At 38.0% G+C, this 1,096,165-nt stretch overlaps 31 protein-coding genes, 4 long non-coding RNA genes, 2 other non-coding genes and 1 pseudogene across 44 annotated transcripts; 19 read left to right on the top strand and 19 right to left on the bottom strand.

Moving 5' to 3' along the window:
- Positions 1-7,360: 7,360 nt before the first annotated feature.
- LOC112056515 (uridine-cytidine kinase-like 1) lies at positions 7,361-20,130 on the bottom strand. The gene is made up of 12 exons (XM_052885792.1): positions 19,981-20,130; positions 17,080-17,201; positions 16,076-16,255; positions 15,200-15,306; positions 14,188-14,358; positions 11,493-11,629; positions 11,224-11,410; positions 10,650-10,739; positions 10,163-10,427; positions 9,525-9,670; positions 8,545-8,742; positions 7,361-7,986 (listed from the first exon to the last, which is right to left on the bottom strand). The coding sequence occupies exons 1-12, from the start codon at positions 20,031-20,033 to the stop codon at positions 7,870-7,872; spliced, it is 1,773 nt and encodes a 590-aa protein (XP_052741752.1). The 5' UTR covers positions 20,034-20,130; the 3' UTR covers positions 7,361-7,869.
- Positions 20,131-48,473: 28,343 nt separating this feature from the next.
- On the top strand, positions 48,474-51,258 carry LOC112045631 (uncharacterized). Its single transcript, XM_052885940.1, has 4 exons — positions 48,474-48,618; positions 49,215-49,765; positions 50,406-50,528; positions 51,070-51,258. Exons 1-4 carry the CDS (start codon positions 48,474-48,476, stop codon positions 51,256-51,258), a joined length of 1,008 nt encoding a protein of 335 aa, XP_052741900.1.
- Positions 51,259-53,905: 2,647 nt separating this feature from the next.
- Positions 53,906-57,642, top strand: LOC112045632 (uncharacterized). The gene is made up of 4 exons (XM_024081899.2): positions 53,906-54,423; positions 54,731-55,341; positions 55,963-56,184; positions 57,454-57,642. The coding sequence occupies exons 1-4, from the start codon at positions 54,246-54,248 to the stop codon at positions 57,640-57,642; spliced, it is 1,200 nt and encodes a 399-aa protein (XP_023937667.2). The 5' UTR covers positions 53,906-54,245.
- Positions 57,643-63,797: 6,155 nt separating this feature from the next.
- LOC112042863 (uncharacterized protein K02A2.6-like) lies at positions 63,798-66,469 on the bottom strand. Its single transcript, XM_052885924.1, has 2 exons — positions 64,409-66,469; positions 63,798-64,263 (listed from the first exon to the last, which is right to left on the bottom strand). Exon 1 carries the CDS (start codon positions 66,314-66,316, stop codon positions 65,339-65,341), a length of 978 nt encoding a protein of 325 aa, XP_052741884.1. The 5' UTR covers positions 66,317-66,469; the 3' UTR covers positions 63,798-64,263; positions 64,409-65,338.
- Positions 66,470-76,206: 9,737 nt separating this feature from the next.
- LOC112054147 (netrin-B-like) lies at positions 76,207-285,053 on the bottom strand. 2 transcript variants are annotated; one of them, XM_052885922.1, is made up of 7 exons: positions 283,959-285,053; positions 91,184-91,372; positions 86,187-86,336; positions 85,484-85,546; positions 82,341-82,412; positions 81,062-81,251; positions 76,207-80,455 (listed from the first exon to the last, which is right to left on the bottom strand). In XM_052885922.1, the coding sequence occupies exons 1-7, from the start codon at positions 284,962-284,964 to the stop codon at positions 80,305-80,307; spliced, it is 1,821 nt and encodes a 606-aa protein (XP_052741882.1). In that variant the 5' UTR covers positions 284,965-285,053; the 3' UTR covers positions 76,207-80,304. The 2 variants fall into 2 exon arrangements, with proteins under 2 accessions (XP_052741882.1, XP_052741883.1); XM_052885923.1 differs by having other exon boundaries at positions 80,250-80,455; positions 85,477-85,546.
- On the top strand, positions 209,850-212,118 carry LOC128198813 (uncharacterized). The gene is made up of 2 exons (XR_008251515.1): positions 209,850-211,003; positions 211,253-212,118. It is a non-coding gene; the product is annotated as an uncharacterized LOC128198813 (long non-coding RNA).
- Positions 285,054-301,695: 16,642 nt separating the features above from the next.
- LOC128198821 (uncharacterized) lies at positions 301,696-303,981 on the top strand. The gene is made up of 5 exons (XM_052885941.1): positions 301,696-301,705; positions 302,517-302,578; positions 303,095-303,376; positions 303,600-303,658; positions 303,878-303,981. The coding sequence occupies exons 1-5, from the start codon at positions 301,696-301,698 to the stop codon at positions 303,939-303,941; spliced, it is 477 nt and encodes a 158-aa protein (XP_052741901.1). The 3' UTR covers positions 303,942-303,981.
- A 45,058-nt stretch (positions 303,982-349,039) lies between these two features.
- Positions 349,040-358,285, bottom strand: LOC112045661 (disks large-associated protein 5). The gene is made up of 9 exons (XM_024081936.2): positions 358,139-358,285; positions 357,807-357,901; positions 354,914-356,051; positions 354,189-354,328; positions 353,352-353,510; positions 352,895-353,069; positions 351,736-351,926; positions 350,729-350,797; positions 349,040-350,538 (listed from the first exon to the last, which is right to left on the bottom strand). Exons 1-9 carry the CDS (start codon positions 358,140-358,142, stop codon positions 349,993-349,995), a joined length of 2,517 nt encoding a protein of 838 aa, XP_023937704.2. The 5' UTR covers positions 358,143-358,285; the 3' UTR covers positions 349,040-349,992.
- A 1,384-nt stretch (positions 358,286-359,669) lies between these two features.
- LOC112045663 (alcohol dehydrogenase class-3) lies at positions 359,670-361,241 on the top strand. Its single transcript, XM_024081940.2, has one exon. It carries the CDS (start codon positions 359,984-359,986, stop codon positions 361,112-361,114), a length of 1,131 nt encoding a protein of 376 aa, XP_023937708.2. The 5' UTR covers positions 359,670-359,983; the 3' UTR covers positions 361,115-361,241.
- A 530-nt stretch (positions 361,242-361,771) lies between these two features.
- On the bottom strand, positions 361,772-369,114 carry LOC112045662 (regulator of MON1-CCZ1 complex). Its single transcript, XM_052885825.1, has 11 exons — positions 368,902-369,114; positions 368,372-368,742; positions 367,990-368,111; positions 367,108-367,226; positions 366,360-366,473; positions 366,006-366,138; positions 365,534-365,634; positions 365,230-365,387; positions 363,808-364,207; positions 363,461-363,650; positions 361,772-362,035 (listed from the first exon to the last, which is right to left on the bottom strand). The coding sequence occupies exons 1-11, from the start codon at positions 369,019-369,021 to the stop codon at positions 361,980-361,982; spliced, it is 1,884 nt and encodes a 627-aa protein (XP_052741785.1). The 5' UTR covers positions 369,022-369,114; the 3' UTR covers positions 361,772-361,979.
- Positions 369,115-377,619: 8,505 nt separating this feature from the next.
- Positions 377,620-385,359, top strand: LOC112045660 (coiled-coil and C2 domain-containing protein 2A). The gene is made up of 11 exons (XM_024081933.2): positions 377,620-378,418; positions 378,799-380,619; positions 380,717-380,907; positions 381,005-381,125; positions 381,199-381,367; positions 381,616-382,218; positions 382,753-383,067; positions 383,685-383,762; positions 383,868-384,019; positions 384,454-384,571; positions 384,855-385,359. The coding sequence occupies exons 1-11, from the start codon at positions 378,021-378,023 to the stop codon at positions 385,038-385,040; spliced, it is 4,152 nt and encodes a 1,383-aa protein (XP_023937701.2). The 5' UTR covers positions 377,620-378,020; the 3' UTR covers positions 385,041-385,359.
- A 715-nt stretch (positions 385,360-386,074) lies between these two features.
- On the bottom strand, positions 386,075-397,253 carry LOC112045664 (diphosphoinositol polyphosphate phosphohydrolase 2). The gene is made up of 3 exons (XM_024081942.2): positions 396,834-397,253; positions 396,596-396,751; positions 386,075-391,663 (listed from the first exon to the last, which is right to left on the bottom strand). Exons 1-3 carry the CDS (start codon positions 396,930-396,932, stop codon positions 391,451-391,453), a joined length of 468 nt encoding a protein of 155 aa, XP_023937710.2. The 5' UTR covers positions 396,933-397,253; the 3' UTR covers positions 386,075-391,450.
- Positions 397,254-398,695: 1,442 nt separating this feature from the next.
- LOC112045671 (nucleolar protein 11) lies at positions 398,696-401,209 on the top strand. Its single transcript, XM_024081949.2, has 4 exons — positions 398,696-398,919; positions 398,998-399,162; positions 399,340-399,715; positions 400,133-401,209. The coding sequence occupies exons 1-4, from the start codon at positions 398,788-398,790 to the stop codon at positions 401,194-401,196; spliced, it is 1,737 nt and encodes a 578-aa protein (XP_023937717.2). The 5' UTR covers positions 398,696-398,787; the 3' UTR covers positions 401,197-401,209.
- A 515-nt stretch (positions 401,210-401,724) lies between these two features.
- On the bottom strand, positions 401,725-403,133 carry LOC112045673 (RNA-binding region-containing protein 3). The gene has a single exon (XM_024081951.2). The coding sequence runs from the start codon at positions 403,081-403,083 to the stop codon at positions 401,725-401,727; it is 1,359 nt and encodes a 452-aa protein (XP_023937719.2). The 5' UTR covers positions 403,084-403,133.
- A 1,181-nt stretch (positions 403,134-404,314) lies between these two features.
- On the top strand, positions 404,315-406,754 carry LOC112045672 (chitobiosyldiphosphodolichol beta-mannosyltransferase). The gene is made up of 4 exons (XM_024081950.2): positions 404,315-405,019; positions 405,464-405,729; positions 405,976-406,261; positions 406,449-406,754. Exons 1-4 carry the CDS (start codon positions 404,469-404,471, stop codon positions 406,657-406,659), a joined length of 1,314 nt encoding a protein of 437 aa, XP_023937718.2. The 5' UTR covers positions 404,315-404,468; the 3' UTR covers positions 406,660-406,754.
- A 130-nt stretch (positions 406,755-406,884) lies between these two features.
- Positions 406,885-408,014, bottom strand: LOC112045674 (NHP2-like protein 1). Its single transcript, XM_024081953.2, has 2 exons — positions 407,717-408,014; positions 406,885-407,326 (listed from the first exon to the last, which is right to left on the bottom strand). The coding sequence occupies exons 1-2, from the start codon at positions 407,717-407,719 to the stop codon at positions 406,940-406,942; spliced, it is 390 nt and encodes a 129-aa protein (XP_023937721.1). The 5' UTR covers positions 407,720-408,014; the 3' UTR covers positions 406,885-406,939.
- Positions 408,015-408,665: 651 nt separating this feature from the next.
- LOC112045675 (uncharacterized) lies at positions 408,666-415,060 on the top strand. 2 transcript variants are annotated; one of them, XM_024081954.2, is made up of 5 exons: positions 408,666-409,228; positions 409,310-409,442; positions 409,892-410,062; positions 410,381-410,501; positions 411,599-415,060. In XM_024081954.2, the coding sequence occupies exons 1-5, from the start codon at positions 409,179-409,181 to the stop codon at positions 411,913-411,915; spliced, it is 792 nt and encodes a 263-aa protein (XP_023937722.1). In that variant the 5' UTR covers positions 408,666-409,178; the 3' UTR covers positions 411,916-415,060. The 2 variants fall into 2 exon arrangements, with proteins under 2 accessions (XP_023937722.1, XP_023937723.1); XM_024081955.2 differs by lacking the exon at positions 408,666-409,228 and having other exon boundaries at positions 409,308-409,442; positions 409,887-410,062.
- A 1,785-nt stretch (positions 415,061-416,845) lies between these two features.
- On the bottom strand, positions 416,846-421,259 carry LOC112045638 (cleavage and polyadenylation specificity factor subunit 4). Its single transcript, XM_024081907.2, has 4 exons — positions 421,021-421,259; positions 420,622-420,898; positions 419,345-419,585; positions 416,846-418,365 (listed from the first exon to the last, which is right to left on the bottom strand). Exons 1-4 carry the CDS (start codon positions 421,121-421,123, stop codon positions 418,120-418,122), a joined length of 867 nt encoding a protein of 288 aa, XP_023937675.1. The 5' UTR covers positions 421,124-421,259; the 3' UTR covers positions 416,846-418,119.
- A 383-nt stretch (positions 421,260-421,642) lies between these two features.
- Positions 421,643-426,400, top strand: LOC112045641 (integrator complex subunit 15). Its single transcript, XM_024081911.2, has 6 exons — positions 421,643-421,813; positions 421,886-422,178; positions 422,315-422,569; positions 422,901-423,042; positions 423,661-423,938; positions 425,092-426,400. Exons 1-6 carry the CDS (start codon positions 421,735-421,737, stop codon positions 425,242-425,244), a joined length of 1,200 nt encoding a protein of 399 aa, XP_023937679.1. The 5' UTR covers positions 421,643-421,734; the 3' UTR covers positions 425,245-426,400.
- On the bottom strand, positions 426,309-427,411 carry LOC112045642 (ribosomal RNA-processing protein 7 homolog A). The gene is made up of 2 exons (XM_024081912.2): positions 427,215-427,411; positions 426,309-427,133 (listed from the first exon to the last, which is right to left on the bottom strand). The coding sequence occupies exons 1-2, from the start codon at positions 427,246-427,248 to the stop codon at positions 426,382-426,384; spliced, it is 786 nt and encodes a 261-aa protein (XP_023937680.1). The 5' UTR covers positions 427,249-427,411; the 3' UTR covers positions 426,309-426,381.
- A 626-nt stretch (positions 427,412-428,037) lies between these two features.
- LOC112052799 (serine/threonine-protein kinase SMG1) lies at positions 428,038-579,606 on the top strand (the record flags this gene model as incomplete). Its single annotated transcript, XM_052885915.1, has 16 exons — positions 428,038-434,790; positions 560,582-560,790; positions 564,255-565,587; positions 566,009-566,245; positions 566,897-567,090; positions 567,719-567,846; positions 568,497-568,717; positions 569,387-569,514; positions 570,034-570,271; positions 571,698-571,796; positions 572,271-572,468; positions 573,016-573,179; positions 574,521-574,597; positions 575,133-575,236; positions 575,651-578,880; positions 579,207-579,606. Coding segments are annotated over 15 exons (10,161 nt in total), but the record flags the coding sequence as incomplete, so codon positions are not given.
- LOC112045644 (histamine H2 receptor) lies at positions 438,802-465,493 on the bottom strand. The gene is made up of 5 exons (XM_052885916.1): positions 465,274-465,493; positions 444,649-445,181; positions 442,257-442,416; positions 441,294-441,464; positions 438,802-439,929 (listed from the first exon to the last, which is right to left on the bottom strand). Exons 2-5 carry the CDS (start codon positions 445,020-445,022, stop codon positions 439,432-439,434), a joined length of 1,203 nt encoding a protein of 400 aa, XP_052741876.1. The 5' UTR covers positions 445,023-445,181; positions 465,274-465,493; the 3' UTR covers positions 438,802-439,431.
- Positions 579,607-581,773: 2,167 nt separating the features above from the next.
- Positions 581,774-600,949, bottom strand: LOC112052798 (TATA element modulatory factor). The gene is made up of 9 exons (XM_052885809.1): positions 598,728-600,949; positions 596,034-596,248; positions 595,298-595,439; positions 588,018-588,237; positions 587,548-587,938; positions 586,985-587,129; positions 586,612-586,692; positions 585,651-585,839; positions 581,774-585,122 (listed from the first exon to the last, which is right to left on the bottom strand). The coding sequence occupies exons 1-9, from the start codon at positions 600,627-600,629 to the stop codon at positions 584,970-584,972; spliced, it is 3,438 nt and encodes a 1,145-aa protein (XP_052741769.1). The 5' UTR covers positions 600,630-600,949; the 3' UTR covers positions 581,774-584,969.
- A 109-nt stretch (positions 600,950-601,058) lies between these two features.
- On the top strand, positions 601,059-601,152 carry Trnai-uau (transfer RNA isoleucine (anticodon UAU)). Its single transcript has 2 exons — positions 601,059-601,096; positions 601,117-601,152. It is a non-coding gene; the product is annotated as a tRNA-Ile (tRNA).
- A 627-nt stretch (positions 601,153-601,779) lies between these two features.
- On the bottom strand, positions 601,780-605,912 carry LOC112052801 (uncharacterized Golgi apparatus membrane protein-like protein CG5021). Of its 2 annotated transcripts, none has more exons than XM_024092025.2 (6): positions 605,732-605,912; positions 604,983-605,047; positions 603,827-603,981; positions 603,290-603,369; positions 602,242-602,355; positions 601,780-602,053 (listed from the first exon to the last, which is right to left on the bottom strand). In XM_024092025.2, the coding sequence occupies exons 1-6, from the start codon at positions 605,744-605,746 to the stop codon at positions 601,862-601,864; spliced, it is 621 nt and encodes a 206-aa protein (XP_023947793.1). In that variant the 5' UTR covers positions 605,747-605,912; the 3' UTR covers positions 601,780-601,861. The 2 variants fall into 2 exon arrangements, with proteins under 2 accessions (XP_023947793.1, XP_023947792.1); XM_024092024.2 differs by having other exon boundaries at positions 604,983-605,062.
- Positions 605,913-606,811: 899 nt separating this feature from the next.
- LOC112052803 (E3 ubiquitin-protein ligase ZNRF1) lies at positions 606,812-720,544 on the top strand. The gene is made up of 4 exons (XM_024092027.2): positions 606,812-607,393; positions 715,141-715,236; positions 715,712-715,817; positions 717,683-720,544. Exons 1-4 carry the CDS (start codon positions 607,027-607,029, stop codon positions 717,738-717,740), a joined length of 627 nt encoding a protein of 208 aa, XP_023947795.2. The 5' UTR covers positions 606,812-607,026; the 3' UTR covers positions 717,741-720,544.
- On the bottom strand, positions 633,676-634,901 carry LOC128198784 (uncharacterized). Its single transcript, XR_008251489.1, has 2 exons — positions 634,687-634,901; positions 633,676-634,603 (listed from the first exon to the last, which is right to left on the bottom strand). It is a non-coding gene; the product is annotated as an uncharacterized LOC128198784 (long non-coding RNA).
- Positions 636,484-637,709, bottom strand: LOC128198785 (uncharacterized). Its single transcript, XR_008251490.1, has 2 exons — positions 637,495-637,709; positions 636,484-637,411 (listed from the first exon to the last, which is right to left on the bottom strand). It is a non-coding gene; the product is annotated as an uncharacterized LOC128198785 (long non-coding RNA).
- On the top strand, positions 706,468-707,622 carry LOC128198786 (uncharacterized). The gene is made up of 2 exons (XR_008251491.1): positions 706,468-706,617; positions 706,781-707,622. It is a non-coding gene; the product is annotated as an uncharacterized LOC128198786 (long non-coding RNA).
- Positions 720,545-721,566: 1,022 nt separating the features above from the next.
- On the bottom strand, positions 721,567-739,378 carry LOC112052804 (protein virilizer). The gene is made up of 9 exons (XM_024092028.2): positions 739,127-739,378; positions 737,184-737,475; positions 728,848-733,592; positions 728,464-728,721; positions 728,058-728,196; positions 726,802-726,937; positions 724,357-724,425; positions 723,372-723,439; positions 721,567-722,160 (listed from the first exon to the last, which is right to left on the bottom strand). Exons 1-9 carry the CDS (start codon positions 739,181-739,183, stop codon positions 722,096-722,098), a joined length of 5,829 nt encoding a protein of 1,942 aa, XP_023947796.2. The 5' UTR covers positions 739,184-739,378; the 3' UTR covers positions 721,567-722,095.
- Positions 739,379-745,008: 5,630 nt separating this feature from the next.
- On the top strand, positions 745,009-944,703 carry LOC112047476 (low-density lipoprotein receptor-related protein 2). The gene is made up of 27 exons (XM_052885787.1): positions 745,009-745,283; positions 880,475-880,537; positions 904,158-904,277; positions 910,348-910,479; positions 918,195-918,303; positions 918,693-918,859; positions 919,230-919,484; positions 920,114-920,290; positions 920,668-920,891; positions 921,205-921,474; positions 921,707-923,312; positions 923,778-924,037; positions 924,624-924,776; positions 925,136-925,286; positions 925,834-926,020; positions 926,094-926,197; positions 927,025-928,206; positions 928,378-928,482; positions 928,635-928,980; positions 929,191-935,289; positions 935,472-935,698; positions 935,941-936,151; positions 938,364-939,205; positions 939,611-939,775; positions 940,468-940,717; positions 941,352-941,572; positions 942,223-944,703. Exons 1-27 carry the CDS (start codon positions 745,202-745,204, stop codon positions 942,387-942,389), a joined length of 13,875 nt encoding a protein of 4,624 aa, XP_052741747.1. The 5' UTR covers positions 745,009-745,201; the 3' UTR covers positions 942,390-944,703.
- On the top strand, positions 901,655-901,870 carry LOC112047504 (small nucleolar RNA U3; annotated as a pseudogene).
- A 1,307-nt stretch (positions 944,704-946,010) lies between the features above and the next one.
- On the top strand, positions 946,011-964,552 carry LOC112047496 (alanine aminotransferase 1). Its single transcript, XM_052885786.1, has 10 exons — positions 946,011-946,464; positions 954,498-954,587; positions 955,564-955,658; positions 956,299-956,489; positions 957,136-957,338; positions 958,286-958,414; positions 959,211-959,417; positions 959,482-959,625; positions 963,140-963,254; positions 963,608-964,552. The coding sequence occupies exons 1-10, from the start codon at positions 946,222-946,224 to the stop codon at positions 963,754-963,756; spliced, it is 1,566 nt and encodes a 521-aa protein (XP_052741746.1). The 5' UTR covers positions 946,011-946,221; the 3' UTR covers positions 963,757-964,552.
- A 10,112-nt stretch (positions 964,553-974,664) lies between these two features.
- LOC112047475 (alanine aminotransferase 1) lies at positions 974,665-982,878 on the top strand. Its single transcript, XM_052885810.1, has 10 exons — positions 974,665-975,014; positions 975,678-975,767; positions 976,470-976,564; positions 979,297-979,487; positions 979,923-980,125; positions 980,502-980,624; positions 980,907-981,113; positions 981,403-981,546; positions 982,001-982,115; positions 982,601-982,878. Exons 1-10 carry the CDS (start codon positions 974,895-974,897, stop codon positions 982,747-982,749), a joined length of 1,437 nt encoding a protein of 478 aa, XP_052741770.1. The 5' UTR covers positions 974,665-974,894; the 3' UTR covers positions 982,750-982,878.
- An 11,543-nt stretch (positions 982,879-994,421) lies between these two features.
- Trnav-uac (transfer RNA valine (anticodon UAC)) lies at positions 994,422-994,494 on the top strand. The gene has a single exon. It is a non-coding gene; the product is annotated as a tRNA-Val (tRNA).
- Positions 994,495-1,001,282: 6,788 nt separating this feature from the next.
- LOC112056287 (uncharacterized) lies at positions 1,001,283-1,009,954 on the bottom strand. 5 transcript variants are annotated; one of them, XM_052885758.1, is made up of 6 exons: positions 1,009,415-1,009,954; positions 1,008,532-1,008,703; positions 1,008,130-1,008,252; positions 1,003,998-1,007,574; positions 1,002,885-1,003,091; positions 1,001,283-1,002,609 (listed from the first exon to the last, which is right to left on the bottom strand). In XM_052885758.1, exons 4-6 carry the CDS (start codon positions 1,004,043-1,004,045, stop codon positions 1,001,998-1,002,000), a joined length of 867 nt encoding a protein of 288 aa, XP_052741718.1. In that variant the 5' UTR covers positions 1,004,046-1,007,574; positions 1,008,130-1,008,252; positions 1,008,532-1,008,703; positions 1,009,415-1,009,954; the 3' UTR covers positions 1,001,283-1,001,997. The 5 variants fall into 5 exon arrangements, with proteins under 5 accessions (XP_052741718.1, XP_052741720.1, XP_052741717.1 ...); XM_052885760.1 differs by having other exon boundaries at positions 1,002,885-1,003,104; positions 1,003,998-1,007,560; positions 1,009,415-1,009,935; XM_052885757.1 differs by having other exon boundaries at positions 1,003,998-1,007,560; positions 1,009,415-1,009,930.
- A 24,230-nt stretch (positions 1,009,955-1,034,184) lies between these two features.
- LOC128198782 (piggyBac transposable element-derived protein 4-like) lies at positions 1,034,185-1,037,127 on the bottom strand. The gene is made up of 2 exons (XM_052885788.1): positions 1,036,592-1,037,127; positions 1,034,185-1,036,310 (listed from the first exon to the last, which is right to left on the bottom strand). The coding sequence occupies exons 1-2, from the start codon at positions 1,036,876-1,036,878 to the stop codon at positions 1,034,324-1,034,326; spliced, it is 2,274 nt and encodes a 757-aa protein (XP_052741748.1). The 5' UTR covers positions 1,036,879-1,037,127; the 3' UTR covers positions 1,034,185-1,034,323.
- Positions 1,037,128-1,079,635: 42,508 nt separating this feature from the next.
- LOC112054509 (uncharacterized) lies at positions 1,079,636-1,090,173 on the bottom strand. Its single transcript, XM_052885785.1, has 2 exons — positions 1,089,248-1,090,173; positions 1,079,636-1,082,021 (listed from the first exon to the last, which is right to left on the bottom strand). The coding sequence occupies exons 1-2, from the start codon at positions 1,090,057-1,090,059 to the stop codon at positions 1,079,972-1,079,974; spliced, it is 2,862 nt and encodes a 953-aa protein (XP_052741745.1). The 5' UTR covers positions 1,090,060-1,090,173; the 3' UTR covers positions 1,079,636-1,079,971.
- Positions 1,090,174-1,096,165: the final 5,992 nt, after the last annotated feature.

The following is a 1,096,165-nucleotide window of genomic DNA, read 5'->3' on the forward strand; positions in this document are numbered from 1 at the left end:
TACGTTAAATGATTATATATTTTAATTTTTACTTTGCTCTAAATCTTATATAAAAAATAATCATAATAAAAGAATTGATATTATATTATTTGTGTATTTTATAAACGACTGTTTAAAAAGATAAAGTATAGTTATATATCTGGCAAGTGCAAATAATATCCCATAAAGTGATGTCTTCTTGTGCCATAGTTATGAAAGATTTCATATTTATTTTTAAAATTTCAATTAGCTAAATCTAAAGTAATAAATTACTGTATGATTTATTACTTTAGATTTAGAATATAATTTCATGAAGTGAAGGTTTAACATTTATAATTTCAAGATAATGATAATAATAGTGTGATCTCTTATAAAAAATTAGAAGTATTTTATAATTATTTTTTGTTATATTTTTGCATATAAGTAATTAGTAAGATAAATAACACAATAAATGTAAGTACATCGGTTATATTTAAGAAATGTAAAGTACTAATAGGTTTTCGTATCTGACGAGAACCGTGACAGTCCAGTGGATATGACCTCTGCCTCCGATTCCAAAGTGTGTGGGTTCGAATCCGGTCCGGGGCATGTACGTCCAACTTTTAAGTTGTGTACATTTTAAGAAATTAAATATCACGTGTCTCAAACGGTGAAGGAAAACATCGTGAGGAAACCTGCATACCTGAGGATTTTCTTAATTCTCTGCGTGTGTGAAGTCTGCCAATCCGCATTGGGCCAGCGTGGTGGACTATTGGCCTAACCCCTCTCATTCTGAGAGGAGACTCGAGCTTAGCAGTGAGCCGAATATGGGTTGATAACGACGAATGTAAGGTACACTATGTTAATATAAACTAGAATAAAAAAGGAAATATTAAAAGTAAAAAACAAAACTTGTTCATATTATTTTTATTATGACATTTTTTGTTGTTTTTTTATTGCATTTTTTCTTATATTCACAGCGACTTATTTTAATATTATAATAATAAATATTACAATTAAATTATAACACAAACACTTGTGCTTAAGTTTAGTTGTATTTCTCAAGGCCATCATAAACGGGCTATAATTTCTGCAATTTATATTGCTGGAAAATTATTATCAGCAAGATGCAACCTAAATTGCCCGAATATGAGCTACTTTAGTTTTCAGTACAAAAAAATTATGTACAAATGAAACATTTTTATTCTTAATAACTATTGGCTTTATTGGCGTAGAAAACAAGTCTTGTGTTTTATTATAAGTACAATGGTTTTTTAAGTCAAACTATCTGGTATAATGCCGTCGAAGTCACAGGTTCGATTACTGGTTGTGGTCAATTTATAATTTTTAAACTGACCTTCGGTTGATGAAACGATGTTTTAAGCTAAGTATTTACCTATATCTTTTTAAGTAATTGTTACTTTTATACATTTGTGTTTTGGTTTTACATTTAGTGAATCTTATAACTAAAGTCTATAAATAGCTTAATATTAAAAAAGAAAAAAAAAACACTAACATAGTATAAGCGTTGAGAGAACTTTCTTAGACTAATAGGTTTTTGTACGCAACTAAATTTCACTAATAAATAAACGTATCGCAAAATTATAATTAACTAAATTATAAAATAGCATTGATTTTGCAAACGTTTTTTGCCGCCATGACATGGCCTTTTAGACAGACAGACGTTTGCAAAATCCATGTAAACTTAATTATAAGCGAGGTTTACAATTACAGTCGAAAATATAAAATCTGTGTTTTCGTGATTTCGGGGATTAGCTATGTTAATTCATTTTAGACTTTATTTTAAAGTCCACAATTTCAATAGTAGTTTGATAGTAACAAATGCGCTGCGACATTCCAGATATGCGCCGCCGAATAGTGCACTTACACGAGCAATTTAAATTGCTCCATTCTAGGTAATATTGGTTACTTACGATGTCACGACTACTTAAAACAATTATCTGCAATAACTGGAAACACCAAAGTCGCTTCACCGTGTCGAAGAATATGGGAGTAATATTGAACAATTTATAACATTAGCAAGTTATTGCTGTAACCACAACACTAAAGTTGCTGGTAACACACTGCAATACACTTTCGCGAAAGCAAAATATAGCTACACTAACGAAAGAGATACAAAGAAAATTACTGAAATTTCTCAACCGAATAGGTATTGGCGGTACCTGTAAACCGAACCGAATAATTGCCGAATTTTATTGAATTGCTCCAGATTGCTTTACTAATTGCCGCATACGTGTTATGCAATAGTTGCTCAATAAATGTCCCGTGTAAGCGAACCTTAAGACATCATCGCTACGACACTTATGTTTGATCCTTTAAAAAGGCTTGAATAGTTGAAATATGCTTTTTAGTTCATAAAGTGGCTTAACACTATAATTACGAAAAAAACGTACCATTATTCAAAATAAAACAAATGGGCGCAAATATTAAGTAATACTGAAGAAGACTACAAAAACATACCTAAATACAGCGGAACATAGAACGTCCTCATTTATGGAAGTCGGCTATAAAATAAAGTACAGTCCACTTTGGAATGAGCGTAGACTACAAAAATCGTATAAAAATCACGGAACACATTGTTTGTTTGTAAAAGCACCACTGTTGCGCGAAGGAAAATGCGTCCGAACTACGTCCACGGCTACATCATATACGCCCTGCATCCGTGGCTAAATCATATACGCCCTGCGTACGTGGCTACATCATATACGCCCTGCATCCGTGGCTAAATCATATACGTCCTGCGTCCGACCGAAATTCTAAAGGAGGCTATAGACCTCGCCAAGGAAGTTGAACCAAAAAGACAATTGTCTGCGCAGGTAACATAAACAAGCGTTGAGAAGTGTCTTCAGTGTTTTTTTTTTTATTTCAATATGGCTTTGCAATACATTTAGCCAGTCATCAAGAAACAATTTTCATCAAGTAATTTGCTCTATTAGGGCGAAAGTGGTCAAATATATGTAGGATCGTTGGCAGTCAGTCAGGCATAGTCAAGTAATGTCATGCCGCTTCAAAACTATTGCTAGAGTCCACAGAGACAATCGAAATAATCACATAAAAAACTCTTGTTCAACCTTCACTTCACTTGTGCACCTTTGTAGAACTACATTGGATAAAATGCATTCTACTATAAGCAATAAAACTCTAAAATGCAACAAATCAATTTAAATAAAACAAGAGCTGCATGCCTACGATTTTCCTGACAAACTCCTCTTCCGTGGTTACTCGGTACGTTAGAGATGTCAAATACGCGTAATTGATAAAGGAGATCATTCACGCTCCATACATTTCTGGGCTCTTTTTTGAAATATACCTAATTTGGTTCAGAGCCACCTGACAACTTTTATGCCATATTAGCTATTCTTTCAAATGATTAGTTCTAACGATTCGTGCCATTTTTTTTCGTTGGCCGGCACTCTCAAAAAGGGCCCAAAATGAATGATCTCCTTTGTGAGCGATTCTGATGGTTACTTTTGGCACACGAGCTAACACCCGATAATGTGTTACTGCGCACAGCTCAACGTATTCATTGTATTGGTGATTATGCACTATTCTATCATTCGTGAGGAGGTACCTCAATGTACTCTACCCAAAAAAAAATGCTCAACTTAGACGTAGATCGGACGCCATTTTCGCTTCGCTTTCGTTATTGAGTCAAAGGATTTGTGTCGTATAGTTTATTTTAATTTATGGGCAACAATTTTTATACTTGTAAAGTTGTAATGGTTACTAAATATTAAATATGTTACTTATGTAAATGAAAATATAATATTTGTTTAAAATTACCGTTTACTTTTAATAATAATCAATTATTAACCAGAAAGAATGAAGTAACTGGACCTTAGTATATAAAAATATTCGCCCATATATATTCTGCCCATAAAGTCAAGACACCCATAACTAATCTAGCTTATTTATGTATAATGACAATTTACAATGGAAGTTTCACATTGGATTTACATAAATTGTGTAATAAATGGTTTTAAACTATGAAAGTGTGGTTTAAAATATGCTTGTCTTGCGATTTATCGTGATTATAATGATATTATGAAACAGTAGTTAAGTTACAATTATCTTAAGTAAACAATACATAAATAAGTATAAGAATATTAGTTTTGTATAGACGTTTGATGGTGTGTTAAAAATTGTATTGTTTATTTGAATAAAAATAAATGAATTTGTGTTAGATATTTGTGTCATCATTTATAAGTTATATAGAGCTTAGCGATTTGTTTCAATATATTATATTTATTTTGTCTTATCTGCCAGCATGCTTTTCTACATTGGTATTATTCGAAAAATACTTGAAAATATTAGACAAAACAATTATGGCTAAGTAACTTATCGTTAGATAACGAATATTTTATTGAAAACGGTCTTAAGGTGTATCTAATGTATTAGAAATCTACCCATAGGTTCTTTATAAATGTTTTTATCAGAAAAAAAATACCCCATACTCGTAGACAAATAAGTAAATAGACAGATAAAAATAAATACAGAAGAAAATATTCACGAAGCGTAGATCTTTTCACACAACTAACAAGTTTCAACACTTTGTCAATAAAATTATTAATCAAGGTACATAATTTGTAGGTTGATCTTCAACAAAACAAAATTTGATTTACATAATTACGGCTTGGTAAAAATGCTTATGTAATTACATATGATATATTATAGACATATATCTCCATATATTTCATTTTTATGAATTTAGCGTTGAATGTGGTGTTATATTAAGTATGTATTGTATTTTTTTTTCATGATTATATGACTTTCTAAAACGCGATGGTATATAATATATGTCTAAATAATTTTCACCTTGCTCTACATTAATATACTGTGCTCCTTTGTCTATGAATGAACGAATAAGTGCAGTTGTAGTGTGACGTCACTTGTTTCGCTTCATAGACGCTAGACAAGCATAGTGCGTGGATGCCAGGTAAAATATATTTATATTTCAAATATATTACTTTAGATGAATGCTTGCTATGGAAGTGTTAATATTGATACCATTGCTAAATTTTGGCAGATATTTGGGGATTTTAATAATATATATGTGATTATTTGTGACTTCTTTTAAAATACAGGAACGGATGTCTTTGGCCTAAAACTACTTCTGACGAATAAATAAACATTTAAAGTAATTCATAAAAGTTAATTTTAATGATTAATATTTTTTATAAATAATTTAATTATTATTAATTATAATTTACTAACAAATTAAGTATCAAAATTCACAATACTAAAGCATGACTAGACTTTTTTAACAGTCAAAAATGGTAGGAGACGAGAGTGCATGATATATACACGAAAAGGATATTCAAAATGTGAAAAATCTACACTAAGTACCTAATTTTGAAAACACTAACAAAAACAAACGTATCGCAAAACAATATGATTAAATAAAAGACATTGATAAAATACTATTTAGCTAAGTAATAGGGTAGTTGACTCATATCAAATTCATTATAAGCAATATTAATTTCATATACATGGAATAAGGATCCGAAATATATCGATATCAATTAATAAAAGTTAAGGATTTCTTATAAAGCTTAATTTAAAAACTGTTCATTTATTTAAATTTTCCAAACGTCAAAAACGCTGACGTCCATTTTCTAAAGTGTTACTTGATGTACTAAACGTCAAAGTAATTGTTAACTAATACTTTTGTCAAGCGCTTCGTTTGTATAGGATTAGTTAATGTGACGTCATGAAACAGTTGAAATATACCATCATGGCCGACGGCGTTTCGGCTCGCAGTATCAAATAAATATTTAAAAATTAATATTTTTATGTAATCACGTCTCAAAAAAATATGATATTTTTTCAATCTAGTAGAACGATAATGATCAAATCAAATAAAATCAAAAAACATTTATTTCAAGTAGGCTCAGTTTACAAGCACTTTTGACACGTCAGTTGACTATTTGTAAAGATTCTACCACCGGTTCGGAAGGCAGGTTCTGCTGAGAAGATACCGGCAAGAAACTCAACAGTTGCTCTTTTGAAAAGTCATACAGTATTATAATTTACAATTGATAACAATTACTGTTTACATTTCTTATAGTTTTACTTCCTGTGTGAAGGTGGAAGCTGATCCAACGGCCTCCAAGCATCTTTATTTTTTGATCATTTTAAGACCATTTAAAAAAAGTGTCAACTAACCTATTACCTTACCGAAGTCGATCGCCGTTTGATCTATTGATTTAGTAACACCTACCTATAGCAAGGACTCAGGGGCGTAGCTCCCGTTATCAGCCGTATCAATGATACTGATGACTACACGCCCCTTACGTGTTAAAGCAAACATTAGTAACAAGTAATTTACAATGTTACTTAATCTGGTGGTGCTTCTAGAAGAAAAAACATAAAAAAACAAAAAAAAAACAATACTTTGTGGTACAAGAGTTAGGGAAAAAACTAGAGATTTTTCGCTTATTTATTGCCCCCCCCCCCCCCCCCAACTGATTTTGATACAGGGCCCCTCTAAGGCATGCTACGCCACTGCAAGGACTACTATTGCCCCTCTAAGGCATGCTACGCCATTCTACTTCAAAGCGGGTGGGCGAGTTTCGAATATATAGTTAATAATAATGATTGTGGTGACGACATAACACTTCCATAACAGAACTGAATATTCAATCACAGTACACGAATGATAATTCTTACAAAGGGAAGCGTTTACTCGTAACATGTTTAGGTACAGCATGTACCAAGGTCACTTCTGCGCTTTCATTTTCAAAGTATTTTTATGCGTCAATGGATTACCAACTGGGTTATTAGATAACTGGGTGTTTTTCAGTGTATACAGTCAACCGAGACTGTACATATTACATTACAACTTCACTGAGTGATAAAAAAATTCGTGTGATATATTCCATGGGAAACTATACTCGATACGTACCATTTTGCCAATATTATATATACTCTTAGTATATGCCAAACTGGTAATGGCTTTAATTTTCTAAATACGATTTAGGAAATAGACCTGTGTGCCTTTTCAATATTTTCATACTGTTACTATCACGTTAACGTAAACGCGAATTTATATGGAATTGAAACAGTTTTACAGTAGTGCCACTAGATGTCGCTGTTTCAATTCCTCAGAAATTCGCGTTTACGTTAACGCGATAGTAACGGTATCAAACTGCTACTAGGCCCTCAGCAGAATATCGGAACTCTTTCCGTATATCAAAAGACAAAATATGGATCTGACTGTTTTTAGAGAACTTTCCGGACTGACTCAGACAAATTACACACAGACTAGTTCGGCGGCACAGAAAAACAAAAGCGCAGAAGTATGAACCCACTAATAAATATAAAACCATACGTACATACGTACGTACCATAAGTATACGTAATATTACGTAACAATAAAACATAGTACAGGCAACCGCGCAGTCAATTAAATTCAGTCTATATTCGCCTGTAAGGTACAAAATTAAACGCACATTGGACGAGCCGCCATTTTTCAGTGCAGAAAATGCAAATGACGTCATTAGGGCACCAAATGTGCACCTTATATGAAGACGCATTATTATGCTTGCTTACTATATGATTAACCGTGCTTTTGACAACAGACGGCGTAGAATTAGCAATGAAGTTAGAAAAATCACATGCCATAGACAAAATGGTTCTGTTTATGACACGTGTGAAAATTATTTACGACCTTTATTTAATCCATGTCCAATTAGTGGAAAATATGACTGGACATTTTAATAATAGATTTGGACACAATAACATACGCCATCTGTTGCCAATATTTAAATATAACGTAAGTATACATGTCCCGCTAAGTATACAACGCGTAAGTATACATGCCCCACTAAGTATACGACATGTAAGTATACCTGTCCCGCTCACTCTGAGGGCGGCGCGCGTTCGTCTCGCTCACTCGTCGTCGGCGGGTTCGGTGCCGAAGTACCGGTCGCCGAAGTTGCCGATGCCGGGCAACACGTAGAACTTCTCGTTGATCTCCGGATCCAGCGCTGACGTTACGATTTTCACCTGAAATGAGACGAATATCTTAGCATTCCAAGGATTCAACTAGCGGGTCAAAATCAAATCAAAGGAGATGGTCCAAAATTGTATGGAGCTCAGGATCAGTCATTGTACCCTAACGGAAATAAAAGAAAATTAATTTTTTAAATATATTGTATTATACAAATTTACTTTAATTCTTTCGAAATAATATTCATTCTCTCCTAAGAAATGGAGCACTAATATGAGTAATAATGACGAATTGATGACGGTTTCAACGCAATAGTCGTTTTGACGTTTGCTGTCAAATGTCATGTCATAGTTGCTTTATGGGCGCCATCTTGATATAACTCAAAAACTTGAGTTAAGACTTAACTCATTTTAGGGAAGTGGGGATTAGAAGGAGACAAAAAGTAGCCTATGTCTCTCTCCATCCTTCTACTATCTCCACTTAAAAATCACGTCAATTTTGAAAACGGTCAAACAAACAGACACAAACACACACTTAGACACACAGATTTTAATCAAGTCATTATCATATCTTCCGATGTCCCCATATAACACAATCCTGTGCCCTTCACTGACCTTGGGGAAGGCGTAGGCGATGGAGTGCACGCCGATCTCGGCCATGAGCAGCGACACGAGGCTGATGCTGTCCTCGGGCACGTCGTGGTCGAGCAGCACGCGGATGGCCATGATGGCGGCCGCGCCCGTCGCCACCGTGGCGTCCATGAGGATCACGCGGTAGTCTTTGATGTCTTTGGGCAGCCTCAGGTAGTATAACTGCGATAATCACAAAATTACACTATACAGGGTGCTGGGGAGTTGTTCCCATAACTCTAGGGTGTATTCTTTCCCCGAAAATTAATTAAAAATGTTCAGGAAACATGTGTTCTTAAATGTTTCTTAAATATTCCCCCATCGAGTTAGGACTCATTTGATTCGTCTTTACAAAACCTCAGAACCGCCACGGTGGTTTAGGGGAGCATATGTGGCTTAAATCACGAGGTCCTGGGTGTTTGGGTTATTTCATGGAATATCTGAGCTTTTCTTTCTTCTGAGAAATTTTCAATAAAATTGTCACCCCAGAGTTGGCGATGTTACAGCCCCGTGCCTCGGAAAGCCAATTAAGCCGTCATTATTATTAACATCCGATAGTGGCAGTTAGTTTAACCAACCCGCATTGGATATCGAGAGCCCTACTGTCAGTGTAATGGGCCGTTAAAACAGGCTGATAATGATGATGATTCTCAGCCGGTTACTTGGTGGACCGAGGATATCAAGCGGGTTGCAGTTAGCTGGATGCTGGCGGGTCGAGACCGTTGTGCTTGGAGGTCCATGCAAGAGCCTGAGGATATCAAACGGGTTGCAGTTAGCTAGATGCTGGCGGGTCGAAACCGTTATGTTTGGAGGTCCATGCAAGAGCCTGAGGATATCAAGCGGGTTGCAGTTAGCTGGATGCTGGTGGGTTAAGAGTTGTGCTTGGTGGTCCATGCAAGAAGCCTATGTCCAGCAGTGGACGTCTATCAGCTGATATGGTAAGGTAAGGTAACGATGATGAGTACCTCAGGCTCGTCGGTCTGCTGGTTGGTCTGTATGAGGATCTTGCCGATGCGGATGTCCTTGCAGACGTCGCACACCGCCTGCTCCATGGTCTCGCCGGCGCGCAGGATGGACACGCCGCAGATCTTCTCCACGTCGCATTTACGACCTTAGCACAATAAAAATAGAACACAATATAAATACACGTTTATTAATATACATGTTTTAGACTCCCAAGTGGATTATAAAAATAAGAAAACTAATGTCGAACAAATGTTATGATTCACAACATTTGTCAAGACAACTTAATTAATAAATCAAACTGTAACCAAAACAAGACCCCATAATGGCAGAGAATGACCTTGAGTGGAATCACACACTTGTGAACGTTGTGTGTAGGATTAACTCACACTCTGTCACTCTCCTCGCCATCCCAGGTAACCCATAAAGACTTACATAACAGAAATGTGGACGGCTCGAACGCCACGAGTATACTGAAGCCGACCGTACGACGAGCGCCTTATCTGGCAAGTCGTTCCCGCCAAACGATCGGTACCCCTCTCTAACTCCCCACTCTATACGGAAACGAGTCGCGCCACCTGACGTGATAGTGAATTAAAATAGCAAATGACGAGCCGCATGAGACGCTCGGAGTATGTACCTGTGTAGGAGAAGCCCTGCGGCGTATCCACAGCGTGCTCCGAGTACGGCAGCAGGGACAGCGCGAACTCTATGACGAGCCGCATGAGACGCTCGGAGTATGTACCTGTGTAGGAGAAGCCCTGCGGCGTATCCACAGCGTGCTCCGAGTACGGCAGCAGGGACAGCGCGAACTCTATGACGAGCCGCATGAGACGCTTCGAGTAGAAGATGAACTCGTCGCGAGGCGTGTCCTTGTTGCGGATGAATGTGTGGAGTCCCTGGACCTGAAGAGACAAGGTAGATTATTTTTTAGAAGAAATATCAATCATATAGGTGGCAGAAAACACAGACACTGAAAAAGCACTCCAAACTTTTGCTATGCAAATTAGAAACGTAGAAGCAATCATTTCATGGCAAGTTAATGTCTTTCTGTGATTGGAAATAAAATCTCTTCAAATTGTCAAATGACAGTATTAAATAATATCAATAGTTTAATTCGATCTCACTTGCGGTGTATCCTTCAGCACAAACAGCGAGTCCGGCACGGGTTGCCCGATGTGCGCGATCGCCAACTTTTCACGCACTTTGAAACCGCGCTGCGAACAATACAATGCAATAATAGAGTTAGTGTATTCAAGACTAACAAGCTCATAAGTTTATATTGATTACTAGCTGATAACGATCGTCCACGTGAAGAATCCCGCAGAAACCATGGGTCATGAAACCCAGGGCCCGTGGTTTCCCTGCGCTAATGCCGAGGCCACTCATATGCCAGATTGCCAGGTTGTTATTTCTCTATGTTGAGAAAGTAGAGGGATTGGCAACCAAACATGCCATAGATGATGTCGGCGTGCGCCATGCTGGGCGCTATGTAGCTCTGGTAGCTTTACGTGCGTCATGTCATGTCATGATGTCGGACTCACCAGCTGCAGCTGTTTGTGCACGTGCTGCACGATGAGCGAGATGGCGACCTTGTTCTCTCCGCCGCGCGGTACGATGATGTCGGCGTGCGCCATGCTGGGCGTTATGTAGCTCTGGTAGCTTTACGTGCGTCATGTCATGTCATGATGTCGGACTCACCAGCTGCAGCTGTTTGTGCACGTGCTGCACGATGAGCGAGATGGCGACTTTGTTCTCTCCGCCGCGCGGTACGATGATGTCGGCGTGCGCCATGCTGGGCGCTATGTAGCTCTGGTACGCCGGCTTCACGTGAGTCATGTACTGTTTTAACACACCCTCTAAGTCGCGACCTCTTTGGACGATGTCTCTGAAAAGCAAAGCAATATTTGTCATGATACAGTTGTCATTGATTTTTATGTTTGATTTGACCGTGATAGAGCCTGTCATACCTCCGCAGCCGTCTGGCGAGGCGGATGTCCGCGTCCGTGTCCACGAACACCTTCATGTCCAGCAGCTTCACCACGTCCGTGTTGTAGAACGCCAGGATACCCTCGAAGATTATCACGTTTGCGCCGTACATCGTTTTCTGAAAATATAAAGTTTGTGGTGTTGTAGGGGTAATCTCTGGATCTACTGGAACGATTTTGAAAATTCTTTTACCACTAGCAAGCCACATTATTTGAAAGGCACATGAAGCTTAGCACCTACGCTCGAGTTAGATGGACAAAGGACGGCAATTTAAAGGACGTAATCTATGCATGTCCTGTGAAATTTATCTGTTAATAGGTGATAGTTTTCCATTTGCCATTTCGATTATTTTATACTCGTAATAAATAATGTTGTTTTCCACGAACATTGTTTTTTTAATGGCACCACCAATTTGACTTTTAAGGCAGACTCACAGAGGTTTCCTCATTTCTTTCGGCCATACTCCTGTGGAATTCACAGTGCGGTTCTCCCGGGAGTGCGTGACGTAGTTGTAGATGGGCACCTCCACCTTCTTGCCCTCCTTGAGCCGCTGCAGCACCGCGATGAGCAGCTCGATGTCGAACGCGTCCGCTAGTACTGTATATGGTAGGATGATACACACATATGACACTCACAGTGCGGTTCTCCCGGGAGTGCGTGACGTAGTTGTAGATGGGCACCTCCACCTTCTTGCCCTCCTTGAGCCGCTGCAGCACCGCGATGAGCAGCTCGATGTCGAACGCGTCCGCTAGTACTGTATATGGTAGGATGATACACACATATGACACTCACAGTGCGGTTCTCCCGGGAGTGCGTGACGTAGTTGTAGATGGGCACCTCCACCTTCTTGCCCTCCTTGAGCCGCTGCAGCACCGCGATGAGCAGCTCGATGTCGAACGCGTCCGCTAGTACTGTATATGGTAGGATGATACACACATATGACACTCACAGTGCGGTTCTCCCGGGAGTGCGTGACGTAGTTGTAGATGGGCACCTCCACCTTCTTGCCCTCCTTGAGCCGCTGCAGCACCGCGATGAGCAGCTCGATGTCGAACGCGTCCGCTAGTACTGTATATGGTAGGATGATACACACATATGACACTCACAGTGCGGTTCTCCCGGGAGTGCGTGACGTAGTTGTAGATGGGCACCTCCACCTTCTTGCCCTCCTTGAGCCGCTGCAGCACCGCGATGAGCAGCTCGATGTCGAACGCGTCCGCTAGTACTGTATATGGTAGGATGATACACACATATGACACTCACAGTGCGGTTCTCCCGGGAGTGCGTGACGTAGTTGTAGATGGGCACCTCCACCTTCTTGCCCTCCTTGAGCCGCTGCAGCACCGCGATGAGCAGCTCGATGTCGAACGCGTCCGCTAGTACTGTATATGGTAGGATGATACACACATATGACACTCACAGTGCGGTTCTCCCGGGAGTGCGTGACGTAGTTGTAGATGGGCACCTCCACCTTCTTGCCCTCCTTGAGCCGCTGCAGCACCGCGATGAGCAGCTCGATGTCGAACGCGTCCGCTAGTACTGTATATGGTAGGATGATACACACATATGACACTCACAGTGCGGTTCTCCCGGGAGTGCGTGACGTAGTTGTAGATGGGCACCTCCACCTTCTTGCCCTCCTTGAGCCGCTGCAGCACCGCGATGAGCAGCTCGATGTCGAACGCGTCCGCTAGTACTGTATATGGTAGGATGATACACACATATGACACTCACAGTGCGGTTCTCCCGGGAGTGCGTGACGTAGTTGTAGATGGGCACCTCCACCTTCTTGCCCTCCTTGAGCCGCTGCAGCACCGCGATGAGCAGCTCGATGTCGAACGCGTCCGCTAGTACTGTATATGGTAGGATGATACACACATATGACACTCACAGTGCGGTTCTCCCGGGAGTGCGTGACGTAGTTGTAGATGGGCACCTCCACCTTCTTGCCCTCCTTGAGCCGCTGCAGCACCGCGATGAGCAGCTCGATGTCGAACGCGTCCGCTAGTACTGTATATGGTAGGATGATACACACATATGACACTCACAGTGCGGTTCTCCCGGGAGTGCGTGACGTAGTTGTAGATGGGCACCTTCACCTTCTTGCCCTCCTTGAGCCGCTGCAGCACCGCGATGAGCAGCTCGATGTCGAACGCGTCCGCTAGTACTGTATATGGTAGGATGATACACACATATGACACTCACAGTGCGGTTCTCCCGGGAGTGCGTGACGTAGTTGTAGATGGGCACCTCCACCTTCTTGCCCTCCTTGAGCCGCTGCAGCACCGCGATGAGCAGCTCGATGTCGAACGCGTCCGCTAGTACTGTATATGGTAGGATGATACACACATATGACACTCACAGTGCGGTTCTCCCGGGAGTGCGTGACGTAGTTGTAGATGGGCACCTCCACCTTCTTGCCCTCCTTGAGCCGCTGCAGCACCGCGATGAGCAGCTCGATGTCGAACGCGTCCGCTAGTACTGTATATGGTAGGATGATACACACATATGACACTCACAGTGCGGTTCTCCCGGGAGTGCGTGACGTAGTTGTAGATGGGCACCTCCACCTTCTTGCCCTCCTTGAGCCGCTGCAGCACCGCGATGAGCAGCTCGATGTCGAACGCGTCCGCTAGTACTGTATATGGTAGGATGATACACACATATGACACTCACAGTGCGGTTCTCCCGGGAGTGCGTGACGTAGTTGTAGATGGGCACCTCCACCTTCTTGCCCTCCTTGAGCCGCTGCAGCACCGCGATGAGCAGCTCGATGTCGAACGCGTCCGGGTGGTCGAAGTTGTATTCGTTGCGCGTCGCTAGGTGGTGCTGTTTCTCGTTTAGCACCTGTAATATCAATTAAAGTAGGATTTACTTTGCGGAATTTCATTATTGATATGTTTTTTTCAAAAAAAAGTAAAATCTCTATAAGCACGCTTGACTTGGAGAGTAAGCTGACAGACTGAATCAGTTACGAAAAATGTGATCGGGCGAGGCGAACAGACGTTGAGAGGGAAGTATAGGTTAGTAAAGAGAGAAAGACAGTTCCTTTTCATATGTTACTGTAGAAGCAAGAGAAATAAAGCTGGTCAGGGAAACAACAGAAGCAGTGAAGGTGAGTGTTGATGCAATCCTAAAAAGCGTTTTAATTACAATATAAGGGAGCCATGTTTTTTCTCAAGTTGTGATGAAAACCTGTTTAATTAATCTAAATCTGTTGCAGACACTGACGAAATATTTGATTAACTTATTGATAACAAACGGAATTACCACAATATTGATTCAAAAGATTTTGTATTTTGATTAGATTTAATATTTGATTTATGTTTACACTGTACTTAAATCCTTATCTATCATCTATTATTGTGCGCACATGATTTATCAGTCATGGCTAATTAGTTAATTTGTGATAGAGACAAATATTTTAGCATTCCATGGATTGTGAGTGCAATGTGTGAGTGTCGTTTCTATTGAATGGCAGAGAAATTAACTGAAACGCGAAAAGAGAACACGGAATTTCTGACCCGGTTGTTGATGAAAATTGTATATTGCATACTTTTCTTTAATAATAATAATATAATAAATATACTTAAACAATACACATCTCTCATCATCTTTGATTGTTATCAATCGTTATATACTGCAAATGATGCATTTTCTGAAAAATTTCATAAGTAAACAAGATTACCTTATAAAATGAGTCCATACTGACAATAGTGACCCACGGTATGTTGAGAGATTCTATGATTTTGGCTGCTACTGTGGTTTTGCCCGACGCGCTAGCGCCGCATATACCTAAACCAAAAACCTATTGTTAGTAATTAAATCTTACATCATAATATCTGAGAGGGCAAGCTTTGTTGGGTTTTCTTTTTAGTAACATTATCTAGTAAAGGTTTTGAGGCGCCAATATATCAATATGTCAATAATATACCAAACTAGCAGGTACTACTGTAACATTCCTAACACACTGGCAAGAGCAAGAATTTTCGTAAATAATAAAGTTGATCGTCTCATTGAGATGAAGCTCATAAACAATTAATTTGATAGTAATCAGTTGTACAAAATGTTCTACATATCCCAGACTAATATGTCTACAGTAATATTCTTGTTTTTTAATGTTGGTGTAACGCTATAATATAGAGTTTATCATTGTATGGATAACAATGTGTACCAAACTATAGTAATTTCGACATTTAGAGAATTTATTGTAAAATATAATTGCGAATCTGTAGCTGTTAATTATTCTGTGGTTGCGTTAAACTTTTTTTTTTTTTATTCTTTACAAGTTAGCCCTTGACTACAATCTGAATTTACACTCTACACCAAACTTTTTATTAGTCACATCTTCTCCCAAGAGAGTTGAGTGGGGGTACATTTTTCAAGGCTTGTAAGTCATCCTTGCCCAGGAAGACGTGGGAGAACTTGCACCCCAATGATTTCTTAACCCTGCTGCCAGCGCTTGGGTCATCCAAATTGTCGTCTCCGTTTTCGCCGACAGTGTGTGCACCTTCAGGCATGGTATGGCAGCTTGTCTCAAAGAAGCTCATGCACACAAACTCACCAATGACAAACGGCTCCACCTCCTGCCCCCCGGTGCAGTTGTACCAGGGCGGGCGGCCGGCCGTGTAGATGGTGCGCCGGTCCGCGTGCAGGATGCTCTCGGCCGTCGTGCGCTTGTTGGACTGCGACATGGACGTCGTGCGCACGCGGCGCGCGCGCGGCGACTTCATTATGTTTGAGCCTGCGAGACAATTGAGGTTACGCACTCGTAATAGCGGTTGCTACATGTTAGGCAAAAAAACAAGACGTCTATGACAAACAACAATCCGCTTTTTATAAAAGTTTTTTATGCTTTATTTAAGTCCTTCTTCTCAGGCAGAATCTTTCGAGTTAAAGAAGGTGAAACTACCTCAAGATTTTATGATATTAAAGCTGGAGTACACCAGGGCTCAGTGTTGGGTCTAGTCTTATACACATTATTTATTTTAAACTAGCACAAACGTCTGGAGTATTCACAACAAAACACCTTTTGCTGACGACACAACATTACTAGTCCCTAGCATCACAAAAAACAGAGTTATGGTTGTATTTGGTGCGACAGCGAATATGATGTGTAGCTTGTGATTGTATTGTTATGTTTTAGTCTGGATCATAAAAGATGTTTTTGGGACGCCTCTGTTTACTGTTATCGTTTTGATTGGGAGTTAGATACAATAGATACAAGTCTCAACCACTAGTTGGTTGGATGGGCGGCAGCTCTATCAAAATAGTTTCAAAGAGCTTTTTCATGTACTAGGCTATTAACAATAGCACTGTCATTATGAGCCATTTTGTCAGTCCACTTCATGGCCAGGGCTTCCTATTCCTGGGAGTCGGGATGGAATTTAGGCCCATCATAGTCGTTCAGTGGGCTTACGGTATGTTATATAACCTCTGTATAATCAGATGTCAATGATAATAATGATGATCAGCCTTACCTTACATGCTGCTAAAGTTGCAGGGTAACACCAAAAATTTTTCTATTCCGGATTTTTATATAAGATTTCTTAGAAGACAGAAGTTTACCTGTGGAAGGCGGGCGGTAAGGCCTCACATTGGGCACGGTGGTGGGCGAGGCGGGAGCCCGCGTGTAGTCGTCCTCATCTAGGAACACTTGCTCGTTGAGGTCCAGTGCTAGCTCTGAGTCACTGCAGATGGTTTACATATAAAAGTCATAAGTCAAAGTTAAAATTCATTTGTTTCAGCTAAATTTAGGCAGACAAAACAACAGCTATATAGAAGAAACCCAATTAAAATTCGAAAGATCTTGGAATTTATTCCCATTTGCAGGACTATTATTGTAGCCATTTCTAGGTTTTTGCCAGATGGAAGGAACAATCATTTGTAAAAGAAAACCTAGTATATACACTAATAGCCTTGTCAGTCTACTGGTTTACTTGTTTGGTTAAGGATCACAATTTTTTTTTCAAAAAGATTTTTTTACATCCAAGAAAGTCTCAATAATAGCTCTGAGTTGAGAAATAGATGGTGTTCTACTTATATGTTGGCCTTGTTTACAGACATAGCATATCTCAACGACATACTTATACCATATCAAGAAAAAAAGACATATTTTCAACCAATTGTGGTTGGTTGTTCCCACTCCCAGGTCGTTCTTTGCTGAATTGGTTAACATGTCTTTCTGTCTGAAGAAATGTGGAAATCTTTGACCAAGTAAAGCCATTTATGCTGGTCATTGACATCTATATCTAAAGAATAAGCACAGTCATACTATGCCAGGAAACCCACACATAACAACATGTAGGTCTAAGGTACAATTCACAGATTAGTGTTTGTTTGCACAAGAGGCAGCTCCTACCGAAGACTGCAATCGACTGCAGTCGGCAGGCACGGCGTCACCAACTGCAGTCAACTGTCTGTGGTCGTCGGTAGAGTTGCCGCTCGTATAAATGAACCCTTATAATTAGAGAGGCCAAGCCCTGTAGTAGGCCAGTATGAATAGTTTCATGATAATATGGATCTAAAATCTAGAAGCACAACAATTAAAGCCCATTAAAGTTGGTTAACATTTAACCAATTGTTAGCACAAACAGTGTATGAGTAACATTTCTCTAGCTAGTTACTACAATTTATAATTAAGGTCAGGAGAATTAAAGAGGCATGACAAAGCAAACTATATTATAGTGTAATTCATTGCTTTCTGGCAGTTTTATTTTTGGTTCAAGGTGACATGAAATTATATAAAATGTTATGTGCGCCTAGCGTTAGTATACATATCAGATTTTTTGTGGCATATTGTATTGTTTTTAATGGTTAATATGTGTATTGTTGGCGTGCTTTAAATAAATAAATAAATAAATAAAATAAAACTAGTTTCAAAGTCAAACAGTATATAAATTGTGTTGTTTATTGTGTTACTAGTTTAGTTTTATTTGTAGACCTTTCTTGTTGTTAGAAATGTTATAAGAAACCTTTTTCTTATAACATTTCTAACAGAACAAAATAGGTTGGATGGGTTTCTTTTTTCATGATGCATGCTAAGAGAAAAGGAGATTATTTTGTCTACATATCACTCTTCCTTTTGTCCCATTACAATAAAAGGGATAGCATAAATATAACTTTACTTTACAATGGGACAAAATAGAGTAGTTATCATCAATAGTGCATATTGGGCCTGCAGATCTGATACTTGATAATGGCATACCCTTCCTATAGTTTTTAAGATTAATTGTCTTTCTTAAAATATGGTTTTTGGAAGAAGGTTTTTCATTCAGTATTCATTTAATTAGGTTAATTAAAAGATGTCATCATTTATGATAAAAGGAATATTTCGCATTATTTGCATTTGCATCATTGATGTTACCTAATAATGACACTTAAATTATTAATAATCATTTACTGTACTACTACTTTTTAAAAATCATTAATTCCCTAATTATTTTACTGCAGATTATTAATGCTAAACTTTGTTTACATGCAAAACAATGCTTGAAAAATTAAATGTAGCAAATAAAAAAAATGTAATAAATTACTATTTTTCCTAGGCATTTTCTTTTTTATACTTTTTAAATCATGTTCCAATAATCAAATAACATGTATGAATGTCCTGTAAGTTCAAAGTGTTTGCTTATGTTATTATAATACATAATTTCTACATTAAATACCTAAACTGGTACTGTAATAGTTCAATGTCAGGTTAAATATAAAATTATCATATATTAAAGGACATCGCCGAGTGACTAACACCACTTTCATCTTGACTATCTTATCAGTATCAAATTATATATTCATAAATAAACATTGTATGATAAGTAACATGTTTATATATCTTGTAGTTAGCATAATTTTGTTTACATTTTTTATTGAGTGACAGTGACAGGTTAAAGTTTTGCATTATCATATTGTGATGTTTATAATTAAAAATGTTTGTAGGCTCAACTAAATAATGGTAAAATTAAACATATTTTAAAGAAAAACAATGCAGAAATTGGGATTTTTGAACATTGCAAAAGCGTGATCGAAGCTTTTTCTAGCGGCGTTAAGCTTAAATATGAACCATTTAATCATTCTTACGGATTCGCGAAGATAACGGAAGCTTGTTCCATTTTCGGAATTTTTAGTGTTTTTCATATGAAACTGAACTTTAGAGGTTGAGTTTCTGTAATACATCCACCGGAGCACGTGCTTATACACGTAGCGTAAAGTATGCTGCCAATGTACTAAATAAAAGTCTAAAAATAAAACACAATGTGTATGCAGAGTATTGCAGAGGTTATGAATGCAGGCAGGCGGCGAGGTTTTATTGCACTCTCGGCGATTATCGCGGTCTACTGAGTCACTTGCACATGAAAATACTGCGTTCTCGACCTCTAGGCCAGCCGCGCACTCGTCGGAAAAAAAACTGTTGACGCAAGACAGCTGGGCAAACCAAACAAACAATAATTAAGGTTATCCAACACGATTTACCTATCCGAGCTTGCCGAGCTTGGTGTCTCGAATTTGTTCAGCTTCCCAGACATTGCTGGTCGTCAGTAAGTTAAATATTACTCGAGTAAAACAGGGCAATAACTTGCAAAAGTTCACGGCTTGGCAAACGCAATACGCTAGAAATAATGAGTTTGACAAGTGACAATTGTTACCGTCAAAATTGACAGCTGACAGTAGTCGTTTAGAAAGTTCTGCGTCACGTGACATAATCAGCCTTGCTTGAGCAAAACGAAATACTAATTTCTCTCTTTATCATTGATATTATAAAAATATAAATCTCAATTTATTTTTTTAATTTTTACAAGCAAAAAAAGACAGATTAATTTCATAACCCAGGTTATTTTTTATTTCTGAATGTTTCTAGCTACGTTCCGTTTAACAATAACTAATCTATAGTAAAATTGCACTTTTGTTAAAATTATTTCCACTACTCTTGCTCAAAAACAATGTCATATTACCACTCTACAGCGGGGCTAAACAAGCATTTTAGTAATTTCATTTTTTTTTAATTTTTGTCTGTTATGAGCCAAGTACTAGCCTACTTTTTAATTAAGGAGGTTTTATTCGTAAATAGAATCATCATAGCTAAGTTCCTAATGGTCTACCATTAAAAACTTTGACACCTATGTACCTAAGGTTAAAAACTTTTAAAAATAAAAACTTGAAATTGGAATGAAATGCAGCGTTCTTGTCTGTCCACAGATGAAAATTAATGCATTTCAATGCATTTATTTTTTTCATTTGATTTTTATTGAGTTGCGAATTTAAAGAGCAAGATTTAAAGACATGGCTGTACGTTGTAATACCTTTGCCTTTTCCACATGTGAAAAATGTACTCTATGTGAAAGAGTATAAAAAAATAAAATTAAAAGCGAGAATTTATAAACAGTTGGCGTACCTAAATAAATTATTTGAAATTTATTGTGAATTTGTGACCGTAACTTACATATTTTGCAAGATTAATAATTTACATATTTTGCAACATTAATAATTGCTGTTTTCATCTAGTGAGAATGGTGACCCTAATATTTTGGAGATGGATGAAATTTTCAATCTGTGACCTACGAAAAAATTAATAAGTTTAGAAAAGAACAACGAATGGATGCACTCATGAAAGGAGTTTTTTATACTATTATCTTCCACGTTTACCTCACAGCAGTCGGAAATTATATTACCGGGTAAAAGTATTTCCCTTAGCATCCAAAATTGTAGACTTTTGTACATTTAATTTTTAATTAAAATAAAGTATTGAATACTGTGCTGAATAATTTTATTTTCTCATAATCGTAGTAAAAAGCAGAGTGTAACACACGGGGCTAAGCCCATTATAAACTCGGTTTCTATTTAGCAGACCTCACCTTACGGCTCGTGCCCTAAAAATACCTCGTATTTATATAAAGTCCCTTGTATAACAATCTACTATATGTTATTTCCTTGATGTTCCAGGGTATCGCGATTTTTGGAAAACATACTTAATTCACTCTTTTGAATTAATGGTTCTGTTAATTTTACTCTTCGTATACATTACTTTCGTCATACCGCGGGCTGTATGAGGAAAGTAAGAAAAAAAAAAAAAACGCTATACTTTGTACATACTTAGTGGCGTGCATAGATTAGATTATAGATTGTCGATCAGGGTATGCACTAGTGATAAAATTATCAAAGTGGAATAATCTGTGTTTAACAAGCACTAAGAAGACAACTCTTAGGGTATGCAGTACTTTAATGCATGTATGAAGAGCACGCCACTGTACATACTCGTATGTATTCTGCGGCTACGCTTACTTTTGGGCTAGATTGCAATGAGTGTACACTCCAAAATATGAAAATCGATTCTCAAATCTTATGGATGAATTCATAAAAATAATTAGATAAAACATTATTTTAATGAGTTTTAATTAACTATGCTCGGCCAGGCGTCACCGAGCGACGACCTTAGGTCGAAACTCGAGACAAGTTTGGAGTTGCAAGCAATTAGCCTGAACTTTCCCAATTTGCATGTTATGGCGAAAGTTTTCAAGTCTCAACGCGGCAACCTCAACTGCCAAGAATTCTAAATTCGAATTGTTTATAAGTAGGTAGATATTATATATTTTATTTCAAAGTAAAGTTCTTTTTTTTTAATTTGCGTCTGCGCTTAGTCTGGTGGTATTAAAATACTTTTGTAATAATTCCTCGGCGACTAATTTAATGAATTGAGCTTGACCTTTAGGTAGGTATACTTTTTACTCTCACCATCTTGGTCATTTCTAACGTAAAGATACCTACATAAAGACAAACTAATAAATACTCATAGTTATATGACACATAGCATTTGTCAAATATCTGACATTACGTACTAGCGGAAGGCCGCGACTTCGACGTCGTTAAATTCAGTTTTTCACAAATGGCGGGAACCATGGATTTTTCCGGGATAAAACTACTTATTATATATGTTGCTTAGTAACGCCCTCTATCTTCCAGTAAAAGTTCCATTATAATCCGTCTAGTCGTTACAAACATTAGCCCGGACAAACACACAGACAGACATTTAATGTTTGAGTATCGCGTAAATAATTAAAAGCACTTGAGATAACACAGTTAATTCGGACAGACACTTAAATTTTATTTATATATTCATCAAGATTTTTAAAATAAAAAAAAAAAATTTTTGACTTGGCTGTTTTTACATACCTAATTAAATATGTCTACGCTACGTTCTGTGCCTGAGTAAATACCTCTTCGTTCGGAAAAAATTGTAGCTGTCTTTTTTGTCGACTTCATACCTCGTAAATTCATTCTATGCAAAGATTTTTATTCATACTAAAATTTCCAGACATGAAAAAAATACTTCGAGTCCTTTACGTGTCTATTCTGGCGGCAATTTGTCGCCGACTTTTAGGTTATTTTACGCGGCAACTTTGATTGGGGACTCACATTCGAAATTCGAACGTCGGCGGAATGTTAAGCAAGCTCTTTGTTGTCGAACTTTCTGGAAGCGTCCTTTCTGGAGATTGAACCTACGATTGAACGACTGTTTTATTGGTATCGAGGCGCGTTTAATTTCAAAGTTTGCGTTTATTGTCACAATAAAAGTTTACTTGGTTGTATAAGTTTGATTGTGTTTATAGTTTTAGTTTTAAGGGGGTTTACTTCTCGTGATTTCCTTCACATTTTCTCTATGGTGATTCTTTTTCTATTTCCTTTTTTATGCCAAAAATACTCTTAATATTAGTTAGAAAGACTACGAACACCGTCGTGTTCCGTACGTCATCTGCCTATTATTCTTAATCTGTGTATGTATGTATATGTAAGTATGGTAGTCAAGTAAAAAGCATTCCATAACGAAGCACCAAGTCTCGGAGGAATGCCAAAGCGACAGACACAAATGAAACAAAAGCGCTGTGATTTGATTACGGCGAGTGGATCCGGCAATTAGTTGAGAGATTCGACATCACTAACTAGACGTGTTGAAACAATATGATCCTGTCTAACTAATTGCTTCCAGTGGCGCTAACATGCGACCAACGAGATGATGAAGTGAAGATAAATAGATAAAATTCACTCAATGGCGGAGAAACGGGCAATACCGCTGTCGACGACATTTTGTCTATATTCCTTTTCTTTCACATTATCGTCATACTTCAACCAAATGATGAAAATCACCTGAAAATCTGTTCAATTCAGCAGTCTTTAAGTTTATCGCGAACAAATAGACAGACTGACGCGGCGAAGGACTTTGTTTTATAATATACGTATCATCTATACTCTATAGCAAGGTTTCTCAAAGTGGGGTACGCGAACTAGTAAAACTGTTCATTAAGTTGTATGCTGTCACTTGGAAATTTTAACAGGGCTTCGTGGAGACGAAAGTTCGAGAAACCCTGCTCTATAGCACAGCGTCTATGTCAAGCAAGCGCGAATTTTATTTAGTCTAACCTACGAATTTTTTAACTACACACCTCGAATCCGCATTACAAACTAAGTTTTGTATTCCAAAGATAGTGTTCAAAACTGGTTGGTGTTATAAAAGCCCCTGAACGACGAAACTGTAGCCCAGTTAGCTGCAATATCAAACTATCCATTATGTCCATTTCTTGCCATTCAGTGAGATTCGAAGCAGTGTTTATGTATTTAATTTCGGTCGAATGCTTGTACGAAATGTACCTTACCACGAGTTTACGATTTAAATTCGAATATTTTTTTACATTATAAAAATATGAAAATATCATTATCACTATTGAGCTCGAGCACAGCTCGAGTCTCCTCTCAAAATGAGAGTGGTTAGGCCAATAGTCCACCACGCTGGCCCAACGCGGATTGGCAGACTTCCCACACGCAGAGAATTAAGAACATTCTCTGGTATGCAGGTTTCCTCACGATGTTTTTCCTTCACCGTTTGAGACACGAGATATTTAATTTCTTAAAATGCACACAACTGAAAAGTTGGAGGTGCATGCCCCGGACTGGATTCAAACCCTCACCCTCCGGAATCGGAGAAAGATAAATATAAAATGAAAATGAATGAAAATAAAAAAGGTCCAGTAGATCAGATCCACCGCGACATATTTCGAGATTAGAGAAAAACAAACGTCGACAAATAGAGGTGGACTCGAAAATATCGTATTCGGTTTCGTTGCGTTGGGACAAATAACGGAGCGATATTTCAACCCTGCCGCTATTAGTTGACAATATATTCTTTCTCTTTTCCAGATATATTGTGGCGCACCACCATCATAGGCCTTCATAAAGCAATGTACGTTTGTTTAGTTTGATATGGAACTCAACTCTTGCGGTGATGTCGCGCATTACTGTTACCCGTATTAGTACAGTCAAATTAAACAATATGAATGGAGCATGATGGAATCCTGTAATAGTAATGCATTTTTAAGTTTTTTTTTATAAGATTCGTTATTATTAGTACTAAATTTTATAATACTCATAAGCATACTCCTACTAAATTACAATTTTTTTTACCATTTAAATGTAAACAAGTGAGTTCGTATAGTAGTGGTATATGGCAGGATTGTAGACAGACGAATATCCGCGGCGCGAGAAGCGGATACTCAACGCTGTGGGGCCACGACTGCAGCGGGGGCCAGTTATATTAGATCACTTTTCTGTTCTTTACTTTTGAGAAAGTACTGTAGTTATTTGTCACCAAGCTGGTCTGAGGCAGGAATACAGCCAGGCAGCGTCGGTAAGTTCCAATGTGATTGTATGGTTGACGGAGAAATTACAGTAGTTAGTATAATAGGTACACGTTAAACCTATTTAGAATTACTGTATGGTTTTCGACTTAACATCAAGTGGGCTTATCCCGATATTTTTGTATGAAAGCCAAATCTGTAGGTGTACATTTTTGTGTTCTGTTTGTTGTTTATTTTGGTATTGTATTCTTATTATCTAGTTTTTTTTTAAACATGACGTCTCAATCGGATTTCCTTTATGTTTTATTTTTTACGGGAAGATTAAGTTAAATTTGGCTTTAAATAGTATTTGTTGTCTAAAATTCACAGATAAGGAAAACGATTTACCAAAAAAAACCGTAATTCAAGTGAACGAAATTGCTGGCGTCCGCTTCTATATACTCAGGTAATATAAAAATATAATGTTTAGTGGCCATACACAGAATCGGGAAATCCATTGCAAGCGAAAGGGATGAATCCTTTTGATTCGTCTTCGTTCGAAAATGGTTTCTCGTAGCGGAAACAAGACCGGGGCTTCAGTTTATATCACTTGCTATTTAAGTTTGTTGTTGCTAGAACTATGTAGATAAAACATGATAACCAAAATATTACTCGTACGTTACCTACCTAATACCTAATTATATTTATTTATATAATTAATAAATAAAATTATATATTAATTAGGATCATAATAATTATTTTTCTAATATTAAGTACCGCTCAATTACGATTTAAAGAGCTATTAGTCTTATATTAAAAAAATAAAAAAAAAAACCAATAATATGTACTTGTCCAAACTGGTACATCCATTTCGGAGGACACATACACCCAAATACTAGTTACACTCCTCTTTTGTGTTGAAGGATAATTCAGGTAATTGATAATCCATATCCTTACTTGAAAATGCAAAAGTATGACTGTTATCTTTTGTAAGTTAAGCGCCGCTGAATCGATTTTAATGACTTTTGTTATAGAAACTTGGTGAAAAACATAGGTTTTTGATCTCGTATGATACCATGATTTCCGTGGTACTTCCCGATTGGAGTTACAGACGTCCCGAATGGAGTTACAGAATATTGCAAATATTTAAATAACTCAAGTTTAATATTTGCAATTTGATTTTTTTTCAATATAATTATAGTAATGTATTCACACATATAAGTTTTTTTAATACAGATTAGTAGATATTTTTTTGAATTTGCCGGGCGATTTCAGTCTCTACTTTTTAGCCAAACTCTAGTTTTAAAGGAAACGTTCAGAAAAACAAACTTGTTTGCAGCAAACGTTCAGAAATTCAAAATATTAGTTTAAATTGATGACACAAATGACATCGCAATATTACACGATTCGAATTCCGAACGGTTCACAGCTGCTTGACGATCAATCAACCTTCGGCATATTGCTCTGCGCCCATCGTTCGGTAATTCGATTTTCCACTTGGCTCCTTCGCAAAGTTGAGCTGAAATCAAGTGAAGGCGAAGTGATCCTACAGAATACTCGCACGCACTATTATCCGATTCAGTGACTCGTGAATACGGATTCTTATGTAAAACGTTTCTGAACGAATTGGCGCGAAAATCATACTATTAAAAAAGGAACATATTTTATGAACGCACTAGCAAATAGACCCGGCTTAGGGACTTAATTTTTTCGCTTAAAATGATATTTTGGATTTATAGATTTATAATTATATTGGCGTATACGACGTACGCCTTAGTCCAACTATTATTTTTAGTCATCATAAAAATTGTGTCGAAATAAAAAAGCTCTATTATCCCAAAACTACCTAGGATTAGATTTAGATTCCATGTAGATTTCGTTTTATAGTATTAAAGTGCGTACGTTCGATCCCTGTAAAATGAAGTAACCCGCACCGTACCCACCCTCTCAATATTCATTTAGAAATTAACGTGTTGTTCATATCACACCAATCTGCCCAAATTTCGACCTACGTCTCATAAAAGCGTTAGCTTTTAGCGTTGTCTTTTCTGTGGTCTCATCAAAAGCTATCGTTTTAGCGCTATTAATAAAAACATCCAAAAACTTCCTTAAAATGCTGGATTCGCACGCTTGTAAAACAAAACAAATTATCACAAACGCAAGGAATTTACCGCATGCGCTTAGGACGCATTCACAGTTCACACGTTTGTGCACTTGCGCCAAATAAGTGTGACTAATAAGGTGCCCATAATATTACTAGCGGACCCTGAGCTGCGCTTTGATCTCATTGGCTAGTACAGCAAGCAACTAATAAGCTAACGGCGAAAAACAGAAACTTTAGCAGTTTCTATTAAGATTTGCCGTATATTTTGAAAAAATGACGCAGGTCTGTACGTACACACTCTCGCTCTTTATATAAGAAAGAAAAGAGAAAAAGACAAAAAAGAGAATGCAATTGAAGAAGAATTGCTTTAGAGATATTAAACTTGAACGTGAATATATCGCCGTTTTACAAAGATTCTTACTTATTCTGTAACTGTAATGAAAAAAAGGGAAAAGAAAAATTAAATTCATTTGTTATCTGTTCCGTGTCTACGCGTCCAAATGACGTTCGCAATTCGCATTTCCTTTGTCTATGGCAGCAATGGCGGCGCGTATTCGCAGCACGTGTTCCAATTTCGCGGGTGTCGATTTAAATTCGAATTTCGAACGCAATGTTTAATCAAAATGGGAGATTGGGGTGATTTTTCTCCGAGGTTTCGCTTAAAATTTAATGCCTGCCGAAATTGTAGGTAATTTGCCATTTGCCTTAACCGATATAATAAATCAGAATGTTTAATTTAATTTATTTGGTACATTGATAACACTAATGAATTTGTCTAGATTAAGTACATGATCACTAACTTCAGTGACGTCTTTAAGCCAAGGTCAAAATCCAAACACCAAATCACACGAGACATGTCTACTATAGACAACGATATTTTATACTATAGATACGTACGAACGTATGAATTTAGGTACCTACATATAGTTTTTACACTTCCTAAACACACAAATCGACATTGCAATTAATAATTAAATATTTGCATGTTAATAGTATGACAAAATTTAATGTTTCTTGCAAATAAATGATTCTGATTCTATAAAAATCTTGAATCTACTTTTTGTAGACTAGTTCCGTAGAGCTCACGTAGCGTCGACGTAGCATTACGTGGCAGGCCCGTAGGCCCAATACGAAGTTATATCATATGTATAGACCATGGGATGGGATGGGATGAAATATAGCCTATATTACTAGGTAAAAACGTAGCTTTCTAATAATGAAATAACCCTTAGTCGAGTAGTTTTTGAGTTACATCGTAAAAAAAACAAACAAACATCTACCTCTTTATATTATAAGTTCAGAAAAGAAAATTGTCTGTACGTTGTATGACCCTCAAGCCGCCGCATGTAGTTAACGATGTACTAAACAGCACCGGCGCAACAACACAAGAATGTTTCATAATATGCGTGCTTATTAACTTCTATATGAGGTCGTTTGGGGTTCACTCGACCAAAGTTAGCCGAAATTAATACTTTTGGGATGTAATTTCATGGTGAGAAAGCTTTTTACCACACTACGGTGAAGATTAAGGGAAGGGTTATTTTTTTTTGCAATATACTCGTATGTACGTATACTCATTCATAGCATATTTAGATGATCGATGCGAAATATCTTTGCATATCGAACTTTAAGGGTTTCTTTGTATTGTAGATCTAGCCCCCAAAAAAACGTCCTTTACGATCCTGACGATGACATAACATAACACATACACAAGCTACACATCGTGAATATCGAGGGCCTCTTCTTCGCCTTCGAAGAAGAGGCCCTCGATATCTGACATCACCCAGACGTGGGCTTTTTAACTCATAATCTTGGGGGCGCCCAAAACACCCTTCCCGAACGGCCCTCTAAGCCGAGATCCGAGTCTCAGAGGAGACGCCCTTAGAGAGTCGTTCCGCCCATCTAAAAAAGGTTTCTGGTTAAGGGTGCCTCGAAGATTCTGGCAACTGGCATGATTTCTCAACGACACAACGAATCAAAACTTACCTTACTATTCAAAGATTAATTTAGCAAATATTCCGTAACTTCAATTTTAAATCGACTTTACTAACACAATAACAACATAAACTGACGTTTCGAAAGTTAGTGTAAACGCTAAAGCGCCAGTGTGTGAACTAAGCCTAATTGATATAAATTACATTTTAATTTGAACTGCAAACCTACATCCAAGAGACGAACATGTAGGACGTACCTATACTCATAGCTGGGCATTAACACGTTAATCCGTCAATCGTTAATTAACAAAGTTAACATTTTCATTAACGGATTAACTTTTAAGTTAACTTTTAAAAATGTTAACGGACACGTCTACTTCCGTTAATATGCAGAAGGAACGGAAATCGTTAATCCAATGCCTATTATAGTTACTGCCCGGCACCGCAGCTCGGTGCGAAAAACTTTTGATTTGATTCATTTGTATTTTAAATATTTAACACTATAAATAAACAATGACTTTTTTTGAAAGGTTATTTATTTATTTTTCCAATGAAATCAACAAAATAGTAGAATTACACATGTCAAATTATAGATATTAATCAACAAAAAACAAATTATGGCATTTTTCCCCAGGGCTCATCCTCATTTTTCCAATGGCGATCTCACGCAATGATTTATAAATACAAATTTACATAGTCATATTAACGGATTAGCGATTAACGTTAACTTGCGTTAATTCTTTCGAAATGTATTTGACATTTAACGAAGCTAACTTTTTTGTAGCGGATTAACGATTACCGAAGTTAACTATTTGATTAACGATGCCCAGCTATGCCTATACTATACATAAACACGATTCAGCTGCAACTGAAGGAAAACTTTCCATATTTCTTACAATATTTCCTTGCAAGTGTCTACAGCATCATTACTCCACATTACGTCGTCGCAAGAACACAAGAACTCTACATTTTTAAAGGGACGAGCCGGTCATCCTGGCGCGCCATTGTTAGCGAGTCTTTTGTCGCGACGACCAGTCTAACCTGACCCCGCAGCCTTATGTAACCCTTTAGCGACATATTACAAGATTACAGACGCTGTAATACAGCCTTTCTTTTGATATTTTTCAGACGAATATCTTAGCATTCCATGGAGTGGCAGAGAGAAAAACTCCAAGCAAAGCCCAGGGCTTGTGGCCAATAGGTGTAGGGTAAAGGAATTTCTTTAAAACTAGTTAACACTCCCCTTCTCCGCTAGTGTTGTTTTCCCTGACCAGCCAAATTTGGCATGATCCTACTAAAACAGCTACTAATATAATATAATACAGAGACTAATATAATAAAACTTGCTGCAGTTCTAACGAAAAGGTAGGCAGTAGGTAGACAAGTGCACGATTGAAAACATGAGTATCATCAACATCAAGTGACAGTGATTTTTCGTTATTGCGATCATTTAGTATGGTTATTTTAACGAAATGACGTGGACTCCGAACCAGGAACTAGTTATCATGAGCCTTCCAACAGTACCGTTCTGGCCTAAAATTCGTGTTATATAGTGCTTCATGGTGTTATTTAAGTAGCCTAAAATTTAGTACATATAATAATAATAATAATAATATTTATTGATTCACTAGTACACATAAAAATAATCTACATAAGTCTGTGATCTCCACACTAGGATTCCCTGTATACTACGATTCCGGTGGTAGATTGAGGAGGTACCCTGGTACTGGTATGTAGTAGGGTTAAATAAAGGAATGAGCCCTCCCATAATACCCTTCCGGCCCAAAACTAGTACAGTGCTTGACAGAGTTATTTTAAGCAGCCTAAAATAGTCAACTGCGATTCCGGTGGTAGGTTGAGGCGGTACCTATGTAGTAGGGTTAAAAAAAGCTTATACTGATTTCCTCGTACATCTAGTTTTTTGTTATTCTTTACAAGTTAGCCCTTGACTACAATCTCACCTGATGGTAAATGATGATGCAATCTAAGATGGAAGCGGGCTAACTTGTTAGGAGGAAGATGGAAATCCACAACCTTTTCGGTTTCTACACGATATCGTACCGGAACGTTAAATCGCTTGGCGATATGCCTTTGCCGGTAGGGTGGTAACTAGCCTCGGCCAAGGTCTCCCACCAGCCAGATCTGGACCAATTAACAAAACCTCGATCGGACCCAGGGGGATCGAACCCAGGACCTACGTCTTGTAAATCCGCCGTGCATACCACTGCGTAATTCCCTATATGACTTTAATACAAGCAATGAAATGAGTAAGGCGTGATAGCCCAGTGGATATGACCTCTGCCTCTGATTCCGGAGGGTGTGGGTTCGAATCCGGTCCGGGGCATGCACCTCCAACTTTTCAGTTGTGTTCATTTTAAGAAATTAAATATCACGTGTCTCAAACGGTGAAGGAAAACATCGTGAGGAAACCTGCATACCTGAGAATTTTAGAGATAACGATGACAAGCAATGAATGGTATTCACTAAGTTTATAATGTGCTCGAGTTACAAAGTAAGTAAGAAAGTAAGTTTGACGGCCTCCGTGGCGCAGTGGTATGCGCGGTGGATTTTCAAGACGGAAGTCCTGGGTTCGATCCCCGGCTGGGCAGATTGAGATTTTCTTAATTTATCCAGGTCTGGCTGGTGGGAGGCTTCGGCCGTGGCTAGTTACCACCCTACCGGCAAAGACGTACCGCCAAGCGATTTAGCGTTCCGGTACGATGCCGTGTAGAAACCGAAAGGGGTGTGGATTTTCATCCTCCTCCTAACAAGCTAGCCCGCTTCCATCTTAGACTGCATCATCACTTACCATCAGGTGAGATTGTAGTCAAGGGCTAACTTGTAAAGAATAAAAAAAAAAAAAAAAAATATCACGTGTCTCAAACGGTGAAGGAAAACATCGTGAGGAAACCTGCATACCTGAGAATTTTAGAGATAACGATGACAAGCAATGAATGGTATTCACTAAGTTTATAACGTGCTCGAGTTACAAAGTATCCAAGAGACATTTGCCGGGTCTAGTGCACCGGTCGGCCTGCCACTCGAGCACTCTCTAGTGTACAAGTGCACTGTGGAAATACTCGAGATGTTTCCGATAACTTGCTATCTCCATACTTCATGCGTTCCAGTATCACATTCTTGTGTTATTAAGTCTACTATCGATGGTTTAATGGAAAATTGTCCTTTTTTAGTCACGTAATATCGTATATTGTAGATAGGAGTGCCCTGTGGGTTTACTCGTGTTTAAGTTGGTTTAAATTTCCTTTCTTCTACGAAAAGACATATCCCAAAATGGGCCTTTATCTATACTAATATTTTAAAGCTGAAGAGTTTGTTTGTTTGAACGCGCTAATCTCAGGAACTACTGGTCCAATTTGGAAAATTCTTTCAGTATTAGATAGCCCATTTATCGAAGAAGACTATAGGCTATATTTTTCTACGGGAAAGAAAACCACGCGAACAGAACAACGTTCGTATAATTAAAAAGACATTTTTAAACCTTATAGGTCAGTGATGTTACTTCAGTCTAATAACTAATTAACCCCTTGAATTAATTTAGGTCATAACCAAAGCCTATACAACCCATTTGTAACTCACAACTAATCTTGTTAATTGTTAATAACGGGCTAAGGACGGGGCCACACTAGTGGGATGAAGAGGTGGCAATTTACGCGGCACATAAGTTCGAAGAACCGATGGACGTTGGGTGCCCAGGCACTGGAATAGGCCAGTTGACACTTTTTTTTAATGTTTTTAAATAGTTAATTATCTTTCTGCTAGATTGAAATAGTAGATTGTTATACAAGGGGCTAAAAAAACCCTTTTTAAACGAGGTATTTTTAGTATTTTTAGTGAAAAGTATCGTGTAACTCGCGGGGCTAAACCCATTATCAACTCAGTTTCTATTTAGGCGGCCCTCGCCTTCGTCTCGGGCCCTAAAAATACCTCGTATATGATGGGTCTTTTTAGCCCCTTGTATAACAATCTACTATTTGAGACGTGATTACATGAAAATTTTAGTTTTTAAATATGTTTTTTGTCAATACGAGCTAAAACGCCTGTCGGCCATGACGGTCTATATTTCAACTGTTTCATGATGTCACTATAACAAATCCCTTACAAACAGAGCCAATTATTCTTCATACTCCAGGGCAGGTTGTAGTATACTTTTCATCACGCTACGATCAATAGGAGCAGAGGAGTGAAGGGAAATGTTGGGAAAACTGGAGAATTTACTCCATTTTTACAGCGATACTACTGTAAGGGCCGGTTTAAAGAGGTTTAAGGGAGGGTTAAGTCGCGTGTGTCCACTACTTACCTAATAATAATGATAATGAGATTGATATTACTAAAAGCAGATAATAAATTCGGTTGGAGTTATCCATATTCTCTTTCACAATGTTTATTGTACACCAGTGCAAGCAACAAGCGAGATGTTCTAGAAAATTTCCTCTTGCTCGAATAACTGACTTCAAAAAAACGAGGAGGTTTTCAATTCGAGTCTATGTTTTTTTTAGTTTAATTATTCAATATTCATTAAGTACTTTTGCCCATATATCCAAAAATAAAACTATTTTCCACTAAACATTCCGTTGACTTCTTGTTTTAATCCTCCTTTAATCATCATTATCTGCCGATAGACGTCCACTGCTGGACATAGGCCTCTTGCATGGACCTCCAAGCATAACGGTCTCGAGCCGCCAGCATCCAGCGGTTTCCCGCGATCCGCTTGATCCACCTAGTGGGGGGTCGACCAACACTGCGCTTTCCGGTGCGAGGTCGCCATTCCATCACCTTGGGACCCCAACGTCCATCGGTCCTCCTTTAATAGTCGATTAAAAACACAACTACGCTAGAGCGGACATCATAAAGTGTTTCATCTCATGGCGTTGCATGGTACGGTATCGTACCGTTTTCTACTGGCACGTTTACATGGCACGTCAGTGTGCCACAGGGCGATGTGAACTAAGTCTAACTGTCGTTGAAGAGCACATTAGCGCGGATCAATCAAGCGACACGTGCTGTTGAGGGCGATACGTGCCTCTTATTAGCTACAGACTATGACACCGGTACAAACTATATTAAGGCTGTAACATAGACAATATAGTACCTAGTACAAGTAGCTATATCGTAATAGGGGCTGTAGAAAGTAGGACATGTGTTCAATTACCTATAGCACATATTCCTGCATTTTTTTTAATTCTTTACAAGTTAGCTCTTGACTACAATCTCACCTGATGGTAGGTGATGATGCAATCTAAGATGGAAGCGGGCTAACCTGTTAGGAGGAGGATGAAAATCCACACCCCTTTCGGTTTCTACACGATATCGGCCTTAACGCTAAATCGCTTGGCCACGGCCGAAGCCTCTCTCCAGCCAGACCTGGATCAATTAAGAAAATCTCAATTAGCCCAGCCGGGGATCGAACCCAAGACCTCCGTTTTGTAAATCCATCGCACAAACCACTGCGCCACGGAGGCCGTTAAATTCATTCATCATCATCATCATTTCATAATTTTGCCATCAACATGGTATATATTTACATTGTACTTCTTCTCTTATTAAATATTTTGGATTCGTATATTGTATTCCTACAATAAAAACATTTAACTTTGGAAAAATTAGGGTAGGTATGCATACATTTTTCCATGGCTTATCCTGGATACAAAATCATGTACGGAAAAACTAAATTGTTGCATTATCTTTTTGATTGTTGTTCTAAACAAAACATCTGATCAACATATTTTGTCTTTCCCTCTTCACGAGATATCGTAGGCGTATCTTAGGCCTACACATGTATATCTTAGGCCTATACATGTATATTTTAGGCCTAAGATATACATGTATAGGCCACATTTACATTTTAGGCCTACAAATTTATATTTTAGGACTATGATTGTATAATAGGGATGATGACAGTTTTTTAAATTGTATATAATTTAAGAGTATACTAATAGCAAAGCAATTTTGTAAAAGTAACAGGGTATGTGCGATCATTACTTTCAGAGGATTTAAAGGGTCGGATTTGCGGCGCTGTCGCAGATCCCTGAAAAACGCCACATACATAGATGGCACAAACAAATGACGTCGCAGGTACGTAGTGATCGTTAGATTTGTATGGGCGTTCTAACAAAATAATGTCTTTGTTACTTGTGCGTTTATGTTTATAGTTCATTAATTGAAAAATGTCACATTTAATGTAAGGAAGCTAAAACTTTTTAGAATAGAATTTTCATCTAATTACGATAAAAAAAATTAATAGATTTTGAAATTTTATAATCTTATTTATTTTGCAAATATCCAGACAATCTTTGCTTTTTATGTATAAATTAGTTTTTACCCGAATGTATCATAAAAATCAATATATTGTAACCTAGTCATCATCCCTATTTAGGTAGGTATTCAAGTATAATAGCTATCTACTTGTAATGTAAATTCACTTTAGTCAGCTAAGTATGTTGTGCTCAGGAAACGATCGTTAATCAATCAGCCCGCACCTGTGGATGAGATGTGATTAATTTTGCACGGCGATACACTACGCGATACTCGGTAGCTACTCGATACAGTACCTATATGTTTGTACTCGTGTACGGAAATTTTCTAATCAAAATTCAAAATTCATTTATTTCAAGTTAGCTCAGTTTACAAGCACTTTTGATACGTCAGTTGACTGTAAAGATTCTACCACCGGTTCGGAAGGCAGTTTACAATACATTTATGTATCTTTTGTATTGTTCGTCGTGCGTTTATAAGAACTTGAGAAGCTCCTCCTGAGAAGATCTGTTTATCAAGAGCCTTTTTAGTCTAGAACTACCCACTAGTCGTGCCGTCGCTACTTGTACATATGTTTTGTGTGTGTCGTCGCCCGACTTGTATAATCTATATTGTCTGTATATCTGTTTAAATATTAAACACAGGAAATCACTATTTATATGGAAAAAAAAACAATGTAACATACGCCTGTATTATATTAATAGCAATTAACTAACATTAGTAATTGCTATTCGTAAAACAGTAGGCGCAGTGTATCCATACCCATAGAACTATTGTGTAGTCCATAGTTTAACTTTACGGTAATGTGAAGAAGCCACAACAGCGTAGAATCTCAACAAATGACAGGCCGGTCGGATATTAGGCTCGGGCCGAGTTAACGAGCAGGAAACAGCCGGAATCGTGTTAAGGATGTACCATTAGCAGTTGTTATGGCTCGAGGGCGGCTGTTGTAACTAATGGGACGAGAAAAAGAAACATGTAACTTTCATGATCATGAAGAGAGTACGGTGTTACTTGTAATAGGTTAGTTATATATGTTTATAACTTGAATCAAATGTATAAGTGTATAACGCATTTATTGATGATTATTATTTTTAACCGACTTCAAAAAAAGGAGGAGGGTCTCAATTCGTCTGTATGTTTTTTTTTTGTATGTATGTTGCCTGATTACTCGAAGACGCCTGGACCGATTTGAATAATTCTTTTTTTGTTTGAAAGGGTATACTCCTGAGGTGGTCCCATTGTCACCATTTCAGGATCTGATGATGGGATCCTGGAGAAATTGAGGGGAACTTTCAAAAATCGTAGGGGCAACTATAGCGTTTTATACTTTTTCCATTAGCCACTTTAAAAAAACTACAACCGAATGAAGGTCTGGAGTCAGTTTGAAGGCAGTGCTAAACCGGTGTTGTGTTAATATAAGCAGTTTCTAAAAGAATTACATGAAAGAACACTGTCTGAAAAATCTAAATCTTACATGGCTTGAATTAATACATCATTGGACTAGCACCGCCTTCAAACTGGTCATCAGTTAGTACATAATATGATAGATAGAACTTAGTATGATGTTATTTTTCGCTTTTTAGTTTAGTCAGTATGTTTTATATTTTTGAAGTCGGTTAAATTTTTTTTATTAAAATTTTTTATTTATGTTGAAAATACATATATTTTTTTAAATAATATTTGACTTATGTCAAATATTCTTTAAATGTGACCAGTGTTCCCATTCCCCTCCAACTAGTCGGGAAAGCCTATGTTAGGAGTGGGTACGACAATAGACCAACGGGCGTGGATCGAACCACCACCTCTCACTGATGAGTCCGATTGCTTTAAACGTTTTGAAAGTTCAGTCGCACGACTGGCAAAATAACTGACTTCTCTATTGTTAAAGTATGAGAAGTCTCTTGCCTGGTCTTTCGAAGGTGTCTTTTCGTTTCACTTCAAAGTTTTTTAGGGGATGAATGATATATGATTTGATGAGTGTTGATATATGATTATTTGAAGGAAAACCTTCCAATGGTCATATAGGTACATAGACCGTGACATCATTTGCGGTTAGCATTTGTGTCGCATTACCCGAGAAGAGCCTCTAAACATTCCGAATTATACAAACTGTCACATTACATGCTCTGTGGTGTGGTAGTGAGGGTCCTATAACCCTCCTATTAACCTCCGGTAATGATGGGGATAAGTCATTATTTGTAACCTCCATGGATGGTTTGGATGAAGGGTCAAAGGGTGTAAAAAACAGTGAAGATATTCTTTATATATTTTTGTTGTTTTTTTACTATTTGTGCTAATTTAGGATTTTGCATTGTACATTATTAATTGAAATAATTTTCGACGTGTCTGTTTTTTTGACGAATATATTTTTCGGTATTTTTATAGAACGTAACTCTTCTTTGGTTAGTGATTAGCCCACGTGTCTTTGTTTTAAATAGTCCTGCGTTCGAGTCCTGGGAAGTTATGAAATCAAAAATTATCAATATAACCCTAAGCTCGGCAGTCGCAAGGGAACAGCGTGGTATATTTGTTTACGTAAGCCACATGTTATGCCCTGTCCTATAAAAACATTTAAAATTAAAAAAAAACTTCGCGATTTTCATTAAATTATTAATTACACTCTCGATCAAGTCATCAATATTCTCTTTCAGTGCACTTTCATTTGAGACCCCACTATCCATATATGCAGATATTCGGTTCTTCTCCACTTTCACCCCCACAACTTTTAAACGGCTCAACCGATTTTCATCAAACATGTCTAAGAACACTCGCACATAAGTCACCTTTAATATAAAGAAAACTAAATTAAAATCGCTTCATCCACACAGACAGACACACACGTCAAACCTATACTACCAATATTTTTGCGTCGGGGATTCAAAAGGAAGCCCGGCCCTGTAATGGACTTTTAAAATAGACTGATAATGAAGAAGATTTTGATCAATGAAACAATAATCGCTAAGGGTCTATTTTGTTTAGTAATGTCTCACTGCAAGGCGATTTATCTCACTAAAGGGTCTAACCGACTAAAGGAGACGAAAACCACGAAATTTAAAGGAAATATAAAGGCAAAACTTTCCACAGATAGACACGTTAAACCGCTGTAGGGGTTAAAAAGGAAGCTTTAAAATAGACTGATAATGAAGACGATTTTGATTAATGAAACATAATCATCGTTACGGGTCTATTTTGTTTCGTAATGGCTCACTGCAGGGCAGTCTATCTCCCTAAAGGGTCTAAAGGAGAAGGGAACCACGAAATTTAACTTTAAAATAAATGTAAAGGCAAACCTTACTTATGAATGCACACGCGTTTAGAGTGAATAGGAATAAAAACCATCAGAAGGAACATAAAACCGATTTGGTCGTGAGCAGCGGACCGAAGCGGCCGCCGTCGAAATAACAAGCCGCACTTGCGTTCCCTTCGCCTTACCTTGGGGTGAACTGAAATTGTCGTGTACACACGGATCGGCGGTTTGTTTTCAAACATCGGTCATGCTTAAAATTATAATGTTTCTAGTAGATTCTGGACGGTGTGGGTTCGGGGCATGTACCTTCAACTTTTCAGTTGTGTGCATTCTAAGAAATTAAATGTCACGTGTCTCAAACGGTGAAGGATAAACATCGTGATAAAACCTGCATGGCAGAGAATTTTCTTAATTCTCTGCGTGTGTGAAGTCTGCCAATCCGCATTGGGCCAGCGTGGTGGACTATTGGCCCTCTTATTTTGATAGGAGACTCGAGCTCAACAGTGAACCGAATATGGATTGATAATGATGATGATAATGAGGCTTAATTTTCAAGTACACTATAAACACTGCTGGGCTACAGATTTAAAGTTTAATAGGACGTTTTTTCTGCAAAAAAACATTGCTCATCCGAAGAGCAACTGTTAAGTTCCTTGCCGGTGCTTCCCAACAGAATTATTTAAACCGGTGGTAGAGCCGGCACATAATAATAAAATTTGAAATAAATTAAATTGCTTTAATTTGATTTAAAATCAATGAAATGTCTGTGGTATGGTTTGAAACACAGACATATGAGGCTCAAAACTCATGTCTCTAGTTGACGGGTACAGTATTGTATTATGTTCCTAGCAAATCCTTTAAAATGTTACCAACGATGGTTTTTTACCCAACTGCAAGGGTTAAGTTTTTATTAAAATTATAACTTATTACTTTGACCATCAGATAAGTAACTACTAATTTATGAAACTGGATGGAAAACTTTGGCCTGTCCTTTGGAATAACAAGGTTTTCTACAGAAGAAGTTTCAGGCGTGTGTAACTTATCAAATAAGTATTGTTTTAAAATTTTTATTCAACGAACGTTTCCAGCAGTCCCGTCCGAGTTATCGCGGCGTATGTTTTCAGCAGACCCTTCCCTCACAGCGCCGCAAGACTTTATCAAATAAATATGAAGGCGGGATGTTTATTAAAACACGACTAGGACCTCCAGACCGAAGAACCCTCACTGTGGATGGTCTAATGTTTTGTGAGATTTCGCCGCCATTAATAATATTTAGAGTTCCGTATTGATTATATTTATATTTTCAATTATCACTATCGTACGTGTTTGTCCTCTTCTTCTATAATTATAATACTTTTAAAAAGTATTATAATCTTATAAAACATCACAGAAATTAGACTTGATATATTTCGTGATATGTGTGATGAGATTTGACAGAAAATATGTCTCCGTTTCTATAGTCTAAGCCGTTTCGTTCCACGATGTATGTAGTATAAAGATCGTAGCTCATTAGAGCCACCCGGGACCCGAACCGCACTCGCCTCGTCGCGTCGTCCACTTGTAGTTGACAGGTGGACCACGGGTGGACGCCGCGTTGTCAACGAATTTCCGAGTAATTTTCTCGCTGTTCACGCGAGACAAGCACACCAACAGCGAGCTATCATCGAGTAGTCCACTCGCATTCCGCGCGTGGACACTGTAACGTTTGTAATGGTAAATAAAATTACGGATGCTTGACTATTAGATTATTTAATAGGATAGGTACGTGTACAGACTTTAGGACATGACAGTAGACAATAGACAAGACAATTAGACAGACAAGTAACATAACATTGACATTGACAATTACACAGACTATAAATATTATTAATGTACCTACGTAATATCTCCCATTTTTTTTTTTAAATATTTTGACATTGACAATTACACAGACTATAAATATTATTAATGTACGTAACAGACACCTCGTGAGCTAGGCGATGCGATGATGATACGCAGTTGATGTAGTTAGATACAAATCCATACGAAGAATACTAACCACTCGAGGCGAGGTGGTGCGGGTCGGGTCACGGGTAGCTCTAATGAGCTACGATCTTTATACTGACATAAATGTAGAGCGCAGTAACTTACAATTACGTGTGTAATTGTGTGTAATTACGCATAATGAGATGTCACCAGAGACCGTTGCGCGGGGAACTTTAAATTGTACAAGGATAAATAACTTAATATAATTAGGTAGGTGAGATGACAAACATGCTCGTGAATTCACCTTCACAAGTAAATTATTATGATAATTCATTCATTAATAACGTATATTTTTTATTCTTTACAATACTAATGATGTAAATGTAGCCCTTGACTACAATCTCACCTGATGGTAAGTGATGATGCAATCTAAGATGGAGCAGACTAACTTGTTATGAGGACGATGAAAATCCACACCCCTTTCGGTTTTTACACGGCATCGCATCGCATGGCGGTACTTCTTATCCGGTAGTGTACCTAGCCTCGGCCGAAACCTCCTACCAGCCAGATCTAGACCAATTAAGAAAACCTCAATCAACCCACCCGGGGATCGAACCCAGGACCTCTGTCTTTTAAATTCACTGCGCATACCACTGTGCTACGGAGGCCATAAGTCGACCAACACTGCGTTTACCAGTGCAGGTCGCCATTTCAGCGCCTTGGGACCCCAACATCCATCAGCTTTTTGGCGAAAAAGTCCTTGACTACAAATCTAAGATGGAAGCAGGCTAACTTGTAAGAAGATCCACACCCTTTTCGGTTTCTACACGACATCGTACCAGAACGCTAAATCGCTTGGCGGTACGTCTTTGTCGGTAACTAGCCACGGCCGAAGCCTCCCACCAGCCAGACCTGGACCAATTAAGAAAACCAAAATTGGCCCAGCCGGGGATCAAAACCAGGAACAAGTAAATTCACCGCGAGCCACGGAGGCCGTCTTTGAGAAAGAACATAAAAGAACAATGATATTATCTGTGTAACGTAACCTCGGGGTAGCAATTACGTAGGTCCTCGGGGTGCAGGGTGTAGGGTAAGGGGCAGGTAATCTTCAGCGCTGAGCTGCTGGAGCCGCCCGTCGATATAAATCACTGCGAGTGTTAGACCCGATAACGTCCCGCAGGAGATCTAGGGCTGGTAACACTCATGGTTACGTTTTCCAAAATCAAATTAAATTATATACAGACACAAAATACTTCCGCCAAACAGCACGCACTTTTTTCTCTTATTTATTTATTTCTCCTTTTTAACACGCATAAATTAGCCTCACTATGTATGTAAGAAGATCTTGGAATCTTAATTTGACTTACTAGAACTACTAACTAGCGACTAGCTAAGAAACGTCATTACAAATCCAATATGGCGGCCTGCCCAATCACTTGTAACTATATAGATAAGCAAATCTTGGAATCTTAATTTGACCCTCTACCCGGTCTTCGATTAGGATGAAATTTTGTATACACCCTAAGCTCTAATGACAATACATGACTATCTAACAAACGTCATTACAAATCCTATATGGCGGCCTGCCCAATCACTTGTAACTATATAGATAAGCAAATCTTGGAATCTTAATTTGACCCTCTACCCGGTCTTCGATTAGGATGAAATTTTGCATACGCTCTGAGCTCTGATGACAATACATGACTAGCTAAGAAACGTCATTACAGATGGCAGAGTGTCTGTTTGCAAATACACCCCCATGATATGGATATCAAATGAAAGGGTTTGCAGTCAGGAATACGATCATAAATAATGGTTGATCCAATCAACTTTATTTGTATGTTTCAAAAGTTTTTTACACAATTACACAGACTAGAATCTGGCAGCCCTATGGAGAGATAGGAAAACATTTAAGAAAAACCAGTGGAACAATCCTGGCCGGCGCTAATGACGTATTAGTGGGTTTTCCACGCTTCTTGTGCGCCATTTGTTTTATGGAGCCGAGTGATGAATGAGCTCGTTGTTAAGCCGATTGCGCATTAGGTTTAAACTCTCCGTTTTCTCTGGGGATTCTTCGACTGTGGTTACTTTATATCATAGACAAACCAAACTATGTTTATACTGGACGGTTGTCTATACTAATATTATAAATGCGAAAGTCTGTCTGTCTGTCTGTCTGTCTGTCTGTCTGTTACCTTTTCATGATTAAACGGCTGAACCGATCAAGATGAATTTTAGTATAATGGTAAATGGAACCTTGAAACAAAACATAGAGTACTTTTTGAACCTAAAATAAAAGTAGAAGGAGGTGAAATAGGTATTTTTATGGAAAGTCCTTCATTTTTAGAGTTACAGTTTTATAAATTTGTTCATATATCATAAAAACAATACAAAATATAATGTATATAAATACAAAATAGGGCTTGAAAGTTTACATTGTTTTCCACGCGAACGAAGTCGCGGGCGTCTGCTAGTCAATGATAAAGATGTTGATATTAAAAATAGGAACTAACCTTTCTATCTCACCATCGCAATCTATACCTCTCAATTAGTTAACTATCTATCGACGTGTTAAGGCGCTCACAGTTAGAGGGGGAGCTGATTGGGTTAAAATTCACTCTGCGTTACACAGTTTATTTAGTTTAGTGCATAGAGCAATATACCTAGAAGACTTTCTGCTACACGAGTGTATAACACAACCATCTTCCTAAGTATGAGCTTCTATTGAGAATTTCTTGGACAAAAAAACACCGACCCTGGTGTCGAACCCAGTTTACATACACTCAGCATCGTGAATGGTTTAAGCTCTAGGGAGGAGAGAGTCCTCTATAATAATTCCTCCTATAATAAAATTGAAGATGCCTTTAGATAGGGCGGATAAAAATAAGACGTCGATGAGTTTTCTTAATTGGTCCAGGTCTGGTTGGTGGGAGGCTTTGGTCGTGGCTAGTTACCACCCTACCAGCAAATTACGTTATTAGTTATATCCGGTACATTGGCGTGTAGAAACCGAATTGGGTGCGGATTTCATCCTACGCCTAACAATTAAGCACGCTTCCATCTTAGATTGTATTAATCACTTACCATCAGATAAGATTGCAATCAAGGACTAACTTGTAAAGAACAAATTAAAAAATAACACTAATAATATTTATATGACCACGTGGTCCGATAATTTGACAAAATGCGCATCCCTTCTTCTTCTAATGGGAGAGCTCATGTACTGAAGACACGTTTAGCTGAATCAACGCAAGTGTTGTATAGAATTACAATGAAACCACGACGTGAGTGTTTAGTCGTTCAATTTGTTGTATCTACATGTTAATTAATGTTGTTACATGCTATCTCTTCATTTACATACACACATAATGTGTCTGTGATTTCAAAACATGAGTGTATTGTCTCATGTACATATAGTTATTTAAACGATACTAAAATATAATGTTTGACTTTGATCGAAGGATATGTTTGATTTTCGTCGTATTTCACCTCCTATCTCAAACACGCCAGTTAACGACAAAAATAATCGCAACATAATCGACGCATCCTCAAGTAACAATACCACAGATACATACACAATTCAACACGTCAACATTTCATATTAAATTATTATGGAACACGGCTAAATTCACGTCGGAGTATGCAAGACTAATTTCGAATTCATAAGGGATCCTTAGTCATGAGCTGATTCCTGCAACGCGGCACTATCCTAACATAAACTTACTTCGGTTTCTTCTTTCGGTTCTAGGGATAACCGACAGTCCACTTTGCAGAAGGAAAAACCCCGTATCGAGGAAGAAGAAACCCCGATACACAACCCCGATTTTGTCGGCCTCCGTGGCGCAGTGGTATGCGCGGTGGATTTTCAAAACGGAGGTCCTGGGTTCGATCCCCGGCTGGGCAGATTGAGATTTTCTTAATTTGTCCAGGTCTGGCTGGTGGGAGGCTTTGGCCGTGGCTAGTTACCACCCTACCGGCAAAGACTTACCGCCAAGCGATTTAGCGTTCCGGTACGATGTCGTGTAGAAACGTGTGATGGGTTGTGGATTTTCATCCTCCTCCTAACAAGTTAGTCCGCTTCCATCTTAGACTGCATCATCACTTAACATCAGGTGAGATTGTAATCAAGGGCTAACTTGTAAAGAATAAAAAAAAAAAAAAAAAAAAAAAAAAAAAAAAACAACCGTGTATCGTAACCGTGAGTAAGCAAACCTGCTTAGATGCACTAGTGTATGTTGAACAATGCGCAACCTACATGATTGGAAAGAAAGAAAGATCTTTATTTTTAAGTAATGCTACACACAATATTAAATACTGTTACTAACGCATGAAAAATGAGCGCTCAAAAGAGGAAATTCTATACACAACTCAATGTTAGTTGTGGGTCAACAAAGAAGGTTATTTAAATACCTAAATATCGCCTATGTCGTGTTGTGTGTTCAGGTGTAAAAACTATATGAAATTACATATAATTAAAGACAAAATTGTGAATGTGTGCGCTCAATTTTGTAGCCTATTATTCGTCGGATCACTTCTTGCGGTGATTTTGTAGGGAAGTAACCGATCTATAGTATAAATTATCATTGGCCACATATCACATTATAATATGGCTTAACTGTCCACTGAAACAGTGGAGCTAACGATCATTAATGCCCAAGTGCGAAAAAGGCCCTGGAAAGAAGAAGAAGAAAGTGCATCCATACTTCTAATGTTATAATTGCGAAAGTAAGTCTGTCTGTCTATAAGTCTGTGTGTAACCTTTTCACGGTTAAACGACTGAACCGATCAAAATGAATAGTGAATTTGGTATTATGATAACCTTGGACCAGACTATGTTCTGCTCCAAGGTCCCATTACACTACTTTTTATACCTAAAATAAAAAGAGGGGATGAAATCTCAGACCAATTATAGAAGGACCTGTATCGCACTCAATGTCACGAACAAAATTGTCTGTCATTTTCTAAGGAAAACGAGCTTAGATTTTGTATATATTTTATACTAAACTAGAAGTTTTTGCCCGGTTTTTACACAAAAAGGTATTTTTACGAAGCTCTTTAACCAACGAACACGATTACAACTATTTAACATTGATTCTATAGAGACAGTTTTTATAATCGCATTAGATCGTTGACTTTGACAGAAAAGTAACGACTAGCGAGGCAGGTCTATACAATAATTAGTCTGAGGATGAAATAGAGGTCAAACCATTTTCCATACAAACATACAGTTTGTATGGAAAGTCAATAGCGATAGCTAAACAATAGCGATTCCATTCATAATAGAATAAAAAATCCAAACCCCGTTTTGAGTTTGAATTTTAAAATTTCTTAAATCACATTATATTTCGTAATTTTTTACATGATTTATGCACATAATGCGAAAGGTCGACTTCACGAAATCTCAAAAACCGCTTGATGTGCAAAGCTGAAATCTGACAGGGAAGTAGTTTATCCACTAAGAACGGATTTTGCGATAGGGCTGGATTAAAGAGGTCTAAGGGCAAACGAAGTCGCGGGCGTCCGATAGTTCGAATAAACTTCTTTTTTTGCACGCAATGTGAACAAAGTTTTTATCTCTTGATCATCGCTAGAAAGATAACATGATCTCACATAATAATTTAGTAAATAAACCACAACTTAAATGTAAATTCTAAATAAACAACTTATTTGTAGCTATATTTTTATCTAATGTTTAAGTAAACTATAAACAGAATTATTTCCTGGCCTAAGAACACAAGTGAGTTTTTATATTCTGTCTGATATAACTCAATACTATATAATACTATAGTCTGATACTTTTATTTATATTCTGCCACTTTTTGGCCCAGAAATAAAATATTCATTATCAACTTATGGCCTCTTTACATGATTTATGATGATTTGAAGTTCATCATATCAGCCGATGGATGTCCACTGCAGGACATAGGCCTTTTGTAGGAACTTTCAAACATCACGATACTGAGCCATCTGCATCCAGCGAATCCCTGCGAATCGCTGGATGTCGTCAGTCCACCTGGTCGACTAACACTGCGCTTTCAAGTGCGGGGTCACCATTCCAGCACTTTGGGACCCTAACGTCCAACGGCTCTTCGAACTATGTGCCCCGCCCATTGCCGCTTTAGCTTCGCAACTCGTTGAGCTATGTCGGTGACTTTGGTTCTTTTGCGGCTCTGCTCATTTCTGAAAATGAACATGGCCAAAACGAAAATAATGTGTAATGCTCATGTATCGCTCCACCCAGTTACAGTTGAAACCGCTGCACTCGAAATTGTAAACGAATACATATACCTAGGACATATGATCCAGTTAGCTAGGTCCTACGTCGAGAAAGAGGTGAACCACCGAATCCAACTCGGCTGGGCTGCATTCGGGAAACTTCGCGACATGTTTTCGTCCGAAATTCCTCAGTGCCTGAAGACAAAAGTCTTCGAACAGTGCGTGTTGCCAGTGATGACCTATGGTTCCGAGACTTGGTCGCTAACTATGGGCCTCATAAGAAGGCTCAGAGTCACACAGCGGGCGATGGAACGAGCTATGTTAGGAGTATCTCTGCGTGATAATAGTTTTACGTGATTTACTGCGATGAAATTTCAAAGTTATGTGTAAAGTGAAATATGTACCTCGTCTAAGAAAGCTGAGTAAAAATGTCTAACCTTAACTCATAACGAACTCATATTAGAGAATTTCCATTTAGTACAATTTACTACAATTTCTACAATTTCTTTCTTTCTTCTATACACTATATATAGTTAAAAACTTAGTTACACGGCACTGCTTCCAAGTAGGTTGCTATTATCTTACAGTGGAATTCATAGACGTTGAAGGGGCATCCTCAGGGGATCATTCACATTTATGAAGGTTAAATTAGACACTCAGCGGCTGAATGATCCTCTGGGGGTGCCCCTACAACGTCAGAATTCCATTGTTAGACTGCATCATCACTCAACATCAGATATCTCATCTGATGTTGAGTGATGATGCAAACGCAACCTAGGACTAACTATTATCATTGAATAAAATAAAAGAACAGTATAGATATGGAGCTACAAGGCGTGATAACCCAGTGTATATGACCTCTGCCTTCGATTCTGGAGGGCGTGGGATCTAATCCGGTCCGGGGCATGCACCTCCAACTTTTCAGTTGTGTGCATTTTAAGAAATTAAATATCACGTGTCTTAAACGGTGAAGGAAAACATCGTGAGGAAACCTACATACCAGAGAAATTTCTTAATTCTCTGCGTGTGTGAAGTCTGCCTATTCACATTGGGCCAGCGGAGTGGACTAGATTGGCCTAACCCCTCTCATTCTGAGAGGAGACTCGAGCTCAGCAGTGAGCCGAATATGGGTTGATAACGACGAAGACGACGATATGGAGCTATCACTATCAGACAATGTCTGGGACAAACAATTTGTACCATTATCTTCAAAGCACATGCATGTAACACAAGCTGTTACAGACATTTGAAAAAAAAATAAAAAACAAAAAGAATAAAAATTATGTTTCGCGATCCAGAACAATTGAATATTTTCCTACTTCTTCTTATTCCTCTTTTTAACCGACTTCAAAAAAAGGAGGAGGTTTCTTAATTCGACCGTATATATTTTTATTTGTTCGTTATGTTGTTACTTTCCTTGGTTTTTGGTATACAAATAAACTGTATGAATAAGTAAAATAATTGAAAAAGTTAGCCACTGCGGTTATCCGCGCTTCTGTACTAAACTTTATGTAATTCAAGTGTTATCGCAGATTGTATATTTGCCTGCAATTAACACATTTGAGAGCTACCAACTTTGTTACAAAACTGGAAAATTCAGACGTTAAGTAAATGACTGGAGAATGGCAGATAAAATTTGTATCCATACAAATAGCAAAATTGATAATATCAAAGACAGAGTTTTAGAGAAATCTCTTAAAAGTATCATCGAAAAAGAGGGTTATTTAAATTATGAAATTGTTACCAGAAAGTTCAACACTGGCGGAGGTAATTTCCTCGGAGAATTGATGGAGGTTGATGTCAAAGGTAGTAAACATGTTTATATTAAAGGACCAAAATATTGCTATTAATTGTAGGAAATTGAGTAAACCATAACTTGCACGACGTTTTCAAACTTTATTTTTATTAAAGGTAGACTTAGTTGAAAATGATGTTGTTGGATTTATTCTCTTTATTGTGTGATGTGTGATTTCTCTCTTGTTTTGACTGTGGCCCTAACCTCATTGTGATAACAAAAAACGATTTATTAAAAAATTTATACAACTCTTAGATAAAATATTTTGGATTCTATTTTTAATATGGCTTTTTAATAAATATTTGCGATATAACAATTGGGTACTTTCTCATTATTAATTTAGATAGAAGATATACTAGGTGATTATGCAAAGGTTGTTCTGCTGTATAAAATATCTTCCATACAAAAATAACGAAACCACCATTGAAAAAATGGGATAAGTAATTTACGTCATATTTTAATGCCTTTCAAATTCACAAAAGTAATCATTTAAACCGTTTAAGCCATTTCAGAGGATTGTGACCACAAAACAATGTGAAATTTTAAAATAGGTATATTTATTTTACAGGTAAAGCCGTTGATGGTGAAAAAGAAACTAACCTATTCGTCAAAAAAGCAATTAATTTTGAAAAAATAATAACATTAAATGGAAACGAAGTAATTCATAAGGAGTTATTCGTATACATTGATCTATCACCAGTTGTTACACATTTGCAAGACACAGCTAAAGTGCCCAGTGAAGATCGATTTAAAATTCCAAAAGCGTATTCAGAATCTAGCGAACACGCTTTGATTTTTGAGAACCTAGCCAAAAAAGGTTTCAAAACATACGGGAAATATGATATACTACCGTTAAAATACATGGAACTTGCTATTCAAGAACTGGGAAGGTTTCACGGGATATCATTTGTGATCGAACAACGTATGCCGGACTTTTATGAAAATAAGATAAAAACGCAAAAGTCGCCTTTCAATTTTAATGATGATTGGAAGGGTTTGATGGAGAAGATCTTCTTGTACACTGCAAGTCTATTAGGAGGTGAAACAAAGAGAAGAATTGAGGATTATCTACCGATTGCCATAAAGAAATATCCCGTGTACGACAATGATCAAACTTCTGTACGGTGTTGCCTCTCGCATGTGGATTATCGCTCTGCCAATATTTTAGTACGGGAAATTGTAAGTCAAAAAGTTATCACTTAGAAACATATTTCATTTGATACACTCATTCACTCGGGAATTCTGGAATAGTCTTTCACTAGTTTTGATGAACATAATATAAGAATCCTGTAATCAACATGTTTTTTATAAAGCTAGTTTTCCATCGCTATTTTTTTCGAATAACTGCCGGTCAGTACGGAGCCATAGAATGCATAGCGCAGTCTTCCTACTGACTTTCTATTTATCTCTCTCTTTCTTTTCGGCCCGTTCTGTTTTCTCTTTCATAATCACAATAACTCTGAGCATCTGTTAGTACTTCATCCATTCTTAGTCTGCTAGCATGCGTACAATGAGGTTTTCATTGCTGCAAGACTAACTTTATGTGAAACTAGTTGACGCCCCGCAAGTTTCATCCGTGTAGTTCCCGTTTCTATGAGAATACGAGTATAATATTCCTATCTTTTTCAAAATCGGTGCAGTAGATTCAGAGATTACCCCTACAATACCACACACTTAACTTCTTTATGATATTAGTATAGATATTCTGATATACAGATAGAGATAATATTTTGACTATGCGTTTCCTTGTTGTCTTCAGGATGGCGAACCTGCGGAAGTTATAACAGTAGATTATCAGCTCCTAGACTATGGCTGTCCGCTCAGAGACTTGCTGTTCTTCATATATTCGACGACCAGCAAAGATTTCAGGAGGGAACACATGGTACATCTCAAGGATCTGTATTTTGAGACTCTGACACGATATCTTAAATATTTTGACATGGATATAGAGGATGTATATCCTAGGAAGGAATTCGAAGAGGTTTGTGAATTTATCAGTAAATAATAACAGGCAAAAGAAAATTTCGATATAAAATATGAAAAACTTATGCATATACAATACGTAAAATTACTTAAGCTATTAACACAGAAAACATATGCTATGATTGTGTGCTAGGGTTGCGCTTACTGGAATTCTTATGAGAATTGGACTAATCTAGACGTGGACTTCGTATCAGAGAGGCCTATTCTTTCATTATTTGTTGGCTTTGCGTAGCGTGGCAAAATTTGGTGGCTTTGTGTGGCGTCAACAGTCGCAAATACGTTAATACCAGTGACCCAGGATCAATTTAGACGTAGGCGAAGTCGCATCAGCGAGGTTCCGTTCTTTTATTATCTGTTGGCTTTGCGTACTGCGTCTCGTAGCTTTGCGTGACATTAGTAGTTGCAAGCCCAATACCATAGCTTGGTATATTTTTTTACAGGTGTACAAAGAATGGAAGGACTACGGCTTGATCAGGACGTTGTACTCGTCGGTATTCCTGTTCGCCCCGGACTCTGGGCTGGACGTAAGCAAGCTGTGTCTGGCTGAGCTGCCTTACGAGCCGGGTCCTGAAGTACAGGAGAGAGTGCGTGGCTGGATAGAGGAATTCATAGAGGACGGATACTTGTAGATTACTTATTTTTTATACAAGAACTAGCGGACCCGGTCAAGCTTCGTTTTGACATAAGTGCACTTATTCTCTATCCCTACTCTACCCTTCTATACCTCTACCCCTACCCTACCCCTACCCCTACCTAAATAGAAAAGTGCAGTTTTTAGGGTTTTCCCGGAAATTATTTGATTTTTTCTCACCTTTTAAACCTTCCCTATACCTCCACGAACATTTCAAGACCAAGATAAGATAAATCCGTTAAGCCGTTCTCGAGTTTTAGCGAGACTAACGAACAGCAATTCATTTTTATATATATAGATAGATATTATATATTATTGTCGAGCAGTTGGTAATGCATGGTTTTCAATAACTATATTAAATTCAATTCAAAACGATTGACAGTTGACGATGTATGCCTTGATATTTTGTAAGTAATACGAGTATAAAGACATGAAAAATTTGCAATTTAATTACTTTGTTACATTTTGCTTTTTTAATTGACTTCAAACAGACTTTTTTATTCGACTTGTATTTATGGCAAAATCAGCTCCTAGGTTGGATTTTTTTTTATGAAAGTAGAAATTACAAACTAAGAATGGTCTTTTTATATTTTTGTAAAAGCTTAATTTAGCAGAATAGCTAAATATATAAAATCAAATTGCAATTTTATCGAACAAATTTCAGGGGGCCTATTTGTTATCGAACGCACCGAAGTTAGGAATATGGTATGGGACGAAAATGTTCCCCACGACTATAGTTCGCTACGTTTAAAATTTTGTTCGACTCGTCATGAATATCACATACTCAAAGTTTGTGCGATAATTATGGTCATGAATAAATAGTTCCTATACCCAAGGACTAATATATTTAACTACTCGTCTAACGACTTTTATATCAGTAATTAATTAACAATAACTATTTTTACTTAATGCCGATTTAATTATTCGGATTGGAGGTGATAAAAGGTCCGATACCTTTTATCGACAATTTATTGCAGACGAATAGATTATAGCTGGGTTGATTACGACGAATTTAATTTTAGTTAACGGTGCTGGTTAAAGATTTAGTCTGAATATAATACTAGCGGACGCCCACGACTTCATTCGCGTGGAATTCAGTTTTTCACAAATCCTGCGGGAACCATGGAATTTCCGATGAAAGTAGCCTATGTGTTAATTCAGGGTAATCGTAGAATTCTGAAATGCAATACATCTTTACTCACACCACCATGATAGAAAACCATCAATGACGTCAGATTTTAAACGAAATCATCATCATCATCACGAAAAACCTCCTCCATTTGTAAAGACAGTTAAAAACAATAATTTTATTGCTAAACATTAGAAAGATAAGTTTATCTCACACACACATAAACTTATTTGCTAGTTCTTATCTAATGTTTCAATAAACTATAAATATTTTTAGTTTTTGATCTAAGAACACAAGAGAGTTCTTAACCGCACGAAAATAACAGCGGAAGAAAATCCAGAAGACTGCCTTTGTAATGTTTTTTTTTAACCCATTAAAAAAAACTGTGACAGGTTAATTTTGAATTTTTTTATTGGATATTATAACTCAAAACGTATTAGTATTTTATGTTGTCCGATGTTTTTTTTCAGTTCTGAATGCTCTAAAACTGCTGAATGAATTCAAATGAAAATATGCGATTAGAGTTCATACTACGGAAAAGGTCAAGCGATGCTTTTTACCCCAAAAATCAGCACGGTTTACTTAAAAGAGGGGGATAAATTGAAAATGTTAAAATGGTAACTGCAACTATCAAGAGAAGTCCGATTACGTTCATTTATTTTTTTAGAAGTAGGTAGTAAAATACAACTAATATCTTATTTTTTGATGGTTCACGATAATGTTAAATCTTTCGCCTTTTAGTATTTGCGACATGGGTGCAAAAACTAGCCTGATAGGTCAGGCTCAGGTAGATAATAGTTTTTGTCTCGATTTCAATCACTATCAGACAATGACTGGAACTAACAACTTCGATCCACGTGTAAAACCGTCGCTGGAAAGAAAAGTCCCCAAAAATTAAAGTAGAGCAATCGACGATTTAAATAGATCTAGAGGCACGACAGTGCCCCCGTCAAGGCGAGCAAAAAAAGCGGCACGGCCGTATCATACTTTTCTCGAAGCAATTCAAGCCATTTTCGACCACCTGTAACTTCGTATATTTCAAATATCATTGAATTTGAACAAGTAGTTTAAGAATATAACTAGTCAAAGTTTCCTAATTTTGCTAATTTTGTCACTTACTGACTGACTGATCATCAAAACTTTTCTTCACTTCCAGCAGACATAGAAGCTTCAAATTTCGAATACAATTAGTGTTTAGTGTATAAATCAAGGAAAATTAAAAAAAATATTCAGTCCAGTTTCCTAGACACTGCATAAATAACTTTATAAACTATATAAATATATAGGATTACAAAGTTACATTTGCAGTGAATGAATCAGTGTTTCTGAAATCAATATTAAAAATCTTAGTTAATTACGGATTGTTTATAGTAACCGATTTGGTATTACATGGATCTCATAAGTTTTTACGGTAGAACAACTGAGTTGCGAGAATTGGTATATTTTACAAGTGCTGTTTTTGATGGCATAGACGAGGTTGTCCGACCATCACATACTTAAACACATACTTAAACCAGTCCGGGGGACGCGGGGTGGGGGGCCGCTCCAACTGCCGGGCCTCCGGACTCACGCACCGACTGTGGTGATTAACGCTTTCTTGTTGTTCGGTCTTCTCACAATAAACGATTCAAGAAGTTAACCAGCGTATTTATGGGCAACCTCCCAGCATAATCATCAAACACAATACAATACCAGAGGTACGCTAGTAGTATAAACAGCTGCGGATGATCGCGCTTATGTATTAACCTTTAGGTAACTCACACTATCGACGATTATATACGCATATATTGCCGACAATTTAGTACATTTGGGGGCTACTATTTTGTTAAAAGTGTGAAACTTCTGGTGCTAAGTAAATGGCTGATAAAATTCATTTTCATACTAATGGTAGAACAGATTTCGACTTGGTTCTAGAGAACCATCTTGAAAATATCACCAAGAAAGAGGGCTACATATATTATGAAATTGTGAAACGAAACTTCAACACTGACGGAGGTAATTTCCTGGGAGTCTTGTTGGAGATCGATGTCAAAGGTAGGTGCGATGTTTTTTTTTTGGGAAAATAAGGAAACCTGCTTGACGTTTTATACAACGTTGAATTTTGTAAAATAGTTATTTTTATTTACAAAAAAAAGACTTTGATTAAATATATTTTATATAATTTCACAACTACATTTTTTTTCAATGAAATTATGTAGTCGTGACTTTAAAAGGAAAAATGGTACAAATTAAGTTGGATAAAATATTTTGGAGAGGTAGAGGTTGTTAGAAGTTGGGAAATTTTATATAACCTGCAAAAAGAACTGCGTTATTGTAATTAAATAGCATATTCGTTCTACAGGTAAAACTACTGATGGTGAAAAAGAAACCAACTTATTCGTTAAAAAGGAAATTCCGTTTGAAAAAATAACAGTATTAGATAGCAAAGTAATGTTTCGTAAAGAATTATTTGTATACATTGATCTAGCAAAAGTTGTCACGCATTTGCAAGACTCGGCAAAAGTGCCGGATGAAGATAGATTCAAAATTGCAAAAGCTTATCCAGAATCTAACGAAGAAATTTTGATTTTTGAGAACCTAGCCAAAAAAGGTTTCAAGACTTACGGGAAATTCGATATACTACCGTTGAAGTACATAGAACTCGCTATCAAAGAATTGGGAAAGTTTCACGGGATATCATTTGTGATCGAACAACGTATGCCGGAATTTTATGAAAATAAGATAAAAACGCAAAAATCCCCTTTCAATTTCAATGATGATTGGAAGGGTTTGATGGAGAAGATCTTTTTGTACACTGCAAATCTATTAGGAGGTGAAACAAAGAGAAGAATTGAGGATTATCTCCCGATTGCCATAAAGAAATATCCGATGTATGATAATGATCAAACTTCTGTTCGATGCTGCCTCTCGCATGTGGACTATCACTTTGCCAATATATTAGTAAAGGAAAATGTAAGTTAAAATTAAAAATGTTTTAAGAATGTAACTAACCAATGGGCCTTTGTAGCCATAAATTAAACATAAGTAGGACCTTATTGTATTGTTGTCGTAAAGATTCAAACATTAGCATTCTTACTCTCAATCTAAAAACGGGTCGTTACTCAAAATCTCCACCTACAAGGAGAGAGGTTTGGGCCATTTAATTACGTTGATGCTATTTACATGATGCGATATCTAAAAGTGGCGTTCTATCTTCATTGTTGAACTTCAAAAGTTCAGAAAAGCAAACAACCTGCAAGTATATACCTAAAGTGGTCTGCGAAGTACAACAATAACACGACTTAATAAAATAATAATATGTTCGTTAAATAGACGTATTACTAATCGGTCGCTTAGTGTGCCATGGCATGGTCCAATAATTTTCGAGTTTATTCGTTACGTGTAGTTATAAGAAAAAAACTATTTAGACATATTTTTCGGGCATCTCTCATCTTTAAGAAAATCAGATCGTTTGTTGTTTGTCTCTATGTTTCGGTTAATTTTGGAGGCCCCCCAATAATGGTGTGGTTAAATAAAATTAATTTAATAAAACAATGGTTGTCTCTATTGTCTATGCTTCTTTCTTGTCTTCAGGATGGCGAGCCTGTGGAAGTTATAACAATAGACTATCAGCTCCTAGACTATGGCTGTCCGCTCAGAGACTTGCTGTTCTTCATATATTCGGCCACCAGCAAAGACTTCAGGGGGGAACACATGGTACATCTCAAGGATCTGTATTTTGAAACTATTACACGATATCTCAAATATTTTGACATGGATATTGAGGATGTATACCCCAGGAAGGATTTTGAAAAGGTTTGTGCATGTCAGTGAATTAATCAATCAATTTTAATCGTTAAAAAAAGTAGCTATTTAGATGATTCCATCGATCTGGTATTAGAATTAGTTTGATTATAATAAAATACTTGTTATCTACCTACTTGTAATATCACACTCATTCGTCTATAAATCTCTTAGATATGTTATTATTTAATCTACGATTAAACGAATAGTAAAGTAATAAAAGTGTAATAAATTATCATATGCTGGCATGTTACACCGATAGATTTTAGCGTAGCATTCATTACGTAAGTACGAGTGTTCTATGATAGTGTGAAACTATCGTATTCTCATGAAGAAGAAGAAGAAGAAATACTTTATTGCACACAAAAATACAATTATAAATTGAAACATTAAAAACATAAATTAAACTAAGCATGCAAAGGCGGCCTTATTACTATAAGTAATCTCTACCAGGCAACCCTTGTTTGATATTACTTTCATGCTTAAGCACAGCATGCCTATTGACTAACTTTGAGAAATTTTAGTGGATGTACGAAAATTACCAACTAACTACTATTGTTAGTAATTCTCAAGTCACTTGATTTCGTTATTTACTATTTATATTGTTATCTTATCAAAATTACTAACCAATGTCTAATGGAAGCCATAGTCTACGAGTATGTCTATAGATCACAATGGATAATTGCTAACTGAATAGCGTTCCAAGACATTTTAGTGTAAATCGATATAAAATTATGAGCAAAAAGTGGGGTCTATTTATAGCCTTTCGTGGATATCATTGAGTAGGTAGTAGTTATTGCCCAGTTAACATTGTAATTTTGGTCACATCGCCACGAGTGCAGTGCCGGATTAGGCTGATACCAGGCCTATCAAAATTTTAAATCTATAAAAAGGCCTAACAAAATTGCTTGGAAATGAAATGTATTACATGACAGGGTACTTATATACCTATTGTTAAATGGTGATAAACTAAAAAAGGATAAACTGAAAGGCTGAGTTTGTTGTGGGCTCTTCTCGGACCAAGGCGCGTTTGGAACCCTCGTAACTTTAATTTTAAGTTTTCGAATAATTATTATCACCATTATCTTAAGTTTAATATTATTACATGACGTTTCGAAAGAGCTTGTAAACTAAGCCTATTTGAAATAAATGAATTTTGACTTTGACTTTATCAAATTTAAACAGCTGACCCTTTTACGTTAAAAATCTGGACAAATGCGAAATATGTCGTTAACGCATACTAAGCATACAGTACAATAACGCGCTGTAAATTTATTACAGGTATACAAGGAGTGGAAGGATTACGGGTTAATTAGGACGTTGTACACTTCGATATTTCTGTTCCCACCGGATTCTGGGCTGGACGTTAGCAAGTTGAGCCTCTCTGAGCTGCCTTATGAGCCGAGCCCAGAGGTGCAGGAGAGAGTGCGGGGCTGGATAGAGGAGTTCTTAGAGGACGGTTACTTGTAGATTATTAATAAATAAATAATAAATCTTTATTTATCAAAACTGCATATCACAATTAGTTTGAAGCCCTGCTTCCTGCACTAGTTATTATTGAGTTACAGGAGGCAGTGTCTTCCCATTTTCAATGTCACAATACGTTGATAAACATAAAGGTTTCGTTTACAAGCACTTTTGAAAGGTCAGGTATATGTCAAAATTTAATTTAATCTAATGGTGGTAATAATAGAAGAAATATATATGATGATAATCAGTAGAAAACTTAAAATTAAAGTTACGAGGGTTCCAAAGGTCCGAGAAGAGGCTACAACAAACTCAGCCAGGTTTCTCCTTTAGTTTATCACCATTTCACAATAGGTATTTATGTAGCCAAATTAATGAATAAATGTTTTGGTTATAGACCTAAGCACTATGACATTAAACAACACTTTTTAAAACACCTAAATAAAGAGACTAACGCTGTTTTTCGGAATCTAAAGTTTTTTTTGGTACATATTTCTTTTTTTTTTTTAGAAAAATCCCATAACAATCATTGACTTAAACTAGAATTACTTTCCAAAAACTGTTTGTTTGTATAACATTAGAGAAACTTGTATCAAAAAGTATCGTATTACGAGATCGGGTACTGAGGCGTGGAAGCACAATAACAAGGTTTATTTAAAATAACTACAACATTGAACAATTCATTTCCTGCTGATACGAAAGTTTATGTTACATTCATGTAAACATTATAGTTAATTGTTAACTTCGATGTTCTAGGTATTTTACATTATGACTATTTCATTGGTTCAATCAACGACGTTTTACACTATAGACTTGTTACGTGCTTACAAAATCACCGTAAAAAGTGAGCTACTCCATTAAGCGCACACATGCACAATTTCATGTTTAATTTCATTGTATATTTATGTATATACCTACAGTTTTTAAATTAATTGATTATGAAACACGGCTAAAACTCACGTGATATTAGGTCGGAGTATTTAAGTAAGCAAACCGAACTAACTACTTAGTTCGGTTTGCTTACAAGAAGACGAGTCTATCATTAATGAACCTTCGGAGAGTGTAACGGAACCTTTACTCCCCGCCACTCAACCCCTCTCCGAGCGCGCAATGCGAGCAGCAGCGCGTCGCGCAGCCGCTTCGCAGTTCGCAGTTTGAATCGTGCCGCGATGCAAGAACCAGCTAATGACTAAGGGCCCCGTATGGGTTCGAAACTAGTCCAGCATACTCCGACCTAACATCACGTGAGTTTTAGCCGTTTTTCATAACCAATTAATATGAATGACACTCACGATAGTTTAAATTCTAAAATAGTTTTCAAAGTTCATAAACACACAACTCGACATTGTATATGTGTATTTATTTATTATTTGTTAATATATTTATTATTTCTTATTAATATACTTAACTACTTTCGTTGACTCAATGAAATGCGAACAAAATATATCGTTAAGGAATCAAGCATTATCACCCGAAGCCCACCAACCCGCATTACACCAGCGTGGTGGGCCTAAACTCCTATCACCATTTCTGTAAGGAAATCCTGTCCCTGCAGGTTGCAATAGGTATGATAATAATGATCCGAATAAGTATAATTGCAACTCTACCGTATAAACTATACCCTACTAGTTCCCGTAGGAATATGGGGATAATATATAGCCTATAGCCTTCCTCGATAAATGGGCTATCTAACACTAAAAGAATATTTCAAATCGGACCGGTAATTCCAGAGATTAGTGCGTTCAAACTTCTCAGCAAACAAATCTTCAGCTTTATAATACTAGTATAGATATTATGACGAACATCTTCTTAATTAAAAATAATTGAAATTCTGTTAGTTCTGCCAATAAACTTAAACTTTTTAATAGATTTTGCAAATTATTTAATTTTATTTTAGAAACTATAAGAATCTATAATTGAAAGCTCTTGGTTACAAGTAGGAAAGCTCAACTGATTGAGCTGACACTTGAACAAGAGTTATTTCAGTGCTCACCTGTACCCCTAGCACGAGGTGTAACTTACCATCGACGCGTCGTTACGAAATATCGAAACGCAAAGCAAATGTTTTTCTCAGAGAATAGGGAGAGTTCTGCCATGCAAACATAAAGTAGGTTGTTTTCTCAAGAGTATTGGTCCTAAAGGTCGCCATTGACTGTCAATTATTCTCACGTTTCTAAAAATCAAACGGCAGTACCCACGCGGCATACTATAGAAGTCATGTACGCAGTGACCAACACACGATCAATTATAGTCGTGGGTGCTACAGAAACGTGTGAATGATTGATCGTTTGTGGCTAGGGTTAGGGGAGGTACCGCTGCCATCCTTTTTCCTGTGTCGGTGACGTAACACTTTATATTCGTTTTCGTTTTAATAATATTTAATTCTCGTAGCGCACACGCATTTTTACAAATACGAGTATGTCAATCTAGCAGAACAAATTGCAATTTAATTATCACCTTCAAACTTCTACACAATACAATTATATCACTAGGGGCCAGGAATTTGCTTGGCTATTCTACTAATTTTCCAGATGAGTACTATAAGTTTGAATAATACAAGACCGGTTCGATGGCTCGCTTGCGAGTTTCGTACTAAGAACACGGATAGGTTCTCATCTGCGCACAATGCGTTATTAAACGCGCGCGGTTTAAATTTCAACAGAAACTTATTATGGGCCATTGTGCTCCCAGCGCACTGCAGGCTGGTTGCAGACTTGCGACTTGGTCTTACTTATGTTTGTTAGATTTTTAATTATTTAAATAATTATAAATACATAAGACAACATATAAAAACTCCTTCTTCCAGATAAATGTTTTAATCTGTACTGTTTATTAATGATTATGGTTTTATTCTGAGGTTGGTTTGGTATTGTGGTATATACTCTATGAAAAAGGGGCGGACATGTGATTAAGTGGCGTGAAGTAAATTTAATTAATGTATTATCCATCTACCAAAGTAACGATTTGTTTAAGAATGAGTAATAAGTTATTTGAAATACAGTTTATACATTCCAGCTTGTGTTATTTTATTCCATTTCTATTATGTTTTAAGTAAGACCAAGTCTTACTTAAAACATAATACTTACTTAATAATATGCTGAGCGACCTTTTGTTAGGTTATGCCACATATATGTGTTAGGTACATAATGTAGTATTGAAGACGGCGTCCGTGGCGCAGTGGTATGCGCGGGCGACTTACAATACGGAGGTCGTGGGTTCGATCTCCGGCTGGGCCGATTGAGGTCGTCTGGCTAGTGGGAGGCTTTGGACGATATCACTTGGTACGTATCGTTACGGTACGACGTCGTGTAGAAACTGAAAGGGGTGTGGATTTTCATCCTCCTCCTAACAAGTTAGCCCGCTTTCATCTTAGATTGCATTATTACTTACCATCAGGTGAGATTGTAGTCAAGGGCTAACTTGTAAAGAATATAAAAAAGATATTTTCTTTAATTTCAGTTAAAACGCACGTCTGTGAGCGGCCTTATTAATTCCGAATGCATCATGATGTGGGTTTGCGCTGTGCGCAGTAGATGTTGCGATTCCTGCTAACGGTGCCACATCTGATGCCTGCGCTTTGCACTGCGCTGCGCTTACACTGTAATAGGCCTTCGCAAGTTCGCAGTGTCGAACACACCATAAAGTTATGTTACGCAATGTTAAGTTTAAACAATGTGTTGAAATTAAAACACATTACGACTTGGTTATTATATAATTATGGGCCTTATAACAAATCTTAGTCATTCAGCGGGCGATAGAGAGAGATGCTAAAATAGGTTTTTTTTTTTTATTGTTTTTTTCTTTTGAGTTTTTTTCATAAGAATTGGTCAGGATTTGGTTGTTTCGCCTAGTTACCCTACCGACAAAGACGTACCTACCGCTAATCGATTTCATCTTTGTCGGTAAAGTGGTAACTAGCCACGGCTGTAGCCTCCCACCAGCCAGATCTGGACCGATTTAGAAAATCTCAATCGGCCCAGCCGAGAATCGAACCCAGGACCACCGTCTTGTAAATTCACCGCGCACACCACTGCGCCACGGAGGCCGTTAAAATATAATAAATAGAGATAAAAGTAAACCGGAAATGGAACTGAGAAATATAAAGATAGTTCTATTTAGTTTTGGCAATCCTTTTGGGGATTTTCCATTTTCCTTAACGCGCAGGGAATCCTAACATGTTCAAAACGACTTTAGTATCAGCCCCGCTCTTCCAGCTATCGTATGTGTCAATATTTCTAAAAGAAACTGTATATCTGTTCAACATTGATACAATGTTGAACAGATATACAGGGTTAGAATGTAGCACAGATATATTATAGGGTTATATGCAGTAATCATTAATAGGCCATTTTAACGACCCCATACAGGATCAGGCTTCCCTCCTTATAGGAGAGAGAGCTTAGGCCCATCACGCTGCTCTGTGACGGCTCGGCGGGCTTATTCACGACCACTATCAGATGTTATTGATAATGACCCGGACCGACGTCTTAAGAGCGCGCAGCGCGTTGGTACGATATGGATAAAATTCGAAGCGCAAACGAGACGCCGAATTATGACTTTCAGGTGAGTGAAAAGCACGGAGCGATTGACGCGCGACGCAAATTTTATGACGTGAGCGCCAAAACCATTTTTACCTAATTGCAAGTAAATTAAACAACATAACGAAAAACAAAATGGCCATGTTCAAGATATATACCTAATTTTCTATACAAAACAAAAATTTAAGAAAATAAGTTTGCTTTTCCTAAGATTGAAAGCAAAATGTGAGCGAAATATGTATTTTTCAAAAAAATAAACTATCGAGAAAAGTTTTACAAATTGTGTATTTTGTAAAACATAACGAACATAACGAAGCTAACACTTTGAAATATCATTTACCCAAATATCAGGCTCCTAACTTTTTCAGAATCTGAGATCCAGATCCATTTGTAACCACCAAATTACATATTGCAACAGGCCATTTTAATGGCCCCTCGACCCCTAGGGGTCTATGACAACCTGCAAGGGGACTACGTCAGCGAAAAACAATTTGGGGGTCCATGAAATGAAAATGGGAGTCCACGATAGTGGATCTCAACACATACACTGATAGTACATATTTACTTACATCATACTTACATTTATAAAAGTACCTATGAAGTAAAAAAAATATTTATGTTTATAAAATTGTGTAAGTTGTAGGATGTTGATATTCGCTTTGTGGTCGCAATACATTTTGAACTTGTAAAAACCTGAGAAAAGTTTTTAACAGTAAACTTCACTATAGTTAGAAATTTACAAGAAATCAATATCAGATAAGTAGGGGGTCTCCCAACACGGAAAAACATGGCAAGGGGACTACGATACAAAAAAGTTTGGGGAACTTTGATCTAGATCATTGAAACCATACTTTGGTTTGGTATTTAGCTCTAGGGCTGGAAACTTTCAGTCAGTTTCAGCTATCGTTCTAATAGTCTAGCACAGAAATGTATCAATCTTTGTTTTTTTTTCTATAATATCAATGGTCATCAAGAACATTACACTTACCTTCCGGAGCCGGCGCGTCCCGCGGGAAATCAGCCGAGCGCTCCCGACGGTGTCGGCGCTGTCGGCAGCTCATTGTCTCACGCGCTGACTTATTGCCTACGTGCCAAACGTTTGCCTCGGACTTGTATTAAGTTAGACACCGCTAGTTTTTTAATTCGGCTTTTTTTGCTTTTTTCGAACCTTTGCGTGTCCGTCTCTCCGACTAACAGTCTTCGCCAAATGTATTGGACTGATTAAATTGGATCAACATAGCTAACCTATCAATTCTTGTGACTTGTCAGGCTTTGTTTTTTGTCTAGAAGTTCTGAATGCAGCCTGGGAAGGTACATCGCCGTGTCTTGGAGAGTAAGTTAAGCGATTGGTCATAGTCATTTGACTAGCTGACGCCGCGCGGTTTTACCCGCGTGGTACCCGTTCCCGTAGAAGTATGGGGATAATATATAGCCTACAGCCTTCCTCGATAAATAGGCTATCTATTACAGAAAGAATTATTCATATCGGACCAGTACTTCCTGAGATTAGCGTGTTCAAACAAAAAAACTCTTCAGCTTTATAATATAGTATTTTGGAATTTATTTTTTATATATAGTATTTTGGAATTCATTGACTATAGTTGTAAAGAAAAGTCCATGTTCCGTATATTAATGTACTTTTTATTTTTAAATAAATATAACCAATAACATTTATTACATCACAGGAGCTGGGGTATCATAAAAACACAAGTTCGTCGCGAAATCTTACAACCGAACGCTGTCTGGAACCATAAACAATAGTATTCTTAAAAGTTGCTGTGGCAGTGGGCTATGCCCGCCACAGGTAGATGTAGGCAGGTATACAAATGAAACTCTCAAGTTATAAATCAAGGTTCAGACTTTACTTTTTTTCAAACTCGCCTTACACCGTCAGGTAACTTATAACAAGTTGTCACTGGCCTGAACGAAAGTACTGAAGTAGTCTGGTTCCCGCTCCAGGGTCCGTAATATTAGGCCTCGGCGTGCGCTGGTGAAGGAAGACCAGATGGATGAAAGATGAAGAAGGCGATGAAGGCGAAGACGGCGCAGAAGGCGTAGAAGGCGTAGAAGGCGAGAAGGCGAGAACCTGGAACCCCAGAGCAAGAGAGGCATTAGAGCGTGCCCTCCGTCTTGCCACGTAGTACCTGTCCAAGTCCAGCGACTGAGACAGACACTACAGAGCACCGAACAGCCTTACAATAGCTAAGTTAGTAAGTTTAATAGGAACTCACCCCAGCGGGTTTCCCTAGGTTTCGAGCCCAGGAGGCCAACACCAACCAAAGTTAATTATGTACTTGGCACTAACGTGACGTCACAACCATGTAATCTTTGATCACAACGTTCGGCACCTGACGCAGGTATATGAATGCCTCGCACTTTATGTGCGGTCGGTTAGCGTCGCTCCTCCCGAGTGCAGCCGAAGTAAAACATTCGTGCGAAATCGTATTTACTGTGCGCGAGTGCGTTCAGTTATTACAAATAGGTATCTAGCGCGCGGACCCATAGGCTCAGTGCAAACCACTGCCTTATTTTATAGTTATAGCGTTACAGTACCCCGCCAGAAAACGTAGGATTTTTGTACTCCATGGAAAAAATCCGACTAACTCCACCCTTCGAGAGTGCTTTCTTTGCCTAGTTACATACTTCCTCATACATACATTCCCCTACATTCACATTTCCATACATCTCTTTCATATTATCCTTTCATACTGTCTTTTAGTCAATAGTCAAGACGTAAGACCCTAATATTCAGAGTGAGTATTTAATAAAACAATACCTACTCAAGATTGCAACTCAATGAATATAACATACCTATGATAATGTAATATTCGTACGACAGGTGGATAGATGTTGTTCCTAACAGTAGCAGGTAAGTACTTTGGTGTAACTTAGGTAGTTAAACAATATAATTAAGATTGGATAACATTAATTTATTTAGTTAATTTATAGTAAGTAGTATTTGTTGAGTGTGGAAGAGGTTTTTTTTTATATTGAAATTTACATATGTATATTATGTTGTTAATGGATCATGTAGTTTTATTATAAGGTGATTATTTAATTTACGTAGTTTAAGGTGTTTGAAGTTTAAGGTAAGGTTTTAAGATTAAATTAAGTGCAAAAATATTTTTAAATTATTAATAACGTTCTTTCTGTATCTAAGTTTATAGTTTATAATTAGTTAATTTAATATCTTTAATGTGCCAAGTTCCTAAAAAATTTCCTTTTATATCCTCTAATTCATAAACAAGCGGTGACTTTTTATTAACTACTCGACATTTAATGTATTTCGGAGCGAGTTTTTTAGCAAACCTTTTTTCCTTATCACTCTGGTAATAAGTACGTTTCCACACAATGTCACCTACGTTAAACTCAGCTTGTTTCCGTCTTGAGTTGTAGTTATTACTATTTCGAGAATGAGCCTTTAGTAACGATGATTGCACTTTATCAAAAATTTTACGTAATGCACCTAAGTTTTCAGCGTAATCATCTCGCGGTGTATAAACTATTTCGTCGAGAGTGTAAGTATCGATGGCGTTGTATTGAGATCCGCAGCTTATCAGTTCTCGCCCGTACACTAAGAATGATGGCGTGAATTTCGTAACCGAGTTGACCGAACTATTTAGTGCAAATTGTATCTTAGTTATGTTAGTGTCCCAAGATCTATGATCGTTTTCAATGAACGTAGATACTGCAGTCATTATCGTTTTATTATAGCGTTCAACCGTGTTTACCTGGGGTGTATATTTAGGTGTGAATAGTACATTAGGGATTTTGTAGGTTTCATACAGTTCACGTAAAATATTGGCGGTCAGCTGCTTTCCATTGTCACTTAAGATTGTGTAAGGGATCCCATGGACGTGAAATACTTTTTCTTCTAGAATTTTAGCTATAATACTAGCTGTAGCGCGTCTTATAGGAAAAAGTAAGCAATATTTAGTAAAACAACATACTACAACGAATAGATATGTATTCTGATTTTTAGTTGCTGGAAGTTCACCTACTAGGTCTATACTTATCATTTCGAATGGTCTACTACAGTTTTTAGGTTGACCCATGATTCCAAGAGTTGTATGATTGGCGTGTTTATGCGCATTGCACGCGTCACATCTCGATACAAAGTACGTAACGTCGCGGTGCATACCAGGCCAGTAGTAATTCAAAGCTAGTCGCTTAAATGTTTTGAACACACCGAAGTGTCCGGAAATCGGTTCTGAATGATTTTTAGAAATAATACTTTCGCGTTGTTCAGTAGGTATTACCTCTTTCCATTCGAACTCTCTATGTAGTACGCATTTAGCTTGCATGTAACGGAAAAGACGTTTATTTTCAACCCGGTAGTTAGGGAACGAAGTCGGAGAATTTTGACAGCCATTATAGATATTGAGATACCACTCATCAGTGGTTCGAACTTCATCCAGCGATGTGTTCGTATCTATAGCTGTTATAGGACAGGCTCGAGATAGTGCGTCAGGTATGATGTTATCAGCTCCCCGGCGATGTTTAATTATAAAGTTAAAACACGACAATCGGACTCCCCAACGAGCTAAGCGACCGGTAGGATTATTCAGGTTTAGGAACCATTTGAGGGCTGAATGGTCTGTAAAAACTGTGAACGTTACACCATTATCTAAGTAGCACCTCCAGTGTTCTAAGGCTGTCAGGACAGCTAGTGCCTCCCGCTCAGTGATACTATAGTTCCGCTCAGAAGCACTTAAAGATTTGCTCATATACGCTATAACTTTTTCCTCACCATTCTGCATTTGGGTCAGAACCGCACCGATTCCATAGTTACTGGCATCAGTGTGCACGTAGAATGGATCAGAATACTGAGGGCAAGCTAGTACGGGAGGGGATATAAGAAGGTCTTTTAGTTTCTGAAAGGATTCCTCGGCTTTAGTGGTCCAAGAGAAAGGAAGTGCTTTTTTGCCTTGTGAGGTTAACTCATTAAGAGGTGAAGCTAATGAACTAAAGTTGGGAATAAATCTGCGATACCATGAAGCTGTGCCTAGAAAGCGTCTAAGTTCTTTACGGTTAGTTGGAGTAGGGTAGTCAAGTATTGCTTTAATTTTATCGGGGTCAGCATGTAAACCGTTAGAATCAACTACGTAGCCAAGGTATTTTAGTTGCTGTCTGAAGAATTTACTTTTAGAAAAATTAATAGTTAAATTTGCAGTTTTTAGTTTGTCTAGAACGCGTAATAAAAGAGACATGTGTTTTTCAAATGTAGGCGATACTATAATAATATCGTCTAGAAATACAAACACCATATTTTCAAATTCTGGTCCATAGAATAAAAGGTCAACCAAGCGTTGCTGTGTCGCAGGTCCATTAGTCAGGCCAAAAGCCATAGTGACAAAACGGAAGGTACCTCTCGAAGAAATATAAAACGCACACTTATCGCGATCCTCCTCAGCGATAGGTATCTGCCAAAACGCCTTAGATAAGTCAATGCTAGATAAATATTTCGCGTTTTTCAAGTTGTCTAATATTTCAGAAACGTAAGGTAGTCTGTACGCGTCTTTACGAGTTATAGAATTCAATTTTCGACTATCTAGACAAAATCTAAGTTTACCATCTTTTTTAGGTGTAAGTAAGACTGGTGAAGACCATGGACTTTCACAAGGTTCCACGACTCCAAGCTGTAACATTTCGTCTAGTTGTTCGCACAATATACGCTGTTTGTCCGGTGACAACCTATAGTAACGCTGTCGAATGGGCGGTGAGTCACCCGTGTCGATACGATGTGTTATTAAGTGCGTACGACCTAAACCATGTTCCTCAGCAGAAATGCTTTGGAATTGTTCAATGACGTTATCTATAGTTGTACGTTGATCGACGGATAAATCGCTATAGGAACGTAACAACCCGACTGGCTCATTTATACTAGCTATATGAGTGTCAGAATTGTTAGTCAATAATTGAATAGATTTAGAAAATTTAGGAAAGATTTTGAATTTGGTCCAAAAATCAATACCTAGTATTAAGGAATTTGTAATAGATGGTATAACGTAAGCTTTCAAGACGTGAAATTGATTTTCAAATTTTGTAGGTAGGTTAATATATCCGATAGAATGTAGATTTTGACCGCCAGCTGCAATAAATAATTTAGAGTCATTATTAGGTATTAGAGTTAAGCCTAGTTTTAATAACATTAAATGAGAGTCTTGGCCCAATATTGTGACAGCTGAACCAGAGTCCAATAAGCCACACATAGTAATGTCACCTACGCATATAGTTGCATACGGACGTATGTCATTATTAGGTTTTTTATCCAAGATTGATGCAATTGAGTAGCTACTAAAATAAATGTTGAGTTTGGTCAACCACTCAGTCCACTCTTGTTGGTTAAAATTTTTATGATCACTAGTGGGTACTATAGTTGTAGTTGTGGGTATGCAAGCGGAATTGCAACAATCTTGGTTAATTAGTTTTTTGAGTTGCGATCGAGCACGGATTTCTTTTTGCAATCCGAGCAATTGGGAAATATAACGTCTCGTTTTCCACATTTGAAACAAATGGGAAAACGTTCTATTTTACATTGGCTTAGAAAATGGTCGTTAGAACGACATCGTGGACATGAAAATCGAGTAACTTGCTCGACAGCATTAACCGATTTTGATTGGTTTTTATTAGTGTGCTGGTTAAATTTAGGTACAAAAGCTAGTTCTGGAGCTAACGTGTTATGAGTTACTCGCGGTGGTTCCTTGTACTGTGATGTTAGACTTTGCATGTCTTCGTAATTTCTACATAGGGTACGAAGCATATCCACGGTTTTAATACTAGATGAGTTGACGGCTAAAACGTTCGCATAGCATGGTTTGATATTATGAAGTAATATGTCTAGCTTATCCTGTTCGGATAAAGGTTTTGTTAGTCGAGAAAAATAATCATGCATAACCGAAAAATAAATGACTATATTCTCTGTTTCGCCTTGAGTACGATTACGGATTTCCGAAAGTAGTCTGTAATCGTAGTCGGGGCTGCTAAAATCTTTAATTAATAATTTAGTTAACTGTTCCCAAGACTTCACCGACTCGCGAACGCTGCGGTACCAATGTTTAGCATTGTCTGTAAAAAACAATGGCGCTTGACTTAATAATCGGTCAGATGTTAGACCCTTTATACACGCGTATTCGTGAACTTCGCTAGTGAATGCACGAACACACGTATTGCCATCAAATTTCGGCCTAATGCGATCAAGTTGATGGTCGCAGCTCACTACGGTAGGTACAGGAGTGGAAGCACTCTCGAAGGTCGGTGCATTAGATGTACTAGGTGTTGGAGTAGTAGGGCGCTGTAACGCTGATAGACGCGTGTAAACGGAATTAAAGTCCTTATTTACAGATTTGACGGCGACACTAGACTCCGTATCGAGTATTCGTCTTAAGCGGTGGTAGATGTGATAACACAACGCTCGCGCACGCTCAAACAGATTCGCGTCGAACTTGTCTTCTAATTGTTTTACCCGCGCTGCGCACTCTTTTAGAGAATTAACCGCCCCCGCGAGATCCTCGGCCGGATCTAGACCCGACTCCAAGATGTCTGAACTAGGAAGTGTGGGAGTTAGTTTGGTAATTTGCCTCTTGAGCTCGATAACCGTTGAAGCAGGTTCCACGCCACGTATAAGAACCTCATAAGTTAGTTCTGACTTATTTAATAAAAAGTATTTAATTTGATGAGTTCCCATACTAATTAAAACAATTAAATTAGAAAAAACAAAGTAGGTGACAAAATCAATAATAATTAGTTTTAACAGATAAATGTTAGTTACAAAATGAAGTTAAATATGGCTGTTCTTACAAGTTGTAGGTAGTTATTACGACTGAGTGATGATAGTTAAATTAATGAATGAATGAAATGAGTGAACAAAACTAATGGAAGTTAACAAAAATGATTACAAATTTACGAACTGTTACGTAATATCACAAGTTAATTACAAAATTTAGCAGTTATAGAATTTTTTTTTTAAATGTAGGTAGGTAGGTATGCACTCGTAACAGTCTATAATTTTTGATGAATGTTATTCACAATGGAACACTGAATTACACACAATTAAACACAGATGTAGATAGGTTCTAGTATATTAGTTACGAGTAGCACAAAATAGGTACGTACCAGTTCGTCGGATCTCCTCAGCGTTTACAGCGATGTAGGTAAAACGGTGCCGGACTTGTAGTGCTGTTGGAAGAAAGTACCTAACGGGTATGGTTTGTTTGAAAAAGAACACGCGTTGGGCGCCAAATGTGGCAGTGGGCTATGCCCGCGTATAAGAACCTCATAAGTTAGTTCTGACTTATTTAATAAAAAGTATTTAATTTGATGAGTTCCCATACTAATTAAAACAATTAAATTAGAAAAAACAAAGTAGGTGACAAAATCAATAATAATTAGTTTTAACAGATAAATGTTAGTTACAAAATGAAGTTAAATATGGCTGTTCTTACAAGTTGTAGGTAGTTATTACGACTGAGTGATGATAGTTAAATTAATGAATGAATGAAATGAGTGAACAAAACTAATGGAAGTTAACAAAAATGATTACAAATTTACGAACTGTTACGTAATATCACAAGTTAATTACAAAATTTAGCAGTTATAGAATTTTTTTTTTAAATGTAGGTAGGTAGGTATGCACTCGTAACAGTCTATAATTTTTGATGAATGTTATTCACAATGGAACACTGAATTACACACAATTAAACACAGATGTAGATAGGTTCTAGTATATTAGTTACGAGTAGCACAAAATAGGTACGTACCAGTTCGTCGGATCTCCTCAGCGTTTACAGCGATGTAGGTAAAACGGTGCCGGACTTGTAGTGCTGTTGGAAGAAAGTACCTAACGGGTATGGTTTGTTTGAAAAAGAACACGCGTTGGGCAATTCCGCTTGCATACCCACAACTACAACTATAGTACCCACTAGTGATCATAAAAATTTTAACCAACAAGAGTGGACTGAGTGGTTGACCAAACTCAACATTTATTTTAGTAGCTACTCAATTGCATCAATCTTGGATAAAAAACCTAATAATGACATACGTCCGTATGCAACTATATGCGTAGGTGACATTACTATGTGTGGCTTATTGGACTCTGGTTCAGCTGTCACAATATTGGGCCAAGACTCTCATTTAATGTTATTAAAACTAGGCTTAACTCTAATACCTAATAATGACTCTAAATTATTTATTGCAGCTGGCGGTCAAAATCTACATTCTATCGGATATATTAACCTACCTACAAAATTTGAAAATCAATTTCACGTCTTGAAAGCTTACGTTAACTAACCGTAAAGAACTTAGACGCTTTCTAGGCACAGCTTCATGGTATCGCAGATTTATTCCCAACTTTAGTTCATTAGCTTCACCTCTTAATGAGTTAACCTCACAAGGCAAAAAAAGCACTTCCTTTCTCTTGGACCACTAAAGCCGAGGAATCCTTTCAGAAACTAAAAGACCTTCTTATATCCCCTCCCGTACTAGCTTGCCCTCAGTATTCTGATCCATTCTACGTGCACACTGATGCCAGTAACTATGGAATCGGTGCGGTTCTGACCCAAATGCAGAATGGTGAGGAAAAAGTTATAGCGTATATGAGCAAATCTTTAAGTGCTTCTGAGCGGAACTATAGTATCACTGAGCGGGAGGCACTAGCTGTCCTGACAGCCTTAGAACACTGGAGGTGCTACTTAGATAATGGTGTAACGTTCACAGTTTTTACAGACCATTCAGCCCTCAAATGGTTCCTAAACCTGAATAATCCTACCGGTCGCTTAGCTCGTTGGGGAGTCCGATTGTCGTGTTTTAACTTTATAATTAAACATCGCCGGGGAGCTGATAACATCATACCTGACGCACTATCTCGAGCCTGTCCTATAACAGCTATAGATACGAACACATCGCTGGATGAAGTTCGAACCACTGATGAGTGGTATCTCAATATCTATAATGGCTGTCAAAATTCTCCGACTTCGTTCCCTAACTACCGGGTTGAAAATAAACGTCTTTTCCGTTACATGCAAGCTAAATGCGTACTACATAGAGAGTTCGAATGGAAAGAGGTAATACCTACTGAACAACGCGAAAGTATTATTTCTAAAAATCATTCAGAACCGATTTCCGGACACTTCGGTGTGTTCAAAACATTTAAGCGACTAGCTTTGAATTACTACTGGCCTGGTATGCACCGCGACGTTACGTACTTTGTATCGAGATGTGACGCGTGCAATGCGCATAAACACGCCAATCATACAACTCTTGGAATCATGGGTCAACCTAAAAACTGTAGTAGACCATTCGAAATGATAAGTATAGACCTAGTAGGTGAACTTCCAGCAACTAAAAATCAGAATACATATCTATTCGTTGTAGTATGTTGTTTTACTAAATATTGCTTACTTTTTCCTATAAGACGCGCTACAGCTAGTATTATAGCTAAAATTCTAGAAGAAAAAGTATTTCACGTCCATGGGATCCCTTACACAATCTTAAGTGACAATGGAAAGCAGCTGACCGCCAATATTTTACGTGAACTGTATGAAACCTACAAAATCCCTAATGTACTATTCACACCTAAATATACACCCCAGGTAAACACGGTTGAACGCTATAATAAAACGATAATGACTGCAGTATCTACGTTCATTGAAAACGATCATAGATCTTGGGACACTAACATAACTAAGATACAATTTGCACTAAATAGTTCGGTCAACTCGGTTACGAAATTCACGCCATCATTCTTAGTGTACGGGCGAGAACTGATAAGCTGCGGATCTCAATACAACGCCATCGATACTTACACTCTCGACGAAATAGTTTATACACCGCGAGATGATTACGCTGAAAACTTAGGTGCATTACGTAAAATTTTTGATAAAGTGCAATCATCGTTACTAAAGGCTCATTCTCGAAATAGTAATAACTACAACTCAAGACGGAAACAAGCTGAGTTTAACGTAGGTGACATTGTGTGGAAACGTACTTATTACCAGAGTGATAAGGAAAAAAGGTTTGCTAAAAAACTCGCTCCGAAATACATTAAATGTCGAGTAGTTAATAAAAAGTCACCGCTTGTTTATGAATTAGAGGATATAAAAGGAAATTTTTTAGGAACTTGGCACATTAAAGATATTAAATTAACTAATTATAAACTATAAACTTAGATACAGAAAGAACGTTATTAATAATTTAAAAATATTTTTGCACTTAATTTAATCTTAAAACCTTACCTTAAACTTCAAACACCTTAAACTACGTAAATTAAATAATCACCTTATAATAAAACTACATGATCCATTAACAACATAATATACATATGTAAATTTCAATATAAAAAAAAACCTCTTCCACACTCAACAAATACTACTTACTATAAATTAACTAAATAAATTAATGTTATCCAATCTTAATTATATTGTTTAACTACCTAAGTTACACCAAAGTACTTACCTGCTACTGTTAGGAACAACATCTATCCACCTGTCGTACGAATATTACATTATCATAGGTATGTTATATTCATTGAGTTGCAATCTTGAGTAGGTATTGTTTTATTAAATACTCACTCTGAATATTAGGGTCTTACGTCTTGACTATTGACTAAAAGACAGTATGAAAGGATAATATGAAAGAGATGTATGGAAATGTGAATGTAGGGGAATGTATGTATGAGGAAGTATGTAACTAGGCAAAGAAAGCACTCTCGAAGGGTGGAGTTAGTCGGATTTTTTCCATGGAGTACAAAAATCCTACGTTTTCTGGCGGGGTACTGTAACGCTATAACTATAAAATAAGGCAGTGGTTTGCACTGAGCCTATGGGTCCGCGCGCTAGATACCTATTTGTAATAACTGAACGCACTCGCGCACAGTAAATACGATTTCGCACGAATGTTTTACTTCGGCTGCACTCGGGAGGAGCGACGCTAACCGACCGCACATAAAGTGCGAGGATTCATATACCTGCGTCAGGTGCCGAACGTTGTGATCAAAGATTACATGGTTGTGACGTCACGTTAGTGCCAAGTACATAATTAACTTTGGTTGGTGTTGGCCTCCTGGGCTCGAAACCTAGGGAAACCCGCTGGGGTTCTCGCCTTCTCGCCTTCTACGCCTTCTACGCCTTCTGCGCCGTCTTCGCCTTCATCGCCTTCTTCATCTTTCATCCATCTGGTCTTCCTTCACCAGCGCACGCCGAGGCCTAATATTACGGACCCTGGAGCGGGAACCAGACTACTTCAGTACTTTCGTTCAGGCCAGTGACAACTTGTTATAAGTTACCTGACGGTGTAAGGCGAGTTTGAAAAAAAGTAAAGTCTGAACCTTGATTTATAACTTGAGAGTTTCATTTGTATACCTGCCTACATCTACCTGTGGCGGGCATAGCCCACTGCCACATTTTCCATTTGTTTGTTTCCATTTCCATAGCGTCGCTCCTCCCGAGTGCAGCCGAAGTAAAACATTCGTGCGAAATCGTATTTACTGTGCGCGAGTGCGTTCAGTTATTACAAATAGGTATCTAGCGCGCGGACCCATAGGCTCAGTGCAAACCACTGCCTTATTTTATAGTTATAGCGTTACATTGCAGTCAACTAAATTATTTGGATGAAAAGTTATTTACTGACGTTCTATATTTAATTTCAGTTATGTGTTTGATATCTTAATTCGAATATTATTTGTAGGTATACAATATTTAAAAAACATTTGAGTTTTTAGAGTGAATCTTAAAACAAAACAAGTTGACGCCCGCGAATTCGTCTGCGTTGAAACCTCGTCCTCCTGAATCATTTACAAGTTTATAGTCAGGGAGTAGAGACATAGACCCTAGAACATTTTGTACACCTGATTACTAACAAATTTTTTATTTACGAAAATTCTTGATTCTGGTAGTAGGTAGATTCTGGAGTTACCAGGAAATGAAAATCTCAGAGCGTCGCGCATCGGAACGAGATAATGTACCTACCACAAAATTTGTAGAACATTGTAGGTGTTAATTAATCAACAAAACATCTGGTTAGTAACAACTTTTGTTACTCTATCCTCCTCCCAACTTGTTATAACGAGGTTATTGAAAGTTGTTACTAACCAGCTGTTATTTTTATTGTTGCTTAATTAATAGTTAAACAATTTAACAGCCACTTTGTCCTACAAATTGCGTGGTACATTATCTCGTTTCTTTATATAGTGTTGGCGCCACGCTGTGTGAAGTGTCCAACGTTGGATGTCAATGATGACTTTTAATGTTAAATTTAAGCCAGCTCTTGGACTATTGTTTTGGTTCCAACACGTCCGTCTCGCACATGCCTTAAGTTTAATTGACATTCCTTACAATATAAATAAAATAGACATGTTATTAACTCTTAGAAAGACAGAATTTTTGATCAAACGTTTACAAATTGTCTCGTTTATACCTATATTTTATAAGTTTCAACATTATTTTCATATAGTATTTTTATTATCTAAAATATATATACATAGGTATATAAATATTTAAGAATGTAGATTTGAATATTCAGTATATTAAAATTGAGACCAACGTTGGACTGTGGTCTGTTTGCGTTAATATTCAAAACGACTAAAGTTTTTGTAGATGGATTAGCTACTATGAAATTATATTTATGAAAAAGTAACTTAAAACAAAATAGAGGAATGTACAGAAAAAGTTTATAAATTGTTACAAGTAGGTACATGACCAACGCCACTGGCTTCCATTATTATCGTAATAGTTAAACAAAGGTGTTTTTAAAACATTCAGGCCTCTAGAGTTAATAACATCTCCCTGATAAATAAGTATAGACTAAACAATACGTAGGTACTACTAAGAAAAAATAATATCAATTTCAGGAGATTTTATATTCAACCTTCGCCACAAAAGTTAATTTCATACATGTACCTTTTTAAATTTCGATATTAATAGGTACATAAGTACAAAAAACGTTTTTGAATGTACAATATTTTCAAATTATCTGAATTTAAAAAGTTAATTTTTTTTGACAGGAAAAATTTTGTGGTAATGCACCAGTGCAGTCGTTTTTTTGATGATTACATGTCATTATATTTTATTTACAAGAAACAGATACGTATTTGAATTAAGCATTTTATTTATTATTTACTAAGGAATTCAGAATTTGAAATTGGTATGGATGAATAACTTTCGTGTCGACGGCATTACATTTTTTTTAAACCAATGGCCTAATTATTGTGCGTTATAAATCTATTTTTTAAATAAAAAATATTAAACTTGTGATGCAATTGTAATTCAATTCTCATTAAAATATTTTATTTGTGAACATTTCCAGTTTTACGTCACAGGAGAAAGGAAAACAATATTCACATTATATTAACGCTAAGCGCGCATTACGACAATGCATTATTACAGACCACAGACCTAGTCTAGCTCTAGAAAATAGAGCCGTAAAACTTTAAAAAAATTACATAGTACGAACTATAAGTCAAATTACGTACTCGTACCTCCTCCCGCTTATCTTATGACACAAGTCAGAAGTCAATTATTATTAATAATACAAAAAATCTTCGCCTATGAAAATATATTTACAGATACACTAATATCAAGTATGATTTCTTTGAGATTTGATTTCAGTATAACTCAATGTGCATGTCGCAGAACGAAATAAATATAATTTTGTTAGTTGAGGCTAAATCAATATTATATCAACAAGTACAGTGTTGTACTTGTTGTTCATGTTTAAAAAGATTTAAGATTTTGATTTTTGTCGTATTGCGCGTTTAGCCTTAGAAGTACAAATTGTCTAGTTATTTCTATACAGTTACGAGTATGTTCTGGTATTATCTATATTATATTATGTACTTTCATTTGCACGCCTTTCCTTATTGAAAAATTAATTTGATATTGTTAATTTTAACAAAAAAATTGGCGTGCAAAAATAAATGTCCTTTTAAAAAAATAATTCTGTTTTAATAATGTTTGTAAAAAAAATAATGTACGTTAGTTTTTAAAACTAACCATTGATTGGTCATAAAAAGAATTTGCTCTATGTTCCATTTTCGATTTAGTTTCAGTATCACACAAAAAGCAAACTCTAAAATAAAACATGGACAAAATGTTCTTAAACGAGTACAACTAAAAATCTCGTGTTAGTTATGTTGCAAGAATAAATATAAGAAAAGAACAAATTATTTTCTTTATTAGTAGAATTTAGTTTAATTACTTTTTCACTTTGGCGGTGCCAAACTTTGAAATAACAATAAAAATTACGTTAATTCGTTCAGGAATTCTTCGTGCATATTTTAATTTCAAATATTATTAAAACAGATAATTCACGAATTAGAAAATCTAAAGATATGCAATAATAATATCTAGAAACAGGTTAATAGATCAATCTACAACTAAATACACTTTTTACAATCCGCAGTACAATCAAGCGAAAACTCTAAGTAATTTTTAAATATGTTTCTAAACGATTATTCTTTCATTTTATTTTCTAAACGTACATTTAACGTCACATGACACTTTTTAATTGACGATAATAAATTATGAATCTGTAGTAGATAAAATTTATATATTTATAGAATAATAATATAATAATATAGGTTCAAGAAATACTGAATTACTATTTCTATGTAATTTAAAAATAGATATACTATGTTTTTTGTTCAATAGTACAAGCTATTATGCAGTTTTGTTATTTTTCTCTAATCCAGGAAAATAGGATGAAAATTCTCTCGAAATCGTCATAAAAAGAAATTTTTAGAGGCCAAGAGATTTTATAATAAATATAAATAATATAGTATAAAATATCGTTGATAAAGACAATATAACCCACGAGAAAGCATCATCTCTTATCCAATAATGGACAATCGAAAGCATCATCTCTTATCCAATAAGTGACATTTAGACGTTTAAGTTTTAGTGGATAATTAATTTGTTTATTAAGGTTTTTAAAGTGTGCCTATGCTTTTACATTATGTCATTAACAAAGTTAAGCCCATAAGTGATAATTCAAAGGGAGAGTTAATTTAAAGTTGCCCAATAAATGTGTTCACTATTAATTTCAGTTAATTCTGTTTGAAACTCCGAAAGTACCCTGGCAACCGCGTACCTACTTTTCCTTTTAACGGATAATAATCGTAATACGAAATCTGCCTGTATCTGTAATAAGTCCATTGAAATAGTTTCGTGTATTGTTTTCCCGCCAACCATTATCCCGCCATATTTGTTTGCCCGGCGGCCATGTTGGATCCCAACAATGGATTATTGTAAATCGTAGCATCGTGCGCGAGATGATTTGTTGCATTGTGTAGCTAACTGTACCTGAGAGTATAATTTTGACGTATCAATTGAGCGTGATTGCTCAAGTGTGGGTCGTTTTATTACAAAATACAATATTGTTTTGTCGTTATTGAAATTGCAAAATTATAACAGTGACTTTGTTAAAACTTTTGCAATTTAAAGTTGTGGAGTCAGAATCTCAATAATTTCACGGTTACTGGCTACATTCTCAAACACTTAGGTTTCGAAGGGCAGGGTTCGAGCTTTGCATGTTGACTTATTGTCGTATTCAGTAAACTAACACATTCATTACAACAATTTGGAGGGAAAGGGAGAATTTTGTTATTAAACAACATAATAGTTGGAGAATACCGGTCATTGAAAAATAGTCTCCTAAGGATGGTAAAACATACGTTAAGGGATGTTGTTAGTTTTTCGCGGACGCAAAACAAAAACATTCTAAGGACTTTTCACTGATTGATGTAATTCTATGGATGTACCTAATGGTAAAGATAGAATTTGACACGCAAAACATATGTGTATATATGACTGTATGTGTGGATACTTGCAAGAGTTCATCTTAGTTTAAAAACTTTTAACGTCGTCGAGTAATTGAATGTTGTAAACCTAATTTTATTTATGTCTTCCAGGAATATGTCTTTTATTTTAGGTTTTTTTTCTAAAAAAGTACATAAAAAGGACTAAGGAATTATCCAAAATGACGTCTAAATGTACGTTTAAAACTATACACTTAATTATATAATTTTATTTTTAGTAAAGCTAATAATACTGTACATACCTTTAGTCAGGCGTTAGATAAAGAAAATAAAAAACTATGATATAGAAATATTTTAGCGGAAAAAAATATAAGTACTCGTTATACAGAACAATAAAATCATCGCTTTGGCAAGAGTTGTCGTTTAAAAAGAAAAGTATTATCGAAATAATTATATTTAAGAAGGGAATTTATAAATTAATAGATTCAATAACCCTTAACTATAAGTTTTCTTAATAAATGAGGTACGTTAAAACATTATGACTATACTTTGTGGTGATGAATGATCAAAATGAGTCATCATCGAAATCACCTAAATCTATATTGTACAAAAAATATCATTTATCAAAAGAGAGCGTAATGGCGCTTAGATAGTGCGCGTCAATTTTGACACATGATATCGACGAGTGTTACCAGTACTTAAAAACAATTTCAACATACGCATTTTCAATATAAAAATTAACAATTATACAAAAAATGCATAAAATGGAACGAAAACTACTATTTAGTCATAGCTTCTAGAATATTTAAATAAATAATCTTAAAATTAGGGTATAGTTAACAACAAAATTCGTTATAGATTAATTAGACGTATTAAGTGTCGATAATTAAATAATTTTATTTTAATATAGGAACTTTGTTGTTAACAGTACGCGATTTATAACGAAATCCTAGGAAGGAAGAAATTAAGTCACAATAACTTGTATTCATTTACACATGGCAACAATTGATTTTGATTACTCATGTTAGGACAGGTGAAGTAAAATTAGTAAATTGAATCGAGACGTAGTTAACAACAATTCGTAAATGGAAGGGGGATATAATCAAGGTGTTTTGAAGGTGACAGAACCTATAACAATTTACTTTAATAATAATAATTATTAACGGATTACTATATCCTTAAACGCGACTAGGTCAATCTATTGTATTATTAAACAGCATTAATGGCAGTAATCTTGCATCTATCCATTCAAAAATATGCACGGAACATAGACGGAATACCTTACAAACTCCTTTAAATAGGCCCTCTCATTAGGCTGTTTGTTAAAAAACCTTTGCCTTTTTTCTTTCCAAGATGACGGTATCCAGGCACGCGCGTTTGTTAGTGGCAGTTGATCGCGCGCCGTTGCAAGCGGCGGATGCGTCTGTGCCAGTCGTCCCGCCACTCCAGCAGTAAAGTTCTGTCGCCTACCGTCAGTCCCGGCAAACCAGACGACGCTCCTTCTTTTTCCACTCCTAGGATTAAATAGGACCTGTGGATATAATTAAAAATTTAAAACTTTTCGCCTTTATATTATAACTGGAAGAAAATAAAGAAAACAGATGCAAGATATGAAAGGGATTTTTTGTGGGTTCCTGTGTAATGTGAACTCTATCCGGTATAATTTGCCGGTTCGACGTAATGGGAACCCGACCTTACCCTTCTCATTCCGAGAGGAGACTCGTGCAGCAGTGAGTCGAATATGGGTTATTAACTCAGACAAATCATATAGGGACCTGCCTCGCTAATTGTTACCCCTCTGTCAAAATATAAGATCAACGATCTAACGCGTTTATAAAAAAACATACATACAGCCGAACGTAGAACCTCCTCCTTTTTGGAAGTCGGTTAAAAACAGTTCTTATAGAATCGATGTTTCATTGTTGTAATCGTTTATTTCGTGTAAAGAGCTAAAAGTGCCGGTTTGAGTTGAGTGTAAAAAACGGTCAACCAGAAGAGTTTTTATACACTTGAAGTGTGGCTTTTTCATTCTTCGCTACACACACCCCGGCCCGCGCGGACCATCGGGAGTGTTACGAACGAAGTTGCCAAGCTGTAATGATGAATTGGTCTGAGGTCGTTAATGATGATGACTCACTTGTTAATCTTGATCTTGGGACACTTGCAGGCGAGGTCCTGCGCGCGCACGAGCAGCGCCACGGCGCCGCGGCGCAGGCGGCTGCGCGGCGCGCGCTTGTACACGGCCTGCACGCTCAGCGCCAGCCGCACCCACGCGCCGCCCGCGCCCGCGCCCGCCGCCTCGCGCCCCACCACTCGACCCATTATGACTGCAACATCGACACACATTGTCATTCAGTATCATCATATCCAGCGATTGACATGAGTGATCTACAGTACTTCGCACCACAACAGTCTTAATATACTAGACATTTAAACTGAAATACGTCCTCACTTAATAATTACATACGATCCTACCGACTGCGCCACTTATAACTGCGACATTAACCAACGCTGTTAGTCATCTTCGTCATATTATCCACGGATTGACATGAGTGGTCCACAGGTACTTCGCATCATAATAGTCTTAATAGACTAAACCTCTAAACTAAAACACTAGCTTTATTTAATAATTACACCTACCGACTGCGCCACTTATAACTGCAACATTAACATGCGCTATTATTCATCATCATATCCACCTATTGTTATGAGTGGTCCACAGATACTTCGCACCTTCGCACCCCACCAATAGTCTTACTAGACTAGGCCTCTAAACTGAAACACGTGCTTTACTTTATATTTACACATGATCCTACTGACTGCGCCACTTATAACTGCAACACTAGCATACATCATAATCATATCCAGCTATTAAAGTCCACAGATACATCGGGCCGCAGTAATAGAGTTTGACGCGTTGTGTAGATCACTTAATAATACCGACTGCGCCACTTGGGATTACAACCACCAAATCACGTTGTGACGTTTATGCTACAATAATTCTCTGATTTCTCACGACTACGTTCACGGATTCTAACTACGGTCATGAGGCATCCGGACTGATTCAGTCAATGCCTGAAAGATAGTTTATGTCTTCAGAAAGAACTTCTAGCCTATTAGTATAGCCTATCTAGTGCACTTTCGGATAGGAAGACATCCACTGCTACGACGTGCACTGTTTGGTTCGTTAGCTATGGTAAACAGTGAATTCCTGAGATTCTTCCATATTTAACGTCCACTGATATTGATATGAACTACTTGTAGATAATTTTAAAGAACTACCAAAAATACTTTTTAAAGATATGTTTTTTTTCTTTTGCTCAGAAAAGTTTAGTTTTATATTTTAGATACCACTGTTTTATTTTTCAGTTAATAGATTTAAATGAAGAAACATTGCTTTGACGTCAGTTACTCACCGTAGTCTCGGCTGCAGAACTTGTTGAGATTGAGGGTTCGCGCGCCGGCGCGGCACCGCCCGCACTGCTCCGCTGCGCGCAACACGGTCCTCATAAGACTGGGCCCACTGGTGGCCCACTGGCGGTCCACTGGCGATCCACTGGTGGTCCACTAGCCCTCTGACTGCTGGACCACCAGTGGACACACTGCCACTGAAGTGGTTGCCCACATTCAACTACATGCCTCACAATTCATCTATTATATTTTGATTTAAGCATCACAACTATAAAAATGTATGCCTAAAGAAATTATGATAAAGACCCAGATTAGACCAAAAACAAAAATTGGACTTTCAATACAATTATTTAAATTAATATTAAGATGGTAACATAAGTTATTAAGCAATAGTTGTTTTTAAATCTCTATAACGAGTTTGAAATTATATGTAACTTTAGTTAAGTAGTAAAATTTGTGATAGGTAAGAAATTATTGATTAAAATGGTATAAACATGGGGGAATAAATAATATGGTTTTCAGAAAGTAAAACTAGAAGCTGAAAACGGTGTGAATAGGAAAATATAAATAAATTTAAATCCCAAGGGTGTGAATAAACTAGGTCAAGACAATTCTAAAACAAATAATTCATCTAACACACCACAATTCACAATTACGTCTATGATGAAAATAATAAGTTTAAAACTCAAAAGTAAATACACCAAAAATACGTTTTACCTTCCATACACAGATCGGACTTGTATACAAACTAAAGGGTAACAAGGAGTTTATGAGATTGGCGATGAGTTACAAAGCAAGCCTGGAACCAAAACTATATTGATGTTAAAATACCAACATTCCAACCAAGGGTGGTACGATACTAATTCGGCCATACACAAAATGTCCTAAACTACACAAATCTCTAAATGAAAGTAAATTGTTTGAATATAAATATGTTTTGATATGCCAATAACACAAATTCGTAAATTTAGAGATTTGTCTTTAATTGAAATTGGCATTATTCGGCCTATAAATGGATTTAATGAAAATTTAGTTGTTTACGCTTAAATATTGAATATAGAACAACCCGATAAGCACTTTGTAGAACTTCTTGACGTATATCAAGCAACACAATTTGTTATTTTCGGTAAACCTGCAGGCTTATTCACTATCTTTGATGTACTTTGATGCGCTTTGTATATTAGTTAACGTTGATGAAATTGAGATTCTATGTAAAAATATCATCCGGTGCTTACTGGTGGATATAACACAATATACATTTTGTCATTTGAATTGATGTTTATTGTATCAACGTATTAAACGTTGATAATAAAAACCAAAATAATGAGTAGGCCAGCTGATCGTCAAGAAAAAATGGGTGTGCCATGATACTTGCTCAAGGCATTTTATATTAATTTGTGATTAAGCTGCGAAACGAAGGCAAAAGCAAACACAAGAAGTTTTAAATAGTTTTTAAAACTTCTTGTTCATTAAAAAGAATCCTTGTAGAATACAAGGATTCTCTTATTCACTCGGAACTATATTTACTGCATAAATATTTGTAATTCAACTAATACCATTGATAGACCTGTGAATTTTGTTTGATATATTTGTGTACGACCGAATAAGTATTTAGTGTAAATCATTAAAAGTGCAAAAGAATATAAACAGAGTGAATTTACTTTTTAAGAATACCTGAAAAATAGCTCCAACATATCACAGTATATTATTATTCATAATTTATCCACAGAAAATTTGAATACCTTTATGATGGAATCAACAAAATGGAGAGTCAACAAGTCCTGTGTTTGATAGGTCGGTATCGGTACTTCATCATCATTGAAAGTAAGTTCACTCCTTTTAAGCACTCATTCACGGTACTCTTTGTATATGCATATATTTCATGTTGTTTTTAAAGTAATGGAAAATAAATAATGGGGAAATTAATAGGTTAACAAATTGTTCTTGTTAATTAGTCAAATTGTTAGATAAATCTGGTTAAATTTCAGCAAACGCGTGCTGCAAAAGGAATTCCTTTCGCATTATAAACCTCCACGTTCAAACTTTAAACCGAAGCTCTATGCTTTGATGAAACGTTAAGTTATTTGTAAGTGGCACATGTAAATTGAGTGTACCTACTTTTACAAGTTATTTAGTAACGAATACCGAATGAAATACCGTTCCCTGTTTGTAGAATGGGCTCCGGCCGGATGTATCAATCAATATTGCATAACGAGGCACGCATTATGTTATGATTTATGATTAATACGAACTATAATGGCGATGGAACCGGTTCTTGGACGATAAATGGATGAATTTTAACTGAAGTTTGAAGTGTTAATTTATTTTATTAGATTAGTTAATAGAAGCTCTGCCAATAAATATATTAGTTGTTCTGCAATGATCGTAATACTTAATTGATCAATTGTTTTGTTGTAATCGTAACACCCAAAAGGTTGTTTAGAACAACTACCAGAGTTCTAAGAGTGAACTACAACGTTATTAGGCTTATAAGAGTGGTTACAGTTTGCTGATTTTAGTACTGTGATTAGATTTTAGAGTAAGAGTTACCAGGTTTACACATTATAACGTTATCAGAGCTTACAGATCAAGGGGCCGTTGTCTTAAAATAAGTATCGCTACCAAGGTAATATGTAATGATATCTGGGTTACATAAAATGGCTACAGTTTGCTGGTTTTAGTTCTGTGATTAGACTTTAAGTGAGAGTTACCAGGTTAAAATGTATCAGGGTTATATAAAGAGACTATAGTTTGCTAGTACTTTTACTGTATTTAGTACATTACCAGGATCACATAAAACGTTACCAGGAACACATATAACGTTACCAGGATTACATAAAACGTTGCCAGAGGACCTAACGTACGACCCATAACATATATCATGAAGACAAAGTAACAGCTGAACCTAAAAACCAAATATGGCGTGCTCTTTCCTCCCAATGCAACGAAAGAGGAAGCGACATTTCCGGCTATGCGCTATTGGTCGATTTGTCTTCACGTGATCATGTCGTGGCGCGCATGTCAGGTCTACTGGGTTACTTATAACGTTACTAGTTTCCGAGGTATCGTTGGTATGGCGGACAGCGTACCGTGAGCGGGCGCATGCGGCGTGGTGGGTGAAGTGCATGAATGTCCACTTACTACTTACCGCGGCCCGGCTCCGCGTCCACCGCCTCCATGGCCTGCACCGCCGTCACTATGCGCGGTATACCTGTGGGAAAAGTACGGTTAGGAAAATACTACGTGCTTATATTTCCATAGGGTTAGCCTATGTCAATTCAGATCTTCAGCGATCATCCTGGACTATAAAATATTGAGCTTTCTTTTTTCCCATAAAGTCGAAGTTGGGAAGTTTGTTGTGTTACACTGTCGGAACCTGGTAAGTTAGTTAAAACTACCATTATCATCAACATCTTATACCTGATGGCCTGTATGCATGTTCCACATCGATTCTCTTTCTACAATCTCAAACGTTTCGAAAATTATTAATTTTATCGATTAGATCTCTCATACGCAAACATTCTTTTAGTTTTTGAAGTGTTTGTAAAAACAGAATCGAAGATCGTGCCACATGGGTTCAGGTCCTTTGCATTGTCAACCTAACTAATCAGCTTTTTATAACTAAAGAGATCAATGACAAGCTCAAAACCCCTCTCCTTTATAAAAGTTGGCCTGACCTGAGTGGGTCTATAAAATGCAACTTTTTTACTGTTGAGTTTTTTGTCTGCTCTTCTCAGCAGACTGCCTTCCGAGACGGTCGGTGGTAGTCTATACAAATAGTCAAACTTGTCGTTTCAGACGTAAACTAAACCTTGAAATTAATTTTGTTTTTTAAATCAACGTTGACTCACGTATGCAGGGCGCGATGTGGCTCCTGGACTGCTGGTAGCCCTTGGCGCAGCGGTTGCAGGTGGTGCCCGTGACGCCGTCCTTGCAGGGGCACTGCCCGCTCGTCTGGTTGCACGTCTTGCCGCTCGCGCCCACAGGGTGGCAGTCACACGCTGCAGAACATACACAGTTGGGAAATGTCACAGAACATACCCCTTTCAAGCCAGCGCCTAAGCGGGGAAGTAAACACATTGAATACAAATATTTGTACAATACAAATTTTCAAAAATCTACAGTAGCGGCCCGCACAAAATATCCGCCCACTTTAATATGATGCGAGTATATAAAGTGAGCAGATAGTTGTGCCTTTGAGAATCTAAATTACCGAGTATTAAGGGAAAAGAAAACATTAATCAGTTTTTAACAACATTAAAAAAACTTTTTGTTGAAAAAGTATACTATAAAATAAATGACTTTTTAACCGAAAAATAATAAATCCGCCTCTTTACTATAGTTACAACACCCTCACAGGGTTACATTGTAATAATTTTAAATTGACTTTTAATTATAGTTAGCTAACTATAGGCCTCGTCAGAAGGCTCAGAGTCACACAGCGGGTGATGGAACGAGCTATGTTAGGAGTATCTCTGCGTGATCGAATCAGAAATGAGGAGATCCGCAGAAGAACTAAAGTCACCGACATAGCTCAACGAGTCGCGAAGCTGAAGTGGCAATGGGCGGGGCCCATAGTTCGAAGAGCCGATGGAAGTTGGGGTCCCAAGGTGCTAGAATGGCGACCCGCACTACAAAGCGCAGTGTTGGTAGACCCTTCACCAGGTGGACTGACGACATCAAGTGATTCGCTGGATGCAGGCGGCTTAGTATCGTGATGTTTGGAAGTCCCTACAAAAGGCCTATGTCCTGCAGTGGACGTCCATCGGCTGATATGATGATGATATTGATTTTATTTATGACATATGTTAAATATTATAATCGAAATGTAACCTGAATGAATAAATGAAATAAATAACACGGTGAAATACATCGCAGACATACAGCGAGAGATGAAATATACAAATTAGGCACAAAGTTATGTAGTCACTCCCAATGTTTGCTTGTATTCGTGATAAGTTTCAACATGAATACAAACAAACAGTGGGAAAACGTCAACTCATATACTAAAATTGGCGATCGTTACATCATAATTAAGTATGATGGTATCAGGTATGCAACCTGATACCATCAGTTCAAATACTTCTTACTTTTACTTTAATTTTAGTTAATGGAAAGCAGCTTTTTGTAAAGATTTTTCTTCACAAGACAAGTCCAAATAGCAAAACAACTATACAACCTAACACAACAAAGAAAAATCTTCGGAACATTACTTTCTCGCGATGTCAGCAACCCAAACTTTGCCCCTTATAAAACCTTTTCTCAAGGGACCCATAAAGGCCTATCCCATCGTAAAGGGCTCGTTGCTCGATTTCCGGGTGTAGTTTTTATGGGGAAACTATTCGGTGGTTGCGGAGGGAGTTTATGTCAGTTTTACAGCGTCAGGCTCTCGAGTTACTGCCAATACAGCTATTGGTTACTTGACCGGAGAGTGTGGAAGGCAATTCAATTATTAAGGTTGGTCCTTTTTGTTTTCTTTTGTTTTGTTTTTTTTGTATCGCACTAGTGTGAGGTTATTTGTCACATGGCGCTCTAAAAAAGAGTGTGTTATAATTTTAAATCCACTATAATTAGTGGGGTTTGTTTTAATTCTTACTTCGTATGGAGTGATACAAAGTATACAAAATTTATTAACTTTAATAAATTACTATGATATAATCGTTAACTTGGAAATGAAGCTACAAATATGCCTTAAACCATCCTTAAATTAGTTAATAGTAGAGCCGTGATAGCCTAGTGGATATGACCTCTGCCTCCGATTCCGGACGGTGTGGGTTCAAATCCAGTCCGGGGCATGCACCTCCAACTTTTCAGATGTGTGCATTGTAAGAAATTAAATATCACGTGTCTCAAACGGTGAAGAAAAACATCGTGAGGAAACCTGCATACCAAAGAATTTTCTTAATTCTCTGCGTGTGTGAAGTCTGCCAATTGGGTGGCCAATTGGGCCAGCGTGGTGGACTCTCCCCTCTCATTCTGAGAGGAGGCTCGAGCCCCCCCCCCCCCCGTCTCCTAGAGTGGCTCAGGAACTCAAAAGTTTTGGATTGCGTTTTTCTCACTATAAGTTTCACATTAAAGTTTATTTGACAAAGTCGTAAAGACGTTGACGAATAAACTTTAGTGTAAAAGTCATGTCATTCTTTTACAAATCTTATACAATTTTTTCTAGATTTCCTGTACTATAAAAACGAATGTTATGTCACGTTTACTTTCCCACGAGTTGCGATACGCGGCTATAACGCGGACAGTTCCCGACCTCTCCCCGGACACATTCCAATAATTGGATATCGCGATGGCACGCACATTCAGCACTAAACGTTTAGCTTTCACACTGTTTATTTGCCAATTACAAATCTGGCAGCACCAGAGCTCGTTCGATAAAGTTATTATCCTGGCAAGCAGCATTACAGTTTTGTGGGTAGTAGTTTAAAAATTGCTATCCACGACTGACATTTCGTAACCTAACATTGAAATATGAGTGTTCGAATTGTTTTGATCGGGGTGTTTTTGAAAATTTATCCGGTCGAGGTCAGCGGGCGACGGAGCGAGCTATGCTTGGAGTTTCTCTGCGTGATCAAATCAGAAATGAGGAGATCCGCAGACGAACCAAAGTCACTGACATAGCTCAGCGAGACGCGAAGCTGAAGTGGCAATGGGCAGGCCACATAGTTCGGAGAGCCGATGGACGTTGGGGTCCCAAGGTGCTGGAACCGCGACCCCGCACCGGAAAGCACAGTGTTGGTCGACCCCCCACTAGGTGGACCGAAGACATCAAGCGGGTTGCAGGGAGCCGCTGGCAGCATGGTCACAAATCCCACTGTATACCACGTAAAGGAAGTAGATAAATTAATTAAGCTAGGTATTCTCTTTCAATTATTTAAATTGCTGAATGATGTTAGATTATTAGATATATTGACTAAGTTTACTGTAATCAACCAATCACGTTGACGCAGAGAAATTTGACCAATCAGAGCAGAGTAGTGACGTAGTTGGTCGATGAGATATGATAGAGGGAAATGGTGGAAAATGGTGGAAGGAAGGGCATAAAGAGAAAAGGCCAATTTTGGATGTAAAAGTGCAAAAATACCTATGTATAATCATTGATTTTATTATTTATTATAAATTATAAATACAATGGATTATATTTCATATTTCTGGTGAAAATTTCTGGAAAAGGCAGTTGTGTTTGTTATTCCCGCTGACCAGCCTTTAATTATAAGTTAAAGATAAAAAACAATGTCTGTTAATGTAACAGAGTAACGAACTAATAAAATAAATAAGTATAACGCCGTCGGCCATGTTTGTCTAGCCTTCTTCAAACAAGTTAGACTTTTACGATTTCTTATTTATTTTCACTCGCGCACCTGCCTTGGGGCACGTCTTTTACTTATTTTGGACATAAAATGTTGCTATTTTAGTTTATTGCTCCAATAAAACGTGTAGGTGAAGATGTTACTTTTAAATAAATATAAAATTCCATATTTAACTTTCATTTTTAAGTCTATTATTTATTTTCAACGGTCCATGTTTTCAATTTTTATTTGAGGTGGTATGTTTATGTTCAATGCGAATTAATTTGTCAGTCAAATGAATTTGTAAATTGATCTTCTCAATCTACGTTCTCGAAGTGATAACCGTTTGGTCCTACCTTGTTCTAAGACAAAGTTTTTTAGCAAGTCTTTTACTTCTGAGGCTGTCAAAATGTGGAATAATTTGCCGTCTTTTGTCCGTGCCAGTAATTCACTTGCCATTTTTAAGTTTCGTTTGAAACAAAATTATTTGACGTTGAATTAAAATTTCATTTTTCGAGGTATTTATTTTATTGTTATTTATTATTTATGTAGTATATATTAATTATATATATATATATATAATTAATACTAATAAACTAAATATATATATATATATATATATATTTGTATTAGTTGTAATATATTATGTAATACATATGTAAATTTTAATATAATATTTACGTATATTTTAATTATTTATATATATAATTACATATAATGTATTGCACCTTCCCGCTCTTTCTTCGCAAGTTCTCTCGTCAGGGGTTGCCTGGTAGAGATTACTTATAGTAATAAGGCCGCCTTTGCATGCTAAGTTTAATTTATGTTTTTAATGTTTCAATTTATAATTATATTTTTGTGTGCAATAAAGTATTTCTTCTTCTTCTTCTTCTTAATTTATACGACTAAAATTAATATTATTACTCTAACGTTTACCGTCCATAAAATTAGCTGTTTTTCACACATGTATTTGTGTTTTTTCTTACTTTGCTTAATGTATCAAATCATATATTCCACGCATATGCAAAACATTTTGTGGAATCAAATTTCCCCTGTGGTGAGTCCCAAAAGTTTTAATATGGTTGATTTCAACATTATAATATGGATCAGGCAGGCAGGTAGACAAATGCTATAATATCCGGCAAAACATTAACACTTTGAAGCTTCCAATTAGTCTAAGAGCTTATGTAAAAATAAAAAATACTGCCGAACTTTGGAGTTAAGATCAGCAGTTGCTCACGTTCGCAAGCCCTTTTCGATCAATGACGTCACTCACGTTTGCCGGCCTTTTTGCGTGATAGGCTTGGCGGGATTGCAATAGTAGCCCTCGCGACAGTAGAGGCAGTGCCGACCGGCGGTGTAGTGGCGACACTTGAGATATGAGAGTATGTATAGCGGTTTAGTGGATCACTCACGTTTGCAGGCCTTCTTGTGCGTGATGGGCTTGGCAGGGTCGCGGTAGTAGCCCTCGCGGCAGTAGTGGCAGTGCCGGCCGGCGGTGTAGTGGCGACACTTGAGATATGAGAGTATGTATAGCGGTTTAGTGGATCACTCACGTTTGCAGGCCTTCTTGTGCGTGATGGGCTTGGCGGGGTCGCGGTAGTAGCCCTCGCGACAGTAGTGGCAGTGCCGGCCGGCGGTGTAGTGGCGACACTTGAGGCACACGCCGCCGCTGGCTCGCCCCGACAGCTTGAACAGCTCCATGTTGAACCGGCAGCGGCGCGCGTGCCCATTGCAGTTGCATTCTGGGGAAGGAACGAAAACGTGAGCATTGTTATCAGGGTAAGGAACAAAAACGTGAGCACTGGTGTCAGGGTAAGGAACGAAAATGTGAGCATTGCTATTAGAGTAAGGGACGAAAACGTGAGCATTGCTATCAGGGTAAGGAACGAAAACGTGAGCATTGCTATCAGGGTAAGGAACGAAAATGTGAGCATTGCTATCAGGGTAATTAACGAAACGTGAGCATTGCTATCAGGGTAAGGAATGAAATCGTGAGCATTGCTATCAGGATAAGGCACGAAAATGTGAGCATCGCTAACAGGGTTATGGGTAAGGAACAAAATCGCGAGTGGTAGTAGCGAGTTGTACTCGCTCTCTGGTGAAGGAACGAAAACTTGAATTATGTTTGCTTTATAAGCGTAAGAAGATACGAATGATTTTTGTAATCACAGTAATACTTTTATGTATTTATATCGTGAATTTCTTATATTTGTCTGTACCTACACTATATAAGAGGGTGCGATAATAGTTCTACTGTAACGGTATCCAAGATCTCTTTAATTTGAGTCCATTCTTTATTTATCTACTATATTTAAACATGGCCCAATGTTACAACGAGTATTTCTCTTCAACAGCATCTGTTACCAATGTTGGCCCAATACATTCTCCTCAACTATATTTGTGACCAATGTTGGAGTGGTGTAGCTCGCACGCCGGTGATGTTAATGGCGTACATTGCGGGCGCAACAGTTGTCTAATGCGGCCATACGTCTAGCGCCGGCTGTTGCCGACACCGAATATACTAATACAATTGTATAATATACAGGGTGTCCCATAATTAATAGATAAAACGCAAATGACACCACCGAATCATCTAAAACGAATTTGAATAGTTTTGACAAAATCCCTGGGGTGACCAAGTTATATTTTTTTTCGACTTTTGGTCACCCTATGGATTTTTACAAAACTATTCAAATTATTTTAGATAATTAGGCGGTGTATGTACCATTTGCGTTTTATCTATTAATGACCTGTATAAATAACCTCGTTGGCCCAGTGGTTAGCCTATGTGGGATCAAGTCTCGTGATCCTGAGTTCCAGTTATGGGCTTTTCTTTCTTATATTATTATCATTGGTGTTGCATTCTCGTACCTCGGGTATCGAGTAAAGCCGTCGGTCCTACTGCAGTAGGTGTTAAGTTACTTTAGTGAATATACACGCAAATGATTATCATCTAGCTTTTGTCAGTCATTTTAGGTCACGTGATTTTGTATTCAATAATAATCTATTGCTAACTGATTAAAATTACGGTATATTTGAAATTCTATTAGTTATGTTTATTATGTTAGGTAGATCAAAATTAGAATAGGCCAGCTGGATATAATGATCCAAAGTCGTTTTATCAATAACTATAGTAATGGAAAAAAATAAAATAATAATAATTTTACTTTAATACTAGCTGATGCCGCGCAGTTTCACCCGCGTAGTTCCCGTTCCCGTAAGAGTATGGGGATAATATACAACATATAGCCTTCCTCGATAAATGGACTGTCTAACACTGAAAGAATTTTTCAAATCAAACCAGTAGTTCCTGAGATTAGCGCGTTCAACCAAACGGACAAACTTTTCAGTTTTATACTATTAGTATAGATAAAATGAAGTGGACAGTATCGTGTGTCCAGTTCTCTCATAAACAGCGCAACCACTGCCTCAGAAGGCTTTCACGGATTTATTTTCCTCATTAGTTGGCGAGCATTGCTTGCCTTATACGATAGAGTCACTGCTAATTTATATTGTTTTATGGCTCTCTTGTGTTCGCCTCCTACATTTGCAGTGGGAAGTAGACAGTTTAGATTTGTATGAAACATTTTAACTTTTTGCTTTCTCGGATAACATATAAATAAATAAGATATATCATAATGTTAACGTGTGACATTGGCCGTGGCTAGTTAGTTACCACCCTACCGGCAAAGATGATCTTCTCGGAGTAACCAAGACGTAACCATCGTAACTTCAATTTTAAGTTTTCGACTATTATTATCACCATTAGATTAAATTAAAATTATGACATAATCCTGACTTTTCAAAAGTGCTTCTAAAGTAAGCCTAATCGAATTAAATGAATTTTGAATTGATTAAAAGCTGAAACCGGTAAGTGGCTCAAGTATGCCTCTCTCACAGAGAGTTATTTGTACCTTTTGCCGTGGAGACCCTTGGGCCATGGAGTCGCAGTGCCAAAAAAATTTACCGAATCATTTCACCGCGGCTAGTTGACTCAACTGGTGACAGAAGGGCTGGCTCATTTTTTGCGCAAAGGATCAGCCTGGCTGTCCAGCGCGGAAATGCAGCCAGTACTCTTGCCACCATTCCACGTGGGCATGATTTGTATAGTTATTAGGATAAATTAGCTTAAGTTCCATATTGTATTCTTTCTCAATAAAAAAAACACAAAAAAAAATTTTGAATTTGAATTTGAATGTATAGAAACCATCTGAGATATGGCTAAGTAAGCCCGTTTCTAATAACCTGGATCGTCACTCAATATCAGAGGGCCTGTGTAGCACGTCGATTCTCTTTCTACAAACGCTAACGCTCGCGAAAACTAAAAATGTATAGGAATGACAGGTCCAATCGATAGCTTGATCACGTGACCGATCCGAATGTTATTCTCATTATTGTAAAACTCATGGCGAGTCGAACAAGTTTTGAAAGTAGCATCAGACATGGATGTTGTGTTTACCTTCCAAGTCATTTTCAATGTTGGTACAATTATAAAATATAGCCTGGCTGGTGGGAGGCTTCGGCCGTGGCTAGTTACCGCCCTACCGGCAAAGACGTACCACCAAGCGATTTAGCGTTCCGGTACGATGCCGTGTAGAAACCGAAAGGGGTGTGGATTTTCATTCTCCTCATAACAAGTTAGCCCGCTTCCATCTTAGACTGCATCATCACTTACCATCAAGTGAGATTGTAGTCAAGGGCTAACTTGTAAAGAATAAAAAAAAAGCCTATAGCACCCGGGGATAGTGTCTCAACAGTCAAAGATTTGTTCAAATAGGTTCAGTAGTTTCAGAGCCTATTCAATACAAAGAAATCCTTTCTGTTTAATATACCTAAAAGCTGATATTAATCAAGCTGAAGCTTAACTAATATCAGCTTAATTTATATCAGAATTAGCTGAAGCTTGATATTAATCAAGGCAATCGATGTGGTGTGTTGTGTTGTGATGTATTCAAAATTATAGAGAACTGTATCGTCAAAATCATTCGACACTCTAGAAGTCTAGAGCCTAGTATCAACTAGGCTCTAGACTTCTAGAGTGTGCGGAATCACAAAGCAATGGACATACGAGGTAACTAGTGGCGTGCATAGGGTTGTCGATCAGGGTAGTAAGAAATTAATCAAACTAGGAAAATCGGTATTGAATAAGCACTAAGAAAAACATCTCTTAGGGTTTGCAGTACTTTAATGCATGTATAATAACCCGATAACCGATGTGAAGTACAAGTAACTTAGTTATATCGACAAAAATATAATTTGTTATACCGATACAATAATATCTAAGTAGATATTATAAGATTCCTTCATGGAATACGATTATGGTAAATGATTGAAGATAGACGTATGGTGTCCAGAAACAATAAATCCGTCGCCGTCATAAACCCTTTAAAGAATCACCATAAAAATTTCACAGCTCAGCCTGAACAAACAAGTGTTAATCATATTTGACATTGAATAATAATGATGGTGTAGTAGAGCGCTAACGAGATGAAACGGAAATTACGGTGGAATTCATAGTCGTAGCAGGGGGCCCCTAAGGGGATTATTCAGCCGCTATGTGTCGAATTCAATCCCTACGCGTTTCATAGACAAAAGAAACCCCTCATTTGACAGGAGCTGGCGGCTGACTGCTGAATTACCGATATTTGTCAGCCAAACCATCCCCTGGCATTTTTTTTTGTTGTTATTCGTGATTTATTTATTAGAAAGTGGACGTTCGGATCGTTATATGTGAAGTTATAAACAGCGAGTTATATCAGTGCCCAAGATATATATTCGCAATTGCGTAAACCCAGTATAATACTATGGCGATATGGAATGTACGAAAGATTCTCATGTTAGGCATAATATGCCACTGTTTGATGAAGAATGAACACAGAAGACCAAGAGAGGAATACCAATACCGCTAGTATTATACATTCTAGCAGCACTTCGATTCTATGAAACGGGATGTTATCAGGTACGTACCTTTGTTCATTATCAATAATTTTTTGTTCATGAAGACGCCGCGCGGTTTCACCCTGTGTGGTTCCCATTTCCGTAAGAATATGGGGATAAAATATAGCCTATAGAGCTCGGGGATAGTGTAGCTTCCCAACAGTGAAAGAATTTTTTAAATTGGTTCAGTAGTTCCAGAGCCTATTCAAAATATACAAACAAACAAATCTTTCCTGTTTCTATTATTAGTAAAGATAAATTAGGAGTAGATATAAAACCGACTCGACTTAGATCGGCAGCGAGATGATCTTAAGCTTCGTCCACCTGCCGCAATTCCATACAATTACTGTGATGGTGTGCTAACCTGTGCCCTATGTAGTCGCACTTTTAAGGCCAAAATAGGGTACATTAGTCACTGGAAAGCACACCAGAGAACTATACATTCGAGTTCCTTACCCTGATTTGAGGAGTCTGAAGCGTCGCTGTAGCCGAAATCGGCTTTGAGGCATCATCATCATCATCATCATCAGATATAAAACCAATTAGCCCAGTGGGTATGACCTCTGCCTTTGATTATGATGGTGTAGGTTCCCAACAGTGATAGAATCTTTCAAATCAGTTCAGTAGTTACAGATCCTATTCAAAACAAACAAACAAATTTTTCCTGTTTATAATATTAGTATAGATAAATTAGGAGTAGGTCAAAATCCATATAGCCCAGTAGATATGACCTCTGCCTTCTATTCGGAGGGTGTAGTTTCAAATGCTGTCTGAAACATACACCTCCAAATCATTTCAGTTATGTGCATTTTATGAATTTAAATGTATATTACATGTCTCATACGGTGAAGGAAAAACATTGTCTCTACATGTGTGAAGTCTGCCAATTCACATTGGGCCAGCGTGGTGGACCTTATCTCTCATTCTGAGAGGAGACTCATGCTTAACATACTCATGATGAAGAATTTAATTAGTTTGTTTGTTTGTAATCTAACCTATATAAATGTTAGGTATACCTATCTAGTTTTGATTTAGGAAATATATAACCTACATAAATGTAACTAACACAATGTTTATTTTCAGACTGTAGGTGCAGTCCATCAAGCATTCTATGAAATAACAGAAATGCCAAAAGTCAAGCTGTATTGATGTCACACATAAGTATACATATAAACAACCCCGGAGGACCCTATACACAGATTTAAAGAAACCGGCTATCATGGCAGGGAATAGCAGTGATGAGCTCTGAGAATACTGTTTTACCAAGAATACTGAGAATACTTTGGTCCTTGAAAATCTGAGTTTTCAGATCACAGTAATTGGAAGACCCTCATACCTTGAAAAGTCAGCAGCATTTAATATTGAAGTATTAGGAGTAAGTGCAATGTATTGTAAGGTGGTCACTCACTCTGAAGTCCATAACAATAGAAAATATATACAAATCTTAATTGAATGAATGATGGAAAATAAAAATTTATTGATTCAAATCTTTAATAAAGATAATTATTAAATGTTTACTTCTGCATTTTTCATTTAAGTCTGGCCCTATAAAAATATACAATAATAACAATAAGTTATATGTAAATTATGTATTTATTGTTGTTATTAATTAAACTTTGTATCAAAAGGATATAGGTTTGATTTTAGAATTGCAATAAGTGTGTGTGGTTCATTATTATCAGCCCATTACCAGGCCAAGCTTACCTACTAAATACATATATAATATTATGTGATCTAAAGCTTTGTGAAATGCAATTTTACCACTATCCCTAAGGATAAGCTACACTTATATTTATTTACTGCACTTACTATAAATTGTAAAAAAATACAGCATAATAGTACCTACTTGTAATTATTTCAGGTAATTATAGGTGGTTTTGGGTAAAATAAACAAATTTCCTCTGACAATATTTTTTTTATTTCAAGTAGGATTCCACATTACAAAAGTATGAAATATCAAACTACTTATATAGTAAATAGTATGCTTGGGATTTCTCTGCGTGATCGAATCACAAATGAGGAGATCCGCAGACAAACCAAAGTCACTGACATAGGTAGCACAGCGAGTCGTGAAGCTGAAGTGGCAATGGGCAGGCCACATAGTTCGAAGAGCCGATGAAATCGCAGTGTTGGTCGAACCCCCACTAGGTGGACCGAGGGCATCAAGCGGGTTGCAGGGAGCCGCTGGACGCTGGCGGCTCGAGACCGTTGTGTCTCGAAGTCCATGCAAGACGGCTATGTCCAGCAGTGGACGTCCATCGGCTGATAATTTTGATTACGATCATGTTCGTCCACATATCTTCAATATTTTTCTAACAACTCCTTCTTGTGAGAAAGAAACTTTTTGATAAAATTGATCTATTGTACTCTTGAACGAATTAAATTTTACTATGATAAATAAAAACAAAAAGTAAATGAAAATATTAGAAAATAGAAACTCAATTTTGTAAAATGTCAAAGAATTAACAAAATACGTCTCTCTGTGGTTGTGTCACAGAATTTTCAAAGATCTAATGTAAAATCATAGACAACATTTGCTTGAAACTCTAGTCACCTAGGGGCTCTCCAGTAGTTTGTTTATGAAATGCAATGAAGGATGATTCAATAGTCAGCCCCTGGGTGAATACTGAATATTGGTTTGTGGGGGATTGTTCACTTCACGACTATGAATTCCAGGGTTACATCACTACTACATAACACGACATGGTCAATTGCGGGACTGTTCACATTGACTGGAAAGCAAATCCTTGTATAAATCTTTCTAATAACTATAAATAAATAAATATACTTACTATAAATAAATAAATATACTTAAACTATACACATCACTATCTAGCCCCAAACTAAGCATACACAGTAGCTTGTGTTATGGGTACTAAGATAGTTGATATTATAATATTCATATACATTTATATACTACATATAAATACTTATATAATGTATAAATACAATGAAAGTGAAGTGAAATGTATTTTTTTTTTAAAGTATCTTCCTTAAATATCTCAAGAACCGCTCAAAAAAGCTTTTATCTGTGAATGTCGACTTTTGAGGGTGTTGCATAATGTTATACTCACCTTGCTTGCTTATTTAGCACTAGGTATTTAAAAAAACAGTTCAGTAAAGAAAAAGTGTCAGTAACCAGAACAATGTTGATTTGTCTTCGTTATTGTTAATAACATATATAAGTTTAACGTTTGAATGCGTATATTGACATGAACCCTTCTGAGCTATAGACCTATATTTCTGCAATTTTATGCACGTTCATCTCTGCGGGACTAGTAATATAATTCTTGTCATATTTGACATGTATAACATATCATAAGTTTAAAGTTTGAGTGCGTATATTTACATGAACCCTTCTGAGCTGTGGAAGTCCTATATTTCTGCAATTTTATGCACGTTCATCTCTGCGGGACTAGTAATATAATTCTTGTCATATTTGACATGTATAACATATCATAAGTTTAAAGTTTGAGTGCGTATATTTACATGAACCCTTCTGAGCTGTGGAAGTCCTATATTTCTGCAATTTTATGCACGTTCATCTCTGCGGGACTAGTAATTTGATTCTTGTCATATTTGGCATTACAATCACCTTAGCATTCAATGGATTCATCGTATGAGTGCCTAGTCCATCGAGTAGCATAGAGAAAGAATAATAGTATATACTTTAAGGAATTCTTGGCTTCGATCGCTTTAGTATTAATATTGCCCTTGCACACATTTAAACTAATATACATTTATGCTTCTTATAAAATAAATAAAACCTGTATATACAATTAGAAACCTTTATTTATTATTAACTTGTCCATCAAAAGAAATCAAACTGAAGGAAAGTAAATTGACCGTAGATGTCTACTGCTAACCCAACCCAGCATATGTGACTACACCACATAAACATCGCGAGAGATGCTCGCACATAAAACTGTCATCGGATGATCTGTGGCGCGCGCACACATGCCAGGAAGTGCCTGCTCTTCCCGTATTATTGCTTCTATAGTCTCGTGTTGTTTGGTCTCAAAAACAATCCATTCAAATACAAATTAAATTAATCATTAACGACATTAAAACGCGTCTTGTAAAGTTCGTAAATATGTAGTCTTACTATTTTAACTAAACAACTAACTTAGGTCATTCAAATAGACTGTTATTAATCGCCTTTAATAAACAATCTTACATATCTTTAAATTATTTACAAATTTAGTTAATTGACACCGGCGTGTCGAGATTGTCATACTTTTCTGCATAAGCCTGAACGGTTATTTGCCTGTCTATTCCATGTGACACCTGCTATTTTTTTCTTATATCGTCCTCCCATCTGTGACGCTGTCTTCCTTCCATTTTTATATATATATAAAAAAAAAATAGACAAATGGTTAATGGTGAATTCTTCATTAACAGCCTATTTTGATCCAGCCACATTCTTTACACGAGAGGTGTTATGGAGATATGGACCACGCTGCATGCGAGTTGCATGATAATATTAAATTATTTTATTATCACTATCAGACCTCTTGAAGAAAGAGTACTGGAGGGCATAGGTTTGAATCCGGTCCGGGGCATGCCTCCTCCAACATTTCAGTTGTGTGCATTTTAAGAAATTGAATAACACGCGTCTCAAACGGTGAAGGAAAAACATCGTGAAGAAAGCTGAAAATTTTCTTTATTCTCTACGTGAGTGAAGTCATGGTGGATTATGGCCTAACCCCTCTAATTTTGAGAGGAGATTCGTGCTCAACAGTAAGTCGAATATGGGGTGTTAATGAGGATGATCAGACGTTAATTATAACACATAAAGTGTAATACCTTTATTATGTATTCTGTGGTAATACCACCAATTTCCTTTAGTTCGTGCGATATAGCATATACCGCGTACAGAGTATACCTAGCTGAGAGTTTTTAGCGAAAATGTCTTATAAGAAAGAAAAGCTCATTACTGCATAACCGATCCAGGACTCATACCCTCGTGAATATGTAGTTCCTAACTACCTAACTTAGCTATTTACAGTATATAAAAGTAAAAAGGACCGAATTTATATAAAAGGTACAAGATCACGTGCGTCCCGCTACGTGACCGGTGGCGACTCGGAGCGCTTACCCCCACAATGGAGCATAGTGGGGTACAATGGGCCACGAGGGGGCACAATGGGGCACGAGGGGCTCAATGCCGCGGATGCGCGTGACCATGAATGGGGCAGAAAGTGGCCCCAAACTTCGTCTCGGAGCGGGCTTCCGATTGCGATACGGTCGGGTTGAGGGAAATGGCTTACTACAGTTTATTACGTTACTAGTGGCTGCCCCGTGGTTTTACCCAGGTAAAGCTGTGATAGCCAAGTGGATGTGACCTTTGCCTCCGATTCCGAAGGGTGTGGGTTCGAATCCGGTCAGGGGCATGCACCTCCAACTTTTCAGTTGTGTGCATTTTAAGAAATTAAATATCACGTGTCTCAAACGGTGAAGGAAAACATCGTGAGGAAACCTGTATACTAGAGAATTTTCTTAATTCTCTGCGTGTGTGAAGTCTGCCAATCCGCATTCGGCCAGCGTGGTGGACTATTGGCCTAAGCCCTCTCATTCTGAGAGGAGACTCGAGCTCAGCAGTGAGCCGAATATGGGTCGATAATGATGATGATGATGAAACTGTAGTTCCCGATCTCGTGGAAATAAGGAGATGAAATATTATATATTATTATATTATCATATAGCTTTCTGTAGTTGATCATAAAAAAAAAATTAATCGCTCATCTGTTTTTGAGATTTGTATTTTTTAACAACTGTTAACAAACTGTTGCAAAGTTTATGCTCTACTATTTTTATTATAAGCTAGCGGATGCCCGCGACTTCGTTCGCCTGAAAATCTATGTAAATTTTCAACTATTTATGTATTGCTAAGCCATATTAAAATAAAAAAAAAAACAAGGGGAACGGACTAAAGCTATTACTGTATAAGCTTCCTTTACACCTACGTATCGCACTCCCCACTTTACCGTCACGTACAGCGCTAACTCGACGGCGGAACATCGAAATTAATTAACAATTCGGCGATGGGTAACCTTATGTGAAGAGACACCATATCAGCAAGCAAGATTTCGGGACAGTACATAAATGACGAGTGAGTGTGTAATTGTGTATTTTTGTACCGTATTTCTTTGGTGATATTAATTAAGCTATATTAATCTCTTACGATTATTATCGGTAATATTCATAATTAAAAACCACAGTTAGGTAAGTGGTAAGTTAGGAGTTATTTTTGGGGAAATAAATCTTTAAACATTAATATCAACACTTAAATTGCAAATCATGGCATGCTGAGCTGCAAGCCCATTCTGGTCGGTGTCACAAACAGTTTTATATTATGTAAAATGGGATGTACTGCCTGTGACCCTAAAGTGAATAGATCTGTTTTCTTACCTTCTTTCTAAATATTACAATACAACGTAGCGTACAATGCCTACGTAACAGCTACTATACGATATGGAATTATTTTCTGGGGTAATTCTTATGACCGAGACAGAGTATTTAAAGCCCAAAAGAAATGTATACGATCCATATTCCGTTTGAAGCCCACAGATTCCTGCAAGCCATATTTTGATAAATTTAAAGTTCTAACCTGTCCATATTTATACATTTACGAGGTTTTAGTATTTGTCAAATTACATAAACACCTATATAAATATTCAGATAAAGAACGGAGGAAAAACAAAATCTGCTTCACTCATCATAATACTTCATTATATGGCAATAGCATTTTTCATATGGCACCTCTAATTTACAACAAATTACCAGCAAAATTAGCTGATAGAAATTTAAGTGTTGCTTTATTTAAAATTAAAATCAAAGAACTATTGTTAAAAAACGGTATTACACTATCAAAGACTATTTAACTGACAAACAATAATAATTAACGTATAACGGACATAATAATAAATTAATAATTTTAACATCATAGTCATTAAGTAAATTTCAATAATTATAGTGTATTATAGACAATGTAATTTAGTTATAAGATTATTTTTAAATTTGCATGCTATTTTGTAGCAAATTGTATGCCAACATTTATATCAAGATCTGTATTTAACAATTTGCAAATAAAGAATTATGAATTATGAATTAAAATAACATATTTTAATGTATAAATGTTGACATATAGCCCTGTTTTAACGAACCGATGACCGCACTGCTGTAATAATAGACAAAAGGCACAACTGACATCATGTATATTTTTGAATTCGTTTCGGCATAATAAAATATATCTGTTGCTGTCAATAAAGTGAAAACATAATTTACCGCAACAAACATTCCACTTAAAACCAGAGTAAAATCTAAGTAAATGTTGACTCTAAAATTTTTAATTGTGAGATTTTTTATCGCTTGTATTTATCAGTTTTTCATGTGGAATACCAAACCAAATAAATTATTAGTATAAAGGTTTAACTTATCGTTGCATGGTAATTCGAGAAAATCCCCGAAAATCTAATAAGATGGTCGCCATATTGTCTAAGTAATGAAGCATGGATACACGTCTTGGGATAAATGTAATTAATATACTCATTACAGAGTGGCAATCTTGCAACCTGGCGCACGATAACGATATTAGGCGTCTGTAGGGGGGTAAGAATAGGGGGGAGTAATATACTTGTAGCATTAGCGTAACAAGATTGCAGGTGCCAAATTGATAACGTCTTAGGTATATTGGTTTAATTAGTACCATCACAGGTATGCGATTTTGTTGAACGTAATATTGGCTTTAAATTATTACATAGTATCTAAATTACGTATATAGTCGACTAGCATACGTCAAAGATGGTTAACCTGCAGGTCCTTATGTAATTAGTCTGATGATTAAGTGTATAGTATTTTTTTAAGTAAGTCGGTCTAGCAGGTCCATTGGTTAGCCTATGTGGTTTTGGATCACGAGGTGCTTTGGCTTCAAGTGCTGGAATAATAGAAATGTTAAGATTTTTTTACCCAATAAATTAAAAAAATGCATTTCTTTCTTCTGCAGAAAAGCCGAGTGAGTAATTCATACCTCGACCCGAACCTGGATCTCGTGATCCGAAGCCGTCAACTTGCTAACCACTGGACCAACGGGACAGATAGATTAGTAGTTAGTATTAAATAATAGGGTAGTTGACTCATATCAAATTTAATATAAACAATATTAATTTCGTATAGTACATAGAATAAGGGTCTGAAATATATCGATATTAATTAATAAAAGTTAAGGATTTCTTATAAAAAAAAATTTAATTTTAAAATTTTCAATTCAATTCAATTATTGATTTTACGCTTGCTTTTAAAATTTTACAAATGTCAAAAACGCTGTCGTCTATTTTGTGACGTTTATTTGAAGTACTAAACGTCAAACCTAATTGTTAACTAATACTTTTGTCAAACACTCCGTTTGGATTTGTTATAGTGACGCCATGAAACAGTTGAAATATAGAACATCATGGCCGACAGGCGTTTTGGCTCGTATTTTCATAAAATATTTAAAAACTAAAATTTTCCTTTAATCACGTCTTGAAAAACATATTTTTTTTTTCAATCTAGTAGAACGATAATGAAATATTAAGGGCATTTAAAAAAAATGTCAACTAGCCTAAGTAAACAGAAATATTATGTTAGTTACGCCGATCGCTAAATGGCCGGTAATACCCGGCTCAGACGGCAGGTGGCCGGATTTGCCCGTCCAGGGAGCTAACTAGAACGACCGTTTATCATTCCCGGATTACTCTAATTTCATTTCATTTCAAATTAATTACTCGTACATGATTACAACAGATTATTCTATAAAAATCTAAAAACAACATTTTCAAGACTGTCTTCTAAGATCTATAGCAAAGCAATAACATTTTTCATATTTACTTTGTTGTCATATTATATTAATAGTCTAACAGTCGTTTATATCCTAATTATTATTTTAAGTCAACATTGCAACAAAAATTAAAAAAAAAACTAACACATTACAAAAAAATTAGCTTTTGAACTGTTTGTCGCTAGCTACTGGTGGCACTGGCTTGCTCGGCTTCAGTCGTGTGTCAGTGACAGTAGTGACAGTAGTGACAGTAGCAACAGTAGTGACAGGCCAGTAATGTATGGCGGCGTGTCACTCCCGTGTCACGGTGGAAGATCGATCGGAACACAAATCACCGATCGCTCTAACAATGCGTCTACTGCACCGGTGTACATAGTCCAAGAACCCGACTAACTTTCACTTACACACATCGAGTTTGTTAATTAACGTAAAAAGATTACCAATTACCAAAATAATTCGTAATATTATCATCATCATATCAGCCGATGGACGTCCACTCCAGGATATAGGCCTTTTCTAGGGACTTTGAAACATCACGATCTTGAGCCGCCTGTATCCAACGAATCCTTGCGACTCGCTTGATGTCGTAATATTACTATTATTAAATTTCTTAACACAAGGCTTAAAATGCGACCACATATATTGTGAAGAGAAATAGACAGTCGACCAACAGCGGCCTCACCGGAAATATCGCTCTCTCTTTTATGGCGATGGAATGAAAGAGATAGTGATATTTTTGATCTTTCAGCATAGTGAAGCCCATAAAAACTCAAGCGTCTTCTTGATACAAACTTTTTTCATAATTTGTATTTCAAAATTTAACAATAACAACAATTACGTAAATTAATATAGTAATCAATAATTACCAATAAAAAAATACTCCATCCTTTTACTTTACTTTTGTGAACAGTTTTTCCTGATTATTGAAATTACTGATGCGACACTTCGTGTCGTATTGACTCGGGAATGTATTCGTTGTTAAATTTTGTATTTTATATCTGCCTATTATTCTTTAATTTGTGAATAAATAGTAAAATAAACAGGGTGTGAACTATTTTTCTCTTGTCACTGGTGACAGTGGGAGCTTGTGCCGGGCTTAGCCGTCGGTGATGGCGACAACGATTAACATCTGATAGTAGATGTTAATGAATTTAATAATACATATAACCCAAGCACACCAACTTGCATTGGAGCACTATGGTGGGTTTAAGCTCCATAGCATGGCCTATAAAGAGGGAGGCCTGCAGGCTCATTCACTAACTTTGACGTATGTTGGTTGACATATATGAAATTGAGATTCTATGTAACAAATGTTATCGGGTGCCTACTGACAACCCTTCGTGGATATCACATATAAGATAGATGATATTTCTCAGTTGATTTGATGTTCATTTTAATAGGATGTTAATAAAGGCCAAATTAGTGAATAGGCCAGCAGCTGGTCCTGTAGTGGGCTGATGCTAATAATTATACTTATTACAAACAACGTTTGAAAAACGCGATCTCTTAGACTATAATAGAAACTTATCTTGGCAGTGCACCACGATAACACGGCTTAAATATACTTAGCTAAGAATACAACAGTTTATTCTAAATCTATTTAATTGTTTACTGTTTGCCTACTAATCTACCTATACCTACTAGACTTAACTTATCAATATTGTGGAAGCGTGGTGGATTTATGCTCCAGATTACATCACCTTAAAAGAAGATGCTAATTTTCAATTGATTTTATGTTTATTTTAATAGGTTGTTAATAAATACCAAAATAGTAAATACTGCTATAATATAATGCTGGTCCTGAAATTGACCCCGGCCTTAAGGCCCTTAGCCAACTCGCTGATAATGTAGCTTTCCAACGGTGAAAGGATTTTAAAAATTGGTTTAGTTGGTTAGGCGTAATTAGCTTAACAAAAAAACTCGCATTAGCAAAAAGACACCGATGTCAAGCGTCGATAACAATGATGGAAATTCATCGGATTTTATTCAAGCGTAGGAACAAGAAGAAAATTGTATAAGAAGACATAGAAATAATGTTATTTTTATTCATATGCATTATGATTTTTGTTTCCGTATAAAAAAATATAAAGCGTTACGGAAAATGTATCCGAATGCCGGGAAATCAAATTGGGAGGAAAATTACTGAGTAATTTGATTTGCCTGATTTATTCAGATCGGAATTATTCACGAAGGTTCTATAAAAATAAAATATGTGAAACAGACAATGTTATTCATTATAACGTGATTATTACGTATTTTATTTTACCTTACGTTTTATTGGTGCGCTTGTTAAATTGTATTAAAATAAATTGTATATTTTCTATGCCTAGAAAACAATTTTCTATTAACTCCTTCTTTAAAGCTTGGAGTAATACTATACTTGGCAACTTCGTTCGTAACACTCCCGATGTTTCGCGCGGGTCGGGGGGCGTGTAGCGATGAATGAAAAACCCGCGACTGATGCACGTCACTTCCAAAAACAATTTTCTATTATAGTCTGGCAAGTTCGTTGCTCCGCTCCCATGATATGCGGGCGACGGGGGGAAAGACTGCGCGGGTGTGAAATCGTGCGGGGAATTGAGGTGCATCAGTCGTGGGTTTTTCCTTCATCGCTACACGCCCCCCGGCCCGCGCGTACCATCGGGAGTGTTACGGACGAAGTTACCAAGCTTACTTACTTATGTAAACTTCATTTTTTTAGAATTGCAAAATCTTGTAAACAAATATGGCCGTATTCATCACTGACATTAGTTGTGACGTCATCCTAGGGATGGGCCGTTGATGAACTATATCGAGAATTAACTTATACTAATCGAATTTTATATCAATTGTAAAAAAATCACTTTACTTAAAAACTCACTTCTAAGTTGGCAACACTAATCACACAGTCAAAATACGCGCGATATTAACTATCTACCTCTTTCTGTTGCATATTAATTAATACCTATCAAATAACATTTTTTTCACTTGTATCTGTTTGTTATAAATTAAAAGAGTACTAAAAAATTTAGGCAGTACTTGTTAACGCATTATCTTTTTTTAACATATAAGTACGTAACTAACTAAACAGCGCTATGAAAAAAATACTTTATTCAAATTACTCAATTACGATATCGATACTGAACGGAATACATTCGATATTTACAATCGGTAAATCGTTCATTTTTAATCTGTGGTGACAATTTTACTTGGCACAACCTTAGAGAGACGAAACGTCAAATTAACATTTAAATGTAATCTGTGTGCATAATTTCGTGTTTAATTTCGTTTATTTCTAAAAATTTTGATTAAACCCTGTGTAAATTAAAAAAATGTTACGTTTGTATGATTCTCCATAGGTGGATTGTAAAGAACAAAGTGTTTGTGCGTGTTTTAATAGTTTGATGGTTCTGAAAACTATTATGAAAGTTTGGCATCGACAAAAGGGTTTGTTTATTTACCAAATAGCGCAATTCAATCTGGACATGGTATAGGTGTGATACAATGGGTCATTTTGGCCCATAAGTATGAAATCGAATGAATACGGGCATCCGCTAGTTTACTATAAAACGGTTATTAATTGATTATGAAACACGGCTAAAACTCACGTGACATTAGGTTATTAAACCTCACTCACGTGATATTATATATTAGGTTCAAAACTAGTCGGGCATACTCCGACCTAATGTCACGTGAGTTTTAGCCGTGTTTCATAATCAATTAATATGAATATCACTCACGATAGTTTAAATTCTAAAACGGTTATCCACCAAAAATTGCCCAATAAAATCTTACTGCCAACGAAGTTAGCGACAAAAGCTAGTCTTCACTAAACAAACTATGCACTATCTATACAAGACTACGTTGTATCAAGAGGTAAGTTCTTTATCATTCCACACAAAGCCTCCCGCTGCGAAGTGCCTTTGAGGTCGATCTTGACACTCTATTGTGATCTCTTTCTTTGTAAAGTTAACCTTTTATTTAATCTATTTTTAGTTGATATAAAATGTTTTCCTATCTTACTTTTACTTTTTCTCTGTTACCTATATTTATTTTAGTTATATTATAAAGAGGTACAATTTGTAAGTTTGTAAAGGGTAATCTCTAAATAAACTAAACCTATTTTTAAAATTCTTTTACTAACAAAAAGCTACATCTTCACTGGCACTATTTTATTCCCGTATTTCCATGGGAACGGGAACTACGCGAGTGAAACCGCGGCGTGTCTGCTAGTTAATAGATTTCATTAACTAGCATTCTTGAGACGGCAAGTATTGTGAGGAAGATGATCCTCACTTTGGGGCCCTGACCACCAGTTGCTTGGGCACTCAAATGTCCCACAGCAGGGGGTTGATTTTTTTTTATAAATTTTTAATAGTGTTTAATTTTTTTTAACAATATTAACTTTAACAATATTAATATTTTTATATTAATATTGTTAAAAAATTAAAAAAAACGACTAATAAATAAATGAAATAAAAAAAATTAAAAACGGTTTTTTTTTTATTTTAAATAACTTAAGTAGTACTTCTTTTATTAAATCAATAATAATAAAATTATATTTTTCTATGTTCACAATTTTTAATACTAAAATCATAATCAAAACTTTATGAATGTCAAAACAAAGGAGATGTGCTAAATCGGGCCCACTTGAAAAATTTTTTCTTCCACTTGAAAATTCGTCATTGAATGAATGACGAATTTTTATAATTTAGAAAATTTCATTTTTCCGTTAATCCAATTACCGATACTATTTATTTTTCAAACCCACCTCCAAATCACGGGTTTGGGGTTCAGGTTAACTCTAAGTAATATATTAATATTTTTATTTTTAACGAAGTGAGGATTTATTATACAATAATTGCATAAAAAAACAAAAACGCAGACAAAAACGGTATTTAATTTAATTTGGTATGAATTTATTTTTGATTGCAAACATCATAAGTAAATATTCTGCAGTCGCGGAAAAAAATACATAAATAACAGAAATATATGAATAGGTAAATAAATGGTTAAACCATTTACCCGAACGCCGAGTTTTATAACCGACTTCAAAAAGGAGGAGGTTCTCAATTCGGTCGGTATTTTTTTTTTTTTTTTTTTTTATGTATGTACACCGATTACTCAAAGACGCCTGGACCGATTTCAAAAACTCTTTTTTTGTTTAAAACGGTATAGTCCCCATTTGGTCCCATTGCCATCATGTCAAGATCTGATGATGGAATCCTGGAGAAATTGAGGGGAACTTTCGAAAATTATATGGGTGTCTAGTGTGTTCGTAAACTTTTCCATTTAGTACTTTTAAGCACTACAATTTCATGAAGGTTTAAAGTCGATCTGATGATGGAGCCATAAAACAGACGAGGGAACTCCTCGGCGATTTACAGCAGTTATCTTGTGTTTGGGCTTGATTAATTTGTATTAATGAGAACTTTCCACATAGATAGGTTGTGAGTGTCATTTAGGGGTTTGGTGATGAAGACCAAGGACAATTAAGGGAACTCCTTAACAGTTTACAGTAACTACCTTGTGTTTGGCCTTGATTAATTCGTATTGCTGCGAACTTTGTACCAAGATGGGTTGTGACTGTCATTAGGGGTCTGATGATGAAGACCAAGGTCAATTAAGGGAACCCCTTAACGGTTTACGGTAGCTACCTTGTGCTTGGGCTTGATTAATTTGTATTGCTGAAAATTTTGTACCAAGATGGGTTGTGAATGTCATTAGCGGTCTGATGTATTCGTTTGAGATGAAAATTTACACTAAAAATGGAAAAATAATAAAAATTTTAATAAAAAAAATACAACCGACTTCAAAACTTAAAAACGTACCCACTAAACTAAAAAGCGAAAAATAACATCATAATATGTTCTACCTGCTGATCAGTATGAAGGCGGTGCTTAGCCGGTGTTGTCTTAATTTAAGCCATTTCTGACAGGACCACATGAAACAACACTGTCTGCAAAATCTAAATCTATAAGATATATTCTCACATGGCTTGAATTAATACATCACTGACTAAGCACCGCCTTCATACTGATCAGCAGGTAGAACATATTATGATGTTATTTTTCGCTTTTTAGTTTAGTGGGTACGTTTTTAAGTTTTGAAGTCGGTTGTATTTTTTTTATTAAAATTTTTATTAATATAAGCAGATTGCACGCTTTATAAGTAGTCGTAATACGCATTTACAAGAACAAATTGATTCCCGGAGTGCAGGGCAAATATTGAAGCAACAAAAATAAATATTACAAGGTTTGTTTGTACGCAAAATGTAAATTAAAATGATGTTCACCCACAAAACGTAATATTGAATGTGAATGAAATGATATTTGCCCACTTTATTGTTGTGGTGCAAGTTACGAGCGGTGTCATACAATTCATTTATATTTTATTATTTTAAACTATTCCTTATTCGGACATTTTAAAGTAATGCTCAGTTACAATTGTAAGCAATAAGGATCACGAGTATGTCGCAGAATCTCGAGCGTTGGCACACTCAGACTCCATAATAAAAGAAATTTCACACAACACAAATTAGTTTTATATTTTTCTATAACCGCTTGTACCAGAGATGGGGAGAAAAATACAGAATAATAAGACTGTCCCAAAATGCAAGACCTCTACCATCAATCGTACGAATGTAGTAAATAGTCAGTACAGTTTCCTTTTTAACATTAAACATACATAATTAATATGAAATAATTCTTAAAAACTAGCTTAATATTTAAAATACATATTTTAATGTTATTTATATGTACAAATAAAATTCATTTTAAATAAATCATTTTTTACTATAAGTTTACGCGCCACAGAAGCCACTGCAAACAGACTTGGCATGAAACTATTTATTGCATAAACTTACTAAATTTATTTAGGATAATACAAAAATATTAATGGATTTTATTTTAAGAATTTATAGTAATTCGTACATTTAAATCAATATTTTACAAATTAATAAAACATCAAACGTCTTTATCGAACAAAAATCTATAACAGAATTTATTCTCTATGACTTAAGGTAATTTGCGCCGACAAGTACGTTCTTCTCAGTTCTAGGACTAAAATAGGATATGCTGTTTTACTGATTTCTCATTATTACTTAATTTATACAGCGGCATACTGCGCATATAATCAAAGTAAATGTAGATTTTAATTTATTATATTGTAATTGTCCTAAAAAACGGAAAAATATTTGTAAAATATATTGAAATTTTTTCAGAAGTTACAATACTGTAGTTTATAATAATAGGTGTTTTGTATGATTGAATGTTTTTGAAAGGGTAATAACCTATGCATTAAAATTCAGCTCTAAACGTCATTTCTTTTACCTTGTTATTATAGATTTCTGTGAATAAAGTTATGAGTATTATCGAATAACTAACTAAGTTAATCGAATAGATATTACCTATTGTCAATACCTGCCGTTGACAATGACAATGTGAAATATAGCAAAAACATTGATAATTCTAGAAGAATATTACAGAAACATAGACGATTTTATTGAAATTATTTCATAGCTGTTTCCGAGCAATAATTGCTCCTTAACTGTCCCGTACACCGACTAACCAAGCACTTTAGACCAAAAAAGACAGCAACGCTGCTTAGTAAGTAGGTTACAATACATACTTAGGGTTGTTGTATAAACTGTAAGTAACTGTAAGATGCTTGGAGGCCGTTGGATCAGCTTCCACCTTCACACAGGAAGTAAAACTATAAGAAATGTAAACAGTAATTGTTATCAATTGTAAATTATTATAATACTGTATGATTTTTTCAAAAGAGCAACTGTTGAGTTTCTTGCCGGTATCTTCTCAGCAGAACCTGCCTTCCGAACCGGTGGTAGAATCTTTACAAATAGTCAACTGACGTGTCAAAAGTGCTTGTAAACTGAGCCTACTTGAAATAAATGATTTTTGATTTTGATTTTTTTAAACCAAATCGCTGTCGCCTGTGCCCCGTGACGTCACACATTTAATCAGTGTACAGGAGTGTTTCTCTTTGAAGCTGCATATTACAGTGCCGCGGGCGGCGGACGATCAAAGAGTAATTATTTAATTCCGTAAACGCTTTCAGCGGCGACCTTTGCTACCGTTTTGCGTCTCTGTGGAGGATAATTGTATTAGCGGAGGCTTTATAGGTATACAGGATGTATGGAGAGACTGCATGGTCAGACCATCCACATTTAATAAGACCTGAAAGTTTGTCAGTTCATACTCATACGTTTTTACTCTTTACAAGCCCTTGACTACAATCACCTGATGGTAAGTGATGATGTAATCTAAGATGGAAGCGGGCTAATTTGTTAGGAGGTGGTTGAAAATCCACACCCTTTTCGATTTGTACACGATATCGTACCGGAACGATAAATCGCTTGGCGGTACGTCTTTGTCGGTAGGGTGGTAAACGGCCGAAACCTCCCACCAGCCAGACCTGGACCAATTAAGAAAACCTCAATCGGCCCAGCCGAGGATCGATCCCAGGAACTCTGTCTTGTAAATCCACCGCGCATACCAATGCGCCACGGAGGCCGTAAAAAAAGTGAGTAGAAAATGAAATTTGTATCTTGGTGGATTTGGAAAGTAGGGTTTCAAGGTGAATCAATCACAGGAATCGTGAGGAAGGTGGAGAAAGTCTTCTGTAGGGGTTTCTTATATATTCAACAGGAAATCATACGAAATGAAGTCCCCAGTAGCATCCCACATGGCAACTCTATAAAGGTCTTTCAGCTAGACCCTACGTTACGCCTTAAATCTTTCTCTGGAATCAGTAGGGCTTCGTCTAACTTCATTTTCATTCTTCTTTTACACACAGTTATAGTAAACGTTTTCCTTAGAGTGGTAATGGTTTTCCACTTAATATTATGCGAGTCATTTAGTTTTTCGACGACTATCATTTTATAGAAAAAATAATACCTTATATATAATTATAATAAATATAATTATAAAAAATTGTAATTTAATTGTTATCAAATGTAAATTGTAATACTGTATGACTTTTTTCAAAAGAGCAACTGTTGAGTTTCTTGCCGGTATCTTCTCAGCAGAACCTGCCTTCCGAACCGGTGGTAGAATCTTTACAAATAGTCAACTGACGTGTCAAAAGTGCTTGTAAACTGAGCCTACTTGAAATAAATGAATTTTGAATTTTGAATTTTGAATAGAAAAAATAATACCAAATATTATTCTTATATAAAGTGTTGTACTGGTCGCACAATCTGCATAACCTGCAGGTGACTGTTCACCGTCTCGTTAGCGCGACGCATCGTAAATAACGCAGGATGCGCGCGCGCTGACAGCAGTCAGCTCGGTCGGTGCATACCTTATGGGGGGCGTGTTGATCAATTAGCTGCTTTTGATTTGGCTTTGGGGATAGCTTTGCGAAGAATAGGGTATAATATCTCTATGACCTCTGCCTTCGATTCGGAGGGCATAGGTTTGAATCCGGTCCGAGGCATGCACCTCGAACTTTTCAGTTATGTGCATTAAGAAGAAATTAAATATCACTCTTTTAAACAGTGAAGCTTAAAAATCGTGAGGAAACCTTTTCTGAGTTCTCTTCGTGTGTGATGTCTGCCAATCCGCATGGGGCCAGCGTGGTGGCCTATTAGTCTAACCCCTCTCATTATGACAGGATACTCGTACTCAAGAGTGAACCGAATATATCCACAGGTGAGCACGAGATGTTAATGATGATATCATTATTCCGGATTTCACAAAATGTGTTTTTTTATAATAAATCGTAACGAAAAATGCATGAACGAAGTGCGTGCTAAGTAGAGATTTTCTGAAATCACTCGATTCATAATTTTCTTTAATTAACCATGTTAGAATCTAAAACCTGGTCACTTCAGATGACGGTAATTGACGTTATTTTGTTAAAATAATGACTCGAAAATTTTCAAACTCTTGGAAGAATGAAAGAACTCTAAGTTGATGGACCTATTTACTCAAGGCAACACAATCCATGATGGAGTTTCATAAAGTACTGCACAGAACACATTGCACATCGAAGCAGCCTTACTAATATTATAAATGTGAAAGTGTGTGTGTCTGTCTGTTTGTTTGTCCGTCTTTCACGACAAAACGGAGTGACGAATTGACGTGATTTTTTATGTGGAGATAGTTAAAAGGATAGAAAGTGACATGGGCTTCTTTTTGTCTCTTTCTAACCCCCCACTTCCCTAAAACAGGAGGTGGAAGTTTGTATCGAGCATTCCGCAATTTTCAAGGTAGGAAGCTAAAAATTGGTGTGCAGACTTTTTGTGTTAAAAATAACCGTGCATCATTTTTGAAAATTTAAAAGAGGGGTGCAATTTAATATGGGACTTTTCGCTGTTTTCAAGGTAAGTAAGGTAGGGGTAGGTTAGAGGTAAGGTAGGGTAGGGATAGGGAAGAAGTGCACATAAGTCAAAACGAAGCTTGACCGGGTCCGCTAAGATGTATAAATAAAGACGTATTTTTCTTATTTAATAAATAATGCACAGCGCAGGCAACGTTTACAAATCCCCGCGACCATATCAATTTCTCAACGTCGCGTCACAAAAACTGCAATAAACATTACTATCTGAAATCAATCGATTTACCACAAGACCGGCTCCCGGCGTAGTCAAAGAGCTGGTAGCTTTTAGTTCTCGTTTTATTTTTACAACCAAACTCCCCGCGGTTTCAGTTCAGTTCCCGTTCCAGAGAGAAAATGGGGATAAAATAGTAGCTTGTGTTATTCGGTGAAAATGAAGCTCTCTAATGTAGAAAGAATTATTGAAAACAGTCGAATAGTTTTTGTAATAAACAAAAAAAAATATGGACTTCGTAATTACGAGTACTTAAACAGGTCAATTTCACATTTACGATTACTATGTACTTTTGTTAAATTACTGAAGATTAACAGAAACTAAAAAGAATTCCAAATTTTGTTATGCCTAGTATCCTGTCCTAATTAAAAGGCATAGTCAAGTAGTAGGTAATAAAAAGCGCGTAAAAGTATGAAAATTACTAAAAAGCACACAATGGATGAATAGACGAAGAGCCGATGGACGTTGGGGTCTAAGCTGCATATCCCAAAGTGCTGGAATGGCGACCCCGCACTAGTAAGCGCAGTGTTGGTCGACAGGTGGACTGACGACATCAAATGAGTCGCAGGGATACGCTGGATGCAGGTGGCTCACTATCGTGATGTTTGGAAGTCCCTGCAAAAGGCCTATGTCCTGCAGTGGACGTCCATCGGCTGATATGATGATGATGATGTAGATGATGAATAAGACTATTATAACAAAGTGGCCACTGGCTCTGTTACTATCTGTCTCGTTCACTCTATTTGGAATGAGTCGTGAACGGTTTTCGTAATGAGTGAAATAAATTATCAATCAATCACCCGACGTATGGTGAAAACATAAATCTTGCGGCGACGTGTAGCGGATATCCGGTTCTGGAGGCTCTATAAAAATGTTATTGGCTTTGAAAACTCAATCAATTTAGGCAATAGAAAGTTATTTAGTTATACTACTATTAAATAGCCTCAATAGCGCTAATGCAAAGGGGTAAGACACTCCACTAATGTCAAGGGTTCGATCCCTGCTGAATATTGTAGTTCGTTATCAACCCATACTCGGCTCACTGCTCAGCTCGAGTATGAGTATTCCTCTCAGAATGTGAGGGGTTAGGCTACGACGCTGGCCCAATGCGGATTGGCAGACTACACACACGCAGATAATTAAGTGATATTTAATTTATTAACTATCACGACTTTACGGCGTTCTGATCTTAACGATACAAAAAAGTCCAAATAGATGACCGCTGTTAAGTAGGAGCACGTTAATTTTACAATCCGGTACATATTTTAAACTTGAAAATAAAAGAAATTAACTGCGTATTGCGTATTTTTCAAACAATCAAACGATCCATTGTCGCGGAACCGATGTAGCAATGGACCAAAATTCGTGGATCCAATGGAATGAACCAAAATTATCGTGGATCCAATCGGACGTTATCAGTTCACCGTTACTCGGGATTATTTCCAGTTATTTCACGTTATTTAACGTTATTTCCCATGGAAACGATTCGTTTAACACTTTCCTATTGCGATGATTTATGTGCGGCGGAGTTTGTGAATGAAATGCTGCTTTTTATTTGATTTATTGCAGAAATACTAGACGATGGTACAGGCTACGTTCGCTTGAAAATGTTTTTTGGGGATTCTTTAAATTAAAGGTTAATTGGAACATTACAGTTTATCTATATTAATATTATAAAGAGGTAAAGTTCAGGAGTTAGTGAGGTTTGAGTATGTTTGAGTTTGTGAGGTTTTACGGGGATTTCTCTGGATCTATTTGAAAATTCTTGTATTAATAGAAAGCCACGTTATTTGTGAGTGACATAGGCTATATTTTATTTACATACTAGTGGACGCCCGCGACTTCATCCGCGTGGAATATAGTTTTTCACAAATCCCTCGGGAACCATGGATTTTTCCGGGATAAAAAGTAGCCTATGTGTTAATCCAGAGTAAAATCTATTTCTATTCCAAATTTCAGCCAAATCGTTTCAGTAGTAGCGGCTTTAAAGAGTAACAAACATCCAAACATACATCCAAGCATTCATACAAACTTTCGCGTTTGTAATATTAGTAGGATTTCTACAGGAAAGGAACTACGCGGGTGAAACCGCGGGATGTAAGCTTAGAGGACTAGTTTACGGTCATATTTATTATTAACATCTAGCTATTCTGCTCCTATAGCCAAGTGGCACGTCGATTCTTTTTCTACGATCGCTAACGCTTCGAAAACTAGAAAAATGTATGGGAATGACAGATCTTGATCACGAGACCTGTCGATAACAAAAGTCATTCCCATACATTTACAGAATAGCCGCCCTGAATGACCCATGTTGGGGGGACGTGGTGGGTCTAAGCTCCATATCCCATATAATGCTTATTATAAGGATGAAGCTTGCCTCTATAGTAAGCGTTATATTAGCATGATAATGATATATTTATTTATTTAGACGCCCAGTCGAGTTTTCCTAAAAAGGCCAAAGTTCTTTTATATGAGCACTAGATAGTCTTGTAAAAGTAACTTAAACCTTTTTATTACTACAGATAAAACAGAAAGATTACGTCTGATTTATTTGATTTCTTAGCCCTCATTCGCACAAGAGTTTTTTTACCGGACGTTAAAAAAAGCGTTCAAATATAGTATAAAAGTTAAATGAAGGTCTATTTCGCCCAAAAATTGAAAATACAACACTGCTCCAAAAAAAAAGCGCCGCGTTTTAAAAACACTGTCGTCTGGACATATACTTGGAAATGCATTTGTTGTTTTTAAACGTCCGTTAAAAAAGTTCTCGTGCGAATGAGGGAACTTACGGAACTCCAAACCTGTAATCTTATAAGAACACACGTCGAGGCAATCCATCTTGATATCAAAATGCATTAGCTTTTATTATCCGTTACATCTCGCCTCCCTCTCTGGCGTGCGGTGTTTGTATCTATCCGTCCTTTTCCAAATCATGCTGCAGGCCAAGCAATAATTCTGACACTTTCACCGGTGACCCGCAGGTCAGTGGATACAATGCCCGGATTCAGATATCATGATAATGTTTGTATTGAATAGGTATTGTGTTGTCTTTTTTTACTCAATTGACTGAGAAAACTTTTGTTTTAGTGAGTATATGTATGTCATAATTATAAGCCTTTTAATCTGATGGGAGGCTTCGGCTGTGACTAGTTACCACCCTACCGACAAAGACGGACCGCCAAGCGATTTACGGTACGATGTCGTGTTTAAACCGAAAGGGGTTGTAGATTTTTATCCTCCTCCTTACAATTGATCCCGATTATGCCGGTAGGGTGGTAACTAGCCGTGCCCGGAAGCCTCCCGCCAGCCAAACCTCGAACAGTTAAGAAAGCCTCAATCGGCAAAGCCAGGGGTCGAACCCAGGACACTGCGTCACGGAGGTCGTCTAAGGCAACGTAAAAAAGTGGACTTTGGTTGGAGCTGGGAATAGATACCAGGCTTTTTTTTAAATACAGCATTATTTATTGCGCCTAAGAAATTACTCCTTCTTAAAGTAACCCTTACAAATCATTATATCTTTATAAGGGGGTACGTTTTGTCCCAATGTTTGGCGAATGCAGATAGTACGGTAATAAGGAGCGCTAAGATAAGCCCTTTGTTTGTCAACCACTCGATGGGGTGCTTTCAAATTATAAACCCTTGCTCCATGGGGAGTGGGGGAGATAGCGAGTGAGACGGCTTTTATTGCTATTTGGAACTATTCATGTCAAAACATAAGGCTTTTATGAAATGACAATACAAAAATATAGTACCTACTATTTTTATAGGTATTTTATTTTAGAACTGGTAGGGCTCTTAGTAATTGAGCTCGCAATTAGGAGTGTACCATTATTGCTTTATTATACAATTAATATTATTATTTGCGCGTAAGTTAAATGCAACATAGATTTATATTTATATTTATTTTATATGGAACTAGCTGACGCCGCGCGATTTCACTCGCGTGGTTCCATTTTCCGTAGGAATATGGGGATAATATATAGCCTATAGCCTTCCTCGATAAATGGGCTACAAACAAACAACAAACTCTTCAGCTTTATAATATTAGTATAGATAAGGTCGTGCTTGACGACGATCTCACCACACAAGTGTAGATGTGGCCTAAGATGGAACGCGTTTGCATAGAAGATGCCTAATTACTCACTTCTTAAAGATTTTTTAAAAAGAGCAATTAACTGTTGAGTTTCTTGAAGTTTCTTCAAGCTTTGGTTTCTTCTCAGCAGAACCTGCCTTCCGAACCGGTGGTAGAATCTTTACAAATAGTCAACTGACGTGTCAAAGGTGTTTTTAAACTGAGTCTACTTGAAATAAATTATTTTTGATTTTGATTTCGGTTCGAAGTACATTCCGAAATATATAGACGCTTCAATGAATGACTGATTTTTAAAAGAGTCCGTTATTTATACCAGTAAATTATAGCCTACATTAATTTTTAAGTACGACTATGTTTTAAAGATTAATGGAAATTAAAATCTGAAAATTCAATATTTTTCTTTGGGCGTTTTATCAAGGATTCGAACCCGCATACAACATTAGTTAAGCAATACCACCAAAAGGTATCATCTTGGCGTTCCAAAGAAAAACCGCGTATCTGTTAGAACTGTAACAGCTTTATGACGCGAACTAATTAGCCTTTTTACGACGGTGCAGTTATTTCCGGACGACCACACGCATTCTGGCTCATGGATGCGTTATTTTATTGATAATGGACCATTACAGCTTCTAGAATGATAATAATACGTTTAATTTAAGGTCAATATGTCTTTAGTTAAGATCTCAGAAACATGTTGGAAAATTAGGATTACATGTTGTATTGTTTTATAAAAATAAAAAATAAAATAAAATATGTTTATTTAAGGCCTTGACCCATAGTTGTTAGTGTACAAAAAAAGACAATAGCTTAAATTGTATGTAAGTAAAGTAAATACAGACCAAAAAAATGTAAAAAAGAGAAATAATTACAATACATATTTATAATTACTTTAATTTTAGGTACTCCAAAAAACGCTTTTTAAAAAAAATATAAAAATTATATTGTTGAATATTGCTAACTCGTTAATTTGGGGTACAAATTCGTAAGGTTAAAAAGATTTACAAATATATAGACAGCAGGCAGGTCATCTCCTCCCAGATAAAAAATACGGGTGGGGGTACGGGCCTCGAGACTATGCCTCCTTGCCCGGGTAGGGCGCGGGGGATACTGTTCCCATGGTCATGTACTTCCAGCCATATTCGGGGCTGAGACCTTTCGGCCTAATATTAGACATAATGTATATGTAACGTACGAGTATATGGTTTTTCTTTTTTTATTATTTACGTAGTAAGTAAGCTCTTGACTACAATCTCACCTGATGGTAAGTGATGATGCAGTCTAAAATGGAAGCGGGCTAACTTGTTAGGAGGTGGATGAAAATCCACACTCCCTTCAGTTTCTACACGACATCGTACCGTAAATTGCTTGGCGGTACGTCTTCGCCCGTAGGGTGGTAACTACCCACGGCCGACGCCTCCCACCAGTCAGACCTGGATCAATTAAGAAAATCTCAATCTGCCCAGCCGGGGATCGAACCCAGGACCTCCGTTTTGTAAATCCACCGCGCATACCACTGCGCCACGGAGGCCGTCAAAAGGTGATTTAGACCCCTTAACCCATCGAACGTGTTAAAAACTAATTGCCATAATAATTAGGTATTAAAAGTAATTATTTACATACAGATACGCGCTGTAAAATTATAACACCTCTCATTGGTGTCAGGAGTCGTTGAAATAAAGCTGAAATTAGCTGTTAGCTCGTAAAACTCGTAATTGAGTTCACGATATAAAGCTGCTACTGAAACCGTTGCGCGGTTTCGAGCACTCTGATGTCTCGCATTAACTAATTACCGAGACTTCCAGTATGTGTGTCACTGTGAAAAAAAAACCGTATTTCATAATGAAACACTGAGTAATGAGATGAAATGAGAGCGCGTGGGTGAATTAATGGAGAGCTTCATCATCATTATCATCAGCTTATTTTAATGCTGTTTAGTTGGTTCAGTGGTAAACCTATATGGCTTTATATCCTAGGTTTCATCATTGTCAACCCATATTAGGCTCACTGAGCACGAGTCTCCTCTTAGAATGAGAATTATGCTTATAATCCACCACGCTGGCCCATTGCGGATTGGCAAAATTTACACACGTAGATAATTAAGAAATATACAGGTATGCAGGTTTCCTCGTGTTTTTCCAACACCGTTCGAGACACGTGATATTTGATATTTAATTTACTTTACGCCAGAATAGGTGCCATAGGTCATATCCACTGAGCTATCACGGCTCATAATGTAGTGAAAATAACATATTTATTTAAATAAGGGAAAAAACATATCAACAAAGAGGAAAGCTTTGAATATTTATTTTCTTGCATTGAATCTGAGACTTCTGCACTAGAAATATTCTTTCACCATTAGAATGCTACATTATTACTGACGAACGTAGATTATATTTTATCCCAGTATTCTCACGGGAACGAGTGAAAGTTGTTTGCATTGAATAGGCTCTAAATTCTAAACTACTGAACCGATTAGAGAAAAATCTTCTACTGTTAGAAAGCTACACTATCCCCAAGTGCTATAGGCTATATTTTATCCCAATAATCCCACGGGAATTGGAACTACGCAGGTAAATCCGCAGGGCATGTGTTAGTATCTTAATAAACTTTACTTCGTGTAGAGCTAAAATTAGCGCGTGACTCTGTCGGCACTATAAAGGTGATTGGCGTGTTTTGTGTTATTTCAGCCAATGTGTCAGAAACTTGACAACACCTGTTTCGTATCACGGTTTATCTGCGGGCCACAGTTGACAGGCGAATGAAATGTTTGCCTTTATACGTTCAGTTTTAGATGACCCTCTTTATAAAGTTCCAGAATTTATTCAACGCCCTTTAAAATTTTGTCACGCCCTCTTTGTACATACGTGACCTTATTACTTTACTAATACTAGTGAATATCTTTAAAACAAGGTACACGACCATTTTGTACTTAATAATAATAATAATTAAATAAATTGTCTTAGATTTAGTTTAATACTTTTCTTCTCTTTCTATTTGTTATAAATAATTTAGAATAAGTTTAAATATATTGTCGATTTTAATTTAATTTTGTATGTAATTTTACCTAGTAATCTAATTTAATAATTGTATTCAATCAATTTGTTTTCCTTTTATGCTAATGTTTTATAATAGTATACTTTTTTATTAACTTTGACATAATATAATATTATTATAAGCTTGACATATAATTATTATGAAAGTGTTGACATGAAATTATATAAAATGTTATGTGCGCCTAGCGTTAATATACATATCAGATTTTTTGTGGCTTAATATATTATTGTTTTTAATGGTTAATATGTATATTGTTGGCATGATTTAAATAAATAAATAAATAAAATAGTGAAGCTTCAAAATTCAAAATTCAAAATTCATTTATTTCAAGTAGGCTCAGTTTACAAGCACTTTTGACACGTCAGTTGACTATTTGTAAAGATTCTACCACCGGTTCGGAAGGCAGGTTCTGCTGAGAAGATACCGGCAAGAAACTCAACAGTTGCTCTTTTGAAAAAGTCATACAGTATTACAATTTACATTTGATAACAATTAAATTACAATTTCTTATAGTTTTATTTCCTGTGTGAAGGTGGAAGCTGATCCAATGGCCTCCAAGCACCTTTGTCGTTAAGGAACTCATCAATAGTGTAGTAACCTCGACTAAGTAAATGTTTTTTAACACATTGCTTAAAGTTGTGCATTGGCAAGTCCATCACAGTCTTGGGGATCTTGTTATAGAAGAGTACACCCAAACCCACAAAAGATTTTTTAACTCTTTGGAGACGATATGCAGAAATAACTAACTTATGCCCGTGTCTAGTAAGACGTGGGTTTAGATCTCCTTTTCGTTTGTACAAATTAATATTTTGTCTCACATAAACTATACTGTTATATATATACTGACAGGCTACTGTTAAAATGCCTATTTCTTTAAACTTTTGACGAAGGGACTCGCGTGATTTTAGTTGATATATTGCTCGAATTGCTCTTTTTTGAAGTACAAATATAGAATGTATATCAGCAGCCTTGCCCCACAACAAAATACCGTAAGACATTACGCTGTGAAAGTACGCAAAATAAACAAGTCTAGCTGTATCAACATCAGTAAACTGTCTTATTTTTCTCACTGCAAAAGCAGCTGAGCTGAGTTTACCTGACAGTTTTTCTATATGAGCACCCCACTGAAGTTTAGAATCCAAGGTCACTCCCAGGAAAACTGTGGAATTCTCTATTTCTAGTGTTTCACCATTGATCATTATAGACTTATCTAATTTTATAACATTTGGTAATGAAAACTCAATACATTTAGTTTTCTTTGCATTTAAAAGTAAGTTGTTAACAGTGAACCAATGCGACACATGCGATATGGCACGGTTTACATCGTCGGAATTATCTTTACTTCTGTCACTCTTAAAAATTAGGGATGTGTCGTCAGCAAACAGTACTATCTCACAGATGCCGCTAACATGGTGTGGTAAATCGTTTATGTACACTAGGAATAGAAAAGGACCCAGAATTGAACCCTGTGGGACGCCCATTGTGTTAGAAAAACCGCGAGACTTTGAATCATTTATGCATACCTTTTGTGTTCTATCACTAAGATAAGAGGCGATGAGATCGAGTGCAACACTTTTAATGCCATAGTGGCTTAACTTAAGTAAAAGAATGTTATGGTCAACACAATCGAATGCTTTGGACAAATCACAAAATACACCAATAGCATTCTTAGCATTTTCCCATGCATCATATATATGTTTTAAAAGTTTAGCACCTGCATCAGTTGTACTGCGACCTTTAGTAAAACCATACTGTTCAGGGTGAAATAAATTATTTAAATTAAAATGACTTAAAAGTTGATTTAAAATGATTTTTTCAAAAACCTTACTAAGTGTTGGCAGTATTGTAATTGGTCTATAATTATTAACATCAGTTTTGTCACCTGATTTAAAAAGTGGTAACAGTTTGCCATGTTTCATTAGGTTCGGAAAGATACCCAAATCCACGCATTCATTAAAAATAATAGCTAAGTGGGGAGCAATGACATCAATGATGTTAGATATTACTTTCACTGACATGCCCCACATGTCTCCAGTTCTTTTTAATTTTAACAGTTTAAAAGTTTTTTTAATGTCTGATACAGTTATATGATGAAATTCAAAAAGAACGTTGCACTCTTTAACATGGCCTCTTAATATCCTCTGGGCTTCCGTAGCAGAAGAGTCCAGTGAATCTGTTAACAAGATAGGAACATTCTGGAAAAAGTCTTCAAAGGCATTAACAACCTCGTTATCGGTGTTTATCTTTTTATCATTGACAATTAATTCAAAACTCATATCACGTGGTCTAATTTTGCCTGATTCTTTATTAATTATGTTCCAGGTTGTTTGTACCTTGTTTTCAGATTTTATTATTCTATCTTTGATGTGTAATGATTTTGCAAGAATACAAACACGTTTGAAAATTTTTGAATAGTTTTTTACATGTTCTAAATATGTTCGCGTTTGATTATACTGTTTCTCCTCGTACAACTCGTACAATCTGTCTCTACTTTTGTAAATGCCTACAGTAGCCCATTCGCTAAACTTTAATTTTTGAGTAACATTAATACGTTTAAAGTTAAAAATTTTACAAAACTCTTTGTCTATTGTCTTGAACAGCGTACCAAATAGCCTGTCTGGGTGACTATTTTCAAATGAAAGACTTGGAATTTTTGAAGAAATTATGCTTTTAAATCGCTCTAATTTACCTTCTGTTATCGGCCTATACTTGAACCATTGGTTGCTATTGGATTTATTGTTTAAAATAGTTATTATTTGACCACTGTGATCAGAGCCTAATTTATTTATTATCATCTTTTTTTCAATCACACAATTGTAAAATATATTATCCAGACATGTCCCTGAAGTAGCCGTTATCCTAGTAGGTTCATTAAAAGCATGAGTCAAATCAAAACATTTGAATAAGTTAAGAAATCTAACAGACTTTGAGTTTTCTGTTAGAATATCAACATTAAAATCGCCACAAATCAGTATTTGTTTGGAAGATGTGCACAAACGTCTCATTACATCCTCCATTACCTCTTCAAATTGATCAAAGTCAGCAGGAGGGGGTCGGTACACGCATACTATAACAATTCGCTCCAACTCCACACAAGATAGTTCAACAATGCATTCCACAGAAAGACTAACTATGTCTTTTCTATCCTTGTATTTTAGGTTATTAAGTAAGAGTATTAAAGAGCCACCATGTCCAGCCCTTCTGGAGAATACACTTGACAATGAAAAATTTTTAATATCAAGTACTGATAGTTGTGACTTTGTGAGCCAGTGTTCCGTAATACATAAGATGTGTATATAGAAATATTTGTACTATTACTACAGTTTGTAGAGATGTCAATAGACTGAGTTACACTACTTGTAACTGGATCGTTTATATAAAAATTAACATTTGAGACAGTACTATCACTCGTACTCTGGTCAATAGAAACAGAAGAACTATTTTTACAAGTCGAATTAGTGTCAATAGACTGCGTTACAACATTTGTAACTGACTTATTTAAGTTGTAAGCCAACAGGGACGCAACATGCTGCTTACATTTTTTTGGCAGATATAAATTATCTTTAGTCAACGAATAAGATGAGGTAAACTTATTCATGTCAAAATAAAAAATTGCATCGCTGTGATGGTATGTCAAGTTGTATAACAATAGATTCAAATTATGGATATGCTTATTTTCTTTAGCACTTGACTTAAAGTATGGAAATCCACATAATGTAAATTCACATTTGGTTCTACTATGTAATACCAAAAGCTTTTCAACACATTTTATGATTTGATGCCTTTTAATTTTCAAACTGTTCCCTAACATCAAAATTACATTTGAGTAACCAACTACATTTTCTGTACTTATGCTATTTATTAAATAATTAAAACTAGCCCCTGGAAAACATTTGTTAGTCACTGAATGGTTTAGGTATTGGCTCATAATGGAACCAAAATCCTTACCTAACTTATCAGAAATTATTAGAGTCTTTTTTTGAGCCTTTTTTGGCAAATTAAAACTTTGTGAACTTAAATTATTATCTGAGATTGAAGGAATTGGAACAACATTATTATTACATTGCTCATTATGGCTCAAGTCAATATATCCAGAATTAGATAAAACACTACAGTCCTGAGTAACCGAAGGTACCTGATTTGAACATTGGCATTTGTTACTTAATGACTCAAAACGGGCCATATTGTATGTACCTAAGGCTAACAACTCTTCAGCCGCTATGATTTGATCATGGATCTGACTTTGAGACAACTCATATTTAGCAGTTATTTCCTGCAAGGTATTTTCCATCTGATTTAGTTCATGCTGTAAACTTTGTGTTTCATTTTCATATTTTTCCCTGGAATTTTCAAGTAAAGAACAGTAAGTGTTTACTTTTTTAATTAATAGTGACCGTTCTTTTCTTAAAGCCAGGTTTTTTTTATTTGTACTATGAAATTTAATAAGTTTTTGAGTCTTTTTGATAATTTTTTTAATTTTAATGTATTTTTTAATTTTATTGTGGCTATTAAACAAATTATACCTAGATTGTGGTATAATGTGAGCTTTACGTCAGAGCTCGTTCAGGGAAGTACTACCGCCATATTACGGCTTCCAATTAGCATTGCTGTGTTTTGGTCTCAAGGGTAAGGTTGCTGGTCTAATTACAGGCACTAACTAACCAACAGAAGCCGGTGGAAGGCGTTGAGGAGGTTGGGAACTTACCAGGACCACGATCTTCAGTAATGAAGGAACGACTGCAGAGAGAGAAAGAGAGAGAGGCTTAACTATGTATGTCTTAGTTGGATGGGTACAAAGAAGCAATTTGTCAAGGTTGTGCTTGTGAAAGACTGTGGTTTCCACCTAATACCAAGTGGATAAACAGTTTCGTCAACCATTATTAACATCATCATGATTACTAGCCTATTTTAACGCCCTATTACAGGAGAGGGTATATACAGCTTAGACTTTTACAATTAAAATAACTTAGTAATTCTTAGTTAGATAGGCCCTTTAGTGAGACTTAAAATATATTGGTGTAATGATGAAGTAAGAAAAGAAATCTATACTAATATTATAAAGCTGAAGAGTTTGGTTGTTTGATTGAACGCGCTAATCTCAGGAACTACTTGTGCGATTTGAAAAAATCTTTCAGTGTTAGATAGCCCATTTATCGAGGAAGGCTATACGCTATATTTTATCCCTGTATTCCTACGGGAACGGGAACCACGTGGGTGAAACCGCGCGGCATCTACTAGTATTTAATAAAAATATAAATTGTTTAGTACCTACTGGAGAGTCCATTCATGGGTCATCAAAAAATAATCTGATTATGATAACTTTAGAAAATTTTAATGTAATCCAAGACCTTTCTGATACGCTAAATATTTAAGGAATACATAATTACCACTTTGTAAACACATCAGTACAACATTAAACAATTTGTGTAAACTACAAACGACACAAGTCCAGCGCACACTGAAGGAAGAAAAGTCGTAAAGACACACGCCCACTGCACGACACATCGGCTTGACTGATCACTTCCGACCAGTGCGTAGGGCTGTCACAAGTCGGAAAATAGAAAAATGAGATAAAGCTTCATATTTTACCGAAAACATTTCATTATGTCAAGGATACTACAAAAATATTACAAGATCATCATCTCCTTACCCTTATCCCAATTTAATGGGGTCGGAAAAATATGTCAATCTTTTCCATTCGTCTCTATTACTCGTCAACTTATCATCCACTCCTTTTACAGACATGTCCTCTTTCACACAAACCATCTCTTCTTTGGCCTTCTTCTCCTCATATGTCCTTCCACTTGCCATTCAACATCTTTCTAGTAATATGACTTTCCTCTCTACGCATTACATGTCCATACCAAGCTAACCTTCTACTCCTCAATTTTTCTGTTACTGGCACCACCTTCAGACTGTCACACCACACATCCATTTCGTACAACGCATTTTGACACACGCATTTCGTTCACATGCATTCGTTTACTATCCGTCACCGTCCAACAAAAATATGACAAGATATAGAATAGATAAGAATAAGACAATAAATCTATAAAAAATAAGAAAAAAACACTAACAAAGAACAGTCAGCTCTGCTGTCTTCTGCACTCTGTATTATTATAACTACATCTATAATTTTAGGATTCCGTACCTCAATAGGAAAAAACCGAAAAAACTGAAGTTGTAATGGCTCACTTTGTCTTTTTCCTTTTTTTTGTCTAATTGATCATCTGTCTGCCAAGAGTTTCAAGAATTAGTGGAGGTACTGAGTGCGGCTCGCACTCGTCCAGTCTTTTTTTTTAATTTTTCTTCGTAGACTACTTTTCCAAGCAGTAGTACAGTCACTGACAGACTTGCTGTTATTAAAATGTTAGTGTGATCTGTTACTAAACTTTAGCTGTGAAAACCTAGTGGATATGACCTCTGCCTTCGATTCGGAGGGCGTAGATTTTAATCCGGTCCGGGGTATGCACCTTCAACATTTCAGTTATGTGCATTTTAAAAACTTAAATATCAAGTGTCTCAAACGGTGAAAGAATACCACCGTAAGGAAATCTGCATACCTGAGAACTTTCTTATTACTCTAGATTTGGCATTCTGAGACTCGTGCTCAACATTGAGCCAAAGTTGGGTAGTAAATGATGATGATATTATTAAACCAGCATTACCTATGTATTATTTTACCCATGTCAATTACTTGTTTTTTAAAGGAATTGGAAATTATTCTTTATCATGTGTATTGCACCTATGTATTATATTACCAATATTAATTACTTGTTTTTTATCGAAAAGAAGTTGGAAATTATTTTTTATCAATCAATCAATCAAAGCCTTTATCATTACTTCTTAACAATAAATTACTTAGTTATTTTAAGTTTAATTTATACTATACTATTTGTGTTAGAGTATTAGTTTATTAATATTTAACAAAATTGCGTGTACATTTTTTACAATTGTTTGTTCTGAAATAAGTGTTAGAAGGTTATAATTGTTACGTATGTTAGTATAGTACTTAATATTCATGTTAAGAATCCCTCAATGGGTATATATTATTCTTTATCATGACCTTTAAATCGCGTGTCAACCCTACGCTAATGTACGGTCACGGTAATTCGGTATTCGGCGAGTACGTCACGGTAATGAGGGTAAGGGGGCCGCCGCGCCAGGAATATATAAGTGACCGCGCTTACTTACACTTCTGACTTCTATTGCAAATACAATCAATGACTTCTAGATGCAAGCGATAGATTGAACCTTATGAAAATGTGTTAGTTTCTTCATCATCATCATCATCATTGACAACTCATATTCGGCTCGCTGATGAGCACGAGTCTCCTCTCAGAATGAGAGGGGTACGGCCTTAGTCCACCACGTGTGTAAAGTCTGCCAATCCACATTTTGCCTTAAATGCGGATTGGCAGACTTCACACACGTAGAGAATTGTCATTTTTTGGTTTTTCTGGAGGCTTCCTCACGAGGTTTTTCCTTCATCGTTTGAGACTCGTGATATATAATTTCTTAAAATGCACACAACTGAAAAGTTAGAGTACGTACAACAATAATAATCCAGTGGATGGGAATCGAACTCACAACCGGTGTTGAGTACGGCCCAGTTATCGTAGAGCTTTAAGGCTTTTAAAGTATAGTAGTAGAGAATTTGTTTTTGTTTTAGTCGTCTCTCTCTATTTATCTATACTATGAAGTTATACAGGGAGAGATTAACTTACACTGACAAATTACAAATACGTCTTTGCCGAAGAGCGCATCTAAACAACATGCCCGATATGCGATGATGCAGCTTAAAATGGAATGTGCTTGTTGGTTGGCCTATTAATAAAAAAGCTTGCTAAGGTATCACTTTTAATTTGAAGATATCCTTAGATAGCTCTACCCAGGACTCAAACCTAGACCCTCAAGAACCCATGCCAAATAGACTAACTGAACCAACTAGACAAAATTACATTTTATTTGCAGATCTTTAGTTTTTTATAACTAAAGATCTGCAAATAACGGACTATAACTAGCGGACGCCCGCGAATTCGTCCGCATGGAATTCAGTTTTACACAAATCCCACTGGAATCATGGATTTTTCAGGGATGAAATGTAGCCCATGAGTTAAATATATTTCCATTCCAAATTTCAACCAAATCGCATCGGTAGCCGTAGCGTTAAAGAGGAACAAACGTTCTTATATTGTGATTACATAAAGCTCACAGAAAACGTGTTTTCACCCAAATAATGGGTTCCCGTGTGACGTCATGACAGCTGTCATCGTTATGACAGGTCAGTCGGCTCGTTAGGCCTGTCAGGGTAAGTAATTCGGTCGGACGGCCCGGCCCGTGGAGGGTCGTACGTTTCCCATAACAAATGGACTGCGGAAAACGGAAAACATTTTTCATTATTATATTTGTAACAAGGATGTTATACAGATTTCAGTTATGAACTTAAGCCTTTTTACAACATAATAATTTCGTTTTAGAATTTAAATTAAATCAAATCAAATCAAAAATCATTTATTTCAAGTAGGCTCAGTTTACAAGCACTTTTGACACGTCAGTTGACTATTTGTAAAGATTCTACCACCGGTTCGGAAGGCAGGTTCTGCTGAGAAGATACCGGCAAGAAACTCAACTGTTGCTCTTTTGAAAAAGTCATACAGTATTATAATTTACAATTGATAACAATTACTGTTTACATTTCTTATAGTTTTACTTCCTTTGTGAAGGTGGAAGCTGATCCAACGGCCTCCAAGCATCTTTAACTAGGTATCGTAAGTGTTATTCATATTAATTGATTATGAAATACGGCTAAAACTCACGTGATTTAGGGTCGAAGTATACCCCAATGTATGTGTTCGAAACTAGTCGGGCATACTCACGTGAGGTTTAGCCGTGTTTCGTAATCAATTAATAATATTTTCTTATTTAAACTTTAAATAACAAAACAATTTAATTTGAGTAACAGTATTCTGAATAAATTGTTGTAAAGAAGAGTTCAAATAAAACATTACACGGAATACAGTCTATATTTTAATCGCAGCATTTTAAACAAGTCATGGTCATCATTTATCATTTTTATGGTCCAAATTTTGAACTTTAAAGTTTTTTAATTTTTAGCAAATAATGATTTGTACGGCCTACTCTCGATAGACGAGTACAATTTATACGATTTTTTTTAATTTCGTTGTGTTTAATGTTTTTTCAAAATGAGGTTAGCGGAATTTCGAAATTCAATAAGTTGTACAAAAACTTATCCAGCGGAGTAAGTAGCCATATGTGCGCATCGATCCGCGCACGTCGATCGATAGATCAACGTCGGGCCGGTATCGCTGAAAATTACTCACGCGCGCCATCTTGATTGAGGACGCGTTTTGCGGTCACGTGGTCTTTTTGCGCAATGAAAGCTATTGCTTTAACGCATCGATTGTGACATTTTAAGTAAATTAAACTTATCTTTTGTTATGTCTGTCTGTGATAAAAAAACTCTGGGCTCCACGATACAGATCAGATCTAGTGTGGAGACCACAGACAGTCAAATAATTGATTTTTGTATCTGCTTTTAGTTAATAAAGATTTTATTTAATTTAAACGATACTAAGAAACCAAACGTCCAAGATACTAAAAGGGGGGGGGACATGATATGTCCCCCCCTATTGGTATCTTCCTATAAGATGGGAGGCCTGTCGCTGTAGTTCAATTCAATACAATTCAATTCAAAGTGTTTATTAGTCTTTACATAAGTTAAACATTGTTTTAACAACAGTAAGAATATTAAATTAATTTTTCTATGTTATATATATTAGTAATTTGGTATGTTTGTGCTACATACAAACATACCAAATTACTTATAGTACTAGTATTTACTTTAAGTTTTATTAAATTAGTCTTAGTCAAAACAAAGTTTTAGTATACCCAGTAGGTATTAGTACACAACACACACATTATTGACCAAAATATATTATAGATTTACAAAACACGAGTCAAACATCAGTGAAAACCACAAAACACAACACTAATTTACAAAAGAGGCAGGGGAAGATGAAAGAATAGAATAGTAGTAATAAAAGAATATATGCCTTATGATTTCAATAATTCCCATTCTCTTTTAACTAGTAGGAAAGAACTGTAACACAATCTGTGGGTAAAATCAACCGACTTATGGGTCGTCAAAGAGGAAGGTCTCCAATAATATAATAATAGTAATAATCTTGAAATGTAACGAGCGCAATCCGTTTAGGATTCACTGAAGCGTTTGACGCCGTCGAGCGCGCGGTATTTGCTCAAGCCGCGCCCGCGGATGACTCTGATTGACTTAATCCGTGATCCTTTAGTTTGGACGTTCAGAGATGAATTGCTTTGTACGGATTTCCTCCATTCCATTATCAGGATGAGTTTCTTTATCTTCTAGATACATTTGCACTTAACACCAGTCGTGAAATAAGAGGGAAAGTAATGTCGAAGTGTGTTTGTGTTAACTATAAATAGACCGTGGGCTGCTTGCTTTGAATGTATTAAAATATATAAACGGCTAAAGATTCTGTTTGTCGCCGATAGCTTATAGCTCTTTGGTTGCTTGCATAATTGTATTAGCTAATGCTAATGGTTGAATTAGTCAAAGCAAAGCTTGACTGGGTCCGCTAGTTAAAATATACATGTAACACTCAAAAAGCATTTCACATAGTCACTCTTCTTTTGTCCTTCTTTTCACTTTCACTTCATCTTTATTTTTGGGGATTTTGGCTGATTAATCTAATCTGTACTTAATACTATATCACTAATAAGCTACTGTTAACGTGGTTGACTACGGATGGAACTGACACCATAGATGAAATTATTTTTACAATTATTTTTTTATTGATGCAAAAGCTGCATTATAAAGCCTGGTACAAGCATAGTGTTGTCTATAATTTTGACCTTATATTGTTCTCTTATACTGTGTATTGTTGTCTGTTGTACTCGCTTGTTTTTTTGAGTATTATTTAAAAATTTCTCAACGAACGCCTTTTAAAAAGCACCGCTGAGATAATTTATATATTTATTTGTATACCATAATCACTGCAAATAAATAAGGAGGGGCATTAAAGGTCTGGTTACTTTGTCGCCTGCAGCCACGGATTACGGACCCCCTCTTAACTTAAAAACATTATTTCTTAAAATGAAATACTTGTACTGCCTCAGGGTGCGCCTTGTTTAAGACGGAAAAAATATAGTTCAAAAAAATAAAAAATGTTCTTGTAATTGGATATCAGAACCTTATGCGAATGAAACGTTTAGGCCATGTTCGCTATAAATACGATTGTATTTCTACGAAATAACTAGGTACGTACGTATTTTTTTAAATTGAATATTTGCCATATCTTTTAAATACGGCTAATATTCCTGTTCCCCTAAATCTAGTCGGAAAATACTGTGTTTTGGGTGGATATGACCATAGTGTAGTGAGCAAGGCTTCGGAACAAGACGTTTCGGTCCGACCTTTAGATTGTTAAATTGTTAAGGAATGCCCGGGTGTTATCTACCACCAATAGCTAGTTTGTGTACTCGTAACTTGATTTAAAACCGAGAAAATACGTTCCAAATATACTTCTCATCAAAAAAATCAAAACAGTCCCCAAGTACTGTTCGCGTGAATTTTAATGAGAAGTTGTTGATTATTTGAATGAGAAGTATATTTGTATGCTAGCTGATGACTTCCATCATCTAATTTCTCGTCAACCACAGTACGACAGTGGGCTAAACTAAACGTTAAGCTCGGATTTGGATCAGAGATCGGGTTGGTACTTAAACGGTCAGGGTTTTTTTTTATATACTTATTTTTACGAATTTCACGGATGCAATACGTAACCGCACTTAGGGAAAAATTGCGTTCCCGTCAGTAAAAGAGTATTTTTTTTTTTTATTCTTTACAAGTTAGCCCTTCACTACAATCTCACCTGATGGTAAGTGATGATGCAGTCTAAGATGGAATCGGGCTAACTTGTTAGGAGGAGGATGAAAATCCACACCCCTTTCGGTTTCTACACGGCATCGTACCGGAACGCTAAATCGCTTGGCGTTGAGTATATTTTATTAGTCAAGGCCAAGCAGCCGGTTCGCAGCCGGTCCGCGCCCGGTCATTGTTTTATTCGTTCCGTTCCCGCGCCGATTTGCTACGCGATGCTTACTGAACGCTACGTTCAATTGCATCACACTAAAATATACTTTGATGTTATAGCCATAAAGTTCAATTTCAAATGGATTCGTAAACTAAGTAGATTACAAACGGATCGCAGAAAAGATTCGCTTGAACTGAACCCAGTGAACGTTTGGAACCGTCACGGATATAAAGGGCTTTAGAAAACGAACTCTACCATGGTTGACACGATTTTAAAATTACGTGAAATATCTTTGGAAAATGCGATTTTCAAAGGTTTGTTTGTGTTTCCTGTGAACTAACTCAGGGATCTGGTACGGATTTGATTTCAAAGTTTTTTTTTTTGTTGATGTCTGCTGTGGGATTTTGCACATTAGTCTAAATGACTGGTTTTTCTAAAAACGGTAGATGATACGTAAATCTGTTTGTAGTAATTGAAAATTTACTCTTTTGTTTTTTAACTGATAAATACCAAAGATTAATTGATAAATGTGATTCTTGTTACCTTAGGATGCACTAATTTATTTTTTGGTATTTAGTAATTTTTAGGACGTCGACCCCCCCACTAGGTGGACTGCGGACATCAAGCGGGTTGCAGGGAGCTGCTGGATGCTGGCGGCTCAAGACCGTGTCGTTTGGAAGTCTTGTATGGACTTACAACACAGTGGACGTATATCGCCTTATGATGATGGCAATGGTGATGATGAGTAAATTTTTGGATCCCGATGTTCAGCGCAACCGGGGGGCGTGTAGCGATGAATGAAAAACCCACGACTGATGCACGTCACTTACCCGCGCCCACGATTTCACACCCGCGCAGTCTTTCCCCCTGTCGACAGCATATCATGGGAGTGTTATCAAGGAACTTGCCAGACTATACTATCACTATATTTGACGCTAGTTGACATATACGAAATTGAGATACTATGTAACAAATGTCATCCGGTGCTTACTGGTGGATATCACACAGTAGGTAGATGATATTTTGTCAATTGATTTGATGTTAGTTTTAATAAAGACCAAAATAGTGAATAACCCAGCAGACCAATTTAAAAATATAAAATCCTATACTCAACCGAGTAGAGAATCAAACCCAGGACCTTTTTGTTGCCACAGCACTACCAACTGCGCCAAAGATTTCATCAGATAAAGAAAAAGTGCAAAAGTGAGTAAATCAAAAAATTAAAGCTTACAAATTGCGATGAGAAACCTTTATATTTACGACACGATACAAGAAGATAAATAAACATTTTTAAACGGCGCGAAATGAGCTCATTAGTCCTGGCGAGGCGGCGATCGTATATCGCGCTGTCTTTAGCTGAGCGAACTTCACGCATCTATAAATATATTTTTATATTCTTATATAAAAAAGTTCGCGTAGGTGGTAATTGTTGCCAGGTAGTGATTCAGAATTTATCTAGAAAATGTCTCATTCGATCCCCTGTTGCTTCAATTAAGACGCGCAGGGTTGCGTTGAGTTTTAGTGGGTATTCTGGTTCTCTGGCTGGTGAGTCTCACATCCAGAAAGTGCCGTGGAGTCTTCCTTCCGCGACGCCTTCGGAATGGATGCAATGGATGGGATGTGGAGGATGGGAACAAAACTGGGCGACACAACTGGGTGACAAAAATGGGTGACTTCGGATCATAAGATCCTGGAGTAGTGTCCTGCATCGGACTATGAAATACTGAGATTATTTTTCTTTCACTCGACCAACTGCTGCGCTACCAAGCCTAAAGCCACTTTAAGCCCAGTGTATATGCCCTCTGCCTTTGATTCGGGGGGCGTATGTTCGAATCTGGTCCGTGGCATGCATCTCCAACTTTTTAACTATGTACAATTTAAGAAATTATATCACATGTGTCAAACGGTGCAGGAAAAACATCGTGAGGAAACCTGCATACTTGAAAATTTTCTTAATTCTCTACGTGTGTGAAGTCTGCCAATCCGCATTGGGGCGCAAAGACTATTTGCCTAAACCCTCTCATTCTGAGAGGAGACTCGTGCTCAAAGTGGTCGATATTTTTCCTTCACCGTTTGAAGCACGTAATAACACATGCACTTAACTGAATAGTTGGAGGTGAATGCCCCAGAGCGGATTCAAACCTACGCCCTCCGAAAGGTTTTATAAATTTCAAAATGATGACGCCAGTCCACTGCCAGTGACCGCTCGGGTACCCATAAATAGGTGACATAGTTCCGGAGAGACCAATAAACATATTTAACAGTCATATAAATCACACACAATCCGCAAAAAGATTTATTGCGCGCTAAATAACGATATGAGGGTCTTAAAATTTTTATGTATAATCTGTGTGCAATTTTATCGTCTGTACTCATTTTTTTTAATCCACACTGAATGAAAACAAGCAAAGGTCGTTATGGACTTACAGTCTGCGATAGCTAGACATACGTTGTTTTATGAATGCTGTAAGTTCGTCAGTCTATTCGTATTCGTCCCACTGAACCTACCATAAGTAGATAAGTACGGTAGCCTTATTATAATTATAATTCGTATTAATTTATTATAATTCGTATTACATAGCTTAGTTGACTAAAATCATATTTAATATAAACAAGATTCATTTAGCATAGTACATGGAATATATCGATAATTAATAAAACTTAAGGGGCCCAGGTCATCACCGACTAAATACGAAGCTTACTTTTTATCAGTGTCGACATAATACGAGAATTCATGTCATCAGCTCTTAGCTTCGCGGCCAATCCTTCGAACCGTTAAAGGTCCAATATTAAGAGTCTCTAGCCAATGGTTTCGGCGAAGCTAAGGGTCTGGCGACTGAAAACGATATCCTGTAGACTGTTAGGCGACTGAAAATGATTTCTCATGATAATCTGTAGAAAAAAAAACAAAAAGCGTGTGCTTTAGACTGCACGACAGAAGTAAAACTTTTTAGCTCTGCCTCTCACTTTTCGTAACGCATTTACCAGCTTACTCCACAAATTAAGCGTGCGTTAAGAAGTTTTACTTTAAAAATTATTACATTGTTTTATACAACAATGGAGGGTGTCGACCTTAGAAATGTTCAACCTTCTCATGCCACCACAATCCATACTCCATAATTGCATACTGTACTAACCCATGGTAGCAACAAGGGCTGACGAAATTTCAGCATTCACAAAATGAAGTAAGTCTAGCAATCGCAAGCTCTTTAAGTATAAAGCGTAACAAATACTAAGGGTGAGACCAAACGAGCGTCATTCTGTGAGCTGTCAGTCGCGTAATTTCGGTCGCAGAAATTCCCGTGTAAGTCGGAACACAACTCATTTTGCGACGCCATGTGGCAGGAACTGGACTTTTGTATGAAATCGAAGCAGAAATTACGCGACCGAAATTACGTGACCGACAACTCGCAAAATTACGCTCGTTTGGCTTTACCCTTAGCGTGTAAAATCGGAATAGAAGACGGCGATATACGAGTAACAACAAAAAACAGCAAAAAGTTATTATTCCAAGCAATAAAAGATGTAAATACAATAAAGCGTATGAATGGAACGACATACGTTAGAGTTTTAGCACGATGTTGAATGAACCGATTTTATTGTGAAACCGAAACCGATTCCAACAGCTGTACATTCTTTGATGCTATTAGCTGTTGCGGATTTGTTTCGAGCGTGAAATTGTTTAGTTATTCTTTTGTTTTGTTTGTTTAGGACGAGAATTAATTAGCGTGAAATAACTATATGTCGAATCTTTACGAAAAATATACGTATCTAACCACACATCGATCACTGAGACACAGCTAGAGGATGGTGATGGTTAGCTAGATTTTAAAAATGGTGGTGGTAGTGGTGATAGTAAAACTGTTTAAGCAATATCATTGACCCTCTTATGAATTAATATTCACGATTTTACTGAAATATTTAAAAATGTTTTTGTCTGTCATCCTATGATTTTTAAACTATAATCACTAAGGATCACATACAAATAAATAAAACTTCGATTTTGTTATATTATGCGGATGCGGCGGATGCCCGCCGATTTCACTCCGAAATACCCGTTCCAGTAGCATATTACTCCCTGACAATGTAGTTTTCTATTGTTAAAAGCAGTTAGTGATTTTAGCGTGAAAGAGAAACAAATAAACGCATATTCTTGTTATAGTGAACATTTCAATACAGATAGTTATAGAATCAGCCTCAAGCGAATAATTTAAAGAAAAAAAAAGCAAAAGAGGTAAAGAAGGCTTTACAGCCGAGTGGGTGTTCCACGATATATTAGCGCGTGAACCCCGGACCTGCAGATTGGAGATAGCGTGTGACGGATGGAAATGAGCAGAGTTAGCGAAGCTCGCAGCCGAGAGTAATGTGTGCGCGTATTCAACTAGACGGACGAGTATTTTTCACTTCACGCCTTTGCGTAGGTTATCGCAGGTTACCTGGGCTATAAACGGTTGTTGGACGTCTAGATTATGGTAATGTGATCTTTAACTGATGCTAGGACTTTAAAAGATAAAAATAAATTAAACTAAAACAAGTATCACCGGTGTGCCTCATTCATTTCATTCATATTCGCATAAGCAAAGTTTCAACTGTCATCTGTGTGCCTAGTGGGAGTTTTCAATATTTTCATACTGTTACTATCACGTTGACGTAAACGCTAATTTATATGGAATTGAAACAGTTGTGCAGTAGTGCCACTAGATGGCGCTGTTTCAATTCCTTAGAAATTCGCGTTTACGTTACGTGACAATAACAGTATCATACTGCCACTAGGCCCTCTGATTGTAAGTAAAACTCAAGAAAAAGGTCTATTACACTTTTTTAGACACCAGAGATAATAATAATCAGAAAAACACACACCATGGTGATTCAAAATGCTTTGCACGAGAGTCTAGAGCATCAACAACAAAAATTATGAAAATACTTAAATAAAACACACAAAAACAACATAAATAGTTTAAAACTAAAAACACGCTTGATACCCATATCAAAGGGGGGCTTTAGAATAGCTTGTCCATCATCTTGGACGTCCGCCATTTTGTATTTAAGTTACCTGACTATTTTTTTCGTATGTCTGATAGCAAACCCTTTAATTTGATACCTATATCATAGGGTTGGATTACAAACAGCCAATCCGCCATCTTGGGGAGGCGGCCATATTGAATTTGTAATGATGTTTCTTAGCTAGACATGTATTGTCATCAGAACTCAGAGCGCGTGCAAAATTTCATACTAATCGAAGATCGGGAAGTGGGTGAAATTACAATTCCAAGATGATTCCAAGATTTTCTTACATACATAGTTACGTTGGATTTTCATACTTAGTTCGTTGTACGTAATTTTGTTCTAGCTTTCGGCATAATAATTTAAAAATATCGCGATAAACAATCACCTATGATACGAAAACGTTTGTTACATAGAGACAACAATAGATTTACTTGGTTTAATTTGATTTTTTTTGAATACTTCAACTCAAAATTAAATGTTAAATATGAAATCCTTTATTTGCTGACACAGTTTACAAGGTCTTAAAAAAAGACTTAAAGAATCAAGGTCTTAAAGAATTTCTTTGTTATTTTCAGCACGTTATTCTCTTCAAGTACCTGTTGAATTTGAATTCTGTTTTCTTGTAAACGAACTCCGTCTGTAAATTCAATATGGCGAACATATTTTCAATATCCCACGCAAACGGACAATACTTTGTTATGAATAAACGTTACCCATTTATGCTAAACTACGTCCCAGACAGTGGCGACTCGCTTTACCTGAAACAAAAAGATAACATGAAGTTATAACACAAATGTGAATATACCTAAATACATATAGATTATAGCTACTAAACTTATAAAGTTTTCCTATATTGTTATTAGGTACCTACTCAATCCTTAATCTACATACTCGTATTATATTTACCTACAAAGCTTTGGAAGGTTTTAAAGTAGTAGAAATTGCTGAAAGTTATTCAGACCGTTTTAGGGTTCCGAACCTATGTATGTAAGTACATTATTTATATTCAATTATATATTTTTATGTAATGTGTTCAAGGGATGTCCGATATCGACTAGGTACTATAAAATACAGATTACTGCAATGAATTGCGATACTACATGCAAACAAAAAGCACGAAGAAATAGATCGAAAAGTTCCCTGAGCACACTAATAAATCTTGGAGAAAACCGACAGACAGCCAATCTTTCGGCTATGTACCAACGTTTGCAAGTTTGCAAAACATCGCTTCCTTGCCACTAATATCTTTTGTGAGACGAACTAAGATTTTTCATTTAAAAAAATATTAAAACTATATCGAAAGCTAGATCAAAAAATAAAAAATCAAAATTCATTTATTTAGATACAAGAACTTTTGAAACGTCAAAGTTAACTATTTGTAAACAGTGCGGGAGGATCTTTTCGTTTTTTTATTTTAATTTTTCGTTAATTATATTAATAGACACTTGTTTTCTTTCCATTTTATTATCACCATCATCAATATTAGGCTTAATGTTGAGCACGAATCGGTTGACTATTTGCCTAACTCCTCTCCGAATGAGAGGAGTTAGGCAAATAGGCCAATAGTCAACCAACAGTCCACCACGCGGGCCCAATGCCGATTGGCAGACTTCACATTCAATTAATCAATTCAGATTCAATTAAGAAAATTTTGAGGTATGCTGGTTTCCTCATGATGTTTTTCAACATTTGAGACACGTGATATTAATTTCTTAAATTTCATTTTATTATATGTAAAGATAGAGCAATGTAATGTAAAAGTTAATACTATTCAGTATGATAGCACTGAAAAATCAGAAGCAAGCCAATCTCCGTTAGCTGCGGGCGATACAAGCGATCGCGTAGTGAATAACTAGATGCACGAAGTCGATGTAAACTATACTTGGGTATACCTAGCTGAATGATCTTACCGGAATGGAGCTTGCTATTAAACTGAGGCTGGAAATTCTAATCTTAGAATTTTTAAAATCAAGAAATGGTTGGCGATTTCTGCTTTGCTCCCTTTAATGAAATTGTTGTCAATTGTTTTCATACCAAGATAATTTTTTCCCTTTTTTCTAGAGAAATGATACCTATGTCCTTGATTATCGTTGAAATTGCAGTACAGTTGAATAGGTCTAATGGACCTGTGATGGCCAGACCTTTGGTCCAGTTAGCTCCTGCTCCTACCAAACCTACTCTATGAGTAGCAGTAGCAATTACGGCAGCTAATTATGAAATTTGAACCGTGGTAGCTTTGACAGATAGCCCGTTCCTAAAATCCAGACCCTGATTTTGTTCAAGTACCTATAAAACGTATATAATTAATATGAACTAATGAAATCGAGTTTAATATGAAAAAGTTCATAAGAATTGGGTCCGCATCCCTATCTCCATTTAGTAACATTTAAGAAATCAAAACTAGAATTTGTGTTGACAACTTGTTATAGAGTCTTTATAAAACAGCGGCCAAGTAGAGTCAATATTAGAGCTAAAATTTAAGGTTAAACCAAGTGTCGCCCAAGGCAGTTCTCTAGCCCCGCAAGTTTATTTGCTTCACGAACCCAGTAAAGCTTTCGCGGGCGGCTCTGTGAGCAATCATATCATCTCGCTGCCAATCACTGCGCTATTTTGTTTGTGTTTTAGCTTCGGGGATACCGGGACGAAATTATCTGTTCGACTTTCTGAAGAATTTACCGCTTGTATTATAAATTATGGTGGCAAGTTTGTTTTCTTACAATGTTCTTGTGTGGGTTAACATTTTTTATAAAATTTAAATTTAAACTTAATAAATTCAAGTAAGATTATTAATCGTTGAGACTACCTACGGTACTGCTGAAAAAAGTCGGCTAGAAACAGTTGCATTTAAAATAATCATTATTTACAATATGTATTACTTTTATGGTCCTAATAATAAGACCATAAGTTTTTCGAAGTACCTATAACAAAAAAATGTTAATTCTACTCTTGTGAAGATGAAAAGCGATCCCGCATATTTTTGTAACGAACCTGGCAATTTAATTTTTGCAATGATTTTTGTGTTTGACTTACAATATCTAATCTTTGTAATTTTTCATTATTTTAAGTCTTTAATGAAGTAATTAAACATTAAAAGTAACCAAAGCACAACTAATCCATTTTAAGTCATTTGACTGAATGATATAGCGACATCATGCTTCTACTGTTTATTGACAAAAAGGAAAATAATCAAATTCAATATCAATCTTGTATCACTTTAAAATTTCACTCAAGTTTCAGTATCACCGTATCGATTCGTGCAGCACGCACGATTCGCTAACAGCATATAACTCAATTTAAAATAACAAGGAATTCTTCACGCTCGGCCGATTCGGACCGGAATCGAATAAATCTCGCATCGAGACAATCGAGACAATCGACTCACGAAGCTCGATGTAAATGTTCGGAAACCGGACGCCGGGATGCTTTTTGCTTTCGTCTTTTTGTTGAGACGGTCTCGATTGATTCTACGTTTGAATGGCAAAGATTATGTTCTATTTATTTTTAATGTACTTAAAATGTTTAATGCATATATTAATACAGTTTAATTTTCAACTAGTTTAGTTTAGTACTAGAGTAGTTGAATTTTAAAGTGTGATTTTTTTATTTAAAATAATAATGAAACATTGAAGTATAATTGGCATAGTTATTTATATATTTTTGATGAATGTGGTGTAAAAAATATTTGTAGCAGACTTAGAAGTGGACGGAAGTTCACAATATTTGTCAGGACAACTTAATTAACATATCAAACTTGAGTGGAATGACCTTAAATGGAGTCACGCACTTGTGAACGCTGTTTATAGGGTTAAGGGCGCCCTTGACAGTTAACCAACACTCCCCTTATCCACTCAAGTCACTCTCCCGCCTATCCCAAGTAACCCAAAAAGAATTACACAATAAGAAATGTGGACGGCTCGAACGCTACGAGTATACTGAAGCCGACCGCACGAAGAGCGTCTTATACCGCAAGCCGTTCCCGCCAACCGATCGATACCCTTTCTAACTCCCCATTCTCGACGACATATCCGTCTCAGACTACTATTTCCTAAAATATATTATCATTGGTTGAAGAGCTTAAACAGCAAAGTTTTATAAACAAACTAACAATCACGTCTATAATATCAGTTGAATGACACGTGGTTTCTGCATTGTAAGATTAAAAAGCACACAATAAAAGATAATCTGGGTCATTTAAAAATCACTTAAAGGCTTGTTAACGTATCGTGAGATCGGGAACGTTTTAATTAGCAGTGTTAAGCCCACGCGTACAGCGTCCGATGTCTATCAGATTATAGTTTATGGCGTCTCAATAGCTATTGGCCATGTTGAGCTGTCGGTACCATGTATCAATGTTATATTATAAACAAGACGCTACAACGACTTTGTCTGTCTGTATTTACTTGATATTCAATGTCATGGTCACAGCTCAGGTGTTAGGACCGGAGGTCACACTAATAGTGGAACTCGTAGACGTTGTAGGTTCTCCAGGGGATCATTCAGCCACTGAGTGATGAATTTAACCTCTATTAGTTTGAGAATTTGACACTCAGCGGGTGAATGATCCTCTGGGGGTGCCCCTAAACCGTTGCCACAATGAATTCCACTCTTAATCCGCTAGTGTCATCACCTCTTTGAACAACGTTCTATTTGAACAACCCTCGCAGCCTTGATTTGAGTTTTACAAGTTAGAACTTTCACTTGCTCAAACAAACCCCATCAATCCCATCGTCTCTCTAAGTGGAGATCCGAGTCTTACACGAGACCACCTTACAGGACTTAAATATTTCAAGACCCTGCTCTTTTATTTGTGGAATACAAGTTCATCTTTAGGAAGCTAGAATCTCTTTGGCAACTATCGTAAGGACTATTCACCGTTTAAGCCGGAAATATGTAACAATAATACTAAATTAAGGGAAGCTTTTAATAGAGTCATGCGCTGGTCAGTGTGTTTTCTTTTATGTATTTAATAAAATGTATAATGTGATAAGAAAATTAATTTTTTTATTCTTCTTTAAAGGTTTCTGAAGAAGGGCTGCCACAAAACTAAGAGTCTGGCGACTAAGCATTTATTTCTCATACTAAATATATCTGGATATCCAAATCTCCTACCGTTTTTACCAGTAGGCTGACAGATTTTCAGCTTTTATAAACTATCAAAGATCTGGTTATCGCAGGCTATTTTCACTTGAAACTTAAAATAACCGAGCAGATCAACAAGGTTGAGTTTAAATAGGTTTTAATAAAAGTATCATAAGTCCCTCGTTGTCCTTAATGTCCCCAATTGTCGCGAGCCCATGACTTGCACACCGCTTGTAGAGGCTCTGTGTCCATTACTGTTATCTGATCTTTGGCCACCGGATCCAGTAACCAGGCTGATAAATTTGTGGGATATTCCTTAAATATTAAAAATATCTTTTGTTACATTTTTCTGGTTTTTTTTTTAATTTTTGAAGTGATAACTTCTTATGGGAAGGTTAATCGCATTGTAACGTTACGGCGCCATTCTGTCTGGCTCCGTTTTCTCTCACGCATACGGTTGCTGGGTTAAAGAATACAATAACAACCTAGACTATATAAGAAACTAGAATACGTCAAAAATAATGAATTAGCCTGCTGTTACACACACATAATACTATAAATGTGTGAACCTATTATGTGTTATTTTTGTCAAAAGAATTTCTCTAGGTAAGGCTAGTGTTTTTTTAACGAAAATTATATACAAAAAAATAATAGAAATGTCTGTGTGTCTCCAAAAACTACTAACCACTAGTTGTCAGCCTACCCGCGCAGACGCAAGCGCAAAATCAATCCCGTTACTGGCGAATTTTAAGAGATAGTTTCTCGGAAAGTTGTCGCGTCGCATCTGTCGGCTGCGCCGCGATACGGCAATTCGATGCTAATCATTTTACGGACATGAATTTTTAAAAATCTTTTGAAATTTTTCTATACAAAATTCATGCGATCAGCGATGGAACGAACTATGCTAGGAGTCTCTCCGCGTGCTCGAACCAGAGATCCGCAACCTAAGTGTAGAGATAGGAACCGAAGTCACATCGCCATCAAACGAGTCGCAGGGAATCGCTGGATGCAGGTGGCTCAGGATGGTGATGTTTGGAAGTCCCTACAAAAGGCCTATGTCCTGTAGTGGACGTACATCGGCTGATATGATGATGATGATGAATAATTTATTTACATCAATAAATAAAATTTTCTATCTGTGATTTAAAAATACCTAACTGTTTTCTCAAGTTACAGTTAGGTATTCACACAAACGTTTTGAAAATTCTAGTTTGCTTGATTGTGCGGGCTTATCTGAAACGGCTGCACCGATTTTAATGGAGGATAGAGAAGATTGTAACAACATGTAGGATATTTTTTATCCCGGGGTATTTTTTATAGAATTACAACGGGATCGGTATTTAAATATTTGAGAAAACCGTGTCTTAACTAGTGTAGGTACTTAAACTAAACCAGTTTTTGATCATGTTTATCACACTAATATTATAAAAGCGAAAGTTTGTGTGTAAGCGTGTATTGTTTATTCCTCCTTTGCGCTGCGGCTATTACAGTGATTTTGCTGAAATTTGGAATGTAAATATGTAGATTTTACTCTATATTAGCACATACTTTTCATCCCGGAAAAATCCATGGTTCCCACGGAATTCGTGAAAATATGAATTCGCTTGTAAAATACAAATCTAAAAAGCAAACTAAATTTGAAACAAAAATCGGCAACGGTATAAAAAGTTTTTTAGATACAAATCAAGTAAGTAACACAGTGAAATACAAAGAAAAACAAAGAAGCTGAAAGTCAAAGTCAGAAATCAAAGTCAAGCTTAGTCCTATAAACGGTTCCTTTGAAGATTTTATTACAAGGTCATTACACCAATTTAGTATTCTTGCTTCACCTAAAGCTGCCTCATCAGAGATCATTTAGATACGATCACAGTTCGTTTCGGCTACCCCAAACCTATAATTTGTAGCGTCTAATTTTGGTGTACCGTGTCAGTGGGGCCCTAAACACCGGCGTAGGTAGTGGAAGGGCGTGGTTCTGATTCAATAACATTCAATTAAGCCCTGTCAGATATTATCCCACTTCTGAAATGGGGTTGCCAGTTGAAAATAAGAGACGATTTAGCCATGTTCAAATTTGTTTTCGAGTTACTTTTTTACAGCAATGATTGACTTGACAGATTTATCTTTCTATAGGTCTAGTTCTATGATGATCCGTGATAGCCCAGTGGACTCTGCCTTCGATTCCGAAGGGTGTGGGTTCGAATCCGGTCCGGGACATGCACCTCCAACTTTTCAGTTGTGTGCAATGCAAAACTTTTAGTAATTAACTAACCTACTTTATCCTTATCTGACATGCTGATTGAGTATTTCTGAAGTTAGTTTTTTTTTGTTTGCCCTAAACGTACCTACCAATATTAAGGGCATAAACTTGGTAAAGGTACTCAACGACCTGCAAGGTATAGTCCCTTATGTTAATCTGCCGCGCTCGAGTAACTACAAAAATCCCAAATATAGAAAACATTCAGATGAATAAGAGTTCATAGTTTCAATCAATAGTCTCATAGCGAAAAGCTTCTACGAAGTTTTCGTTCCACTGTTGGATCAAGGGTCGGATACAGAAGGCAGTGATTCATAGACGGCGCGTATTATGAAGAGGTTCTGCACTCTGTAGCCTTAACCACCGGTTGTTTAGGCACTTATAAGCCTGCAATGGGAGAGCTTGTTTTTTTAAGAAATTGTAATAATCTTTGAAGTGATTACTTCTTATGGGAGAGTAATCGCCTTGGTAACGTAACGCGTTACAGCTGAAGTTGGCACGTTTGACACTTGTTTTTGACTGGGCGAACTTCCGGGTGATTTTACGACCATAGATTATTTTAAAAGTTTCTATGTTGTTGCTGTCAAAATGTTCTTCACACCTCTCCGACAATAGAGGATTCTTAATTAAATTCAATAATTAAATAGATTTAATTAATTAAAGCAACTACTTAAAGTTGTCACGTCTCTCGAGCGTCCTGAGACGCACACGTTTTTTATTTTAACACATTGTTAAAAAATAATTTGTTTGTTTGATTGAACGCGCTAATCTCAGGAACTGGTCCGATTTGAAAAATTCTTTCAGTGTTAGATAGCCCCATTTATCGAGGAAGGCTTTAGGCTGTATATTATCCCCGTATTCCCACGGGAACAGGGACCACGCGAGTAAAACCGCGCGGAGTCAGTTAGTGATTAAATAAATGAGAAAGTTATTAGTTGCACGACCTAGTTTTACTTAAATGGAGCCAAAAAATACAATCGTATTTACGAACACGCACTCTACAAAAAAATGCAACACAAAAAAAACAATACGAGTGTAAATAAATAAATGTGTAGTAATAAAAACATGGCAACACATCCGTCGGTCTGTTTGGTTAGCCGAACGACAATATTGTCGTTCGCGGTCGATACGCGCTGTTGTTACAACCCACTCTAATGGATTGCGGGTTATGGGTATTGGATTGGTTTCGCGTTTTGTATTGAATTGATGATTTTTTGGTTGCCAGCTGACGATGCTAGTTTGAATACGTGATCGCCAAAGCGATTGCCTCTTGCGGGATTGCATTTTTGTTATTCAACTATGCACGAGTAGCTAACTAGCTACTAACTACTCGTACATCATAGCCAGCTTTTGACGGCCTCCGTGGCGCTGTGGTATGTGCGGTGGATTTACAAAACGAAGGTCCTGGGTTCGGTCCCCGGCTGGGCAGATCGTGATTTTCTTAATTGGTCCAGGTCTGGTTGGTGGGAGGCTTCGGCCGTGGCTAAGAACGGCAAAGACGTACCAAGCCAAGCGATTTAGCGTTTCGATACGATGCCGTGTAGAAACCGAAGCTAACCCGCTTCCATCTTAGACTGCATCATCACTTACCATCAGGTGAAATTATATTCAAGGACTAAATTGTAAAGAATAAAAAATACGCTAACAACTGTAAGCTCATTCGATGTTAAATGACGATAGGCGGTCAGCGGTTTATTCATCCCGTATCTGTAACTGGTCTTTAAATTGGCTTTAGGTATTTTTTGAAAATTGTATATCTTACTAGCAGACTCCCGCCACTTCGTTTGCGTAAAATTCTGTTAAAAAAATAACATGTGTGTTAATCCAGGATAAAATCTATCTACATTCCAAATTTCAACCTACTTGTTTCAGTAGTTGAGGCGTAAAGGAATAACACACATATTTATACACAAACACACACACAAACGTTCGCCTTTATAATATTAGTGTGATATATATAGCTTGACAACTTCGTTCGTAACACTCCCGATGGTCCACGCGGGCCGGGGGGCGTGTAGCGATGAATGATGCCACCAACGACTGATGCACCTCACTTCCTCACGCACGATTTCACACCCGCGCAATCTTTCCCCCCGTCGCTCGCATATCATAGTAGTGGTACGGAGCAGTTAAGTAATTCATCTGATATTCTATGCTTACTTTTTGTAATTAAAATTTTGAACTATCTACCTTCTAAAACGAACTTTCAAAGTACTCTCTTTCATTTCCTATTTCCTTTAAAATTTAAATATGCAATTTGTAAAAGTTTCAAACCTAAAGTAAACCTTTAATGAATATATTTACTTTTTCGTTGATAAATCAATCAAATCACAATATATGTTAGGGTATTTCCCTTAAATTGTAAATATTTTTTATTAGAATTACTAGCGGACGCCCGCGACTTCGTCCGCGTAAATTTCGATGTCAACTTTACTACTACCCCTACCCTACCCTACCACTACCCCAACCTAACCCTACCCAACCCCTACATCTACCCTACCCCTACCCTACTCTACCCTACCCCCACCCTACCCCTAGCCTACCCCAAACCTACCCCTACCCTACCCCTACCTTACCTACACCCTACCCCCATTCTACCCCTACCCCCATCCAACCCCTACCCTCCCCGTACCCTATCCCTTTCCTACCCCTATCCCACCCGTACCCCTATCTCACGCCTATCCTACCCCTACCCTATCACTTCCCTATCCTACCCGTACCACTACCCTACCACTACCCTACCTCTACCCCTACCCTACCAATACCCTAAACCCGGCCCTAAACCTACCCTACCCCTACTACACTACCCCTACGCTTCCCTACCCGTACCCTACCCTACCCTGTAATTTCTCTATCTTACTCCTACCTTTAGCAAAATCGGTCCAGTCCTTCGAGAGTGGTGGTATGACCAAGAGAAATAGAGACTTCTATGCTAATAATATAAAGAGGTAAAGTTCGTGTGGTTGTAGGAGGTAATCTCTGGATCTACAGGACCGATTTGGAAAATTGTTTTACCAATAGAAAGCTACGTTATTTGCGAGTGTCATAGGCGATGTTTGATCCCCATATTCACACGGGAACGGGAACTACGTAAATGAAAGCGCCGGGCGTCATATAGCGGAATTTCTGCGTCTTTTAGAAATCTTGTATTATCTCCGAAACTATTTAAGTAATTAACATACTGTAAAGGGCAAATCTTATCTCCATAATATCCTTGTGATTATTAAATAATTTATTTTAATAAGGATTAAAGTTTAGCTGTATAAATAATGACGTAAACCTAAGTATATAAAATTAATAATTTTTAAAACACAAAAGGTACTATATCTGCTAATATATAGAAGATAGATATATGGCGTCGCGGACTTTTTTGTAGAACTTTTAAAGATACATAAAGTCTCCATACATTAATTTCAATTTTACACAATGGTTAAGGCAGCGCATGCGAATAAGTCTGTTTCAAAAGGTTTTTAGTCCGACCTGTATGACAAAAACTGTGATAACTCGGCTAATATATATGATACCAATATAAAATATAGCCTATAGCACTCCCCGATAATGTAGCATTCTTAAAATCGGACCAGTAGTTCCGAAGATTACCCCATTTAAAAAATGTGACAAACTTACAAACTTACAAACTTTACCTCTTTATAATATTAGTATAGAAGAAGGAATCGCATAAAATAATCGCCACGCAGTAACTCTTTCATAGCATTAGTGATCGTCAGTGTATCACCAGAGGGCGGCACATGTCGCGAGAGCTGTAATTGGATAAATGTTATGTTCACACAGATTTACCACATTACTACAACAACGAAGTGCGTGTCTGCACGTACGAATTTATGTTGTATTGATAAACAAATGAGGTGTTATAATTTAGTCCGGAATAAGCACAAATCGTTTTATAAACTTACTACGACGCGCCGTGGTTTCACCTGGCTAGTTCCCTTACCCGTGAGAATATGGGGATAAATAGCCTAAATAGCTCAACGGTAATAGCGGCCGAACTCATCACAGAGGGGTGGTGGTTCGATTCCCGCCCCGTTGGTCTATTGTCGTACCCACTTCTAATACAGTCTCTCCCGACTAGTTAGAGGGAATGAGAAGATATGGCGAATATTCTTTGTTTTTTTAAAAAAAAAACATTATTTTCATTACTTGGGAATTGCATAAGCTCAAGTTCAAACATGACGTCTCAAGTTTAATCAGACTGGTACATGATGTCTCTTATTATTAGAAAATTATGTTAAAAAAATATGCTTTATATTATCTCGACAATTAAGGGTCGAATAAAAACGACAAAATATAAAAACAATACGTATGTAAAATGTACTCACTAACTATTTTTAGTAATATAATTATAAAATGTTTACTTATAAAATTATTGTAAAGATGTAAATTTTATATGGTGAAATTGTCATTTGAATCATTAAATACTTAATAAATAATTTGCATGCCAAATTCTACTCATCTATTCATCTACTGAACACCTGTATATATATAATGCATTTATCTGCAAATAAATAAATTGATTGATTAACTGATTGATTGATTAATTGATTGATTGTAAATAGTTTAGTAACTAAAAGCTTTTTACCGATCGATTAGAAGCAGAATATATTTTATTTAATAAAGAATCTTATAAAATAATATAATAATTAAAAACTTTTTACCGATCGACTAATAGCCAAGAACATTTCGCTATATTTCACAAGCTATCAATACGTAATGTCGCGAGGTTTTCTTCAGTGCCTAACCACAGTTTGATAAGCCATGCTTTATGTGCGACGCATACAATTAGAATATATCATATAACTCATAGACCTGGATGACCAGGTGCCTCCGAGTCAGGCGGTGCGTCGTGCCAGCGCCCGGGGGACTCGGTGTGGTACATGTTATAAGCGATCTTAGTCTTTCATAGAATTGATGATGGTGATAGATAGATTCGATATTTTTTTTTTAAATGTCTCGTTTCGGATTGGTGCATGCTAAGCAATCTTGGTCTTTCATGGACTTGAATTGATGATGGTGATGAATAGATTTGATATTTTTTTTTAAATGTCTCGTTGGTCTAGTGGTCACTGTTGCTTTGAATTATAATGTCCTGGATTCGAGTACTAAGTGGGTTTTGTATATGTATGTATATTGAAATTATCTTCTAAGAAATTCTCAGTAAGAAACCTCAGCCTGCTTATGAGTAGTTTATGTGTAAGATGTAGTATGTACTTCGTGCCTCGGAAATCACGATATGCCAATATTCGCGGTCATATTTATTTATCAATTTTTATTTTTTTTTTAATTTTAACAGTGTTTGTAGAAAAACTAGTGGACATCCGTGACTCTTCTTCAGGTTCAAGGACTCAATTCAGGTTTTCACAATTTTCGCGTGAACCATGGATTTTACCGGATATAAAATTAGTCCCACTTATAATCATTTGAAATTCCAACTAAATTTATTCAGTAGTTGCGGCGTGAAGGATTAACAAACATACACATTGTTACAGAATCAATTCGTAATTCTAATGTAAAAAAACTAAGCTACAAATCCCCTCTATTACTAGGAGGCGTGGCCCATAAAAACAGCATGATGATAATCCGCTACCGCTTATAACTTGCGCCTGTTATTATAAAAGCGATGACAGTTTGACAAATGAACCCGCGCGACATGTGCGTTAGATGCTAGACGATTAAAAACAGAACAAAAGTATAATTAAACCGTACCGGTGTAATGGCGGCTCACGCCTTGTCACTGGCTTTATTAGCTCTTGTTGATTAAATGCTCTGGAAAGGGAGGTATAACCTACTTAATTGCGTTACTACATATTTAAAAATAAACGGCCAAGTACGAATGAGACGTACGCGACGAAGGTTCCGTACAATACATACGAGTATCCTAATAAACGAGTATACTCGCGACATCTCAAAAACCGCTTGATGTACAAAGATGAAATTTGGCAGGGAGGTAGTTTATAGTTCGCTAAGAACGGATTTTGCGATAGGGCCGGACTAAGTTAGAAAATAAAGCCACGGCGGAGAGCTCTCTGTGTTTGCAATCAAATAAAAAATTGCTGAATGGATTTTCTTGCGGTTTTCACCGACAAACACAATGATTTAGGAGTTTCTCAATCAATTCTATGGACTATGTTCAACTTTTTTCGTAGTATGAACTCTAATCGCAGTTGAATTCATCCAGTAGTTTCGGAGTGATATTGGTAGGGTGTGATAACAAAAGAATGGACTAATGGACCTAAATTGCAACATGCGGAATCGTAATCTGCTTTTCTCACAGCGCCTGGACTTTTCTGTGTCTTGTATAAAGATTTTTGATTTTTTTTCAATAATTCAGAATGGACTTTTCTTTTCAGAATTATTTTATTATAATTATTTATTTACTTGCATGAATGTAAGTATATTTAAACTTCGTCTTTTTGGCTCGGCGTGGAAGCATTAAGACGAAGTGCGCACGATTCTTGGAAATAATTTGCGAACCGCCAAAGAGGCATGGTAATTAGGACGGAGATACAAACATACGTTTCTTTTAGCACTGCTTTAAGGTTATGATTAAAGTTGTTTTTCTTCTGAGAACATGCAATGCACCCGTCGGTACATTGCAACAAAGTGAGAACAAACTTGTGAACAACAACTCGGAGACACAGGCTTCGAATCAAATATAATTATTCTATTCTACTAATAGAATTTCAATTGTTTTAATGATATTCATCATAATACGAGTATTCCGTGCTGTAAGTAATTCTTAAAATACTTTGAGTTAACTTTTACAAAAGAAAAAGAAGTTCAATAAGAATTATCAGACCATTTTAGTGGCCTACTAAAGGTCATGCTTTACTCCATAGAGAAGAGGGAATATGGAACTTAGACCCATCACTCAGCTCCAATGAGGTTGGCGGGCTTATGACCAACGGCTTAACTTATCAACGCAGCACAGGGGCGTAACACAACACTACCTTTTTTTTTTATTCCTTTACAAGTTAGCCCTTGACTACAATCTCACCTGCTAGGCTGTACAATATTTTTATAACTCGCAAGTGCGAGTTTCGAATTCACCTCTATCTCTCTCTGTTTAACACGATACTATAAAATGAGAAAGATAGCAGAATTCGATCCTCGCTTTTGCGAGTTATACGAAACATTGTCAGAGAATAGCCGTGCTGATTGATTGACTAAGTGATGATGTAATCTAAGATGGAAGCGCGCTAACTTGTTAGGAGTTGGATGAAAATCCACACCCCTTTCGGTTTCTACACGACATCGTACCGAAACGCTAAATCACTTGGCGGTACGTCTTTGCCTGCAGGTTGGTAACTACGCACGGTCGTAGCCTCCACCAGGTAGACCTGGACCAATTAAATAAACCTCAATCAGCCCAGCCAGGGATCGAACCCAGGACCTCGTGATAGGAATCCAAATATGTTAACCACTGAACCAACGAGGCAGTTTAAAATATAAAAACCAAAAAACAACATCGCATTTCTCCAAAATGACAGCAACTGTCAAAAAAGTATAATAATTACGACAATTACATCACTTTTTACCGATCGATTAGATGCAGATAGGCAAGTCCTTTCGCAATATATCACAAGCTATCAATACGTAATGTCGCGAGGTTTTCTTCAGTGCATAACTACAGTTTGATAAGCCATGCTTTATGTGCGACGCATACAATTAGAATATATCATATAACTCATAGACCTGGATGACCAGGTGCCTCCGAGTCAGGCGGTGCGTCGTGCCAGCGCCCGGGGGACTCGGTGTGGTGCATATTATAAGCGATCTGATAGATTGAAAGGATTTACAGTTATTAGTTTTAGATAGTTTATTGAGATTAATTATTAAGTAATTATTATAAGCCGTGATAGCCCAGTGGATATGACCTCTGCCTCCGATTCCGGAGGGTGTGGGTTCGAATCCGGTCCGGGGCATGCACCTCCAACTTTTCAGTTGTGTGCATTTTAAGAAATTAAATATCACGTGTCTCAATCGGTGAAGGAAAACATCGTGAGGAAACCTGCATACCAGAGAATTATCTTAATTCTCTCCGTGTGTGAAGTCTGCCAATCCGCATTGGGCCAGCGTGGTGGACTATTGGCCTAACCCCTCTCACTCTGAGAGGAGACTCGAGCTCAGCAGTGAGCCGAATATGGGTTGATGACGACGAATTATTAAGTAAACGTCTGACAGAGCACAGTTCAATAGAAGAAGAGCCCAATCATAGAGTACAGATAACATAGACAACAAACTAGTGATTAGTTAAGCGGCCACACTGTCAACACGATCTTGGTCTTTGATAGACTTTTTATGATGATGATTATATATAGATTTGATAGACTTGCTTTTTTCTCAAACGCATCGTTGTTCTGGTGGTTACTCTTGGTTGGAATTATAAAGTACCTACTGGGTTCGAGGAAGTAAGTAAGTGGGCTGTGTTTACATTTTTAACTTTTTTAATTCTATCGATGTTTATAGTAAAACTAACGGACGTCCGCGACTCTCCAAAAATTCAGGTTTTCACAATTTTCGCGAGAACCATGGATTTTACCGGATATAAACTAGTCCCACTTATAATCATTAGAAATTCCAACTAAATCGATTCAGTAGTTGCGGCGTGAAGGATTAACAAACATACACGTCGTTAACTTAGTGATCGTTACAGAATCAATTCTAATGTGGATCTAAGCTACAAATCCCCTCTCTTACTAGGCGTGGCCCATAAAAATAGCATGTTGATAATCCGCTACCGCTTATAACTTGCGCCTGTTATTATAAAAGCGATGACAGTTTGACAAATGAACCCGCGCGACATGTGCGTTAGATGCTAGACGATTAAAAACAGAACAAAAGTATAATTAAACAGTGCCGGTGTAATGGCGGCTCACGCCTTGTCACTGGCTTTATTAGCTCTTGTTGATTAAATGCTCTGGAAAGGGAGGTATAACCTACTTAATTGCGTTACTACATATTTAAAAATAAACGGCCAAGTACGAATGAGGCGAACGCGACGAAGGTTCCGTACAGTGCAAGTACTAATAAACGAGTATACTCACGACATCTCAAAAACCGCTTGATGTACAAAGATGAAATTTGGCAGGGAGGTAGTTTATAGCTCGCTAAGAACGGATTTTGCGATAGGGCCGGACTAAGTTAGAAAATAAAGCCACGGCGGAGGGCTCTCTGTGTTCGCAATCAAATAAATAATTGCTGAATGGATTTTCTTGCGGTTTTCACCGACAAACACAATGATTTTTGAGTTTCTCAATCAATTCTATGGACTATGTTCAACTTTTTTCGTAGTATGAACTCTAATCGCAGTTGAATTCATCCAGTAGTTTCGGAGCGCTACCTATTTGTAGGGTGTGATAACAAAATAATGGACTAATGGACCTAAATTGCAACATGCGGAATCGTAATCTGCTTTTCTCACAGCGCCTGGACTTTTCTGTGTCTTGTATAAAGATTTTAGTTTTTTTTTTTTCAATAATTCAGAATGGACTTATCTTTTCAGAATATCATAATTATTTGTTTACTTGCATGAATGCGTCCGTATATTTAAAGTTCGTCTTTTTGGCTCGGCGTGGAAGCATTAAGACGGAGTGCGCACGATTCTTGGAAATAATTTGCGAACCGCCAAAGAGGCATGGTAATTAGGACGGAGATACAAACATACGTTTCTTTTAGCATTGCGTTAAGGTTATGATTAAAGTTGTTTTTGTTCTGAGAACATGCAATGCACCCGTCGTTATTGCAACGAAGTGAGAACAAACTTGTGAACAACAACTCGGAAACACACAGACCTCGACTAAAATGTAATTATTATATCTACTAGCGGAATCTCAATTTTAAGACGTTCATCACAATAAGGGGAAAAGAATAATTGCAATTCTTGAAAACTCTGAGTTATTTTTTACAAGAGAAAAGAAGTTAGATCATCAATAACAGGGCTAAAGGGCTTATAGAAGACGGAATATGGAACTGAGACCCATCACTCTGCTACAACGTAATTGGCGGGTTTAGGGTAATAATTTCACACTGCTACTATCAATGGCGCTAACATGCGACCAAGTGAAGAGAAATAGACAAAATGTCGTACAATGGCGGCGCAGCTGTCTCAGTTCTATCTCTTTCGTACCAACGCAATGAAAGAAATAAGTAGCGTTATTTCCGGTTGCGCCGCCGTTGGTTGAATTTTGTCTATTTCTCTGCACGACATTATCTTGGTAGTCACATGTTAGCGCCTTAACGTGATCAATGCACAGGGGCGTAACACCACACTACCAACGTCCAAAAGGCTGAGAATTTTTGCTGACAATTTGTAGGAATAAAGAAAAAGCTTCAACCCAAGACCTGTGTTCGACTGTTCGAGTTCGACTTCGTGAACTGAAGCCACATTGGCTAACCACTGGGACAACGAGGAAGTTTAAAATATAAAAACCAAAAAACAACATCGCATTTCTCCAAAATGACAGCTACTGTCAAAAAAGTATAATAATTACGACAATTACATAACTTTAGTTGTGCTTGTGGTCCATTAATAACAAGTTTCGGTGAATGTTAATAACAGTAATTACCCGCCATCTTGTTTAACTGTTCGACAATGACAAATGAGTTTGTAATTGTAAGCTTTATTTAACTGGTAACGCGATAAATTCATTGATTTTTTAATTAAGTATTTACTAAAATAAAATAGTAGGTAGCAAGGATTCCATATAGGAGGGGGAGAGGGAAAGGGCAACGAAAGTTCGGTTGGCCACTACCTAATGACAATCTCGATTCACGATTCAGACAAACTTCCAGATCTAATCACTGATATTGTATATATGTATGTATGTGCGAGAATGAAAAATATAATTAAAAATATTCGCATATCATTCTCCTCTCTCATCCTAACCCCACCCCCTGTTTTTAATCACGATAGTATTTTTTTATAAAATAAATTTACATAGCAATACAACGATTATTGGGTAGTTAAAACAATAATATCATAATGGTACAAAAACAACAATAGTGATTAAGCCTACAATACAATAAAACCGCAAGCTCTGCTATATAGTACGAGTAACGCCTCGCATATTGTAGAGAATAAGTCATAAATGTATCGTCAGACGGCTACAAAGAAGCCGCGCTCGTAAAAGCTTTCAAACAAACAAAGCGAAGCGCGTATGGGAGTCGAATCAATCATGGCCGACGCACCTGATGTTATTGTTGATAGAAATGGGTCACAGAAACATTAAACATTAAAATGTGGTCTGCGCGCTCGTATAAATATAATAGTTTATAATAGTTTGTAGACTTGACTATCCCCGGTTCATTTTAAAGAAGTTAAAATGTTACATTTTCGGGAATTATTAGCATGGTTATTTACAGAACACGCTATGAACTCCTGTCGATTTGAGGCGTAGGAGTTAGTGTTAACCTCGCGTGCCTGAAACTGCACCGGTAACAACGAAGGCTATTGTAAACGGTTCTTTCAAAGATTAAAAATAATATAACTATTAGATATTGATCACAATACCCGGGGCCGGAGACCACGTTTCTCAATTCCAGGTTGAGAAAATTTACAAAGAATTTCTTTGAAAAAGCTCTTAATATTTCATAGCGTGTGATATATGTTATTCGTCTAATTTTTAATTAGGTTTGACAGCCTCCGTGGCGCAGTGGTATGCGCGGTGGATTTAATGACGGAGGTCCTGGGTTCAATCCCCGGCTGAGCCGATTGAGGTTTTCTTAATTGGTCCAGGTCTAGCTGGTGGGAGGCTTCGGCCGTGGCTAGTTACCACCCTACCGACAAAGACGTACCGCCAAGCGATTTAGCGTTCCGCATCATCACTTACCATCAGGTGAGATTGTAGTCAAGGGCTAACTTGTAAAGAATAAAAAAAAAAAATTAATTGGGTATACCTAGTTATTTATAACAATATTTTATTTAAACTCGATAGGTACGTATTCGCAAATGATAGACATTTAATTTCCAGACATTATAAAATCAAAATTCTAAACTAACAAGTAATATGAAACACAAGAAACAGGGTACGAATCGCGCCAACCATTCTATATTTAGCTCTATCGTAGTGACAGCAAAGGACAGTTTGACACAATTTAAGCGGGAAACCGTCAAGCGGCATCAAAGGAATGAAATCATAAAACCCTTGTCCGCACAGATTCGTCGCGCGATACGGAGCGCGTGTGTACAGATAAATCGCTGCGATAACGCTCCCCGTGTGAAAGGGCCATTACGTTCTGACGGTCGGTATTTATGAGCATGGAACGAGGGCGTGCGATGGCCAGACTTTCGTTTTATGAAAGCTGAAAGTTTGCCAGCTTATGCTCCTACCATGGAAAGAAAGAAAAAGATAAGAAAAAAATGTGTTTTTAAAATTGTGCCACATACCACAAGCCTAAGCACTATTGTACTGTCTGATATCTCAACCACCTGGGCAATGCCAGAATAAACAACCTAGTGTCATATTTGGCACAACCTTGAGGAAGGTACTAGCTCAGTATTGTGCTGTTTAAACCAAGGAAAGAAAGCACAGGAAAGTGTGGTAATTATCTAATCCAATTATGGATATGAAGTATAAAATGTAGTTATTAGATATTTTCTACGTGACATATTAGGAATCATGTATCAAGTCCTTAGCTTCAATGCAACCCTTTGCTGGAGACCCATAAAGTTTGATCTTTAACTGTGTTTTTAACCCCGTGTGGATCATTTCGTTCATAGTAACGGTATTTGCATGAAATAAAAGTTTCATTTTATGAAAGCTGTATGTTATCGTAGGTAAGTGTAGTGAGAGAGGCTAACAAACATTCAGTAATCATAAATAAAGCATGTCTAGCTATGGCAAGCTTAAGTATGTCCATCCAGTATGTCGTACCGCCTTCCAATGTTGTGTCACGGTATGCCGACTATGGGTTAGAGTTATTTGTAATTACTAATTGGTTGCTTTTTAATTACATCATTACAACGATTTATATAGCTAGATATTGTATGCGGATTCGCTTGCGTCACAAAAAATGTCACTTTTTTGTGACGGAAGTCGAATTCTGTGCTGGCGGCCATCTTGGATTTCTAATTTGTCATAGTATAGAGTATTCTACGTACTAGATAAGATCTAAAATTTGATACCCATATTTAGGGAGTTGGTAATCCACCATTTTGTGACGGTGACAACATCATGGACCGATTTTCATCAAAGAAGAATACTTCAAATCATCATAAAATTAGAGCAATCTAATCAAATTAAAATCAAAAACGGTCCATTGATTCAAGAGCTAACACCGACAGACTGAAACGTCAAACTTATAACTCACCGTCATTTTTGGGATGTGGACAGTGGAAAAAATATCGTAATATGAATATGGGTATGGTTTCGATACTTTCTCCATTTTCTTCTTTCCCAGATCTCTAAGCTCACTTCAGATTTAAAGGTAAGTTTGATCGTGTGTGGCTGGCGTTATGGGATGATTCAAAACTTCGAAAGTCAAACCCAAGTTCACAATCCAAAATTAAGTGCTCGCATAAAATAAATTCTTCCGCGACAGATTTATATTTGTACGATTTAAGCCTACAGACATTTCGATGCATTTTTTTTTTCAATTGGCTATACGGTTTTGGGTACTTACCTTTTTGTGCGAGTTGTCAAGTAGAATTATGCTTTTTCAAAATGGTTTAATATATTTACAAAAAATTTAATTTTTTAATAATAAAATATATCTTCTTTACCACCATGTGGAATGTTGAGTCAACTATTATTGTTCCAATAGTTGTTTCAGTCAATGGTCTTATAGCGAAAAGCTTCGACCAATACCTTAAGAAGCTTTCGCTTAACTGTTGAATCAAGAGTCGGATACAAAAGGCAGTGATTCTTGAGACGGCGCGTATTGTGAGGAGGTTCCTCACTCTGGAGTCCTGACCACCGGTTGCTTGGGCACTCAAATGTTTCGCAGCGGGAGGGTTAATTTTTTTTTTATAAATTTTTAATAGTGTTTTGTATTTTATATTTATATTGACATTGTTAAAAATTTAAAAAAAAGGAACTAATAAATAAATAAGAGAAAAAAAATATATCTTTAATTTGTTTAACAATTGTACAAATTTCAGGCTACTATGTCTAAGAAAATAATATAGACGGTAAAATCGAAACAGTATGGTATTACGGACAGATTTTAAAATATATGTTTTAGTAATTTATTATCAATATTTAGCTGATTGATGTTTATAATAGCAAAAACATCGTACGTGAAAAATAATAATCTATATTTATAAAAATGAATCTATATATCCGTTGGTCACGCCATCACGCGTGAACGACTGAACCGATTTCACCATTTTTTTTATGTTTGTTATTGTCAGGTTTTAATGACAGTAAAAATTTAAAAATTAAAGGGTAGGGGTAGGGTTAGTTGAAAGTTTACACCGAGATTCACGCGGACGAAGTTGCAGGCGTCCTCTAGTAATAATATATTTAACTGAAATCAAAAAAAATATTATCTCAATGTTTTGTAAATTGAAAATGGGATTTAATGTACTTAATGTACAAAATCCTTTCCGTATTTCAAATAATGTGGTACTATTTTCCCCTCATAACATAAATTAAGTCGGATACACAATAATTTATCACTTTCGACAGATTTATTCTCCGCAGGGCGGCGTACGTCATCGCTATCATTGTAAATAAATTATCGTAATACAACAAGCAGTTAGCTGCACGTATTTGATGAGCCCACAGTTAGCGATATTGGTTGTCGCTATCTACCAGATGTTAGATAACGATAGCACAAACTGAGCTCCTAAATGGGTATCATCCTAATTTAATATTGGTTCTACGCAATACGTGCATGAGAAATTGGCATTTTGACGACCTGCTGGCCTATTGAATAATTTGGTCTTTATTAACAACACTAGCGGACGCCCGAGACTCCATCCGCGTGGAATTAAGTTTTTCACCACCATGGATTTTTCCGGGATAAAAAGTAGCCTATGTGTTAATCCAGAGTGAAATCTATTTTAATTCCAAATTTCAGTCAAATCGCCGCCAAATCGACACAGTTTTATCCCCTATTTTATCCCCTTGTGGGTAGAATTGATCAAAATCCTTTCTTAGCTACATACGTCAAAGTTAGTGAATTACCCTGCTACAGGCCTAGCATGCGTCAATTATGTTTATGGTGGTTTATGCACTATGGTTAGGCTTAATTTCAAAATGTTTTTTGTAGAATAATAAAAAAATAAATTACCATAGCTCGTAAATAGACAAAGACATTATCGACTAAGATCAGTGGAGTCGAAATATTGATTGGTTTAGGAGTTCCAAATTTATATTAATTTAAACTAGTCTAAGACTTAGAGGTTGTATAGATATCAATCAGATTATAAAATACCCATCGCATTCCCAAATATACAAAATTGTTTTATTAGACCATTAAATTGAAAACATTCACCTTTTAAGGAATTAGAAAAACCTAAGAAACTTTCATTAACTCTTTGCGAAAGTGATCGATTGGCATTGAAGATTCAAGAAAGTACTAATGGCTACCATAGATACTAATACTGGTGGCTATGCCGACAGATTAACGTCACCTGGCTACAAAACGCAACCAAACAAAAACAGAACAAACATCATTCGACCCAGGTGTCAAGTTAATCCACACGAGCTGCAGTTGTAGTCTAGACATACTCCTTTAAATCTATTATCATATAAGCCGAGTCAGCGGGAATAAAAACACAACTGCCTTTTTCACCAGAATTATCGCATATAATCTATTGTATTTATAATACATAAGAATAGTCAATGATAATACATGGGTATTTATGCACTTTTACATATAATTATTGACTTTTTCCTCACATCGATCTCTCTTTTGTCCTCTCTGTCCCATATATCCTTTCCCTCCAACTCATCGACCCACTACGTCACTCTCTCTGCTCTGATTGGTCAATGTTTCTCTGCGTCGACGCTATTGGCTGATTACAGTAAACTTACGTCTAAAAATCTAACAAATCACATTTAAATAGTTGAAAGAGAATAGCTTAATTAATTTATCTGCTTCCAAATTTACGGAGTATCGACTGTGGGATTTGTGGCCATCTTTAACAGAACCTAACAGCTCGGCCATCCTACCTTAAGCGAGTCCCATCGCTTTTACATCAATTTAATACATTTTTTTCTCTCTCATTTATTTATTACTTCTTTTTTTTTTAAATTTTTAACAATATAAGTATAAAATACAAAACATTATTAAAAATTTATAAAAAAAATTCACCCTCCCGCTGCGGGACATTTGAGTGCCCAAGCAACCGGTGGTCAGGGCTCCAGAGTGAGGAACCTCCTCACAATACGCGCCGTCTCAAGAATCACTGCCTTTTGTATCCGACTCTTGATCCAACAGTTAAGCGAAAGCTTCTTAAGGTGTTGGTCGAAGCTTTTCGCTATAAGACCATTGACTGAAACAACTATTGGAACAATAATAGTTGACTCAACATTCCACATGGCGGTAATCTCGTGAGCAAGGTCCAAGTATTTTGATACTTTTTCCTTTTCGGCTTTAACCAGATTATCGTCATGTGGAACTGTAATATCAACAATTATTGCACGACGCACTGACCGATCGACTAGCACTATATCAGGTCTATTGGCTACAATATACCTGTCAGTGATAATCGTTCGGTCCCAGTAGAGCAATGCACTGCTATTTTCATACATTAATACATTAATTATTATTATTCTGAATACATGTTTTCTCTATACTAAATTATCTATCGTGTTAACATAAACTAGACTTTAATAGGCTAATTAATCCATAACTTTATTATTATGATTACCAAAGTACTTATACAATTTTCTTTGGATAATAAATCATACTACATTATAATATATGTAAAAAAAAACAATATACAAGTAAATAAGTCTGAATATTGTTCGCACGCAACTAGCTCACTGTACATTTAGTAGATACATAATTATGGCTAAAATTGAATGAGGACACAGCTAGATCTACTCTTCTTCGGTATCATATTCAGACGATTCAGAATAAAATTTTATAGTGAAATTCATCCAAGGATGGATTTTGTCTATAGCCACAATACCTTCGTATCTTTGACCTCCTTTTCGAGTAAGAGGTGTGTCCTCAATCAAAAATCTGTCATTATCGAGCAATTTTACTATGCGGTAGGGACCTTTATATTTTAAAACCTCCATAGTTTCTGTGATTTATCATCATGAGCTACTTGTCTTTCTACTCGCACTAGGTCTCCTTGTTGGTATTGGGTCGCCGTCTTCCTGTGCTTATTATAATTAATGGTATCTTTTATTTGTTGTTTTTTTTTTTTCATTTTCTCCCTAGCTTCCTGCCTTAAATTGTCCAACTCTACTACTGCAATTCTGTTTAGTGTATCTATAATAACTTTGCTTAGCTTAATAATGTCCTGTTAATAATGTTGAATCCAAACAGCAATTCTCAAGGACTCTTTTGAGTGGTTTTGTGTTTTGTAGTGTTGATACCAACCAGTATATCTGTGATACGGTCGTCCCAAGAATTTCCATCCCCGCCGTGAAAGGTGCGTCTAAAATGGTTCTATTGAACCGTTCAACTTGGCCGTTAGCCCTTGGGGTAGTTTGGGGTTGAATATGCTTCAATCCCGGTTGAATTCCTGTTCACTTACCGCATTGTACACAGGATTCCTACTGAGCGCATCTGCATGAATCATTCGTGCGCCTGGTCGGTATTCAATAGTGCGGTCGTATTCCTGCAGCTGTATCCACCAGCGTACGGGGAGTAAGGTCTCTTTTGACTAACGTTGCCCTGAGAGTATTGCAGTCTGTTAAGATCTTAAATGGTATTCCAATAAGGTATACTCTGAACTCGCTTAGAGAGGCAATAACCGCCTCTCTCTCGGGTCTCTAATTCTTAAGAGTGTAACTTCCGTTCACCACTCATCACATCTTACGACTAAACTATGAGATTGGCTGTAGTGTCCCTGGAAAAGTATCCCCGCCAGACCTTCTTTGCAGGCACCTGTATACAGTTCTACTCACCCCTTTGGATATAGTGCGATTAAAGGTCGGCTTGTAAGTAATTCTTTTATCTTCTCAAACACTATTTCTTGCTCGTTTTTCAAAGACCATTCGACATTTTTTTTGTGAAACGCCTGAAGAAACCAGATAGACTAAGAAATTAGCATTCCTCGTGTTGATTATTGGATCGCGGGAACCGCTTCGCTTTTTCTACTGCCGGGTCCAAATGCTATCATACCTAACGTCGACTCCCAGAAAATCTATACAATCCAGAAAGAAATGGAACTTATTTAGCTTCAACGTTAATCCACATTTTATAACAATTGTAACACTTCTCCCAATCGTTATATCCCTTCCATGAAGGTTTTTAATGGGATTAATAAGTCCACCGTTCTGCACCATAACGATCGGACTTGCGTAAGGTGACGATGACTCTCTTATTATTTTGTTGTGTAACATCTCTTGAACCATATTATTATGAGACTTTCGGCATGCGACATACGGTATGGACGATATACGACTGGATTCCTTGTCAAAAAAGAACTTTGAGTTCTTTTCGCAGTTCTGTGTCTAAATTCGGGTTAAAATTCACAGAAATCATTGGAAAATACACTAAACGAGTTTTTGATGTTAGTTGTTGAAGACTGATTCCTTTTCCAACGACCTAGTCAACAGTCTTCCTTTAACGATGCTCATAGGTTTTGCCGAAATATTATAAATCAAAATTGCACTATGACCTTCTTTAATCTCATATTGGCCGGGAAGTAAATAATATTCTTTACCTTTTGGGCCATGCATAGTACCTTTTATATGCACTTCACCGTATAATACTTGAATGTCAGTTACAACCTGTACTGCTCGCTTTGTGTTACAGGGAGTCTCGGAATCATATGCCGCAACTAACTTCATTTTTAAATGGAGGCATCTTTTATGTGTAATCGCGTTTGGAGTTTTGATTATCAGTATATAAGGTTTTTCTGTGAAAGAATGCCCCAGAAGTACAGGATGCATCAGTACATAATCTTCCACGATATACAAATCAATCGTTTTTGCTACGCCTTGCGCCACTACAGAAGCAAACTAAGCGACTATTCCTGAAGGGCTTACTAGACTGGCTCCTATACTGATACCTATACCCCTGAGGGTCGGCAGATTTGTTCCTTTAGTCATTTGAAGGCCTAGAAACTTGACAGCAATTACCTTGATCATACCTTGAAGAGAACATTGACTTCCCAGATCTACGTGACAGGAAACTGTGGAGCCGTTTACTTTTATGTCCATTACATATTTGTCTATTCCAGTGTTTTCAGCGACTACTTCGGGTACCTGTTTTTGTTTTGGATCATTACCTGTTGAAGTCACCGGTCTTTCAGCGTTCCGGTAACAGTTATAAGTAAGATGTCCAATTCGGTCATAAGTTTTATTTTTTCACAACTGGAACTGTGGTGACCTATCGCATCAAGTTATGGCACTTTAAGGGATGTTCTATTTCCTGGCTGTTGTAGCACCTAATTAAAGGATTGGTGGCATCACCTGATTTATAACAATCAGCTCGAAATGTACTGGGCTCGACTTGACATCCAAATCTCCCTCTCCACATGCTGTCTGGGTTATATCTGATTTGACCTATTTTTATAGATTTGAAATATTTAAGTACCCGTTCCGGGTCCTGAAGTAGAGCCGCTTGGAAGCCAACTTTCATCGCACATTTCTCCACCATTACACCATTCAGAAGACAATTTACGGCCTGTTTTCGGATGATTCTACACCTATTTAGTAAGTTAATCTTCGCATAGTAATAATGCTCTAATGACTATCCATATTTAACTTTCTTTTTTTTTTTACCTAGCATTTCGATTAAAAGTTCAGCATAATCCTCCCTACACGGAAAAGATTCTAGTTTTTTTTTTCCATTCGGACCACGTATACAGTACCGAAGTTAGACCCTTATACCAAATCTTGACAACACCGCTTAATTTTGGCATAGAGTACTGTACAATCTCTCTTTCTTCCCAACCATAAATTTTAGCTCATTCTTCCACCTTGTTGATCCATATTAAAACTGTTTGATCTTTTGATACAGGGTCGAACTCTGGTTCCACATTCGTCGGTGTGAATGTTAGTTTTGGTCTATCCGAAACCTTATTTTTTTCTAAAATATATAAAGCCTTGTATCCCTTCTTCTGTAAATTTAGATGATTTTACTCTTTTCGGAGATGGTGTCTTGCTTCTCGATTCTAACGAACTGTAAGCCGCATATTTTCTCTTTCGTAAGCCTTCCATACCAAATCTTTCCCGTGAATTTTCGTCCCTTTCAAGTTGTGGTGAAGACGAATCGGCCTCGGTACCAGACGATGAAAGATACTGTTGCTTTCGTACTTTTGATCGACTTGTCCTTTTTCTTTCACTTAGACGTTCTCTTTTGTTCACACCACCTTGTATCGACTCTTGTCCCGAGTATGTTTCATATTCATCCCGATCAGCCATATCTCCCACTATACTCATTTCCTCAGATTCACTCCTAGTAATCAACAACCCTCCACTTAGGGTTTCATTCCTTTGCTTAGACCCCCACCAAGGATTTTCATCCTATCCTTGGACCTACTCCTACTAAGCAACAACCCTCCACCTAGGGTTTCATTCCTTTGCTTAGACCCCCACCAAGGATTTTCATCCTATCCTTGGACCTACTCCCACTAAGCAACAACCCTCCACCTAGGGTTTCATTCCTTTGCTTAGACCCCCCACCAAGGATTTTCATCCTATCCTTGGACCTACTCCCACTAAGCAACAACCCTCCACCTAGGGTTTCATTCCTTTGCTTAGACCCTCCACCTAGGGTTTCCTTTTTATCCTTATACCCTCCACCTAGGGTTTCCATTTTATCCTTAGACCCTCCACCTAGGGTTTCCTTTTTATCCTTATACCCTCCACCTAGGGTTTCCATTTTATCCTTAGGAAGTAACCCCCCACCTGGGGTTACTTTCCTTCGACGCAACCCTCCACCTAGGGTTTTTTTTTTACAATCATCACCAAGGGCATACTCCTCATTACTTTCCATTATCGCCTTTTCTGAAACTGACAGTTAGCAGTTCAATATTTTGTTACATTTTTTAATATCAATGTTGAAATCATTTTACCATTTTAGCAATAATATTTCTATTTGAATAATAAATATGTTTTTTTTTTAATTTAAATTTTACAATCAAAAAAAAAAGTCTAAGCTAGGGTTATAGTTACTTGGTAATAGCCTAATGCTTGTAACAAGCGTTTAATAATAATCGTATTGATCCACCTGTTATACTAAAGAGTAAAAACTTATAAGACCGGAGTCATTATAATATGAATTAATCGAGAGTCGATCTTTAATTATACCTCGAAAATTTTTGTAAATCTAATTGAATATGTATTAATGTAACGAAGATAACTTAAATAATTTTGATCCTGTTATACTTGGTTTAGAAAGCTTAATAAGCCTAACTGAAAGTTATAAATAATAATAAATATACTTAAACAATATACACATCACTACTTATCCCCAAAGCAAGCTTTTAGCCTATGTGATAGCTAATTCTATTAATTATAAATTTATATACTACATATACATACTTATATTATATGTATATAAACAAAACCCCCACACACTGAAAATCACCCATGATCATCACACAAATATTTTCAATAGTGGAAATAAACAAAGTGAACTACTAAACACAATTAAATGTTTAAGGAAAGGTAACCATAAAGTATCATATCAGTATGGACCATTGTTATTTATATGAAAATATTGACAAAAATAAATTTTAAAACAATAACTATAATAGAATAGACAGAAATCAGAATATATTTCATTATGCTATCCTTTATAAAATTGTGAATCTTTTTTTTTTTTCGTTGAGGCAGGTAGGTACCTACATTTGTTATGAAACAAATTTTCAATTTGCCAACTACCGAGTTGTTAGCAAACCAAAAATCAACGAATGAAACCTTTTCTATAACTTGACGAGAGAAAAAAAAGAAAGTCTTAATTGAACAGGCTGTATGGTCAACGATCTTTGCCCATCCCCGTTGGGAACCAATTAGAAAAAAAAACATGCTTGAAAAATTTATTGCATAAAACTTTAAATACTTATAATTTAATGAACTGTGAGATTATGTAATGTAAATGTAAATGCCTTAAATTTGTAATTAATCGTTACTTACGTTTCTTTTCTTTTCAAATTGAGGGCGTGACAAGAAAATATGAGATTTTCTCGACTATCCCACTACTGAACTATAAGCCGAGTCAGCGGGAATAAAAACACAACTGCCTTTTTCACCAGAATTATCGCATATAATCTATTGTATTTATAATACATAAGAATAGTCAATGATAATACATGGGTATTTATGCACTTTTACATATAATTATTGACTTTTTCCTCACATCGATCTCTCTTTTGTCCTCTCTGTCCCATATATCCTTTCCCTCCAACTCATCGACCCACTACGTCACTCTCTCTGCTCTGATTGGTCAATGTTTCTCTGCGTCGACGCTATTGGCTGATTACAGTAAACTTACGTCTAAAAATCTAACAAATCACATTTAAATAGTTGAAAGAGAATAGCTTAATTAATTTATCTGCTTCCAAATTTACGGAGTATCGACTGTGGGATTTGTGGCCATCTTTAACAGAACCTAACAATCATGACTATAAAAAAAGATATTTTCTGCAGAACGATACTAAAACTCAAAAGAATATTAACAAACAATTTGTGAGGCGTTGACGTAAAACATGGCGGAGAGTGTATAAAACACGTCGAGTTCGGATACTATTTCGTTACGTTCGGATACTTTGATCGAATCACGGCCATCGTCATCAAAGAGTGGTATTTTGGAATCGATTGATCGATTCGTAACAGAAGTCTCGATTCTATTTCGATAGTGATTCCGTGAACACGGCGAAGTTGATTTGAATTTTAATTAGCAATTACTTGTTGTGATTTAGTGTGATTGTTTCTGTTGTACCTTACCAGTTTTAGCGATAACACTAAATTGGTTATCTGAGTAACTTGACACCTTGTATTTTATATCCTCTTTGTGAATTGTCTTTTTCTATTAAAACTATATACTATTATTAAGAGGAAAAGAGAGTTTGGCTGGAAAATCGTAGGACCCATACGTAGCTCTCGTTTTATTTTTATTGATTTGCTGCTTTTTAGAGTTTTATTGCATAAAGTAGAATGCATTTTATTCAATCTAGTTCTGTAAAGGTGCACAAGTGAAGTGGAGTTTGAACAAAAGTGTTTTAGGTGATTATTTCGGTTTCAGTGGACTCTATCAAAAGCATAATACGACTTGACTAGGACCATCTGACAGTCAAAGACGAAAAAACATCTATTACAATAGATATTTGAAAATATTTGTAGCTAAAAATTTACAAATCGGACGATTTGTTTTCAGGTTTTAAAAGCAATTGAGAAATTAAGTTTTAATAACTTTAATATTTAGATGTTATCTTACTTAGGATATTACTTAGGATATCAGTCTTTTAATTTTTATCTTACTTAGGATATCAGTTTTTTAATTTTTTACAAAAATAAGCAAGTAAACGAGTTAGGTTCAATGAATACATAAATATCAAAGATAAACTTTCCCTACATTTAAGCATCAATACATTTTGCACAATCAAAAGTAATAAACATGTGATTCAAAAGGCTCAAAAGTTACCTTTTATAAATTACAAATCGTAAATTACAAATTTTGTATAGCTATTCAGATCATAAGTGAAAAATCACCTCTATTTATTATTTTCTTATTAATAATTGTAAGATATTTATATTAATAAAGCCTTTAATGACTACTTGGACAAGAAATATTACACGAATTAAAAAGCATTGCAATAAATTCACAATATTTCGTATTTATTTTTTATTTTTGAATCATAAAGTGTCGGAACAACGTGTGACTGCATTTCTTGATTTATCACAGTAGATATGTTAAATAATAAAATTTACATATATTTCTTTTAAATAAAAATGTATTACACCAAAAACTGTTAAACGGATTTAAATTAAGAAATAAATAACAAAGTAAAATCTAAATTCTAAAATTGAATCTTACATAAAATTTGTTTTGTTTATGATTAAAAAGTCGTCCTAGTCACTAAGAAAACCCAACGTGATGATTAAATAAAAAAAACAGGTGAATTTTTACACATAAATAATCTCAAGCTGTTCACATGTTTACAAAAAATCACTTCCAAAGTTATTCATTATTTGAATAACAAAATTGAAGTGTTGATTGGCACGTAAAATAAAAGCAGATAAAAACCATTTTACTTCCAGCTCACGACCAAAGAGTACCTATATAAATTCAAGTGCACCCTTTTCACTTTTGATCTGTCATTATCTGTGGCGTATCGGAGGCCAATCGATATTGTGTATGACTTTGTCAATATACAATCTGACAAGCATAACGGTTACTTTTTGCTGTACTTATTCATTTATTTCAATGCTCAAAAAAGGTAGGTGGTCGACGCAGATTCACGGAAACCAAACTGCTGCTGTTTTGTTTTTTTCTCTATCTGTACAAAAAATATATTCAAGTGAAAATTTACAAGTTAAAACCCAATACTAACCTAAGTGGCTCACTAGGTTATAAGACGCGGAACGCGTTTATTAGTTTTTAATAAAATTTATTAGCGTTAATTTACATATTCCTCTCTTTTCCCAACATAGGTACTCAGGAACATTATCTTTACAAATAAAACATGCTAAGTCTTTTAATTTCTTTTTTTTTATCAAAAATACTTTTGGAGCTATGGATCATTAGTCTTGGTTCTATTACTACTACCATTTCTAAGAAGATGTTAAACTACATTGACGCAAAAAAAATATGTTTACAAATAGACTGATGATGTTATGGTATGAAAAATCATCATCATTATTATCCTACCATAACGACTCACTACAGTACCTGGCCTCCCTTCTTGAAGGAGAGAGGATATAGAGCTTAACACAACGCTGCTCCAATGTCGGGTTTAAGGTAAATTTTTTATTTTATAACACATATACAATCGGTCATCAGATGTTAATCATAATGACCAGAACCGACGGCTTAATAAAAAATACGACTTATGAAAAAATAAAAATATTCGAAATACAAATTGAAATGGTAGCACACAAATAGCGCGGTCTGGAGACGATTTTCAAAATTAGAACCCGCGCGCTCGCGGTCGAATACTCGTACAGTCTGTGTTTATGTTACAGCGACGCTTTATTAGGTGCTAATGACACGCCGCACGCCGCGGGACGACGGCCGATTAAAGACTAACGCACATTGCGATATCTTGCATCAATAATAATGAACGAGTATATGAACTTGGTATTAAAAATACAGGCTGCGCCAGTGAGTATATTATTTCTTTTGGAAAGATGAACGAAGTTCTTTTATGCGGCTCACAGTAGAGAGAACTGGCTGACGCTTTAAACAGTAGGTATGTATGTAGGAGTGGGAAAGTGAGTCATAAGATTTGATAAACCATATAACCTCAATTTCTTCATGTAAATGTCATTTATATTATTATTTTTTTGCCGCCAGGAGAGTATGGTAAGCTTTAAGCATACTTTCAATTAATTTTAAGTAGAGGTTACTCTAGAATTGATTTATTTCTCAATTACAAAGTTCAAAAAGCATGATTCGCTTTCGCATTATTTTACCTACACTCGATAAATTATATTTAATAACTATAACTACTAATACGCTACTAATCTGTAAATCAGTAATTTAATCATATTAAAAAGTTAAACTTGACTTTTTACATGTGCCTGTAATGCAAGCCTTATTAAATTAACCGAGAGTCTAATTTTTATAAGTGTACGTCAACCTTTATCCTGACATGTTCTAAATTGAACTGTATCCAAGTTTAATTCCACGAATGCATGATTTAGTAGTCTTCCACTAAATTGTAAACATTTTATTATTTTGTAAACCGTCAAGATAAACAACTGGAGTAGTTGTTCAAAGCATATAGCGCTCTGCAGTTTCACTTTGTTATATATTTGTATTGTACCAATTATAAACCCCTTTATTGTAATGTACATAGCCACCTACCTATATTCAATAGAAACCTGCGATTTTTTCCACGTGGAAAACGACAAGACGTGTTTCAAAACCATACATACAAAATTACTCCACCAATCCGCACCCTGGAATGGCGAGCCCGCACTAGATCACGCAGTGTTGGTCGACCCCACACCAGGTGGACTGACGATGACGACATCGAGCGAGTCGCAGTAATTCGCTGGATGAAGGCGGCTCAGGATCGTGATGCTTGGAAGTCCCTATAAAAAGGCCTATGTACCTACCGCAGTGGACGTCTATCAGCTTATATGATGATGATGATGATGTTAGAGATGATGATGAAGAGATTGGTGGAGTTAATAGAGAAAACCATCGGCTATAAACTGAGCAACACTTCAATCAATCAATCAATTTTTATTTCGCCAGAATATGGTACACAGGAAACAAGTAACATGTCTTACAAAGTGCCACCCTGTGTCCATGACATGACATTTAAACTGGCGTATGTCTTAAGCCTCATGTGCCTGTTACACCGGCTACCAGCCTTCAGACAGGTACACAGCAATGCTGATTTACGGCAGAAACAAGCATCGTGAGAGCAGAGCTTGTGTCAAACGGGGAAGTATGTCTGTAACGAGTACTACCTAGCTATCAGATGTTAATGATGACGATCAGCTGGCCTATTCAGTATTTTGGTCTTTATTATCAAGCTATTAAAATAAATTTCAAATCAATTGAGAAATGTCATCTACCTACTGTTTGATATCCACCAGTAGGCACCGGATGACGTTTGTTACATAGATTCTCAATTTCGTAGGTATATGTCAACTAGCTTAGGTGAGAGATAGTAAATTAGCGTGCAGGACTGACGGCACAGTGTGCTCAACGATGCACGGAGCTGTGAGTGTGATATCACTACTTCCAAACTTCGAGCTAAGAATATATAATAAGTTCAGTATTTCACATCCCATTCCAAGACCTTGTGACCCCAAACTCCACAGGCTAACGAATAGACTAATGAGCAACAAAAAGATTTGCTACTAAAATATTACTACTACACGAACTTCACAATTAGAGCATCAATAAGTAGCACGTATTTTTTTTTATCATTTAAAGTTTATTTAAAGAGCCGTCGACAGATTTACCGGACCACCGGAGAAAACAATTTCTTGAGAGAATCCTTAAAAGACGACACGATACGATAATCCTAAATTATTTATTATATCTACCACTACGATTTAAATTTTAAAAATTCTTGAATCACGTTATACTTCATATTTTTTTTATGATTTATGAACAACAAATTTTTAAAACTGTAGCTCTAAAAATTAAGACCTTTCCGAGATGGGGAAAATGTGATTTTCAAGCAATTGATGGGGAAATGGTGATTCGAGAAGAAGACTTATACGTATAGTTTAACACAATTTTCACACGGACGGTAAACGATATAACCTCACAAGCGATAAGCGAAGAACGATAAAATAAATAAAAAAGAACACATTCAAGTAAGTTTTAAAATATTTGTGGGTACATGATAATCTAGATTCTAGATGAACTAAAACTGACGAACCACTTTTCATGCGATCTTTAAATAATCCAACATAGATTTTTAAATAGTCCACTTTATCTCTGTGTCTTGAAAATTTTACGTAGACATAAAAATATCCTTTAAAAACCTATTCAAAGCGAAGAAAGTTACGGCCATTTGTCAGTTTTATTAACTCGACAGCTAAATAATGTCGTATCGACGTATTCAGTGTCGTCGAGTGTAAAGACGACGTATCGGTAAAATCTGTGACTCGTAGAATCTCAGTTCTAACAAAAACTTCCAAATGAAACAGTTTTTGTCTCGCTTCGTTTTTGTTCATTAAAAGAGGAAGTGACACTACGCTTTGTAAACAATCTACCAGCCAAATGTAAATTGCTTTAACATGGTTTGTTTCCTAATTTTGAGTACATCATCATCACAAATAAAAAAATATAAAGAATTGAAATTATACAGCTTTTTAACGTTTTTTATATTTTACGAGTATATTAGGAACAAATAAAAACAAAGAACAAGTTAAAATTTAGCGATTACCTATAACTTACGTTGTTATTGAATTATGTAGCTTATATTCTTGCATTATTTATGACGTATTACCTGAAACAAAAAAAAATATTTTGTTAAAAAATTAAACTTATACAAACCACGCTGCTTTTGTGATAAAGTTTTTTTTTTATTTGTAAAATAATATTTGCCATATCTTTTAATTATGACTAATATTCCCATTTCCAAATAGTCGGGAAATACTGTATTAGGAGTGGGTAGGACAATTGACTAATGGAGCGGGGATCGAACCACAACCCTTCGGTCAACAGCTTACCAACTTCAGGCTGAGAATAAAATAAAGCATAAAATTTTTATAGCACAACTCAGTATTTGAACCAAGGACCTGAAGGCACATAAGCTTAGCACTGAAAAAGGAGGCGGTTTTTTCAAGTCAAGATAGTTTAAAAAAAATAAGCTGAGAAAGATTTTTCATTACTTTCCATATCAATAGCGTTCAATTAATTTAGAAGTTAATTATAACTAATTAACATTTTGTAGCGATGCGTCTGGATGTTGTCATTTGTCCAAATAAAAAAAATACAAAGCAAATAGAAGAGAAATGCGGAAAAAATGTGGGCCGGTCGCGCGGGCGGCGCGAAGAGACACCTGACAAAACAGACGTTTGCCGCTCCCGACGCAAGTGACACGCGGAGCGAGGACATTTTTATGACTACACTAGCGGACCCGGTCAAGCTTCGCTTTGACTATTATTATAAGATGTGAGTAGGGTTAAAGGATCCTTTGACTATATACAAACACTCCCCTTTTCCACTCAAGTCACTCTCCCCGCCTATCCCAAGTAACCCATTAAGAATTACACAACAAGAGATGTGGACGGCTCGAACGCCACGAGCACACTGAAGCCGACACTAGATCGAGCGACGTCACTGTCACAGACTACTATTTCCTACATTATTTATTAACAACATGTAAATTTAAAAGCGGCAAACGCGGCGATAACACTATGTGCACTTCTTTCCTACCCCTACCCTACCCCCACGCTACCCCTACCCTACCCCTACTCTATAAATCTTAGAAATTGTTTTCAGAAATAGAATCTTTAATTTACACAAAAATGTATATGTACGCACACGTAAATGTTAATCATTTGTCAGTATTTCTGAACGCACGTATAAATCATTCGGCAATCATTACTTAAATAGTACCTATTTAACAGGATGGATACCAATGGTTTGACAGGTACTAAACAAAGTAACATTTATGGAAAATTATTTATCTTTCATAATTATTTATTCGCCGAGGTTTCATTGTTTTTAAGATGTATTCTGCAAAATCCAACGAATCAAAAACCATGAAAATCGGTCCAGCAGATCTCGAGTTATAAGTGTTGTAACAAACCCGACTTTCTTTTATATATATAGATAATTCGAAACATTGCTGTGTTCCGATTGACGGTTTCATTGCAGGCATATGAGGTTTATATGCCTCAGGTTCATGGACACTGGGCAGCGCTCTCAGACTAATTAGATAAAGACCTGCCTCGCTAGACATTACTTATCTGTCAAAGGATCAACGATCTAATGCGATTATAATAACTGTCTCTATAGAATCATAGTTGTAATCTTGTTCGCAAAGTATCTTTTTGTGTAGTTGAATGTTGTAAAAAACGTGCAAGTAGTTTAGCCCGTTTTCCTCAAAATACTACAGAAATTTTGTTAGTGAATTTGGGTGCGATACTAGTCCTTATGTCTAAGGCAGCGCTTGAAGGACGTGTTATTTGTACGCCTTACAGTGTGCTCTTGTACCTTAAGGTCTCTGTTTAGGTCATGGTTTTTCACTTAACAAGGAGTGGACTATCTGCTTGTCCTTCTGATAGCCATGGTACTCATACTATAAACATGAAAGACACGAGTAAAGTTTTGATCAAGATACTGCGTGAAGCCGTCACAAACTATGTATCTAATCTACATTACGCTTAATTTAAATTTTAATCAATTTAGGTATTAAAAAGTCAAATAAAAAAGATCATAAATTGATTTGATTGATTGATTGGTAAAAAGCTTTTATTAACCACTGCCAAACACAAAAATAAAATATTTCAGATTTTTGTTCTGAAAATGTATCAGATTTTAATAAAATTAAATCTCAAAGAAAAAAATTTTCAGTGTCGACATGAAATGTTGGACGTCAGCTAGTAGCACGTATATGAATTTCCACAATTTACAACTAAAACCAGCTGTCTATTTTCGAAACAGCGTGGCGGGTTTGAGCCGCAGTTCGTCTAAGAAAACGTGGCCCTGTTATGAGCCGCTTAGCTGGCTGACAATGACAAATTTAATAATTATTTATCATCCGCTAATATCTCATAGTGCGGGTCACACGCAAGTCAATGTTAATATAAATAATGAGTTTGTCCGGCTGTGCGTGCGGTTGTCACGAGCGGAACCCTGTTAGTGCAGTGTTAGTGTGCTTAGTGCTAATGTGCCGTTAGCGAGTTATGATTGATATTTGCTTATTTCCCAGATAGGCACTATCTTAAAACGTCATTAACAAACCCATTTTTGGCTCACTGTTGCACACTAGTCTCCTCTCAGGACAAGAGGGGTTAAGCCTTAGATCCAGGTCCACCCCTTCACACTCCTAGAGAATTACGAAAATTCTCAGGTTTGCAGGTTTCCTCACGACGTCTTCCTTCACCGTTTAAGACACGTGATATTTAATTTCTAAAATTCCCCGAACCGGATTCGAACCTACGGCCTCCAAATCGAAGGCAGAGGTCATATCTACTGGGCTATACCGTCTCTTATCATAAAACGTATTTCGATTCAATTCAATTTAATTCAAATTCGTTTATTTCAAGCAGCGTTTACAATAACTATTGAAACGTCAAGTTTGTACTACCGGCTTAGAGGGCAGATCCTACTGAGAAGTGCCATCGTCGAACCGAAGTTAATACGCGATCATATACTTTGACAAAGTAACGTCTAGCGAGACAGGTCCTTATGTAACTAGTCTGAGGTTTGTAGAGACTAGTGACTTCTGCCACCTTCTAATACACTGATCAATCTATCAGTACAAAACAATAACGAAATAAATGAAAGCTTCAGGGGTGTGATTCCACTATTTTATTCTCGTCGCACTACATAAAGCCAATACACAGGGTCATCATCATCATCATCATTATCAACCCATATTCGGCTCCCTCCCCTCAGAATGAGAGGGGTCAGGCCTTAGTCCACCACGCTGGCCCAATGCGGATTGGCAGACTTGACACACGCAGAGAATTAAGATAATGCTCTGGTATGCAGGTTTCCTCGTGATGTTTTCCTTCACCGTTTGAGACACGTGATATTTAGTTTCTTAATATGCACACATCTGAAAAGTTGGAGGTGCATGCCCCGGACTGGATCGAACCCACAGTCTCCGTAATCGGAGGCAGAGGGCATATCCACTGGGCTATCATGGCTCTTATATACAGGGTGCTCGGGAATATTTTATATAACTTCAAGGTGTTGACGAGTCCACTTATAGGAGCCGAACTGTATAACTAATAAAACACAAAAAAAATCATTTTTTAGTTAAAAAAATAACTAAAAAATGATTTTTTTTGTGTTTTCATACAAAGTAATTCAAATAATTCCGACTATCCATGTAACACACGTCTTTATCTATCTTTGAAAGTACATAAAACTTGATGACGTCATAATTATTAGGATGCATTTATGGAAGACATTTTAAGATCTATTTACAAAAGAAATATTATTTACCCCGAAAATATTAATTTTAGAACACATGTTCCTTGAACATTTTTAATTTAATTTTCCTTAAAGAATATAACCCCACAGTTATGGGAAATACTCCCGAGCACCCTGTATATATATTTTTTATTTTATTTTATTTAGGGCTTACAAACACCATCATAGTAGGTACATAATCATATCATATTAGTTATATAAATAAATATTTATAACTATGACACCATTTATAACTATGACACAATTTTGACGGCCTCCGTGGCGCAGTGGTATGCGCGGTGAATTTACAAGACGGAGGTCCTGGGTTCGATTTCCGGCTAGGTCGATTGAGGTTTTCTTAATTGATCCCGGTCTGGCTGGTGGGAGGCTTCGGCCGTGGCTAGTTACCCTACCGACAAAGAGGTACCGCCAAGCGATTTATCGCTCCGGTACGATGTCGTGTAGAAACCGAAAGGAGTGTGGATTTCATCCTCCTCCTAACAAGTTAGCCCGCTTTCATCGTAGATTGCATCCTCACTTATCATCAGGTGAGATTGTAGTCAAGGGCTAACTTGTAGAGTATAAAAAAAACACCAACTTCTGAAACCACAAATTACAAATTACAATTCTATAAAATAGACTACTACGTACCTAAATCATATCATCATATTTCCAAAAAGACAAACTATAGTAATATCCTCAACAATAAAACGATTGAAATATAGTTATTATAAATTAGCTTAACAATAAACATAATGATGACAAAACAAATTAGCGAAGACAATCGAAACCGAGAAACTGATTCGATTTCAGTCGAGACGGCGCTCACTAAACAATGGGTTATTATCGTTTTTGCCGACGGTATAATAACGACGAATTGCTAGTAATAATACATATAATTCGAATAGGTAGCGACAGCAAAAACTAATACCTTTTCAATAATACGGACGGGTATGTCATAACATCGACCTCAAAACGGAATCTTCTTCTTCTTAATATACATATAGTTTATAGTTAATACGTCCGCTAAGAACGGATTTTGCGACAGGGCCGGATTAAGGAGGTCTAAGGGTGGACGGAGTCGCGGTCGTCCGGTAGCGAATCAATACAGCGATACAATTACACTAATGAAAAAGACGAACTTTTGATTGTAAGAGTGTATGTTTATTACCTCTCATTCTGAGAGGAGACTCGAGCTCAGCAGTGATTATTAATAATGATGTTCATTACTCCTTCACACCGCATTTAGTGAAACGATTTAATACATGGGCTATTTTTATCAATATTTCCCCCCGAAAAAAAAGGGTCCGCGGGATTTGTGAAGAACATGATATGATATGATTGTGTACCTAACGAACTTCCAAACCACAGATGTATATATTTTTACTAGGTCCAAACCATCCAGGCATTTACAATTAACTATTATTATGGACTATCCAACGCCCCGCGGTTTCACCCGCGTGGTTCCCATTCCCGTAACAATATGGAGACAAATTGTAGTCTATAATATAACAAAAATAAAGTGGTTTTCAGTGGTAAAAAAAAAAATCGGTTTAATAGATTGAGAGATTACCCCCTACAATACCAACAACTTTACCTCTTAGGATCATCATCATCATCATATCAGCCGATGGACGTCCACTGCAGGACATAGGCCTTTAGTAGGGACTTCCAAACATCACGATACTGAGCCGCCTGCATCCAGCGAATCCCTGCGACTCGCTTGATGTCGTCAATCCACCTGGTAGGGGGTCGACCAACACTGCGCTTACTAGTGCGGGGTCGCCATTCCAGCACCTTGGGACCCCAACGTCCATCGGCTCTTCGGCCTATGTGCCCCGCCCATTGCCACTTCAACTTCGCAACTCGTTAAGCTATGTCGGTGACTTTGGTTCTTCTGCGGATCTCCTCATTTCTAATTCGATCACGCAGAGATACTCCTAACATAGCTCGTTCCATCGCCCGCTGTGTGACTCTGAGCCTTCTTTATGAGGCCCATTAGCGACGAAGTCTCGGAACCATAGGTTAACTGGCAACACACACGCACTTCTAGTTCTTTGTAGATGGACCAACAAAATATTAGTATAGATGACTTTTTTTGCCTACAGTACAATTGTTAAGACGCGATCACAACCGCCATTAGCAAGCATCGAGCGTAATGACAGACAGCGCAAGCTCAGACGACAAAAAAATAATAAGCGCTTCGGTATTAGAGTTTAGACAGCTTTTTTCTCAATTTAAAACTTAATCTTTAATTTAAAAAAAACAACGTTCTTTATTAATATATGCAATACTAATAAAAAATCAGAACACGTCCAAAGACTTACAACATTATGTATCCGACCTTGATTGCCATTTGATGATGAATTGATGTCCCTACAGTGGACTTCAATCCACTGAAGGGGTATATTCGTATATGGAGACTGTGAAGCTAATGAATAATGGAGTTTTCAAAGTTAGAATCGTTGGCAAGCTTGAGTTAGTCTTTTATTTGTTCCAATACCTAACAACAAACTTATCCTTACCACCAACAACGCTTCCCAGGCAACACAAACTCAAGCTACACAGCGTCTTCGCCGGCGAAGACGAGGTTTCCGATATCTGACGTCACCCAAACGTGGATTTTTTCACTTACGATCTCTGATACACTCAGGACAAAACACCCTTCAAGAAACGCCATCTAAGCCAAGGTCCGAGTCTCAGAGAAGACGCCGTTAGAGCGTGTAATATGGATGGAACGACTCCATCCATATTTTCTGCTTCTGCCTTCAAGCCTCATCAGGCGATGCTTCTGCGCTCGCCCAAAACCCCCGGTGACGCCGCTGAAGTCCCAGTAAGTTGCCTACGGCACTTACACGTGCATAAAAAAAATGTTGTTATTTGCAGCTGACTGTAAACACAAACCCTCAGACCAATTATTATAGAAATTATAGAAAGAAAGAAGTATCGCACCCATATTCACAAACGAAATTTTCTGTAATTTTTTAAGGAAAACGAGCTTACATTTGGTATATATATTTTTTACTAAACTATAAGTTTTTGCCCGTTTTTTACATTATTCAACTACACAAAAAGGTATTTTTACGGAGCTCTTTAACCGACGAACACGATTACAACTATGAAACATCGATGCTATAGAGACAGTTTTTATAATCGCATTAGATCGTTGATCATATACTTTGACAGAAAATTAACGTATAGCGAGGCAGACCAACTATTGTATAGGATACAATAGTTGGTCTGCCTCGCTAAAAAACTAACTAAAACGCACAAAAAAGTAAAAAACAAAAAACAAACTAAAACGCACAAAAAAGTAAAGCTAAAACTGTAAACTATATCGATGTATGAGAATGGACATCAGAGTTTCAAATAAAAGATAACAGCATTCAACATTACACGCAAGCATCAATGTAACAGATCGTTTCAACAAAGCAATTGAAGACAACACAATAACTCGTAAACTAATTACAAGACAATAAGTCATCAATCCGTCTGATATCACCGTCCCAGCTCCCCGCACCGCACTATTATAAAACCATCTGTCTTTTCCAGCCAATTGAACACAGGGTTTACCAAACGTACAGTTCTGACTGAGCATCTATCGCGTAAGAAGTCCTTTACCATACTAAATAGATTTTTAAGGTAAACAAGTTTGCGCTTCAATACTTTCATACTTTACATTAAGGATTAGGTGGAAAGATCATCGTTGTTCATCGTTCCAGCCTTGTCCATGTCCACCCTATGAAAATGACTACATTACTATAAATAGGTGGCAGAAATCTAAATTGGGCCGTTTGCCTAAAAATACCCTTTCGTCCTTCCAGCTTAGTAAAGCCTTGAAAATTTCTATTAGGTGGTTGGCAAATTCAAATGCCAGAAGGTCATTCTACCTTTAGCAGTTCGGATTAGAAATATTGAAGCGAAACGTTTGGTACGGGAGTTTTTATAGATCAATGAATTTTTATAGAAAATAAATCAGTTTATGTAAATTTTTCCATAGTCCTTGAGTATCTTTTATATAATTTTATTTCAATAAAAAAAACAGTGACAAGACAGTTAGGCTTTTAAACGCTACCTTAAATGCTTTATGTTCTGTGAATGAACTGTACAATACCTAAACTGTAAAACTTTATTGAAAGTATCTTAAGGGCCATTTTTGCAAACAACTCATGAGAAACAAACAAAATACACAACAATATAAACTTTATTACAATAGTATAAGGCATATTTTCACAGGAAGCTGCGCTCAAATGATACGGGTAAGATTTATGATCTATTAACAAGGAATAGGGTTAGTACGGATTTTTTACGTTTATCAAATAAAAGGCATCAAGGCCTCAAAAGGGGCCCTGGAATAATAAGTCATGTTGTCAAGCTCAGGGAGACATTTACCGAGGGGTCAGGGTACGGTATCCATCATCCTGACAGTAAAAACAAAAGATACAAAATTCTATTAAGACATTTTTTCTTGGGGTAACTCGAAATTGGTTTGACCCGCCATATTTGCGGAGGCTTTAGCTTGCAGATTTAAAAACCATTAACTACTCTGAAAGGTTTTCCTGCAACCTAATCTGTTTCCAATTAATCAAAATTATCAATTAATCAATCGACCAAAGTGTAATTAATACATTTAAGATATTATTGATGAGAGATGTATTTATCATTACTCTAGGAGTAGGTAGATTAAAATATAATAAAGATTTAAAAATGTCATCGGGTAAAATTATTTTATTACGTGTGTATATATTCACATAGATAAACAGAAGAAAATTAACTCAAACAAATCTTACATCTGAAATGAGATGAATTTTCCCAGGGTTCCGTAGTCAAAGGATACCAGATTTTTAACTAATACCTTTTTTCGTCCGTCTGTCATCAGGCTGTATCTCATGAACTGTGAGATACAGCCTGAAGACAGACAGTTGAAAATTTAACAGTTAGACAGTTGAAAATTTAACAGATTAGGTATACATTTCTGTTGCCGCTATAACACTAAATACTAATAAAACAGAATAGAATAAATAAGTATTTAAGGGGGCTCCCATAGAGCAAACGTAATTTTTTGCCGTTTTCACAGATATCGTGATATCGTAAGGAACCATACAAGTCCAACTCGCACATGGCCGTTATAATTTTTAAAATCGACTTTTTTAAAACGTGAGAAATTGAACAAAGAAATATTCTCCACTGGTTAAGCAAAATAATGCTTGGGACCTATATTAACTTTCTTCTTCTTACTTCGCTTTTGCCAGCGAGGTGAATCACCTCACCTGCAGCTAAGGTTACCAGGTCGCCAAACCTAATAGCCGGACAGGCCTGCCGGACATTTGGGTATAAAGCCCGGACACCCTACATTATTGAGGATTTTGTGTCTCAGTAATAATTGTATGAAAAATCAAGATTATTAGTAAATCTCTTGTTAAATTCTAATAAAATATAAATAAAACCGACTTAAGTCCGTAACCAATCAAATGAAGTCATCAGTAAAAATTAATTTCTTTATAAACAGTCGACTCGCCTGCGCTCGGCTCGTTTGCGAAATATAAGCCGGACACAGTTTAATTTTGGCCGGACACGCAATCAAGCCGGCGTCCGGATAAAGCCTAACCATGTCCGGCTATATCCGGACGCCTGGCAACACTACCTGCAGCTATACGTGGACACAACAACAGCGTCGCGTCTGTATCGGCACGTATCGGCGCTTACAATCGTAAAGTATTCCCGATTTACTTTATCTCCTAGTTCCCCGTCTTGGTTGCATGTTCGCTATTTAACTGATTTTTGTTTTAGTTTTGGCGGGAAAATCTTGGGAATCGCACGTAGCTCGTTTTATTTTCATTTCGATTTGCTGCATTTAAAAGTTTTATTACATAAAGTAGAATGCATTTTATTAGATACTAGCGGGCGCCCGCGACTACGTCCACGTGGAATTAAGTTTTACACAAATCCCGCGGAAACCATGGATTTTTCTGGGATGAAAAATACCTTATCTGTTAATCCAGAGTAAAATCTATTTTCATTCCAAATCGCCGCAAAATTCATACAACTTTTATCCCCTATTTTATCCTCTTTTAGGTAGAATTGATCAAAATCCTTTCTTAGCGGATACCTACGTCATAACTTCTATTTGCATGTCAAATTTTATCCCGATCCGTCCAGTAGTTTGGGCTGCGCGTCGATAGATCAGTATGTCAGTCAGTCACCTTAGAGATTTATATACATTAGCTGACGCCGCGCGGTTTCACTCGCGTGGTTCCCGTTCCTGTCAGAATACCCGGATAAAATATAGCCTCACACAAACTCACAAATAACGTGACTTCCTAGTGTTAGAAGAAGTTTTAAAATAGTTTCAGTAAATCCAGAGATTATTCCCTACGTACCACAAACTTTACCTCTTCATATTATTAGTATAAATGAAACTTCAGATTCCTTGAAGAATTACTATTTAGGTTCGTCCAAACATATCAAAAGCACACGGTGACTAAGAGCGCTTTGTTACGATCTGATACAAATCCAGATTACTCAGCGGCATCTTAGCGCTGTTTACTGACGTCAGCCGAGATAGTCGCCACCTGTGCAGATGTAATCCAGCCTAACACAACACAACACTACGTGTTCCGTCAACAAAATGTCAGATACATTTTCACGATTAGCGAAGCTGTATCTTTTAACTAAGAGGTAGGTTGAAGTGATTCAGGGATTGTGTATGTATGTTTTGACAATGCAATGATGTGGTACCACGGAACTTCTGTGATGCGTGTGAGAAAGTGGTTATCTAATTCCTAAACTATACCTACTACAAATTCCATTTAGTTCGGACTAAGTTGTTTATAGAGACTGGAGTATTAGTGATTTATGGTCTACTCTGGTCTTATACTAAAGTATATATCTGGTCTTTTAAAAACCATCGATCGTAGATAGTTAGATGGGCCTCGTCGCGGAATTGTCATTGGTTTCGCATATTAAGTACGTCATCACTCGTAACACAGTTCTGTATTTTTACACTTCCAAAATGGACACGAAGGCATAATTAAGGGATTAAAATAAGAAAAAACAGTAAATATTTTTATTAAGTCCACGTCCACTCACAGCATGCGCTTGTTACATACTAAAATAAGATGTGCCCGCACGTCTTTGGGTATTGACATGAAATTGAGCGTTCTTTAATATGGAGGGGCCCATCTAACGATTTATATCAATGTTAAAAACATTATCAAAAACATTGAGATGTTGTAAGTGCGTTAGCCAACATTTGAGGCAACATTACACGTTATTGATAATTGCATTATTTTATACCTACTCTTAGTATGGAATAAAAGACGGACCAAGCAAATAGTCTACCTCATGGTAAGTGGTAAACCATAGCCTATAACAAACAGCAACACTTCACATTCAAAGGGTATCTAAAAAGCACGTCCTACAAAGTGACGTCCTATTCACAATCTGAGGCGTTAAGCCTCATGCGGCTGTTTCTCATCACCATACCATTCGAAACAAAACGGCAGTTGTAGTACTTCCCTGGACGAACTCTATCACAAACAGCTCTAATACTACCATAGATTAACCCTGACTCAACCCTGATCAACCGAATTTTGGGAAACTCCGCGACATCTTTTCGTCCAAAATTGCAAAAATTTTCAAAAAAGTACCTGAAGACGAAAGTCTTCGAACAGTGCGTGTTGCCAGTGAGGACTTACGGATCCGAGACTTGGTCGCTAACTATGGGCCTAATAAGAAGGCTCAAAGTCACTCAGCGGGCGATGGAGCGAGCTATGCTTGGGGTTTCTCTGCGTGATCGAATCAGAAATGAGGAGATCCGCAGACGAACTAAAGTCACTGATATAGCTCAGCGAGTCGCGAAGCTGAAGTGGCAGTGGGCAGGCCACATAGTTCGAAGAGCCGATGGACGTTGGGATCCCAAGGTGCTGGAATGGCGACCCCGCACCGGAAAGCGCAGTGTTGGTCGACCCCCCACTAGGTGGACCGAAGACATCAAGCGGGTTTCAGGGAGCCGTTGGATGCTGGCAGCTCGAGACCGTTTTGTTTGGAAGTCCATGCAAGATGCCTATGTCCAGCAGTGGACGTCCATCGGCTGACAATGATGATGATGATGATGATGATAATTCTAATCAACCGGAACACTAAATCGATACTAACGTGGTCAAGAATCAAACCCAACACTTTAATGCGACTGTTGGCTTCCAAAAGCATACACTTTTAACTGGTCAATAAAAGATGAACCTGTCCGAGTTATTATTTACAAGCTAACAGGGAGCGCACAGACGGACGGACAAATATTTACGCTCAACGTTTACACTGTGAACTGTGTAACGGGTTTATAAACCGTGTTTACGCGCTCGTTAAATCTTGTTTGTAATTAAAGGTATCCGCCATTGTGTGTTCACCTTTACTCTATTTTTACATACATTCATGATACAGATCTTCTATTTTTATGATATAAAACATAAAGAACGTCAGTAAATATTAGAAAGGCATATACATATAATTTAACAATGCGTTTCTATTCCATAATAATAAGTAATTACGAGATTACTATGGTGACACAATGACATCGAAACCTGTTGACAAACAAACCGATGCTTAGCAAACTCTGAAGATGATAACATTTTAAAATTATTGTGTTGTTGACGGTCCTTCAGTTTTACTTACTATTACAACCAAACCTTCAAAAATTTAATATCGGCTGCATTCCGCTTGGCAATCAGAACGACCAAAATGATCGCATGTAGAATGCCAGCTGGAATATTTTGGAGGTTCTGATAGCCAAGTGGAACGTAACCAAAATATACTTATTCAACGTAAAAATTACTATAATACTAAATCATAAACCAAACATTTTCTGAACGGTACATAATCATCCACATACCTCGAAAAATTCCTAAACCATTTGCTATTCGAAACCACAGACAATTTAGTTAAATACCGGAACAATACTGTTGACGCATCAATACATTCGAATTTCGAATCCTAAATAAACTTGCCCGTGTGTAAAAAACACAAATTGCAAACAAATTTGAAATCATTGTGTCTTATTATAAAGTTCAATATCAATAAGCACAACAATATTAAAAGAAAAAATGGAACAATTTATGAATGGCCAGTCATGCTCGCATTTGAAAAAAGAACTTAAGGTTCTTTTTGTTGCCACGATGTCTACCGTAAATCGTCCATTGAGCGCGCGGAAAGAAAAAAATATGGTTGACATTTTAAGATGGCGTGCAACTACCTGAGCGTTAAACTAACTATAAAATTGTAGGGATTTTTATGTCTCTTTTACGGTTTACGAAAGAAAGCGTCGATTTACGAGTTCGTATCTAACTTTCGATTTAATTCTTGCATATTTTTACTTTAGGTTCTTTATCGGGTAAGTTCCACAGACATAGCACAGACTATAAATTCAAGTATTTTATAGGTCACGTTTCGTTATGAATTAAAAACAATTTCACTTTACGAGTATTTAATACAAAGTAAATTCGATTTATGCGTCCCACAAAACAATACAACAGTCTTTTAACTGCTGAAAGTTTGCAGTTAAATGTAGAGCAAAAATAAATTTTGACTGGCACTTTTTTTGATGAAGGTAGGTATATACTTAAAAGTTTTAACAAAAGTCCTATTTGCGTGTCCAGCATAAAACTTTCGCATTAATAACATCAAAGAGACATAAACAAACAACCATTTTAAAACATAATAACTACTTCTTCTACTTTTCTTAATAGAAAATTATAAAAATAATATGGAAGCCGGTAAATACAAAAACTACTAATGGGTTGCCGTATAGAGTTTCCTAACAGTAAAATATTGCAATTTATTAACTCCATTAAGAGAAATGATGTGCTATGATCAACTTATTATTTTCAAGAAACTGGTATCAATTTCACACGTCATTAGAATGAGAGCCGGTGACTGCCACATATTTTTTTTTATTCTTTACAAGTTAGCCCTTGACTACAATCTCACCTGATGGTAAGTGATGATGCAGTCTAAGATGGAAGCGGGCTAATTTGTTAGGAGGAGGATGAAAATCCACACTCCTTTCGGTTATATTACTAATATTATAAATATTCACATGTGCTCTTTAGTAGAAAAAAATCTCCGTCTCCTATAAAAATGGTTGATGATTTTCAAAAAAAAAGAAAAATGTAAAAAAAATATTTTTTACTTATTTTAAAAGATTATTCAGTTAAATAAATATTTGTCCAGACTTCTAAAGGTTACATTTTTTGTTAGAAATTTTTCTGTTCTTTTTGAATTATTTGTCAAATTGGAAATATCTTAAATAGTTTTTGAGTTATAAGTCAAAAACCGAAACCCTTTTTTATTTTTAGTTAATTGTTTATAACTTTTGCAATTTTTGCGAGCGGGCCTTTAGTTTTTTCAAAAACTATCTACATTAAATTTCAAATCGAATGACATCTCAACCGTTTTTATAGGAGACGGAGAACTTTTTTTGTACTAAAGTGCACATGTTAACCAGTGTAAAAGGCGAATATTTGTGTGTTTTATGGCTACTGAAGGGATTTGACTGAAACTTTGAATGGAAATAGATTTTACTCTGAATTAACACATAGCCACATTAACATTTTCATCCCAGAAAAATCCATGGTTCCCGCGGGATTTGTGAAAAACTGAATTGCACGCGGACGATCAATGTCTGTTAGTAACAGATAAAATTTTGTCAAATTGAAAGTTTTTCAGCCAATCCAAAGTTTTATTTTATTACTAGCTGGCGCCGCGCGGTTTTAGCCGCGTGGTTCCCGTTCCCGTTAGAATATAGAGAAAATTATATAGTCTATAGCCTTCCTCGATAAATGGGCTATCTAACACTGAAAGAACTTTTCAAATCGGACCAGTAGTTCCTGAGATTAGCACGTTCAATTCAATCAAACAAACAAACTCTTCAGCTTTATTTATTAGTATAGATTAGTTTATTTATTAGAAAAATCGTAGGAGCAAAACCGTAGTTTTTTAGAGGTCTCGAAGATTACCAAAATGTAGTCATGGTTACCGTACTTCTCTATAGTAGGACTAGGAACATGGTCTGACAAAGTTTCAGCTTTTATACACTGACAAAGTTTCTGCGACCACTGGCTCTTACACTATACATAAAAGGCGGCTATCCATTTATTGCGACTATAAATTCATTGTAGCCAGTTAACTACCGCAAGCGTTTAAATTATCTAGTTACTGGCTAACTTGAGGATTCACTTCTTAAGTGCTTATTAATAAAACGGCATCTTGAATTGTATAGAAACAGGCGTTATTATGCGGATGTTCTTTATGAACAATGAATATGTGATTTATTTTGGTATTTTCTGTGAAATTCCAACGAAATCAAGCAGCGAATTTATATTTAGATTTAAAGTTTTTCATGCTCGGAATTTTCATGCTCATGTTTTATGCTCATCAAGTTTACAAGATTTAAAATTTATCTATTAAAATTGTCTAAACCTACGACATAAGAAATAAAGATCAATGTTTTAACGTTTCACAATCTCTGACGCAATGGGATATTCTGTGGTTTCAACAGAAAAGTTCAGGGTTCCTTGTCTCGGTTTACTTTACAACTTTTTATTTTCTGAATTAGGGCACGTTTGGCCTCATCACCATTAGGTACCCTCCTTAAATTGAAGATTGCCTGAAAAGGAGAAAACTCTTCCGGTCCTGTGAAATGATTTTAAGCTAGCTGTAGGTCTGGCTAGTTACTGCCCGACCAGCAAAGACCGACAAACGATTTAGCATTCTGTTAATGCCACGTAACCGCGTAAGTACCTACAATAAGCTTTGTAGCTTTTACAGGCCCGCATTTTAGATTGCAATTAACATCAGGTGACATAGCAATCAAGGGCTAATTTCTCAATAAATAAAAAGATAAGAAACCCTTAAAAATCAATTAACTATAACTAGGTACCTATGGTTTCACTGAACAGTTAATTTAAAAGTCTGAACGATTTCAAAATGAACAAAAACATCTCCCAATGGTTTATTGTAGGTCCCCGTCATAGTATCAGTGACCTTACAACGTGAAATTAATTTTCGCTCCACCGAGACCTCCCGTCAAGTGAGAGCCGAGTGCCGACACGCTCGCCGTCAAACCTGAGCCGACACGCCTCAATTAATTAACAAATTAAACGATCTGTTCCATCCCAGTTCGCCCATTATACGGAACACCTCATTATGCTGGTCGCATATGCAACAAAACTGTAGAAATACGCAAGCGCAGGAAACATAGGTTAAACAAAGTTGTCGCAATGTAACCTGCATGAAAGTAGATACAACGAAAATCCTAATACTTGTGAAATTCAAGACTTAACTATGTGCTATTTTTCATAAGATTGTTAAGCAAATATTCAAATAAATAAAACGAAATTAATTTAGAAATTGCAAGAGTTTCAGAAAGATATATTGTTCGTTAGACATTAAAAGGACAAGGCTCTTGAAGTGATAAAAATCACGGTCAAGTTGTTTGAGTGTAAAGTGAACCGGTAATAATGGTTTACACATGTTATAAATTGCATTCATATATAAAGTAATAGTCGACAAACACATGGCCCAACAGATGGAAAACCATCAACTGTAAAATCATTATCATCATCATCGCGGGCATGCAAGTAACACATGCAACCTAAAGCATAAGTGTTAAGCCTCATTTTCGTGTAATCTTACCGGCATCAAGTCCCAACCAAATCCAATAGATTGAGGCGGCAGAAAGAACCAGGACTGTAGTATTTTCCCGAAATTATCACAAAGAGTAAAAACAGGCAACCAATATAGCAACAAAGTGCGATTCGTGCGTTTGACGATAACTAGTATAATATGCGATCAGCTTTAACCGGAACATGATAACTCATTAATTTCCACCCACACTGCACTGTGACAAGTAGTAGTGTTTCCTCACACAAAATTAGTTGGTGAAAGTGATTGGATAGTTTTAAAAAATTAAAAAAATAGAGTGAAAGTTGAATACAATATGTAGTAAATCAAAAGATAAACAGTCTTCTGAATTGCGGGTCTCTTCAGGTTTTCTGGGTTACCTGAAAAATTGGCTCTGCATTTATATGAACCACATATACCAAACGTCGCTTACTGCTTTGTCTCAAGAATGAAGCATAATTGCAATATTTTTCGTAACACTTGTATTTGTATGTCTATTTTGAATCTAAACATTTGGGTGACCTGACTAATAGCCAATTTTGCTTTGGAAGGCTATCTTCAGCCAGCTAGGTTTATAGGGTCCAGATCCTCAATCTTCTAAGAATAAAACGTTGCCAGACTCGGAGTTTCGTAGAAATCTTTGCCTAGTCCTCTATCCCTCCTTCTTCCCTTTATCTGTAAGTGTACTCTTTGAAGGGTTGCCGCGAAGCTTGAAACCAGCTATCTTCTATGACACTATAAACTCCAGAATCAGCTACCGTACTTACTCGCAACTATGTCAGGAGCACGGTTAGACAAACTCTCAGCATTCATACAATGAGGTATACGTCGGGTCATTGCGTGCTCTTTAGTCCCGTAGATCTTAATTAAATAGAGAATGGGGCACATGTCAAAGATGACGTAAGCGGTTGCACATGACAAATAGCGGCGAACCGCTGGGCGAATTAGTACGGAACGGATCGTCTGATTAGTGGCTAATGACGATTAATCCACGCGTCGCACGCACAAATTAGACAAGCCATTAGTCATCTGCGGTCATTGTGGCTGTTTGTCAAATGGCTGATTGATTATGGCTGGCCAATTAGCAACATGTTGTCTGCTGGCCTAATGACCTCTTTGGGGAATTAGGATTATCTATGTATTATAGGATCAAGTGCTTATGATCACTGATAGTATTCCACCCTAGACACTATTGTTTTCCTTCAGGCATGATTGCAGTCAAGCGCAAGCCTGGTGACTATTAAAAAATCAATAATAATAATTAATTAGGGCAAATAAATAAATGAGAGTAAAAAATAGCGATACTTCGCACCCAAACATTTTTACCCAACACATACAATTTTTTTTTTGCTGAGAAATTTTAGCCGCGGCTAGTTACTACCATACCGAGAAAGACGTACCTACCGCCAAGCGAATTAGCGTTCCGGTACGATGTCGTGTAGAAACTGAAAGGGGTGTGGATTTTCATCCATTGATGGCCGCCCTAAGAGGATAACTGAAGATGAACCAACGACATGGTAGCACGGCAAACATGCTGTATTGTCGCATAGCACGGTTGTCAGTTTTATACTGGTTCTGGATATACTTTAGAGTGTGCTCAGTGACACAATCTTTTTCCTATTTCTCATTTCTGTCATCGTCACAGTAGGAGCAACGACAACATTTTTACTTGTGCTAAGGTAAAGAAAGCTCATAAAATTGTAAATTTAAATTCATATTCCAAAAAAAATACAGTAGTTTCATCATTAAGAGTCTATTTTTAAAGGTCCATTAAAAAGGGCACCTAGAAGAGACATATGATATAGAGTTTAGACGCTGTTTCAATGCGGGTAGGCGGTTCGTAGTTTTTGTAAAAAAAAAACTTTTAAATACATTTTAAAGTATTTTCGTAGTAAAAAGTGTACGGTACAGGTAACCCGAGCCGCGGCGTACCTCAGCGGACCACCGGCGGACCGCTAATTGACCGGCATAATGAGTGCAGAACTGACATCCGATCTGATCATCTGCAACTGATTGTACCAACCGGTACTCGATCACTACTTTTTATATAAAAATGGAGACAATATTACTTACAACCATTTAGTACATAGTAATCCAATGATTATAACCCATATTCGGCTCACTGCTAAGCACGGGTCTCCTTTAAGAATGAGAAAGGTTAGGTTCATCCACCACGCTGACCTAATGCGGATGGACAGACGTAACACACGCAGAGAATTAAGAAAATTTCTCAGGTATGCAAGTTTCCTCACGATGTTTTTCCTTCACCGTTTGAGACACGTGATATTTAATTTCTTAAAATGCACATACCTACTTGAAAAATTGGAGGTGCATACCCCGGAACGAATTTGAACCTGCGCCCTCCAAATCAAAGATAGACGTTAGTCAGCCCAGTGGCGAGTCATGTCCAATGGACTGTCTCGGCTCTTTACGGGAAAGCGCGGTGTTGGAAAACCTGTGTCCAGCAGTGGACGATCATCGGCTGATAATGATGATGATTACTATTTTTTTAACCGACTTCCAAAAAGGAGGAGGTTCTACGTTCGGCTGTATGTATGTTTTTTTTTTTTTTTTTTTATGTATGTCCAGCGATAATTGACTACTCCGTTGGTCCAATGGTTAGTTACCCTGTGGCATCAGATCCCGAAATTCTGGCTTTGATTCCAGGTTAATGAAGTTACCTTAAAGTTGTCAGTAAATAAGAAAAAAATCCGGAGTTGGAAAATCTGAGGCGTCCGAACCAAATCTAAACGCAGTGAATCGTCACTGCGTTTTAATTTGGTTTCAATGTCCTAAGCCATCACAAAGAAATATTTAGTTCAAAGATAAGAAATAATAGAATTAAATTAATAAGTAAGAAAGGAGGTAAGTAAAGGAAGAAAGTAGGAAAATTGAATTAACAATCTTTTATTATTGCCTTTGCTGTACATTTTCTCGGCTTTTGCCATAATCCGTGGAATTTAATATAACGTTTCCTCTTTTCCTCTTTGAAGAGGTAAAGTATATGAAATTCATTAAGAACATGCGTTTAATGTTCAACATTTTTTCTTTAACGATATTACTTTATATATTTTCTTACACATTCTTAATTTATTAAAGGCATTTAATTAAAAATAAATATTTTATCCTTTTTTATTAACCAACCATCCAAGTGTGAATTTCTTGGCAAAGAGAAAAGCTCAAATGTACCAGGACTCGAACTTGATCTGAATGATATGACCTCTGCCTCCGATTCCGGAGGGTGTAGGTTCGAAACCGGCCCGGGGCATGCACCTACAACTTTTCAGTCGCCTATTACGTGTCTCAAACGGTGAAGGAAAAACATCGTGAAGAAACCTGCATACCAGAGAATTTTCTTGATTCTCTGCGTGTGTGAAGTCTGCCAATTCGCATTGGGCCAGCGTGGTGGACTATTGGTCTAACCCCATTCTAAGAGGAGACTCGAACTCTGCCCAATATGGGATGGAGCTCAGCAGTAAGAACAATATCGATTGATAATGATGATATCCTAAACAATAACCCAACGAGGCTCTGACCTACGCTACATTTTTTTGACGTGACAACGTCTTTTAATTCGATGAAGCTCGATGCAAACTCGTCGTAGCAAAAAAAAGATGACGTCATGCGTCGTTCCCTCGCTCTAGGGATGCCAACTTTTTTTACAAGAAATAAAGTATATCTCGCTCTTATTTTGAAAAGTGCAACCATTCCATCAGTATTTTCTGACGTTGTCACGTTCAACTAGCGTCAGTAAACTGACTTTACAGATAACCGATTTTTTTATGCAATATAGGTTTGCGCTTGACTACAATAAAGCCTGATGCAGTCTAAGTTGGAGCGCGCTTACCTAGAAGATGCCTATTCACTCTTGCGTTGAAGGTGTTCAAATTACAAGTGTCAGGAAACACAAACGCCGGAAGGACATTCCAAATTTTTGTTTTACGAATTAGAAATGTGGATGCAAATAGTTTCGTACGAGTTGCCTGGACGTCCACAATATATGGATGCCACCGTACATTATAGCTTGACTACACTACCACTATGTGAGCAGGTCAAAGGATAAAGTCGGTATAAGTCAGCGCCGGCACAGGCGTCGACCTTCGCAATATTTGTACGAGCATAGACTGCACTCAAATTATAAAGCTAGTTATACAATGGATGTATTGCATATAATGTTTTTTTATAGGTAAAAAGGCTTATGCTTGACGAAGACCCTTATCTGAATACCCTTTTCTGAGCAACCGAGATGCGCTTGGTGCTTTTTATGGTTGAAAGTTTGTCAGCTTAAGGCATCAGCTCCAGACATCTTTCACTCAGCTTCGAGGCAGTCCTTCGGAAAGACTTCCGTAGAAAATATCAAAAAAAATTATACTCCAAAAGAATCTGAACCCTACAGTGCTATATGATAAAGCCACCACGGTCAAAATTCCATAATTTACTACCGTACTTACTTATGGCAGAAGTCTGACATACTTTCAGCCTTCTTAGTCAGTCCAATTCATAAATAGATAAACACATAACTAATAGTCTAACACTTTTCCTTAGACTTTTTCTAAGTTTCTGTCATAGTTATCTGTAAGAGTTTGATTTACCAATAAGGCCGCATTTGCATGCTCACATGTATTTTATTGTTTATTTGTTTTCTTTCTTCTAACTCCTTACTAGCTCAGTCGGAAAATAAATGCATAAATCTAGCACACAGTGTGTACCAGCCGTAATAGATTGCTTCACCTCGTTAAAGGAAGTGTTACAAAATTGGGTCGACCCTAAGAGCAGGCTCGAGGTACAGTAATTACTCTTTGTACTGCACCTCTGTACCTATGTAGGTACAGCCTAGAATAATTACACGATGGTGACTTGCACGTTTTTGATCATACAATACAGTCTAAACGAAATATTCCAAACGAACCGAAGCACACGATAAAGTTAAGTTAATTTTCAAAACATTTTCTGCGTTATAGTATCGACATGTTGTAACGACATTCTTATCCATAGTGTATTATGCATAAGAATGTCGTTGAAAATTGAGTTTTTTATAAACAACTTGAGATAAGAAAATTTATTTATAAAATTAAACATACATACATACATACAAGGTACTAGGATGTAGTAGGTCCTTCAGGAGAATATCCTAGCCACAGAATCAATTAATGGCACAGATTTTTCTGTTATAAAATTAAACCCTAATAAAATTTAGAGGAAGTGGTACAATACCTTTAAAGATTTAATCTACAGCTATATGCGAGATAACAAGACAAGTTCTATTAAAATTTAAAAAAAAAAAGACTGTAAATGTACGAGTTACTTTACTGAGTTAGTTGTGATTTATGAACCTATTTCATCTTTGAGTAAATTGCATTTGGAATTTCCATAGCCTTATATCATAACTCCTAACTTATAAGAGTTCGAGTCTCCTCTCAGAATGAGAGGGGTTAGTCCACCACGCCAGCCCAATGCGGATTGGTAGACTTCACACACGCAGAGAATTAAGAAAATTTTCAGGTATGCAGGTTTCCTTACGATGTTTTCCTTCACCGTTTAAGACACGTGATATTTAATTTCTTAAACTGCACACAACTGAAAAGTCGGATTCAAACCCACACCCTTCCGAAACGGAGGCAGAGGTCTTATCTACTGGGCAATCATGGCTTTTAAAATACATTAATTCTAATTTCTTCACACAAATAGACGAGAATCTGCGCAACACAGAACATAAATCGGATGTCACCCATGTAACTCGATACAAGTTGCGAGTAAGGACTAGAGTCGTACACTGAACACTACTCTAGCGAGTTATCGTTTGATCTCGTGTGTGGCCGACACCGACAGTCGACACCCACGACACGACACTGGACACCGCGACACACTCTACTGAGCAAAACCTCTGCGTCTCACAGATGCTTATACATTATTTACTTAGTTGTAGCTAATCGCCATTATCAGCTTTATTTAACGGTCCATTATAGGATCAAATGGGTTACTATTTTTTTTTATTCTTTACAAGTTAGCCCTTGACTACAATGTCACCTGTTGATAAGTAATGAAGTATGTAAGCCCACTCCAGGACCTCAAGAAAGCCATCAGAAGCCTAACCATTGGGAAGTAAAATTGTTGTCCGTAGTTAAATGAATGTCTTTGAATTGCAATCATTAGATATGGGGCTCCCACAGACCATTGGACCTGCCACGCTAGACCCTCTGTCAAAAGTATATGATCATGATCTAACATGTTTAAACAAACTGCATCGATAAAGTTGATGTTTTCAATGTCTTAAAATTACACGTGTTACTTGCGGTAACACCTGATGGTAAGATGTGGCCTAAGGTGATACGTGCTTGCCTAGAAGATGCCTATTCTCGTTTTAAAGATGCCCAAGTTGTAAGAATTAGGAAATACTGACTTCGGGAGAGAGTTCCATACCCTAGCCATGCGCATAAGAAACGAAGAAGCAAATCGCTTCGTACGAGTTCAAGGAATGTCAATGACGTAGGGATGGAAACCTACCCGGTGTCTTACAGTGCGATGGTAAAAAGGTGACGGTGGTACAAGCTCAAATAGCTCCTGTGCACTCTCCGAAATATATTCTGTAAAAATTCGAGAGACTAGCAACTTTCCTACGATGACCAAGGGTTTGTTTTTTTCAGAAGGGGTGAGTCTTCGCCTATAAGTCTCCTGGCTCGGCGATCTACAGCGTTAAAAGCAGCCAACTGATTCTTAGCAGAGCCATCAAAAAGGTAACTTCAGTACTCCATGCACGACCGGACCTGAGCATGATATAAAGCAATGTGGTGTGATGTACTGCTTCACCTTATTAAGGATACCAAGTTTTTTGGCAGCACTTTTGGCTTTGGCTTCTATAGACCTACCGAAATTGATGGTATATAGGAACGAAGGTGATAGGAACAGATATACTTCGGAAAGTAGGAGATGCAAGAAAAGGACTCCTTTTTGCTGTGAATAGACACGCCTGCGTTTTGGTTGCGTTGATAACCGTTGGTGGGTGTTTGATAACTTATGGGAACTTCTACTGTATTGAACGCTATAGAGGTATCTCAATAAAATTCTGTGGCTTTACTACTGTTGATTTTGTCTAGCACCGTGTAAAATAGTTTTATTTGCACTTGTAACCCATCTCGCGTGCGGTTAGCAACAAAGGTGGTCTCAGTGCCCGCGTTTGTCTGAGCGAGGCTTTGTTCTGTCAGAGCCACGCCGCCTGTACTGGGTTACCGTATTGTATTCACGACCTATTTGAACGGATGCACTTTTATTTGCACTGCGTTGCGGTTTATCAAGGATTTTAATACTATTGTACAAGTATATCTAAGTGCTTTGCTTTTCTACAATCATGTTTGATGGTATAAGTTCGCAAATTGTTCCCCTTTAGAATTTTTAAAATCCTCAACAACTTATACTTATTTTTTTGGAGTTTACTCCTTAAGAGAATATAATTTTTTATATATAAGGCGCCCGGTATGAGAAAAATCCGAGGGGTAAAACCAACTGAACTAACGAAAAAGTGTCACGTTTTTGGTGCGCTTTCTAATTTCTAACTTTCTAATTTATTTTAATGATTATATCATTGTAAGAGTAAAATATATAATGTGAAGTATATTATAAAGTCTATTAGTTATTTTACAATTCTATAAATTTAGTCTTCTTTAACATAAGCATTACTAAAGCCCTACTCGATGTGCACTGTTTACCAACAAAAAAAAGTGTGCATGTTAAAAAGAAACAAAAAGTTACCCCGAAGCACGTCTCAATACTCGCGCCTTAAAAGTGAAAGGTGCGCAACCGAGGTGCAGCAGGCCGCGGCGTGCGCGCCCGCCTACAGCGTGCACATGGGTGCGCACGTATGTGCACGCTGTTGGCGGCAGCGCACGGTGAAAGGTGCGCAGAATAGGTTGCGCACAAAAAACGTAACGCATGTCATTTCATAACTTATTGGAGTTCACTCCTTAAGAATAGATTTTTCATATATAGCCTCCGTTATGAAAAAAATATGGGCAGTAAAATTCGATGAACGCATAGCGTTACCTTTTTTGTGCGCAACCTATTCTGCGCACCTTTCACCGTGCGCTGCCGCCAACAGCGTTCACATGCCTAGCGCGTCCGCACGCACGTGCACGCTGTTGGTGGGCGCGCACGCAGCGCTGCACCTCGCTTGCGCACCTTTCACTTTTCAGGCGTTGCTATTGAAAAGAGTAAACTCCATCCGTGCGTCGGAGCTGACACACACTTTTTTAAGTTGGCTTTTATCAAAAAAAAACCACAACGAGGAAGTCGATAGGGTCCGCTAGTCATACAAGAAATTGCAAGTTTGCATCACTAGCACGCCCGCGACTTCGTCCACGTGAAATTCACTTTTTCACAAATACCGCGGGAACTATGAATTTTTCCGGGATTAAAAGTAGTCTATGTGTTAATCCAGAGTAAAATCTATTTCCATTCTAAATTTCAGTCAAATCGCTTCAGTATTAGCGACGTTAAGGAGTAACAAACATCCAAACAAACTTTCGCGTTTATAATATTAGTAGGATCATCAATTATAGCCCACATTCGGCTTACTATTGAGCACGAGTATAATCCTCACGTCGTCTCAGAATTAGAGAGCTTAGTCTAATAGTCCACTACGCTTGCGGTTTGGCAGACTTCACACAAGTAAGAAAATTCTAAGGTGTGCAGGTTTCCTTACGATGTTTTCTCATGATACGTGATATTTAATTTCAACTGAAAAGTTGGAGGTGCATGCCACAGACTAGATTCGAACCTACGCCCTCTGAATCGAAGACAGATGTCATAACCACTGATCTATCATAGCTCATATACTCGTAAATATAAACGCAAGTATATTATTATATTAGATTAATTAAGGTATCAGTTCATACAACTAATCCATGCAATTATATCCAATTATAATAACCTGATTCAAGTATCTCGTAACAGTCTTGCGCCGTGATTTTACATCCAATTAAGCCATTAATTGGTTTAAAGCTAATGAAGTTGGGAGCAATTCTATTAATACTACCTCTTCGAGATGGTTCGACAATAATTATAGATACCTATGTATAGCTTGAGGAATGTTCATCTTAGAGTATATTATTAACCTGAGACTCATTATGAAACTGTCCTAGATACGTATAATGCCTATCCTAGTTGAAAACCTTTTGCACGCCATTAGGACCAGTGGACCAATGCTATTGGATAAACATTAAACAATTTGCTTTTTAACTGACTTCCAAAAAGGAGGAGGTTCTACGTTCGGCTGTATGTATGTTTTTTTTTTTTTATGTATGTCCAGCGATAATTCCGTCATTTGTGGACCGATTTTGAAAATTCTTTTTTTGTTTTGAAGGGTTTGATTCCAGGCTGGTCCCATTTTTTTCATGTCAGGATCTGATGATGGCATCTTGGAGAAATCGAGGGGAACTTTCGAAAATCGTAGGGACGGCTAGTGCGTTTGTTTGTGTTTCCATAAGGTATTTTAAACCGCTACAATTTTATGAAGGTCTGGAGTTGGTCTGATGATGGAGCCGAAACACAGACGATTGAACTCGTCAACGATTTACAGCAGGTACCTTTTGTTTGGGCTTGATTTATTTGTATTGATGAGAACTTTCCACCTAGATGGGTTGTGACTGTATTAAGGGTCTGATGATGAAGACGAAGGACAGTTAAGAGAACTCCTCAACGGTTCACAGTAGCTACCTTGTGTTTGGACTTGATAAATTTGTGTTGATGAGAACTTTCCACCAAGATGGGTTGTGACTGTATTAGGGGTCTGGTGATGAAGACGAAGGATAGTTAAGGGAACTCTTCGACGGTTCACAGTAGCTACCTTGTGTTTTGACTTGATAATTTTGTATTGATGAGAACTTTCCACCTGAATTGGTTGTGACTGTATTAGGGGTCTGGTGACGAAGATGAAGGAGAGTTAAGGGAACTCCTCGACGGTTCACAGTAGCTACCTTGTGTTTGGACTCGATAAATTTTATATTGATGAGAACTTCCCAACCATATGGATTGTGACTGCATAGGGGGTCTGGTGATGAAGACGGAGGACAGTCACCTTTCACGTTTTTCTGAATATTCATATAACGTGTTCAGTCGTCAGTTCAGTGATCAGTTTGAAGGCGGTGCCAATCCAGTGTCATGTTTTAATTAAAGCCGTTTCTGAAAGAACCACAGAAATTTTGTAATTTAAACGGCTTAAATAAAAACATCACTGGCTTGGCACCGCCTTCAAACTGATCAGAAGGTAGCACATAGGTAAGATGTTATTTTTTGCTTTTTAGTTTAGGTTAATTTTTGAGTTGGAAGTCGGTTGAATTTTTTTTTATTAAAATTTTTATTCAGTACTAGCCGGCGCCCCGCGGTTTCACTTGCGTAATTTCCGTTTCCGTGAGAATACGGGATTAAAATAATTAAAAAATCCGCCCACCTAACCTAATCGCACCTAGACATTTTAGTTTGTATAGCGAATATATAACGATTTTCTAATTGTTTATATTTTTATATAGCCAAGATATACCATTTTGAAATCCTCTTGATGAGCCCTTGAATTTGATACCTATATCACAATATTCGAAAAAAAACATTCTTTTTCAAATTCGAGTCTTAGCGTCTCACAGTCGTCGTGTTGGTTTTTTTTTATTTCACCTATCTAAGATCACTTGGGTTATCAAGACAAATCTAACGATGTCTTAATTATCCGTTCAGCGGTTTGGAAGACATGAGGTAATAAAGAATATTACATAGTTACATAAACATAACTCTTCTTGCAGTTGGGTAATAAAGCTTATGACACTCACAAATAACGTGACTTTCTATTGGTAAAAGAATTTCTTAAATTGGTACTGTAGATCCAGAGGTTACCCCTACAACCTCACAAACTGTACCTCTTTATAATATTGATATATCGCATATACCCCGCGGCTGTCATACATTATTTCTTATGCGCCACATCCCTGATCCATAACCATCGATACTTACTCGCCCTACTTTGTACATCACTTCAAAAACTCCACCACAAGCGAATATAACCCTTTATTCTCACATGCTGAAGTCTATTTCCGAATGTGAGAACGATTGAATTGATGAAAATTTTTCAAAACAATTTCGCCAATGGAAATTGCGTTTTATCGCAAATTTATTACGGTTCAATCTACTGTGAAAATTACAGTTTATTAACATGTTAATAGGGAAAAACAACGCGAGTTTTTCCGCAAAGCGAAAAAAGTTTTGATAAGAGATGTCTTTTATAAAGTCCCAGCCCATTTGACCCAACAGGGTGTTAATCGCAAAGGCTGGATAACACCTAATATATAAATACATAAAATAAGATAAAACCTAACACCTGTCAACCCTCATTGAAGCAGCGTGGTGATCTTACGTTCTATATCCCCTGACCCCTCTCGAGTAAGATAGCAAGCCTGTGGGTGTAGTGTGACGTTAAAATATGCTAATAACTAGCAACAAACAAACAAACTAGTCGTTCTCATTTTTTTTTAAATAGGTGTCATTTGTACTTGTAAAACATTTATTGTAAGTTCTACATTGCTCTTTCTCTGAATGATACACAAAAATATTTTTAAGCAAAACTGTTAATAAATCAGTTGCTCTATTTGATGTAGGTCTTATAGAGGTCGACGCCTCTGTAAGACCACACACCTCACATAGACTAATCTATTTATAGTATTTAAGCCAATGTTTCCTAAAATGTTTTAAATAATATATATATTAAATTTCACTGATGTTACAATATTTTATCGTATTGAAACCACCGATTTAACAAATAACCCAGCAGTACATCTCCAAAGATTGTACTCTTGAATTTAACAAAAACTTGGTATACTTGCAAAATAATTTTTTGCCAGAGTTCAAACACCCTTAAGTCTTCTCTCAAATTGAGAATAATGTTGGTCAATGCTCATTATCGCACTTGTTATTTTCAAGTTTAGTCAGTTGTAATAAGATTCATTTTTGTTTAGTCAGACTGACTAGTGATGTACCACCGAGGGGAGGACTCGATTAATTGGACATATTCTCGTTACGCGGGTCGGTCTGTTTGAGATTTGCATACTTATTAGTTGCTACGGGTTTATTTGTTTGGGATTTTGTTTCGAGCTTGTTACTCTTAGTTGTTTATTGATTTTGTGATCAGTGTTTTATGTGACTAGGGTTGTCACTATGTTGTTTAGTGCTTAGAACTATATTTTGATAAGTTTGGAAATGAAAATTAATGTTTTTTTTTTAATAATTATCTTTGCAATAGTGCTGCGGGCCCAGAATTAAGTTTGAAAATCCTGTATCTCAGGATCCTCGCTCTTCCAGCTTATAGTCTAAGAACCGTATTAGAAACGACCTTCACCCATCTATTTAATGGATGAAAAGTGTTTTATATCAAATATAGTACGTTACAAAATTTATTGCGAATAGGTTGGCTCAAAACTCCTGTGAGCGTATGTGTGCCTAATTACCGAGTATATATCTCTCATTATCACCTACATAAAAAAGTTGGTACATTGGTTAAGTTAAGTGTTTAATATCTACAAATCATGAGTGGCTGGGTTCGAATTCTGTGCCATGAAATATTGATTTTTTCAGTATTAATTCTAGAGATTAAACCACTTAAAATAACAAATAAACAAACCATAATATAAACTTTTCTACTTTTCAATATTAGTATGTACATTGCAAGCTTCGGCAAAGTACAGTCAGCTTCAGTAATATGATCCAACAGTAAAACGACCAGTAATGTGATTCTTGTATCGATCTGACAATAATAAGGCCGCGCGCACACTACGCGTAAGGCTTCATCAGTGGGCCCACACGGATTACGTTGGGGTAAGCTTATCACGACACGGTAAAGTAAAGCTTATAGTGCATAGAGGATTTTTAATAGATAATACATAGTATAGTCTGGCAAGTTCCATGATATGCGGGCCACGGGGGGAAAGACTGCGCGGGTGTGAAATCGTGCGTATAAGAAAGTGAGGTGCATAGAGGATTTTTAATAGATAATACATAGTATAGTCTGGCAAGTTCCATGATATGCGGGCGACGGGGGGAAAGACTGTGCGGGTGTAAAATCGTGCGTATAAGAAAGTGAGGTGCATAGAGGATTTTTAATAGATAATACATAGTATAGTCTGGCAAGTTCCATGATATGCGGGCGACGGGGGGAAAGACTGCGCGGGTGTGAAATCATGCGTATAGGGAAGTGAGGTGCATCAGTCGTGGGTATTTCATTCACCTCTACACGCCCCCCGGCAAGCGCGACCCATCGGTAGTGTTACGAAGTTGGCGAGCTACAGTGAAATAATTCAACAAAGTATTGCAAATTATCTGCTTAAAAAAAAATTTAACGGCTTGAACAACGTGGTGGGTATAAGCTCCATATCCCCTCTCCTATATGGATGGAGGTCTAGATTTGTAATGGGCCGTTAAAATAAGCATGACTTATTTTCAAAGCTTTGCTTTGCTTTTGAATTTAAGTATACATAATAATGTGTTAGCGAATTATATTCTATTCGAGAGGCGTAATAGCCCAGTGGATATGACCTCTGCCTCCGATGCCGGAAGGTGTGGGTTCGAATCCGGTCTAGGGCATGCTCCAACTTTTCAGTTGTGCGCATTTTAAGAAATTAAATATCACGTGTCTCAAACGAGAAAAACTGCATACCAGAGAATTTTCTTAATTCTCTACGTGAATGAAGTCTGCCAATCCGCATTGGGCCAGCGTGATGGACTACTGGCCTAATTCCTCTCATTCTGAGAAGAGACTCGAGCTCAGCAGTGAGCCTAATATGGGTTGATAATGATGAATGATGATGATGAATTCTATTCATTTAAAAGTAATCAACTGCCTCCTTAGTCCAGTGGTTAGATTATGTGGCTTCATATCACGAGGTCCTGAATTCGAGTCCTAGGCTGAGAAAATACAACAGACGAACAGCGAAGACATCCTACAAGTGCTCCGTTTTTCCGCTACAATGGACGGAACCGCAAAAATTACTCAACAAAAAATGGCAAGCGTATACTTTATTATTTATTATAGATCGTATGCCACAAACATCTGCTGTAAACATCCGAAGTCTCTCAAGTACTGTAAGCATAGATTTATCGTGCGTAGAAACACAATCAGAACTGTAAGGCTCCTCGTTGATGATCAAACTTTTCATTAAGCAATATAACGCTACAAACGAAGCCACAAATGATCTAATTGTATTGTATGACAAACAAGTTTAATTTATGCAAAAAGCTAGATTTTTTATTATTCTTTACAAGTTAGCCCTTGACTATAATCTCACCTGATGGTAAGTGATGATGCAGTCTAACATAGAAGCGGGCTAACTTGTTAGGAGGAGGATGAAAATCCACACCCCTTTCGGTTTCTACACGGCATCGTACCGGAACGCTAAATCGCTTGGCGGTACGTCTTTGCCGGTAGGGTGGTAACTAGCCACGGCCGAAGCCTCCCACCAGCCAGACCTGGAAAAATTAAGAAAATCTCAATCTGCCCAACCGGGAATCGAACCCAGGACCTCCGTTTTGTAAATCCACCGCGCATACCACTGCGCCACGGAGGCCGTCAAAAGTTTGCACGTTACTCTTTACTTTAACTACACCTACTTACGAACTACGTGCTTTTTTTTCACAAGTTCAGCTTGAATCCCTCACAGATACTTTGTAATTGAAATCATAGTTTGCAATCGCTTAAATAATTACAAGCAAAATTTCATGATTGCTTATCATGAGAAATATTTACCTACTTAATCCTACTAATATTAAAAACGCGAAAGTTTTTATGGATGTTTGTTACTCTTTAACGGCGCTACTACTGAACCGATTTGGTTGAAATTTGGAATGGAAATAGATTTTATTCTGGATAAACACATAGGCTACATTAATCCTGGAAATATCCATGGTTCCCGAGGGACTTGTGAAAAACTAAATTTCACGCAGACGTAGTCACGGGCGTCCGTTAGTGTAGAATAAAGTTTTGTACAAAACTAATGTATTATATTAATTGTTGATGGGAGAAGGAGATGACCTTATGAGACGGTTTTATGCAAATAAATAATGTTTTGAATTAGATGTTAAGGTTCATGTACCTGTAATTACACTAGCAAGCATGGCCTTCAGATTAGATGATTTTAAATTTAGATTTTTTTTGAATTTTGCGCTTCTACACGCAATAATTCAATGGATACCTGTATGAAAGTGCACCGTACATTAGTGAGAAGGTGAATAGATATGCTTGCATTATGTAGTGCAAGCCTCCTTTGTTCCACATTCATTTCTTACGAGCTTAGGCTTTTGAGCCTGAAAAAAAATATTTTAAAGTTTTTCCAACACACACACAAAGGTTTACGTAATTACACAGATCCACAAATCGAAATATAGTGTTGCCAAAACTACCATGTTTTTTTAAGACATATATCTAACAATCTTAATATTTACATGCGGAAGGTCATCACAAATCTCGAAAATCGCTTGACGTACAAAGTTGAAATTTGGCAGGGAAGTAGTAGACGTCCACTAAAAACGGATTTTGCGAGAGGGCTAAGGAGGTCTAAAGGCGGAGAAAGACGCGGGCGTCCGCTAATATCAGATAAATGAGTATTTTTCGACTCTGTCAACATTTGTAATGTATCTACGTAATCATACAGACGCGGTGGCAGGTGGTACTTACCACTAAGAAGCCACTGGAATGTATTATAGATAGGCAGAGATAAATTATCTTTTCTCTGATAAACCTGATGATAATGATCTAATTGATAAATGAAGGGAGATCATTCTTTGTAACTCAATCAGGTTGTACTAAAGGTACTACGAGTAGGTATGTGGATTAAGCTTTGGCTTAACGAAACAGGTTTACAAACTACAAAACAATGCGGCGTCACCGGAGGTTAGAGAAAAAGCCGAAAAAGAGTTCTATGGAAACTTGGTCAGTATAAGGATAGGTACTAGGCACATAGGGTTTTTAGATAACCCCTAAAAAAGGTGCTTATTCTTAAATTCCTTTAATAAAGACGTATTTATAATATTTAATATTTCGTAACTACGTGTTTAGGATTATATTCAATCATATTCGGCTCACTGCTGAACTCAAGTCTCCTCTCAGAATGAGAGGGGTTAGGCCAATAGGTCACCACGCTGGCCCAATGTGGATTGCCAGACTTCGCACACGCAGATAATTACGAAAATTCTCTGGTATGCAGGTTTCCTCACGATGTTTTTCTTTCACCGTTTGAGACACGTGATATTTAATTTCTTAAAATACACACAACTGAAAAGCCCAGTGGATATGACATCTGCCTCCGATTTCAAAGGCACCTCCAACGTATATTCAATAGGTAGACATTAGTAGTGAATTCTCTCAATTCAAAACTCATACGGAGAAGGTTACACAAAATACGGTTAAAATAAAATAAACCAAACCAAACGAGGTCAAAGATGTTAATAATGCTTATAAGCCACAATATATTGAGGAGAAACCATAGCAATCGCAATCACCGGCAATCCACTTTAATGTGATTACTGATTGTCATTTATTATCAAACAAGTGAACCAAATGATGCCAGTCCCCCGCCGCTCAATAAAACCACTATTTGTTCTGTTTAAACACAATGACCATAGATAATGAGGAGGGTATGAATTGCGAAACGAGTGTAGTGTGAGAGAGATGGTAATATCGAAAACTGTAGAAAAGGGATGTAAGAATAAGTTATATTCCATCACAGAGTAACCAGAGTGAGTCTTTACAAGTAACATGTGAAGCCGGTGCAACCCATAACAAAAAAAAAAACAAACGTCTCCTTGACTACCGCATATACAAACTTTTTTCATAATTTGTATTTCAAAATTTAACACTAACAACAATTACGTAAATTAATATATAATAATTAATAATTACCAATGAAAAAATACTCCATCTTGTTTCTTTAGTTTTTGTAAACAGTTTTTAAAATTATTAAAAACACAAGACGCCATTTTTCTTGAATAATATTGAAAATTACTTATGCTACGCTTCGTGTCGACTCGAGAATGTATTCGTTTTAGAATTTCGTATTTGAGACGGGTACGACACCGTAGTATTCCGTACGCTCCATCTGTATTTTATTGATTAATCTGTGTATTCCATATATTCATCAAAGAAATTTCAAATCCTGTATCGTAATTTGATTTACATGATAAAAAGCTACTGTATTCAACATGTAAAATTTAATAAATTAATTTAAATTTCAAATTAAAAATCATACAATATGATGTAGTGTTTCATATTCAGACTGGAAATAGAATTAAAAAGAGAAATTTCAAATATGGAACACTGAATTTATTAATTTTAAATTTTTGTTATACACGTTTCAAATATGTTCCAGACATAATTGAAAAGCGCGATTTCATTACATTCATGCTAAATTTTAATTCTGTTATACTCGGTACTGTATTTAAATTTATTACCCGCGTACACCGAGGAATAAATACCTAAAGGATTGAATCTTTCAAAAATGAACAAAGAGAACAATTGAAAGAAAATAAAGATTATTTGAATTGGATTATTTTCATTAATTTCGTTGAAACAAAAATCATATTTTAAATATGACAAATGGAAGTAAGCAAGTTTGTTAGTTTGTTTGATAGACGTTTACACGCTCTACCTATTATTCATGAAGTTGCATACTTTTTGGTTCAGACCAACGAACAGAAGTACCAACTGTTTCAGAGTGATACAATAAAACCTTTACTCCCACTTCTACGCCAGTTAGCAAGGCTCAAAAATATATTCAAAATATGATTTTCCAAAAATGGCTTAGACATAAAATCTACAAATCGACATGGAACATCCCTAGATGCTGACTTTTACGATACCTATCTCATTTATTATGAATCTGTGCTATTTGTGATCTGTGGCACGATGTGAACCCATAAGCATCTTACACTGCTCGTTGTCATTCACACGGATTCTCTCGTTCTAAATTCAAATCTTAATGGATTTATCATTTGAAAGTCTGTAACTTCCGTCGTAACTTGAAACAAGTTCCTCATTTTTCTTTTTTATATGAAAAGATTCAGTAAGAGTTGATTATATCTCTTAAAGAAAAAGTGAATTTCTGAACTGTTTGATAAAAAATATCGTTTAAAAGCTATGATTTAATTATAAGTCTATCTATATTTATAATTGGAAAACAAAAATAGTTCACTTTTTTCTGTTTGCCCGGAAGAAATCGCTTCCAAGCTATAAGGCTATTATCAATTATTTTCTGTGTGGCAAATAAGGTAAATAAATAAATTATAACACAAATTGACCCCAACAAAGGCTTGAAACTGAGATTTTCCAATTTTCATGCCAAATAAATAAATATACGATAAAAATCAGTCAGATGTTTTTCAGATCACAATATTTCAAAGTAGCTTACAAGTTACAACACAGTTAATTAAATAAGTCAATTCAGAAAAAGTTTAACGTTTTATAATTTAAATTAATTGGACTGGACTTCTGAAACTTTAAAAAGATACACAGATTTTTAAAAGTAAAACTTGACTCTTTCGCTCTGTCTACACCTCCAAAATTCGAAATTCGAATGCATTTAAAGTAACATAGAGTCGCAGAATATATATAAACCGCGGATTTGTGTTTAAAATTTAAATTCCGAACGCTCCATTTGCACAGGAATTCATTTAGGGTTGTCAATAGTAGAAATTTTCTAAAACGGCAATAATATGTACTATAATATTATAAAGAGATTACGTTTGTACAATTATAAGCTAATTATAGGGATACTGAACCGATTTTGAAAATTATTTTACCACTAGAAAGCCACGTTATTTGTGAGTGTCAAAGGCTACATTTTATACCCATAGAATATATGGGTATAAAATGGGACGAAACACAGGACGAAAACTTTTTTGTCTAAGTTCAGATTTGATAATAGCCAGGAATTTATTTCTAATTTGTTTGTTGGTAAATAGTGCACATCGATTTGGTTTTAGTACAGACAAACGTTTGTTTATCTACTTGTACTTGTCTAAGTACAAGACAAACGAGGAGTACTTTCATATTAATTTGAATTCTAAAGCTTATAAAGGGGCAAATAGCTTGGTCATTTCAAATTAACTTTCAAAAGCTCACATGGTTAAGAAAGACACAAAAGACTATTTCTGACAGCCCTAATTCACCATTGTATCGCGTTCAAAAACGGGAACCTTTCAATGCACAATGAGCAATTCATTACTTTCTGAACGCAAATTAAACTTCGACAACGTAATTCCCTCTTAAATAAGTAATACCTTGACGCAGTGGAAATAATAAAAAAATATGTATAATTCGTATAAATACTTATATCTTTACATGGAGAAAGAAAATGTAAAAAATATTAACCACTTTTTAATAGCTTTGAGATGCCTGTTCCAAAATAAAATTTCATTATGGTTATGGTTACCTTTCTTTTTTTTCTATTAATTTGCTTCAAAGCTTTGCGTTCTAACCTCCGTCAGCGTAGTATCCTCTGAACTGTTAAAATTAAGTACCTAAAACAAATAAAATGAAACGTTAATATAATGGATGTTGAGTTGAAATATAACGTGAAAAGTTGTTTCATTGTGAATATCTTTTCTGACTAAATAGGTTACGGCGGGCTATAAAAGAAGTAAAGTTTGGGACACAACAAACGTTTTAAAAATTATTAGTTTATTACTTATACATAGGGTAAGTCCAGGATAGATGCCCCAGTGGGATAGATGACTCGATTTTTATTTCACTATGTTAGGAGCACTGTAGGAGCTAAATTTTACTGTAAGTAACGAGTCCTCCCCCCGCAAACCTTAGTGTCGGGAGGAATTTTGACCGGAGTGCATGCGCTTCGTCTGTGTGAGTAAAAATCTTCCGCGGTGAGACGACAAAAGGCGCCAAAATAAGATTCGTAAGTATTTTCAACAGTGTATTTTTTCTCTCGCTTATAATGTCTATTTTTTTTCTATTTGTCTGCTTGCATTGAAGATTAGCCTATGTAAACTGATAGATTTTATAGTAATTGAAACTTTTTTTTTGTTTTTATCGATAAAGGCATCTATCCCCTACAAAGGGTATAGTTGCCCCGTTTTTTATTAGGATAGATGCCCCTAAGGGCAACTATCCCCAACTGTTTATTATAAGTGTTGTATTGTTGCAGGAGAGCAAAATGCCTCGTAAATATAAAAGAAAACAGGGTGTTGTCCTTCGTACTGTAACCTAGACCGAAGACAGTATGCTAGCAGCATTTGAAGAGATGAAAAAGGAAAAGAAATCAGATTTCTAGAATATAAGATATACCATCCAAAATATTAAGACGAAGATTTGCCATTAATGGCAAATCTTATTTTCAAAATAACTGTATATGTACCTACTGTTGTTTTAAATTTGATTTACTTTTACTTTGTATTGTATTGCATCATATCATTGTAGTTATTATCTGGCATAATTATTACTAAAAAAATATTATATATATCCAGCATTTATTTTTATTTGTTTTATGAAAACATCCTGTAATAACAAAAAACGACTCGTGGCTCTTACATTCAAATTAAGAGAAGCTGGATTTCCGCCGGACCGAACAGCAATACGTCAGTTAGCATACCAGTTTGCTAAAAAGCTACAGCTAAAGCATAACTTTAACGAAGATGGCCAAGAAATTAAAATGAAAGTTATATAAAACACCATAAAGACTGATTATAATAATATAGTTTTTTGATTTCAGAACAAACCAACTACAATGTTTAAACTAAGTCGCCAATCGCCACTAAGGGCACCTATCCTCAGAAGCTTTTTCATGATAAGTCATCTATCCGCCACAGTAGGCATCTATCCCATTTTTTAGAGGTCCAAAAAATTACAATTTACACAAAATCTACACAGTCTATATCAGAACGATTCAAATAATATAGAACATTAAGAAATATATTTAATATCTCCCAAAGAACGCAATGCTCTAAGATTATAAAATTCAGAGTTATTTAGCATTTTCAAAAAGTGGGGCATCTATCCTGGACTTACCCTACATGTTCTACAAACGAATGGCAAAAGTAACCGAGGATGCTCGTCGCTCGGGAGTATTTCCCATAACTCTGGGGTTATATTCTTTACCAAAAATGTTCAAATAACACGTGTTCTGAAATAAATATTTTCGGAGTAAATAATTTTATTTATTTTCTGAATATCTGATCTTAGAAAAACTTGAATTCGTAATAGATGTATGGATGCTTGTTACTTTTTCACGCAAAAAGGTACTGAATGGATTTGGCTGAAATTTTGAGTGTAGATACGTGAACATACCGTTGATTAACCTAGATTACTTAACATCTCGAAAAAATCCATGGTCCCTGAGATATATGCGAAACACCTGAACTTAACGCATACGAAATCGCAAGTGTTTCTAGTGGTTATTGTAGTAAAGTATTCTAAATAGAGTCGGCAATAAAATTGAATATAGAAAATGGTTCTTTTTTTCACAGATAGACATAGTCAGTATTTATTAGTAAAATTGTATATCTCGGTATACTTCAACCTTTACCGCGTCTCCTATTTTCAGAACTAAAGCGCAGTTCTCATATTAATTTGTCATACGCTCAACGCCGCGTTCCGATCTCCGCGATCCACAGATAGATCATAGATACGTAGATTTTAAAAACGAAATACTTTGTCTATTGTTATTTATAGGATACAACGCAGAGATTTTTATAGGTCACAATCCGACCACCATCAACGTTTGTGATTTTTATAACGGGAAAATGAAGTTGTTTTTATAGAAATACTAAAATATGAACCATATTAGCTAGAGAATATTTTTAATTGCAGGACTATAACCTAAATAAGTGCTTGAGTTATAAATAGTATAACTAACACGACTTTCTTATATATATTTAAGAGGCCCGGACCTCCGGTATTCCAGGTAGATAAGTTGGTAGTATTACACTCCCGTACCTCAGTTAGCAGCTTAGCACACGAATACGTCGATCCTGTCATTATCATTAACATCTTTGAATGATCATCAAAGAGTCCAACAATTTTAATCCTAACTTTTCTGATTGGATCCATGTTGGGTCCTAGGGTCCTATCTAAGGTTCTGATATGCCCTTTCTTATGAGGAGAGAGCCCAAACACTAAAGTGGGGCGTTAAAATAATGATTTAAAATTAGGCAACTTTTTTTCATAAGGCCTAGCTTACACAAGAGATTTATTGCGCAGCGGTCAAGTAGACGATTAACATGCGGGTCGCGGCGCCACCAACGAGAATATTATGAATATTTTGTGAGGCGGCGCGATTGTTGAAAATTACTTTGTTTTTCGTACCTAATGATTTGTTTTATGGCGAAACGGTTGTGGAATGTTAAACAGTTTTATATGACTATTATGTCTTTGTGGATACTATAAAAACACGTCTTCATTGAAGTATCAATTCTTTGCATATAATAAGCATTTATAACGGCTATTGTTAATTTAAGTAATGTTTAATTCAAACAGAATGTTAACAAGATTTATGTGTCTTTTTGGCTTTGGAATAGCGACGCGAGCCAGTTTGGAAGTCTCTAAATCTGGTGACCAAACCAAACGAAAATTCAAGGAGTTGTACCTGTCCATTAAGATGTTTCTCCGAGATTCTAGATATATTTCACTAAAAAGGTGTAACGGTTAGATGATAGAATAATCGTCTGATAATTTCGCACTATTTTATTTTGACTTTGATTTTATTAAAAACATCTTTTGAATTAATTTTCGTAAAATAGTCTGAGACGTTTCCGGCACGCGCTAACTAAAGGTACTGTTATAATGTCATCTTTAATTCAGTGGCTCGCCTATGTAGTTTTAAGAAATGAATTCTTAGATTCAAGTTTTCGTTCAGGCTATAAAATATGGGGCTTATTTATAAGCAAAAATATATAATAATAATAACCTGTTTGTCCCGGCCACTATCATAACATTTTGTTGGAGCCTAGCTTCAAATTTTCCTCTTCTGTAATGATGGAAGTCTGGCGCTGTAATAGGCAGGTAATAATAAAGTACCCGTATATTACAAATATATAAGTAGAGGTAATGTATACATTTTGTAGCATCATTGTTGTGAAGTTTTGCTAAGAATAACAAGCCTAATTTTATTCTCTGAACTTCATCTTCAACCTCATATTATTATCGAGATTGCATTAATGCCTTGCGTTTAAAAAAAGGTTATATAATTTTCTCGTCATTACCAAATTAGGCTCCGTATCAAACGAGGTGCTCCGATATAATGATAGGTCAAAATATTGGAGCTCGATAATATGGGAGAAGATTCGTATCGCTGCGGCCGAGGCGGAGGTGTGATCACGCCCTAGGCCTTCGATGTATGGTGCAAGTTAGAAACCTAAGCGGAAATCTTATCAATATGACAATAAACACCAATAGTAATAGTTTCTACCGCTATAGACTTTCAAACCATCCAACCAGATGTGCCCCAAACCGCACTGAAAGGATATTTTTACTGAAATAATATAAACATTGACTTCTGTGTTGAAAATCAATAATTTTACAAGTTACATTTGCGGTAATACAACTGGTTGCGGTTGATATCGTTTAAAAGTATAATGTCACGGGGTTGAAAGGAGATTCTAAGGAAGGAAGGAGAAAGCTACCTCTTCGTGCAGAGCCTGCATAGAGAAGAACGGGACACCGATACAAGTTATGCTTTTTTACGTTTATTTACAGTAGTGGAATGCAGCGGAGTATCGGAGCAATATAATGCAGCCTGCATTGGTGCTTCAGCAGTTCAACTCCATGAGACTGTCGGAGGCTTGGGCGGCCTATCTGGAGCTAGGTCGGCTGGATGGAATGATCAAGCAGATGGATCAACGCACAACGGCAAACTGCCTGGTCAAGTGTGGAAGTTTTTTCGTCGTTCAGAAGATGAAGGCGATGAAAGCTTATTTTCTGTACTAGATTATTATTATTTTTTATTCTCTACAAGTTAGTCCTTGGCTACAATCTCACCTGGTGATGACGCAATCTAAGATGGACGCGGGCTAAATTGTTAGGAGTGAGTTGACGTTGTAGTCTAACTAAACTAACATTACTCGTATAAAGAGGTAATATTCGATTGTTTGTTATGATTTAAATCAAAAACTATTTGATTGGTTATGATGTAAATCAAAAACTATTTTATTGTTTGTTATGATTTAAATCAAATAATCGATCAACTTTAGAAGTTGTTTCACCAAATACATCTTCACCATCTATATCTATAGTATATTCCCGTATTACCACAGGAACAGGAACTACGCGGGTGAAGCGAAACGTCTGCTGTTTTAATTTAATAAGAGAACTATTATACCACACACAAAGTGTTCGAGCCTCTGGGACGAGTGAGTATTAAGGTCCGTTTATATCTACAGACACAGTGCGTCACAGACAAGTAGCGTGGCACCCACAGACACCGTCTATTCACACTGACCTGAGTAGCTAGAGACACGTGAAGTCCTTTTCATGAAAGAAGTCCCCAGACGCGGCGCTAATGTCTTAATGGCGCTCACTGTTATTTGGTAATGGCGGTCTTATTGTCATTTGTGTAAGGCGCAGTCAATTTTTTTTTTTATTTATTTATTTAGTACCAATATTAGTCACACACAAAAGTAAAAAGAAAAACAGTGGACAAGGAAACACTTATCTCTATAAGAGATCTCTGCCAGTGACCCTTGGCAGTGGGAGAGATTGTAAACAAAAGAAATGGATAGGTACAAAAAAAAAAAAGTGAGGAAACATATTATGTAAATAATATTAAATATATCAAAAATAACACTATTTGTTTCATGTTCATGAAAAGGAATCTACAGACATGAACCACACAGACAAAATATTCTTTCCGCGAATACTGGCCGGGCGCGGCCCGTGTCTGTTAACGTCTGCGCGACCACGTTACGATAGATATAAATAGGTACGTCAATAAACACATCCGTCCGATCCTAACATACGCTAGTGTAGTGTTCGCCCACCGTCCCAAAGCGACCCTCAAGCCGCTTCAAACTCTACAAAATCGATTCCTACGGCAAATCACGGGCGCGCCGTGGTTTGTACGTAATAACGACCTCCATAGAGACTTAGAACTACCTTCAATAGCTAATCACATGAAACAGCTCTCTCAAAACTATTTTGAAAGAGCTGCCATCCATCCCAACCCACTAGTGGTTGAGGCCTGCAATTATACTCCCAACCTTAACGCTAACTCCAAGCAGAGACGTCCCAAAAACGTCCTTTACGATCCTGACGATGACATGACAACCGACAATGCTCCCCAGGCAACACAATCACAAGCTACACAGCGTCTTCGCCGGCGAAGACGAGGTCCCCGATATCTAACGTCACCCGGACGTGGGTTTTCTAACTCACGATCTCGGGGGCGTCCGGACTGATTCACTCAGGTCACGGTTAAACCCTCCCGAATGGCCCTCTAAGCCGAGGCCCGAGTCTCATAGGAGACGCCCTTGGAGAGCCGTTCCGTCCTCTGTTTTTATTTCAGCCTTCGTGCACAGGCGATGCTTCCGCGCTCGCCCACCCCCTACCGGTGTCGTCGTAATAGTTCCACATAGAGCTAAACGGCATTTACTCAACAGGAAAAAAAAAAAAAAAAAAATAAACACTGTATAGAAGAATATTATTTTGTCTGCCACGGCACGCGTCTGGCACGCTAAATGTCTGTAGATATAAACGGACCTTTAATAGTTAGATGTGATCTAACTTATCTGTTATGTAGGGTGTTATACGAGGCATGTAATGGTACGTCTTATTGCCCATTACGATGTTATAACTATACTCAATTAATTTTATACGATCTCAGACTTTGATTGGTTATTAACATAACGTTAAGTTGAGTACGTCTTCGTAGCGATATTTTGGTTTAATTAGGTATAGCCTAACCCAAAGATTGTAATTTTTTTATTTTGAGATTGTATTAATATAATTTATATTTTATCCCCATTTTCTCACGGGGACAAAAGCCAACTCGGCTGGACTGCATTCGGAAAACTTCGCGACATCTTGTCGACCGAAATTTCTCAGTGCCTGAAGACAAGTCTTCGAAAAGTGCGTGTTGCCAGTGACGACTAATGGATTCGAGACTTGGTCACTAACAATGGGCCTCATAAGAAGGCTCAGAGTCACACAGCCGACGATGGAACGAGATATGTTAGGAGTACCTCTGCGCGATCGAATTAAACATGGGGAGATCCGCAGAAGAACCAAAGTCACCGACATCTGGCAACGGGCGGGGCACATAGTTCGAAAAGCCGATTTATATTAGGGTCCCAAAGTGCTGAAATGGCGACCCCGCACTAGAAAGCGCAGTGCACCGCACTCGCAGGGATTCGCTGGATGCAGGCGGCTCAGTATCGTGATGTTTGAAAGTCGGAAACTAGGCAGGTAAAACCACAAGGCGTCAGCTAGTTAGTAATAAGCCACCCAGAAACACAGGAAATTAAATCATTCACGCTTCACTCAATCATTTTAGTGGGATTCGTACCCACTGCCTTAAAGTAGAAGCACTACTCACTGCGCTATTAACCGCCAATAAAAACGAAAGAAACAAAGCAATTCATTAAAAAGACATAACACAGAACACACGGGAGTTAAATAAAGTCATTATCAAGTCGGTGAATGTCTAAATAATTCGATCTGGGTCCAGTTTCAATCGTATCTGTGATCTCTGTTATCTAGAGTGGTATTGTTGTCGCATATAATGGCCCGATAGCGGGTGTACGCTGGGAATGGACTGTTCCTTATGCTAATGTGTAGATATTACTATCTAATCTATCTATTATAATGCTGTAACGGGTTAGTCTCACTGAGGCATCTCTAACTATATGTATTGTAAAGCTGAAGAATTTGGTTGAATGCGCTAATCTCAGGCATTGGTTTAATATTACCTCTATGATCTTGGGAACTGGTCCAAATTAAAACAATTATTTCAAAGTTGGATAGTCTATTATTCATTGAATCGCGTAGTTATTTAAACAAATAATACCTAAATATTGTATACAATATCGAATTGTTCCTTCTGGAACTGTAAAAACTGTAGGTATATACATAAATATATAATGAAATAAAACACAAAATTGTGCATGTGTGTGCTTAGTGGAGTAGCTAATTTTAGATCACTTTGTGTGGTGATTTTCTAGACACGTAACATGTCTGTAGTATAAAATAACGTTGCTGGTAGCAATAAAAAAGCCATGGTAGTGTTACAAGTTTCTCGATCTCAGGTGGTATTAACATTCATTATTTATGTTATTGTGGAGGGGGGTATCAGAGTAATTAGTATAAGTAACAGCGTATTTAATGACTTGAGCTCAGTTGTGAGGCAGCGTAGATACCGTCACGCTGCCAGTCGCGTTAGTGATTTGGTACAATAACGGAATTGTATTGTAATTTTATTGATAATGTTTCGTGTAGTAATTATTCGTCGTCATCAACCCATACTCGGCTCACTGCTGAGCTCGAGTCTCCTCTCAGAATGAGAAGGGTTAGGCCAATAGTCTACCACGCTGGCCCAATTGAAAAAAAAAAAACTGGGCCCAAAAAAACTGGGCTATCACGGGAGTAATTATTGTTTATCATTAATTGTTTAGTGTGGGTATGAAGAACAAGTCGGGCAGGGACGGTAAATATTGATGCATTCTAAAGGGATCCCTTAAAGGTAAAACCTACCCCAAGGTCACAAGTCCTGGGACCTGCTCGAGATGTTTCCTCTACCACAAAGGATGGCACAACCACTGTCGCTGCTACCCGTCATGTCACAGTAGAAAATACTAGCTAGTTACTGCAAGTTCAATTCTTGTTCGTATTCAATAAACTCTTTGTAAGTACTCGTAAGTAAATTAAAATTACGAAACGCGAGCGAAACAGTGCGTTCTCACGTTTGTGTTGTTTGCCACAGCGCAGTACCGGCAGTAATCCGAACCGCACCGCTCTATGAAACTAATAAAACTCTAATAAAGCAATTCAATACACTCTCTGGCCCCGGCCCGGGCTGGGACAAAAGGCTCTATTGTAAGTACTACGTACGTAGCGGTCAGGTAAGTACCTATTACACTACTATATATACATTAGAAGAAATCTACACGAATATAAGTTTGTATATGATAGCCAGACTTCTGTGACAAAGATTTACTTCTTAACAACCCATATTTGGCTCACAGTTGAGCACGAATCTCCTCTCAGCATGAGAGTGGTTAGGTCTTAGTCCACCACACTGGCCCAATGCGGATTGGCAGACTTCAAACACGTAGATAAATAAGAAAATTCTCAGATATGCAGGTTTCCTCACGATGTATTTCTTCACGGTTTGAGATACGTAATATTTAATTTCTTAAAATGCACACAACTGAAAAGTTGGAGGTGCATGTCCCGGACCGGATTCAAACCCACACCCTCCGGAATCGGAGGCAGAGGTCATATCCACTGGGCTATCACGTCTCCTACTTACACAGTTTTAAGTTCACACAGAGGTTCAATACGTACTGATTGTACAAAATGGTTTTTTTTTTCTCCAGATTATAAGTTCGTAATAAGTTCTCAATGTAGGCAGTACTTGTATGCATATACAAACTGCAAGCCACATACGAAAGTCTGTTCTTTTAAATTCGTAGGGTATTCGAAGCATTTGGAACCTTCATAACTTTGATAAGAAAGTTTCGTTTCAAAAGTGCTTGTAAAGTAAGCCTAATTCAAATGAATAATTTTGACTTTGAATTTGAATTTTCCACGCAGATAAAGCCGCGAGCGAATACTAGATACTGAACCTAATAAAGCTTTTCAATACGCTCTCTGTCATTCATAGTACTTCTCAACTCATTTACAAGACGGAGGTCCTGGGTTCGATCCCCGGCTGGGCCGATTGAGGTTTCCTTAATTGGTCCAGGTCTGGCTGGTGGGAGGCTTCGGCCGTGGCTAGTTACCATCCTACCGACAAAGACGTACCGCGAAGCGTTTTAGCGTTCCGGTACGATGTCGTGTAGAAACCGAAAGGGGTGTGGATTTTCATCCTCCTCCTAACAAGTTAGCCCGCTTCCATCTTAGACTGCATCATCACTTATTATCAGGTGAGATTGTAGTCAAGGGCTAACTTGTAAAGAATAAAAAAAAAAACTACGAGTAAGTAGTCCTTTAATATTTTGCTAAACACCTTTTCCTTCTAATACTTCCAGATATGATGTGATAGATTGTCGTAATTCTATATGGACACTACATTTTATAGTATATATGTACCATACACACTCTAGCTGTGAAGCATTAGTTTTGGCCTACTTCTTTCACCCTATATAACAATGATATGTTACATAGCGTCGGTGTAACAGCGTGCACTCAATTAAAGCGGAATAACTTAAGACTTTCATATCTGCCGCCGCCGATAGAGCCTTCCGATAGATTTATGTGACCCCCTGGGGTCCTGTGTGGTGCAAGCGATAGGAAGTCACTACACAGTAGTGATACTACCCTTATCTTGTGACTTACATTTTTTTTAAGAGGGAAAGAAAAAAGATTTTTACCCAAATTTGGAAAAATAAGTCGACACTAGGTACTTTTCCATTGCCACCAAAAGTGACCGTCAAAGGCATGGTTAGAATATATTTTGTACATCTATCACGTAAGCTTTCATCTTAGACTGCATCGTCACATAACATCAGGTGAGATCGCAGTCAAGGCCTCTTATCATTGAATAAAAATACAGCCATGACAGAAAACTACATCAGTTAGATCCTTTAAAAGTAATGAATGAATAAATCTAAGTGAAAGCAGCGATTTTATTTGACACTTGCTGTCGCCGCGCGGTTTCACCCGCGTGGTTCCCGTTCCCGTAGGAGTACGGCGATAATATATAGCCTATAGCCTTCCTCGATAAATGGGCTATCTAACACTGAAAGAATTTTTCAAATCGGGCCAGTAGTTCCAGAGATTAGCGCGTTCAATCAAGCAAACAAACAAACAAACTCTTCAGCTTTATAATATTAGTATAGATACCACTTGTTTTTGTTTGTTTTTTGTTTATTTTCTACAAGTTACCCCTTGACTATAATCTCACAGTATATAAATTTGTAATAAAACTCGTCCGGGAAAGTACTACCAACTAAAACCATCACCAACAAACAGAACAATACTTTACAGGAGAGCTATTCCAGTATTTTACCCTCATCGACGAACAATTAGCTTACATCACGTCCTCTAATATATTAATTACTAAAAAACAAATTCAACGTCGACGAAGTCGCGAGCGTCTGCTAGTTTTGTATACATCGCCCAAGGTACAGGGAATCACGTTCTTCCATTACACGTTACAAGAGCTTAGTACACACAACCTGACATTACATTTTGTACTTTATTTACAAGCTATTAGAGTTCCAATTTCTTTTGAATTTTAAATCGAGATAAGTTTTGATCTCAAGATCTGTCGTTAGTGGTATATCAAGTGGGTATAGTCCAGGAGGTTGTAGTCTATTTTAAAGGAGTGTTTGAGCGCTTTTCATTGTTTCTTGTAATTTTTCTTTGGTATTGTATTGGTTAAGGGGAAAAACTCACTTTTCGTATTTACCTCTACCTTAAATTTATTTATTACCTTTTAATAACTATCATAGGTAATGTTTATAATTAAATCTTTTATTAAAATATTTAAATATTATTTATGTAAAAAAATATTAAGTAGTAAGGATTAGTAAAAAATAAATTCAATTATACCAAAAGATATGAAAATAAAGAAGATGTACGCAATTTCAATTTCTTTTCGATTTGATCGCTTGTTACAAGAAGGTCTCTCGCAAAAGTTACTTTAATAAACAACCTTTAAAATAATGAGATGAAAAAATTTCAAAAATATATTTTTCTAACACAATATTTAATTTATAACAGATAGAGACGAGTTCTAAACTTACACTGTCGAGTTAAAAAACATGGTTACCAATTAACATAAGGTGGCCATCGTGTTTCATCAGCCATTACTGAAAAATATACTTGTTTAAACACCCCTCAATATAGAATGCGTCCTCTCAGTACATTACGCAAGAGCCGTGGGTTCGAGTTCCGGCTAATTGCCGGTGCCATCATCAGAGCAATTACTTATCAATAAATCAAAATCACCCGAGCGCTGTCGAAGCTGTCGTAAAATAAAAATATTACGTGTCTATGATAAGCGCGTCGTGAATTAATAAACTTAACGTAGTGTTTTATTTAGCAAAAATTTTATACCTTCTGCCTCGTTGCTAGAGTGATAGCTTATGCGACTTCGGATCACAAGTTCATCATCATCATTATCAACCTCAGACTAAATACATAAGGACTAGTATCGCACCCAAATTCACGAACAAAATTTTCTGCCATTTTCTAAGGAAAACAAGCTTAGATTTCATACATGTTTTAAACTAAACTAGCAGTTTTTGTTCGTTTTTTACACCATATAACTGCATAAAAAGGTATTTTTACGGAGGTTTTTAACCGACGGACACGATTTTAAACTATGAAACATCGATTCTTTAGAGACAGTGTTTATAATCGCATAAGATCGTTGATCATATACGTTGACAGAAAAATAATGTCTTGCGAGGCAGGTCTTTATCTAATTAGTCTGAGTTATCAACCCATATTCGGCTCACTGCTGAGCACGAGTCTCCACTCAGAATGAGATGGGTTAGGCCAATAGTCCAATATGCTAGCCCAATGCGGATTGGACGCAGAGAGTTAAGAAAATTCTCAGGTATGCAGGTTTCCTCACGATGTTCTTCCTTCACCGTTTGAGACACGTGATATTTAATTTCTTAAAATGCACACAACTGAAAAGTTGGAGGTACATTCCTCGGATCGGATTCGAGCCCCCTCTGGAATCGGAGACAGAGGTCATATCCACTGGGCTATCGCGGTTCTACTTTACTTATTTACACCTGTGAAAATTTATCAATTTACAAGAATGTCCACATAGACACAAAATCACACAGATCTTTCCAGTTTCCCAACTACTGCATCTATTAATATGTTTAAGGTTTTATTGTACGTAAATTAGCTGGAACCTTTCAATTGATTACTCAAAAATAGCTCTTCCTACCTATCGTTAAGGTCTAAAATTGCCTATAGAGTATTGAGACACACGAAACTGCTTAAGGCCAAGAATTTTCACCTTTAAGGTCAACAGTTACGTAAATTTGTCGTTTCTTAGAGTTTGGAGCATCTCTGCGAGTGAAACGATCTGTAGGAATGGCTTTATTACGGTGTTTAGAAGTTAATGGTATTTTGCGTTTTATAATACCAACTAAATTGCTTTGTTGGTCAAGTGGCTAGCTCATTTGGATTCGGATCTCGAAGTCCTGGGTTCGATCCTAGGTCAGCCCATAAAAACTTTTATTAAAGCTCCAATTTCCTCTCTTGTAAGGAAGGAAACCTGACCCTATAGTGGCCATTAAAATAGGCTGATAGTTATGAATAGCTAGTAAAATAAAAATTATAAAAATGAAATTTATACTTAATTTTCATTTTAGTAAGTATATCTTTGTTTTTTTTAATTATATAAAAAATGTAGTCCTAAGGAAGTACGATATATCTTCTTCTATAACGAGGTAGGCCCCCGCCCCTGGCCTGTAAAATTGAATGATAATGATAATTAAAACTTAACTCAGGATCATTCAGTTAAAACCTTTGACTATTTAGACTATGGACCTGTTCCGCACCCAAATTCACCAGCAAAAAAGTCTGTCGTTTTTTGAGGGGGACGAGGTAAAATCACACATCGAAAATATTTAACACCATTAAATATATTCTGTGTCCATACACTACACACAACTATAAATTTGAGTCGCATTACACACACGCGTAATTTTTACACATTCTATTAAACGCATCGCTTAGAATAACCACAGAATATATACATAGAATATTCGATTACTTGATCGATTTTTTGCTGTTCCGTCAAAAGAATCGATTCTTTTTAGAAATTGTTTTTATTACAAATTTGATAAAATTTAGGTAGATATAATTACAAATGAAACATTACTCTATCTTTATCTTTGCCAGAGGGGTAATGGTTAGCGAGGCAGGTCCTGTTATTAATGGTCGAAGGTTAAAACACAAGATATCGTTATCTTTGTCAAATGAGGTCGTAAATAAAATAAAAATAATTAAAGTTTGCACAACCAACACAAAGTAACAAACAGGTACCTATTACAGAATTTCTCAACAAGTAGAGACGCAGAATCTGCGGTGCTCGCAGATAACATCAACACGTGGGCACACACGAGCATGCATGGACACACAGACAAGCACACAGATACACACATAGATACGTCGCTATATGCAAATGAAGCTTAATGTCAATCCTTGAGGTTTACGATGCAGTAGAAAATCGGATTGCACGCAAACTGTGAATACGAATCTTATTTTTTTTTCAATGACGTGTTAGTCCTTGACTGCTATCTCGCCTGCAGGGTTATTATGTATCTAAAAAAAAATCACTTACCATCAGGTGAGATTGTAGAAGGGCTGACTTGTAAAGAATAAAAAAAAAAATGAAAAAAAATGGTATTTATTGCATCATTGCATTTCATTAGCTTCAAAACACAACAAACATTCACACACATTAAAACATTTCAAAAATTAAAAAAAAAACAACTAAAAACAAACAAGACATCATTACTCGTTAATAAACAAGTTGTGAGCTTCTTTGTACCGTTTAATTAAATCAGCGCCGGACGAAATGTAATAGCTTTTAAAATGCTCAAAACGTAATGAACGCCAGAACAGATTAACTGTCAAAGTTAATTTCTTGCTACATGACAACTTGACTGGTACATGACGCCGAGTTGTGCGTAGACTTCAGACAATACTGTCTTAACACAATTTAAACTATTTATACTAATATAGAGAGCAGTGATAGCCCAGTATATGACCTCTGCTTCCGATTCCGGAGGGTGTGGGTTCGAATCCGGTTCGGGGCATGCACCTCCAACTTTTCAGTTGTGTGCATTTTAAGAAATTAAATATCACGTGTCTCAATCGGTGAAGGAAAACATCGTGAGGAAACCTGCATACCAGAGAATTATCTTCATTCTCTGCGTGTGTGAAGTCTGCCAATCCGCATTGGGCCAGCGTGGTGGACTATTGGCCTAACCCCTCTCATTCTGAGAGGAGACTCGAGCTCAGTAGTGAGCCGAATATGGGTTGATGACGTATACTAATATATCCTATCTATCTATACTAATTTAATATATTATTTTGATGGTGGGTTTAATATTTAAAATTATATGGCCAATATTTTATAAAAAAAAGTGTTATAAATGGGAATGATTTGATTGTTTGTTTGTTTGCATCGAATAGGCTCTGAAACTACTGAACAGATTTAAAAAAATCCTTCAATGTTGAGAAGCTACACTATCTCCGAGTGCTATAGGCTATATTTTATCTCCCTATTACTATGGGAACCACGCGGGTGAAACCGCGCGGCGTCTGCTAGTTAATAATAGTTTTGATATTAAAATATTAATATTATTAACAGATAAGGTTTATGTATCTCAAAAACCTCCTCTATCTAATATTGAAAGTCCAATTAAAATCTTAATGTTAGAGATTAGCCTGTAACAAACAGTTATTTAAAAAAGTATGCTTGTTTTAATATCATGTAAATTACGTAACTACATAAGCAACTGTTGCAAAACACAGTTATTTTCATTTCACATACTTCAATATTACCGCCGTACTGCCAAAAGACGTACTGCCGAGCGAAATAGCGTTCCGGTACGATGTCGTGTAGAAACCAAGGGGTGTGGTTTTTCTTCCTACTCCTAACAAGCCCGCTTTCATCTTAAATTGCATCATCACTTACCATCAGGTGAGATTGTAGTCAATAGTTAACTTGTAAAGAAGGAAAAATACGTCGTATACGGAAAGTATACGTATAAAAGATATAAGTGTAAAAGATTATTACAGTTAATGACTGTTCAGTCAACTCTTGCACAATTAGGCAATTAAAGTTACAATCGTCAATATTGAAGCTCGTAGTGTTGTCGAGATTGTTTCCGAATACTAATTAATATCGTGCCGATATTTAACGCTGTATCGTAAATTACATCGAGACAAAATGGCTTCGCATACAAAACAGCTGATTAGCATAGCGCAAGCGTTTGTTAGATTTGAGCTCACGATCGCTTGCATCTGAGTAGACAAAGAGAAAATATACCTACAGAATGGTGGGATCCCTTTGCCAAACTGAGCCATGATAGCCCAGTGGATATGACCTCTGCCTCCGATTCTGGAGGGCGTAGGTTCGAATCCGGTCCGGAGCATGCACCTCCAACTTTTCAGATGAGTGCATTTTAAGAAATTAAATATCACGTGTCTCAAACGGTTAAGGAAAACATCGTGAGGAAACCCGCATACCAGAGAATCATCTTAGCCAGCGTGGTGGACTATTGGCCTAACCCCTCTCATTCTGAGAGGAGACTCGAGCTCAGCAGTGAGCCGAATATGGGTTAATGACGATATAGACAATAGCTACGACCAAACAAGGCATTCATGTAACACATTGTAAAATAAGGAATAAGGAATCTTACAAGATACAGTAGTCTAAAAAGTCGCAATCCAAAGTCTCAAACAGCATTTCGAAGTAATCTCCCATCTACACGCAAAGTAGGCAGACGTACACTGGCAGTGAAGCCGTGTTTATCGCACAATCGGGCTGTTTGCGCGTCGGTCCGTCTGTCGGCGCGTCTGTTTGCTCTCCGACAGACCGACAGACCGACACGGGCACAGCTCGTGTGTTTGTAGTGTCCCGTGACAATCAACTTGAACGGTGATTCCGTTTCCTCGTATTAGCTAAAGCTTTGTGTAGATATTTAATGCTAGCACACGCTTCACGTAGTTCCCTTTCTCATGGGAAGACGTAGATAAAGCCAATGACAAATAATGTTTGACGACAGCGTGGCGCAGTGGGTAGTGACCATGCTTTCTGCATCCATCAGCCGTGGGTTCGATCCCACAACTGGAAAATATTTGTGTGTTGAACATGGGTTTTTTCCAGTGTCTATATACATTATATAAGTTTTTATATGTAGTATATAAATGTAGGTATATGAATATTATAATGTCAACTATCTTAGTACCCATAACACAAACTACTTTGTATGCTTACTTTGGCGCTAGATAGTGATGAAGAAGAATTAAGAAAATTGCTGCAGGTATGCAGGTTTCTTCACATTTTTCCTTTACCCTTTGAGACCGTTTTAAGAGATATTTAATTTCTTAAAATGCACAACTGAAAAGTTGAATGTGCAAGCCCCGGACCGGATTCAAACCCACACCTTCCAGAATTGGAGGCAGAGACATTGGGCTATCACGGTATTCGTATTAGGTATAAATAAACATTAATTCGCTGACTATGGGCCTTATTAGAAGGTCACTCAGCGGGCGATGGAGCGAGCTATGCTTGCAGTTTCTCTGCGTGATCGAATCAGGAATGAGGAGATTCGCAGACGAACCAGTCACTGACATAGCTCAGCGAGTCGCGAAGCTGAAGTGGCAATGGGCGGGCCACATAGTTCGAAGAGCCGTTGGGGTCCCAAGGTGCTGGAATGGCGACCCCGCACCGGAAAGCACAGTGTTGGTCGACCCCCCACTAGGTGGACCGAGGATATCAAACGGGTAACAGGGAGCCGCTGGATGCTGGCGGCTCGAGATCGTTATGCTTGGAGGTCCATGCAAGAGGCCTATTTCCGGCAGTGGACGTCTATCGGCTGATAAGGTAAGGTAAACATTAATTGCTCAATAAATAATCTACGCAATATCAATTTATAATCAGATTTCCTTATTATCGATCATTTGCTATCCGAAGTATCGACATCATACAAATCGGGTCACATATCTTACCTTAATCGTATTACTTCAATTATGAATTAGAATTTCAAATCGCAACACACTCAACTACCCACATGTTTGCTTTAATAGCATACCTATTGACAGCTCTACGTGATAAATAAGAACTTCGTTTTAAGGCTTTGATAAATAACTCTCAGAAAAATGTTAATGATTAAATCTAATTAAAATTAGGTTGTAAAATTAGGTCTTGTACATATATATATGTATTCTGTGGTCTAATATTACTTCAATTATGAATAGCTGTAATTGATATTACTTCAATTATGACATATTACCGAATCATTTCACCGAAGGAAGAGGGGCTGGCTCATTTTTTGCGCAAAGGATCAGCCTGGCTGTCCAACGCGGAAATGCAGCCAGTACTCTTGCCACCATTCCACGTAGGCATGATTTGTATAGATATTAGAATAAATTACCTTAAGTTCCTTATTGTATTCTTTCTCAATAATAGAAAAAATATGATTACCTATAATTGATTGATAGTATTTTTTGTGATTCACTAATTCTTTAATAATTTTTGACGTCATGGGTATTGAGAAGTTATACGAGTAGTTCGAAGAGCGGATGTTAGGGTCTCAAGGTGGTGGAATGGCGACCCCGCACTATAGCTTGGCAGACTCGTTCGTGACACTCCCGATGTCCCGCGCGCTCGACTTCATACCCGCGCAGTCCTTTCCCCCCGTCGCCCGCATATCATGGGAGTGTAATCAACAAACTTGCCAAGCTAGCTCAGTATCGTGATGTTTGGAAGTCCCTACAAAAGGCTTATGTCCTGCAGTGGACGTCCATCGGCTGATATGATGATGATAATGGGTATTGATTTTATTTTTTGTAATGATAACTTCTTAATAACGTAACGCGTTACGGCGCCACTCTGTCTGGCTTCCCTTTCTCTTACTCACACGGCAACAGGTTTTTCAGTTACGAAACGTCTCGCGGTACGTCTGTTGGAAGAGCGGTAACTAGCCACGACCGAAGGCAACACTAAGTGCGCCTTTTAATTATGTCAAGTTTTTTTTAACCATGATTTGGCGAAATTTCTTCTTTCCCTCGAACTTGGCAAAAACCGTGGAATTGGTATGACAGTAGTCCAGCGAACATTGGTAAACCCAGGATCTTTTTCATTTTGTTTTTATTCTTTACAAGTTAGTCCTTGTATACAATCTCACGTGATGGTAAGTGGTGATGCAATTTTAGATGGCAGCGGGCTAACTTGTTAGGAAGAGGATGAAAATCCACACCCCTTTCAGTTTCTACGCGACATCGTACCGGAACGCTAAATCGCTTGGCGGTACGTCTTTGTGTACATATGGTGGTGGTAACTAGCCACGGCTGAAACCTCCCACCAGCCATACCTGGACCAATTAAAAAAACCTCAATCAGCCCATCCGGGGATCGAACCCAGGACCTCCGTTATGTAAATCCACCGCGCAATTTGAGTCCGAACTTAACCATGTATGTGTTGCAGCTTATAAACCTATCGTATAATTGTGGTCGAAGTCTCTTAAACAAGCTATTAGATTAGATTAAATAAACTATACGTTTGCCAACAGCTGTAAACTAAAATTAATGACATTGGCAAGTATAATTAATTTGCAAAGTATTAGAATACTAAAAACGCTCGCACAGTGCGCGCACAATTTATATACAAAACTAATTTAAATATTGACAGCTAATTTTCTCAGTAAAGCGCAATTTAGACGAGGAGAGTGCATTTTTGGTCGAGTGATGGGTTTTATTTATTTTTATTTAACAACGTAGCCCTTGAATACGTCTTTCCTGATGTTAAGTGTTGAAAGAGTCTAAGATTGTAACGGTCTTTGAAGACGTATAAGTTAATTATATAGTGGGCTAACGATGTACTCGTACTTACCCAATTACTCTTTCATTTTATAATCATCAACCTATATTTAACGTTTCCTTATAGGGGAGGGAATATAGTGCTTAGTTTCACCACGCTGCTGCAATGAGTACACACCACTATCAGATGACACTAACAGTGATGACCTCTCCGAGTACAGTACAGTCTCTCAGTCTCTCTCCTGTACAGTCCCCGTACAGTCTTTCATACCGGAGTGAGGTAGTTACACTACTCCAGTATGAAAGATTAAATAAATCATTTTTGGAATAGATGCTCAGTACTTCACTCAATTACTGATCATCTGTTCTCAGGACTATAAGCCAGACCTCATGATCCGAAGCATCAAGTGAGGCAGTAACTCTTTATTTTACTGCTCTTAGCTCTACTATCTACTAATTAACCGTAACATGTATACGTTTTTACTTTTTTTATGTAAAGCGCCTTCAATTCTGCACAAAAGCTACTCGCCTGATGTAAAGCGCGCCTAACGCAGCTCTGCAGTATCGCAAGAGTGTCGAATAGATTATAACAACTTAACATTTATGGACCATGATGCGACAAACCGGCGACAAAGTATTTTACTGCCCATCACTGTGGGAGTGCGGCCTATTGCGCAGCTTTGATGTTATCATTATGACTATTGCGATTACTTAGTGCACATTATGATTTATCGAAAGTGCTTGTTCGAATCAAGCATGGTGCTAGATATATTATATTCAAGAATAGTAATAATAAGGAGCTTAGTAGCTTTAATTAAATTAATGTTCTAAATTATAGTTTAATTATATGATTATATATTTTTGTTTAAACAGCACAGCTCGTTTGAAACAGCAAAATGATTATGCCGTAAAGACTTAATAAAACATTATTGTGTACACACATTTTTCAGTTTCAATATATAAAATATCACAATACTACATAACTGCTTTGTTATATTGTTGTCATATTCTCTTTAGTAAGGAGAGCGACCTGGCCCTATCGTGAGCCATAATTAAATATTGATTGAATTAGGTTGTTAATTATAATGATAATTACAACAATTTATCAGAATTAAGTAAGTAGATACATAAAAATAATATATTAAAAGGAATGATACTTTTTTTCATCATCGTCGTCATCGTTATCAACCCATATTCGACTCACTGCTGAGCTCGAGTCTCCTCTAAGAATGAGAGGGGTCAGGCCTTAGTCCACCACGCTGGCCCAAAGCGGATTGGCAGACTTTACACACGCTGAGAATTCAGAAAATTCTCAGGTATGCAGGTTTCCTCACGATGTTTTCCTTCACCGTTTGAGACACGTGTTATTTAATTTCTTAAAATGCACATAACTAAATAGAATTTTTTTAGGCCCCCCGTACCGTAACAACAAAAATTCCTCAATATTTAACTTGAAGCAATATGAGATCATGTATTTTGTTGTTTATTTATACATTAATGAGCTCAACAATGGACTTATTTACGTGTGTTGAAAAACGTTTATTAATAATTAATTATGTTCCAAGGGCCATAGAAACATTGGCGGGCGTTTATCCTTATGTAAGTATTCCAGGTTAGAGTTAGCTTCTACCATGTAGCTAACATGGCCTACCTACAGCTCAAGCTATAAACTGCCAGCTTTATAGCTCGTTAGAGTGTTGGCACAGCTTGATATTTCATTCATACGCCGTCTCATTAGCCGGCTCGCGTTGAGATGCTAAATCCTAGTAATTAACACATTTTCTTGTACTTACCAGTAAGTAGGTATAAGCACTTAAACGTGTGTCAAGATATCTAGAATGATCGATGAAACAGTAGGCAAGAACCACAGAATAAAGATGATCTAGAATGAGTCTACAAGCAGCGTGGTGAAGCCAATGAAATCCATAAAAAAACTTCACGAGTCTCCTTGACATCCGTATATACTTTTTTCATAATTTGTATTTAAAAATTTAAGACTAACAACAAATAAATTAATTAATATGTATAATAACCAATAAAAAATACTCCATCTTATTTCTTTAGTTTTTGTGAACAGTTTTAAAATATTTAAAACATAAGACTTTTTTTTTGTATAATATTGAAAATTAATTACTAATGCCACGCTTCGTGTATGAATTCGTTTTTGAATTTCGTATTTGGAGGTTACGACATCGTCGTGGTCCGTGCTCTCTATCTGCTTATTATTCTTAAATCTGTGGTAAGAACTTAAAATTAAAATTATGAGAAACCCCTGAGAGTCATGAATGATACTGATATTATAACCAAAGGACATGTTCCAATTTTGTATGGAGGCTGGGCCTTTATTCCGAGTGTCAACTAAGCAGGATAAATTATTTTTATCTTTAGAGAATATAAAATAGTAGTAGTAGTCAGCTAGTATTTGAATATATTTCATTAATCTTGCAAATTGCAGTCGTTGACAGTCTGTCGTGAGATAAACACACTTTTTGCGTTACGTTGTTAAAAATTTTCTCAAATACCCACAATGTCGAAATGTGATATTTGTAATAAAATTATTTCAAAATCTATGCCTGGATTGGAGTGCAGTAAATGTGAAAGGATTGTTCATTTGAATACACGATGCAGCAGTCTAACTAACAAGCAGATTGCCGCCCTTAAAGCGGCCTCCAGCCTGGAATGGACTTGCCTGGAATGCCAACGAGAATCGCCGCGGCGAAATTCATCCATAGTTATCCCAGAAGAGAACGAAGAAGACGAACCCGTTCAAATTAATGCCAAGAAGCTTCTTAGTAACGTATCTAAAGAGGTCGAAAAGGCAATTAAAAGTGAAATGCGTGAATTTAATGAGTCTTTACAGTTCTATGGCGCCAAACTGGATGAAATAATAGAATGTGTGGACGCGTTCAAACAAACAATAAAAATTTTGGAACGAAAAAATGTGGAGCTAACAAACAGAAATAATAATTTGGAAACTCGTGTCGGAGCCCTAGAACAACGTTTACAAGAGATTGAACAAGAAAAACTTGAGAATTATGTCGAAATTGCAAATGTACCCTTTCAAACCACGGAATCTGTAGATAAAATGGTAGAAAAAATAGCGGTTAAATTTAATCAGCCTCTTGAAACTATCAAAAGTTCGCAAAGACAGCAAGGTAAAAAAGAACAACCAGCTATCATAAAGGTCAAACTTTGTGACGTGACAGCGAAGGAAAAATGGATTACGGCAGCAAAATCCGGCAAAATTACAGTTGCTGACATATGCCCCTCCGAACGTAATAACAATGCCATTGTATACATAAGAGAAGCTATGACAAAAACTAATAAGTCGATATTTTGGCAGGCGAAACAAGAGCTTAAAATTAAACAGAAGTTCAAGTATGTATGGTTTAAAAACGGATTTGTTAAAGCACGTAAGGATGAAAGTTCAAAAATTTTTACTTTAAGAACCCTAGAGGATGTACATTCCATTACAAATCAGGTAGTTTAAGGCGTTTTTATTCTTAAACAACTTTTATTTCAAATTATTTCTTTAATATGGACTCAATTTTGCAAGATGAAATTACTGAGATCACAGACTGTATTAATATTAATGATTTCATAATGAATGTACCTCACAAAAATAATATGGACCTACTGTGTATTCATTTTAATATCCGATCTCTCATAAAAAATTTCTACGCTCTAGAACAATGTATAACATGTTCAAATAAATGTATTGATATTATTATACTTACTGAAGCTAACATTTCAGATAACATTAGCTGTCTGTATCATATTCAGGGCTACCAAATGTTTACAGCTTTAAGAAGGAACCGAAAAGGTGGTGGTATTATTGTATATGTAAGTGACAAGCATAAATATAACATTAAAAACACGAAAACTTTACACTCTGAAAGTATATTTTTCTCAATAACAACTAACACAAAATACACTGCGAACATTTGTGCCGTTTACCGTCCTCCTAACTCAAGTAAAAACTTATTTATTTGCGAAATTACATCTATTATTGAAAAATACCCTAAAAACACTGATTTATACTTACTAGGAGATATAAATATTAACCTGAAACTTGATAATCCTATAAAACATAAATATAATAACATGTTACACAGTTTTGGCCTTTTGTGTGGAATCACAGCGCATACGAGAATTGAATTATCAAATGGAATATTAACTAAATCGTGCATAGACCACATTTACGCGCGATCCCGCACACTCGACCTCTATACTGCAGCACTCGGTACTAAACTAGCTGATCACCGGGCTGTTGTACTCGCTTGCGTCGGCGCTCGAACACAGGGTGTCCCAGTAAATGAGTTTAAATTACGTTTAAATAATGAGAAGGTGTTCACATTATTGGACCAAGTGGATTGGGAATCTATGTGTAATATGACATGTCCTACTAATATATACAACAAAATACACGAAACTTTTTTAGAATGTTATAGTAAATCTGAATACAGAATTAAAGTAAATTCGAATAATATTCGCAATAACAACAACTGGATTACGAAGAAAATTATAAATGCTTGTGAATATAGAGATAACTTATTTCAACAATGGATAAAAAACACCAATAATTTAATTTTAAAACAAAAATACAATAAAGCAAGAAACTACGCAAACAAGTTAATTCTAAATACCAAAAATAATCATACAAGGGCAGATATTATTTCAAATAAATATAATCTAAAAAAAATGTGGGAGATCCTTAATAGATTAACCGGTAAAATTAAATGTTCTGTTGATGAAGTTTTGTTAAGCTCTTTCTGTAATCATGGTAACACTTCAAAAAATATATCAGATAGTTTTGCGAATACGTTTAAGAATAGTGTAACACAAATAATACCTAAATGTTCTATACCCTTGCTGGACAGATCTTCTTTCAAACACTCAGCGAATGTTAGTATGCGTTATAGACCAGCTGACTCTAAATCTGTAGAAACAATTATAAAATCCTTGAATAGTAATAAAGCTCCAGGAATTGATAGAATAAGAGCTATAGATATAAAAATGTTATGTGAAAAAATCAAAGGAGTTCTTGCACATTTAATAAACACTAGCGTAGTTACTGGCATATATCCCGCTCTTTTAAAAACTGGCATTGTCAGGCCAATATATAAAAAAGGCAGTCGCGTGGAATTTGATAATTACAGACCAATAACTATTTTGCCCACCATTGACAAGGTGGTAGAAAAGTTTTTAAGCGAACAAATCCATAATTTTTACAGAAGCAATAACATATTATCAGCTAAACAATATGGCTTTCAACCACAAAAAAATACTACACAATTGCTTTCAGCATTTACAGATAAGATATATGACCACATAAATAACAAAAAACATGTTCTGGTCGTCTTTATTGACTACAGCAAGGCTTTCGACACTCTCAGACACGATAAACTGTTGCAAAGTCTTAGTGATTGTGGCATCGGCGACAAACTCCTTAATTGGTGTGAAAATTATCTCCATAAAAGATCATACCAAGTAAGAGTCAATAATGCAGACAGTTTTCCAGTACACGTGACTGAAGGCACAGCGCAGGGTTCAGTACTGGGACCCTTGCATTACGTCTCATATGTTAATTATCTACCTAATCTGATCAAAAAATGTGATATCTATCAGTTCGCAGATGACACATGTATAATTGCAGCAGGAACCGATATCAAAGAGACCCTAGGTAGACTTCAAAATGATTTTGACTTACTGGCTAAATGGTCACACGATGTCGGTTTGGTTCTTAATGCGAGTAAAACTAAATTAATGTACATTAGTACAAGTAGTAACAGAAGCACGTATAAACCTAAATTAATTGCGCACAATCATCAATGTTTTCATACTGCCAACACTACGCGTCTAAAATCTTGTAACTGTAGTGACATCGAATTAGTAAATAAACATACCTACCTTGGACTCATTATTGACGACAGACTAAACTGGAAAGAGCATGTCAATCATGTATGTGATAAATTAAGAGGAATACTGGCAAAATTTCACTTAATTAAAGGTAAAATACCATACGGAACACTATTATTACTGTACAAATCTTTGGCTGAATCAATTATATCGTATGGCTTATCAAGCTACGGTAGAACATTTAAAACTCACCTTGATAATGTATTTTCCCTGCAGTTGCGTATTTTAAAAGAATTGGTTCCAAATAAAATTAAAAACATGTTCCAAAATGACTATCGACAATTATTCGCATATTGTAAAATTATTCCTGTACATGAAAAAGTTGAACTATCTTTATTGATTGAACATTATTTCACAGAAAATTTAATAAAAAAATCGAAAACTTTTTCAGCACGACGACTTGATAAAATAAAACTACTCTTACCTAACTATAATAACCTTTACGGAAAAAGAAAACTTAATTATGTTATTCCTAATTTAATTAATCAGCTTCCTAAGTCATTAAAAGACATTCTAACCATAAGAAATATAAAACAAAAATTAAAAGAGTATTATCTAAAACTTATCACTAACAAATATGAGTAACATAAGTATTACCAATTATTGTATGAACAGCCTGTATATACAAATATCACTCAGATGTCAGTTTTATTCACTTCATACCCACCTTTTCTGTTTTTGTTTACATTTTGTTTCCAATTATTGTTTTTAAGTTAAACGTAGTGTTTTTATGTATTATGTGTATTTTTAATTGTAAAATTAGATTTCACTTTCTAATTTTTAATTATTTTTAAGTTCATAGTAGATTAGTATTAGAGTATTATATAGTAGTAGATTTAATTATAGTATTGTCAACGGCGAAGGGTGCGCAGAAAAACTTTAACAAGTTTATGTCTGCACCTTTTTAATTTTGATCATGTAATTATTATATATAATTAAATAAATAAATAAAAAATAAAATAAAATAAATTAATTGTGATTAAGCATATTATAGAACTAACACTAAGGAACTAGCTTTAAAAAATAATTTACTGCATCCAAATCGGTTCACTAGTTTAATATTTGTACAACCTTTGTAATTTTACGTAGTGTACTAAGGCTAAATAGTTTTTCAGTACATCGTTGTCGGTAGAGAGCTAACTGGCCACGACCGAAGCCACCCGCAAAACATGAGCTATAGAAGCATAGGTTTAATGTCCGTCGTAAAGCGCAGTGAGACATAAAGGCGAAGTGGATCGGCTCCGAAGTGTTATAAACTTATAACAATTCCGCATTCCAGTGCCCACTGGTCTGTCTTGCCTATATAGGTACAGTCAACGGACATACAAACCTCATGATCGTCTATACTAATGTTATAAAGAGATAAAGTTTCTGGTATCAATCAATCAATTTTCATTTTTTATATTATTTTTATCGTAGTGGATAATCTCTGGATCTACTGACTGACATTAGATACACAAATTCAGGCTTCCGTATAAGATACAAAGAGACCACGCTGAGTCTAAATCTAGAAGGCCACTCCGATACAGAATCCCAAATTTTGTGTAAAGATAACTTGTCACTTTGTTGTCGGCCGTTCTCTCGTTTTGGCTGACGCTCTCCGCGCGTCTCAATTAGATGGCTAAATAGAACAATAATATACTTTATCAAAGTTAATAGGCACGCTGGTAGCACAAAACTGCTGTAAAATAAAGAGTTAATTTTTTGTTTGTTTTAACCGATTTTTAAAATTCTTTTAGAAAGTTACATCTTCACCGAGTTATATTTTATCTTTATTCCTACGAGAACTTTAACTGACCAAGTGTGTATGTGCTACCACCTCGTATTATGCATTGTATATACTACCTCTATGTGCTTTGTGAAGCCCATTAAAATATGTGTTAGTATATTTTATAAGTTTCTCTAATTAAATAATTAGCTTTATTAACTTAGGGTCTATTGAGAAAGCCTATAAATTCAAAGCTCCTATTAATTATTCTCGATTCAGAGATAATTCAGAATAATTAGCACAAAAAAAAACTTAGCGTATCGGCATGAATACTAATAAGGAAGCGTCAATTGTACTTTGAGAGCCAACAGACTGTGAGTTAGGGTGCAAGGTGAAAAGGAGTGAAGGGAAGTGAGAAGGAGTGAAAGGGAAATGAGAAGGGAGTGAAAGGGAGCCACGGGGAGCGGAAAGCCTTTCTTCCCGGGACCATTTCGGTAATCAAAAGCCTGTGATGAATAAATCATTAACGGCGTGGTTCATTTACGTAGAATTACTTTTTATTCTGTAAATTTTCAATGTGGTATTAATAGACCGTTTAGTTTACCGATTAGGTGTTTATTGTTGTGTGAAAATGATTATTTTATTAGTTAATGTTTATTTTGAATTTGTGGAATAACAGCTTTCTGTATCTTAGTGTGCATTTCAACCGCGTAATTCCTGTCCTCGTAGAAAAATCTATACTAATATTACAAAGCTGTAGAGTGTGTTTGTTTGTTTGATTGAACGCGCTAATCTCAGGAACTACTGGTCCGATTTGAAAAATTCTTTCAGTGTTAGATAGCCCCTTATCGAGGAAGGTTATATATTATCCCCGTATTCCTACGGGAAAGGGAACCACGCCAGTGAAACCGCACGGCGTTAGCTAGTTCTAAAATAAAATGCAGCCAATATTGCTCGTTGATAATGGAACTTTCCATCAATAGAGAATTTTTTAAGGAGTGAAAGTGTAACAAACCAACAAAGAAACTCGTCTTCGTAATTTACAAACACTTACCTTTATTTGAGGTTGGTATAACACTGATTTTTTTCTCATCCTCATCATAAATCTATGATGATTATGTGTAGTCTGCTAAGAGCCAGCGATGATAAAAACTTCGTCATTTATAAAAAAATTAAGATTTGATTACTTTCACGGTATCCTAAAAAAATATTAATTTTATGTTTAGACGATTTTAGTGTCATAAAACTTCCAACACGTGGGATTTTGTTTTATAGCGATAGGCCCTATACACATTTATCTTTTTGGCAGGTCAATTATTTTTTCTGTAAGCGCAAAAGCGTCGTTAGAAAAGTAAACAAGCAAGAAGTGTGGCGGCTTCTGACTTCCTACTCGCATACCAAGATCACGGCGTGAAAGATTTTAAAACCTCCCATTAAAGAAAAATAATCACAAACATTTTGTGCCGTACAAAATTGTCCTCTACCACCTTGAAAATAAAGTTGAATTTACAATGTATTGTCCAAAGTTGACAAATCATCACCCAATAAGAGTGTGTGCCGATGATATTATGCGTAGGCACGCGTGCAGGCTTGTAATATTTACCCATAAGTGATGCTTACTCAAAAATACACCTTAATTCTACAGTGATATGATTGATTTTACAATAGTGGTATTAGTGCAGAAGCTTATAATAGTTCTACATATTGGAAAATCAAACGCAAGTACGCGCTTAATTAAAGTGTAAATGTAAATGATCTCTATAATTACGTGAAATAGAGTCGGGAATTCCGTGTACGTTATTTAGGGTTGCCAACGGTACGTTGCGTTTTGTACAATCACAAGTGTTTTTACATGTTTTTATTTCAAACTTAGTTTTTCATTATATTTATCTTAGTAAGCTATCGATAAAGAAAGTTAGAAATTAAATATCACGTGTCTCAAACGGTGAAGGAAGAAATATCGTGAGGAAACCTGCATACCACAGAATTTTCTCTGCGTGTATGAAGTCTGCCAATCCACCTAACCTCTCTCATTCTGAGAGGAGACTCGAGCTCAGCAGTGAGTTGAATATGGATTGATGAGTATGATAAAGCAGTCGATAATAATGCATTTAATAATGCATTTTTAAAGTTGCGTAATACTGTGTCTTAAAGGGCTGTTATAACTACAATACACATGAGTCTTATCACTAATACCTCAGGTTGCAGTGCAGTCTACTAGTATCATATGTATTTAGCATGCCCTACAAAGCGTTGCAAAGCTGTTTTATGCGATGGTCTTCCACCCAATTATTACATGAGCCATTTGTTGGCACCTTCAACTAATTATTATAAAATAATATTTACAGATTAGAATCTATTTATAGTGCGGAATCTGGTGATATTTTACTACGGACAGCACCTTAAGCGGTTGATGAAGCATGAAATGTCTTGTTTTAAAATGATAAAGAAAAAGAACAAGAAAGAGGGTAGATCCATTCTGCCCCTAACAGCTGATGCAAGTGGGTCGAAATATCGACATTAAAAATCTCCCGTGGTGGTATGTACCCGTTTAAATAATATTCATAATGAACAACCAGGAAATAAGTTTAAAATCATTAGTTGATAAAGAAAAGCTTGACCTGGTCAATAAATTGGATTAAGAAAATAAAAGTAGACTGCTGAAAGTGATGATTCTTTGTTGAGTTGTGGCAACCCTGACGCATATTCATTAAGGGGTAGTGAACTGTTTGCGATCGGCGGCTTTTGTTGGAGCGCTAATCCGCGCGAGGCGTGCGCGGCGGCTTCACGGACATGCCTCGAGGCACAGGCGCAAAGATTAAATGTAATTTTACTTACAGCGCGAGAGCTGCGATAGCCAGAACTTCGGCATTATTGAAAGCTGAAAGTTTTCCCGCTCATCCTTTTTTTTGCATATAAAATAAATCAAGCACATGTGGTGATAAGCCATAAACTATTGTACAGACTTTGGAAGGCAAGCAAGTGATATGACATGCATACAAAGCGCTATTCTGTATATTATACATTATGTCATAGGTGTTAAACCTCATTCATGTGCCTATAGGTATAATATTATGGTCCGGTCTTCTGAGCCGTGATGCTGGTATAATCACCAGCATCACGGCTCATCAGACCGGACCATAACAATACTACTTATTAAACTAGTGATAAAAAGAATCATAGTGGAAGTAGGTACATCTCACAGCCGTACTCTTCGGAGCAAGAGTAATAAGAGTTTTAAGTCATATATGTTTATGTTATTTATGAGGTCACTGGACTACTACTAATACAAATAGGTCAGTATACCTTAGTTTCTTATTAAGGAGTTAGGACGTAACCAATTATTTAAGATTCATTTACATCTTATGGACCTCTCTGTGTTCTCATAACTTTAAGAAAATATTAAAAAAAACTCTTTTTATTTTTTTGACTCGGACCATTGACACTTTCTACCTCCCAATGTCACTATGATCCAATCTTCATAGCAATCTCCATAGTTGTCAACAATACTGACCTATTGTAGGAACATGAGCTGACAAACTTTTAACTTTTATGAAATGTCGAAGGTCTAGCCAACGCGGGCTCTTAGAATATAAAGTTCGCTCGCTTTTGTTGAGAACTCACCATTATTTCTCAGTCGTCTATCGCGGGTAGTTCAGTTCGGACGTGCATAATGCTATTTGACCGCTGCCCCAATTTATAAGCTATGGCGGGGCAAGTAATCATCAATGAATTCTTGACTTTTATTCAAAATAAAATAGATGTTTTAGACGAATTGAGTATAGTGCAGATCTGTGCCAGTAACTTCTCTGATACGGAAATAGAAGCTGGAAAGAGTGTGTTATATAACAAGTGTGGTGACAATGTACGCAATATTCACAGAAAAGGCGACGACAAAAAGAAGAAAAATATTAAGGACGTAATCAAGCTATTGAAGGAAGTAGACCCTGACGCGCAGCCTACCTTCGTTGCGAGAGATTTAAACCGGTTACCTCCGATTTCGTTTGACTACGTTGACGTCACTCGACTGTTAAAAGACATGTCGGCTATGAAGACAGAGTTCACCCATTATCAAACAAAGATGAGTGCTGAACTCGTTGAACTGCGCAACTCCATTGACAACCGTAAGCTTAGGAGCACTGAGGACAGTACCGTACAAACAACTCCTGTACACCAAAATCCGCTACCGCTTGTGCTTGAGGCACGCGTGAAGCCAACATGTCCGAGCCCAACTACAGTGACAGCTGAGACGGTATTTACACCGACGTACCGCGATATTGTTCACAAAGCGACACGATCGAGGCGCGCGAAACTCACCCGTATGCAAGATACGCCGACGGGTGTGAATGGTATTCCCTGCGACAATGCTATAAAGCTGATAACTAATGTTAATGAATGTGACGACGACTTCATACTAGTTAAGAATAAGAAACAGAAATATAAAAAGAATAATTTGCGTGGTACCTTAGAAACTACTGGGAGGATACAAGTAGTAGAATCTCAGTGTTTTATATACGTTTCTAGGCTTGTAAAATCTGCGACTGTTTCAGATGTTATCGCGCATATTACGGACCGGGGCGAACAATGCAGTAATGTTGAGCTGCTTACACAGTTTAAGGAGACGAACTTTAATTCGTTTAAAGTGACAATACCTACTAGTAAATTAGATGCCTTTTTAGATCCTAACTTCTGGCCAGCAGGGGTTGTATATCGCCGATACCATGAACGTAAATTTCCCGTCGTCTTAAATAAACTTGGATAAAAAAATGGATAGTTCGCTTACACACACAATAACTTTAGCTACATTCAATTGCCGTTCTCTTAAGAAGTCTGCCGAACAAATAAGAAGCCTTTCTGAAAGCGTGGATATCTTGGCACTGCAGGAGACGTGGCTTCTTCCCCACGACTTAGGTGTTGTGAACGAAATCAGTCAGTATTTCAGTTGTCACGCTAAATCGGCGGTAGACACCTCAGCGGGAGTGCTCAAAGGACGACCATATGGGGGTCTCGCACTGCTGTGGCGTAAGTCATTATTTCCTAACGTATCTATTATATATTGCTCCGAAGACAGATTAGCGGCCGTGCAAATTGATTTGGGCGGGCGCTATATTCTAGTAATGAGTGTTTATTTACCATATGACGATGGAAGTGAAGATTGCCTGATGGACTTCATAAGCTGTTTGGGAAGTATTAAAGCTGTCATAAGCGACACTGACTTCGAGGCTATCTATGTGTTGGGTGATTACAACGCACATATTGGTACCCGTTTCGGTAATGAACTATTTGCTTTCTGCTCGGACCACTCTCTCATATGTGCCGACGTTGAAGTCTTACCTCCGGACACATTTACGTATATAAATGACGCAAACGGAGCCAGGCGATGGCTAGACCACTGCCTCGTGACGGAGGCGGCACGAAAAACTGTGACCTCAGCTAATGTTAATCTCGGAGTGTATTGGTCGGACCATTTCCCGCTGACAATTAAATGTGAAATGAATATACTTGTACAGAAAATAACAACGCCCACGGAAAATAATTCTTTGTCCGGTGTATACTGGGGCAATAGAGGTGTCCGTGAAATTAATTTATACAATAAGTTTTGCTGTGATAACATAAGTGATATTAATATACCTAGTCATTTTATTAATTGTACAGATTGTAGTATTAGTAATTTTAAAATGTGTCATGCCCATATATTTCTACTAGACGATTATTATAATAATATTGTAAAGGTTTTGCAGGATGGTGCTAAAATGAGTGTCTGTCGCGTTGCTCCGGTAAAGCATAAAAAAGTTTTAGGGTGGAACCACCACGTTCGAAAGTGTCATGAAAGTGCAAGATACCACTATAAATGTTGGCTAAGTTACGGAAAACCACAATCAGGAGAGCTTTATGTTAATATGACTGAGAGTCGCAAGATCTTTAAAAATAGGTTGAAGTGGTGCCTAAACAATGAGGATCAGATCAGGATGGATATATTGGCTTCCCATCAAGCTGACAAAAACTTTGGAAAATTTTGGAAAGCCACTAAACGGCTCGACTACAAAAGTACACTACCTGTTAGCGTTGATAATGTACACGATCCAAAGTTGATCGCGGATTTGTTTTCGCACCACTTCAAAGTAAAACCACTACCTGTTCGTGACGAGGGTGAGCATCCACCCAGTCAAAATGGTAAAACTGTACTGTATCGATACCAACCTGATGACATAGCCAAAGTGGTTTTAAAAATGAAACGAGGTAAGTCGCCTGGGTTTGACGGTCTGAGCTTAGAGCACATTCAGAATGCGGGTGACAAATGTTTTAATGTCTTGGCGGAACTATTTTCAATTTGCATGAATTCTGGCTATCTGCCTATAAATCTCATGAAAACAGTGGTGGTTCCTGTTCCTAAAAACAAAACCGGCGATCTTTCTAGTCTCAATAACTATAGGCCGATTTCTTTAGGAACTATTATTGGGAAGATACTAGAGAGACTTATTTATTCGGATGTTAGTCAAAATTTAAAGATCGATGACGCGCAGTTTGGTTTTCGTCCCGGTCTCTCAACGGATTCTGCGATTTTTAGTCTCAAGTCTACGATTAACTATTACACGGGTAGAGACACATCGGTCTATGCCTGCTTTTTAGATCTGAGCAGAGCTTTTGACTTAGTAAACTACCAGTTACTATGGCAAAAACTTATGAAGTCTCACGTACCGAGTAAAACCGTAGATCTGTTGAGGTACTGGTATGAGAATCAAAATAATGTTGTAAAATGGGGCGACGCACTCTCTAATGATTTTAGATTAGAGTGTGGCGTGCGTCAAGGTGGGCTGACCTCTCCGGACCTTTTTAGTCTATATGTCAACGACCTGATTGAGGAACTGAGAAGTGCTAAAGTAGGCTGTCATATAGGTACAACTTGTGTAAATAACCTAAGTTATGCTGATGATATGGTACTTCTGAGTCCCTCAATCAGGGGACTTAGGCACTTGCTGAACATCTGTGAGCAGTATGCCAGGGATCACGGTCTCAAATATAATGTGAAAAAGACACAGATAATGATATTTCGGGCAGGTAAAGGTCCGGAAAATGTGCCTTTGGTTCTTTTAGATGGAACTCCCATAGAAAGGGTGAACAAATTCAGGTACTTGGGGCATATTCTAACTGAGGATTTGCGTGATAATGAAGACATAGAGCGTGAACGCAGGGCTTTGGCTGTTCGGTGTAACATGCTCGCTCGCCGGTTTGCGAGGTGCAGTCCTGAAGCGAAGCTGACACTGTTTAGAGCATACTGTCAATGCTTCTACACCAGTCAGCTTTGGGTCAATTGCACCTCAAGGGCACGTAGCAGCATCAGAGTGCAGTATAATAACGCATACCGAATTCTGATGAAACTGCCTAAATACTGTAGTGCATCGGGTATGTTTGCCGACGCCAAAGTACAGGATTATTTCGCGATCATCAGATCGCGAACTGCGGCTTTTTGGTTCCGTCTCCGGAATTCTCGAAATGAAATCCTCAGCGTATGCTCCGAGTGCCCTGAAAACCCTATCCTAAAGTATTGGCTTACCGTGCATCGCGACAGAAACAGGAAATAAAAATGATTGCTCTCCTAGAGAAATGTTGCAACGTACCAAATAGTTTAATATTTATATTATTCGGTTCTTTACTGTAGACTTATTACTTAATTAATTAATTACTTTTATTTATTATGTATTTGTATATTTTAAATGGGTTTTTAGCCTGAAATAAAGACATATTATTATTATTATTATTATTATTATTGGTAAACAAGTATAGGATTACTTCCTTGGGCGTTATAACCACTCTCATATGTACTTATTATGAATTACAGTATAATAGTAATTGTGGGAATTTTATTTTAAGTCTCGATGTTTTATTTAGAGGCTTTAAATACCAAGAACGTGAGGCTTCACGCCGACATTTATGATTTAGGTTATAGGCTCAGAGCAGCAAACATTATTTTGTAAAGATTATTTTTATAACAAATTTTTTTTTAGTCAATGCGTTTCAAATTCACCTCTACCTCTCTCCGTTTAACACAATACTACGAGTAAATAATCTATTTACTAACATAAAACACGTGATTTTAACACAAAATAACTATTTCATGAAAATTAAATGGGACCTCTTCTTTTTTTGAAGTCGGTTAAAAAGGGATAGAGACAAATTCGAGACACATTGTCAAATCGTAAAAACTTTGTTAATAGCACAACCACAAAACAAAGATTGATTTTAATCAATGAAAAGCAATAATTGTTGTTTAAGTTTCAAGGTGCAGTGATTAGCCTTGGGTTCACGATGATCAGGTTCGAGTCCTGGGTAAGACTATGAAGTAAGCCTGAGCCAGCCTGAAGTTCAGAAGTTGGAGGGATTTTGCCCCCATGCCTCAAAGAGCACGCTGCCGTCCTAATAATTATATTTAACGTATTATGAGAATGATAATTTATGAGTTAAACATACAAAGCCCACCAACTCGCATTGAAGCAGCGTGGTAGGTCTAAGCTCCACGTCCCCTCTCTTATAAGGGCAGAGGTCTGACTCTGTAATGGGCTATAATGCTAGTCACTCACCATCCAATAAGTACATGTGCCTGCAACGCTAACGGCAGGACATCCGATAAAACTGATCGTGTGTTGGTCGCCATTTGTATTTTGTCATCCAAATTTTACAAGTTAGCCCTTGACTACAATCTCATCTGATGGTAAGTGATGATGCAATCTAACGGCCAGTTTCTTCATCGCAAGTAACAGTCAAAGTAACGTCATAAATCAAAAGTGACGGTCTTATTCACTGAAAAATAAAGTCTTCTTTACTACTTACTACTTTTACTGTTACTTTAGCTTTAGATGAAGAAACTGGCTGTTAGATGGAAGCAGACTAACTTGTTAGGAAGAGGATGAATATCCACACCCCTTTCGATTTCTACACGACAACGTACTTTGTCAAACATCACGACCAACACTTGATCAGTTTTATTGGATGTCCTGCCGTTTGCGCTGCAAGATCATGAGCTTATTGGATGATCAGTGGCTAGCATTATGATGAATCGTGTCTTAAAAAGAAGAGTTTCCATTTCGTATTGTTTTATTTTCGTATCCGCTTTGTTCTAACGGACATCAATACAATAAAACAACGCAATTCAATCAAAGAAACCGAGAAACGAAATAAGTCATTCAATTATCTTCTAAGTTGGCTTCATCTGTACAATGGGCAACTTAAACGCCGCTTAGACGCAGCATCCATCATCCATCTACGTCATATGAGATCATTTGTAGCACCGACGCCACAGTTTGACTACTATACAGATACTGAAATAGATATGATGAAGGTGAACCTGAACGTACCTCATGAATCATTCTCTGTTTTGTATTAATTTTGCAAAGTAGTGTTAATTATCTGTTATTTTTTTTTATTCTTTACAAGTTAGCCCTTGACTACAATCTCACCTGATGGTAAGTGATGATGCAGTCTAAGATGGAAGCGGGCTAACTTGTTAGGAGGAGGATAAAAATCCACACCCCTTTCGGTTTCTACACGGCATCATACAGGAACGCTAAATCGCTTGGCGGTACGTCTTTGCCGGTAGGGCGGTAACTAGCCACGGCCGAAGCCTCCCACCAGCCAGACCTGGACAAATTAAGAAAATCTCAATCTGTTATTGAAACCATACATTTATTTATTTTTTTTAATTTTTTAACAATGTTAATAATACAAAATATAATAATAATACTATTAAAAATGTATAAAAAAAATGAAAATCAACTCTCCCGCTACGGGACATTTGAGTACCTACCCAAGCAACCGGTCAGGGCTCTAGAGTGAGGAACCTCCTCACAATACGCGCCGTCTTTAAATAAATTAATAATAGCTTCAAAGCTTCTTAATCAGAAGTTGATTTACTGTTAAAATGATGTAAACGAAAGTGACAGTTATAGCCCTTAACAAATACAAAAGAAAATCCAAGTTTGAGTATTCAGTAAACAGTTACACGTCGATTGTTAACCTTGTCTTTGTTTTCCGTCGGTTAAAATAGCAGACGTCAAACCGTTCAATGCACTAGTCCTGTAATATACAAGTGATTTTACCTCCACCTACAAAATTAATTGATTATGAAACACGGCTAAAACTCACGTGATATTATGTCGGAGTATGCCCGACTAGTTTCGAACCCATACGGAGCCCTTAGTCATGAGCTGGTTCTTGCATCGCGGCACGATCCAAACCCGAACGAATAACACTCACGATAGTTTAAATTCTAAAACACCTTCAAAATATCACACATATTCACATCTCAGCCTTTTTATTACGATGGTGACACAGTAAAAATGTTTTGAAGTTAATTGAGAAATTGATGAGTAATAAAATAACTAAACGATTGGTTATTTAATATGTCACTCATAAGTTGTTCTAATTAACAACTTAAATAACCCCTCAATAGCACTACGGTGAAGAGGGTCGACTGAAATTCGATACAACCTCGGTGTAAGCCCCACTTGCACTATTGTATATTTAAAGACACGACTAATAAATATTCTTGTTTCTTTTTTGATCCGTTTTGTGAAGAAAATGCATTGATAGTACAGTCATCTATAGATAGGTTACCTTGTGGATAAGCTTGTTTTCTAATTGTGTTATAGACGGTTCCTTATTAGGACCTCAGGGTTTTCCAGACGCATCGCCTAGGAGCCCGAAGACAGAAGAATTAGAGATGGGCGAAACGACTCTTTAATGACGTCTTTCACGAGACTCGGTCCTCGTCTTAGAGTGCCATTTAGGAGGGTACCGCTCCTGACGTCCACGTGACGACGATATCCAGGACCGAATGTCATAAAAAATACGTGTGGCACTCGGGGACTGTCGCTGTAAAGCTATTGCATAGCCTTTTTAACAACCTAAGCAATTATAGCTATTTGTTTATTTTATTTATAAAATAAAAAAAAAAAAATATGTTTATTTCAGGCCTTGACCCATAGTTGTTAGTGTACAAAAAAAAAGACAATAGCTTAAATTATATGTTAGTAAAGTAAATACAGACCAAAAAAAATTAAAATAAAAAAAGAGAAATAATAACACTACATATTTAGGTATAATACTTACTTAAGATATTTGCCCCTACATACTGACACACCGGGCACACAGGTATGTGTGTGTATCCAGTGCCTCAGTATGGGACAGTCATACTTTTCGCTAATCACCCTCAGGAAGGTGTTAGTGCTCCCCCTCAACCTGCTCATCAGCGTTGCCGTTCGTTTCCGTATGACTGTAGAGAAGCTGTCAGTCCTTCCGTACGCAAACATTGCTGATGCACTACAGTACCGATTTATGCAGTATTTTTTTTCTTTACAAAATAATAAATAAATAAAAAATGTCTTTATACATTGAGCTAAAAACAAACTCTTGTTTAATAAGTTTTGCCCCTTATTTCACATCACTAGTCCGGTTGAGTCTCTAATATCGTCGAAATGTGTTAACTTGACGCACGATATGTTAGGCTTTTTTCGTTACGGAATTTCTTGATTCGATCGCCGCGCTCAAATCCCGCGACAAAAGGAATGCAATATATTAAAAATCGGAGACTTATCTGTAGATTGCTAACCCGTGGCGCCACTTTAGCCTGAAGCTGCTCCGGTATTGGCTCTCCGAGACACGGTGTGAGTGATGGCAGCGCTGCCAGCGAACAAACTGATTTATTCAATAAAATTAGCGTCCACTTGATAAACGACCTTCTTAAATGCTAATTCGATTCGAAGTCAATTTCGAAAGCACTTCCCTTAACTACATTTGAAAAATATTAAACCTTTAAATAAGAACAACGTACGACTATAACCCGCACTGACGTATACTCGTAAATAATACTAGTAAATATGTATTATTTGTTGCAGTAATTATATTATTAACAACCCATACCATCATTAACAATGCATATTCAGCTCACTGTTGAGCACGAGTCACCTCATAGAATGAGCGGGGTTAGACCTTAGTCCACCACACTGGTCCAATGCGGATTGGCAGACTTCACACACATAGATAATTAAGATAATTCTCATGTTTGCAGGTTTCCTCACGATGTGTTTCTTTCACCATTTGAAACACGTGATATTTAATTTCTTGAAATGCACATAGCTAACTGAAAAGTTGGAGGTACATGCCCCGGAATGGATCGAACCTACACCCTCCGATTCAAAAGCAGAGGTCATATCTACTGGGCTATCACGTCAATAGTACAAATAATAATTAAAATTATTTGTAAAATTTATAATGAAATTGAAAACTTTTACACAAAATGCAAACCAATAATGTGACAACACTCTGCTATTATTTTCACATATTATAAGTAATTAAATGACGATCGAGTGTGTCTGATAACAATTAAGCCAAGAACAGTGTGATAAAAAAGACTGGTAGATAATAAAAAAACTTTTCGTTGAAAAAAAAACTTTCATCAAAAGTTGTGTAAACTTTACACAAGGAAAACCTCCTTTGTGGGTGAAAAAGTTTGTTTTCACGCACGATCAGCGATGAGGGAAATAAATCAGCATCCCTCTGCGAACTGTTTGGGGATGCAGCTAATAAAATCAGGGGCGAGTGGCACGTAGGGTTGTGTCGTGCTAAATTATATTAATGTGAATTGTAAATTGTAAGTGGAAACGGAAACTGAAATACAAGTATGCTTCTCTGACAGAGAGAGAGATTACATATTTGTACCTTTTGCCGTGGAACCCATGGGCCGGCCATGGAATCGCAGTGCCAAAAAATTTCACCGGCTAGTCGCCTCGACTGGCGACAGAAGTTCTGGCTCATTTTTTACGCAAAGGATCACCCTGACTGTCCAGCGCGGAAATGTAGCCAGTATTCTTGCTATAATTCGTAGGAGTTTTGCATACTCCTTTCTCCCTCGTCCTCTTGTCATTCCTCTAAGAAACCCGACTCAACATCGACAGGTGTTTGTTTCAATCGAACTTGGACTATTGTATGATTAACCGACGTGGTTTAGGTCTTAGGTAGTAATATACTGTATTTTTCATTCTTCTAAGTAATTTCCAATCAGCCGTTGGTCTCGTTCATTATTATTAAGATCGTTAATGAACTTAACATTCTCATAACTTAAGCCCGACAACCTACGTTAAAGCAAAGTGGTAGGTCTAAGCTCCATATAGAAGCTCTCTCTCCAATAAAGAGGGAGGCCTTGTTAGGCCGTTAAAATAGGCCAATAATGATAAAAAAGAATATATGGCAAAAAAAACCAAAAGCGTGGCAACCCTAGCGGCTAATAACCCGGGGTTGTCCCTGCGACCAGCGCGCCGTACGTACGTAAATAAACGGCGTAATGAAGCCTATTCATATATCAAATTATTTCTCCTGTTCCGAATTAAAAGCGATGACCTGCAAATTAATACTGTCCGCAAATAAAGCAGTCTGCACACGACAGCCGCCGGTTCTTAACCTGAACTCGTATTCCTTGTATTAAATATTAGAGTACGCCCGCGACTTCGTCCGCGTGAACCTTGATGTAAGCTTTCAACCCCTATTTCACCCCCTTCTTATTTTATTTTCGCAACAAAAATATATCCTATAACCTTCTTCGTAATCGTGCTTATTTGTGCTTCGTGCTTATCGTGTGTTTTATTTGAATTCATTCAGTAGTGTCAGCGTGATTCCCGGTCAACAAAAAACACGGACAGACAGACGAAAAATAAAAAAAAAATGGGTTTTAATGTACTGAATTGGACGTGTTACAGTTTTATTATAAGTAGGTATAGATATAAACATCTATAGGCTTATTTCGAATCGAATTAATTTGAATCGTCAATAGCTCCCAGTTATCTGTTACTAAAGTGTAGTTATAGTTAGTTAAGTAATAGTCCCAGGAGTAGAAGTTCAGTACACCTAGTTCAAATCCTTTTTTTTATTAGCAATTTATCTATTTCTCGTTCAATGCTTGTGTATAAATAGTAATAGTAACGGATTTTTAAAGTAGAACATCTCCGTCAAACATAATTTTTGCGTAATTTTAACCATTTACGAAGCGCTTAGCGCAACGCAAGGACTGCAGTCAAAAGGACTTTTTTTTCCGTTTTTTCTTCACTTTTTAACCGACTTCAAAAAAGAAGGAGTTTCTCAATTCGACCGTATAATTTTTTTTTAATCATACTGGTTGTAAGGTAGGTAATATTATACAATCTACAGCCTTTTTCGATGAACGAGCTGGGCTATCCAACACAAAAATAACTTTTCAATTAGAACTAGTAGTTTCTGAGCGCATTCAACCAAACAAACAAACTTTCCAGCTTTACAATATTAATATAGGACAAACTAACTGCATATTTAAGAAATAGTGTTCAGTTTCCCTAAATGCCCCCGGCCTAAACTCCGATAATGAAATCTCCAAAATTCAAAGCAAATAAAATGCTAGCGAATTCAATGCGTTTGACAGTAGAGCGCGGCCATCTTGCATTGTCGTCTGCAAATGGCAGAGGTCAGGTATAAATAAAATTGGGGTGCTGACGTTTAGAACATCTGCGTTGTGTTATTATTAGGCAGTTAGCGATTATTGGAAGCTTATTGCAATTAGTAGGCGTATGCGATACAACTGCCTGTCAACAACAGTGTCGAAAAGGGGCCAAATTTGTACAATGTATGCTTAAATAAATCGAAAATTATGTCGATACATACAAATTAATATTGCATATGTTTTCGTTTCTTAGGTAGTATTATGAATTGACTATATTTTGGTTTTGTTGCTGACAACGGGTATGCAATAGTAGATTGTTATACAAGGGGCTAAAAAGACCCATTATATACGAGGTATTTTTAGGGCCCGAGACGAAGGCGAGGGCCGCCTAAATAGAAACCGAGTTTATAATGGGTTTAGCCCCACGTGTTACACTCTGCTTTTCACTACGATTGCGAGAAAATAAAATAGTTTAGTACAATATTGAATGATTTATTTTAATTGAAAATTAAATGTACAAAGTCTACAATTTTGGATATTAAGGGAGATGCTTTTACCCGGTAACATAATTTCCGACTACTTTGAAGATGAATAATGAATATATGAGGTAAATGGGAGATAATAGTTTAAAAAACTCCTTTCGTAAGTGAATCCATTCGTTGTTGTTTTCTTCACTTATTCAATTTTTCGTAGGTATCGTAGGTAAGTATTTAAGTAAATGCGTCTCGACCATGTTCCCATGTCTTCAAATCTCGCTCTATTCGCAACTCAATAAAAAAATAAACGCATTCCACAGACAAGAACGCTGCATTTCATTCCAATTTAAAGTTTTTTATTTATTTTTCAAAACAATCAGGGCCTTACCTATAATGATTCTATTTTCGAATAAAACCTCCTCCGTAGGCTATTACTTGGCTAGTACTCGTAATAGACAAGAATTAAAAAAAACAAAATTACTTTAGCCCCTAGAGGCTAATATGCTTGTTTAGGCCCGCTGTGGAGTGGTAATATGACGGTGTTTTTGAGCAAGAGTAGTGAAAAATTGTATTTGGTCACGTTTAGTTGAGTCTTTCCTTCCTTGAGGGTACAAGTCTGGCACATAAAGAAAAAAAATATCCAAAAGATGAGTTTTATTGCAATGTGCTTTCGCCTCCGCCAGTTGAAAATTGTTGATAATACAATTTTTAACATTTTTTTTTAAGAAATCAAAAATATGCGCGCCGACATGTAGGTACCGGGACTATGAAAAAATCTCTAAATAAACACACTAACAGTATGTAGTAGGTACCTACTAGTATGTAAAAATAGAGTCAATACTAATAAATGGCCAGGTGTGCTTATGATCCTGTCGCCAATACACGTGCTAAAAATATACACAACACCCAATTGCAGAAACCACGATTAAGCCTGGTAAAACACAGACTAAAGCATTTTAAGCTGAGATAATGGTTCGATAATTGAAACTACAGTTATGGAGCGACCGCACTCATCGCGATAACCCAAATGCTCGCGTTACTGCGATGTGTGCGGTTGTGCGGTTAAATATTCACGAATACTTCGGAGTTTGTAAACTTTGGGCGAAGAAAGGGAACTTCGCTCCGACTTAGCGCGCATTATAGCGATTTATGTGGATAATATTCCTGTCGTAAGTATAATAATATAATATCATGATATGTTTCTGAGGATAATATAATAATAATTCAAAATAAAATATTACAAAATTATATTTCTAAAATGGAGAGTTTTTTTTTTTGTAAATGGCTTATCTCTAAATTTCTGCATATCTCACAATTTTCATCAATATAACCTCCTTGAATCCAGTTCAGTAAAAATCCAAATCCAATCGATACCTTCAATATTGTCATACTTATAACATCAGCGTACCTACTTTAATACCATTAATCAGCCGATTACCTAATTCAATCACTCAACAGCATTACAGAAACCGGTTCAAAAACATTACAGTCCATTCACATGCGCTGTCAAAAGATAAAACTGTACAACAAAATGTAAAATAGAAACGGTGCTGTAAAAATAGTCAGTCGTTAGCAAGAGATTTACTAATGGGAGTATGAATGAAAGTTTTCAGTGCGGCCGATCCTAATATATTTTGACACTGAGCGAGCGTATATCATTATAGTTCTAAATTATTACTTTTCAATTTTGTTTTTAAATCAATCAATTTTCTTTTCAACTTTGACATAGTTATAATAACTTCGGTTTCTAGGGTCAATATAGAGCCTAATCATCTTAATATACAGGGTGATTCGGTCTTTAGTGCGGATATTTTTTTTCGTGGTTCTGTATCATTAATAGAATATAAATCTACAAACAGTTCGATACATTTTATGTAATTTTTTTTTTAATTTATGTCTCTAAAATAACAAAATAATGTACATATTATTACTAAACAAGATATATTCAGCTTAAAAGTGATCTGGTGACGTCCTTTAGGTATCAAACGAAAATAAAATAAACGCACAATAGAGTGACCCTAAAATTCTGTTCAAAAGTAAATAACTTTAGCTAACGATAATTTTGTTATTTTTGAGTTAAAAAAAAAAAGAAAAAATACGTGATCATTAAATTTTGTTTATGAACAAAATATAAAAATATCCGCACTAAAAAAATTTTCTTCCTGTATAAATGCGAAAGGTCATTTATCACGAAATCTTAAAAACCGCTTGAGGTAAAAAGATGAAATTTGGCAGGGAGGTAGTTTATAGATAGAAGAGGTTCACTAAAAATGGATTTGGCGAGAGGTTAATTAAGTTAAATTAAGGAGGTCTAAGGGCGGATGAAGAAGCAGGCGTCCGCTATAAGAAGTCCTCCGTCCTCCGTCTATAAGACTCCGTCTATTAGAGCTTAATACTCGAGGACGGGCAAAGGATCTGAATGGATAGATAGTCTGGAATATCACATACTGTTATCCCAATATTCTCACGATAACGAGATCAGAGCAGGTGAAGCCGCGGGACATAACTAGTTTTGCGTAAACACCGAGAGCCGTTGCAGGAGGTCGTCATCAAGTCTGCAGCGTCCTTATGGATGTAAGCAGTGAAAAAAAATATCAAAACTATGCCCATAACCATATTTTATCCCTAAGCGCGTTGCAATCTTGACTCGCGTTGTAAAACATCGTGAATGACTGGTATTATTCTACAACAAAATCCTAAATTATTGCAAGCTGGAAATCAAACCCAAGACTTTTCAGATACAAAACTTTGTATTCCCATCTGTGCCGAAGTTTGGTCTGTAGAAAACGGCTGACAAACGCCATAACAGCATTTTAGTCAGTTTTGGTACCATCAGACCAAACCAGAACGAAGTAGAAAATAACTACAAAGCACAATAAACCTGTTAAAAAAATAAAGTTCCGACCGCTCATAGTGTCAGCGCGCGACTCGCACTAAACGTGTCATAAATCGTAACATAACCGTGCGTTAGCACAGGAATAAACACCACAAGCCGGCTACACACGCGGCGGTTTGTCGCGACTTTAATACACGCAACAGTGGGTCGAGTGAGGCCTCAAGAGTTACTTCTTGACCCTGATAAAGCACAGGAATCACACGTCCCTGGATCATATACTTTCAGCCCATCAGGACTGAGGCATCTTGGCCTATGGGTCTCCTAGTGTAGTCACGGAGTCCCTTGTAGACTGTAATATGTCATCACTATATGCGTTACATATACTTCTACTTATAATTTATATCAATATCGCTGTTTGTTTATTTTTAGGGAGGTGTGATTTTATCTTTTAGTTTATTTCTACTTTTCTGTTTTATATTGTCGCTACACCATTATAAAATTTAAATTACAATAAATACGCTCAAACTTTAAGAAACTGTAAAGTGATATTTTTTTATTTTCTAACCAATATCTAAACTGCAGAGATTCATTGTACCTGAAAATTGAAGATTAGTAATTGTTTTTATTTAGAAAGTTTACACGCTTATCCATCGCGGCGTTTCTCCCGCCGCGTGTGTTTCGAGCGTATCAGCGTACCTATAATTATAGCGCGGACGGATTTACGTGTGATACCGGAGTGAAGCAGCTCACAAATATCATCTCACTTCTTTCACAACTTCCTGCCGCTATCACACGCGTGAATAGTGAATGTAGCTTTTTGTTTTGAGACGTTATACAGGATGCTCGGCAGTATTTCCCATAATTTCAAGGTGTTGACGAGTCCACTTTTAGGAAATTTTCGGTAAAGAATATAACCCCACAGTTAAGGGAAATACTCCCCAGCACCCTGTATAATTTCACCTTTATTTGGAAACAAGACTTTTTTTCTCCCACTCCACTCTCGACACCAAGATACACGAGGCGCTGCAAATCGCGATACGATGCAAGGAGGAGGATTTCTTTTTTTTACTATATTTTTAATACGCTAACTGTCACATCAATGAATAAAGAAAGAAAGACACGTTTACTTTAAAAATACGATATAAAATAGATTCATTCACATCAACCGCCGTTTGGCTTTTTTTTTTTTTTTTTTTTTTTTTTTCAGGAGGAAAAAAATCCTCATGGACATCCTGAACCGGATAGTGCCGGACTCCTACCGGCTAAAAAAAGCCCCTCCTGACCCCAAGGCGTTGGTGTTCCTGCCAATTCGACCTACCACCAACACCCCTGTCTATGTATCACCGAGCTCTATTTTTTTCTCTTTCGTCCTTCTCTTTACACTTTATAATTCCTTCCAGATAAAAACTTATAGCTTCCCATTTCTCTTTCGTCTCCAGCATTATGCTGGTTAGATTTCCAACTTCTATTTTGCTCCCAACTTGACGTTTTACTATTTCTCTCTGTTGTTCAAAATTTGGGCAGTGAAATATAGCGTGTTCCGCATCATCTTCCCCTGGGCAGTACATGCATTCAGCGGAATCTCTTTTTTTTATGCGTTTCAGGTACTGCATAAAGACTCCGTGCCCTGTGAAGCACTGTGTCATCCAGAATGTTAGGTGTCCATGCTTTCTATTCACCCACCCCTGTATGTCGTAAATCAGTCTGTGAGTCCAGCGCCCACTTGTTGACTGGTCCCACTCATTTTGCCACTTCTGTAGTGTAGTGTCCCTAGCTTTATTTCTTTCCTCTGGCAGTTGTCCGTACGTGGATGTCCGTTCGTGAGCCAGCAGGTGAGCTGGTATGAGGTTCGCTAAAACGAGGGCAGCATCCGTGGCGATGGTTTTGTATGCACAACACGTTCTTAAAGCCATTATTCTTTGGGCACTCAGCATTGTCCTTTTATAGATTTCTTTATCCAATGCTGTTGCCCATACTGGTGCTGCATACATTATTGTAGACTGCATTGCCAGAGCCAGTGTCCTTCGTTTCCCTGAGCTGGGCCCGCGAGTGTTTGGTAAAATCGTGCTGAGGGCCCTTGTGGTTTTTTGGGCTTTCTTACACGCTTTATTTATGTGTTTACCAAAGTTAAGACTTGTGTCAAGAATCACTCCCAGGTAAGTGATGTTAGGGGCTGGTATTACCTCTGTAGTTCCACATTTAAAGACGTTGTCCCTATTCAGCCTTCTATTAAAAATAATAGCCACGGTCTTTTCGGGTGCTATCTCTAACTCATTGTACTCCATCCAGAGCATTATGTTGTAAAGGGTCTCGTTACCTTTTCTAATTAGGTCTTCAGCATTTTTAGCAGTCACTGAAATTGCTAAGTCATCCGCATAGCATATTAACTTGACACCCTCCGGCACTTCCACTGACATTACGTCATTGTACATTATGTTCCAGAGAGTTGGACCGAGTACGGACCCTTGCGGTACGCCCCCACCGATCTTGACTTGGACTCCCTTTTTAATTTGTATATATCTATGCTCTAGATAGTCCATTATGGTGTTTGTTATGTAACTACTAATTTGCCGTTTTTTAAGTTTATATACTATTTTCGGCCAGGATGCCGTGTTAAATGCGTTACGAACATCTACCAGTACTAGGCTGTTCCAATGATTATTCTTTTGTGCCTGTCTTGCTAATCTTATCACTTCCTTTAATGCGTCAATCGTAGTCCTTCCTTTTCTGAAGCCGTATTGGTTTTCATGTAGACCTCCATTTTTTTCGACCTCATGTATGAGCCTAGTGTTCAAAAGTGTCTCATATACTTTGGCTAGGACGTTGATCAGGCAGATCGGTCTATATTTACATGGTTCGTTTGGGCACTTTTTGGGCTTATCAAGTAGGATTAGCTTCGACACTTTCCACTGCTCTGGGAATTTTTCCATTTCTAGGAGCCCGTTGAAAAGCTGTACAAAATACAGTGGATATCCTAATATGGCGTGTTGCACGACTTCCGATGGTACTGAGTCTGGGCCTGGGGCTTTCCCTTTTTTAATTGTCTTCGCGACTTTTCTAATTTCATCTACAGTTATCTTTTGCTCATCTAGATCGTCCGTTTCTTTGTTGCGGACCACTCTCTTCAGTTCTTTGGGTTCAGACGTTATAAATAACTCCTTAGAGACTTTAAGTTTTTCGTCCAGGGGTAAAGTTCTTTTGGGGTTAGGGAGCTGCAGTTGATTTTTGACTATTTTGTAAGCATCCCCAAAGACATCAATCTCTAGGTTGTTGCAAAGATTTCTCCACATAGATGCCTTTGCCGATATAATTTCTCTCTTGAGTTCGTTTTTAAGTGTCTTGTATTCAAGTATTAGTTCTTCCTTTCTCTCCTTGTTTTTGCACCTTTGAAATTTTCGCCTCATAGTTCTGACATCCCTTATTTTCTTTTGTATATTTTGTGTCCACCAATAGGGTAACTTGAAGTTGTCATCGCATCTTATTCGTGGTGTGCTTTTCTTATAAGCCGCTATTAGTGCTTTGTCACATTCTTCTTGGTTAATTTCTTTGCCCTTTACTATTTCTTTAAATGTCAAAATAAATAAATCACTGTCAGTTTGTCCATAAGTATACTTTGGCCTGTCTTTTACCTTATTTAAAATATTTGTTATTATGATCCTGTGGTCACTCATAGAGACATCTTCTTCTAGAACTCTCCATTCAACTGTTTTTGTAAGCACGTTATCACTTACAAAGGTCATATCGATATAGGATTTCCCGTTATGACGAACACAAGTAGGCACCTTACCATCGTTAAGTATGTTCAGTTCTAGAGACTGTACCCATTCGAGTAATTCAATGCCCTTTCTCGTTGTTGTATTCCCACCCCAGCATACATGCTTAGAATTAAAGTCTCCCGTTACGATAAGTTTGTTTGAGGGTGATGTTTTTAGATCTTGTTGTATGTTTCCTAGGATATTGCGGAACTCTTCAGGAGAGCATTTGTTGGGACTTATATATGTACTGTATAATGAAACATCTTCCGTCTCAACGCAGATAAAGCAGCCCACTGAGCGGTATTTTATTACGTCGTATACTTTGCTGTAGTTAATTATCATGGCACTTTGGTCTTCACTGACATAATAGTGTTTATTATTGGTTTTGCACTTCGAAAGGTTAGGTTCACTTAGAGCTATAAAATCACATTTCTTCTCTGAGGCTACTACTAAGGCCATATCATGGGCACTTAAACTCCTGTTCGCGTTTAACTGTAGGACTCTGAATGTGATTGTTTATTTAACATCATGTCTCTTTGTCTCTTAATATTGTTTCTGGCAGTGGCCAGAGCTTGTTGGAAGTACTTACATCTACCACTGCCCGATGAGTGGCCTTCTGTTTTACATAAAGGGCAGTAAGCTTCATTAGTGCAGTCCTTAGCTAGATGTCCATCTTGAGCACAGGAGTGGCATTTTTTACTTCTGTCGACATTCTTGCATTTCGGTGCTATGTGATCATGAGCCCAGCAGCGGTAACACTTTGGAACTTCAATTCTTTGTTGGATGTAGCATATGCTTAATCCTATCCTAATTTTGTTAGCTTCCATAATTCTTTCTGCGTCTTTTTTATCAAGCACTATTGTAGCAATTTGGTTGCCGTTCTTCATTGGTCTTAAAGATTTAATTTCCATTTTTTCTGGTGACTGAACCAGATTCGTATTTTGAATTGCTATTTTTATTTCTTCTTTGTCTGCGATGCTATCGATATCCTTGACATGTAGTACATATTTCTTGGTGCTAGAGAATGCCTTTATTTTTGTATCTTGTACTATATCTTTAATAGTTTTAGACACTTCCTCTGCATTTTCATCTACTTTTACTATAATGTCACCTTTATTTGTTTTTCTAACCCCTTTTATTTGATCTAAAACCTCGCTCCCTTTTAAACCAAGTTTTAATTTCTTTAACACATTGGCATATGAGTCTGAATCTCCTTTAATAACTATTATTTCTTCTTTTTTCTTGTTAGTATGTTTACTACTTTCTTTTAAAGTTTTATTCTTTTGTGTTCTCATAAATATCGTGGTCTCTGTATTATGAAATATAGTTTGCAGAATTTTTTTCATTGCATCCGTTGTCACTCCCTGCGGTTTGACAACTGAGATTTCCTTCATGTCATACTTCGTTCCAATGTTTTTCATTTCTTCGCATAGCTTATAAAAGTCACGTTGTGTCCTTCCATCTTGCTTGGTAGAGTCGTAGAAAAAAACAACGATTTTATTTGTTTTGGTTACTTTCTGCTCGGAGGCCAGGACGGTTACCGTTTGCTCTATAATGCTGTATCTCTCGCCTTCGCAGGTTATACTCTCTCCCTCTAATATTTCGGGATACCTGTTGAGCACTCTTCTACTGAACTTTGATAGTGACTTTTTCTGCTCGTCGCAGAAATATACGACGTTACTAGAGGTATGTTTAAATATATCTCCATGGTCTATTTTTATGTTTCTGAAACTATTTTGAGTCCATTCTAGGTTGATCTTGGTCAGTAGATCATCGTAATCTTTTATTTCTTGGTCGTTAATATCGTATTTCTTATCTTTTTTGTAACCCATGCCCTCTCCACTTTCTTCCTCAAACCTTTTTTCATATACTTGTTTAATATTTTCTATCTGCTCAGCTAATTCCGAGACCCGCTTTTCTTGTTTTTCCTTATACGTATTAAAGTCTTTCTGTAGATCGTAGAACTTGGCCATATCGTACTTATATTTCGTCACCACCTGTCTGACTAGGCTTGTTAAGTCTAGTGCGAACTTTTTAATTTCTTGGTGTACTTTTTTGTTTTCTCTCGTGAACTTTGCTAGGCCTTCGACTTTTTCTTGGATTTTCATTAGCTCCGCCGGTGTTTCTATTTCATGCGGCTCTATAGAGGTAGGGCTAGAAACTTTTTTGCGTTTCTTTGGCCGTCTTTCTTCTGTAATCGGGCTTTTGATTGGTGTAACTACGATTTCATATTTACCTGTTTCTCCAGTCTCTTCAGAAGCGTCACTACCGATATTTACACTGTCTGACACTTTTGTGTTTCCTGGTGGGGTCCGTTGTATGTTGCCCCGTTTTGCGAATGGGTCTGCTATCTCTTCGAAGATCTCTAATTTTTCTCTTCTTCTCCAGTCGATTTTGCTGCACGGAGTTTTTTATTGATCTGCTCCTTGCTGCAGCGGTTATTTTTGTTTGGCTGGTGGGAGGCTTCGGCCGTGGCTAGTTACCACCCTACCGGCAAAGACGTACCGCCAAGCGATTTAGCGTTCCGGTACGATGCCGTGTAGAAATCGAAAGGCGTGTGGATTTTCATCCTCCTCCTTACAAGTTAGCCCGCTTCCATCTAAGACTACATCATCACTTATCATAGGTGAGATTGTAGTCAAGGGCTAACTTGTTAACAATTAAAAAAAACCTTTCTTCTTCGATCGACGATCTTTGTGATACATAATGTTCAAAATTCAAATTTACAAACATTTTGCCTATGCCAATCTTCAAATGTTCAAAACCCTTTTAGATGACAAGACCGACGTGCTATTTGAAGGACATTGACATACATCCCAACTTCGAAATTTAATTAGAATTTCCTTAAAAAATCTAATATCCGGACCCAGGACTCGAACTCGGCACCACAACCAACGAGGCGATTTAACAGTCTATCTATACAGTCAGAATACTATATCTATTGAAGTCACGTCCATTAAATAAAGAATGCAAATAGAAAATATTGACCGTCCGCATAAAACGCTAATGGCGGAACATTGCGGGTGCAGGTACAGTCAGCAGCAGTAACGAGATACGAGCATTAGCATACTTTCACCGGAGGATTAGCTCGGAGGTACCATTGAAGTTTGTTTAACGATTGGCTGCTAATGAGATTAGAATGAAACTGATTGCGCGTCTATTCGGCTGAATGCTAATAATTATCTAAATTGACAGCTATAAGCGATCCTTTTCTCGATTTTTATTTGTATTTGTTTTTGAACCGAAGCCATAAACCAAAGCCATTTGAACATAGCTCGTTGCGAAGCTAAAGTGGCAATGGACGGGACATAGTTTATTTTTATTTATTTATTATTCTACAAAAAAAACACATTTCAATTAAGCCTAACCATAGTGCAACACAAACCACAGTTGGTTTTACTGTGCACTGGTTGTTCGAAGAGCCGATGGGGTAAGGGGTAGCCAAGGTTCTGTAATAGCTACCCCGCACTAGAAAACGCAGTGTTGGTCGTCCCCCTATCAGGTGGGCTGAAGATATCAAGCGAGTCGCAGGAATTCGTTGTATGCAGGCGGCTCAGGATCGTGATGTTTGGAAGTCCTACAAAAGGCCTATGTCCTGCAGTGGACGTCCATCGGATGATATGATAATGATTTGTTTTTTATTTAACTGTCAAAGGAGGATTATTTGTTTTGAAAATATAATTATAGGTGTGTCTTAGGTATTACTGTTTAAACAGCTCGCGACTGGAACAAACTTTCTTCCTTACAGGACAGGTTATATGGAACTTAGACCCATCACTCTGCTCTAATACGCCTTGATGGGCTGAAAATAAATTGACTATTAAACGATCACAATCATATATTGACTACCCCGTTGATCCAGTAGTTAACATATGTGGTTTCGGATCGCGGGGCCCTGTGTTCAAATTCGACGGCTCAGTGTGCTCTCCGAGGCACGTGGTTGTAACATCAACTTCTCAGTCCCAAAACTGAGAAATTTTACAAAAAATTTCTTATAACATCCGCTTAGTAACGCCTACTATATATGAAGTTCCCACTCTTACGCAATAGCGTTATCATAAACAACTGCGTTACCAAACCTATACCACACACAAAACTATGAAAATGTTTACCTGCCCTGCGTACAACAGGACTCATTGTTGTCAATCACACAAAAAAACTGTCCGTCCGTGCGCGGTGGGCGGCGAGACCTCCTTAAATCAATTATAATGTCACATTAACATTAACGATGTCAAAAAATGTGATGATTTGTAATAGCATACAGGAAAATGACCTTTATTGTCATTTAGATAAGGTTTGTGGTGATAAGGTAGTGTAATGTCAATATTGAAATAGGGTTACCATGTTTTTTTTTGTTAAAGAGTGACTTTTATTATTGTTCTATTTGCTTATGTTAACCATCTTATAGTCAAATCCACGGTTGCCCAGATCTCGCGTCTTTTTGTATTTGTATTAGCACAAAATAATTTCGCTGTTTTCTATTTGCAAGGCGTCTAGCGACGGCTCATGTTTTTTAACTATTTTATTTCAATTAGCTGAACCGACGAAATAAGAAGATTAGCTGGGGGTTAACTAGGCAAAATCACGGAAATGGGAGCTCTGTATAAGATTTCAGGAGACTTTCCTCTGGGAATAAAGGTTAAATCTAAAATGGTGTTACTCTTCTAACTTCATCATCAATTCAAATTCAATCATATTCAAATGCATAATCAACTAAGTACTCTTGAGTCAACTTCTCCTAAGGAAGCATTGGTTTCGGAATACTAGTTTTATACACCAATTTTTTCCTTTAAAAGAAATATTTGCTTTATCTTTTGAATGAGTCCAGTTTGCTCTTTCCTATAAAATTAGTCCTAAAAAGACTGGACACAACAATAGCGGACGCGGATCGAACCATGACCTCTCGATGTAGTGTCCGGCCTCCTTAACATGGAGCTATTGAGGTCTAAACACCAACTTCAATATTTAATTGAAGAACCAACAACATTGGGACATTGTCCGGCTGTATCAACGCGCCATGGCGACCCTATTCACCAGAAAGGAACTTTGACGTTTGTATACAGTTGAACAACATAACAAACAAATGAGTTATAACTTCCGAGGGGCCGGATTGAGACGGCGAGGAATTAATGGCACTTTTGAAATTGTTCGTGTAATTGCTTTATCCTGTGGAATATCCTCGCAGACGAGACGAGCCGCGGGCCCAGGGGGTCTTTCAAAAATTGAATTACAACTATGTTACTAACATTCCTATTAACACAGTGGGATGTTATTTACATAGTAAACCACTACATTTTGTAACTAAGCACTACTAGGCCTCTCCCATGTACAGATGTCTTTCTACAAACGCTTCTCGGAAATAACAAATCTTATTGATAAAGTAGTTGACGCCGCGCGGTTTCACCCGCGTGGTTTCCGTTCCCGTAGGAACACGGGGATAAAATATAGCCCATAGCCTTCCTCGGTAAATGGACTATCTAACACTGAAAGAATTTTCGAAATCGGACTAGTAGTTCCGTACTAGTAGTTAATCTAGATTAGCACGTTCAATCAAACAAACAAACTCTTCAGCTTTATAATATTATTATATACATAGATTGATCACGTGACGTATTTTTTAGTTTTTGAAGCATTAGCGTTTGTAGAAAGGGAATCGATTTTAACATGGCTAGAAGCTTTTTAGCTTTATTTCTGCTTCCGAGCAGCATTGTGTTCTGAAAACCATGGCTGACGGTGTAATTACAGGCATAAAGCATAATACAGAGTTCAGGTTGATGGACCCCGGCGACACTGTGAGACGAGACGACGATTTGAATGTCCTGCAAAACTGTCACTTTAAGTGACATTTCAACTATAAACATTATCGGCAAGAGACGGTGACGGCCTGGAAGGGTATCCGTTTTTTATTATTTATTAATAATTTATAATATCCTTACTAGCATACGCCTGTGACTTTATCCGCATTTAGATCTCCTTAATCCGACCCTGTGGCCAAATCCTTTCGTAGCGGACGTCTACTAACTATAAACCTCCTCCCTGCCAAATCTCATATTTGCACATTAAGCCTTTCATTTATATTAAGATTATAGACTAATGTTTGCCATAATCATGCCTAATGGGAAACAGTGACGACATCTAAGTTGGCGCCTATTTAAATAAATTTAGAATTTAATTCATAATTAAAAGCTGATTTCGTAACTTTGAGTCGTAACAACTAACTAGGTCTCAGTAAGTATGACATTTTAAGTATGTCGTTAACTATCACAGTTACTCATTCAATAATTAATGAGTGGTAGCGAGAGATAGCCGCCCGCGAGACGCTCTTATCAACTGCATACATTTCTCTAAATGACGATAATAAACTAAACTTGGCCTTGCCTTCAATGTGAGATAGTTCCCTGAGCACCGAATTCATTTTTTCGACGTAAAAATATCGTAATATCGTGTAATCATATTTTAACGGACAGAAATATATCCTCAAATTAAAGGGGATGTAGAGTTTACACCCACTACGCTGCTTCAATGCGGGTTGGTGAGTTTTATGCACAGAAAAAATATCTATCTATACTAATATTATAAAGCTGAAGAGTTTAGTGATAGCCCAGTGGATATGACCTCTGCCTCCAATTCCGGAGGGTATGGGTTCGAATCCGGTCCGGGGCATGCACCTCAAACTTTTCAGTTGTGTGCATTTTAAGAAATTAATAGCCCAGTGATTTTAGGGGTTTCACCTCGCAATGAAAGATAATAAGCTATAAATTGGTATAAACCTTTGTTTTGTCGTTCTAAATGTTGTCTCAAAAGTCACAAATGATACCGTGTCCGCGTCTTAAGATATTGAAGGTCAAAGGTCATAAAAATTGGTTTTTTGTGAATATCTCGCTTTCTATTGCTTAAATGATATTTTTACCTATAATAAAAGTTGTAGAGTATAAGATTCTCTACAATTTTTGTTCTATGTTTTTTTTTGATACGATCAACCGTTTTTGAGGTAGAGCGCGAAGAGTGCGCAGCGCACAGTCATATATGGTCCAATGCAAGGTCAAGCGTAAGTTACGGTTATCAGTACGTTATATAAAGTCTATTATTTATTAAATCATTATAATTATTAAACAATGGCCATTATTTATGTACTAATTATTAATTGTTGATATTTTATTAAAAATCAGTAACTTAATTATTTATTCAACTATAGTATATTATTAATTCTGGAATATATATTTTCAGTTAAAAAGACAATAAGAGGATCTATTTTATGCATATCTTTATTTATCATATAAATATGCTATAATATAGGTACATTTGTTGAAATGTCAGTTTAAATATTATAAGAATTTTTATTGGTTTTAATTATAATAAAATTGTGAATAGAAGCTAGTTATCTTCATCTTCTTCGTCGTCTTCTTCTTGTTGTCGCTCGAAAACGTTCAATTCATTGTCATCATCCTCATTATCGGTCATATTCATCTCCAAACCCTCCAGAATTTCAGGATCGTATGCGTTTTCTTCATCGGGATTACTTGGATATTGTGCAGCGTTCAGGCAAGCTTGTCCATTGCACTGGCCACAAGCTAAAGAACATAGTAGCCCTGATTTTCGGCATCCACAGCGGGAACCACAACCATTTTTGCAATTGCAAAATATTATAGTAGTAGTTCGGTTGGTGCTGGAGGTAATAATGTTCTTATGGGCTCCAGGATTCCATTTTCAAGCATCCAGCCCCATTCATTCTTTCACATATAAAACACAAATCAGTCATAGCTCTTAAAACAGTACGTTTGTCGTTGCGAAGATACAATTTCAAACTAACGAATAATCTTGACGAATACAAAGTGGTCCCTTAAAAGAGAAAGTGGCCTTGAATACAATAGAACATCTATCCCGGCTATAAATAGAAAAGGTCGTAGGGTAGGGACAAGTATATCCAGGTATATAAGCATTAAAAAATTTACACGTTTTGAAGAAAACGTATGTAATGACGTTTTAACTAAAAATATATATTCCATAATTAATAATATACTATAGTTGAATAGTTAAATATAAATAATTAAGTTACTGATTTTTAATAAAATATTAACAATTAATAATTAGTACATAAATAATGGCCATTGTTTAATAATTATAATGATTTAATAAATAATAGACTTTATATAACGTACTGATAACCGTAACTTACGCTTGACCTTGCATTGGACCATATATGACTGTGCGCTGCGCACTCTTCGCGCTCTACCTCAAAAACGGTTGATCGTATCAAAAAAAACATCAAACAAAAATTGTAGAGAATTTCATACTCTACAACTTTTATTATAGGTAAAAATATCATTTAAGCAATAAAAAGCGAGATATTCACAAAAAACCAATTTTTATGACCTTTGACCTTCAATATCTTAAGACGCGGACACGGTATCATTTGTGACTTTTGAGACAACATTTAGCACGACAAAACAAAGGTTTATACCAATTTATAGCTTATTATCTCTCATTCCGAGGTTGACCCCTTTTTTTGTCTAATATGACTGGGCTATAAATATCACGTGTCTCAAACGGTGAAGGAAAACATCGTGAGGAAACCTGCACGCCAGAGAATTTCTTAATTCTCTGCGTGTGTGAAGTCTGCCAATCCGCATTGGGCCAGCTTGGTGGACTATTATGTAAGCTCAGCAGTAAGCTGAGTGTGGGTTGATAATAATAACTCGAATGTTTAAAAAAAACGATGAAGAAAAATAAAATAAACAAATTTAGCTTAACACGATATCTACATCGCATATCTTTAGTGGCAAGGATCTCTAATCGTGGCGGTATTGTGGTTCGAGGCAATTAGAGAGTAAAACAAAGTGTTTGGAAGTGAGGCGGGAATTCGCCGACACAAAAAGGCCAGCAATGTTTTTGTGCGCATTGTTCGGTGACGGGCCTTGTCTATGCTTTTAAAGTGATTCTGACCGAGATTTATTGTCTATGCCATCTGAGGCTTTTTGTGTTATCTTTGCATTATTGTCAACAACAATGCTATAGGTATTTTACTATGTAGTAGTGTATTGACTGTAGGCAGTGCATGCAAAATAATCCAGTGTTGTTGCATTTTTTTAGCTTTCATTACAATACGATCTTAGGCCTACAGGAAGTGGTTATAATTTTGCTTCTAAAATTAGACCCTCCGAACTAGGTAAAAATGGTAAAGTAAAATAAACTTTCTTATAATAATTTCGGTTCGTTTAAACTTAACATCAAAAGGATAAGAAGTTAAATCTATACAAATAATAAATAAAATTAAAGCGTCTGTCTGTGTTTCAAAATAAGTGTGAGTGAGAGAGTTATCTCTAAAATGACTGAATTAATTTAAATTTAACGGGACTTAGATAGAGGAGGCTATTACGCAACATATAGGCTACTTTTTATTCCAAAAAAATCATTATGCCCGCGGATTTTTTACGCAACCAGAGACGCGGGTGTTCGCTAGTATATAAAGCTAGCAGAAAAGTTACCCGATTTGTCAGCGTGCCAACTGTCTCCAGATAACGTGAGGACAAATATTTAGACTACAGATACTAGCTTATCTGTGGACTGAATTAGTGCATTCCGTGATTATCTCATCGGGTTTTAGAGGGTCTTAATTCTTTTGCACCACTCTTAACGGGAAGGTTGTGTTGAATAGCTTCAGCTAAAGTTCCAAAAAGTCTCTCTCAATAAAAAAAAACCTTGTTTATATATACGTCTTTTTTGTACGATTCAGGCACTAGAATCTAGTATAGTCAGTTTCAATCTTTACGACGTCTCTGAAATCAGCTGCGAATGTCGCCTTGCGCTGATCATACTTATCATTCGGAACATCGGCTATTCCATTTATGAAAACGTCTATGATAGACAATCGTAATTACTTTTTAATATATTTACGGCTCTGGACTCTAGTTCTTTTAAGTACATAACTTCGTGTAAAAAAACCGTAGCATAAGTACAGTAAGGCCTAGTTCGATCAATTTTTGGATTTACTGCCTAAAAATCGTTCGTACTCGACTAAAATACTAAAGTAGTAAGAAACTAGGCATAACATTGTAGTTAAATAAAGAAATACTTTTTAACATATTTACGGCTCTGGGATCTAGTCCTTTAAGCCCTTAACAGCGTAAAAAGCATCTTACCCGTAGCATACAGTAACATTCTGAAAGAGGGGTTAAAATGCAGTAATTAGTAGTGCACACGTGTTGTCTCGCTCAGTCTGTTTGCACAGCAGTCGTCGCTAATGATCCCGGCAGCATCGCTCTTTCACCCTTTTTGCTACTAATACGTTTTGCATGAACCTGTCATTTAATTTCTTTTCCCCTTTTTTCATAGTTTCTAGTTTGTGTCTATCTAAGGGCGCGACTCTATAATCTCTATGACACCTTTGTTATCTCTATGGTGTAGTACAACGCTGTGCGTTTGCTAACGTCGATTCTGAGACCTCTTCCTATTTTTAGTTTTTAATAGTCATAGGGAGCAATGATGAGGCTTAGATTTAGAGCGTGATTGCTTAGAATAGATCTTTCGAATTTAAGTTTTAACAGTGGAACTCTGGAGGCTTAAATAAATAGAGAGGCGAAATAGTGTACATATCTACAACAATAAGAATGATGATAAAAATAATGGTCAATTTCAAAAATAGTCGTAATAAATCAACCTGAGGATGAGGTGACCGGACACCGATGCTACGATAGCACTGCTTTATTACGATGTGTTTGCGTCGTGCTTGACTCTATAATCTCTATGACACACTTGATTTTCTGATCTGTTAAATCATAAAAAAAGCTTTCAAATTTCTTGCTAGGTACGCTGTTTAATTCGGCGATGGATTTGTTAAAGTAACATATTAAAACTTTATTTTTACTTGCGGAATTCTATTCATCTATATCCGCTAAAAACGGATTTTGCAAGAGGACCGGATTAAGGACGTCTAAAGACGAACGAAATCGTGAGCGTCCGCTATTAATAACACATTATAGAGGTTTATTTTTCAACTTTTGAGCTTTGCACTGGACGAGAATGAAGTCTGATAGCAATGTTTTAAAATGATACACTACCTAAAATAATGTTTCGAAGATAAAGGCAAGCTCCTCTATACAAATCGCATAAGATCATATAAAAATAATGGTCGATTTCAGAAAATAGTCTGAATAAATCAACTCGAGGACGAGGTGACCGGACACCGATGCGACGATAGCACTGCTTTATTACGATGTGCTCGCGACGCTTTACACTTGATCACGAGATTTATTTTATTGCTTGCACCTTACAGCCTTTCGTTTTGTTCGCGTTTTATTTTGTACGAACTAGTGAAGGGCGTTTTTGGTGTGTGTGATAATCGATAAATGTAACATGTATTTGTCGATGGTTGGATTGTGTTAAACGTGAAGTAGCTAGTGATTCTGTAAAGTTACAACACTATGACGTGAGTTCGTTATGTTATGGCAACTTCGTTGTTAGTGACGAAAAAGTACATATCAATTTTTGCATCCTATAAACACTAAGTTCTGATTTGTATAAGACGTGTTAAAGGCGAGAAGGTCGTCTACGAGTTTGAAATACCGGAATCGTACGACTGAATGGCATAATGCATATTACTGATAAATCTCTGGAACATGATGACATGTTATGTTAGCCATACTCACCGCGGGATAACTACACCGTGGGATAACAGTATATTTTATACCCATCCATTCCATATTCCATACTAATATTGTAAATGCAAAACTGACTATCTGACTGTTCTTTTTTCTTTTCACAGCTAAGATACGAATGAAATTTACTGTTAATTAAATATAAGTTTACGGATAAATTGGACCTGGGAGCTGAACATAGGCTACTTTTAATGCCTGAAAAAATAATGGTTCTCGTGAGATTTGTAATAAACCGGATTCCACGCGAACCGAATCGAAGATATTGGGTAGTTACATGTAATATTATTTTAATTTTACACACTATTTTTCAATACAAACATTAGATGTGAGGCTGAAAAAGCTGTTTAAATATCGATACTTGAATGAACATCACTAACGCGCAGAATTCGTTTAAAAACAAACCGAATCGCATTACAATAAATGTGACTTTCCTTTGTAACATTGTCTCAGGTATCGAATATGACATTTATGGCGTTATGGCACGTATGGATGATAACGATGTGTTATTGGTGGGTTATTTATGTGATCGCGCGTGCAGTAAAATATAACTTATCTAATCCGTGTTTGTTCGCTTGTTTCTACATATTTCTACAAAATGTTGTCTGTTGAGGTTACAAATTGTTACAAATAGAACTTGATTTGTCACATTTTGAAGTTTTTACTGATTTCTAGGTGGAGTTTTACCTTTCTAGGTATGTCATCGCTGACCGCGAATCGACTTTAACGGTTTTTGATTGGACTTAGGCTTCAAATTACAAATCAGGTTCTTAAGATTTATTTGTAACGTTAACTGAACTAGGCAGTAAGCTTCTTTAACTCATCTTTTTCCCTAAGACAAAATAATAAAATAAAAAAAAATTGCGGCTTTCGCAATGGTAAATGTTCCTCAACCAAAACTTCTTTCTGCGACCAATGTCTTCGTCTACCAGAATTTAAATGATCTATTTAATAGCTTTATTCAATAAAAAATACGTCAAATAAATGTCAAAGCCCTAAAAACTGTCAGTTTGACAACAGTGGTGGAATGAATTTACTGTCAAACGGGTCCAATCAAATTACGCAATTACCCACCTGTAAAACAATATTCTCCGTAATATTAACCATGCACATAATTATTATATTACAATTATTGCTATCTTAATCTAATAAGAAAAGCTAAAATTTGAGTCTTGAAAAAAAAATAGTTCATTATGATAATAAAGCCCCACGGCCACAAATCATAGACAAGGCAGAGCGTGGGCGCGGATATCGGCTGGTTTGTTACCCTCATTGTTATGTATTGGGCATAGATAATTCGTTTTATGGGGAATGAAGATAAAATATAAATTAGTAATATCTCTGGGCTTCAATTAATGGATCTTCTGACGGGCTATTATTATACCCGTGGTGTGCTATCGAATCAATTTACTATGTGGACTGATCTGATTTTATATATGGACTGGCTGACCCGGCAAACGTAGTTGTCATATAAATTTCTTTCATACAAAAATAACGAAATCGCTCACAAATGGGAGGGTTGTGATGTTAGGGTTAAAATACTTTACGATAAGTGCCAGCGCAAGTGCCAATATGAGTCCAACCTCACATAGGCTAAGTCCAAAATCACATAGGCTAACCAATGGACCAACGATGCAGTAAAGCTCTCTCTATCTCTCCTTCTCTCACACACACACACACACCATCTACCAAATAATATAAAAAAATCATTAAAATCGGTGGAGCCAAAGTGCCTCCAAAAGCACCGTGACACGAAATTTTTTTTATTATAGTTCTCGTTCCCGTGGACTCCGGGCTTAAAATATAGTCTATGTTTATGAGGGATAATAGGATTCTAATGGTGAAATAATTTTACAAATGCGTCCAGTAGTTTGTTATACAAAAACACATTCAAATATTTTCGTTTTCTAATATCAGTATACCTAAGAGATTACTATCATAGATATTGAATATTTAAAAAAATGCCGGAAGAGTAAATCCCTATTTCTCAATACTGTATTAATTTTAAATGAGTAAAAAGTAATCTCTGAGGATGAAGTTTCCGCTTCAAACGAGAGGGGTTGAAAGTTTTTGTGCTTGTTGTACAGCTATTACACGTTTTAACTTAACTTTATTATATGTTTAACAGTATCTAAGAATTACTGCGGGCCACGGGTGTTTATCGAAGAATGCGAGTCGTGGCCTACTTTATAATAATAACGAGGGACTTGCTTGCTACGCATGCACAATTTCTCTAAATACTTGTATATGCAGTGACCAGATCTTTGTCATTTTGTAAAAGCTTGAACTTTTCAGCCCATGATCATCAAAGGTAAATATATAAAGCTGAAGAGTTTTTTTGTTTGATTGAACGCGCTAATCTGAGGAATTACTGGTCCGATTTGAAAAATTCTTTCAGTGTTAGATAGCCCATTTATCGAGGAAGGCTATAGGCTAACTATTCTCCCGTTTTCTTACGGGAACAGGAACCACGCGGGCAAAACCGCGCGGCGTCAGCTAGTATTTTTATATTTTCTTCGGTATAGTATGAGAAATTATGGTATAAGTCGCCAAACACACTGCTTCTTGGCAACGTTTCAGTGCCTACTTACTATTTAACAGTGTTTAGTTAAGGGTAGGCGTACTTAAGGGTAAAAACGTGGGCTGACAAACTTTCAGCTAATTCCTGAATGTCTGGCCTTTACAGGCGTTTATGCTATATCTTTATAAGTTTAATTATTGTACCTATGTAAAGAATTCCACAGTCATTTATCAAAGAATGGAAGTGCCCATCTTTATAATTACAACTAGCCTATCTAACTAGTTAGATGCCTAACAGTTTCACCCGTGTAGTTTCTGTTCCAGTCTGAAATATAGTCAGAAATATAGCCTATTACTCGGTGAAAATGTAGCTTTTTATGAATTTTTTAAATCGGTAGAATGGTTTTTGAATAAAATTGTAATAAATAAACAAAAATCCTAACCTTACATCATTATAATATTAGTCATACTAGCATGGTTTCCCGACTTCATTCGGTATTATTTCTCATAACACGTAGTATAGAACAAGATGCTCCTCTTATTTAATCTAAAAAATTCAACGCATTATGTCTGGTGCAACTTTTCCGTTTGTTCAAGTAGGTTTTGTTTTGTGTCTCTTACAGTTTAGCCAATGTTATCCAAGTAGATATACGCAGGTATTCCATATATCTTATTTACAATGATAGTTTAGAAAACAATTTTCTAACACCAAAAACTCAATATATACATATTTTAATTCACCCATTGAAGTATATCATTTAAGAAAACAAATCTAACAAAAGACCACCTCTTTGCAATACCGAATAAGGTTAAAATCAATTTGACCGCTGCATCAACCGGTTGCATGTTTAGGAGCATCTGGTTAGGATCGTCGTAATTAGTGTGGGCAGGGATGGTCGGTTTTTGGTCACCCGTGGGCGAGCAGCTTCGACCGTGAGCAGTCGGTGGTCTAGCGTATGTAGGTCGGTGATGCTATGTTGGGATTTTTTAGGAACTTTCAACGTCAAAATTAGCTATTGTTGTAAGAATGCAAATATCGACGTCCGCACCAACATTAAATTGTTGTTCTATGATAATCAGAAGTGACAATGGGCAGCGCACATAGTTAGATGATGTGGTGGTCTATCGTATGTAGGTCGGTGATGCTATGCTAGCGTTCCGGTACGATGTCGAGTAGAAACCGAAAGGGGTGTGGATTTTCATCCTCCTCCCAACAAGTTAGCCCGCTTCCATCTTAGCCTGCATCATCACTTACCATCAGGTGAGATTGTATTCAAGGGCTAACTTGTAAAGAATAAAAAAAAACATCCATAAACGAGCTTAAGTAATAATAAACGTCGAAATTTTATCAAATTGTAAAAATCTACTAGATTTTTTGGACTGCCTTGATTAACAAGTTTCCTTTTTACAGTTTCAAGGGATTGCAAACCTAAGTTTTTGGTATTAATTTCTGTACCTATAACTTTACAATCTTAAAAAGTACCTAATCTTAAAAGAAAAATTTTGACCTAAAAGAAAAAATTACATAATGCGTATTTAATACGCAAATGTCACATTATTTTAGACCTAGTTAATTAAAAATGTATTTATTTAGGATCATAATAAATTTTTCGAACATTATTAAATTTGCTCCTAAATAAATACAATTAATTTTTTTCTGATCAGCAAATCCCAAGTAATATATCGTTATTTAAGGCTGTACGGGTCTGGTACAGCTAATAAACGAACAGGCTGTAATGGATTTACATAGAACTGCTATGCTTAGAAACGTGATCGCGCACAGGGTAATACATAATCAAGCAAGTTTTTAAATTGTGCACTTCTAGCCTTGTATGTCTCCAGTACTCTTGAGACATGCAGTGATGTAACATTATACTAGTCAATTGTTTTAGAATTTTCAATATCTCAGCGGTAAAGGGACCGGGTTCATCACCGAGAGGTAGTTTTTCGTCCGCTGAACTATTGTCGTACCCACACAACAGTATTTTCCGGTTAATTGGAGGGGAACGGGAATATTGGCCATATATTTAAGAGATTTTGCAAAGATTCCTTAATAAAAAAACAAAAAATATAGTAGTGCCTTTTTTGTATATGTTAGCTTTTGAAAGTAAACTATAGTCATTAGCTGTTTTTACTAGCAGTAATTGCGTATCATAACTCTATTTAGACAAACCTTATTTAACCGACTTCCAAAAAGGAGGAGGTTCTACGTTCGGCTGTATGTATGTTTTTTTTTTGAAGCCCAAGGCTTTGAAAACTTATTATCATAATGACAACAATAAGAACACAAAAGTGGTTTTTTATAAAGAAAAAATAATTAGGAAATATACAAAGAAGTCCTAGATCAAAGAGAACTATTTATTTATGTTTATTTTTCGGCGTTAGCCATTAACTTAAAATACAGAAATCCAGCTGCACTACGCATAACGCGAGCGCTTATTGCGTTTCTATGAATCACAACTCTATGCAGGCAAACTTTACAGCTCTCAAGCCCACGGCTCTGAATACCGACCGGATGTCATAATGACAGTAATAAGGGGGTAGTCGTTAAACTATTACCGACGGATATAATGACACGAAACCTGCATTTTTCTCTGTTTTCATATTAACTTTTTGTGTGTATATTTCGGTGGGCATACCTTAATGATAGATACTTTGGTCTGTTTGAATGTGACTGTAATTTGGTTAATCGCCATTGTTGTTTCGGTTTATTGTTTGTTGACAATGCAACAGGATTTTTTGTCACATGACAGTTGAAGCTAATTACATAAGGTTAGCAGTCCACTTAAGAACTGTCTCTGTTCTATGAAAATGCTGACTCTATATCTAGAAGTATCATTAATTCTTATAAAGAAAATTGAAGTGTCCGTCTGTGAGTTCAAAATAACAGTGTTTTCGCAAGTTATTTACAACTTTTGTATTTCCGTCTGTATGTTTGTCCGGGCTTAATCTATGGAACCGATTTCAACGGTGTTTTACTACTACGAGTACTTACTTCTTATTCCGAAAAATTCATGGTTCTCGCAGAATTTGTAAAAAAAACTGATTTTCACGTGGACGAAGTCACAATTGCCCACTAGCTTTAAATAAAGTATAATTTCTGTTTCCAAACTGATTGAACAATAGATATGGATGCTGTTTGTTTTATAACAAAACTGAATCTTGAAATCAAGTTTGTAACTACGTATGATGATAATGGGATAAACCAACCTGATAATCATTATTTGTTATAAAAATATCACAGACAATAACATCAAAACATCACTGACTGTCGGAATCTGTATGTAAAATCTAAGCTTATTATTTTTTTGAGGAATGTATTCCACTTAAACACAAGTTCTCGATAAATACTAGGTTAAACACGAAAAGCTACCAACAATAAACATTTCATTCACATGATACTATAAACGCCAAGAGTTTAAAATAAAAAACCTGTTACAATATAATAAAAACTTTTATTTAACAGCCGAGCTGTTGTAAAAACGTTCAATAAAAACATCTATTAAGTGCTAACAGTGAACAAGTTTCATTAATAACTCAAAAGGATCAATTTGATTTCAATTTTCCCGTGAGTTTATGATTTGTTATTGCCAAAATAATAATTAGATAATGGTCTGTGGTAGAGGTAACAATTAGCACCTTTTAATAGCTAAATGGGTTTTATAATTAAACGCAAATAACAAAATAACATTTAATGAGGTATTAATTTAAAACAAATAACAATCCTGCCAAAATTATATAAATTTAAATGTATATTAACTATTAATGTATTAGAGCTCTTGCGAAGAACAGTGACAACTTTTCTAAAAGTACAGCAACGAAACTTTATGGGTAATCACAATACGTGATTATTCAAAAGTAAACTAGAACGCCTAATTATTTATTTATACGCATACTATATACAAAGTTTCATACAAATTCCGTGCTACTTTTTACACCCCTTTTAAAATATCCAAACCATTTACTTTCATCATAATTATCATCATCATCATCATCATTATCATCATCATCGTCATCATCATCTTCATCATCATCATCATCATCATTATCGTCGTCGTCATCATCATCATCATCATCATCATCATCATCATCATCATCATCATCATCATCATCATCATCATCATCACCATCACCATCATCATCATCACCATCATCATCATCATCATTAGCTGGACATATACATAGGCCTCCAAACACCACCACCATGTAAACCGCTTGGTGTCGGCATTTTCACATACGGGATCGCCATTCTAGTTGAGCCACGCCCATTTCCACTTCAGCTTCGGAACTCACTGAGCTATTTCTGCCTTAGGTTACTATTACTAAATTAACCGATCTGGAATCAAACCCAGGCCCTTTCAATGGAGAACCATAGCACTACCAACCATACCAACTAGGTCTTCAAAAACCTAAATTCCTACAATAATTGCATGAGCTTTTTCCATTTCAATACCAATAGATAGAACCAAATTCCGATCGGATGTGTTAAACTTGTGTATGCTTATCCGTTTTGCAAATTTAATTTACTAATTGCTCCACCGTTAGATTTTATATCAAATTTACAAGCGCGCGAACGATAAATTTTAATTAATTTAGGATAAAGTTTGGTTTATACGCCTTTATACTAATTTGATGTTTATTTTACTACACTCCTTTCTGACGATATTGTAATTGGTTTTAAAAGTCAGGTATTTTTAATTAATATTTATTGTTCATTAATCATCTATTTTTTTCCATTAAAGAAGAAAATAGGTAACTTGAAGGAAATTGTGTTTAGTTTTAAAAGATACGTTTGACTTTGACCAGGAAATCTTTGGTATTATAACAGTTGTATTGTTATTAAATTGGATTAAGTCAGATCTGGTAGAGTTCGGTCGTGGCTAGTTAGTGATTACCACTTTACCGGCAAACAATTAATATGGTCATCCATCTAAAATCTATATAGGATTATAGGTAATACTATTTCCTACTGGATTACTCTACTCCAAAATCTTGTAATCCGAAGTCACATAAGTTTGTAGGTCTTACAAATTATGCTTTGAAAATTGTTGTTTCCACTTTCACTCAATTATCTTCTAATTTTTATTCAACACCAAAATCTTACTTTCTGTGCTTGACCAGTTGTATGTGTGTCTGTATGCCAGCCATTTTCTGAAACACTACTATCAAGCTTTCATTACTTACATTTTATTGAATCATCATCATCATCATATCAGTTCATGGACGTCCACTGCAGGACATAGATCTTTTGTAGGGACATCCAAACATTATGCTTTGAAAATTACAAAGCCACCTGCATCCAGCGAATCCCTGCGACTCGCCTGATGATGTCAGTCCACCTGGTGAGGACACTTTGGGACCCCAACGTCCATCGGCTATTCAAACTATGTGCCCCGCCCATTGCCACTTCAGCTTCGCAACTCGTTGAGCTATGTCGGTGACGTTGGTTCTTCTGCGGATCTCCTTATTTCTGAGTCGATCACGCAGCGATACTCCTAACATAGCTCGTTCCATCGCCCGCTGTGTGACTCTGAGCCTTCTTATGAGGCCCATAGTTACTGACCAAGATTTTATTGAATATGTTACCAAAAATTTAGTTTTTCCTTGTAAAAAAATAATTTTTTATCGCCTATCAAATACTTTAAAAATCAAAGGGAACCTTAATATAACCGCAATGAATGTTATGTAAACGACGTAACTCTACAACCAGAAAAGATAACAAATATTTTAATACCGATAAAAGATACAGCTCTTTGTATTTGTCTCCAAATGTGGACAAATACCGGGTCGCGATAAGGACCAACAGATTTATAATAAGTTCAACACGGGGAGATAACGGGCTCTTTTATAGCCCCCCGTTAGACGTGGGCTCTGTCTTATCCTTATTATACCTTAAAATTCAAAAGGATATATAATTACATATCATAATCATTATTATGAACGTGAATATGTTTGGAAGTTTGTATGTAAGCAACTCAATTACGCAAAAAACGACTTTTAAAAATTAAATTACTGTCAATTTCAAAATTTGTTTATTTCAAGTACGTTTAGTTTATAAGCACTTTTGAAATAATGTCTTTGATTAACCGACTTCCAAAAAGGAGGAGGTTCTACGTTCGGCTGTATGTATGTTTTTTTTTTTTTTATGTATGTCCAGCGATAATTTCGTCAATTATGGACCGATTTTGAAAATTCTTTTTTTGTTTTGAACGGTTTACTTCCAGAGTGGACCCATTTTTTTCATGTCAGGATCTGATGATGGCATCCTGGAGAAATTGAGGGGAACTTTCGAAAGTTGTAGAGAAGGCTAGTGCTTTTGTTAGTGTTTCCATAAGATATTTTAAACCACTACAATTTTATGAAGGTTTGGAGTTGGTCTGATGATGGAGCCGAAACACAGACGATGGAACTCGTCAACGATTTACAGCATTTGTTTGGGCTTGATTAATTTGTATTGATGAGTACTTTCCATCTATACCAAAAATTTTCTTAGAAGTCTAATCACCAAAACAAACCCGTCTTGTCACTAAAATCACATATTTCACTTACGTTATACGTAATTTCTAAAGAACAAAGTGTCTAAATCCTTTATTATACGCGTACAGTACGAATTACACCAAAAACTACACCGAATTTACGATTTATTCACATTTATTTTCTGAAAAACAAAATCACAACGAGATTAATTTGCACAGCTTAACTACGATTACGGCAATTTGACATTTCGTAACGCTAGATTGTCTATGAAAAGCAAGGATGGGTAAATAACATCAAGCGTTAACTTATCGATAAATGATAATGAATGATTCTTTAATAATTGATATGTTGTTAGTTTAAAGATGAGAAAATGAAATATTTTATAATCATTTTATTTTAAAAAATAGTTTTTTAATAAAAATGTTATACAATACATATGCTCACGTTATTCTATAGCGTAAAAGATATCTTACGAATAGTAGCATTATTCAAACACTGGTATGGATAACATTATCTCAATACGATTTTTAATAAAAATCGTCAAATCAAGATTTTAACAAAAACTAGCAATGTAAATTTAATTTGCAAAATGCGCGCGATCAGCTGTTTTCCAAGAGGTCAAATAGGCAGGTCACGACTAATAGGTATCTATCTATACAAAGTCACAAACAAACTGCGCGACGTTGTATTGCCGACCGCCGCCGGTGCCGAGGAAAATAATTGCTATCTCTCTCTAACCTAAGCCGCGCGGCGTGGTTAATAGGTATTTTCAAAATATTGAAACTTTAGGTCCTTTCGCTAGACGCTACGCTATTTTTTCTTTAGTTCGTGTTCGGCGGTCTGTTGACAAACAAACCAAAATTCAAAAACCTTTGTGTATGTTCTATGTTATGTTAGTAGTGATTTTCTGTAACGAATACTCATACAATTGTGTCGTTTGTATTGTGTGTGTTTGTGTGTGTTGACTGAGAAGTCTTGAAATGCTTAGATCAAATCAATTCAGTACTCATGAATATTGTACCTACTATGACGACAGAACGTCTCGTAAACGAGAAACAACCTGAAGTAAGTTAATTACCTGTACCTAGTTAAAAACTTGTAAAGTATAAAAAATTGGTATTAGATAGGTAAGTGTAGCCAGCCGATTTGCTGTCGATGCATACGTACCTACTCGTACGTACACAGTAGATTGCGGAGCGTTGTTATCGCATTGTTCGCTGTACATTGCGTGCTCAAAATTTTCAAAATCTGAATTTTCTCATTTCCCACGTAATTGTTATTTAAAATATCGTTGTGTAAACTAAATTTAACCTCTTCACGCAGTTTTCGGTATCATGTCCCTTACACCCAGTATGTACGTGGATACGTGCACACTTTTTTGAAGTATAAGCAAATCTTGGACGTTAGTACGTCCCCAAAAGATTAAAGAAAGAGACGGCCGCGTGGCGCAGTGGGTAGTGACCCTGCTTTTTGCATCCACGGCTGTGGGTTCGATTCCCACAACTGGAAAATATTTGTGTGATGAACATGAGTGTATATAAGTATTTATATGTAGTATATAATTGTATATTAATACTATAATATCAACTATCTTAGCACCCATAACACAAGCTACTCTGTATGCTTACTTTGGGGCTAGATAGTGATGTGTATTGTTTAAGTATATTTATAATAATAATAAAAAAAGATTACCCCATTTCTTAACCACGCGTACCCATAGGCATAAACCGTGCACCGTTCACCGTTTGTGACACATGATATTTAATTTCTTAAAATGCACACAACCGACAAACGTTACTATACGTTCCCTTTTAAGATAACGTTGTATAGTAACGGATGTTTTAGTTTAGGTATTTCAGTTATAACGATACCTACTTGATATCGTTCCGATGCCCGCCGTTAACTTCTCAACCCTACTGATTGTCTTTGATTCATAGTCGGCCATTATTGTTGTGTAAAAAAGTCATCTAAGTAAATTTCGAGTATATATGGGTTGTGACTGTATTAAGGGTCTGGTGATGAAGACGAGGGACAGTGAAGAGAACTCCTCGACGGTTCACAGTAGCTACCTCGTGTTTGGACGTGATAAATTTGTATTGATGAGAACTTTCCACCTAGATGGATTATGACTGTATTAAGGGTCTGGTGATGAAGACGAAGCACAGTGAAGAGAACTCCTCGACGGCTCACAGTAGCTAACTTGTGTTTGGACTTGATAATTTTGTATTGATAAGAACTTTCCACTTAGATAGGTTGTGACTGTACACACGCAGTAGGTGTGCTAACACTAAAAATAAAAAAATAAAAATTTTAATAAAAAAAAATCCAACCGACTTCCAAGTCATAAAATAACTTTAACTAAAAAGCAAAAAATAACATCCTACCTATGTGCTACCTTCTGATCAGTTTGACGGCGGTGCCAAGCCAGTGTCGTGTTTTAATTAAAGCTGTTTCTGAAAGAACCACATAAATTTTGTAGTTAAAACGTGTTTAATTAAAACATCACTGGCACCGCCTTCAAACTGATCAGAAGGTAGCACATAGGTAGGATGTTATTTTTTGCTTTTTAGTTAAAGTTATTTTATGACTTGGAAGTCGGTTGAATTTTTTTTATTAAAATTTTTTTTTTTATAGGCTCTACCGCCGGTTTGATGATCAATCAATTTTTGTTTTTTAAACATTAAAAAAAATTAAATTGGTTTGATGTGTACTTCGTGAAATACGGATACTGTTTTTGGACAGTTAAAAAATACAGATAAAACTCATCGCCACAAAATGAACTTTGAATTAGAAAATCTGGTGGAAGGCGAAACAATAGTGAGATATTGTAAAGTCTTCAGTGGCTAGGATGAGGACGTTGAATACTAAAGGCCACAAGTGAAGACATGTAACTACCAACGAAGACAAAGGTTAAAAGAAAAATCTAAAAAGATGAATATATTGTGTCAAAGAAAACATACAACTAATTGGGAAATTGTCCGAGTGGTACCAAAAAGTGAAGAACACAACTGAATCGACAAAAGTGGTTGAAGAGACAAAGCCACAATATGCCGAAAGAAGAAAACTTAGTGTGGTAGCGTTACAAACAAACAAACCCGCATTTGCAATTATAATATTAGTTAGGATCTGTAACCTTGATTAACATTTACACACTTTTTACCCGCTGCCGAAGAAGGCGGAGGCGGCAAATAGAAAAACCCAATCTCCGCCTTATCAGCATACAATATTACTAAACAATCATGTTAATTATAGTAACAGGCTAAACCTATTTTTTGCGCAAAGGATTAGCCTGGCTGTCCAGCGCGGAAATGCAGCCAGTACTCTTGCCATCATTCCACGTGGGCGTGATTTGTATAGTTATTAGGATAAGTTAGCTTAAGTTCCTTATTATATTCTTTATCAAAAAAAATCGCCTACCTATGATTGCTATTTTTTTTTTCACTAGCGCCCACTCGCGTAATCGTCCGCTTCTTAAATCACTATCTATTATTAATATTAATATCCATTGTGTAGTTTAAAAGTTCTAAGCTTACAGACTGCGTGAAGGCACTTTATTTTGCAGGTCTTTCTATCTTTAAAAAAGCAGCCATAGATATATTCGTTTTTCTATCACGATTGTTTAGGATTTTTCTTTTGTGAAGGCTATAATTTGGCCGGAAATGATTGCTAAAAATATGCAAGGCTTTTGAAACTCTTGATAGCTGTCAGTTAAGAGACTGGTTTTCAAGCATGTATGCATGAGTCCCTGATTATGCTTTTGAAAATTTTCTTTGAATTCTCTGAACTGTGTCATTTATCTCATATCTAGATACTCGTATTAGTAAGTTATTGCCGGGCAACACTGGCAACCCTACTAAAAATGCAACTTTTTACAAGATAATTGATATTCCATACGAAACTTTTTCTCAGTTCGATTATGGCGCTAACCACTCGAGTCTCCTTCGTATGAGAAATTAATTGATGCAATTTTCACAAGATTCCAGTAAATCAGTAAAAGTGGCTTAAGAAATTATACCAAAACAGGAGGCGACACAGGTTTTTATATCTCGCAGTATATTTAATAAGGTACGGACGGGACTTTATAATAAAATCGTAAAATGCGGAAATTGTGATGAAAATTAGTGGTTAAATAAAATGCTATCTATTCTGTAATTTATTCAGCGTGTAATTCACCATACCCAGAAGCGTTTGCAGCGTTAAATGAACCGTTAATGTTGTACCGGTTTTTCAAGGAATTGTTTCTTCGGCTCCGGAATCCTTTGTCAAAGTTCAGTGAAACCGTCGCTAGACTTATTTTAAATTATTAATAGTTCAAGTTCAACTGTGATTATGTAAAGATGTTGTCTTGTCCGAAAGTAAAAAAGCTTAGCACATACCTTTGCATTCGTTGGCGTCGCGCGCCGTGGCTCGTCCCCAGGGCCGGTCGAAGTGGAAGGGCTTGCACCTCTCGCAGTCTCTGCCCGCCGTGTTGTGCTTGCACTCGCATGCCAACTGCACCTGACTCTCCTCGCCCTTAGCTGGCACGCAGCGCGACGCGTGACCGTTGCACTTGCAGCGTCCGCCCACAGCGAAGTCTGACACAGCGTAGTGTTGCGTCCCGGCCGCCGCTTGCTTCTTACTGTCCACTTCATCGCCTTCATTCACCATGTGGAGCCGGTTGAACACCACGCGGACGTCCGTGGCAGTCACCCAATCTTGCAAAACAGGGGATATGTCAAAGTTCGCAGCGCTCGGACGACCTTCTAAGGTGCTGAATGCGAGCCTCGCTCCGTTCGAGTTCTCTCCAGCCAGGCGGTGGGAGTCCGAGCATCTCGCTTCTTGCTCGTTCGCCGCGGTCACCGTCGCTTTATTCGGCCGCCCGTACACCCGTCTGCATTGACTCGAATAGAACTGAAAAGGTTGCCAAGTGACACCATAGTCGGCGCTCTTGTATATAGCCACGGAATCGGGCCGCGCCGCCTTGGGACAGAACTGCAAGCTGACGTACGTCAACTCGTACTTTTTCCCTAGAGACAAGGTGAGGGAGACGTTGTCAGGTGGGGAGTCGTACGAGGCGGGGGCCAGGGCGGCGGATCTCCAGCAGGTGACGTCGTGCGGGTTGTTCAGGTCGGTGAGATGGGTCGGCGGATGGCGGCGGTCGGAGCGCGCGGCGTCGCACACTCTGCACGCGTTCTCCGGGTTCTGGTCCCCCGGGGGGTCGCAGAGCCGCTCGGGGCCTCGTCTGCCGCAGACGGAGGACGCGAGGACCGGGTTCCCGAAGGCCGCGTTGACGAAGTCCGGGATGCAGCGCCTCGGGCGGCCCTCCTCGTAGCACGGGTCGGGAGGAGCGGCCGCGAGGGCGAGGGCCGCGGTGGCGAGGAAGGCCACGGCGCGGGCGGGCATTTCACTCACTCGTCACTCACTCGCGCGTGTCGAACTCTCGGCGGCACGACCTCCCCGCTCGGAAGGCGCCGGTAGACTGACCGCGGGGAGCTTTGGCTGCTTTGGAAGCTCGCTGTACGGTACGAGATACGCTAGGCGACTTTTGTTAGTGAAAGTTTTTTCACCGCGCGCACGGATTTTATCTCGTATTTATTATTTTACTATTAAATACGGAACGCCGTGAATGTTTACGGGCCGCTGTTGAATAACTAATGAGTTAGTGGTCGTTGTTAAAGCTCTCCATATGTTTAGAGGTGGAAACGTGTTAATTGATCTAACTAACGAGCTTCGCTACAGAGGTCGACTTTATTCATTTGCTTTTACTGAAAGGTTTTTTTATTTTTATCTCAATTCATTTTAATATTTTCTACTAGATACATACTGAGACTTTGCATACAAAAAAAGCTATATTTACCAAATTTTTCTGAAGTTTACGACAATTAAGCGAATATTGAAACTTGAAATAAGTATAACTTATCTACTCCGAACAGTTATAAAGTACAAGAAAGAAAGAAAGAAAGAGTATCTTTATTTTTAAGTAGTGCCACTTATCGCATTATTAAATTCTAAATTATATTAAGGCTTGACTGTCCACTCAAACAATAGAACAATATAAAAATATAAGAATATGTGGCACAACCATGAAAAAGTCGCGGATCTGACTGACGAAACTGACGTAAAATCTGCAAGTTTAAACTTTAACCTGCAAATACCTATTGCCGAAATTGCGAATGGATGGTTTAAGAATAAATGTCAATCAATAAAAAAATTCCAAATTCTTCAAACCACTGTCTAAGACTGAAGATAATAGTTAATCAATAACTTCAATTAATTGTTTTTTCTTTATATATTTGTTACACCCAAGAACGTCTCCCTTATAATCCCACATAAAATACCACTCCATTATTCACGGTTTCTGTATTCGCGACACATTTAGAGAACGTATCCCCCCCCCCCCCCCCTTAATGAGCATTTACTGTAAAAGTTAAGTAGGTAATTATTTTTATTTGACTGTACGAATAATATGTATTGTGGGATCTAACATTCAGAGGTTCTGTACAACCAACAGGCGAACATAAGAAAAACGTAATAGAATAAAAAAGACCTTTTTCTCATTTTTATAATAAAATATGATTACCTTAAGCCCTCGTTTGTAAGGGCCCGCATGTAAGGGCCCGTGCTGGCCCTTTCGCGTGAATGCGCAGAGCCGCGTGTAATTCGGTTTACACAGTTTGGCCTTTACTGGAGCCGGCACTGAGGGGCTTTCATAAAGACTAGCTTTATTTTTCCTATAATTATACTTTTTTTATGATTCTTCTCATTCTACGTTAAGATAAATCTAAATTGTTATTTTTTTGTCTTGCAATTAATTTTAATAAGTTGGGTAATTGCATCAACCCATATTCTATATTCGGGTCACTGCTGAGCTGGAGTCATCTCTTAGAATGAGAGGGGTTAGGTTAATAGCCACCACGCTAGCCCAATGCGGATTGGCAGACTTATCACTCCAAAATTAAGAAAATTCTCTGTTATGCATATTTCCTCACTATGTTTTTTCTTCACCGTTTGAGACACGTGAATCACGTGATATTTAATTTCTTGAAAAACACACAACTGAAAAGTTGGAGGTGCATGCCCCAGACCGGATTCGAATCCACAGCGTTCGCAATCGGAGGCAGAGGTCATATCCACTGGGCTATCACGGCTCTAATAGAAAACTTGCATTAATGCTCAATAAAAAAACTTATAGTAGCTCTTTAAATTAAGTAACTCCTATAGTAAAGGCTACCCCATGAATTGATTGATTGTTCCTACTGCTTTTAACTGCGTTTTACGTAATATACAAACTTAATCAATAGTTTATTGGGAAAATGACATGCAAATAAAAGACATAATCTGTATTTGAAGCCGGTTAAAGTTATCGAAAATATAATAAATAACCTTCATGTTAATATATACATTAACGCATTTGCATCATGCGTTGCCAGTAGCTCGAGACAAGAATGTAACCTACAACCTCATAGAAAGTTCTGCTAATCACAAAGCTTTTCAAACGCAGTCTTGTGATTGGCAGAACGCAAAGGTCATCGGTGAGACGCATAATCATCATTATCAGCCTGTTTGTGTAGCCCACAGGGTCCGACCTCCCTTAGATTTGGACACCCACCACACTGCTCCAATGTGGTTTGGCGGACCAAACCCCAAACAAACGAATTTTAGTATTTAATTAAAACGTTTGAAATTATATCTAGAATTCTTTCCGAGTGCGTTTCACTCTGAAGCTGGAGTATCCATAAGATTCTGTTATATTCAATTGAGTTGGAATCATTTATGTATACTTTTCATTACGAACTTCCGCAAAACAACGCCTGTTTCTATACAATACAGAAGGTTGAATGTAAGACAAAATTAAAATTTACAACAATTCGACTTCCCTGTGCAAGAGAAATTGGTACTTAAACAAAATAACCTTTTGTCTCTAGCACAAAGCGGGCCCGCGCAGAACCAAGACAAAACAACGTTAATACTAAAGACACATTTCTGTTAGGCCGCGTCCACACGTGACGTGAAATTATGCGTTACGCGACTTACTGACTATTAGAAACAAAAATGGTCCTAATAAAGATCCTTGAAAGACCTTTATTTTTACAGAAGATCCGGTAGACAGCTCTTTATTTATCGACACTTAAATAAATAGTTTTCCTTAATTCCATTTCATTCTCTAGGTCCTAGGTTTAGAATCGTAAGTTCCTAGGTTCGCTGTTTTTGGGATGGCGCTTGACCACAATCTTCTTTAATTTTGTCTTTGAGTGTAGATGTGGCCTATGGTGAAAGTATGAATAGCAGAAGGCAATTTACTCGAGTTGTTAATGATAACATTGAGAAATATGAACATAATATTGATATTCGTTACAGATTCAAACATTATAACCCTAAGACCGCCGTTGAGTCTAAGTTCTAAGTTCCTGCTCCTATATGGATGTAGGCCTAATCATGTATGGTCCATAAAACAGTCTGATAATCTGTATAAAATTTCCCGGTGTATATTTCATGTTACACACAATCAAACGCTTTAGATAAGTCTCAGGTAGAGTCAGGTATGAAGGCTCCCTTATTACGGAGGCGCATTGTTAATGAAATCTTTGCCCTGTTTGTCGCACGAGCCTTGCTGTAACTCGGTAAAGTCTGCTTCGCTCACAATGCGAATGTCAACGGACGTGCACCTGTATATATTAGGGACAGCGCAGACATGGGACATAAATGTGAAGAGTGAGATATGCAAGTGGCCATTTGGTGTTTAATAAAAACTGTGACTCTAGCGAGCGCTAGTCATCGTCATTATCAGCCGATGGACGTCCACTGCTGGACATAGGCCTCTTGGATAGACTTCCAAAGACCACAGTCACTAACCGACAGCAGCTTGAGCACTAGTATCTACCTAAAAATCAATGTAGCGTTGGGCAAGAGTAAGTTGTAGGTTACGAAGAGATTTAAAGCAAGGAATTAAAACAGTATTGCTGTGATCCATTCTGAAGGGTTGTTTAGTGGTGTTACAGATACCATAGAGTTTAACACATATGCCTCAAGTAGACTGTCACAGTGTAGAAAATTGTAAAAACTACAAGTTCCAATAGCACATCCTGCAAAATGTTGTTTGTTTTAGGCGATTATTTTTCTGGTGTTCCTCTGAGATATAAAAGTTGATTGCAATTGCATGCGACGTTGTCGCGTCGTTCGACGACAGTCGCGTCGCACGCTTACGTCGCGCACGCACGTATGTACAGAACAACGGGTGTAATGGCAGTCATTACGCAAATGCGCGCGACAGACAATACGCGACATTGTAGCTCTCCGCGAAAAGCCTACCATCGGCCGCGCAGGGGGACGTATTCACAGACGTACAATACGTTATTACATGTACATATCATAGCCCTGATTGTTCAGACTGAAATGTACTTTCATCCGCGAAAGATATGAGCTGCATTTTGGTGTAAATCAAATGGTAACAATTGAAAATCAGGGAAAATTTCAGTGGAAATAAAACCCTAATCACCTTACATGTAAAGACGAAGTCGCGAAGCTGAAGTGGCAATGGGCAGGCCACATGGTTCGAAGAGCCGATGGGCGTTGGGGTCCCAATGTGCTGGAATGGGGACCCCGCAACGGAAAGCGCGACCGGATTCCGAAAGCGAAAGGTGGACCGAGGATATTAAGGGAGCCGCTGGATGCTAGCGACTCGAGGCCGTTGTGCTTGGAGGTCCATGCAAGAGGCCTATGTCCTGCAGTGTAATAAAACTTTTTTTTGGGATACTTTGTATAGGTAGATCTTAAAGTACTTTTGAGAATTTAGAATTTGCGAGGGTATTTGATAAAATAAATATGTGATGTTAGATGATAGGTGAAATAAGTGAGTACAAGCTTATCGCTGGTTACATTGTGCACTACCCTACATGGCGCAGCTGGAAAATTAAATTTTTATTAAATAAGATTTAATTATTTGTCTAAAGTTAGTAAAGTAAATTCGTCCTCCTAACCAGCTGTCATTATTTATCGCAATTTTAGTAAAGTTTTGTATAAATATGGCAGAAAAGCGTTTATGGACTCAGCTAGTCCTACTATGGAAATTATCCTTATGATAAGTATTTTAATCTAACAGGTAAACAATAGTACCTAACCCAGTACCCGAGCTCTCTCCCCCAGGGCACGCCGGGGGTGGAGGGTGGTGTAGCCGGAAGTGACTAATTACCGCTGTCCAGATAAGGGTGGCTATACGCGTATAAATTATATTTTCCGAACGGACAGTCGGGTACATAAGCGTTATTGGTTTAAAGATTCATTTGTTATAATTAACTTAATTTTGGAGTTCGTTACTAACATAAGCTTGCTACATCTCTAATAAGCTACCCAGCAGCATTGCAAGCAATGCCAGTCCAAACTTTTAAGATAGAATAAAATAAATGGCTGCCGAACAGAGCTTTTATAAAATAAATGAATTTATCAATTTCATGAAATAATGACCATTTTTATTGTTAATTTTCACTTTAAAAATATCAAAATATGTTATTAGGATAAATTATTGGAATTAATATTTTAATTATAAAAAAAAATAATTTTAAGATCAAAACGTGTACTACATTCTAGCAAATAAATGACTTGTTTGATAACATTGACTGATTTTATTTCAAATATTTTTTTTTTTGTTTTTCCTTTTTTTTCGGTTATTAATTTTCATTTAATTAATGAAAACACAGAAATTAGCTTAATAAGACAGACAGAAATATTACAAGAAATCTTTTGTTTAACAGAACTTAATTTTGTCATACATGTAAATAAAATATGTATGTTAATAGTTTTAAATTAACAGACATTAACATTAAATGCATAATGAAATTACATGCGCCACTTTTTTCACTAAATCAATTTAAATTTATTTAAATGTCTATCTGTTTCCAGCTAATCCCTGAAAAATATTGACTACAATCGCATTAATCGCTTTAATTCTCCGTTACATTAGTTATTTGTAAGAGAGCAATTAAATTTAATAATTATATTAAACAGCATTGTTAGTGACTGTACAAAACACGGCCTTTATGAAGGCTATTGTAAACCCATTTCGTCGAACGTTGTTCAATTTTCCAATTAATTATATTTATTGTACGAAACATTTATTAATACAAAATGTAAATGCTCGTTCTGTTTTTGATATAACACTGCCCGGGGCGTTTTACGTGAATGGAATACGGGGGTACGTTTTTAATCCTGTTCTCAAAAAAATACTTATTATGTAGTTTATGAAACTAGGAAAATTTTTATTTTAGCACGAAAAACGAATCACTAATGGTTAAAGAATAGAATACCATCATCATTATTTAATAAATAAATATATACAGAGTGCTCGGAAGTATTAGGAGGATTTAGGAGCCGAACTGCAAAAGTTCCATGCAAATTTTGTATAGAAACATAAAAAAGCTCTTCTTTTTGCTAAAAAAAATAGCAAAAAAGAGAGCTTTTTTATGTTTCCATACAAAGTAATTCAAATAATTACTATTCATGTAGCACACACCTTTATCTATCCTTGCATTTTAAAATACGTAATAGTAGTGGTAAGACTGTCGATATCGACGAGATAATGCAACTAACACTCCGCACTTCACTAGTAAGCTACTTCATGATATTTATCAATGAATAAGTTTGGCTTGGTCATAATATGAGGATGCGATATAAGGGACACAATTTAAGATCTATTTACAAAAGAAATATATTATTACTCCGAAAATATTTGTTTTAGAACACATGTTCCTTAGACATTTTTAATTAATTTCCCTTAAAGAAGTAGAATAACCCTAGAGATATGGGAAATACTCCCGAGCATCCTGTATAAATATTAATAATAATTATTATGTAATAAAGCGTACATTATTAACTTAATTAAATTTTATCTGAATAAGACAACATTAACTGTTTTATCGGATTAACTTTAAATAGCTTTTATAGTTTAATTATAATAGATGGTATGCGGGTACACAGACAATGTATGGTACCGGAGCTTTTAACTTAGTTCGAATATTAAAAGGTTTACAGTTCTATTGCACATTCTATGTGTACTTACTTTTAGCCTGGAAGTTCGTTGATGACTCTCCTCTGATATGCGGGCGACGTGGAAAAAGGCTGCGTGGGTGTGAAATCGTGTGTGCGGGGATGTGCGGTGCATCAGTCGTGGGTTTTCATTCATCGCTACACGCCCCCCGGCCCGGAATAAGTATTTAATCTCATTAATGATATTTGTTTATTCGTTACATATCTAAGGGTTAAGTGGCCTGCAGCGCAAATCACACAAAATACGCGCAAATCACAAAAAAATAAATTTTAAAATAAATCTTATTATTTATAATTTGTTTATTAAGAATTATATAAAAAGAATTTAAAATATAGTCGTCGATTCGTTAATTTTTCTATAACTTTTTCATATTTGTTGAGCGGACTTTCTTTTCTCATACAAACATAAAATAAAATATAAAGAACGATATAGAAAGTAGACGCAGAAATAAAAAGAACAGAAGAATGTTATGAAGTCTCAATAGCTTAACGGTAAAGAGGTCAGAGTCAACTCAAGGGGTCGTAGGTTCAAGTACTTTACAAACACTTTTTTTAGATAGCTTGTTTGTAGTGAATCAATACGACTAGCTAGCCTTTACGGCTACCGATCTTTGCCTTGAATTTAAAATTAAAAAAAATACATAATTATTAGGATAGTATCCTCATCATCAAACACTTCTACACCATTAAAGTAAAAAGACAATAGCTGTAAAGAGCTCTCGAGGTGTTGAACAGAATACAAGCACATGTTAATGAGTTTTCTGGAAACTGCTGGATGCAGGCACTAATAATACTTGTGTTAATACGAATCCCTTCCTTCTAGACTGTTTGATGGCTTTGATTGTATGCAAATAGCCTTCAAAGCTTTATTTATTCACGGTACTGTATCATTTGTTTAGTATTCGTCTATCAAACAATATTAAGATGACCATACTATTTTTTTTATTGTTAGCCCTTGACTACAATCTCACCTGATGGTAAGTGATGATGCAGTCTAAGATGGAAGCGGGCTAACTTGTTAGGAGGAGGATAAAAAACCACACCCCTTTCGGTTTCTACACGGCATCGTACTGGAACGCTAAATCGCTTGGCGGTACGTACGTCTTTGCCGGTAGGGTGGTAACTAGCCACGGCCGAAGCCTCCCACCAGCCAAAAAAAGCCAAATACTATTGTTTTCGTTAGTCAAATTAGCAGAATGACCATAGACATATCATCTAAAAATGTTTACAGTTTATTCACTATACTTGCCTGATGTTTGCAACTTTAGCTTGCAAGCCCACATAATAAAAGGGTGACGGGCTTCAAAAAAAGTCAAAGCTTCAAATCCCTTGTTTATGAGATATAGCGGACGCCCGCAACTTCGTCCGCGTGGAAATCAATGTAAACTGTAAAGCCATATTTCACCACTTTAGGGGATGAATTAAAAAAAAAGTTGAATTATTATTTGGTATTTTTTTATGATTTATGAACAAATTTTTAAAACTGTAACTCTAAAAATGAAAGACTTTCCTTACAAACTTTCAACCTTTATTTCACCCCCTTCTCATTTTACTTTCGCAATAAAAAGTATTCTAACCTTTTCCGTATTATGGTCCTAAACCGTGCCAAGTTTCATTTAAATTCATTCAGTAGTTTCAGCGTGATGCCCGAATAACAAAAAAACACGGTCAGACAGACAGACAAAAAATCGAAAAAAAATATTTTAACTTCAGTATCGATTATATAATGATGCCCAACAAAAATTTTCAAAATATCTTCAATGTACAGGATGTACAAAATGTACAGAATTCGTGTTATAAATATTACAGAATATACTACTAAACCGAATTAACTCAAATTTGAAACAGATATAGATTATAACCTGGATTAACACATAGACTACTTTTGATCGTGAAAATATTCAAAGTTCCCACGGGATTATGAAAAACTTAATTCCACGCGGACGAAGTCGCGGGCGTCCGCTAGTTAGCTATAATAGTTAAGTCAGCTTAATGAAGAAATTAATCATAATCGGTTCATTCGTATTGAATATAGAAGCTACGATGTCAGAGACATATAGAGATATACATTTGTACATACATACATATAATCACATCTCATTTTCATTGGGTATGTCCAATATATGACAAAATAGCAGAAGATGAAGACTCGAGCATCGAACGCAGGACTTGCATTTAAATAAGCTTTCGACTAACTAACGAGTCAATTAACTTTACCGTAATCAGACAAGGAAAGATTTATACTTTGGTCCTTTTCCTTCCTTCCTTTTTTAGTCAAATACCTTTCAGTTGACATTCCATCATAATTCCTTTCGCCTAAGTCAGAAAATTACTTCACAGTCGATCAATTTTTTTTTTTTTTAGAAAAACGCATGTAAAAAGTACAGTACAGTCGGACAAATTATATTATTGCCTGCAAAATGCTTAGTGGAACAATGATATATCAAAACCAAAGACAGGTACGTAGTTCTTTTGCAATTGATTGTTATTCATATACATAATAATATAGGTTTTGTTTATTTGAACAAAAATGAACATTTAAACTACAAAATAAAGAAAAAAACACGAACGATTTACATAAAAAGCCATTTTCAGTGTGACATCTTTAGAATGGAATGCTCCAGCTATATGTTTTGCTGCAAATAAAGAAGACTTGCTTCGTTATATATATTTGAATTTTAATTACTTTTATTCTGATACCACGCCCGCGAATTCGACAACGTGGAATTTAGTTTTTCACAAATCCCTCGGGAGCTGTGGATTTTTCCGGGATAAAAAGCCTATGTGTTAATCCAGAGTAAAATCTATTTCTATTCCAAATTTCAGCCAAGTCGCTTCAGTAGTAGCGGCGTTAAATAGTAACAAACATCCAAACAAACATACATCCAAACATCCATACAAATATTTCGCGTTAATAATATTATAGTAGGATTCGATTTTGTATATTTTGATATTCGATTTTGTATGAGTTACCCTGTCTTTTATTAAGACATAATCCAGTTACTTAAAACGTCCATTAGAATATCGTTGGTAGTTTCTATATCAACAGTTGCAACGCTACAAATTGAGTGAGTCTCTATAATAGGATAATTATAATGGCATGGTATCCGAGTGGCTATACGTACAGGTACGTAAGGCGAAGCGGTATCGGAAGATGGCGCGCAAAAACTGGCGCTTCGGCGACTAATCGCTGCCATTACCTATGTATGGTCTTCGGCCACAAGCGCACAGACCACCTACCACATAGAGGCACTACAATTTATTTTTTATTTATTTATTGATTGTTTACTACTAGAAATAATTTATGTAAACTACTATAATGTAGCGAATATAAATCGAGTGTCTCTACCACAAAAATCGCGCCGGTCGATAAAACCTGGTGAAACAAAAATGATTGGTTTTAAAATCAGTCTCTTTGTCTGCCTGTTCGAGTGCTAGATAGTAATTTCTCTTTTACGGAAAACTTACAGATGCACTTTCTACAGACAGATCATTTTAAGGAAAAGGTTCCTGGTTATGTATGATGAAGATACATTAGCAACAAATCATCATCATCATTATCATTTTGACGGCCTCCGTAGCGCAATGGTATGCGCGGTGGATATACAAGACGGAGGTCCTGGGTTCGATCCCCGGCTGGGCAGATTGAGATTTTCTTAATTTGTCCAGGTCTGGCTGGTAAGAGGCTTCGGCCGTGGCTAGTTACTACCCTACCGGCAAAGACGTACCGCCAAGCGATTTAGCGTTCCGGTACGATGCCGTGTAGAAACCGAAAGGGGTGTGGATTTTCATCCTCCTCCTAACAAGTTAGCCCGCTTCCATCTTAGACTGCATCATCACTTACCATCAGGTGAGATTGTAGTCAAGGGCTAACTTGTAAAGAATAAAAAAAAAAAAAATTGAATGAATGTCTACTACATAGCATAGCATTTCGAATCACCCTACGATATGTTCAAATCATATCAAACTAGTTTTAGATATTTAGGTGAGTTGCGTATGATACATTTTTGGGGCAAACTGCAAAAATATCTCGTGTTGCAGTGTTTGTTTGGGTGCAAAACGGTCAGACCGATTTTAATTGATTTTTGCACGTAAAAAGTATTTTTGACTCCTCCTCCTTGCAAACCCATTTAAACGCGATTTTAGTATTTTTTTCTTGAGTAAATTATGACAGAACAACGTTTGCTGGGTTAGCTAGTTTTAATATATTTTTTGCTATTGCAAAATAAATTCAATATATGTTCTGTTTGTCTGTGTTTAAATGCAATAAACCATCCCCGAGACAAATCTAGCAATACGTCAGGCGAAGGATTTACCGCCCAGACGGCTAAATCTCCTTGAGATACAAACACTTTAATGTGATTACATTCTCCTCACAGACTTAGTCGATGTACCGTCATCTGGGTGTGTATTGAACAGTAGAGACGTAACGACTTACATTTATATAAGTGGGTAACATGAAAAAATATATAAATTGGGTAAAATTATACTGATGAGAGCCGTGATAACCCAGTGGATATGGCCTCTGCCTCCGATTCCGGAAGGTGTGGCTTCAAATCCGGTCCAGGGCATGCACCTCCAACTTTTCAGATGTGTTCATTTTATGAAATTAAATATCAAACGGTGAAAGAAAAACATCGTGAGGAAACCTGCATACCACAATTTTTTTTTAATTCTCTGCGTGTGTGAAGTCTGCCAATCAGCATTAGGCCAGCGTGGTTAACTATTGGCCTAGCCACTCTCATTAAGAGGAGACTTGAGCTCAGCAGTGAGCCGAATATGGGTTGAGAATGATGATGATGATACTGATATTGGGTGTTTTCTTACAAAGGATTTCTCGTGTCAAGGACAAGTTAACTCGCCAGACCATGGACCGAGTAGGGTAGGGAAGTAGTGCAGGGTAGGGTAAAAGTGCACATTAGTCCGGGTACCGGGTATTCCGCTAGTATTACTCGTATATACAATTCAAATATCAAGACGTTTCACATCAGCAGTTACTCTACACAGTACAGACAGCGAATCGTCTCGATGTCCGCAAAAAGTGTGAGTCTAAACAACAATTACTTACCGCCGCCTCGACCTCGCCTTGTATGCGAGCTCACTGTACGCCGGCGCGCTCTTAGCTCTACGCGGAATTCGCAGCAAGGGAGCATCCACACTGCCTCCTGGCTCGTCTGTGCTGTGACTTTACAGGCCTGTGCCTTCGAGAGCACGTTGATCAGACGCCCTAATTTGTCGGTCCTGGACGTTATCATTAAGTGATTATGAATGTTACTGACAAAAACATTATCACCCTAAGGTTGTCAACCCACATTTTGACCACCTTGATCTCTCTAAGCTCTAAATCAAGAAGTTAAGCAGTGATACCCCTATGGATATGATCTCTGCCTTCAATTCGTAGGGCGTAGGTGGAAATCCGGTCCGGGACATGCACCTCTAACTTTTCAGTTATGTACATTTTAAGAATATCGCGTGTCTCAAACGGTGAAGGAAAAACATCGTGAGGAAACCTAAAAATTTTCTCAAGTCTCTTCGTATGGGAAATCCGCATAGGGCCAGCGTGGTAGACTATTGTAGCCTAACCTTACCCCTCTTATTCTCAGAGGAGACTCGTGCTCACCAGTAAGCCATATACGGGTTGTTAATGATGATAAAGAGTTAGATCTTGGTTTGTAGTACGCCATACAAATAGACCGATAATGAGGAAACACTAAAGCAGAAAGAGAACTCGCATTCAGCGGCTAGTTTTACGTCAAGTGTGATCGCTCCCTAAGGAGTAACAACTCCCGTCGCTTAGATCACTTGAGCACAAACGCGTAAAAATGCCGTGCGAAATAAGGAATGTTGGCAATCTTGTTTTGGGTAGAACTTAGAAGTAACGGTCCACTTTGTGGTAAAACATTTCTAGATGAGACGAAGATATTCAAATTACTTTTGCACTGTTTCTTCAGCAAGAGATTTTGGAAATCTAAGATAACTAAAGTTAATTTGTAACAGTGCTTTTCTAGAAAAAAATCATCATAATTACTCGTATTAGGCTATCTGAACAGCTCAATATGGGGCCCGGCCTTCCTTCTTATGGAGTCTGGCAGATTAAGGAAAGAGTAACCACTCATCATCAAATCTTTGGTATCTTCTCAGGGCTCTGACAAAGCTTCAACGTTCCTCATCCAAACCACCCGGTACTGCTGAAGTCCCTATAGACATAGAGAGCCTATAGCAAAACATACAAACAAAGTTAAAGATAAAATTTCTATATTCAGTGAGAACTTTAGTTCATGTTAAATGGTCGTAATACATTTGCTTTTTTTTTAATAAGAATTTGATGATAAATGAAGTTATGGTGTCGAGTAAAATAAGGAACTTTTAAAATTAGTTTTATTCGTTGTAAACGCGCCTGTTGGAGCTGGATTAGGAGCCCACAGCATACTTAATTACTCAGTCAAGGTTTTCTTATTATTTCAACATTTCGCAATATTGTCGAACACTAAGCACTAAATTTTATTATATCGTTTATTTATTTAAATACGATAAACTAAATCAAATATTCAAATTCAGAATCAGAAAAAAATCATAGATACTATAGTTCATGACATTACAGTCTTAACTACCACAGATACACAATAGGAAATTGGCAGAAAACGCAAACAGGACTCAAGTCGTAAGCTTGAACGCAGCAATGTCCACGACGCCCAGTTTTTGTGTGGGCACTGGGCATGGATACCGCGGGAATGCGGCAGGCGCGCGCCGTGACGTCACGAGCCTCATTTGGTTCTGCACTCAGGCAGCACTTCCATCATATGTTATGAATTCAGAGCCTGCAATAGTCACACTTACCTCATTTGCAAATGCTGAAAGTCAACCTATTTACGGTATAGTACGGTAAGAAAAGAAAGAAAGTGAAGAAAGAAAATGAAAAGTAGGCAGTCCAAAGTCGCGCTGGTCCAATACCGTCCAATTAGCAGGCAAGAATTGGCTCATGGGCGCAAATAATAAAACTGAATGGTAGCTATCGGCAAGAGGAGGCCTATACACAATGAGGGATCCTTACTTTTTAAATAGATTTAATTAATTAAAAGTAAGACTAAACTATGCGAAACATATACACAACATATATACAAGTATTTAGAAATAATATTAAACCTACTTAAATTGACTGTCTATATGCAAAAAAAAAAAATCGTTTATTAACTATTACATATATATAAAGTATTACATATAAGTCGCAAAGGCCCTTGTACTAGGTGGCATGGTGGTTCGGCATAATAGTAATAAGAGTCTCCTCTCAGAATTATAGGGGTTAGGCCTTAGTCCATCACGCTGGCCCAATGTAGATTGACAGACTTCACACATGTAGAGAATTAAGAAAATTCTCAGGTTTCCTCACCGTTTAAAAAACGTGATATTTAGTTTCTTAAAATGCATATAACTGAAAAGTTGGCGGGGCATGTCCCGGATCGGATTCGAACCTACGCCTTCCGAATCGAAGACAGATGACTCGTAAAATAAGATCTGGCTATTGCAGACTCTCGTACTAAGTTCCAGGAATATTTTTTCCTGACAACAGTTTCTCTTGAATATTACAGATATTATTGCAAAAAATAATCATCAGAACTTTCGAAAGGGGTTATCGAGTGTACTACGCGTGACACAGGGCTGGCAGAAGCTTGAACAACGAATGACACTAGCCATACAAAAAAGGTGATCATCACCATCATTATCAACCCATATCCGACTTACTGCTGAGCTCAAGTCTCCTCTCAGAATGAGAAGGATTAGGCCAATAGTCCTCCACGCTGGCCCAATGAGGATTGGCAGACTTCACACACGCAGAGAATTAAGAAAATTCTCTGGTATGCAGGTTTCTTCACGAGGTCTTTCTTTCACCGTTTGATCACGGCTCTTTACAAAATAGGTAATCACTAATATTATAAAGAGGTAAATTTAAAGTTCACCCACCGTCATTGGAGCTGCGTAGTGCCTAAGCTGTAGAATAAAAATTATTTTGACATTAGAAAGCTACATTTTTACCGAGTAGTATAGGCCCTATTTTATCCCCATATACCCACAGATACGAGAACTACACGGGTGAAAACGCGGGACGTCTGCCATTTAGCAGTACTACGTGTCCAAATTCAAATGGTCACGTAGCATTATGCTGAGCTGGAGCCATTTTCTGGGTTATGCCACACATCGCAGGGTATTGTCCTGGATGTCCTGATGTACTGGAGATATTGTGATGTGTGGCATAATTTCGAAATAAACGCATTTTTCTTTCTTTCAGTACGAATTATATGGGCACGCCTTACTCATAGCAAAAACAGCAGCCCTAAGCACCGCGTATGCTCTTAGCATAGAGATAAGTTCATGGAATATTTAGATTTGTATGTTTGTTGCGGCCGTGTAAGGAGCAGATATTCTGTTTTGTCCGTTCTCTGGACATTTTTATTCATAACCATTTCCATTTCCAGATAGATGAGAATGTTACATAGTTTAATGTGAAACGTTGATTTTTCTTACTTCCATATTTATATTGCTCAATCGAATAAGAAATACAATGAGGTTTTATTAAATGCGGGCAATTTTTGTATTGAAAAACATCAAGTACACTACGCTTATTATAAAATGTATTAATTTTTTAATTGACAAAGATGCTTTGAAGTCATTGGGTCGGCTTCACATTTTTTTCGTTCACACGTTCATAAGAAATAGAACTTTGTGTTAAGTCTTTCTTTAACCATTACAAAAATAACAAATTTATGTTATAAGACTTTCTTTATTAGTACAACTAAATACCATTACAGAAATAAGAAAAAAGGTTATCGCTAGTGTTAAGTCGAGTCAATGTCTCATTGGCAATTTTGCTTTGGCATAGACATTTTTTTTTTTTTTTTTTTTTTTTTTTTATGGTTTCAGACCACAGATTAAACATACCGGCCGCCATGGAGAAATTATGACTGAACACAGGCATAAATTTGTCCATAAAGCTTGCAACATACATTGGAGACTAAAGAAATACATTTCTATTATTTTTACAAACCAAAAAATGAGTTGTGGACTGTATTATTCATACTAAAATAGGTCTGGTACCTTTTGCAACACAAATTCTATCCAGAAAACTAAAGTAAACTATTAAACTAAACAAAGTAACATTTTAACAAAGTAAATTACAATATACATAAAAAAAATTGTATTATTAATTAGGTATGGAAACCTTAGCAAAATATTTTAACAATAAGTTGCATAATTAATTAAGTCTAAGTAGGTTCCATTTATTATGTGAACAACAAGCTGTGGTTCATATATAAGTGATGAACCTTAAAAAAATCAAAGTTTACAAACAAATTAAAACTTTACTCTACTTTATAAAGAACAATAAGACACTATAGTAATGCATACATTCTTACACAATTATTAAACATTATATATAATATACTTCTACCATATTAGTAATTTTTTATATTTAGTTTTTTAAGTAATTACAACCAATACATATAGATTACAACCTTCATGTTGGTAATAAATGCCTTAAGAAAGATGTTTTACATTTGTGTAATTAGTTTTAAGACACAGTTATATTAACTACATACCAATTTAATAAACATTTATCAAATAAATGTAAAAAAATGGGATTTAATAAAGTTAATTGAATAATGAGTGTGACCATCTTTCTGCTTATCCCTCAGAAAAGAAGAAGATGACCATCTTATTGATATTATTTATTTATCATTAAACTGTGACTGGCAAAATACAAAGTTTTGACACGGGTCTTTTAAATACAGAATCCTTGCACTTAAGAGTCACCACACGGGTCAAGTTGTCTTGTCCCGGATGCTTCTCCAAGATTCTACCATACAACCATCTAGATGGTGGAAGATCATTTTCCATCACAAGCACTACATCACCTATATTTGGTTCAGGTAAGACCCTTGACCATTTGTATCGATGCATAAATTGAGTGAGATATTCTTGTGACCATCTACGCCAAAAATGCTGTACCAAACGCTGAGTAAATTGCCACCGTTTAAGGCTAGTGACGTTAGAATTTTCATAATTAGTGTCAGGAGCAAGGATTAAAGGTTCTCCTATCAAAAAATGACCTGGGGTAAGTGGAAAGGGGTTTTTTGGGTCATCGCTTAACTGAGATATAGGTCTTGAATTTAGACATGCTTCTACCTGTGCCAGGACTGTTACCATCTCTTCATAGGTAAGTGTAGCATTCCCAATTGTTCGTTTCAAGTGATTTTTTGTAGATTTAATGCCGGCTTCCCACAATCCTCCAAAATTGGGTGCATGGGGTGGAATAAACTGCCAATTTGTTCCATTGGTTGATAACCAATCTGCAATTTCAATTGCCACAGTTGATTTTTCTTCTGCTAACAAATTCTTCAACTCTTTGGAAGCACCAACAAAATTTGAGGCATTATCACTGTACAAGGTTTTACAAATTCCACGGCGTCCCACAAAACGCTTATAAGCTGCCAAAAATCCTTGACTGGTCAAATCGGTTACTGCTTCCAAATGAATTGCTCGGGTTGCCATACAAATAAACAAACAAATGTACCCCTTATATGATTTATGACCTCTACCCTTAGATGTTCTGAGGTATACAGGCCCTGCATAATCCAAACCACTTTCATAGAAGGGTCTATTTACTGTTACTCTGGCCTTGGGCAATTGCCCCATAAGTTGTTCTCGTTTTTGAGCTGCATATCGTACACACTGAACACATTTTCTTATATAAAACTTCACCCGATTTTTTACATCCAGGATCCAGTATTTTAATCTTAAGTAGTTTACCATTACTTGCATACCTCCATGCAGAGTTTTATCATGTGCATCTGCAATTATAAGATCAGTAAGATGTGCTTTAGCAGGAAATATTATTGGATGCTTTTGGTATTCCTCTATTTCAGCATTTTCCAATCGACCCCCAACTTTCAAGATTCCTGAATTGTCCAGATACGGAGTAAGAGAGGTAAGTTTACTTTTTCTATTAATTTTGCCTTCCTTTTTTAAATCTTCTATCTCCTTTCCAAAATATTGAACTTGCATCTGTCGAATGCAGATTAAGAGTGCCTCATTTATTTCTTCTGCTCTCAACCATTTGGTTTTTTGGATTTGTTTTTGAGGTAGCCATCTCCTACATAAGGCAATTACTCTTACAAGTCTTCTTAGTGTTCCAAATCTCAACAACATATTCTCATGATCTCTAACAACTGCATGATGAACCGGTTTTGCCTTTTCTTCAATGGTTGTTTCATAGGACTTATTGTTATCCAACAGAATCTCTTTATTTTGTAACCACATAGGTCCTTCTTTCCACAATCTTAGATCCTTTAATTCAGAGGGTTTAACTCCTCGAGATGCACAATCTGCTGGATTATCTTTCGATTGTACATGTCCCCAACAGGATCTATCAAAATGAGTAATAATTTCTGACACTCGATTTGCTATAAATGTTTTCCACCTTCCAGGATGACTGCTCAACCAGGCAAGTACTACCGTTGAGTCAGTCCATGCCTTTATATTTTCCCTTGGTGTATTTAAAACCTCTGATACCTCCTTCAACAGTTTAGCCAAGAGAACGGCTCCACAGAGCTCTAGTCTGGGAATTGACACTTGCTTTATTGGAGCAACTTTAGTTTTAGAGGTTACTAAAGCAACATGCACATTTTTATGTTCATCAATAACTCGAACATATATTACAGCTGAATATGCTTTGTTGGAAGCGTCACTAAAACCATGCAACTGCACACATGTGTCACCCTTACTGGTATGTATCCATCTTGGAATTATAAATTTCATAAATTCATTAAGTTCGTTTCTATAACTATTCCATTCTTTTAATAGACTAGGTGTGAGCTCTTGGTCCCACTCGATACCACTTAGCCATATTTTCTGAATAAGTATTTTTGCAATGATTATTGATGGGGCTAACCAACCGAGTGGGTCGAAGAGTCTTGAAATTTCTGATATAACCTTTCTTTTTGTTACAGGTCCAGAAGATTCAGGAAGCTGCACACTATATTGGAAACTATCTGAGATTCGGTCCCAGGTAAGTCCCAAAATTTTAAATATACTGTCAGTTTTAATTTCCAGTTCCTCGATTCCTTTTTCTCGCATTCCCTTTAGCAACTCATCATTATTGCTGGACCACTTTTTTAATATGAAGCCTCCCTTCCTTAAAATTTCCTTTATTTCTTGGTGAAGTTGTTTTCCTTCTTCAATATTTTGGCAGCCACTCAGCAAATCATCCATATAAAAATCTTGTAAGATTATTTCAGATGCTGCTGGGAAATTGCTTCCTTCATCACGTGCAAGTTGCTGCAGTGTTCTAACAGCTAAATATGGAGCTGACGCAGTTCCAAAGGTGACCGTGAGTAATCTATAACTTTTTATTACAGATTCTGGATTGGTTATATCTCTCCACCAAATACGTTGGAAATTTACATCTTCCTTGCTCACTTTTACTTGCCTATACATTTTCTCTATGTCGGCAACAAGGCATATTGGGTTACCACGCCAGCGCATGATCAAGGTACGCAAGTCATCTTGCAGGGTAGGTCCAATCATCAAATTGCTGTTTAATGATTCCCCATTTTTATCCCTACATGAGGCGTCATAGACAACCCGTACTTTAGTTGTATCCTTCTCTTCCCGAATCACACAGTGGTGTGGAAGATAAACTGCTTCAGGTTCATCCTCTTCATTATTAGGTACAACTTCTAGATGACCTAAATCTAGATAATCTTGTATTACATTGCTATACTCCTTTTGCAATTTTTTATTTTTTGACAATCTTTTTTCCAGCATGTCAAATCTTTTTAAAGCAATTTCTTTACTGTTACCATACTTGCATGGTGGGTTGCTGGACTTAAAGGGTAACTTCACAATGTATCTTCCATTTTCATCTCTTTTAGTTGTATTTTTAAACATTTCTTCACATTTTATTTCTTCTTCAGTTAACAACCTTTTTTTGTTTTCTTTTGGTTCAGCTTCTATTTCCCAAAACTTCTGCAATAAATCCCTTTCAGATATTTCAGTGTGCATACTGATAATTGAAGTGCAACATGTCTGTGAACTGCTTATATTGCTGTTCCCAACCTGGCCGGAGACTATCCACCCCAATGTTGTATTTTGGGCCATTGGATAGCCTGGCGGACCCTTTAATATTCCATTGATTAACACTTGTCCATAGACATCCGCACCTAACAAAATATCAATCTTATTAGGTGTATGAAATAATGGATCCGCTAGTTTTAACTTTGACAACTCTTCCCATGCTTGCAATACCACCTGTTTTTCAGGAAGGAAAGAAGTTAGTCTTTTTAATACATGTGCCTTAACAGTTATGTTATATGAAGGATCTTGGAGTGATTGTAACTTCAATAAAACTACAGCCTTAGATACTACTGACCCTTGCTGATCACCACCGAGTCCTATCACATTACTTTCAGTATATATTTTATTCAACTTCAGAAGCTGCACGGTTGCCTCCGTGATAAAGGATGCTTGAGATCCTTGATCTAATAATGCTCTTACAATAATACTATAATTGTTTCTCACCTGGACCTTAACTAAGGCCGTTGCCAATAACACTTGACAATGAATATTTGAGAAACAAGTTACAATATTGCTCAACTTAACTTCCTTTGGTTCTACGGTACTACTACTTTGTGCCAGTGCTTGTGATTTCAAATGACCTTCTTGTGTCTCTGCACCCGTAGGATGCAGCAATGAATGATGTCGCTTATTACAAATTTTACACTTAATAGGCAGACGGCAAGCGAAAACAGAGTGGTTACTATGGAGGCATCCAAAACATAAACGTTGATTTTTAACAAATTCACGCCGTGACTCAACAGATTCTTGTGCAAATTTTTTACAATTAGGCAATTTATGATTATCTTGACAAAAACCACAAGATTGAATTTTATTATTCACTACATGCAAATTTTTGACAGTATGACTCCTTGAGCCTTTAGAATTTTTATTCTCCAAGAACTCCAAAGAGCGAAATCTTTGTTCTAGGAATTCCTTAAAATTTTTAAACGTAGGAATGTCCTCCGATGAATCACTTAATCTAACCTCCCATAGTTTTCTAGATTCAGTGTCTAATTTTAAACAAAGAATATAAATTACAATAACATTCCAATGCTCTGTATTAATACCTAAATTATCTAAAGCACACAAACATTCATTACTTGTATCTAAAAGCTCCTTTAATGATGATGCAGACTCAGTTGTTACATTTCTTTGGCTCATGAACCTTTTCAGTATACCATCTGCCAAGTATCTTTTATTGTTGTACCTCCTATCTAATTGGTCCCAACACATTTGGTAATTTTGTGATGTTACAGGTATGTGTCTTAGCAACTGCTCTGCCTCCCCTGATATGTGCGTCTTAAGGTAATGTAATTTTTGAACTTCATCAATTTTAGAATTACTGTGGATTAAGGACCTGAATAAGTCCCTAAAACTTAGCCATTCGTTATAATTTCCTGAAAATATAGGTATGGATATTTGAGGCAGCTTGACACTTGTGCCTTCTTTAATATCCAAACCCTGGGAAGCACTACCACTAGGCCTATATTCACTAGATTTTTTTAAAATTTGTTTTAGTTCAGATTTATAATCAATATATAACTCTTCAGCCCTTTCATATAGTTCACTCGAAAAATATTGATAGGTTTTCAATTCATCAGTTGCTAATTCCACAATTTTGGTATGATTGTTCATAAATGTTGTAAACTGACATTCTAAACTGTCCAACCGAGCTTCTACGTATGTTTCTGTTAATCTAGTTTTTGGACTCTTTTTAAAGTTCACTTGAGCTTTTTCGATATTGTTAATTAAATTGGATTGCACTCTGTAGAGAGCCTCCATCTTGTTTTATCACTCACTGACACACTATGACTATGAAACCGCTTCAACAAACCCGATGTCCCGAGTCGCCGCCACCGGCAGCAGACCTGCCACCTCTCGTACCGTCTCTCAGACACGAAGGCCGAACACGATGCTCCGTCGCGCCTCGCCCGTAGGACTCCGCTGGGTGCAGCTTGGCGTGGCTTGTATACCGCTTGCTCAATGCGCCTTGACGTCGACCACGAGGCAATTTGTAGTTGTACTTCTCGTGTTTTATTGCGTATCCGGCACGAAGACCAAATTTATGTTAAGTCTTTCTTTAACCATTACAAAAATAACAAATTTATGTTATAAGACTTTCTTTATTAGTACAACTAAATACCATTACAGAAATAAGAAAAAAGGTTATCGCTAGTGTTAAGTCGAGTCAATGTCTCATTGGCAATTTTGCTTTGGCATAGACATTTTTTTTTTTTTTTTTTTTTTTTTTTTTTTTTATGGTTTCAGACCACAGATTAAACACTTTGAATAAAATTATTTTCTGTTGAATGGTGATTTTAAAACAGCAACTGTTGAGTTTATTGCCGGCTTTTCTGAGCAGAACCTGCCTTCCGTAGCAGTGGTAGAGTCTACAATTGGTCAAAGTCGACGTTCGACCTACCTATTTAAAAAAAAACTAATTAATTTTCATTTGAACTCTATTTTTGCGTACTCGTTACACTATAGTATAGGCATTCGTCCGTCTCTATAGTTAGTAGTATTCACGATAAAACATTGCTGTTATGTTTGTATTTGTATCGTGATATACCTATTGCTTACAGCAATAACCCTGCCGCTGTACATTTTTCAAGCAAGACGCAATGATTCGCTAGATGCAGGTGCCTCAGGATTGTCATGTTTGGAAGTCTCGTGGAAGTACAACAGGCCTATGTCCTGCAGTGGACGTCCATGATGATGATGATGATGATGTAGTGCAGCAATAACCCTGTAGTTGTACAGTGTATAGGCAACTCCAGTGCGTAACGAACACAAAGCCAGCACTAACGAGATGGGGGCGGGAAGGACAATTACAACGATACATCGTAAACCACCACATGGCACGTCTTACCGCCTTTCCGCCTTTTATTTTCCTCAATTTTCATGAGAATTTTTATAATACTTTGAATTTACAGTGAGCCTGTGATCTTTGCGCTAGACAATTGAAAATTAATCATGCTATATTATGGTATATGAATACGGTAAGCAATTGTAGAGTTTAGACCATAATAGCTCTTTTAGAGGTCCAACCCTCATCACCGTCAATCATCCAAGTACAAAATATATATTTTATAATATTTTCTTCAGGACAATGTGATGTATCAAGTCAAGTCGTCGTATAAATAATGCTTATTTTAATATATTAGCGGATGCCCGCAACTCCGTTCGCGTGAATTGTTTTTTTAGAAATCCCAAGACAACTAGGAATTTTCCCAGGATTAAAATGCATGTGATAATTTCTTATAATAAAGAAAAACGACAGAAACCCTTGTGAGCCGAAGTCACATAAACCACTGGCCCAACGTGGCAGTAAACTACAACACAACCACGCACTATTTTTCAAAAAGGCCACAGTATTTATATTTACGAACATAAATTCAAAAGCCTTTTAAGCCGAGCGCAGTGTTAACGTTCTAGGGCATGTAGGAAAGGCAAACACGCTCTGAGCTCTGAGCACGCCTTTGCGCTAATGTCTGAAACACTGGCTCGCAATTTGCCTTCCCCACATTGTTGCTAAATCAGTGTTGCTTCCAATTCACGAACACGGATTACTGACAGAGCTACGTGTATCCTGAATGACGTAAGTGCATTACTTTGTCAGGATTTTGATCGAAATTCCAACTTCAAAAAAACGAGCTCGTCGGGTTTTGTATCCTTAGCTAGATGTTAAATCTGAATGACTCTGTGAACTATTGTTTTCATCAAAAAATAGATAACTCTCAAATATATACTAGCGGACACCCGCGACTTTTAATTTTTTCACAAATCCTGCGGCAACCATGGATTTTTCCGGGATGAAAAGTAGCCTATGTAGAGTAAATCTATTTCATTCAAAATTTCAGCCAAATCGCTTCAGTAGTAGCGGCGTTAAAGAGTAACAAACATCCATACATCCATACAAACTTTCGCGTTTATAATATTATGGGGTTTTCATCTCACTTTTACTACTCAGCAAAAATGACTTCTGCTACCAAATTACGCTCAGCAAACGAAACTTTTCTCGTGCAAATGATATTGAGCAAGATGACGTATTTGTTAGGTTTTTTTTTTATTGTTTCGGGATGATATTGTTGGAAGGGGGGTCTCAAACGGTGAAGGAAAACATCGTTACTGCATACCCGAGAAATGTCTTAATTCTCTGCGTGTGTAAAGTCTGTCAATCCGCATTTGGCCAGCGTGGTGGCTATTAGCCTAACCCCGCACATTCTCAGAGAAGACTCTTGCTCAGCAGTGAGCTGATTATGGGTTGATAATAAATGAATTAATGATTTGTTCACTGAACAAGTAAAACTATCTTTTTTTAGTACATACTTCTCATATTGTACTTTCTTAATTATTTAGAATAGAATAGTGTTAGCGACGCAAATGCCACTATTTTTTGTTAATCTGTGCCTTCTAATAAAGAGGCAAAACGGAGCGTATATGGTGACAGCATACGTCATACTTTGACAGCCTTTTAAATGTAATAAACGACTTTTACGCCAAGTGCCTAACCGTCACCATATACGTTCCCGTTTTAAGCCGTTTTTAACAAGTTAACCTGTGTTTTATTAAGCCTGGCCCTTACAAATTGGTCTTCGAGTCGGATAATTACGGTATGTTTCATACTCCACCACCAATTATGGTGAACCGATGGAGCTCTGTTGAAAAACAGCGGCTAACGGAGCAGGAGCAGATTCAGCGAGCTGCAAGGGCAGCACTAATAGGTAACCAGGCGCTATTGTTAGAGGAAGGAACCAAACGACTTCTAGACCAGCTAGAAGCATGCACCAGTGGTAAAATAACTAGCAGCCACGCAGTTGCACCGAATGGGTCTTCTACGCACAGTACAACAGTAAGGACAAGTAGGTCTAGAAAGTTAAGCGCAGCATCCTACCTTGCTAAGAAAGCACAGTTGGAACTAGCGGCAGCGGAAGCGAAAGCCCGCATTGATATGCAACTAATTGAAAAAAGGTTACAAGCTGATATTGCGGCACTAAAACATGAAAAATACAGTCCGCTATCGAAGGAGCAAAAGGTGCGTACTTTTAAGAATAGTGTAGGCAGTTGGTTGCAGCCTAGTCAACACAAACAGTCAGCGCAGCTCGACCAGCAAGATGGTTCACGTTTAGGCGAGCTGTGCACGCCCGCCGCTACAGACGGCGGCACTGATGGGACTGTTCGAGTGTTGACTAGCGCACTTAATGGTACAGCCAACTCCAACTACAACGCATCCATCGCTAAGCTTAGCATTATTAGCACCAAAGAAAACCTACCTGCATATACAGGCGACATGCAAGTCCAATCCATCATCGATTTGGATGAAAAGCTAAAAAACATGAATGGTACATCGACTGTGTTGTCTAAGATCCCGACGAACAATTATAATGATCACGAGAAGTTTCCCGACAAAAATGTGAGTAATTTGTATTTGCAAAACGAACGATTATTATTATCATCTACATCGCACTCAAGAAACGCTTGCCCGGTGCCGATTTACAGCCACTATAGTTGCACTGAATGTAGTTACAGTAATCACTGCTTGTTATTCGACTTTAAGAAAAATAAAACGAATACAGAAAGTAAAATAGTCATAGATGCACCGGGAATCGAACTAAGTACACTGGTTACGCATGGAAGTGATAATAAACAGCAAAAGTTACCAAAAACAATAATAATAAACTTTAAAATGCACGGGTCGCCGGGAGAAAAGACAACACCCACTGTCGTGAACAATGAGAATGAGTCGACTATTTTGATAAATAGCTCGGACTCGAATCACGCCGCACGAATGAAAGGCGCTGCAATGAGTTTTATGCATAGACCTTACAATATAATGACCAACGGACCAAAGTTGCTTGCAAATATCGATTGCGCCGGTGTGCCGAGACGAGAGCGAGAGATACCGCGGTCGCCTGAGACAGCGAACTATGCACCGACACCGACGCAGAACCTACTTGCACCGAACAGCAGCGCCTACGCATCGAGAACGCGGCAATATTTTAATGTTTTTAGCGGCAACGTAATAGTTGCAAATAATAAACTTGCCAGCTCGGTAATTGGCCGCGCGGAGTACATTTTATTTCTAAGATACATGCAATGGTTTGACCGCAACGACAAGCAAAGAGCAAAATTAATAATATATACAATAAGTAAAGAAGAATTATGGATCTTGTCTTACATGAAGCATCGGTTGATACCGATGGGTAATGGCATAGGTGCAGCGCGTGGAATTATTAGTCTTATTGCCACGAATTACGGCGCTGAACAGAATTTTGAGCCCCACTATAGCCTAGACTGGGATCAGGCAATGAATAATATATTAACAGCTAAATTTAAAATACAGATGCCCTCGCAGAGGGTACTTAGCTTGGTGTCGGAGATGGACCAAAAGGAAAATTGTTACCCATTTATTTTAGTGTGGACACAGCTCGCGACAACTGGGGCTGAAAACTCTAACCATCAGATTGTTACAGGTATCGCGATAAACGTACTCGGAACGTCTGACAGCTCCAACCACCGTCACCGAGTCAGGCATTGGTGGGTGCCTCCCTTCACATTTCTGATCCTACTGGACCATCGAATCACCTTCCGCCGGCGACAAGAACGAGGGAAGAGACGCGAGGCCCCGCGTCGTCAACGATGTGGGGCAGTGTGGCGGGCACGGCCGCCTGCTGGTACTGGACGTGAGCGGCACTCCGTCCGCTTCGGTGGCCGACAATACGCGTCGCATATTCCGCCGACTGGGTTAGAGTGCTGACCCAGCACTGGGGTGGAGTGTGTTAGCGACGCAAATGCCACTATTTTTTGTTAATCTGTGCCTTCTAATAAAGAGGCAAAACGGAGCGTATATGGTGACAGCATACGTCATACTTTGACAGCCTTTTAAATGTAATAAACGACTTTTACGCCAAGTGCCTAACCGTCACCATATACGTTCCCGATTTTAAGCCGTTTTTAATAGTAAACCTGTGTTTTATTAAGCCTGGTCCTTACAAATAGAAATCATTTATTTGTTAACACAACACATAACTACATGATAACTTAAAACTAATACATTTACATCGTAATAATAACTTAAAACTAATACATATATATATATAGAAAATATGTTGTGCCAAAAACTATTGTTTGGAGCGAAAAATATATGTGTTATTTATTGTCTTTGCGGTAGGAACTAGAAAAACTGGGCGGTAATGCTTCCCAATTCCTCCATTCATTCCTCCATTATCAGCAAGAAAGTTACATTTTTTTTACTCTTTACAAGTTAGAACTTGACTACAATCTCACCTGATATTAAGTGATGATGCAGTCTAAGATGGAAGCGGGCTAACTTGTTAAGAGAAAATCCACACCCCTTTTCGGTTTCTACATGACATCGTATCGGAACGCTAAATCGCTTGGCGGTACGTCTTTGCCGATAGTGTGGTAACTAGCCACGGCCGAAGCCTCCCACCAGCCAGACCTGGACCAATTAAGAAAAGCTCAATCTGCCCAGTCGGGAATCGAACCCAGGACCTCCGTTTTGTAAATCCTCCGAGCATACAACTGCACCACGGAGGCCGTCATAAACATCTTACATGGACACAATTATCCTACTATAGATTTATTACAGCAGTTATTAAAATAATCATGTAATACAAAAAAAAAGTTAAAGTAAAGACAGAAATGTCCTACCATAGAATATCGTTCAAGTAGCTTCATTGTGTTGATATTTTTAAAGGTTGTTTTTGGTGCGTATTTCGGTCGCACCTGATTCAGTGGCTGGCGTGCAGCCAACGAGTCGACATGTAAAACACCTTTCACTAATAGACGATTATTAGTGTGTGGACTAAGATATTAAACAGCTCCTTTTTATAGCTCCCTGAACCCGTTTCTATTTTTCACTTTTTTTTTGAGTTTAGTCCTTAAGAATCGATTTTTCATAAACATTATAGCCCTTGGTATTAAAAAAATATGGGCAATAAAATTCGATGAACGAATGACAGCGTTACGTTTTTGTGCGCAACCTATTCTGCGCACCTTTCACCGTGCGCTGTTGGCGGGCGCGCACGCCCGATACAGGTAGAATACAGGAAGTATTCTAGTGTTCTTGCTGAAATTAGTTATAGATTACTTTTTCTAGGTACTGAAACTTGTTCATGAGGTTTCAAAAGCAGTATTTCTAAACTAACTTACCTACTTGAAATAAATTACTTTTGTTATTTTATTTAAATTCACTTTATGAATATTAGAAACCCAATATCCAAGCCATTTTTTACATTCTTCATACTCGAAAATTGTCCTTGAATATATGGAATGACGTAGAAAGTATTTTGATTTTGATTATAATCAAGGTATCCGTAACAAACAGACAATGGCGAATGGCAATAGAATTTAAATTAAGTCATATTCCTATGTGACTGAATTTATTATTTCATTCGATATCATCTCAGGTTCAGAAACATCAATGCTTACGTCTTTATAAACCCTTGCAATATATATCTTTGACGTATCACCGTGCTCCGAGCGAGACTCCCATCCGATACATTGTGAAGGAGAATCAAAATAAATCTGCAAGGGGTCATCGAGTCGTATCGACTATCGAGATATCGAGTGATCATTGATTTGACAGCCCCTTTGCCTTGTAACATACCACAATACTTTAGCACTCCGAAAACAATATCCCATTTGATTTTCAACCTTATGTGTTACTGTTAAAGTTGGTTGGTATTATTTGTAGGTGTATGAGTTACGTTTGTCGGTATGCGTCGGTGCCTTTGCGTTCGGCACTTAAGACGCCTTTGATGAGTTAAGTTGTCGACGATACTCAGATCTTGTTACCTGTGGATGAAGTCGTGTATTAATTTAATAGTTTCGCCCGGTCATACATACATACATACGATACATAGTGCAGTGAGAGCGACCCTTTATAACGTCGAGTAGTTTGAGTGCGCCTTTATAACATGATCCCGAAGACAGTTTAGACTTAAACTAAATTGTAAACTTGTTCACAACCTCTGTGGCATAGTTGCGAAAGTGTTACTTTATAACTAGAAGGTTCAGAGTTTGATTTATTGATTTTGAGATTTATAATTTCATTTAATTTTAATTAAAATCGGTTCAATAATTTTGTGTTGAAATGAAAATTACGAAATTGACCGTACTGTAGCGCTTTCGTTCGCTATGCTAGGACGCAATAAAAACTGAAAAATAAAATATTTTTACCAAAAAAATGCATCCGACTTCAATATCACAAAATTAAACTTAAAAGCGAAAAATAACATCGTATGTACCTTCTCATCAGTTTGAAGGCGGTGCCAACACATTTAAATCATAAAGTTTTAGGATTTTCACACAGTTCTTTTCCGTGGTTCTTTCAGAAACGAATAATGAATACGCCACTGGCTTGGCACCGCCTTCATAGTGATCAGAAGGTAGCACATACGATGTTATTTTTCGCTTTTTAAATTATTTTTGTGATTTTGAAGTCAGTTGAATTTTTTTTAAAAAGATTTTATTTTTTAAACATTTTCGAACTTCGTATTCGTTTTGTAGTAATTCTACTAACACATATGTAACACATTAACTTATGGTTCAATAAAACAAAACCTATTATATGATCTATATGGGAATCGAACCCACTCCCAAGCTCTAAAGATCACGACACAGATTCTGCTACACCACCATAAAACCTTTGTTTATCATGTCACCTTATTCAGACTTTATTTAAGAGCCCATAAAATTTATACAACCAGTTTCATTCCTTGATAACAAGTCTCCACCGACACACACCCTGTGTTTGTGTGTCTTTGTTTAATTTATCACATCGTTAAACACATTCTCTGTCCAATAAACGTAACATGAGAAAATTTGACAAATTCAAGTGTTGTTATATTTTTATTGCCGCTGGAAAAACTAATGTGTTTTTAAAAATAAATGTATGTAATTGGAAAGTGGGACTTATTTACATAATGATTAGTTATAAGCTGCTGATGGATCAGTGGTTATTTTGTTTAATTGTGGATATTTGTTTATGTTTAATATCAAGCCAACAAATAAAGTCCTTGGGGTTTTTCTTTCCTAAATTACTCATTAGCAGCTTAGGGTAAAATTATAAAGTACATAATTTTAACATTGACTTAATATAATAAACAAATTTTCATTCACAGAATGTGAACTTAACTTGGAATTTTACGCGGATGTAATTGTGCGAATTCCATAATTATAAATCCAAGTATTCAATATTTTACCTAATGTAGCTAAATGATTCTTCTTAATCGTACACTCTTGGCAGAGTGGTCGTGGTTGCAGCGATGAGCGACACCTTCTGTGCAATGCTCCTCCACTTTTGGCGATTGGCTGCGTTTTGAGTACACTCCACCAAAGATGACTGTGTAGAGCTTTAACTAAATCCGTCCAGCGGGTTGGAGATCGGCCTCTGGATCTTTTGCCTTGGACTTGCCCTTGCACTACCAACCGCTCTATTGAATCGTGATTTCTGTAGATGTGGCCAAAGAACTTTAAGACCCGTAAAAGCACAGTCGACGAAAGTCTTTCTTAAGGTAAATGATTAACTTACTTCCAAAAGCTGCACTAATATTGATGATTTTTTTTGCGTTTTTAGTTAAATCTCTCTCTGATTAATTTATTTTATATACTTATCCGATCCGGTTTTAGCAATTTTTTATTTTTGGATATGAATAAAAATGTTAAGTATATAGGTATTAGATGTAATACTAATTTCCAACTTTACCTAAATCAGTTTTGAACACAAAAAACAAATCGAAAATAGTAATTTCCAATTGATATTCAACGAAATTGGAAAACGAAACGAAAAATTCAAACAACGTCCACGTGTGCTCTTATATCATTAAATGATACATTTATTTGGTTTGCGAAATGGTCGCTCGTGTACAAAAACATGAATTGCTAATTTTCCCAGTATGTATGTAATTACGATAATTTATCAATTAGGACGTGGTTGTTTATGCGAAACGGAATAATTTATTCGTTGATTTAATTCGTTTTATAAATGAATATATTCCCTTCAAAAATATATGTGCTCGATTGATATCCTATTAAAATACTTACCCATACTTGAATGTAATATATGAAATGAACTGGATTAGTACAGAACGCATCAAGCGGGTTGCTGGGAGTCGTTGGGATTGTAGTGTTTGGAAATATCAAAGGGAAATTCCTATAAAAGCCTATGTCCTAGAGTGATGATAATGCACTGTGTTAACGCCAAAATGTGGCGAATTTATAATGCGGTCGAGACCTATATTAGACTAGTGCGGACTTGACCTCATAATCAATATATCATCTGTGAACACAACTGTTTTATATAAGTTTATTTATATTGTCTATGACAAGTCTGTATATAAACACAAAATTAAATAATAACGGACACTCCGCGACAAAAATTCAAAATAGTCGTTTTTCTTCTCACCTTTTGTGATCCCTGCAAATATTAAAAGAGACCCTGTAGTCAGGATTTCATTGTGTGAATTTCAATAATTTACACACTGTTCTGCTTAATTTTACTATATGTCTTCTTCCGGCAACCTGAGGAAGAGGTAGAAATTAGCATTAATTAGCAATTTATCAAATGTCCGGTTAATTGGCTAAATCACCCTACAAATATTTAGTGGTTTTAATTCCGGTACAAATAAAGTAGATCGATGACAGGATCACATTCCTTCACATTCGGGAGTGTACTCTGTAGGAGGAGGTTCATATAAATAGCCGCACAAAATAAAGAGGTGCGAACCCAATGACAAAACATTCCGGTAGGGCTGCCACACGTCCATATTTTTTTATTTTGGAAATTCTTTAAATTTTTCATCTCTTAGCTAACTTAATATCCCTTTTGAAAGTTCAAATAGTTAGTTAGTAAAGTCACTGAGTCGACTACCGGATGTTCTACAGATTCTATTAAGAAAAGCCAACATCCGGAATCTAAACAGAGACGAATGTATTTTTGTTGGTGGTCAAAATAAAGCCGGGGATAGTTTTTACGCATAACTAAGATTTTTTTTATTTTTAACTTTTTTATAATGCGAATTTCATTGTTGGATAAATTGATTAATGAGGAAGCAATAAGCAATCATTTGATTTTTTATTTTGATTTTTTTACGTGGAATCAAGTATAACAGTTCAATAGTACATTAGAAAGTAGTTCTAATTTGGTTTCCAAGATTTGTCCATAGATAACTAGTTAAAAGCTTGTAAAAACTTTGTGGCAGCCCTGCGTTGAGCCGGGCGCGCCGCGTTAATCCTCCTTTTCCTGTCGATTTTGCGTGTCACTGCGCAGCATTACTGCGGAGAAAGAAGCAAAGAAACACAACGCTGATTCATGTTTCATAGCTTGATGTATTTGTTGGATTACTTCGGTTTAAATACCATTACTATTTGTGCTAGGTGCAACTTGTGCCGGGTGAAATGTGAGTGAGTATTTTTTTGGAACTTTTTTTACTTAAGTCCCATTTTAATGTTACAAAGACTCAGGAACCTTCATGAATTCTCGTTTCACCTGTAAGCAAGTACTATCTACTATATGTATATTAAAATCAATTCTTCTGGGCACCTTAACAATAAACATCGATTCCGTCTTGAGATAGAATTTAAATTTAGTAGGTATTTCTTTTTTTATTTTTATAATATTATGTAGTTAATATATAGCTTTAGGTAGGTAACATAGCTAGGGACGTAGTTTTAATAATATTTTAAAGCGAACTTTTTTAATTTAAGCATACTTAATTAGAATACTCCAGTTACATCCATTTACAAATTTTACTAGGACACTCACTTATCGCAGAGACAAACAAAGATACCGAAATATTAATTCAAAATTATTCATGTATCTCTCTGGGACTGCTCTATTTATAATAGAGAGGTCTAGAGTTCGACTCCTCGTTCTTGTAAATTCAGGATTTTATATTTTCTAAATTATTTGGTGTCGGCAGCATCGGCTGTGGCTAGCTACCACGCTATCGGCAAAGACGTACCTACCGTACCGCCAAGCAATTGCAACCAAGGAAATATGCCGCGTAGAAACTGTCAGAGATGTGTAAAAAGTTTTACCTGTTCTATGTTAAACGTCTTCTGTCTTAGAGTGGGTCATATCTTAACAAAATGTGAAATCGCATGTTATTTAGTAAAATGAATGTTTTTTTTTATTTTTTACAAGTTAGCCCTTGACTACAATCTAACCTGATGGTAAGTGATGATGCAATCTAAGATGGAAGTGTGCTAACTTGTTAGGAGGAGGATGAAAATCCACACCCCTTTCGGTTTCTACACGACATCGTACCGGAACGCTAAATCGCTTGGCGGTACTTCTTTATCGGTAGGGTAACTAACCACGGCCAGAACCTCCCACCAGGCAGACCTTGACCAAAAGAAAACCTCAATCGGCCCTCCGTCTTGTAAAACCACCGCGCATACCACTGCGCCACGGGGGACTTCATGAATCTCAGGAACTACTGGTCCTATTTGAAAAATTATTTCAGTGTTAGATAGCCCATTTATCGAGAAAGGCTATATATTATCCCCGTTTTCCTTCGGGAACGGGAACCACGCGGGTAAAACCGCGTGGCGTCCGCTAGTATACTATATTGCTAATTTAATTTTCCTTAATTCATACTCTCGTTGCTATGTGAAAGGTCATAGATCATATCATATTCCCAAAAGTCCAGCAGAACCCGGTTATAATAAATGTAATTTCCAGCGCGGGCAGCGGCGGCGGCGGACGAGCGGCGATTCTTAATTGAATCAGTTTTTCCGCTTACGCAGTGTTGGGGCGCAGTTTTAGCTTCTGGCGTGCAATTACATTTAGTGTAACCCGCGCGTCCGGACACCAGCGACATGTCGCACGACTAAAAGTTGTCTCATGATCATTTTAGTCACAAAGTGGCAATTTATTTCTCTGCCGTTCCGTTAAAGTCCGTTGAAAAGTTGAAGTTAAAGCCCGTTATTCAGCTTATAGATTGTAGACGAAAAGTTTTAGCGGCGGCTTTACCTTAATTGTTGTATTGTAAAAAGAGTAAATAAAATAATTATTATTGACAGGATTGATGCTGCTCTTTTGATTATTCTGATGGGTATTTATATCGCAAGTTAGAGCGCACACGTGTACATTATACGAGTATATTTATGTATACATAATTTTTACACTTCTTGAACACACAACTCGACATTGTAGACAATATTTAGGTATTATTGGTTAAAATGACTTTTGCTCTTTACTATGCGACTAAATTTAAATTAAGACAATAATGGTAGGCGTCCACTGATTCGCATCGTACGTATCGGACGCATCGCATCAAACGGATTTTACGGTAGATAAAACAATCCATTCGATGCGGATTAGTGGACGCACTTGTTGGACCTTCTATACAAAGAATACTAAAATTTTTGGATGCGATACGTTTGATGAATACGGATAAAATATACTTGTAATTCACGTGTCATGTTATAAAAATACACACAACTTTTGCGCTGTGTTGTACAAAAAGTCGCAAGTCTGCGGTGTCACTAGCTCCGTACGCCGGAAGTGCAAGGGCGGGCAATTTCCGCGCGTCGCTCACACAGCCTGCGCCGCTCATATCCAGTTACTATCCGGCAAATTGTTACACACCAACTTTTGCGCTGTGTTGGCGTTGGGTAGGTAAATTGTTTCTTGCGATCTTGTGTAAAATAGCAAAGCTTTAAACTACTACAATGGCAGAGTTGGCTAAATTTTCATCAATATAATAAGTTTGTGTTACACTATGGTTAGCCTTAATTGAAATGTGTTTTTTGTTGAATAATAAATAAATAAAATAAAAATAAATAGAAAAAAAAAAAGTTGCACTGTCGTTTTAACTTAATGATTTCACGTACCTACCTTAATTATTATATAATAAATCTTAATACATAGTTTGTATAATACGGTAAACTCTAAAAGTAGGTATCAGTGAGATTTAAGATTTTTTTTGTTGCATTTGAAGTCATCTATTATGGTAGGTAATCTGGTAGGTAATTTGTTAATTTTTTCAATCGGGAGAAAAATAATTTCTCAGGATTTCTGCTTCCACAAAAACAGGGGCACGTCCATGTTGCATAGACAAGAAGAAAACAAATAAAACGTTCGTGCCTGGTCAGCAACGGATACTTTCATGCCAATCTTCCGTGTCTCAATATTCTGCTTTCTTCTTTTAAATGTCTGATCTCTTTCCTTTCTTCTGATGTTGAAGGATGAATTCTTAACATACTGAGCTGAGCTTAACATACTTTTCCATTTATCTTCTTTGGATATTATTCTGACGAGGTAACTCGGAGTCTTCTTCTCGTCCCTAACATAAGCCTGTCTTTCCAGATTTAAAGTCCCAACAGATGAACGGCTGGACTAACGCCAAGAGGTCAAGGGTTCACCCCACCTGCTGGACTATTGTCGTAACCACTTCTAACTCAGTTTAGGGAATATAAGTCATATCTTTACTAATCTATACTAATATTATAAAGCTGAAGAGTTTGATTGATTGAACGCGCTAATCTCAGAAACTTCTGGTCCGATTTGAAAAATTCTTTCTGTATAAAATAGCCCATTTATCGAGGAAGGCTATATATTATCGCAGTATTCCTACGGGAACCGGAACTACACGGGTGAAACCGCGCGGTGTCAGCTAGTTAACAATATAAGGCAAATATTTTTTGACATGAAAATTCGATTGGTCAAAAATCTCCCCAAAAGACGGCCGAGGAACAATATCTTAACTAGCATACGAGTACAATCTACTCTACTGGCGCTAGAACAAAAGCCTTCGAACAAGTCAATACAGTGGTACAAACAATAGCTATAACAATATCACAAAGCGTATTGTTCCAGTGCTCAGTCAAACCCTTGGCGGTGTAGTGTTGCGGAAGCGAGCCTTAGCTTGAGCCCTTAATACAAATTGCGGAGATTAAAGCCGCTTCACACTTGTAAATATGAAACGCTGACGTTTTTAATTGGACACCTAAGATGTGGAATGCCTTTCCTAATTTGTGGACCTCTAAGACGAGAGTGAATAGATTCCCACCACACACACATGAACTTTGTTTTCCGTCAGGCATGATTGTACATCACAAGCCTATTAACTTATACTACAATCGTATGCTGCAATAATTTTTCTATAATAATTCTAATATTATAAAGTTGAAGAGTTTGTTTGTTTGATTATTTCAGTGTTAGATAGCCCTTTTGTCGAGAAAGGCTATAGGCTATATATTATCTCCGTATTCCTACGGGAACAGGAACCACGTAGGTGAAACCGTGCGGCATCAGCTTGTTAAAAAAAATTGTGTGATTTTTATACCAACAAAGCTGTTACTGTTAAACAAAATGAGATTTTAGGGTAGGGGTAGGGTAGGGTAGGGTATGGTAGTTTAGGGTAGGGATTAGGGTAGGATAGGGGTAGGGTAGGGTAGGGGTAGGGGTAATTGAAAGTTTACATCGAGTTTCACGCGGACGAAGTCGCGGGCGTCCGCTAATTTTGATATATATCCAAACAATATTAAAATCTAATTCGTATTTTGGTACCAGAACATCTGAAACAACACATTCATAGTATAGAATGAGCTCAATATATTGTTACGACGTCACGTCTTGCACTTTGAGACTACACAAGCACAGTCTACAAATGTTTTGACCTGCTTAAAATAATTTACACGATATGAAATTCATGATGTAGCTGTTTAAAAACGCAGCAGCTAAAACGCTGTACGTGTGAAACACAAATACAATCAGTAATCTAAAGAAATCTCACCCCAGCAGTACAACGGCGCGTACCTATTCAAAACATTTAATTAACACCGCCCGCCCCTCCCCCCTCACCCCACGCTATTCTAACTGTTCAAATTGAACATTCTTTGTCGCCTGTAAGGAATTCGGCTACTAATTACTGTAAGGGATAGGCTTAGATGCAATGCCATTAAAGTTTCAAACATTTTTTGGACCCGATGGAAAGTCGGAGGGGTAAGGTAATAAATGGATTAAGGGAGGTAAAGAATACTTTTAATTATAAAACTTTTTACAATATTAACGATTATTTGAATTTGAATATTAACGTTTAATATTTCAGCACATTATTCCTTTTTTAACATTTTTAAATGGATGTACTGAACCGATTTTGAAAATTCTTCTACCAATAGAAAGCCACGTTATTTGTTAGTATCAGATGTTATACATTATCCCCTTATTCCCACGGGAACGGTAACTATACGGGTGTAAACGCGGGGCGTCTGCTACTGCTACAGTCCTCAGCGCGTAGTTTTCGCATTGCGTTTTCCGCAATTTAGCACTGCTTTCTTGAATATTTCGATTCTATACGCCGATAAATATTCAATTCAAACTTATGAAACAGTTTCATTATTACAAGCAGTTCCGTGAAATACCATTTCTCGTATCAAGATAGCACAACCGGAGATTGGAAAGAGTGGCGCGAACGATGAAGATGCAAATACGAAAAACTAAATGAAATGTAGACTGTAGGTAACTCATCAGTTTTCAGTTCTATTTGTATTCTGTTTCTGTTGTGTGTTCTATGTGTACAAAATTATACAATAACTAGCTGACTTGGCAAACATCTTTCATATAATAAAAATTTTAATAAAAAAAATTCAACCGACTTCCAACTCTAAAATTAACCTAAACTAAAAAGCAAAAAATAACATCTTACCTATGTGCTACCTTCTGATCAGTTTGAAGGCGGTGCCAAGCCAGTGATGTTTTAATTCAAGCCATTTAAATTACACAATTTCTGTGGTTCTTTCAGAAACGGCTTTCATTAAAACATGACACTGGATTGGCACCGCCTTCAAACTGATCAGAAGGTAGCACATAGGTAAGATGTTATTTTTTGCTTTTTAGTTTAGGTTAATTTTAGAGTTGGAAGTCGGTTGAATTTTTTTTATTAAAATTTTTATTTTTTAATTTTTAGTGTTAGCACACCTAACTGAGTGTGAACATAAATTAATGAGCAATTAGTTGAAACGTTATTTTCTTATGATAAGTATCTAAGTCCTACAATCCCAATTTTAAAAATACTACCTTAACTCATGTACAAAATTTCACACCCCCTTTATCCACACGTAATATGAATATTCAGAAAAACGTGAAAGGTGACTGTCCTCTGTCTTCATCACCAGACCCCCTATGCAGTCACAATCCATATGGGTGGAAAGTTCTCATCAATATAAAATTTATCAAGTCCAAACACAAGGTAGCTACTGTGAACCGTCGAGGAGTTCCCTTAACTATTCTTCGTCTTCATCACCAGACCTCTAATACAGTCACAACCCATCTAGGTGGAAAGTTCTCATCAATACAAATTTATCAAGTCCAAACACAAGGTAGCTACTGTGAACCGTCGAGGAGTTCTCTTCACTGTCCTTTGTCTTCATCATCAGACCCTTAATACAGTCACAACCCATCTAGGTGGAAAGTTTTCATCAATACAAATAAATCAAGCCCAAACAAAAGGTACCTGCTGTAAATCGTTGACGAGTTCCATCGTCTGTGTATCAGCTCCATCATCAGACCAACTCCAGACCTTCATAAAATTGTAGTGGTTCAAAATACCTTATGGAAACACTAACAAACGCACTAGCCGTCCCTACAATTTTTGAAAGTTCCTCTCGATTTCTCCAGGATGCCATCATCAGATCCTAACATGAAAAAAATGGGACCACCCTGGAATCAAACCCTTCAAAACAAAAAAAGAATTTTCAAAATCGGTCCACAAATGACGGAATTATCGCTGGATATACATAAAAAAAAAAAAAAAAAAAAAACATACATACAGCCGAACGTAGAACCTCCTCCTTTTTGGAAGTCGGTTAAAAAATCTTTAAAATTGCGATTATAGTATTTTTAACCGACTTCCAAAAAGGAGGAGGTTCTACGTTCGGCTGTATGTATGTTTTTTTTTTTTTTTTTTTTTTTATGTATGTCCAGCGATAATTCCGTCATTTGTGGACCGATTTTGAAAATTCTTTTTTTGTTTTGTAGGGTTTACTTCCAGGGTGGTCCCATTTTTTCATGTCAGGATCTGATGATGGCATCCTGGAGAAATTGAGGGAAACTTTCGAAAGTTGTAGAGACAGCTAGTACGTTTGTTAGTGTTTCCATAAGGTATTTTAAACCACTACAACTTTATGAAGGTTTGGAGTTGGTCTGATGATGGAGCCGAAACACAGACGATGGAACTCGTCAAGGATTTACAGCAGTCACCTTTTGTTTGGGTTTGATTAATTTGTATTGATGAGTACTTTCCACCTATATGGGTTGTGACTGTATTAAGGGTCTGGTGATGAAGACGAGGGACAGTGAAGAGAACTCCTCGTCGGTTCACAGTAGCTACCTTGTGTTTGGACTTGATAAATTTGTATTGATGAGAACTTACCACCTAGATGGATTGTGACTGTATTAAGGGTCTGATGAAGAAGACGAGGGACAGTGAAGAGAACTCCTCGACGGTTCACAGTAGCAACCTTGTGTTTGGACTTGATAAATTTGTATTGATGAGAACTTTCCACCCAGAAGGATTGTGACAGTATTAAGGGTCTGGTGATGAAGACGAGGGACAGTGAAGAGAATTCCTCGACGGTTCACAGTAGCTACCTTGTGTTTGGACTTGATAAATTTGTATTGATGAGAATTTTCACTTAGATAGGTTGTGATTGTACACACGCAGTGGGTATGCTAACACTAAAAACAAAAAAATAAAAATTTTAATGAAAAAAATTCAACCGACTTCCAACTCAAAAAATAACTTTAACTAAAAAGCAAAAAATAACATCCTACCTATGTGCTACCTTCTGATCAGTTTGAAGGCGGTGCCAAGCCAGTGATGTTTTAATTAGATACGTTTAAACTACAAAATTTCTGTGTTTATTCCAGAAACAGCTTTAATTAAAACACGACACTGGCTTGGCACCGCCTTCAAACTGATCAGAAGGTAGCACATAGGTAGGATGTTATTTTTTGCTTTTTAGTTAAAGTTATTTTTTGTGTTGGAAGTCGGTTGAATTTTTTTCATTAAAATTTTTATTTGCACTTAAAATTTGTAATTAAAATTTATCGTTATATTTATTACAACTGATTTACAAATATCCAAGTATAAGGGTGCTTTTCCACCAGAGTTGTGCTACGCTACGTAGCTATGGATGCGTTTGATATCCACCAATCATATTCATTGGCAATAGAAGGATCAAACTAAGATATATATTTTATACTAGTGGACCCGGTCAAGCTTCGCTTTGACTTATGTGCACTTCTTCCCTATCCCTACTCTACACTACTCTACCCCTACCATACCCTACCCCTTGACTCTGAAACGTTTGTATGGGAAATAGAAAAGGGTTGTTTTTATGGTTTTCCCGGCAATTATTCTAATTTTTCTCACCTTTTAAACCTTCCCTATACCTCCACGAACATTTGAAGACCAAGATAAGATAAATCCGTTCAGCCGTTCTCGAGTTTTAGCGAGACTAACGAACAGCAATTCATTTTTATATATATAGTTGGAAGTGCGAGTGGGTAGCTATGCTATGCTCTTACTGCCTCCCTACTATCGATACATCGCATACTCGTAGCTCGATCTGTACATATTTCTCGTGCAGCTACTTTGCGGCGGCGCATCTTCCTCGCATATTTTCGTATTTCACATGTTCGTAGCATAACTGCATAGCACATCTCTGGTAGAAAAGCACCCTAAAATGTAAAAGATGGGAGGACGAGATCGGGAATATATAGCAGATCCAACATGGACTTTTATTCGTTTGCAATTTAAGCGAGACATAATATAATATAATATAATAAGCTTTTATTTCAATAACCAATACAAATTACATTAAATTGTACAAATTTGTCATTATACAATAATTAGGTATACATTACAAATTACAATAACCAATACAAATTACAATAAAAGGTACAAAATTGTCAATATACAATAGTTATACAAATGTCAATATACAATCCAATTATTTTATGTCAATATAGTAATACTCGTATTTTATTTTATTTATTCAATGTAATAATAATGTCAATTTAATAATTTACGATTATAAGTAAGTAATGTCAATGTTTTATTTTGTTATTGAAGCACCCATTTTTGGGTATAAGCCTCCTCCATCCTTTTCCATAGCGAGACATACGAACAGAAATTAATTTCTAAATTTAATGAAATGGTTATAAGAAAAGAGAAAATATGAATCAAATAACATCTCAACAATATTTTTGCAAGGAAATCTTTCCTCGATCCTATGACAACACTCGCTTATAATATTCAAATATGTACCAGTACATAATAACCGCGAGATCGTAATAACAATAACAGTACATATCAGATGTGTCCTCCGACATTATGGGGGCGAAGTCACGACGCACCACAGCCTTTCATCATGGAGGTTCTACAGAAGAATACCGCCTTACACAATGGCGTGCACTTTCATATATATACAGGGTGCTCGGGAGTATTTCCCATAACTTCAAGTTATTGACAAGTCCACTTATAGGAACCGAACTGCATAACTATTTTTTTATTAACTAAAAAAATGTGGGAAATATTCCCGAGCATCCTGTACCTATATTTAACTGCGTTAATATCCTTAATAACTGTGATCTCGCCTGACCATACGTAACGATGGAGTATTTGGTGGAAGGAAAGTCTGTGTTTTTGTAGAAGTGGGTTTTAATAGGTTAATTGGCAAAGGTAATTAAGAATTGCAATCGCCAACTATAGTGCATATATATGTATACTGTGATACAGGTGACTATTGCCATTTTACGCGTGACAATCGCATGGTAAATTGCAAACCCTACAATACCATAGAACCATACGATATCATGGTGATACGACATCCATTATTCAACGATCTAAGAATAGAGCGGCTTCTTTGTTTTACGAGTTATTATATGTAAAGTTGCTAGGATGTAAGATCTTTGGCACCGATATCTTATGGCACCGACATTTCCCTTTGTCTATTGCTTCACGACAATTTGGCTTAACAGACCCACCTGATGTTAAATAGAACCATCGTAGAGCTAGGATCTAGATTATAGATGGACTATTTACTATTACACGGATTCGACAAGATAAGTAGCTCTACGAAGAGCTACTTAATAGTTCACCATGATAGCCCAATGCAGGTTGGCAGAATGGCAGACTTCACACATGCAGAGAATTAAGAAAATTCTCACGGTGTTTTTCCTTCTCCGTTTGAGACACGCGATATTTACTTTCCTAAAATGCATATAACTGTTAAGTTGGGAGTGCATAATCCGGACCGGATTCGAATCTACGTCCTTCAAATCGAAGGCAGAGGTCTTATCCACTGGGCTATCACGGTCTATTTGAGACATAGGGACCTTTAATTACACCGCGAATGGTATCTTTCGGACCGCAATGCTGCTTGGCGGCAGTATTTTGCCAGACGAACTATATCGTAATCATCTCCAAGAGCTCCATTTCGTAATATTTTGCAATTCTTATTAAATTTAAATATTTTCTTCTTCTAAAAAGATAATATTCTAAATAATCCAATCTCATATATCATTCTAATACAAAAATAATATCCATAACCATTGAGTGGAAGCTAAAAGAGTTTCAATACAGTTCGCATTTTATCGCACCCCGCAGGGAGCACCCCTGGATAACGTAACACTCCCTCCAATAAATGTCTGCTTTTATAATAATGTAGTACCAAGGCATTGCAGGAAATTATTTCTGTCTGAGTTAACTGCGTATCCCTTTAGTGATTTTTTTATTATAGTTATGATATGACCATAAAACAAATTAAACTTAATTACTTAAATAAAAGATATAGTATTTATTATAAAGAGAATATATTTATCACATATTAAAACTAACATTAACTACAAACTATGTACTTAGCAGCAGCGAAGAGTTCATGCAAGCCAATTCCAACCGGGTTACCTTTAAAAATCCATGCAAATTCATTGTTATATCTAGATATATGAGTGAAACCGGAGTTTGTATCATACTATATGAATTTCCATTTGTTTGGGACAGCTTACCTTCACCTAAATTCCATCCTTCACCACTGGTACTTAGCACTACAAACTACTTAGTACTACAAAGTAAATCTAAGTCCTCCTCGCTTCCATAACAACGAGACACGGTAAACCTAGCAAACTACGCAGTCACTATTTATTTTCCTTTAACAAAAAGAAATTGAAAGAAATATCCTAGTTTAGCTTACATTTACTTTTGCTTTTCTTTTACAACATGAAATTGGAAGAAACGTCACAAAAATTGTTACATTATCAAGTCACGTAACATCTCAATATGAGGCACGGAATATATTCAGTTTCAGCGAGCCTCGGGGGTGAGTTTCACAATATTTCAATACACACAAACAGGGGGTTGGTCTGGCCTGGGGCACGTGAACAGCCTACTGATGCAGGGGGTAGGCTGGGTACCTAGTCTAGACGGGGTTGTGGTTTAGAAATACCTGGATCCGCATGCCTTATTGATTTGAAAACATTTCCTACTCTCTCTGACCGCGCCGTGGCCGTGATAGCCCAGAGGAAAGAGACCTCTACCTTCGAATCGAAGCGCGTAGGTTCGAATCCGGTCCGAGGTATGTGCATATAATTTCAGCTATGTGCATTTTAAGAAATTAAATATCACGTGTCTTAAACGGTGAAGAAACATCGTGAGGAAATCTACTTGAGAATTTTCTAAATTCTCTGCGTGTGTGAAGTCTGCCAATCCGCATTTGGCCAGCGTGGTGGACTAACGCCTAACTCCTCTTATTCTGAGAGGAGACTCGAGCTCTACAGTAAGCCGAATATAGGCTGTCGATGATGATGGTTGGTGGAAGGCTTCGGCCGTGGCTAGTTACCACCCTACCGGCAAAGACGTACCGCCAAGCGATTTAGGGTTCCGGTACGATGTTGTGTAGAAACCGAAAGAGGTGAGGATTTTCATCCTCCTCCTAACAAGTTAGCCCTCGTCGATCTAAGATTACATCATCACTTACTATCAGGTTAAATTGTAGTCAAGGGCTAACTTGTAAATAATAAGAAAGGAAAAGAAGTGAGAAAGGTCATATAGGCTCTAATACTAACCTGTTGTGGAAGCTATGATGGAAGCATAGGCTTTCTTCGTCAAACAACCAGCCTTCCTAAAAGAGGTATGTCTGGCCACACAGTCTCTTAGTGTACTGTATAAAGTCTTTGATAAACGATTATAAAGAAAAGTTTGTTGACGTTCTATCATTATTTATGGCAGTCATATTTGAGAGCGTTTCCCAGACAAATTGATCTCACGTCTGGAGGAAAGTTAAAATGGAAAAGTTGTAAATGTTCTTATTGTTAGTTCTACGCAATTTAGCCGACATTTTATCACAATTTAAACGCGTCGCGTCGTACTTGTGCCAACCATAAGAAATTTTCCTTTTCGCGAAAATTTCACTTTGAAAAAGTTTAATGAACTGTGAAAAACACGGTGTACAGTTAGTAACAGCTGGGTAAGCTTTTTCGTCGTCATCAACCCATATTCGGATCACTGCTGAGCTCGAGTCTCCTCTCAGAATAAGAGGGGTAAGGCCAATACTCCACCACGCTGGACCACTGCGGATTGACAGACTTCACACACGCAGATAATTAAGATAATTATCTGGTATGCAGGTTTCCTCACGATGTTTCCCTTCACCGATTGAGACACGTGATATTTAATTTCTTAAAATGCACACAACTGAAAAATTAGAGGTGCATGCCCCGGACCGGATTCGAACACACACCCTCCGGAATCGGAGGCAGAGGTCATATCCACTGGGCTATCACGGCTCTTTAAACTTTTTAAACCATTCCTTTAAATATTATCTCCAATGTTTCTTTTACTCCACACAGATCTTGTATTTTTTGTCAATTTCTTACTACAACGCGCCTTTTTTCTGTAAGTCCTAATGTGATGAAGTTTAAGGATCAAATCTCACACATCACCAGGATGGCGGGATTACGGTGAGTTGGCGATGATGTATGGGTTAATCTGTTCTCCAAAGCACGGAACTTTCTCCCTGTTCATATCTGTTGTCCAATGGCATAGTGACCCGGTGCTAGGCGGTGCTATGCCCCGGGCCATCTCTAATCCTTACCAGAAAAACGCGGTCGAGTTGAAATTTCGGAAACGAAAAAGAGCTGACGAATATTTTTACTTGATAAAATCTAACCAGTTAATTTATTTATTTATACTTTATTGCACAAAACAAAAACAATAACAAAGAAAACAAAAGAAAACATAGAAAACAAGTATGTGCAAAGGCGGTCTTATTGCATAAAGCAATATCTACCAAAGTTTAGATAGTAGTGGAGCCCATTTTTGATTTGCACCAAGGCCCTTGGTTAGCTATCTACGCCACTACTGTTGTGTCTAGTTATATTCTGTTCTCTCTAGTTCTAATCAAAAATTCTTTTCCGATTTTTGATACATGGCTTTATATATTTTTAGAAATATTTCCCGTAGGTATTTTACTTTATGTATTTTGTAAAAGTTACATATTTCTTAGTAATAGGTATAGTATAAGTCTCTTTCTCCTTTCAAGTAAACCACAGCTTTTACTAAAATTTTGTGTGTGTGAATACATAAATACCACCAGTTAGGTGTTCGGTCCAGCCCTTTATCCATTGAGTTTAGCTTATCTTTACCCCAATAAACGTGAAAATGGACTGTTAAATTGAAAAACGCAAAACCTATAAACGTCCGATCGCGGCGCTCGTAAATCGCATCCAAAAGTCATCCCCTTTATTTAAATACCTTTAGGGTTGAACCGCTGAGCTACTTCCTTAACTTGGGTGCATAAACCAAATTTTGGGTGTATTTGGAGTGCATAAACACTCCTATATTCGTCGTTCGTCGTTCTATCGACCAAGAATAAAATTCGGACGTTTAAGTTGAGTGTCCTTTCAAGACACCATGTGCGAAAATAAATTAGTTGTGTCATATGTAAAAAGTCATATTTTCGATAATTTCGTTCATGGGGGATATGATATCACGTCTCACGTCTTTCAGCAACCCTGACAGCATTGCAGCTCATAGAAAGGACGCGTGGCTTAGTTATAATTACTGATTTACATTATTTGCCACCGACGTCTCCAAAGATAACTTTTAGGACGCTTTGAATTTATAATAATAGATTTATGTAGTTACTTTGTCACGCAGTAAATTGTCAATTATTTAATTCATGGTTCATTCATGGGGGATGTGATATAAAACGTCTTTCAACCCTAGTAACATTGAGGGTTCCTAAAGGCGCGTAGCAAGTGATAATGTTCAGCGAACCGTCAGAACAGTGAATGCGATCCAAGCAGGAGGATTTGCATTTTTACTGCCCACCGTGTATTGAATTTTCATGCCCCACTTTTATATTACATCTTACAATTGGGTATTTATAGGCAACGACTACATAATCGTGTAACCTAACTATAATACAATATTTGGAAATATTTTACAATTTTTGTTTCCATTCAAAGAACTAGGGTAACGAAATGGGGAATCACATAAATAATACTTTATACTAGAGATAGACCACTAGCGCATCAAAACTGAGGCGGACAAATGTGTATAATTGTCTTAATTTCATTTAAGTCGCTTATTAAACGACGATCTGTTATAGGGGGGTCAATGAAAACCCCTTTTAAAAAAAAATCTTTATTCCTAAAAGATAGAACACATATACTTTAACCATACTTTAAGTTAATTAAGACAATAAATGTCTTTACAGATCCGCGGCTACAATACGACTGACTGGGTCTCTCTATTATGGGTTACTTACAAAAATAATATCGAAATATCGTCTACAATGTCGAGTTGTGTGTTCAGGATTGTAAAAACTATATATACATAAAATATATAAATAAATTAAAGACAAAATTGTACACTTGTGCGCTCAGTGGAGTCGCTAAATTCGGATCACTTTTTTGCGGTGATTTTTCATGCACGTAACCTATCTATAGTACAAAATTATCATTGGGATCACACAATCTATCTGTCCTGCTATCTATCGACCGACTTTGGTACATCCATAATTCAATTACATAATTCGATAACAGAAGGATCTCTGAATCGTAACCTTGAGTAAGGACTGCTACGCATCGTGCATTATAATAGATAAAGTAGGTATGTAATTGAAGTATTGGCTGGTGTAAGGCTTCGGCCGTGGCTATTACCACCCTACCGGCAAAGACGTACCGCCAAGCAATTTAGCGTTCCGGTACGATGCCGTGTAGCAACCGAAAGGGGTGTGGATTTTCATCCTCCTCCTAACAAGTTAGCCCGCTTCCATCTTAGACTGCATCATCACTTACCATCAGGTGAGATTGTAGTCAAGGGCTAACTTTGTAAAGAATAAATAAATGGCACACCTTTCAACGGTTTTACGGTAAAGCTTTCGCTCAAATTTTAAAAATCAACCGTACTAATTGAATGTATTTTACTCAGACCAATTATTGTATAGGACCTACCTCGCTAAAAGTTACTTTTCTGTCAAAGTATATGATCAACGATCTAATGCGATTATAAAAACTGTTTCTATAGAATCGATGTTAAATAGTTGTAATCGTGTTCGTCGGTTAAAGAACTCCGTAAAAATACCTTTTTGTGTAATTGAATTGTGTAAAAAACGGGCAAAAACTTCTAGTTTAGTATAAGATTTATACAAAATCTAAGCTCGTTTTCCTCAGAAAATGACAGACAATTTTGTTCGTGACTATGAGTGGGATACAGGTCCTTCTATAATTGGTCTGAGGTATTTTACGACGGGTAGTGGTTCGATCCCGGCGCTGTTGGTCTATTGTCGTACCCACTCCTAGCACAGTCTTTCCCGACTAGTTGGAGGGGAAAAAAAAAATAACAGCAAATTTTACTTCTAATTAAAAAATATAACAATTTTAGTAAAATCTAGCTGTACAAAGGTTTCCTAGATGTACTCGCAAGCAGTAATAAGATAATAGGAGCCACCGCGCACTCAGCTGACAGGAGAGACGCGGGGGCGACGCCCGGCTCTCTGCCGACGTAATGCAGTTTGAATAATAGGACATTGATTACATTACGTGCCTCCACTTCACGTCCTGGCATCAGACAGGACAGATACGGGACAGATATTACGCTTTTTACTCAAGAAACCATACAATTAAGTAACGTTGTATATGACATTAAATAACTAAGAACTATTAATTGATACTGGATAAATTATAATATAACATAGTTTGTATTAAATTAAACACTCGTTATATTGTTAATTATTTATTAACTACCTGAATCCTCACGGTTTCACCCGGGGATAATATATAGCCTAGAGCCTTCATCGATAAATGGGCTATCTAACACTGAAAGAATTTTTCAAATCGGATCAGTAGTTCCTGAGATTAGCGCGTTTAAACAAACAAACAAACTCTTCAGCTTTATAATATTAGTATACATTAACACGAATAAATAAATTTAAAAAACATACATACAGTCGAACATAGAACCTCCTCCTTTTTGGAAGTCGGTTAAAAATACTAGGTATAATTGAGCAGAGTCTCCGATCTTCGTTTGTCTTGTGTGAACAAATTGGAGAAATAAAAAAATCGATTTATTCTTTTAATAAGTCTTGCCTCATAGGTATATAAGGGACGATAAATATAAGCTTAATAGAAACAAGCATATATATATATTATTAATATACACCCATCAAAATGGAATTTTCCTTGTTTATGAAACAACAAAATAAACCCCTAATAGAATTTGCTTCTTTTTTACGTTACGGAATACCGGAACAAAATACATTAACAACATTTGCCACTGAAGCCTTCCGAGATAATTTTTAACGGCGTTTTGAATTTAAATAGACTTACTTAGTTATTCTGTCACGCAATAAATTACCAGAGACAAGTTTAATTCAATTTCGTTTCAAATAATAGGCTCGAGATAAGTAAAATAGGCGGCAGTTAACCCTAGCAGCCTCTCGCGCCCTTATCAACCCGTAAGACGGACACCTATTTTAAATTCAAATTCAGTGATGCTGTTTAAAATTTAAATAAATCCTACCCTGACTTCGATAATAAAACTACAACTGAATTGGTACAATGTCGTGTCATTGGGGTTCAAGAAAGGAAGAATTTATATTTTCTTAATAATAATTATTGTTTTCGTGTTGTAAAATATATTATTTACTGCCTCTTTTGTCAATTGGTAACCCTAGCGGATAATAGATTTTTGAATTAGTATACATATTGAAAGAATGTGAAAGTGAAAACTTATCTATACTAATATTATAAAGTTGAAGAGTTTATTTGTTTGTTTGTTTGATTGAACGCGCTAATCTCAGGAACTGCTGGTCCGATTTGAAAAATTCTTTCAGTGTTAGATAGGATAGAGGATAGAGACGAGTTCAAGAAACTGACTGCCAACCTTCGCTAGTCGGAGAGGCACCTTAAGAAGAAGAAGAAGTTAGATAACCTATTTATCGAGGAAGGCTACAGGCTATATATTATCCCCGTATACCTACGGGAACGGGAACCACGTGGGTGAAACCGCGCGGCATCAGCTATTTAAAATTTCTAAAACAATCCTTCCAGACCCTAGTCACCCTTTGAAGAAAAACACATAACAAGTCTTAGCGACTTTCTCTCTTAGGTTTTGAACGTTTTTTTTTTTATTCGCAACTCTAGCTACGTTCACACGGTAATGTCCTGCACGTTTTTGCGGTATTCGTTGAAACGTGCAAACGGTGTACGTTTTTTTGCAACATTTACCTACGTGTGAACGGTTCTATGAGCCGTGATAGCCCAGTGGATATGACCTTGCCTCCGATTCCGAAGGGTTCGAATCCGGTCCGGGGTATGCACCTCCAACTTTTCAGTTGTGTGCATTTTAAGAAATTAAATATGACGTGTCTCAATCGGTGAAGGAAAACATCGTGAGGCAACCTGTATACCAGAGATATCTTAATTATCTGCGTGTGTGAAGTCTACCAATCCGCATTGGGCCAGCGTGGTAGACTATTGGCCTTACCCCTCTCATTCTGAGAGGAGACTCGAGCTCAGCAGTGAGCCGAATATGGGTTGATGACGACGAACGGTTAATAAAGAAAACGTCTTGTGAATCTAGCTTTACACAGTAAGCACGCGTATATTTTCGTTGCATAATTTCCCAAACAACACATACGAGTAAGCTTTGGTAGTAAATCAAGTAACGGTAAGTCCACAGCCGACGTGGTCGGTCGCGATCACTTTTTGTGGCGCCATAGCCGGTGGTCGCCACCGCGGGCCGACCTTTGTCCATCACTAGTCCACTTTGATTCATCTTGATTCACTTATCTGCAGGTATTATTTTTACCGTTCGCTTCTTTAAATAACTACTTTATTATTGGATTGGAACTCTTAATTATCCGTTACCGTGGGAATATCAAATCTGTAGGTACCTATGTATATTCTACTAGCGTACGCCCACCATTCACCAAACGGTGAAGGAAAACATCGTGAGGAAACCTGCATATCAGAGAACTTCTTAATTCTCTGCGTGTGTGAAGTCTGCCAATTCGCATTGGGCCAGCGTGGTGGACTATTGGATTAACCCTCTCATTCTGAGAGGAGACTCGAGTTCAGCAATGAGCCGTATATGGGTTGATAACGACGTACGCCCACTACTTCGTCCGCCCTTAGACATCCTTAATCCGGCTCTTTGCAAAATCCGTTCTTAGCGGACGTCTACCGACTGTAAACAACGCCAAATTTCAGGGTTGTAGGTGGTGTTTTCGTGAATGACCTTTCGCATTTATATATATCAAATTCCATCCAGCATAGTAACTATGTATCTCGATCAAATAATGACCCATATCTCAAAGTGCAATGATTTTTCGATATTTGCGATCATCTACCATACTTCTCTATTCTTCTATAGTAATATTATAAAAGGAAAAGATTTGTATTTTAGTGTGTAAAACACTTGTGTGTGTTTGAATAAACTCAAAAACAACAGAACCGATTGGAAAAAATTTTACACCAGTGGAAAGCTAAGTACATTATCAGCGAGTAACATAGACTAATTTTATCCCGGCATTCCAACGGGAACCAAACTACGCAGTAGAAGAGGTTTTGCTAGTTATGATGATGAACGAAAAAAGAAAGAATGTTTTAATAGATAAACACACTACTTATTTCAACGACTCTATATTGCTTGTCTTTTTAGATATATAAAACCACATGTAATAGGTTTATTATGTAGTCTTATTTAGATTATAGAGTATTACTTATTATGTATTGTGTGGTCAAACTAAAAAGCCTAATCTAGCCCACTATTTGTTTCAAATAAACTATTCTATAAGTTTAGTTGTTTCAGTTCACCATCGAATCAACCGAGCTATTGAAGCTATTATAACAACATAATCAGCGGCGTCGCAGTGATTATGCTACAACAACACAGTGATTGCGCTACAACAACACAATGGAAGTATTCAGTAACGCTATCGATTATGTTGTACCGTTTCCAATCGTGTGTTCACAAATTACGATGAGCTGGCAACTTGCCGCTTAATGTTTCAATCTCTAGGATAATTATGTTATACACATTTTAGTATTCAAAGCCAACATCATATTGCATTTATTCATTACTACCAAACGCCCCGTGGTTTCACACGCCAAGTTCCCTTTCTCGTGGGAATTTGGAGATAAATTATAGCCTATGTTACTTGGTGAAAATATAGCTTTCTATAAGTAAGAAAATTACAAAATCCGTACAGTAAGTAGGTCCAAAGATTAGCCCAAATAAAATGTTCATTTTGAATCCTCAATAAAGTTTTTATTTTTATTTTCTTTTTAATTATTGTAATGTAATGGTGATAATAAAGTCTTAAACTTGTCAGATAACGCTTGTAATATGTGGTTAAAAGTGCTACTTTATCTCACGTCAACGCCTCAGTCGTTTTACTAAGTTAGAATTTCCAAACAAAACATCAGCTAAAAACATTATCAGCCACCAAACCACATTGGAGTAGTGTGGTGTTAAGCTCCATATCCTCTTGTGTAATGAGAAAGGCATGGCCTTGAAGTAGGCCGTTAAATAGGCTAATAATGATGATGATGAATTAAAACAACAATCCTTAAACCTAATCACTGCTATTTGAATCAGGCCGTGTTCTCAGTAATTATGTCGGCAGTGTCTAAAAGTGTCTAGATCCGAAGTGAGCTGGATGTTCCTGGAATGGCAGGAGCTTTGCCAATTGTGTTGGCTTCTTGATAATCGGCCGTGACAAGTGCCCGCGCCGGACTTGCCAGGTGACCCGGTTGGCACGGGACGTCCCGATTTACGAAAATCTAGAGCCTTTTTTATGCAGTTGATTAGGCCTACAAATTCTATTAGTAATTAAGCTTAATTGAGATGTAGAAGTGCTTCTTCTTATAAGTCAATCCAGTCTTTCTCTAAGGACCTTAAATCTGATAACGGCAGAATCACCCCCGAAGTTCAAACTGCTTGTCTGCGGGGATTGTCCCTCGAATGAATGACATTTGCTATCGACAGGTCACGTGATCAAGATCTGTCATTCCCCATTTTTCTAGTTTTCGAAGCGTTTGCGATTGTAGAAAGAGAATCGTCGTGCCACTTGGGCAGATTAGGCTGTCGGTCCTACATATAATTATGTTGATTACCGTAGATACCTAATAGTATACATAATGATTGTTGAGTTAAATAATGTGAATAAGATCTAAACCTAAGCTCCATTTCCTTTTTAGGAGACACAAAGCCTGTGGATATGTCACTAAAACTATACTTAAATAATTGTAGTTGTTGGTACTTGATTTATTTTTTTTGTAACCAACCATCTGAAATATCTTATTCATTCCCATTAATTATAACTTTTAGAAGCATAATCCCTATTATTGAATTCTAATCCGGAATTTTCAATTGAGGAGCTGGCAACATTAGTCGTTAGCGCTATGCGTGGACTGCTAGTTCGATCAGCAAGTTATATTTCAACTTTAGACAAAGCTTAATGAATATTTCCGTTTCATTCTTTTTTAACTGACTTCCAAAAAGGAGGAGGTTCTACGTTCGGCTGTATGTATGATTTTTTTAGTATTAAATTATTCGGTAACATATCTGTAACCTACTGCCTCGATTAGTGACACATATATATTACTACCGCGTTGGGCCAATGGGTACGCTGTATGGAATCGGATCATTAAGTCCTAAGTTTGAGTCCTGGGTCGGGTTATATATTGAGTTTCTCCCGAGAATTCTCAGAAGTAGCTCAGAGATGAGAAGTTAAACTGAGACAAACACTGGCATCCTAAGCCCGCCTACCCGTATTCAAGCAGAGTGATGAATCTAAGTCCCAAATCGCCTCTCTTAAAAGAAGGTATACATATCCGTAGTGATATTCAAACATAAATTGCACGTTAAAGTTGACTCCAAATATAAATCAATCAATCCAAATCCCTTCTCCTGTACGATAGACCTAGCTCTGTAGTGATTGATTCAAATATAAATTAATTAATTCATTCATTCATTCATTCATACATGCATTCAGTCATTTATATATTAATTAATTTATTTATTCATTCATTCATTTAATAATTCATTCATTTATTTTTTTTTGTTTGCAAAGGAAAATCAACTGTTAATACAGTTAGTCAAGTAAATAATAGACTATGTGAATGCTTAGCTATTAATAGAGATTAAAGTTGACTGCAAATATAAAAGGGATAGTTACCTATCCACTTGATATTTTAATAAACGAAATCCGAGCAGTCGCAATGCATTAGTCATGGGTCCGAGAGTGAATTAATTCATCCCGCTCAGTTCGCCGACTTCATTATAACTGTCCCTCCGCTCCCAGGAGGAGGGGGGGAGGTTAAGTCACTGAAAAATGTGCACCATATTTCACTGAGGGTGACTTGGAGAGGGAAGCACACTGGATTATGGTTTGAGCTTACTTACTTAACTGCAATGCATTCGGAGCACGCACATTCGTTGTTGGAATAATAGGAAACATATTAAAACACACTTCTCTTGTTACCCAACTGTTGATGGAGCATTTTTTGTTTAGGTTTTTCGGGTAATAGGTATGTGTATATGTCTGTTTCATGCTTTTTATATTCTTTACAAGTTAGCCCTTGACTACAATCTCACCTGATGGTGAGTGATGATGCAATCTAAGATGGAAGCGCGCTAGCTTGTTAGGCGTTGGATGAAAATCCACACCCATTTCGGTTTCTACACGACATCGTACTGAACGCTAAATCACTTGGCGGTACGTCATTGCCGGTAGGGTAGAAACTAGCCACGGCCGAAGCCTCCCACCAGAAATTCTTTAGCGTAATCTACGACTGGTCTAACGAATGACGGAAAGGAAGCCGTTTAACGGATTTGAACATAAATAATAATCCTAAGCAGTGGCTTGAACTTCATACATGCAAAAGTGCACTGGATACAGTAGGTACGCAAAGAACCTGTCTGCCAGTTTGCCCGGGCTATTCTCTGGAACGGCCGAACCGATTTTAATGGTCTTTGCTGATCCAGAAGATCCCGGAATTATCCATGGTTCATACGGGATTTGTAAAAAACTGAATTTCACATCGACGAAGTCGGGCGGGCTACCGCTAGTTGTAAATAAGGTAAGGTTAGGTTGCCTAAAGTTTAGTGATAGTTTCACCTTAATCAAACATTCCTTTCATTATCAGCTACAAAGTCAAACATAAGTCTCGGACTCGTATAACTTGCTACATAAAACAAAGACGTCTCAACTAGGTTATCACTGCTAAAGTTAAATGCTTACATTTTCATATTATAAATAGTAGAATACTTGTTGGTACCATTATATTATATTCTGTGGTAGAGATGAAAGCTTATACACGAGCTTCGTCATGGCATTCACAATAATAACAATTACACGCCTGTAGCTAAGCCGCTGATAGCGCCGGCTCAGATTACGTAAATCTATGCAAATTCAGCCAAAAGCGAGCTCCGTCCCAACACTAATAGAGGGGTAATTAGAGTTTTCATGCTGGCAACACAACAAGTAGTGATGCGTTAGGGAAATTTTTAAACATGCGAGTCGGTACTATCGACTTAGTACGGTTAATAAAGTACGGTAACTTAACTACTTCATGTTAGGTAATGAACAAGAACAGAGTACCTACCTATGTTGAACTTAGTTCACTATTTCCTTTATTGTCTCCTGTTTCCAGCATCATCTCAAAGTGGTGAAATTTATTTCAGTTGTTGAACATCCTGGACATGATCTTCAAACTTACACACAGTTTTGAGCCATCTGTGCAGCTGCAACTAGTTTTTAACCGACTTCAAAAAGGAGGAGGTTCTCAATTCGGTCGGTATATTTTTTTTTTTTTATGTATGTACACCGATTACTCAAAGACGCCTGGACCGATTTCAAAAATTCTTTTTTTGTTTGAAACGGTATAGTCCCCATTTGGTCCCATTGCCATCATGTCAAGATCTGATGATGGGATCCTGGAGAAATTGAGGGGAACTTTCGAAAATTATATGGATATCTAGTGTGTTCGTATACTTTTCCATTTAGTACTTTTATGCACTACAATTTCATGAAGGTTTAAAATTGATCTGATGATGAAGCCATAAAACAGACGAGGGAACTCCTCGGCGATTTACAGCAGTTACCTTGTGTTTGGGCTTGATTAATTTGTATTAATGAGAACTTTCCACATAGATAGGTTGTGACTGTCATTTAGAGGTTTGGTGATGAAGACCAAGGACAATTAAGGGAACTCTTTAACAGTTTACAGTAACTGCCTTGTGTTTGGCCTTGATTAATTCGTATTGCTGAGAACTTTCTACCTAGATGAGTTGTGTCTATTATTAGGAGTCTGATGATGAAGACCAAGGTCAATTAAGGGAACCCCTTAACGGTTTACGGTAGCTACCTTGTGCTTGGGCTTGATTAATTTGTATTGCTGAGAATTTTGTACCAAGATGGGTTGTGACTGTCATTAGGGGTCTGATGTATTCGTTTGAGATGAAATTTTACACTAAAAATGGAAAAATAATGAAAATTTTAATAAAAAAATACAACCGACTTCAAAACCTAAAAACGTACCCACTAAAATAAAAAGTGAAAAATAACATATGTTCTACCTGCTGATCAGTATGAAGGCGGTGCTTATCCGGTGTTGTCTTAATTTAAGCCATTTCTGACAGGACCACATGAAACAACACTGTCTGCCAAATCTAAATCTATAAGATATTCTCACATGGCTTGAATTAATACTTAGCACCGCCTTCATACTCATCAGCAGGTAGAACATATGTTATTTTTCACTTTTTAGTTTAGTGGGTACGTTTTTAGGTTTTGAAGTCGGTTGTATTTTTTTATTAAAATTTTTACTTCGCCTAGTACATCCGTTAACTATGCACCATGCATAGAGAAAAAGTACCTAGAAGTTTTATTTATTTATTTTAATGAATTTACAATTTATAACTTAAACTTCTCGTAACCTCTCGTTAAACTCTACCAGCATTATGAATGATTAATCTACTCGAAAAACAAAATACTACATTTAACTTTTGTCCAAGTCTTGGAAACTAATTATGGATTACATGTTTTTTTTTTTCAACATTTTAAACTTTTGTTTTTATCAACTTTATTTGAATTACAGATATCTTGCTGATGCTGCGGCTTCGGCCGTGGCTAGTTACCACCCTACCGATAGACATACCGCCAAGTGATTTAGCATTCCGGTACGATGTCGTGTAGAAATCGAAAGTCTCCTCTACAAGTCAGCCCACTTCCGTCTTAGATTGCATCATCACTTACCATTAGGTGAGATTATTGTATTCAAGGGCTAATTTGTAAAGAATAAAGAAAAATGCTAGGTTAATAAAAGTAGGTAATCGAACACAGAATGTGTGACATTGTGTATCGATTGTAGTCGGATGTTTACCGGCACATCACTAGAGTGAAATGGGCACGAATAGGTATAATTTGGCCATTTTATACACAAAGAGCAATTAGAGATATTGTTGTGTGTGATTGTGTTAGGCAATTACGCGAATATGGCCACGATACATCGGACGACTTGTTATGATTTTATTATTGTTTATCTCTTCAAACAAATTGATTATAATTTTGTAGCCAAGCTTTCAATAAAAATTGATTGCTCTAATAATTGAAATGCCTCGTTGGTCTACAGACAAAGAAAGAAAAATATTTTTAGCTACATTTTCGTTTTTTAATTATTATAGTATTGTTTTAAATGACAATACAAGACTAGTTCTACCCATATCTCTGACGATTTCTACCGTTAACGCTAAATCGCTTGGCGGTACGTCTTTGCCCGTAGGGTGGTAACTAGCCACGGCTGATACCTACCACCAGAGAAGATTTCACTGCTATTGGTCGAAAATCGTCTATCGTATCGTAGGAAAATATAAGCCGTGGATAATATTCTTAAAAACTACCAATCGCTGCTGATTTTCGTTCAAGAATGTCTAGAAAATAACATCGCAATATATAAAGGCATCTCAAAAAGCCCGTCTCTAATAAAACCTCACGAGCACGTCGGCCATATTGTATCTACATTATCACCACGTTTCCACGGAAAAGTTCCAATAACATTGTTACACTCTGAGCTCTTTATTTTATTTGGTTATTTGTTTCCCCGCAGAGGTCGGGCGAGGGTAGTTCGTGTAAAATATAGAGTGATATGTATCCAGCGGATAATCCGCCACTAGCGTAAACAATAATACTGCTTCGAATGGGGGAAACTTTAGGGTGACCATGTTGCCTGCTAGGACTTGTATACCTATAACTATATACTCTGTGGTCTGATAGTGAAGATGACTAGGACCCTTGGACGAAATTGGATTGGTCTTATCTGATTGATATTAGGTAACATAACGTTGGTAACATCGTTGAAATACCATTAAGTTGAAGACATTAAGTTAGTTATATCAGCTTATTTACTAACGGAGAAAATGTATATGTAGCTTATAATTTCAGCTTCCGCTGTTCAACCCTATTACATTTTAACGATATTCAATGCTCCGTGAGTATAACTTTAAAAGGTCAATTTTAACAAAAATATCCAATTTTACCCACATTAAATTAAACACTATATTTATATTATAATCAATCAAAAAAAAAAATAACTTGAGAAATACATGATTTAAATTTTCAACCCTTTAGGGGTGGAATTTAAAAAATATTTTTTTCACAATTTTTAACTTCTGTTTTATCATCATCATCATCATCATATCAGCCGATGGACGTCCACTGCAGGACATAGGCCTTTTGTAGGGACTTCCAAACATCACGATACTGAGCCATCTGCATCCAGCGAATCCCTGCGACTCGCTTGATGTCGTCAGTCCACCTGGTGGGGGGTCGGCCAACACTGCGCTTACTAGTGCGGGGTCGCCATTCCAGCACTTTGGGACCCCAACGTCCATCGGCTCTTCGAACTATGTGCCCCGCCCATTGCCACTTCAGCTTCGCAACTCGTTGAGCTATGTCTGTGACTTTGGTTCTTCTGCGGATCTCCTCATTTCTGATTCGATCACGCAGAGATACTCCTAACATAGCTCGTTCCATCGCCCAATTATAGTTGAGAACGCTGCACTCGAAATTGTAGGCGAATACATATACCTAGGACATATGATCCAGTTAGGTAGGTCCAATTTCGAGAAAGAGGTGAACCGTCGAATCCAACTCGGCTGGGCTGCATTCGGGAAACTTCGCGACATCTTTTCGTCCGAAATTCCTCAGTGCCTGAAGACAAAAGTCTTCGAACAGTGCGTGTTGCCAGTGATGACCTATGGTTCCGAGACTTGGTCGCTAACTATGGGCCTGATAAGAAGGCTCAGAGTCACTTCTGTTTCACATTTAATAAAATATATTGTGTTCTAAAGTACAATACAGTTCAACGGTTTAGCATCGGTTTTTAAACGTCATATAGTTTTAATTTTTAACTTGATCAGCTTTGAGATTTAATCGCCCTCTGTTGGTATATCATCATACCCACTCCTAACACAGACTAACCGTCTAATTGTAGGGGAACGGAGATATTGGTCATAGGCAAAAAACAAGTTTATCCAGCGAAACATGAAAATGTATCCACCCTAACCTACGGGGTGCGAGTTTATTAAAAATTGCATTTACTCTCCGGCACGCGACGACTTTCATATCAACATCTTGTGTGGATGCTGCAGGCTCAAGTCTGTAGCCAATTGCAATGATACTGGTACTGAATGAGAATCTAGGTTTCTCTCTCAGAATACAGAACGAACCAACTCTTTAATAACCTGAGGTTTCTCTCAAAAGCTTTTTACTTCTTTTATGTAAATCTAAACGATTTTGTTTATTTACAATACAATTACTTTACAATTGTTTGTCTCATGTCTGTTTGTAACAACTTTAACACCGGTCTAAAAAGTACCTAGTTGTGTGTAGACAGTGCGAAACAATGATACTTTATACTAGAGATGAGGCACTAGCGCATCAAAACTGAGGCAGACAATTTTTCAACATTTATATAATAAACTAGCTGAGACCGCGCAGTTTTACCCGCGTGGTTCCCGTTTCCGTAGGAATACGGGGATAATGTTTAGCCTATAGCCTTCCTCGATAAATGGGCTATCTAACACTGAAAGAATTTTTCAAATCGGACCAGTAGTTCCTGAGATTAGCGCGTTCAAACAAATAAACTCTTCAGCTTTATAATATTAGTATAGATGTCTAGTAGATTACCACAGGCGTTTAATATAAAAACTGTGTCAACCAAGCTAACTAAACCTAATAAAGTTAACAAAACTGTTTAGCTTGCCAGCCGAAAGAGAAACAAAAACTACTCGTTCACCTACTTAATTCAGAAAGTTAGGCTTTTCGTTCGAAAGTTAAACACAAAGTGCTATCATCTGTAGGTAGCGGTGGAACAATAAACATCGAGCCTTTTAAGCCACGATTGGCTTCTGCCCAAATTCGTACATGGATATAGTTTTATTATTACTGACTTTCAAAGCTAAGCCAACGAATGGACTTGACAATTTGGGATAAAAGATCAGAACATGCCTGACGTACCTATCTCAAGGAATGTTGTCTCAAGGATGTTCTTTAAATCAAAGTAAACATTATAATTCGTTCCTCGTTGGTCTAATGGTAAGTATATGTTCATAAGGCTCTGATTAAAAGATCCTGGGTGCGAATCTGGGTCGGTCTATGAGATATAGAGCTTTTCTTTGTTCTCAGAAATTTTCAGTTATATTCTCAGCCGGGAGTTGGGAAGTTGGAGGTGCTACACTCCGTGCCTCGGAGAGCATGTTAAGACATCGGTCTCGGTCTTCATCATTAACATCTGATAATGGTCCATGAGGGAATATTATCACCCTAAGCTCGCCAACCCACATAAAAACGGCGTGGTGGGTCTAGGCTCAATTTTTCCAATTTTCCAAACGTATAAAACGCTGTCGTCCTTTTTGTGACGTCACAATGTTACTCGCTCCATTTGTTAACGTGAACGTGACGTCAAGAAACAGTTGAAATATAGACCATCATGTCCGACAGCGTTTTGGCCAATGATAATTTTATACTATAGATTGGTTACATCCGTATAAAATCACCACAAAAAGTGATCCGAATAAAAGACTACAATATTGAGCGCACACATGCACAATTTTGTCTTTAATTCCATTATATATTTATGTACCTATATATAGTTTTTACACTTCCTAAACACACAACTCGACATTGTAGACGATATTTACGTATTATTTGTATAAAATATAACGTTCGTTGTTGACCACAACTTTAATAACATTGAGTTGGCTATAAACCTCTTTTGAGCGCTTCAGTTTTCTAGCTAGTAACCTATCGGTATTTGATATCATTGGTTTTGGCTCGTATTGACAAAAATATTTTAAATTTTAAATTTTCGTGTAATCACGTCTGAAAAAAATATGATTTTTTTTAATATAGTAGAACTAATGAACAATTTCAGACCATTTAAAAAAGTGTTAACTAGCCTATTGCTTAGAGCATCCCGTTTGGGGGGGAACCAGAGCCGTCCGACGAAAGTTAAGGCAATTTCAAAATGCACACATAATTAGTTAACAGTTTTAATTATTTCTTTGTAGTTTTTTTTTACTAGTTAGCCCTTGACTACAATATTGCTTGTGTAAGTCATGATGAAATCTAAGATGGAATCGGGCTAACTTGTTAGGAGGAGGATGAATATCCACATCCCTTTCGGTTTTTACACGGCATCGTACCGGAACGCTTAATCGCTAGGCGGTACGTCTTTGCCAGTGGGGTGGTAACTAACCGAAGCCTCTCACCAGGTAAACATGGTCCAATTAAAAAAAAACCTCAATCGGCCCAGCCGGGAATCGAACCCAGAACCTCCGTCTTGTAAATCCAACGCGGCTTTCACTGCGCCACGGAGGCTATCAAAAAAGTTCACTGGATAGAGGAGCACACAAAGAATCATTGCAAGCATCAAGTTAGAGTAGTAAGTACGCGAGAAGTTAGAGCACGATAAGTTTGCGTGTGGCCAAAATCGGAACTAATCAAAAGTGCTGCCATCTTGTCGTCTGTCTCTATCTATCTCTTGGCGGGTAAAAGAGATCACTAACGCTGGCAACATAATAGGGTATTTGACACTTTTTTAGGGTTCCAAACGTATGTAATACAACAATGGAACTCTTTTAATATCACTCGCGCACATTTTAATGTCTGTCTGTTTTCTCCGAATGTACTGAACCAATCCAGTTGAGGTACACATATCAATTCTTGTGACCCAAATATAGGGATGTGTGGAAAGTTGCACAAAAGTTGCGCGCTCTCTCTACCTTGACCCGTGACTGAATAGATATTATGATCAATTTCGAACCCTTCCAGAGCCCTAAGTCCACGTGGGGCTGACAATTTGGCTCCACGCTATGTAGGGCAGCAGTCCACTTCCAGAGGCGTCTTATCACTGGCTGGCGAGCGCCCAAGCGCCGGCCAAAGAGCGGATATCGAATTATGGTTATTATACTTCGATGCGATCTAACCATACATGTTTATTGCTGCTTTTTCTGGCAGAAGCTCGGAAATTTATGACGCGAAGCTTATTAGGCCTCATAAGGGTGCTTTTCCACCAGATGTGCTACGCTACGTTGCTATGGATGCGTTTGATAACTATATATCATATTCATTAGTGCACATAGCTTAGCACTGGTGGAAACGGATTCAACCAAGATATGGTTTTTTATATGGAAAGGATGCATGCTATGGATACATGCCTGCTATGGGCCGGCATCGCATACTCGTAGCACAGAAAACATATGTACAAGCTCAAAGCTCGAGCTGCGCATCTTGCTCGCACAGCTACATAGCTTAGTATTGGTGGAAACGTCACATATTTTCGTAGCGTAATTTCAAATCTTCGCGGTATAGCTGCATAGCACATCTCTGGTGGAAAAGCACCCTAAAGGGACGTAGGCGAATAGTTTGTTCAGTCTTGGAAGTTCGTTTAGCTTTGGATGAACTGATGAGATTGTACACTACAGACAAACATAGACAGTTGACAGAAAGTGTGTTGGTGTGGAAAACTGAAGGAACGTAATCATGAATATGATACGAACCTACAGTTACCAATCTATACACAGAATCGCCTTTGATCTTACCACTACACCGTGGTGGGCACAGGGCTTTGATTCAGGGTAAGCATTTTAGCACAAAAATAAGACATGTTCATTCTCATGCCTTACATTAAGTACATACTCACAGAATAAATAGGGCACAGGTGCAGGGTGAGCAAAACTTATCCCTTCTGGGAATATGGAACTTAGACCCATCAAGCCCCTCCAATGCGAGTAGTGACAACGCAACGCAGATGAATGCGGAACTCGCGGCGACGATATTAAAGTTTGAATTTGTCTTAAATGCAGGCGTTGACATTTGGTTCAACTGTATAGCTGTCTTTCATAACCTGTCCCAGGCTCGAACCCGCGACCCGTAATCGACGCCACACTAACCGCTGTGCCAACGGGGCAGCTAGAGGCGGCTACCTACCACATTGAAAAAATTCAAACACCAAGGATTGTAATATTTTCGTTTATTATATAAAAAATTAAATCACATTATTATTAATTACAAATATAATGAAACACACATTCCTTAACTGGCAGACGCACAACTCTATATAAGATTTCAGTTTCAGATAATATAATAAGGATAACAGAAGAATTTTGAAATAATACGAAATTTAGATTATAGACTTGTAAGATCGTAAGTAGATAGATTGATAAGTATGACATATTCCAGTTACTTTTACACACATACATAATTTGATTTCTCTATTTCGTACACGTAATTTTTTTGTACATCTTGATGAAAATCGCTAATAATCATGTTTAGAACCAAGTAAATATAATGTTAAAATGTTACAAATTAAAATTGTTTCCCAATTAAAATTAAAATAAAACAAATGTCAAGCGTAAATAGAAAATATAAATGGAAAAAGATTCAAAGGTAGTTAAAAGTAACAAAAAACATTACAATAATTTCTTTTTTACAGTAAGGCTGGTCGCACACGAGCCACCGTTCACAGCAAAACAATTACCAGTGGATATTCTCTACAACTCTATGGATTCCTTGGTCACGTCGATTGTATAAGTAGTAGTAGTATAAATTGTATATAAATTAGGAGTATGCCAATAGTAAAGCAATTTTAAAAGTAACAGGATATATCAGCAATCGTTACTTTCGGAGCTACAGGGATATAAAGGGTTTTTTTTTTATTCTTTACAAGTTAGCCCTTGACTACAATCTCACCTGATGCTAAGTGATGATGCAACGTAAGATGGAAGCGGGCTAACTTGTTAGGAGGATGAAAATCCACACTTCTTTCGGTTTCTACACGTGTACTTCTACACGTGGTTTCTACACATTTTTGACGGCCTCCGTGGCGCAGTGGTGTGAGCGGCGGATTTACAAGACGGAGGTCCTGGGGTCGATCCATGGCTGGGCCGATTGAGGTTTTCTTAATTGGTCCAGGTCTGGCAGGTGGGACAGGTATAAAAAATAACTACAAAGAAATAATCAAAAAAAAAACTATTTCCCAAAATTGAATAACTAAAACGAATGCAGTACACATTTAATTCAAGTGTAGATTACAAATTACGGTCACCACCACCTTGGTTCTGGACAGTGGCCCGTCTGCGCCAAACCTAAGTTAAATTATATTATGATCTTAGTTTCAAATACAATAATTGTTACAAATATATTCAGTACATAGAGTTTACTATATTAGACATAACATTATTTTTCAGACGATTTTAAAAACTACTCGAATATAATAAGGCACTCAGATAATACAGAATTGTTATTAATTATAATAATTAATACGAAATACATTAAAAAGCGAAGCAGCGCTCCGATTTACAGAGGAAATGTCAAACCACGCAATTTTATGAGAATAGATATATGTTGCCAGCGTTAGAGATACACGACAAGATAGCGGCACTTTTAATTAGTTCCGATTTTGGCCACGCGCAAGATATAGGACATGTCCCAATTTTGTATGGAGGCTGGGCCTTTATTCCAAATGTCAACTAAGCAAAACAAATAATTCTCATCTTAAAAGAACATAAAACATAGGGCTTAAAATCAAAAATAAAAAAAAAATTGGAACCCGCACTTTTTTTTTAATTCATTAAATAAAATGTATTTTTTCCATTAGCTGATAACATTAATTAAGAATTTTTATCATGGCAACATGCTTGTAACTCACATCCTGACAGATGGTCAGTGATCTTCGCGTAGTAGCGTTCGTTTATGGCGTTTTTATAGCAACTTAAGGTTTTTTTGTTTAATGCTTCTCTGGCTAAGATTTGATGTTTATTTTTACTTGTGTCTTATTGACATTTGACAATATTACATGACATTGACAGCTTACACCGGATGTAAATTCAATTCCAGGTGTTTTTATTGGTTCATTTGAACACTTTTACTGTATTGTCTATGTTTAATTTGTAGACAAGGGAGCGAAACAAAAAAAAATATTTATCTAATTAATAGCGGGTTCCAAAAATTCTGAAAATTATTTTCTCAACAGCAATTTGTATCTTCTATCCGTAAAAAATACTATCGACCTGCTTATAAATTATAAATAATAAGGGCCCATTTTGGGACATCCCCTTTGCGCGTGGCCAAAATAGGAACTTACTATATTTCAAATATTTTTGCAATAAAACAAAATAAGTATGCCTCTACATGACCATAATTTGGTATTACACATAAAATGAAAATGAAATCAACTCATTTTCTAAATCCACTAACAGATGGAGTGACTGGTTGCTTTACATCATTAACTTCTAACAAAGTCTTCTTCCTTCTAGAAGATCGTGTAACATTCAAATTCTCACTAGCCGGTGTTTGTAGACTCTTTCTCCTACTTCGGGTCATTACTGGAGTGGTTTCTTCTGCTGTTAATCCCAACTTTCTTCTAGACTTACGTCTATTCTCTTTCTCTTCTGTGTTCTTTTCCACTGTTTCTGAAGATATTTTCAAATTCTGCAACTTGTCAGTGGCCAATGCTGCAGCATTAGAAGTGTCGTCTGCAATATTCTGTGATTCCTCCGAATTCAGTGATTTATCAGGATTTGCTGATTTCTCTGCATCTTGCAATTTATGGACTCTGGAGGTTTTATCATCATCTCCATTTTGAACTTGTTCATTATTATCTCCAAATAGTTTGAACTTTATTTTGCCCGTCGATTTCGGGGTTGGGTTAGTTTGTGATTTCAGTATGCTCTTCCCTGGCGTCGCGTTCCAGTTTATTGGTGGCATGTGGATCTGGTTTCCCTGGAAAAATATTAATAGTGTAGTTGTGTTGACTCCATATCAAAAGAAATGGATGGATGGTTGTTGATCTTTTAGATTAATGGATTCTAATGCAGTTTTCAACAAAAAAATTGTTATTTAAGGTTTATATAGAGTAAAATCCGTATTAAACAAAAGACTGAGGAAACCTAGTTAAAGAGAAGACCCTCACCTCATACGGCGAGTCGTCGCTGTCCACTTGCTTGCTGATCGACGACGCGCGCAGTATGGCGTACGAACTCTGTAAAAAAAATTATGTTATTAACTATTAATTACCTTAATCATCTAATTAAGCAGTCATGTCTGTCCATAATACGTGACTCTACCGCCGGTTTGTGAAGTAGATTCTACCAAAAAGTCATAACTTATAATAACCTAAATATTGTCTACAATGTCGAGTTGTGTTTTCAGGAAGTGTAAAAACTATGTATAACGGGGCACTGGCTAAATTTCACTTCTGATAACGGAGGAGCCGTAGCCTCAGAGCAGGTTCTAAGCTTGACGTGTCAGATGGCAGATACACAAAGTAACACTATCGATCATTACCAGAACGACCATTTAACTTACTAATACAGTTCTACCCTCTAACTACAATATTGATCAAGTATAGCGCTGATATATATCATGATCAGATGTAAACCAGGATTAACTATATAGTGCAGGTAATCAAGCACCGCTCGTGTTTGACTGGTTTATTACGGGCTGGCCAGGGCTAGTAGCAGGGTTAAAGGGCCCTTTTACAACATGTAAACGCTCCCCTTCTCCGCTCGTATTGATTCCCAGCTAAGTAACTAACAATGTAATGGCCGGCCTATATGGATAACTCACCCACTAAACTTCTCACTATCACTATTTAACAAATGGAAGACGATTATTCATTACGAGAACGCGATTACAACTGAACTGCTCAACTAGCAGACTACAGTGGGGGCAGGGTGCCTCACTCTGTTTAGCGTACCGGTCACCCGCCATATTGGACACGATGCTATTGGAGTCACGTGTTCAACCATTTACAGTCTTATTTACTTAACCTTAATAATGAATCCTGATTCTAATACACAATAATAAACATAGATTTTGTTAACTGATCAAATAACTTTTTGCAGTGCTTTTGTAAGTACGTAACATATTATCCAGTATAAAATGTCGTTAACAAGATTAACAAAGGACTTGGCGTACCTTTTTAGCGGAGGCCTTAGCTTCGCTAGACAGCACGCTCTTCAGCAGCGAGGGCCGGCCGAGCGGCGTGGCGGGCGCGCGCACCGGCGACGCGAGCGTGGCGGGCGACTTCACCGGCGACTGGACGCTGAAGAATCCTGCTTCGAACGTCTTCACGTCGGCGGTGTCGGCTTTCTTGGCTCTGCGGGCCGCTGGACACGACATTTTCAACTTGTTAGTAATAGGGTACTTGATTCATTACTAGGACCAATACAATGATAAACGTCATTTAGGGCCCGTTAGATTTGATTATGGGACGGAGTCCATAGTATAGACAGAAAATTGAATAAACGCCATGATAGAATCTGACACATTCTCCCAAAAAGACAACAACCATATATGGACTCTGTGAAGATACGAGATTAAGGCGATTCGTTAATTCGGACTTCGGTTTTCGCAAACTTTGAGGAACAAATGGCAAATGTCAACCATTGCAGTGTAGTGCAGTGTGAGGCGTTCCCATAACCATTCTTTTGCAAAAAGCAGCAAAAATATTAGTTAACAATTAGTTCGACACATACATCACGTGTGTTACTTTTAAACGTTTAGAAATTTTTAAAAATTACTTGATCAAAAATCGTGCTTGCATCATAAACTAAAAATTTATACTATAAAGACAGAAGTTGCACACTCAATGAAAACGTATTCGTAAACATGCAAATCAACTTGCAAGGAACCTAATGATGGAGAAGGTTTCTCCACACAAGATGTCATGAAATAGACACTACATTATTATATTTGGGCAAATCACTGGATTTCGCACCAAACACGCCTTAATTCAAATACTTAAAATCCCGCTGAATGTCTAGCGACAGAATGCAGGAATAATGAGAGACTGAATAAAAAAAAAGTGCAGTGTGAGGCGTTGCCTAATTGGTTGGTCTAATTTGCAAAAAGCAGCGCCATCTACGAATTAAAATTTCGAAAAAATAGTTACATGTGACTTGTATTACATGCTGAAAAATTGTTTGCTGTGAATTAAATAATTGAGCAAGCAAGGTGGTTTGCAGGGAGCCGCTGGATATAGTTTCGGAGTCCTCACGCGAGGCTCGTCCAGTCCAGCCGTGGACTTCCATGTGTTGATGATGATGATGACAGCAAGCGACAAGGTTACAGTTACCCGCGATGATGTCCTTCATGCGACTGGTGGGCGGCGGGCGGGCGGCGCGCGCGGGCTGCTTGGGCGGGGGCGCAGGCCTGCGCTGGCGCTGCGCCGTCGGCTCGGGCTGCTCCGCCACCCAGCCGCGGGCGCGCGCCTGTTCTAGTTTCTTGAAACGTATTTCTATGTTTTCAACCTGAAAATAATATTTTTTTTGTAATAGTATAAGCAAGCAATAACACCTGATGGAAAGCGCTGATGCAACCTAAAATGGTGAAACGTGCTTGCTTAGAAGATGCCTTTTCACTCTTGATTTTAAGATTGGTACCACCATCTTTTATTGGCATCTTCTAGAAAAACCAAAGCTAGAATGGTATTCCATATCTCAACTGTGTGTATAAGGAATTGGGTTTTAGTCATTTATTATTGCACAAAGCGCCGCACCAGCGACGCGAACTGCTGCATCTCCTGCGCGTACCTGCATGAACACCATGTCCCAGAAGCCCTGCAGGTCTCCGGTGGTGACGAGCGCCTGCCCCGGCTCGGGCAGCTCGCAGCGCCGCACCAGCGACGCGAACTGCTGCATCTTCTGCGCCATCAGCAGCCGCGCCTGCCCCACCGCCGCCAGCACCTCCTCCTGACACACCACACAACAGTCACTTTATGACGTCTCGGTAAGGCTGCGACTGTCGCTACCCACAGGTCGTACATAAAGTACGCTAAAATGAAGATGCGTCAGGCGACGGTGACGCACCGCCACCGCGCCCCTACTTTACCGGTGATACCTAAAATCTTGTATTGCACAGCTTAACGCACTATGTTCCGAAACTTCATAACGTTTGCACTGTACTGTACTCGAACCAGTAGCCCAGTGCAATACCATAGTGTAGTCAAAATCTCAATATTTAATGGTAACATAAACTGGAATATTTATTTTATTAAGTTTTGGAATAAGCCTCTCTGTTAAGATTCTTATAATATAAACTTAATAATAATACAACACTACTATACTAATTATTTGTAACACTGTTATAGATCAGATTAGGACTGCAATCTTTTGTCATAATAATTATGTACAAGTATGTATTTTTGTACAACATATATGTAACACTCAAAGATCGAAAACGGTCAGTGAGCGGCAAAATAGTTCACAACGCGTTGTGGTCCACATGGCGAATTTCGTGTTATGGCAATCATAGAAAAACCAAATAGCAAGATTTATGTCGTGGCTGACATGCTATTCAATTTCAACACGTTGTGACAATAAAAAAAGCCATGACGACTGACATATAATAATTCATATATGTATACTAACTTGTATTTCATCTGGTAGTGTAGTTTGCTCTGCTATCTTGTCCCACGTTGCACACTTCTCTGTCATGTTTTGGATCTCAGAATTGAGTTGGTTTTTGAAATGGTGTACACCCATATCACAGTAATCATCGTCCATTAAGCCTGGAAATATTTCAAAATCAATAATTAGAAACCAGAAAATTTGACACTTAGTACAATTACCACAAATGAGTTGGAAGGATGAATTGGCAAGCTATACCTGAACTGTAATTAACCAAGTTCAAAAAGGAGGAGGTTAAGTTGAGAGTATCAGGAAACTTGACTTGGAAAGACTTTGAAAGGGACATATCCAAACATTAGCTGGTGTGTATGATAAAAGAAGACACAAAGTTTTTTGCACAAGTCCTAGGGACATCATCAACATTTGGATCAAAAAATATTTTTCTAGATTTTATTGTATGATTTTGTTCACATTTTTAACATACATACCCATGCTAATTTACAGCTTTCTAGTATTTCTAGTAGTATCTCTGTGCTTAATCGCGGACAGACTGACGGTCTAACAGACAGACAGACATGGCAAAACTATAAGGGTTCCCTGTGGAATACGGAACCCTAAAAACCTGTTTAATGTCTTAATAGCCCAAATGAGGAAGTATGGGGATAGATTAAACAAAGCCTACACCAATGTGTTAGAAAATGGCTGATAAATAATCAAGAAGAATAATTAGCAAAATAATGTCTCACCGTCTGCAATTTTCCTCAACATTTCCTTTCTATTATTCTCTTTTCCCCGTGACAAATAAACGCGAGGGCTGATCATTTGCACTTCCAATGCTATTTGTTCCGGTGTCCACCCGGTGTTATTTGATTTTGGTGAACGGAGCTTCTCTTCTGAGCTCGACTCGCTTTTTGGTATTGGATTCTTTGGTGTAAAGCCTTCTACAGTGTTGACAGGCCTATTTGGTGTTGATTTTGTATTTAAACTTTGTGTTGCTTTTGGACTTTGTGGATTCTCAACATCTGCTTCCATACTACTTGGTTGAGATGAGCACTCTGCTAGTTTTTCAATTGGTGTTGGTGATACAACTATTATTGGTAATATTATTTGCTCACTTTTATTTGATTCTGGTGGATTTCCAATTGAGTCTGTAATGTGGTCTTTAGACGGAACAGATTTCTTACTTTTAGCTGATTTTTTAACTTTAGGTGCAAGTGTTTCTTCTTCACCGTTTGATGAATTTTTTTTAATTTTAGATTTTATGTCAGTCTTCGCTGTGGGTTCATTAATTACATAAGTTTTTCTTGTATTTGATTTTGTTTTATTTGACAACAGACCTGGGTTACTGGTTTGTTTGACAGTTGCGTTATCATTTAATTTTGTTCTACTACGTAAAGTTCTCGGCTCAGGCTTTGGAAGCAAGTTATTATTCACTGGCTGCTGTTTTTTAGGTGCAGCTTTTTCTCTACCATAAACAGTCAAAGGAGGCACAACAAGATCCTTAAGAACAGGATTAAAAGCAGCATTTTTAGGTGCAAATTTGTATTTATGTTTAACTTCCTTATTATTTGTGACATTATTACTTGTCTGGGACCTTGTCACTCTGCCTGATGAGCTGGGCCGAAGCATGGAAGGCAGAGGTTCATATGTTAGGACATGCTTGACCGTGCTCACAATAAAAGGCTTTTTCTTTAAATTCAACTTTTCTTGCTTTTTCTTTTCCCTTTCTTCTTTCCACTTTTTTAACTGCAACATTCTTTGTTCTCCTTTTGTCAATGAAGGTTCTGCTTGTGGCTCACATTCTGGTAGATTACGAAAATTGTCAAAAAATGTTTGTCTTGTCTTTCTCTTGTTCTTCACATTGGTTTCTAATCGTTTTTTTACCTGTGAACATACAGGTTTTCATTAAGCAGACAGATTCTTTGTTTTAAACAAATTAAACATAATATTATATTACTATTACATTTACTTTGATTTTTAATCAACTTCAAAAAGGAGGAGTTCTTAATTTGACTGGTATTTTTTCTTTACAAAAGTAAAACCACTAAGGCAGTGAAAATAATCTTATTTTTATTTATTACTGTTGTGTTGCTGCCTAGCTCACTCAATATTGTCTTACAATTTTAAGAGCATATTATTTTAACACAAGCGGACGCCCGCGACTTCGTTCGCGTGATACCCTACTACTACCCTACACTCTACAGCTACCCTACCACACAGGGGATGAGTAGGAACTCAACCCTACCTCTACCCTACCCCTTCCAAACCCCTACCCTACCCTACCCCTACCCTACCCTACCCCTACTCTACACCTACCATACCCTACCCTACCATTACCCTACCATGCAAAGGAAACTTAAAAAATGGAATAGCTTCTCCTGTTTTCCCAACATTTCCCTTCACTGCTCTGCTCGTATTTATTGTAGTGTGATGAAAAGTATACTATAACCTGCCCAGCAGTATGAAGAATAATTGTACCAAGTTTTGTTAAAATCCATCTAGTAGTTTTTGTTTCTACATACACAACAGACAGACAGAAAGACAAAAATTTTACTGATTGCATTTTTGCCATCAGTATTGATCCCCCTGATAGTTATTTTATTTTGGAAATAGGTATATTCATGTACAGAATTGACCTCTCTACAGATTTATTATAAGTATACATAATATTGAGCTTGCTGTGGGAAACTAATATCCCTTGAACTAGCTAAATAATGAAAGTGAATGAATATTATGATAAACTAAAAATTCATATGTGGTGTAGGTCCGAGTAGAACTGCATCAAGTTCTTACCCTAGTAGGACAGTTAGGTTCTCCCAAAGGAGACCAAGCATTTTTACACTTTGCTGGATTTCGATTAAATGAATGAACCATTCCAATGTCCAAATAAAGGTAAAATCAAGTGCGTTTGTGTCACTGACATGCTCAGCAGTATATCTGTAGCTGACATATAGTGCTGTATATTATTAGAGAAATGTTTAGTATGTATATCAGGGGTGTAGTTAGTGTTCAGACCGTATCAATGATACAGGGCGCCAGGGCTACAGGGTCCCTAAGTACTCAGATGGGATAGCAACAGCTATCAGACTTGTCACTATTGTCTATAGAGGCAGTTTTTAAAGACTGACATCCTAAATTTTTAATTTATTATAACAAAATTAATTAATCAATCTGCCCAAAATAAAGGTAAGAAAGTGTATATTTTATTTGAATCATCTCAGAGGAAATGATAACTAGCAAGCATTTGTGTTTCTTATAAGAGAAATCTTTAATTTTTTTGAAACCCCAACTAAGTTTGATACAGGGCCTCTCCAAGTCACGCCACTGATGTATATAATATGTAATGTTGAAATAAGTTGAAGTTCTAAGTTTTCCCTGCTATCGGCAGTCTCTTTAACACGTTCACTGCGGGACGAGGTCAATTGACCTCGAAGGTACCTATCACGTCTTCGAGAGGTACGAGGTCGATGGACCTCGTATCGCACCACTGGTTGTTTTAGTACGAGGTCAAAAAAACTCGTACCACATCAGGAGAAAGTACAGAAAAATCAGTGCCGCAGCGAACGTATTAAGTGCCATTCTTTATTATAAAATAATTTTAAACTTATTTGATAGTTATGGATGTTCAAGATACATTACCCCTCCAGCAACACTGGTAAATTGTGTTGGTTTAACTTTATGTTTGTTATCGCGGCTCTGCAACCGCAATAACCCACTGAAGTTCAAAGCTTTATCTGAAATTAAATTGAATATTGTAGGATGCATGCGACACGAGACTGTAGTGTTTAGAAGCCCTTACAAGATACCTATGTTCAGCATTCAATGATCGTCGGCTGAAAATGATGATGGTAAATTAATTATGAACATGAATCAATTCTCCATTTCACTTAGAATAATCAACAAGATATTTACAATAATATCATTAATTATTATTGTGATCTAATTTATTTACGCATATTTGATTTTCTTACCCATTTTTCATTTGAATATATCTGAAAAAAAGAAAAGAAACAAAAATCACGAAACGAAAAGCACAAACAACAACGATTATTCCGAAAATTTAAATTAACTGTCACCAGCACAAACAAAGTTATGTACAGTATTACCAACTCTCAAAAAATATTTATCCCTAAAGTTTGTGTCAAAAACTCATAAAATCACCTTAATTATTGAGTGGACAGTTTGTCACTCTAAACAATATAAATTATGATGTAATAATTATGTTTCATACTTTTTATTTAATACATAAAATATTACGTCTTCATCTGAAGATTCAAATTTGTTGACATTGAATAAATATGACATTTTTTTTATTGGATAAAAAATTGCCACCAGTCGTCACAGAGTGGCTATATAATTACGTATTATATCTCGTTATAAGTCGCTAGGTCAAGAAAGAAATATTAATATTATCATTATCAATTCAAAAGAGTCAAAAATACCCTTAAAAATTTTAGACCCCTAAAAAAATCCCCTCGCAATTATTTACCCCTTAAATCTGGGGGGAAACCCCTAAGTTGGGAACCCTGGTTAAAAAACTCTTTGAAACTGGTTTTACACTTACAGTCCTGAGTTCTAACCTTTTTGAGATATGATGACCACATTAAACTCGTAGACAGAAAAATCAATAGACAGATGGACAGTCTATTGCTCTCCCTCAAAAAAAGAGAATCATGAATCCTATTATAAGCATACCTTGAGCCCACATCATCATCATCATTATCAGCCGATAAACGTTCACTGCTGAACATAGACCTCTTGCATGGACTTCCAAGCACAATGGTTTCGAGCCGCTAGCATCCAGCGGCTTCCTATAATCCGCTTGATGTCCTCGGTCCTAGTGGGCGGTTGACCAACACAACGTTTTCTAGTGCGGTATCGCCACTCTAGCACCTTGGTGATTGCCATTTCAGCTTCGCGACTCCCGGAGATTCCCAAACACTGCCCAACTAAGCCCACCAATCTGCATTGGAGCAGTATGGTGGAAAGTAAAACAATTTATGAGCACAAAATTATGCCTCAACTTATTGCAAAGGAAAAGTACCTACTGGTAGGTTTATGATTACGTTTATCTGAGGTCTAAGTTGTAGCCAGTATCTATGTTTGTAAAAAATTGGTGTACAAATTGGCCGCTCCCAAGGTCCAGATTCTTGAATTTTGAAATCACGACGAATCAAACCTCGAATTTAACGTGATTCGCGGCGTTCACGGCGCGAACGCTTTACGCTGCTAGTGTAGAGTCCCACTGAGCATGTAATCATCATTACCTCGTTTTAGAAGTCGAGCTGTCATGCACGCAGCGACCAATACACGATCAGTTACAGTTGTGGGTGCTGCAGAAACGTGAGAATAATTGATGGTCAATGGCGTGCATTACGAAATCAAGGTCAAGTTTAATTTTTGACACTTTGACAATTTGAGTTTGAAACAGAAATCAGAATTATGTAATCAAAATGAAGTTCTATTACAGTAAAAATAAAGCTTGTAATACAAATCAATTATTATGCGACTTACAATGTTTAATGTATTTTCCGTCTCATTCTGTATGATGTAATGTGATGTATGTATTGTATTGTTGATTGATTTTGATTGTATCCCTATCACACGATTTCGTAATCGTAATTTGATTTTCATTCATATTATTGTCATTGTGACATTGTCAATTTGTCATCGTATTCGTAATCTTTCTTAATAGTTTATCTCGTTTTTATCTCCAAAAGTACAATTCAATCCTACTGATTATACATTCTCTTTGGGTGTATTTCTTAGTATTAATTTTATAATATTTCTCTTTGCATTTCCAAACCCACACTGAAATGTCGACGGCCGGACAAGTGATAAAATGCAAAGCCGCAGTGGCCTGGGAGGCCGGGAAACCTCTTTCTATCGAAGAAATAGAAGTGGATCCCCCCAAAGCTGGCGAAGTGAGAGTCAAGATACTCGCGACCGGCGTCTGTCACACCGACGCGTATACTTTATCCGGTAAAGATCCGGAGGGCGTGTTCCCGGTCATTCTAGGCCACGAGGGCGGAGGGATCGTAGAAAGTATCGGGAAAGGAGTCACCACGGTGAAGCCGGGCGACCACGTGCTGCCGCTGTACGTTCCTCAGTGCAAGACTTGCAAGTTCTGCCTCAACCCCAAAACTAACCTATGCCAAAAAGTTCGAGTCACTCAAGGTCAAGGTGTTATGCCAGACGGTACGAAGCGCTTTCACTGCAAAGGACAAGACCTGTTTCACTTCATGGGATGCTCTACATTCAGTGAATACACAGTCGTTCTAGAAATATCCCTGTGCAAGATCGCCGACGTAGCTCCTCTAGATAAGGTATGTTTGCTGGGCTGCGGTATTACAACCGGATATGGTGCAGCGCTAAACACCGCTAAAGTGGAAGCTGGCTCTAACTGCGCTATCTTTGGCCTTGGAGCCGTCGGTCTAGCTGTCGCTCTGGGCTGCAAAGTGGCCGGTGCTAAACGTATAATCGGCGTGGACATCAACCCGGACAAGTTTGAAATTGCCAAGAAATTTGGCATCAACGAATTTGTGAACCCCAAAGACTACGATAAACCCATACAGCAGGTACTTGTGGATTTGACTGACGGTGGATTGGATTATACTTTTGAATGCATTGGAAACGTGAACACTATGCGTGCAGCTTTGGAGGCAGCTCACAAAGGGTGGGGAGAGTCTGTAATCATTGGTGTGGCAGGCGCCGGAGAGGAAATCAGTACACGTCCATTCCAACTGGTGACTGGCCGCGTGTGGAAGGGTACAGCCTTCGGAGGGTACAAAAGCAGAGACAGTGTACCCAAACTAGTAGACGACTACCTCAATAAGAAACTACCGCTTGATGATTTTGTTACTCACAAACTGCCGTTGGATGAAATCAATGAGGCATTCCACTTGATGCACATCGGCAAAGCCATCCGTGCTGTCATCCAGTTCTAAATGAGAAGATATTTTCAGATATTTTGATCTATATATGTAATTGTTTAAGCATTATATTATATTGTATGCCATGTTCTATCATGTAAAACTAGATTTGTTGGTTTAATATAATAATGGTTTCTATAAATTGGTTTCATTTACATTACATTTGATAACATCTTTACTACAGACAATTAAGTATGTGTAATTGTATAAAAATCTATATATTTTTCACTACTTATTTATCTTTCAACTAAGTCTGCAAAATGTGATTTTGGTTTTAAGAAAAATTGCTGTGTGTATTTTTAAATAATTATGATAATAAACCAGTTTCTGTTTATGATTGTTGCTCAACTTCATAACAAGAAGCTAATAATAGTTTTCCTGTTTACACATCATATTATTATGTTTCCATGTGTTAAAATGATCAAAGCATTGTTATTCAAGTAGTCTCAAAATTAAATTACTCAGTTTTTTTACAAATACAACGGAAACCATTTCCAAGATAAAATTTGATGTAAATGATGTTGCTCAATAACTATCTACCTGTGAAACTCCCATTTAAATCAGTTCAGCTGTTTTAGATATTAGCCTGGACAAAGAAGCAAACAAAAAAGTCTAGTATTGTATAAATAACTATATGTAAACAATCACATAAAATGAAATAAGACAAAAATATTTAATGGTAAACATTTATTCATAGGAAATATACAGTAATACCTACTTACATTACATTATCTACATTATTTATCTACATATTAACAGTTAATATTATCTAAAAATAATTTACATACTTATTGTCTAAAAACGAAGATAAAGAATTTACCTACCTACCTTAAAACTGATAAAAAATAAGTTACGTCATGATTGACCCTTGAACCTTCATTTACGATTCTGAAGTGAGCTGTCGGTAGTAATCTATGTAGATGTCGCATTGTTCAGCTGTAATACATAAAAAGAATTTACTTTATACATTTAGTATTGTAAGCAGCACATTATGTTAACAAAGCGATGCAGAAACTAGATTTTTTAATATGCCCAATATCTGATGGCAAGCAACATCATTTGAGGGAGGAACCAATTCGAAAAAAAAAGAATGATATTTGTCCAAAAGACTGCTGAGATGCTATTTTCACTGTTCAAGATTTATACCCTCTTGCTAGCTAGTAGCTACTCAATAGCTTGATAAGTGATAACCTTTCTTAAATAAACACGTCTTTATAAAGAACACTAAGCAATGCGCGATATACTTATCGCCATTACCCATTTAGTTTGTATAGCAATTCAAAATTTAACCGACTTACAACACTAAAATTAACCTAAACCTAGCCTAACCTAAACTAAAAAGCAAGAAATAACATCGTGCCTACGTGCTACCTTCTGATCAGTTTGAAGGCGGTGTTAAATGTTTTTGATGTGAGTTTACCCCATCCCCTTCAAAAATTACAGACCTTATGTAACATAGGTCCTTATGTAAATTAGTTTGAGATTGGTATATACGAGTATACTGGTCCAGTGGTGGCTTCAGGTGGGATTCAAAAAAGGACTAGGGTACAGGTAGAGGTAGAGTAGAGGTAGGGAAGAAGTAAGAACACATAAATCATAACGGGTCTGCTAGTATAACTGTCGTCATCAACCCATATTCCGCTCACTGCTGAGCTCGAGTCTCCTCTCAGAATGAGAGGGGTAAGGCCAATAGTCCACCACGCAATGCGGATTGGCAGACTTCATGCACGCAGAGAATTAAGATAATTCTCTGGTATGCAGGTTTCCTCACGATGTTTTCCTTCACCGTTTGAGACACGTGATATTTAATTTCTTAAAATGCACACAATTGAAAAGTTGGAGGTGCATGCCTCGGACTGGATTCGAACCCACACCCTCCGGAATCGGAGGCAGAGGTCATATCCATTGGGTTATCACAGCTCTAGTATAATTGTAACAGGGATAAATTGAAATAAAATGCAAGTTTTTTGACGACCTTCGTGGCGCAGTGGTATGCGCAGTGGATTTACAAGACGGAGGTCCTGGGTTCGATCCCCGGCTGGGCAGATTGAGATTTTCTTAATTTGTTTAGGTTGGCTGGTGGGAGGCTTCGGCCGTGGCTGGTTACCACCCTACCGGCAAAGACGTACCGCCAAGCGATTTAGCGTTCCGGTACGATGCCGTGTAGAAACCGAAAGGGGTGTGGATTTTCATCCTCCTCCTAACAAGTTAGCCCGCTTCCATCTTAGATTGCATCATCACTTACCATCAGGTGAGATTGTAGTCAAGGGCTAACTTGTAAAGAAAAAAAAAAGTATAACTAGAATTGGGATAAAATACATATAAAGCTACAAGGGGGTAAGAGGCAAGCGGCCGGCTCACTGTTGAGGAAGTGCGGCGAGCCGCGCGCGCGCTCGTTGCGCGCCAGCAGCGCGTGGTAGGCGGCGAGGAAGGCGCCGGGCGAGTGCGCGCGCGCCGCCGCCAGCAGCTTGCGCGCCGCCACGCCGCCCCACGCGCCGCCCGCGCGCGCCGCGCCCGCCGCGCCCAGCGGCTCGTCCCAGCTCAGCAGCACCTGCCGACGTTTATACTGTTACAGCACACGGCACGGTCTGCGAGCAGAACATGCGCCGACGGCACGGAGCTCTGACATGGATCTGAGTCTTGATTCTTGTCTTGGATCGAGTATTGTTTGTATCCATTTGCTCCCTTCGTGCCTGGATCGGACGTACCTCCACCACGTCGCCGTGCGCCTTGAGCCGCCACATCATGTCGAGCGCCAGCTGCGCCGCGGCGGGGTCCAGGTGGCCCAGGCTCAGCAGCTGGCAGGCCAGCGGGCGCGCGTCGCCCAGGCAGCCGCGGCGCACGAGCGCGCGCAGGCGGGCGCCGGCGCCGCGCGTGAGCAGCGCGCGCACGGCCAGCGCCGCCGCGTCGGGCTGCGCGGGCAGCGCGTGGCGCGCCAGCGACGCCAGGTAGGCCGTGAGCGCGGCCACGAGGTGCGGCTCGTCGGCGCGCGGCGCCAGCACGTGCGCGCACACGTCGGCCTGCGCCAGCAGCACGGGGAAGTGCGCGCGCCCGTGCGCCGCACCCGCGCCCGCCGTGTTGCGCGCCACCTCCGCGTCCGCCCACCGCCTGAGATACACCGCCACGTACGGTAGGTATTACTAACCTCCCACGCATATGTCGTCAATGCCGCAGGTTAGTGATATCTGTGGTAGGCGTATGGAGCGGAAACATGGATAATGACCATTTGCCATCCATACATTTCAAAACGCTCAGCATCACATTTGTAACATAACATTTGTGATTATGTTGTATGTAGGAGAATTGAAGGAAAACCAAGAATACAAACTGAAATGGAAATAGAAAGACCATTTTTGTCACATAAATGATCGCCACTAGGACAGATAATATATTTATTATTTTAATTGTTTGGTAACTTTATAATCTCTAGAACTGACTAGACTAGTGGGGCTAGAAGAATGAAGAAGACTCTCCAGCACTCCGTCCCCCATACTGACACGGCACCCGCGACCTTCCAGTGTACTGCCTGCGTGTAATACGTGTGCGTACCCATGCGCTGAAGTCCCCTTGGCAATTCGAGATTCGTGCCAGTATTCTTGTAATATAAAAGTAGAACACATTAATTTCGTTTTTAGATTGATGAATAATATTTCTTATATTAAATCATATTTTAATATGTCTGTCGAAAATGGGTTTTGGACATCAGAAGCGGATTTAAAGGGCAAAACACTATTATTGAATGAAAGTCTGTCTGGCACAGTCCTGGAGTCCGGGACTTCAATCAATAACCTTGAGCGAAGTCCCGGACTTGTGACTGAAGGATGTAGGGTTAAATAACGTCTTTTAAAACTAGTTAACACTCCCCTTCTCCACTCAAATCGTTCTCCCTGCTTATCCATGATGGATTATTCAACAAGAGGTGTGGACGGATCGAACGTCACAACAAGAATAACTATAACTAGGCCGCCCAAGCGGTCTCCCCACCTAACTCACGGAACATTTAGTACTAGCTCAGCTCGTGACGACTTGAGCCGACCGATCGAATGACTCACTCGCACCGACATGTATATTACAATAAAAATCTTCGATTCCATTTACAGTATAAGCACACATACTTAATCGACACGTACCTATAAACAGAGTTGATTTCGTCGAAGCACTTGGTGAGCTCGACGAGGTAGGTGCCGGCGTGCGCCACCAGCTGGTTGAGCACGCGGTAGATGGTGTCCCGGCCGGCGCGCCGCCGCAGCAGCGCCGCCACCACGCGCGGGACGTCGTCTTTGAGCACCTGTAGCACGTGCCACGTGTGATATTAGCTAGTTAACACGTAATGCGAGGATTCCCGAGTGTGCGAGGGCGCATGGTTGTGACGGTTACCGTGGCAGTTGGCACATGGTTGTGACGGTTACCGTGGCACATGGTTGCGAAGGTTACCGAGTGCGCGAGGCCGGCGGGCAGCAGCTGCACGCGCCACAGACAGCCGAGCCGCGCGTCGATGACGTAGTCCGGCTGGAACACCACCCAGTTGCCAGAGTCTGACTCTTCGCTGAGGACTTTATCTTTTGAATTTAATCGGAGTGGGTTTTGTTCACTGAACATGTTATGCCTAACTTAATGATGATGATGTTCACGCATATCAAATTAGGCATAAAGACAATAAACAGTTTTCTACGTCAATGCTTCGGAAGCGAAATCAATCTGTGCAGTCAAGCATAAACGGTGAGACCATAACGGAACGCACGTGTCGTGAGCCGAACATAAGTTATAGTAGTAGGATAGTACTTGTTAATGAATTTTACATTATCACCCTAATTGGAGCAATCACCGCCAACCCGCATTGGAGCAGTGTGGTGGGATGCCCTGTAAAATAGGCGGCTAGTGGTCAATGAATGCTGACAAAGGATACACATGGGGCACGGCTGGTCGTCCACGGAGGCGGGTCTCATGGACACCCCCTGCACCAGCGGCAGATGCATGACCACGTTGTTCTCGGGCTTCGCCTCTTCCATGATGTCGAAAATCTGTGACGTTTGACTGGACTGCGGACAATAAACATATCATAAATTTTTGTAAAATTCAGAAGAAAAACAGACAAAATATCGACCAATGGCAGCACAACCGGAAACACCACTATCACTTTCATTGCGTTGGAACAGCAAAGATGGGACTGGGACAATTCCACAGGTATTGGTTGACATTTCATCTATGTGTTTCACTTTGTCATTGGTTGCAATGTAGGCCTACTGAGGACACGACTCACCTGATGGTGGATGACCAGCAGGTGGTCCACGACGCTGACGGCGAAGCGCCCCGTCAGCCCGGTCTTGAGCACGTGTTGGACGCTGCCCCCGCCCGATATGGGCATCAACCACACCTGGAAACCGTATATTAAATTTTTTTGATCTATATATTTAAAGTGAACGATGTTTCATTGTATCAAAATTTTTCGTCCATCTATTGCATGTCGCATTACCACAGAGTAGGGGTAAAGTGAAAGACGCTAAATATAGCAACAACGGCACTTGCATTGTGGTTTTGTACAACCCAGACTGTTTTTTTAATACTTTTATACAATTGTCATTGTTGTCAGGCACGCACCTCAGTAGGGTTGGACACAAACACAGCACGAACACGTCGCGCTCCATCACAGGCCGAGACCACTCCACTGCAGTATTGTGTCACGCTCTGTCAGGCACGCACCTCAGTAGGGCCGGACACGGTGGGCGCGGCGGCCGCATGCCGGAACAGCGCGCACCACGCCGCTCCGCACAGCCGCAGCACGAACACGTCGCGCTCCATCACAGGCCGAGACCACTCCACTGCAGTATTGTGTCACGCTCTGTCAGGCACGCACCTCAGTAGGGCCGGACACGGTGGGCGCGGCGGCCGCATGCCGGAACAGCGCGCACCACGCCGCTCCGCACAGCCGCAGCACGAACACGTCGCGCTGCATCACAGGCCGAGACCACTCCACTGCAGTATTGTGTCACGCTCTGTCAGGCACGCACCTCAGTAGGGCCGGACACGGTGGGCGCGGCGGCCGCATGCCGGAACAGCGCGCACCACGCCGCTCCGCACAGCCGCAGCACGAACACGTCGCGCTCCATCACAGGCCGAGACCACTCCACTGCAATAGTGTGTTATACATTCAACGAGGCAACTCAATATTAAATTGGTGATCGAAGGCAATATCCCGAACAATAAGAGCTCCAGTCACAGTATGTTTTTTGAATGAAATTATCAATTGCCAGTAGGCCTAAAATGTGGCCCACAAGATAATTATGTTGTCAAGACAAAAAAAAATTTCAACTAGTAGCTGCACATCCAGAACCTCACTTGTCCCATTTCAATAGGGAGAGCCATATTTCAACTATGGCTTCTATAGTATGACAATGTCTTGTTCACTTCAAGAGATTTGTCTTTGATGCTAGGCCTTCATGCAGTGGCGTGCACTTCATACATGCATTAAAACACTGCAAATGTTTTTTTAATGCTCATTCAATGCACATTTGCCCAGTTTAGTTAAATTGTCTAAGTAGTGCATACCCTGATCAAAAACCTTATGTACGCCACGGACTTCACGGTACTTAATGGTTAGCTCACTTCTTCTTACCTGGGCCTTTTCTACACTTGGCCACTAAGAGTTGGTCGTTGTACGTAGGGTTAGCCCACTTTTAAATGACTACTATTCTGACTATAAACTATAATAAACAAATATTGTTATTCTCTTTATTTATTCTTGCTAATGCAGTTCTTTTATTGGTGATCTCCTATTTATTATACAGAGAATTAATTTGTGTCAAATTTATGATAAACTTGTGCACAATCATTGCCCAAAAAAATCAACAATTTTAAATTTAAACTCTGAATAAATTACAGCCATAATTTACCTTCTAACTTCTGCAGCTTTGTGATGGTGGAGCTGTTGAGGGAGAAGGGTTGAAGCAGTGCACCATTGTTGCCTGCCAGTAATATGATGTTGCTTTGAGCACACCACGAAAACCATGCACCACTGAAATGAAGTTTTTGTAAACTTGTAGTTGGAGCTTTAATTGTATAAAAATACATTCACCTGATACATACAGGTGAAATTAGTACTCAATAGAAGCAGGTGATGCTTCAGTTTGATTTAGTTTTTTGTCTAATATACATCATATACAATAGCTAAGTAGTTTTTACATATACCATCTGCTTCACTCCTCTTTGGGAAAATTTACATTTTATTGATTCCACAGAAGAAAACAAAAATAAATTATTGTAAAAATATCATACCTAAAACTAGTACTCTTTAAAGTCTTCAATTGTTTCTTATCTGGCAAAACTTGCAACAGCTCTATGCCATGATCAGTAATAAAAGCTATTTCACTTGCTCTTGGCCATACAAAGCCTAATATCTTAGCGTTCTTCCATTTGCAAGTGTGTGTGTACTCAATATTCGTAGGGGCCAGGTCTTTGAAGTTAACAAATTCCACTGTGGCATTCTGACCCTCGATGTTTCTTTGTATTGCAAGTATTTTGTGGTCAGGTGAGAACTTTATTGATATAATCGGTCCCTTGTCTTCCATCCTGAAGGATGTGCATTTTGAGTCATCCATTCCGTTCACAGTGACTCCCGTCACACCCCCTGATCTTACAGTGAAAACCTGCATACATAACATTAAAAATTTCAAATTAGGCGACTCTACAGGTAACTTTTGAAAAGTTTGTCTATTTACAGTGAACCAAGACTATTTGATGAGAAAACCCGAAAGAGAAAATCATTGAACAAGTATAAAATTACTAATTAATAACAACTTTGTTACCTGTCCATTTGTGTCGTCAAAGAAAACATTAGTAACGGGGCTGTCGGCGTCAAATCTCTTCGGCTGCTCCGACAGCGATAGATAATACTCGTCGGAGTCTTTTAACGAAAACTTAGCCATGTTCTAAATTTACTATTTTTATTAATTAAATTGTAAAAAACGGCAAATCATTTGGTAAATAAACTTGTTGACTTGTATGCGTTTTGACTTTTTGTTTTTTTTTTTTTTTTTTTTTTTTAATTTATTTTACGGCCTTGGATACAAGTCCTTATAGGCCCTGCTTTAAATATTACAATTTTTCTTAAAAATAATACATAGCACTTAAAATTATCGTCATAGTCGTCGTCTAAATATAAATTTACTACTGTATTTTACAATTTTTCTATTGTGTTACTAATGAAATCTACAACAGGCTTATAAAATAAATGGTTCCTCAACAATTCCTTAATGTGGCGGGGATCACACTTAATTTCGTTTTCTTCCTTTACTAACTCTATCGAACTTGCTAATATTATTCTCTGTATACCAAAAGCTGAACACTTGAAAATTATGTGATTGATATCTGCGTCGTCTTTTTTACAGTACATGCATTTGTTATCTTTATAAATTTTTAATTTGAATAAATGGCTTGGCACTAAACAGTGACCAAACCTTAGTCGGTTTATTATTGATATGAATTTTCTTGAATCCCAACTCATTTTGTAATACCATGGCTGCACCGGTATTTCATTTTGTATCTCTGCGTACCAACATCCTTTACTTTTACTAGTTTCTTTCCAAAGTTCATGCCAAAGCAACTTCTGTCTCTTCTTCACTTCATGATAAAAGTCTGTAAATGGAGTTTTGATATTGTCTGAACAATCTTCATTAAACAATCCTTGTCTTGCTACAGAATCAACCAGTTCATTGCCCGCTATACCTCTGTGGGAGGGTACCCAGACAAATTCTACGTTCATTCCAGTTTTTCTTATGTCTAGTAATACATTTTTAATTTGAAAAATAATGTATGAAGACTTATAACTAAAATTGAAATTGTTAATAGCTAAAAGAACACTTTTTGAATCTGTTACTATAATACAATTATTTACACTATGTAAAATTTCCTCTTTTATATAAGAAATTGCTTTTAAAATTGCAAAAGATTCCGCAGTAAAAATACTACATCGAGAATTTAACTTAAACGCTTTACTACATTTTTTTTGTGTATCATAGAAAGCAGCACTTACAAAGTGCTGATTTTTAGATCCATCTGTATATAACTTATAATAATATTTACAATTTTTATCAATAAACATAAGGAAGTCTATGTTTGACGTAATATTCAACAAATGAATTTTATTTTTCATAATCAAGCTCTCAAAGGAGCAAGAGTACATGGGCCAGGCGTTACTAACATTTATGTTAGTGGCAATATTATGCATATATGTCATAATAATAGATATGGTAGGTTGTTTACCTGCCAAAAGTGAATTTGCGGTCGCTTGTAAAGATTCAGTTGTAGATTTAGTTACAGTTAGTAGACTATTTGGAAGCAAAAGTTTGTTCACTATTGAAGAGCTCGATGATAGAGCTTTCAAACAAAATCTTTCAGCTAAATATATGCGTCTTACAATTAAAGGAGAAATACAAGTCTCTACTTCCATTGAATTAACAGGTGTAGAGCGCATCATCATCATCATCATCATCATATCAGCCGATGGACGTCCACTGCAGGACATAGGCCTTTTGTAGGGACTTCCAAACATCACGATACTGAGCCGCCTGCATCCAGCGAATCCCTGCGACTCGCTTGATGTCGTCAGTCCACCTGGTGGGGGGTCGGCCAACACTGCGCTTACTAGTGCGGGGTCGCCATTCCAGCACTTTGGGACCCCAACGTCCATCGGCTCTTCGCACTATGTGCCCCGCCCATTGCCACTTCAGCTTCGCAACTCGTTGAGCTATGTCGGTGACTTTGGTTCTTCTGCGGATCTCCTCATTTCTGATTCGATCACGCAGAGATACTCCTAACATAGCTCGTTCCATCGCCCGCTGTGTGACTCTAAGCCTTCTTATGAGGCCCATTGTTAGCGACCAAGTCTCGGAACCATAGGTCATCACTGGCAACACGCACTGTTCGAAGACTTTTGTCTTCAGGCACTGAGGAATTTCGGACGAAAAGATGTCGCGAAGCTTCCCGAATGCAGCCCAGCCGAGTTGGATTCGACGGTTCACCTCTTTCTCGAAATTAGACCTACCTAACTGGATCATATGTCCTAGGTATATGTATTCGTCTACAATTTCGAGTGCAGCGTTCTCAACTATAACTGGGTGGAGCGATACATGAGCATTACACATTATTTTTGTTTTGCCCATGTTCATTTTCAGGCCCACCTGTTGAGAAACGCTGCTGAGGTCATTGAGCATGGTACTAAGGTCATCCAGAGTCTGTGCCATGATGACTACATCATCCGCGAACCGCAGTTGAGTGATGTACTCGCCATTGATGTTGATGCCAAGTCCGCTCCAGTCCAGAAGCTTAAAGACGTCTTCCAGTGCGGCGGTAAATAGCTTCGGAGAGATCACATCTCCCTGACGCACTCCTCGCTGCAACTGGATTGGCCTCGTAGTCTGATCCTGAATACGGACTGACATAGTGGCGTTTTCGTACAAGCACTTCAACGCTTGGATATACCTGTAATCAATTCGGCATCTCTGCAATGACCTTAGCACAGCCCAGGTTTCCACCGAATCGAAGGCTTTCTCATAGTCCACAAACGCTAAGCAAAGTGGCTGGTTATACTCGTGAGTCTTCTGTATAACCTGCCGCAGCGTATGGATGTGGTCTATGGTACTAAAGCCTTTTCGGAAACCGGCTTGTTCGGGAGGCTGGAAGTCGTCAAACCTATTAGCGAGACGATTCGTAATGACTCTCGAGAACAATTTGTAAACATGGCTTAGCAGCGAGATGGGTCTGTAATTCTTCAGCAAGGTGTTGTCACCTTTTTTGAAGAACAGAACCACCACGCTCCTATGCCACGCCTCAGGCGTCGTGCCCTCGTGAATGACGGAATTGAACAATCGCTGAAGGACTTTAAGTATCGGTTTTCCACCCGCTTTCAGGAGTTCTGCTGTGATTCCGTCCTCACCTGGCGCCTTATTGTTCTTCAGGTGTTTGAGAGCCACACTAATCTCGTATAGGCTGACGTCCGGGATATCTTCGGTATAGTGTCGGGTCAACTTGGCTCTGGGGTCTTTAGCCAAATTGGCAACAGGCTGCTGAGTAGTCGTGTATAGCTGTCCATAGAACTTCTCGACCTCACTTAATAACTCGGGCTTGGAAGAAATTAGATTACCGTGTTCGGTCTTCAAACGCGTCAGCTGCCTCTGTCCAATAGACAGATCTCTGGCGAAAACTTTCGAGCCTCGATTATTTTCAATCGCATTTTTAATACGCTCGGTATTGAAATTTCGCAAGTCGCTGGTTTGCGACTTAGAGATCTGTCTACTGATTTGTCGGTATTTTGACGCATCTGCTGAAGACTGTAATCTCATTTCTTGCCTCTCTTCCATGAGTTTAAGTGTTTGGTCCGAGAACTTTTTGGTTCTTTTCGCACGGTGGGTCTTATAGAACTTAGACCCAACGGAATGGACAGTTTCCACGAACCTGTTGTTCAGATCGTCCACAGTTTCGCAATTTGCTAGGCAATCAAAGCGGTTCTGCAGTTCTAGTTGAAAGGACTCGGGGTTTTGAATATGGGCACGAGTAGGTCGGAGCGTAGACTTCACCAGTCGATACCGTTCCAGCTGAATGTTGATATTCAACGTGCCTCTAACCATTCGGTGATCGCTACCGGTTTTCACCCTATGGATCACAGAAACATCGTTGAATATTTGCCGTCTGGTAGACAAGATGAAGTCGATCTCGTTTTTCGTGGAACCATCGGGGCTCATCCAGGTCCATTTCCTGTGTGGTGGCTTCTTGAAGAAGGAGTTCATCATAAAGAGGCCCTCCTTCTCCATGAAGTCAGCCAACATTTGGCCCCTATCGTTCCGTTGCCCATATCCAAATCGTCCCACTTTCAACTCTGAACCGCTACGTTCGCCCAGCTTTGCGTTAAAATCCCCCATCACAACATTGTAATAAGAGTTTGAGGCATGTATGGCTTTAGAAATATCCTCATACAATACCTCTACCTCCTCGTCGGGATGTGTCGAGGTCGGTGCGTAAACCTGTATAACCTTCAACGAATACCGTTTGGTAATTCGGAGGACCAGGAACGCTACCCTGCTCGACACACTCTCGACTTTTACAACATTGTTCACGAGGGACTTGTGAACGATAAATCCGACACCACCCTGGGACTGTTGGTCGCCCTCCCGGTAGTAGAGCATGTTGCCGGATTCAAGGATTATCGAGCCCTCCCCCTCTCTTCGGACTTCAGACAATCCTATGATATCCCAGTGCAACTTGCTCATAACTTCTTCCAGCTCGATGACCTTTTCGTCGGACCTCAAAGTGCGTGCGTTGTATGTTGCCAGGTCTAGTCGTCGGGGTTGGCAGCGGAATCTCTGCCGGAGATTCTTAACACCCCTTGCCCCGCCGTTACCATAACCGCTGCCAGAGCCAGGAATAGCGGGGCTGCCGGGGACTAGGGGCTGTGTTTTGTTTTTGCCGTCCATACAAAGTTTTGCCCAGTACTGACCACGCTGGGCATGCGGGTTGGTCAGCGCAGTGCTAGATTACTCGCGCCGGTGTCGCTGCTGCCCGACACCGGCCTGAGGCATTTCGTAATCTAGCCTGTGGGAATGGATATACCGCCATTCGTCGGTCGGTCGGTAGAGCGCATAGCCCCACTTATTATGCGCAAGCCAATGTTTTGAATAACATCAAGTTTTTTTAATAATGTGGAATTGGCTTGCATATATGCAAGGAAACTATAATCAAAGTGACTTCTGACCATGCTTTTATATAATAGAGATAGGACTTTAGGATCAGAGCCCCAAAACGTTCCCGTCAAACATCTCAATAAATTAATGCCTTTTAACGCATTTTTGCTAATATAATTAATATGTCTGTCAAATTTTAATTTATTATCGATAATTACACCCAAAAATTTCTTTTGATTTACAAATGGAATATCTGTACCATTATATTTGATGTTATTCCCCACTGGGCTGCCAAAAATCATACATGAACTTTTGGAAGTATTGATATTTAATTTTAACAAATTTTTATAATAAGACTGCAACTGGAACAGTGCAGAATTAATAGTATTTTTAGCTATTTCTATATTTCTATTTACACTATACATTAACAAGTCATCCGCAAATTGTAAAATTTTAACATCTCCTAATAAAAAATTTTCAATTTGTGAGGTGTATAAATTATACAAAATTGGTGACAATGCTGAACCTTGCATAAGACCTTTACTAGTTTGGTTTATCCCATGGAGTATATTATTGTACTTAACATAAAAGTGTCTATTATTAAAAAAATTTGAAAGCCATTTTAACATTTTTCCAGGGATACCGATTTCATGAAGACAATTGATGAGCTGGTTTAAGTCCACATTATCATAAGCCCCCTCTATATCCAAAAATATACATACTGCTGTGGATTTAGACAATTGACAATTCTGCATATCATATATAAATGAAGTTATACTCTCTGATGCGCTTTTACCTCTACGGAAACCATATTGAAAACCTGGTAATAAATTATTAGTTTCTACAAAGTAGTCCAATCTTAGTTTAAGCATTACTTCAAACAATTTTCCTATGCAAGAAGTCAGCGATATAGGTCTGTAAGAATTGCAATCGTCTTCAGGTTTATCTTGTTTCAAAATTGGAATTATACATTGAATCTTCCAACTCTCTGGAATACATTGAGAAAGCCATAACTTGTTAAAAATATTAAGTAAAGCTATTTGACCTGCTTTATGTAACTTTTTAAACATTATATAAGGAATGTCGTCTAATCCTGGTGCAGATTCCTTTCTTGATTGAAGTGCTATATTGAATTCTGCATAGGTGAATGGATTTAGTAGCCACATGGAATTTTCATTGTCATTGTTGTATTCAAAAACAGAGTTGATTAAGTTTGTGTTATTATTATTCTGTTTAAGTTTTGAGATGAAATTTGGAATCCATACATCATTTTTAAGTTTCGGTTGGTTATTTATTCGTTTAAATCTTTTCATATAATTCCATATATAAGTTATAGGAGTGTATCTATTAAATGATGAACAAAGTTTATTCCAACTATCTTTCTTTGCTTTTTTAATGATTATTATTTTAAGTGCATCTATTTTTTTATAATTTATATAATTTACCATTAACCCTACTCGCCTATATAATTGTAAAGCCTCTTTGGAATTTTTAACTGCTACAGCACAATTTTCATCCCACCAAGGAGCGGGAGCTTTAATAGTTCTTGGACCCTCAAATTTAACAAGCGGAATACATTCTTTTTTTAAAATGTTCAAAATTTCACAAAATTTGTTATATGACTGTAAAGGATCTAGTTCATTAAATGTCATATACTCAAAATACTCCTTGGATTTCTTAAAATATTTATCCCAATCTGCTTTATTATATAAAAATTTCTCTACTTTATCATTGACAGAAAATTTAGATGGAATTAAGTTAATTTTTGTGAATGTGGGATAGTGGTAACTACCCAAAGTGTCTACACCTACTGTCCATTCACATAACGGAGCGAGCACTGGGCTCACTCCAGTTATGTCAATAGCAGAACTATTTGCATATGGTCTCTGAAGTGTAGTAGACCTACCAGAATTTAATATGCACAGATCCTGTTCATCAAAAATATCAAATAGGCTTCTACCCCTTGAATTTGTACTATGGCAACCAAAAGAAATATGATGTGCATTAAAGTCTCCTGCTACTAAACAGGGCTTTGGCATATCACTGATGATACTTTTAAGTCTATTGATTTTACATTTATTTTTATTTTTAGGTGGACAATAAACACAAAGTATTGATAAGTCACCAACATTGGTTCCTAAAGAAATTGCTATGGATTGAACATCTTCATAAAATTTTGTTTTCAAAAGTTTATATTTAAATGTATTTCTTAATAAAATACCTACACCACCATGTTCATTCTTTGCATTTTTTCCAACAAAGTTATAGCCTGGGATTTTTACAAGATTACTAGAGTTTTTAAGCCAAGTTTCATTTAATAATAAAATATCAATATTTTCCTGTGTTAAAAATGTTTTTACTAAGGGTTTTTTATTATTAATACTCTGAATGTTATGTTGAGCAATAATGAGCTTTGAAGCCATTAAACTTTATTCAAATGTTTCAAAAATGCTTCTTTAATTTTACTTGTGCTTTTTATGTCATTTGAGTTTCCTATAGTAACTAATGTATTAATTATTGCGGATAATATTTTTTTATTATTAATGATATCTGAATAAGAAATATCTAAATTTTCTTGTGTGTCTAGTTTAGATTGGTGGAATTTTTGCTGTATTTGTTGAGGCTTCGGGAGAGTAGGAAAATTAACACTATTAATTTCAATTACCTTAGCATAAGATTGTTTATTTTTTTCTAATCTCGCTGCCTTTATAGGGCAAGTTTTGGATATGGCTAAGTGAGCTCCACCACAATTACTGCACTTCAATGTATCAGCCGTGCATGCTTTGTAGTGGTGTTCACCAGCACAGCGTGAACAGACCTGTATATTTTTGCATATTTTCCCATAGTGATTAAATCTCATACATTTAAAACATTGCATTAGTGGAGGAATATATGTATAGACCTTATAACGCCAATTGTCTAAATATATATATTGTGGTAAAGTTGTTCCTGCAAAAATTACACTAATAGTTGACAAAGGAACAACATCGTCTACAACCTTTTTCATGAATCGTCTTACACCAATAATCTCACACTCTGAAGAAAGTTTATTAAATAGTTCATGGTTACTGGACTCTTTAGGTATAAACCTGACAACCCCCACCCTCTCCACAGAAGATGCCGGGATGAAGGCACGAAGATTGTAAACCGTTAGGCATTCATGTTTGAGAAAATCATTGGCTGCTGTTGCTTGTTTGAATACTAACATTATTTTGTTAGCATTAATGCGCCTGCTCTCATAGATACCTTTTACTTGTTTAAAGTATTTGGACACAACTAATGGGTTTTTGTTCCCCAATTTAATTTCCGCCTCACTGCTTTCCACAAACACTGGGAATTCCGCGTTAGTGCTATTATCCGTGTAGGCTCTGCTATAACCTGCTTTTATATAGGGTTTATATTTTAAACTCTCGTCCTCACCAGACTTATGTACTTTACGTTTTTTTCTGTCTAGCCTTTCGTGGGCATCACCATCACTGTCTGACGGCATTTTGCCTGATTTAATTTACATTTGTACACTTTATTTCACACGTATATTACTGAAAAAATTTTAAATTAAAATTTTTCAATTTTAAAAGCGCGCTTGTCGATTCCCGCCAAAAATCCTCCCTTTTTGTTTTTGCACAGCACACTGCACAGATTAAAAGATACTTTTAAGTTTTGACTTTTGACGTTTGACGTGCTTTCACCATGGTGCTTTTGAGTTTTTGACATTGGTTGGTCTCTTGGTCATTCATTGACATTGACATAATGATTTTTATTTTAATAACAAGATTCTGGGTTCTAGTTTTTTTGAGCCCATTGACATAATGACTAAAGACCGAGGACATTGATTATTATGCATGGGTAGGTTGCGAAAATAAATTAGTAGGTACAGAAATCAGACAACAAGCACACATTAAATTATGAGTTCGAATCCGGGTATCCTCAATAAACGACAGACTTTTTAGTTAATGAATTTGGAAAAAAACGTGAACGTGAATGTGTAAAATATATGTACCTTCACTTCTTCTCCTTGGAGTATATATTCTTTTCTACATGGGCTAGGTAGAGTTAGGGCTAGGATTTATAAACTCGTATGTACCATAGATTTAAGAGTCGATACAGAGTACCTATATGTACCTACAAAGGTACCTACTCTTTGCGCCCGTGTTTGTGTTTTCGTGTTTCTATGGAAACGTTAACTTATAATACTATACTATTTCAATATCATTGAATTGAATAGTAAATTAACATTTAATCCCATAAAAATGGCTGAAAACAATATAGCATTGCATTATTTCAATAAAAATACATTTCAACAAAGCGATTCAGAAGAGTATCACGAAATAGGCCATGAGGCATTAGAGGAAACCCTATTCTTCCCTAAAGTTCCCGTCAAACCTATCAAGGAATACGATTTCTTCACAGTGTATGATACGAGCAATTTAAAAAAACGCCCACCAAAAAAGAAGAAAAGGAGAAAAGAAAGTAAATCAAAAACTATAATAGACGTAATACATTCAGAGTTAGCAAGCAAAAGTATTCTCATCGAGAATAATATCGTCATAATTGATTCCAAACAGCGCGAAAATTATTTAGAAAAATTAACCCGAATCCATCCAATATCAAAGTCAGTTGGATCTCGAAACTTAGATGCTGAAAATGGGTAACTAAAAATATTTAACTAATATTTTATTTTTAAAGAATATATCTCCATATCCTTTTTTGTAGGACCAATATTCCCGTTTTCCTTCAATTAGTCAGAAAAACTGAGCTAAGAATGGGTAAGACAATAGTCCAGCGGACGGGTATCGAACCTATGACCTCAAAGGACATTTAACCATGTATGAAATGCATACTAAGTATTTATACACATGGTTATTTTATAGTAATTTTATATATACATGGTTATTTTATAGTAACTTATGTTAGCAGAAATACACATAAAATGAACATTTTGAATTTTCGTGATTACCTACAGATAGATAACGACATACAGATTTAGATTTTTATTGCTAAAAATATTTTTAACCTCCAAACTTGCAGATTAAACAGCCACAAAATAGATTATATCAGTCCAGTGTTTCCTCGAGTAGTAGAAAATAATGGCAGCAAGGAATCAACTGTACCAGTACAATACACAGAACCATCATTATTTAGTGGCATAGCCTCAGAATACTTAGAAAGCGGCATTAAGCAGTCGCCCAAATTCTTTGATATTGTATTAAAAAATATTAGATTTAAGCATCACCATGAATTCACTCTTGAAAAGTTGTGTTCACTAAAGTTAGTGGAATATTATGATAAATATGAAAGCACGGCGAATTCAATAAAAGAGCTAATCAGACAAATTGACGTTAATAGGAGAACAGCGATAAGTTTAAAAGAAAAGCTGACAAAAATAAGTCCCCATAGAAAAGAAGAAACAAAATATGATAAAAATGTACTAAAATATACAAAAAATATGGTAGACTTAAAGGAGAAATATTATCATTCATTAGATGAACAGAAGGATAATATACATAGAATTATGTCTCTCTGGGCAGATATTGAATCAATAAGAGAAAAATGTGGCTTTACAAAAACCGATTTATTTTTAGAAATTTGTAATAAAGAAATGGAGCAAAGTGAATACGAAAAGCAGTGGAACAAGGTTTTTGAGGTAGAATATTCTGATATGATACTTAAAATTGAACACGATTTTATAAATAGCTATCTGGAATATAAGGAATTTAAACGCCAAAGAAACGAACAACATAACATTATAAAACCAAAGTTAGACATAGATTATGATAAATTAAAAGAAACCGTAGAATCATTGGTTAATTCCATGGTATTGAAAACAAACATTAACTTATTATTAAAAAGAGATCGCAGTCTAATAAGCAGTGCAAACAATCTAAGGAAATCCTCATTTGTAAATAACTACTGCTTCAAAGTCTACGTAGATGATCTTTTTGTTTGTGAAACTGATAGTTATGTATGTAAGGAAGATCATGGTGATATCGATTTCATTGAACATTTATCAATAGAAATACTTCCGTATAATAAATCGTTGAGCATTGTTTTATTTGAAAACAATGAAGAAATGTCTTCGTTTCAAATTAAGCTTCCTGACATTAAGAAAAATTCTATTGAAACTAATTTGATGAATACTTTTGTATTTAATAAAATTGAGGAACCAAGTACTAGATATATTGGCAGTGGATATGACATTAAAGAAATTGCTGCTAGAAATAAAGTTAGATTAAAGTCAAGCAATTTATTCAAAGGTGAATTAATGACAAGCTGCGATGTAAATATTCAGTTGGGTTGGAATAATAAGTATAATGACAGTGGATTTGAATCTATTAGGTCACATATGGATACTAGGCGTCTAATCAATCAGTTACTTCTTGGTAAAAATGAGTTATGTCTGAACAAAATAACGGAAATAATAAATAATTTGTATAATACTAATATCGAAGACAATCAAAATATAATGATTGCATTAAAAGGCATTTGTAAAAGTAGACTTAACATTGATAACAGTTTTAATTTTAATATGAATGATGGAGAATTAATTAGATTTAAATTGTTACGTCTAAGATCAACTGGTGGTCTTGTAGATTCAGAAAATAAAAGTATACCATTATTTACAAGTCAAATGTCTACAGAATTGTTAAGTTGTCTAGAAAAAAGTCAACAAAAACATTTAGTATATCACAATATTAAAAAAGAAACTGATAATACAATTGACGTACAGAGATTCGTAGGAATGAAATTTATTGAAAAGCTAAACAAAAATGTCATGAAAACAGTAAATGATCATCTATTAAAGGTCACTTATAAAGATGTCGTGAGAGACTACGAAGAACTGAGTTTAAGGTAAATATGGATACTACTAAGTATACTAAGTATATATAAAAACATTTTAAATTAAAGTTAAAATTATGTAATTGAATGATGATGGTTTGTTTTGCAGAGCGTTGTTTTCAAACCAAATAAATCTAACATTAGGAGCTGCTAGTAGTGTATCCAAACATAAACTTATAAAAGATAGTTTAATGACGGAGCAAGAAATTTATGTAACGGCATATAAAGCGTATAATTTGACATGCAGAAGTGAGGTGACCATAGCAGACGATGAATATGATTGCGATAATAATATAGCAGGTAAAATTATGTGAAATATTAATATAAGCGCGATTTGTATATTGTTTTGAACTGTCGTATGTATGTTTGCTAATATATATTTTTTTAATATTTTAAGGTTTTAAAATTCATGCGCTTCGACCATTCGTACAAGTCAGCTATCACGGCATAAGCGCTCAAACTGTTACAGCGATAGGTCGGCATCCATCATGGAATCAGATACTCAAAATTAAAACAAGGTTAAAAATTATAATTATAGTAAATTCATTAAAACCTTAAGAACTTGAAATTTTCCGCCTTTTCAATTTTCAGGTTGGAGCCATTATCATCGCTTCACATCAATATTTACGATCAATGCAAGGAGCATCTCAACAAAACGTACTCCGATGACCAATCTCAAAGTACCGTCATTTATCGCAAATTTAACAAATGGCTTGGGACTATCAATATACCAATGCAGACTGTTTTAAGTTTGGGAAATGTAATATCTACTTTTGCTTTTAATTTATAATTATATTGAAATGTCTGAAAGATAGGTACTCATACTATAACTTTTGGTTTAGATAAATATAGATTAGACCATGGAAAAGCAATAATTCCTACATCTTGTCGCAAAAATAAAATTTGAGATAATATGAAATCTCATTTTCTAAGTTAGAGATATGAAATAAATGGCTTTGCTGTACAAAAAAAAAGGAAGCAGGCTCTAAACTCTGGTTATAATTTTAGGTCCGAGGTACATTCAAAGTGAGCCTACCCCCGTTGCTTTTTGGCTATGAAAACTCTAAGCTAAAACAAGGAGGATCAAAAATTTCTGAGCTATCTCGACTGATGAAGAAAGAATCAAGTTTTCTAGCTCTTCAAATATCGACAAGCATATCTCATTTAGGAGGAATTGAAACCTATCGCCAACCGATTACAAATGACTCGGAACCCAATTTTATCATAAGACATCTGAATGAGTTTGTAACAGAGTACATAAAGGAATTTCCCACAAGAAATATTTCTCTAACATTCATTGATAGTACGGGAAAGAATAAATGCGTTTCCGAGTTCTTACAAACAATTCCCGTCCCCGGTTATGAATGTTTTCCAATAGACCCGAAGAAGACTGAATCAGCTCGTTCAAAAAGTTCTGGCTATTCGAAAAGTTCCTCTTCAAAAAGCAGTAGAAAGAAGTCCTCAAATGACGACAAGGAGTCATTGAGTGTTGATACTTATAAAGGTGGCGAAAATCAATTGATGAAGTATGTAGATGCTGTAGTCAGATATGTATCGCTGATACCGACGTACGAAATGGTGGAGCCATATGTTGTCTCTTTGATGGGAGTGGTAATAACTGTGATTTTCTTCTAGAATTAAAATACTATGACCTTTTGGGCGAATTTCACAAACCTAGCGAAAACTGGATCTTTAATCTTTACTTAGGTACCTAGTACCTGCTTACAAAAAGCACCAAAAAACGATTCTCAATATTAAATATTCAGATTTTTTTTTCTTATGACGCTAATCTTCGAATGTACCCACTATCGGAATTGTGCTGTTGCCTAGAGCTTAAGCTTAGATCAAAATTTAAGTCTGTTCATTAAATTCTGATGTAGAGAAAAAAAGCTTTCCGAAAAAGGCTGTTTTTAGGCGAATTTTTGCACATTCGTTGCCGGGCTTAACCAAAATTGCGGTGTTTTGAGCCTCAATATCTCCACGATAATGGACTCTACACCATTAGCTCATGCATTCGATCTTATCCCACTGGAGTATTGTCGTAACCACTCCCAACACTGTCTCTTCAACTAATTGGGGAAGATCGGAAATATTGGTCATTCTTAAATAAAATAAGGCAAGTATTCTAAAAATATAATATTACAGGAACTTTTGAAGGTGCTTTATGGCTCTCCATTAGACCACGCAATTTTATTGGCAAGTTTCTTCCTCCATCTGCAAATTAAATGCTGGATCGTAATTGGCTTTGCCTTACCTCGCGGTTTGAGCGGTTATGTGTTGGTCCAACACTATCGTAACAAGATATTGAAATGCAACGATGAGATGAGAACTACGGGCATTTGCGGTGGAGATGAAGGATTCGCTTGGTACATTTACGACGCGGTGGCGGGCGAGAGATATGAGCTGAGAGAAATTGGATGTCCGTTGAAAACAGTCAGTTATGTTTTCGATTCGGAAAATGTAAGCAAGTTTTTCTTTTATCATACATAGAGATAGAGATAGAGAGTATATGAAATAGATTTCCATAATAACTATCAGGGGGTGATTAGTGATCGATACCTACTGATGCCAAAAATGCAATCAGTAAAAGTTTTGTCTGTCTGTCTGTTTGTTCGTTATAGAAACAAAAACTACTGGACGGATTTTAACAAAATTTGGTACATTTATTCTTCATACTCCTGGGCAGGTTATAGTATACTTTTCATCACGCTACGATCAATAGGAGCAGAGCAGTGAAGAAAAATGTTTTTTACAGCGATACTACTGTAAGGGCTGGATTAAAGAGGTCTAAGGGCGGACGAAGTCTCGGGCGTCCGCTAGTCATACATAGAGATATTAGTAGGTAATTGTATATAAGCTCTTTAACTGCTTCGTTTGGTCCTTTGCTTCGGATCAAATTAATTTTTCTATGAATTCGGATCGTCTAGTCTAGGGTTCGAGTCCCGAGCTTTTCAACACGCTGCACGCTGCAATCTTAGATAGCGTTTTTACATAATTGATAATATTGAATTGAGACCACAGTAAACCATTAACTAATCGTTGAGTAAAATAAAAAATGTAAGTACTTTAAATTTCAGATATGGGTCAATGTACAGTCAGCACAAGACTGTGAAAATGTGTGCCTTAATTTTTCCAAGTCCTCAGAATGGCAAACCGTAAGTTTTTAAAATTCATTAAGTATTTATATAATGTTTCTAATTTGATAAACTACTTTGTTCATTAATTTTTAAAGAACACAAACAAAACCAATAACTTTTCAGGTTTTCAACAAACCTTTATTTATCACAAGACCAATAAGCGACAATTTGTACAGCAAACCGGAAAATGTCGAAAGTCTTCGAGAAACGTTGGAAACGAAAATCAAAAACAAAATTCAAAAATGGCGGTCGCATGTCAAAACTATTTGGAATAGGTAACTACATCGCGTACAAAGTTTAATACATTTAACCTAATTAACACAAAAATAGAATCTATGAGGCCCTCAAGGATATGTTAATTTAGTCCTACAAAGTATAATATTCGCAAAATTCGCACGTTCAAATTATGAAAGTAGCGTCATAACACCTTAGTCCGGACTCCGGACTAAAGTAGAGTGGATAGACCCTTTGCCTATCATACCACCCACTGTGACACTGTCTCACTCACTAAAACTCAAACGCAGGTTCACTTCTGCAAATGCGTTGCCCATTCTGATGCTTAATTCTGTCTATTCTTGCGCCCCCGAGAGTCTACGCCCTGTGCCTGGGCTGGGTACTGATGCTACCCTATTTATTGTATGATTTTTTTTTTTAAATCTACTGGCGTCAGGCAATTACATAATAATCAATGGAATAATCATTAATTTAGATATTGTAGCACCCTGTTGAGAGAAATGCTGCCCCATTGGGAATATTGGTCATTTAACCCGGCAGAAATACAGCCGAACCCTGGAAATCGTTTGAAACAATTTATGGCTACTTACAAGGTAACATGATTATTTTATTTATTTTTTACATTATAATACTGACCACCGGAACAAAAGGCAGTTGTGAGGAATAAGCTATATTTTATCCGCCATTCATAAGCACGAAAGAGATTTATCTCAATTTTCTTCAAAGTGCATCTAATCACTACTGAGTACAGTTCACTTTACTTTTGAGGCCTAAATCCCAGTACATGTTTATAATTTAAGCCGTAAATGTCTATAGTCTATGATTAACAATGCATTAACTGTTTAATCTATAGTTCCTGTACGTGCCATTTTTCAGATGTACGGTTTCCCGCTGAACGTGCCATATTTGAATTCGAAGCTTATAATTTCGAGGATAAAATCCACAGCGATTTACATAAACGATGATCCAAACGTTGAATTTGGCCTGGGCATCGAAGTGTACGGCTATCCGAACAATGTATTAAGTGTTTGGGTGTTCCTTGCGAGCATAACAAGAATTTAATATTGATTTAATAAACTACTAAATAAAATACAATGTTCATTTCTGATAAATAATTCCTGGGGCAATATTCCTGTCAGAGTTAGATTTACCTATGCCTACATATCATAATATACTTACTCGTCACAATATGCATCTTTTTTTATTCTTTACAAGTTAGCCCTTGACTACAATCTCACCTAACCTTAAGTGATGATCTAATATGGAAGTGGGCTAACTTGATAGGAGGATGAAAATACACATCCATTTCGGTTTCTACACGACATCGGAACGCTAAATCGCTTGGCGATACGCCTTTGCCTTTATAATGATAACTAGCTTCGGCCGAGATTCAATTCCTGGACCAACTAAGAAAACCTCAATCGGCCCAAGTCTTAATCGTCAAAGGATAAAGCGTATTTTTTGTGGTGATAACTTCTTAAGGGAAGGTAAACCGATTGGCAACGTAACGCGTCGGCGCCCCTTTGTCTGGCTTCCCTATCTCCCATGCATACGACAGCAGGTTTAAGTTATCACTTCCGCCGTGAATCCCGAAACGCGCACGTTTCATTTAAATATTTTCCCCGGCATAATAACAGAAATCGTATCCCTAGACACTCCAACCTACCTTATCTACGTCCTATGATCTATAGCAGCATTGAGCATGGGCTGACATTCTCTTCCCTTTTATAGAATGAATGAAAATTAACTGCAGCCTTAGCATTCATTCGCACGAGTTCTTTTTTTATCGGATGCGTTAAAAAAGCGTTCAAATATAATATGAAGTCAATGAAGGTTCATTTCCAACGCCCAAAATTGAAAATGCATCACTAGTCGATAAAAAAGGGACGTGTTTTAAACTCTTTCTTGTTATCATATACTTAGGAACGCATATTGCATTTGAAACGCTTTTTTAACGTCTGTAAAAAAAAAACTCGTGCAAATGAGGGCTAAGGCTGCAGTTAATTTTCATGCTTTCGTGCGAATGAGGGTTTAGTAGTAGATGCACCCTGCAGACATTGTCCAGGATCGGAGGTAGGCAATTCAAAAACGAAACCCCTTACAGAAGAGCAATATAAAATTTATTCTTTAAAACTCATTCAGGAATCTTAATAAAAAAACCGACCAAATAAATTTAGTAAGTAAAATAATAAATAGAGATTGTATGTCTTTTCGTTTTAATGCTAACAAAATAAAATAAACATTTACTTATTCCATCATCGCAGAATGTATAAAAATATAAGTAAAAATAGACATAAAACGGGAGAAAATAGGGATGTTACAAGAGTTACGTGTATCTAGCGATTACAGTAAAGTTGTCCGCCATTGCTAAGCCAGAGTGCAGACAACGAAGCCATAGACATTTTGCAGTACCGTCTTACTCTATGGTGACTTCCGCTCGTCACGTCCTAAACGTATTTACAAGTACATATACGTGCAAAAGCAATGCAAACAACCAAAGTGAGTCTTGTAAATAACATACATACTGTCTAAGCGTAGATTTAGAAATATTTAAACAAAACATGTTGATTTTAATCTATTCTGAAACACGGCTAAAACTCACTTAAGAATCCCAGCTCATGACTAACGGTCCGGTATGGGTTCGAAACTAGTCGGGCTTACTCCGACATTGTATGACGTGAGAAGAGAGACGTTTTAGCCGTGTTTCATAATATGCATAACACTCGCAATGGTCTAAATTCTAAAAAAACATGTTTACACTCGCACTATTACATAGACCACTTACATAACTCAGCCATATAAGTAACGACTGTCGTCGATAACAGTACAGAAGTTTTCTTCAGCAAGACTGTCACAATTAAAGGCCATTCAATCAGTAACTCGAAGGTATTAACAAATAAAATGCTCTTCTAGAAAATCAATAATGACGACACCGACACACTATGTAGAGTACGCGCTAGATAAGTCTGGGCGCGACTGGGGGCGCAATTATATTGCCAGCGTTAGTGATCTATTTTACCCGCCAAGAGATAGATAGAGATAGGCGACAAGATTTAGTCACTTATGATTAATTCCGATTTTGGACACGCGCAAACTTATCGTGCGCATACTTTAGCAGAATTAAAATGTCTCCCAGGGTAAAAACATTTTAACCCTGAGAGACATAAATGTTTTTAAATAACACTATTAGATTGCGACAAAATATAAAAAAAAAATACTCCTTTTTATTCTACGGCCTGAATATGAAAATAGCCTATGTTGAAACAAAGGAACTAATTTCTTCTATTAGCATATTCGCCCCCATACCAGGTATTTTTATATTTGGTGCCAGCTGGCCTATGTAACAGTTGACAATCCTGAGTTATGAATTCAAAAAGACTGTTCGTAAGGTAAGGTGACCCTATTCGCGTTTGCATTCCTTTGTCACGTATAATTTACTGACATGTAAAATTCGTCATTCGTCTCATTTTATTCTTAGGCGATATGATTTTGGAATAAAAATGTTCCTTTTTATGAAAAATATACACAATTGTCTGTTAAAAATTACCGAATGGCCAGGAAATGTATATACTAATTGATGCGCTGATTTAGGCTATCAAACCATATAACATCTGTTTGGGTTACAAAACTCATTTTAATAAAACAAATAGTGTGATCTTCGTTCTTCACCTTTCAATCTATTCCAAAGACATATCGCCCTCATGTTCACAGCAACATTAAAACTTAAGCATATCAATAACTACACTTAATAATTTTAAAGAATACTATCAACTATAGCACATTGTCAGAAAATAAAACTATTTCAGCAAGCTAACTACATTTTGTTCTACTTAAAAATTATATATATATATATAATTTTTTTTTTGTAATTTTTCGATTTTCAAACATTCTTAACAAATGTTGAAAACGCTTGAATCCATTAATGATTTAGTTAAAAAAATACAAAAGCTTCGAGTCATTCACAGACAGCCAATATGGTAATGGGTCTACTTTTGACAGCTGCTACAGATTATAATATGGTCTTAAATAATCTTGATTTATGTTTATCTTTCTCTGATACACTCTCTCTTTCTCTTATGAGTTGATAACTAAAACTAAGTAAACAGTTATCAACTTATAAGAGAAAGAGATCAACGCTTGTTTACAATAACATGGTAAAACTATTTAAGTTTCTAAGCTAATTTTAGAGTGTAAGCCTTAAATTTGAAATTGTCTATGCCTTGTATATGAAACCCATTCTGTTATTTGTCAGTCCCAAACTATGTAACAGAATGTAAAAAAGTAAATGTTTAAAGTCTATATGCGCATTTAGAGCTCAATATTTAGTAAAAAAAAACTAATACTACGACCAGAGTTCATTGTTTTTAAATTAATAAATCTAGTGGAGGTTTTAAAGTCCTTTTTTTGAGAAGTACTTTTTCTTGCAATAGTCGTCTCCTGAACTGAAGTTTAAGTCTATGGTTAGTTAACTCAAATTCTGTATTTTCTACATGATCTAACTCTATAGAGTTATGGTTCATATCGTCATATCTTTGCTTTTGTTCTTCGCATCCTTTTGACCAACGCTCACGCTTAACAAATGCCGGTAAAATCGCTCAACCTTTGACAACTTGTTAAAATTAAAATGAAACCATGCACGCTGTACACTCTCGCCTGCGATTTCAGTTTGCGTCTTGACTTCCATGAAAATCCACATCCTTTATCGCGGTATTTAAAAATGATCGACAACAACTGAATGTTTTTATGTACCAGGTACATTCAAGATTACGCCGAGAGTGTAGATGATGTTGGGTCTAATATTTAAAAAGCAATATGGCTGACATACATAATAGTTTCCAAGCTATAAATAAATTGGTAGTAAAGAACACATTAAAATATACATTCACACATTAAATTACTCCCAATTCGTAAGATACGTAACAACACATAAGTTAGCATCCACCACATACAAAGTAATCAATATCAGCTGTTTTTCTTCATGGTTCCAGCTAGATGTTTTTTTTTAAATATAACTGGTTTATGGCTGTGGATTCTTGTCATTTTGAGCCTGGTTAGTTGCTAATTATGCTGTTTAAATATGTATATTCTAAACTCATCATCATCATCATCTCAATCATATGAATTATAGAAACGCTGTTGTTGCAACAACGCAAATATTTCAGAACATCAATTTGGTTTACATTTAAATGCAACTAATTTAGCAATTACACTGTCAATATTAATTTTAATTTACCTAGTTATCGACTCATAAGAGAAAGAGGTCCCCTCCCCGAGATATAGTCATTGCCAATAACCAATCTATTAATAGTTTGGTTATTGATTAACATAACCAGATATGACCATAAAGTTACAAAATCCTCGTACTTTTTATTCTGTTATAGATATGAGCTAAGACACTATAGAGCTCACCTGACAATTTCTTTCCATCAAAGTAATACAACAACATTTATTATTATTTTTCATCACACACTCAAGTAGCAACGCATATCAACTGAGCTCTAGTTAGCAAATGATCCAGATCAACAATTACGATTTTTTACAATAACTGATCAATTGTAACAGAAGTATGCTGTACTTTACAAAGTATTGCTAAAATGGTAATATGCTATGTTATATCAAATGAATATGTTGATGATAATAATAATAATTTAACATACCAATATCATGTTTAAAATTAAGATAAAATAATTACCTAATTGATAAAAGACCTGGATTAATAGTTAATGATGAACTTACCAACAATTTATAACCTCAAAAGCGCAATCAAATATGAGATAAAGTATAATGAAAGAATTATGAATTTAAAATATGAAGAGAACTGTAAAAGAGGATTTTTTTTTCAAATTTAAAATCTCCAGTAAAATATTTCTATTTAAAGGCTTAACTTATTCACACTTTACTATTATTGTTTATCTATTCTTAAGTATATTATAAAAAGGAAATATTTAATTGATTGCATTGCATTGAATAGGCTCTGAAACTAATAAACCGATTTTAAAAATTCTTTCACTGTTGGGAAGCTACACCATCCCAGAGTACTACCAGTATAGGCTATATTTTATCCCCGTATTCCTATGGGAACGGAAACCACGCGGGTGAAACCGCGCGCCGTCTGCGAGTGATAAATATGGTTAGTATAAACATTATTATATGTAAATACATTGTTCATTTATTGTTCAAATAAATCTTTATTGGTAGTAATAAGCGAGGGATAAGACATATCCTAGCCATTAAATGCACATTCATTGTTTGATACAGTTATAAAATAACAAAAAAGCTACTAAAAATCAGGAATGTCTTTAAAACCAAATCATATACATGATAACAAATGATAATTATTATATTATATTTAATTTTAGGTAAATTTTATAAGATTTATCTGATACTAGCAGATGCATACACGCAAGTTACTCCTGTACCCATGGGAATGTACTCGATATGTACTCCCTGATAATGCAGCTTTCCATAGGTGAAAGAATTTATAGTGCAGATTCATTGGTTGAGCTGTGAAACTCACAACTCACATTTGCATTTATAATATTACTAGCGGACACCGCGACTTTGTCCTTAGACTTCTTTAATCCGGCCCTGTCGCAAAATCCGTTCTTAGTGGACGTCTACTATTTTATGAACTACCCCCCTGCAAGATTGTACATCAAGATGGTTTTACTTATGAGTAAAAAAGGTTGCGCTTTCAAGGTTATAAATGAATACATCCAACTAACGTTAGGAGCGAGCCGCAGACGGCACTGCACAGATCTAAAGCCTACGAGACGCAGTGCGTTTATTCTTATCTTAGCCTATTGTCCGCTTCAAATTGTTCATTGCTTTTTGACAAATCTGACATGTCATTGTTTAAAAATTGAGATGTGTTTGAACATGAATAATTAACAAATAAAAGTTGTGTTGTATACAAAAAGATAGCTGGGGCGAATTTGAAACATATATATGCAGTCAAATTAACATAAGGGTCCTTACAGAATATTGCAGCCTTGCCTTTATTATCCAAATATTTGTTAGTTACAATTAAAGAGATATTTTGGGTTGTTTTAGGTTGGAAAAATCTCAGTTCAGTGTACTGCAAGGAAAAATATTAAGTGTGTGTTCTATATTCTAAACCTGATTTCTACTGGAACATTGGTGGAATATTGATAATACCAAATAAAATATCATGCTTTAAAAAAAAATACACAATGGAACATGTCCTACCAAGTCTCTATATATGCTCAATGTAATGGACTTGTTACCAAGAGGTCTTCGGGGGTATTGTACCCACACTGAACAGTCTTTTCTGACTAGTTGGAGAGGAATGGGCATATTTGTCATATAAAAGAAAAGCGGCAAATGCACTTAAAACAGTGCCGCCCTGTCCATCAACTCTCTAGGCAAATAAAAAACGAACTCAATTTGACAGTGACTTGACAGACGTGTCAAAAGCAATGCGCGATCGTCGCGCGGGTGGTGCGGTACGCTTAGCTGCCGGGGTCGTCGGGGGTCTTCTTGGAGCGGCGCAGCTGTTGCAGGTAGTGGCGCTGGATGGGCTTGTGCAGCGCGAGCTGCGCCAGCGCGTCGTCGATGCTGAACCACTGGCGCTTGCGGCCCATCAGCCGCGAGTCCTCCCACTCCGCCAGCTCCTGCGTCACCGTCATCACGTACACCTCCGTGCGGTGCTTGTGCTCGCGGTTCTGTCGGCAACAACGTTACTCCATTTAATCGTCGTCATCAACCCATATTCGGCTCACTGCTGAGCTCGAGTCTCCTCTCAGAATGAGAGGGGTTAGACCAATAGCACGCTGGCCCAATGCGGATTGGCAGACTTCCCACACGCAGAGAATTGAGATAATTCTTTGGTATGCAGGTTTCCTCACGATGTTCTCCTTCACCGATTGAGACACGTGATATTTAATTTCTTAAAATGCACACAACTGAAAAGTTGGAGGTGCATGACCCGGACCGGATTCGAACCCACACCCTCCGGAATCGGAGGCAGAGGTCATATCCACTGGGCTATCACAGCTCTCATTTAATACTAGCCGACAACCGTAGCTTCGTCCACATGAAAGTCTGTTTATTGATTGTGCTTATATCACAAGACGTATGCTAATAGTAGAGAAATTTTGTAGAAGTGACAGTGTATCTGCGATGACTACTTTCGGATGCACAGGAACACCTTTTCGCACAAAAACACCGGCGAAAATTCACTAATTTGTAATAAGGGCGTTCAAACAAAATTACAGATAGTATATTTACTATTTGTGTGTTTATGTTTAAACTTTACATAATAAAAGTGTCACAACTCATGTTGAATGTAAGGAGCTGAAAATTACACGATTTTTTATTTACCTTAAAATGTTTCATAAAATTACTTTACGTTAAAAATTAAATCGATCGATCGAAAGATAACACCAGAAACTAAGAATATTTCTTTAAAAATTTTGTAACCCCAAAGTAATCTCCTCTCAAAGGAACCTTCCCTTCCAAGGGAAGTGTTTGTCGAAGTTCTTTGTTATTAAGATCATTGACTGAGACGACTATCAGAACAATATACGCGCGGTTGACTCAACATTCCACACGGCGGTTAACTCGTCAGCAAGGTCCAAGTAAGAGTATTTTAATACTTTTTCCTTTTCAGATTTTCCAGGTTATTGTCCTGTGTAACAGTAATATCAACAGTTACTGAACGGCGAACGGATCGTCCGATTAGCGTTATAACAGGTGTCAGAGATAACGATGGTTCGTTCTCAGTACCTAAAGCATGCACTGGTATTTTCAAGACCTTACCAAGTTGTACCTAAAGTACGGCATCTCAAAATCGAGGCCTTACTGAAGAGCAAGCTATTGGTGGATTATTCTGGCTAATTGATTTGTTCCCCAGACTCTCCAAGACGATGACTCGCCAATCTTCGTAAATAATTGCACAGAATAAGCCCTCGATCTCCTCAAAGACCAAAGAGCTCACCAAATTGCAACCAAGATCCAGAGGTTATTTGATATACATCTATAAGTAAGGGCCTTGTATAATCTTCCATGCAATTTCTTACATTTCTAGTTTCATTTAAAGAGAAATCAGTATTTTTTAAGCTTTTATTCACCTGTTTAACCCTTTAGTTGCAATGTGATATGATTTAACAAGCTTTTACAGAAATTATCGTAATTTTGTTGTTACAACAGATATTTTCCTCAAGCAACACAGAAGTGTTAATCTATTTAGGTATATGACTGTTGTTCCAACAATGTTCAAATTCCAACAAAAAACACTAGAAAACAGAGTGATCGCTCTAAGACACAAAGTAATTAACTTATAGTGATTAAAGTGGATTAGAATCAACACCAACCTATTACAAAGATTACACTGTCACGACATCAGCTTTTATTAGCTTGCCAACCTAATTAATAATTACGGCAAGAAAATATAAAGTAAAATTTTCTTCTACTAATTGCATACGTAGTATAATAACCATGTGTAGTAAGTAGGTACGCACCAAATTGCAGCTCTGACATTGCGACACTGAACTGTTGTATTTCGTTCTTTGAGATAGGACTCTAATACATGACGATAATGTGTTAATATTTTACACTAGCTGACGTCACGCGGTTTCACCCGCGTGGTTCCCGTTCCCGTAGGAATATGGGGATAATATATAGCCTATAGCCTTCCTCAATAAATGGGCTATCTAACACTGAAAGAATTTTTCAAATAGGATCGTTAGTTCCTGAGATTATCGCGTTCAATCAAACAAACAAACTCTTCAGCTTTATAATATTAGTATAGATACCTACTAGCGGACGCTCGCGACTTCCTCCGCGTGGTAATCGATGTAAACTATCAACCCTTATTTCATTCGCTTCTATTTCGGTATAAATTATACAGGGTGTCCCGTAATGAATGGATGAAAAACAAATGGTAGATACACCACCTAATTATCTAAAACTAATTTGAATAGGTTTCCCAAAATGCAAGGGTGACCAAGTTATATTTCTTTTTCGGATTTTTCAAATTTTCCTATCTTTAATCAGTTTTTACAATGCTGTGGCTGCTGTAATTATATTGGATAGAAGCAGGCGTTACTTTGCGGAAGTTCATCATGATTATATAATGATTTATTTATTTTGCTATCATCCGCGAAAAGTCGACGAACCCATGCGACAACGTCACCCAGGTCCGACAAAATATCCTCTACGAGATATTGACTCTACAACGTGCTTTGCAATTGCACGTTGTAGAGTCAACATCTCCTGAGGATGCTCCGGTTTCGGAGTGAAACGTACGTAGAGGGTATTTTGTCGGACCTGGGTGACGTTGTCGCATGGGTTCGTCGACTTTTCGCGGATGATAGCAAAATAAATAAATCATTATATAATCATGCTGTAATTATGATTTAAAAGATCTGATTTTTGTTAGTTACGGAATAAATTACCAACGTACTATAATACTACTTTTATAAATGTTTTATTTGTTTTGTAGAAGAAGCTTTGAATGCAATAATTATTTTTCTTTCATTAAGATGACCTGAATTAAAAAAATATTATTATTATTTGTCCTGTAAAAAAAAAATATGGGACTGAAGTGTAACATCATTTTAAAAACTTGTACACTTTTCGAGGTTTATAAATTTATATAAAATTTGTGTCTACTTTTTGTAGTTACAAAATGGCTGGTAAAAATGTATGGTCTGAATTTTCAATAGTAGAACAGTCGTTCCTTTTAAATTTCAGAGTCCTTTAGGTTTTATGAAGAGAATCTGATTTATTTGTTATGAATGTCTTAGTTTTCAAATATTTAGTTGTTATTGGTTTATATTGCACTATGGTTATTCTTAATTACAATATATTGTAGTTTTTTTAGTAATAAATAAATAAAATAAAACACAAAAGCAAAAGCGTACAGTATGATGCAAACTTAATGATGTTTAAGAACAACGCGAGTTAATCTGCGCAATACAAGATTTTAGGTATCAGCGGTAATAAGGATGCGGTAGCAGGGCATCACATCGCACGCCACAGCTTTTTTACGAGACATCACAAAGTTTGCATAAGTGACTAAGTTATATTTTTCAATGATGGAAATGTGTCAAATCTCAAAAAGAATTTGCAAATTAAATTGGCAGTGCCACAGAAAATAGTGTTGAAATAAACAAACAGAACTTAAAAAAAATAATGTAGATAAGCCGAAAGTTGACGGAAACCTTTATTTGTCTGACTCTAACTGGTTGACTAATGACATAATTGATTTGAATATTTTCTCAATAACTTCAGTTAATTATGTAACATCAATTTCAATTTAACCTATTTACCATTAAAATTAATTATAGTGATAAGTTGCAGTGCAATATTGTAAAAAATCTGGAGCACACACACACAAATGGAAAATACATTTTCCTTGTTAGATCACTTCACAGACTCCACATTTCCTTCATACTTTAACATGATAATCTTTTTAAAATAAAAATGGAACAGACTTTGAAGACATATTTCAGGTTTTTTCACATTCAATGAAAATGAAATAGGACCAATATAGAAGAAAGCTCTTTAAAACAAAAAGATTTTTCAAAATTGGTTAATAAATAACAAAGTTATGAGGTTTTAAACATTAAAAAAACATTAAGAACCTCCTCCTTTATTGAAGTTGGTTCAAAAAAAAAACCACTTTTAACAAATAATAAAACATTGAAGGAACACACATAAACGTTTGATTTGAACAAGTTTTGATTGTTTCAAATGTCTGGTTCAAAAAATTGTCTATCTCATGTTTATCTCATAAATTGAATAATTGCAATAAATCTTAAAAAAAAAACCTTGACATATTTTTATTACCAAATGAGTCCTTAATCAGGCTTTAAAATATTGAACTTTTTTCCAAGAAAGTTGACTTCTTTAAAGTTGGGATAGTTAAAGTTAAACCCCTTACCTCTGAGAGTTAGTTAATCTAGTCAGAGTTAAAGATGATTAGAAAATCTATCATTATTACCATAATTCTGCTTGCCAGCCTGCATTGGAGCAGTGTGGTAAGTAGACATTTCATATCTCCTTGCTTGCTCTGAGACTGAGCTCTGTAGTGGACTATTAAAATAAGCTGATATAAATAATTATGATATCCATACATAACAAATAAATCAGATTCTCTTCATAAAACCTAAAGGACTCTGAAATTTAAATGGAATAACTGTTCTACTATAATAACAAATTTTACAGTAATATTTTTAATAAATAAGTTAAATTAAGCCCTACAAGCAAAAATGCAAGATTTTCATATAAAATAGTAAAAGATAATTTAGATAAGTTTAATAGTAATTAGTTCCAATTAGCCCATTAGTACGAGTTATTTTATGTTATAGTTTATATAGCCTTAGGAGAGCTACATAGTCACTTTTGTGACTCAGCTTTTTGAAAGAGAATAAAAAGAAGTTAAATTATTCATTTTATTTCTCATTATAAAAGCTTGGATTAGAATTATTTATTTACTTTTTTCTTTTTATTTCAAATGTTTAAATTTATATTTATAAGCTTGGTTAAGGTTTTAAATATTTGTACAGAAATAAAATTGAATAATATGAACTCACCAATGTTATTGCCTTTGTCTGGTCATGCATAGAGGTTATAATAGAACACCAACTCACCTCAAACACTCCGAGGCAGCGGCCCAGCTTGCCGATGACGCCGGCCTCCTCCAGCACCTCCCTCATGGCGGTGACCGACGGCTCCTCCTCGGGCTCCACGCCGCCGCCGGGCACTATCCAGTTGTCGGGCCGCCGCGAAGATGTTACGAGCAACACCTGCACAAACAACAGCTGTAACTCTCACTAAGAACAATACAAAAGCACCTACTCGGGTACACCATCATACAGAGTCACTAACCTCAGTTTCGGCGTCCGATCGCACGCAGATGCAAGCCGCGCGACGCCTGAATCCCTCCTCGTCGTAAATCCGTATAGAATTAGGCTTCTCCTTCACCATTTTCACGTAACACGTAAACACGAACAAAAGATACGATTACAAACGAAAAGCAGACATCAAATTGAAAGAAAACTATAATCCGAACGAAATTATTTAGTGATCAACAAACGCCATAGTAGAAGTATCTGATATACGTATCCATTTTCGATTATTTTATGAGTTACACAATGTACATATAAAATGAAACTAAAAGAACAATAACACTACAATTAGAGCAATATTTCAGCTATAACTAGCTTTTGATCGCGTATTTCAAGCCCATGTTGAATGGTGCCTGACGTTTTCGATGGGAAAATCGAAATAGCTAGTTTTGGCAGTGTTGCCAGATGGGTCTTGAGAGAAGTTACCCGAAATATTAAAAAAAGTAACCTTTTTGTCTAAAAAGTAACCTTTTCACTAACTACTCTTGCTTTTTGCGTTCCACAGCATGGCTAAACCACCATTTCAGCCTCTAGGGGCTAAAGTATTTTTTTTTAATATCTATCTGTTACGAATACTAGCCAAGTTTGCCGCTACACAAGTACTAAATTAATAATAATAGAATTATCTTATGTAAGACCCTGATTGTTTGCCTTTTCCTCATGGAATAAGAAAAATAAAATTAAAGAGCAAGAATTTAAAAAAACAATTGACGTGAATAATAATTCATACTTGATTTTTTTAAGAAATTCAATGTTACTGGAACTTACTTATTTCACAACGTCAATTGTGACATCTTCATTTATAGTGAGAATTGTAACCTTATTTTGAAGATTGAACAAAAAGGAAACACCTCTTATACTATGGGTCTGTTCAACCCCTTGTTTAACAATCTATTCATATTTTTTACTGGAAAGGTATTAAAAGTTAATAGAATGTTAGTTAAATTGACACAGAAACATCAATGAGTTCTTGAGTACTTGTCCGCATTTCTTGATTTAACGACATTTCTGTTTTAGGTATACGAAATTGTAAGTTATTTCTAAAAATTCCTCAATATCACGTAAAAGTAACCTTTTTATTAATGTAACCTAAAAGTAACCAATGCAGTCAAAAAATCACCTAAAAGGTTACAAAAGTAACCTTCTGGCAACACTGAGTTTTGGAAAGCAAATTACGACGAGTCTAGTAACAGCTGACAGCCGGAAGCTATGAGCGTTGTTGCCATTAAATTATGATTAAATTAAACATAGTTTAACTGTGGATTTCAATCCAAAAATAATGGATAAACTTTCGAGCAAAATCCAGGCTTTATTTTTTCATATTCAAAGTTTTCTTATTTTTGTAATTACAATTTACATATATGGCTGTAAATTTTTGTATTACATCTACGGGAGTAATACTCTCAGACTAATTCCACAGGGACCTGCCTCGCTAGACGTCCCCCCCCCGGTCAAAGTATAAGATCAACGGTCTCTGAAGAATCGATGTTTCATAGTTGTATTCGTTTCAGTCGTGTAAAGCGTCGTTTTTTCCATCATTCAACTATACAACAAGGTATTTTTTACATAGCTCTTTAAACGTCAAACATGATTACAATTGAAACATCGATAAATATATACTGTTTTTTTATCGCAGTATATCGCGATTACTTTGGCAGAATAGTAAGTAATATAGCAAAGCGGGTCCTTAAGTAATTAGTCTGAGTTCTATTCGGAGTAGACAGAGGATTATTCGATCTATTCTATTATCTATGATTTGAATGACAAACAAACAGCTGAGAATCCAAAGCCGAAAAAAAATTGACATTGACAATCTATTGTGACATAAAAGACAAGTTTTGACATTGACATTTGACAAATTGTGGCTTCGGCATGCAGCAAACACGTTTGTTTCAAGTAAAATTAATTAAATATTATGATTTAGCAGCTTTATAATGGCAAAATTACATAATTACCATGTACTGTGTCCATTAATCGATCAAAACAGTTTCTTAGGAGTGGCACGCGACGAACTGGATGAAAATGTTGTTGTAACATTAGGCCGAAATGTCGTCAACAAATATCGAGTAGATATATTTTTTATGTATTAATAATGATTTACATGTTGTTTTAAACAATATTTATAAGTTTGGTGTGTTCATTAGCTTTCAGATCAAAAACAAATTGGCGGGTGGACGTCAAAAGATCATCTGACCTCAGCGGTTATATTTGACAAGGAACAAGATTCCTATGTCGGAGTATTCAATAAGAATACTATTAAAATGTGGAAAGATGACTCCTGTAGCTTAGATAAGAGTAAAAAATACAAGGTACTGTGAAATCATGATACTCTGTTTTCCCTTATAAATTACCCCTAAGAGTTAAGAGTTTTGTGGTGGACCACCACAAACCTCTTAACTCTTAGGGGTATGAAAAATATGTAATAAACAATCCGCAGGCCTACCTTATTTAAAAAGACTGATAATAATGATTTTAATTTTTTGCAGTTCTCAGTAAACATCATGAAACTTATACCAAGAGACAGTGAACCTTCAATTATTATATTTGAAAATGGTAACTGTGCCTCCCTTGCTTATGCATTAGACAATAGAAAAACATATGAAAACAAACTTCTTGTCAAAGACTCTGAAAATATTGTAGATGTGGCTTGTTATAAGATACACAAAACAGATTACATTTGCTATGTTATTAAAAACAGTAAAGATTCATATGACATTATGACATGCTCCTTAAGAGATGAATTAGGTGATATGGAAAAGTCAAAGTTAAATAAAATCAAAGTTGCCAGAACAGATTCCACTAATGCACATGTTATTGGAAAATTTATCAGCATAGAACAGAATTCTGCAGTTTATTTTATGTGTAAGTAATTTTCATATTGTTTGGGAATTTTTGTATCAAATTTAATAATTATATAATAGTTAAATTTATTGTTGATCATGTAATGTTTATCTAAACTTACTGTCTCATTGGTCCCGTGCCTCAGTGATTCAGAAGTTAGCAAATATCTCTGTGATTTTGAAAGCATATACAGGTGTCTTGTGCACCTGATCTTTCACTGGTTGTATCGGCCTGCCGACCCATCAATCTATTAGATAATGAGAGTGATGTAATAGAGTTGTGTGTTCCCATTCACTTGTGCACTATCAAATTGGTTGAGAGCATATTATATAAACTGGATAAGGAGAATGGATTAGCAGTCGTAGTTTTAATTTTTGTGTGTTCTTTTATAGTATTAGTACCAGATTTTTTTTAATGTAACACTTTTTTTTATTACAGGGAGTGACTCAAAGATAACACAATATGACTTGGCTAAAAAGTCATGGAAAACTATTGGCTTAGTAACATGGATATCAACAACCACTAGTGTTTCTATGGCTTGGATGGGTAATGACAACCTCATCTTATTTGGATGTAATACTGACCAAGATGGAGCTATTATTGTGGCCTACAACGTCATACTAGGTGTAGGGTCATGTAGATACCCAATGAAAATGTACTCTGAAAATGCTAAATTATACTGCTTTCATGGCAGAATAATTCTTGAAGCATCTAATCATATTGGCATGTTGCCATTTGTGTTGGAGATTAACAGGAATCTGTCAAGTCTACTTGGGTCTCATGAAATTACCCAGGATGATACCATGGAAATAGCCAACTGGGACACCCCAGTCAACCCCATGTTCAACTATCCTAAGGAGGTGAAAAGCTTGCTGAAATTAGGCTTAACTGAAAGGAGCATGTGTGCACAGGTCATTGCTAAGCTCGTAGAGCAAGATGATATCAATAAAATAAATGAAATCATCAGAAAATTTGTAGATGTCCCTGAATCAATAATAGCTATGCTGCTTAATTATGCTATAAAAAAAATTAATCCAAGTGGCATTGATATTACAAACCATGAAGAGGTTGTAAAACTTTGTAGCATTGAAAGTAAACCTTTTACTTTACTTCAATATCTGTTTGGAATCGGTTTCAGTGATGCAATGTTGATTCCATGTTTGAGAAATGGAATATCACTTGATAGCTCAATGTTTTTACTAACATACATATTGTATTTACTTGTTGATTCAGATATAAAGCTCAATTCACACTATGAAAGTAAACTCATTGATTGGTGCACATTACTAATGGACTCTTTCTATCAACAGAACTTGTTGACTAAAGATGAGAAAGTGACACATGTTTTAAAGAATGTCCAGAATGTTGTCTGTAACCTCATAGATCAGCTCACTGCTATAGATAATAGTTTGCCTTTGTTACATAAAATTGTATCAGGTAAACATTCTGAACAAGATGATAGAGACACTTTGCCTTATACAATAGAGTTGATGAAAATATAGTTATTTTTGTTGAGTCTAGTTTTTTTTTTACATTATACATACATCAAAGTATAACTCATACTGACATGCTTATATTACTATCACAGCAAGTAACCTGTAACTACTTTCTATATTTATTTGCCTATAATATATAATCATATTTTATGAAATCATTATATTCTTTACTAGCAGACACCTCATAGTTTCACCCATATAGTTATAATTTAGCCTAAATAATAGTACATATAAAGCCTATGACACTATAAATAATGTGGCTTTCTGGTCTTAAAAGAATTATCCAAAACGGTTCGGTAGATCCAGAGATGACTTCCCTCCCTCTTCAACACCACAAACTATGCTCATTGTATTTCTCTGCTACACAATGGACCCACACTTTGAATCCATGGAATGCTAAGATATTCAGCCTCAATACTTTGCAAATACTAGATCATGTTTAAATAAACTATTCGAGTGTTATTAGTATTCAAAAAAAAAAGTAGTTAAGTACATAAAGATTTTACCCAATTATACATAGAATAAAACAATTAGTTAATCTATAGTTTTTTTATTAGCAGCCCTAGCAAACTGTACAACCATTGGTTTTTCTTTTAGCAAATACCCATTTGTTTCATTTAAAGCATTCTCTGCTATCTTGACTGAGGGGAATGTAACAAAGCCTTGTCCCTTCATTCTACCTTCTTGCATCACTCTCACATCAAAGCCTATCAGCTCATCTTCTGGTATATGTTCTACATAACGCTTGTATATTCGTTTAACATCTTGTTCTGTTACTGTTTTAGCTAAATTCTTTATGTACAACCTCATAGATGGTTCTCCTGGGTGATAATTTTTAAAGACTGGCAGAACTTTCATGTTCCTATATGATATCCTGTTCTTCAACAACTCTTTTCTAGTTATTGTTGGCTGATCTGGTTCAGAAGTTTCAACTGTATCATATACAGTTGGTTGTTCTTTTTCAAACTTTCCTAGCTCACCGACAACTTCAGGCTCCTCTGATTGCTTTGCCAATGCATCCTGAGATACAACTAATGATATTTTTTTTGTTTCAACAGCAATAGGACTAACAACATCAAATACTTCTTTTTGGTCAATAGTTATGTGCGGTTTCTTTGGCTTGGTTAATGTTGCTGTAGAGAGAACAGCCGCTGGCCTCTTTCTCGTTTTTGGTAATGTAGATTTCCTCTTGGAGACAGAGGGCAAAAGTTGTTTATGCTTATCATAAGTTTCATCACTTGATATTTCAGATTCTGACTCGCTGGGTGGAAGTATTGGTATTTCATCCAAAAAATACTCTCTGAAAGTTTCTTTGAAAAATGTTAAAGCTGTATTATTTTCTCTAAATGGAGTATCAAGTGACATCTTATTCATTAAATGTAAAGTTTGAGTATAAAATGGTTGGTGTGTAAATAAAGAATGGATGATATTAATGACCACTTGGGGTGTCACTTTTGGATATTTATATTTAATATGTACAGGCGGTGGCTGGTAAAAGTCTACTGATGGATTCCAAGCATTGAGGGCGCGTAAAAAGTCTTTTATTAAAACCGTGGTACTTGAATTAGTATCGTGTTTTTGTTTAGTTTGTTCCACTGGTACTTTTTCAAAAGAATATTCTACAACTAGTCTTCTGTTAGCGATTTCTAGTTGGTGCAGGCGTGTTAAAGAAGATTTAGCTTTTTCTACTGTAGAAAATGAAGCGAATAAATAGTCGCGTTTTTTTGAAGTTTCCCAAACCTGTTCAGCTCCAAAATGTTTTAACAGTTGTTGTTTATCTTCTAAAGACAACATAGCTGGTAAATGTTTAATTATTAGCACAGTGGACATTTTTCTATTTGTTATGTTTGACCGTTTTGTTTTACCAAAATCAAGCAAATTAGCAAAAGTCATAACAAAAAAATAGCATTGACTTTTGACAGATAAATTATGACTGTCACAGACCACAAATGAAGATGACTGTCGCTGACATGACAGACAAAGTTGCTTTTATTTATACAGTCTTTCTGCTTTGACTTCCAGCCCTTTTTAGCATGACAGGCCGGCTAACCTTGAAAACCCTAAATAGTATTAACTAATGGAATATTTTAGAACTAAAACAGCGATTTATCATCGAGGTACACTTACTTAAATAACTTATAAAACCAAATACCAAGTGAGAAAAAAATATTTGTTACCCGGGCTCGAACTTAGGATTATTTGGAATTACACAACAGACCAATGACTACGTAAATCTAAATTGAAATTATTGTACACTTATTGTCTAATTTCTGTACCTACAAATTGATTTACGCAACCAAATATGCTTAATCTAATATGTCCAAAGTCTTTGCTAAGCTCCAGCCCCTTGGAGTTGGACATGTCCTATAAAGTAATATATATTTTATTTTTAAAGTAATATTCTTTGGTCGAATGTATAAAATAATTCAGGCTCATCTATTCTCTAACTATTCTATTTCAGGCTCAAAGAAGCTTTATCTTAAGGTTACCAACACACTATCCGGTTAGCCGCAAAGCCGCAACCCTAACCGGAAAGTGCGGTTAGAAACCGTCATAGTTTGCGGTTGGGTCGACTAGAAGAAGCAGCAGCTATTTATTATACTTACTCGCGTTACATAAACAACAAGAAACAGAAAAAAGGGTAATGAGTGCATCCTTATTAGCAAGCTCAAGATGAGAGTAAACATTTTGAATTGTTTTTCGAAGAGCTCAAAAAGTATGGAGATAAGTTTTTTGGATATACTAGATAGAATGAGTCTAAAATCGTTTGAAGAACTTTTGAGAATATTAAAAATCCATATTTAATGCGCTAGCATCGATAAACACATTCACCGGCAATGGCGGGCAACCGCAAACTGGCTATCCGCGTAGTGTGTAGAGCAACCGTCCGGCTGGCCGTCAGACGGGCCGCAGCGCTCAGAACAACCGGACTGCTCAGCCGGCAGCCGCATCGCAGTGTGTGTAAACTCGTACAAATATTAGATAACGGCCATCCGGACGGCTGGCCGCATTCCGGTTAACCGCACAGTGCGTAGGTACCCTTAGATCTATAAAACAAGTTCTTATGAAACATGGTCTGAGTCTATACTTTATGGGTAAATGTCATTGTCAACGTCAGTGATGTCAAGTAAATTTGACGTTTGTGTCAAATAGAGCGTTACGAAAACCGAAAACGATTTCAATTTTCAAAGTTTATATATTTTATCGTAAATTTTCTAAATGAACCATGATAGGTAGTTCAGCAATTAAAAAGTGAAGATCATTAGGAGTTCAATAACATGACCGAAGATCCACCTAGGAAAACTGTGAAAGTGGTGGTTTTGGGAGATATAGGTAGAAGTCCACGAATGCAATATCATGCACTTTCTTTAGCCGGTTGTGGACATAACGTAAATTTTATCGGCTACGTGGAAACACAACCTCTTCCTGAAATTCAAGAGCATCCGCTGATAACAATTACGAAACTTCAGCCCTTGAAAGTCGATAGTTATCCGAAACTTATACAATACCTCTTAAAAGCGTTATGGCAGACTTTAAGTTTGTTTTTAACTTTAATAATCACTGGAAAATGTAGCTACGTACTTTGTCAGAATCCTCCCGCGATTCCTACACTGCCCGTGTGTAGATTTTACTGTCTTGTCACGCGTACGAAGTTTATAATCGACTGGCATAACTATGCCTACTCCATAATGGCCTTGTCATTGAAATCCAATCACCCGCTTTTAACATTTTCTACATACATAGAGAAATATTTTGGACAGTCATCTGATAATAATATGTGTGTTACAAACGCAATGAAAAGGGATTTATTAGAAAATTGGGATATATTGTAAGTAGCAATTCATTTAGATGCAATTTTTTTTACTAAATGAATATTGTGTCATTTTAAATGTGTATACATATATTCTCATTTTCCCTCAACTAAGCTCAGAATCTGTCTTAGAAGTAATCAAAACCAGTATCTCTTCTTCTGTACATAATTTCAGTCCCATACTGAATGTTGATAAATTGATCCTTTGTGACTGGTAGACACATTTGTTTCACAGATTGAATTACCTATTCAAGAACTTATTGCTCGTTTGACTCATAATTCACGTCACTTTAGAAATACACACATTAAGTTTTTCAGCTTGTAGTTATTCTACTACCAGTTTAGAATGCAGAATCTACTGAGAATATTTACATTTATCTCAGAATTACCATTTATTTTGACAGATATTTAATGAAAAAAGATGTTTTTTTTGTTCTTACAATAAGAATGGTTAATTTTTAGAGCTACAGTCCTATACGACAGGCCTCCAAAAATATTTCACCCAATAACATTGGAACAGAAACATGAGTGGTTCATTAAAATTGGTCAGCAATACGAGATATTCAGATCATCTGAACATGAGAGCAGAGATTCAAACACTATGACTGCATTTACTAAAGTGATAGATAATACTGTGAGACTTAGATATGATAGACCAGGGCTTCTATTTAGTAGTACAAGCTGGACTCCTGACGAAGACTTCAGTATTTTGATGGAGGCATTACAAGGTTATAATTTATTTTTTTGTCATATTATAATTACAGTAATATTATACTGTTAAGCTCCTTATTTGTGTGGGATACATTCTGTAAATGTGCTATGAATATAATAACTGTGAATATGAAATGATATTTTATTTTTATATATATAATATAAAACAAAATACCATTTCAATATAGGGAATATAGGGAATACATTCTTGGGTGACAAAATAACAAAACAAATATAACAATTCAACTATTGTGTTTTTACAGTTTATGAAACAACATACAATCTTTCAAAAAAGCTGCCAAAACTTATATGTGTGATAACTGGTAAAGGCCCCATGAGAGACCATTATAAAAGCCAAATTGCTTCTCGCAGCTGGGAGCATGTGGCTGTTGTGACACCATGGCTCGAGGCTGCCGACTACCCCACTATGGTGGCTAGTGCAGACCTTGGGGTCTGTTTACACACAAGTTCATCTGGTCTGGACCTGCCCATGAAGATTGTAGACATGTTTGGAACAGGGTTGCCAGTTTTGGCATGTGATTTTGAGTGGCAAGTATAATATTATGCTAATATTATAAAACTCTCTAGTTGATCTCTAGGAAATTTTGCTCCTCCATCTACAGCCATTTCATAATTGAATAATGTGATACTGTATTTCATAATAATAAATCAACATCATATTAAGTCTGATAAGAATCTAAATGACAGAAATTAATATTTGTGGTTTTTCTTCCAGCCTTGATGAGCTAGTGCAGGACGGTGAAAATGGCTACAAGTTTAGAACAAGCTATGATTTATCTAGGCAAATAGTGACCTGGTTTGAGGAGTTTCCCAATAATACAAGTCAAAATGAAATCGCCAAGAATATGAGACAGAAATTGTCAAAATTTCAGGAGTCTAGATGGGAAGATAATTGGAATTTGAGAGCTAAAAAGTTTTTTGAATAATTTATAGAAAACACAGGAAGTGATTTATTGCAATTATTAATGACATACTTTTTATAATATAAGAAATTTATGAAAAATATAAACATTAAGTAATATCTTTTTGTGTTATTCAAAGTAAATATTTTAACAAACCCTGATGTAAAATATACAAAAATATAATCACGCTGTCAATCTTTTATAATACAGTTGAGCTAAGGATAGTATGCATGCAAAAAATAAAACATGTTCTGTTAATACAGAATGTATTTATAAAAATAACACTTGGAAAGTCATTTATCACTTACACTAAAAGTCTTTCAATTTCTTGTTGAATACTTGTAATCTGAGGTTTCAACTGTGACCCTTCATTTATAGTAATGGAACAAGCAACAATGGGCCTGGACACCCCACAGGCTCTGCCCAGAGCTTGTTTTGACCTAACAAAGACATATGGCACATTCTTGTCTTCACACAATATGGGAATGTGTAACACAATCTCCAAAGGTTCAGCATCTGCAGCCATTATGATAAACTCAGAGAGGCCTCTGTTCAGAGTCTTAGTTGCCTCATTGGCTCCTTTACGAAGCTGCTTGTAATTGGCAGCTTGCTGAACCAAGTTCAGTATCTTGGCTGTCAAAGAAGCATCAGCCAGAGGGTAAGCTTTAGGATTCACTGCATCGTTTTCAGCCTGAAATGCAATGTGTAGTTTTATTAGCAAATAAAAAAAGTTCAAAAAAAGTTTTTTCAATTACTTAATGCTATATTTAGATTTAATTGTCACAACCCCAGATGGTAGAACTTGGAAAAGGTACAAGTTCCTTTACAATAAATCTTGTAATGCAAACTGCACAACTTGAATTTTTTGTTGATTGTACAACCAGGAAGGTGATATTTTCATGAAATAATTTATTCTAATTTTGATGTTTTCGTAGAGTTTGACAAATTAATAAAGGGATATATGCAGGCATGTTTGTCAACATAACCTAGCATTCACGTGCGCCGCCGCCGCTTAATCAAAAAAATTTTCTTTTTTTTTTATTTATACTTATTAGTCTTATTATATGTATATTATACTCACCATTATTGCTTTTTTGATAAGAAAGACGATTCGGAATCTTCGAACCTCTCGGCGATTACTCGCGTCACTGAGGAAAGTAATAATACTGCGAAGAGAATTACAACTTTACAGTAAAATTTGATTGTTGGTACGTGAGATTTGATACGGATTTAGGGATCCTTATTTATGTACTTGTAAATAAATTATGTTGTTTTAATAATAAGTTTCTGCACGATGTACATGAAACGACTTTGAATTTTGAAACAACGCTAAAAAGTTAACCTCAAATCAAAACCCAAATGTGATCCACAGACGACAAATAAATGATCTCAGATCTGATGTGACAGATCAATCACTGTATTGGCCAAGGAACATATTTACTCAGGAGCTATCTATTAATCTGTGAATCAAAATCATTTGAAACTTCGTTACATTAGAGCTTTTATGTATACAGATACACTAGTCTTTGTTTTATTTATAAATACCAAATAGTTATGATTTTACATGCATTCAAAGTTCTTATAAATATCGACTCCCTCCTTAGACCATTAATGGTCTAAGACTCCCTCTAATGGTCGTCGGATCAAAATCAAGGACTCTCATACAAACTTGTGAGAACCTCTAGACCTCCTTAATCCGGCCCTATCGCAAAACCCATTATTAGCAGATACCTACTAACTATGGACTCTCTATTAAAAAGACTAGCCGACTACCGAACATTATTTTTCCCGTTTTGGCCACATTTTAGATCGGTGCTTTGCTTCTATTAGTCGTAGCGTGATGTTATGTAGCATATAGCCTTCCTCGTTAAACGGGCTTTTCAACACAAAAAGAATTTTTCAAAATTGTCAACATTATTCATTTTTGAATTTACCCATCGACCTCATATGATAAAATGACGCACAATCACTTAAAAACTGGCCAATTTTGCTTTGATTTCTTACAATTTTAGAATTATTGGTAACGAAATTTATACCTACCTTTAAATATAGTCCAATATTCAATAAATTCCCAAATTCAACCTTAAGGATTGAGTTTAAAGTTTAATTTGCAAATGAGGCTATTGAGTGCCAAGAAGTTGTGTTTGGCACTCATTGAGTGGGGACGTTTTTTGGTCGCTGATTGTGCATCCACTTTTTATGAATAGGAGATCGATGGATTTACCACCCAAAAATGGTTCGTATTCGACTAAAATACTAGAGTAGTCTGAAAAAGGCCTTCTCGAACTTGTAACTAAAAGAGCTAGAATCCAGAATCTAGTTAGGTAAACTTGACAGTTGACACTTGACATTATAGCCCAAGCCCGAATCCCGATACCCATAAAAAAAATAGAAAAAGAAAAATAATAAACATATTCCTCCAAAATTATTTAAAAGTTTTTATCTTCTTTTTAATGCTTGTTCGTAATTGAAGTCGTCTTTTCATAGTTCAATTTAAACACTACAATTCTGTAGCTTAGATAAAAGTTTGCTGCAGCCTTAAAATGAGGACGAGTGCCTCTCAATTTGATGCGCTAGTGGGCTTCATGGAGAGGTACATGTTTAGAAATAACATAGAAAAGAGTGATTTGTTTTTGTATGAGTGATATTTACTGCCATTTTAATGTTTATTTAGGCACGGTGACTTAAATAAGATTGCGGATGGGCCCCAAGGCAGGGTGCGAGCACTACAGTTGTGGGAAGATCTGACGAATCTTCTTAATTTGGACGTAGCAGGAGACTCAAAAAGCACCGATAAATGGAAAAAAGTATGTCTTGAGTTTTTAGAACTTATCTTTAATAACAAGCTATAGTTATAATAATAGCTATTGCTATATGGTAATACTTGTTTTTCACTACAAATCTATTCTTACATAGCCTTAGAATATTTAGGTGTAAACTTACCATTAGTTACGTTTTTAACTTCCAATATTAATTTAATTAACCTATTACCTAGTAAGCAATTTAGTTAGATATTATTAGCAGACCCAGTTAAGCTTTGCTTTGACTTATTTGCACTTACTTCTTCTCTGCTCCAAACCACATCCTACTCTAACCTCTACCCTACCCTGTGTTAAATTCACCCCATTGGCGAGTACACTTACCATTAGGTGTCATTTCAGTCAGTTGCTAACATATTTTATCATTTAAAAAACATGAATTTTAAACAGATATAATAGATTATTTTTAAGATAGTTCATATGCTTTGCAAGTGAAGGTGTGGAGTGACTTCAAAAACAACACCAAGCGGAAGTCAGCTAAAATACAAGCAGCCGGTGGGACAAATGAATCCAAGCTTGCATTATCAGAGCTGGAGCAAAGGGTCCTGCGCATCACAGGGCCAAGGGGGAGTACTGGGATGACAGGCACACACGACACTGGTGTAGAGGTAAATATACCATCATTTAAATGGCCCATGGTTTCTTTGATCTTCATAAATATTCTGTGAAACAAAATCACATGAAATAAATCTAGCACACACCATGAGATTTTTGCATCCATTCCTGTGGGAAAATTTTGATAAAATATTGTCTATGTAATATGTTCATGAGGAACTATGTAGGATTCCAATGGTGAAAGAAGTTTTCATATCAGTCCAATAGTTTCAATGCATACAAACAATCAAATGTTTTATTTTTATATTAGTATACATTGATAAAAAACTATTTTATTTATTTGTCAATTTTGAAATGGTGAATGTTGACAGTATGTGGTACCAACCAGTGACTGGCCCGGCTCCCGCGTCTCTGGGCCAAATGCATTGCTGACGGAGAAGAATACATCGTCAAAGTCCTCCTCATCTGATGATGATGTCAAACTTCACAACTGTAAGTTCACTTCATTAATTGAAGTCAGCATGCTAATTTGACATTTCTATAAAAACTAGCAGACCTGGTCAAGCTTTTCTTGACTTATCCCTACCCCCTACCCTACCCTATTCTTACCTCTTCCATACCCCTACCCTAACTCTTCTCTTAATTTTGGTGGTCAATGTAACCCTTCCTATTTTAGTCACCTGTTTTAGCTATGGATAGCCTAGTCCAGTCCACTCCCTTATATTGTCTAACCATTGTTGTTTTTGGCGAGGTGCTCTTTTATGCCCAATGTTTTCCCAGACCATATTAGTTTTGGAAATGAAAACTGGGCTCCTCTCTGCATGTGCCCAAGCAGAAGCTGCAGAAGCCAAGCTTTCAGCGCATTATTGGGGACATAAGTTCTTTGTTTTTACCTATCAAATTCAACCCTTTAGTGTTTGGTGTGAAACTGTTCCAGGTTATTTTTAGCATTTTCCTGTACAGTATACCCACCCCTCAAAGGCTTGTAGTCTGTTAATCGCTTCCTTTTTGATCTAAAGTATCCCAGACCCATCTTTGTCCAAAGTATAACAGAGGTACTTTGTGGAGCAAATTATAATATACATAATATTTGACGGCCTCTGTGGCACAGTGGCATGCGCAGTGAATTTCAGTGAAATGACAGAAGTCCAGGGTTCTATCCCTGGCTGGGCCAATTGAGGTTTTTTTTATTTGGTCCAGGTCACTCTCACCTGATGGTAAGTGATGATGCAGTCTAAGATGAAAGTGGGCTAACTTGTCAGGAGGAGGATGAAAATCCACACCCCTTTTCGGTTTCTACACGACATCGTACCGGAACGCTAAATCGCTTGGCGGTACGTCTTTGTCGGTAGGGTGGTAATTAGCCACGGCCGAAGCCTCCCACCAGCCAGACCTGGACCAATTAAGAAAATCTCAATCAGTCCAGCCAGGGATCGAACCCAGAACCTCCGTTTTGTAAATCCACCGCGCATACCACAGCGCCACGGAGGCCGGAGTCTTGCTTTTAAAGATTAAAATATAAAGACTTGTAATTCATTTATCAATGAAATGACTTTGACTATAAAATATTAAATGATTGTTTATTCCAGTGGATCACAACACGCCCGGCGGGAGTGGGCAGTCCACACCTATAGCTTGGGAGATGAGCGTCGACGGCGGCTCGCCCTTGGCCAGTCCGGGCCGCGAGGGGAGCTCCCCGCGCCCGGGCCGCGTGTTCTGTCGCCCGCCCCAGCGCCGGCCCCGCCGCGCGCGTCCCGCTGATACCGACCACCGCTTCCGACAAATGCTGAAAGTCTTCGCCACTGAACACCTGAGGCTGCGGCGAAGAGAGCTAGCACAACAGGCACAGTGGCAAAATCTATTTAGCAAGTTAGTAGATGTGCTAAATAAGTTTTTAGACAAATAGGATTAGCACATCTGCCTGCTTGCTCAATATATTGTGCAGCTGAGTCTTTGCGGTTGTGTCATGCAGAGTCTATTTAGCAAGTTAGTGGATGTGCTTAATTTTTAAACAAATAGGATTAGTAACTAATAAAATTAGCATATCTACCTACTTGCTAAATAAATTTCACTGTGTACTTTGTTTAACATGTAAAGTTTATTTAGCAAGTAAGTTTATGTGCTAAGGTTTTAAACAAATAGGATTAACACATCTACCTACTTGCTAAATATATTGTGCAGCTGAGCCTTGCGTCACACAATCTATTTAACAAAGTTAGGGGATGTGCTAATTTTTTTAACAACTAAGTAGGACTATCAAGTAATAGTGGATGTGCAAAAATTTTAAACAAATAGATTAGCAACGAAAAAAATTTGAATATCTACATGCTGAATAAATTTTGCTGTGGATTTTGGTTGGTTGTGCTTTTTTGATACAAATGGGATGTGCTTGGATGATCCCATTTGTTTAAAAAATTAGTATTAGTATTAGACGGATCTCCAAAAGCTAAATACATTTTGCAGGTGGACCTGACCCTCGCGGTTGTTGCTATAGATTCTGTACAACTTGCACAGTCCATTATAAAGTTAGTTGATGTGCTAATTTTTTTAACAATTTGTACTATCAACAAGGGAGATTATCACATTGGTGCCTTGCCAAAGCTACAGTGGAGCTGTTCTCTTGCAGTAGAAGTAGTAGTAGACACTCTAACAGAATCAAGTTAGTAGATGTGTTAAAACACATCTGTAAACTTGTTAAATAAATTATGCAGCAGTATCTTCTTTGTTGGTTGGTCATGCAGTCTATTTATCAAGTTAGTCAATGTGCTAATTTTTTAGACGAATAAGATCAGCACATCTGTAAACTTGTAAATGAATTTAGCAGCAGTATCTTTTGATTGTGTCTTGCACAGTCTATTTAACAAGTTAGTTGATGTGCTTATTTTTTATACGAATAAGATTAGCACATCTGTAAAGTTGTTAAATAAATTATACAGCAGTATCTTCTTGGTTGGTAGGTCATGCAGTCTATTTAACAAGTTAGTCGATGTGCTAATTTTTTAGACGAATAAGATTAGCACATCTGTAAACTTGTTAAATGAATTTTGCAGCAGTATCTTCTTGGTTGGTTGGTCATGCAGTCTATTTACCAAGTTTGTTGATGTGCTAACTTTTTAGACAAATAGGACTAGCACATCTGTAAACCTGTTTAATAAATTTTGTAGCAGTATCTTTTTGGTTGTCTTGCACAGTCTATTTAACAAATTAGTTGATGTGCTAATTTTTTAGACAAATAGGACTAGCACATCTTTAAACTTGTTAAATAAATTTAGCAGCAGTACCGTCGCGGTTATGTCCTACAGAATTGCAGTCTATTTAGCAACTTAGTTTAAGTGTAAATAGAGTTATAGTATAGTGTGGCAAGTTCGTTGATAACACGGGTATGAAATCGTGCGTGCGTTTTTCATTCATCGCTACACGCCCCCCGCGCAACATCGGGAATGTTACGAACGAAGTTGCCAAGCTAGAACAATCTGTGACTCATATATTTGTGTGTACACAAACAGCAACACCTGTTTCCTTAAGTGGATGTATTTTATATTGTAATAAATTCATCACAAACGTAAAGGGTATCCATTTTTTTTGTTTAAATATATTTTGCTCGGGAGTAAAGTTAGTGGTATCACAATAATGTAGTTTATAGATATATACATTACAATGTACATATTGTAAATATTGATTTTAAGCAATAAATAGTTTTAGGTGTTTACTAGATTATGATGAGAAAATTACCTGGCCAACTTTGATAAATGCTTCTCGAGATTTGACCAAATCAATATATTTATTTATTTTAATATAGATTTAAGTGATGTAAATATTATTAAATAAATAATTAAGTCAAAAAAATTTTAATAAAAAAAATTCAACCGACTTCCAACTCGAAAATTAACCTAAACTAAAAAGCAAAAAATAATATCTTACCTATATGCTACCTTCTGATCAGTTTGAAGGCGGTGCCAAGCCAGTGATGTTTTAATTTAAGCCGTTTAAATTACAAAATTTCTGTGGTCCTTTCAGAAACGGCTTTAATTAAAACATGACACTGGATTGGCACCGCCTTCAAACTGATCAGAAGGTAGCATATAGGTAAGATGTTATTTTTTGCTTTTTAGTTTAGGTTAATTTTCGAGTTGGAAGTCGGTTGAATTTTTTTTATTAAAATTTTTATTTTTAAATTTTTAGTGTTAGCACACCTACTGAGTGTGAACACAAATGAAACGTTATTTTCTTATAATAAGTATCTAAGTCCTATAATCCCAATTTTAATTTTATAATACTACCTTAACTCATATACAAAATTTCACTGCCCCTTTATCCACACGTAATATGAATATTGAGAAAAACGTGAATGGTGACTGTCCCCCGTCTTCATCACCAGACCCCCTATGCAGTCACAATCCATATGGTTGGAAAGTTCTCATCAATATAAAATTTATAAAGTAAAAACACAAGGTAGCTACTGTGAACCGTCGAGGAGTTCCCTTAACTATCCTTCGTCTTCGTCACCAGATCCCTAATACAGTTACAACCCACCTAGGTGGAAAGTTCTCATCAATACAAATTGATCAAGTCCAAACACAAGGTAACTACTGTGAACCGTTGAGGAGTTCTCTTAGCTGTCCTTCGTCTTCATCATCAGACCCTTAATACAGTCACAACCCATCTAGGTGGAAAGTTCTCATCAATACAAATAAATGAAGCCCAAACAAAAGGTACCTGCTGTAAATCGTTGACGAGTTCCATCGTCTGTGTATCGGCTCCATCATCAGACCAACTCCAGACCTTCATAAAATTGTAGTGGTTTAAAATACCTTATGGAAACACTAACAAACGCACTAGCTGTCCCTATAATTTTCGAAAGATCCCCTCAATTTCTCCAGGATGCCATCATCAGATCCTGACATGAAAAAAATGGGACCACCCTGGAATCAAACCCTTCAAAACAAAAAAAGAATTTTCAAAATCGGTCCACAAATGACGGAATTATCGCTGGACATACATAAAAAAAAAAAAAAAAAAAAAAAAAAAAAAAAAAAAAAAAAAAAAAAACATACATACAGTCGAACGTAGAACCTCCTCCTTTTTGGAAGTCGGTTAAAAAGCTTGAATGATATGATGATATCAGATACATGAATGGCTTATTGCCTATGAGCAGACCGCCATGTCGCAGAAGTTACATATATATAAAAAAAAAAAACTAGCGGACGCCCGCGACTTCGTCCGCGTGGAAATCGATGCAAACTTTCAACCATATTTCACCTACTTTTTATACTTTCGCATGTGTTAAGTATAATAAATAGTCAACTAATCATTTTACAAACGTGTAACTCAAAAGAACGATTTATATTAAAAAAAACTTCAAACTTTTCAACCATTTAGGGGTACAATTTTGAATGACATTATTTTTAGTAGCTATTTTTTTGGTAGTACATACACAAACCAATTTTTACAAATGTAACACGAAAAATTAAGAACTTTTTTCGCGACTTTTTTGTTCTTTACAAGTTTGCCTTTGACTACAATCTCACCTGATGGTAAGTGATGATGCAATTTAAGATGCAAGCGGACTAACTTGTTAAGAGAAGGATGAAAATCACCCCTTTCGGTTTCTACACGATATCGTACCGGAACGCTAAATCGCTTGGCGGTACGTCTTTGCTGGTAGGGTGGTAACTAGCCATGGCTGAAACTAATAATAATCAATACATTTTGATGACCTCTTTGATGCACTTAGTTGGTAGTGCTGTGGATCTAAATAGAGAGGTCTGGAATTTGATTCCCTGCTCAAGATTTTATGATTTCTAAATAGGCTTTGTAGGCTAGTTACCTCTACCGGCAAAGACGTATCGCAAGCGATTAAGCGTTCCGGTACGATGCTGCGTAGAAACTGTCAGAGGTTCAGTTACAAGTTAATTAGATTAGTCACTTAACATAAGGTGCGCTCACGCCTCGCAGTCAAGGAGCAACTTGTCATTAAAAAAAATAAAGCTAAAGAGTTTTTGTTCAACAGGAACTACCAGTTTAACTTGAAAAATTCTTTTAGATTTTTTTTTAAATTATCCCACAGATAGCTCATTTGTGGAAGGCCATTAGGCATATAAGCTATTTACGCTAATGAAACTGCGGGGCACAGCTATAGCCGGGCAAGTTCGTTCGTAACACTCCCGGTGGTCCGCACGGGCCGGGGGGCGTTGAATGAGAAACCCCGCACACACGAGTTCATACCCGCGCAGTCTTTCCCCCCGTCGCCCGCATATCATGGGAGAGTCATCAACGAACTTGCCAAGCTATAGCAGCATAGTATAAACTAGCAGACGCCCCGTGGTTTCACCCGAATATTTAAAATCGGTTCACTATATCCAAAGATGTCCCCCTACTACCTCACAAACTTTACCTCTATGAAAATAAACAAAACATTTTATTTACACAGTTTTTTCAAAAAAAGGTTGGAAACTGTTAATTAATTTAATCAACTAAAAATTAAAATATTCTAAAAATCTATATATATAAAAATGAATTGCTGTTCGTTAGTCTCGCTAAAACTCGAGAACGGCTGAACGGATTTATCTTATCTTGGTCTTGAAATGTTTGTGGAGGTATAGGGAAGGTTTTAAAGGTAAGAAAAATTAGTATAATTGCCGGAAAACCATAAAAACAATCCTTTTCTATTTCCCATACAAACGTTTAAGAGTCAAGCGGTAGGGGTAGGGTAGGAGTAGGGTAGGGGTAGGGTAGGGGTACAGGTATAGAAGGGTAGAATAGGGATAGAGAATAAGTGCACTTATGTCAAAACGAAGCTTGACCGGGTCTGCTAGTTACTGAATAAAAATACAAGATTCTTTTACTTAATGGTGTACATCTTGTAGACATTATTTCACTTCAACAACAGGTATAACATCTAACGCAACTTAATATTTGAATTAAACTTTTTATTATATATATATATACATATACAAGTTGTTATTCCTTGAATTGGATTTAAAAGAAATTTGAAAATATTTACTTATTTATATATAATTTCATTTTACATTATAATACAATATAATTTCTAAATTCAAACAATAACAGAAGTGGTGTGAGCAATAACTAAGGTAAATTTTGGTGTTTCAGAACAAAAAATTGACACAGAAAGCTTCATATACACTTTAAAGTATAGTATATATATTCCTGATACTATGCCTACAAATACCATGAAAATAAGTACAGTGCATTTTGCATGTAAGTTGTACCAAACAAAATTTCCATATCATGCTAAATTCACAATTTACATAGAATTAAAGCTAGAGCTTGTTAACATTGCTGGTATTGAACAAAATCAAATAATGAGGTAATATAACTTTTTTACATACTGCAAATCATCAGAGGTAGTGGTTAAATAATCTTGTCGTTCTTGCAAGTTAGACCGCTTTCATCTTAAGACAGCATTTTTGATTAATATCCTTGGTTCCTGCAGGATTTGTGAAAAACTAATTCCACACGGACAGTAAAAAAAACAATGAATCTCAAAGGTGACCTAAGCAAAAAAGTATTATTAGTTTTTTGCTTTATTTTAGTGCTAACAATGTCAGTAGTTTATTAAAAACTGCTGCTTTGCTGTGTCTTTTGGTGCGTCATTACAGAGACATTGTTTCATGTTGTTATATCAATTATGAAGAATAAGGTTCATGGTAACTTAACTATACTGCAGCCTTCCTTGATGAGTACTGTTTACTAACAAAGAAATTAAAAATGAAGGTATAAATCACTAGTCATTTCACACCTAATAATAGTTGTAATTTACTCCTAAATTAATGAAAATAAATTTGATTAATAAGCTTAGAACAATTAGATTTGGTTAATATATTTTATATCACAATTTATAAACAAACCATACATAATTTAAAATAAATGAGTTATGAAATGAAATGTGTTCTCTACCTTCATTTTTAATTTCTTTGTTTGTAAACAGTACTCATCAAGAAAGGCCCTAGTATAGTCTCTGCAATCCAAAATGTTATTAACATTAACTTATTGTAAAATGGAAAATGTAAACTTATTAATTCTAGTCACACACTATATACAATCACATTAATAAAGTCTTGAAGCCTTACGAAGGCTTCACATACTTATACTAGTTTGGTTTTTTAAATGGATGATTGTTCTGGTTGCCCTGTTGATTCGACAGGAAGGCCAGGTGACCTTTAGGACATTTGTTGGCATAGTGGCCTTTGGTACCACATTTGAAACATGTAACTTCTTCTAGAGGCTTGTGTAGTAGCCTTGGATGGATACGAGGTTCTTCACCATCATTTGCAGGTTTAATATAACCCAAAGCTCTGTATCGGGCTTCTTCTTGTTTCTGTGCAGCTTCCCTTTGCTGTAATAAGAGTTTTAATTATGTTTTAGCAGCTTATGGCTTGAAGTTTTGAGCAGAGAAAAATAATGTAGAACAAATTAAAGAATAGGGATGATGACAGTTTTTTAAATTGTATATAAATTAAGAGTACGCTAATAGTAAAGCAATTTTGTAAAAGGAACAGGGTATCTGCGATCATTACTTTCGGAGCTACAGGGATTTAAAGAGTCAGATTTGCGGCGTTGCCACGGATCCCTGAAAAACGTCCCATACAAAATGGCACGTACTAATGTAAAATATAATGTACGTAATAATGTAATAAATTACTAATATCTGTGTTAATTGTGCGTTTATGTTTATAGTTCATGTATTAAAAAATGTCACATTTAATGTAAGGAAGCTAAAACTGTATGAATTTTCATCTAATTACGATAAAAGATTTTTAATAGATTTCGAAATTATATAATCTCATTTATTTTGCAAATATCCAGACAATCTTTGCTTTTTATATATAAATTAGTTGACAATGACCCTATTTACCCGAATGTATCATAAAAATCAATATATTCAAACCTAGTCATCATCCCCATTCCTTTTTACAGGTAGAACTAGATACATTAGAATACTGGATGTCTATTTAAACTTATTCCAGTCTTTAGTCACAATCTTTTGTTAATGGGAACTGGTTTTCAACAAAAAGTTAACAAATACAGGATTATACCAACATTTTATTTAGGCCAAGTAATTCAATTAACATATTATTTTATAACAAGGTATGCTTCACACTTAAAGTTATAAGCATGAAAAATTACTTATATCTGACTATGCTATGTATATTATGCTATCATTTATGAAATAAAAATAGTTCAATACTTCAAGCCAGGTTGGATAGCTTATTTACAAGTTTGATATAGAAACATAATTATGAAAGTGACAAAACTTATATTTAGGCATAAATGTATAATATTAGTTCAAAAGTAATGTCATTAGGAAAACTTACTTCAAGTGGAAGCTTATGACATGAAGATGCTTTATGTCCCACATCACCACAGTAATGACAAACAGGTAAACGTTTGGCATCCTTGGTCTGTTCTGGTGGTGCAGGCAGTTCAAACCTTGGATGCATGTATTTGCAGCTGGATCCATCGGGACAGAATCCTGACAGATAATTCATGCACAGCACTCTTCTTACATGCCTGTGTCTACAGTGTGGGCCGTGTCTGCAGAAGCCTCTGTCATACCTGGAAAAAAATCAAAATGCAACTGTAATTTTAAAATATCCTCAACTTTTACTTTAATACATTTAGTTTTTCTATACAAACTAATCTATACTAGCATTATAAAGCTGAAGAGTTTGTTTGTTTGATTGAACGCTAATCTCAGGAACTACTGATTTGAAAAATACTTTCAGTGATAGATAGCCCATTTATCAAGGAAGGCTATATTATATTTTCAAAAAAATTAGTGATCCTTCCTAAAACTCCAAAAATGTAACCCAAGGTGTACAAAAATTTTCTTTACATGGTGTGCACTGCAAAAACTATTGATGTTAGAATAAAATAACGTACTACAACTTTGCAGAACACATCATTTTCTACAAAAAGTGTCACAACAGCATATATCTATATTCTATATTTTAGCAGATATAGTACCTTTTGTACTTTAATAAATAATCTAAATCATATACTAAGGTTTACGTCATTATTCACTTAACTACACTCAAATTCTTATCAAAATGAATTACTTAATAATCAAGAGGATATTATAGAGATAAGATTTGCTTTTTCCAGTATGTTAATTAGTCTTATAGTTTCGGAGATAATACAAATTTTCTAAGACACAATAATTCCACTTAAAGATGCCCCACGGTTTTACCCACTTAGTTCCTGTTACTGAAAGAACATAAGCATCCGCTGTAATTTATATTTAGAGTATCACTCATAACAGGAATACTACAAATACTGATTTAAGAGCTCCTTCAGCTCAGTAGCAGTCATTAATTGAATCTCATGTTCTAAGATAATGATTGAAATTATTGTAAGTCTATGGTAGAGACATACATCTTTGCATGCTATGGATTCACTGTGCAGGTGCCATGTGGCCAAAAGAAACAGTTAAATCCATCCGAAATAGTTTAGACTGGTACTACTAATACCAGACAGTATTTATACCAAAGCAAGTGGAAGAGAGTTGTATTACTAATATCGGACTGTACTGTACTTAAGCAAATTGAAGAAAGATTACACATGGGGCAGTAGAATACCACTACGAACTTACCATGGACAATCCTTAATTTTACTTTCAGGGTCAATATGAAGAAATGGGCACTCTTTATTATGACAAGCGTTAAATCTAGCGTAGAAATAGCACTCTGGCATCTTTGACATGTCATACTCATGGAGAAATTCACACTGGTCCCCTTTCTTGCAGAGTCCACGCAGCCAATGCTTGCAGACGACTGTTCGGTCTCCCCTCACGTGCCGATATGGGCACTGGGGCCCATTATTACATCCACCAGGTTGACTGAAGAATTCACACACAGCCGCTGTAGATTCTAAAATTACACGTTTTCATATCATGAAAAGGATAGCAATATGGGTTAGCTACGTAGCATGGTTAAAAATTATTCTGCTTTAACACAAAAATTCGTGTTTTTTAACTTTGAGAGTAACTTACTGTCCATCCCGGGAAAGGGTAGCGGTAGGGCTCCATACTGTTGTTCTAAAGCGTAATCTATATCGAATTTCATATGATCAACGTTGGCAACCAACACTTCCATTTTAGACTGATAATAGTTGTTGTAAGATTAGTTGCGAAAACAATTTCTGATTGAGAGGCTATGGCAAAAATTAGAAAAACAGACTTTTGTGTGAATTTATTTCTTTGCCACAGAATCTTTTCAATAATAACCAAAGAGCACAGACCACAAATGAAGAGTAAATTAATCACAGATCACTATAGACAAATTAATATATGATCAAACTTTGTTCTTTGCACAGAATATGAGAATCACAGAACACTAATACTGAATTACTAATGAGAATACAGAATTAGAAATTAGAATATAGAAGCCACAGGCAGCACAGACGATCAACAGATTAATAAGTTACATCTTTGCTTTATGGTTCTATGCATGTGCTCTGTGGCACCATAGAAAATATCATAGTCATTTTAATATTTTATTTTTCTGTCTACGAATTTTCCATATTTTTATATAATGTGGTTTAAATTGTATAGTCCATAGATAATCATATGTATTGTATAGTCTTTGTCAAACCAAATGTCAATGTCACAAATATTCTGTTGTCGTCCTCTGTGTTTTCAGTTTTTTTAACTAAACTTTAGTCCTATTTGTTTGAAATTGCAATTATTATATTACTTACAACTAATATGTCTTTTTCCGATCTAAAACATTCTTTGCGAAAGTATGACTTTCCGGCTTGTGCAAAAGAAGCTCTTATCAAAATAGGTGATTGTTCATATTCATTGATTCTGCTTCCAAAACTTGTTTTGTTTTTCTTAAATTGTAAATATATTTCAGAAATGTTGCTGGTTGGGCGAGCAGCACCTACAAACAAACAGCTCGATGTAGCCATGGATATAATATCAGAGTTCGTGTTCTGTGAAACGGATAGACGTGGAAACAGACGAGGTCTGAACCCCTTACAGGAGTTACAGCTCATTGATATCATCTGTGACTATATATCAGCTTGTACCAACGAGACTACCAAAAATACAATATTTTTATCTCTGTTTGGCAGTATGGAAAGTCAGAGGAAGTTGAAAATTTTAAGTATTTTGGCCAGTATGGCTGTATCAGCCTCTAGCACACCTGTAAGTTATCAATCTAAATGTTTGATGTTACTGTTTATAATTAGTTGATTGCAAAATTAAGCAAGATAGTATCTGGTCTCTGCCACTTGGTTCTAGTGCTATTGTTTCTTAAAAAGCTTTATTTACTGTTTGGCAGGTATTGTTAGCTGTAGGTGTGTGGCTTCAACAAATGGGATCATCATCACCACAATCTTTGCAGTTGGTTGAAAATGTTATCAGGGATCATTTTTACCTCAACACATCCAATCAGACTGCCCTTAAGGTTTTAGCGAAAACAGCTCCACAATTTGTGTCCAACTTTATAACAGCTGTCACAGAGCTTTATATGCACGACTTGCAAAGGGTTAAAAAGATGCCCCCTAAGAACTTGTTGGAAATTATCACTGCCTGGGTAAGGACTCATATAATTTCCAATGTACCTGTAATGTATGTTAGGGTAAAGAACATCTTGCTCTTATTATAGATATTCCACAGACAAAATGTGTGAGAGCTGTAGGCCTAACATGCAACCTAAAACATGTCTTGTGCAGACAAAATGACATTGTTATTCAGATGGGATTTTTCTCTTGACAAGATTTATGTTTTTGGGTCTCATGTTAGGCCTGCCTATGTACCTATTTATATTTTGTTGTAATTATAAAATTGTTTTTGCTTGTAATTATAAAATTTTATAGATTGTAATGAATTATTGCAATTTACATAATTATGCAAACCATTTTCAGGTATACTCAAACCCCACACTGTGTATGTCTGCTCAGTTGAACCCTGCGTCTCTACCTAATGGGTCAATACCTATGGGTGCAGTCACCCCGCTTGCTGGCCTGATACACTGGTGTGCCCTGGCCCCTCTTTATATTGATGAAGGTATTATTTCATCAAATATAAATATTATTATTTCAACAACCTCATTAGTCCAGTGGTGGTATGTGGTTTCAGATCAAATCCTTAAATCCTTAACTTTTATTAATTGATGTTGATATATTTCTGATCCTTATCCCATGTACTACACAAAATTAATATAATTTATATTAAATTTGATTGCTTGTGGGTACTTCATGGCCATGAAGTACTCACAAGCAATTTGCTTAAAGCTGTTGCAGCTGATTGCACAATAGTAATGAATTAAAAAAAAATATATATTAAATTTGATATGAATCAACTACCCTATTAGTTTGTGGAGAAGGATATATATTATTATCACAGCCGATGGACATTCATTGCTGGACATACATCTTTTGTAGTTGCGTTGCTTCACATAATATAATTGTGTCTGCTGTACTTGCTTGATGTCACTTCAGCTTTGCAAATCTTTAAGCTATGTTGGCGACTTTGGGTTCTTGTATGTATGTTCTCATTTCTAAATTAATGCAAAAGAATAATAATAAAGATATTATAATTATAGATATTTCCCCCACTTGCTTAGCGATTTTTGTAATGCCTATAATGCTAATTAGCTACTGTTTAAAAAAATGTAAATTACAGACACAGAAATAGAAGAACTACCCATAAAGCGAATCAAACTAGAGGATGAGAAGTTGCCAATCATTAAATCAGTACCCAGCAAGTCCTTCACAGAAGCAGAGTTGTATGTGAAGCTACATCTCGGAGTCCTCCACAGCTTGCGGGCTGGGCGGAGGACCCACGGGCCGCCCACTGCTGTCAATGCTCAACATTTAGCTGCTCTGACACCATTGGTGCAAAACTATGCTCACCAACTATTGAAGTGTGGTGTTAAGTTACAAAATGATACTAAGTTGCAGGTAATGTACTAAAAAGTTATTCAAGACATTGGAGTTATACTCCATAGCCACACTTTTAATGAAAAAGTGACATTATTTTTACAAGAATTAAAACTGTCATATAGGTCCAGTGATAAACTTTATATGACTTTTGATCCTATGTTTGAAGATATTTCTACTAAAAATGTTTGTTGTTGTTGTTTACACATTTGATTTTTTTTATTCTTTGACAATTTAGCCCTTAAATAATATCTCACCTGATGTTAAGTGATAATGCAGTCTAAGATAGAAGTAGGCTTACTTTGAAAAGGTACAAGTTTATACTACCCATCTGACAATTTCTACACGATATACTGGAACGCTAAATACAAAAAAGTGGTACATCTTTGGCAGGTAGGATGATAACTAGCCAAGGCCAATGACTCAAACCACCAGACCAGATCTGAGCCAATTTAGAAATCGTAAAATCCTAAATTTAACCGAGTTGAGAATTAAATCCAGGGCCTCTCTCTATGTTGAGAACCACTGCACATACCAATTGTCATGGCTTAAAGAGCATCTTAAGTACAAGTCATTATCATCTGATAGTGAGCATTACAAAGGTAAACATTATCATCCTAATCCTGCGAACCTGTATTGTAGCAGCATGGAGTCAAGCTCCCAATCTTGGCCTCCAATAACAACACAAACCATTTTAGAACATGGGTATAGGTGGTATGATCCAAAAGTTACTAAAATAAACTGATATTGGATACTTTAAATAGATAATTGGCAAATTTTATTTTAAAATAATTTTTGCCCAAGATTTCCTTTACATTTCTTATTTCTTTTCTTTCTCCCTTCTTTTAACTTCAATTGCTTATACATTATAGTGAAGGAAAACATTGTGAGGAAACCTGCATACCAGAGAATTTTCTTAATTCTCTGGTGTGAAGTCTGCCAATCTGCATTGGGCCATTGTGGTGGACTATTGGCCTAACCCTTCATTCAAGCTCAGCAGTGTGCGGAATATGGGTTGATAAAGATGATGATGATATAAATTTATGAAATAATCTACTATTTTAGTACCCATAACACAAACTTACTTTGGGGTTAAGTATTGATGTGCGTATTGTGTAAATATATTGATTTATTTATCTTAGACTGAATTTCCTAAAAATGATTTTTCTTACAGGACTGCTTAGACAGAATGGGTCAATCAGTGCAGGTGGCACTCGCCAATGGTTGTGTATATGGCAACATCAGTAACCTGCTGGCTGCTTTAGACACGTTGCCAGAGAACAGGCTCCTGCGCATTATTATCAAGTGCCATCAACAAAGCATATGACAAGTCCTTTGATTAGAAGAGAACAGTAAAGATGACAGTGAGAAAAAGTGACTTACTATGAAACATGTGATAGATCATAAAAAATAAATCACAAAATGTGACTATGAAGTGAAATGTGACTTGTTGTAGAATTGTAATTTGAATGAAATTCTATACATACTGAAACACACGTGAATTGAATAGAAGTAGGCGGTATATAACTTAGGTTCATTATGATTGGTAATTAATTGATCTCTACAATGTCCAGACATAGCATTTGTATATTGTAAAGATATTGTTAAGTTTCCTGAAGATGCTTCAGTTCAGTGTCTGGTAGTGGTGTTGGTGATGAATATTCATGAATGACAGAGAGACTCGTGGAAATAGGATTACTGTAGAATATCTATTCAAAAAGCTACATATATAAAATAAAAGTGAAAAAAGTAAAATTACTATCTTAAAATTAATATTATAGAAAAAGAATTATCAGCCAAGCTTCTTACCCTTTACAGAACCATAATGCTTACATTGTGCATATTATGCAAGTGTCGCCGCACACAGGCCACACGCAATAGCCACAAACGCCGCCACAAGAAGCAAGAAGGAACCACAAAAGTAGCTGAAGCACGCAACAGCCACTTGTGGCCGGTGTTTGACACTTGCGGTTGGTGGCTGCTACTCTTCTAACCTGTCCATGCAGTATTCAACCTTCTTTGGTTGAAGGTTGAATTGTGCTGCTTTTGATAAGAAAACATTGCCATAGAAGACGAATCCGCAGTTATTGGATACATCCAATTTGAACAGTGCAGAATTGTGTGAGTGGCGTGTTGCAACGTTTTGTATTGGTGTGGTACAAAATGTACGTCCATCTCTGAAAGTATATAGCAGGTTCATATCAACTTTCATTATTTCCGTAAATGATGTTTTGGTTTATTGATGTCTTAAAAGTAGAATATATTTTAATTATGCCATTACTTTAATTGTTTTTTAAAATGGTTTGAAAATTCAGTTAATTTTATAATTTTATATTTGCAGAATATTTGATAAATAACACAGTAATATATTGAGGTACAAATTAAAAATGATTATAGTATGTATAAAAACAATTTCTGTATTCAAAGACTTATTATATTTATGAAAATATGTTTAATAATATATTTAAAATGGCTTAAATCTACGACTTTGTTTTATTTGCACTATCTTCTTTTTGTCCTCTTCAAACTTTTGTCTGAGTGAAACTATGTGTTTCATCTTGGTCTCCCTGATTTGAAAGGTGTAGAAGTTTTTCAATTCTTTCCTCTTTTTCTTAGACTCTTCTTTAGCCATGATTTTACTCTCTACTTTTTCTGTACGAGCAAAGCTTTGTACTTTTCCTCCCTTGGTTACTGTTATCCATCCTTCATCATCCTGTTGCTCAAGTTGTTTCTCTTGTTTTTGTTCAGACTGGGTCTTGTTATCATGTGTTTTCATGAATGTTTCAATTCTCTCCTTCAGAACTTGAGGCAGTTCTACAGCAGCATTGTGCTCCTGGATCCACTTCTTCATCCCCACAATAATCTCATGGCCATTTGAATTCATAGGACGTAATTCTGTTAACTCAAGAGCTTTGTTTAACTCAGATACCTTTTTGAATACCAAATAACATACTTTAAAAGAAAGTTTACAAGTTTCTTTTGTGAACTTTTCAGATTGTATCTCTGCATTGGGTTTTGTGGCGAAAATTACAGAATTTACTGTTCCAGCTTCAGAAAATGCATTTTTCAGACCTTTTTCATCTGCATAGGGAGGCACGTTAACTATAAACAATGTTCTACCAGATGGTTTGTCACTGGAGTGTTCTCTAACAGAATGCTCTTTAAAATAAATTGTATGAGGCGAAATGGACTGTTCGCTGATTTTTAGTTCCAGAGCTAAAAATAAATGGATGTATTAAACACAAAAGACAAACATTAAAAAAAATATATGTAAAAGCTATTATACAGAGTGGTTACCTCTAAAGTCATGTGTTCGTTTATTGGATTTCATATTAAAGCAGCGAAATTATAGCGCAGCTTTCAAAGTGAACAAGCGTGTAAGATTTTACACATATGTTACAATAAAACAATTAACTTAAAATATATTGTTTTTTATTGGAATTTTAAAAAACACATAACTTTTGAGACAGGTTAAATTAAAATCACAGACGACAAATAAAATGAAGATTAAATAAAAATATTTTTTATTATATTTGACAGCATTTTTTTTTTCAACTGGCTCTGGCGTCTAGCTTTTTTAAAATTTTGACCCCGCTACGAAACCTAACCTAACGTTAGCTTAACTGTGTTTTTACACTTGTTTCACAGGCTTCGGCTTTGATTGTTTAATTTGAAGCACCACTGTCCTTCACTTACATCTAAATTTCAAGTCTTCTAGTTCTACAAGCCATGCTCTCTGAGTTCGAGATGTTGTATAGCTTTACGAGTCGGTACAAGTACCTATGTCTGCTTGGAGCATTGAGCTTGGGCTTGGAGCCAAAGATTAAAATCCTAACTGACAGTTACGTTACGCGACGGTCGCCGTAGATGGGATATTACTCCAATGAAGGCTTGGAGTATATATTCTTTGGATAACTTTATTCTTTGACTCTTTGTCAGTGTGTCAACTTGTCAAGTCACAACTTACGTAGTAACTAATAACTAATCTGTGGTCACAACCCACAAATTGTCAACTGTCACTTTGTGTAGGCGAAGCGTTTGTGTTGTGTCTAAAATTTTGGCTTTATTTTTCTAGTTTAACTTACGGCAATGTGTTTTAAAACAAATACTCGCAGTTTAAACTTTAGTGATGCTATCCACCACAGCAAATAGTAAAGTGAAAAGTTCGAGAATACCGGAGAATACTGATAATTTAGATCGGGACGATTTCGGACATGAAAACACTACGGACGATAAGGTCAGAGGTTATGTTAGCTCGTATGATGGCTCCACGTCGTTTGGAGGGCCTCGGGACTCCCGCTTCCGGTCTCGCGGCCGCGTCACCGAGTTCCGACACTCCCGGGGCGGCGGCAGGGGCGGGTCGCGCGGCCGCGGCGGTTTCCCGCCACGACCGACGTTCGATCACGATGAGAACTCGCACAAGTACCACGAACCGCTAGGACCGACTAACAGCGACGGCTGGTCGCAAGGAAACAACAAATTCTACGACAGATCAGACTTGGCAGTAAATCTGCCCGAGGACCCTCGTATATCCAAACTTCTGCGCCGACTTTGTGCTGAAAGCGATGTCGAGAAATCGCTGGTCATTTGCAACAAGCTGCAGGATGCTGTCATGCTGCCAGAAAATGCACGCTATATTCGAAGATCATATGATATCTTAGTTGAATCCTTATTAGACGTGCTTTATGATGCCCCCAGTCAAGAAACTAAAGAGAATGCAGCCACAGTATTGGGCAGAATTGGATTTGTCATGGGCCCTGATTATCGGAAACACTTAGATTGGATTTTCTCAACATATGCTGTACACAACACTACTATCAAGCACCTGCTCATACTTTCATTCTCTGAGACATTCCAGCTAGACTTGCAGACTCCTAGCTTGGCCGAGTTTGCAGAGATGACACTGGAGAAACTCCAAGGTATTATTGAAGCTACAGACTCGGCCGATGTGTTCATGGCAGCTATCAATGCTATGATAATGATGTCCAACTCTTACCCTGAACACTTTGCTAATCATTTTGTAGACACTGTTGACATATTGGTAGGCTGGCATGTTGATAATGCCCAGCCTAATAAGATCAGAGAGTTTTCACTGCAATCACTATTTAAGTTGAGCCGCCATTGGCAGGCTGATGTTGGATTTTCTGTTAATTTGCTTAATCAATTTGTGGAAGACATGGTGGCTTACTGTCATGAGTTGGACTCAAACAAAGCTGACAAGGAGGGAGATATAAATTCCCACGAGGATTGCATGCAGAAAATAGCATCTTTTTTCAATGTTTTCAACACTGTTGTAAAAAGTTTGGGAACACTATTGAATCCTAATGTGTCTCAAGTAGTCTCATGGTCTTTCTTATCAGACTCTCTCTCAAAAGTACTACAGGTTATGACTGATGCACTTAAGGAAGATGCAGAGTCTGAACTTATTTTTGCAGGCAATGATTGTGTAATGTTACTCATTAAATATTTACAGACAAAATCAACTCCTTGTCTCGCAACGCTTTTTGCTTTAGTGTCTATAGAGATGAATACTTACTTGCAAGTTGATGAGAAACTATGTCTTAGCATTATAAACTTAATATCAACAGCAATAAAAGAAATTGCATCAAACTTGACATTAGAGTTCATAACACAAATAATTGGACCACAGTCCCTGTTGCGTCCATTGCGCTTCTCAGAGAGCAGACAGGTATTAATTGGTGTAATGTCCATTTACAGCAATCTACTTAACTTGAAGAATATTCCTCTTTTGCAAGAGGCTTACAAATATGTTCTGACAGACATACAAAATTCTTATACTATAATATTGCCTCATATAAAGATTATACAGGTTCAGTACACGGAGGTAGTGAGCGAGAATGATGCAGAGAGAAATATTATATTTTATCTTCAATGTTTATCAGAGCTGGCAAACACCAGTAACTCAATTATTGGAATGTGGGCTTTACAACCAAGCATTTTGGAACTACTGGCAATAAAGATGTATCCACATGATGAGATTTTGATGAAAGAGAGACCTGCACTGCAGTATGCCATACTTTATCTTCTCTATTCCCACTGCAAGAAGAACAATCATTTTATAGCCTCAAGTGACTTAGTGATGGATTCTCAACAGAGATCAAGTGATCTTTTTGGATTATCTAATCTTACATTAGGAGAGGTATCTAGTTCCAGCCCCACCTCTGGCCACCTAGCAGTCATACTAAATATACTGAGTATTGTACTGGATGACCAAATGCCGAATGAAAGTTTAATCCTTATTTTGACATGGGTTTCAGATATATTTCGTCAATTAGATAAATACTTGCCCATAGTCAACATGTCAAAACCATTTAATGTTCTGCTAAAAAACATGCTTACCTTAGGATATAGCTTTGATAGCATCATTGTTTTGCTTGTAATGAAGAACTTTCATTTCTTATTGAAGAACAAGAACATGGACTTGAACATGCGTCTGCTGAGAACATTAACAGTTTTATGTATATTACACATAGATAACCAAAACAAAACATTAGCAAAACTGTGCAAGGAAATATTGTTTGGACTGCCATGGGACACAGTACAGCAAGAATTGGATAAACAAATTGTAAAGAAATTTGCGAGCCGCAAATTTACTCACCTAATTATTAATTGTGACACAAAGATAAATTCATTCAAAGAGTATTTAATGAAAGGTTCTTTCTCCATGCTGGCCAATCATCAGTTCAAAGCAATAATTAACTGCCTCATGCATGTAAATCTTAATGACAAAGACTTCCTGCTTAACATATTTGTGTCTTCTTGGCCTGTGCAGAGTTATGATACTGATGAAAATAATTTAAATTTCTTCAGACAGTGTGTATCAAATTTCTCATCTGTCTGTGTTAACTGGGCTCTCTCAGAATTGGCTCACACATGCATATCACTAAAACTTCGTACTGTACTAGGCAAGCCCCAGGAAACTTTTACAAAAATAGAAGGAACCTTAAAGGGAGTTGCAAGAGAAATATCATCTTCTGAAACAAAGTATGTTGCTGATGGTCACAAAGATCTACTAAAGACTGTTACAACAGAGCAGATCAGATCGCGGTGGCTTATTGATTTTATGATGTTCTTAGAGAAATATACTTACAATGCAGCAGAAGGTACTGCTACTGTTCTCCCGACAGTTGCAAAGCCCGTAAAAACATTTTTTCACACCAACTGGCCCACTTGTCGGGAATGGCTGAATAGAGTGCGGCCCGCTGCACTTGCAGTCAGTGTTTACGGTGGAAATTATGGAGCGGCGATATATCATGCATCATTTATATTGCAAAACGCTGCATCATCAAGCACCAATATTGATATAGAGGCGATATTAATGAGTGTATCTCGAGCCTTGATAAAAATCAAAGAACCAGAAGTTCTGCATGGCCTTTATGTGTGGATTAAACAAAAATTTGGTCTTAAAATACCATGGTTGAAAGGGGCAGCAGAACAAGCAAACGCACGCTATGAAATAGCAGCCGATTTTTACAAAGTTCTGTGTAATGATAAGACTAACGAGTCAGGTAATGACACAAAGCCTATATTGGATACTAAGGCATTGAAATTTGTCAATGAGCAAATATACGACAGTTATAAGAAAATTCAAAGTTGGGAAGATATGGAAGACTGGAAAGAAGTGACAGAAGGAAGTGGTTGCAGCTCACATTGGGAGTCTTTAACAGCATTAAAACTATTTGACGAAAATAATGAGATACCTGACTTAGGAGATTGGGATATTCTTAATCCAGCAGCCAAAGAGATGCCTAAAAATACGACATCATACCAGTCGCTACTAGATAAAATAGAGACTACATTAATATGTTCAGCAATAAATTTATACAACAAAGATTATGATGAAAAATATAAACTATTACTAAACGACTGTGAAGATTTATTAAATAAAAGTGCAGAAGAATTCGCTAGAAGTAATGCTGTACATTTCATTAAAGATATTGCTGTACTGCAGTTAGCTAATCAGGGTTTATTGAATTTCGTGAAAAATGGAAAAGCAAGTACTAACCCATTCAAATCATCAGCTCTGAAAGAAAACAGTTTTGGAACAGAAATGAAAAGTTTGATACAAGTTTCATGGTGGCACCAGTATTTTACTAAACTAAACATGACTGAAGAAAATATATTTTATGATGAATGTTTGCGACTAGACGTAATAAGAAGCGCAAGAAAAAATGGCAACTCACAAATGTGTGAGCGAGAGCTCATAAGGCATTTCAAAAATAATTCAGCTTTTCAGCTGTGTTTAAATGTTAACAGCTTAGATGACGTATTTGATGTTCTTCTTTTATCCGATACTACATATGATTTAGACATATGGACACTAAACAATGCTTGTGCGCTGACAGAACTTTGCAAGGTTACCTATGCCAAAGAAGATTTAAAATTGCAAGCTATCAACCTGTGTGCAAGTATATCTCTGGGATTTTCTCAGAGAATAGCATTGGGCGAGCAAAGCTACGAGCTCCGGGAAAAAGGCACGAGAATGTTATTGACTCTATCAAAATGGGTGCAAAACGAAAATGAAAACATTTTAGTGAAAGATTCGCACTTGATAAAATTGATTACAGCTTTACCAGAAATTGGCCTAGTAGATAATAATATTTCAGAAAACGTTATTCCGTTAACTGATGCGGCAGTTGGAAAATTGCTGCAGTTTGGAGTTAATCAATGTCCCGGTTTAGCAAAAGCTTGGGCTAGTTTCGCCGCTTGGTGTTTTAGATGGGGCCGTAAAATGGTCGAGTTTAGTTCCAAAACTCGAGAGCAACTCACGGACAATGATAAGCTTCAGATTGAAAGTGTTATGATTGGATGTTCGCCACAAGATTTCGAAGCAGTGTGTGAAATATTATCGAAAACTAAGGCAACTTGTGATGAAGAAGATATCGACTGGAATGAAATAAATACATCTGAAATGATTGAAAGTCAACTGCGTTCGGTTCCATCATTGAACAATGCTTTCCCCGAGCATCTCGCTTTGCTGGTTGATATCTGGCGACAAGCACAAAAAAGAGTCTTTTCATACTTCGAATTAGCAGCAGACGCTTACTTTAAGTTTTTACAACTGATATGTGCTTCCGACTATATCAATCACAGTGGGGAAAACGCTGTCGTCACTGCGACCCTTAGACTTCTACGGCTGATAGTTAAACACGCTATGGAGTTGCAAACAGTCCTCGAGTCTGGATTAGCAAATACGCCCACTCAACCTTGGAAAGTAATAATTCCTCAACTATTTTCCAGGCTTAATCACCCAGAAACATATGTTAGAAAATGCGTTTCTGACTTGCTATGTAGATTGGCAGAGGATACACCGCATCTTATCACTTTCCCTGCAGTAGTAGGTGCTGTAGAAAATGAACAAAACAGTATAACTGACTTACACGTACCAAGATCTTTCTTGTCGAATGACGCCGATAGCGATGATGATAATTTAGACCTGGAAGATTCCGGTAGCGATAAAGTCGTAAATAATGAGTTGAATTCTTGCTTCCTCGATATGGTGGAAACTTTGGCCAAGCAAGCCCCTCAAACAATTTTGCAAGTTAAGCTTTTGGTGAAAGAGTTACAGAGAATAAACTTACTGTGGGATGAATTGTGTCTTGGTACTCTCGCTCAACACCATTCGGAATTCAGCAAGCGTCTTACTCAGTTGGAGACAGAAATCATAAAAGTAAAGAATAACTCAAATCTAACACCCGAAGAGAAAGAAAAACTCATTAAGGAAAAGCATCGTATTATATTTGAACCTGTCGTGTTTGTTTTGGAGCAGCTCAATCAAATAACTTCAGCGGCGCCAGAGACACCACACGAGACTGCTTTCCAGACCAGGTTCCACAGCGTAATCTTAGATGTTATTGACAAATTGAAGAATCCGGCTAATCCGGAAAAGCCTCAAGAATCTTGGGCACCGTTGAAACAATTTCAAATTAAACTACAGCAAAAGGTTAATAAGAGAACATCTTATATATTGAAAATGTCCGATATAAGTCCCGTGCTAGCCGACATGAAGAACACTGTAATCACTATGCCGGGTGTGCATACCAACCAACGCACCGTGAGAGTCACGATCAAGTCGATAGAAAACAACGTGGCTATTTTACCGACCAAAACGAGGCCTAAAAAGTTGGTCTTCTATGGTTCGGACGGAAAATCGTACACATACCTATTCAAAGGTCTCGAAGACTTGCATTTGGATGAAAGAATAATGCAGTTGTTATCGATAACTAACACCATGTTAGCGCGGGATTCTGAGAACAACGAAAACCAAACGTACAGAGCTCGACACTATTCTGTAATTCCTCTCGGGCCTCGGTCCGGTTTGATAAGTTGGGTGGACAACGTGACGCCTCTGTTCGCGTTGTACAAGCGCTGGCAAAACCGCGAAGCTGCCATGCAGTCTGCGAAAATTAATAAGCCCGTGAACGTACTCAGACCTTCGGAGCTGTTTTATAACAAGCTCAATCCACTATTGAAAGAAGCTGGAGTATCCACGGAGAACAGGAAGGAATGGCCGGTGTCAATCTTGAAGCAAGTCCTGCAGGAACTCACAGCGGAGACTCCGAGTGACTTGCTCGCGCGGGAGCTCTGGTGCAGCAGTGTCAACCCCGAGCAGTGGTGGCAGATGACGCGTCGGTATAGTTACTCTGTGGCGGTGATGAGCACGATCGGTTACATTATCGGTTTGGGCGATAGACATTTGGATAATGTGCTGGTGGACTTGACGTCCGGTGAGGTGGTGCATATAGACTATAACGTGTGCTTCGAGAAGGGGAAGACGTTGCGTGTTCCGGAGAAGGTCCCCTTCAGGATGACTCCCAACTTGGTGACGGCGCTCGGCGTGACAGGAGTTGAGGTAAGTCTTATTGTTTTAGCATTTATTTTGTAATTTTTTGCGAATACTTGACAGGTACACATATTCGTAGATTTGACCAATCATTACACAAAATATGGAGAACATAATTTCATGTTGTTTGGCAGTTTTCGCGTAAAATTACAAAATTATAATGTTCATTATACTCGGAAGCAAAGTTTCATCTGCTTCTATTTATTACAAATTGTCTTTATTCCACAGATACAGATAAACATAAACTTTGTAATAATGCTATCTATATTTCTTCTATTTTAATTGTACTCATATTAATATATGAGTACTTTATTTAGGTCTTGTTAGCGATAATTTCTTTAATTATGTTTTTTTAATTTATACTCATTTCTATTAGTTTATTAAAATACTAGCGGACGCCCGCGACTTAGTCCGCGGGGAATTTAGTTTCTCACAAATCCCGCCGGAATCATGGATTTTTCGGGATGAAATAGCCTGTGTGTTAATCCAGAGTAGCATCTATTTCCATATCCTTAAGAGATTGACATATACCATCGCGGAGTTTTTATGTAGACCTTTTCAATGTGTACAACTCTTAGTACATATTTTGACAAATCTCGTAGGGCCTGTAGCCTGCGTTTGCAATGTAAACGGAAAAATTTAATTATTTACGACATCACATTAGAAACCTCAAAAATAACAGTATTTCTTCACTATTTAATGGATGTTATTATACATATAAACCTTCCTCTTCAATTAAATATATCTTTAAAAAACCGCATCAAAATCCGTTGCGTAGTTTTAAAGATTTAGGCATATATACATAAGGGATATAGGGACAGAGAAAGCTACTTTGTTTTATACAATGTACATGTAGTGATTATAATTAAAACCCCATCTAGTGTCAATTCATATCAGTGGATAAAACGCAGATAGAGGGCATTAGTGGATACTTACTAAAACTGCTTCCTTAACTACGCGACCGTTATTGCGTTATCTGGTGAACAGATGGCGCTGAATTTAACTATTGTCATACAAAAATTGACAAGCCCTTGTACTGTTTTTAAGGTTAAAAATTCAAAATAAAGTATAATATAACTATTACAGAATATAATGAACTCTCAATGATTTAAAATTAACTTTACAATTGCTAATGACAAATCATGTTTGACGTTTTGTAGTGATTATATTACCAGTTCTGTAAACTACCCTGACTAACCTTTAGTTAACCATGTCCCGACTTGATCATCCTGACGGAGGTGGAGGTCGAGCACCAACATTTTATTTATCTCTATATTGCCTAGTAGTAGAATATATATTTATAATATCCTATGTTGTTTATTTTATTCCTTTTATGTGAAATATTTTAATAACCCGCTACTATGCCATGCCTTATGGTTACTCCATTCTCTATTACATCTAACCAAGTCTAAATTATGTTTAAAATTAGTGGTCTAACGATAGTCGTCGCTTTCAGGAAAGTCTTTTCCATATTAAGTTTTGCCTAAAGCATCTTTATCATACGCATACCCTCTCGAGTTAATGGGTGTCTTTAAACCATTAGCAAACAGGAATTTCCTAAGCAAGCGCGTTCCATCTTTAGCATATAATTATAATACCTACTAAAAGTATATCTGTAGCCCTTTTTTGTAACGATGTTTTTATAATTCAGTGTAACAGTGTGAGTTTAGATTTCGTCTGTAATTCCCTCCATCTATTGTATGTGTTACGGTGTTAGACTGAGAGATAATGACTTGTTCCAAACACACATCGTCCAGCGATAAAAACATAGTTACAGAATATGGAGAGCTTCTTTCGCAAAATAAGAAGATTCAATTCTTATAGAATATTAATATACTCCACTAGTAAAATATATTTGAGATTTCATTTACGACTCTTTTACCATTTTGTAAATAAAAATATTATTGTGATTACTTACCGTAATATGTTGATCTTTAGTCAACGCGTGAATCGTAAAGGCTATGTGAGACGAAAATTAATTAAATACAATACACATAATACCAATTATTTTCTCTCCTTTGCTCTCTCTGTCCACTCTTAATATTGTTGTTATGAATAATCCAGAAGAGAGGGATTTAGCTCACAAAACCCTCTAAACTGACTGACTGACTAGACTGCATTATAAATGATTCTTTAGTTATAGATGGAATCTAAGCTACTCGAAGTATTTAATTTTCAGTATGGAAAGTAAAATTTGACATAAAATAGTATAGAACGGATTTTTGCAATTATATTATATTAGGGTTTCAAATGTCCGAGTAATAAAAACAAAACCCTTTTAAGTTTAAGTAAGTTAATACTGTGGCTGCTGCTATTTATATATAACACGGGCTTATACATAAATTAAGTACACAATTTACTTAATTATAGGAAATTGAAAATCTTTGAAACACATCTCGTTAAATATACTTTTTTATTTTACACAAACATTTTTATTAATATATTTTTTTATTTTTAAACATCTGAATGTCGACAGATAGGTATAATCTTTATTACAATAACTATTAATGTTGTATTCATACGGCAAAGAAATCATTAAAATCTTTCATAAAAAATCAACAATAAAGCTTTCATAAAAGTTGAGCGTAGACTTGAATAGGTAGGTACGAACACTTACTATAGAGAAGGTTCACACGAGCAACAAATGTCGCGGGACATTGACAATAATTATTGATGGTTCAAAGATATTATAAAGTTATTTTTATATGTATTTATTTACAAAAATGGCAATAATTTTGACAGCGTTTAAATTCTGCAGTGTTAGGAAAAGCAATTTTGATATGTTTGTTTTATAAATTTTGGTGCAGGTGTCGCGTTAATGTCGCAACATTTATTGAACGTCTGAACCTTGCCATACATTTGCTTAGGATTCTAGACATGGCGGAACACGTGAACAGTTTAACTTGACATTTCTAAATAAATTCTCAATTGCTTTTACATACTATCCGATAATTTTATTGATTACTAATTATGGGTTTTAAAATATTTTTTTATTTCTGCTCCGTGATAGTTTTGTATGCGTTCCTAAACGGCTCATTTTTAGGGTTCCGAACGTACGTAGTACAAATAACGGACCCCTTACTATTGATATATTGCACTTATAGTAAACAAAGGAGAATACTGCTATTCATGGAGACATAGTCGCGTGCAAAATTCGGTCAATAATAAAGTCTATAAAACATAACGGATATTAACATAAATCGACTGTTTGTTAACATGTTCTACCATCTCATACAAACGTATAGTATGACAGTGCACTCAGCCCGGCTGCTGTGTCAGTTGCCGCCGGTTGTGCACTCTCCTGTCTTAACCTAAAGCTGCTCGTACACTAAATGATCGTATCGCCGCAACCGCAACGCAATGAACGCATCTAACTAACGTTACTCCTAAATAAATATTTTGCATAGTAAATCTATTTTGGAATTTCCGTTTGTCTTTGAATATGTGGTGATAAGATGACAGACCAAACGCGTTTGTGTATAAATTGAAGCTTCGTTTTGTTAAAGAACGTTTCTTCAACACACTGACGAGCTGTCTGTCAATTTTTATGGTTATACGCTTGTCTGAACACTAAAGCTAAAGACAAACAGTCTTCCAAAAGTAGACAAACTATCTCAAGTATTTAACTATACTTATTTATCAAACATATGATATGTTGTAATGCTTTCCTGCAATGAAGGAATTATTTAAAGTCTGTAAATTAAGTTCGTGTTGTTGACACGTTAGTTAATATATGAAACTTGCTATTAGCCCAGCAGAGCCATTCGCTAATTTAGATTTACTTAAGTAACTTACGAGTTTATAAAATCTACTCCGTGCAGTTAGAAAATAAAGATTTTTGTGACTGGCAACCACAACTAATCTTTCTTAGGGATATTATTTCTGTTATATCACCTGGACTGCACGCTGTTTACTGCAGTTAAGTTAAGTTAGTTAGTTATATGCCAAATATAAACTCAGACATTTAGATAGTAATTGAAACTAACGTTTAAAATTTTATTGTAATTGTTTAGGTAGCACAATTTAATTATATTTCATTTTCTATAATTTGTATTGCAATGTAAACCACAGATAAGGAAGCTTTAATTTTATTGTAATGACCAAGATACACCTATTACACGATACATCGTAATATAATTAAGACGTACCCTGTAGGAAGTAACGCTATACAAATGCTGTGAAACGATGTAAGCCATAGTACGATAACCGAACTACCTTACCCTACTTTATTGACAGTAATATAGTGTGTGGACAACCTTATGGTACGTGCGGTGCGTGCGGCTATGCGATCACTCTGACTTTTCACAACATGAAATATACGTGCTCGGTGTTGGCTTAGTTCTGTAACTTACAATATGTTTATCACACAATATCAGCTCTTAAATACACCGCATGATCACGTAGAGACACATTAGCACATTCACGATCGCTATACTCGTTTATAACGAGTAAATACATTTCTACAATGCAATGAATATTGTACGACACCACTTGATTGCTTTGCGGTTAACATTTTTTTGTTGGTTTCGTGACATGACAGCGAGGCTGAGCAACCGTTTAAATGCGACAGGGTACCTACTCACTAACAACATTAAAATCTAGAAGCGTTTCACGTTTCCCACTGAACGTTTATCGTCCACAACAGTTACACTACACTGCGTCGGGCGTCCTCGCCGGCCTGTGGACGGGCGTCGGGCCGTCGGGCGCGTACGACGGGTTGCTGTCGCCCCTCTCTTCCACGTAGCCAGCGTTCTCGATGATCCGACACCTGGCGGTGTCTGTCTCGCGTTCCACGTACAGCAATCTCGCTGGCCTCCCTCCCAAAGTCGACAGGCCCGTCGGCGTCCGGGTTATGGAGCCCTCTCGCAGAGCCACGGAGCCGCGCTTCCTCTCCGGCGCAGGGGAGCCCCTGTACTCCGAGGTGTCGGGTCTCTTGCACCGCAACAGTTTGGCGAAAGCAGCTCTGAAGCCGGCGTTCTTCCACGCGTATATCAAGGGGTTGATGCCGGAGTTGGACATGGCGAGCGACGACGTGAGGCGGTACACGATGGGGTTGTGCAGGGGCTCGATGGGCAAGGTCTGCGCGCACGCCACCACCACGAAAGGCATCCAGCAGATGGAAAAGGAGCCCAACACCAGCAGGACCACCTGAAAAATAAAGAAAAAACAGAATGTTATGCGAATTGATAATATAAAACCAAAGACATAATCAATATTTTTTTACGCCACAAATGTATCACATACTTTGAAAGCGACTACTGGTATATTTTATTCTGGTCTATAATTATTCTAAGTACGATGTCTTTACATTATTAAATAAGACTGTCGTACGAAATAATTACATTTCATATACACATCTACTACCATATGTTGGATATAAAATTCTTATAGAAGCACTTTGCGATTATTAGCAGTAGGTAATACCGGCCACCCTTACTATAAAGGCGTCCGCCACCCTTACAAATTGCAAGGGCGGAACGACGGGCTCGGAAATGGTTTCATGAAAAACAAAACGAAAATTTCGCGCACGTTATCTATACTAATATTATAAAGAGGTCAACTCATCCACCATTTGCCACTAGAAAGCCAAGTTATTTGTGAGTCTAATGTCATAGGCTATATTTTATCCTCGTATTCTCACAGGAACAGGAACTACGCGTACGTATTTTGTATTAATTCTGTTTATTTCATTTTAGCCTCACTAGCTCAACAGTAAGAACGGTCGGACTCATCACCGAGGGGTGGTGGTTCGATCCTCGCCCCGTTGGTCTATTGTCGTACCCACTCCTAGCACAGTCTTCCCGACTAGTTGGAGGGAAATGGGGAATATTGGTCATATTATAAAAATATGGCAAATATTCTTTTTTTTTAAAAAAAAAAAGCCCTCTAAACGGATTTTGATAGACTGAATTATAAATGATTCGTCTGATTCCAAAAATACGTTGCAATGAGTCCGTTTAGTAGAATGTTTCGTGCACGAAATTAATTTTGTATTATTGTGAGATACCAACGTGTGGACTAACGGCTTAACCTGCATGTACCTGCATAATAGAATTTTAAACACGATGCGATATTAGCGCGACACGTGTAATACGTTACTGGTATATTTCTATTTAATTTATTTTAGTGACGCAAAAATTTGCATAAATTTTCTACTTTCATCTTGTGGAAAACCTTCTGCGCACTAGCGTGGGCATGTTTCGCTGGAAAGATTTCAGCAGCAGAATCTTAGTAATATAGGATTTACCCTTTGGGTAGGGAACCCTTAGCTCAGTTACCCTCGCGCCTCGTATACCGTCTCGTACCTCGCCTCGCATCTCGCGAAAATGACTCATGTTCACACTCTCGCGATGCGTTCAGTAGTCCTTGTGTCAGCAACTGAACGCGAGCGCCGCGAGTGGCGAAACGAGGAACGAGATGAACTACGAGCGCACTGTTTACTCACTGGCCCGCACTTCGCCTCGAGACTGACTGAGAGTGTTAATGAGGTATAAAAAGCACAGGAATCCTACCTGGATGCTCTTCCAATCGTTGGCACTGGTGGGGCAGCAGGTGTTAGCGCGCATGCGGCGCGCGTGGCACGTGGCCTCGCGCCAGATGCGCCAGTACAGCACGAACATCACCATCCAGATGAGCGAGAACATGGGCGCCAGGATCGACGTCGTGTACGTCTTCGGCACCACCTGGAATGTGACACGGAACTTTTAAAGAATATTTGCCGTATCTTTTAAATATGACCAATATACCCATTCCTCTCCAAGTAGTCGGGAGAAACTGTATTATAGGAGTGGGTACGACAACGGGTAGGTGATGAGTCAGATAACTTTACCGTTGAGCTATTGAGGTTGTAAACTTGTTGACAAAAATCCTTTATTTTACTAACAGAGGCCGCGCGGCTTCACCTGCGTGGTTCCCGTTCCTGTAGGAATACGGGCATAAAACATAGTCTGTAGCACTCGGGAGTAGTGCAGCTTCTTAACAGTGACAGAATGTTGTAAATCGGTTCAGTGCTTTCAGAGCACATTTGATGCAAACATACGATCAAATCTTTCTTCTATTTAAAATGTTTGTTTTTTGTTGAAATCTTGTTATTGTATTGTCTAAATCTTGATTATGCAACTGTCATTCATTTTATAAATGATACTAATTTGGACATTGAAATGGTTCTATTACCAAATTTTAAACCCAGGTCAAAATCAAAGATCAACAGTCGACAACACAGCAGTAAACGAAAGTCAGATAGTAAAGAGTCATCGTCATCATTATTAACCGCTGAACGCTCACTGCTGGACATAAGCCATCTCTAGAGGCCTCCAAACACCACTGTCTTGATTCGCTAGCATCCAGCGGCTCCCCCTAACCCTTGGAACTTCCGGTCTTGAGCTACTTAGGATGCTAGGAGCTGCAAAGCTCTTACCGTCGCTTTAAATAGACTAAAGTATTGGTATAGTAGAGTGACGTTGTAGATCACGTACCACGTTCATCTCGCAGGCCACGCCCTCCTCCCAGTCGTTCCAGAACACGGGTATGCAGCTGATGCACACGGCCACCGACCACGTGGCGCTCATGAGCAGCCGCGTGATCACCTTCGTCATGTAGCGGCTGTAGTGCAGCGGGTGCACGATCGCTATGTACCTGTTGTACGACAACTGTTACAAGATCTGCCTTAGAAACGACCTTCACCCATCTGTTTAATGGATCAAAAGTATATTATATTTATATTACAAATTAGGAAGTTTGTTGCCTAGACATTTAGGCGATTTTTTTGCAATATATTGTTTATCGTACTAATCTATACTAATATTATAAAGAGGTAAAGTTTGTAAGTTTGTCACATTTTTTAAATGGGGTAATCTTCGGAACTACTGGTCCGATTTTAAAAATTCTTTCACCAGTAGAATGCTACATTATCGGGGAGTGGCTATAGGCTATATTTTATATTGGTATCATATATATTAGCCGAGTTATCACAGTTTTTATCATACAGGTCGGACTGAAAATCCTCTTCAACAGACTTATTCGCATGCGCTGCCTTAACTATTTAGTAAAATTGAAATTAATGTATGGAGACTTTATGTATCTTTAAAAGTTCTACAAAAAAGTCCGCGACACCATATATCTATCTTCTATATATTAGCAGATATAGTACCTTTTGTGTTTTAAAAATTATTAATTTTATATACTTAGGTTTACGTCATTATTTATACAACTAAATTTAAATCCTTATTAAAATAAATTATTTAATAATCACAAGGATATTATGGAGATAAGATTTGCCCTTTACAGTATGTTAATTACTTAAATAGTTTCGGAGATAATACAAAATTTCTAAAAGACGCAGAAATTCCGCTATATGACGTCCGGCGCTTTCATTTGCGTAGTTCCCGTTCCCGTGTGAATATGGGGATCAAACATAGCCTATGACACTTGCAAATAACGTAGCTTTCTATTGGTAAAACAATTTTCCAAATCGGTCCAGTAGATCCAGAGATTACCTCCTACAACCACACGAACTTTACCTCTTTATATTATTAGCATAGAAGTCTCTATTTACAGTCATACCACCACTCTTGAAGGACTGGACCGATTTTGCTAAGGGTAGGAGTAAGATAGAGAAGTTACAGGGTAGGGTAGGGTACGGGTAGGGAAGTGTAGGGGTAGTGTAGGGATGTGTAGGTTTAGGGCCGGGTTTAGGGTAGTGGTAGGGTAGGGGTAGAGGTAAGGTAGTGGTAGGGTAGTGGTACGGGTAGGATAGGGAAGTGGTAGGGTAGGGGTAGGATGGGGGTAGGGTGTAGGTAAGGTAGGTGTAGGGGTAGGGGTAGGTTTGGGGTAGGGTAGGGGTAGGGGTAGGGTAGGGTTGGGGTAGTAGTAAAGTTGACATCGAAATTTACGCGGACGAAGTCGCGGGCGTCCGCTAGTTTTATATATAAAACTAAAAATACTTTTCATCCAACAGATGGGTGAAGGTCGTTTTTAATTCGGATCTTACACTATGTGAGAAAACTGCATTAGGTCCTCCGCTTAGCAATAATATTGTAACTAAAGATAAGCCCCATTAGCTACACATCGATCCTGTATCTACAAACTTTGAAAACTAAAAAAATAATATGGGAGGTGACGTTTGTTAGCGATAGGTCACGGGATCAATCGGGCATGTCATTGTCATACATTTTTTAGATTTCGTAGCGTAAGCGTTTGTAGAAAGAAAATCGATATATAAAGTCTAGAGGCCAAGGTTGCCTAAAGTCTTATCTATGAGAAATAAATCTGTATATTATTGGGTTGCGACTTACGCCGTGGTGCTACTTTAGGCAACCTTAAACTATTTTATTGACAATATTTATGCATGTGCAGCTAGCCTTAGGCTAGCGTCAAATGTAGGTATTGAAGTATCAGTTATTAGTCTGTAGCAACTCGTAGGTACAATATGTCGTTGGTGGCTACGTAACTTGGAGACTGCAAGACCGATTTGGACGTGTTTGTTTTCGTGTTTTTTACATAAAGATGATGTTCTAGGTACATTGAAATTCAGATAATGTCAGCATTTTTTAATTATTATGAATAATGATGATATTTCCGCGGATGTTATTCGAATTACAATTTTCAATCATAGTGTCTCGCGGTAAGAGTAAGTAGTGTGTTAGGTTATCTAACTGACACAAAACCAATCCCAATAATGTCTTAGGAATCGATTTACGGTAAACATAGCGTGTTGCGATGTAACTGTAGATATTTGCGTGTAGTTCCAGTCATGTCGGATCGTATTGGTGTACGAATTACCGGCCCCCGGGGAAAAAACCTTGCAGGCGAAAAGAATTCACCAAGAAGCGCTCGCTTTAGAATTTTATATTTAGTCGATTGTCTTACCTGTCTACCGCGATGGCGATGATGTTGTAAATGGAGGCGAGGCACGCGAGTATTATGAGTATGAACCTCATCAGGCACGACCACTTGATCTGGCCGAAGTCGTCGTCTATGTAGAAGACGAGGTGGTAGGGCAGAGTGAGCCCCACCATCAAGTCCGATATGGCCAGGTTGAGCACGAACTGGTTAGAGACGAGGGAGGAGAGCCGGCGGCTCATGGTGACGGCGAGGATGGTGAGTGTGTTGCCGCTGACGATGAGCAGCATCAAGGCTCCGTCCATGATGCTCCATGCCCAGTAGTTGTACAGGTCCGGGTGGTCGGGGGCCGCGGTCGAGTTCCAGCGCTCGCCCCACTCGCTGCCGTTCGCCAGTTCCATACCATCGCTGGGCGCGGCCCAGGCCGACCCGGTCGACGTCGTGGTCGATCCTTATGCGCACATTGTCTCAACTTTTAACATCACTCGCGTTTTGTAAGCACTCACATTTGTTATGGTCCCTTTGAACATTTTCAGTCTCATTTTATATGTTTCCAACACCTGAAACAAAATTATTGCGTTGTTATTTTTTTTAATTTCCTAGCTTGGTATATAAAAAAAACAAGATGGTAAGAGTATATAAAAAACAGTACATAGTCGACTGAATGAAATGATACAGCTGTAAAAAGATCCGAAGTAAAGGCTACCAATAAGGAACACCATATTCTTTGTTCTTAACGTTTTCCTGTCGAGAATGTATCGACTGTAATAATTCTTACAGTGGCAATAAACAGTACAGGCAATTGGTATACACATAGAGAATACGAAACGTTTATAATTTAGCGAGGAACATATTTATTACAAGTTCAAGGCCGTCCCTAGAGCACCCATATATCGATGACTTATTAGAGAGCATCGTAAAAGCTTTTACTGTCTTGTCCAAAGTAATATTTTTACGAAGGGTTGGAATTGATGACCATAGTAATTTATTGATAGTAATAAGTATTCGTAATAGTCTTATTTGGTGTAATATTAAATGTCATAATACTCACGATTTTCTCAATTCTTCCGTGATTGGTGCATGTGTTTTATACAGTCTTTATTTGTTAAAAGTTTTAATTTATTTGACACTTAAATATTTATAAAATAGGCAGTGAGCTTCAATTGATTTCAACAGGGCTTGTCAAACAGAATATTGATTCATTCTGATCGAACGGAAGCTTTGACTGACTCATTCGTAAATCATTTATGACGTCACGGGTCTCGATGTAGTAAATGATATGTTCCTATGAACCAAACGGTAGTACTAATACCAAATTTGGAAATGCAATAGGAGTAACCAATAATCCCATTCAATCAATCGATACTTTAAGCAGGCTTTTTGCTGACATATCACTGACAAGCACATTCAGCTACTATAATAAGCGCTGGCAAGAAACTGTTTTTTTATAATATACTAGCTGACGCCGCGCGATTTTACCCCCGATAACCGAGATCTTCCACACTTAACGAGAGACAGAATCATAACAGTTTGAACAATAAATATCACGAATCGATTTTATTTTGGGATACTCAAACAATAACGTTCGGCATACATTCGTTTAGCTCAATAAGAAACCGCTTGGTTACATTTGTGATAATAATAATAATCATTTATTTGCAAGAATTATTGTTCTTTACAATATTCAACTAAATTAATAGTTTGCAAATGTTATACATACAGTGAAAAAATACAAACAGTTACAATTACTAAAATAAATGAAATAAAATTAAGAAAAAAAAATAATAATTACAATCAGTCAATTACAAATTTAAAAAGTCACAGTATTAAATTAAAAGATATAAAATTACAAAAAAACAGAAATAAATAACACAAACAGTCATAATTACCAAATTAAACGGGAAAATTATAAAATTATAATTTTACAATTACCAAATAATACAAAAATTAGAATTAAAAGTAAGAATGTCATTAAAGAATTAAGTCAAATATTCCTTAAGGTCGTAGTAGCATTTATCAATAAGCCATTTATTCAATTTCATTTTAAAATGAGGCAAGCTTAATTTTCCAATGTCATCAGGTAATTTGTTAAATATTTTTACAGCCATACAGTATGCACTTTTCATATAGCTACCAGTACATACTTTTGATAACATCAACCTGTTACCGTGTCTGACTGACTTATTGACAGTGACTTCACCTCTTCGTTGAAAATATTTTGGATGGCGCTTAACAAAAACGCAAACATCTCTAATGTACATACATGGCAGTGGAAGAATGTTCAACTGTTTAAAAAGAGGTTTACAGCTATCCAATGGCCCTGCTTTACACAAGGCTCTAATGCATTTCTTTTGTAGTCGGAATGCTCTTATAAAGTCCACAGAGTTACCCCAGAGTATTAAACCGTATGACAGTACCGACGATACATGTCCGTGGTATGCACTTAAAGCTGCATCCATTGAAACCGTCTGCGTAAGACGTCTGAGCGCATAAACAAATTTGGCCAATTTTGTGCAAATGTAGTCAATATGAGATTTCCAGTTCATTGTTTTGTCATAAACTAACCCTAAAAATTTTATTGTGTCATCTTCTTCTATTTGAATGTCATTATACTTAAGATTAACTGGTACTGTATTTGCATTATAATAATTGAATTGCATAAATTTAGTTTTATTTAAATTGACTTGCAAATTGTTTTCATTCAGCCAAGTTATTATATTATGTAGAACAGTGTTTATCTCTTGTTCATACGTAATACTATTATGACATCTAACTAATATAGTTGTGTCATCTGCAAACAATACGCACGGGTGGCTTGTCGCTGCTGTTATATCGTTTATGTAGGCTAGGAAAAGAAATGGTCCTAGAATACTTCCTTGTGGTACTCCCTTTTTATTGCATTTGTATGTCGAATTATATAATGTCTTAATATTCATTTCTAATTTACTAATTTGTGTACATACAGTCCTATCATTTAGGTATGATTTTATCCATTGATGAGCTGTTCCCCTAATTCCATATCTTTCTAATTTGTCCAATAAGATATTGTGATTAACAAAGTCAAACGCCTTAGTCATATCTAAAAAAATAGCAGTTATTGGTACCTTGTCATTTAGGCTATCATTAATTATTTTACTTAAATAAAAACAAGCCTCAGTAGTGGAACTATTATCACGAAACCCAAATTGTTCTCGAATCAATAAATTGTTGGCGTCAAAGAATTTTTTTAGTCGCTTCAACATTGCTTTCTCAAATATTTTCGCTAAAATAGGTACCAACGTAATAGGTCTGTAGTTATTTATGTCACAACGATCATTTTTTTTGAATAAAGGTTTAATAATAGAAATTTTTAAATTATTTGGAAATGTTCCTTGCTGAAATGATTTATTTATTATGTCTGCTAGTGGTCCACATAAGTAATTGGCACAATGTTTAACTATGTCTGTCCTTATCTCGTCATAACCGACAGCTCTAGTGTTGTTGAGCGATTTAATAATAGCTAAAATTTCAAAAGCATCCGTCGGGTTTATAAAAATTGAGTGACTATTAGATGAATAACAATATGATTTACTACCGTTTTTACTCAAAGTGGTCGTTTCGCTTAAATTTATAAAAAAGTTATTAAAAATTTCACATAGCTCATTAGGATCCTTAATTGTTCCTGTGTACGTTTTTCTAAGATATGAATCGATCTGTCGCGACTCAAGGTTCAAGTTTGACCCTCAACTTGGAAGTTTTACTCATAAAATGGTTACAATAAAAGTGATTTACTACTTTATCTCTATTTCTTTTGTTTGTTATTCCAAATATTTTCAGTTTATTGGCATGAGTGTAAAACGTAAACGTAATCTAATTTTATCAAATTTTGTGTCGTTTAAGGAACCACAAAATGAAAATAAACTTCATAAATCACGACTTTAATAAACATTTCAAACAGAAAAAATAAAAAAGATGAAAAATAAGATGAAACCAATACATCAATTAGTAATAATGTAGGTAACTGTAAAAACTGTTTTATTATTTCTAAGAAAAAAAAACATTAAGGCAAGGGAATACGAAACTGAATATTATCATAATTTAGTTTATAAGTAAAGTGAGCACTCTGAAAATGTACCCGAGCCTGGCACGACTGGAGATATAAATATTTTAACGGTGAACAGATACAACAAGTATATGACATATCTGTATTTCGCAAATTTGATTCATAAATACATATGTAATTTGGTGGAATATATGAATAGTTGTATAAAAGAAAATACAAATATGGGGCCTATTAAATTAGATCGAAACTTATCTTAGACAAAAAAAAAAATTGGAAAATGTTTTGCAAATATTAGACCCACAACTATTTGAATCTCAATGAGTTTGTCCACATATAACTACTTTCCATAAATGGTGAACAATTTCTAAATTATTAAGTGATCCGTAATTCCTATAAACTATTTTCTATTATTGAGTCTTCAAAGTAGGGCCCTAAACGATTACAAGGTAAATCAAGTCCCAGTATTCTGCCCACGGCGTATTTATTGCTCAAATGGCTTACTAACTTACTGTAATATATTACTCGAACAAGCGCCTGCTAAGGAGTTCGATAAATGTCTAGTTTTTTTCGGTCATAATTCGCATATAAATTTATAACAACGTCTTGTTTGCAAAACAAAATCTATAAATCAATTCGAATATTTCTTAATGATGTTGAGTTTTCCTCAAACAAAGCGACCAATTACGTAACAAGCGCTTAACAGGAGTTTGCGAAAACTTGTAAACAATTAAAAAGTGCCGTTTAAGAAGTATCGTTAAACGGAATTGTACATAGAACCGGTTGATTACTTGAAAACAATGGAACCACAAATTAATCAATAGATGGAGACAGATTTAATTAAGATTGTGAATATAAATGGAAGGTTTTATTACAGCCCAGTCAAGCCAACAGAGAGGAAGGGTAAATTGCAAATTGCAATTTTAGCACCCATGGGTTCCATGGGGACTCTTTTACAATTTCATTATAAATAATTCATTTAAATTTTCAACTTTTTTGAAATTTCTGCAAGGGTAAAATATATCTATGTTAATTGGAATATTAGTTTAAATGTAATTCCCTCAAGTAGATGCCTGGATTGAACGTCTGATGTCACTCAGCGTCATGTCATCGCAATCAAGGTCACGGTATGAGCTGATGCCAAATTGAGCGTGTAACCTCCGTCTAATAGGATAATTACGGCAACTTTAAATACGATTGTGATATGGAGTTAGTCATTAATCTTAATGCCCGTTGTTACGCTTCCGATTCCTGTCAAGATTACATTAATTTATTATTTGTTCATCAACACAGTAGCTTAATGGCAAAGTTTAGAGTGAATTAGCAATAGATTTTTTATTAACTAAGATTTTCATCAAAGTGGCATGTTATGAATGAATAACCTACGAATTAAAATAACTCTTTTATCTTTTTTAAAGGCTCATGGTAAAGGGGTCGGACAGAAAACTAGAGGTCGAAAGTTCGATCCTCGTCTACTGGCTAATATTTTTTTAACAAATTATCAACTATCATAGTGTAACGTACAATCAATGTCTGTTATTATTAGAAATTATTTTTTGTCTAGGATATTTGTACCAATAAAATATCTATGTCTACTACAGATTTATCTATGAAACGTTTTAAATAGCATGTCCTAGGTATAATTTCCACGACGCTTTACAGTTAGATTTATACGACTTACGTGAGTCGGGTCACAGAGTTACCCGGCTATCGGAATTCAGTGCCAATGCCGATTCTTTATTCAGGAGCCGTGTGTTATGTCATGTCACCATTGTCTAACTTTGTCGGTTCGTCTATTATTGTTAATGGTAACGGATCGATTCACTCGAAGGACGTTGCTGTAGCGCTGACATTGCTGGAAAACTGGCCGATTTTTTTTCTGTCCAGTCGCCGGCTCGATTCGGTTTTGTTCTAGTGATGGATAGTCTTACTTCCTGTTTTGATTTGATTTTTGTGTATGTACTTTATGTGCATTAGTATGTGGGAGTTATATCTATTTTAATCAGGTTTTATTTATCGTAATTAACATATGTACTAGTTAACTAGCGTAACAATCTTAAAAGCAGGATCACGTTAGAGATAACCAAACACTCGCTTAAACGTTAAATATCATTAGTAGTTACGTCACTTCGTCTTAAAAGCGAATCTAGAGTCGTATATCAACAGTGTTAGTAGGTAATCAATGTTAAGTATATTATTATTAGCCGTACATTAGCAAATATAATGATGTTTAATTCAACGCGTGAGTAATTTCAATACGGCAATGAGTAAACAAGACCAATGGCACCGTACTAGCGGTCAGATAGTTCGGCCGTAACACGCGTTTTACATAATTCTATACTCATTGCACGCACCTACACGTATCATGTGTTGATGAGGGGATTACTGACACGAGTACAAAATTTATAATAACTTGAATCAATATTTAAGCTATTTCCAATGCCACAGTTTGATTTACAGCTTAACTTTTTTCTCCCTCCAGAGACTATAAAAATTTCAAAGTAAAATGTCCTCTGTGTCTCATGCTAAAATTTCATCTAATACTGGTTGAGCTGTCAGCAAAGGAAATAAATAGGCAACATATTTATATAAGTATGTATTTAAATGACACGGCAAAATTGTAAATACTGTTAGAAAGATTGTGAACCGCAACAACGAACCGAAACTTGAGTGGCTCAGAAATTTTTAGGTTAGGTATTTTTTTTACTATAATCTAACTAATCTAACTATATTTAAAATTTCAGATGAATAAAAATTTTAGTGTAAATCTAAGAAATAATCCCATTCGCTCTTGTTTAAAAAGTTCGATGTCTGCCACTTATCAGTTTTAAGATTAAATGTTCTTTTTATGGTAGGTATTCGTATATTAATTTAATGTGTCTAGCTTCGTGACTGTTGTGATCTTAAGCGCTTAGCGGCTTTTAGATACAAAGATAAAGCGGCACTCTCGTTAGTCATTTTTAATCAAACGAACAACTAGGGTTACTAATCTTAATTGTTGATGACAATCTATTTGCTTCCTCAAACGGTTCCATTAAATTCGTCGACCTGTCAAAAGTTGTAACAAACCTGCCGACGAATCAGCTAATCAGTCACGAAACGATAAACTGAATGAGGAATATCACGATGTTTCAAATATTCTACTGTTGAATGAAATTATCTGGAAACATCTCGTTTATGAAGAATTCCTAGAATTTAATAATGTTTTGCTTGCTCGGTTCAATCCTTTGAGATATTTCTGAGATTGCATTAAGTTTAATCCTTTTCATATTTACACCAGCATTCTAAAGTTCATTCAGGATTGTTTTAAAGCGTTTTGATTTAATTTAATAACTAGCGATCTTACAATTTCGGTTATATTATCTTCTTCGGGATGGAAAATATTTCTTGGAAAAAGTTCCTCGTATTGCACTCTAGTCTATCGAATTATAAGTGTTCTCTGTATTTAAAATCGCAGATATTTTTTACAATCTAGCGTTATTTCATTCCATAACTATCCAATTATTGTTTGACATAAGTTTAAGTGTTAAAAAATTTAAAATAACATCAGAACAAGGGGTGGTTATAACAAATTCATGTGCCCTCGGTACAAGCCACGGGATTGGCTGACTTCACTGGAAGTTGGGTGACGTAGGCATTACAGATTCACGGCTCTCAAAGGGCTTTCACGTCAACGGCGCTAAGGTTAGGTATAGGTTACGGCTGTAACCGATTTGAACCGTGCCCCGGTAGATTTAAATATTAAACATTTAGACAATTGTCTACGAACACGTATACTAAATAAACAAATGATGAGGCAGATAATGGAAGCTTTTTGCCAGTAGGCGTACCTCATGACTACATTAAAAGGTACGGAAGTGAAAAACTATGTAAACTTAGAGCTAATACGACTGATCAAACGTTTGGGACTGAAGTTAGTTGTACTTTTCGAAACGTAAATTAGAACTTGAAGTTCTATCATTTTCTAGGACTTGTCTTATGTTCGTTCGTGCTATTATGCGTGGAGTTCGAGACTAAAAAATAATCGACACAGAAACAACCGGTAGCCATATTAAATTCATGTTCCGCTGGAGGGTGCACGGCTGGTCGATTTTCGGAGGTTGTTCAAGGGTGATGCCATTACAGATTCATACCGTGTTTCCAGGTAGGGGAGCTCCCTAATTTATGGATTACCTCCATTAATAGGGTCCATCTGTTTTAAGGTTCTTTTTATTGTTTATGGTCATTTTAAGTGCATAGCGTTGAGATTTTATTACAATTTTATTATCTTGCGAACAATTTAATTAAAAGACACATTTTATTCCTTGTGAATACTTTAATGAGTATATGCGGAACTTGTTTTGTTTTATGACATTGCGTTGTAATATTCTTGATAAAGAATACGTATGTGAATTTTTTAGATTAGATACTTTTTCGCGCATTAAGTACTTCACCGATAAAAAAGATATACAGTGAGGGGACATAAGCTAAATATCATAAAGAAAATAAATTATTCAAAGAAATAAGTTAATAAATATCGGCAGCATGACATTGCGAAAGCAGTATCAGTACAAAAACACAATGTTTTGTTACGTATCGTATCTATAACAATAAAGTTGTAGCAACAACGTTTTACCACACAGGACTTAACGAAACTGTTTATCTAACAAATCGATTATTTATCAGCGGAGAGTTGCTAAGCTCCCGCCATATTGTGCGGTTAGCGGTTAACAGTTAACCGTCGCTTGTTGACATCTTTTTAATGAATGAATCACACTGTCCTTTAATTACACGCGATGGCCACGGCTACGCTGGTTATCCAATTTATGTTGCTAACAATTTGATCCTAACTCCTTTAGCGATGAGACAATAAATTACTTGTCTATTTAAATCTTCAATGACTACTTGTTTTAGGGGAGGACTCAAACCAAGAGTTTTAAATTCCGATGACAAGATATCGCAAATTTCTTATAGAGTCAATCATATTCAAACAATTGACACTTAATAAAAGCTCAAAGTTTGTAAGTCGTTGCACTATCATAGGCAATGCTTATAAAAACACTATTATAAATTACATGTTAAGAGTTTCAGACAAAGGTTTACCGCGTAGCAAATGTCTTGTCACTGAGAAGATATGATTTCTTTTGTTATCCCCAACAAATTTAGAAACAAATTACGATTTATTCTTTGACAACCTCTTCCCATGACAAGCACGGTCTAAACTACATTGTTTCCTTCCGTAAATACCAATGCATGGGCTGAAAATCTTTTATAAAATGTCGAAGATCTTACCATTACAGGCTCTAAGAGCATAACGCAAAAAGGGACTTGCGTATTGTTAGTTTCAACTGGGCTATATTACCTTAAGAAAATTATTAATTCCACTTTCGAATCTTAAGAAATTTATTCAAACGCGCCTTTTATCCAAATTTTTTACTACTTTTCCAGTTTACTCGGTAAAAATCTGTGTCACAGTAGTAGCGTCAAAATCCAAGATCACTTGTTCAAACAAAATTAATGCTTTCGCTTTTACTTAAGTCGAGATTGTTGACGAAAGCTTTTTGTGTTATATTTTTTTGGTAAACATCTTTTAGTACAAGAATTATTTAGGTCAAATCCTTGTAGCCTCATTTGTCATTCCCTTTGGGTATTCTTGATGAAGCCTAGTTAAGTGTGCACGTGTCGTGCACTTCTTTAGCCCCCTCGTTACTGTAACGAGGCGTCATTGTGCGACCAAGGGCGGCCCGTGTGACTCGAGAGCAAATAACTTCTGACGTATGCACCTTCGAATCTTCTATGACGTTTTTGATGTGTTGAAACTACAAATTGCCAAAGTATGAAATATGCAGCTAACTATCCTTAATTATTTATCGATTATAATAGGTTTGTATCCAGCTATCGGATGCTCGTGACTTTGTCCATTTTTAAAATGGGGTTTCTCAAATAATTTCGCTTTTCGATACGCTTTTCGAGGTAATTCTTAAGTAGTCAAGGTTAAGTACATAAATCGTTGATGACTTGTTTGACATATTGGATGACGATGATGATAATGGATGATGATGATGATGATGATGATTATGATGATAACCATGATAACTATAGGACGATAAGAACTAATCTACCTATATAATAAATAAATAAATTAAAGGTTGCCGTAGTTATTACTGAAGGTGGCTTTGAAGACAAACTTCGCCATGCAACTCCGAACAAGATTCGATACGGAATTAGTTTAGCGATTGTGGAAACTTTGACGCCGGGGCAATAAATTATCTCGATCATTGGGATTTTGGCGCGCTCTGTTATTATCACTCGGGTTGTTCGAGCTAAATTTATACAACAGGTACAGTTATGTATTCCTAAAATCGTTTTATTTGATCTATAAATAATTGTTATTATTCAGACAAACATTATGTGCGATCTATTTTCTTATTTTTGTTAGACCAGTGTAGGTTTAATTGCACAGGGTTGTTTTCTCTCTCCGTATTAATATTACAAAAGCTTGTGCTTTTATTCTATTTGGATTTTCCTCAGCACTACTGAAATGTTAATTCAATTCTGGGAATGCAGAATTGTTTACAAGTAATAGAACGATAGCTCTAGATTTGCATACATTCGGCAGAATGCATTGAACTGTAGAACAAAGGAAAGTTTTATTCGCGTAGTGTTGCAAACATCTCTCGTCCCGTGCTATCGGAGCAAGTGAGATTGCTACTTTCTCCCGTATATGCAATTTTATTGTCCCCTCCAGTTTCTAAACTGCACCGTTTATTTGTTATGTTATGTTAGGTTCAAACGTTTGTAGTCGATCCATTGTTTGTTAATCTTGAAATGGCAGATCTTTGTTTATCATGTCATTGCTGTACCCCAAAAGCCATGATAAATAATAATTTATAATCGTGTATGGCAACGTTTACATTTATGTGTTGTGACATGTCGTGATGGCTTCTGATGTGTGGCACACAAAATGTAGGATACCGATTCTGTTCTGATGCGTCACGACACGACACGTCAGACAAATATGATTCCGCCTTTAGTATTTTTGGGTTTATGACACTTAATATACATATAGGATTATAGGATTATGTAATTATTCAAACTTATGTTTATTATTTTTTCCACGACGCTTCATTCTTGTTTTCGTAAACGTTAAGTTGTTTTAGTGTTTCTGTTTTAATTATTAATTTTGATGAATAAGAAATAAATACAGAACGATGTGTAGAGCTTATACTCGTAAGACTTTACATCGTTAGTTTTGTTTTTCTAAGCTAGTACGTACATTAATGATGGTACGTCAGGTCATCTTTGAACTCAGTTAAGCAGACGTAGCAATATCGCGGTATCTCCATGTGTACAGGGACACAGCGCAAACAGCGTGTTGATTCCAGCGGAATGGATGCAGTTTAGCGGCTGAGTTGGCAATCGCAGCTACACTGATGCCGTCTAGACGCCCGTTGTCGTGTCATTTAGCGCTAGTTTTCAATGTCATCACATTGCTTGCAAGATAAATGATGCCCAATACAACATCCATTTCACTCGAGTGCTGGATTTGTAAAACTTTGTTTTTTTTTGTAACTTACTAGACGTTTCGGTTTCGTCTATCAAAATGCTAATATTTTTCTTGTACAAATATGTAATTTTATTTAATTTTATTGTAAATGATTAATGATGCTGCAAAACTTTATCTTCTATTCTATTGTCCTTGAAATTTTAGTGACAAAATGTAGCTTGTTTAAAAAACTTTCCTTTCGCCTGGATATATATACTGGTATATCCTATTGGTATTCTAGCGGCTGATATACCGAGAAGCAGTAGTTACAAACTTTATAAATGCAGCGGTAATTAATCAATCAAACAAACTTTGTGAATCACTAATTTCAGCACTGCTCACTCTACACGCAAAATGAATTTTAATAAACTGCAAATTGAACCGTTGCTTTTTCAGTTCTGACATTGGCGTTATTACCTGTTTATATATGTTTTGTTTTATACACCCTCTTTTATACAGACGTTATACGTTATAAGAACGGATTTTGCAAGATTGCCGGACTAAGGAGGTCTAAGGGCAGACAAAAGTCTCGGGCGTCCGTTAGCTACGTTATATGCGGAGTCATATATAACGTTATCAGTTTTCGGTTTAAATGTTTATGCGGAAATATGTCGCGTTGAAATGTCAAGCCGTGCAAATAACGGTTCCGCACAATGGGCGTGTTTACGTTCGCACACTTCATCAATGCGATAGTTTGAATCACTGAATATTGTGTGTGTCGTCAACAAAAATTGAATTTTTGGTCGCAGTTTATATTCGCAGCTATCAACGTATTGTGCGTCGTCGTTTACAGGGGATCTTATACCACTTTTATTTATGATATAGATATAGACTTTTTTTTAGTCTTTAATTTCTCGTAATTTAATCATTGACAGCCTTTTTTAACGGTCCACAATAGGGGGCCAAGCCTCTCTCATTGTAGGAGAGGGGATATGGAGCTTCGGCATCACCATGCTGCTCCAATTTTATCTCCGAGATAAAAACAAAAAAAAAAAAACAAAGTAGCTCAATTAATATGGCATTTACAAAGTTGTCTCAAAAGTCTCATAAAGCCACGTCCGAGTGTCCTATGATAATAAATTAATATCAAAGACTCAAATATTTTTTTTAATATAAAATATTTTACTTTCTTTACCAAAAAACGTACTTGCTTTCATTTTATAAGTTAAAGAGTAAGGTATTAAATACAGTACAGTGGATGGCCTTACATTATACGAGTATGAAGAGCCGTATTTAATGTCTGGAAATAGAATTCCTTAATGTCTCAAAATGAATAACGTACTTCAGTGTCATACACAGACTTGAAACTTCTGAAACTTCAATAGTTCTCATGCGAGTAGCTACGAGTACAATAGTGTTGTTTGACTTCCCAAAGTTCGTCATTGTATAACGTGGCCTGCGTTATATCTTATGTATTACTTTGGAGTGAATATCTGATTTGTTTGTCCAAACCTTTCATTATTGACCTTAACGTTCGGGGCTACCCCTCGGGCCTTATTATTTTACGCCACCCATAAAACGCTGCCGATGCCGTAGTCAAATTTAACTTCACAAAAATAACAACGTGTTCTCACAAAAGCCAAATAATAATTTATCACGGCAACTCCAATTGCTTTTGTTGTAAAAGCTTACGAAAACTAAGAGATAACCGCGCAACCTACCTTGAAGTTTCCAAATGACTTAACTTTCATTAAATTTTCTTACCCCGAGGGAAATTCATATTCATATCGTAAAGTAACTCCACATCAAATTATTCTACCTATTAGGCTACAAAATTACATTTACGTTATGAAAAAGGCCTTTAATATACTAAGGTGCTTTTTTATTAACTCTTATTTATATATGATTGTAAGTAATGGACTTTTTGTTTGTGAATCAGATCTTTAGAACCATATGCTTACTTAATTAACTTCTTTACATGCACATTTGATACGTTACCTTCGATTATGTGTTTAACTCTGAGAAACTCGTTAGCAGGTTTCGAATAGAACATTTGACACATGACACTCAGCATCTATCCAACAATAGATACAAAGCAGACTTGCAACTTTACTATAACTTTAGTAGATATCTGTTTCCTAGAAGTTGAATGCTTTACAAGGCGAAGGCGAAAATCAATTACGAAAGTTAACACACCAGCTGATTCTGGCGTCAGCAGTGTTACCGTTATTATGTCAATAAATACATGTACAATAAAAGTCATTGTTATAGAAAATAATACCTGTAACATTTGACATACTTTACTTAGAGAAAGAAGAAATATTTTATTACTTACCTAGAAAATTTCACCTTTTATTTTACCTAGTAGCGGCTAAGGAAATTGTTATTTATTTTCCAGTCAAGCTTTATTTCAGAGCCGTCAATATTCTGCGAAATTCCCTTTTCTTCATTGCGTTGGAACGGATTATTTGCAATGCATTCCAAACAGTGCAGCCCGCTGCAGGAATCTAATTTCTTCGTCGTTTAGACTGTTTGTCCTAACCGGAAGTCCGCTCTGATGGATGGAAGCTTTATTGCTTTCAGATATTGCCTGTTTCGCGTCAAAAAACGCGTCCATTTCACAGCTTTTTATTTGACGTTTGAATGTGTAAATTCTTTATACCTAACTGTCAATTGTGGAGTGTATGTTATATGTGTGTCTATAATGAGTACTTTGGAAATATCTACAGAGTATTGACGGATTTTAAAATAATATGAGGTGCCGTTAGATTATCTTCAATTGTAAATGTGAATGATATAGGTCATAATAATATCTTATTACTTTAACGCATTTTAATTGATATAAATATCCCAATAATAAAACCCAAACCTTCGCCGTTCGATCATTTTATTGACAGCTATAATGGAAATTGTCATTAAGACAAAAGGATTTTCATTAATATCGACGCTAAGTTTTCTTATATCAAACTTTCCATCTCAGTTTTAAACAGTTTTAAACTTTCGCTTGGCTGGGCGTCTCCAAAATAATACTGTGTTTAGAAGTAGAACTGAAGGTTGTTTATTTAAACAGTTTGCAATGTCGTGCACATTTCGCTATTTTGTTAGAAGACGAGTGTCTTGTCGAGATATCGCCGCAGATATGGGTTCACTCTACTGCACTCGAAACTCTCGAGACTTCAATATTAGTTCCGCAAAACTGGTCACGTTTTGCACATCATCTTATTGAAGATGTTTGGATGTGGGTTGTTTCTCTATCGCATGATCTACCGATTGCTATAAGTATTTCCTTTCGTTCATCAAATATATTATGTTTTTTTTACATATGATCAAAATTTTTCTTCCAATCTAATTAGTCGAAAATACAGTGCTAGGAGGTACCACAAATCGTGGGAGGACGGAGATCATACCCATGACCTCTCAGTGTTGAGTCCGATTTTGATGTTTATCTATGAATTTTTTTGTATTTTTAACAATATTTTTAATACATGTATATTTAATATTACACTGCGAAATACTGCACTACATCACTGGCTCGATACATATTGATACAAATGATTATGCAAATTAGATTTCAATCGCTAATAATCCAGTCACTAAACCGATCTGTCAAAATATGGAAGATACTCGTTTGAAATACCTATATGTTTAGCAGATAGAACATTAGGTAATATATTGGAGGAAGTTGTTCGTGGAAGTGACCAAGTTTATTGCTTCATAGCGCCTTTGTTCTCTTAACTCCTGCTGATGTTGCAAGTGAGGGGACATAATGGCTGGGAAATATTTTTTATTATACGTTATAGTCTGTATTTATTATCATTGATATAAATTGCCTTTAGCAGTAATGGACATTTATTTCCGTATATAAAAGATCTGAAAGTATCTGAAGGTTGTGATGCCCGAATATGACCTTTAGTATTTTATTAGAGATTTATGTGAGTCACTGGTGTATCGTTATTCGGTAAAAGGCTTTCACTAGAACATAGTTTGCTATATTTAGAAGCTTTAAATGAAATTTCATTTAATACTTGCAAAATGAACAACTTCATAATTTTTGAGTTTGCAAGGTTTTCGTTTCCATATTCATTGTATATTAACTCATTACCGTTAATTTAATCTGATTCCTAGTTTGTTATGTTTCTAATTCAAAGGGTAATAAAATGACCTTAAGGCCACTAAGATTAAGTATCACGTGATTTTATGTCGCTGAAGTCTCAGATGGTTGCACGCTAACTTGGAAACAGTACAGTTTATTGAACTCATACCCCTGAGTTTATACGTCCGAACCGATGCATTGAATCGTTTGGTAACTGGACTAGGTATTACTGTTACTAGTGTATTTTATTTAAGTCTTATTGAACACTTTGTTTATATTAAAAAATATATATATGTATATTAGCCATGTCTTTTTAAAGATGACCACGATATTTCCCTCCAGCTATTTGTAAGACAAAATATTTCAGTGATCGAAACTAACATATTTCGGGATAAAGTTGTTTTAGGCTGTTTTAATTCTAATTCTGCGTCTAACTAACTCTTGAATTCTTGCAATTGCATAGCCAAGTTGAATCTGCAAGTTAATTTATAATTTGTAGTCGTATTAAACCCTTAGTTTTTTATTAATATCTTTAATCTTTTGCGAAGTGCGTTCACGGTTCACAGGTTCGGCTTGAACCTCATCGCGAAGGTCGTGAGTGCTATCAACAACTATGACGTCAACGGTCGAACAGATCTATAAAAGCTGGAACGGTCGCAAGAAATAAGGGATTAGCTGTAACTTGTGGCTTACGGGATTTATTGTAGCGACGGGCCGCGCGGTCAATTGTTTCTCCTTACTACTATGTGATATGGATTCCTCGATTCGTGTGAGTCTAGTTTAATTATGAATTACAACTTTGATTTTACAGCGGGCAAACGAGCATGCGGTTTACCTAATGTTGATATATACAATGGCAACATTAAAAGCATTGCTATTAATTGTATTGCCAGTGTTTGTGGCATTTATATATTTTTTAGAAGAACAACTGTCGAATTACGTATTTTCTCGTTTTGTCCAAATCTGTGGTCACAGTCACTTATTTCTGAAATGTTATTCTCAGTATTTTTTTAATTGTTGAACAATCTATTAACTTGTACCTATTTATATATCTGAAGATCACTTTTTCATTTATTTAGTTTTATTATTGTTATTCATGGTCAAACCTAACCTGCAGTATAAAATGCGTGACGTAAAAGCTATAACGCAACAGTATACATATACAAGTAGATGTACGATAGTAAATAGTACTACAGAGTTGGAGTAATTCCATAAATCCCTTCTCGAAAGCAAGTAACAGTCCTCCTTCAAAAACTTAAAGCGCTTATAACTTTTTTATTACACAGTGCGGCGGCACAGAAATAGATTCCACTATTTTTACCACGGACTACCTGTGATTTTTACTTTATTTGGAACTAGCGGACGCCGCGACTTCATCCGCCCTCTCCTTAATCTGGCACTGTCGCAAAATCCGCTCTAAACAGACTCTACTAACTATAAACTACCTCTGTGCCAAATTTCATCTTTGTACGTGAAGCGTTTCTCGATATTTCGTGTTAAAAAAAAGAAATATGGTAAGCGCATTTTCGCTTTTAAGAAATCTTTGTTTAATAGTTACCTATCGATTACTAGTTACTTTTATCTTCCTAATAGCGGACGTGAAACCAGGTAGTCCTTACAATCGATCGCGATCGAAACCTGTATGTTTGTTCCAAACTTTGTTCAGTCTACCTGTGAAAACCTCATAAAAATCCATTAGTATATTCGTGTTAACGCGAACAGACAGACAATTATTACAATAATTGTTTGTATTATTGTGTTCTGCTGCTTTTTTCATGGTCCTAATAAAATTTTTAGTAATTTTATTATTTATAAAATACAGACACAAGTTTTGCAATCTCTTAATATACTCGTGGTATAGATAAATAACAAAAACATTTAGTAAGGATCTATGCTTTTCAGTTTATTATTCATTTATTGCATGCATTGCATTGCATACAAAATCGTAAAAATATAAAACCAGGTAGACTGACGACAAGTGAGTCGCACGGAGTCGCTGGATGCAGGCGGCTCAGGATCGTGGTGTTTGGTCTATGTCCTGCAGTGGACATCATCGGCTGATATAAGGATGATGATGATTTATTTATTGAAAATATGTAATAGTTCAACCTGTCATAGTTTACCAATTGTTGGTAATATAACCTTCAGAACATGGCGATACAGATAAACAGTAGCTCATAGCCACCCGAATAATGTTCGAACAAGGCTTAACGACCCTTATCTGATAATAGTGATAAATTGATAATGATCGAGACCAAAACCCCAGCCGTAGCACGATGGCAACACTGATGTATTGTACTTATTGTTTTTGCATTACATTTCAAAATTCGTAATTAATTTATTTCTAGTAAGATTTATGAATTATATTTGTTTCTTTTGGCACTATCGTATGAGTAAAAATGACTTTATAGTCTGGCAAGTTCGTTAATGACACTCCCATGATATGCGGGCGACGGGGTGAAAGACTGCATGTGGGGAAGTGAGGTGCATCAGTCGTGGGATTTTCAATCATCGCTACACGCCCCCCGGCCCTCGTCATCACACCGCGTGTACCTGTGTTTTAATTGTCTGTAATAGAATTTAAACCTTTTAATAGATCAGTTTGTTGTTTTTTGTAAATTTTGCAAAATCTATGTGGCCTATCCGTAGAATGTATTAATTATTTGTTAAGTTTACGAAATAACAAATGCTTCATTAACCCTAGCTTGGATATTGAAAGGTTATTATAGGTGCAATATTTTCCTATAAACATCCCAACTCATTGTTTACTATTTTTATATTCCTCGCCTCCTGATTCTTCTTTAGTTTCACACTATATGCATATCTAACATCGATTGCGAGATATTTGCAAATGCGTCGCCAACGTTAAAATGCTCGGATGTTTAAAGTATAATTTATATTAAATAGTTATTTAAAATGTAAATAGGATGATAAATTGCGTTATTTTTAGTAGCAGGAAACTTGATGCATGTTGTATGCAATTTAATGTGGAACCAATAGAATATAGATCAAATCTCAGAGCGACCGAAATGGGGCTATCGACTGCATTATCTTCCATCTGGCTCGTGTATGGCGTCGAGGATATTTGAACTTATAATAGTGATAGATAGGACGATCATCATTCATCCGAGTTTGAAGTATTTCCAGTATTTCCTTCAAACTTCTGCCGCCAAGTAGCTTGGCTGAGTTTTGTTCAAAAGTCACTTTGCTGGTGTAATTAAAGATGAGACTTGACATCTATGACTTCTATAAATAACGTGTTACTAACTTTTCCTGTATGTTATGTTATATTTTAATCTGCCTTCCGAATCGTTAGTAGAGTTACCACAAACAGACACACTCTCGGTTATTTTTATAAATATTGATGGAAATTTAAGCATCAAAATACTTCAAAGTAAAGAACATCAAATAATAGTGTTTACTTCGAAGTAATTTCATGTCTAAATTTATCAATGTTTATAAATATAGCTGTTTATGTTTTAAAAGTGTTTGGAAAGTAAGCCTTTAAAAACATAAACTTTATTTTGTTGCGTTGCTAAGCCTTTAAAAACAAATTTTAATTTCCTTGTTCTGTTAACATTTTTTTCTGTCATTTATTTATTTGACCCCTTTTATAAATTTTCACAATGTTAAAATACACAAAACAATATTTAGCTTTTCGCTATACGACCATTGACTGAAACGACTATAGGAACAATAATAGTTCTGTTTTTAATTTCCATCGAAGTAAACTTAGCAATTAATTTCGATCTCAATATGAGCATTTAGTAATAATTTATAAGCGGGATGAGTCCCAATAAGGTTACGCTCCGTATTGCAACTCCGATAGTTTTTGTTCAATTTCCTATCGCCTGAAAGAACAATGACTAGAGTCTGTAGCGACTGAAAAGTAGAAAGCGTTGCCAAGGACAGCTGTCGTCAATTTTCTTCTCAACAAAAGGATACCGGCTACCAAGTTTTTATTAATCATTCGCTGCCACTAACTGAAGTAATTAAAAACGAGCGCCTAAGAAACTGATTAGTAATATTTCTTGTAGGCAAGCCTGTTATTACTTTAGTCATTGTTATCCATAAACAAGAATGTATTTTCTATAAAAACAGCGTGTTTAACTCGCAGACAAGATTTGCTGACAAGAGGTCTACTACTACTACTACCAGAGGATACAAGACCGTTTGAGCTGAAACTTAAGCGTGGAAGCGTATACTCGAACTCTGACTTTACCTTTCCTGGTAACTTTGAAATAATATCTTGCAATTATCTTTTATACAATTTTCTGTTCTAATTTTTTAGTTTTACTTTCTATATAGATGAGTATTTTAATAAGTAATTTTATTATTAATATGCCGAAAAGTTGTTTTTTTGTAGGAAAAGGGAATTCCAAATGAAGACGCGTTTGAAACTAGTCCAATAGCGATCGTCCGTTGCCACTTACACTCTCTAAATGAAATTGAAAATTGAGATAAGTTACCTACCCAGCTACTACGGTCCAAACCGAACGGTTACATAAGTGGGGTGGGGTGAAGCCTGCTGAAAGCTTACGTAAGGACGTCTGAAAGTGGATGTCTCGGTGAGAGCTGTTTTAATTCGTATTTTGCAGCACACGAGTTCACGTGGCTCTCGCGGCCCCTCGCATTAGCATATTGAATGCGTCCCGCCCCGGCGGCGAACGGTTAAATTGCATTTGCCGAACGTTTCGTATCTTATCCGTCTGCCACATATAACCTATTTACGTTATGCATATTGCACGCGCGGTTTGATGTTGATATCATCAGTCATTTGAGCGAATTTCCAATTCTTACAGTTTCGTGAATAACTTAAAATATTTAAACGTAAAATAATTCTAATCTACGACACATCATGTGTTCGAATTCACTTATCCATCTCGCGGTGGCCTAAAAAACTTTATAAAAAGTGGTGTACTATTCACCGAATTAATTACTCGTATAAATAGTCACGTAGCGAGCTCGATTGCTGTGCAAATACTCGAAAACTCGTGCAGCAGACAACGGCCGAGCGGACTCCTCGCCGTAATCCCGTCCGGCGTCAATATTTACCTCAGCAAAGCCATTCGTGCCGACCAAAGTGCTTCCCGCCAAAACTGTCAACCATCACAATGTATCCTAGGTCATACGAACACTTTTGCATAAAATTCAATGACACTGCGGTAACACTCCAACTTTTCCCCACTTTTCTTTTTAGTTACGGCCGGTGGCGAGAGGCTTTCCGCGGCACTGCAGCGCACGTCCGTTCCGTAGGGCGGTCGACACGCAACTAACGCCGGCTGCGGGTGCCGACGTCTTCCAAACTTGAATTTGGAAAATTTAAAGGCTTCTGTGGCCGTTAGTGCACGCTAGTGCCAAAGGTCGTACATTTACGTAGAGCGAAACGAAGGGGAAAGTTCTGTTTAGTTTTTCGTCTTGTTCTCTCATAGATTTTCTTTTGTTTTGTTTTGTAGCGGTGTTAAGTTTTGCTGTAGATACACACTCGTATCATCTCTACAGTGTATCCGAGTTTTACATACTTGAAAAAAAGTATACTATCGACATTGAACAAATATGAGATTAGGGTGAAATTATAATTATAATTGATTTATAATAATTTCAGTAGTTTCATTAACGCAATGATATTTACTAAGATTATTTTTACTAGTAACTGATCCGTTGGTTCACTGATGTGTAATATCTCTGTAATATATGTATAGATATACAGGATGCTCGGGAGTATTTCCCATAACTCTAGAGTTATATGAGTTTTATTATTATTATTATTATTATTATATTCTTTAAGAAAAATTAATTTTAGGGGAAATACTTCGCAACATCCTGTATATTAGCGAGATAGTGTGTTAGCGAAAATTCATTGTTAGACCTAATTAAGCTATACCTTTTACTAAACGGTTAGGTATTGAATAAAGAACTATTCTGATTTCAGTTTATTAACACTTACGTTAAAATTTAACTGCATTTAACTGTTAAAATTTAAATTTAAATGTGCAGGGGTTAACTTATGTGGTTTACCGCATTGGAAGAGCATAGTGTCTAAATCCCCTCTCCTTTAAGGAGTTAGGCTTGAAGTGTGCAATTCAAATAGACTGATAAACGATGCTGATGATAATTAAAGTCACCATGTTTATATTTTGTTTTAATACCATTATTATAAATCTGTCAGAAACTCCGTTCGCGAAGATATTAGAAATGGCGAAAAGCTTTATTGCTTTAGGCTTAGAAGATACAAAGTAATTTGGTTTTTCATTTCGTATATCGCTTTAGGCTCTTTCTATGTATTTGAGATAAGAATATGGCCTTTTGAAAATGAAACGACTTTCATTCAAACCGCTAATAGGTGTAGTTGTTCGTTGGAAGCATTGCTTCGTAGTTCAATTTGTACAGTCGCGGCGGGTAATGCCGGGATTACGTTCGGTACACTTGTCCGCCAGTTCCGGCGCTCCCGGGATCGGCTAAGCCCGGCCGCTCGGCTCAACTGCTCGTAATACGTCACTGTAATGTTTTTGGGCAGTGCGCCTTGTGACGTACTTGTCACTTGTCTAATAAAACAGATCATCTTGTGGGTTATTCGCTACTTCAAACACACACATCTTGGCCAGACCTTCATTTTATAAAGTTAATGGTAGGAGTCCTAGGGTATACAATACGTTAGACAATTATGGAGTTTGGACCTTGGTGGCTTTGGAAGCTAGCAGGTTTTAAGGGTCCAGTATTATTGACGGCCTCGGTGGATTTACAAAACAGACCTGGGTTCAATCCCCGGCTGGAGCGATTGAGGTTTTTTAATTGGTCCAGGTCCGGCTGGAGGGCGGCTTCGGCCGTGGTTAGTTATCACCCTATCGACAAAGACATACCACCAGTTTCCATCCGTCACCTTTGAGTAACTTCGCTTTAACTGGCAATCATTCTCTAGAGACCGTTGAAGTTCCAGTATTAACAATGTTTTAGAAGGGTTGCCACGAAACTAACTGTTAAGACAGGGGATATGTTTTCTAATATTATGTTAGACTTAAAAATAAACCTACTAAATCCATCACCATCCAAACACCGTTTGCTTATCGTACCTTACCTTTAGTAGCACTCGTAGCAAAATTTGACAAACCTCCAGCTTTTATAAAATCACGATGGTATTTGGCTGTGAAATAAAAGTTAATCGACAAAATTCCAGAACAATGTTGCTTAGGTTAAGGTTGCCGTTCCCTAAATCACGGCATCGGGTGTCGTAAACTTAGGTTAAGGACCGAGTTCATTAATCTCGCTTCATTAATTATTGAAGCGGCGGAGATTTGGACTCTGGACGGGTTTTATCGTCACTGGCGGCCATTGCCGGCCATTCGTCCATGTTTCCTCGTTATTAGATGTGAATTTACAATGAGGACTGAAACATGTTTGTTTATTTACCACTTTTGAAAGGGAGAGTGTTTGTTGTTTTTGTTTTTAACCCTCGACGTAAAAGAGGAGTATTGTAAACTTATATCGTTTGTGTTTGTTTGGCTGTGATAATCACAGATATAAGAAGTAACTAGATTTATAAAGTGCCAATTCTTTGTATTGAAACCAGCGTACCCGGGGGCGTGGCCTTACAAACACATTTATAGTGTAATAATACTAATCACACTGATAAACTCTTCACTTAATTGGCTGTTTAATATTTAGTGAAAAAAGACATATGTTACCCTTATATTAGAGTTGAAATTTATTTATTACTGTTGTCTCAAAACAAATGAAAATTCTTGAATGAAAAATCATGAATGAAATCTATAGTACCGCTACTCGTCACTAGTTGTCTCTATTTATAAGCTTTATTACCTTATAAATAAGATTCAAAATGATCCTAACTTTGTTTTATTAATATTGTCTAGGGATGTGGCATAACGATAGTCTTAAACATCGATAGTCATCGTTACTCGCAGTAAATAAAACGAACGTCTGTTGTTTAAAAAAAACGAAGAACAACATAAGTCAATCAAAAATTTAAAATATATGAAGAAACACATACAAGAAAGTAAAAAACAAGCATTTTTTTAATGTACCACTCTGAAAAAACATTAATACAACTGAAACTTTGCACGATTCGAGTTTACACAACAAAGAAGGTCAAACACAAATCTATAACTTGTGAACTTGAAAAATTAAGTACTTTCCACGAAACCTTATCAAATAGGGGCTAACCCTATTTCATACTTTCTATTTTTATATACGCAACATGAAGAATCTATAACCTTCTTCGTACTATTTGCTTAAATTATGCTAAGTTTCATTTCATTTTATTAAGTAGTTTCGGAGTGATACATTTGGAAAAACCAATGTTTAATGTTCAGGACAATTTGACTTACAAATGAAATTGATATAAAATCAAATAATAAAAAATAAAACCCGAGATTGTACAGTGTCGTCATATCTTTCTCAGACTATTCTTTTCCAACTATATTTATTTACAGAAGAAGATTTTTTATATTTTTTTCAGTATGTACTGTACAATATTTGCCAATACAAAATAGACCAAATAGGAAATAGGCCAATACAAACTGCATGTATTGTTATGCATATCTGTCAACTTTAGATATCATCAGAAAAACACCACAATGTCACATTATTGCAATGTCTAAATTCGTTCGTTTAAGTTTTGAGAAACACGTGACCAGCTGCTCTAAGTATTTCGTAAACTTAATTCCTAAATATTTCAACGAAAAGATTCACTCTTTTCCACAAGGTAAAAATAGTTCCTAAATATATAAAAAACACGATAGTATATTTTTTTTTAATTCGTCGGTTTTTGCAGAAAATAACTCAATTATTTCCTATTTAACTATAATGAGTTTCATGATGAATGTTACCAGTAGATTATTTTCCAACCCGTTAGTAGTCAATAGGTCAATTACAAATACTCAGACTTGACGTTCCTAACACTTTAAGTATGTACTTTATTTGTATCCTAAAAGACACAAATACGACTTTTAGAAAAAAAAATCTTTTTGTTTGGCACTGCCGTGACTACTAAATATCTTCTGTTTCCACTTTACATTAACGTATCTGACTGCGTAAAATGTTTGGAACAAATTACAATGCGGTTTTGCATAAAACAAATTTTGCTTCCTAGTCGCCTCGATAAATTTTTTCCTTTCCGGATTCCTAAAAAAAATTTTCGAAAATTTCATCATTATCGTGTCATCATAATAGTAGTAGATATAAAATATCGATATATTATTATCGACATCCCTAAATGAATAGCCAAATGACATATGGCAGCTGCTTAAATTCAAAACTAACATAAATCAAAATTACACTTTTTTCAGGAGAACTAAAACAAGAAAAATAAAAATATTTTTTTGGACTATTTTTCGTCTTATTTTATATAAAGCATAATATAATATATACATTGGAATCATATTTTTAAATGCTGCCTCCTGAATGCTAGAGGAGATATTAAAATCATAAAATATGCTGCTTTTCAATTGAAACCTTTGGCTTTGAAATCAATAAAATAATGGTATATTTATTTATTATTATATAAATATAAAATAACAAGGATTAATAATATTAATAATTAATACATTTAATTAGGAATAGAAGAATTATTGCAATAAAATCATTTTTGTATATTTTTGATTTATGATAGTTTTGTTTTGTTGTTGACGCAGCAAATGTATGCCCATTGGTGTCAACAGAATCATCGAGAAAATCGAACTTGTATTAAAATAAAGTAAACTTTAGTACTATTCCCGTAAAGTTTATTTTAGTTTGTGACTTTGAGTAAAATTATTTTTTCATATTTTAATGAAAATATAATAAAATACGTCTTAACGATGCTACGAAACACCATAATTTGATACATGTTTGTGGCGGCTATCATTTTTGTATTCCAAAACGGCACAATACAGCATTTTTCTAATCGTTTTTAATTATTTTCATTTACCGAATTTGACAACCGCAGGACGTAACGTGTCAGTCAACGAAACAAGACTGCTAGTACATGCGCGGATAGGCTTGCGAAGCTCCGCACACCCGGGTGTAAGCGGGCCACGCCCCTATGCTACTTCTATTGCTAAAAGCGTTAGCTTTTAGCGATCTCTGTTCTGTGGTGATAATGTAGCGTCGGTCGTCTTGAACTGATAGCCCGATTTGGACGCAACTTTTTTTTCCTGATCTCAGTCTGTCTCAGTGTGTCTAATCCTGATATCAGAGAGAATGTTCTCAACTATGAATACGGATAATTTGAAGATATATGTAAGTTATAATTTATAATACCAAAGATCGTTAAAATCGTTAAAATTTTATATGTAATACAATTTTTTTTGTTAAACTGTAGTATTATTGACTATTTATTAATACTATTTTCATTAAGTTCGACTGTTGTAATTTTATGTCATTAATAGGATTGCATTTAATTAGATAAATTTACACGTTACCTGTTTGGAATTCATTTACTTTATGCTTAACTAAAGTGCACTAAACAATGTAGAATGTCCCCATTATTGCATTGGATAACGATTTACAGCGTGGATTACTTAACATATTACTGGCTGATTTACACTGTTCCAGTGCTATTAAAATCCATAAACCTAATGTTTGGCAGTCATCATCACCTATGGTTGTAAATCATTTATTCAGTAAAGTACTTTACTATTAAGAAACCATAAAGGACTGAAACTCCATTGCTCCTCATGAGAGAGGTACATTTCGTCCCCGCCCGTTAGTCTATTGTCGAACTCACTCACACAGGCTGTTTGCTTGAGTTGACAGAGCTAATGTATGTTAAAAATATTAAATTGTCGTAGATGTTACTTTGCGGAAGTTCAATTGCAACAATGAATAATAAATTGATATTTTTACTCTTGAGAACATGATGAGTAAGTACATACCTACTCGTAATGTTCAATCGTAATTGAATCTTAATGTTAATTTTATTGAAGAGTAAAAATTTCAATACAACATGTAGAGTTTTGTTGTGAACGTAAGTCGAAGATTTTCTGATGAGTTTATGTGCCATTGCCGCTCGTATGTGGCTGTGTTATGTGGTTGTGTAATGATGTTAATGTTAAAGACACTTACGCCTGCTTGTACTCAATATTACAATTGGTTTGTTGCTCAAGCGGCTTGAACAATGTGAACCGGCCGTAACAGTAAACTTTTATTAGCAACCCAGCGCGGCAGCTGTAGGTAACTGAATCTCAGCAGCCCACCGGGGAGTTTTTGGGAGATTGAGTTCATCAATCTCGTTCATTCATTATTTAAGCAGACGAGATTAAGGTGCGCCCGGATTTTATTGCCACTCTCTCACGCTTAAATTGTTTGAACAAGTGTTATTTCCATGCTTTCTTTTGTAATTCGTTGTCTAATTGGAGGGAGAAATAATTGCTCTAATCACTTACCTTAAATACCCTATTGCAATTCCAAGTTCGTATACATACTCGTAGGCTTGTATTACGATGTATAGAGAAAGTCTGAATATTTTTAGTGTATACCACAAGTTCGGAATGGATGTTTTCGAAAAAGAACAGGTATACATTTCAAGAGTCTTGTCCACGACGTTGTTGTCAAACTCTTTCAACAACTGCACAGACATTGACCTATTTTCTTACATTATTCTAGATAATGAATTTCCAATGATTTCCATAATTTAACTGCATTTACAGTCGGGCCATTACTGAAGCTCTTTAAGTGATTGGATCGCAACTAGGATTATCCTTGCCACCTCCCCGTCCGACTTCGTCTCAATAAAGGTTTTACATCTCAAATGTATTAAAATTTACTTAAGGACGTTATATTATAATACTCATCAGCATAATGTACCTGTAATTTTGTTAGTGATCCGATAAATTCTTGACGGACTATGAAATGGTCCGCTGATTTGATCCCGTAGAAAACAAAATATTGTTGTAAAATGTGAAAGGTTCTAAGGGGCCAGGCCCTGCTACCTCCCCAAAGCTAGCTCGGTCCAATATTTGCTTATGGTAAGAGCTCGAGCTGACAAACTTTCAGCTTTTATGGCAAAGGTCTGGTGATCACAGGCCCATTAAATGGTAGGATAAATTATTATCATTTTGAGCAAATAATAAACTGAATGTTTTTTGTTACAGGTAAGCTGCTTTCCGATGTATGACTAGGGTGACAATAACAAGACAGATTCCCATAGGTTTGGTGAAGTCCCAAATCCTAATTTAATAATTTTATTCGTTTATTATGTTTTATTTATTTTTGGATGGATTTTAAATATTTGCTCAGACTAATAATTTTCGTTAATATGGATTTATAAGTACAGTTTTGTGCACTGCAAGTTATATGTGCATACCTACTGTAGCTTAAACCTAAGGCTTGCTAACATGTTAACTACTTTGTACACATTTGTGTTCATGAATAATTTCATGGTTAAGGGCTTCGTTAGGATTTGAAACTATTCGGGCATAGACCGACAATACTCACGCGGGTTTTAGCCATATTTATTATTAGTTATTAGCGTTATAGCGATGACGCTACTTTACGTACTAAAAATTCTCATAATTTTAATTATGTATAGTACCTACTAGCTATAATCTAAGACTATGCTTATACATATAAAACATGAACACAATTCTGCAGCATACCCGCAATTTAACTCTCAAAATGACATTTAAATTGCGCAGCATGTAATATATATAAACTTTTCACTTATCCTTGAGTAAGCAAACATTTTTGGACGCGTGTCAAGAAACGCTACAGGTTTCAAATCTTAATCGCCCACTTTGGCTTCCACGAGCCGATGTAAGTCAAATTGTATTGTATTTTAAACGTTGGGGAAATTATTCTTATTTTGTGGGCTTGGCTTCACTAGAATATGTACTATTACAGAGCAAGGTCAACAGTTATTTAGTTATATAATTGCTGAATAGATTAAGATTTTGAATTCGTTTCCATTTTTACTTCCTCCGGTGCTGCAACCCTTCGATCTTGGCCTTCTGATTTTTTTATACGTGGCACAATTTTTTTCGTAGTTGGACGATCGAAAGAAATGAGTGAGACGTATAGATTTTTACTGAATTTTTTTAATTTTTTAGAAGAAAGGTATTACTTAACACAACCCTGGGCTTGAACTCCAGACTTTGGGATCACATCAAACTTTTTCCACTGATTTTGCTATCACTGGGAAGTAGCATTATGGAAGCAAAGCTAAACGTAGGTATTAACCGCAAAACTTCGAGTAGGTAGGGCCGAAATCTTAAACCATTAGGTACACTATTAGGGCTTAAACTAAGTGTAAGTTATAAATAGTCAGTTAATTCGATCGGCCCCAACTGCCTACAGGCCTTGGCATTAAATTTTATTATTTGTTAGCGATACAACAAGAAACTATTATTGAAAGTCAATATTTGACAGTGAATTAACTAAAGAACATAATCATTATTATTTCTTGGTAATACTTGATTGAACCAGATGGACCAAAGATGTTAAATGAAAACCCATTCCGTGTAACAAAGAAAATTTTATATGCATCAGCATAGACCCTTGAGACGCTGTAGCATTGACGTACTACAGAGAGATCATGGATTCAATTCCCAGCTCGGATCATTTTATTATTTTATATGTTCCTTGTATGCGCTGCGAAGACTTGCTTGTTCATAGGCGATCGTGTTACACCTAACATCTGGTAGATAATCTGCTTCTTGTTTCAGTTAATACCATAATACAGTTAATACCATAATAATCTTAGATTATTTTTATTATTTAATTATTTTAACAACAGCTGACCTATTCATTATTAACATTAAATCATTTAACAAAATGCCATTTACCTACTATGTGATATCCACCAGTTAGTACTGGATGACGTTAGTTACATAGAATCTCAATTTCGTCAACGTCAACTACCATACGTCAAAGATAGTGAATTAGCCTGCAGGTGAGTTCGCACTCTAGTTAACTAGTCGTTGGATAAAAAAGTGTGAATTTAGGAACACTAATGTCTGAGATTTCGGTAGTGAGCTATTGGAACTATTTATTATTTCGTTCCAGATAGATCGATTTTACGACCAGCGACCGGAGATCGGTTAACCCTAAAACTGGGCGTAAAGTCCAAATGTTCCGTTGGAACTATTAATCTGAAGTGAGGACATTAAGAATTTTCTCGTTAAGGCTGCCTTTACATTAGAGCTTCAGTATGTATTTGAAACCTTCGCCGAAAAAGAGGCTTTTGGAAGTTTACTATGTATATAACACTTGCTAGTGATATAGGATGCTTCCTAACTCCAAAATGGGTAGTCTGCTGGACATAGGCCTTTCGTAGGGACGGTTTAACGTTTCCAAACACTACGGTCCCTTAACCAGCGGCTCTCTGCGACACCTTTAATGTCGTCAGTCCACCAAGTGGGAAGTTGACCAACACTGCACTGGGACCCTAACATCCAATTGCGCTACGAAGTATTTGCTATTCAGCATATTGCCATTTCAGATTTGTAACTCGTTTAGTTATATCTGTACGTTTGGTTCTGCTGCGGTTAACTTCATTACTGATTCGATCACGCAGATACTCGGAGGATCGAGTGATACGAGTTGCTCACTCCATCTGCAATATATTTATGTCAATGTAAATGAAACTCAGGAATATTAAAAACAATGTGGTAATTTTATAGTCGAAATCAAGTGTAAATAATTTAATCTTAAAAAAAAATTATCATTGGTTCTAAACTAATTCTCCGCAAACATAATTTCAATGTATCGATTGACCTCGGGTAGCGGAAACTTTATAGTAGTAGAGTTTTTTAAAAATTCCTTTTGTCATAGCTTAGTTTGGCCTTATTGTAAAAGATATATCGTTTCAAAGCTTTGTTACGGCGAGGAAATAGCCGGCAACTCTGGTGGCTAGTTGTAAATTCATTAAAATTTTGTCCACCCGCATATCTGGTCGTCCGCGTCAGTTTGCCTTTGACAAATTCGGCCACGGCTCACTTACCATGTCCTTGTTCAAATTTCTGATATGTATCTTTCCATTCAGACTACTTGACATGCTTTAGCTGTAACGAAACTTGCAGATAATCTTCTCGAAGGGCTATATTTTGAATTGACCCTGACCCTTACAGCTTCAAAGTCAGATTTTCATCTAAATCCCCGGTCTATTTTCAAAAATCCTTTTTCAGTAATTCTTTTTGCTAGAAATGGAAACTACTCTTCAAATATCAGCGTGTTTCAACTGGGCTGGGCGTCGACATTTCAATCAGTTAGACATTTAATTATTTAGATGACACTGTTTTAGGGACACGTAACAATAATGGTATCTTTGTTTACTTACGTGTTTTTCCATAACTTTAAAATTTTAACAATTTTTGAATATTCTCAGGCGTGTATGATTTTGATTTCGGCCGTGATTAGTTACACCCTTTTGACACAGACACACCGCCTTATAATTTATCCCTCGCCTTATTATTTAAAAAGGTATTCAGTTCGAATGGTATCGAACTGATTCGCCTTCAAATTTATGACTCTAACTTAGGTTGTATCAAGTGCTCAAAAACCTAAACCTAAAGCTATTGACACGGTATCACAATAGATACAAAATTTAAAACCTTAGCCTTGTTGGAAGCCTTATTGGCTGTGGATTATACTACCGACCTTGGGTTTATTGATGTAAGATTGAAATTGTCCTGTTTTCTGATTGACCATAACTGCTTGGCTGTTATACTGATAGCGTGGCGCAGATCCAAGATGGAGTCAATGGCGCATCACGTGCAACTTCTAAAGGGATTTATAGTAAGTTTCTCTGACAGTTTCGGCTACGCTTTACGAGCGTGCACGCTTTTGAAGCAACACTAAAGCTTCAATAGCTTAACCCGATCCGTTGGGACATTTGTCGGGCGTACTCCAAACATTTGCATCGCTTGAAAGCGTTTGCTTGCAAGTGTGGGAATTTTAGGACGTATTTTAAACAGAGCTTAAACAGAGGTTTTCTCGTTTCCTCTGTCTTTTTGCAATCTACTGCGTCTCGGTGTAGACGTGACGTTACGTAGCAGAGCATTTTGTGAAAGAGCTTGTTCCGGGAGGCACTACTACCATGATTCATGCTGCCAACAAGCAGCTTATATGTTTTCAGTATAAAAGTTATCAGTAGGATGCCTAATACATCCATGCATAAAGGCGTAGAGGAGCTCAGAGCGTGTTCCCACAGCGTGTGCTGCGATGTCATACACTGTTAAAAGTGTCAGCTGTCCGTCCTGTCATAAGTCAAGTGTAGGTTATTAGTACAGATTATAATATAAAACAAAGTCGGGTTAATTACACCATTTGTAACTCCAGATCAGCTAGCCGGATTTGGAATAAATTTGGCTCAGAGATAGTTATTAATTTAAGAGTAATACATATACCTACTAGGCTACCATTTATCCCGATATTCTCATGAGGGCTTTCGAGACAAAGTTAGTTGCATTAATGATCTACCCCCTTATACACATCAATTTGTGTGGCTTTGTACCCAAGGCCGTAGCGTGTGGAATGCCCTTCGTGCGTCGGTTGAAACGATTTGGAAATAAGGTCGAAGGTCCTGCGACTCACGGTGGATACGCGAGTCGTATGGATGTTATGGTGTTCCTTGGCGTGCGGCCAAGTCGTGCGAATGTCAATGCCGAGCGGCCCAGAGGAGCGGCCGGGGATTGTACTGATCCTGCTCTGAATTATTGTTACGTTTGTCGCATGCTCATGTGGTATAAGAGATCGCGATTTTTCTTTTTTTTTCCTTAAAGAATATTTATATATCTTTTTTTTATGTGACCTATGTTCTCTCTAACCTCCAAATAATCGAAAAGACTATCTTAGAAGTGGGTACGACTATAGTCTAGCGGGCGGGGATCAAACCCGTGACCTGTTGACGTAGAGTGCTGTCACGTTACCGTGGATCTATTGAGGCTTCTAAATTCAATTATCGTTTAAACGTTCTCGAAACTGGTTACATTTTTATCTCTCGACTTGTATGATAATTTTAGTCTAATGAATTATTATCATTGGTGAAAATTCTAGAAATAACTCTTTAGATCCTTTACCGCATTAAGATAATAAGACAATGACTAAGACTATAATGCAGTGATAATGATGTACACTCAGTTTGTACTGAATCGTTATAATTCTATGCCAGCGGCGTGTGCTACTAAAACTGAAAAAAAAAAACATCTGACCATTCTTGCATTAAAATGAATATTAAAAGTTAAGCTTGTTTCTATTCGATTTTGTAAATATTTTTAAAATTACATTATTTTGTAAATATTACAGTAAAATTCACTAGTCTAAGTTATTTCATATTGCTAAAGGTTAAACTGATAATCTTTTAAAGCGTCGAATAGCTCTAAAAGTGACCATAAAATCCAAATACTTGCGCGGTTTCTTACACTGCCATCTCACTATAGAGTATGATCACATCCAGAGGTAAATTTGTCATAGGTCGCAAAAAATCGAAACAAACTTTATGCTTTTGACAATAGGGTGTAAATTGCCATGTTCTGCGGTGGTCGGGTAGTGTTTGCTGGCCCGCTGCCAAGTAGGGTCATTGTCAACACACACGTGCACTGGTTTCCGAACGCTTTGTGGCTATTGCGCTTTGTTAAAGCGGATTAGTTATCTGATGGTTGAACTGAACGGTGATTTTCTTTGTGTTTTGTTACAGCGCTTTACAGCGGTTGAATTATGCGGTTGATTGTTTTTCGTCTACCACACATAGAGAGCAGATTTGAAGTACTTAACTCTTATATTGATTTGAATAGTTTTTGGCATTTCCTCTTTAGTAAAGGGTGTGTACTATGTGCTTTCTCCTATATTTACTAAATGTACAGAATGGAAAAAGATCCTTCTTCAATCCAGGTTCAAAATGAGTCCTCAGGGTAGGCAGTGTATTTTAATGTCTATGGAATGCATACCAATGGGCCCCAATCTCACAGGCTACGCCCTATCTGAATTCGTTCTGCCGCGATTCTCTCGGACTCAACACTGGAATAATTTTAGCGCCCTAACCTTCGGTAATTCCTGCGCCCCATTAAGTTTTATAGTTAAGCAAATACAAGATACGAGAAAATATCAAATAAGATCGCTGCTGTATAACTTGTTGAATAACAAACCATCAAGTAAATGACCATGACATCTCCATTATTGACGTCCATCGGTGGAGACAGCGACGACGTCACCGATGTTTAACCCGTGGTAAGAGTGTAAACGTGTCAGTGATATCTATAATATGCTGCCTTATCAGCAGCGAGGCGCCTGGATGACACACAAATTTTTACGACGGTCGATAACTTTATTGCGCGTTCGAGGAGCCCGCCATAAAACGTGTGCTAATAGCCGATCATATACCCTTCTGTGTGTTCCACGCTATAATTAGATTTTGAAATACCTACCTACCTTGTGGTTTACCTCCAGATGTATTGCTTATAAGCAGTTTTGTTGTTCTCGTCCGATGCGGTATCGAATTTGATAAAGTTCGTTTCAAATTGAGCAAGCGATGCCTCACTTCTTAAAGTGGAAAACCATCGCAGAATACACTTGCTAGAAACACGTTCCAAGTCGATGGCGTCTTTCATCAATGGAAAGCAACATTATCAGCGATTAATATAGTCTATATTTTATCCCCGTACAGCCACGGGGATATACCGTGAGGTTTCGCTAGTACAATAAATATGAACATTGTACATCATCATTATGTAAATCTACAATACTGTGAAACGTTGCCAACATGTTGAATTAGCTATTTTCAGTTGTTTCCAAAATTGAAAATGTGTCCATTCCGATTTTCCGTTTGATGACATCTAAATGTAGCGTTTGTAGGTCATCGATCTGTTTGTCGCTGTAGGCTCCATGCGGGCACACGAGCACACCAGAGGTCCGAAACTGGTGGTCGCATATTTATGCTTATACAACAAGTACGTGGAAGCAAAGGTCCTAAACTGTTGGTCGCATATTTGCGTACACTTATATTTATCTATTAAAATCGCCCTCATGATTCAGTGGTTAGTCTATGTGGCTTCGAATCGCGATATAATGAGTTTTCTATCTTCTTGGAAATTTTCAGTAAATATTGTCAGCCTGGAGTGCTTCACTTCGTGCCTCGGAGAACACGTTATGTCTGTCCCAGTCATTGCAATTAGCATCCAATATAATAGTATATTTAAAGAAATAATTATGATCTTGCTAACTCATATTAGGCCTTGGCCTTTAAAATGGCCTGATAATTATGACACTTGTTTATATAAAAGCGCCGCATATAACGTTTCCTATTGCATATATACTAGGGCATTAGAAGCTTGAATTCACAACTCTACTCCGAAGTAGGTTGACCAGCGCAGGATGATGTTTGTCTCTGTGACGATCACTATCAGATATGAATGACATTGTCCGGGATCGATGGTTTACCGCGCTCTCCGGGTCTAAGCAGTGTGATACCGACTTCACAAGTCCGACCTGCTATTAAGAAGTTATTGGAAGGAAATAAACCCATAAACCCACAAAATTCATGTAATTTCATTAGGCTTACAAGCACTTTTGAAAAACCAAGTTATGACATAATTTAATGGCACACAGGCATGTCGCCTGTCGTCGCTAAAATTGTCACAAAAATTTGAAAGGGATGAAATACACATATAAGGTATGTGCGCTCACCTTAAATCCCACCGGCCAGTAGGCTACATTCAGTCTCTCTCGACATTATGAATTAATGAAAACTGACCGGCTACGTCTCTCTAATGTGGCGCACTCGACCACGCATACTACAGTAGCTGAGGGCAAAGGTAGAGGAATCTCGAGCTTACTTTTAAACATTAATTAGGTTCAAGTAATAAGTTCTTACAAAGCAAAAATAACCGAGACGCGAAGCCACTAGGTCCATTTTACGTTGACGAAATAATTAAGCGCGAAAATAGACTTATTTTTAGATTGGTATTAATTAATGCCGAACTCACTTGTGGTGTAAGGAAAAACTTTTGCCTTTTAAGTGTATTATTTTGTTACGTTGAAGTGATGTGTTGTGTAGTCCTTAAAATAATCCGATTCGATTCGGCCGATCATTTTATCGCGTTAGCGTCCATTTTTCAAAGCGTATCATATAGCTAAAAATAACAAATTTAATTTTTTCCGTTTACATTGCAAACGCAGGCTGAACGAGATTTATCAAAATAATGTACTAAGTATTGAACAGGTCTACAGAAAACTCCGCGATAGTTTATCTCTATCTATCTCTTATGGATATCCCACAATAACATTTTTTTGTCATTTACTTTTTACTACAAATAATGACTAATTTTCGATGCGATACAGCATCAATCCTTATCCAAATAAATACCTTAAATAAATTGTTAATTTAATATAGATTTATATGGTTAGTATCAGCCTTGCACCCGTGCGAAGCCGGAGCAGGTCGCTAGTAACTTAATAATACATTGGCAAGTATTTTAGGACCGCCGACAAAAGTTGATTTTTGTGGTGGTTAAAAAAGTCTAATGTAGAAACATTGGAACTGTAGACTGATCAAACACCTTTCGTCTAGGTCGGTAAAAAACAAAGTGTACAAAGTCACGTTTCGCATTTATGCGTAAGCTCGGCCGGACGGCGCACTACGTTTATCACATTATTCTGAAATGGAATAAATTTTCTTGTGTTTTCAGTAAGGCGTCGTACAAATGTAGACACCATTACTCACCCACTTGGGCCACCTTGAGTCTGGTTATTCAAGTCTAGGTCTACTGAAATCAGACGTAATAATTAATAATGAATACTTTTAAGTTAATTTAAATTTAAAATAAAATAAATGCATTTGAGTAATGACACAATATTTTTGCTGAGCTCAAGTGATTTTGACCGGTATTTTCTACAAAATTTTTAAAATGATATTATTAAAGACCATGGATTACATAAAAAGGTCATTTAAATAATCAACGGCATAGTGGGAATTTGAACAACTTCTATTTTATATGTAGTTATTTTTTTAACCTATTCCTCTTGGTATGGAGCACAAAACAAAGATTAGCTTTAGTTTTCTATATACAAAAAAATGAGCCGCTGGATGCTTGCGGCTGAGACCATTGTGCTTGGAGACCCATGCAAGAGGCCTATGTCCAGATATAGATATAGTATAGGCCTGATAGATGATACAAAATAATTTTGATGTTTTACGTCTGTCAGACGTCAACTTATGATTTGATACATGATAATCCGCAAACAGACGTGACGAAGTTACTACGTCGTTTTGGATGCTGCATCCAGTCGGTAATCACCGGTTTCCGCGTGTGTGCGGAGCCTAAGAATAAATTGTGTGGGATGTACTCTCATCGGATACTGGATAATTACATTTTGTATTTGCCTTTTTTGATTACCTACTTTGTTATGAAGACTAAGTACTGAATAGCTTTCAAAGGTATAGTTAATTAACATTGATATTACAATTTTTCTTGAAATGCTTTGAGATTTCTTAATAATTATTATTTATATGAGTTTTCTTACATATGTATTAATGCATGTATTAAGTAGATACTATTTTATCTCATATCTTTTTTCGCCAGACGAGTGTGTGATAAATCATTATAGTATTACTAGTAGACGCCGTATCGGATAAGCCAATCCGATATCTTCGGATTGGCTTATCGGAACTTCACCGGATATAACTAAGAATCTCTATTACGCCCGTTTTCAAATAAAAAAAAACATTCGTTGACACAAACAGACACACAGATACACTGAGAGACAAACAATCTTATAAGTTGCTCATTTTTGGGTTTAAATAAATAAAACTGGCGTGATAATTATTATCTTAGCGTATAAATAAGTTATTATTAGATATTACATAATCCAAGTAGTTATTGTGGCTGAATTGTCGAGTCCTGATTACTACGGCGAGGTATTGTGTGCGAGAGCCCGCAGGAAGCTCCGTCCGCTGCAGACATCTGAGCCCACTGCGATGTTATTTCATATTCCGTGTTGTTGGAACAAGAGTTAAGGCCCGCATACACGGTGCTAGTAATTCTTGCAGACAATATTCGTACATACTGTATATGTATAAATTGAAAATGCATTATTTAAAATCATCAAGTAACGAAGGAACAAGTTTAATTTATTAAATCTAATCAATTTATTCGCCATAATTTCAATACATAACATTAATGTATTTATTATCTTATCCGATTTATATTATTTATTAGCAATGCCCTCATGTAACATGTATATAAGTACATGAATGCTATATAAATAAATAAATATCGTACATATCGTAATTTAAAATAACCTTTTTACGAAAACGACGCGCTCTCATTTATGGGCTACAACGTGACATACAGACAGACGAAAAGCCCCACTGTTTCATTGTGGTGTACAGAGGGGCTAGTGGCAGTTTGATACTGTTACTATCGCGTTAACATAAACGCGAATTTCTAAGGAATTGAAACAGCGCCATCTAGTGGCACTACTGCACAACTGTTTCAATTCCATATAAATTCGCGTTTACGTCAACGCGGTAGTAACAGTATTAAAATATTGAAAACTCCCACTAGGCACACAGAAATGAATGCGTTCGATAGCCTATTTAAAGTTTTAGATAACTGAATTGACAAACACATTTATATAATGACACGACGCTTCTAACCAACTGTATATTTCTTGTGAAAACCGCATATAATTAAATGTATTAGCTACGTACGAGTACTCTTGTACCTCGTAACTTAACGTTATTTCTTGTGATCGTTTACTCTTGTCGTATAGCTCCACTCAATTTAAATCTAATAATTCGTCCGACAAAGACGTATCGCTAAGCGATTTAGCGTTCCGGTACGATGTCGTGTAGAAACCGAAAAGGGTGTGGATTTTCATCCTCCTCCTAACAAGTTAGCCCGCTTCCATCTTAGACTTACCATCAGGTGAGATTGTAGTAAAGGGCTAACTTGTAAAGAATAAAAAAAACTATATATAAAAAAATATCGAAATCAAGAATCACTGTTGCTGAAACATTTTTGTATGAAGAAAAGATTTCAATTGTATAATTACATATATATCACCTTTTCTTATATAATATCTGTACTTAGATAATTGAAGTAAAGAATTTTTAGTAACTGAATTAAATATTGCAGTGTGTGTATAGGCTGTCGAGGTTAAGATATGCGCAGCTTCCGTCCGGTCTATTTCAGGCTTTGGCTAATGAAGACGAACTATGTCCAGCGGCCAATGTTTGTATAACATTTGACTATGTAATTATAATATAGATTGGTTTTTGTTAGTCTTCCTAATTGTCAAAGACGGCTTTACTGATTTGAGTATATATTGTTGGCTTCTAGTAGAGAAATGGTTTAAAACATAAAAAAATGTATTGGCAAAATCATATAAATGTAGTACAAAATCGAAAAAAACGTTATTCGTAATTTGAAGACTACTTTACTAAACTACAGCCGTTCTTGATAAGTACTGTTTACCAACAAACTAATTAAAAATGAGGGTATAAATCACTAGTCATTTCACACCTAATAATAATTATAATTAACTTGTTCTTAAATTAATAAAAATAAATTTGATTAATAAGCTTAGTACAATTAGGTATGGTTAAAATATTTACATAACATTTTATAAACAAACAATAGATAATTTAAATTTAATTTCTAATTTCTTTGTTGGTAAACAGCACTCATCATGAAAGGCTATATTATAGACACCCCGCGGCTTACACTCGTGTAGTTCCCGTTCTTGTGGGTAAACGATGATGTTAGGATGAGGATGAAGTATACCCGTTGAAATGTTATTGAGTTTAAAAAAAAACTATTAAATATCAGGAGCGACTAGCGATGCATGAGTTAGTAAACAATTTGAGAGGAGAAGGCTGCCTGCTGTTTTGCAGACTGAAGCGCAATTGTGTTCGAAATCTAGCCAAGAAAGAAAGCTAGAATACAGCTTAATAGGAGATTCGTTAATGGACTTACTGATGACACATAATATGAAACCCACAGACGAACGGCAGAATGTATAAGAGAACGGAAAAAAATAAGTTTTAAGAAATTGAAATAACTTTCAGACCGGTTAGTAAAACAAACTGGAAAATCAAATGTTACATCTTTAAGATATTAATTTAGAAATTCGAATTTTACCGGCTCATAATATGCACAAAAAATTCTATTAATTAAATGATCTGGTTATAGTAACCTGTTTAAAATAAAATGCCGCTACCAATATAGTCGGTGACAAATTCGTAGAATTTAATTACGGAAAACTTTTGTCAGTCCATTATGTGCGAATAGGTAACTGTGGAGCGCTCGTTATTACGAAAGGTTTTGCAACGAGACGAGCGCCGCACCTGCGTCCTTTGCTTTTAATTGGTCACGCGAACGTCGGATTACGAAAAACTTTTATCAGTTGGATTACGAAAATCTTTTATCAATTTTTTTTTTTGGGCCCTACACATCTTTTTCTTATTTAGGCAGGTCTAGGACGTGCGCCATGAGCTCTAGTGACGAGAGACAAAATGATCAAAAATCTCTGTTTCGTTGCGAAGGTTCAAAATAAAGTCTCGTTTTTGTCATGAAGATCGTTATATATGTCGTGACGTATCCTAGGCCTAATGGGCGAGCGATAATCTGTAACTGTAACGTTTAGCTTTTATAATTTGACAGTGTGAGTTTCGAATTCATCTTTATCTCTTTATCTATTAGTATGGTGTTAGATAAAGAAAGATAGAGGCGAATGCCAGGCTCCAACTAGCTAGACTTTTTTAAAAAGCACGTTGTACAGCGCTTTAATAGTTTTTTAACTAGCCATTCTAGTTGGGTGACCACCAAGTTTTCAAAATAATAAAAAAGCTGTTTTTCCACCATCTCCGGTTAGTTAACTAAGAAACACATTAAGTAAGGCGGCTGCGGCGGCGGCGACGCTGCAAACGAGGTAAAATGATAGAGCGAAAATGTGCAATCCTATTTCCCTATAATTTTCTCCACCCCAGACGAAATGAGCGTTATTTATTTTAAAAAAAATGCATGATAGATACAATTTTTTGATGATTTTTTGAAATACAAGTTTGTATGTACTAAAAGTGAGGGGCAAATTTGATTTGACTCTTACATTGAGACGTAATTGGACAAAATGCGCCATTATTAAATTTATATTCATTGGCTGTAATTTTATGGTTATACTCGTACCTACAAATATAAGTTTTGATACAAAGTTTTCCTTTATATTGTTCCATTTAAAATTTTAAAAGATAATCTTAGTTATCTAAACTCGATAGTTTTAGATGTGTAAGTACTAGTATGTACTATCGTGATATAGAAAATAGTATGTTACTCATATAGTAAATTACTGTACTTGATTTATTCGTCCATATTAAAAATATATAAAGTTAATTTAATCTCAGTCACTTGAGAAGCCTTGTTAAGGTTAGGTCGATTGATTTATAAACTGTACTTCTTCTAAAAAGTCGCTTAAATTTAAAAGTTTAAAACAAAACTTAAAATGTACGAAGTTACTATATGCAAGCCATTTTGATGCCAGCTCGTAGCACGCTGTAGAGCCTCTACGAAACACGTAGACGTCTACAACCACTCTACAGCTCTCAGATTTAAAGTTGAACGTGGAAATACACGTAGGTGGAACAGTTACATTTGTGCTTTTGACATTAAAACCTATTCACTTGACCGTCCTGCGAATCCCTTTGATGTAAGTACAGTATTCATCGGTCACAGGACTTCATTAAATCGACGCACCTGCCGCTTTTGTAAACTTTTACAATAATGATTTATCGATATACCCTTTTATATTTCTGGCACAAATAATATCTGTCTGCCTGTACCTGTGATAAAATTTTTCGTTACATCAAATATTCACTAATGAAAAGCGTGTGTTGATGATGATGTTTCAAATATTTGCTCTAATGTGGTGTTTATAAGAAACCACGCATATTTTTGACTACTAACGACATCGCAGCAGATGCCGCGCCGTGGGGTTATTGAAGCTTAAACTGCCATATTCCTGACAGGCTACCTTCTAGAGTAGTCTGTATCTTCATTTACCGATAAATGCGGTAACAGTGTAGCGGCAATTTTGTATAAAAATGTGCTGAAAGCATTGGAGAGAAATGCTCATAGCTCGGCTTTATGCACATTGCCTATTACGGTAATGAACCATCACGTCTGGGGAGGGCACCTCTAATGAGGGGGGAGGGGGGCATTGTAACCAGACAAGCACCTTTCGTCGTTCAACGAAGCTATTTATTGTTAGATCTTTTTATTGGTTAAACGTGTTCAGATTTTGTCTATTTTGCCTGTGAGAAGAATTTTGCTGCAGCTTTATAAAGGTTAAATTACGTCGAGGTTTTGCTTTATTTAAGTTTCCTTCGACTTTGCCCATAATTACACTTGTTTACATACAAAACACTTGTTTGTAATCATTATACATGATTCTTGAGATAATCATGTTAATTGCTTTATATAATGTATGAGATTCATTATTACAGAAGTAACAAGTTCTCTTTGAGTTAATATTCATAGAATATAATAATTTTAGTATAAAAAATGTTAGAAGAAACTATTCGCTTTAATGAAATAGCATTAGCTGCGCCGTCGACCATACGAGCTGCAGTTATAACCCAGCAAGTAATCGAACCTAGAACCCTCTACACGCCGCACAATTGGCGGTCAGCAGTAATCAACGCCATGTCACGCCAACCTGCCGAGGGCTGTTACTAATTGCTAATGTCCGTCCCCGCGGACGTGTCCGACTATGACAATAGTCAGTTTGACAAATTAACTGTCACGGTTATTGTTAACCTACGATGAAATGTGTGTATTTAACAAAATACTGCTTGTGTTTTATTATTGTGGTTTCTTGTCTAACATAAATAGGTTACTCTAGTTTGAATACATCTTGATGAAGTTATACTACATCAAGAAGTATTGGTCAGTTATTTTGCCAGTCGTGGAACCGAACTTATAAAACTATAAGTTTGATTTTGCCAGTCACATCTGGGCGCACTCTAGACATTGAAGCCAAGGTGACGCCATTGACGATGGATACGTCAAGGAGGACGTCATTATTGTTCAATTCGCGTTTTGCTTGTTATATTGTAGTCCCTGGAAACCGGATTTTGAGTTGCCGTTTTTACCGTCACATTGTTCTGTTTTTTTCGGAGACGATATGTGATGCACCTTGTAGTGTTGAGTGCTGAAATAGAAAATGTCTAAAACGCCTTTCTTAGTCGGCAGTTAAAAATTAAAGTCATCCGCAACCTGTGCCGATCCCAATTTTGAACATCTTCAATTTGGGACGTTTCTCATCAAGGATCTAATTAGCCACAATGTAATAGTATTCCCATTTTTCCCGTTAACAGTGGCTACTACCGCTATGCCTATTTATGCAGCATTGCTGTATTTCGGTCTGTAGGGAGGCCGGTATAATTACAGGTACATGAGACTTAACACCCGACGCCTTAGGTTGATGGACACAGGGCGGCACTTGGGATGTGGCCCTTGCATGCCCTGCAAAGTGTTGATCTTGGGCGATGTTATTCCACTTACAATTATTCTTTTTCTTCTTCAAGTGCCTCTCCATTACTGAAGGTCGACGGTCAGCTTTCTAAACTTCTCCTTGTCCACGGCTAAGCGACAAATTTCTCCGATTGTCTTCATGCCAGTCCACTCCCTTACGTTTCGTTGCCAGGTCTTCTTCCTTCTTACAATTATTACTAATCTTAAAAAAACCTTATACCTCTCAGGTTTAACCTTGAAGTCTGTCTTAACCTTGAGGCTATTAGTGTATTTTATGTTCCTTTTGCTCTCAACGTGACAGGCGAGTGACCCGAGCGCGCACGTAGCAAATAAATCTCGTAGAACTGGCGCGCGGGCCCCGCGCAACATTATGGGGCGAAGGAAAATACGCCCAAATAAATATTAATAAAAACTCTACGCGTTATGCCATTATGTAGGCTATGGTTTATTGCTCTGAATAACGTGGTTCGTACGAGCTCCCTACCTGTGGAAAAGTGATCAATAGGTACATTGTAATCGAGAGTATGTGCGTGCAAAATAGATGGTTCCGCAAGCTGTCGCCATAAAATTTGACATTAAAATTTTGATGATTTCCCGATCGCTAAAAGCGAAACTGTGGAATGGTTATACGACCAATATTTTTTTCTATCAACTAATGTACCTAATCTAAGGCTCTCTCGACGCTCGAGTAAATCCCGATCTATTGTCATGGACTCTCTTACCACAAACAATTAGTGCCACCGGTTCATAGGGCAGGTAAATCATAAAGCAATGCCGCAGTCATGTGGCGACCCTCCCGGTAGTACTTGTAATGCTGTTCTATAACGAAGTCATATAACTATAACTCGACAGTTTGAGTTTCGAATTCATCTGTATCTATATTCAGGATAGTCGGGAGTATTTGCCATAACTTCAAGGTATTGACGAGTAAACTTATTGGAGCCGAACTACATACTTAACTAATATTTTTTGAACTAAAAATAAAACTTTATGTTTTCATACAAAGTAATTCAAATAATTCCGACTATCCATGTAACACAGGCCTTTATCTATCCTTGCATTTTAAAATTCGTAAAACTTGACTTTCTCATAATTATAAGTATAATATAAGGGACACATTTTACCCCGAAAATACTAATTTTAGAACACATGTTCCTTGAACATTTTTAATTGAATATTCGGGTAAGAATATAACCCTAGATTTATGGAAAATACTCCCCAGCACCCTGTATACTATATGTATAGCTAGTATCGCTATAGCGGTAAGTTTGATAGAATTCAATACTCATGCCGAGTTTTAAATCATCATTACCGAATAGCGATACTGTACCTGTTCCGACGCGGTATATGTTTAGTTTTCATTACGGTACACAGGAATTTAATTTGCCCGCTGGGCTCTGGTCGCCTCCACTACATTGGATAAAATCCCGCGGCTCGGATACGTTCGCGCCGTTTAGAGATATGTCTCTAATGTTACTCTTATTAGCGACAAAGACAAAAAAATATCCTAAAACCTACAACTTCATTGATATACAAGATACGAGTATGTCTGGCATTCATTCAAGATGTTTATTACTCATATTGATGTGAAAATAAACTTACACAACAATCAAGCGGATTCAACACACAACAATCGGCTGGTTCGTCTGTGTCCAGAAAGACACCCCGCAAACAGTATGCTCGTTATATGGGGTTTAATTCTATTGATCCACCATCGTCTCGGATAATGTCGTTATTCTAAAGCGATCGCAGGAAGTTTGGGCCTGTACACTCAACTACATAATTGTTTACTTGTAGTTTCGAACTGTAGTTAAGGCTGCGGTAATAGTTAACGTCCCTATAAAGTTTCTCTATATAATCACCACCACACTATTTATTATTCATGTAGTCGTAGTAGTTAGTGATGATGAGATTCGAGGAGATCCCAGAAGGATTGCTAACTCTATATTTCAAGACCGCACTTCTGCCGAGCTTAGAGGAATTAATAGTCCACTATTCCACCCAGAAGTAAAGAAGATGGACCTTAAAAAGTTGACTTGTGTCTCAGCCTTGGTTTTTAAATTCTCTGGCACCCTTGTGCATGATGAATAACTAGGAGATCCTGGGTTTACTTCTTGACTCGGATTAAATCAGGTGGTTATTGAGCACCGGCGAACAAACGAACGAACGAACCGCTGATCAGTTTAACGTTCTGGTATCATACCACGAACCACACTGGAGTATAAGTTGTATACACATTACGCACCTGCACGCTACCATTCTAAGACTGCACTATTGGCCTAACCCCTCTCATTCTGAGAGGAGACTTGAGCTCAGCAGTGAGCCGAATATGGGTTGATAATGATGATTCTTACTAACATCAGGTTAAAATGAAATCAAGTATCTATTCACCAATGTTTCCTCTTCTCCTTCATATACACAAACATGCTAGGAAATGGCTTAAAGTCGGCTTCATTAGCTATTGAAGCTTAAAACAAAAGCTTAAATAACAGTGTTCCGCCCTAGTGTCGTAGAGAGCACATAAGCCGTCTGTCCTTCGCCTGATCTCTTACGGTCATGTCGTATATACGTACGAGTTAGTGCGTATTATTATGAGTAATTGGGAAAAATAGGATCAGGCGTTTGAGTTGAGCATCTGTCATAGCAAAGCCTGATTGAGCCGCCGCTTGAGCATCGTTTCAGCCCCCTCCCCTCACCTCCCCGGTCACCCCAACACTCGCAGATCTCATCGGATCACCGCGTTCCAATTTAGAGTTGTTTTCACCAACCCGCGACAATTGCCAACTGACAAACGCGAATTCGTTCGAACATCGACTCTATATGATCGGAAATCGATGGTAAATGATTTCTGCGACACGCAAATACTTTTTTGTCGTTTTAAACTCGATTCAATTCACGGGAATAATCGATGATTTCGATTGGGATGTGATAAAAGTTTTCTTTGATCATATTTTTATTGAATTTTAGTTTTTAATCGCAAACAGATTTTTCAAGCAAACGTCTATTCGGTGACATCACTGGACACATATGCCTCAGTTCAATTCATAGAAAATTTAGTTTTATGTAAAAATTAAGACGAGTTATGACTTCTCTTACAAACTTTTATGTTGTCCGTTTTGTTATATTTTCCGAAAATAAAGTGACGTTCTGATGTACCTTGAACAGATAGTAATAAAAAAAGTTGACTGCTATAAAGAAACACCAGAAGAAGAAAAACTGTTTTGTGAGTTGGTCTTTTTTTAATCTAAACAGCTTTACGATAAAATCTAACCATTCAGTAATTTTGAAACAAAGTTAATTTTTCGAATGAATGCCAGTGACACGTGAAAGTCAAATAACCTTTGGAATCATTGTAACGTGCCATAAAGGGCGTTATACGGAATCCTGTCGTATAATATCCCAGCAGCCCTGTGTAGCCCATTGTGACGGTCTGTACGTACGGCTGTCTGCTAAGCTGCAGTCATTATAACGTTACGGCTGAGTGGGAACGACACTCGTATCCGATATTACGTTAACCATATTTAGAGTTCCGCATCTATTATTAAAATTAAACATTTTTAGACCTTTAAATAAAGGAAGACCTTTTCTTTGAAGCCTGTTAAAAATAAATTTGCTTTTACTGTGAGAATCTCTTGATTCTCACAGTAAAAGCAAATCACTTCAAAATCACTAATAAACTAAAAAGCGAAAAATATAACACAGTGATGCATTAGCTCAAGTTTAAATCATAAAGTTTTAGGATTTTCTGACGGTTCTTTCCCGTGGTTCTTTCAAAAACGGTTTTAATTAATACGCCACTGACTTGGCACCGCCCTCGAAAAGTAATTAGAAGGTAGCACGATGTTATTTTTCGCTTTTTAGTTTATTTTGTGATTTTTAAGTAATTTTTTTTTTGTTAAAAAGATTTTACTATAATTTTAACATCTAATTGCCACGGTGCTATAAAACAAAACGTATGATCGCTTGCATATGATCGTGCCGTCCGTATCATACCACTTCCCGATGTCTTATCCGTCATCATAAAACCGTGTATGACCACAATATACATAATAGTGACTTACCTAAATCATCACAATTTGCTTGTATTGTTGCTAGTTGGCCCTCTCGTGTCTTAAAATTACTTTCGTCCTCGAGTATGGACTTCAATTATGCATTGTGTACAAAATCCTTGCTTTTGATCTCAATGATAAAACGAAGTCTATAATTAAATACTCATCTGAATCCAGCTTAATTTTCAGAGAAAATTATTTTCACTCCAACGTTATATGCCCGATGTTAACGCTATAGTATTCAGTTCCACAGTCCAGTTAAGTTAAGTTATTCATTGTCCAACAATCAATATTCGATGAATAAGTTATTGCGAAATGTGAAAATTAATAAGAATATTGATTCTCTTCTCAGCAGAGCCTGCCTTCCGAACCGGTGGTAGAATCTTTACAAATAATCAACTGACGTGTCAAAAGTGCTTGTAAACTGAGCCTACTTGAAATAAATGATTTTTGATTTTGATTTTGATTTGATTAAAGTATTAGTAGTAAGTAGTATAGTGGACAGAACTCTTTGTGTTACTTCGTATCGCACTTGGCCGGTTCAGTTCTCCCGAGTGTTTTATTGCATGTACGCTATACGTACCGTGCCTGCATGTCATATGAACGCTTTATGTCGCGCTGGTAGTCTGTACGTTTATATACTTACGCTGCCTGTACTAATACCACTAGTATAAACGTAGCGATCATATTCTAATCTAAATGTAAACTCGACATGAACTAATTTACTTATTCCTATTATTTAATTACTGTCCGTCAGATTTATTTATCATCATCATTATCGTCATAATATCAGCTGATGGATGTCCACTGCAGGACATTGACCTTATGTCAGAACTTCCAAACATCCTGAGCCGCCTGCATCCATCGAAAGCCTGTGACTCGCTCGATGTTGTCAGTACACCTGGTGGCGGGTCTACTAACTACTACTAACTAACTAACACTGCGCTTTCTAGTGCGGGTCGCCATTCCAGCGACAAAAGTAAAAAAAAAACAAAAATAAAGTCTTTGGACAGTGCGTGTTGCCAGTGATAAGTTATGATTCCGAGAGACTTGGTCGCTAACTAACTTATTGTGTCATTTTTGAATTGTTTGTAAGTCAGTGTGATTGCAGGCACATGAGGCTTAGTTTACGCCTCAGTTTTAAGGGAATGGCCATGGCCATCCATGGTCCATCTGAAACAGATGAGAATAGTATTATTTGAGGGACCAATCAGATCATTTAATTTGTCCCTCAATTGTAACTATGAAAGAGAAATATGCGACTTAATATAACATCAATAGACGATAATGTTCTTCAGTCATATATCATACAATTACCGGGAAAGTTAAATTTTTCTCATAATTATTTTAATAATAGCGAAGTCGTAGAACATTATTGCATTACCTTTTTAGCGTTATTAGAATGTTCTGTTTACCGGCGAACTTTCGACGAGGTAACACATATTTTCGATCCCAAAACAAAACAAAACAAGGCGCGGGTAATGTTATTGTCCGTTTGTTTTGTTTGGCGGCGTCGGCGCGGGAGCTTGTTAAAATGTAAATTAGAACAATTATTGCAGTATTGGGATAATCGTTGTGTTTAATTATATCGGCGGTATGTTGTTCGTATGCTTATCTATTGTTTTAAATTATCTGTATCTACTTGAATATGCTTCTGAAAATTAATTTATTTCCATTGAATTTCCTAAAAAAAATATACAAAATATCTACAAAATATTTTTCTTGTATTATTAAAAGAAGTCGCAATAACTACCTTGACTTTATCTTGTGAAAGGCACCCAGTTGAAGATTAGCCCACATGATTTCAAGTTGAAAACCTAGCTAAACCTAGCTCACAGGACATACATGGAAATGCATCTACGAGTATTATACTCGTAGGGCTCTGCCCTAGATTAAGGAAATGCAAAGGCAATTTTTCTTGCGTGCTCTTTAGTGCTTCATAAAGCAGGTTTTATAATTACTTAGTTAATAATTCGTATAAAAAAATGTAAATTGAAATTCGTTGAAAAACAGGAAATGAAAGAGAGCGGGCAGATTTAAACGAGAGCGGTAGTAGGCGGCGCTGGATAACTGATGATATCCGGTACAAATGTACCCATTTAAGATATTATTTCCCTTTGCCCTTATTCTACTTGTGTCCCCGCGCCCTGGATTATGGACCAGGCTAAATGTATATGTGACCTTTGCCAAAACTCGTTGCTTGATTTGTTGCTTTAAATAAGGAAAAATCGATTTTTGTACACTTGTGTCTGAAAGTTATTAGTGGCTAAATATTTGCATGAAACACTAATGTTATAAAGGGTAAAGTTTGTGTGTGTGTCTGTGTGAGTAAGTATGTTTCCTTCTTTGCGCTGCGGCTATTGATGCGATTTGGCAAATAGATTTTACTCTGGATTAACACATAGGCTACATCCCGGAAAACTCTATAGCTCCTGCGGGATTTGTAAAAAAACTGAAATCCACGCGGACAATAAGTACAACTAATTCACAAATCAAATTTATTTGTAGTCAAGTCAAATTTTAAATGAAAATAATATGAAAAGCAAGTAATCTATATAAATTGAAATCGGTTAGTGGCGATTTAGGTTTTTAAACGGAACAGGATGTTAAAAGATCTTAAATTATAGCTGACTCAAACCCACTCGATAAAGTTACGCATATGTACAAAAACAAACACCATTTCTTGGCAAGCTACAAAGAATATACGAGTAAATTAAACGTATCAGACACATGTCTTTGAGTCGGGGGGTAAAAAATATTCTATTTCGGCAACAATAGCCCTGGCAACGTTATCAAGGTGTTATCAAGGTCGGAAGGAAAAACACGTAGCAGCGTGTAAATGCTAGCAAATACCCCATTAACTATGTGCGAATTGATATACGGGAGATAAGATACGAGTATCGAGGACGGTCATTATTGTTTTGCCGAAACAGCCGGACGACCTTGCCAGAACTTGTACCAACAGCTTAAAAGTGCTTTTGCACTTTGCGGAAGTAAGAATACTTTTAGTATCTGGATATTGCATGGATGCTAAAAAGGTAAGTTGCTCGCCATATCAATTTCATTCATACAAAAATGCTAAAAACGCGATTGAGGTTGAAAAATACTTTACGGTCTTATTTGGAATTTATTTTGTATACTTATACAAAATAAATTCCATTATAATTCCTCCTTCAATTTTACAAACTTTTTCCCTTTGTCATAAAGATCGCAGACAAGCCCTAATTTGTTAACTAATATGAAAGGGATATAGACTTATTTCACTGGTTGGTTTCTTTGTGACAAAGACGTACCGCTTAGCGATTTAGCGTTCCGGTACGATTTCGTGTAGAAACCGAAAGGAGTGTGAATTTCATCCTACTCCTAACAAGTTAGCCCGCTTCTATCTAAGATTGCTTCATCACTTACCATCAGGTGAGATTTTAATCAAGGGCTAACTTGTAGAGAATAAAAAGTAGTTAAACTATAAAAATAATTCGTTATCAGTAGACCCGAAAAATGCTACCTTGTGTAACCAAACATTCTAGAAACGTCAAGGCAGAGCCTTGTAAAATATGGAGATTTTGTGGACATTCTAAACACCGCTAAATGACTCGTGTGACGTGTAGGTAAAAATAGACGCAGCTGGTTTTCATACTGTGTGTGGAAAATGTGCATCCAATTTCAAACTCCAAACAGTATTTCACTGCTCCTCGCACATCTTTGAACGATTGTTTACGACCGTGTCTATTTCGGGGTGCATTTTCTAGGATTCTGATGTCACTACGCCTGAATATCCAAATAACGCAGACGCACATCATTTTAAATGAAATTAAAATTTCGAAATGAAATTTCGGCGCTTCTACCATAGCTTAGTACGGTAGCCAATTATGGTAACAGGTTTCAAGGGTCTAAATCCTCAATTGTCAAAATGAAAAGTATATCAAAAAATTACGTTTTATAGGTACTTATGAAACATATTTTTTTGATATTTTCTGCTAAGGAATTATGTCTCCATGGCTGGAGCTGAACTGAACGGCCCCATATACTCACGAATCTCGGCACAAGAGTAACTCGACGCGTTTTATTTCCATGTTTGTTACACCATAACTCCGTCATATAATCATCATCATCATCATCATTTTCAGCCGATGGACGTCCACTGCTGGACATAGGCCTCTTGCATGGACCTCCAAGCATAACGATCTCGTGTCGCCAGCATCCAGCGGTTTCCTGCAATCCGCCTGATGTTCTCGGTCCACCTAGTGGGGGGTCGACCGACACTGCGCTTTCCGGTGCGGGGTCGCTATTCCAACACCTTGAGACCCCGTCATATAATAATAGTTTTTTTTTAATTTTTGGCATATTTTCAGATTGGTTCCATCACAAACCAAACTAAGGTTACAAAAATAAATCGATTAAAAAAAAACTTCTTCGCGCACGCTTGACTTGGGGAGTAAGTTGGTGAATACGTAACGAAAAGCGTAATCGGGCGGCGAACGGACGTTGAGAGGGAAAGCTAAAGAAGTTTTACTTCAGTTGTATTATTTAAATAATTTTCGTGTCAATGATATTATGTACTAATTCCTGCGTAGGTACGTTATAAACGGTTAATAAACATATCTACGACAGGGCAACTGGTCGACCGTTAATGTTTTTCAAAATGGCCGCCTGTGAGAAAATAGCGCGTGGACAAACAATGTACAACAAAATATAAAGTTGTGTATAATTTAGGCTACACCGCAAAAACAAAGCCGGTCTGCCCTAAATACACAATCCTTCTTACGTCATAGCGTTTGAGTTTCCGAGCAGATCGACTTGGCATACGTTGTTTTTTTTAATCAAATGAAACCGATTCTAGATCCTTATTCATGTCAAAATGAGTTTTTTTGTTTGTTTGTTTTTTACGCTTTCACTTTTTAACTACTCAACCGATCATCTTGAAAGTTTTCCAGGGATACAAAAAAAAACAAAGGATACCTTTTCAACAAAAAAACGTATTGAATCTTATTAAATAAACAATACTCTCTGAGATAAGCGCGTTCGAGCGAACAAACTCTACGAGTGCAGCTTAAAACTGTTAAAGTATAAAGAAAGCGAAAACTTTAAAAGATAAGTTACCTTGCCAAACACGCAAGTTTGAATCCTGTTGTTTTCAGATCTACTTTCACTATTGTTTACAGCCTACTTAAAAAAAACCGGTGCGTGTCGGACCACCGCAGTGTAGGGTTACGTAGATTAAATTGGCACTTTAAACCCTTATTCAATGCTTAAAATACTGATAACGATACGAAAAGGTGTGGCATGGTATAGACATTTTGTTTTTAAATTTTCTTTTTACCAGTTTATAGACGTAATTAATATACATGCCCATGCCAAATTTCAGCTTTCTAGTTCATACAGCCTCTGAGTTATCTTACTGACAACTTTATGTAATTTATTGACAACGGCATTTGTACGCAATTTTCGTACTCGAGTACGTTTTTTAAGTTGATCGAATATAACTCTTTAAATAGCAATCGCTACTTAGCTGTTATAATGTTCATTCTAATTTCTAATTTCATTATATATTCTACTTTTGTGATTTTTATGTTATCAACAACCGTTTAACTGGTGAGAGGGGAGGGTTGGCACTTGACTCTAACAAAAATTAGCTCTTAAAACCTTTATAACAAATGAATCCCTAAATCGAAAAATAGTGGTAGGAAGACACCCATATCTTTCAAAAACCTATCCAACGATATTCCACACTATGAGATAAACAAGTAAAAAAAAAATCATGCCCACTTTACATGTATGGGAGGACTCATGCTAAATTACAGCTTTCTTAGTAGTAATTTAGTCTACGTGCTAAGCCGCGGACAGACGTGGACATGGCGAAACTATAAGGGTTCCTTGTGAACTACGGAACTCTAAAAAACACTCGGTTATGGTTTTTTCTTTATTTTTTGTGTCTGTAATGAAATATCTCTGAGTCAATGAACCCTTCAGTTAAAATCTTAAAAGCTCTCAACTTTAGTGGAAGACGAACCATTCTGTTTTAACTAAAATTCTCAGTCTGTTCACACAAAACATTTAGCAGCGTAAGTTAGCGAGTCAGATGCAGGCATTCAAAGAGTGACCTGTGATGACCAGATCTTTGTCATTATATACAAACTGAGATTAGCTTATATTCCTACTTACATTTACGTACGGTGCAATAAGTACCTTGAGCGCTTTATTATTGTGGCATTATAAGGTAGCAGAAAACTAATACTCAAACTCTTAATCGTTAACGTATTGAGCGTTTTTATACATTCTTTTCTTTGTGATAATATGGGCAGTATACCTTCGTAGCAACCCTTCAAGATTAGACACCGTTGAAGATATAAACTTTGAGGGCCAACCGTCTCCCGTATCTACTGTAATCAATATTATAAAAAAAGATGATTTACAAAGAGCAACTATTAATATTAAACCCATACTAATATTACAAAGCTGGAGAGTTTGTTTGTTTGGTTGGTTGAACGCGCTAATCTCAGGAATTACTGGTCCGATTTGAAAAATTCTTTCAGTGTTAGATAGCCCATTTATCGAGGAAGGCTTTAGGCTATATAATATCCCCGTATTCCTACGGGAACGGTAACAACGCGGGTGAAACCGCGAGGCGTCAGCTAGTTTATTATAAAACACGGCTAAATCTCACGTGATACTCGGAGTATGTCCGACTTAGTAATGAGCTAGTTTTTGCAACACGGTGCGAGCCAAACTGACTATTATTAAGTTAATTGCCGGATCTTTTCAGCAGAACCTGCCTTTCGAACCGGTGGTAAAGTCTCTACAAACTTGATGTTTCAAACGTGCTTGTAAACTGGCTTACTTAAAATAAACGAATTTTGTTTTAACCAATTACACTTCCGTTATACTGTACTAGCTGATGCCGCGCGGTTTCACCCGCGTGGTTTCCGTTCCCGTGGGAGTACGGGGTTAATATATAGCCTATAGCCTTCCTTGATAAGTGGGCTATCTGACACTGAAAGAATTTTTCAAATCGGACCAGAAGTTCATCAGATTGGCGCGTTCAACCAAACAAACAAACAAACAAACTCTTCAGCTTTTTAATATTATTATAATACAAAGATCTGGCCAGCGCAGGCTCTTACTCTACATTGAGAGTTGATTCTATTTTAGTAAAACTCTCAGTCGTGAGTTCACACAAAAGATTCATCAGCACAAGTCAGTGAGTCAGACGCAGCAGTCGAGATCATGCTCGCAGGCAGTGGCGCGGCGAACAACTTGTTAACTAGATCGCTTCTGGTACCGCGGGGTAACGGAGCGGTTAACGCTTTAAAGCGGAGTGGAATTAATTCGCTCACAATGGACACACTCGAATCTGACGCTGAATGGCGGTAGTTTGCTGTGTTTTGCTCTGTACAATTTGTATACAGCTAGTGAGTATCATAGTTGAGGTGGAAACAATTTGGTCATGACAAACTTCAAGCCTTTATCTGCGGTTAAGAGGCCGAAGTTAAGACCGACACGTCGACGTCAGAACTTTTCTCTAGGTTCGATCTTCGTCATGTTTTTATATTATGTTTACTTTTAGCACTGGCTGGTTGCTTAGGTGTATGGTAAAAGGCAATATTGGTAATGTTTGGAAGGGTTGGCTAGTATTAAAAAAGAAAACAGGGCAAAAAACAAAATGGACTAAGTTTATTGATTGCTAAAGTATGTAGACTCGTATTCGTAATTTATGTATACGCTACAGCTAGTAAGTATCATAGTTGAGGTGGAAACAGTTTGGTCATTACAAACTTCAAGGCTTTATCTGCGGTTAAGAAGTCGAAGTTAAGACCAAGACGTCGACGTCAGAACTTTTCTCTAGGTTCGATCTTCGTCATTTTTTTATATTATGTTTACTTTTAGCAATGGCTGGTTGCTTAGTTGAATGGTAAAGGCACTATTGGTAATGTTTGGAAGGGTTGGCTAGTATTAATAAAGAAAACAGGGCAAAAAACAAAATGGACTAAGTTTAGTGATTGCTAAAGTATGTATACTCGTATTCGTAATTTATGTAAGACAAACAGAATTTATGCCGCAAGGGTATATAATACGAGTACGCCTACATGGCCTATTATATAAATAGTTTTTCAGTTTCATGTACTTATGCTTGGCCATGATTACATGATACTGAAAAATAAATATTTACAATTGAAAATGAACTTTCAGTTTTTTATTGAATATCTGAAAATACTACTAGCTGTCGGTCGCTATATTAAAAAGCTTAACGAAAGTTTTAATCTATATTCGGCGAGTCGTGACCCAAATAAGCTTGTTCCAGTTTTTGCGGCGGTTTAACGGCACAGAGTCATCCGGTTACTCGCCGAATGGCCATATATCGCGGAGTCGGGCGGCGGCGCAATCACAGCTCCGTGCTGCTTACTTCTTTTTATTCATTAGTAAGCTACATTTTTCATCATCAAGAAGGTAGTGGAAAGTGGCTGGATGAGGATCGTGTGTGGTGGCTCGGAAAGGCCCATGTCCAGTTGTGGGCGAATACAGACTGTTGATGAAGCTTTTGTATGCGGTTTTTAAAGGTCCAATACACAGCTAGGGCCCCTGTTTTATAGAATACGGTATATGGAGTTTAGACCCACGACGCTGATCAGTTGATGCGGGTTGGCGTGCTTAGAATCATGTTTGATTTTGTAACGAAGATGTTAATGGTAATAATGGCCTAAAATGATGGCTGGGACGTGTTCAACGACTCCCAACTACGGGCTGACAATTTTTACTGAGAATATATTGGATAATAGAATAGCCCAAAATGTTATAGCCGTAGCCAGGAGTTGGACTCGTGACCTCAGGATCTGAAACCATAATATAGCCTAATCATAGAATCAACGTTATAAACTCTTTGATATTTTAATTATTACAGTAGTATATTTGTAAAAATATAGCGAGTTAAATAAAGTCTCGCAATGGAATCCGCACCACCTTTATATCAAGACGATTTCTGTACAAAGGTATGCAAATTTTTATGACCTTTTTACTCTTGAGTGTTGGTACAGGTGTTAAAACATTATCTTGATGAATTGTAAAAGGGAACTTAATTTTTAAAGTAGCCTCAGTAGAATGAGTTGAATAATAATTATGAAGGTTCAAGAAGGGTTCGTCATTTTATTTGAAAATTTTGTTGATACGTCTATAAAAAGTTTAGGTTAGTCAAAAACTGTGATCTTAATCCTGATTCAAAAGTTTTGATCAAGTCTTCATCAGATCTTCGAGTTCCAGAGATATAAAAAAAGCAAAATGTAGACGCAGACGCAGTGTATACAATGGATAATGTCGCATTATCGACATATTCGATGCATATTCGGCAAACCATTTTATTGAGATGACGGTCTCCGGAGAAATTCGGCAAGTGAGAAATCTATGCCATAGTCAAACTCGGAGCTAGAAAAACGCAAGGGCAAGGAATATCTTACTAAGATCCTTTCTCATCTCTTCCTATGAGACACGGACCGCCGTTCAGGTGTACGTTGAGATCTACAGAGATTTATAGCTGTATGTGTCGCAATTTGTATGAAAGCGAAAAGTACTGGTCGATTGTCGACCATACGACATACGCCTACGCCAGCGTAGTGGTACTGTTAGCAGTGCTGTGAGCCAGTGAGCGAGGCAGATATCGATTATTTTATCGCGTCGTGCGGGCATCGCAATCGTAATCGGTTATCGCGGTGATCGGCCGCCGTGGACTTAATTAATTCGCCATTTCGCTCGTAAACACGCCGATATCACCATTCATGAAATACAATTAAGATACAGTTGTAAGTCGCGTCATTAATAAAGAGCAACTAATGGCTCACCTTTTAATATTTACTTTATTATCATTGGAATGTACACATGTATGTTCTTGCGATTAATTCTGTTGTGTGCTCTGTATTTTTTATTAGAACATATTGTTGCTTGTGCAAATAGCCTGGTATGCCTATAGATGTCAAAAATTGGTGCGGTTTCTTTTCAGTTTATGGCTTTTACTAGCGGACGCCCGTGACTTCGTCCGCGTGGAATTTAGTTTTTCACAAATTCCTCGGGAACCATGGATTTTTTCGGGATCAAAAGTAGTCTATGTGTTAATCCTGGCTATAATATATCTTAATACCAAATTTCAGCTAATTCGGTTCAGTAGTTGAGGCCTGAAAGAGTAACAAACATTCATATCATCAAAATCATCAGTTTTCGCAAATCTCGGGAAACCATGGAATTTTTCGGGATAAAAAGTAGCCTATGTGTTAATCCAGAGTAAAATCTATTTCCATTCCAAGCTAAATCGCTTCAGTAGTAGCGGCGTTATAGAGTAACAAACATCTAAACATCCAAACATACACCCAAACATCCATACAAACTTTCGCGTCTATAACATTAGCAGGATAGGATTATCAACATTACCTACGTATTTATTGAGAATTACAAATTAACTTCAAGGTTTGATTGAATAAAATGTTGTTGACTTTGAAATGTGTTGTAGTATATGAAACAGTGTCACCGGGATCATGACATTATCAGTGTCGAAGTTATTTAACCCCCCTCCCCTACCCCCCCAGTCAATTCTAAAGTGATATTATACATTCAGCGCGAGTACGCGATGCTGGCGCGAGACGTGACCGAACAGTTGGCAGAACTACATGACAGACACCCACGATGCAATAAACTCGCTAACTTGATTGACTTGCTGTTTTCAGTACGAGTAAACCAATCTGGCTTTATGGCTAACTTGTGTAAAAGTATTATATTTGTTTTCATTATAATCAGCGTATTTGGATGGCTCAAAAGGTCGGAGCACCTTCCTTGTAGGAGTTTACACCGAAACTGCGTCAGTACGCGTTTGTGCCTTGATAACCAGGATGTGACTTTAGGCGTAGTCTTTTGCATCTCCAACTTTTCACTCATGTGCATTTTGTGAAATTAAATATCACGTGTCTGAAACGGTGTGGTCTGCATACAAGTGAATTTTCTACGTGAGTCTGCCAATTCGCATTGGGCGAGTGTGGTGGACTATTAGCGTAGGCTCTTTCATTCTGAGAGGAGTCTCATGCTTTACAGTGAACCGAATATGGGTGATGACGTGTTCGCAGACTTGGGTGACAACTAATAATATTGTTTGTCTCGGTATAAAATGTTGACTATGTAACGTCCACTATCAGATGTTTATGATAACAACCGTAACTGACGGCATATATGAAAGATCAAAGCACCCGTGCTACAGACGTAAAGTTTTAATTGAACAGTCAAACTATTCAGTTAAATTGTGTGTAGTGTGTCAGTTTTAACTGTACAGCTTTTTCTAATGACTTTAGATTAGATAAAACTGTATACTTAAAATTGCGCAGTTAACTGAACTTTACGAAGTAATGTTCACATCGGTACGGTGAATGTCGGAGATTTTAGTCCGTAGGGCGCCGTGTATCGGTGAAGTCGGACATCGTCATCCAGACTACCTCGATGTCATCCATGAAGATTTCCTCCTACAATAATAAAAAAAGAACTCCTGAAGCGCGGTTAACAAATATGATATGCTAAAAATAAAATCCAAAAAAAAAACAATTGTAAATAATTACATTTTAAGTGGAATAACAATTCCGTTAACTTTTACATTTACGACGTTTGTTTTTACTCGCCAAATCGTCGACCGGTGCCGCGGACGTCGTTGGCATTTTTAATAGACTTTTTAATGGCGCTGGGTCTGGATTCGGGTGATTATTTACTTCCGCTAGAGACTGCCGTTAGAGGTTTTCAACTAATTTAAGAAATATTATAGACATTGTGTGGTGGAAGATGCTAATATCGTACCAGGGAACGAAAGTACTCGTTGTTAACTTCAAATGAGGTCTAAATTAATTAAGTGGAACAATTCATAATTTATGCGTACTCGTAGCTCTAACCGTTTATGCAAAGCATGCATTGGAAAGTCTCAAAAGAAATATTTTCTTCCCATTTTCGCCACATTCGTCTTTGATGCTTCGCTCCTATTGGTCGTAGCGTGAAATTATATAACCTTTAGTCTTCCACAATAAATGGACTGCTGAACCAAAAAAAAAAACAATAGTTACTGAGATTAGAGCATTAACCAAACAAGCAAAAACACATTTTAAAAGATTTAAAAGTAAAAGTAAAAAGTATGTAATTACAAACGACCGTCGAACGAAGTCCAGAGTTACTACAGTACAGTACTAGTACATTACTAAAATACAGTTGTCTCGGCGCCCAATATGAATTCGTCCCGTTTGGCGTCGAGACACTAGGCCCGTGGGGCAGGAGCGCTCAGACTCTCCACAAGGAGATCGGCAAACACCTCAGAGAGACTACAGGCGACCCTCGGGCGGGCAGCTTTCTCGCGCAAAGAATTTCAATCGCAATTCAACGCGGGAATGCTGCCTGCGTGATGGGCACCCTACCAAGGGCGGCAAATTTTGATAGGTATTTTTAGGTATTAGTTTTAATTTTAATTTATTTTAATTTTGTAGTTGTAGTTATGATATGAGAATGATATTTCCTTATATTTTATTTTTATAATAAGCTTAGCCTATTTAAGTATTATCTTCATTAATAAAATATTACACAGTACATTACAACATTAGTATGTCGGCTAGGCTTAAGCATAAAAGCTCCGTGATTTATTTTGGCACGGAGCGGCCTCTAAAGTTGTAAATGTATCACAAACTTCGTAGGCCGTGTATTACACTTTGAGCACAGATCTCGGGTAGCAGTTAGCGCAGCCTTGTTTAGATTGGATTATTACTTCAAACATCTGTCGACGACGTGTGGCTCTTAGATATTTTAACTTTATATTTGTAGTAGATACTACAAAGCTACTGTTAAGAGCTCAGTGCAACGTTTGCCTTGCTCGTATTGTGACCATCTGACTTTAACGTACGTGTCATCATCACAGGATCGTCGAATTATACTTAGATTGCAGGGACTAGTACGCCCTTAGTATTTAAGGATAAACATCTTCGATGCTGCGATATCGAAGTGAAATGTACGATAAGAAAATATTGTCGCACAATTTTTCACTTTCGCTGTTTCAGTGGTTTGCCGCCTATGTGGCATCGGAGGTCCAGGTTTCAAGTCCTGGGTCAGGCTATGAAATATTGTGCTTTTCTTTCTCCTGAGAAATAGTATGTAAAAATTCACAGCCCGCTATTGGGAAGTTGATGATGTTACACCCTTGTGTCTGTTAAAGCTTGTAAAGTCGTTGGTACCAGTCATTATTATTATAAACATCTAACAGTAGTTATTTGTTATAAAAATTAAAGAGTCCTTAGCCCTGCTGTATTATGTTAAGTATGAGGTTTAGCCATTTTAAATAAGCTAATAACGATGATGACGATGTACTTTTGCCTTAAATATAACCGGCTTCTTTTAAAAAAATTTGGTTTTCCGAAAACTTCACAATTCAATTCTCTAAAATGTGTTGTTCACGTTCAAGTTTACATTATCCAACTATATTGGCATTTAATCTCTGAATGTCCACATCTTTAGCCCAAAATTAATATATGTTAATATATGTTAGCTATTTTTAATATATATTAGATTAAGTATTTGTGCCAGTTTAGCAAACCAATTAAAAAAAAAAATGTTAGTCACTTGACCATCATAGCTATTCAACGTTTATAGAACGTAGAGATTTTTTCGAATATAAAATAAATAATTACTAAGCTATTTTGTAAACCTCGATAGTAACTAAGATTGATATAGCGGGAACATAACGATATTTCTTCTAATAGAATTTATTTCATAGCCGTCGCCGCGAGCCGCAGTAATTTCCCCCCGCATCGCCGAGCAACGTGCTTTGTTTCTTTTTTCTTATTTGCCGAGATGATTGATGTTTTTTTTTGTTTTGACCAATTGTTGTTTTACCCGAATGCCAAATGAGGGTTGTTTTTGTCCAGCGTGTGTATGCGTAGACAGATAAAGAAATAGACAACTGACTGGCGTGCCGTTGTGTGTCAAAAGATATCGCTTTTGACGTGGTTTTGACATATTTATGTACTAGCGGAAGCCCGAGACTTCGCGTGGAGTTTAGTACAAATCCCGCGGGAACCATGGATTTTTCAAAGTAGCTTATGTCCAGAGTAAAATATATTTTCATTCAAATCGCTTAGCAGCGCTGCGCAACGCAACTTTCGCCTTTATAATAATTAGCGTGATAGTGTCATATTTATTAATTATTTATAATAATTGACAATTGTGAAACTTGTTTGGCCCGTCGATGTGCCTGAAATAACGCCAAGTCGTCATGACACCGAATATCGAAATGTTTTATCTCGCTCTACGTTGTTCTATTTTTTGAGGGAATACGATGGATGGTATCTATTCGTCTGTTTACTACTTTGTCTACGTGTGTATGTAAAAGTTTGTTTCGCTTAAGTTTTCCGTAAAATTACTATCAGACTGTGAAACACCAAATGAAAGATATAAGATTTGTACTGTCAAGAAAAGACGTTTGACTGTAGTGCAATTGTCTAGGAATGTACCAAGGATCTTTCCGATTTAATTCAACGAATCAGCTGTTGAGGTTGTGTATACACAAAATCAGTGACGACACGCCGCTGGTCCGTATATTGGGGCGCGTAACGAATGTCCGAGGCCTGCGTCAAGGCCTCGCCGTGGAGGCCGCCGCGGAGGCCTTGGCCGCGCTGGCACGTTGCCAGACCCCGAGGTTACGCGCTTACTATCGATTACATTTCTTATCAGCGCTGAGGAACCGACGAGTTACGTTAGATCCAGTTTGCTCAGTAGAAATGATAGTAAGAACAATTTTTTTTAGCACTGGTGGGCGTCCGCGATTTCGATCTCTTTAATCCGGCCCTAACGCAAAATTATTTCTAACCGGACGTCTACTAACTTTTAAGCGGTTTTCCACATTTTGTGATGACCTTAAAACTCTTATTTAGTTAGTTGTGAAGAATTATTGGGCACAAACAAGAAGAGAATGTATTTTTTTCCCTTTCTGTAAATCTACTGTGTCTTACTTATAGTTATAAGTAGACAAAGTAAATTGTCAAATACAAGCATTGCTTATAAAGGAATATAAAAGCTAAAATTTGTATCTATACCATCTGTACAAACAGGTACTTTTATATTACGATTATTAATTCCAGTCAGCAAAATGACAAGTACAACTGTCACTGAAATGTCATTTTACTAGCAAATAACATTTCAGTGACAGTAATTTTACTGACTGGAATTAATCCTCCACCTATATGTAAATTCATAAATTATTCAGAGTTCAGACTACATAAAATTTTAACACGTGTGTTCATAAATTATTACCAATGGTTCAAAACACAGAAAATTAATTTATTTTTGATGGTTCAGTGGTAAAATTTAATTAAATTTTATCGCTTGCACAAGTAATAAGCATGAATTGTCACCTAATTGTACAGAAATCGATTGTCTTGAAGGAAACTTGTGATGTGCAAATTGGCACCAACTTGAACACACTCGGTCAAGTCGCTCGCAAATTGGATGAGGCACTTGATGGTCTGGAAATGGAATGGTCTGAAGCGAACACCCAGAAATGGGTACGGCGATCCACTGAAATCGTAACCCGTTTTCGCTACACGGTTTCGGCTATAACGCACCTAAACACCGTAACGAAGTTTCGGTACGATTACCTTAACTCCGTTACAGTATTTAAGTAGGTAATTGGCAGGATTAGACGCCGGTTATTCGCTAAATGAGCCCTTTATCTTTATAATTCGCACGGCGTTGGGGAATTAAAGCGGCGAAGGCCGCGGGCGCGACTTTCACCTTCAGGATTGATTTTCTTATTAAGCAGCAAGGAATTTTATATAAATTACAAGTAATTTTGTTTGTTGGATATTAAGGGCTTAACATTCTAAAGTCATATTCAAGTGGAGCCTAATCGGCTTTCAATTTAAATAAGAAAATCAGTTGTGTATAGCAAAATTTCTTCACAACTTCAACAGAATTTCTTTCTTTTACACCTAGCTATTTGCTAAAATATAGTATACTTCTATTCTCAGCAATGGGCATTGCTGTAAAGCAAGAAACAAGTTATTCGACACTAAAATAACTGCAAGCCGTCTAAGATTTACAAACCTTAGAGGCCTTGTTTCTGCGTTTCTGCCCAAGGTAAGGCCTAATAACTTATCGTATAAGCTCGATCTAACAGCACCTACTCTATTTTTAGGAACAAATCGACGGGAGGCACGTGGAAACGACTCTAAATTGGAATGCAGTGACCCGATGAGTTCTGCGATTGAGTGCTAACATAGAAGAGGGTAGGGGGGAGGATATGTGAAATATAATGAACAACAAATTCATTTGTTTTTTTTTTGCGCGAAAACCTGATAAACGATGTCATTCAAAACCAACAGAAAAGCTTCAACGTTTTTTCGTTCTGATATGGAGCATTTAGAGGTGACAATATTACAGAACCTTTTTCGTTTGTCTATGTTATTTGAGTTTATTTCAATAATTTCATCGTAAGGTTTTGATCGGATCTAATTACCACCGCCAGAATATGCATTCAACATCAGGTGCAATCGTAACAACAGGTAATTGTTGAGTTAACTTCTATGATTCACTGGTGCCACCTGAAGTTCTTGGCTGTTCCTTTGATGAACCTTGTTTAAATCAATATCAATGCAAATAAAACATTGAGTGCTCTCGCCGGTATCTGAACGTATTTTCAGTTTTTTTTTGTATGATGGAAATTTATTAATAGTTTTTGAAAAATACCAGAATTTTTCTTTTGTGATGAAAAAAAATTCTGCTAGCTGGAGCTTTTAGAAACTGTTTTATAACTAACTTGTATTATTAAAACACTTTCGTAAAGCTTGTCCCACTTGTCCCGGCGGACGCGACGCGTGTCTACAGTCGCCGGTCAGCGCCATTAGCATTTTAATTGTGGCGTCCCTCAGCTCGCCGCTTCCGCGAGCACACTTTGCTCTTCATCGCGCAAACAACATAGCTGTTTACAATTTTCTATTTCGGACAAGCGGAAAATTTAAAAACTGCTACCTTAGCACTTTGCTAAAAATTTTAAGTTTGCATACTAAATTTTGGACGGTAAATTCCTTTTGCGATGTAGAGGCAAACCAAAAGAAGGATAGCAAATTTAAATGTTAAGAGTACGTAGACGAAGTCTCAGCAATTAACTACTAATATTGAAATACGCTTTATAACCTCTCCACTGTGTAGTCGGATTTCTAAGTGCAGCCCACTGTGGAGCCATCTTTAAAAGTCGAGCGTTCCAAGGTCACGCGTGTTTAAAACGCCCGATTACATTAAAATGTACTATAGGAGCTATTTAAATATATTTTTTTGTTGGAATTGTTATTAAACAAGCTAATTTTAATTAATAAATGTAATAATGCAGTAAAAACAAGTAATTTTCAATAAAATTTTGAAATCCGAACGCGCGATAGTTGCCCGACTGTCGCACTAAACCCGCTATAATTTAAATTTTTACCTTTATTTCTAGATTGTCTTTGGTTTTTTACTTTTTCTATACATTATTTTACTCTACCAAAGAATAAAACACTCCTAATGTACAAAGATTAAAAAAAAATATGATTTTGAAATCCTCGTCTGTAGACCGCGCTCCTAGAGCGCGGTTTTAAAAACTGTCAGTACTAATCACAGACGTGTTTTGTACAGGTTATGAGTGATTATATGCCATCCTTGTTCTTTTTACTACATGTGAAATAAGTTAGAGTGTGACAAGAATAGGTTAAAACAACAAAAAAAAGGTCAAAATGATATGAGTATGAAATCAATCTTTAGAAGCTTGATTTACACACAGGTTGTTCAAAATCAATCTTCTCAAGCGTGATACACACACGAGGTGAAATTATAAACTGTTTGAACTAAGCGCGTTGGTCGGCGGCGGCTGCGACGCGTGTTGTGAGGTCAGCGCCATTAGCATTTTAACTGTGGCGTCCCTCAACTTACCGGGCAACCTCCACTTGTTTGCTCAACGCCATGCCAACACAGCTGCTGTTTACAATTTTCTGTATATTTTTTTCACTGAGTTTTGATAAAAACGGGGGCGTCAAAAACAAAATTCATTTATTTGAAGCAAAGTTTACAAGCCCTTTTGAAACGTCAGTTGACTATTTGTAAAGACTCTACCACCGGTTCGTAAGGCAGGTTGTGCTGAGAAGAACCGGCAAGTAACTCAAGATATGGTCTTTTTAAAAAATCGTACAGTATTATAATTTAGAATTGATAACAACATTACAATTTCATAAAGTTTTACTTTGTGTGTGAAGGTGGAAACTGATCCAACGGCTTTCAAGCACTTTCTTTTCGGCTTTAACACATTGCTTAATTGTCTGTTAGAAGGTTGACGTTAAAGTACGCTGCATAAGCGAAGTGCTGCTGGCCTATTCACTATTTTGGTCTCTACCTATCTATCTATCAACCTATTAAAAAAAAATCAAATCAAATGACAAAATGTCATTTACCTACTGTGTGATTTTCACCAGTAAGCACCGGATGACATTTTTACATGGTATCTCGATTTCGTATGTGTTAACTAGCATACGTCAAAGATAGTGAATAAGTCTGCTGATTACTGTATACTTTTAAATAAACCGTCCCGGCGGCTACGACGCGTTTCATGAGCCGGTCAGTACCATTAGCATTTTAATAGCAGCGTCACTCAGCTCGGCACTTTCGTGGGCGCTGAAAACCGACATTGCTCTGTCGCGCTACGTATGGACAAGCCAGAATTTAAAAATTGCAACCTTAACATGGAGCTAAAAAGTGAAGTTTTTAAAGTTACGAAAGAGAAACTTTTTATGGAAGGTTTCTCATCCGGACCAAGACGCGAGCGTCCAACAAAAGATTGTTGTTAAAACACGCTGTAAAACAGAAATCTTTCCCTATTACTCAACTAGTTTATACTAATAAATAAAGCTTGTCCCGGCGGCTACGACGCGCGTAGTGAGACGGTCAGTGGCATTAGCATTTTTATTGTGACGTCACTCAGCGCGCCGCTTCCGCGGGCAGTTACTACGCAGCGCAAACACTGTTTACAATTTTCTATTGCGGACAAGCAGAAATTTTAAAAGTTGCAACTACGGTAATAAAAAGTTAAATTTTTGTATGTTACTATTTTGCCCTCATAATCATAAGTCCGGGTGCTAAAATTACCACTTTTGTTGTAGTTTTCAAAAGTATGAACTTTTTAGATTTTAAAGCGTTTTTCTTCAAAGCAAAGGAATTTTTTGTATGCAAGTTTTTGACCACGTATGTTGAAGATTGGATATGCCAGTCTGCAGGTTGAAAACACAGAATCATCTTGTGTTCAAATCAAAATGCGTTTATTTCAAGTAGGCCAACATACACATATACTTACATTCACAGATTATTCTGAGAGGAGACTCGAGCTCAGCAGTGAGCCGATAATGATATATGTGGGTTAATAATGAAGATGACGACGAAACTACTTTTAGTTTATTTTTATCTAATTGAAAAATAAATATAATTTTATGTAGACAAAACAGGCAATGATTTCTAACGCCACAACAAAGTATAAAAATCTATATTTTTCTTTTTACTGAAGTTTCAATTACTTTCTAAGATTCGACATACATAATATACCAACACGGCAAGTTAAATAAACACTTGTAATAATAATAATTAAATTTAAAATGTTAGCAACCTGACATGAAAACTTCCCTCTACCACAGTAAAGATATTACAAGCAGTATAATAACTCGGCCGTATTTTTGAAATAAATACCTACAGCCGCGCGGTACGTAAACATGTCCTAGGGCTGCCCGCCTGCAGCAATTTAATTACATTTGCTAACTTTGTGTTTCCACTTAGTTTTGTGATTGTAAATAAACTTTTTTTATATAAACAAATAAAATACTTTGTAAATTGTAGTAAAATGGGAAGTGATAAATAAAAATGCGTGTTTTTTGATTGGTTGATTTAATTAAGGCTGATACTACGTCAATGATCTTGAAGGATTGGTCGTATTCTTAAACATATTTATTTCGGTGATGCCATCTAGGTATTACCTCCACACTACGTAAACAAATAAAAAAAAAGATAAATACCTTCATGAAATTGTAGTGATTTAAAATAGATAATGAAACAATGAACAAACGCACTAATTGTCCCTACGATACGATAGTTCCCCTAGATTTCTCTAGGATGCCATTATCAGATCCTGACATGAAAAAAATGGGACTAACCTGAAAGAATATTCATCCAAACAAAAAAGAAACGGTTTACAAATGACGGAAATATCGCTGTAAATACAATACGATCCTTTTTGGAAGTCGGTCAAAATTCTTGTCACCAATGCCAAGCTGAGCAAAAGTTTTATGAGCTTGCACATTAAAGCGCATAAAATCCGCCATTTTGATTTTTTAAGAACTAAGTTACCCAGTGACACTCGGCCTATCTAGACGAGTCTAATGACATATCATTTATCAGTATGTGTGCTTGGCTAATTTGTTCGTAACACTCCCGAAGGTCGGCGCGGTCCGGGAGGGGGGTAACGATGCCCAGCGCGTACGACTTCACACCCGCGCAGTCCTTTCCTCCCGTCGCCCGCATACAACAACAAGTCATAACATTGTCTGTCGCGACTGTCTTCACCCTACGATCACCCCATGTTCGAGGTGCGTAGGTATAGCTCGCGTTTCGACCTCTAGTATGAAGTCCAACTACTGGTTGTAATATCTTTACTGTGCCTCTACTATTATTATTTGAAATAATAATTGTAAGTTGTAGTTTCATTGAATAAAATATGAAACTTAATTTGCTTGTAAAAAATAATAAAATACAATGTTCCATTTTGTATTTTCCATTATTTTAATGAAACTAAATACATTATTGTTTTAAAAACAGAGTGCTTCGCTCGAGCAATTAGCTAGACGGATTTAAAACGTGAAAACTAAAAGCATATATACTCGTACAAATCAGTGCAGGTAATTGTATGATGAATGAAACAAAATATTAAAAAAGCATGCGTTGATTTTATTGAGTTGATGAACCAAAGAATAGTAAGGTTTTAAATTATCTTTCATTAAGATTTACAGAAGATTAAGAAGAGTTTGTTTGTTTGCTTGAACGCGCTAATCTCAGGAACTGGTACGATTTGAAAAATTATTTCAGTGTTAGATAACCCATTTATCGAGATAGGCAATAGGCTATAATAATGGATGGGAATAACGGGAACCACGTGGGTGAAACCGCGCGGCTTCAGCTAGTTTACTTTATAAATTGAAAGAAAACTGTAAATACTAGGCCATAATATCTGTTATAAAACAAGAATTTCCAAAAATATACGTCTTATAACGATTTAAAACATACTCCTGTTGCTTTTGTCTTTATATTAGGAAACTAATTAAATTAGCTTTGTCAGAGTTGTTATTAGAGCAAATAACATACCATTAACCCAGCTTCAATCAAAATGCAACTGGCCCAAACGTCCCGTCTGTGTCATTTCACACTCCATTAAAACACTGAAGAGGCACTTTGTTGAGGAAGCGATGAGTTTCAGTGATATACGAGTATATCTGTTCTATGGGAATAAAATGCAATACATGTCAATATCAGCATATTCATTGTAATATTGAGACGTTTCCTAATAGCAGAAAACAAAACATATTTTACACGGACTGAAACCTTAAAGCAGGTTCATGACATACCTTTAGATATTATCTTTATAAAACATATTTCTAACATATGTCTTCGGCTTATATAAATAAGTACCGCTTACGAGCCTGCACTCATTTGATGAGACGCATTATTAATTACAATATTTTTGTATATGATAATCAAATTCAGGATGGCTATGTACATAGCCTAGGCTAACTAGCTGAAAATATGAAGATGTATGTACTCTCCATTTGTGACTCTGAGAGTTGGACTTAGAGACAAAGTCGCGGGCGCGAAGATAGAGCAAGAGGACATAGAGGGTAATGTTATGTTGAACAACACAGAGGTTATGGAAGATACGTTAGAATTTCATTACTTAGCGAACATACGACATGTTTGTACCATGAAATATAAAAGGCGTATAATATAACGCATTACATTACTCAACTCAAAACAAAGGCCGACGTAAGCGCGTTGCTGTGTGTTTTGTTTTGATAAAAGTGGGGGGGGGGGGGGGGCTTTATTTGCATTGCCCCAGGTCGGGCGCCGAATAAACGGTTATTGCCCACCTACAGTGGCTCGTTTGCAAAATTGGTTATTATTTATTTTTATTAGTTTTCGCGCTGTTTTTGTTTCTATAATGATATTGTCTGGTCGCTAGCGCAATGTTAGTCTGGCGTTTTTTTTTGTGATGTAGGTATGTAAAATATATTTATTTATTTTTCTAATTATTACAATCAGTTTTATAAAATGTACAATCGCAATGCAAGCATAATCAGTTTGAAACTCCAAACAAAGCATTAACTATCTGTTATAAAACCGCACAAAAACGTGTTTCAATAGTTTCTAAGATTAAGACAGACAGACGAATACTCTTGTTTAACCATTTAGCGTCGAGTCATCGTCATATCTGTTTCAATCTATTGGAAGAAGCCTGCTACAAAAGTGGGACTTGAAAAAGTTTACGAAAACAATCGTGATTCCGTACGAATCTCACAATTGGTGTAGTCTGTGGTGCAGTCATTAGCTGCACAATCTGCCGCCTGCACAATATTTCACTGTGACCCAGAAAGTGTTCGCCGGGTGGGTGGAGAGAGGGGGGCAGCCAATTAAATGTCAGCCGCTTCCTTATCGAGAGTCGTAGCGGTTGACGTCTCGCCAGTTTTTGCTTGTACTACTACTTATTTCCCCAAGGACCTGGTCAGGCTCGTCACGGTCAGTGCGAGCGTGTCAGGGTAGTACTATAGTTCATCGACATTTCCCATTGTGGTCTACAGCTTTGACAGAATTTTGAACTAAATTTCAACTGTGTATTTAACACGGTTTACAGCTTTGCACACTGACAGACGTATAGCACGGGTCTTTGCACGGGACACTAAAAAGAACAAAGAATAACTTATGAAAAACAAATAATGATGTATCTAAGCCTAGTCAACCCTGGTAAAACAAATCGAAAAATACTTTAATTTTAATGGTTTTACTAGCGGACGCCCGCGACTTTGTCCGCGTGGAATTTAGTTTTTCACAATTCCCTCTGGAACCATGGATTTTTCCGGGATAAAAAGTAGCCTATGTGGTAATCCAGGCTATAATATATCTCAATACTTTCAGCAAATTCAGTTCAGTAGTCGAGGCGTGAAAGACTAACAAACAAACATTCATATCATCAAATTATCAGTTTTCGCAAATCTCGGGAAACCATGGATTTTTTCGGGATAAAATGGCCTATGTGTTAATCCAGAGTAAAATCTATTTCCATTCCAAATTTCAGACAAATCGCTTCAGTAATAGCGACGTTAAAGAGTAACAATCATCAAACAAACATCCAAACATCCATACAAACTTTCGCGTTTATAATATTAGTAGGATGCTCAGTTTTCGCCCTTAGTCTCTTTTATTTCTTTTTTATTAGTAGGTATATATATTGAGCCTTTGGATCTTTTTTTTTAAATTTGAATTCTATCCTTGAAGTTGGAGTCCACAATAGACAATAGCCTCTTCTCATTGCGGCGAGAGGAGTGCAACACAAAAGTATGCAATTACTTATTCCACGCTCAATACATTCCTCCTCCAGCTTCCCTGCGCCGACAGACAGTTCGATATCGAATTTCTCGCTCGTGTTACAAAAGTAATATAATATGTATCCGGTGTAGCGAAAATAGCGCTATTTAGGTTAGCTTTAACTCGTACGTAACTTCCACTTTTATTAAGTGTGGACTGTGGAACAACCCTTGGAGGCTAGATAGATGTAACTTAATTAAATAAGAGTTAACATTAGATTTTTGTTTGTTTGTTACGCATAGGCTTCTGAACTACTGCATTTTGAAAATTCTTTTACCAATGGAAAGTTATGTTATCAGCGAGTAACATATAGACTTTATTTTACTCCCGTATTCCCATGCAATTCGTGGAACTATACGAGTTCAACAAATTGCGGTAAATAGTATAAATACTCGTAGCGGTGTTTTCACTCAATTATAACATGATTCATTGATTTCAGGAACTGATAAAATAAAACTCTCAAAACAGTGCTGCTAATTATCATGACCTTGCAGCCAAAAATTCCTGACAATATATCGGCAACTTGTTGTTCAAAGTAGTAACTATAAAATCTTTTATTTGGGATATCTCAACTCAGGATAAAGCTTGTGTAAACGTTGAAGCAGTATAAACCAGGGGCACAAGCTAGCGAGCTATAAATATCACTTAACTAGAGCTAACTGAAACAAAGTGTCCGCAAAGTGCAATTAAAGGTCTCCGCTGGAGAAATAATTTCCATAAATAAAGCAACTTCTGTTTACTTTCCACTCCGCTGCAGCACGTTGCACCTGAACGTGCTTCGACGACGACGCGGGGCAAAGCGGGGCATAGCGGGGCATCTTGGGGTTACGAGGGCATTGCCCTGACATTTTTGTAAACTATATTTTTTGGGTCCTAGGAGCGAAGTAATGAAAAATGGTGCAAAACGAGAAAAAATATTTTTTTACAGCTTAGGTTACGTGCGCTGCGTCAAAGTATTAAAAGTTATGTAACAATCCAAACACGAGTAAAGCCGCGTGGCACAGTATAGCTAGTGTAAGAATATAACATTCTCCAAGAAGCCTCAAATGTTTTTAATATTATGACTCGTAGTTATTTGTTATGCAAAGCTGCAACATTATTGCTTGCATCACTAGTACATGTATTGAATACCAGGAAAAATTCTTTAGTACACGAAGCTGTAAGCGCTATTGGTCTAAGATCCGGCATTAGAAACATATACCCTCATCTGTTATCCATTATTGCTAGGAAATAAATGATAGATAATAATGTTCACAGTGACACATTGCAAATAGGTTGCTAGTTAAATTGCGGCCAAACACATTTTTCATACAAATCAAATGCAACCTAATAACCAGTTTAATTAAGCATAAAATAAGCTTTCATTTGACATATTAGATAACTAAATAACTGATGAGGGTATATAAATAACAATACTTAAATGTTTATATTTGGCAACCCCACAGATGCAAAGTGAAAGCCTTTACTTTTTTAATTCTTAAACTAGTGTAAGATTTCATTTAATAAACCAATGAGGGAAAGAGATCATTTAATACTGTTCGGCCGCAATTTATTTAGGCAAACTGTGCGCAATGTTCCAATGTGAATATTTTCTGGCATTTATTTCTTATCCCAATTAAATAACAGATGAGGGTATATATTTCTTATACCGGATTCCGTACTATATAGATCGTAAATCGTCTGTCAGCGCAAGCTCACGACGCTGCTTTTGTGGGATTTGGCATTCTTAAAGGATATTGTTAGGCTTATTATGAAACTGATGTGTTTCTTTGTTTGATTGAACGCACTTTTCTCAGGAACTATCGAACTATCGGAATCGAACTGGAAACTTCGTTTTGTTTTGATAATCCATTTATTGAGAAATGTTATATGGCCAATAGAAGCGGAGCATCAATGGAAAATGTTCCAAAAATGGGAAAAATAAGGGCTCTTTTTTGCGGGCTTGCGTGCGCTCGTAAACATTTAAAGCTACGAAAACGTGTCCTTACACATGTTTTCATTTAAAAGTTCTAATAAAACTCCACGACAATATATTTTAAGGCTGACTTTTGTCAACTTCCACGCGAACAAAATCGCAGGGGTCTGCTAGTGGAGGTCAATCTCAGCACGTTGTCTATCGTTATAAATCGCATAAAGCAAAACAATAAATGTGGACAATGCCATGAATAAAGTTTCGTTTAGTTTCCATTTTGCTGCAACACGTGGCATCTAAACGTGCTCCGGCTGCGAGGGTAAACTCGGTCAAACTGCGCCACCGTGGGACCAGGCCGGCGCGCGGGGCTCTCGCTAGCCTCATTAACTCATAAAGCGAAATTCAAAATGGCAGCTAGTCAAATGGAAGGGAATCGTTTGCTCTTCAGTTTATGAGCTGAACTTTTTGTATACATATTTCGCTTTAAAGTTGATAAATTATTTTTATGATGGGTTTGACGATTATTTTTAAAAATAGTCCGAATTTTATAACGACTTCGTCCGCATAGAATCAGTTTTTCACAAATCCCGCAGAAATCAAGGATATTTTATATTTTAATCATGGGCATCATGGATTATCTATACTATCTATACTAATATTATAAAGAGGTAAAGTTTGTAAGTTTGTAAGTTTGTCACATTTTTTAAATGGGGTAATCTTCGGAACTACTGGTCCGATTTTAAAAATTCTTTCACCAGTAGAATGCTACATTATCGGGGAGTGCTATAGGCTATATTTTATATTGGTATCATATATATTAGCCGAGTTATCACAGTTTTTGTCATACAGGTCGGACCGAAAATCCTCTTAGGCAGACTTATTCGCATGCGCTGCCTTAACCATTGTGTAAAATTGAAATTAATGTATGGAGGCTTTATGTATCTTTAAAAGTTCTACAAAAAAGTCCGCGACACCATATACCTATCTTCTATACATTAGCAGATATAGTGCCTTTTGTGTTTTAAAAATTATTAATTTTATATACTTAGGTTTGCGTCATTATTTATGCTACTTAACTTAAATCCTTATCAAAATAAATTATTTAATAATCACAAGGATGTTATGGAGATAAGATTTGCCCTTTATAGTATGTTAATTAGTTAAATAGTTTCGGAGATAATACAAAATTTCTAAAAGGCGGAATGCCGCTTATGTTTAAGCGCCAACCGCCAAATTAAGTTGAACCTTCCTCTATAGGTTTCTACGTATTTTATAGGGATCAGCATTTTTGGTTACTAAACTCTATGTAGGCGTTTTATCCATTTACCAATAGATGGCGTTGAGCAAAAACACCATATTTTTGTACGGCGCTAGGGAGATTTATGCCGACTACATGATGATCGAAATTGATTGTTCATACATTGGTGTTGTTGGTGAAAAATTTACTTAGATTTTGGCAAGTCGATGTTAATTGTTAATGATAATGTTCATTGTTCTACTTCTAGGCACGTACCACGTAGGTAGTTAAAGTTAGCTAGGTACTGTTTGTCTGACTCTGTCTATTTACGTATTTGCTTTTTAGATTTAGAACTAGAGATTAGAGACATACTTTAAGTTTTAATTTATAGTTTAGATACGTCGTACTTTCTTTGTTTAGGTTCAGGTAATCAGGTTTAAACTTTAAATTCAAATAAATAATTTGTAATTTTATTTTATTCGTTTCGTTTCGAATTTCGACTTTCGTCATACGTATTTCGTGTAATTAGTTATTATTTCGTTTTATGGTATTATTTCGATTGTTGTGTATATAAATTAATTAAAACTTAGTAAGTGTAATTATAGTGTTTTGTGTTAACTTAATTTTGTAAAAGATATACATACGTAGTCTATATCTATACTTTCTATACTAATATTATAAAGAGGTAAAGTTTGTAAGTTTGTCACATTTTTTAAATGGGGTAATCTTCGGAACTTCTGGTCCGATTTTAAAAATTCTTTCACCAGTAGAATGCTACATTATCGGGGAGTGCTATAGGTTATATTTTATATTGGTATCATATATATTAGCCGAGTTATCACAGTTTTTGTCATACAGGTCGGACTTAAAATCCTCTTATACAGACTTATTCGCATGCGCTGCCTTAACTATTGTGTAAAATTGAAATTAATATATGGAGACTTTATGTATCTTTAAAAGTTCTACAAAAAAGTCCGCGACACCATATATCTATCTTCTATATATTAGCAGATATAGTACCTTTTGTGTTATAAAAATTATTAATTTTATATACTTAGGTTTACGTCATTATTTATACAACTAAACTTTAATCCTTATTAAAATAAATTATTTAATAATCACAAGGATATTATAGAGATAAGATTTGCCCTTTACAGTATGTTAATTACTTAAATAGTTTCGGAGATAATACAAAATTTCTAAAAGACGCAGAAATTCCGCTATATGACGCCCGGCGCTTTCATTAACGTAGTTCCCGTTCCCGTATGAATATGGGGATCAAACATAGCCTATGACACTCGCAAATAACGTAGCTTTCTATTGGTGAAACAATTTTCCAAATCGGTCCAGTAGATCCAGAGATTACCTCCTACAACCACACGAACTTTACCTCTTTATATTATTAGCATAGAAGTCTCTATTTCTCTTGGTCATACTACCACTCTCGAAGGACTGGACCGATTTTGCTAAGGGTAGGGGTAAGATAGAAAAGTTACAGGGTAGGGTAAGGTACGGGTAGGGTAGGGTAGGCTTAGGGCCGGGTTTAGGGTAGTGGTAGGGTAGGGGTAGAGGTAGGGTAGTGGTAGGGTCGGGGTAGAGGTAGGGTAGAGGTACGGGTAGGATAGGGAAGTGGCAGGGTAGGGGTAGGATAGGCGTGAGATAGGGGTACGGGTGGGATAGGGGTAGGAAAGGGATAGGGTACGGGGAGGGTACGGGTAGGATTGGGGTAGGGTATAGGTAAGGTAGGGGTAGGGTAGGGGTAGGGTTGGGGCAGTGGTAGGGTTGGGGTAGTGATAGGGTAGGGGTATGGTAGGGGTAGGGTAGGTTAGGTTAGGTTAGGGGGTAGTAGTAAAATTGACATCGAATTTTACGCAGACGAAGTCGCGGGCGTCCGCTAGTTGATGATAAAATGCCTATAGGTATGTTGCTCAATAACCTTCTCTATCTTTTTTTATTACAATCGAATTACAGCCGATCAAAATATTAACTTGGACAAATAGACAGACATAATATTTTTAAAATGTTTTTGTTTTAACAGCCCTTGAGAAAACAGCAAAATTTTGAAATCACAGACAGACACTTCAATTTAATTCATACGATTTAATATAATATGTGGTCCGAATTTTCTTGATCATCATTATAGACTATACTTGTTGGCGTATTTAATCTGATATCGAATAATGTAATTCATTTGCTAATTATGTATTTTTTGTTTCAGGTATGAACCGTTAATCGACAATCTATTTTTGGATTCAGGTGATTTTAAATATCGTATAACTTTAAGAAACCTTAACCTTACCTTTCATGTTGTCAATAATGTAGACGTATTGACGTTGTTAGCGTTAAAAATATACAAATATATATTTTAAAGATGCTTTTCTGGTTTGTGAAGGCTCCTACGGTTTCACATGCGAATGCGCCTGTGTGCACACTACAAACACAAGTTAAACCAAACCGTCTTTATAAAATAGAACATCTGTTCACAATAGCCAGGCGGCGCGCACTGGTGTGGAAACGCTGATATCTCTGAGCCGGATTGCTTTGACGTTTGTTTTCTTGCCGACATCCATATACATAAACATGTTGAACAGATTTTAAAACTACTTCAAGTTATATTCGCATCTTATTTATTATGAAGACCTCGCTTTTAATAATATAAATAAGAAACAAATAGCAGCTTTTAACTTTTTCCAAAACCTTAATGATTTGTCAAATGAAAAAAAAATCCAAACCCTCGTTATAGAGATTACTTTGTAGTAAGTTAGTAGTTCAAACACAAATAAACTAAAATGGATCGATTTCCATACGGTTTTTCTTGGTTTTAGCAAAATTTAAAAAGATTTTAGCTTTGTTTACTATAACTCCGATTATTTAAAAAAAAAATTGACATTTGACATGTCTTTAAAATATGCCCATTGCCCAATATTCTCAGTCCTCCCCCAACCAGTCGGAAAATACTGTAATGTTAAGAGTGAGTACGTCAAAATTACAGCGGCTGGGATCGAACCACGATCTGTCGGTGATGAGCTCTTTAACGTTGAGCTATTGTGGCTTATAATAATTGCTGGCTAGATCATCAAAATTCAAAAATTCAAAATTCATTTATTTCAAGTAGGCTCTGTTTACAAGCACTTTTGACACGTCAGTTGAGTATTTGTAAAGATTCTACCACCGGTTCGGAAGGCTGGATCTCAAAAAAAGCGCTCAAATATAATATGAAGTTAAATGAAGCTCGAACACTGCTCGAAAAAAAATTTTTCGGAATTGGGAATTTAAAAGAGCTGTCGTGCGAATAAGGGCTAAGACATTGTCGGCCAACAGTGGCAGTAACGGAAAGAACACGGGTAAAACTGCGGCACACAGCCAGTAGTAACATGTACACAACTTAGCTAATGTAGTGGGTGGTTGCGTGGGTTGTTTCGTAATAAGAAACCATATTTATAAGTAAGAGACAGGCGAAACAATAACAATGAAACGCGTCCTTGAGGGAACCTCATTCGAGATTCAGTAAACAGCGTCGGGGCGCGAGACGGACGGAACATCCCCTGGGGGAAAAGGGAGGGGGGCATACATGGAAGTAATCATTTCATAACATTAATACTAGCTAGCAGATGCTCGCGACATCAGCCAAGTGAAATTCGGTTTTATTATTTAAGAATATTTGCTATATATATCTTTTAAATATGATCAATATTCCTGTTCCCTTCAACTAGTCGGGAAAGACTGTATTAGGAATGGGTACGACAAAATTTCAAAATCGGTTTATCCAGAGAATACTTTTCAGTCTTAGCTTACACATAAACTGTAATTTGGAAAGTATAAATATTTCTTAGTTGTGTTTTTTAAACAGCGAATTTTAACAAATTTAAATTTTTTAAATTTTTAAAATCATTAAAAAGTTTGATAGATCAGTGTGAACAAATATACAACTGAGCGTCGAGCGTTGAGCAGAAACTTTTGCATCTTATAACATTAGTAGATGATATCTTAGAAGCAAACGCGTTGAATGTAAGTTACCCCTAAAGCCTTGAGTAGGGATGTTTACGCGGCGAGCTGTCAGCGCGACCCTCTCCAGCGGGTCAAGAGCGCTTCACTAACGAGCTGAAAGCGCTTCGGGTGTTAACGGCTCAGCTTACTAGTGTATCAACAGGCTACTGGCCGCGTATCAGATATCTGAGCAAATGATACATTGTTGTCGGGTAATAAAGCATTTTATACAAAAGGATACATGTCAAGATTTTTAAAGTGATTTCGACCATCCTTACATTCTTTTAAATTTTAGAAAGATCTACAAAGGATGTCAAATTCGACACCATTCTTGTACGTGTAGGAACGGTATATTCTTAAAGTGACTTAAATTTCGGGCCAAAGAGATACCTACTATCACCATACTTTGCTAGGTATTTGAGCATTCATTTCAAAGAAGTGAAGGAAAATGGATGAAAGTAGTTTGGTGCATGAATAAAAATCCTGTGATATGTGTATGTTTGTAAAAAAATGCAAGATTAAACTTTGTTATGCGTATATGACGAAAGGTTGCACGAAAGATATGGTTATAGGTTTGTCATACGTAATATTAAAACTTACTATCCCAAAGAACACAAAAAATGACGCTTTATACTTGGGCGAATGATGTTCTGGATACTATTGATATCTTGTAAAAAGCTATGGTCTTTTTACTATACTATACTGATACTTAGAGCTTATGAAGGTCAGGCTCTATTCGTGTATTACTCGTAGGTATACCTAAATTCTGACCAAAATTAAATTACCTACTCATTTACCGAATAAGTGTGTTAGGTCGTTATTGTATCGTATTGTAGTTAGCCTACTTTGTAATAGAAAAAAGATAGACTTAAGAAATAAAGAACTCCAGTTTATAATCGAGTTTAAATACAAATAACTCGTGGTTTATAACTAGGTTTAGATAAATTTATCCCTCCCTCGTAATATAGCAGTGTCCGGGGGCAATCTGCAAAGAGTCGATCGTCCTGCGCTAAGCTGATTACGCCGCACTTAGCTGCGACTTTAGCGCTAATGTACTGAGATGCACTTGGGTGGCTTTCCGATCGACTGCTTCGACATTCTGTCACTTTATAACATATGCTTATGGTCTGAGCCTACTTAGGCAACCATGCAGCTTGGAAAATGTTAGCTGTGGGAGGTGTCAATTTACTAAGATTTCTACGCTTAATCGTCTAAGTATGAAAAGTAATTCTTTCACATTTTCTTAAAAATAATACGAGGAATCGTGTCCCCCTAGTCGCTATCGCTTAGAACCGTGTTAACCCTCCAAGAGACCGAAGGGTCTACTATCGAAGCCACCATGTTTGTTACCATGGCGTTATAGTAAACGGAGTTATTTTAACGACAAAAAAGACACCCGAATAAAATAAAAAAAAAAAACATTATTTATATAATACCGCAATTCAGCTCGCATTAAAGCTGATTTTGGCAGTAAATTCGTGGGTAGTTAACATAAAATCAATACGTGACATCAACACGCATGATAATCCCCGGGTAACGGTTAGGCAAATCTTAACATATCCATCAAGTTGTTGTGTTTACCTACAGCATTCCATTCCGAGGGCACGTTTAGGATGTGACGTCACCGCGTCTATAAATAGCTTAGCTTTACACAACAATAGTAATGCCTCAAACAGATTGCGTGATTTCAGTAATTTTGCGCAAGACATCCTTCGAATTGTAACCCAAAATAGAATACGCAAAAGCGGTGAAGTACATTATCACAATAGCTATATATAATAAAGTAATTTAAGTAAGTAAATAATACTAATACGAGTAATGATATATTGCTGAAAATTTCAACTAATTTTCAATTCAAAATATTGAAAGAAAGAAAAACTCGATATTTCATAGCCCGGGTATTAAACCCACGACCTCATGATTCGAAGCTATATACTACTAGAACAATGAGGACTGTTATTTAGTAACAGGGTCAAATTAAAAACAAGTTTGTTCGCGCAAAAGTTGAATGTTTCTGAGATTGTTCATAGCTTGGGGCGAGTTCTGCCACAAAATGAAAATCACTGATTGAAAGGGGTATACCGACTCATTTTGTACATAGGTACAAATAAACTATACACTTTAGCAAATATTGTGTGTTGTACTGCCGTCAATACTTTTGTTCACTTATTTGTTTCTCCTATGTACACAATTCTGGTCTACTTTTGTGACATTGGAGTAGAAAGTGTTTATTCTGATAAAATTGTTTTAAAAAATGTAAAAAAATAGATAAATATGTAACAATTTATAGTATTTCGAATTTAAAAAGTTCAAGTTAAATATTAATGTGAAAGTTATATAATGTTGAATTAAAACTATCTAAAGTTATTCAAAATTCTTTATTAAAATAGTCTATCTATTTGTAATGACTCTAGTATCGGTTAAAATCCACTGTTCGGTTAAAATGCAACATATAGAGAAAAAAAAACCAATCTACAGTGAATTTGATATTACTCAAATTACGTAGTTCAAAAATAATAAAGAAAAAAGTCAATGTGCTTCAAGTTTAATCCGCCACGTACTTTATGCTAAAAATAAATTGCAAGTTAGTTGCAAGTCAGTCGGTGTGCAAGACGGCGAGTGTCTGCAAGTCTCGGCAAGTTGCGGCGGCGGAGCAGGCCATCGATCAGCGTTGGTTTCACCGGGACTAATGGAGACAGGCAGCCTCGGCCACTTGTTTAGGCATATTGCAATCGGACGATTAAAACGCTATGTAGTCTAATCCGAATTAGACACGACCTTTATTTGTTAAATGGTTATCATGTGAAACCAGGGCTGATTTTCATCCATATGAAGATAATATTTTATCAATCATGAAGTTATATATTGCGAGTATGTTGCCTTAAAATATCCTGGGCAATATTGTTGTCACGCAGCGTGACACATAACTTGACCAGGAATTCTTAGTCGAACTACTCGCAGTGTATTTTTTAAGCACGTATTAAAATGTTTAAAGTACAATACTTCTATTAATCTGATAGGTAAAAACCTTTTGTAATTCGGACCCTCTACTAAATACAAAATATTCAAACAATTTGTTTTGTGCAGAACAGCAGTGAACGCTATTGTACCGGTCGAACGACAGTAATGTACTTTTAAAACTTTCTCTCCTGGTTGAGGTCCTTTCTAGATTTAAATGCACTTAGTTTTGTATACTTAGTTTTAGTTACCGAATAAGAATGATTATCATGCTAAGCGAAACAAATTATGTTTAGATTTGAATAAAGAATATTAATTAGATTACTTTGAAACTGCAGTTGATATTAAAAACGTATCGCATGTAGAAGTCCTAAAGGCACTTTTATTACTTTGACAAAAATAAATGGTGAGACCAAAGTAATTATTAATTATAGCTTGCGCGGATGCAGTGCATCTGACTCTAACTTAATTATTGTGAATTATTGTCAATCGAGAGTGCGGCGCCACGCTGCGATAGCAGTTACACTGGCGTGCGACTTCAAATATCACTGTAAGATCTTTAAGATCCTAATCATTATTAGTGTCTTTGTATAGTTATAGTTAAGTTCGGGCTTGTGAGCCATCATGATATAAGGGCATCACCTTTGTAGCATGGTGCAATGCTCTTTTTTTTGTAGAAACAAGTGTTAATTAGGACCTCGTTTAGGTGAATAATGATGATGGTAAATTAAGACTTTATAGCAAATTTAGCATTGGTTATCCATGTTATGCTTTGTACGGGACAAAGCAGCGTGTTTTCTAAATTGCATCACACGTTAGTAAGGACAGACAACAAATAGTCTCGCCATACAAACAACGCGTTGTTAGCGCAGTCGACAGCGCAGCAGGAAGCAATGAAGTTTTATCTCCGCCGTAGCCGTGAGATGGGGAGCTAAGGACGGTCATTACTGAAGACATGTGTTTTGAATTGGCGCCCGATGTGGGGCCGAATGACCTTTGACGTCCTCTAACATATTTTAGTGAAAATTCAAATGAAATTTGAAAACTGATTCGTTGGCCCCGTGGTTAGCCTATGTAGCTACGGATCACGTGGTTGGTTGCATGTTAGCGCCACTGATGTAATCGTTAATACAAAGACACACTTCTTCACCCTAATCCTGCCAATCCGCATTAAAGCTGCATGGTTGGTGGCTCCATATTCCTTCCCAGAAGTCGAAGGAGTCGACTTGGCCATTAAAATAGACTGAAAATCATGATGATGAATTTGGAGATGAAAGTAAAATAAATAGAAAATGTACGGTAGGAAAAAGGAAAAAATGACCTTTTATATCCACTGGCTGAGCTAAGGATGGCCATTCGCGAAGACATGTGTTTTAAATTGGCGCCCGACGAGGGACCGCGTGACCTTCAGCGACCTCTACATTGTACTTGCTTGTAATTCAATTGGATAGACAAACGTACATTGTAAATAAACTCATTGGTATTTTCGTTCAAAGTTCAGTATAATTCAGTAGTCGCTAATCTCACCGAAGTGCATAAAGAGACGAGTATCGGTTATATAATTTACTTTAGTCGGCGTATGTGTTTTTGTGTAGATTTTGAACTGTAGATGCTACTGAGATTTTGTTTTATTCAAATATTTCAATTATATTTTTAAGATTGCTTAATCAAGGAATCAAATTCTTGATAATCCTCCTGATCAAATAGGCTATATTATTTCAAACTTGACATTTTTTATATATGCAATATATTTTGTAATGATGTCAACCAAAAAATAAAATTTACATACGTAAAGTAATCAAAACAAACACAGAGAGAGCACTGCTATTTATGTGACCTTTAAACCGAACGAATGAATGAATAAATAAATAGAGATGCAGTTGTAATTTGAGAGACGCTATAAAATGGTGATCCACTCATTCGATGCGAAGAGATACGTTTGAATTATGCATTTGCACTAGCCTGGAGCGCAGCATTATACGAGTATATAATAGAATATAATGTACTATGTGCGGGAACGAGTATGAGGCATTCCCGCGGCGGCAATACTGTGTGCTTATTAGTTGCACAGATGCTCTTTGTTTAGCACAACCAGTGAGGTGTTATGTCTAGAGAAAATGGTGGTGGTATTGTCCTAGATGAGTTCTGCCCCATTAGGCGTCATCATCATCATCATCATTAACAGCCGATGGACGTCCACTGCTGGACATAGGCCTCTTGCATGAACTTCCAAACACAACGGACTTGAGCAGCCAGCATCCAGCGGCTCCCTGCATCCAGCGGCTCCCTGCATCCCGCTGAATGTCCTCGGTCCAACCAGTCGACCAACACTGCGTTTGTAGTGGTGCGGGATAGCCATTTATACGGCCACGGCGACATTTAGCGGGCCAGACACGTGCCGTGGCTGACAAAATAATATTCGTCTATTGTTTATTAACGTATTTATATGTACCGTAATTGACAGCGCCTTATACAAATGACAATAAGCGCCGCGTCTTGGGGACTTCTTTCATGAAAAGTACTTTAAGTGTCTCTAGCTACCTGCTGGGCAGTGTGAATAGACGGTGTCTGTGGGTGTCTGCCACGCTACTTGTCTGTGACGCACTGTGTCTGTAGATATAAACGGACTTAAAATGTTTAATAGGACGACAACCTGCAATAGCCAGACACATCTAGCGCACGAGCGTAGTTCAACTTTGAATTCAGAAGTTACGAATTACGAGTGTGTGGTTAAAATTAGGCCGCATCAATGTAATTTATAATACGTGTGACGGCGACTTGTTACTTAAATAACAGTGGTTGTGATTGTAAAGCCTTTTGTACTACGAAATAATGTAATTCACTAGCTGACAGTGTATGTAAATTTACAAACTAGCAATTTCCATACAATATATTTCCAATTTCGATTTTTAAGATTTTTCACGTTGCATTTGGGTTTTCTCTAATTTTCTTTTTTCTTGGATCATACCCGCACATAAAGGGCAAAAGGAAATAATCAAATCGGCGTTATCTTGAACTTTTTGCGAGACTAACGGGCAGCAATTTATACGTATATAAGAATTGTTGCTATGGCTAATCAGAATATAAGCTGAAATTGATTTAATGTTTTATAATTACATTATTTTTAATAAAATCTTTTAATACTGTAAATAGTTCAACAGCAGAGCCGCGGAGTGTGCGCCCCTCCCCCGCGGTGCATGCATTATTCACGAGAGGAAAACATGCCGGGGAATGAGCGATTCAAAGTAAATATCTAGAGACGGTAAAACTGTTTTCAGAACGTTCGCTAACAATGTGATTACAACATCCGCGTCTTACTGTAGGAGTTAGTGAGAAAATTTCACATGTAGTATAAACAGCTTAGAAGTTCAGCTCCAAGCTTCAACTTGATGTCTAACCAAAGATAGATATTAATAGGACTCATTTGTGTAGGCCTTGATCATCATGGCAAGAATAATCTGTGGAAATAAATGGAAATTTCGTATAGCACAGGGTTCAAAATATATCGATATTAATTAATATAAGTTAAGAATTTCATAGAACTCTTTATTTAAAAATTACGCACTTTTTTAATTTTTCCAAACGTCACACCCGCTGTTGTCGATTTTGTGACGTCACATTGTTACTAAAGGATTAAATGTCAAACTAATAATAATAAATTAATAAATAATAATTTTGACCAACATTGGTTTAGTGTTTACTTGACGTCATAAAACGATAAAAAATATAGACCATCATGGCCGACACCGTTTTGGCTTGTATTGTAAAAAAATATTCAAAAATTAAAATTTTTATGTATTCATTTCTCAAAAAAATATGATTTGTTTTTCAATTTAGTAGAACGATAATGAACAATTTAGGACCATTAAAAAAGTGTCAACTAGCCTATTGATGTAAAACACATGCCGCTCAACAAGATCGGCAACGTCGTACAACAATTCGTTTTTGAGCACGATGTGCGATTTTTGTCTGTTTCTGTGCAACATTCAGTTAGACTTTCCATTGGTGAAAGAATTTTTAAGGAGCTCGGCGCGGAAATCGTATGTATCGTATCGTAATGATTTGATGTTCTCGGTGGAGTCTATCAAGGTAGTAAGGTTGCCTTCGCCTTACTACCTTGATAATAAAATAATACATAAAGCATGACATGACTTTACTAGGACTGACTGATTGCCAAACGACCCACGAATGGTGGACTATATTTGCCCATTTTAGCCCTAATAGGGCAAATTATTTAGTGAAAAATATTACTTGATGACTGGCTAAATGTGTTTCGAAGCAACAAAAAAAAAGAATTTTAATAATCGGTTTAGTGGCTTTGGCTTGAAAGCGTAACGAACATTCACATATTATTATTATTATTATTTTGTTGTACTGTTTTTGTAGCGTAACTTACAGTACTAAACAATCGCGATGTATCCCCAGCACCTGCCTGTTCGCTCAGAGCAGAGCGGCAAAAATTCCATTTCTAATTTCCTTTTTACTCGCCCGCTCAACCCAACCGAATCCAGTTTCCTGCTCTTTTATTAAGATTAAACGGATTCTTCACGGAATTTTTACACTGCCACTTTACAAACATTGGGAGGGTGGATTTATTTTTTCGAAACTTGAAAATTATTATTCTTGTAAGTGAAAATGAAATTGTTAATTTACTTTGTGTTTCGTCACAGAAGAACAATGATATCGTATTATTTAATCGTCCTGTTTTTAAGACTAAAAATTGTAGATTAAACTTGTTGAGAATTGAGTTGTGAAAAAAAAACATTATAATTGGTACGAGTATATTCGTAAGACATCATAATAATCTAGGCATATAAAATGAATCCCTATCGGCCTTGGTCACACCTTAGTTTGAGAACGACTTAAACGATTTCATTTATATTTTTATCTTATGTTACTCAATACATTACATGACTCAACTGTTGAACGGATGTGCATCAAAATTGGCACATGTTAGTTTTTATCCAGACTTTCTTACAGGAATGAAACATTTGTATGTCTATTTGTTCCTGCTATACTTTGTGTTCCTGCTGAGATTTTTATAAAAATAAAAAAACTCTGCGAATTCATCCGACTTGCGCAATACAATGTTAAAATAAGTGCTAACACTAGATATTCATTCAGTATTGACGCACGAAGCATCACGTGAGCCACGAAAAGGCTAATGAAGCCCCTGTTAGGTAATATGAATAATTCCATCGTCCTTTGAGGAGTATAACCGAAAATAAAATTGTAATAGGCTAAATAAAATTTAGAAAATACATTTTCAAAACTATCTCAATATATATCAAGCGCTTAATCTTGTTACTTAAGTCTGTTATATAAGAATATTTAGAATGCCTTTGCAGTGATCCTCATATCGTAATGCAGCAATTCGAATATTATATCAAAGGCGTAACCTACTCGTATCACGAGTTCGTAGCGCGTCTACAAAGCTCGTAGCTGATCTACAAAGCTCGTAGCGTGTCTACGCGCCTTGTAGCTCTGTTGGGTATATTTTTGTTACATTTTCTCTTTTTAGTTGCGATGTTTTATAGCATTGTTATTGTTAGAATTTTCCTCGTACTATTTGTTGAAATTTGATGTTTCTTTGTTATATTTTGATTTTTTTAGTTTACCAACTTGAAAATATAGTACTACTGGTGCTGCTGTGATTACACATTCGACTGATTATAAGATATTATACAGAATTTAATATAATTTCTTAACGAAATACTTTATGTTCATTTATTTGAATAATTAATATTCTTAATATTATGATAATTATATCATGAGTAGAGAAAGTTCTGAGACGGGTTGAAAATTCAAGCTTTTCTTTTTTCCAAGAATTTCTCAGTGAGAGCACGTTAAGCCGTCAGTTAAGACATCTGATAGTAGTCCTTACAAAGTAAAATGTTAACTCCTTAAATCCACCAAACCTTATCCACCAGCATGATGGTTCTAAACATCAAAACTCATGTCTGTTAATAAAGATGCGTGGCCCTGTAATTAGCCTAGGTATAAATATAAAATTATGCTAGTCTTAATTTTGAACTTGAGTCCCATTTTTAATGTAGTGTTTATAGTAAATTTTTAATTAACTTGTACAAGGTAATTACAAATCCTACATAGCCTTGCAAGGTGTCGCAAGCCGACATTGTTACTTGTAGTGCCTCCCGCCTGAAGCCTGGCCGGCCCTGGTATTGTGTATACGAACAGAAGAAATACAATTTCCTTCAAAACAAGCTTCGTAAAAATCGATGTTGCGAAAGTTACAACACATAACACCTTTTTCTAATTTCCTTTTTGTTTCGTATAATTCTTGTCACGTAAAAAGGATGTTTCGCATTCGATGTGTGCAGTGCATTGATTGAAAGTTAAAGGCAGGCGCCATCTGGGAAAGTGTAACGCAGTTGTTACTATCAAACAATTATTGACTTTACTGCCGTTGAAATAAAGTCGATAATCACCTGTGCTCTTGTAGTCTCGCGGAGATTAGTTAGTGGTATTTTTACTTTACTAGCAATTGTTATGATAGTTTGATAGTAACGAGTGCCCATCATCTTAGGTATCATCATATGCACCGTCCCTAAGATACGACTTGGATTTATATAAATTACAATCTCGCCCTGACGAGGACTCTCAAACTTTCGCATACTTTTGTCTCATCAATATTATAAACTAGGAAGTTTAAATTATTTCTTTATCATTAATTATTCACTTACAGAGACTCTCAAAACTATAAGTAAAAAATAAGTTTTGATTTTACAGTAGTCGGGCGGACTTCATGCATTTAACTATATTTTAGCGTAACGTTCCGTTATTAAATTTGTCTATGTAATTTTAAAACCTTAATATGTAAATTTTTCCTAGTATCCTATTCCATTTTCACCTAATCTGTTTTTCTCTGTTTTATCTTAATCTTTCATGCAAATAAATAAGTTAATTATCTTCTAAGGCTACCGTACACCGACGAAGTCGCTTTCCGAGTTACGACCTTTCGTCGTCGTATAAAAAGTATCCAATTGAAAAGAAGAATAAGACCATACAAATATTGTTTATGTACTACTTATCTTCCATGGGGTTATACGAGAATGTGAATATTTATAATGACAAAAATGCTACAAAGGCAATGACGCTTTAAAAAGACTTTAAATAAAACTCATCTTGAACTCTTCGAAATGCAAGCAAGCGCAATTTGAATATTTGAGTTTTTTTTTATAATAAATTAATAAAAGGTCATGCTATTGTTGAAATCTTCACGACAAGTTTCGAAAATATTACGCAAATTTCTTTAACGCTGCGTAAAGGAATTTGTAACGCCTGTGTAATCAAGTTCCAGTGCAGTTTATTTATTTAAATAGAATGGAAACCACTAGAGACCTTGAAGCTTTAAAATAGTTAGCATTTGATGTGTTACTCACACATCAAATGCTAACTATTTTAAAGCTTCAATCATTCATCAAATTTAAAATTACAAAATGTGTGCAAATAATTCATTACTATTTACTGAATGAAGATACTTCTTTATCACAATGAATCGGGACGTAGTTGTGCGAACGCCCTTACGCAGTATACATCGCATAGCTTCGTGTTTTTGAATATTTCAACAAATTTCCGAAGAAATCTGATCTCTTTTGTGGAGCGGAGGTCGTGTAATGAGGGTTATTCTCTTCACAAAAAGGCTTTATGCTCCGTAATTGAATTTTTCTTTGAGGAGAAGGAACGCTCCTAACTTGGTACATGTGTACCAACTGTAAAATTGAAAGAGATAACAAATCTGGCGCGCGCAGATGTACGTATTGTGTGATGGCACAGATTTAATAACAAAGATTATTATTATCATATACGAGTGATCCATTTCGAGCACATTATCCACGCTCTAACCTCATTAATAAAAGCATTTTTGATGAAAAAACACCATGTTTAGAGAATAAAAATGTTACAAAACTATTTTTCGCGAAAACATGTCAAATAATGAGGCAATGCAATATAGGCAGGATAAAATATGCCCGACGTACTAAATACTTAATATAGGTGCTTCGAATTGGAAGTGATTTAGATGTTGACGACAATGTTCCATTAGAGATATATTTGCATGAATGATTTAATATTCCAATAAGACGTATATTACAAATAGGATTAGAATGGAGAATGCAGGCAGTCTCATATGCACAATCGTTGAGTGTCCTCGTAGCTCGAATATAATGCGCTCGTAGCACTGCTACGACACTCGTAGCGCCCTAACAAGTAATGTAACCATGCCGAACTTTACTATTTAGTATAGTTACAAACTATACGTAAGTATATTATATTATGCGTTTTATATAGTGTAGAAGCAACTTTTTATCGAATATTCGATATATCGAATTTATATATCGAATTTAAAAATTTTGTAAAATATATATATCGAATTTAAAAATTTTGTAAAATAAAAATCGTAATATGAGTTTTTTAAATGTATAGAGTTTTTTAATTATATTTTTAATATTAAATATAATTCAATATAAACTTTACCCTTTTACCGACCGACGACCTCCAACGTCAAACAATGTAAGTGTAACGTACAATAATATCTATTTGTAGCATTGGAGCACCTGTACAGATAAAGTGATTTTAATTAAAACTTCTAATACTGGTTGCTACTAGCTCAATTATTTTAAATTTAGAGTCAACATATTGAATTTTTAAATTATTATTATCTTATCATAAACGCTAATCTAATATATAAAATTCTCGTGTCGCGGTGTTCGAACTTGAACTCCTCCGAAACGGCTCGACCGATTTTTGTGATCCTTAGCGTGATTGTCGGCCAGGGTGGAGAATCGGCCAACATCTATTTTTCATCCCCCTAAATGTTAAGGGTAGTCCACCCCTAATTTTTTTTTTTATTTTTTAGGCAAAATTTTTTGTTTTTATTTTTTTATGACACAGCAGACAAAAATACATACAACCCTAAATTTTCACCCCTCTACGATCAACCCTTATATTTTATTTGTTAATTAAAAACTATAATTGTTAATTGTTGTTGTTAATTAAAATATATAATTTTTTTTGGTAAATTTTTTTTTTATTTTTTGATGACTTACAATAAAAAATCTCATAATACTTTCAATTTTTCACCCCTCTACGATCAACCCCTATTTTTTATTTGTTAATTATAAATTTTAATTTTTTGGCAAAAACCCTAAAATAGCCCTTTTCTTTTTCCCATACAAATGATTTGTAACTAAAACGTAGTCAATTTGAGCTTTATTGTTATTGTATAAAGTTCATATTAATAATAATTAGAAAACGGGGTAGGGGTAGGGTAGTGGTAGGGTAGGGGTAGGGTAGGGTAGGGGTAGGGGTAGGGTAGGAGTAGGGTAGAGGTAGGGTAGGGGTAGGGTAGGGGTAGGTTAGGGGTAGGGTAGGGGTAGGGTAGGGGTAGGGTAGCGATAGTTGAAAGTTTACATCGAGTTTCACGCGGACGAAGTCGCGGGCATCCGCTAGTCTAATATATAAAAGTCTCGTGTCACAGTTTTCGTTGCCATACTCCTCCGAAACGGCTTGACCGATTTTGATGAAATTTTTTGAGCATATTCAGTAGGTCTGAGAATCGGCCAACATCTATTTTTCAAACCCTTAAATCCTAGGGTAGGGGTAGGGATAGGAGTAGGGTAGTGTAAGGTAGGGATAGGAAAGAAGTGCAAATAAATTAATTAATAAGTCAAAGCGAAGCTTGTGCGGGTCTGCTAGTATGATATTAAATGTTTTTATTTTTTACATTATTGTAAAGTTATGGTAATGTGTAAATTACTTAACTTATCTATAAAATAAAAAAAAGATACGGCAAGTATTCTTTAATTAAAAAAGAAACCTTTTGTATTTTGCTCCGCTCCGTCTAAACTTTAAAGCCGATTATGATGGATGAGGTACCAATGGACTCGTTATTACCGTCCTACCGACTTGAGGCTATACTTTATATAGACAAAAATGTTGTGACGGATGCTAACATAATGAATAATATTACTTTTGCATTTATATTATAACGCTATATAATTACCAGACTTAATAAAGCTCTCATTACGAGAGTGCTCGTTAAGTTTTTCGATCAAACACAAATATTCTCATCACTATGTATTAATGTAACTTAACATTCCTCAGATGTTTATAAACAGATCTTGTTTGCATGCAAAGTGGGGGCTCTAGGTTGAATTATTTATTTATTCATTCATTTCACATTTCTAGCTATTTACCTGAGTAAAGAAATGTAAATGTAAATCTGAACCTACGTTTCGTGATCCCTTTTCGTGCGGGAGACAATTTTTACTGCATTAAGACGCTCAGAATTCATTCATTTTCTATCTCTCGTTTGTAGTTTTATTGTGCATCAATATTTTAGAGGGTTTTGTCTTTTAATAAATAAATGGCTACCGTTTATTTTCAAGTGCTTTTAAACTTTCGTCGATCGCTTTCAATTTGTATGCATCATTTATTTTTGGTATTTAAATAAATCTCGTCATAAATATTTGTTAGTTTAAACTGGTGCCTTTTAGATCGCGGGTGCTGTCAAAACATTTTTCAACAGTGAAATATCGAATGACATCCACTTGTGCTGCGGTCAGGGATACCTCTACGTGCTGTTGACAATTTCAATATGAAACTGGTTTGCATGCGTCAACAGAATAGCTTCAGTTTCCGGGAAAGGCTTTTTTAATCTTTGTTGAAAAGATGTAGAAGTTTATTTACATTCGAAAATAATAAAAAAATTCTATTAGTCTCTAATGCCCTTTGCTGAATTCGTTCGAACTGGCAGTTGAATGTACTAGTTCCTAATAAACCTCCTTTAACATACGGGTAAAAAAAAACATTAGTAGGTATGGTAATAATGAAACAATTGTTATTGTACCGATCATTAGCGGTTGTTGTTTTAGTTGAAAAGGAAAAGAGATTTATATTCAGTAAAAAAATAACGACATATACGTTACATTACCTAAAACTAGTTGAGAGCTATCAACTAAAATAGAAAGTGCTTGGATATTTTCCTTCCTCCGCACGTGTTGTAACCCAGGTAAAAAGCCTCCACGAAATAACGGCGGGAGCGGCCTTTGTGGGGCCTGTCTGAAACGAGACCTAAATACCCTTTGTTGCTACCTGTCTGGGATTTACGGAAAAATAACGGAATTTTGCCTTAATGAGGGCTGAGTCGCTTAAATCGGAGATTAAACCGTTTAAATCCTTTACGTAAAAACGTTAATTCGTCTAACAAAAACCGTGTAAATTTTTGTTCAATATTTATTGAAAGAGTAGCGTTTGACTGCTACGAGTATATCACTTAATGGTAGATGTCTGTCTAGCTACACAGGAGGATACCAAAGATGGTATAGAGGTCATTTGAAAGGGCTTAAACATTAATGTTTAGTCCTCATTCGCACGAGAGGTTTTTATTACGTACTGTTAGTTTCGGCTTATCGGTGTTTATAAAAAAAAACACTTTATTAACTAAAACTGAACTTTATTATTTATAATTTAACTATAGTTCGACAACAAACTCTTATTACTTCGGATCACTATGTTTCGCGACTCGCGAGGACCTGCAAAGGGTCTATAGGCGGCTAGTATTACCAGGGGCTTAGCCTTGTTACTTAGTCCAGACCGGCGGGCATAAACCAGGTCCGTAGCTGGACAGCAATTCGGCTAATCACCAGAACGACTGAATGTTTAGAGGCAGAGCTACGGTTTATAAAGCATATATATTGCTGACAGAACATTTATATCTGTGTCACAGCTCTGCACTATGAATATAGAATTTAGGGATGTAACACCTCCCCTCTTTAAGACGAAGCATCATAGTAAGTAAGATGTGAGTAGAATATTACGATAGTGATCCAAGTATTACAATAGAAGAAATAGAAATGAAAATTAGGAATAACATAATCATATTTTTTCTTTTCCTACATAGGTAATAATATTTAAGATAATACAATCACAAAGAAATAGAAAATAAAAAACTTACAAAATAACATTTTCTTATTATTACAAAAGAACCAGTGTATTAAAATAGCAAATAGTATATAGTAGACTTATGTAATAGTATAAACCAAACATGAAATGGCATTTAATAATTTAGTAACAGTATTAGTATAATAGTAATTATGAAAAAGTACTAAACATAACATTTCAATGTAAATTTCTCCTTAGGAAAGTAGGAGAGTTCTCTGAGCTACTATTGGATTCGAATGCTCTATTATGTGTTTCATAATCGGAACTAGTATTAATAGCTTGTATATTTTGATTAGGTTTAGTATAGCAGCTATTAAAAATCTGAATACAGCAACCAGAACTAGAATCTAAACTATTATTACGCCTTCTTCGATTACAACATTTTTTATACATTTTGAAAGAAATATAGCATAATACGATTAAAGATACGAGAGTTGTACAAACACTGAAATAACTTCCATATTTAATATGGTAGGGTTGGTTTTCAATCTTTTCAATTTCATCGTTAACTTGATTTAATCTATGTGTAACGTAATGCAAAGAATCTAAGTTTATATGAGATAATTTAATTGGTGTTAGATATGGAAGCGTAGAATTTATTTTCTTTCTGGAACAGCAATCGTCATTTATAATGTTAAAGTTAGGAGTAGGCATATACAATGCAGTTTCGTATTCTACTGAAGGAGAGAATTGCAAGAGTTTATGAAAAGCTGTGCATCCTTTTGGAAGCTTGAGAATTCCTGTTCCAATTATATCATAGTCGTTAATACTATTGTTACATTTAACCGAGAGCTTAGCTATGTTGGATTGAACATATATCCATTTATTATTACTAATCGTTTGCCAAACGTCAATATCACTAATTACGTTTTTATAATCACATGTGTCCGGTATTTTATTTATGTAAGCACTTAGGATTTGCACTTCACACGTAGGATTTGCGACACTAGAATGCACATTGCCTAATTTGCACAGGCGATAGTTATTTGTTAGAGTTTTGCAATCACTGATCGAGTCTGTCATTGTATACAGTAATTTATCGTCTGTTATTGCTAAAAATGTAGCAGTAGGGTTGATCATAGCAAAGGAATGTGGGTTATTGATATCATGGGCAGTAGGAAGGGCATAGACATGGTACAAATTATATTCTTGTAAGAGAACAAGAGGAATTTTAACAACAAATACTATTTTAGAGTCAGTGATGAAACTTGAAATTTGGGATATATCTAAAAGTGTGTGCATATTTTCTAAATTCAAGGGTAAGGGAAAATTTTGGGGAACTTTATTTTTATTAGAGTTCAATTCATTATAAAGTTGCATAGGAGATAGTATAGAGGGATGGACAATGTTTTGTTTACCGAATAGGATTGCGTCAATGATATCCTTGAGGTTAAAATTTAAAGTCATTAATGAGCTTTCTAAAGCACTAAAGGTCATTGTGAGATGTGATGACGCTTCTAATTTATTTGTAGTTTGCAAAACGTTATCTAGGATTTTATCTAATTTTTCTATGTTACTGTTAAGTATTTGCTCATTTTCATTTAGTTTCTGAATAGTATTGTTAAATGTGCTAATAGTAGAAGAGATAACATGAATATTTTCTTTCATTAAAGATGCAAGATGTCTCTGGTCATCTTGAATTGCATTTATAGCACTAGTAAATATTTGAGCATCGTCTTCATCTAGGGATCCAAATAGTTGTTTAAGTATGGGTCCACCAAAACCGAACCATGAAGACCTTTTAGAACGACCTTTTTCCTGCGTAAGATGAGATAGAGATTGATAATTATTTTCAACATTTTTTAGAAGTATTTCTAAAGGACTAAGTGTGTTAGAGCAATCGGACTGTATTTTAGCAGATTTATAACTATGGCAAGTTTCTTTTACGGTATATATAACATTTTTAATGTTTTCTACATGAGGTTTTATGTAAGATAAGTCAGTAAATGTAATAATATTCCAGAAGTTATTGTAGTATTTTAAGATTCCTAGATTATCGAAATATAGACCTGGGCTATCGACTATTGGCGTTATTAACTCGGTTGTGGCGATGGTGCCTGGCGCGATGACCCTGGAAGAGAATTATCGTGGGCTAGTTTAATTTGATCGAAGTGGTAACGGATCTTACGTCTATTAATTTGAATGGTGACGTTATTATTATCATGGGTTTCTATGATTTTAAAAGGACCTTTCCAGACTGGGGAGAGAGCTTTACGTAATCTGTGATGTTCTCTTATGTAGACCATATCTCCAACATTATAGGTTTTTTCTTTAGCATGTTGATCATAATAACGTTTTGATCTTTCTTTACTTCTAAGTATATTTTCGCTAGCTAAATTTCTAGTGGTATTCAATTTATGTTTTAGATTTTTGATGTAATCAGGATAAGTGGCTGTGGGACTTATGTCGTAGATAGAGCTAGGTAAATAGGGTTTACAACCAAATAGAAGTTCATGAGGACTAAAGTTTGTAGTGGTATGTGTCGTACTATTATAGGAAATAAGAGCAGTGGGAAGATATTTATGCCAATTGTCTTGTTCCTTGTTAACAAACGATTTTAAATATTCTTTAAGCGTGCAATGGCTTCTCTCTAGGGAGCCGTTAGTTTGGGGATGATAAATGGTCGAAAATAAATGTTTAATCTTAAAAAGAGATGCCACTTGTTTGTATATGTCAGCTATAAAGTGAACTCCTTGATCGGAGAGAATTGTTCGAGGAATACCGAAATGAGAGATAAATTTAACTAAGCATTCCGAAGTTTGTTCAGCCGTGGCTTGTACTATAGGATAGGCCATTGAATATTTTGTTAAATCGTCTTGGAATGTTACAATATATTTGAATCCTTGGGGTCCAGATTCAGGCAGAGGACCGACTACGTCTGTAAATAGTCTTTGAAGAGGTTCCTGAGAAGTAGAAGTAATTTCCATAGGAGCTTTATTAATTGCTCTTAATGCTTTGTTTTTCTGGCACTGAGAACAATTTTTAACGTAGACTTCTATGTCCTTTTTCATGCCTTTCCAATAATACACATCTTTAAGTTTGTTGTACATACGGTTTGAGCCAATATGTCCTCCGATTGGAGTATCATGATTATCTTTCAATATTATGGGAATTTCGTTAGGAGTAGGATACTTAATTTTATTATGATATATATTTATTTTAATTTTAGTGTTGTGAAAAATAAATGCTATGATTTCGTAAATTAATAAAAACCTGAGTTTATCATAAGGATTATCAAAATCAGAGATAGAAATATCTGTAACTTGTGGATAAAATATTATTAAATGATTACGTAATTCTTTTAGAACCTTGAATATATCTCTGTAGGTGGCTGAGTCATAGTAGTGAGTTTTAGTGAATAGATGGAAGTAGGTTTTGTTGTTAGTAGAAGACACTGTTAGACTATTCAATTCTCTTTCGGACATTTCAAATTCATTTCTGTTTTCTAATGTGCTAAGTATGTTATCACAATATGGGTTGGAAGTATCTAAGTCGATAGAGGTAGGATAAGCGATATAAGTACATGCTGTTTCGAGTAGGCTTTGATTTGTTTCTGTAATTTGTGTATCATGTAGCATAGGACTGGAACGTGATTTTATAAAGGATTCATAAGTCAAGTTGTCTGTTGGGTCAATATCATCAATGGTATGTATAGGAGGTCGAGATAAGGCATCGGCATTATTATTGATTTTGCCTGGTTTGTAAATAATTTCATAATCATAATCTTCTAGTTTTAGACGCCATCTTACTAGTTTACTACTAGGATCCTTACAGTTCATAAGCCATATTAGTGGTCGATGATCAGTTACGATTTTTATTTTCCTACCATAAAGATAAGGTCTAAAAGTTTTAGTACCAAATAGTATTCCTAGTAATTCCTTTTCTGTAGTACTATAATTACCTTCAGCTTTATTAAGAGTCCTAGATGCGAATGCGATAGGAAGGTCACTACCTATTTCACCCTGGGAAAGTACGGCACCCAAAGCGTAGTTTGATGAGTCTGTAGTCAAGATAAAGGTTTTCGAAAAATCAGGATATTGAAGGATTGGTGCATTAGTAAGCATGGTTTTAAGAGTATTGAATGCGTCTTCCTGTTGTTGTGACCAAATGAATTCAACATCTTTTCGTAAGAGACTGGTTAAGGGTTTAGTAATTTTAGAGAAGTTGTTAATAAATTTACGATAATAACCTGCGAGACCTAAGAAGCTTTTTATATTTTTAGGTGTTCTGGGAGTAGGGTATGAAGCTACAGCTTTAACTTTATCGGGATTAGGAGAAACTCCTTTGTCTGAAATGATATGACCAAGGTAAGCTACTTCCTTTCTAAGGAATTCGCATTTATCTGGCTGTAGTTTGAGATTATGTTGTCTAAGGGCATTAAAAACTAATTTGAGTTTACTGATATGGCTTTGAAGATCGTGAGAATAAATTATAACATCGTCTAGATAAATAAAACAATGTATTCCTTGGAGGCCAGAAAGTACAGTATTCATGAGACGTTGAAATGTGGCAGGGGCGTTTTTTAGTCCAAAAGGCATTCGGGTATATTCGTAGTGATTGTTATTCGCTGAAAATGCAGTCTTTGGAGAATCTTCTTCATTCATGGGAATCTGATGGAATCCAGAGGCTAGGTCTAATGTGGAAAAATATTTACTGTGTCCTAATTGATCCAGTATTTCGGTGATATTAGGGATAGGGTAAGCATCGCCTACAGTGATGTCATTTAATTTCCTATAGTCAACGACAATACGCCATTTCTTTTGGCCAGAAGCATCGAGTTTCTTAGGAACGATCCATATTGGAGAAGACCATGGAGAATTAGAAGGCTTTATAATTTTCTGATCTAGCATTTTTTGAATCTGTTTGTTAACTTCCTCTTTATGGCATTCTGGATACCTGTAGCTTTTGACATGAATGGGCTGAGAAGAAGTAGTTTTAATTTCGTGACGTAGAGTGTTAGTATGAGAAAGGATATCGCCATTAAGATAAAATAGGTCGGAATACTCTTGACAAAGGTTTAGGAGTGCTTTTGACTCTTCTGAGTTTAAGTGAGATGACCTGATTTGACTTCTAACTTCTTTATTACGATCTGAAAATTTTGAGAGTGAATTTACATTAACATTGTTAATAAAGTTAGTCTCTATTTCCTGGAATGTATCGCAGGGGTGAAGTTCGACGCAAAAGGTTTGAATTTTGACTTCTGTATTTGTCGTATTTAATATAGAAACGTTTACATGATTATTAGGCTTTACTGTAGTCAAGCAACTGGACAAGTATACTCCTTTTTGAATTTGCGATTTTTCAATGTAGCCAGTTTTTATTTCTGGATTGATGACATTGCATTCTATCATCATTTCACATCGGGCAGGTATTAAATATTGAGGTTTTGTAAAAAAGATTTTGATTTGGTGTTGACCAATATGTAGAGCGTTTTTACCATATTGTATAATGCAATTATTATTTTTCAAGAAATCGTTACCTATTATGCCATCGAAATTAAATCCAAGGGATTCAGATACAAGGTGGAATTTACTATAAATTGTTAGTAACTTTTCTAATCTAATATCTAGTTGAAAATGGCCAAAACTTTCTGAGTATTGGGCTGTTTCATCTATGCCTTTAAATTGAATTTTTTCGGATATGAGTTCAGGTTGTTTTGATAGCGAAGTCCTTTTGATTAAGGATATGCTTGATCCTGCATCTATTAAAAGTATTAACGGTTTACTTGAGTATTTTGAATGAACATAAATATGTGGTAAATGAACTTTATCATTATATTGAATTTTATAAATTGTTTCGGAGCTAGATTTTGCTATTATATTTTTCGTAGGAGTTTTACGGGTTTTGGTATAAATATTATTTTTCTTAGTATTTTTATGAGTGAGTTTAGAGGATTTAGTAGGTTCAATAGGCTGAGTAGATTCGATGGACGTTTTGGATATCGTGGGTTTGTTAGATACAGTGAAATTAGTAGATACAGTGGAATCAGTGGATACGGCGGAGTCAGTGAGTATATTAGAACTAGTAGATGCTGTGGAATTAGTGGAATCAGTGAATTTAGTAGAAATAGTAGAATCAGTGGATTTAGTAGAAATAGTAGAATCAGTGGATTTAGTAGGATTTTCACGGTCATGGGTTTGGGACTGGTTACCCTGTTCGTTGGCGCGTGTAATAAATGTATTATTTTTTTCATAATTGACTGTATGATGAAAATAGGAATTAATATTATTCTTAGCGTCATTTTGTACCTGGGGTCCCGAGCGACGCAAACATGGAACCCTAATTAGTTTAAAAAATTGTCCTCAGGTATGTTATGTGAGTTATTCTGGGGACTATTTTCGTAAAGATTATATACTTTATTATTCTGATTTTGAGGAATTTGGCGCTTGGCATGGTTGTATTGCCGTTTTCGGCATTGGCTTATATCGTGGCCTAAATTTCTGCAATATCTGCAAATTATTTCTTTAGGAGGTGGTGTTTGTGAATAATGAGTTATCTGTTTATCTTGCGCATGGTATGAGTTAGATTTATAAGGAAATGGTTTGGTTTGGTTTAAACTAGAAGAATGAGGAGTTGACGGAAAAGCGGCTTTATGCACAGATTGATTAAAATAGTTCGATCGGTTCGGCCTATGTTCTATGGGTCTCTTTGATGACTGGGCGAGATTGTAAAATTTTTCCTCTTGAATCGCTAGGTTAATAGCTTCCGCGAGGTTACAAGGGTCCCTACACCTAAGAATATTAGAAATATGGCTTGGTAAACCTAACAAAAAGGTGTGCAAGGCGAGATCTTCCGTGTCGGCAAGTCTCCCTTTTATTTCGCCAGGATCCTTAGTAGAATGGGAAATATCAGTTTGTAATCTAGTTAAGAATGTTTCGAGACGCAAACTGTATTCTAAGATGGTTTCATTTGGTTTCATCTTGCAGTTTTGGAGGTCTAAAAGTAGGTGGCTTCGGTGTTTAGTTTCACCAAAATTGGATTTTAAAAATTGTTTTAGCTCAAACCAATCATCAAACACCTTCAATGAGCAGGCTATTTCGGCTTTCCCTTCTAATTGTGAAAGAATATACTGGAAGAGGATGTTTGCATTTGTCGGACTTACTAAGCGAAGGGCGTTTTCAGAGTTTCTTATGAATGATGTTAGTTTGTTTCGATCACCGTCGAAAGGTTTTATGAATCGGGTTAAATCGCTAAAATTCATTCTAAGGGATTCTGCGGGGGAAATTTGGAGTGGAGCGGGTGTTTCTTCCCGTTTTGCCATAATAATTTAATATTTTACGCAATAACAGAAAATAAACCAGTGTAATAAAGTCAATGACTCGAAAAAATTACTCACAGTAGTACAAGAATCGGTGTCATTGATGAGTCGGCGAATTAATCGGAGCAGCGGCGCAGTGTGTTGCAACGCCGGGTGAGTCGATCTGGGTCGCGCGTGCAATCCCGCACGCCTCGTCGCGATGTAGGTGATGTTTCAGGAGTCTGGACCGCGTGGCAGCACCTCTCGGCTGGGCAGTGAACCCTCGGGAACGACAGGGTATGGCACGATGTGGTCTTATTGTCGGAGTAGCTGGGAGTCTGACTATCCGTCTGTCAGAGAGATCAGGAACGGCAGCAGGGCAGTCAGCTTGGCTCGGAGAACTATAGTTTCTGGACGTCGTCAGGAGTAGGCGTCCAACAGGAATAAATCCCGCTTTCTTCTGACACCAAATGTTAGTTTCGGCTTATCGGTGTTTATAAAAAAAAACACTTTATTAACTAAAACTGAACTTTATTATTTATAATTTAACTATAGTTCGACAACAAACTCTTATTACTTCGGATCACTATGTTTCGCGACTCGCGAGGACCTGCAAAGGGTCTATAGGCGGCTAGTATTACCAGGGGCTTAGCCTTGTTACTTAGTCCAGACCGGCGGGCATAAACCAGGTCCGTAGCTGGACAGCAATTCGGCTAATCACCAGAACGACTGAATGTTTAGAGGCAGAGCTACGGTTTATAAAGCATATATATTGCTGACAGAACATTTATATCTGTGTCACAGCTCTGCACTATGAATATAGAATTTAGGGATGTAACAGTACGTTATAAAAGCGTTCAAATATTTCCAACTGCTCGAAAACAGCTGACTAAAATTTAACGAATTAAGAATATGACATATTTTCTTTTAAGCCAGCCTCCAATACATAGTTTCAAAAAAGTAAAAAATTACAAATTTAGTTTAACAAAAACCGAATGTGAAAAACAGCCTCAACTTCTAAATACCCGTATAATTAAGGTTCGTTTACAAAGTAGCGGCGGCTACTGGAATCATTTTATCAAAAGACTTTTCATAAACCCGAAGTTAACACCCAAAAGTAAGTCAATTCAGAAAAGTCCGTTTCCTAAATTGCCTCGGCCCTTTCCCTGTTTGGGATAAGTCAACCTCACTCTTCATTATTGTAATTTATTTCCCTCAATAAATCTATTTTACTGTGTTTTTTTACGTACAATATACTAGGTACTAGCGTACGCCCGCGATTTCGTCCGCGTGAAAAATCAGTTTTTCACAAATCCCACGGGAACCATGGATTTTTCAGGAATGAAAAGTAGCCTATGTGTAAATCCAGAGTAAAATCTAACTAACTTTCGCCCTTATAATATTAGTGTGATAGTGTGATGTGAAGACTCTCACGTTGAGTGGTTAGGTTGCGAGGTTGCGAGGTCTGAGGTTTGAGGCCAAGCCAACAAAAAAGTTTGGTTTTTCTTTCAAGGTTGACGGAGATTTATCTTAAGCAACCTCGAGTTCGGGAGTCAGTGGTATACCCACAATACATATGAGAGTAGGATTAACTTATCTAAGGTCCAGGGGCGTAGCTACCACCGTATCAGCCGTATGAATGACACGGGGCTCCTTACATGTGAAAGCTATAAGTAACATGTAATTCACAATTTCACTTAATCTGGTTTTGAAAGTTTTTTACTCAGGAGTTTCATTTTAGAAATTACAAACTCCAAACAAGCGATATTATTTGCGCTGGCCACATGCGTCCAAAAGTTGAAAAAAAATCTTCGTCTTCGTTGTGTTGGGAAGTCCATGGAGGAGGCCTATGTCCAGCAGTGGACGTCCATCGACTGATAATGGTGATATTTTTGTATGGCAAATTCAGTCTGAGATATACCACCGTGATTAGAACCTTCATAGCTCCACGGTAAGTGGAACTGTCTCAGCGCCGAGAGGTTATGAATTCAATACCCGTCCCTATTTCTTGCCTGCTCCATATTGAAAAAAAAGAGGCATGGAAAATATTCTTATTAAAAACAATACATAACATAATGCCTTTGTCGGCAGTCGGGTAATGAGTCTAGAATGAGTTGTGCTTGCCGCGGCCGCCCAAACGACGGTAAGATTCCAACACAAACTCACGCCCGCGAAGTTTTAATGAACTGTCGCGGACAAGTAACGACCGGCTTTACTTGCTTTACTTTGCAGCGAACTACTCCCGCGCTGCGGTGACTCGTGCGGTGACGCGGGCGGGAATCGAACCCGCGCCCCATTACGCGCTAACGACAAACTTTGACAGACGTTTCTCAATATTATGACTTTATACAGGATGTCCCGTAAATATTACGACATACTCTACAGGGTGATAGCTGGCCTATACTAATATTAAATTAATTTTGTTAAAAAAGTGCGATTTCAGCGTTATTGGTAAGATATGCACTTTGAACCTCTGGTAGGGGTGACTATAGACAGACTGCGTTTGTCAAGTCATTATTATTTTATTTACAGTCTATTTGAAAAGCCCACTACAGAGCCTGGCCTCCCTCCTTATAGGAGTGCGGATATGGAGTTTACCCACCAGGCCCAATGCGGATTGGCGGGCTTAGGATGATAATGTTTCTTTACCGACCATTATCAGATGTTAATGAATGATAATACCGGGATCGACTGCTTACGGCAGGGGTTTACAGATTCGCATCGTACGCATGAAACGCATCGCATCAAACGGATTTTAGTATTTATAGAAAGTCATGCAAGTGCGTCCGCATCGAACGGATTTTAGTATTTATAGAAAGTCATGCAAGTGCGCCCGCATCGAACGGATTTTAGTTTTTATAGAAAGTCATGCAAGTGCGCCCGCATCGAACGGATTTTAGTATTTATAGAAAATCATGCAAGTGTGTCCGCATCGTAAGGATCGTATCGAACGGATCTTATCTTTCGTTAAATTCAAAATCCGTTTGATGCGAAGCGTCCGACACGTCGGATCACTGGACGCCTACCACTTAAGAACACTAAGGCGCTAAGCTACATGCCAACTGCGGGCTGAACATTTAACTAGAAATTTCTTAGACAAAAGAAAAGCTCAGTCACTCAAAATCCGACCCCGGGCTCGAACCCAGGACTTCGTGATCCGGAACCACATAGGCTTACCACTGGACAAACGAAACTTTTTTCGTAAGTGCTTTTGTAGAATCCTGCTTGAAATGAATTTGAATCTTGGGACCAAGAATAAGCTACGAGTAGTTAATTAGATGTGTAAATAAAGTTAGTGTTCTTTGCACGATGGTTGACTTGACTTAAATCGAATTTTGTTTTGAAGATCCATTAACATTTTCCCTAAGATTTACAAAAAAATCTACGCCAAAGTGGCTGTCCTACGTGAGTGTAAAGTTTGTCAGAAACGCTAATTACTCCATTTTCGTTGTATTACTTGTCTCGGCGTGCCTTTGTTCCCGGGACGAGATTGCGCCAGCTTTACTTTCAAATTATCATTTTTTTAGATACACATTTTCACCAAAACAACTTTTCCAAGAAAATTGTTTCAATGGAAAATGAAATTATAACAGAATGCGAAAATAAAATATTTGACAAAATGATCACAGCCGAACGAGTTTATTTGCATTTCAAATTATTGTAACTTTATGGTAATGCGAAAATATGATAATTAACAATGTTGTATTTAAAATAATAATGTGACATCTGATTTCATAGGATTTGACAAACGAAATACCACGGTATTTCAAAAATACTGTCCATCCATCAATGTCTAAAGGATATTCTTTAGGTAATGTTTTTTACTATAAAGTACTTAATATAATTATGACCTAATCAACATATTTAGCTAATGAGCTATGACTTTTTGTAGCGAAGCTATTAAAAAAATGTAGGTTCTGTTAGTCATCATCAACATAACTATTAGCCGATAGACCTCCACGGCTGAAAAATTTGATATTGGCTTCTTATAAAAACTTTAAAACGTCACGATTTTGTAGTCATTTCAATGGATTTTCATATTTTTATTATCTAGACCTACAGTCGGTATCACCCTATGGATATACTGAGACACAATGTTTCTCCATCGTGTGCAGTCTTAGTCTCTTAATAGGGCGCTGATGAGGCACAGCCGCATTCCTCTTTTCGTTGATCTTACCATCGGGTTGGAGACCCGTAGCCTTTGGTCTGACCATCGGGTTAACGACTCGTGGCCTTTACAATTACTACAATTATCTACAATTCTCACCACGTTCATTGTTTCATCCTCGGCGTGTGATATTTCTGAAATAATTACGTAAGTTTGCACTTAAAAATAATTAAACTGAAAACATAATATTTGTGGAATGCATTAAATATCCAACGAAACCGCCACACCACCACAGAAGGCGGTCTAAGGCAAGACAAAGTCTGTGAGTTACTTACTGACTTACTTATTACTTTTTATATGCATTTAAGTTAAGGGCTGGTTTTTGTTCGAGTAGCATAGTCTAACCAACCATAAGTTTTGTTACTTTATTTACTCGTACATCAAATTTGAAAGACAAAGTTTGTCATAAGGTAGTAAAACCGGCCTTACGTCTGGAAAATATGCCAGCCATGCCAGCTTACATAGCATTTATCAGTTCGGACTGAACGTAAATTATTACACCGCCGCGCTGGATAAAACTGACCCCTGGGATAATTGTGGATAACAACGACTGCTGGAGCTACGCGTACGTCCGGGACGTGAAATAATATATCTAAATTCCGGGAAACGTCTCCCGCGGGGCCTGCATGATGCACGTACTGCGAACATTACACTTAACTTGTACGTAGACGATGCTAGTGTATTAAGAGTTCTTCAGAAGTGGTATCATTCTGAGTAAACTGTAAATAATTGATTTATTTTGCTGTGCCGGACCATAACCGACGTATCTAAACGACAACATCACCTGACAGAAAATCCTGAACGTGCGTTTCATTTCGAAACAGGTGCCGTAAATTCATAGCTATTATTTTGAAAAACAGACACTACAATCTTATTTATGAATATAGATTTTAGAGTATTTAATATTTTAGATATTGTTTCATAGCGATATTTATTTATGTATTACTTTGTAAAGGCTGTAAATCATCATGTCTAGATTATTATAACTTGGCCTTTACATTCGCATACTGTGTGACGTTTGCATATATGCCATGTTACACTGAGCTTATTTTTAAAACACTTCACAAGTAACGATGAATGTGTTGACGTGCCAATAATCCAGATCCACGTGTAAACACACCCCTTTCGAACGAAATAAAACAATTTAACCGCGTGGCAATTAAAGAGAAACGAAGCATAAACGACTTTTCTTAATACGCTCAAGTTACCGGGCGCGGGCGGGAGAGCGGCGCGGGGCGGGGGATGTGCGGCGACTTTCCAACGTGTAATTTTCTTGCACGTGTACTTTTATAATCCATCCAAATTAAAAATGTGTCTGCCTCTGTACCTTAGCAATATGTTTCGGGTTACACGGAATAACTTGGTTTTTATTCCGTGGGATTGGACATCTGAACACCCTCATTACACCGAAAGCGAAGACTCCTCGCTCAATTATGGAGAAGGATTAAGTTATATACATGAAAGCATATGTTTTTATCTGAGCCTTCTTATGAGGCCCATAGAAGAAAAAGGTTCAGAGTCACACATCGGGTGATGGAACGAGCAATGCTAGGAGTATCTCAGCGTGATCGAATCAGAAATGACGAGATCTTCAGAAAAACCAAAGTCACCAGCATAACTCAAGTGGTCGCGAAGGTGAAGTGGCATTGGGCGGGGCACATAGTTCGAAGAGCTGATGAACGTTGGGGTCTCAAGTTGTTTAAATGGCGACCCCGCACTAGAAAGCGCAATGTTGGTCGACTCTCCACCAGGTGAATTGACGACATCGAGCGAGTCGCAATCGCTCGATGCAGGTGGCTCAGGATTGTGATGTTTGGAAGTCCCTATAAACGGCATAAACAAACGGCGTAGGTATTGCAGTGGACCATCGGTTAATAATATGAAATGAGGATGATGTACGTTTTTATGCTAATAATTGATGAGTAAATCAGATGGGCTCGATCTTACGGGGAAAACAGTCTCCACGTAAATTAATCTTGCATGGTATACTCGCTAGTCATATGTCAACAGCGTGAGGCATATTACGCCTGACGTGAAAGCAATTTTATCTGCGATGATACCTTACATAACTAAACACAACTATGTTGGATGACTGATTTTACAGTAGTGATCTGATGGCGAAAGCAACTTCTTGAATAAGCTCTGTCATAAAAAGATTCTAATTAGCGATAGTCTCGTTACGAAAAATTTTTTTGGAAATCGAATCTTAGACTTCGTCCTCTAAATGTTAACAGCTAGACGTTCAAGTTCTAAGCTGTGTATAATGTGTTATGAGTTAACAAACTTATGTCAGCTCATTACACTTTTGCCCGCATCCAAGTAAACAAGTTTTCCATCATGCCGCAAAGTTTGGACGTGGCGCGCCCCCGTTGCGTCACCTTTAACTTATATGTCTAAGGACTAGCCCGCACTATCGACATGACGAGCGACATATTATACCACTCGATGTTATAGTAGTATAACAATTGAGTGAATGCTATAATAATAATCAATTGTAATTATTACTAAACAAAAACTAGCAAGAAAATACACTCAACAATCTATCGGATGCTCTACATTGCTTTCACTCGTACATTTTACATTACATTCATCGTAAAAGCCACATTATGTCTGATACATTAAAAGTAGCAAATATTTTCAATGTTACGAGTATATACCTATTACCTTGTCTAACGTTTAGTATTGCATTCGTGTTTCGATTAGGTTTTAATTCTTATGTTTCATAAAAATAGGTTAAGTAACTTTGAGATGATGCAATTATCACCTCAAACTGACGAGTTTTGACATAACATTAATATCGAAATGAAAAAATATGTTTCAGAAGTTTTATTTTTCTAGTTTATTTAAAATATTTATAGAATTGAGTTAAATATTTTAAATAAACAAGAAAAATGCCAATGAGGCTTTGCCGGCTTTAAATGAATTAATAAATAAATTAACTATTTTTTGTCGCAGTAAAAAGTCGCTCCGCTCGTCCCGCTCTTACACGTGGAACTTCTTGTTTCGTTAGCCTTCACATTTTACCCTTAAAGCCTGCAACAGTGAAGGCCGCTCCTACGTATGTATAAAATGTACGCCGTTGTTGACTGTGCGTTGTTTCCTTTTTGTCCTTGTATTAAATATGTAAGAGCGAGAATAACTCTGAAGCCTAAATTGCTTAGAGATACACGTTAGGGCTAAAATGCTACAATTTATACATTTAATATGATAGTCTACTCTTGTAATCCTTGTCTATAATATTGGTATAAATTTAGTAACGTCCAATATACGAGTATATGGATTAGTTGTATACCACATTCCTTAATAATTAATTACTTTTCGCTAATTACATATCGATTCACTATCATTTAACCCTTCAATATGCAATAACATTAATTAATTGCGCAAATTGATTATTAATTACAATATTATTAATTTATTAATGAGGCGCATTAAATAAATTAAAAGTAGTGGGGACAGTGAATTAATATTTATAATGGCTGATATTGCAGTATGATATCACTTGTTAATTTGTTTTCAACCAAAATGGAGCTACATTTACACTTATCTGCCGCCTTCCGTGCTTTAGACCGGAAATGGGGCACTCCTGTAGATTTGGACGTGTTGGAAACGTCCGAAAATGTCACACCCTGTATACCAGCTGTGATAGACGTTGACTCATCCACTTTTTCCTCAGACGAGTTTCTGAGGACTATCAGAAGACAGAAGACACGTCAAGTGGAAAATAGAAGATGTAGAACGGAGAGAGCGGATTCCTTTGCCAATATCTCAGTATCTAGAATACCTAATACGGATTTGAACAGTGATACGGATTCTACTAGGTCGAGTAGTCCATGCAGTAGCGGTTACGGCGGTTCCAGTGACAATTTGAATGATTTTATTCAAGTAGAACATTGTAGTCCAAATGAAGTTCAAGAAAATATCGAAGAATCTCCCGCGCAGTGTCATAAAAAAGGAAAGAGATCGTATATGCCGAAGATGTTTAAGCATATCAAGAGTAGAACTGTTACCTTTGTTAAGAGAAAATTGTAGAAGTTTATTGTTTTAATAGTTTAAGCCAAGGTTTTAAACCATTTCTTGTTGTACATTAGGTTTTTTAGTCTAATAATAATTTATTTTATGTTTTATAATAAATAAAAATTTTATTAACTTATACATCTATGCTTTTTTTTTAACATCATTGAAGTATTAAATTAAGTTAAACCGTTTAGGCACACACTTAACAATTATAATATGAGCTTACTTTTGTACTTGCAATATTATTTACTATAAAATACCTCCTTATATATTCCTATTGCTTTGGTAGCCTACTTTTATGGCTAGAAATAAATTAAAATGAAAACAGGTTGCTTTATAAATCAAATATTAGGATAAAATAATAGTAAGATTAATAAAAATAAAAAACTTTAAATAAAAAATACTCTGTAATATATAAATAAGTTACGCTTGGTTAAAAATATGGACATTAGAGTATTCATTAATTACATTTGTCCATGTATACAAAGGAACGTAACGTAATAGATCATCTCTGATTCGCTCTTTAGCTGCTAGATCACCTTGTTACCTTCACGTGAATTGCTAACGAGGCAGATGATGCTTGGGAGCTCAGTGAATTGATACAATACGTGGTCCCTCGGAGGTGACGTAACTAATGACATAGGTAAACAGAGATTAAGTTATCATATGTTTATGTTCAACGGAGCGAAAATATCTCAGTTAACACGCCTCTTTGTGTATAGTCGGCTAAACATTTACTGTGATGTTGTGGTTAGTTAAACTAGGCCAATGAGGCAGTCGTTGGTACAGTGATTACCCTATAATTAGTCTTCACAAAGTCCAACTATCGAGTGTGCGTGTGAGTGTGTGATAATGAGTTGTCCTTTCCAAAAAAATATCAGATAAGTTAACTCTCAGCCCGGAGTTCGGGAAGGAGGACAGACCCCTGTGCCTCGAATAGCACAGGTAAAGCATCAACCCCATTATCGTTAATATCTGATAGTCATCGTTATAGAAATAAATCCATCGTTAGATTTGTATGGGCGTTCAAACAAAATTACAATTGTTATTTGTGCGTTTGTTTATAGTTCATTTATTGAAAAATGTCACGATTAATGTAAGGAAGCTAAAAATGTATGAATTTTCATCTAATTACGATGACAGAATTTTAGTTGATTACATCCAGTTTGTTCTTTCCATAAAAAATAGTTAATATTTACCTAATTTACCCGAATGTCTCATAAAAATTAATATATTCAAACCTAGTCATCATCCCCATTGAGTCGCGTATAAGGTGGTCTGGCCCTTATGTGTGCCATTAAAATAAGTAACAAGTGAATTGAAAAAAAAAATATTTTAATACCTTTAGGTCTTTAAAGCTGGCGGTCACCACTGCCTCGTTCGTTTAAAGGTTAGCCTGTTTAACTATTGATAGTCAAAAATAGGTCATAGGTACGATCCCTAGTTTAGACTGCAATCGAAGTCAAAATTTACAAGCACTATTGAAACGTCAAGTTATGTCATCATCATCATCGATGAACGTCACTGCAGGACTACGCCTTTCGTAGGGACTATTCCAAACATCACGATCCTTAGCTGCCTGTATCCAGCAAATCCCTGTGATGTCGTCAGTCCACCTGGTGAGGGGTCGACCAACACTGCATTTTCTAGTGCGGGGTCGCTATTCCCAGTACCGTGGGATCCCAACGTTTCTTCGAACTGTGTGCCTCGCCCAGTGCCGGTTCAGCTTCGCGACTCGTTGAGCTATGTCAGTGACTTTGGTTCTTCTGCGGACCTCCTCATTTCTGATTCGATCACGCAGAGGTACTCCGAGCATAATCGTTCCATCGCCGGGTGTGTGACCTTGAGCCTTTTTATGAGGCCCATAGATAGCGACCAATATCATGATTTATTTAATGGTAATAATGAACGCCGAATGGTGAGACTATATAAAATTTTCATAGCTCAATAGAAACTCAGATAGATCGAGAAGCTCGACAAAAATCTATTAACTTATACAACCGATTCCTAGAATCTGCGCTAAAACCGAATGTACTAATACCAGGAAAGCGCTAGAGAAGCCATATATAGGCTTGCAATATGACGTGACGTATAAATACATAACGAACATATACATTTCATGCAGCCCACCTACACATGAGTACATATCTCTGGACAGTAATCTATGCATGCTCAGAGAAGTTTGGAGCTAAAACTAGTTAGCGCAGTAATTGGGGCTAAAGTGCTATTAGTGTCCATCTCGTGATATGCGGCTGAGACACTTGCACCGAGCGTCTGCAATACCCTGATATAATCGTAGGTATATTCGTTTTTATGTTGGATAGACTTGCGCTTGACTAAATTCTTGCCTAATGGAAAGCATTGATGAGGTCTCAGATGAAGCGCGCTTGCCTAGAAGATGCTTAATCACTCTTGAAGGAGCACAAACTGTACGTATCAGGGAACACACGGAAGGGCATTCCACAATTTGGCAGAAAATAAAATTGAAATATTATATTTTTGTTAATAACGAGGGTTTATTTTAGGGGATTATTAATTTTACTTATATAATTCTTAAATGCTTTGAGCATTTATGCTACGACATACTAATTAATTAACATGTAGCTAGCGTAAATAATTAGCATGAAATCAAAAACTATAAAACTTACCGATCTTAACCCGGTGTTACCTTCTGTAATTTATTACTATGACTATACGATAACCTAAATAATAACAAATTCAACAAATCTTCATAATAATTCAATTATTATGAAATCAAAAATAACGAATAGTTTGAATACATTCAATTTTATCTTTACACGGCTAGAGTCTTAATAATGACCATTCAAAACCTGGTTGGTACTTACTTAGCAAATACAACTTTAATAATAATAATTATTAAACTAACCGAATTGCTTATAGAAAAACTTTTAGTGTCACTTCTTTCTATTCCTCAGTTTTATTGCTATATGTCGGCCCACTCCCACATATAAATAAGATTATACAAAACTTGTAAAACAGAAGAAATATACGATATAGAAATATCACGTTATCAATATTTAAGCAGCTCAGTCGACCATTTTATATTCCCCGAGAATCCTAGGCTTTATCTCGACATTTGGCATTATTACTTTTGCCTCCGGATCCAAGTATAAAGTGTCCATGAATATCATATTAAGGTCTATCTTCTCTCTATGTAAGGGTACCTTCTCATTGTACTATGAGCTTGAGTGAACGCTATCATCAGTAGGACGTAAACGTTAGTTTAATGTATATTTATAATCCGACTGCCAAAGTATACAAATAATAGAAACCAAGGTTTTTTTTTCTTTCAGGTTATAATACGGATACCCAAAAAGAACATACTTTAGTTTTTACTATATACCTTGTAAGAAATGGCCATATGCTGCCAAAGAAATAAGTTCTAGAGAGTGTGCAGTTACGAGTGCCGTGAGAAGAAACCTTTAAGTCGGCCACGTATCTCGGCATCTCGTCCCTTAGGGATAGACCCAAAATATCTCTCGTCTATGTCCTAGTGCATCCAGCGCTGTAGTCTAGACACGCTCCCAATAAAGTCTTCTGGATATGCCTCTAACAACAATGACACGTAATTTAGCCACAAACTGTTATGTTTTACGTAATTCCTTTTTCATTATAACAAGGGTCTCCTAAACTTACCATGAATATCTGTGTGTTTATTTTGTCAGTTTGGAACTCCTAACTAAAGCTAAAGCTGATTTCAACTCGGTAAAATGAAAAGCCAAAGCATTTTTCCGTTGTTATGTAAGGAATTTCTGTCACAACTTGTCGTTCTAACAAATCATTGATATTTGAAGGTTTTCAAAACGGATCAGAAAGTAGCCCAACTTCGGCAGGTTCTGATGATAAGCGATGTGTGCAGTCTATAGTGCAACACGACTGCCTAGAAGATTTACTTTAGAGTTGATGATACGTGTTGTAGGAGGTAAGGAAAACGGAAGCTGGACTCTGGACTAGCATACCATAATTTTGCAGTGCAAATCAGGAACGAAGAGAAAATGTATATTTCGTGCTACACTTCAGAGAGCGATAATTGCATATAACATAACCGCAGAGGCGCTGCTGCTGCGGATAATTGTTTGTAGTGCTCGTAAACTACTGCCGCCGAGCCGCGCCCACATTATTGTGTTCTACCCTATTTATATTATAATCTATGACTCTCTGATGCACTCGGTAATTGTATGTAACAGAGAGATCTTTGGTTTTAATCTCAGGGTCATTTACGGTCAAAGAATTCTTTAGAGGATTCAAAATCAGCGCACCCAAATTAGTAAAAACCCGATAGAAAGTTTGATGCAATAAAAGAAAAATTGGATTTTGTATTTCTGTTTAATATAGTTTCTGGCCTGGTTCGGTTATGATTAAAACATAGAATGAAGAATCTCATAAATTAATGATTTTCAGATAGTGTTCTGTCGTGGTCCAGTAGCGAAATGTACAAATAATTACACAATTAGCACGTAATAACTCACAGCGGGCTGTCGGGGTGTAACGCAAGCTCTAACGACTCGCCGTAGGCGGCGCACATTAGCACATTAGAGCCTTCTGGTAACGTTACACTGGTGCTGTGTTTAAGGCTTTAATTGATGTCCAATGGCCAGTGTTGAAAGTAAGTACTTTTAATAGTTGTCCATTTACGAAGTCTCAATCAATAGTTGTACCACTCCTTTTCTGTTTCTAAACCAGTACCTAGCTTATGTCTAGTAACGTAATGTTATGCAAAATCCCAGGGCGATCTGACACAGCTTATTTTCACAAATATGAACCCTTAGGATATAAGTAGCATTAGTTACTTGCGTGTTTGTCGAGATTTGTTCTGTGATACTTAGGCTAGTACCAGGTGAGAAAGGTAACGGAGGCAAGGACTAAGGTAACAAAAGTGTGACCTAGCTTAAATTAACATAGCTGATTTTTATATAAATTTTGAAGAATAATATTCTGAAGCAGTATCAAAAGTGTCAGACACTTTCCATTGACCGGAACTTTAGTCAGACACTTTAAAGCTCGACTAAGAATAACCCTCCCGGCCGATGTTACGCGATTACTCGACGTAGCCTAAACTGAATTGGATAATTATTTGTTTGTTAGAAAGAGCATACTCCTGAGGTGGTCCCATTGTCTTCATGTGAGAACCTGATGCTGATGGAATCCTGGAAAAATCGTAGGGAACTTTTAAAAATCGTAGGGAAGTCGTCCCGTCGTCGTGCGTTTGTCAATTTTTTCATTAAGATGATTTTATGCTCTATAAGTGTAGCGGGCTAAGTCACTATTTTAATAGGTTTGTAGAGTAATACGTTATAGAAGTATAAACTATAATACAATATCTTGTTAACTTAAAAGAGTTGGACATAGTTTACCTAATCAATATTTAATTAGCTAACTGATTACTTTATTAATTAGTTTCGCACTTGGCTTAATGTATGTGTTCGACGGCAAAGGGTTATTAATACTTAATTGTCCTACATTCCTAGTTATCTGTGTTAGGTATTGGTTAATTATATCGATATTTAAATTAATCAGTATCTATCAAGGTCAATCGTTTTATTTAATTTGGTCATTATGAGAAACTATAAGTTTACAAATTACAGATTATCAGCTTTATCATGAATCACCTAAAGATCGTTCGACAATCCGTTTAGTAGTTTTCAATTGTATCACGAACAGACTGACACGGATGAAGAATTTGTTTTATAATATGTAGATGTAAACTGGATTTCACAATCCAAATGTTAATATCTATACAGATTTTATTTTGCAATCTATATTTTGTTGCCGGTAGAGTCTTTCTTGACGTTTCAATAATGACATGCTCACAAGAAATTTGAATTTGAGCTCAATAATTTTGTACCACTTCCCTCCTTTAGAGCACCGATAACTTCTCAATTTATCACCTAAAACCCATTATTGGCCCATTCCAGGTCATATAAAAGTCATTCTGAAGCTAATACATAACAGTACACTTCCCAAAATTCCACTTTTATAACACTAAGTTGTATAAGCTGGAATGCTCCTGCTCCGTGGCATGCAGCTACTCGGCGCGGAATGCTCGACACGCCCGTCGCATGCCGCGCTGCCGGCGAGCCTGCGGCGAGTCGCCTGGGAATTCGGGCAGCGATTTAATGTGTGCTTAGCGTTTCGAGGACGTCTATTTATAAAGAAATGCGATTACCGAAATGTGTAATATGCTAATATTGGCAATCATTTTGAGTACCCGATATGAGAAATATTTCCATCACGTTCGTAGACAGTTAAACAAATTAGTTATTGGCCTGATATTATTTGCGTAGCGTTCTGAAAGACTTGATTTTCCGATTTTCCGGAATAAAAAGAAGTTCGTAATGCTCAATAACCTTCTCTATCTACCAGTGAAGGTCCCGTTTCTCCTTCCATTCCAGTCCCATCTATCCTTTCAGCCGTTCCAAAGATACGACGATACGACTAATCTTTTGTGGTTTAACTAGAACGAATAAACAGATACAAAGTAATTAGTTTTTTGTTTATTTTTTTTATAATCTTTTTATCGCTCCTTTTAATATTTGATATTTATCTAACAATACTATTTTAACAGAGAACATCCTGCGGTTCCATCCATAATAGTAGTAACAGTATAGTTTCCGTTCCCGTGGGAAAAATACCTATTTATAGATTAAATAACGCCGGCGATCCGAGTCGTACGCGTAAAGTAGCCCGACCTTCCTAACTTTGAAGAACTTTCATACTAAGTTCCTTTCGTGAAGTTGAATTTTCTAAAAATTCTTTGTAGCGAGTCTCTAGTTGAGGCTCGACGTTGCAAAGATATACCTACTATTGCCCAAATTTCAGTTGCTCCGCAGTAATTTCGTCGGAGCGCTGATAATATCATTCATGAGTTATAAATTTTACCGTAGACTGGTATAATGTTTGTTCAAAAAGTATTCAATTACACGTATAATAACACAACAAATTAAATATTTACCGACTCCCCGCGATGTTTAGATGCGAGTACATATAATTATAACACTCAAACAGTGTTCCATCTAAGTTTATATTTGTTAATGAACAAACTCGCACAATGTAAGGTAACGTAAACGAGTTGCGAACTTTGCTATGCTCCCCCTGCCCTCCGACCGCCGCCCGCCGCCCGCCCGGTACATCGTGGCGCGCTAATCAAACATTCTCGTCTTGTGAACATTATATTATACTCCTATATTAAAAACTTGAGTAATACGGTGTCATCTTATGCACTTGTAAAGGCCAGCTAGCCTATTCACTATTTTGGTCTTTATTATCAACTTGTTAAACATCAAATCAACTGCCAAATGTCATCTATTCACTATAAGATATCCACCAGTAGGCACCGGATGATAGAATCTCAATTTGATAATGTCAACTAACTTAAGTCAAAGATAGAGAATTAGCCTGCAGGATGCTCGGTTATACTTCTCTGGAGACTTGAGAGTTCAAGTCCAGAAAACATAAAGTATCGGCTCAGAATTGATCGCGTTTTTCAATTATCTTCAGGTACGATCTGCTTTTTACATCAAGACGCTGCTTTTGTATTGCAGAACTTAAATATAATGTTAGTTCAATCTCTCAATCCATTGCCCATTCATTTGATATAATTAGTATGTAGTTGTCTTCCCTTCTTTCGTAGGACAGGTGCGTTATAAGAAATAATCTGATGATGATGTTGTGGTCGGCAGGGCATCTTCCGGCTGGCGTGCGAGCACGTGGTGCGCACCATGCGGCGCGGGCGCGAGACGCTGCTCACGCTGCTGGAGGCCTTCGTGTACGACCCGCTGGTGGAGTGGGGCGGCGGGCGGCGGCGGCGCGGCGTGCGCCACGTTCGGGCCGCGCGCGCCATGCTCGCCGTGCGCGTGCGCGAGCTGCGCCACACCGCCGCCGAACTCACGTGAGTAGTGAGCTCTGCTCTCTCTGTCATTGGTGGAGCGGGCGGCGACGTGTGCGCCATGCTCGTGCGCGAGCTGTGCCTTTCTCTTCTCCGTCTATGAGTATTACCAGCTCTTTTTGAGCGAGTTCATCGGCATATGTTTCAAGCAATTCGTTTATGATTGCTGAGCAGTCACAGTATCTATACGATCGAATCTTAATCGACTCGTTGGCACGGTGTGAACAAGTCGATTAAAACGTTTGAGTGATTATTAAAATTGTATTTTTTTTTAATTTAAACCATGCAATTAAAAGATTAAACGTATCATATAAATGCGGTGATTAAAGAAAATTAGGCTAAATAATCTACATGTACATATAAATTATACGTATAGCAATTATTTCTTAATTATACTGAGCACATATTCTGTATAATTAAGAAATAATTGCGGGTGCTATTAGTGCTTTCTAGCCCACGGTAAAAGTATCAAATGAAACTTCCCATTCCGTACGAAACGAAAATACACAATTTAGGTGTGTAACATTCGTTATAAAACATTAAGACCCGAGTTCACCGTCTTTCACTTGAACGATGTTTACATAACCGGCCCGTTAAATACTAAACGTAGTTTAAACAACCATTGACAACTTGCAAGTAATACCCCAAATGGCAGGGATTTTTTGAGAAACAGGGATATTTTCTTTTCCCAATTCGGAAAACTTCCGCTTTGAAGGGATTTAGAAAAATGTGTATTGGCAACGCCTATTTATTATTTACGATTTATTATTGTCAATTAATAGCTATTGTGTCAAACACTTTAACGTCTTAACCGAAGTATAACCGGTGTATGCTAGCTTGGTTAAGATAACCGCCCGATTTACGTCCTTAACCGGCATATGAGCTTAGATGAACAGGAAATTTGGACTAAATAGCGTTTAATTTATTGAAAGAGTTTTAAATATTTAAACGAATGTCGGTGAACTTGGATTAGATCCAAGTTTACCGACAGCGTTCTTACAGGAATGTCGTAAAATTATCTATGGCTAAAATTTTACCTGATATTTGAAAAATTCTAAAGAAAGGTCGGTTACAGTATTTATTATGTTTATCTTTTAAGATTTTTAATTTTAATTTTTTAGCTATTTTGATTAAAATCAAAGTTAAAGATTTTACAGACGTTTATAAGATATCAATTACAATTGAACTAATAGAAAACATATTTCAAGGCAATAAATAAAATAAATATTAAAAACTTATACTCAAAGTCTATATAAACAGAATATTGTTTAACACAGACATAGGCGGGGTGAGCCGTCGTTTTATAGAAACAATAACTTTAAACCAACCGAAAAATATTAACTACAAATACACGAAAAACAATAAACTCGACATCATTCGTTCATACACAGCGCGCGCGTCCGATAAGCAGCTCGTCTTCCAGTTTCCGCCTCACAGCGCGCTCACTGCTCCCGGCAGACAATAATGGCCGAGGAAAACATGATCCCGTATTCTCTTATTCGCAACCATTTCGGGAAGCAATAAATACGCAAGGGCGTATCTTTACGAGTCGCTACTCGAGCCCGTATGCAGAGATAATGCCCCCACGCAAATATTTATAGCCCCAGTTATGACGCGTCTAAATATCGCCGATTCCAACCGCTCGGTACAACAATGGAACGCGTTTTATGTAACGAGGCTGGGGAATATTGCTATATACAAGTACCTTATCTTACTGATATGTGCGTGAAATTTTGTATTATAAGATTAGTTGAATTTGTCTAATCAATCAATTGTCGGAGTATAAGGGGTTTCACATCAGAAGCGGTTGTCTGCAAAACACAATTATTGAATGAATGTCTGTTAGGTCTAACAATTCCCACTAAGAATGTTACCAATAAACCCTGAATGGCAGAGAATGACCTTGAGTGGAGTCACGCACTTGTGAACTATGTGTAGGTTTAAAGGATCCTTTGACTGTTAACAAACACTCCCCTTTTCCACTCAAGTCACTCTCCCCGCCTATCCCATAAAGAATTACACAACAAAAGATGTGGACGGCTCGAACGCCACGAGCACACTGAAGCCATCCGTACCGCAAGCCGTTGCAACGCGGCGATAAGACAATTACAAAAAAGCTCGCGGTTTTCATAAGATATATCGTTTAAACTTTATGTTTCAAAGTAAACGTAACCAGTAAACCAGTAACCAGTAAAGTAGCTTTACGAATATTTTTAAATCAACTCAGATTTACGCATGAGAGCGTAACAGACAAATTCACATTTGTCCGACTAAAAACAGGTACAGGTTCTCAATTCGACGCGTATATATTTGGTTTTAATACTTGTACCTCATAAGTTCGTCATTTATTAACCAATTTTGATAATCCTTTTTTTATTTGAAAGCGTATACTTCCAGATTGGTCACATTTAATTTTCATGAAAATCGGTTTAGTAATTTTGTGTTAAAATCAAAATAACTAGTAAATAGTCGGTTCCATTTTTATGTTAAAACTAGCGGACGCCCGCGACTTTGTCCGTGTGCAACTCCATGAAAACTTTCAACTACCCCTACCCCTAGCCTACCCTACCCCTACCCTACCTTACCCCTAGTATAACCTTCTCCTGACAATAACAAACACATCGAAAAAAAAATTGTGAAATCGGTCCAGCCGTTCACGCATGATGGCGTGACCAAGGGATATATGAATTCATTTTTATAATATGTCCAAACAAAAGATTATCCTACAAAAATATGTAGACCAAGTTACAAGTATAACGTTTACAATAGACATGTTTAACGTTAACGTATCAGTTGTACCGCAGCTACGGCACATACGGTGAACATCGCAAGGTGATCTCACGTGATCCCGTGCGATAAAGAAAATATTGTTGCGGGAAACCTACGCCGTGTAAGGTGTAAGCCTCTCCCGTTACATCATTATCCGACCCCATGCCGGCTATCCGACACTTATGATTTGGCGACGGATACGTTTGCCACGATATAACTTAGTTTTTTCATCTTAATCGTATATCTTTATGATAACGACACAACTTACACGAGTGGCTGTTAAAATACTAACTTTTATAGATTATTTTTGATATTGTAATTCACAGTTTATTCCAGGCCACTGCCCAGTCCAAGTAACGTCTAGGCTAGGTTAGGGTTCAACTTGAATATTACATCTACGCGTAAACCCCAAGCAAGTCGTTCGTTAATTTTTTTTACAATATTGTATGCGTGAGAAGTATGTAGCTGAAATTCTTTAACATTTCGATCACATCCGTCCAATGACCTCAGCGCCTAACCCACACGAATTACGTATTTATATTTAGTTCTTGTAATTTGATTTGTTGTAGAAGTTTCTAATGAAAATTACGTCGAACAAGCTATGAATTAATTATTAACGTGTTCATGGCTACGAGTAACGTGTACCTTTTAATACATTTAAAATTTCATTAACTTGATTTTTGTTTGTTATGTTTCAGGGAACAACTTTTGGCCATACTTCCCGAAGTTAAACAAAGCGCCGGGAAATGGTTAGAAGAAAACGAGGAGTTTAAAGCTATCGAGGCTAAACTTCAAATGTGCCACCAGCAGATGGCTTTGATTAAGGAGATCGAAGCTTACGGGACCAATCTCAGCAACCATCCGCTGCACGCCATCTCCCAAAAGTACACTTCTTACAAGCAAGCCAAGAATGCCGTCGAAGATTCCATGAAAGCTCTCGTTAAAATTCTAAACGATTTTGACACGCAACTTGAAAGCTTTTCTAAGACCAATGACGTTTTGAATGGGCCACAACTGATGGCGTGGGTGCAGGAGTTCTCCGGTCCTCAAGAAGCAGAGGAGGAAGGACAAATATTCGAAAACATAAAAGAATTTTTGACGAACGCTGGTCAGAGTTCGATGTTAACCCAATGCGAGCAGGCCGAACTTGAATTAAATCAAAGCATGAAACAAACTCATCTTCTAGTGAGATCATGTCTCGAGCTGCTCACCCAATACGTCGCGGTCTCCCAATACTATCCGCAAAGTCAAACAGAATTCCATCGCATGACGATGCTCCGAAAGTATCTCGCCGCCGCTTTGGAGAGCAAGTCCCCGGAAGTTTGCCGCGAAGTGTCCAACCAGGTCACGGCGCTGGTCAACTCGGATTCAAATTCTGGCGACTCGCAGCAAATCGTCGCTTACAATTTCCGCTTACAACAAGTAAACGCCGAAGCCACTGCACATTTGAACAAATGTCTGGAAAGATTGCAACAAGAGGGAGGTCCCGATGCCATTGCCGTAGCGCAAGAAGCTTACGTTGAGGCCAAAAACAGTATAAGTAATTGGGTGCGGACCGAGGAAGGCGCGCCAGCCATTTTAGAGAATGTCGTGATCGGAATGTTGTGCAATTTGAACAGACGATATCTTATGCTCGAAAATGGTGCGCAAAGTGCCGGAGACTGTCTGGTAGATTTGACTTCTATGGAAGGAGAATGGTTCCTCGATGATATGAATTCGTTATCGATGCAAGCGGTCGAGCTGCTGTCCCTTCTGCCTTTGCAGTCGGCGTCCGTCGAAGACGCCGCTCTGCCGGTGGCCGTCGAATGCGTCCGAAACGCCAACTTACTCCTCGCTGACTTGGTGCAGTTAAACTACAACTTCAGCACCATTATACTACCAGAAGCTCTTAAAAAACTTCACTCGGAAGACGCTTCCGCTGTGTTAATGATAAATGAGCTGAACAACGTCATTATGACTTCACCCATACCCTTGAACGATCTGTTGGCGCAGCTGGAGATGCATTTCAGATACCTCGTTATGGACATGGAGGTACGTGTACAAATATAATTATAATATTACAATACGCACACTAATATAATTTCAACGCAATTTTTTCTATCCCTTCTCGAGGCTGAGACGGACAAGAGTGTAACACCGTCAACTTCCCAAGGCTGGCGAAGGCTGGAGGCTGAGAAAATTAAATACTGCGAAATTGCGGAATAAAGAAAACCTTGTGATCGAAAGTCACATGGACAATTCACTGAATCATCGAGGCAATTAATCTGTGTTATATAATATTAGTGAACCTTTCATATGATATGGATTACTTATTCGATAATGCATAATAATTAATTATTTGTCGTTAATTACTCATTGATTTATTACCATTTAACAATTAATAGGCTAATCCCTGAACCAACGATGCATTTAAATATTAATAATGAATTAATAAATGACATTGTACCCGCAGTCCCCGGCAGCTAGCGCCCAGCACATAACAGCGAAGCTGCGCGCCCGGTACGAAGCGCTGCTGTCTCCGCCGTCCGAGGGCGACAGCCAGTCGGGCGGCCGCATGCTGCTGATGGGCTTCAACGGGCTGTTCGCGGCCGTGGAGCTGCGCGGCCGGGAGCTGGCCGACCACCTGGCCGCGCCCACGCCGCCCGCCTGGCGCAAGATCGACCACATCAACGACGCCATGCACATGTCGGTGAGTCGACACTGTGCCCATCTCTGGCAGACGCGGCCGTGGAGCTGCGCGGCCGGGAGCTGGCCGACCACCTGGCCGCGCCCACGCCGCCCGCCTGGCGCAGGATCGACCACATCAACGACGCCATGCACATGTCGGTGAGTCGACACTGTGCCCATCTCTGGCAGCCGCGGCCGTGGAGCTGCGCGGCCGGGAGCTGGCCGACCGCCTGGCCGCGCCCACGCCGCCCGCCTGGCGCAAGATCGACCACATCAACGACGCCATGCACATGTCGGTGAGTCGACACTGTGCCCATCTCTGGCAGCCGCGGCCGTGGAGTTGCGCGGCCGGGAGCTGGCCGACCACTTGGCCGCACCCACGCCGCCCGCCTGTCGCAAGATCGACCACATCAACGACGCCATGCACATGTCGGTGAGTCGACACTGTGACCATCTCTCTCTCAACATCCAGGAACGAATGGAAAGAAAAATAGAAAGATGCATATGCACAATCTTTCGAGGCTATTGCTTCTCTTTGTCGGTGATATTCCTCCTTTTTTCTGTCATATGAGCTTGCGCTAGACTTGATGGAAAATAATGATCTCCTCGATAAAACGAGCCATTCGGTCCTGCCATTAAAAATAACATAGTGATGGCGATGTGATGTTTCCAGGCGGCGATGCAGAGTCCGGCGCTGCGCTCCGTGCTGGAGGACATCTTCGTGGTGCGGCGCATCCAGACGGCGGCCGAGGTGTTCACGCTGTGCGCGCAGCTCGCCTGCGCCTTCCGCGCCGCGCCCGCCGCGCCCGCGCCGCCGCCCGCCGCCGTCGTGCTGGACGACGCCGCGCTCTGCAAGCCGGTCCGCAGGTACGCGCACTTACACGTGCGGCTAAACGTATCAAAGCAGTGGCGTAGCGTGCCTTAAAGAGGCCCTGTATTAAAATTAGGTAGGGGGCCCAATAGACAAGCGGCAAATCCAATTTTTCTCAAAAAGCTCTCAATTCCCTTACTCAAAAAAATTATTACATGTTGTGTAGTATGTTGTAACAAACATTTTGGTATTCATTTTACACAGGTAAGGTTTAGATTTGGGAGTTTTGTTTTTTCAGGAAGCACCAGACCAAGTGGGATTGGATTACATTTTACTAATTTTTGCTTTCACACGTAGGAGCCCCTGAAGTCCGGGGGCCCCGTATCATTGATACACCTCATACGGCAGTAGTTACGCCCCTGTATCAGAGACTGATCACTTTAGTTTTAACCCTTCGAGTCCCCTGGCACTCGACTTTTTTAGTATGTGTAATGTACATGTCGCGCTCGCTCGACGCAGCCCTCGGGCGGACTGGCAGAATTCTACAGAAAATTTATTGGCGACCAGAATCCATTATTGTCGGTGAGTAGGCAACACTGTATACTGTTTTTGGCGCGCAGTTTGTGTGTCATCGCTCATTTAATAAAACACTACATAATAGTAGTTATCTTGTTGCGTTCCCAGGTTCACAGCCGAGTACGTGTCCCGCTGCGTGCTGGGCGTGCACTCGAAGGCGCTGGCGTCCGTGCTGTGTCTGCTGCTGCGCCGCGCGCGCCTCGACCTGCACGCCGAGGTGGAGCAGAAGGAGATCGGTGAGTGGAGCTGATGTGCGGAGTAGCTCAGGATAACGAGAGATGTAGGTATAGAAGCGTTGGTGCTGTTTTATGTACCCGAATCGCTTCATCATCATCATCATCATCATCATCATCATCATCTTCATCATCATATCAGCCGATGGACGTCCACTGCAGAACATAGGCCGAATCGCTTAACTCTCGCTTATTTAACTAACAGTTTTTAGCCGATTGGAGAGAGTGGTGAAAGACTCGGTGTTGTAGTAAGAACGGAATATGAATTGAATTGAATTGAATCTAATATATTTCTGTCATATTGTCCTAATTATATTTACAATTTTACCTACCTAATATTTGTTACGCGCAATAGTTATAAAAATACGATTCAATCACATTAGCGTGCGTGAATATATCGTGATATAAAAGTACCGCGCTGCTAGTTGCGGCATCATTTCCAATTAGAATTCGACGCAGGCATGTATTCCGGAGTTCGACGCTCGGCGTATGTTGCACGTAAATATCGCGCGCCTGAGCTGCTAGAGCTAGCCTCAGTCAGCTGCGGTTCGTCGCGGCGAACGGTCGTATGCTTCCGATGGTATGCACGTGTGTGTCGAGGTAACACATGAAGTAGTTCCGTTGACGTATGTACGTTATTCTGTCATCTGCAGGCGCATCGTGGAGCGTCTCGCTGGAGTCTCTGTGCGAGAAGGCGGCGACGGTGGGCGAGCGCCGCACGCGCGCGCGCGCCGCGTCGCTGGCGGCGGCGCTGCAGGCGGGCCGCGCGCGCGCGCACCGCGCCGCGCTGGCCACGCGCGCCGTGGAGCGAGCGCGGGCCGTGGCGCGCGCCAGCCGCCTGCGCACCGCGGCGCACGCGCAGCTGCACGCCGAGGTATTCTGCATTAGTCATCTATAGCTTGGCAAGTTCGTTGGGACACAGCGCGTGGGACAGGGAAGTGAGGTGCATCAGTCGTGTAACCACACCGACTACCTATCCACAGCTATAGACACTGTACCGACGCAGCTGTGTTCGACACTGGCGTAGAAAACAGGATTTGAAAAAATTGACATTCACCTCTTACTATCTCGGAGGTGTGCCTTGCTTTTACACCCCCGACCCACATTTTACAGAGGCTTTGAAACCGTCCTTTGCGACTCGGAGATTAATAACAACAGGTTAGGGTAGCCGCTGCACAGCAGAACAGGTTTCCGATTTCTTACGTCACACCCTTCAAACCGATGTCCAGGTATACCTTGATACACTCTACTCAAACAAGGCGAAACCCTTGGACAGTTATGCCATACTCCTTCTTCATCCAGTAGTCCACTGGCACAGGCTCTAGTTCTCTCTGACTGAACTACTTCACTACTAGAAACCCCTGGTAACGTTTTTGTAGTTTTTTTTTTAACAAAAACACGGAATATCTTAAATGTAAAGTTCCTTGTGTAACTTTTTGTATCAAACATGCCCTCATGATTCATGCAGAACATCTGAGAACGGTGTATCGGGAACAGTAAGAGTGATGAGGCATCCATTCTCAATGCCGATGCTCTTCCGCAGGTCCTCAACAGCAACCAGGACCCCAGCCCGCTGCTGGCGCGGCGCGCGCGCGACCTCAGCGCTGCCGTGGAGCGCCTGGACACTGGCACTGCCAAGGCGCAGACCCTCGTCACCGCCGCGCACCAGAGGTACTACACTCTTCCGCAGGTCCAAAGTTAGCCTTCGACTGGGACCTCACCTGATGTTAAATGATGATGTAGTCTGAGATGGAAGCGGGCTTACTTGGAAGAGGCACAACTTTATTCTACTAACACCTCAGTTTGTACGCAACATAGTACCGGAATGCTAAATCGCTTGGCGGTACGTCTTAGACATAAGCCTATTTAGAAATTATAAACTCCTGAACTGGCACGTAATGGAGGGCGAACCCAGGAGCACTTCTGTGGAGGACCACATACTACCAATTGCAATTGCAGCCATCAATGACTCGTATCTACACTCCTGGTCACATATCCCGAGATTTGCTCGAAATTATTATATGTATTATTAAATTCCACTCGAAAGCTGTGAGAAAGTTGAGACTTGACTTGAATGGAAGCTAATATTTGTGTTTTTAATTTTAAATTCACTTCTTCTACAACAATACTTTATTTATGATTACACAAATATACAAGTGATGAACCTTACACGTAATTAAAACATTACAGAGTGAAGTGGGGCGCGGGCGCCAACCCCGCGCTGCGCTCCGTGGTGCGCGCGCTGGAGAGCGGCTGGGCGGCGCGCGGCGCGGGCGCGCGCACGCTGTCGGCCGCGGCCGCCGCGCTGGCGCCGCACGCGCGCGTGGCCGCCGCCCTGAGCGCCGCGCCCGCCGCACGGGCCGCACGCGCCGCACGCACCGCTAAAGCCGCCAAGACGGCCAAGACTGCGCTCGCGCATTGGGAAAAGGTTTGTCCGCAATTCATATATTGTTTATGGAATTCTTTATATTGCATAGTATAATAAATATACATCTTCATTACCAACCAATATTCGGCTCACTGTTGAGCACGTTGAGTTTTTTAGCCGCTTATATTTATTTATTTATTTATTTATTTATTTTATAGGGTACCAACAGGTTATGACAATTAAAATTGAGTTTTACAAAAACATAGATTAGTGAAGTTGTTGTGTCATAGACCCACTTATAGGTTACCTCAACATGCGTAATTTAGTACTCGAATAGATACATAAAAAGAATTAAAAGAATAATAAATAGGTTAATTAGACTAAATTAGGGAGAAAACTGTTTTAGATTTGCGTTTGAAAATATAGATATGGATCTATCACACAATTACATTATGAACAGAATTAAACTAATATAACCATAAAAAGAAAAAAAAAACAGTATAATCTAAAGATAAAAATAACATTTAAGTAACATTTAAGAGGTATCCCTTTTGTACTGAGTTAAAAAATATTTTTCTAGTTTATTTTTGAAAATAGGCAAAGTGTCACCAGCTATATCAATATTTACTTCCTTAGAAATAGTGTTATATGTGGAAATCATTCTATTTAATGGAGCTGAAGCGCCTAAATTTGTTTTGGAGTAACTAGTCCAGAAAGGCGTGAAATTTTTGACCCGACAAAATGGTCTTGGTATTCTGAAAGAAATTCTAGAAAGTAAAGTGGATGCATCTACCGGTCCATTAAGTAATTTATATAAGAAACATAAATCTAACATCTTTCTACGATCCGAGAGAGCTAACAATTTGTAATGGTGTAATCTAGAGTTATAACTAATATTATTTCTGCTTTTAACTAACTTATCACAAATACTAAGATGGTAAGTAAATCGCTTTTGGATTCGTTCAATTCTCATAGTGTGTACGTTGTAAAATGGATTCCATACAACTGAACCGTATTCTAAAATACTTCTCGTCAGTGCATTAAATAACAAAATTTTAGTGCTAGTGTTTTTAAAATTTTTGCAACTGCGATTGATAAAACCACTGATTTTTGAAGCTTTTTTGCATATGTTGTCTATGTGCGGTATAAAACTTAATTTGTGGTCACCACTTTGCAGGTAGGGCATTTCCAGTTTGATTTATAAGAAACAGATAGTTTACTATAGTTTTCTTTCGTCATATTTATACATAAGTAATGATAAGTTGACGCGCAAAGTGAACATTTTATTAACTCCCTTGATTCGAGTGGAGAGCTACAAGCGACGCAATTTAGTGGCATGACAGAAAAAAAAAAAAAAAAAAAAAAAAAAAAGATATATTAAAGATTATTGAGATATTGTCATTCATTAAATAATAGAGGTTCATAGAAAATATCGGTGATGCCAAACATGGTAAAATGTCGGTAAGCTTGACATCTGTGTCGGCAGGCGTGCACGCTGGCGCAGAAGTACTCGCTGCAGGTGTCGCCCACCGAGGAGTCGCTCATGGAGATGCTGCACCCCGAGGGAAACATCGACGCGCAGTGGGTAAGTCTGCGATCAGCATTACCTGGCTGATTTGAAATATTTCGGATTTAGTGTATTGCCAATCTTTTTGAAATATCTATTTTTAATTAAGTAATATTTATATTTTTATGTAAGTGCACCTTGTCCAATCGTCACGTAAGAGCGAATCAAAAAAGACAAAATTATTTTGCATGCCAAAATGATTTTGTCTTGTTGTGATTATGTCATAAAAACAATAAAAAAAAAATCTGAACGAGATTTAAATTATAACATTTATGTCGACGAGGATTAATTACAACATTTTGAACGATGAGGGATTATTAATTAAAAAAAAAAATGTTGACGAGGATTAATAAGAATATTTGTGTGTGTTTGTATGAAGATTTTCACCAAGTAGTCGTGGTGTTTGAAAGTCCTACAAAAGCCTATATCCTGCAGTGGACATCTTTCGGTATGATGATGATAATGTTGACGACGTTGACTCGTGGTGGTCAGGTGGGCAACGTGTCAGCGCTGGTCCGCGAGACGGCCAGCGCGGCGACGGCGGCGCGCGCGGCGGCGCTGGGCCGCGTGCAGGCCGCGGGCGACGCGCTGCGGGCCGCCGCCAACAAGCTGGTGCACGCCGCGCTCGAGCGCGACTCGCTGCTGGCGGAGCTCAAGGCGCCGCTGCAGGCCTTGCTGCAGCTTAATGACGTGAGTGTTGGATAGAAGCAGGCGTTACTTTGCGGAAGTTCATCATGATTATATAATGATTTATTTATTTTGCTATCATCCGCGAAAAGTCGGCGAACCCATGCGACAACGTCACCCAGGTCCGACAAAATACTCTCTACGTACGTTTCACCCCGAAACCGGAGCATCCTCAGGAGATGTTAACTCTACAACAGTCAACATCATTTTGTCGGACCTGGGTGACGTTGTCGCATGGGTTCGTCGACTTTTCGCGGATGATAGCAAAATAAATAAATCAATATATAAGACCTGAGTATTGACCCCACACCAGAACATACATTCCATCAAAAGAGAAAAAGAAAGAGAATCGATGTACAGACTGACACCAGATTTAAAAAAGCGTTCTTCTTTTTGCGCATTTTACTTTATAGCACTACACAAACAAAGCAGGTGCCGTAATCTGATCTGATGTTATGCTTTCTGCGTAGTGAAAACACACACACAAAAACACAGAACTCGAGAACTGTATGTGCAGGCTCTCAGAGTAACACATGATGCTCTATTCCAGGGAGACAACCCGGCGCAGGAGTTCTCGACGCTGTGGCGCAGTGTGACGGAGCAGATCGACTGCATCTCGCTGGAGCCCGACGCGGAGGCGCGCGTGCGGGCGGCGGAGCGCGCCGCCGCGCAGCTGCAGACCGACCTGCCCGCGCTGCTGCAGCTGCTGCTCGAGTGAGTGCGCACACACACCTAACATGTGAACCACGACATTCATTTCGTATAGATAGATCCGACCGTATTGCGTAAAAGCTAGGGTCCAAAGCCAATGCATCGGAACACGAAACCAACGGACGCATACGCTGCCGATCCGATGGTCAGATTAGCCGGCCAATAATAGTAGTAGCGGCGAGTACGGTTACGACGAGACTAATGTTCAAGTGTTTGTGGCAGCCGGCGTCCCTGCTGCGCAGCCGGGGTGTGAAGTGTGTGGTCTAGTTCGTGTACGGTGAAGATGGTAATAAGTGTGTGTATCTCATATCCAGTGGCCACAAGATGGCCCCAATGATTCACTATCAGGAACACACGGGTCACACCCGGCTAAAATAGAGAGTTTTTGCACCCACAGGCGACGTTCGTTTCGCCTCTGTATACCCCCCCTACAACTCGCGCGGAGTGGTAAACCGGCCGTTTAGCCTCCACGCGGGCCCTCGTGGCCACACGGGGTGCAAACAATCTCCCATCCGCGATACTAAGTCATTAGGTTCGCTATTCAATAGAAAATCACGCCGGTGCGAATGAAAAAGAATGGATACCGCTCGGTGCAACAAAGAATCTATTTTATATATAAATTATTATTTTTATATAAAAATAACGCTTCGAACAATGCGTCTGGCCCACAATATTCACAATTCAAAAAAAACAGTGTGCTGTATAAGGCTGTATATGACTAAAGTGAAAGTTTCAAAAATAAAAAACACCATCTAAACCTCAGAGATAACTGCATCGCAACAGGTACTTGAAATGCACCGAAAGGGATTGTTTCAAAGTTCTTTAAAACTCTTATCCACTGGTAGTTAAAAATAAAAAAAAAACACTGCCTTACTATGCCTGTAGATGTCATACACAAACTTATTCCTCAAGTCAAGCCTACGTCCGTCGTAAAGAAGTTTTACTTCAAAAGTCCTAATCGACCAATGGCGGCCGAGACGGAAATATCACTCTCTCATTATATCGCAATAAGAGGGACAGATATTTCCGTTTCGACGCTATTAGTCCAAGTTATGTCATTGTGTCTTCACGAGATATGTTGTGGGTCGCTTGTTAGACCTGCTGGTCGTAAGAGCCGCTATCCTCTAAAACTCTTGCGCTAGTTTTCGATAAAGTAACGGAGCAGAATTACGAACTGCCCGCGAATAATTCGCGAGAATAGGATGTAGAAGTTGAATGTATTTACGTATATACACGCGCCCGTTTGCGTGTGTGCGTGTGTTTCCAACATCTGTATTGTGATTTGTTGATCATTGTCCACGTTATTGGTTCGTCGTGTATGTAATTGTAATGTCCATGTTGCAGTCTGCCAGGCGGCGCGGCGGACGGCGGCCGCAAGCTGCTGCGCCAGGCTGCGCTCCCCCGCGCCAGTGTGCGACACGGTATGTGTTTTACTTACCCACTTACAAACTAGATGTCAAATATATTTTTTTATAATTTCAAAATAAATATTATTAAAGTTATTCAAGGAAATAGACAAAATTGATCATTTACTCCCCCTAATTTCCGAAACTACTGAAAATAACATTCTGAAAAAAAAACATAAATTAGCTTTCTACATACAGATTAGTGAAAAACTTAAAAAAAATCTTGAATATGAAGGTTGATAACTCTTGAGGAACAAGATGGAAAATTTTAAAAATATTACAAATTGTGTAACATAGCAAATAAAAGAGAAGCTTAATAAAACTAGTTAAGGATCTCAAATGTAGTTTTACAATAAATTAGGCTGTTAATGATAAGACTTAACTTACATTATTTTTATAGAAGTTTCTTAAAAAAATTACTAACGGTAATTTTTAATGGGTAAACTTTTTAGTATTAAGTAAATGTTCTTTAAAACGGATTTTGCGTTAGGGCCGGATTAATGATATATACTCGCAATATACATGTGCGTGTGTGTGTTTGTGTGCGCAGTGGGCGAGCAGCGCAGCGCGACGGGCGCGGGCGTGTGGAAGCGGGTGCGCCTCAAGCTGGAGGGGCGCGACCCCCCCACGCGGAGACCGCAGCCGCAGGACCAGGTGCGAGTTACGGCGGGAACTATACTATATATCATTGTTATAGCTTTTTAAAATAAATCTAATTCCAATGAAGTAAATACTTCTAAAACTCTTTAATTGGCCAATTTCTTTCAAAAAATAAACCATTTAATTTTAATATGACATGTATATTCATCCACAATTAATCGTAAAGACTTTGTACACTCGCGCCACATTTAAAAAAGGACGTCTGTCTATCTGCATGTTTTGTAATGGTGCATGGGTAGTTTTAACGATTGCAAGGAATATTTTTTTATTTTTTTTTACATCATATTTTTTTAAAACCTCAATTTTTCTTAAATATTTTTAGAACAATGTAAATCCATGACCAAAGTGTAAAGTTTGACACTGGCGAGTCCTCTATTTGGTTCTAAAATATATGTCGTACGGTTGCAGGTGGACTACATAATATCGGAAGCGACTAGCGCAGAGAACCTGTGCCTGATGTACGAGGGTTGGATGGCGTGGGTCTGAGCGACCCGGACCCCCCGCGCCCCCCCGCCCCGGCGCCCCGTGCCCCGGAGACGACGGCAGCGAGTGACGCCCCCGCTCGCGCCAGTGGCGCCGGCCGCGTCGACAGCCGGCCGACACGAGCGGCACTAGTTGCCTCCCGACAGGTACTAGACGCGGACGCACGACGCCGACGCGTGCCGTCGACGCGACGTTGACGTGACGTCGACTTCATCGGAAACGTTACACTGAGCGAGGTGTTCTGTGTATCTACACTATTCCTTGGGTATACTGATTGTTACATCTGTACGAATTCAAACGATATATAAGCGTACGTGCGATACGCTGCATACAATCGCTGGTATACCACTTTTTTCTGATCGCATTCTGTTACACGTATTTAATACTTGAAAATCGAAAAGTATCAAGAAACTTCGATTAAACTATTGAATGTAAAACCTAAACGGAGCAGTACCATATAGACGGCAGGCCGAAGTATTTAGTGATAGGATTTATTGTTTTATTAGGACGGCTTTCGAAATATATAAACTCTATGTAGTATCGGAAATCTACTCACGAACTTGTAGATCGTGGACGTCGAAAAATTGTGGAAGCTATCGTGTCAAAAAAAAATATAAAAAAAAAAACAAAAAATATATATAATTAATTAAATAAAAATGCTTTCTCTTGGTGTTAACTGTTCAAACTCCACAATTTTTGATCGTACTTTTTGACATATTCGACTTCATTCGTCATTCTTCATAACATGGTTTCCATTGTACGACGACAAATTGACGTTTAAAGTAAATTTAATATTAATATCACTATCCAATATATATTCACGCATATTTAAATGTTATCGTATGTAGGCGAGAGCTTATTTTCTGTAATTTCATTGAACGGAGCGCACATTGCAAATGTTTGAAAAAAAATTAACTGTACTTATAGATAGTTCACATTACAAAGTAACCTTTGAACATTTTGATCGTTGTTGCATTAATTAGGTATTAAATGTAGTAACTCGTACAGATGTCGGAGATTCTCCTCGGAAAATCAACTTTTTTCTGCTGATTTTTGGGGTTTTTGAGACTCCAGACATCTGTAACCTTTTAGAGATCAGTCTTAGTATGCACAATTATTAGTTAAAAATAGATTATATATCAAACATTACCGTACAGCTGTATAGCAGCGACGCACTGCGAAGGCCGTTGTGAAATCTTACAATAGTGTTGTAACTTGAAGGAGCATTACGAAGTGCACACATCTTCGTCGATGTATTAGCTATGGCAATAAGACCAACTCCATGTATTGAGTTTCAAGTTAAATTTAAATCATAAAGCCTATGTAGCTTCTATGGAAAACCTTTGATTTTCAATTATTCAATATTTTACAATACATCATTATTTAACAAAAACATTTTGCTGTAATTTTTAAATTAATTATTGTATCCATAAATTTTATACTGCATTATAATTAAAACTTATGAATGTCACAAACATCAAAACGGCCTTCTTACTGTGTGGCAGATAAACGTGTACAAGCAATTTTAAATATTAATTCTACTTGTGTTAGAGCTAATTCAATGTTTGCTATAACTAGTTGCTTAAGCGAAAGCGATCCCTATAGGACTAGATCTAGACTGTTCTAGACTATGTCATCCCTCGTTGAGATCTGTGTGCTAATATTGCAAATCACGTAATATTGATGTTGATAATCCATACAAGAGTATAATATAAGTTATATGGTATCTAAGTGTTCAATATTATTCAATTTAAAAGTATATAGATGTGTTTATGTATTAAAAATCACTACAGTTTGATGCTGCATAAACATAATACACTTTATTTCATTGCATAGTCTATTATATATGAACTATTTAATTTTTTAATATGTATTTCATCAGTAGTACCTCCATAAAACGAAAATAAAATCTACAAATGAAAATAATAATTTTAAAATTCGAATAGTTTGAAAATCAATTTTACTGATAAAATCAATATATTTTAGTTTTACTGATATAAATATAGAATTTGATATCATTAAAAAATAAAATACACATTTTTTGGTTCCAAAAATTCAGACTAAGTTGGCCAAGCATTGCATTTCTTTTCGATCAATTTAAAACAAGGCTTAGTTATAATTATTGAGGTTCTACTGTTTTTTAACGGATTCATTCGATGTTAAGACAGCAAGTAATACTTTAATGATGCACCGAAAATAAGCTCTTAATATAAATATGTATGCATTAGTACCACGCGAGTGTCTGTCAGTTGAATGTAGACTAAATATAATCCTTACATGTATTCACTGTAGAATGTAGTGTGTGTGTGTTTGAGAATGCATTTGTTACAAAACCTTTTACGATACTATTCATTCAATTTTAAATTATTATTTTTAAAATATGAAAGCACAAAAACTAATTGAAGAATCTATGTATGTATTTCATTGTTTAGCTGTATACTTTTCAATTAATTGATGAACTCAAAATTATTTGGCCTTTTATGTGATCCTAAGGACAAATTAAGATCGACGCTCTATTTTTAAAATAAATTTTAAAATATTACTTTTTTTATTATGTTGTAAATTCATCAGCACTCCCCTATTCTATTAAATGATCCTTCAATGGCAAAAAATAATTTTATTCTTCCAAAATTTGAATAAATTTATTTTCTTTTTCATTTATAAATAAATGTAAATTTAACTTTTTAAAAACATTTAATGAATTTCCTGCAATTATTTATTCTAAATTTAATACATTAGTAGTTACTTACTTATGAAAATTTTACATAGAACGATAATTTCGTATTTGGTTATTGCCAACAACACTTTTAACAATTTGAGTTAGGTACCTATACAGTTTAATTTTACTGTTGATTAGAAGAGTTAATTTTTAGAAAATTTACTCTGCATTCGGTTCTGTGGGGATATATTAAATTTCATGATCACATCAGCCTATTTTAACGACTCACTACAAGGTCAGACAGACCTATCTCTTTTAGGGGAGGTTTTATGGAGCTTAGACTCACCACTCTACTTCTAAGCGAGTTGGCGGGCTTAAGTAGGTATATTTGCCACCAACTCAACTGGAGCACAATTATCAATATTTGGTTCATGTTATCGCAAGAACAGAATTATTTTTTAGTATCGATGTAGAGCTATAAATAATGCATTTAAAGGTATCATCATCATCATTCTCAACCCATATTCGGCTCACTGCTGAGCTCGAGTCTCCTCTCAGAATGAGAGGGGTTAGGCCAATAGTCCACCACGCTGGCCGAATGCGGATTGGCAGACTTCACACACGCAGAGAATTAAGAAATTTTCTGGTGTGCAGGTTTCCTCACGATGTTTTCCTTCACCGTTTGAGACACGTGATATTTGATTTCTTAAAATGCACACAACTGAAAAGTTGGAGGTGCATGCCCCGGACCGGATTCGAACCCACACCCTCCGGAATCGGAGGCAGAGGTCATATCCACTGGGCTATCACGGCTATTTAAAGGTATAATACATAAATATTTTGATGCTATTATATGCCAAAAAATTGTGTGTGTACGAGTAATTAAAAAAAATCACTAAATGATGATGTATAAACACTTATTCTTTGACGTATGTTACTTGACATATACGAAATTGAGATTATATGTAACAATGTCATCCAATGCTTACTAACAACCTGTCGTGGATATCATACAGTACATATATGACATTTCTCAGTTGATTTGATGTTAATTTTAATAGGTTGTTGATACCAAATTAGTGAATAGGCCCGCTGAGATGCTAATTAACAGAAACATTTACTTAAAATTGTCTACATAAATATTTGCAACAAACAATGCATTCTCTTGTATGTCTGTGTCGCTTCATATAATATTATAATAATAATAAATGGTGTATGTCAATTTGTTGTTTTATTTACTTACATTATCCTGTCAAGATTGCGACGCAACCAATGAGACCCCCAATAACTCTACAGTTAAGGAGCCGGACTTAAACCAGATAAGTTTAGGGTTCGATTCCCCGCCTGTTGGACTGTTGTTTTATTGTACCTAGTAGATTTGTGTGACAGTCTGTCCGAGGAAGTACTTAATGTTTATTTGTGCTATAGCATCATTGCCAGGTTGCGGTCTGAAGGGGTTGGTTGCCGGTGTATTTTTTTTATTTATTCTTTACTAGTTAACCCTTGACAACAATCTCACCTGATGGTAAGTGATGATGCAATCTAAGATGGAAGCGGGCTAACTAATTGTTAGTAATAGGATGAAAATCCACACCCCTTTCGGTTTTACACGACATCGTACTGGGACGCTAAATCGCTTCGTGGTTCGTCTTTGCCGGTAGGGTGGTAACTAGCCAAGTCTGGACCAATTAAGAAAAACCCAGGACCTCCGTCTTGTAAATCCACCACGCATACCACTGCGCCACGAAGGCCGTCAAAAATTACCGGTACATGAGGCTAATTCACTAACTTTGACGTAAGGTAGGTAGGTTGGGCAAATTTCGGGATGAAGGTTAACCAAATCCAGCTGTGGAGCTTTCGGAGAACTACGCGACATTACTGAAATATACTACAGCCCTACTCAATGTGTACTGTTTACCAACAAACAAATTATAAATGAGGGTATAAATCGCTAGTCATTTCTCACCTAATAATAATAAAAATAGCAGTGCATTGCTCTACTGGGACCGAACGATTATCACTGACATGACGATAATCTGGTTAAAGCCGAAAAGGAAAAAGTATCAAAATACTTGGACCTTCCTCACGAGATTACCGCCATGTGGAATGTTGAGTCAACTATTATTGTTCCGATAGTTGTTTCAGTCAATGGTCTTATAGCGAAAAGCTTCGACCAACATCTTAAGAAGCTTTCGCTTAACTGTTGGATCAAGAGTCGGATACAAAAGGCAGTGATTCTTGAGACGGCGCGTATTGTGAGGAGGTTCCTCACTCTGGAGCCCTGACCACCGGTTGCTTGGGCACTCAAATGTCCCGCAGCGGGAGGGTGAATTTTTTTTATAAATTTTTAATAATGTTTTGTATTTTATACTTATATAAGTATAAAATACAAAACATTGTTACAAATTAAAAAATTAAAAAAAAAAAAGTAATAAATAAATGAATGATTATAAAAATAAAGGTTGTTACAAAAAAATCTATAGTAATTTGAATATTTCCTTTTTATTTTATAAATAATATCTTAAGCTAACTTGTGGCTATAAACACTCGAAGAATTACAATATACTCGTTTCTGAGAGTACTTACAGTAGTAATCTATAATCATGAAAGTCAATAACACCAACGAAAATAACTAAGACAATAATTAACATTAGCTAGCATTATTAGGAACGGTACTAGTTGTTATTCCGAAGCATTCCGTGTATGTATTCAGTTACTAGTATCTCTTCTCTCGGACCCGCCTGGGTCCGGGGGGAAGCACGGCCGAGGCATACGCCTCCTGCGTGCGGTTTCTTTCGCACTCTCCTACTGAAGAGCGGTCGTTGGGTTGCCCGTTTGTAGGGTTTTTGTTTATTCCTTCTTCGACGACTTCAGTCTTCTGCTTTGTGCCCAGTGGGCAGGAGTCTCACGATGGAGTCATTTGTCTTCTTTCGTATGTGCGGGTGCTGCGCCGTAGCGGTTTTGGCGTAGACTCGGATCGCCTGGTTGACGATGACCGAGTCTAGGTCCTCGATACGGAGGTCCCTGGCGATAGTCAGGTTCCTCACGTAGCGAGGGGCGATGGGTATTCAGTTGTATTATTAAAACTGTTTTTATAATAACTGCCCGATGCGAAGCATTTCCTTCGCGCCTAGATATTTCAATCATCATAATAATCTCTCTATCTATATTATTATATAATAATATTTTGATAGAAACTACGATTTTATTACTTTTCTTTTTGCAAAAGGAATTTACTTCAAGTTACAATGTAGTGCCAACCTATTTATATTTAGGTATAGTAAAAAACAAATAAATTTGAAAAAAAATGTACAGAAATTTATAACATAATATTCTATATTTATAATTAGAAGAATTTATCTCTAGTGTTCCAGAAAATAAAAAATAAATTCTATTTTTTGTAGACCTTTAAATTTTTTTTTTTCATATAATTTAACTGCTAATTAGATAATAGTTTGAAAATATATATTACATTATATCAACTATGTATATAGACTACAAATAAACTAAACAAAAAATTAAAAGAATAAAAATTGCTTCATAAATATAATTCATGGAGCAATTTCTACAAGTAAACATACACAAGACAAAATAAATATGTTTAATTTTTCTCGATTTATTTCTTTACTTTCGATTTTTACATTTTTGACTACAATATCTAACTTAGTAAATTGTGTCAAATATGTTATGACATAACAAAACTAAACCATTGTATTGTTTTTGGAATATAAACTAACAGCTAAAACTAACTAAACTATTAATAATAATGAATTATACCCATTGGTGGTTGGGCAACAAACAAAACGAAACATCCCAATCTAAATATATGTTTACTATATCACAATGTAAGCTATTTACATTTAACACTTCGTGTTTCCCCTCATTCATTACATTAATATTTACTAACAAAAAATTAAACTAATTTTTATACAGGATGCTCGGGTGTATTTCTCGTAATTCTGTTATATTCATTACCGAAAACGAATTAAAAATAATCAAGGAACATGTATTCTAAAGTTAATATTTTTGGGGTAAATAATATTTCTTTTGTAAATAGATTTTAAAATGTGTTCCTTACGCATCCATATAATTATGACGTAGCCAAGTTCGACGTAGTTTAAAATGCAAGGATAGCTAAAGTGTGTGTTACATGAAAAGTCTGAATTATTTGAATTACTTTGTATGAAAACAAAGTTTTTTATTTAAAAAATATTAGTTATGCAGTTCAGCTCCTATAAGTGGACTCGTCAACTTTGAAGTTATGGGAAATACTCCCGAGCACCCTGTATATTTATAATATTAGGCAAATAATTATTTTTTTATTAATAATTAATTAATTATCACCATTTATACGTGATCAAAATGCTGTCCGTGTTGCAACCTTTGTTTATATAAACTAAGTCAGTCATCAGCGGCGTGCAGTTCATAGATACAATAATGCATTGCCTACCGAAGACTCATTGTGAAATGTGTAGCCTACCTTAGTTGAGAACCCTCTGCACGCCACTGTCAGTCATACTTCAAGTTCACTATATAATATGTATTACAAATATCTGTTAGCACAACATAGTGAACAGATAATGCCACTTATTACATACTTCGCTCTGACGAGTTGCAACATCCAGAATCCAGGTCTTCATATTATGCACACTTAATGCCTCACAGCGCCTGGTCTACATAATAAATTTTATAATTTTTCCATTATTCGTGGGCCATTTTGTTTTGAATTTTTTTTATTATTATAGTTATTTATAATTTTAATATGAGTGATTTTATGGCGACAATGAATCATATATTATTACATAGAATATATTTCATCTATACATTTTTGGGTTGTTAAAGCTAAATCAATAAAATGAACATTATATTTCGTAAGTACAGTCGTCATATTTGATTTGAATTAGAATCAAATGAAGTAAGCCGGATTTACATTTGTCTGACGTGACGTGAACCATCAGAACAGAATCGGTATTGTACATTTTGTATGCGAGGCATCAGAAGCCATCACATGCCACAACACATAAGTGTAAATGTTGCCATACAAAATGTATGATACGATTCTGTTCTGATGTCACGACACGACACGTCAGACAAATATAAATCCGCCTATATATTTTATATTGTAATCACGGCACGAGGAACTACAGTACGATTTAATATAACTACGATTGGTGTGGAACTCAGACCAATTATTGTATAGGACCTGCCTCGCTAGACGTTACTTTTCTGTCAAAGTACATGATCAACGATCTAATGCGATTATAAAAACTGTATCTATAGAATCGATGTTAAATAGTTGTAATCGTGTTCGTCGGTTAAAGAGCTCCGTAAAAATACCTTTTTGTGTAATTGAATTGTGTAAAAACGGGCAAAAACTTCTAGTATAGTATGAGATATATACCAAATCTAAGCTGGTTTTCCTTAGAAAATGACAGACAATTTTGTTCGTGACTATGAGTGCGATACAGGTCCTTCTATAATTGGTCTGAGGTGTGGAATTGAATCACTACCACTATTATAAGTTATTTCGATGTACGTACGCGAGTGTTACTATAGAATATTGTCTGTCACTATAACAGTCGGGAGGCAACATAGGATAGTGATATTTTCGATTTTGCCTCTTTCCGCCTTTTTTCTTGGGAAGATTTAAAAAAGATCCGCTAGCTAGCTAGCTTAACTACACCGGTGGGGATTACATATGTTTGGAATTTTCTATTAACAACGTAAAACGTATAGAATTATAATGAAATTAACGAAAGATGTTGTACCTGGAGCGAAATAGAAATTTGGAAAGTGCTAGATTATCTTGTCCTTACTTATCTTATCACGATGGCTTGAACGTCGTGGCCTAACCTAATATGCCGCACTCTTTTTTCATCCCGATGGTAAGAAATAAACAGCGATGTAAGACTTATTGACCACCCGCCACCAGAAGGACCTCAAGTTCTTTTAATTTACGATCCCGAAGATGACATACCGACCGACAATGCTTCTTAGGCAACACAACATACCTACACTACACAGTGTCATCGTCGGCGAAAACGAAATTTTCCAATATCTGACATCACATGGACGTGGGCTTTTAACTCACGTTCTCAGAGGTATCCGGATTGATATACTCAGGTTAAAATACCCTTCCAGGACGGCCGTCTAAGTCGAAGTCTGAGTCTCAAAGGAAACGCCCTTAGAGAGTCATTTCACCACTGTATTCTGTTTCTGCCCCACCAGGTGGCGCTTCTGTCCTCAGCTAAGCCCCCGGAGGGGTCCCATTAAGGAGCCTACGGTACTGACACAATCAAAGAAAAAAAATCTTTTCATTTTGCGCACGTAAAAAGTAATTTCAGCAAGCTTTATAGTACTTATTAGCTTAGCTTAGATATCGAAGCGGAACAATGGTAGCGTGAGTTAGACGACTACTAACGCCATCTATCGGCGGTCATGACAACTATTATCGATTTAAACAATAATACTTATATCAGTGGTAGGACTTACAAGAAGTATGTAAAACATCATTAAGACTATAGAAAGTAGTCAGCGGTGTCCGAGCAGCGCGCAGCACGCGCGGGCGCCGGGGGGCGGCGAGCGCTATCGCGGCGCGAGCTGCTTGAGCGCCAGCAGCTCGTCCAGCTGCGCCTTGTACAGCTGCGTCACGTCGTGCAGGTCCAGCCGCAGCTCGTGCAGCTGCTCCTCCTTCTCGCCGTACATCTGCAGCAGCGCGTCGTACTGCTCCTGCAGGCTCTGCCATAACCGACAATTAAATGTATTCAGTATTAAAAAAAAAAAAAACCAAGTATTCCCTTACGACTAAAATGTGTTTACTTTTTTATATTTTACAGTTTACTTCAGTGCGTCGCAACAGGTTATTGAAGTGTACAAAAAGGGATTGTTTCAAAGTTCTCTAACAACGCCATCTATTGTTACTTTATAATAACGTTATATCACACGTATCTTGAAAGCCATTCACCAACTTATTCTCCTAGTCAAACATACGTTTTTTTTTTTATTCTTTACAAGTTAGCCCTTGACTACAATCTCGATAAGTGATGATGCAGTTTAAAATGGAAGCGGGCTAACTTGTTAGAAGGAGGATGAAAATTAACACCCGTTTTCGGTTTCTACACGACATTATACCGGAACGCTAAATCGTTTGGCAGTACGTCTTTATCGGTAGGGTAGTAACTAGTCACGGCCGAAGCCTCCCACCAGCCAGACCAATTAAAGGCGTAAACAAGTTTTACTTCAATAATTAAGTTTTTCCCCCCGTACCTGGTGGTCATGCAGCCTGGCCTGCAGCGCGGCCAGGCGGGCGGTGAGCGCGGCCCGCTCGTCGCGCGCGGCGGCCAGCGCGGCGGCCAGCCCGCGCCGCTCGCCCTCCTTGCGCGTGAGCGCCGCCAGCGCCTCCTCCACGCCCGCCGCCGACACGCCGCCGCCCACCACCGCGCCGCCGCCCTCCTCCTGTGCACGACAACCACTTCTACCACTTAGACCTTGTCCAGAAGGGGCGAGTTCGTCGCGAATCGTATCGCGCGCCAGATTATCGCGCCAGACTATCGACTCGCGCGTGATTCGCTCGTATTGCGCGCAAGTAGAGATACAAGGGACGCATTGTTGCGTCCAGTTAACGCGCGAACTCTAGAGCGAGTACACGTTCAACTCCATGTTTCGCTCGCGCGTTGGTACACGCCTTGTGGACGCAACGGTCGCGCGTAATACGCGCGAGAGAATCGTGGCGAATTCGCCCTTTCTGGACTGAGCCTAACTCGTATGAGTCATCGGCAAAATTCATTTGGGCAGAAGTCTTAACGTAGATTTAAGTCTTACAGGTTAATAAGCCGATTTAAAAACCAGTGAGAATAATGACCTTATTGCTTTACGTTAATATGTTAAATACCAGACGACTCTTGCTATTTCCGAGTCTCTAGGATGCGGCGCCGTGCGAGCGTCCGCATCCGTCCATTGCAGACACGTCTACAGCGGACGGATGCGTGCTGACGTCACATACATTCTGACATTTTTTTACATTAGGTAATAACAATAAAAAACATAGGAAATTGAGTGTTGAAGTTTGAGCACCAACTGTCATTTACTTAGTTAAGAGTGCGCGTTTTAACGTATTACGAACCTTTAATAATCTCTAAAATTATATTTACCCACTGTTGAAATTTTGTTTCTATGTTTTGCTACGAAATGACACGATTAAAATTGACCCTACAACTGTAATACATACCGTTTGCCAGAACGAGGCGGAGAAAGAATCCGAGGCGATAGACTGAGACGGCGATATGTCCCCGCGCGTCGACACTTGCTCCTGGTGAATGAGCAAACATTACGACTAATCAATTCAACTTATTTTTTAAACAAAATTAACACAGATAATAAAATAAGTTTCACGTGTTATTAACATATTGTTCTATTTCGTGTTCACCAAAATTTGACAGAAGGCACGAATTGCGGGACGCGAATAGCATTTTGCATTTTGATTGGCTGGTTCGAAAGTACATTCGTCATCAACATCGATACTAATGGATTAATTATCTTATCTACAAAACTTCAATGATCCAATTTATAAACTTCTTTAGAAAGAGAATAGTTAAGTTTACTTGTAGTATAGCGTTCCGTTTCCTCTCAGTGTCCAGCGCCCCCTGGCACTCCGCCAGCTGCGCCTCCAGCTCGCTCACCCGCGCGCGCTGCGCCGCCGCCTGCTGCTCGCACTCCGCCTGCAGGCTCGCCAGCTCTTGCTGCTTGCTGATAATGTAAATATTCGTCACATGTACTTTACAGGGAAAGTTAATTTAATGGTGAAAGTATGAAAAATGGTCCTGCTCCGCTGTCTCTCCTGTGATGTGGTTGGATTTGATCTATCGAGCCGGAGTAAGGCAGAGATCCAATGGTTAAGTTTCACTTGGTGTTCTAAATAAGCGTGCTTTAGACCACACAATTACAGTAAAACTTCTTTCTACATTAAAAAAACAAAGCATCGCAACAGATTCCTCAAGTGTACAAAAAGGGAATGTTTCAAAGTTCTCTAACAACGCCATCTACTGGTAGAGTAAAACAACATACCCTGTTTAACTATGCCTCACCAGATTACACTTTTCCTAACGGGTAACAACGCTTCCAACAACGTAAAGAAGTCTCACAAATACAATAAAGGGCGCTATACCGGTCGAGCAAGTCCTGGCAGTGCCGCTGCAGCTCGTGCGCGGCGCGGCTGCGCTCGTGCTGCTCCTGCGCCGCGCGGTTGGCCTCCAGCCGGTCGCGCAGCGCCGCCGCCAGCCGCTCCGCCAGCTCGGCCGCCTCGTCGCGCGCCAGCCGCTCACGCTCCGCCGCCTTCGCCGCGCGCGCCTCCGCCGCCGCCAGCTGCGCCGCCAGCGCCCCCGCCGCCGCGCCGTGCGCGCGCTCCCGCTCCAGCGCGCCGCGCTGCAGGGCCGCCAGCTGCTGCAGCAGAGCGGCCGGCGCCTCCGCCTCGCCCGCCGCGCGCGCCTCGCCCGCCTCGCGCGCCTCCGCCGCCTCGCGCCGCAGCGCCTCCTCGCGCGCCAGCCAGCGCTGCTCCTCTGCGCGACACGCACACGTTACTCTACAAGTATACGCTACAGAGCACGCGTCAGCGCGAGCGCACACAGCACAGCTCACCCTTGGCCCGCTCGGCGCGCAGCTGGCGCAGCTCGTGGCGCAGCAGCTCAGCGTCGCGCGCGGCGCGCTCGCCGTCCGCGCGCAGCCGCTCGTGCGCCGCGCGCTGGCGCGACAGCTCGGCCGCGCCGCGGGCCGCGTCCGCCAGCTCGCGCTTCAGCGCCTCCACCGACGTGCGCGCGCCCTCCAGCGCCCGCGACGTGTCGTCCAGGGCGCTCTTTGTCTGTCGACGAATACGCCCTTAGAGTCCGCAGACAGAACAAGTTCGAGTTCTGCGTGGCGCGAACCGCGTAACTTTTGCAAGTTTACAACTCCGCACAACACGCCGCGCAAGTAATAGTGTTATTATACATAACATAATGTCACATTATACCTACTAAATTCAATTAATTAGGTATATAAAAATCTTTCTGGATAACCTGTTCAGTCCTTAGACCATTCAGTGTCATTTCACAGTCAAAAACTGCAGGCTGCGAGAACGTTTGTTACATATTATTGAATTTGGAAAGTGATAAACTGTTCAGACCAATTACAAAGAAATCCAAAAAGTAGTGGTAGGTAGTGACGTCACGGACGTGATCGGTGCGTGAGGGTGTTGCGCGTTTTATCACAGTTAAAAATTAAGTTACAAGTGCTTAACTGAATTTAACTAGTGCAATATGTGCCTACACTTTAAATGAACAAGTGACATTGTTATCTCACCAAGACTTTACCTGGAAAAGGATTTAACGTGATCTATCTGTGTGCTGATTTATGATTTTTTTTTTCTACAAAGAGGGTACTTCGCAAGATTGGTATGATTTACAAGCAAGTTAGACTTGTATCAGCATCGCGCCATCTAGCATACCTACATCACAATTGTTGAATCAGTTGGCAAAGCTATAGTGTCGCCATCTATCAAGAAATAGCTGAACCACGTAACGGTAGACATCTGTCGGATATCAGTGACACTACGTGGAACATAGTAGTTTTCATATCAATCTGCCAAAGTGCAGCGCTTGTGGACGCTTCTTATCGTCGGCAGGGGCCGTTAGCTGTACGAGTTGTCAGGGTCTATACCACACGGGTTGTGTGGGGCTGGGAGAGAATGGTAAATTGCCGAAGCAATGGAAATGCCCCGAATGCCAAGCAAAAAGACCAAAAAAGGGGAATGTTGATACCCCGGTAAAGGCGGCGGAAACCTCTTGTAGCGATGGGGATGAGGCGAGTACGGAACCTGAAATACAATCAGCACGCGTACCTGAATCTACCATTGCTAAACTTAAAGTGGATATAAACGACCGCGATCAGGACCTCTTGCGTGCAGATATAGAGATCTCAAACATGCCGGAAACCCGCGGAGAGAATCCTTGCCATACGGTCTCATTGGTGGCGGCCAAATTAGGAGTTGTCATCAATGAAAATGATATAGTGTTTGCGGAAAGAGTAGGAAAGAAGAATGAAGTTAGATCTGAAACTAGTGATGGGGTGCGTAGTCGGCGGATTGTGGTGCGGCTGTCGCGGCCGTCTCTGCGGGATGACTTTCTCCGCTGTGCCCGCACGAGGCGCGGCGTCACCACCGAAGGTTTTTAATTTAACCCTCCTCATAGACGTTTCTATATTAACGAGAGACTAACTAGAGCAAATAAACACCTATTTTACTTGGTAAGAGAAACCACAAAACAAAAACAGTGGAAGTTCACATGGACAAAGCGTGGAAAAATATACGCCCGGCAAGGAGAGGGTAAAGCTGCTCATCAAATAAAATCCGAATCAGACTTGGAACGGGTTTTTGGAGATGTCGTAGTTGGGTCAGATTCAAACTGATGTTAAATATGTTTCTAACTAAGGTAACGGTTGTATCTATTAGTATTATTAAGAGGAATTTTAGATATTTAGTTATTTTAATAAGTATTTTTAAATTACTATTTTGTCCTATATCCATTTCTCTAAGATCTCTATCAATGTTTAGGATCTCATCAATGTTTCTTTAAAAGTAATGCACTTGATTTTTTACAGTAGTATTTTACAAAGTAAGCAAGTGGCTGGTTCAGGCATGAATCTATGGTGTAACTCTCACAAGCATTGCTCTGTCAGTGGAAAAGCGTCCTATATGTTTGCGTTAAATTTCAGATTGTTACTTTATACTTTTATATTAATATTTATTTATAGTCTATTAGCTCCCCGACAGAAACACTGTAAAATAATATTTTATTCTGTATGTTGCTTCATTACAAGTAAAGATGGGTAATAAAAAACATTTCAAAGTTGGTGTCTTCAATGCCGGTTGCTTAGGAACGCGAAAAGAAGAATTTATTGCGGCAATGAGTGACATATCAGTAGATATTATGGCAATAAACGAAACTTGGATTCGTGAAGGAGAAGATAGCGTCGCACCTATAGTCCCGGGTTTTCGTCTGCGGCACAAACCTCGTCCAGCCAACGTAAAACGTGGACGCGGGGGTGGGGTAGGATTTTACATCAGAAAAGGGCTTAGAATTAAAATCTGCGATCACCCTGAGTTTAACTCGGTAGAGCAAATGTGGCTGGAAACTAAGATAAACGGCAAGCGTCTTATTATTGGTGTCGCATACAGACCTCCTTGGCAGGATGTCAATGTGTTTTTTGATGCACTCACTCAGTCGATCACTGCTTTCTCAGGATATGAGCAAACAGTACTTCTAGGGGACTTTAATATAAATTTACTCAATATTGCGGAATCTAAAACTAAATTATTTAAAGATTTTATTTTTAGTGTTAACCTTACTCAATTGATTGCAGAGCCCACGCATTTCACAGACCACAGCGAGACTTTAATCAACCTAATTTGTACTAACGCTAAAATCCGCGAAACTTCTGTTAATCATATTCCAGACCTTGGAAACCATGCCATAGTAAATGTGACACTTGACTTAAAAAAAGAGAAAATTCCCCCTTGCTGGATAATAAGTAGATCCTTAAATGACATTAACGTTAACAATTTCAAACGAGATCTTAGCAATATAGACTGGCAAAATATAACGAATCAGACTGACTTGAATTGTATAGTATCTGTCGCCGAGGAAGCTTGGCTCACTGAGGGCTCTATGGCCTCAGACCTAATAGTTGTCATGTTTGCTCTGTGGTTATTTCGAATCGACTTGTTATCTAGTGGTCTGATCATTTTGCAGTCAAAATACTATTCCGTTTTGATTTAATTAATAATTAGTCTCTCAAGTAATGATGACAGGTGACAGCAGTAGAAAAGAAACTCTTTAGGTTCTGTGTTGAGATTTTGCTGTCGTAATGGTCAGCAAAATCTACGTTAATTAATTTAATAAATTTAGAAATAAGTTTTCATGTAATTAGGTTTTGATTATTTACTCTAGAAGTAATTAAGATTGTAAAACGTTACCACCATAACGAACGTGGCGGCGATCGACCAATAGGAAATGATCACGTAACTCTCATCCAATGGCATCGCGTCCCAAATGGCGCGTACGCGTGTACCGTCACTGTGTATTCACTCTAGTGAGGCATCCTGCCTCCGTCTGTCTCCGTAGTCTATTGATTTAGTAATTCAGTTCTAATCGCGTTTTTAAGATGGAATAATCGTCTTCTACAATCTACTTGCTAAGTATAGTGAAATAGTGAAGTGTTAAGTAGTGTTATTAAGAAAAGGAAAGTAATTAGTGACTTGGGCTATTAATTGGTTCAATTCTTTGTTGAGCAGCTTGAGGCGTCATGCTGCTTGTCGCGTTAGTGATTTTGTTCGATAATGTTTCGTGATGAAGTAATTATTGATCTTAAATTGTTTACTGTGGGCATGGAGAGCACGTCGGGCAGGGTTGGTGAGTGTTTACTAGTATTAAAAGGCGCCTTTAAACCACACCCAATGGTCACAAGTCCTGGGACTTGCTCGATGTACTTCCTCTACCACAACTACCAGGGTAAAATAGTAAAATTAAGAGTAGTATTGTGTAAGCGATTAGTGAGGTTAAGCATAGCATACCTATTGTAATTGGCAGAGCCGATGACCAAGGTTAGGTCAGTGGTTCTGTCCATATTTTTATTAATGACTCTACGATTTTTACGACATATCCAATTTTACTACCGCTATTTTAAAAATAATAAACATCCACGCTCCTTCTAAGAAAGTTTTAATTAAAGATGAGTATTGCCCGTGGATAACGTTTACGATAAAATGTATGCTAAAATTAAGAAATGAAAGTCATAAACGGTGTAAAGCGACCAAGGTAGAGTCCCATAAAACTTATTACAAAGATCTTAAAAAAATTGTCTTCGAAGCTATGGAAGCTGAAAAATGTGCGTACTATAAATATTTTATAAATCAACATATCAAAGTTCCAAAGCTGATGTGGAAGAATTTTAAGAAACTTTTAACAATGAATAAGAAGAAACATGACGAAATTCCCCACCGTCTATGTAATCCGGATTTGATAAACAGGCATTTTCTTGACATACCGTATAAAAGTTCTGCTACAATTTCTACCTACACTTATTTTGAGTTCAATAGATTTGGGCAAAATACGTTTAACTTAAAGACTACGACTGAGGCAGAAATTATGAAAATTGTTCAAGGATTAAAGTCAAACGCATTAGGATCTGACCTTATCTCATTAGATATGTCAAAGTTGACCCTACCACAAAGCCTAAGTTCTATTACAGATATTATAAATAGGTCAATTATATCCTCAACTTTTCCCGATTCTTGGAAAACTGCAATCGTCAGGCCTCTACCTAAAGTCGATTCGCCAACCTCTCTAAAAGACCTAAGGCCTATTAGCATACTTCCTTGCCTATCCAAAATTTTGGAAAAAGTCGTATGTAGACAACTGACTGAATACTTGGAGGAAAATAATATCTTACCTCCATTACAATTCGGGTTTCGTAAAAATCACAGTACTACTACAGCAATTATAGATGTAATTGATAACATCCTCTCGGCTCAAGATCAAGGCATGACCACGATTCTAGTGCTGCTTGACTTTTCCAGAGCGTTCGACTCTATAAACACAACGCTTCTTCTGTCTAAAATGTCATATTATGGATTTTCACTTAGTACCGTAAAATGGTTTAACAGTTATTTCTCAAATCGTAGTCAATTCGTCCAAATTAATCAAACAGATGGCAAACAATTAGTCTCTACGACTCTACCGGTTCTCAGAGGTGTTCCACAAGGCTCCATACTCAGCCCAATCCTCTTTGCTCTATTCTCAGCAGATATGGTCAGATGTATTAATAACTGCAATTACCACTGTTATGCCGATGATGTTCAGCTATATTACTCATTTCTGCCTCAAAATACACCTGTGGCGATAGCTAACATCCGTCAGGACCTAGAGAACATAGCTAATTAGTCAGATATAAATTCCCTGAATCTAAATCCTAATAAATCCAAATTTATAATTTTAGGCACTAACCACAAACTTAGGCAAGTTGAAATGTTTAAGCCCAGTATTGACATTAGAGGTGACATGTTGGAAAGAGTGCGTGAGGTAAGGAATCTCGGTGTAATATTTGACGAAAATTTACGCTTTGAAAGCCATATTAGAAATGTAGTAAAAAATTGTTTTTACAGGCTAAAACTATTATATAAAATGCGTAGCTACCTCAGCGTTGAAGTGCGAATTCGTTTATGTGAGACCTTAGTGCTTTCAAATCTAAATTATGCAGACGCTGCCTACGGACCATGTTTACTTGCTAGATCTGCCAAGCTTATTCAAAGAGTCCAAAATGCTTGTGCACGATTCTGCTTTCCAGTGCCTCCCCGTTCCCATGTTAGTCCATTTTTAAATAGCGCTAACATACTTAAGATGGAGGCGCGGAGGAAACTACATTTAGCCACTCTAATTTTCGGTGTCATCTCCACTGGTAAACCATCTTATTTGTGTTCACGTATAAAATGGGCCAGTCAAGGTAGTACATGCAGGCCAAGAGGAGCTCCACGTATTTCTTGCCCCTTTCATAGGTCTGCCTCGTTTAAGGGGACTTTTAAGTACTCAGCCTGCAAAATTTGGAACGACCTGCCACCACCAATTAGACTAGCTAAATCTCTTACTGTTTACAAAAAACTAATTAAGGAACCTCTCTTAGTTCTACAGAAACAATAACCAAATATTTTGCAGGACAGTTGTTTTTCTTTGTATTTTTTTTTTGTCCTTATTGTAGTTGTTTAGTAATCTTATTTTATTTTTTATTTATTTTTTGCATATAATATTAATGTTTGTCCTTCGCGCCAATCTAATTTTTAACCGACTTCCAAAAAGGAGGAGGTTCTACGTTCGACTGCATGTACTTATGTTTTTTACTTACTATAGATATGTGGATACATAGTAGTATATTATTTTATCTATTTTAAATTTGGAATCAATAAACGACGCAACGCTCTCCCGATCAGTCCGTGAGCTCACCCTGGGGTCATGCCTGAAAATCAGCGCTATAGTTAGCGTCTTAGCTGTAGCATAGAGCTGAGGCAGCGCCCCATTCAGCCGAAGCCTTAGTATTAAGTTAGTATTAATTCTCATGTTTTTTTTTTCTTATTTATGTTATGTTGTTTTGGCTGAATAAATGTTTTTATTATTATTATTATTATAGTGGTATTGGAATAAGCGACGGAATAATCGCACATATGTCTTGATCTACAAGTATCTACAAGCGTGTCTACAAGTATCTAGTAATAAATGATGTCAAATTAGTCATATCGCTCAATTGCCGAAGTTATCACAAATTTTAATAAAGATACCAGCAATGACTCGTGTCTGACACGAATTTTAAATAATTTCAATGTCACATCATTGCCGGCGCTTTAAACAAAACAATTGCATTATATGAGTGAGATAAGATAACAAAACATTAATCTCTACCTATCGCTGTGATCTGATGTTGAGCAGATTAGATAGCGGCATTACCACCACATGCGACAGCGAAAGACAGACAATCATTTAAATCACTCTAAGCAGAGATTTGTAACAGAAATGTAGATTACAATAGGTTGTATTTTTTATATTGTACGAGTATGCATTCGATTCGAAGTTTCGCAAATGTCTTTATTTTGAATTAAACGCAAATATTTCGTAACTGCGTGTGAGATGGACGACAGGTCGAGACTGGTCGCTTTTCTGCGCAAAAAAAGCGGTACGAAATATCGCATATAGTGACTGAATGACGCACTTCTTGACGTGACTATGGCATTATTTGTATAATTTGAATATCCAGCTACATGTGAGCGGTGACTCCACCGACGTCACTTCCACCTCCTCCTTGGTCGCCATGAGGCGCTAGACGCGGCGGGATCACGTTACCTCCATAAGTTCAGTCTCTAGCTTCTTGTTCTGGGTGGTGAGCCGGTACACGGCTTCGATCTGCGTCACTTCCACCTCCTCCTTGGCCGTCATAGAGCGCTTGACGCGGTCCAGCTCTGACGTCAGCTCCGCCACTCTGTCCCTGCAAACGATATACACCATTTTGTTTATAAAGGTTTTAAAGAATACAAGTTTTATATTGATGAAGCATAAAGCAAGCAAATACTCTCCGTGGCTCGCGCTATTCGGTCGTAGGTATTATAAGAAACATTGAAATGTGTTGAAATAAATATCTGCATTATTGGAAATTCAATGAATAGCAACCCTGAACAATCAACGACCCAGTACCAACAGTTGCTAAATATTATGTTTAATTACCTATCTATTCTGTAACGAGAGAATAAAAATCAAGTGTCTATAATCTATATATATTTTAGAAAAATAAAAGAAGAACACGATAAAATTTGATCTGTTTGTGCTGTTAGTTTCTGGAACTAGTTATTCAACAGATTTTTATGCAGTTTTCACAGATTACACAAAATCTGTAACATCATATACTTTCTTTTAACTAGTAGTACTAATTTCAAAATATTTCATCAAAAATATACACTGCAGTCATAACATAGCTTTGTTTCATCAAGTAAGAAATGAAATTTTCTAAAACCAAAAATTTATGTAGACTTGTGCTACTACTATGTTTATACAAAGAAATATTTTTGACAGGTGCTCGACTCACCTAAGGCCCTTGATGACTTGTTCATTATCCTTCTCCTTGTTCCTCAACTTCTTGATGATGGTGGAGTGCTGCAGCTCCTGCCGCGCCAGCTTCTCCCCCTCCTCTTGCAGCTGGGCGATCATTTCCTCTTTCTCCTTCAAACTGCTCTCGAACTCTGATGAGGTCTTGCGAGTCACTTCAGTTCTCACAGTGTCCAGTTGCTTCCGCAGGTGATCCTGGGTGTTTGACATAGTATTTTGTTGCTGTTTCATATTAACAGTAACCATGAAAAGGCTAGTCATACTGAGTTATGAGATGTACAGAGTTATTTAAAAACCATAAAATAATAAAAGCACAAGTGTTGAAATATTTGTGATTATTTTGGTAATCTTCAAATTAGTTTTGAACCATCAAAGTTATTTTATTTTTCAATTAATTTATTCATTTAATTAAAAGCAAATAACAGTTAGAACAAAAACTTAGGTTCTAGGTGCCAGTTATATGGTTTTGTTATAACTAAACATTTTAAAACCTTTTTCATTTTGCATGAACATTTCTACAAATTAAGATAAGATATATACATTGTTGGTATAGATTAAGAATGAGGATTAATAATATCCATTTTATTCTGTTGTAGTTCAGGGAAGTTTTACTGCAATGCTCATTTCTACCTTGAAGAAGTATAGCAGTAAGATAATAAAACATCAATCCAAAATATATTTTCATGTGGAAAAAATATATATTTTGATGATGTATAAATAAATGAATATTTGTACATCATCAAAAACTAATTAACATTCCTTAGTGGAATGTCAGTCAGTTATTTTACACAAATATTTCCACAATACTAATATTCTTTACCTCTACCAATTATTGACGCTACTTAAAAACTTCTCAAGGTTACACTTCAACCTTGTTGTATTATGAGTTCTTGATGCACTTTGTAAAAAGTACTGTAGTATTAACATAAAAACAAGGAAGTACTGTCAATTGTTCTTGTTATATTTTAAGTTAATATATTTAACTTTTATGCAACACTATATCTATATCTATACTAATATTATAAAGAGGTAAAGTTTGTAAGTTTGTAAGTTTGTCACATTTTTTAAATGGGGTAATCTTCGGAACTACTGGTCCGATTTTAAAAATTCTTTCACCAGTAGAATGCTACATTATCGGGGAGTGCTATAGGCTATATTTTATATTGGTATCATATATATTAGCCGAGTTATCACAGTTTTTATCATACAGGTCGGACTGAAAATCCTCTTAAACAGACTTATTCGCATGCGCTGCCTTAACTATTGTGTAAAATTGAAATTAATGTATGGAGACTTTATGTATCTTTAAAAGTTCTACAAAAAAGTCCGCGACACCATATATCTATCTTCTATATATTAGCAGATATAGTACCTTTTGTGTTTTAAAAATTATTAATTTTATATACTTAGGTTTACGTCATTATTTATACAACTAAACTTTAATCCTTATTAAAATAAATTATTTAATAATCACAAGGATATTATGGAGATAAGATTTGCCCTTTACAGTATGTTAATTACTTAAATAGTTTCGGAGATAATACAAAATTTCTAAAAGACGCAGAAATTCCGCTATATGACGCCCGGCGCTTTCATTTACTTAGTTCCCGTTCCCGTGTGAATATGGGGATCAAACATAGCCTATGACACTCACAAATAACGTACCTTTCTATTGGTAAAACAATTTTCCAAATCGGTCCAGTAAATTCAGAGATTACCTCCTACAACCACACGAACTTTACCTCTTTATATTATTAGCATAGAAGTCTCTATTTCTCTTGGTCATACCACCATTCTCGAAGGACTGGACCGATTTTGCTAAGGGTAAGTAAGATAGAGAAGTTACAGGGTAGGATAGGGTACGGGTAGGGAAGTGTAGGGGTAGTGTAGGGGTAGGATAGCTTTAGGGCCAGGTTTAGGGTAGTGGTAGGGTAGGGGTAGAGGTATGGTAGTGGTAGGGTAGAGGTACGGGTAGGAAAGGGAAGTGGTAGGGTAGGGGTAGGATAGGCGTGAGATAGGGGTACGGGTGGGATAGGGGTAGGAAAGGGATAGGGTACGGGGAGGCTAGGGGTAGGATGGGGGTAGGGGTAGGATGGGGGTAGGGTGTAGGTAAGGTAGGGGTAGAGTAGGAGTAGGTTTGGGGTAGGGGTAGGGTAGGGTAGGGTAGATGTAGGGGTTGGGTAGGGTTGGGGTAGTGGTAGGGTAGGGTAGGGGTAGTAGTAAAGTTGACATCGAAATTTACGCGGACGAAGTCGCGGGCGTCCGCTAGTTGGTAATAGAATTTTAAAATTTTTCAGCACCATATAGTACATAAGATAAAGCTAAAATATAAGATAAGGCTAAAAATTTTGTTTGTTACTGATTGCTTTCTTGCAATTGGTTGCTTGCATAACTATCAAAGCAAAGTTTCACTGGGTCCGCTGGCTTAAAGCTAAAGGATCAGAGTTAAATCCTAGGGTTCAATCCATGCCCATTGGATTATTGCAATACCTATTCCCAGTACAAGCTATTAGTTAAAGAGGAAAGGAGAATATTATTAAAGTTGAAATTGGCACATAATAAGGCTGATGAGTCTGGTGTATCAATATGGTGATGCTCTAGAAACCATTAGCCACCCAAAATCATCCTCAGACTTCTAATAAAAGGCAATAAAAGAGAGAGAAAAGAAAGTTACCTTCTCTCTAATAACTTGTTGGAATTTCTTCTCTAACGCAGACATTCGTTGGGTGTAGTCATCAGCTAGGGTATTGATATCTCCTCCTTCATGCTTCACCATCAGAGATTCCACCTGGCTCTTTAAGCTCGTGTTAGATTCAGTTAATTCTGCATTACTTCTAGTGACTTCTATCAGTCTGTTCTCTCTGGCATCTAAGATTTCTGCCATCTCACACAATCTGCGCATTAACCTATCATTCTCAGACTGGCTCTCGTCACTTGTGTTACTCTGAACAGAAGCTTCTGACAGCTCTCTGTTGTGTCCACGAATTTTAGTTGCTAGACTTTTACCAAGAACTAAATCTACCAGATTTGGTGATGTTGCTCCGTCAACTTTTTGTTTCAACCCATATTTTGCAGGGCTATTCCTACATCCATTGCTACTGTCTCCGTTAGGACTAGGAATTATTTCGATGTCTGAAGAGGTTGCCGTTTCTAATTCATCACCTGAGGTGTGTCCTGAAGTTCGGTCAGATCCTATCTTAACTAAGTCACTCTTACTTTCTGAACTCACTGGTGAAACTCTTTCCTTTACACTCACTTCCTTTTGAGATGATTCACTGCTCTCTGGTGCACTACACTGCTGTTTTTCAATATTGACAAACGCAGAACTTTCAGATTTCGTTAAATCTGCTGAAACATTGATATTATAAAATGAAGAAGAGTCACTCAGCTTCTCCATTAACACATCCTCCTGTTCTGGATCTTTCTTTTGTTCCTCAGTAGCATTTTCTTGAGTAATGCTGTCATTGTCAGCATTTAATGTTCTATCAGACCATGAGCCATCATTTGAAGAGTTTTCACTTATTTGCATCTTATGAGATGCAAGTAAAGATTGATCTATGTTTGCCAAGTCTCGTTCATTCGGCCACCTGGGCTCCATTCGGGCTATTTTAGGAAAAGGACTCAATGGCTTATCATCAGTATCTAGAACAGTGGGTGCAGTGCATTCAGAAATGGAGTTGTAAGACATTGTATCCTCGTCATCATCAGCTACTAAACTCACACTGTCTGCAGTTTCAGCTTTCTCAGTTCTCTCACCAACAGGTGTGGATTTCTTATCAGATAAATTACTCACAGATAGATTAGAGGATGAGCTACTGTTTTTGTCACTTGCGTAGCTATCAAAGCCTAAGCACTCTATTGAACTAGGACTCACGAGACTGTCGGGCAAGATCTCCACAGACTCAGAATTGAGTTTTAAGCCAGCACTGCTACTGTGAGACATGGACTGACACGACACTGCCTCAGAATCTGGGGTCGACTTTAGGCTTTGAGATAAAACCTCCACTGAATCAGAGCTATTCCTGCTCGATACAAATGATAAAACATTAGACATTGAAGAATTGCGTCTGTCATCTGTCTTAGGAGATTCCTCCTTCTTCAAACTTAAACAATCAGCCCCATCGGACATAACAAGTTGACTTTTCGAAAACAAATCATCCTGACTGTCATATTTGTCAGAAATAATGTTCAAAGATTTCGCTTTTGGAGGTCGGATGATGGTATTTGAATCAGATTTCGGTTGGTCGAAAAAAGAACCAGCGAATGAGCCCCAACTTTTTTGAGAGCTGGATTTCGAAGGGCTCTCTGTCACTACGGGCTGGTCGGCAATAGCCTCAGCTCTGCCGCTTTCGGCGCTGACTGTTAGGCCCCAAGAGGAGAAAAAATCAGCGTTATCTTTCTGGGTTACGTTACCGCTTCCGGGCGATGATTTCGTGCTCGAGGGAGCGGTCGGCTCGTCGTCCAATTCGTCATTGCTGTCTTCTTGAATATCCAGAGCTTTATCTATCGTTTTCTGGGCCTCCTTCAATGCTGACTTGGCGAGACTCGTCAGACCCGACGTATCGAACCAGTTCATCTTTAGAACGCATTAGACAATAAAGTGTGTTGAAGTAATCTAATTTCGTGTGAGAACAAATCACAATTATTTCGTATTTTTCACCAAACAATCGCAGAAAAAATAAATCACAACAAAACACAAGTGTCTAAAATATGACGTTTGCACTGCATTCCATTTCGTGTTTATCTTCACGCAATTAAAGTTTATGGGAAACACATCAGCTGTAGGTACAGAATTTAAATAATATTATTCTAATAATTGCGATATCTTTTAACTTTCATTAGCAAAACACAAGAACCTTAAAAAAATTATGACCGACTTTTTAGTTTCTTAGTTTTGATAACTTTCAATTTGTTTTGACATTTCGATCTACGAGGAAAAAAAAAAAGGAAATTGACTAAATATTGCCAACAGAACGGCTATTGTAATTTCGACGATGCAGATATAGCTCCAGTGGCGCAATTGGTTAGCGCACGGTACTTATAAGACAGTAGTTGTGTGAGCAATGCCGGGGTTGTGAGTTCGAGCCTCACCTGGAGCATATTTTTGTTTGACCTTGTGATTTTATTTTATTTTGTTATTGATTTAAAATGAATTAAATTTTTAATAATTGTACCTTTATCAATTATTTAGTCTTATTTTTGACTAAACGAAACAATTTTTTTTTATTAAGTACATTATTTTTATCTCTCTCATTTTATATTATTAATCTTTTGAACTGGAACGTCATCCCTAATAACTGTTTTTCCATAAATATATAGTATAGACATAGGCACCATTAAAATTCGTTTATTTAGATTTTAAAAGTTAACACCAGTGGCGTATAGAGGGGAGAGGACAAGGGGGAGGTGTGACGAAAGTTGCCCATTTCTTTAAAAATCTGAATGATTCTATGTGTACTGAGATCTTTAGCTAGTTTCTGCCGCAAAGGGCACTCCAACCTGATGTTTTTTATAGATTATTCCAACTTAATTATCACATCAGTTGCATAATCTTAGGGCCGTGGAAAATTCATTCGGGTCCCAGGAAATATTAATTTCTTAGATAGATTGCGTTTGATTGAGGCAGGACGTGACGTTTTGCTAGCCCAGCCTGTAGGGTAGCGAACCTAAAGGGTTTACGCCACTGACAACTACTTCAAAGCATTGTTATGTATGAAACAAGTGTAAAATGTCTTAAAATTATAATTTATTTATTTTATTTAAAATTAAAATTAAATTACAATTAATCTATTGATCATAACCCTACATCTAAACGACGCCGGTATTGCCGGTGGTCGGCGGCGCGGGCTGCGCGAACATGAAGGAGGTGGCGTTCTGCAACAGCTGCTTCTTCACGAAGTCGGTGGTGGCGGACTTCAGGTTCTCCTTGGCGCCGAACTTGCACTTGACGTAGCCGTACAGGTTGGCGCCCGTCAGCGTCAGCGCGATCAGCACCAACAACTGACAAACAGAAAAACAAAACTACTTAACCAGTGGCGTACCTATGGGGGGCTGGGGGCTAACCGGGCAATGCATTTCCGGCCGGGCATTTTTTTATTTTATCAATTTATCGTATTGTATCGCAAGATCCTGATAGGTTTACCCAGCAATAATAGCTATAGATGAAAACGAGAGAGAAGCCCACTCACCATCCACTTGAACTTGAGCCCAAAGAGGCAGATGATGAAGAAACCGGCCCAGATGAGAGGGCACAGCATCAGGCCCAGCCAGAACAGTCGACTCTCGTTGCGGTTCACGCGGTTCTGACACAAAAAACACAGTCTAAGTGTCAGATTTCATGAATCATTAACATTATCAACCTATTTTAATGGTTCGTTACAAGAGGAATAAAGGGGATAAGGAATTTAGACTAACCGCTACAATGCGATGCGGGTTAGCGAGTTTAGGATGAGATGATAATGTTAAATTCTTTAACTACCATTAACAATATTAATGATATTGACAGAGTCGGCGGCTTAAAGTGCTCTGCGCAGTAGCTAGGGGATGTAACACCATCCCAACACACCTTCCCACCACTGGACACGGAATTGTTACTAAAAAATCGTAGAAGACTCGACCTCAAGACCTCGTGATCCAAAGCCACATGCGCTAACCACTAAACCAACGAGATAATTAATACCAGATTTAATGGAGAGAAATATGCGAATTCAATAGTTTTTCTACCATTGTATTATAGCTTTGAAATCTCAAATGCAGCTGGTAATGCTGTGGTTTTCAACGGAGAAGTCCTTGGTTCGATTCCTAGGTCTGGTCTGATAGTAGGTTATTCGACCGTGGCTAGTTAACACCATACCTGCAAAGACGTACTGTCTAGAAATTTATCATTCCGGTATAATGCTGCGTCGAAACTGTAAGAAGTATGAGGCAAACAAACTTGTAAGTACCTCTTTCAAGCCCACATTCATTTTAGACTGCATCGTCATCTTCATAAATAAATGTGAAAGGTTAATCACGAGATCACTTGAACACTTGAGTTATTAAGACAAATCTATTGATATCTTAATTACGTAAATCCGTTCACCGGTTTAGAAGATATATGAGGTATTAAAGAATATTACATACATACAAGATACGCGCGAAAAACTCTTGCCTTCCTGCCGTCACAGGTAAAAATAGTGAAAATTTGCAAATGGGACCTGTTGGTATATTCAGTCATGATCTAACATCATTGTTTACCTGTTTGGACTCAAAGACCCAATGCGACTTTCCTTCATCGTCCACATAGTTCCACCACCTCAAACCCACCAGCAGTCTCCCTGGAATAAATACGCATTTTTTTTAAAAGCTTTCCTCAACTTCTTAAATTATTAAAGTATGTGAAAGATGTAGTAGCAAAAGTCTCAGTAGCCGGAAATAAAATCAAAGTCAAAATGCATTTATTTCAGTTGGGGTTAGTTCATTAGTTCACTTTCGTGGTGATATGGTGATAAATAAAGTCGAAAACTTAAAATTAAAGTTTTGTGCCTTGAAAGGTTAACTACCACTGCTCACTTTGACAGACATACACACATTGCCAGATTTTATCTAATGAGTTTTATGAGGCGTGCACCTTGGAATATCCTTTTTTTTTTTCATTTTTCAATTGACAAAATCTATTAACAAATGGTTCTTGCTGCCGCTGTCATACTTAACCCGCCCGAGGCTCCCCCTCTTTTAGCTACGTCACTGATGAAAACAAGGCGACGATAATTGCTGGTTCATAGAAGAACTTACCGCTTATGTTCTTAACAGTCCAGAAGTCAGCCGAAAGCAGCAGCACCACTAGCACGAAGCTGGCGATGAAGGAGTCTGAGAACCAGCCGCAGAGGATGTACACCACTATGGCGGCGCCGCGGAATATCAGGTGGAAGAACACTATGTATGGGTGGCTGGAATTTCATTGACTATCATTATGTCTTTTTTTATGCCTTGTTGGTTCACTGGATAGCAAATGTAGTTTCAGTCAGGCTATATTATCATTACACAGTAAAAAACAAACTTGCTTTCTCTGTCCCTAAGTATGCTTAAATCTTTAAAACTAATCAACAGATTTTGATGTGGTTTTTTTAATAGATAGAGTGATTGAATGTATGTGGGAACATCCATGGTTCCCACGGGGTTTGTGAAAAGCTGAAATCCATGTGAACTAAGTGGCGGGCATCCGCTAGTATAAAAAAAAATTGCAGTACAGTGTTGGAAAATTGGTGGTCTTACACTCTTACACCCTATTGCCTCTTAGAGCACGCTAAGCCTTGGTCACTTATAATGTGACAATGGCCATCAATTATTTTAACATTTTCACCCTCAGCCAGCAAACATGCATTGGAGTAGTGTTCTGGGTCTAGATCAATAGGGACGCCTCTCCATGTAATGGGCTGTTAAAATAGGCTGACAATGATGACGATGACATGTGTTTTCATATACTATGCTATACTACATGTTAAAATGGAGACCTTGTATAGGAAAGGACAGTGTTAATAGTGGCCTTTGCCAGTCCACCTGATTGGCAACATTACGAGAGTCACACGTATCATCTGCTATCAAAAAACAGTTTATAGTCAAATGACTGATCACTGATGGATTTAACTAAGCACAAACAAGTCATACATTGCTGGACACAATTTCTGGTGGTGGTTCGAATGTAGGAGGTTTTAGTCCATAGGGTGCAGAGTATCACATACAAGTACCTAACGGTGAAGTTGGATATTGTCATCCATGAGTATTTCCTGAAAAACAGGGAGTTGCTGGTCTGGAGTCAATGTGATATGGGGAAAAGAAGAAGTGTTATGAGCCAAGTGATTTAACTACTCAGTCCTTGCCCTTGGTGAAACAATATATTTCAGTCTGTCTTGGGGCTGTTAGGATCTGACAGGTTAATAATGTTACTTACACAAATTGTTTGTTAGCGTTGTCCTCCTCACCGAAGGCGATAGTATCATCATCCAGCAACGGCACCTGCGGCACGACTGGCTGTAAGGTTGCATTAACATCTACATGAGCTCAAGCCGTGCAAAGCAAAACAAATGTATTTCTGTTACTATACTATATTAAAGATGCATGTCAAAACAAAGATCTACTCAGGTTACTGTATTATACTAAAGGAGCAAATCATAACAGCTAATTTTTGGTAGATACTCTACTTTAATGATAAACACGCTTTGATATTTCAAATTTAATTGTAAACTTCAAATTTATGGTTGGTAGGATCATTCGCTCTAAAGGCTTAAATCTTTGCCTCAAGTTTATAGAGTATGGCAATACATTGTAGAACATATTGATTCCTTATTTAATCACCTCCTGAAGAGGTGAAATTTATATTAATTCTGATGTAAAATGCAAGTCCACAATTATTTACGCAATTGACACCTAATCAGCCAAATCTTTCTGTGTAGATGGGTAAGTTGACCGCTGTACGCATATTTATGTTTAGCAACAGATGTTATGAAAGGAATTTGTTTATTAGATAATACGGGTTAATGAATTTATGTTATGTACCTATGTACATAAAATTTACTTGCTGTAAGTAGGTTAAGTAAGATTATGTGTTTTCAAGCATGTTTCATGTATCTGATTAAAAGATATTTTAATCAATAAATCAATGTAAAATTAGATGAATCACATTTTCAATAAGTTACTTACAGTCGCAGAATTCATTTCGATTAACTTTTGTCTTATGTAACTATGTATTACTATGTATTAAAACTTCTTGGGAAATGAAAATGAAACAATAAGCAACCAGAATAAAATATGTTGTAAAGAAATTTTTAATATCAAAATACAAATTCACTTCACTCATCAACACGAACACACGAACACGTAAATAAACCGACATTGACAACTGACAGTTGACATCACGTTGACATCAAATCAAATCAAACGCACGTCAGTCCTCAATGTTGACAGAACTCCAGTATTGCTTATGGTATCATTACAGAGAACTAAATGTAGGTCTAAGAAAAACAATCCAATAAGTATTAGAACAAGTACTTATTCCAATAGAAAATACATGAATACGTTATATTTTAAGTGAGCGATGTAAAAGTTTAAAGTAAATGAAATTAAAACGATGATCTCTATAGTTTATGACAACAACTTGTATATCGATATTTAAAGAACACCAATTCTGAAATATCGGTTTTAGTAAAATCGATATCTCGAAAATGGTGTTTTTATTACTATAATCTTTCGATTGTAAAGTAAATAGTTGGTTTTAAACTTTTAATAATTATTCTTAAATTATACTTATTGTTACCGTTGCGTAACGACGAACTTATAGAAACCATAAAATTTTAAGGTCTCGACTCTCGATCTATGAAACAATAGCAGACGTCCGGTCCGGGACTCTGTTCGCCTGAAACTACAAATCAACTAATTCCGCGGGAGAAATGGATTTTCAAGGATAAAAAGTGGCCTAAGATTCTGCTCCAATCTAATCCATATTATCTCCTGCTGCTCTTTAGCGAATACCAAAGTTGATTCAAATCAGTTAATTGCTTCAGCCGTAAAAACTAAAAAGGTAACAAACAGACAGACGGGTCACGGGCTTACATTCGCATGAATAACATTACTACCTACATAAGTACGAATTATTTTTCTGAAAATATATAAGTACATAGTAGGTAAAAAACCTGATCTAGCGATAATAATTAAAACAATTTGAAATATTAGAAATAATGATAACGAAATCGATGTCTCGTACGAATCGATTGCACACTACAGATGAGAACTGTCAAAATTTTGCAGGAAGTACTCACATGCAACGCTGTTTACAATAGCAATTCGCGACGTTTTCGGGTTTGTTGTGGCACAGTGCTATTGTTTTTTTCTTATTCGTCCCGTTTTCCATAAAATGCCTCCCGTGGTCGCCGGGGTCGTGCAACTGTGCTCGTGATCTCGGACTGGGTATCGTGACGGCGGATTTGCGTAACGCAGCCATGGGCGCAAAGGCGAGCACCGCGAACGGAGAGCAGAGCCCGCGCGCCAGGACATTCTCGACCAGCTCCAGCTCCGACGTGGTGTCGGGGAGCGCGGGGTTCAGCCTGCTGCGCGCCATTCCTGGGATACAGCTGGCGAGTGACAGGCAGCGCGCGCGGTCCCTGTCGTCAGTGCCTGATCTTCACGCGTCGCACGAGGCGATCGCCATCCCGCCCAACTCGCAGAGCTACGAGGCGTCCGCGGCAGCCAGCCCCGACACCGACTCCAGCTCCAACGAGGACGTAGGCCCGGCGGCGGGCGCGGCGCTGGCGCTCGGCCGTGTGTACGCCGCGCACTCGCTGCCTTCGCACATCTGGTCCCTAAACGGTGAGCCTCTTATGTTATCTTATGTCTCTAAAATGTTTCCCCTTTGTAGAGGCTAACCTTATAACAAGGCAAGAATCGAGTGAGGTTGTAGGTAGTATTATGTACTACAATATCAGTGGGTCAGTTTCTCATTCCTAAAAAATACAGTAACGATTAGGCAAGTCCTAGTCTGTGTCTTGTTACCGACATGACAAATGCTAGCCCATAGAAATAGAAACACATGTCTACACTACAATAAGAAAGAAAAAGCCATTAGAATCTGCACAATCTTTTTCTTCAGGCCGATAAAGAAAAATCTACACAATATAATATTTTCAAAGATCTTTAACTTTAACAATCAAATCTTTAATAGTATTGAAAGTTTTCTAATCATACTACTGCTTTAGTAAGAAGCTGGAAGGTCACTGAACTGTTTAAGAACAGGGTAAAGGTAAATATGTATTAAACTAAAAATAAGAAACCTAATAGGAATAGGTACAAATATATCTAGAACAGCTGCATAGTGTTATGAAAAAAAATGATAAAAGACTCAAAAACACATACTTCACTAAAATAAGACTCAATTTCATTGTTTACTTAAAACCAAATATGTTTTGTTTACATTATTACAAAGTGACATCCCAATTTTTTGCTCATCATGATTTGGTATGAACTTCTATTCATTATATTATTATGAGCTATGTAGTTGAAAATTATTGTTATGTAGAGTTATTTCAATTCATTAGAGCCATTACATGTTGGTACAGGTGTTATGAACAATCTTTTCAAATGTGTTGAATACTAAGTATGAATTTATGTAAATTTATTTCCTTTGAACCAATATTTGAAACCAAACTGGATTGTAAAACTACAATCTAAAGGTTAATATATGTTACAGAGATTCTTTGACATTCTAATAAGATTCTCATTAGCTTACTTGTTATCAAAAATCTTTCTGACTGCATCTGGGATGCCTTATGAATTGAGATTTGGACTTGGGAAGTTGAGAGTTTAATCCCATACTTGAAAACATTGTGAGCAATCTGCTTGCTTGTTGGAGTTTTCAATATTACTTTTATGGTGTGTGAAGCTTGCTAATGTGCAGTTTGTCAATTTGGTGCACTCTGTTCTAAATGGTTTTTTATTCTTACTCAATTAAATATTATTCCTCAAATGTCATCTCACCTAATGTTAAGTGACCCAGTCGGTAAAGGCTGGCTTACTTAGAATAGGTAAGTATAAGTTTATTGTACCCATATCCTTGAAGGATTCGAAGTGGCATCATACATAATTGCTAAATTGCTTGGCAATATGTTTTCCTCATAGCGTGGTAACTAGTGCAGTCAGTGACTAGTAGACAATGCCCACCGGTCAATACAACATCTGCCCCAGGAAGGCAGGTATACCCAGGTATATATAAAAGTATAAGGAGATGATAATATAATGTTTAAAAAAAGATCTAGTTAAATAATTGGCTTCATAAATGTTTGTTTCTTGAAGAAAAATGTTTTTTTCATTACTCTTACTTCTTGAAAAGTTTGCTGGTGTACCAGTGTGGCAAAGAAGTATTTGAAGCTTTTTTCTGTTACCAACCAAATTAAAGATGAATTGGAAATGTAGTTAAATGTTGTAGCAAGCTTTTTTGATAAAGTAATGATTTAATTTTTCTATTGAATTGATTCTCTGTTGAATTTTATGCTATATATATTTTTATGCTTTGATGTTTATTAAAATTCACTTTTGATTATTAAGGCTACAAAAGTAATGTCCTCTTTCATTGGAGTCAGAAATGGGAGCATCTTCAGGACATGTTGGCTTGACAGCATTCAGTTGTGAAGTTAAACAGACTCATTGTTTACTATTAAAGTTTAACCAATCTGACCTAATAGATATCTTTGTACTGTGTTAATTGGTGTTGATTTGTTCTGCCAATTTTGCATGCTATTTAAGACCTCAATTCATTTGCTGTTTATCTCTTTTGTTGTGCTATTTGTATAGAATATTCTTTGTTTAATGCAGAAATAATTAATTATTGTCAACCAATTTCAAGGAAGGAGACAATTATATTTTAAATAATATTTTTCAAACTTAAAAGTTGGAAAGTTAATTTGAGGCCTAAATAGGCTCCGTAAAATAATATAATATTTGGTTTAACCTGATTTATTCCATTATGATAAGGGTAATTGGTGTCACATTATAAGAGCGCAAACAAGTTTTATTAAATATTTTTTATATGGACCAATTTTCACATAATATGAATAAGGCATGTTTTCTATTAATTAGCTGTACTGTACATATATAATATACATGAAGTATATAACACCAATGAATAAAATTTATTGTTGGGTTTGTGATATACAATTGACCTGGAGTATATTCAAGTAGGCTTTTGACCGCCTCCATGGTATAGTGGTGTGCGTGGTGGAATTACAAAACGGAGGTCCTGGGTTCGATCTCCAGCTGGGCCAATTCGTTTTCTTAATTGATCCAGATCTGGCTGGTGGTAGGCTCCGACCGTGGCTAGTACAACAGTCTTCAGATCTGCTGAAAGGGCTCAACAGATTTGAATGAAAGTTTAATGATTAGTTTTTAATGTATCTTTTTTTTGGGGACTGACTATACAAAATTATATTTTGTAAAGTTAAAAAGGAATGAATTATATTTATGAGGATTTAAAGTTTATCAATTAAGAAATAGCTATATGGTTATTTCATAAATTGTGATTATGTATGACTAGAGGGAGATGCTTTACAGTTGTATTACCATGTCTATCTTTATTGTAACAAGTAATCACAACTGAGACAACCTGAGATTTTGCCTTATGTTATGTTTATTATAAATAAATATTTGATTATGTCATATAACACATATGTTAGCACTTGGCATAGATTCGTGCAAATAGTCCATTGTGCAGTCTCTTCAGCAATCTTTTTAAGTGACACCAACTATGCCTGCATATGAATGTCAAGATAACATCATATAATAACATGACAGCACATTGCTGGAAGCTGCAATTCATGTATATAGACAAATATATTGTTATCATCTTGTCATCAAAACGCTATTCGTATCTTAATTACATAAGATTCGCTTTTAGCTTAAATAACAATTTATTATATTAACTATTGTGTTGTTATTTTTAATAGTATGAATTTAAAAATCTAACCATTTCTTGTACAGCCGATGCCCCGCGGTATACCCGCGTACTTCCCGTTTCCGTGGGAATACGGGGATAAAATGGGGGGGATTAAGACTTATACTTGGACAGTAAATGCTAAAGCTTATATATATATTAATTCCGTGAGTAGGACTTTAGGCTGACAAACGTTCAGCCGAAATTAAGTTATGTCATTCATACATTCGTTCATTAAAGTAATTTAATAAAATTTTGTTGCAATTTTTTTACAGGGAATAAATACTCGTGCGCGTCAATAGTAAAAGACGTGTAATTATTTAATAGAATTATCGACTTATTAGAAGACCGTGGAAACGCGCTAAGATGTTAGACATCTTGAAAAATCTGCATGTGTATGGGATCCTGTCCTTGTGGTTTGACTTTGAATAACATCTGTTGTGTTTGATGTGTTTTTTGTTTTACACAATAACATGAAAAAGACTCATTGAAGCCTTACGCGGAATCACGGCTATTTATAGTTTTTATTGTCTTAAATAACTTATGACGCTCTCGCTGTAATGAGCGGGGCATCAAATCAATCGAGTTACTTGTAACAAATAGGTATCGCAAATACCCACTTGTTAAACATAAAATACTTGCTGACGCCACGCGGTTTTACCCGTGGGAATACGGGGATAAAATATAGCCCATGTATAGCAGAAATAATGTAGGATTGAAGGATTCTAAAGGCGTAAACAACGCGCACTGGAGCAATGTGGTCAAGTTCTATATCTTATACTAGCTGACGCCAAGCGGATTCACCCGTGTGGATCCCGTTCCCGTAGGAATATGGGGATAATATATAGTCTATAGCCTTCCTCGATAAATGGCCTATCTAACACTGAAAGAATTTTAGGTAGTTTTATGATGGATGTTAAAAAACATACCTACAGTTGGCGGGATTAAGGTGATAATGTTAAATTAAAGGCCAATTTCGGATTTTAACGTTAATGACCGGGACCGACGGTTGGCCGTGCTCTCCCAGGCACGGGGATGTAACACTGCTGACTTCCCAACTCCGCCTGAGAAATAACATCTTCCTTTTTGTAAGTCGGTTAATGAAGGCCGCTTAGCGAGAGTATTGGAAATGTTACTGTTATACAATGTGAGCCCACCTCCGCCCCAGTCGGCAGTGTGCCAGCGCTGACAATATTGATTTAATTGTGTTGGAGCCATAAACTGGTAGCATGGCCCTTTTGTTCAGGCTTTACGCTCACTTGTATGTTAAGGGTGAATATAGCATGAAAAGTTATATTTATCAAAACTGCTGTAACAAACTACCTGTTTATTAATGAAATGTGTTAAATATAATATCTGTAAGACATACGAGTATAATTTTATAATAACGATCTCACAACAAAAGTTTACTTAACTTAGATAAATTAAGCGTTTCCATAGTTATGATTTTCGATAATTAAGAGGAAGATTTTGCTATTAAATTGTATCTGTGGTCAACATTGACCTCATAATAAAAGGATGCACAATGATGTAGAAAATGTCACTTAAAAATTGACCAATTTTGCTTTGGCAGTTTTAGAATTCTTGGTAAAGAAAATTATACTTATAGGCCTTTAAATATAGTCCAATAATCAATAAAAACCCAAATTCAGAGAAAATTTAACCTTAAGGATTGAGTTTGCAAATGCGACTACTTGAATTGAGTGCCAGGAGTTGTGTTTGGCACTCATTGAGTGGGGACGTTTTTTGTCGCTGATTGTGCATCCACATTTTAATAGGAGATCGATGATGGTCAATAATATTTTCGAATATATTGAACAAATTTTCCTGCGGTTTTCCAAGACGGATTTATTTTCTGATTGAGCGTAAAAAAATTAAGCGTAACAAACTCATCATTCGCATTGAATGTAACTCGACCACCTCGTTGTTGTTTTGTTGTTGGTTTCGTGAAAGTCCCTGGGTTCCAGTCCTGGGACGAATTCTGTAATACTGAACGTTTTCTAAGAAAACCTCAATAACAGAACTGAGTAGCAAAATTGGCGTTTCTACACCTCTGTGCCTCGGAACATGCATCGGTTTGGTCATTCTATATTACGACAATAATTGTTAAAGGTTCAAGCGCAAGCGCTATCTTTAAGCCTGCCAACTCACTCACTCTGTGGAGCTAAACTTCCAAATCCCCTTTCCTATGAGGAGTGTTCTTATAGTGGACCATTAAAAATAGGCGGAATGATGAATGTAACCCGACACAGAGCTTTCAACGCTAATTCCAGTAACCCTGAGGGCCCGCCCGGCGCCGCGCGTGATGGTAATTTATTGCCCATCGAAACCCATAGCTGATGGCAATACGAGCCTGTGTCAACAGCGTACGTCATTTATTAGCGGGCAATTTTGTCCAACGCAAATAGGTCGATGGCAGTAATTCATTGATGGCGTATAATTTTTTCAATCGCCATGTAAACAATACGGGTGTTTTATTCGTAAGCTTTGCGTGTGTTTGTATTTGTGTGTCTGTCTGTGGCATCAGCAGTACCGGCCCATTTTGACGACCCACTAAAGGGTTTGGCCTCCCTCCTTAAAGAGACGATATGGAGCTTAGAGCTACCGGGCTTCTTCAATGCTGATTGGCGGGCTCAGATGTTAATAATAAAGACAAATACCGACGTCCGAATGTGCTCTCCGAGGCACGGGGTAACACCATCTTTCCAACGATGAGCTGACAATTAATATTGAAGAATTCTTAGAAAAAGGAAAGCTCAGTATGTCTCAGAACTGGAATCCTTGACCCTGTAATCTGAATCCATATAGGCTAACCACTAGACCTACGAGACAGTTCTAGCTGCAATGCTACGTTGCGTTTTAGCTACAATACGATGAACATCTGATAAGCTAAATCGGAGATCTGATAAACTAATCCGATTTTTATATTGATAGAAAGATTTTTTGGCGTTAAGTCGTTATTCTATCTAAATTCATGAGTGCCCGGGGATTCCCAATTCCAACATTTTAAATTTTAACTTGTTTACAGATAGTGTTTGATAGCTATGCGTTTTTTTTACTAAAAACACTCCGCTAAACATATAACTAAATATTAAATTCAAAATCGATACTAAAATAGTATGTAAATTTTAGTTCATTTTACGAGAGGTTACAACTTACCAGACTTTTAGGTTAATAGCCTGCTTCTATAACTGCATCTTTACATACGATCTTAATATATTGGGGTTATTAAAAAAATACGTCTTTCCCGTTTTTTTAACCTTGATCAATCACATCGGAAACACAATTTCCGCCAACATAAAAAAACTGAAACCGGTTAATAAAACTTTTTTGTGCGTCAATTCGTCTAGACCTAGCGCCGTCCATCGCGAGTCCCGCAATATAAATAAAATATGGCGGACAGTTTTCCGGGTTGCAGCGCGCCTACGCAGGACAGGGAAACTCAGTCCGTCAGTCGCTCGCGAGCCGTCCGCGTGATAACACGTTGACAATGTACCGCCGCCGCTATCGTACCACCCTGGGCTTGGGCCTGGGGTCATCGTTCTCTTCCACCTTCTCTACAACCCTGTCTTTCAGTTCTCGTACCACGACCGTACAGGGTGAGATTTTAAGAGCGCTCTGTGATGCGAAAAATTAAAAAAAAATATCTTAAAGAAGAGGGTTTTGGTCTAAGGAGCTTAGGGGGTGTTTTTGAATTAAAATTCAACAGTTCAGTATACTGAATTTTAGGTTCGTTAAGTGTCTCTGTCATTAATATATTTCGTTTGATCATACTTTGAACAATACAAAAAGACCAATTACAAGAATTCTTATTTTTTTTTTTTTTTTTAAACTGTTCTACTTAACTATTTTTAACTATGTAATTATTGGTTTTAGTTATTATTTTATGTGTTAATGGTGTGTGACTGGCACTAAATTGGAAGAACTACTGATAACACCACAACACTAATGATGCTATACGATCTGTGTATACTGGGAGGTCTCATTGCTAACTGTGTTAGTTATTATAATAATTATTCTTATTTCTTATTTTTCCGAACGCTATAATAAATTAAAGCTATTTAAAGTTCGCAGTACATGGCACGGTTTTGCTCGTGGTTAGATACGAGTATAACCGAACCCAAACAAAAGTTCCTTAGATCAAATGCATATACATATATGAGTACTATTTCTCAATATTTAACATCTAAAGAGAGTGTCACACCAATACTTTCAAGTTTATATCATTTCAACAAATAAATGTTAACATATCAAACTAAAATACGTTATTTTCCTAAAAGCGATATAAGTAACTTGTATTATTTCCATTTAAGTATAGATAAACATTATTATTACTCGTAGTTAACCTGTCGACTTTCTGAACTACCTACTTGATTTACTGTTGCAATAAATGATAAAAATTTAAAGGAACATTTGATCAAATATTTTAATTATTGAACCTAAACTTGGAGGCATAGGTGAAGCTCTTAATTTCGCCCACTGACCGCTCTCATAATGTCACTCCATAGATACTGTGCGATCGGACGCGCGCGCCACTGCAGCTAAGCTCAAATCAAAGTATGAAAACGCCGGCACTGCGCAAGGTCTGTTTGTGTGCGTGTGCTGATTACCATTAATATTTTACTAACCCTTGGGGTGCTCACACACAGTCATTAATTGTCAATATGTATTTAAAAAAAATACATAAGTTAGCTATTTGAAGATTTCCGGAAAATCTCAGAAATAAAAAAAATATTGAATACAAAGGTCACTTCTGGGGGGCAAGATGAAAATTTAAAAAAAAAACTTTTTAACTGCATCGTGTGATACATCAATCAACCTAACTTGGTAAGAGGGTCGTAAATATATAATAGTTTTCAAGATATTGAAGAAAATAGACCATTTTTCTCCAAAACTACCAAACCTAAAATTTCAAAAAAAATACCGAAGTTAGCTTTCTACTTGAAAATTTCCGGAAAACCTCAAAAATATAAATTTTTTGAATACAAAGGTCACTTCAAAGGGGGGCAAGATGACAATTTCAAAGCCCTCATGGAAATAATACTATTATATCGGGGTACGAGTTTAGGCAATCTTACCCTTCATATTGTCAATGTTATTGACTGTGTATAATATATTCAATAATAGGATTAGTTAATTAAACTTCTGTGTTGTCAACGTTTGAAGGAATGTTCTTATCTGCATCATTCGCAAAATTTTTTATTTTTGTTATATTTTCTCAAAAACTAGCCGTATATTTAATAAATACATCCTACCTGAAAACTAATGGAAAACGTAAGAAACACGTCTGTTTTCTCTGATTTCAATAAAACAAATAATATTTTATTTAGTGTACGTTAAATTAAAAAAAACAAAAAGAAGAATTTTACTATTTTATTTATATGTACTGCTTCGTTACTGGCACAGTGTTATATTGAATTCTGTTGTGTGCAACTAGCTAAAATAAAAGTTTCCACAGAACAGTTCTGAAATTTTAATGGATCCACTGGAACACTGCTAACCGCGAAAACCGATTAGTTAATTAGTTTAGAGTTAACCATAGTTAAACCCGCGGAGGGTTGGTGTACTATAAACAGTAAAGGGTTAAGTGTTTTGTAACTTCGGTTAACTTCTGCTTATACTAATGGAAAACTTTTAACTAAACTAAAGTCGTTCAGTCAACAATGGTTTGTAGTATTTAGTTATAACAATGATGGCCCAGTATAGCTAATATGTAAACATAATAAACATATTTTAGTAAGACTATAGTATTTGTTTATGTTTGAGTGCACCAGATTCGGATAGCCACTGGTATATGAAAAATTCTGTATTTATCTGTATTTAAAATTCTGGTTTTCTATCTCGAAGAACTAAAATAAAGAAAAGGAATAAACAAGTTGTAAACTTATAAATTCAAAGCTATAATATAGACGCTGTGTGTCTGCACGCCCCAGTTTCTCGCAGTGGGCTGAAATATTGACTTGTTTGTGCACCGGCTCCGCTTGATAGCTAACACTACTACTTGAGAGAGTTCAGACCACTTTACTGGGACAAAAGTGAACACCGACATGTTTTAATGCTTAACTGCGACAAGTTAACGTCTAAATAATGTACATTAACTATACATTTTTACCCGGAATTTGAATTTAGAATTAATTCATATTTAACTAGCAGACGCCGCACGTTTTAAGTTTTCCGTTCCCGTAAGAATATTGGGATAAAATACAGCCTAGCACTCGGGGAAGGTGTAGATTCCCAACAGTGAAAGAACTTTTCAAATCAGTTCAGTACTTTTAGAGCCTATTCAATGCAAACAAACAAACAATCAAATCTTTCCTCTTTATTTGAAAATTTGGAGGGCTCTTTTATTATAGTCTAAAGTAAAGGTAGCTGACTTTGAAAGGTGGATTGGGAGGTAGTAGGTTTCATGGAGCTAGAGGGCTTTATACTTGGACGGTTGAGTAACCGGGCCCCTGAAATCTGCTCCCAAAGCCACCGCGGGTTGAACTCCGTAGCTGCGTACCCTAGGTACCCTAGGTCAATTACATATATATATAAGAGAAATGGCTGACAAACGTTCAACTTAATCAAACAACGAAGATCTAGCTATCACAGGTGCCATATCTAATAACAAAGGATTTGAGAGTTATTTTGAAGGGTTATCACGAAACTAAATGACTGGCAACATCATTTCTAATGTATACCGAGGAAAACAAGAACAAATTATGCTCGAGTTGAGGAAAACCACTACGACCAAATTGATAAGTTACCTATTCTCAATCTACGTTTAAAGACATAATAATGGTAAAATAATTAGTATTCGATAAAATTGAGTTTTGTTGTGGACTTCTACTGGAACTGGGCACGCTTGGAAGGCTCATAGCTCTGCTTTTACGTTCACACCTTTAACTATCATTTAACATTTTGTATGATGTAATAAGAAATATTTTGTTGATGATTTAAATAAAACATTTTTTAATAAAATTAGTACGAAAATAAATACTATCTAATAGACACGGTAACAGAGCATCGTACCGGTGTAGTAAAGGGTGCTTACTGTTTATTTGTAAACCACATACATTGATCCATACCAACTAACTGTGTAATAACATGGTGACTGCCTGTACCAACGTCTAGTTATGTAGTTACGATGTGAACTAAAACTTTTAATAGCTTATTTAAAACTTTACAAGTTCGTCGACCGTCTGCTACAGTTATCGGATGATGTGTGTTCTTGACTGTAATGTTATTATAATATACTTAGCCCGCAATTTTACCCGCGTAGGTCGCGTTCCCGTGGGATTATGAGCATAAAATATAATATCCCGCTATCTAAAATATAATCTAGCTTTCCATTGATAAATTAATTTAAAATTGGTCCAGTAGTTTCGGAGATTCAACAAACGACTTAACTCAACTTTTAACTTGCCAAGCTATAGTTAATGTTGTATTTCTCCGAATTCATTAATTTATGCTTTATGTCAAATCACTGTGAAAAAAATTATTTATTGTATTAATAAATATTATTGAATTGGTATTTTTTGGTATAATTGTTAAATTTATTAACAGCGGCAGCAAAGTGTATTTTAGAATGTGTATGTACCAAGTAAGTGTGTTTGGTCTTAATAATTTAGCAGCGAAAGATTTTAGTGATAATAAAATATTAATATTTTAATATTCACATAAACCTACATTACATGTCACAACGCAAGGCACTTAGTATTTGACGTTTGCAATATTAAATTAATTTAATGTTTCACGGAAAATTGTGTTTTCCGCCCGCCCGTCGCTTTGTCGTTTGCGTCACACCCTGTGTCGTGAAATTTGTGATTGTTATTGGTTACGTTGGATGATCGGTGTTATTGGCTGAGTTTATTTACGTAAATTGATATGTTATAAACAGTATTTTTATAACTGAGTCTTTAGATCTATTCTCCGAAGTTTATAGTCATAAGATAATTTATTGTAACGACATGTTTATTGTTGGTATTGTAGGCATATTGACGATCAACTAGGTCACTATTCGTTTTTAATTAACACAAAAATTGAGAAGGAGAAATACTTAAAATAATATTTTGATTCAATTTTCAATGAAAAATTGGAATTTTTTGGAATATCCGCGACGTAAATTCAGTCTAACTGTGACTTGGCCCAAACAGTTACCCGACAAACTTCAATTGGTATCAAAGAAGTCGCAAGACTGCTAGTGCATAAATAAAACTCATTCTGTATTCTATGTTCCTACTTGAGTCCAGAAAAATATATGAGGCCTTTGCTCCTCGTCCTATAAACTCCCATTGAAGTAGTATATAATAATTTGTATGTAACTCCTATCTATAGTTGTATAAGTAGTTGTATCTAGAAGCTTTTGCTCTCGAGAGCAAACAAAGTAATGAATGTCTGGTCGGATAATATTATCTAGTATCTACGCATAAATTTAGATCTTTTGACACGACGACTAGAAAGTATCTAGCTGAATAGACTTCGTTCGAGAATAGTCTTTGCATGTTATAGAAGAAGATTTTAGTGGATTTCTTGGACATGTATTTTTCCGATTATCACATAGTATATTTTGTAAGGAAAACCAACAGCTAATAGGTACAATAATTAATGTAATTTTTTTTAACTAGTAGGATGCCTATTAGTTTTGGGCAAAATTACTATAACTAAATAAAACTAATAAAAAATCGTTAATCAATTCAATGCAAAGCTACATTATCAACGAGAAACGAGCTATATGCATAGTCACATAAGTACTATACCCGTACCATTACAATTAAAAGACTTTGTTTTAAGTTCAATGTTTTTACGTGCTTTATTTTATCTGCTAAGTGTCTGTACAGCTTTCATTTAAATATAAGTACCTACTTATAACATCGCACTTTAGGTAGGTAGTTTTAAAATTTTTAACGCCAGCGTAATTTTTCTAGCTTTTGTGCTTTTGCCAGATCGGATAGAAGTAACTAATTTAAAAGTTTTTAAAACTACAGTTGCCGCGAGTTCGCCAATGCAGATAATTTATCTCATGACGAACGTTTCGTAGATTTCATCTGACAAATATACCTACTTAGGGTGCTTGCGGACGAACTGAACTCTCACAATAGATGTAATAAAATGATCTACCACTACCTTTGTATATAAAAATATTTTTTTTTTTGCAGTCTGTTGCGATTTTTGCATAGAAGTCATCATTTTTAACTGAGTAAACGACGGTTTTATTTTCAATCCGACGTGTTTTTTATTTTTTCACACATAACTTTTCATACCCATAGTACTGTCCTATTTTGATGATTCTTTTTTTTATTTGAAAAAGTACACCTCATAGTTTGTCCCATTTTATTTTGTTGATAAGAGAAATCCTAAAATTAAGTATTTCCTACTTCATTTTAGGATTTACGTATACTTAGTGATTGCAATATTAGTTGATCTCTAAATGTTAAACAATGTAGGTAGATACCAAACTATGACTTAGGTCTTAGACCATAGTTTAACTTCTACGTGGAAGCACTGGATCTCCTTAAATGTGTGGAAATTTAGCTATTAGATAAATTAGAAACTACGGGTAAAGGTACCTACTATTTTTACAAAAACACAAGTGCTACGAACTAAAATCCACCTTCACACAAAAAGTAAAACTATAAGAAATTGTAATGTTATCATCAATTGTAAATTATAATACTGTATGATTTTTTAAAAAGAGCAACTGTTGAGTTTCTTGCCGGTTTCTTCTCAGCAGAATCTGCCTTCCGAACCGGTGGTAGAATCTTTACAAATAGTCAACTGGCGTGTCAAAAGTGTTTGTAAACTGAGCCTACTTGAAATAAATGATTTTTGATTTTGATTTTTTTGATTTTGAAATAACATCGTATGTGCAAAGGCAATAAGCGTGTTGTGTGACTTTCGCCTGTGTTTTCTTTTAATAGAAAACTGTATCTACCTACGATGTCTAAATAATATTCTGTTAAGTAATATTGTATAATATTCTTCTGAATTGAGAATCACCAACTTTTAATAGACGATTTTCTGCTGAAAACCAGCTTTTATTGTGATCGCGTGTGATTGGACTTTTAAAAGTTCAATGTTGTTGGCTTCACTCCATGTATAAAAAGTCTTCTGACCCGTAACATACGACCAGATAAATCTCTTTAGTATTAAAAGACTAATATAGGTATTTATCAGTTTACTTTATTAGATGTTTTTTAATCTCGTGAGATACGTTGAAGTCGCCGAACTTGTCGCGAAAATACACCAAAAACAACAAATTGTGCGTTAAAGATATTTTTTTTTGCATTGGAAACAAGGTAAATGACCCCGTTGAAAGTTGAGAGAACTGTAATAAATTATTTATTTTGCACAATAATTTTGTATTCAAGCAACTGGAACGTAAATCCGAAGCTTTATGGAAATTTCAGAATGTTAAAAGTCAAATATTTTCTTGTAAATTGTATGTAGGTAATCCGTTTTATTGCCTTCTGAAACGAGATATCTTATTTAAGTAAATACTACATTTAATAATATTTTACTAATGGGAAAACGCTTCAATAAAAATATAACTACACTCGACTCCTTATTTTTCGCACAAAAATCTCCACGAGTAGGTACGAAGTCGCGTAGCGGACATCCGCTTATAATGTCAATAAAATAAAATTGAAAATTTAGAAAAGCGCCAGAAGGTCATGAAATTATTATTTACACTCTCGATCAAGTCATGAATATTCTCTTTCAGTGCGCTTTCATGACTCGAGTACATTTGCAGTCATTCAGTTATTCTTCCCCACTTTCACCCTCCAAAACTTTTAAACGGCTGAACCATTTTTTATCAAACATGTCTATATACTCAACACTCGCACATAAGCCACCTGTCATACAAAAAAACTAAATTGAAATCGCTTCATCCGTTCGGCAGCTATGGTGCCACAGACAGACAGACCGACAGGTCAAACTTATAACACCCCTCTTGTTGCGTCGGGGGTTAAAAAGTAAATGTAATAGAAACAGTGATCTAAGTCCATAAAAATGTATAAATACTATACCAGGAAATTGTAATCATGGTAACTGATCGATGTTATTTTACTTCGCGTCTCGCGTTTAGAATAGGTAATCTGTCGTTCCAAATGTATGGTAGAATTGTAATAGAGTATTGTACAGTTTATAAATACACAGTTTTGACTTTTTAAAGGAGTTTTTAAAAAGACTCGAAAGCTTACTCGAAATCAATGATTTTGAATCAATAGTTCAATGTTTAAATTGAATTGTCGTTTTTGTATCATACACCTGATACCGTGGCATTTTGGCCTAGACTATTTGTCTATAGAGTCGAGGACTTTACTTTGCATAATTACATAATTACTTTGCATCTGTTCTGCATCTTGCGACTGATACCACGTGTTAGTGTCATCACGCTCTCCTAAATTTGCCCGTTCTCAACTTTCGTAGAGTGTGACATTGGGGCAAAATAGACCGTTGCGACAGCACCACAAGGCCTCACACTCTAAAGTGTGTCAAACTTTTGTTTTTTTAATATCTTCTTCTTATTCGATCTTTATTACATTTGTTACGGCCACTTAAGCGATCCTTAGTCCTCACTGTCCATTTAACTTTTTGACTTCATATGTTGTCGATATGAAGCCAAAAAGTTAAAATGGCATATTTCGCCCTATCTGTGAGGATACTAATTATCGCTTAAGTGGCCGAGATCCCGACGAGTTATTGAGTGAAATTCTCAATCATTTCAATCGCCACGTCATCGATTATTATCATTGCTGTAAAAAAATATCTAAACTTCGATTCTAAAGTTGATATTGGATGCAATCTAAAGAAGAAGCGCTGCAAACAGACACTTGACGCTAATACTTTCAGCAGATTTGGATAGAAGTGCATTAAGCATCTATTGAAATACAAGTCCGTAATGAGAACTCTTACGTATTCTAGTTCAGCCATAAGGAGAAATTGCTCTCACTGAGGACACAACTTCAGCCGCTCTAGCCATGTTTATCGATTCTCTTTCTAAAATCGCGTCGAAAATTAAAAAAATAGCATAGTATGTCCGCTTTATAGGTTAAGTGATTACGTGACCTATCGATGCCATTTCCACACATTTTGTAACTTAACGAACGTTAACGATTGTAGAAAAAGAAACGCTTTCTACAGTCGTTATATGTATGGCTAGAGCGGCAGGCCTAAAGATTGTATAGGAAGACTACTGTTTAGTTACCGCTGCGATGTTTACCTCATCTCTAAACGTAGCTGATGTCATGATTGCGGTTATTTTTCATCATATTAATTTGCGTGCGTCACATTGTTGCGTTAAATAGAGTGAGAAGCTCTTCAGTGCCAAAGCCCTGTTGCCGCCTGACGCCTTAACGAACGTAAAGAACTGAAGTGACGATGGTATCCTTGGTAACAGATGCAGAAGTAGGGTTGCCTCCTTTTTGATACGTTACGGCCGTTATCAACTTAGTCGTCAACCATTAATCATTTCCACATCTAATCTATCTATGGACATATATGGTTAATTAGTAGGCTGATTATTGATTAATCAGCGTGTTATCGACTGAATAGTGTGGCCATAAATGCTAATAGATGTATAGATAAATTAAGGAACATTTTGATGGCCCGATGACTCAGTTGATAACGACCGTCCTGTAAGTAGCCTTACAGCGATTGAGATAAATTGTGTAAATAATATTTTTCCGAAACAGAGCAATATAGACTAGTGATTGTATCGGTTAGAATCGTTGACGATAAAGTGATCGAAGTGATCTATGAGGAGCGGCGCATTGCATGGCACTGGACTTATACCTAGTATTGCACGTACTGTAACGATGTCTAATTGGTTATAATTTACACCAAGATGCTAACTGTAGGCGGAAGTAGCAGACGTTTTTCCGTCAACTATTAATTTGTATATTTTGTTTTGAATTTTAATGAAGCCTCCTTCTCTTAGGCGAAGCTGTTAACACGATACGACAAAAGTCTCGGATTTGATACCCGACCTCTGAATCGTAACCTACTGAGAAACTAATAGACTATCATTATTATGAATAATGTATGACGTATGTATATCATGTTCATTTATATTGGTGGCGGATGTTTGAGAATGCCTCGCCACTTATATTATTGTAAGCAATTATTCAGTACAGAATTAACTGTAACTAAATCTTGACTGAAATAGCGTGCCACCGCCACCGCCGGCTCGCTGTGCGCCCCACTGACCTGCCTGCGTCGGTTTTAAATAGTGCGTGCGCGCACAACCCTCCCCCGCGCACGCCGCGCACTATTGGCAGCTGTCGATCGCATCGGGGAAATGACACGGTTATGGGGGAAAGTCTTGGCTCAAGGCTGAAAGAAAATTGTGAAAATAAAAATACATTTTCTTTGACGTGACAGCCCTAGTTCTTTATTTATTTGGAAATTTGATAAACTCTACATATATAAAATTGTGAACTTATTGTTCTGATCACACTACTGGCAAAGACTAACGTTTATGGTAGGATGCTCCATTAGAATCAGTCAGCGTGTAAATTATACCACTTTCAACAAAGCGTGTGCTGGGCGCTGGTTAATAAACTATCTATTTTAGCGCCTAATTTGAAAGTGGTAGTGGAAAAATTTGCCAAACAGGCAATTTATAAAACTAAGTATGAAAAGAACAAAAACAAATAATTTTTAAATCAGAGCAGTAATCTCGAAGACATCTTCAAATACATAAAAAGTGACCTCCTTTTTTGAAATCTGTTAAAAAACACTAGTGATTCTAACTACACATAAACTGCACAAACACTCGACTACAAGTTTTACGCCAAAAAACAAAAACGCCATATTTCAACTGCAAAGCTTAAAGAGCAAGGTCAAAACGAAAAGCTTCAGATTTGGTATAAACTAAAAACACCGCCCGCCAAAGAAGACGTTAACGTTTTTTCTTTCAATCGAAAAAAATAAAAAATACGAACCCACTAGTGTATCTCGATAATGCGGCGAGGGGAAACTTGACCTGAAACCACGACGGACATGTTGAGATAAATTTTAATTTTCTCTCGCGCGGGCAGATCAAACGGCAAGGTCGACGGGAAATATAAAGCTGTACATGATGAATGTCTGAAATGACAATGCAAATTTTGCGTATGGAACTTTTTTAAAGTGCGCACCACACTGTCCGTTTATATTTTCCCTTTTTTTCAAAGACAAATCCGACGAAGTGTTAGATTCTCTGGGCAGAACGTTTTTTACTAATCCGGTGTTAGTGTTGTATGTTTTTATCGGCTCCTGAGAAAAAAAGTTGTCTGTTGCTTCAGGGTCTTTGTGGAGTTAAATTATGTATCGCAGAAACGACACCTAGACCCTGCTAATCATTGATTCAGGCGCTTTTATCCGACTACGGGGTCTAACGTTGCTTTATCGCCTTTAATGTTAGTAGAGTTGTAATGCTTTTGTAACTGCAGTTCGCCAATAAGGAAAACTTCACATGGCAAATAGAGTTTTAGGAGCCGTTACTAGAATGGCGACACTACATCGGAAGTGCAAGGTTGCATTGCACATTAAACATAGGGAGGCGCTGGATACATGTGGTTCAAAACTGCGATATTTCCAAATCCTTGCAGGGTCTATGTCCAGCAGTTCTCGCCTCTGATCATGATAATGCACGAGACATCGTTGTCATCTGCGACTACTCGGTGGTTTCCGTGGCAACCAGTGGACGATTGCCACATAGCAAAGGATTTTCTTGTCAGTGTGCACAAGCGGATAAAGGAGTCCTCCTCATCTCTTGTCATCCAGTGTGCGTCTGCCATTACGCAGGACATCTGCGTGTTCTGTCTTTGATTAATAGTAATAAAACAACAATGCAAGATGCTGTCCGCGGGCACCGCGTTGGCCGACAGCCAGCTCCGGCGCGATTAATTCCCCCGGTCTGTGAACCCCTCGCACCAGGAATTGAACTCGAATCATCGGGGTGGGCGGACGGGAGACCGTTCGGAGTGTTTCAACCTACTACCAGCACAAATACTAATGATATGTGAAACATGGTCGAAACTGACTTTAATGTTATTCTATAATTCTATATTCAACGACCTAACCTCAGAAACCAGGATTGTTAGTGCTACGTTTCCAACGAAATTCGTCACTGGCCGAACTATGTTTAGCTTTTCTTTTCTGTGAAACATGAATCTAATATATTCTCAAGATAATAACAAATACGAGAGAATAACGAATGCTCCAACGGATAGAGATCCCAAAACAAGGAATGGGATCTCAGCATTGAGTTCGGTCCCGTAACGTATTGAACTTATTGAGATTGCGTATAGTTTTAAACAAAGAAAATCCTTGACATTTCGTGCTGAGTCTTCGAGTTCGACTTTTGTCTCCGAAGATGTTCATAATATTTAGATGAGACCAACTTAACACTTAATAGAGGCATATAAAAATTATCTTTCGATCAAATAAATAAAAAATCTTATATGTAGATTGTAGGTATTTCGTATTTAGTAATTTGATGGACCATAAAGTTGAAGAGTGCTAGTAAACATACTTTAAATAAACAAACATACATCCATTAGTTCATTGCACTCTGTGTCAGTGATGATGAAGCGCTTATAGTCGGGAGGGACGGAAGTAATGTCTCAACTCTCCCGCCGACCTGTCAGTGTCACTGTCAGTGTCACTGACCGGTTGCCTCGCCTGAACAATGACACTAACGATTTATTGACCTATAAAATTAAAATGCTTCTACTGAATTAAAAACATTTTGTTTGTGTGCAGCTAGTTTAAGTAGGTAAAATATTTTTATATAGATACTATTCAAATGTTTTTGCATCAACGCGACGTCGGCGTGTGTGTCGATTTTTCATGTAAAACTTTTTGAAGTAGGTATAATATTCTTTGGAAAGTGTTCACAGGTAATCCAGGTCTTATTTCTTCTCCTTCCCCTTTAACCACAGACCAGCAAGACGCCGCGAACAGAGACATCCTTACGTTATGAATATCCAGGCAACTCGTACTAAACGAATTACGTCTACTTTTCGCATGCAAATCTTTGCATAGCTCTTCCAACGTCTGTGTCTCCGGCCACCTACAATTTAAATACCTTCAAGGTAAGAATGAATAGGCATTCTCTATTTCAGTAGTAGTTTAGGCGTAGGCAAGCGCGCTCCAACTTAGATCGTATTACTGCTTTCCATCTGGCTATTACTTTAGTCTTCTTCGTCTTACCCCTCAGTAAGACGAACAATGCCTCGACCGAACCGAACCCCACAGAGTATGGGACCTCTCCCACACTATGTGGGGTTCGGTCCGGTCGAGGCATGCACCTCCAGTTTCAGTTACGTGTATTTTCTAAAAATTAAATAGCTCGTGTCTCAAAAGGTGAAGGAAAAACTCTTAATTCTCTACGTGTATGAATTCGGTCTATCCGCATTGGGCCAGCGTGGTAGACTAAAGCCTAAACCCTCTCACTCTGAGAGGTGACTCGTGCTCAACAGTGAGCCGTGAAATGATAGTAATAATTGTGAGACGAATATCTTAGCATTCCATGGATTCACCGTGCAGGTGCCGGGTCCATCGCGTGGTAGAGAGAAAAACACCGAGCAAAGTCCAGGACTTGTGACTACTGGATGTAGGGTTAAGGAATTCCTTGACGATCGATCAACACTCCCCTTCTCTGCTCGTGTTGTTCTCCCTACCTATCCAAATTTGGTAAGATCCTATTAGAGCAGCTTTGGATACTCGTTCTAATATGGAACTAGCTGCACTTCTAGAAAGGCCAAGGTCTTTAAGCAAGTTATAGAGAGATTTTGCTGGTAATCCTCTCGCACCTACTTCTACGGCGTACAGACTAATTACATAGCCATTTTTAGTTAGTTCATTTGTTAGGTCATAATATTTATTCACTTTTAAACTGTGGTCCTTCAGAATGTTAGTCTCCCACGGCACAGTAAGCTCTACAAGTACTATTCGCTTTGTTTGTTTGGACAAAAGTATAGTAATGTAGTAGTGTAGTAGTGATGTACAGTCGTGTATCGCGAGACGTGGTGCCTATTTGATCGATCTGCAGCGGTTGCCTGAATATAAAAACGCCGCGAAGGTCAGGTGCCGCGCGCTGGCGAGTGGCGACAACACTGTCGCCGATATTTTTAGCTTTCTCTTTTACTCACTTTTTTGAGGGATTTTTTTCTATTCACTCGGTATAAACGGTTTTTCCTTGTGAAAAGGCTTTGCCGGCTGCAATATTGACCGCGTGGTAGTGGGACGTTGTATCTCGATGAAATGGACATTCTATCTCGTATGTCATTGCAACCGGTATGTACATCAAATTAATAAAAACCGTGTTTTTTTAATTACAAAATCGCTTTGGTAGATCCAGAGATTACCCCCCACAATACCACAAACTTACCTCTTTATAATATTAGTATGGATCTACTGAACCGATTTTCAAAATTCTTTTACACTAGAAAGCCACGTTATTTGTGAGTGTGAATACGGGGATAAAATATAGCCTATGTCTATATTTTATTCCCGTATTCTCACGGGAATAGAAACTACGAAGCCTATATGCTGCTCAATAAATATTCCTATCTACCACTGAAAGACCCGCTAAAATCGGTTCAACCGACAAAATTATTAGCCCAGACAAGCAAACAGACAAAATTTAAAAAAGCTTAGTTGTGTTTTGGTACTCCTAACATTACCTCTGCGTGATCGAATCAGAAATGAGGAGATCCGCAGAAGAACCAATGTCACCGACATAGCTCAACGAGTTACGAAGCTGAAGTGGCAATGGGCGGGGCACATAGTTCGAAGAGCCGATGGACGTTGGGGTCCCAAAGTGCTGGAATGGCGACCCCGCACTAGTAAGCGTAGTGTTGGTCGACCCCCCACCAGGTGGACTGACGACATCAAGCGAGTCGCAGGGATTCGCTGGTTACAGGTGGCTCAGTATCGTGATGTTTGGGAGTCCCTACAAAAGGCCTATGTCCTGCAGTGGACGTCCATCGGCTGATATGATGATGATGATGATGTGTTTTGGTATCGTGTAAATAACTGTAAGCACTTGGTAAAACTGAATAATTTTGAAATCACAAACAGACACTTCAATTTTATTTAAACGTATTGATACAGATTTATTTGGAATAACTTATAAAAGATTTACGGCGCTGTTTTATATAAATTGCGCAATAAATGGTTTCGTTTTAAAACTATAAACCGGATCATGCATTGCCGATCATTTATTATTAAACGCACATGTTTATTAGGTTTACATAGATACATAAAAACACCATTTCAATATATGTATTATACTGTTGGCTGTGTCCGCAATTTCTGTTGCTAGTATCAGAAAAGGTTTATGTTTCCTATCCGCGCCTCACAAAATTTGCATTTGAATATTACGACATCGACCCAAGATGACACAGTTCGCTAGATTTTATCACCTTAAGGTACCATTTGAGCGTGGCGACTTCACACATCACTACTACACAAAAGTAAGTCTCCTGTCGCAACGGGTGGCTTGAACGCTATAAACTCGAAAACTAATAAATAGATTTTCGTGTGTTTTTTACAATAGAAGAAGTTCACGAGGGATACTATAATCTAAAATACTCTTTAAAATAAGTAAATAATCTAAAATACTCTTTACGGTTTTATCTAAATTGGCTGAAGTATACCTAACAATTGTCGGCCTGCTTTTTCGAATGATAGATATCGAAAATAATTGCGTTGCTCTGCGAAGTTTTGCTCTGTTACATGCGATTGTTGTCATCTTAACATCAGATGTGGCATCGATTTTTATTTAATATTTCGTTTGGTTGGTTTGGTTTGGTTATGTTAATCAGGTTAAAATACAATATAATCATGAATATCACTTACCTACGTCGGTAACCGAGTCAACCCAGTCAGTATGTGGTTATTCAAGTAATTTATTTTCTACTGATAAAATAATTTTATTGAACTAGTAATTAAATATTTGGGTAGAAAAGGACGTCTAGCTTTTGCAGACCTCCTAGCCTTCTCTAAATCGACATCAGGATACTCTTTAGTGTACGTGCCTAAGTCTCCGCCGACACGACAATCGCCACATACAATGTTTGCGTTCACGCAACGACACCTTAACCGAGGGAACAAAGCGGAATGGTGCCAAAGTTTGATTTTCCCTGATAAACCGGCGGCGAGATGTGGCGTAACAAAAGTGTTTCCTTGGCATTGACCGACACTCCGATCTAATAAACTCGTAAACTTTCATGTTTCCCGTAATACACTGCTTTTTAAAAGCTAGAGTATAAACATTCAACGTTCATTATATTCTTGGTGCTCCATATAGGTTTAATTTTTTTTACCACTTTACTAACCACCTTTGGGTTATAATAATGTGAAAACAAAATTCAAATTCAAAAGGAACATTTTGTAGGTCCGTGCCAATATGGCAGAACGTAACTATAGTAATTATTGTTCTCACTTTATGTTTGAACTCTACATAGATAGTGTGAAGTTTCATAGTTTAAGATTTTCCTTTTTGAGAACCGAATCAAAATTATGCAAAAGATTGCCTGGGTTTTCCGAGTTGTTTTCTCAGTAAATTTTCCACTGAATTTCATACTAATGAAAGATGTTTTCAAATAATTGTGATTTAAATACATCAGCATACTGTCTATAAATATATTTTTAAAGAAAGTGTATCCTTATCAAAATACCCATTTATTCAAACAATGTATTAATTTGATATCGATGTTGTATACAAGTACATAACTGTATCAATATCAGCAGCGTTATCCCAGAATAAATTGCATACTAAGGGATAATGATGTGAAAGTTAATTTAATTAATTAATTTGTTAATTACTTCATACAGTTTAGCACTTTCAAGATCATACAATTACGTGTTTTTCTAATAGAGTAGGTACCTATCTACTCGACCAGTCCACAGTCAGTTGTTTTAAATAAAATGACTTTGTTTGCCTGACTTACTTTACGTAATTAATGTTACCAGTAGAAATTGAACTTGCGATCTCTCGGATTTCTGTCTACCAAAGTTAGCCCTTATTCGCACGAAAGTTTTTTTAACGGACGTTAAAAAAGCATTACCAAGTTCACACGACAGCGTTTTTTAAGACACGACGCTTTTTTTATACTATATTTGAATGCTTTTTTACGCTCCGTTAAAATACTCCCGCAAATGAGGGCTAAAAGTTAATGCAGATGATTCGCCTACTATGTTTCATCTAATGAATTAATCGCTCGCTTTGATGTTTAGTTGATCTCTGACTTTTATGTTACGAATTAATTTTAAATTTACATGTTTTCTGTATTATCGTTGTTGTTCTGTTCTGTGGTAGTTTTTCATTTTATTACGCAAAATTTTGACATATGCAGTAGGTAAATTTATGTTCATAGGATTGAAAGTTTGCCAAAAGTCAAAAGTTTATGAGTGTAAAGCATTATGCCTTATAGTCTACTTACTTTTGTTCTAGTCTAGTCACTTTTGTTCGTTTTTCACATTCAATGTATTTTTTTTCAGGTAAGCGGATACATACCTACTCAATACAGTAAGTTATTAGACATACAAAATGTATCTACTGATTGGAAATGTAAGAAAAGTATATTATAATGACATTTATCGCTTTGACTGTTCAAAATCATCGAAGGGGATAGAATGTAATGTACCTTTTACCCAGATTTTTTTCAGATGTTAGTCAGGACTTGCAGGTAGTGTTTGTTATTGTATTTTCTATTCGTAATATTTGCATATGAACCATCATGCCATCGAAACAGCTTTTGATTTTCCAATTCCCAATTTACTATAAAAAACTTGTAAAATAAAAAGCGTTTTCCTTTTGGAGGCCATTTGTGAGCCACGTTTGTAAACAAGTAAACTGCTCATGAAGAAAATGAATACACGGTTACGTTTATGTTAATCTGGACCTAACAATGGCGTTCAACTCGTGCGTTTGCTCGTGACATGCAACCCTTGCATCCAAATAGTTAGTTGCCACCAGGACGACTTTGAGAACTGAACTGACGATAGTTTTTATCGTCTATGTTGTGGAATGCTCTATCAACGTTCGTACATGAGTTGTGCAACTTCGTAACAAGAGTTAAATAGCTATCTTTTAGCTTAGCAATTCCTAACTGAGACCTTTGGGTCACCACTTATTTAGGGTGAATTTTTAACAGTGAAAGCCAACCCAATAAAATGTTATATAAAAAATTGCCATGAATTCACATAATTATTTGGTTTTGCCACTCTAAGAAATTATCTATAAAGTCTGGAGTTGAGTAGATGTTAAAGGTGCTCTAAAGGGATGCTATGGGGATGTCTTCCTCTTTGTTCAAGCACGTTAACCGGTGGTTATCATTAAGGTAATAGTGATTATCCATCGTATAAGGAGTGACGTGTTCAGTCTAAGCTCCAAATAGGCCTACCATGCAACCCACGACATTATCTCGTGGAGACGAATCGATCTATAGCCGAACCGGGATTGTCACTCTCTTTCGTTGCGATGGAATGGAAGAGACCGACATTTCCGATTCGCTTGTCACCAGCTATGTCGTGGCGTGTTAGGCGTATTGAGCCTCGCAGTGGGCCATTAAAACTAGACAGACGTATGTACTGATGTATATAATACAGCGCACACGGTGGTGTGTGGCGTGTGAAGCGGGTCAAGCGCAATTACCGGCAAGCGGCGAGCGGCTCTCGGCCTGGGCTCGCTCACCGCCGCGTGTTTGAGCCACTCCAGCCGTCAATGCCTTTGAGCAAGTGGGTCGCCTATTTATACACAGCTCCACTTTACACTTAACCGCTTCTAATTTAAGTCTCGGTTTTTATACTCACTGTACATCGCCTATGTAAGCGCTGCTTTACGCAGGTTTGTGTTCGTTTACCTGAGATATACCTAGGCGTTAAACCCATCAGCGCATTTTGACGGCCCGCTTGAGTGCAAGGACTCCCTCCGTGTAGGTGAGGGGATAGGGAGCTTACACTCACCATGCTTCTTCAATGCGGTTTGGTGAGCGAACGGGCGGGCGTTAAAACAGCACCAAACTATGTTTATTGCTACTCTTCATATAGAAGGCCCTGTCTTCTACATAAGGAGTAGATTTGATGCTTATTTTCAGTGTGGATTGGCAGGCTTTTAGTTATAACGTTTACTGTGTCACGATTACTATCAGACATCGATAATGACCGTGACGGATGGCTTACAGTAGGTACTCTTTGTAATACGGGGCCAAAAGTTTCTAATAGTAAAGGAATACTGAGTATTTGTCGAGCGACTCAAACTCAGTACCTAATCATCCGAAGGCAGGCGGCTTACCACTGGACAATGAGGCAGTCAACGACATTTGCTAATTAGTTTTTAATGGTACTAGGCTTAGAATTTGTAAGACAGACATTATTTAACACGTGTGCCGCTGATCTAAATGCATTATTTCATTTTAAAATGCCTTTATTTTACGTAGGTAAGTCAAAGTATTCGTAACTATATAAAATTGCGTCCACTGATCCGCATCGTACGTCCGTAATATTAGAAAATTAGAAATCCGTTGAATGATGCGATGCGTCCGATAAGTACGATGCGGATATGTGGACGCCCACCATTATTGTCGTACTACATCTCTATGAAAATAGCCGCTAAACAATAACGTTGCACCAGCAGTTAGCACGAAACATGTCCAGCCGGTTTCCGCCCATCGGCCCACAAGCCGCACGGTAACCGGCCGCTGAAAATAAAACCGCACGCGGCAGCGCCCTTGTGGTATTGGGGCTCCGCTATTTTAGATGCACCCGCGTTTCCGACGATTAGCACGCGCGCTAGTTTAGTTAAATTCTAAATAAACATTTTAGTCAAATTCAAAATCGTTTTATTTTCTAACTAGACTCGCTAGTTAGAAACTAAACTATTTTAAAACTCGCGACTTCGGTTGCTAGGAAATGAGTGTGAAATTTCAATTGAATTTAAGATTTTCCATTTTTGCTGTTCATTTTAATATCTTGTATAATATTTAAGTTATTCAAAATTTATAAGGTTAGCTTTTGCAAGCCTTATAGTTTGTGCCGGTTTTTGTGAAACGATTTGGATGAAATTTCTAGTGCGTCACCAGCCAAACATACAGCTTGTAGACCAGAATCTCAAATGTTACCACCGAGATTCTGGCTTTCGGATCTATACCCGTAGGAGGATGCGGGGTTAAGTAAACAAAAAAAACACTTTTACAGTAATCACCGGTATTTGGCTTCTATATTTTTAGATGAACCTTTTTTTTTTACAATATAAAAGTAATGCTAAACCCTTGAGAAACCCTAAAAGGACAAAATATTAATGGGTTAAATTACATAAAAAAACCAGGTTTCCTAAATGTTAAGTTACTTTGTACATACTTTGTAAATAAACAGTGGTTATCTCAAATATTTGTTTTATTATACCAATCCTTGGGGATTAGATGGTGTCGATATAGCGTTTGGATTTTTGTTGACCAAACCACTGCCACGGCTAGGTATTTAAAGTGGGTCCGTCGAACAACGCACTAGAAGTTATGAATTCACATCGCTACCAGCCAAATCCACAAGGATGATTCCATTTAAGTTCGCTTAGCAATTACACACGTTTATACTAAAGGGACAACAAACACGTTGCATTTTAAACACTCACGAAAGAGGTCTAGTTATCTCTAAATCTTATTGTAATCTGAACGGTATATCCGAATCACCACCAACAATTAATGTAACGCATCCTTTTAAAAAAACAATATATAAAAATAGAAGTTTTAGCATGACTCCATTTAACAAAAGAAAGAATAGGTACGACCTGACGTTTATGATGGAAGCTGACACCACGCGGTCGCTGACCTTGCTGTTGCATTCATCCGTCCGTCATTTTGTCTGGCGGCCAGCGAACCTCCAAGATTTACGCCGCTAACAGCATGCTACTCGACGCGTGCAAATGATTAAATGTAATAGTCAACTCAGGTTCCATAAAAATGTTCCAAGAATGACCAAAGGTTTCAGAACCGGCGTTTCAAATGTCTACAACCAATCTACGTTTCTACATAATAACGTGGTTGTATTAAGAAGAAGTGTGATTACATTAGGTCACGTATATAGGTTAGGTTAAGTTCAGAATATATTACATTCCCATCCTGTAACAAAATACGGAGGTTAGCACATGTCACTAAAGTTTGACCTACGCCGGACAAAGAAAAAAACAATTTCAACCGAGTACCTTAAAAGGATATCCCGCCCTAGTTCCCAGTAGGTAGCCATCTTAACATCTCACGGGAAATTTTTATGGTTGACCGGAACTGCAAGAATTTGTCTCTTTAGCACAACAAAATTCGATAATCACGAATGCTAACCAAATATAAATTCGAGTCTTACCAAGTATCTTACATCACTGCCTCTAAGTAAATTTAATGTTTTGGAAAGTCAACTACATGTCTCCAAGTTTCAGCCAGCCAAAAGAAAAAACTCGAACGTGCCCGAGTATATAACGAGAAGATAACGGGACTTTCTTCATAAAAAACCTCACCAATAGCAAAGCTATAAAGTTACCGATTCATCTTTCTTACAGAGTACAATCAACAAATTGCACAGATAATATGTGACATTTGTTTTTAAAGTCGGTTTCGGATTCCATACCTTTCGTTACTTGTGGAATACCTCTAACCATATATTAAGTCTATATACAGATTATAAAGCTCCAACTACTTGTCCATATTTATTTGTCTGAGCACTTTAATATAAGCGCCATCTAGCAGCGAACCTCGTAATCTCTACGACATTCATCGATGTCGCTGCCTTTCGAAACAAACCTAGAGATTCCAAATTTGACCACCCAAAATTAAAATCCACGACGTTACAATACCCCCCAAAATAGTAGAAGTTTTTTGCTACCAAAAAACTTTCGCTGCCCTCAGCGCTCTAAGAAGCAATCATCTGTAACGACGTTATAAAAAAAAAAAAAAACACTCTATGCTAACACTGATAATGGAATAAAACACTCATCTAAACTACATAAAGAAAATATAAGTAAAAGAAAAAAAAAATATATATACCTAAATACCGATGATACCTAAAATTAAACTATAACTAACGTTGATGTAGATACTTGTTCCGGTTTCCCTTTGCTGTAACAAAAATGCCTGGTTCTATTTTACATCTTGAATTTATACTCTCATAAAATAATAGCAAACATAATAACTCTATCTATTTTTGCTCGTCGGCAACTAATAACAATAATTTCCGGCTACCTATTATAATGTTAGGTTCAATCACCTAAATTATTCACTATCTTCTTTAAACTACGCCCACCTAACTCTATAAGAAATTCTAAAACTAAACAACACTACTGGAGAATAACTTATGAAAATATCATAAACGATCTTGTTGCTTCATGCAGCTTGATCTAACACAGCCTATTTCAAACTGTAATACATGTTATCACTATACCATATACCAACATGGGACTGAGTCTCCATGTGAAATGAGTTCATATGACTCCATAATAAATGCCCAGAGTCTGGGAATAATTCCTAGCACAACGATTGCTAACAGATCTCTGGGAACAAAGCGTCTCTGTGTTAAACACAGCACAGTAAATATCTCACGAACTATATTTTGTTCATAGCGTGATAATAATATTTCTCTAATCACCTTTCAGGAATTTCCGACTAACCCAATCCAACTTGATCCATCCATTTCTAATACACACCTACCTCATCATTTATACTGACCTTTCATTCATCACTCTATCAAACTGTAGTAACCTATTTGTATTTATAAGTGTACTTTACCATTCTTCTTGTACAAACTATAAGGCTTGCAGTGGCCCCACGTTGGGCGCCACTGCAAGCCTTATAGTTTGTGCCGGTTTTTGTGAAACGATTTGGATGAAATTTCTAGTGCGTCACCAGCCAAACATACAGCTTGTAGACCAGAATCTCAAATGTTACCACCGAGATTCTGGCTTTCGGATCTATACCCGTAGGAGGATGCGGGGTTAAGTAAACAAAAAAAACACTTTTACAGTAATCACCGGTATTTGGCTTCTATATTTTTAGATGAACCTTTTTTTTTTACAATATAAAAGTAATGCTAAACCCTTGAGAAACCCTAAAAGGACAAAATATTAATGGGTTAAATTACATAAAAAAACCAGGTTTCCTAAATGTTAAGTTACTTTGTACATACTTTGTAAATAAACAGTGGTTATCTCAAATATTTGTTTTATTATACCAATCCTTGGGGATTAGATGGTGTCGATATAGCGTTTGGATTTTTGTTGACCAAACCACTGCCACGGCTAGGTATTTAAAGTGGGTCCGTCGAACAACGCACTAGAAGTTATGAATTCACATCGCTACCAGCCAAATCCACAAGGATGATTCCATTTAAGTTCGCTTAGCAATTACACACGTTTATACTAAAGGGACAACAAACACGTTGCATTTTAAACACTCACGAAAGAGGTCTAGTTATCTCTAAATCTTATTGTAATCTGAACGGTATATCCGAATCACCACCAACAATTAATGTAACGCATCCTTTTAAAAAAACAATATATAAAAATAGAAGTTTTAGCATGACTCCATTTAACAAAAGAAAGAATAGGTACGACCTGACGTTTATGATGGAAGCTGACACCACGCGGTCGCTGACCTTGCTGTTGCATTCATCCGTCCGTCATTTTGTCTGGCGGCCAGCGAACCTCCAAGATTTACGCCGCTAACAGCATGCTACTCGACGCGTGCAAATGATTAAATGTAATAGTCAACTCAGGTTCCATAAAAATGTTCCAAGAATGACCAAAGGTTTCAGAACCGGCGTTTCAAATGTCTACAACCAATCTACGTTTCTACATAATAACGTGGTTGTATTAAGAAGAAGTGTGATTACATTAGGTCACGTATATAGGTTAGGTTAAGTTCAGAATATATTACATTCCCATCCTGTAACAAAATACGGAGGTTAGCACATGTCACTAAAGTTTGACCTACGCCGGACAAAGAAAAAAACAATTTCAACCGAGTACCTTAAAAGGATATCCCGCCCTAGTTCCCAGTAGGTAGCCATCTTAACATCTCACGGGAAATTTTTATGGTTGACCGGAACTGCAAGAATTTGTCTCTTTAGCACAACAAAATTCGATAATCACGAATGCTAACCAAATATAAATTCGAGTCTTACCAAGTATCTTACATCACTGCCTCTAAGTAAATTTAATGTTTTGGAAAGTCAACTACATGTCTCCAAGTTTCAGCCAGCCAAAAGAAAAAACTCGAACGTGCCCGAGTATATAACGAGAAGATAACGGGACTTTCTTCATAAAAAACCTCACCAATAGCAAAGCTATAAAGTTACCGATTCATCTTTCTTACAGAGTACAATCAACAAATTGCACAGATAATATGTGACATTTGTTTTTAAAGTCGGTTTCGGATTCCATACCTTTCGTTACTTGTGGAATACCTCTAACCATATATTAAGTCTATATACAGATTATAAAGCTCCAACTACTTGTCCATATTTATTTGTCTGAGCACTTTAATATAAGCGCCATCTAGCAGCGAACCTCGTAATCTCTACGACATTCATCGATGTCGCTGCCTTTCGAAACAAACCTAGAGATTCCAAATTTGACCACCCAAAATTAAAATCCACGACGTTACACTTTGTGGCAAAATTGTTTACGTCTAATGGATGCCCATCTATTAGATGTAAACAATTTTGCTCTATGGACTGAAATATGAAAACATGATAGAAACAGCACATTATTGCAACTAAATAACGTATTAAATTTACAGAAATAAGAAACAGTTGCTCGTAACTCTGTTCTTTAGAAACAGCAACTTTGGTATTCACTTTAAATCAAATCAAAAATCATTTATTTCAAGTAGGCTCAGTTTACAAGCACTTTTGACTATTTGTAAAGACGTCAGTTGACTATTTGTAAAGATTCTACCACCGGTTCGGAAGACAGGTTCTGCTGAGAAGATACCGGCAAGAAACTCAACAGTTGCTCTTTTGAAATGAAAAAGTCATACAGTATTATAATTTACAATTGATAACAATTACAATTTCTTATAGTTTTACTTCCTGTGTGAAGGTGGAAGCTGATCCAACGGCCTCCAAGCATCTTTATCATTAAGGAACTGATCAATGTTGTAGTAACCTCTAATAAGTAAATGTTTTTTAACACATTGCTTAAAGCTATGCATTGGCAGGTCCATCACAGTCTTGGGGATCTTATTATAGAAGAGTACACCCAAACCCACAAAAGATTTTTTAACTCTTTGGAGACGATATGCAGAAATAACTAACTAATGCCCGTGTCTAGTAAGTACAAATTAATATTTTGTCTTACATATACTATACTGTTATATATAATATATTGTCAGGCTACTGTTGGTATACCTATTTCTTTAAACTTTTGACGAAGGGACTCGCGTGATTTTAATTGATATATTGCTCGAATTGCTCTTGTTTGAAGTACAAATATAGATTGTATATCAGCAGCCTTGCCCCACAATAAAATACCGTAAGACATTACGCTGTTAAAGTATAAGATTTAGAGAATTATTTGTCTACAAATTTCATGTCAAAGTATTTTCGTGATTCCGTTTACCAATCCCATAAATGATACATCTATAGCTTGGCAAATTCGCTCATAACACTTCAAATCGTCCGCGCGGGCCGGGGGGCGTGTAGCGATGAATGAAAAACCCCCGACTGATGCACCGCTTCCCCGCACGCACAATTTCACACCCGCGCAGTCTTCCCCCCGTCGCCTGCTTATCATGGGAGTGTCATCAACGAACTCGCCAGACTATACCAAAGTGTATTCCGACATTACTTTACATGATTGTGTACTCTTAGCATACTGCACGTGTAGTGACGTGTCAATCTCTTTGATTAAAGTCGCTTCTGTGTCGCAGAAAATCAATATCACTTCCATCTGCGACTCCTTCTAGAGAGATATTGACTATTCGCACGGTACATCTGTTGGAACGTGAAAGGCAACACATAGTCAGTGTTTCTCATTTATATTCACACTATATTATATTTTAGGATTTAGATTTACACATTAATAAAGCCTATAGAAACTGTTCTAGTTCTAGGGGTCCTGAAATAATTGCTTTAAAATTAGTTATTAGTACGCGTAGTTCAGGTTCCCGCGAGAATTCGAGGATAAAATAAAGCCTATGGGACTCACAAAAATGAATTTTCAAAATAGGTTTAGTTGATTCAGAAATTACCCCCTACAACACTCCAAACTTTACCTCTATAATAATAATTATTATTCTTATTAATTCGTTTATTTCAAGTAACCCAGACTCATTTTGTGAATCAAACTGGTACTAGGTATAAATCCTAATGTTTTGTTAGTAACAATTATGACTTATTAACTATGTTAGTTGCAATTTATGGTGTTTACGAGAACCACTGCTATCTGTCATTCGATCAGAAACGGCACAGCAGTGGTTCATGTATGTGCAGTCTAATCTGCTGGCTATAATATTGGTATAGATTCATGTTTGTTTGTTCTCAAAGACGTGTTATTAAACGTTAACCAGAGTTGCAGTATTAACTTGTACACATATTTCCAAAACATCCTGCGAAATTACGTTACAACAAAACAACTTAACGAATGGCTCCAAAGCCCCCTACGATTCCTTTTATAACTGTCCTTGTGTGTTTATTTACAGACTCTTTGTTTCTGTACGTAGCGTGCGCTGCGGACGATATCCAGTTGCAACCGCATCTGTGCTGATGATGCTGCAAGTCTTTTGTCTTTTTGTCTTACTCGTATTGCTTAGGAAGGAGGAGGTTGCTTTGTTTCTATTAAGAAAATCTCGTTGTGTTTATTTACTTTTTAATGGAACCGTAGCAGCGTCACCGGTGGGTTGGACGAGCGTTGAACCTCTGCTCTGAAGCCCGAGGGCTAGAAAGGGCGAAGACGGGGGGGAAAGTTTATCATATGGGTGGTTCTCTGTGGCAAGAGTTGGAACTCTGGTTAGAGGATGCCGATGATGTTTATGGAATGGGACGGGGATGGGGAATGGGGTAAAATCGGGGAAGAAATTAACATATTATAGTGTTTAAGAATGGTAGGAAAAAAATGTTTATTTTGTTGAAACCCACGTACACGACATATTTAGAACCTACTTACCTCTATTTTAAGGACATTTGCTTAAACATTTCCATTTCTCTGATGGAGAGGGAACAGTTATAACAGCATTAAATGTTTACGGTTTAGAGGTAAATGCACTGCTTCTGCACAGGTAAATGCACTCGGGTAGTTTCAGACCAAACCGATCTGATGGGGTTTTTGGTCTTTGCGGTAAACATACAGACAGGTTCGGGCAGGGTTAAGCTTGGCGCACACGTCGCGGTGCCTTAACGCGTAGCGAAAGAATATTTCTCTTTGTAATACTTTGGGTTTCCCAGCCTGGAACTATTTAGGATTTTATATTTTATTACTATTTTAGAGTAAATATTTAAACTCTTGATAAATCAAAATCTCGTGTCACGTGTTTGTGGTCATATGTTTTGAAACGGCTCGACCGAATTTAATGATTTTGTACACTAATTTGATAAATACGTATCAAAGTATTTTTCACCCTTCTACCCCGTATTATAATCGCGATTTTAGTATTTTTGTATGAATGACATGGCCTATTTGCGAGACAGCGCGATCCCCCGTCGTGTGCGCGAGTCATTACAAGCGTGGGCATCAGGAAGTGCATGCAACCGGTCGCATTATACCGAAATTCGCTGGACGAGTTTTGGGTTAGGTCAACAAACATTTGGGTAAGGGCAACGATCGGGAATGGTATACAGATTCATTTAAAAACGGCAAGAGGTGACGGTTTCATGGAGAGCGGTGCAAGCGCTATACATTCTTTTGATAACGTCATCGCATCCCCTGCTAGATCGAGATAATGCGTCTATACTTATCTGTGCTAATTTTATAGAGGTAAAGCTTGTGATGTTTTAGGGCGTAAACTCTGGATCTATTGGAAAATTCTTTTGTCACAAGAAAGCCACGTTATTTGTGAGTGTCTAACGTTATATTTTGTCCCTGTAATCTTACGTGAATGGGAATTCGCGGAGTTTCTGTTAGTTTAGTATACAGACAACCTTGATTGCATACCCGGCTCCGGTTTTATTACATTTGATCTGCAAATACGAGTACGTATCCTTTAGCTATATAGGGGTTCGTATTGTTACTATTGATCTAAAAGCTTGTAACTTTTGTCTTATGAAAAAGGTCGATCCATCGAACCTTCTTCATTTGATAAAAGTTAAATCGCTATCAATTACAAAAACATATACAGAGCCAGTTGTACTCGTGTGTTGCTCAAATGAATCTAATAAGCAAATAATTTGAATTTGAAAATAATTTGGTAGGTTCATGTAGAGCAGCTACTCCGATCCCCGCTTAACCTAGTTCGGCGCATTGTTGGCGGCAAGCTTAAAACTTGTAATAAATAGAGTTAAGCGTCGACCGTGCCTTGCTACCTACTTCTAAAGCAGGTCTAGATAATAAATGTATAATCAGATTTTTGATGTCCTCGCGACAATAATGGTGGGGATAAATTATAAGAATAATTTTAAAATTGCATTTAAAGACAAGATTCTATAAGTAAATTACCAAAGTTCTAATTTATTTAATCGTATTTAGCGTATTTTTGGTTAATAATGATATAATCCGTATCTCTATTGTATCGCTTTTAAAGTCCGTGGTAAAAATATTGTATCACTAGCGAAACGCCTGTGTAAGTTATAATAGCAACTTCACATAAATGCACAATTGCTCGACTTGCAACAAAGTTCATCGAGTTAATGCTAATTTGAAATGTTCTAGTAATTTGATAAATTGTAAATTGCATGATTGTCTTGATCACATTTATTTTTAGAATGAGATTAAATTGTTGCTTGTACTTGAAACTACTAATAGATAAAATTTATCCGCAATATATAAATTTATTTAAATATCTTTAAGTAACAATTTTGACTTTGGTCATACTATTTTGTTTGTTCTAATATTCCTTTTCCAGAATTTGTCTGCAGTAAATTAATATATATACGTTATCAACCCATATTCGGCTCACTGCTGAGCTCGAGTCTCCTCTCAGAATGAGAGGGGTTAGGCCAATAGTCCACCACGCTGGCCCAATGCGGATTGGCAGACTTCACACACGCAGAGAATCAAGAAAATTCTCTGGTATGCAGGTTTCCTCACGATGTTATTCCTTCACCGTTTGAGACAAGTGATATTTAATTTCCTAAAATGCACACACAACTGGAAAGTTGGAGGTGCATGCCCGGGACCGGATTCGAACCCACGCCCTCCGAAATCGGAGGCAGAGGTCATATCCACTGGGCTATCACAGCTCAAATATATATAGGTCGTCAAAATACACATCACACAGTCATGATTGAAGTTATTTTTATGTAAGTAGGCAGTTTCAGAGAAATCTGTGTAAGATGTAATTATCACATTTTCCGCAGAATACGGTACTTCCTCGTTATACGAGTATGTTTGTTTGTGTTTCGTCCAAACGCCTTTGACTCATGTTGACATAACGTCTTCACCCGTTACCGATTCGCGTTGCTTCTGCGAACTCGGTTGTGACTCAGGTCATTGGATGACGTCTGTATCTACGTCATTGATGATGATCTGGGTCACAGGATAGCTGAGTTTCGACATGGATTGCACAACCGGATCCTTATCCATGTTTTAGGATAGGACTCCAGTGCACTTTATAGTTGCGAAAGTGCATCTGAGAACTCACGAACCTATATCGGAGGAGTTTTTCTTTTAATATAACTTTAACATTTTTACTTATAATATAACCCTATTAAAATTCTAAATTATTTTATTTCAAGTAGGTTCAGTTTACAAGCACTTTTAACACGTCAGTTGACAATTTGTAAAGATTCTACCACCTACATCTACATACATTAAAAAACCTTATGCTAGCCACTCACCTTCCGATAAGCCCACGTGCCTGTAGTGCTAACGGCTTGACTTGATTTCTATATTATTGGATTAATAGGCAGCAGAGGCGTTATTTTAAAACATTGACAAGGTTTAAAGTTGAAAATATCTAACTTGCATCTTTGTAGAATTTTTGCAATTATTTTGTCTGCTTGATGTCTGATTACCTTACGACAGATTTCAGTAATCCCAAATATGTTCACAGACAGGCACGCAAAGTGCTGTAAATTGACAAAAATATATATTTAAAAATTATATCTAATACTCCGTATTTTTGAATCCCAATCTGCTGATAATAATTCAGTGTCTCTCTGTTAGGTAAGGAACCACAAAGTTACCTTAACTAGCAGATATATGACGTACTTATAATAAATAATAATACTTTATATTTTTGTGAATTAATATTTTATGTAAATAAGGCAGGCGCGTTATCAGACGCGCAAAATCTTTGCGTCTCAACGCTGTCCTTCGCAGCGGTTGATTCGACGAGCACTTTCCATACTATTGCGTAACAGCCGCTCTGCGCTCTCGGTAATGATGTTTTTCTTTTAATTTTTTTTGTTATTCATGTTAATTAATGTTTCTTTTAACTTATTTATTTAATTCTCGACAGCTGTTATTGAAGTGATTGCAAATTTTCCGTGCAGGTTTATTATATAATCGATTGACGAGGCTAACAAGGTTCATCTGTGGCCCTAACATGCTACCAAAGTATCTCGTGAAGAGAAATAGACAACACAACCAATTGTGGCGCCACCGAATATGTCACTATCTTTGTCATTGCATTGGGACGAAAGAGATGTGACTGGGATTACAATGTTGCCATTGCTGAAATTTTGTCTATTCCTCTACAGGAGATACGATTATGTCGTGGTGCGTATGTTAGGCCTTATGGTGTTAAGCGACAGAACCCTAATTCTCTACGCTTTATACTGAAACGTTTACCCATTATGAATGAACACTAATGATATGTTTTTTTTTAAAACTTCTATGGAAATAATGCTGAATTTTAGTATTATCATTACCAGGTTATGACTAGTATTATAAAGATGAAATATTTGTTTGTCTATTTGTTTGCATTGAACAGTGATACAGTTTTATCTAATCGTAATTTCAAAAAAAAAAAACATTAGGAAAATCTGAACAGAAAACTGACTCACACGGACGATTAAACTGCAGGTCTATAGCACGGGTTAAAGAGCGTCAAGTCTGTCATTCGTTATCAATCAAAATCATCAGTCTATTCTTGATTGCCGATTGCAGGGGCATTCCTTATCTATAGTAGATAGTAATCGTTACCTAAGAGCCCGCTTGCCATCATCTCGGCAATCAATCAGTGATTGCGTGCTAACCAGACAATGAACACTGTCACTGCGACCTACAGATTGTGTTCGTTGCACTGCACTGCAATGACCTAGACAATGTGCGACATGCACAATGGGCAGTGCGAAGCTACGACTGAAGCCAGGTGTCGCACACCTTTTATATTTTTAAACAAATATTTATTACGTAAGCGAGCATCCGCGTTGAATCCTTAGAATAACCCTTTTTCCTCACATCGAATCTTGAATGAAACCTATGAACTCATATGTTGCTATAGATCATTTGATCTACCTGTAATACCATATAAATATCAATGAGCAATTACCAAGTGGAAGACGGTCAAAACCGTCTTCCATTTAATTTGTAAATTTTTACACTTTACATCATCATCATCATTATCAACCCATATTCGGCTCACTGCTGAGCTCGAGTCCACGCTGGCCCAATGCGGATTAGCAGACTTCACACACGCAGAGAATTAGAAAATTCTCTGGTATCTGCATACCATCCTCAAGATGTTTTTCTTTCACCGTTTGAGACACGTGATATTTAGTTTCATAAAATGCACACAATTGAAAAGTTGAAGGTGCATGCTCTGGACAAGATTCGAACCCAGACCCCCCTGAATCGGAGGCATATCATATCCACGGGGCTATCACGACTCCTACATACATACACATAATATCTTCTTTCGCACACTCCAAGAAGAGGAGAGGAAGGCCAAAGAAGAGAAGGCTCATCTTTGGTCTTCCTCTCCTCTTCTTCTTGCAGCTTTAACATCTTTCTTCTAATGTTACTTTCATCCATTTCATCGTTGGCATAGTACTCCTTAACTTTTCTGTCATTAGCGCCATTTTTAAACATTGAATGAGGTGAGGTGCATAAAGAATAAAAAAATCAATACTCTTACTTAACTTTTAATCGAAATAGTTTTGTTAAACAGACTTTCGATGCTGTATATTTTCCCATTGTTTTGCCACCCCTGACCTAGACAACACATTGTGTTACGATGTGCTGCGCAACGCAACGCCCTACATGCACAAAGCGTCTTCAGATTGTGTTGTGTTGTTGTGTTATCAACTCGATATAGACTAAAGATACGATCAAATAGGACAATTACTGTCTGCTGTTTATGTTACATTACAAGTGATATCTCTATACTTATTAAAAGAATTGGAATCTGGAACAACATATTACCTGTTATTTATTTTATCAAAAATGCAAGGAAAAAATGTCATCCCAGATAATATTATTTAAGTCGGAATGTTTCGCGGGTTCCCGCTAGTGATCCCCGCATTTGTATGACTCATTAGTAATTATTTCACTGTATAAAATTTAAAATTATCAAGCCAAATTTTTACATAAATTTTAACGTTTTATGACGAGGGGGAGTTTGTCGTAGCTATAAAGTGGTAAATGTCGTATACTGAAGAGAGCCTAATTTTTATTGCGGCGTACTTTTTTATTGTTGGTGAAAAATCCAAAAAATATGTGTGGAAATGAAAACTTTTTAGGGGAAATGCAAGGAAGACGTCATACAATGAGTTGCCATATTATATGAAATTAAATGAAATAAAAAATCCGTCATATTATAGATAGTATTCACCAAAACATCAACTTTAACCGTCAGCCGCTGCATTCTGTAAAGTTACAGCGATGTGACATCGCTCATTTCCATGGCAACTTCGTTGTTAGTGCCATTTTATTTTTGACATCCCATGGAAATAAAGTTCAAAATCTAATAACACTCGTTTTATAGGCGAATCGTCGCATAAATAAAATAGCGGAATCGACCCCAAATGGGATACAACTATTCTTCGGAGAGGAAAACCTGACCTTTCAGTGAGCCGGTAAAATGAGCTAATAATGGTGATGGTTTTGTAACGGGGATAGTTGAAACCCTGAAGATTTAGCGTATGAGATGCAGTTTCCCAAGGCGTGCGTAACAGAGTGGTGCAGATTAACCGCAACACAGAGGCACGTTATCGGTCACCGGCGCCGACGGGCGGCAGTCAGTCACCCGGCCCGGCGTATTGCTCTGTGGCCGGCTCACTCAGTATCATCGGGAGCGTTTATCGACGCGCACGTATCTCGTGCCACCGCGCAAGCGCAGTAACAGTCCATTTAACGCGAGCGATCAGCTGACTACTCACCAGGAGTTCCACTAAACCCAGTGATTCTGTGCAAAGTGCTCAACATGGGTCAGTCGTTCGGGACCAACCACAGCGGGGAGCAGAGGCATTACGCGAGGAAGGAAATCGGTATGTGTTGTTGTTGCGAAACGGCGGAGTGCAGCGCTTCTATCCTGTGCACTTATCTGTGCATCTGTCTGTGCAGATTGTAATTCGCGTTGTGCAGCGCTCGTGTTATTTATTTATTTATTATTATTTAACAAACAACACATTGAAATTAAGCCTAACCATAGTGCAACACAAACCACAGTTAGTTTTACTGTGCACTGGTTATTATTGCATACAATAAATACAATATTTAGGAACAAACAGAACATTATTAACAAACAGAAGAGGATAAATAAACAGATTAACAAACAGAAGAGGATAAATACCAAGAATAATGATTATAGGGTAGTTGAAAAAAAGTGTGAGTGAACCGGTGCTGCGACGCTACACAGGCTGTCCCAAAAAATAATTCTTTAGTTTCCGCTTATGTACGTTCGTGAGTATATTGGTATCTTTTAGAAGATTCTTTACCGCATCCGGAAAATCGTTAAAGATTGTCGGAACAATATATTCCAGCCTTCTCTTACCATACCCATTTATGAAGTTCGGTACATACAATTTACATTTTTTTGAACTTCTTAGTTGTTTATTGTATGTAATTTCCTTCAGTTTAGGTTTTATTTGAAGGTACTGCTCTGTTATTATGGAATATTTTGTTTTTACGTCTATTGGCATTAATTTACAGTAATTAAATAAGACATGATAATCATTTCTATATTGTTGTTTTATTTTTTTCGGTACAATGGTTTTTAAAAGGCGTAGTTGAAGTTGATATATTTGATTAATATTACTTTTATACGTAAGACCATAACTACTCAATCCATATGATATTATTGATTCACCTAGTGCTTTGTACATCATTAGTAAGGTGGAAAATGGAACTTTGTTATTGATCAATGATAGTTTAGCCAGGAGAGCACGAAGCTTATCGCACACATAATTAATGTGTTCTTTCCATTGAAGACGATCATCGATAATTAATCCTAGGTATCGTTGACTGGAGACCGTCTCAACGGAAGCACAACTACAAATATTAGATGTCCGTTTTGTAAAATGTTGCTCGTTTTTATGCATACATTGATGGCTATGTGCTATAAGCTTTGTAATACCATTGTATCTGTTATGACTCGAACTAATGTACATCATTTTAGTTTTATCAACATTAATAACTAGGCCAACGTCATGCGACCATTTTAATAGTGAATCAAAATCTGATTGAAGCTGGAACATAGCTTCGTGGATGTCGTGATGAGCGGACACTAAGCAAGTATCATCAGCAAATTGAAACATTTCGCACGTTTTAATTTTATTTGCAAGATCATTTACATACGTTAAAAAATGCAAAGGGCCAATAACCGAACCTTGTGCTGTTCCCTGTGTTACAGTCACATCTTTACTTAACGTTTCTTCAATTTTCACTCTATACAACCTGTCAGTCATGTAATTTTGACACCATTTCAGAAGTGGGCCCCTTATTCCATTATCTTGTAGTTTTTCAAGTAGGACGTTGTGTCGAAGCATATCAAATGCTTTACTGTAGTCTATATATACAACCAAGACATGTTTTTTGTTATTTAAATGCTTATTGACAGAATCTGTAAATGCTGATAGTAGTTGCGATGTGCTCTTTTTCTGCTGAAAACCATATTGCTTATCAGATAATACGTTGTGATCTTTATAAAATGCGTGTAATTGCTGACAAATGTACTTTTCAACAATTTTATCAATTGTGGGTAATATTGTAATAGGTCGGTAATTATTTGTTCTGTGTGTGCATCTACTTGTGTAGTTTAGGGCCGGCCGTATGCAATTGTGCGTTTGTTAACAACTCGTTAGGACAATGCATTGTTATGAAATCAAATCAACTGTGCAGTATACACCGAATCGAATACAATACATATTCGTAATAATAACTGTTATTAATATGCTCGTTATATGTAATTTACTACCATATTCAGTACTTACATGAAAATTTGAGAAAAAAAACTTCTTTTTCTTTAAAAACAATTATAGAGAACAGTAAAACTCGTCACAGCCACTGCAAAACAAAAGGAAAATAAATTTGTAGTTTAACAAACAGTAGGTATTAATCTTCATTTGTTTATTTTATAGATAAGAAAAATAATAACAAATAAAATCAAACTAGCCGACGCTAAAAAGTGTCTCTGCCACAGGGAAAATCCTAAATTTAACTCGTTTGTTATGATCTAATAAATCCGTACTCACGATGTTTGTGGTCGCATCATTAAAACGGCTCGACCGATTTTAGTGATTTTCTTTTTGGTACGTTGGCTAATAGATTGTAAAGTAATTTACACAAAAACACCCCCGTTTTTAATCGAGATTTTAGTATTTTTCTTTTTTTTAATTTGGCATAACGTTTGCCGGGTCAAATAGTATAGTATAATGATGGGTAAAAGAGGCCTATGTTTTAATTTTAAGTAAATATACCAAATAAAGCCACCACGGTAAGAATTCCATACTACCTAAGGTAGGAGCAGAGGTTGTCAAACTTTCAACTTTTATATGTAGAATAAGGTCTGGCAGTCGCAGATTCTCGTGATATTCGCACAGACGTACAGATGTTATTAAATACTATGACATAATATTAATCAATTAATGGATTGAACAAAAATAAAGCGGTTGTGAATGGAGTGTTGCAAGCGGCTACGTAATGGCTTACCAATGTTTTAGCTTTTTATCGCTGCCACTTGAAGTGACACAGACGAACACTTCAAATGCGTATTTGTTGCTACTAGATACATGTACATTGTACATAGTTACATTACATGTGTATACATAACTTTGTACAGTAGTAGTTACAGTAAATAGTGAACACTGAACATAAGTCTTATTGAACGTATAAGCTACCGATACAAATTATTAGTTTGTTTTGGTGTTTTACTTTTACACTATGAAATAACTTCTAATTAAACATTCACGTTGTTCGATGTTAATTTTAATTCATCAGTTTAAAAACCACGTGATGGTAAAGTAGTTTCGAAGATTCGTGACATTGGACAAGTAGACATTATGTAAGACAAAAGGTAGTCTTTAACAATCTGATAATTCCGAGTTTAGTTAAGGCGTAATAAGTTAATAACTAACAGAGAGATAGAATTACTTTTGCAATAACAATAACAGTATGGAAAATTTACTTTAGAAAACATTGCAGTTGCTTTTTTTTATATATATTTTTAAAACAATTATGAATTTTAATTAGAAAACATGTTGTTTCCTCGATCGTGACGCGTTGATAATTGCACATTTGTATTACATGACTGCTTGGGTGCCGCGGCGCTGGTGTCACCGACGTGAATCACTCGCAGTAATTGCCATGGATGTCGTTATCTGCTCCCATCACGTGTGCCAGCCACTGGTGTGGTACGAGACCATCGCATCACATTCAATGCAGTACAACTTACCTATACTCTCATAATTATTATTATTATATGTATATTTTTAAATCTGTACCTAGTTACCTACCATTGCTTGAGAGATACGTTTGAGTCAGTATTTTGTGACGATTAATATGTGCATTTATGAAATAACACTATAACTATGTTATAAAAACATTGAAGGGATTATCTTCTTTAACACACCTACCCTGGTTTTATATTAGCACGGTTATGTGAGCTGTAGTATAGTAGGCATTTCTTTAAAACCCTTTAGATAATCATCATCCTCAGTACAGTTATTTGAGATTTCTCCTTCGGGGTCTCCTAATGAAGGATCTTATCTAGGTGTATGGAATTCGAATTTGAAGTATGCTCAGTACAGTTTAGGTCCTTGCTGATATTAGACATTGAAAAGAGCTATATATCGCGGGCTTGTATCAAGATAAAGCCACTGACAGATGATCATTCTAAACAGACTTGACTTTTTATAAGTTCGAGTAAAACCACGGCGGGTCTATAGATGACTAGAAGTCATCTATAAATTAGTATGTATTTACATAAACAGTGAATTAGATAATCAATGTTATAGTTTCAATCACTGCTAGTGCTAGTTGGCAGTCAAGCGTTACCTTGTAGAATAAAAAATATCAATCACGAAACCGGTGTACGACAGCCGTAGGACGCAGTTGGACGTACCTAATGTACGAAAATTTGACGCCTTGGTTATAGCCTTTACTTGATCATTATCTATACGTACTGTACTTTTATCAAAGAGGACGATATCCGAAAGGAGGTTTTTAGTTCCGACAATATTTCTTATCTGCACTTGTAGAAATTATAATTTATTAGCGGATGCCCGCGACTTCGTCCGCGTGAAACTCGATGTAAACTTTCAACTACCCCTACCCTACCCCTACCCTACCTCTACCCTACCCCTACCCTACCTCTACCCTACTCCTACCCTACCCCTACCCTACCCCTACCCTACCCCTACTATACCCCTACCCTACCCCTACCCTACCACTACCCTACCCCTACCCCGTTTTCTAATTATTATTAATATGAACTTTATACAACAACAATAAAGCTCAAATTGACTACGTTTTAGTTACAAATCATTTTTATGGGAAAAAGAAAAGGGCTATTTTTAGGGTTTTTCCAGCAATAATTCTAATTTTTCTCGCCGTAAAAACCATCCTTGAACTTCAACGAACATTTTAAAAAAAGATTTGGCCAAGTTGGTCCAGGCGTTGTTGAGTTATGCGCTTACCAACACATTTTGCGATTCATTTTTATATTATAGATTATTTATCAATGATATTGCAAGGAATTCAGATATAGATCTAAGTTCGATCTCACTGAAACAAAGAGTATACTTACATTTGAAGCGAATTTTTTCATACGTACGTTTTCTACGTACATATGAAAAAAAATCATATGAAAAGTAAATGCAGTAATTTCAGAGATTAACTTGGATTTCAGATTTCTACTTTGGTTCACTTCTGGTGTGGTAGGTTTCGGTTGGGCGGGTAAAACCTCTCTAGAGTATCGACCGGAATCAAAACTGAACTAAACTTATGAACTGGAACTGTAAAAATTAATGTAAATGACCTGTTTTTGAAATTAACGCGTATACGAACACTGCGACTGCTACTCGTGAAGTTTATACAAACCGTACGTTTATTACCTATACTAGCCGACACCCCGCGGTTTTACCCGCGTAGTTCCCGTTCCCGTGACATATGGAGATAAAATATAGCCTATGACACTCACTAATAACCTGGCTTTTTGGTAAAATAATTTTCAAAATTGGTTCGTTAGATCTAGAGATTCCCCCCTACGATATAATAAACTTCCATAATCATCATTATCAGCCGATAAACGTACACTGCTGGACCATAAACTTTAGAACTTTATAATATTAGTATAGATCTGCTAGACACCACATAGACAGCAAGCTTTCGCACAAAACGCATAATATTATATTGGATCAGAGGACAAAACACCTGTCCAGAAAATATTGCTTGATTTACTAAGTACTTTTGAGTTTGTAATATCATTTAGAAATTTGTGAGTTGTCGTGCGAGTGTCTGTGTGACGTCACACAGGTGCAGGTGACGTCACGCAGACACGTGCGCTGGGTGCACGTCGCACGTGCGCGCGCCGGCCCGAAACACCTTCACCACAACGTGCGGCGCGCGCCGCGGTTAATGCTAACGAGATTAACTTCCAAATGGTCACTGCTCATTGCGAATGTTATGTTAAACTGAATGCCGTAACTGGATGGTTACTTTAAGACGGTGTTTTCCAATTTGTTGGTCGCGTAACTGAGGCACAACATGTTGCATTAAGGGGTGCAACGTACACGCAGCTAGTTCCTTGAATCTTGAGTGAGATGTTTGAAACAACACATGAAATACAATTAGGCTTACAGTTCATTTCATGTGTTTCAAAACATCGATTTATGGTGGAAAATCGAATATATATATTATTGATCTAAGTAATCTAATCGAATTTTTCCTTTTGATTCGTTCTGGCACGATATTTTCGAGTAGAAGAATAATCCCGTATAGTTTGCAGCCCTGCTGGGCTCTTACTAATAAATTTATGCTACAAAGCTAATTTGATATGTACTGATGGAAAAATAGATTAGTTAGATAGACATTTATGTTTTAGTGAATAACCAAGCTGGTCTGAAAAAATATGCAAAATTCATTAGCATTGAATGCACCAATGTGAAATGCATTTATGTACTTTTCCAAAATTGAGTTTGTTCGTCAGACCTTGGGACCGAGTGTTGCACCGGTTAACCTCAACTTTTGAACAGTTTCTGCAACACTGCTAAAGGTTGCTTACGTAAATTACCAGTGTGTCGGTAGATAACTGATTAAAAAATAAATTATTTTATTTTAAAATAATTAAGATAATTTTTATTTATCTTTTTATCCTTCGTACCACATGAAATTTTCATACAAGTGACAATAGTCAATGTCTATATACATTGTTGCTCTTTTTATGATCTATAATGAAGATGATTCTACATTTTTCACCTATCGCTCATCGTTATTGACAGTCGAAGTTTCACAACTTAATGCTTGCTATTCGCAAATAAAATAAAATAGGTTCTGTAGACTCAGAGATTACCTCCTACAACCTCGCAAACTTGACCTCTTTGTAATATTAGTAAGTATCTATATCTACACGTAGCATGTGGATTGTGGTCATTATGCAAATGGGCATTTCTAAACTGACCCAAACTGAAAATCGATTTCAGGACCTTCGAGTTATGAAGCAAAGGAAACAGCTTTAAACAAAACGTTATTTTAAGGAAGAAATATCAAACAGTGCTATATGGCGGTGTCAACATAAAACAATGTTGTTTGTTTCGAGTTCAAAAGCGCAATGGATGCGTTGAAATGATTAAAGAGGAAAACTTGTAAATGAGCCAACAACTCCTTGTACGGTAGTGGTGTTGTTGACGTAACAACATGCCAGACCGGTTCTGAAGGCCGCCACGTCCAGCTCTGGACTTGCTCGGGCAGCCTTAAGACCCTGGGCTAGGATAAGTCTAGACACACCAATGTCAAGTAATCATGGTGATTTGTAGCGTCTTCAACTTCAAAACCGTGTCGTTACAGAATTTTTTTGGACCAATTTAAGTAAATGCAGCTCTTTCATTGTCGTTTTTGGAGAGAAGGTTGTTTGCTTTGGATAGACCAATCCGAATGTTAGGAATTTTTCCTATTGATATAGCAGGATCAAAACTTTGAATAAAAGCAGATGGAATTTTTTTGTGAGAACAATTTTACTTTCATAAGTTATTGTATGTAGGTACTATGTAATATATGTAACATTTTACTATTTGGACTTTGGATAAAGGGGAGACTAGACTTTGAATAAAGATTCATAGAACTAAACTTGTAAATTGAAATCGTAAAAACTAAAACTTAAGTTACGAATTGGAAAATCGGATCTTGTTCGTAACTTTTGTATTACTTTTTTCATTTGTTTAGTAGGTTAGTATTCTTTCTGTTGGCTTTTTTCACAAAATTAGTTCGAAGAAACACTTACCGCCTATATGTTCGATGACATGTTTTTTAAAGAATATTTGCCATATACAAGGTCTTTTATATGATTAATATCCACAATCCCCTCCAATTAGATGGAAAGGCTGTGTTAGGAATGGGCGCAGTAATAGTCCAGCGGCTGGAGATGGAACCCATGACCTCCCGGTGTGGATCCGGCCTCTTAACCGTCCACTTGGAGCTACTGGTCTAGTCTTGAAGAGTCGTTTAATTACATAAATATGAGACAGCATTTTATATTCCTCAGGGTTCCGTGTTTGTGTGGTTTGCTAAGCAGTCAGTACCTAATAATTATAAAAAAGTTGAAAGATTCCCTTAAAGCGAAGCAGATTGTATCATAACACTTCTTAGTGCTTACCTTATGCAAAACATGTGCACGCCGCTGCAAGAGAACTATTCTAATAAATAAAGAACACCTAAAAACAGGATACGATTCATATAAACAACAATATATAGATATACTTGTAGGTATACAATAAACAATCATTAAAGTATTATAAACACCAATCTAGATACGAGTTTATAATCAACATTCACTAAATCGGCGACGCGTCATATCGGTCGAATCATTGCTGATTACTGTTGGGTAGGGGGTAGACCGGTAGAAGGTACATGCTAGCGGCTAGCGGCTCGCGTCCACTGATCCGCATCGTACGTATCGGACGCATCGCATCAAACGGATTTTAGTATTATTTGTATAGAAAGTCATACAAATGTGTACACTGATCCGCACCGTACGGATCGCTTCGAACAGATTTTGTCTACCGTAAAATTAAAAAATCTGTTTGATGCGATGCGAACGATGCGGATCAGTGGACGCCTACCATAATACTCTAGAAAGTACTACCTACTATTAGTCATTGAATAATTCCGTGACGTTGCAATCAACGAACGCGCGAATTGACTAATTTATTTGGATGTCTTAAATGTTATTCGAATAACATTTGCAATAAAAAATACATTTGCTTTTTTTATCGAATTTTTATATTTGCTAGGCTCCTGTATCTATAACTGCCTCCAGTCTAGTGGTTAGCCTATGTGGCTTCGACTCACGAGGCCACGTGTTCGACTCAAGACTATGAGATATTGGCTGTTTGTCTGTACGAAGAACTTCTCAGTAAAAAATCTTAGTCCGGAGTTTGCAAGTACCTATGCTTCGGAGAGCACGTTAAGCCTCCTAATCAAATCTTGGTAAATAATTATGTTTTGTTATCTTTTTATCTAGAGTCTATTTAATCTATTAGATTATATAAAGTAGATTGAACTGTTTGCATATAGATACAACGAGATCAGTACATTATTTATGTATCTAACATCCTTTTGACGGCCTCCGTGGCGCAGTGGTGTGCGCGGTGGATTTACAAAACGGAGATCCTGGGTTCGATCCCCAGCTGGGCTTCTTAATTGGTCCAGGTCTGGCTGGTGGGAGGCTTCAGCCGTGGCTAGTTATCACCCTACCGGCAAAGACGTACCGCCAAGCGATTTAGCGTTCCGGCACGATATCGTGTAGAAACCGAAAGGAGTGTGGATTTTCATCCTCCTCCTCTTTCAAGTTAGCCCGCTTCCATCTTAGACTGCATCATCACTTACCATCAGGTATCTCACCTGATGGTAAGTGATGATGATGTAGTCAAGGGCTAACTTGTCAAGAATAAAAAAAATCCTTGTATCTACGTGTATTATAATATATTATATTTTTCTGTTTCTTCATCTACTAATAAATGTAACATAAAGTAGTATGTTTTGTACTTACGCACAATTTCATTTCGCCGGCCAGCGTAGCCTTAACTGTGCAAGTATAAATAGCTATCACACATTCACAGATAATGTGATCACTAATGCGTGCTACGCAACCATGTTGTTGTTGAAGTGTACATACAAAGATATAGACGCTCGGCGTTTCTAGAAATCAACTCTATTTGGACGATTTGGAGTGTTATATCAATTTGTTTGTTGTATCTCCACAACCTGCCACAAATATTGACGATTAGGCTTGATAACCAGTCCGCGTAGTACAGATAATACGAATTATATGTTGTTTATAATAAGAAACAAACTCTAACTAGCAAATTCTCGTGACTTCGTCTCCTTGGCTTGAGTTATATTAAGAAATGCTTCATAAATAAAGCTATACAAAGTTGTAGCAGTGATCCTGTACTATCCTTTACTACATACACATAGTACCAGAGTCAATGAATACATAAAACAGGTATATTCCAGAAGTCATTTTGAGCAATATCATTAATATATAATAATTTCGTCCCCACGCCAAAAGGTTTCTGATTTCATATAATATAAAAAAACACATTGGACAAAAAAAACCATCAAAATCGGAGCTGTTCTTGAGGACTTCGAGGACAAATGCGCTATTGATTCAACTATTATATGGAAACCCGTATTGTTACTGGGTGCCTCGTTCTTATATCTAAAATCGTGTGCTAAGTGCTAGCGTAGTCAGATTCAATTTTTTTCCCTTTTTTCCTCATTTCCTCTTGTTTAGTCGCTCCTTTTTGATATAAAGACACTCTGTTTGTAAAATTTTATAGTCTATATCAAATGTATAATATATTGTAATAAGTTATGACCCGGTTATTCGTATCAACTTTGATTACCAATTTAATTATTTTATATTGCCTTCGGTATTATGTTCAATAGACTTGATATCATAATATGAAATAGGATTCTTATAATATAAATTAGGATTCTAATTTACTAGTACTTCTATGAAATGACCTTAGGCACTCGCGCAAATTGAACGTAATTTTTTCCTTGTTGTGCGCTCTTTTGTTATAAAAATTCGAGAACGTTTTGGAATTCATGCAAATTGAATAACAACAAAACTGAACCGTAACTCTGTCACGTACATGTCTCGGAAAATATTTTATGTCTACGTTACGAGTACATAGTCGTATATATTTTCGACTGTGACATTCGATTTGGATATACGTCATACGTTAAATATATCATTGGTCCATCACTATATTTCCGGTAAAAAAATATACATAAAATCTCGGGCGTACAACCAAAGAAATTAAAAATATGTGTTGTTAATGTATCTATAACAGATTAATTTTTTACGTGTTTCCTTACATGAGTCAGATTTACAATTTCATTTTTTGACTAGTCATTGTAATCACGGAGTTTTGTCATTATAAGACGCAAAATGTATCTCGCTACGTAGAGATAAAGAATTACGTACACCTAAGTTGTTATTGTCGTTATCATGCAGATTACAGACTATTTAGATATTATTTATCTGTTTCATTACAACAAGCACAATAGTACTAAGTATATAAGGAAACTGTTTGTCTGGCCAATCACCCGGAAAACTATTATTACATTATGTACTCGTATTTACATAGCAGCAGTAAAGTGTGTTGAAATACTTACTGAAACTCCATACATACGGTATATATGACGTTTCTGTTAGTATATATTATCCTAAACATGTGTTTAGGCGTAATTATATGTTTGAGGAATACACATTTTCACGCACGAGATCGCTTTCTCTCGAGACATACATGCGCTTGTTTAAGGAACGTACATGTACCTACATAACTTCTATGTTTAACATTTGGAGTGTATTACCACTAACCAAACTAAGTACACATAGTCGTCAAATTTAATGAGATGTTTTTTTGTATATAATTTCATACATAGAAGCATATAACTATAGATACATTATAATTAAAGTTTTTACTAAATTCACACACACTACACTACTCGTATATACTTTATTTTAGTTGTAAACTGTCGTATGTGACTAAATTTTGCAGAAATCACTCGCTCAACACGTCCTACAATTCGCAACCCTGCGCCTGTCAGCTTGAATGCATAAATGACCGTCTGCTTATTCGTTAAAGTATTACTATAAAATAAAATGTTTCTTACAAAAGTAATACGTTATGCTTACGAGCACCGAGCACTTGAACCGGACGCATCAATAACAAGTGGGCTCGCGGAGGCCTTGAGCGCGACAATTGCTGTCCAACACTTGTGCACTGACATTTGACAAAGGACAGTGTGCCTAGTGGGAGTTTTCAATATTTTCATACTGTTACTATCACGTTGACGTAAACGCAAATTTATACAGTTGTGAAACAGTTGTGCAGTAGGGCCACTAGATGGCGCTGTTTCAATTCCTTAGAAATTCACGTTTACGTTACGTGACGGTAACAGTATCAAACTGCTACTAGGCCCTCAGATCGTTGCCTTGCGCCGCCGCCGGCCGATGCGCTCGCTGCGGCCAGTGTTGCACTTGCAAAACTAATAATTAAATAAATACACTTAAACAATACACAAATTTTCTAAATCGCTTGCAAAATATGTCATATTGTCTTTATTTATTGTCGGATGCCTTTGCGACGAGGCGGTTTGTCGGTTCGTCTGCGGAGGCCTTGGGAGCGACAATCTGTAGTTAAATGTACAAAGCCTTTGTTACCTTGTTATTTGCATATGTTTTTTGTGTAACGTTTATCTATAATCTATACATATATGCCGTGTTACCGGGCAGATAAGTAGCCGTACGCGGTGGTTTGTATTATCTTTGACAAGTTTGGGCTTGACTACTAATTGGTAGTCATGTGTAACGAAAAAATATACAAGCATATATTATGTATGCCTACATTGTACCTAATATATGCTCGACTGTATAGACTAGTAGGGTTGTCACCTACAAACATTATTTGCTTAAAAAGTTAAACTAGCACAGTTTTGATCGATTTAAGACATATCTCATGAAGATAAATAGACAAATATCAACCAATAGCGACGAATGCGACGTTGGTCGCATGCTAGACCTACATGACTGTACTCTAAAACGTAACTTTTTTGTTACATCGTAAAAAGTCGTAAAATCACACTATTCAATAAGTAATTATTTAAACACTAAAGCATTAAAAATTATTGTCTGCGGTAGCTTATCAATTCCACTCTATCTGTTACATAACATGTTAAATTATTGACTACTCCTTAACTAGTGATAACTTGTTTCTGCTGCATAACAGTGTTGCCGTTTCAGCTTAAAGGTTACAGTTGCCAGTGACATAACAGGTGTATGCGGCTGAACATCAATACCTCCGGTTGAGGCGGGCGCAAAGTAACGCATTGTAGGCGTATTCCTAGTGATTGTGCTTTTTAAGTTTGGCTATAATAATAAATGTCAAACGAGTTAGTGGCCTTCCTTTTCTGAAAGCTATTGAGTTTACGAATACATGTCCGGAGGTATTTTACGCGTTGCAACTATCAATGAGATTTTAAAAATTTCCTCATAAAATACCTCATAAGAATTTTTAATTAATAATATTTATAGGACATTGATCTCTTTGTATTTGCCCATCGTATTTTCATCATATACAGCTAAGAACCATCACGATCATGTCAGCTTTATAACAAAAATAACCAGCTTACCTCCATTCGTTCAGAAGCTATGCTGCCGCAGACAGACACACGGATACGTCACCTCAAATTTATAACACCCCTCTTTTTACGACAAGGATTAAAAACAAAGTGGCACCCCTGTTATAACGCCGAGCGACCGTGACTCCGCGCATCTTAATAATGTAATGCGAAAATGCGTGTGCCGAGAATTTACTGTCGTTAAAGAGATGTTTTATGCGATATATGGCTTTATTAACCGAATTGAGAATGGGAGGAGGTACTCAATTCCACGTTTATCATATTTGCTTTTGGATTACGAGTATACGCGATTATGTAGGTATTAAAGGGTGGTGTGGTGGGAGCCGAGCCTAATTTGTAGTCAGGTTCAGGCAGTTCATTGAATAAAATCCTTTTTCATGAAAAAAATCAGGTAGGCGGCAGTACGAGAACTTTTGAATGCACGTCGTGGTTGTAATGCTTTGTTGGGAAGTACGCATTATTATTATAATCACTTACGCATATCAAGTAACGTTGACTTAAGCCTAAAATAAGATTAATTGACATGACAGTGCATTACAGCCATCAAATATGGCCATTTTATTTTGGATTCTAAGTGAACGGTCGATGGATGACATGTAGGTAGGTATGCCTTGAATTTTCGGTTTTCTCCCATTCCGTAATGTCATTGAGTACGTTAATAATAATCATTAAAAATATACTAATCATGAAACCACACTAAGATTTAGTTTATTATTTTTTAAAAAGGCCGCATTTTTGTGATTTCTTATCATTGCACCGATTTCGTTCCAAATCTATAATATCTGGACATTTCATGAATCTTGTTGCCTTCACGTACGAGAGCCTCAGTCCCGTTACAGTATAGTTTTCGAAAATCAGTTTGAAACAGGATTTATTTTTAATAAATCTACACATAAAAACATTTATATGTAATATTAAAAACTCGTTTCTTGTATGCATGTTTTATTAATTTCTGTCGGATGATCGTTGATCTCTGGTTTAGTCAGGGTCAAACACCTATTTTGTATGGTTTTGACATTTTTCAACTTTTTTGCCTCGGACTTTTTTCGAATTTTTCAATTTATTGGAATTTTTTAAAAATGTATTCTGTTACTATCTGCATTGAAGACAGATGGTTTAGAGTTTAGATATTTCTATTTTTTTTTATAAATTGTTAATATTTCAATAATTATCTCATTAAAATGTTGGTTATAGAGAGATAAAGTATATTCGTTTTGTAAAATAAAGCACTTTACTTAATAGAATAGGTACATTACTTATTTATTATGTAGTTTTTGTTCCCTACTTCGTAATTGACGACAAATCGGCAATAAAATAAAAAAGTTGTTATTTTTTTTTGCAAATCCGATCTGTTTAGGCAATATAATTTATTTTTTTATTGCGGAAACTTTTAAACCGGTCGTTTACTTCATTATGAAAATTACGCAGTAAATTTTGTAAACTTTTATAACTTACTCGTTTTCGTAGCGCTCCTTATTAAGAGAATGTTTAGTAAAAGTTGTTTTTGGCGATCTCCTTGGCTCCTCCCCGGTTATTACTTTGAGAAAAGTTTTAATAAAGGGTTATATACATTTTTGATAAACAAATTTCTGATAAACTTACCAGTACAGTTGAGCGAATTACTTAGCACCGGGTGAACTGCATGCCCTTTACTACCTAAGCTTAAACAGCTTCAAACCAACTAGAGAGGGTTTTGGGTTCACTTCCGGCCTATTACACAATGGTCATATCCACTCCTAGTGATAGCCAAGTGGATATAACCGGCGGGCGTAGGTTCGAATCTGGTCTGGGGCATGCACCTCCAACTTTTCAGTTATGTGCATTTTATGAAATTAAATGTCTCAAACGGTGAAGGAAAAACATCGTGAGGACACTTACATGCCTGAGAATTTTCTTATTTATCCGTGTGTGTGAAGTCTGCCAATCTGCATTGGGCCAGCGTGTATGAACTAAGGCCTAACCCCTCTAATTCTGAGAGGAGACTCGTGCTCAATAGTGAGCCGAAAAATGGGTTGCTAATGATGCTATCCACTCCTCCAGCCTCCAGCACAAGTTATTAGCATATTGGCAAGAACAAAGGGAATATTAGTCATATTTAGTCATGGCTAAAATAATATGCTGTTTAATATTTTCTTGAAGGATGAAGGAGTTTTAGTTTTTTTTTAATTAAATTACAATTTTGCTTTAAGTATTTTATTTGTATCATTATCGGACTAGACCGCTTAAAACAAGTCTAACTAGATATTTCAAAACATTCACTCTAATTTATATTACAGATACAGGTAATAAAAAAACTTTTAAGTGTTTGTAATAAACTATTCTTAATGAAGTCTACCATGTGGTTTAATTATGTCTATCTAAAATTTAATTTTCCAATTAAAAGAGAGTAAATAAATGCATATATTTTTCTCATTTACATAAATAATAATCTTGTTTCTTTTTTCAAATGAAACGAGATATTCTCAGCTTTCATTTATTTCTAGTCTGGGAACTACTTTTATTTTAAAGAACTTATCAATAAAACACAAATAAAATTGAAGTCTGTCTGTGATTTCAAAATAAAAAAAACGGATTTGTAACTGAATTTGTGCTTTATTTTGAATGTTGACAAGTCAATAAAACTATGTACTTTTGTTACAGGTACGTAAACTTTCCTTCAAAGCCTCACAATACCTGCACACACAAGTTAGTATTACAAACATTTCTCAGAGTAATGTAGTTGTATTAACGAAGTTAACAGCAATATACATACATATACGTTTGTTACTAACAAACAATGTAAGCTACAATGCAAATCAATTTCCCCACAGCACAGGATAAGCTGCAAATTAAAAATTAAGCTCCCCAGTAGCGCTCGGGCAAGCTGCTCGAATGTAGGTCGACGATCACGGCTCGCTGCACGCCGGGCAGCGCTCCACCGAGTACTGTGAGCCGCGCACTACACATACAAATCAAAATATATAAAAAATGTAGTGGTTTAAAATACCTTATGGAAACACTAACAAACGCACTAGCCGTCCCTAAAATTTTCGAAAGTTCCTCTCGATTTCTCCAGGATGCCATCATCAGATCCTGACATGAAAAAAATGGGACCACCCTGGAATGAAACCCTTCAAAACAAAAAAAAAAATTTCAAAATCGGTCCACAAATGACAGAAATATCGCTGGACATACATAAAAAAAAAAAAAAAAAACATACATACAGCCGAACGTAGAACCTCCTCCTTTTTGGAAGTCGGTTAAAAATTGTATATATAAGATACTTTTAATAACAATATGGAGCGAGCTGTGCTTGGAGTGTCTGCGTGATCGAATCAGAAACGAGGAGATCCGCAGAGGAATCAAAAGTCGTCGATAACGCGAAGCTAGTTGCAATAGGCAGTGCACATAATTCAAAGAGCTGATGTATTTTGTAGTGCATTATAAATTCAACATGATAAACAAAGCAAGTATAAATCAGTGCAATCACGAGATGTACTCTAGTCTCAGTTTCATATTGAGCTACTACTAATTGCCTATTTGGCTACTATCAGTTGCATACTGGGCTACTATCAGTTGCATGTTGGGCTACTATCAGTTGCATATTGGACTACTATCAGCTGCATATTGGGCTACTATCAGCTGCATATTCGTCTACTAAAAATTGCATATTGGGTTGCTATCAGCAGCATATTCGGCTACTACCAATTGCATACTGGGCTACTATCAGTTGCATATTGGACTACTATTAGTTGCATATTGGGCCACTATCAGCTGCATATTGAGCTACTACCAATTGCCTATTTGGCTACTATCAGTTGCATACTGGGCTACTATCAGTTGCATAGTGGACTACTATTAGCTGCATATTGAGCTACTATTAGTTGCATATTGGACTACTATCAGTTGCATATTAAGCTACTATTAGTTGCAGATTGGGTTACTATCAATTGCATATTGGGTTACTATCAGTTGCATATTGAATCAAGAGCGGAAGTAGGTACGTACTCGTACCTACTACCAGAAATTTACACGGAAGAAGGCAAAAGATAGATTCCTACATAATTATTGTAAATGTCACAGCAGTTTCCCACAATTTAAAAGAATATAAAATATTAATTACTCAAGTTTACTTAAAAAAACAAAGTGAACGTCTCAATCTCTAGATCATTCAGAGCTCAGAGCACAGATTCACATCCTGCGGTTGACTCACGACGTTACAAAAACCATATTTTGTTCCTTTTAGTTATATAAATAGAATAAAACATAATATGACATCTATACTAATATTACAAAGAGGTAAGGTTTGTGGTATTCTAGGGAATAATCTTTGAATCTACTGAACCAATTTTGAAAATTCTTTTACCACTAGCAAGCCACATTATTTTCAAGTGTCATATTACATTTAATCCCCATATTTTCACGGGAATGGGAACTACGCTAGTGAAACCGCAGGGCATCGGCTAGTTTATATAAATTAAGCTTTCCACAGTGTTCAGAGTTTTCTCTTATTGAAAAGTCACTCACATACGCTAAATAAGCAGACATCACGTCTAACGGTGGACGTCCACCGGTCAAGACGGTGACTAAGAAGCACCATCGCGGGGTCAGTGCCACAGTCGGTGCGCCACATTGGTTTTGCTAAATTGGACCAAAATAGTGTCAAACACCCTTTGTGGTGTCGTGACTCAGTCGTCGCTCCGGATGCGAGTCGTTCTGCGTTCACCACTCACACATACAGCGGAGACTGACATTTGCGAAAATAAATCTTTATTTTATTGGTTTTGTTAGAAAACGTTCGGGGAAGTAATATTGCTAAGCTTATGTACTGTACAGTTGATGAAACTGATATTTTATTTTGATTGTAGGATTAAACTGTGCAGTTTCAGCTTCTCATACACACTGATGCTTTAACTGTACAGTTAAAACTGAAGGTCTGTAGCCCGCATTATGTACAGCAGTAGTATGATATCAAGAATTACTGATATTAAAGACGTTATTGTAGCAAAATTTACGACTGTCGAAAGTTTTCAATTTTATCTTGTTTTGTCAACAGTAGGTTGGCTATATCTTGGTTGTTACACCTACACCATTTTTACATTCAAGAGTCCTACGGCACATATCATTGATAGGAACTAACAAGCTAAGTGTCGGTCAAGTGAGAGTGTTGATGAACATGGTTTCTTATATTGAGTCGAAGAACTTTTTAAAAAATACGCTTTTCGTATGGACGATTTATGGTACAGTTTTTTGTTATATCTGCTACCACCTACATAATTTAAGTATACTCTTATTCATACATACATATTATATTCATACTCCTCAGTTTCGTAGGTACCATAGTCACCTGTGATACGAGTATGGTCTGAAAACTTTCAGCTTTTATAAAATGTCGAAGATCTGGCCATTGCAGGCCTTCTCTCGATCAGGATAATAACAAGCAATGCTCTAAACAATAATTTTTTTGTTAAAAAAAAATCCTTAAATGGTAGTATCGTATACAGGGTGATTCGGTCTTTAGTGCGGATATTTTTTTTCGTGGTTCTGTATCATTAATAGAATATAAATCTACAAACAGTTCGATACATTTTATGTAATTTTTTTTTTAATTTATGTCTCTAAAATAACAAAATAATGTACATATTATTACTAAACCAGATATATTCAGCTTAAAAGTGATCTGGTGACATCCTTTAGGTATCAAACGAAAATAAAATAAACGCACAATAGGGTGACCCTAAAATTCTGTTCAAAAGTAAATAACTTTAGCTAACGATAATTTTGTTATTTTTGAGTTAAAAAAAAAAAGAAAAAATACGTGATCATTAAATTTTGTTTATGTACAAAATATAAAAATATCCGCACTAAAAAAATTTTCTTCCTGTATAACACCGTCAAGGCGACGGAGCGGCGCCGGCGCGAGGCGAGCGGACAGACGGCTTTACGTCAAGTGGTAGGTCTGCCCCTCGCGGCCGTGGTGATTGCCAAATATCTGCTTCTCGGTTGGACTGTTTGCTTATTTATGACTAGATTTTCCCGTGTTATTTCGGCCAATGGTTTCAATTCTGTTTGGTACACCAAACCAAACACTAAACAAACTAAAGTGACACGCCTAACAATTTTTAGGCAAATATATTTTATTTGTTTAGTCTTTTGTTATTTTTGTATCGTGTGTGTTCAAATGAAATTATTTTTTTATGATTCTATTCAGTTCTAAAACTGGTATTTCGTGTTATATGCATACTTGCGACCTGCCCAAGATCGCAGGGGTGGAAGTGTTAAATTGAAAGTGCATTGTTTCAAGATTTATGCGGGCTATAGAACCTCAGGTTAAATCGTCCGTGTGTAATAATGATTTTGATCAGATTAAACTGTACAGATAAAACTGAAGGTTTGTAGTCCGCATTAAACACCTCGCAACCTGTATTGGAGCAGTGTTGTGGGAGTAAGCTTCATACCCTCTCTCCTATAAGGGAGCAGCATTGACCCTATAACCGTATAATACGTTGCACCTGATGAAGTGTACGGAACTTCGGGTGGACGAGGTGCGGTTGATGGTAAGTGGCATCGAACAAGTGTGATCCAATTGTGGCAAGTGAAGTGCAGTGGTGTGGGCACTGGGCATCGTACCTACACCTCATTATCTGTCAATTTGCCGCGTCACCGGCCACGCCGCGCCCGGCTGGTTCCATGCCGCTTCTACATTGTTGTTAGATCTGTTTGGAAGCGAACGCCTCTGGTGGTAGGTGATATGATCTCTCGGCCGAGTTTTCTTGAAACGGACTTCACACATTTGCATTTAAGCAGAACCCCACGCTTTTACCCGCGTAGTTGTCATTACCGTCGGAATGCGGTAATAAAATATAGCATATATTACTCTCTGATAATGCAGCTTTCCATTGGTGAATGAATTCTTAAAGTCAGGCAATGTATTTTTGAAACCTATTGGTAGCAAACAATCAAATCTTACCTCTTTACAATATTAGTTTACGAGTAGATATGATTTGTTTTATATAGCGTTCATTAGACTGTAGATAAATATGATTCTTTAACAGTACCTACCAGCTTATTTTAGTAGTTATGGACATACTTGTTGCTTTGCTGTCTCATGGTTCAGTGGTTAGTCATCGCTAATCCTGGGTTATGTGATTGATATTTCCTTCCAAGAAACTCTCAGTAGCAGCCCAGAGTTGGGAAGTCAGCTTCGGGATTTTATCATTATCATATCTAATTGTGATCGACACAAAATAAAAATTATCAACCTAAGCCTTCCATTGAAAAGAGTGTGGTGGTTCTCCAGCTTCAGATCTTCTTCTGCGAGGAAGCCCAGGAGTTAGTAAGGAAGCCCAGGCATATTTTTGTTAAAAGATACATAAAATGTATCGCTTATAAAAAAAATACGCTCCTTTGACATAAAAAGCAATAAACGTGGCTGAGAAGTTTGATTTTTTTGTAAAATTTAAAGTATTTTTTTTCTTGGGCAGCAATAAGTTAAGTTTTTTAAGTGTCCTTACGTAAGAAACATTATCAGCATCGGTTCGACGACCGCGCGCCGAGTTGAGCGCGTCTGACCCAAATGCGGTATCGCTGTATCGCTAATTCTGCACCCAAATGTTTCCGATATTATGAATATTTATTTATTTAAATGTCCTTTACAGTTATCTATATTATCTGTATGTTATCGCAACCAAACTTTGTTAATCCGGCCCCGTTGCTTTTTATACCTCGCCTCGCGGTTTGACACGCGTAGTTTCCGTCCCCTTGGGAATACTAGTATAAATATCCCGTATTCCCACGGGAACTGGATACGGCAATATCCCTGTATTACCCAGTGAAGGTTTAGCTATCTATTGGCAAAAGAATTTTCAAAAACAGTTCAGTAAATCTAGAAATTACCCTCTACAAGCTTACATATTTTACCTCTTTATAATAATAGTAGGTAGGTAGAAATATCTATAAGTATATTTGTTTTAGACTAATAATAGACGAACTAAAACACGGCAAGGCTATTTTCTAACTCGGTAATTTTCAGAAAATGTAAACCACTAAACTGGTGTATCTTATTAGCATATACTAGTCACTAATAATGTAGTATTCCATTGGTGAAAGAATTTTTAAAGTAGATTTAATGGTTTAGGCGTGAAAACATAACAAACAAACAAACTCACATTCGCATGTACAACATGTTCTATTATATTCGTTGTAATTGTTTCTCATTTGTGCAATAAATTATAAATAAATTAGTTAAGTTTGGTATAAAGTTGCTGCATAGATTTTATTGGGTCATGCACAAGATGGAGTGCGATCCAGATACAAGTCAATCGGTTCATCCAATTTCATAAAAAAAAGATTATACCCAATGGGAGGAACGAGCTACCAAGAGGCAAATCTAACCTAGAAAAATTCTCGACCGATTTTAAAAATTCATACACCCATAAGAAAGCTACATCTTAACCGTGTATCATTGGCTATATTTTACCCCTGTATTCCTACGGGAACAGGAACTACGCAGGTTAAACCGTTTGCTAGCCTTAATATAAATACCAATTAGAAAGGATTTATGAGAGCTTTTAAAAGCGAGTGAAGCGATAAAAGTAATTAAAACGGAATCATTAGCTAACCGCCACAATGGGCGATGTGCGCCGCCCGCAGCTTTTGTTGTGCGCCCGTGACCCGCCCGCCCTGACCTACTCGCCGCCCAGCCGCCGCTAACGTTGTCCGTGTATACACAGAGCTTGCGGTAGCCACACATACCTGATGTCAGGGAGGCTGAAAAGCTATAAGATGTTAATGATAAAACCGGGGCTTAACGTGCTCTCCGAGGCACAGGGATATAACACCACTTTCCAAATCCGGAACAAGAAAGACTCAATTTCTCATATACCCCGACTTCGAATCCAGGGCCTCGTGATTCGGAACCACATTCACTGGACCTACGGGGCAGTACGAGTTATAAAGTTCGGTAGCCAATTATGACAGCACAGACCTTGACTCGGCTATTAAGGAGAGTTATTTGAAACTTAGACCCACCACACTGCTCCAAAGGTGTTTGACGGACACATTTCGACTTGTCAACTAACCTTTGAAGATTTTTTTCCTCCTGAAAAAAAAAAACAAACCAACTTACAATGTGTCTACAACATAATATCTCATGAAGATATATTATGACGGCCTCCGTGGCGCAGTGGTATGTGCGATGGATTTACAAGACGAAGGTCTTGGGTTAGAAACCGAGAGGAAAAGTTCCTCTTAACAAGTTAGCCTCACTTACCATCAGGTGAGATTGTAGTCAAGGGCTATCTTGTAAATAATAAAAAAACAACAAGAGCTAAAGCCATATTGTCGCTCGAGCGATATGTTAGAGTCCAACGCTAGTGTTCGGCATTTGTCTTTCTCTCGTCTCGTGGGAAATCGTGGCGCATACAAGGCATACAGGAGGGACATTGCTGGATGTTACTAATATAAACTGTGTGCCTTTGTGGCAGTTTTCAATGTTTTCATACTGGTTACGCGACCGTCACAGTATGAAAACTGCTACTAGGCACACTATTGTTAGTTTTCATCAAATGTAGCCGAATTCGCAAACAAGCAATAAATGATAATTTATGAATTACGGCCGAATTTCGAGCATCGTACAGTTAAATACATAATTGCATAAATCCAATAGCGTTCATGCCATCGCGTTCCATTCAGTTATATTCTAATAAACAATCGCAGTAGGTAACTGGTCCAGTATAAGTGGACCCCATTACTCTGAAGTGTCCGGTACAAAACGCATCCCGCGGCGGGGTCAGCGGTCGCTGGTGGCCTGGTCTAGCATGTAGGTCAGTTGGTTGGGTCTGGATAGGTTCGCTGCCGGCGACACGCTTTATGTGGTTAGAATATTTATAGCTGTGACCTGACGCACTGAGGGGTTGTAAATAGTAAACAAAGAAATGTCATAATATCAATAGGTAGTCGTCGTCGTCATCAACCCATATTCGGCTCACTGCTGAGCTTGAGTCTCCTCTCAGAATGAGAGGGGTTAGGCCAATAGACCACCACGCTGGCCCAATGCGGATTGGCAGACTTCACACACCCAGAGAGTTAAGTTAATTCTCTGGTATGCAGGTTTCCTCACGATGTTCTATCACGGCTCTATATGGTATCAATAAGTAGTAAACACAATATAAGCAATAGTAAACTCGTACCTCTTTCTAACAAAGTTCGTCCCAGAAAGGAGTAAGAATGAGTTAAAAAATGTGGTTTAAATCATTGTTTCAAAAAGAAATAACATTTCGACACATCGAAACTGAAGTGTGTGTTAAAAATAATTGTGTTTTCTCAAGTTCTTATTTACATTATACTAAAACACACTTTCGTCTGTCTGTTTGTTTGTCCGGGCTGATCTTTGAAACGGCTGAACCTATTTTAATGGGACTTTCACTGATAGATAGAGGAAGTTATTAAGCAACATATAGGCCACTTTTTATTCCGGAAAAATCTATGGTTCTCGCGGTATTTATGAAAAACTGAATTTCACGCTAAGTTTAAAATATCTTTATGAAGCAATACTAAATACACAAGACAAGTACACCATTCTATATTTATTTTATCGATGAAGATATAGATTTCTAATTCCGAAGGAATTTTTAAAACCGGTCGAGTAGTTTTTGTGCTAAATCGTTAATAAAACAAATATTATGCTAATTAGTTACTGAAATTATAAATGTGTATGTGAGTTTGTTTGTTTGTTACGCTTTCAACTTAATTTTAACCATTAAACTTATTTCAAAAATTCTTCTACCAATGCAAATTCTACTAAATTCTGATTTGATGAAGGAACAAGATGATAATGAAGAGGAACTGAGAAATATTATTGCTAAGAACTCCCAATTAAAATCTGAGCTCGCCGAACTACACAGCACTCACACTATGGTTTTGGAGGAGCGCAGCCAGCTTCAGGAAGCAGTTGATACATTCAACCAGTGTATACGGACTTATGATGAAGCCCTGGCTAAAATATCAATGTTGGAAGATGAACTGAACAGTGCACACAAAACGATTAATGACCTTCAGTCACAATTACAACATTTTGAAACACAAAATACAAACAATCTGTATAATGAACTGCTTGCCTCTTCCACATCAGTCCCGGCGCCAATGCTTTGCATTGATCTGACTTGTGACAGCCCATGTGCAACCAAAACTTCAGCTATGCCACAATCTAGACATACTTTCTTTAATAGCCACAATAAAATTAAAAAATATATTAAAATTAAAAAAATAATCAAAAAGACTCAAAAACTAATTAAATTTCATAGCACAAATAAACAAAACCTGGCTTTAAGAAAAGAACGGTCACTATTAATAAAAAAAGTTAACACTTACTGTTCTTTACTTGAAAATTCCAGGGAAAAATATGAAAATGAAACACAAATTTTACAGTATGAATTAAATCAAATGGAAAATTCCTTGCAGGAAATAACTGCTAAATATGAGTTGTCTCAAAGTCAGATCCATGATCAGATCATAGCGGCTGAAGAGTTGTTAGCCTTAGGTACATACAATATGGCCCGTTTTGAATCATTAAGTAACAAATGCCAATGTTCAAATCAGGTACCTTCGGTTACCCAGGATTGTAGTGTTTTGTCTATTTCTGGATATATTGGCAAAAATGAGCAGTGTAATAATAATGTTATTCCAATTCCTTCAATCTCAGATAATAATTTAAGTTCACATAGTTTTAATTTGCCAGACAAAGCTCAAAAAAAGACTCTAATAATTTCTGATAAGTTAGGTAAGGATTTTGGCTCCATTATGAGCCATTACTTAAACCATTCAGTGACTAATAAATGTTTTCCGGGGGCTAGTTTTAGTTATTTAATAAATAGCATAAGTATAGAAAATGTAGTTGGTTACTCAAATGTAATTTTGATGTTAGGGAACAGTTCAAATATTAAAAGGCATCAAATTATAAAATGTATTGAAAAGCTTTTGGTATTACATAATAGAACCAAATGTAAATTTACATTATGTGCATTTCCATACCTTAAGTCAATTGCTAAAGAAAATAAGCATATCCATAACTTGAATCTTATGTTATACAACTTGACATACCATCACAGCGATGCATTTTTTTATTTTGACATGAATAAGTTTATCTCATCTTATTCGTTGACTAAAGATAATTTATATCTGCCAAAAAAATGTAAGCAGCATGTTGCCTCTCTGTTGGCTTACAACTTAAACGAGTCAGTTACAAGTGTGGTAACACAGTCTATTGACATTAATATGACATGTAATAATAGTAGTTATGTTTCTATTGACCAGAGTACGAATGATAGTACTGTCTCAATTGTTAATTGTAATTTAACCGATCCAGTTACAAGTATTGTAACGCAGTCTTTTGACATTTTTACAACCTGTACTAATAGTACAAATATTTCTATACCTGACCGCAGTACCAATCCTGGTACTGTTACAATTGAAAATTTTTTAAACTAGAAGATACGACAACGGAGATGCACTGTAACATTAACCTTGTACACCAAAACATACAGAGCATCAACGGCAAGGAGTTAGAAGTTGAACTATTTGTAGAAAAATTCAATATACACATATTATGTATTACGGAGCATTGGCTCACTAACTCACAGCTGTCAGTTCTTAATATTAATAATTATTCATTGTCAAGTGTGTTCTTCAGAAGGGCTGGTCATGGTGGCTCCTTAATTTTCTTACATAATAACTTAAAATGTAAGGATAGAAAAGATATAGTTCGTCTTTCTGTGGAATGCATTGTTGAACTTTCTTGTGTGGAGTTGGAACAAATTATTATAGTATGCGTGTACAGACCCCCTCCTGCTGACTTTGATCAATTTGAAGAGGTAATGGAAGATGTAATGAGGCGATTGTGCACATCTTCCAAACAAATACTGATTTGCGGCGATTTTAATGTTGATATTCTAACAGAAAACTCAAAATCTGTTAGATTTCTTAACTTATTTAAATGTTTTGATTTGATGCATGCTTTTAACGAACCTACTAGGATAACCGCAACTTCAGGTACCTGTCTGGATAATATATTTTATAATTGTGTGCTTGAGAGAAAGAAGATAATAAATAAATTAAGCTCTGATCATAGTGGTCAAATAATTACTATCTTAAATAATAAAACCAATAGCAATCAATGGGTAAAGTGTAGGCCAATAACTGAAAGTAAATTAAAGCGATTCAAAAACACAATTATTTCTAAAATTCCAAGTCTTGCATTTGAAAATAATCATCCAGACATGCTCTTTGGTACACTTTTCAAGACAATAGACAGAGAGTTTAGTAAAATTTTTAACTTTAAACGCATTAATGCTAGCCAAAAATTAAAGTTTAGCGAATGGGCTACTGTAGGCATTTACAAAAGTAGAGACAAACTGTACGAGTTGTACGAGCAAAAACAATATACTCAAACGCGAACTTATTTAGATTATGTCAAAAGTTACTCAAAAATTTTCAAACGTGTTTGTATTCTTGCGAAATCGTTACACATCAAACAGAAAATAATTGAGTCTGAGAACAAGATACAAACCACCTGGAATATAATTAATAGAGAATCAGGAAAAATCAAACCGCGGGATATCAGTTTTGAATTAATTGTCAATGACAAAAAGGTAAACACTGATATCGAGGTTGTTAATGCCTTTGAAGATTTTTTCCAGAATGTTCCTATCTTGTTAACTGATTCACTAGATTCGTCTGCTACGGAAGCCCAGAGACTATTAAGAGGCAATGTTAAAGAGTGCAACGTTCTTTTTGAATTTCACCACATAACTGTATCAGACATTAAAAAATCTTTCAATTTGTTAAAATTAAAAAGAACCGGAGATCTGTGGGGCATGTCAGTGAAAGTAATATCTAATATAATTGATGTAATTGCTCCCCACTTAGCTATTATTTTTAATGAATGCGTGGATTTGGGTATCTTTCCGAACCTAATGAAACATGGCAAACTGTTACCACTTTTTAAATCAGGTGACAAAACTGATGTTAATAATTATAGACCAATTACAATACTGCCAACACTTAGTAAGGTTTTTGAAAAAATCATTTTAAATCAACTTTTAAGTCATTTTAATTTAAATAATTTATTTCACCCTGAACAGTATGGTTTTACTAAAGGTCGCAGTACAACTGATGCAGGTGCTAAACTTTTAAAACATATATATGATGCATGGGAAAATGCTAAGAATGCTATTGGTGTATTTTGTGATTTGTCCAAAGCATTCGATTGTGTTGACCATAACATTCTTTTACTTAAGTTAAGCCACTATGGCATAAAAAGTGTTGCACTTGATCTCATCGCCTCTTATCTTAGTGATAGAACACAAAAGGTATGCATAAATGATTCAAAGTCTCGCGGTTTTTCTAACACAATGGGCGTCCCACAGGGTTCAATTCTGGGTCCTTTTCTATTCCTAGTGTACATAAACGATTTACCACACCATGTTAGCGGCATCTGTGAGATAGTACTGTTTGCTGACGACACATCCCTAATTTTTAAGAGTGACAGAAGTAAAGATAATTCCGACGATGTAAACCGTGCCATATCGCATGTGTCGCATTGGTTCACTGTTAACAACTTACTTTTAAATGCAAAGAAAACTAAATGTATTGAGTTTTCATTACCAAATGTTATAAAATTAGATAAGTCTATAATGATCAATGGTGAAACACTAGAAATAGAGAATTCCACAGTTTTCCTGGGAGTGACCTTGGATTCTAAACTTCAGTGGGGTGCTCATATAGAAAAACTGTCAGGTAAACTCAGCTCAGCTGCTTTTGCAGTGAGAAAAATAAGACAGTTTACTGATGTTGATACAGCTAGACTTGTTTATTTTGCGTACTTTCACAGCGTAATGTCTTACGGTATTTTGTTGTGGGGCAAGGCTGCTGATATACATTCTATATTTGTACTTCAAAAAAGAGCAATTCGAGCAATATATCAACTAAAATCACGCGAGTCCCTTCGTCAAAAGTTTAAAGAAATAGGCATTTTAACAGTAGCCTGTCAGTATATATATAACAGTATAGTTTATGTAAGACAAAATATTAATTTGTACAAACGAAAAGGAGATCTAAACCCACGTCTTACTAGACACGGGCATAAGTTAGTTATTTCTGCATATCGTCTCCAAAGAGTTAAAAAATCTTTTGTGGGTTTGGGTGTACTCTTCTATAACAAGATCCCCAAGACTGTGATGGACTTGCCAATGCACAACTTTAAGCAATGTGTTAAAAAACATTTACTTAGTCGAGGTTACTACACTATTGATGAGTTCCTTAACGACAAAGGTGCTTGGAGGCCATTGGATCAGCTTCCACCTTCACACAGGAAATAAAACTATAAGAAATTGTAATTTAATTGTTATCAAATGTAAATTGTAATACTGTATGACTTTTTTCAAAAGAGCAACTGTTGAGTTTCTTGCCGGTATCTTCTCAGCAGAACCTGCCTTCCGAACCGGTGGTAGAATCTTTACAAATAGTCAACTGACGTGTCAAAAGTGCTTGTAAACTGAGCCTACTTGAAATAAATGAATTTTGAATTTTGAATTTTTTGAATCAAAGCTTTTTTCCCGTATTCCCACGGGACGGGCAACTACGTGTTGAAATCCCGGGGCATCCTCTAGGAATAAAATAAAGTATTTGTCAATCATCATCATCATCATCGTCGGCCAACACTGCGCTTACTAGTGTGTGCTGGAATGGCGACCCCGCACTAGTAAGCGCAGTGTTGGCCGACCCCCCACCTGGTGGACTGACGACATCAAGCGAGTCGCAGGGATTCGCTGGATGCAGGTGGCTCAGTATCGTGATATTTGGAAGTCCCTACAAAAGGCTTATGTCCTGTAGTGGACGTCCATCGGCTGATATGATGATGATGATGACGCAGAGATACTCCTAACATAGCTCGTTCCATCGTCCGCTGTGTGACTCTGAGCCTTCTTATGAGGCCCATAGTTAGCGACCAAGTCTCGGAACCATAGGTCATCACTGGCAACACGCATTGTTCGAAGACTTTTGTCTTCAAGCACTGAGGAATTTCGGACGAAAAGATGTCGCGAAGTTTCCCGAATGCAGCCCAGCCGAGTTGGATTCGACGGTTCACCTCTTTCTCGAAATTGGACCTCCCTAACTGGATCATATGTCCTAGGTATATGTATTCGTCTACAATTTCGAGTGCAGCGTTCTTAACTATAACTATTTGTCAATATAAATAAACAAACATTGTGGACACAATGTAAGTTACTACAGACAGAGGGCCGTCCCAGTGTCACACGCCAACGAACTGTTATCACAAGAGCGATGCAACAAACATACACTCCTACTTTATTTATTACACTGTTTACGCTGATATCGGTTTTATCTGTCAACTTTATGATACGTCGCGGCACATAAAAAGAACGCTGCACCTGGCCAGGGGAACATATTTTACAGTTGCATGCAAATTATTGCGATTATAATATTAGTTTAAGAATTAATTCAGCCAGTAAATATTAACTAAAAATGAATTTATAAATGGAATATATTTATTTGCCTTAATATATGTATTTATACAAGTAATAAAGTCACGTGCAAATTTTTCAATTTTAAACTTTGTACGATCTAATTTTATTAAAAAAAAATTATATTTTTATATTTTTTGTATTATTATTATTATTACTTTTGTATATTTTATATTGGGTAAATACCTTTAAATAAAAATTATTATTATTATTATTATTATTATTATTATTATTATTATTATTAATTCAAATAAAAATATCAGATTGAGAATAAATATTGCGATTTTAATTATTACTAACGAGCTAACCAATTACTTGCGAGCTAACCAATTTTTAAATCATTTTAACCAATTACGTTTAAAAGCTTAATTTAATAGTGCAAGAAACAGAAAACAATTAAACTAATTTAAATGGTTTTTTTTTTCCGAAATTATTGCTGGAGATTTCCATACTGTTCACATGTAGATTATTTATTTATTATTAGCTTCGCTCAACTTTTAAAATTTGTTTTATTGACATTAGACGTAAGGAAAACATATTAACCGACCAATGACGCCGCCGTCCTAATATCTTCATCATAGCTAGTAATAACTTCCTCGTATTATGCAAGTGTATAATGTATGTATACGTACCTATCCATGCGTGAGTCAATTTAGGGTTTAGGTTCGGTTGCTTTGAGGGTAGACTGCAAAATCGCGTGCTTTTGAAAAATTCCACCCCACAAATTAGCAGGATAATTTGGGGGGTGATTTCCCGTAGGACACAATATGACTCATTGAGTTTATAACACACGCTATGAGTTGTGCATGTATGCACTTACGAAAATTGAGTTAGTTTAAATTTTTTGGTACTTTTTAGCTTTAGGTTTGAGTTACATAATAAACAACATGGATTAAAATTTGTCTTCTGCTAAAATGCTATTCTGTTTCTGATTTTAGTACATAAAATCAATTCTTACCTCTTTATAATATTAGTTAAGACTAACAATACTGCCTACTATCCAATAGATTATAAACAGAAGTTTCATTTGATCTTGAGTGACAATCCATCGCTTCTGGCAGAGTGGCTAGACCACTCGCTGATCTGACACATCTTAGGGACTCCGTAAACATTTGACCGTCTGCGGCTTTGTCGAACATTGCATAATGAACAAGTCGTTCGATCCCCGCCGTTGGTAGTACCCACTCCTAATACAGTCTGTCTCGACTAATTGGAAGGTAATGGAAATATTGGTCATATTTAACGAAATACGGCAAATATTCTTTAAATAAAAATCAGGTTTGACAAGCAAGTTTGACAACCATTCAATCTTCAACGGGGTGCTCTCAATGAAGCGTATTATGCATGTAGGTTCCAGTTCAGATTTCTAATGCGATTATAAATCAGGTTATTCCTTTCTAGACAGATTAACTTATCAGCAACGAGATAAGATACGTGTAGAAAACAAAGCAAATCTAATAAATCAATAATAATTGTCTCGAGTTAATTACACGCGAGGAAATCCCCGCGATGATTGTTGTACGCGTTACTAGTCTTGCACTTAGCTTCGTCTGTACTTAGGACTCCCACACACGGGCCACCGGCCACAACCACAAAACGCTGCTACCGGCATATTTTCTATAGTTTTCATACATTTTATATGGACTCGCCGCACACGGTTAACGCAGTGGTCGCTGCTCGCTTCTTGTGGTCACTAAACGCCGACACAAAATGCCGCAACACGCCACTCGCGCGATTATGATACTGCATGTATGAGTAAAAAAACTAGCAGCCACCGACCACAAGTGTCGACCACCAGCCACAAGTAACTGTCGGGCGCTTCAGCTACTTTTGTGGCCCCTTCTCGCTTCTTGTGTCCCGTGTTCGATGCTTGATAGCATGTTTTCTTCTTCTTTTTCCTTCTGGACCGTTTCCGTACTTGGCTATGTGATTGGCCGTTGTACTCATACGTGGTGCTTGGTAACATTTTTTTCGGCTTTCTAGACCGCTAGCTTGCCATAGTCACTCTAATTTCAGGAAGGCGAAAGTTTGTCGACCCATGCTCCGTAGACGAGTAAGTACGGTAGTCAAGAGTGTTTGGACCGTGGAAGGCGGCAGGTTTCTAGACTGTAGATCCGCAATTGTCCAAGAATAAAACGTAATTTTTTGTTATTTTTAGGGTTAGGACTCTTGTAAACCAAAGCCACCATAGTCCAAACTCCATCATTGACGTTAATGGCCTCCGTGGCGCAGTGGTCTGCGCGGTGGACTTACAAGAAGGAGGTCCGGGGTTCGATCCCCGGCTGGGCCGATTGAGATTTTCTTAATTGGTCAAGCCACGACCGAAGCCTGGTCTGGCTGGTGGGAGGCTTCGGTCGTGGCTTGTTACTACCCTACCGGCAAAGACGTAGTGCGTGTAGAAACCGAAAGGGGTGAGGATTTTTATCCTACTCCTGACAAGTTAGCCCGTTTCAATGTTAGATTGCATCATCACTTACCATCAGGTGAGATTGTAGTCAAGGGCTAACTTGTAATAGAATTGAAAAAAATGACTACCCTACCTACGTATGAATTGCGCTGATGTATTTGGTGCATGCTAGGCATAACCGTGACATATCTCGAACAGATCATAAAGAGCTCCTAAGGTTGTTATCAAGTATCAAAACCTTTCATTATCCAGGATGTGATAACAAAGGCGTGCTCAATAAAACAGATTACTGTACAAGGAAGTCGCCGGTTGGATTGGCCGCGCACTCTAAAACGCTATAATTGCTGTAAGATATCTCGTTGGTGTTGAGTCGTCACTAACAAAGTACAGTCGCGACGAGCTCAGCGAGGCCCGCGGCTGATATCGCCGGGAACAGCGACTGTACACCTGCGTCTTCCGACTAGGCTGGCCATGCATTACTTAGGAACAGATTTTTTTTTATTCTTTACAAGTTAGCCCTTGATGGTAAGTAAGCAATCTAAGGTGGAAGCGGGCTCTCTTCTGCCTCTTTGGGCACGACATAGTACCGGAACGCTAAATCGCTTGACAGCACGTCTTCGTCGGTAGAGTGGTAACTAGTCACGGCCGTAGCCTTCCAACTAGCCAGACCAATTAAGTTGATCAAACCTCAATCGGCCCAGCTGGGGAACCAAGGACCTCCGTCATGTGATTTTACTAACAAAGGTTTTTTTTTTTAGAAAGAATATTTGCCATATATTTTTTGAGGCTCAAAAAGCCTTTGAAATCTCAATTGAAAGCCTTTAAAAATTAAAAACATATTTTATCAATGTAAACATGACCTAAAAAGATGGAATTAATGATAAATGACGATGATAAATATCCATTTCAATAAAAAGGTAGAAATCGAAATGACTTGGTATAAAAATATATTTATGCGGGTATTGTCCTTTTAAAAGTAAGACTCATGGGGTCCGCAAGCAGACGGCAGGTTATTGAGCACTAAATATTTTATAAGGGGCACTAAATCCAGGTCGCGTGATCATCCGCGCTGTAATGGATTACCTACTACTACAACCTACAGTCACTACAGTATACGGTACAATAGTCGTAAATATGGCCGACACTTAGTTTATTAGTTCGTCTCGTAAATACGTTCATTTGTCAATTTCAGATTGCTAGTCGAAATTTTGAATTAAAAAGGTACAAAAAGAGTATAAAACTGGAAAAATACTTTTCTTTCAAAATTGATAAACATAGTTTTCGTTTAAACTAGTGTACGCTCTCAAGTTTCACCCGCGTAGTTGCCAGTTTCGCGGAATATAGTAAAATATTCCCTTATAAAATAAGCTATTTGTAAATAAAAGCCCCGTCAAAATCGCAATCGGAATTTCAAAGATTAGCCGGAACCAACAGACAAACAAATATATTTTTTATTTAAACTTTTTTTTTAATATTACAATATAACTCATATAACAACGTATTTACGTTTACGTCTCAGACAAATAAAAGCTCAAAATTGGTAAGCAATTATGTATATTCAATGTTATGATACTCTTTTTCATATGTATGTGTAGGGCACTAAAACAAACCGTCTGTCTGTGAACTACATTACATAAACGTATTGTATTCATTATGTTAATGTATTGCGAGGGTTTGTTTAATACATTTTGAATTGAAATGTTAAACAGGCATTCAGTCGCACGGCGGAGGATACAAAGGTCAACACTATCCTCTCATCATGTATAATGGGGTGTTAACGTGATACGGTCGGGGTGGAGGCCTACTGCCTATGCCTAGCCGTTATAGCGCGTCTAGTGGCTAAATTATTAAAGGCCTAATATTTGCTGGATAAAAATGAACTCTTAGGCCAAGGTACAAATTATTTACTCTTGAACTTTGTATGTGTGATATGCATGGCTATTCGAACAAAATTGCCTTGATAGCCCAGTGGTTATGACCTCTGACAATTCGTTCGATTCCGGTCCGGGGCATGCACCTCCAACTTTTCAGTTGTGTGTATTTTAAGAAATTAAAATATCACGTGTCTAAACGGTGAAGGAAAACATCGTTACGTAACCTGCATATTTGAAATTAAAGACAAATTAAAAAAAATGTTTAAAACTATTACCCGACTATGTAAAAATGGGGTCTAAAAAGAACGAAACAAGTAAATATTTCAGATCGAAATAGAGAAATGCATAGGTACAAGAATGGGCACGGTAGAGCCGTGATTATTATAAACGGTTTTCACATGAACCATCTGCTTGTACCATCAACTTTATAACAAAGATTATAAGCATTCACCTACCATTATACGTTTTAAGAACTTTGTTGATAGCATAACAAAAGATTGCCAACAGTATAAAAGTTAATGTAATGACGTAATATTAATATTTGAATGCAATCTCCCACGGCATAAGTAGCTGGTACAAGTTCGCAGACAGTGAAAACTGCAGCGTAACATAATTTAAATGCAAACTACCGTCTAATGGCCGCGAGCACCTTGAGCGCGCTTCACTCTAAATGGTACCTAGTTTTGGATAAGTTTTAAACTACCGCATAATACAGTGGTTCACTTTTACGTTAAATCCGTAAGTACCTGTACCCCACTACAGGACACTGACTGCTTCTGTGGGAATGGGGGTTTTAAACACACCATGCTTCTGCAGTACGAGCAGGCGGGCTTAGAATGATAATACTTCACTCTGTAACGATCGCTGTTAGCTGTTAAATAGCAGGTTATTCTAGGGACAGGGTTGCTACTCCGACTCAAGAGGAGCATATTCTTGTAAAAATATATGATTACTAGCAACCGTCGCTTGATTCCCATTCACGTAGAAATACGGGGATAAAATATAGCCTATAGCAGATAGTTTAGCTTCCCAACAGTGAAAGAATTATTCAAATCGGTTCAATAGTTTCTGAGCCTATTCTATGCATCAATCAATCAATCAATCAATCAAATCTTTCCTCTGTAAAATATTAGTATCTAAATGATTTTGACCTTAAGACTCATGAATAGGTTCATGAATTAGTTAATTCTATCTTGCGATTATTGCTATGTTTCACGCTTGAGCTGGTCAACCAATTTTGATACTTTTTAATATATATTTATAAATTTGCAAAATTGATCTACAAATAAATTGATTGAATCGAAATAGGTTATAAATTCTGTAACGACCTTTTGGGTGTGATTTTTTTAGTTTTACAATCTCTTGACGCGTGTATTGATAATAATATTTTTTATTACACTTCGCAGTGGCGTTGGAAGCCGGTTTTTTTGTAAATCATTTTTGTTGACAAATAGTTCAGCAACGTTGTGTGTGACGTCACAGTCGGGACGTGACGTTCACTTGTTTTCCTCATTGCGGTTATCAGTGTGTGCGTTATCAGCAGGTATCGACACTGTTATCTTATCAGCGCATTTATTTCCCAAACATTTCATACTGAATTTCCGTTTATAGAAATAATTAATATTTTAATTATATGACCAATTTCGTAGTTCATTATTTGTAATTCGTAATTTATTACTAGATATTAAACTCTGGTTAACGCCTGCTACTTCCGCGGAAAAGAAATACTAAATCCACAAAGTAAAATGGCTGCTTGTACGTAGTAGACAAGTAGACAAGTGGTTGATTCCAGACCATTTGGCGGAACTATAATGAAGTTAAAAGAAAACTAAAGAGATCAATGAAAATTTGGAAAAATCAAGTCCCTATATACACTGAAATTGTAGTACAAGTGTCTGTTTGAAATTAAATAAATAAACAACATGTTACTTTCAATATATGCATATGGAAGTAAAAGGTTTTCCAAAAAATCGATTTTGTAAGTAGTAAAATGTCTGTCTGTTTATTTAAACAGGCTAATAAACGGCTGGACCAATTTTGACGAGACTTTCACTGGTATAGTATAGCTGTTGTTATAAGGAGTAACATACGAGTAGGCTATATTGTATTCCTGCAATCCTACAGGATCGGGAACCGAGAGAGTAAAACCGGGAGCCGCTAGTTAAAGATAAAATTTGTCATCAGACCCTAGAAAATCAGGACGTTCCACTCAAATCGGAACACCTGGTAACACTAGCAACGAAGCAGAGAGCTGATTAGCGTGCCCTCTGCTGGCGCTAACTCGGTTAGCCGCGGTAACGGGAGCTTTAACAGCGGCTGATCAATAACATTACTTGCATTATGGAACGAATGCTAGACCGTGTTGTGCGAGTTCTAAAGAGGAAAGTATGGAATTACTAATTTTAGGTACAGTTGTTTGGAAAATGGGTTTACCATTCAAGTGTGATCTGTATCGCTGGGTGATGCGGTGTATTTACCTACCGCGTTACTGTACGGTATTTGTAAACATTACTAGTTTTCAAGGAAAAGCGAACTGCCGTTAAATTATACCCTTAAGCCTTCGCTAAAAATATGTGGTTAAATAACTTAAATGCCATCAAAATCGAATCAAAACTTTTTGAGAAAATGCAGAACCCCCCAAAAATTTAAAACTTCTGAATGGATTTGGCTGAATTTTTAATAGAGATACCCTAGATTACCACATGGGTTACTTTTATTCCGGAAAATCCTTTTTTTCTCAGAGGATTTGAAAAAATCAATTTGATGCGCATTGGACGTATAATTACTTACAAAAAATTTGAATTTACACCATAACAGTCACTCTCTCATTTACTTCAGTCACTTATTTGCCTTACTTTTTGAGCTATACCTAACAAATTACCGATATCAACGAAACGGTACAAGCCAAGGTATCGAGGTCATGTAAACATCTGTGGACAAAAGTGTTACATTTTTCACGTCTCCTCCGCGGCCCGCTATGTGTTAATTCGTCACATTGTAAACGTAGGCGTCCACTTATCGCGCATCGTACGTATCGGACGCATCGCATCAAACGGATTGTTAATTTTACAATAGTTATAATCCGTACGAATTATAACTATTGTAAAATTGATCACACAAGTGCGTCCACTGATCGGATCAGTGGACGTACTTGTGTGACTTTCTATACAAAGAAAACTAAAATCGTTTTGATGCGATGCGTACGATGCTGATCAGTGGATGCCTACCATAACTCGTCACCTCGATACAGTTGCTTCTCCTCGAGCTATTGTGTTACAGACGCGGTTGTGTTTGGACACTGTATGAGGCAATACCCCAGACCCATGACCTGATAATAATAAAAAAACCGGTCTACGCTGCAAGATTTAGCGTTTGATAAAATCTATAAATGGTAAAAAATCTAGGCGACCGTTTCGTCGTTATCAACCCATATGCGGCTCACTGCTGAGCTCGAGTCTCCTCTCAGAATGAGAGGGGTTATGCCAATAGTCCACCACGCTGGCCCAATGCGGATTGGCAGACTTCACACACGCAGAGAATTAAGAAATTCTCTGGCGTGCAGGTTTCCTCACGTTGTTTGATTGGCCGTGATATTTATTTTCCTAAAATGCACACAACTGAAAAGTTGGAGGTGCATGCCCCGGACCGGATTCAAACCCACACCCTCCGAAATCGGAGGTAGAGGTCCATATCCGCTGGGCTATCACGGCGCTTCCGACGCGACCGGGCGACCGTTTATTTTTTAATATCTAAAACTATTTATTGTAACGCTATTTTGAAATATTATAATATACCTACACTACTAGCAGACGTGTTGCGGTTTCACCCACTTAATTAGTGTTCCCGTAGGAAACAGGGATATCCTATAACACTCACAAGTAACGTGGCTTTCTAGTGGTAAAAGAAATTTCAAAATCGGTGCAGTACATCGTATATCCCTGCAATCTCACAAACCTTATTACCTCTTTGTAATATTAGTACTTAAAGATGACTATATTAGACACCCAGTAGAAATGGAAAACTATCGCCTATACGTATTTATAAGACTCGCCTTAGCAAGTCTTAACGGTCTTAACCGATCTAATTATTTTAAATTCCATTAATAAAATGATTAATTTTGAACAATAGCACATTTTAATTAACGTGAGAGATATTAAGTATGTACAATACAATGAAACACAGACCGATACAATTACGTGAGACTCTACCGTACATTTCTCATTGCAACAGTGCACGAATCTCGCTTAAGGAAAATTGCACTTTACTAGTTCAATCTGCTCGTATTGTACGGGCGTCGGGCAATGGGCATGCTACACGTAAATTGTAGTAACACTATTGTCTGTTTGCTGCACACAACTTTGGACTCTATATTCTTACTTCCGGGGCCATTTTTTAAATTAAAATGGCGCCCGAGCTACGTGGAGCACTTGCGGCAGTCGCGCCGTATCGATCGCGAGCGACGCCGGGCGGCGCGGCCTAGCTGTGTGTACAGGCGGCTTGCAAATATCCTGCCAACTAACTTTCATCTAGCTATGGCCAACGAGGCCAAGAATAAGCTGATCTATTGAATCAGAGCGAATACCTCCGTGTAGTTTATTTTTTTCAAGGCATTTTCTCCTTTCTTCATCAACTATTTCTGTGCTACGAGATAGTAGTGTATAGAATAAATGTTGAACCTAGACCCCCTTAGCTGCTAACTCGTCGTCAACACCTGCAACTACTGGTGAATATGAAAATACTGTTGATACTAATTTTTAAAATGTGACTGGAGAGCAAGTAAATAAAATATTAAATAACCATTTATGCAAACTATATTTTGCAAAAAAAAATCTAGAAAAATCCTATAGCCAAAGATCGAGCCGGTTGATTTAAAAATAAATTAAAAAAGAATATAATCTATGGGCTGTTTTCTAGGTTTATAATCTCATGTGTGTAAATACGCCAAGGTATGCAAAGAAAGCGTTAGTATCAATGTAAACGCAACAAATAAATGAATACCGTTTTCTGTCGCTGAGTGTACAACAAACATTCAGTACTTATCCCCAGCCTAGCCTTCCTAGTGCTAGCTCCTAGCCAGCTTCCTGTGCAAGCTTGCGTTATTCAACTTAGGGCGCGATACCATCGGACCGAGTGAAGTTATTTATTCCTTCCAGCTTATATTATAATGAAGGAATAAATAATTTTCAATAGAATGTAAAGTTTAATAGTATTTTTTTAGAAAAATGCTCTTCAAGTTTAAACAATAAAAATTAATTAATGTTCAATATATTATTAGAATCAAGTAACTCATACTTTATTTATATAAAGAAAATCCCCATTTTATTATAGATTACATAAATGGTTGTAGATATAATATTGTATAATAATGACATAGATAAAATATTGCTTTCCGGTTTTCCCAGTAGTTTATAACGCAATCGGGTTTATAAATACAAACAAAAGTGACTATAATGGTCTTTTAACCATTATAGTCACTTTTGTTTGTATTGAACAAGCGTAATCAATAGCTCAGTGGTAAAGGGGACCGAACTCATCACCGAGAAGTGATGGTTCGATCCCCGCCCGCTGAAATATTGTCGTACTCATTCCTAACACAGTCTTTTCCGACTAATTGGAGGGGAACGGAAATATTTGTCATACTTAAAAGATATGGGAAATATTTTTATAAAATAAATATTCTTAAAAAATAAAACGTAACAAATTCGAACATCCGCTTTATGAGGTGTATAGTAGATTATGAAAGGGTTGCATATTGACGGTAATTAAAGCACGAGTTGCATTTTTTAAACGAAGTGAGTTTTTTTAATAGAGACGCGAGTGCTTTAATGCCAAGTTATGCACCTTTCATACTCTACTTTATCTAATCTCGTGATATAGGAATCTAAAAAATTAAATACTACTTTACCGCGACTTAGAAGGTAAAGGATTGATTTGTAGCACTTTCCAATATATCCGGGAGAGTTTGTTCCATATCAAAGCTTGATTCAGTGATTTTGTTAAAAATACAAACCTAAAATGCACTTATAATATAAATTTGTAATGAAATTAATAATGTAATTCGAGTGGCACCAAAATTATATTACGAAATACATACATTATTTTTTTAAGTGTATACCAATAGTCAAAGATTGTAGTAATAGTTGTAGTAATTTCATAATTGGAATATCATGACACGAGATTAGATAAAAAATATTTAGTTTTTTAAACGTTTGTGCTTCTGCTCTTATGCTGCGCTGCGCTCTAGTGGACGCGCGGCTTAACGGCGGTAACAGTTACGGCTTTCTGCCGGAAGCTATTGTGAATGCCGGATACACGACGATTGCATGGTATCTTTCTCATGGATTTTCGGTTCCTTTAAAGCTTCTCAAAAACAATGAGGATTCCTTTTAAGGACGACGTATTTTCTATTGAAAGTGTGCATATTATCCTGTCGTGGCCACTATTGTTTGTATACTTTTATTTACCTATATGTATAAGTAAAAAGTTGACTGACTGATCGAATGATCGACAATCATAGCCTAAATTAAATAAATGGATGGGACTCACAACACTTTAATGTTGTAATAACAACAACAAAACAAAATAACGTAATATAACCCTCATCTTGCAATCGGGTAAAAAGTGTTGTAACTTTTTTGTATGGAAGTTGGCATAATCGACCCGCCGCTATATTAACTAATTGAAATTAATATATGCAATATTAGTTTACGATTATCCGAAAATATGTATTAATGATGTTAATTAAGTATCTAGGTTAATTAGGTGAATTGATTGTATAGAACATTTATCGTGTATGAATTTTCTTTGCCGTAGATATGCTAAGAGTAGGTATGTGCATTTTGAAAAACATAAAGTTATTTTCGACATTGTATTCATATAAAATGCGTTCATAACGATGCCCGTTTGTTTGTGTGTTTGTGCATTGACCGCGGCACAGAGTACAGATTGTACTAAACCAGAGGTCCCCAAACCTTTTTGTTTCGTTAACAACTTGCCATGTTTTCCACTTTTGCGTAGAGTGCCTAGCCATCATTATCAACCCATTTCCGGCTCCTTGTTGAGCACGAGTCTCCTCTCAGTATGAGAGGGGTTAGGCCAATAGTCCACCACGCTGGCCCAATGCGATTGGTAGACTACACACTAGGAAAATTAAGAAAATTCTTAGGTTTCCTCACGATATTTTTCCTTCGTCGTTTGAAAAACGTGATATTTAATTTCTTAAAATGCACATGACTGAAAAGTTATGTGCCTAGCCATTATTGCGTTTATGTTAATTAGTCAAATAGTTATTTGTGGATTATTAAAACATACGTTTAGGAATTAATTAATTGATATTGAATCAATAACAAAAATATGAATGAATCAATATAATAAATCAATATTTTAATTTTTTTAATAATGTTTAACTAATGATATTCATTATTGTAATTTTTGTACTATATTCTATTACTATAGTATATTAATATAATATACTATAGTAATAGAATATAGTATATTTTTACATTTCACGGACCCTCAATTTTTATTCAGTTATAGTATGTTATAGTAGGTCTATGTTGACCCCAGAGGGGTCGATTTTCACTTTCGCTATTATTCACTGACCTCTTATAACCATTATAAGAAGTCAGCAGTATTATCCATTAATTAAGCACTCATTCGCACGAGAGTTTTTTTACTGGACGTTAAAAAAGCGTTCAAATAATAGTATGAAGTTAAATGGAGGTCTATTTCCAACGCCCAACATTGAAAATGCAACACTGCTAGAAAAAAAACTTCGTGTTTTAAAAACGCTGTCGTGCGAATGAAGGCTTAGGAACAGCTTTACTAAACGTAGGCATTGTATTTTAAATAGTTGTTATATTTTGTTACAGGTAATTATAAAATAATTCTATGGATGCTGGATAGCGGGACGTAGCAGCAGAGTCTCAGTCAAAGCAGTGAGTTTGAGATTGTGACCCGCAGGATTTAGAACTTCCTCCTTTTTGGAAGAATTCCTTCTTCTTGGGTTAAAAGTACTTATTTTTAACTACAGTGTAAAAATAGGGTTGACAGTTTGATCGACATAGCACATGTTTTCCACATGAATTCCTGTAACTTCAGGAGTGGCGGGTCTAGGTTCCTGCAAATTCAGGACAGTGAAGGCATAAGCCGTGTGCCTAGTGGACCATTGTAAATAAGCTGATGATGATGAATGATCTCAATAAAAATGAAATGTAACAATGTTAGTATGGTTGCGCGGCCGGTTGGTTGGTGTGAGTCGGCGGCGCGGTGTTTGTGCGGCGCGCTAACCGCGTGACGTCACTTGTCCCGAAATAGAGCTAACTGATGTTTTGATTACCAGCGCGTTGCCAAGCTGCTCCGCCTTGTCGGGACACGAGAGCGTGCTGGTTTGCCAGCTAATCGCGGAATTGGAGCCAGAGGCCGTGGGTTCGGTCGCCGACCGCTGGACTATTATCTCATAACAAAGAAGGGGAACGAGAATATTGGTCATATTGAAAAAAAAAGATATCTTCTTTAAAAAAAAAAGACGGCGCTTTTTTAGAAGTGACGATTCGGAGTTTAGACCTACCACGCCGCTAGGGTTGATGAGCTTAAGGTGGGGTGATATTGTTTGAATCTGTAACGACAACTATCAACTGTTTATGATAATGGACAAGTCTTAACGTGCTCTCCGGAGCCCGAGGGTGTGGGTGACACCACAAACTTCCCAACTCTGGGCTGTTACTGACAATTTCTAGAACTCAATATTTCATAGCTCGGCTTGGGACCTGACAATACGAAACCGCATAAGGTTAGGTACCTACCATTAGTAACTAGACTAACGACACAGTTTTTATTTTGTTTTGGTCAAGACACAAGGATCGACTCGTCAGAACTTCAGTATTATTACAACTTGTTTTTATATCTGATATTTGGTGTATTTTTATGACGTTTTACTGCCGAAATATCGTTGCAGATTAAAAAACAAACTAGATACTGTTGAATATTATTTGTATAATATACTCCTATAAAATTATTTTTTGATATTTGAATAAAACTGAGAGTCGTCTTGAAGTAACAAGCAAAACATATTCCTTGTATCTTTCAAGTCTCAATTTACCAACAAGACAAAAGTGAATAAGCAAATATGTCATGAGCTACGTATTCTGCATAACTCTTTGTCTATAAATGTCGACTGCCCTGCCTGCGTCATTATTGATGTAAAAATTCAATTTAATAGGTAATGGAATATCGATAGTTCCTCGGGTAATGTCCCCGGATGTAATGCCGGACTTCTATTATTTTCGATTAGGATAAAATCGCACTTGCGACATGTCGCCAAGCTAAACGCTTTTTTTTATCAAATTTGTACAACAAATCAATAAATTTTGTAAAGCTATGAAGATAAATAATAATAATAGTCCATCTGTTAATAATAGACAAACAATCGAGGAACATCGTATATGATTTTGAAGTTTTTAGATAATAGCATAATATACATATAATATTCTTTTTTTTTTGTTAGATAAGCAAACGTGTCTGCAATCATGATTATACGCGATGACGGATTGTGTTTATAAATAACAGCCACACGTATTATTAACTTTGAAATCGGAATAGTTATTGCGGTAACTTCCACTTCCCTTATTGCAAATATTTTTCGTTATTTGAAGAATGAAAGTTAAGCTTTAGTTCGTCCAGTATTTTACGATTTCAACAACATATTTTACTAATAAGTGAATACATCAATCAAATGATAGCAAACAACTTCTTAACTTAGCGTTTGACATACCTAAGTATTGATTTGTTAATAATTTTATTGTGATAGATTAAGAAATAATGTTTCATTCTGTAATGTTGAATCCAATAGAAAACGCATGTGAGATCCTTATACGTCATTGTTAAAATATAGTTCACGCAAAACTGTGATCATCCGAATGCAACTGTTTGTCGAGCGAAATGCACCCAGTGTGTTCCTACCTTTAGAGAAATATATTATGCTGTTTTCCCTATTGTCTGTTTCCCCGACTTCAGCCGCCACCCAGCCTGAAACCGGCGAGCCGCCAGTCGGCGCCGGGCCCTGGCCGTGGCCGGTCGCATCCATGGCTGCCGTACGGATCGCAGTCCGACGGTTTTAACCATATATGACGGTATATCCAAATGTAATCCGACAACCGTAGTATCTAATACTAATCCTGAACATACATGAGTGTTACAATTATTATATTCTCGAAAACACTGTTCAATTAACGCCGCTAGATACCGACTGGGTGGCTGAAATTCAGTGGTATTAAACTCGAGAAATTTGCTTTCATTAAAACGGTTTTTATAATATTTCATGAGGCAAAAGGTATTTTTTTTTATTCGTGCAATATTCAACATTCTCTTCATAGGTTTTCCTCTTTTTATGAGCGATGTTTGCAGTGCGTTATTAAATTCCGCATGTGTGGACACTGAAACGATGAAAATGTGAAATGTAATTTAATTTTCCGATAAAAATTTTAATCTATCAATTTCATTTGTAACATTGGATGAGTAAACGCGTGTGAACTGATTAATTCATTTATTCAATTATTTGATTACAATATGAAATATTGAAATGAAATGAAAAATACATGACTGCTGCAGTTTGACGTCAAAATCCTCAAATCCTCAATTTACGACTGCGATTGTTATCATTATTGTATTTTATAGTATCCATAAAAACTTATTTTGAAATTCAAATGCAATAATTCCATGTACTTGGAGCGCTTACATCAAGTATTAACTTTTGAAATTAATGGAATATTACTCTTGTATATGCAAGTCGCTGTACGAATACCTACTGTAAATGATGCCTAGATGCTGTCGATTCTTGTGTCTCATGTTTCTACATGAGACACAAGAATCGACATATACCATAGTACCGCCAGGCATATTTCTGCTGTACGCATCTTCGCTGTGGTTCCTTCTGATATGTTAAATTACAGGCATATGAGTCTTGAGTTGACACCGTAGCTTTCGTTAGTAGTACTAAAGCCTAATGTAACAGAGTTCGTCGGAAACACTACCGCTGTGCCTATTCTGTCGCCAAACAGCATTGCTGAGAACGCAGTTGATGAACTGGTTGCAGTTTGTTGGACGTATTCCTTACAAGCCCTACGAAATGTAGTTCTGTTCATAGGCGCTAGTATTTCACTAAATATTAGTGAAAAGGCAAAGCCTTCGGTGTTCTGGCGCTGGTCAACTCTCTGTTATAATAGTTCCTAGCTATTGTTATTATTTTAGTATCAGATAGGCTATCTATTAGTTCTATCAACTAATGTTTGTGTAAATGTCTTTTTTTTATTGATGTAGACTTGTACTTGAAGATTCTATCTAATTACTTTAGTTTCCTTTGTAACGCTGTTTTCATTAAGTTAATGATTGATCGGAAGGCTTGGTAAGTTCACAAAAGGCCGCACAAAGACGTGATCTTGTTATTACTGTGCCGGTTATTATTTACGTAATATTATAGTCTTCCAAATAATTAAAGTCCCGAGAGATTGTGTTCGAGCCTCGGTTTTCACTGCTATAGCGATATTATATTATATCTAGTGGTTCTATTTTGTGTAAAATTTGACCTTTAATTTAATTTGCCACTTTGTCGACTTATTATTTTCAATGAATTTCATTTAATTATTTTAATTCGCCAAGTAACTAATGAGCCAGTGTTGAGCAGGTACAACAATAGTTCAACAGACGGGTTTAGAACATTTAATATTCTGCTTATTAACCATTGAGTCATTAAGGCTTGACATTCCAAACAAAATGCATGCATTTACCAGCAGGATATCGGAACGGTCAGTCTGTCAAGACCCGTAATGGGTAAGTGTAGTTTTGTGCAATATTTATTTTAGTCCAGGCGGGACCTTTTCTTGGGACGTTTTAAAATCAGGACAGTCCCGTTAAAGGCTTGACGTGGGGCCACGCTATTCACGCCAGACTCGTAATGATTAAAGGACCTCTCGGTTCCATTATACATCATGTCTGTTACAAAGTGTGTTCCCACATGTAATGGATACATTCGTGTGCCAATCAGCGCCAGTTAGCGCCTCCTCCAATTAGTGGCTTGACGGTAAACTAACGCAGTACACGCTTCTAATTAATACACACTACACACTAAACACTACACATAATGATCATTATGATACATAATTACTTATGTAAACTCATCTGATTCATTACACAAAGATACGTAGTGATAAAAATGAAGATGTATCAAGTCTTTGATGAATTTCTTAATATCAAAGATCAGCGTCAGCCTATTTTAATGGCCTTATGTTCTTTTTGGAAATTTACGGCCTAACCTCTCTGCAGAGAAGATGGGAATAACTGTGGCATTTAGATCGGATTCGTCTTTTCACGAGAACAATTCACAATAGTTTCTTGCCAGCTCTTCTCATGTAGAACCTGATTGTTGTAGAGTTACAAAATTAAATGACTGATAGCCGTGTTGTGTCATTCGTGTTAAATTATAGATTATTAATAGATTCTAGATTATTACCTTTGCATAACCTCACTAGACACAATAAATTACAGAAACTGTTTTTCTCGAAGGCAACAGCATTGTATGTAATCATAATACCTTTTGAAAAGTTGTATTTATTTACTTTAACTTCTGAAGTGTGTAATTTTTGTTACATGTAATCTGATCCCCACAACTCCCGTGGTAAGACTCGTACCAACTTTATAATTCAGTAAACAACCCGCGATGTTATAACTTTGTTTCCTAAACTAACTGCAACTTTTGTTTTGGCCCCTCGTGTTACAATGATCCATGTACTCGTACCACACGTTAATATTATAAATTAGACACTTGGTGTATTTTTGGTGGCTTGAAGATTATTGACGATACTTCAATTAAATTCTTAATTTTCTGAGAACACATACAATCATAATTATCATTCAGCCATTTCTGGACTTTTTGGATACATACGAGTAGCTAGCTTTTTCTCCCTCACTCAGTCTACTAGAGAACTAGCTAGCTAGTTTCTCGTCTATTTTATTGTAGGGCAAAAATTAGGGGATTCTCGATCAGACTTCGTCAACGTGGAAATCAGACTAAGATACAAAGTGTTTAAATTTATTAATTCTACAAATCCGTAAGTTATATCAAATCGGCACTATTCAGTGTTCAAAGTTGTTAGCTAATTTCAGTACTTTCAGCAGGACGTCAGTGAGTTAGGTATCCTTTTGTTTGGATTCCGTAGTTAAATAGTAACTCTCATAGTTTCGCCATATCCTTCCACAGTTTAGTTCAGAGACTCTTTTAATACTAGAATATAGTAAATTTCCATAAATATATTAAGCACCAGCGGACGCGAGATCGTTCTCGTACTATTCAGTTTTTCACAAATCCTGAGGGAACCATAGATTCTGGGATCAAGAGTAGTCTGTATCTTGCTTAATGATCTCTATCTTCCAACGAAAGTTCCATTCCAGTACAAGAGTTTAATCCGGACAAACGTGCCAGTGTCGTGACTACAATGTTTTTGTATTGCATAAATAAACAATAACAAAACACATAAAAAAACAGATTTTAAAATCACAAATCATAAATAAACGCCGACAAAGTGGTAAAATATAATGTTAAGATCAACAATTGTTAAATTGCTTCCTGGGATGATTATCCTATAGGTATAGATAGTTAAATCGTGCAAAAAATGTTTATATTAGCAGCAGCTAACAGCTAACAGCGCCCGGCTTGACCCCCGGCCGGCGCAGGCCCCCAGCCGCTGACCCCAATAGGCGACCACTCTTCCAAGCGTCAATTAATACACGGCCCATCACATCGCTATGTTTTGTTTTCTCTCATTGTATATCAGTCAACTACTACGAGTATACTACTTATAGGCGTATATAGGGAGGGGGGGGGGGGGGTGGAGCATGCCAGATATTTCATCATTATCAACCCATATTCGGCTCATTGCTGAGCTCGAGTCTCCTCTCAGAATGAGAGGGACACGTGATATTTAATATCTTAAAATACACACAACTGCAAAGTTAAGGTGCATTCCCCGGACCGGGTTCGAACCCACACCCTCCGGTATCGGAGGCAGAGGTCATATCCTCTGGGCTATCACGGCTTTTTTATTAATTAACGGCCAGATATTTATTTCAATAGTATTATACTCGATGTAGCTTAGCGTAATTAAAATAAGCAACATTCTTGATGTTGTACCTTTTTAATTTCTGACCTTAAGTGAAATGCTGTTTAAATGGAAATTAAAGTCACTATAAATATTCAGTAAACTTGACCTACAGCAATAATTATTTCTATTTATGGTACTAAAGTGTCGTGCAAACGTTAATTCGAGGTTAGCAATCAAAATATACTTTCTGGTATGTTACTATGCCATTACTTAAGTTCTTTTACTTTCCAACACAAGTATCAAAACTCGGTTGAATATCAAAACAATTTATTTTAATCACATTAAAGTCGGAACCCCGAACAACAATTTTACGTAAGTCTAAACGTATCGATTTACAGTTGTTTAGCTTTGATGTATTGTGTTTGTGACGTCATAGGTACTATATAAAGCGTATTCACCCGGTAGCAACGAAAAACCATAGAGTACATTATCGAAACTATTTGTACAAAAAATTAAAATATATCTGACACGGCGTCATCACCAATGTTAATGAACTCTGATGATCTCGCTTGGCACCGCACCGAGTGTTTAGGTATTTAGGTTTTTACTCCAAAATAACGCAAAAAAGTGCCCGCTAATGACTCAGCACGACCTATTTGGCAGGTTTATTAAACGTTTATTGCAAAGTTAAAAAAATAAACATTTTTGTAAATTACTTACAGTTTGACGTTCAGTCATACAATGTCAAAAATATCTTCTTACCTGACTCCAGAATGAAGGAATATTATTTCCCTTATTTTATAATACCTACAAGGAAATCGAGCTTAAGATTTTAATTGGGTTTAACTTAAAAGACTTACTTATTTTGTTTTATAAAAGTATATTTAATTTAGTTTTTATAATGTAACCTTGCATTGCATTTGAGTTTAAATTTGAAATAAAGCATCAATAGCACCGTAAGAACAGCCTTCAGATTAACGACTTTAAATTATTTAAAGTCATACTCATCCACACACACAATGTTCACTGACAATGTAAAGGCTGTAGCTTTCAAATTGGTGTGATTTATGACGACTCCATCCACGTCTTTGTGCTGTGGAATTACTTTCTTTGTACTCGTTTACTGTGCAATCATTACTGTATCATTAGTGTCTCATATCGATACGCGAACAGAGAAAGCAATGGAGCTCGATAAAATTATAATGTACGGGACACCGGTGTTATGATTAATACATTAATCAAGTTTTGACACGTTTGTTATTGGAGTTCGATCGAGTTGAGGTGATGCGATGAATGTAAAATGATTTATAATGCAGAGGCGCCTACTCAAGGGCAAATGTTTTAAATATTAATATTAGTTTATAGTATGATAACGACGCATTGGAATGTATTGATCTTGCTCAAGTAATTTAGTGTATAATAATGTGACCGATTCAAAAAATTTATTGTACACCGGCCGGTGTTTCATTTAACGATGAATTAGGCTATTGATTGCTTTGTCACCTTATTTATATGAAAAGGCAGTCAAAGAAGGTTGCGGGTTACTTATTCCTACTACTTACTATTAGTACTTATTAGTCTCCACGGCCAAAGTCTACCATCAGACCAACCTGAACCAATGTACAAAATATAAAATCCAACTTTGATCCGAGCTTGTCTGTAGAAACCAAAGCATAACCAACTGAGCCGGAGAGGTCATAATTTTTTTTGTAATACATGTAGGTATAAATCTGGTGTCTCTATATATAGGTACATATAATCCATTGAATAAAGTTACTACGTATGTAAGACAAATTACAGAGCGGAGATCTTGTTATGCCACATTCAGACTAACATCCCGTCAATGCAGCAAATCAGAGACGCGCCTCGAGTAGGTGCTCCTACATATTTACTTGTAGACATATCTAATGTGATGAACCTTTATAATATTAGGTTATTTTCCCCTTACTCTATTACTATTTACTTATTTTAAAAGTCAAACTAGTCAGTGGACACTCGCGACTTCGTCCGTGTGGAAATCAATGCTATACAAAGGTATATATATATATATACGTAAAGTCCTCTTGAATACTCTATCTATCTAATGATGAAAACCGAATTAAAATCCGGCGCGTAGTTAAAAAAAATCGGAAACAGAATCAGACGGCGGAATGCGATTTTATCTTTAAAACTATTATAAAGAGGTAACATTAGATTTTTTGTTTCTACTATTCGACCAATTAAAAAAATTAGAAAACTACTTCTTCACCGAGTAACATAGGCTGTAGTTTATACCCGTATTATATACGGGAATGGGGACTACGCGGGTGAAACTACTGGGCGTCTGCTAATTGTGTACTATGTTAAATTATTTTATATTATAGAACACGTATATTTGATACTGTTTTCTATAAACTTATTTCAGAAACCTCGTTTATCGGTAAAAATTGTGACTATAAAAAGAAATTGGTTGAAAACTGTATCTTTTTAAAATTCAGACCGTAAAAACACATATCGCCCCTTCGTGGATTCTGGAATAGCATGGTTGATTAACCTCGGAAACACCCTTTTTAACACCAGAAAACGTTTCTGGGCTATTTGTTTTTCTCGCAAGACATCTTTTAAGGCGCCCTTTTACAAAACAAAACGCTAAAGTTCAAGTAGGTATGGTACATTTGAGTATTTCGCACCATAACCTATCGTCCTCAGCCACCTTTCCTGAGATAATATTAATTTGTAGCTTGCTTAGCTTACCTTTATATTATTTTATTACCAATAAGTGGTCTGACTCCCTATAACATTGTAACGTCTCCAAAATAAACACTGACGATGATTTTGAATTTTCTAAAAATGTAAAAATATAATATAGTTTTCTTTTGTTCTGTTGTGTTATTACATACTCGTAACATTTATATTTTTAGAAAACTCTTCATGTTTTTTTTTCTACCCGACTCATATTCCCTTTTTCACGGAAATTAAGTGAAAAGCGTGTGCCAGGAAAAATATAACTTCTCAGAATTCACCACTCAGTTTATTGTGTTAATAATAATAATTTGAGTTTTGTATTTAATTTTAGTAATACTTAATGGGACAAGCAAGATACTACCTGGAGTTTAGAAAAAAACCATAGCCTATATAACCTGGACTGCGCTCTAAAGGGCTAGACTTAAGGTTTTTTTTCTCTGATTGTGTAAGTGCCGTAGGTTCCTTATGGGACCTCAGCGACGTCACCGGGGGGGTTGATGGGGCCCGATGGCTGAAGCAGAGTAGATGGGCGGAACGACTCTCTAAGGGCGTCTCCTCTGAGACTCGGACCTCTGCTTAGAGGGCCGTTCGGGAAGAGAGTGGCCTGAGTATATCAGTCTAGGCTTAAGGATGAAACCTTAAGCCTAGGTGTTGAGTTTTCCGCACCGGATCACAGTAATTGCTTCTTGATACCGAAAGTAGAATTTTATTTTATCTATATGCGTTTAGCACATACAGCTTCAGTTGCAAGCCGTATGTGCTAAACGCATATAGATAAAATAAAATTCTACCTTCGGATAAATCCACCCAAACAGTCGCGCGTTGACCGTCCGCCGACCCGCAGTTAGCATTGTAGCAGTGTGGTGGGCCTAAGCTCCATATCTTCTATAAGGAAGGAACCCTGGCCCTGTAGTGGGTCAATAAAAATAAGCTGATAATGATAATGATGAACCGTCGAACGGCAAGGCTACTTCATCAAATTAACCGCGTGTGTGTAAACGTACGAAAAAGTACATCGTCCAAATGAAACCAGCAAAAGCCTCTCGCTTACACGAGACCTCTAATCCGGCCCTTTGACAATATCGAGGGAAAACAAGAAAGTAATCAGGGCAACTTGTCCGCAATCCTTCGCCCCATTTGATTTAACCTTATCTGTTACACAAACGAAACATTACACTTTCTGATATTACTTTTTGCGCTGTAACTTAGTACTTTTACTTGAAAGTAATAATTTACTACTACTGCGTGTTTGTGAAAGATCTCCTGGGGATGTACTTACTATAGATATTTATATTCAAAAGAAGCAAAGTTGTATGTTTGTCTGTTACGTTTTCACTGCTAAACTGCTGAATTGATGTTGCTAATTTTTGTTGTGAGACAAATTGTACTTTGCAGAAGAAAATAAAAATTAAGGGGGCAGAAATAGGTGTTGAAAGTTTTTTAGAAAGTCCTTCATATTTCAAGTTAAATAACTAAATTAATACATAGACTGTTGGATAAATGTAAAAATTAGCAGCCAATGGAGCTAAAGAGGATTGAAAGTTTGTATGAAACTCTGACATTTTTCATGTTGTTTAACGGGTATTCTTTCATTGACGATTGTTAAAATGTAAAGTGTAATGAAGTTAAAAATGGCATGCAATTAGAAAAAAGGCTCATACAGATTGACAACAAAGTGAACCCAACTGTAAGAATTCCGTTTTTTATCCTTTTTGGTGCGGAACCCTAAAAATAACAAAAATATTTGAAGTTGTGATTTTTTAGAAACTGGCTGACTGAAACAATTCCAGTACGCTTCGGCGCTACTACGTGACTTTCAGACTTTAACGTCGTTCGTTTGTATTTGTTCTGACGTTGTTTGTACGCGAAATTTCGTCACAGAGATATGTCACACAAACTGAACTCAAAATATCTTCTCTTGTTTACTGTTACGTTTGTTTGTACCGCCAAATGTTCGCCGGCTGTTACACTGTTTGTATTGTTCGGACCTCCGAGCCCTGGGCCAGACCCTTCGACGATATCGACGCAAAACAAACAGCAATCAGAAAAAACTTTGCACAAACAAAGGTCGTTACGGACGGTTTGATGTACCACCCTCATTTTTCCTTGTCCAGCGGTAGATCGACCCGGCCATCTACGGGTAGCTTCGAGATTAAACAATTGACTACTAGGACATCTTTTGATTCTACCTAATGTTTTATCTGGCTTTTATTTCATCACGATTTTCATGATCATCATGAAGTACGTACATGACGTTATCAGGTCGGGCAGGTCGGCCGGGCGGTCGGTACGAAACCGTTTAAAACCGCATAGAAACCATTCAGGGCTCTGGCGATGGTTTCGTGTTAAGTGACAATCAAGTAGATGTTTATTCTATTTGTGTTCTCGATAAATGCCTCAAGGGCGCCCTCTAGTGCGACCGTAATTGTCTGAGTGTTACACAGATTGCGACACGCGATCCTTAAGCTAAGGGAGACTAACCGACTTGAGTCAGTCGTCGATGACATTAACTAATTATTATTTTGCGAATCTGCGTTTTCCAGATAACCTTAAGGTTTAATCTTTATCCTTAAAGTTTAAACTTTGATGTTATTTTTTAAAGAACTGTTAAGAAAATCTGTACTTGGCGTTATAGACATTTGAGCTACTTCCCAAAGCCACCATAATCTGAACTGTTTGCACCGTAAACAGCGAAACCTTGATATGAACAAATGTTCGAAATATCTGCAGCAGTAGGTCTACAAGTGAGAGAGCGGCACATTTGGCGACTGACAGTGTGAGGTTTTCCTAACGGCGCTACTTGGTCGTAAAGTATTCTGCATTTACACGAAAATTTTCTACATATTTTATAGACGGTGTTTTTTAAGAAATTAACAGGATACTTTTCTATAGTCAATTTGTTTCAAATCTAATAAGGTCTATTTAGTAGTAGTATTTATGTATCCATAATAGCTGGTCCGAGAAAATAATACGTGTATGGTGTATACCATTGTGGGTTATGCCGCTACGTTTATTGTTAGGTACATTAACATCGTATGTTTATAACTACAGAATCTGGAGCTAATTTAATCCAATAAAAGTAATCGTATTAAATTCGACGAACATGTGATCTTAATCAGCTTTGACGGCACACGCCCAAGTCTAATTAACTTAGACGAAAATAGATCGCAATTTGACTGTCTTTTAAGCTTAACATGTACAAAACTGAAATATTAAAATATTTAGTATTATAACATACATAAAGAATTCTTGAAAAATGCAGACTAATAAAATACACATCAGTTCAAATGAATATACAATCACAGTGAGTATAATTGTTTTGAAAACCATTATTGAAAACATTATTGCTAAAAATGTGATCCTCTCGTCGTCTTATTCGTGATGTCACACTTTTTCGGCACTATGAACAAGTTTATAAATAGGGTCATAAACTTTAATAGCCCACCAACCTGCATTGAAGCTGCGTGGTGAGTTCTGAAGCTCCATAGACCCTCTTTTTTACGGAGGGAGGCCTTTCCCTGTAATGGGCAGTTAAAATACACTGATAATAATAAACATTGCCAATGTCTTACAAATACCGTGTCATATGTGGCATCTATTCATAATTCGTCGGCCTCGCGTTTGTGCTGACTGCTGCCATGCTTTGCTGACACAAGTGAGCAGTCGTTACCCTTACACGCTGCGGAAGTGATCTGAGTTAATATTTAAACTTAATTTAGTTCTTATTGCCAACATCTTAAAGACAATTTGCTGTGTCAATGATCTTTGTGTTTTATTAAGGCTGTGGCGCCGTACTGTAGGGTTGCCACTTATTATAAAGTTTAGTGCACTTACTTATTATAAACTTTATATGCTTATCCATCTACAATCGAGTATCATGAAGAGTTAAAGATTCAAATCCACGTCCTATATGAGAGGGAACTGTCGCCAGCATTGGAAAATTCAAATATACCACGATCTTGATTTTACTTGATAGTGAATTATGATCCTTATTCTTAGGATTTCTAGGTAAAATCATGAACATGTTTATCTCAAGTTTATATAAAGACACTTCGTAACGTATCTTTGAATTTGACCTTTTCTTTGCTAGAATCATAGGTTAACGGCAAATAAACGCATATCTCTTTGTGACATACGAATAAAATGGCTTATTGATAATTACTATTTTGAACGCTATTTCCGTCCATTTCAAAATTCAAAGCATGTAGGTATTTGTTTCCCGCCAAAGCAGGAATATTAGGCTTCCTACTTCCTCGCACACCATAGGTTTTCTGAAAAGCTTTTTGATTTCCTCAAATTGGGTCGTCCCTGATGTCAAGTGACGCACGTCAGACGTCACAGCTCGCGTGCCAAACGCACCGGAGGCGATTGACTGGTGAGCGGTGGCCTCTACACTGCTGACTAGTTGACTACTGACCAGCGCCGCCAGTTGTAGTCATCCACCCGTGACGAGCGTACGCTAAGTTTTATTTTTTATTTATTTTTATTAATAAAAAAGAAAATAATAGTAGCGTACGGTTTTCGTGTCCTCATGTGTAGAGTAACACTGTAGCTGGTAATTGACACATTTCATTTAGAATTTTTATTTCAATAAAGAAAATAGAAGCAGCTTCCGGTTTTTATGTTTCAACGTATAACGTATAGACTGAACAGTTAAGAGCAAACGCGCATTACAATTTTTTTCTACCCTTTTTGCAAAAGCGGTACTTTTGTTGACTGTGAATAGCTAAAGCTGTATATGCATACGGTGGAAGCGTGCGTGTTGAAGTGTCACAAGTGAAGTGCAGTGTGATGCACGTGCGGACGTAAGTGAGCAAGTGCGAGCAAGTGGCGGTGGTGTTATGATGGGGATCATCATCGGGACGTGCGTGCCGGACTCGGAGCCTGACTCGGCGGCGTACGGGCCGCAGCTCAGGCGCCCGCCCAGGAGAATCTTATATGGTAAATAATAGTACCGCACAATAATCTATAATCTATACTTCTCTATTATAATATTATAAGGAGAAGTTTGTGAGATTGTAGGAGGTATCTCTGAATCTACTGAACCGATTTTAACCTTTCACCTTTCACCTTTCACCAATAGAAAGCCACGTGAGTGTTAAATATACATTTTTATCTCTTTATTCCCGCGGGAACAATAACTCCGCGGGTGAAACCATGTGGCGTTTGCTAGTAATTAATATCTACTGTAGCTCCTCGATAAAGCTCGTGTCTAACTACCTCTCATATAATAATAAAGCCTCAATATCTCAACTGTAAGAGCGCTCCGACTCATCACCGAGGGGTAGCGGTTCGATCCCCGCCCCGTTGGTATATTGTCATACCCACTCCTCCACACATCCACAGTAGCACAGTCTTTTCCGACTAGTTGGAGGGAAATGGAATTATTGGTCATATTATAAAAAAATATGGCAAATATTATTTTAAAAAAAATGGGTAATCTTACATAAGAAATCTACTATTATGTCCATGCGATGGCAGTCATCGACATTTAACAATTTAATTACACACTTGTGTGAGTTAAATTATACACAATATCCATCAAGATATCGAGAAACAAAAGGCGGTTAAGTGTAGCTATATTTTATTATGTATATTGATCGCTTATATAGCAAGTTAATGGCGAACGAGGCTCGCCAGTAATCAATATCACTCGCGGATTTGAAAACGTGATTTGTTATTGATTAAATACGCGCCAATTCATCATAACCGAGGAGCCAAAGAGGGTATTTTTGGATTTACTCAGACAACATCTAAAAAATAACTTAAAAAATCTATAAAATAACTTCAGAAATACTCAACGAGCACGTCAGATAAAGATTACGTGGGTTAGTTAAAAATGGAAATGCCAAATGAGAGGGTAGCACCAATGTGCAAAATAACACCCTTTAATATAAGAGTATCCTATGGCATTTGCATTCCATTCAACAGAAATATTATTTCTGTTCTCTAGATTTGAAAAATATTTTCTGACAATTTCCGCAAGCTGAAAAAATAAAAACTGTCTTTAAAAGCTTTGATTTTTTTTTCCACCGTTATAAGCAGAAGTTCTAAATAATAACGTATTCTTCCTATCATCTATTCTACAAAATCGAATAGGTTCTCGCTACGCTCAAGTAAATACACTCTTAGCATCATGGGCTCCCCTACCATCCGTTTGTACCGATTCCTTTGTTGTGGATTCATTACTTCACCGACAGTACAAGCGGGTCACTTGGTGTTAAATGATCACTGCCGGCCGACATTGCAACAGCAACGGGCATTGGCAATGCGCTGCCGGCCTTTGAGGGATTTGTTCCGCCCCTTGAATTACCCCATAAAACTGTGGCAACACCATAGAAGGAAACACACGGCTGTGTGACCGATCGATCGCGTACAATATTACTGCACTATTACAAGAACGTAATCAAACTGAATTGTAGCTAAAATGTTCTGATCAATATTTTTTGTACTAGTGATAAAGGTACATATTGTAGACCAGGATAACTTAATAAAGTAGCTTTATGGCAACAGTTGAATTGTTGAAAATTTCGTGAGTTTTTATAATGTATGTATGATGTCCCTGATTATGCAGCAGGCGGGTATCGAAAGTAGAAACTCTCGGACTTAGTTCCTCAGATGGGTAAACCTAAATTCCGGTTCCTTCTCGTTAAACTTTAAAGATAATGATTATAGTTAAATAAGGTACACATAACTTATCCCATAGCTATACGAATATGTATGACCTACCGTCATTTGCCATGTATGTAACAGGTATACATATATACAGTCGCCGCTATTTCAAGGTACGCGACAAAAAGTCTAGAACCTACCGACACCACGTACTTGTAAATATGTTTTCTGTGACCACGTTTGTATAGAAATTTCCAATTTCAAAATCTTAATTCTGTTGAACATGTGACATGTATTTACTATTTAGTCATTGACGTAGGTATATTATAATGAACATTGTAAGATGATAGTATTGGGCACAGATTAATAAAAAAATTGGCATTGTAATGATGATAAAAAAATACTTATGTATTTGTCATCATTTGTTTAATGGCGTCATTAGCTGATTCGTGTATCAATGTGTTAAGTTTCTTATAACATTACGTGGCAGGACGCTTCGACGAAGCTGCCTATATTTTATGAAAAGACAAAGCAACGGCTCACGTAGGAACAGATTAACAGACATTAATTGATATAGTTGTATAGACAGACAGTATGGTTACCATTTACCGCCTAGCTTGCAGCGCATTTGTAGGTGACTAACCTTGGCATTTAAGAACAGTCAGACATAAAAACATTTCTATACAAACAGAGTATAGACCAGTCCAGTCGGAATTTACCTTGGCTCCAAACAAGGCTCACAAGGTAAATGCACCGCCATAGCCGGCAGCTAATTATACATTATGTACTCCGGCCACGTAGAGGCTCGCTCGAGCCGCCGTACCTTCAGGTATACCTACCGAGTGATTGGTGACGCGATAGCTGTACGGGTGGACTGGAATTCGGCAGGGCCTAGGTTCAATGTTCATTTGCCCGTATAGCTGCCACTCGCCTTTGATGGTCATCATACGCGCAATCAGGCGAGGCGGAGTCCACGTAGTATAACGATTGATATAGTATCAAACGTGCCGTTATCGCTTTAGGGTGGCCGCTCACTGGCAATTTTTAGTTGGTCGACTATCGAACAACTAAATTGACAACGCTAACAACTTACTTGCGCAACTATCCTAATCGAAAGTCAATCGCTACCCTGATACGATAATTTATTAGTTGCGGCGATTTAGTTGCTGTAGATATGCGGGCTGTCACATATCGTTATACCTCCTAGTCGTCCAACTAAAAGTTGCCAGTAAGCGGGGGCTCTAAGCCTGTGCCCGCCTATAATGCATTGTGAAATTACACTTATAATAGGCCCGCTACACACTGCACGAGTGGTGTGGAACGTAGCGAGGGAAGTAGGCAGAGACTTCCATTTTAACCGGCGTTTATACATATAACCGGCCCGTCAAATATTAAACGTAGTTTCAACAAGCGTTTTTTTTCTGTTCACCAGACGCTTTTTGACTCTTGTAAACCGAGTGATTGAGAACGGCATTGCCAACTTGCGAGGATTTCCCCAAATGGCGGGGATTTTTTGGGCAATTGAGATAATTATTTTCTTTCCCCAATTTGGGGAGATTCCGCTTCGATTTGTAGGGATTTAGAAAAATACCTATTGGCAACGCCAATTTATTATTTACCACGTTAAAATGACAATTATTTGCCATTTTGTTATATTTTTTTGTTTGGAAATCGAAGCTGTAGCAATGGTAGCATCCAGTGGCATAAAACCTCAAAGCTAGGAAGTGATTGATTTATGGAGACTATGATTATTATTTCTGAAATGTAACGTCTTGCCAACCGCTCCCTATTTAGTCATCGCGATTATTTTGCTTGTAGAGCAGTGTGTGACAGAGACAAGCAGGGCAACATCCCGGCAATATGAGGAGCATTGTGAGGCTGAGGCATGAAGGAGGCTTGGCCTTGTATTACAATGAGCTACAATTTTTTTTTGTCATGACTATTATATAATTTTATTTTGTACTCCTGCTTATATATGTACCTCATTGGTATAACGCTTTAAACATATGTTAACTTGATTAAAGTTGTTTCAATGTATAACTAAGTCGGTAGGAGAGCGGGTAGCGGGTAGAGTCACGCGATCACCTGTTGAGCAGCGCACAGAGCAATCGATACACGCTGTAATGATAACAGTATCTAGGCTAGCTTGTTTTATGGCCCCACCTGAACCTACGACTGGCAGCTACTTGTGCAGTGTTACATATTGGTTAGAGATATGTGTAGACAAATGTCGTAGTAATACTTGAGTACTTGCGTTTTTGGTACATGTATATTTTCCAAATATTAGTCTAAATAAAGTCAGTTTTAATTAACCCTAGAAGCCCAATCTACGTAAATTTTACGTATACCACGGCGAAATATCTCTGTCTCTTTCACGTTTACCGTCCGATCGCCGCTAACTTCTGAACCAACTCAGTGGCCATTAAGACTTCGCAGGACGCAGTTGCGTTATCTCGGTAAGTGCCGCCATTTTGTTGTAATAGAGAGGTTGCACGTAATTTTGACGTATAATTGGGCTTTGTGTAACTTTTGAAATTGTTTCTAATTTTTATTTTTGTGATTTATTTGAGTTAATCTTAATGCTTCGTTACATTTTTCATATGATATTAATATTTTCAGGTTGAATACAAAATGGAATCCCGTCAACAGCTAAACCAGGACGAAATAGTTGCAATTTTAGAAAATGATGACGATTATTCTCCGCTGGATTCGGACTCCGAGGAAGAAGATCTTGTAGTTGAAGATGATGTCTGGAGTGATAACGAGGACGCGATGATCGACTTCATTGAAGATACAAGAAGGCAAGAGGGCTCCGATAACAATATTGCTTCTCGGGAATTGCCTAATCTTGAGGTAACTTCATTGACTACACACAGAATAATTTGTTTGCATCAGCGGTCAATACGTGGAAAAAACAACCATATATGGTCAACTACAAAGGGACGTACGACGGGAAGGACTTCGGCTATCAATATTATACGCACAAATAGAGGACCAACGCGAATGTGTCGGAATATTGTTGATCCATTGCTCTGTTTTCAACTTTATATAACAGACGAGACAATATAACAAATGTTTTGAAAAATGTGGTACCGCCATCTCCGGAAAATATTAGTGATGAGCCAGAACCAAAGAAACGACGCTATTGTGGATTTTGTTCATATAAAAAAAAGCGGATGACCAAAGCGCAGTGTTGCAAATGCTTAAAGGCTATATGTGGAGAACACAATATTGATGTTTGTCAAGACTGCATTTAAAGACTGTTTTTTTCTAAGAGACTTATATAGTATTATTACAAGTTTATTTGATTTTATGAAAACAATTAAAACTACTTGATTTTTTTTTATAATTACGTAATTTTAAGAAATAGTGTTAGAAGCTTGATGTTTTTGTTGATTTTTTTCCAAGATTTGATTAAAGTGCCATAATTATATTAATAAAGAGTATTTTTAACTTAAAAAGTATTTTATTTATTAATTAAAACTTAAATTATGATAACTCATGCAAAAATATAGTTCATTACCAGAAAAACATTGGAAAACTCTGAAATTTATTTTTACACGTAATTTTTACGTATGATTGGGCTTTATAGCTATTTAAATATGATTGGGCTTCTAGGGTTAATGGTTGTAAAACATGAACACGCCCTGGGGTTTCACATTCTGTTCTCGTGGCAATGCAAGGTTAAAATATAGCCTTATTATTTACCAAAAGAAAGCTACCGTCATACACAAATAACGGATCTCTGTTGGTAAAAGAAAACTTCATAATAGGTTCAGTTGACTTACGCTACAACTTCACAAACTTTAGGTATAGATTTTTTTTATTTTTTACAAGTTAGCCCTTGACTACAATCTCACCTGAAGTTAAGTGATGATGCAATCTGAAATGGAAGCGGGCTAACTTGTTAGGAGGACATCGTACCGGAATCGTACCGGTTAAATCGCTTGGCATTACGTCTTTGACGGTAGAGTGGTAACTAGCCACGGTCGAAGCCTCCCACCAGCCAGACCTAAACCAATTAAGAAAACCTCAATCGGCCCAGCCGGGGATCGACCCAGTACCTCCGTCTTTTAAATCCACCGCGCATACCACTTATCTAATTATATAAATTAATCTGGAAAATGACTGGTTACAGTGAATAACATCAAAATGTCTGTATTGTAAATAATGATGATACAGTGCAGTTGTGATAACTACCAAATGTTATTTATATGCACATGATAACGAGCATAGGTAGTAAGTAATCATTGCGTAACGTATACGTCATTACAATTTGTTTCATCTGATTTACATACTTTCAGTTCACCAATTTAAAATACTACCAGAAAAATAGAGAAACGGTAATCATTCTATTGCTATTTAACTTTAGAATAAATAATGTACTACGCGTAGGCTCAAGTTTTAAATTAAAAGTTTTGTAATTTTACAGTACTGCTAAGTCTATTTTTGTGTCTAATTCATTGTTTTGTATATTGTATAACTTATAATTCATTCATAAAATTTAAATACAAAATCTATTAAAACGGTTGTGTGTCTATACTTAGAGTAAAAGATTGTATGATATCATTTTGTAAATGACCACTTCGATTTTTACTGAATTAGCTATTTCTGAGATCTGATAAATGTAACTGTTTTAACAATTTCTTTGGTACACCAAGATATGTGTATAGCTCCGAGGTAGTGGACGATATTCCTGATAGTTTCGTGTGAGCAGGTTCAGTTGCAGGCTGTATGCTAGATGGCATTAAAGTGTAGAATGACCCCATCTGCATAGGACACATTTGACACAACGGGACGGGTATGGGGCATGCTATGCCGTAACACGGAGGTCTCGTGGGTTTGATACAAGGTCTAGCGGGACACGGTCTATGTGTAGTAGTAGTAGTAGTAGTAGAAGAAGTCGTTGTAGTACGGATTGTATGTGTTAGACGCTGTGGCTCGTCGCAGAGTTCGTCCACAGGCGTTGTTTGACAGTCATCTGAAATTAATACAATTAATTAAATTAATTGTTAAGTGAAAACAAGTACAAGATAAGGAGGATCTTATAGGATTCGTTTATTTTGATTGCTTAATTTTTTAGTTAAAGGGGAATATTAGATTTGCAAAACGAAAAATAACCATCTTAATAAAATTATGAAAATTTCATAAAAGGTATAATATAGGAAAACTTGTTATTGATGAATAATATAATCAATATGAGGTGATATTATATCATTGAATTGAAGAATTGACATTGTGTTAACAAAGGACAAATGTTGATATCTTACCCAGCAACTCCTGTTGTCCATAGTTCGTCACATCCTCGTCCCCATCAACCCTCAGCAAGCTGGGCGCGCCCTCCAGCCACTCCCTCCTCCGCTCCTTGCACTCCTCGCACATGGCGCAGTACACCTCCAGCATGTCCGGGTGCTCCAGCCTCTCCCGGCAGTGTCTGCAGGCTATGCGGCAGTTGATGACGCCGGAGCATATCGGCAGAATCGACGACCAAGTCAGGAACAGTATGGGTAGCATTTCGATAGTCCAGCGGATTCCCTTGAGAATTCCTCGTGATATCTATAAATGCATGGACTATTAACTTATGATTATCCGCCTTGATTCCGAATTGTAAAACAACTTCGTAGAGCAAAATAAATTTATGGCAAGCGTCCACTGATCCGCCATCGTACGTATCGGACGCATCGCATCGAACGGATTTTTAAATTTACGGTTTATAAAATCTGTACGATGTGGATCATTGGATGCACTTGTATGACTTTATACAAAGAATACACAAATCCATTTGCTGCGATGCGTCCGATACGTACGATGGCGGATCAGTGGACGCTGCCATTAAATTTACTTTGACATTCGAACTGCCTGCCATAAAACGGACGTTGCTTCGATAATTGCAAATTAAGTAAATGTTACGTAATTTCGAATGTTAGATAATGTTTTATCTTCACTTATTTTACAACATATTTGTAAGTATTAAGTCTCTGGGTGAAGACATAAACATCTACTTAGATCATTAATGCTTTTAGTACCTTGTTATTAATATGTTTTTAGTAGTTGATTGGCTGTAAATACTTTATTAATGTGCATGTTGTGTAATTTGTATAGTCTAATACGATATTTCGTCGTCATCAACCCATATTCGGCTCACTGCTGAGCTCGAGTCTCCTCTCAGAATGAGAGGGGTTAGGCCAATAGTCCACCACGCTGGCCCAATGCGGATTGGCAGACTTCACACACGCAGAGAAGATAATTCTCTGGTATGCAGGTTTCCTCACGATGTTTTCCTTCACCGATTGAGACACGTGATATTTAATTTCTTAAAATGCACACAACTGAAAAGTTGGAGGTGCATGCCCCGAACCGGATTCGAACCCACACCCTCCGGAATCGGAGGCAGAGGTCATATCCACTGGGCTATCACTGCTCATACGATACGATATTTAGGTGCTGCAATATTCTAATGATATAGTCATTTAATTGTATTAACTTGTACAACATGCCTATAACATGTAATATTAATAGAATATACGTATATTCCAGATATTTCACTTCGGCTTAGTTCATGAATTTTATTTAAATTTACTGAAGATATTTTTTGCAGTTGCGGGTGAATTGTGCTATTTAATCCTGCGTTCATACTAAAAACTGCACAGGATTGTCTAAAAGTTAATGATTGTACTTACCTAGCCCATAAAACAAACTGATGCAGGTAATTACATTGAGTTATTTCAAGTATTGTGTAAATTTATTTCAGTCCATCTATTTAACTCTGTCAATGCAATTTGCGAACGCAACTATTTACTGTTGTAGTGAAATATTTAAACCGGCGTTACTGGCGTTTGCGAATAAATTCCGTGTAATCTACTGTCGTGGAGCGGCACTGAATGGATGTTGAATACTTCAACTGAAATTCACGCACTGGTTTTACGGAATGCCATAAAACCTTACGACTTTACAGCGAAATGGATTCGTTTAAACTCAGCAAAAGATACGTGACTCGCGTTACAACACCGACGTGGTGCTTGCGGTTGCGGTTTAGATGATTTAGTTTGTACAAACTACAGAAGCGTCTTTTAGCAAACTGATTAATGCAAACTTACTGCAAGTTTGCTATTTCTCTAACTGCGGATTGTGCAGGATTACATATTCCCTAGACGCAAGCTACTTTTGTATCTGAAAACAAAATAAATAGATATACAGTCGCATTTATTTGTTGTGTTACATGCTTGTCCACCTAAATAGAGAGATTTCTCGGAAAATATATCAAAAATATGTGACGGGGTACGTATTATCTTTATCATGTAACTTACCCCTTCGCACACGTCTCCTCGGAAATTGTGTCGGTTTGCGTCAACTGCGGGCGCAGTGCACGTTTCCTGACAGGAAGTGATGGCTCCTTCCGCGGACAACATTGTTATTTCACGGAAACATTTTATTAAACTCCAGGTGTCTCGTGTCGACCTTGAGGATTTCTTTTGTGGCTTTTATTGAGTACGAATACAATAAGGAACTTAAGCTAACTTATAACTATACAAATCATGCCCACGTGGCAAGAATACTGGCTGCATATCCGCGCTGGACAGCCAGGCTGATCCTTTGCGCAAAAAATGAGCCAGCCCTTCTGTCACCAGCCGAGGCAACTAGCCGCGGTGCTATGATTCGGAGGAATTTTTTGGCACTACGACTCCATGGCCCAAGGGTCTGTTTCTGGTATAGAGATTGGGTGATATCACCGTGTTAGGAGTAATAGCATGGAATTTTGCGGTATTTTGACGTTCCTTTTGGTCATCATTTCCTCTAAAAATAGTATCATTATTAAATGTTTAGTGACAAACAAACAAACTTTATAGTTTCGTTATACCAATTTTTTGCCAAGCGATAGATGTTGGCTGTTGTAGTTAGGATCAGCGCAGAAACTCACGCACACGTATGTGTGAGTTTCTGCCTGAATGCAAGCCTGATTCCATTATCGGTTGTGACATTGGACATTGTCATAGGTTGACATCGTGTTTACTGGAATAGTATCCATTACCAACGTCCATCAGTTCTTCGAGAAAAGTCACGTCCACGTAAAAGATATGTTTTAAAAAATATATCTTTTCTTCTACTTCTACCTTATTTCTGTTTACGAAAATGGAGATCAAAATGGAGACAGTAAAGGGATTGAAAGTATAAATGAAAGTTTCTATGAAGAATCCATAAATTCTCAGGGATTTTATATTAGGACGGGAGATAAAACTGTGTAATAAGTGGCATTTCCTGCGGACGGGGTTGAGGGAGACGGCTACTATAAAATAAAAGGTATTACATTATCTGGGGAAGCTGTCAGTGGCCACTAACTTGCTACATCAGTTTATCATGCTACTTTACCGCCTCCAGTTTATCAGACTCAAACTAAAGTCGAGAGGAAACTTAAATACTTATCTTAGAAAAGTTTGAAGACGTGTTCCGCCCAGCATCCGGCGGTTGAACGGTACTTGGTTATGCTTTAAAGTGCTTTTTTTGATTACTCGCCTACGCTTGTTTACCTTTCTTAGTTACGATTTTCTTTCTTCTTTCTTTCAAAGTTTCAAAGAAAAGCAGGTTAGAATTTTTTTGTTAAGCCGATTATTTAGAATTTTTTTGTTAACATTACCCTGATTATTTTTTTTTCATTGAATTGCACACATTTTGTAACCATTTCTGCGAGAAGTATTTGAAAACCTGCTGTAAGTGTAAATAAACACTTTATGTTAATTATTACTACTTACGGCAAACTAACAAAATCGACAATAAGGCTACCATTTTGTCAATGATTGTCATTTTGCGAAAAAAATTAGACATTATAGACACAAATTAGTCACATTCCTACTATTGGATATTTTAATTATACTCTCCTGTTCAGGAAAAGTGTCCTGCGGTTTTACCTCAAGCTCTCAAATCCGTAGCGATTCCATAATATTTCGACATTCCGTACCCTGAGGCTGTGGGCCATAAAGCTTATCGCAAAATTTTGGACGTCATCGATTATTTTATTCACTTCATTCTTACCACCTACTGAGGTAAAATTACTTACGTCCTTATATAAGACGGACAGATATCCTGATGGTTTTGAAAAGGTAAGCCCCCTGTTGGCGTTCGCTGCGGTAGAGACATAAAGATTTACTATTTTCTTATTACTAACTATTTCCGAACCAAACCAAATTCTAGTACCTATGTTCCAGCTCTTATGTGGCTCATAAATTCCCTCGTAACAATATATATTATCAAAGTTGAATAGATCTATCACAACGTTTGTGTACATCGCAATTGTCATGGGAAAGATATGCCAAGCTGTGCCTTTTGTTGGGGAAATGGAATCCGACCTCACTCCCGCTCCCCCCACACTTCACCCCCGCGGCTTATGAATATAGAGTACGTACATTCATACTTGACAAACGTTTGCCTATTATGACCACGTTACACTCGGCCAATGAATTCGGTTCGGATGCGAAAATGTCAAAATTTCAGAATTATAGTTGCGCAGCGAGTATTGGTTTGCGGAAATTCGCCATACACAGATACAACTATTAAGCGTTGACTTGCTGTTATGTGGTCATATAGGTACATTAACCTATTTGTGTATGACAACTAATTCGATGAGTTAAATAATAACATTAAATCGCAAAGTCTCTTTGCAGTTGAATACTGAGGAGTCAACGACGTCTGAGGAACAAACCACGCGTATTTCATTCTTCTTGTTCGAACTTGTGTCTGTATTGCACTGTACAGTTTATAGTTAAATTAAGTAAATATAGAAATTCTTGTTAATTGTTGAGCTAATATTTTTTTACAAAAAATGGACGGACTTTTTTATATTTACTAAATGCATCAATTTCACCGTGAACAACGAAAAACCGTCGTTTATACAAACTTGGATGGTTATTATTTTTAATGTCTCCGTACAGGCATTGTTATACATACACAGCATTTATTTCAATACTTTTTGTGTGTAGTTACCATAGTTTTGGAAACTTTTATTGCTTCTGTCGACCCGGATTTATTGCTCGCGACTTTATTTGACATTATATTTGCTTTTATGAATCGCCTACTTTTATTTGAGTGAACTTATAGAGAACTTTATTTGACGGAGTGCTTATGTAAGAAGCGAATAGATTTCGAGCACCATAAGTTGGGTAGATCTAGACCAGCTACTTATTCTCTGGACGTACTAACAAATGAATTAATGTCATCAATTGATTTCATCAACCAATTAATTTCATCAGAATCAATTTGACATATAACTTCGATGACTTAACTACTTATTAAGTAACAGTTACGCCTTGTACTCGTATAACGGAGCTTGTCCGAGGAAGAAGGTGTTACCGCCATCCTTACCTTTGCCGTCAAACAGCATTGCTGTGTTTGAGTCCAAAGGGCATGTGATTGAGTCAACGGCGCATAGGCTTAACACCTGTGCCTCATGTCAGGACACAGAGCGGCTCTTTGCAGGGCGCGGTCCTTGCATAAAAAGGTTGCTCAACTATATAGGACATGGACCATTTACCATCAAGCGGGCCATCTGCTTGGTCCGTAAATGATTACATTCATCGACGAACTTTTCGCTTACAACACGTCTTACTCGAATTGGAACTTCGTGATTATTGGATCCCAAAATTAAAATGTACTTTTTCGTCACTTACAACGAAATTGCTATGAAACTTTACAGAATCGATATGCTGATCTGATAATCTGATGATCAACCCGGAAAACATTAATGAGTTCTATTATAATATGTTAGACTGTAAACTCGATAGCATCCGCCCAATAATGGCCTACGCTAGTGTAGTGTTCGCTCGCCGCCCAAAGGCAACTCTAAAATCCCTCCCGGTCCTTCAGAACCGATTCATCCGTTAGGCCATGGGCGCTCCGTGGTTTGTACGTAATAACGACATACAAAGAGTCCAATATATATAGACTAAACTCGATATGAAGTATTAAGTAGTGCTGTCTGTCTGTTGCAGGAATCAAATGCCCCGTGTGCAGCAAATTCGTGCTGCCCGACGACATCGAGTGCCATCTCGTCATGTGCCTGACGAGGCCGAGGCTCTCCTACAATGGTGAGTCCACTTCCTATAAGTTTTTCGTTATTCGGGCCATAAGCTCTCCAGTCTCCATCTTGGGTTTAAGTTTTGGGTCGGGCTATGAAATATTGGGGTTTTCTTTTTTAACATATTTTCAGTCTGGAATTGATCTTCAGATTGATTTTGTGTAGTAATAATTATAGAGTCAAATATATCATCCTAAACACGAAAGTCGGTGCAAGGACAGAGATCATCAACCTGGCCCTGCAGTGGGTCACTAAGACATGATGGTGATCATGAATACCTGTAAGTTTCTAAAAAGAAAAGTGTTGAAAGTAGTTGAACATGCTTTCACTTCTACGACTACACTTGGTAGACCATTTTGTAAAGTTTGAGACCTCATGTTTGGAAACGTTAACTAACTGTTGCTCGTATGCTTAAGAATACGGCTGGTGTTAAATAACAAGAACCTGTGGTTCTCACTTCTCAACGATTAACGTTCGTGTTCCAGAGGACGTGCTGAGCGACTCGAAGGGCGAATGCGTGATCTGCCTGGAGGAGCTGGTGGCGGGCGACACCATCGCGCGCCTGCCCTGCCTCTGCATCTACCACAAGGGGTAACTGTCACTCTCTGCACCCTGCATCGTCTCCCACATAGGTACCGTTCGTGTTCTAGAGGACGTGTTGAGCGTCTCGAAGGGCGAATGCGTGACCTGCCTGGAGGAGCTGGTGGCGGGCGACACCATCGCGCGCCTGTCCTGCCTCTGCATCTACCACAAGGGGTAACTGTCACTCTCTGCACCCTGCACACTTGAGGGTGCTACGGTGTCGGGGTGAAACGTACGTTGAAAGTTTTTTATAGCGTGCTTTTATTGAGTTATACCAAGCGTTTCGATTACTCCTGATTCAAGAAGTTATAGCTAACTCCTTTACAGCTTTCTTTTTCCATACCACCGACAACTCTCAACTTACGAGTACATAGGTATAACCATATAACCATAAGTCAAGAGGGAATAAGCACCTTCAAGGCAAGCGTTTCACCGTATACTAGGCTACATCTTCACTTATTATTATCAGCTCATCAGACGTGTTCGCAGCCGAGAGGTGGAGCGGTGGCCTTTAAATAGTGCGAAAACACTGTAGTTATAACTGCGAAATACCTACGTGGATAGTGGATATTCTGTTTAGCACTTGCAGAACAAACTCGTAACTCGGATGAAAGCGTCCATTTAAGCACTCAGCTGATGAATCCGGCTTTGTGTAGACACTTACAATGTGCTGCGTTTCTTACTGCGGTTGCGGTGGGGACGCTAAACGTCTTGGTTTGTCGAGCAAACGCCGCGGCTGGAGTGGGACCTCAAAGGACCCTCGGCGACGCCTCACAAAGCACGCAGTCGACCCACTTTCTGCGCTGCGCTGCGCTTTGTCTCCCGCCTCGAGTTGGCTGACGCGAACAATGGATCATAAACCGCATAAATAAAACGTTAAAGTTTTAGTATTAAGGCTGCGCTATCCGTGAATTCTATTGTTGGATAGTAAGGCGATCATTGATTTTTAATAATGCGTGAAAACAATCGGGGTTGGAAGAATAATCAGCTACTACTCGTACTATCGCGGCTACTAACATTGGCTTAGCTACAACTAGCCTACCGTTCGACGCGATGCGCCTGATATGCACGAGTACGATGAGGATATGTAGACGCCTGCCTTTAGTGACACAAGAACTACTTTTGTTGTTTTGCAAAACATTTAACGTATTCCAGTACTGTACCTGTATTATTAAATCGACTTTGTTTATATTATTGAATATTATAAGTTACCATTGATTAAGCAAAAACCTATATTGTAGATAATTAGGATTATATTGTAAATAGGAAAACAATACAATTAATTGTATCAGTTATTATCCATTCTAATTCATAGTCTCAAAACATAGCATTTTGCCCTTACCTACTAAATCATTCTAATTGCAAAAAAAAATACGTATGGATAGTTCGCTTATTAGGTAATAGACAAAAAAATAAATCGCGTGTATAGTCTAGCGTCCTCTTAAATAAGTAGTATACAGTATTTACACTTTTGAGAATTTTATATTTTGCTAAAAACAAATGTTACTAAACGGTGTCGCGGCCTGCTAACGAGAGTGGCCATATAAGTTGAAGAGAGCAATTGCCGAGAGTTGTGTTGTTCCTATGTAACTGTAACAGGAACACGTAACTGAAACCTAGCTCCATCTAGCGGTGGCTGCAGTGAGTAGGTTTAGTACTTCTGGATCTGGATTTTTTCTTGGTAGCATACCACTTTGTTAGGCGAGTCTGCTTGTTATAGACACTAAAATATCCACCTGGCCTATGCTCACATAAGCTTTGTGACTGGTAAAGTGAACATGTAATAAAGTGATATGATAGGAAATCCTTTACTTCAGATATGTTACCTACGTATTATTTTCAAATACTTACCAACGTTTTTTTTTAATTTCCAGATGTATAGACCAATGGTTCGAAGTGAACAGATCATGCCCCGAGCACCCCGGCGACTAGGCGCCGCGCGCACCGCCTCCCCGGCCTCGAGCGCCCCGGCAAGGCCCGGCGCGAGGCCCGCCCCGGCGAGGCCCGGCGCGAGGTCCGACGCGAGGCCCGCCCCGGCGAGGCCCGACGCCTCCGGCCGCGTCCGTCAAGTGCCATGTCGCGAGTGATATAATTTTATACAATGAACTGACTGCCCTGTGGGCTTGTAAATATAAACTTATGCTAGTGAGATGTTTTACCGTTTAATGAATTTACGATTAAAACGAAAACAAAAATAAAAAAATACAAAGACAATTCTATTATAGTAAAACGCTAATGGGAATTTCTCGGTGGAGTATTATAACTATGGAATATTATAATTGAACATTTTACATCGTTACGTTTACTTTATGTTCTGACGCAGCGGCGCCGCTCGCGCGCTAGGAGCGCTTGTGCAATGGACGACTGACACGACAGACTGACATGAGTGATGAGTTTACGCCGTCAATATCTATGCTTGGTTAGAAAAGGTAATGCCCATCCCCGGCCCAGGCCTACCCTAACCACCCGGCAATTTACGTATATCTAAAAAAATCTTGATAATTCTACTTTAACATTAAAGTCATTACTTAATCAAAAAAAGTTTGTAACAACGTTTTACGACATTTTTAATTTTTCCACAACGGGGACAAGCAAACATCGTTGACCAAACAGCCTGAGCTTTACGATATTTTTACAAAACTTATTATATGATTGGTTTGTTTGTTTGTTCGTTTTTTATTTGTTAAGCTTGTTGGTAACAGAAAAATAATAAAATAAATAAATAACTGCGCAGCTTTGGTACATCGGCGAACATTTTGCCCTAGAAAGGTAATGACAAAAATGTGTTTTTCCTCAAGAACCATATTTTTATTAAGCCCTTTATTTAACCAGATCCTTATTTATACATCACACTATCATCTCCTATACTTTTATTCGGGGTACACCTGGGTTCCCTGGGCCGACTGTATGGGCCGATGGGCATTTACCTTAGTGCTTTTCTTTAGGGAATGGTCTGTCCATCCACTTGTCCATTTTATAATTACATATTTATCTCTGTCGCCTGTTTTGTGAGTAAATTGGATACTCCGCAAGTTTGTGCGCTTTCATTTTAACTTTGCGCTTAGCGCATGCATGTAATGCTAAACGACGGTGAGACGCAAGTTGAAGACTAAAGCGTACAAATGTGGACACGTCTACCGTTTAAGGAGGCGAGATGAGTAATAAAAAAAAACTGTTTATTTCAAGCCTTGGTGACTTATGACCCTTAGTTGTAAACAAATAATGTAAACAAATTGAAAGTATGACTGCTGACGACAGATAAGGACGTGTTTACATTATCTCGCTTCGTTAAACTTACAGCCCGATGCAAACTTCATGCAATTACGTGCGGTTGTCGCGACGCAGGTCGTGTATAAAGTATGATAAAATCAGTGGTCTGCAGTTCAAACATGCTTTGAAGTACTCCAGTGGCGTGCATTAGGTGGCCGATAAGGGTATGCTCTAGTAATAAAATTAAGCAAACTATAAATTAGGGTATAGCCCTAAGAGTTGTCTTCTTAGTTTGTCTTAGTGCTTATTAAATTCATTTTTTTTCAATTTGCTTAATTTTATTACTACTGCATACCCTGATCGACAACCTTATGCACGCCACTGGATAAAATCAAGACGGGTGGAAGAGAAGCGCGCGCGGGGTGATGTTATGCCGTTGCGTCGGTACGTTACCACGGATGCCTAAAGTTTTGCATTGCTCGCACAATGTCCGAAACGTCATGAAGTTTGCACCGTACTATACTTTAGGTCCGTATTAACAGACGTTACTCAAGTGCACGCACACCAGTGCAATGTTGCGTTCATCACAAATAATCATCATCACAATTATGATCTCAAGTAACGAAACTTTAGTGTGACGTAAAAGAGTACAAGTTAATAAAATTGGAACTAATAAACTCGCTGTGTGGCAACACCACATTTACTGTCATTAACACAACGATCTGTCATTATAGTGGAAATTCGGATAACTTACCAGAATTAGAATAAATATAATTTACTTAGATGATTTGAATTTAATAAATGTAAATCATGAAATCGGCTATCTTAGTACCCATACCATAACATGGTGATGCTTACTTCAGGGCTAGATAGTAAGTATTTTCCAAATATTAGTTTATTTATATTAGATATTAATATAATTTTCAACAAATCATCTTATTCACTATAAAAATATAATATTATTTACGTATAGAACAGAATATCAATTATTATCAAGTATCAAGGTAGTTGCAATCCTCATTTATGTTCTACTCTTTTGTGTCGTACATAGCAATATTGACGAACGTCTATTAATATTGGCTTTAGTGGCTGAGATGCGAAGTTATAGTCTGGCAGATTTGTTGATAACACTCCCATGATATGCGGGCGACAGGGGGAAAGACTGCGCGGGTGTGAAATCGCGTCGCAGTCGTGGGTTTTTCATTCATCGCTACACGCCCCCCAGCCCGCGTGCAACATCGAGGGTGTTACGAACGAAGTTGCCAAGCTATAGTCATTTAAACTGGCGAAGACCAAAAGATATAATAAGCCCGCTTACTGTAACCGAGAGCGAGGTAGGTAGGTACGGAGAGGGCAGCGCGAGCCGCGGCGCCGCACATGTATGTATGTATATTGTGTATATTGTAGGACGTCCTGTGTTGCAGCGACTCGGCGCCGCAGTACATATCTGTTCCGTAGCTTATGTATAATGATATCATTTGATCTTTTTCATCTTGATAAATAAAGTTGATTTGTTTCTAAATTTTCTACAATTGTTTTATTTTGTGCACCGTACTACCTGACGCCGCGTGGTTCCCGTTCCCGTAGGAATACGTGGATAATATATAGTCTGTAGCCTTCCTCGATAAACGGGCTATCTAACACTGAAAGAATTTTTCAAATCGGACCAGTAGTTCCTGAGATTAGCGCGTTCATTCAAACAAACTCTTTAGCGTTATAATATTAGTATAGGAGTATAGATAATCATTTCGTCGATTGTTAAGGACTCAGTCACACTAGCACAGTTCGATTGTGACCTCTCTGACTTCCTATCAACTAGTCTACCACATCTAACAGGTCTCCGTGACGCTCAAGTAAATACCCATTTAGTATCATGGGCTCCTTACTATTAGTATAGAACAGCTTTCTAATCATGGATCTGCGCTATCTAATGAGCATATACTAGTAGCTAACATTAAAGACCAGCGCACCCGGCAAGCTTAGGCTGAAAAGCCTGAACCCCGGCAGGGCTTGGAAGAGAATACCGGGAAAGCAAGGTCCCCGCGACGTACCCGGGCAAGGAGGCATTGCCTCGAGACCCGTACCCCCGGGCCCCACCCCGTTCACACGGGCCGGAGAAGACCCACACATCAACCGGCAACCTTCGCTTTGACATAAGTGTTGTTCTTCCTCTACCTCTACCCTAAGTAGAGGTAGAGAAGCCAGCCTAAGTATCCTATGTCTGTCTCCTGGTCTTAAGTCACCAATTTTCAACCGTTCTTCCTATACTAATATTATAAACGCGAAAGTTTGTATGGATATTTGGATGTTTGTCACTCTAAAACGCCGCTACTACTGAAACGATTTAGCTGAAATTTGGAATGGAAATAGATTTTACTCTGGATTAACACGTAGGCTACTTTTTATCCTGGAAAATCCATGATTCCTGAGGGATTTGTAAAAAACTAAAAAAAAAATTACGCCAACGAAGTTGTGGATGTCCGTTAGTATTAGTGTATATATGTACAGGTGGTCTATGGAACCAAAGGGGAAAGTAAAATAAACGGTATTTTATTAAATATATTTTATTTACTGAATTTTAACAAGCATTTCAGGTTATTTCTATTATAATCATACTCTTTCTTCCTTACAAGCCCCGGATCTTTGGGCATTCATAAAAAAATCAAGAATACATATTGTAATGCTCTTTTTAGTGGAATTCACAGACGTTGGGACGCCCCCAGGGGATCGTTCATCCGTTGAGTTGAAGAATTCGACACTCATCGGGTGAACGATCCCCTGGGGGTGCCCCTGCCGTCTATGTCAACGTCTCACATATATGAGACATTATATTCCCAGTCGCCAATCACTTAGCTTCATGACAACTCTTCATACTTAGACGTTTGAAGTCTGGACCCTTAAAACCTGCTAACTCCTAAAGCCACCACGGTCCAAACTACATGGTTGGTTACGGTACTCATATTTGAGTTGACATTCAGCTTTTATAATATGACGATGGTCTGGCTGTCGCCGGCTCTCCGTCTATGAGTGTCAATGAACCGCTTGTGCGTTAGTCGTTGCGTCGTGAGCCCGCCAGCCTACCGCATGAAGGAGCGGTGTCGCGGGCCGCGCTGCATGCGCCCGCCGCCCCACCCCATGCCCGCTGGAACACCAAACATTCATTAATATTATTATATTACAATTATGGGGCGTAACTAAGAAACGAGAGGTTCAGTTAAATGTCGTTCTGTTACAGGCAAAACCATTGGCATTGTAACAATGACTCTTGACACTGAGGAAATGTTTATTGGAATTAAAGGTTTGTACCACAGAGTAACCAGAGTGAGTCTTTACAAGTAATGTGAATACTTGTAAAGACCGAAACGTCACGCGTCTCCTTGACAACCGCATATACAAACTTTTTCCATAATTTGTATTTCAAAATTTGACATTAACAACAATTACGTAAATTAATATGATAATCAATAAAAAAAATAAAAAAAAATACTCCATTTTATTTTTTGTGAACAGTTTTTAAAATATTTAAAAACATAAGATATTAATAATTTTCTTGAATAATATTGAAAATCATTGATTATTGATGCGACGGTTCGTGTCGTACTGACTCGAGAATGTATTTGTTTTTGAATTCGTGACGGGTACGACACCGTCGTGTTCCGTACGCTCCATCTGTATATTATTGATTAATCTGTGGTTGGTACTAACCGAGTTCGAAATAACAGCCTCTCTTGGGTAAGCTTGGGTTACTACTACATATAGACGTAGCTCACAGGATTCCTTTATCAAGCCCTGTCGCATAATTTGTTCTTTGCAGACGACTACTGACTATAAACTACCTCCTTGCCAAATTTCATCTTTCTTCATCTAATGGTTTTTGAGATTTCGCGATGAGGGACCTTTCGCTTTTATATATTTAGATTGATACAGAAAATAGGTTGCCTTGGTTAATATGCGACAAAACACATTATTCTTACAAAATCTAGGAAACCATGAACCTAATATATAGTTAAATTAAGCATAAAATAAGTTTTTTTTTGACATACTAAATAACTGATAAAAGACATTACTCAACTGTTTACATCTGGCAACCCTACAGTTGCTGTGCAACAGTGTGTGTGTGCTTTACTTTTTCAATTCTTTTGGGTATTCTCTACTAAAGTATACAATTAATTAAACAATGAGGGAAGGAGATTATGAGGCTGCAATTTAACTAGGCAACCTATGTACAATATGTCAATGTAAATATTCTCCACCATGTATTTGTTATACCAAAACCAATGAAATAACAGATCAGGATATATATTTGTTCTGCCGGATGTCGTAATATGAACGGGCAGCAGCAGGAGTACTCACCACTGACGTAGTGCGCGGGCGCAAAGTGTCCGAAGTGCTGTGCGCCCTCCCACGCGCCGCGACCACGGCTGCAATCACAATCAGACACGTTTAATATCATCATTATCAACCCATATTCGCCTCACTATTGAGCTCGAGTCTCTTCTCAGAATGAGAGAGGTTAGGCCAATAGTCCACCACGCTGGCCCAATGCGGATTGGCTTCACACACGCAGAGAATCGTGAAAATTCTCTGGTATCACGATGTTTTTCCTTCACCGTTTGAGACACGTGATATTTAATTCCTTACTAACTACTATTACTAATTGATAAGTTGGAGATGCATGCTCCGGACCGGATTCGAACCCACACCCTCTGGAATCGAAGGCACTAACACTAAGATTTTTTCGGAATAAACGTAGCCTATGTGTGGCTCCATAACCTCCTCTACCTTCTAGTGAAAGTCCCGCTAAATTGGTTTAGCCGGTTTAAAGATTATTTATTACTGCGTTTTCTAGTACAGGGTCGCCATTCCAGCACTTTAGGACCCCAACGTCCATTTGTTTTTCGAACTATGTGCCCCACCCATTGCCACTTCAGCCTTGCGACTCGTTGTGCTATATCGGTGACTTTGGTTCTTCTGCGTATCTCCTCATTTCTGATACGATCACGTGATAGATATATTTTATATAGAACTTCCCAATACAACATGTACAAAGTTGCGTTAGAACGAAAGAGAACGATATTTCAACTCCATCGCTATTGGTTGACAATTTTTTTGAAAACTCCTTTACACACGCTTGACTTGAAGAGCAAGCTGGTGAATGGTACGAAAAGTGCAATCGGGCGGCGAACAAACGGTGAAAGGGAAAGCTAAACAAGTTTTACTTCAGTCGAGTGGTCTAAAGCACACTCGGGGACAAAAAAGCACCAATGGTGTCAGTTAAGCCAAAGACTCTGGAGACCATTAAGGGTGTACACACATGAAGCGCTGCTGCAATACTCACAGGTGTCGGTAGTGCGCGTGCGGTGCGCCGAAGCGGCCCCGCTCCGCGCCCGCGCCGCGCCGCACGCCTCTGCACACACAGACACACACATTCACAACTTATAGCACATTCCATGTAGTCCATGTCACAAACAAAAATATAGAAATAGAGCCTGTTACGTCCAGCTATAACCCAGAAGCTGCCATGTAAGAGTTGGCCTATAAACCTCGCACATGGTACCATCTGCACGAGGCGCAAGATCAGCATCGGCCTACATTGCCTGACGTCAACCGCGGTTTGCTCTAAAGTTAGGAGTTAGCGATCTTCATTACTTGGTCGATCGTAGTCATTTAGGTATAGGTTAGGTGTAGGTTTTACTTATATAATGTAATAGATCGATTGCAGATCTTAGTTATAATTTATGAATTCAGATCGATCTCCGATCGCGATTCAATGTTTAGTTATAGTTAGTTATAATATATTTTTGTAATAATTATTATATTGCAAAATTTCTTATTAAATAAGTATAAAATCATTCGCTTTTGCATTCTTCAACCCCCTAGCTGCCCCAAAACGTAAGTAGCCGTGTATAAAAATAGTAGTCTGAGACGGTTATGACTTCGCTTGAGCTCGTGTTGGCTCGTGCCAACGATATATATTGTATCCGCAAAGAGTAGGGAGTTAGAGAGGGGTAGCGATCAGGCGGTAACGACTGGCGATGTAAGGCGCTCGCCGTCCGGCTTCAGTATTCTTGTGGCGTTCGAACCGTCTACGTTTCTTGTTATGTAATTCATTATGGGTTACTTGGGATAAGCGGGGAGAATAGCTTGAGCAGTAAATGGTGAGTGTTGCTGTTGGCATGTCGCAAGGGATCCCTTAAACGTATCCGGAACACAAGCCTTTGGGTCTGCTCAAGATATTCTCTGCCATTCTAGGGGCTTGTGTTGGTCATAGTTCGATTTGTTAATTAAGTTGTCCTGACAAATATTGTGAATCATAACCTTTGTTCGACATTGGTTTTCATTTTTGTAATCCACTTCTGAGTCTAAAAATACATACATTGACTTTGGGTTTACTTAACACTTTCATTACCGCTACGATTTTCACGATGTTTTCTCGGGAGCCGCCTACATTTTACGTTGGACTCGCTAGGTGAGTCGCCGGCGCTGCGATACGAATCATTCGACTCGCCACGCGAGTTCAGTGGCATTGCGTTAGGGTAAAAACTATGTTCTGTTATTTTTGTGGCCGTGACAGTGTACGTTACGTGTTTAAAGCAATTAACTAGTATATGGTGTAATTTAACAAAAAGAAAATGGCAAGAAACACTATAAATAAACGAAAAGGTAAGTTTGTTTCGTAATTTATGCAGTGGCTCTCAACTTTTGACCCTTATTTTCAGGCCACCACAAAACACAATAACATAGAACACAAGAATCTCAAAGTCCAGAAAACGTTTGCCAGGGGTTAAAACAGTAGGTACTCCAACAGGTCCAGTAATCGAAAGCCAAGTCACAATGATAGAAAACAAATATACGCGTGCGATAAGGAAAGGGTCGTGCTTAACACTAATCTATATATAAAGAAAGTCGGGTTTGTTACAACACTTCACTCGAGATTGACCAATGAGAGCTTGGCAAAAACAATGTTATCAGGGCTTTTATTGCTTACTATGAGCGTTCATGTTAAAAAATACCGGTTCCTTTTGTTTTGCCGGCAATTTTTAACAATGCGAAGGGATCCTCTTTCAGTTGTAACTCTTAAAGTAATAGACCGAGAGTTGAGTTTGTGTTTTCTGCACCGTTCGTTTAACAAAAACGCAAGGACAGACTCAAAAACTTAGAAGTACCCATTTGGTGAACACCAAATTCGAGCCCCTACAAGGTGTCGAACACAATCCGCCGTTGTTTTACGAGTGAATGTGACTTTTGGTAAAATGAAAATAAAAGTATCTACCTTTTATATATTTCATTTATAAAAGTTTGAGAATCTATGTTAGTGAACTCGCCTAGCGAGTTCAAGGCATTGCAGAATAGTTTATTTTCTTTCGATTATAAACTGGGTCTGCACACCCGGCCCACCACGTTATTCATTAGATTAGTGTATATTTAGTCTTCAGTATTATTTTAAGCAGAAAATACACATGCATTTTGAAAAAAAATTGCAAAAACATTGAACTCGCGAGGCGAGTCTACGGCGCTGGAATAAAATTTACGTGGACTCTCCGGGCGAGTCGGTGGCACTGAACGTGTTAACGCCTACTGTGTAGTCTCTAAAAGTTTAAACAGCCTATACAGAAATATTAAAACCATTTTGTGATGTTGCAACTAAAATAACTTCTCCGTCAGTAGTTGCCGGGTCATGAAGGAATCATTTTGCATTTTTTGCTGACGTTTCATTATCTCTTCTTCATTCACTCCTCTTCAAATCATAATAGCTCTAAGAATCTGCTCGTGAGTGACTCACCGGCTGACGGGCAGCGAGTAGGGCTGGTGCAGGGCGGTGAAGTCGTCCACGTGCAGCGAGGGCGGGCGCGACGTGTTGGGCGGGCGCGAGCGGAACGCGTCGCCGCACTCCGCGCGCACGCGGGTCAGCGCCGCCACTGCGACACAGACAGAAATCATACAAAATACTAAAAAAAAAGTGTAAACTGTCGCCATGCAAAACTTCTCAAAGGAACTCTCTACAATAAAAGTGTGCTCAATAATAATAAATTTGTAATTGTTAAACAACATTGCCGCTTATACTCTGAAACAACTAGTGTACGCCCTTGTGAAACACATATGACTGAAGAGGGGGTTACCCAGGCTTACCCTAACCACCCGGCAGCTTACTTATATCCAAAAAATTTTGATAATTCTACTTTAATAATGAAATCATTACTTTATCAAAAAAAGTTTGTTACCTCGTTTTACGACATTTTTAATTTGTCCACAAAATTTGTGTTTGATTTACGATATGTTTTGAATCGATTCCTTGTTTTTTAAGCTTGTTGGTAACAGAAAAAATGATACAGCTTCAAATTATATTCCGCCGCTTTGGTACACCGGTGAACATTTTACCTTAGAAGAGCAATGAAAAAATTCATTTTTATTCAAGAAACGTACTTTTATTAAGCCAATTATCTAACCACATCCTAATTTATACATCATATTATAATCATCTTCATATACTTTTATATGGGGGTATACCTGGGTTTACACATAACATAACTTTTTCAGGCATTTCAGTAATCTCTTCTTTGGTCTCTGTTCCCTCTTGCTTCCTTTTCCTTGCATTGTTAACATTCTTCTTAGCCGATGGGATTTGTGGGCTGAAGTTATCAGCTCTGACGCCCTTGCAACTATGGAGTATTAACTAACAATTGGAACATCATTTGCAGGAGACTCTCTATGTATCACTTTCCCTATAAGCGATTTCTACAAGGGAACGCCATTTCCTTATCCCACTTTAGTGGTGACGGCAAAATATGTCAGTCTCTTCCATTCGCTTTTATCATTTGTCATCTTATCATCTACTCCTGGTACAGTCATGTCCTCTTTCATACACTCCATCCATCTCTTTTGTGGCCTTTTGCCATGGCTCCCCCGACACGGTCATACGGGCCGAATCGTAGGAGGTCAAACCCGGGACGTGCATGTTCCCGAGCCGCCTTCTTGGCTCCCTACAAGTTATTTGTGGCATTTATGAAAGGGGGCTATGGATCTAGGAAAGGTGCTCACCGGCAGGGCGCTTGTCGTCGCAGGGCATGGCCTCGGGGCGCGCGTCCAGGCAGCCCGCCAGGCGCCGGACGGCCGCCGCCAGGCACTCGGCGCCGCCCGACAGGTGCGCGCTGGCTAGCTCCATGATGTCGCACGACCCCTGCGCAACAAGCAAAGTTTTTGTAATCTATATACAACATCAAGAAAGTAAAAACTTATATGCAATTTGTTGATGGTCATCGAATTTGGAAAATTCAACATCATGACCATGGATGTTCAGTATTTGCCTCATAGAATGGGTTCGCGCACCACGATCTTGAACCGCTGTATAGCAGTGATTTACCAATTTTTTGACTACAAAACGACAGTCCAGGGTTTTAAAAACAACTCTTTGTGGTAGATCGATAATGACGTAGTGTTCAGTCACCAGCTCGTGGTCGTTGCCGTCGTCGTCCCCGCTGGCGGCGGGCACGTTGAGCCAGTAGCCGGTGGTGAGGCGCTCGTCGCTCGCCTCCCCGATGCAGTAGATCTGGCGCGCGCCGAACTGCGCCACCAGCGGCTCGGGCGGCGGCGGCGCGGGCTCCGGCGCCTCGGCGGGGGCCGCCTCCTCCGAACTCTTCAGCTTCTGCAGGTGGCTCATGAGGAAATTCGCGTTGACCAGGACTTCCTCGTCAGAATTTCTTTCCTGAAAAAATGTTAAACAAAACTACAGGGCTGTCTAGATTTAAAAATGCTGATCTCTGAAGTTATGTAAGTATGTACGTTGTGTAGGGCAAGGCCATCACGTTGATTACATAAAAGAAAATTATACCTTCAAAAATTTTTCCAAAGACATAACGGGATGATCTTCGTCAGAAATGCTGTACCCGACCATGTCCGCCATTTCGTTCAGAGACAGGACGCTCTTCCTGCCCAACGTTCCTTCGCCCACGTCGACTTTTAAAATCTTTATCAGATCGATGTACACGGTCAAACACTCCGCTCTCTCCTCTCCGGAACCTTCCACGGCCCATTTGAAATATTTTCCCAAACTTTCCCGTTTCCGCGTCACATACTTTCGAAACTGTTGAAAACCATACTCGTGTTCCGTCAATACGAAATACGCCCTCAGAACGGACACGGCCACTGCGCAAGTTTTAGTCGACGACTCGAGGCAAGCCGCGGAAGCGTCCAAGAAGGCGGCCAAAGCTTCTTTGCTGGGCAAAGAGTTCCCCAAGATGACGTCCGTAGCGGAACTCAACGGCGTCAACGTGATTTCAGCGTCGCAGAACGCCGCCAAAGCGTGGGAGGCGTACTCCTGAGCGGTGACGTGATCGCTCGACGCGTTGGCCAGAGACAAGATGTTGCACAGAGTCGTTTGAACTTCGTTCGATTTAGGTCCCCCCGCACTCACGGATTGTAAAACTGCACACTTGACGGGAGCGTGCGAGACTAGACACGCTAAAAATCCCAACACCCTGGCCAAACTCGCGCTAGCCGGTTCGCCCTCTTTCTGTTCGCGCATCACCGCTCCGACGGCCGCCTTGGCGACCGTGGCGGCCGTGTTGGGAGCCAGGTCGGCTATCTGGACGCAGACTCGGCGCAGCATGTGAACCACGGGCCGGTACGTCGACATGCATATGATCTGAATCATGTCCGTCAAATCGTTGGACAAGGCGTGCAGATGCGCGGACCACATGCGCCGCTCGTTCGCCGCGTCGGCCAGCTCTCGGTCGGAGGGAGCCGCTTTCGTTTGCATCGGCAGAGGCAGGGGCAGCAGTTCGGAAAATACCAACAACCCGGGGACGAACGTGTACGGAGCGGTCATTGTGTAGGAAATCACTTCCGAACACAGAGACGTCCACGGACCTCGACGGATCGAATCCCCGTCTTTGGCGTCGTCCGCTATAGGTTGAGCGTAGGACAAAAGCGCTCTCACTGCAGCTTCGGCAGTCTTCGCGGCCGTCCTGTATCCGATCGAACCTACCGGAAATGCTTTTGCGATTCCGTACGTCTTCAATATTATCGGAGCTGCGGTCAAATCACGGAAACGAGGCCCTCTACAGCGGACGACTCTCGCTACCATGTCATCTAGTAAATTTAAGCAAGGTAGCAACATTTGAGCCAGCTGCAGTCCTCTGATTGACGCGAAGAAAGATGTGTGCATACTCGGTTGATCGAAATGTATGGCCAACAGATCTAGTATTCCAGATATGTGGGCCACGCCGTCCAAAGAGAACAGTTGCAGAACGTTGTACTTGTATTTTAATTCCACGTAATCTTCGATCGGTGACTCGCAGACGATTGCAACGTTTTTCTCGTAATCAGAAATGCAGAAATGACGCAGTATCCTCAGGCACGTCATCAGCTCGCCGGGCAAGTCCGCAGAATGTTCTAGACTAGCTTTGAGTATCTCGATACATTCCACCAAATCTTCGCCCGATAGGACGTTAGGCTTTTCGATAGGTTTCAAATATGGTATCATTTCTTGCAGAACACTCGACACGCTCGGCTCGAATCTGTCGTGATCTTTTGAAACGTTTATCAATCTTTGGCCGTATTTCTTTAAAAATGGAACATTAGCTGCGTATCTGACGGCGGAGACGATTAGCTCTATGGCGTATCCTTTAGCTGGGGATTTCTGCTTAGAAGGTGAATCATTCTTTCCTTTTATTTTTAAATCGTTTTCGAAAACCTTCATGAGACATTCTGGGTTATCCCCCAGAACGATAACGTTTGGTACTGCAGTTTTTCCAATACTGCCAAAACTGAGAGTGTATAAAGCCTGCAATCTGTCAATCAGTTCATTTTCGTCCACTTTTCCCGCCTGTAGATCGCTTATAGATTTCAAGTAGTACATAGCTTTCAATCGATACGCTAGTTCGAGACCCGTAATTTGTGAATCGCTGTAGTTACTGATGCTGCTGTCGTGTGGATATGGAACTTCCTCAGAATTTTGTTGTCCGTAGGGATATTCTAAAACCTTAAATATCAACTCGCACTTCTCCATATTTTTGTATAGAAACTTTAATCCGTTTTCAGAGTTGATTAATTCAAATATAAGATCATGGATCGGACTGGTGACGACTAAGTTGTTGCAAGTCGTCGGACAAGTCAACAAGTACAGACACACTTCCAGAATTTTATGGATTTCAAAAAATTGCAATAGTATTTCATTGGAGCATTCTTTGTTAATTTCAAACTGCGCCGACGCAGGCAGGAATTTTTTCGGTTGAGAAATATGAAAGCATTGAGACCGATACATATAAAGAATTTCCTCGAAAGATTCGACGATAAAGTATATTTCGCTTTCAGATAATTCGCTATCCTCCGGGCGATTGTTTTCTGCCGCGTTATTATTAAATTTCAACACTAAATCGTGTAACTTCCCCAACACTTCATAGATGTTTAACTTTTTAAGAAGAGCGCTCAGTGAAAACTTAACTCTTCCTAAGGGATTCGCCTGCATCATGGCTATAAGAGCCTGGTAACCGTTCACGGGCCTTCTAGAACTATCCGTGTCTTTTTTATCAAATTTCGGATATATTGCATCTTGCATGAAATGATCGATCGCCTCCTTCGATGACAAACAAGCGTTCAGAGCTTTTAAGATTATCAAGCGTATACTCAATGCCATGTATTCCTTGGAATACATCTCGATAAGTTGCATTGTCATGTTTATTCCATTATTCAGCAATAGTTTCATAACGTGGCCGCAATATCGATGTGACATTAACGCTTCGGCGAGACGAATACCACATTTCATGTGCCTTATTTTATATGTTGGTTGTAGTTGGGCTAACGCAAATTCGTAATTCAAACCAATCCTGCAAAAAGTTACAAGCAAATTATAGATATCAGTAAACTCGTCAGGAGATTCCATTCTGCTGTATGTTCTAAATATTCTCAATATTATATCGGTGTTTTTGCATAGACTCGTCAGAGAAACAAATAGTTGTTCACATTGTAGTACCCAATCTTCTCTGGAAGAATTGTCGATCTCTAAAAATGTATTTGAGAAAAACTTCTGTTCTCTTCGTTTGGCTGCAACAGTCATTTCATATATTTTTGATAAATCTATACAAGCATTGCATAGCTCATCGAAACTGGCGCTCATTACATCTTTGATATCCTCATTTTTACCATCAGCAAGGCTAGTTATTTTGTTAACATGCTGATACTTCTTCCACTCAGCTTTAAAAGGATTATAATATTTGATAATTTCATCTGCTCCACAATATTCATGTATATCATATTCGGCTTCCATGTACGAATTTCCGTCGAGATCGTCACAGATATCTTCATCAGATAATATTGGCTCAAATGGTTCAGCATCCATCGATCTATCGTCATCCATACGGTTTGGTGACTCGATAATTTTGGGTGGTGTCGTGTCGACAATTGGCACAGTCACCAGAGTAGGATGCTGAGGATCGACATAAGCAGTGTCGACTTCCTGAGAAGGACTTCTTATTGAGCTCTTATGCCTGTAGCTTTGATGGTAAAAATCTATGCGCGGTATTTGCTTACCACTTCTATCGAATTCAGGGCCCTCTTCTGACCGAACCGAATTTATAGGACTCGATTCACCTTCCCTGGGCGACATAGGTCGTCTTTCTCCAGGAGGAGTTCTAGGTCGTTTTCTTGGATCATCACGGCTGGGCGATCGACTACCGTAACTAGAATCTCTCATGCGATTATATGGAGAGTGTCTCTTTCTGTCGAACGACGTCTGTTTGTCGTACGACGGCGCACGACGTTCGTAAGATGAACCTCGTTTATCGAAAGGTGATAATCTCTTCTCATACGGAGCACATTTGTCGTAAGGAAGCTTTCGTTCGTAAGACGGTGGCCTTTTGTCGTACGGAGAACGTGGCTCGTACGATCCACCGCGAGATCTGTCGTAGGAGGCATCTCTAGTGCGACGATAGTCATCTTTTTTATATGATCCTCTATCCCATTCGCGGTCAATGCTTCTAGAACGCGAACGGCTCAACGGTCTATATTCTCCTTTAACGACAAATTCTCCTCTATCACGACTTCTTGATCTCGAATGTAGTCTATCCAATTCCCTACTTCTATCGCGAAGTCTAGATGATTCACGACTTCGACCTCTATCCATAGAACGTCTACGACTTCTCCCTTCGCGTCGTTCTCTATCTCGGTCTGCTTCTATCGGTCTAGGGCTGTGCCTAAGCCTGTCTCCTTCTCTTTCGCAACTAATATCTCTTCCTTTTTCCCATTCATTCTCTTCCACATGGTGATATGTTCTGGGATCTTTTGGAGGATCATTATCATAGTATTCATTTCTGTACATAGGTTGGTTGTCATAATTTTCTGGGTAGTTACTTCCATATGCTTCTGGGTTGCTAACTGTGACATTACCAGTGTATGCTGGGATGGGGTTGGAAGGCTCTGGGTTCCAGTCCGATGACTGTGGTATGTTGGGCGGAAGAGCGCTAACTTCTCTGGTTATAGGTCTCTGGATGTTCGGTGGTGGGTTTGCAGCTATTGGAGCGTCTGGTAACACTTGGGTTAAATTACCATATACTGCCAATGTAATTGTAGTATACCATCCTGAAAGTAATAGCAAGATTCTAGTTTCTAGTAAAATTATAAATTATCCTTAATTATTATCATTTGAAAAAAAAATACAAACTATGCAAACTAAATGTCATTAAAACTAAAAAGAACATAGTCTTATGTGGGGACTGGAATATTAATATTCTTGTTAAAAATAAAGCGTCTGAACAATTGTTTTCCCTTATTGCGAATTATGGACTTGTAAACCACATAAATAGACCTACTAGGAAATTGTCGTGTATTGACCTAATTGTGAGTAATTTTAAAGGTGCTAAGTCAGATTTGCACTACATTGCACTATCTGATCACGAAACTGCGCAATCGATTACTTTTACGACAAACTCAGACACGGTGAAAACTAAGAAGGAAACTAAATGTTTTATAAAAAGGAGAGATTTTTCGCTAAGTAATAAAAGCAAATTTTTGCAATGCTTATCCGCGCTGTCTTTTAATAATGTATTAACGCAGACCAGCACAAATGAGTCATTCGAAATGTTTCATAGTGAATTAATTTTATTTTACGACCTGTGTTTTCCTATTATCACAGTCAAAACAATGGATAAAAATATTAAAAATAAATGGATTTCAAAGGGGTTAAAAAAATCATGTATAATAAAAAGAAAATTATACTTAGAATACAGGTTATCTGCGGCAAACAAACGGTTAAATAAAGTATATTACACGAAATATTCACGTTTATTAAAAATTTGCATACATAAATCACAAAGGATTTCTAACACTAATTACATATTAAAATCTAAAAATAAATGCAAAGCAGCCTGGGATATCATAAACTCAAATCTTAACTCAAATAAAGTATGTAATGAAATAAAAGAAATTAAAAACAGCAAAAATAATACGTTGTCTTATCCGATACAGATTGCTGAAGAGTTTAACAATTATTTCATAAACATAAGCAACGCTAACGCAAATAGTAACTCAATACCTTCAACTAATACGTTATCACATTGTTGCTCATCTTTGTTTCTTTCACCAGTAAATCCGAATGATGTAAGTAAATATATTACTCAACTAAAGGATACTAATTCCTCAGGATATGATGGACTTAACACTAAGATCATAAAATCTTGTGCAAAATTCATCGCAACACCTCTTAGTCATATCATAAACCTGTCATTTATAGAAGGTGTATTTCCTTGCAATTTGAAAAAATCTATAGTAAAGCCATTACATAAGAAAAACGACAAAAAGGAAATGAGTAACTACCGCCCAATTACTCTCATCCCCATCCTGTCAAAAGTTTTTGAAAAAATTATGTTCGATAAAATATACAGCTTCATAACATCTTTTAATATACTTAAGAGAGAACAATTTGGCTTTAGGAAACAAAGTAGCACAACTCTTGCCTGTTTTAATCTAACAAAATTAATATTAGAAAGTTTGGACTCTAATCATAGTGTAGTTTCAATATTCCTAGATATGACAAAGGCATTTGACCTAATCAGCCATAAAATACTAATCAGTAAATTGGAAAAATATGGTATAAGAGGCGAGGCATTAGGCTGGATTCAAAGTTACCTTTTTGAACGAAAACAATGTGTTGAAATTTCTAAAACTACAGGACTACACACACACTCATACCGCTCAAAGTTTAAAACCCAAAACCCGTACGGAGTACCTCAAGGAAGCGTGCTAGGTCCTTTATTATTTTTATTATATATAAACGACCTTCCTAATGTTATCTCACATAAATGTATATTATACGCCGATGATACAACGATTATAGTTAAATCGAAAGACAAACATAATCTCGAGGAAAAAATTAATAAAGCAATTGCATCAGTCCTAGAATGGTTAAAACAAAATAACCTTAGTATTAATATGAGTAAAACACATTATATACAATACCAGACACTTAACTCACACCCAGTAGATTTAAGTATTGTACACAATTCGCAAAACATAGAAGAAAGAAATACGGCAAATTTTCTAGGGATAACAGTGGATAAACATTGTAATTGGAAGGCACATATCGAGATAGTATGTAACAGAATAGATAGGTTTATTTACGCCTTGAAAAGGGTTGCACAAATTAGTGGAAAAAAAACGGCTTTGTTAGCGTACCATGGACACGTTTCATCTATATTGCGCTATGGATTAATTTTATGGGGTAACTCAATAGATGCGAAAAAAGCCTTCATTAAACAAAAGGCTTGTATAAGGTCAGTGTTTCAAGCCAATCCTTTAGATAGCTGTAAACCTCTGTTCAAAAACAATAAAATCTTACCGCTGCCATGCCTTTATATATTTGAAACGTTGCTGTTCGTAAAAAAGAATCCAACTCTGTTCCCTACCAAAAAACTAATGTGCCCAAACTGGCGGGGCAGGCAACCAAATAAAATCTGTGTGCCACCGAGACGGCTGGTTCTTCTCTCAAATAATTGCTTCTGTATGGCTGTTTCTTTGTACAATAAGCTTCCAGAATCATATAAAACTATGCCCCTAATAAAGTTTAAGCGAATAATCTTCTCCATTTTAAATAATAAGAATTATTATAGTGTTGACGAGTACATGAATGACATGAAATTTTGTAATGTATAAATATTGACGTTTTATAATTGTAGGTATAATAAATTATTGTAAAATTCTGTAAATATTTGCACGCTGATATATCAGTAAATTGTGTTGGAATTTTTTATCTATAGTGTAAGAACCATTGTAACCCACAGTTTCAGCAAATAAATTATTATTATTATTATTATTATTATTATTATTATTACAATACTAGAGTTTTGAATTAAAAACTAATCAAAATTACTTTATTTTAATTTATTTTACAGTTAAGCTACAGTAGAATATTTTCAAACATTAAAAAACCATCATCCAGCATTGAAAGAAAACAACCTAAGACAGTATTTTGTACATATAAGAAATAATTTTATACTCAAAAGGAAAAAACTGAACTCTTATAAGATCACTTTTTTGATCCCTTTATTTCAGGCATTCCTGAGATATCTTTATTTCAGACAGACAAAAAAGTAATCATAAAAGAGTTCCGTTTTTGTGATAAGAGTTCAGTGGAGGTTTCAAGTTAAAAATCGTATACTCATATAGGTGTGTAAGTATACTCCCATGAAGTTGTGAAAAAAATAAACTTCTAAATTTAAGTAAAAAATATACAGTTGTTTACTCAGCAAAAATACATTATTGTCAAACTCATACATCTGGTTGACCACAACTATGAGTACGAAATTCGGCAAGTTTTGTGGTCTATAACAATGTTACTTGAATGTACTAGAAAAAATTTCAAACTACACATTTGTGATTAAATGTTAAAAAACATGTGGTCTGAAATTTGAGAAAGGCTCAGCAATAACTATTCAATTTGATTACTGGACTATTTATCCTGATCCTATGTACTGAAACCTCAGTGGTCCAGTCTGACTCACACTCGTCCAGTTCTATAATATAACATGCATAAATGCCAACATCAAACAAAATCTTTGGAATACAATTTGTAAATTGAATTATAGGTTTTAATACTGCCAAACCGTGACTCAAAAGTATGTGTGGGAATGGACAACATAACAGTTTCACACAGTTCAATGAAGCTAGCATTCTCACCCCTAAGAACAAGCCCATCAGTGGGTATCCTAGGCTGGTCCACGCCAGACAAGCACTCCATGTGAATCTGCCCATTCTGGCAATAGTCAATACTGCCTAGTGCTTCGAAAGTTGATGCTCCCGGCTTGCTCAAGTCATTCACAAAGAAGTCTATGTGAAACTTTGTAGGGTTTGTTGCCCCGAGCCTTACTCCTCCAGGGAAGTCCCCCTCCACACGAGCGCCGAGCGGGATGATGCGTATCTCCCGCACATATACTGATTTGGGAAATTGAACCAAATCTAAGTTTAGCTCCTGGAAACCAAAAAATTTACATGAATGGATTGGATGATCAAGCCAACGTAGCATAGGTGGTAAAGAATTGAACCCTGTATCTGGTTCCTTGAATTTGTATGTTAAGTTTGCTTTGTGGTAGTCTTAGGTTATGGCTAATTAACGCCCAATTGGCATCACACATTGACACCAAATAATATAGAATGCCAATATCCATCATGTCACACAAAAATGTTTTAGAAAAATAAATTAAGCCAAGTACCATATTAGACTGCATTATTAGTTATATATTTAAAGAGGCTAGTGATAAGGGCCAGACGAGTAATTAGTACTTTTATTTTCTACAAGTTAGCCCTTGACTACAATCTCACCTGATGGTAAGTGATGATGCAATCTAAGATGGAAGCGGGCTAACTTGTTAAGAGTAGAATGATATCCACACTCCTTTCATTTCTACACAACATCATACTGGAATGTTAAATTGCTGGCGGTATGCCGTTGTGGTAGGGTGGTAACTGGCCATGGTCGAAGACTCCCACCAGCCAGACCTGGACCAATTAAGAAAACCTCAATCAGCCCAGCCAGGGATTAAACTCAGGATCTCTGTCTTGTAAATCCACGGCAGATACCACTTCGCCACGGAGGCCGTCAAAACTAACTAACTAGGGACCACTTCACCCAATTCCTTACATATAATATAGTTTATGCTGTAGAAGTGGGTGCAAGTAGCATATCAACTAAATCTGTCTGTAACCTGCTTGGCCTAACAGCATAAGTTTTATATCTATAACAACATAAACCATTACTTATTATTTATAGTTTTATATTTAGGTTGACATTTGTCAATTTCTCTTCATGACAAATATTTGACGGCCTCCGTGGTGCAGTGGTATGAGCGGTGGCTTTACAAGACGGAGATGGGTTCAATCCCCGGCCGGGCCAATTGAGGTTTTCTTAATTGGTCCAGATCTGGCTGGTGGGAGGCTGTGGTCGTGGTTAGTTACGACCTTACCGGCAAAGACTTGGTTTAAATTAAAGTGGTACACTTTAATTTAAACCAAGTCAGCTAATATCTATCTATCTATCTATCAGATGATAATATAATCAAACAAATTAGTCAGCACAAGAACAAAATAAGAAAAAAAAGGACATATTTTGCTCTTTTATAGTTTTACAACTAAAACAATATTTTGTCATCTACTAATCTTGGATGCTACCTGCACATAAGAGAATTGAGAAGCAAAACAAATCATATAAATAATAATAATTATTATTAATATTTATTTGTTATTGGCCGAATTAATATATTTTAACTTGAAAAAAAATATAGGAATGAATAATTATCATAATAGAAATTATCTGATGATTATTTAATCTCTAACATTGAAATTTTTTAAAAATAACATTATGTTTTTTTGATTGTAAGTTAACTTGAGTTCTGTACTCTAGATTTGTATGAAAGTCTCTTGCGCTCATGAGAACAGTATGAATAACACTACTAACCACTTTTTGTCAATTATTGGGTTCTGTTGCTTTTCATACAAAATCTTTACAGGTTCTCAGAAGCAGTCAACATTACCCAGGTAAAATGTTGTATGCACTGCATTGTATTCTACGTATAGTACCGGTTTGATAATATGGTCGAAATAGAGGTATAACAATTCATATTTACCTCGCTAGTATCGTGTGAGAATGTATCGAAAAATAATAGATCCGGCTGATCAGTCATCTTGCCTCTCACGTCTCTCGACGTTCAGCACCATTCAGTACATTGAGGAAGAACATGGGTGTCGCACATTCCTACAAAACAATAATAGCCTATCACTCACTATTTTAAATTAACTCAAATCATTAATCAACAATAAGAAAATAAAAATAATGCTTTCGAAAACTTTTGATACCACGTACCACAGACAAAAAACAACAATCATAATTCATAGATTAGATAGAAGACACACGTCAAAATCAAAACAAATTGACATTGACACTGACATTTGATACCATTTTTTTTAAACTGACCTAGCGGTTGAGTTCTAGTTTTTTTGAGCCTAACATTTGACAAGTACACAAGCAAAGCCATAGCTCAACGTAATACTTGTCTGTGTTTCAATGTTGGTATTATACGTGGACAGAAGGGTTTTCGATTCTCCATCATCATCATCATCATCATCATCATCATCATCATCATATCAGCCGATGGACGTCCACTGCAGGACATAAGCCTTTTGTAGGGACTTCCAAACATCACGATCCTGAGCCTCCTGCATCCGTCGAATCCCTACGACTCGCTTGATGTCGTCATCGTCAGTTCACCTGGCGGGTGTCGACCAACACTGCACTTTGTAGTGGGCGGTCGCCATTCTACCACCTTGAGACCCCAACGTCCATCGGCTCTTCGAACTATGTGCCCCGCCCATTGCTACTTCAGCTTCGCCACAAGTAGAGCTATGTCGGTGACTTTGGTTCTTCTGCGGATCTCATCGTTTCTGATTCGATCACGCAAAGATACTCCTAGCATGACTCGTTCCTTCGCCCGCTGTGTAACTCTGAGCCTTCATATGATATCGACCTTAGACCATTAAAAGGAAAGGACCTGCCTCGTAAACCGTTACCCCTCTGTCAAAGATCAAGAATCAATGATCTAACGCTTTCATAAAAACTGTTGCTATAGAATCGATTTTTCATTGTTGTAACGTTCTCAACTGTAACTGGGTGGAGCGATACATGAGCATTACACATTATTTTCGTTTTATACGTATTCATTTTCAGGCCCACCTGTTTAGAAACTCTGCTGATGTCATTGAGCATGGTATTAAGATCATCCAGTCTCTGCCATGTTGACTACATCGTCCGCGAACCGCAGCTAAGTGATGTACTCGCCATTGATGTTCCAGTCCAGAATCTTAAAGACGTCGGTAAATAGCTTCGGAGAGATCACATCTCCCTGACGCACTCCTGGCTGCAACTGGATTGGCCTTGTGGTCTGATCTGTCTGAATACGGACTGACCAATGATAATTTTATACTATAGATCGGTCGGATTTTATACTATAGACCTACAAAATCACCGTAAAAAGTGATCCGAATAATAAATAGGCTGCAAACTAAATAAAATAAAATAAATAAAATAACATACATACAGCTGAACGTAGAACCTCCTCCTTTTTGGAAGTTGGTTAATAAAGTAAACAAAGGGAAATGGTGATGACACCGCTAGATGCGGAAATCCTGTTCACGATGCAGGCTGGTTTATTTACGTTTTAATGTGGAGGAAAATGTTGCGTCTTCATTTCCTCGTCCACATAAATATCTCATTCGATTTATTTTGCAAGACATAATCACTAATAGTCACACAAGTTAGCTTCAGTTTGTTCCTTAGGTTATTTCCTGTAGCCGTAGGAAGGTTGAGATCTGTCGTGAATAGATAATCAGTAGAGAAAATGTTAAAATCATGAGGTGGGTACTAAATATTAAGTTTTTTTTGTTGGTTCACTAAATAGTTATTTTATTGGTTGAAGATAAAAGATAAATAATTGTGAAATTTAAAAAAAACTTTTTAGAAGAGAAATTTGGAATAATCTACCACATTATGAATTTATGAATTCGAATTTTATTGTAATTTATTCTTAGATAACAGCCAGCAGGTTTTTTGATTAAAGAAAGGCTTCTTTGATGAGGTAAATGGGGTCTTGTTACATGACCCACCTCGCCACTTTACCGCAAGTTTGTGGGCTTCGACCGCAATGCGAGGGTGGGATTAGGTACACTCGGGCTTCTTAAAACCTTTCTTATCGTAATCACCGAATTATCTTTTTCCGGTCAATTGAACAATTAAGAAATGTTGGTATTGAAGTGGACTATAATAATTGTTTTAGATAAATAAAATAGAATAGTTAACTAAATGAAAATACAGCTTACAGTTTATAGATTTATCACTAGTCAGTTTTTCAAATTTATTTATAAGAAATAGGTACCTATTTACTACTAAACTGAAACTGTGTGCCACATGAACTGTCGCATACATACCTATTTTCATACGGTTTTCATTCAAGTAAATAAAGCGATTCATGAGTAAACTCTAAATAAGTTTGGCTTTTCTTCTCCCTCCGATATCCGCGGATAAGGATACGGTTATTTATGGATAACCACATCTCTCGAACCAAGGGCTTAGCTACCGCCGTATCAATTATACGCCGTACAAATTATAAAACAAAAATTAGTAACATTTAATCCACAATCTCTCTTAAACTGCTAAAGAGATTTTCTCGATTTGCCGCTCGTCTATTGGGCCCCAAACTAATTTTGATATAGGGCCTTTCCAAGGTATGCTACGCCACTGACTCGTACGTACTAAATTACGTTACGGTACGTTGCCAGGTACTCGATTTTTGTGGTACTTACCAGTTCAGAGTTTAAGGTTATCCATTAAATAAAAGCGAGACAGCCCTTGTTTTAAAAAAAAACGCTCACAATCAAATCGCTTATAAATCTGACAGACTCTAGACAGGTGCGTTAAACTTATGCCCTTTGTTTGCGCCGAGGTTAATAAAGCACCCGGATGATCAGGAAATATTATACAATTTCTTATGAGGAAAATATTCAATAACTACCTATGGGTAGGTACTTATTTTCATACTTAGTACTTACTGCTAAAGTTACCGACAATCATAAGCATGTATTACAGCAATTTAGTCTTTAGTACTTGTAAATAAGACCTATAATTATATACAAACTTATCCGCGTTTGTGCCGTATGTTTTCCCTAACCATTTCGTGCATGGTAGTGTCAGGCAATAGAAATAGCACAGGTTAGAAAGTATACAGTAGGGTAGAGGAGGATAAATAAAGCACATTTATCGCTACTATATTTTAATTATTATGAGTATTTCTAGGATATTTTATATTTATGTAACTATTTAGCCTTAACTGTCTCATTGGGCTGTGAGTCGCTAGTTTGGACATAGATGTGGTCCTAGAATTCGATTTCTACTCGTATATCTGGCCATCCAAAACATAAAAGATATAGGGATATTCCTTGTGAAAAAAAATCTTAATAGCACTCTGGAATTATTAGGTAAATTGATGGTGCAGATGCTTCGAAGTGCATGAACCCTCGGGTCCTAAAGGCATTCGCATGCCTGATCTCTTTCCGGTTGTTACGATAAACCGTCCCATTGGATTACGAGACCAATAACAGAGAGTACACCTGAGTTTGCACTCACATTTGTGACTATAACTATAAATATTTATTTATTACTTAGCTGTTCCTAATGAAAGTACATGATTGTAGAGTGTACACAAACAAAGACAGGCAGTTTTATGAACAGTGAGTCAAATATCAATAAATATTAGTCTTCAAACTAGGTATGTAATACTGACGACATCTGTAACGGAGGTCCTGGGTTCGATCCCCAGCTGGGCCCATTGAGGTTTTCTTAATCGGTACAGGTCTGGCTGGTGGGAGGCTTCGGCCGTAGTTTGTTACCACCCTACCGGTAAAGACGAACCGCCAAGCGATTTAGAAACCGAAAGGGGTTTGGATTTCAATCTACTTCCGCTGCCATCTTTGTATTATAGTTAGCTGAGATTGTAGTCAAGGGCTTACTTACTTGTTAAGCAATGAAAAAAATACAACAGTACATGATTTATTGGGATTATCAGATTCACTGAAAAATGTGGATTAAACTAATGTTCCCGCTGGGGAGCCAATAAATTGTGTATTATTCCCGACCTTCAAATCTAAAAAAAAATCATACAACTGTAAGATACTTACACTGTGACCAACTACATCAGTTTAACATCCAAGATAATCATTATCCTTGTAATTTATTCTTATTAATATTTAATTTAATTCTTGGAAAAAACACGATTATTTTAGAAGATTTCATTGAAAAAATATATAACGTATATAGGGAGATAGCCGTGATAGCCCAGTGGATATGACCTCTGCCTCCGATTCCGGAGGGTGTGGGTTCGAATCAGGGATCCGGCATGCACCTCCACCTTTTGTATGCATTTTAAGAAATTAAATGTCACGTGTCTCAAACGGTGAAGGAAAAACATCGCGAGGAAACCTCCATACCAGATAATTTTCTTAATTCTCTGCGTGTGTGAAGTCTGCCAATCTGCATTGGGCCAGCGTGGTGGACTATTGGCCTAACCCCTCTCATTCTGAGAGAATACTCGAGCTCAGCAGTGAGCCCAATATGGGTTGATAATGATGAAGATGACTTAACTCATGATTAACATACTTATTCAAACAAACCTGTAGTACTAGTACTAAATAGTAAGTAATAGTAGAAAAATGCAGTTTTGAAAATATAGGCTACTCCATGGAAAAATTAGGCCAGACGCGATTGTAAAAAAAAGCTGTTTGGAAAAATGGCGACTGTGCGGTGTCCGGTGCCGATGTCGCGACTTGCGAGTGGCGCGGGCGGGGTGCGGGGCGCGGGGACTGGGGCGCGTGTTTACTCGCCGCCTCGCCGCGCTACCTGCCGAGTGCCGAGTTGACGACCACCTGTGCGAATCGCGGTTGCCAGTTGCGGAAATCTCCCGACTTTCAGGGGAAAATTTGGCAGTACTCATTAAAAGGTTCTCGCTTTGTTGTTCGCAGGAAGCACTACAAGATTTCTTGTAGTGTAATCTAAAATGATGTTTTATAACGAAACAGTGTGCATCTCAAAATATTAAAAATTAATAAAAGAGATGGCCCAATATTGCCCCTGGTATCTTATTATTGAAAAATAATAAGAGACCTCATTATATAAATGTACTAAAATGGCCTTACAATAATTATTTTGTAAGATATTAACAGAAATCTAGGAAGTAGCGGGGTTTTTAAATAAATTAATTTTTACCTTCTAGGTAGGTATCATAATGAGATGTTATAATTCTCAATATGCAATAACTGAAAGCTGTGAAGCCAACAGCTAGATTGTTTTCGACACTTCCAAGAAATATCGTCATTTATATTTGAACCGAAATATACACATCATCATCATCATAATCATCATCATCATAATCATCATCATCATCATCATCATCATCATCATCATCATCATCATCATCATTATCATCATCATCATCATCATCATCATCATCATCATCATCATCATCATCATCATCATCATCATCATCATCATCATCATCATCATATAAACTTACACACATTATGGTTTTAAGCCGTCAGCATGCAGTGGTTCCCTGCAACCCGCTTGATGCCTCGGTAAACCAACAATGCGCTTTCAGATGCGGGGTCGCCATTCCAGCATTTTGACACCCCAATATCCATCGGCACACACACCCTTGACTAATATTGTTATAAATAATGTATTTATTGATGAAATTGAAAATTGAAATATTAAATCCGTTTAATAATTTTGAAGATTATCGGGAACAGACATACAGACGTGACAGAAGACTTTGTTAACTTGTTAAATTATAATTTATGTAAAAATATTTGAAATTATTAAATGAAGTTAGTGAGGCATTGATAGGTCATACGCTCGCCACCCCACCGGAGCCGGCCGGCGAGGGCGACGCAACCTTCCCACCATTCGGCAGTCGCTCCCGCGCGCTCGATCGAGACGTTTCTTTGACGCCGGGCGGAGCGAATACACGTCACCAACTTTCCAAACGGGCGAACTTTCTAACTAAACTGAAAATCGGTCGGCGTGCGTGGATAGTGCTTACTGTTTAGAAGAGAGTGTTGTTTCAGTGTTTTATGGTGTTGATGTGGTGTTGCTGAAGATGCGGGGCGCCTGGGGGGCGTTCTGGCTCCTGCTGCTGGTCACGGCTGCCGCCGCTCAGATAGACACGAGGCATTTATCAGGTCAGACCACGAGAAGCACGCTCTTTGGTCTATATTGAATGTATGGTCGAAGTTCTTTGCCTGTCCCATAGGGCCAAACTTAAAAAAAAATAAATGGGATCGTTTAAAAGTTGCAACTTTGCCAGTTTGATTTCTTGCACACATGACACAAGGCAACTAATAAATTGCTATGTGGATGGTATCTATTTAATTCAAAATAGTGAAGTAAGCATGTAGGTATAATAAAACTCATTCTAAATTTTAATTAGGTACGGAAGCAATGTACAGAATAACGTTATTCCTACAAAAAATATATTTCAAGAGAAAAAGAAGTAAAAAGTTACGATTTACATCGTCGTGGCAGTTTAATTCTTTTAAGGCCGTTAGGTTAACTGTTGGTGTAACAATGAAACTTTCATTTTTAGTGAGTGACAACTAACTGGACAAAAAATATACAAGGTTTTTAAAAGTTCATTCAATTAGCGTTCGTGATAAAAAGTGTGTAAAAAGTAGGGTAGATCCGACTGGCGATGTCGAGTTGTCAGTTGACATAATATTCTTAGAAAGTTTTTAAAAGAGAGCATACTTTCGTTGTGTAGTGAATGAAGTACATACACCTACTTATTTACTGTTTTATGATATTATGTGTATGATATAGTTTGGTGACCAAATCATTTGGGGTATATAATAATTATAATTTCTTTAATTTTGTTATTTGTGTCGGCGGCTTTGTTATTGGAGTATGAGGAAGGAAAATTTTGATTTCCACTGACCGGAAAAGTTCCTTTTATACACTCTTGCTTACTCATTTTGAAACCTTACACTTTGCGACGTCTTTTGTATACCTATGAGTAGGTATTCGTTTGTAAGTGGACCGTTACCATAACCTCAGATTAATGACGAACATGCTTCTTGAAATATTTAGTTATTTATTACTTACTCGTATTTACGAAATATGATAGCTCGAAGTTTTTTCGCGGATCCTGTCGACTTTTTAGGATACGCGATTATAGGACACAAGTTCTTTGTTGAATTTTGCAAGGTTAAAGCTATTTAGTGTTCGACAGAATGATTCTTCCATCGACTGAATTTTAGCTGGTGGGAGGCTTCGGTCGTGGCTAATTACCACCCTACCGGCAAAAACGTACCGCCAAGCGATTTAGCGTTTCGTTACGATGCCGTGTAGAAACCGGAAGGGGTGTGGATTTTCATCCTCCTCCTAACAAGTTACCCCGCTTCCATCTTAGACTGCATCATCACTTACCAGTGAGATTGTAGTCAAGGGCTAACTTGTAAAGAATAAAAAAAAAGACAATTAACTACTAAAAAAAACCCATGGTAAGCGCGTTGATATTATTTAGGTAGTAGGTAGGTAATAAACCAAGTGAGTTTGGCTGCTTACGAGCGAGTCACGATTTTCCTGTGCTGTAGCATCATAAGCGCGGTGACGAGCGTCACTGAATACCAATGAGGTGAGCTGATGTATGATGTGGTAGAGCGCGCGTTCCCTGAACTCAGAGACAGTTCACGTCAAATAAGTCTGAAGTCTACGAAATATGATTATTTTATCTTTGATTGTGTAACCTAACCGCTGGACACTTGCGACTCAAGATCGTGTTGTTTGGAAGTCCTTATAAACGGTTAATGTCCGGCAGTGGGTTGCAGCTGCACGTACGGGCGATTAATACAATCGAGTGGAAAGTCCGCTACTACGATTTAAATTTTAATTAAGTATGGATTAGCGTATTATGATACTTACAACTTAATAGTGACAAATCTTTGTGTTAAGTATTCTTAAAAGTTTATAATACAATCATAAACTCACCGTTAATTCAACACTCAGAGTAGCTTATCATAAGTTTGTTCTGATATGTTGTGAGCATCAAACGTCGATGTTGGCGTCGCGCATGATTGGGCGCCGCGTTCAAAAGAGTTCAACGCGCTGTGTTCCGACGCGATATCGAAATGTAATGTATGGTTATTGTATCATCACTATTTTGGTTTAGATTAACTAAATCTTGTTAGGTTAACTAGTTACTAAACTAATTAGGTTAAATTGAGATTGATTGACCAGGAAATTGACCTCTTCTATACCTCGGCTACGGCTTTATAAAAAAAATAAAGATCCTTAACATTGATATGGTTTCTATAAGATGTTGTTATTTGCAGGTTAGCAAATTACGTAATATCTTAAGACAGAAGATTATTTATGTAGGGACTGAATAAAATAACCGACTTGGTATTACATAGATCTCACAACTTTTTACGGTAGAAGAACTGAATTGCAAGACTTTTTTTACATGTATTGTTTTTGATGGCATATTATATCCCAGTGTTGCCCGTTTCGGATTTTTGGTTTTTCAATTAACTTGTATTTTTTTTGTTAAGTTTTTAATAGATTTAAATGTAATAAAAGTAGTGTATGGATTGAATTATTTGGCTGTGAATTCTCAAAAACTCGAGCGGTTTTGCAGTCTATATCGATCTGTGATAGCCAGACCTTAGTTTTTTATAAAATCTAAGTTGAAGCTTTGTCAGCCGCTCCTATCCTAAGAAGATAAGAATTGTAGGCAATTTTGGAGTTAGGTCATCGTAGTTTTGGGAGATGAATGTGAGAGTATTTACACCATACATTAAAAATGTAAATTGTTGTCGTGATTGTATTATTTAATCTAATCTAAATTTATATAAAAGCGAAAGGACACTCATCATGAAATATCGAAAATTGCTTGACGTACAGAGTTGAAATTTGACACTGAGGTAGTTTATAGTTAGTTGATGTCCGATATATCCACATATTTGCAGCGCTGTCGGCATGGCGTCCGGTAAAACTCATCGTGTGTTGCTCGTGATCCTTCAAGTCCATCCGTCATGCACATCGGATATGTGGATATATCGGACCATGGGTAGCTAGCAGTAACGAAGACTGAAATTTTCTTGTAGGTAACCCGTTAATGTAGTTTTAGACTGAATGTGTTTGACCCTTATTTTAGGGGGTAATTGTGGCATCAGTATCCGTAAAACTCGAGGATTTTTAAAAGGAAACCCGATAGGAATCGGGTTATTAGAAACCAACGCTCCTGGTAGCTAGTCTAAGTAAGGATTTGCGATAGGGTCAGATAAACTGCAGATAGCCAGCTAGTTTGTTTTCTAAAAAAAAATTACAATTTATTTATTAACTGTGATTCTAACTATGAGTCGTAATGTCGCCAGCTGTCAAACTATAGCCGTACAGTGCGCTATAGGTGGCTATAGTGAGTGCGTGATGCGACATTGACCGCCGGAAGTGGATTCGTCTCGACGTGTCGCCACTCAATGGGCCGCTTCCGCCCGCGCTTGCGGTCGCGCCACGCCAATTTGCACCTTATGCCTTCTACATAACGCGCTCTCACCCGAAGATTGATACAATCGTGTACAGATTACGTGCCTTTACATCTTACGACTTTACGTCGAACACAAGAGCACTAAGAATAGGACAAATCTTGACATATACAAAAGAATTTTCAAGATTGGTTGACATTTGACGGTAATATTGACGAACATACATTACAACCGAACATAGAATCTCCTCCTTTTTGGATATCGGTTAATTAGCCAACGTATAGTAGTTGTCGCATACAATCATAAGTCACATTTAGTCCAAAAGGCGGGAATTCAAGCCATGAAATTCCCGTTATTAAATCCGGCCCTTGTATCGAGGCTTAATCTACTCGTGAAAACTGCATTAAAATCAGATCAGTGTATGAGTGATGTTGGAACAAATAGACAGTTGAATGACGCCTCCTCAGTAAAACATCATTGCCTACATAGTGATTTGCTGCACTACAGTTCGTTTCATATAGGATGGTGCGGGTGACAGTTCGTTTCACTTTTGAAAGTTTGCCGCGTATACGATAATTATTATTATTCACGATAATAGTACGTATAATGAACGTCATACAGGCGACTGTCAGTTGCTCTGAAAAGCACTTTATTAAGAAAACATCGTGTCGCTGTCCGCTGCTGTAAATGCATCATTGAAATTATTAGTGAGAATGCAGGGAACAGACTGATCGTACTCTCGTGTCCACTCCTGGGCCTCACAGCGCCAGTGGTCGGCCTCAATCAGTGGCAGAAGTGAGTAGTGACGCGCTTACTTCTACATTGATTTAAAAACTAGCCGATACCCCGCGGTTCCACCAGCGTAGTTCTCGTTCCCGTAAAAATACGGGGATAAAATATAGCCTATGCCATTCAATAAAACCAACGTAACTAACTCAAAATAACGTAGTGGTAAGAGAATTTAAAAAATCTATTCAGTAGATTCAGAGATGAGCCGCGATAGCCCAGTGGATGTGACCTCTGCCTCCGATTCCGGAGGTTGTGGGTTCGAATCCGGTACCAGCGGTCTCCAACTTTTTAGTTATGTGCATTTTAAGAAATTAAATATCGTATCGTATATACGTGTCTCAAACGGTGAAGGAAAAACATCGTGAGGAAACCGCATACCAAAGAAAAAATGCAGACTCATGTCTTTTCCGTAATTGAAGTCAAGGTTATCTAAAATACCTAAACGTAAACAAAATTAGAAATAATTAAGAAGGTCACATTACTTAATTAGGTATTTCTAAGAATCTTGGCTTATAAAGTGCTTATTGGCTTTTTAGTGAACATCTTAATTACTTAGTTATCTAATTTGGTAAAACTCTATTAAAGGTATTACAAAACGTAACAAATCAGGTAATGGCTACCGAATTCAGCTTACGGCGTTCAGGCTTGTATGGAAGATTTGCATTTTCCTTCTCTGGGCTTATTAACCTACTTCAGAAAAGGAGCATACGATTAAGCTAAACAATGTTTAGAAAGGGATATGTTAGTGTTTTAGACGTATAAGCCTCCGATAAGTACAAAAGTCCTTCGTGGGATTAAGTAATTTAGGGATTAGGTGTTCCTTCGGTTTGTTCTTATTCCCTGTTGCACTAAAGTGGCGCACCTTGCTATATCATCTATGATTGGTCTCCTGCCTTACTGAAATTCTATCTTAATGCCTTTTAAATGACTCTCCCAGACCAGTGAAAAATTTGCTATCGTTGTGGTGAGGCAGTAGAGAGGAGCTCCTGGGTCTTTACTCACGTCGTCATGATAGAGTACTTCAAAACATACGTGAAGCTATAAACCTTTCAGTAAGTAGAGCTACAAAAGGATTGACTACAAATACATTACAAATTAACTTCGTCAAAGGCTCAATATCAAATTAGTCTAGTAAGCTCTATTCAATCCTAGGTTCTGCACCTGATTGGACTTTATTAATGTATGAGTTTGAAAAATATTATAAAATCCCAGCGGATGTCGCTATTTCGATATCTAGACCAGACATTTTCCTTTTTTCCAAACAAACTAAGCGTAACTAACATTCCGAAGGACCACAGTATAAAAGTGAACAAATATTGTGACCTAACAAATGAACTAACTAAAAATGGCTATCTGGTTAGTCAGTACGTCGTAAAATTAGATGCGAGAGGTTTACCAACCAGTGAAATCTCCCTATAACTTTCTTAAAAACATTAGAACTGCAGCAACTTCTACGTTAGAGCGGGTATCCAAGGCTGCTCAATTAGGATTTCACCAAATTTGGCTAAACAGGGAGAACAACACGAGCAGAGAAGGGGAGTGTTAATCGATTGTCAAGGATAACCCTACGGTCATTGGTCACAGTCCAGGACTGTGCTCGGAGTTCTTCTCTCTGCCACGCGATGACTCGGCATCCGCACGGTGAGTGCATGGATAGCTAAGATAGTCGTCTCTCTAAAAAAAAAAAAATATGGACCTTCCATTCTATAACCTTCAGAGAATCTAATCTGTACTTCTACTGATGACTTTCTCAATGGAAGGAAACCGTCTTTCATCTTAACACAGGAAATGGATCCGGAAAGTAAACACTAATTTGTAAATTTCAATTAATTATGAGTAATACTGTAAATGTTCATTAATTCTATTAAAACAACCAAACGAAATGATCACGCAACAGTTCGTAGCCGAAGTAAGTAACTTATTCAATATTATCGAACTTCCTCATAATGCAAGTTTGTTATAAGTTAGCGGCTGATGAGAGAGGGGTAGTAATCATATTGTGAGCACGCGAGGCAAGTCTTAGGGGTAACTCAGTAAGGGGTGCCTACCACCTACACCATAATTGGATATAGCAACTTTTCGCGCGGCGTCAGTAACTACCTATAAAGTCAAACTGCAGACTCAAACAGGATAAAGTTTAAGAGTAAATCTTGACTAACTGCTGCTGAAACTTAAACTCAAAATTTCTTTATTATCTATTCTGTACTATTACCGTTATAAAGTTATAAAACTGCGATGGGGCTGTCTCGACTGCATATCTGTCTGTCTAATATTTTTATGTATCTAGACGAACAAGAATAAATACTTGAGTAAATCTAAATCTGTAAGTACATAGAGAAAAATAAAACAAAATTAGTATGGGATCCGATTGCAAAGCTACTTGCCGAGTTGACTGTGAATCTAAACCATATAAAGATATACTCAAACAAGAAAAATCTAAATTGTTCTTAAGTGATGTGCGAACAAACAATCGCCAATTGATTTTTTCTATTTAACACCTCACTAGACATCATTATCAGTTGAGAAAATACGTCACTAGTTTACGATCATATTCGACATATAACTATAATTCAATCTAGAATATTTCGCTATAGAGGCTGGCGTTGGTTGACTAGACTTAGGTCATGTGAGACCAGTTTCTAAATCTATATTAAACCACGATTATTTTGATGCTTGCCATTTTCCAGCAAAAGCTCAATTAAACCCAGTCCCCATAGCATAAGGTACAAAAAGCGGTCAGTCGTGTACAAAATTTTCCGACTGGTTTCGGTGTCATTGACCGCCTTTCATACGAGCTCGGTGATTTTCGCAGAAATGAGTCCATTGCTGTGCCTATTCGTAAGGACAACTTGGACTAGTATAGAGGCCGGGCGATGTATGGTTAACAAAATAATTGAACCGAATGTATTTCGTGTGTTAGGTGTTTGGGTAGACGGTCGCAGGCTCTTGAGGGGTTTTATAGTGACATTGACAGTGCCTACCTAGTCGAATTCGAATTATTATATAAGTTGTTCGTAGTTCGCGACTTGGATCGCGTAGAATCAGTTTTTATACGATTTCAAGTATTATTTACTTGAGTAGACTCGAACACTTTATTTTCTCTTCTCACAAGTTATTGAGAGATATTCTTAGTAAGAAAAATACCTACTTGCTACTTGAATGCTTTACTACTATTGAGTACAAAAATATTACATCTACGCGAAAGTAAGGTTTCTTAATCACTTTCCATTTTTGAAACCTTGAAATGTGTTCATAATGTAAACTAGGTTGGATATTGACCGACGGTTTGACGTGCTCTCTTGACTGATTCTAAGAATATCTTGGAACAAATAAAAGTTTAACATTTAACTAAGACTTGAAACCGATTTGAAACCATGTTAACCCATATATGCCCAGAATTATTTTTATCTCACTCTCACAATACACTGCTAAAATATAGATTGCCCTAGTATGTGTTTCCTGACACGTATAATTTGTTCACCTACAAGGCAAGTGTGAATAGGCATCTTCTAGGCAAGCGCGCTTCATCTTAGTCCTCATCATTGCTTTCCACCAGGCTTGATTGTCGAAAGGCTGCATAAAATAACATGTAAGTCCAAATACTGACCCAACAATGTACTTAAAATACCTTGTGTATAATATAAAACAATAATTCTTTACTTTATTTCCGTAATGAAACAGCATTAATTTCGTTTACGCCTCATTAAGTTTTCTTGCTTAAGGCAAAATGATGTGCAATGTAGGTACAGTGGTGCACCAATGTGGATTGAACCTAGGACCTATATTTTATTATTGCTATCTGATGAAGGTCGTCGGATCGGCGCGAAGTATGCAACAGTTGCTAAAATGTAATCGCTCCGTAACGCGACTTCCCGGAGTTTCACCGCTCGCGTGTTGCCGGATCTGTTGCAGTGAGCCGTTGCCTAAGCAGCTGCCTTTCCCACTAACATGCACCAGTTGAGTAACGTGCAGCGAGTAGCTTGCTGGGAATAATGAACTTCTTACTAGAAAAGTCTTTAACCGTTTATAATCTTCAAAAAGTGAATAAAATCTTTCTAAGGGTTGGGTGTCAATGAAAAATACTGTTAGACGTGTTACTAGCGCATGAAAAATGAGGCGCTCAAAAGAGGAATTTTATAATGAACTCAATGTTAGTTGTGGTAAACAACGAACGTTGAGTGCACAATCCATTTCTGATCTATTTCTACAGAAAGAATTACTTATGCTACTTCTCCGTCCGTTTCAATTTGATACTTCAGAGCTATTTCTCAGAAAAAAAGGCCGTTACAGGCGGATGGGTTTCCTTTATTTTCAGATGAAAATTCCTAGTAGGTATTTCTTTACCTTAAACTAAAACTAGAGTTCCAAATACGCTACGCAACTAGATGTCGACCCAGTGCATGTCTACTGAGTATAATAGAATCTCCAAAAGGAATTGTAGGCTTTCGCTCGCGAAATAATGTGAAACTATTTAACCAAAAAATTTTAATTGGATTCCTCTCTGCTCGTTACAGGCAGGTGAGAAACTTTAGAGCAATTAAAAAAGAGATCTCACAATCACGAAAGATTCTGTTTTTTTCAATTGTTTTCATTGAAAATAAATTCGAAAATCTCATAATGGTACCGTGAGTGTGGAATTCAAAAATTCTTTTGGATGTAACTAATTTTGTAAATTAATTGAAGTGGTTAATTTCTTTCTTTTTACAAAGTCCACTCAGCACGGCTATTACATCAGGCTTACGTTGATGGATTTTATTTCCACGATTCATATTTATACATATAAAGGCGTAAGATAGCCATCATCGTCAATACTAGTTTATTGCGTAGCTATGTAGTTAAACCGGCAAGGAAAATAATTAAAAGGATGACGAATAAATGTTAAGATACCTATTATTATTATGATTGCAGTAATAATCAGATGCAATCAACTATCTTCCGTAGATCCTCCACCAAACGGGTATTATCACATAACATAGAAACCGCTATAGCTAAAGTGTTTTTAGATAGCATGGGTACGGTGACAGTTGCCTTATGACGTCATAATACGTACTATTATCGTGAATCGCGACAAACTTTCAACAGTGAAATGAGTCACCGTACCCTTGCTATTTGAAAAACACTATATATTTATTATTCCGTGGGTATTATAGTAAATAGCACAATGTAATCAAGTTTCCCATCTATTCTATGTGATTTTGCCTAGCGGTTGAGTTGTTGTTTCTAGCATTCCTGGCCAATCTAAACGTACAGTGCCTTCATATCTTATTGTTTAAGAATAGCTCTCGGATAGGTCTGTCTTATTTGGTTAATCTAGGCTTATACATTATAAAAAAGTACCCTGTTTGCACCAAGCTGCTAGTGCAAGCTACAGGTATTGGCGGCAGGATAGTACAGAGCAAAGTACTGTGCTCATTATATAAATGTTAAATAAAACTATTAGTTTAACAACGATGTAGTGAGTGTTAATTTGAATGGTAGGTACAACGATGTATATAATAACCCAGTAAAGATGCAGCGCCTGTGCTGGCAGCGGCATGCGGCAGGTACTCGTAGGTCGGCAGCCTGCGCCTGGCACGGGCCGGCACCACCGGCACGGCGCGCGCGCATTCCGACGTAATCACACGTAACGCGCCCTGCGGAACTACCGCCACAAGAACTCGCTCGACTCACTGAGGCTTAGAGTCATCAAACAGCCTGATTTTGCGGCCCACTTTTGGGCCAGACCTCCCTCCTTATAAGAAAGGGGGCATGGAGCATAGACTCACCACGCTTCTCCAATGAGAAGCGTGGTGAGTCTTTCTTCTCCTTTTTTTTTTAAAAGAATATTTGGGTGATAATGTTAAATTTATTAACGACCACTATCAGGTGTTAAAATTTAAATTGTTGTTTAAAATTTAAAAAAAAAATTTAATTTTCATTCTGGTCATTACCTTAATGGTAACAATGAGAATTTAAGTCTATGTATTATTCGTTAAAGAAAAAAAAGTTGAGGGCCAGGCTATGTTTACTCTGTTCTTAGTCTGTCAATTTGCATTGCAATAGTCTGGATTATATCTTCTTTGTTCATATAACCTTTGCAATTGAGCCGTTAGAAAAAACTGCCGATGGTGGCAATGATTCTGTTTAGAAAGCCAAGCTAAATTACTTTAATATTATGAAGGCTGAACCCAAGACGTCGTGATTTGAAGTCACTTAGTTTAACCAATGAACCAACGAAGCAAGTCTTTAGACCTTACTTAGGTAAGGTCTTTCGCTTGATGTCAAATGACAGTGCAGTTTGTTGCAGTCAGCGCTAATTTGTCTTTGAATAATAAAACAAGAACAGCTTTGTGATGGCAACTATGACCGTTTAGTGAAGCGGACAGTAAATACTAATCAGTGACGTCATTAGTCTCCTAAGATCTGTCCTTGGCCTTTCCGCGGTATCGTTGTACAGCAGTTTTCCGTAACCGTGTTATGTATCTCATTATGTCGAGAGGTTCAAACAAGGTCGCCCTTTTACTTGGCGGTCAAGGATCACTGAGCCGAACTCTGATAAACACCTAGTTATACGAGATTTGGACCTACATCGGCAAGAAATGTTTATTTCTATTCTTAGATAGTGCTTTTATATTTTTTTTTACTTATAAGTGTTTATACTTGAATGTATTATTATACACCTGCTGGTTTTGAAACTTATTCCAAGTTCGTTTTATAATAGCTGAAATAAAAACGAATGGAATACGGTTTAAGGCTTTAGAGCAAGTATTGCGTTGCAGCTGACATAGCAGTTTCATTAACTTTATAATAAAACTAATTCCACCTAGTGTACAGACGTGATTATAAAGTTACTAACTGAATCGACTTAAAATTGGACTTGGATTGGAGAGTTAGATCTTAAATTCACACACTTGTTCCAGTATTGTGCCCTTTAAAATACGAACTTACTTAGCTACTCGTAGTTTACTAGGGGCCACGCATCGATCTCCTATTAAAAAGTGAATGCACAGTCAGCGACCAAAAAACGCCCCTACTCAATGAGTGCCAAACACAACTTCTTGGCACTCAATGCAAGTAGTCGCATTTGCAAATTTAAACTCAATTCTTAAGGTTGAATTTGCTCTGAATTTGGGATTTTATTGGATATTAGAGTATGTTTAAAGGCCTAGGTATAATTTTCTTTACCAATAATTCTAAAACTGTCAAAGCAAAATTGGTCAGTTTTTAAGTGAAATTTTCTATATCATTGTGCGTCCTTTTGTTATAGGCCAGGGTAGGCGAACCAATGGCACGCGTGCCATTGATGGCACGCGACACAATATTTTGGGCACGTCGCCGATCATAAAACATGTGTAAAGTAGGTATTTGACATAAATTATCTGTCATCTAACCTGCAGCAACAGAAGTCACACTAATTTTACAATAATTTAATTTATGCGTGTAATAAAAACATTCCAAAATGTACCTCTTTTGTTTACTTTATTTCATAAAGAGTTTTGATAGTATTTATTATTGTTATTCTCCAAATAATCAGAAAGTCAAAATTATTTGATGGCACGCCAATGACCCCATTAAACATTTTTTAGAAAAAATGGCACGTTGATGCATAAAGGTTCGCCTACCCTGTTATAGGCGGTCAATGGGGCCACGGTGCCATAGTAAAATCTACTGAATATTTTTTCTTATTTTACTCTTACAGCGTCCTTTTTTGAAATCTGATGGTTATAAAAATAAGCAGCGCTTTCGTCACAATGTACAGTTTTTACCCGCCATGTCGAAATCTATTGTCCGTCAGCTGAGAGTCAGGCGTTGCGATATCGCGGTGGGAACTGGGGACAATGCATCCAGTCACAGACTGCGTTATGAAAGGCTGGTCGGTCGAGAACAGCTTAGGCATTTAGGTTTTGTTTAGTTAATTGTCGTTTGGTTGTTTTTGCGGTATTTGCAGCTCGTTATATACTTTTTATACCTTTTAGTACATAAAACTAGACAACAATACACTGCAACAGTGTCAAGTCTTTGTTCTAGCTCGTTGTGACGTCTTGTGACGTCGTAGGCAATTAATGATCGTTAGATTTGTATGGGCGTTTAAACAAAATCTATATCTTTATTCTATATTAATATAATAAAGCTGAAGAGTTTGTTTGTTTGTTTGTTTGTTTGATTGAACGCGCTAATCTCAGGAACTACTGGTCCGATTTGAAAAATTCTTTCACTGTTAGATAGCCCATTTATCGAGGAAGGCTATAGGCTATATATTATCCCCATATTCCTACGGGAACGGAAACCACGCGGGTGAAACCGCGTGGCGTCAGCTAGTTACTAATATCTTTGTTATTTCTGCGTTTATGTTTATAGTTCACATATTAAAAAATTACACATTTAATGTAAGGAAGCTAAAACTGTACGAATTTTCATCTAATTATGATAAAATATTTTTAATAGATTTTGAACTTTAATCTTATTTATTTTGCAAATATCCAGTCAATCTTTGCCTTTTATGTATAAATTAGTTAACATTGACCTTATTTACCCGAATGTATCATTAAAATCAATATATTCAAACCTAGTCATCATCCCCATTATGATGATTTACTCACTTATGATGGTTTCGCAAACTAAGTGACTTACATGGATTTTTTTTGAAAATATGAAAGTACTTGTATGAAGTCATCAAAACGTCAGATATACATTAAACCTCGCGCTGCTGCTATATTACGGATGAATATAATAAAATTATATTCATCACATGTTCATTAGTAAACAACATAACTGTAAACTATTCTATTCAATAGCTTGTGGTATCTCACATAAGTCGATCAGGCCAAGAAACAGCTCATTAGCGATAAATACTTACTTTAGCTTTAATTTATTTTCTTTGTGACTGTTTATTTCTTTGATGTACATCAGCTACTATATTTCCAGTGTAACTCTAAAATATCTCTTACCTAGACGGCTGATTTTAAGTGTGATTAATTGGTGATTACCAAACGAAGCCGTTCGGCCGAGACATTAGTATGCAACAAGTATAGTTAAAGTTTTAGTTAACCAAACCCAAACATACAGAGATGCCTTTGTCTCTAGAGCACGGTTTATTTACTAATAAATACTATTAGCTATCCTGCGGTTTTCCCCAAGTGTGTGTTATAATTGGCAAGCTGGTGTGTGTGTAATCAGGGCGAGTTATCAGCGCGTCGCAGGCGGCGCTAAGACAATATAATTACCCTTTGTGCGCGTGTTTGTTTGTCTGTGGCCCCGTTAGCTGCGGAAACTTCGCCGCAGCAGACATATACAGAAACTAAGTTAATTAGGAATGTGGTCCCACTCCCAGTCTCTGTTTGGGATTGTACGACTCTACTTGTACGGTGCGTCGTTAAAGATAAACGTGTGTTATATTAAAACGTTGATTATGTAGGAAATTCAAAATCTATAAAATTGTACCTAATAAAAATTTATTTGGTAATGAATAATATATGCTATTCTTCGTACAATTTTTTCGTATTAAACCATAATCAAAAATCTCAAATCGGCTATAAAGCACCTCTCTAAAGATGTTGACTAAGCACTTTTTAATTACCTAAGTAAAGAATCACATAATTCGGTTTTAAAGAAATCGAAGAATAATCTGACTGCAGTGTAAAAATATATAAAATAACTTGCTCCCTCGTTAAGTATTCATTACATACATAAAATACTTACTTTACCATTATAATTACTTTTTATGATACATCGTAATGTATAATATCCGCATAATAATAAATTATTATTAATATAAATACAAAGTAGTATAAGGCGCGTGTTGAAGTGATTTCGTGTCCTTATTTGAATAACTGCGTAGTTATTGTATGGAATACCTACTGTAGGTACAGGTCAGACATCATGGTGTGAATACATGTACATATCATTTAATAAACATAGTGTTTAGACGAGAATTCTCGAAGCGAGACTTCTTGGAACATGACCTTACTCGAGAAGGGAAAAAAGTGTCCAGGGATTCCCAGAAAAACGCCGGTTGCGGTCAAGTTTGTTTTCCGCTGATGGCATTTTCGTAGGAAGGAATCACAGAAGGTGCAAGGTTTTTTTTTTCAAAAGAACTTTAATGTTTTCGTAATTTGATATACATTTAACATTAGTGGACGCCCGCAATTTCATCAACGTAGATTTAGATTTTACATAAAAATCATCTGATTATTTTTTGTTGAAGATGCATGTATGATGATGAAAATATAGATAAATTATCTATATTTTATGATGCATACTATTAAATATAAAAAAATAAAATAAAATAAAAAAATAATTATTATTTTGCCACACATTCAATCCAAATTCAAGCCGATCCGATTGCTTCGTAAGTACTCGTAAGTAAAGTAAATTGTTATGTGTAAAAATGTTTTTTTGTTCTTGGCTGGTACTGGTATTAGATACGAGTAATAATTATCCCCCTAAAATATATTCTTGTGAAGTAATGCGAATGAATATTGCTTGCACTGTAAAGTAGTGAACTCTATCATAGTGGATAGTTTTCAGCGTGTATCTTAGTTTATAAGTTCTCTCCAATCCGTATTCTAGCCACAATGTGTGAATTGGCCGTTTTGTCAAACATCTATTAGAAGAACCTCCTAGTTACACGTATTCTGAGCACCTTCAAATTAAAGAATCGTCCAAGGCATACATTATGACTTAAGTGTAGGAGCACTTAAAGGACTAGGATTCACACAGAACACTACTCTCGTGCATAAGGTTTCTAACCTACAAGGGTAGGTACCTACTTGCAAATTGTAACAAATTGACATTTACTTCTCCAATACAGGCTCGTAATTAATCGCCAGGGTAAGCAGTGAATTTTTGCTTCTATTAAGTACACGCCACTGAGTCTATGATAGAGTTAGACAGTGTTGTGAAAGTTAATCTTACTATGTCGATTCAAACAAACCCTACTCGTGTTTTATATTTTAATATTTTAAACAAGGAACTGGACATATTTCGCTGACCGTGGAAGACAACGGCCGCGATCAGCATATATCTTCCGTCTGTCGAGCAGCGCTGATCTTGCATGTTGTACGTTCAGGCAGCGAATTCAATTCTCCCTCCCCCCCACCGTACCCGGAGAGCACGCGCTTCCGCGGGACGTGCTCTGTGTGCTAAACTAACAAGCGATCAAACTATCGTATTTGTAGCCGATATACCTACTCGCAAATAGAATAAAAGTTAAAAAGGACAACCAATATACATGAAATAGCAGAGGAAACTTACAATATTTTCAATAACGCCATATTAAAGATTCATAAGTAGGTAGTGGGTAAATTGATTTCTATTTTTTACGACTGTTAGACATTCTTCCCAAATCTTGCCAGTTAGGCAAGAATACCAATGTAAATTTTGTTTGGAATGGTGAAATTGTCGGATTGATCTTGTCTTCAATAATAATAATAATCTTTATTGCACTTACCAATATTATTTAATTAATAATTTTTTAATTTACCAATATTTTAATTAGAGATTCAGGAAGTGTATGACTAAGAAAAAAACTAATTCCTAAACTAACATTGCATGCAACAAGCATTGATTTTTGGAAATACTGAATACTGAATTTTAATGCGATTATCACAGGTAGCTTAAGTAAAGCCAATATATCTATACGATTACGATCGGATATATGAAAAAAATATTATCTTCATGGTTTATAAGTTTCGCAGAGGCTCAGAGTCATCTTAGCCCGACAATTACTGTATCATTTAACATCTGACTCATTAAAACAGGTGTAGATAAATATTTACCAACGAAACAGCGCAAAACAATCCGTCCCGTAAACAAGATACCTGCAGATATGAGACTACACACAAACACACAATAGTCTTTGTCTGATAGCGCCGACCTTCAGCCAGTCACGTCCAGCGACGTTTAGTAAGCTGCACTAAGTTAAGGTTTAAAATAAGGAAAAGGTCATAAGGGTTGACTAATTTTTTAATTAAGCCAACTGTCATTGTTATTATCATACTGTCCATACTATACAAAAATATGTAAATGATAAATCAATATTGTAAGTGTCTCATCAGCCTCGTTGGCCGTGGTTACTCTACGTGACTATGGATCGGAACCTAGAACGGGCATTAGTTGTGATCTTTAAAAAGTCAAACATCATCATCCTTAGCCCGCCCACATTGGAGCTGCGTGATGGTTATAAGCCCCAGAACCCCTCCTATAAGGAGGGAGGCGAGGCGAGGCGAGCCCTGTACTGAGCCAATAAGATAGATCAATATTGTAATTGATCATTATTTTAATAGAGCAATCGCTGATATTTTCGTCGACACTACTTCTTTACCTTCTGAATTGGAGGTTGTCATTTAAAGAAAGAGAAACAAACATAACGGGCACATATCACACAAATAAATACATATTTTTGCGTATTGGCTCAACACACTGGTTAGTCCGTAGTCGACATCTAAGTAAATACTCAAAAGGACATAAATGGACGTTTATTTCATATCGTGCGATACTTTACGAGCTGACACTCTTGCTGGTATGTCATAACTAGTGTTCACGGAACGTGGTCGAGTAATCCTGCCTTTTATAGCCGTGTAACTTGAAGTACTTGAGCAATGCAATTTGATTCATATGTCGGAGGACTCTTGGGCAAGTCAACGCTTTGTGAAATTCCGTTTTATATATTACGAATATAAATTGACTAGGGTAGCCAGAGAATTTAACCAAATGGTAGTTTCACCGACATGAAAAATAATGTGGAAATTTTGATACGAATCTTACTATACATATATGTATAATACATCGATTTGAAATACGTAGGGCCATGGCAACGTTGTATTTAAGTATTTATTTATAATCAACTAGCTTATACCTGTACTTCTAAGTTTACATTTATATTTGTCAATCAATTTGATGCCTGATGATCGTCAAATATAATTTTTCTGTAACCGACGAAAACCCGTATATTTATTTTTATTTATGAGCACGTTGAACTTTTAACAGAGTAGTCCAATTTTGATAATTGTTTTTTTATATCATTATGACGATAGGTTAAGTAGTTAAAGTGTAACATACAAACGTCCTCACTATCGCAATTGTAATATCAATCAGTTATTCGACTACGGTCTCACAATTATGTTTTGTTTCAGGTAACCTTTACTTTATCAAAGAGCTACGCTAGAAGACGAGTGACGTTGGCTGTACCAGGATTTCATGAATATAAAGCGCTTGCAGATTTAGAAGACCTGACACGAGATAAGTTGCCTACACGTCTGTTACGTAGTACTGTGTTATGTAGTAATGATAAATAATGTCCTCACTGAAATACACGGCGTTACGGCGTCGGCAAAAGATATACACTAGCAAATGTCGCGTGGTTCCCGTTCCCGCAGGAATACAGGCATGAAATGTATATCGCCTTACTCGGTGATGATGTACCTTTCTAATGGTGAAAGAATTTTTAAAATCGGTCGAGTAGTTTTTGAGTAAAATCGTAACAAACAAAAAAAAACGATCTTAACTTCAAAAAATCAAATCTTACATGAAATGAATTAAATGAGCGCCGGTGGTAAGACAGTGTCACTCTTCACTTTCCTGGACGCAAATAATCGTGCATTTTCCAAACGCGTGCGTTAACGGGGTCAAGAGTGAGCGGTCGCCCTTCATTGCGTGACTGTCGACAGTTCTTTCACTTTGAAGGTCCATACAGTCCCTATGAGAATCTTCAAGTGTAACGTATAGTCATATTCCATACCACCTCAAAACAAGTAGTTTAGTCCACAGTCCACGCCAAGTGTTAACCGGACGTGAAAGCGTAAAAAACAGACATTCACGGATATAATCAGTGGCGTGCACTTCATAGAAGCAAAAATGCACTGCCTACCCTAAAGTCTCAATAAAAACTTATGTTGGACCACAGAATACATAGTTAGACAAGGAATGTTCCAATTTTTACCCTAGTTAATAACCTTATGGATAACCTAACCTAACCACCATAATGGTGGTTAGGTTAGGTTAGTTATTAATTGAGTTTTGAATAAAATAATCTTCTTACTTCTTCTTTCAAAAGAACTTCGACTTTCAAATGTTTTGACTCTGCAAGTGCAGACGATGTCGCAGGCATTCTAATCAGCCAGTCAAAGATTCTAAATGTAAATGACTTTTAGGGAAATGTACCCTAAAAGTCATTACGACCCCATTACCCCATTAGTTTTGAGAGCGGCCAATGGGTTGTTTAATTAAAAGCCTTCTGCAAAGGAGATAATAATAATCAAAAATCATGTCGCCTGTCGGAACAAAACCCAAATCCATACCCAGTACGGTCAAAACTTCCGACGTTTGTGAAAAGTTAAATTGAACCTTTCAAATCAATGCTTACAAATAATGCGATACCAATTTATTAATTTTAGAGTTTACCTACATTTAATTAATTAAATAAATCTAAGCAACCCAACTTTACAAACAACCAAAAACTCGATTAGGAAAATTTTAAAATAATAAATCTACCGATCTACTCGTATCTATATCGATCTGAATTCTGAAGTGTAGGATCGAACTGCATCTAGATGTACAATACTTATAATTTAAAATCAAAAAATCAAAATCAAAAATCATTTATTTGAAGTAGGCTCAGTTTACTAGCACTTTTGACACGTCAGTTGACTATTTGTAAAGATTCTACCACCGGTTCGGAAGGCAGGTTCTGCTGAGAAAAAACCGGCAAGAAACTCATCAGTTGCTCTTTTTAAAAAACCATCATCATCATCATCATCATCATATCAGCCGATGGACGTCCACTGCAGGACATAGGCCTTTTGTAGGGACTTCCAAACATCACGATACTGAGCCGCCTGCATCCAGCGAATCCCTGCGACTCGCTTGATGTCGTCAGTCCACCTGGTGGGGGGTCGGCCAACACTGCGCTTACTAGTGCGGGGTCGCCATTCCAGCACTTTGGGACCCCAACGTCCATCGGCTCTTCGAACTATGTGCCCCGCCCATTGCCACTTCAGCTTCGCAACTCGTTGAGCTATGTCGGTGACTTTGGTTCTTCTGCGGATCTCCTCATTTCTGATTCGATCACGCAGAGATACTCCTAACATAGCTCGTTCCATCGCCCGCTGTGTGACTCTAAGCCTTCTTATGAGGCCCATAGTTAGCGACCAAGTCTCGGAACCATAGGTCATCACTGGCAACACGCACTGTTCGAAGACTTTTGTCTTCAGGCACTGAGGAATTTCGGACGAAAAGATGTCGCGAAGCTTCCCGAATGCAGCCCAGCCGAGTTGGATTCGACGGTTCACCTCTTTCTCGAAATTGGACCTACCTAACTGGATCATATGTCCTAGGTATATGTATTCGTCTACAATTTCGAGTGCAGCGTTCTCAACTATAACTGGGTGGAGCGATACATGAGCATTACACATTATTTTTGTTTTGCCCATGTTCATTTTCAGGCCCACCTGTTGAGAAACGCTGCTGAGGTCATTGAGCATGGTACTAAGGTCATCCAGAGTCTGTGCCATGATGACTACATCATCCGCGAACCGCAGTTGAGTGATGTACTCGCCATTGATGTTGATGCCAAGTCCGCTCCAGTCCAGAAGCTTAAAGACGTCTTCCAGTGCGGCGGTAAATAGCTTCGGAGAGATCACATCTCCCTGACGCACTCCTCGCTGCAACTGGATTGGCCTCGTAGTCTGATCCTGAATACGGACTGACATAGTGGCGTTTTCGTACAAGCACTTCAACGCTTGGATATACCTGTAATCAATTCGGCATCTCTGCAATGACCTTAGCACAGCCCAGGTTTCCACCGAATCGAAGGCTTTCTCATAGTCCACAAACGCTAAGCAAAGTGGCAGGTTATACTCGTGAGTCTTCTGTATAACCTGCCGCAGCGTATGGATGTGGTCTATGGTACTAAAGCCTTTTCGGAAAAATTGTTCTCGAGAGTCATTACGAATCGTCTCGCTAATAGGTTTGACGACTTCCAGCCTCCCGAACAAGCCGGTTTCCGAAAAGGCTTTAGTAAAAAACCATACAACATTGTAATTTATAATTGATAACAATTACAATTTGTTATAGTTTTACTTTCTGTGTGAAGGTGGAAGCTGATCCAACGGCCTCCAAGCAACTTTATCATTAAGGAACTCATCAATGTTGTAGTACCATCGACTAAGTAAATGTTTTTTAACACATTGCTTAAAGCTATGCATTGGCAGGTCCATCACAGTCTTTCACTTTATTTATTTACTAGTACCTAGTAAAGAAAAACATTTAATTCATAGCGATACTAGTCAATGACTGCGTTTGACCCACATACTGCCTGTACTGATCCTGTCTACGTAGGGCTAAAATATAGTCTATGTTACTCGTGGATAATGTCGCTTTCCATTAGTGAAAGAACTTTTAAATTTAGCCGCGTAACCGTAACAAACAAAATCACATTCGTATTTATAATATTAGCTACGAGTGGGAATAGATGTAACGGTACAATTATCGATTAAAATACAAATAATGTGGTATTTGTGTTAAAGTCACACAGTTGTTTGTGTACGGTTTAGCACAAGTTAGTGTTTCGTTAGTTTATATACTGGAGATGTGTGTATTAGCATACAATGCGCGGGGTGAACGACCTGTGACGTCACTGCTCTCCGCCGGATGTGGCTGTACATCTTCGCTGAGGTGACATATGGAATGTTCAAGTGACATAAAAAGTATATTAAAAAAATTAATGCTGCATGCCTATTTAAATCTCCGGAACTCTATCTATGGGCCTTCAGAAGGATTGTTAAAAGAAGTAAACATCACCCATTTCTATTCTCTCCAATTATAATCATTGCTGTGTTTCGCCTCATCATTATTGATACGGCCTCTCTAAGACTTTCAAACACCGGGTTGTTTGAAAGTTTTTAGCGTCTCAAAACCGGTTCAAAACCTTGTTTTGGTTGGCAAGCTCTTGCCGTTGTTTGCTGTGTGTTATTCTAATTTAAGAAATAAATATTATCCATGTTGATTATTAAAAAAAAATACTTTTTAACTGAACTTTTAGACTAACGTTCTTATTATTTTGATAACATCAGTTAACCAAAAATAACCGTGAAAATCTGGCGCACACAAAAGTCCCTTGTCGTCATGTATGATTAGCATTAATTCTCGTGCGAGTGATTGACCCAAAACAATGCGGCACACGCGTTTGTATAGGCGGGGTTGGCGACCGACGGACTGTGACGTCACCGGCTTACTCGCGGTCACACTTGGCTGCATGGCGCTGTAAAACATTTTGTATTGAAACAGTAAATCAGTAAAGCCTGGAGATTTAAATCTCTTATTCTGTTCTCAATTAACTCAATTTTTTTATTAACTAATTACTGTAAAAATGTCTTTAGTTGTTCATCTCTGTAATAAAACAAAGGTAGTTAACCTTTAGATTAATAAATAAGTCTCGCTATGCTTCAACTATGCTTAAAGCATTTATAGTACCAGAACAATCTGAACAGAAATAGATTCTAGTCTAGCATTCTAGAGTAGAGCGGCTACTTTTAGCTCAATATTCTCACGGTAATTACGTCATACAGGAACGCGAAATTGCTTGGCGGGACCTCTGTGTCATTCGAAACTTGAGCCAATTAGAATTCTAAATTGACCTGGGAGTCGAATCCAAACCTCTCAGTTATAAAGCAAAGCATTTGTGTCTAACTGGCAAACGGTAATTATTGTTTACGCACAACTACGAAGTATTTCTCGTTAATTGGCTAATGAAGAAAGAAAATAATCTCGTCTAATTGCTTGTCTAGACCAGACGTCGTACCTATAAAATAATATTATAAATCTCCAACTTATGTAGCGTCTATAATCTAAATGCCTTGAATTGCAACATTAAATATTCTGTATTACTTGTCGTTAGTATCTAAGTTTGCCATCTTACTTCATAAAGGTCAAAGGTTTAAAATTAAATCTTTACCAACATTTTTATCAAAATACCTATTTACTTAATGTACACACTCAAAGAGATGTAATCTTATTTTAGACTTTTTGTCGTGAATCATGAAACTAAATCTAGATCCCTTTGTTAACACTTTTTTCATGACAATAATTTCATTGTTATAGAAAACATATTTTTGGGACAAAGACATCTCAGTAACATGTGAAAAATTACGGTTGAACAATAACTGTACCTGGTACAAATAGGTATTGTGTTTCACCCGTTGTTATACAAGCATAAGCTTCCGCACGCATTGGCGGTTATTTATAATAATCGGTCGAGCATGACCGATTAGGAAAACGGTCGATTTGCCATGCCTTGAATCGGTCGATCGTTAACTTAAGCCGGGAAAAGAAGAAAGTGATCCAGTATAAGGATCAACTATGCAAACTAAAATGTCGATAATGAAAATTTATGTATAGCTATTCACTTCACCAACACAAAATCGGTGTGAATAGCTTCCATCATTGTCTTTCCCACAATTGGACACCGGCTCTTTGTCGGAGAAACTGTTGTGCTAGGAGAGTAAGTCCAGCTGTGGACACTGGACATCGCATCCTGTACGAGTAGGTGTATTTTTTACTTTCTGTACTTTGGAGTTTTTGAGGCGAGATTTTGGTCTCGTAACTTGTTGAATACTCGTTATCGCACAATATATTTATTATTATTATCACATTTAATCCAAAGCGCAGACTATAAAAAACGTAATTTAAATCCGCTCCAAAGTATCCTACAGAGCGATAAATCCTAAACCAGCCGTGCTCTATACAAACATTTTACACTCTCACGGATACAAAATAACAAATTGGTAAACAGGGTGATATTTTTAGACGGTGCAGCCAAAATATGTATACTCCTGTTTGCTAAGACTTAACAAGCAAGGAACTACTCGTACCTAAATCTGAGGCGCAAGAGATATCTTACGGAACTTTAACTCTTCACAATCATGAAGCCTATAACTGCCGCAAATGCAATAAGCATGCCGGTTTTAAGTCCCTGGATAAGCTATTTCAGAGAGATCACTAATATTGGATTTATTGGATATTTGACTTCTGGTTTCCTTATCATTATATAATGCATACAAAGAAAATCACTAGGGCTCATAATAACGGAGGTCGCAAAAGATTTATTATACAAACCTTTTAAGCTTGTCTTGTTGTACCTAGACTAAATTGAGGACCGACCCATTTTATTTTAATAGTTTAATTTTTAATATTAATAATCTATTATTGAAGATTGTTCATTACATTATTATAACCAACTGATATTTTTTATTAGTAATCCATTCTTCAAATTTTAAATTTCTGTACAAGTTTCTAATTAATTTCACAGGTCTCTCCCAAAATATCACTTTGCACATATCTAGGTAAAACAAGAAAACGTATCGACATAAATAAGTCTAGTAACACGCTGTGTGGAACGCGCTGAAATTTCCCGCGAATTGCGAATTTTCCCCACATTTTCCCGGACATTTCCCTCCTATATTTCCGCAGTCGATAGGTCGCGAACGAAAGATAAAATGAACTATATCATTTACTATAAATCTTTCGTTCACGCGTTTACCAAATTGCTCACTGTGTCGCCAGAGTCATGAAATTGATATTGGAAATATTTCACCTCTTGAACAACTAACTTTGAAACTTTGGATATTCATTACTTAGCTTGTCTATAACCACACCAATCAAAGTAGTTTTTACAATACGGTTTATTAATTCGCTTTTCTTATATTTGAATTGTACTCTTTCCTTGACTGTTCAAATAGTTTGTTCTTGTGTCGCTCAATTTAGATTTTTTAGTGTAACTTCAACCAATTGTTTTAAATATATTAAAATTGAATATATATTAAAATGATAAAAAATTGCTCATTATCAGTTTATTAACGAACTCAAATTGTTTACAATACAATGACTGCGATGGTACATCCATATCAAATTCACCTGGTACTAGTAGATAATTCAATCCAGTCCTTCGCAATTTTATAAATGTGTAAGTTTGTCAGCTCAAGCAAATAGTAGGAACCATAGGCAGTTTAGGTCATCGTGGCATATGTTACCAGTCAATCTTCTAAGTTTCAAGCCTTAAAGCTTTTAATACTTGCCTACTTGTCTGGCCACCTCAGGAGCAGCAGTTTGAAGTTCTTGTAAATCGTATCGGTGAGTCATTTCCTTAGTTACTTCATAGTTCCTTAGCTCGAAAGATCTGTATAACTGTATCGTTCGTTTTCGATGAATTTCGCACAGCCCTATCTCCCGCTCAGTCGTAACCAAATAACTCTGGGAAACTATACACGCTCCTCACGTGTTATTGGGTAATTTTATTGGATATTTAGGCGTTCTTTACGACGTAAAAGCCTTGGCCTTTTTTACAAAACCCTTTACCTTTTTCACCTCAAAAAGTCGGAATTATTTTGAAAAATGGTCGTACTATAAATTGGGGGAAAATGGGGACATGGGGACGCTTTTTTTGGGGATGATTAAACTTTCTGTTTCATTTCAGTAATGATGTGAGAATAAAAATTATTATTGATACGGAGGTATATATTACCCTAATCCCGCAAACTAGCTTTGGAGCGGCATGGTGGGTCTCAGTAGCTAGTTACTGAGTAGACCATTGAAGTATGATTTAGAGAATGACAATGATTATGTGCTAATACAAACTGCAGTACCTGATCTGTGGTTCCAGCTGAAAGCTACATGTCCAAATTTAATAATTTTAATGGTCACGTAGCATATGAGTTAGGGCCATTTTCTGGGTTATGCCACACATCGCAGGGTATTGTCCTGATGACTTGCTGTACTGGAGATATTGTGATGTGTGGCATAATTTCGAAATAAACGCATTTTTGTTTCTTTCTTTCAGTATTTTATATTGTATTTAAAATATGCAAAGATGCGGTTAACATTTACCAAATTTAAAAAGACAAGAATTCTAGAAAGATAACGAAAATTGCTTGTCAAAATAAAATAACAGTAAAAAGTTATAAATGGCTATTGACCGTATGATACGAAAGTTTTCTTTTTAAACGTAGTTCATCATAATGATGGGAGTCCGCAAGTCTCAGTCGTGCCGGTCGCCGCGCGCCGGGTGCGGTTTACGACGGTCCCGATAAAGCGGGACACGCGGTTTATGTCCCTAATGCGATTAAAACGCAATCCCGCCCTCGCAGCTTCCGGGACGCCTTGCGAGTTATTGGCCATTCAGATGTGACCTTGGCTTGCCCCAAACTTACGAGTAAGGCCAAGACATTTGTTTTTTTCAACAACTTTTAAAACGGCTTTTTTTGTTGAAATACAATTTCTCAAATGAATTCCAGTAATAAATTGAAGCGAGTGTAATTTTCAAAGAAATGCTTCAAAACCATTTGTGGTCTTTGTAATCCAAAACAAAGCCTGGATGTTGCCCCTGATTTCGCTTAATCAATACGTGAAAGTAGTAAGTATGAAAATAAGTATTATTTCAATTAGTGCGAACAATCATACAAAAGAATTTCAAATAAATATGTATTCTTTTCTCTTATCTCCAAAATTACGAGTAAATTATTGGTAATTTCTATCTTATGTGTTTGTGAGTTCTGAATCTGTTGTAGGGAGTAATCTCTGGATCTCATCATCATCATCAACCCATATTCGGCTCATTATTGAGCACGAGTCTCTTCTCAGAATGAGAGGGGTTATTACACCGCGAAATGCAGATTGTTAGACTTTACATACGTAAAAAAATAAGAAAACTCTCAGGTATGCAGGTTTCCTCACGAAGTTTTTCCTTCAACGTTTGAGACACGTGATATTAAATTTCTTAATATGCATTTTGAAATTTTTTTTACCAATACTAAACTACGTTATTTGTGAGTGTCATAGGCTTTATCTTTCCGTATTCCTACGGGAACTGGAACTGCGTGGGTACCACCGCGGGGCGTGTACTAGTTGTGGCGCCTCTCAATAATGCAATCTTCGCGATGTGTCTGTCGTCGAAATCAATATAAATTGGGACTATCTGGAGTTTCCATTTATCAGAAGTGTACCCGCCGCCGGCCTGGGGCGGGGGTGCGGGGCGAGGGGCGCCGGGACGGAAGGGACTTAGCAGGAAATCACGGTAACACCCAATTGGCAGCTCCATTTGCGTTATCGGAAAGCCTTAATCCTAAAATTTGAAATGTTAATTTATAATATGGGGATCTAGCGTTGATACACGCAATCCAAGATGAACACAGCACTCGCTAATGAAAAGAGTTTTTATTTTAGCGCTTGCAATCTCAGTGTTGCTGCAGTCCATTGTAGAGCATGGAAGGGTTATAGTTTGATCAATGTATACACTCGTAGTGCAGTGGTTTTCACGTGCCAACATACCAGAACTACCCGAAGCGCTAAGTGGCAGGTGTGAAGTCGATTCTATGCCTCTGATGTGGCGATGCCATGTACGTTTCAAGCAATAAAATAATAATTATTATTATTTTAATGGTGGAAGAAACATAGTCATCTGTATAGTTTAGAGACTGAATTGAAACCTCGAGTTCTAGTTTCCCCGCCAGCCAGCCAATATTTGGAATATTTAGGCATTCCTAACAAAGGTTTTTTGCCTAAAGTACTCCTAGCCGCACTTGCCTAGGTAACGGACTAACTACCTTTCGCATTTGAATAGAAGGTAAAGAGATGATTAGAACTGTAGTCAAAGTTTTAAGGATTGTGTCTCTAAAAATCTTCAAAATAAATATGATATCTTCGACTTCGTATATCATCGCCAGGAGTCCATTAATCCCAAAGGGACTGGCTTGACAAGATAAAACGGCACATAATAAATACTTTCCACAAAATTTTAATGTTAAATGAAGTCGTCAAAATGCCATTTTGATTTAAGTGATTATTCTTTTTATTTGCCTACTCTACTCTATTTTATTCGCAATTGTAGGACGAATTGATGCGAATTTCTTGTTAAAATAAGCGGATGGTTCTGGGTTCAAATTTATCATTTTATATTTTTATATTTATCTTTGGTTGTAGACTTCTTTGGTGTCTTGATAAAAGGTGGTAAGTGGAAGACCCCAATGCCAATGGCGTTATTTTAACTATTCTTGTATAATAACGTGTAAAAATCTGTCAGCGGTAAGAAGAATGAAGTACAGTTAGATAGTCTAAGAGCCTGCGCTAGTCAGACATGCCCCATTTTATGAAGAGTGAAAGTTTGTCTGTCTGTGTCTATGCCCCTATTATGGACTGTAGTGGCTCTGGATGGTCCTCAACCCAGACCCTCAACCATCCAAGTATAAACCTACCGACAGAAAATCTTCATAATATGTAAAAAAGAAAAAAAAATACTTTTTCACTATTCTTGCTCAAAAACACTGTCATATTACCACTCCACAGCGGGGCTAAACAAGCATTTTAGTCTCTAGGGGCTAAAGTAATTTTGTTTTTTTAATTCTCGTCTGTTACGAGTACTAGCCAAGTACTAGCCTACTATAAAACGGAGGAGGTTTTATTCGAAAATAGAATAATTATAGGTAAGGCCCCGATTGTTTTGAAAATAAATAAAAAACTTTAAATTGGAATAAAATGCAGCGTTCTTGTCTGTGGAATGCGTTTATTTTTTTATTTAATTTTTATTGAGTTGCGAATAGAGCGAGATTTGAAGACATGGGATATCCTTTACGGTGTAATGCCTTTGCCTTTTTCTCATGTGAAAAAAATAAAATTAAAAAGCGAGAATTTAAAAAACAATTGGCGTGAATAATACGCACTTGATTTTTTTTTAAAAATTCATTGTAAATTTGTGACCGTAACTTACATATTTTTCAACAATAATATACCATCAAAGTCGAGACGCATTTACTTAAATACTTACCTACGATACCTACGAATACCTACGAAAAATTTAATAAGTGGAGAAAACAACAACGATTGGATTCACTTACGAAAGGATTTTTTTAAAATATTATCTCCCACGTTTACCTTACACACTCATTATTTATCTTCACAGTAGTCGGAAATTATGTTACCGGGTAAAAGCATCTCCCATAATATCCAAAATTGTAGACTTTGTACATTTAATTTTCAATTAAAATAAATCATTGAATATTGTACTAAACTATTTTATTTTCTCGCAATCTTAGTGAAAAGCAGAGTGTAACACGTGGGGCTAAAAATACCCATTATAAACTCGGTTTCTATTTAGGCCTAAAAATACCTCGTATATAATGGGTCCTTTTAGCCCCTTGTATAACAATCTACTAAATATTATAAGACTAACATAGACAATATTTTGAAATTTCTCAAGCCTTGTCTACTCTACTCTGTCTTTAAACATTTTACAAACCTTATATGACATCGAAGTTTTATCAATAGTAGACTAGTGTTCCTCCAATTACGTGTTACTTTAGAGGTGGGAGTAATATATAACGTGGAACAAAATACATTAATATGTATTGAATGATTTAGCCGGCCGCGCAGATTGAGCCGCTCGGATTGATGGAGGCTGTAACTCAGAGTGGGCTGACTAATTTATTACAGCCACGGCCTGGCTCTAAGTAGGTAGCTATTGGATCTGAGTGATCGGAAGCGAATCAGTCAAGTGATGATGTGAAAAGTCGATGAGTGATCATGTACTTTAAAGTGTCGTCTCATATTTTGATTAACATTGTAATATGTAATCGTAATAAAGTATAATCTGTAGCTATAGCTCCGAATGCACTCTATGTCGACAAAAAACTCAGTCATCATTATTTTTGTTGAACCGTCATTATACAGAGTGCTACAATGACTTGCGCAGCGATGACTCTTTAACTTCCGGAATCCGTACCCAAAATCCTAAATGCCATTATTTAAATACGGATTCGCCTCCAATAGGGGTATTGTCACGGCCCACATCTCCCATAACAATTGCTATATCGATTTAATCGCATACCATGTACGTAATTACAATATAATCTCCTTCTCAGACTTCAATGGCGATTGTTCTTTCCTCTCTCTCGCACTTGTTACCTTTACCCAATGGAGTGAGAGAGGCAGTAGCGTCGGATTGACGGCATGGCTGCGCGTGCGACTCGAACCGTTACCTGTGATATAACGTCGTAAGTGATAAGAAATGGCGTGTTTCAGATTTTTTGTTGATTATTGTTACTTTCGAATATGCCGTGTCGTAACAAAGCAATTATGTGTAGTTGCTTATTTGGGTTGAATAATATTGTTATACTTTTTATTTGTACATATTCTATTTGTTACTTCATTACTTTATTAGTAACTGATGTACGTCACTGCTGTATACAGGCTGAATATAGGCCATATTACGGGTATATCATTAGTACTTTGTATGCTAACTTAAAGTTACTAATGAACTTCTACAGGCGAAGTTGCCATTGTAGCAACTTTTCCCGTTTTCCATTAAGACTTTGAAAGCTTTTGAGTTGTAATGTAATTATTTTGGATCAGTTTTAGTGAAACAAAAGTTTCTGTAGTCCTGTAGTAGTAGTTAGATGACGTACTTGTTGTCAGCATCTGTTATGTCGTTAACAAAGTTCTTTCTTCTAAAATTATGGTTGAGGTGACATTCGATTCGGAATCGCATGTAGATAGTTATTGAAAAACTTGAAGGGCCGCTCGCCAAAATTGTAAATATATGTAAAGTTGAATGTAAATGTTGTTGGTAATAGTGTCATATTGAAACATTATGACGTTACATGTTGTCTTACAATCATAATATGGAATTTTTACATCACCTCACATTTGTATTCTTTATTTGAATTAGGTATTTATTATTATAATACATTCTAAGTTTGGATGACAAAAAATGATAAAATTAACAAAGACTCTTTTTCAACGAGAAGATTTTCTTGTTCAACGTTTTCTTTTACCACTATTCCCTCCAATACTAATAAAAATCTAATCTTTTGAAATCAAATTATTGTGTAATTTCTCTGGCTACTCTACTATCCCCCTGAAAATCACGAATGCCCATTAATAGACCTACTCTACAAATTCTTGGTCAGCAGCGCTATTCTGTTACATAGTTCGACAATGTGAGTATCGAATTCATTTCTATCTCTCTTTTTAACACCGTACTAAAGATAGAGAGATAGAGATGAAGACGAATAGCACATTGTTGAACTATAAGACATGGTTACAGAATAACGCTACTGCTTCCGATAAATTTTGACGACCTCCGTGGCACAGTGGTATGCGCAGTGGACAAGACGGAGGTCCTGGGTTCGATCCCCGGCTGGGTCGATGGAGGTTTTCTTATTTGGTCCAGGTCAAACCGACAAACAAAGACGTACCGCCAAGCGATTTCGCGTTCCGCTACAATGACGTGTAGAAACCGAAAGGAGTGTGTATTTCATCCTATTCCTAACAAGTTAGCCCGCTTCCATAGGCGTATATAGTGGGTGGACCGGGTGGGCCGGGCCCACCCTAGGATACTGAGCTACCGATTTGAAATTCTATGATGGACGCGGAAATACTAATAGTTTTACAAAAAATATCATTTAAAATATCAAGTAATAACCATTACAACTTTTAATAAAGAAAAATATAATAAAAAATTAAAAAAAAAAAATGTATGACCTTTTCGGATTACTACCCTAGATACAAAGAAAAAAGTAATAAGTCGAGTCCTAGTAGAATTCTACGTCCACAAATATTGTTAACGAAATTTTTATATTGAGTTTCGACTCTGTTCAGTGATATGCGGGCCCACCCCAGGTCCATCCCAGGTAGTAATCCTAGATACGCCAATGCCTGCTTGCATCCTAGATTGCTTCATCACTTACCATCAGGTGAGTTTGTAGTCAAGGGCTAACTTGTAGAAAATAAAAAAAATTTGGCTGGTGAGAGGCTTCGGCCGTGGCTAGTTACCACTCTACCAAAGACGTACCGCCAAGCGATTTAGTGTTCCGGTACGATGCCGTGTAGAATCCGAAAGGGGTGTGGATTTTCATCCTCCTCTTTGACAAGTTAGCCCGCTTCCATCTTAGACTGCAGCATCACTTACCATCAGGTGAGATTGTAGGCAAGGGCTAACTTGTAAAGAATAAAAAAGAAAAAAAAAATCGCCGTAGTCCGTGCGTTGCAGCGCAGGTCATCAAACCGTTACCCGCACTAGCCGGCTCACGGCTGCCGCTGGCCGCTGGAGCACTATGTGGGTTACCGGTCGGTGAAAACGACTCTTTTCGCTTTTTGTACCCGCGACCAATTCTGTAACAAGCTTTTTGTTCGCATTTCGCTTTTGATCGAAGCGATATTAAAAATGTAGAAATCGTTTAAGACGGATAATCCGTGCAAAAAGAAATGCTATAGATTTTTTGTACAACAGTACTTAATGAAAGAAGCAGGCTGACACGTAGCGAAGGAAGAGTCATACTTCGTTTAATTCCTTTTTTCAAACCCTGACGTAGAAAGAAAGGGTTTTATGATAGACGTGACTCTATATTTATCTGTGTCTGTAGAGTATCTGCTTCTCCTATCTGTGGAAAGTAGCTTTTAAACTATTATGAACTAGCGGACGCCCGCGACTTCGTCCACGTGAAACTCGATGTAAATTTTCAACTACCCCTTTAAAATTTGTAAAATAAAAAAATGGTTGTTGTGCCTCACTCGCCATAGATTGGTATAGTGTGTCGCGGACTTTTTTGTAGATATTTATAAGATCTACAACTAATTAGAACATTTTATAGTTCTATCTTTTATAGTTTAGGCAGCGTACGCAAAATAAGTAACTTTTCTGGTTGATTATTTACACCTTGTGTCCGAAAAACCCAAATATCTTACGGAACCCTATTTTTTCCAAAATAAAATTTAGCCTATGTTACTTGTGGATAATGTAGCTTTCGAATGGTGAAAGAATTTTTTAAATCAGTCCAGTAGTTTCTGAGCCTATTCATTACAAACAAACAAACAAACAAACAAACAAACAAACAAACAAACAAACAAACAAACAAACATACAAACAAACAAAGTTTTCCTCTTTATATTATTAGTATAGATATATTATGATGTGGTTCTTCGGAAGCTGACGATGGAGATGGTTCTTAGCTTCGGATTTTAACATCATATTATTCAAGTACTACGATGAAACTAAGCCAATTTAAAGATATCGGCACTTTTATATTACGATGTAGAGAATTTCAGTCATAAAAGTGTTTCTAGCTACACTTATGAGTGTCGGGGATTTTTTTTTTAAATTCTAACTTAATTAATTAAAATAAACTCGCTATAACCTAAGTAGAAAGACACAGACTTTTAAAACATGTACGTATTATTTGCATTTTATCATTCATTAGCTGATGCCGCGCGGTTTCATCCGCGTGGTTCCCGTTCCCGTAGGAATACGGAGATAATGTATAGCATATAGCCTTCCTCGATAAATGGATGGATGGATCAAAACGGACCAGTAGTACCTGAGATTAGCGCGTTCAAGCAAACAAACTCTTCAGCTTTATAATATTAGTACAGATTTTTTATACTGGATACTTGGTGGAATACACAGATCGTTGAAGTCCCAACTTCCACTAGAAGATTACACTCTAGCTGTGAAGTTATTCAAATGTTCGTACTAGTGGCAGGATATACAGACGCCGGAAGGTTCCACACTTTAGCTGTTCGCTGAAACGTCGAGGCTAAACGTTTAGTGCGGGTCTGCTGGATGTCAATGATGTCAAACATATGCTAGGGATGCTGCAATATAGACGTTTAAAGAATTTACATTATAGAGTTATAGAATTTATACTATATTTATTATTTATTTATAATAACTATTATTGCACAAAAAAAAAATTAAATTTTCATTTAATTACGAAAAATTATAAAAGTGTATCATATTTTTAGAACGACAATGAACAATTTAAAACCATTAAAAAGAAAGTGGCAACTATCCTATTACGCTAATAATGATGATTCGAAGAAAGTATTTTCTTAAAATATCATCGTGATTTATATCGGTCTAGAAGGATTTTAATATCATGTTATAAGATGTGAACACTTCGTTTGGTCTGGTTCTCACCGTGGATGCGATGACGTCATTAGAAATTCAAAATGGCGAACGCCACGAGTTTATTGGATGTTATCTGACACGAATATCATTAGCGGTGGAATATTTTATTTTAACTTCACGTCTTGTTTTAAAATATCACTTACTCAGCGGCCGGTTTTGATGGGAATTTGAATTTGGAACCGGTAGCCATACGTCGCTGTTGATTAGGGAACTTGTTCAATATTTACAATAGTATAGTTCGAAGTGTGTAAATATTGTACTGGTACGCTGGATCGCTTGTAATACTAAGCCGATGTCCCGCGGTTTCATCTGCGTAGTACCCGTTTCCGTGAGAATAAAATATTAATATGACCTATGACTCTCACAAATAACGCGGCTTTTTAGTGGTACAAGAATTTTCAAAATCAGTTAAGTAGATCCAGAGATTACTCCTAGGTACAACACCAGGTACTCGGTTAACTTTAACAATTTATAATATTAGTAAAATCTGGAATTCGCAATCTAACCCAGTTATAAATCAAGACAGGTTCTGATGACACTACTCAATATATATAGATTTGTATACTCCTAGATCACAATGTACAAATAGTTAACGGTTTTCTGAGTTCCTATTCAAATTGAGACTTATGTAGAATGTAGATATGTAATACATATATAAAAGGAGCAACTTTTTATAACAATTTGTTGCCAGTTTCAGTCGACGCCAGAAAACATGACATTTAATCGATTTTAGAATTGAGCAAAACTTTGCTGAATTCGATACGTGTAAAAATAAAAACCGGTTTTCAGCAGAGTGGGTTATCTTTTTATATTCAATTCTACCATGTAAACTAGTATTTTTTTTCGAGTCAACGAGATACAAAATGATAAAGCTGATTGTATTATCCGACTTGAAAATATCAAGTATGTATAATACATAATAATCAATGTGAAAGTTTGTGTATACTCGTATAACATACATCAAAACTTTCACATTCACTCAATCATGCAAAAACAATTGAACGATTTTCATAGGAGTTCGGTGCAATGTTTAGCAAACCCTTGGTTTAATCTTCTGCTACTACCTATAGCAATTCGTTTTTCATTTACGTAAATTACCTTTCCTATTTTTAACCGACTTCCAAAAAGGAGGAGGTTCTACGTTCGGCTGCATGTATTTTTTTTTTTTTACTAGCGAACGCCAGCGACTTCGTCTACGTGGAATAAAATTTTTAAAAACTCGCGGGGACCATGGATTTTTCAAAGATGAAAAGAACATGTGTTAATCCAGAGTTAAATATATTTCCATTCCAAATTTCAGCCAAATTGGTTCAGTAGCCGCTGCACAAAGGAGGAACAAACATACAAACTTACACACAATCTTTCGAATTTATATAAAGTGTGATTGCTTGAACTAGGAACTCTCTGTCTCTCTGACCTACTCGTATGCCTGCCAAGCTGAAGCGTAGTAGTTAAACATCTTGCTGCAGCTTGCTAGTAGTACTATCTCGAAACAGCTGTGGGGAATCGTTCTACTACTCTTATTCTAATATAGTGTGCACACAGCTTAAGTTCAATGCAGTGCATACGCTAGACTACAAAAACAAGTGAACTAAGGACTCGCTAAAGTCGTAGATGAGTCTGATCCCTCTGTGTAATCCGGTAATGCAGTGCAGACACTAAACTGTAATGCATATTTACCCTCTGGAGTATTCAGGCCCTTATGCAAATGCATAGTTTAAATTGCTAGAGGATCCATGCGGTTCTAGGGTTGACACTTTTCATTGGTATAAAAAGCCAAGTATACTGTTTGGAAAATGCATGGAAGCCATTGTTTATTTAGCTCTACGTTTTCAGGGGGTTTTCAAATTCCTCTACATAAGTACTACGTCTAGCACTGGATTTTCGTCGGCTGATATTAAGTTGTAAAGGATGCTTTATATCAGAGCAACAATACCTCGTTAGAAGACCTGTGTCCATTACCATGCATTGGTGTTAATCAATCCTCATGTACTTGTAGTTTCACCGTCAGCCATTTTCTAGGTTACTGCGTGACTTTGTGCCCACCTATAGGAACACTACTACTCTATAGAAGTATACTCTAGTGCTCTAGAAATACATTAAAGACTTTATCAAGGCCATACTGCAAGACAACAATTACGTACTAGATCTTCACCGTAAAGTGTTCTTTTAATTATTTGTTATTAATAACCCCAAAATAAAATAACTAAAAGACAGGTTTAATGTTTGTGTTAAAGTTTAGAATGATTTTTAAGAAGAAATAGAAGATTGTATTTTTCCATTATTTAAGTAGATACTTTACTGAATAATGGAAATGGATTATAAAATGTGAGTGGTGTCAGCCCTGCGTCAAAGTGCAAGGGCGGCGAACGCACTCGCATTTTCACTGTAAACTATTCTACAGCGGTTTAATTCTGTTAACTCTACACTTCAATTTGCCCGTCCTCACGAGGCGCCCTAAGCACCGGGGTAATTGACTGAGCTAATGCTTTCTTCCAGTTTCACTTCATTTATTGAGAAATTTGCGATATACTTTCTGACACTTTTTGAAAAAGTCAGATGGCCGTCTTGTTTTCTCGATGCAATTGAGTTGACAGCAATTTATTTATGCAGTTTTTGATTCGATTTTGTTGCGAACTAAGTTTTCAACTGCACTTATCACAAAGCGTCTATTGTTAGAATTTCATTTTAAAAAGCAATTACAAATAAATTGTGTTTTTACAAAAACATTGCTATGGAGCCTAGGTACAGAATTGAAACCCATTTTCTCGCTAATAGTTATTAAAACAGAGCGAGCACGTGGAAATAACTTAATTAATTGTAAACGAATTTAATTGTAACTGTAGTGTTTTCTTAATAAACAGAGCATTACAATTGAGTTTATCCAGTTCACAATTATAACCACTTTTAACGTTTACGCTACTCGATATTTGATGGTAATTACTAATTGAATTTATAAATTGATAGTTTTGAAATGGGCCAATAGTACTCAAACAAAAATGAATATTTTGCGTCAAGCTGCCTAACTGTAATTTACTTTAACCATTTAAGTCCGTTTTAGCCCAGTGGGTTCGAATCTGGTCCGGGGCGTGCATCTACAACTTTTCAGTTGTGTGCATTTTAAGAAAATAAATATTACGTGTCTCATCGTGGTGAAAGAAAAAACATCGCATTGGGCCAGCGTGGTGGACAATTAGCGTAACCCCTCTCATTCCGAGAGGAGTCTCGAGCTCAGCTGTGAGCCGTATATGGGTTTATAATTACGATGATGATGATAATTTAAGTCTGTTTAATTGTTTCTGAGATTAAATATATAACAGTATTAAATTGACTTTTGTGTTCTTATAGATCTTCATTTTATCTTTTTTATAATTTTCAGACATTAAACGTAATTCACTGATCATTATTTGAATAGGTTCAACGACACTTCCAACAGCAAGCAATTTTACTATTTGAATCTTGATAAATGAAACACTCTACACATACAACAATACAACGTACTACCTTCCTCAAGAATCTATCTATTGGTGAAAAACGCCTGAAAATTCGTTCACCAGTTACTCGAGTTATTCGCGAAAGTAAGACAGACGCGGAGTAGGACTTTGTTTTATAACAATCATGTATATACATATTATATAGATTATCTGAGAAAGGTTGTAACTTGTTGTAAAGTAACGGTTTGTTGGTAAACGGGTTTTTATGCCACAATTCCCAAGTTCTCTGCTTCACAAGTCCACATACACAAAGACGTTTGTGCTGCCAACTCTGATTCACAAATTCAAACAGATTACCTGAGATAGAATAACTATAATTGAAAACTTAAAGTGAATCCAAAAGTCCACAATTAGACACAAAGCAGGTCAAACCGACGACAAAGAAGTGAAAGTCCGCACCGAACATTCGCGGAGAAATTGTTATAAAAATGGAAACCCGTCACGCGCCGATCCGCGCCGCACGAACCCGCCGTAGGCCGCGTCCACACGGGGCGTGCACGCCGACTGCAGCCGGCGTTACGTGTCTGGCATTTGTATACGTATTTAGTAGTCAACACTCATAATTACATAAATCCAAATTAAGTTTGACGATTTTGTTTAATTTTTGTTGTCAAACACTTGAACATGCAACCTTTTGCCGAACTTGAGGATACCCATTTTTAAATTGATATTCGCAGAGCAAATCATTGCTGGACGTTTGCCTTGCAAATTGTTGCTCTTTTATAAGCGTTATTCCGTTATTCATCTGTAAGTTGATTTGGTTGTGCTAATTAACTATAAATGATATTATTTGTATGACTATTATTGAAGTTTTAGGCCAAAGAAAACGGACTCTATTACGCAGTTATGTAATTTACGAACTACAAACATTGACTTGTAAACACTATAGCAGTCAGCGTCAGCATGGTGTAGGCGAAAATGCTAGCTTTCACACTAGGGCTGAAAGCGAGCGTTTGATTTCACGTTGAATGTGAATGCGGCTTTATATGCAACGTTGTATATTCTCATCGCTTATTTTTATATCTTTATGCTTATTTTATCGCGTTTAGAGAGATTTGTCTTAAATGTTTAATGATACAAAGTAAATGACACGGATATGACAGACGATGATTAGGTACTAGATAGGTAATTGTTTGTTTGCATTGAATGAGCTCTGAATCTATTGGACCACCAAAGGAAAACTGCGTTATCTGGCAGTAACATTGGCTATATTTTTGGCTATATTACCCACTATTATTGTATTCCCACAGGAATGTATATATTTCAATTAGCGCTTTTTGTTAAATCTAATATGAATCTGTTTATGAAGGCACAGGACCAAAGCAATAGAAACTTAAGACATCCCCAAAAATTAGTCTTGGGCAGATTTCCCAGAACTGCAACATACTTAAAAAGTTGCCATTGTATGGGTATTAAAATATTTAATTCGTTGCCTGAAAACATGAAACGATTGCCCTATAAAAAATTTAAACCCGCACTTAGAAAGTGGCTCATTAATTATGGATTTTATTCAACTAGAGATTTTTTTAATTATAAAAGCAAATAAAAAACTATGTATTGTGACATTTTTAATATTTCAATTTTTTTTTTTGTTTGTATTTATTAATTATGTTTATCCTATGACATTGTAAAGATTATTATTATATTATTAATTATTATTATTCGACATAAGTACTCGTACCTGCACAGATTGTAATTTTTTACTTGTTCTAATTTTTATTTTTTGATTAATCATCTGCTATTGAATTCATTTTTTTTTTATATTTTGTTAATAGTATTTGTAATATAAACTGTTGTATGCCAGAAATGGCTGAATACATATGTGTTCTCAGCAATAAATAATAAATAAATAAATGGTAACTACGCAGGTGAAACCGCGGGGTTTTGCTAATGGTGACAAAAAATTTAATTAAGCCACGTTTATCTGATCGTAAGTACCTAGTCAAGGAAAGGTAAAGCCGGAAATAAATTTAGATTTTATGAGAGAAGATAATTTGCGATAAACTTTTTGCTCACTGTCGTGCAACTGCATATTATTATTCAATTTTCTACAAAACAAAGTATCAATGCTTTGCCATATAAGTTTTTCAATGAAATACCTCTACGTAAATGATAGGTATTTCATTGAAAAACTTGTAGTGGCTTCCTGTAAATATGTATAAATATAGATATCAATAGCACGTAAAAGCAATAAAAATGCAGTTATGGGCTCTTAGCTTCTTTATCGGAGCAGTAAAACAACTAAATCTGCTAGTAGCTGCAGCGATGACAAACCTTTCCTTTTGAATAATTAAGTCATTATATAGTTGATTTTTTCAATAGTTTATGGTCTTTTCTTTTAAACAAAACAACTTTTTGTGGAGTGGTAAATTATACTTGTTATCACACGCACCACCTGGTAGATAAGAATTATTATTTTTAAGTAATTTAGGGTTCCAGTAAGATACTACGTAGAAATCTAAGACTTAGATTAAATCTAATAAAAAATAGATCTCGCTATTATTTAAAAACTTTACATTTGTTTATAATTTTAATACAAAGCAGTTGGCTTTTTACACCAGTTATAAATTAAGGGCGACGGAAGGTAGGCTACGTTTTATCTCAATATTCGTAATTAGTTCAAATGACAAAAGACTAGATCTTAAAACAAATCTAAGAAATAATTCGCAGGTGTATTATTTTTGTTGAACAGAATCAAACTTAAAATATGGGAGCGACGCAGTCGCATAGAAAACCCAATAAAATAGTGTGCCACTGGTTTACGATGCCTGCAGTTATCATCACAAGTATACAAGTTTGGTTTGGTTACACAATATACGAGTTTATGTAAAGAACGTGATATTTTGCGGACAAAGATAAAGTTAATCATCTTCAATGTAGGTATAAGTAGTACTTGTTCTGCTGGTTAGGTATTTACATATTTTATCTTGTTTAAAGATTCATATTCAATGTGTACAGTACAGCCCCCATTGCCAAGTGGCATGTCGATTCTCTTTCTACGATCAATGGACCAGATTAATTTCTTCCCCCCCTATTGTGGTACCAACACCTAACACAGAATTTTCTGACTAGTTGGAGGGCAATGAGAATATTTTATATTTAAAAGATTCATTGAAAAAAGTAGAAAAGTCTGACCATGTCGTGGAAAATTTCCAATAGGAAATTTTCCACGACATGGTCAGACTTTTCTACTTTCGCCTCTATTTGTATGGTCAGACTTTTCTTCCTGTGACCTGTTTTCTTCCTGTGTCCTGGATCCACGACACAGGAAAGGATGACTCTGATAGTGATAATGATGACGATACCATAAACGGTATACATTAAGTTATCATAGAAATCGGTTCTCAAAATCGATTTGGCGGCTGTGTGCAACATCGACGTGCTATTCGAATAATAAAATCGATTTATCGCATGAGCCGGCCAGCGGGCGCGCGGTTTGCTGTTCATAATTCGCCATTAAAATGTTAATTGAAAAAGTAATTGTAAATTGTCGCCTGTTGAACATTATGTAAATTGTATGTATCGCTTGTAAGTAAATATTCTTTTGATCATTTTAAACGTGTCGTTTACCTCGTATTGAATATGCGTTGTTTGTTTAATTGTTTTATGAGTATACTAGCAGAACCTCGCGGTTTCACTCGCGTAGTTTACATAGCGTAGGAATAAAGAGATCAAATAGGGATAGAATTTTTCGAATCGGTAGTTTTGAAGCCTTCAATGCAAACAAACAATCAAATCTTTCCTCTTTATAATATTATTGTAGATTTGGTTTTCATTTCGTTATTCCTCAGTCAGTCAGTCAGACAAACTTAATTTAGGCCACCAGATTACTAACCACTTGAAAAAATGTCACATATTTAAGGTAATAAAATTATAACCGCGAAAGTTTGTATGGATGTATGTTTGTTACTTTAACGTCGCTACTACTGTGCTACCACTGTAGTGATTTGGCTGAAATTTGGTATTCCCGGTTTTTGATCTCGAAAAAAAACCCATGGTTCCCGCTGGAAAAATGGGAAAAATTTAATTCCATGCGGACGAAGTCGCGTGCCTCCGCTAGTACTTCTTATAAGTTATCTAAAATACTATTCATTTAAAAGAATTAAGGAAGTTGGTATTGTTAAAGCCGTTTTCCCAGTGTGTTTTCCCGTGGAATCCCTGGATTTTTCAGAGACAAAAAGGATTTATACTTAAAGGTAGTTAAGGCTGCAGTGGGCAGATTAGATATAATGATAATGATGATTTCGTGTTGCGTATAGTATAATAGTATAGCAAGCGAGGCGATGTGATGTGTGCAGACTTAACAGTTCCAATGCTCGCTTGACTGAGCAACATCTTCAGTACAATCTAGTAGCCAGCATTGCGTGCACGATAACCCTGTATCTACAGACAGTTGTTGCGAAATCGCCTCTATTTGTATGGCCATAAGGGTTGTAGTGACACTGTTGCCGTAAACCGCTGGGTTAGCAAGTTAATTGATTGGAAACAATATATTATTGCCGTTACAGCAGGTGTGGTGAGAGTACACGTTTGATGTACTCTTGTGCCTATTCGTGTACACCTTTCACTGACGACAGGGGAATTTGGAACTTAGATGTAATAATTGTGTTGTAGTTAAACTCTCTGTGATACAGCCTGTCCTGGGAAGAAAGAATTGGATAGATTTACTGATTTGAATCTTTTTTATGGTATTACAACCAACAACACTACAACATAACAACTAAAGTCGAAGCGCTTAATGGACCAGTCGGTGAAATTATGTTTCACTGACGATGACGGGGTTTCGGTGCTTAGATCCACCTCGCTACTCCTATGCGGATTGGTGGGCGGCTAAGCCTACTTGAAATACACTTTAGTAGCAGTAGTATACTTTAGTAGTAGAGTGTTTAGATTATGTATTTTTTTTATTTTCTTTACAAGTTAGCCCGTGACTGCAATATCACCCATGTTGAGTGATTATGCAATCTAAGATGAGCGCGGAAGCGGGCTAACTTATTAGTAGTTGGATAAAAATTCACATTCCTATAGGTTTCTACACGACGTAAGCTAAATCGCCGGAGATCGAACCCAGGACCTATAAATCTACTGCGCATACCACTGCGTAGATCAACTGATTTAAAAAAGTTCGAGGAATTAATTTTAAACGACACTGCGTGCCAGTAGCGTTGCCGTGAAGTTTAACCGCGGACACACACGTAACCGCGCAGGGGGTGGTTGCCATTACGCGTTCACACGTGTAGAGGGACATTAACGTGAATTGTTGCCGGTCGGAGGCTGCGCGCCCGGGGAGCCGTTGCCGAATCCCGATTGTACCGTCGAGATAACTGCTGCAGTTATCTGTGTTACCTGCCATATGCAGTATACTATCAATACATACATTGCTTGTAGTTAAATAAAGTGTAACTTTTTTATTGAGAAACTAGCTGACGCCGCGCGGTTTCACTCGCGTGGTTCCCTTTCCCTTAAGAATACGGGGATAATATAAAGTCTATAGCCTTCCTCAATAAATGGGCTATTTAACACTGAAAGAACTTTTCAAATCAGACCAGTAGTTCCTGAGATTAGCGCGTTCAAACAAACTCTTCAGCTTTATAATATTAGTACAGATACAGATAAAACAATATGGAATTTAAGCTAACTTATCCTAATTATACAAATCATGCCCACGTGGAATGGTGGCAAAAATACAAGCTGCATTTCCGCGCTAAAGATTCAGGCAGATCCTTTGTGTGACTTCTATATCGCTAAAGTACCGAGCACGCTGGTCACTTCACTTGATGTTAAGTGATTACTATTCCGGTCGGTCGCGAAACACCGACTAATAAAGACAGTAGGTAGTCTCTGAAAGACTCCTATAGCTCAAAGGTAGTGTGGTGTTAGTGATAAGGAACATGACCGTCCCATGGTTGCCTACAAATACCGGAATTGCTATTACATTTACTTCCGAAATCGCGGCTAAGATTCCTTTTTCAGCTGTGTCAGATAAATGTAACCACCACGCTGTGTCAATGTAGCTCGGTGGGCTATATCATACTACAGTGTTTTACAATGTCACAAATTAGCCGGAAGGTGGGATTTGTTCAACAGAATGGAGACAATTAAAAATCACAGCCGTGAATGAAACGCTCTGATTCCCTCGCACTGCGTCCTCGTGTGAACGTGGCCTAACCGTAAACCACGTATTATAAACCCTTTCGTTGTAAGACACCATTCACACGAAAAACACTACACGTCGAGTTAAAAATGCTAATTAAAAATAGTTAATAAGTATTAAAGAATTCTTTTTAACTGAGTTGCACCAGGAAGCAGCAACTTGCACTTCATAGATGCAAAATACGCTGCCTACTCTGAGGTCTCAAAGCGATGTTTGTCTATTTGTTCGTATCTATATTACCCTAATTAAAAATCTTTTATACACATTACAAGTAAGATGGAGGAGGAGGTATTTTGCTATACTTACTTCTGCCTCTGCCTCTTCTATTCCGATCTGAAAGATATTATGGTCACCGATTACTGCGGTCTTAATATCTGGCACATAATTTGTGGCACCTATGCTGCATAATTACGGTTATAGAGAATGCATTGAAGATTCCAGCCTAGTGTTGTTCTGTTATAGGCTTTTTAGATTAGATTTTTTATATTTTTAAAACTGTGCTTGCTTTGCCTCCAGTGTGAGACCACTTACTAGACTGTGTGTTTTAGTGGTGAGCGGATTTTCGACAGGGTCTCGCGCACTGAAACGACGCGCGTGTATTTTGCAATTATTTCTTAGTTTATCAGAAAAAAAGTCGCGAGGTTTTGGCTTTGTAAAAATCGCGCGGTCCACGCCCCCTGTGTGAGGCAACTAAAAGGTTTGTTTTAGCGGCGAATAGTCGGCGATGTCTCGCGCACTGAGACGCGGGTAATTTTCTATGATTTGTAGCTCGCCCGGGCGCCACCGCCGGCAGGTGACTCGACAGGATTTATGGGTTTATCTACACTCGCGAGTGCTTCTTGACGGTGGGATTACCTTTGAAGTAGGCAGAGGTTTGTTTTAAATACTTACAAACAAAGTGTTATGATAACTAAATAGTAGAAATATATAAGCATGAAACAGTCATTATGAAGCAACTAATACTTAAATAACACAATTTATAATTAAGAATTGTGTAGTTAAATGGAACTTGTGTGCAAAAGAAAGCAAAACCAATCGCTTTGGTGAATCTATTTCATTAACAAAGTCAACTGAGTTATTTAGTTTAAATGGTGACAAAGTACGTATGCGTGCGTGGATGCCCGGCCTGCACCGTATGACGTATCAGTCACAACAAAGGTTGCCGCGTCGCTTCATTTGCCGCTGCTAATTGTCACGTGTTTGCCGCGCAATCAGTCGCACACTGCACGCTAAACAATTGCTAATTGTAGCTCTTCTCTGTGTAGAGCTGTTGTGGAAATGAACCTGGTGTTTATAGCTGTGTGGTAAGCTAGCATATTACCTTGTTGGCCTAGTGATTAGTTCGAGACTGGGCTATGGCACTGTTATCAAGAAATTTTCAAGATTTCAAAAAATATTCGGTAGCTGCCCAAAGTTGGACTTGTTATCTCTTGCTTCGGAGAGCACGTTAAGTAGCTTTAGGTTCTGTCATGACTATTACAAGTTTTAGTGACCGTACAGAAAACATTATCACATGAAGCAATTGAAGAAATGTGGTAACATTTCTTGTAGCTTTAATGGGTTGATGTTTCCATAGCAGATAGATTTATCGTTACTTTTTCGTGTATTTTTGTATTCATCGACAAAATACAAGACGTGTAACCTTATTTATTTGGGTATATTAATTTTATTTTATAAAATGGTAGAACTGTAGCACGCTGATAATTTAGGGTAGTTTCAGTTTTATCAAGTATTTTTTTTTAGTTTACATGCCGCTAATCGCTTGGCAATGCATCTTTATAATTGTATCTAATTCCCCTTGTCTAGAAGATGCCTATTCACTCTCATCTTAAAGATGCCCAAGTTCAAGTTGTAAGTGGTAGAGAGTTTCATACCCATACACGAAGAAACGAAGAAGCAAATCGCTTCGTGCGAGTTCTAGGAATAAAATTTCTTTCGAATATTAGATTTTCTCAAAAGCATTAAATCGTCTAGAAATCATTTATGAATCAATAATTCAATAGTTGACATGTAGACAAGCAGGTCACAAAGCAGATTAACCTAAAGGTTCTACGTTATAAACTTGTGGAGTAAAACTCAATAAGGCAGTGGAAGTGCAAGTTTATGCTAACGCTCTAGGCGCTGATTGTGCCGTGCCGTGACGTCAGCGGTAAATACGTGACAATTAGTGATCGACAAATGAACGTCTGTGTGTATTGATTGCTGCTATTGTAGTGACTAGTGAAGCACGGCTCACAGTGACGGCGGCCGACGGGCAATCGTTTTGACAGCACTTCTGTACGTTTAACTGGCCAGAGGCGCAAGGATTTATGTTTTGTTTATGGTTACGAGTAGGTTCGTTAATGTATTAGAAGGCCTCTATGTGCAGAGCTCGGGGAAGTACGAATATTACTGCTTTGTTTAAGTTTGTCGCCGAGTAATATAGTCCTACCATTTAGTTATTTATACTGTAAGTTAACCCAAATATTGCTTTCATACGGTTATATGTCAAAGTCCGCAGTGAATTTTTTTTCTGACACTTTGATGGGGAGTTTTCACAATTTCCTACAGTATCAATTTTTAAATTTTTTAAAATTTCCCACAATTTCCTTCAGCTTCTTAGAAATTTGTGTATGTTTATTATGAATATCTATTCAGACCGGATTAATTGGTTACTGACATGGCATGAGGCTGGCATGAGGTTGACACGTAACACTAAAACTGAAGGGTATCTTGTTTGCTCTACGAAGTATTCCTTCGTCACAGTACGATAGTGTCTAGTAGACACTGTCTACTACTGAGTTATGACGCACTTTTGTCTAGTTAGTCTTAAGCTTCCGTGCTACTGTGTGTAACACTGATAAAGTGATCACTTTTCGAATAAGTCGCATAATTAATTAATTATTCCGTACGTTACATTTAAAGTATACACTGCTACGGGATAACACCCATGCACCCAATGCATGTGGGTGCATTGCACATTCGTCGGGTGCATCGGCAAATCGCGAGCATTGACGCGCTCCGGATAATCGGATTACGAGATAAACCGGCTTCAACCGGTTTTCCGGTGCGTTCGCACGTCAGCGGCGGCGATTACTCGCCTGTTAATGTGCCGCTGATGCCGGTATTGAAATGCACAGCGCTTTCGCAGGTAACTATTCATTAGCCGATTTACAAAATGGCGGGAGATTGTGATTCGATGCGCTAATTATACATTTTATTATGTATACGGATTCTCCGTGGGGGAACTTAGAGATTAATTTGTCGGGGGATTTGAACGGGTATACAAAGATTTCGTCTCACACTACTCGTAGCTTATTATAATCATTTTCAGATTTTTAACGGTTCAACACTGGGCCAAGTATTGGGCTTCATAGCTCCTCATCCCCTCTTTCATAAGGGACCTTATGAAAGAGAAGATATGGAGCTTAGATTATTCTCATTAAAAAATATAGTATTGTTGCTGTTTGGATTCCTATTTTTTTTGTAGAGATAAATAAATCAAATTACTCATTATTTACCAAATATTTTTTTTAATGTAGAACGTACATTACAGAAAAAACGTTCTGTGAAAACAAACTTTTATTCTTTGGATAGAAGCAAGCGTTACTTTGCGGAAGTTCATCATGATTATATAATGATTTATTTATTTTGCTATCATCTGCGAAAAGTCAACGAAATTACTTATTAATACTTTGCAATTGCACGTTGTAGAGTCAACATCTCCTGAGGATGCTCCGGTTTCGGGGTGAAACGTACGTAGAGAGTATTTTGTCGGACCTGGGTGACGTTGTCGCATGGGTTCGTCGACTTTTCGCGGATGATAGCAAAATAAATAAATCATTATATAACTTTTATTCTCTCTAAAACGTGAAAATTTCATATATATTTTTCATCAATTTTGTAAATAATAAATATTCAATATTTTCTGCGTCATGTATGTATAAAATATTAATTATTCACCTGTTTGTTCCAGGTATTGAACCAACGCTGAACTACCTAATATAACGGTAACCAAAATATGTATGAATAAGGCCAGTACAAAAACTTTTTACAATTATTATTTATGTTTATGAGATAAGTCTGAATAAACACAAAATACACAGTTATAAACTTCTATCCATACTAATACGTAATGAGTTTGTTTGTTTGTTTCACTTTCAAGCTGTCAGTAATCAATCGGTCATAAATAAGTGATGCAATTTTGGAAACGCTTCATTATACATCTTGTTCTTTGTCGTTATGCGTCTGGTAGTGCCATGATCTCTACTCCTTCGATGGTATACTCTTCCTTTTTTAGTACACTCGTGCAAAAGCTCTCTCACCGTAGCCTTAACTTGGTGTGTGGGGGACCAAATGACAAAATAATGAGACATGATGTGCTGCGACGCATCTAAATACGTGACTTTGAAAGCTGAGTATCCCAGCTAGTACCATAGACGCTGCTTGATGCTAAATTATCCAAAAATGGACGTGTGAAAATAAATTTCTGCTTGAGTTTCATCAAAATCCGCTGCGTCTTGTGTGAAAGAGAATAACTAATTACAATAAGTGTCGCTAATGAATATTCGTATTTTATCAATAATCCAGCTCTCCATCAAGGCGGTATCGAGTGTCGGCTACATTTTAATTACAATATCGGCGCTGGCGGCCGCCCAAGCCGTAAGACGACCGAATTACGTTTTCACCGCTCCGCCGTTAAACTCTTCTTTATGACGACACTCACATTTTTCACTATAACCCACTAGACTGATAAGGTTGATCGCATATTTGTACGCTGCTTTTTTAGCGGTTGGTACGTTTCACACAACCGTGATAGCCCAGTAGACATGAGCTCTGCCTCCGATTCCGGAGGATGTGGGTTTGAATCCGGTCCGGGGCATGCACCTCCAACTTTACAGTTGTGTGCATTTTAAAAAATTAAACATCACGTGTCTCAATCGGTGAAGGAAAACATCGTGAGGAAACCTGCATACCAGAGAATTATCTTAATTCTCTGCGTGTGTGAAGTCTGCCAATCCGCATGGTGGACTATTGGCCTAACCCCTCTCATTCTGAGAGGAGAAAAAGGAGGATGTGGAGCTATTTAGACTGAAAAAATAAGAGCACGTGCGGTTCGTGCGGAGCGATGCAGTGTGCGACCAGCAGCATAGGAAGTGCTAAGTGGCGTTAAGATATTAAATATTTTAATATCCGCCGTAGATCTGGCTCCAAGCGGCGCACGTAACTTAAAAACAATTTTAACTTGCCAAGTTTAAGGTAAAAAAATCATGGATAAAAGGGTATTATGTAGTGATGCACCAATTAAGACGCAGTTTTTTTACTATTACTGATTTTACGGAGTAGGGTTTTATCTACAACGAATGTCGGATAGTAATCAGATTTCTTATTAACTCCATAAATATTAAGATTTTTAATATAAGGATTATTATTTGAGAAATAGAAATGGGTACCTAACTCAATCACGCATGTATGTATAATTCAATTTATTTTCATACGTAGCATAAAGTCTAAGTAGAAAGTAAAATAAATACCTTTACAATATTACATTAACATTAATTGACTGAAACAATCTATATAAACGGGGGCGACGCCGCATGCAAACACTAGTGGTTAAATAACGGCGTGTACAGTAGAAAAAAATAGCTTTGTACAGAAATTCAATGTAAATTCAAAATAGACTCTCTCTCGACAGAACAAAAGTTCCCGCCCCGGGAATTAGAAATAAATTGACGGATAGTGCAGTGTTCACTGTTCACTGCTCACCAGTGCTTCAAATATACGTAGATAGTGAAGTATATAGACATAGAGAAATCATCCATCACGTTCTCTCAAAAAAGACAAATTTATGCGTCGAAATACAGAATCGTCTTGTCTGTCGTTTACAAAGAAACGACACACAAGAAGATTCTGTATTTGGTGTCACTATGTGCCGTGCATAAAGTTAGTCCAAACTACACAAAAAGTCAGCGTTTGTGTTGTTGTTGATATGAACTTATTGCAAATTATACATTAGCTGAAAATAAGTATATTATGGTGAAAAAATGGTTCAGTGTATTGTTTTGATATGTCTAAATCATAAAAATCTTTTGATTTAAGACCACACGGTACACCTATCAGTTGTCTATGCACTTTTCTGTCTGTGCAAACGGTAGCAAACATTCTAAAAATGTTTTCAATTCCACGTCGGACGTATTTTCAACAATACTCCATTTTATAACATTAATAGCGGCCATCAAGCATGCGGGTCACTTGATGTTCAGTGATTACCGACTGTAAAAGTGTGCAACCACGCGAAATCAGCTATTTAGTGGTTTTTTTAGCCGCCCCTTGAATTCAATACTTACGTACCTAAACCTTAATGAATTGATAGCTTATCGGTCAATTCTAAACGTTTTTCTATCGATTGTTTAAGGCATATGGCGGAAATCTTACCAACATTTGAGAGGAAATTTAGAAAAGAAATATATAAATGCGATATATCCCGCAATATTATATAGCGAGAGTATTCGCTGTCGTCAGTACATACACGACACATCTTTTATATAATATAGTAAGTCTTACCCCTTAACACATAATGCCTGTATTAGTACGCTAGGTACGTAGGTAATACCGTCTCGGTCGGGTTTCCTCCATTCATTTTTATACTGCTAACGAAGACGCCCTCCACTAGTTATTACTTATTACTAAGAGTAACTATAAGTTATACGGCGGTACATCTTTATTATAGCTCGCTGCGGGGCCAAGGCTTTGCTGCTCTAGCGACACTTACAGCGGATATCAATTAATAGATGAAGCTGTGAATAGATGGATAGAGAGCTGTGATAACTAGACCTTCTTAATTTCATAAAAGTTGAATGTTTGTCAGCTCATACTTCTACCATAGTTATGTAGGTACATAGGCAACTTGGAAGTTGTCGCTGCTGTGTCTCTTTAGCGCATTCTATTACGATTTAGCTGAAATTTGGAATGGAAATAGAGTTTACTCTGGATTAACACATAGGCTACTTTTTATACCGAAAAAATCCATGGTTTTCCGACTTTTGCGAAAACTTTGATGATATGATTGTTTGTTACTCTTTCACGCCTAAACTACTAAACCGAATTAGCTGAAACTTGGTATTAAGATATAATATAGCCTGGATTAACACATAGACTACTTTTTATATAGGAAAAATCCACGGTTCCCGAGGGATTTGTGAAATACTAAATTCCACGCGGACGAAGTTGCGGGCGTCCGCTAGTATATTCATAAAATATACGAGAAAAAGCTGTTTATAATAAAAAAAATTGCATAAAAAAAGATGATGGATGTTGTCTATCTGTCGTAACATTTTGCACACTGAGCAGTCCACTACGTAGAAGCGTATCGCTATCAGTCGTATTTGGATGTGCATTTTGATGATAAAACCGACAATGACGCCATTCCAAGCCCATTCCATGCGCCATAAGCCATGAGACGCCACTACACTATGACTCACCATAGTGCTACTATGGCTGCGATGGTCCATCGTGCAGTATTAGAGCTATGCGGGAGCAGTGGCCCGCCGTTAATGGCTCAAGCCGGCGATAATTCCTGACATTACCGGCGCGTACGAGCCGCAAGCCGCACTCGTTGCTACCGAGCGGCAGCTGTAGATCTGCAGTCTACACATTCACACGTAACTAGCGAAAACTGCTGACTTTGTGCTAATTACATTTGGTTTGCGATTTTATTTGAACTCTAACACCGTACTCTAGAGGGAGACCTGGCCTTGGGGCTGTTCAAATAATAAGTTAAGGGTGGCAATGACTGATAATAAGTAAGGGGTGTTGCCAAGGGGGCGGAGGAGCCGATATCCCCCAACTGATTCAAATACAAATCGACCCCTATGGTTACCTTACCCGTTTACTAGCTACAATTTTACTTCTAAGTACGAGTATTATGCGTCACACAGAAAACATACATTTTTAATAGATTAGTCGAGATCTACCATACATATACAAACGAATACCCACAAACCTCTATAGTACAGAGAACAGTCCCCCCCTCCCCCCGCCCCGGCACTCGCTAAGAGATAACAGTCGAGATGTAGATCTCAATTTTCCGGCCGCTGCATCGGATACAGAATCGTTCGCGAATCCTTTAGCAATCATATTTTGTGCCGTGTGTGCCTTTTGGAAATTGATTTATGTGTGCCTTATCTTAGCGAACAGATATTTGTTAATTTATTATATATTAGAGATCGCCCGTGACTTCTTTCGTGTGAAATTTAGATATTTACAAATCATGCAGGAACCAAGAATTTTCTGAAATAATATGTGTTAATCATAAAGTATACAAAATGGAATTCTATATCCATTTTGTCTACTTTATGTGAAAGAGTAACAAACAGCTATACAATCGCGTTAGTAGGATAAGTAAGTAACTTAAAAGCATATTATTATTTGTAAATATATATTTTTTGCATACCAGAGAATTTTCATAATTCTATGCGTGTTTGAAGTCTGCTAATCCGCATTGCATCAGCGTGGTGAACTATTGGCCTAACTCATCTCATTCTGAAAGAAGAATCGAACTCAGCAATGAGCCGAATATGGGTTGATAATGATAATGATATTTTTTTTATTTTTTTATTTCTAACTAACCAATACGAGTAAATTGGTCGATACCCACAAAGGTATTTCAGATTGCAAAATAATTCGGTTCGACCGATATAATGTGACCGATATTGTTTTTGTTATAATATTTCAGTTAGCCGCAAAATGTCTGTTCCGCTCCATTTCGCCGATAGTTATTATTTTAGTAACGCAGCGGTCAATTACTGTAACAAATGCGAGACATACGTGTTCGAACCCAATATTGGTTACTTTACAAACATTCGATTATTATTGTTTACGAAACCCTATTTTCTTTATTTTTACATAAAACGTATAAATATACACTTCGTATACAATTGAAAATAATGTCAATAATTGTCTTGTAATGGAAAAAGAATAACATAAGGAGATCGACTATTTTGGGCCCTAATGATACAGAACATAATAATATTTTTTATTTACATTTCATCTCTTATTACCAATAAACACTGATAGAAATTATCATTTCAAAATCTAAGAAAAAAAGCAACAACGCCATACAAATTCGATAAACATTTTTTCACGGAAGACCGAATAGTTTAAGCTAAAACGTCCCCTAAGCATTCTAATGATAAAAATCCTAAACCGTTAGTGTTTTAGTTTTTTTCGGCTGCAACATAGACTTCGGTTAAAAAGGCGTTTGTATAAAGGCGTGTCTATAGTTCAGACACCTGACACAATTGGCTGAACTGGAATAAAATTTAAAATTATGGATACCTGCTAGTTAGCATAATAAGAGTATTTACTTAAAGATTAAAGCATTGGCTTTGCCTCGGTAACAAGTAGCTTATCAGAACTGCAAAGACTTGCACTAGTTTACACTGTGATAACAGAAACTCAAATTGCTACTCAAATTAGCGTCTTTCACTCGAAAAACATCCGTAAAGACGTAGGTAACAGGGACGAGTTTCCCTCAACGCTTGGAAGGCGTGTTTAATAAATAAGAGAAGTCGTAAACGGCATATTAAGTTGGTATCTGGAAGTAACGTACGCGGACGAGAATGATTTACGCGCGTTTGTTTGATTCGCTTAATACATCTTTTGAATTAAATGTTTCATTCTTTTTATAATAATGACGGTTATTAATGATAGCTTACCGTTTATTGGCACAGTAAGAGTGATTTCAGACTAGCGTATTTTTTTGCGCGTAAACGGTCGTTTCGGCATACGCGCTTACACGCGCGCTACATTACGCGCTTCGCGTAAACGGGCATATTTCGGCTTGTTCGCTCGAACCGGTGGTGTCATGTCAGTATCGACATAACATACGAGTATACGAGCTTAGAAGCGCGTTAACGCTCGTCCGAGTTGAGTGTGTGCCAAAAGGCGCGCCTATACGCGCCTACATGCGCTTCCAAAAACGAGCTCATACGCGCGTGTAAAACGCTAGTCTGAAACCGCTCTAATGGTATAGTCTAAGCTCCTGCGATAGCCAGACATACCCCATTTTAAACAGGCTCTTTGTTCATTGATCTGAGTTTGTTGCGCCTATCTAAGATAAGTACGGTGGCCAAGGTGGCCAAAATAAGTTTGAACCGTGGTTACTTTGGAAGCTAGTAAGTTTCCAAATCGTCAATTGTTCAATGACTATGATAGGGACCAGTGAGTTAACGTGATTTAGCCACTGACATCATTTCCCAACACTGGTATTGAGAAGGTTCTTAGAAAAAAAACGATAATCATAGTCCCGAACTCATAACCCCTATAAGGTTTACCACTGGGCCACCGAGGCAATCATAGACATAAATAAGGTAACTAATAGATTCAGAAACCCACACCACTTAGTTCGCATGACCTTTGCCATAAAAACTTTTAAATTAAAAGCACGCAAAAAAGGGATCTCTAAGTTAAATCCCCTTGTCTTCAGAACTTGCCGACCTAACCCTAATCCGGGAAAGTCGGTTTAAAATTACATTAGCGGAGTGACCAGGTGTTTGTAACTTGTAGCCGCTGACCGCTTGACCTTGTAGTTCGCAACTACCCTCACTTAGGGTCCAAATTAGTTTTTGGTTCGTCGATTGGGGAGGCTTCTTTTATACAATACGATACGATTTTACAGAGAAATGAGAAATCAGTGTTCTATAACTAGGCACTGAGATATTCACAGTACTAATGCAGAAGAGGTAAAGTAGTTATCCAATGTTCCCACCTCGTAAAGATTTTCTAATTGACGATCTAATTAGCTCAAGTTAGCTCTTGACTGCAATCTCACCTGATGGTAAGTGATGATGCAATAGACGCGGGCTAACTTGTTAGGCGTAGGATGATTCACATTCCCACACACCCACATTCATTTCGGTTTCTACACATCTTACCGGAACGCTAATCGCTTGGAGGTACGTCTTTGCCGGTAGGGTGGTGACTACTCGGCTGAAGCCTCCTACCAGCCACGAATGTATGGATTGCTTCTTCTTCTTCTTCTATAAAGAGACTTTTAATTTTTAACTCTTGCGACGGATTTCTACGTAGCAGCAAATCGTACTGATTAAAAACCCGTCTGAAAGTTGTGTATCGAGTACGGTATTAGTTTTTCAGCTGCCAAATGTTTCTACTGGTTGACCACCATCCAACACGACCACTCGACTACGAAATTTAGTTATAAAACTACATTTATTGACGGCGATAATTGTATATAGTTTATTTGTTTCTGGCTGTTTTGCTTGCGAGATCTTCAGATTTTTTCGAACAGCTTTTAATTATACATATAGGTAAATATATTTATGTTGCTTCAACCTACTAAATCTACCTGTAATGTATGAAATTCTGTTTAGTCGTTTCTTAATCATTCAGTAGACTATTTAATTGGGAATTATCATAGGATTTCCAATTTTGAAATAGCCCACATAATTTAATTTGTACTTGTAGTCTGGCAAGTTCGTTGATGACACTCCCATGATATGCGGGCGTCGGGGGGAAAGACTACGCGGGTGAAATCGTGCGTGCGGGGAAGTGAGGTGCGTCAGTCGTGGGTTTTTCATTCATCGCTACACGCCCCCCGGCCCGTTCCTGCATCGGGACTGTTACGAACGAAGTTGCGAAGCTATAAATACCTCATTGGTCTAGTGGTAAGCAAATGCGGCCAAGTAATAGTCAGCGGCAGTCCGGAGTTGAGGAGTTAGGTATTGCACTCCTGGACGCCTCGGATAGCAAGTTCATTTGTGATACTCCGGTCACCATCATTTACGTCTGGTGATCTTAACAGTGTCAAACAATATCATCCTTAGCCCGCCAGCCCGCGTTAAAGGAGGTATCCAAAATTCAAATCAACCCTCTTTTATTGAAGTTCAACTAGCGGACGCCCGCGACTTCGTCTGCGTGAAACCCTACTCCTACCTCTACCCTATCCCTTCCCTAAGTATCCTATGTCCTCCTCTTCTCTCCGTCTCCTGGTTCTAAGCTACGTCTCCACCAAATTTGAGCCAAATCAGTCCAGCCGTTCTTGAGTTATAAATATTGTAACTAACACGACTTGCTTTTATATGAAGAAGAAGTAGACCCACAGGCCGTTAAAATGATGATGATGATGTCTCAACTGAAGATAATGCCGATGCCTCAACTAGCTGTACACACAGTTGCGAGCCGCAATGAGCCCGGCTATGTCGGGACACTGCAGAGCAATTGCCGCAGCGAGCCGGTAACGAAATCTTTTTCGGCGACCATTTCCGTCGCCCAATTTTTGTCGTGCCCATAGTTTCATTTTTGTCCTCTTTCCGCGCCCTGATTGCTTTTCCGTCGGCCAGGTGGGCGGACAAACTGAAAAACAAGACACACTCGTAGTTCAAAAACGGTGAATGGCATTTATTTCACGAATATTATAAAACGGCCTTTGTAATGAACAACACAATTACAATAAATGAAAGGCCTTATAATTTTTTATGAGTTGACAGTCACGAAAAAAATAATTCCTTTAATTTGACCTACGGCGGTGACTCGACAAGTCCAATTGAAAAGTCCACAAACTTACAATCATTATAGTTTTTATTGCGGAATGAAACGTACTTCGAGGGATTTCTGCTAGGTCTTAGAGCCGCTTTAGCTTTGATTCGGCGGTACTCGTATTTGGCATTTATTATTTTTCTATTGAAAGTCAAATTAACACCTGCTTAAAAACAACGCAAGCGGACATTTTTTTGACGAAAGCTTAATTTAGTATTTGGGCCCCTTATAAATTTTATATTACTAAATATATTCCCATAAAAGGTATATCTAAGCGCCAGCTTTAGCGCTTAAGTTCTGTGGAAACTGTGGTGTGGGCATTTAAAATAATGCCTAAAATATTATTTATTTGTTTTTAAAAAAGAATACGTTTTGTCTTTTTTTAACAACCGAAATAATTTTAATCACTTTTCTGGAGTGGTTAAGTTAAGTATGTGTGGATCGAACACAAAGACTCTGTATGTGTGTGTCTGGCAAAAAACCGAGCACATAACCGTTAAACTATTGGGGCACTAGATATTGCCGTAAAACAAGTTTAAAACATGAAACGTCTCAATGAGTCGGTAAGAAGTACAGTAATAGACATATTTTCAGTGTTTTTGGTATCGAAAGCTGAAAGCTCTTAAGTTGTTTGCGAGCTGTCCGAGTTTGGGCGCTGTTTCTGTTTATATACATTTTAGAGAACCCTTTGTTGGCCGCGTTTCTCTTCCTGTCATAAATAATAAGACGTCGAAAAACTTTTCTCCGGCTACGTTGGCCATTACTGAGATTTATCTAGGATAACGGAAATTTATGTAAATATACCTACATACTCTAAATTGAACTAGCCTCGTTTGTTTTACGCGATAGCATACGGAATGGGAATGGATCTACTAAAATCTTCAGCTATTACTAATTTTAACTTTTATATTTTAAGAGCTTTCTTTATGACTAACTTTTTTTTTAATTGAGAAAGAATACAATAAGAAACTTAAGCTAACTTATCCTAATAACTATACAAATCATGGCCACGTGGAATGGTGGCAAGAATACTGGCTGCATTTCCGCGCTGGACAGCCAGGCTGATCCTTTGCGCAAAAAATGAGCCAACCCTTCTGTCACCAGTTGAGGCAACTAGCCGCAGTGAAATGATTCGGTAAATTTTTATGGATCTGACTCCATGGCCCAAGGGTCTCCACGGCAAAAGGTACAAATATGTAACTCTCTGACTAACTTGAGTTTGACGTGTTTTGAATTGACTCATGTGTAGTTGAAGTTTTGAATTAGACATAGCTTGCATTGTATATTTATGTTCAATTTAAAACATAATATCAAATACACGCTAACGCTTACTAATTCCTGTCTGTACCTACTATATATTTTTTTTAGTCTTTACAAGTTAGCCCTTGTCTACAATTTCACCTGATGATAAGTGATGATGCAATCTAAGATGGATGCGGGCTAACTGTTAAGAGTGGGGTGAAAATCCACACCCCTTTCGGTTTCTACACGGCTAAACGCTAAATCGCTTGGCGGTACGTCTTTGCCGGTAGAGTGGTACCTAGCCGCGGCCGAAGCCTCCCACCAACCAACAATGAAGTTTACCATTTACTAAGGTGGAGTTAAAAATGTGGCCTGTGTTGTCTGTGGAGGAGCGACGTGGTCACCCCATTCGCTACACCGCTAGCTCAGTTAATGTACTTATTGATGAGTCCGCCTTTCGCTAAGTGCGTTTTAAACTAAAATCATGTGCAAATGAGTTTACCAAATCTCATTGTGAAGTACACAATAATTCCTATGTCCTCTCTAGGTTAATAAATTAAACATCGTTGTTCATTGTGGTTACATTGTTCACGGTTATAGGAATGAAATCCAAAAGATCTATTGTAGAATTTCTACACGGTAAGATCTATCCTGGATGATATTTTCTATATTAGCCCATGACTGGTCTGGTCATTAACTTTTGTTGTGATTAGTTATCGTCAAGGACGTCCCACCGAGTCATTAGGTGTTTCTGTTCGATGGTTTCTGTACGATCCACATGGATAGTATTGATAAAATGAATTTAGTTTAAATAACAGCACTATTCTAAGTTAACGTGGACAGCATTGTCACTTAGCTCCAGGTGAGATCGCAGCGAAGCGTTAATTGTCAATGCCAAACCCAAATTCAAGACGACATAATCCGCCAAGTAATCACTCTACTAACGGGGGTAGGACATTAATTATTACGATCTCTATATCTTCAAACACTTCGCTAACATCTCACCCCGATGCTCGGAAGGGCTGATGTGGGTGAGTCATTGTGAAGCGGCCGCGGGTCAGGGGTCGCAAATTGATTGCCGCCTGGCTTTACAACCTTTGGGTCTGTGTGCTCACATTCGGCATATGTTATTGCTAATGGATTATTACGGGTCTGCGCGCTAGGTTGTTCATTGCCACAGTAGTTGTACATAATCTTAGATTCTGTACGCGCTTAATATAAAATACGTATAAACTCAGTATTGTGGGTGACATGTGTCGTGCTCTGGAGAATAAGTACCATTTAATTTAAGCAAAAGACAATCAATCATATTTCTTTATTATTAGGTTCCAGATTAATTTATTTCTGACTAGCGGACTAGCGTGGAATTTAGTTTTTCACAAATCCCTCGGGAACCATGGATTTTTCCGGGATAAAAAGTAGACTTTGTGTTAATCCATGCTATATCTCTATAGCAAATTTCAGCTATTTCGGTTAAGTAGTCGAGGCGTGAAAGAACAAACATTCATATCAATAAAATCATCAGTTTTCGCAAATCTCGGGAAACCGTGGATTTTTTAGGGATAAAAAGTAGCCTATGTGTTAGTCTAGAGTAAAAACCATTTCCATTCTAAATTTTAGCCAAATCGCTTCAGTAGTAGCGGCGTTAAAGAGTAACAAACATCCAAACATCCATCCAACAAACTTTCGCATTTTTTATATTAGTAGGATATTTTTCCAATTTCACACGACTTGTGTTATTTTTAAACAAATTAGATGTAGGTAGTAACATTTTGGCGTCTACTGAAACTGAACGTGTGACAGACATCCCGGTTTGCTCACCCACTAAATACCGGGCTGGGTAGTTGAGTCAGGGATAGCTCGTACACACTACTTAGTACACACAGTCACACACATAGCCATTGTACGTGGGGTATTTAAGTGTTTTTCGAAAAACTCCCCCTGTATAATGTAGTATATAGTAGTAAACGTTTGGCATCTACAGAGGAAGGTATCGAAGGGTGGCAGTGATCGGGAGCGCGCCTGTACGAACCTATTACTTTTTGTAACCTGTCGAGAGAGTTGATTGCTTCCGCAGCATAGGCAGGGCTGCAACATATTGCAGAATACAGTTGAACAAAATATTTCATCTCTTTTACTTTGTAAAGGTTTTTTAGAACATTTAAAAATTCAATGAACCAAATCCTTTAACCTGATAAAAAAATAAAATGAATATTTTAGAGATTTGTAATTGATCTGTGGACCTGTGCCTTATAATTAATAATTTTAATGCGTATTTCAAAGTTTCCAAAACACGGACCAGATCGAATAGAAACAAAATAACACGAACTGTTAAAATTCTCAGAAATTGGTGTCTAAAAAACAAAAAAAATATATTTTCTTTTTGTCTTCTCGTAACAATTTATAAGGTTAATACAGCACTTATTACAAACTGTATACAGGTTTTATCATCATCATCATCATCATCATCATCATCATATCAGCTGGACGTCCATTGCTGGACATATCTTCTATAAGGACTTCAAAACAGCACGATTCTGCTGCTACCTTAAACCAGCGACCGCTTATGTGACTCGTTTAATTTATGTTTTTTAGAGATTTTGCTCTATCAATTCTTATGTGTAGCTGACGTAGAGTCTAAGGTAGAAAACCCTGAATGTGTGTGTGTGAAGGGCAGGGAAGCGACAACATTTTATTTTTTACTCGTGTGTGATTAACATACGGGCTTCGGCTCTTTAGTACATCTACAGGTACTGTATTCGTATCACCGTTTTATTGTTTACTGCATATTGTGGGGTTGCGGGTCAGGGGTCCTAGGTTTGGTTCCCAGTTTATGTTAATTCAGTAATTTATAAGTTCTAAAATCGATTTTGATTCAGTGAAAGATTGCAATTGAAAGGTATACCATTTTTCCTGAAAAATAATTAAATATTTATTCTTAGTAGCTTTGAGTAATTCTAATTCTAAGGTTAGTAATCTATGCTTGATATTGATTATAATCATTGTCTTAAACTTAATATCATTTTAGTTTATAAAGAACTTATAATAATATAAAAATTGCGAGCTAAGTATAGTAATCACGACCATAAACTAGTTATTTAAGTATGCACCGAACTACATACTTATATAAATTTCTGCCATTTTGTGCCCACTAGTCAGAAAGTGTCGTTTGTAGAGTCAGCGGGTTCATAGACGCTGTCGTCGGCCTTACGAGCCGTAGGTATTACTCATACAACAAGATTACTGACTCAGCACATTTATGAAAACTCATTTGTATAAGTACGTACTTAAATATTCATATTATAATGGCTGTAATTTGTTATTGATATAAAAATTGACGATTTATCTTTAAGTATATTTTTGTTTTTAAAGATACCTACCGTTATTTACTAACTATACGCATGTGAATTTAGTATAAATGATACCCATATTGTTAGAATAAGGTAAAAAAAACTTACCCACCCACCCTTGTTTTCATTTACGGGCCCATTTTGAAAAAATATATATCCTATGTCACAGTTCTGACGAACTCAATGACACCTCATATGTCAAAATCCGTCAAGCCGTTTGGGCTGTAGGGCGTGCTAAAGAAATGGACGTATACATACGCTCGAAAACATCCTCCTTCTGACGCAGTCGGGTAAATCCTGCTTCTGTTGTCGCTAAAATTGTTGAACGGATTTTGATGCGCTTTCACCTTATAGCGTAGCTTAGAGTACTTACTGGTTATTGAAATTAAACAATTAATCGAAAAAACTAGAAACTATAACTCAGTAGTAGGCTCCTTTATAATACACACATTTTATTTATAAAAAAGTAATTGTTTATTTACATAACCGTAACACCAAAACTAATTAACCTTTATGTTTGTATTCAGCTAAGTTGGCTTAACAGTCTGTGGGCTAAAGGCGTCAGTCCCGGATATAATCATCCTCAGTTAAGCCGGAATAGCAAGCGGCTTATAGACTAGTTTCAGCCGTCAACTTCGGCCGCACGAAGTTGGGCGCAGCGCTGTATCGGCCACTGATGAATAGTTGTTGGTCAAAGTTACAGCAGTATCTCGGTCTGTTGCCTACACGTCCATTGAAGGTTTCAACTTTATTAGTCTATCTAATGTATTACATTCAAATACATGACTAGTACGTAGTAGTCTTTATAGTCTTTGTTTATGTAACTTAAGTCTGTTGTTTTCTTAATTGATTAAATAATTCCTAGTAAATATTGTGTATAAAAAACTTTTTATTATAGACTAGCTGACGTCCCGCGGTTTTACACGCGTGGTTCTCATTCCCGCAGGAATACGGGGATAATATATGTATAGCCTTCCTCAATAAATGGGCTATCTAACACTGAAATATTTTTTCAAATCGAACCAGTAGAGACCTGAGATTAGCGCGTTCAATCAAACAAACAATCAAACTCTTCAGCTTTATAATATTACTATGTAATGTTATTTTTGTTTTGCAGGTAAGGCAAAGCTGCAAACCTTCTGAGTTATTATGAAAATAAGTAGGTAAGTTATGGACCACTGATTTTTGTAAATTAGTTCAGAATTTAAGCTTAACTAGCGGACGCCCGCGACTTCGTCCACGTGGAAGTCAATGTAAACTTTCAACCCCTATTTCACCACTTTAGGGGTTGAATTTTAAAGAATCTTGAATCTCAATACATTTCGTATTATTTTATGAGTTATGAACAAACTTTTAAAACAGTAACTTTAAAAATGAAGGACTTTCCATACAAACTTTCAACCCATATTTCGCCCCCTTCTATTTTTATTTTAGGGTCAAAAAGTACCCTATGTTTTGTTTAGGTCCCATTTACCACTATACCAAAATTAATCTTAACCGGTTCGGCCGTTTAGCCGTGAAAAGGAAAGAAACAGACTGACAGACAGACAGACAGACTTACTTTCGCATTTATAATAATACCTAGCGGACCCGGTCACCAGCTTACCAACGCATTTTGCGATTCATTTTTATATTATAGATTAACAAAATTTATATTTTCTACATTCTGAAATACATACAAAAGTTATTCAGTTAAAGTAATTAAAATAGATTTAAGAGTAGCTTTGCTCGATCGATGCATAGCCTTTAGCTCCAAATTATGAATGCTCTTTGATCCTCTGTCAGTTTGTGTGAGAGGCACGTAGTGGGGGTTTGGGTTTTAATTTAATTTATCTAGATCCCTTGAGCTCGGGCTTATCTGAGTAATTACGAGTTCTTATTTAAGTGATATCGTTCTGCATTCGTATTAAATCCAAATTACTTCGCTTTCTTTTACATACATACATATTTTTTTTCAAGGGATATACACACACGTGGAAAAGAGTTGACATTAGTAATTATAATACCATTTTAAAAATAAGTGATAGTTTATTTTTATCATTACCTACAAGGTCAAGCCTCCTTCCCTATAGCATAGTGGATATGGAGCTTAAACCCATAATGCAGCATGGCTTAGATGTATAGGGTGATAATGTTTAATTTTGTAACGACCAGAACCCGATGTTATTGAGAATAAGGGAATGGCGTAACATGCTCTCTGAAGCACTACCATCCACCCATATCGGGTGTGCCTTACTTATTTTTTAAATGATATCACAGTAAACGTATGTAGATAGTAATATTTAGCATCTATTATTTACATAGTAATATGACTATTGATTTACCTTTTATTTATTATAAGACATTATTGTTAGGAAAAAAGAGTAAGTAAGCTTAAGCCCAGCCTCACACACAGTTGGAACCTCTACAGCTTACGTATCTTTCATTGGTTTAGCGGATCACAGTAAAAACTCTCTCTTCCAGAGAGTATTTTTGAGAAAGTAAAATGGTAACAAAGAATAATCGCATCCAGCGATTTAAGCAGATGATCTCAGCGCTTCCTCGAGCTGCAGCGGCTTAAAAGCATTAGCTTAATGGACGTCAGCTGGCGAGTCTTAGAAAACTTTAAGTGGACAGATGCACTTTATGTACTGTACTCTGTCATACCCACCGGGTTGTATACAGCTTAACTTGGGTAGAGGTTACCCTCTACGAGCTTCCTTGTTCTGTTTACTTGTTTAAGGGTGTAATGATGTGTGATGTTCATAATTAATCTTATGTTCAAATTAGACTAATTTGAACATAACATTTCCTAGGCATTTCCTAATAGTTGCAGTAGGGTTTACGGGGCGGATAAACAAATTCGTCAAAGGCTGGCTCCATCAGCGCTGCTATTGCGTTTGTATATGGCCGGCGGTAATCACTTAGCATCAAGTGACCCGCATGCTCGATTACCCACTATTATATGAAAGTTGAGCATATTTTTTTACGTATGTATTAACTCGACAATATAAAGAATATTAATTACTTATTTATTGAGGATCATTCCGAGAATCCTCGGAATGATCCTCATGAAAACGTTCCCTTTAATCGGTGGAAGGTAGAGTAATTAAGGTAGGTAGGTAAGGAGTAGATAAGGTAGAGTCACTTGTGGGAGTTTTTTTTTTGCCGTGACATTACTGGTACACCAAAATAGCTTATGGTATAATTCATTTCTATTGATGGTTCTTCGATACAGGTTTTTATTTCATATTGTAGAAGTAATGCCTACTTCTTTCTGATAGATAAAATAATTTCTTTAGTTTAGTGAGTCTGGCTGATTTAGTACCAATAAATATGAAAAGCCGAAAGATAATTTGCACAAATGACGCGTCCCGTTACAACACAACTCGATCTGTTTCCGATCATTAATTAGCGTTCGGTTATTAGTTGTTATTGCGATTTATACTAATTTATGTACATCACATGCTCTCTGTAGATGCCGCATTGCTGTTGCAAAATTCACAATTCTAATACGTTTATTTAACTTTTGAAACAACTCCCGTCATTGATTGATTATTGATTGATTCATTATTATCCCCCGATGGACGTCGCGACTCGTTGAGCTAAGTCTGTGACTTTGGTTCTTCTGCAGATCTCTCATATCTGATTCCTTCACAGAGCTCCTCCGAGCACACTCGTCGTAGCTCGCTCCATCGCCCGTTGACTCTGCTTGGTACTATACTGATATCATGCTTAGGTAAATTTGTGATCACAATAAATACTCGTAAATGAAAAAGAATTGGCAGAGGATTTTCTACATCTTAATATAATAAAAACACTCCTGTAGCTCCTGAAATGCGACAATATTTTGTAGTTAAAGCAGGACCTCTTATCAGGTAGGTATTTAACCTTATTTTACTATTGTAGTTATAAGATTTTGTACTCAAAACCAGTATGCCAGCAATCTAAAAGCTTTGGCCAACCCCGCCGCTCTAATAAACGCAAACGCGAATGAATGCGCGCGGTACACACGCCGATACCGAAACTGAAACGTCGATAAATTGTACAATAAAAGTAGTTTTCCTTTTGCCGGGACGGTTTGTTCGGCGCGCTAAGAGGACCGATAAATGCCCCGGGATAAGTTACGACCTCCCCTTGGCTTTTTATACGAAACGAAACTAATTCAATGCCTGCTTTACGATATAGTGCAAACAGTTTTATTTATTTGGGAAATTCTTAGGAAAATTTCATCTCAAAGACATTTTACTCAGTGTGGAATATTAATTTAACACTCGTGCACGTGACTGTACCTAACAACGCTCCTGGCACGCCATAAATCATTTTTTGCGTTAGGAATCGTGTATGTCTGCCATTGTCGATTTTATGTTAAACTTTTGAATAACAAATTGAGCATAAAAATATAAAAATAATGATATAAATCACTGAAGTTGACAAATTACTACGTAATGCTTTTATAATTATGTACATTGTTCCGTTTGCCAGGAGCTTTGACGTGACATGCCCTTAATCCTACTAGTAATTGTGTTTGTTAACAGTGCCCGACACGCAAAACCGCTGGTGGTCAAAAACGTTTCTAACATCAAGTGTGAAAGGTGTGAAAAGTCTAGACAAGTGTGTTCCGCATTATCTGCACCTATGATGTGTTGAGATCGTAGTCAATCACAAGCTTGTCATATTTCAAGAAAAATAAGCATCCGACCTCGTTTATCTGTACTTTATTCCCATCTCTAAAACCAACGAACCTTTAGATAATCAAGCTTCGAATAAAGAAGTTTTCACTTAACTTAGCCTTTCTTTCCTTCCTCTAGACCTAGACAAAGATGTTATCATTAGAAATAACAAAATAAAAATGTTAGTTAGTTTGTATGAACGCAGTAATCGCGAAGATCATTACGATGTGTCGCTCCCATCGCCGGTGAAAGTGTTCCCACGACGTTACCACATGCCACACGCCTGCTGCCGACAGCCTTCGTTACTGGTCAGGTTTTACTTTATGGGCAATCCCAATAGCATTTATACCTAGAGCAGGTTCGTTAATTGCGTGAACACGCTTATGATTAAGGATACGCCAATCGCACACATATGACGAACCAATCGTATCGTATGATCAAACAAACTTTTTTTTTTTTTTTTTATTCTTTACAAGTTAGCCCTTGACTACAATCTCACCTGATGGTAAGTGATGATGCAGTCTGAGATGGAAGCGGGCTAACTTGTTAGGAGGTGGATGAAAATCCACACCCCTTTCGGTTTCTACACGGCATCGTACCGGAACGCTAAATCGCTTGGCGGTACGTCTTTGCCGGTAGGGTGGTAACTAGCCACGGCCAAAGCCTCCCACTAGCCAAAAAGGTTGTTTTTCAAAGGCTTAACAATCTTGACAATCAACTTGCCAGAAACAGACATAAATAAGGAGATAATAATCATTGCCACTATAAAGTACTGAAACTAATAATCATTGCCACTATAAAGTACTGAAACTAATGCTTCTAGAAGCACCCGTCATCGGTCAATACGTTGAATTTTGAATCCAATACAAATTAATGTGTTTTGAATTTGGAAGCATAACTTCTCCCTTTTCCGCCCTAAAAGTGGTTTTAAATAGAGCCTGTTTTTAATGTATTTGAATTCAAAATACCAAGCGCAGTAGTTATACGAGCTACGTTCACACGTGATGGAAAATAGCTTTTCAAGGAAAAATACTTTTGAGGTGGACTCGTCGCCACCAATACTTTTAAAAACGTTTATACGATCTTAAAGTCACTGAACGTTTAGGAATACTTTAACTTCGGAAGTAGGTTGAACTTTAAATCGTTCCGAATGCTTTGTACTATCGACATCTAAAACTTGATCTAAAGACGAACTAAAAGTTGTTTAAAAATGTTTACAGTTGTAAATGGTTGTAGCTATGTGTAATGTGTATGGTGAAATTGTGTTGAAACGACGGTAACAGGGTGGGTGAACTTTTCAGTTCCAAATTGCGTTTGCCAAATTCCCATCTCAGAATTGATATTTGCTAAATCTGGCATTCCTGAATGTAATATTATCTTTTATAAGGTTCTTAATCCGTTTTACGCAGACTGTAGTTTGTGTAGTTGTGTTCGCTACTCTTGATTTACTTGATTAATATTAGATAAATAGCATTATTGGAGTTTAGTTTATTTATTTAATTTCTTTTATTGTGTGTAAAACAAAGCTAAAAATTTAAAAATAAATTGCAGAAACTTATGAGGAGTTAAAAATAACTAAGATAAGTTTATTATTTTATACGGCTCCAAAGCTCAGCCAGTTAAATCCTCAACTGAATTCCGCCGTAAAAATTAGTCATTGGTCTAATATACTTCTTATAAAAAAAATAATATATAATATTCTTAAATATGATTTGTTTTAGTTTGTTTTTTTTCTCACGCATCACTCACTTGCGTGATTGTTATCTTTCTCGACATATTCGTACATAAGTATTTCAATATTAAGTTTAATGGTAGGCCCTTAAATCGTTGGGCTATTAAGGTTTGCAAACTTTACGAAACATCAGTCGTTATTATTTAGTTCAATTGACGTTCGAATAGTCTAACCGCTAACGTGTTGCGGCCTAACGACTGGTTGTGCAACCGGTCGACAGACGCGTCGGTTGCTCCACCGGTCGACGAACCGTACCAAAGGTTATGTCAATTTGTAGCCCACAAATATTGAGACAATACATCTGATGCAAGTCGGCAAATATACTGAGGCAACAAGTCTTGTTTATTAAATATATTGGGTGGTGTTTTGACTAGAATTATCATGGAATTGGTCGTGTCGAAAAGGGGTCGTATTTCTTTTTGTTAGACTAGTCTACCTACTCGTATGTTAGTAGTATAGGAAGGTAATGAAGGTTGTTTTACTTTAAAACAGTCTTAATATCTTAAAATAATAAAACGCAGCTTTAAAAGTACAGGCATAATTTTGAAAATATCCCGTAAATCAAATTTGTGTTAGATGCGGACATTGCTAATCTCTGCCAACTTGATAACTTCAGTTTTTATCAGTTAGCGAAATGAATTAACGTGGAACTTTTTTGACAGCTGAGATACGACAACTTATCCACTTTGGCTTCCGCGTCGTATCACATTCGAAGTTTACAACATCTCCCTAATTTTTTTTCGTAAATTTTTCAAACTTTTCGTTTGCTATGGTAATCGTTAAAGCGCAGTGTTGGTCGACCCCCCACTAGGTAGGCCGAGGGTTGCAGGGAGCCGCTGCTTGCTGGCGGCTCGAGAACGTTGTGTTTGGAAGTCCATGCAAGAGGCCTGTGTCTAGCAGTGGACGTACGTGGCTGTGAATGATGATGATGATCGTAATCGTTTAGTTCATGGGTTCTATCTTCGCCCGCTGATCTAATCGTTACCACTTCTAACAGACTTTCTGAATCATTGGAGGTAAACGGGAATTTTGGGCCACTTATTTTTATGGAAAACATTTTATATCGGAATTGCTAATTAGATGATTTTAGGTGATACTCTCCCTCCTTCTGATTCAGAAAAGAGACTCACGCTCAACAGTGAGCCGATATTGGGTTTTTAATGAGGTAATACTATAACCACTGGCATATTGTTTGAAGAGCTGATGGACGTTAGGATTTCAAAGTGCTAGAATCCTAACGTCCATCCCCTCCTCTAAGTAAAACGTGGACATCAAACGAGTTGCAGGGAGCCGCCAAATGCTGGTGGCTCATAACCGTGTTGTTTTTTTTCCACATTTGTTCCACATTGGACATCTATCGGCTGATAATGATGATGGTGACGATGATAAGCACTAGGTCAGAATAATGATTTATTCGTTATAGAAGTGTGCATTGCACCAATTCCCTGCTATCCGTATAATTAGCTGTTGCGTTGAGTGCGTCGGGTTTTAAGCATTTTGATTAGAGGATTAGCAGTGTTGTGAGTATTTGCTCGCCTCTCGTCATTCGCTGTCAGTAACACGCTATAATTACTGATCATTTCATCTGGAATAACTACAATATTTAGTTAAAATTTAACAAGCGGATCATCCCGATTAATAACAACATTTAGGTTAAAATTTAACTAGCGGACTCAGTCATATAAAATATAAAATGTGTTCTATGTGAACATGTACGCTAAAAATATTAATAAAGATATGTAAACATGATTTCCAATCAGTTTTCTAGTTCATGCGAAATAGTGATCAAAAAGTCACATAAATAAGCTTCGAACAATTCCGATATTTTCGATTTGTGGTCCGACAAAAATCGACGTACACATTTAAAAAATATCATACATGATAACTCTTTTATATAGAGCCCCAACTCATATTGGACTTGAAACGTCCTGGATCTAAGCTCTTGATATATTGTATATATACATTTTATTAGTTTAATGATGTATTTTAGCAGCTACAACTAAAAAAGCTCAAATTCAGCTTCTACAGGTAGGACTAGAAGAAGCGGCCATGCAGCCTTTGACCTTTAAAATAGGCTGATTATGATAATAACTATATATCATGAATATGGTGGTCACAATTAAAAGCATACAGAGTGACGAAGCTAAATCAACAATCTTTTAAGAAATACTTTGTTTAGGATAGTGTAAAAGAAAAATAAAAAAAAATATTTTTAAACTTTTATTGCGTCATGTTGATATTATACCTTCAAGCCGTACTTCATTAAATAACAGCTGTCAATCATCTTTCGTCACAAACAAACATTACCTCCTATTATTCCTTCGCAGTACAAAATCTCAAGACATTACATAAGCGACTATTACATTCAAAATGAGCGTGGCACAATAATGATTATTGTAACCTTTTGTGGCAGGCAATCGTGGCCTATTAGAGGGTGTAACAATGGGCTCACCGTAAGAAGGCTTCGAGGGAGTGCTTGTGACGTTTCCATTAAACCCTCCCCCCCCCACGCTCCTCCATCTGCTCCTTTATGCATTATCTTGTCGATCGCCTTTTGTCGAACATTACAGTCGTGTCAATGTCGTCGCGTTAAAGAGCAATGAAAAATGGCGGAGAAAATGTAATGATTCATCATTCGAGGGGAATTGTTGTTTTATTGCGGCACTAATGTCAGTAATCTACCGTAGCCACTTGTAGTTGTAGCTAATATGAATGCGAAAGTTTGAAATATATGATTATTACATGTTGTTTATTACAACTGCATTTTTGAAACGTCAAGGTAAACTAATAACAGAGATTCTACCACCGGGACCAGATACTGTCGAGAAGAGTCTGGAAATTAAGCTAGAAGTTTCTAAAAGGCTTTAGATTAAATTTTGTGCAAAACAGTGAATGAAACCGCAGAGAAAGATTAATTACTTTATAGTACTTAGTTAATAAATCGTAATACACGTAAAGTTTTTTTGAGTTCTGAGTTTCCCGTAAAATTCTGAACTAAACATGAAGCTTAGTTGACACATAAACAACATTTTAGTCTCACATTCCTTGTTTGTGACGGAATAAATAACAATAACAATTCATTTTATGGCAATTATCGTAGTTGTATGGAATATCGCTCGTCGTTATAATATTACTTCCTAGAAAGTAGGAGAAACTCAGAGTTATGATTAACACGTAATAAATGTAATAACATGGAAACATGTGAAAGGTTCCCCACTCAAAACATTAGTCTTAACGCATGTGAAGTGAACCGTGGAGTGATGGCCCTACGTTGTCCGTGGATCAAGGCTGTGCTCGTAGGTATAGAGTGAGTTAGTCAGTCAGTTAGTCACGCTGCGTGCACGCTGCCTGGTACCGCCCGGCACCGACAAGTAAACATTGCACATCTCAGTTTAGTTATTATTAAGTATTTACTAAATTTTAAATTATAGGCAAATACATCAACATAGGAAACTTAAAAATAACTTATATCAAATTATTTTTAGACTTTGGTGTATAAGGATTTATTCCGTTTTCTACATCATGCGAAATAAAATTACCAACCAAAAGCGATTAAAGTACATCACACACATGAACAGATTTAAATTGTTAAACTTTATTTCACACTAGGCAGACGCTAGCGGTTTCACTTGTGGGAATATATGGATGAAATATAGCCTATTCTCATCGAATAATGTCGGATTCTAGTGGTGAAAGAATTTTTCTAATCGATCCAGTAAAATCTATTCAGCACAAACGAACAATCAAATCTTTTCTCTTTATAATATTAAAATATTGCTAGCCCTTCAGCAAAGTCTTGAGGACTTCTCAAACGAGTGGATCTTAGTAAAACGTAAAAATAAAACATTTTTACCAGGCTATTTGTTTTTATGAATTTATAATAACTGAAATTCTAGTCGGAACTGTGAAAATTTCTCATTTCTCCACGGCGCTAAGGGCCCAGGTCGAGGCTCTATAAGGCTCTATTAATAATTCATGATGATATCGAGACCTTTTTACTTTATCATCTTAATTCCTCCTCTCGGATCATTTGAGCGTCGACTCACTCGAGAAGGAGAAGACACGGCACCTATCCCTACTCGTTATCTAATGAATTGCGTATTTTTTATTTATATTAGGTTTAAAAAGTTGTATGTAAAGAGAATTCTTTAATATTCAAGTACGTCTAGATTTAAGGTCTATATGAACTCGTTCGTCAAATATGCGCTGTTTTTATTAAGTTGATTTACATAATAGTTTGGGCCTCTATAACAAATACTAGATTGTAACCTTTGACGTGATGATTATTTACCTGTAAAATGTACAAAAAAACGCAAAAACGTTAAATAAAGAGGATATGACATCAACTTGTCTAACACATACCAGTGTTGTAGATCCATTGGGCCGGTACTTTGACTGAGAGGGACATTGCGTATGTCGCCTTCCCCACTAGGCGAAATTAGTTTTTCTTCTGCCATTTGAGAAGTAAGATCGTGAGGTAAGATTGTAAATTTTTCGCCAAACTCCCCGCGGCGCGTCCCAAGCCGAGTTTGCATACATTTACACATAATTATCTCGAAGGCTGCGTCATTTTATTGTAACTAGAGCAGAGGTAGCGAACCTAAAATTGCTATAAAGTGTTTTTTATATTATAAGAGACAAATATCTTAGCATGGATTCATCTTGCGGGTGCCGGGTCCATCGTGTGGCAGAGAGAAAAACTCCGAGCAGATCCCGGAACTTGTAACCTTGGCGTAAGGTTAAGGAGTTCCTATAAGTGAATGGTCATGTCAACACTCTCCTTCTTCAATCGTGTTGTTCTCCCTGCCCAGCCATACTTGTATCCTATTAGAGCAACTTTGGATATAGAGACTAGTTGCTCTTCCTTCCGTACGGTGAAGTTCTTAGAACATTGCGGAATTTGTTATCCGCCTATTATAACGCATCGTCACTTACCACCAAGTGCGATTGCAGTCAAGCCTTAATTTGTCAACTTATAAAAACGTCCCTATTATTTACCTTGACTATTACATTGCCTTCATCTTGTATATTTAAATCTTTAAAATAATATAAACATGGTAATGATTACTCATACATTTAGCAAAGTACTCGTAAATTGGGTTCATATATCTCACAAAATGAGTCAATTATATTATTACTAATATATACAATATAATACATTCATTTCATATTTACTTAATATAATTTAATGACTATGTTGTTGCACAGCTGTGCAAAGAATTTGTTCTATTGTTTCTCCATACACCAGATGACATTTTAATATCATTGTAACAGTTGTTGCAAATATTTGCCATGTTATTGGCTGATAATGTCAAGTTCATAATATTTTGAAAACTATAATAAGCTATCTTTATTCTATACGATTGGTTTTCTTATGGGAGTGTTTATATGTAATTTGAAAATGCAATCTTTTTTAGTATTTTGTTAAAAATAAAATACAAAAAAAATATTGTATTGTAACAGTTTGTAACCGTAATGCCGTTAGCCTAAACGCCGTAATCTTGTATACAATATTTATTTTTTTCGGTTTACAGTTTACAGACAATTGTCTATAAACCTTAATAGATATCACTATTACGTCATCTTGCACTAAATAATTTGATTGGTATCTACTCATCCTACACTTTTTTCATCCTCAAATGCGCCTTTAAAAAACAATTTAAACCTTCACGCTTTTGCAAAAGGAATATTTTTCAATTTACCTGCGCTGGAAGCTTTGAAAATTGTAAATTTAAGTAAAATTTAAAGCAAACTGAGTGTCAATGAATCTCATAACTCTGCTGCGTATCTAATTTCGCGGCGCTCTAGAGGTCCCGCCTCTGCTCTCACAAATTGTCAAGGGATATGATGTTTTATAAATAGACGGGTTGTACGCCACAATTCGCATTATTAAACTCTACAGCGGCTACTTGCTACTACGGTCGCCGGTCTGTAATGTTGTCCCTTTATTCTCTGTCAACACGCAAATACATATACTCGAATGTATGTATAACCACTCTCTTCGTGTAATATCAGTCGAATATAATAAAACAATAAGACTCGTTTGGTTCATATGTACGAGTACCTAAAAGAAAAATCGTTAAGTATAAAATTACGTAGAAGAATTTCTTTATTGGTAGAAATTGGTAATGAAAAGTGACTGACAAATATTACTTTATACCTGTCATCTTTTTGTCTTTATGGCTACAAAGTGATTGTGAATGGTTGACACAAAACTGTGCTCAGTATAGCAGTAAAAGGTTTACAGTTTTTATCTTTATCACGTCTCAATAAATACTTATACTACTATAATGCTGAGTCTATAGAATACTTCGTGCCGACTCTTAATCTATGACCGAGTCATTGTCAGGTAATTACCCCTGTCTTATTAAAAGCACGCGTCGTTACGCGTCTACACTTATGGTGTCATCCTAGGTCGATTGTTGTTCTTGTGTTAAAGGTGTTATCAGAACAAATATGTTCTCCCGCACAATACCTACCTTAGACGTTTTCTAGAAATTACGACGTCGGCGCAAGCCTGTACTTGGGTAATGAAAATGTTCTTGGAAAATATAATATTGGGTTTCTAGAGGCTCATTAATTAGGTTAGCGTTGTATGCGGTGTAATTACTGGTACAAGTGACTCGTGTACTGTAACACTGTGACTTTGTTCGTCTCGACGCAGGCGATAGCGTATATACACCACGCAATAACTGGCTATAGCTTAGCAACTTGCCCGCGCGCACGATTTCACACCCGCGCAGTCTTTCCGCCCGTCGCCCGCATAACATGGGAGTGTTATCAACGAATTAACAGCCTATTTTAACAGCCCAATATCCCCCTCCCTGGATGTGTAGAGAGAATATTTAGCTTGACAGCGCCAGTGATAGATACATTTGTAAAATGGTGATAAACAAAAAAAATAAACCTTAGCTGAGTTTTTGTGAGCTGAGAGTTTTTACTGAAAGTTTTTTTGAAAGAAATAAGCTTAATTCACTATCAATTGAAATGGAAAGTATTTCTGACGTAAAAGCTGTTATTCCAGCTGAATTTATGGCTGTTGGAAGCTTTAAAATTTCCTTTTAACTTAGTTTACTAGAGCTAGTTTAGTAAACATCTTCTATTACAAATTTATAATATAATCTATATATAAGTGTAGTAAGTATTTCTACCGATAATATTAAAGTATGCTGGTGTAGTGCACAGCCGCGTCACGCGCCAGTAGACAAGCGGAAATTAAATCAATCCGCCGCCTCGACGTCCGCATCCGATCTGCGTAACTCATCTCATCTCTCGGAGATACGCAAGCGACTGGAACCGCGGACTTCTGTTAATCTGAACCTGACTGAATCATGCCAACCGTATTTCAAACAACTAAAAATATTGACCCTGCCCTGCATATATATTTTTGAAATATGTAAATTTGTGAGAAAAAATTTTAATTTTTACGAAAAAGTCGATAACTCTTATAAACCACGGCGCTTCCGCGAAAAAAACGAAAATAAACTAATTTACCCTCTTTCAAAATTAATACTCCACAGCTCCGGCCCATACGCAATGTCAATAAAAATTTACAACAACCTTCCAGACCGTATACGTAATGAGGCGAAAGATATTGCTTTCAAAAAGAAATTAAGGGACTTTCTGGTCGAAAAGTGCTATTACACGGTGAATGACTACTTGAATGACAAATAAAAACAAAAAATAAAATCGGTCTCCCTATCACTCACTCGACAAAAGGCTACGCCCAAACTGGGTATCCATAACTTGCATTATGTAATAAAATGTAACTTGTAATTATTATTATTATATTGTATAATGTAATGTATGGTATTGCTTGATATTAAATAAATAAATAAATAAATAAATCTAGAATCCACTTGTTAGTATAAAATCCAAGGATGTTTTTTGCTATCGAAAGAGAGTTAATTTCGGTCCTAAAGCAGTTAAAGAAAATCACTTCAATCCATACGTTATTTTAGACTGAAAAGTGGTTTTAGATATTAAAGACAGACAAACAAGACTAAAAGAATTTCTCACACATTTCTTCTGCACAATGAAAAATACCATAAAATCATTTTTGGAAGATTTAAACCTTCTAAAAAACTTTACCCTCCTTCTGACGCAATCGGCTAATAAATTACAATGTGTTTTTTTACCATTAATTGTATGTTCTATTGGTTAAAAAAATCCCGGTTTGTTTAACTGAAAATAAAAATAAATTCGATCGAACATTGCATTTATTTTTATTTTCAGCCAAACAAACCGAGATTTTTTTAACCAATGGAACATACAATTAATGGTAAAAAAATATATTTAGCTCAGGAATTAAATGTATGAGCAAACACAAACAGAGGTCCACACAGAACGGCGAATTATTTGAGTTGCTGCGCGGACCGCGGCACAGGGTGTGTCAACATTGACCCGGCCTGTGTAACTTCGGTCGGAACACTCTGTATAATGTCTCTTTTGTGAGCGATTTCTCGGACGAAGAGGTTTAACCGACTATCCACATGAAGGTGTTTATAATTTTTTCATGATAATATTCCACACCTACCTTAACAAACATCTTAAGTTTATTATGTTATTGACCAAGTTATTAAGCATTGGGAAATTTGATAAACGCCCAAAGCGAGAGTACAGTTTGATAACACCTGAAATCAACCGGGTAATATTAGTATTCAAGGCTCATCACCTACGGGGCAGAATAATTCAAACGTGCAAGGTAATTACTCGGTTATTACCAGTTTATCACATAGAGTGGCAGTGATTTTTGTTTTTGGTAATGTGTAAAGGCAGTCCCCGATAGCCTTATTTCAAAAACCGTTTCTATGTATTAAATTATGTGCACCATGAAATATCCTGATAAACAATAAGTTCCATTGGCAGGGTTATCTCGCAGTTAGATGTAAACCCAATTCCAGGCGGATCCGCGGCACAATGGCTGGCTCATTCAATAAGTCGCGAGCAGCTGGCCGGGCCCTGCCTTCTTATTCGATAAACTTTCTATTACGAGTCGCCGAGCGAGGCTCCCCGGCCCTATAAATGGGTTACTATTAATTGTCAATTTATTTGATATTTTCTTAACTTCACAATAACGCTGCAGTAACGACAGTTTTTGTCTAAATCATTGTCTTTTCCAAAATGTCGGCCTCTTAGGCGCAGTGGTATGCGCGGTGGATTTACAAAACAGAGGTACTGGGTTCGATCCCCGGCTCGGCAGATTGAGATTTTTTTAATTGGTCCAGGTCTGGTTGGTGGAAGACTTTGGCCGCTGCTAGTTACCACCCTACCGGAAAAGACGTGCCGCCAAGCGTTGCAGTGCGATGTCGTGTAGTAAACGAAAGGGGTGTGGATATTCATCCTCCTCCTAACAAGTTAGCCCGCTTCCATCATAGACTGCATCATAACTTACCATCAGGTGAAGATGGTAAGTGATGATGCATTGATTGAGGCCTGGATGAAGTTAGCCCTTAATTACTATCGTAAGTGATGATCGTAAAGAATAATAAAAAAATATATCTTTGACTTCTTTAAAGACAAATATTGTTAAGAATGACATTCATAACAATATGAAATATGATGAACTTGAAACTAAACCTTTCGGAGACCGGCTGAATCAGTGTTCGTTTCAGTTTACATTCATTTCACTTCGAATAATTCATTTCATCGTTGAGAATGAATGATGAAATGAAATTGATGAAATTCGAATCCCTGAAAGTCATGAATCTTAAAGGAAACAAAGGAAAAGGAGTAGAATATATTCTTGCTTTCATAAAATTTAAAATATTTGTGGATAATTTTACAAATTCTTACTCTAAATTAATAAAATAAGATAGAACTACACAAAATATTATAATATATTCAATTGATTATCTCTTGATTCATTAAAAATGTTACTTTATTTATTGATAACTCTTAACAAACTGGTTAAAATACGCCTTGGAACTTGAAATATTAAACATACTTAATAGTTAACGAGTATTGTTTAACACAGAATATTTCAGTATATTTAAGATAAGCATTTTGAAGCCTTAACGTATAATCGTACCCTTTATTGAAATGTATATTTAATAATATTTAACAACTATCTTAAAATCCTGAATTTATTCTTGTTATGACGTACCGAACGCTAAAAATGCTGAAATTTCGCTTAAACAACAAAAAGAAAGTTATACAAAACGTCCTCGAGTTAAAGAAAATGCTGAATTAGTCTCAAATGGAGCAGAATATTACTGACTGTAACTTTCGTGGAGCTGTAAGCATTTCGCGGTCATTTCTTCTTTACTTTTATCAGCAATTAACGTCTGCCGTTTCAGTAGTTTGCGTGAGTTTTCAAAAGTGCTGGCTTTTATATTCCTCAGTCCGTCCGTTACGGCGTGCTTTCGTTATTTGCTGAAGATGTTTTGTTCCGTATTTACCTATTAAATATCTCATTTACCTACATGCGTACTTTTTGGTGGGCTTCGATTAATGATGTTCGACTGTGTAACGATTACTATCACACTTAAGTTGATAATGAACGGGACATGCACTCCGAGGCACGGGACACAAACAGATGTATTCTGTGGTAATACTTAAGCATAGACCAAGTGACTAACAATGTAGTCGTACTTAAATACAAGTTTCTATTTTTAAGGTATTGCATAGCTTTTATCGTGGGCTTTTAGCGTGGCGACCTAATCAAGAAATTCCGTAATGAAAATTAACATAACACCCAAGCCGTGCGTCATGTTAACACATTTCGACGTTGTCATATCGACTGGACAAATTAGTGGTGCGAAACTAAGGGGCAAAACTTATTAAACCAGACTTCGATTCCAGCTCAACGTTAAGACATTTTTTATTTTTTCTTTAAAAAAAAAATACTGCATAAATAAAATAAATAAATAATTATAAATGCATAAGTTGATACAAAAACGGTATGCAATATCTTTACTGCGGCACGTATTTTTTCTTAAATTTATACTTGGAGGAAAGTAATTATACTTTACTAGCGGACGCCCGCGACTTCGTCCGCGTAAATTTCGATGTCAACTTTACTACTACCCCTACCCTACCCTACCCCTACCCTACCCCTACCCTACCACTACCCCAACCCTACTCTACCCAACCCCTACATCTACCCTACCCTACCCTACCCCCACCCTACCCCTACCCTACCCCTACCTTACCTTCACCCTACCCCCATCCTATCCCTACCCTTCCCGTACCCTATCCCTTTCCTACCCCTATCCCACCCGTACCCCTATCTCACGCCTATCCTACCCCTACCCTACCACCTCCCTATCCTACCCGTACCTCTACCCTACCACTACCCTACCTCTACCCCTACCCTACCACTACCCTAAACCCGGCCCTAAACCTACCCTACCCCTACACTACCCCTACGCTTCCCTACCCGTACCCTACCCTACCCTGTAACTTCTCTATCTTACTCCTACCCTTAGCAAAATCGGTCCAGTCCTTCGAGAGTGGTGGTATGACCAAGAGAAATAGAAACTTCTATGCTAATAATATAAAGAGGTAAAGTTCGTGTGGTTGTAGGAGGTAATCTCTGGATCTACTGGATCGATTTGGAAAATTGTTTTACCAATAAAAAGCTACGTTATCTGCGAGTGTCATAGGCTATGTTTGATCCCCATATTCACACGGGAACGGGAACTACGTAAATGAAAGCGCCCGACGTCATATAGCGGAATTTCTGCGTCTTTTAGAAATTTTGTATTATCTCCGAAACTATTTAAGTAATTAACATACTGTAAAGGGCAAATCTTATCTCCATAATATCCTTGTGATTATTAAATAATTTATTTTAATAAGGATTAAAGTTTAGTTGTATAAATAATGACGTAAACCTAAGTATATAAAATTAATAATTTTTAAAACACAAAAGGTACTATATCTGCTAATATATAGAAGATAGATATATGGTGTCGCAGACTTTTTTGTAGAACTTTTAAAGATACATAAAGTCTCCATACATTAATTTCAATTTTACACAATAGTTAAGGCAGCGCATGCGAATAAGTCTGTTTAAGAGGATTTTCAGTCCGACCTGTATGACAAAAACTGTGATAACTCGGCTAATATATATATGATACCAATATAAAATATAGCCTATAGCACTCCCCGATAATGTAGCATTCTACTGGTGAAAGAATTTTCAAAATCGGACCAGTAGTTCCGAAGATTACCCCATTTAAAAAATGTGACAAACTTACAAACTTACAAACTTTACCTCTTTATAATATTAGTATAGATATGTATACTAATAAATTCTCAGCATGTGGTTATGTAGACTTGCTTTCGTTTCTTAAGAGGCAAAAAAATAGTTCCAAATATTTTCTGTTATTATGCCTACGAGTTGTCCTGACGGTAATGTTAAATATTTCGATATTTCTTAGAAATAGAAAATGTCGAACTATTGTAATTCCATCGTGAAGTTCCTACAATGGGCTGGGTACACTCGAATGAAAATGACGTGTACTATTTAATATGTTTCCCATATATTTGCTGAGAAAATTAAATAATACTAGTATTTATATTGACAAAATATACACTTGTGTTTTAGAAAACTTCATACCATTTCGGAATTCTAGAAGCTAGTTGCAAATTTTGCTGATTTCGAAAATTATCATTACATGAATGCTAAAAAAACTTGTTTTCAAAAATTACTTTTAAAGAGCTGGACATAATAAAGTGTTTAGGCATTTAACCTAAGTCTTTCGGTCCAGTCTTAACACAATAAGGAATAAGAATCTGGCCCCCTCATCTATGGCCGGATGTGCAATCAAATTGACATCAATTGGAGCCATCGCGTCGCTCCATAGACTTCCCCTCCAGATAGACAACTGATTGGTTCCCGTTGTTTTAAGGGACTTGCCGAGCGAGCTTTTAGTTAAGCCCGTTTACATAATATATCAATTACTCGCTGTGCCCAGCGTAGATTCCGTTCTTGTGGGAAAATCTATAAAAGTAACCTATATATTTTAACATGATCAATATTCTTGTTCCCCTTTGTCAAAAAACTGTGTTAGGAGTGAGTCGAAAATAGTACAGCGGACGGGAATTGAACAGCACCTTTACTTTGAAGGTGTTGAGGCTTCAAATTACCTTTTATACAAACAAAGTTATTAAACGGAGATACAGAAAATCGGATCTTGATTGTAAACGATGACTGAAGCGTTTACTTAATGAAACTCATATATGATTTCCATATTAGTGGATTGTTGATATTGAAATACTTAAAAAGTGTACACAATTACAGAACCTCGTTATGGAATAAGGAGAGATAACGCTTGAAGGTAATTTATTTTGATATGCCTACTTTATTACCTGCTCGCTCCCAAAAGCGAAGGTATAAAAGCGAAAATCTTAATTTAAGAGCGAATATCGCGTCTATAAATCAATGTGGCAGATTTTCATTACCCTTGACACACGATGGTTACATGGTAATTTGTTACGTGACTCTCGGAATGTGAACTTTTTGCAATTACCCTCAAAATTGTTGATGGCAGAAAATCGAGACGTTAAACACAATTGTACCTCCTTGTAAATGATAAGTATCCATTGAAGGGTTATTCTATTTTATCATGTACTATCTATTCTTTTTGTTTACGATATATTATCATAAAGTAAATATGTATACTTAATTAGTAGTAAAGTAGTAACTGAGGTAAAGTCAACAGCAAATGTAAGTTTTTCTAGTTATCGTTAGGAAAGTTTCGCATCATTCAATGTTTGAAAAATGTTGTTATATTTTAATAAAAAGGTACTTTTTTGACTGAACACCTTCCAGACATTTTTAACCGACTTCAAAAAAGCAAAATAAAACTAAGAGCCTCTATATTTGGCACAGACGCCTTCACACCGATCAAGAGAAAGGACTAGAAGTATACGATGTCTTTTTTCGCTTTTTAGTGTTATGTATATTTGACGTCGGTTAAATTAATTATAAAATCAGAGGACACAAGGAAGTTTGAAATATTGCCAGCGCCAGTACATACCAATTAAATACCTATAAATTGTATTTAGTTTTACCTGGTCTAAGGTTTTCCCCAGTAAAAGGGGGTAAATAATTTAATATGTATGTAGGCGTTATAGCCGGGAAATTCCCTCACATCATCAAGACAATTCAATGTTTGACTTTCAAAACTTTATTTGATTTTATTTGTTGCTTTACCTTAATATCTTCCTTACACAAACACGAGATTTTGTAAACACGATATCAGGGGTACAAAAGGACATGGGACAAACATTATAATACAGTAAAAAGCTATATTGGATCAAATTTGAATTCTGTGTTTCGACTCCAATAACCACTCACTCTCACCCCTACTACAAAACCTTACTAACCAACAAAATGATTTTTACAGGTAATTTATGGCTGGTCATCATCATCTCCGAATGAAGAGAGAGCATAGTATTTGTAAGTAACAATAAAAGTAATTGGTTGTTCGTAATTAATTAGAAATGACTAGTCTAGTACCTAACTGAGCTAAATTTAGTTTACATTCACATTTTTCGAAAGCTTTAATTTTTTTTATCTAGTTTCTCTCTAATTACGATTTCAGTAGCGCTATTCGGTAACGATGTTATCATCACTCGATATATATAGGTTGCCTAGGTGAATTGCGGCCCGATAGAATTTAATGATTATTATTATTTTTTAATATATTTAATATCTTTCCCTCATTGGTTAATTGAAAAAAATGTCTGTACATTCAATAGAATATACCCTAAAGAATTGAAAAAGTAAAGGTTGCCTGCTTTCACAATGTCACTGTGGCGTTGCCAGATATAAACAGTTGAGTAATGTTGTACCCTCATAAGTTATTTGGTCGTCTTAAATGTCAAATTAACGCTTATTTTATGCTTAATTTAACTGTATTAGTTTCCTAGATTTTGTATAACAAATGTGTCTGGCCGCTACATATTTGCAATGTGTCGCTGTTAATATTATCTATCGTTTATTTTTTTATCACTAGTAAATAACAGGTCCTAATCCTTAGACCATCACGACGATTTAATATAGGTACCTATTGTCAATTAATAAATGAAGTCCTAGATGTGAACTGTTACCCGCATCCAGAATATCATGAGCCAGACCTGCATAGACTAACCACTGCTCCAAGCAGACAATTGAGTACTCTTAACATACATGAGACGAGTGTATCTTGTACAACCGAGATGAAGCAGCTCCTCGCGTGCGAGCGGCCGGTAGAAAGTGAAATGATATTTACACATGATTTATTTTAGTGTCCGCTCAACCGAGTTCACATTCAAATTGTGATAACGAAGGTGGTTTCCCACCGGTCGACGAGCACGAATTGCGCTTCGCCGGCTTGCTCTAATCGACAGACGATCCCTTGCAGGCGATATACGAAATCTTAATTGTTAAAACGACGGTATTATTCTTTATAGTAATAGTTAACTGAACCCCGCTGTTAGAATGTAGACTGAGTGCAGGATTTGTAGAAAACTTGAGTCTAGAATTCACGCAGAACATTATATGATATAGTTAAAGAGTGAGATAAAGGCATGTAGACTTGAAAGCTTTGACTCTTTGTGAGATCTGATAACGTTTTTATAGTGCAAGCAATACCCTTGGCATTACATGAAAATGTTTGTGGTGGGACTCTTTACATTAAATAAATAAATCTTGTTTAAAATTGGGTACTATTTCTGTTTCGAAAAATTAAATCACTGAGTATTTAAGGACCATCCTATTAATATTATAATCCCACTTCTTACTAATATTAGAAACGCGAAAGTTTGTATAGATGTTTATATATGTTTGCTTGTTTGGATGTTTGTTACTCTTTAACGCCGCAGCTACGCGTGGGCGTCCAACAAGTAAAATTATAATTGAAAAAGCAATATTGTGTTATTTTTATATTGTTTAACTTTAACTACCTTAAAACATGTGCAATATTAAAAAGTACAGTGCTATTGGTCTACGGTACAGTACCTATTCACGAAAAACGATAATGCGTGCGACGAGCTGGACGTAGCACATCATGTAAACATTTGTCGCTTCATGACGTATTCTGTCAGCTCGCTCTACAATCTACAGTAAGCCTAAGCTCTAAGTAAAGATACTTCGTTCAAAAACATTGATCGCATAAAGCCACTCGGTGGAAACCCACCAGCGGTGGGCGAATGTAAATTAGACCGCGGAAACCATGCAATCAATCGGCCAATCAGTTTCAAATTGTTGAACAATTCAATGAATCCGACGTACGGCGGCGGGCGGGCGGGGATGGAAATTTAATGATCACTGAATTAATAAAAGGGTTTCATGGGTACGTCGTTGAGCTGCCTCTAGAACCTCAACTTTCAGTTTAGGGCCGAACATAGCCCCAAGAGTCTTTGGGTTCTATCTCCGCCCGTTACACTTTTGGATCAGTGGGTTAAAATGGTCGTCTAAGAATTATGACTACGTAACATTAAGTACATTCAAAACCGCGCAAAACCGCAAACAAATATACCTTTAAATGTATCAAGATAATTTTAAAAGTATAGACGATCTCTTTAGCTTGATTTGGTACGCGCACGCTGGCCTGGTTTGACGCGGTTTTAAGTCATAATCGAGCTTTTCTTTAGCAACACTAGAAAAAATACTTTAAGAAAATATTTAAAGTCCCTCATTTTATTGAATGCAACGTGAAGTTAATTATTATGTTATTTTCAGCTCATAAAAAATCCCACTACTTTAATTTTCTTTTTTATTTACTACTACTACTGTACCTTTTTCTTTTTTCTTTTTATTTTTTTATTATACCTATTTCACTTCAATCAAACCGCGGACGATTTAATATAATACTCAAAGTTTCGCAATTCATATCGAGGCTCCGTCTAGGTACCCAGTGTCTCGGTGCAAGCTACTAAGTCGTGGCAGTGATACTCAGCTACTAAGTCGTAACGTCAAAGGTCGCAGTATCTCGGTCGATCTACACAAAGACACAACTTTTAAACAACTCTACTCGAAACCGGCCGCAAATTGTTAGTAAACTTACAAACGACTTCTACGCTTGCGAACTAAATTGCACCGTATTGGTTAAAACTTTAAGTTTAATGTCGCTAGTTGTAGCGCTAACTAGAGATAAACAGTAGTGTGGAGGGCGGGCAGAGGGTCGCGGGGGAGGGGCAGACCTCTTAATTAACTGCATCAGAACGTATAATGTGCTGGTAGTCAAGTGCCCTACAGTGTACTGTAGGATTCCTTTTATGTCGTCAAGGGGGAAAGCTCGAGGGGAAAATTTGTCGCTTGTAAGCAAACTGAATTTTCCCTTGTACCGCCGTCGTGGGCTGTTAACCGACTTCAAATAAAATGACTCTCCAGTGAATCTGTATTTTAGTAACAGCCCTTTGCTCTAATCCCCATCGGAGTAGCGTGGCTAAGATCCCATATCTCCTATTCTATCATATAATAGAATTGTCCATGCAAAAGGTCATTTAACGCTAGTACTAAAATCGTTGGAGTGCTGTTTGTGACAGGGCTCATGCAGTGAAGCACTGCTGTTGCTCCTATTCCTACCGCCCAACAGTATTAGCTGTGCATATTTCATAAGCAAAAATAAACATGTTGGTTTTTTACTATTGTCTGTTCATTCCGTGAACATACGATTAATAACACTGTTTTTCTGCTTCGTCACATATCTATCTGACAAACCCCTTCCATGTCAGTGATTCTATTAGTCAGCGTTTAATTACCATCAGACAACCTTTAAAAAGAATAAATCTTAAAACGCGCTTCAAAAATAGCGTTCGTCTAATGGCGGTAATATCATAAATAACCAATCAATAGTGTTTTTATCTCTGCGCATTATGACTTGCTCATTGTATGGTTCGCACAAAAAGTTAATGAAAGAGTTATCTTTCCTCTAACCTTGATTTTTTTGCCGACCTTCCTTGCGGTCACGTTTTTCTTTTGCAAACAGACGTTTGTGTTACGCAATTATATGTTGAATAAAAAAAATATTGCTCAGAATATTCTTAGAAGATGGGTGTGGGTTTTTTATCCTCGTTATAATTATAATGTGTGTGAATTTTATTACTACAGGTATATTAGATAAATTTTTCCTGAAGAACCCCGACGTATTGACCGATTTTATATTTTTAAATAGGGAAAATATAAAAGGAGAAACCCAGTCTCCACCAAACCAAATTATACGAATGGTACCGAGCCGAAAATTGGCTATAAATTAGGACAATTAAGAACTCATGAGACAAATTTTCAAAGAATATTTACCTAATCAGTTAAATTACTTGTGGCCTGATAATACTATTAATTATTTCATTGCATTATCAGTGTCAAACTGACGAGCGGCAGATTTAATACGATTTGAGACTAACTTGACACATTCAGTCAACTTATGACAAAATATAAAAATGCTTAGGAATACTGTCAGTTTGATAACAGAACATTTGACATGAATATTTGACAATGACATTTCAGTCATTGATTGACAGCCCGCGTTTGCAAAGACAACTGACAATCAGTGCAATGCGCATCAAATGTGACGATATGTCTTTGCAAAACTGGATCGGTGTGAAAATAATGAAATCAGTTTATTTTCCCTGTTGGCGAATATTATTTCGGCTAAGATTCTAATGGAGTAATCTATACAAGATTTTTAGATCATTTTGCATTTCTGTATCGTTCTGAAAAGTGAGCCCAATTACCTTTACATTTTAAGTTTTTAAATTTCTTTACTTTTCTATTATTCTTAAATACTTTTTCACTTTACAAGCGTACATGGTATTTCACGCATTATTTAGTTTCCCGTCCGTACCCGCAAGGCAAGGTACGACGTAGACAAATAGGCTGGTGCCCGCCGCACCTGTTGCCGACAGCGACTGAGTGCGTGCGAACACATTAGTCCGCTTCAACCACACCCCCGCTATTTGTGAGTGGCGGGTAACGTACCTACGTTTAGGATAGTAAATGGAGCATTTGTTTTTCTGACCGTGCCTAGCAAATATCTATATTTATATACACAGTGTCCTGAAACATGTTAAACAATGTAGAGTTTAGTGACTGATGCAATATTTTTTTTGATAATTAAGTGAAATTAATTAGATTCCTATGTGCAGTTAAATTAAGTGTTTTTTTTATTTAATTATCTTTTTATTTACATGAAATAGGCTCGCGTTTGACTGCGATCTTGCCTGGTGGTGGCCTAATGTGGTATTGCCCAGGAGATGCTTCTTCATGCAACGCATCTAAAACCACGTGATGACGCGGTTGTAGATTTTTTATCTATTTCATTGCAACGTTAATGTTTGTATAATAAGAATACATGTCAATCTACTTTATAAAGCACAAAATATTACAAATATGTTTAGTATATTTCGAACACTGCGTGTAAGGTAACATCCGTTTATTGATATACAAATTTTATTTGGTAATTTTGGAAAAACGGAAAACAATTGATTTCGTATAATAAACTTCTAAGTAATGAGTATTGCCTGCTTCTATTAAAAACTCTAAATTAGTATGTATTGCTATCGAAAGATACAAACAAGGCGTAAGGTACAATGACAGTCACACAGATTTGTGTAAATTACCTCTAAACAAGCGCCTCCATTTGTGAGAGCACCCTGTGTGTGTCGCGAACATTCCCCGTAATGTCACCCGGTGTACGCAATTTGCGATTTGACACCCCTGCTTGGTGTTTTTTCTCTTTCCTCCCTGAAGTACATTGTAGAGCGCCGTCTCTGACGTTATTATTTTTTATCTACGTTTCAACTACATCGCATCTTGTTAGTAATGGCTATTACGAGGTAAACAGGTTTTATGTCTTTCTATCGCTTTGTTCGTTTTGTTGTCTGCAGACTCACAGAATGCTTACGGAGGATGCAGTTCTAAGATGATGACGCGGTTCTGGATGATTTTGTTCTGAATCTCTACCACCAAACCAGTTCTGTATTAAGTATTTAAATGACCTTAATTTACTTACTAAAAACACCATAGTCCAAAAATATAGATAATGTGTCATTGTGTTTTTAAATTATTTTAATTTCTATCGGACTTCTGCGACTTGTCTGTGTGGAAAATAATGTATTAAATAATTTCTATCTGTTGTTAGACTGTCTGATGGGACTTTGTCTTATAACTGAATACCCTAGTAGTGGGTAAATAAACTAAAGCTTTTTTAGTAAAACTTTAACAAATAAAACAGACCGCAAAGTAAGACAAATGATCGTGTTACATCAATCAAATAAATACAATGCACACTGCAACTATAGATTACGAATAGCACGTCGTTCGGCGGATTGCGGGTAGTTTTACATTGCTAATGCAATTAATGCAGTATCCGCAGCTCAAATTAGTTGTGGAAGCGGCGGGACTCGGGAGCATTGGCTGGTATACTTTGTTACTAACAGCTTTGTGCCCAACGTGTCGGATAAGATCTGTTAAGATGTTAGGGCATGCACTGCTTCCTGTGCTGCTGCTGTGAAAATACGTACCGAATTTGTCACACAACTATTTGTACGTTGTATTGTAGCTTACGCACTAGATTCGATTTCCGTCGTCGGTGTGAATACCTACGCACACAGAACATAAAGCGCGCTGCGTCTACTTTTCTATATCCGTGGCCTCGGATACAAATCGCACATATCCGCGCAGTTCGACAACGAAGCTGTCTGATAGCTTAGATTAGTGCGTAAACAATATCCGAATTCTGTCCAAGTTATTTATTAACCGACTTCTATACGTATATACTCGTATACGATACGGGCCAGTACCGGGACGTAACCACCCTGTTGTGCATGTCACTCTTGAACTACTCGAGCGATATTTATGACAATCTTGAGTGAATTTACTTAAACTTAGTAGGCTCACTTCCCTATTATAAAAATAATGACAAAATCAAAATATGATAGGTATTCAATTAAACTACTCGTAGCTTTTAAAAAGATGTCCTCTAATTACTCGAAAATCAAAATCAAATCATCTAAGACTATCCTACTAATATTATCACAGAACAGAGATCGCTAAAAGCTAACGCTTTTGAATATTATAAACACGAAAGTTTGTATGGATGTTTGTTACTCTTTAACGCCTTGCGGCGTTTGAACCAATTTTACTGAAATTTGGAATGGAAATAGATTTTACTCTCGATTAAAACACACACATAGGCTACTTATTATCCCGGAATCCATGGTTGTAATAACTAAATTTCACGCGGACGAATTCGCGGGCGTCCACCAGTAACTTAATAAAACTCAAATCGCAAAATCTTCCAAAAATTTCGAAACATACAAAGTACGTCTCGGCTTCGCGCACTTCGCGGCGTTTTCTTGACTTTTACAAATATCTGAAATTAATCTCTCGGAAAATGAGCCAGAGGTTTACAAGTCAAGAGAAGTAAACAAGCCTCGCCCTCAACGTTGCCAATTTGTGGGAAATTTCCCAAATTGCGGGAAATTTTAACTCAATTTTGGACCATTTGCGTTATTATGCGTGGTTATTTTTTTTATGCTACGTCTACAGTCGACACGACACTTAATGACTACACTACTGGAAACTTAATAACAAATACTCAATAAAATCATGGTAATTAACAATACATATTCCCAAAAATAATGTTAAATTATAATGATAATATGGCAAAAGTCTTACAATATTAATAAAAACGGGACTTATTTAAGGTATTTTTTCCAATATTTCCACATGTAGGCAATTTGTGGAGAATTGGAATAGTTTATTTTTCCAAATTGGGGGATTTCAATTCGATTTGTGGGGAATTAAGAAAATAGGAACTGGCAACGACGCCCCGCGCCCCGCCCCGCACCCACCACATGCGTACGTTTACCCCTTCGTGTTTTTCGGAACAAATTTTGCGAAAATCGTTTGTAATCTTAAATACCTTGTAATGTAATGCTTAGCAGATTAATCTTTCAGAAAATTAGCTAGCGGTTTGGATATTTATATTTAGCTTGTAAATATATACCTACTCTGCTATTTTAAATGAGGCAGACACTGTTTTGTTTGTTATTTTACAAACTTATGTCTATTAAACTTGCCCTGTTATGTACACTAATATTATGAAGAGGAACGATTATATATTTCTTTTGTAACGAAAAATACTCAGGAACTACTGGACCAATTTGAAAAATTATTTACCAACAGAAAGTTATATTATCAGGGAGTATCGTAGGCTATATTTCATCCCCATATTCCCACGGGAATGGGTATTAGGGTGGGTGAAACCGCGGAGGGTTTGATTGTACATACATATAGACGTTAGCATGCTTTGTAAATGATGATGTCCTCTTACGTAACGTGTGCCATCAGCTAGATCCGTCACACTAAAACTGTTAAAAGAGGGTTTTTAAGTTTTTTATTTAGGAAATGACTTCCATTAACTTTTAGTTTTAGTTGAACTAGTTGTTAGATCAACAGAGCGAATTTAACTCATTCATCCAAATGCAATGACACAGCCTAGCAATTTCTTACATAGAAAGCGCTACAAATAGTCTGTGATTGGTCGCGAGGCAGGTATACTGTGGCGAGGTCACGGTCGACAGATAACCGCGGTCGCTCACCCCGTGATAACGTGGGCTGCGACGCGGCCGGCGCAAGTCATATACTCCTGCGATTAGACGGAAAGAATAATGAAAAGGCTCAAATTAATTACACAGCCTCTATTCTGATTCTGTTAAGGGTTTTTGACAAATTAGATATTTCGTTTAACATACTTCAGTTTTGAAAATTGGTAACAAAACAGTATTACTAAAATTGAGTGACATATTAGTACGAGAGAAATCGTCACTTAGGACAAAACAAAATCTAAGAAAGCCGCCAACAAAAATCCGTGTGGTACGGAATTAGAATTATATGCTCAAGCCCGATATTTGCTTCTTCTTCTTCTTCTTTTTCTTGTTATGTAAAATGAACTTTAAATCTGTGAAATGGAAGCTGATTATGCAATGCGAAACCCAGGACATTGAAATCGAAATAAAAATGATGTATTTATTTTAATTAAATGACTATGATCTTAAATATACGCTAGCGGTGACGCATGTCCAAGTAAAATATTACCAAAGCTCATCACTTGTACCACAATATTTAGCGAAGCCGCCGCCAAGCTTTCGTTGTCGCGGGCTCGGAAAGCGAAAAATAAATGACGTCACCCCCACCCCCTCCAGTCGAGGACTCGTCACTGCGACCGCCTCTACGAGTTACTGTTAACTTAACGAGACACTTTCTTAACGTTTACTCAATCTCTTGCTTTTATTTTAAAAAATAAATTACGTCTAACGCTTCCGTCGAGGGCCTTGTTAGCGACGTCTTGTGAACCGCCACTACGAGGAGACACGTATATTTCAAAAAGGTTAAGTTGTGGAGACCTTTGTGAGTGATCAAGTCGCTTTGAGCCCCGACGCTTAGAGATGTGATATACAGAAACATGTGTGACTACGAGAATGTGGAAGGAGGGTATCGTAGCTTCTAAACGAATGGACTGATTTGAATGCGGTTTTTTTTAAATAGAAAGCTGATTTTGGTGAAAAGTTTCTTAGCTTCGTTCGATAAAGATCAAATTGGTTGATTCAAAGATAAAGTTTTTTTATGATGAAAGGTACTTTCGCAACAGTCGTCCTTCTACGTAAAGCTAGTTCTATCATAACTCTACAAAATTATTATTTGTATGAGTGACCTATTTCTTAGTACGCAGTATTAGACTACATTTTATATAGTGTCAAATACAAAACCACCGCAACTTAATTTCATTCAGGAATGGATCATATTATTTGCCCCTTTTATTTTCTGGGACGTATCGAATCTTTATTAGTCAATAATTTCAATAGGTCAATATGACATTAAAGATACATTGTGGTATGATTCAGAATCAACTTTAGTTTATTTTACCGGTAGAGACCTTTGTTACGCGTTGTCGGTTCGTTGTAGATGCTATCTGTGCCCTTGCCATTTACAAGCAATTAATTAATACTTAGTTCTAATTGCTTTTACACATGTATGTGGCGGTTGCGACAATATTTTATTATTTTTTTATATATATATATATATATATATAAAATAAGGTGCACCATATTATTTTGAAATGTTACTAATCCTTTATTGTTTAAGCTAAAAACCATAATAAGATGCCAAAACACTATAATAGTTTGCATCGGTAAACAATGCTTGCTGGATCGCGGTTGTGTGGTCGATGTTTCCCTTGGTTTGTCATTTTTCCTCAATTTTCCTACATCATCGTTTCAGCCTGACATAAACTCCACACCTTCCTGGCAAGTAGGGATCCGCGAGATCCCTACATTATAACAAATTGTGAAAATTCATTTATCTCGCTATTCTCCGCAAAAACCCAACGAAACCATGTGACAACATTATCTATACCCGGCACAAAGTCCTCTAAATAAATAAACAAGTTCTCCAATGATATGTATTAGCAATTATTGAAGGTTTGTCCCGTCGGCGCGTCGATCACGCAGTTTATTTACTAGTTACATTACATGAATCACGATGACTTTAGTACGTTACGAACTTACGAACGAGGTTAAGGCTTAACTATATCAGTGGGTCAGTGACCGCGCCGCGTGGGAAAGTGATCTTTGGTGCGATCTATGCAGCACCGAAGGAGCTAACAAAGGTCATACGAGTAGGCTTTTACTTTGCCCAAGTTACGTTTCAGGTGTTTGCTTCGTATCGTCTTTCAATGTAGAAGTGATCTTTAGTTTTATGACACAGGTATGTTTTTTTATTCAGTGACGAATTAAGACCTTGCCTGCAATCTTGCCTGATGTCTCTTACGTCTTGACCTCCATCTTAGACTGCATTGTTAAAGATGGAAGAGGTACAAATTTGTTGTACCCTTACCTCTGCCGGTTTCTAATACTACTTTCGCTTGGCGGCACGTCTTTGCCGGTGAGGTTCAAACGCCGATAGCCAAGGCCGGTGCTTATCACCAGACCAGACCTTAACCAATTTAGAACACAAGACATATACGTCATGTTTTTCACCTACAGGCAGGGTATCCAATATGCTGGCGATATACAGTGGTGTTTGAAAGTCCCTAGAATACCAGCAATGGTTGATCGTGGCTTTTATTATGATGAAGATGATGATATTTTTTTCGTTTTAAATATTCACAGTGTATCAAATATTTCAGTAAAGCCGCGAATACGATGTTGATATCGAAGCGAGAGTTCAATGTCGGAATAAATTAGCTGCTTGTTATGTTACCTACCACGAGCTCGTTATCCGTAACAGACGTGTAGGTGTGGCTAGTTTAAACGATACACCGATTATGAAGAGATACAATGTTTTCTGTCAAATCCTTTAAATTATCAATCCTAGTAATTGTAGAGTTTCTGTGACAGAGCATGTAGAAGTATTACCGCTGCTTATTTCTGCTGTTAAGAAAACAAGTCAGCGCATTTAACATGTTCCTACCAACTTCTGCAAAGTGTGTTATAGGAGATGACTTTCCATTCAACTCAGTTATCATGTCATTACTGAAGATATTGTATAATAGATGGCTCAGTATAGAGCCCTGTAGAACTCCCGTAAACGTTCTACAGAACTGTGCGCCTTCGCCGAAGCGATTAAAGTAGGTAGAGCATCGTAGGTACATCGTGCTGGCAAAACCAAAACACCACAAAAACATGGTTTCATAACCAAGAAAACTACGGACCGCAATACAATCGATATACACACAGGCAATTTGTAACTGTATTCCACTCCGGCGCAGCGCCTGGCACCGGCTGGTACGATCCGCGGAACCAACTTTACGACAGCAAAACACCGCCTTATCTCTATTATTTTAAAGTACAAATTCTAATAACAAATTCTCATTCAAACGACTTCGCTTTACTCAATGAAAGACGTGCTTTAACCAAATTTCAACCTTAAATTTATTAGAACTAAAAATCCAAATTCGCTTTTAGTTTCAAACAGACGCTATATTGGAGACATTATGGTATTATGCCAATGAACAAAGAACTCTATCGCTTTGACGTAAATGTCATATTCCAATGTTTATAAATCAAAACAAGTGACAGGTAGGAATTAGCAAAGGTGTGTGAAGTAACGGTTGATTGTGTGCGTGACCCTTAGAACTCATAGAATTTCTATGAACTTATTATGAGTATTTTATTTATAGACTCCTATTTATTTAAATGAATATTTTACTATCATGTTTATGTATAAGCTGGGTTATTCCGTAAGTTCTAAATGGCGTTTAAAGTTCGCAGTCGATCAATTTAGCAAAAACGTGGTTTCGTTGTAAATGCTTTGTGTATTAAAAATATAATTTAAATTAAAAATACTTCACTAAAATGGCTTACACAGAAATTACCTTAGAGAATAAATCTACGACTTTAATAATATATTGTACACTTTAATTCACTGTAATTACATTATATCTAGGTAAGAAATGTTTTCGAATATTTTAGGTAAAATGATCGGTATCGTGTGAGCGAGGAGCGAGCCTCGGATATTAATAATCAAATTAACTTTAAGTGCACTTCGTGTTTACAATTAGATCTTGCGTAAGATTTAATTGTATTATACATGCTTATGCTTACATAAATACACAAAGAGGCGATAAGTATATCAATCAATAGGTAACTAAAAAGGTCACAGCCACAAACTTATTGGTTGATAAAGTATTTAATTTATTAAATGAAAATATTAATTAAATATGTATTGATTAGAAGCAGAGGCACTTTGCAGAAGTTCATAATCCAGAGTTGACTTTGCAACTGAACTGTCTTTTGAGCATGCTCCGGTTTCATTTCCGGAAAATAGCAAAATTATATTATTACAAAAGACATATTATACGTCGTATCTATTACCTGTTCCTAAAAGTTTGCCTACAAAGCTGCCAAACTATCAAGGCGGCCTCAACGCCCGAAAAGTCCCCGAAATTAAGTCGAAAACAAACTTTGTGAGCTTCATAAACGTTGGAATCCTTTTCGAAGCTCGCACATCAGCCACGAGGCGCAGACTTTGCATAATGTAGTGCAACAATACAGCGGCGGAGGAACAGAACTAACTTCATTAGTACAAGGAAACTAAGTGTCAACACTCCATCATGGTAGGTTGGCCCCACTGCACGCAGTGTGCTGGTCGCTAGGGGCTCCCATCGCGATCATTATGTCTACGTCTACGTAAACTAATGCATGGTTGCATACATGGAACTCAAGTCAGCCTCGTTCGTTCGTTGGTAAACGTGGACCACGAGATCCGGGTCCACGTTTACCAACCCCACGGTCGGGATATGAAATATTAAACTTTTTTTATTTTCAAGAGTCCCGTTTATTAGCGTCAACAGATAGTGGTCGTTGGAAGAATAAAAATATTATCACTTAGTCCGTCAACTCACATTGGATCAGCGTAGTTGTTTCATCATGAGGCCTAAGATACGCAGTACGCATCATGAGATATCGAGACGGTAGATAATTAATAACCAATAGCGGTACTATGTATACTACGAGATCGTATGTAGTTGACACACGCTATTCTTAAAGATCTACTCTTTAATGATTACAACACAAAACGTTATTGCACAAAATCGCTAACGCGACTGGCAGCGTGACGGCGTCTATGCTGCCTCACAAACAACTGAGTTGAAGTCATCAAATACCCTCTTATTTATATCAACACTGATACCTCCCCTCTACAAGAATATAAATAATGAGTGTTAATACCACCTGTAATCGAGAAGCTTGGAACATAAGGACTGTCTCGAAGTTACATTTTATCATGGTAATCCTACAGTTGGGCTCACTTGGTGCGAACTTTTACTAACGGAAAAACTACCTAAACGGACGTAATATAAATCGTATGTATTCTGGAATGGAAATCATCCCATCATCGTACCGCATCTGTTACTTTCTGTGCTAGTTCTGAATACTGATGCTATGTTTGCGGTTATACTTGCGTTTAAGTTAGCGGCTCAGAAACACAATTTCATTTTAACTTACGTACCTCGTAGCTAAAACCCTAAATGTGAGTGTGGTAGGATTTACCGCAATGTTGTAATTTTGCCCATATACGAGACGAATCTTAAAGCCAATGTTCTTAGAGCTATCGGCTGTATAGTGCCTTTGTTACCACTGAAACTTTTATTGTCAACATTTTTAAGGTTAAGCGAATGTGTATGCATTGCTAAAATTATAATTAAGAGGTTCTGAATTCGCTTCCCAGCTTAATACAATTGAATAATCTATACTTGAATAGGCTATCATCATAATACAATATAGTGTGCTCTATCATTACCTACATATAGAGTCTGTGAGGCATAACTAAATGTCTGTTTGTGGAACTCATGCATACGACCCGTTACTTACTGCTGAACACAAATGTTCCCGGTATTGATATCAGTACGCACTGTTAGGGCTGCTGCACGCTACCTTCCTCGAGTCCATTCGTCTACCTGCACCTCAAACCAATCATTGTATAGGACCTGCCTCGCTAGACGTTACTTTTCTGTCAAAGTATATGATCAACGATCTAATGCGATTATCAAAGCAGAGGATGATTTAACGTCAACTTAGTTCTTGACTGCGATCTCATTTGATGTTAAATTAAGATGGTTTGTTGTTTCTATTCGACCTCATACCGGATCACTAAATTGTTTGGCGATACGTCTTGGTCCGTAGTGTGGTCTGGCCAAGACTTGCTTGATATCAAATAAAGATATAAAATTTGCAACAAATAAAATAATAGAGGACACGGGCACTGAGCAGTTTTGTGTAATTTAAATAATAATTTGTAGAAATAATGTAATTTCTAAAATCCTGTGTACACGAAAAATTAATTCAACATAACTCAGTTCATTATGTGTAATGTAAGTAATGTCAGGGTACCGAAAATTTTCATTAGTGGTCCCGGAATGTAATTTACGCGGGACCGTCCCGACCGCCCGCCGTCCCGCCGTGCCGCCCGTCTGTGCGCTGCTTAATTATTGCGTTTTTATTGTTACAGGTATACGCATGCCGCGCATAGTCGTGCGCCGGAATTTGTTCTCCAGGCGTACGGTCATTGGTGATGTACTGGTAGTGGTAGCTCTAGGTTACGTAAGTCTTCACATCAGTGGGATTATTTTATTATTCAAAACTGACAATAAGTTTACGTTACTAAAAAAATAACGTGAAAAGGGCTCTAAAATATACGATTCTAATCAAATTACCCGGTTCCGTAACTCATAAGGAAAAAAGGAATCCCTTTATCTGAGGAACGCGTATTGGTTTCGAGTTGAAATGAAAATCACATATTCAGGTCTACAGCTGTGTCTAAGCTGTGAAAATAATTAAATTTAACGTAAAAAAGTTAACTTGTTTATTTTTCGTATTTTCATCTAATTTCAATATTTCCACGTATGTTTAAATAAAACCTCGTCTCCCAAAGTTTCTACTAACAGCAGGTACAAAGTAAAAAAGGAAATTATAAATTCCGCGCTACTCGCAACGGTGGAAAACAAGTAGAAATAACACGAGAGATATTTTAATTTTGCACAATGCCATTGCATAATTTAACCACAGTTGAATTTTGCTTAAGTTTTATTTACAAAAGTCAGCGACTGTGAAGCTACTCTCATATTCTTAGCTTTCAAATTAAGGGACCCATGGGTCCTTAACACGAGCAGATAATGTGTTGAAGTTTTAAATTATGCTTTCGAGGATCTTAAATTGTGTATTTCATATTAAAACACTAAACTATTATTAGGAAATTATGTTTTCTAATAAAATCTTTTTAAACATATAAAAACATTAAAACGGATGAAGATATAATTTCCAAAAACATAAATATTATATACGAAAAAACTTTATATCAATATCTATACTAATACTAATATTATAAAGCTGAAGAGTTTGTTTGATTGTTTGCTAATCTCTGGAACTACCTACTGGTCCGACTTGAAAAATTCTTCCACTGTTATATAGCCGATAGGTGAAACCGCGCGGCGTCAGCTAGTTATTTATAAAGAAGTTGACAAGTATAAGTATTTACGAGTATGTATGAGTAGGCAAATTACTATTAAGATTTTATAATAACAATATAGTCAAAAATGATTAATAATGTAATAAACCTAATATTGTAACTCAAATTAATCTCAAAACTTTTGTTTGCATTTAATTAGGTACTTATATCAACGTTATATTTTTTCAACCTTGAAGTACTCGTAGCCTTGGAACTTAAATTTTGGCTTTTGAATCTCTGTGTAAGACTACAGATTGTAGCTATCAGTTTCTTAATGAAGAAGTAAAAATAAAATAGTACGGTATTTCTCTCTTCTCTTCCTTGTTGTCGTCTCTTAGGCACGTTGCTCAACACTTCATGTTCACATTACGCTGTGCGGAAATTTGGGCCCATTTTCTTGATTCCCCGTAAAGCCTCACTCGTCCTTTGACCTCGTTTCACTTTCGTATTGTTTTACACTTGTTCAAATAATTTACATCCACTTGTACGAGCATACAGCCGTCATCTTCTTAACTTTAGACCGGACCGGATGGATTGTTCGAAAACTTCTCAATAATTCATATACAAACTTTTTAATAACGACTTTTACTAAGTTTGATTTTAAGTTTGATTTTAAAATAACGTTTTTCGATGGGTTACCTGTTGCCACGAAGCTAAATGACTGGAGAATAACCTGTAAATAATATAAAAAAATACGTTTTAGACAATTGACGGTCTGGACCACTGAAACCTTCCAAAGCCACCACGGTCCAAACTCCATAGTTGGCTATATGGTCTAAGATCCGACGTTTGAAATATATACTCTCATCTGTTATTTATTAGTGATAAGAAATAAATGATAGATAATATTCACAGTAACACATTGCATATAGATTGCCTTGTTAAATTGCTGCTACAAAATCTAGGAAATCATTAACTAAATCAAAGGCAATATATAAATAACATAACTCAACTGTTTAAATCTGGCAACTCCAAAGTTGCAGTGTGAAAGCATGCAACCCTTACTTTTTCACTTCTTTTGGCTATATTCTTTAAATTATAGTGTAAGATTTTTTAAATTAAATAATGCCCTCACAAAAGTAGATTAAATAAATTTAATAAAAAAAAAATTAATACTATCCGGCAGTATTAGTAACCTATTTGCAATGGGTCAACGTGAATATTTTCTACCATTTGTTTCTCATCAAATAAATAACAGATGAGGTTATTATTTGTTATGTTCGATCTCGTACTAATAATGGTAGGTGCGTGAGTTGACAAAGTTTCAGCTTTTATGAAGAAGGTCTGTCCGTCACAGATACTTAGTCCACTACACACGTTTATATCTACAGACAGAATGCGTCACAGACAAGTAGCGTGGCAGACACCCACAGACACCGTCTATTCACACTGACCAGCAGGTAGCGAATCAGAGAGAATACTCCCCACAGCATTAGCCCCAGACGCGGTGCTAATGTCATGGCGCTCATTGTCATTTGGTAATGGTGGTCTTATTGTCATTTATGTAAGGCGCTGTCAATTTTAGTTCAGGTTTCATGAAAAGGACTCTACAGACATGAACCGCACCGACAAAATATTCTTTCCGCGAATATTGGCCGGACGCGTCAACGTCTGCGCGGCCGCGATACTATAGATATAAATACGTCAATAAACATTGTATATATTATATTATTTTGTCTGCCACGGCACGCGTCTGGCACGCTAAATGTCTGTAGATATAAACGGATCTTAACACGTCAGCGCTCACCCGAGGCAGTCGGAAATTAGTTCCGCCACCGCACTGTCAAGAGCGAGGCGGGCACGTGCACTGTCAGTGTCATTACATGTTTACATCGCGTAGCTATGCTATGTCGCGCGATGTAACATACTACATAATTCTTATAATTGGTTCATACAAAATATACACCTTACCTACTGATTGAAGTTAGTAAGAAGAGTTTCTTCTGGTGACCAAGGGCCATTTGCCTACCTAATGCCCACCCTGATTAAAAGCCTGTACTGGCTAGTAGGAACCCTTTATGATGATTTTTAGAACCAACTTTCAATGCAAGTTTACATAGAAAACTATAGTCTGGCAAGTTTGTTGATAACACTTCCATGATATGCGGGCGACAGAGGGAAAGACTGTGTGAAATCGTGCGTGCGGGGAAGTGACGTGCATCAGTGGTGGGTTTCAAAGTTTTTCTTTTTCTTTTTTATTCTTTACAAGTTTAGCCCTTGACTACAATCTCACCTGATGGTAAGAGATGATGCAGTCTAAGACGGAAGCGGGCTAACTTGTTAGGAGGAGGATGAAAATCCACACCCCTTTTCGGTTTCTACACGACATCGTACCGGAACGCTAAAACGCTTGGCGGTACGTCTTTGTCGGTAGGGTGGTAACTAGCCACGGCCGAAGCCTTCCACCAGCCAGACCTGGACCAATTAAGAAAATCTCAATCGGTCGGGGATCGAACCCAGGACCTCCGTTTTGTAAATCCACCGCGCATACCACTGCGCCACGGAGGCCGTCAAATATTTTTATAGTAACAGTAGAAGTTGATGAAACGAACGCTAAGGTTATCATTTTGCCTTGGCGATTCCTACAAAGCTGATTGCAAATACGAATAGACATATTTATTTTATTTAGTCATATTGTTCATTGTACGTGACAAGCGAAAATAACAAAAATAGCAATGTGATGTGTATGCGGGCGTCGATGCATCGGAGCGGGGAAATTGTGTTCGCCACGCCATTGTCAAGAGCAAGGTCGGGGCTATGGCGCACACCGACGTTTCGACAACTTAACTATAGCTATTTATAGTTATTTAGCATTTGCACACGGATTCGCTGGCGTAAATGTAGGTAGTAGATCCTAGTTAGAAACGAACTTTACCCGTCTATTTAATGGATGATAAGTATTTTATATCAAATTGCGAGTATCGCCGATGAGGTTTGTTAGTTGATACATATTAAGACGACGATTTTACTGATAAGTATATTGATTTATTTCAATGATTAATATTGTATAAGAATATAAAATAAAAGGCGTATAAAATAGATGTTGCGGATGGAATGGTGCAGAAATGGGTTGACTCACAATAACTGTGTATATTCGCATGCGCGGCTTACGGAATTCCAAAATAAGCAACGATATTTTTATAACTCCCAAGTGCGAGTTTCAGGGTTCCCAACTTAGGGGTTTTCCCCCCAGATTTAGGGGGCAAATAAGTGAAGTGGGATTTTTTTAGGCGTCTGAAATTTTTAGGGGTATTTTCAGGGATTTTTTGACTCTTTAATATTTTTAAATTGATGATAATTTTTATATTTCTTTCTTGACCTAGCGACTTATAACGACATATAATACGTTATTCTACAACCACGAACTCGACTGACTTCTGAGGCGACTGGCGACAAGTTTCATTATTTTCATTACAAAAAAAATTGTTAAATTTATTCAATGTCAACATGTGTGATTTCAAAAAACCTGAATCTTTAGATGAAGACGGAATATTTTGTCTGTATTAAATATAGACTTTTGATACATATCACACCATATTATTTCTAAATTATTATGAATTTATATTTTTTAGGGGGACAACTCAATAATTAAGGCGATTTTAGAGGTTTTTGACACAAACTTTAGGGATAAATATTTTGGAGAGTTGGTAACACTGGCGAGTTTCGAATTCACCTCTATGTCTCTCTGTTTAACACGATACTATAGAATGAGAAAGATAGCGGTGAATTCGAAACTCGCATTTGCGAGTTATACGAAATATCGTTAGAGAATAGCCGTGCTGATATGAAATGTGAAAATGTAGATGGCCAGACCCAGAGTGGGCGAACGAAACAGTTTGAGTAAGTTGTATAAAAAATATATTTCTTAACGTAGTTTTGATATAAAACACTTTCTATCCATTGAACAGATGGGTGAAGATCGTTTCTTATACGGATCTTAAACTAAGAGTTTGTCAATCAATTTAATAGTCATCTAAAAGTTAATTCTTTAGGTATCGGGTATTTTTTTCCTGCAGTAAAGTTATCCAGTTAGTCGTTTAATGTAGTCTGACCCTAATAGCTGTGTAGGCGTAAAAGCGTACCTAATAAACGAAATCAATTACTAAGTAGCCAACACTCGTCATTTAAATTGCGTGAAATTCTGTATTTCGCAATTCCCAAGGATTGATATTTTCCAGGATGAAAAGTAGCTGATATTTTTAGTAATATTCATCTAAATTGATTCAGCGGTTTAGTCTTGTCTTATGTCAACCGGAAGTATGAATGTTAAAGGGGTGCTTGTCATCAACAGGCAACCGTACCCCTAGAAGTGACGAGAGTAGATTGACGGCCTACGTGGCGCAGTGGTATGCGCGGTGGATTTAGAAGACGGAGGTCCTGGCTTCGGCCGTGGCTAGGTAACACCCTACCGGCAAAGACGTACCGCCAAGCGATTTAGCGTTCCGGTAGAATGCCGTGTAGAAACAGAAAGGATTTTCATCATCCTCCTAACAAGTAAGCCCGCTTCTATTTTAGATTGCATCATCTTACCATCAGGTGAGATTATAGTCAAGGGCTAATTTATAAAGAATAAAAAAAAATATGAGAACAGCAGTGCTGTTAAACGAGTTTTACCAGTATTACTACTAAAACGAACAAAAAATATTGTAGTTCCTCCTATATATTCACAAAAACAGCAGTATATCCCAAGTCACTAGATCCAGGTGCAGCATTAAGGCAAGATTGCAGACAATTGTGTATGGCAGCAATTTGTGGGGGTGATTGCAACCCCCTCCGCAGTGTCGAAGTGTCGAAGCATTGCAGTGTCGCAGTGTCACGGCTGTACATTGATTGTGTTGTGTTGAACAATAACTCAGGTACCAATTCCCTCTTGCCGGCAGATACATAACGTCTTCCATACCTAGTTTATCTTATCGTAATACTACAAACAACTCCTGCATGGTATAGAGTTACAGCTTTACTTATATAAAGGATTACCCCTGCATTCTGTGAGATCGTTGTTTGTCATACCAACTTCGTTGTTAGTGACATTTTAATGTTGGATTCCAAAATCAAATAAGATGTGTTACGCGCCAAACTGCGCACCCTAATCGTGGAATTTTTTTTTTTATTTTTATTTATTTATTTAATTATATATAATAATTACATGATCAAAATTAAAAAGGTGCAGACATAAACTTGTTAAAGTTTTTCTGCGCACCCTTCGCCGTTGACAATACTATAATTAAATCTACTACTATATAATACTCTAATACTAATCTACTATGAACTTAAAAATAATTAAAAATTAGAAAGTGAAATCTAATAAATAATAATATATAGCCTCAATATCTTAACGGTAAAGCGGTCGGACACACCCCGAGGGGTGGTGGTTCGATCTCCGCCCTGTTGGACTATTGTTGTACCCACTCCTAAAAAAGTCATATTAAAAAAGGGATGACAAATAAATATCCTTTTATTTAGAAACAATGTTATTACAATATAATTGAGTACTTACGCGTGTTATATGACGCTAAAAAACTAAACCGATTCTGATGAGTGAGTATTAATTGATTGGTTATTATAGATATCATCGAGCTCGCTCCAGAAGCTTAGCTCAGCTTTCGAATAGCTGTAATAATCGCCAACCACGTAGAGAAGACACCACTTAAAGAACAAATACTCTTACTACGGAGTCTTTTCTTCCTCCATGCACGCTCTGCACAGAGGATTGTTGAAATAATGTATATATAACTACCATAGATTTTTAACACATAGATAGTGTGTAATCACAGGATTCGTAAGCCGTTTTATATGCCCCGAAATGGGAGCCCTCTATGCATCGTTACACTACGATAAGTACGATTGTGTTTGTGTCGGTGAGGGTAATTGGTTTAGCTCTTACGCTCACATAGTCATAGAAGTGGCTTACTTTTGGAGTGAAAAATTATTAGGGTCTATAGGTTATTAATCTAAGGTCTATGCTCTTTTCATTTCACAACGTTGTAAGCATGAGAGGTCAACTAATAAAATGTCTTTGTTATGAATGAGGCTTGTGTAGTGTTGATCTGGGTCACAATAAATCAGTGCACAATAATTGCAGGCACGTCTGGGCGGCGCTGCATCATGCGAGGACGCAGCTGGCGGGATTTATCTCCCGAGATGCTACGCCGCGCCGGCTTGACCGATTTACGAGAACGCTACATATTATGTGTATATGTATTGAAGCTGAGCGGACAGTTATAGATCTTCGGGATCTTTTTCTTGATTCTTGGATTTCATTCCACCTGGATTTTCATCTGGGAGATGACGTGCCTGCTCGGTATCGAGTATTTTAAAATTGTAGCGGAGTTAGGAAATTTATACCAACTCTACATTTAATTTTGACCTTGAAAATATCTGTGTTCCATACTAGCGGACGCCAGCGAATTCGTTCGCTAAAAAGTTCGTTATTCTTTGTATGTACATACATTCAACCTGATATTGGCGGTAGGTTGTGTTCGAATAGGTATAAATAAAATTCAACAAATCATTTTCATAATGTAGCGAATGAATTAATTCTTTTTCTCTGCACAAAGAATAATTCATTTATATTTCTGTGCGAAATACCAAAACATAATAATTTATAAAGACATAGCTAAATATAAAGACTAGCGAGCACAATAATTTGTAGCTTAAATTAGTGGAAAAAAGTTAGAATCGGCCAAGCGTGAACGTCGGAATATATGTTCAAGTTATAATGATATGACATCAAGTTATGGCAAGTAAATGACATAAACGTTATATTAAAAGCCTTTTATTGCTATCACGTAATGCGACCGGAAGCGTCATGATTACAGCGCCACATCGCGTGCTCCGAGCGAGCAATTGTAGCGAAATTTATCAATATTATGTCTTTTTGTCCGTGAATTATTAATTGTAGTAGTTGAGATGTAGAGTCATGCGATTCTGTTTTCTGTTTATATTCAAAACTGCTAATGTAATATTCGTTCTGGTATGTATTTCTAGAAATGCTATGGATACCAAAACATACCTACATTGTGAAACTACTTTTAGCATATATATTTTTAATTTTACGATCAAAATTCAACCGTCAGTACTTTTGTTGATGTGTCATTTTTAAAATATAAATATATTGTCATAAGTTTCTTTAACTTGTCCTTGTTATATAGCCGAAACATTTTTAGGAAATGTTAACTATTTAATATAAAGTGGTTTTACGATGAAATAAATTAAAACCTGCTTACATAGTACATTCTACTAAATGTAGCTACCGCTATCTACAGAAAACAACGTTTGTTTATTTACAAAGAACAAGGGTCTGCCTTCCGTCTGAGTCCCTGTTTGGTCTAGTTTTAAGGCCCTCTGTAAGAGCTTCTATAGACTAAAGATTACTCGCTCTTATTGACCCCATTACTCTAAGCGGTCAAGCGCGCACAACAAGTTAAGCGAAACAAAACTCAATTAGAAAATATAAATAACAACAAAACTCCGCATTACTTAGAAAGCTAATTATAACGTGTACATTGTACGTGTAGGAAGTTATGTTTATGGGTTATAACATACGAGTTAACAATGCGCAGTACATGTTGATTACAGTAGATGGTGACTCGTTGATCTCGGCGCGTCTGCTCGACACGTGCTAATGAGCGCCGAGCCGGAAGTAATCGGCGAGCGGAAGTGACGTCGCACGTCACATCCGCTGCGTACCTTGTGTCGTCAAATATCTTTGGATCAATAAAAATGTCGCCTCTTGGATTTTAATTTAAATATTCTGATCACAGACTGATATTAGAAACATTGAAACATAAAAAAAAACATACATACAGCTGAACGTAGAACCTCCTCCTTTTTGGAAGTCGGTTAAAATAAAATTCGATAAACCGACCAAAACACCATGACCTGCTGACAACATTATTATTACTAGAAAAAGTTCGATATTCTAGTTCTTGTTATACTCATATTTCACGACAAACAAAAAATTTTGCGTAAGCCCCACTGTTCCAAAGCTAGATTGTTCCAACAATTAGGCTTTGTGGTTTCGAATCTCGAGATCCCGGGTTTGAGTAATGGGATAAGTTATGAAATATTGTCTTTACTTTCTTTCAACATTTCATTCATTTCATTGATGCAGTGGTGGTGGGTTTAAGTTCGCTCTCCTATATGGAGGGTCTGACTGACTGTCCCTATTGTGGCTCGTTCTAATACGCTGATAGTGTTCATCTCAAGGCTTTTTACTTGGGTAGACATTAGACTTACAATGTGTACAAAATGGAAAATTCTTTCCCCAATACAGGATCATATTGATTCCTCAGGGTAGGCAGTGTTTTTACATATATGAAGTGATACCACTGCTGTTAGTGAAGAGTTAGGAGGCTGTCGCGGCTCACACACCGCGTGGAACAGATCATCCGCACAAAGGCTCCGCTGCCGGATAATCCGCGATATTAAAAATTCGGGAAACAAAGCCGCTGGAGCCATAATTTTCGTGTAAGCCCTCCGCCGGCTCAGTAAATGAGTATAGGATTTGCGGCGCGCTGGCTTTTGTGATGACTTATTTTATAATAAGAGGTGCCGGGTTTGATTCTCGCGAAAAACATAGTACGTACACAAACATTGCGGCTTAGTTTTCCATTTCATCCTTTTTAAACTTTACGTGAAGAGAGTTGTAGAGGAATGTTATAAGTTTCATGTGTTTTTCTGTAGAGTGGACCTCTTTTTTGTTTGCTAGTTGACGCTAACTAGATGGTTATGGATTAATTTCGACGTTTGTCTGATATTATGGAAATAATTTCTTACATAAAATTCGTTATTCTAACTAAATTTGTAACTGTTGTGGTTTGTAATTACTTTGATTAATCTTTTGTGTTTTTGTGATCTAAGTTGTAATTGGAAATGACTTTATAATTCGTACTCGATTATTTACATTGAAGTGAGTAACTCCTTAAGTATGTTACGAGTGCGGTGGAGATGTTTCAGTCAATATTACCGTCGACACAAATCTAACTTTAAGGTTCTTTCGCCACGTTCGCCCGAGGCCTACACACTGCTTACCCAGATAGCTAACACTTCGCCAGCATGTAATATAACACGCACATGCGTATATCATCGTCATCACGGACTCAGTGTTTATCCTGTTAAGCTAAGATCATGGTCATGAAGTTCTAAATCGGAGTGTAAAACTATTAGAAAAATTCTCAGCATCAGCTTCGTGCTTCGGAGAGTTTGTCGCCGTCGGTACCGGTCGTAATCATTAACTTCTGGAATTTGAGAACAAAACTGCTTTAAAGCAACGCGGTGTTTGTAACTTTCCAATAATTGAAGAAAGAAAGCCTGACAGAGAGACAGATTTCAACGACGTCATTGAATTCGTTGACGTGTACAGAGATAGAGAACGTCATTTCCCGGATATTCCATTATATTTTACCTATATTTTTTTTATTAAATTTTATTTTTAATAGTGACTGTAACCAAATTAAACACACCGCACACCACAGAGATTCATGGCTCTCTTTGTTTATTTATATTGGACAGTCTTGTCGTCTGTATGTCGCAGATTCATGCTCGTAGGTAGACATACATTAGACACAGGCGACAGGTGGTCTAGATCGCTGTCGACCTACTTCTGCTCTCCCGATGATCGAGTGCTTACCAGCCTCTTCAGCCTCCCGAGCCTGTTCGGAGAACTAATTACTTTCCTATTTTGTTTGCTTAACTTAGATTAAGTACGACTTTATTTATATACTAGTCGAAAGATAGCCAGGTCAGACATTTGTAATTTTAGAAAAGCTGAAAGTTTGGCAAACCATGCTCTTACTATTTCTAGGTAAATAGTCAGTCGGTCATGTAATATAATATGTACAAGGACGTTTCAAAAGTGCATGTAAACTAAGCCTACTTGAAATAAATTTTGATTTAGATTTTTGAAAGTTGTGAATAAGTGATGACAAGGATTTAAGAATCTTCAATCGTCCAAGTACGAGGTTACATTTTTCAATGTTTTCTTCTAGATAATATGAGAAATCATGTTTTCAGACCTCAGAAACTTAACTATAATGTGGAATAGCTTTACACAACGCACAGTGTATAAAGAGACTTGAGTGGAAAAACCTAAAGTCGTAAAAAGTTTACGATACAAGCAATCAGAGCCGAGAGTGTTCCTCTAGCCTTCTGCCTCATATGAGCGTGGCATCACGTTACCTATGCGAGTACATTCGTTAGTTTGTGAACCCTTGCGCTGAAATATCGTGGAAAACTGATTATTTTATTATATTATTTTTAATTTAATGCACAAAAAAAAAGTTTACATTTTATGTTTAAGATAATTTTAAAAACAGCAGAAAGTTAGTATTATATTTTGTATACATATATCTAAGAAATATAGAAAACCTAAAAAGTGAAAAATGTCTATCATTCATGCAATTTTCTTATAATTAACATAACATGAAAGTCAATTGAAATTAAACCAGAACAATTTTACCTGATTGTAAGTGATGATCTAAGGTGGAAGCTGGCTAACTTGTAAGGAGTAGGATGAAAAACCACGGTTTCTACACGACATAGTACCGGAATGCGAAATCGTCCTTCCAGGCCCATCCTATGATAATGCAAAATAAGATATCATAAATCAAATTTTGCACGGTTAGGTACAATTTTTTTTATAGTACAAAACAAAAAGCGTTACTGAAAAGTGTTTTTTTATAATGTACCTATCCCGTTCGAGATGCAACCTTTACATATTTTGACATTGTTTTTTAATATCGAACAATTTTACCAGTATCAAGCTCTGGCAAAATGTTCAATATACTAATATACTACTATACTATACTAATATTAAAAGCTGAAGAGTTTGTTTGTTTGTTTGTTTGATTGAACGCGCTAATCTCAGGAACTACTGGTCCGATTTGAAAAATTCTTTCAGTGTTAGATAGCCCATTTATCGAGGAAGGCTATAGGCTTTATATTATCCCCGTATTTCTACGGGAACGGGAACCACGCGGGCGAAACCGCGCGGCGTCAGCTAGTTACTTATATGAGGCACCATGTAATCTTTGGTGCACCTACCATAATAATTGGTTTTTTGGGCACTACAAATATTAACAAAATGTTGGCAGCCCTGAGAACTGATCAGCTCTTCTCACTGTGTTAAGGTTTTCCGTCATAAATAAGAATTGCTGTCGAAGGTGGAAACCCTTCAAATTTTACGAGCACTTGTGTAGGGACACCCGCCCGTACTTTAGGTAATAACGGACGCGCGTTTTTTTGGCGGTAAAATTTCATATACTTCAATTTATGGATTTAGTTTTCTTTACCCGTCTAAACCTGAATGCATCACGCATATTTCTTGTTATGTAGAAGGCGTTGTATTGAGAAGTCTGTTTTGTCCACGACCAGATATTTGTATGTTCTGTTTGTTTATTTTATTTTATTTTATTACTCGTGTGTGGACAAATAAAGATATATTCTATTCTATTCTATTCTAAGTCGGTTAAAAACTCCATTATGTATATTTGTATAACTATCAACTTTCATTGGCCTATTTTGTATGTCGTTATGAATTTCTTGGAACAATAACACAGTATTTTATTAGATGTACCAGGAACCGCGGACCCCCCGAGTCTTAGTGGAATTAACCTCTGGATAGCGGCAGTAGCGTAAACTTAATACTGTGATTTTCGTAAATCCCTACAAAATAATTATATCATTTTCTACGTGAGATGAAATAAAATTTCGTGCGTTTGAAAATCTTTTCCACGTTAGATATACTGCGTTGTTATTGTATGAAATGTCCGCCTGAGCTCTTAATCCCTACAGCCTACAGGACACAGTGGCGTGGTAGCGGCTAGTGTGACCATGAAAAAAGATATTAAAAAAAACATATACAGAACCTCTTCCTTTTATAGTACTTAATAGAGGAATAAATTAAAATTAGTATTTTACACAGATTTTATAAAATTTGACATCATTATCAGAAGATTTTAACAACTCAGAATAAGTCTTTCTCCTTATAGAAGAGGCGATATAGAGCTTAGCCTACTACTCCACTGCAGGGTAGCAGGCTTAGGATGATGAAGCTTCTGCTACAATCTGTGGGATTGTTGACCTAACGTGTTCTCCGAGGCAAGACGATGTAACACCACCAACTTTCCTTACTCCGGACTGAAATTTATGTACTAAGATTTTCTTGAGAGTAAAGAAATGCTCAGTATTTCATAGCCTGACAATCTCAAGTAAATGATCGAAAGCCTTACTTGACCACTGGTCACACAGGGTAGAAATTTCTTACTATTCGAGTAATTAAACTAATTTCATTTATTTTAATCAGATAGTAACGAGGAGATTTTGGCAAACGCGTCGAGGAAGCTAACGGCTCGCCTTAATCCTAACTGCGCTATATGACGATATCCCACAGATAATGTTCGTGGTTGCTATTACATTACGGAGCGAGCAGACATGAATGTTAATGATTTAATTACAGTGTCACGCACCGGATCAACGGATTAGCTTTGCTGAGAACTAACTGCTAATGTGAACGTTTGTAATGTCTATTGCTCGGCGGCAATAAGACAACTTAAGAATTGAATTTATCTGTGAGGAACTCTTGGATTTATGTGTGTGTTATTCATGTCTGACGCAACATAGTAGTTTTTGTAAATGTATAGTGTATAGTTCCTAAATGGACGGATGCGATTTTTTTAAATATTAAAATGATCTTATAGATAACTTTTTAGTAACAATAAAGATAAACAAATCCTATAATATAGTCGGGGACTTTTAAAACTTGCGTTATGTATAAGTAATTGGTAACTAATGATAATTAAATAAAAATGATTATTCATATGCCACTTCTGAAAAAGGTCTGCATTTGAAATCCGTGGCAGAGTCACTATAATGAAACAAACTTGACTAATAATTTTGTATAAAAAGTGTTTGCCATAGCGTGGTCATCCTACAGGGCAGATATAAATGTTAATTATTTAATGAGAGCGTCGCGCGCGGATTAAAGGCTTCGGCGGAGCGACACGACACGACACGACACGACACGACGCGGCGCGACGGCGTGAGGGGTCCGTATTTGCGGACATTTTGTTTTCGTCCGGTAGCCGGTTGTTGTGTTTGTGTTGTCGGCCGCGGCTTCGCCTACAGAAAGACGTTACTACGAGTTTGCTATACAAATTGTAGTAACTCTTACGGCCGCTTTCAATAACCTAACGCTTACTAAAGTTAAGAAAATTTATCTTTCTGTTCTTATCTGCTTTCCAATAACCTACTGACAGATAGTTTGACTATGTAAAGATAGTTTGACTGTTTCTGATAATCGAGGATAGATCCGTAATCTTGGGTAGGTTATTGAAATCGGCCGTTAGTTTTGTTGTTTGACAATTGTTGGTTGGATAATATTTTCATAAAACTCATTTTCAGTAGGAATAAGTTATATTTTATATTTTGAATTAAAAGACTTAATATAATCGTTTCGTTTTGCAGGTAATCTTCGAAGGCCATCTTTATATTTAACTTCAAAGAAAGTTTTGTAAGTATAACATAGTATATGGTGGTCATCAGTGGTTGAAATACTATCACCACTTTAACTGTCAAACTATCATGCCAAACCGGCGACGGAATGACGGTGCAAGTTCCACCACCATACACAAACATATAATACGTGTGTAAGTTTGGTTTTCCTGTCAGCTAAGGAAAAGAATTTACAAACAGACATACTTAGAATCAAGATGCTCGAAAGCGCTTTTAAAATAAACCTACTTGGAATCAAACTTAGATTTTCGTATGGTTTTCCTTATAGTGTTTAGTATGTGTGGTAAACATTTGGTACACGTTTGCTTCATGCGTAGTTTCCCAAAATAACCACCATTTCCGACAAAACATGTTTTTGTAACCTGATACCGCGCCTTTATTGCTCAGGTGCCTCCTGACATGATTGCTGTATTCAAATACTTCTCTGTTTAGGGTAAACAATGGAATATCGATGGCTTACAGAATAACAAACACCCATAGCTCAGGCTTACCACCTATACATTTTCAGGAAGTTTTATGTGCTTTGTACGTCAAATAAATCTGTGAAATACAATTCCATATTCAATGAATAAGCGCTAACTGTAACTCATTTGATGTGCAAGTGACTCTGTAATCTTAGAAAATATTAATGAATCGAATTTGGTATTTTATTAAAATCCAACATCGACGCATATGGAACCGTAAAACTAAATTATCTTCACATGTGTCGCATATTTTTTAAATTATAAACAAAACTTAGAAATGAATTCATGTATATACATGTGAAGATAATATACTTCAAAATGCCACTGAGATCTCCCATAATAGCAGTGCAAACTTCGTAAAAAGAATGTATATTATTTTTGTTAAATTCTCACAGATATCAAGAGTAGGTAGTAGACAATAGGATTTTTCAGGTAAATTTTTCAGGTATTACAATTCTTACAAGAAATTACGAAAAAACAGTGTAAATTAATACTTAAAGTCTAAATTAACCGCCTAATATTTATATGAATAGACAATTAAGTTCTTTTAAAGTGAAATAAAAGTGGAAAGGCATCCATTATGAAGCCTTTACAAACACTTCAAGAAGTCCATCATGGCGTAACGTCGAAATGATTCTCTTGTCCGCAAAATGTCTCTTATATTGGAGTGAAAGCGAAAATGTGTTTTCTTTAAATAGAATATTACTTACATGTTTTTAAGAGCATAAAACTACTAAAGCTTTCGACGTTTCTAACACAGATAATTTACTCTTGAGTTTTGGGTTCACATCTTAGCTTAAGTCAATTTATTAGTTCTTTTTTCATATTCCATCAATTAGATCTATAAAAAATACGTCACAGAAACACCTTTAAAGCCTTACAAACATTATGGGCACACCGACAAGTCATAGGTTCGATCCTCGCTCGCTAGATTATTGTATTACACGCAATTTACAAGTCTTTTCGGCTTGTTGGAAGTTGGAAGGGACGGAAATATTGGGAATTATAAAAAGACATTGAGTAAATATTCTTTTATGAAAAAAATATACTCGTGTTAATCTTACAAGCGAAGTCTGTGTATAAAAATAATAAACTCATATTCTTACGTTAGGAACCCAGTTCCGTTGTTCAAGCACTAGATCTCGCGATGGCGGTCAAGTAATGTGAAGAAGCCGGAGATGATCTTATAAAATTTTATCACAATCGGTCGTCGTTCCGAACTATCGCCGAGCGGCTTTATTGGCGGTTTAATATTGTACTAAAGTATTAATAGCACGGATATTATAACCGATATTGAACACGTATGGTATAATAAGAACTAGTAGTTGTAATGTAGTGATTGTACGTGCAAAGTGTACCTACACATAGCTAGACAGTATATTGGTCGGTTTGTTGTAATGAAAACACCTTCCATAATTGCAAAATCTTAGTTATTTTGTATTTATTTAGACCTAGTATATAAAAGTGAGTCTTAATTCTCTGCGTGTGTGAAGTCTGCCAATCCGCATTGGGTCAGCGTAGTGGACTATTGGCCTAAGCCCTCTCATTCTGAGAGGGGACTCGAGCTCAGCAGTGAGCCGAATATGGGTTGATGACGATTTTAGAGTGGATTTGAAACTAAGGCCCAGTTAGCTGCCTTAGTCTTAGGGTGGTAATGTTTGTTTCTGTAACGATTAGTATCAAATTTATATTACTATAGCTTGGTCGCCGTTCTGTGTTAATTATAATGACCGGAGTGACCTTAAACTTAGTGTAGCTAATAATAGCCGAGTAGTTTTTGGCAAGAAAATTAACCCGAAATATTAATTGCCTGATTCGTGAACCCAAACTGCTTGCTCTGCTCGATGAGGCAGTTTGTTTTATACAGACGTACAAACTGTTGGTGTTGTTATTCATGTGATGTCACGTCGAAGAAGCTATAGCACAATAAGCGTAGAGTGATACAACACTCGCAGTGTCCCGCACACACCGATATTATGTAAATGCATGTCTGTATTTTCCTCTGCAATGAACCGACGCGGGCACCTTCCCATTGTTGTCACGACATGTTTTAGATGAATGGAGGAAAGAACTCTTTGTTATAACCTAAACATACTCGTACTATAGTTTATACTCGTTGTATAGTTATTTACTGTGAAAACTTAATATTATAACGCCACACAGTTTACAAAATGCTCTAAACAACAGAAATACGTAATTGTGTCTGTGCTTTCAGACCTTCATTGTTTCAAAAGAACTAACATTTCGCTTATTTAAAACTTGAAATCTAAATTATTAAGTTAAAATTTATATGTATATTTGTGAGATCGCGTGTAACTCATCTACATCTTTTTAATCCTGTATTCGATGTGTGTCTTTGGGTCTAGATCTTTTTTTTTTATTCTTTACAAGTTAGCCCTTGACTACAATCTCATCTGATGGTAAGTTATGATGCTGTCTAAGATGGAACCGGGCTAACTTGTTAGGATGAGGATGAAAATCCACACACAATTCGGTTTCTACACGGCATCGTCTGTGACCTCATCTGATTGTCTGTGACCTCGTAGCTCACAAAGAAATGAACTAATTTAGTTTCTTTATTAGATGATATCTTTCTTCCAATCATATATCAGGTGTTGATTGAAACGGAAATATTCAATTTCATTTGTAATAACAGATCTGTGCTGCAATTTTAATAGTATAAATATTGTTTTCTCCACTTAAATAAATAAAAATAAGCACGAAGCGTTTAATGGAGTGGAAATCTGAAAGTTTTGTAACAAAGCGATTCGCGCAGTTTTATACGAGTATTTACAGTTCAACTGAGCCGTGATGCTCTTTGATATTTAAAACACAATTACTATTTGTGTCAATAGCTCGTATCATAAACTTCATATTATGATACTTTTCGTATACATAGAACAAATCAAATCAAATGTATTTACACAAACAAATTTAAAAAGCTAAATCTGTCTGTGAGTATTGACATCCTGTTAGGAAAATAAACAAACATATTTATTGCCTCAATATGGCTTATACATGTTTTTTTTTTAATTTATACGTCCTTTTGTTGTCATTTACCACATGCAAATTATTTTTTCTTTATTGTATGGTGGGAGAGAGAGGTATTTATTTAGTGATAAGGTTGTGGTACTTCCACTGTGTTCCAATTTTACTTGTTGTAGTTTGCCAAATATGAACGTGAAATATGTTTTTCTATGGAAAAGCGATTCCTTCTAATACGGTTTTCGTGTATCATTTTGCTCCGAGACAGGTTTTACATTTTTTTTTATTATAACTATTGCTTGTCTTGGTATAGCATTGACGTGCAAATACAATGGAAACAGTATCTCATATTGACGCGCGGACGAATGGCAATCCCGGCGGCGGCGTGCAACGCGCATTTGCATTTAATTCCTTACTGTATCCACTGTTCGCCGACATCGACGGCTCACACAGCTTAGCGCGTCGCTTGGCGCTTTATCATCCTGTTTAAACTATATTATTTTACTTTTATTACCACGTTCACAGTCCAATGAGCCCAACGTGGGCTCACGCAGTTCCTCCTCGCAACTGTGTGAGCCCAATGTCCTCATAGTATTTGAGAATTTGAATATTGACCCCTATTGGGGCTTGGGATAACTTTGTATCGAGGCTGTTAAGTTTCATTAACTGAGATGTTTAGCTTTATGGGGTATGTTCGAAACCAATCGCTTTGCGGTTGTAGGGACGGAACATCAATCATCAAACAGAGGTCTTCATGAGTTCTATTTGCACTTATGACTATTCTATAGAACTGATTTGGCTGTTTGTAATGGATATAATAATACTCTGAATTGGCACAAAGGCTTTTGTTTTCGAAAAATCAAAGGTTACCGCGGGATTTGAGAAAAACTAAATTTCACGGGGACGAAATCGCGGGCGTCAATTTGTATATAGCGAATAAGTATCAAAATGAAATATTCAAACAACGAACGCAAGTATATCGATTAGACAAAACTAATATCAGCAAACAATCTGAAATGCAGCTGACAGCGACGCCGCAACTGTCGGGACATGTACAAGTTGGGCAAGTCACTCGAACTTATCCCACGAGTTAGGGCACGTACCTGAGATACTATTGTAATTATCCAACTAGTCGCTGCACAGATACGTGTACGATTTCTGGATCGGGATATGAAACTTTCAATTGAGTTTTCTTCCTTCGGAAAAACTCTTGTTTGGTGGCCCTGGTTTTCTTTAGCACCAGGTAATCATCGATATAGAGTCATCTTAATATCTTCCTCTGTATCTTATGTTACACACGTCCATTTGAGTAGCGTAGTGGATCCAAGGTTCATATCCCTCCTATTCCAAGGAGGGATGTCTTGCACTGTTGTGGGTCGGTAAAACAGGCTGATTATGATGAGGATAATTGGCTTAGAGCTGTGATAGCCCAGTGGATATGACCTCTGCTTCCGATTCCGGAGGGTGTGGGTTCGAATCCGGTCCGGGGCATGCACCTCCAACTTTTCAGTTGTGTGCATTTTAAGAAATTAAATATCACGTGTCTCCATCGGTGAAGGAAAACATCGTGAGGAAACCTGCATAACAGAGAATTATCATAATTCTCTGCGTGTGTGAAGTCTGCCAATCCGCATTGGGCCAGCGTGGTGGACTATTGGCCTAACCCCTCTCATCCTGAGAGGAGACTCGAGCCCAGCAGTGAGCCGAATATGGGTTGATGACGACGAATTGGCTTAAAACACGTACCTTTACATTTTTATTAAAATTACAAGTAAAGGAATATACACCTAAAGTTGTAGGATAAATTAAGAAATGTTCAATACTTATTTTACACTTGAAGTTCTGCCGCAGTGGAGTTGAAGTAGGCTTTCGTGCAAAGTGCACTTACCCACTCTTAACTTATTTAATTCTTTCTTTTCTCGTAATTCTTACTGGTGTCCACTCGGCATCGTTGCGGAACGATACAAACATACTAACTAACGCTTGTGTCTATACTGTGGTAGCTAGCCACTGCCGAAGCCGACCACCAGTCTGATATCGTGATATCACAATAAAGCAAAGCTGCAGTACTGCAGGAGATGTTAAGAACAAAGTAATATAACTACCTCGCATTTTTAACTACCCTGAATTATATTAATTCACTATTTTAACAGTGTAAGACACGAACACTACGTATGCTAGTTGACTTATACGAAATTGAGATTCTATGTAAAAATGTCATCCGGTGCTTACTGGTGGATATCACACAGATATACAAGTGTATAGGTAAATGACATTTTGTCAATTTATTTGATGTTTATTTTAATAGGTTGGTAGTAAACAGTGAATAGACCAGGCTCAAAGAGAACCTTATCAGGTGTGGAGGCGCCCTAAAGAAGCTTTATTTATCGAACAGTTAGAGCTCGGGCGAGCTCTCCCGAGAGCCGCAGTAATCTCCAGCACTCAACACTGCGCACGGCCGAAGATGCAGGTTCCAATCCAATAAGAGCTCACAAACACCGCGCGGAGGAAATCTCTCAATTGCAGGGATTAGCGCCGGGCTCGAACCTACGACCCTAAGCTGCTACGAGTAGCTATCGGAAATTGCTTACGTACATTGTTGCAGCGTACTTTGTAATTGAACGTCGTCGAGCGATATCTCCTGAGAATGCTGCGGTTTCGTATTGGGACGTATGTGGAGGATTTATCGTCGGGTCTAGCTGTCGCACAGGTTTGTCGAGATTCTCACGAAGAATGGCAATATTTATTGTTAAATTAATAATTATTCAAGTTATATGCCAAATACTTTTACATACAATATAAATTCATTGTGGGATTTGAGCAAACGCGGAACGAACCAGAGTTGAGCTCGAATAAGAAGAAAATTCTTCCCTTATGCCTCCGTGGCGTAGTTAGATTAGACGCCTAAGTGACGTAGGAAAGTAGAGTTAGTACAATCTGATATATAAAAATGGCGTTTGTGGATTTACTTTTCCGAAAGGCCTCTATCGTTTGGGTTAAGGAATGTGTCGAAAAGAATTTTTCACGATTTTAATATTTGTACGAAAGAAAGCCAACCAATTCCCACTGGAACAGCGTAGTGGAATCAAGCTCCAAAAGCCCTCTCCAGGGGCGTGCAGAATCTTTCTAAATAGGGTATGCACTAGAAATGCAAATTATACCTACAAACTGGAAAAATTCTTCTCCATTAATGTTTTGTAAGAAGGTCTCAGGGTAGGCAGTGCATTTTTGCATCTACAAAGAGCACGCCACTGCCCCTCTCCCACCCACTACAGTGCCAGATTTCGTGATGATGAAGGGAATTCGTATGTCAGAACTATGTACTCGTAGATATGTATTATAGTCGCTAGTCAACTAGTATAGATACTTGTTCATATGTTTTCTGTGGTATAGGTAAGTAGTATATTTATTGACATGTTCGTAATATAATGTCAAAGTTCACACAACTTCACGCAATAATAAAAGTTTGTGTGCGGTAATGGAACTTACTAATTCTGTTTTTGTTGCCCCCCCTCCCCCTACCGTTTCACCCCCCATCGTACCATCACGTACGATTAATACATTTCTGCTATATTAGAGTTGGCCAATAATTACAGCCGATATGTTCACGTACCTATGTAACTGATTTGGGTTCTTTGTAAATTGTAACGATCTGATGATTTCTCTGATGTACAAGTTTATAGCCCGTACTGACTAGTCCTGGGTTTGATTTAGAATTTTATACATAATATATTATCTATACTAATATTATAAAGAGGTAAAGTTTGTAAGTTTGTAAGTTTGTAACAATTTTTTGAAATGGGGTAATCTTCGGAACTACTGGACCGATTTTAAAAATTCTTTCACCAGTAGAATGCTACTTTATCGGGGAGTGCTATAGGCTATATTTTATATTTCTATCCTATATAGATATCGCGGGTTTTCTCTTACAGGTCAGACCGAAAAACTTACTTATTCGCATGCGCTGCCTCAACCATTGCGTATAACTGAAATAAATGTATGGAGGCTTTTTGAACCTTTAAAAGTTCTACAAAAAAGTCCGCGACACCATATATCTATCTTTTATATTTTAGCAGATATAGTACCTTTAGTACTTTATTAAATTATTTAAATTTTAAACTAAGGTTTACGTCATTATTTACACAACTAAACTTAAATCCTTATCAAAATAAATGATTTAATAATCACAAGGATATTATAGAGATAAGATTTGTCCTTTACAGTATGTTAATTAGTTATATAGTTTCGGAGATAATACAAAATTTCTGAAAGTCGCAGAAATGCCGCTATATGACGCCCCGCGGTTTCAATTACGTGGTTCCCGTTCCCGTATGAATATGAGGACCAAACATAGCCTATTATACTCGCAAATAATATAGCTTTCTATTGGTAAAAGAATTTTCCAAATCGGTCCAGTAGATCCAGAGATTACCCCCGACAACCACACAAACTTTACCTCTTTATAGTATTAGCATAGAAGTCGCTTGGGAAATTATAGTCTTTTGGTCATTGCACCACGCACAAAAGGCTGGACCAATTTTGCTGAGGGTAGGGATAGGATAGAGGTAGGGAAGGGGTAGGATAGAGGTAGGGTAGGGGTAATTTAGGGAAAGTGTAGGGTAGTGTAGGGTACGGATGAGGTAGGGGTAGTGTAGGGCAGGGGCAAGGTAGAGGTAGGGGAAGGATATGGAACGTTTAGGGTAGGGGAGGAGTAGGATAGGGGTAGGGTAGGGTAGGGGTAGGGTTCGGGTAGGGTAGGGTTAGGGTAGGGATAAGGTAGGGGTAGGGAAGGCTTAGGGTTAGCGGTAGGGTAGGAGTAAGGTAGGGGTAGGGTAGGGGTAGATTAGGGTAGGATAGGGTATGGATAGGTTACGGGTAGGGTTAGGGTAGGGTAAGGTAGGGGGGAGGGAAGTGTTAGCGTTAGCGGTAGGGTAGGGTAAAATAGGGGTAAGGTAGGGTAGGGTTGGGTAGGGTTGGGTAGGTTTACGAGCAGGGTAAGGTAGAGGTAGAGAAGTTTACATCAATTTTTACGCGGACGAAGTCGCGGGCGTCCGCTAGTTATATATAAAGTTGTTAATGTTATAATAAGTTTGTTGGTACGTATTCGTCGCGGCTGTTAGAGTTTTCGTAAAACCTTCCGACTGGTAAGTTTACAATTACAATTTTTCATCGTAAACCGCGTCCAAATCGGTCCATCCGTTCCTCTAATCGGTCCTCTAAGCTTCGTTACCACAGATATATACATATATACAAAAACAAAGTCAAAACGCCACTCTTTTGAGCCAGTGAGTACCTCATTGCATAAACATTGATAAAACCGATTGAATATAATCATAACGGTAGGCCGATGCATCACATTAAATGGATCACGGATCACCATAAATTTGTTAATGATCCGAACACTAATATAATTAATTTGTGCAAAATGGATTATCTGATATCCAGGCGCGTGATGGCGGCGCCGAATTTCTAATAACGTTATTGTGTTAGCGGAACGTTAAACCGAAGATTAACTGCTAATCTGTGGCGCTGGCGCCTGTCACTGAACTTTACCTGTAATTCGCTTTGGGGTAGCTAAATATTAGCTTTTATTAAAAGTTTATGAATAACATAATTCCCAATCGAAAACTAATTACGTTTGACTATGTAGTTACAGTTTATAGTCATTACTATCAGCCTATTGGGCCACGATAAGGTCAGGCATCGCACTTAATCAAAGATGTCATATTATGGATATTAAGCCCGATGCCTCTCCCATGCGTGTTGGCGAACTCAGAGTGGCGTAGACTCTATTTAACGACTATTTATACCAATGACTATCTAATTTTATTAATGATAACTTAATAAAACCAACAGCTTAATATGCTCTCCGAGGCACGGGAATAAAACTGTTTTTTCCAACTCTGGGCTACTTTTGAAATGTATTGGAAATTGATAACGCGCTGGCCGCTGACTACTTGTTTTTCCTAACTTTTCTTACTTAGATAGCATTGTTACTACCTCAGGTACAGCGACTAACCAGCCAATTAACTGCACATGGAGAAAATTTAAACACAACCTTTGTCAACGTCTGTCTTCATTAAACCACGCCACTCAATCGATTCAACGCGGGAATTTACGTCGCGTCATGTATATGTGATGTGCCCACCAATACCATGGTGTGTAGTACGCTCTGCTTGTTTAGACGCGCCCAATCAACTCAGCATTTTTCCTATGCTTGCATTTGTACTTCGCTGTCATGCCTGATGCAGAATACGGTGGAGCGCTCTTGTCTGAGACGTGCCTCCTACTTGCCTCTGAGACATGCGATGTACTTCACTACTGCCTCGGTGTAGAATACTCAGAATCCATATCTAATTCGCATTAAACGAATAAAGCACCGAATACGTTTTGTTACCTCAGGAAAGTACGTACTAGGTATGTAAGGTTGCAAGCTTCAGTCTGCTGAAAAACATTACATCTGATCAACTAAAAATGCCTATGAGAAACTTTCTGTGAAACTTTTTAGTAATGTTTTTATATTATACATTATCTTATTTAGTTCTACTTGTATGTCAAAAAGGTTTTAGGGAGAGTAAAACCTACTACCAAAATTCAAAACTGTAACCGTTCACTTATTCTAAATACTAGAAGATAAACAAATATAAAAATATGATGAGCACTCAAGCCATTATCTACTGGTATGTGAGTGAGTGTGTGTAACAAATATATAGTTTGCGTCGTTGGATAACTTGGTCTATTTACAAGTAATACTAAAACTACATTTAATATGCAACACTCTAATGTGTTGCATATTAAATATAGTTTTAGCATTTTAGTTTAGTTAAGAATTTTCAATTCGTCTAGGATATAATAGTTCTGCGTGGTAACCTGTGTTGTAATTTCACCTGACGCAAATTACAACTATTTACCGACTGCCTACTGAGTTCCTACTGCGTACCTACTCGTACTTACTGGAGCGCACTGAACGTGCAGTTAACATTTACTGACACGAGAATCACGAGTACTTATTTGAGACTCAATTCTATATTTATTATGTTGTATTCTGTGCGTACAATGCGAAATAGAAAATATAAAACATTTTAGAGTTAACACTTACCTCGTAAAACACTTACTTCGTCACTTAAAATCATGTGAGGTCACTGTTACAAGGTTATTATTTAATTAATAAATAAAATACAATTAACATGTGTAAAGAAACTGGGTGTGCATTTTATTTCCGTACACACGTGCGATGCGGTGGACGAATATTGTTCGGGTGGACATTTAGTACTATATAATAGACTGTTACTTAGCTTATTAATTAATTTATGTCTTCGTAATTCATTACAATTCCAACGTATTGCACTGAGGGCCGACCCGGAAACCGCAACAGGAACGACCGCGCTACCGGCGGCGGTAATGCGTGCGGCGGCTGTGGGTGCGGCGCCGGCGGTGCCGTTGGGTGCAACGCTAGCAGGGTGCCGGCGGCGGTGGGTGCAACGGTAGCAGGGTGCAACGGCGGTGGTGGGTGCCACGTTAGCAGGGTGCAGCACGCCGTGTAATTGGCGGCGAAGACGCGACCATGGTCCGCAGACATTTGCACTTTAATTGGCGCTACAATTACGTCTTGCAGAAATGCGCATTTTACCTTGTTCGGGGACCTTATTTAAGCCGACTTACATAATCCATACAAGTTTAAGTTCTAGTTTAATTTATGTGTTATGCTTTATATGATATGTTGTCAGTTTTATACGAAAATGTTTAACCAGCCGATACGAAAGCTATGCTAATAAAATTGCCTCGATACGCGCCCATGAAAGGGCCGGACCCGTCCTTGGCCGATCCCTATTATCGTGTAAAGGTTTATCTCAACATACCACGGTCCGCCTGTGGAATTGTGAAATCACTCAAGTATCTGTATTTGTTATACCATCATGTTTAGGTTCAGAGGATATAAAACAATAAGTATAACCACTGCAAAAATTATGTGCCTGAAAATAATTAAGTGAAAACGCCGATGAAAAATAATTTCACAAAATTTTCTTCTTTGTATTTCATGGAACTATTGGGAATTTAGACTTATAGCTAAAACAATCGACCCTGATACTTGCGATCGAGTGATGTTAGATTATAATTGAAAAGAAACTGTTCTTACTTGCCGGCTCTTCAGGAGTTCTCATAAGCAACGTAGTTTGTTATTTAAATGGTCTAAGAGTTTACCAAACTGATTTTAAAAGTAAAATCGTCACCGACATTACTGCTTGGTGCATAATCGGTATATTTTGTAATTCTACGGTCGAGAAGCTTCACGAACTCTTCTATTTAAACTTCGGCGTGGTCCTGACAGCGATATGTGTAGTTAGACCTCTAAAAACCCAAAATATTGGCGAACAATCGATCAAGGTCTTAACTGCACGTTATGGTAATGCCCGGCCACTCGCGAGGGTGTTGTACGCCGCTGTATAGGCCGGTATCGGGGTTTGATCTGTTGAATTATTTACAGGACCTAATGTACTTTTTACAACTGTAGGATTTATATTCGTTTATCTTGAATGATGACGAATGAGAGTTCATTTTTTATTTTTATTTCAATGTTTATCAATGGTTTATTGTCGATAGAATTAGAACGGTTATTGTCGGTAGAAGTAAATCACCACGAACACAAATTTGTCATTGAATCGAATATCATAAAGCTCCTTTGAGATTCTTAAACGAGTAATATACGTAAACTTGAAAAGGGAAGATGTTAAAAAGAATAAAACAGGAAAATAGATAAGAATCTTGTTTTTTTTTCTACAATTTACGCAACAATTTCTAGCATTTTCAAAGGTTACATGTAACCCGTTTGTAAAGCAGCTATTTTATTTGCATGGCATTCCGAAACAAGGAATAAAATTGCGTTTGTATCGGCATTCTTCGTGAGGGTACAACTATAGAACACCGTCCACTGGAGGCTTCCAACGAAACTTTTTCTAATGTCGTGAAAAAGCGTATTTTCGCCGAAAGGATGAGACAGCGGAACAATACGTAACTAACGAGCAAACTAACTAATGACCGATGAATAATGGTTAGCAGCTTTTTTCAAAACATCTCATTCGCTATTGTTTTTCTTTGCCCTTAGGCTAAAAAAAAACATTTTTTTAACAAATCATGCAAGTAATTAAAGAATTATTACAATTCAAATTATCGTTATACTAGTAAAAAAAGAAAGAAAGTTACTATAGAAATACTTTTGTAAACTTTCAAATTTAACATTATTGAAGTTAACGACGTTAACAAAACAATTGTTGGTTTGAATAATGAAAATATGATAGAGTAGGTACTTATATTTGTCTGCAAAAGATTAGCTATTTCAATACAATCACGCCTTAATCGCAGTAATTAATTAGTTGTATATTCTCGCAGGTATATTGAGAAGTGCGAGTGGTCCAGTGTCTGGCGGAGGCTGTAATCTCTGACAATTTTTCCGGCGAGCCGCTCTGTGGCCGGCCGGCGCTTTTGATTAACTTTTAAGTGTCTCGTGCGGCTTCTAAACAAGCTGGTATTACGGTTCTATACTTTTAATGAATTGTAATTTAGCGCTTGATTGTTGTCTAACCAACTATCTGAGTCTATCTTTAGAAAGTAATTTCAAACGAAATTCTCATATTGTAAAAAATACGAATATAATATTGTAACTGTTAATTACACTTTCAAACCACTGATTACAAACTTTGAATTTGTCTTTGAGGTACAAGTAAAAATAACTTTAATACTTACTACAAATTAAATCATGGCGAACTATTATTTCATTAAATTCAGGAGAGCTGAAACCAAAACCTCTGGTTTATAAGCACACAGCACGTGTACGTGCTTTTTCGAGTTCAACTGGCGAGACTCACCAGTTTATTATTTAGTATAATTAATAGAAGCTAAGTACAGCTTCTATTAATTAAATCACCCGCCCGCTCGCTTCGTGGCCGTGTCAATAAGAAAATTTCCTAAACAAGCCACTACAGTGTAGTAGCAATAAATAAATTGTAACCTCACTTGAGGCGTTATTTAGATCTCAATTTTCCAGCAATATTAAGACGTTAAAGTATTTGATTCATTACACTCGTATTTCATTCTCTTATTCTTGTTAAAGTATGCGGTACTTGGGGAAGTTTATATTTTTGCCCGGATTTTAATAAACTAGAAAAACAGATAGAAAGATGATTGATAGAGAAACTCTGTAAGTCCAACTTACGTAAGTAACAACTACTCTAGCTTTTATCTAGTTGGCAAATTTGCTGCAAGGTTTATTTGTATTTTTGCTATACTATCATTACTAATTAGATGTTTTGTATCATTTCCAACAAGACAATATTATTCACGCTATAGACATCAAACCAGTCGTCGTTCAAAACAGTATAAAGATCCGAATATCTAATTAAATGGCGAGTATTTCGAATCGGAATGAATTAATTAGCAACTCTGCTTGCTCGGTTCTGTGGAGCAAGTGAAAATGCGCGGGAAATGAAGTGAAAAACCCTGTTCAGTGTTCTGCCGAGCAGTTGTGAATAATTATCGGCAATCGGATTAATTCGTATTGCTAATTGTGTGCAGTGAGTCTATTTGTGCTGCTGGAGTACGACTAGCTAATACTGAGTACATTTTTATTTGAATTTAGTGTATCAATACTACTCCATTGCAAGCAATCGGTAGATAACTAGTCAGTTGAATACACCGTACTACATCGAAATGAGTTTTTGTGTGAGAATCATTTCTGTAGCCACTCAACATAAATAGGGCTATTCTATATCGGTATTTTGAGTTATAAATTCAATTCTTTCTTTCTTTATTTATAGTATCGTGTTAGACAGAGAGCGATAGAGAGGAAACACAAGCAATTGCTCTACAGTGTGAGTTTCATATTCGTTTATATCACTCTTTATCTATAGTATCATGTGAGACAGAGAGAGATAGAGACGAACTCGGGGCGTGTGAGAGACATGTCAATTTATAACAAAATTGTTACAGAATAGTGCTACCGATCTTACGATCAGATATGGACAACCAAGAACTGATTTCTACTTTATCAAAACTCATGGAAAAACAAACGAATACAATAATAGAGAGACTAAATAAATTAGAACTAGAAATGTTGCCACTTAAGGAAGAAAATAAGGTATTAAAAGAACAAGTTAACAAGTTAGAAAACAAAATAAAAATATTTGAGAATAAAGAAAAAAAAAATAATCTAATATTTTACGGCATTCAAGAAAATAAGGACAGTGAGATTCAATTAATTAACAAAATTATAAATATTTTAAAAGGAGATTTGAACATCAGTTTGGAAAAAAATGAAATTGTTACCTGTTTCCGAATAGGGAAGTATGCACCAAATAAAAACAGACCCGTATTGATAAAAATTGTGACTCTGTGGAAAAAAATGGAAATTCTTAAAAATAAGAAAAAATTGGGAAACACTATCAGAATATCCGAAGATTTTCCTAAAGAGGTACTGATTAAGCGACAGGAACTACAGGAAGATCTAAAGAAAGAGAGGGAAAAGGGTAATATAGCTTTTTTAAAGTATGATAAACTAATTATAAAATCAAAGATATTAAAAGACACTCCGGAAAATAAAAAAAGACCTTTTACAACCTCTCCAATACAAGAAAAAACTAGCTTAAACCCAGGTCCTTCAAAAATCAACAAGATAGATGCTTTTACAATTATGAGAGAAAGGTCGATATCTCAGTCGCTTCCATCATCTCCACAGACAAAAAGAAATTAGCAATTACTGAACAAAAATAGCCTCCGGAAAAGTAATGAAAATAAAAATGAAACATTAAATACGTATGCAAACAATTCAAACAACTCTCCCAAGACGGCTGGTCCCCGTGGGAGGAGTAGACCAAAACCCTCCAGAGAGGATAAAAATCAAAAATTACAATTGAATACTAATAACAAAAATAGTTCAAAATGTAACAAAAGTATAGCAATATACAACCCATCATGCATCAAAACGCATTCGAATAGTAGAAAATTATCGAAAACTCTATATGTAGCAACACTCAATACAAGAACGTTAAGAACAGAAGAAAGCTTGCAAGAACTTATTCTAGCAGTAAAAACCCTCAACTGGGACATTTTAGGGATAAGTGAAATGAGAAGACTAGGAGAGGCAATAGAAGAACGAAATGAATTCATACTATACTACAAAGGAGAAACCCAAGGCCACAAAGGGGTTGGCTTTCTATTAAAAAAACACCTAAAACCAAATATTAAAGAATTTACAGGAATATCAGAAAGAATAGCTACAGTACTTGTGGATATACCAAGCTACAAGAAGGAATGGATGTTTATACAGATTTACGCTCCAACAGAACAATCAAATCTATCGGAAATTAACAAATTTTATGACGACTTATTTGAAACCATAAAGAATCACCAAAACAAATATCTTGTGATAATGGGTGATTTTAACGCCCAAGTAGGGAAAAGGTTAAATGTGGAGGAATTTGTTTTAGGGGAATATGGCTTTGGGAAAAGAAGTAAAAACGGCAAAAAGCTTGTCCAATTTCTACAAGAAAACAACTTATCACTATTAAATAGTATGTTCAAAAAAAAGGTAAGGAATAAATGGACGTGGATCTCACCAGATGGAAGATATAAAAATGAAATCGATTATATTACAACCAATTATCATAAAGCCTTCAAAAATACAAGTGTCATACAGAATCTAAATTTTAATACAAATCATCGGATGGTTAGAGGAGAAATAATGCTACAGCCCCCAAAAATATCGAGGACACACATTGCTGGTAAGAACTCAAATCAAATAGATGAAGAATCCACAAAGCATGTTGCAATATCTCTACAAGACTCAATAAATTATTCCTCTTATCAACATCTTAACACAACAGCAAAATACAAAGTTATTGAAAAAGTGCTTAAACAGGCACCAACAGCATCGAACTCGAGAAGCTTGAAAACTAAATACTCATATATAAGCGAATCAACTAAGACATTGATCGAAGAAAGAAAATGTCTTATATCAAAACGACCTAAAAAAGAGCACCTCCCTATGATTACTGAAATAAGCAAAAAAATTAGAGAAAGATTAAGGTACGACAGGAAAATAAAGAGACTAGAAAGATTAGAATACCATATAAAAAAGACAGGTGGAATTAGAAAAGCTCTAAAAGAAATAAGAGAAACTGGAAAGGAGTGGATAGCAAACCTAAAGAAAAATAACAAGAATATAACCCAAAGGAGGGAAATTTATAAGGTGGCTACAAACTTTTATAGTGAGCTTTACTCCTCGAGCTCAAATTCAAGTAGCAAAGTTGAAAAAGCAGTGCATGATAATGAAACGGAGCCAGAGTTCTTAGTTAACGAAATTGAGGCGGCAATAAAAAGCCAAAAAAATGATAAGGCAGCAGGACCTGACAAGATTTGCAATGAACTTTTAAAGGGTACAATAGAAGAAGTAGCACCAGCGTTAACATCAGTGTTTAATGAAATTCTGACAACAGGCTGTATACCTGAGCAATGGGGTAAATCACACATTATTCTAATTCATAAAAAAGGATCAAAAGATAATATAGACAACTATAGGCCAATAAGCCTAATCTCCTGTGTATATAAAGTTTTTGCAAAAGTCATTCTTGGAAGAATAGAAACGAAGCTGGATGAAAACCAACCAACCGAGCAAGCTGGCTTTCGTAAAAACTTCTCGACAATTGACCATATACATACAGTTAAACAGTTGTTAGAAAAATACAATGAGTATAATAAATCTCTTTACCTAGCTTTTATTGATTTTGCTAAAGCTTTCGATAGCCTGTATCACTGTTACATATGGAAAAGCCTAGAAGAACAAGGAATAAGTGCTACCTACATAAACATAATAAGAAACATATATACAAATAGCAAAGCAAGGATACAAATGGAGAAGCTAGGAAATGAGTTCCCTATAAAGAGAGGTCTTCGACAAGGAGATCCATTGTCACCCAAATTGTTCTCGGCGGTGCTCGAAAGCATCTTTAGGAAGCTAAACTGGGATAATATAGGTTTGAATATAAATGGCCGAAGACTTCATCATCTGAGATTTGCTGATGACATAATACTAATGGAAGAATCCCCAGCAATATTGGAATCGATGTTGAATGACCTGGCTACAGAAAGCAGCTACTATGGCTTGAAAATAAATGAAAGTAAAACTAAAGTTATGACAAATGTCAGTGAAGGTAAAAGACCAATTACAGTAGGAGGTGTAAAATTAGAATATGTAACAGAATACATTTATTTGGGACAAATAATTTCTCCTGAGGACCAAACAGCGAAAGAAATAAACAAGAGAATAAATTTGGGGTGGAAAAAGTACTGGGGACTTAAAGAAATTATGAAAAATAAGGGGACAACCATAAGTATAAAGCAAAAAGTTTTTGATACATGTGTTTTACCCAGCATAACATATGGTTGCGAAACCTGGGCGCTAAACAGAGCCCACAGGGATAGCCTTCAGAAATGCCAGAGGGCAATGGAGCGTAGCATGGTGGGAGTAAAGAAGAGAGACAGGATAAGAAGCTTTGATATAAGGAAGAGGACCAGAGTTACCGACATTTTAACCAGGATGGACCAGCTTAAGTGGAGATGGACAGGTCATATGCTTCGGGATCCTCAAGAAAAGTGGAGTACCCTTGTCACACAATGGTGCCCTCGCAATGGGAGACGGAAAAAGGGACGGCAGCATAGACGGTGGGAAGACGAGCTGAAGCTTACAGCTGGCCCATTCTGGAGGAGAGTAGCTCTGGACAGGAAACACTGGCGGGAGCTGGAGGAGGCCTTTGCCATGAGGCACAATGAGATTAGGGACATAATTTAAATGTACAAAATCTTCATTAATAAAGGCTATTTTATTTATTTATTTTATTTTATTAGTGCTACCGATCACAAAATTGTTTGAAATTGGATAAAAAAGGTTAAGAAACAAAAAAATACAATTAAACAATCATCTCTATCACCCATTAACATTGATGGACTGGGAGTTTATCCCCACCACGCTGGTCTAATATGGGTAGGTGGGATAGTTTTATATTATTTATATTAAATCACTATCAGATGTTAGTGATAATTACAGTGGTGTGAGCAATCAGCGTCCACTTCAAAGCAGACTATACCCAACTCGGAAAGAAATATCAAATATCCCATTATTTTCATAGTACGATCAAGGACTCGAAACCAGGACCCTATATTCCGTTGTTACTTACCACAGCACTGAGGCAAAGAGAACTTTAAAAAGTTAAGTACGAGCACCTAGTACCGTGGTTGAGTGTACAAGAGTGTAGTGCGAGAGGTCTACAGAGGGCGCTGCAACCTCATTAGCATGCTAATAAGTTGTGTCGCCACAAACGAACACTAATTAATGCCTGCGCACACCGCGAGCCGCGAGCGAGTGTGCAGTGTGCGAAGAATACATAGTTGCTTCATTTTGTTGGAAACTAGCTTTAAGTGTAGCGCTACGTATTTACTTTGTCGTCTGAATTAGTTTTAGCCTCACCAGCTTGATAGGTAAAAGTAGACTAACTTGGAAAGCACCTAGTTTTGAATCTAGTTGCACTATTACCCTATCTAAAAAACAGAATTTTTGTTTAATTAAAGTTGAAAGGAGAAATTTAGTTATCTTTATTGCGCAATGGAACAGCGTGGTGGATCCAAGCTGTATATCCCATCTCGTATAAGAAGAGAGGCTCGGTCACGTAGTGGACAGTTGATATAGGCTGATAATTATGAAAACGACTAGCTATTTTTTATTGGTTACTAAGAAAACGATAGCAAACGAACACCTGATTGTAATTGATTACCGCCACCTGTAAATATTTGCAGCACTAGAAATACTGGTAGCACTATTGCGGTTATTAATATACTAGCGCGTATAGCTAGCTTCGCTTTGATTTATTCAAAGCAACCAGCAACAAACAAACTTTAGCCGCTTATAATAAGTCCAGTAGACGCCTCGCGGTTTCACCGGCGTGGTTCCCGTTCCCGTAGGAATATAGGAATAAAATAATAGAATAAAAGAAGCCTATAACCTTCCTCGATAAATGGGGCTATTTAACACTGAAGGAATTTTTCAAATCGGTCCTGTTCCTGCGAATAATGCGTTCAAACAAACTCTTCAGCTTTAAAATATTAGTATAGATCAGCTACCATTCCTATGAACAAAATACACTAAGTACAAGGCACTTATCTTTGTGTTTCGCACATGCTCATCTTCCTGGTAGTCCTTGGGAGTAATAGAATCGGTCGAAATAAAGTTTATTTATGCGTACAATTTCACAAACGGAGTAACCATGAAACCAAATTAATTAAGCCAGCTCCTCGATCGCGGCCGGAAGGTTTATCCTCAACATCTAATTACATTATGCAGATTGCCGAGTGTCGTCTGGCGACCCAACGAGGGTCTAATGTACCCAATGTGGGCCCTTCAGGGTCTCGTGGACCCATTCGATATCCGGTAATAAATACTGGGAAAACATTGTCACTCGATTCATCATCAGGGTATGTAATTGACAACGGTTTTTGATTCAATTTCTTTTTAGTAAATTTCCTTAGATGGATCTAATTTGGTGTTTTTAACTACGAGACATACATACACAAATAAAAGTTAATTCTATACTTTGTGGTGGAATGTTTTAAAATTTAAAATTAATTTATTTCAATTAGGCTTAGTTTACATACACTTTTGAAAGGTCAGGATTATGTCATAATTTAATTTAATGGTGATTGGTACGTTTAATTGTACAATTAAAAATTAATATACATAAAATATCTTATATAATTATTATAATAATGATAATAAACAACATCTAGGAAGATGGTATATCAAATTAATCGCGCATATAATGGAACGTAAACGTAACCTTCCCTTCCCGCACTCCTCTCTTCCCCGCACCTATCAATCTTTCATTATTTCCTCGTCCTGTGACCAATCAAGACAAGAAAAATCAAGAACGCTTAAAACTATTCGTTTTCTTTTGGTGTGCTCAAAGTGTCAGTGACAATAAACAGCTGATCATCAATTCATCAAGTTAATTATCATCAAGTTGATCAATAAAACCGCTAGGAATATGAGAGCGTAACGTGGAGAACGAAGAAGAAAGAAAATAGAAGCCATTAAAGGTCAGTCCTTTCAATTCATTCTTCATATCCTATCCGAGAAGTTTCTACAGTCCACTGCTCTTAAAAAACAATTAAAATACATTATTTACGCTCCAGTGATAATAATAGTCGGAAACTTAAATTTTAAGTTACGAGGGTTTTAAACTATTTTGTTGTGTTTACTTTTCTTCCGCTGCCTATTTGAACATTTTTAACCGACTTCCAAAAAGGAGGAGGTTCTACGTTCGGCTGTATGTATGTTTTTTTTTTTTTTTTTTTTTTTTTATGTCCAGCGATAATTCCGTCATTTGTGGACCGATTTTGAAAATTCTTTTTTTGTTGTGAAGGGTTTGATTCCAGGGTGGTCCCATTTTTTTCATGTCAGGATCTGATGATGGCATCCTGGAGAAATCGAGGGGAACTTTTGAAAATCGTAGAGACGACTAGTGCGTTTGTTAGTGTTTCCATAAGGTATTTTAAACCACTACAATTTTATGAAGGTCTGGAGTTGGTCTGATGATGGAGCCGATACACAGACGATGGAACTCGTCAACGATTTACAGCAGGTACCTTTTGTTTGGGCTTAATTTATTTGTATTGATGAGAACTTTCCACCTAGATAGGTTGTGACTGTATTAAGGGTCTGATGATGAAGACGAAGGACATTGAAGAGAACTCCTCGACGGTTCACAGTAGCTACCTTGTGTTTGGACTTGATAAATTTGTATTGATGAGAACTTTCCACCTAGATGGGTTGTGACTGTATTAAGGGTCTGATGATGAAGACGAAGGACAGTGAAGAGAACTCCTTGACGGTTCACAGTAGCTACCTTGTGTTTGGACTTGATAAATTTGTATTGATGAGAACTTTCCACCTAGATGGGTTGTGACTGTATTAGGGGTCTGGTGAGGAAAACGAAGGATAGTTAAGGGAACTCCTCGACGGTTCACAGTAGCTACCTTGTGTTTTGACTTGATAATTTTGTATTGATGAGAACTTTCCACCTGGATAGGTTATGACTGTATTAGAGGTCTGGTGATGAAGATGAAGGAGAGTTAAGGGAACTCCTCGACGGTTCACAGTAGCTACCTTGTGTTTGGACTTGATAAATTTTATATTGATGAGAACTTTCCACCCATATGGATTGTGACTGCATAGGGGGTCTGGTGATGAAGACGGAGGACAGTCAGTTCACACTCAGTAGGTGTGCTAACACTAAAAATTAAAAAATAAAAATTTTAATAAAAAAAATTCAACCGACTTCCAACTCAAAAATTAACCTAAACTAAAAAGCAAAAAATAACATCTTACCTATGTGCTACCTTCTGATCAGTTTGAAGGCGGTGCCAATCCAGTGTCATGTTTTAATTAAAGCTGTTTCTGAAAGAACCACAGAAATTGTGTAATTTAAACGAGTATTAAATAAGGCGTCTTAGGTTATAAAATAGTAAAGTTTAACCACAAAAGCACACTAGAGATAACGACAAAACACTTTCTGGTAACTTTTTTCACCGTATAGAATAGCCGAAAGCGTCGACAAAAGTTAAAGTAAGTGTTACTCCAGCCGCTGTACCGAACGCAAAACAAAAACAAACAAACACAAACAAACGGCAAGCACTTGCCGGCTTCACTTAGATTTTATTCCCGCTACAGAATTGTGTTCTAGGTGTAAAGACTCGGCAGGTACTGTCCGCAGAAACAATCGCGAATAATATGTATGTAGGTACTTATCACAAAATCTCAATACCTTCAGAGTAATCTCAATACCTTCCTCTGTTTGGAACAACTGACACTAATTGTTCATTGCAGTATCGACATTTTGAAACAAGGCTGTCAATGGACTAACGAAAAACGAACCAGCTGAAGTACTTAACATTTTCTGCAACATCTTTCTACTTTATTTAACGTAAAGAATGTGAAGATAAAGTTAACCATTAGAAGAATGCACAAAGTCCATTCACTATTTCTGCTTTGCAGTGTCGTACACCTTTCAGTTTTCATAGATTTTATTATGAACACAACACTTTCTTAATAATCTGAGGATGCAATTTTATCAAATATTCTAAATTTATAATTTGTTTGGTGAAAACAGCAACTTTCAACTTTTTTTGCTATCGGTTCATTTTTATTCGAAATAGTCGTTACATCCGCGGCTATGGGTAGCGCCGCGCAATACGAAACCTCTCCATCCACGCGTCCATATTGCAATCATAAAATAAATACGAGTTTCAACGCGCCTGCAACTGTGCACACGTGGACACAAAGCGAACGTAACGGCAAATTGCATACGACGAACGAGGCCAACTATATATGTAATTCTTCTAAGATGTAGATAATTATAGTAAGGCTTGTGAATTGTGACAGAGGTCGCCCACGGTATTACCTAGTACCTACTACAGCTATCCATAGTTCTTCCACCAATCAGGATTTTGTGTCTGCTATAAGAATACTTGTACTGTTCCAAATTCCCTTCCAAATTTCGAAAGAAATCGATTCGATATCGAAATTAACTTGGAAATGTACCATTGTTATCAAAATCTACAAAACGAGGTCTCGAAAAATATTCCACATAGAGTTCCATTACCATTTAAGTTGACACACTGTAATTTAATTATTTTATTTGTTTCAGGTAAAATCAGCACGCGCTTCACTCGCTACGTGACTTGAAATATCATGTTTGAACACATAGGTCAAGTAAAGTATACTCGTAACATACACGACACATCTAGACGAAGCATCGTAAGCTGTGGAAGTCGGCCATTTCATATCGTCACATTTTTATGCAAACAAAATGTCGGATTACCCACTTCGCAGCAGTCGCAGACATTTGTTGTCGCGACAAATGGCCGCTACATGCCGCCGCGCCGGCTATTTGTCGACTGATATACCGCGCACAGATGGAATCAAAAACATATCTTTAGGCGAAGTTTGCGTAATGTCTCGAACTTTGCAGACTTTGGGAACAGACTTGTTGCTGAGGCATTATGCGTAGAGAATTTATTATTTTTTAGAAATAAGCTCGTTTTGATTGATTCCGACTAAAAATCGTTGTAGCAGACTGTTGTGAACTGAATGTTTATTTTTATGAAATATTATGAAGACGAAATGTTTTTTAACTGACTTACACGGAGGAGAATATACCACTACGAGTATGTAATGTATATGTATTGACACTGCATATATGCTGCATGCTACTTATTAATTGATCGTACAGGGTAAACTACACTACACAACCAATATGCCTATACAAAACTTCATCACGACCGTTACAGTCATTTGAAACTATACCGATGGACTTAAATATATAGACATAAATATTAACAATATATACAAAACAAAGTCTTATTAAAGCATAACAATTCGAAATAGAGCTCCACTAAAAAGGTCACGGAAGAATGAACTGATTCTACATTCTCTTTAATAATATTAATGCTACGTCTTCAGCAAACAGTGAAGCTTTAACTGCGGGATTAAAATATTCAGCGGAAAAGTGCCGAGAGTTAGCGTCACGGAAAAGGCGATTTTCTTGAAAAAGGCGGCGGATTGATGAACTATCCGAGGTCTACATTAGTTTTTGCACGGTTATGTTATGAAAGTTCATGCGCAGGTATTTCATTTATTCTTGTATTTTGTACAAAAATCAATATAACTTGAAAACCGTAAAATTTCGGCTAGCATATATTGCGTTCTTTCTTGTCGTAATATTTACGGGACACCCTGTATATAAAATTTTGTAAAATTCTCAATCTCAAGAATTGGAAAGATAATCGTGACTGCTGTACATTTAATAAAATGTTTTCATAAATTGAAGACCATTTTAAATACTAGTACGAGTAGAGTGCTAGAGTTGATACTCGTTTATGCTCACGTTGGTTTACGTTTACAAATAATCATAATATATCCAATTTAAATAGTTGAGTTGAACTCTTGGACTGTGGACTGAAAAGTCGATCGTCTAACATTTTTAAACTACGTTTAGAGTCGAGATATCTGTGTTACTTGCGTTACTCGTATTTCGTATTAAGTCTGTAGGTGGGTATCACGGGTAGTTGTCATAATTGGGCGACGCGACTCGTCATGTAAATAGCGCATGAATCCCAAATCCGTAAACGAGTCGATTTCATTAAAACCGTAGTAGAGCGTTGAATATGCAAGCCTCTCAAAAACTCTGATTGTATACATACATAGCAATGAGACAGATCCGCGCCGACTGCTGTAAGAAGCTGTTAATTCATTGCATAAAACATTACTCCACTAAAATGAGGTTGTCCGTTTCAAGAACGTTTTTAATTTGCTATCATTTGTGCAATCTTCAATACAAAAGGAGGCTCTTGACAGCAATGCTACCCAGGAGATATTCCATTGCCAAGTTCGAAGTATGTGCAGGGATTTTGTCACTTAATATCAACTGTTTTAACAATTATTCTTAATTCGTGACCATTTAATTAGTATAGAGAATGTAGAGATGGTAATAACCAAATATCCGCGTTTGAAAAGCTTAACATTTTACTTTCTGAGAATACGGAAAATTATTCCCATCAATCACATCGCAGTAATGGGGAAAAAATATGTACGAACGCATCAAAGGAATTTCAAAAACCTATTTGAATAACGACATTTCTGATGTCATTTGATTTTTATTAAAGAAGTCTTACAGGCTTTTATGGGGCTCGCGTACAAACAAAAATGCTCATGATATTCACGAATTAATTTGTTAAATTAGGCATACTCTACAGGAAAATTCAACTCTGTGTTAGTGAAGGTTGTGTTGATAATAAACTATATTTATACTCTAAAAGGTGACGGTCAGAAGAGTGCGGTTGTTTGGGTCACTCACTCGTACTAGGTAATCCTCGAGCACCTAGAGCCTGCGACAGGTACTCGTCGATACAAGTACACTCGTATATCCCAAGGCGTAGAAAGAGAATATGTTCTACATACTTATACTATTTCCCAGTTTGTTGATTAATTTGATTTAGCAGTATGTAATATGTTGCAGGGCGGACCGGGCGGACGAAGCCTAAGCTCGCAAAGCAATACTTTAAAAAGTTAAGATTCAAAGGTACGTCGTAGTGGGGTTGTTAGTTTGCGTGATCTACCACTGTCTGAGCCTTCCACCCTCCCTGTAGTGTTGTGTTGTTTTACTCTGTTCTTATTTATGAATTCTTTTATTGGGTAATTTATGTTTCCTTTTATATGTTATATGGAAAATTTTATATTAAAAACGTTAATATAATGAGGAACGTGCTGCAGATACCAATGCCACATTAAAAACTTTCTATTTCAAACGCATAGTCTGCATATGAAGAGAATTATTTCTCTGTAACATTATCAAATTATTATTAGTACCTTTTGTGATATCACTCGCCAGGCATCGCTGTCCTTCTTTCTGCTGACGAGCAGCATCGCTCAATTTTAGTCTAAAGGGTGCAGTTGTCTGGAAAATGACTACTACGGAACACAGCGGGAAATTTGGCCTCAGGAAGACAGGAGCAGTGCATTAAAGGACATGTTTTTAAAGAGCGTGCGGTATACCGTACAAGGAGGTTTCTTTGTAAACTTATTATAATAACTTATTGATGGCTTTTCACTAAAACAAGCCACCTACAGTCTCTATAACTATTACAATAGCAGATACTATTTAATAAAATTAATTTGTGCAAATAAACAGTTTTGAACAACCATCTTGTAATTTACCCCAAACGCTGTCTCTTTTTACAATTTTCATATTTTACTTAACTACTTAGATTATTTATTTCTGATTAATTAATATTGTAATTTTTCTATTTTAGTATTGGGCAATAACACTTTTATATTTTCTTTTATTTCCGTTAACCGTATTTTAATGACTTACTTTTTTACACAGGTAGACAGTTTTATATTCGATTAATAATTTATTCAGTAGACTTGATTTTGTGTGAATGAGTTTAATTTTGTGTAGGTTAGTTTTATATTTTTGTATTTTATTAACATTTTAATTAATATAAAAAGACGGATATCGTATGGCGTATGTACTCGTATAAGAATTATAATGTGTTTTAATTAAATAACTATGTCGATCTAAAATTTTAATAAAAAAAATTCAACCGACTTCCAAGTCAAAAAATAACTTTAACTAAAAAGCAAAAAATAACATCCTACCTATGTGCTACCTTCTGATCAGTTTGAAGGCGGTGCCAAGCCAGTGATGTTTTAATTAAACACGTTTTAACTACAAAATTTCTGTGGTTCTTTCAGAAACAGCTTTAATTAAAACACGACACTGGCTTGGCACCGCCTTCAAACTGATCAGAAGGTAGCACATAGGTAGGATGTTATTTTTTGCTTTTTAGTTAAAGTTATTTTTTGACTTGGAAGTCGGTTGAATTTTTTTTATTAAAATTTTTATTTTTTTATTTTTAGTGTTAGCATACCTACTGCGTGTGTACAGTCACAATCCATCTAGGTGGAAAGTTCCCATCAACACAAATTTATCAAGTCCAAACACAAGGTAGCTACTGTGAACCATCGAGGAGTTCTCTTCACTGTCCCTCGTCTTCATCACCAGACCCTTAATACATTCACAGTCCATCTAGGTGGAAAGTTCTCATCAATACAAATTTATCAAGTCCGAACACGAGGTAGCTACTGTGAACCGTCGAGGAGTTCTCTTCAGTGTCCCTCGTCTTCATCACCAGACCCTTAATACATTCACAGTCCATCTAGGTGGAAAGTTCTCATCAATACAAATTTATCAAGTCCGAACACGAGGTAGCTACTGTGAACCGTCGAGGAGTTCTCTTCACTGTCCCTCGTCTTCATCACCAGACCCTTAATACAGTCACAACCCATATAGGTGGAAAGTTCTCATCAACACAAATTTATCAAGTCCAAACACAAGGTAGCTACTGTGAACCGTCGAGGAGTTCTCTTCACTGTCCCTCGTCTTCATCACCAGACCCTTAATACATTCACAGTCCATCTAGGTGGAAAGTTCTCATCAATACAAATTTATCAAGTCCGAACACGAGGTAGCTACTGTGAACCGTCGAGGAGTTCTCTTCACTGTTCCTCGTCTTCATCACCAGACCCTTAATACAGTCACAACCCATATAGGTGGAAAGTACTCATCAATACAAATTAATCAAGCCCAAACAAAAGGTGACTGCTGTAAATCGTTGACGAGTTCCATCGTCTGTGTTTCGGCTCCATCATCAGACCAACTCTAAACCTTCATAAAGTTGTAGTGGTTTAAAATACCTTATGGAAACACTAACAAACGCACTAGTCGTCTCTACAACTTTCGAAAGTTCCCCTCAATTTCTCCAGGATGCCATCATCAGATCCTGACATGAAAAAAATGGGACCACCCTGAAAGTAAACCCTTCAAAACAAAAAAAGAATTTTCAAAATCGGTCCATAATTGACGGAATTATCGCTGGACATACATAAAAAAAAAAAAAAAAAAAAAAAAAAAAAAAAAAAAAAAAAAAAAAAAAAAACATACATACAGCCGAACGTAGAACCTCCTCCTTTTTGGAAGTCGGTTAAAAATAGTGTATATGACTAACTTCAATAATCTCATGGATTAGAATATCTATTGCATTATATATATTAGGTATGCTGTTTATCTTAACCTGGTATGTCAATCAGAAGTTACATCCGCTCTGCTGATAACTGAAAATTATTAATCTAATCAAAAAAGCGCAGATTTTAGCATAGGTAAGCCTCTGGTATGATGATTTTACATGAAGGTTCTCCTAATTTCTTTTTGTGAAATAAAATTATAAACATTCAAAATGAAGCTAACGAAGGGTCATTAAATATCCTTAGACAAACACAAACACAGACACATCTTTTTACGTTAGAGTCCACGTAAAATGACGTTTATGTTCCGTTAAACTAAAGTTAACGTAAAAAGACGTATCTGTCTCCTTCGTTGTTCATTTTGCGACGCCGAGCTTCAACTTTACAAAGCTTTTCTGTTTTGTTAATGAAATTGGAACTTGTTTAAGTTTAATTTTAATTAGAACATTCCGGCGAAGTTGCTCGTCACAGCCAATTAATTTGGTCCTCCTCGTCCCTCGCCAATATCAATCAGGCCTCTCGAATACCTCTCCGTGACTGCGCCAATGTGTGCCTACAGCACCGGTATACAGGGTGCTTGTAGTTTAACTAATTACAAGTTTGTGTTTATCAAATCGCGCCAGTTTCAAAAGTTTAGTAAATAGTATTTCTGAAAGTTATTCAGGATTGAGAGATGAAATACCCGAGAGCTTATTTTATAGAGAGGGTGAGATTCCCGCCCGTGATGATTAATTTTCCTTAATTCAAGATACATGAAATCTCCCGAATGCAGCCAAACGCAAAATCTTGTTAACAAATAATTCTTCAAAATTTATAGACTCAAGCCAATAATTGTACTAATGTTATATTGTGAAAATCCCGTATTTTCGGATAGCCTTGACCGATACCCGTTTAGTGTTATGGTGGTACAAACATACAGACAAACACGTAAACTAAACCCCTCGACATAATAGGGGTGTTTAGTTTTAAAACTACTTAACGTGGAGCGGGCGTACGAGCGTCACTCAACAATCATTTATTTAGGTCACCGGGAGTGATTTGAGCGCAAAATAGTTTTGTCTGCTGAGGCGCACAATAACGGCCCACTGGAGTTTGTATTGGGCCGCGGGTTGTGGGCTCATTAATATTTAACCGAGCAAACTGCGCGCAAGAACCGGCGGCACGGTTCACAGGGCACAAGTTCGCGGGTTAAGAGACATTTGCGGCTACTATTAGTATGAGGTATGATGATGGTATTTATTACAAGTACAACAATATCTCTACATCTATATTTATTCTATAAAGCTGAAGAGTTTGTTTGTTTGTTTGAACGAGCAAATCTCGTCCGATTTGAAAAATTCTTTCAGTGTTAGTTTAGTGCCCATTTATCGAGGAAGGCTTATATCATCCCCGTAATTCTATGGAAACGGGACACACGTGGGTGAAACCGTGCGGTGTCAGCTAGTATATTATACAACGGATGAGTTTGTATGCTGTTAAGGGTCATAAGTAACACACGTATCAACTCAAGCCGTTCAGTATTATTTGTATGAAACTCCTTACCGCAACGCTCCCTAATCAGAATCGTAACGAAATCACCTCATCTAAGAACAAGCTCACAGACTCAGGCGATGCGTAGACAATCTCTATACGAGTTGCTCTGCTTGTGCTATGACCCTAAATATCTTGTCAGGCAGTACCAAGATTAGAAGGATTTTTTGTAAGCCATACTCTTGAGAAAAGGCATAAGTGAGGAAACTTTTCATGAAAGTCTGCTAAAATTCGAAGGATAAGGATTTTCCACGCGGACGAAGTCGCGAGTATTTGCTGGTGTAATAATGCGACAACTGGTAACACATTACTGTGCCGATTTTGTTAACGTCATTAGCGGTTAAATCAGAAATAAAAAAACTCTCTTTCGTTTATTGTTATTAGCATGCTATGAGTATACGAGTATGTGCTAATGATATTTGCTTATTTGTAAAATATATCTGCCACTTGTGAAACATTAACAGCTTTATTAGGTATAAGTTTATGGTAAGAAAATATAAGCTTCAAATTAATCAATTCCAAATTCATTGTCGGCATATAATTCTCATTGGTTATAACAGCTCCCGCTGGAATGGCGATGTAAAACTGCTAATGGCCCATCATTCGCGCACAGAACCCATTCATTCAGCCGTTCAGTCGATCAGACCCGGCGGGGAGGGCCCGAGGACGTCCCATAAAAAGTATTTAAATCACCTCCCATACATCTTAACTATACTTAGCGTAAGGTAAGGGATACAAGAGTGTTAAAAGTGATCAATTTAAGAAAATCATCAGAAGATTAATACAAACCTTACTATTTCGCACAAGCAAGGCAGGTAGCACAAAAACATATAAAACATTAAACACAAATTGCCTGAGCCAGGAGTAAATTCAAAAATTCAAATTCGAAATTCAAGTAGGCTCAGATTACAAGCACTTTTGAAACGTCAATTGACTATTTGTAAAAATTCTACCACCTGTTCGGAAGGCAAGTTCTGCTGAGAAGAACCGGATAGAAACTCTTCGGTTACTCTTTTCTTTAAAAAAAATCATACAGTATTATAATTTACAATTGATAACAACATTACAATTTCTTATAGTTTTACTTCCTGTGTGAAGGCGGAAGCTGATTCAATGGCCTCCAAGCATCTTTATCATTGGGAACTCATCAATGGTGTCGTAACCTTTTTAACACATTGCTTAATATTGTTATGCATTGGATATAAGTACATAGTAGGTATCAAACAACGTGATTCGCTTCACTTGTATATTTGATACGAATATAATATTCAAGCAATTATAACAATACGCTCGCAGTGTGTATATATTTTGACGCGGCTCTTTCTATTAAACTACAACACTTTCTCGAAAAGTTTATTCTAAATGTTTCTAAAAGTGTCGTACCACTCAACGCTCGTAGAAACGCACTCCCAGAAATAGTTCCTTCAATTTGCGGCGATGTTTTGAAGCCTCTCAATTAAACACTTTTGTTTTGGACGCTATACTCTGACAATTTCAATTTCCTATGCAAGGTATTTTCGTTGACCGGCGTGGTTTCGAGGCTTAAAATGTACATTTGCAAAGCTCTTCATCGTATATAGAATATATATATTTTCCAAAGTCTTTAGTAATACGTATTAATTTCGCAGCTATAATTTTTTTTACCAATTATTATATTTTGTGTTAATAGGTTTGGTATTGAAAGGAGTTCGTTCCATACAAGTGTCCAAGGTGTGTACTAAGCCTAAGAGTTCGCTGTGAATGGCAGCCGGTGAAATATAACCGAATCTCCTTCCGTATTGTAATGCAAAGCGCCATATAAAAATTTTATTATATTTTCACTCCGCTGTGGAAACTTCATGTTTATTTTTAAGAAAATGTGTTGTATTCAAGCGACGTGTGGCGCGGGGGCGGCGAGTATTTCCCACGAGAGGGTTGTGTCTTACGGGTAATCGGCGAGCCAGATTAAAAAACAAATCAGTTAAGTGCGTAACTAGGTTATCTTTGTTCTACTTAGAAAGTTAACTGATTTAATTTTTAATCTGGGCGTTTAATAAATGTACTCTACTTTTGTACTAGCAAACTACTCGTAGTTAGTAGTAGTAGAGATTTTTGTGACAGAGGTCGTTCAGGATAGTACTTCTGTCGTGCAGCAATGCTGTGTATTCGATTAAAGAGCATGGTTCCCGGTGTAGTTACGAGCATATGAGGCGTAACACTGTCTCAAGTTGTTGGACACGTCACACAGATAGCAAATGTTGCGTTGTTTAGAGGCGATGGTTTATTAATGGGTATGGTTGGGCTTTTCGGATATTTTACCATTTTTAAATATTAAAAAAAAAGTTATTTTTATTTTTGTGTGCATATTATAAAGTAAAATAAATTGATTTGTTCTTTATATATTGCTGGAAGAGCTATAATTACCCTCAGATCCGCTTGCATACATTATTGTAAGTGAATCCAGTGGCATTACAATAAATCATTGAACGTTTACGACAACGATTGCGTCATCTCACGCTTGGATTTGTTCTTATCTATTGCGCGTTTGTTTTGTATGAAATATATTTATTCTATTTATCGCATAGAAAACATAGTACTTGTTCTATGACTTCCTAAAAGGAAAAGGTTCAGTGTTCGTCTCTTTGTAGGTATGTTTTTTATCTTTAATCATTTCGATTGGTTACAAGTGTAGCAGTTATTTTAACGAAAGGGGACCTAAACTTTGTAAATAAATACCTATGCAGCCATGATCTGTGGTATATGGATCTTTTGTGGGGTGAAAATAGTTTTCAAAACAGAAATTCAACTGCGGTCGTAATCTAATCACCAGTAAATTGCTCAATTTGCTCAAACCGCTCACATTCACTGCTCGTGCATCAGGTCGTCACTCCCGCATCACGGCGAGTGAATGGTTCCCTCCGGCGCACGTCCCCCTCGCTCCCGTGCGCCACACATAAGTCCGTCTCATACAATTGTTTGTCCCGGCAACTCGGTAACGAAATTTCAAAACAATCCCCACGAGTTCGGAGACACAATTTATTTTGTTACCCATTGACAGAGACTACATAAAATCATAGACATTCTGAAATGGCTTTAATATTTTGTAGTCAAAATTTAAATAGAATGTGTTCAGTGAGTTTTGAATGTTCGGTTGGAAATTTAACAACAATTTAATATCACTATACTCATTTATATCACTTGTGAATCACGTAAGCACTAACATCATTTACACGTGACTGCTTATATATAATACTTACTTTGATATAGGCTTCACCACGTAATAAATAGATCTTTTTGACATAAGTCATTCGTTGGAATACGAGTATTACTGCCATGATTAGTTTTGTTGCTAATCATTGCTCCTGATGACATAAAACGTCTGGACAGTAGGTATAGTATCCAGTCAATACTTATGATAATATCAAAAGCGATTGGCTCTAGCCAAGACAAGACTCATTACCCGATTATTATAGGACTCAAAAGGTGATTTCAAATATAAGAAAACTAATGTCGAACAAAGGTTATGATTCACAACACTTGTCAGGACAACTTAATTAACAAATCAAACTGTAACCAAAATAAGAGCCTAGAATGGCAGAGAATGACCTTGAGTGGAGTCACGTACTTGTGAACGATGTATGTAGGGTTAAAGGATCCTTTGACAGTCGACTAACACTCCCCTTTTCCACTCAAGTCACTCTCTCCACCTATCCCAAGTAACCCATAAAGAATTACACAACAAGAGATGTGGACGGCTCGAACGCCACGAGCACACTGAAGCCAATACGAGATCGAGCGACGTCATATCCGTCACAGACTACTATTTCCAACACTAAACGGCGAAAACACGATGTCGCAGTGTTCCTCGAGCTGTCTAGTTTGTTCCGTTAGTCTGTGCTCGCTGAATTGTTTCGCGATTCCCTTCCTAGCCGGCGGACATATTGCTTTTTATTTAGCGGTACATTTGCTTTTAACGTTTTTCTCCATATTTTTTTTATATTAATTCACAATTCAATTACTTACGGCATAGATTTTACATTTTTTAGTAATCGTTGAATTATTAATTTATTAGTTTAGTAGAAACTTTTTGACCCAAGGTTAGTAAACTTTGTCTGAGAAATTGACACATGTCGTGGAGTACTCGGTCCTTGATCTTGGTGAAACAATTCATTTGAGATTTGATATCAGGACGCGAGAAAGGGAAGTGATTAAATAAGTATTTGTAAAAAGAAAACCCCATACAATGAATCACATTGCCGACTACAAATAAGTAGTCGTCTTCTAAAACCACTTTATATTCATAAAGCAGCGAGCCCGGCGGCGCTGCCAACCTATTTGCCCCGTGAATTATTTTTATCCTCAATAGGCCTTTTTCACTACATTTTCTATCTATCTATCTTAGATTACTGTAAAACCATATCTCGAGTTTTATTCTTTTTCGCCTCTCCCGATTAGACGGATATAGTTTTTGAACTTTATTTTTTATTTAATACTTTTGCGCTTCCCAATCAGTCACACTAGCCGTGTGTTATCGGTGTTCTGATACGAGTATGTATTTGTATAAGTAAATGCAACGACTCAACCCCGCAAAATGTACCGGATTTTAAAGATACATTTTGACTTAAACAATACGATAAGTATACACATTTGTAAAGTGCACGTGATGATTATCTTAGTTTTTTTTTTTCAAAGTTAGAATCTAAGGTTTAAGTAAATTCCTTATTCATTAAAATTCATTTATATAATAGAATAGAATAGTATAGAACATATACGCGCATACATACATACATACATAGACTGCCAAAATCATTTGGCTTCGCCGTAGTCGGGTTAAAAGTATAATGGTAGCTTAGATTTAGATCGTAGAGATAGTGTGCTTTAAATAAAGCTTTTTCACGGTAATTAGAATCGGCGGTCGTCCGTGAAGATACTTATCCGAGCACATTACTTAGGGTAATGGGGGCTAAGTGAAAGTAATGTCTTTGTGATCACACCATTACTTAGACCCGCGACCGCTGTGTCAAGCTTACCGACTAAATAGTTCACCTACTAATAGGAAATAACTTAGTAATTTGAAAAAAAAAATCATCTTATTTATCTTTAATGCTCCGTATAGGCAATGGATTTCTGCATAATATTTTATTTCTTGTAGTATATCTACTTAAGAATATTATGAAATTATTCGAACATAATATCCTTAAGTAGATTGATCCTTTTCAACTGTAGTAAGAAGATACTGATAAGAAGGATGATGCCAATGTATGCTCCAACCAAACGGTAGCCAATCGTCAAATTATGGAGTTTGGATCGTGTTGGCTTTCGAAGGTGCTACCTTCGACAGGTTTCAAGGGTCCAGGTCCACAATAATTCAAACAGGAGTTTGAGTAATTGGTTACCATATTTAAATATGTATAGATTTACAAACTGTCCGCTTTCATAGAATGCGATATGTCTGACAGTTGCAGGCTTTTAGACCAAAATCCAAATGTTGCAGAAAATTATTTTTTTTAAAAAGAATAATATGTTACGTCAATTTTTTTTACTAAAGTTATCTCAACTTGGTCTTACGATATGATTTAAATTTTGTAACTACAAATATTCTAAAGTACTCTTCAAGTGCTCCGTTCGATACAAAAGTGTTTCATCGTCGAGTAGAGCCGTCTCCGGAAATATCTCAATCCGCATCTCATCTGTGAAGTGCAGCTCAGTGCTCAGTGCCGTATGTACGGACGGACAAACTGATCTCTCGCTGTAAGGACAGGAATATAAATGGATGAGCTTTTGTTTAAACTGAATCTATTGTACTATACGAGAGGTATAAGGATTTTGTTTTCTACATCTTACTTCATATTTTCGAAACTTTGTAATGATGGATAGACTATTATACTATATATACATAACATATGCATAATATATATTACTATCAGTAATTACAATATGCCGAATTTTCATTTTCAAATATTGAACATGTTATATGCCTCACATACCTACACAAATATATCTATTTATAGCATTCCCAAATCCAATTTAAATTTTAATTCATAAGACTTGATAAATTAAGTACTATCTTACAATCGAACTTTAAAAGATCGAATGAATAAAAAAATATTTAATTTATCAGGCATAAAATAATTAGCTTACTTACAGCTTTCTTTTTGAAGAAATTAAAATGAAAACACGATTTAAAGTTAATAATGATAACGCGAGCTGTGTACAAAGGAAAATAGCATAAAGATTCCGCTAAAAATGTTGTTTCAAATATCAGTAAATAAAATCCGCTTAATGTTTAGTTTCCCAGACGTCCGTGATACTTGCAGCCCCCGGGAAATCCGCCGTCCGGTCCGTCCGTCCGTCCGTCCGTCCGTCCGTCCGGGTAATGCCTCATCTCTTGAGTGCAGCTCCTGCGTACAGATCCCGTCTTATTGCAGCTCGCGAATTAATCTCGTTATAAATGGCGGACAAAACAATTTTAAATTAAATTTCTTTGTTTTATTTCCTAACACTAACAAATGAAAAGAAATATTAAATGGATTTTATTTTACAAAATATTACGGCCATATTTATTTCTGTTGCCAAGCATTGCTGAGTTTTGATCTGAGACTTGGACTTCGAACTGTATTTCTCTATCTCGAAACTAAGTGTTATGCTTATTTTTGAAATTTAATACCTGTATTATTATATTTACAGGCCGGCAATTGCTAGAGAAATACATCTAAATATAGCGATAATATCACTTATTAGTTTTGAAAAGCAGTATTAGGTCATTAGGATGAAAGCAATCAAGCTTATTGTTTAAATCAGTAATGTAGTTCATAATAAAATACATTAACTTAATTACATATGAATATCATTTGCATAATGAAGGCTAGTTACCAGTCTTGTGCTCGCTAAGCATGTAGGTAGCATTTTCTAAATATTATAAACACCGAGACGCTGTTACAAACATACATTAATTTGATTATATAAAGTGAATTGCTGAAGATTAAATTTAAATTCAAGAAACAATCAGCATTTGTACATTTTTATTTCTGAAGCAATTTTTAGTTTTTTTTTACAGTTTTTAATTAAACAATACAAGGAATATTCAAATTTTCTAACCGAGAACCGATGTTTATCTCAAAGCTTGCGTTGGTAAGACCATCGTCATATAAATTCTGAAAGTATAGCCAAAATTACTCACATATGATAGGAAACCATGATACACCTATACTCAGAGGCACAATTTTCCGCCCTCCCTAATATGACGCGAGTATATTTAAGTGGGCGGATAATTGTGCCGCTGAGTATACTTACACGGTCTCCCTCCTTAGCCGGTAACAAATGTACAGACTCTAAATCATCCAAATATTAAGAGTAATCTATACTAATATTATAAAGAGGTAAAGTTTGTAAGTTTGTAATTTAAATGGGGTAATCTTCGGAACTACTGGTCCGATTTCAAAAATTCTTTCACCAGTAGAATGCTACATTATCGGGGAGTGCTATAGGCTATATTTTATATTGGTATCATATATATTAGCCGAGTTATCCCAGTTTATGTCATACAGGTCAGATTAAAAACCTTTTAAACAGACTTATTCGCATGCGCTGCCTTAACCATTGTGAAAAATTGAAATTAATGTATGGAGGCTTTATGTATCTTTAAAAGTTCTACAAAAAAGTCCGCGACGCCCTATATCTATCTTCTATATATTAGCAGATATAGTACCTTTTGTGTTTTAAAAATTATTAATTTTATATACTTAGGTTTACGTCATTATTTATACAACTAAACTTTAATCCTTATTAAAATAAATTATTTAATAATCACAAGGATATTATGGAGATAAGATTTGCCCTTTACAGTATGTTAATTACTTAAATAGTTTCGGAGATATTACAAAATTTCTAAAAGACGCAGAAATTCCGCTATATGACGCCTGGCGCTTTCATTTACGTAGTTCCCGTTCCCGTGTGAATATGGGGATCAAACATATGACACTTGCAAATAACGTAGCTTTCTATTGGTAAAACAATTTTCCAAATCGGTCCAGTAGATCCAGAGATTACCTCCTACAACCACACGAACTTTACCCTTTATATTATTAGCATAGAAGTCTCTATGTCTCTTGGTCATACCACCACTCTCGAAGAACTGGACCGATTTTGCTAAGGGTAGGAGTAAGATAGAAAAGTTACAGGGTAGGGTAGGGTACGGGTAGGGAAGCGTAGGGGAAGTGTAGGGGTAGGGTAGGTTTAGGGCCGGGTTTAGGGTAGTGGTAGGGTAGGGGTAGAGGTAGGGTAGTGGTAGGGTAGAGGTACGGGTAGGATAGGGAAGCGGTAGGGTAAGGGTAGGATAGGCGTGAGATAGGGGTATGGGTGGGATAGGGGTAGGAAAGGGATAGGGTACGGGGAGTGTAGGGGTAGGATTTGGGTAGGGTGTAGGTAAGGTAGGGGTAGGTTTGGGGTAGGGTAGGGGTAGGGTGGGGGTAGGGTAGATGTAGGGGTTGGGTAGGGTAGGGTTGGGGTAGTGATAGGGTAGGGGTAGGGTAGGGTAGGGGTAGTAGAAAAGTTGACATCGAAATTTACGCGGACGAAGTCGCGGGCGTCCGCTAGTATTTTTATATTTTCTAAAATAAGATATCAAGTCTTCGCCAGATACTTCTTCTACTACGCTTCATAGCAACTCTTCGTTAAAGACCTTATAAGTTGAAGTGTTTTGTCGAGTCACAGTCGATAGTTACCTTAAGATGACAAAGGTGTGGCTATTGGATAGAAGCAGTCGTGACTTTGCGAAAGTTCATCATGATTATATAATAATTTATTTATTATGTGTTTACTAAAAATACACAGCGTCGCTTTGAAGATGGTTCTGTGAGGTGTGTACCAAACCTTATATTGGTATGTGTACTCACCCTAATTTTCCTGCTAAATTGGTATCTTACTTATCTGTCACCTGCGAGGGCGTTTATTGCATCTGTGGGCAAGCCCTTCCTAATGTCATAGCGTTTTGTGATTTCCTGCGATAACCGCCGTAAATATTTTCATCTGATGAAAAGTATTGCTTTATGTGTTTATTGAAGTTTTTTCCGGCCTATTATTATTGTTAATAGAGAAAATGAGCCGTGAAAGTGATGAACACTTACAGAGTGATGTTGAAATGAGTAAAAATGCCCATTCTCGCGGAGAGAAGAGAGTTGCGTCATCTTCAACTACTGAAGCAGTAGCGATAGCGACTCTGTTTTGGATGCGGAAAGTACAAGTTTACATCCATCTAACACGAGGGCAAGATAGGATAAGAGTGACTCACAGAGGCGTTTTTACCAATGACGCAGGGGGTGTGTGACAGCCAGGCGAAGAATTTGGGGAGCCCCAGCCGTTTATACTTATTAACATTTTTGTACGTATTCCATTTTGACCGCGCGCTTTTTAAAGGGCGCTAGGTAATGCTTGCACCCAGGCAATACATATGTTAGAAACGCCTCTGGTTACTCGGATCCTCATGAATTTTTGATAACTAGGTAAGTCAGTTATCAAATTATATACAGGGATTTACCCCGTCCATGCGGGCCCAGGCCTCAGTTGGGCTCTGGAGCCCTGGCAGATGGGGGGCTGTGACACCATCACACTCGTCCTCTGAGTTATCAATAAATCCCAGTGGTTGAACTGGAGTGATAATATTACAACTACTCTGAACCCAGCGAATGGTAGGTGGAATAACCCATGGAATTTTGCAACAGAACAATTTGCAACTGATCAGGGAGAATTTACAGGAAATTATTTATTAGGTCAATAATTCCTCAGAACAATTGAGATAACAACAGGTAATTTATATACAGTGATCAGTAAGTAATATCAGGGCCTTGGCCTTACAACCAGGTAACAGTAAAACTTTTACTAATAATGTGAAGAAGGAAGTAAAAAAAAAAAAAAAAAATAGAGCATCGGGGACTCACATATCTTACATGAAACACATTTTATTTATCCACACAAATGACCAGATCAGACACCAAGTTGTCTGTCAAAGATGTTTTTTATTCCCAAGAGAAACGGCAGCCACTGCCCAGTTTATTGACCGCAGGGGACTGAATGATTGTGTAAAACCAAAAAGAATTCAGCTAATTTTCTTATGCCTCAGTACTAGAATTTCTACAGGCTCATTGATACTACCTCAGGGTAATGTACCCGGGTGAATTACAACATGTCAGCCCTGCTCTTTGGTCTAACATCAACCTCTTGGAATTCCGCAACTTTCCGCAACGGAACGGCTTTTCCTTGGAGTCCGCAACGTTGTTTCGTCGTGACGAAATCCTTCGTTCAAGCGGAATTCGGCAGCTTTAACGAATTGGATTGCGGAAATCCTTTGTTCGAAAGGAATTTGTGTTCTAGCCCACCTAGACAATTTTCTTTTAGTCCACCAGGACAGGCCAAAGTTGATTCTTCAGATGGCTGAAGTTGCATAGCTTTTAGAATCTCTGGGATGGCAAAAAATTATCCAAAAGCATTGCTAAATCCAATACAGGAATTGAGTTTTAACGAATTGGATTGCGGAAATCCTTCGTTTGAGAGGAATTCGGGTTCTAGTCTACCTAGACGATTTTCTCTTAGTCCACCAGAACAGGCCAAAGTTAATTCTTCAGACTGCTGAAGTTGTGTAGCTTTTGGAATCTCTGGATACCTAAGAAATTATCCAAAAGCATTGCTAAATCCAATACAGGAACTGAGCTTTAACAAATGGGTTGCGGAAATCCTTTGTTCAAGAGAATTTTGTGTTCTAGTCTATCTAGACGATTTTCTCTAAGTCCACCAGGACATCAAAGATAATTCTTCAGACTGCTGAAGTTGTGTAGCTTTTGGAATCTCTGGATACCTAAGAAATTATCCAAAAGCATTGCTAAATTCAATACAGGAACTGAGCTTTAACAAATGGGTTGCGGAAATCCTTTGTTCAAGAGAATTTTGTGTTCTAGTCTATCTAGACGATTTTCTCTAAGTCCACCAGGACATCAAAGATAATTCTTCAGACTGCTGAAGATGTGAAGTTTTTGGAATTTTTGGGATTGCTAAGAAATTATCCAAAAACATTGCTAAATCCAATACAGGAATGGAGCTTTAACAAATTGGATTGCGGAAATCCGTTGTATAAGAGGAATTTGTGTTCTAATCTACCTAGACGATTTTCTCTTAGTCCACCAGGACAGGTCAAAATTAATTGTTCAAACTGCAGAAGTTATGAAGTCTTTGTAATCTCTATAACTTGGTATTACTTGGAACACCAAGATAAACCAAACATCATTGTCACTAGAGAAGACAGAAAGAATACAGGTAGCACTGAGAAAGATACTGTATCAGGACTGTTGTACATTGGAACAAATGAAAAAGCTGCTGGGATTTTCGCAGATTGTGTAGTTCCACAGGGTCGCTTGTCTACATCAACACCCTCACATTCATTGCCTGACAACCGACGAAGCAGATGGCAGTCAGGGAGCACAGTTAAAAGAGAGTTACATGTCGAGAACCTGGACCAAAGAACATGTAAGATGTCATCGAACAAGAAGGAACTGGTCTCAGGCATCAATACAGAATCAATCTCACATATTGTAAGATGCCCACACTCTAGTTCAGTCCGACAACCTGACTCTTGTCTCCAATACAAACACAGGGAGGGACTCAGTCACTGAGTCTCTTCAATTTGTTAATGCATGTTGTTGAGGCTGACAGAAACAAGGAACATATTCCTATCAGCCCATTCTCTCCATATTCATCTCTCGGGGAGATACTACTGCACAGCCGATCGCCTATCAAGGGGACGAAGGCTATCAGAGTTGCATTTGTTACACAAAGCAACAAGCCAATTATATTATCATTGGGGAAGACTTGACGTCGACTTATTTGCATCCACAGAGACAGCTGAGGTCAAAAGATATGTCTCATTGAACTGTAAAGATCACTCAGCAATGTTCTCAGATGCCTTCAATGGAGTTGGCATCCAGGATGGATATTCCCTTCACTGAACCTTAGGCCATATGTATTGGCACACCTAAGCAAGGCAGGTCACTATATTATTGTAACACCTCTGTGATTGGTTGGCATATCTGAAATCAAGAGCCTTGGATCCGTCAGCGACAATACAGATCCTGTCAGAATGCTTGATCGACATAGCAACAGGCCAAGTCACCAGCACAAGTAGACCAACTGATCCTGCCATCTTGGAGGTAGGGGGAACAGATCTGTGCACAGACAGCAAGAGAAAGGCAATTACTAAAGACTAGTTGGAGATGATCAACACAATACAGACATTATACAACACTAAACAGTAAAGGGACAGTTTGAATGATGTGATAACAGTTGTCTACCGCAATTCAAGGACCTAACTAGGTTTATTGCCTGTATTTATAATTAAATTGCTTGGTTGTATTTATAATTAAATTTATCTTAAAGCACCATTTTAATTCATAAATTTGCTATAGGGACATTCTATTAAATTAAGATACTCAAAGATGAGGAAGAAAAATCGATTTAAGCAATGGCTACACGTCATTCACTTAAACCATAACCAGTTATACCATGTAGAGAACATTCTCTCTATGATGTATCTTGTCGAACTGCAGCCATTTTTATCTTTGCTTCTAGAAGAAGGGTTCATGATATGACAGTATTAAGAAATTCAGACTTGTAATATAGGTGTGTAAGATGAGAGAAGGATTTTAACCAAGGTTTGGATCAAGATCAGATTTATCAAACCAGAGACAGCCAGGATGGTGATTGTTAAAGCATCCACATCCCCAGATTTCCCAGAAGATGGGTAAAGATCTAATAGTCCTAATTGAAAGCAGGTGATGCCAAGAACAAGAATTAAACCACTTGATTATTACAATAAATGGGGAACTACGATCAGCGTCTCAGACAGTAATTGGGGGATGATTAAAATCTGGCATGACAGCATCTCCAGGGTCTTTTAGATCTGCAGTGATGTCAAGTTAGGTAGAGAATCATCCAATAGATAATATATTAGCCAGAGGAAGCTGGAAGAGTGTGTATACTTTTAAAAAGTTTTTATGGTAAAGATATACAAAGAAAGATGAAGTATCTTAATTACTCTTTAATAGGCTCAAGCCAGAATATTATGATTTTTAGTGTATTGTGTTTTTGCTATTATGTGTTGACTGTTATGTTAATGGTTAATTTGCTTATTTTGTTATGAGTAGATTACTTTTATTCAGTAGATAAAATACAATTGCTTCTATAATATAGTCTAAATACCAATAATTTAGACTTTATGGAGAATTAAAATATATATAAATATATATAATTATGTTTCACATAGCGTTTTGTGTTTGTCACCAGCAGAAAACAAACAAGTCTTCAAAGCGACGCTGTGTATTTTTAGTAAACACATAATATAATATTTTGAATTACAACAAAATTGTTATTATGTGTTGAAAGAAAAATACACAGCGTCGCAGGAATTTCTTCCTGGTGAAGACTCTATGACATTAGGAAGGGCTTGCCCACAGATGCAATAAACGCCCTCGCAGGTGACAGATAAGTAAGATACCAATTTAGCAGGAAAATTAGGGTGAGTACACATACCAATATAAGGTTTGGTACACACCTCACAGAACCATCTTCAAAGCGACGCTGTGTATTTTTCTTTCAACACATAATAACAATTTTGTTGTAATTCAAAATATTATATTTTGCTATGATCTGCGAAAAGTCGACGAACCCATGTGCAATAAAAAGTTGCAATTGCACGTTGTAGAGTCATCATCTCCAGAGGATGCTCCGGTTCCGGGGTGAAACGTACGTAGAGAGTATTTCGTCGGACCTGGGTGACGTTGTCGCGTGGGTTTGTCGGCTTTTCGCGAATAATAGCAAAATAAATAAATTATTATATATTAAATGTGGCTGTCACAGATTATCGCTCTATGAATGAGGTAACCGCAGCTGAAAGCCCAAAAAATGTTATCTTAACTATGTTAAAGATATTATGAATTCACATATTGTATCCAAGGCTTATCTTTTCTGATACAGAAAGCTAAACTACAAAGTAAGCACTTTACTCTATAAGAAAATCTATTACAAATTAAATAGCCATTTAATTTCCTTTAAGGAAAGGATAATAAAATGTTTAAGAAATAGCTTTTGCTCCACATTACCCGCGTTTCCCCCTTCGGCCATAAACAAAGGACAATAAAGACTAAAATTGAATGGCAACGGTGGAATTAAACGCGAGGGGGATGGCTCGCAAAGAAGTCAGCCTTGTTACGGGATAACGAGCTTTATGTTGTGGCCGTGGACGGTTTATACGCGGTTTATGATTTGTTTGGTGTACCGCGTTATTGTACATATTACAGTTTCCTTTGTAGTTCAGCAGACTATTGGACTTTAGAAGTGCAGCTAACAATATATGGTCTAATTGATAAAAGAACTACAAACAAGCTACGCTTAGAGTCATTCAGATAATGACTTTAGAATTAAACCAACCAACAATTTCGTTTTTCTTGTGGTTTACTTTACAGACATATTTTAGAGTGTTTTCCTCGTGTGAGTGAGCGTGAACTTCTTCAAGTTTATCTTGAATGTTGATAACGATTACTGTCACAAGTTATTGATGATAACCGTGACCGAAGACTTTACGTACCTACCCTTTGAGACATGCACATAACATACCAACTTACTTAACTTACCAACTTTCGGTGTGAATTTTTTGAAATAAACAATAACTTGTTTCCACTTCTCCCTTTCTGAACTGCCGAATTTCTTACCAGCTCTTTTTTTATTCTTTACAAGTTAGCCCTTGACTACAATCTCACCTGATGGTAAGTGATGATGCAATCTAAGAAGGAAGCGGGCTAACTTGTTAGGAGGAGGATGAAAATCCACACCCCTTTCGGTTTCTACACGACATGGTACCGGAACGCTAAATCGCTTGGCGGTACGTCTTTGTCGGTACGGTGGTAACTAGCCACGGCTGAAAGCTCCCACCAGTCAAACCTGGACCGTCTTGTAAATCCATCGCGCATACCATTGCGTCACGGAGGCCGCCAAAGTAGACTAGTCTCCTCAGTAGACTTAAATCACTACAAAAGTGATTGTACACAAAGCCGTTTGGAAATAAACTAATTCGATTTAATCAAACCGTACATCAACTACCTAATAAGCTATCTAGCTTATGTAGTCGTAGCCAACACCGCACGGCTCAGGGCAACTACAGCCATTAGGCGGTTAACAGCCGCAGCCTACAGCCATAACCCGCCAGTGAGCGTGTGGGCACTGGGTTGTAGCCGTAGTCGCGGCTGAACGGAAAACAATACGCCAATAAAATTTCACGACTGCCGTCATAAAGATGGGAGACTGCTTTATGGCCGTTTGCCCAAATTACGACTAATGACGGATTTCATTGGATTTTGGAAACTTTTTAAGTGATTACATACTTTTATGATCGCTCAGCTTCTGTCCTTGACTTTTTTATGTGCACACTCTTTTAAATATAAGTAACTACCGGACGCCCGTGACTTCGTCCGTCCTTAGACCTTTTTAATCCGGCCCTACCGCAAAATCCGTTCTTAGAATACCTACTAACTATAAATTACCTCCCTGCCAAATTTCATGTTTGTACGTCAAGCTGTTTTATAGCTCGCTCTAAACAGCTTGACGTTATTAGCTCTTCATTTACTTCACTTCTCCTAAATATACATTGCAATTTGGTAGCTTTGTCCTCAAGGCTAAAGGAACATAACATGCTTCATGTTAATAAACACTCCATTCTATTTCGCTGTCTTCGACACTCTTTCAAATTATTCAGCGGCACCTACCAATACATGGGTATTGGTAGGTGCCGCTGTCACGTGTAATACATGTGATTACCGGTTAGTTTCGGTAAAATCCTTTCAGTGTTCGTAGCTAACTGTAGGCGGCATCTCTCTTCAACTGTTGTTGTATAAAATTGCTTGTTCCACATTAACTACATCTGAGCCGTAAATGTTAGAACAAGACGGTTATACACTTGTACTCTGTAGCATATATTAAGTATTGAGTAAAATATTTATCATTTAATAATGACGCCAAATCACCGGCAAAAACAAGTATACCTTAAAATCAAAATTCAGATTTTCTGTTCGACATAGATATCAAAACCAATTTTTCTCGGAAGTGACAACGGTCGTGAATTTTTACATTCAAAGTGACCACAAACACCAGCACTATCATCGACTCGCCTCGTTAGCCTCACCTACAGACTTGCGCATCTTTTATTCATTGTCGACCACTGATATGCAAGCAGCAAAGATATACAGTTCATTTTAATGAAAATTTCGTTAATGCTTGCATGTCGTCACATGAAGAATATTTTTGTATAGTAATAGTTGATGGAATAAGTAGATGGTTCACTTAATTAAGTGGGAAACAAAACAGCAATTTGCAGGGCAAGAGGAACTCGTCCAACAATGCGCTGCCCTGTATCCGACAACTTTAACTTCGTTATAAATCAATTTAAACAAAAAGACGTATAGAACACGATCGGTGCACGAGCTCGCACGTGAGGCGTGCGGCCACAAATCTGCGTTAAAGTGAATTCGCCGGATGTTCAAACGACCTCATTTGCATCTCCACTCACCTACCTCTTAAATATGCTTCAAAATCATATTCAGGATCGAGCCATCTCATCCCCGCTAGCCGGCTGTTCACATCGAGAAATATGGAATTTGTTTGTACCGGTGGACTTTAGAATCTAAATCACTGGCTTTAAAGTACTTGTTAGTGAAGATTAACATGATTCGTGGGTATTGCTTTTTATTAGTTTCGACTATGACTATGACTCTATGATCAATGTATATGGCACTGACAGTTTTCATCTCATTCGCTGATAAAACATTTGCGTTGACCGCATCGATCTCCTATTACAAAGTGGGTGCACAATCAGCGACCAAAAAAACATCCCCACTCAATGAGTGCCAAACACAACTTCTTGGCACTCAATTCAAGTAAGGTAACTCTGGTTTCCGAAGTAATTCGCCGAATCGACGTCAGATGGCGCTACATCTTTAACACGTAAAATAACATCGCGCTTCGAAGATTCCTGCTCGCATAATGACGTCGGTCCATACTACGGCAAAATGGTAAGACCTTACTTCATAGGATCATTTCTATAGTAAGCTCTTCACGAGACTCCCACAACATGTGAGACCTTATCAGCCATGTTAATGAGATGTGGCGCGGTGTCCTGAGCGTGAGACAGACGATGATCGGTGGAGGGTCATCACTCATCAGTCTTCGATGATCGTTCACTCGACCCCCTCGGGGGTTGGGCGTGGGATGCTGTCGTTATCTGAGTGGCTTTTTGAACCTCTTTTAATTAACAAAGTTGTACATTGTACTTACTACCTGCCAATCCAATAACTGTTAATATTGTTATTATTACCAACCCACTGGCCTATTTCCTATTTTTAACCGACTTCCAAGAAGCAGGAGGTTCTACGTTCGGCTGTATGCATGTTGTTTTTTTTTGATATTAACAACCATTAAAATTGGCTTATCACCGCCTTCAAACGGATCAATACATCATTGAAATCGGGTATTTTTTTATTAAAAAAATCGGTTGTCTGTATAGTCGGTTTACTGACGATAGTTGAACGTGACAACGTCATAAAAAATACTGATGGAATGGTTGCATTTTTGTAAAGAAAATGTTAGTTTTTCTTAAATACTATTAAATAATTTTCATAGACCAGAATATACTTTATTTCTTGTAAAAAAGGTTGGCAACCCTAGAGAGAGAGAACGACGCATGACGTCATCTTTTTTCGAGTATGCAGCCGGCTCCATCGAATATACTTTGTCACGTCAAAAGATTTTATATTTATTTTCTGACGATAGTTGTATGTGTATTTAATTATTATTTATCAGAGTTACCCTTAAGGTTGACTTTGCTCTAAATTTGGGATTTTATTGAATATTGGACTATATTTAAAGGCCTTTATGTATAATTTTCTTTACTAATAATTCTAAAAGTGTCAAACTGATTGTGCGTCCTTTTATTATAAGAGGTTAATGGTTGACCGTAATCTCTTGACCAATGAACAAGTTTGTCAATTGATTAATCAATGATTTTAGAATATATTCATGATGTTATGCACCTGAGGAAAAGCCCTCTAAACTTCAATCCCAATGATGTGAAAATAACATGCATAAAAGTTTCAAACCTAAGTCCTGTTCCTGGGGATTCACGCATTTTTAAGCATCACTGGTAAAGCAACCTTGGCTCAACTCGCTCGTGATTTAATGACTTCATAAATTCTCCCCAAAAATATTACATCCCCTAACATTAAGCGGGCTTTGACCAAAATATTCATCTTTCGAGGAGGCTCATTACGTCATAACTTCGTTTCCCTCTTACCCTCTTAGCGAAGGCTACGTCTTTAAATAATTAAGCTTATTCCTTCACTACGGAGCGAACAATGTCTCTCGAGTTAATGAATTTTAAATGTTGTCCTGCCTCTATGAAACTTTGTAGACGCTGTCTTTGTGTTTCACGTGTTACCTTAGTAATTCATAATAATTGTAATTAAATTGCTTTTAAGTCAAACGTAGTCGTAACTGGGTACATTAATTTGTCTTTCAATAAAGAAATAGCTGGGTTAAACTCGACATATTATGTTAAATCTCCCTGCTTCACTACTAACTTACTCTGATGACTGGTCAATAATATAAGTTATTGTAAAACAGGAAAATCATTGAACTGGAAAACACGTTTTGTTTGAAGTGCATGTGAAGTGGAAATATTTATGGTTTTCTTACTAATTGGTTATTAATGCTCTACCAATACGTGTACAATTTTAATATACATATTCGTAATATTTACTTCCTGTGATACAAAGTACCGTTACTGAAAGTTTTCAAGGAAATTGACGTGGCCCTACTAACACAATTCGGCGCACTGTACAAACGTTGGCAGATTAAACTAAAGGCTCTGTTTCGTTTACCGAACGGTTTCAAATTAACCAGGGACTCAGCTTTATTATTGCTATATCTATCTCACTATATCACCATTAACAACCCATTTTCGGCTCACTGTTGAGCATGAGTCTCCTCTCAGACTGGGAGGGGTTAGGCTAGCACACTGGCCCAATGCGGATTGGCAAACTTGAAAATACTCAGAAATATGCAGGTTTTCTCACGATGTTTTTCCTTCACCGTTCATTAGTTTATAAGTACTACTTCATCATCATCATCATCATCATATCAGCCGATGGACGTCCACTGCAGGACATAGGCCTTTTGTAGGGACTTCCAAACATCCTGATACTGAGCCACCTGCATCCAGCGAATCCCTGCGACTCGCTTGATGTCGTCAGTCCACCTGGTGGGGGGTCGGCCAACACTGCTTACTAGTGCGGGGTCGCCATTCCAGCACTTTGGGACCCCAACGTCCATCGGCTCTTCGAACTATGTGCCTCGCCTGTGTGCCAGAAATGAGGAGATCCGCAGAAGAACCAAAGTCACCGACATAGCTCAACGAGTTGCGAAGCTGAAGTGGCAATGGGCGGGGCACATAGTTCGAAGTACTACTTATGTCTATTGTATTTATTTAAGGTGTATAGTAAACGTTGTTCCATTGGTTGCAGGCGACACAATATGCCCGAGCGGCATGTTCCGCTGCCCCGAGGGCAAGTGCATCCCGGCGCTGTGGGTGTGCAACTACCAACGCGACTGCGAGAAAGGAGAGGACGAGTTTCAGTCGTGTCGTGAGTATAGGCCCTTATTGTATACACTAGCGGAACCTCGCGGTTTCACCCGCGTAGTTCACATTCCCGTGGAAATATGGATAAATATACCCTTATAACGTAGCTTACTATTGGTGAAAATATACAATAAAAACATATATCTTTCCTTATAATATTAATATTTAGTGTAGATTTCTTTATATTTCGAGTATATTATTACCAAAAGGGTGGAACTTCCAAAGCAAACTCTCTTTTAAAACAGGGAAGACTGAGCTGTCAACTGACTGACTGACTTAGCTCTGCTTATTATTTTTATATTTTAATTTCTCAACTTACTCGTATCGTGTGGTCTATAGACCAGTTGACTTGAGTTGAGTATAAACGTCTCATATAAAGCAACTCCCCCGCTAACTGCATTCCGTGGCAATTTTAATCTAAAGGTGTAATAGCTGCAACATTCTGTGAAATAGCACTCAGACAAGTCTTTCTATAGACCAGAATACCAGACGCATAATCAAAGCTTTTAACTACCAAGTGCCACTTCTATATCTGTTCTAAGGACGCTATAAAAGACGCTAACATAAAGGGTGCATTAATAAATCTGATAGCTTTTACCCTCGACTCCGTTTGCTGTAAAGTGTCTGGAATTTACTCAAAGGAGTACCCCTCAGCCACAGTAGTGTAAGATGGAGACAGAGCTTTGGTTTGTAAGTAACAGCTCCTGCTCGGGTTGGTTGGGTTCGGTTGTTTGTTGTCGATTGTAAAACAAAAACTGGTTCAGTCGCAATGTTTCTTAGAAAGCAAGGGATAGGGTTTAAAATATATCTGTGCTAAATTACTGATACGGCGACATCATTTAATCATCATGTGATGAAAAATTCGAAGTGTACGTGGAATCATGGGTTCCTCTGGGAACCTTCCTTCTTTCGATCCTCAGGGTTTTCCTGAACAGGAGAAAATAAAAAAAAATCGTTGAAGTCTAAAAGCCGATCCCCTTGCGCCACTCGAACTATACAAGAAGAAAAAATTGTCTCTATTAAATAATTTTCTTTTTCTACAGTTATGTGGAAGAAATTAAAAGGAAATTCTTATATTTTCTTGAAATTTTCAGCGATTTTCTAGATTACAAACAATTTTGATGAATAAGCAACAATAACTATTAATAGGCTTAATAACAATGGGAGCAAATTTAAAACCACAAACGGACACTTGGATCATATGTATTTGTATGGATACGGATAGATTAAAAGCAATGCAAATGGAAAGCAAACTGTTATGCAAATGAACGACGCGACGACGGGAGAAGGTTTATTTAAACTAAGTTTTATTGCATTTCACCCGCTCACCCGCTCACTCACGACGGATACTTGCAAGATTGTGAGGCGCCCAAGTGTTTCATCTAGTTAGTTCTTCATTCAGTTTCAACTCTTATTTTTTATCGGATTATCATAGCGTTTGTGATAGCTAGGTAATTTGTTATATTTTATAAATTTTATAACCCATGTTGCCTTTCTATCTTGGCTATCCCCCGAGCAAAGCGAGCAAACGACAGGGTTTTCAAGTTTTATATTTTAGTGGTATATATGAACAATTTCAACATTGACTATCAAAGTAGGATACATTTATCATCTAGTAGCAATATGTTATATTACAACTTTGTTTTTCACTTAACCTTAGGGTGTGCCCGCTTTGGGCTCTGTCTTTAAGCGTGCCCGAAGTGTTTCATCTTAGTTCTTCATTCAATTTCAGTTTTTATTTTTGTTTATCGAATTATCATGACGTTTCTGATAGATAACTTTTTGTTTTTTTATAACCGTATAAACCTTTATGATTCTGCTACGAATTACAGGAGTTGTAGTGTTAGGTTGTTTACCACTGACTTAGTAATAACAAACAAATGTTAGCAAACAATAATTATTAACAACGCTTGTAGTGCTTGTATTCTTTTAGAAACATCTGTCGAAACAGTTAAGGCTATACATATCAATTAATTTGATTTATATCGTTTTATCATACATATCCCTGTCGGCTTTTTTTTATTCTTTACAAATTAGCCCTTGACTGCAATCTCACCTGATGGTAAGGGATGATGCAATCTAAGATGAAAGCGGGATAACTTGTTAGGAGGAGGATGAAAATCTACACCGCTTTCGGTTTCTACACGATATTGTACCGGAACGCTAAATCACTTAGCGTGTGGCAACTAGCTACGGCCGAAGCCACTCCCACCAGCCAGACCTGGATCAATTAAGAAAACCTCTTCTTGTAAATCCACCGCGCTTACCACAGCGCCACAGAGGCCGTCAAATGCGGCTGTTGGGGAAAACATGCCTAAATACGCTGTTACAGTGAAAAAAGCTCTAGAATAGTCATAAAGCACGCTACACGCAGAGAATGGCACCCAGCGCTCGTCAATGACCGCATCTCCGTCCTCCGTCCTCCGTCTGCCATTGTACCGTCAGGGACGGATGCAATTTTTCGCGCGCATTCTCCCGCCCGCGCCAAAAGCCAAAATGGCCGAAAGCCGGAGCCGGAATAGGCTTAGCTCGTGTCACGTGTCAAACGGGAGATGTAATAGCGCTCCGTGCTTTGTGGACGCCGGGGTATTAGCGTTATATGTTACGTAATATTACGGCACTAACTTTGTGTTACATATCTCGCAATATTAAAAGAAGAAAACAAATGAAATTACAGTGGGTAATTTACCCTAAAACGAAAGCTCGGGATATAATATAGTTTACTCCGTTAAAGGGTTATTTTCTATCTGACAAAGTTATCCAATAAGCATTAAGTAGGTAATAAAATTAAAGTACCCACATATTATATACAGTCGACGCCTGCTAAGTACTAAACCTTTGAGGCTATAACATTATACTAATGGATTAGTCATTATCTCTTCTTTTTTATGACGATTTCGTAGCATTAATTTGAAAAACGACTGTCTGTGACCATTTCTACATGTTTGAAAATAATTATTAACGAGGAATCTAAATGATAACAATACTTCAATGCTTTAAACGCAGGTCATCTGATACCGCTGCTCATGCTCTGCTCAAAAGCGTTGTCGGCCTTTGCAGTATTTGCTTATACCTTAAATAACTCCATTATATTTATGTAGATACACCGCAGCTGAAAGATGGTTTCTTGTGTGTAGATGAAACGACCTGGAAAATGGGAACGTTTTTAATTCCAGTCACCTAGGTGAATTTTCCTCGACGTCGCATAAGGACTGATGTTGGGATTGTTCCACAGATTCTCCTTCGTCTGACTTCGTATATAGGGTCAGTTTGTACAGAGACCAACTCTATGGCATCATATCTTGGTCTCTTTTGATAATTGCGACAGTCTCTTACACTACGAGCTATATATGCTATAGACGCAATGATTACGCTCGGAAGCGGTGAGCGTTTGACCGTTTCATTGAATCATAGAAGCAGTCGCGTGTGAATGCAATACTGAATGGATTGCTGTTCGGAATGCGAGGTGTAATGTTGATCGGTGGGTGTTGGTTTGTACACGGGGATTGCGCGTCGGACTTTCGTTAGATAGAAGTCTTAATGAGTGATAAACATTAAGACTTCACGGGGTTAAGACGTCGACGGACGGCGATGGGACAAGGCTTACACCACATCGTCCATTTCGCGCCCTTATAACAATCGTAATCGCCCGTAAATACACTTACGTAATAAATATCTTGTCATCTCATCCCGTCCTACACACAGGCCTTTATTGAAGCAGTTGCAAAAATTAGTTTATCGGAAATCTTGTTTGCATTGTCTGTACTAGTGTAACATTCATTTCATCTAAAGTCATGCAGTCGAATCGAATCTAATAAGAATTAAACTTCTTCTGGCCTTTCCCAAAAAATAGAATGTAAGAAATTCAGTATTAGGTTTCACCATCTCAACTTCCATGCGTTGAACTATTAATCCTGGTCAAAGTCAATTCCATAAAATACCATAATTGAATAATAAAAGTCAACAAAATCATATCATAATTGATTACCTAATCATACAAATCATACAGATGAATCATTACCCATATACGCAAACGTGTATCGAAGCAACATCAGAAAGGCTAGTATTTCTCCTATGTAAATGGAGATTTGTATTCAGAAGCAAGACAACAGAAGGCTAATGCATAAGTAGCAGGTAGTCAGAACTTTGATCTGCGTCACGAGTCCGCAAGGGTATCTTTGAACTGCCGTATTTGCGAGGGCTCGTAATTCAATTGAACACGGAAAGGGTCTCTGCGGAGGGCCCTCGATTGATGGAGTGCCGACACTGATTACAGGTCCGACCTCCGCTAATGACGGCGGAGGATTGATCCCTCGCGCGTGAGGCGAATGTTTGCACGCGGGGTCGTTTGGGCTACAATCGGCGGTGTAAATAACGCTCAACGGGTCTCTGTGTGCCACTTACTGTCTGCCCTTATTTATAGCCTAGCTTCGGGGTTGGAGGCATTTTTTAATCACTCCGTTCCATTCTGGTGGAAGGGAGAGAAGTGAAAAATATAAAGTTATGTAAATATTAAGCCGGTATGTGTTGAAACTTTTCTTCTTTCCTTATAAGATAAATGAAATATCTTGAAATAACTTTATTTAACTACTACGGCATACTCAAATACATAACAAATAATCACGTCAGTTTCCATCATTTATAATCCGTCGGATCGAAGCAGTATAGATTTGTAAAGGAAATCAATGAAAGATGTTCATGGCTTCGTGCAACTCGTGGCACTCTTTGAGCTGCAAATTGTCGGGTAATTTGACATCGGATCACAATATCTTTTGCTATAAAATGATAATTAAAATGTAATCTTCGTGAAGCGCTTCTCAGACTCAGTACGTGAGCTCGGCGCAGGGTTGCTGCTTCAACGAAATGCAATCGTCGGCGTCTACATCGGAAGACTTCTACTATCAATATCGCTTATAGAAAATCCTTGTGCAATATAATGGCAAAAACAGCTTAGATAAAGTTAGCAAGTTCATTGTTACATGTGTGCATCTTAACTATTTTTTCTCCAGTGCTTAAAATAGTTACTTAATCTATACATGACACTGAAACACAACTTTTTTAAAATTTTTGTCTGTCTGTCTTTCTGTTTGTCCGCGCAAATTTTTGAGACGGCTAGGCCGATTGTATTGGCACTTTCACTGAAAGATAGAGCAACATTGAAGCTTTTTATCCTAAAAAATCTATGGATCCCACGGGATTTGTTAAAATATGAATTTCAAGGGGACGAAGTCGCGCGCGTCTGCTAGTCTTATCATAAAACTAAAATTAACAATGAAATTCATATTATCTTACGAATACATGCAACCTGATGCAGTCTAGTTGTATATGAGCCCTTGTATGTGAGACAACAAATACCCTGAAGTCACAAAGCGGGGGTAGTTGCAACCCTACCAGCGCGGCTGCACTTGACGGCACATGTTTCCGTCACAACTTTCTAAGTTCCCGACTGACGCTTTAATGCATTCCAGGAAAGCTAATAGCGATCCAGACGTTAATTATATCTTGGATTATTATTTAACTAGAGTGTAATATATAATGAGACTTCATATGTAAAAGCTTTAACGTGTAAGCCAGGGTGTTTACTAAGACAGAAATTCATCCCAAACTTGATAAGCTACCTATTATATATTCTATGGAACTGACATAAATAAATATGGCGAATGTTAAGAGAGATCTTTCCTTATAGGAGAGAGGCGTAGCCTTGCACTGGGCTATTAAGGAATGTCTGATGATGATACATCTAAAGAATAGTGATCGATCTAAAGAAATCTAAAGAGTAGTGATGAGTGGGAGCATGTCCCCGTGTCAATCACTACTGACTCCGTTTACTCTCGTGATTGACTCACGGACATACATAAGCGCGATCATGAAAGCTACAGCCTCCGTAGTTCGATCCCTAAACACTTTACAACAATGATCTTTAAGTTTAAAGAAAATATGTCACTGTTTGTGTGTTGTGTCATAATGGTACGTAATTGAGACTTGCAACGAACATTTGACATAATGATTATACCTACCCTCATATGCTAGTAGTTTATTATCTTTTTTCTAATGAATGTTTGTTTATTCAACAGCACCGCCGGAGTGTGAGGCGGGGCAGCTGACGTGCGAGCAGTACGTGTGGAACAAGACGTACTGCATCCCGCCGCACTACCGCTGCGACATGCACGTCGACTGCGTGGACGGCACCGACGAGGCCGACTGCAGTGAGTATCGCTCCTCATTCCTGCGTCGACAGCGCGCCGGAGTGTGAGGCGGGCAGCACGTGTGGAACGAGACGTACTGCATCCCGCCGCACTACCGCTGCGACATACACGTCGACTGCGTGGACGGCACCGACGAGGCCGACTGCAGTGAGTATCGCTCCTCATTCCTGCGTCGACAGCGCGCCGGAGTGTGAGGCGGGCAGCACGTGTGGAACGAGACGTACTGCATCCCGCCGCACTACCGCTGCGACATGCACGTCGACTGCGTGGACGGCACCGACGAGGCCGACTGCAGTGAGTATCGCTCCTCATTCCTGCGTCGACAGCGCGCCGGAGTGTGAGGCGGGCAGCACGTGTGGAACGAGACGTACTGCATCCCGCCGCACTACCGCTGCGACATGCACGTCGACTGCGTGGACGGCACCGACGAGGCCGACTGCAGTGAGTATCGCTCCTCATTCCTGCGTCGACAGCGCGCCGGAGTGTGAGGCGGGCAGCACGTGTGGAACGAGACGTACAGCATCCCGCCGCACTACCGCTGCGACATGCACGTCGACTGCGTGGACGGCACCGACGAGGCCGACTGCAGTGAGTATCGCTCCTCATTCCTGCGTCGACAGCGCGCCGGAGTGTGAGGCGGGCAGCACGTGTGGAACGAGACGTACTGCATCCCGCCGCACTACCGCTGCGACATGCACGTCGACTGCGTGGACGGCACCGACGAGGCCGACTGCAGTGAGTATCGCTCCTCATTCCTGCGTCGACAGCGCGCCGGAGTGTGAGGCGGGCAGCACGTGTGGAACGAGATGTACTGCCCCAAGTCGTACTGCTTTTCTTTACTAGTCTTTACTTCCCATAGATCTCGTATACTTATGGGACATGCCCAAGATTCACAATCGTCTTTTAAAATCAAATTAGAGTAGTCCATGAGATGGGCTAGCACTGCACGATACGATATTTTCTCGACTCGTAGCACTTATGAAGATGATTATCGCCAGGTCTCCGTGAACATACTTGTCCAATTTATAAGTTTCGCAAGCAATCGCTATTGGACAGGAAAGTCGAGGAACTGAATTAAGGCGATATTGGCAAAATGCTCAAACTTAGGACCGAATGCGGACTGGCACGACACGCGACTGAGGAAACTTGTTAAAACTTGCATTTGACTTACTCTCTAACTCCTATGAGATTAGGCATTGGGGCAGTTTAGGCCGTGACTTCCATGACAGTCGATAGCAATCTCCAATCAAATCAGTGTCGCACTTGGCTTAAAGTTTTCGGCTTTGTGTCAATGAATATAATTTACTGTATAACATTGCCATTTTGTTTATTTCAAACAAAACAGTTAAGTTTCAAGTTAAACTAGACGCGTTTGGAAATCTTGCAACTTAAAGACAATACATGATGTTTACTTGTAAATGTTATGTTCTTCAAATTTTATATATCAAAATAAAACAGGTAGACGTTCTATATCCTCAAAAATTAATCACTATTATTTAAATTACTGTTGTAATAAACAAATGATCGAATCTATTTAGCTACAACCCCCGCACGGCGGGAATGGCTACGCAGCTCGTAGCACCTCGTCTCATTATGCTGTCCGTTCATATTGCTGCTTTGTAGTGCGCGGATAGGGTTGCCACATCATAATAATAATAATAATAAAACACTTTATTACACCAAAAACAAAATAACAATTTTACAAAAACAAACCAAGTAAAATACAAACAATGGTGTAACGGCGGCCTTATCTCTAAATCACACATCACATCATGTATACTTTATAAACAATTTATTTTACTGATCACAGCTACATACACCTGACGAAAACATATTGTAAACTCGTTACATTACGTGTCAAACTCAATTCATATTCATCAAATCAATTCATAATATTAAGATATTTGTGTCTAAAGGTCAACGGTTCAAGTCAGAGCGGACCTAAATTGTATCCACACTTTATTCATTATTAGTATCCTAACATACGCTTTTCATGTACTAATACTATAACGCTGAATAGTTTTCGAAGTAGCTTGAATGCGAATGAAATCGCGAGGTATAGCTTGTCAGATTATAATCGTATTTATCGTGCTTAAAATCTACCGAAACTCGATAGTTAGTTCAACTAAAGTTGTAATGTCTACGTGGAATCAAAACCAATCCAACTACCTACCTATTGTCAAAGTTTATAAGTTTCTTGAATCAAGATTCAAGAGTTGACAGCCCTAATGGAAGTTCTAGATTAAATGCAAATTTTGACTTCAACGTTGCAGATTCGCTACAGGTAAATGTTTAAAAGTAATTAAACCGTGTTTAGAGGATCAGTTTTAGACAATACGAAAGTGCAATATTAGCCTAGATTGCATAAGTATACTTCCTAATTACCGAATTTGGATACAATAATGAAAAAAAGTCTTTTTTCCTGTATTAATATTTGTAAATGAAATACTTTGAATAAACATGCTCGAGTAAATCAAGCCTACTTGAAATCAATGAATTTTCGATTTGAATTTATTTTTTTATTGTTTATTCTTTACAAGTTAGTCCTTGACTACAATCTCACCTGATGGTAAGTGATGATGTAATCTAAGATTGAAGCGGGCTAACTTGTTAGGAGGAGGATGAAATCCACACTCCTTTCGGTTTCTACACGACATCGTACCGGAACGCTAAATCGCTTGGCGGTACGTCTTTGTCGGTAGGGTGGTAAGTAGCCACGGATGAAGCCTCCTACCAGCTAGACCTGGACCAATTAAGAAAACCTCAATCGGCCCAGCCGGGGATCGAACCCAGGACCTCCGTCATTAAATCCACAGCGCATACCACTGCGCCACGGAGGCCGTCAAATTTAATATTTCATATTATAAATATTTGAAAAATCTGAACCTCAGTTTGATAGATCATTGAAATATGATAGATTCTTTAGATATTATGTAAAAATTCGTAACCTTTCTGAAAAAGCCGCCATTTGCACATAACGATGAGATGAAAATATTCAGAAAACGGATGACTTTATGCGCGACGGAAACTGGATCTAATAAGCAGATAGGTTGGGGCAGCGACACACTCGCTGTAAGTAACTGTGCGAGGCGATTAGTAGTTGAGCTAGAAAAGTATTTCTTCCAATTCTTTCGAAGCAGCTTCCTCCACCTTCGAGATGTTTATGTACGCGTAGGCGCCTACTTAATTTTAATCCTTACATCAAAATCCTCAACAGGTTGTCGATTTTGATCAATCAAATTAATTGTAATAGAAGGTCATTAGATTTTAAATTTTTAACAGAACAATGCAGTTTTCTTGTTAAGTCGTTTGTTACAGAGATTGTTCGAAAAAGTGCCACCAACAGACTTATTTCAGCAGTGAAGCCGCATTGCTGTATTTCAGTTTAAAGGTATTCAGAGTGAATTGACCTTGAAAAACCTTTGCCTCGGGTTGTCCGGGTTAGCTCCTCGGCACACATTTCCTACAAAGTTTTTATCTGTCGATGGAAAGCAGCCCTTAGCCGATGAGGGTCCGGCTCTTTACATACAAATGTCCTCGAGCCGTGACATACTGCGCGTCAGCAATACGTTTGCGTCGTTTTGCGCCTTTTGCGCCGGCTTTACGAGCGCTGGACACATCCCGATCAACAAGATGTATTTTATGCGTGGGACCTAACTACCGCGATTGAGACAACTATGCCTTACGAGCAGCGACGAGAGTAGGGGTACTCTGAACTGCAAAGTAGTATTATACATTGGCTAACACTTGGTTGCTAATGGTAATGGAGATCAAGATGATGAACGAACGATGAACGAGGTTAGCTATTAGATTAGCCTTTGGGACGCGCCACTTCATCATAAATTCATCATTAACAGCCGATGGACGTCCACGCGCCGGTTCTTTTAAAATTAATGTATTTAAATATCTTTACAATTGTTCCAAAAACTTTGTGTAGTTTTAGATACGCAGATTGTCATTGCACTTTAAACAACAAAAATATTTTAGCTTTGTTTAGAAAATTGTATTGTTCACTAACTTCACTACTTCAGCAGAGTGTCGCGTACAAGCTCATGAATGGTTTCAATCAGAGACTTTTCTGAGGAAAGTCTTAGCAGTTTTAGTTTATTTGGCTTCATTATGACGGAGCCCATGTTTTTATTACTTAATTGTATTTTATGATGTATATTCTCATGGGCACACACAAATAATATGTATACGATAAACAAGTACAACACCCTTTTTGGGTTGAGGTTTACAGTTATTACTTATTATATCATGAAGTGTGAAACTGAGTATGAACGGAAGAAAGAAAGTAATAAAAGAAGAGAAAGAATACAATAATTGGCGCCCATTAAAACTTTCTCCAACACGCGTCCGCGACACCCGACTCGGAGAGATCGTGTCCGACATTTTTAGCGCGTTCCGTCAACTTTTCACGTCTCTGCCCTTTTGTTAAGTTTGTTATTGTTTTTAAAAAGACAGGACAAGGGTGTCCAAAATAAATTGTACAAGCTTCTGTCTAGATTAAATTAGCACTTTAAAGTTTTGACTTAATAATGCATAAAAAATCAGTGGGGGGCAGGGCGCAGGTACTGCTTTAAAAAAGTTATTAAGAAATCAAAAATCAAATTAATCTAAATTAAAAGATAAGTCCCAGCGCCTAAAAATAAAAACCAAGAAAAGAAAAAAAAAATGCACAAAAAACCCCATACCATGGGATAGACGACGAAAAAACATCCTCCCTAAAAATATTTTTAAAAAATTTTACGACTTTCACATTTTTAACGTACATAACTCATGCTAAATTACAGCTTTCTCGTAGTCTCGGCGCTAAAACGGAACGGACGGACAGACAGACAGACATGGCGAAACTATAAGGGTTACAACATGGAAATCAGAAATGATGCAACTCAGTTAAAAAAATAGAATATTACCAAAGTAAACAATAATTTTTTATTAAATCGAATTTCAATGCAAACAAAAAGAAAGGAAGAATACAAATCTGTTGAAAAAGTCACAAAGATCAGAGGTTAGAGGTTTATTTTTCGGAATTAGGTTCAAAAATTTTCAGAGTATAGTTGTAAAATCTGCGAAAAGTTTTTCTATTAATTCGAGGGTAAAATACATTTTGTAGACGGCGAAAGGAAGCGTTAGCAGTAAGAGCACCGAGCACTGGCCGGCGCCGCTTAAAGTAAAACTCTCGGAGCGGTTTATCTCGCGGAGGTGCTCGTTTTATAGGAGCTGTTTGCGCCGAGCTACATCCGCTGTTTCAGAGCCGGGAAAATCTGTCTATTGAACAGAAATTGTATGACTATTCATATTTTTATGTTATCTGTACTTAATATTATAATAATGTAAAAATCTTTGGATCCACTGAAACGATTTTGAAAATTATTTTACCACGTTATTTGGGAGTTTTACAGGCTATATTTTGTAACGTACCACTGGAACGAAAACTTCGGGACATATGTTAGCTTTAAATATCTTTTTAATATAGTTTTATAAGAACGATAGGTGCAGTAGGTAACATTTAAAACTCACATATAGAGCAAGCGAAACCGCACACTAAATATTAGCTATAAATAAAACAAAAACGTAATTTTATGACAAAAACCTCCGATCACGAAAAGCACGAATGAAAGATAGATTTAAACGAAGGGATATCTAGTTCATTTTTATCGGAACACCCCCAGTGTAGGGGTTGCGCGGCTAATGCGCTTTCCACATAAACCCGTGTGAGAACCCCGCCGACGGCGCCTTTGAGTGCAGCGCATCCCTGTCGACAGTACACACGCTTTGTTCGACTCAAGTTTCTTATAATAAGCCCCCAGTAGCGGCACTCACGCGAATAGATTATTCGATATTCTATTGTACGTTTACTTTGAATATATCACAGTTTCTTTTTATTGGTAGGGACTTGAAGTGTAGCATTCAGTTTTCTGTGTTTTTACACATATTTAGACATACGTTGAGACGAGAGTTATAGATGGTGGAAGTTTGTATCGGTTTACTTAAATTCAGGCGGAAGTCCGCCCACTCCATTCGCGTTTTCTACAAATTCCGCAGGAACCATGATTTTATCTGGGTTGAAAAGTAGCCTACATTTTGTTCCAAGGTACAATCTATCACTATACTAAATTTCATCTAAAACAGGTGACAGACAGACAAACAGACTTATTTTCGTTTTTATAATACGTACGAGTAAAAAAAAATATCCAAACTTTACATACACGTATCAGTATATTGGGTTTTTGATGAGATTGAACGGAATGAATAAAGTTGTTCGATAAACCTGAATGTAATGCGAATGTACTCGTAGTTGTGGATTTGTTCGCGTGACGTCATTATAATGATTCCCTATACTCTTGTACAGTAAGTGCCAAACGTGGATTACATTTGGCAATTACTTTAAAAGTTAATTACAAAGTAAAGCTACTCTCTCCGTCGGCTGTTCCCGTTTGTATTACATTTGATTGCCAATTAAATATTTAAACGGTAATTTAATTTATTCCTTTTGTACCTATTGCCCTGTTCCAATTGTTCAATTAATATTAATTTTGTCTCGAATATTTATTATATATTTTAATTGTTAAAAGGCAAATCTGAAGCAAACAAACAGTAGGGCGGCGCATTGTTCATCGTGAATTCAGAAGTAGTGAGATTTGACTTATTTAAATATAACTTTACCAATTCATAGGCTCTTTATTGTAAATAAACTACTGTCGCATGTAGCTCAACTATCTTTGCCAATTTTTTTTTCAGAAAATATAGTACTTTTCATATTTAAGCTGTAGTAAACTTTAAAATAATAAGCAAAAACTTGACGAAGTATTTGTAGTATGTTTATTTTTAAAATCTATTAATAGCACTTCTTACATTTTGCAAGATTCTTTTTTCTAAAATAAGAGAATCACGTGGATTTTCAAATAGCAGACTCAAAATATAGTACAATACAATATTATAGTACGGTTGGCAACCCAAAGCTCAACACCGGTCTTAACCTCAGGTTGTAGGACGTGCCGCTTGCATGTACTGCGTGAGACATTGATGTTGCTCTGTTACCAATGCCCATGTAACATCAGGTTATCTGCTCATCTGCAAACATCAAAGAATCTGCTTACGTTATCATTTCAGTACAGAAAATACAGTACTAGCATGAGGTCACGATAACGAGCTCGTGAATAAGGTTCAGACAATTATATTTCATTGTACCGAACATCCCTCACGACAATTTAAACTCTAAAATATAATCAGATTAATTAAAAAAGTTTTAGAAGTTGTACATCCCTCCCCCTCCCCCCTCCCCCTGTCCGTGTCCCGCTGCAGCTCATTACACATTCCGCTCATAACAGTCGCTCCTTTGTACCAGATCCGCTACGTTTAATGCTAATTCTCGCGCAAGCTACGAGCAGCTCGCGCGTTCGGCCACTTCGCTTAATTGCATGCGACCCGAAAAACTGATGAACCGACTTTGAGTAATGTGTAACTTTTTTAATTATTTATTACAGTTAAGAGTTTTTACACAGCAGTAGATGACCCAATGTTAATGCCTAGTACTCCTAACATAGCCTAGAATACATAATAGTGCTATCACAAAGAACACTTATAAATTACAATGCCCTAGTACTAATGCTCAAATTCACGTGCAACTCTGACGGGAATACTTCCTGTATTCCCGTCAGTGGTTGCTATATTATCATTCACTGTTATCAATCGTGTATGTTTATTTGCAGCGTACCGCAAATGCCAGGCCGACGACTTCCAGTGCGGGCTGGAGGGCGCGGGCGCGGGCAAGGTGTCCTCGCAGGGGCCCTGCATACCCAAGGAGAAGAAGTGTGACGGGTAAGGCAAGGACACAGTGCTCATAGACAGACCTCCAAACACCACAGTCCCCAACTGCCAGGATCCAGCAGCTCCCTGTAACCCCCTTTATGTTGTCAGTCCACCTAGTAGGAGGTTGACCAACACTGTGAGTTCCGGTGTGGGTTCGCCATTCCAGCACCTTGGAACCCCACGTCCATTGGCTCTTCAAACAAGATAAGATAACCTCCTCCGTTTTCTAAGTCGTTAAAAAATAAGCTGCAAAGGACATTCGTGGCTGCGCAGATATTTGGAAATCGTGCTTCGAAACGGTAAAAAGAAAACAGATCACGTAATTAATTACATTGCCCTTGGTGATTGAGCACTCATTATTTTCGAAGCCACCCTTAACCATAGCTGTATGTGTGCAGATACCTAGACTGCCGGACGAACAAGGACGAGGCGGACTGTCCGGGGCAGACGACGGCGTGTCGCCTGGACCAGTACCGCTGCGCTACTGGCGACAAGTGCATCGACGCGAGCGCCAAGTGCGACCACAAGGACGACTGCGGCGACAACTCGGACGAGGCGAACTGCAGTGAGTGACCCCTTTATAATGCGTTTATAACCCTTTAACGGAACAAATGGCATTTGTATGATCATCATCATTTATTAAGATATGGAATGCCGATTCGCGTCAGTGTACTTGATACGTTTGATTTCGCTTTTCAATCAATCTCCCGGTTTTCTAAGTCTAATCGAGGGAGATTATTTGCCGATATTAGATGCTAGCTAAAAGGCGGTGCTGCCTTCTTGACTCTCTACAAGCTATTTCTTGGTATTCTCGTTAATTATGTTCCAGCACCAGAAAGATGAGTATACACATACTCATCTTTCTGGTGCTGGAACATAACGAAATCCTCCACTATGTCTATCAGGTCAACAGAATGTTTAACGTACAATCCCAGATTTCCCCCCGTGCCACATCGGGCAGTTCCGCTGCAGCAACGCGCTGTGCATCCCCGCCACGTACCACTGCGACGGCTACCGCGACTGCGCCGACGGCTCGGACGAGGCCAACTGCACCGCCATCGCCTGCCCCGACAACAAGTACCTGTGTCCGCGCGGCGGGCCCGGCGGCGTGCACAAGTGCATCGCGCGCTCGCAGCTGTGCGACGGCAAGCGCGACTGCGAGGACAACGCGGACGAGGAGACCGCCTGCTGTGAGTACCGGCCCCGTGGTCGACGGCTGATAACAAGCGAGACAAATGATGGAAGCTTGCAGACCATGTGCTGCATTGCGTATCTCCCTTGCGTCTTCCATTCTCATTAATCTTTTCATACAAGTTTGTCAATTGAGGTCACTCTTGACCGGCCTTTAAAGAGAATTTCCTGGATTGGAACTGATCCAGAAACGATCGCCTTGACCTTCCCCTTCCCTTTCCAACATTTCCGTTTACACTCCCTTTATCATCTAAGCATACCTTTCTCGATTTTGGTCACTACAAGTACATCTTGTTTTGTACCAAATCAAATCTTTCTCTTATTACATTCATCTCTATCATTCATTGATACTCCACAATGCTTGCATAAATACTGCATTTATTTTACTGACTATACTCAATATATGGACACTGAGAACAATTCATTCAGTTTGGGCAGGAATATGTATGAACTAGTGAAACAATAGTAATGAAGCAAGATTTTCATGAATGATATCACCAAGATGCCGTTTGAATGTTTTTATCTAATGTGTTTAGTATGTTTTCATAATGCTTATAATTTGTGTACTTCAAGCTATTCTAAATACTGAAGCATTCATCAGTAATGAGTGTCAGCATCCGTTCCGCAGCGACGATGTCGTGTCCGGTGCTGGAGTGCGAGTACAAGTGCGTGGCGAGCCCGCTGGGCGGCGCGTGCGCCTGCGCCGCCGGCCTCGCGCTGGCCGCCGACAACCACACGTGCGTGGACCGCGACGAGTGCCGCGAGTGGGGGCCCTGCCACCAGCTCTGCATCAACACGCCCGGCTGTGAGTGCTCTCAGACCCCAAACCCTTTGGGGATGAAGTATCCATTTAGATACTTCCACTAAGTCTACATAAAGGGGCATTTTTGGCACGACAATGCCACTCATAATTTCGTTTAGCGTTCTATATCTATTCCAAAAAGTTAGACTAATGAAATAGGTGTTGGAAATGTAGATATCCTAGGCTGAGTTTGTTGCGGGCTCTTTTCGGTCCAAGGCGCTTTGGAATAGCTACTCGTAACTTTAATTTTAAGTTTGGACTTTACTTACCACAATGAAATCATGACATAACTTGACGTTTCAAAAGTGCTTGTAAACTAAGCCTTATTGAAATAAATGAATTTAGAATTAGAATGAAATGACGTGTCGCTCGGTCCGCAGCGTACACGTGCGCGTGCGCGCCCGGCTACACGCTGGGCGAGCGCGGGCGCTGCGCGGCGCGCGCGGAGGGCGCGTGGCTGGCGCTGGCGCACGAGCGGGGCCTGCTGCGCCTCGACCTGCTGGGCCGCGCGCCCGCGCCGCTCGCCAACTCGTCCACCGCCGCCGGCCTCGACTACCACTACCGACGGAACATGCTCTTCTGGTCCGATCTTAAAACTAGAAAGGTGAGCGCCCATACCTATCGAGAACTATGGGTTTATCTGATCACCGCTTGAAATAACAACACCTATATACAAAGTACCCTTTCGCAGCTATTGTGCCTGGAGGTATGTTTATGTACCTGGCTGTTGTTCACACCAGAGTAGTAGTTTGTCACATACCTACCATACCTACTCTTATATGCCATGCCGATAAGATCGTTTTCTAAACTGTTACTGTTAGAAGAATTATTTCTGGTGTCCTTCTGTTGTTCACCTCGTGCATTTCTTTTTGTGACCTATAAAACAAAGCCCTTAAACCCGTCGTGTGCGTGCACAGATCCACTCACAGCAGCTGAACGCGCCGGCCGGCCTGGCGTCGTACGGCGGCAGCGACATCACGGTGGCGGGGTCGTGGGCGCCGGTGGCGCTGGCCGTGGACTGGGTGGGCGACAAGCTGTACGTGGCGGACGCCGTGGGGCAGAAGATCGACGTGTTCGAGCTGGACGGGCGCTGGCACGCCGTGGTGCTGGGCTCCAACCTCACCAACCCCGCCGACATCGCGCTCGACCCCACGCTGGGCCTCATGTTCGTCGCCGACAGCAGTCAAGTGAGTTGCGCGTTGTATGACTGAATCGTTCTGTAGGCTTTACATGCCCGTCACCACATATCTCGTAAAGACAAATCGACTAATTGTGGCCGAACCCGAAATATCACTCTGATTTTCGTTTCAACGAAAAAGAGTATATTGGTCGATTTATCTCCACAGGATAATGTCGTGGGTCGCATCTTAGGCCTCTTAGCCAATTTGTAAACGGCCTTCTCTTCTTTTTCTATTGTAGATAATTCGGGCGAACATGGACGGAACGCACACGAAGTCGATAGTGACGGAAGCGACGTACAAGGCCTCCGGCATAGCGGTGGACACCATCGCGCGCCGGATCTTCTGGTGCGACTCGCTGCTGGACTACATCGAGACGGTCGACTACGACGGCAACTACAGGTTCCTGGTGCTGCGAGGTCAGCAGGTGCCGAGCCCTTCGCGCCTGGCGCTCTTCGGCGACCGCGTGTACTGGTCCGACAGCACCAAGCAGGGCATCAGCTCCGTCAACAAGTACGAGGGCTCGTCGAGCATTCAGGCCATCTACAAAACGAAGGACATCAGGGAGCCGAAAGCGCTGTCCGTGGTCCACTCGCTCAAGCAGACCTCGGTGAACAACCCGTGCGGGGTCAACAACGGCGGCTGCTCGCAGATGTGCATCGTCACGGCGCTGCAGAACGGCGGGCTCGGCTACCGCTGCGCCTGCAACGTCGGCTACAAGCTGGAGACCGACCTGAGGAACTGCGACATCGTCAAGGAGTTCCTCATGTACTCCCAGCAGAGGTTCATCAAGGGCAAGGTGCTGGACCCGGTGATCGAGGGCTTCGGCGACGCGATCCTGCCCGTGGTGTCGCGCCGGGCGAGGTTCGTCGGGCTCGACTTCGACTCGCGCGACGAACACATCTACTACTCCGACGTGCTGCAAGACGTCATCTACAGGGTGCACAGGAACGGGACGTCGAGGGAAATCGTTCTGGCGTCCCAGAACGAAGGAGTCGAAGGGTTGGCGGTGGACTGGGCCTCGAAAAACCTGTACTACATCGACTCGAGGAAGGGAACGCTGAACGTTCTGTCGACGAGGAACATAGCGTACAAGAGGACTCTGCTCAAGGATCTGAAGCGCCCGCGCGCCATCGTCGTGCACCCGAACAAGGGGTACATCTTCTTCTCCGAGTGGGACCGGCCCGCGAACATCAGCCGCGCCAACACCGACGGCAGCGGGCTGCTGGTGTTCGAGAACGTCACCCTCGGCTGGCCCAACGGCCTGTCCATAGACTTCGGCGCCGACAGGGTGTACTGGTGCGACGCGCTGCTCGACCACGTGCAGCACGCGCGGCTCGACGGCACGGACGTCAAGACCGTCAACTCGCGACTGATAAGGCACCCGTTTTCGATAGTCATCTACAAAGAATTCATGTACATCACCGACTGGCGGCTGGACGCCATCGTCCGCCTGCACAAGTCGACCGGCGAGCAGGAGGACGTCATGGTGCGGGAGCCGCAGACCAACAGGCTGTACGGCGTCAAGGTGTACAGCCAGGAGATCCAGACGATCGACGCCAACCAGCCGTGCTCGGTCAACAACGGCAACTGCCAGAAGTTCTGCTTCGCCGTGCCGCGGAACAACACGGAGCTGCTGGCCGTCAAGTGCGGCTGTCCGTACGGCGAGAAGCTGTCGGCCGACGGCACCAGCTGCGTCGCGGACCCCAACTCCGAGCCGCCCGTGCAGGCGTGCCCCAACACCTGGGACTTCACCTGCGGCAACCAGCGCTGCATCCCCAAGAGCTGGGTGTGCGACGGCGACGACGACTGCTTGGACAACAGTGACGAGGAGCAAAACTGCACCAGTTAGTTCCGACATTTTCTATTTTTATATGTTTGTGTACTAACCTTGCATTCAAAATTAAATAGGATTCAGCATTTGACTTAGTATTTTTTGCACTGAGCACCTCACATTTCATCACAAGCCGCACAAAATTATTCTATTAACTAGCCGACGCCCGCGACTTCGTCCGCGTGAAACTTGATGTAAACTTTCAACTACCCCTATCCTTCCCCTACCCTACCCTACTAACAAAGTTTTCCTCTTTATAATATTAGTATAGATATAAGAAAAGGCGGTCTCTTTCCGACCATAATTTCATTTAACTGTTTCGCACGCTCTACTTTTTGCAAATGATTACTTATTGGTAATCGGTACACTTGACGACGCTAGAAGACTAAAAATCGCGGTCAAATCAACATGCTGTATGTTTTGAGATATCGTCCACTGTCTCCTAGTCTCCGTGAACTCCAAAGCCGCGCTCTTTCAGAGTCGACGTGCAGCGTGTCGGAGTTCGCGTGCAAGTCGGGGCGCTGCATCCCCGCCACCTTCAAGTGCGACTCGGAGAACGACTGCGGCGACTTCTCGGACGAGACGGGCTGCGTCAACGTGACGTGCAGCTCGTCGCAGTTCCAGTGCGGCAACGGGCGCTGCGTGCCCAACACGTGGAAGTGCGACTCGGAGAACGACTGCGGCGACGGCTCGGACGAGGGCTCGCACTGCGCCGACAAAACCTGCGCTTACTTCCAGGTGAGGGTGAAGCTTCAAAGTCTAATTTTATTCAATTTGGTTAGTTTCAAAGCACTTTTGGAAGTTCAGATTGTGTTATGAGATAGCAGATCTGAACATGGATAGAAAAAGCTGTATTCGATGATAGTTCAACAACAACAATTCTGCTATAAGCTCATATTTAAATTTCAATTTACGTACATATACCTATATTACCTAAAAAGGTTTTGTATAACATAGTTATGGATTTTCCTATGTTATTGTATAACATGGTAAAATTCAACAAGATGAAAATGACAGTTACGAGTACAGAGTGTACACAATGAATTTAGAAATGAGTGGTTATCTTTAAGTGAGTTCTGCATATCTGTAGCACTAGTGGCGCGCCTTGCTATATGACTGGTCTCCTGTCTTGTTACAGTTAATGCCTTACAAATGACTCTCCCAGATCAGAGCTATTTAGCATGATCTTAAATAATTAACATGCATCATTATCAACACAGATGCACTAGAACCAAGCATGAGAATCGAATGCAACAGTGCTTGAAATCACCAACTCTCAATATCATCCATGAACTAAAAGAGGGTATAACTTGATCGTTGTCAGTTCACGTGTCCGCGCACGGGGCACTGCATCCCCGCGTCGTGGGTGTGCGACGGGGACGACGACTGCTTCGACAAGCAGGACGAGGCGGACTGCCCGCCCGTGTCCTGCCTCGCGTCGCAGTTCAAGTGTGCCGACTTGAAGCAGTGTGTGCAGGTAATGTACTACTCGATCGTGTCGGTTGTTCTCAGTTCACGTGCCCGCGCACGGGGCACTGCATCCCCTCACGGTGGGTGTGCGACGGAGCCTCCGACTGCTCCGACGAGCAGGACGAGGCGGACTGCCCGCCCGTGGCCTGCATCGGGTCGCAGTTCAGGTGTGCCGACTTGAAGCTGTGTGTTCTGGTAATACATTCGTATTAGATTCCTTCAAAAACAATTATCTGACTATTTTTTAGCTAAAACTCCAGAATTGCATGTCACGAAAAGAAACCCCTCAAAGATCCTGCATGTTTTACCCCAATTTCGAATCTTTATTATATGTTGGCTTAAAGTTATCTTGAACCTTTGATGCAGGAGGCGTACAAATGCGACGGTATCCCGGACTGCAACGACGGCTCGGACGAGGCAGGCTGCCCCTCGCTCGCGCCGCACCAGTGCGCCGCCGACCGCCAGTTCCAGTGCGTGTCGTCCGGCCTGTGCATACCGCGCACTTGGTACTGTGACGGTGAGTGTCGAACTGGTACGACGTCAGCTCGGACGAGGCGGGCTGCCCCTCGCTCGCGCCGCACCAGTGCGCCGCCGACCGCCAGTTCCAGTGCGTGTCGTCCGGCCTGTGCATACCGCGCACTTGGTACTGTGACGGTGAGTGTCGAACTGGTACGACGTCAGCTCGGACGAGGCGGGCTGCCCCTCGCTCGCGCCGCACCAGTGCGCCGCCGACCGCCAGTTCCAGTGCGTGTCGTCCGGCCTGTGCATACCGCGCACTTGGTACTGTGACGGTGAGTGTCGAACTGGTACGACGTCAGCTCGGACAAGGCGGGCTGCCCCTCGCTGCCCCTCGCGCGGGTAAAGTTGGTGCAGTGCGATGGTGATGGAGTCCTTCATTTCATTACTCTGACCGCAGTAATAACCCCCTAGGATTTTACAATAGTCAATAAAATGTGATGGTTTTTTGGTTAGAGAGTTTACCAGCATACTTCGGTCTAATTAATTTACTCAGCTAGTATAACTATAACTTATTAGTTTAACATCGTAAATGATGTGCCCACCAGGTACACCGGACTGCGAGGACCTGTCGGACGAGCCGGCGACGTGCGGCGCGGCGGCGTGCGGTGCGGGCCACTTCCGCTGCGACAACGGCCGCTGCGTGTTCCGCGCGTACGTGTGCGACGGCCGCGACGACTGCGGCGACGGCTCCGACGAGGGCCTGCAGCACGCGTGCAAACCACCGCCCTTCAGGTGACTCTCGACCCTACCCGTATCCCGCTTCTTCAAACATTGTGCAGAATGTATATGATTGTATATGTTGCAGGTGTCCATCAGGACAGTGGCAATGCCCCGGCATCTCCAACCGCTGCGTCAACCTGACTCAAGTGTGCGATGGCAACTTCGACTGTCCCAACAGCGCTGATGAAGGTACCAGGGTTTTAAATTTTCAATCACATCTCAAAATTCTTTTTTTTTATTTAGTACCAATATTAGTCACACTACATCAAGTACAGAGTATTTACATACTATCAGATGTAAACCAGGATTAACTATCATAGGGCAGGTGTCAAGCACGAACGGAATTGCGGACTGGCAACCGCTAGTAGCAGGGTTTAAGACGTCTTTTACGGTAAACCATTACTCCCCTTCCCCGCTCGTGCTGCCTCAATACAATGGCCGGACTATACAGATTCACCCACTGAACTTCTGTTTAACTATCACTATTTAACAAATGGAAGTCGACTTTCCATTTCGAGAACGCGATACAAATGCAGCAACTCAACTAGCAGACTACAGTGGCGGCAGGGTACCCACCTGTCAAGCGTACCGGCTACGCGCCATTTTGGACGCAATGATATTGGACAGTCATGTGATCGTTTCCTATTGGTCTAGCGCCGCCACGTCCGCCATGGTGGAAACCTTTTACAGTCTTATTTGTTTAAAAAGTAAATAATTAAAACCCAATTACACAAAAACCTGATTCTAATACACTCGGCGTCAAAAAAATCGCACCGTTGATAAATCTCCTTCAAAAACTCCTTAAGGAAGGTAATAAAAATGAATATCAAAAAATAATTAAAGGAGATGGTTTAAAATTGTATGATTGTATATTTGGTAACCGATCAAATAACTCACTCGCCGACATATACACTAATTGCAACAATTACTAGCTAACTCATTTTAAACCTTGAGATAGAATACTATCATTTAAACTGTAACAATAAATGACGTCAGCTACCAATGATCTTGTTTAGGTCTGGCCTGCGACTTCACGAGCTGCCAACTCAGTTCCAGCCTGTGCTCCAACGACTGCAAACAGACGCCCGACGGGCCCCTGTGTCTGTGCCCCAGCGGCGAGGAGCTGGAGGCCGACGGGTACACCTGCAAGGACATCAACGAGTGCGAGCCTCCGGGGCTGTGCTCCCAGGTCTGCACGAACACCAAGCGATCTTACTTCTGCAGCTGCGTCGAAGGCTACCAACTGAACGCCGACAAACATTCTTGCAAGGCCAACAACCACTCCAGCGCGTTCCTGATCATCTCCAACCGGCACTCCATCTTAGTGGCCGATCTGAACGAGCAAGGTCTCGAGAGGGTCCCGATAAACGTGGAGAACGTCGTCGCCACGGCGTCCAACATGCACACCGGAACCATCTTTTGGTCGGACATGAAACTCAAGAAAATCTCCCGATTAGATCGGGGTAGCGAACCGCAAGTGATCATCTCCACCGGACTGGATCTAGTGGAAGGGCTCGCTTACGATTGGGTCGGCGGCAACATTTATTGGTTGGATAGCAAACTGAACACCATCGAAGTCGCCAAAGAGGACGGAAGCGCCAGAACAGCTTTACTGAGTGGAAACATCACGCAACCGAGAGGAATGTGCCTGGATCCCGCTCCGAACGCCAAATGGCTGTTCTGGACGGATTGGGGCGAGAACCCTCGCATCGAGAGAGTCGGAATGGACGGAACTCAGCGAGAAGCCATCATCACGACGAAAATATACTGGCCGAACGGGCTGACTCTGGACACGGCCACGCAAAGGGTGTACTTCGCAGATTCCAAGCTCGACTTTATCGATTTCTGCTACTACAACGGCACCGGGCGCCAGCAGGTGCTGTCGGGCAGCCACTACCTGTTGCACCCGCACTCGCTCACGCTGTTCGAGGACACTCTGTACTGGACGGACCGCCAGCTCAACCGGGTGCTGTCCGCGCACAAGTTCCGCGGCACGAACCAGACGGTGGTGTCGCACCTCATCTCCCAGCCGCTGTCCATCCACGTGCACCACCCGTCGCTGCAGCCGCAGCACCCGTCGCCGTGCGGCGCCGCCCCCTGCCAGCACCTGTGCCTGCTGAGCCCCAACAAGACCGGCGGCTACAGCTGCATGTGCAAGCCGGGATTTAAACTGCTGCCCGATGGAAAGTGTATTGAAGGTATTTTTTTTTTATTGTAAGTTTTATTTATTTAAATTCTTAAAGGTATTGTATCCACATACATTCATATTGACAATTAAATAATATGAAAGCTCTGTTTTGAGTTAAATTACGCTTATATTTTTGATTAATTATAGTTTCAATTAAAAATCGGTTTTTTGTTTGTTTCAGAGGAAAACGCATATTTAATGGTACTAAAAGGATCCCAGATCATCGATCTGTCGACAGACGGCTCCGGAAGAGCTGGACAACTGCCTCCCGTTGTCGGTATTCAAGGTGAAGAATATGATATTTTGTAACCAAATAGCTTGAATTATTGCAATAATTTTGTACACTAATAAATTGAATTGATTTTTACAAGTTTAGTGAGATGATTCACTTTAACTTAGCAGATAAACGAGATAAAATATATGGCATTGCATCCACAGGTGGCGTACAACTGGACTACGACCGTCAAGGCCACATGCTCTACTGGCTCCAATCGATCTCCGGCGACAGTGAAGAGGACGAGAACTGCACGATCTACACTATGCCCTACGGCGGTGGCAATAAGGTCGAATTCATCGGTCAGGACACCGGCATCGTCGGCTCCCCGTCCGCCATAGCGTTCGACTGGCTCGGCAGGAACTTGTTCATGGCCAACAAAGTGGCCAGCAACATCGAGCTGATCCGAGTAGATGGAAAAGTAAAATATAGAACTATCGTTTTCGCAAACGATGGCAGCAAGCTGTCTATCGCCAAACCTAAAGGAATATGCTTGGATCCCACGGAAGGGTAAGTAACAGTATAAACTCTTATTGGAATTGATGCGTTTCTTAATAAACGTTTTATTGATATCAGATAATTTTAACAGTTAATGCTGAGAATAGGGTAACATTCTATTGTGCCGCTATTAAGTTTGGTATTTATAAACCCTATTTCACGTAATGGAAAAGTCGATCAATCTAAACTGAAAGAAAGACTAATTATTTGTTTTGATTTCAGAAAAATCTACTGGTCCGACGAAGGTGGTTATGGAGTTCCTGCAAAAATCGGAAGAGTCAACATGGACGGAAGCAACCCGGTCATTCTCGTCGACAACGTGGAGAGGCCGGAGGCCGTCGCCATCGACATCGACAGGAAGATCGTGTACTTCAGCTCGCAGTACCCGGCCAGCGTCAACAGCATGACCGCCGACGGGAACGATCGCAAGACGATACTCACGGAGGCCAACGCCATCTCCCACCCCAAAGTCATCGCCGTCCTCGACTCGCGCCTCTACGTGCTGGACACGCGCCACGAGAAGATCATCAAGGCGGACTTGCCCAACGGAGACAACCTTAAAGTCATATTAGACAACGAAAGCGACTTGAAATCTCTCACGATCTTCCAGAAGCGGAAAATGATGCATCACCCCTGTTCGCAAAATAACGGCGGCTGCGAACAGATATGTATTCCCAGCGAGGGCGGCTCGAGAATTTGTACGTGCTCCATCGGCTACAGGAAGGAGAACGAGGTCAATTGCGTTCCTTTCAAGACCTTCGCGGTGGTGTCGCAGTTGGACCTCATCCGCGGGTACAGCCTCGACAACAGCGCAGAAGCGATGGTCCCCGTGACCGGGCCGGGCCACCACATACTGCACGTCGACGTGCACTTCGCCGACAGTTACATCTACTGGGTGGAGTTCAACCGCGGGCAGTGGAATGGCATATTCAGAGTCAGACCGAACGGATCCGACCTGCAGCACGTCGTCAAAGACGGCATCGGCAGCAACGGCGTCCGAGGGCTGGCGGTCGACTGGGTCGCGGGGAACTTGTACTTCACGAATGTGTTCCCGCACGAAAACTACGTAGAGATGTCCTGGCTCGACGGCTCCAACAGAAAAGTCATTTACAAAACGACCATGGACGCCCCGAGAGAGTTGGCCGTCAACCCTCTCAAGAGGCTGTTGTATTGGATCGACTACGGCCAGTATCCGCGCATAGGCAAGGCTCACCTGGACGGCAGCGACTGGCAGACGCTGGTGAGCTCCGGCATATCGAACCCGAGAGATCTGACCGTCGACATGCTGACGCACGACGTGTACTGGGTGGACTCCAAGCTGGATCAGATACAGAAGATCTCGTACAGCGGCGGCAACAGGCAACTCATCCGATCCAACCTCCCCAACCCGATGGGCGTCGCCGTGCACACCGGCAGCGTGTACTGGGTCGACCGGAACTTGCAAACCATTTACAAAGCGTCCAAACTGCCCGGCAACATGTCCATGCCGGAGAAGATACGCACCAATCTGCCCAAGCTGCGAGACATCGTCATATTCGACATCAACAACCAACCCACCGACGAGAACAACCCCTGCCGCAAGCTCGGCAACGGCGGCTGCGAGCAGCTCTGCTTCAGCTACCCGCCGGACGCCAACAAGGGGTACACGCACCGGTGCGACTGCGCCACGGGACAGATATCCGCGAGCAACCCGAAAAAGTGTGACGTCGTCGACGAGTACTTGGTGTTCACGACGAGGACTGAGATCCGCGCCGTCAACCTCGACCCCAAGTCGACCGGAGTGCCGTTCAAGCCCATCGGCAACCTGACGAACGTCGTGGGAGTCGAGTTCGATTACGCCGACAACAAGCTGTTCTTCACGCAAATAAGACCTTACTCGAGAATCGCCTGGATGTCGGCGAACAATCCCGAGCCGTCCGGCATACAGAACATCATCACCAAAAACATCAACCCCGAAGGCATATCGTACGACTGGACGCAGAAGAAAGTCTACTGGACCGACAGCTCCAACAACTCCATTTACGCTATGAACTTGGACGGCACCGAGCTGGTGATGATCGCCAGAGTGGAGCGCCCCAGAGCCATCGTCGTGGATCCGTGCAACGGGACGTTGTACTACACCGACTGGGGTCGGTTCGGGACGTCGGGCAAAATATACAGGACCACCATGGCGGGATCTCTCAAGAAAGCCATCGTCGACAAGGACCTGTCGCAACCGAGCGGCCTCACGATCGACTTCGACGAAGACATGTTGTACTGGACCGACGCCGTGCGGGAAAAGATCGAGCGCTCCAAGCTCGACGGCTCCGATCGAGAGGTCTTAATATCGGCGACGATCTATCCCTTCGCCATCACGGTCTTCAGAAACTATATCTATTGGACCGACCTCCAGCTGCGAGGCGTGTACAGGGCGGAGAAGCACACCGGCGCCGACATGATCGAGATGGTCAAACGACTGGAAGACTCGCCGCGGGACATCCACATATACAGCACGAGCAGACAGACGTGCCAGACCAACCGCTGCAACATCAGCAACGGTGGCTGCGCGCAGAGCTGCCACCCCGCGCCCAACAACACCGTCGAGTGCAAGTGCGACGACGCCACCAAGCTGGTCAACGAGGGGAGGATGTGCGTGGCGAAAAATATCACCTGCGACTCCAGCAAATTCTTCTGCGCCAACGGAAAGTGCATCAGCAGAATGTGGTCGTGCGACGGAGACGACGACTGCGGCGACAACTCGGACGAGGACAAGAACTACTGCGCCTACCACTCGTGCTCGCCCAACGAGTTCCGCTGCAACAACGGCCGCTGCATATTCAAGTCGTGGAAGTGCGACCACGAGAACGACTGCAAGGACGGCTCCGACGAGGAGGGCTGCGTGTACCCGCCCTGCGCCGACGGCGAGTTCACCTGCCAGAACTCGCGCTGCATCCCCAAGACGCAAGTGTGCAACGGCATCAACGACTGCAAAGACAACGTCACGTCGGACGAGACGCACGAGCGCTGTCCGCGCAACACGACGTGTCCGACGAATCATCTCAAGTGCGAGAAGACGAACATCTGCGTCGAGCCGTACTGGCTGTGCGACGGCGACAACGACTGCGGCGACAACTCCGACGAGGATCCGCTGCACTGCGCCCAGAGGACTTGTCCGCAGAACAGCTTCCGCTGCCCCAGCCACCGCTGCATCCCGGCCACCTGGTACTGCGACGGCGACGACGACTGCGGGGACGGCGCCGACGAGCCGCCGGAGTACTGCCGCTCGGAGGGCCGGACTTGCTTCGGAGATCTGTTCACCTGCGACAACGGCAACTGCATACCCAGAATTTACATCTGCGACGGCGACAACGACTGCCTGGACAGCAGCGACGAGGACGACAGGCACCAGTGCAACGAACGCAAATGCGACGCCGAAACCGAGTACACGTGCGAGGAGAACAAGTTTTGGAACAGAGCGCAGTGCATACCCAAGAAGTGGCTGTGCGACGGCGACCCCGACTGCATCGACGGCGCGGACGAGAACACGACGCTGCACCACTGCTCGACGCCCACGCCGTGCTCCGAGGACCAGTTCCAGTGCAACAACGGCCGGTGCATCAACGAGGGCTGGGTCTGCGACCACGACAACGACTGCGGCGACGGCTCGGACGAAGGCAAGCAGTGCAACACGCAATACAAGAAGTGTTCCGCGAACGAATTCAGGTGTCAGAACTTCAAGTGTATCCGAGATCACTTCAGATGCGACGGCGAAGACGATTGCGGCGATCACTCCGACGAAGTGGGCTGCGTGAAGGAAAACAAAACGTGTCCCGCGGGGCAGTTCAAGTGCAACAACGACCAGTGCATCGACAACAGGCTCGTCTGCAACAAAGTGTCCGACTGCACGGACGACTCGGACGAGCCGGCGCACTGCAACGTCGACGAGTGCGCCAAGTTGGAGATCAACCAGTGCGGCCACAAGTGCGTGGACACGCTGACCGGATACTACTGCGACTGCAACCAAGGCTACAAGCTGCTGAGCGACGGCAAGGCTTGCGCCGACGTGGACGAGTGCACGGAGACCCCGGGCGTGTGCTCCCAGTACTGCTCCAACACCCCCGGCTCCTACTACTGCAAGTGCTCCGATCAGTACTACGAAAGAGAACCGGACGAACACACGTGCAAAAGGAAAGACAACATCACCGCTTGGATCATATTCACCAACAAATACTACGTCAGGAACATGTCGACCGACGCCTCGCTCTACAACCTGATGCATCAAGACCTCATGAACGTCGTCGCTATAGATTTCGATTTCAAAGAAAACAAAATGTACTTCGCCGACGTGTCTGCCAAAATAATATATCGGTCCGATTACACCGATCCGAACCCGACCAAGGAAGTCGTCATTCGACACGACTCTCACGGCCTGGAAGGTATCGCGATCGATTGGATAGGGAGGAAGCTCTATTGGCTAGATCGACACTCGAAGAATTTGGACGTGTCCGAATTGGACGGGACGAGAAGGAAAACGCTCAAAACTGGAATCGCCGATCCTCGCGCTATCGTCGTGCATCCGGGGACCGGGTACCTGTACTACACGTCCTGGCATCTTCAGGCTTACATCGGCAAGTTGGGCATGGACGGCTCCAACTACAGCACCGTCCTGGACTGGGACGACGACATCGCCTGGCCCAACGCTCTCACTATCGACTATTTCACGGACAGAATTTACTGGGCGGACGCTCATTTGGACTACATAGGCTCGGCCGATTTAGAAGGCAAACACAGACACGTCGTCCTCTCTGGAGAAAAGGTTCCGCACGTTTTCGCCCTCAGCCTGTTCGACGACGAAATCTACTGGACCGACTGGAACCTCAAAGCCATTCTCAAAGCGAACAAACATTCCGGTGAAAACTACACGCTCCTCCGCAACGCGACGCACCGCCCCTACGACATCCACGTCGTGCACCCGCTGCGGCAGCTGCCCTACCACAACCCCTGCGGCAACAACAACGGCGGCTGCTCGCACCTCTGCCTCATCGCGCCGCCGCACGAGTCCAGCTACCTGAACATCGACGGCTACGGCGAGGAGGGCGCCACCACCTACAGATGCGCCTGTCCCAACCAGTTCTACCTGGCGCGAGATTCGAAGACTTGCATAGCCAACTGTACCGACGGGCAGCACAGGTGCAACGGCCGAGACGAAAAGTGCATTCCTTGGTTCTGGAAGTGCGACGGCGAGAAAGACTGCACGGACGGCTCCGACGAACCGGACACGTGCCCGGTCCGACACTGCAGGGCCGGCTCGTTCCAGTGCAAGAACACGAACTGCACCCCCGCGGCGACCATCTGCGACGGCACGGACGACTGCGGCGACGGCAGCGACGAGGCGCAGTGCGCGCACGAGTGCCCGCTGCTCGAGTTCAAGTGCAAGTCGAGCGGCCGCTGCATCCTGGACAGCTGGAAGTGCGACGGCGACACGGACTGCAAGGACAACAGCGACGAGGACCCGCTTCTGTGCCACAACCGGCCCTGCAAGCCGGACTCCGAGTTCTCCTGCAAGAACGGTCGCTGCATCCCCAAACTGTGGATGTGCGACTTCGACAACGACTGCGGGGACGACTCCGACGAACCGGCCTACATGTGCAGGCAGAAGAACTGCACCAACGGCTGGCGGCGCTGCCCCGGCCAGTCCAACTACAGATGCATCCCGAAGTGGTTGTTCTGCGACGGCAAGGACGACTGCAGGGACGGCTCCGACGAGCTGCCGGAGAACTGTCCCTCGTGCAACGGTCAGACTGACTTCACCTGCCAGAACAAACGCTGCATACCGAAGCAGTGGCTCTGCGACTTCACCGACGACTGCGGCGACGGCTCCGACGAGGCGGAGGCGGTGTGCCAGCACAAGTACCGGGAGTGCTCCGAGTCCGAGTTCAAGTGCGGCAACGGCAAGTGCATCTCGTCCAGGTGGCGCTGCGACCACGAGGACGACTGCGGGGACAACACCGACGAGATGGACTGCGGCGGGTTCCAGTGCAAGAACGGGACCTTCCAGTGCAAGTCGGGCCACTGCATCGCGGCGTACTTCCGGTGCGACGGCGACAGGGACTGCAGGGATCTGTCCGACGAGATCGGCTGTCCCCCGCGCTACCCCGGCGGGAGGTACTGCCCGGAGAGCAGGTTCCAGTGCGGCAACAACCTGTGCGTGTCGCAGTCGGATCTGTGCGACGGCACCGACGACTGCGGCGACGGCTCCGACGAGGCGCCCGCCATCTGCACGAACTTCAACTGCGACACGCTGCGCCGCTACCACTGCGACAACCATCGCTGCGTGCCGAGGTAAGGGCGATCGAGGGGATCCTTATTCAGGGATATCTTACTTGGATGTGATTTTGTTTCTATAGTTAAAAAGTTTATGGTTTATTGCATAACATAAGATTAAATAAACAAATTGTTGTTAATTTCAAAAAAACGATATACGTAACTCTACAGCTATGGCAACGACATCCGCTCGTGCGCAGGTACCAGGTGTGCGACGGCGTGGACAACTGCGGCGACGGCTCGGACGAGAACAACATGACGCTGTGCGCCGCGCGCGCGCGCCCGTGCGACCCGCTGGCGCAGTTCCAGTGCGCCAACCGCCACTGCGTGTCGCGCACGCAGCTGTGCGACCTGGCCGACGACTGCGGCGACGGCTCCGATGAGCTGGGCTGCCACCACGCGCACGCCTGCTCGCCGCACGACAAGGGTACGTCTGTTCAGTTATACCGTTGATCCCAGGTGCATCCCCAGGGCTCCGACTGTGACACCTCGGGGTCTAGAGTATGTTGCCGTGACAATTGATTGGTTCCTTGTTGTCGAATTTTGGAAAATAGTAGAATTGGTTCAGCTGCATCGGAACCAGTCAAATATTGAACACGGTCCACTGAGCTATGAATACGTTACCGTGAGCTGCGCGTGTGTCTAACTGTACGCGGATGTCTCCCGCAGGCGGCTGCGAGCACTTCTGCACGAACCTGACGCTGGCGGGCGGCGCGCCGGGCGGCTACATCTGCACGTGCTTCCAGGGCTGGATCATCTCGCGCGCCGACAACAAGCGCTGCGCCGACGTGGACGAGTGCGCGTCGGGCGCGCACCACTGCTCGCACCTCTGCACCAACCTCAACGGCAGCTACAGCTGCAGCTGTCGGGAGGGATTCAAGTGCGTTGGATCTTATTATTTCAGTTTTTTCACGCCCAGTTAATTTTGAAACTTCACTAGTACGTTTTGTCACAAATCACAATATTAAATTATAAGTATCCGCTAGATAGGTAGGCAACCACACCGCAACCACTAGAAGGAGTAAGTGAATGCCCTGTAATGTGTGGCATAACTTAGGAAAAGGCCCCAACTCGGCATTTTGCCACATACTTCCCATAAAAGTATGCAGCTCTGATTTTTAGTTGGGAGGTTGGGACCCAACAACTGTTCTTCCAAACTGTTGCACTCAGCAACTGTTCGAATTTTTATGGGTCTCGATGAATTAAGCATAAATCGTCTTGTATATTCTACCAATCATTTTGAAATCGTTGGGTTTTTAGATGCTTGATTTTACGTAAAACTTTTAGCACTATGAGATGTTTAAAACCACACATCATCTCCTCCTTATCCTTATCCTACCTTATCCCACTTAAGTGGGGTCGACAAAATATGACAATCTCTTATATTTGTCAACTTATCGTCTACTCATTCTACACACTTGTCTACTCTTCCACACGCTCCAACCACGCCTACCTCTCCTCTTGTGCTCTTTCTCTTGGAATATTGAAATTCTTCTAGTAAATATTATGACCTAACAAATGAACTGACTAAAAATGGCTATCTGGTTAGTCTGTACGCCGTAGAAGTAGGTGCGAGAGGATTACTAGCAAAATCTATACTAATATTATAAAGAGGTAAAGTTTGTAACAATTCTTTGAAATGGGGTAATCTTCGGAACTACTGGTCTGATTTTAAAAATTCTTTCACCAGTAGAATGCTACGTTATCGGAGAGTGCTATAGGCTATATTTTATATTTCCATCATATATAACTACTGAGTTATCGCGGGTTTTCTCTTACAGGTCGGACCGAAAAACTTACTTATTCGCATGCGCTGCCTCAACCATTGCGTATAACTGAAATAAATGTATGGAGGCTTTTTGAATCTTTAAAAGTTCTACAAAAAAGTCCGCGACACCATATATCTATCTTTTATATTTTAGCAGATATAGTACCTTTAGTACTTTAATAAATTATTTAAATTTTAAACTAAGGTTTACGTCATTATTTACACTTTTATTTTAACTTAAATCCTTATCGAAATAAATTATTTAATAATCACAAGGATATTATAGAGATAAGATTTGCCCTTTACAGTATGATAATTAGTTATATAGTTTCGGAGATAATACAAAATTTCTGAAAGTCGCAGAAATGCCGCTATATGACGCCCCGCGGTTTCAATTACGTGGTTCCCGTTCCCGTGTGAATATGAGAACCAAACATAGCCTATGACACTCGCAAATAATGTAGCTTTCTACTGGTAAAAGAATTTTCCAAATCGGTCCAGTAGATTCAGACCCCGACAACCACACAAACTTTACCTCTTTATAGTATTAGCATAGAAGTCGCTTGGGAAATTATAGTCCTTTGGTCATTGCACCACGCACAAAAGGCTGGACCAATTTTGCTGAGGGTAGGGATAGGATAGGGGTAGGGAAGGGGTAATTTAGGGAAAGTGTAGGGTAGGGTAGGTACGGATAAGGTAGGGGTAGTGTAGGGTAGGGGGCAAGATAGAGGTAGGGGAAGGATATGGAACGTATAGGGTAAGGGAGGAGTAGGATAGGGGTAGGGTAAGGTAGGGTAGGGGTAGGGTACGGGTAGGGTAGGGTAGGGGTAAGGTAGAAGTAGGGAAGGGTTAGGGTTAGCGGTAGGGTAGGAGTAAGGTAGGGGTAGAGTAGGGTAGGGTTGGGTAGGTTTACGAGCAGGGTAAGGTAGAGGTAGAGAAGTTTACATCAATTATCACGCGGACGAAGTCGCGGGCGTCCACTAGTCTCTCTATAACTTGCTTAAAAACCGTGGCTTGGATCGTCAAGGAATTATTTAAACCTTCATCCATTGGTCACAAGTCCAGGGCTCTGCTCGAAGTTTATTCTCTCTGCCACGCGGTGGACCCAGCTGCCGCACGGTGAATTCATGGATTGCTAAGATATTCGTTCCTTTATTCCTCCGCATTACATGTTCATATCAAATTAACCTTCTACTTCTCAACCTTACTGTCAGTGGCGCCACTTTTTAAGACTTCTTCTCGTATCCATTCGATATTTTATTCATTTACGTTACACTACACATCATCTCAACACACGCATTTTACCGATATGTATTTGTTACAGATTAGCTGACACTTTATCCGGTATTTGCAAAGCGGTCGAGGACGAGGTGGTGCTGATGTACGCGAACGGGCCCGAGATCAGAGCATTCGTCCAGGACAAGAACGAGCAGTACGATGTTATCACTTCGGAAAAGAGGATTGAAGCCATCGACTACGACCCCAAGCAGGAGATGGTGTTCTGGGCGGACAGCTACGACAAGACGATCAAGCGATCCTACATGATCAACGCTCTGAAGGGAGAGGTCAAGAGCGGGTTCGCTCAAGATCTCAACATGAAGGGAAATTCCAAACCGACGGCGATCGCTCTGGACTACATCGGCGAGAACTTGTACTGGACCGAAACCGACCGGACCGGCTCCAAACCGCGAGGTCGCGTGATGGTCGCCCGGACCGACGGCCGGTACCGCAGGGCCATCGTGTCCGCCGGGATCGAGAGCCCGACCTCCCTGGTCCTCGACCCTCAGCTGGGCAAAATGTTCTGGACGGACGCCGGTTCGGCGCCTAAAATAGAGACCGCGTGGATGGACGGCTCCAAGCGACGACCGATCATCACGGAGAACGTCCGGCACCCGACGGGTCTGGCGATCGACCACGCGATGGACCACGCGATCTACTGGGCGGACACCAAGCTGAACACCATAGAGATGATCAAACACGACGGGACGAACCGCAAGGTCATCCTGAAGGGCGACTTCCTGAAGCACCCGCTGTCCCTGGACGTGTTCGAGTCGTCGCTGTACTGGGTGACGAGGGAGACGGGCGAGCTGGTGCGGCAGGACAAGTTCGGGCGAGGAGTGCCCTTCGTCATATCGAAGGATCTAGTCAACCCCTCGGCTGTGAAAGGTGAGTTTCACTTTAGCATCTGAGAAACTACACTTAGGTTTTTAGATAGTGAATTGATTAAATTCTTGCGATCGTTATAGATATATTGTTAAAGGTAGCTCGCTTGACAGATTTCTGTTTAGTAAAAGATTGTCACTCCATAGCTCAGCATCACCTTTATCGTCAGATGGACTGCTGAACATTGGCCTCTACCCTTTAGTATTGAATCTAAAGAATGTTTCTTTTGCGAGGTTGCAATCGTTGAAGTGCGAATCGCTGAAATGATATCCATACTTAATACAAAATAAGAATTTTCAATTCCATCAACTCATTCTCGATGTCTTCCGGCGAACTTCAATTATCGCGTGCGATCACGCAGCTCGGTCGCCATTGACTGATCCAGTAGTGACGGTGTCGTGTGCGCAGTGTACCACCCGCTGCGCTACAACATGTCGCTGAGCGCGCGCGGCGCGTGTGCGCGCTCGCCGTGCTCGCACCTGTGCCTGGCCGTGCCCGCCGGCCGCCGCTGCGCCTGCCCCGACCTGCTCACGCCGCCCAAGCGCGCCACGCACGAGCTGGCCTGCGACGCAGGTAACACAACAGCGTGTATTGCCATACTATACAGTCAAGTTTTTGAAGTAAACTTCTTTGCGCACGTTTGACTCGAGGAGTACTTTTGTGAATGCGTTACGAAACTGAGGCTGCCTGTCCCCACGTAGCAGGGAAACGGACTAATGCGGAGTGGAGTTGTGTTCTGTGTTTGTACACCGGAGAGAAGCGAAGCTGCGGAGCGAAGTAAGAAAGTAATGGAGAGCCGAGTTGTAGATGTGATTTCCTGCTCCGTTTGCCCGCTCCCTTTAAAGTTAGATTTAAAGTTTGCCGTCCACTTAAGAGGAGCGGAGATTTTGTGCAATCCTATTAGTTAATATTTCTCCGATTCTCGGCTCCGCTGCATCGCTCTGTGTCGGGCTATGCGTGCTGTCACCTACGGGCATCGTGAAACATTGTTATTTTAAACTACCAGTAGATGGCGTCGTTAAAGAACTTTGGAACAATTATTTTGTGACTCCAATAACCCGTTGCGATGTAGTTATGCCTGAGACTCATAGATGGCGCATCGTTTTTTTTTTTAATTTAAATCTTTTACCTTTCAAATTTCAATCGTGTGGTCTACAGGACGATTGTTTTTTTATTAAAAGCTTTTATTTATGCCGTACTGTTATAAAAACAATCCTGATATTATGTAAACATAACGTGCCCCACACTGACCTCGTCCCCCGCAGCCATCGAGCCGCCGCGGCCGCTGCCGCGCGCGTGCCCGTGCCAGAACGGCGGCACGTGCTCGGAGGCGGCGGACGGCGGCGTGCAGTGCGCGTGCCGCGCGCCGCTGGCGCCGCCCTACTGCGCGTCCGCCGCCGCCGCCACGCAGGCGCGCGCCTCGTCCGCCGCCGCCGTCGTGGTGCCCGTGCTGCTGGTGCTGCTGCTGGCGCTGGCGGCCGCCGCCGGCTGGTTCATCGTCAGGAAGAGGCCCTTGTGAGTACGCCGATGCCTCTCGCTAGCTCGATGTTTAATAATTGTAATCGTGTTCATCGATTAAAGAGCTCCGTAAAAATACCTTTTTGTTTAATTGAGTTGTGTAAAAAATGGGCAAAAACTTCTAGTTTAGTATAAGATATATACAAAATCTAAGCTCGTTTTCCTCAGAAAATGACAGACAATTTTGTTCGTGACTATGAGTGCGATACAGGTCCTTCTATAATTGGTCTGAGGCTCACATAAAAATTGGTCTGAGGCTCACATAAAAATTGGCACGTCGATTCTCTTTCTACAAACGCAAACGCTTCGAAAACTAACAAAATGTATGGTAATGACAGATCCGATCGACAACTTGATCACGTGACTTGTCGATAGTAAATGTCATTCCCATTCATTGATTTTCGAAGCGTTAGCGTTTGTAGAAAGAGAATGCACCATGCTGAGGCGACTACTACTTGTTCAGTTGAGACAGCAATACTATTGCTGCATATACACATCACAGAGGCTGCTCACCGAGCGGCACTCTTCAGAGCACCTGTCCAAAGCGTGAAACCGCATTTTAACCCATTTTTAGGTTAATTTGTTTATAATTATATTTTATACAAGCATTAACATATGATTGGTGTTGCAGCGGCAAGGGCGGCGCGCTGGGCAGCCTGGCGTCGTCGCAGTCGGTGTCGTTCCGCGCCGGCTCCAACGTGGAGTTCGGCGCGGCGCTGGCGGGCGCGGCGGGCGCGGCGGGCGACGCGTACGCGCTGGACGAGCCGGCGCGCAAGGGCCGCGACTTCAGCAACCCCATGTACGAGGCGGTGACGCGCGCCGCCGCCGCCGGCGAGCCCGAGCCGCCCTTGCGTGAGTACTGCCGACTGCCGACTGCTCCACACACAGACAATTTTCAATCCTTCAACTATTGCCAGTTACTCAATTTGTATTTGTATCAACATTAAGCTCGAAAATTAGTAACTTTACTTTTTCTTTTTTTTTGCTAGCTTAGTTATTAGCAGTTTTGCAAACTAAAAATGAAGTTATAACATTTAGGAATCACTTAACATGAGTCACCTGTAATTTTAAGACTTGTCCTTCAACAAACACTAAATAGGTCACAAAGTACAAATTAGGGTTAGCAGTCGTCTTTATTTTATTTACTTATATATTTGTTCCACTAGTGACTGTTACAGTATTTACATAATTATAATCTAAAAATACAAACACGAGGCTCTGTACAATCTTTTAAAGTGTGTCTATTTTGATGCTTATTATCTTAAGCATCAATTATCAGTGTTTATGTTGCCGACTCTGCAGATGACGTCAGTCCGTTCGTTTGACTCGTCCCAGCCGAGTGCCGTGCTTTTTTTACGCTCATCAATGAAACACCACTTGCAATGATTATTATTGATTTCGATCTTTAGACATACCAAAGAACAACTTTAGTTGATAATCTCATGAACACACCCCAAGTCACCTGTCACCGACACGTACTCACACTGAGCGTCTGTCCGCAGCGGGCATCTACGAAGTTCCCGAAGAGCTGAAAGAGAAGGTGGTGTCGGCGGTGATCTCGCCGTCGTCGACGGAGACGCGCAGCACGAAGCGCACGCGCGCGCTGGACCCGGCGGCCGACACCGGCGCCGACACCGCGCAGCTGGTCCGGGAGGACCGGGAGTGCTAGCAGTGCAGGCGCCCGCCCCCCTGGCGCCCTCCCCTCGGCGATCTGCTGCTCTCTCCGCTGCTCCTGCTCGAGAACCTGCGATCGCCTGCGTAGATTGTAACCTTTAAAATCGACGAGGCACGCCTCGACCGGAAGACCAGAAGGCCTAGCCAAGTTACACATCAATTATCTTTCTACAAAAGCAGACGCTTCAAAAACTAAAAAATGTATGGGATTGACAGGTCGATCACGTGACCGATCGATAATGAATGTTGTCTCCATACATTCTTTTGTTTTGGAAGCGTTTGTTAAAAGAGACTTGGCTACAGGCCGGAAACCAATCAGTCTTGGTCATAGAAATGACTATTTTGCTTTGACAATGTGTTCGATGGGTGACGTGTGCCGTGGACCGTGCTCATATAGTCCACTGAGTAGTACTGAACTTTGCCCTTTCAGGGACTCCTCAGCTGATTGAATGTGCTTCCTAAAACCTACAAACGAGAAATACTTGACATACTTTTTAACCGACTTCATATTGTAAACAGACGTGCTAATGTGAAATCTATTTGATACTATTAAACGATTCTTCCTCCCTCTGTAGTCTGAATTTTAACTGCTGATTGGTTCCGAATTTAAATCGATTCCAATGTTACCAACTTTACAGTAATATAATTTGAGGGGGCTTGAATTTATGGTCTTCGCAGGAGGTCTTCTGCGAAGCTTAAATATTTAATAAAATATGGGGCAAGTTTTTTGATAAGTAATTATAAGGAGATTAATATCACAAGCTGAAACTAAAGAATGAAATTAGCTGCACAAATCTATATTCTGTTCTATTTCTTTGAATTCTAACAAAGTTTACTTTATTCTAGTGTTTTTCAACCAGTAAATCGGAACCTCCACGCCGGTCCGGTTACAGGAGGGTCGTGGGTAAAATAAAAACACATAAAAACAAGATCTTCAATAAATTATAGCCTAAATTCATGTTATTTTGTCATGGCCGTAATAAAATTATATTATGACCATGAAAAATTTCATAAAAAGGGTTGTTGAAAAAGGTTGAAAAACACTACTCTGTTTCAACTATCCCGTCCATATTTTTTCAAATATTTATATCGTCTTAATGTTAGTTAAGGTTAATTCAAGGGAATTATATTTTTTTGCAGTTGGTGATCCCTTGAGAAATGTTCTCGTTTTCTTCTCGTTTACCACTGTTAAACATTTTTATATTTTATTTCGTTTGATAATGTGTATCATTATTTTTATTCTGTTATCTCTTTGCTAATTTGTACTACTTCCGGCCGTACTTATGTGTCAGTATTCTTCTTTTTTGCTTGTCGTCGATCGAAATCATATCATTACGTGATAATATCATCTTGTTAGGTATATGTATATTATGAGACTTTTGTATTAAAATTAAATAGTCTAACATTTTATCCTAGCACTGCTCGAGATAATCTATAGACTCGTGGGAAGTGAAAAAATCCAAATTAGACCTTCTACATTCCTACAATAAGTGTTAAAAAAAAATTTTAGTACATAATATGTAAGTGACGTAGGGATTACGACGACCGCGGCCGCTGTTTCTAGGGTTTTAGGTTCATTTGACAATAAGCGACGTAACTATTTAGAGAATAATTTATTTATTTCGTTATAAGACTATGTAAAATATAGCTATGTTGTGTTTTATAATTGTCTATTAAAATATGGTAAATTAGATTTTCCTTTGTGGTGACATTGACGATTTGCCATAAACTGTGAGAGGTAATGTTTCTGTTGTTTAATGTTAAAATAATTATCGTCAATTTTATTTGTTATGAAGCCTTTAATCGATGTAAATATGTGCGTTCAGATATGTGATGTGTACATTAATAAATAGATTTTTTAAAATATATTATTATGTACCTATTGGACCTGTTGGCCAATTTTATTGTCTCACTTGATGATATAACCATTCATAAAGCAAGTTTCTCATTCCTAACATTCAAGTTTACAGTGGTTCGTAGTTAGACAATATTTTGTATCATTGAGTGAAGTCAGTACATAAGCACTGCACACCAAATCAAATCAGACAATAAAATTGAGACGGGACATAATTATAGAAAAATGTGAATAATGTATAAGTAAAACATCACAACAATTTTTATATTATATTATGACCAGAAAGCACATGAAAATGAGAGTAACTATATAATTGTAAAAAAAACTGTCAATATATATATTATAAATATAAATAAGAAGATGAAATATTTTTATATTGGGATTATTACTATAAGTTGTTTGACATTAGTCGAGAAATATTGTGTATAAATAAATTAAATATGAATTACAACAACGGTTTTTTAGTAAACTCTTTAAACTAGAAAATAAATTATTACTGATAGATTTATCAATGATCAATGAATAAAAATAAAGGTACTGAACCACGGAACTCAGGACAAGCAAGATAACATTCAACTGAAAAGAATATCTATTATCTACAGGATCTATAATAGAGTATGCCTGAGTCGGTGGGTCGGTATCGGTAAATCACGATGACCAAAACCATGGATTACATTGAACATTGTAAGTTTATGTATACACTGGGACGAATAAAACTTCCATCTTAGGCTATTACAATATGAGTCGGGTTACTAATAACAGATTCGAGATCAACTTTACATACAAGTACAAGAATGTTTCTTATAATGAACGCCTGCTTTATTATTTTAGCAAAACATATGATAGACAACGTTGCATTTCTTCTAAAAGCTGAAAGCCGCATCGACCGTATACAACCGAAATACCATACGTAGTATCCACAGATTAATAGATACTAGTAGTATAGATACTGGTAGTATCTATTAATCTGTGGAAATACCCATTACCCATCGCATTGCTGCCAACCTAAAATCTGCCTGCAGGTTAAACCACAGAGTTCGTTCGACAAAATACACGTGTGTTTATAGCGATTCAAAATAGTTGTGTGTAATGTAAGGACATAAAAAATATTTATTGGTGTTAACTATTAACGATAAGTGAGTTTATCTCGTCTCCTTCAAAAAACTACAAACATTTTCGTTCGTGACTTTGGGTGCCATACTAGTCCTTATGAAATTAGTCTGAGACTATAGAATAGAATGCAATGCCTGATGATTCTTACTAAGTTTTTAAAAGGTACCCCACTTTTACTTTTTTAAATAAATCAAATTGTTAATCAAGATACTAAAGCACACCAAAAGAAATGCGCTTTATATTCTTATTCTCTAATTAACTTTATCACATCACTAATATTATTAATTTACTACAATAATATTGTGTTTACAAGATCGTAGATAACCCATTTAAAGGTCATTCTAATCGTAAATGCGTATTAAATTACTATTTATTTTAAATCATTCGTCACTTACTACTCACGCAGTGTATTCTATTTTATGTAAACTGATGCTATCATTTCTTATTTGGAAGTTGATAAGGTTGGGCGTTTTATTTAAAATATCAAATCCCCGGGAAATAATACCATTTTTTTTCAATTATCCTTGGAAATAGGAATTTGTAAAACTTTTGCCATTTTTTTCTAAAGAGTGGCAACAATAGAGTCTTGTCGTCCCGCTCACACCAACGAAAAATCGTCGCACCATCGCCAAAGAAGAGTATGTAAACACCTAACACCAACCGTCACAAAAACGATATTGACTCTGTTATCTGCATTTATGTGTTACATAAATCCATTAAGAATGTGATTCGAATTTCAAGACAATTTATTACGGGTTATTAATTATAAAAACAGTCATATTAAGTGGTGCTACAAACTTTCTAGGATATTTTATTTTACAATAGTGTTTAGCGGTGGAGGTGTCACTGATTAGGGAAAATGTCATCGATGAAAATGATGATAAGCCGCGCCGCCGCCAGTCGACTCCTGACCGGCGCGACGCGACCAGCGGACTCTGCGGAGCGCGGTGTTACTCTACACAGGAACTCTTTCGTGAGCGTGAGAAAAATGTCGAAGGCGCTGACCATTGATAACATAAACCCCAACATTTTAAAGTTGGAGTATGCCGTCCGCGGGCCCCTGGTCATCCGGGCGACGGAAATCATGAAGGAACTGGAAAAGGTACGCCGGCTGTTAAAAAACCTGTTTATATTACTTCATCAGTGAAAGACATGTAGAACAGTTAGTACTTAATTGAAAGCCTGTTCGTTTGATAAAACAATTCGAAAGCTATTAAACCCTCAAGGTCGTAGACTCGTGAATTTTATTCAATTCATTATTGTTAAACTACCTACATCCTGCTGTATGTACATTTAACACATAATTTGAGTCATATTTGTTTAAACACAAATAAAAACATGTAAATTACCTATTGAAGCACCTTGAATAGTGGGTATAACTTCAATTGACTATTCAGTCACAGAATTGAAATCAGCTATAGGAAAAATAAGTAAACCTCGAAAATCGCTCGCTGTACAAAGCTGAAATTTGGCAGAGAGGTAGTTTATAGTTAGTATGTATCCACTAAGAACAGATTTTGCGATAGGGATTGATTAAATAGGTCTAAGGGCGGGCGAAGTCGCGGGCGTCCGCTAGTAATAAATATGTTGCAGAAACAATCAAATTCCCAGAAAATTTAACAGTAACATATTTTAACTTCCTCTTCTCATTAAAATACTTAACTAAGTACTATAAATAAGTATTAACACATACAAACAGTCTATTGACTGTGCATATAACAAGATGTTATAACATATAGTTTCACATATATTCACTAACACAGGCACACAGCTGTTAGCAAACACAAGTGCAAAAACTACCACCAAATGTATCAGTTATAAATCATAAATGAGACATAAATAGCAGTCTTACTTTATTTTCACACTGGCTTCTTAACCAATTGTCAGAATAATGTTGAACAAAAGTTCAGTCTATTTGTAGTGTGTTAGAAATGTAAATTGGTTACTCTTTTATATGAAAATTGAATCTGCAAACTTTCCTACAAAAGGTCCTTCAAAAAAGCAAGCTTACCTTATGAGTTAAAAAATGATTTTCAACCAACCACTTTGATTGAGAAAATCTATTTTATGTTAGCGAAGCTTGATTTTCAATTTTCGCCTACCTGATTCATTCACACTATAGCTAATTAAACAATAATGTATGTCATGCAAATACTTGTGACATGGAGACAAATTAGGAGTATCGTTAACTGTTATCTTTATTGAGTGCAATAAGCAATATATATGGGGATTATTGTAAGATATGGGGAGGTGTGATAGTGCTCACAACTTTTATTGTTGCTATAAACATGAGTATTACAGATATAATGTAACCAGGTAAACTGCTATTTCTTCTCTATCTGGTACTTGCTAGCAGCTGCCGAGTACATGAGAAGCACGCTAGGACTTAATGCTGACATCCTCTGAGATATACACATGCATACCTGAACACACATTTTGTACAAATCTGTGTAGATAGATTGTTACAAAATCAAATAATATAAGTCCTTAGTCTTGGTTTCCACTTGTTCCAGTCACACAACGTTTTACATGTGCTAGTCATACAAGTCAGGCATAAAAATGTGCTTTATTTATTAAAGAAACTTTATACCTTTTTTAAATAAAGGGTAATGATTTTGGCAGTCTTATGTATTGCATGTTCCAAGATAGCTCCTCAAATTCTGAACTTTTTATGAACGAGGTGTCAAATGATTTGTAATAATGGCCGCCCAGGTAATTTAGTGAGTAAGACCACGGTTTTACCATTTTGATTATTTTCTTGGTTTGTTCTTATAGACCCCTTTGTTACATAGTCGGGTTATAGTTTTAAAAACTTGATTTTTATTAACTATTTTTAATTAACTGTATATTACTTTACTTTTGACCTTCTCTGTACTGTTTGTATTTTGGTTGAACTAGCCACATATTTATATTAGCGAGGCACCTACAGCAAACTTATTACCTTCCAACAGTTGCGTGGAAACGTGATGTGGTTCCAATAATAGCTCCCTATCAGAAATAGCTTTGCAGATATGACATAATTGCACAAATACTAGCCATGTACTGAGGAGTGCTGCGTGATGGACTGCATTGTCTTATGCTATTTTGATTGTAATTTCATATGGACTTTTGTTTTAGATTGTTATGTATTTTAAAGCGATATGAGTAATTCCTGCTATTTTACATAAATAGGTACATATAAAAAATTTGTTGTAGATGTTAATTTTGTGTATTTTAACCAATATGAGAGATTCCTTCATGCTATTTTACTAGGTACATATTAAACAATGTGAAGCTAGTTACGTATACAAAGTATTTATGTCTCAAATGGTTAAACTAATTTTATGGTCAATGAATTGTTGGAATTTAAGTCTATCTTGAATAGCTGAATAACTATTAATTTATCAACAGAAAATTCAAGGAAAAATTATGAAGAAAAATCAATATTGTCGTAATACTTGTTTTAACCTTTGTTAACCTACAGATGTAATAACTATAAATTGTTTGTTCAGTGGTCAGTCTTAGGGACTTTGGTTCTTAATGTACCAGTGTCAGTGGCTGTGGCTGGGGGCGGTCTAAGAAGTGTTGAGCTTTTCTTTCTTTTAAAAATTACCAGTAAAAGTTCTCAGCTTAAAATTGGAAAGTTGGTGGTGTAACATCCCTGTGCCTTGGAGAGCACTGTAAGCTGTAGGTCCCGGGTGTTCTTATTAACATCTGATAGTGATTGTTAATATTATATTAACATTCTAACCTTTTAGCAGCATGGTGGGTCTAATCTCCATATTCCCTCTCTTTAAGGAATAGCTTGTGGGCCATTAATATGATTGTGGGCCTTTCATTGCATGCCGCATGTTTCAGAGAGAGACTATACTGACTATTGTTGATACTTATATGTGGTTTAATATAGGAGCATGCTTTCATTGGCAATTGGTCAGAGGCTTGTTTATGCATTGGCTCCAACGTTTTTGTATTTCAACAAAAAAAAAACTACAAAATACCATTTGCAAATGACACACGAACGCATGCGACCGATGAAGATTTATAGCGAACACGTCGCGAAGAACAGTGAAATGAAAATTTGCCAATAACATAATCAAACCTTTGGAAAATTCCCCTCTAACTAGACCGACCTTGAGGAATTTTCACTGATCACAAAATAAACACGGCGGTTGCAAGCCGGCATGCGTTAAAAATACTCATCCCAATGGGGACATTCGCTAGACGCGCGTTGCTATCATGAACTACATCAGAGAGAGTTTCATTATTAGGCCAAGGTAATGGGAAAGCAGGCAAAGAGTATCAGGGTCGAAGTCCAACTCCTATGACAATGTGAATGTACTAACGTCGTGGAATTAAATTTTTTTTAAATCCCGCGGGTACCATGGACTTTTTCGGGATAAAAAGTATAAGTATAATCTATTTCCATTCCAAATATCAGCCAAATCCGCAGCACAATGGGGGAACAATTATACACACACACAAACTTTCGCATTTATAATACTCGTATTAGTGTGATTTTTGTTCATAGACAAATTATCACATATGTGCGATCTCACCTGATGTTACGAATATGCGATGAAGTTTCAGATGAGTAGCCCGCTAACGCGGGAGGAGTGTAGTTCCAATCCTTGATTGAAGTCTAGGTCAGGCGGCGTTGTATCACATCGGAACGATTTGTCGAATAGCCACGACTGGCTTCATGTAAGATCCAAGTCGATATATAGACAGGAGTCAAATGTCGGACCGTTGTAAAACAACATTCAACGCTGCGTTCAAGAGGTTGTCGAAACTTTTATCTCGTTTAGATTATTTGAATTTACATAGTTCGCACCAGTTCAATCTAGCACACGTAGGAAATGTTCAGATAAACCAGAAAAATGAGATTCAAATCACAGTTGTATGTACGAGTAGGAGTATTTACGAGCGAGATAAGGAACTGATAAGCTGATAACAGATGCTTGCTGCACTCCACTTTCAAGTATCTCGTAATAGCTGTGTTGACATGATGTTGACTAATCAAAAATTATTACGTGTTTCAACTTACTGTTGAGTGGTATGAACGAGTAGGTCCCAGGTTCGATTTTTAGCATGAACTAATTGCTAGTTGTCAAACTCTAGAGTCTAGATCATGAAGTAAAAAATTAATGCTTATTATCATTTATTTCTTTTTCCCAATTTGATTTAGTCTGTTGAGATTTTTTAGAGAATTCGCCATTGGAATTTCAGGTATATGAGGTTTAAAGCTGTGCCTCAGATTGTAGAGCTAAGGGCAAACGTTTTTCTCGTTTGCCTGCGAAGCTTTGCTCTAGGTACTGTTGGTACTTAGGCAATAGGTCATATTACCACTCGACACTCTCGGCACTCGAGGTGCTTCTGCTAGTTTCAACAATCATCATCATAAAAAATCTGTAGCAGGAAAAGAAGTACGAATTTAATGGTCATTTTCCGTAAAAAATACCCTTGAATGGAATTGACGCTCGTAACTTGAAGCGTCAGTGCGACTAATTTATGTTAATAAGTAATTTGCGGCGCAACGTGACTGTAACTGTGATGCTCTTTGTAAGAGTAACTAAAGCATTCATTTCTAGTAGGCTTTAGCTGTTTTATAGTCACGTGTGTTGTCTGTTTTGTATCAGTTTCAGTTTCATCATCATCATCATTTACATTCATTCGGCTCACTGTTAAGCACGAGTCTGCTCTCAGAATTGGAGGGGTTAGGGCAATAGGCTCCTACGCTGGCCCAGTGCGGATTGGCCGTATCGGTAATCTAGGCAGAAACTTTTGGAGAGAAGTACCCATTCGTATTAGAATTTAATGACAGTATTTCCTGTTCCCTAGCGGACGCCCGTAAATTTGTTCGCGTGAATTTCTGTTTCTCACGAGTCACGCGGGACTTTTGCATGTTTCCAGTATGAAATGTAACTTATGTCCAGCTCAAATGCACAAGGCCGTGTGTAAGAGAGTACTGAAAGACGAAAGTGTTGTACTTTTTGTTCTAACTTGTTTGAAAAGTTTAACAATGAATAAGCCAAGCCTTAATAATATTGTTTTGACTAAACTGCGATGTTATTTGATCCTACAATACATTCTGGGCAATCCAGGTCACTTGATATCGATTGCCCGACCCCACCACCGCGTCCGGCTGAGTTACTATATCCTTTGTATGGACGTAACAAGTTAGTTGTCTTACGATGACTCAACTCAACAGAATATCATGTATTGCCAAGGCACCTATAGTCTATACATTCATCATTCATCAGCCTACTTTAACGACACGTTACAGGGCCAGGTCTCTTTATAGAAGAGAGCATATAGAGCTTGGACCTACCACACTGTTCGAATGTTGGCAGGTTGGCGGGCACATGTAAATTTTAAAACTCTTTGCTGTGGGAGGCAATGTCCGCAATCTATTCTTTGGTTTGCAACCCATAAGGTGACATAACCACAGACAACATTTTCTTAACACAATCAACCTCTGCGTAACTCCCGGACGTAAATGTGGTCCACGATTTCATACTTCACCTGAAAGATTCTGATTATGGTCACGGGGGTATCAGGACATATACTCAAACTTGAACCGACGGGGTTTCTAAAGTCTCCAAGCCGAAGTCCGAGGTTCGAGGCTTTTAAAAGTCTATCCGGTCCCGTCTATGTTTCTTGCCTTTGAGCTGGTCTGGTCTGGCCTTTGAGCTCAATCAATCCCCAAGCTACCGGTGATTTTAAACACAGCGGTGAATCTACAGCAAAAACACAGAAAAGAAACAAAAAAAAGTGTAATAAATTAATAAACAATAGAAAATGGTTATTAAATCGTATAAAATATAATACAATGTAATATACCTAAACAATTATTCAATAATAGATTGTAATTAAATAATTATATTGCATTGTTCATTAACTCTATGAATATTTAGCTTTTTATTTTTATTGATAAATTGTATTTGCATACCGTTGTGTAATAAGGCTTGACTTTCAACACTTCAACTACGTAAAAAAATAGTAAATTATTGGTTATTGTAAGGTAATAGATGATTGTAAACAATCATATTATGTCATGATGGCTCTATTGGACAGAATTGTCATTCATTACTCAATAGAGCATCGGTCTGAGGTCACTCACGTACCTCCGGACTGGCGCTGGACTTGTGATAACAGGCGATATGTGACCGATCGATGAATCAATCCAAACTTCGAAACGAACCCACGTCCTATGTAACACGTTACTTTATTAAAAGCCACGATGCGTTACTTACATTGGATTTAGTAATCGTAAACCAAACGTAAGGAGGCACAAAACTTATACAGCGTTGAAATACCTTGGCATTACAAAACAGAGGAGCGGGAAATAAGCAAAATATGCTAACATTAGCAAACGCTCGCGACTTTGTCTGCGTGGAATTTAGTTTTTCACAAATCTCGTGGGAACCATGGCTTTTTCCGGGATGAAAATGTGTTAATCCAGAGTAAAATCCATTTCCATTCCGAATTTCAGCCAAATCGCTTCAGTAGCAATCGCAAAGGAGGAACAAACATACACACTTATACACATACACACACACTTACACACAAACTTGCGCGTTTCTAATTGTAATGTGAGCATGTTAATAGTGAAAAAAATTCGAAATTATAATGATAACCAAAATATGATTTTGATATTTTTTTCACTATAAACTAAACGGTAAACTTGATCGTCTGTGGCTTACGTCAGCTCCACACGTTTTTGTGTTACTTTGCACTATTTGATGTGCCATTTTCATATCGAATATAATTTTATGAATCTTTTCTTTGTTAGACCTTGAGCATTGCATGTTACCAATGGTAGAGTCGTTTAGCGTAATATCAAAGTAAAGTAGAATTTATTAACCGTGTTCTACAATTCATTTTCATTCATTACAGTGGGATTTTTAATTTGCCATTGTAAACGGCTATTGTAGCGTAGAGTGCAAATCAAAACCTGCTTTTATTATGTTCATTTACCTATCAGGTAGAAGGTTCTTCAGATGCCATCAGCTTAATCTTTGACTATAATCACTGTCTCCTTATAAAGTAAGGGATTTTGGTAACTAGCGCCGCCCTTACTGTTACGGCAGTGAGGGTGGTAGGCTTAGTTGCCGAGGCTGACGTATAACGTACTCCTAGGCACGAGGGTATTATATCACAAGATTTCCAACTCCCTATACTGTTGAGAATTTCTTGGAATTCCCAGGACTCGAGCGCCCGAGCTCAGGCTCCGTAGCCGCATGCAGATCACTCAACTAATGGGGCAAGGACTGCGGTATACTAAGTCGAAGAAGTTGCTAATCGATTGCTGTGTGCTAAAATGTTTGTAAGCTAAACAAAATACGCCAGTTCGTATATACTGGCTTACGTAAGGGTGCCGCCGTAAGTAGGGGTCGTTCAAGGTCACTGTAATAAAGCGAACGCTGCCTTCACTTGTGTCTACTAGACTTACTTCATTCAATATTCACGATGTTTCTTCGTATAGAGGAAACGTGCTAAAGGATAACTACTTATTGATTTCTGGGATAACCCAATATGTACTGAAGTCAACACCATTTATAATTTACTAAACTTTACTTAGCGAACAACGGCAGTGTTGGATGTCTTCTTATTTCACCTCGATTCGTCGACAAACTGTTGCCTGTATGAAATTGTATAGCATTCAATTCGAGTGTCTATAGATGTCGCTAATCGCTATTCAAAAGTCAGCATGGCATGGCCGCACAACAGGAACCGACGTCATCTACGTTTAGGTCTGCAAGGTCCGTATTAACAGATGTTACTCAACTCGAGCGCATGATATATGAGTCCAGTGTGGAGTTAGACACATCACAATTATAAGCTCAAGTAGACTCCGCACCACGAAAGTCCCGCGGCTACAACCTGAAGTAAAATTGGCAGCGTCTTATACAAATGACAATAAGACCGCCATTACCAAGTGATAATGAGCGCCATTAAGACATTAGCGCCGCGTCTACGGGACTTGTTTCGTGGCGCGGAGTATAGCTTGAACTTCAAATTCGTCTGTTAATACGGGCTTAAGAGAGTATTTTATACTTCTATCATAGTTTAAAACTTTATAATCATATTCTTACCTATAATTATAAGCTGCTGGTTAATTGATTAAATATAAAATATACGCTGTAACTGTTTCAGGGGGCACAGAAACCATTCAAGAAGGTGATCCGAGCAAACATCGGGGATGCCCACGCTATGGGACAAAAGCCCATCACGTTTATTAGACAGGTGAGCTGCTGGGTGGATAGCTGATTAGGTTTATTAATTTTTAGGACGGTAGTTACCGCAAATTGTAACACAAATAACTGATGTACCTATTAAATTTCGTGTTGCAGCCGAAGATAGTTTACTTGACTCGCAGCAGACATGATCTGATGATGACTGCTGCGAGTCAAGTCAACTATAACTCGGCTCTTGTCGAGGAGGATGATCCCGATGCGCAATCATTTAGGAAAAAAGTAGGCGATTTTTCATAAATTTAAAGATGAAATCAAATCATTTCCAATACAGGGTATGCTGTTGAATCACCCACTGATCCGTAATGTAACCCCAAGATACAGAGAGAAACAGACGTGCGGTAATGTTATTTTAATAAAGATCTCAAGATATTTTCCATTTAATCGAAGTACCTAAATATGCTTTTAGCAGAAAGAAGAAGAAGAAGCTTCAAAAGTGGATTTAAAAAATAAGAAAACCAATGTTGAACAACGGTTATTATTTACAATATTTCTCAGGACAACTTAATTAACAAATCAAACTGTAACCAAAATAAGACCCTAGAATGGTAGATAATGATCTTGAGTGGAGTCACGCATTTGTGAACGTCGTGTGTAGGGTTAAAGGATCCTTTGACTGTCGACTAACACTCCTTTTCCACTCAAGTCCCTCTCCCCGCCTATCCCAAGTAACCCATAAAGAATTAGCCCAACACACACAACAAGAAATGTGGACGGCTCGAGAGCCACGAGCATACTGAAGCCGACCGTACGACGAGCGCCCTATATCGCAAGTCGTTCCCGCCAACCGATCGCTAACCCTCTAAATCCCTACTCTTTACGGAAACGAGTCCCGCCACCTAGCGTCGGCAAGAGCCAACACGAGATCAAGTGACGCTATATCCGTCTCAGACAACTATTTCCTACAATGTTATAATATTTTTATATCAAATAGAACTGTGGGTAGTTAAAAATGTCGTGTCCCTCAGGTGCTGGCGTGCGTGTCCCTGCCTGAGCTGATCGACAAGGGCGACTTCCCGGAGGACGTGAAGCAGCGCGCCAGGGACCTGCTCGACGCCTGCGGGTGAGTGTCTTGGGCGTCTAGAGGGTGATGTACCACACTATTCTCTCGTCGCTCTACGTCACAGTTTTAGACGGGAAGGCATCTAATAAATGTCAAATTTTGAGGGAATTATGGAGAAAGAAATAGGATATTTTCGTTCTTTACATGATTTTATTAGTAAATTTTTAGACACACCAGAAATCTCTAAAGTTGAGTATGTACTATCCTGGCGCCTCTACCACTTAAAATACTCAAGTAGAAGCACGAGGTTGTAGAAGCAAAGTGCATTATCGAACAATGTATGGTACTAACTAAAATTATAAACTCAGGTTAGCATACTGCTGCACGCTCCCTTATAGAAGAGATCATGCAACGCTGGTTTAAAGTTTATATCCCACTCCAAGTAATTTAGGTAATGAGTTATCTTTTTGCGGTTCTGTCCACAAAACCGACACTAAGGGAGAAAGAAAGAAAAAAACATTTATTTAACAAATTGTGCCGCATTTAACATAATTGTAGTGCCTGATATCTAGACCACTTTGGCAAATCAAAAACCAAAAGTGGTCTAAGCATCAGAACACCACTATGTATGGACATACTGCGCTGATGTTCAGCTGATTACCACTGGACCCTGCCGAGCTGTGGTCGTGTGTCGTTGCAGCGGCGGGTCGGTGGGCTCGTACTCCGCGTCGCACGGCATCGAGCTGATCCGGCGCCACGTGGCGGAGTACATCGCGCGGCGCGACGGCCACCCCTGCGACTGGAACAACGTGTGCCTGTCCTCCGGCGCCTCCACCTCCATCAAGAGCGTGCTGCAGCTCTTCTGCAACGACCTCGGCGGCAAGACGTCCGGTGGGTAGTCGCTCTCGCACTGACTCCAAGCCTTAGTACTCAGTCAGGCAGTCTCGACTGACTAAACTAACTAACTAACTAACTAGGGCTGTTTGGTTGGAAGCTCCGGTTCTCCAGGTGCTTGAGTTCCTGAATCAGGTATGGAGCACTGTTCTATATCTTTCATTAGATCTCATAATTAAGAAGGGTGCGCTTTTATCCCCAGAAATCAAAAAAACTAGTTGGCCGCAGTGAGCCTGCGCTTAGGCCTGGCCAGGATGTGGATACAGATTCACTACAATAGAAAAGAAACACTATAGATTAAGGAAATATTTACGGTGTATCATTATGATGACACAAAGCAAATAAACGGGGGCCCTGATTCTATCTAAGTAGGATAGTGTAGATAGAGTTACGAGTTCCTTGAGTGCGAGGAGTAACAAAGTTGTTGCAATAGTGATGGTATAAATAAGAGGATGTTTGATGACTTGAGTTCAGTTCTTTGTTAGGCAGCGTGAACATCCCTTAAACCTACACCCAAGGACACAAGTCCTGGGACCTGCTCGAGGTGATTCCTCTACCACAAACTGATGGTACAATCACCGTCGCGGCGCACTAGTCCGTAGAGAATACGCGCGAGAAGTTGACGAGTGCGTTCCCTGGGCAGGCGTGATGGTGCCGATCCCGCAGTACCCGCTGTACTCGGCGTCGCTGGCGGAGTACGGGCTGCAGCTGGTGAGCTACTACCTGGACGAGGCCAGCAACTGGGGCCTCAGCGTGGACGAGCTGGAGCGCGCGCGCGGCGCGGCGCTGACGGCCGCCAACGTGCGCGCGCTCGTCGTCATCAACCCCGGCAACCCCACCGGACAGGTGTGTAGTACTTTATTAGGGGATAATACTGCATATCGTGACTTTTTTCTTTAAGTTCTTTAACAGATGGCGGTGCATAGGGCCGAATAAAACTACTCTCTGTCAAAGAGAGAGAGTACTCCATATACTTTTATACGGGGGTATACCTGGTTTCCCTGGGCCGGTGGGCATTTCCCTTTATAAGTGATAACTATCAAGTTAAATAAGTTAAGCTTTATCTTGATGAGACGTTCAACTTTTTTATTTACGAAATTGTTTAATTGCTAGCTAGCTAACTGGGTTACCAGGCAATAAAATTTTCTGAGCATTGGAAGGAGACAATGAATCACGAAATTTGTACGACATTGTGGCTGTTAAGTTGTATATTATTAAGCAATAGTAAAAAAAACAACTGGTTAGAAACAACTTTTAATAACCTTGTTATTGATACAATTTGGGAGGAGGGTAGTTTACCAAAAAAAAATATAATTCGTCTAAGGGTATTGCATCCTTGCTAAATGAAAGCTAAATTTAAATTTAAAAAGCGAGCTATAGTGCAAAAAACTACATGAAAATATTGGATAGAAGCAGGCGTTACTTTACGGAAGTGCATCATGATTAGTATCACGTTGTAGAGTCAACATCTCCTGAGGATACTCCGGTTTCTGAGTGAAACGTACGTAGAGAGTATTTTGTCGGACCTGGGTGACGTTGTCGCATGGGTTCGTCGACTTTTCGCGGATGATAGCAAAATAAATAAATCATTATATAATACATGAAAATAGCTGTAATGTAGTGGATCTTCAGCATGATAATAGTAAGAAATATAGATTTAACGATTCAAAATTATCTTTGGAATTTATTGAATAGAATATTTTTGACTTTGCCTTTGAGTTATGGGTCGGGAGGACATTATAAGCGAGTTGTTCACTGACCACCACTCACCACCGCGTGGTCCACTGCCGCAGGTGCTGACGCGCGACAACATCGAGTCCATCATCAAGTTCGCGCACAAGCACGGCCTGTTCCTGTTCGCGGACGAGGTGTACCAGGACAACGTGTACGCGCAGGGCAGCAAATTCTACTCCTTCAAGAAGGTACGTCTGCTGACAGTCGTGTGTGATGTGGACCTGACTGACAGAGTGTAAGATCAATGATCTAACGCGTTTATTAGAACTGTAGAAGAATCGATGTATCATTGTTGTAATCGTTTTCGTCATGTAAAGATATTGTAAATCGTGGACCTCGTCTTCTCCTGCGACAGCGCTGTGAAGCTTGTGATAATGTAAACTGGGAAGTCAAATTCCGAAAGGACTTTGTCGGTCAAATTCCGAAAGGACGTTGTCGAGCGTCTCATTCTACAAGTGGTGTTGGGTAGGTAATGCGCAAGCAAAAGTCCCAACAGAGCTTGGGATTATAGGTGCCTCGACACCGGCTGGCTTATCCGTGCGAAGTAGTCTGCGCCGATAGCTGGCCTCCTAGATGCTCAAGTCCACCGAAGCGGTGCGAGGCAGCGGAGCTGTGAAACGGAGAAATTTTAACCAATAGGATTGCACAAAATCTCCGCTCCTCTTACCTTAACTTACGAGCTAACTTAAAAAAACATGTATAATTGGTAAGCGGAGCGGGGTTAAATAAATTAAATTTAACATTTATTTATTTAACATAGTCTGCAACTCTCTCCGCACGCTCGCTCCGCTCCAGTGAACAGACACAGTACAACTTCGCTCCGCATTAGTCCGTTTCTCCGCTACGCTCCTTCGCTTCGCTTTGGTGGACAGGCAGTCTTAGGCGTGATGTCCGGAGTCCGCCTTGAGTTTCCGTCACAACTTAAAATAAACGAATTAAATATAATTTGTATAAATGTTGATCGAGGGAACTGTCCGATTGCAGGTGATGACGGAGATGGGCGCGCCGTACGACGAGCTGGAGCTGGCGTCGTTCATGTCCGTGAGCAAGGGCTACATGGGCGAGTGCGGGCTGCGCGGCGGCTGGGTGGAGCTCGTCAACGTGGCGCCCGACGTGCAGGCCAACCTGTACAAGTGCATCTCCGCCATGCTGTGCCCCTCCGTGCTGGGCCAGGCGGCCGTGGACTGCGTGGTGAGTGTCCGCCGCGGCGCCGTCGCCCGCTGGCTCAGCCGCTGACGTGTGCGTGTGCTCGCAGGCCAAGCCGCCGGCGCCGGGCGAGCCGTCGCACGCGCTGTGGCTGCGGGAGAAGACGGCGGTGCTGGACTCGCTGAAGCAGCGCGCGCAGATGATCGCCGACACCTTCAACCAGATGGAGGGCTTCCAGTGCAACATCGTGCAGGTGGGCGCATTTGTGTCGACGCTTTTGTTACTCTGTGTGTAGCTACCTACGTCACCTGTGGAGCCATTACATACCTACATATCTTACCCACTACATACATCCGCTCTGACTAACTAACTAACGATGCGCGTGTCGGAAACGGGTAGACATCAGAAGCGGATTTAAAGAGCAAAGCACAATTATTAATTGGAAACCTATCAGGTTTAACAATGGCCTTTATGTATGTTACCAATAAATCCTCAAGTGGCAGAGACCTTGAGTGAAGTCACGGACTTGTGACCGAAGGAGGTAGGCTTAAAAACGTCTTATAACACTCCCCTTCTCCACTCAAATCAACGTCTCAACAAGAATAAACTAGGCGGCCCTAACGGTCTCCCACTACTCCCCACCTTACTGATGGAACATTTCGTACTATCTCGGGTCGTGACGACACTAGCCGACCGCTCGAATGACTCTCTCGCCCCGACACGCTTAAGGCGAGCCGATATGCCGGGTCAACGGACGACATCCCGCACTAAGTCCGTGAACGCCGGCACGACAGTTGCATATTTAGGCTATATTTGCTTGAATATAACGTGATTGGATCCTCCAATCACGTCCGCACCATCCGCACTGCGTGCTCATAGTTTTGTTTTATTGATTTTGTAAATATAGGTACTACTAGTGTTCCTAAAGACAACCCTTTAGCCCTGATGTTTAGGACTCGGAGTATTTTTCAGGGCTCGACGAATGGAGAGCCTTTTAAAAGGACTCGAGTCGTAAAAAAGGCTCGAGCCCTTTTTAAGACTCGAGTTCTATAGGTCCGATTCGATTTTAGGGCTTAAAGTTTTATAGTCGTAGTTTAGACGCGGGTCTTCTGATTTAGACTAGTCTTTTTATTGGCACGAGTTCTTGCAGTTTACAGTGATTTGTCAGGAATCACCATTTACCCACGTATGAGATTATTTAATGATTTTTCTGTGTTTGACATGCAGTTATGTTATTATTTAAAAAAAAAACCGCCATTTTTAAATTTCTTACTTGTGCACCGATTTCTTTCAAAACCGATATCTAGGCATTGCATGAATGGTGAAAACAGATTCTTTTTTATTTCAGCACCGATTTCTTTTAAAATTAATACATAGGCATTGCATGAGTGGTAAAAACAGATTCTTAACTCAAAATTTAATAAACGGCCCCCATTTTGAAATTTCTTATTTCTGCACCGATTTCTTTTAAAATCAATATACAATAGGCATTGTATGAATGGTGAAAACAGATTCTTAACTGAAAATTTAAATAAATGGCCGCCATATTGAAAATTTCTTATTTTTGCACCGATTTCTTTCAAAATCAATATAAAAGGTATTGCATGAATGGTAAAAACAGATTCTTAACTCAAAATTTAAAACATAGTCGCCATTTTGAAATTTCTTATTTCTGCACCGATTTCTTTCAAATCGATATCTAGGCATTGCATAAATGACTAAAACAGATTCTGATCTCAAAATTTTAAAAAGGCCTCCATTTTGAAATTTCTCATTACTGCACCGATTTTTTTCAAGATCGATATCTAGGCATTGAATGAATGATGAAAATAGATTCTAAATTAAAAATTAAACAAAAGCTTTCACCGAGCCGTTTCATTCAATACCCATATTGTAGGGATGCATAAGATACTTGGTCCGTCATTTATATGAAGTCTACCATATTGGATTGAGAGTAACGTCACATTATTTTTCGAGTTACTCTCAGCAAGCCTTTTCATTTCATATCTATATTGTAGGAGTGCATAAAAACTTAGTCCGCCATATTGGATTTAGAATAACGTCACACAGCTAACCATACATTCTCATCCATAATAAACGTGTGTACTAAATTTCTTCGCAATGAAAAAAGCCTAAACTCTTTAGGACTCCAAACCCTTTATGCTTTAAGCCTTTTAGACTTTATGAAAAGACGCGAGCCTTTTCAAAAAGCTAGTCTTATATTAGGGCTCGAAGTTCTACAAACGAAGACTCCATAATTGAATTAGACTCAAAGCTAAAGAGCTATTTGGTCTTTTAGCCTTCAAATGGCCTAAAAACAAATAGAGGCTTAAAAAAGAGCTAAAAGACTCGAGTCTTTTTGGATCATTAGGTACTATACTTTTGACCGAGTAATACAGGGTGCTCGGGAGTATTTCCCATAACTTCAATGTTGTTGACGACTTCACTTGTAGGAGCCGAACTGCATAACTAATATTTTTTTCACTACTCTTGCTCAAAAACACTGTCATATTACCACTCCATAGCGGGGCTAAACAAGCATATTAGCCTCTAGGGGCTAAAGTAATTTTGTTTTTTTAATTCTTGTCTGTTACGAGTACTAGCCAAGTACTAGCTTACTATAAAACGGAGGAGGTTTTATTCGAAAATAGAATCATTATAGGTAAGGCACTGATTGTTTTGAAAAATAAATAAAAAACTTTAAATTGTAATGAAATGCAGCGTTCTTGTCTGTGGAATGCGTTTATTTTTTTATTTAATTTTTATTGAGTTGCGAATAGAGCGAGATTTGAAGACATGGGACATCCTTTACGGTGTAAACCCTTGCCTCTTTCTCATGTGAAAAAAATAAAATTAAAAAACAATTGGCGTGAATAATACACACTTGATTTTTTTCAGAAATTCATTGTAAATTTGTGACCGTAACTTACATATTTTTCAACAATAATTGTTATTGTTGTCTTCATCTAGTGAGAATGGTGATCCTAATTTGGAGATGGATGAAATTTTCAATCTGTTACCATCAAAGTCGGAGCACATTTACTTAAATACTTACCTACGATACCTACGAATGCCTACGAAAAATTCAATAAGTGAAGAAAACAACAACGAATGGATTCACTTACGAAAGGAGTTTTTTAAACTATTATCTCCCACGTTTACCTCACGTACTCATTATTCATCTTCACAGTAGTCGGAAATTATGTTACCGGGTAAAAGCATCTCCCTTAATATCCAAAATTGTAGACTTTGTACATTTAATTTTCAATTAAAATAAATCATTGAATATTGTACTAAACTATTTTATTTTCTCGCAATCGTAGTGAAAAGCAGAGTGTAACACGTGGGGCTAACCCATTATAAACTCGGTTTCTATTTAGGCGCTCTAAAAATACCTCGTATATAATGGGTCTTTTTAGCCCCTTGTATAACAATCTACTATTTTACTAAAAAAAAAAACCTCTTTATGTTTTCATACAAAGTAATTTAAACAATTCCGACTATCCATGTCAAACTGGGCTACGTCATAATTATAAGGATGCGTATAAGGGACACATTTTAAGATATATTTACAAAAGAAATATCGAAAATATTAATTTTAGAACACGAAACATCATGAACATTTTTAATTAATTTTCGGTAAAGATTAGAGTTATGAGAAATATTCCCGAGCAGCTTGCATAGGTGAAAAGTAAAACTGGGAGGGTATTTCACATATTTGTGAATAAGGCATGAGGAACTAAATGTAATATACCGTCCGTGTGCAGGGCGCCATGTACGCGTTCCCCAAGATCACGTTGCCGCCCAAGGCCATCGAGGCGGCGAACAAGGAGGGCAAGCTGCCCGACGTCTTCTACGCCTCGCGCCTGCTGGAGGAGACCGGTGAGTGCGCCCACCGCTGCCACTCGTACTTCTTTGTCTCTTGTCATCATCATCGTATCAGCCGATGGACGACCGCTGCAGGACATTGGCCTTTTGGGACTTCCAAACGTCAAGATACTGAGCCGCCTGTATCCAGCGAATCCCTGCGACTAACTTGATGTCGTCAACTGCGCTTTGTAGCCGCGGACCATCGAGAGTGTTTCGAACAAGTTTGCCAAGCTATAGTTTGTGTATAGAATATATTTAATGGTGTTAAATATTTTCTGTGTGACCTTAACTCATAATTTAGTTGCAGAACTTGGATGCGATGCATCTCCATATCTGATTCCTCTATGGTGTGTGTGTGTGTGCAGGCATCAGCATAGTGCCCGGCAGCGGCTTCGGACAGTACCCCGGCACCTACCACTTCCGCACCACCATCCTGCCGCAGGAGCCGCTGCTGCGGGAGATGCTGGACAGCTTCAAGACCTTCCACGCCAACTTCAGCAAGGAGTTCGCGTAGGCGCCACTCATGAGAGTAGCTTGGCGTCACCCACATCGGATATGTATTGCGATTTATAACCAAAACTTCACAAATGGGTTAATATGTGTGCGACCTTGACTATAACAGCGAGGTAAGTTTTTGATAACTAACAGTGGAATTCATAGACGTTGTAGGGGCACCCCCAGGTTGTAGCCGCAGAGTGTCGAATTCTCGAACAAATAGAGGTTAAATTCGACACTTAGCGGCTGAATGATCCCCTAGCGGTGCCCCTACAATGTCTATGAATTCCACTGTGAATAGTATAATGTAGGTTAAATATACAATTAAGTTATCTAAAGCTTACCTTACCACCTAAGGGAAGGAAAACATTATAGTAGGGGAGCCGAAGGAGGGTATTTTTGCAGTTACTCGAGCGCGGCAGTTGAACATAAGGGACTCTACCTTGCACGTTGTTGAGTACCCCCACCAAGTATGAGCCCTTAATATTGGTGGGTACGTTTATTTTTTTTTACATGCAAATAAAAAATGAAATTTTTAATTATTTCATTATATATTTTATTATTTTTATTAATAAACTAAGAAAATTTGCTTTAATACTAAATTTAGCCCAATAACCCTCTAAAAATCTCTTGTGTTTGTATAAATATTCATTTCTGTTCAATAGAGATGACGACAGTTTTTTTAATTGTATTTAAATTAGGTATAGTAGGCTAATAGTAAAGCAATTTTCTAAAAGTAACAGGATATCTGCGATCATACATAACACTGGACGGAGGAACGCCATCGTGTGCAGATTTGCGTTTCAAACTTGGCTGCCTTGTAAAGTTGCAATCCGAAACACTGGACGGAGGAACGCCAAAGTGTGCAGATTTGCGTTTCAAACTTGGCTGCCTTGTAAAGTTGCAATCCGAAACACTGGACGGAGGAACGCCAAAGTGTGCAAATTTGCGTTTCAAACTTGGCTGCCTTGTAAAGTTGCAATCCGAAACACTGGACGGAGGAACGCCATCGTGTGCAGATTTGCGTTTCAAACTTGGCTGCCTTGTAAAGTTGCAATCCGAAACACTGGACGGAGGAACGCCAAAGTGTGCAGATTTGCGTTTCAAACTTGGCTGCCTTGTAAAGTTGCATTCCGAAACACTGGACGGAGGAACGCCAAAGTGTGCAGATTTGCGTTTCAAACTTGGCTGCCTTGTAAAGTTGCAATCCGAAACACTGGACGGAGGAACGCCAAAGTGTGCAGATTTGCGTTTCAAACTTGGCTGCCTTGTAAAGTTGCAATCCGAAACACTGGACGGAGGAACGCCAAAGTGTGCAGATTTGCGTTTCAAACTTGGCTGCCTTGTAAAGTTGCAATCCGAAACACTGGACGGAGGAACGCCATCGTGTGCAGATTTGCGTTTCAAACTTGGCTGCCTTGTAAAGTTGCAATCCGAAACACTGGACGGAGGAACGCCAAAGTGTGCAGATTTGCGTTTCAAACTTGGCTGCCTTGTAAAGTTGCAATCCGAAACACTGGACGGAGGAACGCCAAAGTGTGCAAATTTGCGTTTCAAACTTGGCTGCCTTGTAAAGTTGCAATCCGAAACACTGGACGGAGGAACGCCATCGTGTGCAGATTTGCGTTTCAAACTTGGCTGCCTTGTAAAGTTGCAATCCGAAACACTGGACGGAGGAACGCCAAAGTGTGCAGATTTGCGTTTCAAACTTGGCTGCCTTGTAAAGTTGCATTCCGAAACACTGGACGGAGGAACGCCAAAGTGTGCAGATTTGCGTTTCAAACTTGGCTGCCTTGTAAAGTTGCAATCCGAAACACTGGACGGAGGAACGCCAAAGTGTGCAGATTTGCGTTTCAAACTTGGCTGCCTTGTAAAGTTGCAATCCGAAACACTGGACGGAGGAACGCCAAAGTGTGCAGATTTGCGTTTCAAACTTGGCTGCCTTGTAAAGTTGCAATCCGAAACACTGGACGGAGGAACGCCATCGTGTGCAGATTTACGTTTCAAACTTGGCTGCCTTGTAAAGTTGCAATCCGAAACACTGGACGGAGGAACGCCAAAGTGTGCAGATTTGCGTTTCAAACTTGGCTGCCTTGTAAAGTTGCAATCAGAAACACTGGACGGAGGAACGCCATCGTGTGCATATTTGCGTTTCAAACTTGGCTGCCTTGTAAAGTTGCAATCCGAAACACTGGACGGAGGAACGCCATCGTGTGCAGATTTGCGTTTCAAACTTGGCTGCCTTGTAAAGTTGCAATCCGAAACACTGGACGGAGGAACGCCAAAGTGTGCAGATTTGCGTTTCAAACTTGGCTGCCTTGTAAAGTTGCAATCCGAAACACTGGACGGAGGAACGCCAAAGTGTGCAGATTTGCGTTTCAAACTTGGCTGCCTTGTAAAGTTGCAATCCGAAACACTGGACGGAGGAACGCCAAAGTGTGCAGATTTGCGTTTCAAACTTGGCTGCCTTGTAAAGTTGCAATCCGAAACACTGGACGGAGGAACGCCAAAGTGTGCAGATTTGCGTTTCAAACTTGGCTGCCTTGTAAAGTTGCAATCCGAAACACTGGACGGAGGAACGCCATCGTGTGCAGATTTGCGTTTCAAACTTGGCTGCCTTGTAAAGTTGCAATCCGAAACACTGGACGGAGGAACGCCAAAGTGTGCAGATTTGCGTTTCAAACTTGGCTGCCTTGTAAAGTTGCAATCCGAAACACTGGACGGAGGAACGCCAAAATGTGCAGATTTGCGTTTCAAACTTGGCTGCCTTGTAAAGTTGCAATCCGAAACACTGGACGGAGGAACGCCAAAGTGTGCAGATTTGCGTTTCAAACTTGGCTGCCTTGTAAAGTTGCAATCCGAAACACTGGACGGAGGAACGCCATCGTGTGCAGATTTACGTTTCAAACTTGGCTGCCTTGTAAAGTTGCAATCCGAAACACTGGACGGAGGAACGCCAAAGTGTGCAGATTTGCGTTTCAAACTTGACTGCCTTGTAAAGTTGCAATCAGAAACACTGGACGGAGGAACGCCATCGTGTGCATATTTGCGTTTCAAACTTGGCTGCCTTGTAAAGTTGCAATCCGAAACACTGGACGGAGGAACGCCAAAGTGTGCAGATTTGCGTTTCAAACTTGGCTGCCTTGTAAAGTTGCAATCCGAAACACTGGACGGAGGAACGCCATCGTGTGCAGATTTGCGTTTCAAACTTGGCTGCCTTGTAAAGTTGCAATCCGAAACACTGGACGGAGGAACGCCAAAGTGTGCAGATTTGCGTTTCAAACTTGGCTGCCTTGTAAAGTTGCAATCCGAAACACTGGACGGAGGAACGCCAAAGTGTGCAGATTTGCGTTTCAAACTTGGCTGCCTTGTAAAGTTGCAATCCGAAACACTGGACGGAGGAACGCCAAAGTGTGCAGATTTGCGTTTCAAACTTGGCTGCCTTGTAAAGTTGCAATCCGAAACACTGGACGGAGGAACGCCAAAGTGTGCAGATTTGCGTTTCAAACTTGGCTGCCTTGTAAAGTTGCAATCCGAAACACTGGACGGAGGAACGCCATCGTGTGCAGATTTACGTTTCAAACTTGGCTGCCTTGTAAAGTTGCAATCCGAAACACTGGACGGAGGAACGCCAAAGTGTGCAGATTTGCGTTTCAAACTTGGCTGCCTTGTAAAGTTGCAATCAGAAACACTGGACGGAGGAACGCCATCGTGTGCATATTTGCGTTTCAAACTTGGCTGCCTTGTATAGTTGCAATCCGAAACACTGGACGGAGGAACGCCAAAGTGTGCAGATTTGCGTTTCAAACTTGGCTGCCTTGTAAAGTTGCAATCCGAAACACTGGATGGAGGAACGCCATCGTGTGCAGATTTGCGTTTCAAACTTGGCTGCCTTGTAAAGTTGCAATCCGAAACACTGGACGGAGGAACGCCATCGTGTGCAGATTTGCGTTTCAAACTTGGCTGCCTTGTAAAGTTGCAATCCGAAACACTGGACGGAGGAACGCCAAAGTGTGCAGATTTGCGTTTCAAACTTGGCTGCCTTGTAAAGTTGCAATCCGAAACACTGGACGGAGGAACGCCATCGTGTGCAGATTTGCGTTTCAAACTTGGCTGCCTTGTAAAGTTGCAATCCGAAACACTGGACGGAGGAACGCCATCGTGTACAGATTTGCGTTTCAAACTTGGCTGCCTTGTAAAGTTGCAATCCGAAACACTGGACGGAGGAACGCCAAAGTGTGCAGATTTGCGTTTCAAACTTGGCTGCCTTGTAAAGTTGCAATCCGAAACACTGGACGGAAGAACGCCAAAGTGGGCAGATTTGCGTTTCAAACTTGGCTGCCTTGTAAAGTTGCAATCCGAAACACTGGACGGAGGAACGCCATCGTGTGCATATTTGCGTTTCAAACTTGGCTGCCTTGTAAAGTTGCAATCCGAAACACTGGACGGAGGAACGCCAAAGCGTGCAGATTTGCGTTTCAAACTTGGCTGCCTTGTAAAGTTGCAATCCGAAACACTGGACGGAGGAACGCCATCGTGTGCAGATTTGCGTTTCAAACTTGGCTGCCTTGTAAAGTTGCAATCCGAAACACTGGACGGAGGAACGCCGTCGTGTGCAGATTTGCGTTTCAAACTTGGCTGCCTTGTAAAGTTGCAATCCGAAACACTGGACGGAGGAACGCCAAAGTGTGCAGATTTGCGTTTCAAACTTGGCTGCCTTGTAAAGTTGCAATCCGAAACACTGGACGGAGGAACGCCATCGTGTGCAGATTTGCGTTTCAAACTTGGCTGCCTTGTAAAGTTGCAATCCGAAACACTGGACGGAGGAACGCCAAAGTGTGCAGATTTGCGTTTCAAACTTGGCTGCCTTGTAAAGTTGCAATCCGAAACACTGGACGGAGGAACGCCAAAGTGTGCAAATTTGCGTTTCAAACTTGGCTGCCGTGTAAAGTTGCAATCCGAAACACTGGACGGAGGAACGCCATCGTGTGCAGATTTGCGTTTCAAACTTGGCTGCCTTGTAAAGTTGCAATCCGAAACACTGGACGGAGGAACGCCAAAGTGTGCAGATTTGCGTTTCAAACTTGGCTGCCTTGTAAAGTTGCAATCCGAAACACTGGACGGAGGAACGCCATCGTGTGCAGATTTGCGTTTCAAACTTGGCTGCCTTGTAAAGTTGCAATCCGAAACACTGGACGGAGGAACGCCAAAGTGTGCAGATTTGCGTTTCAAACTTGGCTGCCTTGTAAAGTTGCAATCCGAAACACTGGACTGCTGCTGCTGCCCCCCATTATGTGCCCCGACGACAAGCCCGCATCAGCGCAGACGGCGCAACGCATGGTGCCCGCGCACCCCGCCGCCTTGTGTCCTTCTCCACCGCACCGGAAGCACAGTCTGCTCCGGTCCTTCTTTGAGGGGCAAACGGGGCCCGTGTGCCCCATGCTCATGCATCTAAAGCAGCGCAAGGGGCGTTGCTCAACTCCAGCCAAGAAGTATGGTTTCTTCACATTGTTGTTTCGTTGATTTCGCTGTCGCTGGTTTATTGGGATCCATGATTGAAAAATTTTTCAATGAGAAAACACGTTTTCAACAAACTTTAAATTTCAATGTTAACGGCCACAAACTTCTAATGACAGGCTCTCAGGCTCACGGTTACAGCTCACAGGCCAAAATCAGGGTTTAGGGCAACCAAAATAAAAACTAACTTCAGTAATACTCAACCAACACGTCAGATTAAGATAAAGGTGTGCATTTTAAAAATCTGACGATTTGAACGTAACGTAATGGAATGGGAGGGTTCCAAAGTTACAAAATAAAACCCTATATTTCAGTTCTTGAGTTACGAGCGCGATTAATTTTTTACTTATTTTGAAGGAATAACCTCCTAATCAATTGCTAAAATTTTCTGACAATTTCAGTAAGCCAAAGAAACAAAAATTGCTTTTAAAGTGTGTAGTTTTTTTTACCGCTAAAAGCGAAAAAAGTAAATAACCATTTATTCTTCCTATAATTTAATCTACCAAATGTAATCGGTCCCAATGACGCTCGAGTAACTGCGAATTTAGCATCCCGGGCTCCCCTACTATTACATGCATGGCGGTAATCATTTACCAATAGGTCGTTTGCCCACTAGCATAATGATAAAGATATAAACGATGTACGGAACCACCAAATCTATTCTCATTTGAAACATCAATTTTCTGGTTCTTTTGAAAGAAATACAGAATATTGATACATGCGTTGCGAACGGATCAATAAAATGATGAAGAATATAAGCAAATAGTACTGGGTGATGTTAAATGTGTCATTGATTGAATTGCGCCTTACATACGTTTGTTATTATAAGATTAATTGTTCATTACCTTCTATATTGTTTCCCTCATTATGGTTGTTTTATTCGTTATATTGTGTATTTATTTCTACTCATAACTGTGTTCATGTTAATAATGCTGCGATGAAAACAATTAAAAATTGTGATGTTAGCGTAGACAGAAAAAAAAAATAGACGACTGATTAGCGTGCCGGTGTCAGACAAAAAATATTCGATTAGGACTTGGTTCACGTCACAAGACACTAAAGTACACTGCACTATGCAGAACCATTTTGTATCAATATATTTTAAGCTAACTGGTTACCAGTGGTGAAGGATGGAATTATGACGAAGGTAAGACGTTCCAAAAAAAAAGAAATTCATACCGCTTGATGCAAACTCTGATTTCTCATACATATCCGGCAAGACTCGGCCTGTTTCTTCGCCGCTGCTGGTTTCCTATAGTTTGAAACACGTTATGATTGTAATTTTGTTAATCACACTATGTTTCTACTGGCATATGACAATTATCAAAGTTATTTGATATGTTGTTCATGACAACGGATATCGAATCGCCTTGTCTGGTTTCTAGTCCGCATAATTTGGCTTTTTTTTAGCGAAAGTGACGCATTTTATTTATTCGTCTACTATTTTCTGTGTCTACGGATGTTACTCAATTTGAAATTTGCCTGTAATATATTATTACTGTTTGATTATTTGTTCCCTACTGTTCTATCGAGTTATATTGCCAAGCCAGCTAGTCCAGACTGTGCCATCTGTATATATTCGCACAAATTTGCACGGATTTTATTTATATTGGTTCATATTTAAAAAAACTATTTTTTGAATTTTTTTATTAATTGGAACTGTATGATTTGTAAATATTTTTGCTCTTAATTTTATAATATGTATAGTGAAACCATTCGCTACAATATATGTGTATTAGAATATGTTTAAATTAATTTTAGTGACTAATTCGGTGATTTCTTAAATGGACTTGCGGCCTTATTATGTATCTCAGTGTACCATTCAAACAATCAGTCACTGCATCGATTTTCGTCGTATTTTCGTTTTTGTGATCTTGAATGGTACACCGAGTTACATAATAACCCTGTTGCTCGGAGTCAGTTTTGTACATGTCACCTCATGTGAGAGACCTCACGGCTCCATGACGACTCGCAGCGTCTGTGATGACCATTGCCCGAGCTGTGACGTCACCGAGTCACTGTACCTTGAAATGTGATACCTATTGCTAAATTTGTTAATATTTAGTGCATTTATTGTATAAAATGCCAGATTTACTTAATTATGTTATTTTGAATTTGTTAAATCACAATGTTTGTATTATACCTTATTATTGTACGATATGTGAGGAACAGTTTGCTCATCGCCTGCGGCCGGTGCATTCCCGTGCGAGGCGAGTTGTTAACAGATTGTTGAAATAAATTATAAATATCATTGCTTTTTTCTTTATTTTTTGAATGAACCCATACTTTTCTGAGAACAAGCTGGAAACGATAGTTTTCATTAAGAATAATCGCATCATTTTAAGATACATATTTATTTTAAAAAATAACAGTAACTCGCCGTGGCCTTAGCCCTTAGATGGACTAAAATTCCTTTATAACAACCCTTAAAAAACTTGAAAGTTTAAGGGTTTACCTCCCTCAGTTTATGCTCCTGCCCTAACTGAATATGATTAGCGACTATAGAGTTTAGAGCATGTTTGCTTTAGGAAGTAGCAGCTTTCAAATGTGCAGACTCTCTCTCTTCCAAGTAAAATACGTATTATTTTCATATGCTCTTCACAATAATATGAAAAATCATATCATCAGTCAGACATTAGCTTTATGTTTTGCTAAATATCCTAAAGTCTATAAATACAACAGATCAAGGGTAGGTCTCGGATTAAAAGATTTTCACCTTCATCGATGTCCTATATTTGATTTGGCTCACCTTTGACACCAATAGAAAGCTATAATCAGAAAGTACCTATAGACTATAATTAATTTCCAAAAGAATTAGAGATTGAATCGATCGATTGAAGTAAATATTAGTGTAATTATCGCAAGGCCGCCCTCTATTGACCCTTTAAGGAAAAAGTAACGTAATGCGATGCAATCGAAACAATCGACGGTGATGTCCCGCTGCCGCTGATAAGCAACCATTGACCCCTGGCCTCGCAGTCCGCCGCCAGGAAAACCCTAAACCCGACCTGCTCGGAATACTTGATGATAATAATAACCTGGAGCAGATCACGATGGTGATGTGATATCCATTTATGAGAAACACCTTTAGTTATAGTACTAGATCGATGCGCGCCAAACTTCAAGTCTGCTTCATAAAGCGTACCTATAGCTGCGCGTTGTACGAAAACATCCCAGCCGGATTATCTCTTTCGGCCCCTGTAGTCCGGCGGCCCCGTATCATAGATAATAATTCTATGATTTTCTACGTTCATTTTAAATTTGTTTGTCGGTAACCAGTCCATATCGAGTAGGATAATAGACAACTTTTCCGCATACATCTGTTAATTAGACTTATCTAAGGTTTTTGAACTTTACCACTAAATAATCTTCTAGTTTTAATTTATACCTACCTAATAGTCCTATCATATTGAAGTAAGAATATCAGTAGAGGGGTTGGACTCAGCACTGAGATTTACAGGTTTGATTCCCGTCCGTTGACTTTCCTATCCTTAGGTGGACGAGAGCAAAACAACGCGTAGGATGTGTTCCTAGCGACAGTGCCCTGCGAAATATAACTATTTTTTAGGGTTCCGTATCCAAAAGGTAAAACGTGACCCTAAGAAAGTTCCCTTCTCTGTGTTTTTACCTGACTACATCTACTTGAAAAAGTTAAAAACCTAAAAAAAAATTCTAGCCATAGATATTTACGGTTTCTATGCGACGTCGTACTAGAACGCTAAATCACTTAGCTGTAAGTCTTTTTCGGTAGGGTGATAGCAGGCCACGGCAAATACCTGCCACCAGACTAGATCTGAGCCAGAATTTAAACTGCTGCTGGGAATCGAACCCAGGACCAATTGCGCTGGAGAGGTCGTCAAAAGATACTCTATTTGGTTTTTTGGATGGGCCAACTGGTCATTATTTAGTAAGTTTTGGTTAGGTATTTAGTTTATACCTACCCACCTATAAAAGTGTTATCAAAAATAATATAGGTAGGTACGTACATTTGTGGTAGGTAAAGTACCCAAGTAGTTACCTACCAACTGTTTTCCTCATTTCATTGTTAGCACGTACCTGACAACAATAGTCTGAAATGCACATTACAATTTGAGATGCTTCCGAGAAAATGTACCTACGTACGTTTTCCTACTGCATTCGTGATGGTTAATTTTTTAATCTCTCTACCACGAATTTTGCATGTATCTAGCTGCAGATACCTATTCTACTGGTATAATGATGAACTATAATGTATCCCAGTGGATATGACCTCTGCCTCCGATTTCGGAGGGTGTGGGTTCGAATCCGATCCGGGGCATGCACCTCCAACTTTTCAGTTGTGTGCATTTTAAGAAATTAAATATCACGTGTCTCAATCGGCGAAGGAAAACATCGCGAGGAAACCTGCATACCAGAGAATTTTCTTAATTCTCTGCGTGTGTGAAATCTGACAATCGATTTTGGAATGAAATTGTTAATGAATGAATGTAGCCTGCTCAGTCTTCGGTGTAGTGGTTAGGTTGTGCGACTGAAAATTGTGAGCGCGGGTTCTTTGCAACCACAGGTTTATTATTTATCACATTATCACTAACGCGTTAATTAGTACGAGAGCGTAACCAGACATTGGTACCTCTTTTTAGGGTTCCGAACGTACGTAGTAGAAAAACAGAATTCTTATATTATCACTTACGCACATTTTAATGTCTGTCTGTTTTCTCCGAATGTGCTGGACCAATCCAGTTGAAATTCGGTACACATATTAATCTTGTGACCCAAACATAGGGATGTATCGTGAATAGGTAAAATTTGAATATTGGGGACATAAGGGGGTAAGATGGAACGTAGAAAAAAAACTTTTACAAACTTCATCGTGTGATACATCATATGAAAGATCTTGAAGAAGATTTTAAAAATATTTTTTTGGAATTAAAAAAATAGCTTTCAAGATATTTAAACAAACAGACGACAATAGATCACGCCCTTTTTTCCAAAACTACTGTATCTAAAATTTAAAAAAAAATACAGAAATTAACTTTTTACTTGAAGATTTTCGAAAAATTTTGAGTATTTCAAACTGCATCGTGTGATGTACGAAATAATAAGAGGATTTTTTTTTTTTGTAATTTTAAAATAAATACATACTTAGTTTCCAAGTTATTCAAGTAAATATACCATTCACCCCCACCCTTTTCTCCGAAACTACTAAACCCAAAAAATTTAAAAAAAATACCGAAGTTAGCTTTCTACTTGAAGATTTCCGAGAAACCTCAGCAATATAAAATAATACCTACGTTTAATTAATTCTTAAATCCCTGACTATTACGAGTACCATCTATACAGTAAACTCAGAACACTTCAAGTAGGTATCCCCATTTCACTGCAGCATAGCCGCATAGGCTAATTGAACGGGAAAATGTACGAATAAATCGTCTAGCGCTAGGGAATCACCGATTTTGAGATGACAAGCGGCGGCTTCTTAGTGCACTTACTCGTATATAAAGGCACTCTACGTTTTCATTTGAACGTCAGATTTTAAATCTCTTGTTACAAACTATACAAAAAAAATATTCAGTCCTACCGACACGAGTTAAATTTTAAACCGACTATAGTGCGGGTGGCTATAGTGTTTTTAGTGATAATTATTAGAAAAAGTTTATAAGAATGAAGCTGGAGAAGTGCCTGACGGAGAAGAATGTGAACCAGAACATGCTGAACATCTCGTACGCGGTGCGCGGACCCATCCTGCAGCGCGCGCTGCACATCGAGCGGGAACTGGAGAAAGTAGGTTTTTCCTTTTTAACGACTTCCAAAAAGGAAGAGATTTTATGGGATAAGAGGTTAGCCTGTGGTTTCGGATCGCGAGGTTCTGCATTCGAATCCTGGGAAGGGATATTGAGTTTTTCTAAGAAATTTTTAGTTAAATTCTCAGCCTGGAATTGAGATGTTGAGAGAGCAGGTAAAGCCGTCGGCCCCGGTCATAATCTGAATAGTAGTCGTTACTGAATAGAACATTATCACCCTAAGCCCGCCAACATATATCGGAGCAGCGTGGTGGGTCTAAGTTCTACATCCCCTCTCCGATAGGGAGGGGGGCCTGGCCTGCAGTGAGCCGTTAAAATGGACTGATAATGATGATGATGTGCTTATATAGACGATTTTGACTAGAAACAGAATGACCCGCACACTCCTTTAGTGAGAATAAGTTCTGATGAGCTGATTTTAAATTTAAATCAAGCTGTGTGCCTGTATCTACCTAACTTTACTGGCCACGCTTCATCGTCAACGGATCTCCTCATTTCAGATTCGATCACGCATAGATACCACCTACTCCGAGCATAGCTCGTTCCATCGCCCGCTGTGTGATTCTTGACTTGAACCTTCCTGTTAGGCCCATAGTTAGTTATATTAAAAACATGTAGATATATTAATTTGTTTATATTTCAGGGTGTGAAGAAACCGTTCCGGCGAGTGGTGCGCGCCAACATCGGCGACTGCCACGCGCTCGGCCAGCCGCCCGTCACCTTCATCAGACAGGTCTGTCCGCCCACACAGTGGAGACAACACTCAGACAGGGTTGTTTATCTAAAGGAAACGAGACATAATTATTCATTTAGAAACTCTCCTAAATATGAGGATTGAAGAACATGGACCTAGTAGGCCTTCTTGGTCAAAAATTATTTAGATCGGCGGATACGTTGTAGGTAGCTAAATAGATGCTTAACCCCCTCTCCCTTACACGCAGTTATCTGTCAAATTGCAGCGTCAAAATCGGCTTAATTGCTCTTTATTTTTGTACAAGGAAACGAACAGTACTTGCTTACTTTCATAACAAACTCCATTATTCAGTTACTTAAGCAATTCTCGCAATTGCAGTTTAAGCAGAGACGAAACGTTGAAAACTAGCAAAAGGTTTTAACTTTATTATTATAATTTAAGCCACGGGGCCGGACTCCAGTTTCAGTGAAGACTAATAACAATTGTAAAAAAAAATCTAGGTGTGCGATTGTACCCTGGACTGGACTAACTCGTTCCAAGCCAGGATTTTGCTTACATGCAGGGAAATGAGGAATATTGGTCATGTATATAAAAAATAATCAATTTAGGTATTTTAAAAAGAACTTCAGTCATTATATATGCTGTGCGGAAGAGCTAATAACATTTTTGTAAGTGCCAGTGATTTTGGCCAAGATTTAATTACACGAGCGCCTTCATTATTCAACGGTCATCGTCTGTCAGGTCCTGGCGTTGGCGGCGTGTCCGGCGCTGGCCGCGTCGCCGGACGTGCCGGACGACGTGAAGCTACGTGTCCGGGAACTACTGGACGATTGCACGTAAGAACATTATGATTAGGCCATAGGCATTCCTTTGACCGGAGGTTCTTATATTACAATCTGAACTTTCATATTATACAGTCTCTAAATCTTTGTGCTCATTAAGCTAAGACTTCCTTTGAAAAGAATTTCATTTTTACACTTAATCCACATCTCCAGATCATGAGATCTATTCATGTACCTGCAGCAAAACACCTAATTATGCATATCTGTGTTCGATTCAAAACAAGAGTCGAGTCTAGTTACGAAAAACATTGGAGATGTTCTCCTTTCAATAATTTCTCAGTAGGAGAGTTAGCATGTCTGTACTTAGTACTACCACACTCCACACCACAGAATACATAATAAGTAGCAATAGCTATGCACTACACTCATTCCTCGGAGAGGAACAAAGCCTTACACGATCATTGATTGCAAACTGCACACAATAGGTACATTTTTACCTTAATTGTCACGTCAACTTGCGTTGGTACAGTAGACTAGTGAATAGATCGATTATATTTAATGATCATCATTGTCAAACCTATAAGTTTAATTATGAACACGATGATCGAGCGCTGGTCCCGCCTGTCCCGCCTGTCCCGCCTGTCCCGCCTGTCCCGCTGCCGGCGGCGGCGTGTACGACTCCATTGATTAATTGTCATTTACATCCGCCGGCGCTAATTTATGTGAATTGATTACGTTCATATGCTAAACCGCCATTTGCATAACAGTGGCCGCAGACCCTTCCCGCGTCATGACATCGTGTCGGGGATATATCCGAGTACAAATTAAGTATATAATAGGGTAAACTCTACTTTTTTATCTCCTCATTTGATGTAGGGTTTTATTCTTTTGCTACCATGGGTTTGTCGTGCCGCCGCGCCGCTCGCCACCTAGAGGGGCAACAGTTAGACAGATGGTGATAGTAAATAATAATGAAAAAACGTCTCGAGTCTCCTCTCATTCTGAGAGCAGACCCAGCCTCAGCAGTGAGACGAACATGGGTTGATAATGATGAATGAAAAAATTTTAATAAAAAAAATTCAACCGACTTCCAACTCAAAAAATAACTTTAACTAAAAAGCAAAAAATAACATCCTACCTATGTGCTACCTTCTGATCAGTTGGAAGGCGGTGCCAAGCCAGTGATGTTTTAATTAAATACGTTTAAGCTACAATTCTGTGGTTCTGTGGTTTTTCATTTCTGTGGTTATTCCAGAAACAGCTATAATTAAAACACGACACTGGCTTGGCACCGCCTTCAAACTAATCAGAAGGTAGCACATAGGTAGGATGTTATTTTTTGCTTTTTAGTTAAAGTTATTTTTTAAGTTGGAAGTCGGTTGAATTTTTTTTATTAAAATTTTTATTTTTTTATTTTTAGTGTTAGCATACCCACTGCGTGTGTACAGTCACAACCTATCTAAGTGGAAAGTTCTTATCAATACAAAATTATCAAGTCCAAACACAAGGTAGCTACTGTGAGCTGTCGAGGAGTTCTCTTCACTGTGCTTCGTCTTCATCACCAGACCCTTAATACAGTCGCAATCCATCTAGGTGAAAAGTTCTCATCAATACAAATTTATCAAGTCCAAACACAAGGTAGCTACTGTGAACCGTCGAGGAGTTCTCTTCACTGTCCCTCGTCTTCATCACCAGACCCTTAATACAGTCGCAATCCATCTAGGTGAAAAGTTCTCATCAATACAAATTTATCAAGTCCAAACACAAGGTAGCTACTGTGAACCGTCGAGGAGTTCTCTTCACTGTCCCTCGTCTTCATCATCAGACCCTTAATACAGTCACAATCCATCTAGGTGGAAAGTTCTCATCAATACAAATTTATCAAGTCCAAACACAAGGTAGCTACTGTGAACCGTCGAGGAGTTCTCTTCACTGTCCCTTGTCTTCATCACCAGACCCTTAATACAGTCACAACCAATATGGGTGGAAAGTACTCATCAATACAAATTAATCAAGCCCAAACAAAAGGTGACTGCTGTAAATCCTTGACGAGTTCCATCGTCTGTGTTTCGGCTCCATCATCAGACCAACTCCAAACCTTCATAAAGTTGTAGTGGTTTAAAATACCTTATGGAAACACTAAAAAACGTACTAACCGTCTCTACAACTTTCGAAAGTTCCCCTCAATTTCTCCAGGATGCCATCATCAGATCCTGACATGAAAAAAATGAGGATCACCCTGGAAGTAAACCCTACAAAACAAAAAAAGAATTTTCAAAATCGGTCCATAATTGACGGAATTGTCGCTGGACATACAAAAAAAAAAAAAAAACATACATACAGCCGAACGTAGAACCTCCTCCTTTTTGGAAGTCGGTTAAAAAATAGTTACATTTTGACGACCATTCTGGCACGGTTCGTGTTGCTGAGGTTGGCAACAGAGAGGGTCAGGGTTCGACTCCCAGCTCCTATACCTGTTCCAAGTTATCCCGCTTCTGTCTTAGATAGTACATCATAGAGACTTGTGATCGCAGTCAAGGAAATCGCATAATTAAATCAATAAATGAATATTCTGTCTTACACTTACATCTTCTTGGTTTATTTTGGATAGGCTTCTGCTAGACTACAGTCATGCCTGATGGATAGCAATGATGAGGTTCAGAATAAGACGTCTATTCACCCTTGCCTTGAAGGTGTTTAGATTGTAAGTGACAGGAAACACAGACGCCGGACGAAATGGCGAACGACTTTAGCAGTGCTGATAAGAAACGCACGTGTACACGCAGGAAAGGTTCCGTGGGCGCGTACTCCCCGTCGGCCGGCCTGACGCTAGTCCGGCGGCGCGTGGCGCAGTTCCTGGCCGCGCGGGACGGCGTGCCGGCTAGCCCTGACGACGTGTACCTCGGCGCCGGCGCCTCCGACCTCATCAAGGCGCTGCTCGGCCTCTTCGTGCAACACGTGGACGGGAAACCTCCTGGTGAGGATGTGGTTGTTTGATTTAATGCCACTGATTACGTGCTACGTGGGTAGCATCTTAGATTGCTACCCACGCCACTCGTGCAGTGTGTGTGTGTGTGTGTGTATGGGGGGGGGTTTGAATACCTAATGCTTTGTTGCATAAAAATAATAATAATAAGTGAAACAATGCATTAAGGAAATTTGCACCTGTTTGAAATGTTGTAATAGTTCGTGGTTGGTAATGAGGACAACAGAAAACGATGCATGTTCATGACGCTTTGCTACTACAGGTATTATATAGAGTTTATTTAGTTTTACCTTAAACCAATATATGGCTCATCATGAGACATCCTCACACACGCATCCATTGATACACAGACAGTCTACCAGACAACTCTAAAATACATGATAAAACAGTTAATGAAAGCATTTTTCGTTTCCTTTCTTTCTCCAGCGGTTATGATCCCCATCCCGCAGTACCCGCTATTCTCTGGCACTCTCTCCGAGCTGGGCCTGCGCCAGGCCAACTACTACCTGGATGAGGAGCACGACTGGGCGCTGCAGCTGCAGGAGTTGGAGCGGAGCTGGCGGGAGGCGAGCCAGGAGAGCCATGTCAGGGCCTTGGTGGTTATTAATCCTGGGAATCCTACCGGACAGGTGGGAATAACAAATAAATACAATTTTTCTTAAGAGAATTGAACTTTTTAATCAGGCGATAGCCCGTAGCACTATTTGATTTTCTAAGACGCATATTTTATGGTCATAATTAAATGTTTTCTGCGTTGTTTTGGGTACTTTTATAATAAAAAAGCTATAAGTAACGACTAATCGTTACTTATAGTTTTAAGGATTTTATTTAATTTTGTGTTACGGACATTATTTATACGGTTATTACGAAGAGCTTACCGTGAGATGAATGACGGATAACATAATTATTGTCGCGCTGTAATCCGAAGGTCACAGCCAGAACTGTGTGGAAGGCCGCCAGCTGGCCGGATGAAAGTTATAAATGATGGTAAAACCTTATCTCCAGGTCCTTACTCGTGACAACATGCAAGAGATCATCAAGTTTGCGTACGAGCACCAGCTCTTCATACTGGCCGATGAGGTGTATCAGGAGAACATCATCAGCAAGCCTTTCCATTCGTTTAAAAAGGTCAGTAAGAGGAAGTTCTTGAAGTGTTTACAGATTTCATAAATTTACAAATAAAGGATTTTACCTCAGGTTGATGGACTCAAGGCAAGACGTTGTAGGACGTAGTTTTTGCATACTTTGCAAAGAATTCACTTCCAAATATGACCACCGCAATGTCACTGGGGAACGCACAAAAGATCTGACAATAAAGCTCTAACTCTAAGATTATAAGAATATGGGAGGAAGAAATGTCTCTCTAAGGTTAGGGAACTATCAGATTTACAAACCTTTATTTTTACGTAGGTCATGCACGAAATGGGAGCTCCCTACAGCAGCATGGAGCTGGCCAGCTTCGTGACGTGCTCCAAGGGCTGGGCGGCGGAGTGCGGGCTGCGCGCGGGGTTCATGGAGGCGGTGCGGCTGCAGGAGGGGGTGCGGGCGGCGCTGGAGGCGGCGCGGGCGGTGGCGCAGTGTCCCTCCGTGCTGGGGCAGTGCGCGCTCGACTGTGTGGTACGTCAATTTTGTTCCGCTGGGTAAAGATTATGACATAAAGTGGTTACTGACCGGTGTTACGGAGCTTAAAGTAACGCGCAACGAGCCCCGAGCTAACCTTGCAACAGGACATCCATTTATGTAAGAGAATTCTTAATCTTTACAAATTTAAATCTTAGTCTCAAACGTTTGACTTCATAGTCTTAGTCATAGTCACTTATCTGCAAACGTTCTAAGCGAACTACTTGGATTCCTGTTTATTTTGCCATAACAATTATTCTTATATTATGATTGACTACCTTCGCAGATGAAGCCGCCGGTCGCGGGCGAGCCGTCCTACCCTCGCTTCAGCCAGGAGAAGCGCGCCACGCTGCGGGCCCTGGGCGAGCGCGCGCGCACCGCTCACCGGGAGTTCAACAGCATCCCCGGATACTCCTGCAACATTATTGATGTGAGCCTGTTTGAACTTTAAAACTTTTTCGCATCATCATCATCAAATAAAATCATTATCAGTTGATAGCTGTCGACCGCTGTAACAGGTTTCGCGTACGATAATAAAATATATTCATTTATACGCTGATAATTTGCAGAACACTCAATATTTAGTAAAATTTGGTGACGCTCCAGTTTAATTGACTGTAAAAATATTTTATAATATATAAGATACTAGAACAGGTACCTACGTATTTGATTTTAATACCTGAATATATTTAAGATCAGTTCACTGATTTTCCATTAACAAACTTTCTTTATTTCAAAACATAACGTATTTTTATTTCTTCGCTTTTGGTCGATTGCTTGTAAAATCTCGTTTGTTCAATTTAAACGAAGACGGAAAGTTCTCGGTTTGGGCGTTGTCTTGGAGAGAATGAACTTGTTTGTTTGATATCAATGAACTGACGCAGGGCTCCATGTTCGCGTTCCCTCGCGTGGAGATACCGGAGCGCGCCCAGCGAGCGGCGGCCGACGCGGGGCTGCAGCCTGACGAGTTCTACTGCTTGAGGCTGCTGGAGGAGACAGGTCAGTGCTCGTCGTTGGCCAGAGACGGATGTCAGTCGCTTGACATCTGGACTAAGTGCAGACATGTGATAGTCAGACATAACAAATACTGCATTTTATAAAAGTTGTGTGTCAGTCGGTGCTTCTGCCAAAGGTAAGTACGATACGATCAACTTTAATGTTTGGGCTGTGGTGGTTCTGGAAGGTAGCAGGTTCAAGGGTCCAGACTCTCAATCGTCCAAGTGTAAAGCGCATATTTTTAATATCTTCTTGGTATGATATGAGAAATCATTATATCAGTCGCTGATCGCGGCAACCCTTCCAAAATAATCAATTCTAGCAAAGCAACGCGAAAGCTAAGAGTCGACCTTCAGCTTGGCCCGATAGGAGCATTTAGAAGTATTACCGGCTAGCTGCTATAAGCATGGACGTTTCAAATGGCACGGTTTAATTTTACCGGACACATCAGATGTTTTTAATGTTCCTCTGTTTGTTCTGTGAGTCAGGAGTGTGCGTGGTGCCGGGCTCCGGCTTCGGGCAGCGCGCCGGCAGCTTCCACTTCCGCAGCACCATCCTGCACCCGGCGGACGAGTTCCAGCACATGATGGACTCCGTGCGCCGGTTCCACGCCTCCTTCACACGCCAGTACTCCTGAACTGATTCAAGAACTGCTTTCTACTCTTGTTGTCAATGTCTTGTTTTCAATCTGTGATATTTAATTTTTTGTTCGTGATTAAATGACCTAGGCTAAATAGATTGTTATCATTAACACTACATACAAATTAAAATTATATATTGTTATAAATTGTGTTTGTTTAATTTTGTTCAACTTTAAAATATTCAAACTCCACTTTAAATATGTTTTAACAACCTGCACAGTATTTCTGTAAATGCTAAAGTAGAGGTAGAAGTTGTTCGCTCGCTCGCTGCAGCTCTTTGCATAACGAGGCGGGAAAAATTGAGAGAACTTAAAAGTGCTAATAGTTTGCCCCCCGGCGACCCCGGCGACCCCGGCGCCGCGCGCTGCCCCTTTGACCGGCGGCCTGCAGCCCTGCGGCTGTGCGAAACTAATCTCTAACAAAGTGCTTCTTTTACGTACTAAATAATTTGTTTTTAATGTAAAAAATATCCTTAATCTATTGCGCTTCATTTTACATGTTTTCAAGCGGTTTTAACTTTGTATTTCGATACTTAGGCCTGAAAAAAAAAGTTGAAGGAAAGTTAAACGTTCGCCGAAATTTTTCCGTTTCGGTCTTTGTTCTGTCTTATTAACAAATGTAGAGGTTCAAGAATTTTATCACAATTATTTTTCTAGCTGCATAGTTTCGTTTAAAAGTAATGGCGGATGATGATGAATTTAAGTTTTGGAGTTGGTATTCTCTAAAGAAAATGGGCAGTCAAATATAAAAATAAGAGGCTAGAACTCTATCGCAACATCACTTCGAGGGTCTATTCTTATTAATGATTTACAATATAGATACCATTTATAATTCCGAAACTACCTGTACCTAAATAACATTCAACGAATTGATATTACCTTCTAAAGTTTAATTTAAACCCACAGAAACTGTTTGCAGGAGGTGAAGTGAAATTATCAATTAGTATCTCCTTAGCGTCGTACTTCGGTACGCGGTACTTCATTAATTATGGACTCGGCATTATTTTACATGACTGCTAATGACGGAGCTCTGCGGAGGCTCGGAGGGAGGCTGCAGAGGGCGCACTCGCCCTCCCTCCCTAATGCGTGTACAATTAGTTTAAAACAATCCCTCCTGTATATTATAAAAGCTTTTAAACTCAGAGTAACACTGAGCAGCGCCGAGATATAATTACAAGTTTGTCACAAACATTTTTCATGTACCTACTGTAGATATCTATATAATTCGTATGAGCAAATTATCTGGCTGGGAATTTATAATTAAAATAAATTGTTGAAGAAAAGAAAGTGTAATATTAACTGAAGTTTTGTGGGATAGACTTAAAACTGTTCTATTTCAAGTAAGAATGTCTACCTTGGGTGCGATTCCGCTATTTCACTCGTTGACGACATTTTCGCCTAAAACGAAGCGTTATAAGTGTTTTGTGCCTAAAACGATACGTCATATTCGGCTTAAACTTTTTGTTATCTGTACCTATCTTTACAAAATATAGGGAGAACTTAAACCTATACTTACGAGGTATATCAGAACACCAACTAGCAGCACTTGCAGTATTGTATTTGATATGTACATATCCTAAAATGCTATGTTTTGCGCCAAGACATACCTACTCGTAGATCTCCCTTCCAAGTTCCACCAATCAATTTGTGCCGATGTTGCTTCTAAAAATAGAGGAGTGCATTCACACATAAGATCTGTGATAAAGAGTTTCTTTCTTAAGACTTCCGTGTCGTTAAGTAAACGAGGTAAACGTCAGCAAGCTTCTCATGTGTGCTATTTAGACTTTAAAACAAAATACAAGGATTTCATTTAACTCTGCTCAGTGAGGGGGTTGAGGAGGTAGTCAAAGTGTTGTCATTATTCGTGTACACACAAACATGCAGTACACAATAATATCGTGAGTGAATTCTGAGTGGGTAGTTACGTATTAATGCTTGCGGCCGCCGCCCCCGCCGCCCCCGCCGCCCCCGCCGCGCCGCGAATGAATAATTCCGGCTACAGAGAGGCCGTCGGCTTTAGCAGACGGACGGGTTTTTGTTCACAATTTATGAAAATTGACATCTCAATACAGTGTAATCATCAGACAAGGATAAATCAAAATGGAATTTTTAAATTTAATTATAATTGTGTGCTTCCGTAATATATTTTACAAATAAGGACGTTGTTTGAATATACCGATAAGCCTCTGCTAAAATATACTGCTGCTATAGTTAGATCATCATCATTCATAGTCTATTTATGTACTTATGTACTAGCCGACGCCCGCGACTTCGTCCGCGTGAACTTGTACGTGCGGACAGACACACCATTTTTCAATGTAGCGAGTAGTTTTACAGCTGCTTGGAAACTTTAAATTGGAAAATCTCTTTGTGAAAGCGATTTTTGAAAATCTATTTTTCTTGTCTCGTAGCAAAATCCCTCGGGGGCTTTAGGAAAAACTAAACGTAAAGAGAACAATCGGAGATAAAGGTAAACAACGTTTACATAGAGCTAGTCCCGGCGGAGCTGGGCGCTCAGCCGGAGCGGACTGACTCGTATATACTCGTAGGAAACAGCGTTTGACAATTGTAGTGTATCTACAAGTAGCCAGGGCTAAAACTGGCAATACGTTTTCAGTAAGCTTTCTATACAAGTAGCTAGAGGTGGTGGTATCCTTCCCCAAAGTAGTTGAAGATTGGTGAGATTGGTGAGACGTAAGTATATTGTAATCGTAAGGACGGTATCGTTTATACAGGTACATTTAATATTTTTTCGTAAAGTGATAATTAATACATACACTGAACAGCTGGTTTTATAATTTTCGTCTGTTTATTTGTTTAAGCTTTAGTGAAAAACAATTAATTTATATGTCGAATCTGTGGTACGTATTACCTATATTTAGAGATGCGTTTCCGAAACGTTTCATATAATATTCAAAATCTCATATTTTGTTAAAAAAATGTTCGTCTATCGCACACACGATAAGCGTCCCTTCTTTATCAATCATTAATAACGTCAGGCTTTTAACATTTGAATGCTCTATCAGTGACGTCAGATAAGCGCCGTGACGTCACACGTCACGTGACGTCGCGGTGATTAATCTCGCGCGAGACGGGAAAGGGAGAAGGGTCTCGAGGAAGGGATTGAGAAATTACTTTGAGTTTATCACGTTTGAGAATTCTATTGTGAGATGTGATTTCATTAGCATTTTAGCTTTATAGAGAACATTGCAGTAATATATTACTGTTTCACGAAAGGTATTATTCTAAAAGAAATTTTATTTAATAACTTCATTTTATCATCGACATCATCATCATTACCAGCTGGGCATAGTCCTCTTGCATGGACTTCCAAACGAAACGGTCTCGAGGCGCGAGTACCCAGCGGCTCCCTGTAACATCTTTGGTCCACCTAGTGGGGGTTTGACCAATACTGCTCTTTCCGGTGTCATTCCGGTGTTCCGGGGTCGGGGTCATTTTATATAAATAAGTATTATTTTACATTATCGTAAGTTCAACCCATTCGTTAACTAAAGAAAGCATAAAATAACGCTACGAAGACACTAAAAATTCCTAAGTAAAAAAAGCTGCCGCTAAATAAGTACCGCCGCCGCTAGATAAAACTTGAGATATTATTAATTATTTTGTTAGTTTTATTCATAATATGTCAGCGTGTGAGTAATTCTTCATGAATAAATTTGAAAAAGACGGAGACGGACAGATAGCGGCGTATAGTTGTAGACATCATGAGACGCTACGTGTCGAACTCCGTAGCACCTGCGCGCTGTAACGTCGGCCGACACTCTCCGGCGGCTCTACGTACTGTTAGTTTCGGCTTCTCGGTGTTTATAAAAAAAAACACTTTGTTAACTGAAACTGAGTTTTATTGTTTATAATTTAACTATAGTTCAAAATACGACAACAAACTCTATTACTATGGATCACTACGTTTCGCGACTCGCGAGGACCTGCAAAGGGTCTATAGGCGGCTAGTATCATCAGGGGCTTAGCCTTGTTACTTAGTCCAGACCGGCGGGCATAAACCAGGTCAGTAGCTGGACAGCAATTCGGCTAATCACCCGAACGACTGAATGTTTAGAGGCAGAGCTACGGTTTATAAAGCAGATATATTGCTGACAGAACATTTATATCTGTGTCACAGCTCTGCATTACGAATATAGAATTTAGGGATGTAACAGTACCCATTACCCTTCCCCGAATGAGATCTTCATTATCATTTGAGAGTACAGTTTAAATCCTACGAACATAACAAGGAGCTACGAGCTTTAAAGAACGTCATACATGCGGTAGCTGTGAGCCTGTCATACACCACACACCTCATCCAAAGTTTCTCAGCCCACGGTTTACTTTTCGTTTCTTGACGTTTCTGTAGCTTACACTTAAAATCGTCCACCACGCTGGCCCAATGCGGATTGGCAGATTTAACACACGCAGAGAATTAAGATAATTCTCTGGTATGCAGGTTTCCTCACGATGTTTTCCTTCACCGATTGAGACACGTGATATTTAATTTCTTAAAATGCACATAACTGAAAGGTGCATGCCCTGGACCGGATTCGAACCCACACCCTCCGGAATCGGAGGCAGAGGTCATATCCACTGGGCTATCACGGCTCAAAATAATAATTAGATAAGTAAAATTATAGCGCGTGAAGATTGTCATAAAGCGAGTCCATAATTAAAAAAAATGTATTTAATTAACATTTAAATGAATTTGGTAAAGCAAATGAAGCCACTGCGCGGTCGGCTAAGCCCCGCTTCGATAAATTAATCAAATTGATTTACATTTTTAATTGGACTCGCTATAACTTATTATAATTTGTTGGAGGGCTTCATTACAAAGGAAATTAATATTAAACAGCTGTTCCTGCGAAGTTCGCGGTGACTGACTGGTCTGTGGGTGGGTACGGTACATCATCACTTCGCTAATGACTGTCCCACTGCTGGGACAGCTTCTTCTATCGTCGAAGAAAAGGGTAGAGCAGAAATAGTGTTCCTTTACTTTAAATATTTCATTGAAGGTTGTCTGGAGGAGATCACTTTTAACGATAAGACCGTCTTTAACTTTTTTCGGTATTATGTTGTTACTTTATATATTTTTTGTACAATACAAACTTTATCTATCTATTATATATCTAGAGCTAGCCACTACTTTTATTCCGTAGAAAGTCGATTACTAATGTATTGTTTTTTAATGTAACTGTTTTGTTGATTCAGTGGTCAGCTAAAGTGGCTCCGAAGCACTACGTCCTGGGTTCGAGTCCAAGGTGTGTAAAATATAGAGCACGGTGGGTAAGTAGTAATAAGCTCCATATCCGCTTTTCTTTCCGGACATGCCTTTTTATAAGCCGAGGCTGATGGTGATGGTCCTACTTTAGAACGTCCATATTTTTGGAAATGGTTAAAACATTGTGGATATACATATGGATTACACAACGTGTTCGTTTGATCTGAATTCAAAACGAATATCTGGAAAACCGCATACAAAGCGGATAGATGGAAAACAAAAGAAAACGAAATTGTGGACGGGAAAATATTTGTACAGCGAGCGATGTTACATCGGCTTTCTTTTGTATTTTTTATTGAGTTTGTAGGTAGGTCACTAAGTAATTAGATATTTGGGTTTAGTGCCACGCGGATAATAATATTAATTCTATGTTTATTGCGTATGCCTACCGACATTATGGATATTTTTTCCTACCTTATATTAGAATTTTACTAAAGGTTTTCCTTTTCAAAATAACAGGCAATGTCCTTTTCTGTACCCTTGACAAAGTGCATGTTATACAGAGTAACAAAAAAGTCGCAGTCGCAGTAAGATTTTTAAAATACTCGTAATTTCGAAAAATAAAATACTTTCAAATGTGAAGGTTCGTCAAAAGCCAGGGTGGCTTTTGATCTTTATATCACTACAACTAACATTCAGCAAAGTTGTCTATACGTAAGTAGTTAAATGCAGGAAAAAGTGTTCCGTAACAGAGTTAGCGTTAGAGCGTGCTCACTCGAGCAAGTGCACATCACGAGCCGTCGAATATTTATACTGGAGAGTAAGGACACGGATTTTGTTTACATAATATTTTATTTAACTATTGTAGATATTTATATGTTGATATTATTATATGTTGATATTAAATTTATTTATCACTTCATTATTAATGTATCAAAAAACTGATTAAATTCTGTATTAATTTAAAATTTTCATAACAGATTAAAATATTCTCGTATTATTATTACAAATAAAAAACTTTATGTAGGAAGGTACGGTAGGCAAACATATGCTTCGGGGTATTTACAACTTACAGGATACTAAACAACTTGCATAATAATATATTGTATGTACACTGTACATATTATGTTACACTACATAGTAAGTAAACTAAGTAGCGGCTGTTATCTCAAAGTTAGGCCAAGATCTGCGAACTGTTGCACGCTGTAGGGTACCTATGAGTGAGACCAGCACTGCTGACTTAGCTCAGATACTGATACAACTTGCTCAACTTTGTGTCTGCACTAGCTCGCAGATATTAGCGTAGGTACCTAGCTAGTACCTACCATAGTCTCACCGCAGGAAGGTCTCACACACTGAGCATGACCGACTTCGATCATTTTCGAAAGGCGAATGACAAGTCGAATTTTTCGTCAATAATGTTTAATTTGATAACCGAAATCTGTACCATATCCAATGGACCCGTATTTCTCAAATTGTTGTTTGATTTTTCAAAGTTCTCCTTAGTTCGATTACGAAAAAATTATTACATTTTATACTTAATTTACAATGTAAAAATCGAATGTTAACCTTTGATCAGGTATTTCACCGCGCCGGAGCTTGCCGCGCCGCGCCGCTAATTACCCCACCCAGTCAGATAGCGAGCTAATTACTCGCCATAACTTCAGAAGAAGCAGAGGCTCCTTAATCAGTAATTTGAGATAATGAATGAAGTTCCAAATTAACCGGAGTTAGTTAAATCGGCCATCGCGCGCCTCATTGCGCCTCAAAACTTTTCACATTTAGCCAACTTTCCGACCGGCGCTACCCTGTCCGCCCCGGGCCTGCGCCCTGACAAATGACGCCGCGCGCCACAACTTATTTTGTAATTCAGGCTTTTAATCGTTTCCATTGAATGGCGATGGAAACGACTTCACAGACGCGGGATAAATCGACCGGCGGGACCTTATGTCTTCTATAAAACAGTGACAAAGAAATGTTTCGCTACATACGTAATATGCAGTGTAACGGATTACATTCAACGACCCTTTGGTGGTTACATTACACTGTAAATGACCGCCAGTAGCTTGCCACGCTTTGCAACGGCATTATGACACTTTGAAGGAATTTGATAAGTAACGTGTAAAAGCTGACGTAAAAACATTTTTTTAGTTGGTGAATACCTGTCTTACAAACCGGCGGTAGATTCTCTAGAAATTGTTAAACTTAACCTTTCAAAAGTTAAAAGTTTAAAGTGCTGATAAACGAATTTTTATTTCACAATCGGTGCAGAATTTTTGAGTATTTGTAGCCTTATACATATTTATTATACATATTTATTATTTTGTATGCGTAGATAATACCAATCTTCAATTCTTGACTTCAACATTTTTGGATGAAGCTCAGAAAAACTTTAAAGGCCGACACACACCTGACGTGGCGTTATTCTCTCAGTGATATCACAGAATACATGTACAAATAGGTACCTACGTATTAACTTTGCTATCATTCAAATAAAATTAAGTCTTTCGCTTTTTTGAGCTTTTTAAGATGTGAAAGTTGAAAGCATCACCGAGAAATATCTTTTAGTATACATCCTGTTAAATAGTTATCTTATTACTATCCTATTAAATAGTTATCCAATATGTTCGGTGACTTGAATAATTTAATAAAATGTTAAATATGAGTAAGTAAGTATTTTTAAGTGAAACTTAACTGAGATTTTATTTACTGAATCTTATTTCAGTAAAACTATTGAAATTTCATCCATTTTCTTGCAAATAAAAGGGCGCGGATCGTTTCAGACGCCATGAATAAAACATAAGTAATGTGTTGGGCCGCAGCTAGAGTAGGGTGCGACGGGCGACTGCCGACTGCTGGACTGGTGCTGTCCCTGGAGCGGTGGGTGGTACCTGTCTGAATCAATTTAGTTATGGAAAAAAACAATGAACTGCGAGACGTCTGACTTACCGAGGGTTCCGTGTAAAAAAATAATAAAGCGCATTTTTAACAGCGGTGGGAAAAATATTTTGTCACTTTTTTAAAAGTATCGCTACCAATTTTGTGATTTTCGGATTTCTTTTACTTGTGCCAAATTATATTTCGTGCCTTTTTAAGTCAATAGGATGCAGGTTTTGTTGCCCTCGCCACATATGTTTTCTGTGCCCGCGCCAGAGTGCACCATAAAACTTTAGCACCAAATAATATACTCGTATATTATTTGGTGCTAAATGTATATTTTGATATAATATGTATTCACGTGCGTTAACTTAGAATTTTTTTTTTTCATTTATCAATGCTTAAGTACTAAATATTCAAGCATGGTCATGTAGTCGGTCGTTTAAACTGATCGAGGATAATGATGATGGGGATTAGGTATTGCCTATTTTAATAAATATTCATTTGATACACACGTTCACGCGTGATGCCATTATGATTGGAAAATTTTTGACAGATACGGAAATGTAACAAAGTGGTTTTTTAAGGTTAGCGCTCTTCCTTTTGAGGTACGTGTGTATCCCAAAAAATAAACAGTTCAGTTGTTGAACTTTTGAAACTATATACGAACGCGGTGAAGGGTAATGAATAAACGTGTAAACAGATTGACGCTGTGACGTCACTTCGTTACCCGACTGACGACATAAATCATTTATTATACAGTACGCCGCTCATTGCCCGCGTCGGCAAATTAAATGTATTGCGTTTCATGCGAAATATGATGACGTGTGTTCATACTTTCCGGACTGGTAGCGTTTGTGGATTGGGTGCATAATGCGGTGGATTTTATATTCAGATGATTTTAGATTTTATAATGACTATCCTCTGAAAGTCGATTTGTTACTTGGAGCCTTTTTTCAACTTCATTGACCGAAAAAAATATTTCGGAACGTCTATATTCATTTATTTTGTATTTATGATTATTAATAATTACGTCTTTGATGAATGAAAACCATTGAATGTATAATACAAGTTCGGGGGCTTTCATTTTCGGAAAGCAACCGATTCCTCAGAATGAGAGGGGTTAGGCCAATAGTTCACTACGCTGCCCCAATGCGGATTGGTAGATTTCACACACGCAGATAATTAAAAAAATTCTCTGGTATGCAGTTTTCCTCACAATGTTTTCCTTCAACGTTTGAGACACGTCATATTTAATTTCTTAAAATGCACACAATAGGGATGATGACAGTTTTTTAAATTGTATACAAATTAAGAGTATACTAATAGTAAAGCAATTTTGTAAAAGGAACAGGGTATCTGCGATCATTACTTTCGGAGCTACAGGGATTTAAAGAGTCAGATTTGCGGCGCTGCCGCGGATCCCTGAAAAACGCCCCATACAAAATGGCTCGAAAATATGACGTCATAGGCAATGTAATGATTGTTAGAATTGTATGCGCGTTCAAACAAAATTACTAAAATCTTTGTTATTTGTGCGTTTATGCTTATAGTTCATATATTAAAAAATGTCACATTTAATGTAAGGAAGCTAAAACTGTATGAATTTTCATCTAATTACGATAAAATAATTTTAATAGATTTTGAAATTTTATAATCTCATTTATTTTGCAAATATCCAGACAATCTTTGCTTTTTATGTATAAATTAGTTAACATTGACCCTATTTACCCGAATGTATTATAAAAAACAATATATTCAAACCTAGTCATCATCCCAATTGATAAGTTGGAGGTGCATGCCCCGGACCGGATTTGAACCCACACACTCCGGAATCGGAGACAGAGGTCATATCCAGTGGGCTATCACGGCTCTCAATTATAATGTAGTAGATATAGTTTAATATTTAAATAAAACATTGGATGAATCTTCTTTGAAAGTTACTATGAAATAGGTACTGTCAATGAGTTGCCGTAAGTAAACAGCGTTCGATTAGTTGCCGTGTTGTGGCCATGTTGACTTTGTGGCGACACTGGCCGGGGGGAGGGGGGGGGGGGGGCAGGGGGTGCAAGCAAGAGGGGTCTTACACAAACAAACTCTCGCTCAACTTTGATAAACTTATAGCTATTGATGGACTAACATCGTACATACCTTCGTGATGGAACACGTGGACACGGCGTGGCAGTATAGTGTGCTGATACTTGGACAAAGCAGCAGGGGCGTAGCTAGCGCCGTATCAGTCGTATCAATGATACGGAGCCTCTGTACCTACTACAGCCCCTTACGTTTAAATGCAAACATTAATTAAATGCGATACACAATCTCACTGAATTTGGTGGTTCCCAAAAAAAAAAAAACATATAAAAACTTATTTAGTTTTGCTTCAGAAATTACGAAAAGTAAAGAAAATAATCTCTTTTTCCTGGGTGCATCCAAAAGTTGAAAATATCTCACATAGGTTAAGTTAAATTACTGTTATTATGTATTTTAAATAAGCATTTTTGATACTTTTGTGAGAAATGTTTACCCTTTACCAAGTAATTTTGATACAGGGCACGTTACGCCACTGGAAAGCAGACTTTAAACGTTCTGCGACCCACGGGGAGGCACATCTACTCCCAGACTTTATATTCTGTTTTTGAGAAATATCTTCAAAGAAAACCCTGACGTTTGGACTAATTTTTAACCAAACAACTTAACCACTAGACCAACTTCTTATATGTATAGATCTCTCTCGTAACTCACAGTAGCACTAGAAGTTTCAAATAGCAGTTATCTTCTTTATCGAGGAGTTCCAGTGAAAACAGCAACTTTTTAAGTGGCGATTACGGAAGAGCCGCACGCAGCGAACTCACTGCTAAGTGTACTTGTGAGTCGACGCGACTGCACGGCAACTAGTTGCCAACTGTCGTTTAAAGTTGCGCGATCATCGCGGCAGCGGCAGCTGCAACTGTAACTTGTAGCAATAAGTGCTGTTGTCGTTCCGGGCTACTAGTCGTACAACTTGAACGTTTTGACCTACTTTTTGATATCGGTAAAAATGATCGGAACTGAAAAGTCTGAAAACTAAATACAAAACTTGTTTTTGTTTCACTATTTCCTAGATTCTAGAAGTATAAAAATCGTTAGACCTTTTTCTACTAAATCTAAGTATTGACATCAGTGGCATAGCGTGCCTTAGCGGGCCCTGTATCAATATTAGTTGGGGGGCCAATAAATAAGCGGAAAATCCTAAAAATCTCTTAAGTTTTTTCCCTAACTCTTTTACCACAAAGTATTGCTTTTTTAGACTTTCTCATTTGTGCAGTTTTTTTAATGTTTTTTCTTCGGAAAGCACCACCAGATTAAGTAATTAATATTGTAAATTACTTGTTACTAATTTATGCTTTCACATGTAAGGTGATACGGCTGATACGGCGGTAGCTACGCCCCTTTTTGACATAGCGCTGAATTTTAAATAGGAGTCAAAGTAATCAATTGTATGTACCGACATGACGTCAGTAGCTTTCACTATTGTAATAGTATCATGAAGTACATAATACACTATTTCCAGCCGCCAGTCATCGGTTCCGTGGTGTAGTGGTTATCACATCTGCTTTACACGCAGAAGGCCGCCAGTTCGATCCTGGCCGGAATCATAACTTTTTATTTTTTTAACTAGGAGTATCTGCAAATTGTAAAATATTCGCTTTAGTTTAATATTTTTTATATCTGCCATATATAATCTGTGAAAATAATTTTAGGTAGCAAGTTTTTTTTAAGTTTTGTTTTATGCGGTACTGGGTAGTATTGGTCATTCTCAATTATTATTGATTAATGATAATTATGATAATGATTAAGTGTGTGCTACTGTTTACGTTAGAAAATTATGTTGGTTCATAATTTCTAATAAAATCAATTCCAAAATATATTTCCGAATCAAGATAACTGTCATTACGAGCAGGATCATGATTTGGCAAATTATGTGCCGACAGATTCGGAAGTAGACTAGTAATACTTTATGTAGATTAAAACAAATCCTGAGGTGTTTTTCTATCTTACCTTGAAACATTCATCTAGATTCCAGTGGCAGGTGCCGCCCAAATCCTTTAACTCCGCGCGGCTATCGGCGGCCATGTTGTCTCGCTGCAGAGGCCATAAACGTCACCACTCGGCACTTGAGACCGACCGGCTTAACGGGTAATGGCTTCCGAAAATGGCCGCCATCTGAGGAGAAACCTGCAACGATGTCTCGTCGAGCGACCTTAGTAAAAATGTACATTAGTAGGAAAACGGAGCGTATGAAAAAGTCGAAATCGGCGGCGACCGATTGCTGTCATCCCTTGATAATCAAATAGTTTTGGCTTAAATGGCCTGGATCCAGAAGTCACGAAGAACCTCGTGATCCTAATACTCGTACCTCTGGAATCTGCTAAAATGAATACAACTGCGATACGATAGAATCACTGGTGCTGGCCTCAAACATTCATTGATCATGGATATCAATCATGCAAAAATGATTTCGTTTGTTATTTCAATGTAAATATAATCATACAATCCAAAAATTCATACGAAACCACGAGCAGGTACTAAAATGTTTTAATATCTTGGGATAAATAATAATACGGGTCGTTATGCTGAAAAATCTGACCCAATAACGGTAGATTACCCCATAACGGTCATAAAGCTTAAAGAGGCCTCTAACATTGTTTTAACTTTTAATATCGTGTTTTATTGCGGCCGGTCGTGGAGGCGGGCCGGTGTTTATGGGCGACTTACGGCCGCTCACGAGCCTTAATGGGCGCGTGATGGGCGCCCTTATTAGCTCCGTGAAATACTGTGGGCAAATGTGGCGCTGGCATTTCTATTTGCGAAGTGCTAATACTAATCACCAGGCGAGGAACGACTGGTACATATTTATGTGGTTATCGTTACACTGACGGGTTCCTACGAGCACGACCCACATCTGAGTGTGTGTGTACACAAGTTTTTATGTTTCTTGCGCACCATTCACTTGGAGCGTTGATAGTTAAACGTGGATCACACACATACTACTATGGTAACATAGAACTAATTGTCCGATCCGTTTTGGCTTTTTAGTTTGTCGCCTCAGAATACAGAACGATGATAATAATAAATAATTTAAGTTTAGTGAGAGGAGGAGTCACTACGTAGTTTTTCATCGCATTTTCGTTTTTGCAATCATCTAATAATACCTATGTTTTCAACAAAATACAATTATATAATTCACGCAGAGACAAATATGTTGTTGCAAGTGTAGATAGGCGGCGGTAATCACATAATAAAAAACATTTTTAAGAAATGTACCAACACTCAACCAAGGGAAGTTTTAATTATTAAAAAATGATGGAAGTTTGTAAAGAAAACTGAAGGTAGCGTGAAATTGTTTAAGCAAAGCACGACCACGCGCCGCGGTGGCTCAAAGGGTGAAATTAATTACTTTTGCTAATTAAATGATGCTGATGACGCCTCCCCCTTCCCCCGCGGCGGAGAGGAGACACGGGAGGTATCTCTAAACGTGGTTTAAGCAACGGTTTTGGTTTACAGTGATTTTAGGGTTCGACGTTACTTACTTACCTTAGGCCTCTATATATTTTTCTTTTAATTTTTGTTATTGTCTTATACATTAAATAAATATTTAAAAAAACATAAAAGAAAAGCTCTAACAGACAGGCTGATAATGTTGGCCAATTAAAAATTAGCAAAAAGTAACAACAAACATAATTGCCACCTCATTGCTGCAAGGCAATTTAAGTCTCTTTAGACCTCAGCATCACTTTGATCAGACATGGCTTGGACTGACTGGCTCGTAGCCTGCGAGCTACTATATATCTGTCTGTCTGTCAGCAGGCGCTCCACAGCCCACAGCCCACGGCCCACAGGGCGGGCGGGGAGCGCGGAGGGGCGCTCGCGAGTCAGTAAACAACGCTATAACTCTCGCTCGTTGTTTATCGCTTGTTTCTGTCGACAGAAACTTGCTGATTAGTGTTATAACGACTTCACGTATTGTATGAGTTCGGTTGTTGTTGTGTGACGTCACACGGACGGACTTTGCTGCACTTGTGAATTATTTGTCACGGGAGAACTTCGGGTCGATTCACTACTTTATTGTAGAGTTTATTTTGTAAATTGGCTCAAGTACTTAGTAGGTATTTTAGGTTTAACAGGTTGTATCTACGAGTATACCTAATCTTGAGTTAGCTATTTAACAGACTGCTTCGATACTAAGCATCAACATGTGTAGGGTTTTTTTTTCTGTACAAAACCGCCATCTTTACTCTATCCGCAATTTAAGTTATCTAGTGGTTTTCGTCATCAGCACCATCATAATCTGCCCATTTAAATGGCACTCAAAAGGGCGCAGACATCTCTCTCTCTTTCGATGTAGAGCCTGTAGCCACGGCCCCATACTGCTCTAATGCCGCTGTTGACCAAAACTTAATGATAATGATAGTGCTGACTTTGTAATGATCACACCACCAAATTATGACTTAAAACAGTTTTCCGAACTTCTAAATCTCCGGGCTACAGCCAACGAAGCTTTTAACTTATGTTTGTAGAGTAACAAATAATAAAAAACAAACAAAAATACGAACACAGAATAATCAGCGCCAGCAGTTGCGAGCGTTCCGTCGGCGTCGGTGCAATAAAACTGTGCAGAGACATTTTGAACGCGCGATGAAAACATGAGAGCAAATTAAACTCTCTTTTATCTGCATGCTCTTTATTTCACACCCAACAATTATTCGCGCGCCGAACGAACCGACTGCGACGAACAAAATGAGTGGATAACATATGAGGTGCTTTTTTCATATCGGAATATGGCTCACTGTGTCGATAAGTGGAAAACCATGATTTGCAGATTGGTTTTCTTAAAACACAAAAGGTACAAGCGCTCCTCTCCCACGGTGCGAGAAAGCTGCCCGCCCGAGAGTCGCCCGTTGTCTCCCTGAGGCGTTTACTGATCTCCTTGTGGAGAGTAACGATACTTAGCGACGGATATACAGATGGATACATTCTCGGTAGTTCTTTCCTGGACGAGGAGCTCCGTTTACGTACATTCGCAGTCAGACAAAATAGTCACATACCAATGTGACATTTAGAGTAAAAGTACCTAATATAAGTACATAAGCCTATAAATGGATTGTAATAATTTATCATCTAAAAAAGTACCCTGAGGTTTCACCCGCTAAATTAACATTTTCGTGGGACTATAGGGATAAAATATAGCCTATGTTACTACCTGACAATGTAGCATTGCTGTAGTGAAAGACTTTTTCAAGTCGGTCCAGTAGTTTCAAAGCCATATAAAAAGTTGGTATAGATTGCAAACAAATATTTTCCACAATTTTCCAACAATTTTCCTCCTTGTAATATTAATAGGTAGGTATAGAAAGATTCAAATCTCATTTGGGTGAGTAAATTATGACACAATAGAGTAAATAAACACACAATAAAGTGAAATATGATAACTGCTAAAATGTGGACTGCTCTTCCGCCTTCTGTGTTCCCAGACACGTATAATTTGAGCACCTTCAAGGCAAGGCAAGCTCGCATCATCTTAGAACTCATCAAGGATTTCCATCAAGCATGGTTGTAGTCAAGTGCAAGCCTTTAGCATAAGAAAAAATAAAGCAGATTGTAATTGTGTGTTTAGAAAAGTAAAGTTGAGCGAATAGTGCGGGGTGCGGCGGGGTTCCGACCCTCGCTTGTTAGTCCTCCCGCATTGTCAGCTGACCGCGCTCGCACTACTTCTTGCACTATGTTCAGTACACATATACCTACTTAGTTTACTTAGGTTAGGTACCTACTTAAAAACAAATTAATACTAATTAATATTAAACTGTTGGTATTGCTTCGATAGCCAAATTATACAGTAAGCAAAAATGTCTTTTTAAACCGACTTCCAAAAAGGAGGAGGTTCTACGTTAGGGTTTATGTATGTTTTTTTATATATATCCAGCGATATTTCCGTCATTTATGGACCGATTTTGAAAATTCTTTTTTGTTTAGAAGGGTATACTTCCAGGGTGGTCCCATTTTTTTCATGTCAGGATCTGATTATTTTTATTATTTTGAAAATCGTAGAGACGGCTAGTGTTTTTGTTAGTGTTTCCTTATGGTATTGTAAACCACTACAATTTTATGAAGGTCCGGAGTTGGTCTGATGATGGAGCCGAAATACAGACGATGGAACTCGTCAACGATTTACAGCAGTTACCTTTTGTTTTGGGCTTGATTAGTTTGTATTGATGAGAACTTTCCACCTAGATGGGTTGTGAATGTATTAGGGGTCTGGTGATGAAGACGAAGGTCACTTAAGAGAACTCCTCGATGGTTATGTGATACCTTTCACGTTTTTTTTGGATATTCATATTACGTGTGGATAAAGGGGGAGTGAGATTTTGTATACGAGTTGAGGCAGTATTTTCAACCGATTTCCAACTCAATTTAATTAAAACATAAACATAAACATAGGGCTTGGCACTGCTTTCAAACTGATCAGAAAGTAGCACATAGGTAAGGTTGTTATTTTTTGCTTCTTAATTTAGGTTAATTTTTGAGTTGGATGTCGGTTGAATTTTTTTATTAATTTTTTTATCATTGGATAGGTACCTATTACTTCTAGTCTGTCGTAATCAACAGTTGCATCCTTTGACTATTCACATCAAAAGATACTCGGGTTCCAGTGAGATTGCAATTAAGTTTCTAATTAAGAGACAGATTGGATATTGGTCGACGAGAAATGTTAAAGTACCTAATCTATAGATGTGAGTGTATGTACTTACCCCTCCCCCCCTAATGTTAGTCATTACCCTCCACTTCCGGTCGGCGTGTAGCACCACAGTATCGAGGTAGATTTCCGGGTACTTGATCACACATACTTTACTTTTATTATAAAAGTGATATAAAATTCAAAATTAACGTTTTAGGACTGCACTAACAATATAATTACATTTTATACATTTACATTTTATAACAATTTTAGAGAATAATTCCCGACACAAGAGTTATGTATTTAACTGTATTATACGAGTATATACAAAACAGATGAAGATCAAATAAGCCAATGGTATGTATTAACATGTTTTCAATTAATTAAATTATTTGATAAAAGAAATTATTCAGCATTATCATTAATGACAACCTCTCAGAATGAGCGGCCTTAGTCCACCACGCTGGTCCGATGCGGATTCTCATGTACGCAAGTTTCCTCAAAGAAAGTATAAATACCAAGGTGCTTATAAAATTGTAGAATGTATTGTTAATCAAAATGATTTTTATTATGATATTTTTAAATCATGTCTTTTCTATAACTCACTCCTGTTTCTAACTCTGTAACGGCAATGACACGCGTACAATTTTCCGGGCGGTTTTCCGTGATGTGTAAAGGTTTCGCTTATTGAATTTAATCACGTTTTCAACATTACTAAATCTAATAAATGCGTGCAAGCACCCACGTAATATGATAACCCGAGTGTTCGGGTGATTAGCTAATGGAATGAATCCTTTCCGTGGGCGTAGGACGGGTCCTGTGTAGGGATTCGATAATCCGTCGGGATGAGGTTCGTCAGCACAATAACATTCATCTCGTCTCAATGAGATCAGCTCTCGTCTGCTCATCTGCCGCCGCGCCGCGGGCAAGCGTGATCGGAATTCAATCATTTCAATTTCGGTTCGAACATTCATTTATTACTGTGAGGATATTCCGTTCATCCAGGGATTAAGTCCTCTGAACAGGTCGAACAAGTCGAACGAGCATAATCATTCATTTATCAGTCCATTTTATTATTTGACCACTCGCTACAGGCAGGCCTTCCTTTTTAGAGAGCGTATCTGGATCTTAGACCCACCGCGCTGCTCCGACGCGGGTTGGCGGGCTTACTTTTTTTATTCTTTACAAGTTAGCTCTTGACTGCAATCTCACCGGATGGTAAATTAAGATGCAAACTAAGATCCACATCCCTATCCATTTGTACACAACATCGTACCGGAACGCTAAATCGCTTAGTACGTCTTTGCCGGTAGGGTGGTAACTAGCCACGGACGAAGCCTCCCACCACCCAGACCTGGACCAATTAGGAACACTTCAATCGGCCCAGCCGGGTATCGAACCCCGGACCTCCGTCTTGTAAACCGCACGGTTTTCGCGCAGTCCCCCCCCCCTTGGCCCGCATATCATGGGAGTGTTATCAACGAAGTCGCCAGACTCTACACCACTATACGAGGCTGAAGCGTGTTCAGTGTACACGGACCACAGAAAAAAGTTCCGCGTAATAACATTACAAGCGTTATTAAATAAAGGCGAATTATGAAGTGCCGCGCGGCGGCGGATGTTGAAATTAATTAAACTTGAAAATTGAATTATGTGCCCCCCCCCGCGCCGCGCCCCGCACCCCCGCCCCCGCCCGCCGAGCTAATGTCGTGTTGTTTCACGGCACAAGGAAACTTGTGAATGGTGCGGTAATTTTTAGGTAAATGCCTTTTCATGAAACTTTTTCGCCCATATTATTTGGAGATGTAAGAAATTACAAGTTAGTTAGCGTTATTTCATTATTATGAGGATCTTTATTTTCAATGAAATTAAATGTTTTTATTTACGTTTTAAGAGTATAGGTTTATTTAATTTGTCATAATTAACAGCATTGACTTTTATAATATTCGACATTTATTTTATATAACTACAAACTAAAAGTATTATGTCATCGCCTGTTTTAAAAGAAACTAGTACTTTTCCATAATAAATATTATTATTAAGTTTTATTGCTACAGTTATCAATTATACATTTATACGAGTATCCACCTTCATACATTATAGGTAATAGTTATAATAAGAACGTATTTATCTTTTCGGATGTGTTGTTAATTTCTCCGACTCCACCTTTCTTTCTCAAAAGTCAGAGAAAAACCGGTTTCTCAATTGTTGTCTCAGCAGTTTGTTCGAGTAATTTGTTCCAATATTCAGCACGAAAGCTTTAATCTCTTTATTGCATACTTCTTTCTTGAAATTGTTTTGCTTTAAATCGTACCGTACAACTTTTATCAAACAAATACTCATTCATTAACTCGGTCATTAACTACTTAGTAACTAGAGCATAATATTTTGGTAAAAAGGGAATTATTTCATCAAAAATATAATCTTAATCTGCTATTACATCTACTTGTACTTCTTCTTTTATAACTTCCGGTTCGAATTCTTCGTCAAGTTCCTCAACTTTGACATTAACGTCTAGTAAAATACTTGACTCTTCAGCAGGTAACTCTAGATCATTAATGAAATTTTCTGGTATTAGTTCTTCATTAGGTTCTTCTTCAACTTCTTCTGCTTCAATTTTTACTTGGAACGTATATTTTCCTAATTCTTCTATATTTTGCGAAATCACATCCGCCTCATTTGAAACATTTGAAATTTTTTCCAATTTCTTTTTTTGTTCGGAAATCAATTCTTCATCCAATACAGGTGAAATCATTTTAATCTTTTTATCTTGCAAGTTTTTTTCCTCTGTCACTTTTCGTTTCCTATTGTTGATCTTTTTTATCTTTGCTCGTCTTAGGTCCAAAGTCATTTCCAACTGCTCTTCTTCAGTTTTTTCTGAAATCAATTGCTTTTGCTCTTCCACTTGAGGGTTTGATGCGGTTTCAGTTTGACAGTCAAATTTGTGCGGAACGACTCCTTTCCTCAGCATCAGCTTCTTAGTTTCCTTTCTGCCCATCAGTTTCCACTGTAAGTAGTTTATCATGTCTTCTTCAAGCTGTAAAAATGTGAAAATCAATATTACTGAATAAACACTGCGCCTCTACGGTATAAGGTTAGTTAGAAACTAGAATAAAGGTTTAGGAGGTACTAGTAACTATTTCAGCACCAGTTTTGTTAGTGCATGTTGGGGTGAGGTTATAATAATCTACAAATTATAAAGGGTCAAGTTGTAGACGTTTTGCTGTCCTCAAGCAACCCTTGTCGTTACTGATCTTAGCGCAAGTTGTGCGTGCTGCTGCGGCAGCAGGCACACACAGGGCATGAGCTTACGTTGAAGTGGTCCTCGCAGCAGAACCGGTTGCACGTGAGCGACAGCGCGCGGTGCTGCGGGCCGCGCCCCATGGCGGCCAGCCACGCGTGCCGCGCCTCGCCCCGCGGCATGCTGAGGAACAGCTTGTGCGGCGTGCGGCGCGTGCTGCTGCGGCAGCGCGGCACCACGCAGTACTTGTAGCGCACCGACTTGCCGTCCTCCGCATCCTTTATACTAAATCTTATTAAACTCGCAAATAATTATTAAAATCGATCATCATCATCACCTTCATCATCATCCATCTTCATCATCATCATCGGCATTATCACAAACACAACGGTCTCGAGCCGCCAGCTGTCCTGTCCTCGGTCCACCTAGTGGGGGATCGACCAACACTGCGCTTTCCGCTGTGGGATCGCCATTCCAGCTCCTTGGGCCATCGCCCGCTGAGTCATTTTAGAGCATTCTAATAAGGCCAATAGTTACCGACCAAGTCTTGTACATATGCATATTATATTCTGTGACCAGGCCTCGGTCATCACTGGCAACACGCACTGTTCAGACACGCAGGAATAGGAATAGGAATTTTGGACGTAAAGATGTCACGGAGTTTCCTGAACGCTGCCGAGCTGAATTCGGCGGCTCACTTCGTTCTCGAAGTTACACCTACCTTACGGGACTGTGTGTCCTAAATTTATTCGTCTACAATTTCGAGCGCAGTGTCCTCAACAATTAATGAGCGGTCAATATGAGCATTAGACATTTAGCATTGACCTTTGCCTTACTCATCTTAATTTTTAGGCCCACTGTGACTTGGCTAAAGCGTTTGAATGCACCATGTATTCAAGTCAAGAAGCAATTGCCTACCTGTGATTACAAAATTAAGAAAATTCTCTGGTATGCAGGTTTCCTCTTGATGTTTTTCCTTCACCGTTTGAGACACGTGATATTTAATTTACTAAAATGTACATAACTGAAAAGTTAGAGGTGCATGCCCCGGATGCTTGGACCGGATTCGAACCTACACCCTCCGGAATCAAAGGTAGGTAGGTCCACTGGGCTATCACGGCACTGTAACTAATGTAATTTTAATCAAAGCATTACGTAAAATAGATACAATAAGGTATAGTTACCTCATTGCTGTGGGCGGCACGTTTCTCAGTCTGCTTCGAAGATTTCATTTCTTTAACCTTCGTGTAAATATAAAATACTCAGAGCACACGCGTATCGCGTTCATAGATTAGATACTCATTTCACGTTCAAATGGCCAACTAGGGCGTATATGACGTTCTCGGACATCACTAGACGTTCCGTCTGCCAGCGGCGGGAGACGGCGCAGTGCGCGGCGGGCGGCGGGGCGCGGCGCGGGGGCGCTGTGACGTCACGCGACGCCCGGCCCGAGCGACGCAGTGCTGCCAACTTTACTACTTGCGTGCGATAGTAACCCGATTCCGATTTAAAAAGTATAACTCAAATGAAATTGATATTAATATACAAATTTTTACTTTAGCGTTTTCTATGCTCTGTGGTGTAAACTTTATACGATACAGCCTTCAGACGAATTACTTACCTACCTACCCTACGATGGATTCAGTATTGGTTAATGGTTTGACTTGGTAATTTGTTTTGTGAATGTGAATATCCACAACTGTCGTTATTTTAAAGTAAGAAAGGTAAGTAGTATCTACTTAACCTACTCGTACCTAAGTACCTACTTGACTCCTTAGATAGGCACATACTTACTCAACTTGATGTAGGTAGCAGCGAAAGCTACATTCGTTTTGATGTTCTATAATCTATATTCTTCTACATTATATGGGTACAATCAATGATTACTACTACTAGTATAAAATGATTTTCTGTATTCTGAGAAATGAACATTGGGTACAATATAATGTCATTGCTATATATTCTTACTAGCGGACGCTCGCGACTTTGTCTGCGTGGAATTCAGTTTTTCCCAATTCCCGCGGGAACCATGGATATTTCCGAGATGAAAAGTAGCCTATGTGTTAATCTAGAGTAAAATCTATTTCCTTCCAAATTCCAGCCAAATCGCTTCAGTAGCCGCAGCTTAAAGGAGGAACAAACATACACTCACACACACATTCACATAAACTTTCGCCTTTATAATATTACTGTGATATGATTTTCTTATCTTGTATGATTGCTATCGGTTATTGTATGCCGGGGATCAATGTTAGTATGTCACTGCGTCACTGCCTGAGATACTTACAGAAATTTTTACTTTATGAATATTTCAAACAAAAAATACTTAAATAAATCGCATTGTTCGTTTGTACGCTAGCAGGTATCGAATAGTTATATATAAGTAGATACTATTGTTTACCGATCATGTTTCACAAGGTTGTACAAACTGCGACGTCACCGGCTGGCGGTGCGGTGTCATCGTCATGTGGTCATGGTGGCGCCTCACGCCTGGCGCGGCGCGCGGCGGCAGAGCTCGCATGCGTTGCCGGTCTTCGCACTGTGACGTCACAGTTTGCGCCGTACAATAGAGTAGGACGACGGTATGGTAGCGTGTTTCTACTCAGATCTCTCGCTCTCATCGAAAGTAAGGATTAGTACATATAAGCGATGTTTGATTTGCATTTACTAGTTATTGTAAGTTTACTTAAATTTTTCATTTACTTGAAATTAATCATTCGAGTATTCACATTAATGACTTTTAGAGGAAGTGAGAAGTAGTAAAAATATAGAGAATATTGTGAGAGAATCGTACCTCAAAACGTAGTAGGTTTAAGACTAAGGGCCACCACAACTATATGTTGATTCTTTACGTCATATAATATAAAAACATTTCCATGGAATTTAATAAATGACAGGTTTTAATGCGTTATCACATTCAATGTACCATAACAAAAATAATTCTATTTTAAATTCACAGAAAAATAGTTCAAATAAACAATAATTATTTTCTAAACAGTCTCAATATTAATATTATAATATACACACTAATGTGATATGAAATAGTTTTAGACTAATTCGATCAGGACCTGAGTCGCTAAACGTCACCGCTCTGTCAAAGTACAAGATGAACGATTTTAAGCATTTATAAAAGCTTTTGGTGCAAAAAACAGTCAACAACTTCTACTACTACTATTACTAAAAGATGGAATTACGTTTCATTTGTTGTATTTTAAACTTATATCAAATAAACAGTATCTCAAAGTAGTCGATTCTTCAGTCAGTCATCGATCAAGATGTCGAACATTCTGTGTAATGAGACTAAACGATCTATTTGATAAAGTTATATTAGCTTGTGTAAAAATAACACGTGTGTTCATTATTGTTATGTGTAGTGTATGGGCACAAAATATATTTATTGGTGATGAATAACTTCGCTCTTCTCAAAAAACGACATACAATTTTACTCGTGAATTTGTGAGTGAGATATTAGTCCGTATCTAATTAGTCTAAAGAAATAGCTGTTATATATTTTTATTACAAAATATAAAATTTTTACATAATACGTGTAACATCCTATGAGATAATTATAGTTTTTGGTAAGATTATGTTTGTCTGTCGGTTTGTCTGTTTCTAGCAGTGTTCCTGACTAAAGGGGTTGCGTACGCCCAAAATATCGCAGTTTTCGATAGTAAACATTTGTGACTAGTACTATTAAGCTAAACAAAAAATTAGAAATAAAAACCAAATAACTTCTGTGTTATATACTGCTGCTCCTGTGGAATCTATTTTATTTACCCTAATATCACATTTACTTTATTTTTATATAAACACCCAACGCCAATATCAAGCTTTACTTATCTTTATAGCAATATCTCTCTTATAATAACTCTGTTTAAAAATTTTCAACTCTTTCAGTTTTTATAATAACTGGTTGGAATTGATTTTCATCTTCATTTTCAAGTGATGGGGTCTTTGACGGTAAATCATCAATAAAAGTCAAGTCACGCTGTTTCGTTTTCCCATCAGTATTAGTTCCACTCAAGTGTTGAGAAGGAGCCGTTACAAAATTGCTCAACAAATATGTTGGCGGACTGTTGTCTGTCATTAATATGGAGTCAGGATGTATACTCCTAACAATTGCAGTCGATATGGCCAGTAATTGAGCCGCGGCATTTTGTTGTGTTGTTTGATTTTGTGGAGGTAGTATAAATTGCGGAGTTTGTCCATCTAATGGAGTGATTAAAAATGGAGGTGTGAATGTGTTTTGTGATGTTGCCATGAATTGAGAGGTTGTTGCAATCGGTTGTGTTAGTAGAAATGTTGGTGAAGTATTAGCTTTCGTAGCTAAGTCTGTTGCTGCTGTTTGTTTTAGAGAAGGCTTCTGTGATGATGCAGCAACTTGTTTCTGAGATGCTGCTACCACTTGTTTAGGTTTAGACACTCCTTTAACTTTTTCAGGATCAACTTTTCCTGTTTTTTTCACTCTCCACATCTTTGAACTGTCGTAATTCTGGAGGAATTCTGAATACTGATCTTTGAATTTTACATTTTCAGGTTCTTTATTACTATTTATATAATAATCTATATTATCTTCTTCGTCATCTATAATCACTACGTCATCATCCACCTTAACTTCTTTAATTGCATGTTTTGTATCCAACTTTTTTGTACTCAGTAAATCATCATTTTGTAGTAGACCTTCGAAATATTTACTAGTTCCTACCAAACTCCATTGGATTTGATTTTCGATGTCATCTTCCTGCTTCTATAATAAATAATCTTATATTATAACTTCGATGGGACCATGTGAATTAATGAAAATATATAAGATTGTTCATGAAAACCCTGGTAAATTCAAAGATTAAACGAGTTTTTTATTTATTAAGTGGCTGACTAATTAGTTATTCTTTTTAAAGAGTAATTGCACAAGTTTTTATAATAAGTTGTCACATAAAACCTCGGGCATGTCTTTCAAAAACTTCAAAGTTTTTATAAAACACAAGTTTATAGAAAAGTTGCATTGGTATTAATGATTACATAAACGACAATATATAATATAATAACTTTTAAATGAAATGTATTAAATGACTGGCTACTCATATACTTATTGTTAAATGGTGAAAAACTAAATAAGGAGAAACCTGGCTGAGTTTGTTGTGGGCTCTTCTCAGGCCGAGGCGCGTTTAGGAAACTAGAAATTTTAATTTTAAGTTTTCGACGAATTATTATCACCATTATCGTATTATCTTTTAATATCAATACCTTACGTTTCGAAAGTGCGTGTAAACTAAGCCTAATTAAAATAAATGAATATTTACTAAGTTTTATACTTACTTGTGTAGTTTGAGGCTTGGGTTCTGCGGATATTTGATTTTCTATTATACAGATAATATCATCATATTTACTGATAATTTTTTCGTCATCTGGTATGACAACTGTATCATCATAAGGACCGATCTGTAAAATTACAACCATACTTATAGATCTAAATAGCAAAAAAAATTTTAAATTATTAAAATTTAGAATTATTAATTGAAATAAATTATTCATTTGTTTTGGAGATTATCGAAAACTCATGGTTGACCTACTAATTTAGAAATTCATGAAAAAAAGGTATGAAGAGATGTATATCTTCAAAAAGTAACGGTCTCATCATAAAACTCAAGTTATGCATTCGTTTAAATCAGAAGAAACAGGTAAGGTAAGGTAAATTTCATAATTGAAATTGTTGCTTACGTTAATTGTCGGTAGAGCTGTAGTATTTATACGACTTTCAGAAATTTCATAAGGAGCGAAATGTTCAGAACACATCACACTGTAATCATTCGGTTCGAAATAAGGATCGCATTTCTCGCGGGCTATTATTTTAGTCCATTGTTTACGTATTACTCTTGGAACGGTGCGAATGCTGAAATAATATTTCAGTATTTATAAGTGTATTATGAGAGGCAGGTGCTATTCCAGACTCAAGTTTTATCTTGATCCGTTCAGTCATTTTGTAAGTGTTTTTTACTTTTCTCTAATTTTTACTTTATTGTAAAGGGATGATAAAAGTGCATGTTTAATGGCAAAAATATAGCAACACAACATAATAAATATAAAATGGCTATCAAAATCAGAATAAACAAATTAAACCACGCAACCATGTTATGCTTCAAGCAATATCACGGGTGTTTTTCGATTTATTTATTTTTTTAGCGGACAGAATTAAAAAAGAAAATAAATTCAAACATTAAAATGTCTAAATTTGTTATACTCACTAATTTTATTACAAAAATATAAATCAATTAAAAAAATCAAATTAAACACGAAAAAGTTAAACTTCGTAGTTCGTACATAACCTAACATAAATATGTACACAGCCTTATCAAATGGCGAGCGCGGAACACAAAAACCACGCTGCAGCGCGGCCGAGCTTGACTCATTGGCTGAAATATCAAACACTGATTATTTTATCCAATAGGGAAACAGCATTGACCAATCAGTTAACTCGTCATTGCATAAAAGTCCGATTGTCTGTTCTGTGAGTTTAAATCAAATTATCATTGACATTGACAGTTGGAAATCAATGTTTTGATGTAGATTAAAGACGATGCAATTAGAAGAACATAACACTTACGTGATGAAGAAAAGCCCGGACTTCGCGGAATCTCCAGTTCTGTTTTGGCAGCAGTCGAACACACATTTATGATCAGACATGGCCGCCGCTGGAAGCAGCCCACGTCACTACTGCAACTCGCGGACCAATGGCGGCGGAGTGGAAAATGTGGGAATGTTGCCACGCTTTTATTTATATTTTTCCCCAAAATAAGTTATAATTACTTTTGTTAATTGTTTAAAAATAAAGTAGTGGGTAGTATAATCGTATATTAATTACATAATATAGTTGTCATGTTCAATTGTTGTTCATAAACTACTACTATTACTATAATACTACCTGCTTGTGTAAAGTAGTAGGTACTTACATACCGAATTACATTGTGTTACTTAATAAAACAAATATACAAATAAAACTCGGTAAGTATACACAGTTTTAAAACTGGAATAAAACATAATAATAAAGTGAGTACTTACCTACTTTTAATGTAGTTTTCATACTTACATGTATAACTCAATAACAAGTACATGTGATTTTTAGAGAATTATGAAGTTCAAATTGGAACATACTATTTAAACACTTTGATTTTATTCATTGAGATCCTTCTGTACATAAATGTATTCTGTGGTAGAGGACATAAGGTAGAGCAGAGAGAAAAGTAGTGTTTTGCCTACAAGTGAAAATACATGCACATGTATTACAATGATTTAATACTTACGTGTCAAATATAGAACCTCTTTTTCTGAAGTCGGTCAAAGATGTTTATTTTAATTAAACATTACTTAAACAACATTATATTAAAAGCACAAATACTTACTTGCAGCTGGTAACATTCTGCTTAAATTGGGCACAGGAATTTCAACTTTATTGACCGAGTGATCAACCAATCATAAACGTACAGTTGCAAACAAAATCTGAACCATTGTTTTCCATGTTACATTGTAATTATTATTACTTAATGCGTTTTCGATAATGAGGCAATTTCATACACGTAGAGAATTAAGAAAATTCACAGGTAGATACTAATGAAGGTTTCCTCATCGTTTGAGATTCGTGATATTTAATTTAATGCACAGAACTGAAAAGTTGAAGGGGCATGCCCCGGACTGGGTTCTACTAATTCGAACCGGATTCATATCCACTGCAACAGTCCTTTTAGAACTTGACAGCAATCCCTAGTTTTTTATTATGTTTTAATTTTAATTCAAATAATGAAGATCCTAATCTCCATTATTATACAACACAACGCCAGATATTGAGCACCTGTGACCTGGCCATCCCGACCTATTTGTGTTGAACTATTTGCCTACTTATTTTCCCTCCCTCATAGTATGACGCATGGCTAGGCTAGGTAGGTAGACATTTCTATACGACTGCCTACGAGCCTTTGCAAGTCCGCGCTAAAAATACACGCTTTTATGTAGCTAGTACGTTTGTGTGATAGGGAATCGACGGCTTTTGTGTTCGCTTGATGCATAGCGCGCTGCACGGCTGACAGAAACATGTTTGTAAAAGAAAATAATACACTTTTTAGGAGTAGGTATAAAACCATTAGGTACTTATCACTTTTTAGTAGACACTTAGAGATAGAGTTGAGTAGTGAAGACTGTAGATCACTCCTATTTACCAAATGAATACTTACTGCTAACAATTAAAACAATATTGAGTATACTCAGTTATGTTGTACCTAGTTGAATTTTATTCTTAACAGGCAGACGCTCGCGACTTCGTCCACACAATAGTACCTAGCCTTTATGTTGCTCAATGGCTCTATCTACCAGTAAAGGTCCCATTTAAACCGACTCAGCCGTTTCAGAGATTAGTTCAGACAGACATACAGACAGAAAAATAATTTTACGATTGTGTTTTAGTATCGTTTAATAACTAGGCATAAGCGCTTGAGAAAACAATTAATCAAAATCGATTTAGAGATAATAGATAGAATACCTATTGACATCAAACAAACAAACGCTTTTGTTATTATTATAATATTATTGTGCTGCACTGTACACGACCACAACAAAAACAAATACACGTGATATTCAAAATAATTCAAAATAGTAAATGCGACGTTGCCGCTCTACCCGTAGGTTCGAATCCGATCCGGGGCATATGTGTGTAACTTTTCAGTTAAGTACATTTTAAGAAATTCAATATTACGTGTCTCAAACGGTGAAGGCAAAACATCGTGAGGACACCTGCTTAGAAGAGAATTTTATTAATTATTATCTACGTGTGTGAAGACTGACAATCCGCAATCTATCTGATGAAATCAGCTATCTGCTATCCCATGACACAAGCTATGCTTACTTTGGGGCTAGATAGTAATAAATATTGATTATTTATTTATCCTTTGCAAAGATGCAAAACGTTTACAAATTCACCACTTATCAATCTTTCCAGATTGGAAGCTCATTAGGTATTCAACCGACTTCAAAAATATAGTATGCGAAAAATTACATCGTAGCTATCTGTGTGCACCTACCGATCGCTCGAACACGGTGCCTAGCCAAGCCAAGCGTGTTAATATATGCTGTTATAAAATCATTGGTTTCAAAAAAGAAAGTAGAAAGAGCTGCCTGAAAAACATTTTGTGAGATAAAAGGCTCTAACGATTAACTCAAATATTCACAGCACGTATTCACCAAGTAGTGAGTGCTATTAAAACTACGGCAGGCGCTGTATATGTTGACATCCACCGTCCGTTGTCAGCGCCAGTGGCGTAGCTTGGACAAATCTACGTATGTTTTCTGTAGCGTGGGCAAAGACGCATCTGCGAGACCCCTTTTTTAACCGACGAATAAGTGGAGCAAGTCCTCATTTGTCAGATTTTGATCTTTTATATATGAATATAAGTTGTGGTAAGTATAGTCAGTCGTCCTATTATTATTATAAATTATAATCCTACGATCGCGTCACGGGACCACGACGAACACGAACGTCACCTCGCGCTTGTATTAGAACGCTTAATATTTATTATAAACGCGAAAGTTTGTATGGATGTTTCGATGTTTGTTACTTTTTAACGTCGCAACTACTCAACCGATTTGACTGAAATTTTAAATGAAAATGATAAATCTATGGTTTACCGAGATTGGCGAAAAACTGGCCGCACACTTCGCACACGGCTTGCTACGCCACTGGTCGGGGCGCCGGCGCCGCGGGCGGAGGAAGTGGCATGGCCGCTACAAATCAGGCTTAATTAGCTTACGAGGCTTAACATCTATCCGACGGCTCTCTGTGAGCCGCCCGGGGCACTTGCTCGCTGCCAGCCGGCTGCTAACTCCGGGAGTACGTACTCTGGAACATTCGAAGCGAAACATCTCGCTCGCAGAGTTAGTTCGTGTGTTGTGAAGTTCGTACGAGCCGAACAACTTAGTGGTCGCACAAACTCAGTGTGCAGTTGTGGAGCAAGGAATTATATTGTTAAATCAGTTGCTTGAGTTTGTAGAGAACGATTTTCAAAAGCATGTACTTACATTATCATATTAAATAGTTAGCCTTAGACAATAATTAATCAAATTCATTTATTTTAGGTAGGTTTTTATTTAAAATAGAATAAAAGGTACCCAGGTTTTTACTTGATTTCATGAAAGCCTTCCATCTTATTGGTGACGTTATTTAGTTCCAGCGAGTAAAAGCTTCCCCGCAAAAGCTTTTAAAGCTATTGTCAGTAGGAAAAGTTTACATTTAAATGATGCTGTGCGAGTACGGTAAAAGATACTTGCATCATTCAGTTTTGGTTTAGTTAGTATTATACTCGTGTACGGCCTAAGCCTTTATTTATTTACCGACCCACAGTTTGGGAAGGGAAGGTAGACAATTAATATTTTTCTCATCCTCCATATAAACCCTTGACTACCCTTTTTGTGCGTAGGTACCTGTTATCATTATTCTTTCTTGACGGTCTACTATAAGGCCAAGCCTCCTTCTGTGTGGGACATATATTATGGAGTTTAGGTTCACCGCGTTGCTCCGATGCGGGTTGGCGGGCTGATAATGTTCAATTCTTTATAAGATATTTGTACGTAATGTATCGCTTATTTCACCAATTTCAATATCGTAATGTACGCACAATGCCGTAATGTAATATAAAACCTTTATCATCCGTCTAAAAACGAATGGTACTTTTCTAAATCTTCGCAAAGAGTTTTTATGTCAGAAAAGTGCTCAATATTTTATTAATAAAATTAACTTTGTGAGATAAAATATAGTTGGTTCGAGCTGCATTATCGCCTCGGCTGTAATTTTCATCTTACCGCACTTAAATCGTAATGTACTATTACCGACCATATTAATAATAATAACGATAATGACCGGGACCACCAACTTCTCACCTCCGGACTGAGAACTTTTAAATGAAAATTTCCTAGAAGAAAGACAAATTCAGTAGTTCACAGGCCGACCCAGGGTTCGAGCCAGCACCTCGTGATCCGAAAGCGCCGCTCACCACTGGAGCGACGAGGCACTACACTTGTGCTACCAACCTATTATAATTCTGTTGTCGACTGTAGGTACAGACTACTCGTACATACATCAAACGTAGAATACTTATACGCTGTTCCGGCTATAAAGCGGGATGTCGTAAAAATTAAAGTGAATTTTTTATCTCCGTATACAAATCTGCCGGGACTTTGTTTATAATATGCAAAGTTAATTTCAGATGTAATTTAAACATGAGAAGGAAGTTCAATACAACGTTTGGTTTAGTACAGCGGGTAGACTTAGACGGGGCCACCGATAGAAGAGTGAGAGGAACGGAGTGCTGTAGGTATTACAGCTTCAGTATCTTGCCTAGTACTTTTTTATTTTGTCTATCTGTTCGTCCGACAACAAATCTTCGATGTACAGAAATGTAACGTAGTGCGCTCGGCGCGACCGCGATAGCAATCGGCGGAACACGATTTCAATTTAGATTTTAGATGCTGCAGCTTGCGTCAGCGGCAGATGAGATATTAGTACTATGTAGTACTGATATAAAGTCTGTGACATTGTATCAAACGAGCACCTAATTAGACATCGTGAATACATCGTAGCTTCTGGTGTACACTGTATTGTGGAAGTATTCATACAGGAATTAAGACAGCCAGGCTAAGTAAATTGGTCGCAAACTGTAATTATTTATTTCTTTATATTTATTTAAAGTATTTGGGTGTACCTATTCACCATACACCCAAGAAAGTGATCTCTTTCTCAAAACATAAAAGTACGTAGATATTGGGTTATTGTCTTAAAAAAAATTCAGACGAATTGATAACATCCTCCTTTTTTGAAGTTGATTAGTAAATATCCACTTATTTCCTGGACTACACCACATCAATAAACATTGTATTCAATATCTAAGATATTGTTATATATTTACATTAATAAAAGAGTATACAAACGAAATAAAAAGCACAAACATTGACTAAGTATACGAAAGCATTGTCTGTCAGTTTGATACATTCGGTCAAGTTTACTTAAGAATCCATTAATTGGCTGTCTGTCTGTAGCTATGAGATCTCTGCCGATAGAGCCGTAGCAAATATTCCACGTATCCATTATACAGGTGCGCCGAGCCCCCCGCGGCCCCCCGCAGCCCCCCGCAGCCGCCGGCCGCCGAACGTGTCTGGAATACATCTGGAGGAGCCCCTGAAGGCTAAATGTTGATCGAATGTCCGCCCGCGAGCGGCGCCCGCCGGCACATTACATCGCCTCAGCTGATTGCGCTCTCGACTGAAAAAGGTGAGGATACTGTTAACCTTATTCCAACACAAACGATCGCAATGAATTGTTTAGGTATCTCTAACCTACGTACTTTGAACTTAGACTTGCTTCAGAAACGCAAATCGGTTTGTGTTGAATGTGAGTGTTGGTACACGCACGCACAGAATATAACAAGGCTATAGCTATCGCTTATAATTTCGTAGTCTCACTTGTAATAAAGTTTTTTCTTAGTTAATATTTTGTAAAGCAACAAATAAAAAATACCTATGAGCGGTAAAATATTTATCGTTAATGAGTACAAGAAAGTTGTCAGCGTAAGGTATCATCATTATCAACCCATATTCGACTCACTGCTGAGCTCGAATGTCCTCAAAGAACAAGAGGGCCAATAGTCCATCACGCTGGCCCAATGCGAATTGCACACAAACACACGCAAATAATTAAGAAAATTCTCTGGTATGCAGGTTTCCTCACGATGTTTTCCTTCAGCATTTAAGACACGTAATATTTAATTTCTTAAAATGCACACAACTGAAAAGTTGGAGATGCATGCCCCGGACCGTATTTGAACCCATACAATCCGGAATCGAAGGTCATATTCACTGAGCGATCACGCCTCGTAAGGTATAACTAATAGCTAAATATGTTCAGTATAAAACAAGAAGTCAGAGCCAATTCCAAAGTAGCACAGCTACATAATACATTGTTTTGCTCATCAAAAGCCAAAAATATTCTATTTCTGGATATTCCTCAATTGCGAGTTTTGACTGTACCTTTGATGAATGATGAGCAAGATAATAAAACGATAAATTGGATATCGAACCTGGGAACGTTATAGTACCGGGTTAAACTGAAGCAACGTCGTGAGGTCGTATGAGGCCCGAGTGACGGGCGCGGCTCAACCTGCATTACGCGCATTACGGCCGGATTACGGGCGTATTACGGGCGGCTTACGGCGCCGCTTGACTGACGCGGCGCCCGGCGGATGCGGGGGTAGCTATTTAAATTGACTTATCGCCCTCCCACCCTGTTATGCAACCACCCTTATTGTAACGTATTCTTACGTGTTTACTGCGGTTCACTCATAACATCATTATCAACATCATATCTATTTTTAATGGCTATAGGCACAGGCCCTAAGCTGTAAATCGATTCGTAGACTGACACTGCTTCAGCGTGGGTTGGCTTAATAAACTGATATGATAACATTGAACTCAGTTACAGTACGCATTAGCAGATGTGCCCGGTCGTGGCCTCTTCTTGTTAACATGCTCTTACTGTAAGGACGTGTATCTCATCAATCTTCTCAAATCCGCGAAAATACAAAAAAAAACTTTACAGAAGGAACACCTCAATATGTCGTAACGTTACTGAGAATTTCTTGGCATAAAGTAAGTTTCGTGCAAGCAAGCCAGCGTGGCTACTGAGTACAGTCTTTAGACCATAACATGTGAAACAAGCAGTGATATGTTCCATAAACATCCATAAACTGCTACAAGACGTGCGATATTAGATATTTCGCTATAAGATAAAGGGGCTGACAATCTATTTGTCATCCGCTTCACTCAGCTATTTGTTATTTAGAGCTCCCCCCGCCCCGCCCCGAGTGCGATACATCACCGCAATTTCATTACAGCACTTTACCTACAAAAACATCTGCACAATTTGTCTCCCCATTCGTGCTCAACAGCGGAAGCGTGTTATGCGTCGTATTACGAGCGCGGTAAGGGTCACAATGCCTGTGCGTACGCTGACGCGGCTAGTTAGGCTCAAGGTCGGCGATACGTCAGCGTCTCCTCTATCCTGTATCCGCATGAGCAGTTGAGCACGCCGCCACTCGTTAGCGTAGTGAGGGCACGCTGTGACGGCGGCGGGATGTGTCATGTAGCAACGACCGGCACAATGTCGCCTCACTATACGTTTGCTTGAGTGCGTCAACCTTTGTTAGCAAATTATAAACACCTACCTATAGTTGCTTGTTTTTTTGGTAGAATCTGTTTTTCGAATTTGCCTTCAAATTGTCACTATTAACAGATCCCATAAAATGCAATTATTTACTTTAAACGAACGTTAAACAGGCGAATAGATATTCCAATAATTTATTATTTTTATAGGTTAATATATTTTTTTAATGTTATAAAGTCTCTTTGTCTGGATCGAGCTGTGCTGAGTCTACAAGTCTCAAACACGCGTGCAATTCCATCATTCCATCCATCTATACTAATATTATAAAGCTGAAGAGTTTGTTTGTTTGTTTGTTAGCTTGAACGCGCTAATCTCAGGAACTACTGGCGCGATTTGAAAAATTCTTTCAGTGTTAGATAGGCTATATATTAATCCCATATTCTATGGGAACGGGCACCATGCGGGTGAAACAGCGCGCTAGTCGTATCATACATTCGGTCCTGAAGTATTAAAAATTACTAAGGTCAAGGTTATTTTGTTAGAATTTATGACTTTCACAATAACGAAGATTCATAAAAGCAATCAACTCTGCTCTCTTCTGCGCGACTGGATGACGTGTAGGTAGGTACTCGTACTGTGAATAATAAATGCTACCAAACATTTTCGTGTAACTTAATGGCAATGCAAATTCAAATTGCTTGCACTGCAAAAAATTATCAGCTGTCACGGAGAGCTAATTCTACAAGCCCTTATCCAACACTCTCTCACTCTGTCTTACTGTATTGAGAATAAATAGTCTCAAGTCAAAACTCTACATTATAATCACATAGTATGGCTCATATTAGTATAGTGTATCTGTGTTACACGCGAGGGAGCAGTGAGATGCTGCAGGCGTATCGTCTCGCGCAACACGAGCACTTCACGCGGCAGTGCCGGAGCGTGGCTCAGAATTAGTTGGGGAGACCTATAGGCGAGTTTTAAATCCCGAAAAACCTCTTTAGTTTTTGATTTACTCTACCATAAAGTATTTATTTTTTACTTTTGTTATTTCTGCAGTTTTCTTGTGTTTTTTCCCTGGGAAGCGCCACCCAGATTAAGTAATATTGTAGATTACTTTTTACAAATTTTTTGCTTGGACGCGTAAGGGGCCCTGTAGTCCCGGGGCCCCGTATCATTGATACGGTTGATACGGTGCTAGCTGCGCCCCTGGAGTGCGGAGACGTGTAGGTGCCCGCAGGTGCGCTCTCGCACGTGACGCGGACGGCGCTACGTGTACGTAATGGCTACTTGTACTGTGTATACTGGATTCTGTGGTACAACAAGAAGGCTCGGCGGACGTGAGGCTGAAGGCAATAAACAAAGCCAGTTCTGTTTGCGAACTCTGCCCTCGTAATGTACACTCGTGGAGGTACCCGCTATTGAGCGAATATCAATATTATTTCTTGACTCTAGCGGCATATTGCTCGTAGCACTTGGGGTTTTCGAGGAAGTATTTGACAGCTGCCTGGCGTACTGGGTAGTGACCCTGCCTATTGCTTCCAAAGTTTGTTTCCCACAATTGGAATAATATTGTGAGATAAACATGTATGTATGTTTTCCGGTATCTCTCGATATCTCTTCTTTTATACAGAGGCCTGCCGTGTAGTAGGACGTACAACCGGCTAGTTGTTGTTGTTGTGAGAAGCTGCGCTGGCCCGGTGTTGTGTGCTGCTCTCGTAGTTAACTAGTTTAGCTGTTGAAAGTTAACCTATTTATGTTGAGCAGCTGCGGGTCAGTGACAAGTGGTGCGGGCGGGGTGTGGGCGGGCGGGAGGTCGAGGGGCGCCGCGAGCAGGCGTGCCGGGAACTAGACCAGCGCTGATGAGGTCACGGCTGACCACGTGGTGCCACTACTTATTTCTATGTTATTATTAGTTGCTCATCACAGTGATGATTTACGGATCCGGGACTTGGTTGCTAACTATAGACGTCCATCGGCTGTTCATGATGATGATACACATCTGATGATAAGTGGAAATCCATCGCTTACAATATAGCTACTGGGAGCATGCTGGGTTATCGCGTTATCAATCTGTTTCTCTTCTGTTTTGTGTGTTATAGATATACACACTGAAGTAAACTGTTGATATCCTGACGACTCGGTTGATATGATGAATGCTTGTTATAGATATACACTGAAGTAAACTATTGATATCCTGACGACTCGGTTGATATGATGAATGCTTGTTATAGATATACACTGAAGTAAACTATTGATATCCTGACGACTCGGTTGATATGATGAATGCTTGTTATAGATATACACTGAAGTAAACTATTGATATCCTGACGACTCGGTTGATATGATGAATGCTTGTTATAGATATACACTGAAGTAAACTATTGATATCCTGACGACTCGGTTGATATGATGAATGCTTGTTATAGATATACACTGAAGTAAACTATTGATATCCTGACGACTCGGTTGATATGATGAATGCTTGTTATAGATATACACTGAAGTAAACTATTGATATCCTGACGACTCGGTTGATATGATGAATGCTTGTTATAGATATACACTGAAGTAAACTATTGATATCCTGACGACTCGGTTGATATGATGAATGCTTGTTATAGATATACACTGAAGTAAACTATTGATATCCTGACGACTCGGTTGATATGATGAATGCTTGTTATAGATATACACTGAAGTAAACTATTGATATCCTGACGACTCGGTTGATATGATGAATGCTTGTTATAGATATACACACTGAAGTAAACTGTTGATATCCTGACGACTCGGTTGATATGATGAATGCTTGTTATAGATATACACTGAAGTAAACTATTGATATCCTGACGACTCGGTTGATATGATGAATGCTTGTTATAGATATACACTGAAGTAAACTATTGATATCCTGACGACTCGGTTGATATGATGAATGCTTGTTATAGATATACACTGAAGTAAACTATTGATATCCTGACGACTCGGTTGATATGATGAATGCTTGTTATAGATATACACTGAAGTAAACTATTGATATCCTGACGACTCGGTTGATATGATGAATGCTTGTTATAGATATACACTGAAGTAAACTATTGATATCCTGACGACTCGGTTGATATGATGAATGCTTGTTATAGATATACACTGAAGTAAACTATTGATATCCTGACGACTCGGTTGATATGATGAATGCTTGTTATAGATATACACTGAAGTAAACTATTGATATCCTGACGACTCGGTTGATATGATGAATGCTTGTTATAGATATACACTGAAGTAAACTATTGATATCCTGACGACTCGGTTGATATGATGAATGCTTGTTATAGATATACACTGAAGTAAACTATTGATATCCTGACGACTCGGTTGATATGATGAATGCTTGTTATAGATATACACTGAAGTAAACTATTGATATCCTGACGACTCGGTTGATATGATGAATGCTTGTTATAGATATACACTGAAGTAAACTATTGATATCCTGACGACTCGGTTGATATGATGAATGCTTGTTATAGATATACACTGAAGTAAACTATTGATATCCTGACGACTCGGTTGATATGATGAATGCTTGTTATAGATATACACTGAAGTAAACTATTGATATCCTGACGACTCGGTTGATATGATGAATGCTTGTTATAGATATACACACTGAAGTAAACTATTGATATCCTGACGACTCGGTTGATATGATGAATGCTTGTTATAGGAACACCAACAATGCGTTGCTCTGCTTACGTTGCACCACCTTGAACTATATGACGAAAACACACACAACTACTGCATCATTTATTTAAATAAAGTGTATTTATATTATGAAATACTTTTATTGACATCTGATAAAGTTATGCGTCTACATTCAATGCTAAAGTGAAAGTCTTATTAAGTTCCCAAACTCGATCGAAACACCGAGTTATTTAAACGAAGATATACTTGTAGCGTACAGGTACTATCGCTTGCACACCAGTAAGTCAGAATAAAAGGTAATACGTTCGGAATCCTAAAAAATCAATTCCTGTGTGATTCCTCACCAGTCACTCCGCTGTTGCTTAAACTAACATCTCTGATTTCTCTCCCCCTCCCCCCGCCGCCCGCCGCCCCGCGCGCGTAATAGCGCCCTCTGCATAATGTATGAGCAGGCGAGGGGGGGGGGAGATGAAGGAAGATATTTCACCCGGATATCTACCTGTACGCTTGGCTGACCTAAAAAAATCTCGTACAAACTGTCAATACCATGACTGAGACCAACAGTTGACTTAGTCTGGAGTCGAACCTTGGACGGTGCACACGACTGCGCTACATGTCCTACTTGTTTAGCTATGTGACATCATTATCATAATCATCATCATTATCAACCCATATTCGGCACACTGGCGAGCTCGAGTCTCCTCTCAGAATGAGAGGGGTTAAGCCAATAGGTCAAATGCGGATTGGCAGACTTCACAAACGCAGAGAATTAAAAAAAAATCTCTGGTATGCTGGTTTCCTCACGATGTTTTTGCTTTACCGTTTACCGATCCGTTTATTACCGAGACACGTGATATTTAATTTCTTAAAATGCACACAACTGAAAGGTTGGAGGTGCATGCCCGGATCGGATTCGAATCTATACCCTCCGGAATCAGTCATCTGTCTATAATATTATTTCTATTGCTATGTTGATATCTCTCTGGCTACTAAATAATCAAATGAAGCGTAATAATTTTCACACTGTTTGTATGCTCTTCTGGCGAGTAAACTATTGAATCGATTTTGATGAAATTACGATTCGCTGTAGTGAATTGGGTAAATGTAATATTAACATAACACAAGAGCCGTGATAGCCCAGTGGATATGACCTCTGCCTCCGATTCCGGTGTGGGTTCGAATCTGGTCCGGGGCATGCACCTCCAACTTTTAAGTTGTGTGCATTTTAAGAAATTAAATATCACTTGTCTCAAACGGTGAAGGAAAACATCGAGAGGAAACCTGCATACCAGAGAATTTTCTTAATTCTCTGCGTGTGTGAAGTCTGCCAATCCGCATTGGGCCAGCGTGGTGGACTATTGGCCTAACCCCTCTCATTCTGAGAGGAGACTCGAGCTCAGCAGTGAGCCGAATATGGGTTGATAACGAATATTAACATATGAATGAATCAATATTATGTTGAATGTTATAGAACATCTACCGACAAACATTAAGATTACAAGCAGCGGAGTATCTGTACAACGCGCAGCACGCATGGCTCCCCAGCGTCATCCACGAGGCGTGGGGCGACCGGCGGCGGCGGCCTGCTGAGCTCCTGGAGCGAGGCTGCGGTGACCAGCACACAACGACCAACATTGTGACCAAGAGCAAGAGCGGAAAAGATCCAGAAACGAAGATAACTAATTTAGTAGATCTTCGTTAAACGATAAATAGGAAGGATTTTGTTATACATACTCGTAGAACCTCCTCTTTAAATTTTATTTATTGTTAGCAATAATACTTTTTGGAAGTCGGATAAAATTTAAAAAAAAACACTATTAACAAAGCTAATGATGAGAGTCGCTACAACTCGAAATAGGTTTCTTGCCGTAGCAATTTAACCGTAAAATCTTTTCAGATGTAATAAGCACTATCACTTTAGCTTAGCGTCACGACGGAACTGGAGACGTCCCCGGACAGCGCGCCAATTAGTGCGGCGTTAGAGAAACCTTGACACGACGTACAACAAACTAAAGAAACATCTAGAACGAATATTGAAAGTCAACCTCGTGCAAAGAAACACAATTTGAAAGGCAAAGAGAAATGTTTCAGCTGCAAGTTTTCCGGTGACTCGCTCGATGCACGAGTGCAGCCGAGCGACGAGCCACGGGACGCAGATCCGATGGAGCTATCTTGTTCAATGATACAGATCATGTTGTTATGAGTACCTAAGGAATATGTACTCATATGAGTTTCTAATTAATATGTAGCCCAGTGGATATGACGTCTGCCTTCGATTCGGAGGGCGTAGGTTCGAATCCGGTCCGGAGCATGCACATCCAACTTTTCAGTTGTGTGCATTTTAAGAAATCAAATACCATGTCTCTCAAACGGTGAAGGAAAACATCGTGACGCAACCTGCATACCTGAAAATTCTTAATTCTCTGCGTCTGCCAATCTGCATTGGACCAACGTGGTGGACTACTGACCTAACCCCTGTTATTCTGATACTCGTGCTCAGTAGTGAGCCGAATATGGGTTGCTAATGATGAATGAATATGTATATGAATAGCTTGTTGTGAATCTTTTATCGAGATGTCATACAAAACCTAAAATACTATTCTTGCTGAATGGACTGATGATTGTGTTTATCTGTAATTGAAGTATATCTTTGGAATTGGTAAGTAATCCTATATTAAATCTTAGTAGCCATTAATGTATCTGTGGTATCAGTTTATTACTGATAATGCAAAACTACTCATTTAACGATTCTTGATAAAAATGAAATGGCTCTTGACTTCGATCGCTCTTCGTCTCTCTCATCTCTCCCGAGCGCCTCACTAGCGGCCGGCGCTACATCCCAGCTCTACATAACTGCCTAAAATAATGTTTTATTCATCATGAATGTGAAAAGTAACCTCGTACAGCGATGCATTCATGTTCATTTTGTGGAATTAAAGCACTCGCTCCAATAAAAAGATGTAAAAGTGCTCTCATTCAGCCGGCTCGAGCACTGCCCGCGGTTGTGCTGACTGCACACTGCGGCGAGTTCTGTTCAAGGTTCAGCATTTAGTTCATCACGAGAGATACTCATTCTACTTAATGTTGTTTTTACTGAACTACTCGGACATTATTCAGTACAAAAGATTTTTACCTATTTCAGTAAAGAAGTTTTTTAAATTTTTTGATTTACTATTACAATTACTATTCTTATATAAAACTATAAATTCAAAGATAGATTGTGCTCAATTATTATCCAAGATTGTATTTAGATTCCCTTTAATTATCCACCTAAATCAATCACTCCTTTACATCCTCCGCTGCGTAGAAGCCAATTGGTTTTAATTTGGTATTGTTGCCAATTCTCCTATTCCTAGATTATGTAAGACCTTTAACATATATCAATGGTAATATTGGATTTAATGTATTAGCTACCATTAAGACTTATCTGGGACACTAAAGAACCAATCAATAATTACTTAACTCATATTTCTTTGACCCGTCCCAGCTCCGAACCGTGATCGTATTCTGCGAAGTGGCGAGGCGGTACAGCGTGCAACTGCGGACATGAAAATTGGAGTAAAACTCAGAGTATCACACAGTAGTGCATTATTCGTGGGGCGGGTAACTAAGAGTTAGTGGGTTAAGAGCGCACGGCTCTCCGGGGAGCGGGAGGTGTGGGGGGAGCAGGGGGGGGGGACAGTGAGGTAAATAAGTGATGAGGCGCGCGCGGACGGTGCGGGCTTAATGAAATAACGGTCCAGCCGCCGCCGGATTATCCGCTCTCCGCTACTGGTCCCTGGGACATGTACACGTTACATTGTACCTGGCAAATACATGGTAAGAAAGAAAAAAAAATTTGGGTAATTGCCAAAAAATCACTAAAAAGTACACCGCAGACTTACCACGGTTTAAATCACGTAGTTCCCGTGACCGCAGGACTACTTACACACACACACACACAAAATACAACCTAAGTTACTCGATGAAAATATAACCATTTATAATAATAGTATGATTTCCAACACAATCTACTGATTCAATCAAATCAGCGTGCAAATGGAAAAATCGTTTTGTAATTTTTTGTGATCGATTACTTGTGAGTGCTCGTCCTCGTGGGCCGGGCCCCCCTGCGAGCCCGTGGCATGTAGCCAGCCCTGCCCTGTAGCCAAGTGGCATGTCTATTCTCTTTCTAAAATCGCAAACGCGAAAACTAGAAAAATGTATGGGAATGACATTTGCTATCGACAGGCCACGTGATTAAGATCTGTCATACTCATACATTTTTCTAGTTTACGAAGCGTTTGCGATCGTAGAAAGAGAATCGTCGTGCCATTTGGCTACAGGGGCTGTCATGCTATAGTTACGCCACTGGGTCAAAGTACGCACGTCGACCGTACCGCATCTTGAATTAGGGAGACTATTCTGTAACAATGTTTGTATAACTCGCTATAATATTTTGTATGCATCTCTATTTGTATTTTTTTAAAGTATCGTGTTAAACAGAGAAAGATAGAGTTGATTCGAAACTCGCAATTGCGAGATATAAAAATATCGTTACAGAATAGCCTAGCAGGTCGAGGTCACCACTACTGAGAAGTGGGACTATTCATTACTAGAATAAGACCGGTTGTTGGACTTGCATTTATATTTTTACGAAATAAATTTCTACTTAAGCAGACGGCTGAGTCCTCTTTAAAATGTCGTCTGTAGTTTATAATTAAACATAAATATAAATGCTTGCTCCACATTTTGAAACATCCACAGCTTCTTTACTTTTTAATACATAGTAATTAACAATGTTTATACGAGTAGTAACTTCCAAGTAAATAAAAAAAGAACATTGTTTTTTGAACACGAGTAAAAAGCGTTTTTTTTTTCAAAGAAAATTCAACGTATTTTTCCTTTGACCGTGTCTCGCCATGCATCCGTCAAATGCAAACCAAACTTCTGTGCCCGTTTTTTGGTATGAAAATGCGATTAGATGAAACCTCGCATGCGGCCCGTTTCCGCCCCAGTTGCTGCCCTGCGAGCTTCCACCCGAGCTCTCTGCGCCACGACCCGAGCGGCGTCGCGGTCAGCGCACAGGCCGCCCGCCCCGCCGCCCAGCAGCACCGGCTTCGCTTTGCCTCACTGCTGCCGCCCGTCACAAGCGATACAGTTTGACGAGTGACCATGAGTGTGTATTACTGCCGCCCGCCCGCCGGTGGTGCGTCGTGGGCGGCAGTAGAGTAATAACTGTTTGAATGAAAACTTGGCGTCTTTTTTTCCACAACTTGTTAATAAACGTGTCCTTTTTCAACGTGGCCTGTAAACTATAAAAATGTATCATCATCAACCCATATTGGGATCACTGCTGAGCTCGAGTCTCCTTTCAGAATGAGAAGGATTAGGCCAATAGTTTACCACGCTCGCCTAATGCGGATTAGCAGACTTCACACACGTAGAAAATTAAGAATATTCCCTGGTATGCAGGTTTCTTCACGATATTTTTCCTTTACCGTTTGAGACAAGTGATATTTATTTTCTTAAATATTTAATTTAATAATAAAAAATTAAAAATGTATATTAAATGTAAATAAAAATCAATTATAGAGCAAAATCAGTCGGGTCTACGATTTACCCACTACGCACTACAAGCATTATAGTACACATGCTGTGGCACATGCAGATGCACCTCTCTGAAATATAACTACACCAAGTATGAGTATATACTGCGTTAATACACTTCGCCAAACATTCTGTTTCAGACTACAAAATTTAAGGACGAATACTGTCTTTTCTGATGGATTTTAATCGAATTAATATTGTCGTAATCTTCAAAATGAATTATGAAAAATTGTTAGCTAAAAACAAAACCAAAAACATATTTAACCGCGTTAGAAGTCGGCTTTTCCAATAAAACTCATAGATTTACTCTGTTCCGAAGTTGCGTCTAGTGAAGAGTTTCCGCTTGCAGTAAGTTACAGTATAAACTCGCTGCCTACTGCGCTGCTGCGCGACCGATGCGCCGTAAAGTGACTCCTGAATCGATATCTATTCAACTCTGCGACGGAACTCAACAGCACGGAAGGAAATTCGTTCAAAGGCAAAGTCTAGCGATGGAGTCTTTCAAATATGCAACTGAGTTGAACTAAAGTTGTTGTTAGATAGTAAATTTGAATGTTTTAATAGTAAAAAGAATCTGCGGTAGCCAACGCCCGACCCGTGCGTCTGCCGTAGGTACGTGCGGTGCCACATGTGGAGCAGGGCCACGTGCCTTTGGAAGATAACAGGTTTTAAGGATTCAGAAGTTAAAAACGCAGTTTCTTTATATTTTCTATAGGAGGAATCAGGTTTCCAAACCCTTTTCATCATCCTTCGCTTGATACCCTAAAAGTTATCTTTTAAAAACTTTAACGATGTTTTTCGACTGCCGCGAAGCTATCACAAGATTTGTCATTATGGCGAGGGAAATGTAAAACAAAAAAAAATAAACCGATTTAAACTAAAAAGTTATAAATAACATTATATTATGTTCCTGCTGTTTTGCTGTTAAATACCTACTGATCAATTTGAAGGCGGTGCTAACCAGTTGATGTATTAATTCAAGCCATAAAAAGATATCATAAAGATTTAGGGTTTTCAGACAGGGTTCTTTCAGAAACGGCTTAAATTAACACGACACGGGCTTAGCATTTAGCTTAGCTTTTTTTGAAGTCGGTTAAAATACGCTTTACACTTATTAGACTGACAAAGTTTCAGACTTTCAGGCACGCAGGCTCTCGCTCCAACGGTAGTACACATCACCGTGACACCAGCTGTCGACCGCGAGATCTCAGTCGAGGCTAATTTATCATTGAATAATAAAATGAAAATCAAAATAAAAATAAGCACAGCAAAGTGATTAAAAGCATTATAAGCATAGAAATGATAATATAATAATTGCATACATTGTGTGTCGTTCAAATACCTGAGTGTAGTGACTGTTGGTACTAAATTTAATTGTTCAACAACTTCCAATAAACCTATCGGCCTATCGACTGTTTCGATAGTTGTTCGTTTAGTTTCAATTATTTTCCAATTAAAGTTGATCCGTTGCGCTCATGAGCGTTGATTGGAGTTGCGTCGGCTCCGGGGGCGCGGGGGTGAGCGGGTGTGCGCGGGGGAGGTGGTGACGATTGTTCGCGTCTGCGAGTGAGATGTCATTAAAAGTTGGCGCAATTTCACGGCGCGGCGGTCGCGCGGGGGGCGGGGGAGGTAGGAGCAGGTGTATTGAAAACATTCAATTGTACGCACTGCACTGGTGCACAGCACGGGTGCACTGCACTGGTGCACAGCACTGGTGCACTGGTCGAGTCGGGACTCGTGTCGCCGGTGACGGAGAGCTAGCTAGCTCCTGCAGCTGCCGCTGCGATCCATCACATCATCATTATCACCCTATTTTAACAGCTTCTTTGAAGGCCACCGTGGTGCAGTGGTATGCGCGGTGGATTTACATGACAGAGGTCCTGGGTTCGATTCCCAGCTGGGCCGATTAAGGTTTTCTTAATTGGTACAGGTCAGGCTGGTGGGAGGCTTCGGCCGTGGCTAGTTCCGGCCCTACCGACAAAGATGTAGCGATCCGGTACGATGCCTTGTAGAAACCGAAAGGGGTGTGGATCTTCATCCTCCTCCTAACAAGTTAACCTGCTTACATCGCAGATTGCTTCATCACTTACCATCAGGTGAGATTGTATTCAAGTGCTAACTTTTAAAGAATAAAAAAAAGCTAGATCTGTCTGAGAGGTTATATAGAACTTAAAACCAGTACTATTTAATATAACCGTATTAAAGATTGCTGGTTTTAATTCCATATGGCGGGCTTTAGGTTTATTAGATCATAATGAAGCAATGATAAGTAAGGATAAGTAAGACTTAGTAATGACATAGTAATGATACAAAATGATAGGACAAAGTTACCAGCACCAACGTCCTATACCTTTTTCAACATTTCGTTCTTTGTTCCTGTCAAAAGTTTAACAAATATAAAACAACCTAGACATATAGACATACTCAATAATCTTTGCACAAGTGGTAAAAATTATCTAAAACAGAAATACGGCAGATTTTTTGTATCCACAGTTTTCCTGGGAGTGACCTTGGATTGTAAACTTCAATGGGGTGCTCATATAGAAAAACTGTCTGGTAAACTTAGCTCAGCGGCATTTGCCGTGAGAAAAATAAGACAGTTTACTGATGTCGATACAGCTAGGCTTGTTTATTTTGCGTACTTTCACAGCGTAATGTCTTACGGTATTTTATTGTGGGGCAAGGCTGCCGATATACAATCTATATTTGTACTTCAAAAAAGAGCAATTCGAGCAATATATCAATTAAAATCACGCGAGTCCCTTCGTCAAAAGTTTAAAGAAATAGGTATACTAACAGTAGCCTGTCAATATATATATAACTGTATAATATATGTAAGACAAAATATTAATTTGTACAAACGAAAAGGAGATCTAAACCCACGTCTTACTAGACACGGGCATAAGTTAGTTATTTCTGCATATCGTCTCCAAAGAGTAAAAAAATCTTTTGTAGGTTTGGGTGTACTCTTCTATAATAAGATCCCCAAGACTGTGATGGACCTGCCAATGCATAGCTTTAAGCAATGTGTTAAAAAACATTTACTTAGTCGAGGGTACTACAACATTGATGAGTTCCTTAATGATAAAAATGCTTGGAGGCCGTTGGATCAGCTTCCACCTTCACACAGGAAGTAAAACTATAACAAATGTAAACAGTAATTGTTATCAATTGTAAATTATAATACTGTATGACTTTTTCAAAAGAGCAACTGTTGAGTTTCTTGCCGGTATCTTCTCAGCAGGACCTGCCTTCCGAACCGGTGGTAGAATCTTTACAAATAGTCAACTGACGTGTCAAAAGTGCTTGTAAACTGAGCCTACTTGAAATAAATGATTTTTGATTTTTGATTTGATTTGATTTGTATATATTTCAGAATTAACCTACGAGTAGGCACTGTTTAAATTCTCCTCACGTATAACAGTCGAGTGTAGGTAAGCTAACGATTGTAACCCAGATGTCAGGCCGCACAAGCTAACATTTAGTTAACAATGCAAACACTTGCGAACATGGCAGGCGTTCTCTCGGCGACGCGACGCGACGCGACGAACACGACACCAACCTGCCGTGAACTGCGCCAATATCCGCGACGTCGCGCGACGCGGCGCGTGTCGCGCTGGCTTACACTGACACCATTTCACTTCGCACTCAAGTTCTGAATCAACAATTGCCTGCGAGTACTAACTTTGTAGTAATTAATGTCTGTTTGATTCACACCAAATATATTTATACCTATAGAACATCTACGCGTTGTGATATTCAACATCGTTTGACGGCCTCCAACGATTTACAAGACGGAGATCCTAGTTCCGATCCCCAGCTGGACCGATTGAGGTTTTCTTAATTGGTCTAGGTCTGGCTGGTGGGAGGCTTCGGCTGTGGCTAGTTACTATATCCTAGCGACAAAGACGTATGCCAAGCCTTTTAGCGTCCCGGTGCGATGTCGTGTAGCAACCGAAACGGGTGTGGATAATCACTCTCTTCCTAACAAGTTAGCCCATTTCCATCTTAAATTGCATCATCACTTACCGTCATGTCAAGGGCTATCAAACCAACAAACTTCCAACTGTGAGTTACAATCGTCATACTTGTACAGAAAACTCACCAGCGGCGCACTCTGCCCAACGTCGTCCTGCGAATGGTCGCTGAGCCGAGGCCGAGGCCGAAGCCGCGGCCGAAAGTTAAAGTTCCATTACTTCCAGCCGAGAGCCCGCGATCGTTCGCCCGCTCATGGCTCGATGGCTTTAAAAGCTTTGCGCTCGAGGCTGGCGTTATTGTAAAAAATATTGCAATTTAGCAGTAATGGCGGCTGCGCGCCGTCGCGCTCGAGTGTGCTTTTAGCGATGTTTAGCGCTTCGTTAACTATATTTTTTTTCTTTTGCCTCGACTATAGGTACTGCGTGTTGACAGTGTTGCTGGTTTTAATTTAAGAGGTATGAATACTATCTTTTACATATCAGTTAATTGAATAGTAACAGATAAATATACAATCGGCACTGCAATTATATAATACTAGCGGACGCCCGCGACTTCGTCCGCGTAAATTTCGATGTTAATTTTACTACTACCCCTACCCTACCCTACCCCTACCCGTACCTCTACCCTACCACTACCCTACCTCTACCCCTACCCTACCACTACCCTAAACCCGGCCCTAATCCTACCCTACCCCTACACTACCCCTACGCTTCCCTACCCGTACCCTACCCTACCCTGTAACTTCTCTATCTTACTCCTACCCTTAGCAAAATCGGTCCAGTCCTTCGAGAGTGGTGGTATGACCAAGAGAAATAGAAACTTCTATGCTAATAATATAAAGAGGTAAAGTTCGTGTGGTTGTAGGAGCTAATCTCTGGATCTACTGGATCGATTTGGAAAATTGTTTTACCAATAGAAAGCTACGTTATTTGCGAGTGTCATAGGCTATGTTTGATCCCCATATTCACACGAGAACGAGAACTACGTAAATGAAAGCGCCGGGCGTCATATAGCGGAATTTCTGCGTCTTTTAGAAATTTTGTATTATCTCCGAAACTATTTAAGTAATTAACATACTGTAAAGGGCAAATCTTATCTCCATAATATCCTTGTGATTATTAAATAATTTATTTTAATAAGGATTAAAGTTATTTGTATAAATAATGACGTAAACCTAAGTATATAAAATTAATAATTTTTAAAACACAAAAGGTACTATATCTGCTAATATATAGAAGATAGATATATGGTGTCGCGGACTTTTTTGTAGAACTTTTAAAGATACATAAAGTCTCCATACATTAATTTCAATTTTACACAATACTTAAGGCAGCGCATGCGAATAAGTCTGTTTAAGAGGATTTTCAGTACGACCTGTATGACAAAAACTGTGATAACTCGGCTAATATATATGATACCAATATAAAATATAGCCTATAGCACTCCCCGATAATGTAGCATTCTACTGGTGAAAGAATTTTTAAAATCGGACCAGTAGTTCCGAAGATTACCCTATTTAAAAAATGTGACAAACTTACAAACTTACAAACTTTACCTCTTTATAATATTAGTATAGAGTATAGATATATTTTTTTTTTTATTAAGAAGTGGCGTGCACAAGGTCTTAAACGAGGCAAGCACTATATTAAGAAATATACAAAATGGAAAATTAGTTTTCTCTCCATGTCAGGTACGTAACGAGTCCTCAGGGCAGGCAGTGCCTACCTACATGTATGAGGTGCACACCGCTCGTTCGTGTGCGACACTCGACAGTCGCACGTGTGGCGGGAGGTGCAAACAGCGGCGGCAGCTGCGAGCCAATCTGCGACTGCAAACACGCCGAGCGAGCGCAATCAGCGGCGCGCGGAGGGGGCAGGGGGGCTACTCACTGTTCACGAAGTGAAACAGCAATTTGTTGTTGAGATCAGACCATCCAGTAAGATTGTTCTAAAGCTCGACTAAGTACACCGAATTGAGAATGTCATGCTTTTAAGAACATCATCGGCATACCACCGGAATATCTGAGTTCGTGTAAACTAAATTTATTTATAGAGTTAGCACAAGACAATGAATAAACGTAGTATCGCGTACACAAGCGATAAGCGCAAATACTTTAATAATCAGAGAAATTAACTGACATCGGCGATTTCTCTCTCGCGTCGTTAAATAATATGATATGTCGTAGTACGCATGCTAGCACTGTTGAGACGGTTTAGAAAATACTACGTGTAAAGTTGAAAATATATGTTTTAAATCAAGGCCATCCGAAATAGGTTAAACACTCATTTGAGAGGCGAGCACGAGCAGTGAGCGCGCCGGCACCGCACTCTCTTTGCTAACACTCATTACAACAGAGACACAATCAAATTACACCCCCCTCACCCTCCGCCCCGCAGAGACTCCACTCTCATAATATAATTAGAATCTTAAATTAATTTTAACCTCTGAACGTGGTTTGTAAAGTTCCAAATGAAGTTGTTTTTCTGTCCCCGGTGGCGCTGCGGGCGCTGGCAGACTTCCAAAGTTATAATCCCGAACTTGTTCGAACTTGATTTTTTATTCACGGGCGTGTCTTCGCTCGGCCCTGGGTTTGATAACGGAAAATGATGAAAGTAATTTCCTCATTTATTTACACTTCATTAAACAGAGACTTTCCCTTCATAGGTTGGCAGCCATAGATAGATAGATGTCTATTTTTCAAGCGGAACCCGTGTTCCGAGTGAGTAAATAAAATAAATTATATGGAACGCATTGTTATACATATATAAGAGAGTAGTTGTACATATCATATGTTACTTCAGAGATATCTACTATCAGAGATTCTACTTAAGCATTGTCTGTGTATTAAAGATAATAATCTGCATATACCTACATCAGAGACGTTCACAATAAATACATCTTGCATCTCAGTCTAATGCCGCGCAGAACTTGTGCGTACTTGTAGCACTAGTGTGCTCGTAGTATCCAACTCCGCCGTCTGTACCTGATAGAATTCGAAGCATTCTCCCCGCGGCTCAAACAAATAGCATTAATGTATTTAAAAAAAATCAATTTCTTCCGTATATTGTCATACGAAAAAATATTACCTTTATTATAAGATTTATAGTCGCAGACCCATTACGACTACATTATTTAGCGTAGTTGCTAGCTGGCCGAGATTAACAAAATGAATTGTAAGTAAGCTAAACAACTGTAGTGCAGCTGAATAACGGCACCCCGAGCCGCAAGTCCGGCCGCAAGCCGCACGTCCGGCCGCAAGCCGCACGTCCGGCCGCCGGCCGCAAGCCGCAAGCCGCACGCTCGCTCGTGCTGCGAGAGCGCCGCAGCCTCTTATTAACGGCGACGCCTCTGCTGCTGTAAACTCACGCTAAATAATTTCCCTCCCGTCGCGCGCGTACACTCGCCGTGTAGTGTGTTCGCTGTAGCGAGGCTCTACGTGGCGACTAGTACTGAAGATGAATATACTCAAGGAATTATTAACACATTCACTGCTTAAGATATTATTAAAATAATTAGGCAGAAACCAAATTTTTTTAAGGCGTATTTTGATTAAGTATATAGGTATGTTTAAAAATATGGATGAAAGTATATTGTTATTATTATTTTTTTAATAAAAAATAACCTTTTTCGGATCCGAGTGTTAGGCACATAGCGCGCCAGGTGCCGGTCACTCGGATCCGAGCGTAAGGGACAGCAATGGTTGGAATGGAACTACTCCACAGATTTCGATAATTCTTTTACATTTTAAATGCTATATTATCCCTAAGTAACATAGGGATATAGATAGTAAATAAAATATAATGCGCATTTGAATAATTATTTATTGAGGAAGACATTCATAAATCTGAGCGATACAATAATATTTATCAAAAATCAAATCAAAGCCATACAATCAAAAGTATCAGTACGTAATAATTATAAGTTTAATTGAAAACTTGTCACAGAATAAAGGTGAGTCACTCACATAAAGGTACAAAGGAATAAAAAATATTCTGAAAATTTTAACCACATAGGTAACAAAACAATAAAATTTAATGAAAACAATTATGAATGTGCTAGGCAGAAACATTTTGTACAGAAACCTGGAGAACCTTCACATTGCTTACATTCATAAATTGTTTGCACCCTTTTTTTCTGTGATTTGCAACCTTTGCATTCTTTTCGGACCACTTCGATAGTTTGTTTCGTGACTCTTCCTACTGTCTTAACTCTCGTCCGGGTCTTTTCTATTTTTGTGAGTTCGTGTTTCACTTTCAAAACATTGCGTCGATTTACATCATTAGGATCAGGTAAAAGCTTCTCCAGTATCTTCATACGGAAATCATATAGATTTAATTTGTCATTCGCCGAAAATGTATTGTACAAGTGCAATGCATTAGTAAGGCTCATTTGCAGCATATGCACAAACAGCTTCTTGTACCAACGCAGCGTCTTCCTTTGGACTGGATAGTATGCCAACATCTGATCTTGAAGATCAACACCCGACATAAAATTATTGTAATGAACGATTGCCATTGGTTTCACTACTATAGATCCTCTTTTGGAAGTAGTCTCCATCATCTCACTACCGTGTTCTGTAGAAATATACAGAACGTATCGCTTATCCCTCCATTTTCCGACATGAACGCCGTTCAAGAACAAGGATTTGTTTTCTCCCTTTTCCAGTGAAACAGAGCCAATTTCGACGGGATTATCTTTCCTGTTTTTTCTTAACGTTCCTGTGCAGTATGTCTGTCGATCTAGCAATTTCACAGCCAGGCCATAAGAATTATAATAATTATCCATGTATACATGATGGCCACAGTCCAGTCTCTCTTCTAGTAGTTTGAAGACAATCTTACTACTATGTCCTTGCCCTGATGTCTCATCATTAGCACTGGCGTAAACTTGAAATTTCAAGACCGTACCATCTGGTTCTGCTAAAACATAGAGTTTAATGCCATATTTATGCCGTTTGTTTTTTATATATTGTCGGAACAGCAACCGACCGCGCCACAATACCATGGACTCATCCAATGATAGCTCTTTACCTGGACAGTAAATAGTTTTCATTTTATTGTTAAAATGATCCATGAATGGTCGGATTTTATTGAGACGGTCTTCTTCACTGGTTACAGACGTAAAGTGTAGGCATCGTAAAATAAGTAAAAAACGATTTCGTGACATGAATTGTCCGAAGCATGGAATATTAAACAAATAGTGTCGTTTCCAATAATCACTTAAACGGTTTAGTCGAATTGTTCCTGTGTGAAGAAGGAGTCCTAAAAATGTCAGCAGTTCTTCCTTTGTTAAATCTTTCCAAGATTTTATTCTGGAGTTTTGTTTGACGTTTTGTGCATTACCGACTCTTATTGCGTTCGCGTTGGTCTCGCGAACTATAAGATCTAACAACTCGTCATCAATCATTAGTCGGAATGCTTCGTAAGGATCAGTTGGAGGCGGCACTAAGAGTTCCTGTTCCTTAGTAAACTCTAAGCTTTTCATGGAGCTTGGATCACTGCTCCAGGTGGTAGTGGCTCCTTGACCAGAGGGTGAGTTATTGGGTGATAGATAAAAATCATCGGGTAAGTCTGGAGTACGACTTCCAGATCTCCGAACAGCCATAATTGATGGAGAGACGTCATCACGTTCTGGCGAAAGGTTGGGGGTGATCGCATCGGATCTCAGAAGAGATACGCTAGGTGTTGAACTGGTAGGGTTAATTGGTATATCCGGCAAAAAATCTCCATAGTCCTGTACGATATTCGGCGATGTAGGACGGCAGTCAATTTCAGAATTGAATTCAAAGCTACCGTCTCCATCAAATTCCAGTAGTCGAGGCGCTGACTTCGATGCTGAGGAACTATTTAGATCTGGTAACTTCAACGATTGAGTAGAATTATTACGCGTGGGGCCATCCCTAAATGAAGGTCTTAATCGCTTACATTGAATGATAGCCCTTCCATCTGACTCACATAAACCACGTTTTGATGCAGATGAACTTGAAGGTTGAGGTGGTGGTACACAGCTGACTGTCTTTGAGGCAGGTGACCTTTAAATAAAATTAAATGGAATTAAGTACAATTTACTGTTATTATTGAGTTCAATCAATTTAATTTCATAATAAATATTTTTAAGCATTTTTTGATGGTAACTACACCTCTTTGAGACGGTTCAAAGCAATGAGGAATTTGGCTTTTGAGGCTTAGTGATTAAAGTGTCAAGGATGGAATCCTGAAGGAACGGGTTCGATTCCCACTCGGAGATTTCATTTTCCACATTGTTTTCAAATATTTATTGTCATGCGTTCATAACATCATTAGTTAGTCATACCTTGAAGGTTGAGCTAGTGGTATATGGCTTGTCGTCTTTGGGGCAGATGACCTTGAAGGTTGAGCTGGTGGTACACGGCTGGTCGTCTTTTGCTTCAGTCTAGTATCAAAGATACTATCATCACTGCCGCAACTAGAAGAGTCCTCTGAACTTGAAGAGTCTTCATCAGCTCTTTGAGAATACACATCCTCATCACTATAGTCAGACTCATAGTCATCACTTTGCCGACGCTTTTTTCTAGAACTACTCGTAGATTTACTTCCAGACGGTCCAGCCTTATTGTCCATTTTAGTGCAAAAATAGCTTTGATACGATCGTGTGTAAAAGTCACAATTACACTGTTATAATGAAACCAATACGCGTTTTCGTAAGTTGAATATGTTTCAGAGCGGTCGCGCAAACCAACATAAACTCACCTCAAACGCCGGCGGCTTACTGACTACTACAAAATGCACAGGCCGGTCACTCGGATCCGAGTGCGCGGCACCGCTACTATCCCCCCTCCCAACTCGGATCCGAGTAGTGAGCACTAAATGTGTTAAGTATACAGGTCTTCTAGAAACATAATAGGAGGGAAGAAATACCAAAAATTTTAGAGTCAAACATTTTTAAGATAGAATATTTATCCAACTTTTAAAAATATGACCGGTATTCTTTATCTGAGTTTTGACCCTTTGTGAGTCCGTCGACATTGACTTTTTTTACGTACCGAAGAATAGGCAAGTAAAAATTAAAATGTCTAATAAAAAATTTGAAATAAAGAATCTAATAAATGTAATTAACTCCAAGTCAATTTCTAATGAGCGTGACAATGAACACTATTAATTTATTACACGATCGGTAAACATAACCCTCCAACATTGGCAGTCGGGTAAAGAGAATAGCGCAAACGTAACACAAATAAAATATCAAAGTATAAAAGTTGTACAACATGTAGCTCTTTCAGCGGTTCATTTCCTGAAGCGGGCCGAGGTTGCGCCCGCCGCCGTGCCGGCAGCGTACCGACCCGTCGGGCACAGAGCATACTCGCAGGCATGCACCTGCTCACAATATTGGCGTCAACAGATTCAATACTGCAGAGTCAATACGTAAAATTATTCGTATTGTTATTACATAATATAAGATTAATGCGAGCAAAGGGTTCGGATGTGAATAGCACTGTATAAAATTGTGTACTACTTTCAATTTTTAAAAGAATCAGTCTGACTTATTCATTTTAATACTCAAAAGACCAAAATATTAATAGTCAGTACTAAATGTAGTTGAAATGCCTCATTAAATAACGCTTATCATCTGTAAATTTCTTGACAATATATGACCTACGAAAGAATATTATAACCTTTATTATAAGATTTATAGTCGCATATAAAGAATCTTCTAAAATATACCAATATACTCACGAACGTACATAAGCGAAAACTAAAGAATTATTTTTTGGGACAGCCTGTGTAGCGTCGCAGCACCGGTTCACTCACACTTTTATTTAACTACCCTATAATGATTATTCTTGGTATTTATCCTCTTCTGTTTGTTAATCTGTTTATTTATCCTCTTCTGTTTGTTAATAATGTTCTGTTTGTTCCTAAATATTGTATTATGCAATAATAACCAGTGCACAGTAAAACCAACTGTGGTTTGTGTTGCACTATGGTTAGGCTTAATTTAAATGTGTTGTTTGTTGAATAATAAATAAATAAAATATCCATTACGGTTTTATAAGCGTAGTTGATAGCTGGCCCAGATTAACAAAATGAATTATAGGTAAACTAAATACTAAGTAGTCCAGCTGAATAACCGCACCACACCGCAAGCCGCACGTCCAGCCGTCAGCCGCAAGTCGCAAGTCGCAAGCCGCACGCTTAATAGTCAGTACTAAATTTAGTTGAAATGCATCTTTAAATAACGCTTATCATAACAACCAAATTAAACTATGCTAATGTATAATTTTTAAAATCATAATGTTGAGTCGGTGGTAGAGCCGCTAGAAGTTACAAACATACACGCCGGACGATTTTAAAATGTTTGTGTAACTTATCTTAATATAGCTTCTAGATACAGATCATGCCCACGTGAAATTTCCAAATTGTAATTAATTTTTAAATATTATCAATAATTATTATTTTATTTATTTCAAAACCAAATTGAAATAAATGAAATTTAAATGATATGTTCCATTAATTTTGACAACGAATACGATTTTTTAATTAACATAACGTCAAAACATGCCCACTTTAACTGTACGATGCTGGAGCGGCGGCATCGTGAGGAGTAGTTAAGCAGCGAGCTATTAAGAGGTCGGTATTGTGCCGACACAATGGACCGAATTTGGCGCCGCGTTTCACTCACTCACTCACTCACTCACTCGCTACAATGTTTAGTTACTCGGCGGCATTGTTCGCGTCGCGGGCATTGTGTGCTGCGCGGGGGGCGGGGGGAGGCTACTCGTGTTTTAAATTAACATTTGGTCCGTTTAGATGAATGCTCGTCTTCGTTGTCTGTCCCATTTTTGGTATAATATCTTTTAAATTATTGCAATACAAGTTTTGCTTCAATCAAGTTAGAATACTAAATATCTTACTTATGTAAAAAATGTATAGAAAGAATAATAATTTAAGTTTAAGTTTAGTTAAAGAAATTTAGTTTTTCACAAATCCTTTGAGAACCATGGATATTTCCGGGATGAAAAGTGTGTGTTAATCCAAAGTAAAATCTATTGCTATTCTAAATTTCGCCCAATCAGTTCCGTAGTAGCGGCGTTACAGAGTAAACAACATCCAAACAAACACCCATGCAAACTTTTGCGTTTATAATATAAGTAGTAGGATGTAAATAAAAAAACCCAGCCACGACACGACAGTTGCTCTGTTACTGATTGTCATGTTTATTGCTTAAACTGTATACGCAATAAAGTAAGTACCGAGTAGAATGAGTGTATTGTGTGCTGTTACGAAGGAATTCGTTAAGTCAATATGCCATTATATTATTTTATTGGCTCTTACAGCGCTTGCAGCCAAACCTGCGTCTGTGAAGTGGGTCACCGGCGCAGCCCGTAAACCTACTTGTCGCACTCGTAAAGCGGGCATCGAATCCGGGACACTGGCGGCACGCTAGGGCGGGCGGCGGCGGCGGGGCGGCGCGAGCGAACGTACGACAATCAACGAACAGGGGATGTGTTTCCGCTATTTTACACTCGTCGATGAATCTTTCACAAATTACACGTCTTATTCGAATTGCAATAAATAATTTGCGCCATGATAATTATTAAAAAAAAATACAACTTCAAAACATTAACGTACCCACGAAACTAAAAAGGGAAAAATAACATTACCTACTTGTATATTTTTTTCTACCTATTGATCACTTTGAAGTGCCTATTAGGATCTATTAATTCAGAGCTACTAAAAAGCCCCGTTATTTGTTAGTGTCAAAGACAATAATATTTTACCGTCGTATTTTCACGGAAATGGAAACTATGCGGGTGAAACTGGGAGGCGTCGGGTAGTGATGAATATATCAACCTTGTTTTCCCACCCTGCTTAGGGTAGACACTCTTTTTTCCACACAACACGGCACCGGCCACTGACACTGGGCACTGGACACTAAGCAAGAAGTACATTCTCGCTGTTTTAGTAAAACAAGTTTGGCTACATCCAAAACTTACACGGATGGTTTCGCTAAGACTTGCAAGTCAATTGACGCAAAACGCTTATAAAATCAAAACACGTCTACGTGGTGAAACGTGACTATGGACATGTTACAATTTAATGTTTGGAAAACCCTCAACAGTTACGCGTTACTAGCAGAAATAGACAGAATAACGATAACTTTCTATTTTTCTATCGTAATACAAAAACACCGATAGGTGTATATTCGAATTGACTTATCGGATCTTCATCGTTAAAAAGTTAAGAACCATCTCTATTACTGCTCACTACAGGCCGAGCTTCTCTCCTCCAGTGCAGGCTTAGCTGATGCTATAACTAGGATCATCAGTTGTTAACGAGAGGACCGGCACCGACCGATTTTTGCGAGTTCATTTATTTTATTCTCGATCGTTACCATTTCCGTATGTTTCTACTGGAATCTGAATAGACATCATGCTATTCATTCCTAATCCCGACCGATAACAGTGGTTTTCTAAAACAAAATCCTTATACTTTTGTTTTGTAGTTTAATTTCCCTCAGAACTTCATGATCCGATAGCCGAACAGAACTCTGGCGAGCCATTATCATATCAGCCGAAGAACATTCACAGTTGGACATATTTTAAAGGTTTTTGTAGACTTCCAAACACAGCGATCTTGAGTATACTAACCAAGACCAGACCAACACTTTCCAGTCAGGGGACAAGCGGGGGCAGCATTTTAGCATCTTGGGGCGCCAACGCCCCTCTCGTACGTCGTAGCACTTCGAACTCCCAACTTTGCGACTCATTGAATTTCAGTGAATTTGGTTCTTCTGCATTTATCTCCTCATTTCTGATTTGATCACCCAGATGATAGATACGATTGTTTATACGTGTTTTTTTTTACAATATTATGTATCCTTGTGTTCACAGCGAGTGCGCTGCGTTGGGTGCGCAGTGGGCAGGAAGTCGAGATTGTGTTTCTGCGTCTCTCTAATGCGGCGCGGCAGGTGGCGGTGACAAATCGTTGCAATAAAATAAAAATATCTCAAGCGTCGCTGGTGTAGGAAACTTGGGTTCAAATCTTCTATTTCACGCTAATAGATCGATTTCAACGTTAGGTAATAGTTAGCTTTTTTGGAGATAATAGCTAGCTACTAATCTACTCATAGATTCTCTTTATAGAAACTGAGTGACATACCTATCCGATTGATACGAGTGGGTTGATCACGTGAGTGAATTTTTAGTTTTCGAAGCGTCATCGTTTCTGGTAAGATAATTTATATGTAACACGGCTAGAGGCCTTGTAGTTGTTGCACAAGCGCTTTATCTGTGCAATCTAATGAAAACTATTCCTAGCACTAAAAGAGCTGGTGCCGTTATCCAGTTGAAAAGCCAACTGTCTGCATAGCCCACAGGTGAAGAGCCGGCTCGACCCGTTGAATTATTGTTGTGCCCACTCCAAAGTTTCCTAACACTATGTTGACTAATTGGACGGAAGAATAATATAAAGTTAAGGTGAAATTCAAGTTTGAATTAAGATTGTGAAACTTATTGAATAACTTCCTGTAAGCCCTTAAATATTCAAGAACAGGAAGTGATAATTTCCTGAAGTTAAAAACTCAAGACGGGAACAAGTTTCGGAACTTTTTAGCTCTTAAATTCGTCTCCTCGATATAATAAAGTAGAGCAGTATTGGAGCGGTGCGCTCCTCGGATGTAGATCCGGCGAGTCGCGCACATCGACGCCACAACGTTGTTAACTACGGAAATATTACTTTTGGTCGCAACGTTGCGAGTGATGCTGATCGCACATCAGATGACGACTTCGAGACCACATTTATGCTCCACCCTACTGTTTGTACTACGTTTTGTCGAGATACAGCGACATGGGAATCGTAGCGGTAGTTTCATTCCATCTATCTGTCAGCTGTTAGCTTTTAAAGATTATTTGATTTTAGTAACGCTTTCTTTTATCTGTAAATTAGCAGACGACCGCGACTTCGTTCGCATGGAAACCTGTGACTCTTCTAAGTTTACCAAAAATCTATATTAATTTAGAGTTCATTAACTCTCTCCTTTTAGGAAATGAGATTTGAAGTTTATTCTACCACTCTGCTTCTGCTCACTGTAGTTCGGCGGAATATCAGACAATCCAAGTCGTCTATGGTCAATGAAATTAATGGTGTATGTTAGTTATACTCAAATTGGGTCGACTGATTTGCATAGTTTTTTTGTTTGTTTAAAGAAGCAACCTACAAAATGTAAACAATTTATTTTGGTTATTTATGACGGTAGCTTAAGATGTTTTAGTACTTTTAATTTTTATGTAATATGTACTTAAACATGCAGATTTTTCGACGCCTGCTAACGAGTGTGCGAGCAGCACACGGCGGCAGCGGTAGCATAAGTTGAGCGCATTTATAGCTCACTTAAAGTCGTCGCTAAAATCACGTCCCCCCCCCCCTGTCGTACTTTAGCTGTAAAACGTGAAGTCGTAAACCGTCCACGGAGCGATGCACAACTTTCTTGACTTTTATCTCCTCAGCAGCTCGGAGCGGTCTCAGGTCGCGACGTCCGTCTGAGAGGTCGGGTCGTAACGACGCGAATATTCGTGAAAGCTTTTGATAATTACCTTTATATTCTCGTTCACAGGACAGAGTAACAAATAAACAACTATAGAGTCTGAGCGAGTATAACATTGAAACTAACAACGCATCAATTGTCACAGTTTAGTCAAATAGTCTGTATCACTACCTCCGTGGTCATCATCATCATTATCAGCCGATGGACGTCCACTGCTGGACATAGGCCTTTTGCATAAACTTTCAAACACCATGGTTTCAGGCCGCCAGCATCCAGCGGCTACCAGCAACCCTCTTGATGTCTTCGTTCCAGCGGATCACTGCGCTTTCCGGAACGATATAGTCATTCCAGGACCTTGGGACCCCAACGACCATCGGGTCTTCGAATTATATACCCTACCCAGTACCCATTGGTTGAGCTTCGCGACTAGCTGTGCTATATCAGTGACTTTGGTTTTGACTCGTAGGTAGCAGCTGCAGATTTATGTCAAATAGTCGCCGGGCATTCAATATTCCACGCTGTTCAGTTAGCAGACTTGTGCTCGTTTGTTGGCATCACGCTGAGAACACGCAACTCTATGTATAATAGGTAAATGAGCGAGCGAGTTAATAAACGACGACTTGTTTAATAAGTACTCGTATGTATATTAGACAACATACCAAACAAAACATAACAATGAATTCTTTGACTTTTGTACTCATTTGTGTAATTTGTTTTTATGCATTCGAGTGCACTGTGCGCTGTGCAGCTCACAATACGATATTCACTGTTGAAAAGAAACCGCCTCGTACAGCGCCGAGTGCGGGGAGTGTTGGCAAGCGAGAGATACCCTCCGCCACCGACACAAGGACTCATACGTACATGTAGGTACACGATGTTAATGTTTTGATTGTAAGGTCGGGCTCCCGCGGGGTACGAGTTATGTTGTTCCGACAAGTTGGCGGCGAGAGGGGGGCGGGCAGCGGGGCGGGGGGATACACACCCGCACACGGTGCCGCTGGCCTTACGTTATAGCTAATATCTAGCCGATAGAAATGTCATTAGCCCAACTGTAAAGTTGTACACCAACAAGGTGGCGCCGAATAAACAGTGGTTGAGTCTAGAAACACTACTCGTATCAGACATTCGTGATATAATCGCACACTTTAGATGTTAACTATGGTAAGCCATAATGTACTTACAATTTAGTTATAATAATTATAGCCGATTACTTTTCTTTTCATTTGCGAAGTATAGTTCATATCTATATTGTTTTACCGCATAGTTATCGCCATTTATATCAATGGCTTGGAAATTTAAAAAAATATTGCAGAGCTAATCGTCATCTGGAAATATCTCGGCAATAGCTTGCTGCGAGCTCCTGCGGGTGGCGGCGGGTAATGCGCCACAATTGGCCACTACCGCCCGCGGTACTGGCCCTAATTGCCCCGCGCTCCCCGCAGCCGACGATTGATACCCTTCGCGAGCTGCTCTCGTACCGCTCTGTTAATGATAATTAACGTCATAAAAGCAGGTAACGACGCAATTTCAAAAATCTTTATTACACCAAACTAAAATAATAAAAACTATAGCATTGAATTCTTTTTTTCCTTTGCGGGGTATTTTAATCTCATACTCCTGGAGGTTCCCCAGAGAGGAAAGCCTTTCATATATGAAATAACATAATACTAAACATGCAGCACTTTAAAACGGTTGAACCTTCATGATATTCGGGTTAACACACGAATTTAAATGTATAAACTTGTCTATGGTTAAAGTTTTTGCACCAGTTTAATTCATATATGTATGGACTAGAAGCCAGATATGTCACTTTGAGAGAGATGAAAGAATTTCATCTTCATCTTATGGCGGATTTGGAAGGTAGTAGTAGGTTTCAGGAGTTCAGACTCTAGCTTAATAGTTAACATTGCAGTCGAGTTTTAGAATTTTTTGTGGCTTTTTCATTACTTTTAAAGCAATTGAATATCCTAAAAAAATATGCTCTGCTCTCCATAGCCCAACCTTTTGTAAAATAAAAAAAAACATTGACAATGTTTTGTCGCATCTGCTAATGTTATTCAGCAAACGATGGTCTACACCCGATGGATGGATAGATGGTGAAATTTTTAGTTATAGCATTGATTGCTTCACCTAAAAATCATCGAAACGCTAGCAACATTTGTATAATAATAACATATTTGAAATATGTATAATGAAATCGACTTGAAACTCAAAGGCGCCGCTCGCCGCGAGTAGCGGAAGCGGAAATGGAATCGCGCAACCTACTCGTGACAGTCCGCAGCCTGCGGCGAGGAGGCTCTCACGCGGAGGCTCTCACGGCGCGGCATTGTGTGGCGGCGGCGGGCGGGCAGGGACTGCGGGCCGCAGTGTCCCGGGCGGTTAATTAGTTTTTCTCCTGCCCTACAAGCGAACTTTATCAAAATCCGCTAGGTAGGTACGATATGGAAAAATTCGTAATAAATCGTAAAGTTGTTCAGTACTTTTATTAAAATTATAGCATTTATTATTATAGCCACACAAAACTAATTTTTGAAATAACTTGAAGTGTTTGTAACTTTCAGAACTGTCATTGAAGCATATCATGTATAGACGAACTAGTACTGTACCACACATTTTCATGGTGAGATTATCAATATTATTCGCTCGGTTGGTGAATCGGTATCCTTGTGTTTTGTACTTTGGTTCCACAGAATCGGAGGCACCGATGATTCAAAGCGGATCCACGTGAATAATTAAAAGGGCATCAATTTATATTGCGTTTTTATACACTTAATTAGTATTCGATGGGACAAGCAAGTGATTCAGCTGACGTTAGTTCGAAAACCATCAGTTATAAAAGAGCAAAACTTTGACAGATCTGCTCTGCTCTGCGGTAACTTATGGTATAAACGTTAAATCTATAAATATAGACTTAACGTTTACACCATAAGTTGTATTGTTTAGTCCCTGTCGGACGATATACTCGTAAACGTATAGTCTGACTGGAATTAAACAATACAACATAAAATATTTTTAGCTAATATTATAGCTGGAGTGTACCTCAAAAGTTTTCACGGGCGATATATCGCTAATTATCTCGCCTCGGAGCGCCGCCGCTCCCTCGCTCGTTTCGTTTGTTCCCGGAGCGAGCGGCGGGCGCGTGTGTAGTGTACACAGGCGAGTACAGACGTCGCTCGCGGTGTGCCTGTGCGTGTGTAGTGTACACAGACGAGTACGGGGTGTGACGTAGCTAGCGAGCGTGTGTTCTCATAGGTCGTGAAGTCGACACGAGAAGGTTTGCGACGTTTTGTGATTAAACCACGCGTGTGTTTAAATCTATATAAATAAAATTTTCCACAATGCGTCTATGCACATTAAGGGATTCAGCTTGGTTATTATTTAATGTCGTTATTAATATAATGTGTATTGTATCCCTACTAATATTATAAATGCGAAAGTAATTCTGTCTGTCTGTCTGTTACGCTTTCCCGCTTAAACCTCTCGATTTTGATGAAATTTGGCACAGACAATCTTTAAACCCTGAAAAAGGTCATAGGCTACCTTTTATTGCGAAAAAAAGGGATGAAGAGGTTGAAATAGAGGTTGAAAGTTTGTATGGGATTTCTTAATTTTAAAAGATAAAACCATGAAACTTTATATTTAAGCACTTGATAAGACAATAAAACATTTGTTCCAGCGTTTTTGAAATTTTGACTTGTGAGGGGGTGAAATAGGGGTTAAAAGTTTATATCGATTTACACGCGGACGATGTCGCGGGCGTCTGCTAGTAAAATAATAAATATGAATGGGAGTGGGTATATTGAGAAATAAATAAATTAGGATGACTTTCATAAGCGCTTGTTTCCTAAAATAATGTGTATTGGATAATGTATTTCACAAGTCATCTGTTAGATACACCCTGTAGTTAAGAACGAACGCAAAAGTGAAGCAACTGTCCAACGAACGACGCCACTCCGTCAGCCTGTCCGCAGTGAGCGCCCGCCGTCAGGAGCTGCTCGCCGAAGACGATATCTCCCGTCGCTGTCGCTACTGATGGATGGACCTGTCGTCTGTAACGTATTCAGACCTCCTTCGTCTGCTGATGATGCTATTGTACGAGTATAAAGCGATCTTCCACTTCGTAAGGATTGGCTATTAAATTAATACAAACTCCGGCGCGTTTACGAACTAAGTAATTCATTCTGATGCTATTTAATTCTGTTACTGTTTACGATAATGTAGGGATGGTGTTGGAATCTACATTTTGTGTAGGTAGAATAGGCAGGTATTGATCCAATATGTTATGTCATTGCAGACAGGGTTAAATTGTTTTTATCATTTAATCACTAATATTCGTACATTTCCTCGACCTAATTTACAAAAACATATTTTTTTGAGAGTACATTTTCTTTGAATTTAAATTCAAAAAAACATAATTCATTTATTTCAAGTAGGCTCAGTTTACAAGCACTTTTGATACGTCAGTTGACTATTTGTAAAGATTCTACCACCGATTCGGAAGGCAGGTTCTTCAGTTCAGGCTGAGAAGAAACCGGCAAGAAACTCAACAGTTGCTCTTTTAAAAAATCATACAATACTATAATTTACAATTGATGACAACATTACAATTTCTTATAGTATTTCCTGTGTGAAGGTGGAAACTGATCCAATGGCCTCCAAGCATTATGAAAGCGTATGTATAAAGTCAACCTCACAAATGATCCCTGGACTCTGTCCAATGGTGCTGATGAGCCGCGACCAACAGTAGAGAGGTAGCTCCTCGCAGAGGTAAACTATTATTTAGATTATAAAATCATTGAGGACAACCATCTTCTGCTTCTGCCTGCCTGGTAGCAACGTTTGCTGCAGAGAAGACTCGCGTGCTCCGTCGCGCTGCAGCTGCAGGCGCATGTGAATTGGGCAGTGAAGTGTACTGCAATGGTGCAGTGTAGCAGTGACGGCGACGAGGCTCGCGCTCGCCGCAACCTAAATATTTGTTCGGCGCGCTTAATGAGTGTCACAAGTGGATTTATATTTTAATTGAAACTGCAAAATTTTATGTTTTTCACATTGTTTATAATAAAAGGTTCTGTATTTTGCAAAATTCATGCAAGTGCAGGTTTGTTTAGTCACATCGTAATACATAATTACATTTACAACACTTTATGTAGGTACCTACGTACCAAACCGCTGTATCGTCCACACATAATCACGCATTACTAACTACAGATTTAACCGCGAAGTTGTATTCACCTACTATACTAAAAACTAACTCAAAGTCAGCTTAATCAGTCGCTGAACTTTCAACTCCGAAGAATTACAACTTCACCCAATTAGTGTGTGTGTGGCGACGTCTCCACTGCGGACTGTGTTTTATTGTGGCGAGGTGTCGCGCGACCGGAAACGTATATTTTCACACAAAACGTTCACAAAGCCGGTGTGCCGTCGCCCGGGGGCGCGGGGGATGCGGTGGGGGCGTTAGGGACACCATATCTCAGGACTTGTACTGAGCTTTCAGGGTTGTAGAATTTTCAACAAAATACAGCTTACATTTAAAAAAAATCTGTATGAAAAAAATCTAAAAACAATCTTCCTAGGTTATTATTAATTACAATTAGACTATTAAAAAATAAATACTTGTTTCTCAAAGTAATAGTAAATCAGTTTGAGTTCGATGTGCAACGCGTGAGAGCAATTCACAAATTCAAAGAATACCATGCTTTCTCTTTACATTTCTGACTGTTCACGTGGTGCCCCTACGCGCGGGGCGGGGGCGCGGGGGCGCGGGGGCGCTATACAAACACTGAATGTCGTATTTTGGGCACAAATGAAAAAGCGCCACGTGAATTTATTGGCCGCGTGTTGTCGCCGCCACTCACCGCCGCCGCACCGCCGCCGCACCGCCGGCCGCAGCCCGCAGGCAGTACAGGCACACGCGGTTGTACCGGTTATAGTAGAGGAGTGTTCATTAGGAGGTTATTTCCGTCAAAATAAGTAAAAAATTAATCGCGCTCGTAACTCGAGAATTAATATATAAGGGTTTTATTTTGTAAATTTGAAACCCTTCCATTCCATAACGTTACGCTCAAATCGTCAGATTTTCGAAATGTGCAATTTTTAGCTATCAACTCACCTACCTTATCTATTAAAATATGGTAGGTGAGTTGTGAGAGTGATATTATGGTCTTGCATATTGTCACCGCATATTTCTATTGCAAGCCTCTCATCCATTCTTTCAACATTTACTATAAAAATCCATCGTGGTGATTCTCACATAATGAGCTCAAAACAATCTTGTTTTGCCTCGAGATCAGCAATAAGAGCAGAGATTTTATCTATGTCCGCCATCAATGAATTGCTGAATTTGTTCATGTTATTTTTAAAGCTTTCAAACAACATGCATATATGGATTAATTTTGCATTAATTTTGGATAAATTATTCGAGAGCCAAATCCGAAACTTTTAGATTACAACTATATTTTTTTTATTAATGGAATTTAATTGCATTTTTGAAATAAATTATTTTTCTAGCCTTAAGCATCGGCTGAAAAACCGTCAGCTTTAGTGAGATCACCGCAGGGTGGCATCAGAGCTTCTCAGTACCTATATGGTGACAATGGTCAGCAGTTAATCATACTATTTCTGTCACAAACGACTAATGACGTTACAATGCAAAAATATATTTTTTAGAAACTTTAGCTCGTCCGCTTCTCGCAGTAGCGCAACTCTCAGCGTCCGGTAAAGTTGCGGCGCACTATAATGTTCCCAGCAACTTGTTCCAACAGTTCCGCTGCATTTAAAATGTATGCGCTGTGTTCGCCGGATCTTTAAAAGCTTTTTACACTTTTATCACAATTTATTCTGTGCATTTACCTCTGTAACAACTTAAATATTCAACTCCTACTGCTCGTACCCACTCGTATGCGGCGCAGAGGGATTATATCGTTTTGAGTCGGCTCCAAAATGTAGATCCTAGATATTAACCTATATTCTCGAACAACCACGGTGTGTTGTAAATAATATTGTGTGCCTTAATAAATCTCTCGTCGATTATTGTCAAATCGGTAAGTTAGACTTTAAGTAGTTAATACTCCTCTATTATGAGATAGTAGAGTATTTTCAGAAGTCAATACATTGCTAACATAATATAACCTACACTACAGCCATCTCTCCATTTCAACGGAAGTAAAAGTGAGTGTGGAGAGAGTGAGGCGATCGAACCCAAGCGTTGCAGTCCGTCCTTACACATGCGCGTGCAGCCATTGAGGTGTGAAGTGAAGATAAAACACAGAACCGTAAGACACCCCCCCGCGCCTCACGCCGCGCGAGCCTCGCGTCGAAGGACCCGTCGGAGCCGAACAAAAACGTCATTTCCTTGCGGCGGCAGTGTGTAGTTGTGTACACGCGGCCGCTGGAGGCGAACCAGACAATTAGCTGTGCAAACATGACCTCTCCCTCGCCGCCGGATTACCTCAATTTATAATTCATCCCCCTCGGCCGCCGCCCCGCCCCCGCCCCGTGTGGCCCTCGCGCTGACGACGAGTCGGCCTCGTCGTGACTATTTGCGACTGATTCTGATACATGATTCATTTATGACTAGCTCTTTTGAAGAATCAATTTAGTATTCCCGTTACGACGTTCGAAAGGCTCCTCTGCGAAGAAGGCAACGAATTCTGAAAAACCCTCTCTCTAAACATGAATATTTTTTTGCATAGCAACAGTCCGGGGAGTACTGCTGTGCAAGTACTTGCATTGTGCAGAGCCAGTACTGGTACTCGCGGCCAGTGCGGTACATCTCTGTGCTCTTGACTAATGAACGCAATCAGTTAATGGCTGAAACACGAAGCTTCTTGCAAATTTGACTTCACTTACTGGACACCTACTTATACTTAATGAACCTGAATAGAACAAAGGTGTTGTAGATCTATGGTGTCACATCTCGCCGCCCTGTCATAGTTAGTTAGTCAGAATGAGAGGGTTTAGGCCAATAGTCCACCACGCTGGCCCAATGCGGATTGGCAGACTTCACACACGCAGAGAATTAAGAAAAATCTCTGGTATGGTATAGGTTTCCTCACGATGTTTTTTTTCACCGTTTGAGACACGTGATATTTTAATAATTTCTTAAAATGCACACAACTGAAAAGTTAGAGGTTCATGCCCCGGACTGGATTTTAACCCACACCCTCCGGAATCGGAGGCAGAGGTCATATCCACTGGGCTATCACGGTTCTTACTGGCTTTATACATCAGGATTTTCTTTTCAGTAATACTCATTCAGTAGTCCACTTGTTTACTGCGTTTGTTAAAATGGGAATACTTTGGAATTATGAGTCGGTTTGTAAAACAATATTTTTTTATTTTGATTAATCTTTCCCAATAAGGGTATTAAATAAATAATTATTATGTTAGTACCTCAGTTATAAATAGTATTCTCAACTTCTGTATCGACGTTGGTAGATACATAAATATAATGATGTCATCCGCACAAGCGGCGCGCCGACAACGCGTGAAGCTTTCACAGCAAAGCGGTTTCGTTTTACATAAAAATACAATATCTGCCGCCGAGCCGCAGCCGAGGGCCGCCCTCGGTTACGCGGCGCCCGGCGAGCTCGCGACACGGGCAGCGCTCATACAACTGTCGTAACTACCTACTTACGTGCCGTAGCAAACTAACCATACGTGCTCACACTACATACCTACTACATAATGTAACTACCTCTTTCAAAATAAAATAACAAATAAATCTATACTAATATTATAAAGAGAAAAGACTTTTGTTTGTTTATATGTTTTGAATAGGCTCTGCTCTGGGACTACTGAACCGATTTGAAAAATTCTTTCACTGTTGCTATGGATTTTCAAATGCTATATTTTAGCCCCGTATTAATACGGGAACGGGAACCACGTGGGGGAAACCGCGTGGTGTCTCCTAGTACAAAATAAGTTAAGAGGCTCAATGCATCTTTTAACTGCAGTTTTCTTATGAACGTCGTGCATTTCCGAAGAAATTCAAAATTTTCAGTTTAATATCAACACTGAAATTAGGAAAACTATATTAAATACATGTGAAAACAAAACGAAAACTAATAATACACCGAGCGAAATTAGCTATCCATCGTCACGTTAATAGCAAATAACGCATTAATTGCGATCTAGCCGCGGCGCAGCGGGCTCGTTGTAGTGTTGGGCTAATTATAATTTTACGAGCGCTATTTGTATTATACATCAGTGGTACGATCATTGCTCTTCTATACGACGTAGTCGTGACCCAACTGCCGTGTGGCCCGCCGTATGGCCCACAACGTGGCCCGCCGCTTGGCCCGCCTCGTGGCCCGCCGCTCGGCCCGGAGCGGACGCCATGCGATCATGTATTATACACGCCGCCGCCGCTCTGCGTGGCATTGATAGATTCCTGGTGAACTGGCTGAGCTATTTACATCCAGCAGCAAAGTCCAGCAGCTGCAGCGGCTGCGCTCTGGCCAAGCGACTGCTACTGCAGCTGAAGCGATGAGTCGCTCGTTTGCTGAAACATAAGTAAATTATAATATAAAAATATTTGTTGGGAAATCTTTCAGTGTCAGCGCAGTATCGTTATGTCTCAATATGTATTTTTTTTTTATTCTTTATAAGTTAGCCCTTGACTACATTCTCACCTGATGGTAATTGATGATGCAGTCTAAGATGGAAGCGGGCTAACTTGTTAGGAGGAGGATGAAAATCTACACCCCTTTTGGTTTCTGCACGGCATCGTACCGGAACGCTAAATCGCTTGGCGGTACGTCTTTGCCGGTAGGGTTAACTAGCCACGGCCGCCAGCCAAACCTAGACCAATTAAGAAAATCTCAATCTGCCCAGCCGGGGATCGAACCCAGGACCTCCGTCTTATAAATCCACCGCGCATACCACTGCGCCACGGAGGCCGTCATGTAGGTGTAGCACAGATATAAAAGCGTTAACTTTTAACGATGTCTTGTGAGGTGTAGCCGCAGTTGACATTACAGCGACTGGTAAAGTCCTTTTCATGCAAAAAGTCCCCCAGACGCGGCGCTAATGACATGAAAAATTACATTGTCATTTTGTATAAGGCGCTGTCAATTTTAGATTAGGATTCAGCCGCGAGACTTCTTCCATGAAAGTACTCTAGATGACGCCTTGTTCATGTGCGCAGTAGAAGGCGATGGTGGTGCACGTCCCGCTCCCTCCTTCCCGCGTCCTCTGCGAATTGTTCACGTTTAGACTGCAAGTGTGCGCTGACCGACATCAACACATGTTTGCTGCTGTTCGTCACACGCTCTTGCACTAACTCTAATTAAATTACATAGACATAATATTTGTTCGCTAAACTCACTGTATCGTGTTACTCCCCGTTGTATATTGTTTGTTTTTATTGAAATGGAATCAACTTCCGGTTCCGCTGCGGCGGGTGCGGGGTGCGGGCGCGGGGTGATCCGGCGCACAAAAGCCTCATTTGAATAACTACACATGAACGCGACCAGGCTTTGTGTTTTAATCTCTTTTACAAAAAGCTCGCATATTGATTTTATTTCTAACTTTAACGGTTTTTACTAAAATTGGTGAAAAGCTAGAACGTATTTGTTTGGATGTGATTGAAAAACATGATTTTGTTGATTGATTTAAAACGATCGAACAAATAGACTGAAGAGTCTTTAAAATATATGTGTTTATCTAATATTCAAACTTAGCTTGCATGTTTTTAGTGACCGTTGCGTGACCATTGCTACGTGATGAATGTAGACCGTTACGTGCTCATTGCTATGTGATGAATGCAGACCGTTGCATGCTCATTGCTTCGTGAAGAATGTAGACCGTTGCATGTTCATTGTTACGTGATGAATGTAGTCCGTTGCGTGTTCATTGCTACGTGATGAATGTAGTCCGTTGCGTGTTCATTGCTACGTGATGAATGTAGAGCGTCGTGTGCTCATTGCTACGTGATGAATGTAAAGCGTCGTGTGCTCATTGCTACGTGATGAATGTAGAGCGTCGTGTGCTCATTTCTACGTGATGAATGTAGAGCGTCGTGTGCTCATTGCTACGTGATAAATGTAGACCGTTGCGTGCTCATTGTTACGTGATGAATGTAGACCGTTGCTCATTGGTAAGTGATGAATGTAGACCGTTGCGTGCTCATTGCTACGTGATGAATGTAGACCGTTGCCTGTTCATTGCTACGTGATGAATGTAGTCCGTTGCGTGTTCATTGCTACGTGATGAATGTAGTCCGTTGCGTGTTCATTGCTACGTGATGAATGTAGAGCGTCGTGTGCTCATTGCTACGTGATGAATGTAAAGCGTCGTGTGCTCATTTCTACGTGATGAATGTAGAGCGTCGTGTGCTCATTGCTACGTGATAAATGTAGACCGTTGCGTGCTCATTGTTACGTGATGAATGTAGACCGTTGCTCATTGGTAAGTGATGAATGTAGACCGTTGCGTGCTCATTGCTACGTGATGAATGTAGACCGTTGCCTGTTCATTGCTACGTGATGAATGTAGTCCGTTGCGTGTTCATTGCTACGTGATGAATGTAGTCCGTTGCGTGTTCATTGCTACGTGATGAATGTAGAGCGTCGTGTGCTCATTGCTACGTGATGAATGTAAAGCGTCGTGTGCTCATTGCTACGTGATGAATGTAGAGCGTCGTGTGCTCATTTCTACGTGATGAATGTAGAGCGTCGTGTGCTCATTGCTACGTGATAAATGTAGACCGTTGCGTGCTCATTGTTACGTGATGAATGTAGACCGTTGCTCATTGGTAAGTGATGAATGTAGACCGTTGCGTGCTCATTGCTACGTGATGAATGTAGACCGTTGCCTGTTCATTGCTACGTGATGAATGTAGTCCGTTGCGTGTTCATTGCTACGTGATGAATGTAGAGCGTCGTGTGCTCATTGCTACGTGATGAATGTAGACCGTTGCGTGCTCATTGTTACGTGATGAATGTAGACCGTTGCTCATTGCTACGTGATGAATGTAGAGCGTCGTGTGCTCATTGCTACGTGATAAATGTAGACCGTTGCGTGCTCATTGCTACGTGATGAATGTAGACCGTTGCGTGCTCATTGCTATGTGATGAATGCAGACCGACGAGTTTCACATCATCATCAACCGTCCGTCACCGTTAGATAAGAACTCGTCATGTTAAACCAACCACTGAAGCAACGCAGCAGTTCCAAGTATTGTAAATATGTATCTGCCTCCGTGTCTGTCTGTAATTCGTATTTCGTTGTATTCAGATTGTACAACTCGATGCACTGTTCCCTAACGCACACAGACGCGTTCCCGATGACGTCGCTCGCTTCTAACCCTTGCCCTACATTTTTAACCGCTAATAACTTGTTTCCTTTCACTGAAGTCGATTAAAGCTCTCGAAGTGAAATACACATCGACTGCGCTCCCCCTCCGCCCCGTGCAATCAGTTGTTGTTGGACTGTGTGTCACTGTGACGAGGTCTCGGAGCGCCGGGGCGGCGGGGCGGCGGGGCGGCGGGGCGGCGGGGCAGCATGGGGCGGCGCGGGGTGGCACGGGGGAGGTGATTTATTCGCGCCTTCTGATGAGTCAGTGCTTATTGTCACCGTGGGCACATTTATTACTTCTAATGCGGTGCGCGATCCGGGCTACGCCGCCTGCTACGCTCGACGACGTCTGCGACACCTGACGATATCTGCGACACTCGGCCAGGAATATAAGTCAGTCAGTGCGAGAGATTTGCTGTTCTCATATATTAAATTTTTGAGTTCCCAAGTTTTGACGGCCTCTATGGCGCAGTGGTATGCGCGGTGAATTTACAGGATGGATGTCCTGGGATGATCGATCCGCGGCTGGGCCGATTGAGGTTTTCTTAATCGGTCAAGGTTTGGCAGGCGAGAGGCTTCGGCTGTGGCTAGTTACCACCTTACCGGCAAAGACATACCGCCAAGCGATTTAGCGTTCCGGTACTATGTCTTGTAGAAACCGAAAAGGGTGTGAATTTTCATCCTCCTCCTAACAAGTTAGATCCATCTTAGAGTGCATCATCACTTACCATCAGGTAAGATTGTAGTCAAGGGCTAACTTGTACAGAATAAAAAAAAAGATCAAACTTGTTGATGACTCCTGTGATAGTAGAGTGCTCATTCAAAGAAGTTCAAAGGAGTTCCACAAACGAGTGTAGTTATTGCAGCGCGACTGTTATTGGTCAAACTGTGCGCACATGAAATAAAATATAACAGTTTACTGGAGGGCGTACTCAGGATTGTATCTTTAACTTTCAACTTCAGCGCACAGCAGCGTAGGAATAATATTTCGTACCATACAATGAAGTAATTTCAATAGATAAATACTATCATAAATAATATTAATATATAGTTTGCAGCCCAACAATCCCACACGATATTTCTTATCCAGATACTTGGAATGCAGAAAAGCAAGGTCGACTCAAAAATGGATGTCTTAAACAAAGACAGAAAAGCTTTTATATTTTATTATTGTATTTAAACAAGGCCGCCACTCGCCAGTTCCGAGCCGCGTAGAGCTACGAATGTAAAAGCTTCTTAAGTATTTAGTGAGTCGTTTGTGTGTGTGCGCATATCCATTAACAGCTCATAATTATGGGATGCTGTGTGCGCTCTCGGCCGAATGTGTTCAAAGGGCCGCCACTGCGATGTGTTTAAAACAGAGGATCCGTGTAGCCGTCATAATGTATTAGCCGGCTGCTGCGGGACCTGCACCCGGCGCACATGTCCACTTTGATCCTTGCCTGTCCATTCATATTGTAGCTGAACTCTGAATGTGTAAACTTCAGCTCACTTAAGTAGCGTATTGAAATTATTCTTAATTTGTATCATCTTTATCAGCCTACACACATGGTACATGAACAAACCTTCCTCCTTGCAGGAGAAGGGTTGTAGAGTTTATGAGTTTATACCCGCCACACTGCTTCAATGGTTGACAAGATAAATCATAATATGAAGCTGCAATTTGTGAAATAACAGAACGTTTGTCATTCTGAAGCTAAGTATCAGAATCAAATTGACAGACTCGAACGCAGAGGATGAGAGATGTAGGCAAGTTCATACATTTTAGAAAAGTAGTCGTATTTTCAGCCACTTGAGTCATTTATTGAAAGTATAGGTAAGTCCAAAACACGCGACGTCTTATTTAACAAAAGTTACATCAATATCAGCCTTCCCGCCCCCGCGTCCGTGCAGCGAACTGTAAACACTGCAAACACTCCCGGCGCCGCCCGGCGACACACTTCCCGCGCGCCTGTTCGCTACGATATCGCTGCGGTACCTTTCCATTACACGTTCTATTCACTATTTATTATATAACAATTGTTATGAAGCACGCAATGGTCACAGTACCGAAGGATCGCGTCGTTTCTTACAAATGCGAAGTGCAGGTCCGTGGAGATCGAAGAGTTAAGTTGATTTGCAAATCGGAATAACCGTTTTATAGCCGACGGAAACTAGAAACGCTATCGATTTGAATACGAAAGGGTTTGAAAAGGTTTTAGTTCGCGCGAATCTTATCAATATTGTATGCGCTTAGTTGCTTCTTACTCGGCTTGAGCAGGGCAATCACAAACACTTGCTTTTTAAAACTTTTCGGAGATCAGCTCCGTTGTGTCATAGATAGTAAGTACAAAATGAAGGCCCACCGTGATGTTCACCCAGCGGTTGAATGGTGGGTGCTTCGACCTCCTCTTTACAAAAATGCGCTTTTCTGTAAAGAGGAGGTTTCAAAACAGGGGGACATTTCTGGTTTAAGATCTTTATTTTCTTAAAAAAACATTTTTTACAGTGATTCGATGTACTTATAGGAAATTAATATTGTTTATATTAAATTTGATATAAGTCAACTACCCTATTCCGAAATACTCTGTTTGTACTTATAGAGTGAAGGCAGTCTTCTAATGATTGTACGGTAACTAACTAGCGGAGTCTCTAACAGTGCAACACTCCGCGCACGCACGTAGCACGCACTAGCACGCACGTTGCACGCACTTTGCACACACGTAGCATTCATGTAGCATGCACGTAGCAGGCACGTAGCACTCACGTAGCACGCCCGTAGCACATACGGAGCATGCGCGGAGCACGGCATGGCTGAGGATGTTTTAACTATTTAACGATCATTAACTTAAATTAAAAAAAGATGACTGGGAGCGACGGCTTGACGTGCTCACCAAAGTACGTGTAAAACTACTAATTTCTCGACTCCGCACGAGATTATTTATCGATCTTGAAGAAAGAAACGCTGAGTATTTTCTAGGACCTCAAGACCCGAAGGCACATTGGCTAACCATCGGACCGACAGTCCTACATGAAACCTAATAAAATAACGACTCCATTTTTCACCAGACTCTGGTAAGTAAGTGTAAGGCGTTGTTATAGGCTCTAGTTGACACAACTTTCGCTATCAAAGTTCAACATAAAACAGAGACCTCGGGGACGAAAAATAAAGGCCCTTTGAGTTGTTTAACGCAGTGTTATAGTTGTATAGACGTAATTATGTCTCCCCCGCTCCCGCCCCCGCCCCCGCTCCCGCCCGTGCTCGCGGGAGCAAGCGCGCCGCAGAGCGTTCCCGCTCGTATGATCCAATTTGAAGTCGCATCTCTTTTGCGTGAAAAATGATGAAACGGAAACGCGAGCGGGGGAGTTTGATAAATACGCGAGGCGGAAAAGTGGAGATTTTCCAATAGAGCCGCCGTTTACCGAGCGTACAGTAGGCGGCGGCGCGAGTACTGTTGTGACTAATCGAGTTGACTATTGCAGACTGCTGTCTATTCATAGCAAAATAAATATGCATCTATCTTTATCTGTATTTGAAGCAGATTAAATATTATAATAATCGTCATCATTAACAACCCATGTTCGGCGAACCCATGTGAAATAGAGCGCGTTCTGTGACCTTTCTATGAGTGGAGTGTTTATTAACGTTTATTGAGAGCCTTTATGAATAGAAAATGTTATAAACAGAACCGCGCGGTCCGCGGCACTACAGCGAAACTGTAGCACAAACATCAATCGAGTAATAATTTTTAAATAGGAACATAAATTATCGAATCTATATTTTTAAATACTTAAACTTTTTTCTATTTTGCTGTCTCAATGTTACTTTTGTCGGATAATCGCAATGCTCATGTTCTCCTTCTCCCTACACTCCGCTATCGGAACAGTCCACGACATTCGAACGCACAAAAACTTAATAAACATAAAATAAAATACAAAAATAGCCTCTCGCATTTTTTGCAGTTAGCAGTCAAATTAAAAAATCATTTTCCGGAGCGACATTTTAATATTTTATCGCGAAAACTAGCAATTTATAATGTGACGTCATGCAAAATACAATTTTACACAGATCGCTATCGGTGATTCGGCGCTGCAGCTCCGGGCGAGCTGCGGCGGCGGCGCCAGGGGATAGCAGCTTTAATACCGTCACGGAGAGTAGCAAACAGATTGTCGGTTTCGAAACTTAACCGTCAACGTAATATCAATTCTATTTCTCTTGCAAGTAACGTCGTAAATCGTCTGCACCGGCTCGCGGCGGCCGGGCAAAGCTCCGTCAGGCGCCGGCGGCCGTCGCGCGCGATTTATGCGATCGCGTCGCGATTATTCCCGTTCTGTCGACTTTTCTCATTTCTTGTGAAATTTACGCTGATTTCAGGGTTTGAATCCGTCGGAAGCGCTATAGAATTCGCTTCCTGCGCTCGAGTGTACCTACTTAGATGTTTCTTTCTTCCAGTCTTTTCAACAGAGATTCTTGAACCGACGGTTTCGTGACTATTTATGGTTTTAGTGTTTGAGACGCGAGAGCGATGCAGGTTCTGTTTTATTGAAATGGGTTTGCTTTGATTCAAGCTGTAAATGTGTCAGGATAAGCAGGGTCCCGTGGGTAAACTAAAGTTTAATAATAATAATAATAATAATAATAAAAGCCATATCCAGGCAGTATAACAGTTACAAATATTTCTATTACTGACATTTTATACCTAGTTATATATTATGCATCGACATCTCTGTCTGTATAAGCATTTGCAAAAGCAAAGCTATTGGCAAAGGCCTCCTCCAACTTTCTCCATTTCTCAGTATCATGTGCAGTTCTCGTCCATGCATCACCTGCATCGTCCGAATGCTCTACCTTATTTTCTTTTCTTGTGGCTCGTGAACCAGTTCACTATGGATTTTGACCATTTTTCCTTCCCTCTGACTGTATGTCCTACAAAACTAAAGTATAGTAGAATTTAGTTAACAGCAGAATTTAATTGTTAGATTATTGAAAGTTCTTTATGAGAGGCGCATGAAATCGAAATCAGTTTATGAAAAACTTAGTACCATTTTTTAGGAGGTTCAAGTACGGTAGTCTATTAATGACTCCTCAGTTCCCCACAGCATCACATTTGTCCAACGCCTGTCTGTACACGCGGTCGGAGTGAATGAGTCGAGTGCACGCTGAGTCGAACACGTGTGACAGATCATCACTCGTACATTCACAGTACAATCCCATTCGTTTATGTACGGAGGGGGAGGGGGGTGCATTAGTGATATTGCAGCTGGACGCACCTCGTGTGGACCCGGCTATTGGGCTGTCGGCACGTGCCGAGTGGTGCAGTAGTTTCGACTTAAATCACGTAGTCCTGGAGTCGAATTCAGAATTCGGTATATGAAACTATATTGAATTGAGTTTAAGCATTGAGCGTATAATGGCGTCGGATGTGGACATTGTTGTCTGGCAGTTATCGTCACAGAGTTCTGACATCACACTTAAATTCAAAATTAATTAATTTAAATTAGGCTTAGTTTACCTTTGAAACGTTAAGTTATGTTATGATTTAATGGTGGCAAAGTCGTAAACTTAAAATTAAAGTTACGAGGGTTCCAAACGTGCATTGGTCCCGGAAGAGCCCACAACAAACTCATCCAAGGTGTATCCTCACTCCTGCCAAGTCGCATCGGAGCAGTGCGGTGGGTGTGAGCTTCTAACTGTTTGTGTTTAGTGAGGAGAGTGTGACGTCACACACACACACACACTCATCAGGCTCGTGTACGAGGCGGCGCGTAGTGCCGCAGTAAAGTCTCTCCCGGGCATAACTCAACTCGCGGGGAATAACTGAATTTTTAATAACTGTAGTTAACGAGCTTAACTCGTGACCCTGTGCCCCCTCCCCGCCCGCACCCCGCACCCCGCACCCCGCACCCCGCGCCCCAGGGACCCTGATCGAAATGCAGTTGTGTCAGATATTTAGAAAGATGTTTCCATGTTACGTTTGTGTAGTTGAAGATTTAAAGCGTTTAATAGACTCTTTATTTTATAAAAAAACTGAAAGTTTGTCGGCGCAACTGTCAACTCTAGTTGAGTTTGAGACCACTGTGGACCGTGGTGTATTTGGAAGGGAGCTAAATTCAAAAAATGTACAGGCCCTCAATCCTGTTATTTATTACCTATGGTCAATTTAAAATCTATGAACCACTGATACTTGCTACCTTCAACTTTTATGCAAGATAATTTAGTAAATGTCGATTCAAGAAAAAGATATTTTGAGTAAAATCTCTTCGAAAGACGATCTCTCGCGCGGCTCAGAGCCGTCGGGGCAGCTAGCCAACTCACTTGATCGATGAGCGGACTCACTCGCCGCCCCCCAACCCCCGCCCGCCCCCGCCGGACCCTCGGGAGAGAGCGGACAGCTGACGTGACCGCAATAACTCAGCTGACTACGAGGCGCCTGACCGACACCCGAGCTCGCTCTGCGACGCCTGACGCACAGACCGTCAGCAGCCGGACCGGTGTCCGGGCCCGACGTGACTCCGCAGCAGACGCCGGCTAAGGATCGGAACACACGATCGGGGGCGACATACTATATTATAACTAATCTGTGGGTACGACACGCTTCACCGCTCCACCGCTCCACCGCTCGCCGCAACATCGCTACGCACGCAGCGTAGTCACGTGCCGAAGGGGTGACACGTGACAACACCAGCTCAGTGTCAGTTTGGCTAAACTACGTACGACAACGTTCAGGACTCACCGAAACCACAGTAAAGATATAACAAGCCGAAACTGACCATCAGTATACTTCTTTTACATCTAAAACTGATTCACAATTCAAATATTTTCTCGTAAAATTTTCGTGTGTATGACATGAATTTGTGTGTCCTCAAAACTGACATTTACAAAAATTGAATAAGAGATTGCGTAACATGATAATATTAGTGAACAAAGTGGCACTAAGACCTTCATTGTGAATCAGTAATGTATATCACTATAAGCAAAATCACGGTCTTACAAAAATCCCCGCGCCCAGCTCGGTCGCCCGGAAGATATTAATATGTAATTTACGCATCCGGGGAAAGTGCCGAGTGGCAGCTGACAGCTGACGCATCAGTCTACGCACACGCGGTGTTATAGGATGACGCACCCTACATGTTTGTGTACACATTGACATAAGCACGCGAGCTAATGTGTCGCCGGCAATGTACGTGACACAGGGAGCAGTGACTCACCGATGGTTGGCGTGCAGGGGTGAAACGTATAGTCAAACTATTCCGGGAACTCCGTTTAGCTTTGGATGTAGGGATACGAGAGACAAGTGCAGAGGAGCTTATCCACTCTTCTGTGAGAATAGTGGCACGGCCCTTTGTAGTGAGCCGTTCATATTAGTGTTAGGCTAATAGTGATGATGTAGGAACTCTGTTTTACTGAAAATTACAGAATAAATTATTTTTATTGACAACGTAGATCAAAATAATGATTGATTTACTCGTCAGTTACTACCTTCTCTATAATTTAATTGACTACGTGCGTCGTGTGTCGTGCGTCATGCGTCGTGCTACGGACACACATCTGGGCACCGGGCGCCGCACGCTACATCTCGCGGAGTGATATCTGCGTCGTATCGCGCGGCGGGAGAGGGGGAAGCTGACGCGGATCCCTCGCCAATATTTTATGTACCAATATTTTTCCTTTTTCACGACGTACTCGGGTAGTATTTTGTTGAATTGGATGTTTTCATTTTTTATGTATCTCCCGTGACGTCATCACACGTGCCCGGTGGCGGGAGCGTGCTACGTTCAGATGAATGCAATATTTAATGAAAATGTAATATTCAATGAGAATATTTTTTATATTCGTTTTGATATAGGGTATTGAGTAAAAACTCAATGCATGCCAACGAAAGCTAGGTCTATTTAATGAAATCGATGATAAAATGTAGTCGTAACATTCGGTACGTAGTCCACACTTGGCCGTGTTTGCGATCCATCAACTCTCCCGAGCCCGCGCCAAAAAGTGCTGCTTGAACATTTATTGACATGCTCGTATGCGGAGCGATCAGTTCGATTAAAAAACCGGCCAAGTGCGTGTCGGGCCACGCGCAGTGTAGGGTTCCGTAGATTTAGCACTTTAATCTAATCCTTTAATGCACAAAATACCGATAAAGATACTCCACAATGGAATAGACGATAAAAAAATTATCCTCCCTTTGCATGTATAGGAACATGCATAGGAACCCCAAAGTATTTTATTTCAAAATGTAATTTTTATCACTTTGTAGACCATAAACTCCAAATCCCTCTCTTGTTCTGAGTAGTTCCCGTAGCCATTCTTATAGGCTGATAATTCAATGTCGATTGGCTGGAGCCGTGCAATCGTATAGCAGTGCAGCCGAGATGTCTCGCCGTGTGGGGCCTCCTCCGAGTACTCGATATCAGGATACTAACTACGAAAGTAAGCGTCATACGATGCTTACTAGTTAGTAGCCAAGGGTACTGGTAAATACCACATTTAAGTTAAGCAGTTTACTTTCCTACGTATGAAAACCATTGTTCTATACTCACTGCGGATCACGAAGTTCATTCTTTGGCGCAGGCATCATAGGGCAGATAAACATAATACATACTGGAACTGAACTCACTCACTTACTCTACACAAGCAGGTTTCAGCGCGCCACGACTTCATTCGTGAAGACAAAATGTTATATTGTCGAGCAATGGCGCTCAACAGGAGTATCGCTGTCTCTGCAGGTCATCTCCTCCCGGACAAAAATCCAGGTGGGGGTACGGGCCTCGAGGCTACGCCTCCTTGCCCGGGTAAGGCGCGGGGGATCTTGTTCCCCCGGTCATGTTCTTCCAACCCCTTTCGGGGCTGAGACCTTTCGGCCTAAGGGTAGTAGACGATGTTAGTCAAAGTGTCCCGCGCGGACTGCAATTACTCGCTATCCTGCGCTGGGGCGGTGTCAAGTCCGGTATGTGCGTCATCCATCTCGTCGCCATCTTCGTCGCCGTAGGCGTCTGCGCCTGCAGGTTCGGCCACTAGAAGGAGCTCGCGAGGTAGGGGACGCCCGTTCGGCGGTCTCTCGCGGTGGGGTGCGATGCCATGGAGGTGTTGGTATGGTCCGTTATCTGCGCGCACGAACATACGGTGCGCTAGATTCCGGACGAATTCTTCCACGGCGGGCGTCCTGGTGTCTCGGTGTATGACGTCATTCCTGACGTACCTTGGAGCTCCGGTGGCAAGGCGCAAGCACTTGTTCTGCTGGACCTGAAGCCGGTTCTTCTGGTACGCGGAGCACAGGGCGTACCAGGCTGGCGCCGCGTACGTGAGACGGGAGCGGACATAGGTGCTGATGATCTTCAGCTTGGTCCTCAGTGGGAGTCGGGATGTTAGTACCTGGTGCAACATCGACCTGGCCGCCGCAGCCTGACACACAGTGTGGTCCACCATGCGGATCATATTCAGGCTGGCGTCGATGTAGCATCCCAGGTAACGGACTGAGGTCTGCCATGCTATGCCCTGCCCTCGGAGCTGGAGATTACGTAGCGGCCTCCGAATGTTGAATGCTATGGCGGCCGTCTTTCCCACATTGACTGCCATTCTCCACTTGTCCAACCATTCGGGTAATAAGTCCAGCAGAATTGCAGTACAGTATCGCTGTATGACGTAGCGTGGGTAGTTCACTGAGTTCCCACACGAGCTCGCGCCGGCGCCACTCGAGCGCTGATTCATATCCCGGAGTTTCTTCTCTCCCATCGGTCGGCGCTCGACCGCTCGACCGCTCGACGACTAATCTCGGCTAATTATTTTTTATCGGGGGTCGACGAAAGATTTGGACTTTCATTAGCTGGGTAAACGCACGACGAGATAAATTAACCGGAAATATCACGTGAGGAAATATCGGTTTGTTTTGCATGCGAGGTGAATTTATACCATACCTAAGAAAGTTCATTTTCATAATATATCTACGCTATTAGCCAAGCGAGAATTTACATTACTCGCACGAACCCGCAAGTGTGAGACGGAATTACATACTTGTAGGTATATAGTAATTTAATCCTACCTATCAATAACAAGTGATAGATACACTTGAAGGGAATAGTATCCATTGGTCGCTTCGCGATTTGAGCACACAAGTAACGACCAGTAAAACTGAGCCTTACCTCGTACCCGCGCACGGACCAGGTCTATCTCGTGCACGGCTAACTATACGGAGGCACTTCATATGATCATACAGCATCGGCCCTCTCCCGGTCGTCCGAGCGGACGGTCCGGGCGCGCGCTGCTAGTTGCTATTGTTCCCTCCCGGTAAGCTGGGGTCTCCCCCACGTCAGCAGGATCCCCCGTCACTCGGTCCCCCGGTCCCCATTAGCGCGGTGTCGTGTTACGCGCTCACGCGTCCGCACGTGACGGATCGGCCGCGTGGCGGGGCCGGGACACTCGGGTGCACGTCGTCCGTGCTTCCGTCGACACGTTATACGTGCTCAGTCAGTAGCAGAGCGCGCCGTGCACAGCGTCGCAGTCAACTAAAGCGAGTGACTACGTCTCTAAGTTATAGGTTCATCAAAATCCTCCACACACGGCACATTTAGCAGTTTGGAGTGTACGACTACCACGTATCCTCGTACACTGCGGCAGTTGTACGGTGCCGCGCTGCGAATGACAATGTTAGCATCATTACAGTATCTAATATTAATAGTATGAAATGAGTATCATCAGAATACTGTCATAATGGTTTGTTAACCGACTTCCAAAAAGGAGGAGGTTCTACGTTCGGCTGTATGTATGTTTTTTTTTTTTTTTATATGTATGTCCAGCGATAATTCCGTCAATTATGGACCGATTTTGAAAATTCTTTTTTTGTTTTGTAGGGTTTACTTCCAGGGTGGTCCCATTTTTTTCATGTCAGGATCTGATGATGGCATCCTGGAGAAATTGAGAGGAACTTTCAAAAGTTGTAGAGACGGCTAGTACGTTTGTTAGTGTTTCCATAATGTATTTTAAACCACTACAAATTTATGAAGGTTTGGAGTTGGTCTGATGATGGAGCCGAATCACAGACGATGGAACTCGTCAAGGATTTACAGCAGTCACCTTTTGTTTGGGCTTGATTAATTTGTATTGATGAGTACTTTCCACCTATATGGGTTGTGACTGTATTAAGGGTCTGGTGATGAAGACGAGGGACAGTGAAGAGAACTCCTCGATGGTTCACAGTAGCTACCTTGTGTTTGGACTTGATAAATTTGTATTGATGAGAACTTTCCACCTAGATGGACTGTGAATGTATTAAGGGTCTGGTGATGAAGACGAGGGACAGTGAAGAGAACTCCTCGATGGTTCACAGTAGCTACCTTGTGTTTGGACTTGATAAATTTGTATTGATGAGAACTTTCCACCTAGATGGATTGTGACTGTACACACGCAGTGGGTATGCTAACACTAAAAATAAAAAAATAAAAATTTTAATAAAAAAAATTCAACCGATTTCCAACTCAAAAAATAACTTTAACTAAAAAGCAAAAAATATCATCCTACCTATGTGCTACCTTCTGATCAGTTTGAAGGCGGTGCCAAGCCAGTGTCGTGTTTTAATTAACCCAGTTGTTACGGATATACCTTTTGTTGCTAGATCATCGTAATTTTTTGTACACAGTTTATTTATGACCCCAAAGGACCTAAAAAAATATTAAATAAAATTTTTTTTGTATGGAAATCGCGGAAAATGGTGTTTGATAAAAGGAACGCTAGTAAAATTCATTACCTTATGCTGATTTGTATACTGCTTGTATGTACTACGTATTATTCGAGCGAATGTGATAAATAAAAAGATAAAAAATACTATAACCAAGGTAAGTTTTATTAGTAACATACAAGTATAGCATACAGCTGCATATTATTCAATTATTTGGTGTATGATAAGCTTCAAAACAGCTTTTTGGATGAAGAGTTACAGAACATTTTTTACAGAACAAATTGGTATTTTTACGACAAAATGCACATTGCAGCTGTTCATTTCGATGATTTTTGATATTATGGCCTATGTTGTCATAGCGAGAACTCTCATGATAATCTTATCTTATGACAATCAACCAGGCTTTCGGGTAATGCATTTATTGTTAGAAACATAACAAAGAAATGGAACCAATCCTTCGAAATTTTGAGAAGGTGTAATCTCCTCCGTTCGTTTTATATAACTGCCAGGCATTATGGACATATCCAAACAGTGGAAAAGCAACGAAAAATACAATTTTATAGTATTAGAATATAATTGGTACAGTCCAATATTTTGGTCAGAGCTATCATCCATCCTTTCATTATATGTTTTTATCAAAACTGACTAATGAATATGAATGTATTTTTTCTGTTGCTGTGAAGATTTTTTAATTTATATAGTCAGTTGGACTGTTGCTGCATTGCCACAATAACTACATTCCATTTGTACACGACACTTTCTTCGGCACTGGTAGATTTGTACCTTATCCTGCCATGTTCAGTTTTCTGCAAATACTTATTTTTTTCTCTCTCTGTCGGATTGTTCCTGTAGCCTTCAGACCCCAACGATAGTAACTTCGTCATCTTCGTCGCTCATATCCGAATTTGGCGATGATTTACTGACGTTTATTTGAATAAATGAAGCTCTCAATTGTGGCCCAAGTCAATTTTGAAGAGATATTTTCAGCTCCAGAATCTTCATCAGTGAATTCAGCGTTACAAATTTCAGGGGGAAAGATAGTTAGGAGTCTGAAACAGATTGTTCTTCATTACGCTCCAGCTCCTCAATAATCTCATTCAAGCTCAACGCTTTTGTTTGACGACTAAAACAAATAAATAATAGTAGTTGATATTACTACTGTTTGATATAAGGAACGCCAACTTTCACACAAAAATAACTTCAGTAAATGTAATGCAATTGCAAATGTTTTTTTATTTACAAATAAAAGAAGTTCACTACTTTCATGATTTCACAAAACATATATAAATATACAGATTAAATATTTTTTAACTTACCTTTACAAATCCATAATGAAAAACCACTAAGTTACAACTCGCATAAGTAAATCACGGCACACGATAACAACCTCAAACCACTTCTAATAGCTTCACACAGTTAACAACTAACTGCAAAAGCATAAATATTTTTTTAAAACTACCCACTTTTTTGTTTAGAATTTTATTTCTCACTTGATCTTTTTATCAAACGATAGTAACAAGTGGGTTAAAGCTGTTTCTGGAATAACCACAGAAATTTTGTAGTTTAAACGTATTTAATAAAAACATCACTGGCTTGGCACCGCCGTCAAACTGATCAGAAGGTAGCACATAGGTAGGATGTTATTTTTTGCTTTTTAGTTAAAGTTATTTTTTGAGTTGGAAGTCGGTTGAATTTTTTTATTAAAATTTTTTGTAGTCTACGGTTGGCAATTGTCTTTTGATACTTTCCTTCTTTTTCTTGTGTCCGCCTTGTACGTATAACCGATGTGTGTAATAAAAACATCCAACAATTTATTTACTATAAAGACGTTTTATTTTATTATTTATTATTACGACTAAATAAACTAAACTAAAAACTAAAACTCTCAGTTAGCGAAAATAAAAAAAAACTAAGTATTTAATTGTTTCATGTGGGACTCGAACCGAGGAGGAACTTTCATAATCCGAAGCTGAGCATGTCCAGCATGAGCTGGACCGCTGCGCCGGCACTGAGGCGAAAACTAGTCTTTTTATAAGAACCTTTTAAAACAAAATGGTAGAGCAGAACCAAGAAAGATTTTCACAACTAAAAAACTCTTTTACATTTTATTTAACAATAATGGGGTTGGGGATAATTTTAGATTTAAAAAAAAATCTCCTCCTTTTTTGAAGTCGGTTCATTATAAAATCAAAACAAATGAAGACATTTTAATGTACACGCTCGTAGATCCACAAAATAACACTTAGTTGCAGACTCAAGTAGTCATACAATGAAGAGTCCACCAACAACGGTGCTTGCACTAGCGCACAACAACACTGTCGTGAACTTAACAATTGAAGTCGATCCGTTTGTCTATCGACAACAAAACGGGCTCGGATTCATCTTTGACCGAAAATACACGAATTCACAAAACGAAGGCCCGAGCGAAGTAGGTCGCAGAAAAGATGTTCGGCGGCAGACAATGCGCGCCGAGGCGGCACAGATCCGCGCTAGTGACCTACCGGCCGTACTGCCGCCCTGTGCCGCCCTGTGCCGCCCGTGTGCCGCCCGTGTGCCGCCCTGTGCCGCCCGCCGCCGCTCGCGGGACAGAACGCTCTTGCCGCCATTGAGCTCGCTGAGAATGCTTTCATTTACATGACTCTGCGGCCGAGACGCTGCGCGCTCCTTCACTACCTCTCACAGTAACACAAAACGAACACGAAACACCACATTCAGTTATGTTTAGCTCCAACTGTATCAAGGACTAGCCGATACTATGCACAGAAGCAAACAATCATTTATGTACCTGATAAGTTTCAATTGATTGTTTGACGTCCCACTTGTCGACCTACTACTGCTTCCTGACCTACGCTGTAGTGGCGTGCACAAGATTTTAACTAGGGTGTTCACTATACATACAAATTGCCATCGTATCGTTGTGTCAGTCCGCCTCCCCCGCCTCCCCCTCCCCTCGTCTCGCAAGTCGCGCGGGAGTCGGCTCCTGCAAGGCGGACGGAGGTACTCGCGCCGGCTCAAAAGGATATCATTAAAAGTTTTTAATATGCCCATAACTGATTTGTGCGCTCAATAGAATCGAACGTTTCTACCTTCTAGTTTACCAAACGACGAGTTATGTACGACAGACAGTAAATAAATATATTTTTGTATTCATTGACTGTTCAGTGACGTTGCGGATTTGAAAAATGGATAATTCAATACCTGAAGTTCGGTATCACTGGATTAGTCAGGGAGTGGTACCTGGCATAGAGTTGGATGTAAAATTGAATAGCAGTCCCGTCTCCCGGGAGTGCGTGCGCTGTCACCCAATTAGTGCCGGCTCGAGCCGCTCCTCGCGCCGAGTGCCTCGTCCTCGGCACACGCGCCGCGCCCGGCGCTCGCTCCACGCGGTGTTGCCAGTGTTACATTGTAGCGCAATTAACATTTATATTTTTGCCGCATAAAAAATATTATTAAGAATGGTAATAAAATGTTCATCAATATCAATTAATAAACATTTAGTTTACATATTTCTAATAGTGTTTTATTTTCTCGGAATTTATTTTTATCGGATTATTATCGGAAACAATATGAACAACCCGCGTGACGTAATGTACTTACTCAGATGCCTATGTTGGCTTTGTAGAATCATACAAAACAAACATCAGTACCTTATATCATTATAATAAAAAATATGTGATAAAGGGGCCGACGCAAAGCATACGTGCGTCCACAGAGCGACGGATGGACGCTGGACGCGGACGGACGCTGGCTGTCGTGGATGTGCGCGCGATCGGACGCGGACGGACGCCGGTAGCCGCTCGCGACGGGCGCGCTCGCGCGGAAGATCAAATAAAAGCCTCCTTTATCGCCAACACGAGCGGTTTTATTATTTTTACTGGCCTTTCATTAAATATCCGATGATACGGCGTCTCAACACGAGCTCAGCCGCGCAGAACTTTGTATCTATAGAAAAGTATAATTTGGTACTTTTGACATAAATAGAGACGGCTGACGCGACGAGGTATATTAACACGAACCATTTGAGGCCACTTTTGTCTACTTAATAACTGATAACATATTTTACATGAAAACATTAGTTGTTGATCGTTCCCAACATCTGAAGAGCATATCTTTCATTGTTATAGTGGATATAATATATTTGACGGAGCTTTTACCTGCAAATCTAACCATCACGCACCAGTGTGTGTGCGAGGGACTCGACCACGTGTCTCGAGTCAACATCTTCTGAAGATGCTGCGAAGTGCGGGGCGGCAGGGGTGCGGCGGGGGACGACTCGGGGTGGCAGGGGGTGGGAGCCGATATTACAATAATGATGATGCTTGCAAGTAATCGGCTTACGTGAAACACGAGGTATAATTAAGATACAACCTGCCACTGGCTCATTATTAAAAATCATTACCCTCCCTTTTGGCTTCGCCGTAGTCGGGTTAAAACAGAAAAAAACAAGGACTCTTTTTCTCAATAAATAATATTGATATTTAGCACATTTACTAAACATCAATATTAAATACTGAGAAAAAGTTCTAATCTCTTCATCTCTCTCTTATCATCTCATCTCTAATGTTACTAATTTTAATATCGAAAATCATTATACACTTGTGCGATATCGTAATGTAAAACGCACGGTTTATCAACAAAATCCGTTTAAAAAACAATTATACTTTTTTTTTAATCTTAGCAAAGAGTTTTTGTGTCAGAAATGTGGCCAACATTTTATGAATAAAATGAACTTTGTGAAATAAAATATAATAAATAACCATTTAATTTAATAATTTAGACAATAATATATATAATATATATACAAAGGAGGCCGTTCAATATATCATATAGCTCACAACTGACTTCTCAGACGGACATCGAGTGGAGAGCGGCTCGGGTTACATTTTGGTCATAAATCCCATAATATTATTATTATGATTATCCACTTATTTCAACTTCTAGGAGAGGAAATATAGAGCTAAGACCCACCACGGCACTGCTCCTGTGCGGGTTAGAAGGCTCAGGGTGATAATGTTCAACATGAGCTCCGAGGAACGGGAACGGGGTGTGACAACACCAATTTTCTAAATTTGGGCTGAGAACTTTAATTCAAATATTCGTAGAAGAAAGAAAAACTGTATCTCATACTACCCAACTCAAGTTCGAACCCAGGATTTTCACGATCCTTACTCACACAGGCACACTGCACCAACGAGGCGGTGCAATACTCAAATCGAGTGCACGGCCCGTACGTAGTTATAGACGACAATACACTCAACGACGCGGACAAACATCCTGCGCCGCGCCACGGGAATGCTTCTCGCCGTGTGCAGCCGCAACGGGGCGAGACGAGCGAGGTGAGCGACGTGTGCGAGATGAGCGAGGTGAGCGACGTGTGCGAGATGAGCGAGGTGAGCGACGTGTGCGAGATGAGCGCCGCGGATGGAGCGTAGTGCGGAAAGGAACAATATAAAAACATATTTTCTCATCTCTGGTTCACAATGAGAGATTCATCTCGTGTTTTGATCCCACGAGTACAAACACTCGACACGACTGACTCGCTGTGTTACGTCCAGCTATAACTCAGAAGCTGCCATGTAAGAGTTGGCCTATAAAACTTGTACATATACCATCTGCACGCAGCGCAAGATCGGTGTCCATCGCTGAATTACAAACGATCGTGCATCTGGCTTTTATAGGTTTATACCTCATCCTTAAAGAATACAAAAACTAATTGTAGCAATGTTTGTAGGCATTAAGACATTCCTTTTCCGACTGAGCGGAAAACCTGCAGTATCGATGTGACGAGGTGCAGCCAACTCACTACTACTCGAGCCGTACTCGATGTGCACTATTTACCAACAAGTAAATTATAAATGTGGGTGTAAATCTCTAGTCATTTCCCACCTACCTACTACCTACGAATAATTGTAATAAACTCGTCAAAATTAAAATAAATTTGATTATTAAGCTAGAACAATTACTTTAATAATAATAATTTGTATAACATTAAAAAAAACAATTTATTATTTAAAATAAATGTTATGAAATAACATGCGTTTTCTGCCTTAATTTCTAATTTGTTTGTTGGTAAACAGTGCACATCCAGTATGGCTTTAGTGTAGGTGTGGATATGACAATTATTGAGCGGGTGGTGTTCAAACCCAGGACCTCTCGTCTTCGCTGGAGTGAACCACCGTCTTCCGTGGAGCTGTTGAGACACCGTCTGTCTATCCGGACGATATTCTTCAGGACGTAACTGGGGCAACTTTACGCCTACAAGACTGCAACCTCTCGTAGTGCTCGCGTAGCACGGCTCTACGTCACTGCTCCTGGCCTACGCCGCTACGAGGCATAGCCAACTCTCTACTACTCGCTAATTCGACAGTGTGAGTCTCGAACTTATCTTTATCTATTTCTGTCTAACCCCATACGAAAGATAGAGAAAAATATAGCCGAATTCGAAGCACACACAGTCGAATTACAAAACATCATTCAGACTAGCGCTACAGATTGCAAATATTGAATCTGGTGATGCTTCTAGTTTGTATCATATGAATATCAGACAGTATACGCAGCACAGTACATGAGTTTAGAATGTCTTCCCTAAGAAGCAAAAACAACTGCTTTTGAAGATTTAATGTACTCGTACAATATGCATGGACGCTGGATAGTGCGAGCCTGATCCCGATCTCGAGTCGACCGCGCGAGTCAGCCAGGCATGGAGGCGGCGAGGCGGCGGCGAGGCGGTGCGGTCGCGCTGAATACTGCAATCAGTTGGCGCTGTGATAAAGTAATTAATTGCTTGTCGGCGTGCCCGCAGCGTCCGCCATTAGCTCTCATAGAGAAGCAGAACTCGCGCTAAGTACTGCTGATTGAACATACTACAGAGGGGACTCATCCCGCATTCGATTTCAAATTATCTGTAATAGGGTAGTTGACAAAACAATATTAATTTCTTGTAGTACATGGAATAAGGGTCCGAAATATATCGATATCAATCAAAAAGTTAAGGATTTATCTTAAAGCTTAATTTAAATATCACGTATTTTTTCAATTTTCCAAACGTCAAAAGCGCTATCGTCCATTTGGTGACGTCACTAACACACTTGATGTACGAAACGTCGAACTAATTGTTAACTTATATTTTTGTCAAACTTTTTATTTTTTATTTATATTTTTTTTATTTTTTTACTTTTTATATTTTCTTATTATATTTTTGTCCGTATGTTAGGGATTTGTTACAGTGACGTCATGAAACAGTTGAATATAGACTGTCATGGCCGACATGCGTTTTGGCTCGTATTGTCAAAAACATATTTAAAAACTAAAATTTTCATGTAAACACGTATCAAAAAAATATGATTTTATTTTTCAATCTAGTAGAACGATAATGAACAATTCAAGACCATTTAAAATAAAGTGTGAACTAGTCTATCAGCGCGCGCCCGCGGCTCCCTTCGCGTGATGTTCAGGTTTTAACAAATGCCGTAAAAGAAGTTTTCCGGGATGGCAAAGACTTACCGCCAAGAGATTTAGCGTTCCGGTTCCGGTCAGAAGTGTAGGTAGAATAAAGTTGTGCCTTGTCCACGTAAACGCTTACATCTTACACTGCACCTTCACTTAACATCGGGTGACATCGCAGTCAAAAGTTAACTTATCGTTGAATAAACATAAAGACAGGCAGCTGGTCAGGCGTACGTGGTCGTGCCGTAGCGTGTCGTCGAGTTGTCGTGATATACCCTATACCTATAGCATTATTTGATAAATGGATTATCCAACACAAACACAAACTCGACCCAGTCGTTCTTGAGATCAGCGCGTTCAACCAAACAAACACACCTACACTTCAACTTTAGAGTATTAGTATCATCATCATCATCATCATCATCATCATCATCATCATCATCATCATCATCATCAGACTTTAAAGGCCCACCACACTGTCAGGCCGCCCTCATACAGAAGAGGGGATAGCACACTCGTAGCTACAGATATTAATATAACATCAGAGGGCCTAGTGGCAGTTTGATACTGTTACTATCACGTTAACGTAAACGCGAATTTCTAAGGAATTGAAACAGCGCCATCTAGTGGCACTACTGCACAACTGTTTTAATTCCCTCACAAATTTGCGTTTACGTCAACGCGATAGTAACAGTATGAAAATATTGAAAATTCCCACTAGGCACACTGAGCACGACTCGCAGCGAAACTCTCCCTACCATTCGCCAGCAGCGTTAGTCATATACTCGTATGTACTTTGAACTCCTGTGCCATACTTATAATGGACTCGACGTCGGTTGCTTGTATCTTTCTTCCTAAGCCAGTACTTACCATGCATTCATATGACATCCCACGTCCCGGCCGCCGCACACATCACACGGGCCATTCGGTGTTACATCTGTCCCTCCTTCCCTCCGCCCCTTCCCCCCCCCCCCTCGCCGACCGCTCGCGATAACTTATCATTCTTGAAATGAGATTCACACGTCGCGTCACACTTCGCCACACGTTGCGTCACACACGTCACCAGAGTCATCGCAGTCTCTCTCGGGAAAGCGAATGTTGCCAGAAGCAATGTTATATTTATGTTGACTGTTTTTCTTCTCCTCAGTAGATAATAAATAAATATACAAGTGTCCCGTAAATAGTACGACATACTTTGCAGGTGATAGCTGACATCAAGGTGTTCTAAAATAACGAAATATATGTAAGGCGAAATTTTACGGTTTTCAAGTTATATTAATTTTTCTCCAAAGTACAAAAATCCTTACCTACAGTTAAAGAAAACATATAAGTACACTACAGTGCAATTTAGTCATACCATATGGTGAAAAGTTATTTAAGCGTTGAGTTTATACTTGAAAACTATTTTTAAAGTGGTTGCAACTAATGAAAATTTAAATATTTAATAATTAAAATTTTCATTAGTTTTTCATATTTTTTAGCTAGACGTAAACTTTGCCTAGGTAAAAAAAAATAGTTTAACATAGAAAATGAAATAGGCCCGATTTTGGAAAAAAGAATACTTTGTATGCTGCAGCGCTAATGGCATGATATTCGTAAAAATGATCGTAAGGCTAGGTGGCTAGCATTAGTCCTAAAACTGATCGTGTGGCTAGGTGGCTAGCATTAGTTCTAAAACTGATCATGTGGCTAGGTCACTATCATTAGTTCTAAAACTGATCGTGTGGCTAGGTCACTATCATTAGTTCTAAAACTGATCGTGTGGCTAGGTCACTATCATTAGTTCTAAAACTGATCGTGTGGCTAGGTCACTATCATTAGTTCTAAAACTGATCGTGTGGCTAGGTCACTATCATTAGTTCTAAAACTGATCGTGTGGCTAGGTCACTATCATTAGTTCTAAAACTGATCGTGTGGCTAGGTCACTATCATTAGTTCTAAAACTGATCGTGTGGCTAGGTCACTATCATTAGTTCTAAAACTGATCGTGTGGCTAGGTCACTATCATTAGTTCTAAAACTGATCGTGTGGCTAGGTCACTATCATTAGTTCTAAAACTGATCGTGTGGCTAGGTCACTATCATTAGTTCTAAAACTGATCGTGTGGCTAGGTCACTATCATTAGTTCTAAAACTGATCGTGTGGCTAGGTCACTATCATTAGTTCTAAAACTGATCGTGTGGCTAGGTCACTATCATTAGTTCTAAAACTGATCGTGTGGCTAGGTCACTATCATTAGTTCTAAAACTGATCGTGTGGCTAGGTCACTATCATTAGTTCTAAAACTGATCGTGTGGCTAGGTCACTATCATTAGTTCTAAAACTGATCGTGTGGCTAGGTCACTATCATTAGTTCTAAAACTGATCGTGTGGCTAGGTCACTATCATTAGTTCTAAAACTGATCGTGTGGCTAGGTCGCTATCATTAGTTCTAAAACTGATCGTGTGGCTAGGTCACTATCATTAGTTCTAAAACTGATCGTGTGGCTAGGTCACTATCATTAGTTCTAAAACTGATCGTGTGGCTAGGTCACTATCATTAGTTCTAAAACTGATCGTGTGGCTAGGTCACTATCATTAGTTCTAAAACTGATCGTGTGGCTAGTTGATTAGTGTTAGTCGTCGCTCGCGAATCGGGGGGTCAGCAGGGGGGGGGGGGGAACGTTATTCATTCCAGGAATCCTCTCGAGCAAACAGCGCTCCACCGAGAATACTTAATGTCTTGTTCGGAGGAATTTTATTGGATTTCATTTCCGTTCTTCGTTGCTAGCTGTCGGTGACATTGACGACTGCCTCACCGCCGCCCGTGCCTACCGCGTCTTCTGTACAGTATCGTAATATACCTGTCTCGGTGGTGCAGTGGCTTCGGATCTCGAGCTCCTGGGGTCAGGCTATGTTACCGACTTTTTCATTCTATCTAAGAGGTTTTTCAATTAAAACTCTCAGCCCGCAGTTGGAAAGTTGGTGTTGTTACCCCTCCGTGCCTCGCAGAGCACTATAGGTCTTCGTCGGTCGCGGTCATTACATCACTTACAGCATTAACATCTGATGGTGATGTTCATGATAATGACCACCCCAATACCACCAACTCGCATCGGAGCAGCGTAGCGGGACCACACTCGTAGCGCCGTGAGCTCGCTCGTGAGCAAGGCCCGGGTCTGTAGTGGTTAACATAGTTAACATAGGTTGATAATAATCACAGAACAAATACGTTTGAACAGTTCGTAGCTGACTTATATCGGAATGTCATACATATCCCTGGTTAATGAAACCCCGACCCGGCTCCGCCCGACGTGCATCACTTCACGACTCCGAATATAAACAATCAACTTTCTGATAAAAACTATACAACAGACTCACATTTAACGGCAGTGTACCGGACGTAACGCAAAGCTAAAACTAACATGCGTCGAAAGAGAAGTCGGTTGAGAGCTATACATAGAGTCGAATGCTCTGAATACTCGGTTAAAAGGTCACTCAAATTAAAGAGGAACTCCGCAGTGCTTATAAAAACTTCGTGCTCTATATTCATGAGTCGAGAGCGCGGAGGTATCGGGCGGCAGCGGGCGGGCGGCAGTGGGCGGCAGCGGGCGGGCGGCAGTGGGCGGCAGCGGGCGGGCGGCAGCAGCGAGCGGGCGGCAGCGTTGAATATTCAGGGGCCCCGAGAGCGCGGGCCGTCGCTGCTCGTCGGCACGAAATATTTGTTTGTGTGAAAAACATGACCGACAATTGGAGCGGGCGCCGAGAGCGCCGGGTGCGTGAGGATATTAATAAGTTGTTTCTTTATTTATTTAATTGTTCGATGAGAGAGAAATGTTCGCTATTGTTGCGAGTGCAGAGTGCGATTCTGAGGTAGAAAGGAAACCTTTGTGAAGCATTCAAGGGACTTTGCTCTCGTGTGACACTGTTTACTACTTTTCACCTCCCTAGTGAAATAATACAAGTTGTAGGAATATTACATTACTAGCGGACGTCCGTATGAGCGCGTGAATATCGATGTATACTTTCAACCCAACATAAAATACAGACAAACAGACAGACAAACAAAAAATAAGTAAATATATTTTTGGCTTCAGTATCGATTATGTAATGCCCTCCAAATATTATACTCAATGTAAAGAATTTGACGTGATACAGTTTTATTAAAAGATTAGATAGAATAGATTTTAAATAATATTGTTTCACTCGTATGTTGTATATCGTCATTACCTACCATCATCACAAATATTTCATTCTATTGATCGTTTTGCTTCATACACGTATCTTACCTGCGTATTAATTCATAGACGTATCTTACCTACGTATGAATTCATAGACGTATCTTACCTACGTATGAACTTCATACACGTATCTTACCTACGTTTGAACTTCATACACATATCTTACCTACGTATGAAATTCATACACGAATCTTACCTACGTATGAATTTCATAGACGTATCTTACCTACGTATGAACTTCATATACGTATCTTACCTACGTACGAACTTTATACACGTATCTTACTTACATATGAATTTTATCCACGTATCTTACCTACGTACGAACTTCATACACGTATCTTACTTGCATATGAATTTCATCCACGTATCTTACCTACGTATGATCTTCATACACGTATCTTACCTACATATGAACTTCAAAGATTCCTTCATAAGATATATCAGCCAAAATGTACCTTATCTAATATCCAAACACAATGCTTACTATATGGCAACAATGGTCTTTAAGAAGTTACGTAGTAAGTTGCAAGCAATGCCTCTCCAAATTTTTAGGAATGAATAAATAAATGGTTGCTCGAACAGAGTTGTTATAAAATAAATGAATTTATCAATTTCATGAAATAATGACATTATGACATTAGCAATATAATCTATTCATTTTCATCATCGATTTATTTTTCATTTTCATATATTTTAAAGTTTTGTTCTGTAAATAGTAAAATTTAATTTATGGTTTACTAGTACAATGATAATAAAAATTGTAATACAAATGTTAATTTTAGGTTGAAATTTTTTTTATTGTAAATTTTCACGTCAAATTAGGATAAACTATTGAAATGAATATTTTAATTGTAAAAAAATTTGCAAACTGTAATCAGTTGAATGTATAGGTAATTCAAAAATTTTAAGATCAAAACATGTACCACAAGCAAAGCAAATAAATGATTTGATTGATTGATTGATTTATACACGTATCATACCTACGTATGAACTTCATACATGTATCTTACCTACGTATGAAAGCAGAATGTATCCCGTCTATTTATTGTTAACGATCAATATGATGAAAAAAGGCAGTTAAAGGAGGGATTGACATCCACTAGGTTCTGAATTAATTCCCCGTCCCATTCCTTATGTTCAAACAAAACATAAAAAAAAACATATTCGACGGCCGACGGCGCCGGCGAGGAGTGATTGCAATGAAACTGCGGCCGACGAGTTTGAACTATCGTATATTTATTTATATTTATATATATTAGCGATCCACAACAAAAGTCAAACGAGGGACGGGATTGTTCATCGAAATTTCACAGAATATACACGTCACAGAAAACCATAACGACAAAACGAACACTCGAAGAGATCAGCGCGCGACCGTCGCGGCGCGGCGCACTGCGACGCGACGGTCGCGTGGCACACTGTACACGTATTTACACGACGGGATCGCTACTGGCCACTAGCGGTCCGTTGGCAGTGAGGGGTCAGCTGGCGCTCCGTCACACCGTGGTCTCGCGGTCCACGTGGATGTACTCGACGGAGCGCTCGCGGCGTCAGGACGCCACGGACGACGCGCACGACGCGCGCGACGCGTCGCACAGCAGCTCCTCCGTCAGCCGCCGGCCCGCCAGCGCGCCCAGCAGCCGCGCGTCGCGCCGCGCGCGCCGCCGCCGCAGCGCCAGCGCCAGCAGCAGCGCCAGCGCCAGCAGCGCGCCCGCCGCGCCCGCCGCGCCCGCCGCCGCCGGCGCGCCCAGCGCCGCCAGCAGCCGCGCGCCCGCGCCGCACGCGCCCGCCTCGTCCGCGCCGCCCGGGCAGTCGGCCCAGCCGTCGCACCACAGCGCGCCCGCCATGCACGCGCCCAGCGCCGCGCACGCGTGCGCGCAGCCCGCCGTGGCGTTGTCGCCGCCCGCGCGCCACACCTCCATCCACGCCAGCCGCGCCGCGCCCGCCTCGCGCGCCGCCCACACCACCAGCAGCGCCGCCTCGCCGCCCGCGCGCGCGCCCCACTCCGCGCTGAACAGGCGCACGGCGCGCGCGCCGCCCGGGCACACGGCCGCCAGCAGGCGCGCGCCGCCCGCCTCGTACACCAGCACGCGGTTGGGCGTGGCGCACGCGTCGCCGGCCGCCAGCCGCTCGCCCCACACGCGCAGGAACACGGAGCGGTTGCCGCGCGCGCGCAGCAGGAACGGCGCCTCGCCGCACTCGGACGCCGCGTCCGCGCCGTACGGGAACCGCAGCTCCAGGCGCTGCCCCGGCGGCGCCAGGCGGCGGCGCGCGGCGCAGCGCGGCGGGCCCGGCGCGCGCTGCCACTCGCCGCGGAAGTGCACGTGCCGGTGGTCCTCGCCCGCCGCCAGCGCCGCCGCCGCCAGCTCCAGCTCCAGCGCGCCGCCGCTCGCCGCCAGCGCCAGCGGCGCCGACGCGTTGTCGCAGATGCAGCCGAGCGGCACGCGGTGGCCGGGCCACGGCGCCTCCCACAGGCGCAGGTGCGGCGCGCGCGGCGCGTCGTCGGCCGCGTCGAGCGCGAGCGGCGCGTCGGCCGCGGCGCCGTCGGCCGCGTCGGCGTCGGGCACGCACTCCGGCCGGCCCGTGAGCGCGTCGACGCGCGTGGAGCAGCGCGGCGCGCGCCCGAAGGCCGCCGCCAGCAGGCGCAGCTCGACGCGCGCGCCCGGCGCCTGCACGCGGTACACGCAGCGCAGGCGCCGCGCGCCGCCGCGCCCGAACCACAGCGCGTTGCGCGGCGACGCGAAGGCGCCCGGCTCGGTGAGGCGGCGCGCGCACTCGGGCGGCTCGGCGCGCACTCGCGACTCGGCGATGGGCAGCGGCGCGCCCTCGAGCCGCGCGTCCACGAACTCGTAGTGCAGCGAGAAGGCGAGCGGGTGCGTGGCCGTGCCGGGGCGCGACGTGGCGGCCAGCGCCAGCAGCGGCGCCGCCGACACGTAGCCGTCGGGCGGCGCGCAGGGCCGCGGCGCGCGCGTGGCGTTGGCGAGCGCGGCGCGCGCGCACAGCGCCGGCGCGGCGTCGCAGTAGCGGCCCAGCAGCGGCGCCTCGCCCGCGCCGCCGCCGTCCCAGATGCGCAGCTCGACGGCGCAGGCGGCGGCGGCGGCGTCGCGGCGCGGCTCGGCCAGCGGGTAGTGCGTGAAGCTGGAGAAGTAGATCCACACGAGGTCGCCGGGGCGGCCGTGGAAGGTCCAGCTGCACGTGGTGTCGGGCGGCAGCGTGTGCTGCGGCGCGCGCAGGCGGCCGCGGCGGCCGCGCGGCGCCGCCTCGTCCTCGGAGGAGGAGGCCTTGACGTGGAACTCGCAGCGGCGCGCCTCGCGCGCGTAGTCCAGCGAGTCGGAGTCGGCGAACACGACGGCCACGTCCAGCTCGAAGCCGCGCAGCGGGGCGAGCGGCGCGGCGGCGCGCGGCGGCGCGCTGTAGGGCGACGAGTGGAAGGCCACCAGCATGTCGGGCCCGCGCGAGGTGACGGCGGGCAGCCAGTCGCCGCCGCAGAACTCGCCCAGCACGGGGTCGTCGGTGCTGGCGCCGTCGTAGAAGATGAGGCGGTCGCGCTCGCCCGTGCAGTCGCGCCACGCGCGGACGGCGCGCCCCGTCTTGTTGAGGCTGCGGACGGGACGACACGCGCAGTCAAAGAAAGAATGAAACAACATTAATTCACACAGCGGGCGATGGAACGAGTTGCGATCATAGAATCTCTGTGTGATCGAATCAGCAATTAGGAGCTCAGCAGAAGAACCAAAGTCACCGACATAGCTCAACAAGTCGCGAAGCTAAAGTAGCAATGGGCGGGGCAATTAGATCGAAGAGCCGATGGACGTGAGGGTCCCAAGGTGCTGGAATGGTGACCCCGCACTAGAAAACGCAGTGTTGGTCGACAGATGGACTGACGACATCAAGCGAGTCGCAGGGATTCGCTGGATACAGTCGGCTCAGGATCGTGATGTTTGGAAGTGCCTACAAAAAGACTGTGCCTTCAGTGGTCGTCTATCGCCTGTTATGATGCGGATGGAGGATGATGAGCTACCTTATAGAATTAACATCAAATCAATGACAACCGCGTTTTATTTTCCAGCCCATCGTTAGCAAAAATCACAATGTCAACTGTGAAACAATGTCACATGTGTTCGTCCATGCTGCAGGCCTAGCGCGGTTGCGACGGCGGGCGCGATTTTTCAAACATATGAAAAGGCCCAATGTGTCCACAGTGACACAATGAGCCTTGACAGGCTTAGGCGGAAGGCTAGCGCGATTGATTTGAGCGAGTCAGGGGTATCAAACCAGTTCGGTAATACAACCGACTTTAAAATCATAAAAATGTGCCCTCTGATTGGTTTAAAGGCGGTACCAAGTTAATGCTGTGTTAATTAAAGCTTAAGTTAATTAATGTTTTTGAAAACTGACCTGAAAATGTATCAAATTACATAATTTTCGGGCATATTTGTTTCGTTAAATATTTATCTAAACCTAAAATTATTTTTATAGTAACGTATAATATAACAAAAGTTCACATTAGTTTCGATGAATATGTTTATAATAATATGCAATCTGGTAGGCACAATACTGAAAACTAATTTACCACGTTAATTAAAGGTATCAAAAAATTTGGAGTATCAAAGTTTTCCGGATATCCTCAAGTAGAAGCTAACAAAAAGAAATATATTTAAGATCCTCTTACCTCATTTGATGTATCACTTGAAGTATTTGGATCACAAGAATTGATATGTGTTGCAAACAATTGGATTAGTCCAGTACTTTCGGAGAAAACAGACAGACATTAAAATGTGCGCGAGTGATATTATAAGGGTTCCGTTTTTGTTCTACGTACGTTCGGAACCCTAAAAACACCAAATCTTTCTGTGTTTATTTATTTCTCATATTCAACACCTCCCATCGTAGGATCGGACTCTCTAGTAAAAACAACAAATCGTCGTCCATAGTTTGCAACACCTGATAATACATCGCGCCGCTACGCAGGTCGCGCGTCACTGTGGCCGCCCTCCGCGCCGCTGTCGCGCCCGCCCTAGGCTCTAGACACCGCGCAATAATCACATCAAAGGGATGTGTTGCACCGGATGACATTTTTTACCTATAATCTCAATTTTGATCAATTAACATAAATATCGATCAATTAACTTAAACATCACGTGCTTGGCAAATTTTGTATATGTCCACTAACAAATGTCAAACTTAGTGAATTGGTCTGCGGTTGTCAAGTTAAAAAAAGTTGTTAATTATCCATATTCTGAATTTTTTAAAACTACTACTTGGCAATATGTTTATTGGTATATTTAATTTGACACAAACAACTTTCCATCCAGTACACAGATGGGTGAAGGTCGTCCAATATTGGGATCCTCTACTATTCGCTATTTCATAAGTCTAATTAAAGAAAATACAAATATTAGATATTTAGAGCGCACGGAACACGAAGATGTCGCCGAAAAATGGAGTCTTATATTTTTTAATATTTTAAAACTGTTTAGAAAAACTAAAGAAATAAGATGGAGTATTTTTTATTAATTATTAATTATTAATTATTATAGTAATTTACGTAATTGTTGTAAGTGTTAAATTTTGAAATACAAATTAAGACTCATTTTGGATCTTTCTTTATTTTGCGCTTTTTACTTGAAAATTTCCAGAAACCCTTCTAACTCTCAAATTTTTGATTAAGAAAGTGGCAAGAGTGGCAAGAGTGGCAAGAGTGGCAATTTGAATAATTTTTTATAAAATTGTATCGTGTGAAAAATCAAATGAGCTGGCTACAAGGATCTCAAATGTATTTTTTTTTAAATAAATAGTTTCCAATTTATTCAAGAAAATATACTTCCCCCTCCCTTTTCTCGGAAAGTATTGTATATCTGAACTTCAAAAGTTTTCAACCAAGTTCACAGAGTCTATGCGAGTGAGTGTGGGTCGTGTGCGGGCATTGTCGCGATATGAAGCGACACGTCGTCTGTCGGCTCCGGCCGTCTGCACGCTGTCGCCGCGATCGTATTTGCACAATTTTGTAGTGTGTGACCCATTTCTCATTCTCAGTCTTATCCGTTGAACTGTCCAAGAAATGGGTCGATTCAGTGTGGCTAATGCCTCGAAGGTCCATCTACGAATATGATACGGAGAGCCGTGACAGCCCAGTGCCATATGACCTCTGCCTCTGATTTCGGAGGGTGTGGGTTCGAATCCGGTCCGCGGCATGCACCTCCAACTTTTCAGTTGTGTGCATTTCCAGAAATTAAATATCTCGTGTCCCAAACGGAAACCATCACGAGGAAACCTGCATACCAGAGAAATTTCTGAATTCTCTGCGCGTGTGAAGTCTGCCAATCCGCATTGGGCCTGCGTGGTGGACTATTGGCCTAACCTCTCTCATTCTGAGAGAAGACTCAAGCTCAGCAGTGAGCCGAATATGGGTTGATATTGAATGCATCCAGCTATTTTTTAAATTTAGACTCTTGTTCAAATGGTTTAAAATTGTTTTGTGGCCAATCTTTAGTTCTTAGACGATGCTACAATTAATAATAAGCCGGTCTATCTTCTATCTCTGTGATCGTATCGATATTTTTACCGTGACCGATGTACATCTTTAACCCGTCTAAAATGGTCGCACGGATTACATAATATGTAGTCCACCCATACAAATGAAATGGAACGGTTAGCCTTAACTTATTGCACAGTCGCAGGAGCCCCGCGAAGTGCGATGATCACATAACTATGTGTTCCGCGCGACCACTCACCCGACTGCAACACGTTTTTTGCTCGTAAATCTTGTACTCGTATGAATTTAATATTCTTTACTTTCCAAATTATTTATTTTCTCATATCTTCCAAACCAATGATATTAAATACTGTTTAATGCGTAACTAGCGCATGAATAATGGGCCCATGAAAATAAAAAACGCGGTACAAGAGGAGCCCCACGAATCCACATGACGCAACACAAAACCGCCGCGTTTCGGGGTTCTTTCAAATTTTCGGCCAGTAGAATATGGAACGATCTTCCTCCGCCGGTACGTATGCTCAAATCTATGGTTGCGTTCAAAAATATAGTAAAAAAACATTTGTTAGCAAAACAAAAAAACCTACAATGAAGGTCGAAACAAACATTTTTTTTTTTAAATGGAGCTAGGGAAATATGGGGATTTTATATTGCTTATTTTGGTACTATTTGTTATCTTTGTTTTTTGTCATGTTATTCTATTTTATAAGTGACTTATTAGTTGTGTCTTTTATATTGCATTAGTTTTTTTTTTTATCTCCCTTTTTAATTTTTTTTTTTGTTTACTTAATTTGTATCTGTTTTTTTTTCTCAGTTGTATGTACTCAGCTAAATAAAGAATTTTATTATTATTATTATTATTAATAATAATGAGGCTCAAAGAAGGAAATTTATAGTCAACCCACTCAATCTTTTTTATTTTTTTTTATTTGTATAGGGTACCAACAGGTTATGACAATTAAAATTGAGTTTTACAAAACATGGATTAGTCAAATTGTTGTGTCATATTATACCACCCACCCACTTATAGGTAACCTCAACATGCGTAATTTAGTACTCGAATAGAGACATTAAAAAAATAATAAATAGGTTAATTAGACTAATTAGGGAAATAAACTGATTTAGGATTGCGTTTATAAATATAGATATGGATCTATCACACAATTACATTAGGAACAGAATTAAACTAAAATAAAATAAACATAAAAACACAGTATAAACTTAAGATAAAAATAACAATTAAGAGGTATCCCTTTTGTACTGGGCTAAAAAATATTTTTCTAGTTTATTTTTGAAAATAGGCAATGTGTCACCAGCTATATCAATATTTACTTCCTTAGAAATAGTGTTATATGTGGAAATCATTCTATTTAATGGAACTGAAGCGCCTAAATTTGTTTTGGAGTAACTAGTCCAAAAAGGCGTGAAATTTTGGACCCGACAATATGTCTTGGTATTCTGAAAGAAATTCTAGAAAGTAAAGTGGATGCATTTATGCTGAGCTGGAACCTTTTTCTAGGTCATGCCACATATCGCAGGGTATTTAATATTCTAAGATAATTGTGATGCGTGGCATAACGGTAGCAATAAAGACATTTACTTTCTTTCTTTCTATCTACCAGTCCATTAAGCAATTTATATAAGAAACATAAATCTAACATCTTTCTATGATCTGAGAGAGCTAACAATTTGTAATGGTAAAATACTTAACTTAGTTATAACTAATATTATTTCTGCTTTTAAGTAAGTTATCACAAATACTAAGATGGTTAGTAAATCGCTTTTGGATTCGTTCAATTCTCATAGTGTGTACGTTGTAATATGGATTCCATACAACTAAACCGTATTCTAAAATACTTCTCGTCAATGCATTAAATAACAAAATTTTAGTGCTGGGGTTCTTGAAATTTTTGCAACTGCGATTGATAAAACCAGTGATTTTTGAAGCATTTTTGCGTATGCTGTCTATATGCGGTGTAAAACTTAGTTCGTGGTCGATTGGAATACCTAAATCTCTAATCGAGTTTATGTCTTGAATAATATTATCGTCCATTTTGTATTGAAACTGAACCGAGTGTAGTTTTCTATGAAAAGAAACACAGTAAGTAACATTTCTTATTATTCTATTAGTAAAACCAACTGTGGTTTGTGTTGCACTATGGTTAAGTTTAATTGAAATGTGTTTTTATAAATAAAATCATCAACCTATCCAAGTCTTCCTGCAGAAGAATTGAATCGTTTTCTAAATTTATCGTTCAAAATGTTTTTAAATCATCCGCATAAAGTAGTACTTCGGAGTTAGAAAAGCAATGAACAATATCGTTAATAACAATATTGAAAAGTATAGGACCTTGGAGCGAACCCTGAGGAACTCCTGATTGTGCTACGTAAGAAAAAGATGACTCAAAACCTGCCACTACCAAATAAATGTTTTACCTTTACGATCAGGAGACTGTGATCTACTAGATCAAAAGCCTTGGAAAAGTCGATATAAATACTATCCACTTGCTTATTTAAGTCAACTTGGGATGATAAACTGTCAACGTAAGAACCTAGATTAGACTGTATTGATCTGTGTTTGTAAAATCCAAGTTGTTTGGTAGTTAAAACAGATTTTATATGCCAATTAATATGAGGACAGATCAAGGACTCAAATACTTTGGATAAGATTGACAATTTGGAAATGGGCCGATACTTAGAGACATCCCGTTTATAACCTTCCTGGAAGACCGGTACAATAAGAGCAAATTTCCAGGCTGAATGGAAAATACCATCATCGATCTGATGAAAATAATAGAAATAGGCTCAGCTAAGTTTATGGCACAATTTTTTACAAATATAGGTGGTAATTGATCTGAACCAGCACCTTTGCTCACGTCTAAACTAGATAGTTTCTTTTTTACATCATCAACCGATCTTAGTTGTGGTCAACAACGAACGTTATTTAAATAAATAATTTAGAATTGTAGAACTTATCGTCTACAATGTCGAGTTGTGTGTTCAGGAAGTGTAGAAACTATATACAATTATACATACATAAATATATAATGGAATTAAAGACAAAATTGTGCATGTATGCGCTCAGTGTTGTAGCCTATTATTCGGATCACTTTTTGCGGTAATTTTGTAGGGACGTAACCGATCTATAGTATAAAATTATCATTGTTCCAAACCACTTTACCAAACTACGTAATTAAGATATAGTTAGACTTGTTTTGTTAACCCAAGTGTTCATTCAAGTGAAAAATATTTTCGAATGTGGGTATCAAATTAAAGGACTCATTATGAGGATTAAAATGTTACATCATGACCATGATATAACATTACAATTAGAAAAATAAAGAAAGATTGAATTTTTGTTTTGAAAAATTGTGCCACACACCGCAATGCCGAAGCCAACGACATTTTACATACACATGTTACGTGCCTACAAAATCACCGCAAACATGAGCCAAAGTTAGTAGCTCCACCGGCGCACACATGCACAATTTTGTGTTTCATTCCATGATGTATTTATGTACATACAGTTTTTTTAGTTCCTAAACACACAACTCGACATTGTATATGTATCTATATTTAGTTATTATTTGTTTAAATATTTTTTACTATGCAACTCAACGACATGCGGTCTATTAGCCGGTTTTGTTCGCCTCAGTTTTGACATGCCAGTGACATAACTCTATTATAAAATCTTTGGCCCGATCACACCTGAGCAAGGCAAGACCAAGACTGAAGTAGCAGAAGCATCAAACAGCACCTTGGTTGGCACAACCTTAACCTTAACTTTCTTTAAGTTTAGTTTGCCTGGATTAACACATAGACTACTTTTTATCCCGCAAAAATCCATGGTTCCCGACGGATTTGTGAAAAACTAAATTCCACGCGGACGAAGTCGCAGGCGTCCGCTAGTATTAAATATATAAAACTAAATTAAATATATAACTAGAGAAATGCGAGTCGGATTCACCCACCAAGAGCTCCGCAGAAATTTTTGAATATTTACTTGAACTCGGTTGTACATATCCGTTATCATACTTTGTCACATGTAATAAACGTAACAAATAAATCCGAAATTCATCATCTAACTAACTAACAACTAAAAATTGTGAAATAAATAAAATAATTAAAGAAATTAGAAAACCCTACTGCATAAAATACTACTATATAAAAAACTGAAAAGAAAAAAAACAAGCTCAGTCCAGAAGTGTACAAAGCAATCAGAAAACAGTCGTGGCGTCTGTCCACTCGCGCGTGACGCAGCGGCGCACGGGCACGGGCACGGCACGGACACGGGCACGGGGAACGGGCACGGACACGGGCACGCACTCACCTGGCCATGGCGATGGAGCGCTTGATCTGCATCTTGTGCGCCAGCGGCTGGCGCACGGAGATCATGGCGTGCTTGCACGTGGGCACGGCCTTCTGGCGCAGGCTCCAGTAGCACGACACGTTGCGCGGGTACATGCCCGGGTAGTTGGGGCTCTGCAGGCGGCACGCCTTGCGGTGGCACTCCTCGTACGTGCGCGTGCAGTACGTGCCGGGCGCCACGGCGCCGCGCTCCAGCGGCGCGCCCGGCGGCCCGAAGCGCACCACGGCGTCGCGGCGCGCCAGGAACCGGTAGCGCAGCCGCAGCGCCAGCGCCTCGCCCGCGCGCGCGCCGAACAGCTTCACCGTGGCCGTGACCGTGGCCGTCTCGCTGTAGTACAGCGCGGCGCCGTCGGCCGCGCCGCACCACGAGCCGCCCGTGAACGGCCGGCCCAGCTCGGCCAGCTGCAGGAACCCGTCGGGGCAGCCGTCCAGCGCGCCCGCCGCGTAGCGCCCCACGCGGAACTCGTCGAAGGCCAGCTGCACCAGCTCGCCGTGCGCGCCGCCGCCCGCCGTGAACGTCAGGTGGCACAGGAAGGGCGCGCGCGCGCCGCGCAGCGCCAGCGCGTACGCCACGCCGGCGCGCCCGTAGTACGTGCGGTTGCACGGCGAGCAGTGCGGCGGCTCGTCGCTGCCGTCGCCGCACTGCGCCGCCCCGTCGCAGTACGCGTCCAGCCGCACGCACGCGCCGCTGCGGCACGCGAACTGCGCCACGCCGCAGCCGCCCGCCGCGCCGCGCGCGCCCAGCGCCAGCAGCAGCAGCGCCAGCGCGCTCATGGCGCCGCGGCGGCCGTCGCGAGCCCGCTCATGCGCTCGTGGCACGCTCGACGCGGGTCGCGGGCCGCGGCTCACTGCGGCGAGCGGCGCCGCCGGCCGCGCGCCTGCGCCCGCCCGCCCTCGCCCCCGCCGCGCGATTGATCGCCAGCGCCGCTCCGCCGCCACTGCCGCGAGCTGCGCTCCGCACGACCGCCGACCGTCGCCGACGGGCCGGACGCTCGAGGTGCGACACTTGCGTGCCGGGCATGTTTAGCTCTGCCCTGAACTGTCATCAACATTTAACTCTAGTTCAATCCTAGGTTGCACCTGATTGAACTTTATTAATGGATACGTATGAAAGCTCAAGTTTACAAAATCGCTCGGATGTCGCTATTTCGAGTTCTGGACCTGTCTGGTCCAGAACTCGTAATAGTGACATGGCTATATGATACTTCTAGTAGTAATTGCGAGAGTATTAATAAAACGTAGTACCAAAAAAACTTCGAACTCACCTCAAGCGAAAAGAGTCTTTGAATATGGTTAGGCATTGAAAGTTACGTATAAGCGCGCTCTCAGAACACGCTAGTTTGAATTTCATAATTTTCGACTTTTGAGCTACATCGACTTAGTACCGGAAAAATTTCGAACTCACCTCAAGCGAAAAGAGTCTTTGAATATGGTTAGGCATTGAAAGTTACGTATAAGCGCGCTCTCAGAACACGCTAGTTTGAATTTCATAATTTTCGACTTTTGAGCTACATCGACTTAGTACCGGAAAAATTTCGAACTCACCTCAAGCGAAAAGAGTCTTTGAATATGGTTAGGCATTGAAAGTTACGTATAAGCGCGCTCTCAGAACACGCTAGTTTGAATTTCATATTTTTCGACTTTTGAGCTACTTTGACTTAGTACCGAAAAAATTTCGAACTCACCTCAAGCGAAAAGAGTCTTTGAATATGGTTAGGCATTGAAAGTTACGTATTATCGCGCTCTCAGAACACGCTAGTTTGAATTTCATAATTTTTGACATTTTCAGGAACTTGGACTTAGTACCGAAAAAAATTCGAACTCACCTCAAGCGAAAAGAGACTTTGAATATGGTTAGGCATTGAAAGTTACGTGTAAGCGCGCTCTCAGAACACGCTAGTTTGAATTTCATAATTTTCGACATTTTCAGGAACTTTGACTTAGTACCGAAAAAATTTCGAACTCACCTCAAGCGAAAAGAGTCTTTGAATATGGTTAGGCATTGAAAGTTACGTATAAGCGCGCTCTCTGAACACGCTAGTTTGAATTTCATAATTTTCGACTTTTGAGCTACTTCGACTTAGTACCGAAAAAATTTCGAACTCACCTCAAGCGAAAAGAGTCTTTGAATATGGTTAGGCATTGAAAGTTACGTATAAGCGCGCTCTCAGAACACGCTAGTGTGAATTTTATAATTTTCGACATTTTCAGGAACTTCGACTTAGTACCGAAAAAATTTCGAACTCTCCTCAAGCGAAAAGAGTCTTTGAATATGGTTAGGCATTGAAAGTTACGTATTAGCGCGCTCTCAGAACACGCTAGTTTGAATTTCATATTTTTCGACTTTTGAGCTACTTCGACTTAGTACCGAAAAAATTTCGAACTCACCTCAAGCGAAAGGAGTCTTTGATGAAAAAAATTCGAACTCACCTCAAGCGAAAAGAGACTTTGAATATGGTTAGGCATTGAAAGTTACGTATAAGCGCGCTCTCAGAACACGCTAGTTTGAATTTCATAATTTTCGACATTTTCAGGAACTTTGACTTAGTACCGAAAAAATTTCGAACTCACCTCAAGCGAAAAGAGTCTTTGAATATGGTTAGGCATTGAAAGTTACGTATAAGCGCACTCTCTGAACACGCTAGTTTGAATTTCATAATTTTCGACTTTTGAGCTACTTCGACTTAGTACCGAAAAAATTTCGAACTCACCTCAAGCGAAAAGAGTCTTTGAATATGGTTAGGCATTGAAAGTTACGTATAAGCGCGCTCTCAGAACACGCTAGTGTGAATTTTATAATTTTCGACATTTTCAGGAACTTCGACTTAGTACCGAAAAAATTTCGAACTCACCTCAAGCGAAAAGAGACTTTGAATATGGTTAGGCATTGAAAGTTACGTATAAGCGCGCTCTCAGAACACGCTAGTTTGAATTTCATAATTTTCGACATTTTCAGGAACTTTGACTTAGTACCGAAAAAATTTCGAACTCACCTCAAGCGAAAAGAGACTTTGAATATGGTTAGGCATTGAAAGTTACGTATAAGCGCGCTCTCAGAACACGCTAGTTTGAATTTCATAATTTTCGACATTTTCAGGAACTTTGACTTAGTACCGAAAAAATTTCGAACTCACCTCAAGCGAAAAGAGTCTTTGAATATGGTTAGGCATTGATAGTTACGTATAAGCGCGCTCTCTGAACACGCTAGTTTGAATTTCATAATTTTCGACTTTTGAGCTACTTCGACTTAGTACCGAAAAAATTTCGAACTCACCTCAAGCGAAAAGAGTCTTTGAATATGGTTAGTCTTTGAAAGTTACGTATAAGCGCGCTCTCAGAACACGCTAGTTTGAATTTCATAATTTTCGACTTTTGAGCTACTTCGACTTAGTAACGAAAAAATTTCGAACTCACCTCAAGCGAAAAGAGTCTTTGAATATGGTTAGGCATTGAAAGTTACGTATAAGCGCGCTCTCAGAACACGCTAGTTTGAATTTCATAATTTTCGACATTTTCAGGAACTTTGACTTAGTACCGAAAAAATTTCGAACTCACCTCAAGCGAAAAGAGTCTTTGAATATGGTTAGGCATTGAAAGTTACGTATAAGCGCGCTCTCTGAACACGCTAGTTTGAATTTCATAATTTTCGACTTTTGAGCTACTTCGACTTAGTACCGAAAAAATTTCGAACTCACCTCAAGCGAAAAGAGTCTTTGAATATGGTTAGGCATTGAAAGTTACGTATAAGCGCGCTCTCAGAACACGCTAGTGTGAATTTTATAATTTTCGACATTTTCAGGAACTTCGACTTAGTACCGAAAAAATTTCGAACTCTCCTCAAGCGAAAAGAGTCTTTGAATATGGTTAGGCATTGAAAGTTACGTATTAGCGCGCTCTCAGAACACGCTAGTTTAAATTTCATATTTTTCGACTTTTGAGCTACTTCGACTTAGTACCGAAAAAATTTCGAACTCACCTCAAGCGAAAGGAGTCTTTGATGGTTAGGCATTGAAAGTTACGTATTATCGCGCTCTCAGAACACGCTAGTTTGAATTTCATAATTTTTGACATTTTCAGGAACTTGGACTTAGTACCGAAAAAAATTCGAACTCACCTCAAGCGAAAAGAGACTTTGAATAAGGTTGAAAGTTACGTATAAGCGCGCTCTCAGAACACGCTAGTTTGAATTTCATAATTTTCGACTTTTGAGCTACATCGACTTAGTACCGGAAAAATTTCGAACTCACCTCAAGCGAAAAGAGTCTTTGAATATGGTTAGGCATTGAAAGTTACGTATAAGCGCGCTCTCAGAACACGCTAGTGTGAATTTTATAATTTTCGACATTTTCAGGAACTTCGACTTAGTACCGAAAAAATTTCGAACTCACCTCAAGCGAAAAGAGACTTTGAATATGGTTAGGCATTGAAAGTTACGTATTATCGCGCTCTCAGAACACGCTAGTTTGAATTTCATAATTTTTGACATTTTCAGGAACTTGGACTTAGTACCGAAAAAATTTCGAACTCACCTCAAGCGAAAAGAGTCTTTGAATATGGTTAGGCATTGAAAGTTACGTATTAGCGCGCTCTCAGAACACGCTAGTTTGAATTTCATATTTTTCGACTTTTGAGCTACTTCGACTTAGTACCGAAAAAATTTCGAACTCACCTCAAGCGAAAGGAGTCTTTGATGGTTAGGCATTGAAAGTTACGTATTATCGCGCTCTCAGAACACGCTAGTTTGAATTTCATAATTTTTGACATTTTCAGGAACTTGGACTTAGTACCGAAAAAAATTCGAACTCACCTCAAGCGAAAAGAGACTTTGAATAAGGTTAGGCATTGAAAGTTACGTATAAGCGCGCTCTCAGAACACGCTAGTTTGAATTTCATAATTTTCGACTTTTGAGCTACATCGACTTAGTACCGGAAAAATTTCGAACTCACCTCAAGCGAAAAGAGTCTTTGAATATGGTTAGGCATTGAAAGTTACGTATAAGCGCGCTCTCAGAACACGCTAGTGTGAATTTTATAATTTTCGACATTTTCAGGAACTTCGACTTAGTACCGAAAAAATTTCGAACTCACCTCAAGCGAAAAGAGTCTTTGAATATGGTTAGGCATTGAAAGTTACGTATAAGCGCACTCTCTGAACACGCTAGTTTGAATTTCATAATTTTCGACTTTTGAGCTACTTCGACTTAGTACCGAAAAAATTTCGAACTCACCTCAAGCGAAAAGAGTCTTTGAATATGGTTAGGCATTGAAAGTTACGTATAAGCGCGCTCTCAGAACACGCTAGTGTGAATTTTATAATTTTCGACATTTTCAGGAACTTCGACTTAGTACCGAAAAAATTTCGAACTCACCTCAAGCGAAAAGAGACTTTGAATATGGTTAGGCATTGAAAGTTACGTATAAGCGCGCTCTCAGAACACGCTAGTTTGAATTTCATAATTTTCGACATTTTCAGGAACTTTGACTTAGTACCGAAAAAATTTCGAACTCACCTCAAGCGAAAAGAAACTTTGAATATGGTTAGGCATTGAAAGTTACGTATTATCGCGCTCTCAGAACACGCTAGTTTGAATTTCATAATTTTTGACATTTTCAGGAACTTGGACTTAGTACCGAAAAAAATTCGAACTCACCTCAAGCGAAAAGAGACTTTGAATATGGTTAGGCATTGAAAGTTACGTATAAGCGCGCTCTCAGAACACGCTAGTTTGAATTTCATAATTTTCGACATTTTCAGGAACTTTGACTTAGTACCGAAAAAATTTCGAACTCACCTCAAGCGAAAAGAGTCTTTGAATATGGTTAGGCATTGAAAGTTACGTATAAGCGCACTCTCTGAACACGCTAGTTTGAATTTCATAATTTTCGACTTTTGAGCTACTTCGACTTAGTACCGAAAAAATTTCGAACTCACCTCAAGCGAAAAGAGTCTTTGAATATGGTTAGGCATTGAAAGTTACGTATAAGCGCGCTCTCAGAACACGCTAGTGTGAATTTCATAATTTTCGACTTTTGAGCTACTTCGACTTAGTACCGAAAAAATTTCGAACTCACCTCAAGCGAAAAGAGTCTTTGAATATGGTTAGGCATTGAAAGTTACGTATAAGCGCGCTCTCAGAACACGCTAGTTTGAATTTCATAATTTTCGACTTTTGAGCTACTTCGACTTAGTAACGAAAAAATTTCGAACTCACCTCAAGCGAAAAGAGTCTTTGAATATGGTTAGGCATTGATAGTTACGTATAAGCGCGCTCTCTGAACACGCTAGTTTGAATTTCATAATTTTCGACTTTTGAGCTACTTCGACTTAGTACCGAAAAAATTTCGAACTCACCTCAAGCGAAAAGAGTCTTTGAATATGGTTAGTCTTTGAAAGTTACGTATAAGCGCGCTCTCAGAACACGCTAGTTTGAATTTCATAATTTTCGACTTTTGAGCTACTTCGACTTAGTAACGAAAAAATTTCGAACTCACCTCAAGCGAAAAGAGTCTTTGAATATGGTTAGGCATTGAAAGTTACGTATAAGCGCGCTCTCAGAACACGCTAGTTTGAATTTCATAATTTTCGACATTTTCAGGAACTTTGACTTAGTACCGAAAAAATTTCGAACTCACCTCAAGCGAAAAGAGTCTTTGAATATGGTTAGGCATTGAAAGTTACGTATAAGCGCGCTCTCTGAACACGCTAGTTTGAATTTCATAATTTTCGACTTTTGAGCTACTTCGACTTAGTACCGAAAAAATTTCGAACTCACCTCAAGCGAAAAGAGTCTTTGAATATGGTTAGGCATTGAAAGTTACGTATAAGCGCGCTCTCAGAACACGCTAGTGTGAATTTTATAATTTTCGACATTTTCAGGAA

This window comes from Bicyclus anynana, chromosome 15, assembly GCF_947172395.1.
Source record: "Bicyclus anynana chromosome 15, ilBicAnyn1.1, whole genome shotgun sequence".
In the NCBI taxonomy this organism is placed as follows: Eukaryota; Metazoa; Arthropoda; class Insecta; order Lepidoptera; family Nymphalidae; genus Bicyclus; species Bicyclus anynana.

Coding starts and splice junctions, on each gene's coding strand:
- LOC112056515 (XM_052885792.1), bottom strand. CDS start 20,033: ATGTCTGGGAAGCTGAACAAATTCGAGACACCAAGCTCGGCAAGCTCG. Junction 14,359..15,199: donor GTATGGACTCATTTTATAAG/GTAATCTTGTTT, acceptor TTGATATTACAG/GTGCTAAACGAGAAACAGCA. Junction 7,987..8,544: donor TCGCCTACGCCTTCCCCAAG/GTCAGTGAAGGG, acceptor GTCTCATTTCAG/GTGAAAATCGTAACGTCAGC.
- LOC112045631 (XM_052885940.1), top strand. CDS start 48,474: ATGGCAGATAAAATTTGTATCCATACAAATAGCAAAATTGATAATATC. Junction 48,619..49,214: donor AAAGTTCAACACTGGCGGAG/GTAATTTCCTCG, acceptor TTTATTTTACAG/GTAAAGCCGTTGATGGTGAA. Junction 49,766..50,405: donor ACGACAATGATCAAACTTCT/GTACGGTGTTGC, acceptor TGTTGTCTTCAG/GATGGCGAACCTGCGGAAGT.
- LOC112045632 (XM_024081899.2), top strand. CDS start 54,246: ATGGCTGATAAAATTCATTTTCATACTAATGGTAGAACAGATTTCGAC. Junction 54,424..54,730: donor GTTGGAGATCGATGTCAAAG/GTAGGTGCGATG, acceptor TTCGTTCTACAG/GTAAAACTACTGATGGTGAA. Junction 56,185..57,453: donor CCAGGAAGGATTTTGAAAAG/GTTTGTGCATGT, acceptor AATTTATTACAG/GTATACAAGGAGTGGAAGGA.
- LOC112042863 (XM_052885924.1), bottom strand. CDS start 66,316: ATGCACCGCGACGTTACGTACTTTGTATCGAGATGTGACGCGTGCAAT.
- LOC112054147 (XM_052885922.1), bottom strand. CDS start 284,964: ATGCCCGCCCGCGCCGTGGCCTTCCTCGCCACCGCGGCCCTCGCCCTC. Junction 85,547..86,186: donor CCACATCGCGCCCTGCATAC/GTGAGTCAACGT, acceptor CTTTTCCCACAG/GTATACCGCGCATAGTGACG. Junction 81,252..82,340: donor GTTCTGCAGCCGAGACTACG/GTGAGTAACTGA, acceptor TCGATGTTGCAG/TCATAATGGGTCGAGTGGTG.
- LOC128198821 (XM_052885941.1), top strand. Junction 302,579..303,094: donor CCAGATACGGAGTAAGAGAG/GTAAGTTTACTT, acceptor CTGCTCAACCAG/GCAAGTACTACCGTTGAGTC. Junction 303,659..303,877: donor TATCTGAGATTCGGTCCCAG/GTAAGTCCCAAA, acceptor AAATCTTGTAAG/ATTATTTCAGATGCTGCTGG.
- LOC112045661 (XM_024081936.2), bottom strand. Junction 353,511..354,188: donor CACTACCAGATGAAATACAA/GTTAGTATACAT, acceptor GTGGTGTGTCAG/GAGGAGGTGCTGGCGGCGGT. Junction 351,927..352,894: donor CATGAAGGACATCATCGCGG/GTAACTGTAACC, acceptor TGTCGTGTCCAG/CGGCCCGCAGAGCCAAGAAA.
- LOC112045663 (XM_024081940.2), top strand. CDS start 359,984: ATGTCGACGGCCGGACAAGTGATAAAATGCAAAGCCGCAGTGGCCTGG.
- LOC112045662 (XM_052885825.1), bottom strand. CDS start 369,021: ATGGCTAAGTTTTCGTTAAAAGACTCCGACGAGTATTATCTATCGCTG. Junction 364,208..365,229: donor GAAATCAACTCTGTTTATAG/GTACGTGTCGAT, acceptor GGTGTATCTCAG/GCGGTGGGCGGACGCGGAGG. Junction 363,651..363,807: donor CGCACGGCGACGTGGTGGAG/GTACGTCCGATC, acceptor AAACGTCGGCAG/GTGCTGCTGAGCTGGGACGA.
- LOC112045660 (XM_024081933.2), top strand. CDS start 378,021: ATGGCTGAAAACAATATAGCATTGCATTATTTCAATAAAAATACATTT. Junction 381,126..381,198: donor ATACTCAAAATTAAAACAAG/GTTAAAAATTAT, acceptor TTCAATTTTCAG/GTTGGAGCCATTATCATCGC. Junction 383,068..383,684: donor ATGTTTTCGATTCGGAAAAT/GTAAGCAAGTTT, acceptor TTTAAATTTCAG/ATATGGGTCAATGTACAGTC.
- LOC112045664 (XM_024081942.2), bottom strand. CDS start 396,932: ATGGTGAAGGAGAAGCCTAATTCTATACGGATTTACGACGAGGAGGGA. Junction 396,752..396,833: donor GATCGGACGCCGAAACTGAG/GTTAGTGACTCT, acceptor TTGTTTGTGCAG/GTGTTGCTCGTAACATCTTC. Junction 391,664..396,595: donor GCTGCCTCGGAGTGTTTGAG/GTGAGTTGGTGT, acceptor TGTTGCCGACAG/AACCGCGAGCACAAGCACCG.
- LOC112045671 (XM_024081949.2), top strand. CDS start 398,788: ATGGCAAAATTACATAATTACCATGTACTGTGTCCATTAATCGATCAA. Junction 398,920..398,997: donor ATGTCGTCAACAAATATCGA/GTAGATATATTT, acceptor TGTGTTCATTAG/CTTTCAGATCAAAAACAAAT. Junction 399,163..399,339: donor ATAAGAGTAAAAAATACAAG/GTACTGTGAAAT, acceptor AATTTTTTGCAG/TTCTCAGTAAACATCATGAA.
- LOC112045673 (XM_024081951.2), bottom strand. CDS start 403,083: ATGACTTTTGCTAATTTGCTTGATTTTGGTAAAACAAAACGGTCAAAC.
- LOC112045672 (XM_024081950.2), top strand. CDS start 404,469: ATGACCGAAGATCCACCTAGGAAAACTGTGAAAGTGGTGGTTTTGGGA. Junction 405,730..405,975: donor TTTGATGGAGGCATTACAAG/GTTATAATTTAT, acceptor GTGTTTTTACAG/TTTATGAAACAACATACAAT. Junction 406,262..406,448: donor TTGGCATGTGATTTTGAGTG/GCAAGTATAATA, acceptor TTTTTCTTCCAG/CCTTGATGAGCTAGTGCAGG.
- LOC112045675 (XM_024081954.2), top strand. CDS start 409,179: ATGAGGACGAGTGCCTCTCAATTTGATGCGCTAGTGGGCTTCATGGAG. Junction 410,063..410,380: donor CACACGACACTGGTGTAGAG/GTAAATATACCA, acceptor GAATGTTGACAG/TATGTGGTACCAACCAGTGA. Junction 410,502..411,598: donor TGATGTCAAACTTCACAACT/GTAAGTTCACTT, acceptor TGTTTATTCCAG/TGGATCACAACACGCCCGGC.
- LOC112045638 (XM_024081907.2), bottom strand. CDS start 421,123: ATGGAAGTGTTGGTTGCCAACGTTGATCATATGAAATTCGATATAGAT. Junction 419,586..420,621: donor AAAATTAAGGATTGTCCATG/GTAAGTTCGTAG, acceptor ATTTTTTTCCAG/GTATGACAGAGGCTTCTGCA. Junction 418,366..419,344: donor GTCATAAGCTTCCACTTGAA/GTAAGTTTTCCT, acceptor CTCTTATTACAG/CAAAGGGAAGCTGCACAGAA.
- LOC112045641 (XM_024081911.2), top strand. CDS start 421,735: ATGTCTTTTTCCGATCTAAAACATTCTTTGCGAAAGTATGACTTTCCG. Junction 421,814..421,885: donor AGAAGCTCTTATCAAAATAG/GTGATTGTTCAT, acceptor AATATATTTCAG/AAATGTTGCTGGTTGGGCGA. Junction 422,179..422,314: donor TATCAGCCTCTAGCACACCT/GTAAGTTATCAA, acceptor ACTGTTTGGCAG/GTATTGTTAGCTGTAGGTGT.
- LOC112045642 (XM_024081912.2), bottom strand. CDS start 427,248: ATGAAATCCAATAAACGAACACATGACTTTAGAG. Junction 427,134..427,214: donor ACGAACACATGACTTTAGAG/GTAACCACTCTG, acceptor ATTTATTTTTAG/CTCTGGAACTAAAAATCAGC.
- LOC112045644 (XM_052885916.1), bottom strand. CDS start 445,022: ATGGAACTGGCGAACGGCAGCGAGTGGGGCGAGCGCTGGAACTCGACC. Junction 442,417..444,648: donor ATCGCCATCGCGGTAGACAG/GTAAGACAATCG, acceptor GTCGTACAACAG/GTACATAGCGATCGTGCACC. Junction 441,465..442,256: donor TGGCCTGCGAGATGAACGTG/GTACGTGATCTA, acceptor GTCACATTCCAG/GTGGTGCCGAAGACGTACAC.
- LOC112052798 (XM_052885809.1), bottom strand. CDS start 600,629: ATGAACTGGTTCGATACGTCGGGTCTGACGAGTCTCGCCAAGTCAGCA. Junction 587,939..588,017: donor GCGCGCCGAGCGGGCCAAGG/GTGAGCTGTGCT, acceptor CGTGTCGCGCAG/AGGAGCAGCGCTGGCTGGCG. Junction 587,130..587,547: donor TGCCAGGACTTGCTCGACCG/GTATAGCGCCCT, acceptor TTACATTATCAG/CAAGCAGCAAGAGCTGGCGA.
- LOC112052801 (XM_024092024.2), bottom strand. Junction 603,982..604,982: donor AACGCTAACAAACAATTTGT/GTAAGTAACATT, acceptor ATGAAATTCCAG/CCACCCATACATAGTGTTCT. Junction 603,370..603,826: donor GACTGTTAAGAACATAAGCG/GTAAGTTCTTCT, acceptor TATTTATTCCAG/GGAGACTGCTGGTGGGTTTG.
- LOC112052803 (XM_024092027.2), top strand. CDS start 607,027: ATGGGCGCAAAGGCGAGCACCGCGAACGGAGAGCAGAGCCCGCGCGCC. Junction 715,237..715,711: donor GCCGAGGCTCTCCTACAATG/GTGAGTCCACTT, acceptor TTCGTGTTCCAG/AGGACGTGCTGAGCGACTCG. Junction 715,818..717,682: donor CTCTGCATCTACCACAAGGG/GTAACTGTCACT, acceptor TTTAATTTCCAG/ATGTATAGACCAATGGTTCG.
- LOC112052804 (XM_024092028.2), bottom strand. CDS start 739,183: ATGACTGATCAGCCGGATCTATTATTTTTCGATACATTCTCACACGAT. Junction 737,476..739,126: donor TCTCACACGATACTAGCGAG/GTAAATATGAAT, acceptor TTTGGTTTCCAG/GAGCTAAACTTAGATTTGGT. Junction 728,722..728,847: donor CTTTGGAAAAATTTTTGAAG/GTATAATTTTCT, acceptor ACATTTTTTCAG/GAAAGAAATTCTGACGAGGA.
- LOC112047476 (XM_052885787.1), top strand. CDS start 745,202: ATGCGGGGCGCCTGGGGGGCGTTCTGGCTCCTGCTGCTGGTCACGGCT. Junction 920,892..921,204: donor CCGATCTTAAAACTAGAAAG/GTGAGCGCCCAT, acceptor GTGCGTGCACAG/ATCCACTCACAGCAGCTGAA. Junction 924,777..925,135: donor ACTTGAAGCAGTGTGTGCAG/GTAATGTACTAC, acceptor CCTTTGATGCAG/GAGGCGTACAAATGCGACGG.
- LOC112047496 (XM_052885786.1), top strand. CDS start 946,222: ATGTCATCGATGAAAATGATGATAAGCCGCGCCGCCGCCAGTCGACTC. Junction 959,626..963,139: donor TCCAGTGCAACATCGTGCAG/GTGGGCGCATTT, acceptor GTCCGTGTGCAG/GGCGCCATGTACGCGTTCCC. Junction 963,255..963,607: donor GCGCCTGCTGGAGGAGACCG/GTGAGTGCGCCC, acceptor GTGTGTGTGCAG/GCATCAGCATAGTGCCCGGC.
- LOC112047475 (XM_052885810.1), top strand. CDS start 974,895: ATGAAGCTGGAGAAGTGCCTGACGGAGAAGAATGTGAACCAGAACATG. Junction 975,015..975,677: donor TCGAGCGGGAACTGGAGAAA/GTAGGTTTTTCC, acceptor TTTATATTTCAG/GGTGTGAAGAAACCGTTCCG. Junction 982,116..982,600: donor GAGGCTGCTGGAGGAGACAG/GTCAGTGCTCGT, acceptor TCTGTGAGTCAG/GAGTGTGCGTGGTGCCGGGC.
- LOC112056287 (XM_024096692.2), bottom strand. CDS start 1,009,494: ATGTCTGATCATAAATGTGTGTTCGACTGCTGCCAAAACAGAACTGGA. Junction 1,008,253..1,008,531: donor CAGCTCTACCGACAATTAAC/GTAAGCAACAAT, acceptor GTAATTTTACAG/ATCGGTCCTTATGATGATAC. Junction 1,007,561..1,008,129: donor CCAAGCCTCAAACTACACAA/GTAAGTATAAAA, acceptor TATTTATTATAG/AAGCAGGAAGATGACATCGA.
- LOC128198782 (XM_052885788.1), bottom strand. CDS start 1,036,878: ATGGACAATAAGGCTGGACCGTCTGGAAGTAAATCTACGAGTAGTTCT. Junction 1,036,311..1,036,591: donor CCACTAGCTCAACCTTCAAG/GTATGACTAACT, acceptor TTTTATTTAAAG/GTCACCTGCCTCAAAGACAG.
- LOC112054509 (XM_052885785.1), bottom strand. CDS start 1,090,059: ATGAGCGCGCTGGCGCTGCTGCTGCTGGCGCTGGGCGCGCGCGGCGCG. Junction 1,082,022..1,089,247: donor CGCTCCATCGCCATGGCCAG/GTGAGTGCGTGC, acceptor TCCCGTCCGCAG/CCTCAACAAGACGGGGCGCG.